Source organism: Oncorhynchus gorbuscha, linkage group LG21, assembly GCF_021184085.1.
Source record: "Oncorhynchus gorbuscha isolate QuinsamMale2020 ecotype Even-year linkage group LG21, OgorEven_v1.0, whole genome shotgun sequence".
Lineage (NCBI taxonomy): Eukaryota > Metazoa > Chordata > Actinopteri > Salmoniformes > Salmonidae > Oncorhynchus > Oncorhynchus gorbuscha.
The window spans coordinates 22858924-24012356 of record NC_060193.1 but is presented as its reverse complement, the minus strand read 5'-3'; the positions used below and the strand labels follow the sequence as shown (position 1 = coordinate 24012356).

The following is a 1153433-nucleotide window of genomic DNA, read 5'->3' as shown; positions in this document are numbered from 1 at the left end:
TTGATTTTTGTCAAGGTTTTGATCAGTAACCATGGTCAAATAGTTAGCCACAGCGTACTGTCGATTTAGGGCCAGATAGCACTGCATTTTGCTTTGTGCTTGTGTTTCCCAATAAGCAATGTAGTTTTGTTTTGACTGTGTTGTCATTTATTTTATTCTGATTGATTGGATGTTCTGGTCCTGAGGCTTCAGTATGTTTAGTAGAACAGGTTTGTGAACTCAGCCCCAGGACCAGCTGTAAAAGGGGACTTTTCTTTGCTCAGCTCTTGGCATTGCAGGGCTTGGTAATGATATGAGAGGGGGTCACTGCATTTTAGATGTTTCAAAAACTGAATTGCTCTTTTTTAAAAGTTTTTATTGTTATTGGATATTGGCCTAATTCTGCCATGCAGGCAGGATTTCAATGGGGTGTTTGTCCCATTTGGTGAAATCTTGTTTTGCATGTGGACCCCACACCTCACTGCCATAAAGTGCAATTGGTTCAATGACACATTCAAATAGTTTTAACCAAATTTTAGGTATTTCAATTTGAATTAGTTTTTTAATGGCATAGAATGCCCTGTGTGCCTTCTCTCTCAGTTCATTCACTGCATCATTGTGTCCAATTGAGCTTATTTTAGTAATTGTAGTGTGTAATTGTAGTGTGTGCAGTACTCTGTTGTAAAAGTTGAGAATTTTGGTCTAATTCCCTGAAATCTGGATCTTCTCTGGTAAATCATTATTTCAGTATTTTTGGGGTTTACTGCTAGTGTTCAGGTCTGGCAGTACTGCTCTAACAGGTCCATGCTCTGCTGTAGGCCATGTGCATGTGCAGGCACAGGTCATCTGTGAAGATTAGACATTTAACCTCTGTATTGTGGAGACTAACACCAAGGGCTGAGGATTTTTCTAGACTAGTGGTGTAATATTGATATAAATATTGAAGAATGCCGGGCTCAGATTCCAACCCTGGCGAAGGCCTCTCCCCTGGTTAATTTTGTTTTGACTTTCTTGCTAAGTTTGATGCTGCACGTATTGCCAGTATACATTAATTGAATTATGTCATATGTTTTACCACCTACACCACTTTCAATAACTTTAGAACAGTCCTGTATGCCGAATAGAATCAAATGCATTTTGGAAGTCGATAAAGCAAGCGTACATTTTGGTATTATTTTGGTGGATATGTCTATCTATCAGTGTGTATAGGGTGTAAATATAATCGGTCGTGCAATGTTTTGGTATAAATCCAATTTAGCTTTTACTCAAGACATGCTTATTAAGGAGGTTTAGGACTCTAATATTACAGAAAACCTTTCCCAGGTTACTGTTCACGCAAATGCCTCTGTAATTGTTAGGGTCAAATTTGTCTCTGTTCTTAAAGATTGGGGTTATGAGTCCTTGATTCCAGATGTCAGGGAAATAACCTACACTCAGGATCAAATTAAAGTTTCAATTTTGCACTAGTGAGTTTGAGCATCTCATTTAGGATGCCATCAGGTCCGCATGCTTTTAAAAATTTGAGGGCCTGAAGTTTCTTATAGTGCTCCTGGTCAGTAATTGGAGAGTCCAATGTATTTTGAGTGTCCTTTATAACTTTTTCTAATCCATTCAACTTCTCATAAATTTGGCAAATATTTACACATGTTAAGTTTGCTGAAAATAAATGCAGTTAAGAGTGAGAGGATCTTCCTTTTTTTGCTGAGTTATGTATATTTATTGAACAGGTAAACCTTTAGTACTGTGTGTGTGTGTGCGTTTAGTGCATGTCATGCCCTGACCATAGAGAGCCCTGGGTTCTCTATGGTCAGGGCCTGACTAGGGGGGGGTTCTAGTTTTCCTATTTCTATGTTGGTGTGCTTTGTATGGTTCCCAATTAGAGGCAGCTGATTATTGTTGTCTCTAATTGGGGATCATACTTAAGTTCTCCATTGTTCCCACCTGGGTTGTGGGATATTGTTTCTGTGAGTGTTTTTTGGGGGGCTGAAGAGCGGATTATCTGGCCAGTGCCCCTCCCCAGTCCGGTACCGGCGCCAGCTTCCTGCACCCGGCCTCCAGTGCGCCTCCCCAGTCCTTCCTCTGCGCCAGTTCCTAGTCCAGGCACGGAGCTGTTTAATCTCACTCAATCCTACAGGGTTCTCCTGTCCTCTGATGACCTCAGCGTAGCTGCGCTGGTCCTGCTGTTGGGCCCTGTGGAGTGGAGGGGGGCCAGGTCTGGGCCGGGGGTTCCTATCTGGTCTGGTAGAGGTGGTGGTCTGATATGGTGTAGTAGGCCCGGTCCAGTCTGGCTAAGCCGATGGAAGTGATGATTCTTTGGTGGTGGGTGGGGCATGTGGGGTGTGCTGGGTCTGGCGTTGAGGGGAACTGGGGCTCCTTGGTGGTGCAGTAGTCTGGAAGGGGTCTCTGGATAGTCCTCTGTCCAGTGCGGCATGGGGTGTTTGTCTACCAAGTGAAACGTTCTTTAGATGCCCCACCAGACCCAGGTCACCCCACAGCACCTACGCATCACCAGAGCATCACCACTTCCATCGGTTTAGACAGATTAGGTTATTAATTACACTATGGATGGGGAATCAAGACACCAAGCCACTATATATATATATATATATATATATATATATATATATATATACTGCTCAACACTAAAATAACACATCCTAGATCTGAATGAAGTATTCGTAATAAATACTTTTTTCTTTACAGAGTTGAATGTGCTGACAACAAAATCACACAAAAATTATCAATGGAAATCAAATTTATCAACCCATGGAGGTCTGGATTTGGAGTCACACTCAAAATTAAAGTGGAAAACCACACTACAGGCTGATCCCACTTTGATGTAATGTCCTTAAAACAAGTCAAAATGAGTGTGTGTGGTCTCCACGTGCCTGTATGACCTCCCTACAACGCCTGGGCATGCTCCTGATGAGGTGGCGGATGGTCTCCTGAGGGATCTTCTCCCAGACCTGGACTAAAGCATCCACCAACTCCTGGACAGTCTGTGGTGGAACGTGGCGTTGGTGGATGGAGCGAGACATGATGTCCCAGATGTGCTCAATTGGATTCAGGTCTGGGGAACGGGCGGGCCAGTCCATAGCATCATTGCCTTCCTCTTGCAGGAACTGCTGACACACTCCAGCCACATGAGGTCTAGCATTGTCTTGCATTAGGAGGAACCCAGGGCCAACCGCACCAGCATATGGTCTCACAAGGGGTCTGAGCATCTCATCTCGGTACCTAATGGCTGTCAGGCTCAAACCAGGATCTCTAGTGATGCGGTGCTTTACACCACTGCGCCACTCGGGAGGCCCCTCACCTTTGCAACCATGAAAAACAGTAATTACAAATACACTACATGACCAATAGTATGTGGACACCTGCTCGTCGAACATCTCATTCCAAAAATCATGGGCATTAATATGGAGATGGTGCGGGGACTTGCTTCCATTCAGCTGCAAGAGCAATAGTGAGGTCGGCACTGATGTTGCGCGATTAGGCCTGGCTTGCAGTCGGCATTCTAATTTATTCCAAAGGTGTGCAATGGGGTTGAGGTCAGGGCTCTGTCCACGTCACGATCTCAACAAACCATTTCTGTGTGGACCTCGCTCTGTGAAAATACGTTTCCACAGCTCCAGAGTCCAATGGCAGTGAGCTTTACACCACTCCATCCGACTCTTGGCATTGTGTTCTTGTGCTGACGTTCCAGATGCAGCTTGGAACTCGGTAGTGAGTGCGGAACGGAGGACAGACTATTTTTACGCATTCCCGTTCTATGCGCTTGTGTCACGTACCACCTTGCAGCTGAGCTGTTGTTGCTCTGAGATGATTCCACTTCACAATAAAAGCACTAACAGTTGACCGGGCAGCTCTAGCAGGGCAGAAATTTGACAAAATGACTTGTTGGAAAGGTGACATCCTATGACGGTGTCATGTTGAAAGTCACTGAGCTCTTTAGTAAGGCCATTTTACTGCCAATCTATGTCTATGGAGATTGCATGGCTGTGTGCTCGATTTTATACACTTGTCAGCAACGGGTGTGGCTGAAATGGGCAAATCCATTGATTTGAAGGGGTGTCCACATACTTTTATATATATTGTGTAGTTACACATCATACTATTTATTAATGATAAAACAAAATGCTAGACATTATGTTTATGCATAGTTTAAAGTACTTAGGGTAAGCAAATGAGCTTTTCCAGTAGTGACCCAGTAGAATTGTAGTGACATGTTTTGGGGATTGTTACGGTAACGCCAATGATACATCAAATCACATTTAATTTGTCATAAACACGTGTTTAGCAGATGTTATTGCGGACAAGCACCCACGATAACATCTGATAAACACGTGTACGTGACCAATACTATTTTAGGTCTACTACAGTACGTATCTGACTAAATCACTCTAGGTTTAGACCAAGAGTATAGGGAGCTCTGCATTGCACTTTTACTTTTTTGATTTGGGATTGAGTGGAAGAGTATGAAAGAAGAGTCAGAGGCAGGTCAAAAGTCAATAAAAAAATGTAGTTGACATAAACCAGGTTAGCATTAACTTTAGCTCAGCACAAAACCGGAGCGAGGATAAAACACAAAAACATTAACACATTTAAAACAACATCTTAATCTAACAAAAGCAGGGTCCAGTGCAACTTTAGCTGTAGTAGCCCATTCTTGCAGTCAATGACCAAAAGTGGAATAACCCTGGAATGACTAGATGTGTCCAAACTTTTGACTGGTACTGTATATTGGGATGCAAACTCAAAATTGAATACTTTTCAACTCTGTATCTGACATGATATAGGTGTCTTTTTTTTATCTGTGTGGTGTGTACTTTTGTTTCAAATATATTTGAATCAAGAATCACTGTGGCCCTGATATAGCCCAATCCATTAAATTAACCGATTCAGGACATCATTTCATCAAATTAATATTTCTCTTGGCAAAACCAAGGCTTCCAAATGAGTTCTTTAACAAGCTTCAAATAACGTAGCTTCCCTTTTAACCTGCACCTTCACTTGGGAAGCCACATGTCAAACAGAAGAAACAAGCGTTATTAACATTGGGAGCCAATGACATTACTCAATGAATCATTCCAGGACACAATTACGAGCACGTGCAAAAGCATGCATTAATTATTGTCATTTCTCACACCTGTGACAATTACATTATTAATCACCGTTTTTTTTCATGATGTCCTCAATCCACTGTCTGTACCAGCAGATATCCACTATGGCAATAGGAGTTAGAGTATATATTGTTCTTTTAAGCCTCCCTTTAACAATCCCAAAATCAGATCAGGGAGGAAATTTTTAGGAATTTCCTCATATCAAAAAAACTCTACCAGGGGGCCTCCCGAGTGGTGCAGCAGTCGCATCACAGTTTTGAAAAAGATTGCCGTTTTCAAACTGCAGTCCCCTGTGGTATTTTGGTCTCAGTAAATGCAGAATAACTGCAGCGTACGTACTGCAGTTATACTGCACTCTGACTGCACATTATTTTCCTAGGAGGTGGGGTGAGTGTGAGAGAGACTACATCCTAACACATGAGCATGTTTATAATGCATTAGACATTGGGCTCATGTAAACTGTCACGAAGGAATTATGTGATTTTAATTTATGCAAATAATAGATATTGTAGAAATACTGCAATGAAGGTTTATAAGTGATGGTTTGGATTTCTGCCTTATTGTGTGTATCCATAAACTAAAATGTACAATGGCTGCATAGGTTTTGAAAGAGAATATGTAGAAAACTCAAAAGCTCCAAAAGGGTTATTTGTGGGTGAAACGGTTCTACCTAGAACCACAAAGGGTTCTTCTACAGGGACAAGACTGAATAATACTTTTAACTCAAGCCTTAACTTCCATTATTTTTAACTTCCTTCCTACTGGACACAGATACATAAAAATGGTATCCACAAGTGAATCTGACTCTGGGGAAGTAGATAAAAAGCCTCATTGCCAAAATCTCTTTAACGTTGTGCTTTTTATTGGATGTTGATAGATGTACACCCACATCTATCAACATGTTTTGTTGCCAACCTATTTTGCTACCTGACAACTTTACGGGTTTCACTTTTTAATTACCGTTCATAAATTTATTTTTTCCTCGACTTTTTCACTCCGGACGCTTTATCTGGACACGATTCGTCAGGACCTCCAACAGCCGAAGCTAAGTAGTAACATTAACATGATGCCTTCTAATTGCAGCCGCTGTGCTTTACGGCGAGGATAGCTGTACTGCAAGCCCAGCTTCAGACGCAATCGTTAGGCAAGGGTAATTTCAGTGTAGGAAAGGATGAAACAGCGTCTGTGCCACCAGTAAGTACAGATAGTAGTATAAATCCCCTGGCACAGTCCCCGCAGCCGGACAACTTTCTCACGGTTTCTGGAAGGAAATGCTGTAGGAACGCTCAACCGGTGTCGCTCATTCAGCAGACAGAAACTTTCAACCGGTTCTCCCCATTAAGCAGCGGGTCGGTGTCAGAGGCCGAGTCTTCTCTGGTCTCTACTCCTCCCGTTACGGGGTCTGAGACGCCGAAGCTTCCCACCATTAGCTCTGACAAATTGAAAACTCTAGTCATTGGCGACTCCATTACCCGCAGTATTAGACTTAAAGCGAATCATCCAGCGATCATACACTGTTTACCCGGGGGCAGGGCTACCGACGTTAAGGCTAATCTGAAGATGGTGCTGGCTAAAGCTAAAACTGGCGAGTGTAGAGTATAGAGATATTGTTATCCACGTCGGCACCAACGATGTTAGGATGAAACAGTCAGAGATCACCAAGCGCAACATAGCTTCTGCGTGCATATCAGCTAGAAAGATGTGTCGGCATCGAGTAATTGTCTCTGGCCCCCTCCCAGTTAGGGGGAGTGATGAGCTCTACAGCAGAGTCTCACAACTCAATCGCTGGTTGAAAACTGTTTTCTGCCCCTCCCAAAAGATAGAATTTGTAGATAATTGGCCCTCTTTCTGGGACTCGCCCACAAACAGGACCAAGCCTGACCTGCTGAGGAGTGACGGACTCCATCCTAGCTGGAGGGGTGCTCTCATCTTATCTGCCAACATAGACAGGGCTCTAACTCCTCTAGCTCCACAATGAAATAGGGTGCAGGCCAGGCAGCAGGCTATTAGCCAGCCTGCCAGCATAGTGGAGTCTGCCACTAGCATAGTTAGTGTAGTCAGCTCAGCTATCACCATTGAGACCGTGTCTGTGCCTCGACCTGGGTTGGGCAAAACTAAACATGGCGGTGTTCGCCTTAGCAATCTCACTAGGATAAAGACCACCTCCATTCCTGTCATTACTGAAAGAGATCATGATACCTCACATCTCAAAATAGGGCTACTTAATGTTAGATCCCTTACTTCAAAGGCAATTATAGTCAATGAACTAATCACTGATCATAATCTTGATGTGATTGGCCTGACTGAAACATGGCTTAAGCCTGATGAATTTACTGTGTTAAATGAGGCCTCACCTCCTGGCTACACTAGTGACCATATCCCCGTGCATCCCGCAAAGGCGGAGGTGTTGCTAACATTTACGATAGCAAATTTCAATTTACAAAAAAAAAAAAAAATGACGTTTTTCGTCTTTTGAGCTTCTAGTCATGAAATCTATGCAGCCTACTCAATCACTTTTTATAGCTACTGTTTACAGGCCTCCTGGGCCATATACAGCGTTTCTCACTGAGTTCCCTGAATTCCTATCAGACCTTGTAGTCATTGCAGATAATATTCTAATCTTTGGTGACTTTAATATTCACATGGAAAAGTCCACAGACCCACTCAAAAGGCTTTTGGAGCCATCATCGACTCAGTGGGTTTTGTCCAACATGTCTCTGGACCCACTCACTCTCACAGTCATACGCTGGACCTAGTTTTGTCCCATGGAATAAATGTTGTGGATCTTAATGTTTTTCCTCATAATCCTGGACTATCAGACCACCATTTTATTACGTTTGCAATTGCAACAAATAATCTGCTCAGACCCCAACCAAGGAACATCAAAAGTCGTGCTATAAATTCACAGACAACACAAAGATTCCTTGATGCCCTTCCAGACTCCCTCTGCCTACCCAAGGACGCCAGAGGACAAAAATCCGTTAACCACCTAACTGAGGATCTCAATTTAACCTTGCGCAATACCCTAGATGCAGTTGCACCCCAGAAAATTGGAACTAAAACTAAAAAAGCAGCATTAAAACAAAATGTCTCATAAGAAACTAGCTCCATGGTACACAGAAAATACCCGAGCTCTGAAGCAAGCTTCAGAAAATTGGAACGGAAATGGCGCCACACCAAACTGGAAGTCTTCCGACTAGCTTGGAAGGATGGTACCGTGCAGTACCGAAGAGCCCTTACTGCTGCTCGATCGTCCTATTTTTCTAACTTAATTGAGGAAAATAAGAACAATCCGAAATTCCTTTTTGATACTGTGGCAAAGCTAACTAAAAAGCAGCATTCCCCAAGAGAGGATGACTTGCACTTTAGCAGTGATAAATTCATGAACTTCTTTGAGGAAAGATTATGATTATTAGAAAGCAAAAGGATCCTCTTTAAACCTGAGTCTGCACAACTCTGCCAGGACCTAGGAGAGAGACAAGTGTTTTAGTTATATCTCTTGACACAATGATGAAAATAATCATGGCCTCTAAACCTTCAAGCTTATAAATTCCAACTAAACTACTGAAAGAGCTGCTTCCTGTGCTTGGCCTCTATGTCCTCCATCCACTGGACCAAACTCACTAAAAGTGGCAGTAATAAAGTCCCAAACCTTGACCCAGAAAATATAAAAACTATCGGCCTACAATCTTCCATTCCTCTCAAAGATTTTAGAGAAGGCTGTTGCCTGCCTTCCTGAGGACCCCATCATAGCACTGAGACGGCACTAGGATCTGTCCTCGTGCTCCTAGACCTTAGTGCTGCTTTTGATACCATCGATCACCACATTCTTTTGGAGAGACGGTCTACACGGACATGTTCTGGCCTGGTTTAGGTCTTATCTGTCGGAAAGATATCAGTTTGTCTCTGTGAATGGTTTGTCCTCTGACAAATCAACTGTCAAGGTTCTGTTTTAGGACCACTATTGTTTTTTCACTATATATTTTACCTCTTGGGGATGTTATTCGAAAACATAATGTAAACTTACTGTACATTTCAATATCTTTCTTTAAACTCGACACAATGATGAAAATAATCATGGCCTCTGCTAAACCTAAGCTGTATACTGGACCCTGGTTACTGAAAGGCTGCTTCCTGTGCTTGGCCCTAACATAATAAACGGCTCTCTATCCACTGGATGTGTACCAAACTTAAAAGTGGCAGTAATAAAGCCTCTCTGAAAAAGCCAAACCTTGACCCAGAAAATATAAAAAACTATCATATCGAATATAGAGAAGGCTGTTGCGCAGGCCTTCCTAAGACAAACAATGCTTCAGTCTGGTTTTAGACCCCATCATTTCTAAGGTGGTAAATGACATTTGGATGGCATCGGACCGGCTTGCATCTGTCCTATAGAGCTCCATTTTGCTGCTTTGGAACCAACCCATTCTTTTGGAGAGATTGGAAACCCAAATTGGTCTCAACATTTCTGGCCTGTCTTATCTGTAAAGATATCAGTTTGTCTCTGTGAATGGTTTGTCCTCTCAAATCAACTGTAGGATTTCAATGAAGGTGAAGTGGATTGCTCTGAAGCAAAAGTGGATGGCTGCAAACTTGCTGTATTAAACTGGCAAAACAGATGCTTGTTCTAGGTCCCAAGAAACAAAGAGATTTCCACTGGGATTAATCTTAATGGTTGTACAGTCGTCTCAAATAACCCTGAGAGTCACTGGAACATTCAAGACCATTTCGAGGGCTTTTTTCCATCTACGTAACATTGCAAAATCAGAAACTTTCTGTCCTGATGCAGAAAAATTAATCCATGCTTTTGTCACTTCTAGGTTAGACTACTGCAATGTCACCTGGGCACTAAATAAACTTCAGGGTTGATTCAGAACCAAAAAATTTGATCATATTACTCCAGTGCTAGCCTCTCTACACTGGCTTCCTGTCTGATTTCAAGGTTTTACCTAACCTACAAAGCATTACACCCCTTGATTTGGTTGTACCGTGTCGGAGATCTTTGTCCCTAGCTAAGCAAACAGCTGGAGGCAGGGCCTTGTCTCCAGGATGGTAATTGGTGGTTGAAGATTTCCCTCTAGTGGTGTGGGGGCTGTGCTTTGGCAAAGTGGGTGGGGTTATATCCTTCCTGTTTGGCCCTGTCCGTCCCTTCTGGGCTTCCTGTCAAAGAATTTCTAAGCGGCAGGGCTTTCCCTCCTATAGAGCTCCATTTTTATGGATGGGGCCACAGTGTCTCCTGACCCCTCCTGTCTCAGCCTCCAGTATTTATGCTGCAGTAGTTTATGTGTCGGGGGCTAGGGTCAGTTTGTTTATCTGGAGTACTTCTCCTGTCCTATTCCTGGTGTCCTGTGTAAATCTAAGTGTGCGTTTTGTTTATCTCTAATTCCTCTCCTTCTCTCTTTCTTTCTCTCTCTCGGAGGACCTGAGCCCTAGAACCATGCCCCAGGACTACCTGACATGATGACTCCTTGCTGTCCCCAGTCCACCTGGCCATGCTGCTGCTCCAGTTTCAACTGGCCTGGGCCCTAGGACCATGTCCCAGGACTACCTGACATGAGGACTCCTTGCTGTCCCCAGTCCACCTGGCCATGCTCCTGCTCCAGTTTCAACTGTTCTGCCTTACTATTATTCAACCATGCTGGTCATTTATGAACATTTGAACATCTTGGCCACGTTCTGTTATAATCTCCACCTGGCACAGCCAGAAGAGGACTGGCCACCCCACATATGCTCTCTCTAATTCTCTCTTTCTTTCTCTCTCTCGGAGGACCTGAGCCCTAGGACCGTGCCCCAGGACTACCTGACATGATGGCTCCTTGCTGTCCCCAGTCCATCTGACTGTGCTGCTGCTCCAGTTTCAACTGTTCTGCCTTATTATTATTTGACCATGCTGGTCATTTATGAACATTTGAACATCTTGGTCATGTTCTGTTATAATCTCTACCCGGCACAGCCAGAAGAGGACTGGCCACCCCACATAGCCCGGTTCCTCTCTAGGTTTCTTCCTAGGTTTTGGCCTTTCTAGGGAGTTTTTCCTAGCCACCGTGCTTTTACACCTGCATTGTTTGCTGTTTGGGGTTTTAGGCTGGGTTTCTGTACAGCACTTTGAGATATCAGCTGATGTACGAAGGGCTATATAAATAAATTTGATTTGATTTGATTTGACTGCCACTTTCAATGTTTTGAAATAGAGAATCCCAAGTATCTTCAATGTTTTTCAATGAGGAGAATTTGGAATTGGAATTTGGGTTACTATCTTAATTGAATGGAATTGTAAATGGATTTGAACCCAACCCTGATGTGACTCTCCATTGACAATGTCCCATATAAATTGGATCATTCACGTTAACCAACCAGGTTCATAAGTGGGCAGACGTCAGGACCCATCTGCTACTGATCAACGAGCCGCCACATAATTAATCCGATTTAATGAATTATCAATGTCAATTTGTACAGGATAGGGCCACTCAACATGATCACAATCTTCTCCACCAAGCAAATGCTTGTCAAGATCATTGTAATAACACTCGGACCAAAGCGCAGCGTGAAGTCGTTTCGACATTTTTATTGAAGTGAACCGCTCAAAAAATTAAAAATAAAGAATAAACGAACGTGACGTTCCCGAGTGCTCACAGGCAACAACACAAAAACAAGATCCCACAAAAAACAGTGGGGAAATGGCTGCCTAAATATTTTTATTTTTATTTATTTCACCTTTATTTAACCAGATAGGCAAGTTGAGAACAAGTTCTCATTTACAATTGCGACCTGGCTAAGATAAAGCAAAGCAGTTCGACAGATACAACGACACAGAGTTACACATGGAGTAAAACAAACATACAGTCAATAATACAGTATAAACAAGTCTATATACAATGTGAGCAAATGAGGTGAGAAGGGAGGTAAAGGCAAAAAAGGCCATGGTGGCAAAGTAAATACAATATAGCAAGTAAAACAGAGATTTTTGTAGTTCATTCCAGTCATTGGCAGCAGAGAACTGGAAGGAGAGACGGCCAAAGAAATAATTGATTTTGGGGGTGACTAGAGAGATATACCTGCTGGAGCGTGTGCTACAGGTGAGAGATGCTATGGTGACCAGCGAGCTGAGATAAGGGGGGACTTTACCTAGCAGGGTCTTGTAGATGACATGGAGCCAGTGGGTTTGGCGACGAGTATGAAGCGAGGGCCAGCCAATGAGAGCGTACAGGTCGCAATGGTGGGTAGTATATGGGGCTTTGGTGACAAAACGGATTGCACTGTGATAGACTGCATCCAATTTGTTGAGTAGGGTATTGGAGGCTATTTTGTAAATGACATCGCCAAAGTCGAGGATTGGTAGGATGGTCAGTTTTACAAGGGTATGTTTGGCCGCATGAGTGAAGGATGCTTTGTTGCGAAATAGGAAGCCAATTCTAGATTTCACTTTGGATTGGAGATGTTTGATATGGGTCTGGAAGGAGAGTTTACAGTTAACCAGACACCTAAGTATTTGTAGTTGTCCACGTATTCTAAGTCAGAGCCGTCCAGAGTAGTGATGTTGGACAGGCGGGTAGGTGCAGGTAGCGACCGGTTGAAGAGCATGCATTTAGTTTTACTTGTATTTAAGAGCAATTGGAGGCCACGGAAGGAGAGTTGTATGGCATTGAAGCTTGCCTGGAGGGTTGTTAACACAGTGTCCAAAGAAGGGCCAGAAGTATACAGAATGGTGTTGTCTGCGTAGAGGTGGATCAGAGACTCACCAGCAGCAAGAGCGACCTCATTGATGTATACAGAGAAGAGAGTCGGTCCAAGAATTGAACCCTGTGGCACCCCCATAGAGACTGCCAGAGGTCCGGACAGCAGACCCTCCGATTAGACACACTGAACTCTATCAGAGAAGTAGTTGGTGAACCAGGCGAGGCAATCATTTGAGAAACCAAGGCTGTCGAGTCTGCCGATGAGAATGTGATGATTGGCAGAGTCGAAAGCCTTGGCCAGATCAATGAATACGGCTGCACAGTAATGTCTCTTATCGATGGCAGTTAAGATATCGTTTAGGACCTTGAGCGTGGCTGAGGTGCACCCATAACCAGCTCTGAAACCAGATTGCATAGCAGAGAAGGTATGGTGAGATTCGAAATGGTCGGTAATCTGTTTGTTGACATGGCATTCGAAGACCTTAGAAAGGCATGGTAGGATAGATATAGATCTGTAGCAGTTTGGGTCAAGAGTGTCCCCCCCTTTGAAGAGGGGGATGACCGCAGCTGCTTTCCAATCTTTGGGAATCTCAGACGACACAAAAGAGAGGTTGAACAGGCTAGTAATAGGGGTGGCAACAATTTCGGCAGATAATTTTAGAAAGAAAGGGTCCAGATTGTTTAGCCCGGCTGATTTGTAGGGGTCCAGATTTTGCAGCTCTATCAGAACATCAGCTGAACGGATTTGGGAGAAGGAGAAATGGGAAAGGCTTGGGCGAGTTGCTGTTGGGGGTGCAGTGCTGTTGACTGGGGTAGGAGTAGCCAGGTGGAAAGCATGGCCAGCCGTAGAAAAATGCTTATTGAAATTCTCAATTATGGTGGATTTATCAGTGGTGACAGTGTTTCCTATCTTCAGTGCAGTGGGCAGCTGGGAGGAGGTGTTCTTATTCTCCATGGACTTTACAGTGTCCCAGAACTTTTTTGAGTTAGTGTTGCAGGAAGCAAATTTCTGCTTGAAAAAGCTAGCCTTGGCTTTTCTAACTGCCTGTGTATAATGGTTTCTAGCTTCCCTGAACAGCTGCATATCACAGGGGCTGTTCGATGCTAATGCAGAACGCCATAGGATGTTTTTGTGTTGGTTAAGGGTCGTCAGGTCTGGGGAAAACCAAGGGCTATATCTGTTCCTGGTTCAAAATTTCTTGAATGGGGCATGTTTATTTAAGATGGTTAGGAAGGCATTAAAAAAATATCCAGGCATCCTCTACTGACGGGATGAGATCAATATCCTTCCAGGATACCCCGGCCAGGATAAGAGCGTCTGCTAAATGACTTAAATGTAAATGTAAATGTAAGTGTTTCAGGGAGCGTTTTACAGTGATGAGTGGAGGTCGTTTGACCGCTGACCCATTACGGATGCAGGCAATGAGGCAGTGATCGCTGAGATCTTGGTTGAAGACAGCAGAGGTGTATTTAGGGGGGGAAGTTGGTTAGGATGATATCTATGAGGGTGCCCATGTTTAAGGCTTTGGGGAGGTACCTGGTAGGTTCATTGATAATTTGTGTGAGATTGAGGGCATCAAGTTTAGATTGTAGGATGGCTGGGGTGTTAAGCATGTTCCAGTTTAGGTCGCCTAGCAGCATGAGCTCTGAAGATAGATGGGGTGCAATCAGTTCACATATGGTGTCCAGAGCACAGCTGGGGGCAGAGGGTGGTCTATAGCAGGCGGCAACGGTGAGAGACTTGTTTTTAGAGAGGTGGATTTTTAAAAGTAAGTTCAAATTGTTTGGGTACAGACCTGGATAGTAGGACAGAACTCTGCAGGCTATCTTTGCAGTAGATTGCAACACCGCCCCCTTTGGCAGTTCTATCTTGTCTGAAAATGTTGTAGTTTGGAAATAAATTTCAGAATTTTTGGTGGTCTTCCTTAGCCAGGATTCAGACACAGCTAGAACATCCGGGTTGGCAGAGTGTGCTAAAGCAGTGAATAGAACAAACTTAGGGAGGAGGCTTCTAATGTTAACATGCATGAAACCAAGGCTATTACGGTTACAGAAGTCGTCAAAAGAGAGCGCCTGGGAAATAGGAGTGGAGCTAGGCACTGCAGGGCCTGGATTCACCTCTACATCGCCAGAGGAACATAGGAGGAGTAGAATAAGGGTGCGGCTAAAAGCAATAAGAATTGGTCGTCTAGAACAGAGAGTAAAAGGAGGTTTCTGGGGGCGATAAAATAGCATCAAGGGTATGGTAGGATACAGACAAAGGTATGGTAGGATGTGAATACAGTGGAGGTAAACCTAGGTATTGAGTGATGAAGAGAGAGATATTGTCTCTAGAAATATAATTGAAACCAGGAGATGTCATTGCATGTGTGGGTGGTGGAACTAATAGGTTGGATAAGGTATAGTGAGCAGGACTAGAGGCTCTACAGTGAAATAAGCCAATAAACACTAACCAGAACAGCAATGGACAAGACATATTGACATTAAGGAGAGGCATGCTTAGTCGAGTGATCAAAAGGGTCCAGTGAGTGGAGAGGTTGGTTGGAGGTCACAGCGATTTAGACAGCTAGCATAGGATGGAGGTCTGTTATTAGCCACCTCTTGCGTTCCGTCAGTAGATTAGTGGGGTTCCGTGTGGTAGAGGGGATTCATCCAAATAACACAACAACAACAAAAATAAAAATAATAGATATAGTTATAGTTAGAGGTCCAAGAAGAAAACATAACAATAATAAAAATAAATAAATTGTCCAATTGTCTATTCAGATAGCAGCCGGTAAGACAGCTAACGGTTAGCAGGCCGCAGATGGGCGTTCAGGTAACGTCGCGACGGAGGAGCCAGCCGGATAACTCCTTCAGGTAGATAACGTCGGCAGTCCAGTTGTGAAGGCCTGGTGGGGCTCCGCGTAGGCAGTAAAATGGGTCCGGATAGGTGACTGCAGCCCAGGAGTGATTGATGGAACTCAGGAGTGATTAACGGAGCTGGCTAGCTTTGGTCCGGAATCGACAAAAGCCGATAGTCACACGGATAGCAGCTAGCTAGCTGTGAGATCCAGGTATGAATGTCCAGAGAGCAGTTGAAATCCAGGGACATGGAGGGAAAAATTGGTCCGGTATGTTCCGATCCGAGCCGCGCTGCGCTGCGCCGTACAAAAAAGGCGATAGATTTTCGAGCTAAAGGATTAGCTGATGACCACAAACCGTGGTTAGTTGAATCCTAACGATTTGCCAGTAAAGAAGCTAACTAGCTTCTGAACTAGCTTCTGATTAGCTTCTGGATTAGCTTCTGGGCTAGCTTCTGGCTAGCTCCTGGCTAGTTTCTGGCTAGCTTCTTGGAGTTTCTGGCTAGCTTCTTGGAGGATTACAGATGAGGTAAATAATACTTTTTTATAAATATAAATTGGTGAGGCGGGTTGCAGGAGAGTGTTTTGAAGATGAGTTAATGGAAGAAAAAAAATGTATGTGAAAAAAAGGACACGTCAAGACGAGGACAAAAGACGTCTGAACTGCAATGCCATCTTGGAAAACCAAATATGATCCCCAATCAGAGACAATGCTAAACAGATGCCTCTGTTTGGGTACCATACCAGGCCAACATAGAAATAAAACAACCTAGATTACCCACCCTAGTCACACCTCAACCTAACCAAAATAGAGAATAAAAAGGCTCTCTATGGTCAGGGCGTGACAATGCTTCTGGAGTTAGATTTTTTGCTTGTGAAACATGACATGTGAAATTGAGAATTCCTATTTCATGAGTTGGCAAAGTATGAATTAATACCAGTTTTTTCAAAAGAAATGCTTGCTTACATCCAGAACAATCATTAAGACTGAAAAGCAATTTTCTTACCAAATATCTTACCAGGCAACACACACACACACACACACACACACACACACACACACACACACACACACACACACACACACACACACACACACACACACACACACACACACACACACACACACACACACACACACACACACACACACACACACACACACACACACACACTAGGCCGTATGATAAACATGTTTTATTAATATATATGTCATAATTCAAAGAAACTTCTGACAGCACTGCTTGGTCATCAGTCAAACGGAATACACCCAGATCAGAACAGACTGATTTGAGCACATGTTTCGATCATGTTCAAATTGATAAATGCCCAGCTTTGCGTGGAAATGAGGACAGCTATTTTACGGTCAGATTTGATCATATGTTCATTTGAATTACATGACTTGACATATTCTACTCTGATTTAGCCACTCTCCTGTATTCCTGACCTTGAGATGGCTCTAGAAAATGTATTCTCGATATTTATTCCTTCTGTGTTATCCGAGCTCATTCAGAAGAGAAATCAGGCCTTGGCCAAAGCAAGGAAAACTGACTTTGTTGTGGACTGGCAATCTTTCAGACAACTGATAAACACAATAGTAAATGCACTGAAGCGTACAAATTCCTATTCTTCCCTGCCTAAGCAAGTTGTCTGACTCTGGCATCATAACTGAGAAGAATGAGATAAGTGAAGCTTTTAATCATAATTTAATCCCTACAATCTTTTTATTTGAGATAAACAGTGGTTTAATTGACCCTGGTCAGTCAATCGAATGTTCTCTCTGGAGGCTTCTAGGTGACACAATGGAATCTTTTGTTTATATTTCACCAATTTACTACCTGTGATGTTCTAAATGCCTTGTTCCAAATGTTCTAAACCCACTGTTCTTAATCCATTTAGCGGCAAATCTCTGCCACCACTGATTGTGGCATAATTAACAACATTTTGAAATTACGATTGTCACTGGTACTATCCCCAAGGTTTCAATGGCGGCCAATGTGGTGACCCTTGTGACCTAAATAATTAGCGCTCTATTTCTAAACTTTCATGCCCAGCTAAAATATTAGAATCCTTGATTAATTCTCAGCAAAAGTCTTTCTTATCTTTGAAATGTACATCAGTCAAGTTTTATAACTGGTCATAGCACTATCTCCGCTGCTTCCCTAGTTGTAAATGATGTGGTTAATTGTATGGATAAAAGGCAACATTGTTCTGCCCTCTTCATTGACCTGTCAAAGGCCTTCGAAACTGTTGATTACTCACTGCTAATTTAGAGGCTTTCCTCAATTGGCCTCTACCAGGCTGCAAGTAACTGGTTTAAAGATTACTTGACATATAGAACTCAATGTGTATCTACTGACGGTGTATGCTATTACCCCCATGGTTGCTTTACGAACTACAGTCTGCCTTCATTGTATTACAGAAGCACTTTTTTGATCTGAAATCAGTATTGAGTGCAGGTACAGCTAAGTATTTGTTGTTCTCTAGAGCGTATAAAAATGACTGATTTAAGCATATATACATTGGATGGTGTCCATATTGATCATGTCACTGCTTACAAATATGTGGGCATCTGGATCGATGAAAAACAGTCTTTTTAAAAAATGTATTGATGAGTTAGTTAAGCTGAGAGGTCAAATGAGCTTCATCTATAGAAATAGGTCATGCCTCTCACTAAATAGTAGAAAGCAGATTATTCAGTCAACGTTACTATTAGTCCTAATCTATGGCAATATCATGTACATGAACGCAGCTCCCACTTTATTAAAACCATTAGATGCTGTTTATCATATCGCACCAAAATGTGTTTTCCACATTTAACCCAACGCCTCTGAGTCAGCCTTAATCGATGTTATCGGCGCCAGGGGAGGAGTTTTTAGGGATTAACTGCCTCAATCAAGGGCGGAACAGCAGATTGTTTTCCACCTTGCCGAATCAGAGATCCAAACCATCACCCTTTAGGTTACTGGCCCAGCGCTCTTAACAGTTAAACAACCTGCATTATCTACCAGGAAGTTGGTTTGCCGTCTTTGATGTCACGTAGGTTGATACATTGCTTTGTTTTCATTTCTAAAGCACTTATACAAAAACTCCCACTGTACCTAACACCATTACTAAACTTTAGACATACGGGTTACCACACCTGTTCTCAGGGATGGAAAACTCAGGAAATTCCATTGGCCTCTATTGAGTAAGGTAAATCAGGTTTTCTTGCACCTCATGTCTGGATCAATCTTCAAAATGTTCTTACATTTTATGCTTTGGTGTGTTATGCAGGTGAATGAGGACCCAAAAGCGACTTGGCGAAAACAGAGTTCTTAATCCAGTAAGATACTTAACAAAACAAAAGGCATAATACTACTCGTAAAGACGAGAACAGACTGGAGACTTGATCAAGAACTGCAGGTTGCCTCGGGAAGGCACTTGAACCTAGCAGACTCAGACACCTGCTCACCACGCAGCATCTGAGGGAAACACGACACGACAGGGCAAAACATAGACACAGCACGGTGAATATAGACAAGGATCCGACAGGGCAGGTACGGAAAACAAGGAGAGAAATAGGGACTCTAATCAGGGAAAAGGATCGGGAACAGGTGTGGGAAGACTAAATGATTGATTAGGGGAATAGGAACAGCTGGGAGCAGGAACTGAACGATAGAGAGAAGAGAGAGCGAGAGAGTGAGAGAGGGAGGGGAGAGAGAGGGATAGAAAGAGGGAAAGAACCTAATAAGACCAGCAGAGGGAAACGAATAGAAGGGGAAGCACAGGGACAAGACATGATAATTAATGACAAAACATGACAGTACCCCCCACTCACCGAGCGCCTCCTGGCGCACTCGAGGAGGAACCCTGGCGGCAACGGAGGAAATCATCAATAAGCGAACGGTCCAGCACGTCCCGAGACGGAACCCAACTCCTCTCCTCAGGACCGTAACCCTCCCAATCCACTAAGTATTGGTGACCCCGTCCCGAGAACGCATGTCCATGATCTTACGTACCTTGTAAATAGGTGCGCTCTCGACAAGGACGGGAGGGGGGAGGGAAGACGAACGGGGGTGCGAAGAAAGGGCTTGACACAGGAGACATGGAAGACAGGATGGACGCGACGAAGATGTCGCGGAAGAAGCAGTCGCACAGCGACAGGATTGAGGACCTGGGAGACACGGAACGGACCAATGAACCGCGGAGTCAACTTACGAGAAGCTGTCGTAAGAGGAAGGTTGCGAGTGGAAAGCCACACTCTCTGGCCGCAACAATACCTTGGACTCTTAATCCTGCGTTTATTGGCGGCTCTCACAGTCTGTGCCCTGTAACGGCAAAGTGCAGACCTCACCCTCCTCCAGGTGCGCTCACAACGTTGGACAAACGCTTGAGCGGAGGGAACGCTGGACTCGGCAAGCTGGGATGAGAACAGAGGAGGCTGGTAACCCAGACTACTCTGAAACGGAGATAACCCGGTAGCAGACGAAGGAAGCGAGTTGTGAGCGTATTCTGCCCAGGGGAGCTGTTCTGCCCAAGACGCAGGGTTTCTGAAAGAAAGGCTGCGTAGTATGCGACCAATCGTCTGATTGGCCCTCTCTGCTTGACCGTTAGACTGGGGATGAAACCCGGAAGAGAGACTGACGGACGCACCAATCAAACGACAGAACTCCCTCCAAAACTGTGACGTGAATTGCGGACCTCTGTCTGAAACGGCGTCTAACGGGAGGCCATGAATTCTGAACACATTCTCGATGATGATTTGTGCCGTCTCCTTAGCGGAAGGAAGTTTAGCGAGGGGAATGAAATGTGCCGCCTTAGAGAACCTATCGACAACCGTAAGAATCACAGTCTTCCCCGCAGACAAAGGCAGACCGGTAATGAAGTCTAGGGCGATGTGAGACCATGGTCGAGAAGGAATGGGGAGCGGTCTGAGACGACCGGCAGGAGGAGAGTTACCCGACTTAGTCTGCGCGCAGTCCGAACAAGCAGCCACGAAACGGCGCGTGTCACGCTCCTGAGTCGGCCACCAAAAGCGCTGGCGAATAGAAGCAAGAGTGCCTCGAACACCGGGATGACCAGCTAACTTGGCAGAGTGAGCCCACTGAAGAACAGCCAGACGAGTGGAAACAGGAACGAAAAGGAGGTTACTAGGACAAGCGCGCGGCGACGCAGTGTGCGTGAGTGCTTGCTTAACCTGTCTTTCAATTCCCCAGACTGTTAACCCGACAACACGCCCATAAGGAAGAATCCCCTCGGGATCAGTAGAAGCCACAGAAGAACTAAACAGACGGGATAAGGCATCAGGCTTGGTGTTTTTGCTACCCGGACGGTAAGAAATCACAAACTCGAAACGAGCAAAAACAACGCCCAACGAGCTTGACGGGCATTAAGTCGTTTGGCAGAACGGATGTACTCAAGGTTCTTATGGTCTGTCCAAACGACAAAAGGAACGGTCGCCCCCTCCAACCACTGTCGCCATTCGCCTAGGGCTAAGCGGATGGCGAGCAGTTCACGGTTACCCACATCATAGTTGCGCTCAGATGGCGACAGGCGATGAGAAAAATAAGCGCAAGGATGAACCTTATCGTCAGACTGGAAGCGCTGGGAAAGAATGGCTCCCACGCCTACCTCTGAAGCGTCAACCTCGACAATGAATTGTCTAGTGACGTCAGGAGTAACGAGGATAGGAGCGGACGTAAACGTTCTTTTAGAAGATCAAAAGCTCCCTGGGCGGAACCGGACCACTTAAAACACGTCTTGACAGAAGTAAGAGCTGTGAGAGGGGCAGCAACTTGACCGAAATTACGAATGAAACGCCGATAGAAATTAGCGAAACCTAAAAAGCGCTGCAACTCGACACGTGACCTTGGAACGGGCCAATCACTGACAGCTTGGACCTTAGCGGAATCCATCTGAATGCCTTCAGCGGAAATAACGGAACCGAGAAAAGTAACGGAGGAGACATGAAAAGAGCACTTCTCAGCCTTTACGTAGAGACAATTCTCTAAAAGGCGCTGTAGAACACGTCGAACGTGCTGAACATGAATCTCGAGTGACGGTGAAAAAATCAGGATATCGTCAAGATAGACAAAAACAAAGATGTTCAGCATGTCTCTCAGAACATCATTAACTAATGCCTGAAAAACAGCTGGCGCATTGGCGAGACCAAACGGCAGAACCCGGTACTCAAAATGCCCTAACGGAGTGTTAAACGCCGTTTTCCACTCGTCCCCCTCTCTGATGCGCACGAGATGGTAAGCGTTACGAAGGTCCAACTTAGTAAAGCACCTGGCTCCCTGCAGAATCTCGAAGGCTGATGACATAAGGGGAAGCGGATAACGATTCTTAACCGTTATGTCATTCAGCCCTCGATAATCCACGCAGGGGCGCAGAGTACCGTCCTTCTTCTTAACAAAAAAGAACCCCGCCCCGGCCGGAGAGGAAGAAGGCACTATGGTACCGGCGTCAAGAGACACAGATAAATAATCCTCGAGAGCCTTACGTTCGGGAGCCGACAGAGAGTATAGTCTACCCCGAGGAGGAGTGGTCCCCGGAAGGAGATCAATACTACAATCATACGACCGGTGAGGAGGAAGGGAGTTGGCTCGGGACCGACTGAAGACCGTGCGCAGATCATGATATTCCTCCGGCACTCCTGTCAAATCGCCAGGTTCCTCCTGAGAAGTGGGGACAGAAGAAATGGGAGGGATGGCAGACATTAAACACTTCACATGACAAGATACGTTCCAGGATAGGATAGAATTACAAGACCAATTAATAGAAGGATTATGACATACTAGCCAGGGATGACCCAAAACAACAGGTGTAAAAGGTGAACGAAAAATCAAAAAAGAAATAGTCTCACTGTGGTTACCAGATACTGTGAGAGTTAAAGGTAGTGTCTCAAATCTGATACTGGGAAGATGACTACCATCTAAGGCAAACATGGGCGTAGGCTTGTCTAACTGTCTGAAAGGAATGTTATGTTTCCGAACCCATGCTTCGTCCATGAAACAACCCTCAGCCCCAGAGTCAATCAAGGCACTGCATGTAGCACCCGAACCGGTCCAGCGTAGATGGACCGACATAGTAGTACAGGATCTAGATGAAGAGACCTGAGTAGTAGCGCTCACCAGTAGCCCTCCGCTTACTGATGAGCTCTGGCCTTTACTGGACATGAATTGACAAAATGTCCATCAAATCCGCAATAGAGGCACAGGCGGTTGGTGATCCTCCGTTCCCTCTCCTTGGTCGAGATGCGAATACCTCCCAGCTGCATGGGCTCAGTCTCTGAGCCAGAGGAGGGAGATGGTTGCGATGCGGAGCAGGGAAACACCGTTGACGCGAGCTCTCTTCCACGAGCTTGGTGACGAAGATCTACCCGTCGTTCTATGCGGATGGCGAGAGCAATCAAAGAGTCCACACTGGAAGGAACCTCCCGAGAGAGAATCTCATCTTTGACCACTGTGTGGAGTCCCTCCAGAAAACGAGCGAGCAGCGCCGGCTCGTTCCAGTCACTAGAGGCAGCAAGAGTACGAAACTCTATAGAGTAATCCGTTATGGATCGATCACCTTGGCATAGGGAAGCCAGGGCCCTAGAAGCCTCCCCACCAAAAACTGAACGGTCAAAAACCCGAATCATCTCCTCTTTAAAGTTCTGGTAATTGTTAGAACAATCAGCCCTTGCCTCCCAGATAGCTGTGCCCCACTCTCGGGCCCGGCCAGTAAGGAGTGAAATGACGTAAGCAACCCGAGCTCTCTCGCTAGAGTATGTGTTGGGTTGGAGAGAGAACACAATATCACACTGGGTGAGAAAGGAGCGGCACTCCGTGGGCTGCCCGGAGTAGCAAGGTGGGTTATTAACCCTAGGTTCCGGAGGCTCGGCAGGCCAGGAAGTAACAGGTGGCACGAGACGAAGACTCTGGAACTGTCCAGAGAGGTCGGAAACCTGAGCGGCCAGGTTCTCCACGGCATGGCGAGCAGCGGACAATTCCTGCTCGTGTCTGCCGAGCATGGCTCCTTGGATCTTGACGGCAGTGTTACGAGCCTCTGTAGTCGCTGGGTCCATTCCTTGGTCGGATCCTTCTGTTATGCAGGTGAATGAGGACCCAAAAGCGACTTGGCGAAAACAGAGTTCTTAATCCAGTAAGATACTTAACAAAACAAAAGGCATAATACTACTCGTAAAGACGAGAACAGACTGGAGACTTGATCAAGAACTGCAGGTTGCCTCGGGAAGGCACTTGAACCTAGCAGACTCAGACACCTGCTCACCACGCAGCATCTGAGGGAAACACGACACGACAGGGCAAAACATAGACACAGCACGGTGAATATAGACAAGGATCCGACAGGGCAGGTACGGAAAACAAGGAGAGAAATAGGGACTCTAATCAGGGAAAAGGATCGGGAACAGGTGTGGGAAGACTAAATGATTGATTAGGGGAATAGGAACAGCTGGGAGCAGGAACTGAACGATAGAGAGAAGAGAGAGCGAGAGAGTGAGAGAGGGAGGGGGAGAGAGAGGGATAGAAAGAGGGAAAGAACCTAATAAGACCAGCAGAGGGAAACGAATAGAAGGGGAAGCACAGGGACAAGACATGATAATTAATGACAAAACATGACATGGTGCCTCTAGGGCAATTCAGAAACAGAATTGAGGACCGTATTATTAGTTGTGTTTGTATTTTATCACTGTATTTGATTTCTGCTTGCATTTACATTTTGATGTATGTAGTTTCTGTAATTCAGGGCTCATCTTTAAAAGAGACCTTGGTCTCAGTATGACTCATAAAATAAAATGAAGGTTAAATACAATTCCAAGGATTGTCAGATATCCTAAAAATAAGCTCAAGTGACCTGGTGTGGTCTACCGGTTAGGGCGGCTGCTATTAAAGCACACATACAGTGCCTTCGGAAAGTATCCAGACAACACCTTGGCCTTTTCCACATTTTGTTACGTTACAGCCTTATTCTAAAATGTATTTAATGTTTTTTTTCTATCTCATCAATCTACACACAATAATCCATAATGACAAAGCAAAAACAAGTTTTTAGAAGTTTTTGTAAACTTAGAAAAAAAACCTTCACATTTTACATAAGAATTCAGACCCTTTACTCTGTAGTTTGTTGAAGCACCTTTTGCAGCTATTGCAGCCTCGAGTCTTCTTGGGTATGACGCCACAAGCTTGGCATACCTGTATTAGGGGAGTTTCTCCCATTCTTCTCTGCAGATCCTGTCAAGCTATGTCAGGTTGGATTGGGAGTGTCAATATTACTCAATATCCATCATTTTTATAATTATTTATTTGAATTGCAGTTGCTAGCTAATTTTCCCTTTTTAGCTAGCTAGTTTGCTGTTGCTAGCTAATTTGTCCTGGGATATAATCATTGAGTTGTTATTTGACCTGAAATGCACAAGGTCCTCTACTCCTACAATTAATCCACACATAAAACGGTCAACCGAATTGTCTAGTCATCTCTCCTCCTTCCAGGCTTTTTCTTCTTCTGACTTTATATGGCGATTGGCAACTAACTTTCATAATAAGGTGTATTACCACAACCGACCTCAGTTCATCTTTCAATCACCCAGGTGGGTATAATCATAACTGCTACTTGATTTTTTTATAACCTGATGCCGGGGATGTGGGTGGAGAAGTGTAACCGCTCAAAGCCTTAGTCTTTGAATTTTTAGCCCCACCTAAATCCATGAGATTAATATGATAGTTGTAAGCATATTTTGACAACAAAACAAACAATGGAGTAAGATTTTTTTTAACATTTTAGGGTAATAATAACAGACAGTTGTACTGAAAAGGCATTATATTATTCACAAGTCAATGGGTATGCTATTTCATTAACTAAAATGCCATTGAATAGCCTGGTATGACAACTGCACCGCAATAGACTACGCTCTACAGACAGTGGTGTGGATGACCCAATCATCCAGGACAATCATCAGGCAGTGTTTTAAGAAAGGCATGGAAAATTGCCAAAGTACTAATGTAGTTTGCACATGAACGACCGCTCAATCTGAAATAAGTTGCAATGTACATATTTAGGCTTGTATGTCGTTGTTATCTCTCCATTGAAAATACTCGATCGTCCTGTAGAGTTCATCAGTCTCTGGATAACTTTTCCAGAAGTCACAATGTTTTTTGTGGATGTAGGTGGTTAGAATGGATACTTCAGAGTACCATTGGGAAATGTTCCCATAGATAGATGCTTCGGCGGTTGTCGGTGTTCTCGTTCTAGGTTTACGTAATTTCTAGCTGCAGACTAGTAATTTGTGACATCTAGAATTTGCTCGTTCTGTAGTGAATTGATAGTCTGCGTTTAACCATTTCTAGCCATGTAGCCAAAACTACAGCTGTATGGTCTCCATGGCCTATAGAATTGTAAGATGTTTACGTTTCAATCAGAAGTCAGTAAAAATGTGAAGATCACACGTGACAAACATGCTATGAAGAAGTTACCGTTTTGTAATCTTACTTCACAAAATGAAAATGAGTTGTTCACAAAACTTTATAAGTTGCATCCTTTCCTCAGGGAACGGTTTGCGGATAGCTGACAAGAGGGTGGCAGGATTTTTTGAGGTCCATAGCCCAGCAGACTCACTTGGGGATGGACATGTTCATTTTTATTGAAGTCTGGGAGACTTTTATATGGAGCAGAGAGCATGAAGTTTGGAGTGATTATGGTAAATCCAATCCAACCAATGACCCTGCGTAATATGCTATGTCATCACAGAGGCAGACTTCCATAGTGAAGGTTTACAAAGTGAATCAAGTATAGTATTGTGAGTGGAGCTTATTTTTCGTGCTTTGGAGAGATTGCATGTAGTTGATCAAAAGGCTCTGGAGGTCCTTGAAAGAGAGAAAGCCCTCACTCCTGACCCATTACTGGCCCAGGGCCTCCTGCTTAACCCTCTAATCACAGTCTCTCTGACAGGGAGTTACTCCAGGAGTAGAAAGGTGTATGGCAGAGTTTTTTCCACTCATTCTACGAGTGGAGTATTAACTTTTGAAATGGTATCATGCAATGTAAAGAAAACAATAACATCATGACTTACTGACACAGAGTGCTGCATGTTCCTGCTGATAGCAAGCCTCGACCTGGATGCAGATACATATTCTGCCTTAGAGTATGGTTGAATCCACCTTCACCAGGCTCCAATAAATCAGATGATAAACCTGCAAACCTGTATTTAGGATTCATGTATCAGTTTGCCTTCTTCATGATTCATGTCTGCAAATGACAGCAATAGAGCAGATAAATAATATGCATGCCATTTTTGTGACATAGCATATGAATATGATCATATGAATTGATCGCAATTTTCACATTAACTAATGAGAGCTAGCTAGCCAACATGCATCGTTTCTGACAACAATCCCCTTTGCTTTACATCTGACAATATTTAGCTAGCTAGATAGCGGTTTATGATCATTGCAGTTCAGTTAATTATTCAGTAAGCTAGCCAGTGTAAAACGCTGCTAGCTTGCTACCAACTAGGCCATTATCTAAACTCACTCAGTAGATTACCATGTTTTTCTGACCAACTCAACATTCTTCATGCCAATCCCAAATTGTTTGCATAGTCAATTTACACACAGCTCTGACACAAACACTTACCACACCAGACATGTCACCAGGGGTATTTTCACAGTCCCCAAAATACAGAACAAATTCAAGAAAGTGCACAGTATTATATACAGTTGAAGTCAGAAGTTTACATACTGTCATGACTTCCGCCAAAGTTGGCTCTCCTTGTTCAGGCGGCGTTCGGCGGTCGACGTCACCGGCTTTCTAGCCATTGCCGCTCCATTTTTCATTTATCCATTTGTTTTGTCTTGTTCCCTGCACACCTGGTTTTCATTCCCCAGTCACACTACATGTATTTATTCCATGATTGTTTTGTGTTACGTGTCTATATTGACTCGCTTTACTGGTATGCGTTTATTCCGTGTTTTATTTCACGAGGTATGTTATTGTGTTAACACAATATTATTGGGACTGTTTGCGCGTTTGCACTTTTGCATTGGCTGGAGGTTTTGACGCAGTGGCGTCCGTCTGTTGGTTTCTCCTGCCTAAATAAAGTGTGCACTTCTTCACAACTCTCTGCTCTCCTGCACCTGACTCCGCTCCCAGTACACGCGACATTGACACATACACTTAGGTTTTTATTTTTTGACATTTATTTCACCTTTATTTAACCAGATAGGCTAGTTGAGAACAAGTTCTGCGACCTGGCCAAGATAAAGCATAGCAATTCGACACATACAAAAACACAGAGTTACACATGGAGTAAACAAAACATCGTCAATAATACAGCAGAACAAAAGAAAACAAAAAGTCTATATACAGTGAGTGCAAATGAGGTAAAATAAGGGAGTTAAAGCAATACATAGGCCATGGTGGCGAAGTAATTACAATATAGCAATTAAACACTGGAATGGTAGATGTGCAGAAGATGAATGTGCAAGTAGAGACACGGGGGTGCAAAGGAGCAAGATAAATAAATAAATACTGTATGGGGATGAGGTAGGTAGATATATGGGCTGCTTACAGGTGGGCTATGTACAGATGCAGTGGTCTGAGAGCTTCTCTGACAGCTGGTGCTTAAAGCTAATGAGGGAGGGGAGATATGAGTCTCCAGCTTCAGAGATTTTTGCAGTTTGTTCCAGTCATTGGCAGCAGAGAACTGGAAGGAAAGACAACCAAAGGAGGAATTGGCTTTGGGGGTGACCAGTGAGATATACCTGCTGGAGCGCGTGCTATGAGTGTGTGCTGCTATGGTGATCAGTGAGCTGAGATAAGGTGGAGCTTTACCTAGCAGAGACTTGTAGATAACCTGTAGCCAGTGGGTTTGGCGACGAATATGAAGCGAGGGCCAACCAACAAGAGCGTACAGGTCACAATGGTGGGTAGTGTATGGGGTTTTGGTGACAAAACGGATGGCACTGTGATAGACTGCATCCAGTTTGTTGAGTAGGGTGTTGGAGGCCATTTTATAGATGACATCACCGATATCGAGGATCGGTAGGATGGTCAATTTTACCAGGGTATGTTTGGCAGCATGAGTGAAGGATGCTTTGTTACGATATAGGAAGCCAATTCTAGATTACATTTTGGATTGGAGATGCTTACTGTGAGTCTGGAAGGAAAGTTTACAGTCTAACCAGACACCCAGGTATTTATAGTTGTCCACATATTCTAAGTCAGAGCCGTCCAGAGTCGTGATGCTGGACGGGTTAGCAGGTGCGGGCAGCGATTGATTGAATAGCATGCATTTAGGATTTCCCTGCGTTTAAGAGCAGTTGGAGGCCACGGAAGTAGGGTTGTAATGGCATTGATGCTCGTCTGGAGGGTTAGTTAACACCGTCTCCAAGGAGGGGCCAGAAGTATACAGAATGGTGTCGTCTGCGTAGAGGTGTACCAGAAAATCACCAGCAGCAAGAGCAACATCATTGATGTATACAGAGATGAGAGTCGGCCCGAGGATTGAACCCTGTGGCACCCCCATAGAGACTGCCAGTGGTCCGGACAACAGGCCCTCCGATTTGACACACGGAACTCTATCAAAGAAGTAGTTGGTAAACCAGGCGAGGCAATCATTTGAGAAACCAAGGCTGTCGAGTCTGTCAAAGTTTGATAAAGTTCATAATTTATGTCCAAATACCTCCTTGTTGTTAGCCCAGTAATCCATCTTCATGAGGCACGAACACTAGGTCCAGACAAAGTCCAAAGGTTCCGTTACAGTCCTTAGAAACACGTCAAACGATGTATAGAATCAATCTGTAGGATGTTTTTATCATAAGTCTTCAATAATATTCCAACCGGAGAATTAGCAATGTAGAAAAGCAATGGATTGCCAGGTACCTCTCACGTGAATGAGCGTCATGAGTTTGTGGCACTCTGCCAGACTACTGACTCAAAGAGCCCTTATGACCCCTCCTTTACAGTGGAAGCCTCAAACAAGTTTCTAAAGACGGTTGACATCTAGTGGAAACCTTAGGAAGTGCAACGCTATAGACACTGTGTTTTTGATAGGCCAGGCTTTGAAAAACTACAAACCTCAGAATTCCCCCTTCCTGGTTTTTCTCAGGTTTATGCCTGCCGTATGAGTTCTGTTATACTCACAGACATCATTCAAACAGTTTTAGAAACGTCAGAGTGTTTTCTATCCAAATCTACTTATAATATGCATATATTACTAATTGGGACTGAGTAGCAGGCAGTTTACTCTGGGCATGCTTTTCATCCAAACGTGAAAATGCTGCCCCCTATCCCAAACAGGATAACAACCTATCCCTCAACGTACTCAAGACAAATTAGATTATTGTGGACTACAGGAAAAGGAGGACCGAGCACACACCCATTCTCATTGACAGGGCTGTAGTGGAGCAGGTTGAGTGCTTCAAGTTCCTTGGTGTCCACATCACCAACAAACTAGAATGGTCCAAACACACCAAGACAGTTGAGAAGAGGGCACGACAAAACATATTCCCCCTCAGGAGACTGAAGAGATTTGGTACAGTATGGATCCTCAGATCCTCAAAAGGTTCTACAGCTGTAACATTGAGAGCATCCTGACTGGTTGCATCACTGCCTGGTACGGCAACTGCTCGGCCTCTGACCGCAAGGCACCACATAGGGTAGTGCGTACGGCCCAGTACATCACTGGGGCTAAACTGCCTGCCATCCAGGACCTCTACACCAGGCAGAGGAAGAGGAAGACCCTATAAATTGTCAATGACCCAAGCCACCCCAGTCATAGACTGATCTCTCTGCTATCACAGACAAGCGGTACCGGAGAGTCAAGTCTAGGACCAAAAAGCTTCTCAATAGCTTTACCCCCAAGCCATAAGACTCCTGGACAGGTAATCAAATGGCTACCCGGACTATTTGCATTGTGTCCCGCCACTCCCCCGCCCAACCCCTCCCCCCGCCAACCCCTCTGTTTATCATCTATGCATAGTCACTTTAACTATACATTCATGTACATATTACCTCAACTAGCCCGACTAACCGGTGCCTCCACACATTGACTACCCGGACTATTTGCATTGTGTCACTCCACCCCCAGCCCCTCTTTTATGCTGCTGCTACTCTCTGTTTATCATCTATGCATAGTCACTTTAACTATACCTACACTTACATATTACCCCAATTAGCCCGACTAACCGGTGCCCCCGCACATTGGCTCTGTACCGGTACCACCTGTATATAACCTCACTACTGTTATTTTCACTGTCATTTTACTGTTTTTTTTATTTATTTTGTATTTCTATACTTATCTATTGTTTACCTAGAACCTACTTTTTAATAAAAAATTGCACCGCTGGTTAGGGCTTGTAAGTAAGCATTTCACTGTAAGGTCGGCACCTGTTGTATTTGACTCACGTGACAAATAAACTTTGATTTGACCTCAAACGAGATGAACTTGTGTTTACACTCCAACTCTCCTCTTTTAACGCTATTCATTCTTTGCTGGCAAATGATAACTATTTGCCCAATTTCACACATGCAAGTGTGTATTAATACATGTGTGAGTTGTAAATGTGTTTTTTGCACATCCAACTCTCCCTGAGACACCCTCGGCAAGTGGGGTCACAGCCAGGATCTACCATCATCAATGGTGACCATGTAGGAATTAGGGTTTAGTGCCTCGCTCAAGGGCAAATCAACAGATTTTTCACCTTGTCGGCTCTGGGATTCGAACTAGAAACTTTTCGGTTACTGACCCAATGCTCTAACTACTAGGCTACCTACTGCGCTGATGAGTCACTTTCCCAATACAGTGTTACATTACACAACACGTCTAATCATTTGGATAAAATTGGTCGCTTAAGATAAACAATAATATTTTAGAAGTTCTGATTCAGTGAAGGGTCAGTACTGACCCAATCAATATTTCTAATTGCAGATAAATGTTGATATGTTTACTTACAAAATAATTTAGAGGAACCTAACACAGACCTCAAATTAAAGAGCTTTAGATAACATAATTCGTGTGCCATTGCAATTAAGTTGGATTCAGTGTTTTTGTATTTTATATCACACCGATTACACCTGGTAGGTTCAGGACATACTTTGGACACCCACAAAGAAAGATAAAATGAGCGCTGTCAAAAAAAGAATTTTTCATTAATTGCCATGAAAAGGTAAACATGACATTTTTCCCAGCTGAAAATTGCATTCTCAAAATTGCATTACAGATTGAATGGGCCTATTACATTTGAGCTACAAAGGGCCCTATTAATTCTTATAGGAGCAAAGAACCTGGGAAACAAAATGTCTCAATTGAAAAAGTGACGTTTTTCACAGTTGATTTATGCAAATAGAAAAGGACCCATTACCATCATTCTGCCTCCTGCGTAGGATGATTGGCTCCTGCTTGATGCAGAAATCGTTGGCATGACAACCTTTAATCAAATTAATTTACCCTAGGACAACCTGTTACTTGAATGACAGCGTCGAATGGCATGTAGCATTAAGCCTTATTCCAATATTCAATGACAGAGAATATTGCAAAAAGTCTGCTCGCATTAAATTCAGACAAGTCATTTTACAGGGAAGTACAGCTGTTTTTACCACCAAAGAACTCACTAAATGCTAGAGATAGCAAAACACAATTTGTAGATGTTATGTTATTGTAAACAAGCATTGTAGTCTCAGTATGCAGACAACTAAAATAATTGCCCAATCATTCAGTCCAGGTACTCAGGGGCCACACATGGCTCGGCTCAGTTTGCAGCAGCAGTTTTCTTATGATTACAGGTTTCTATTATGTTTTCTTCATGCACATGATGCCACAGACAGGCCAATCACAATTTCTGCTTTGTGACCATGTTCATGTTGTATAAATTGTAGCCAGCTCTAATAATATCAGTGTTTCTCAGTCCATTTAGTTTAGCCCAGCACTAACAACACTGATTTGGCTACTGGAGGGCTTAATGTTAGTGTGTTAGTGCTGGGATACAATAACTTGTGCATCCCTGAGACCCTGCATGAACTTGAAGCAAACTGACACTACCAAATTCCCACACCTAACCCAGTCTCAGGTCTGCAGTAGTGACAGAGCATTGACGGGTCATTCCACCTATTTACAGCACAACCCCTTATCTGCCCTGCACATGCCTGACCACCCTTCCCCACCTCCACTCCATCTGTCCAATAATAGCTTCCCCTAACAGTTTCCCAATAACAGTGGAGTTGACATGAGTCCCGTCATCCCGTCACATTCTCGATAACAAAGGGTGACCTTGGCCCCATTCGGTCAATAGGCCGTGGGGGTGAGAGGAGATGTTTTCCCACTGAGCAGTTGTACATTCGCCACCTTTGCCCTCTCTCCCTCTTGTACTTTAGTCATTTCATTATCACTGTTCACGTCCCTCATTACTTAACGGTGTTCCCTCCACTAGTGAGCCGTGAAGAGAAATGTATTCATTACCATGTGTTTACCACGAGATTCGGATCTTTAGCCGGAGGTGTGCGTGCCTAATTTGAAAATCCCAACATTCGAGGTCTTGTGTTTGCGTTACTTCCTTGTGAACCTTCGCCAATTGAATTTGGAATTTCTTGGCTAAAACGATAAGCAGAGACGGGCTGAAAATAGTCTCACTGAATGAATATTCCAAACGAGAGACACCTCCAGTACATAGCAACCAGTCTTAGCAGAAATCACGGCAGCCATTTGATTTAAATCGGCAAGCGTGACTAGGAGGTACCCATCTGCGCCGAACTGTCATTCGCGGGAACACGTGCCCGCTGGCTTCGAAACACTGTGTGATGCCATGCGCCACTCATTCCATTACACCACCATCACCCCTCCCTCCCCCACTTCTCTCCCTCTACCTCTCACCTCCTGCTTCACTGGGTTTTCACATCCCGGGGAAAACAAACAAGCAATGTCATACCAGGGAGCCGGGCCTCCCCACTACTCACGACTTGACACTGGCGTAATGAGAACGTAGATGTACATATATCACCTGATCATTAGATATGAGCTCTATTAAATTTGAAGGGTGTTCGGGTGAGGAGAAGATTCAGAGGAGGATGCCTATGTGTCCAGACAGGTGTTCGGGGGAGGAGAAGATTCAGAGGAAGATGCCTATGTATCCTGGCAGCCTAGAATGGCGTGCACACACAGGCAAACCAGTATGCAGAATTATAGTAGTATTATGTCGTACTTCGTAAAATTAAATTAGCAATTTAGCTTTATGTACAGTATGTAGCAGTGTCTGCTCAATAGTATAGGAGTAGCCTAATGTGAGGTCAGTGGGTATTAATATAAAGTCTAATCAGTTATGATGCATCTGGAGAGGAAGGATGGGTAGTTAATGTACAGTAGCCAAGAGTTCTGGGTCTCCATGCTATGTCTTAGGTTTGCTTGCTTGCTAGCAATATCGCACCCCCGCCCTTGTTTTGGGAAGCCCACAGCTCAAGCATTGGGATTTAAATAGAGCACCAGTCTCAACATAGTAGATGCCTCAACATAGTTGATTCATTCGGATGGAGAGGATGGAAAAAATGAAAAAGGGAATTGGGAAACTCGGGCCGGAGTGTGATTGTGACTTTGATCAATGGCTGAGGAAGCTATTTACCAGCGTGGGGCAGTGTGCGAGGCGGACTGTAATTGCATGCCCGTCTGTAACTCTGTAAAGTAATTGACAGCTGCAAGAGGCAGGTGTGCCCAGTGACACTGTGACATTACACAAAAATACAGAAAAGGGAATGGAAAGAGGGAGAAGGGGGAGGTCCTTTTGACTCCCTGACATACATACTCTGTCATGCCAATGTCCTTCAAAAGTGTTTGTGCATGTGTGCGTGTTTGTGGCGCAGGTGGAGCCCTTTCACGGCACTGTTGCCCACCGTCATACTGTAGTGCAGTTCCTTCTACGGTAATGACTCCCGTTAGTAGATGCACATAGAGACAGCCTTTTCAAGTTTAGTAGTTGACAAAGTTACGTTTTTACTGACTTACAGTTCATATCAGGAAATCAGTCAACTGAAATTCATTCATTTGGCCCTAATCTATGGATTTCACATGACTGGGCAGGGCAGCCATGTGTGGGCCTGGGATAGCATAGAGGGCATTTGGGCTCCCGAGTGGCTCAGCGGTCTAAGGCACTGCATCTCAGTGCAAGAGGCATCACTGCAGTCCCTGTTTTGAATCCAGGCTGTATCACATCTGGCCGTGTTTGGGAGTCCCATAGGTTGGCGCACAATTCGGCCAGGGTAGACCGGGGTAGGCCGTCATTGTAAAATATAATTAGTCCTTAATTAACTGACTTGCCTAGTGAAATAAAGAAAATAGGCCCAGCCTCTTGGCTCCCAGTAGGTGAGCCTGGCTCCCAAGGCCAGCCAATCAGAATATACTTTTTTCCCCCACAAAAGGGCTTTATTACAAAAATAAATACTCCTCAGTTTCATCAGCTGTCCGGGTGGCTTGTCTCAGACAATCCCGCAGGTAAAGAATCCGGATGTGGAGGTCCTGGGCTGGCATGATTACACGTGGTTTGCAGTTTTTAGTCCAGTTAGACATACTGCCAAATTCTCAAAAACAACATTGAAAGTGGCTTATGGTAGAGAAACGACAATGTAATTATCTGGTGAACATTCATGCAGTCAGCATGCCATTTGCATGCTCCCTCAAAACTTGAGACATCTGTGGCACTGTGTTGTGTGACAATACTGCACATTTTAGTGACCTTTTATTGTCCCCAGCACAAGGTGCACCTGTGTAATGATCATGCCATTTTATCAGATTCTTGATATGCCATATCTGTCAGGTGGATGGATTATTTTGGCAAATAAGAAATGCTCATTTGCAGGGATGTAAACAAATCTGTGCACAAAATTTGAGAGAAACACTTTTTTTTTGGACATAAGGAACATTTCTGGGATTTTCTTTTTCAGCTCATGAAACATTTTGGGTTTATATTTTTGTTCAGTATACATAACCTTTCTACCGGCTTCAAAAATTGGTCAGTGTTACAAATCAAATCAAATCAAACGTATTTATATAGCCCTTTATTTATATAGCCCTTTGTACATCAGCTGTATAGAAACCCAGCCGAAAACCCCAAAACAGCAAGCAATGCAGGTGTAGAAGCATGGCCCGTAGGACCTTTTTTTAGGCCCTCTTGTCAACCACTTGATCAACTGACCCAGGCCCGAGATTGATGGTGATCTACAGGACAAGGACAAGGACAAGGACAAGAGGGCCTGCAAAAGGTCCTACGGGCCCACCTGTGACTCATCATTTATGGGAACAAACCCTATCCTATCTGGCAACCGCTAAGAGGACAGAAGCTGAATAGAGTTGAATTCAATCAAGCGTACCATAATTCCTTCCAGACTATGGGTGCATCCCAAATGTCACCCTATTCACTATTTAGTGCTCTACTTTTGACCAGTGCACACTATACTGGGCACACTATACGGTTAATAGAGTCCCATTTGGGACTCAACCTATGAGTGGATGCTGACTCACAGCCCCTATAATGGCAGCCCATAATCAAGCACCTCCTCTGTGCCATGATTAAGCACTCAGTAAAGTAGGCACACACACTGCAAATCCTTTGGCGATGCCCCCTTCTTCAGAGTTAAGTGCACTCATTACCCTCCAAAGGGAATGTGGGTGCTTCATTAGCTTTTATGCCTGGCCATTCGGGAGCTTGCCTAGCGAGTTCATGATTTTTGTGGGGGAGGGGGCAACCGAAGAGTCCTCGATTGCAGCGATTTGTATTCGGTACAAAGGCCTCTTTTGGGCCCCATGAAATGCCTGTCGGCTCTGTTGGTCTAGCTGGGCCTTTTAACCTGCTTGTGTAATTGGACATTTTCGCTGTGTCTTTTGTTGGTGTAGGGAGAAACCTTGTCTTGACTTGAGCCAATGAACAATGTGGACTGTAAAATGGTGATAGAAAATGATCAGCTGTTCAACTGAATCAGTTGAATTTGAAGTGGTTAGGGGTTAAGCACTTCAGGACTTCTAAAAGAATGCATGAGGTTATAACCCGGAGATAACTGCAAACTGCCTTGTAAAATATAAATTACATCGTAATACCTGGTAGTTATGATTCTACTCTCCTTTGCATGGATTGGGTCATAATACAAGGTGAAATGCAGAATTTGAAAAGTAGAGAAATGAAGTAGCTTCAGATTATAAAATGTATACGATTTGTTGACCATCTCCCTTTGGGGAGGACATTGAGGCAAAGAAGCCTCCGCTGGCCTCAGAGGCATACCCACTGTGAAAGGGTCAGGGTCACTGTGAAGGGCCACTAGCTACAGTACCTGAGAGTATGTCTTTGTGAAAAATCTAATTACATCGTTAACCCCGCCCCCCGAGACGGTACTCTGGCACGCAGCCAGACGCTCGCTGACAAACAGATGCTTTGGTCCACCTACTCATTAGCAAGGCTCTTCATTGTCCACAACCAGGGAGGAGAAACTCTGACCACAGCCATCTGCATTCTCAAAACACCACACATCTGCAGTGGCAACAACATTCCAGAATGTATGAAGTTTCGTTCATTCATTACCACATTCGTTGTCTTGTTCACATTCACAATGTCAGACATGTTGGTTTTCCCAGGTCCACAATACATTAACACATTTGTTGTTTTGTTTACATTCACAAAGTCGGCCATATTGGTTTTCTAAGATGTCAGTTTCTAAAAACACCACACAACTGCGGTAGCATTGACATTCCTAAATGCATGCTGTTTAATTCATTCATTAACACATCTGTTTGTTTACATTTGCAATGTCAGCCATCTTGGTTTTCGAAGATGTCGGGTCATATAGTTCATATCTACAGTTAATCAATGCTCTTTTCCAGAGCAACTAGGGATAAGTGCCTTACCCAAGGGCACATCGCCAGAATGTTCACCTAGTCGGCTCAGGGATTTGAACCAGCGACCTTGCTGTTACTGGTCCAACGCTCTTAACCTCTAGGATACCATTCAACAGCACTCTATGAGCATTAATCAAGGCTTAGTTAAGTACAGAGATTCAGCGAGACAAAGTCATTTGTTGTGGGGAGATGGAGACAAACATAATTTACAATAGGTTGAAATGCATTTGTATTTATGCATTTCCACCCCTTTAATAATGAATACCTGGAGGAGTGATCGACAAGCAAACAAACACATCAAAGATGCAATACGTGCTTTAAAAGTAGGGATGCATCTAATAAGAATAAACTCCTGACTTTTGCTGTTTTCTGGGGTGACAATGTGTGTGTTAGAGCCCTGCACTGGCATTGATTTTAAGCCCGAGCCCTACCCATGCCTTCAATGTTCAGGCCCTACCCTACCCAGGCCTGATTGCTTCTGCCAAATTTAAGGCCGGGCCCTGCCCAAAACCCGAAATCAGAAATAGCTTCCTCTGTTAGTTAATCCATTAGCTGCTGTTGTTTTTCTGTCACTCGCTCCCTATGCACAGCTGCTCTGCTCATGGCCTCTGAGCCACTGAATATCCATAGCAACAGCTCCGCTTGGGCTGCTCTGCTCAATGAAGAGACACGAGAGAGCAGTTAGCTGTTTGCTATTTTTCGTCACAATAAACTCAGACTCAAGGAACATTATTATTTTCTGTGAAATAATTTATCTAATTTTATTTTTGATAAGGTTAAGGCACTTCTGACACCATGTTATGATCTTAGACAGATATGACTGTACTATGCAGCAAAGCAGGCAAAAATGGCCTAGCTTCTAAATGTTAGTGATCAATTTAGTGATACCCGAGCCCTACCCGTTTCCTAGTTATTGATGAAAAATAGGCCCTACCAGGCCCTGACCCGATAGATAATGTCAAGGCCTCTCGGGTCTGGGAGCAGAGCTCTAGTGTGTGTGTCTGTCTTTGTTTGTTTGGTTGTCTCTTTAAGAGATGAAAAGTGTCATATTTTATTACGATCCCCATTAGATGTTGCAAAAGCCACTGCTACTCATCCTGGGGTCCAAACAAAACACGAAACATGACATAATACAGAACATTAATAGACAAAAACAGCTCAAGGACAGAATTATATCAATTTTAAAAAAGGCACACACAGTTTGTGGGTTAATACTGATATGTAGGCTATCTAGTTCAAATGGGGAGAAGCATTGTGCCGTGAGGTGTGGCTTCATCTGTTTTTTAAAAACAAACAGGTTTGCTGTTAATTTGAGCAATATAAGATTGTTCGGAGTTACATGCAATAATGAATCTACAGTTGAAGTCATAAATTTACATAAACCTTTCATCTCAGTTTATCACAATTCCTGACTTTTAATCCTTGTAATAATTCCCTGTCCAATGTCAGTTAGGATCACCACTTTGTTTTACGAATGTGAAATGTCAGAATAATAGGAGAGAGAATTATTTATTTCAGCTTTTATTTCTTTCATCACATTCCCAGTGAGTCAGAAGTTTATAAACACTCAACTGTTTAACTTGGGTCAAACGTTTCGGGAAGCATTCCACAAGCTTCCCACAATAAATTGAGTGAATTTTGGCCCATTCCTCCTGACAGAGCTGCTGTAACTGAGTCAGGTTTGTAGGCCTCCTTGCTCACACACTCTTTATCAGTTCTGCTCACACATTTTCTATAGGATTGAGGTTAGGGCTTTGTGATGGCCACTCCAATACATTGACTTTGCTGTCCTTAAGCCATTTTGCCACAAATTTGGAAGTATGCTTGGGGTCATTGTCCATTTGGAAGACCCAAGCTTTAACTTCCTGACTGATGTCTTGAGATGTTGCTTCAATACATTCACATAATTTTCCTCCTCATGATGCCTTGTATTTTGTAAAGTGCACCAATCCCTCCTGCAGCAAAGCACTTCCACAACATGATGCTGCCACCCCCACAACATGATGCTGCCACCCCCGTGCTTCACAGTTGGGGTGGTGTTCTTCGGCTTGCAAGCCTCCCCCTTTTTCCTCCAAACATAACAATGGTCATTATGGAAAAACAGTTCTATTTTTTTTCATCAGACCAGAGGACATTTCTCCAAAAAGTACAATCTTTGTCCCCATGTGCAGTTGCAAACTGTAGACTGGCTTTTTTTATGGCGGTTTTGGAGCAGTGGCTTCTTCCTTGCTGAGCGGCCTTTCAGGTTATGTCGATATAGGACTCGTTTAACAGTGGATATAGAAACTTTTGTACCTGTTTCCTCCAACATCTTCACAAGGTCCTTTGCTGTTGTTCTGGGATTGATTTGTACTTTTCACTCCAAAGTACGTTCATCTCTAGGAGACAGAATGCGTCTCCTGCCTGAGCGGTACGACAACTTTGTTGTGCCATGGTGTTTATACTTGTGTACTATTGTTTGTACAGATGAACGTGGTACCTTCAGGTGTTTGTAAATTGCTCCCAAGGATGAACCAGACTTGTGGAGGTCTACACTTTTTTTCTGAGGTCTTGACGGATTTCTTTTGATTTTCCCATGATGTCAAGCAAAGAGGCACTGCGTTTGAAGGTAGGCCTTGAAATACAACCACAGGTACACCTCCAAATGACTCAAATGATGTTAATTAGCCTATCAGAAGCTTATAAAGCCATGACATTTTATGGAGTTTTCCAAGCTGTTTAATCTGGCAAGTTATAGAAAAAGGTATTCGACCAATATTCGATATTCGACCACAATAAATGTGCAGGGGTAAAATTGCGCATGGGTAAAATTGTGTGTGGGAGTTATTTTTATTACTCTACAATTGTATTTCTATGGAATATAGTTCAACTCATTGATCTGACATGAGAACAGGATGTTTTAGGGGGGGGATCAGCACAACCAATGAATATGTGAAATGTTTTATGAGTCAAACTTTGCCACTTCCCCAGTCACACTTAGAATTACAGAGGTCACAAGGAAGCATGGACAGAACATTGCCTTGTTTGAGTCCTACAAAAGCAGTGAATGGACACAGACAAAAAGCGTGGAAATTGGTTGTTACTTCCCCTTGCCCTCCAGCCAAACTCAGTTTTAGCTTGTAATGTGCAGAGCCTTACGGTATCCGTATGTAGTATTAGCCTTCTGGTACCTTAGCTCTCTGGGATAATTGTATCACAAGCATTTCGCTACACCCGCAATAACATCTGCTAAACTTTGTGTATGTGATTTTAATTTGATCACTATTACGATAGCACTTTATTTTACTGTATAGAAGTGACCAGGTATTTATTTAGAACGTACATACATGGTTGCGGGGTTTTTACGCAGCAGTAACCCATTTTGTTTGTTTCCTTAGGATTCAGTAAAACAAGCACTACTAGGCAAGATTTGGTACCAGGTAGATTGTGTTGATTTGAAGTAGCTAAGCATCAATACGTAAGCTAGTAAATATCAGGTAATCACCGGTGGAAACAGTACTGTAATACAAAGGGCTGTTGTTATGATTGGTAGTTCAACTGGGAGCTACTGTATGTGGCAAGGGGGATGTAGTTTCATATCCATACTTGGCTGTAGTCCATCATCCCTCAAAGGGGTGCATTTTATGGGTTGATCTATCTGCTCCTTTCAGGATCCCACACATAAACACTCTGCAGATGTGTATTTGTTTGTCCGACCGCCGTTTCACATTGATAAGCAGCACAACATTACCATCAAAAAGCAATTTTTTGTCAGGGATGTGGCAGGTGCTTTGATTTAGTACACATGCACATTTGAAAAGAGAAGATTTCTCATCGCATTTATTTGTCTTTAAAGTGGCATTCATCACTCAGTTACCTCTGCAATATGTTTCTGGGACACTGGGTTATGGCTTATTAAATTAGATGCTTTTAGTGGTGCTTCACGGAATGGAAATGACCTCACCTCCAACGCCTCTCAATCTATAGCCGCGGTGACATAGGCTTTGACCACACATACTGTACATACTCACACAGACATCCAAAGACGCACACACATGCACACACATGCACACACATGCACACACATGCACACACTGTGGGTGTGGTATTTCCCTAATGGAAAAGCTCATTGAGAAAAGAATATTGTAAAACTAGCCAGTACTCCTTCAAACTATTTCCCGTTGTCAGCACAAATGTGCCAGTCGCTCTTCACTATGGAATGAACACCAAAGATATTTATGGACGTCGATGACTGATTGCATTTCTCCCCCAGCACTCCTCTCTCACCCTTTTGAAACCAACCCAGCACTTTCACTTTTCTGAAGTCATCCAAAGTGCAATGAATTGGCGAAGAAATCAATAATCTGATCAAGGAAGGTTTTAATTTTTCTACATTTTCCAGAGCAGGTTATAAATGCCTTTGGGCCATAATGCAAATGTATAAAAATGACTGTATGCATGTTGCCCTCCATCTTGAAGATGGGGAGCAGATGTTGTGAGACGGGTTTTGTGAGGCAACAGCACTTGATTAAGGATATTGCGCCCAGCACGTGCGCACACACACGCTACCATCAGCCTGGGTGCACATGTGGAGATGTCTTTGATTAAAGGGCAATTATTCACCTCGGGGTCCTTCACTACTGTGGTTCTAGAGCAAGGGTAGGCAACCCTGGTCCTCTAGGGCCGCAGGCACTTCATGTTTCTGATTTTACCAGCATGGAAGACCAGGTGTTTTGAATTTAGGCAATCCTTGAATTGATCAATTAGCCCAGTTGGTCAGGTGTGGTGTCTCATTGCGGCACTCCAGGAACAGGGTTGCCTAACCCTGTTCTAGAGGATTTTCCCTTGCTACCAGTATTACACTTTTACACCTCTGGCTTATCCCTGGACCAAAGGCTAGTTGTCCTGACAAAACAATCACACAGATGTTTTTATGTGTGTTTGACCGTAGTCTTTTTTGAAGACGTAATCGAATAAGACTCATATCCCCATACCTTCCCCAAACCTTATACTAATTTCATGATGTGGTACAATGCATTCATACTTGGTATAAGCACATATGAGTCCTTTGTGCAGGTATGAGTGCGGACATGTATGAGCACACATCTGAAAAAGAACACTACAGAGATCTATAAATTGCCTCTTCACAGATCCAGATGAAAATATTTCCGCTGTTATGCACCTGAATTCCAACTACAGACCTCTTATGAAAAGAACACTTGTAATTACCAGTGAACATTTGAAGAGAGCATCAATACATTTGTGGAATCACCGATGTAGACTCACTGTCCCTCAGCGGTACACACGCTTCAAATCAAAACGTCTAATATCACCTCATCTCGCCATGTACGTCTCGCCTACTTGGACCGCTATGGCGGCAGGGTTCCACACGCTCAACAGGAGACGGACAAAAGGCGAGGGCTGAAAAGACACTGATTAACCTCTTGTGTTCCAGGCAGGTATCCATTAGCTCTTTAATAAATGTCCAAACGCCATGAAATTGACATTTTCAAACCACCGTGGTACCGCATTGGACTCACTGAACTGAACTGATATGTGGCATCTATATGTCTGCTCATATGGATGTTTAGAACTGTTCCTCCATTTACAATTTCCGCTGCAGTGCCTCTGAGTCACCCTTTGTGATTCCAACCCACGTCAAAGACTCACTTTCCGACTTTTTGCCTCTCACATGTCTTGAGAGATCACCTGGAGTGACAAGACCTGGAGTTTTCTTAAAAGGTCTCTCACGGTGCTATGCCTACTGATGATAATTAGGCAACGGTAAAAGGCCTGAAAGAACAAACAATTGACTGTATTTTGAGAATTTACGAGATGGAAACATGATTTTTGTACCTCCCAAAGAGAAATGACAGTCGTTTGCCCTCTTACAGGACTGTTTTTCAGCCCCAATAAGTTAACATTATTTTTCTTTGCTCCTGGTAATTGCATGTTCCAGTTTTAAGGAATGCTCATGAAAGTCCCAAACAGTTGCTTTCAACAGGAAGTAAACTGTCATATGCCTCACCTCAATCATCATCCTTCATATGTATTTCTCATTGCTCATTTAATGGCATAGATTGTCCAGAGATTCCACACACCTGGTTTCCCTGGTCCCGATCAATGGAGGAGTAAAATGGTGGATAAAAAAACGGCTGACACTGCAGCCCCTGAGGGCCAGGGGATACCTGATTAATTGTGAATCTATAATTACCTCCATCCTCATATTTGTGCATGATTTGGCCTTCCTGTGTGGAGTATTCCAGGGACAGTGTTTGACATAATCCTAGGGGCAATAATTGGCCATCCCTGGTCAAATGAAGTCGTCAATTACCCGGGATTGAAGTAAAAAATGTTTCCACACCAGGGGCTCCTTTACAGTCAGTAGTTTGGATCAAAGGTTTGGTATCATCTCTTTCGTCCTTCCATCCATTCCTCTCCTCTCATCGCTCTCCTCCTCCTCCCCTTCTCCCCTTCCTCCATCCCGCTATGTCTGTGTCCCGCAGTCATAGAATGATAGAGTGCATGGTTATTTTGATGTAGGATTTGATAGATTTATTTGCCGCCACATTCATTTGCTCCATAACAGAAATCTGACAGGCCATAAAATGAAAATTTGCCTTACATTTTCACCGTGACTCTTCGGGGGTACTTCTCGTGCATTCCTGATACATGTACTTAATAGATAATTATGCATATCGCTTGATGTTTTGTATGGATATAAATTATGTGTATGCACACTAGTTGACAGGAAATTAGCTGGTTAATTTAACTGGTAATGGCAAACTTTAAAAAAAAAAAAATCCTAATATAAACAGCATCAATATTGTGGGCCTTTATGGAGATGAAACCGTGAAGCTCTATTCAATTTTCTCTTGTTTTTAACGGTAGTTGATGAACCCACCTCATGATTAAAAAGTGACAGTTATGGATAGAGTCCTGCTTTTCAGGTAATTAGATTAAATTAAAATGCATGGGGTCTCCAGTGATGCCCATAAACACTAATTAAAACTAATTTTTGATGAAAACAGTGTTTTCTTTTTTGAAAACAAAAGTTGAAGGAGAAACAGAAAAGCAGCTATTTTGAGAGACCAAGGGAAGACCTCGTTGTATGAATAATATTTCCCATACTGTTAATTAAGACATTTACAAAGTTAGTAATGAGCTATGATGATACAGATTTTCCTTTAGCACCCCTACAACAGTTGGGAGAAATATTGGTAACACTTTATATGGATAGTCCATCTGTAGATACTCTACAGACTATCAGTAACATTTCAACTATCTGCAGTGTCTACACAGCCAATTGGTAACATTTCAGCTATGTACAGTATTCACAATTAACTTTTTCGACATTTTGTTGTGTTACAGCCTGCATTTTAAAATGGATTAAATTGAGATTTTTTTTTCTCACTGGCCGAACACACAATACCCAATAATGTCAAAGTGGTTATTTTTTATTTGACAAATTCATTAAAACTGAAACGATGAAATGTCTTGATTCAATAAGTATTCAACCCCTTTGTTATGACAAGCCTAAATAAGTTCAGGAGTAAAAATGTGCTTAACAAGTGACAAAATGCTCATCCAGATGCTCATCCAGAAGTGGCGCTCCTAGTGGCCGGGGACTTTAATGCAGACCAACTTAAATCAGTTTTACCTCAGTTCTACCTGCATGTCGCATGTGCAACCAGAGGAAAAATAAATCTATAGACCACCTTTACTACTACACACAGAGATCGATACAAAGCTCTCCCTTGCCCTCCATTTGGCAAATCTGACCATAATTCTATCCTCCGGATTCCTGTTTACAAGCAAAAACTAAAGTACCAGTGACTTGCTCAATTATGGCAGTGATCAGATGATGCAGATGCTATATTACAGGACTGTTTTGCTAGCACAGACTGGAATATGTTCCGGGATTCATCCAATGAATTTGAGGAGTATACCACCTCAGTCACCGACTTCATCAATAAAGTGTATCGATGACGTCGTCCCACAGTAACCATACGTACATATCCCATTCAGAACCCATGGATTACAGGCAACATCCGCACCGAGCTAAAGGCTAGAGCTGCCGGATTCAAGGATTGGGACAATATTCCGTACACTCATAAGAAATCCCGCTATACCCTCAGATGAACCATCAAGCAGGCAAAGCGTCAATACAGGACTTATATTGAATCCTACTACACAGGCTCTGACGCTCGTTGGATGTAGCAGGGCTTGAAAACTATTACGGACTACAAAGGGAAACCCAGCCGTGAGCTGCTCAGTGACTCAAGCCTACCAGATGAGCTAAATTACTTTTATGCTCGCTTCGAGGTAAGCACACTGAAGCATGAATGAGAGTACCAGCTGTTCTGGACAACTGTGTGATTGCTCTCCGTAGTCGATGTGAGCAAAACCTTTAAACAGGTCAGCATTCACAAAGTCACGGGGCCAGACAAATTACCAGGACGTGTACACATAGCATGCGGAGACCAACTGACAAGTGGCTTTACTGACATTTTCAACCTCACCCTGACCGAGTCTGTAATATCTACAGGTTTTAAACAGACCACCAAAGTCCCTCTGCCCAAGAAAGTGAAGGTAACCTGCCTAAATGATTACCACCCGTAGCACTCACGTCAGTAGCCATGAAGTGCTTTGAAAGGCTGGTCATGGCTCACATCAACACCATCATACAAGAAACCCTAGACACAGTCCAACTCGCATACCACCCCAACAGATCCACAGCTGACGTAATCTTAATCGCACTCCACATTGCCCTTTCAGAACCTGGACAAAAGGAACACCTACGTGAGAATGCTGTTCATTGACTACAGCTCAGTGTTCAACACAATAGCACCCACAAAGCTCCTCACTAAGCAAAGGACCCTGGGACTAAACACCTTCCTCTGCAACTGGATATTGGACTTCCTGACGAGCCAACCCCAGGTGGTAAGGGTAGGCAAAAAAATATCAATGACTCCAGTCACTCAAGTCATAGACTGTTCTCTCTGCTACCGCACGGCAAGCAGTACCTGAGCGACAAGTCTAGGACCAAAAGGCTCCTTAACAGCTTCTACCTCCAAGCCATAAGACTGCTGAACAATGAATCAAATGGCCATTCAGACTATTTCAGACTATTTACATTAACTCTGCTACTCACTGTTTATTTATCTATGCATAGTCACTTTACAAATTACCTCGACTAACCTGTACCCCTGCATTTACTCGGTACCGGAAAATAGCCTTGTTAATGTTATGCAATTTTCTTGTGTTACTTTTTGATTTCATTATTTGTTTTTACTTTAGCTTATTTAGAAAATATTTCTTGAACTGAATTGTTGGTTAAGAGCTTGTAAGTAAAGCCTTTCATGGTAAGTTCTACACCTGTTATATTCGGTGCATGTAACAAATAAAAATGTATTTGATTTAATTTGTTTTAAATAGTTTTTCAGGATACAAAATAAACTGAATGATGCTAAGCACAGGCAAAATCCTAGAGGAAAACCTGTTTCCGCCTGCTTTCCACTGGGAGATTAATTTACCTTTAGGCAAGACAATAACCAAAAACAAAAAGCCAAATATACACTGGAGTTGCTCACCAAGAAGACAATGAATGTTCCTGAGTGTCCAAGTTACTGTCATGTTTTGTCTTAGATTATCTTGTCATTATGCTTTCCCTTCTGTTCGTTTCCCCCTGCTGGTCTTATTAGGTTCGTTCCCTTTTTCTATCCCTCTCTCTCCCCCTCCCTCTCTCTCCTCTCTCTATCGTTCCGTTCCTGCTCCCAGCTGTTCCTATTCCCCTAATCATCATTTAGTCTTCCCACACCTGTTCCTTATCTTTTTCCCTGATTAGAGTCCCTATTTCTCTCCTTGTTTTCCGTTCCTGCCCTGTCGGATCCTTGTCTATTGTTCACCGTGCTGTGTCTATGTATTGCCCTGTCGTGTCGTGTTTCCCTCAGATGCTGCGTGGTGAGCAGGTGTCTGAGTCTGCTACGTTCAAGTGCCTTCCCGAGGCAACCTGCAGTTCTTGATCAAGTCTCCAGTCTGTTCTCGTCATTACGAGTAGTATTATGCCTTTTGTTTGTATAGTAACTTTACTGGATTAAAAACTCTGTTTTCGCCAAGTCGCTTTTGGGTCCTCATTCACCTGCATAACAGAAGGATCCGACCAAGGAATGGACCCAGCGACTACAGATGCTCGTAACACTGCCGTCGAGATCCAAGGAGCCATGCTCGGCAGACACGAGCAGGAATTGTCTGCTGCTCGCCATGCCGTGGAGAACCTGGCCGCTCAGGTTTCCGACCTCTCTGGACAGTTCCAGAGTCTTCGTCTCGTGCCACCTGTTACTTCGTGGCCTGCCGAGCCTCCGGAACCTAGGGTTAATAACCCACCTTGCTACTCCGGGCAGCCCACGGAGTGCCGCTCCTTTCTCACCCAGTGTGATATTGTGTTCTCTCTCCAACCCAACACATACTCTAGCAAGAGAGCTCGGGTTGCTTACGTCATTTCACTCCTTACTGGCCGGGCTCGAGAGTGGGGCACAGCTATCTGGGAGGCAAGGGCTGATTGTTCTAACAATTACCAGAACTTTAAAGAGGAGATGATTCGGGTTTTTGACCGTTCAGTTTTTGGTAGGGAGGCTTCTAGGGCCCTGGCTTCCCTATGCCAAGGTGATCGATCCATAACGGATTACTCTATAGAGTTTCGCACTCTTGCTGCCTCTAGTGACTGGAACGAGCCGGCGCTGCTCGCTCGTTTTCTGGAGGGACTCCACGCAGTGGTCAAAGATGAGATTCTCTCTCGGGAGGTTCCTTCCAGTGTGGACTCTTTGATTGCTCTCGCCATCCGCATAGAACGACGGGTAGATCTTCGTCACCAAGCTCGTGGAAGAGAGCTCGCGTCAACTGTGTTTCCCTGCTCCGCATCGCAACCATCTCCCTCCTCTGGCTCAGAGACTGAGCCCATGCAGCTGGGAGGTATTCGCATCTCGACCAAGGAGAGGGAACGGAGGATCACCAACCGCCTGTGCCTCTATTGCGGATTTGATGGACATTTTGTCAATTCATGTCCAGTAAAGGCCAGAGCTCATCAGTAAGCGGAGGGCTACTGGTGAGCGCTACTACTCAGGTCTCTTCATCTAGATCCTGTACTACTATGTCGGTCCATCTACGCTGGACCGGTTCGGGTGCTACATGCAGTGACTTGATTGACTCTGGGGCTGAGGGTTGTTTCATGGACGAAGCATGGGCTCGGAAACATGACATTCCTTTCAGACAGTTAGACAAGCCTACGCCCATGTTTGCCTTAGATGGTAGTCATCTTCCCAGTATCAGATTTGAGACACTACCTTTAACTCTCACAGTATCTGGTAACCACAGTGAGACTATTTCTTTTTTGATTTTTCGTTCACCTTTTACACCTGTTGTTTTGGGTCATCCCTGGCTAGTATGTCATAATCCTTCTATTAATTGGTCTAGTAATTCTATCCTATCCTGGAACGTTTCTTGTCATGTGAAGTGTTTAATGTCTGCCATCCCTCCCATTTCTTCTGTCCCCACTTCTCAGGAGGAACCTGGCGATTTGACAGGAGTGCCGGAGGAATATCATGATCTGCGCACGGTCTTCAGTCGGTCCCGAGCCAACTCCCTTCCTCCTCACCGGTCGTATGATTGTAGTATTGATCTCCTTCCGGGGACCACTCCTCCTCGGGGTAGACTATACTCTCTGTCGGCTCCCGAATGTAAGGCTCTCGAGGATTATTTATCTGTGTCTCTTGACGCCGGTACCATAGTGCCTTCTTCCTCTCCGGCCGGGGCGGGGTTCTTTTTTGTTAAGAAGAAGGACGGTACTCTGCGCCCCTGCGTGGATTATCGAGGGCTGAATGACATAACGGTTAAGAATCGTTATCCGCTTCCCCTTATGTCATCAGCCTTCGAGATTCTGCAGGGAGCCAGGTGCTTTACGAAGTTGGACCTTCGTAACGCTTACCATCTCGTGCGCATCAGAGAGGGAGACGAGTGGAAAACGGCGTTTAACACTCCGTTAGGGCATTTTGAGTACCGGGTTCTGCCGTTTGGTCTCGCCAATGCGCCAGCTGTTTTTCAGGCATTAGTTAATGATGTTCTGAGAGACATGCTGAACATCTTTGTTTTTGTCTATCTTGACGATATCCTGATTTTTTCACCGTCACTCGAGATTCATGTTCAGCACGTTCGACGTGTTCTACAGCGCCTTTTAGAGAATTGTCTCTACGTAAAGGCTGAGAAGTGCTCTTTTCATGTCTCCTCCGTTACTTTTCTCGGTTCCGTTATTTCCGCTGAAGGCATTCAGATGGATTCCGCTAAGGTCCAAGCTGTCAGTGATTGGCCCGTTCCAAGGTCACGTGTCGAGTTGCAGCGCTTTTTAGGTTTCGCTAATTTCTATCGGCGTTTCATTCGTAATTTCGGTCAAGTTGCTGCCCCTCTCACAGCTCTTACTTCTGTCAAGACGTGTTTTAAGTGGTCCGGTTCCGCCCAGGGAGCTTTTGATCTTCTAAAAGAACGTTTTACGTCCGCTCCTATCCTCGTTACTCCTGACGTCACTAGACAATTCATTGTCGAGGTTGACGCTTCAGAGGTAGGCGTGGGAGCCATTCTATCCCAGCGCTTCCAGTCTGACGATAAGGTTCATCCTTGCGCTTATTTTTCTCATCGCCTGTCGCCATCTGAGCGCAACTATGATGTGGGTAACCGTGAACTGCTCGCCATCCGCTTAGCCCTAGGCGAATGGCGACAGTGGTTGGAGGGGGCGACCGTTCCTTTTGTCGTTTGGACAGACCATAAGAACCTTGAGTACATCCGTTCTACCAAACGACTTAATGCCCGTCAAGCTCGTTGGGCGTTGTTTTTCGCTCGTTTCGAGTTTGTGATTTCTTACCGTCCGGGTAGCAAAAACACCAAGCCTGATGCCTTATCCCGTCTGTTTAGTTCTTCTGTGGCTTCTACTGATCCCGAGGGGATTCTTCCTTATGGGCGTGTTGTCGGGTTGACAGTCTGGGGAATTGAAAGACAGGTTAAGCAAGCACTCACGCACACTGCGTCGCCGCGCGCTTGTCCTAGTAACCTCCTTTTCGTTCCTGTTTCCACTCGTCTGGCTGTTCTTCAGTGGGCTCACTCTGCCAAGTTAGCTGGTCATCCCGGTGTTCGAGGCACTCTTGCGTCTATTCGCCAGCGCTTTTGGTGGCCGACTCAGGAGCGTGACACGCGCCGTTTCGTGGCTGCTTGTTCGGACTGCGCGCAGACTAAGTCGGGTAACTCTCCTCCTGCCGGTCGTCTCAGACCGCTCCCCATTCCTTCTCGACCATGGTCTCACATCGCCCTAGACTTCATTACCGGTCTGCCTTTGTCTGCGGGGAAGACTGTGATTCTTACGGTTGTCGATAGGTTCTCTAAGGCGGCACATTTCATTCCCCTCGCTAAACTTCCTTCCGCTAAGGAGACTGCACAAATCATTATCGAGAATGTGTTCAGAATTCATGGCCTCCCGTTAGACGCCGTTTCAGACAGAGGCCCGCAATTCACGTCACAGTTTTGGAGGGAGTTCTGTCGTTTGATTGGTGCGTCCGTCAGTCTCTCTTCCGGGTTTCATCCCCAGTCTAACGGTCAAGCAGAGAGGGCCAATCAGACGATTGGTCGCATACTACGCAGCCTTTCTTTCAGAAACCCTGCGTCTTGGGCAGAACAGCTCCCCTGGGCAGAATACGCTCACAACTCGCTTCCTTCGTCTGCTACCGGGTTATCTCCGTTTCAGAGTAGTCTGGGTTACCAGCCTCCTCTGTTCTCATCCCAGCTTGCCGAGTCCAGCGTTCCCTCCGCTCAAGCGTTTGTCCAACGTTGTGAGCGCACCTGGAGGAGGGTGAGGTCTGCACTTTGCCGTTACAGGGCACAGACTGTGAGAGCCGCCAATAAACGCAGGATTAAGAGTCCAAGGTATTGTTGCGGCCAGAGAGTGTGGCTTTCCACTCGCAACCTTCCTCTTACGACAGCTTCTCGTAAGTTGACTCCGCGGTTCATTGGTCCGTTCCGTGTCTCCCAGGTCGTCAATCCTGTCGCTGTGCGACTGCTTCTTCCGCGACATCTTCGTCGCGTCCATCCTGTCTTCCATGTCTCCTGTGTCAAGCCCTTTCTTCGCACCCCCGTTCGTCTTCCCTCCCCCCCCTCCCGTCCTTGTCGAGAGCGCACCTATTTACAAGGTACGTAGGATCATGGACATGCGTTCTCTGGGACGGGGTCACCAATACTTAGTGGATTGGGAGGGTTACGGTCCTGAGGAGAGGAGTTGGGTTCCGTCTCGGGACGTGCTGGACCGTTCACTTATTGATGATTTCCTCCGTTGCCGCCAGGATTCCTCCTCGAGTGCGCCAGGAGGCGCTCGGTGAGTGGGGGGGGTACTGTCATGTTTTGTCTTAGATTATCTTGTCATTATGCTTTCCCTTCTGTTCGTTTCCCCCTGCTGGTCTTATTAGGTTCGTTCCCTTTTTCTATCCCTCTCTCTCCCCCTCCCTCTCTCTCCTCTCTCTATCGTTCCGTTCCTGCTCCCAGCTGTTCCTATTCCCCTAATCATCATTTAGTCTTCCCACACCTGTTCCTTATCTTTTTCCCTGATTAGAGTCCCTATTTCTCTCCTTGTTTTCCGTTCCTGCCCTGTCGGATCCTTGTCTATTGTTCACCGTGCTGTGTCTATGTATTGCCCTGTCGTGTCGTGTTTCCCTCAGATGCTGCGTGGTGAGCAGGTGTCTGAGTCTGCTACGTTCAAGTGCCTTCCCGAGGCAACCTGCAGTTCTTGATCAAGTCTCCAGTCTGTTCTCGTCATTACGAGTAGTATTATGCCTTTTGTTTGTATAGTAACTTTACTGGATTAAAAACTCTGTTTTCGCCAAGTCGCTTTTGGGTCCTCATTCACCTGCATAACAGTTACAGTTTTGGCTTAAATCTACTTGAAAATGGTTGTCCAGCAATGATCAACAACCATATGACAGAGTTTGAAGATTTATTTTTTACTGTTTTCTACATTGTAGAATAATTGTGAAGACATCAAAACTATGAAATAACACATATGGAATCATGTAGTAACCCAAAAAGTATTTTATATATTTTTTATTTGAAATTATTCAAACAGCCACCCTTTGACTTGATGACAGCTTTGCACACTCTTGCCATTCTCTCAACCAGCTTCATGAGGCAATCACCTGGAATGCATTTAAATTAAAAGGTGTGGAAGTTCATTTGTGGTATTTCTTTCCTTCTTAATTCTTTTGAGACAATCAGTTGTGTTGTGATACAGAAGATAGCAGAAGATAGCCTAAAAGACTAAGTCCATATTATGGCAAGAACAGATCAAATATGCAATGAGAAATGACAGTCCATCATTACTTTAGGACATGAAGGTCAGTCAATGTGGAAGATTTCAAGAACTTTGAAAGTTTTTTCAAGCGCAGTCGCAAAAACCATCAAGCACTATGATGAAACTGTCTCTCATGAGGATTGCCACAGGAAAGGGATACCCAGAGTTACCTCTGCTGCAGAGGATAAATTCCTTAGTTACCAGCCTCAGAAATTGCAGCCCAAATACATGCTTCACAGAGTTCAAGTAACAGACAGATCTCAACATCAACTGTTCAGAGGAGACTGTGTGAATCAGGCCGTCATGGTTTAATTGGTGCAAAGAAACCACTACAAAAGGACACCAATAATAAGAAGAGACTTGCTTGGACTATCATTTGTTGTTCAACAGGACAATGAAAAGCATTAGTCCTAGCCCTAACCTTAACACTTACCCTAACCCTTACCTTAACCCTAACCCTAACCCTAATCTTAATCCCTTTATCCTTATTCTAAATTTAACCCTAACCTTAATCCCTTTATCCTTATTCTAAACCTAACCCTAATCTTAATCCCTTTATCCTTATTATTTTCTGACTATGCATATAATGTGGACCAAAAGTATTTAATGCAAAAAAAAATTGGGTCCAACCTTCACAATAAAATACATGTCCTTAATAACTATATATTTATAGGGCAAGCTAGTTACCTAAACAGATAGTGTTATGAAAGAGTAGACTGGCACACATTGTTATTTCAGATATTGTTACATCTTGGTATTTGTAGCCTCTATCCTTGGAGAACCATCAAACTATTGTTTGAGCATAGCTACATCACTTTTTTTTGGAGCCAAATAAACGTGGCTACACAACAGCTATTCTGTAGTGGTCATGCACCTACAATCTTTGATATACTACACTCAATAAGAGTAACAGTTCCACAGAAATCAAGAAGCCAGCACAATTCTTAACAACATACTGTGCTCCCTCAACCTAAAGGGTTCCAAAGTAGTAGTAACCAACCGACCAGCCAATTCCTTCCAACTGTTCCTATGTGTCACTATACCATGAGCATGATGTGAGACCAGAACAAGTCCAGAGCATGCCGCTCTGAAGGAAAGTGTCGACGAGTGCACGACACCCCATTGCTCTTTCCGCCTCGTCCCCCAGCCGGTGTCACCAAGCAGCGCCCGATGATGGAGCACTCTCATTCCAAGTTGAGAGTGCGCCGAAGGTGAGAGTCGGCCTGAGACCCAGATCTTTAAATCCGTGTGTCACCTCGTTCAGAAAGATAAATGGACTTTTTGAAGCCCACTCGGATCACAGACAGTCCCCTTTGATACATAAACCACATGTTTGTTGTGTTTGAGGTATAGTGTGTCTCTCAGATGGTTTTCAATTATTCGTAAGGGCCATAGTGTTAAATACAAGGCGGGGGGGGTGCTAGAATGCGATTACTTTGGTCTAAAATGGCCACTTGGCACCTCTGCATTCCTGTTGATGTAATGTTTGGCCTGCAAAAGTTGTGCTTGAGTTCTTGATTGTTATGAAAGCTAATTATTACTTTAAGGGGATTGTCAATTTTTTCAAGCATCAAAATGGATACCAGTCCACGCTGTAGTATGTCTGCCATCACCCCCAAGCCGTTGAAATCATGCATAATCTATACTGCCCCTAGTGGCTTTACGCAGCAATAACAAGACACTGCCAAGACACCATCACTGCAATTATATTGTGCTTAATGAACTCAAACAGCCCTGTTGTAGAGAGAGACATTGGATGTTTAGCTAGTTACAGGATAGCAATTGGAGCCGAGACAGAAATATATGTTCTAGCAAATCTCATTTAGTGGTCGACTGACCACACAAGATGATGCTCGACTTGACAATTCACTATCTCCCCCAGAGTCCCATATTTGGTTACCTTCTCCATTATATTGAACCTTTTCTCCATTTACACAAATACATCAGTAGCTCTCCCAACAAAATGAGCTGTCTAATGTTCCACTTCGACTAGACCAGGAAGATATCATCAGTCAAATAATTTAGTTGTCAGCACATTTTCTATGCAATCAACATCCAATTGACAAACACTAAACCGACTGGATTTCCAGGGACACTACAATGGCAAATCCTGTTACACAATATGTGTAGGAGAAAACCCGTCCACTCATGTAACCAACATCTTTGATATGGTCTTGATTGTTGGTGTGTTCTGACAACATGCAGGTGTGCCTCAGTCATTTACGCCGCAAGGGTCAATTACTTTAGCTATCAGACACCTGGGTCTATAAAAATGATGAGACTCAAGAACATTCTCAATGACATTTGAAGAAAAAAAATTGTATTTCAGGTTCAAGAAAAGTGGATTCCGCGCACGATTTGCATTCACGATGCACAAACCACAATGGATATTTTTTCACAAATGCAACTACTTGGGTTGATGTTATATTCTCTCGTACAGTCAAACTGTCATTGGTTTAGCTTTCATGCTTAGAATCCAACAACAACATAAACATATTCAAATTAATATAAGTACATCACTCAATTACAGTACCTAACATTAGGAACACCTTTCTAATATTGGGTTGACTCCAATGCCTCCCACAGTTGTGTCAAATTGGCTGGATGTCCTTTGAGTGGTGGACCATTCTTGATACACACAGAAAAATGTTGAGCGTGAAAAATCCAGCAGCATTGCAGTTCCTCACACAAACCGGTGCGTCTCTGCATCTACTACCGAACCTTGTTCAAAGGCACTTAAATGTTTTGTAATGCCCATTCACCCTCTGAATGCCACACATACACAATCCATGTTTCACTTATCTCAAGGCTTGAACATACTTCTTTAACCTGTCTCTTCCCCTTCATCTACACTGATTTAAGTAGATCTAACAAGTGACGTCAATAAGGGATCGTAGGAAAGAGTAGGTGTTGTTAATATTTTGTATACTCAGTGTACTGTACACTGTGCCTTACCTCCACACATCCCCCTACCACTTTGTGAACACTCCATGGACTTCTTTGTTTGATGATAAAAATGAACACAAATGTCTGTCTTTCAAACACTTTTTCCCCGCTCCATTTGTGCCTGAAGAGTAAACTAATATCCATTCTACTTTGCCTTCATGAGTCGTCTAGAGATCATGATGCATTTTGCAGTGTTGACAAGTATGACATTTCAGCTCTCTCACCATTCTCACACTGTCACCATTATGGCTTTGCAGAATGAATGATGCTCATATTCGGTGACATCGGATTAACGATTCCTTTCCATTTCTGATGCATGGAATCTATTAGCCTTGACGTTGAGGAAATGTTGTTCGGTGTGCGTCCTGAGCGGGGCATAGCGAGCTGTCTTTTTTTATTTCACTGTCTTGATGAAGTAATCTAACCCATGCTGGGCGCCTTGCCATTCTTGGGATCGAATCATCTATTTCTGAGTGGGCAGGTACTTTGCAGAGGAAAATGGGATGCCTTTTCCCTTCCGTTGAAATAATACAAATAAAGTGGCGAGAACGGAGGGAGAAGCCCTTACTGGGAGTTTGTTTGATATTAAGGAACTCAAACGGAGGAGATGTAGAATGAATGGGAGTGTCAGTGGTGGCTCTTGTCGAGTTCACCAGGAACTGACGTGATAGCAAGTCCGACTGACTGGGTTCAAAAACCAGGTCACCTGCGTGCCACAACACCGGGTTAGCCCTTTTATCTTAAGCCTAGGCATCATCTCAGGAAGCTAACGTAAGTCTTCAAGGAAACTCGTCACACAAACATGGTTCTTCAAACCACCTCCATCACACACGCTTGGTGTCAAATGTTTGTCAAAGTGGGCTAATAAGTTAGCCACAGATTTGTCTGGCAAGAGTCTAAACATTTGAAACATTGGAGTCAGGCCCATAAACATTTATGGGAAATGAATACTTGAACACTGTCAGCAAGCTGCCCCATCTCCAGACAGCCTTTTAAGTTTTCATCTCTCATTGATTTTGGCAATGACTGATTTTCAAGCCATTCCTACCAGTTGTTCAAGGCTGACAAGTGCTTCAGGTTGTTGTCGGACTGGAGGTAAAACTAAAGCGAGTTTTCACTCTGTCACTATGCACCTCCTCTGTCTCTCTCACTGAAGTACTGCCTTGGACACTCTGTGACCGCGCTCATCCATTTTAGCAGTCTCAAAACTCAGCATGGCAGAAATGCTGTAAGGTGTATTCACACATTCCATTTTTTCCACATCTTGTGTTACAGCCTGAATTTAAAATGTATTAAATTAAGATTATGTCACTGGTCTACACACAATACCCCATAATTCCATTGTGGAATTCTGTTTTTAGAAATGTTTACAAATGTATTAAAATTGAAAGGATGAAATATCTTGAGTCAATAACTATTCAACTGGTTTTGTATTTCAAGCCTAAATAAATTCAGGAGTAATAATGTGCTTAACAAGTCACATAATAAATTGAAATAACTCACTGTGTACAATAATTGTTTAACATGATTTTTGAATGACCTCATCTCTGTACCCCACACATTCAACTATCTGTAAGATCCCTCAGTCGAGTAGTGCATTTCAAGAACAGATTCAACCACAAAGACAAAGACCGAGGAGGTCTTGCAAAGAAGGGCACCTTTTGGTTGTTTGTATAAAAACAAGCAGACACTGAACACTGCTTTGAGCATGGTGAAGTTATTAATTACACTTTGGATGGTGAAGATACAGTTTTCCTTCCTAACTCAGTTGCTGGAGAAGAAGGAAACTGCTCAGTGATTTCATCATGAGGCCAATGGTGACTTTAAAACAGTTAGAGAGTATAATGGCTGTGATAGGAGATTCACCTTTAAGCAGGACAATAACCTAAAACACAAGGCCAAATATACGCTGGAGTTGATGACATTGAGTAGCCTAGTTACAGTTTAGACTTAAATCGGCTTGAAAATCTATGGCAAGACTCGATAATGGCTATCGAGCTGGTTAACAGAATACCAAGAGTGTGCAAAGCTGTCATCAAGGCAAATGCTGGATACCTTGAAGAATCTTAAATATAAATATATTTAGATTTAGGGTTTTTGGTTACTACATGATTCCATATGAGTTATTTCATAATTTTGATGTATTCACTATTATTCTACAATGGAGAAAATAGTAAAAATAAAGAAAAACCCTGATATGAGTAGGTGTGTCCAAACTTTTGACTGGTACTGTATAGTTTTCACTTTGTCATTATTGGGTATTGTGTGTAGATGGGTGAGAAAAATTAATAATTTAATCCATTTTGAATGCAGGTTGTAACACAACAAATGTGGAATAAGTCAAGGGGTATGGATACATTGGTCAACAATGAACGTACGATCAAAAACAAATCTATGATCGTGTAATACATGTTCAATATATAACATATGGCTCTCTTCACATATGTTAACCTCAACAATGAATGTGTGTTTTTACATGTGAAAAGTTGCAACATCTGGGTAGAAATACTTTCAGAAATACTTTCAGAAGGCAATGTATCCCCACCCCTTCCTTTCAATCCAGCTCTCTCTCCTTCCACCTCGCTTATACCATGAATTCATTTTCATGTATCATGTCAGTGAGTGTATTGGAGTTGATGGTGTGTGGAGGATGACGAGGATGATGAGGATTCCAGTCAGTCCGCTCCAGTCTTGCCCCTCACATCCCCCCTCCCCACCCTGGCTCTGCAGAGTGTGTTTGATGGACATGTCTGGGCATGTCTCAGGCTTTGCTCAAGGTGGGCGTTTTGAGGGGGACACACTGTGAAGGGGACACACAGTGAGCACAGTGTCTGGGCCTGGGGCCACAGCTAGGGGCCAGTATGTAACAAGGGACACCTTGTTTTTGTCACGCCTTGGTCTTAGTATTTTGTGTTTTCTTTAATTATTTGTTCAGGCCAGGGTGTGACATGGGTTTATTGTGTTGTCGTATTGGGGTTTTTGTAGGCATTGGGATTGTGGCTGATTAGGGGTGTGTCTAGCATAGGCTTGGATGCCTGAGGTGGTTCTCAATCAGAGTCAGGTGATTCTCATTGTCTCTGATTGGGAACCATATTTAGGTAGCCTGGGTTTCACTGTGTATTTCGTGGGTGATTGTTCCTGTCTCTGTGTAGTGTTCACCAGATAGGCTGTAATAGGTTTTCTCGTTCCGTTTGTTGTTTTGTATATATTATAGTTATTTCATGTATCGCTTTTCTTCATTAAAGAACATGAGTAACCACCACGCTGCATTTTGGTCCGACTCTCCTTCAACAGACGAACGCCGTTACAGAATCACCCACCACACCCGGACCGAGCGGCGTGGTAACAGGCAGCGACAGCAGGAGCAGCGAAGGGAGGACATTATGGACAGCAGAAGTATGGAGTATACGACGTGGGAGGAAATAGACAGGTGGGCGGTCGACCCAGAGAGAGTGCCGGAGCCCACCTGGGATTCTCTGGAGCAGTGCGAAGAGGGTTATAGGAGAATGGAGTTGGAGAGACAATCACGACGGCGCAGAAGGTAGCCCGTGAGTCAGCCCCCAAAATTTATTGGGGGGGGGGGGGGGTCTCAGGGAGAGAGTGGCAGAGTCAGGAGATAGACCTGAGTCAACTCTCCTTGTAAATTGTGAGGAGCCAAGGAGGAGACCAGAACCAGAGCCGGTGTTAGAGGTGAGCGAAGCAGAGACTGTGAAGGAGTTAATGGGGAAAGTGGAGGAGAGAGTGATGAGGGAGTTGCTAGCTTGGTGCTTTAGGTACAGGATTCGTCTGACGGAGCATGTCGGGGATTTGATGGCACCTGGGTCAGCGCTCCATACTCATCCTGAGGTGCGTGTTAGTCGGCTGGTGAAAATTGTGCCAGCCTCACGCACTAGGCCTCCTGTGTACCTACCTAGCCTTGCACGTCCTGTGCCAGCCCTGCTCTCAGGCTTTCCAGTACACCTTCACGGTCCAGTCCATCCTGTGCCACCTTCACACACCAGTCCTCCGGTGGCAGCTCCCCGCACCAGGCTTCCTGTGCGTGTCCTCGATCCAGTACCACCAGTTCCAGCACCACGCACCAGGCCTTCAGTGCGCCTCGCCTGTTCAGCGCAGCCAGCGCTTTCCTCCTCTACAGCGCTGCTGGAGTCTCCCGCCTGTTTAGCGCAGCCAGAGCCTTTCTCCTCTCCTGCGCTGCCGGAGCCTCCCGCCTGTTCAGCGCAGCCAGAGCCTTCCTCCTCTACAGCGCTGCTGGAGTCTCCCACCTGTTTAGCGCAGCCAGAGCCTTTCTCCTCTCCTGCGCTGCCGGAGCCTCCTGCCTGTTCAGCGCAGCCAGAGCTGCCAGCCTGCATGGAGCAGCCAGAGCAGCCAGGTTGCATGGAGCAGCCAGAGCTGCCAGTCTACATAGAGCAGCCAGAGCTGTCAGTCTGCATGGAGCAGCCAGAGCTGCCAGTTTGCATGGAGCAGCCTGAGCTGTCAATCTGCATGGAGCAGCCTGAGCTGTCAGTCTGCATGGAGCAGCCAGTCCGCACAGAGCTGCCAGTCTGCATGGAGCAGCCAGAGCTGTCAGTCTGCATGGAGCAGCCAGAGCTGCCAGTCTGCATGGAGCAGCCTGAGCTGTCAATCTGCATGGAGCAGCCTGAGCTGTCAGTCTGCATGGAGCAGCCAGTCCGCACAGAGCTGCCAGTCTGCATGGAGCAGCCAGAGCTGTCAGTCTGCATGGAGCAGCCAGAGCTGCCAGTCTGCATGGAGCAGCCTGAGCTGTCAATCTGCATGGAGCAGCCTGAGCTGTCAGTCTGCATGGAGCAGCCAGAGCTGTCAGTCTGCATGGAGCAGCCAGAGCTGCCAGTCTACATGGAGCAGCCAGAGCTGTCAGTCTGCATGGAGCAGCCAGAGCTGTCAGTCTGCATGGACCAGCCAGAGCAGCTAGATCCGCCAGTCAGCCATGATCTTCCAGATCTGCCAGTCAACCAGATTCTTCCAGATCTGCCAGTCAACCAGATTCTTCCAGATCTGCCAGTCAACCAGACTCTTCCAGATCTGCCAGTTAACCAGAATCTTCCAGTTCCGCCAGCCAGCCAGGATCTACCGGAGCCTACTTCCTGCCTGAGCTTCATCTCAGTACTGGGCTTCCTCTCAGTACTGGGCTTCCTCTCAGTCCCGGGCTTCCCCTCAGTCCCGGGCTTCCTCTCAGTCCCGGGCTTCCCCTCAGTCCCGAGCAGCCCCTCAGTCTCGGGCTGCCCCTCAGTCCCGAGCTGCCCCTCAGTCCCGAGCTTCCCCTCAGTCTCGAGCTGCCCCTCAGTCCCAAGCTGCCCCTCAGTCCCAAGCTGCCCCTCAGTCACGAGCTGCCCCTCAGTCCAGTGGGGTTCTGGGTGAGGACTATTAGGCCATGGTCGGCGGCGAGGGTGGATTATCCCAGGACGCGAGGGGGAGGAACTATGACATTTATGGAGTGGGGTCCACGTCCCGAGCCGGAGACGCCACCATGGACAAACGCCCACCTGGACCCTCCCTATGGTTTTGAGGTGCGTCCGGGAGTCCGGGGGGGGGTTCTGTCACGCCTTGGTCTTAGTATTTTGTGTTTTCTTTAATTATTTGTTCAGGCCAGGGTGTGACATGGGTTTATTGTGTTGTCGTATTGTTTTTTTTGTAGGCATTGGGATTGTGGCTGATTAGGGGTGTGTCTAGCATAGGCTTGGCTGCCTGAGGCGGTTCTCAATCAGAGTCCGGTGATTCTCGTTGTCTCTGATTGGGAACCATATTTAGGTAGCCTGGGTTTCACTGTGTATTTCGTGGGTGATTGTTCCTGTCTCTGTGTAGTGTTCACCAGATAGGCTGTAATAGGTTTTCTCGTTCCGTTTGTTGTTTTGTATATATTATAGTTATGTCATGTATCGCTTTTCTTCATTAAAGAACATGAGTAACCACCACGCTGCATTTTGGTCCGACTCTCCTTCAACAGACGAACGCCGTTACAGTTTTTCTGTCTATGTCAGACTGAACACAGCTATTTACAGATCTGTGGAAGCCAGGGCAGAATTAAGTGTGACTATCAATGTCATTGCAAAATTACAAGTCAAAGAAATCTACAGATTCTACATAATTTTGTCTTTAATATCTATGCTATTTCTACATCCCATTATTAGAAAGGCTTAAGTTTTAATTACACCTCATTGTATTTGGCCAGTACTATAGTTTTCTAGTCATACCATTTTGCTGCATTTCAATGAAGCTCCCTTGTCTGTGAACTGATTGATTTGAATTACATTGTGTCTTAAAATCTTGGTCATATTTTTGTAGAGGCTTTCTTCTAATTTGGGTTACTTCAGCTCTGAAAGGCCCCAGCGCTGTCAGAAGAATGAAATACAGACATTGTTCCTTTTCCCGCCACTCCACTTCCCTTTTGATTCCTTCTATCTTTTATTATCTCCTCATTATTGTTACCGCCCACTCCCTGGCTTTCATTATCCCATTTTTATGTCACAATATTCCCCCAGAATTGTTATCGCAGGGACAGTTCATCTTCTCATGTTGTTTATGTGTGATTGATTTGTGAGGTGCTGATCTCTCCCGTCCACCTCTTGCTCAGCACCGACTCAGCGGGTCGAAAGGGGTTAGTTATTCATGGGTGATAGACATCTTTATTACTGGAAGCGAATGCTTTAAACCTTTAAGCACAGGCATTTATCTGTGAGCGCTGGCGTCTAGCGGCCAAGCAGCTAGGGGCTCATCCATCACAGCTGGGGCGACGGCTCAAGTGCAGGCCGTTTGCCCTCGCCGTCAGCCTGAAGGACGTAACGAGGGTTAGGTCGGAGGGAGGCAAGGCGGGCGTGAGTGTAGAGTGCATCCCTGCTACATCTCCGCTCCGGAGGGGGTCATGGCTCTCCCTGCTCCCCCTGTGTTTACCATTGTAAAATAGTTTTCCTGTCAGTCATAAAATTGGGCTCTGCGGGTCATGCTGGAGGTCAAGGTTACACTACTCCTAATAGGGGCCGTCAGTGTTTTTCGGCCACTGTAAAAAAAATGGAATCCATAGAAGCGCCGGGGAATGCTTACAGCAGTCACTCTTCCTTTGTTTATTTTGAGCATGCTAGGGCTGAAGCAAAAGCAGGAGCCACTGAAATCCTTAATTACGGATTGTATTTGAAAAGTGGGACTCTGACTATTTTCCATCGAGTGGATGGCAGCCTGGCTCATGCCTTTACAGTATGTAATCATTCGTCTTGATAATGAAGTTGGTGTTTGCCATCCTTTGCCCGCCAGTGATGGCAAATGTCATTAAGGCTTGTGAAGATGATTCAGAGCACTCGCATTAAGCCTGTGTCTATGGACATGACTTGTTTTTTAAAGACCCATCATTTTCCTCTCCCTGTGGCATGACAGCAGTCGGCTTCAATACTTAAGGGTGAGGAGATTTCATTTATTTCCTGCTCTTTAGCCTTTTTGAAATGGAGTTGGGGTGCTCTACCCCTCTGCACGTTAGTCATCCGACTGAGCATGGCGTTGCAGTCAGGCTAGGATTATCTAAATGTGGTTCAACGCACGCACGCACGCACGCACGCACGCACGCACGCACACACACACACACACACACACACACACACACACACACACACACACACACACACACACACACACACACACACACACACACACACACACACACACACACACACACACACACACACACACACACACACACACACACACACACACACACACACACAGCAACCCAGGGCTTCATCACTCGTTGCTGAGCTTGCTAGCTCAGTGAAGACATGCTTTCAGACTAGTCCTGGGGCTCTGTAATCCCGTAGTCATTACAGCTGTCTATAAAGCTCTACCGTGACTCTCATAACAAGTAACAGAGAATGATTAGCCGAACCAGGTGGCTTAGCACTGGACCGCTTTAATACCCTAGGGCTCTTCAGGGCCATCAGTAAGTGGGCAGGTACTGATGGCTACTAACCCTATTTTATGCTAAATTAATTGCTACCATTTCAAGGTTAATATCAACAGTGCCATTTTTAATTGGCAACTATATGGATCTTTTCCCACCACCTTAATTATTCAGAAACATTATATTTTAAATCGATTCCTTTGGCTCTTGGGTATATTGTTCGAGAGCAGCAAATGAGAGGTCTTTAACATAAAATTGCATTAGCGTAACTGGTCACAGGAACATTGTGTGTTTATGTCATGGTACTTTAGGGTTGAGAATGCACCATATTTCATTGTACTCATATTTGAGGTCTTGAGATTTTGTGCTATTTTGTTAAGAGGTGCCTATGTTAAACAATGCTATTGGTAGTTCAAAAGTTATCTTGGCTCAACTGAAAGTTGTCCTCAGAAGTAAATTCCCTTCACTGGAGGGAGGAGTTACTCTATCCGTAGGTGTCAGTGTCCATGAAATTCACTGTTCTCCATCTCCCACTTCAGAGATGACAGCAAGATGAGGGGAATCGTTGTAGTGGGAAATAAGATGTGAAATGTTCCACTGAAAAATCACTATATCCATTTTCGCCGGGCATTTTAAGCCAATTGATTATTCATGCTTGGGTCGCAAATTTACATTAGAGACCCAGAAGATAATTGCTTACATGCGCTTAAGTGACTATATTTAAAAGCTGAATTCCCATTGGTGAGCCATTACTCTCTGGCCTGGCATCACAGAATGTGGGTGGTAGCGGCTAAACTCGACAACACTAATTACCGATTGTTGACAAATGGCTGTTCACAAACGTTCGGTGGCCGCTGAGTAGGCCAGAGGGGTTCAAGGAGGCAGTCAACGTTTCACTGGTCCCCACGCAATGACCTCACTTCCTCTTTTTATTCCGCCTCTCTGATTAATGCCACAGGGGGAAGAAGCATGACTCTACTTATGCCCTGGAGAGTTAATTGGTTTTTCTTAGAATAATTATTTTTTAAATACCCTTCAACCCCTCCCACCAGCTCCAGCCCCTTGACCCACACATTGCTCCCAGTTTTTACTGAGAAACAATGGTTTTTGCTTTTCACTTAATTCTTTTCGCTCAGTCACACCATGCAAAATGGTCTAATTATATCACCACAGCATTCACTCGTCATGTGTTCATTATCTGGGTACGAGAACGTGTCATATTCTTTTTTTACATTCACTTTAAATATGAAGAGTAGGAGTCGTGCTATTCTCTTTTCTAATCAGCGTTGGTATGTGAAGTACATGTGAAGGTTTTTAAAGACGCCGTTTGTGGCAAAGGCCTTTATATTTGATTAGACATTCTCTGCTTATGTGTATTACAACTCTTGCAGGAACCATTATCAAGGACAGTCAATTCTAATTCTAAACTGAGCCAATACACAGTGGTGTAAAGTACTACTTAAGTCGTTTTTGGGGGGTATCTGTATTTTACTTTAATATTTATATTTTTCCAACTTTTACTTTTAATTCACTACATTCCCAAAGAAAATAATGTACTTGTTACTCCATACATTTTTCCTGACACCCAAAAGTACTCATTTGTGGCTTGCGAAAGTATTCACCCCCTTTGGCATTTTTCCAATATTGTTGACTTACAACCTGAAATTAAAATGGATTTTCTGGGGGTTTGTATCATTTGATTTACACAACATGCCTACCACTTTGAAGATGCTAAATATTTTTTATTGTTAGACAACCAAGAAACACACAAAAAAATGGAAAACTTGAGCGCGCATAACTATTCACAGAACAACCCTAAGTCCGTCCCAATCTCAAATCTCTGGAGAAATGAAACAGGTTTCCCTCAAGAATTTCCCTCTATTTAGCACCATCCATCATTCCTTCAATTCTGACCAGTTTCCCAGTCCCTGCCGATGAAAAACATCCCCACAGCATGATGCTGCCACCACCATGCTTCACTATGGGGATGGTGATCTTGGGTGATGAGAGGTGTTGGGTTTGCGCCAGAATTGGCATTTTCCTTGATGGCCAAAAAGCTCAATTTTAGTCTCATCTGATCCGAGTACCTTCTTCCATATGTTTGGGGAGTCTCCCACATGCCTTTTTTTCTTTAGGCAATGGCTTTTTCTGGCCACTCTTCCATAAAGCCCAGCTCTGTGGAGTGTACGGCTTAAAGTGGTCCTATGGACAGATACTCCAATCTCCGCTGTGGAGCTTTGCAGCTCCTTCAGGGTTATCTTTGGTCTCTTTGTTGCCTCTCTGATTAATGCCCTCCTTGCCTCGTCCCTGACATTTGGTGGGCGGCCCTCTCTTGGCAGGTTTGTTGTGGTGTCATATTCTTTCCATTTTTTAATAATGGATTTAATGGTGCTCATGGGAAGTTCAAAGTTTCTGATATTTTTTTGTAACCCAACCCTGATCTGTACTTCTCCACAACTTTGTCCCTGACCTGTTTGGAGAGCTTCTTGGTCTTCATGGTGCCGCTTGCTTAGTGGTGCCCCTTGCTTAGTGGTGTTGCAGACTCTTTGGCCTTTCAGAACAGGTGTATATATACTGAGAGCATGTGACAGATCATGTGACACTTAGATTGCACACAGGTCGATTTTATTTAACTAATTATGTGACTTCTGAAGGTAATTGGTTGCACCAGATCTCATTTAGGGGCTCCATAGCAAAGGGCGTGAAAACATATGCAAGCACCACTTTTCCGTTTTTTATTTGTTTAGAATTTTTTAAAATAAGTAATTTTTAAAATTTCACTTGACCAATTTGGACTATTTTGTGTATGTCCATTACATAAAATCCAAATAAAAATCCACCAAGGGGGTGAATACTTTTGCAAGGCACTGTATCAAGAGAACATCCCTGGTCATCCCTACTGCCTCTGATCTGAAGGACTCACTAAACACAAATGCTTTGTTTGTAAATGATGTGTGCCCATGGCTATCCGTCAATAAAAACGAAAAATACCATTGTACCGTTGGGTTTGCTTAATATAAGTAATTTGAAATTATTAATATTTTCACTTTTACTTTTGATACATAATCATATGTAAAACCAAATACATTTACACAAGTCATTTTTTACTGTGTGACTCACTTTTTCTTGAGTCATTTTCTATTAAGGTATCTTTACTTTGACTCAAGTATGACAATTGAGTACTTTTTCCACCACTGCCAATACACATGGTCAACTGAACTTTGTCAACTTATTGTTATGCATCAAAGTGTGAAAATGGTTAATTGTCCTAAAATATCCCGCCATTAACAACAGGCAACCTAGTCTTTGATTAGTGATAAACATAATTGACTCCCTGGCTGGTCGATGAGTGAGCCCTGAGCAATGACGGACCAAACCTCCAGTATTGATAAAACGTTCATGGGAAGGAGGAAGTAAAACAGTCCCAGTCCCAAATGGCACCCGATTCCCTATGTAGTGCACTTCTTTTGACCAGGCCTCTGATCAGAAGTAGTGCACTATGTAAGGAATAGGGTGCCATTTGGGACTCAGTCCCATACTTGTTGGATCAGGGAACGGCATCCTTGACTTTCAGGTAATGGAACTGTCATCCTTCTCTCTCAGATAAAAATCAGCCTCCCGTCTTCCCGTCTTCCTCTTTCCTTGCCACGTCACCCCTCTCCTCTGCAATATTAAAAGCTGCATAAATCTGGAAGGTGGTGACAGCATTATTGAAATACTTTTTCAATAGTGGTTATTTTATCACTCCAGCAGGCTAAAACTGAAGAGCCTGGAGGATTGGAGAAACAGAAGAACGGTTCTGTAGAATGATGCCAAAGGACTCACTAACACTCCCCCTGTAAACCCTAGGTTTGCAAAATTCCGGAAACGTTCCCAAAATGCCCAAGTTTTTTGAGAAATGCCAGCTGGAAGATTCATGGAATCACACTTGGGAAAGACACCGGAATTCTGCAACCCTAGCGCACCCTCGTCTTTTCATGATATCCTGATAAGTCATACCGTCAGTAGCGTCTAGACAGTTTTATTCTATTTTATCTGTTGATAGGATAGCAGTTAGTGGCCCATTCTGGAGTCTTTGACAAACAATGACGAGATAATTCATATGCATTTTGTGAGATCTTTTAAAATATATTTTGTAAGGAAACACTGGTTTAAGCAAGTGGTGAACACATGACTATGTAACAGCCTACTGATATACAGTAGTTTGTGTCAGTGAGAGGCGGAATAGGCCTGACTTGACTTTCCTTGACTTTCACACCTCCTTTGTTCACAGTAGCAGAGGCGCGGGGTACTAGAGTATGTAGACCTTGTAAAAGGGGACTCAATATTATATGAGAAGTGCCGGCCAAAGCTAGCCTGGTGTGACCTTATTTTCTCCACTGTAGCTTTCATTAGCGCTAGGATGCAGGAGCTACAACTGCAGAGCTAACACTTTGGCCCGGTTCCACGCCACCTTCACAGGTGGTCAGTGTGAAGAGTCACATGACACATGCTTCCAACCCTTCCCGATTCTATTTCCAGAGCTGCTTGGAGCGCAGGATATTCCAGGGCAATCTTCTGGTGGTTTTGTGTGTGTGTTTGTGTGTGTAATGAGAGTAGGGATCTCAAGTGAGCCAGTAGGTGGATGAAGTCTCTGGAAAGACTGCCAAAAGCACAGTTCCCTGACTTCTGTGTGGGTGTGTGCAAGTGTGTGCGTGTGTGTGTGCCCTGTGTTTCTGTGTGTGTGTGTGTTATTGACCACTAGGGAAAAGGGCCTAATTCCATCTGGACATATTACTCTCACAATGCCGAATTTTCTCCAGCAGATTGTATGCCACCTTCCAACCACTGTAGTCTCTGGTCATCGAGCATGGAGACAGCGTAACCGGCGAGTCAGTTGCGCATGTCCTATTGATGTTGTTAAATCTATTACATTTGGGGCAATGGGATAGTCATTAGTCTTACAGGTGAGGTAACAGTCACAACAAGGATAACAATGATATGCCATGTTAAGAGAAATGTATGCATTAATTAAACAAACGTTGATACCATAAAAAGCCACAGTTTTAGCATTGTGGACTGTTGGAATTCTCACCACTGACCTACCTAAATATTATTGACAGGGGGGAAAACACTGATACAGTTACATATCGGGATATTCTTTTTGACGATATATTGTATCGTATCGTGTTGACAATATCGCAATATAATGTTTGCTCTCGTCGGCTGTACCTACACTAAAACTCCAGTATTTTTCCTTCATAACCTGTTCTCCATCTTTTTAAATAGGGAGCCAATATGTTTTCAGCACTTTTATTTCCATGACAGATCAAGGTTCATTCTGATGTCTCCCTCTTGTCCCTCTGCAGCAGACATGGTGAGCAATATGTTTCAAACATCGAATCGCAATAAAATCACAGTATCGGATCTCAATACATATAGAATCGTGAGAATCACAATACACGTCGCATCGGCACCTAAGTATCATGATAATGTTGTATTGTGAGGTCCCTAGAAATTCCCATCCCTACTACATATCACAATATTGCTGCACTGAACTAAGTTAAAGCAGACTACATGCATTCATCCAAGTATGTATAACTCTCTCAAACGCAGGCTTTAAAATGCTACAGTAAATCAAATTTACTGACTATTTCCCATACCCCTTATTCATGCTTAGGATCATGTGCTCGTGTAGCAGTCTGCATCAATCAGGTTGTTATCGGATCTGGCACCTGCCTTGACCAGTTGGTCCGACATGCTGCTGACATTTCTGATAAACAAACCTGGATGAACCATCCATCCCATCTGCCCCTTACATATGTCATCTCATGTAACAGACTGGGCGACGACATGGCTACTGTGAAATCAATGTTCTCGTTTTGAACATGCGGTGTATTAATCCATGAAGGCAAGATGCAGCCAGAAAGTTCATTTACAATATTCACTGAACTGAGCATGTGCAATACAATACACTAATGCAGCATGACATTCGGGTGTAGCATGGCAAACAGATTATATCAATATTAGTCATACTCATTATCATAAAGGATATACTATGCCAATCTTTTGTTCAATAGAAGACGGAACAACGGTGCAGTGACTAGATGTGTGCTTAACCCAGAATGACATGAAAATAAGGGCCTTGGGCTGAATGGAGTTAGTGTGTAAGTCCATATGTGGACTTTATTTTGTGTAATATGTTTTGTTAGCATGGTAACAGTGCTAGTGGGAATAACTCCCCAAATACAGTTGTGCCAAGGACACTCAAGGCTTTAACCGCCTCCGAAGGCACTTCAACAAAGTACTGAGTAAAGAGTCTAAATGCTTAATACATAATAATTTGGACAAATGAAAAAAAAAACGGTTTTTGCTTCATCTTTATGGGCTATTGTGTGTAGATTGATGAGGAAAATATATAATTTAATCAATTTTAGAATAAGGCTGTAACAGAACAAAATGTGGGAAAAGGGGTCTGAATACTTTCCGAATGCACTGTAAATACTACAGTATTCAATATAGTGTTTTTGACGTCTTTGCAATAGTATACTGTGGTATTTACAGTGAACTGAAGTGTAAATACTGCAGTAAAAGAACTGTATAATATACTATGATAATTACTGTAGTGTTTTTGCAGATATTACTGTAGTATTTACTGTAGTGTTTTTGTTTTATTATATTTGACATCAAAGTGTAGGCATTCTCCCTGAGGAAACCTACTAGAGAAATAGCAAAAGAGCACATTTTCTAAATGTAATCAGTTACAGTTACAAGTTATCTGTCCAAAATTGAAATCAGTATGGTAACTTTTGGATTACCCAAACTCAGTAACATAATCTGATTACATTACGTTACTTTTAGATTACTTTCCCCTTATTAAGAAGAAGACACAAATGTATGTTACCAATTGAACGACATCTATTGCAGGATAAATCAATGTTAAAGTTTAAATAGCCAGCCATATATGGATGTTCAATTTTACTTTATGGGTTGGTTATGTAGGCTTCGACTAACCCATTGCTTTCTACTACATATAATAATGCTATTAAATTATATCTTTACGTTAAAAAACAAAGTCTATCAGAATTCCAGTATTTTCAATAAATGTTATACCCCTTGATCTTCAAGAACATATATACAGTTGAAGTCAGAAATTGACATACATAGCCAAATACATTTCAAATCAGTTTTTCACAATTCCTGACATTTAATCCGAGTAACAGTTCCCTGTTTTATGTCAGTTAGGATCACCACTTTATTTAAAAAATGTGAAATGTCAGAATAATAGTAGAGAGAATTATTTATTTCAGCTTTTATTTATTTCATCACATTCCCAGTGGGTCAGAAGTTTACATACTCTCAGTTAGTATTTGTTAGCATTGCCTTTAAACTGTTTAACTTGAGTAAAACATTTGGGTAGCTTTCCACAAGCTTCCCACAATAAGTTGGGTGAATTTTGGCCCATTCCTCCTGACAGAGCTGATGTAACTGAGTCAGGTTTATACGCCTCCTTGCGCACACATGCTTTTCAGTTCTGCCAACAAATGTTCTATGGGATTGAGGTTAGGGCTTTGTGATGGCCACTCCAATACCTTGACTTTGTTGTCCTTAAGCCATTTTGCCACAACTTGGAAATATGCTTGGGGTCATTGTCCATTTGGAAGACTCATTTGTGACCAAGCTTTAACTGATGTCTTGAGATGTTGCTTCAATATATCCACATAATTTTCCTCCACATGATGCCATCTATTTTGTGAAGTGCACCAATCCCTCCTGCAGCAAAGCACCTCCACAACATGATGCTGCCACCCATGAGGTGTTTGAAAATTGCTCTCAGGAATAAACCAGACTTGTGGAGGTCTACACTTTTTTTTCTGAGGTCTTGGCAGATTTCTTTTGGTTTTCCCATGATGTCAAGCAAAGATGCACTGAGTTTGAAGGTAGGTATTGAAATACATCCACAGGTACACCTCCAATTGACTCACATGATTTCAAGTAGCCTATCAGAAGCTTGACATAATTTTCTGGAATTTTCCAAGCTGTTTAAAGGCACAGTCAATTTAGTGTATGTGATACAGTGAATTATAAGTGAAATAATTTGTCTGTAAACAATTGTTGGAAAAATTACATGTGTCATGCACAAAGTAGATGTCCTAACCAACTTGCCAAAACTATAGTTTGTTAACAAGAAATTTGTGGAGTGGTTGAAAAACGAGTTTTAATGACTCCAACCTAAGTGTATGCAAACCTCCGACTTCAACTGTAGATATAGTGTATAGATTAGACACATTGTTTTACCTGAGCATGACCCCAAAACTACGGACTTATTAGCCAGCCCTACTCTGTTGTTTTTAATTTTGTTGTCATGGAGGACTAATTGGGCTCATTAGTTTAAGTTTAAAAATAAATGCTGCGCTCATGGAATGGCATGCTTCGAGCACTACTGAAAAGTGCTATTTACACGTGACAAATGAATGCCACATGCTGCATTTGCTGTAGGCCTATTTTTTTCCTTTTTGTTGGTGTCACTTTGATATCTTGATAATATGCAGCTGTTTAAAGGGCGAATCCAGAGATGAAACAATAACAAAACGGTCGCCCGCCTCTGTAAACAGTTTAGAGGCCTTCAGAAATGGAACCACTCTCAGATTAATAGACAGAGCTATGGATGCAAGGACTGACCATCCATGATATAAACATGATTGTTTTCACCACGTTATGAGGCTTTACAGTGTTTGTTTATCTTTACAATGTCTACAAACATTAGAGTGAAACAAGCTTATATTTTGAGTTCTCATGGAGTGTGACTTTTGAACTAAACTCACGAGGTTATAAGTTATATTCTTTAAGAATCAATGGATATATATATATATAATTTATAAATCCAAAAATGGATGTAGCAACTACAGATTTCCCCTTTTAATCTATAAAAAGTGTGCAAGTTTGAGCATGTGTCCATTAGGCCTGTGTATACATTTTTTTAAACCAGCATGAATTACATTGAGCAATAAAAGCCCCACTTTTATTCCATAGGTTTGGTTCCGCACGATGCAGCTGTTGCAAGAGCGCATGTTTCACTGGCTGTCCACTGGTTTCAAAAACAATGATTGATAGGCAGCTTAAACTTCTCGAATTCAACCATTTTTGGGTTCAAATACACACTTTGATTTGTAAACAGCCATCCACAACAACCACAATCCATAAGGCACAAATAGCTAAATGAGAGAGCAGCAGTGTGATTCACATCAATGCGCCATGTAGATATCAACAACAAGGGATATCCATATTGCCGTAGACTACACCACCACTGTCATCCTTACCTCCAAGCGTTTATTCAAGTTGGATAATCTATGGATGCCGACAGCAGTCGCACAATTGGAAGACATAGCTTGGACTGTAGCCTACAAAAGCCCACTCCTGCTCTTTTCCCGCGATGCTTCTAACACATTTGGTGTGTCATCATAGTGTCATAGTGGTCTCTGACTTGTGGTCAGACTTGCTCAGGTGGAACAAACTTCAATTTGGGCCTTTTTTCAAAACTGATTTGAATGTCATTGAGAAAACAGAGAAGTGTCAATGTTGTTTTCTGCAAATATTCTGTCTGAATTTAAAAGTCATCCTCAAAGTAATCATCTAGTTTTTCAAAAGTATCTGTAATCTGATTACGTTTTTTTTGTAATCCCTTACATGTAACTGATTACATGTAATCTGATACTCCCCAATCATGCTGTGGGTAGGTAGGTAGGACTGGGGTCTGAACAAAGAGTTCAGAGTTTCTGCCCTATTTCTATAAGAAATTATGGAAAACAATATGGTCTATATTTGGCATGTAGGTTCCTCACTTATGGGTGGCACAAATTGGGACATGGGTGGGGCAATGCTTAGTATATGCTAATTAAATACTGTAGTATTTAATATTGTTAAAAAAAATGTTTTTGCGAACTGTGGTGTTTTTGCAGACATTACTGTAGTATTTACTACAGTGTTTTTTCCCGGATAATACTGTTGTATTTACTATAGTATTCGACAGTATACTACAATATTCTATCGTAAATATTACACACGATAAAGTAGTCTAGAGTGTACTTGTTATGCAGGTGAATGAGGACCCAAAAGCGACTTGGCGAAAACAGAGTCTTTAATCCAGTTAAAGGAAATAGCAATACTCCTAGACAAATCGGAGCGGTAAATAAAGCATAAAAAACAATTCCACTCGTAATCACGAGAACTGACTGGAGACTCGATAATAAACTGCAGGTTGCCTCGGGAAGGCACTTGACCGTAGCAGACTCAGACACCTGCTCACCACGCAGCATCTGAGGGAAACACGACACGACAGGGCGATACAAAGACACAGCACGGTGAACAATATACAAGGATCCGACAGGGCAGAAACGGAAAACAAGGGGAGAAATAGGGACTCTAATCAGGGGAAAAGATAGGGAACAGGTGTGGGAAGACTAAATGATTGATTAGGGGAATAGGAACAGCTGGGAGCAGGAACGGAACGATAGAGAGAAGAGAGAGAGGGAGGGAGAGAGAAAAAGGGGAACGAACCTAAAAAGACCAGCAGGGGGAAAACGAACAGAAGGAAAAGCAAAATGACAAGACAATATAAGACAAAACATGACAGTACTACAGTTTACTACATAATTATATAGTAAGTACTGTCGTATTTTATATTAAACGTAATATTTTTTCATGTGGGTAATTTCACCCTTTATGTTAACAATGCATCACATGAATGACATGTTCCTTATTTTCCTTTTGTCAACAGGTAGAATATAAAATATGTTTAAATTACATTTACATTACATTTAAGTCATTTAGCAGACGCTCTTATCCAGAGCGACTTACAAATTGGATTATATGCTGTATTATCCAACACTACACCATTTCTCTAGATTCAATATTATTTTCACCCACATCCTACCACCAGTCATTTTCCATTATGAATGTAAACAAACTTGAGCCAAAATGGCCACGTGCCTTAATTTCCTTCTGACAAAATGGGGATTGATAAAAGTACAGAGGAAATCCTGTATTTTTATTTATTTATTTCTTAAATACATTCTCATTATTTATTATCTCTTGGCAGTTATAATTATATATATTTTTGAATAAACAAGCGATAAGTGAAATCCCCCATCTCTCGTCCCCCAGCCTAGTCCCAGACCTGCAGACTCAGATAATGAATGCAATTAAGGCCTTACTGCATTAAACCGTGGAGTAAACAGAGGGCTTAGTGGCAGAGCAATATTACCCATACTCTTTTATTTAAGGAGAATCGGAGAGATAGGGGAAGCATTACCTTGAGTGAGACTACTTTCTGACAGGAAAGGAGAACTAAGTTCCCTTAGGAGTCGGCTGAGGAGTTTGGGAAAACTGACCGTCACGGAACAAGAAATTATACTTTTTAGTTTTATCAAGTTTATGGGCTATGTCCCCTGGGCTATTATAATCAGTCATCTTTAGACCCTGATAATGTGTTCCATTGATGTTCCCTTTAATAGTTGACAATGTCATTTCAGAATGGACAATAAAGTTATCTTCTGTAAGCTATAAACAACCAAATTCACCATCTTGAATTTTAATGTATGTAAATGTGGTCATTAGCTACCATCTGCGCTGATGATACATTATGAATGTCCTATTATTAAGTACAACGTATGTTCCTAGACTGTATACTGCATGTTCTCAGATACAATATTTTTTGTTTCGACTGCTAATATTTCAGTAAAATATCTGTGCACTATTCACACTACCCTTTCAAACACCTATGGTAAGCGATCGTGAATGAGATGTGCATGTTGAGGGAGGGCAGTGGTAGCATGGGACCCATGTTCCAACTGCATAATGGAGTCTCCTGCTGTGAAAACAACAGCAGGGTTTCACAATCTCTGAAGCGTTATAATGTAACAAGTCCCCACATCTAGAGAGACCAGGAACATGTTTGCCATTTCCTGCAAGGGTTTAAGTACCAAATGGATGCAATTCAGCCTCATTATTCAAGCTATGGGGGCGACTGTGCAAAGTAACACAGGTAGGGACAGCACAACAATAACATAGTATGAGGGAGGAAATTAGGAAAACACTCTGACGTTTCTAAAACTGTTTGAATGATGTCTGTGAGTATAACAGACCTATCCAATACTGCTAATAATATTCACATATTAGCTTATGGGCCTGAGTAGCAAGAAGTTTACTCTGGGCAGGCAAAACCTGAGAAAAATCCAACCAGGAAGTGGGAAATCTGAGGTTTGTAGTTTTTCCAACTCATTGCCTATTGAATATACAGTGTCTATGGGGTCATATTGCACTTCCTAAGGCTTCCACTAGATGTCAACAGTCTTTAGAACGTTGTTTGAGGCTTCTACTGTGAAGTGGGGGTGAATGAGAGCTGATTCAACCAGAGGTCTGCCAGAGTGGCGTGCACACGTGAGAGCGACCTGCGTTCCATTGCAATTCTAAAGACAAATTAATTCTCCGGTTGGAACATTTGGAGATTTATTTTAAAAACATCCTAAAGAATGATTATATACATCGTTTGACATGTTTCTACGAACTGTAATATACGTTTTTGAACTTTTTGTCTGAACTTTCACCTGGACTTAACCGCGCCTCGTGAGGTTGGATTTGTTTACCAAACGTGCTAACAAACGGAGGTATTTGGACGCGTAGAGTAGGCCAGAAGGCTAAACTGGATAACCTAACCTCTATCAACATAAAAAGATGGCGGAACCGCAAAAGTTCTTCTGTGCAAAGGTGTTTATTTACAAGTGATTCCGGAACAAAAAAACAACAGTACTGCCATCATCGTCTACCTTATGGGACAGCTTAAAAACAATGCTGCCCCATCCACAGCTCAATCCAAAACAAAAACCCTCCCCATGACTGAAAGAGAGGCTCCTTTTGTAGGGCTAGCCCCTCCCCTCAGAACAATTAACTCTAATTAATTAATCAATTAACAAAACAAACCTACATTTTCCATGAACTACACATACTAAAGGATATACATTGCAACACGGTTTTAAACAATATCACAACATAACATTTACAACATTACATCACTACTGACAATATCTTTCAATAAGCCCATATGCATTAATGAGCCATTTGGGACAGGCACTATAAAGCCAACCCAATTCCCTTAGCTCGGGTCCTTTTCCAGCATACCCGGAAGCTACAGAGATGGAGAGAGAGGAACAGAACAAACAAACAATGCGCTCATGCACAACATTGATAAGTATAATAATTATTGTATCTCTCAAATATGAACACTGACAGGTGTGAAATGCATGCACCAAGACAGAAGTTAATTTGTGTGTCGACCCACATTGTTAACTTATCTTATAATGGCGCAGGGAGGAGTGAAGAATATGTGTGTGCGTTAAAAGAACCAAATGCTGCCCGTGACCAGTGACGGACTTCTACGTCACATTACCTTCCTCCTCTCCTGAAGCGACCATGTACGGGAGCCTTGATAGGTAGTCCGCAGTAACGTTCTCTTTTCCTGCCTTGTGACGGACACAGAACCTGAAGGGCTGGAGCTCCAGATACCATCTGGTCACACGAGAATTCCGGTCCTTCATGGTCTGGATCCAGGTCAGTGCTCTGTGGTCCGTGTGTAGGTCAAATTCCCTCCCAAGAAGGTAGTAACGGAGGCTATCTAGGGCCCACTTTATAGCCAGGCACTCCTTTTCGATTGTAGAATACCTGGTTTCCCTGGGCAACAGCTTCCGACTCAGGTACAGCACAGGAAGCTCTTCTCTTGGCTCCCCTTGGGCCAGTACAGCTCCAATTCCTACAGCCGAAGCGTCCACCTGCACGAGAAATCTCTTCTGAAAATCAGGGGTCTGGAGAACAGGGAATGAGCACAGTCGGTTTTTCAGTGTCATGAAGGCTTCCTCACACTCCTCAGTCCACTTCACAGGATTGCTGGCCCCCTTCGAAGTGAGGTTGGTCAGAGGGACAGCGATGGTCGAAAACTGTGGAATGAATCTCCGGTACCACCCTGCCAGACCTAGGAAGGACTTCACCTGTTTCTTGGTTCTGGGTTGAGGGCTATTCCTGATGGACTCCACTTTCTCCACCTGAGGCCGAACTTCACCCTTACCCAGCTGGTAACCCAGGTACTTTGTCTCCTGTTTCGCCCACTCACACTTCAGGAGGTTAAGCGTGAGGCCTGCTTCATGAATCTTCCCCAGGACTCTGCTAAGATGCTGTATGTGCTCCTCCCAGGAGTGGCTGTAGATCACCACGTCGTCCAAGTAAGCAGCACAGTAATCGTCACAGTCCTGGAGGACCTTGTCCATCAGCCTCTGGAAAGTCGCAGGGGCCCCATGAAGGCCAAACGGCATGACCTTGAACTGGAACAGGCCCATTGGCGTCCGGAATGCAGTGTAGGCCTTGGATTGTTCATCCAGGGGCACCTGCCAGTACCCTTTGCAGAGATCCAATGTGGTGATGTAATGAGCTCTACCTATTCTCTCCAGTAAGTCGTCAACGCGGGGCATGGGATAGGCATCAAACTGGGAGATGGCATTCACCTTACGGAAGTCCATGCAGACGCGCAAAGAGCCATCCTTCTTTGGGACAATGACAATAGGGCTGCTCCATTCACTTGAAGATGGCTCGACAACATTCATCTCTATCATGGTGTGGACCTCTTCCTTGAGGGCTACCACCAGCCTCTCAGGCACACGGTAAGGATGCTGGCGGACAGGGTTCTGGCCAGGTTTCAAACGAATGACGTGTTCTAGGACTTTGGTTCTTCCTGGTCTCTGACTGAAGAGGGCCGGATACTTGCCAAACAGCTGCTTCAGCTCATCTTGCTTGTCTTCTTCCAGGTGAGCCAGTATGACTTCTGCTCGTTCTTTCCATGCGTCTGTGACCCCATCCGACTCATCCTCTTCTACTCTGCGGACCAGAAAGGACTTTCCTTTGGAGAGTTCTTCTCTCTCCTCCCAGGCCTTGAGAAGGTTCACATGGTAGATTTGCTTTTTCTTACCCTTGTCCGGGTGCAGCACATCGTAGGTCACTGGGCCCATCTTCCTCCCGATTAGGTACGGTCCTTGCCATTGCGCAAGGAGTTTGCTGGTAGACGAGGGAAGGAGGAGCAGGACTTTCTGTCCTGGCTCATACTTTCTGTGGCGAGCGTGCTGGTCATAGCCGCTCTTCTGGGACTTCTGGGCTTGCTGAAGGTTTGCTCTAGCTTCCTCTCGGTACCGTTCCAACCTGTCTCGCATCTGGAGGACATACTGGACAATCCCCTGTCCTGAGGTAGCTACTGGGGAACCTTCCCAGCCCTTCTTCAGCAGGTCCAGTGGTCCTTGCACTGGCCATCCATAGAGGAGTTCGAATGGCGAGAAACCTGTCGATGCCTGAGGCACCTCCCTGTAAGCAAAAAGCAGAAAGGGTAACCACTTATCCCAGTCTCTACCAGTGTCAGCCACAAACTTCCTCAGCATGTTCTTGAGCGTTTGATTGAATCTCTCTACAAGCCCATCCGTTTGGGGATGGTAGGGAGTAGTCCTCAAGCCTTTAATGCCCAGCTGTCGGTGGAGTTGAACCATCAGTCGCGAGGTGAAGTTTGTCCCTTGGTCCGTCAGGATTTCATCTGGGATTCCTACACGAGAGAAGAGCAGAACAAGAGCACTGATTATTTTTGGAGTGGTTATGGAACGGAGTGGGAAGGCTTCTGGGAACCGGGTGGCATAGTCACAGATCACCAATATATACTTGTAACCTGCACTACTCTTCTCCAAGGGTCCAACAATGTCCATGGCAATTCTCTTGAATGGGGTAGAGATAACAGGCAGTGAACATAGAGGAGCCCTTTCAGACCTACGGACAGCACTGGTTTTCTGGCACGTGGGGCATGATTTGCAGTATTTTTGTACATCAGTATACATGGAGGGCCAAAAGAAACGGGAGCCTAGCCTAAGATAGGTCTTATGTTGCCCTAGATGGCCTGCCCATGGAACTGTATGTGCAAGGTTGAGAACAAGTGGTCTACAGGTAGATGGCACCACCAACTTCCTGCTATCTGCCTCTGACCCAAGGTAGAGTATGTGGTTGTCTACTGTGTAAATCCCCCCACATGAAGATTGACTGTCCCCAGCTAAGGCCTTGTCAAACAAACATTTCAAGGTTGCGTCAGACTTCTGCAGTGTAGCAAAATTTTGTGGAACATCCCATTGCACCTCTAACCCAGACACATCAGCAACAGGTACAGGGGTTCCCACATACTTCTCAAGACGCCGCTGGCGGCGTGACTTTCTGGGCCCTTTGGTTCCCCCCTCGCAGAGACTATCACACAAGTCAGGCAGAGGTTGTAAACCAGCTTTGGCCTGGGCACGAGTGACAACTGAACATGCCATCTGAACATCAGACTGGCAAACTGACTGCTCATATAGCTGACCCCCACACTTCCCAACAGATCAGAGAGTACTGGCACATCCCTCCCCAAAATCATCTCAAAAGGTAGCTTCTCCATTACCCCAACTTTGAGGAGGTATTTCTGACCCTGAATCTCAACTGTGAGCTCAGCTGTGGGCTGCTGTGACTGGTCACCATGGACACATTGGATCAGTGTCTGATGACCATAATCAATGTCATTAACAGGTACATTACCTTTTCTGATCAATGACAGGGAACTGCCGGTGTCAATCATTGCAGTAAGACTTTTACCATTCACTTTTACAGGTACCAAGCATGACCCTTCCCGAGTCTGTCTATTCTGAACACCATCCCCCTCTCTGGGTACATAACAGTAACCCAAGAGCTTGGATTTACGTAGCGGACACATTGAAGCTTTGTGCCCCTGCTGCCGGCAGTAAAAACAGGTCAGACCCCTCCCATCAGAGCGAACTGCATGATCCCTTACCTCCCTCCCAGACACATAACCCCCAGAGTTACCTCCACCATCTCTGGCGTTTCTGATGTCCCTTGTGTCTCTGAGACTCCTTGGAGCGAGTGCTGCAGGTTGTGGTGGGCCCCCTTTACGTGCATTAAGATACTGCAGTGCAAGCTTGGCCGCCATAAGCCCGTCCTTGGGCTCGTGCTCTCGGACCCAGGTTCGAATGTCGTGTGGTAGAACTTGTAGAAGTTGCTCGAGGATGATGACCTCCCCGATTTCGTCCTGTGTCTTCTCCCCCGGTCGAACCCATCGTCGGTAGAGACCCTTGAGGCGGTGGTACGTCTCTGTCGGCGACTCACCCGATGGCGTTGATGCAGCTCTGAAGCGTTGACGGTAGGTTTCCGGTGAGATGTCAAACTTCACCAGCAGCGCTTCCTTCAAGCCCTTGTAGACATTGGACAGCCCCTCATCCATTGCTGTGTAAGCCTCTAAGGCCTTGCCCGTGAGCAATGGGACAAGCCTGCAGGCCCACTCTACCTCAGGCCACTGCCACGTCTTAGCCATGCGCTCAAACCTCAGCAGGTAGTTTTCAATGTCCTCCCCCTGCTGGTATGAGGGCATCTCTGGCTCCTTCCTCAGGAATGCTGGAAGATGGACGTTAACACTGCTGGACTGGTCTCCTGGTGCTGGCCTCATTACTGCTTGGGGTGCCTGCTGTGGAGTTGAAGTCCCTGCTGCATCGAGCCTTTGTCGTCCTGGTGTTGGAAGACCCAATCTTGGGCTCTCACTGACGAGTTCCGCCTGGTGGGGAGCTGTGAGGATAGATTGGCGTAGGCCACGTAACTCCTGCTTGAGGTCTTCGTCCCTCCTCTCAAGGCAGGTGAAAAGTTGCTGAAAAAGGGTTACCATGGTTGGGTGTGGTTCTGGTCCCCCAACTGCTCCTTCAGTCAGCAGCTCACCCAGTTCTGGTTGTCTTTGGCCCCGCGGTCGGGCTCCTAGTTTCTCATACTTGACCTCTTCTTCACCAGACGATTCCATGGTATTCCACCCCGGTTCAACTTCAGGTACCTTTTCTGACAGTTGATGCTGTTGCTGAGAACGCAATCCTGTACACATTCCTTTACCTCTCTTGTTGGAATTCACTGATTTGCGGTACGCCATCCCACCACTGCCACCATATGTCACGTAGAGTAGGCCAGAAGGCTAAACTGGATAACCTAACCTCTATCAACATAAAAAGATGGCGGAACCGCAAAAGTTCTTCTGTGCAAAGGTGTTTATTTACAAGTGATTCCGGAACAAAAAAACAACAGTACTGCCATCAACGTCTACCTTATGGGACAGCTTAAAAACAATGCTGCCCCATCCACAGCTCAATCCAAAACAAAAACCCTCCCCATGACTGAAAGAGAGGCTCCTTTTGTAGGGCTAGCCCCTCCCCTCAGAACAATTAACTCTAATTAATTAATCAATTAACAAAACAAACCTACATTTTCCATGAACTACACATACTAAAGGATATACATTGCAACACGGTTTTAAACAATATCACAACATAACATTTACAACATTACATCACTACTGACAATATCTTTCAATAAGCCCATATGCATTAATGAGCCATTTGGGACAGGCACTATAAAGCCAACCCAATTCCATTAGCTCGGGTCCTTTTCCAGCATACCCGGAAGCTACAGAGATGGAGAGAGAGGAACAGAACAAACAAACAATGCGCTCATCCACAACATTGATAAGTATAATAATTATTGTATCTCTCAAATATGAACACTGACAGGTGTGAAATGCATGCACCAAGACAGAAGTTAATTTGTGTTTCGACCCACATTGTTAACTTATCTTATAATGGCGCAGGGAGGAGTGAAGAATATGTGTGTGCGTTAAAGAACCAAATGCTGCCCGTGACCAGTGACGGACTTCTACGTCACAATAAATGATGGACTTTATCGAGCAAAACAAACATTTATTGTGGAACTGGGATTCCTGGGAGTGCATTCTGATGAAGGTCATCGAAGGTAAATTAATATTTCTAACGCTATTTCTGACTTTTACTGACTCCACAACATGGCGGGTATCTACATGGCTTGTTTTTGTGTCTGAGCGCCATACTCAGATTATTGCATGGTTTGCTTTATCCGTAAAGCTTTTTTGAAATCTGACACAGCGGATGCATTAAGGAGAAGTATATCTATAATTCTGTGCATAATACTTGTATCATTTATCAATGTTTATTATGATAATTTCTGTAAATTCATGTGGCTCTCTGAAAATTTGCCGGATGTTTTCGTGGCACACATTACTGACCATAAAGCGCCAATGTAAACTGAGATTTTTGGATATAAATATGAACTTTATCGAACAAAACATACATTTGTGTAACATGAAGTCCTATGAGTGCCATCTGATGAAGATCATAAAACGTTAGGGATTAATTTTATCTCTATTTCTGCTTTTTGTGACTCCTCTCTTTGGCTGGAAAATGGCTGTGTGTGTTTTTGTGACAAGGCTCTCACCTAACATAATCATATGGTGTGCTTTCACTGTAAAGCCTTTTTTAAATCGGACATGATGGGTAGATTAACAAGAAGTTAAGCTTTAATTTGGTGTATTGCACTTGTGAATGTATGAAAAAATATTTTTGAATTTCGCGCTCTGCCTTTTCAGTGGAATGTTGTCGAGTTCCGCTAGCGGAACCCCTAGCCGTAAGAATTAAGTAAACCAGAGGCACACTCCAACATTTGTACATCATTTACAAAGAAAGAATGTGTGTTTAGTGAGTCCGCCAGAAGCAGTAGGGATGATTAGAATGTTCTGTTGATAAGTGTGTGAAGTGGTTGGACCATTTTCCTGTCCCTGCTAAGCATTCAAAATGTAACGAGTTCTTTTGGGTGTCAAAGAAAATGTATGGAATAAAAAATACAATATTTTCTTAAGGAATGTAGTGAAGTAAAAGTAAAAGTAGTCAAAGATATAAATAGTAAGGTACAGATACCCCAAAAAACGACTTAAGTAGCACTTTAAAGTATTTTTACTGAAGTACTTCATACTACTGCAGCTCTTGCGGTAAAAACCCATTGCCTGTCTATTGGTGGGGACTGCTGCTGAACAGAATGGGTGTCCAACACAAAAACAGCTTCTTCTTCCTCCTAGCCCCTCAGTGGAGGAATACAACTAGCTACAGTAACCACACTCAGTCATTTATCACACTCAGTCATTCATGCATAGTCAAACTGAATGAAGTAGGTCTATGCATTCCACACACAGTACAAGTTACATTTTCGCCCTTATGGATTCTCAGTGGATAAATATACCTTCTGCTGGTGTAAGAAAGAGGAATATACTATATACATTCACTCATAGTTCAACTGCGCTTTGGCACTCCTCCAATCCTCAGTCTAAAACCCTCCTATTTTAATGTGATGACTCTGGCAAATGAACAGGGGAAAGATGGTCACTCACAGTGATGTACTGTAGAACTAAAGAACACTGATGGACTTCTCTGACCTCCCCCCTCCTTGCTGTTGTCAACTGTGATGATATAAGCGGGTGGCGCAAGTTCATTACACAGACAATGACCTTTACTAGACTTTCCCATACACAGCTGACAGGCATGTGACAATGCACAGTGTGTGTGTGCATGTGCGCGAGTGTATGTAGGGGTGTTAGGTGTTTGTTGTCACTTCAACTCACTCACAGAGCTCCACTACTTTGGGAAGCCTGTACAGGCAAGCAGCCCCCCCCCCCCTCCCTGACTCATCCTCCCTTGCCCCCCTATGACACATCAGGAAGTGATAATTGGTCACCTCTAAATTATGACGGCCTCTCCTTAAAGCCTCCCCTCGACTAGAATTATGGTGTAGTCCTGGAGCAGTCAGACCTTATTAAAATAAGAGGTGGTGGCCATGAATTATGTGTGTCGGAAGGGGGTGCTGACAGTTATAATGGCTCACACTGTGCTCACCCTACCTGCTGCATCTGGAGGGGCTAAGCTGGTGGTGCAACTGGAGGGGATGGGGGGGAAGAGGAAACCATTATTTTTTGAATTGTACAGTATCAAAATGGAAGGCTTTTAAAGCCCAGCCAAAACAGGAGTTGTAGGGGGGAGAATTTACTTTGCACTTGTGCCAGATATGATTGGACATATTTAATGACAATGGTGGTTTGTGCTAGAGGTAACAGAAATAGACATTCAGACAAAGACCGTTGACAACACAGTGATATGGAGATATTCAATGATTTCGCAGACAGCCTACTTTGTTGTTGTCTGAAACAATGTTTTAACCTATAATAATAATAATATATATTGTTATTCAATCATTAGTCAATCCTCAACAGTAACAGTTAGTCTATGGATGCCTGAATGGAGTTTTCAATTGAACACACGCCCCTTAAATTACTTAAAGAAACCCTTAAACAGGGTCATCATACCTCGCAAAACTGGCAGACAGCTCTTTTGTATTTATGTCATAGCTACTGTATGTAGATGATCATTTCAACTTTCATGCCCCCCTCCCTTGTACTAATACACAGCTCAGGAACATTTGCTGTTGAATAGTAATAAGGCAGACAAGGAGCTAACCACGGGTGGGATAAATAAAAGCCATATTAATAGCTGCCCCGAAAAACAAATCAAATTAAAGCAAATTACACCTTTTCAGAAAAGCCGGCGAGGGGTCTATTGGGCTGACGGATTACTCATTTCTCTGCATCATTTGGCAAGTGGAGCTTGCCTCTCTTCTCTCCACTGTTTTGCTTTAATGGCCACGCTGACAGTGACATGATCATCCATGGCCTGCATCCCAAATGGCAGCTAATTCCCTATATAGTGCACTACTTTTGACCAGAGCCCTATGCACTATATAAGGAATAGGGAGCCATTTGGGATGCAGCCCGCATGAAAGGAGCCAAGAGGAGAGAGACGGGCCGATAAACTTCCATTAAGGTGATCAAAAGTTGGGGACGCCACTGCGGAGGGATGTGTCAGTGTTGCCCGTCGGCCCGCTCGAGTCTTAATGATGTGATAACGATGTGATTGTGATTTTGATAAGGTCGAGTCATTGGAACGGTGTGCTTGTGATTGTCTGTAAGGGGTCTAAGCATGCTCAAACTGATGGATAAGGCAGCAGGCAAAGGCAATACTACTGAACTCAGTCAGGGGGGCAATTCCATGTTGACGAAATTACCCTTCAAATATTTTTTTTCACTTGAAAATGTACGCCAAACAAAACAAATTGATTGAAAATATGAACAAACCACACAATTCCATGCACAAATGTTTACTTTGACTAATTCCACAAAAAAAATGTACCTACACATATAAGAACTGTGCAAATGCAAACTTTGGTAACAAAATTGTCTTTTTGTTATTGAACTACAGTAAGAGAAGTGGATTTACACCTGGTAACATAATTACGGTAACAGAATTACATCATGGGTCCCTGATCTGTATAATTATGGATATCACAGCGCAGTACAGTAAAGTACAGTGCAGTACAATACAGCACAGCAGAGCAGAGTAGGGTAAATCTATGGATTTCACATGACTGGTAATACATATATGCATCTGTTGGTCACAGATACCTTTAAAAAAAGTAGTGGTGTGGATCAGAAAAACAGTCAGTATCTGGTGTGACTGCCATTTGCTTCATGCAGCGCAACACATCTCCTTTGCATAGAGTTGATCAGGCTGTTGATTGTGGCCGGTGGAATGTTGTCCCACTCCTCTTCAAAGGCTGTGCGAAGTTTCTGGATATTGGCGGGAACTGGAAAACGCTGTCACGTCAATCTAGAGTATCCCAAACATGCTAAATTGGTGACATGTCTGGTGAGTATGCAGGCCATGGAAGAACTAGGACATTTTCAGCTTCCAAGAATTGTGTACAGATCCTTGCGACATGGGGCCATGCATTTTCATGCTGAAACTTGATGTGATTTAGGCGAATGAATGGCAAGACAATGGGCCTCAGGATCTCGTTACAGTATCTCTGAGCATTAAAATGTAATTGTGTTTGTTGTCTGTAGCTTATACTTGCCCATACCATAACCCCACCGTCACCATGGGGCACTCTGTTCACAAAGTTGACATCAGCAAACCACTTGCCCACATAATGCCAATGTCATCTGCCCAGTACAGTTGAATCCGAGAAGAGCACACTTCTCCAGCGTGCCAGTGGCCATCGAAGGTGAGCATTTCCCCACTGAAGTCGGTTGCGATGCCGAACTGAAGTCAGGTCAAGACCCTTGTGAGGATGACGAGCATGCAGATGAGCTTCTCTGAGAGGGTTTCTGACAATTTGTGCAGAAATTCTTTGGTTGTACAAACAGTTTAATCAGCTGTCTGGGTGGCTGATCCTAGACAATCCCACAGGAGAAGAAGCCGGATAAATTATTTAAAACGATGTTGGCTTATGGTAGAGAAATTAACATTAAATTATCTGGCACCAGGTATGATGGACATTCTTGCAGTCAGCATGCCAATTGCACGCTCCCTTAAAACCATGACATTCTATTGTGTTACAAAACTGCACATATTAGAGTGGTATTTTCTTGTCCCCAGCACAAGGTGCACCTGTGTAATGATCATGCTGGTTAATCAGCTTATTGATATGCCACACTTGTCAGGTGGATGGATATTCTTGGCAAAGGAGACATTTCTGGGATCTTTTATTTCAGTTCATGAAACCAACACTTCACATGTTGTGTTTATATTTTTCTTCAGTGTAATTGGTGGGTCTACCATTACTTCTGGATTCACAACGAGTGTAGCTTTAATTCAATACCCTGCATGTGTATTTTAATGAACTAAATGCTAAATGCTAATAGTACTAGTTAAAACTCAAACGTTCATTAAAATACACATGCAGGGTATTGAATTAAAGCTACACTCGTTGTGAATCCAGGCAACAAGTCAGATTTTTAAAATGCTTTTCGGCGAAAGCATGAGAAGCTATTATCTGATAGCATGTAACACCCAAAAAGACCCGCAGGGGACATAAACAAAATAATTAGCATAGTCGTCGCTACACAAACCGCACAAATAAAATATAAAACATTCATTACCTTTGACCATCTTCTTTGTTGGCACTCCTAGATGTCCCATAATCACTATTGGGTCTTTTGTTTCGATTAAATCGGTCCATATATAGCCATGATATCGATCTATGAAGACTGTGTGATAAACTAAAAAAAATAGCGTCTTATAACGTAACGTCATTTTTTTAAATTAAAAAAGTTGACGATAAACGTTCACAAAACACTTCGAAATACTTTTGTAATGCAACTTTAGGTATTAGTACACGTTAATAAGCGACCAAATTGATCACGAGGCGATGTATATTCTTGAGCTGTCTGTCTGGAAATAATGTCCGGGTAAATCTCAACCAAAATATCCGGTCGGAGACCGGAAGAAATTGCTTGTCTCTTCTTCGTTTGACCAAGAAACAAAGCCTAGGCAAATGACAAGACTGTTGACATCGTGTGGAAGCTGTAGGTATTGCAACCTCAGCCCCATTTATTGTGGTTCGCCTTTATCAATGGGTTGAAGTGGCGGATGGATATATATTTCCATTTTCAGTGATCAGATTTTCCTGCGCTTTTCGATGAAACGCACGTTCTGTTATAGTCACAGCCGTGCTTTAACCAGTTTTATAAACGTCTGAGTGTTTTCTATCCACACATACTAATCATATGCATATACTATATTCCTGGCATAAGCAGCAGGGCGCTGAGATGTTGCGCGATTTTTAACAGAATGTTCGAAAAAGTAGGGGGTAGGAGTAACAGGTTAAAAAGGCAGTACATGAGGCTGAATGAACTGTTTCGCTGCCAGACAAGGCTCACTGTAGCAGTGGTAAGGATTCACTCCATAGTGCTGAAAAGAAAGTTCTGCTTTTGGGACAACATTATATAGTGCAATTAATGTAATGTTTAGTGTTGTGTTGTGGCTTTGTTGGCATACATCCAAAATGTTTTTGCCCACTTTTTCCCACCAAGATATACATGCTGAAATCGCCACTGGACATGTCTCTGTACACAGTTTGTTTGTGTTTGTGTGTGTCAGTAAATCGTCATTCCCATAGGACATGACTAGAGAGTGTTTTGACTGCGACACTGATCTGAGCAATGTGACATGGTGTGTGTGTGTTGTGCCTGATATTTGTTTGCTTTTTAGTGTGAGCCTGTATATGTGAAAGGTCTTTTTGTACATAAATAATTACTTAAACTCCCCACATAGAACACACATCTATTTAGGCGTTTGTGTATATGCAATTGTATTTGCAAATGTGTGCATGATTATTGCAGCTATTTTTGTGTAACTCTGTGGGTTTGCATGTGCCGTGGGTATGTTTGTGTCTACTGTTTGTGTATGAGTGTATGTTTGTTTGTCTAATGTATATGTGTGTGTGTTTGCGTGTGTACTCTGTGTATGTGTCCAACAGTGGTAGCTGCTCTCCAAAACAGCCCTCCCCTCGGCCCTGTTTGGTTGGTGAGACTCCAGCACGCTAATTACAGCTGTCGATCACTGCCGTCTCCCTACCGTTTTCTATCCAGCAGCCCCTTGCCCCTGTACACCACTACCGCCCACGCTGCAGGAGACAGATTAGCTGCAGCGAAACTATCCAAGTGAACACACACACACGCACACGCACACACACACACACGCACATACACACACACAGTCACACACGTCTATTGTTGTGAATTCTGGCTGCTTTAGTAAGGATAAGATTTGGTTTCACTGCTAGACTGCCAGCTTCACTTGTATTATTTCTGATTCACTTATAAGGTCTAAGAACAATTGTAAGAGGACTTAGGACACACATTTTGAAAGTCTACTGCGGGTGGTGGTTAGGTTTTCAATGACAACCTTCAGAGAAGAAACAGACTGCTATGCCCTCACTGAAGAACCAATGTGTATGTTCAAGGCATGGTGGAAAATAAATCATATCCCACAATTAACATCCCCGATAGTCAGTTCTTCACATGGATGATATGTACCATAATTAACAGTCTAAAGTTATAGTAAGAACCTTGCTCACCTGCTAAAATGGGATCCCCTCTTTCTCATCCTCACTAGATATGGAGTGATGCAAGGGGGCAGTGTTGTCCTTCTCTGCCTCCCCTCACAACCCTATTGCAATATTCAAATGGGTCTGGATGTTGTTTTTTTCCCCTCCGCCTGTGTGTGAGAACTCTGACACTCAATCATTTACTTCTATGTGGAGGGGAAGGGCAGGGGAGCGGCCCAAGTGAAGAGGTGAATCGTTTCGGGACATGCACCTGTGTGTCAAGAGGGCATCCCGCCAGGGAAGAGGTGAGAGGAGGCGGAATCACTAAATTCAATACAAAATAAGGAATGGAATTCCACACATTCTATCAGGGGAGGTGTGTATGAGTGTGTGTGAGTTTTTGACTGATAAATTATGCCACCCTTGCTGTCTTGCTGCCGTTGCCCATGAGTGCCGGCAAGAGTAGCTCCCGAAAATAGCAGGTCTATGATCAGCCTGCCCTGGGATAGATAATCTTAACCACAACCATTTGTGGAATAAATCTGGTCTGAGACCAGCAACTTACTATCTGCACCCTGCAGGGTTTCATTGTGAATGCTGATGGCAGATAAACACCTGTCACTATCAGCCTTTCCTTCCTGGTTTCAATCTGAAATAAAATGCACTTTTAAGAAGACAAGAAAGTAAAGTATGGCTGCTGCAAATGTTCATAAAATGTTTCCTATAACCTCAAGTCAACAGGTTATAGGAAACAGAGCTTGCATACTTTCCCTCCCACTCTCTATATTTAATTCATTGTCCAGTCAAGATAATTGTAATAGCTGTATTACAAAGCTGTTAAACCATAATTATTTTGGCCCAGTTATCTAAGAAATCACAATCATTTTGATTATACCTGTTTTCAATTTTATCCTCTGTATTTCACTCATCTCTTAAGAATATAGATATACGTTGAATATGGAGCTTCTGCTCTCTGCTCGGCTACCAAGGGTAATATTTTAGAATTCTGGCAGGTCTAGGAGCGCATCAGGTTACAGACCTTGTGCAAATTAAAAGAGCCAAATGTCAGCAATGTTCTGCTTACCAACTGAGCGGTACAACCTCCCATATCAGCAGCTCTACATGCCTGTACCACCACCCACTGTGCCATTAAGTATGCATTCATTTTCATTCAGGCAACAAGATCATCTCCTATTTTCCACTCCTTTAAATTTGACTTTAAAGTCTCATGTCTGAAAGTCTGACAAAGAATCAACCTCTGACAAAGAATAATACCCACTTGGCACACAGGGTTGAATCGATGTTGTTCCAACGTAATTGGTCAACTTATTGTGACGTGGAAAATACATTGGATTTGGAAAAAAAAGTCATCAACCAGTACTGTTCATCTAATTTCATCCAGTGTTTTAAACATTGAAATTAGGGTAAAAAAAATCAACTTAAAACTATTGACTTAACCTGACGAAAAGGTTTTAAATCAATCTATTTTCAACATAATGATCATAATATGTTGAAATTGCGTTATATTCCCTGTAGAAACGTTACAACTATTTTTAATCCTATATTCAATTGGGTGGTTGAAATTGTTGAATTTAATATTTTATTTGGCATTTTATTTAACCTTTATTCAATGTTGTTAAAAAGGTCAGCTTCAGTCAGCTGATTCTAGTCATCCCTCCTGGTAAGTTCTGGTCGGGTAGCTTAGTCTCTCATTCAGAGTACAAGTACACTTTTGTTAGTGTCTTATTGGTCAAGGTCAAGCCAATTACTTATCACCACATCTCGTTCAGCCCATCAGCGGCTTTGATTCCTGGGATTTCAGTTTCAGTTAGTCTATGACCCCAGCACAATGTGTGGTCAGAAATGCACTTTCCCCATCCTGATGAGCAGTTTCCCCTCCTGCTGAACTTTCCTCCTGTGGACTGAATGCCTGTCTGCCTGATGTTCAATTGTGCATGCATCTAAACATAAGTGCCTTGAGATCTGTGTCATATTATGTGGAGCTAATTTTTCTGGCCTATTGTGTATAATTACCGTGTGTGTTGAGCTTGTTTGCTAACTTGCACTCCTGCTAGCATTAGCATTTTGCATTGGAATGCACAAGCATTTTAGCATGACTGTCAGCGATTAGCCGTTTATTAGCATTGCTCATTCTATGGTGCTAGGCTATTTTCTATTCTATTTATAATCACTCATGCTCATTGTATTTCACATTTGACTGAGTTTCATGTGTATACGTCCACTAAGCTTTTTAATCTATTGCCATGTGACTAGGCCTACTGCCTGCTGTAGTGTATAGCCTTGCTGTTATATACTTACTTGTGCTAGCTTATACAGCCATGCCATTCATATTATAGTAGTGCTACACCAGAAGAGCCAGAATGTGGTTCTGCAGCCCAAGTGCGAGTTATCTTTCTCTTCTTTCTTTTCAGAACCATAATTAATGTCAGTTCTCACTGGACATGATTCTCAGTTATCTGAACCATGAGTGGTCAGATGTGTGTGTGGTGTGTGTGAATGTGGACATCTTCTTCCATTACATTCCCCTTAACCTGGACATCCGCCTCATCCTTGTTCTTACCGGACATTCTGTAGTGGTTGTGACCAGCCTTAAACCATCACCTAAGGTTTCTTATTACTACATTCATGGTCCATTGATTCTCTACAACCTACCCCTATTTCACAGAAGATCCACGCTGACCAGATCACCTGCCACAATGATAAATACGTTGATGGCTACGAGTCAAGTCACAGACTAACCAAACACATCCACATACCACTCCTATGAGGGAGAGCAGCTTGAGGGTTTTCTTGAGCACTTGAGATTGGATATACTTTAGTCAAAGTGGCCTTCTTCCCCTTCAACAATTCATCACCGGTCCAAGTCACTACCCTGGCTGACCAGCAGAATAGAGGACAGAGCCTCAGCCTTTGACCAGATATCGCCAAGATCAGCGTCAAAATTCGACCAGAGATCCTCAAGATCAGCGTTGAACCTCGACCAGAGATCACCGGGATCAGCGTGGACCGCCAGTGACAACCAGAGAGTTCTCACTGTGTTTACATAACCAGTTTGATGAGATTGATGAGCTCATTGAATCAGTCTGGAAGATGGAAGGTTCCTACAGTTCACCCGGCTACCTTTGCCAGTACTTACCTGATGGACTGCCAGTTGTAATCTGACCGTCTCAGCCAGTCCTTCAATGGTTCTCTCCTCTTAGAACTGAATAACGTCTTATAGGGGGGAGAGCAGGGACCTGTGCCACCAAGCTGTCCAGAACCTCTGTCACTGGAGATGGTGATTGCACCACTATGGGAACCAGTTGAGACTCTGCGACAGGAGCTGGTTGAAGCACAGTGTTGGGAATGGTGAGCTGAAGCTCCATGACAGGAGCGGGGGTGTCATGTTTTGTCTTAGATTGTCTTGTCATTATGCTTTCCCTTCTGTTCGTTTCCCCCTGCTGGTCTTATTAGGTTCGTTCCCTTTTTCTATCCCTCTCTCTCCCCCCTCCCTCTCTCTCCTCTCTCTATCGTTCCGTTCCTGCTCCCAGCTGTTCCTATTCCCCTAATCATCATTTAGTCTTCCCACACCTGTTCCTTATCTTTTCCCCTGATTAGAGTCCCTATTTCTTCCCTTGTTTTCCGTTCCTGTCCTGTCGGATCCTTGTCTATTATTCACCGTGCTGTGTCTATGTATTGCCCTGTCGTGTCGTGTTTCCCTCAGATGCTGCGTGGTGAGCAGGTGTCTGAGTCTGCTACGTTCAAGTGCCTTCCCGAGGCAACCTGCAGTTCTTGATCAAGTCTCCAGTCTGTTCTCGTCATTACGAGTAGTATTATGCCTTTTGTTTGTAAAGTAACTTTACTGGATTAAAAACTCTGTTTTCGCCAAGTCGCTTTTGGGTCCTCATTCACCTGCATAACAGGGGGTAATAGGCCCCACTACTAACTTGAGCCAATGGTCGGAAAAATATGCATCTCATAGGATCATAGGATCTCAGAGATCGTCATGCATCAGATACAACAGAAGAAGAGACAGAATGTGGTTCTGCAGCTCCAGTGCGAGTTTTCTTTCTCCTCTTTCCTTTCAGAACCATAGTTAATGTCAAATCTCACTAGACATGATTCTCAGTTCTCTGAACCACAAGTGGTCAGATGTGTGTGTGATGTATGTGTGAATGTGGACATCTTCTTCCATGTTTTGCATCTTATTTTGGCATTAATAATCAAATCAAACGTTATTAGTCACATGCTCTGAATGCAACAGGTATTCACCTTACAGTGAAATGCTTACTTTCAAGCCTTGATCCAACAATAGACGTACTCCGGTACCGCTTGCCGTGAGAACAGTCTATGACTGGGGTGGCTGGAGTCCTTGACCATTTTAAGGGCCTTCGTCTGACACCGCCTGGTATAGAGGTCCTGGATGGCAGGAAGCTTGGCCCTAGTGATGTACTGGGCCGTACACACTACCCTCTGAGGCAGAGCAGTTGCCATACCAGGCAGTGATGCAACCAGTCAGGCTCTCGATGGTAACACTGTAGAACTTTTTCAACCAAATCATGCCAAATCATTTCAGTCTCTTGAGGGGAAATAGTCATTTGTCTTGCCCTCTTCATGACTGTCTTGGTGTATTTGGACAAGGTTGTTGTTGATGTGGACACCAAGGAACTTGAAGCTCTCAACCTGCTCCACTACAGTCCCGTCGATGAGAATGTGGCGTGCTCTGTCCTCCTTTTCCTGTAGCCCGCAATCATCTCCTTAGTCTTGATCACGTTGATGGAGAGGTTGTTGTCCTGTCACCACACGGCCAGGACTCTGACCTCTTCCCTATATGCTGTCTCATCGTCATTGGTGATCAGGCCTACCACTGTTGTGTCATCAGCAAACTTAATGATGGTGTTGGAGTCGTACCTGGCCGTGCATTGATGAGTGAACAGGGAGTGCAGGAGAGGACTGAGCACGCACCCATCAAATATAGGATGATGATATGTTGAAATTAGATTGATGTAACAACCTGTTAGTCAGGTTAAAGGTAGACTCAGCAACATGATGGGGATGCAGAAAGTAAACTGCAATGTATTTTCCACGTCGATTCCACATCACAATGCATTGACAAATTACGGTAAATAACATTGATTCAACCAGTGTGTGCCCAGTGGGTAGTCGAGGTTCAGTTCTTTGTGGGTATTGCCTTGTACCTTAAATTCCTCAAATTTAATTTTGTCTTGTTTATGCCTTGAAGAAATGTTGTTAACACAACCGACTCACTCCCCGACGCCTATATCAGAGGCGTGGGGGAGTGCAATTAATTCATGCTGTTGATTTTCTCCAATATCAAATCCTTATATGCAAATGACTTCCTTACTCCCACCCTCTGCTTTCCTCCCCTCCTGGGTAGCATCAGGCATTTTAATCCCAGTCAATGCTGCCGGTGGCGACATGAACCTTATCTCTCACACTCTGTTACCGCTCTGAGCACTTCCACACATAGCCATAATGTCACTGCTGCAGATGTTTCACCATAGAATTAGGAATTAGAATAATATATCTGGGTTTCAGACTGAGAAGCTTTGCAGCTGTGTGTGTGTACAGTGTGTGTGTGTGTGTGTGTGTGTGTGTGTGTGTGTGTGTGTGTGTGTGTGTGTGTGTGTGTGTGTGTGTGTGTGTGTGTGTGTGTGTGTGTGTGTGTGTGTGTGTGTGTGTGTGTGTGTGTGTGTGTGTGTGTGTGTGTGTGTGTGTGTGTGTGTGTGTGCTCGACTGTCAGACAGCATATTGTCTGGCCCCAACACATGAAGGGGTGGATCAACTCTCATGACTAATGCCTACTAATGGTAATGACATGTAATAAGGGTATGATCTGAAACTACTTATTGGAGGATTTCCTGCTTTGATTCAACCGGCTAACTTCGGAGCGTTACATACACACAATGCCTTGCTCTAAATATGTCCCTGTACAGAGATACAATGTATAACACAGTGCAGTTCGAATGTAATAGCAAAACTGCCCAACCCCCATGAAGTGTCAGATGTTTGCCAATGACTGAGTTAGTACTTTTAATGCTAGACATGCTACCGTTTCAGTTTATGGGGAATGTTAATTGTATATGGAGTGAATTATTTTAAGTGTTGGGTGATGAGGTAGTTGCAGGGTTGTCTAGACCTGCCAAAACCTTCATCTACCAAAGGTTAAGTACTGTCATTTAATTGTACTTGAATGATCTACTCTGTGTGAGAGAAGATAATGATTGCTATTCTTGGTTGTGCTTTGTTCTGCTTTTCTGCCATGCAGTTGAAATGCCACACAGTCAGGGCTACCTCTCCTTTTGATTTGTATCATTTCTATTTGATAACCCTATATGGAACAAATTCATGTCTGAAGTCTTTTAACAATATATTCTATTTTTCAATTATTCAACAACAGAGCAATACAACACAGCAAGAGTAAGTACTACAACAAAAAGTCAATCAACCCTCCCCACTCCAAAAAATACATTAAAACAATGACAAATGACAAAATAAAATAATACATTCGTTAAAATAGAATAGTAATAAGACAAAATGACAAGAGAAACCAACATATACACAAAGCAATACAAACAATACATTACAGAGAGACAATGGCTACATCAATCTACGTGTACAAGTTCACATCACACCAACCTCAATGGAAGTATTTCCATATAGTCCAGGAAGGGTTGCCACATTTTCACAAAGTGGTTGAATTTATTTCTTAAAGCATAGGTAATCTTCTCCATTAGGATTACATTTTTTTCATTTCAGAGAGCAATCTTGTAAATTGGGAGAGGGGAATCTGATGTCCATGTTAATGCAACACATTTTCTTGCAGTGTCAAGGGCGATTTCTGTAAATGTGATTTTCCTCAAATTCACATTTGTGAAGTTACCCAGAAGGCATAATTCAGGGGCAAGTGGGAAAGGGACCTCCATAATAAAGGCCAGGGAGTCACAAACATCATGCCACAAGGCTTGTCATTTAGCACACTGACAAGTAGAATGCAAAAAAAGTTCCTTCTGTTGTTCCACATCTAAAACACATTTCTGACATTTCAGGGTTATATCTATGTAACCTCTGAGGTGTCAGAATTGGTGGAGGAAGTTGTAATATATAAGTCTATATCTAGTGTTGATGGATGTTAACACACTATTTTGGAAAAAGTCAATGGTAGCATTCAAATCGGATTCCCATCGCTCTCTCGATTTACGTACATCTGGTTTTGGGCAAAGTTGCATTAGCAATGAGTACACTCTGGATATAAATCTACATGTGTCATTGTTATCATGGAGTAGTTGTTCAATACTTGATAGGTTTAGTAAAGTCATATCTCCAAAAGTGCTTCTTAACTGTAAATAACAAAATAAATGATAATTAGATAACTGGCATTTCTCCTTTAGTTGCTCAAATGACATAAGTACCCCATCTACATTACAATGGCCTAAATGCGTTATTCCCTTCTCATGCCACTGTTGAAAAATGTTGCTATACAAGATCATTTGCAGGAGTCTGTTTTTGCCACAGGGGTGTTTTGGGTGACAAGTCTTGTTTCAGACCAAATAACTTACGAATTTCATACCAAGATCTTACTAAATCGATGGTACAGGGATTGCTCGTTTTTGTTGATATAGTCTTGGGGTTCCACTTGTAGATATTATTACTCCCAGCCTCTTCATTAAGAACAAACATTTCCATCTGAGTCCAAGAAGGGGGCTGGTTCAGTTTCAAATAGGAATGAAATTCATCTAATTTGCGCTGCCCAGTAATTCATCTTCAAATTTGCTAGACGGAAACCTCCTAGACTATAATCCCACGTTCATTTATCCAGGCTCACTCTTGGGGTTTTACGGCTCCATACAAATTGTCTTATGGTCTTGTTATTAAGGGACTTAAAGAAACTCTCGTGTAGGGATATGAGTAAAGATGGAAATAGGTACATCATCTTATGCAGAATGTTCATCTTGATACAGCTAATTCTCCCAAATAATGTGAGAGGCAGATCTATCCATCTGTTCAAATCATCCACCACCTTCTGAACCAAGACAGAGTAGTTAAGTTTGTACAAATTTCTTCAGTCATCATCAACTGTGATTCCTTGATATTTGAACCTGTGGCGACCATCTGAAGGGACCTGTTCATTCATAAATGCTATAGTCGAAGCGAGTCTGTGGAAGTATTTCACTTTGGCCATGTTGACATTGTAACCGGATATAGAGCTGTATGTACCCAAAAGCGTTTGCAGTTTTGAAAGGGATCCGGTCAGGTCAGAGAGGAACAAAATAATGTTGTCTGCGAACAATGAGATATTATGCGTTATCTGGATCACCTGAAAGCCTTTTATGCCAGGATCCGTTCTTATGGCCTCCGCCAGGGGTTCTATGGCAACAACAAAAAGGGACGGGGAAATGGGAAAGTGAACACTGTCTACTACCTCTGGGAATGTGGCTGACATCATGCCATTAGTGGTGATCTTGGCTTGCGGTTTATAGTAAAGTCTTAACACAGTTGACAAACGAAGGATCACAGTTAAATTACCAAGTACCTTAAATAGGTATGGCCACTCCAGCCTATCAAAGGCCTTTTCAGCATCTAGAGATACTGCTATACTAGGATCGCTCCTCACACAGGCCATTCTGTAGCTCAGTTGGTAGAGCATGGCGCTTGTAACGCCAGTGTAGTGGGTTCGATCCCCGGGACCACCCATACATAGAATGCATGCACACATGACTGTAAGTCGCTTTGGATAAAAGCGTCTGCTAAATGGCATATATTATTATTATTTATTATATTATGTGAATTACATTGAATAACCAGCGCAAATTATTTGTAGAGGATCTTTTCTGTATAAAACCTGTTTGGATAATAAGAAGACCTCCTCCCAGCTGCACTGAGGATAGGAAACACTGTCACCACCGATAAATCTACTATAATTTTTGTATGTTTTTCTGTTGTGAATTTTACCCCTTTTTCTCCCCAATTTCATGGTATCCAATTGTTTTAGTAGCTACTGTCTCATCGCTACAACTCCCGTACAGGCTCGACGAAGAGACGAAGGTTGAAAGTCATGCGTCTGCCGATACACAACCCAAACAAGCCGCACTGCTTCTTAACACAGCACGCATCCAACCCAGAAGCCAGCCGCACCAATGTGTTGGAGGAAACACCGTGCACCTGGCAACCTTGGTTAGCACGCACTGCACCCGGTCCGCCACAGGAAGCACTGCACCCAGCCCGCCACAGGAGTCGCTGGTGCACAATGAGACAAGGACATCACTACCGGCCAAGCCCTCCCTAACCCGGACGACGCTGGGCCAATTGTACGTCGCCCCATGGACCTCCCGGTCGCGGCCGGTTACGACAGAGCCTGGGCGTGAAGCCAGAGTCTCTGATGGCACAGCTGGCGCTGCAGTACAGCGCCCTTAACCACTGCGCCACCCGGGAGGCTATAATTGAGAATTTCAATAACTATTTTTCTACGGCTGGCCATGCTTTCCACCTCGCTACCCCTACCCCAGTCAACAGCACTGCACCCCCACAGTGTTCCCCATTTCTCCTTCTCCCAAATCCAGTCAGCTGATGTTCTGAAAGAACTGCAAAATCTGGACCCCTACAGATCAGCCGGGCTAGACAATCTGGACCCTTTCTGTCTAAAATGATCTGCCGAAATTGTTGCAACCCCTATTACTAGCCTATTCAACCTCTCTTTCGTGTCGTCTGAGATTCCCAAAGTTTGGAAAGTAACTGCGGTCATCCCCCTCTTCAAAGGGGGGGACACTCTTGACCCAAACTGCTACAGACCTATATCTATCCTACCCTGCCTTTCTAAGGTCGTCGAACGCCAAGTCAACAAACAGATCACTGACCATTTCAAATCCCACCGCACCTTCTCCGCTATGCTATATGGTTTCAGAACTGGTCATGGGTGCACCTCAGCCACGCTCAAGGTCCTAAACTATATCTTAACCGCAATCGATAAGAAATACCCTACTCAATAAATTGGATGCAGTCTTTCACAGTGCCATCCGTTTTGTCACCAAAGCCTCATATACTACCCACAACTGCGATCTGTACGCTCTCGTTTGCTGGCCCTCAATACTGTGCAGCCGTATTCATTGACCTGGCCAAGACTTTCGACTCTGTCAATCACCACATCCTCATCGGCAGACTCGATAGCCTTGGTATCTCAAATGATTGCCTCGTCTGGTTTACCAACTACTTCTCTGATAGAGTTCAGTGTGTCAAATCGGAGGGCCTGTTGTCAGGACCTCTGGCAGTCTCTATGGGGGTGCCACAGGGTTCAATTCTTGGACCGACTCTCTTCTCTGTATACATCATTGATGTCGCTATTGCTGCTGGTGAGTCTCTGATCCACCTCTATGCAGACAACACCATTCTGCATACTTCTGGCCCTTCTTTGGACACTGTGTTAACAACCCTCCAGACGGGTTTCAATGCCATACAACTCTCCTTCCGTGGCCTCCAATTGCTCATAAATACACGTAAAACTAAATGCATACTCTTCAACCGATCGTTGCCTGCACCTGCCTGCCCATCCAACATCATTACTCTGGACGGTCCTGACTTAGAATATGTGGACAACTACAAATACCAAGGTGTCTGGTTAGACTATAAATTCTCCTTAAAGACTCACATCAAACATCTCCAATCCAAAGTTAAATCTAGAATCGGCTTCCTATTTCGCAACATAGCATCCTTCACTCATGCTGCCAAACAGACCCTTGTAAAACTGACCATCCTACCGATCCTCGACTTCGGCGATGTCATTTACAAAATAGCCTCCAATACCCTACTCAATAAATTGCCAGCAGTCTATCACAGTGCCATCCATTTTGTCAACAAAGCCTCATATACTACCCACAAGTGCGATCTGTACGCTCTCGTTTGCCTTTTTTTTGCCTTTACCTCCCTTATCTCACCTCATTTGCTCACATTGTATATAGACTTATTTTTCTACTGTATTATTGACTGTATGTTTGTTTTACTCCATGTGTAACTCTGTGTTGTTGTATGTTTCGAACTACTTTGCTTTATCTTGGCCAGGTCGCAATTGTAAATGAGAACTTGTTCTCAACTTGCCTACCTGGTTAAATAAAGGTGGAATAAAAAACGTTTAAAAAAATCGATTTTAATCAGGTTTCGCAAATATTGTCCTAATCTATTAGCAATCGCCTTAGAGATCGATTTAGAGTTGGCATTGAGGAACGAGATCGGCCTTTAAGAAGAGCATTGTAGAGGATCTTCATTTTTTACATATATATAACTGTTATATTAGCCGTGGAAAAGGAGTACATTATGCTCTGCGTCTCAGCAGCTAAATTTAGAACATCCATCAAGAGAGGAATTAGCAAATCCTTAAACGCCTTATAAAACTCTGGGGGAAAGCCATTGTCTCCTGGTGATTTGCTGGATTATTGAGAAGAAATTGCCTTTTCAATTTATGTTTTTGTAAAGGGGCGATCTAGTTGGTTTTGGTCTTCCTGTGTGAGGTGAGGGAGTTCAATAGTAGACAAAAATGTGTCTATCATTACTGGTTCCTTTCCACCAGAAGTGTATAACTCAGAATAGTATTGTTTAAATGAATCATTATTCTCTTTCGGGTTGTGAGACACTTGACCATTCTGTGTTTCAATAGAGTTGATGGTTCTTGAATTCTCCTCAGCTTTTATCTGCCAAGCCAAGACTTTGTGTGTTTTCTCCCCCAATTCATAACATATTTGCCTAGTTCTAAGAATAGCCTTTTCAGTTTTGCAAGTACTTAGGCTATTATATTTTATTTTTTTAATAACCAATGAGCAGTATGTTTTTTTAGAGACACATTCTTGGTGTTATTATTATTATTATTTTTTTCAATTCATTCAACTCAGCAGTGCATTTATTTTTAAGACCTTTGGTATAGGGACTGGTTTGACCCCTAAGAAAGGCCTTTAATGTATCCCAGAGTACAAAACTAATGGGAGAGGATGGACAGCTTGTTTCACAGAAAAACTTGATTTGGTCTCTGATAAATTGACAAAATTCTGCCTGTTTCAAAAGAGTTGTGTTTAGGCGCCATCTATTAGTCCCTTGAACTCCATCTGGCATCCAAACAAAAAGTGTGAGGAGAGAATGCTCTGAGATAGTTCTGGATAAATACTCAGTTTCCACAACTCTATGGGATAGGAGAAAATAATCCGTCTGGGTATGAGAGATATGCGAGCAGGAGTAGATTGAGTAATCGCTATCTTATGGGTGGAGCTGTCTCCATGTCTTTCAAATGTAAGTCTTTCATTAATCATAGAGTGCATTTGGCTGACTTAGTCAATGAGGTTGATTTAGTTGAGGATCTATCCAGAATCATATCCAGACCAATATTAAAGTCGACCCCAACTAAGAGTGTTCCCTGAAAATCCGCTACCTTGAGGAATATATCTTGAATAAAAATATAATAATCATAATTAGGTGCATAGACAAGGTCCAATATTCAGAATACATTCTGCCATGAACCACTACATAACTACGTCTCAGTGGATCAAAAATGGTTTTCATAACACAGAAGGGTAAATTCTTATTAATCAGCACAGCTACCCTCCGTGCCTTTGTGTAAAAACTTAAAAGGCAAAGACCTGTCCTACCCATTCCCTCTTTAACTTTTTATATTCTGCCCCTGTTTGATGTGTTTCTTGTATAAATGCAACATCGGTCTTTAGCTTTTTCAAGTACACAAGGACTCGTTTTCGTTTAACAGGACCGTTCAGTCCATTAACGTTTAATGATGTATAATTTACTATCTTAGCCATATTGTTCACTCGATACATGAATGCAAATGCAGGGGTATATCCAATAAGGGTGTGGGATATTCTATTGCCTATTTTCAGTGAGCCTGTAGTGAAACACATATTATAAAGGAAAGGTCTCTCAGAAAACAGTACTGTAATATAAAGTAATATAAACAGACAATTCCCCTCCTCCTCCCCAGTGCTGTTCTTGAACCCTCCCAGCACAAATCCCACCTGTAGTGGAGCTACGCTCCCAGCGTCGCAATTCCTAAATTCAATTTCTAACATGAAGACAAATGTGAACCTGAGGCACGAGCCCAGGAAATTAACACATTTTCAGTTCTTCACCCTTATATGTTGCAAGTCGAAAACAAAAACCAATAGCGGGTGTCCTGATCCCAACACATCTAACGTGGTCCGGGAGTAAAAAAAATAAAAAAATAAGATATCATGGCTTAGCCATATAAAAGGTCTAACAAATAATAATACTGACGCCACTGAGGAACATGCCTGTCCCAAAAAACAACTTCAAAACAATGTCACTCTAGGAAAAAATGAAAATGTTTGATTACATGGGTTTTGGGATCTTACCTCATTGATCTGTCAGAAACTACAGGTTAATCCAGCAAAGCAGTCCTACTGGTCATGCAAGTAATAAGGCATGCTAGTGGGACACAGCATAGCTAGCAGTAAAATTTACCTGGTATGTTATCCAATCAACTATGTCCTGAGCTGGTCGCCTGCAGTCTGCAGAGAAATGTTGCGACTTCTTTGGGCGTTTTGAAGAATCTTCTCTGTCCGCCATGGATGATTCTCTTCGTTGCAGGTTGAAGCAGCGCAAAGGGAATGGTCTTGGAAGTAAGTTATTTTTTCACCTAGTCGAATTCCTTCCAGCGTTTGATCATCCCGAGACTCATGTATGGAAATAATTGAATCGCTTCCCTGTTGTGTAGGATAACTCCTTTCTCCTTGAAATGTTTGTCCGCTGTTCTGAGAACTTTCTCTCTGTTCTGGTACCTCAGGAACCGAACGAGGAAAGGTTGTGGGTTCTGATCAGGGGATGGGCGAGGGGCGAGTGACCTGTGTGCTGGCTCAAAAAGCAGGGGTTCAGCAAAATGTTCTTTGCCCAGTAGGGAACGGATAATGGTGTGTTGATAGTCGTTGTCAAATCTGAGATGGAGTTTTTTATTTCAGTCACCTGTGCTGAGATGGAGCAGCTGAACTCAGCCGTTTTTAAGTTAAATTGTGTTGTGGTGGAGTCATTGCCTTCTTTGATAACTTTGAGGATGTGAGCTAGCCTAGCTTCTTCCTGAGGTGTCATGGTGCAATCTTGGGTTTCCGAGGAGGCCATGGTCAGAGGTTCTTTCTCCGACGTTTCTTGGTCTGTTTGGGTTCTTCCCTTGCCTTTTTTTTGTCTCAAATGCATATCGCCACTCTTGGCTACAATGTAGTAATAAGTATGGATGAAGTTATCACATTTTAGGATAAGTTTGTTAAAGATTTATCTGGAGCTCTCGGTCACACTTCTTACTAGCTTCGCTGCATCACGTGACTCCCAATGTCTGAAGACTTATTTAATGGAAATATTAAAAGGTAAACGTAATCGTTGTTGCTGTAGCTGTCTCTTTCAATTGAAATGAAAAGCCCCTGCTTATGAGCTACCATTTTAAAAAGGTATCTTCTGTCAGACAATCAATTGTACATTAATTTAATAATGACATGTTATTGGATTTTAAACATTGCAGAATCAACTACATTTTTGTTAACTGATTTAGAAAATAAAGACAAATGGCATGGAAAACATTATTGGCACCCCAGAGCTAGTACTTCGTTGCACAGCCTTTGGCCAAGATAACTGCCAACAAATGCTTCTTGTAGCCATCAATGAGTTGTTTCAACAGTGTGAACAGAACTGTGTGGGAAGTCCTTCCTTGTCTCGCAGGCTGGTTTGATTAAACTTACTAGAGCATCGTTCAGGGAAATATCGATCAGGGCAAACCCAAGAGCGCTTTGTGATTTTCAAGTGGGCAGTAAAGTGCAGCCTAGCTGATGCCTTTCTGACAACATAATTAGCCAGCCTCTGCCTGCCTTTTTTTCTGGAGTGCTCAACTCTTAACGCAGTTACAAACAACATCGAACTGTTATAATGTCTTGCGGGATCTTGTTATGGTTTCTGCGTGGAGTAACTCTGCGAATGCCTTGTAATTCTTCAACTAAACGGCTCCCGGTGCTTCTGATCCCCTAGGCAGGCAGGCAGAGAACTACTGAAAGTGCTGCCACCGCTGAGTCCGGTTGTCAGGCTTAGTGCCTGGGGGAGCAAGGCAGTTTTATGGATCTGCCTGAAGAAAGATCCAGTACTAATCGCCCTAAAGGAAGAATGGCAGTTGTCCGTAAAGAAGTGGCCCTGTTGTCTCAATCGCAGGTGCCGTCCCTACCAGGCCTCTGATACAGGAAAGACGTGACATTTTCTTCATTCCCTCTCTTTTTCCCTTTCTCTATTACTCTGGTATCTCTCGGTCTTACTCTTCCGCTGCATCTCTCTCTCTCCCCCTCTCCCCCTCTCCTCCTCTCTCCCACCACCCCCTCTTCCAGGCTTAAGCAAACAGTTTGGGGATGTGTTAGATTTGAAGGCTGAGGCTTGGGCACACCTTCTGTTAATAGAATACGCATGGCTGGATCTCCCTGGGGCTGTTGGCGATGAGAGGATGTTAATGTTAGTACTGTCATGAATTCTCAATACCTGTTCATTGTTTACCACATTTTCACTACTATTTGCTGGGGTGAAAGTAGATTGTATTTCTTACCGGTATGGGATTTTTATCTGAAAAGCTCAGTGCTGGTAACTTTTTTAAATGACATTCAACTTCAAAATGAATGAAAATATAAATATGCTGAAACCATCTAAAAAGTCATTTCCAGCCCCAGACATAAGCCAAATAACATATTGGTCAAATTGTTTGTTAAAATGATGCCTATGCATGGTCTATATTATCAAATCAAATCTAATTTTATTTGTCACATACACATGGTTAGCAGATGTTAATGCGAGTGTAGCGAAATGCTTGTGCTTCTAGTTCCGACAATGCAGTAATAACCAACAAGTAATCTAACTAACAATTCCAATAGGGTGTCAGGTAGGGTGGAGGTGATATGGTCCTTGACTAGTCTCTCAAAGCACTTCATGATGACGGAAGTGAGTGCTACGGGGCAGTAGTCGTTTAGCTCAGTTACCTTGGCTTTCTTGGGAACGGGAACAATGGTGGCCCTCTTGAAGCATGTGGGAACAGCAGACTGGTATAGGGATTGATTGAATATGTCCGTAAACACACCGGCCAGATGGTCTGCGCATGCTCTGAGGGCACGGCTGGGGATGCCGTCTGGGCCTGCAGCCTTGCGAGGGTTAACACGTTTAAATGTCTTACTCACCTTGGCTGCAGTGAAGGAGAGCCCGCATGTTTTCGTTGCAGGCCGTGTCAGTGACGCTGTATTGTCCTCAAAGCGGGAAAAAAGTTATTTAGTCTGCCTGGGAGCAAGACATCCTGGTCCGTGACTGGGCTGGATTTCTTCTTGTAGTCCGTGATTGACTGTAGACCCTGCCACATGCCTCTTGTGCCTGAGCCGTTGAATTGAGATTCTACTTTGTCTCTGTACTGACGCTTAGCTTGTTTGATAGCCTTGCGGAGGGAATAGCTGCACTGTTTGTATTCGGTCATGTTACCAGACACCTTGCCCTGATTAAAAGCAGTGGTTCGCGCTTTCAGTTTCACGCGAATGCTGCCATCAATCCACGGTTTCTGGTTAGGGAATGTTTTAATCGTTGCTATGGGAACGACATCTTCAACGCACGTTCTAATGAACTCGCACACAAAATCAGAGTATTCGTCAATATTGTTATCTGACGCAATACGAAACATGTCCCAGTCCACGTGATGGAAGCAGTCTTGGAGTGTGGAGTCAGCTTGGTCGGACCAGCGTTGGACAGACCTCAGCGTGGGAGCCTCTTGTTTAAGTTTCTGTCTGTAGGCAGGGATAAACAAAATGGAGTCGTGGTCAGCTTTTCCGAAAGGGGGGGCGGGGCAGGGCCTTATATGCGTCGTGGAAGTTAGAGTAACAATGATCCAAGGTTTTTCCACCCCTGGTTGCGCAATCGATATGCTGATAAAATTTAGGGAGTCTTGTTTTCAGATTAGCCTTGTTAAAATCCCCAGCTACAATGAATGCAGCCTCCGGATAAATGGTTTCCAGTTTGCAAAGAGTTAAATAAAGTTCCTTCAGAGCCATCGATGTGTCTGCTTGGGGGGCGGGGGGGGGGGGGATATATATACGGCTGTAATTATAATCGAAGAGAATTCTCTTGGTAGATAATGCGGTCTACATTTGATTGTGAGGAATTCTAAATCAGGTGAACAGAAGGATTTGAGTTCCTGTATGTTTCTTTCATCACACCATGTCTCATTAGCCAGAAGGCATACGCCCCCGCCCCTCTTCTTACCAGAAAGATGTTTGTTTCTGTCGGCGCGATGCGTGGAGAAACCCGTTGGCTGCACCGCCTCGGATAGCGTCTCTCCGGTGAGCCATGTTTCCATGAAGCAAAGAACGTTACAGTCGTTTTTTGGGTCCCTGCATGTGATCCATTCCGTTGTCCTGTTTGATAGGCAGAACACAGGATCCGCGTCGCGAAAAACATATTCTTGGTCGTACTGATGGTGAGTTGACGATGATCTTATATTCAGTAGTTCTTCTCGACTGTATGTAATGAAACCTAAGATGACCTGGGGTACTAATGTAAGAAATAACACGTAAAAAAAACAAAAAACTGCATAGTTTCCTAGGAACGCGAAGCGAGGCGGCCATCTCTGTCGGCGCCGGAAGTCTATATATCAATAAGCATTATCACCTGTAGCCCAACTGATGCAGCATAGTGGCTAGAAATAAATAGGTTAAAGCATGGGGTTGCCTATCTGCATTTACCCTATTGAGCTAATCATTAGTACAGTCCTGCATGGGGTCTGATACCCAGTTTCGCTGGGTGAGCGCCCCACCCCCCAAAAAATCAGCTGGAGCGTGGGAATGAAAATATTTCAAATCAAGATAATACACTTTTTAAAGACCTAGGAACTGTTTGTGTTGCGAATTCCATTCTGTGAGCACTGAGGCAGACATAAGGCTACCAGCCACGCACACATTCCGAGTGTTTGGAGCCGAGAACTGTCCATTACTTGTGTGGTGCTAAAAACAAATTTGCCCATGCACAGAGCTTATGTTCCCTCTCCCTCTTATGTTCTCTCTTATGACAATACAACATGAATACAACAAGTTTCATTTTCCTGGATAGCCTACCTCAGGCGAAAATGGCTAAGGTAGACCTAACCGGAGAAATAAAAAGAAAGGTTATGATAAGGAAATAGGCTACAACACCATTGTGGAAACTGGTGCTTCGCGTGTGAAATCCATAGTTTACAAGGACAAAAACTTGGTAGATGGATACACAGCCTGCAAAGATGTTTGTTTTTGATAATTTAGTAAATTATCAGTTAATTATTACATTAATTCAGGCTTTTGTTAATTAGACCATAAGCAGGTCATATAAAGTTTGAACCATTGTGGCTGGTAAAAGTTTGAGTAGCCTACTAAATAAAGCCTATTTTTGCAGCCTATATTCAATTCTGTGAAGTCCCTCCAAATGGCCCTTTTAACATGAATGCTGTTACAGGTTTTTTTTCATTTATGATGTTGGACTTTTAGCAAATATTTAAATTTTTATTTTTTAACTAGAGAAGTCAGTTAAGGACAAATTCTTATTTTGAATGACAGCCTAGGAACAGTGGGTTAACTGCCTTGTTCAGGGGCAGAATGACAGATTTTTACCTTGTCAGCTCTGGGATTTGTTCTTGCAACCTTCTGGTTACTAGTCCAATGCTCTAACCACTAGGCTACCTGCCGCCCCAGCACATTGGCATATATTGTAGAGCGCACCGATTGGTGTCTCCTCGTTAGTCAGCATGTTCATCTTGTTAGTTGGAAGTTGTTTCACCTGTGCTTGCCCAAGTGATATTTAAGAGTGGCTGGTCCAGTGCTCCAATTGTCTTAAAAGATCTGGAGGGTCAACACCTTTAGTTGCCTCTCCCTATTTGATTTCTAGAATAACATTCCTTTGTCTGATCTTCCCTTTTTTTGTTTTTCTCAACTTTTTTGTTTGCTTCGTGCCTTTTGGAGTGGGTTTTTCTTTTGTTTGCCTTGGGCAAATTTAGTGGGCGCTCATGGTGGGTGTCTTTTAAGTCCCAGTTGTTGTTGCTAGTCAGCTTTCAGTGGACTCCCCCATGAGTGTCTTTCAGAACTACTACTAAAACCAATTTGAATAGAAGGTTGATGACATCAACTCCTCATCCACTCAGCCTATTGAGTCCACTGATCCCACTCTCTCTCCAGATGAAATTCTGCAACTAGTCTGGCCGTCCGACTGGCCGCCCGCCCGAGGTCTGGCCGCCCGACAACCTACCCACTTGGGCCCACCCCCTCCTCCATTCTCTAGACCGTATCTGGACACCTTCTCCCATTCCTCATGTCCCTCATCAACTTATCCTTGATCACTGGCTCATCAACTCATCCCTGACTTCAAAATGCCCCAAGTTTCTCCCCTCCTCAAGAAACCAACACTTGACTCATCTGTCAAACTGTAGACCTGTATCCCTTCTTTCTTTTTCTTCCCAAAACATTTGAGTGTGCTGTCTCTGACCAACTTTCTCGTTATCTCACTCAGAACAATCTTCTTGAGCCTAACCAGTCAGGCTTCAAGATGGGTCACTCAACCGAGATTGCTCTTTTCTGTGTCAGGGGCTTTCCACACTGCCAATGCTGCCTCTCTCTCTCTCCTCTGTTCTCATTCTCCTAGATCTGTCCGCTGCCTTCAACACCATGAACCATCAGATTCTCCTCTCCATCCTCTCAGGGCTGTGCATCTCAGGCTCTACACACTCTTGGATTGCTTCCTACCTAGCAGGCCGCTCCTACCAGGTGACATGGAGAGGATCTGGGCCTGCACCACATACTCTCACTACTGGTGTCCCCCCAGGGCTCGGTTCTAGGCCCTCTTCTGTCTATACACCAAGTCACTCGGCCCTGTCATATCCTTACATGGTCTCTCCAATCATTCCTATGTGATGACACTCGCCTACTTTTCTCCTTCCCCCCTTCTGACACCCAGGTGGTGACACACATCTCTGCGTACCTGGCAGCTTGGATGTTGGCTCACCACCTGAAGCTCAACCTCAACAAGACTGAGCTGCTCTTTCTCCCGGGAAGACCTGACTGCTGAAAGACCTCTCCATCACGGTTGACAACTCCAGTGTCATCCTCCCAGGGTGCAAAGAATATTGGTAAGGACGACACCCTGTCATTCTCTGCAAACATCAAAGCAGTGACTCCCTCCTGCAGGTTCATGCTCTACAACATCCGTAGAGTAAGACCCTCCCTCACACATGAAGCGGCGCAGCTTCTAGTCCAGGCATTTGTTATCACCTGTCTGGACTACCGCAACTCGCTGTTGGCTGGGCTTCCCACTTGTGCCATCAAACCCCTGCAAATTATCCAGAATTCTGCAGCCCACCTGGTTTTCAACCATGTTACCCCGCTCATCCACACACTCCACTAGCTTCCAGTCGAAGCTTACATCCACTACAAGATCATGGTACTTTCCGACGAAGCATTAAGAGAAACTGCCCCTCCCTACCTTCATGCAGTGGTGGAAAGTACTTAAGTAAAAATACTTTAAAGTACTAATAGTTTTGGGTGGGGTATATATACTTTACTTTTTATATTTTTGACAACTTTTCCTTCACTACATTCCTAAAGAAAATATTGTACTTTTTTCCCTGACATCCAAATGTATTCCTTACATTTGAATGCTTTGCAGGACAGGAAAATGGTCCAATTCACACATGAGAATATTGGTTATTTGAAAATGAAACAATCTCCAAAATATTGCTATTTTTAAAATAAGCCATAGAAAGTTGGTTACAATTTCAGTTTAATCCACCAGAAAGGACAGAACAAATAATATAACGAATAGTATGGTTAACCTCAAATATACTAACTGATACAAACATTATATGAGAATAACTTATACAAAATTATTGTGACCAATAGAAATATATATATATCCGTTGAAGTCGGAAGTTTACATACACTTACGTTGGAGTCATTGTAACTAGTTTTTTAAACACTCCACAAATTTCTTGTTAACAAACTATAGTTTTGGCAAGTCAGTTAGGACATCTACTGTGTGCATGACGCAAGTAATTTTTCCAACAACTGTTTACCAACAGATTATTTAACTTATAATTCACTGTATCACAATTCCAGTGGGTCAAAAGTTTACATACACTAAGTTGACTGACTTTAAACAGCTTGGGAAATTCCAGAAAAGTATGTCATGGCATTAGAAGCTTCTGATAGGCTAATTGACATCATTTGAGTCAATTGGAGGTGTACATGGGGATGTATTTCAAGGCCTTCCTTCAAACTCAGTGTCTCTTTGCTTGACATCATGGGAAAATCAAAAGAAATCAACCAAGACCTCAGAAAGAAATTGTAGACCTCCACAAATCTGGTTCATCCTTGGGAGCAATTTCCAAATGCCTGAAGGTACCACGTTCATCTGTACAAACAATAGTATGCAAGTATAAACACCATGGGAACACGCAGCATTCATACCGCTCAGGAAGAAGACGCGGTCTGTCTCCCAGAGTACTTTGATGCAAAAAGTGCAAATCAACCCCAGAACAACAGCAAAGGACCTTGTGAAGATGCTGGAGGAAAAAGTATCTATATCCACAGTAAAACGAGTCCTATATCGACATAACCTGAATGGCCGCTCAGCAAGGAAGAAGCCACTGATACAAAACCGCCATAAAAAAGCCAGACTACCGTTTGCAACTGCACATGGGGACAAAGATCATACTTTTTGGAGAAATGTCCTCTAGTCTAAATAAACAAAAATAGAACTGTTTGGCCTTAATGACCATCATTATGTTTGGAGGAAAAAGGGGGAGGCTTGCAAGCCAAAGAACACCATCCCAACCGTGAAGCAAGGGGGTGGCAGCATCATGTTGTGGGGGTGCTTTGCCGCAGGAGGGACTGGTGCACTTCACAAACTAGATGGCATCATGAGGTATGGAAAATTACGTGGATATATTGAAGCAACATCTGAAGACATGAGTCAGGAAGTTAAAGCTTGATCGCAAATGGGTCTTCCAAATGGACAATTACCCCAAGCATACTTTCAAAGTTGTGGCAAAATGGCTTAAGAACAACAAAGTCAAGGTATTGGAGTGGCCATCACAAAGTCCTGACCTCAATCCTATAGGAAATTTGTTGGCAGAACTGAAAAAGTGTGTGCAAGCAAGAAGGGCTACAAACCTTACTCAGTTACACCAGCTCTGTCAGGAGGAATGGAGGAACGTATTGTGGGAAGCTTGTGGAAGGCTACCTGAAACGTTTGACCCAAGTTAAACAATTTAAAGGCAATGCTCCCATATAAGAGAGAGAGACGTCATCAGAGCACGTAACAGGATTCTGACTGTCTATACACTCTGTTTGTTGTTTACATTAACTTTTGAATTAAATTAATTTTAATCCGAACTAAAGTTTTGTTACTGAGGATTCCACAATGCATTTAGCCTTTACGGCTGGGACTGCAAGTTTGTGTAAAAAAAATTCCGGCGTGGATTCGGTGAGTGCTAGCTGGCTGTACTACAGACACCTGTCGTCATCGTGGGAAAGACTCATTGTTATCTTTTCATAAAACAACTAGTTGCAGTATAGAGACAATCTGGATACCAAGCAGATCCTGAGGGAAATCAATGAGTATCAATAGCTTTACACTATGGAGGAACAACATACTCCTTCGTGGAAAGATCCGACCACCTCACAAAATAACTTTAACCCGACAAAAAAAAGAAAAACAGATTAATCTACAGACACGGACAATTTACTTACCATTGAGGTAGAGGCTAGTGCTCTGGTTTTAATCCATGCATCAATGGAAATGTTGTGTGAGGAGGTAGCAGGGCTGAGGGGGAGTTTGGAATTTAGCCAGAGTGAAATTCTCAAGCTCCAAAGAGAAAACAAGACACTCACAGCCAAGGTAAAAATACACGATTCCAACATGGATTGTCTACTCAGGGAAAACAGGGTGATGAAGGAGACGCTGCTAGACATACAAAGTCGTAGCATTCGTGAAAATCTATTTTTTTCTGGTATTCCTGAGGACGCATCCAATAATCTAGAGGGTGAGATCAGAGAATTCATGAAATCCGCATTGAATCTTCCTATAGATACTGTAAACAAGGTGGCTTTCCACCGAGTACACAGACTTGGAGCTCGGAGTGACAAGACCAAGGGTCCCCGACCAATCATCGCAAAATTTGAACACTACCAACTAAAGGAGCTGATCAAAAGCAGAGGATGGTGGAAAATAAGTATTTGGTCAATAACAAATGTTTAGTCTAGTTTTGACCTTCATAATACCTCTAATGGCAGTAACTTTACAAGCACTATTTATGGTCAATTTAGCCTGAGAATATAATCTAGTTATGGTAAGGGATTAAATAAGTATAGCTAGTTATAATTGTAATGGTTTGGCAGATTATAAAAAAAGATCAGTCTTTACATGGCTAAAAGAAAACAAACATATACTGTTTACAGGAAACTCACTCTACATCCTTAGATGAAATTTCAATCTGAATGTGCAAATAATCAGGAATGATTCGCAAGGTAGGTGTATCCTTTAAATATGAAAGTGGACGAAAAAGAGATTTGGCTCATTAATATATATGGTCCAAATCAGGATGATCCACACTTCTTCGAAAACATTTATACCAATTTATTGAACTTACGGGCAACAAATGATCTAATCATTATGGTAGGAGACTATAACACAATGTTAAGTACCTCAATGGACCGTAAAGGAAATCACTCTACAAACTATCATCACCGTGCCCTTAATGAAATCACAAATATTATGGACACATTAGAAATAGTGGATATTTGGAGACTAAAAAACCCCGACCTAGTGAGATATACATGGACACTTACTCAAGCCAGTCGTCTTCACTACTTTCTTGTCACTTTCTCTCTTGCATCAGAGGTTAAAAAAGTTTTAATAGGAGAATGCGATCGGATCATCATCGAATTGGCATTCACATAACTCTTATAGATGTTCCACATGGACGGGGATATTGGAAATGTAATCGAAGTTTACTGGAGGACAACTTATTTTTAACTAAGACAAAACAATTTATAACTGAATTTTTCCAGTGTAATATAGGTTCAGCAAATACCCTTATTGTTTGGGATACCTTTAAATGTACCTTCAGGGGTCCTTCAATTCAATATTCATCAATAATAAAAAAGCAGTTTCTGGTTAAAGAAACTAGACTAACAAGGGAAATCCATGAACTAATAGTACAGGTACATAACAATAAAAATGATACTACAGAGATACGAAATAAGTTAGAGGAAAAACAAAAATAACTTGAGGAACTTATTCAAGAACGATCTGCAGATGTTCTCTTTTCCATCTCATCCTCTCACACTGAATGAAGATTACGGTAAGGGAATTATTTTCCAAATAATATAAAAAATGGAAAATTAACAAATGTACAGAAAGATCAGTGCAAAGGCCAAATTACAGAGGAATAACTTTTTGAGGCTATTAAATCCTTTCAGTCTGGAAAACCCCAGGGCTTGATGGCATACCGGCAGAGGTATATGAAGTATTTTTTTATATACTAAAAGCTCCATTGTTAGATTGTTTTAACTACTCCTATAAAATGGGTAAAAATAATGTATAGCAACCCCAGGTGTAAAATAGTAAATAACGGCTACATTTCAGAGAGTTTTGAATTGTCAAGTGGAGTTAAACAAGGGTGTCCGCTGTCACCATATCTATTCGTTATGGCCATTGAAATGCTAGCTATTAAAATCAGATCCAATAACAGCATTAGATGATTAGAAATCCAAGGCTTAAAAACAAAGGTGGCCATGTATGCCAATGACTCAAGTTTTAAGTATGCAAGCTAGATCCCTGCAATGTCTCATTAAAGATCTAGATACATTTTCTGTACTCTCTGGACTAAAACCTAATTATAATACGTATTGGATCCTTAAAAATAACTTTTACATTACCTTGCTTTCCTATAAAATTGGCTGATGGTGAAGTAGACATACTCTGTATTCATATCACAAAAATATAAATAAGCTCTCCAAAATAAATTTCAATAGTAAACTTGTAAATACAGACAAGATCCTGCAATCATGGAGAGGTAAATATCTGTCTATTTATTGTGTCCAGATACTCAACTAGTCTAAAGAAGGCCAGTTTTATTGCTTATTTAATCAGGACAACAGTTTTCAGCTGTGCTAACATAATTGCAAAAGGGTTTTCTAATGATCATTTAGCCTTTTAAAATGATAAACTTGGATTAGCTAACACAATTAGCTGGAACACAGGAGGGATGGTTGCTAATAATGGGCCTCTGTACGCCTATGTGGATATTCCATATAAAATCAGCCGTTTCCAGCTACAATAGTCATTTACAACATAACAATGTCTACACTGTATTTCTAAACAAATTGATGTTACTTTGACGGACAAAAAACTAGCTTTTCCTTCAAAAACAAGGACATTTCCAAGGTGACCTCAAACTTTTGAACGGGAGTGTATATTCTTCTCTCACCAATCTACACATAATGACAATGTGAAAACATGTTGTTATTTTTTATTTTAGAAAATTTCTTAACTGAAATACAGAAATATATAATTTCCATAAGTACTCACACCCCTGAGTCAATTTTTAGTATATATATAGAAGCACTTTTGGTGGCGATTACAGCTATGGGTCTTTTTTGGGTCTCCAAGAGCTTTCCACACCTAGATTTTGCAACATTTGCCCATTTTATTATTTTCAAAATTCTTCAAGCTCTGTCAAATTGGCTGTTTATCATTGCTACACAACCATTTCCAGGTCTTGCCATAGATTGTTAATTACATTTTATGTCAAAACTGTAACTTGGAAACTAAGGTACATGCACTGTCTTCTTGGTAATCAACTACAATGTAGATTTGGCATTGTTATTGCCCTGCTGGAAGGTGAATTAATCTCCCAGTGTCTGCTAGAAAGCAGACTGACCCAGGTTTTCCCTCTAGGTGCTTAGCTCGATTCTGTTTCCTTTTTAATCCTGAAAGAATCCCCAGTTCTTAACGAAAATATGGAGAGTGGTACTCAATAATGGGTTGTATTGGATTTGTACCAAACATAACAAATTGTATTCAGGACAACAGGCGAATTGCTTTGCCACATTTCTTTTGCAGTGTTACTTTATTAATGTCTTGTTGCAAACAGGATGCATGTTTTGGAAAAAATGTTATTCTGTACAGGCAACCATTTCACTCTGTCAATTAGGTTAGTGTTGTGGAGTAACTACAATGGTGTTCATCCATCCTCAGTTTTCTGCTATCACAGCCATTAAACTTTGTAACTGTTTTTATGTCACCATCGGCCTCTGTAAAATCCCTGAGTAGTTCCCTTCCTCTCAAGCAACTACATTAGGAACAACGCCTGCATCTTTGTAGTGACTGGGTGTATTGATACATCATCCAAAGTGTAATTAATAACTTCACCATGCTCAAAGGATATTTAATGTTTGCATTCTTCCTTTTAACCTATCTTCCAGTGGCTTGCAAAAGTATTCACACCCTTGGCATTTTTTCCTATTTTGTTGCCTTACAACCTGGAATAAACATGTACTTTTTGGGGGGTTTGTAATCATTTGATTTACACATTTACATTTCATTTACATACATTTAAGTCATTTAGCAGACGCTCTTATCCAGAGCGACTTACAAATTGGTGCATTCACCTTATGACATCCAGTGGAACAGTCACTTTACAATAGTGCATCTAAATCTTAAAGGGGGGTGAGAGGGATTACTTATACACAACATGCCTACCACTTTTAAAAAGCTAAATAATTTTTATTGTGAAACAAACAACAATTAAGACAAAAAACAGGACTTGAGTGCATACCTATTCATCCCCCCAATGTCAATACCTTGTAGAGCCACCTTTTTCAGCAATTACAGCTGCAAGTCTCTTGGGGTATGTTTCTATAAGCTTGGCCCATCTAGCCACTGGTGTTTTTCCCATTCTTCAAGGAAAAACTGCTCCAGCTCCTTCAAGTTGGATGGGTTCCGCTGTTGTACAGCAATCTTTAAATCATACCACAGATTATCAGTTGGATTGAGTTCTGAGTTTTGACTAGGCCATTCAAAGACATTAAAGATTTAAGCGTTTCCCCTTAAACCACTTGAGTGTTGGTTTAGCAGTATGCTTAGGGTCATTGTCCTGCTGGAAGGTGAACCTCTGTCCCAGTCTCAAATATCTGGAAGACTAAAACAGGTTTCCCTCAAGAATTTCCCTGTATTTAGCACCATCCATCATTCCTTAAATTCTGACCAGTTTCCCAGTCCCTGCAGATGAAAAACATCCCTACAGCATGATGGTGCCAACACCATGCTTCACTGTGGTGATGGTGTTCTCGGGTTGATGAGAGGTGTTGGATTTGCGCCAGACATAGCGTTTTCCTTGGTGGCCAAAAAGCTCAAGAAGTACCTTCTTCCATATGTTTGGGGAGTCTCCCACATGCCTTTTGGTGAAAACCAAATGTTTTTGTTTATTTTTCTCTTTAAGTAATGGCATTTTTTCTGGACACTCTTCCGTAAAGCCCAGCTCTGTGGAGTGTATGGCTTAAAGTGGTCCAATCTCCGCTGTGGAGCTTTGCATCTCCTTCAGGGTCAACTTTGGTCTCTTTGTTGCCTCTCTGATTAACGCCCTCCTTGCCTGTCCCTGAGTTTTGGTGGGTGGCCCTCTCTTGGGAAGTTTGTTATGGTGCCATATTCTTTACATTTTTTAATTATGGATTTAATCGTGCTCTGTGGGATGTTCAAAGATTCAGATATTTTTTATAGCCCAATCCTGATCTGTACTTCTCCTCAACTTTGTCCCTGACCTGTTTGGAGAGCTCCTTGGTCTTCATGGTGCCGCTTGCTTGGTGGTGCCGCTTGCTTGGTGGTGCCCCTTGCTTAGTGGTGTTGCAGACTCTTTGGCCTTTCAGAACAGGTGTGTATACATGTGACACTTAGATTGCACACAGTTGGACTTTATTTAACAAATTATGTGACTTCTGAAGGTAATTGGTTGCACCAAATATTATTTAGGGGCTTCATAGCAAAGGGGGTGAATACATATACACGCACCACTTTTTGTTTCTCTCAGTCGCTCACTCACTTTCAACATTTTAGATAATAAACCATTTGACTTTTCCCTTCTGTTAAATGGAGGATTGGTTAATTTCCAGTTAAGAATACATTTTTTCAAGATGATTGATAAGAAAAGCATCGTCCAACCCATCAGGTATCTCACTGTACTCACATATGCCATGTCTTGAAATATGCAGACAGACTCATTAAAAGTATATTTACATTGAAATACTTCTGACAGACAGCTTTCTAACTCCGCCCATAACTGTTGGACTTCAAAGCATTCCCAGAAGGCATGGATTATTGAGCCATTGTTAGTTTTACACTTAAGACATGCCGTTGTGCTGTAGAATGGTAATGTTGTCTCATGTAATAAATTCTATACATTAGCTTATACTGGATTTAAGCGTACATTTTCGTTAACTGTCATTTCGATAGAACAACTAATGTTCCCTCCATATTGTGCCAATATCAGTCATTTTTAAGTATTGCTTCCAATAGAAAAATATATAAACTAAGAGATCAGTTGGATAGGCTCTCTGAGAGCTTTTGTATATCTTACATTTCATATGAATATCCTTTTCTGACTCAAGTAGGATTCCCTCAAGATTGCTCTGTCCAAAAGATTTCAAGTAGACAATTCTTGATATCAAACTATTAAGGTGCATGTATTTACAGGTGTGCTATCTGCAGTTTGTGAACATGTGCCATGCTATAGATCCAAATGTAACGAAATGTTCCAGGCAAATCTTCCAAGCGCATCTATTCAAGTATCTCAAATTGGGATACGTTGCATAGTGCTATACATTTTACGAAAACCACACAACTATGTTTTAGATACATGAGACACAAATCAACACAAGGCGGATGCTTGAAGCTATTTTCCTGTGGTTTGTGTGGGCAGCCATTGTTGTTTGTCTTAAATATTGTGTCAATGGAACACAAGCCACCCTCCCACCCCAGGTGTAGGCTATGAAGGTTGCCTGAGGAGTGTTTTCCATAATACAAACAAAGTGTTGCATTGGAACCTGCCTGTGAATCATTATAGCCTGAAATGAAGTAAAAATGTCAAGGTTTTCGACAATGTACACCGCATTGGATGAATCATACAGTGCCCTGCCGATTCAAAAAGACAATGTGGGAACCAAACGAAAGAGCGTATACAAAAGCATGCTTCCAGTATTGACATCATCTTGATATCCTACATGTATTCCATTGTGTTGTTCTCAGTTACTTGGTTTGGTGTAATTTAAAGTGGCAGAAGGAGATGTTGTGCTGTGGGGGGTCATGAAACTTTGCTAAGTGATTATTGTCATGCAAAAGTCTGCTGGTCTCATGGAAGTTGACCACTAACATAAACAGGTTTAGCATCTCCAGGCCCCCATGCATACAAGCATTTGGAACATCTACATAAATTAAATCAATTTAGTATACAGCGTCACAATAAATCCATTACTTATTTTAGTCAGGTCGAAAGAAACATGGATATGAAGAAAATGTATTTCAGAAGAACAGAATATGAGTTGGTCTACTGTAAGCCTATATTATCTGGCTATGCTCCATGCCATAAGCTGTAGGCTTGTTCATTTAGCTGACAAGATATGCGTATAAGCCCCGTGCCATTATTTTATTTGATCTGATTTTATAGTTAGAATAATATAATTGAACTTAGGTGAATAAAATAGAAAGGATATTTTTCCCATTACAGAGCAAGTGTGTGTATGAAGTGGCTATGTTGAGCGTAAAAGTGATTGTTTTACGCTCAACATTCCATCAAGGCACCTGCAAGTTCCCAGACATTTCTGGGGGGAATGGCTCTAGCCCTCACCCTCCCATCCAACAGGTCCCAGACGTGCTCAATGTGATTGAGATCCAGGCTCTTCGCTGTCCATGGCAGAACACTGACATTCCAGTATTGTAGGATATAACGCACAGAACGAGCAGTATGGCTGGTGGCATTGTCATGCTGGAGGGTCATGTCAGGATGAGCATGCAGGAAGGGTACCACATGAGGGAAGAGGATGTCTTCCCTGTAACGCATAGCGTTGAGATTGCCTGCAATGACAACAAGCTCAGTCCGATGATGCTGTGACACACCACCCCAGACCATTTTCGGACCCTCCAGCCTCTCTCAACCTATTGCGGACAGTCTGTACACTGATGGAGGGATTGTTAGTTCCTGGTGTAACTCATGCAGTTGTTGTTGCCAACCTGTACCTGTTCGCAGGTGTGATGTTCGGAAGTACCGATCCTGTGCAGGTGTTGTTACACATGGTCTGCCACTGCAAGGACGATCAGCTGTCCGTCCTCTCTCCCTGTAGCGCTGTCTTAGGCGTCTCACAGTACGGACATTGCAATTTATTGCCCTGGCCACATCTGCAGTCCTCATGCCTCCTTGCAGCATGTCTAAGTTGTAGAGTCAGTAGAAAGGCCTCTTTAGTGTCCTAAATTTTCATAAGTTTGACCTTAATTGCATACCATCTGTAAGCTGTTAGTGTATTAACGACTGTTTCACAGGTCCGTGTTCATTAATTGTTTATGGGAAGCATGAGAAACATTGTTTAAACACATTACAATGAAGATCTGTGGATTGGATTTTTACGAATTATCTTTGAAGACAGGGTCCTGAAAAAGGTACGTTTCATTTTTTGCTGAGTTTTCTGGGGGAAGTCCTAGGGCCATTCCCCCCAGATATGTCCGGGAAATTGCAGGAGCCTTGGTGGAAGAGTGGGGTAACATCTCACAGCAAGAACTATCAAATCAGTTCTTGCAGTACGTAATGCAGCTGGTGACCACACCAGATACTGACTGTTACTTTTGATGTTGATCCCCCTTTGTTCAGGGAAACATTATTCCATTTATGTTAGTCACATGTCTGTGGAACTTGTTCAGTTTGGCTCAGTTGTTGAATCTTATGTTCATACAAATATTTACATGTTAAGTTTGCTGATAATAAACACAGTCGACAGTGAGTGTACGTGTCTTTTTTTTGCTGAGTTTGAGGCAAATATCCATCCTGACAGTCCATAGATCAGAGAGTGTTCAACAGAGTGAATGGCAATGTCATGTTTTCGCTGTTCTCTTCTCCATTTGTTATTGTTACAGCAGTTCTTTGTGTCTGGCAGACAATGCCTTGGCATACAACGTTTAGAAAAATGGTTGTTTTGAGCATTGTTCCTTTCTCTTGGTCTTTCTTTCAACCTCATGTTTAATCAAACCCAGCTTTGCCCTAAGGTAATTTCCTGTATGGCGGTATATCAGGAAAGAGAAAAACTGCATGCAACTGAAATATTATGTTAAAATCTTAGCTACGCAAATATCACCATTGGCGATAGTAGTGTGTGTGATGTTGACAATGTCCAACAAACAACAAAAGAATAAAGCCTGGTATATTCTCAATATTATTGGTCATTTGGACCACTCAAGCACACCTAGGTTGCCAGCATATCTCCATACATCGAGATGGTACGGTTTAACTACATAATAAATTATGCCAGGGTTAGAATGCCATGCTAAACAAGGAAATGCCATGCATGTTTAGACAAAGGATACAGTTAACAGCAATACATAAGAAATACATGACAATATCAGACCACTTCCATAACCCAACATTTGATAGAAACATTTGATGTTAACCTCACAAGGAAAAACAACAATTTTCCTTACTTCTTTCCTTCATTCCGAGCAAAAGCAAACATTTCAACCTATTACCTCTCACAACCCATTCCAGCCTTAATCTACGGTGCGCTGATGCTCAGTGTTATCTGAGAAAGAGAGTTAGGAGCTAAACATTCTCTGATGCTGAAAGCAGCTATCATTAGACATGTATATATATATATATATTTTACCTTTATTTAACTAGGCAAGTCAGTTAAGAACTAAATCTTATTTTCAATGACGGCCTAGGAACAGTGGGTTAACTGCCTGTTTAATGGCAGAATGACCTTGTCAGCTCGGGGATTTGAACTTGCAACCTAGTCCAATGCTCTAACCACTAGGCTACCCTGCCACCCCATATTGTTAACAATGTGCTCTGCATGACAAGCCATGATCCCATTTACACTGAGCAAAAATATACACAACATGTAAAGTGTTGGTCCCATGTTTCATGAGCTGGAATGAACAAATTAATTAAATCACATTCTTGTGTCAAATCGTCAATTGGCAACCCATTCCTTATGGGATTTATTTACATTAACATTTATATCTCAGATCATCAGACTGTTAAACAGCCTTCATTAACACAGAGAGGCTGCTGCCTACATACAGACTTGAAATCATTGGACAATTTAATAAATGGATCACTATGCCACTTTAATAATGTTTGCATATCTTGCATTACTCATCTCATATGTGTATATACTGTATTTTATACCATCTATTGCATCTAGCCTATGCCGCTCTATCATTGCTCATCCATATATTTATATGTTTATTTTTATTCCATTCCTTTACTTAGATTTGTGTGTATTAGGTAGTTGCTGTGGAATTCTTAGATATTGCTGCACTGTCAGAACTAGAAGCACTCGCAATAACACAACATCTCCATGTGTATGTGACCAATAAAATCTGATTTGATTTTGAACAAACATTACAATAATTCACTATGGTAATCAAATTATAGTTCTTCTTCTGGTGTTCTCTGCATTGCACATCACATAAAGAGTGAAAAAAATGTAAGGTAAAAATCAATACATAATAGTAAATAAGGTTAACCAAACAATAATATATCCCTAGAGCAGTAAAATAATATACATACATACATACATACATACATACATACATACATACATACATACATACATACATACATACATACATACATACATACATACATACATACATACATACATACATACATACATACATACATACATACATACATACATACATACATACATACATACATACATACATACATATAAATACAGAAAAAAATAAACAGAAGTAATCTGAGAGGAATAAAAAATCCCAGAAATATTCCATATGCACAAAAACCTTAATTTGCACAGAAATGTGTTTACATCCCTGTCAGTGAGCCTTTCTCCTTTGCCAAGATAATCCATCCACCGGACAGGTGTGGCAAATCAATAAGCTGATTAAACAGCATGATCATTACACAGGTTCACCTTGTGCTGTGGACAATAAAGGCCACTCTAAAACATACAGTTTTGTCACACAACACAATGCCACAGATGTGTCAAGTTTTGAGGGAGCATGCAATTGGCATACTGACTGCAGGAAAGTCCACCAACGCTGTTGCTAGAGAATTGCACGTGAATTTCTCTACCATAAACTGACTGCAACGACGTTTTAGAGAATTTGGCAGTATGTCCAACTGGCCTCAACCGCAGACCACGTGTAATGGTGTCGTCTGGCCGAGCTTTTTTCTGATGTCAACGTTGTGAACAGAGTGCCCCATGGTGGCGGTGTGTTTATCGTATGGACAGGAATAAACTACGAACCAAGAACCACAATTGCATTTCATCAATGGCAAGTTGAATGCACAGAAATACCGTGACGAAGTCCTGAGGCCCATTGTGAGGTCCATTTCATGTAAAGTAATCTGTGACCAACAGACGCATATCTGTATTTAGTCATGTGAAATCCATTGATTAGGCCCTAATTCATTCATTTCAATTGACTGATGTCCTCATATGAACTGTGACTCAGTACAATCTTTGAAATTGTTGCACGTTGCGTTTATACTTTTGTTCAGTGTATTATAAATGTCATAGGACCCATTATATCCATTTCTGATGTCATAAAAAAACCGCACTGTAGCACGTCATCCAGTTCTTCTGGTGCGCGACAACCCGCAGTGTGTTTTTCATCCTCGACCGCCTGCGTGCTGTGGTGTTGCACCACCACCTCTATACACTGCCGGTGTGGCTCTTACCACCAAGAGCGATGAATCATACATGTTTGTGACAAGGATGTGAGCGAGAGCATGGAAAGGCAAACCGTGGGAAAATACTGGCATGGGGGAGAATGAAAGGGTTGGTTGCGTAGTGATCTGAACATCCGGCCTGGAGATGTTCTTGGGGAATGGTATTGTACCTAGTGATGCATGGTACTTTGAACATCTGGGCACCTGTCTGCATGGGTGAGCCTTTCATCATTATGAAATCTTTAGATCTTTTGTTTTCATGCCTTTACAGAAGAAACACATATAGAGCCATCATCACAAACAGACTGGGGGGGGGGGTCTATGGGGCATTGTTTTTGTTAAAAGAACACCCTTTCCGCCCCATTCTGTGGGTACTGGAATGGCCCAGCTAGGAGACAGGAGACACAGGATACTTTTGACCTGGAGACCGCACCATCTCCATCAGTATCAAAACCTCATGGTGTGCCGGGCAGGCCGACCACACTAATAGGATGACTGGCTCTTTAAGGACAAGACAGACCTGCTCTTTATCATGTAGATGAGGGCTTCCCACATATGAGAAGCCTATATTTAGGCTTGTGTCTGATAGCATTGTAAAGGGGGTCGCCTGTAACGTGTTGGATATCCATCCGGCTGTGAACAAGGCCTTGAACAGAGTTTTGTTTTTCAAAAAGGTGAAAACAAGTACAACCTTTCAGTACTTTGGTGAGAAACAACTCATTATTAGCTTTATAGTAATATAATACGGATAGATTTTCTAATGCTTGCAAATACATGCACCATATAGTAGATATTGAGTTGTGGTAAAGAGATATAATTTGAATATAGGGTTATGGCCATGCTCTGTCAAATGTTATGTTCCTTCAGGAACTACAGTGCCTTGGGGCGGCAGCATAGCCTAGTGGTTAGAGTGTTGGACTAGTAACCGGAAGGTTGCGAGTTCAAACCCCCAAGCTGACAAGGTACAAATCTGTCGTTCTGCCCCTGAACAGGCATTTAAACCACTGTTCCCAGGCCGTCATTGAAAATAAGAATGTTTTCTTAACTGACTTGCCTGGTTAAATAAAGGTAAAATTAAAATAAAATAAAAATTAAGTATTCCTACCCCTTGACTTATTCCACATTTTGTTGTTACAGCCTGAATTCAAAATGTATTCGTGTTTTTTTTCTCTCACACAATGCCCCAAAATGACACGTTGAAAACATGTTTTTAGACATTTTTGCAAATGTATTGAAAATGAAGTACCGACATCTAATTTACATAGGTTTTTACACCCCTGAGTCAGTACATCTTAGAATCACCTTTTGGCAGCGATGACATCGTTGAGTCTTTCTGGGTAAGTCTAAGAGCTTTGCACACCTGGATTGTACAATATTTGCACATTCTATAAAACAATCTTCTAGCTCTGTCAAATTGGTTGTTGATCATTGCTAGACAGCAATTTTCAAGTCTTTCCATAGATTTTCAAGTTGATTTAAGTCAAAACTGTATCGAGGCCAGTCAGGAACATTCAATGTCATCGTGGTAAGCAACTCCAGCGTAGATTTGGCCTTGTGTTTTAGGTCCTGCTGAATGGTGAATTGGTCTCCCAGTGTCTGTTGGAAATCAGACTGAACCAGGGTTTCCTCTAGGACTTTGCTCATGCTTAGTTCTATTCCATTTTTATCCTAAAAAACTCCATAGTCAGGCCTCGCGGGTGGTGCAGTGGTTAAGGGCGCTGTACTGCAGCACCAGCTGTGCCATCAGAGTCCCTGGGTTCGCGCCCAGGCTCTGTCGTAACCGGCTGCGACCGTGGGGTGACACACAATTGGCCTAGCGTCGCCTGGGTTAGGGAGGGCTTGTCACCTTGTCTCATCGTGACTCCTATGGCAGGCTGGGCACAGTGTGCGCTAGCCAAGGTGGCCAGGTGCACGATGTTTCCTCTGGCGCATTGGTGCGGTTGGCTTCCGGGTTGGATGCGCACTGTGTTGGGTTGTGTATCGGAGGACGCTTGACTTTCAACCTTCGTCTCTCCCAAGCCCGTATGGGAGTTGTAGCGATGAGACAAGATAGTAGCTACTACAACAATTGGATACCACAAAATTGGGGAGAAAAAGGGGTAAAATTAAAAATAAATAAATCTCCATAGTCCTTGCCGGTCACAAGCATAACCATACAATAATGCAGCCACCCACTGGTGACTGGGTGTACTGATACATCATCCAAAGTGTAATTAATAAATTCACCATGCTCAAACAGATATTCATTGGTTTTTTTACCCTTCTTTGCGAGGCATTGGAAAACCTGGTATTTGTGATTGAATCTGTGTTTGAAATTCACTGCTCGACTGAGGGACCTTACAGATAATTGTATGTGTGGGGTACAGAGATGAGGTAGTCATAAAAAAATATTGTTAAACCCTATTATTTCACACAGAGTGAGTCCATGCAACTTTTTATGTGACTTAAGCAGTGAGTCCATGCAACTTTTTATGTGACTTAAGCAAACATTTACTCCTGAACTTATTTAGGCTTGCCATAAAAAAAAGGGGTTGAATACTTATTGACTCAAGACATTTCGGCATTTAATTTTTTTAATTAATTTGTAAACATTTTGAAAAACATAATTCCACTTTGACATTATGGGGTATTGTGTATAGGCAAGTGACACAATCTCAATTTAATCAATTTTAAATTCAGGGCAACACAACAAAATGTTGAGGGGTGTGAATACTTTTTGTAGGCAATGTCAGTCCCGTTTTTCATTTTGCTACATGATGTAGCATACATGCGGCAAAGCACATGATATGAGAGGGTATGATCCACTACCTGACCATACACCAAGTCTGAACAATAATCAATATGGCATAGCCATAGGTGATACATTACTGTCGTATGACACTCAATCAAGAGGAAAGAAAATCCGCATCTCTCCGAAACAGATTTCAATTATTTATGTGGCATGGCTCGGCATCAGTAAGAACGGTGATAAAACACTGTAATAACACATTAAATGCCACGCCAACAAACAGTAAACAACAACCCTGTGGAACTGTTGATATTTTGCCGAGACACTCATCTGTATGACACGAGGTAGGAGGGAAAAAATTGCTGTCAGAGGCTTCGCACAAAATATGCCACATGCTGACCTTAAAACCGTGAGGGATTTGTTGCGACTTTAGTAAATCGTCGTTTTGTCCCCCTCTCTTTGCTAGCTCCTGTAGGTAGATGTTTTCCTCATGTACTTCTGCACCCAATAAATCAACTCTAACGCTAATGCTCAGTTCTCTCGCCCTCTCTCTCCTGTTCTCCCTCTCTCCTGCTTTCCTTCTCTCCTTTCTCACAACGGTGAGAGACAGTAAGCCTCTTTAAAATGCTCGTCATCCTGGTGTTTCTGCCTGCTGTATCTTGGGAGCCCTAGCCGCATTGGGAAAGAGAAGGAGGGGATATAGGAGAACAAGAGGAGAGAGAGAGAGGGTGCTGACAGTCTCATAGCCACCTTTGTAGATGGCTGCTTTTCAGAGTCATTAAGGGGGGTCTCCAGTAGCCCACGGCCTTCGTAATGACTGTCTCCCCTGCGCATCTTTCTTCTTAGTCGGAATCGTTTGTGAAATAGGATCCCTTAACGTTATTGATCTCCCGGGGTGACTATGTACGTAACCGGGGCTCTAGTTATCATTATCCTTGATAAAAAGCACAAGAGTTGGGCTTTCGCGAGAGCGACGTTAAAGAATAAAGACTTTAGAGAAAGTTAAATGAGGATCCATAATGTTCTGTTCGCGGAGGATAAAAAGCCTCTATGAGTTTTGGGATGGTATGGTTGCCACCGGTTAGAACTGGTTTCTATGGGTTTCTTTTGAATTAGGAAAAGTGTAAAGTATGTTTCAAGCACCAAACAGCATTGATAATGTCATGACTGTTTTTCTCTATTCTTGTTACCTCAATTTATCATTTGATGACAAATTATACTCCAAATATTTGATGTGGGGGTACATTTAGTTCAGTTTGTATACAAACATCAAGGCTGGTACTCAGTTTACATTCTTTGATAGGTTCACACACACAGAGGTCAAAACTCCCACAAATGGTTCTTAAGCGCCACAATCCAATGTCCTCAGCAGAATAATGCCTCCACTGACCAAATATGAATGCTGTAACAATGTGGCCTCGCTGCAACTTCTTTGACTGATAAGATGCTGTAATCGTAATGCAAAATCAAAAGGGAATCGTTATTTAACTTAATTTATATGTAAATGTAATATTCCCTGTATAATGAGAATTACAGTGTCATGTCGGCTTGCTCTGGTTTGTTTGTCTCTTGGTTCAAGATGATAACTGCAATCAATGTCTTTACCTGATTTTATTTTCCCCTTGACTGACAGATTTGCATAGCTTATATAGTACATACTCATTGTGCAAGCTTTGCTTCAGTGAAAAGGAAAGGCTATAAAATCAAATAAAAACAAAAGAAGCGGCTCAAGCATGAAGAGTTGATTGTATCTATAAAAGGCCCATCCTTTTCCCTCTTTCTACTTGATTCGAGATTTGGTTGTCTCTTGAGCTCATGTGAATGGATGCACAATCATATTATTAGTACAATCATTTTTATTGAGACCCAGGAATTCATCTGATTTTGACTATTTCTTAGCTTCCACTGACTGAACAAATAAACGTGGCATGCAACAACAGCAAGGTTTAGAACAGATTTTTGTTAGGCCTTGAATTTAATTGGAGCTTCACGGTCTTGTAATATACACGTTTGCGTTATTGTGCAATAAGTCATTAGCCCATGACTTGTTTACTAAGGCAGCAAGTCAGCACTTTGCAGAATATTAGGCAGTCGATGCGGGATGAGAGTGGAAAGCAGCGACTTTTCCCAAGTGGTTACATAAAACAGCTGGTTCCTGAAGAGCTCGGTTTGAGTTTATTCTGCATTAAAAGCAAACTGATGTTGAAAGAGACTTAAGACATAGTATTGATGAAAAGGGAATGGGTAAGAGCTCTGTTGCACTGCGATGCTGCATTGTCAGAGGAAACAGAAGTATGGATAATCTGAACCTAATGTGGATCGCCACCCAGCACTCTCTTCTCATTGCACTCACTGCATGAGTAATTCAGGTGACTTCATAATTCTATACAATAACATATAGGCCTAACCAGAAAAATTATATTTGAAATTAATTGGTATGGTAAAGCGTAGTCACACTTGCCTGTGGAGGTGAACAAAATACCAGTGGCCGTATTGAAAGCACTGAGATTTGAGGACAATGGAATCATCCGTGTTTCTACACCTGCATTGCTTGCTGTTTGGGGTTTTAGGCTGGGTTTCTGTACAGCACTTTGAGATATCAGCTGATGTACGAAGGGCTATATAAATACATTTGATTTGTTTTGATTCTGTCGGATGAAGTAGTTTGTTTCTTCATTGACATCAGGAGCGATCAGAACATCGCCTGTACAGTGAAGCACTTCTTTGTGAGAAAAATCAAGCCTCATCATCTCAGAGGCTTCTCACTGCAATAGGAAATGGCCACATTTCAGGACATTTATTGGAGTCATGTTGAAAAGAACTCAATGCCTGTTTAACATCTCAGGAACCCTATTAATATGATCGAGCAATCTTCTTAGATGCTTAGCGCTACAGCAAAAAAACGACTGCATAAAACACGGCCTGTATATCACTTCTAGTAAGGTCAGGGGAGGAGACAGTGGAACACAAGGTTTGTACCTTTAAGTCATTAAGGAGCAACAGTAATATAACAATAGTGAAACTATGTGAGGGGGCACTGGTTAGTTGAGGTAGTAGGTAGAGTTATTAAAGTGACTATGCATAGACAATAACAGAGAGTAGCAGTTACGTGAAAGAGGGGGTGGGCAATGCAAATAGTTTGGGTAGCCATTTGATTAGATGTTCAGGAGTCTTATGGCTTGGGTCAGAAGTTGTTCAGAAGCCTCTTGGACCTAGACTTGGCGCTCTGGTACCGCTTGCCATGCGATAGCAGAGAGAACAGTCAATGACTAGGGTGGCTGGAGTCTTTGACAATTTTTAGGGCCTTCCTCTGACACCGCCTGGTATAGAGGTCCTGGATGGCAGGAAGCTTTGCCCCAGTGATATACTGGGCCATACGCACTACCCTCTATCGTGCCTTGCGGTCGCAGGCAGAGCCGTTTCCATACCAGGCAGTGACGCAATATGCTCTCAATGGTGCATCTGTAGAACATTTTGAGGATCTGAGGACCCATGCCAAATCTCCTGAGGGCGAATAGGTTTTGTCTTGCCTTCTTAACGACGGTCTTGGTGTGCTTGGACCATGTTAGTTTGTTGTTGATGTGGACACCAAGGAACTTGAAGCTTTCAACCTGCTCCACTACAGCCCCATCGATGAGAATGGGGGCATGTTCGGTCCTCCTTTTCCTGTAGTCCACAATCATCTCCTTTTGTCTTGATCACGTTGAGGGAGAGGTTGTTGTCCTGGCACCACATGGCCAGGTCTCTGACCTCCTCCCTATAGGCTGTCTCGTCATTGCCAGTGATCAAGCCTACCACTGTTGTGTCATCAGAAAACCTAATGATAGTGTTGGAGTCGTACCTGCCCATGCAGTCATGAGTGAAGAGGGAGCACAGTAGGGGACTGAGCACGAGCCCCTGAGGGGCCCCTATGTTGAGGATCAGCGTGGCGGATGTGTTGTTACCTACCCTTACGACCTGGGGGCGGCCTGTCAGGAAGTACAGGATCCAGTTACAGAGGGAGGTGTTTAGTCCCAGGGTCCTTAGCTTATACAGTAGATGAGCTTTGAGGGCACTACGGTGTTGAACGCTGAGCTGTAGTCAATGAATTCTCACATAGGTGTTCCATTTGTCCAGGTGGGAAAGGGCAGTGTGGAGTGCAATAGAGATTGCATCATCTGTGGATCTGTTAGAGTGGTATGTAAATTAGATAAACTGGGATAATGGTGTTGATGTGAGCCATGACCAGCTTTTCAAAGCACATCATGGCTACAGACGTGCTACGGGTCGGTGAAAAAGTGACGTCGGTCATGGTCATGACATTACCTCATGACAACATTCAGCACAACCGAAATAATCAGTAAGAAAGTCCCATTTATTGCCATACGGTCTCACCCAAAATCCACCAGTAATTTGAGACCATGCGGTACTTACACTGAGAATATCATCAACTATTGCGATACACAGCTGCATTTGCTGATATGTGAGCTACACTCTTAGAAAAAAGGGTTCCAAAGTGTTTATTTAGCTGTCCCCATAGGAGAACACTTTTTGGTTCCAGGCAGAACCCTATTTTGTTCCAGGTAGAACGTTTTTGGGTTCCTCTGTGAAAATGATTCCACATGGAACCCCAAACGGTTAGACTTCGAACGAAAATGATTCTACCTGGAACCAACAAGGGGTCTTCAAATGATTCTCCTATGGGGACAGCCAAAGAACCCTTTTAGGTTCTAGATAATACCTTTTTTTCTAAGAGTATAGTTGCTACTAAGTGAATCAGAAGTGGTAGAAACAGGGAATATAAACAGTAATGCTGGGATATGTGGCTTAATCCTTTGGTCTGCATGTGCTGCAAAGCCAGCAAGCTTTAGGTTAGCATTAAAATAAGGCAATTAAGCTCATTACGAAATCCACACTGTGCCTGTCAACACACTGCAAAAGGTTCCAGAAATTATTACGCTCTAGTCAGTGAACCTCTTTTTCCCTCTACTAAAGTGAAAATGAAGTTGCTTATCTAAGAGAGCTCTCAGAAATCTCACTGTGTGTGTGTGTGCTTTAGTTTGAATCTCTGAAGCCTTATCCAATGCATCGAAGAACTGGGAAACTCTTCTATATACTTTAGTTGGCCCATGGCTGAATTATATTCGATGTGTATCCCATCACCTTCAATTATTCCCTGCGTTTTATAACTCAATAGAGAAAGTCATTAATCTGAGTTGGCATGTAGAAAATACATTTTGTGTCTCGTTAAACAATGTATGTTGAGAATGGTGTTAGCATGAGTTTTTACCTATGTGTATGTACACTGCTCAAAAAAAATAAAGGGAACACTAAAATAACACATCCTAGATCTGAATGAATGAAATATTCATTATTTTTTCTTTACATAGTTGAATGTGCTGACAACAAAATCACACAAAAATTATCAATGGAAATCAAATTTGTCAAGCCATGGAGGTCTGGATTTGGAGTCACACTCAAAATAAAGTGGAAAACCACACTACAAGCTGATCCAACTTTGATGTAATGTCCTTAAAACAAGTCAAAATGAGGCTCAGTAGTGTGTGTGGCCTCCACGTGCCTGTATGACCTCCCTACAATGCCTGGGCATGCTCCTGATGAGGTGGCGTCTGGTCTCCTGAGGGATCTCCTCCCAGACCTGGACTAAAGCATCCGCCAACTCCTGGACAGTCTGTTGTACAGTCTGTTGGTGGATGGAGCGAGACATGGTCCCAGATGTGCTCAATTGGATTCAGGTCTGGGGAACGGGCGGGCCAGTCCATAGCATCAATGCCTTCCTCTTGCAGGAACTGCTGACACACTCCAGCCACATGAGGGCTAGCATTGTCTTGCATTAGGAGGAACCCAGGGCCAACCGCACCAGCATATGGTCTCACAAGGGGTCTGAGGATCTCATCTCGGTACCTAATGGCAGTCAGGCTACCTCTGACGAGCACATGGAAGGCTGTGCGGCCCCTCAAATAAATGCTACCCCACACCATGACTGACCCACCGCCAAACCGGTCATACTGGAGGATGTTGCAGGCAGCAGAATGTTCTCCACGGCATCTTCAGACTCTGTCACGTCTGTCACATGTGCTCAGTGTGAACCTGCTTTCACCTGTGAAACAGGGCGCCAGTGGCAAATTTGCCAATCTTGGTGTTCTTTGGCAAATGCCAAACGTCCTGCACGGTGTTGGGCTGTAAGCACAAACCCCACCCGTGGATGTCGGGCCCTCATACCACCCTCATGGAGTCTGTTTCTGACCGTTTGAGCAGACACATGCACATTTGTGGCCTGCTGGAGGTCATTTTGCAGGGCTCTGGCAGTGCTCCTCCTGCACCTCCTTGTACAAAGGCGGAAGTAGCGGTCCTGCTGCTGGGTTGTTGCCCTCCTACGGCCTCCTTCACGTCTCCTGATTTACTGGCCTGTCTCCTGGTAGCGCCTCCATGCTCTGGACACTACGCTGACAGACACAGCTAACCTTCTTGCCACAGCTCGCATTGATGTGCCATCCTGGATGAGCTGCACTACCTGAGCCACTTGTGTGGGTTGTACCACTAGAATGAAAGCACCGCCAGCATTCAGAAGTGACCAAAACATCAGCCAGGAAGCATTGGAACTGAGAAGTGGTCTGTGGTCCCCACCTGCAGAACCACTCCTTTATTGGGGGTGTCTTGCTAATTGCCAATAATTTCCACCTGTTGTCTATTCCATTTGCACAACAGCATGAGAAATGTATTGTCAATCACTGTTGCTTCCTAAGTGGACAGTTTGATTTCACAGAAGTGTGATCGACTTGGAGTTACATTGTGTTGTTTAAGTGTTCCCTTTATTTTTTTGAGCAGTGTATTTCTTGTCCTCTATAGATCTTTGTTAGTCAGTCCACAGCCAAATACTGTGGTCCTTGTTAGTGTAGGTAACTCCAAGACTGGTGCTCTAACTCCCAAAAATATATTAATTATGCTAATAGTAATTTGAATACTGTAAAACTTGAAAATATCTGGATAGTCTGAGTTATTGGGCAGCAGGTAGCCTAGTGTTTAGAGCGTTGGGCCAGTAACCGAAAGGTTGCTGGATCAAATCCCAGAGTTTGCAAAGTAAATATCTGTCGTTCTACCCCTGAACAAGGCAGTTAACCCACTGTCTGTTATGCAGGTGAATGAGGACCCAAAAGCGACTTGGCGAAAACAGAGTCTTTATTCCAGTAAAGGATAAAAGCAATACTCCTGGACAATCAGAGCAGAAAACAAAACATGAAAAAAATTAAATCCACTCGTAGTGACGAGGACAGACTGGAGACTCGACCATTAACTGCAGGTTGCCTCGGGAAGGCACCGACCGTAGCAGACTCAGACACCTGCTCATACGCAGCATCTGAAGGAGACAAGACACGACAGGGCGAGACAAAGACACAGCACAGCGAACATCATACAAGGATCCGACAAGGACAGAAGTGGAAAACAAGGGGAGAAATAGGGACTCTAATCAGAAGACAAAATAGGGAACAGGTGTGAAAAGACTAAATGAGTGAGTTAGGAGAATGAGGAACAGCTGGGAGCAGGAACGGAACGATAGAGAGAGGAGAGAGAGGGAGGGGGAGAGAGAGGGATAGAAAAAGGGAACGAACCTAATAAGACCAGCAGGGGGAAACGAACAGAAGGGAAAGCATAATGACAAGACAATATATGACAAAACATGACACTGTCATTGTAAATACAATTTTTTTTCTTAACTGACTTGCCTAGTTAAATAAAAAAATAAATATTAATTGTGCTTTACACAATAAGTAAACAAAGTAAAAAAGGAGTTGTGAGTCGAATTCAGTAGTTGCATGGTTTGCGACGCAACATCTTCCCAAACAACGCCGTGTGTCTCAACAATTCGATTATTGCCCTATTCTATCGTGAGACTCAGCAATGAAGCCAGCCAATGTCTTGTGTGATTGATGACACAGTCATAGCCAGCATGTTGTGTCACCAAGAGCTATTTCCTCTTTGCCCCTACACCACAACACCACAGTGCCAGTACCCTGGCCCAGACCATTCTCCGGTTCTGAATCACTCCCTCCACTGCTTGGGTAATCCCAGTCACGGCAAAATAACATTCCCAAACAAACTTGGAAAGAAGAGGTTACCAAGTGTTTACATTGGACACTTGATCCTCTTTACGAGTCTGACTTGTCCGAAGTCTCTTTCTTATTCTCCCCCAGTCTACTGTAAACATGTGGTTTCGACTTGAGGAAGTCGTTTGGAGAAATCCATCTTCGTAAAAAGCTTTTGGCATGGTGTCATGGGGTTTTTTCCCTGAAGAAATACAGTAAAGGCACACCATCATCTTCTGTAACAATGCTCAGAGAGACATGCAAGGTAAACATGTTTGATAAGTAGTAGCTCAAGTCTCTCTCGGAATAAGTAGATGTGATACTCTAAGATATAAAATAACCATATCATCTAGCTTGAATTCTACCCGTGATAACTTCAGAAGGCAATAATAGACATTTGTGGTGTCAGTGAACCCTGAAGACAAAACAAGACAATACCAGGTAATGTATGCGGTTGCTCCTGCATGCTCATTCTCTTGTTGAATGTGTCTGCCAATGACTCACCCTATGTCGTGTTGTAATAACTCCAAAGGACAGAGTGTGGTAGGAGATTGCAGAGGTACAGTAACTGCAGGGTAGTTGCAGTCTATAGTCTGAGTCCTACACCATGTCCTATTCATGAAAGCAATGAAAACCCCAACAATGCAGGAGGACCAGAGCACGGGAGAGGGAGAGAGCAGTAATATAAGTTATGCCATTTAGCAGGTGCTTTTATTAAAAGTGACTTAGTCATGCGTGCCTTACATTTGTGTGGGTGGCCCCAGCGGAAATCAAACCCACAATCCCCACGCCATGCTCTACCAACTGATACACAGAGGAGATCGAGAGAGAATCCTGGCCAACATGCTCTCACTCCCAGAGACCTCAGCTGCTTCTCCACCTGGCCCTCAAGGTCAAGAGATACAGACGGAGAAGTTGAAGTGGACGAGGGGGAGATCTGCCTGGTTCTGCGCCCGAGAGGAGTGAGGGGACATTAACCAAATCCGTCTGGATCACTAGCCACTGGATGCAATCCAGTTTTTGCAGGCCGCGATAAGGCCCTGATTATGTGTCCCCCATCAATTCGCCCGCATCCCGCTGCTGTCACTCCCCAGCTATAAATCCACTCATGACAAGCTCTGCTCTTCGGCAATCACCCCTCCCTCGCCCTCACAACTGTGTCTGTCTACAATATCCTGGAAGTGCAGTGCTGCAGTAAGGGAGAGTGGAGGGAGATTAGGGAAGTCTGGAGCTACTGCAGGGATTGGGGCTAGAGTCAGAGATTTAATTGATTGATCCATACCCTTCAGAGTCCGTCTTCTGATAGGCTGGAGTGGGTTGGGCACAACTACGTATGTATTAATAATGTTGATCAAGTGTTCTTAGATGATATACAGTACATCCACATTATTTAGAATGTTGATCAAATCATCTTTCGTGGTCAGAAATATGCACAAAAGGATTTCCCCTCAAGTTATTTTGAAAAGATAAATGAGTGTCCACTCACTGTGTTGTGATTGCATGCACAAAAAATAAAACATTATTTTGTAGTTTCCCATCAGCAAAGTTCTTTAAATACTCCCATTCAAAGTGGCATTTGCAAATGACGGCCTGTTAAATGCTTTAGCACTTATTCATTACATTAGGAAACCAAATTGGGCAGTCCAGGTTTGATTTATTGCTCCGCTAACTTGTTTTGTCACTCTAGGGACATGCAGATGGGGCGAGTGGGCGGATGTACACTCGGAGTGAGATGGAGAGAGACAGCACGGTGAAACCCATCTGACCCTGATGTATATCAACCTAACCTCCGGAGCAGCAAAGGCAACCGAAATCTCTTGGCCCTTTCAAAAGAGGACAAACGTAAATTGGAAAATGAGCAGGTTCACATACCCGCAAGGACAGTGAGGTGTGAGATGTTCAATCTGGCAACCTCATGTCAGCTGGTTGACAGCCCCTGTGCGTGTGTGAGCGCACCCTAGGGATGCCCACTTTTACGCATACATTATGCATCCTCAATATCAATCTAGGTGTCACAGTGCGCTGTAATTTTGAAAAACCCTCCGAAAGTTTCACTATCCCAGGTCAAGGCATTTGAGGTAAAAGAGTTTGCAATTTTGTCATTTCATTCCATAAAAAAGTCCTCAATGCATTCAACAAGCAATCCAATGGAGTGTCATCAACATGTTTCAAATATGGGTCCCTGTCAATCTATCTATAAGCCAATCATGCGGTGATCATGATGAGCAAGCAGGAAGCAAACAACCCAGGTGCCCCTGCCACTCTTGACACCGTGCCTGCTGACAGCCAATCGTGTTCTCCCACACAGTGACTGACAGAGGTGCTGGACCTATCTCCATTAAAATTGCTGTATGTTCCCCTCAGGGCCTCCTGATACTGTCTGGAACAGAGTTATTCCATCATTCACTATAGCAAAGTTAAGCTCCAGTGATCACTCTGGTCCAATCTATTGATTAAATAGAGATGGATGAAGAGGAAGAAGAGAATGGAGAGAAAATAGGTTTTTAGATACCTTCCAGCCATCTAAGATGTTAGCATTCATGTTAGCTACTGTATTGTTGCAGTAATCTAGACTATGGAGAAGCACAATATTAGAAAAATGGCGTTTCAATCAGATTTTCTTTGTGATTCAGTTACCATGCGTGACCCCATTTGACCCATCTGTGCAAAAAAAACTTACAGCCACAATTCCCTCACACGTTGGACCCAGTTAAGATCATCCGTAGCTATGTACATGAGGCTCGAGGGAGAAAGTCCAAGCCTGACTGCTGAAGGGAGGTCATAATAGGCTACTTACTGTACCATGCTTTGCATTTTCATCCCCAAAGAAGAAAACTACAGTATGCATCACTTAATCTGAAGATGCTGAAGAACACAGCAAATGGGTACCCGAAGACGTTCATGCTTTATGAGCTAATGTGCGCGTAGGTGGAAGTCTCTGCCTAAGATGCATTTGTGCATAAAAGCAACTTTTATGTGCTATACTTTAGAAACGTGTGTGGAAGTATGCCAGACATTGTGATTATTCATCTGCGCTGTGCTTGCAATATTTTGGCTCTATATAATACAGTATGTCACGTCGCTTGGCAGGCTTTTTCCTGGATCGTAAGTGCATCATTGCCAAAATGTTCTAACCAATTAGTACTCTGCTCAGCTCCAGGGTCGAGGTGTGCCAGAACATGTCAAGAAGGGGAGTGGTGCATTGCAAAAAAAAAACATTTAGAACACGGAAAAGTGCATAACCTTGATTCAGAGGGAAGGCCTCATCTCACAAGACACCAGTAGCAGACAAAGCTTACAAAAGCTTCATTTTAGTCTGTTCCGACTGTCTCCCAGTCCCAAGGAAACTAGCCTGCTGAGCAGTAGCTGAAATCTAATTACCTGCGGTTTTACATTTCATGCACATTCAGGGACATAGAAAATGATCAACTCGGGTTAATCAGAAACGTATTAAACAAAGGGTGTCATATTTGGAGTATTAATAATGCAACTAAGACTATTTACATATCTCTCATTACTCATCTCATGTATATACTGTATACTGTATCCTTCACTATCTATTCTTTACTATCTATTGCATCTTAGCCACTCTGATACTGCTCATCCATATATTTAATACTTATATATTCTCACCCCATTCCTTAACTAGAATGTGTGTATTAGGTTTTTGTTAGATATTAGGGTTGGTTGTGGAATTGTTACATATTACCTGTTAGATACTGCTGCGCTGTCAGACCTAGAAGCATAAGCATTTCACTACACTCGCAATACCATCTGCTAGCCATGTGTATGTGACCAATAAAATGTGATTTAAAGTATTAAAGCAGTAGTAGAAGAGTGTTCCAGGGGAGCTGTGGATCTCGTTATCACGGTAGGAGTGCGCTCCACTGCTTTCGCCACGGGGGATGACACCAATGAGTTGAAGAGTATGTAGCGATAGCGTCGTCTCACAGTTTAAAATGTTTAGCTACAATGGATATTGAAATTTCACATTCAGCCATGTTGCTAGGGAGAAGCTAGGGATAGAAAGGAAATGATGGGCTGTGGTATTAAATACCGAACAAAGAATCTTCACCTGCGAGATCGTCTGAGACCAGCCACCCGGACATCTGATGAAACTGAGGAGTATTTCTGTCTGTAATAAAGTCCTTTTGTGGGGAAAAACTCTTTCTGATTGACTCGGCCTGGCTCACCCATGAGTGCCCCCATGCCCAGTCATGTGAAATCCATAGATTATGGCCAAATGTATTTATTTCATTTGACTGATTTCCTTGACATCGTTGAATGTTTTTTGTTCAGTATAGTTCGATCTATCTACTTGCATTCTCTTTTTCTATTCATGGACAAAAGAGTCATTCAGGGTCACACATTGACAGATGCAAACACCTTGGAAGGAAAGACCTATAAGCTTTCTTCAAAGTATTGTTAACAATGTGTTCAGTATTGACTGTCACAAGAACCAGAGTTCCCACCAACTGCATGCTTGCTAGCGTTATTTAACTCACACTCCACACTTCTGCATTCACTATCAGTTTGTGATGCCGTCTCATAAAGACACATGCCTCACATGATGTAAGTCTTCACCCCTCAATTCATCAAACAACCCTTGGGGGAGGGCTCATCCATTAATCTATTTATTTGCCTTATAAAACGAATGCTTGTCTTGCTTGTAGGGTCAGCCTGCAGATGTTTGCCTCTTCAAAATCCTCCCCGCTTCCCCGGCCCAGAGTCATAGCTGCACTGTCCAATAACTCTGCTCATGTTTAAGCAAAGCGTCTGCCTAATAGACTGCTCTCAAATCACACACAGGGGGGGGACTGGTGGAGTGAACGGAATGTCAAAGCAAATGTATCTCCTTTTCACCCCCCACCCACCCTCCCCGAGACCATTACTTAACCTTAGAGGAGGTCAAAGCCTCCAGGAAAAGCTGGAAAAATGCAAACTGAGAGAGGGGAGAGCGACAGCGAGAGAGAGGCAAGAGAGTGAAAATGTAGCCAAGTAGCACAGCCACCCATTCAAATATCCACCGGGTTGTTTTAAAAGGATCTAGCACCGCTACCATCCTGCTTAACATTGTGGGAGTCCCAGACCAAGTGGCTGATAGTGAAGAGCCTGACTGCCCTTATTTGTATTTTTGTATATATTATGGATCCCCATTAGCTGCTGCCAAGGCAGAAGCTACTCTTCCTGGGGTCCGGCGAAATTACGAAAGGTATACAATTTTTAAAACCGTACAATACATTAATTACAGAATTCACAACACACTAAGTAAAAGGGGCTTTACTATTCTTAGGTAACCATATTACTTTTGCTTTGCTCCAGGCATGAGGGCACACACTTTCTAGTAGGCTTAAATTTAAGATGTGGCAATATTTTCTGCTCTTATCCTCAGTCATTTTTCATCCAAGTTTTCAGACACTGGTGGCTTGTCATTGTTGATTGACAACAATAATTGTTTTCACCTCTTCCACACTCACTTTATGGAATTCAAAATTAGTAGTCTTTCAAAATTTGGTCAGATATACTTGGATGTGTACTGTCAGCGTTTGTTGTTGGCCAGTCATGCCTAAATGTTCTAATCTTGCCAATTAAAAAAATATTAAAGTAGTTGCCATTATCAGTCAGTTTTGTAATGAATGAGCCATCTGATTCAATGAACGATGGAGCTAGGATAGCCTTATACCCCAAAAATGTAATTGAAGGTGCTCAAAAGCTTTTTCTATCATTCTTTGTAATTTATCTTTGTTTCACAGTGTAGGTTCTTCTTCTTTTAATTCAGTTTCTTCAAATGATTTCTCAATTTGCAGTACATCTGCCAATCGGTTGTGCAGCCAGACTTATTTGCCATTCCTTTTGCCTCATCCTCACCCATACAATTGCTCATTTCCTCATCAATCCATGGGGATTTAACAGTTTTTACAGCCATTTTCTTAACGGATGCATGCTTATTAGTAACTGGGATAAGCAATTTCAAAAATGTGTCAAGTGCCACGTCTGTTTGCTCCGCATTACACACCACGGACCAACACATATTTTTTTACATCCACAACATAGGATAACAACTACAAAACGTATTATATGACCTCTAATACATCTTAAACATCTTAAATGTGGCTATTATATTGTGATCAATATATCCAATGGATCTGCATACTGCTTTCAAGCACATTTCTACAGCATTAGTAAAGATGTGATAAAAACATTTTTAATGATTTAAAATTCCCGTACTGTTTGTAACTACCTGGTAGGTTGACTGTTAACCTGAACCAGGTTGCAGGCACTGGTTGCAGTCTAAAGCTTTTTCTTGAGTGGGCATCTTGATAAAAGCCATTCAATATTTAAATCAACCAGAAAATATACCTCGCTGTTGATATCAAATACATTATCAAGCATTTCACACATGTTATCCAGATACTGACTGTTGCAATTGGTAGTCTATAGCAGCTTCCCACAATAATGGGCCTTAGGTGAGGCAGATGGAGCTGTAGACATATTACATCAACATTATTTAACATGAGATCCTCTCTAATCTTTACAGGAATGTGGTTCTGAATATTAACAGCAACATCTCCACCACTAGCATTTCTGTCTTTTCTGTAAATGTTATAACCCAGTATTGCTACCACCATGATTGTCATTTGTTACTAGCAAGTTATTAAGCAGCATATTATAACGTGGGCTATTTTCAGCACTTTTCTGGAATGCTTGCTTGTTTTCAATGCTTTACTGTGAAGCTTAGCAGAAGTAAACTCAGCAAAAAGAAACATCCCTTTTTCAGGACCCTGTCTTTCAAAGATAAATCGTAAAAATCCAAATAAAACTTCACAGATCTTCATTGTAAAATGTTTAAACACTGTTTCCCATGCTTGTTTAATGAACCATAAACAATTAATGAACATGCACCTGTGGAATGGTCGTTAAGACACTAACAGCTTACAGACAGTAGGCAATTAAGGTCACAGTAATGAAAACTTAGGACACTAAAGAGGCCTTTCTACTGACTCTGAAAAACACAGAAAGAAAGATACCCAGGGTCCCTGCTCATCTGCGTGAATGTGCATTAGGCATGCTGCAAGGAGGCATGAGGACTGTGGCCAGGCCAATAAATTGCAATGTCCGTACTGTGAGATGCCTAAGACAGCGCTACAAGGAGATAGGAACAGACAGCTGATCATCCTCGCAGTGGCAGACCACATGTAACAACACCTGCACATGATCAGTACATCCGAACATCACACCTGCGGAACAGGTACAGGATGGCAACAACAACTGCCAGAGTTACTCCAGGAACACACAATCCCTACATCGGTGCTCAGACTGTCCGCAATAGGCTGAGAGAGGCTGGACTGAAGGTTTGCAGGCCTGTTGTAACAGGCCTACAAGCCCTCAACACATTATTCAATTTATGTTAGTCACATGTCTGTGGAACTTGTTCAGTTTATGTCTCAGTTGTTAAATCTTGTCATGTTCAAACGAATATTTACACATGTTAAATTTGCTGAAAATAAACGCAGTTGACCGTGAGAGGACATTTCTTTTTGCTGAATTTAGATATTCTCATGTTATTTATGTTAGTGCAGGGTGAGCTGCACACAGTGGACTTCCTACTAGGGAACACCGCCTCACCCTAAATCTGGTTCATAGACACATGATTGCTGTTTACAATAGCTGTAGGATCAGCAGAGGCATTCAGGGCACTTAGAGGGACATACTTTACTGACATTGTGTCTACCAATGCCCCTACCAATGCCAATGCCCCTGGTATAATGTACATTTGCTAAAGCATTATGATGACTCAGCGACACAATGGTAGGGATTAACGGAGCTTGGCTTGGATAATTGATAAGTCATTGTCTCAACGCAGCTTTATAAGGCTGTGAAAGGATCCAGGAACCCAAATATGGGTGGATATGATGGGTCTTTAATTAGTGTCTAGCAGAGAGTCAATCAGCACTTGAAATCCAGTTTCAACTGTTCAGAGCTGCCCTTCATAATGTCCTTAATAAAATCCACATGGACTACGATAGAATCGATGGCCATGTCCTGGCGTAGTACATTCGGGACCAGCGTAGTAATACCATTTACTCAAGCTCCGGGATAGGACATTGTTTTTGCACCAGGAACAATCCAGCCACTCCCATGCTTCAGGATGGTGCAGGCCTCCGACAGATGGAGAAGACGGAAAGGTTGCCAAAGTCGACTTCGAAAACGTAGGGGAAGGGGTAGGCACAGCGGCCGCAGACACAGGTACCCCCAGCGACGAAGGTGCAGGATGATCAGGCTCCAGGGCGGCAAAACTATTCATTGTTTGTATCCACTCCGGGCCTCTCGTTGGGAGTGTAGACTACTTTGTGGTAGGCCGCTGTCTTCGGCGTCCACGGCTCGTGACGTGACCATCATTGATTGCTATGCTCCTCTTGCTGTGCTCCGTCAACTCTGCTATCAGATGGGAGAGGAGAGGCTCAGCTGGCGAATGAACTCTGGGCAACACCGGTCAGTCGGATAACAACAAATGACAAGATGGAGATGCATCCAACATGCGCGAATGCCGTCCAGCCACCGGCTTAGAAAAGGTAAACATTCCGCTCAGCTTTCCTCCAGTTTCTTATGTAGGCTGGCTACCTGCGTGATCAAGGAAGCCACCTGAAGCCTATAATCCTTGGCAAGCAAACAATTGCCACATTGGATCTCTGAGTGATCCAGTTTGTCCCGAAACAAAGCGTAGTAGTTACAGCTCCTACAGTGCTGGAACCAGACAGAGGGCCAATGGAAAACTCATCTGGGACTAACTTTGTTAACTTGATGGCTAACGTTAGTGGCTCTTTCAAGCAGACTTTAACCTGCCACTTAAGCAGGATTCCGGGACAAGAAATAGCGGTGCTGGCTTTTAAAAAGTAACTGTATCGTGGAGTCCATGCAAAAACAAGTTTGGTATTTTTAACAAAGATGGTTTATGTTTTAGTTAAAATAACAAACAAAGTTTTTCCAGTATACAATGTTCAGCTGCTCACTCTGATGATGTCAGGACCAAAAAAAGTGGAAGCGTGACACTACCTGGGAGGATCCCCTCTCTCTCTCTCCTATGGCCCGGAGCATCTGAACAGTCATGTCCGTTGAATCCCTCAACTCAGGCCCTACCAGCAGCCAATGCTGTTCCCGACGGACAGTAAGGTGGGTTAACTCATTTACAACGGGGATATCAAATACACATCTCTGTCGGTGTCCTACTGCCTCTAGTGAGCAGTGTTTTAGAAAAACATTGATTGTGGACATGGTTTCTCTGTCAATGCAGAGAAAGTGTGATTAAACAGCCAGAGAATTCCCAGAGAATTGGAATAATCATTTACTTTATTTACCCAATCTTGGGTATGATCGTTCAATTTACAGCTTAACAATACATGAGCACTGAAATATAATACTATAACATTGATAGAATTGAATGCAGAATGGAGGTCTAATAGTGAGATTTCAAGGCATGTTCTATTGTAAACCAACACACCTGTGTTTTAAATGACAGCCTTGTCTTAGTTTTGTGCGCTATGTAGGTACTTCTCAAAACTTCAGTGTAGGGAAAATTCCACATTGTTTTGATTGGCAGGAACACAAACTGAATTTTTATTTCCAACTCTCAGATCTGTGGTCTACCAACCAACCATTCTGCAAAGCATTTCTGGGAGACACTACACTATTTAGCTGTTTGTGGTGCCAGATTTGTGCCCAGCTGGAAAGTATGTTTAACTCAAGCACCCAGACCCAAGACTCACAGATGTGTGACCACCATTCCTGTCAATGGCAGGCCTTAAGCTTGGGGATACAAACACTTTAATTGCAGTAAAATGTTGTACCAAGATGTGCAATGCAACACCTCATCCAAAATATTGTACTGATGCTGTTCTTCATCATCATCATCATTCTACTACACTAAAATAAAATGTTACATAATCTTCTGCTCAAAGATTGCCTTTAAAACGTTTTTTCTACACCAGTGTCATGTTATGGGCTGTATTAAAATCAGCCGGTTGTGGATTTACTGGATCACTGGCACAAAATGATCCCTAGGATGACTTTGGCCCAGCAGCATGAGGCATCATCCATTCTGCGCTGTCGGAGAAGGCTATTAAAACCCAGTCTTACCGCTGTCAGCCAAAGACTGAGCTAATGGCCGGAGACAAAATAAAGCACAGAATCACACAGTGGCCGGGATATCGATTGGGTTGGATCATTGCCCCTTCAAAACAAGACTTTGGTATGTGTGTGTTTTTTAGTCCCGTGGGAAGGAAATGGGGGGCTTGGACCTAACAACTGACACATTACAATTCAAAAACAATATTATTTCTGTTGTCAATAGTTTGAGGTACATTCTGATTGAATTCAGTTCTGTGGGCAGAATGGATTAAGTCAATAACCTGGTATTTTCAATCAGTTTCTCCAGGTCATCTCTTTGAGTAATATACCCATTCAATAATCATGAAGGTTATGAAAAACACACGTGCAGATTATCTACACAACAGTTATGAAAAAAGTACAACCCCACCAATCATATGGTGAGGACTTGAAGTGTCGTTTGAGTGTCACAAACCAATAATGGATGTATTGATTGTTCTGTAACAGAAGCTCCTTGAATCTACTGAGATGCACCCGGTCTTACTGTCAAATATCATGGGAGTGGAAGACGATGGGTCGCGTTGAAAAGCCTGCCAGATTGGCAGAGGAAAAAGCAGCCATTTGAATGGAACCCAAGCCCTGCATCTGCTAGGCAACGGAGCAGGAACCTGGCAACCTTCCATCCAGCAAATGGCCCTATTATTTTTGCTTTGGAACCTTCCACAGTGGCTCAGAATAAGTAGAATTTATCTCTGTCAAACAGTCTCGTCTTTCTTGTTTCTCATTCCTCTGTCTCTCACATATACTTACTTCGTCTTCTGCCTAAACTCTTGTCTTGTCAGAAGCCTGCCTTCACTCTGAAATTCATTTTGATTTTTGTTTTGTTTATTTTATTATCATATCGTCTCTACTCTGAAATGGAGATGAAGCATCATTTTCTTTATGGGAAAATATTCCCCACGTCATTGAACTGCAGAGCAATGCTTGTCTTGTCTCTGCACTTACTCTTATTTGGTTGCAGTTTGTTGCCCTAGCCTAGGCCAATACAATTAGTTGAAGATGCATTGGTAATGAAGACGTTTTGTTAATGTTGCTGTAGTGCTAACAACTGTGAATAATGTAACTGAAGCCAAACATTTGACATTCCAAATGCATGTCCTCAGTATAGTTTATACCAGTGGCACAACTTTCACATGGTAACGGGGGGGGACGGACACATTCTGAAATTGCATTAATGTCGCCCCCCCCCCCCCCAGTTTTATCATTGGAATGTGAAACAAAAAGAGGCAAAGTTGTGCTTTAGGACCATGTGGACGTTTCCGTACGGTTGGGTAGGCTGTTTGAGTGTTTATCCGACCGGATAACAAAAAAGTGGTGCCCTGGTTTATACAGTAGCATAATTTTTATATCAGTTGATGTGTTGTGATATTCCATTACATCCAACCTTGCATAGAACAGCTGCAAATCAAATAAAGGGTCAAAGGCATAGTTATGTTCAGTGTGAGAGACTAATTTGGAGTGAACTATTTGTTGTGATATCCAGTTCAGTGTAGTTCAACAATTGACATTTAAACATCACTTCCCTGCTCAGTATAGAAAACCATTATTTAGCTAACCTTGAAAACATGAGTCATTCTATTTTCTTCTTTGATGAGGTAAAAGTTGAGGCTAGCCAGCCAGCCGACACGTTCAGAAATACCCTTCTTTCATAAAGTCATGTATTTTGTTCTTCTTGCCCTTTTATTCATTTTCTATTTTATAACTCCCCACCATGGTCAAGAAGTCAGTCGGTAGTCAAAGTTGCACAAACACATGATTCAGACGTTGGCTAGCTGGAGCTCATTGTCTGTGAGTGTCTGGATCGTTTAGCGTCATATGCGTTTTTTCCCCCCACCAAACCACGAGTCCCTGGGGTGAATCCCCCAACACAAACTCCACACGTCCTCTGTAGGATCGATAGCCAATACCACACTCGCTAACCACTTTCCCAGGATTCCTCTTGCTTCGCCTGGTCACCAGCAGGCCTATTTTTCAGAGTGAACGGGTTGAATGAGGTTTGCGATGACTGCTGGGAAACCGACAATTTGCGACCCGACATGTAGAGCATAAATATGGTCTTGAGTGTTCCACTCTTTCTCCATTTTCTTCTTTTGGCCTGAAAATGTGTTATTTTAACTCAGTGGCTACGGTACCGGGAGTTCCATATGGCATCGCTCGCAATGAACAACAGGCCTTGTTTACAAAAGGGGAAACATTTTCATTTTGACGTATTTCTGGTGAAACTGATGAGGTCTTCCATTGCACCCTTTGGGCTGTGGCTTCGAAGTCAGGACTTGCCAAGGGTTATTAAACATGTGTCTCCAACTTAGTGAGGGAAAAATGTGGAAGGATTTATGGATATGAATCTTCATAAGATACTCGGCACGCCTCAGTTAAATGAAGGACAGTAAAAGGATGATAGGTTCTTGGCCTCAAGCCTGGCTCCTCGGCTGTAGTCGTCTTTGCACTGCTTCAATGGCCAGTTGACGTTATCTGAGGCCCACAGTGGCTAACCTATTAGCTTGCGGAAGACAGTTGTATTAACAGTGATTTAGATTGAGGTTATGAAGATCAGCGGTTATCAAAATGAAAAACTACTGGCTTCCCTCTCGTAAAAAAAAAATAAAATGGAAGAGGAAAACCACTACCTTGTGATTGTCAAAATGTCAATGTCGGAAAATGGAGAGGTTAACTAAGGTAGTGAGTATTTATTCGCAGTTCTCAAAACCTGCTGTTCTACCACCTACGTACCTATCGGGTGGATTTTGGACATGTCTTGGATTTCACCCTGGCAGCACCATTGTTCCTGAGCTGCCCTGTGAGTTAATGACATGCTTATGCCATGCAAATTGTAATTGTAGTATTTGCTGAAGCCCACCTGACATTCCTCCCTCGTCTAGCTATGAAAATGTCACTGTCCTCAGTAAACACAATTTTCCAAAAAGTTTTTTTTTTATACAGCTCTAAACATATTCATTGAAAATGATACCTGGACAGACAACTTGATATGCATTGAAGGTGGATCTAGGTTATGATAGTGTACAGAAAGGCCTATGCAAGAGTTGCTTTTTGAAGGAGAGTTTGACGTTACGTTGGTGAATGAACTGACGTCAGACAAATACAGACCGAATTGGATTATGATTTGTTTCTGAAAGGGAAAGGGGCATTCCTAGTCAGTCGTCCAACTGAAAAGTGTCTTCCGCATTTAACCCAACCCCTCTGAATCAGAGTGGTGCGGGGGGCTGCCTGACTACATGCCTGCTTAGATTCTTATACAGAAATGTCGACGTGTCACTACTTAGAAAAAATGAGTGTGTGAATAATGTTAAAGCTGTATACAGACATCTGAAGCCGTCAGACATCTGGCATGTGTTGTAAATTATACCAATGCCGCTTACTTGTCTGTGTAAGACAAAATAGCTCAAGGTTGAAGTAATTATTTATGTTAGATTACCATTTTTGGGGATTGATTTGTTACGTTCAGTAGCGAAAACATTGTAATCAGATTACAGATACTTTGGAAAAACTAGCTAGATAACTTTTTGAGATTCATTTTTAATTCAGAAAGAACTATTTGAACATACCACATATGTTTTTGTCTGCTTCAATTCCGTATAATGGGAAAGTAATCCAAAAGTAATCAGATTACTATACTGAGTTTGGGTTCAAATAAAAGTCATGTTACCGATTGCAATTTTGGACAGGTAAGTAGTAACAGATTACATTTAGAAAGTAACCTACCCTGCCCATGAGTACGCATTACTCACTTGGAAGTCTACACATCAATGGACACTTTCTCTCCATTCAGGGTCAACACATTTTAACATGTACACGCAAACCATTTCTACTCTCTGGTGATTTCTTCTCTGATGCACCTTATGTCTAAACTTGTATAAAATGAAATGACCTTGACTGGTGATCTCAATGTTTTGTAATTTATGAATCTTACCCAGTTGATTAACTCACCCACCAGCCCAAATCTCCAATAACCAGATAAATCTACCCTGATTTGATATTGACAAATGTTCCACATAAATATTCTGCGGTTGGTGTTTTTGGTTGTTGTTGTAATGATTGAAGTGACCATTGGCGGGTGTTGCTATTAGAAATATTAAGGTTCCTAAGACAAACCCACACTTTATTCATAAGATATGTTTTAAGAGTTTTAATGAGCAGGCTTTCTTTCTTTCATTATTTGATTTATTTTGACTGGAGCAAGAAGGAGTTTATTCATGATGTTTTTTTCCAAATAGTAAACAAACATTCCGCAGGTTCAGGGTTAAAGGGCGGGATAATCCATGGATTTCTTCTGAGCTGTCTTGTATTATTCACGACCGTAATCTAGCCTCGGCTAAAGCAAGGAAATCATGTTCTGATGCTGATTGGCTACTTTTTAGGCATCTAGGAAACAAGTGTTATTTTCTTCTCAGGAAGACCAAGTCTGAATATTGTATGTCTGTTACCACTGATAACCTGAATGACCCTAGAAAGTTCTGGAAGGCTATTAAATCTATGTCTGGTAACAGTAATGTTAATTAATTATCGTGATGTGTATTGAAGGACTCTGTTGCTGTATTTGACAAAACTGAAATGCTGAATTGTTTCAATGAGCACTTTGTATCATATGGTAGGTTGTTTGATTCAGAATCATCTGGCTCTGTACAACCCTGTGTTGATGAACCAGTGAGAGCTGGTCAAACTTTTAGTTTTTTGCCATTCTCAGTGCAGGAGGTACATAAAGCCCTGAAATCCTTAGATCAGAGAGGGCCTGCAGATCCTGATCTTTTTGAGTGTCACAGCTGTTGAAGGAGGAGGACCAAGGTGCAGTGTGGTGAGCGTACATATTATTTTATTTAGAAAAAGACGCCAAACAAAACAACACTACAAAACAAGCCATGAAGCTAAAGGCTATAGTGCCAACAAACAAAGACAACTTCCCACAAAGAAAGGACGGAAAAAGGGCCACCTAAGTATGGTTCCCGTTGTCAGAGACAACGAAAGACAGCTGTCCCTGATTGAGAACCATACCCGGCCAAAGCATAGAAACACCAAATCATAGAAAACGAAACAGAATGCCCACCCCAAATCACACCCTGACCAAACCAAATAGAGACATTAACATGTTACTCCTACCCCCTACTTTTTCGAACATTCTGTTAAAAATCGCGCAACGTTTCAGCGCCCTGCTGCTCATGCCAGGAATAGAGTATATGCATATGATTAGTATGTGTGGATAGAAAACACTCAGACGTTTATAAAACTGGTTAAATCACGGCTGTGACTATAACAGAACGTGCGTTTCATCGAAAAGCGCAGGAAAATCTGATCACTGAAAATGGAAATATATATCCGTCCGCCACTTCAACCCATTGATAAAGGCGAAACACAATAAATGGGGCTGAGGTTGCAATTACCTACAGCTTCCACACGATGTCAGTCTTGTCATTTGCCTAGGCTTTGTTTCTTGGTCAAACGAAGAAGAGACAAGCCTCCGACCGGATATTTTGGTTGAGATTTACCCGGACATTATTTCCAGACGGACAGCTAAAGAATATACATCGCCTCGTGATCAATTTGGTCGCTTATTAACGTGTACAAATACCTAACGTTGCATTACAAAAGTGTTTCGAAGTGTTTTGTGAAAGTTTATCGTCAACTTTTTTAATTTAAAAAAATGACATTACGTTATAAGACGCTATTTTTTTCCGTTTATCACAGTCTTCATAGATCGATATCTAGGCTATATATGGACCGATTTAATCGGAAAAAAGACCCAATAGTGATTATGGGACATCTAGGAGTGCCAACAAAGAAGATGGTCAAAGGTAATGAATGTTATACATTTTATTTGTGCGGTTTGTGTAGCGACGACTATGCTAATTATTTTGTTTACGTCCCCTGCGGGTCTTTTTGGGTGTTACATGCTATCAGATAATAGCTTCTCATGCTTTCGCCAAAAAGCATTTTAAAAATCTGACTTGTTGCCTGGATTCACAACGAGTGTAGCTTTAATTCAATACCCTGCATGTGTATTTTAATGAACGTTTGAGTTTTAACTAGTACTATTAGCATTTAGCGTAGCGCATTTGCATTTCCAGATGTCTAGATGGGACGCCTGCGTGTCAGGTAGGAGCCAGAGGTTAAAAGGCTCTCTACATTCAGGGCTTGACATTGAGCCCTGCTTTTTAAAAATGCCAACTGATTTCATAGCTGAACCACTTACATATTTGTTCAATCTAACCTGGAATGCAATGAAATTCCAAAGCTCTTTAAATGAGCATTTGTCCTACTGCTTTTAAAAGGGGGAGATCCAACTATTTGAAATAATTGTAGGCCATTCTCAAAGCTGTCACACCTGGCGAAAATACTTGAAACACTTGTTAGTGAACAGCTAAAATAGTTTTTATATACTAACTCTATTTTATCAATGTACCAATTGGTCTTCAGGAAGAAGCACAGCACAGTTACAGCAGCCATGAATGTTTTAAATGGAATCACTGAAGCCCTTGACAAAAAATAGCACTCTATTTAACTTATTATTGATCTCTCTAAGGCTTTTGTTAAAGTTGAGGCAGAGATTGGCGATCGTAGGGCTTTCGGAGCATGCAGTTGCATGGTTTGCTAACTACCTGTCTGATAGAACTCAGTGCACTCAATTAGATGGGCTCATGTCTGTTAAATTTTCTGTCTGTAATGGTGTACCTGTTATGATTTTCTTCTGGTGAAAGAGAGGACCAAAATGCAGCGTGATTATCTTTATACATCTTTAATGAAAGATGAAAAAATGAACAATATACAAAAAACAAGAACCGTGGAAAACCAGAACAGCCCTATCTTGTGCAACAAACACAGAGACAGGAACAATCACCCACGAAATACCCAAAGAATATGGCTGCCTAAATATGGTTCCCAATCAGAGACAACAATACACACCTGCCTCTGATTGAGAACCACTCCAGGCAACCATAGACTTTCCTAGACTACTTCACTAACCACAATCCCATAACCTACAAAAAAAAACCTAGACAAGACAAACACATAATTCACCCATGTCACACCCCTGACCAAAATAATAAAGAAAACACAAAATACTAAGGCCAGGGCGTGACAGTACCCCAGGGCTCTGTACTTGGTCCCCTCTTATTCACTATTTATATAAAACAAAAATGTGCAAAATGCGCAACTTCACTTTAATGCTGATGATACTGCTATTTTTTGTTGTGACTCGTCTATCACAAAAGCTTTCCAGAACTGGCAAACTGCTTTTTATACTGTTCAACATACCTTGTGTCAATTGAAGTGTATCCTCAATACTGACAAAACTAAATGAATGGTGTTTTGTAAAGCAAGAAATAGACCTCTGAACCTTTCACCTATTACTACCTATAGCCAGGATGCTAGTATCAGCTACATGTATGACTTTACTAAACTTTGGGGATATTTTATATATGAATGCTTCTGCTCAGTGTTTGAGATCAATTGACACCCTTACCATAGAGCATTGAGAATTACTTTAAACTGCAAAACCCTTACGCACCCCTGCACTTTATATACAAGGGTTGGCTGGCCTTCTCTAGTCAATTGTAGGATGTCACTGGTATACTTTTATTTACAAAGCCATTTTGGGTTTACTACTATTTCTGGGGGGCATTTTTATTGTTCAGAAATGTGCTGGGTACTCTCTTTGTTTGCAGGACTTTATCCTGCTAACTGTTCCAAAGGTCAGAACTGAATTTTGTACAAGGGCTTTCATGTACTCTGATTCCCTGACCTGTCAATGTTTTTTATTAGCCGTTTTATGATTTTGTTATACTCTTGTGAATTCTGTTTTTTTACTAGATTTCCTGTAGTTTGTTTATGTAATTGTGTAATGACTTGGTGCTGCCTATCTTGTCCAGGACGCTCTTGAAAAAGATATTTAAAATCTCAATGAGTCCTTCCTGGTTAAATAAAGGTTAAATAAAATATTGTGTCTTTTTCGTCCACAGCTGTTGCAGATACAATTTTCAAGCCATAGGCTGTAATTACTGTTGTTTCTATGGAGAATGTTTTCCTTGGTGTTTGCATATGCCATTACAGATGCTTTACGTCATTCATGGTTTGCAGCATGCTATTGTGGTCTGATGTTCTACCACACCAAGCATGTCAGAGTTGATGCAGGGTTACTTTTATGAGAGGGTCATAACAGTCATACTAGTGTTGGCAGAATGGTAAATTGAATCATTGCTATATGAACACGCAATCACATACACAAGCACACACACATACACGCACGTGCAAACAAAGCACAGAGGTATTTTAAAGACAAGGTATACAGTATGTGGATACCTCTTGAAATTAGTAGATTTGGCTATGTCAGCCACACCCATTGCTGACAGGTGTATAAAATCGAGCACACCACCTTGCAATCTCCATAGACAAACATTGACAGTAGAATGGCCCGTACTGAAGAGCTCAGTGATTTTCAATGTGGCACTGTCATGGGATGCCACCTTTCCAACAAGTCAGTTCGTCAAATTTCTGCCCTGCTAGAGCTTCCCTGGTCACTGTAAGTGCTGTTATTGTGAAGTGGAAAGGTCTAGGAGAAACAACGGCTCAGCCACAAAGTGGTAGGCCACACATAGTTTTAGAGAACGGAACCACCGAGTGCCGAGTCTGCCCTCGGTTGCAACACTCACTACCGAGATCCAAACAGACTCTGGATGCAACGTCAGCAAAATAACTGTTTGTCGTTCGCTTCATAATTGGATTTCCATGGCCGAGCAACCGCACACAAGCCTAAGATCACCATGTGAAATGCCATGGTGTAAGGCTCGCCGCATTTGGACTCTGGAGCAGCGGAAACACGTTTTTCTGGAGTGAGGAATCAAGCTTCACCATCTGGCAGTCCGATGGATGAAACTGAGTTTGGCGGATGCCAGGGGAACGCTACTTACCCAAATGCATGATGCCAACTGTAAAGTTTGGTGGATGAGGAATAATGGTCTGGGGCTGTTTTTCCTGGGTTGTGCTAGTTCCATTGAAGGAAAATCTAAACGCTACAGCATACAATGACATTCTAGACCACATATGTCAGAGTCAAGGCCCGCGGGCCACATCCGGCCCGCGAGAAGGTTTTTTACGGCCCCTGGGATGATCTTGATTTATTATTAGAACCGGCCCGCAGACCGCAGCAAGCCGGCAGCCCGCAGATCTTTTACACGCACCAATACTACATTTCCCACAATGCAACGGTGACGCACCGAGCAGTAGGCTGCTTCATTTCAATATTTATTGGCACAGCAGTTGTCAGCATCACAGTAAAATTAACTTTCAGATACCCATCAAAAATGGCAAAACGGAAGGTGGACACTGAGAACCGGGGGTTTCAAACAAGGTGGGAGTCGGAGTATTTGTTCACGGAGGTAGCTGGAAAACCTGTGTGTCTTCTGTGTGGAGAAAGTGTGGCGGTACTGAAAGAGTATAATCTGAGACGACATTATGAAACGAAACACGCGGACAACAACAAGAATATGGACATGGAACAAAGGCTACAAAAGGCAGAGGAATTAAAACGAGGCCTCAAATCTCGACAGGCTCTGTTCAAAAAAGCCAAATCACAAGGCCAGGCTGCTGTCAAGGCCAGTTTTATTTTGGCAGAAGAGATCGCTAAATCAGCCCGGCCATTTACGGAGGGGGATTTCATCAAAAACTGCATGATTAAAGTTTGTGACGAAGTTTGCCCAGAAAAAAGGCAACTCTTTTTAAATGTGAGTCTGAGCAGAAACACCATTGCCGAGAGAGTAGACCAGTTGTCCATCAATCTAAAAGAGCAGCTTGTGAAAAAGGGAAAAGATTTCATTGCATATTCCTTGGCTGTGGATGAGAGCACCGACATTTCTGACATTGCCCAGTTGTCAATTTTCATCCGCGGAGTGGACTCCAGCCTAAGCGTGACAGAGGAGTTTTTGGCTTTACGTCCTATGCATGGCACAACTACGGGGCATGATTTGTATGAAGAGGTGTCAAGATGTGTAAATGAGATGGACCTGCCTTGGGAAAAACTCGTGGGTTTGACAACCGACGGAGCACCTGCGATGTGTGGACACAGGAGCGGACTGGTGGGGAAGATACGGGAAAAGATGCAAGAGGAAAACGCGACAGGTGAGCTGACAGCTTATCATTGTATCATACACCAGGAAGCGTTGTGCGGTAAAGCCTTGAAAATGGAGCATGTAATGAGCATCATCACGCGCACAGTTAACTTTATCAGAGCCAAAGGTTTGAATCACCGCCAGTTCAAGGCATTTCTGACGGAGTTAGAAACGGAGCATGGTGATTTGCCTTATCACACAGAGGTGCGATGGCTAAGCCAGGGAAAGGTGCTTCAAAGATGTTTCGAGCTTCGTGAGGAGATTTGTCTGTTCTTGGACAGCAAAGGGAAAGACACAACACAACTCCGAGACGAAATGTTTCTGTGTGAAATGGCTTTTCTGTGTGACATCACGAGTCATCTGAATGCAATGAACTTGCAGCTGCAGGGTCGGGATCGTGTCATCTCTGATATGTACAGTACAGTGAAGGCATTTAAAACCAAACTGACTCTGTGGGAGACGCAGATGCGGAAAGAAAATTTGAGCCACTTTCCCAGCTGCCAGACCATGAAAGAGAAGCTCTCTACCAGTGCGTTCCCGAGCGCACAGTTGGCTGATAAAATAGGTATGCTTGCCGCTGACTTTCGACGCCGATTTGCTGACTTTGAAGCACAAAAAAGCAGGTTGGAACTGCTCGGTAACCCATTTGCTGTTGACGTGGAAAGCTCACCACCAAACCTCCAAATGGAGTTGATTGACCTCCAATGCAATGATGCACTGAGGGCAAAATATGCGGCAGTGGGTGCTGCGGAGTTCGCCCGTTTCCTCCCCGACACAATGCCCCAGCTGCGCATCCAGGCTGCTCAAACGTTGTCTATGTTTGGCAGCACATACCTGTGTGAACAACTGTTTTCTTTGATGAACTTGAACAAAACATCACACAGAAGTCGACTTACTGCTGAACACCTCCACTCAATTCTGAGGATTTCCTCAGCTCAGAGCCTTACCCCGAACATTGATGAACTTGTGGAAAAGATGGGACACCACCAAGTATCACCCTCAACCTCAAACAAGTGAACATTACTGTGCAATCACATATTTAGAGTTTTTACTCAGTTCAAGTTTAAAAGTTAAAGTTTAATATTTGTTTTCACTGCATGTTACTTCTCCTTAAACAAAGTGTTGTTTTTGATTAATAGATTTTTGCACTTTATTTTATTGTATTTCAATCCAATTATATTTTAAAAATATTTCAGTTGAGTGGATGATAGAAAATTGCTATTATTGTTTTTTTCTTTGAAGTAAATTTAGCCCACTTTTGCTAAAATAGAAAATATAGGCTACTGATGGTGCCTTGAATACCGGTTTCTTTCATTTAATGTTCATGTTATGGGGATTTTTATATAAAGGAAATTTGTCTTTTGTGTCTGTTGAAAATTAAAGATTACTGACAGAGCCATAAGAAAATATTGCTTTATTTATCTGATCATATTGGAATATATTTGTTAGGTTTTCAGTAGGTTCAATTAGGTTCACTAGACTATATGCGTCATTTAAAAATTTTTCAATGAACATTCGAACAGTCCGGCCCTCGGCTTGTAGCTAAATTTTTTATTTGGCCCTCCGTCCATTTGACTTTGACACCCCTGTTCTAGACGATTCTGCCCATAATTTTGGAATGACTTGTTCAACGAGCAGATGTCCATATACTTTTAGTCATGCTGTGTATCAAACATGTACAGTTGAAGTCGGAAGTTTACATACATGTCATGGCTTTAGACGCTTCTGATAGGCAATTGACATAATTTGAGTCAATTGGAGGTGTACCTTTGGATGTATTTCAAGGCCTACCTTCAAATTCAGTGCCTCCTTGCTTGACATTATTGGAAAACCAAAAGAAATCAGCCAAGAATTGTAGACCTCCACAAGTCTGGTTCATCCTTGGGAGCAATTTCCAAATGCCTGAAGGTAACATGTTCATCTGTTCAAACAATAGTACACAAGTATAAACACCATGGGACCACGCAGCCGTCATACCGCTCAGGAGGGAGACGTGTTCTGTTTCCTAGAGATTAACGTACTTTGGTGCGAAAAGTGCAAATCAATCCCAGAACAACAGCAAACGACCTCGTGAAGATGCTGGAGGAAACAGGTACAAAAGTATCTATATCCAGAGTAAAACAAGTCCAAAATCGACATAACCTGAAAGGCTGCTCAGCAAGGAAGAAGCCACTGCTCCAAAACCGCCATAAAAAAGCCAGACTACGGTTTGCAACTGCACATGGGGACAAAGATTGCACTTTTTGGAGAAATTTCCTCTGGTCTGATGGAACAAAAATAGAACTATTTGGCCATAATGACCATCGTTATGTTTGGAGGAAAAAGGGGGAGGCTTGTAAGCCGAAGAACACCATCCCAACTGTGAAGCAAGGGGTGGCAGAATCATGTTGTGGCGGTGCTTTGCTGCAGGAGGGACTGGTGCACTTCACAAACTAGATGGCATCATGAGGAATGGAAAATTCTGTGGATATAATGAAGCAACATCTCAAGACATCATTTAAAGTTAAAGCTTTGTCGCAAACGGGTCTTCCAAATGGACAATGACCCCAAGCATACTTCCAAAGTTGTGGCAAAATGGCTTAAGGACAACAAAGTAAAGGTATTGGAGTGGCCATCACAAAGCCCTGACCTCCATCCTATAGAAAATGTGTGGGTGGAACTGAAAACGTGCGTGTGAGTAAGGAGGCCTACAAACCTGACTCTGTTACACCAGCTCTGTCAGGAGGAGTGAGCCAAAATCCACCCAACTTATTGTGGGAATCTTGTGGAAGGCTTACCAAAACGTTTGACCCAAGTTAAACAATTTAAGGGCAATGCTGCCAAATACTAATTGAGTGCATGTAAACGTTAACGTCTTACCCACTGGGAAAGTGACTAAAGAAATAAAAGATGAAACAAATCATTATCTTTCCTATTATTCTAATATTTCACATTCTTAAAATAAAGTGGTGATCCTAACTGACCTAAGACAGGGAATTTTTACTCCGGAATGTCCAGAATTGTGAAACCGAGTTTAAAGGTATTTGGCTAAGGTGTATGTAAACCTCCGACTTCAACTGTTAATAATGCATGTTAATAATTATATGTCTCAGGAATATCGTTTGAAAATGACTTTCTCATCACTCCATAAAACAGACGTTTAAATTATGCATGAAATGTTCAAATTAGCAGTGATACTATGTTAGTTTTCTGTAAAAGACACCACCAGGCTGATTACGTCAGTCAAAAAGGTGCCTCTGTCATATTCATGAGACTGAACTGTCTAATCAAGGAGGACCTTTCAGACCCCTCTCTGGGAATGTCACAGCAAATGTCATTGCCAATGATACACATTTCATATGGATCTTGACATTTTCTTTAATCTTGAAAGCATCACATGTTATTTTAGTGAGACTGCAAATGTAGTGAGAAATCCCACATATGCAAATGTTGTGAGAACTCCCAAATTTAAATTCAGTGAACTGCCACACATTTGCGTACAGTATGTATTACAAGTAAAAAACTTAAGTATTCAGACCCTTTATTCAGTACTTTATTGAAGCGCCTTTGGTAGTGATTACAGCCTCAAGTCTTCTTGTGTATGACGCTACAAGCATGGCACAAATGTTTGATGGGAGTTTCTCCCATTGTTCTCTGCAGATCCTCTCAAGCTGTGTCAGGTTGGATGTGGCGGGTTGCTGTACAGCTATTATCGATCGGATTCAAGGCTCTGGATTGGCCACTCAAGGACATTAAGAGACTTGTCCCGAAGCCACTCCTGCGTTGTCTTGGCTGTCTGCTTAGGGTCGTTGTCTTATTGGAAGGCGAACCTTCGCCCCAGTCTGAGGTCCTGAGCACTCTTGAACAGGTTTTCATCAACGATCTAACTGTACTTTGCGCCGTTCCTTTTCCCTCGATCCTGAGTAGTCTCCCTGTCCCTGCCTCTGAAAAACAGCTCCACAGCATGATGCTGCCACCACCATGCTTCACCGTAGGGATGGTGCCGGGTTTCCTCCAGACGTGACGCTTGGCATTCCGTCCAAAGAGTTCAATCTTGGTTTCATCTGACTAGAGAATGTTGTTTCTCATGGTCTGAGAATCCTTTAGGCGCCTTTTGGCAAACTCCAAGCGGGCTGTCATGTGCCTTTTACCGAGGAGTAACTTCCGTCTGGCCACTCTAACATAAAGTCCTGAATTGTGGAGTGCTGCAGAGGTGGTTGTCCTTCTGGAAGGTTCTCCCATTTCCACAGAGGAACTCTGGAGCTCTGTCAGAGTGACCATCAGGTTCTTGGTCACCCCCCTGACCAGCAACCTTCTCCCCCGATTGCTCAGTTTGGCCGGTCGGCCAGCTCTAGGAAGTGTCTTGGTGCTTCCAAACTTATTCCATTTAAGAATGATGGAGGCCACTGTGTTCTTGGGACCTTCAATGAAACAGACATTTTTTGGTACCCTTCCCCAGATCGGCCTCAACACAATTCCTGTCTCAGAGCTCTACGGACATTTCCTTCGACCTCATGGCTTGGTTTTTGCTCTGAAATGCACTGTCAACTGTGGGATCTTAGATAGACAGGTGTGTGCCTTTCCAAATCATGTCCAATCAATTTTATTTACCACAGGTGGAGTCCAATCAAGTGGTATAAACATCTCAAGGATGATCAACGCAAACAGGATGCACCTGAGCTCAATTTCAAGTCTCAGAGCAAAGGGTCTGAATACTTTTGCAAATAAGTTATTATTTTCTTTTTTAATAAATGTGCAAAAAAAAATGTTTTAATATTTTGCTTTGTCATTATGAGGTATTGTGTGTAGATTGATGTGAAAACAAATGTATTTAATACAGTTTACAATTTAGTTGTAATGTAACAAAATGTGTAAAAAGTCAAGGGGTCTGAATACTTTCCGAATGTACTGTATATAGTACTAATAACACGTCACTTCATGTGCATCATCTGGAGCAGTTGTGGACGAAAAAGATCCAATATTACAGCACCAGACAGTGGAAAAGGTTTGTATGTACATATTAAAATATGTTGACCACGAAAGGAGAGAAAGTGTCCTTTTGAAGTATAATAATGTGTAATAGACTTCCAAGTGGGTAATACATGCTCATGGGAAAACCCCTTACTATAATATCTTGCTGTTCAAGAGCTGAGAGATGAAATAGTTAACTTCCCACCTCACGTATTGTGACACCAAATGTCTGAGGAAATAAAAGTGTCGCCACACCTGACTTCCTAGGGGTAAAAAAATAAAAACCACTAACAAATAATTTAATTCATTTACGTAAATTAGAAAATCCAACAAAGAAAAGTGCCTTTAGGCTGTATCAATAATTAGACGGGTGGAAAAAAAGAGGCCAGAATAAAGTAATAAATTACATTTTGCTCAGAATTCTAATGAAGTGAGCTGTTACTTGGGAAGATACGGCAAGATCATATCTTTTAATATTTTATGGGGGCAGGGGGCATGTATTGTTATGCGTCAGGGCTCTTGCTCGCAAAGGGAAATATTGCAAATTACCATTACATGTTTTTATTATTCTATTGCTTATGTTTTGATGAGACTTTTTAATGAGCTTCAAATGGAGCCTTGGGCAGGCTCTCATCAGGTTCTGAGGTCTGGGCTCTCGCTCTTGTAGAAGAAGCAGCTTGAAGCCACCATTGAAAAGCTTCCAGGAGCGCTTGAAGAACAACCGTTCGACCTGTGGCCTGCACTGGTGATCAATGCTATTGATGCTATTGACAAGGAATGGGGGGGGGGGCTTCCCTGTCATTTCAATTCCACTCCAGTTTCCCTTTAATCTCTGTCGTAGACTACAAACCCGCGATCTGCACATGCATGCTCCATGTAGGCTACTGCTTTCACAGGCTAGTGCTATACACAGGCGAGTGCTATTCACAGGCTAGTGCTATTCACAGGTTAGTGCTATTCACAGGCTAGTGCCATTCATAGGCTAGTGCTATTCACAGGCGAGTGCTATTCACGGGCTAGTGCTATTCACAGGCTAGTGCTATTCACAGGCTCGTGCTATTCACAGGCTAGTGCTATTCACAGGCGAGTGCTATTCACAGGCTAGTGCTATTCACGGGCTAGTGCTTTCACGGGCTAGTGCTATTCACGGGCTAGTGCTATTCACAGGCTCGTGCTATTCACAGGCTAGTGCTATTCACAGGCTAGTGCTATTCACAGGCGAGTGCTATTCACAGGCTAGTGCTATTCACAGGCTAGTGCTATTCACAGGCGAGTGCTATTCACGGGCTAGTGCTTTCACGGGCTAGTGCTATTCACAGGCTAGTGCTATTCACAGGCGAGTGCTATTCACAGATCAAATGATGACAGAAATGTACTGTACCCAAAACTAATGCATTTGGTTTACTCTATGGTCAAAGTCTATGGTTGCACCCCCCACAGGTTTTGGTCACACTTATAGCTTTTGACCCTTGGATTAGGTCGTCACGCAATAATAGATCCACCCTACTTCCTTTTCGACATTCAAACCCCAAAAGGTCATTTTGTGCGTTCTCCTTGACCTGGATTCAAGATGACTAATGGTTCGGGTAAAGGTTCGGGTAAATGCAAATAAATGACTCAGTGTTTTGATTGAGGCTCCGCTGTGCTGCTCGGTGTATTGGAATCCCTTTTAATGGATGTTTAGTAAATGGCCCTGGTTCTCCCTGTGTTTGTCAGCATTACCTCAGTTTCCCTCTGCCGAGAGTAATAAGACGAAGCGCCCCGGCGACAGCCCACGGTGATTTGTCGCATTCCAAACACACACCGCAGTGACACTCCAATAATGGGCGGCGTGTTTTACTCAAACAAATGGAGCTGTGAGTGGCGTGATGGAAGCCACTCACTTCATTTTATTCAGGCAGAGCTGTCCGAGTTTAAACCCGAGGGGCCGCCTCAACAAAGAGATGGATCCATACTGATGACGAATTAATAGCGAGGAATGGAACTCTATTGGATTGGACGCACCTGAAGAGGCCCCATCTTTAATGAATGGCTGTCAATACCCGCTGGATAAGTCAGGAAGATAGAGGACACAGTTAAAGCTGTCCGACAGAGTTTTAGAAGTTCTGTCGTGTCTTGGAGACCTTGATTTGGCATGTTAAATGGTCTCTCTGAAGTAAAAAAAAATGCAAATATGACACAGTGTCTCTTTTCAAAACCTTTGAGATGTTAAGTTGTTCTTCACAAAGGTCAAAGCTATCACTTATATGACCAACTGGACTGCATGGTTAACCTGCACGTTAAAAAACAACATCTATCTAAAAGCATTAGGCCTAGTTTAGGGTGATTAGACAAGACCTCAGGTCTCAGACAAGGTTACTCACAGAGCCACCTCCGTCAAACTTGCCCTTCTTTGAAGGCTCTTAACTTGTACACTGTCTTATTGCAAAGTATTCACTACATCTACGAGATGAGAAGATGCGGGAGAGAGAAGACCAGAGGTCTGTGTTACCAGATCACAGTGTCGTACTTCACTATTGGCAAATGTATTATTCTATTGGGGCTTTTGAAAGGGGTAACCTGTGATTGCTACATCCATTTTTGGACATTTAAATGAATGATACATGGCCATTGATACTTGAAGAAAATAGCTTCTAAATGCCACATTATTTTAGTTCAACTGTCTTTCTAACCACATCAGAACCCCCAAAATATAGGCTTGTTTTAGTCTGTAAAGAATGCAATTGTAAACAAACTCTATAGCTTCAAAACATGATTAAAACTATCTATGGGCCCTGGTAAAAATAGTGCACTACATAGGGAATAGAGTGCCATTTGGGATTCAGCCATGGCCTTATTGATTATCAGTGTGTTCAACACAAAGTAACTTGCATGCTCACCTTTTGCTTTTCACTCAAGGAATCAAAATTGCCAAGGGCGTACATGTGACAGCCTAGCCTACATATCCAGCGTGGCAGTTCAACAATCTCCCTCCCACACACAGACATTAACCAGCTCCTACACTGTTCATCCATCTCTGGCGGTGGGCCCCAACCTGTGTTGAGTGTTAAAGGGATGACATACATCAGTAATCACGCTAATCGCCCTGCAGATGGACACCGGTAATGTGCGTTGAGGCATCCTCACGTCCCCGAGGTGAGCTTCATCAACAAAACGGAGCGGAACCTTTGTCGACATCAGCGGAATACTGTCAGGCAAAGTCCACCCAGGCCGCCGCCAGGCAGGCTAGTCGAACGAACACTCTCTTCGCCCGGTCCCTACAGATATTCACCTGGCACTCGTCGCCTTGCCAACCCCGCCTCTCGTTGCCGCCGGCGACAGTGATGGTGACGGCCGGCAACCGCCTCAGCCTCAAAGCTAACCTATTTAATTAAATAATAACAATAATAATTAATGGTCTGTGAAATGAACAAGCGAGAGGGCGTGTGGTGGAGCGCTATAATCATGGCGCTTTTCACATGTCTGTCTGCTCTATGACCAATTTAGATGATGAGTGAGCAGGTTTGAACATACTGGAGCCGAGGCCGGTCATTATCCACAACAAACGCGCCACACAGAGTGGCACCGAGAGAGATGAGCTGGAGCCTCTGGCCCAGCCTTGCAAAACAGCAGCAGGGCTCAGCCGCTGTTTGTGCCACAAAGTCTGAGGTTGAAGACAATAGAGATTAATAAGAGAAAATACTGTTTGGGCTGCCGAGACCCATACAAATACTGGAGAAGGTATATTATTTCAGTGATACTTTGCATTTGCTGATGTTTCAAATGGAAAGATACCTGGCACGGAGCCAAGGGTTTGGCAATAATTTAAATCCATTACCTTCTGCAATAGTATCTGTTGTCTAACAGAACAATAAGACAGCATGTTGGATAAAAATGAAAATATACAACATGCAATATGATGTCATTACAATCAGTTTTGCCCACTGGGACAGTGGTACAGTAATGAGGGGAAATCTGTAGCTGTCCTAGCTGTAGAATTATCCTTATCACAGCTGCGTTTGTGTTAGGCAAAATGTGTACAGTATGTAGAGACTACAGCCCTGCTCTAAATGATCGCTGCGGTACTTAATCTAAATGAATGTAAATTACTCAGCATCCTAATTAAAAGTGCTGCTCAATGAAGGGTAGTTGACCATCAGTAAACTCATCTCTGACTGCTGCGGTCCTTCCTCAAGGACACAGTTCCCACAGAGCACAGGGCCTGGTTGAAAGCCAATACTGGTTTATTTGTTTTCAAAGTAGTTCCTATTTAGATTGTTTGTTGGGTGGTTTCGCTTCACGTTCTACCTCAGCAAAATTACTTCTGTTGAAAAATGAATGACCCCTACATTAACTGTTTATTACAAAGCATACAATACACATCTACAACCACATGATGCACATGTCATTACTTTAAGCGTTATTAAAACTAAATGAATGTATTTATAGTATGTGTCACGAATCCCGCTTCCTGAATCTGTGTTTGCCTGTGTCTCTGTCCTGGAGTGTGTTTCCGGTGTCCTGGAACGCACCCTGTCTGGTTGCCGGGCGAATTAGCTTGTTGGGAGATCGATGTTCACCCGCACCTGTATCCCATCAGTAATCTGCACACCTGTCCTGATCATCACCTCTCCCCTTCAAAAGCTCTGACCTGACATCCATTCCCTGCCGGATCGTTAGCCATGAACAGTATGTTGTGCCCACGAACCAGCCTCCAATTTATAGAGTTTGTTTTATTGTTTTGTATGTCTTGCTTGCCTTTAATTTACCGCCGTTTGTTTTGTCTACAGCCATTCACCTGATACCCATACCCCATTCCTGTCTGCTCGTCGCCAGTGTGTTGTTATCCATTGGATCTGCCTATCCACTCCCATCAACCCACCTCCGCTGCCCGCTCCTCCACCCGGAACTATCTACCTCCACGTTCTCATTGATTAATAAATACTCACCATCTTTATACTAACCTTGTCCTGGTCTGCTTCTGGGTCCAATTCTGGTAAACCCTGACAGAACGATCCGGCCAGTGATGAACCCAGCGGACCTGGACTCCGTTTGCCATACAATTACCCAGCAGGAGAAGATGTTGGGACAACACAACACGGCGCTACACGAGATAGCGGGTTCAATCCGGAACTTATCGGATAGATTAACGAGTATCCAGGATCAGCTCAGGTTGCCGGCGGATCATCCACCACCTGTTTCACCCATATCACCTGCCAATTCGGGAGCGGTTTCCTTCCGTGAGCCCAAGGTTCCGACACTGGAGAAGTACGAGGGAGATCTGGGAGGATGCCGTTCATTTCTTTTACAGTGTGGGTTAGTTTTTGATCTGCAGCCCTACTCTTACGCCACAGATAAGGCTAGGATAGCTTTTGTTATTGAGCTGCTGCGTGGTAGAGCTCTGGAATGGGCTTCAGCTGTTTGGGAACGACGGGACACATGCATGACGTCATACCAGGGTCTCACGGCAGAAATGAGAAAGCTTTTTGACCATCCAGTCCGAGGTGAGGACGCAGCTAAACGTTTGTTCTCTCTTCGCCAAGGAGCTTGCAGTGTGGCAGACTTTGTGATAGAATTCAGGACATTGGCTGTGGAGAGTGGTTGGAATGAGGAATCACTATAAGCGTTTTTTTACCAGGGGTTGTCGGAGCAACTCAAGGACGAGCTGATCTCCAATCCAGAGCCTAGTGACCTAGATAGTTTGGTCACCTTAGCTATTCGGGTAGATAATAGAGTCCGAGAGAGAAGGAGGGAGAAGCAGTGGGGTCCATCTCATCAATCTGAGACTCGGTTACCATTCGGGTCTGGAAGTGGACCAGAACGGGTTGATCATTTTCCCTCACACGGGATTAGTGGAGGAGTCCTGCCGCCAGATCCTGAACCTATGCAAGTGGGGCGGCACGGGTTAACTAAGGACGAGCGCCAACGTAGACGTGAGACCAACAGCTGCCTCCACTGTGGTAGCTCGGGACATTACATCTCCGTTTGTCCTCAGCGCCCGTTAAACTGTTCGGCTCATTAAGTTTGGGAGGTTTGTTAGTGAGCCAGTTTCAACCTCTCAAGAGCCCTGTCAGACCTTGTTTTCCTGCTACCCTCATAAATAAGAATCAGAGTTTAGCGATTAACGCTTTCATCGATTCAGGTGCCGATGACAGCTTCATTGATGCCGACTTAGTGGAACAGCTGGGGCTTTCCAAGGAGCAATTACCGGAAGCCATTGAAGCAACCACTCTGAACGGCAGTAGTCTGGCACGGATCACTATGAGGACTGAACCGGTTAACCTGTTACTCTTACCCCCTACTTTTTCGAATATTCTGTTAAAAATCGCACAACATTTCAGCGCCCTGCTGCTCATGCCAGGAATATAGTATATGCATATGATTAGTATGTGTGGATAGAAAACACTCAGACGTTTATAAAACTGGTTAAATCACTGCTGTAACTATAACAGAACGTGTGTTTCATCGAAAAGTGCAGGAAAATCTGATCACTGAAAATGGAAATAAATATCCATGCGCCACGTCCAGGAATTGCTAAAGGTGAACCGAATTAAATGAGGCCGAGGTTGCAGTACCTACAGCTTCCACACGATGTCTAGAGTCTTGTCATTTGCTTTGGCTTTGATTCTTGGTCAAACCGAATCAAGGGAACCGATTCCCTCCGGTCTCCGACCGGATGTTTTGGTTGAGATTTCTCCTGACATTTATTCCAGACGGACACCTATAGAATTTACATCGCCTCCTGATGAATTTTATCGCTTATTAACGTGTACTAATACCTAAAGTTGCATTTCAAAAGTATTTCGAAGTGTTTTGTGAAAGTTTATCGTCCACTTTTTTAATAAAAAAAAAATGACGTTACGTTATGAAACGCTATTTTTTTCGTTTATCACACAGTCTTCATAGATCGATATCTAGGCTATATATGGACCGATTTAATCGAAAAAAAGACCCAATAGTGATTATGGGACATCTAGGAGTGCCAACAAAGAAGATGGTCAAAGGTAATGAATGTTTTATATTTTATTGTGCGGTTTGTGTAGCACCGTCTATGCTAATTATTTTGTTTACGTCCCCTGCGGGTCTTTTGGGGTGTTAAATGCTATCAGATAATAGCTTTCGCCAAAAAGCATTTTGAAAATCTGACTTGTTGACTGGATTCACAACGAGTGTAGCTTTAATTCAATACCCTGCATGTGTATTTTAATGAACTAGTTGGAGCATTGAGTGCCATGCTAACTGCCTCAGGACTGCCTGTTCTCATGCTATCCCCAGTCGGGTCAGTGAGTCTGACCCTCCTGATTTGTCCCTGGTTCCTGAAATAATATATGCCATTTAGCAGACACTTTTATCCAAAGCGACTTACAGTCATGTGTGCATACATTCTACGTATGGGTGGTCCCGGGAATCGAACCCACTACCCTGGCGTTACAAGCGCCATGCTCTACCAACTGAGCTACAGAAGGACCAAACATATCACGAGTTGGGTGAGGTGTTCAGTAAGCAGAAAGCTCAGTCACTTCCTCCCCACCGACCTTATGATTGTACAATTAAGCTGTTCCCTGGAGCTGCCTTTCCCAAGGGACAGTTATACAGTATTTCTCTACCTGAGCGGGAAGCCCTGGAGACCTACATAAAGGAGTCTCTTGCTGCAGGTCTCATTCGTCCCTCGTCATCACCCCTGGGAGCTGGATTTTTTTTTTGTGAGTAAGAAGGATGGCTCTCTTCGACCGTGTATTGATTATCGGGGGGTTGAATGATATTACGGTCAAGAACAAGTACCCCTTGCCCTTGATGAGCTCCGCTTTCGATTCTTTACAGGGTGCTACTGTGTTTACGAAGCTTGATCTACGCAATGCGTATCATCTGGTTCGGATCAAAGAGGGGGACGAGTGGTTGACTGGATTCAATACACTGATGGGACATTTCGAGTACCAGGCGATGCCGTTTGGACTTTCCAACGCTCCAGCAGTGTTCCAAAGTTTGGTGAATGACGTGCTGAGGGATATGATCGATCTGTTTGTGTTTGTTTACCTGGATGACATCCTGATTTTCTCCAAGGAGCTTTCCAGCCACATCCAGCATGTTAAGCAGGTCCTGCAGCGGTTATTGGAGAACCGTCTGTTTGTGAAGGCAGAGAAGTGTGATTTTCACGCCCACACTACATCCTTCCTCGGGTACATCATCTCCAGGGGTGAGCTCAAGATGGACCAAGAGAAGGTTCGGGCGGTTCGGGATTGGGCCCGGTCCGGTACGAGATTGCAGCTCCAGAGATTCCTGGGATTTGCGAACTTCTATCGGAGGTTTATCCGTGATTACAGACGGGTGGCCGCCCCTTTAACTGCTCTGACGTCGTGCACCAGAATTTTCTGTTGGACTCCTGAGGCAGACCGAGCATTTCTGAACTTGAAGAGCCGATTCACCAACGCGCCGATTCTCTCTCAACCTGACACTTCCCGTCAGTTTGTTGAGGTGGACGCGTCTGATGTGGGGGTGGGCACCATCCTGTCCCAGTGTAGCTCCACTGACAGTAAACTCCATCCCTGCGCCTTCTACTCTTGTCGTCTTTCACCAGCTGAGAGAAACTACGATGTGGGTAACCGGGAGCTTCTCGCTGTGAAGCTTGCCTTGGAGGAGTGGCGTCACTGGTTGGAGGGAGCGGAGCAACCATTTGTGGTCTGGACTGACCACAAGAATCTGGCTTACGTGCAATCGGCTAAACGTCTCAACTCCCGTCAGGCCAGGTGGGCTTTGTTTTTTGGACGCTTCAATATTTCCCTGACGTTCCGACCTGGGTTGAAGAACGGCAAAGCGGACGCCTTGTCCCGGATGTTCTCCAAGACTGATGAGAGTGAGGCCAAGACTGAGGCTATTCTTCCCCAGAACCTTGTTGTGGGAGCCGTTACATGGAGGATTGAGGAGGATGTGATGGCGGCCCTTCGGACGCAGCCCGGCCCCGGTAACGGTCCACCCGGTCGGTTGTTCGTGCCTGAGTCGGTCCGTTCTGCTGTTCTTCAGTGGTCCCACGGCAGCAAGATAGTTTGTCACCCTGGCGTTGCCCAGACTATGGCGCTACTGCGCAGACGATTTTGGTGGCCTGCCATGGGAGAAGATACCCGGAGGTTTGTTGCCGCATGTCCTGTTTGTGCTCAGAACAAAAGTACCAATCGGCCCAGCTCTGGGCTTCTTCACCCCCTACCTATTCCTCGGCGACCTTGGTCGCATCTGGCCCTGGATTTTGTCACGGGATTGCCCCCTTTTGCTGGGAACACGGTCATTCTGACCATTGTGGACAGATTCAGCAAGTTTGCTCATTTTGTCCCTCTCTCCAAGATTCCATCTGCCACGGAGACGTCCGAGATCCTGGTTAGGGAGGTTTTCAGGGTCCACGGATTGCCCAGTGACGTTGTTTCTGACAGTGGTCCTCAGTTTACCTCTGCTGTCTGGAGATCCTTCTGTTTGGCCATTGGAGCTACAGTCAGTTTCACTTCTGGATTTCACCCACAATCTAATGGTCAGGTGGAGAGAGCCAACCAGAAGATGGAGTCCACGCTGTGATGTCTTGTCTCCTCTGATCCCACCTCTTGGTCATCTCAATTACCCTGGGTTGAGTATGCCCATAATACCCTTCCTTCATCTGCCACTGGGATGTCCCCCTTCCAATGCCTGTACGGATACCAACCTCCCTTGTTTCCTTCTCAGGAGAAGGATCTTTCGGTTCCTTCTGTCCAGGCCCACATTCGTCGTTGCCACCGGACCTGGCATCGGGCCAGGAAGGTCCTCCTTAGAGTTTCTGACCGGTATCAGATCCAGGCGAATCGTCGCCGTATTCCTGCTCCCGCTTATACCATCGGAGATAAGGTTTGGTTGGCTACACGGGATCTTCCTCTACGGACTGAGTCGAGGAAACTGTCACCAAAGTTCATTGGTCCGTTTGTGGTGGAGAGAATCATTAACCCTGTTGTGGTCCGACTCAAATTGCCGACAACGCTTCGAGTACACCCCACCTTTCATGTCTCCTGCCTCAAGCCGGTTCTCCTCAGTCCTCTGTTGCCCCCTCGTCCTTGTCCTCCTCCTCCTCGGATGATCGGAGGTGGTCCTGCATACATGATGCGCCGCATAATGGATTCCAGACGGCGGGGTCGAGGTTTCCAATATCTCGTGGATTGGGAAGGATATGGTCCAGAGGAGAGGAGTTGGATTCCTCCGCGTCAGATCCTCGATGACGACCTGCTTCGTGACTTCTACCGCCTCCACCCTGGCGCTCCAGGTAGTCCGCCCGGTGGCGTTCGTCGGAGGGGGGGGTACTGTCACGAATCCCGCTTCCTGAGTCTGTGTTTGCCTGTGTTTCTGTCCTGGAGTGTGTTTCCGGTGTCCTGGAACGCACCCTGTCTGGTTGCCGGGCGAATTAGCTTGTTGGGAGATCGATGTTCACCCGCACCTGTATCCCATCAGTAATCTGCACACCTGTCCTGATCATCACCTCTCCCCTTCAAAAGCTCTGACCTGACATCCATTCCCTGCTGGATCGTTAGCCATGAACAGTATGTTGTGCCCACGAACCAGCCTCCAGTTTATAGTTTGTTTTATTGTTTTGTATGTCTTGCTTGCCTTTAACTTACCGCCGTTTGTTTTGTCTACAGCCATTCACCCGAAACCCATACCCCATCCCTGTCTGCTCGTCGCCAGTGTGTTGTTATCCATTGGATCTGCCTATCCACTCCCATCAACCCACCTCCGCTGCCCACTCCTCCACCCGGGACTATCTACCTCCACGTTCTCATTGATTAATAAATACTCACCATCTTTATACTCACCTTGTCCTGGTCCAATTCTGGTAAACCCTGACCGTATGTCTGTATTCTGAAAATAATGAAGAGGAAGAATGGAGGAGTAGTTAGTTGGGCTTCCTAGGGTGATGATGCAATGAAAGTGTTGGAAGAAAATCAGCCCTGGCCCTATCATTGCTTCCCATTTGTCTTTTTTTTTTCTTGTGAGACTTCCGCCATTAGGTAAGACCTTTGTGCCCTGGTTATCGACTTACTGTTTAAAATCTCCCGAATGCACTTACTTGTACACTATTCAGAACATGCTGGCTTCATCTCTCCAAGGTAGCCAGAGGCATTCCATTTTCTTTCTTTGTGTTCCATTGGATGTTCAGTCAAATGAAGAGCAGCAAAAGCCCCCATAAATCACTTAACTACTCCTTCCTGCTTTTAAATCATCCCTTTTTTACAAGCTAGGGGTGAGAGATTGAGACCTCAAGTCACCTTGGGGTTATTGGGGAGAACTACATGCATTGCCTAACTGGGTCGAGCCTCGTCTTTTATGTAAGGTCAGCCCAGAGTATGTTTCTTATGTGATACCATTAATGATATGCAATACTATTAACACTTTAACTGTTGCTGTGTCATGTACATAACATTTTCAATGGGATACTATTGACCAATATAGGGGAGATGGGGGCACAAAATAACACAGGGCACAATGTAACAACTTAATAAATCAAATTAGAAACAACTTAGAAATCTGTTATTCAATGTGCTAATGCTTGGTTAGTGTATCTACATGCCTATTTTATGTTTTATTGAAAAGAAAAACAATCAGGCCAAAATGAAAATATTCTTGCCACCTTTCTTTTTGATTATTGACCTGTGTAAGACTCCCCATGTACTGTATCTAATTATATCATTTTTAGAAGTAAGAAGTTGTCACGATCGTCGTATGGAGTAGAAGGTGAGGACCAAAACGCAGCGTGGTTAGTATACATTCTTCTTTATTGAAGAAAGAACATGAAGTAAACTGAACCAAAAGAAAAACGACTGTGAAGCTATAATAAGAAAACTGTGCTGTCACACGCAACTGACATAGACATAGATAATCACCCACAAATTACCCCACAGAATATGGCTGCCTAAATATGGTTCCCAATCAGAGACAACGATAGACAGCTGCCTCTAATTGAGAACCAATCTAGGCAACCATAGACATACAATCTACCTAGAAAGGAAACAGCCCCGTTAACATACAAAACCCATAGACAAGTCAAAAAACACATACATCACCCATGTCACACCCTGACCTAACCAAAATAACAAGGAAAACAAAGAATACTAAGGTCAGGGTGTGACAGAAGTGGTGTTTTGATTGGTAAAGTTGATGACTGTAGGGATTGTGTTTTCTCACAAGACTCAGATTAGACTCAGATTTGAAACAAATATGTGCATATTCCCACCAGTGGGGTTTCCACCAAAGGAACATGTTGTAGATAAATATCAGTGAGTGATGAACGTAGTGTACACAAAATGTACTTTTTGACCTACATTTTCATGTAACAAATAAAAAATAAAGTCTACCAATAGTTTTGACACACACTGATGCGTTAATTAGCAAATGTGCTTCCTCTGGTCTTGGTTTGCATGCTCTAGCAAACAGTTAGCAGATACAGATCTATTTGTCAAACGGCAGCCAAGCATCGATCATCATGTCACAAGAATAAGACCCTCAATATTTATTGGAAAGGAGCCTTAAGATCACCATGCACTTTCACCACCCTGTGAAGTTCATCAGAATATATTTAATCAGTAGCCTAATAAAATGTGTGGTTTCCCCAGTTGTAGTGGGAGGAAAATATACCATATCATTGCGTTACTCCAAATTTACTTCAATATGATGGTTATTATATCAATATTTGCCCATAAAGGTATTTCTATTGGAATTTCTCGCATAATTAATTTTACAGACACACAAAGATCCCACCATGTCAAATAAACAAATTCCGTCGGCATTTATAAAATTGTACCGAATCGTCACATTTCCATTACAGCTGTGATGATGTTTTTGCATACAGTATGACTTTACTCACATAAAAACTATGGATGGAAACATGGTTAGTGTTACAATTAATCCCACCCACTGGGTTAATTGTAATATTTTGACTTCCACCACTTTTGGTTGTAAACAACGGGTACTGTACAATATGTCCCAAAAAATAGTTAGTGTGTAATGGTAGCTGAGATATGTTGTTAGTAAAAACATATTATTAATCCAACTAATATTTTCATAAATAAGCAAATGACTGAAAGTGTTACATTGTGCCCCTGTCTTCCCTACTCAGTGCATTGAATTCAGTGGACATGGCTCTGAGGCTGACCAGAATAATATGGAATGAAGAAACGCCAAACATCCCATCATAATGCACAACCTCAAGTCATCCCTTTGTTCGACTTGGTAGTGAATTTACAATCACCATTTTAATGAAGCCTAATGTCTGAACAGCTTGGTAACGTTGGAAGTATTGTAAGATGTTGCTTTAACAGAGATGGGGTGAATCTATGAACGAGATGGAGTCATGTGTCTAGTGATTTGCCCTGTCAAGAGTCATTTAAATTCTAAATCATCTCAAACTTAAGTAAGCCATAAGTTTTGGCTTTGCCCCATTACTTGGGAAGGAGAAGAGAATGAAATAATGATTCAGTTGCAAACGGAAGCGTCAAAAACAACATCGATTGCCGTCTTCCCAAAACAACAGCTTGCACTCTTCTCTGAAGTCACGGAGAGAGGAAAGATAAGCAATTTAAGGCACCATTTCCTCTCCTTTTGTCACATAGATAATGCTTAAGAAATGTCCCAGTTTTTGTTGTCAGCAAAAAAATATTCTAAAAGGTCTTCCCTTTCTTGTCGCTGTTCCCTTCAAACACACAAACAAAATGAAGCCCCGGAAATGAGATTTTAGAACTTCAGTGAAGCTCAAAACCCCCCGCTGGTCACTAATTTGTATTTGACAACTGAAGCAAGAAGTCACAAGTGTACTTTGTGTACAGCTAGGGAACATTTGGGGGGAAAAACACATTGGCTGACTGGATGTGGGTCTTGAGATGCAGGCACTTTACTAGCGCCCAGAACATTCTGTTTATGCCCCCTCTGTGGAGGGGAGATAGTGGAAGAAGAGGGGGAGCACAGCCAAAGAGAAAGAGCTGGTGGGAGATGGTGCGGAGAAAATGAGGGAAGAAATAAACACACAATAAATGAGGAGGAGGAAGAATAGGGAAGTTGGAGTTGAAGAGAAGAAAAGAAAATAAGGGATAGAGAGTCAAATGAAAATTGTGTTTGGGGAAAAAAAAGGCAATATTAGCTGGCTATAGAATGCTTTGCATAGTACCTCAGACAGCCGAATATTCCAAATAACCACAAGACTTACATTTTCATAGAAGGATTCAATTTTATTTGAATAGATGCTGGAAGAGAAAGCATTTCATGTTGGTTTAAGACAACTTAAGACAAATCCTATGTATAGCATGTAACATCTTTGATTATGTTCAATTAGGCACTGCGCTGTCAAAAGTTATGACGGCAGCATAAGCAGACCATATTGTTACCCCCATGAGACTGGGTTATGGCAGTTATGTTGTCTCGCCTCCCCTAACCCATCCCATTTCACAGAAAATCACCACATAGCAAGCAAGAAGATTAAAATTTTAAAATGTTTTGTCCCCTGTGTCATAAAACAAGTCAGACCTAATGTGGCCTCTTTTTTCTCTTTTTCTCTGGTGAAAGAGGAAGGTGAGAGAAGACGTACATGCTGGGCCTCCACATTTCCCATGCCGGAACCAGATGCATTCATAATGCAGGAGATCACGCCCTTAACGCTTGACTACTAAAGACATAGTGTCCCTGCCATCCAGGGAGGAGGTAGGATATCTGGTACATGGACACAGACTTCAAGGTATTATTGAAAGTCATAAAAAGTGTCTAACTGTTGTAGCAGAAAATGTGCATATATAAAGTTGCCTTGGAAATGGTAAAACATGGAATTATTCATTTACAAGGTGAACATTTGGTTTGATTTGATCATTTCTGTCACATTAAAAGTAATGTCAACAATTCATAACAATTCATAACATAACATTAAACCTAACATTAAAATAACATAACATACGTTATGTGGTCCTGTGTGACTCTGTTGGTAGAGAAGGGTGAATGAAATGTCAAGATCATGGGTTTGATTCCAGCTGGGGACACCCTTTCTATGCACTCACTACTGCAAGTCGCTTTGGATAAAAGCATCTGCGACCCAGCATATAGGGGCTATTTATATATATGATGTAACAACAGTTTGTCGACTTGATGACCACGACTAATACCTGAATATCAGTGGAGGCTGCCGATGGCAAGGACGGCTCATAAAAATGGCTAGAATGGAGTAAATGGAATTGCATCAAACACATGGTTTCCATGTGTTTGATATATTTGATACCATTCCACTAATTACGCTCCAGCCATTACCACAAGCCCGTCCTCCCCAATTTAGGTGCCACCAACCTCCTGTGATGACTATTAAATGAATAAATGAATGTTACAATACATGCACGATGGCAATGCCACTGAGACATGAATAAGGAGGAGGAAGAATAGGGATGCACATTTCCAATGACACATCAACACCATTGTGTACATTACCAGTCAAAAGTTTGGACAGTCCAAAGTACTTATTCAACGTTTGTTCTTTATTTTTACTATTTTCTACATTGTAGAATAATAGTGAAGACACCACAACTATGAAATAACACATATGGAATCATGTAGTAACCAAAATAGTGTTAAACAAATCAAAATATATTTCATATTTGAGATTCTTCAAAGTAGCCACCCTTTGCCTTGATGACAGCTTTGCACACTCTTGGCACAGATTGCGCTGTTCTGGGAAGGGAGTAGTACACAGCGTTGTACGAGATCTTCTGTCTCTGGCAATTTCTCGCATGGAATAGCCTTCATTTCATAGACTGACAAGTTTCAGAAGAAAGTTATTTGTTTCTGGACATTTTGAGCCTGTAATTGGACCCACAAATGCTGATGCTCCAGATACTCAACTAATCTAAAGGCGTCCAGTTTTATTGCTTCTTTAAACAGAGTGTTTTCTAATGATCAATTAGCCTTTTAAAATTATAAACTTGGATTAGCTAACACAACATGCCATTGGAACACAGGAGTGATGGTTGCTGATAATGGGCCTCTGCACGCCTATGGCTTCGGGCTAGAATGTTGAGGGATCGAAACCTACTCCCTGCTTGTTTCATTACATTATTATGCCGGTCTCAAAGCAAATAGCCTGGATTGTTACTCCCATCTCGTTCTTCCCTCTCTTCCACGCGTCATTCAGCACGCTTGTGGGCGTGCTGGCAGGATGTACTTTTTTAAATGCTGTGTATATGAATTACAAAGCTGCCGTGGTCATCCCCCTCTTCAAAGGGGGTAACACTCTAGACCCAAACTGCTACAGACCTATATCTATCCTATCCTGTCTTTCTAAGGTCTTCGGAAGCCAAGTTAACAAACAGTTTACCGACCATTTCGAATCCCACCATACCTTCTCCGCTATGCAATCTGGTTTCAGAGCTGGTCATAGGTGCACCTCAGCCACGCTCAAGGTCCTAAACGACATCATAACCGCCTTCGATAAGAGACATTACTGTGCAGCCGTATTCATCGACCTGGCCAAGGCTTTCGACTCTGTCAATCACCACATTCTAATTGGCAGACTCGACAGCCTTGGTTTCTCAAATGATTGCCTCGCCTGGTTTACCAACTACTTCTCTGATAGAGTTCAGTGTGTCAAATTGGAGGGTCTGTTGTCCGGACCTCTGGCAGGCTCTATAGGTGTGTCACAGGGTTCAATTCTCGGGCCGACTCTCTTGTCTGTATACATCAATGATGTTGCTCTTGCTGCTTGTGATTCTCTGATCCACCTCTACGCAGATGACACCATTCTGCACACTTCTGGCCCCTCGTTGGACACTGTGATAACTAACCTCCAGACGAGCTTCAATGCCATACAACTCTCCTACCGTGGCCTCCAACTGCTCTTAAACGCAAGTAAAACTAAATGCATGCTATTCAATCGATCACTGCCCGCACCTGCTCGCCCGTCCAGCATCATTACTCTGGACGGCTCTGACTCTGAATACGTGGACAAGTACAAATACCTTGATGTCTGGTTAAACTGTAAACTCTCCTTCAAGACTCACATTAAGCATCTCCAATCCAAAATTACATCTAGAATCGGCTTCCTATATCGCAACAAAGCATCCTTCACTCATGCTGCCAAACATACCCTGGTAAAACTGACCATCCTACCGATCCTCGACTTCGGTGATGTCATCTATAAAATAGCCTCCAACACTCTACTCAACAAACTGGATGCAGTCTATCACAGTGCCATCTGTTTTGTCACCAAAGCCCCATACACTCCCCACCATTGCGACCTGTACGCTCTCTTTGGTTGCCCCTCGCTTCATACTTGTCGCCAAACCCACTTGGCTACAGGTTATCTACAAGTCTCTTCTAGGTAAAGCCCCGCCTTATCTCAGCTCACTGGTCACCATAGCAGCACCCACTCATAGCACGCGCTCCAGCAGGTATGTCTCACTGGTCACCCCCAAAGCCAATTCCTCCTTTGTTTGTCTTTCCTTTCAGTTCTCTGCTGCCAATGACTGGAAGGAATGGCAAAAATCTCTGAAGCTGGAGACTCATTCAGTATCTCCCTCAGTAGTTTTAAGCACCAGCTGTCAGAGCAGCTCACAGATCACTGCACCTGTACATAGCCCATCTGTAAACAGCCCTTCTATCTACCTACTTTCTCACCATACTGTATTCATTTATTTATCTTGCTCCTTTGCAACCCAGTATCTCTACTTGCACATTCATCTTCTGCACATCTACCATTCCAGTGTTTAATTGCTATATTGTAATTACTTCGCCACCATGGCCTATTTATTGCCTTAACTTACCTCATTTGCAATCACTGTATAAATAATTTTTGTTTTCTTTTGTTCTACTGTATTATTGACTGTATGTTTTGTTTATTCCATGTGTAACTCTGTGTTGTTGTATGTGTCGAATTGCTGTGCTTTATCTTGGCCAGGTCGCAGTTGCAAATGAGAACTTGTTCTCAACTAGCCTACCTGGTTAAATAAAGGTGAAATAAAAAAATAAATACAAAATTCAAAGAATGGAGTTTGATACACCTGGTATTGTATATGACTGAAAAAAAACTTGCTAAATAGCTAAATTTGACAATTAACTTCATGGCAAAAAATATGCACAATCATTTGTCTCTACATGAACTAACATTTTCCTCTCAAATGTAAATGTTTTGCTTGACTTGTTATGACGTTATAACTACTTACATTTGCTTCCCCCATAATGTTTTGTCAGCCTTTGCTGAAGAAATCCACCAGGGACAGGTGGCTGGTGTCAAATTCGTCATTGGAACCACTCGGCATGATTGGTCATATACAGTAAAAACCTTGGGACCCAAATGCATAATGAGTGCTCTAACTCCCCCTTGTGGTGGTCTGGAGGAAGGAAGCAGTGACGCTGGGTACCTCTAAGTCCCGCGGTGTAAGCTCGCAACTTTTAAAGGAGAAACCACTGTAGATATTCCATAAAAAATCTGCTGTTTCCAGCTACAATAGTAATTTACAACATTAACCACGTCTACACTGTATTTCTGATCATTTAGATATTACAAAACAAGGACATTTCTAAGTGACCCCAAACTTTTGAATGGTAGTGTATATTCATGGTATTATTAATTAATTGTGGTTTATTTGGTAGCATTTCATAGTGTGACTGAGTTTTCTAATTGCATTGGTACTTGTACAAAGTTAGAGGTGCGCTCTTTCATAGATTTCCCCGCTCCCCCTACCTCGGGCTTTCAGTGGGGAGATCTGAGGTCAACGTACCAGCGCCCCCCTCCCCATCTCGTACTTCTGAGTGGGAGACCATCCCAGATAGTAGCCTGCCTAGCTCACAAACTAAAATCAGGGTGCCCACTCCCACAAGGTTAATGGACCCACAGTCCCACACGGTGATATATTACTGACATGACGTGCAAATGAGCGATAGAAAACCGATTTAGCAAATGTCACCATTCCAATTTTTTTAGTGCAGGCGCCCCTAGTAAAATGCTGCCCTGGGCGGCTAACCATGTCTCCTATAACTAAATCTGCCACTCGGCATTATATACAGTTGAAGTCAGAAGTTTACATAAACTCCTTATTCAACCACTCCACAAATTTCTTGTTAACAAACTATAGTTTTGGAAAGTCGTTTGTGCATGACACAAGTAATTTTTCCAACAATTGTTTACAGACAGATAATTTCACTTATAGAAGTTTACATACACTAAGTTGACTGTGCCTTTAAACAGCTTGGAAAATGCCAGAAAATGATGTCATGGCTTTAGAAGCTTCTGATAGGCGAATTGACATAATTTGAGCAGCGGCTTCTTCCTAGCTCCGGGCAGCCGAGCGGAAATGGAGGAAAACTCGCCTCCCTGCGGACCTGGCATCCTTTCACTCCCTCCTCTCTACATTTTCCTCCTCTGTCTCTGCTGCTAAAGCCACTTTCTACCACGCTAAATTCCAAGCATCTGCCTCTAACCCTAGGAAGCTCTTTGCCACCTTCTCCCCCTCCCCCCCCCTCCTCCCTCTCTGCAGACGACTTCGTCAACCATTTTGAAAAGAAGGTCGACGACATCCGATCCTCGTTTGCTAAGTCAAACGACACCGCTGGTTCTGCTCACACTGCCCTACCCTGTGCTCTGACCTCTTTCTCCCCTCTCTCTCCAGATGAAATCTCGCATCTTGTGACGGCCGGCCACCCAACAACCTGCCCGCTTGACCCTATCCCCTCCCCTCTTCTCCAGACCATTTCCGGAGACCTTCTCCCTTACCTCACCTCGCTCATCAACTCATCCCTGACCGCTGGCTACGTCCCTTCCGTCTTCAAGAGAGCGAGAGTTGCACCCTTCTGAAAAAACCTACACTCGATCCCTCCGATGTCAACAATTACAGACCAGTATCCCTTCTTTCTTTTCTCTCCAAAACTCTTGAACGTGCCGTCCTTGGCCAGCTCTCCCTCTATCTCTCTCTGAATGACCTTCTTGATCCAAATCAGTCAGGTTTCAAGACTAGTCATTCAACTGAGACTGCTCTCCTCTGTATCACGGAGGCGCTCCGCACTGCTAAAGCTAACTCTCTCTCCTCTGCTCTCATCCTTCTAGATCTATCGGCTGCCTTCGATACTGTGAACCATCAGATCCTCCTCTCCACCCTCTCCGAGTTGGGCATCTCCGGCGCGGCCCACGCTTGGATTGCGTCCTACCTGACAGGTCGCTCCTACCAGGTGGCGTGGCGAGAACCTGTCTCCTCACCACGCGCTCTCACCACTGGTGTCCCCCAGGGCTCTGTTCTAGGCCCTCTCCTATTCTCGCTATACACCAAGTCACTTGGCTCTGTCATAACCTCACATGGTCTCTCCTATCATTGCTATGCAGACGACACACAACTAATCTTCTCCTTTCCCCCTTCTGTTGACCAGGTGGCGAATCGCATCTCTGCATGTCTGGCAGACATATCAGTGTGGATGACGGATCACCACCTCAAGCTGAACCTCGGCAAGACGGAGCTGCTCTTCCTCCCGGGGAAGGACTGCCCGTTCCATGATCTCGCCATCACGGTTGACAACTCCATTGTGTCCTCCTCCCAGAGCGCTAAGAACCTTGGTGTGATCCTGGACAACACCCTGTCGTTCTCAACCAACATCAAGGCGGTGGCCCGTTCCTGTGGGTTCATGCTCTACAACATCCGCAGAGTACGACCCTGCCTCACACAGGAAGCGGCGCAGGTCCTAATCCAGGCACTTGTCATCTCCCGTCTGGATTACTGCAACTCGCTGTTGGCTGGGCTCCCTGCCTGTGCCATTAAACCCCTTCAACTCATCCAGAACGCCGCAGCCCGTCTGGTGTTCAACCTTCCCAAGTTCTCTCACGTCACCCCGCTCCTCCGTTCTCTCCACTGGCTTCCAGTTGAAGCTCGCATCCGCTACAAGACCATGGTGCTTGCCTACGGAGCTGTGAGGGGAACGGCACCTCAGTACCTCCAGGCTCTGATCAGGCCCTACACCCAAACAAGGGCACTGCGTTCATCCACCTCTGGCCTGCTCGCCTCCCTACCACTGAGGAAGTACAGCTCCCGCTCAGTCCAGTCAAAACTGTTCGCTGCTCTGGCCCCCCCAATGGTGGAACAAACTCCCTCACGACGCCAGGACAGCGGAGTCAATCACCACCTTCCGGAGACACCTGAAACCCCACCTCTTTAAGGAATACCTAGGATAGGATAAGTATTCCCTCTCACCCCCCCCCCCCTTTAAGATTTAGATGCACTATTGTAAAGTGACTGTTCCACTGGATGTCATAAGGTGAATGCACCAATTTGTAAGTCGCTCTGGATAAGAGCGTCTGCTAAATGACTTAAATGTAAATGTAAATGTTATTGACCTTTCAGTTTATGTCAATACAGGACTCATTTTACTTTGGAGATAGAACCTTTTGTATCTGTTTCCTCAAGCATCTTCACAAGGTCTTTTGCTGTTGTTCTGGGATTGATTTGCACTTTTCGCACCAAAGTACGTTCATCTCTAGGAGACAGAATGCGTCTCCTTTCTGAGCGGTATGCCGGCTGCCTTGTCCCATGGCGTTTATACTTGCAGACTATTGTTTGTACAGATGAACCTGTTACCTTCGGGCGTTTGGAAATTGCTCCCAAGGATGGACCAGGCTTGTGGAGCTCCACTATTTTTTTCTGAGGTCTTTGCTGTAATACATCCACAGATACACCTCCAATTAACTCAAATGATGTCAATTAGCCTATCAGAAGCTTATAAAGCCATAACATAATTTTCTGGAATTTTCCACGCTGTTTAAAGGCACAGTCAACTTAGTGTATGTAAACTTCTGACCTACTGGAATTGTGATAGTGAATTATAAGTGAAATAATTTGCCTGTAAACAAAGTAGATGTCCTAACCGACTTTCCAAAACTATAGTTTGTTATATAACTATAGTTTGTCCTATAGTTTGTCCTAGGAAGTTTACCGTAGTAACATGAAAGGCGTTCTTCTCAGCCTTGACATAAAGATGGTGGTTCTGTAGCCTTTGGAGGACCTGTTGCACATGCTGAGCTTGTTCTGCAAGGGAGTGAGGGTAGATCAGGATATCATCAATGTACACAATGAGGAACTGGTTGATCATATCCTGGAAAACTTAATTCATGAAGGACTGGAAGACTGTAGGGCATCACCAGGTATTCGTAGTGACCCTGATGACCGTCATCTTCCACTCATCCCCACTTTGGATACGGACCAGGTTGTAAGCTCTACGTAGGTCCAGTTTGGAGTAGATGGTGGCCTGTCTAACTTGCTCTAGTGCGGCCGGATTCAGAGGCAGAGGGAAGCGATTCTTGATGGTAAGGTCCTTGAGGATTCAGTAATCTATGCAGGGATGGAGACTACCCTCCTTTTTTTCACAAAAAAGAAACTTGATGCAGCCGGAGATGTGGATGGACGGATGAATCCCATGTCGAGGGCCTCCTCTCTATAGGTTTCCATAACCTCATTATCTGGGATGGACAAGGTGTAGATTCAACCCTAAGGGGGTGATGCCCCAGGAAGAAGGTCGTTCACATAGACCTCGGGGCGATGAGGGGTAGAATGGATATAATGGATGCCTTTTTCTTGCTGAAGACACTCTGGAACTGGGCATATACAGATGGGATGTGGCTTGGAATGGCAGACTCCGATCCTTCTATAGAGGTGGCTCAACAGGGTAAATTGAAGCTGTTCTTAAAACAGGTGGGAGACCATGACAGCAGTTCCCTTTGCCGCCAGGACTGATGGCAGGTTCGTGAAGGATTAGCCCAGGGGTGACCGAGGATGAGGGGTTAATAGGCGAAGACAACACCTTTAACTGAATAACCTCAGAGTGAAGGAGGCCAATCTGAAGTGTGATACTTTCGGTTGTCTGTCCAGCGCATTAATCCTAAAGGGAGGATTAACAGGGATTAGTTTGACTCTTAAGTGTTGTGCCAATTGTTTGTCAATGAAATTACCCCCAAGTTCACTAGTCCCTCCACCAAGTGAGTGACCCCATTGGCAGAAAGAAGAGCCGGGATACCAAACTGCCTTTTGGTAATATTAAAAAATGTAAAGGTGCTTACCCGAGCGTAAATTGGTAAATTGTGATCACCCCTTCATGGGGGGCGAATCGGACAACTATTGAGTAGGTGGTTACTCTCTCCCCAATAGAGGCACACATTCTCACGTGACCTCCGATGTCTCTTGGCAGGCGTGAGAGGGGTGCGACCCGAGTTGCATGGGTTCGGGGCTATTAGCCTGTGGTGGTCGAGAGAAGGGCGTTAGCAGACTCGCAGGTCATGGGCGACTGTATAGGTTTGCGGTCCACCAGTAGGTGGCCAATGGATACGGACATCCGGATGTATTAGTTTAGGTCCGTTAAATCTCCTCTGCAGGCCAGTTCGGTCTGTAACTCCCGATTTAGAGCTGGTTCCCTCCATCCACTGCCGGCAGCCATGGTGCGGAACTCAAGGGCAAACTCAGTGGTGGAGCGATGGCCCTATCACAGCTCACATAACAGGTTCCCGGTGTGACGACCTGAAACTGAATGGTCGAACACTTCCTTGAAGAGGGCGTGGAAGCATGATTCAGAAGACAGATCAGAACTTTGAGCGGCCCACAGGGCTGTGACCCAATCCAAACTTTTGCCTGTGAGTAGGGAGATGATGAAGTCCACCCTGTCTTTGTCAGAGGTAAAGTCAGCTGGGTGATGGTCTATGTACAGGTGACATTGCATAAGAAATTCTTGATATTTCCCTGGAGAGCCATCGTATTTATTAGGCATGGATATGGGGGAGATGAACAAGAGGAGGCTTTGGCACCTGTTATCGATGAAGCAGGAATGGACTGGCAAAGGAGGTCGCAGAGTTCCTCAATTCGTTCCTCAATTCACGTGCTAGAGGGTGTCTTATTTTATATCTATATTGCATCTATTCCTTTGAAGTTGTCATGATGATTGATGTGTAGGAACCTGGTTGAACTGGGGGGGTGTGTGTTTGAACATTTCATAGAGGGTGACCCCACACCCACCCTATTTTATTGCCCTTAGGGTTGTTGTCTATGAAGTAGGAATGTTCGGGGGGGGGCTGTATTTGCGGCAGACGCATTATAAATAAAGACCAGAACAAGACATGTGGCCCCAGAACACTAATCAAGATTTTAAAAATAAATCCCAGACCATTAAACAGAAAATTATGTCTCCTAGGCCAATTCTCGGGGTGCTATGCATCTCTTGTCACAAACCCAATGATTAAAGCATCGAGGAAGTTTTGGGTGAGGCCACTGATTGTTTTAAAGGAGTTTTGGGTACGAGTGAAGGACATATGTCTTACATATTCCAACCTGAGGATTCCATGGTTAAGATATTCACAGACAGCGGCCCCAAACCCCTTTATCATGCAAAAACCCAGAGTTTTTCTATATATATATATATATATATGCCATTTAGCAGATGCTTTTATCCAAAGCGACTTACAGTCATGTGTGCATACATTCTACGTATGGGTGGTCCCGGGAATCGAACCCACTACCCTGGCGTTACAAGCGCCATGCTCTACCAACTGAGCAGATGAGAGAATGGCTAGCACTCTGTCAAATTGAACAGGCCCTGAGTGGTACAACCCTGCCAGGATATGCAATGGAAGAACTGGTGTTTGGCCGCAGTGATCTGAAGGCCCTAAGAATCGCTTCAATGGCTTATAGCCCCGACTCCAAAGTGACAATTTTAGCATGTGAACAATTTTATAGTACAAATGCGACGAAGTCTGTCAGTTCATATGTATTTTCCAAAGCCTGCAAGGATGTTTTTACGTCAGTGTTTAGCTTTAAATGGATTGATTAGCCCATATTCATAACCCTGATGAATAAGCTGGACCATCTTATCGAAAATCGTGAACAATTACGGCGCTGGCCGCGTCTATCCTTAAGACATACCCAGGATCTACATGCCAGACGTTTGATCTATCCCTGGAGTGAAAATTTACAGAGCCTTGACGGGGCGTGTGTGGGATATCCTGCGAGCAAGAGAGCCTGTCTTGACGAGGGTGAATTGGAGACGGATGCCGGTCAGGGCTAACCAGGCCCTTCATCTGTAATAAATGAATAGTTAAAATGTTTAATTAATTATAACATGTTTTAAACTGTATGTACTATAGATTTAGAATTAATGGGAATTAATACTATATCTCAACCCTTAACGAACGGGAAGCTGTCTTTTCTCTCTCGCCCCGGTCTGTCGCGGAGAAAAGGCATTTCTGGGAAAATTGTTATTTGCGTTTAAAACAATGTCTTTTTTTATACGAATACAGTCAAAGGTATATTATAAACATTACAGGTTATTAAAAGTTTAGTACTGTCTGGTAAATGATGTATAACTGTTGTACAACCACTGTTTATAAATAAAACATCCGTGCATGTTTCAATATTGCGAAGTAAAATTGTTTTGGATTAATTATAAGATGTTTTAAAAAGGTCTGTACAAAATAAATGGTTTTAAAGAGGTATCTCACTGTTTAACGAAAGGAATATCACGGGTCCTCTCTCTCCCAATCTGCCCTTGAGAAAAAAAGGCCTTCCGGGAAAGAGGTGCGCTACTGTGTGTGCGGGTGTGTGCGTGTGCGAGTGTAAGTGTGTGTTTCAAAAACAAAAGGGGAGGGGTGTGTGTCTCTGCATGGGTTGTTTGAAACCAAAAAGATGTGTGTCTCTTCAAATGGGCACTTTAGATTCATTTACCGCACATGCCTTTCAAATACGTATTTATCTCACCCCCTACGATGTGAGTGGGTAAAAATTCAAACAACCCCGGCAAAATATATCTTGCCTAGACAACCTCCTACAGGTTTTAAAACATACAATGGGGCAAAAAAGTATTTAGTCAGCCACCAATTGTGCAAGTTCTCCCACTTAAAAAGATGATAGAGGCCTGTAATTTCATCATAGGTACACTTCAACTATGACAGACAAATTGAGAAAAGAAATCCAGAAAATCACATTGTAGGATTTTTTAATGAATTTATTAGCAGATTATGGTGGAAAATAAGTATTTGGTCACCTACAAACAAGCAAGATTTCTGGCTCTCACAGACCTGTAACTTCTTCTTTAAGAGGCTCCTCTGTCCTCCACTCGTTACCTGTATTAATGGCACCTGTTTGAACTTGTTATCAGTGTAAAAGTCACCTGTCCACAACATCAAACAGTCACACTCCAAACTCCACTATGGCCAAGACCAAAGAGCTGTCATTAATATGATAATACCTAGGAAGTTGTAACCTGTAACACACCTCGTTTATTCTCCTCAAAACTTTAACTCCTTATGGAGTTAAAAGCCAGGGAAAGCCAGGGAAAATGCAGCAAATGCGGCAAATTCAAATAAAATTATATAAAAATCAAACTTTCATTAAATCACACATAAGAAACTAAATTAAAGCTACACTCGTTGTAAATCCAGCCAACATGTCAGATTTTTAAAAGGCTTTTCGGCAAAAGCATAAGAAGCTATTATCTGATGATAGCACAACAGTAAACAAAGAGGGTAGCATATTTCAACCCTGCAGGCGCTACACAAAACGCATAAATGAAATATAAAACATGCCTTACCTTTGACAAGCTTCTTTTGTTGGCACTCCAATATGTCCCATAAACATCACAATTGGTCCTTTTGTTTGATTAATTCCGTCCATATATACCCAAAATGTCCATTTATTTGGCACGTTTGATCCAGAAAAAAACAGCTTCTAATTTGCGCAACGTCACTACAAATATTCCAAAAGTTGCCTGTAAACTTTGCCAAAACATTTCAAGCTACTTTAGTAATACAACTTTACGTATTTTACTATACCTATCTTTAGGTATCGATCAAATTGAAGACGGGTCTATCTGTGTTCAATACAGGAAGACAACAAACCAAGCTACTTTTCAAGTACTACTCTCAACAGTGTTACGCAGTTCCAAGATGGCATTACTTCTTCATTGCACAAATGAATAACCTCACTGAGCCCCTGCTGGGCAGTGGGGGGGGCCGGCTCTAACCGTGAGGCCCTCTCTATTTCAGCGTCCACCTCCCATACTACCGGTGCCACGAGACATGAAGGTGGAATGATGGGAGTCGGCTCAACGGACCGCTCCTCGGTATCATAGAGGCGGGACAGCGTTTCAGCTTTGGTGTTTTGGGAGCCTGGCCGGTTTGAGACGGTGAAACGAAACCGGTTAAAAAACATGGCTCATCTAGCCTGACACAGATTTAGTCTCCTCGTTCCCCGGATAAACTCGAGATTACGATGGTCAGTCCAGATGTGGAAAGGGGGCTTCACCCCCTCAAGCCAATGTCTCCACACCTTCAGAGCCTTGACTACAGCTAACAACTCCCGGTCCCCCACATCATAGTTTCGCTCCTCCGGACCGTGCTTCCTCGAAAAGAAGGCACAAGGGCGGAGCTTTGGTCCAGTTTTGTGAAGAAGCGCGTCCCGTGAAATGATTCCACCGCCGTAGCGATGAGAGGTAGTGGGTAACTAAACCCCACTGTGATAGAATTTAGACCTTGATAATCAATGCACGGACTCAGACCTCCCTCCTTCTTCTTCACAAAAAAGAAGCTCGAGGAGACGGGTGCGGAGGGCCGAATGTACCCCTGTCCCAGCGATTCAGCAACATGTGTCTCCATAGCTACTGTCTCCTCCTGGGACAATGGGTACACGTGACTCCTAGGAAGTGCAGCGTTCTCCAGGAGGTCTATCGCGCAGTCCTCTCGACAATGGGGTGGTAATTGGGTCGCATTCCATTTACTGAAGGCGATAGCCAAATCGGCATATTCAGAGGGAATGCGCACACTGGAAACCTGGTCTGGACTCTCCACCGTAGTCGCACCAACAGCATCTCCTATACACCTGCCTGACCACTCCTCTGACCACCCTTTAAGAGCACCCTGTCACCAGGAAATCACTGGGTTGTGCTGAGCTTGCTAGGAAATTCCCAACACCACTGGAAACGCAGGTAAATCGATAAGGAACAGACTAATCTGCTCCTTATGACTCCCCTGTGTTACCATTTCCAGTGGCACCGTGGCCTCCCTGACCACTCCTGACCCTAATGGTCGGCTATCTAAGGAGTGCACGGGGAAAGGTAGGTCTAATGACACAAGGGGAATCCCTAGCCTTAACGTGAGCCAACGATCCATGAAGTTCCCATGCGCCTGAATCGACTAGCGCCTTATGCTGTAGAGAGGGAGGAAACCCAAGAAAAGAGGTTAACACAAACATATGACTGACAGGAAGCTCTGGGTGAGTCTGGTGCTGACTCACCTGGAGTGACCAAGTAGTGCTCTGCCTGCCCTCCCAACTCCCAGACGAGTTCCTCCAGTTCCTCCACAACTGGTGCAGGAGGAAACTCCTCCTCCGGTCCCCCTCGACGGAGCCCCCACTAACTCCATGGGGATGGGACCAGGAGGGCCGGGAGGTCGAAATGACAGGGCCTGTTCCGAACGCCCGCAGGCAGCCAGCAGGTTGTCAAGACGGATGGACATGTTTATAAGCTCATCCAACATGAGGGTGGTGTCCCGGCACACTAGCTCCCTGTGGACGTCCTCCCTGAGGCTACTTCGGAAATGGTCTATGAAAGCCCTGTCGTTCCACCCTGCTCCTGCGGCCAAGGTCCTGAACTCCAGGGCAAAGTCCTGCGCGCTCCTCGTCTCCTGTCGCAGGTGGAACAGCCGTTCACCTGCCGCACGACCCTCTGGTGGTTGATCGAATACAGCTCAGAATCGGCGGGTGAACTCGGGGTAGTGATCCCTCGCCGAGTCTGGGCCATTCCACACTGCATTTGCCCACTTTAGGGCTCGTCCCGTCCGACAGGAGACGAGGACGCTCACGCTCTCCTTTCCTGAGGGAGTAGGACGTACGGTCGCCAGGTATAGTTCAAGCTGTAGGAGGAACCTCTGACACCCAGCCGCCGTCCCATCATACTCCCTTGGGAGCGCCAGCCGAAGAGCCCCGGAGCTGGATGCGGTAGCAGGGGTAGGAGGTGCTGGTGAAGGGGGTGCTGGAGATGGGGTGGGAAGGCCACTCCTCTCCCATCGATCCATCTTCTCCATCATCAGATCCATCGCCAATCCAATATGGTGGACAATACTGGTATGATGGAGGATCCTTTCCTCCATCGATGGGAGAGGAGATGCGACTGCTCCTGTTGATTCCATGAGTGGTGTGGGATTCTGTCATGCGGGACTAGGTGGGTGAGGAAGGAATCAGGCGCAGAGAGTTCCACAGGGAAAAGGTGCACTTTAATGCGGCACAAAACACAAGGTGCCAGGTCCAGAACACTAACACCTCTACCTAACGCACACACGTAACACAAAATAAATCCAGCACAAAACTTGGGCGGGTACACGTACTTTAAATAAGGAAGCCCATCAAGCACATACAACAGGACACATGTGAAACTAATAAGACAAAAACAAACAGACAACGAAAAAGAGATCAGTGTCGGCTAGTAGGCCAGTGACGACGACCGCCGAGCACCGCCCGAACAGGCAGGGCAGCCAACTTCGGTGGAAGTCGTGACACAGTTATTTTCCCGTTCTGTAAGAGCGTTTTTATCAAACACACCGAGAACAGAGGATTTAAAAGTCCTGTCAACTCCCCCGGGGACCTCCACCCGCTTGCTCCATATTCCAGACCCAAACAAGCAAAGCACAAATCGGGCGCAAGTACATTGCACAGAAACCTCCTGAAAAGTGCTACTGGGCAGGGAACTTACTGCTTGACGAAACGGCGCTCCATGGACACGGTATGAAGCCATTATATATATTATTATTTATACATTTTTATGATTGAATATGTTAAAACAAGGACAAATAACGTTTTTCCAGGCTCCAACGAGACAGGCCCAGAATCTGGAGTGATTGGTGAAAAAAGTCAAGAGCCCCCGGTTTCCGAGATTCGTCAGAACAGCCCTCGTCAAAAAAGCTGTGGTAATTTATTTATATATTGTTAATATATAGTATTATATCTGAAATGTATGACATTTTTCATCTAACATATTTATTGTTTAATAACCTATTTTGTATGTATTATTTTCTTTCAGACTCCTCCCCGGAGTATAACGGCACAGAAGACCTCACACATCTAGAGCACACGGAGGATTACGGCTCACCGGACATTCACAATGAAACAACGAAACCGGAGGATTTCAGTTTTAAATCACATTTCAGAGGTAGACGACCTACTATTATGGGAGGCGGCCAACCTTCTTGATTCCTCCAATATTTGGGTGTAAACACCCGAATCTGAAATAGAACAAGTGAGGCTTTTCACCACTTTTTCCAGGGCTCTAAAATCCCAAACGGTTTTGCTTCACAAACAAATGGAGGCTTTACTCAAGCAACAATACATCAGAATCTTTCCTTCTGGCATAGAACAATGCCACGTTTGTTAAACAGCAATCCGACTAAAAAACGCAAAAACCTGTTATCCCAGATTCCCGAAGCCCTCATCTCGATAATTAACCAGATGAACGAGAGCCTAAGATCTTCTACACCGGACACCCCACAAAACCAGTCATTAACGCCCAGGTCCGAAGAGTCTGAAACGCAATACGATGTTTTTGAGGAATTAGAAAATGGTCTAATAAATCAGGAGGGAGATAGAAGTGTCTGGGTTGTGTACCGAAATAAATTCAACAATACAGAGATTTGACAGTTTTTCAATATCACATGGGTGAATCAGAATCTTGACTATGCTGTGTTTTATGTGATGATATTGGATACTCTGAACGAACTGTTAGACCGGGCAAGAGATTATGCCGAACCTCGTGATGTCTTACAGTTGGAAATTTGTGGAGATAGCCTGCATAACACTGTATCTCTTATTTTACCCAATGGTGAAGCAGACCTTGAACAATTTATAGCGCTGCTGGAACGACTTGTTCAGTCAAATGTATCCGTCATAGCGGATAGGACCCTCGAGCTTGTAGTGCAAATAATACGTCAACCCCAAGGTGGCGGGGGTCAGAGAAGGAAACTAGATAGCCTAATGCAATCATAAATCATAAGCAATAAAAGGGCCTACCTCATAAACGTTCACAATCCTGATGATAGACTATGCTTCGCATTAGGCCTAGCATATTTACTCAACCCTGGGTGTACAGATCTAGCGCCGTTACACAAGGCTAGAGAGCTCCAAATGGCCGTGGGTCTAGGTATACAGGATGCGGTGGCTTTCTCGGACAGAGTCAAATTTGAAGACTTTCTGAACATCAAGATTGTGGTTTCGTACCACAGTAGAGTGAATGCAGCTCTCTTGAAATTCCAAAACAACCCCCAACCTCATCCTCAGATTCTGTACTTTTATGTGCAAAACGCCTACTATTATGCTATTACTAACATCACTGCGTTTTTAGGCACACCATATGTGTGTCCATCCTGCCATACCGGCTACACCCGAAAGGGGGTGGCACTTGTGCCGTTATAACTGTTCATTATGTCTGAATGAAAATTGTCCGATGCAGCCCTTAAACCTGACACCCTGTGCGGATTGCCACCGCACATGTCATTCGGCCTACTGTTACGAAAAACAGAAAATTGAAACATGGCACCCCAAGGCCTGTAAATCTGTAAGCAATTGTGACATTAACAAGAAATGTCCAAAATGCCATTGCAATTACAACCTTAAAATAGACAGCTCTAAACGTCATGTGTGTGGAATCATACATTACCCAATCTGTAAAGGGCCTTTGAAAAGCAGAGATGCTGAAGTGGTTCAAGAAGTGCCACACGAGTGTTATATTCAGCCCTTGGCTGAAGATGAACATTCAGAGAAATACGTGTTCTATGATTTTGAGACTAATCAGCAATCAGGGGTTCATTTGCCTATTTTTGTATCTACCATGACTTTCAAGGGTGAAAAGTTGTCTTCAGAGGGACCCAATTGTGCACTGCTCTTTCTAAAACACTTAGAAAACCCCAGTACAGAAACTTCACGTTTATAGAGCACAATTCCAGAGCCTATGACTCCTACCTTCTTCTGAACCCCTTGATACAGCAAGGCGTTGCACCCAGTGTCATAACTCAAGGTAGTAAAATCTTCTGTTTTGTAGACCCCGCCTTCAACCAGAGATACATTGACAGATTAAGCTTCTTACCCATGAGATTGGCTCAAATGCCAGAGGCCTTGGGTTTTGAAAACTCTGTGAAAGGCTGGTTTCCCACTTCTTCACATCTGAGGAGAATCTACATTATATCGGATCTTATCCCAGCCCCGAAATGTACGGGTATGATCAAATGTCTCCCAAAGAGCGTGAGAGATACATGACGTGGTACGAGACAGTAAGAGATAGCACCTTTGATTTCCATAAAGAGATGGATTCACACTGTGACAATGATGTGGTTATACTTCGTGAAGGATGACTCAGATTCAGAGAAGAGGTAATCAAAGATGCAGGCATTGACCCCTGGATTTGTACAACTAATGCATCGGCATGCATGAAAACCTATCATACCCACTTTCTACCTACAGCATCTATAGCTATCCCTTCGACTGACATCTACCGATGCCAATTCAAGTCATACTCTAGTGGGTCCATTCAATGGTTGGAGTACTTGGCCCAGGATACAGACATTTTTATTCAACATGCTTTGAAAAGGGGTGAGAAGGCGTTTGGGTCTTATCATGTAAATGGATACACACAGATTGACGGGGTTGAGACCGTGTTTGAGTACAACGGTTGTTTCTATCACGGTTGTAAATCTTGTTTTGTGCCCCAGGCCATGTGTGTCCTAACCCAAAAGACTTTTGGGGAAATGTACCAAGAGTTTCAAGACAAATTGGATTCTTTACAGGCTACTTACGGGTTAAAAGTGGATATGATGTGGGAGCATGAATGGATCGCACTCAAAAAGTCTGATCCTCATGTTCGAGCCTTCCTTTCCAGCTTTGACACACCAGAACCCTTGGAACCACGACAGGCCTTGTATGGAGGCCGTACCAAAACTTTGACACACCAGAACCCTTGGAACCCCGACAGACCTTTTATGGAGGCCATACCAATGCTTTGACACACCAGAACCCTTGGAACCCCGACAGGACTTGTATGGAGGCCATACCAATGCTTTGACACACCAGAACCCTTGGAACCACGACAGGCCTTGTATGGAGGCTGTTCCAATGCTTTGACATTGCGGTATGTAGCGCTACCTGACGAGACTTACCCCAAAACTATTTTGGTCCGATCAAAGCAACTGCCTACCCTCCTAGGGGTTTGTTTATATCAGTGTTGCCTTACAGGGGACCTCAAGGAAAATGTTTATTTCCCCTTTGTCGCACCTGCAGAGAAACCACAACCAGGAAAGCCCTTGTGATCACTCAGATCAAGAAAGAGCCTTGACGGGTATATGGGTCACGGTTGAATACTCTAAGGCTCTAGAGATGAGGTATCATGTGGCCAAAATCTTTGCAGTGTGGAACTTTTCCATGAAATCAAACACTCTTTTTAAAGAGTACATCAAGACCTTCTTGAGATGCAAGCAAATGGCTTCAGGTTATCCTGCATCGGTCACAGATCAAGAGAGCAGAGACAAGTGCATTCAAGACTATCACGACAGAGAAGGCATACGTCTTGACCCTGACAAAATAGAGGTCAACAAAACCAAAAGAAATGTGTCAAAATTGTACTTGAACTTGCTTTGGGGCAAGCTTTCACAGAGATGCAATATGCTAACAACGTTGTTCATTAAAGACCCCGAAGAATTTGGGGATTTTTTTTGGGGGGGGGGGGGGCCAATACGAAACTTCACCTTTTTCATTCTTGGGTCAAGACATTGCCCTGGTGCAATGGAGGCGTAACAAGATGTGGGTTCTACCCCCGGGTAATGTAAATGTGTTTTTTGCAGCATTTACCACTGCCTATGGCCGACTTGAACTGTACACTCTCATGGAGCAGCTTCAGAGGCGGGTTCTTTACCACGACACAGACTCTGTGATCTATGTAAGCAAACAGGGTGATTGGAACCCCCCCACTTAGCAACTAGTGATCTCGAAGATGGTGACCATATCACAGAATGGTCCTCCTGTGGTCCCAAAAGCTATGCTTTTAGGACTAAAGACAATCACGTGGTGTTGAAAGCCAAAGATGTGACTCAAAACTATGAAAATGCCTCGTGTGTAAACTTGGAATGAATCACACACTTGGTCAAGGGGTTCATGAACAACCGGAATAGTGACTTGGAGATTTTGAGCTCCTACAAAAAATGGTTAGGGATAAAAAGGGCTGCCATCAAAGGAATGCCCCACTTACTATTGGACCACATTGCCAATTGGCTACTGACTTATGCTACAAGCCCCAGTGTGTCTTAAAGCTTAAGATATAATGACTGCTGTAGAAGGTTTTGACCCCCGGTTGAAACGACCATTTTCAGCCTTAATTGCAGGCCCATCCAATAGTGGTAAAACTTGTTTTGTAAAAAGTATTTTAGATAATTCTGAACATGTGTTATGTCAAAAGCCTGATAATAATGTGTGGTGTTATTCGTGTTATGAACCTCTGTATGATGAATTATTGAAGACAATAAAAATAAAGTTTTTTGAAGGAATACCTGAATCTCTGTCTGATGATGAACTTCTCCCTCCTCATAAAACACCTGAGGCTACGAACCGGTCTGTTCCCATGGGAGTGGCCGGCTGCGTACATTCCTAAAAGTTAACCGCTATGTCTCTGCATTTAAAAAATAAACATGTCTCTCTTGAGAAGCCTAGTTGGTGTTACAGCTAAAGAACGGAAGGCCATCTTGGGTCACTGTTCTTCAGATCTCATATTATCCCTATGTGAGATTGCTTTGAATCTTCTCAAAGGACACATACCACTCAACCTAACCCAATTGAAAAAATTAAAGAGACAAAAGACAGCGATCAAACTCTTTGCCAATAAAAATGTCAGTCTTCAAAAGAAAAGACATAACCCCCAGACTGTTGTATGCTTTCTTCTACCTTTACTAAGTATAGCCGTGCCCTTCATCACCAGCCTTATTGCTGCCAGACGTGGGGGTTGAACACAGAGTGTGATGGCCAATAAAATGTTCTTGGTGCCTCAACAAGAGTTGGATAGACTTAAAAAACAAATGCAGGGTCCTGAAAATATCAGACAAACAGCGGAAAATTATTTGGATACGGCCATGAAGGATATTTTGAACCGAAAAGGAAGACCTCCCGGGTGGCGTCAGTTTCTTAAGGCCCTGGCAATCCTCAACATTCCCCTCTCGGGGGTACCCAACTGTAAGCTTCGTCAACAGATTCAAGCTTTAAAACAAAAACCAACGAGCTACAGCACCCCTAAAGATGCCCCAACAACCCCTCCCCCCTCTGAAAGGGATGATGATAACTCATTTACCCCCCTGAACGTCTCCGGACCTTTTCCTAATCCCGATCTCTCAGGGAGGTTAGACTTTTGAATGACTATGATTCAATTCAATACATTTTATTAGAAAAATTAAGCAATTTAACATTTGTGGCATTCTTGAAACATTTGACATGAGCATACACCTTGATTGCACGGTCTTAAAGGACACATATTTGAACACTTTTGATATTTTCTAACAAAACAAGCTACAACGTTATCATTACTTCTTAAATCATCATTATAAATCATTATAACATCTTCAAAAGAAACTCCGCCGTCTCTTTGGCATAGGTAGAATATACAGTGGTGACCGCATGTAGTGGAAAGGTTAGCTTGCACTTGTTTGATGCTGTAGTATATCTTTGATATATGTAATTCATCACAAGCCAACACTCCACAGAATCGTTTTCCAATCAATCGGCTCATGAGACCTTTCAACTCTTGGGTATTCATGTCTTTGCTCAACGATCCTTAATAATAATCCACTAAGACCTGTCTTCGGCATTCACTTCCAAGTTTGAATCAGAACATGCATAAACAATCATGCTAACGGTACAGGCTAAAGGTGTACGGAAACGCATTTCCAGCCTGAGGTTACCTTGGGATACCACAGACAGATTTCCTGAGGTGTCATCATCAGGTAATAAATTGAAAGCATACAATGTGTAACCCTCTGCAAAATCATTTCTGTCAATAGGTAAAGAGAGATCTTTTAGATGCCTCCCGGTTGTTATTAAATTGCGGTTGGAAAGCCTTAACAGGGACCTGACATCCGTCCTGACAGAGCTACATACTCTGCATTGACAGGTTGAAAATTAAATGGGTTTTTATGTAAGCTGCCCGTATTAGAGGTGTGATCAACCAAACCTAGGTTTTCTTGACTGCAGATTCTACTGCCCACAGGTATGCTAAAGGTTTTCATGGTCATTTTTTGGAGAGGGTAAAGGGCATTTCCTTTCATCAAAGCCTGTGAGTGACCCAGACAAACTGACGGAGATACAGACACTTTTTTAAATAAAAAGCATTGCCCCCAACACTTTTAAACTAAAGTCCCTATCCTGGACAGACATCAGGCAAAACTCATCCTTGGCCCTGGTTAATTATATTCTTAAATCAACCAAATTTAAGAGTAAACATTCTTGAAAGAAAATGTCAGAGTGTATAGGCCCTAGCAGATGAAACTCTCGAGATTCGGCACAGTGGCGAGCGCGTGCCTCCAGTCCTTTGTTTGCACCGGGGGAAGGGTCTGTCATTCCATAGAGACTCCTGCAGTATCCTTGCTAAACAGCCCGGTGCTGAATTGTGTCTTGAGAGTGTCTTCGGAGTAGTTGAGTAAACACTCCATGATGGCATGTGGCACTGCTTTGACTGATTAGGCGTTCACCCAAAGTCAATCCACTTGGGAGAATATGGTAGCCACTGGGTAATTAATGAGACTCACTTTAGCATCGTCTGCAATATTAGCACCATCTCTTTTGGTCACTTTTAGGGGTAAATGCACCAAGGTGATGTTGAGGTCCAGATAGTTGTCACCGTGGCCTGGTTTGAAAAATTCTATAGGACCGTTGTCTGTAATGGCAGAGAGTGGGGTTATCTCCACATAACTGGACCTCTCTATTGGATGTTGGGTTAAGGGGGCCGTGAAAAGATCGAGCTCTTTATAGCTTCAGAGGACATGTGGTGTAAAAGAGCCATGGTGCTTGTTCTTTTAGAAAATACTTCAGTGTATTATTTTTGTCGTTTTTGCTCCAGACTTCGTCACTTTACCACGTCTTTGACTTACTGAGTTTCTTTTAACTGTTAACCTCTTGCTCCTACCTGGCACGCAGGCGTCCCATCTAGAGCTCTGGAAATGCAAATGCGCTACGCTAAATGCTAATAGTATTAGTTAAAACTCAAACGTTCATTAAAATACACATGCAGGGTATTGAATTAAAGCTACATTCGTTGTGAATCCAGGCAACGAGTCAGATTTCTAAAATGTTTTACGGCGAAAACATAGCACATATTTATGTCAAACCACCACCGCAGACATAGCTCATTAGCATAGCCAAGTAGGAAAAAATATGCAATCAACAAACGCAGGATTAAAAAAAAAAAAATTCACTAACCTTTCGAAATCTTCATCAGATGACAGTAATATAACATGTTACACAGTACATTCATTTTTTTTCAATAATCTGCAATATATATCCATAAATCTCTGTTTACAATGACGCATCGTTCAAAAAATGCTACTAAAATGTCAGGAGAAATGAAATAGCTCCGGCAGATAACGTCAGCTAACAAGGAATACACATCATAAACTTTGACTAAATATGCATGTTTTACATATGTATAGGAAGATACACTTCTTCTAAATGCAATCGCTGTGTTACATTTATTTTTAACGTTACAGGTTGCGTTCATTAGGCTATACTAGGAGTCGGCGCTCCAAATGTATCATTATGCCTCCTCTATCTTGGAGTCGACAGAAACCCAAAATTAACACATAAATATTCCCTTACCTTTGCTGTTCTTCCATCAAAAGACCTGGAAGGGATTATACTTACCAAAACAGCGTTTAGTTTTCAAGTCTGCGTCTTTCGGTTCTCAAAATAGCCACATTTTGGTCAAAATGTAGGCAAAATTTAAGTGGATGCGCACCAAAACGTCGAAAATATATATTATATGTCGAGTAAACTTGTCAAACTATGTTCATAATTAAGCTTTAACATGTTATAAAGGTGTACAGCAATTGTGAGGACGAAGCGAAACACACACGTCTTTTAAACGATCCTGAAGAAAAGACTTCACCGGAGCAGAGCGCGCATAATCATACACTTTTTTTTCGCGTGACCGAGACCTTCCGGCACGCTCAACGTCTCGTGAGCGCGCGATTCTCACAATGAGAAGCCCCATTGAAAGCAGGCTTCGCGCTGAACACGTACAGACTGTTCCCAGAGTGGTAGTTGTTTGGGAAGGCGTATACGATGACGTCAAAGTTGGGCCAACTTTTTCCATGACGAGAGACTTTGGGAGAATGCATGCCCTGAGACTTCTGCTTTACATAGAGACAAAATTTAAACGGTTTTAGAAGCTTTAGAGTGTTTTCTATTCAATAATATTTTTTATATGCATATATTACCAACTTTTGACAAAAATTGATCCTGTTTTATATGGGTACCCAATTCCTCCAGAAGGGGCAGTAAACAGGGGTAGGCTTAACAGGTTAACCTCCGCTTTTTAAGGGCAGGTCTGCCCTTATACCCGGAGGTGTCTTTTTCGGTCTTCGAGACAACATCATAAGCCCTGAGCCTTCTTGATGCTCGGCATCTGGTGACGCCCTTCTGGTCATAGCATTGGCTACAACCTCACTTACTATATTTTTAGCCGCTAATTTTAAATGTGGTTTGGCTATGATGAGGCAATCTCTTCATACACGGTAAAACAATCCTAAAGACGTTACGAAATATACCTCCTATCCCCGAACCGTACATGGTCGGGGATCCATAATAGCCGGGTAACCCATTACCCACTTGAGCAACATAATATGAGACATAGCTGTTACGGTCGAGATGTTGGTGGTCCATAACCCTTTTAATTTATTTGTATTATGTTTATAAAAATATATAATACTAATATTCTATTATATATGTAGAGAGGTTTTGGTGGGTCTAAAGTGGAGTTTTACAATCGTAAATTCTATGTTTTTGTTCTGATCTGTTTTAAGCCCACCAGAATGTTTTCAATATATTTATTTCTTACAGGTACGTAGTGTGGCTTGTCGTAGGTGACAGTGACTATATCGCCATCCTTTCCGTCTATATGAACTGTTCTCAGCAGGGGCACACAACTGTCTCCGACCCTTTGATAGGATATGATGTCGGTATACACAAATATTTTGTAAAATCCTGCATGTATATCCGCGGGGAATGGGAATAATTTATCTTTCACATACGTCCATTTATTGGGACCCATCCCCAACATGTAGGCTAAATTACCGCTGGTCTTTATACCCCCACCAGCATCCCCTGAGATTTGTACACGTTTATGTATAGGGTTGTAGATCAAGTATTTCCATATTTTTCAGGGTTAGGAGATCATTCAACTCTGAGACGATTCTGTCGACGGTTCTATAGAACCCTTTTTTAAGCTTAATAAGTTTCTCAGGTTCCGATATCCTTATCTTTGATATTATACCAACTATGGGGGTATGTAATCTCGCTGAGACCTACTTCCCAGGCCCTCTGATAACTCTATAGGCTTTGGAAAATTGGTTGTATAATTCGAACTGGGGAGTGTCAGGTAGAAGTCGGTGTTCCATGATGCACTCTTGTGTACACGCAAATTATGTTGTATTTAACATGCATGAGGGATTAAGTTAACCCCCGATGCCTCCACCACATCCTGCTCTAATACCCCACTGTTGAACTTTTGGGGCCAGTTTTTCCATCGGACCAGCACCAATTTTTTACCCTTTTCTCTCTTTTGATCTAGAATCTCCTCCACGTGAAAGACTTTGTCTTTGCCCAACTGTACCTTCTGTACCTTCGATAATCTTTTAACTTGTCTACCACGCATACTCCCGGTCCACATTCGTTAACAGTGAACACCTCATCGCTGTAACCTTGCACATATTTTTTGTCGAAAACACCCCTCAACTTGGATATACGCACCAAGTTCCCCACTATGAATTTAACATTTAAAAAAATCTTACGGCGAAGGGGGAACAAACCATACAGATTTTTAAAGACTTGAAAATAGTTTTCAAAAGAGACCTTGGAGGGCTTCATCCGTATACTCTTATGGTAGCTGTTGTTGTACCCCTTTACTAAATCTTGAACTATATCGATATCTCTATACGTTTTGTGAGCTGTAAAATATTGCCACATCCGCTCCTTCAGAGTTCTGTTAAAGCGTTCAACAACTGAAGCTTTCAAATCCGAGCCTGTAGCAAAATATACTACAGTATATTGTGCTTCTTCATGAGTTTCTGAAAAGTATTTTTTTACATTTTCCGCCATCAGTCTGCATTTTCTTGGGGGCTCCTCCTTCCTTCAAGATAGAGTCAAAGGCCCGGGTCACCTCTGCCCCGCTCTTATTTTTTAAGACTCTTACAAATGCTATTTTAGAGAAAATATCTATAACCGTTAGCTTGTAGCGATTTCCATCATTTTTATCTGCAAGGGCATGCATGTCACATAGATAGGTTTTTCGGATGACTGCCTTGCCTGGTTCACCAATTACTTTGCAGACAGAGTTCGGTGTGTCAAATCGGAGGGCATGCTGTCCGGTCCTCTGGCAGTCTCTATGGGGGTGCCACAGGGTTCAATTCTCGGGCCGACTCTTTTCTCTGTATATATCAATGATGTTGCTCTTGCTGCGGGCGATTCCCTGATCCACCTCTACGCAGACGACACCATTCTATATACTTTTGGCCCGTCATTGGACACTGTGCTATCTAACCTCCAAACGAGCTTCAATGCCATACAGCACTCCTTCCGTGGCCTCCAACTGCTCTGAAACGCTAGTAAAACTGAATGCATGCTTTTCAACCGATCGCTGCCTGCACCCGCATGCCCGACTAGCATCAACACCCTGGATGGTTCCGACCTTGAATATGTGGACACCTATAAGTACCTAGGTGTCTGGCTAGACTGCAAACTCTCCTTCCAGACTCACATCAAACATCTCCAATCGAAAATCAAATCAAGAGTCGGCTTTCTATTCCGCAACAAAGCCTCCTTCACTCACGCCGCCAAGCTTACCCTAGTAAAACTGACTATCCTACCGATCCTCGACTTCGGCGATGTCATCTACAAAATGGCTTCCAACACTCTACTCAGCAAACTGGATGCAGTCTATCACAGTGCCATCCGTTTTGTCACTAAAGCACCTTATACCACCCACCACTGCGACTTGTATGCTCTAGTCGGCTGGCCCTCACTACATATTCGTCACCAGACCCACTGGCTCCAGGTCATCTACAAGTCCATGCTAGGTAAAGCTCTGCCTTATCTCAGTTCACTGGTCACGATGGCAACACCCATCCGTAGCACGCGCTCCAGCAGGTGTATCTCACTGATCATCCCTAAAGCCAACACCTCATTTGGCCGCCTTTCGTTCCAGTACTCTGCTGCCTGTGACTGGAACGAACTGCAAAAATCGCTGAAGTTGGAGACTTTTATCTCCCTCACCAACTTCAAACATCAGCTATCCGAGCAGCTAACCGATCGCTGCAGCTGTACATAGTCTATTGGTAAATAGCCCACCCATTTTCACCTACCTCATCCCCATACTGTTTTTATACTGTTTTTTATTTATTTACTTTTCTGCTCTTTTGCACACCAATATCTCTACCTGAACATGACCATCTGATCATTTATCACTCCAGTGTTAATCTGCAAAATTGTATTATTCGCCTACCTCCTCATGCCTTTTGCACACATTGTATATAGACTGCCCATTGTTTTCTACTGTGTTATTGACTTGTTAATTGTTTACTCCATGTGTAACTCTGTGTTGTCTGTTCACACTGCTATGCTTTATTTTGGCCAGGTCGCAGTTGCAAATGAGAACTTGTTCTCAACTAGCCTACCTGGTTAAATAAAGGTGAAATAAAAAAATGTAAAAAATAAAAATCCGCCTGAAATTGTGACATAGGCTGAGTAGAAAAAACTATATTTCTTGGAAATTTTTTCGTACAGGTTTATGTAGAGTATGAGCATCCTGCTCGGCTAACCACTCATTCACTTTAGCAGCGCTTAACCAGCTACCTGTTTCTTAGGTTATAGCTCTCTGTAAACACTCCTTACCCCCATAAGACCCGGGGTTAGAGGGGGTATAATAAATGTTTTTCAACTTTTGCTCCACCATCCTTCTTGCCTCTTGAGGTATTTTCAAATAACGACAACATTTAATTTTCATTTTGCATTTTTTTAAATGCAATCAAGTATTACGTATAGAGACAATTCAGGATTCGTTGCAGGATACCCTATTTTCTCAACAATCCCAGCATGTATATTTGGTTTAGATTTACAGGCTTGTGTCGCTGAATTTCTAAAACACACACATCCACTGTATAAGTATATAAACAACAGATATGATACATGTTACAATTAAATGGTGTTTCAAACAAAGTAAAATCTTAGACAAAATTCTTTCCAGTTCTTCAGAAACATCCACAAGATGGGATACCAGTTGTGTCCATTGTCGCCTGTATGTCGTACATGATTCATGATTTGCTCCATTTTTAGCACACACTCTACATTAGCCCAGGCATTGTGTGTTGTGTAGAATGAAACATTGTTCACTTTGTTTTCAATAATTTAATGTATAATATTTGTAAGTTCTCTCAAAAGAAAAAATGTATTTACTCTCTCTAACATCGTATGCATATAGTTGCCCATTGCTTTACATCAAAATAGCAAATATGTATTGTCACTCAGTCTCTTTGGGTTTATTGAGCCAGAAAGTCATCACATCAGCCACCACAGCTTCCCTGTATTTGTTGTCATCCACCAGGGTGTGTTGTATTTCTTTGAGTTTCTCGTGGATGTAGATCGCCTCTTTCAGTTCATGTAGGAAAGCATCGGTTACCCCGTAAACTCTGGGAATAGACGGCACAATACCCATAGACTTCAGGGCTCGGACCAGCGATGGTATAAACCTGCAGGGCCAAAGTCTTTTCACCAGCGCCTCAAAATGGTTGAAGAAGTAGTATCTTGTGGGGTCGTATAGGCACGGATGACGGTGCAGGCTGGGGTGATTGATCTCACAACCTAAAAGTGTGGCTACAGAGGCCTTGATGGTTTCCACAAAAATAGTACTAACAACCCCATCAAACACATCCTCAGAATGTGTACTTGTAGGGGGTGTCATGGGTCTTGCCTGGTATGATGTACACCTGTTCTGAAAGGCCCCAGAGTCTGCAACACCAAGCAAACGGAGTGGCACCACCAAGCAAGCAAAACTATGAAGACCAAGGAGCTCTCCAAACAGGTCAGGGACAAAGTTGTGGAGAAGTACTGATCAGGGTTGTGTCGCAAAAAATCTGAAACTTTGAACACCCCATTCTAAAAAAAAATGGAAAGAATATGCCACCACAGCAAACCTGCCAAGAGATGGCCGCCCACCAAATCTCACGGACCATGCAAGGAGGGCATTAATCAGAGAGACAACCAAGAGACCAAAGGTAACAGAGTTGGGCTTTACAAAAGAGTGGCCTGAAATGTTTGGTGTTCGCCAAAAGCCACGTGGGAGACTGGTCAGATGAGACTAAAACTGAGCTTTTTGGCCATCAAGGAAAATGCATTGTCTGGCACAAACCCAACACCTCCAATCACCCCGAGAACACCATCCCACAGTGAAGCATTGTGGTGGCGTTTTTCTATCAGCAGGGACTGGGAAACTGGTCAGAATTGAAGGAATGATGGATGGGGCTAAATACAGGGAAATTCTTGAGGGAAACCTCTTTCAGTCTTCCAGAAATTTGAGACTGGGACAGAGATTCACCTTCCATTAGGACAGTGACCCTAATCATACTGCTAAAGCAACACTTGAGTGGATTAAGGGGAACATTTAAATGTCTTTGTTTGGCCTAGTCAAAGCCAAGAACACAATCCAACTGAGAATCTGTGGTATGACTTAAAGATTGCTGTACACCAGCAGAACCCATCCAACTTGAAGGAGCTGGATCAGTTTTTCCTTGAAGAATGGGCAAAAATCCCAGTGGCTAGAAGTGCCAAGCTTATAGAGACATACACCAAGAGACTTGCTGCATAAGGTGGCTCTACAAAGTATTGACTTTGGGGGGGGGTGAAGAGTTATGCACGCTCAAGTTCAGTTTTTTTGTCTTATTTCTTGTTTGATTCACAAAAAATATTTAACATCTTCAAAATGGTAGGTATGTTGTATAAATGAAATGATACAACCCCCCCCCAAAAAACAAGAAAAAAAACATTTAATTCCAGGTTGTAAGACAACAAAATAGGAAAAATACCAAGGGGGCTGAATACATTTGCAAGTCACTATAGACATTGTATTCGGAAAGTACTTTTTCCATATTTTCTTATGTTACAGCATTATTCTAAAATGCATTAAAGACATGTTTTCCCTCCTCAATCTACACACAATACCCCTTTGCTATGAGACTTGAAATTGAGCTTAGGTGCATCCTGCTTCCATTGATCATATTTAATGTTTATGCAACTAGGAGTCCACCTGTGGTAAATTAAATTGATTGGACATGATTTGGAAAAGCACACACCTGTCTATATAAGGTCCCACAGTTGACAGAGCATGTTAGAGCAAAAACCAGGCCATGAGGTTGAAGGAATTGTCCATAGAGCTCCGAGATAGGATTACAGTATGTTGAGGCACAGATCTGGGGAAGGGTACCAAAACATTTCTTACGCATTGAAGGTCCCCAAGAACACAGTGAACTCCATCATTCATAAGTTGGCATCACCGAGATTCTTCCTTGAGCTGGCCAGCCAGCCAAACTGAGCAATCGGGGATGAAGGGCCTTGGTCAGTGAGGTGAACAAGAACCGGATGGTCACTCTGACAGAGCTCCAGAGTTCCTCTGTGGAGATGGGAGGACCTTCCAGAAGGACAACCATCTATGCAGCATGCCACCAATCAGGCATTTATGGTAGAGTGGCCAGACAAAAGCCACTTCTCAGTAAAAGGCACATGACAGCCCGCTTGGAGTTTGCCAAAAAGCACCTAAAGAACGCTCAGACCATGAGAAATAAGATTCTCTGGTCTGATGAAACCAAGATGGAACTCTTTGGCCTGAATGCCAAGCATCACGTCTGGAGGAAACCTGGCACCATCCCTACGCCGAAGCATGGTGGTGGTAACATGTTGTGGGGAAGGTTTTCAGTGACAGGGACTGGGAGAATAGTCGAGATCGAGGGAAAGATGAACGGTGCCAAGTATAGAGAGATCCTTGAGTGGCCCAGCCAATCAAACATCTCTGGCAAGACCTGAAAATAGCTGCGCAACGACGCTCCCCATTCAACCTAACAGAGCTTGAGAGGATCTGAGGAGAAGAATGGGAGAAACTCCCCAAATACATGTTACCAACTTTGTGGCGTCATACACAAGAAGACTCCATGCTGTCACAGTTACTAGCCCTTTCAAGCTTAACATCCTTATCATTTATCGCCCTCCAGGTTCAATCGGAGAGTTCATCAATGAGCTTGATGCCTTGATAAGCTCCTTTCCTGAGGACGGCTCACCTCTCACAGTTCTTGGCGACTTTAACCTCCCCACGTCTACCTTTGACTCTTTCCTCTCTGCCTCCTTCTTTCCACTCCTCTCCTCTTTTGACCTCACCCTCTCACCTTCCCCCCCTACTCACAAGGCAGGCAATACGCTCGACCTCATCTTTACTAGATGCTGTTCTTCCACTAACCTCATTGCAACTCCCCTCCAAGTCTCCGACCACTACCTTGTATCCTTTTCCCTCTCGCTCTCATCCAACACCTCCCACACTGCCCCTACTCGGATGGTATCGCGCCGTCCCAACCTTCGCTCTCTCTCCCCCGCTACTCTCTCCTCTTCCATCCTATCATCTCTTCCCTCCGCTCAAACCTTCTCCCACCTATCTCCTGATTCTGCCTCCTCAACCCTCCTCTCCTCCCTCTCTGCATCCCTTGACTCTCTATGTCCCCTATCCTCCAGGCCGGCTCGGTCCTCCCCTCCCGCTCCGTGGCTCGATGACTCATTGCGAGCTCACAGAACAGGGCTCCGGGCAGCCGAGCGGAAATGGAGGAAAACTCGCCTCCCTGCGGACCTGGCATCCTTTCACTCCCTCCTCTCTACATTTTCCTCCTCTGTCTCTGCTGCTAAAGCCACTTTCTACCACGCTAAATTCCAAGCATCTGTCTCTAACCCTAGGAAGCTCTTTGCCACCTTCTCCTCCCTCCTGAATCCTCCCCCTCCTCCCTCTCTGCAGATGACTTCGTCAACCATTTTGAAAAGAAGGTCGACGACATCCGATCCTCGTTTGCTAAGTCAAACGACACCGCTGGTTCTGCTCACACTGCCCTACCCTGTGCTCTGACCTCTTTCTCCCCTCTCTCTCCAGATGAAATCTCGCGTCTTGTGACGGCCGGCCGCCCAACAACCTGCCCACTTGACCCTATCCCCTCCTCTCTTCTCCAGACCATTTCCGGAGACCTTCTCCCTTACCTCACCTCGCTCATCAACTCATCCCTGACCGCTGGCTACGTCCCTTCCGTCTTCAAGAGAGCGAGAGTTGCACCCCTTCTGAAAAAACCTACACTCGATCCCTCCGATGTCAACAATTACAGACCAGTATCCCTTCTTTCTTTTCTCTCCAAAACTCTTGAACGTGCCGTCCTTGGCCAGCTCTCCCGCTATCTCTCTCTGAATGACCTTCTTGATCCAAATCAGTCAGGTTTCAAGACTAGTCATTCAACTGAGACTGCTCTCCTCTGTATCACGGAGGCGCTCCGCACTGCTAAAGCTAACTCTCTCTCCTCTGCTCTCATCCTTCTAGATCTATCGGCTGCCTTCGATACTGTGAACCATCAGATCCTCCTCTCCACCCTCTCCGAGTTGGGCATCTCCGGCGCCCACGCTTGGATTGCCCTACCTGACAGGTTGCATCCTACCTGACAGGTCGAGAATCTGTCTCCTCACCACGCGCTCTCACCACTGGTGTCCCCCAGGGCTCTGTTCTTGGCCCTCTCCTATTCTCGCTATACACCAAGTCACTTGGCTCTGTCATAACCTCACATGGTCTCTCTTATCATTGCTATGCAGACGACACACAATTAATCTTCTCCTTTCCCCCTTCTGATGACCAGGTGGCGAATCGCATCTCTGCATGTCTGGCAGACATATCAGTGTGGATGACGGATCACCACCTCAAGCTGAACCTCGGCAAGACGGAGCTGCTCTTCCTCCCGGGGAAGGACTGCCCGTTCCATGATCTCGCCATCACGGTTGACAACTCCATTGTGTCCTCCTCCCAGAGCGCCAAGAACCTTGGCGTGATCCTGGACAACACCCTGTCATTCTCAACCAACATCAAGGCGGTGGCCCGTTCCTGTAGGTTCATGCTCTACAACATCCGCAGAGTACGACCCTGCCTCACACAGGAAGCGGCGCAGGTCCTAATCCAGGCACTTGTCATCTCCCGTCTGGATTACTGCAACTCGCTGTTGGCTGGGCTCCCTGCCTGTGCCATTAAACCCCTTCAACTCATCCAGAACGCCGCAGCCCGTCTGGTGTTCAACCTTCCCAAGTTCTCTCACGTCACCCCGCTCCTCCGTTCTCTCCACTGGCTTCCAGTTGAAGCTCGCATCCGCTACAAGACCATGGTGCTTGCCTACGGAGCTGTGAGGGGAACGGCACCTCAGTACCTCCAGGCTCTGATCAGGCCCTACACCCAAACAAGGGCACTGCGTTCATCCACCTCTGGCCTGCTCGCCTCCCTACCACTGAGGAAGTACAGCTCCCGCTCAGCCCAGTCAAAACTGTTCGCTGCCCTGGCCCCCCCAATGGTGGAACAAACTCCCTCACGACGCCAGGACAGCGGAGTCAATCACCACCTTCCGGAGACACCTGAAACCCCACCTCTTTAAGGAATACCTAGGATAGGATAAGTAATCCCTCTCACCCCCCCCCCTTAAGATTTAGATGCACTATTGTAAAGTGACTGTTCCACTGGATGTCATAAGGTGAATGCACCAATTTGTAAGTCGCTCTGGATAAGAGCGTCTGCTAAATGACTTAAATGTAAATGTAATGTAAATGACTCGAGGCTGTAATCGCTGCCAAAGGTGCTTCAACAAAGTACTGAGTAAAGGGTCTGAATACGTATGTAAATATCAGGGGTTTTTTGGTTTATAAATTTGCTAAAAAAAAATATAAACAACTTTTTTTGCATCGTCATTATGGGGTATTGTATGTAGATTGAGGATAAATAAAAACGATTTAATCCATTTTAGAACAAGGCTGTAATGTAACATGATGACAAAAGTCAAAGGGTCTAAATCATTTCCGAATGCACTGTATATGTTCCAATATCTTAAACATATTAAATCAAAGTCATATGTCTGAGGTAATTTCAACATTTATCAGAGCGTGTCTTAAGGTATCCTATTACCATCACCAGTGAACACTAGAGGCCCATCACACATCCCTCTGTTCAATTCCAAACAATTACATGACTGATTCCTCTTCATTTACACCTTATATCTGACAAGACCCTATAACGTCATCTTTCCCCCGTCTATAATGGCAATTCATTGAATCTGTTTTTGTTTTACATCTCGGGTGACACTTTTCACCCGCTTATCAGTTTCCAGGTATTAAGTGTCCGTGGCTTGATAATGGCCCCGTTGGCACAGGTGGACAGGATTTATCAGGATAATGTATGGCCCGAGCATCGGGGCTTCTGCGTCGGCCTCCGACTCTCATAATTCTTCATTACTGCGGCTAATGTTCGGCCATTCGTCTGACTGGCGACTCACATCTCATGATCATCGTAATGTTCCCACAGGGGCCATGAGGTGTTGTGGAAGGTCACGATAGAAGGATTTTGGAGCATGCAGACCTTTATCCCCTTGGATAGATTTTGGGGCATTTTGTTCGACATCGCAAGTCTAATATCGCCATGGGTTTGAACGCACTTGACCTTCAAAGGTTGTGCAAAGTTTAAAAAAATATTGTGCAAAGTGGAATTTATATCATAATGTGTCTGCCTCTAGCTTCAAGTGACGGATGGATAAGCAAACCCCAGTTGAAATAGGGATTTTAGTGTTATAACACCAGTGATCCCAATAAGCTCTTCTCATCCCCTCTATGATACATGGTTGACAGCAGAAACTGCACGTTAGTCAGTCACTCACCGGCCAGCAGGACTGGTGACAACAAGCACAGCGCCAAGCCCAAAAGTGACCGTGAGATTAGCTGACCATGCCAAGCAAGGGATATTACCACAGCAGCCCTCAAAGCCAGGGACTGGAGGCTGGCAGAGTGGGCATTCCAAATGTGGACACGGGGTTGTTGGACACCAGCTGCTGGGGAAGAAAAGAAATCCCTGGTACGAGACTAAACATTTTTTTTATAGGTGACAAGGGAAGTGTGTAAATTGCAGCAGTATGATGCATACTGTGCTGCCCATCCACCTTCTCCAGTTTTTCCCCATATGCACTCCATGCTGTGCTATGAGTGAGTCAGGTGGAGTGTGTTTAAAAATGCCCCTTATCTCATGTTGGCTGCCATGTTTGTTTATTTCTTTCCTTGAAGTTCATGTCCAGGTTTAATCACTACAGAATAAGCAACGGTCTCCCAATCTGTAGATGATTTATGTTCTGAGAAATATCTAATTGTTCTCGTATCATATCAGGACGCAAACACTCAAGCCTGTGCCAAGAGGAGCCTCTTTGGGACCTTTGTCAGGCTTGTTGTGCTGCCATCTTTGAAAAACGACACTGCCTTTGTATGACAAACCAGCGCTCACATTGCATTATAGCCCTTTGAGTGCTTTTACTTCATGGGAACATTGCACTGCGCAAGGTGCTTCCACCAGACCGCAAATAATGTGAATGGATGGGACCCCAAACGACAAAGCTCAAGCGAGCAGGAGTTCATTTTGTGAGCCATTTCACATCACTCAACATTACTCTTTACATTTGTGGAATTTTGTTTCGTGTGACAAGTACCTTTCAGACATCTCAGCATGGCATAAATATAGGTATTAGAGTGGAGATGTACATGATGGCGGTGCAAATATCTCTCACTTTATTTATCTCATTCTCCATCAAGCTCTTTTCCCTTTCCCCTCTTTCTTGCAGATGCAATTTCGCCACTGCAACTGGTGGCTCCATTACCTTAATGATGAACTGCGTTCTGTCAGGGCTTTGGAAGTCTTCTTGATTACATTTTCTAGGGTGGAAGTTTGCAGAGGCTTTCCCTTTCCATGATTGGAAAGCTCCGGGTGGTGACGCAGTGTGCTCCTACATGGGGGAGCCGTCGTAGCCATCCGCCACCCGACCTCACTAACTGTAGATAATAAACACTACTCCCTTTACAGCATGCATGCATTTCTCTAGATCTGGCACTAATACTCTCCTCCTGGTAGTGAGCCACTCCAGCAAGGCCACCACTTTGTCACCTGCCTCCCTCCGTTTCTCCGCTGGTGGTTTAATATAATCTGCTAATGATTTAAAAAACACTACAGTACTCACCTCCCACCACTCCCATTCTCCCTACTTCCCATTTCCCCATGCAAATGAGAGTGAATTCATGCTCCAGGGATGCCGTTTTGAGGAATCCTCATACTTGCATGAGGGTGGAAAAAACAGACGCATACATCATGCAGGGGGAAAAGTTCCACCACAACAAGGAAAAGGGCTCTATCGTGTCTAACATCAATACACTCCCTGCCACTAGTCAACAGAACAACAAACAGAGCCTGCGCTAGGTTTAGAACGATCTAAGTGTGCATGCAAGTTGGATAACGAGACAGATGGACAACACAGATTGCTGACATTAGCCTGCTCTTGATCTAGATCATGATTCCTCATGAAGCTAATAATTCATCAGAGGGGGCTCCATCTTGTTTGTTTTTTTCACCAAACAAGCTGTGCACTATTGGCTGGCATAACACTTGACTGACCAAAGAATTGGAAACCATGGTGCGCTCTGAAATGACAAGCATCGGGTGCTTTTTTTGAGTGCTTCTTTGTCTGTATAGATCCTTGTGATGAAGTGGCTCACTCAATTTGGTACCTTATAGTCCCGATCTTGAAAAATGCTTCAGTACTTTCCCACTTTCCACCTGTTTGTAATGCATTTTGGAATACATTTATGGGCATCTATTAATTCAGAATGGCTTGTGGAATGGTTTGTAGAATAGCTTGCAGTCTTTGATGCAATATGGTTGTGATAAAAATCAATATAAATCACAATCTATATCCATTGGTTCATATATAACATTTAACCAATGCTCTCTGAACATGTCTAATGGTTTCTGGCCAACCATGAACATTCAAAGTTAGGCTAACTGAGGAAAATGAGTACAGTAGCAGTCATCAGAAACAGTGCATATCAAAAATGCATACTTTTTATTTGTGGCAGTATGAACAGCTGCAAAATTCACTCTGAACTCTTGACGCAAGTGAAAAGGGGCCTTAAGAAACACAAAGTGCGATGGCATGGAAGGAATAGGAGTTGACATACCTTTTGGCCAACGCTGCTGACTCATCCACTCTGTTGTCTCTGCTGTTAATTTTATAATGTTCTCCAAGGTAATGCGGAAAACTTAGAACGATTGCCACTATAAAACATTAATGGCGTCCACATAGAACAATGTGCTGGCCACTATAAACTGTCCTGAAAAGTTTTGTGACAAAGCTCTCAATGTTCCTGACCTACGGGATGAATCAAAATCTGTAAAAAAAGGATGATGATCTACAGAATATTTGGGTCAGGGAAACAATACAACTACAGAAGAAACATTTTATAATGAGAGGAAAGTTGAAGAGTACACCATAAGTATGCAGTAAGAATAGTACCAACATTTAGATTTTTAATGCTGTTATTCAGAATCAGATCAGTAGACATCTAGAGAACCAAAGCCAAACACCATCCCTGTATTTGTATTTGCATTTATTAGGGATCCCCAGTACCTGCTGCCAAGGCAGCAGCTACTCTTTCTATGGTCCAAACACATTAAAGCACTTACATTACATATAAAACAGTACATAATAACATTACACCACTACATATCTACGATACAAAATGTATAATAGCACCATAGAACAATATTACAATGTATGTGTATGCTTGTGTCTGTACCTTTTGTGTGAGTCTCTTCACAGTCCCCACTGTTCCATAAGGTGCATTTTTACCTATTTTTAAAAATCTGATTCTACTGCTTGCATCAGTTCCCTGATCTGGTATAGAGTTCCATGTAGTCATGGCTCCATATAGTACTGTTCGCCTCCCATAGTCTGTTCTGGACTTGAATTGTGAAGAGACCTCTGGTGGCATGTGTTCTGGGGTATGCATGTGTGTCCGAGCTGTGCTAGTAGTTTAAACAGGAAGCTTGGTACATTCAGCTTGTCAACACTTCTTACAAAAACAATTAGTGATGACGTAAGCCCTCTTCCACTTTGAGCCATAAGAGATTGACATGCATATCATTAATGTTAGCTCTCTGTGTACTTTCAAGGGCCAGCCGTGCTGCCCTGTTCTGAGCCAACTGCAATTTTCCTAAATCCCTCTTTGCGGCACCTGACCACACTATTGAACAGTATTCTAGGTGCAACAAATCTAGGACATGTAGGACGTGCCTTGTTGATAGCGTTGTTAAGAAGGCAGAGCAGCGCTTTATTATGGTCAGACTACTCCCCATTTTAGCTACTGTTGTATGAATATGTTTTGGCCATGATAATTTACAATCCATGGGTACGCCAAGCAGTTTAGTCATCTCAATTTTCCTATTATTCATTATAAGATGTACTTGAGGTTTAGGGTATAGTGAAAGATTTGTCGCAAATACAATGCTTTTCGTTTTTGAAATATTTAGGACTAACGTATTTCTTGCCACCCATTCTTAAACTAACTGCAGCTCTTTGTTAAGTGTTGCAGTCATTTCAGTTGCTGTAGTAGCCGACGTGTGTAGTGTTGAGTCATCCGCATACATAGACACACTGACTTTACTCAAAGCCAGTGGCATGTCGTTAGTAAAGATTGAAAACGGTAATATTCTACCTGGATTATGTTGGAGAGGCTTCCATTAAAGAAAGTTCTGTTAGACAAGTAAATATTTATGCACAATATAGCGGGGGGGTGTAAAGTCATAACATACATGTTTTTCCAGCAACAGACTATGACCCGGTGTTAGATAACTAGCTTGCTCTTATATCATTCAAGTCTAATGTCCTCTGCTCACTATATGGGGATGTCTACTATGTCAACAGAATATCTCGAATAAGCTCATCAAAAAAAGAAACGTCCTCTCACTGTCAACTGCGTTTATTTTCAGCAAACTTAATATATGTACACAACAAGATTCAACAACTGAGACATACACTGAACAAGTTCTACAGACATGGAATAATGTGTCCCTGAACAAGGGGGGGGGGGGATCAAAAGTTAGTTAGTATCTGGTGTGGCTAACAGCTGCATTATGTACTGCAATGCATCTCCTCCTCATGGACTGCACCAGATTTGACAGTTCTTGCTGTGAGGCGTTACCCCACTCTTCCACCAAGGCACCTGCAAGTTCCCGGATATTTCTGGGGGGAACGGCCCTAGGCCCTAGGCCTCACCCTCCGATCCAACAGGTCCCAGACGTGCTCAATGGGCTTGAGATCCGGGCTCTTCGGTAGCCATGGCAGAACACTGACATTTCTGTCTCAACCACACTGCACACTGCCCTAACCCACCTGGACAAGAGGAATACCTATGTGAGAATGCTGTTCATCGACTACAGCTCGGCATTCAACACCATAGTACCCTCCAAGCTCGTCATCAAGCTCGAGACCCTGGGTCTCGACCCCGCCCTGTGCAACTGGGTACTGGACTTCCTGACGGGCCGCCCCCAGGTGGTGAGGGTAGGCAACAACATCTCCTCCCCGCTGATCCTCAACACGGGGGCCCCACAAGGGTGCGTTCTGAGCCCTCTCCTGTACTCCCTGTTCACCCACGACTGCGTGGCCACGCACGCCTCCAACTCAGTCATCAAGTTTGCGGACGACACAACAGTGGTAGGCTTGATTACCAACAACGACGAGACGGCCTACAGGGAGGAGGTGAGGGCCCTCGGAGTGTGGTGTCAGGAAAATAACCTCACACTCAACGTCAACAAAACTAAGGAGATGATTGTGGACTTCAGGAAACAGCAGAGGGAACACCCCCCTATCCACATCGATGGAACAGTAGTGGAGAGGGTAGCTAGTTTTAAGTTCCTCGGCATACACATCACAGACAAACTGAATTGGTCCACTCACACTGACAGCATCGTGAAGAAGGCGCAGCAGCGCCTATTCAACCTCAGGAGGCTGAAGAAATTCGGCTTGTCACCAAAAGCACTCACAAACTTCTACAGATGCACAATCGAGAGCATCCTGGCGGGCTGTATCACCGCCTGGTACGGCAACTGCTCCGCCCTCAACCGTAAGGCTCTCCAGAGGGTAGTGAGGACTGCACAACGCATCACCGGGGGCAAACTACCTGCCCTCCAGGACACCTACACCACCCGTTGTTACAGGAAGGCCATAAAGATCATCAAGGACATCAACCACCCGAACCACTGCCTGTTCACCCCGCTATCATCCAGAAGGCGAGGTCAGTACAGGTGCATCAAAGCTGGGACCGAGAGACTGAAAAACAGCTTCTATCTCAAGGCCATCAGACTGTTAAACAGCCACCACTAACATTGAGTGGCTGCTGCCAACACACTGTCATTGACACTGACCCAACTCCAGCCATTTTAATAATGGGAATTGATGGGAAATGATGTAAATATATCACTAGCCACTTTAAACAATGCTACCTTATATAATGTTACTTACCCTACATTATTCATCTCATATGCATATGTATATACTGTACTCTACATCATCGACTGCATCCTTATGTAACACATGTATCACTAGCCACTTTAACTATGCCACTTTGTTTACTTTGTCTACACACTCATCTCATATGTATATACTGTACTCGATACCATCTACTGTATGCTGCTCTGTACCATCACTCATTCATATATCCTTATGTACATGTTCCTTATCCCCTTACACTGTGTATAAGACAGTAGTTTTGGAATTGTTAGTTAGATTACTTGTTGGTTATCACTGCATTGTCGGAACTAGAAGCACAAGCATTTCGCTACACTCGCATTAACATCTGCTAACCATGTGTATGTGACAAATAAAATTTGATTTGATTTGATTTGATACAAGCTCTCAGTCCAGCCTCTCTCAGCCTATTGCGGACAGTCTGAGCACTGATGGGGGGATTGTGCGTTCCTGGTGTAACTCGGGCAGTTGTTGTTGCCATTCTGTAGGTGTGATGTTCGGATGTACCGATCCTGTGCAGGTGTTTTTACACGTGGTCTGCCACTGCGAGGACGATCAGCTGTCCATCCTGTCTCCCTGTTGTTCTGTCTTGGGCGTCTCACAGTGCTGACATTGCAATGTATTGCCCTGGCCACATCCTGCAGTCCTCATGCCTCCTTGCAGCATGCCTAAGGCACGTTCACGCAGATGAGCAGGGACCCTGGGCATCTTTCTTTGTGTGTTTCAGAGTCAGTAGAAAGGCCTCTTTAGTGTCCTAAGTTTTCATTACTGTGACCTTAATTGCCTACCGTCTGTAAGCTGTTAGTGTCTTAACGACCGTTCCACAGGTGCATGCTCATTAATTGTTTATGGTTCATTGAACAAGCATGAGAAACAGTATTTAAACCCTTTACAATGAATATCTGTGAAGTTATTTGGATTTTTACGAATTATCTTTGAAAGACTGAAAAGGGGCCGTTTCTTTTTTTGCTGAGTTTGGATAAGAAATCCTACTTTTATATTTAGCTTTTCCAGACTAAGACGTAAGCTTTATTCTGGACTCAAAAGCATGTTTTTTTCCAGGATAAGGCTTTAGTTTCCGGGAAACTGTCCATTCGACTTTAGCCCTGCCATAATGACCAGGGTCACACTAATAGGGCACACAATGGAAAACGTTGGAAAAAACAGTTGGAACAGAAAAAGAGTTTCTTATTGGATAAGTCTAAACATTTCAGTCAGGTTTCTTTGGTTTGGTGCCTAATGAACACAACCCTGTTGTCTGAACTACCAATATGTCCACAGCTAGGCCCAGTGGCGGTGGCGGCAGCAGCCAGGGATTCAGCCAGCCAATGCCCAAGGAAAATACCCTAACGAAAAGCAGCAGCACAGCTTGCCCATCTATGAAAATATAATAGAAAACATCCCCCCCCCCTCTCCGACTTTTCCATCTCTCCTCATGTTCTGGCACAAGATTTATGGCTTCATTTTCTCTGGCCTTCGGTAAGGTGGCATCCTTTCCACAGATAGCCCTGCTACCCACAAACTGATGAGCGCTTACGGAAAAGAACATGCACACAAACAACCACACATGTAGCCGCACACACACACACTTGCACACACACGGCAAAAATAAGCCGAAAATACTCAAATTCATTCATGCTTGTGTCAGGGCAAGAAAGCAATATGTGTTTTCATATGTTGATAAACAGACAAGGCAAGTTGGTTGGAGGGAAAATTGGATTTGAATGATGAGTCACCTGTCGCATGTAAAAGCAGAGCGAGTGAGAGACATGGACAAGGGACTTCTTTTTCTGTGTGCGGTGCGGGGGAGTGTTGTGGTCAAAGAGAAGACTGACAAGTGATTTAGTTGGCTGTTTATCAAAGAGTTATTTTTACCTGAGGCGACCAGGACCTGCCTGCCTGGGCGCTGCAGTGTCTCATTACCTCACCGTGATTAATTATAGCAGCATACAACGCGAGAAGCTTCACAAAGTCTTGAGTTTTCTGAAGTGAACATAAAGTGCTTGACTGAGTCGCATGGGGTGGGGGGGTATTTGGGTATGACCACACGTCCAATTCACAGTTCATCCCCTTATTTGCTTTTCTCCAAATGAGCCTGGTGCACAATTAATTCAGACTTGGCACTTCTCTGAATTGAGATGATTTGTTCCCTTGTTCACTAAAATAAAAGTGTATTGTATTGACAGAAATTGCATTCATTCATCAGTCTTCCATCTTTATCAATGACCAAAGAAGACTTTACCTCGATGGATTTATAAAAGTCAGTCTATCCTTCTTTTCAGTCCTGGAATGGACTTCTCTGAAGTACCCGGGTTAACAGTCAATATAGAAGCACAAAGTCAGTCAGAAGGAATCAGAAACAGTGTCAACTTGACCAACAGTCTGATTCATCAGTGTGTAATCTTTACTTAAGCACCAGATCAGCACCTTCTAATTGACTTTGTGCTCCTATATTGACCTTCAATGTTGCAGAAATGTCTTGGTACCGTTCCCCAGATCTGCACCTCGACACAATACTACTACTTTTGCTCTGAAATGCACTGTCAACTGTGGGACCTTATATAGACAGGTGTGTGCCTTTCCAAATCATATCCAATCAATTTAATTTACCACAGGTGGACTCCAATCAAGTTGCATAACCATCTCTGTCCTTCCCTGATCTGTTTCACCTGTCCTTATGCTTGTCTCCAACCCCCTCCAGGTGTCGCTCATCTTCCCCATTATCCCCTGGGTACTTATACCTGTGTTTTCTGTTTGTCTGATGCCAGTTCATCTTGTTTGTCAAGTCAACTAGCATTTTGTCCCAGCGCCTGCTTTTCCCCAGTCTCTGTTCACTGCCGCTTCCCATCTAACTTAACTTAAGAGCTTGAGAAAATCCCCAAATCCAGATGTGAAAAGGTGATACAGACATACCCAAGACAGCCAAAGTGTAATCACAGCCAAAGTTGCTTCTACAAAGTATTGACTGAGGCGTGTGAATACTTATGTAAATTAGATATTTCTGTACTTGACTACATGTTTTCACTGTCATTATGTGGTATTGTGTGTATTTGTATGAGAAAAATCTATCTAATCCATTTTGAATTCAATACTTTCTAAAGGCACTGTATGTCATCGGCGGGTCTGTAACTTGTGTCTGGGTGCATATTGCTAAAAGCATACCTAATTAGTCTACACTTCTGTATGTTCACAGAAATAATTATTGTGCTTAAGTGCAATGAGGTAGTCCTACAGTAATAAATGTCTTTCATTGAAGCAAACTGCGGCAAAATGAATATATCCAACACCATTCATTAGTCTGATGCTTTCTTTATGTGTTCTGATTAGTTGTCAGACCTGGGATGTAAAATGGCTACTAATGGCTGAGAACCATTAGTCACATTTCACACAAATCCAGCCTTTAGCATCCCTTTGATGTAGTAGAAAAAAACATATCTGAAACCAAAATGAATGTATGGTAAAACACAGTTGGCGCACATGCTCTAATAATAACGCTCTCTCAGATAAAAAGAAATACAAATAAACTAGCAATCCACAGTATGTTAACCCATAATCATTTCAGCCTTTACTGATTCGCTCCTGTTTTGTTCAAAGTCTATTGATCTTTATTTAGATGAAGGGTGATTTAAAATGCCAATGCAACCTAGAGACTAAAGTGGCTCTAGGGGGCCTCGCCAGTAGTTGACAGTGGACAAACAGAATAGATGATTAAATAGTCTGGCTGGCTCTTTGTCACGACAGATATATACCGACTTGTCTGTCAGGTGAAAAAGAGTTGTTTGTTCAAAATCAAACCATGTCCCCCACTGTGGGCACCGACCCTTTCACCCGATCACGGCTCAATCACACATACGTTTCCAGCTTTTATCTCAGCGAGGCCCCCTTCTCGTGCTCGAAACGGTTACCGAAAATGATCATGTAATTTGTGTAAAATGCTTCAGTGCATACAGAGATAATTATAAGCCAATAACACAATATTAAGTTGTCTTAAACAGTCAATATAAGTAGCCATTGTTGCCAAACTGTGCGTTTAAATAGTATTTACACTCGACTATATGTTGCACTTCTATACAACTACACATTAGGGAGTCTATGAAAGCCACTCATGGGAAGCTGTGCCAGGCAGATAGGCTAGTGGTTAGAGTGTTGGGCCAGTTACCAAAAGGTTGCTGGATCAAATCCCTGAGCTAACAAGGTAAAAATCTGTCATTCTGTCCATGAACAAGGCAGTTAACCCACTGTTCCCTGGTAGGCTGTCATTGTAAATAAGAATTAGTTCTTAACTGACTTGCCTAGTTAAATAAAGGTTAAATAAAAAATATATATCCAGTATATATATAAGCCCAAGTAAATTCCCAGAAGAAAACCTTTACTCCTCTCATTGTCATCAACCCATTTCTCAGTATCTCAGAGCTTCAGTCAAGGATCTCTCCTCTGTTTGAGTGGGGGAGTATCTAGCCAGTGAAGTATTGCAGGCCATTTTCATATTAGAGATCGAAATTGGGAACCTCTCCAGATACTATCACAGGCTAGATTATTAAGTGTGGTGCCACTCCAGAGAGGAGGGGAAAGAGATTAGTGGCAGTCATATATTGAGTATGCCCTGCCGATCACACACTGCTGGGTGACAGTGTTTCAGCTACCTGGGTATGAATATATGGCCCTTTTGACCTTGTGGAAGTGTAGACACAATCTGTATATGATTACTACTTAACCGTCCTTCAATTTCCAGTCTTGGTCCTAGATATGAATAATATATTCTGTACATGGGGAAGTGTTCGATTTAAAGTGTTATTAGTGTGGCTAAATTAGCAAGGTAAAACAAGATACTTTTGCAAAAAAAAAATTCAGAACCTTTAAGCAAGCTTCTGTTTCAATTAGACCCGTGTTGTACGACAAAAGCATGTGGGGGGGGGTGGAAGAGATGATAGCGAATCACCATTCATTTCAAACAGCTTGGACAATGGAGATAATGCCACTACTTAGGAGAGATTGATTTCCATTGACAACATTTTAAAATGTGCTAGTCTTGATTAGTCATAATCAGCAGCTTCCACACAAAATGGAAAATTAATAGCAAAAGCTCCTTACGCTGTCTCATCCCTTTCTTTCTATAGCAACTCAGCTCCTAATCGAATTTACAGTCACACTTGAAATCAGGTTTTGATGTGGATACTCTTTTTTTTTGTTAATCCATCCTCTCCTTCCTAAATGTGGGAGAATAAATAAATACACATAAAATTATTATAAAGGAGTCTCAAGGACTGCACCCAGGAATGCAGCCAATTGAAGCTGGACATGGTGCTGTGGAACATCTAACTGCGATTCGGGAGTCAGATTTGATTTGATATCAGAATGTCTATGAGGTGTGCTAATAGACGTCACAGGCAAGGCAAGTTGTATTGAAATGAATGCAATACAAAAGGTTATATTCTATACTGTTGCCTTGTATTCATCATTTGATCTCAAATCCAAAATAGCTTCACTGTCAATATACATGTGGTAAGGACTCTATGTTGCTCCTTCATTGCAAGTGGTTGGAACAGATATGCACAGCCCACTGCCAAGGACTTCCCTCCTCCTGCGTAATGCAGTGTAATTTCAAGAACAAGACTCGGTGAAAGTCCTGCGGTGGAAAATTCTTGACAGGGCATGCATCACACCCTAATTAGTCTGCAGTCCCCAATGAGTCATATTATTCTGTTTCTTCTTCTTCCAGAAATCAGAGCCTGAGCGCACTAGGGCTAGCAAGGTTACTGAAATATAATATAATATATGCCATATAGCAGGCTTACAGTCACGTGTGCATAGACTACCGGTCAGAAGTTTAAGAACACCTGCTCAGTCAAGGGGTTTTCTTTATTTTTTACTATTTTCTACATTGTAGAATAATAGTGAAAACATCAAAACTATGAAATAACACAGAGGGAATCATGTAGTAACTACAAAAGTATTAAACAACAGAAAATATGTTTCATATTTGATTCTGCAAATAGCCACCGTTTCCCTTGATGATAGCTTTGCACACTCTTGGTATTCTCTCAACCAGATTCACCTGGAATGCTTTTCCAACAGTCTTGAAGGAGTTCCCACTTATGCTGAGCAGTAGGTTGGCTGCATTTTCTTCACTCAGCGGTCCGACTCATCCCAAACCATCTCAATTTGGTTGAGGTTCAGGGGATTGTGGCGCAATCCATCACTGATGCAGCACTCCATCACTCTCCTTGGTCAAATCGCCCTTTACACAGCCTGTAGGTGTGTTGGGTCATTGTCCTGTTGAAAAACAAATGATAGTCTCACGAAGCCCAAACCAGATGGGATGGCATATTGCTGCACAATGCTATGGTAGCCATGCTGGTTAAGTGTGCTTGAATCCTAAATAAATCACAGACAGTGTCACCAACAAAGCATCATAACACCTCCTCCTCCATGCATTACGGTGGGAAATACAAATGCAGAGATCATCTGTTCACCCCCACCGTATCTCACAAAGACACAGTGGTTGGAACCAAAAATCTTCAATTTGGATTCCAGACCAAAGGACACATTTCCACCGGTCTAATGTCCATTGCTCGTGTTTCTTGGCCCAAGCAAGTCTCTTCTTCTTATTGGTGTCCTTTAAGGAGTGGTTTCTTTGCAGAAATGCGACCATGAAGGCCTGATTCACACAGTCTCCTCTAAACAGTTGATGTTGAGATGTGTCTGTTACTTGAACTCTGAAGCATTATTTGGGTTGCAATTTCTAAGGCTGGTAACTCTAATGAACTTATTCTCTGCAGCAGAGGTAAGTCTGGGTCTTCCATTCCTGAGGCAGTCCTCACGAGAGCTAGTTGTAGCGCCTGATGTTTTTTGTGACTGCACTTGAAGGAACTTTGAATGTTATTGAAATGTTCCACATTGACTGACCTTCATGTTGTCACGCCTTGGTCATTGTATTTTGTGTTTTTGTTATATGTTTGGGTAGGCCAGGGTGTGACATGGGTTTATATGTTGTGTTTCGTATTGGGGTTTTATTAGCATTGGGATTGTGTATGATTAGGGGTGTGTCTAGTTAGGCTTGGCTGCCTGAGGCGATTCTCAATTAGAGTCAGGTGCTTATCGTTGTCTCTGATTGAGAACCGTATTTAGGTAGCCTGAGTTCGCTTTGTATTTTGTGGGTGTTTGTTCCTGTCTTTGTGTAGTATTCACCAGATAGGTTGTAATTAGTTTCACGTTTCGTTTGTTGTTTTCGTATTTCAGTTATTTCATGTACCGTCATATCTTTCATTAAAGTCATGAGTAACCTACACGCTGCGCTTCGGTCCGACTCTCTTCTTACAACAGACGAACGCCGTTACAGAAACACCCACCGTTCACTGACCGAGCAGTGTGTAAACTGGCAGGAGCTAAAGGAGGACGTTATGGACGTTAGAGGCATGGAGTATACGACATGGGAAGAAATCGACAGGTGGGCGGCCGACCCAGAGCGAGTGCAGGAGCCTGCCTGGGATTCCCTGCAGCAATGCGAAGAGGGCTATAGACGAATGAAGTCGAAAAGGAAAACACGGCGACGCAGAGCGAATACCGAAAGTAACCCCCAAATATTTATTAGGGGAGAGCGCAGAGAGAGAGTGGCTGAGTCAGGAGTCAGACCTGAGCCTACTCTCCCTGTTAATCATGAAGAGCAGTTGCAGTGGGAGAGGCTGCACCACTTAGAGAATTGGACATGGGAGGAGGAATTAGACGGTAAAGGACCCTGGGTGCAGCCGGGAGAATATCGCCGTCCCAAGGAAGAAATAGATTCGGCTAAAGCGGAGAGGCGCTGGTATGAGGAGGCAGCACGGCGACGCGGTTGGAAGCCAGGAAAAGCAGCCCAAAAAAATTATTGGGGGGAGGCTAGAAGGGAGAATAATTATGCCAGGTAGGAGACCTGCGCAAACTCCCTGTGCTCACCGTTGGGCTAGAGAGACCGGGCAGGCACCGTGTTATGCTATGGAGCGCACGGTGTTTCCAGTGCGGGTGCAGAGCCAGGTGCGGCACATACCAGCCCTTCCTATTGGCCGGGCTAGAGTGGGCATCGAGCCAGGTAAGCTTGGGCAGGCTCGGTGCTCAAGAGCTCCTGTGCGCCTGCACGGTCCGGTCTATCCAGAGCCACCTCTACACACCAGTCCTCCGGTAGCAGCTCCCCGCACCAGGCTTCCTGTGCGTGTCCTCGATCCAGTACCACCAGTTCCAGCACCACACACCAGGCCTCCAGTGCGCCTCGCCTGTTCAGCGCAGCCAGCACTTTTCTCCTCTCCTGCGCTGCCGGAGTCTCCCGTCTGCCCAGCGCCGCCAGTTCTCCCAGTCTGCCCAGTTCCGCCAGTGCTCCCAGTCTGCCCAGCGCCACCAGTGCTCCCAGTCTGCCCAGCGCCGCCAGTGCTCCCAGTCTGCCCAGCGCCGCCAGTCTGCCCAGCGCCGCCAGTCTGCCCAGCACCGCCAGTCTGCCTAGCGCCGCCAGTCTGCCCAGCGCCGCCAGTCTACCCAGCGCCGCCAGACAACCAGTCTTTTCCGGATCTGCCAGACAACCAGTCTCTTCCAGATCTGCCAGACAACCTGACTCTTCCAGTTCCGCCAGCCAGCCAGGATTTACCGGAGCCTACTACCTGCCTGAGCTTCCTCTCAGTACTGGGCTTCCTCTCAGTACTGGGCTTCCTCTCAGTACTGGGCTTCCTCTCAGTACTGGGCTTCTCCTCAGTACCGGGCTTCCCCTCAGTCCCGGGCTGCTTCGGTCCCGAGCTGCCCCTCTGTCCCGGGCTGCCCCTCTGTCCCGGGCTGCCCCTCTGTCCCGGCCTGCCCCTCAGTCCCGGGCTGCCCCTCAGTCCCGGGCTGCCCCTCTGTCCCGGGCTGCCCCTCTGTCCCGAGATGCCCCTCTGTCCCGAGATGCCCCTCTGTCCTGAGATGACCCTCTGTCCTGAGATGCCCCTCTGTCCTGAGCTGCCCCTCTGTCCTGAGCTGCCCCTCTGTCACGAGCTGCTCCTCAGTTATGTGGGGATCTGGGTGAGGACTATTAGGCCATGGTCGGCGGAGAAGGTGGATTATCCCAGGACGCAAAGGGGAGGAAATAGGACATTTATGGAGTGGGGTCCACGTCCCGAGCCAGAACCGCCACCATGGACAGACGCCCACCCGGACCCTCCCTATGCTCTTGAGGTGCGTCCGGGAGTCCGCACCTTAGGGGGGGGGTTCTGTCACGCCTTGGTCATTGTATTTTGTGTTTTTGTTATATGTTTGGGTAGGCCAGGGTGTGACATGGGTTTATATGTTGTGTTTCGTATTGGGGTTTTATTAGCATTGGGATTGTGTATGATTAGGGGTGTGTCCAGTTAGGCTTGGCTGCCTGAGGCGATTCTCAATTAGAGTCAGGTGCTTATCGTTGTCTCTGATTGGGAACCGTATTTAGGTAGCCTGAGTTCGCTTTGTATTTTGTGGGTGTTTGTTCCTGTCTTTGTGTAGTATTCACCAGATAGGCTGTAATTAGTTTCACGTTTCGTTTGTTGTTTTCGTATTTCAGTTATTTCATGTACCGTCATATCTTTCATTAAAGTCATGAGTAACCTACACGCTGCGCTTCGGTCCGACTCTCTTCTTACAACAGACGAACGCCGTTACACATGTCTTAAAGTAATGATAGACGGCCATTTCTCTTTGCTTATTTGAGCTGTTCTTGCCATAATATGGACTTGGTATTTTACCAAATATACCGCCCCTACCTTGTCACAACACAACTGATTGACTCAAACGCATTAAGAAGGAAATTAACTTTAAGGAAGGCATACCTGTTAATTGAAATGCATTCCAGGGGACTACCTCATGAAGCTGGATGAGAGAATGCCAAGCATGTGCAAAGCTGTAATCAAGGCAAAGGGTGGCTATTTGAAGAATCTCAAATATAAAATATATTTGGATTTGTTTAACACTTTTTTGGTTACTACATGATTCCATGTGTATTATTTCATAGTTTTGATGTCTTCACTATTATTCTAAAACGTAGAAAATAGTACAAATAAAGACAAACCCTTGAATGGGTAGGTGTTCTAAAACTTTTGACCGGTAGTTTACATCTTGACCCATTGTACACTACAAGTGCAGAGGTTGTTTATCAGTCGGTGCCAGGCTGTGCTATTATCCTTATTATCCTGCTGGCTAACAGATATGACCCTTTGAGTGGATCATCAAATCAAATCAAATGATTTCATTTGTCACATGCGCTGATACAACAGGTGAAATGCTTACTTACTACAAGCCCTTAAACCAACAATGAGGTTAAGAAAAAAAAGTGTTAAAGTATTTACTAAAATAAACTGAAGTAAAAACATCTGTCAACAACACATGACAAATGTTTAAGTGTGATTGCATCAGATTTTAGAGGTTAACTTTGGCATACCTTTTTAATAGTTCCCTATATCTGTTCATGCAGCATGTCTACTTTCAGTGAATTTCATAAAAATAATAGAAAAACATAACTCTATCATTTTTAGATGAAACTATTATAAATATATACACATAATTAAATAATTGATTAAAAAACACTTTCGCAATGAAGGGCTAAAATAGCCTCAACAGCACTCTGTAGGGTAACACCATGGTGTAGCCGGAAGACGGCTAGTTTCTGTCCTCATCTGGGTACATTGAATTCAATACAATACCTAGGAGGCTCATGGTTCTCGCCCCCTTCCATAGAATCACACCGTAATTATGACAACTTCCGGAGGGCTTCCTCCAACCTATCAGAACTCTTGCAGCATGAACTGACATGTTGTCCACTCAATCAAAGTATCAGAGAATGAATCTAGTACTGAATACATAAGCTACAGCTAGCACTGCAGTGCATAAAATGTGGTGAATAGTTGACTCAAAGTGAGAGCTATGGCTATCCAACTCTGGAACTCTTCCAAATTAAGCTATGCTTTTGGATTTATGAATTTATTGCCACCGGGGCCTGCTGGTGTAACTGCTTGCTGAATGTACTCTGTACTACATGGTTGTAGCGGGTATACTAAAGCATTAGTTCTGGTAGCTATGTTGACTACTAACGTCGTTAGCTAATATGGTGACAATGATGTAGGCTGTGTGTAGCGGTTAGCGTTATGATATGAAGCTTTAACTTGGAAAGGTGTTTCCGCCTGGTCACAGACAGCTGATGGGTTGTGTACTGAAGTCCACAAGTGAAGGGAAAAAGTGAGAAGAGGAGGAGAGTGAGTAGATGTGAGAAGGAATTATACGTGGCTGCTATGAAAATGAACTGTGTTTGCATGTGATCAGGGATGTATTCATTCTGTCGATTCCGTTGAAAAACATTTCTTAAATGGAAGAAAATGGAGAGAAACCAGGATAAACGTACCTTAATTGGTCCAATAGAAACTCTCGTTTGCAACGGTTGGACTAATGATCACACGCTCGATCAGCTCGATGCAGGCAAAAGTGTGCAAAGCAGTATTGAATGTGTCACTGTCTGTCACCTTGATTTCTCTAGACCTGTGCTCCTACATTGTAAACGTTCATTCATAGGCTAGGTTGTAGCAACCTCATGATGGTTATAGGGGACATTTGAGTATCATGTAGTAGCCTAAACCTATCAATGTTACATTGTGCTGGGTGAATGGAATATGAATGACAGTCATCCAATATGCTGTAATAGAAAAAAGGCCATGCTCATAATAAAAACGACCATCCTCCCTCATCTTAAACATCACGACTGCCCCTATTCCCCACATATCATCTAGCCTGGTTGCCGTTCAGCTATTATATTCCACTTCTTGCCACTCCTGTCATTTGCCAAAGGGACGGGCTTTTCTACAATTTTCAAATATGAACATTCTATCTTTAAAGAGCAAGGAGATCAGAGCATTTGGTCCTGATTTGATAACCCTCACATTTATCATTCAAACACAATGTTTATGCAAATGAGGGAAATGTTCTAACTTAATTCATACATTTGATTGGAAACATTATAACATTGGGCATTCTGACGTAAGTTCATTGTGAATGCTGTAGCCTATTTTATTTTGAGCAAGCTAGAGCAAGGTGCTTCTTTCCTTGAATATATTTAAGTGCTTCTTTCCTTGAATATATTTATTTTTGAATTGCTCAAAATAAGTGACCAAACTATATTGCTACTCCTGGGACATGCATTGAGCTAGGCTACTGGTTCAAGAGCTATAAAAGGAATAGAGAGAGGGAGGCAGTGGAGATACCAGCAGAGATGAATTGGGTATAAATTAATTGGGCATGAAGGGAACAGTGAAGACAGAGATGCGTAAATTATCAATTAATTCATAGGCTGGGGCTGGGATAATATTCCACCATTCTTATGCTAGCCTATATATTAGGCCTAGCCTGCAGTGAATGTGCTATGCAAGCCAGAGACAAAAAAAATGTTTTTGTCTGACGCACGTTTTATGCCAATGAATTGAAGTTAATCATCGTCAGTTTAATTAAATGTGCAATAAAAAAAGTATAGTGCCTAGGCATATTTAATGAAACCCTGGCGATCACAATGATTCCCCACTGAGTTCCTTTTTGGAAATGGCAAGTTCACATTCTCATCCATAGACACATATCAAGTGCAAGTGTGCTACCGTGGATCGCTAAAATAATGATTATGATCACATTTCCTCAATTTAAATATTAGGCCTATGGAGACACCTATAGATTTGGCAGCCAAGCACAAATGATCAGTGTAGCCTTTTATAGTCTAGACATGATGTTAACATGTCTTTAAACATGTCTTCACACCTAGAATAAAAGTAATCAGGCTTCAGTCAGAATCAATTGAATGAAGAATTACAGTTATGGGTCTCCCGAGTGGCGCAGCGGTCTAAGGCACTGCATCGCAGTGCTTGAGGCGTCAATACAGACACCGGTTCGATCCCGCAGCCGGGATTGCAGTGATTGGACAAGACTAACTACCAATTTGGATATCACAAAATTGGGGAAAAAAATTAAAAAATACGATTTATAGTTAAGAAAAAATTCATCTTGTGCGAATCTTCTGGAATAAGGTATATGCTGAGCTAATAATAACATAACCAACGTCTCTAGTAATAGGCCTACTATAGCCGTCTCTCTCGCCTCCCTTTAAATGAATGTAATGTAATAAGGAAAGGTGTTATGCTATAATGTTGCCTAGGCCTACTTTGATGGACTACAAGCAAGATTTGAAGGTGAGCATAGGTTTTGAATACGTTTTTAAGAAAGGAGGAATGTGATTTATGTGTGTCTGAGATGCGCTGGTAGCTTTGATGGGTCCGTTAAGGGTGTGTGAGTTCGCTAAATCACTCCATGTCCTTTCAGAGGTGTTTCGTAATGTAGCCAGTCTGGACTCCATCTTTTAAGAGAGGAGGAAAAATAATTTAACCGAAATGGGCACAACATCAATGAAAGTAAGTTGACAGGTGGCATTTTTTTTAGTTTCTTTCCTCTCATTAATTGAGACTGAAGCAAATGTAAAGGACATCACGCTGCTTGCTTAGAGAGTGCGGATGTCACACTGCTTGCTTAGAGAGTGCAGACGTCACGCTGCTTGCTTAGAGAGTGCGGACATCACCCTGCTTGCTTAGAGAGTGCAGACGTCACGCTGCTTGCTTAGAGAGTGCAGACGTCACGCTGCTTGCTTAGAGAGTGCGGACGTCACGCTGCTTGCTTAGAGAGTGCAGACGTCACGCTGCTTGCTTAGAGAGTGCGGACGTCACGCTGCTTGCTTAGAGAGTGCAGACGTCACGCTGCTTGCTTAGAGAGTGCGGACATCACGCTGCTTGCTTAGAGAGTGCAGCCAACACGCTGCTTGCTTAGAGAGTGCGGACGTCACGCTGCTTGCTTAGAGAGTGCGGACGTCACGCTGCTTGCTTAGAGAGTGCAGACGTCACGCTGCTTGCTTAGAGAGTGCGGACGTCACGCTGCTTGCTTAGAGAGTGCAGACGTCACGCTGCTTGCTTAGAGAGTGCGGACATCACGCTGCTTGCTTAGAGAGTGCAGCCAACACGCTGCTTGCTTAGAGTGCAGATGTCACGCTGCTTGCTTAGAGAGTGCATATTCCTGCCAATTCGGCCACTACCTGGCACTAACTCGGGACCTCTGCCTTGCTAACGCACGTGACTGCCCTCTTGAAGTGTCTTACCAGTCCGTGCCACATAGTCTGGCAATCGCAATATAAATTGACAACCATGAGCTCAATTAGAGACGACAAGCAGGCCCGAGTCCTCTAAGGTCACACTCCATGTTGTTAAGCAGGAAGTTACTGTAAAAGGTGAAATCCCTGTCCCAAAAATAAACCTGGGAATGCAGTCATGCTCAAGACATGGCTGGGAAACTGTCATGGAAAGTCACAGTTTGATGGTTTGTGTTGGTTTCAGACTCCCCAGTTCTTGGCATTTTCAGGTGTTTCTCAGGGTTTTCAGATCAGTGCATATGGCCAAGATAAGATGACGAGAGGAAGACTATTGAGATGCTACCTCCAGCTGCAAGGGGTTTGCTCTAACAATTCATACTGGGAAGAACAACAAATTGTGGATTTTGTAAGGCCCTTCAAACTGCTGAGTGATCCTTCAAAGTTGCTGTGACTATCCTTTGTAATGTTTGAATAAGATATGAAAGCTTAAGAGGTGACATTGACGAGCTGAGAGCCACTTCAAAAGGGTACTTTAAAATGTACCTTTTTCAGCATGACTGTTTACAGTACTGCAATCCATGTCAGCTAATTGTAAACAAAGGTGAGGACAACAGCGAGAACAGCACACACCGTGTCAGTTCAGGATGGAAACTGCCATAACAGTCGTCATATATAGCATCTAGCAAAGTCCCCCCCCCCCATAGTCACACGTCTGGGGTTAGCGTCGAGCTAAGCCCTCTGATACATTTTCGTATTTTCTTCAAAGCGGAGATGGATCACGCACTTTGGTCCCTGGGTGAAATAGTTTCTCTGAAACTTTCCTATGGGTGTGAGCCACAGACTGTATGCCTCCGAGGCAAACCGCAGGGCTCATCTGTTGACCCTAGACCGCCTTGACTCGTCTGCTACGTGCCATTAAAGCTTTCAGACACAGAGGATCCCTGTTGCACTGAGGCCAAGCTGGTTGGATTCCTGCATACGTGTCTGTCCTAGTTAAAGAGGAGAGATGAGAGACCACTGGTTCAGAAGAAACTGTGTTTTTATCTCTGCAGTCATACTATTATCCTCTCCTCCTTATTTCCTCCTTTTCACTTTGCATTGACAGCCGAAAACTCTGAAGTCTCATCTCACTGAGAAGAAGCTCGGAGGGGATGAAGTAAAACATCAGGCAATTGGTTCCTACGCGACTTTGAGCGTTTGAGAGACATCATTTCAATCTAGCTTCAAGAGAGGATATCATTAGGAGTGGCACCCACTCTAAGATCTTTGAGATTATGCCAATGAAAGGCTTCTTCCTGTCAAGGCGATAATGCAAAATGTTGTATTTGATCGTTATCTGGGTAGAGAGAGAATAAGTCAATGTAATCTCTGAACCTTTACTAGGGACATGTTAATGAAGAGTTGTTGATGAAAGCAGTAGTGTTTTATCACAGACTTTTCTCTTTGATCCTGTTTAATGCTACATCATTACCCTGCTGTGTCTTTGAGAGTTTTATTTAATTTTATTGGGTTGAGGGGTACAGGGTTAGATTTAGGTTTTCTATGGGGGGGGGGGGTGGTACAACACATATGTTACAATATAACAACTATCTTTTACCTCATAAGCTACAAATCATAGGACTATCAGACTATTTTGTTCTCATTCTACCTATACAGGAAATGCCTGGTCTGCAGTAAGACAACATATCTGCATTCATTTTACTTCAACTCTTTTTATAACTTTACAACTTTTTTTCATCACTTTTTCTGTATTGCCCTTCACCCTTGGTCAGCCCAAAACTCCATCTGTCAACACAAGAGATCCGTTGTTAATTTATATTCATTTTCCCTTGATATGATAGACAGCGCCTCGCCCTGCGGCCTAATTGCTTTCATCATGGAGGAAGTCCTTCATTCACATGCCACGCTGTTGTAACTCAAGCAGATAATCTAGTCCTGGCACAGGTATAGTCGTGGCGACAGCCATGACAAATATTACTGCTCATGTTAAGCTGCCTGTACTCTACTATTCAAAATACTGTTAAGTGGCAATACAAGTCAGAGGAATACATACCTTTTGTTTAAATGGCATTTGTTCTAGCACAATGGAACCAATGGAATAGTCCCAAATGTGCAAACTCCACCCATCCAGCACTCCAAACAGGCTCAATCAAATGTTCAAATTATTGCTATGGTTATAACTCTCCCTTTCTCGTTGTCCAACATCAGATAATGAAACCCTGCATTTTCTCATTGTTCCCCTCTCATCAGGGACACAATTAGACCTGGGATACCAGGTGCGTGCAATTAGTTATTAGGTAGAAGAGAAAACTGGCAGGCTCCGGACCTCGTAGGGTAAGAGTTGAATATGCCTGGTACAGTATATATTCAACAAGCAATGTAGCTTTTAAGGTCAAAATGCTAACATGCTGTTTCATTTACATAATTACATCTACACATTTTTGAACATCCTTTGACAGCATTGTTTATTTCACTAATTTCAAAAAGACGGTTACATTTTCAATTTAGCAACAGGGATTTGATAACGATCAGGCTGGACAGTTTTGAAGCTATTCCATGGGAAAATCCAAAATACACTACACCAAGGCCACCTATAAAGTATCTGAGTATAAGTCATAATACCCCCAAAAAACCTAGCGGTCAAACAAGGAAATGGTACCAATAATTTTCCACAGGGGATTTTAGAGTTACTTAAAAGAAGGGCTATGTTTTATGACATGCTTATCCTGGCGTGACACTTGATAGACGTCTAAATATCTCTAGGACAAGGAGAATTTTAACAATTTATTCACCTGTATTTAGCCCCCAAAAAAGAAATTCTACAAATACCATGATCAGGACGAAACTGTTGAATCAAGGCAAAGGTAAGAATCTCTGGATTAACTATCTAATGTTAACTAAATGTAGTAATGAACAAATTGCCAACATTTCTTTAAATGGACAATTCTGTGAACTGTCTTGTGCAAATTTTAAATTGAGACAATAACTGTTAGCAAAGGTGTCAGCTAGAGATGACAAGTAGGAGCTTGCAGGGATTTGTAGTCTTGCATGATGTTTGCTTTGACCTTGTCTGAGAGATTTACATGGTTATCAAAATGTCACAGCAGGGTAAGCCTACATGAAATACGGCCCTTATTTGAAGTGTTTCTAAAATTCCCTATGGGCAAACAATGGTGGAAAAACAATTGGAACCATTTCCCTGTTTGACCGCTAGGTTTTATGGGTATTATGACATCTCCACTATGGGGTGTAGGGGGGGGGGGAATCTTTGTTTTATCATTTCTGTCATTTCTATAATATCTGACTGGTTGATGGAGGTATGAACCCATGTGAGGGGGCTTGGGTCACAAATGGTACCCCATTTCCTACATAGTGCACTATATTTGACCACAGTCCCAGGAATGAATTATTCTGATGTAAGTGACATCCCAATGGAGCATGAATTGTGTCACTATCTGCCAACTTGAACCTACAACTCAATAAAATCCAGCACTAAAGGCACAGGTCGGTGCAAATATAACTGAGTTCCAATATTATGTCAACTAAAGGCTGTATGCAACATACTGTAAGTAAGGGTGTGGGAGGGGGGGGGGTAAAAACACTAGTAGCACACAATCTAATCTCAGTTTATGTGGGGACTTCTGCCTTCTTTGAGATCCTTGAAGATCTACTTCTGAGAGTAAGCAAGGTGAGGGTGTAGATTTTCAATATGGACTTATCTCAAAGCTAGAGTTTGCACTTGCCTGGTGGGAAAATATGCTCTCCTAGATGAACACACACATTGACAAATTTCATGTATGTACTGGAGTTAAAAATGTATAAATATTTCCTGCAAGTATTCATTCGAGCTCAGCTTATCTTCCTCCAATTTTTATATTCCGGAATAAAATTTCAGAGTGCTCATAGCTGAATGTTAACTAATTATTTTTTGTTATCTTTCCCCATGGCTAGGGGCCCTATCAGACTTACCCGCATGCAGTACAGATAAGGGCTTAGGCAGAGAGAGAGGCGCCCAATTTTTAATCATAAATACAGGCAGCTCCGCTCATCAAAGTACCAGTGAAGGTTCTTTTTCTCCTTCTTCTACTTCCCAAACTCACTCCACTTCCTATACATTGCTAACAGTACAGCTGTATTATTTCTGTTGTTATTTACTCCCTCTCTATCTGCAAGTCTGTGTCTATCTGGCTGTGTGTGTGCCTCGGTGGGGCCATCTCGGTCTGTCTGTCTGTGTCTGGGTCTGTCTGTGTGCATCTTCCGGTTTGTCGGTCTGTGTCTGTCGGTCTGTCTCTTTCTGTCTGCCTGTCTCTGTCTGTGTGTGTTTGTGTGTGTGTGTGTTGGTCTGTGTGTGTCTGTCACTTTGTGTGTCTGTCGGTCTGTATCTGCCGGTCGGTCTGTATCTGTCGATCTGTGTCTGTCAGTTTGTCGGTCTGGGTTGGTCTGTCTGTCTGGGTCTGGGTCTGTCTGCATGCGTCTGTCGGTCTATATGTTGGTATGTGTCTGTTGGGCTGTCTGTGTCTGTCTGTTGGTCTGTGTATCTGGGTTTGTTGGTCTGTGTCTGTCGGTCTGTGTGTGTCTGCTGGACTGGGTCTGTCGGTCTGTGTATCTGCCTCAATATGTCTGTCTGGGTCTGTCTTTCTGTCCTTGTGTGTCTGCACGTGTCTGTCTGTGTGCAACCAGTAAAATTCATGCCCTGCATTTGCAGTATCCCCCTGCAGTAACTGGAGCAATTCTGTTCCAGGTAAGGGTTATTCCCGTTAAAATGGTTTATGTGGCTGGCATTTTATCAAAGCAGGCAAGGAAAATGAGATTTATTCCATACTTCACAGACGATGAAAAGAACACAAATGCTATTTCATAATCCCTCAGGGGCTTTCCTGCTAAAACCTTCAGAGCGGACTTTTTTCCTGCCATCTAATTTTGTGGTGGGGGTCAGATTAGGTTGAACTGGGGCATGTGCGCGCGTGTGTGTTTACAACTGTAGTCGTTTTTTCTGGATATGTCCGCACCGCCGCAAACTTGATACTAATATAAAGTAAAGTAAAATTTCAGCTGCAACATTGCATTGCTAACCCTGCAGAGGAATAATATGACAACCTCTGACACAGGCTTTCACCTCAACTTAGGTATGGAAGTGCACAATGTCAAAAACAACATTATTTGAAAAACAACTTGAACCAAGGCTAGTATGACATGGAGCATTCAATTGTTTTGTATTTCTGCTCCAACATATAAGCTAAATTGCTTTAGAAATTAATTTAATGGCTATAAATATAAGGAAAAATCCTTCTCATGGTGGTCATGCAAGCAGTGTCGTGTTCGAGACCACCTGAAGCGAGACCGATTTCAAGATCAAGACCGGAGCAAATCGAGTCAGAGTCTAAACTGAGACGAAAACTGGGGTCGAAACTCAGTCAAGACCGATAGCAGGAGGGGGGGACAAGGTGTCCGAGACAGAGTTTTTTGGACTCACCAAAAAATGTGAGTCCAATTTAAGACCATGATCGTAATGTTGTTAAATCATCACCATAAGAGTTCAAAATGTACAGTATTTCTGTGTTCATATTTCAGAACAATTTATACATTATTTAGACATTCAGAATAGTGAAATAATGCATGCTGAGGGAAAATAGAGCCACTCTTCAAATTATTACTAACCCAAACACAGTGGGGGACCTTCTACACCTTCAGAGAAGGGCTAAGGATGTATAAATAATGATGATTATATATTATTTTAAATGATGTTCTGATTTAATCTCTTCAGTTTTTTTTGGAAAGGAATGGGTTATTGCTGAAAAGAAAAAAAGATCCAATCCAGATTTTCATTGCTGGTCTTTGGGGAGATACATCTACCTAGCAAAGTCAGCCATTGGCTAGGCCATCAGAAGTTGGATAAAAGCATCCGCCATTCAACTGTATTAGGGCAAAATTTTGGAGTGAGTACAATCAACCAATCACATTTTGGCTTAATGAGTGGGGACATTTTTGCAAAAATGCTTTCTTGAAGACCAACAGGTCACTGCAAAATAGGAAGTTGTAGTTTCCCCAAGGTCTAAGTAGCTAGCTTTTGTTGTTGGCTAGTTTGCAGCGACTGCAGCAGGTGTTGTTGCTAATTTGTTAGCTTCTCCCTTTTCAAGAATAACTTTCAACAAGAAGTTACGTTTAAAATCATCATCTGGTGAGTGGAACTGTGATTTTTATTGCAGTGTGCTTCCTGTTATTAGCCATCTCGAACTTATGTGTGTGTGAAACATTGTTGCATTTAAAGTGGAACTGACAGCATTTTAGCAAAATTAAATATGATTCAAATCTGTTCATATACACCCCCAGGAAGAATATGACACTTTAAGAAATGTAAACCTTTATATAAACAAGCCATTTGCCACAGGGGCCTGCCAACATTCACTTTGAACTGGACTGTGTTCATACAGGCAGTTGCAACAGCGCGACTTGAAATCATTAGAATGCATTCGCCAAAAGCCACAAAATAACCTGAAAGTATTTCTGCAAATATGTAAATACCACAAGAGTCCTTTACAGTCCTATTGATCAAACAACCATGAAAAGGTAGGCTCTCTCACCCTCATTTATGTACATCAACAACCAATGTTAGCCAGAGCAAGATAAGCTAAAATCTAACAAAAGTATATTAAATAAATCCACAACCTTTTTCAGCTATTTGACCGTCAGAATTTCACTGATAAACAATGGGGAATTGTAGCATCCTCATCCTTCTGCAGCTTGCGTGCATATGCATGCTTGTCCAAACCAAGCACCCAAGCTAACTGGTTAAAGTTGGCTAGCTTGCTACTTCCAGACATAAATGAAAGAACACCTCATCTCATTCTGACCATTTGACTCACCGTAGCAGAGCTGGTTAGGCTGTTTGCATGTTATCGAGAGTCTTCTTGACTAACTATTACTTTTTTTTGCCTAAGTTAACTGACACCGGTCATATTCATGGCAGGATATGCGCGTGCATAAATTCATCAGTTGTTTTGTGCTCTGGCACACTCAGAGGAGAATGCCCTGAAATCAGAGTAGATAGCCAGAGTGAATTTGCAATCGCAAGAGATATGATAACTCTATAAAAGTTGTTCAAATTCTTGCTAGCTAACCAAATGATACCTGCATCTATAGCTGTGAAAATCCACATGAGGGGGAAAGTCAGTCACTCACCCACTCCTCCAATGACATGACATCCTCCTAGCAGCTAGCTAGCTGTCTAGTTAACATTACGCTCCGTGTTTTTAGCTTGCTACATAAATATATATGCTAGCCTATTATCCATGTTATGACTAACTTTTGATCATTACCCTTGCTATTTTGATTGTATTGACATTCCCAGCCTCAGTTACATTTGTCCATATTTGTCCAGAATAATTCAAACTGAAACATTTAAACTGAATCAGTGCATCCCGAATGGAGACAGCAAACAATGTACCAGGCCAGCTGTGATTTACAACCTGACACCAATATTTTTTTGGACTACCAAGAAATGTATTGATGAATTGTATTAATTATGCAATGAACTGCATCCATGTATTCTGTCAACAATGCTGCAGTGTACGTCATGGAATGTTGAGTCAATTTGAACAAATGTTTAAAACCATAATCTCCATAACTTTATTTTTGACTGATATCATGATTGTCTATTTGTTTCATATCTGCAAAGTAGTTCAAAAGCTGTCAGTTCCACTTCAAACTTCAGGTCACTGCTTACTGTGTGTGGTAAACGTGAAATGTTATTTTGCAATGGGAAGTAATTGTTGTACATTTTGATTGGGAAATGCTTGCTGACTGTGTTTTTGTATTCTTATGATTGGGACCTACTGGTTTATCATGTCCAACATTATGGACTGCTTCTCCTTTAACATCATGTTGTGTGTGACTGCTGTCTTTCCATCGGACCTATGTAGTGGTGTAGTGGTGCCTGGAGAAATGTGTGTGTATGCTCAAATTTAGCTAAAAAGTTCCCAAACAGCCCCCCCCAGTAAAGCAAAGGCAATGGGTGAAACATTTTTCTTATGTTTATTTATGAGTTTTCATTTGGATTTTTTCTGATTTTCACTCTCAAAATCACACTTTTTTAATAGACCATCAAAAGTCCACAACAATGCTTAAACCACATCAACCTGATTGGGTAGGCCTGTAGGGGCCTGGAACCTCAATGGGTGGGCCTCTGTCTCCCCAGACCCATCCGTGTCTTGCCCCTGATCCAAACAGCACATGATGACAATAGCGCATCATAAATATACTACTAACCAACACTTCAGACTAAACTTTTGCCTTATTTATCATTTTCAGGTAGACAGGGGCACAAATTTGGCTTTAGAAGTGGGGGGGACATAATATATATATTTTTTATTCCAGTCGGATAAACACTCCAAACAGCCTACCCGACCGTTTGGAGGCATCCTCATGGTCCTAAAGCACACTGTTGCCTTGTTTTGCATCACATTCCAATGACAAAACTGGGGGGAAACGAAAATGCAATTTCCCCAGTGAAAGTTGCCCCCCTGCTAGTAGAAATGATACATTTAAACCTCCTACCCTACAGACTACCGATATGATTCTTCTGTGAGTTGCTCCATGACAAAACCATTTGAGAGGTGCACACTCTTGCTGCTTGCAGATTATATTCCACTGAAATTTGGCTGTGTGTGCGCTGTGCATGTAAATATATTTCATGTGCTTTGCGATTGTGCAGGCTACTTTGTGCATGATTTCTCTATTGTACTTGTAATGGTTTTCTTCCTCTTCGTCTGAAGAGGAGAGGCAGAAGGATCGGAGGACCAATATGTGGCGTGGTAAGTGTCCATGGTATTTATTTAAACACATAAACACTCCATACAAAAACAATAAACTTAGAGTAAATAACCGAAAACAGTACCTTGTGGTGGAAGACAGGGAAACAATCACCCACAAAACAACAGTGAAACCCAGGGTACCTAAGTATGATTCTCAATCAGAGACAACTAACGACACCTGCCTCTGATTGAGAAACATACTAGGCCGAACACAGAAAAACAACCTAGACACACAACATAGAATGCCCACCCAACTCACGTCCTGACCAACTAAAACAAACAATTATCGCAATAACTAGGGTCAGAACCTGACAGTACTACATATTTGATAAATCGTATACCTCCACTACAATACTTTGATATGCATCAGTAGGGATTAAGACGTGAGTATAAGCACTGCCCACTAGAAAAAAAAGTGGGAAAATGGCTTATACCTGCGTATACCCTCCACTACACCACTAGCCCTTTGTGTTCTACAAAAAAGTGCACTCCTACATGAGTGCGCTGGTATTATGGTTGCTGTCCTTTCAGAATCACGAACCTGTCACACACTGAATGCCTATAAGTTTGCCACCTTGCAAACATGTCTATAATAGATAGAAAGGCTGTTAAGAAACGGGTGTATTTATTTGGCCTGGAGAAGCGATTTTATGCAGTGACTGAATGGAAGCTGACAATTATGAGTTATGAGTGAAGACTGAGTACAGATGTACCGACACCAAGACAAGACTGAGACCAGACTGGTCTAGAGTACCACAACACTGCATGCAAGTGACATTTCAATTTTGCAATGCAAGTAACCTTAACATTAGTAACCTTAACATTGATAGGGGTATGAGTTTCCACCAAAAAGTTGGTAAAATGTCCATCCATCCCCGTCATTAGGATGTAATTAGCATGTCATCATCAACATCTTAGCTAAGATGTAGACCAATGAGGTCACAATCTCAACCAGGCCGTCCCAGAATAATTTCAGTCCCCACTCATGCAGTGACATCTTCCTAATGCTAAATGGTAATCACTGGAAGTCAATGACATCTAATGATCCTTGAATCAGCTCGCTTTGCGAACCAAAACATTTGCAAATGAGCAGCGACTAAGAATTTGATTCGCAAAAATATTTGGGAGCTACGAAAAATGCAGAATTACAGTTAATCGCACCCCATACTGCCCTTTCCTACCTGGACAAATGGAACACCTATGTGAGAATGCTGTTCATTGACTACATCGACTAGCTCATCACAAAGCTAAGGAACCTGGGACAAAACACCTCCCTCTGCAACTGGATCCTGGACTTCCTGACAGCCCTCCCCCAGGTGGTAAGGGTAGGCAAAAGCATGTCTGCCACACTGATCCTCAACACTGGGGCTGAAAAGGGGTGTCATGTTTGTCATTTATTATCATGTCTTGTCCCTGTGCTCCCCATTCTGTTCGTTTCCCTCTGCTGGTCTTATTGGGTTCTTTCCCTCTTTCTATCCCTCTCTCTCCCCCTCCCCCTCTCACTCTCTCGCTCTCTCTTCTCTCTATCGTTCCGTTCCTGTTCCCAGCTGTTCCTATTCCCCTAATCATCATTTAGTCTTCCCACACCTGTTCCCGATCCTTTCCCCTGATTAGAGTCCCTATTTATTCCTTTGTGTTCCGTTCCTGTCCCGTCGGTTCCTTGTTTAGTATTCACCATGCTGTGATTGTGTATCGCCCTGTCCTGTCGTGTTTTTTGCCTTCATCAGATGCTGCGTGTGAGCAGGTGTCTCTGTCAACTACGGCCTGCGCCTACCCGAAGCGACCTGCAGTCTGTGGCCGCTTCTCTTGTTATTCCCCTCTACAGACTAGAGGATTTCTGTTATTCCCTGTTTGGACTTGAATAAACTCTGTTTCTGTTAAGTCGCTTTTGGGTCCTCTTTCACCTGCATGACAGAAGGAACCGACCAAGGAATGGACCCAGCGACTTCAGACGCTCGTTACACTGCCGTCAAGATCCAAGGAGCCATGCTCGGCAGACACGAGCAGGAATTGTCTGCTGCTCGCCATGCCGTGGAGAACCTGGCCGCTCAGGTTTCCGACCTCTCTGGACAGTTCCAGAGTCTACGGCTCGTGCCACCTGTTACTTCCTGGCCTGCCGAGCCTCCAGAACCTAGGGTTAATAACCCACCTTGCTACTCCGGGCAGCCCACTGAGTGCCGCTCCTTTCTCACGCAGTGTGAGATTGTGTTCTCTCTCCAACCCAACACATACTCTAGAGAGAGCTCGGGTTGCTTACGTCATTTCACTCCTTACTGGCCGGGCTCGAGAATGGGGCACAGCTATCTGGGAGGCAAGGGCTGATTGCTCTAACAAGTTCCAGAACTTTAAAGAGGAGATGATTCGGGTTTTTGACCGTTCAGTTTTTGGTGGGGAGGCTTCTAGGGCCCTGGCTTCCTTATGCCAAGGTGAACGGTCCATAACGGATTATTCTATTGAGTTTCGCACTCTTGCTGCCTCTAGTGAGTGGAACGAGCCGGCGCTGCTCGCTCGTTTTCTGGAGGGACTCCACGCAGTGGTTAAGGATGAGATTCTCTCCCGGGAGGTTCCTTCAGATGTGGACTCTTTGATTGCTCTCGCCATCCGCATAGAACGACGGGTAGATCTTCGTCACCGGGCTCGTGGAAGAGAGCTCGCTTCAACGGTGTTTCCCTGCTCCGCATCGCAACCATCTCCCTCCTCTGGCTTTGAGACTGAGCCCATGCAGCTGGGAGGGATTCGCATCTCGACTAAGGAGAGGGAACGGAGGATCACCAACCGCCTGTGCCTCTATTGCGGAGTTGCTGGACATTTTGTTAATTCATGTCCAGTAAAAGCCAGAGCTCATCTGTAAGCGGAGGGCTACAGGTGAGCGCAACTACTCAAGTCTCTCCATCAAAATCCTGTACTACTTTGTCGGTCCATCTACGCTGGACCGGCTCAGGTGCTACATGTAGTGCCTTGATAGACTCTGGGGCTGAGGGTTGTTTCATGGACGAAGCATGGGTTCGGAAACATGACATTCCTTTCAGAGAGTTAGAGAAGCCTACGCCCATGTTCGCCTTAGATGGTAGTCATCTTCCCAGTATCAGATTTGAGACACTACCTTTAACCCTCACAGTATCTGGTAACCACAGTGAGACTATTTCTTTTTAGATTTTCCGTTCACCGTTTACACCTGTTGTTTTGGGTCATCCCTGGCTAGTATGTCATAATCCTTCTATTAATTGGTCTAGTAATTCTATCCTATCCTGGAACGTTTCTTGTCATGTGAAGTGTTTAATGTCTGCCATCCCTCCCGTTTCTTCTGTCCCTACTTCTCAGGAGGAACCTGGCGATTTGACAGGAGTGCCGGAGGAATATCATGATCTGCGCACGGTCTTCAGTCGGTCCCGAGCCAACTCCCTTCCTCCTCACCGGTCGTATGATTGTAGTATTGATCTCCTTCCGGGGACCACTCCTCCTCGAGGTAGACTATACTCTCTGTCGGCTCCCGAACGTAAGGCTCTCGAGGATTATTTGTCTGTGTCTCTTGACGCCGGTACCATAGTGCCTTCTTCCTCTCCGGCCGGGGCGGGGTTCTTTTTGTTAAGAAGAAGGACGGTACTCTGCGTCCCTGCGTGGATTATCGAGGGCTGAATGACATAACGGTTAAGAATCGTTATCCGCTTCCCCTATGTCATCAGCCTTCGAGATTCTGCAGGGAGCCAGGTGCTTTACTAAGTTGGACCTTCGTAACGCTTACCATCTCGTGCGCATCAGAGAGGGGGACGAGTGGAAAACGGCGTTTAACACTCCGTTAGGGCATTTTGAGTACCGGGTTCTGCCGTTCGGTCTCGCCAATGCGCCAGCTGTTTTCAGGCATTAGTTAATGATGTTCTGAGAGACATGCTGAACATTTTTGTTTTTGTCTATCTTGACGATATCCTGATTTTTTCTCCGTCACTCGAGATTCATGTTCAGCACGTTCGACGTGTTCTACAGCGCCTTTTAGAGAATTGTCTCTACGTAAAGGCTGAGAAGTGCTCTTTTCATGTCTCCTCCGTTACTTTTCTCGGTTCCGTTATTTCCGCTGAAGGCATTCAGATGGATTCCGCTAAGGTCCAAGCTGTCAGTGATTGGCCCGTTCCAAGGTCACGTGTCGAGTTGCAGCGCTTTTTAGGTTTCGCTAATTTCTATCGGCGTTTCATTCGTAATTTCGGTCAAGTTGCTGCCCCTCTCACAGCTCTTACTTCTGTCAAGACGTGTTTTAAGTGGTCCGGTTCCGCCCAGGGAGCTTTTGATCTTCTAAAAGAACGTTTTACGTCCGCTCCTATCCTCGTTACTCCTGACGTCACTAGACAATTCATTGTCGAGGTTGACGCTTCAGAGGTAGGCGTGGGAGCCATTCTATCCCAGCGCTTCCAGTCTGACGATAAGGTTCATCCTTGCGCTTATTTTTCTCATCGCCTGTCGCCATCTGAGCGCAACTATGATGTGGGTAACCGTGAACTGCTCGCCATCCGCTTAGCCCTAGGCGAATGGCGACAGTGGTTGGAGGGGGCGACCGTTCCTTTTGTCGTTTGGACAGACCATAAGAACCTTGAGTACATCCGTTCTGCCAAACGACTTAATGCCCGTCAAGCTCGTTGGGCGTTGTTTTTCGCTCGTTTCGAGTTTGTGATTTCTTACCGTCCGGGTAGCAAGAACACCAAGCCTGATGCCTTATCCCGTCTGTTTAGTTCTTCTGTGGCTTCTACTGATCCCGAGGGGATTCTTCCTTATGGGCGTGTTGTCGGGTTAACAGTCTGGGGAATTGAAAGACAGGTTAAGCAAGCACTCACGCACACTGCGTCGCCGCGCGCTTGTCCTAGTAACCTCCTTTTCGTTCCTGTTTCCACTCGTCTGGCTGTTCTTCAGTGGGCTCACTCTGCCAAGTTAGCTGGTCATCCCGGTGTTCGAGGCACTCTTGCGTCTATTCGCCAGCGCTTTTGGTGGCCGACTCAGGAGCGTGACACGCGCCGTTTCGTGGCTGCTTGTTCGGACTAAGTCGGGTAACTCTCCTCCTGCCGGTCGTCTCAGACCGCTCCCCATTCCTTCTCGACCATGGTCTCACATCGCCTTAGGCTTCACTACCGGTCTGCCTTTGTCTGCGGGGAAGACTGTGAGAGCCGCCAATAAAAGCAGGATTAAGAGTCCAAGGTATTGTTGCGGCCAGAGAGTGTGGCTTTCCACTCGCAACCTTCCTCTTACGACAGCTTCTCGTAAGTTGACTCCGCGGTTCATTGGTCCGTTCCGTGTCTCCCAGGTCGTCAATCCTGTCGCTGTGCGACTGCTTCTTCCGCGACATCTTCGTCGCGTCCATCCTGTCTTCCATGTCTCCTGTGTTAAGCCCTTTCTTCGCACCCCGTTCGTCTTCCCTCCCCCCTCCCGTCCTTGTCGAGAGCGCACCTATTTACAAGGTACATAAGATCATGGACATGCGTTCTCGGGGACGGGGTCACCAATACTTAGTGGATTGGGAGGGTTACGGTCCTGAGGAGAGGAGTTGGGTTCCGTCTCGGGACGTGCTGGACCGTTCACTCATCGATGATTTCCTCCGTTGCCGCCAGGATTCCTCCTCGAGTGCGCCAGGAGGCGCTCGGTGAGTGGGGGTACTGTCATGTTTGTCATTTATTATCATGTCTTGTCCCTGTGCTCCCCATTCTGTTCGTTTCCCTCTGCTGGTCTTATTGGGTTCTTTCCCTCTTTCTATCCCTCTCTCTCCCCCTCCCCTCTCACTCTCTCGCTCTCTCTTCTCTCTATCGTTCCGTTCCTGTTCCCAGCTGTTCCTATTCCCCTAATCATCATTTAGTCTTCCCACACCTGTTCCCGATCCTTTCCCCTGATTAGAGTCCCTATTTATTCCTTTGTGTTCCGTTCCTGTCCCGTCGGTTCCTTGTTTAGTATTCACCATGCTGTGATTGTGTATCGCCCTGTCCTGTCGTGTTTTTTGCCTTCATCAGATGCTGCGTGTGAGCAGGTGTCTCTGTCAACTACGGCCTGCGCCTACCCGAAGCGACCTGCAGTCTGTGGCCGCTTCTCTTGTTATTCCCCTCTACAGACTAGAGGATTTCTGTTATTCCCTGTTTGGACTTGAATAAACTCTGTTTCTGTTAAGTCGCTTTTGGGTCCTCTTTCACCTGCATGACAAGGGGTGTGCATAGTCACTTCACCCCTACCTACATGTACAAATTACCTCAACTAACCTGTACCGCCCAACATTGACTCGATACCAGTACCCCCTGTATATAGCCTCGTTATTGTTATTTTATTGTTTATTTTTATTATTTTTTACTCTTATTGAACTGCACTGTTGGTTAAGGGGTTGTAAAGTTATCAATTCACGGTAAGGTCTATACTTATTGTATTTGGCGCATGTGACAAATTCAAGTTTTATTTTATTTAATTCCTCAATCAGACACTTCGAACCCAGAATACTTTACTTCACTACACCATTCTCTGTAGTTCAAATAATTACGTAACCCAACAATGGTTTTGGTCACATCGTTGGTTTGTTTTACTGCTTAAGTTGGCCAAAGCTCCCTTCTTCTCGAGTAGATTTTCATTACGACATTAGCGTTCTGCGAGTCACTATCTTTACTGTACTCATCTTGCTGGTGTTTTGCGCTCTCACTCGAAGACTGTTCCTGTTTAACACAGTCGGCCGGTTCAAACAAGCTAGCTTGCTAATGCGGCACATCAATGTTACAAGCCCGCTCTGCTAAAGAGAGCTCAAATTAATCACATCTGCATTTTTCCCACTTAACTGTCAAAGTGACCAAACGCAGCCAGTTCGGTCTCTGTCGCAAGCATAGAGAGCCAAGGTTCGGATGGTGTTGTTTCCCATGCAAAAACTGTCAGAGCCACTACCAGCCAGCTTTTTGTCATGTGGGGATGGGGGAAGCAAATTAAAAATACAAGTGTGTGTTGTTGTCCCACGACTTCAGCCCTTAGTGGAATTGGAGGCGGAAGGGTTTGTTTGACATCTTCCTCTGGAGAATGTGCCATACATAAACAATGACTGGTTTTAGATATGTTGGTTTACCATAAAGAAGCTTTTGATGAAGTTATACATTGCATCAGCCTTCATTGTTGGTTAAACTGACGTAATGCAACCTCAGATCGCAAGGCAGAGGTATTGGGAATTACTTGTGAGATTTCAAGGCCTATAGGCTTAAGCTTAATGAGCTCAAGTGGGCTACAGTCGAGACATGCCCATATAGTATAGCCTTTAGATGAGAGGAACAATAAAAATAATACATATTAACAACAATAATACATGTCCATTGGGGTGTGGGGGCAGGGTAAATGTCCATTGGAAGGGGGAGGGAGGGTAAAAAGTCAATATTGCCCTCGTCTGACTAGAACGTAGAAGGGGGTGGGAGAGGATAGACTGCTTTTTCCAAGGATAGAGTATGGTCTGCAATATTAAAAGGTTCCTGCTGAATTATTAACATACCCTCAAGTGAGTAGAGGGAATCTATTCTTATCTGTCTGTTAGTGCCTGAGAGACTGTTTTTTAAATATGGCTGCTTGGTGGGACATTTGTGGGTGGATAGGTATCATTTTGACTTATGTTACTTTTTTTAACTAGGCAAGTCAGTTAACAAATGTTTATTTTCAATGACGGCCTAGGAACAGTGGGTTAACTGCCTTGTTCAGGGGCAGAGGGACAGATTTGTACCTTGTCATCTTTGGGATTCAATCATGCAACCTTTAGGTTAAAAGTCCAACGCTCTAACCACTAGGATACCTGTTGCCCTGATCAGGATTGGGTAGGTTACTTTCTAAATGTAATCTGTTAGTTACTAGTTAACTGTCCAAAAGTGTAATCAGTAATGTAATTTAATGGATTAACCAAACTCAGTAATGTAATCAGATTACATTCTTGCAGTTACTTTTAGATTACTTTCCCCTTAAGAGGCATTAGAAGAAGAGACAAATGTATGTTACCCATTGAATGACATCTATTGCAGAATAAATCAATGTTAAAGTTTCCATAGATGTCACGTCTACTCCCGCTCCTCCCCTCCGGCGTTCGACGTCACCGGTAAACTAACCACCTGTCTTGGGATCCATCATTATGCACACCTTTACCTCACTTATTAACTACCCTATATCTGGCACTCCCTTACATTTCTTCCCCAGTCAGTATTGTGTTTATGCAAGGATGCTACTGTTATGTTGTCTTGTTCCATGTTTGTTGTTTTATTAACCTTGAGTGTAGGGGGCAGTACCCAAATTAAACTGCCTATTTCTCAGGCCCAAAACTGTCAAAAATATTGTCTGTGAGTATAACAGAACTGATATTGCAGGCTGAGGAAAATCAAACCAGGAAGTGGCCTCTATTTTGAAAGCTCCATGTTCCATAGCCTGCCTTCGCTCCATTTAAAGGGATATCAACCAGATTCCTTTTCCTATGGCTTCCCCATGGTGTGACCAGTCTTTGGATATAGATTCAGGCTTCTATTTTGAAAAATTAGCGAGAAAGATCACATCGCGTCATTGTATGGCTGGGTGCCAGCAGCGTTTTGTATGTGCAACAGCTTGGAGCAGCCATTTTCTCTCTCTCTCCTATTAATGAAGCTACATTCCCGGTTGATATATTATCGATTATATATTGTAAAAACAACCTGATGATTGATTCTAAAAAACATTTGAATTGTTTCTACGAACTTTACAGATACTATTTAGAATTTTCTTCTGCGATGTCATGACCGCTCGAGTCTGTGGATTTCTGAACATAACGCGCCAACCAAATGGAGGTATTTTGGATATAAAATAATCTTTATGGAACAAAAGAAACATTTATTGTGTAACTGGGAGTCTCGTGAGTGCAAACATGCAAAGATCATCAAATGTAAGCGATTTAATTTACTGCTTTTCTGACTTTCGTGACCAATCTACTTGCCTGCTAGCTGTTTGTAATATTTTGTCTACTGAGAGAGATGTGCTTACATAAAGGCTTGGTATGCTTTCGCCGAAAAACATTATTGAAATCTGACACGCCAGGTGGATTAACAACACGCTAAGCTGTGTTTTGCTATATTGCACTTGTGATTTCATGAAAATTAAATACTTTTAGTAATTTAATTTGAATTTGGCTCTCTGCAATTCAGCGGTGGTTGACGAAAATGATCCTGCTAACGGGATGGGTGCAACAAGAAGTTTTAAACGTTTCACCTGCTTCTCGACGAAGCAGTAGGAGAACAAAATATCTCCCAGACAGTCGACGAGCAGGGATACCTTCTATGTTAGGACCAGCTGGCACAACTGGGGACAGCTATGGGAGAGGTTCTTCGCAGTGTGCAACGTCCCGAACATACCAGGGAGGCGTTGCCATCAACTAGTGGAGGGTACTTTACAACCAATCGAGTCAGCACAACAATCCTTTCAGCAACCCGCTCAGGTCCTCCGGAATAAATATGATGGCATCCCATTTAAATACTGTGGATTCCTACTTCAGTGCTCCCTCTATTTTACGCACCAGAGGGAAGCTCCCACCACCAAGAGGTCCAATATTATTTATGTGCTGACTGGGCGGGCGTTGGAGTGGGCCACAACCATCTGGGCGAGAGGAGAGGCGGAGCAAAAATTCATATGAGGGGTTCATGGCTCTGTTTAATGGCACCTTGATAATTTCCCGGAGGGCAGAGAGAGGGGGTGGGGGGTGAGCGTCTACTCCAATTACGGCAGGGGGACCAGACAGCTGCCAAGTACGTGCTCACCTTCCGGACAGTTGCAGCATCCAGTGGATGGAACGAGCCGGTGCTTTGTACACTATTCAGAAGAGGTCTGCGTGATGAGGTCCAGACGGAACTGGCCTGTCGAGATGACAAGCTCTCCTTGGATGCACTCATTGCGATGTCCATCCGTCTGGATAACTTACTTCGGGAGCGTAGATGTGGACATCTGCCAGGCTCTGGAGATAGAGCCCGCCCCCACTAACTGTCCTTCCGAGCACATCTACGTTCCTACCGGGATAAGAGACCGGCTACGGACCTGGACACACACAGCTGTTGTCACTGGACATCCAGGTATTTCTCGCACTACCCAATACATCTCTGAAAAATACTTGGCACAGGATTTGTCACTCGCTATGTCAACGTCTGGTCCGTATGTGCCCAAACCAAATCCCCCCCAGAACGCTCCAGCAGGGGAAACTCCTTCCCATGCCTCAGCATTCCTGGTCCCATCTATCCATTGACTGTGTTACTGATCTCCCCTCTGATGGTTTTATCATCATTTTTGGGGCCAGACCGAAGCTCCTGCGGTTGATGAGTGGAGCGATGCTCACATGAGACTCCAGCACACCGTCCACCATCAAAAGGAGCTGGCAGACCGCCCCCACAGAGCAACTCCTGTGTTCTACCCTGTCACGTCTACTCCCGCTCCTCCGCTCCTCCCCTCCTGCATTCGACATCGCTGGTATACTAACCACCGGTCCTGGGATCCATCATTACGCACACCTTTACCTCACTTATTAATTACCCTATATCTGGCACTCCCTTACATTCCTTCCCCAGTCAGTATTGTGTTTATGCAAGACGCTACTGTTATGTTGTCTTGTTCCATGTTTGTGGTTTTATTAAACGTTTCACCTGCACCTGCACCTGCTTCTCGACTCACAGCATCTTCATTACAATAGCTGGCCATATATGGATGTTACAATTTACTTTATGGGTTGGTGAGGTAGGCTTCTACTAACCCATTGCTTTCTACTACATATAATAATACAATTAAATTATAATCTTTACATTGAAAACCAAAGTCTTTCAGAATTCCAGTCATTCCAATAAATGTTATCCCCCTTGATCTTCAGGAATAGGACTTTGAAATATGGAAGTATAGATTAGCCAAATTATTTTGAGAATAACCCCAAGACTAAGGATTTTTTAGCCACTCTGTTTATAATTTTATCATGAAGGACTGACTGCCCATTGGATTGAAAAAGAAATGCTGCGCTCATGGAATGGCATGCTTTGAGGAACTACTGAAAAGTGCTATTTACAGCACCAGTCAAAATTTTGGACACCTACCCATTCAAGGGTTCTTCTTCATATTTACTATTTTCTGCATTGTAGAATATACTATGAAATAACAGATATGGAATCATGTAACCAAAAGTGTTAAACAAATCTAAATATATTTTAGATACTTCAAAGTAGCCACCCTTTGCTTGACAGCTTTGCACACTCTGGGAATTCTCTCAACCAGCTTCATGAAGCAGTTACATCCCAGGTATTTTACTTCACAGGTGTGCCTTGTTAAAAGTTAAGTTGTGGAATTTCTTTCCTTGATGCGTTTGAGCCAATCAGTTGTGTTGTGACAATGTAGGGGTGGTATACAGAACCCAGCCCGATTTGGTAAAAGACCAAGTCCATATTGTGGCAATAACAGCTCAAATAAGCAAAGAGAAACAACAGTCCATTACTTTAAGACATGAAGGTCAGTCAATGGGGAAAAATTTGCATGAATCAGGCCTTCATGGTCAAATTGCTGCAAACAAACCACTCCTTAAAGACACCAATAAGAGACTTGCTTGGGCCATTAGACATGGACATTAAACTGGTGTAAATCTGTCCTTTGGTCTGATGAGTACAAATGTGTGGTTTTTGGTTCCAACCTCAGTGTCTTTGCAAGACGCTGAGTAGGTGAACGGATGATCATGTGTGGTTCCCACCGTGAAACATGGAGGAGGTGTGATGGTGTAGGGGTTCTTTGCTAGTGACACTGTCAGTGATTTCTTTAGAATTCGAGGCACGCTTAACCAGCATGGCTACCACCTTATTCTGCAGTGATACGCCATCCCATCTGGCTTGCGCTTAGTGGAACTATCATTTGTTTCTCAAAAGGACAATGACCCAAATCAAACCTACAGGCCATGTAAGGGCTATTTGACCAAGAAGGAGAGTGATGGAGCGCTGCATCAAATGTCCTGGCCTCCACAATTACCCAACCTCAAACCAATAGAGATGGTTTGAGTTGAGTTGGACCGCAGAGTGAAGGAAAAGCAGCCAACAAATGCTCAGCATATGTGGGAACTCCTTCAAGACTTTTGGAAAAGCAGTCTTCATGAATCTATTTGAGAGAATGCCAAGAGTGTGCAAAGCTATCATCAAGGCAAAGGGTGACTACTTTGAAGAATCTAAAATCTAAAATATATTTGGATTTGTTTAACACTTTTTTTGGTAACTACATGATTCCATATGTGTTATTTCAACATTTTTGGCTTTACTATTATACTACATTGTGGAAAATAATAAAAATACAGAAAAACCCTTGAATGAGTAGGTTAAAAAACATTTGGACACACCTACGGTACTCATTCAAGGCATTTTCTGTATTTTTATCTATCTAATCTATCTATCTATTTCTCTCTCTCTCTATATATATATATATATATATATATATATATATATATATATATATATACACACACACACACACACACACACACACACACACACACACACACACACACACACACACACACACACACACACACACACACACACACACACACACACACACACACACACACACACACACACACACACGCCATTGCAATTGTCAGCCAACGAGAGCACTGCCTCTGTAGACAGGGTTCTGCTTCTCCATGGGACTGGTGTGCTTGTGGATAGTGTGTGGACTCCTGTTCACCTTTCCTTCCTGTCACTGAAGCCCTATACGTTTGAATTCGTTGCAGATAGGACACATATTGATTCCTCTTTCTCAGTCTCAGACACACGCATGCACACACACAGACAAACCCTCCAGAATCTCTACCCTCTGCCTGTGGCCCCCATGGATCTGCAGCACACGGTAATGAGGTGATCCATCTCAAACCCATTTTCAACTCAGTGTTGGGAAATGAGATGGGACTGTAATGGAATCTCATTGATCTCCATGAGTTCTCTCTCATGTTTGTGCTTCAGTCGGGAGAGAGTCCCTCTTATTCTCATTATACATTGGATCATATTACTTTACATTTACCTGTGCTACCCATTGAGGTTAGGGTTGCCAACCTTCCGGTTTGTCCTGAAAATTGTCAGTACTCACTATGCCAGAGATTGTCTTTGTGACCAAATTAATTAAAGGAATAGTTCATAATTTGGAGGGATAGTTTAGCCCAAAAAGCATTTGGAGTCTGTGGCTAGGTAAACAAAACCAAAGCATGGATTGCTGTCTTACATTGTCCATAAACTGCTTACAGGGTAAGGAAACTGATATATAATTTGGTATTTTGGGTGAACTATCCCTTTAGAACAGCCTAAAATGTTTAAAGACTTTTCAAATCTCTTGGAAGAAGCTTGGTCTGAGTTGGAAATACCAATTTCGGTTTGTGAAAGGTTAAGAAAATGGATAACTTACAGGAATGCACCTTGGAAATTCAAAAATACAATAGAAGAGAGATTGTTATAAATTGATCTTCCACAATACTGGGAATCCATGGAAATGGAAAAACACCATTATAATTGGGAAAAAGCACCACAAAAACTCCAACAATAACATCTACAGATGGTTGAGTACCACTTTGCTTTTACCCAGTACAAAGTTAACGTGTTTTGGAAGCCTTTTGTTTTAAACAGTCGTTAAAAAGAGTAAACTCCCAAAGACCACACTGGCGACAGGCCCGGGGCATATGGTTCAAATAAAAAAATATATAAATCTTGCATGCAACAATATGGAGAAGTAGCCTTGTGAAAAATCAATATGCATTTTTTTGGGCTAGGACCATATCCCGTCAAAACATCATTCATCCCCCAGTTGCTTTTCCCATTCAAAAGCTGAAATGGAAAGGACATCTTCGAAGCCTATGCCAAATAAGTGTGCTGTGAGGACTTTCTTTGTCTGCCATACTGTCGGCGGAATTGCAACCAATTTTCTTCCATCGCCTTTGGATGAGGGAACTTCCATTTATCAGTGGAAAAGTAAACATATCAAATCGGCCATTGTCAAAATGCTGATTACATTCTCAAGAATTATTGTTTAGCCACCCATAATCGTTCGGTCAGACAATTCCGTTGGACTAACATTCGAGAAGGCTACAGTATGCAGACAATGCAGAGTTACTGAACTTTGTGCTATAAATAATCAAAGTTGTTAGATAGTTGAAGACTGGATAAAGTAATGGGGGCCATTTTGAACCAATCACTTTTGCAATGACACTTCACACCATTCAGTCAAAGCTCCATTTCATATGGAATCATGTCAATCAGTAAAGCAATTTGATAGTCAAAGCATTTCACCCCCAAAACCCATGAGTCAGATGTAATTGACAGCAAAATACAGCTTACTTTTCATCAGTTACCATCTTGCTAGAAAATCATGGGCAATGGTTTGCAAGACATTTATAACCACCGCCAATAATACCTTCAGATGTCTTACACTCGTAACACTTTAAAAAAAATTGGCTGTTCTTTTAGCAAGAGATTTGTCTGTTTATTATTTTTAAACATTAATATTTGATCTGACAGTGTGAATCATAGACAATATGTCCGCTGTTATGTTCCTGTACATCAAGAGGCACCTAGCGAAGTGAAAAACTAACGGTTGCAGAGAGTAAAAATCCAGATTGTTCCTAACACAGAGAAAGTGGAGAGATCGGTTGGCGCTCATCCGAGCATGAGGCTTTATGTGGCATAAACTGACATGAAAGGTGTGTGTGTGTGTGTGTGTGTGTGTGTGTGTGTGTGTGTGTGTGTGTGTGTGTGTGTGTGTGTGTGTGTGTGTGTGTGTGTGTGTGTGTGTGTGTGTGTGTGTGTGTGTGTGTGTGTGTGTGTGTGTGTGTGTGTGTGTGTGTGTGTGTGTGTGTGTGTGTGTGTGTGTGTGTGTGTGTGTGCGTGCGTGCGAAAAGAAAGACAGTGCCTTCATGGGTATCCCTACCTTGGTGGTCTGTTTGTACTGAATTATCTATTGAAAAAGTCTGTAGGAAGTAAATGCTGGGATGCCAGTGTATGCGTATGTGTGTGCGCATTCGTGCATGTGTATGGAGCCAGCTGTAAGCCATCCAGGCCAAGCTGTTGTTGCCAATGTAAGGGGTGGTGGTGGGCACAAGTCTACTGAAGTGTGTGTGTATTTCAAGTCCTAAGAAAAGTTACTGACTACAGTATGAGAAAAGAAATACAACAGAGCACAGCCCATTTTCTCTGTTCTGTGCCTGGCATTCAACTGCACACAATGGGCATTCTCTCCCATAAGAACTTTTGTCCTTTGTGGTTCAACCAGACTGAAATTCTCTCCTTCTCCATAGCCAGATGCATTTGGAACAACAGCTTTAAAGCATCTAAAGCTACAAGGGACGGGATAATATTCTCAGATGGTCTTTGCACTCGGTAGCTATGGGGGCCTGTCATGGATAACGCAGGTTCAACCACTGTCACCATATGGCAGAGTGTTCGTTCTGGTCCACTGCAAATAAAGCCATGTCGTGGGGGTTCTCGCTCAATTCACAGGTCGCAGGATCAAGAGCAGCTTTTCTGCCTCGGCACTAAACCTCATGTTTACTCACTCTCTCACTGCCTCCATCTTCCTTATACCATTTCTTAATCCTTCCTCCTTTTCATCCCCCATCTCTTCCTTTTCCCCCATTTCAAAATGCTTAACTGTACTTGCAACCAAATCACCCCCCCCCCCTCCCTCCCTCCCTCCCCTTTCCCAGTGAAATATGCAGTCCAGTGGTCTGCAATGGCATATACCAAGAAGGACAACATGTCTTGTAAAGTACCACAGTTTAAGAATACTCCTTACATTTATACCGTGCCTTGCGAAAACTTTCGGCCCCCTTGAACTTTGCGACCTTTTGCCACATTTCAGGCTTCAAACATAAAGATAGAATCAACAACAAGTGGGACACAATCATGAAGTACCAATTTGTAAGTCGCTCTGGATAAGAGCGTCTGCTAAATGACTTAAATGTATTGTAAATGTAAAAGTGGAACGACATTTATTGGATATTTCAAACTTTTTTAACAAATCAAAAACTGAAAAATTGGGCATGCAAAATTATTCAGCCCCTTTACTTTCAGTGCAGCAAACTCTCTCCAGAAGTTCAGTGAGGATCTCTGAATGATCCAATGTTGACCTAAATGACTAATGATGATAAATACAATCCACATGTGTGTAATCAAGTCTCCGTATAAATGCACCTGCACTGTGATAGTCTCAGAGGTCCGTTAAAAGCGCAGAGAGCATCATGAAGAACAAGGAACACACCAGGCAGTTCCGAGATACTGTTGTGAAGAAGTTTAAAGCCGGATTTGGATACAAACAGATTTCCCAAGCTTTAAACATCCCAAGGAGCACTGTGCAAGCGATAATATTGAAATGGAAGGAGTATCAGACCACTGCAAATCTACCAAGACCTGGCCGTCCCTCTAAACTTTCAGCTCATACAAGGAGAAGACTGATCAGAGATGCAGCCAAGAGGCCCATGATCACTCTGGATGAACTGCAGAGATCTACAGCTGAGGGGGGAGACTCTGTCTATAGGACAACAATCAGTAGTATATTGCACAAATCTGGCCTTTATGGAAGAGTGGCAAGAAGAAAGCCATTTCTTAAATATATCCATAAAAAGTGTTGTTTAAAATTTGCCACAAGCCACCTGGGAGACACACCAAACATGTGGAAGAAGGTGCTCTGGTCAGATGAAACCAAAATTGAACTTTTTGGCAACAATGCAAAACGTTATGTTTGGCGTAAAAGCAGCACAGCTCATCACCCTGAACACATCATCCCCATTGTCAAACATGGTGGTGGCAGCATCATGGTTTGGGCCTGCTTTTCTTCAGCAGGGACAGGGAGGATGGTTAAAATTGATGGGAAGATGGATGGAGCCAAATACAGGACCATTCTGGAAGAAAACCTGATGGAGTCTGCAAAAGACCTGAGACTGGCACGGAGATTTGTCTTCCAACAAGACAATGATCCAAAACATAAAGCAAAATCTACAATGGAATGGTTCAAAAATAAACATATCCAGGTGTTAGAATGGCCAAGTCAAAGTCCAGACCTGAATCCAATTGAGAATCTGTGGAAAGAACTTAAAACTGCTGTTCACAAATGCTCTCCATCCAACCTCACTGAGCTCAAGCTGTTTTGCAAGGAGGAATGGGATAACATTTCAGTCTCTCGATGTGCAAAACTGATAGAGACATACCCCAAGCGACTTACAGCTGTAATCGCAGCAAAATGTGGCACTACAAAGTATTAACTTAAGGGGGCTGAATAATTTTGCACGCCCAATTTTTCAGTTTTTGATTTGTTAAAAAAGTTTGAAATATCCAATAAATGTCGTTCCACTTCATGATTGTGTCCCACTTGTTGTTGATTCTTCACAAAAAAATACAGTTTTATATCTTTATGTTTAAAGTCTGAAATGTGGCAAAAGGTCGCAAAGTTCAAGGGGGCCAAATACTTTCGCAAGGCACTGTAATTGGTCAAGATGCTCCAAGGATTCTCCAATCAGCTCCTCAGTCAGTCATCACCACTGTAACCCTCCTACTTTCACAAAATTCCAAGGGTTTCCAGAAATTCTGGTTGGAGGATTCCAGATGTCCTACCTATTCCTTCCTGATTCCGGGAATGTACAACATTGAATTTTGGGAACGTTATTGTAATTTTGCAACCCTAGGTGCATACATTTGAAACTAGTCCTATTCATTAATCCTTCCCAGCATCACTTTCCAGGCACATACAATACACTAAAAAGAGAAACCCCCCCCTCTATGAACTCCTAATGAGAGTGAGCAAAGAGATCAGAGCCTGCTGCTATACTCCCTCAGTTTTTGGCAGGCTTCATAAAAAAAAGACATTCAGGAGAATTACCTCCCTTCTGTCGCCTACAATGGCGGACTGCAATGGTAAACAGCAGGGTGTTTTTAGCACCACTGCCTACCATTGAACCAGCACATTTGCTCGCCCTCTGTAACCGAGTCTTTTCTGATCCAGCCTCATTTGCTCTCCCTCTGTAGCCGAGTCTTTTCTGATCCAGCCTCATTTGCTAGAACAGATGAAGCAATAGGAATTGACATTGAGCAATCGAGATGAAATGTAAACAAAACCGTCAAACGTCGTAGCCTATGACAGTACACTGTAGTTAATTGTGCGTCAAACCCTGTTCTGCGTACGTCTGGCTTTGTGTTGGATTTACGAATCAGTATTGAGTCAATTCATATCTCAAAACAAGGAATATCCATCAGACAACAATAGACAGGACACAATGAAATTGACCAAACGTATGTTGATATTTTTAGATGTATTTTACCAACTTTTTTTCTGGAGAGTCCTTTATGGGGTTCTCTTGACCTAACCAAACACGTCATCATAGAGACCTTCTTTGTGTACTTGCGAGTGCAAGGGAATACGTAACCTACAGCTAGCTTGGATGTCTAGGGAGGGCGGTTGACCCCGAATCAGGCCAAAAGGTGTAAACTGTGCCCAGAGGGTGTTAGTGAACACAAAGTCTCTGTGGAGTTAGGTAAAAGGCTTGATTCAAATCGATAGCTAGCACATTAACCTTTTCTGCTTCAACATGACAGGATCAATACACATCCCAGAGCTAACCGACGCCAAGGGACTGTAGGACTCAAGCTTGAATGGACCAAATCTGAATGTGTTAGGTCATAATATGCTATGACTTCTTTGGGGTTTATTTTATGGTTGGATATTGAGCTGAAGATGGACCTATTTTTATTTTGTAGTTTTATTTTGTAGTCTTTAAGACATAGCTTGATACGTATAATGTGGATGTGTTTTTATGTGGTACATTCTCTTTGTGACAGTAACTGGCATTCGTCTACTACCTTCCCTTTATGTGGATTTATATTTTACTAATATGAAACGTGTTTAAAAACCACATTTCACATGGTCAAAACAAATATTAAACCTTTCTGGCTTCTGTTCCTAATAAATTGTCAACAATATTGAATAATCAGAAATTATCAAAAACAATAGGGGCAGCAGGTAGCCTAGTGATTAGAGCATTGGGCCACTAACCGGAAGGTTGCTAGATCTAATCCCCGAGCTGACAAGGTAAAAATCTGTCGTTCTGCCCCTGAACAAGGCAGTTAACCCAATGCTCCTAGGCCATTATTGTAAATAAGAATCTGACTCATAAAAAATGGACAGCATACATATACATACATACATACCTCACACATCAAGCCAAGAAAAATGGTTGAGGTACAAAATCAATGCAAGATCAACTACATTATCTGTATACTGTATATTTCGTTATTGTGTGCATACAGAATTATCCATTGTAGATACAGGCCTACAAGCAGAGAGTATCAGATCTTGGACAAAAAGAGTCCAAGATATTAATCTATTCTCTGTATCGGATGTCCCCCTAAGGCAGAACATTGCTATGCTTTTTAGGTCACAGAGAGGCTTGTTCTGGGTGCAGTAATACATTTATAATGTGCAGTCATACATGTATAATGATGTATGTGAGACAACAGACACAATATCCTATCCAAAGTCACACCATCGTTCTGTACATAACCCTGCCATAAAGAGGGGCGTAACTTATTGCAAATGCAGTATGTCACACTTTATAAACTTTGATATATACAGTAGCTTCACACATTATTCTACATAATCCACTGTCATTCAAATTAGTCCACTCAAACAATCACACCCAAAAACAAAAAGAAAGCATACTTTATTATCTACCTAATTCACTGTATATGATGGTCCTGCTCAGTGTGAAATCATTATCACAAAAAAAGACTGTCAAGCATGCAACATTCAGATATGGAACAGGCCTGCAGAGTATTCTATTACAGAAATGAATGGTTTCAATATCTGTGCAATGGGGTGTTAAAAATGAACGGAATATCATTAACAGGGAGAGAGGCTATTATAACATTTTATTTCTCAGAAGACTAGAAAGTCAATCTTGCCACCACGCAGAACTACTTTTGTTTACAAGCTTCACGGCATTATTCACACCCGTACCATTTATCATAATTGAGATTATCATTAAATACCTGCAGATTTAATGAAACTAAAAAGTTGTCTCGGAAAGACAATCCTTTGTCAAGATTTTGACAAATGTTAAGTCGTGCCTTTGGATGATTACAGTTGAATAAGTTGTGCAAATAATACCTAATTAAAATAAGTTACTTTTTGTAGAAAATGATAAGGGTAAAGGTCCAATTTCCTTAATTAATGCCCTGAATTGAAAAGGTCCTCTTCTGTGCTTCTACTTGAAGTTTTACAAGTTTAAACTTTTCTATAAAGTGTGACAGTAGATCAAATTGTCAAGTTTAATATCCCTAAGGAAGTCACCTGTAATGATCTGTTTGATCAACCAAGTCTCTCCTTCATCTCAAAATGACCGTTGCAATGAAGTACAATTACACTGGCTATAGTTTCTAAAAGGGAGTTTAGCTGTCTCGTTGATTAAACATTTTACAAAAATGGTCTTAGTAACAATGTCATTTTAGTTTAACAAAAAAATACAAGGTAATTGATTCACTGAAGACTTGAAAAATATATCTTTTTTTCTGTGACATTCCACTGGCATGGAAGAGAACAGGAGAAATGAGCAAACATGAAATCCACCTTTCACTCAACAATCTGGTCTCAATAAACATTCCCCGTATCAAGCATTTGTTTAGTCACGATGTTATGGTATATAGTGTTCAGTTTGTACAGACGGAATAAAAACAACTTCTGTACTTTTCAAATGTTTCCCGAAAAACAAACCAGGGCTGTTAACTTAAGGAACTCACAGATCTATGCTATATTGACACAACCTTATCACGCCCCCATTTAAAACAGCTTGCCAGCCTCTACCATTAGCGAAAAGGTATTTGGTGGTTTTCAGGAGAAAAAAATACAATCCAGGCCTCAAAAATGAACAAAATTAAACTCGGTGGAGCAGAGAAATCAAACCAGCTGTTGAACTTCAATGCTAATCCAGTACATTTGACCACCATATAAATTTGTAAAAAGCACAGAACCTATTAGGTATTAAGTTTTTATTTCAGTGGTAAGTTATTGTTATTCTTTCCTAGTTGTGAAACTACCCCGGTCACGGGAAAGGGATAACTGGATGTATACTCAATTTCCGCAGTGGAAAAATCCTAGTCGGAGACCTGAAACCTACCCTAACAGATTCAACCTAAATGGTCAGTATGCTGTTCTAGGGACCAGAGGGGGGAATATCAAGTCTGTATGAACCTAATAATGAATCTAACAGGAATTTGTCAAATCTTTCCTTTGTTTTGCTCCACACAAGAATCTACCGGTAGCCTAAGAAATCGAATACATTATTACCATGAGTAGGAGGTGGAAAACACTCCCTCTCACGATTCATGAAAGAAAAAAAAACACCTGTTGCTCAAACCAGTGAAGCTTGCAATTTAATTTTAATCAGCCTGCAAACAATCGCTCATTAGTTAGAGGAATGATGATGGAACTCAGTGAGCTGTGAAGCTCCACATTCTAGGAGTGCAATACATAACGAGTCCTCTTATAACAGGGAGGAACCTAGTCAACCAAATCCTCATTGGCAGGGGGATGTCTTGCTGGAGCAACACAAGTTATTCCTGACTGTCATGGTCCTTTAACCTTTTTAATATAGAAAATTGAACGAGGCAAATATGTTCTTTCATACATTTCCAAATTTATTTTCTTTATTTTTCAAGACATGTTAGTATTCAACATGACCAGAGCAAGTCAGATTTCTAGTAATTTTCACGGTCAAACTACTATTTTAATTAAGTGATATATACTTGTTTTAACAATCCAGGTTTCAGTTCTAAACCTGGAAAAGACCAGCCTCTCTTCCTTCAAGAATGAGATGTGCAAGTTTTGCAGGGAAAGGAGGGCTGAGGCGCATCAACACATACAGTCGTTGGCCTCCATCGAATCACATATGACTGCAATCACGGCAATCACTCTCGGTCCTGGAAAATCCATTGTATTTTCAATTGTCTCCGCCAATCATCATGAAAGAGGCAGCCTACAGCGCGGAAGCACCGCAGTAAATTGAAAGTGTAATTTCTGACAATACGGGAGCCCAGCGGTCGGGTTGCGATTGCCTCGTCTATTTCCTCAGCAAACGTAAAATAAAATGGATGCTCCATTCCAAATAAATAAGGCTGGGAATAATAGTGGTGCAAATGGCATTCACCCGAGGTTAGAGAGGCCTCATTGGATACATTGTTTGGAAAGGGACATTGCAGCATTCCACCCTTTATTGTCCTTTACCACTTTTGGCAGCTAGTGCTATCACATGCCCAAAATGAATGGGAGAGTAAAGTTAGTTTTACTGACAGATCTGGTTAATATCAAGCGACATGTTTAACTCTGTGTTTAGTCAGAAGGGAATATAGTTTACAAGTTGGCAGACTGGAAGGATAAAACACAATGCATTTGCCATGTTTTTGTCCTCAATGGAGCTGCAGGCCTATTATGATATAGTGTGTGTGTGTGTTGTGCTGTCACTAGGATAACTGTGGGAGAATTTCCCTATGGTTTGATTTCATAGGAACAATATAATATATGAAAAACACACAACCTTATGACAATAGTTTTTGGTTGTTGAAAAGCAGACCATGTATACGGATGTATAGCCAGTGTTTTTTTTCTTTTTTTCTGGAGCCTATAAATCACACTGAATGGAAAGAAAAAACACAGGTCAAAGTGCATGCTTCCTCCACTTAACATAAACCATACATCCACAAATCTTTCTTCCCATGTACTACGTTTCACTGTATTTAAGAACACATCATGTATACAACATATACGAATCTCAATGTGTATTCCCCAAAGCCATTATGGCCATGATCCAGAGTACCCATTTGATCATTAAAAGTAATTTACTTTTAATTTCCAAACCCCAAACATTGAGAGCACATGAAATGACAATTGTTCAAACAGACAAATAGGGATTTCCTGATAAATAACAGGTTTTAGGGACTTTCCAGTTGCAAGATTAATTGTAACATTCTAAAGCAATTTACACAAACAACCACACTCTGGAACCCCAAACATGTGGTCTTCCCTGATTCCTCCGCAAATTGCCACTGTCAAAGTAATGACATTCAGATTAGAATTTTCCATTTGTTTTGAATATGCCTCTGACCAAGCTAACAAATAGCAATGACATTCTCATTCATTTGATACTTTCCCTTAAACAAAAACATCCTCTTGTAGACTTAGCAGTTGTTTACCCTTATCCAATGCTCAATTTACTGGTGTCATTCCGTATTACTGAGGATATTCTCAATATCTGCAGTCTGCACCATAATCTTGGTAATTCCGTAATTCACATTCATTAAAATGCAAATGTTAAGACTGCAGACGGTTTAGAAGCAGTGTCATGTGTGAGATTTTATGTCCACGTGTCAGAGTGTCAGAGGCTAGATTCTAATACCATAACTTCCTCACTTTAAATCAATATGCCTTCATTGAAAACATACATTTGAGTGGATTAGAAAGGGGTTAACTGTATGGAAATGGCTCCATTTAGACTAAACAAGGGATTTCTCCATCTGTATTGCTTAAAACCTACTCTGTCATCTCTGATCTATCAGGGGGACTTGGGGAGTCAGGGAGGGAGGTGAGGACATGATCAAACCAGAAAACCCATAGGACTGGTTTCCTGGACAGAGATAACACCTAATTCAAGACTGAGAAACACATTAAAAAACAAATTTAACCAGCAAACTGACGACTACTCCGTTAAGCAGTGCCAACTCTTTCAGGCTATTCATCCCCTTTATGTTATGCAACACATAGGTCTCCCAAATGACACCACAGTTAAAGTCATAGACAAGATAACTAAATGACACGTTCAGACATTCCCACCTTTACCAGAGAAGATTGACTGTCTGAGTTTGATAGATTTGATAAACACAATTCAGAAGAAATTCCCCAGAGAGAAGAAACCTACTGTAACTCTCGGTAATACTGGGGAAATATCAATGGCGTGTGAGTTGCCAAACCCCCCTGGTTCCGAAATTGACCAACATGACCATGGCCTGATCCAACATGACCCGGGATTTTTGAGAGGTAGGTTTTTTCTAAATGCAGGATTTGGCATGTTTTTGCAGGTTTTGGCAGGGGACAATCGTATTCATACATGAAACTGGTTTGGCAACATGGCAAATCCTCGCTATTTACTTTGCAGGATTATAAGCAATCATCGTAGGCTTATTATAACTCTCCTCCTGAATTCTTTGGTCACAAGGGTCACATTTCTGGACAATTATGGTTGCCTCCAGAAATTACTGTAAAATTATCCAACTAAAAGGCAATGGTAGAGTTGGTTTCAACAAAATGGAGATTGTGAGCCCTGGGTCATCATGGCTGTCAAAGGGTCATGAAACTGTACAAAAGTTTGATTTGTATAGTAGTGGTTATAAGGGTACATGGAGAGATATTTCCCCCCTTGCACTTGCACACAGTTCAACACTGAGTTGATCGTTTCATCACAAACTCAAGACTTAACATTACACTCCAGAGAACTACAGGATGCACTTTGACTATAGCGTATTGTCAACCATTGTCAACCTCAACCATCTCGCCCACTGCTCAACAGTTGTTTTCAAACAGCAGATTAAAAATATTCCCTGCCCTGAGGGGCTTTTGCAAAACACCGCCTCCCTCTGTTCCCTTTTCCCTATTCAGAGAGAATAGTGTTTTAATACTCCATACTTAGGAAACACTCATTCTTGCTGAGTGAAGAGATCGTCCCAATCAGAGGCCAGAATCGTAGGTGAACCAGAGTGCAGGAACTCTATGGCCAAAGCAATCACACTGCCCTGCAGGTGCATTAGAGGGAACATATTCATACCATTATGTAATGTACACTTCTCTTTGAAAACTGCTCCAGATTTGTCTCTTAATCCAAATATGTTGAGTCAAAGTTTAAGTGTTTTTCTGGAGGGAAAGTTAGCTTTCTTCATTTGTTTGTCAGACCCTTTTAAACTAGGCTTAAGATTGTGTTAGATTCCAGTTGTTATATCCCCCTCGTGCCTGAAATCATTTATTTATTTTGTATTTATTTTTTGTTATTGCCCCGAAATAACTATTGAGAAGGACTTTAAACAGATAAATTCAAGCAAAATTGTATCTAACGGTAAGTAAACAACACAGCTTACATGGGGAAGCCTAATGGAGAAAATGAATACTTGTCACGCCGTGGCCTTATTTATCTTTGTTTTCTTTATTATTTTGGTTAGGCCAGGGTGTGACATGGGTGATTTATGTGTTTGTCTTGTCTAGGGTTTTTTGTAGATTTATGGGGTTGTGTTCTTTTAGGTGTCTAGGTAAGTCTATGGTTGCCTGGATTTGTTCTCAATCAGAGACAGGTGTTTATCGTTGTCTCTGATTGTGAGCCATATTTAGGCAGCCATATTCTTTGGGTATTTTGTGGGTGATTGTTTCCTGTCTTTGTTTTTTCTGCACCAGATAGGGCTGTTTCGGTTTTCACGGTTATTGTTTTGTATCCTGTTCATGTTTGAGTTACCTTATTAAATTACCATGAACTATAACCACGCTGCGTTTTGGTCCGCCTCTCCTTCCCAGGAAGAACACTGTGACAGAATCACCCACCACAACAGGACCAAGCGGCGTGGTAACAGGCAGCGCCAGCAGGAGCAGCGCAATCAGGACTTCTGGACGTGGGAGGAAATCCTCGACGGGAAAGGACCCTGGGCAAAGCCAGGGGAGTGTCTCCGCCCCAAGGTGCAGCATGAGAAGCGGCAGCAGGAGCAGAGCAAGGAGGAATGGACATGGGAGGACGAGTTGGACGGTGATGGACCCTGGACACAGCCGGGGGAATATTGCCGCCCCAAGGCAGAGCTGAATCAGCCAAAGCGGAGAGGCGGTGGTTTGAAGAGGCAGCACGGAAGAAGGGCTGGAAACCCGAGTGTCAGCCCCAAAAATGTATTGGGGGGGCACACAGGAAGTATGGCGAAGCCAGGTAGGAGACCTGCGCCAACTTCCTGTGCTTACCGGAGAGTGAGAGAGACCGGCCAGGCACCGTGTTATGTTTCGGTTTTCACGTTTATTGTTTTGTATCCTGTTCATGTTTGAGTTACCTTATTAAATTACCATGAACTATAACCACGCTGCATTTTGGTCCGCCTCTCCGTCCCAGGAAGAAAACCGTGACAATACTAGAACAAGTGTGTTCCCGTCATACAGTACATGCAGTGAAAACTATGGTTGCCTTGAGTATCTCAAGAGCTCTAAAGAGTGTTTTCATTAACATGGATAAAAGGACATTGCTAACAGGGAAAAGTTACAAGACTCAGACACATAAAGGTACTAATCAAGCTAACCAATTTTACATAAGGACACTAATCACTGAATGGAAGAGAAAAGTACATAGAAGTACATAAAAGTACACTCTTGTTGATCCCGGTGGACTCTCTTGTGGAATTCTGTTTTTTGCTCTTGTTTTTTTATTTTTGAGTATCTTTTGAGGCTTTTTATGCTATACCTACCACCTTGTGGATTTACCTTTTTGTCTTGGAGGATTACCTTTGTTCTTGTGGAATTCCTTTTGAGGTTGTGGAGTTACATGTTTTCCTGAAGAACTTCACTTTTTACTTCATTAAATACACCGTCTCAAGTACTGCTGTGTCTGCCTCATCTTCTGGGTTCTGCTGACTATTCGTGGCTCAGTTGGTTAAGTGACTGTTTCTCACTCCGGAGACCCGGGTTCGTAACCGGGTCCTGACAGAAAAAAACAGAATTCCACAAGAGAGTCCACCGGGATCAACAAGAGTTAACAGAATACTAGGGCTGGGTGCTAACATACAAACACAGAGCAAAGAACTGAGGAAAACTAAGGGTTTAAATACAATCAGGGGAAACGAGGCACAGGTGCAAATAATAATGGGAATCAAGGGAAAACAAAAAGTCAAAAAGCACAATGGGGGTATCTAGTGACCAAAAACCGGAACAACCCTGGCCAAATCCTGACACTTGCGTAACAGGTGGTCAGCCTGCCATGCAGTTTCCTCGTGGAATGCAATGTAATCGGCCATAATTGGTGTCCAAAAATGCAGATTACCGGTTGTTATGAAAACTTGAAATCCATGCCGATTAATTGGTCGACCTCTAGTCATAATATGTAATAACAGCTGACATATCATGCTATAATACAGTCATAATACTGTCATGACACATATTTAGATTTGTTGTGACATACTGTTATTTTATGGCTGGTTATGACACCTACATAAGTGTCAAAACCCATAACACCTACCACACAAGGCAAAACATTCCCTTACACCTTAGCCAAGGTGTCAACAGTATGTTCATATCCTATAAAAAAAAGAGATATAAAAAAATGGACCATGTTAAATTATCATTGTAATTGCACACACATTGATGTCAGCCTAGTTGACACCCCAAATGCTCTGTTGCTGATGACTGGGATGAATGCAGGAGCAGATTTCAGGAGATTTCAGGACAAGACACCCTCTATTTGACTGACGACTGACATATGGGCATGTACAGTACGTGATAGGCCTATCTGGCTTATATGATTATGATGGTCATAATGCTTCTTGACAGTGTCAAAGTTTATTTTCTTAGTCCAAGTAAAGTGACACAGAAGGGTCATAATGTTTCATGACAGTATCAAAGTGCATTTTCTACAAGTTACTTAAATTGATGGGGGAAAAAAGAGAATTCATTACAAAGGATTGAAGAAAAACTTTCAAACTAATGGAACTTATTGGCATTTTGACACTAACCAGCCATAAAATAACACAATATTTGTCACAACAGGTGTAAATAAATATATGGGTCATGACAGCGTTATGTCAGCTGTTATGACATCATGACATAGTTATGACCCTGTAATAACGTGTTGACACTGGGTGTCAAGTAAAGCCTAACCTAATGTCTTTACTGAATGACTAACCCCGTAAATGTAATATCGACGTGTTCTTAGTCAAAGTCTGCCTCAGGCGACACATTCCCTGGGAAAGCCAGGACACAGAAAGTGAACTGCAACAATGTCCCGGGGTCACGTTCACTTTAGATTTTTATCTGCGATTGGAGGGACCATTCGGTGAGATTGGGGCTGCATGGATGGATGAAGGAACAAGGGTTGAATCGTGTAATGGGAAATAGTGTGGAGGTGTACGTCCCCACATGACATCCTTACAACGTCAAAACACGTCAGTCACAGAGCTCTATTGAAACCTCAAATGCCTAAAGTCTTTCCAAAGCCTCACCTCATCTAAACTTTCTTGTGGGACTAATAACAAGATAAACAATGTAGGGGATAAGGGATCCGTAGAACATATATAGGTTCGGAGCTTTTGTGAAATAGCATAGTTACAAATAGAAATCAAACTGGATGGACATCAGAAATAGAGGAAGGACTAAGAACAAACAATAGATAACTATTGTAAAGTAGACTGTGTCTGTAGAGTGTGTATTGTAACGGCGTTCTTCGTTTGTCAAAAGAGAGTCGGACCGAAATGCAGTGTGGTGGTTACTCATGACTTTAATAGAAAAAGTGACACATGAAATAACGATACGAAAATACAAATCAACAAACGGAACGTGAAACCTAATTACAGCCTATCTGGTGAAACTACACAGAGACAGGAACAATCACCCACGAAATACACAGTGAAACCCAGGCTACCTAAATACGGTTCCCAATCAGAGACAACGAGAATCACCTGACTCTGATTGAGAACCGCCTCAGGCTGTCACGACTTCCGCCGAGGTTGGCTCTCCTGCCCGTTCGGGCTGTGCTCGGCGGTCGTCGTCACCGTCCTATTAGCCAGTACCGATCCCTTTTCGGTTATCTGTTGGTTTTGTCTGATTGTTTACACCTGTGTGTTAGTTAATTAGTATCTGTATATAATTTAGGTTGTCCCGCCCTTGTTTTGTGCGGGATTGTTTGTTTTTGTCATTTCGTTTCGGCTGTCGGTGTTTTTGTGTTTTATTTCTCCGGTTTGTCTGTTATTTCCTGTTTTGGATATTTTTCACCCTGTTTGTATTTTGGGTTGTCCGTGTTTATTGTTGTTCACCGGAGAATAAACCTCTATTCACTATTTGCTCTCTGCGCCTGATTCCACCCACCTTGACTAGTCGTGACACAGGCAGCCAAGCCTATGCAGCACCTTGCAGACTGGCAGCTCCTTGCAGACTAGTAGCTCCTTTGCAGACTGGCAGCTCTGGCTGCTTCATGCAGACTGACAGCTCTGACTGCTCCATGCAGGCTAGCAGCACCTTGCAGACTGGCAGCTCTGGCTGCTTCATGCAGACTGACAGCTCCTTGCAGACTGACAGCTCCCTGCAGACTGGCAGCTCAGGCTGCTCCGAACAGGCAGGAGGCTCCGGCAGCGCTGTAGAGGAGGAAGGCTCTGATAGCGCTGAACAGGCGGGAGACTCCGACAGCGCAGGAGGGGAAGGAAGGCTCTGATAGCGCTGAACAGACAGGAGACTCCGGTAGCGCAGGAGAGGAGAAAGGCTCCGATAGCGCTGGAGCGGCGGGAGACTCTGACAGCACAGGAGAGGCGAGGTGCACTGTAGGCCTGATGCGTGGTGCTGGCACTGGTGATACTGGAGCGAGGACACGCACAGGAAGCCTGGTGCGGGGAGCTGCTACCGGAGGACTGGTGTGTGGAGGTGGCTCTGGATAGACCGGACCATGCAGACGCACTGGAGCTCTTGAGCACCGAGCCTGCCCAAGCTTACCTGGCTCGATGCCCACTCTAGCCCGGCCAATACGAAGGGCTGGTATGAACCGCACCGGGCTATGCGCTCCATAGCATAACACGGTGTCTGCCCGGTCTCTCTAGCCCACCGATAAGCACAGGGAGTTTGCGCAGGTCTCCTACCTGGCATAGCCATACTCCCACTAACCCCCAATAATTTTTTTGCGCTGCTTTTCGGGCTTCCAACCGCGTCGCCGTGCTGCCTCCTCATGCCAGCGCCTCTCCGCTTTAGCCGCCTCTAGTTCTTCCTTGGGACGGCGATATTCTCCCGGCTGCGCCCAGGGTCCAATTCCGTCCAGTTCTTCCTCCCATGTCCAATTCTCCAAGTGGTGCAGCCTCTCCCACTGCAACTGCTCTTCACGATTCACAGGGAGAGTTGGATCAGGTCTGACTCCTGACTCAGCCACTCTCTCTCCGAGCCCTCTCCCAATAAATATTTGGGGTGACTTTCGGTTTTCGCTCTGCGCCGCCGTGTCTTTTTTTTCAACTCCATTCGCCTATAGCCCTCTTCGCACTGCTCCAGCGAATCCCAGGCGGGCTCCTGCACTCTCTCGGAGTCGGCCGCCCACCTGACGATTTCTTCCCACGTCGTATACTCCATGCCTCTGCTGTCCATAACGTCCTCCCTACGCTGTTCAAGCTGTCGCTGCCTGTTAACACGCTGCTCGGTCCTTGTGTGGTGGGTGATTCTGTAACGGCGTTCTTCGTTTGTCAAAAGAGAGTTGGACCGAAATGCAGCGTGGTGGTTACTCATGACTTTAATAGAAAAAGTGACACATGAAATAACGATACGAAAATACAAAACAACAAAACGGAACGTCAAACCTAATTACAGCCTATCTGGTGAAACTACACAGAGACAGGAACAATCACCCACGAAATACACATTGAAACCCAGGCTACCTAAATACGGTACCCAATCAGAGACTACGAGAATCACCTGACTCTGATTGAGAACCGCCTCAGGCAGCCAAGCCTATGCAGCACCCCTACTCAGCCGTAATCCCAATAATTACAAAAACCCCAATACGAACCACAACATATAAACCCATGTCACACCCTGGCCTGACCAAACATATAACGAAAACACAAAATACAATGACCAAGGCGTGACATGTATAAGATGTATGGATTGAAGGTAGAAGCAGAAGTGTTTATTAGTTTACTCCAATTGGGGGATCGGCGGAAGGGTTTGCAGGGAATAATAATAAAGGTGTATGTCTATATAGGTATGTGTATGTATATATGTGTATATATCTGCATGTGTGTATGGATATATATATTTACCCAAAAAATATGGGAGATTGGAAATGATGCAGACAATTACATTGGAAGCAACATTCTTTCCGCAATATTAAGCTGATCCACCCTAAGAAAAAAAAACCTTTCTTGTTCAACTGACTTGTTGTAATCATCAAATTTGAATTCAGGTGACTGCATATTAAGTGTCTTGAAATACCCCTTAGAGTGAGTACTGTAGGAGCCATCAGGGAGCCAACGTATGGTGTTCAAACATAACACACATACAGTATTGTTTAACCAAAGCCCCCTGCTCAAACTGAAAACAAATGAGGTTTGTCTTTATTATGGAATCTTTTGTTCTTGGTACATTAAACAATCTTGTGGGACTAAATGGAAAATAGTCCCCCACGACTCAGATCACCCATGACCCCGCAGCTGTTTGACAAGCTAAGACTTCTGGGAAAAGGCCTCATATCTCCATCTCCAACATGGACCTGTTCAGGAGAACGTTCAGATGTAAATGTACAATCCTTTCAGAAAGTACTTACATCCCTTGACTTTTTCCACATTTGGTTGTGTTACAGCCTGAATTGAAAATAGATTTAATTAAGTTTTTTTCCCCCTGGCCTACACAGAATACCCCGTAATGGCAAAATGGAATTATGTTTTCAGAAATGTTTACACAATTAAACATGAAAAGCTGAAATGTCTTGAGTCAAGTTTTCAACCCCTTGCTTAAAATGTGTTTAACAAGTCACATAATAAGTTGCATGGACTCACTGTGTGCAATAATAGTTTAACATCATTTTTTTATGACTACCTCATATCTGTACCGTACACATATAATTATTTGTAAAGTCCCTCAGTCGAGCAGTGAATTTCAAACACAGATTCAACCACAAAGACCAGGGAGGTTTTCCAATTCCTTGGAAAGAATGGCAAGAATAGCAGGTATTGAACATCCATTTGGGCATGGGGAGGTTATTATTAATTACACTTTGGATGGTGTATCAATACACCCAGTCACTCGAAAGATACAGGCGTCCTTCCTAACTCAGATGACAGAGTGAAAATAAGAAAGCTTCCAAATCAAGCATCCTGATTTGCAGTAATACTGCAGAAATTGTGACAAAGCAATTCAATTGTTCTCCTGAATAGAAAGTGGTATGTTTGGGGTTTAACACAACACATTATTGAGTACCACTCTCAATATGTTCAAGCATAGTGGTGGCTGCATCATGTTATGAGTATGCATGTAATCAAGTTTTTCAGGATGAAAAAAAGAAATGGAGCTAAGTTCAGTCAGAATCCTAGAGAAAAACCTGGTTCCGTTTGCTTTCCACCAGACACTGGGAGTTTAATTCACCTTTCAGTAGGACAATAACCTAAGGCCAAATCTACACTAGAGTTGCTTACCTAGAAGACAGGGGATATTCCTGAGTGGCCGAGTTACAGTTTTCAATTAAATCTACTTGAAAATCTATTGCAAGGCCTGGAAATCGTTGTGTAGCAATGGTTAACTACCAACTTGACAAAGCTTGAAGAAGTGTCAAAAGATTAAATGGGCAAATTTTTCACAATCCAGGTCTGGATTGGAGATTTACCCAGAAAGACTCACAAGTGTAATTGCTGACTAAGGTGATTCTAACATGTTTTCTAACATGTTTTCTAATCAAGATATGTGTTTTATTTTTCATAACTTTTGACAAATATTATAATTATTTTCTACTTTGACAGTATTTTGTGTAGATCGTTGACAAAAAAAATACAGGTTTTGACAAAAAAAGTCAGTTTTAATCCTACTTTAACACAAAATGTGGGAAATGTCAAGGGGTTTCAAAACTTTCTGAAGGCACTGTATGTGGACAGACTAACGCATGAGGTATAAGGTGGGACACGATTTAAAACTCAACACTTTGGTTGACAGCGTTTGCCTTTGAAATTAGTAAAGCAGTTATATCGTGTATTTATTTTTGTAAATTACTTACTTCTGTTTTGTGAGACTATTAGAGAAATGTGCAATATTAAATTGGATTAAATTACTATGTCTTTATTTTATTTTTTAAGTGGTTAATATAGCAAGGCTATGCAGAGCATTGATGCAAATTTATTGGTGGTATTCACATACATACAGACTTCCAGTACACAGCATGTGCCTGCAAACATTAAAAAGAGCGTTCACTGATTCTCCACTTCAATTAATTTTTGTCCCGTAGATATAACTGACAAGTTGCCACCAAAGGGAGAAGGAAAATTGTTAAATAAAATAGCTGTGCTCGCCCTTGCGGGTTATAAATGCCGCAAGACCCTTCTCAAAGCAAACATGCAATGTTTCTCTTTCTCTGTGCTTCCTCTGATAGCCGCAGGGCCGCTGGAAGGAGAGCCATTCATTATTTATTTCACAAGATGGACCCAGTGAAGTTTAGAATGACGAGCCTCCATGGGGAAATAATTGGACTGACCAAAACTGTATTTTTGTCTTGGAAGTGATACATTTAAAGCACTCTACAGCAGTGTCATGTCAACAAAGTTGAATTGATCTTCTGACGGGTGGTAAAAGCTGGAAGCTCCTTTTAGTTAGCTTTCAAGTGGTAATTTATATTAGAGAGAGAGAAATATGATTAAAGAATGCAAAATGTCTAAATATCCATACATGAAAAACTGTGTTTCTTTTCACAGGATATAACATTCTAGACCACAAACATGGCTGGAAAATTGTACACCATGTATCAGTGGGCACAGACAAACTACCAGCCAACCTCTGATATTACTCCCAATAATAGATGTTCTTCTTCTTTTCTCCTCTCAGCTCTCACAATAAATACTAATTGATCAGTGCTGAAGCTACACAAGGCAATAGCTCACAAGCACAGCCACTTTACTTCCTCACAACTAGCTTTCCTCCCCAAGTGCCATCAAGAAAGAGGCTGCAGAAAAGGCACAGCATTTGAGGCCATACGTCTTGGCGGATGGTAGGTGTTTGTCATTGGATTTCCAAGAAGAAAATAGCCATAGGGTACATACTAGGGTCCCCTTTAAGAGCTATCATTTTTCAAAACAAGTGCAATAAATTGTAGAAACAACACAATAGGGTCAGCTGCAAAATGAGGGAAGAATACATGTTGTTTCACAATGCTTTAATAGCTGGATCTAAAAATCATTAATGACTAAAAATGCCATTGATTGAAAGAAGGTACAACTCTTCTGCTAAACTATCATTCCAACAAACACACAAGTTTATTTTTTTATTTTTATGTCTAAGGTTATATTACATACAGTATGTCAAAGTCTGTAATAAAATTAAGATTATTTTAACATTGAGACCTATTTTAACATTGAGCCCTATCAAACATGATTGGTTTTCTAGGATACGAACCAAAAATACAATTTCACTGAGAGACATTAATGCAGAATAGTGTAACTGCCTGCCAACCTTTTGTAAGAATTACCCATTTAAACTCTATCCACGCCAACGGACTTGACAAGAAACTGGAAACGGTGCCACTGCTCTGTAAGAACTAAAACATGAGAGCTGGAGGAGAGAAGAAAATACACATATTAATTAGTACTTTTCTCTCTTGGTCGAGATAACATCACCAGCATGTTGACAGTCAGCTGCCTTTTTTTTATCTCCGTTTCTTGTGAGAACTTCATTTCATTCCGTGCTTCAGATAAGGCTCCACATTTCAAAGATAACTTTTATGATGCCGGATGGAGGGGAGGGAAAGAGAGAGAAGGGAGAGGGGGTGGGATCACAAGATAATTTATTAGCAATGATCCTTTTTTTATTGAGCACGCCGTTGCATTTGAAATCAAAAGGCAGGGGGAGTGCGGTTGGTGGCTGTTCAAGCATTGTTGATGATCAGAAGGATCACCGGTTATCTCCGCGTCAGCATTAAACAGGGGATCACACACCTACATGCTATTTACAACTGGATGTTTTCAGCTCTGATGCCCTTGCTCAGAGAATTATAATCCTGGCGAGGGCCGAACATGGCAGTGTCAGATACACGTTCAACATACTGTAGCCCTCCTGCTTCTTCATTCATGACTGGGCCTCACTAGACATGAGAGAATGAGTGAGTATTAGTAGCTAGCACAGTTGAAATATGAGTTACACAATGCTTGGGACTGCTTAAACATGAGTTGATATGATTACTGTGTTAACCGTAACCAAAACTCTAAAAAGATTATCAGTGCTGCGACACACGACCATGTATTTTTTGAGAGGCCCCTAGGGAAAAAATATATACAGTACTTATCACAGAAGGTGGATATCTAGCGTTACTGCATTAACCTATAAGATCGAATCCCCGAGCTGACAAGACAACATCATATATGGAGGGTCCGTGCAATTTGGCGCATAATTCAAGCAGTGGCATTGCAAAGGTAGTAGTCAGCGCTACACAGGCAGCCATATAACATGTTTTATATATGGGGATTCGATCTTGTAACCTTTCAGTTACTAGTCCAACTCTCTAACCACAATGCTACCTGCCACCCACATATCACAGACAGGCAGTAGTACTTGTTACAAATATAACTGAACAAAAGTATAAATGGAACAATTTCAACAATTTTACTGAGTCACAGTTCATATAAGGAAATCAGTCAATTGAAATATAGTCATGTTTCATGAGCTGAAATAAAATATCCCAGGAATTGTCCATATGCACAAAAAGCTTTTCCTCCAATTTTGAACACAAATTTGTTTACATCCCAGTTAGTGAGCATTTGTCTTTTGCCAAGATAATCCATCCATCTGACAGGTGTGGCATATCAAGAAGCTGATTAAACAACATGATCAGTACACAGGTGCACCTTGTGCTAGGAACAATAAAAGGCCACTAAAATATGCAGTTTTATCACTATCACACAACACAATGCCACAGATGTCACAGTTTTGAGGGAGCGTGTAAATGGCATGCTGACTGCAGGAATGTTCACCAGAGCTGTTGCCAGAGAATTTAATGTTAATTTCCCTACCATAAACTGCCTCCAATGTCGTTTTAGAGAATTTGGCAGTACGTCCAACTGGCCTCACAACCACAGACCACGTGTAACCACAGCAGCCCAGGTCCTCCACATTCAGCTTCTTCACCAGTGGGATCGTTTGAGACCAGCCAGCCAGACAGCTGATGAAACTGAGGAATATTTCTGTCTGTAATAAAGCCCTTTTGTGGGGGCAAACTCATTCTGATTGACTTGGCCTGGCTCCCTAGTAGGTGGGCATATGCCCTCCCAGGACCACCCATGGTTGCGCCCCTGCCAGTCATGTGAAATCCATAGATTAGGGCCTAATGAATTTATTTAAATTCACTGATTTCCTTACATGAACTGTAACTCAGCAAAATAGTTGAAATTGCTGCATGTTGCATTTATATTTTTGTTCAGTGTAAATTCATTAGGCCCTAATCTATGGATTTTGCATGCAGAGGCAGTAGTCGGCGTTACTACAAACCCATTTGACTCACCGTTTGATGTTACTGTCTTTTTCCCACCTTTCATCTCTGAAATTGGTTCATTGAGTCCAACTGAAGAGTAGCAAAGATATGAATGTGAATCCTCCTAAACACAACAGACAGTAGTCAGCACTATAATGAAAGGTGCAATATGAAGATATCACTCCTCCATTTCCTGGTTGCTAAAATTCAAATAATTAGCCTAATTTCAGTTTGTGAGACAAAACAATCAATGCATAGTGTATCATGCATTGTACCATCCAAACCACTGTGAAATATTGTTGTTTCAGTTGTTTGGCGCTGGTGTACAAAACCTAAAGTAAAAGGTGCAAAAACAATACTTAATGGGAAGCATACAAATAGCACACAGAAGCAATAGATTTGTTCTTAGACTAATCTATTGCTTTCAATGAGAATGACAGATTTGTAACTCACATTTCTATGTGAATTTGATCAGGTTTCCCATAAAGTTACATATTGCAGCTTTAAAGAGTGAAAACACATTTAGACATTTCCCAATATGTTGGAATCTATTTTTAACTTCATTGTAGACAATCCAGGTAATTGTCCATTGATATCAGTGTTAGATGGTTGGGCCGACTGTAGAAATCTGCTTACCCACTGAATCTCTCTGACTAAATTTCACAAACTTTGAAAATGCCTTTCACCACAGCCATTGGTGACTGGCAAGGTGAGTAATGTCCAAAAGCCCTCAAACTCAACTCTGGACCTCGAAGCCAATTCCACTACATTTTTTCATGATTCACCTCTAATCAGGGACTGACTTAGACCTAGGACACCAGGTGTGTGCAATTAATGATCAGGTAGAACACAAAAGCAGTAGGCTCAGGACCTCGTCTTGTAAGAGTTGAATACCCCTGTCCTAAAGGCAAAATCCATATTTGAGAGGTGTGAATATACACAGTGTTATGCAGGTGAATGAGGACCCAAAAACGACTTGGCAAAAACAGAGTCTTTAATCCAGTAAAGTAAAATACAATCAAAAAACACAACTTCCACTCGTAATGACGAGAACCGACTGGAGACTCGATCTTGAACAGCAGGTAGCCTTGGGAAGGCACTTGAACCTAGCAGACTCAGACACCTGCTCACCACGCAGCATCTGAGGGAAACACGACACGACTGGGCGATACACAAACACAGCACGGTGACCAATACATACAAGGATCCGACAGGACAGGAACGGAAAACAAAGGAAGAAATAGGGACTCTAATCAGGGGAAAGGATCGGGAACAGGTGTGGGAAGACTAAATGATTGATTAGGGGAATAGGAACAGCTGGGAGCAGGAACGGAACGATAGAGAGAAGAGAGAGTGAGAGAGGGAGGGGGAGAGAGAGGGATAGAAAGAGGGAACGAACCTAATAAGACCAGCAGGGGGAAACGAACAGAAGGGAAAGCATAATGACAAGACAATATATGACAAAACATGACACACAGATGCCCTTTCAAATCAATTCACATTTTATTTGTCACATGCACCGAATACAACAGCAAAATGCTTACTTACAAGCCCTTAACCAAAAATACATTTTTAAGACAAAATAGGTGTTAATTAAGAAAGTATTTACTAAATAAACAATAAATAATAAAAATGTAAACATTTTAAAAAAGAAGAAAAGAATAGTCAACAAATAATTAAAGAGCAGCTATAAAATAACAGTAATGAGGCTATATAGAGGGGGTACCGGTACATTGAGGTAAATGTACATGTAAACTAGCAAAAAAAGAGAAACGTCCCTTTTTCCGGACGCTGTCATTCAAAGATAATTCGTAAAATCCAAATAACTTCACAGATCTTCATTGTAAAGGGTTTAAACACTGTTTCCCATGCTTGTTCAATGAACCATAAACAAGTCATGAACATGCACCTGGGGAACGTTCTTAAAGACACTAACAGCTTACAGACGGTAGGCAATTAAGGTCACAGTTATGAAAACTTAGGACACTGAAGAGGCCTTTCTACTGACTCTGAAAAACACAGAAAGAAAGATGCCCAGGGTCTCTGCTCATCTGCGTGAATGTGCCTTAGACATGCTGCAAGGAGCCATGAGGACTGCAGATGTGGCCAGGGCAATATATTGCAATGTCCGTACTGTGAGAAGAGTAAGACAGCGCTACAGCGAGACAAGACTGACAGCTGATCGTTCTCGCAGTGGCAGACCATGTGTAACTACACCTGCACAGGATCGTTACATCCGAACATCACACCTACGGGACAGGTACAGGATGGTAACAACAACTGCCCGAGTTACACCAGGAACGCACAATCCCTCCATCAGTGCTCAGACGGTCCGCAATAGGCTGAGAGAGACTGGACTGAGGGCTTGTAGGCCTGTTGTAAGGCAGGTCCTCACCAGACATCACCGGCAACAATGTCGCCTATGGGCACAAACCCACCGTCGCTGGACCAGACAGGACTGGCAAAAAATGCTCTTCACTGACTAGTCATGGTTTTGTCTCACCAGGGGTGATAGTCGAATTTGCGTTCATCGTCAAAGGAATGAGCGTTACACCAAGGCCTGTACTCTGGAGCGGGATTGATTTGGAGGTAGAGGGTCCATAGTCTGGGGCGGTGTGTCACAGCATCATCGTACTGAGCTTGTTGTCATTGCAGGAAATCTCAACGCTGTGCGTTACAGGGAAGACATCCTCCTCCCTCAAATGGTACGCTTCCTGCAGGCTTATCCTGACAATACCACCAGTCATACTGCTCGTAACATGAACATGATATTCTTACGAAGGCGATAATTTTCAGATGGAACTGTTAGCAGGCATATGTCTGTGATGGCCAATACAGCACGGCTTGGAATGCTGCTCGTTCAATCAAGACCCAGACTCAAAACAACCAGTTTTATAATGGGGTTCATAATGGGGTTTCCATAGAAACCATTCCCCCACATTGCATTGTATCAGAAATGACTTACGCAATACTTGTAATTTGCAGTGACATGCTGTTATGGTAGTATGTGTGGTCTTTCTTTAAGTAGACCTCCATGGTCTGTCAACATAGTGGGGAGTCAGCTTGTTGACAACAGAGAACATTTAGCAACTTACACTTGATTCATGGCTATTATTTTGAAACTCCAAACTGCTCTGAATGCTGTGCTGTAAGTAGGAATCGTCTTTTAGACTAGATCTAAATCCAAAGTCTGTACTCTGTGGTTCGTAAAGATCCCCTGGCATCTGGGGAGTATGGGTGTTACAAATTTAACTCTTCTTCTCTGTAACTGTAACCCAAGTTGTTCATGTAAATAATAATGTGCTCTTATGGTAAAATAAGGAAGATTTCAATAGAGTGCATACAGTTTCAACTGAGGAAAGACCACACTCACACTGAAAAATAACCTGTACTCTTGAAAACACTTGACGAAACTTTTCACCTGAACAAACTTCACACTGCATGGATATTGTTAATTGAACGCAGACATAACATTCTCTTTTCTTTTTGAAAGGCATCTGAGGCTCCATGCAGCATCTATGTTCAGAGCAACCACAAAAAAAGAGGGAACACTCCAGCAAAATAAATAAATGCACAACAGCAGCTGCTGTGAAACGGTGCTAATTTTCAATTGATTCAAAGCAGAGGCGGCAATATCTGCAATGCAGAGGAGCATCTGCCTCTCTCTCACCATCATCCCAATTTCTGATTATCCATTGTTCAGGCTGTTTACTTAGCAAAAATTAGGGCTAAATATCAAGTTAGGGAAGCTAAAGGGGGCCAGACACCAAATTGGGTTCCCTTTGAAAGTGGGAGTATAAAATTTGAATGAATTAAAACACCCTGGGGCAGATCATTGACTCCATCTAGATGGCAAAGATGCAAATAAGGCATAAATACACACATTGTACAAAACTCTGAATAAGTTGCCTCAGGTATGCAGAGACTGTGTGTCATTGTTGATCGATTGCTCATCAGTCTTCGAACACATGGTTTTAAGTTAAGTGACGTTTGAATGTGTATTTGGGAGAGTAGAAGTATTAAATATGTTGGCTGACTGAGATAGAAATGCTTACCTACTGCATAAAGATAAGAAGGTTTTGCCTCTGATCTGTCTTTCAACCTTTTTCTAAGCATTGCAAACACTCCTTCACTATTCTCCTTCTGTACTTTTACAGAAAAGGCGCTTTCCATCTTCGATGCTTAGAGGGGAACCTGACATTGCAGCGTTCAAAGGTTTTAAGGATACAATGTTACACAAGCTTTAAGGCCCAGTGCCTCAAAAACACAATTTGCCAGTGTTTTATATATTATGAGTTTGAAATAATACTGTGAAATTGAGAAAATTATGATAATGCGCTTTTAGTGTAAGAGCTGTTTGAAAAGAACACCTGAAATTTCAACCTGTTTTGGATAATGGAGTTTTGGCCTGCCTAAAATGAGTTGATATTGAGATAAAAATAGCTACATTGGACCTTTCAAACATACATTATAATGAATAACCTCCCATAGAAGCCTCATCTCAAAGGCACGTCTTGTTCTGGAAATGTATCAGAACAAGACAAGCAAATTAATTGATATTTGTGAACTTCCTGTGAATTGAGGGGAGTTGAAAAGACTGAGAAACATGACGTAAACCCTGTGAATTCCAGTTCTCCACTCTTGTGTTTACATGTTTACAGTGCTACTCTTCATAGGATTCATACGTAAGCAGGGCAGCTGCTGGATGTGCTCAGCTCATTTAATATTGCTGACAAATAATTGATTTAAGTGATCTTTACAAAGCCGATTTGACAACATAGAGGTTGCCCTCTTCCAGCTAATATTAATAATGACTAGTTCAGGCAAGGCCATGAATTTAGCCGCAGGGACCTGCTGCTATTGAAATTTGCAGTCGGTGTGATCCAACATTGAGCTACTCAAACCCCTTCTACCTATGGAGACGTAATTATCCAAATGTCCACCCACTCACTGGTACAATAGAATGTGGTGCTTTAGCTTCCTCGTCACAGTAAGAAATGGTTCTCTTTAAAATGTCAAACTGTTCCCTTAAGTTAAGGAGAAGTGGATCTAAAATTCCATGCATAACACTTGTAGTATGACTATTTCTGTAAATTGATGTGAATTTCTGCAAAATCACCGGATGTTTTGGAACTACTGAATATAATGCATCAATGTAAACTGCAATTTTTGGATATAAATATGAACTTTATCGAACAAAACATCCATGTATTATGTAACATGAAGTCCTATGAGTGTCATCTGATGAAGATCATCTGTCACGCCCTGGCCATAGAGAGGCTTTTATTCTCTATTTTGGTTATGCTAGGGACTGATTAGAGTGGGCATTCTAGTTTCTTTATTTATAAGTTTTCTACTTCTTTGTTTTTGGCCGAGTGTGGTTCCCAATCAGAGCCAGCTGTCTATCGTTTTCACTGATTGGGAATCATACTTAGGCAGCCTTTTCCCCACCTGTGTTTTGTGGGTAGTTGTTTTGATAAATACAAATCATGACAGAACTACCCACCACCAAAGGACCAAGCAGCGTGGTCATGAGAATTGGACCTGGGAGGAGATCTTAGACGGGAAAGGATCCTGGGCGCAGGCTGGAAAGTATCGCCGTCCGAAGGAGGAGATGGAGGCAGCTAACGCTTACGAGGAGTTGGCTCAATGAGGCAAGCACGAGAGGCATTTGGGGGGGGCACACGGGGAGATTGGCAGAGTCAGGGTTCAGACCTGAGCCAACTCCCCGTGGTTACTGTGGGGAGCGAATGACTGGTCAAGCACCGTGTTATCCGGTTCTGAGCACCATGCCTTCGGTGCGCAGCCACAGCCTGGTGCGCTCTCTGCAAGCTCCCCACAGTGGCCGTGCGATTGGGCATTCAGCCAGGAGGGATTGTGCCGGCTCAGCGCTCCTGGCCTCCGGTGCGTCTCTTTGGTCCAGGTTATCCTGCGCCAGCTCTATGCACGGTGTCCCCAGTTCGCCAGCTAAGCCCAGTGAGGCCTGTTCCAGCTCCCCGCACTTGCCGGGCTAAAGGGGGGTATCCAGCCAGGACGAGTTATGCCAGCTCTATGCTCCAGACCTCCAACACGCCTCCACGGTCCAGTGTGTCCTGCGCTGACTCTACGCACTATGCCCCCAGTGCGCCGTCATAGCCCAGTGTGTCTGGTACTAGCTCTCCACACTCACCGGGCTAGAGTGGGTTTCCAGCCAGGACGTGTTGTGGCAGCTCCACTCACTAGGCTGCCAGTACGTCTCCTCAGTCAGGTGAGACCTGTTCCAGCGACGGTCTCCAGTCCGGAGCCTCCGGCGACGGTCCCCAGTCCGGAGCCTCCGATGATGATCGGTATCTGGTTCCTCCGGCGATGATCTGCAGCCCGGTTACTCCATTGAAGGTCCATGCACCAGGGCCGCCACCAATGCGAAGGGATCTGCGGGCGGAGGGGGGTCTACGTCCTGCACCGGAGCCGCCGTCGTGAAGAGATGCCCACCCAGACCCTCCCCTTTAGAGTCAGGTTTTGCGGCCGGAGTCCGCACCTTTGGGGGAAGGGTGCTGTCACGCCCTGGCCATAGAGAGGCTTTTGTTCTCTATTTTGGTTAGGCCAGGGTGTGACTAGGGTGGGCATTCTAGATTCTTTATTTCTGGCCGAGTGTGGTTCAGAGGCAGCTGCCTATCGTTGTCTCTGATTGGGAATCATACTTAGGCAGCCCTTTCCCACCTGTGTTTTGTGGGTATTTTCTGCATAGTTTATTTGCCTTACAGAACTGTTAGTCTTTCACTTTGCTATTTTTGTTAGTGTTTTGATAAATAAAAATCATGAACACTTACCACGCTGTGCTTTGGTCCATGTCTTCCGACGAGAGACGTGACGTCATCAAAGGTTAGTGATTCATTTTATCTATATTTCAGACACTGTGACTGGATTTAAAACAAGTTTATCTTTAAAATGGTGTAAAATACTTGTATGTTTGAGGAATTTTAATTATGGGATTTCTGTTGTTTTGAATTTGGTGCCCTGCAATTTCACTGGCTGTTGGCGAGGTGAGAGATATCCCAGAGAGGTTTTAACAAACTATAGTTTTGGTCAAATTGGTTAGGACATCTACTTTGTGCATTACACAAGTAATTTTTCCAACAATTGTTTACATACAGATTATTTCACTTATAATTCACTGTATCACAATTCCAGTGGGACAGAGGTTTACATATACTAAGTTGACTGTGCCATTAAACAGCTTGGAAAATTCCAGAAAATTATGTCTTTAGAAGCTTCTGATAGGCTTATTGACATAATTTCAGTCAATTGGAGGTGTACCTGTGGATGTATTTCAAGGCCTACCTTCAAACTCAGTGCCTCTTTGCTTGACATCATGGGAAAATCTAAAGAAAATCCGCCAAATGTTATACCTCCACAAGTCTGGTTCATCCTTCGGAGCAATTTCCAAACGCCTGAAGGTACCACGTCCTTCTGTACAAACAATAGGACACAAGTATAAACACCATTGGACCACGTAGCCATCATACTGCTCAGTAGGGAGACACGTTCTGTCTAGAGATGAACGTACTTTGGTGCAAATAGTGCAAATCAATCCCAGAACAACATGAAAGGACCTTGTGAAGATGCTGGAGGAAACAAGTACAAAAGTATCTATATCCACAGTAAAACGAGTATATCGACATAACCTGAAAGGCCGCTCAACATGGAAGAAGCCACTGCTCCAAAACTGACATAAAAAAAGGCAGACTACGGTTTGCAACTGCACATGGGGACAAAGATCATGCTTTTTGGAGAATTGTCCTCTGGTCTGATGAAGCAAATAGGACTGTTTTTCCATACTGACCATCATTATGTTTGGAGGAAAATGGGGGAGGCTTGCAAGCCAAAGATGTCACGACTTCCGCCAAAGTCGGCTCCTCCCCTTGTTCGGGCGGCGATCAGCGATCGACGTCACAGGCTTTCTAGCCATTGCCGCTCCATTTTTCATATATCCATTTGTTTTGTCCCATACACACCTGGTTTTCATTCCCTTATCATTCTACATGCATTGACAGAATTACACACCAAAACATGGAGTCAGCAGGAGCAGGTACCCCGGTTATGGGAGTCGAGGAGCGCGTCCAGGAACATTCGGCAATGTTAAGTCAACTTGGTGCCATGATGGATCGCGTTGTTCAAACCATGGACGACTAGGAGAGACAGGGAGTCTCGACAAGTACAACCGGGATTTCCTCCACCCTTCCCATTCAGAGAGGATTCCAGTGGGATGCATCTCTCCCTTCCCAGGGAGTATGATGGGACGGCAGCACAGTGCCAGGGATTCCTGTTACAACTGGACCTCTACCTGTCCACTGTGCACCCAGCTCCCTCTGGAAGGGAGAGAGTAGCTGCCCTCGTTTCCTGTCTCACAGGAAGAGCGCTGGAGTGGAGAGAGGAGGATGTGGCATTGGACCACTTCGAGGAAAGGCTTTTCCATTTGAGGCAGGGGACAAGGAGCACCCAGGAATTCGCTCTGGAATTCAGGACCTTGGCCACCGGGGATGGCTGGAATGACAGGGCCCTCATCAACCACTATCGATGCAGCCTACGAGAGGACGTCCGACGTGAGCTGGCCTGCAGGGATGCCACCATCTCCTTTGACCAACTGGTGGATTTGACCAAACGGTTGGATAACCTGCTGGACACCCGCGGACGTCCAGAGGGGGCTCTGTCGGTGCCATCTTCCAGCACCCCCACTCCGGTGCCAATGGATTTAGGAGGGACAGCTCATAGGGAGACTGGAGGAGGAGCCATCACGTCCACCATCTGTGGCCGCAGAGGACACACTGCATTTACATTACATTACATTTAAGTCATTTAGCAGACGCTCTTATCCAGAGCGACTTACAAATTGGTGCATTCACCTTATGACATCCAGTGGAACAGTCACTTTACAATAGTGCATCTAAATCTTAAGGGGGGGGTGAGAGGGATTACTTATCCTATCCTAGGTATTCCTTAAAGAGGTGGGGTTTCAGGTGTCTCCGGAAGGTGGTGATTGACTCCGCTGTCCTGGCGTCGTGAAGGAGTTTGTTCCACCATTGGGGGGCCAGAGCAGCGAACAGTTTTGACTGGGCTGAGCGGGAGCTGTACTTCCTCAGTGGTAGGGAGGCGAGCAGGCCAGAGGTGGATGAACGCAGTGCCCTTGTTTGGGTGTAGGGCCTGATCAGAGCCTGGAGGTACTGAGGTGCCGTTCCCCTCACAGCTCCGTAGGGCAAGCACCATGGTCTTGTAGCGGATGCGAGCTTCAACTGGAAGCCAGTGGAGAGAACGGAGGAGCGGGGTGACGTGAGAGAACTTGGGAAGGTTGAACACCAGACGGGCTGCGGCGTTCTGGATGAGTTGAAGGGGTTTAATGGCACAGGCAGGGAGCCCAGCCAACAGCGAGTTGCAGTAATCCAGACGGGAGATGACAAGTGCCTGGATTAGGACCTGCGCCGCTTCCTGTGTGAGGCAGGGTCGTACTCTGTGGATGTTGTAGAGCATGAACCTACAGGAACGGGCCACCGCCTTGATGTTGGTTGAGAACGACAGGGTGTTGTCCAGGATCACGCCAAGGTTCTTGGCGCTCTGGGAGGAGGACACAATGGAGTTGTCAACCGTGATGGCGAGATCATGGAACGGGCAGTCCTTCCCCGGGAGGAAGAGCAGCTCCGTCTTGCCGAGGTTCAGCTTGAGGTGGTGATCCGTCATCCACACTGATATGTCTGCCAGACATGCAGAGATGCGATTCGCCACCTGGTCATCAGAAGGGGAAAGGAGAAGATTAATTGTGTGTCGTCTGCATAGCAATGATAGGAGAGACCATGTGAGGTTATGACAGAGCCAAGTGACTTGGTGTATAGCGAGAATAGGAGAGGGCCAAGAACAGAGCCCTGGGGGACACCAGTGGTGAGAGCGCGTGGTGAGGAGACAGATTCTCGCCACGCCACCTGGTAGGAGCGACCTGTCAGGTAGGACGCAATCCAAGCGTGGGCCGCGCCGGAGATGCCCAACTCGGAGAGGGTGGAGAGGAGGATCTGATGGTTCACAGTATCGAAGGCAGCCGATAGATCTAGAAGGATGAGAGCAGAGGAGAGAGAGTTAGCTTTAGCAGTGCGGAGCGCCTCCGTGATACAGAGGAGAGCAGTCTCAGTTGAATGACTAGTCTTGAAACCTGACTGATTTGGATCAAGAAGGTCATTCAGAGAGAGATAGCGGGAGAGCTGGCCAAGGACGGCACGTTCAAGAGTTTTGGAGAGAAAAGAAAGAAGGGATACTGGTCTGTAATTGTTGACATCGGAGGGATCGAGTGTAGGTTTTTTCAGAAGGGGTGCAACTCTCGCTCTCTTGAAGACGGAAGGGACGTAGCCAGCGGTCAGGGATGAGTTGATGAGCGAGGTGAGGTAAGGGAGAAGGTCTCCGGAAATGGTCTGGAGAAGAGAGGAGGGGATAGGGTCAAGCGGGCAGGTTATTGGCCGTCACAAGACGCGAGATTTCATCTGGAGAGAGAGGGGAGAAAGAGGTCAGAGCACAGGGTAGGGCAGTGTGAGCAGAACCAGCGGTGTCATTTGACTTAGCAAACGAGGATCGGATGTCGTCGACCTTCTTTTCAAAATGGTTGACGAAGTCATCTGCAGAGAGGGAGGAGGGGGGAGGGGGAGGAGGATTCAGGAGGGAGGAGAAGGTGGCAAAGAGCTTCCTAGGGTTAGAGGCAGATGCTTGGAATTTAGCATGGTAGAAAGTGGCTTTAGCAGCAGAGACAGAGGAGGAAAATATAGAGAGGAGGGAGTGAAAGGATGCCAGGTCCGCAGGGAGGCGAGTTTTCCTCCATTTCCGCTCGGCTGCCCGGAGCCCTGTTCTGTGAGCTCGCAATGAGTCATCGAGCCACGGAGCGGGAGGGGAGGACCGAGCCGGCCTGGAGGATAGGGGACATAGAGAGTCAAAGGATGCAGAGAGGGAGGAGAGGAGGGTTGAGGAGGCAGAATCAGGAGATAGGTTGGAGAATGTTTGAGCGGAGGGAAGAGATGATAGGATGGAAGAGGAGAGAGTAGCGGGGGAGAGAGAGCGAAGGTTGGGACGGCGCGATACCATCCGAGTAGGTGCAGTGTGGGAGGTGTTGGATGAGAGCGAGAGGGAAAAGGATACAAGGTAGTGGTCGGAGACTTGGAGGGGAGTTGCAATGAGGTTAGTGGAAGAACAGCATCTAGTAAAGATGAGGTCGAGCGTATTGCCTGCCTTGTGAGTAGGGGGGGAAGGTGAGAGGGTGAGGTCAAAAGAGGAGAGGAGTGGAAAGAAGGAGGCAGAGAGGAAAGAGTCAAAGGTAGACGTGGGGAGGTTAAAGTCACCCAGAACTGTGAGAGGTGAGCCGTCCTCAGGAAAGGAGCTTATCAAGGCATCAAGCTCATTGATGAACTCTCCGAGGGAACCTGGAGGGCGATAAATGATAAGGATGTTAAGCTTGAAAGGGCTGGTAACTGTGACAGCATGGAATTCAAAGGAGGCGATAGACAGATGGGTAAGGGGAGAAAGAGAGAACGGGTTGATGAATGCTCTATCAGTTTTCTAATCCTTTGTAGATGAGATTTTCAGGGACCTGCACTGGCAGGGTGTAGTGGTGTATATCGATGACATTCTGATATACTCTGCTACATGCGCCAAGCATGTGTCCTTGGTGCGCAAGGTACTTGGACTACTGTTGGAGCATGACCTGTATGTCAAGGCTGAGAAGTGCCTGTTCTTTCAGCAGTCCGTCTTCTTCCTAGGGTGTCGCATTTCCACATCAGGGGTGGAGATGGAGAGTGACCGCATTGCAGCTGTGCGTAATTGGCCGACTCCCACCACGGTAAAGGAGGTGCAGCACTTTTTAGGGTTAGCCAATTACTACCGGAGATTTATCCGGGGTTTTGGCCAGGTTGCTGCTCCCATTACCTCATTGCTGAAGGGGGGTCCTGTAGGCGGACAGAGCTTTTGGGCAGTTAAGAGCTCTGTTTACTTCGGCGCCCATGCTAGCCCATCCGGATCCCTCTTTGGCATTCTTAGTGGAGGTGGAAGCATCCGAGGCTGGGATAGGAGCCGTGCTCTAACAGTGCTCGGGTACGCCACCGGAACTCTGCCTCTGTGCTTTCTTGTCGGAAAAGCCCAGCGGAGAGTAACTATGATGTGGGGGACCGGGAGTTGTTGGCTGTGGTTAAAGCATTGAAGGCGTGGAGACATTGGCTTGAGGGGGCTAAACACCCTTTCCTCATCTGAACTGACCACCGCATCCTGGAGTACATCCGGGCAGCTAGGAGACTGAATCCTCATCAGGCAAGGTGGGCCATGTTCTTTACCCGTTTTGTGTTTTCCCTATCCTACAGACCAGGTTCCCAGAATAGGAAGGCAGACGTACTGTCCCAGCTGTATGACACGGAGGAGCGACCCATGAATCAGACTCCCATACTCCAAGCCTCCTGCCTGGTAGCACCGGTCATGTGGGAGCTGGATGCGGACATTGAGCAGGCGTTGCGTACAGAACCCTCTCCCCTCCAGTGTCCCATTTGGCGTATGTACATTCCGTCTGCTGTCCGTGACCAGTTGATCTATTGGGCCCACATATCTCCCTCCTCTGGTCATCCGGGGATCGGTCGGACTGTGCACTGTCTGACTGGGATGTACTGGTGGCCCACCTTGGCAAAGGACGTGAGGGTTTATGTTTCCTCCGGCTCGGTGTGTGCATAGTGTAACGCTCAGAGTCACCTGCCCAGAGGTAAGTTACATCCCTTACCGTTCCACAACGACCTTGTTCACATCTGTCAGTGGATTTCCTAACAGATCTTCCTCTTTCACAGGGATACACTACGATCATGGTCGTTGTGGATCATTCCTCTAAGTCCTGTCGTCTCCTCCCTCTGCCCGGTCTTCCTATGGCCTTACAGACTGCAGAAGCCCTGCTTACTCACGTCTTCCGACACTACGGAGTGCCTGAGGATATATTGTCGGATCGGGGTCCCCAGTTCACGTCAAGAGTTTGGAAGGCGTTCATGGAACATCTGAGGGTCTCGATCAGCCTTACCTCAGGTTTTCACCCCGAGAGTAACAGGCAGGTAGAGAAAGTCAACCAGGATGTGGGTAGGTTTCTGCGGTCCTATTGCCAGGACCAGCCGGGGGAGTGCCCTGGGCCGAGATGGCACAGAACTCGCTTCGCCACTCCTCCACTGACCCCTCGTTCCATGTGTCTCTCCTCAGGCCGGTGGTGGCTGGTCCGCTCCAGGAATCTGATTTGCGGGAGGTCCCTCCACCCCCTTTGGACATCGAGGGGGCCCCGGCGTACATCGTTCGTTCCATGCTGGATTCGAGGTGTCAGCGGGGGGGCCTCCAGTACCTCATAGAGTAGGAGGGGTATGGTCTGGAGGAGAGGTGCTGGGTTCCGGTTAAGGATGTTTAGGATCCTGAACTGCTGCGGGAATTTCACCATCGCCAGCTGGATCGCCCTGCGCCTCGCCCTCCGGGTCGACCCAGAGGCCAGTGTCGGCGTGCCGCTGGAGCCGCGCGTCGGGGGGGGGGGGGGTACTGACACGACTTCCTCCGAAGTCGGCTCCTCTCCTTGTTCGGGTGGTGTTCGGTGATCGATGTCACCGGCATTCTAGCCATCGCCGCTCCATTTTTCATATATCCATTTGTGTTGTCTCGTCCCATACACACATGGTTTTCCTTCCCTAATCATTCTACATATATTTAGCCCTCTGTTTCCCATCATGTCTTTGTGTGTATTTGTTTGTTTTGGTTTGTGGATTATTGTCGGGTGCTTTACCTTTGTCATGTTCCGTGTTTTTTAAAAGTTTTTATGTGCTGTTTTTTTAGCAATGGAATTCAAGTGCGCCTGTTCAATACACTCTGCTCTCCTGCACCTGCCTTTGCCTCCCATACACACCATTAACAAAATAGCACCATCCTAACCGTGAAGCATGGGGGTGGAAGCATCATGTTGTGGGGGTGCTTTGCTGCAGGAGGGACTGGTGCACTTCACAAAATAGATGGCGTCATGAGGAGGGACAGTTATGGGGATATATTGAAGCAACATCTCAAGACATCAGTCAGGAAGCTAAAGCTTGGTCGCAAATGAGTCTTTCAAATGGACAATGACCCCAAGCATACTTGTCAAGGTATTGGAGTGGCCACAAAGCCCTGACCTCAATTCTATAGAAAATTTGTAGGCAGAACTGAAAAAGCGTTTGCGAGCAAGGAGGCCTACAAACCTGACTGAGTTACACCCGCTCTGTCAGGAGAACTGGGCCAAAATTCACCCAACTTATTGTGGGAAGCTTGTGGAATGCTAACTGAAACGTTCGGCCCAAGTTAAACAATTTAAAGGCAATGCTACCGAATACTAATTGAGTGTATGTAAACTTCTGACCCACTGGGAATGTGATGAAAGAAATAAAAGCTGAAATAAATCATTCTCTCTACTATTATTCTGACATTTCACATTCTTAAAATAAAGTGATGATCCTAACTGACCTAAGAACAGGGAATTATTACTTGCATTTAATGTCAGGCATTTTGAAAAACTGAGTATAAATGTACTTGGCTGACGTGTATGTAAACTTCCGACTTCAACTGTATGTATTGCTTGTGTGGGCTTGAGCATAACCAAACTGATGATTAAACAAGGATTAAGCAAGTTTTTTTCGACGGATAACAAATACAAACTTCCAGATGCCCTGAAAGATAAAACTTAGTTATTTGAACAAAATATAAAGTGAGGCATGTTCAAAATAATGCACATAGAAATTGAATGCAACACATGTTATTCTGACTATACAGTGCCTTCGGAGAGCATTCAGACTCCTTGACTTTTTCCACATCATGTTACGTTATGGCCTTATTCTTTATGGCCACTCTACCATAAAGGCCTGATTGGTGGAATGCTGCTGAGATGGTTGTCCTTCTGGAAGGTTCTCCCATTTCCACAGAGGAACTCTGGAGCTCTGTCAGAGTGACCATCGGATTCTTGGTCACCTCTCTGACCAAGGCCCTTCTCGCCCGATTGGCCGGGCGTCCAGCTCTAGGAAGGGTCTTGGTAGTTCCAAACGTCTTCCATTTAAGAATGGAGGCCACCGTGTTTTTGGGGACCTTCAATGCTGCAGACCTTTTTTGGTACCCTTCACCAGATCTGTTGCCTCGACCCAATCCTGTCTCGGAGCTCTACGGATGATTCCTTTGACCTCATGGCTTTGTTTTTGCTCTGACATGCACTGTCAACTCTGGGATCTTATATAGACAGGTGTGTGCCTTTCCAAGTCGTGTCAAATCAATTTAATTTACTACAGATGGACTCTAATCAAGTTGTAGAAACATCTCTAGGATGATTAAAGGAAATTCACCTAAGCTCAATTTCGAGTCTTATAGCAAAGGGTCTGAATACTTATGTCAATGTGATATTTCAGTTTTTTTTCATTCTTTATACATTTCTAAACATTTCTAAAAACCTGTTTTTGCTATGTCATTGTGAGGTATTGTGAGTAGATTGATGAGGGAATGTTTTATTTAATCCATTTTAGAATGTGGCTGTAATGTAACAAAATGTTGGAAAAGTAAAGGGGTCTGATTGCTTTACGAATGCACTGTAAATATCGCCAGAACGCATTGAAAAAAAGAGCCATGTAGATGCCTAAATGGGTTAATTTAATCTGTCAAATATAGTGTATCAACAACACATCTCTTTGCAAAAGGATGATTACATTACCATTTGCTTTGTGAAAGTTTGTCATCATAAAACAAGCTTTATTAAGTGAGCTCATTTTCCCCATCATACAGAATACATTGTGGATGGTGGCACCCTGCTGGGAAGATTGTCTTTTCACAGCAAGGGGTTGCCTCTCTCGACAAACTCTCGGAATTGAAACCATTATATCTACACCTCAATTTCTTGATTCATGTTTTTTTTTTATGGGAGGCAGGATGTCCCGTTTCCATTCAGCCCGATGCATTACCGTTTTGAAAATGTTTTTAGTAATTTTTCATTTTTTTAAATGATTCATGACGACATTAGCATCTTAATTGCAATTTATTGTTGGCTAACAGTCAACACGGGGCACACAAACTGATTTCTAAAGAAGGACAATGTCATTTGGGGAAGAAAGTTAAAGGTGAATATGTATTTGAAAGGATCTATTCGAACAATTTAGCACACAGGTTAACAGCTCTTTATCCTACTATATGGGTTATAAATAGATAATTTAGTAGTGACAGGTAATGGCAGATTAAATACTCCATAACAGTATCGTGGAGCCTTGAATATCATTTACGTACCATAGTGGCGAATCAACACCACCTACTGCCTGTGATTGTTCCACTGGGCCAGAACATTAGCTGTTCCTCCAGTGTCCAGTAGAGGGGTTCCCCAGCCACAGTGTAACCACACATTGTTGAGCTAAAGACGGTTTTAGTTGTGCCTTGAAAAGTTTGCTTGATTGGAGGGGGTGCCAACCAAAATCTTTCCAAATCAATTAAAACAGAAATGCTATTAAAGTGTCTCTGACAACTTGCCCATAACTAACTATGGCTATCCACCTTTTAAACTGAATTTCAACTACAACATAGAACTTGGGATATGGTTACACTACTCTTTCAAAACAGGGCCAAGAAGTATGTTTACAGCTGTCACTTTGACAGACTGTAGGTAGACAACCCACACGTACCACAAAAATAACATAATATATGCAATCCAGATATACAATTATACAAAATTATAACCATTATAATCAGAGAGTGGGCTCTGCAGTATTGTTTGTATGGGGACTGTGTTTATAGTTTGAAAATAATCTCTCTGCGTAGGAACAGAGGCTACCACCTCCTTGGTTTGTCTGCAGCATATGCAAGGTAAACCACACACACACACAGAGTTACATTTCAAGTTTTGCAACTGTAAGCATAAGGGAATGACTTTAGACAAGACAGAAATCCCAAAACATATATCCCTCATCAGAAGTTGAATGAGGGCAATTTAACATAGGGCCCGTGATGACATGAGACGACTGACAACGCTTTGAAACAGAGGGCAAATCCTGCTACGGAGTCACGTCTGCTACAGCTTTATTCTCTGTCTGAAATGTACCACAACTTTAACCTGCATTCACATAGTAATGTCTGAAAACACATGATTACCTCACAATCATCTCCAGACATAATGAACAGTGTGGTTGAGACTAGGCACTTCACTGTGCCACCTAGGCACTGACTAAAGAGTGACTCATTTTTTCTTGTTCTCTACCACTGTGCCAAACCTGTGTTCTCTGCCCACTGTGCCAAGCCTGAGGTTGTGTGGGTCTATGGGTTATCCCATTACGTAAGTGTGTCCCCATTTACTGGCCAAGGATTTGGACAGTGTGGTCGGGGCCTAATGGACCTCATATAACCAAAGTGCTATGATGTCAGCACAATCACATTGTTTGTATAGTAACCGTGTCTGAGGGAGCCATTTGGTTATGTCAGTTCTTCCCTATTTATGGGCCTTGATGTGAGAAAAAGAATGATTGAATATAATGTATGCCCTACCCTGACCTAGCTGTAATGCCAGTGAGGATAAGTCATCCTAGGTTCAAGCTTTCCACACCAGCCACTCTAAATGTATGATATCATTGCAAATTTTGCAATTATTTCACCAAAGGTTTTTTGTATCTTGCAAATCATCTGTAATGTTATATTGCTCTCCTACTGTCAACAGAAGCACAAACAAAACACCCAATGGCCATGATGTAATGCCATTTATAATTAACACCAGAGACAGCTGCTATAAATGCAAGGCCCCTATTCAATAAATTGCTCACAGAGAAAAACAGTACTCCAAGTTCACTGAATATTTATGCCATATTTGAGGTGCTAAAATTGACAAACCCCAAAAACTGTTCCTCCCATGGACATTTTCATTGGATATTGAAATGAAACATCACCTATCCTTGAGAAGATGTGGCAATTGATTGAATTGGGGCCTCAACTTGATTCTGACAATGCCACAACCTCATTCTGTCTTGAAGGAAGAAGACAAACGTCCTGCGGAGGGCAGTGAGATTGGAACCCTGTTTTCATTACTTTGGTTTATCGGCTCAATAGTCACCCGTCTACCAGTGCTAAATGTCCCCTTGATTTGCTACCCTCACGTCTGCACCTAAAACAATTCATTAAAAATGAACGAGACAAAAGAAAAACACACTGAGACGAGTGGGAGACGTTAGAGAGCGATCAACAGCCGTAACAACTGCATCGCTAATATTAAAGCCTGATACATTCTAAAATACAGACTCGTTGAGGCCACTGCCGTATTGGACACTCCCCACATCTCCCACAAGGCAGAGGTCGGCCCACGAGATCTGGGGGCTCATGCGCCTGTCATCATTGTCAATTTCTTTAAATGTAATAAATCATTTTGACAGTAACCCTCCAAAAAGTAATTTATAAACCTTTTTTAATTTCCATATATACTAGGAAGCTAAGTGTTTGGTTCTTGGACGTCAGGAATGTGAGGGATACCAGCGAACAAATGCCATGGTCAAGGCTACAACGGCATCACTACAAAGAGTGGAGCTTACTCGGGTGTTCAAAAGCGAATATCTGCCCGAGAGTCTAATGCTTCTTAGGTAGTAATTTATGAGTTTTAGTTTCGAAAACAATCTCTCTGCAGAAGTGACAGTTACAGGGATGGTGAAAACAGCTTGATTGCCATAGCAACATCAGGGAAACTGGGCAGTCCTGTAACATCTTTAATTGAGCCTCTCGTTCTCCTCAATTGCTGGCCTCAACATGTTATGGAAAGAGATAAACTGTGTAGGAAGTTCTGTGTCCAGGTCTAAAATAATAATACATTTGTAGCTGATTAGTATGCTATTGCATCAAACATTTATTATATAATCTGCAATGTTTACATTGCCAAGTCATTACATTATTATCACCAGCCAGTGGTCTCAAGGTGTTACGCTTGTGATTTAGGCCTAAGCATTTAGTTTAAAATGGATTTATTGGTCTCCCGGGTGGCGCAGTGGTCACCAGATATTCTGGGTTTGAGCCCAGGCTCTGTCGCGACCGGGAGGTCCATGGGACGACGCACAATTGGCCTTGTGTCATCTGGGTTAGGGAAGGTCTGGCCGGTAGGGATATCCTTGTCTCATTGCCCACTAGCGAACTCCTGTGGCGGGCCTGGCGCAGTGTGCCCTGACCAGGTAGCTAGGTGCACGGTGTTTCCTCCAACACATTGGTGTGGCTGGCTTCCGGGTTGGATGCGCGCTGTGTTAAGAAGCAGTGTGGCTTGGTTGGGTTGTGTTTCGGGGGACGCATGGCTCTCGACCTTTGTCTCTCCTGAGCCCGTACGGGAGTTGTAGCGATGTGACAAGATAGTAACTACTAACAATTGGATACCACAAAATTGGGGAGAAAAAGGGATACATTTTTTATAATTTTTTATGTATTTACAGTGACGGCATTTGAATGTGGATTTGAATGAAGCCTTTAGTTTATTCAAATAGTCTTAATCAACTAGTTTAACCTCTTACGTTAATTTGCCACTGCTTTCAATACATATTCCAGATCTGCTGACCTCTTGACATCAAATGAATGTGAGTGCTGGTGCATACAATTTTTCAGATAAAAAAGTGCAGAAGTGCCACTTAAGGCCTAGAATAACATTGGTAGCCTTCCTAGTGTCTATGCAACCACAGTAGGCTACACGATGCCTCCCGAAAGTCAAATGAAATCAAATCGTGTTCGTCACATGCTTCGTAAGCAACAGGTGTTGACTAACAGTGAAATACGTACTTATGGGCAAATCCCAACAATACAGAGAGAAAGAAAATAGAGAGATAATAGAAAAGTGAAACATAATAATAAGAGTAATAGATACAAACTGAGTAACGATAACTTGGCTATATTCTAGGGTAAGAGTGCTGAGTTGATGTGCAGGGGTACGAGGTAATTGAGGTGGATACAGTTGAAGTTGTAAGTTTACATACACTTAGGTTGGAGTTGACTGTATGTACAGTACATATAACTAGGAATAAAGTGACAGCTCGGCCCCAGTGAAGTACTGGACCATACACACAACACTTTGTGGCGTTTTGCGGTCGAATACCAAGCAGTACCTGTTTAAAGGTTTTACTCACATTGGCTACGGGTAGCGGGATCATCAGATGCTGCTCTCACGCATGGTTCAGTGTTAATAGCCTCAAAGTGAGCAAAGAAGGCATTTGCACAGAAAAAAATATAAACGCATCATGCAACAATTCGATCTTAGTCCTGTATTGATGCTTTGCATGTTTGATGGTTCGTCAGAGGGTGTAGCAGGATATGTTACAAGTGTCCAGGTTAGTGTCCCGCTCATTGAAAGCTTTATCCTTTAGCTCAGTGCCTGTAATCCATGGCTTCTCATTGGGAAATGTACGTACCGTCACCGTGGGAACATTAATGAAGCCGGTGACTGATCTGGTAAACTCCTCAATGCCATCGAATGACTCCCGGAACATATTCCAGTTTTTGCTAGCGAAACAGTCCTGTAGCTTAGCATCCGCTTCATCGGACGACTTCCATATGGAGGGCAAGGGAGAGCTTTGTATGCCTCTTTGTGGGTGGAGTAAAGGCGATTTAGAGTTTTGTCGCCTCTAGTTTCACAGGTGACATTAGGTAAGACAGATTTCATTTTTCCTGCAGTAAAATCACCAGCTACTGTGAGCACCAGCTCTGGATGAGCATTTACTCGTTGATGTAACTTCTGCTTCCAACTCACACTCTTTGCAGCCCATCATTGTGAGGTATTGTTTGTTTTGTGACACACTTCTATTCGGAGCTGTTTTACCTGTAATTTACTCCTCCCGTGTCTGATAGTTTTTGCCTGCCTCAGTAATGAAGCCTTTTTGCCTATTACCTGCCTGCACCTTAACAGGAAATCTGATAGGCTAGCAACCTATTGCCTGATCTCCCGGACGACGTTACTAGCCTTTTCCCTATCTGTACTGTTGCCTCTTTGGACCTTCTGCCTGCTCCTGGACCCACTTACCTGGGTTACGCTTGAAACCAGCTCTCTGTCTCCCATCGTGTTCAGTACAGTTGTGGTGGTAAATAGACAGCTGCAAACAATATAGATGGAAACTCTCTTAGTTAATAGTATGGTCTACATGTTATCATTAGGTATTGTAACTCAGACGGGCTGAACCTTGAGACTTCCTTAATATTATAGATCGCACACCAGCTGTTGTTACCAAAGAGACACACAACAACCCCCTTTTAGATTACCCAACGCTGCCGTTCTGTCATGCCGATGCATTAAAAAAAACAGCTAGCTGTATATTATCCATGTCCTTGTTTAGCCAAGTTTCAGAGAAACATAGGATATTACGTTTCTTTAGGTCCCGTTGATAGGATAGTTTCAAACAGAGTTTGTCCAGTTTGTTCTTCAGTGATTGTACATTCACCAATACAACAGAGGGTAGAGGCGGTTTATTTACTAATTGCCTCAGTTTCATCGGGGTGCCTGCATGTTGGCCTCCATAACACAGTCTCTTTCTCTTCCGAGTGCCGGGGATTAAGTGTCACACCCTGATCTGTTTCACCTGTCTTTGTGATTGTCTCCACCCACCTCCAGGTGTCACCCGTTTTCCCCATTAGTCCCTGGGTATTTATTCCGGTGTTCCCTGTTTGTCTGTTGCCAGTTCATCTTGTCTTGTCTAGTCAACCAGCGTGGTTTTCCGTTCTCCTGCTTTTACTTATCGCTCTTTTGCTAGTCCTCCCGGTATTGACCATTGCCTGCCTGACCATACTGCCTGCCCTGACTTTGGCCTGCCTGCCACTCTGTACCTCCTGGACTCTGACCTTGTTATGATCTTTTTTGCCTGTCCATGACCGTTCTCTTGCCTGCCACATAGATCATAATAAATATCAGAGACTCTAACCATCTGCCTCCCGTGTCTGGAAAGGAAAGGAGTCAAATCCCAAGAACATTTTCAGAGAAGTAAGGGGCAATTATGGTTTTGAAATGACATACATTCTCCAATTAGTTAATCACTTCCTCTTCTCATATTTAGAAGTTCCACTATGCATCTAACTACATATGTGCCATTTCGAAACCATGGTGGTTTATATGGATGTCGGGCTGACATAAGTGTTATTCCAGGGTCCGATAGTATCTAGGGTTTAATAGCCATTATTTCACTGAAGATGATTCATGGAAAAGTCAGGATAAAAATCCACTGTGGTCTTCTACCAGGCTTGCTTTGAAGTCAGTTTTCCATTCCGGGATCCTGCACTTCATTGTGGCAGAAAATAGTTACATTTGAAGGGACTGCTTCTCTGAGTTACAATATGTCTATGAAATGTTATCTGTGATCGTTACCGTCGAAGAGACAGTGACCCAGATCACCCAGGTGGCCATTAAGACGAAGCTTTTATGAGCTTTTTTTTTAATGTTGAGGAATCTAACCGAAAATAAGAATAATATCTTCCGTAATGTGTATTACTGCTATTGATGATTTAGTTGTGCTTAAACTTCGCAGAAAACTATTCTACTGTTTGCATGTGATACAATCGTGTATGTTTTCTCTTCATCTCTATTCATGAATATGTGGGTGTGAATAAACCCCCCCATGGCAGAATAGCCAGAGTGTGAATCATGATCCAGGAAAAATAATACACTGCTTAGCACTGCCATAAACAAAAGCATGCGTATGGTAGGTCCTCCAACAGAAACTGAAAAAACATCTGTCAGAGTTGCACCAGGGCAGCCTAGTAGTTGAAGACACTTTCCTCTGGACACATATACAGCTGTAGCATGGGGTTGAATCCGGCCCAGAGGCATCATGCCCCTATGGGGCACAAGGGCACGTGCTCGATCAGATAAAAAAAAATGTTTTGCTGCTAAATGAATTCATAAACTTTATTTTTAAACCCAAGATTATTTATGACCCTGATCAGTCCCGCTTCAAATGACGTTAAGCTTCTAAAGGCGTCATAAAGCCTTCCTAATGCCTTCATAAGCACTAAATAAATGTGTTACAAAGCATCTTTAAATGTGTGTCATGCTTTATAAATGGTTCATAAATGTGCCATAACTGTGTGACATAGTCACTCATGTCGAATGTGGCATAAGCCCCGATGTCGAGTATGATAACCATGTGCTTTATAAAGCGTGACATGTTGCGCTGAAGGATGGCACATTACAGCTAATCTCGTTTCCAGACACATCAAACGTGGCCTTCCTTAGTAAGGGTTAGGTTAAAAACACAATTTTAAGAAGAGAAATTGTGGAAATGGGCAGGGTTAAGCCATAATATGACTTTGTAGCTGTGTTAACTAGTGACAACCATTGGAAATTACGACAAATACTTTATTCACTAAGGTCACTCCCATAAAATGAAATGGTCACCCCCATTACGGTTAACTTTGAATTTATTTTTTAATTTTACCTTTATTTAACCAGGCAAGTCAGTTAAGAACACATTCTTATTTTCAATGACGGCCTAGGAACAGTGGGTTAACTGCCTGTTCAGGGGCAGAACGACAGATTTGTACCTTGTCAGCTCGGGGGTTTGAACTCGCAACCTTCCGGTTTCTAGTACAACGCTCTAACCCCTAGGCTACGCTGCCGCCCTGGTTGATATGCTATGTGTGCAATAGCCTGGGGATGATGCACCAAGAAACACTTACCTTGATGAAAACCCCCAACATAAGGACATGCAAAGTGTTTTGGTTCTTGAACCATGTTACATATTCTGGATCGAGCTGCTCTATGCAGACTGACAGCTCCTTGCAGACTGACAGCTCTGGCTGCTCCATGCAGGCTGACAGCTCCTTGCAGACTGACAGCTCCTTGCAGACTGACAGCTCTGGCTGCTTCATGCAGACTGACAGCTCTGGCTGCTTCATACAGACTGACAGCTCTGGCTGCTTCATACAGACTGACAGCTCTGGCTGCTCCATACAGACTGACAGCTCTGGCTGCTTCATACAGACTGACAGCTCTGGCTGCTTTATGCAGACTGACAGCTCTGACTGCTCCATGCAGGCTGACAGCACCCTGCAGACTGGCAGCTCCTTGCAGACTGACATCTCCTTGCAGACTGACAGCTCCTTGCAGACTGGCAGCTCTTTGCAGACTGACAGTTCTGGCTGCTTCATGCAGACTGACAGCTCTGGCTACTTCATGCAGACTGACAGCTCAGGCTGCTCCGAACAGGCAGGAGGCTCCGGCAGCGCTGTAGAGGAGGAAGGCTCTGATAGCGCTGAACAGGCGGGAGACTCCGACAGCACAGGAGGGAAGGAAGGCTCTGATAGCGCTGAACAGACAGGAGACTCCAGGCACTGTAGAGGAGGAAGGTCTGCACTGGCAGGCGGGATACTGACAGCACAGGAGAGGCGAGGCGCACTGAGGCCTGATGCGTGGTGCTGGCACTGGTGATACTGGAGGACACGCACAGGAAGCCTGGTGCGGGGAGCTGCTACCGGAGGACTGGTGTGTGGAGGTGGCTCTGGATAGACCGGACCGTGGAGGCGCACTGGAGCTCTTGAGCACCGAGCCTGCCCAACCTTACCTGGCTCGATGCCCACTCTAGCCCGGCCAATACGAAGGGCTGGTATGAACCACACCGGGCTATGCACCCACACTGGAAACACTGTGCGCTCCATAGCATAACACGGTGCCTGCCCGGTCTCTCTAGCCCCCCGGTCAGCACAGGGAGTTTGCGCAGGTCTCCTACCTGGCATAGCCATACTCCCTGTAAGCCCCCCCCAATAATTGTTTGGGGCTGCCTTCCATCCGCGTCATACCAGCGCCTCTCCGCTTTTCCGGCTCTAGTTCCTCCTTGGGGCGGCGATATTCACCAGGCTGAGCCCAGGGTCCTTTTCTGTCCAGTTCTTCCTCCCATGTCCAATTCTCCAAGTGGTGCAGCCTCTCCCACTGCAGCTGCTCCTCACGATTAACAGGGAGAGTTGGCTCAGGTCTGACTCCTGACTCAGCCACTCTCCCTCTGAGCCCTCCCCCAATAAATATTTGGGGGTGACTTTCGGGTTTCGCTCTGCGCCGCCGTGTCTTTCTCTTTGACTCCATTCTCCTATAGCCCTCTTCGCACTGCTCCAGCGAATCCCAGGCAGGCGCCGGCACTCTCTCTGGGTCGACCGCCCACCTGTCTATTTCTTCCCACGTAGTATACTCCATGCTTCTGCTGTCCATAACGTCCTCCCTTCGCTGTTCATGCTGTCGCTGCCCGTTCACACGCTGCTCGGTCCGTGTGTGGTGGGTGATTCTGTAACGGCGTTCTTCGTTTGTAGAAAGAGAGTCGGACCGAAATGCAGCGTGGTGGTTACTCATGTCTTCAATAAATGAAGAGCGATACATGAAATAACTTAATAAATACAAAAACAACAAACGGAACGTGAAACCTATTACAGCCTATCTGGTGAACACTACACAGAGACAGGAACAATCACCCACGAAATACACAGTGAACCCCGGCTACCTAAATACGGTTCCCAATCAGAGACAACGAGAATCACCTGACTCTGATTGAGAACCGCCTCAGGCAGCCAAGCCTATGCAACACCCCTACTCAGCCGCAATCCCAATAACACAAAACCCCAATACGAAATACCACAAAATAAACCCATGTCACACCCTGGCCTGACCAAATATATAATGAAACACAAAATACTAAGTCCAAGGCGTGACAATTATCACTAACAGCTAAAACAAATAAATATTAAAGATATGTTTAAATCATACATTTCCTATTATTTTTGCATTTTTAAAACAATACACATACTGTACATTAAGTTTTAAAAGGTCCAGCATTACAATGACATTGAACATTAAACAGCTTTTAAACAGTGCAGCTTGACCCTGAGCTGCTGGACAAATGGTTGTTGCCTCTCTGCCAGCCGGAGGTTCCAACCTTAAAGGGGAAAAGAGTAGTTACCAGATATGTTTTTGAACTAAATTATTTGACAATTACACCCATTTCTAACAATATTGGTTGCAGGAATATATTATTTTACTGTCCCTTTATTGTCTCTTTAGTCATACTTGCAATTACTTTAGTCATACTTGCAAATCTCTTTCGTCATTTTTGCAATTACTTTTTTCCTGTCAATTGGGGGAACATATGTCAAATCACATTGGTCACACCCACGTGTTTAGCAGGTGTTGTTGCAGGTGTAGTGAAATGCCCGTGTTTCTAGCTCCAACAGTGCAGTAATATCTAACAAGTAATATCTAACAATTTCACAACATATACCCAATACACACAAATATAAGTAAAGGAATGATGAATTAAAAATATAGAAATATATGGATGAGCAATGTCAGAGTGGCATAGACTAAGATACAGTAGAATAGAATACAGTATATACTGTATGTCGAGGAACTTGAAGCTTTCCACATTCTCCACTGCGGTCCCGTCAATGTGGATAGCGGGGTGCTCCCTCACGATCATCTCCTTTGTTTTGTTGACATTGAGTGAGAGGTTATTTTCCTGGCACCACACTCCCAGAGCCCTCACCACCTCCCTGTAGGCTGTCTCGGCACTGTTGCTAATGAAGCCTCCTACTGTAATGTCGTCTGCAAACTTGATGATTGAGTTGGAGGCGTGCATGGCTTACGCAATCATGGGTGAACAGGGAGTACAGGAGGGGGCTGAGCACGCACCCTTGTGGGGCCCCAGCGTTGAGGGTCAGCAGAGTGGAAGTGTTGTTTCCGTCCTTCACCACCATCCTTCACCACCACAACCTAGTTGCACAGGGCGGGTTCAGACACAGGGCCTCGTCAATGAACAGCATTCTTACATGGGTATTCCTCTTGTCCAGATGATTGTGCAGTGTGATGGTGATTGCATCATCTGTGGATCTATTGGGGCGGTAAGCAAATTGAAGTGGGTCTAGGATGGCAGGTAAGGTAGAGGTGATATGATCCTTGACTAGTTTCTCAAAGCACTTCAAGATGACTGAAGTTAGTGTTATGGGGCGATAGTAATTTAGTTCAGTTACCTTTGCTTTCTTGGGTACAGGAACAATGGTGGCCATCTTGGAGCATGCAGAGACAGCAGACTGGGATAGGGAGAGATTGAATATGTCTGTAAACACACCAGCCAGCTGGTCTGCACATGTTCTGAGGACACGGCTAGGGATGCCGTCTGGGCCGGCAGCTTTGTGAGGGTAGCACAGGTACTTCTTGTTTGAGTTTCTGCCTATAGGAAGGGAGGAGCAACATTAAGTTGTGGTCAGATTTGCAAAAAGGAGAGCAGTGGAGGGCCTTGTAAGCATCCCGGAAGTTGGAGTAGCAGTGGTCATTGGAGTAAGTGTTTAAGCAGCGCGAGTACTACAGTCTATGTGTCACTAGAACTTCGGCAGGCCTTTTCTCAAATGTACTTTGTTAAAATCCCTAGCTACAATAAATGCGGTCTCAGGATATGTCGTTTCCAGTTTGCATAAAGTACAATGAAGTTCTTGGAGGGCCATCGTGGTATTGGCTTGAGGGGGACATACACGGCCAACTCTATAACCAAAGAAAATTATCTTGGAGACAATACAGTCGGCATTTGATTGAGGTATTCTAGGTTGGGTGAACAAAAGGACTTGAGTTCATGTATGTTATCACAATTACACCAATTACACCATGAGTCGTTAATTGTGAAACATACACCCCGCTGTTCTTATTCTCAGGGAGATATTTATTCCTGTCTGCGTGATGAACTGAGAACCCAGCTGGCTGGACCGACTCAAACAGTAAATCCGAGAGAGCCATGTTTCCGTGAAACAGCGTATATTACAATCCCTGATGTCTGTCTGGAAAGAAACCCTCGCCATGAGTTTGTCAACTTTATTATCCAGAGACTGAACATTAGCGAGTAATATACTCGGAAGTGGTGGGTGGTGTGCACACCTAAGTCGGACGAGAAGACCACTCTAAGTACCTATCCTTCACCGGCGTTGTTTTGGGTCGGCCTCTGGAATCAGTTCAATTGCCCTGGTGGGTGCGAACAAAGCATCTACTTCGGGAAATCGTATTCCTGGTCGTAATGCTGGTAGTGCTGGTGAGTTACCGCCACACTGATATCCAAAAGTTCTTCCCGGCTGTATGTAATAACACAAAACATTTTATAGGCTAATACTGTAAGAAATTATACATTAAAAATACAAAATACTACAAAGTTTCCTAAGAGCTAGAAGCAAGGCAGCTATCTCTGTTGGCGCCATCTTGTATCCAGGACAATGTCCTGGCCATGCTGCTGCTCCAGTTTCAACTGTTCTGCCTTACTATTATTCGACCATGCTGGTCATTTATGAACATTTGAACATCTTGGCCATGTTCTGTTATAATCTCCACCCGGCACAGCCAGAAGAGGACTGGCCACCCCACATAGCCTGGTTCCTCTCTAGGTTTCTTCCTAGGTTTTGGCCTTTCTAGGGAGTTTTTCCTAGCCACCGTGCTTCTACACCAGCATTGCTTGCTGTTTGGGGGTTTTAGGCTAGGTTTCTGTACAGCACTTTGAGATATCAGCTGATGTACGAAGGGCTATATAAATACATTTGATTTGATTTGAATGTCCTCAGGATTATGGAGCACCATTTAGAGATTGTCATTATATAACTACTGTAATTTTGATATCCTCTTTCTTAAAATGTTTCAGTTTGATGACCAATTAATGAATATCCCACCTCAATATGAAGGTACAGAGGAGCAAACACTCCTTTGCTACCACTCATGTGTGCTCCATTGCAGTTGGTAAGTAATGTGAGACATTTTTTGTGGATTCTGTTAAAGATATTTTACTGTGCGGTACTGTTCTGTCGTGTCCTGCATGCCCACATTATACCAATGATTTATTTATTTATTTTTATTTATTTATTTTATTTATGCAAAGGCCTCTGCATAGTCTACTCACTTTTGTGCGGCTGAATTTTGAGCCGACATAAACTGAGCTCCATAACTCAGTTTGCGTAGACTGTGAAATCACTGTGTCATGGAAAGCCAAAAAACTAGGGAGTTTGATGTGTTGCGTGCCCTCTAGAAAGTCCTAAAACATGCCTATTACCGCTGTGGTGGAGCAAGACCCAAAGTAAGTATGTGAGCAAGTTATGCTTTTCTGAAGACATCTCTAAGCAATAGCTGCCAAAAACTTCAACTAGTACCATGGAAATACTTTTACACAGCTGAGTCCACAAAGTTTCTTCAGGAATGTCCTTTTCTAGTTATATATTTATTTTCAATTGATAAAGTTGTAATGCGCTGATTCTCATCAATGCAGATCTGATCCATCACACCACTCTTCAAGAGGGTCACTACGCTACAGATCGCTTTCTGTGCTCAGAGGTCTTTGTGTCACATGAGTTGACGCTGGAGAGATGAAGCGGGTACGGGGAGTAAAACATTTAATAAATAATGGACATGGAACGTGACAGGAACAGCGTCGGCAAACAGGCAACACAAACAAAAAACAATCAATGCAGAAGTGGGGAACAGAGCTGGAGAACTGACACATATAGGGGAGGTAATAACAGGTGATGAGTGAGTCCAGGTGAGTCCAATATCGCTGATGCATGTGACGAGGGAAGGGAGTGGGAGCAGACGTGACAGTACCCCCCCTCTAGAGGTGCCACCTGGCGTCCCACCTGGGCGAACCGGCTTAGGCAGGGCGTGAAATCCCGATGGGCCGACATCACCCACAAACAAAATGCAAACAAAAAAAACTGCTGGACCGTCTGGTCGAACAAGAACTGACGATCGGCTGAGGCCCGACGTGGGATGGGCGCCAACCGGGGCAAGGAAACCTCTCGAGCCAGCTAGGGTGTGGAGGCCCCGACGAGCTGGCTAGGCACCCCCAGTTCCATCGGTGGAGACCCAGAGCCACCATACCAACCGGAACGCCAGTACTCCCCGATGCTTTGTGTGTTGGCTTCTGTATTCTGTCACATGAGTTGACGCTGGAGAGACGAAGCAGGTAGGGGGAGTCAAACATTTAATAAGGAACGGACATGGAGCAACACAGGAACAGCATCAGCATACAAGAAAACTAAGACAATAAACAATTAATGCAGAAGCGCGGAACAGAGCTGGAGAAGTGACAAATATAGGGGAGGTGATAACAGGTGATGAGTGAGTCCAGGTGAGTCCAATATCGCTGATGCACGTGACGAGGGAAGGCAGGTGTGCGTAATGGATGACAGGAATGCGTGATGCAGGGCATCCTGCCGCCCTCAAGTGCCAGGGGGGGACGAGCGGGAGCAGACGTGATACCTTGATGAGGATTTACCCCATCACACCACACTTATTAATCATAAATTCAATACAAAGCAATGGGCCTTTATATACTCTGTGTCCCAGTCTCTATATGCATGTAATGTCTGTGGGTGAATTATGAAACAATTATTTGTTTTTGCCTTTGCTTGTTCTATTTTAAATGTAAGATTAAGTTGTGGATTTAAACTTTAATTGATGCCTATGGAAATAAATATAAATGTAATAAACAATGTTTTCAATATCTAACTTTTCCTCTGCAATACTTTTCACAGTAGGTAATAAGCTGTAGTCAGGTGGTCATCACCAGGTTTTGATGAGGTATTAACTATGACCAGTATAATATACAGTATACAGTATACAGTATAATATAGAACATAATATAGTGGTCAGAATTATGACCAGCTGGTCAGATAGAGGTCACAATCATGATCAACTGGTATTATGGTGGTCAGACAAAGACGTCATATTCTGGTCAGTAAAAATCCATCAAACATTTTTTTTACACTTTTTCAACCAGGTTTTGCCCATTGGGATGAAAAGGCTTTGATTTCTAGATAAAACAGATGAAAAAGGGGTCTTAGAAAACATCTACCAGAAAGGGTCTGAAAAGGTATCAGAAATACATCAAAACACTATAATGTTGACATAAAGACCCATGCCAGCTAATAATAACACTTATATTTAGTTTTGGAGAAATTGTTCACCTTCTGAAGTTTAAGAAATATTGCCTTGTGCATTGTAATTACGTTACCAAACCCCACATACTGTATCTTTAAGGTATTTAAAAATGTATCTCTCTCAGTATTTGAAAAACGTGGTCGCATAAAAACCTTTGAGATTTTGTTTCACATTTTGTTGAACTTGAAATCAATGGTTTCTGTTTGGCATACATTTAAAGTGAAAAACCTTTGTCAAAGCATAATTCCGTTCCAGTGGAATTAACACATAGCCAAGAGTCAGACATTGTTTTTCCACTGTAAACTGGTAGTGCTTTTAGATGGTTGAAAGCATAATGACCGCCACATTTCCAACGTGTTATCTTTCTGAGTAGGTTGTAATCTCGTTGATCAATGTCTCAACCAAATATGACCTCATTTGTTTAAAAATCTCCAACTATATGATATACAGAAAAGGCGGCAATAATTTACCCAGGTGTAAAGGTTGCCTACACAATGTAATGTGATTCAGATCTGTAACATTCTGAAGTCATTTTGAAAGTGGTGAACTGTGTAGTTCTATTAGAGACAGTACCACTTTTTGTACGGTCAAAATGTCAACCAGTTTTGCAGTGGTGGAAAAACTCCCTGATTGCTCTTACTCTTACTAGAAAATTATTCAAGTAAAAGTAAAAGTCACACAGTAAAATGATAAAAGTATCTGGTTTTAAAAATATTTATCAAAAGCAAAAGACAATGGTAAAATATACTTAAGTATCAAAAGAAAAACGAAATGCTATGAATCCTTTCAAATTCCTTATATTAAAAAAACACTGAACACATCGATTGGCAATTGCTCATTAGAAAAACAGGATGTCAGTCTTAGAGGTGTCTTTCCTGAATGATTCCGCGTTTGGTTAATGCTGTTTGTCCCCCATGAAACATTGTAGATGCAGATGTCTATTTCACTTCCTCAAAAAACACATAATAAATAAGATACCTCAAGAAGTTTGCAATTAATTTTGACAATTTTGCAGAGGATGTTTTAGGTGTTTGGTGCAGTATTTCTCAAGTAAAAAAAATGTGCAATGTGGGAGCTGCTGGGCAGGTCTGTCTCACTTTCATTGTCTATGCTATTGGAGAGAGAGAAATCACCGCAGCTGTTCACAACCATGTTAGTGGGCAAAATGGACATCATCAAATCAAAACCCAACCTTCATTTACCTGGTGTGAGGCATGGACGTTCCAAACTCCATTATAGAACAGACTGACTTTATGACCAAAATGATCCTACACTTTGTAGTCAATTTTCACACGAGAATAACTGTTTCTGACCCATATCGATGCCACGTACAGTAGACCATTTTCAAATGTATGCTTTTTAAAGGCAGTCGCTCTTTAAGCAACCAGACGGCCCAATTTTCTTGTTTATATTTATTTACAGGTAGCCAGGGCCACGCGCCAACACTTAGACATCATTCACAAACGAAGCATTTGTGTTGAGTCCGCCAGATCAGAGGGAGTAGAGATAACAGTGTTTTCTTGATAAGTGCGGGAATTAGACAATGTCCTGCTAAGCTTTTGAAATGTAACAAGTACTTTTCGGTGTCAGGGAAAATGTATGGGAGTAAAAAGTTCAGATTTTTGTTACTCCATGTAGTGGAGTAAAAGTAAAAGTTGGCCAAAAATATAAATAGTAAAGTACAGATAACGCTCAAAAATACTTTTGTACTTAAGTAGTTACTTTACACCACTGCAGTCTTGATATTAGTCAAGACTGGATTACTGAGGAAATAAATCCCAGACGCAATTATTTGTCTGAATAGCAACCATGTTACATCAGATATGGTCATTTTTACAATACCATACTGCATAAGAAAGGACATGTTGACCAAAAGTCAAATGTCCACATTTTCAGAATTTGTCTCAAACTGTCACAAGGCATTTTCATGTAGCTATATACTATGTCCATTCACCATTCACACATACTGGATGATTTGTAGACTGTAAAATGTCCAAGAAAATATAACTTTTTGACTTTTTCCTTTCACCCTTCTTGGGGAAAAGTTTAAGAGTTAAGGAGAAACTTTTCAGAGTTCTGTTTCAGGTTCTGTGGAGGTGGGTAAAGCAGAAGCCTTGCTGCCACAGACAATGTCACAAGTTCTAAAGGTTTCAGTGCCCCATCACCAAGATGGTGTGTGTCACCTGACACCTAGTCGACATGAAAATAGTCACTGCCAAAACAAACCGCATTAGCTAACCTCCTCTCAACAAAACTTTCCGTAATTGCATATGTGGTGAATTGGAAAGACTTAGTTGGGGTTTAAATATTATACTTGGCTTCTGTTTGTTGGGTATATTGAGGCAAGACTGTTAAAAAGTTCTAAGTAATAACACATCTACGCGTGAAGCGAGGCTTATAGGCTTATGTGCCCTGTGGACTTCTATGCCTGTGATGCTCATTTCAGATCTGTTCCTATGGCATTATCAAAGATTTATTACAACGATTTGCACAAAGACAGACATTTCAACAAACATCATATGAGGCCATTGTTTAAGGCATACAGTTGCAGCCAAAAATATTGGTCCTATTTCACTTTTCTTAAATTATTCCCTACTTCTTAAAAAATAAGTTGAAATTGAAAAGAACTTCGGTCTACATACCTTATTGCATTTTCTTTTTACTGTTAACAGTTTTTATTGTTTTTCAGCATAGAAATGACACATGAATGACAGTACATACACATAGAAACAATTGGGAAGGGAAGGGTAGTGCTTCATATGAAAGTCAAGAGTTACGAGGTTTTCTTTTCATACAATTTTGTAAGTGGCAGATATTCAAGTATAGACTATAGGATTCAAACTTCCATGTGTACATTTCCAGAGTCCAAGAACTGGCGTACAGTGTCCCAGTGACGATGTAAACCTAAATTGAAGTCCTAGAGCAGGCAAGCTGCACATTCCATGTACAGTTGAAGTAGTTTTTCACAATTCCGAACATTTAATCTTAGTAAAAATTCCCTGTCTTGGGTCAGTTAGGATCATCACTTTATTTTAAGAATGTGAAATGTCAGAATAATAGTAGAGCGAAGGGTTATTTTCAGCTTTTATTTCTTTCATCACATTCCCAGTGGGTCAGAAGATTACATACACTCAATTAGTATTTGGTAGCATTGCCTTTAAATTGTTCAACTTGGGTCAAACGTTTTGGGTAACATTCCACAAGCTTCCCACAATAAGTTGGGTGAATTTTGCCCCATTCCTCCTGACAGAGCTGGAGTAACTAAGTCAGATTTATAGGCCTCCTTGCTCGCACACACTTTTTCAGTTCTGTCCACAAATATTCTATAGGATTAAGGTCAGGGCTTTGTGTTGGCCACTCCAATACCTTGACTTTGTTGTCCTTAAACCATTTTGCCACAACTTAAGAAGTATGCATTGTCCATTTGAAAGATCCATTTGCGACCAAGCTTTAACTTCCTGACTGGAATGTCTTGAGTGTCTTGAGAAGTTGCTTCAATATATACACACAATTGGCCCTCCTCATGATGCCATCTATTTTGTGAAGTGCACCAGTCCCTCCTGCAGCAACGCACCCCCACAAAATGATGCTGCTACCCCCGTGCTTCACGGTTGGGATGGTGATCTTCGGTTTGCAAGACTCTGCCTTCTTCCTCTAACGATGGTCATTATGGCCAAACAGTTTTATTTTTGTTTCATCCGACCAGAGGAAATTTCTCCAAGAAGTACAATCTTTGTCCCTATGTGCAGTTGCAAACTGTATTCTGGCTTTTTTTATGGTGGTTTTGGGCAGTGGCTTCTTCCTTGCTGAGATGCCTTTTAGGTTATGTCAATATAGGACTTGTTTTATTGTGGATACAGATACTTTTGTACCTCTTTCCTCAAGCATCTTCACAAGGTCCTTTGATGTTGTTCTAGAATTGGTTTGCACTTTTTGCACCAAAGTACGTTCATCTCTAGGAGACAGAACGCTTCTCCTTCCTGAGCGGTATGACGATTGCGTGGTCCCATGGTGTTTATACTTGCATAGTATTGTTTGTACAGATGAACGTGGTACCTTCAGGCATTTGGAAATTGCTCCCAAGGATGAACCAGGCTTGTGGAGGTCTACAATTTTTTTCTTTAGATTTTTCCAGGATGTCAAGCAAAGAGGCACTGAGTTTGAAGGTAGGCCTTGAAATACATCCACAGGTACACCTCCAATTGACTCAAATTATGTCAATTAGCCTAAGCTTCTAATGCCTGGAATTTCCCAAGCTGTTTAAAGGCACAGTCAGCTTGGTGTATGTTAACTTCTGACCCACTGGAATTGTGATACAGTGAATTATAAGTGAAATAATCTGTCTGTAAACAATTATTGGAAAAAATTAATTTGTCACGCTAATAGTCACGCTAAAATAGTTTGTCGCGCTCGGCGGTCGTCGTCGCCGGTCTACTAGCTGCCACTGATCTGTTTTCATTTTCTTTTGGTTATGTCTGTTTTGTGTTTCATCTGGTTTCATTTTGGTTAATTACGGGGGGTATTTCATTTGTCATTTCCTTTGGAGTTTTGTGCGGGATTGTTTTCCTTTGAACTGTCAGTGAGTTTTGGGTTTCGTTTTTTATTAGCTCATGTTCTACAGTTGGGTTTTCCCTGGACTGTGTCTGAGTGGGGTTTTCGTGGCTATTGCTGTAGTCCAGTGTCCTGTTGTTTTTTTGAGCTAGATAAATACAATGCCCTTTTCGTTGGAACTTGTTTCTCCTGCGCCTGACTCCACACCCACATCTCCTTGGGGAGATCTGACATACTTGTTTCTCCTGCGCCTGACTCCACACCCACATCTCCTTGGGGAGATCTGACATACTTGTTTCTCCTGCGCCTGACTCCACACCCACATCTCCTTGGGGAGATCTGACATAATTGTTTCTTGCACAAAGTAGATGTCCTATCCGACTTGCCAAAACTGTATTTTGTTAACAAGAAATGTGTGGAGTGGTTGAAAAACAAGTTTTAATGACTCCAACCTAAGTGTATGTAAACTTCCAATTTCAACTGTATAAAAGGTCTAAGTTGTCCTCCAGCCAGCAGTCCACAGTAGTCTTATGTTCCTTCCAGTTAAGAACAATGACTATCTTGACTCAAAGACAACCCAATGATAACAATTCTTAACATTAGACAGTATATATTATCTGGGCTTTGACCGAGTAAACATGAGATAGGACACTTTAGAAATTCAACATAAAACATTTCGGACAAGACTGAAATAACTTCTAGTCAAACTGTTTTAGCTGCAGGGCAGTGAATGCTGTTGCTACCACAACTGTGCCAGCATAAATTCGATTTTTATTCAATCTTTGAAATACTTACAGGGGTGATATAGGCTCTACACAATATCTTGTACTTAATTATCTTATACCTAACTCATTTTGAAGTGGACAGACACCTTCTCCAAATAGTGTCCATTTGCAATGGGGTGAGAGAAGTGTTCAGGTCACACTCCCATGCTAACTGAATGAAGCTTTTGGGATGGGGAATAAAACCCCAAGTCAATAAATGCCTGATACAGTTCCTCTTTTGGAGACAGCTTTCCTGAGGTTCTGATCTAACACTGTACCAGAGGAAGGTTCAGCATCCTCCCTTTTACAAACTGCGTATATGACGGTCGTAAGCTGTAGATATGCCAAAAATGAAGAATCAGTCAAACCATAATCTACCTTCACTTGGGAAAAGGGTAGAATATCATCATCGACAATCTGACCAATAGATTAAGTACATTTTAGAACCAGTTTTATTTTTGTAAACTTAGAAAGAAAAATGGCTTTGACAAAATTATGGGCACCCCGGAACTAGTACAGTATTTGGTTGCACCGCCTTTGGCCAAGATAACTGCCAACAAATTCTACTTGTAGCTGTCAGTGAGCTTGCTGCACCTTTCGACTGGTAATTTGGTCCACTCTTCAGCAGCAAACTGCTCTAATTCTTCATTATTTGAGGGGTGCCAACAAATGCTTCTTGCAGCCATCAATGAGCTTGCTGCCCCTTTCTACTGGCAATTTGGCCCACTCTTCAGTAGCAAACTGCTCTAATTCGTCAATGTTTTAAGGGGTGCCAACTACTGTTTTCAGCTCTCACCATAGGTTATGGATGTGGATGTCTCAATGTGTGTTTGGGGTCGTTGTCCTTCTGGAAGACCCATAACCTTCAACAGAGACCCAGTTTTCGGACACTGGGTTGAACATTGGACTCCAAAACACATTGATAATCTGCTGATTTCATGTCTTGCACACATTCAAGGACCCCAGAAAAGGAACCCCACAGCATTATCGAACCTCCCCCATGTTTGATTGTATGGAGGGTGTTATTTTCTTTGAAGGCTTCATTTGGTTATTGGTTTGCAGTTATCTTAGCCAATGATGGTGCAAACAAATCCTAGCTCCGCGGTGCAACCAAGTCCTAGCTCCGGGGTGCAACCAAGTCCTAGCTCCGGGGTGCAACCAAGTCCTAGCTCCGGGGTGCAACCAAGTCCTAGCTCCGGGGTGCAACCAAATCCTAGCTCCGGGGTGCAACCAAGTCCTAGCTCCGGGGTGCAACCAAGTCCTAGCTCCGGGGTGCAACCAAGTCCTAGCCCCGGGGTGCAACCAAGTCCTAGCTCCGGGGTGCAACCAAGTCCTAGCTCCGGGGTGCAACCAAGTCCTAGCTCCGGGGTGCAACCAAGTCCTAGCTCCGGGGTGCAACCAAGTCCTAGCTCCGGGGTGCAACCAAATCTTAGCTCCGGGGTGCAACCAAGTCCTAGCTCTGGGGTGCAACCAAGTCCTAGCCCCGGGGTGCAACCAAGTCCTAGCTCCGGGGTGCAACCAAGTCCTAGCTCCGGGGTGCAACCAAGTCCTAGCTCCGGGGTGCAACCAAGTCCTAGCTCCGGGGTGCAACCAAATCTTAGCTCCGGGGTGCCAATAATACTGCCTATGCTATTTGCCTTTGTTTTCTCAATAAAAATTGTAAACCTAAGTTTCCTAAAAGAAAATTGGGAATTAATTAGGAAAAGTGCAAGGGTGCCAATATATTTTGCCGCAACTAGACCAAGCAAAGGCCCTGTAGGACCTTCCCACCCTTGTACACCATTTCTTACACCTTCTCTTCCGAAAGAAAACAATGATACAGCTGGGGAGCTTTCACCCTCCCTGGGTTTCCTTAAAAGATCCCAAGCCACACATTTCCTCTCCCCAATGGTTTTGATCAAACAAGTTTGTTTCTAAAACTAACATGACTGAATGGCATGAGGTCATTAACTCCTGTAGATGCCCACCTGAGTAGAAATACCATGACACATATGCTGATGTTATACTGTACATTTGTCATTGATGAAATTATCTCGTGATTTAGTTTGACCATAACACTTTGCATTAAAATATACTTACAAGGGTTTTTAAAGGATAAACATTTCATGAACTACTACCTTTAAGCATACTTTAATGTAAAGTGTATACGTCTTGTAAACTGATACAGCCTTAATAAACTATAACAATGTCAAGGGTTCAAATTTTTGCTATTAATTCAGTTATCCAAGGATGAACAGGGTATATACTGTTGAATATTGCATGAGCAGCTCTAGCCAACTCCCTTCTCTCTGTCTAGTAATGGGAGGTAGAAGAGAAGACGAGTGAAATCAATCACTATAAAATAGGGAGCCCCACCACAGCAATGAGATTATAAATGTACAACCATAAATTTAACAGTTTTAAGGCATCCAGATTCCCCTCTTTAATGTCTTGAGCGTTTATAGCGGCCTTGGATATGTGTGGTTCTCTATGGGGAAAGGCCAACTTGATTTACGAGTGGTTTTCCCTTCCTATTGGGGCTTACGAGAGTGATGTGAAAGTTAGCCTTTCCTTCGCGAGCTATAAAATGCAATAATTGCCGTGTTAATTTTGGGCAGAGCACAAAAGGATGTTCCACCAATCTATCCACCTATCAATCTACTTATCATCTCTGCATTTGGCATCTGTGGACCATTATTAAATACACTGCATACTTGGGCACAATTAAAAGGAACTGTATGTACTGTAATTAATGTCAGTTGTCAAGCACTTAAAGACCCCTCACAAAATAATATGGGTTCCCTGCGGTTTGGCCCTCAAGACCTTTTGAAATCTGAAGAATTTTGATTGCAATTTCCATCTTCCACACATAAACGGAGCAACTGGGCACCCAAGGATGTTCATTCAAAAAAACCATCTCTACTGAGATTTGCTCTCCTGATAGAGTCAGACGATGACTAATGAATCCCCACCTAACTGCACAATTATTAGCCCTTTTGACATGGTCCCATTACACCATGAGTTTGATGAATGCAAAATGTCTGTCATTTGTGCACAAGTCAGACAGAGACCGACAGAGACTGAGACAGACACAGACACAGACACAGAGAGAAAGAGAGAGAGACAGACAGATCTACCTATCACGGTCCTATACAGTACATGTTGAGATTTGAGTTATATTTGATTTACAATACTTCTTAAGAACATATATTTGCACCTCCCCTAACCTAACCTTGCCTTGTTTGTATAAGTTGTGGCCACGTCCAGGCCCTATAAAAGTGGGGTCCATATTCCTCTCTCTAAGTTTAGAAATGATCCATGTTTGTACCACTGTATTTTGTCAGGAAAGGTTGGATTGGATCAGCACAAGATGGATTTAAGCTGTCTGGCTGTGTCTCATGTCATTGATAGCCTCTAAGGCATTGCCTTGTATGGGGGACTTATAAAGGTTTCTAAATAGTTTTATAGGTGGGAATAGGTTTTACAGTACTATAAACTGAGGTGGTAGGGTACATTTCTACCATTTTTATTCCTGGCCCCGGTATCCAAAGTCATGGGGCCTGTGTAAACAGGAAAACGTGAAATGTCAGAACCCGGAGAAGTAGGGAAATTGCTGTGGGAAGTCTGTTTCATGTGGAACGTATTTTCAGGCGCCGTATTTGCATGAGGTAAAAGTTTATTATTGCTCGTTGCTCAACCCGCACATTTAGTGAGTGACATCAGCTCGTTTATTTACTCCTCTTGACACTGGCCACACAAAATGCATGATTAAAATTTCCGTGTGGTTATGTTTAATATCCCACGGATCATAAAATAGACAATGTGTTTTCTTCAGTTACAGATTGGGATAATATTATTGATGTCCGATTTCCAACCAATCAGATCATTAATGCAAAATCGAACTATGTCTAACCGGCCCAGGGTTCATTTTATCCTTGATGGGTGACTTTTAAGTATCTCCAGAAATGTGGCATTCCAACAAAAAGTCACTACACTATTTTACACTGCCGCTTCCTTCCTTTCGAATTTGCGCTAATTTACGATAACTTCTGATTTCACTTGACATTTTGCTCAATGTATCTAAATCTAGTGTATGTACACATGGTTATACTATTTACAGCTTTTAGAGCTGTTTGTGTAGCAGATGGGGATCTGTAAAACTCACCTCAGCCTGAACTGTCTGGTTAAGACGCTTCAGGTTGGGCATGTGTGTTAGCCAGGCTAGAGGTCCTGGGTTTGAACCTTGGTATGAGCCGTATCAGTAGTAAGTCCTGCAAGCAGTGCAGGCAAACAGTGTAAACAGTCACCCTTTGATTGTACTGCTTGACTAGACTGTCCAATCCACCTGCCATTTACAAAGAGAGAATCCTTTTGGGTAAGAGCATGTGTTTGGACCCCAGGAAGAGTAGCTGTTGCCTTGGCAGCAGCTAATGGGGATCCCTGATAAATACAAATACATTAATCTTGAGTCATGTTAAGTAGTTAATTATTGGATGACCAAATACAGGATGAGGAAAAGCAACATCCCTTTTTACTCCTCCATCTCCTCCCTTGTACCACATGGGGTCTACATCACATCAATGTTTATAACACTCAGGAGCATAAAGGCACGTAGAGCAGCTGAATTTCTCACTGTTCCTCCATCTCCTTCTGCTCCTCAGGCAAAGCATGATTACCCCATTTTAATGAGAATTTTTATGGGATTTTTGCAATCCCCAGAAGACATCCAGCCTTCACTAATGTACACAATGTGGTTAATGACTATGGGATGACAGTATGGGAAAACACATGTTGAAGTGTTTGCCTTCCCACGCTCACTAGTGAATGTGGGGGCAGAGTTAACGTTTGCCCTTCTCCTCTCCGTCGACTTCCTTACAGGTATTTATACATCTGGGACTCTGAGGAATGTGTGTGATTTCGTGTAACACTCCATCAGCTACAAGCAGACACATTGTGTGTTTTCAACGGTGAGTGCACACACACACACACACACACACACACACACACACACACACACACACACACACACACACACACACACACACACACACACACACACACACACACACACACACACACACACACACACACACACACACACACACACACACACACACACACACACACACACACACACACACACCTGTCTGCAAACACACACACACCTGTCTGCAAACACACACAATGAATTCATTCTGTTTCAGTATTGAGTTAATGGGGGGGGGCTATTTCTTGTCTATTTCTTTCCCTTATTTCCTCTCAACATGGCAATTAAGGCAGGCAGTGAATTAACATCACAGTCTCAATACCGCTAAATAGCAGTAACTTAATATCACTGTCTCAATACTGCTAAATAGCAGTGACTTAACATCACAGTCTCAATACTGCTAAATGCCATCCCTGGGAAAGAATGGGCACTTAGAATGGGCAATCTGTAGTTGCTACATCCATTTTAGTACTTAGAAATGTACCCATTGACTATTTAAGCAATAAGGCCTGAGGGGGTGTAGTATATGGTATACAGACATTGTAGTAAAACAAGCTTATATTTTGGGTTCTGATGGGGGTATGACAGTTGAACTAAGCTCATGAGGCATCTATAAGTTATATTTTAGGAATAAGGTCGAGGGGGTGTGGCATATGGCCAATATACCACGGCTAAGGGCTGTTCCTATGCACGGCGCAACACGGAGTGCTTGAACACAGCCCTTAGCCGTGTATATTGGCCATATATCACAAACCCCCAAGGTGCCTTATTGCTATTATAAATTGGTTAGCAACGTATTTAGAGCAGTAAAAATAAATGTTTCGTCATACCCATGGTATAACGAAGATTATAAACTGGGTGGTTCGAGCCCTGAATGCTGATTGGCTGACAGCCGTGGTATATCAGACCCTCAACCTTATTGCTTAAATATAACTTATCCCTCACAAGTTTAGTTCAACTGACATACCCCATCAGAACCTCAAAAAATAAACTTGTTTAACTCCAATGTTTGTAAACAAAGAACATCTGAACAAAACATGGTTACAACAGTAATTTAGATATACAGGATCAGGTCAGTGATTTGAATCCATAGCTTTGTTTATGAATTTGAGAGTAGTTATATTTCTCCAGCCCATCCCTCAGCTTTTTATCGAAACAGGGGCGGTAAGTACACTTTGTTATTGTTTCAAATGCTGATTGACACTTTAATGCCATTTACTGGGGAGAGAAATAGCTCTTCAAGTGGAGAAAACAGGGAGATCCTCGCAGGTACTTCACATAATAAAAGTTTATACACACCCAGGGATAAACATTGCTTGGGTTTATCGATTGGGAGAAATGCCTGAGGATCTGCCACCCAATCTAGTTGAGAATTGTAGGTGCTGGCTTGAAACCTGCTCGGTATTCCAAATCCACCTAACACTGTACACTCGGTAAATGACTGCATGCATTGTCTAATTGTGCTCTGATATGGCCTTTAGGCACATATTTGCTGTTGAGTAAAATTGCCAACTCAAAAGGTTAGTGCACAATCTCACTGGATTAGTGAAAAACAAATCCATTACTGCTCATTCATTGAACGTTTTTTCACTGTGAAAATAATTTCATGCCAGTTCCTGTAACCTTTAATTGAAAGTATTACCATAACTCTTACCCATTATAACCAAAGTTAAGCTAATTACTGTATATCAAGTCTATACATTCTACTGTGATAAAATTGAAGCGCGGTCCTAAACTTCACGCCTAATTTTTGAACCCTTTGGTCAGTCAACACCATATCAGAGATTAACAAGAGGTAATTCAGAAGGTTCCGTGTCTGGTTGTTAACAAAGAGCTTAACCCTTTGACCCCTTCTACTAGTCTCCATTCCTCGACGGTGCGGTCATGGTGCTCTCCAAAGCATGCATCACATCAAGTAACGACGAAGGTTGACAGACCTTCGGCATCCTTCCACGTGCTAGCCGTGGAGTCAATGGGAGCATGACATCATGGGGCAGAATGCCTGGTTTCCGCTATCAATTTGTCCCTCTCAACATCCACCTACGGCGAGTCCCTCGTGCACGGACTGCAGCTGCTTCCAACTTCTTTTTGATGAAACAGTGGTTTTCCTGCTTATGGCGACCATATGTTATGACAACAATAAAAGTCACAGGATGGCTGATTTATTTTATTGCGATACCGCATCAATCAACTCCCCGGTGGTGTTTTTTACGACGCTTTTGGTGAAAGTAATCCAAAATACAATACCTCATGTAAACGGTCAAATTCATTTTTTTTTACCTGAGTAAATACAACCAGACGTATTTGATGGGAGTTTGAGTATCTATCCTTCAATAATTCAATCAATTTATCAATCAGTTATTTATCAATGAGCAATTATTAGTCAAACTAATTTTGTGTATAAACATTAATACAAACACACATTAGCTGGTCGATGTGGTACATCATTTGGAATACTCTTTCAACATGTCTTCGAAAATAGTTTGGCAGGTCATTCCTCAATTCATTGTATACATTATATTCTCTCTTTCCCAGTCCGACTGCTGGAATTCATATCTGACCATTCATTATATAAGCATGAGCAGGAATAAATGTGGTTTTATCTAAATACTTTTGAAGAGACAGCTATTTTTTTAGAGGCTTGCGCCAAAAAAAGACATTTGAATTATGGTCTGTTGATTGTAATAATTTTCTTGCTAATAAATGAATGTTTGTTGGTTTATTTTCTACTAAAACTTTGTCTCAAGTTTTGTGACACATAAAACATTTTACTGCATTTGCAAGACAAGAATGAGGCCTTATTTCCCCATTTACAATTACATAATTACTTTCCAGTCACCTCATTATTAAATGCCAGTAAGTATATAAAGGAACTTTTATTGTCCATTCAAAACAATAATAACAACATTGCAGACATTTTACGGGTCTAGTCATTAACCCATTTAGTAGATAAAAACCTAATTACATTCAACTGAATCCATTGCATATAGCATTTTGGTGGAGACTTTGCTGGCCTAAATAAACACTGTGGCAAACTGTTATACTGGTACTTCGTGGTTTTTTTTGTGTTGGGGAAAAAATGACTTTTTAAAATGTTAGGCATTTTGGTAAAGTTTTATTGGAGTGTGGTTGCTTGTATCAATTAACGAAAGAACATTTCATTGTTTCATTAACCTACCCTTTAGAGACATTGTTAGTATGTCTAGACGTTCAAAGCTTACTATTAGAAACGATTATATGTGCTTTTATAATCATCTCAGTATCAGTGCCCTCAATTTCCCACCAAATGCAATGTTGTTGGTTATTATGACAGCGGCAATCATAGCAGTCAAGCTAAATGCTGTATAGAACTAGCTTATTGGGATTGTAGCAGTATCATTAGCTCAATGCAATTACTGTTTGTTGATATGCACACAACAGTGCACATTGGTTGCTAACCTTTCACTGAATGTAGCCATTAGGGAACTGTTGCGGCTGTGTCTTGACACTGCTTTTCTCAGCTTGGGGACCAGGGGAAAACAAGTTGCAAGCAAGACAGCTTTGGAGAAGGGAGGAAAAGGGGGATGAAAAGGAGGAGGGGGTGAAGTCTGAGAAGAGGCTGAGGGAGACTGACAGGACTGGCCATTAGGGCTTCTGGTGCATGGGAGAGGGTCATCCCTCTAGCCGCCACCAGTGTGTGTCTCAAGTGAGTGGCACATCTTGGCTTTTGAGAGCAGATACTTCCCTAGCGCAACGTAGCTAAAGTACTTCTGGCTATATCCTAGTTGGGCTAGATTGGGCTCAAGTACACTTGCACTGCCCTACTACCAGCATTGATACACAATTATGTATGCTATAGTTGAGTACTACGTCAAGCCACTGCACTACCCACCTTTATTTATTCGAAACCATATACTACCAAGACAGCTTAAATCTCTTACTATGACATATTCTACCCGACAACTGTGATCGGTTGCATGCTTATGTAAAATGAGACGTGCCACTCCCCATTGGACATCTCTCGCTCCAGTCTGAAAATAATGGTTGAGTTATGAAGTATGTGACACCTGGGAAAGTTTTTGAAAGTCAGAAGTGAGGCAGCTCTGTCACAGGGATTGTGACGGCTCCTGAGCACAGGTTTGACATATTACATAGTGGGTGATTTTCTTTCTCTGGACCAGGAGACACTGTAGTAAATGGACTGAGAAGCACCCATTCATTCCCTTCTTTTCTCTCTAACAGTTTCTACTTCACACACACACACACACACACACACACACACACACACACACACACACACACACACACACACACACACACACACACACACACACACACACACACACACACACACACACACACACACACACACACACACACACACACACACACACACACACACACATACTTCCCCTACGAAATCATGTCACGTTCTGCATCAAAGCCTTGCGTTGTATTGCTATAACAAATAAGTTTAGCAATTATCTATATATATTTCACCAATACGTTGTTGAACATCGCCCAGTGATGGTCCAGTTTTAGTACAAAAAAAATCTAAAATCTGTATGTAGCTTACAAGGTTGAGTAACTGCAAGAGGGAGTTCAGAGCTAGTATGTCCCACAGCATAGGAAATGTTCTGAAAATACATTTTTTTTGCCACTGTGGATTTCCGGGACCTGTCATTGCAGCCAAAGACAGCTCTGAATTTATCTGCGGGCTGTCAGTGGAATTTATACAGATAACAGTAAAATATGACAAAAGTTTAAAAGTCTGAAGTTCAAGGGGAGCGCTCTTGCTGCCTTGCAATAGAGAAAAAGGGAAGAAATATCTATCTGAAGTGGTGGGAATGCATAGACCTACAGTTTAGATGATGCCTAGAGCCATTGTATCTGTGCTCTGTCCAGAATGTATCTGTGCCATTGGCCCTTGGACATGTTCCATTTAGTAAAAAGTATCGAATGGAGTTACCTCTGATGAACGGGTGTTTATCTGGTTCAGTTTTCACACCTATATTAAGCACATAAAATACATCAAGGCTCACCACATTTGGTACCAAGACAATGCAGTGTGACCATTTGCATCAACAATAGGTAATAAATACCTTTACAGCGAGATGTTCATTCAATGAGAATGACAACATATCATCATGAAGGACTGCTCCTCGATGGTGTCGTCTAGATTTGTTACCTCATTATTTCAGGTTGGGAGGTTTAATACCTTCTCATAGGACTCATGTAAGATGTTTTCCACGCTCACTGAAAAAAAGTCATTAGTATGGTCTGCGTTAGATTAGACGAGTGCTCGTCAGCAATCAAACAGAAATACAATTTTCAAAGTGACATGAAAGAAGCTGAAGTGTTAATGCAGATTTCCCATCATTTACGATTGTTCATCTTACTCACGCTACAAGTCATACGTTTCTGTATTTAAAAAAAAAAGGGGGGGACTGTTGTATTGTGACAATGTCACATGCAAATTGGCATTATTTGATGGAACGTGATTGACTTCATACAAGTATTGTTCTGGCTTTATTATGGCCTTACTGTCCCGCCCTCCAGTATTACAGAATTGGCTACATTGCTGTGGGTTTGATACAATGTGGCACAGGCTAATCAAATGCTACAACACATGTTTGTATATTAATAGTTTGTTGAGTATCTACAGAATGACTATCCAAAGAGTGTAAACAACATTCATTTTACAAGTCTCATTTTACAATAACCCGGAACAAATGATTAGTATGTATTATACGTAACATGCTCCCATCTTCCATCCGTTATTTGGATAGGGCACCATTAGAAGAATGTGTAAGACTGATGATCCAGTTGGAATGCTTGTTAAACTGGAGATGGTTGCATTCCTCTCTGTTTTCTCGCAGAGCTTCACAGGGACTTTGTCAGCAGATACAGTAGGTCAATGAGTTGACTTTGATATCCATATAACCTCTGCCTTGACAGTGATCCACCCATAAATATGGGGAGACTGAGACCTTTTTGGCACCACCGAGCACAAGTAACTGCAGGACATGTGACCCCAATATAGTGATAGGACAATACGAGTTGGCTCAGTCCTGATACGTTGAGATGTCATATTTGTAGTCTGTCTAGAGTTGCTCATTTATATGCTCGTGCATGTGTTTGGGAGTTCAACAATTGTTGTCGTAGTCACGGCACTAGTTCTTTAAAAAATATCAATGTTATTTGGGTCTGAACTGGGAGCTATGTAATCCAATATCTTCATGGGATTGCTACTGTAATCTTTACGGTGTTCAATTAAGCTGACATGACATCATTTTGAAGTTCCTATTGTCAGCCATAATTACTCCACTTCCCACCATTCCATCTGATATTCCTTTTGTGCTAGTCGTCCAAACACTTTTCAGATTAGAGAACTAGCTCTTTTTTTCCACAAATCCCCATTTATATAGAACATCCCATTTCAATATTGTAGAGACATTCTAGTCTAATATCATCTTGAAGCAATATGGTTGCCATTTTGTTAAGATGACACTCTTAATCCAAATTATTTATCTAGCCGTTCTCAGATGAGCATTTGGAGGAGGGGGATTGCCCCAAAAAATCTATAAAATCAAATCCTATTAAAGCGAAATAAACATGAAGACACTAATCCATCCCACGCATGACTCTGCCAACTCAGAAATATGCTCTTCACCAAACACTGGCTACACTCGCACTTATTTACCAGTTGCTCTTCCATGACCGTAAATTAAATAATTATGGTATTTACAGCTTTTACATTTGGTTGTGCATCAGCAATATTTCTCTTGTTATGTCAGTCACATAAAGTCACTCAGTTAGCCATGTAAGCTAACAATTTTTGAATTATTAAGTTAGTCTAGGCAGTCATCTAAACTTGTTGTAATCATGGCCGAATGCCAACCGGCCACGCAGGGCACGTGCCCAGTAGTCCTGGCCTCCAGGGGACTGTCACTGGATGTGTACTGGAGATGAAGTCAGGTGCAGGAGAGCAGAGTGAAGTGAACAAGCGCATACTTTACTCCGGTAAAATATCAAAAGCACAAACAATGTGCCCAAAACACAGAACATAGACAAATGTCTGGAGCGTAACAAAAACACCAATAGACAAAATACACATGACACCAACAATCTTACACAAAGACATGATGGGGAACAGAGGAATAAATATGTGTAGATAAATTGTCTAAGGAAAACCAGGTGTGCAGGGAACAAGACAAAACAAATGGATTCATGAAAAATTAAGAAGCGATGGCTAGAAAGCCGGTGACGTCGACTGCCAAACGCCGCCCGAACAAGGAGAGGAGCCGACTGGGACATCCATTGATTTTGCTTATGGCATCCCAAAGCTCATCAGTGAAATGGGGTTTGAGACAGGACAATTCGTTTCAAATTGAAGAGAAATCTGACCTCATCACCTCCACTTAGATCACTTCCCTTTATAGATAATTTTGAGGGAACATTAGATGATGCATGTTGAAGTCTGGCATACAAGAAAATTAGGCCCACACTGTATTTGAATTGGCATGAGCTGTAACCCGGTTTCCTTCATGCAAGCTGCTTCACCTACCACTTCCATACTCGAATAAGACTTGTTAAACAACCAGCATGGTATTTTAACCGTGTTAGGTATTACAGTGGTTGTGATGTTCTGTTCAAGTTACTATCACTTTTTTAATGTTAAAGGTTCAATGCAGCTGTTTTCATCTCCAAATCAAATAATTTCTGGGTAACAATTACCTGACTTACCTTACTGTAATTGTTTTCTACTAAAATGTTCAAAAAGAAACAAAAATAGCTTTTTAGCAAAGAGACATTTCTGATTAAGTACATTTAAAACCAAATACTTTTAGACTTTTACTCAAGTAGTATTTTATTGGCTGATTTTAACTTTTACTTGAGTCATTCTCTATTAAGGAATTTGTACTTTTACTCAAGTATGACAATTTAGTACTTTTTCCACCACTGGTGACTGGCGAAGCTTAAGGCCCTGCTACACTATATCCATTGGGCGTCCGACATTGTCATCAGCTGTCAGCAGTTGAGGAAATGCTTCCTTTGAAATCTATGAAAGCTGCTTCACTGCATGTGTTATGCTCGCGTTGCGTCATGTCCAAAGGCAGCGTCCAAGCTCAAGAATCGCCAAGGTTAAATTCTTCATGTCTAACGCACACGTTCATTTGATATTGTGAATTGAAATAAAGTTGATTTTGGTTGCCTCGACTATACACCACTGGTTATTTTACTACGATTTATGAAGTTAAGAAGCCAGCTGGCTCGCTATATTGACTTGCTAGGTTCACAATGTAAACTAAATCAATTGTGTAATTAGACGATAATTTAGTACAACCACCAACAACAATTTAATGGGTGCTTGCGAAAAACTGGACCAATGCTATTGTACTCACGCGTGATCGATGAATATGGTCTCATTTTACAGCTATCATCCGTTTCTCTTGCCATATTTGGGGCGGCAGGTAGCCTAGTGGTTAGAGCTTAGACCAGTAACCGAAAGGTTGCTAGATCTAATCCCCGAGCTGACAAGGTAAAAGTCTGTCCTTCTACCACTGAACAAAGTAGTTAACCCACTGTTCCCGGTAGGCCGTCATTGTACATAAGAATTTGTTCTTAACTGACTTGCCTAGTTAAATAAAGGTAATAAAAAGAAAACCAATTTCATTCATTTTCTCGTTGCACATTCCAGAATCTCTCTACAGGTGTATTTTAATGCAGGTCATGAGACGTAGTGTCACACAATCAGACTTTCCATTTCGCAGCACACAGCTTCACACAACAGCTCACCCCGACACACAAATGACATTTGCTTAGGTGTTAGTATTTGTCCACTAAATTGAATGTGAAGAGCCTGCCACATGGAGTTGGTAAAAAGGGACCGGTTCAATTTGAGGATAATCAGCATTTTCTCCCAGAATACTCATTCTTTGTAGGATTGTTACGAGAGGCGATTTTACCTCAGGCCAGATGCTATTGTGTCTTTCATGTTCAACATCAAACTGTCATGTCCAACATCTAGGACAGGTTGCAGCCAATTTACAATAAACCCTTGTTTTCTAAAACCTTTGGCAGTATATTGTTTTGTGCATTTGCCCCTTTTGAATTTAGGCAATAGAGAGCTTTATATTCCTTCTCCAGTGAACTTTGAAATATTTGTGTTGAATCATACTGTATATTACAATATAGAATAATAATAATAATAATACACATCCACGTTAGCAATAAAAATATATAAAAATAGGGATTATCTGGTCTGAAGTTGAAATTGGTTTAATGTTAGATGGTTCCTCACGCTGAGAGTTGTCTATGGGCCAGAAGGAAAATAATACATTTAAACAGCTTACCTTTAAACAGCCACTACAAAATGTAGCTACTTTCAGGGTACGGAACCATCTAACATGAAGTTTTAACATACTTAACAAACCATTCAAAGCCACTGAAGCAAAATACAAGTACTGCTCATACACCTTGTGATGAATTGGTTTGAAGTATTATGTCAAGGTTCATTATAAGAGACGTTGATCACATTTGTAATGTTCTACATACAAAGAGGAATGATCATAGGTTTCAGACCCATCTCTTCTCTGAATAGTAGCACTTTACCACAACTGTTCATTAACACATTCATGTCAAACTGTCAATATATCCCTCCCACAGATATATCACTTGACCGGTACACCTTTTATTTCTCACAATGCCTTGAGACATTGTGAGTTTGAGATACTGCAAAATAAAATGTATTATAATGTTTAGGAATTTCTCAAGGACAGAAAGGCTTGCTTTGGGGAATTTGAGCACTTAACTTTCTAACTTTACTTCTGTGTTTTTCAGATTCATAATAGAGACAAAATGCTATTTCAGATTTGGAATTACATAAATGTTTATCGAGTTAGTGATAGGAGGGAAACTTCTCATGTGTAAATAGCATAGGCCTACATATCATTTCCATATGACATGAATGATAAACATCATACCATAAGCCATTCCAGTTAGATAAGGCAAGATAATCATTATCTTGAAGCTGCGGTTGAATTCCCTGTGAAACGGGCTTAAGTCTACTCAATTAGTTCAAAGGGGTACCTAGGAGCCCCCAAAGTTTGTTTTTCAGCTATTGTTCATTCAAATATGGAGCTAATTTATGCTGTAGCGCTGTATGGAGTTATAGATGTGAAGCTAGAAGCAACTCTCTCTCACGGGGACAGATTTCTCTCACGTTATCACAGGCAGTCGAGGTCTGAACCGTCAACAGGAGAGCCAATTATTCAAGTTCAAGCTAAACACTTTTGACTAAGTTGGACTTCTGGGATTTCTCAAGACAGTAAAAAGAAATAATTGGTAGTATTACCACATATTTCCCACCCAAAAAAGTAGGCAAAGCCAATTTCCTTTACGGCACTATTCACTTTATACACACTTGCTGGGACGGAAATTGCAGTCTATTAAAATCTCCTGTTAAATATGAATTGCGGCAGTTTATGCTCATTATGTTTCCGATACAGGTTGCTAATGATCATGCTATATTGTTTGCAGTTGAAAATTGAAGGGGGAACGATACGAGGATATGAAAGAATGTTTTACGTTTGTAAAACAAAACATCTTCACCTTCCTAGAGCAGCTCGAAATTAGAAAGTTAAAGTTCCAAGAAATGAAATACAATAAGATCGCTAAACGACTTCTGACCATTTCCAAAACACAACTGTCAAAAAGACGACTGAGCTCTACAGGTTCCTCCCACAGCAACTCTATAATTGTGTGGTATTTTTCAGTAAACCTTGTGAAAGATTTCTTAGAATTATAACCTTTTCCAAATGGAGGCTTTTATCATGGTTGCTGTTGGAGATGGTGGTGGCTCCTATGCTGCCTCACTTGTGTAGTATTTTCACTTTGAACGAAAATAATGGGGTTGAGCCCTAAACCGCCTTGGGCTGGCCTTCGGGGCAAGGTGTATGATAACGCTAGCCACCTTAGCGGTCAACAGCATTTACAGCCCAGGACCACCCCAAAAAAATGCATCTATCTATCACATTTGATACAGTAACATCATATTTCTCAGGGAGACGCTACTGGTGTAGATTGTCTGATTTCGAGGGAACCTGAGACTGTACAAGTTGTGGCTGAGCAAACTCCAAACCTGAAAGAGAAGTGAGAAATGTTGTATGCATTTTTTGTTATGCATTGTGATTCAATAATTATTTTGTTGGTAATCGACCAAAATAGTTAGCGATGTTTGCCTGTTCAGCATATTGACTGCCTAGATACAGCATCGATTCCTACCTAATGTGAACTACCCACCAGATTAACTGAATGAATATCTAGTGTGGTCAGTCAAGTAAACAATTTGCTCATCTGCATGACAAATTGGTGGACTATGGGCCATCAAGTAATAGGATGGTGACATTAGCATGACACATGTTACACTGGTTACAGCACCACGTCCTATGTATGTAAAGGAGACTGTTGTGACAATGATTATTTGGTAGTAAAGTCTTAGCATGTCTTTCCACCCCCATTTAGCTGTTAGTCAACCGATCATTGATGGTGATTCACAACCCTGGAGAGCATTGTGCACCCGACAAATTGTCAAAGACTTCAGCCACCTTAGTCATAGACTGTTCTCGCACGCCAAGTGTTACCGGAGCGCCAAGTTTTACCGGAGCGCCAAGTCTACTGTAGGTTCAAACAACTTCTACCCCCAAGCCAAAAGACTCCAGAACAATCGAATCAAATGGCGACCCAGACTATTTGCATTGCTCCCCTTTTACACCGCTGCTACTCTCTGTTGTTATCATTTATGCATAGTCACTTTAATAACTCTACCTACATGTACATATTACCTCAACTAACCGGTGCCCCCTCACATTGCCTCTGTATTGGTACACCCCTGTGTATAGTCTCGCTATTGTTATTTTACTGCTGCTCTTTACCTACTTGTGACATTTATTCTTATTCTTACTCTTCTTTTTTTAAACTGCATTGTTGGTTAAGGGCTCATAAGTAAGCATTTCACTCTAAGGTATACATACACCTGTTGTATTCGGCGCATGTGACTAATACAATTTGATGCATACGTTCTCTTTACAATGTACTCATATTCTATCAATATTATGTTATCAAATCAAAATCTATATTTTTTGGGCATTTGCACAGGATACAGTCGGGTGAATACGGGAATATGACATTGTAACGTGTACTGTTGAAGTAACAAATGGTTTGTTTTCCCACACAGTGCTAACAACCCCCAAAGACTCAGACTCGTCCCTCCTGTCCCACTACCAACCAAGCAAGAGGTTCTCCAGAAACATCAGTGCAAAGGGCTTTGTACAAGTATATTCTCTTTTCCTGATGAAACTTGATAAATTAATACACAATTACAGTGAGTTAGAATATTATCCTCTCTCTCTCTCTCTGTTCCTGTTTCCTAGTTCCTCGGTGTTGACCATTCCACCTGCCCTGAGCCTGCCTGCCGTCCGATACCTTTGCCCCCACCTATCTGGATTACCAACCTCTGCCTGCCCTTGACCTGCCTTTTGCCTGCCCCTGTTTGATTAATAAACTGCTGTTACTTCGACGTTGTCTGCATCTGGGTCTTACCTGAAACGTGATACAGTGCCCTTTACATACATAGGATGTGGTTCTGTACCCAGTGTAACATGTGTCATACTAATGTAACCATCCTACTACTTGGCCTATGGGCCTGGTCAAAACTAGTGCACTATATAAGGAATAGGGTACCATTTGGGATGAAACATTGGTCTAATAAATATGACGACTACTGGGGTTATACAACTGGTATCCCTATGATGTAAGGGCAGGATAGTAGCCTGATGCCCCCCCTCCCAGGATACATGGGCAGGATACTACAGCAAAATATCTCATCGTAGCCCAGATGAGCCCAGACTTTAGGCATGTTGCTACCCAGACATTAACCTAGGCACGTCTACAATTTTCTCAGGCTGACACTTTAATTAAGCTAATCCTGCCTGCATGCAAAACCTTCCTTTCTCCTTCCTCCTCCTCCCTCTGGTACGAGGCATGTGGGAGACACGCCATATTCCTGTGCTCTGCCCAATACCCACGCTCTGCATCACAAACGGAGAGGCTTTTCACTGGTGTACGGGTGAGGGGGGGGGCTATCCCTTACACCCCCAACCTGAGTAACAGAGAGCGATAGAGAGAGAAAAAGAGAGACCGGGGAGAGAGATAAAGACTGGGGGAGAGAGAGAGAGAGAGAGGGAGAGAGAGAGAGAGAGACTGGGGGAGTGAGATAGAGAACAATAAAAACTCCAACCTGACTCAGAGAGAGCGGGAGAAGGAGGGCGTGAGAAGGACAGGGAGACCGAGAGATTGAGAGGGAGAACAAAAAGAGTGAGAAGACGTCATGCTGCACCGTTCCTCACGCTGTCTATCCACACATATTCCCATCATTCCCACATTGGGAGGGGGACACACAAGCGGCACGGGGAATGCCTGTGACGCAAGCTGCTGTTCTAACAAACAACTCGGTGGTGTTCCGAAAGTGATGGCCGCTCGCTTGGTAGGTGGTCCTAATTGTTTCGATGGCTGATAGGTGTCGTAATGCACTCCAGTGAATTACCTACCACTGAGCTACTCTCTATATTCAAAATGAAGTTAGAGCCAAACACTCTTAAATGATCACTGGTAATGTCTGAAGCGATTGATTTCAGTCTGTTCCCACCGCCATGATTCCGATTGATTAGGCCGCAAGCTGCTACATGGATTGCGCTTGACATTGGCCAACAGCCTGAAAAATAGGTTATACATGTATTTGTTCTGCGTGAACAACAGTGTTTATCAGGTGATATTGTGTTAATGAATGTCTTCAGCAGTTATGATAAACACATTACTGCTATATCATTCAACGTCTCCTCCAGAACATAAAATATATAATAAAGGAACTGGGACTGTGTAGCAATGTATTTTTACCTTTAGGCTTACAGTAACTGCAGTACTAGCACACTAAACACACGGATGTGCACAAACACAGAAATAAGCAGTGGACATTTGGTGATGATAGGTGAAACAATGATTATATGCATGGCAGCATTAGCACAGTAGCTATATAAATCATAGCAGGTCAATCTAAAATAGTATGCTTTAATGAAACACACAATTTTTTAAATTGTGTTACGTAATTAAATGCACGGTACATAACTAAAAGATATCTGCACCCCACGGATATATAATTAATTAGCATAATACAAAAATTCCCATCAAAATCTATCTGTTTTAGCTAAAGATGTCCGTTTTGTTTGCATGGGCTGCATATCAATCCACCGTATCCACCGAGGTCAGTCTTACACATCTGCATCGGAAGGTTGCAGAGCTGCAGCACTGTTTGCCAGACCAGGAGAAACTCTACGACCCCCACAAGTGTCACGGGACTCGTCTGAAGGTAACCCGGTAAATTCATGGAAGTAAATGTGGCATTTCCAGTCAAAGGTACAGTATACAGATAATTTCATGGGTGAACGATGTAATATTATTTTTTCTGAGCTTTCTTATATCTCTCATATAGGACAGACATTTCAAAACTTACATCATTTTGATTTATTTTTGTACGATCTGTTTTTCCATGTATGAATCTGATATTCAATGTGCATTTTAAATCTTTTTTTGACACCTACACTCTTAGAAAAAAGGGTTCCAAAAGATTTCCCATAAGAGAACCTTTTTGGTTCCAGGTAAAACTATTTTTGGTTCCGTATAGAATCCTCTCTGGAAAGGGTACTACCTGGAACCAAAAGAGTTTTACCTTGAACCTAAAAGAGTCCTTCAAAGAGTGCACCTATGGGGACGGCTGAAGAACCCTGTTGGGTTCTAGATAGCACCTTTTTCTCGAAGAGTGTACAAGGATCCTAAAATTAAAAATAAAATAACTAAATTGTCCATGGTATCACCATCTTCAAACACTTCCATATGTTACCTCAGTAGAAACCCAGCCCCAGGCCCTTAAAACGTAGGGGCTGTGCTCTCAGAATTATCTGAAACTTTGAAGAACTGAGAAACCCCTGGATACCTACTGAAATCATCATTACAGTTTCTGATATTCTAAATGGATCTTACCTATGTACCATTGCATTGCCTTGTACCTGGAAACACTTGCATAACTTTATATTCACATTCAAGTTCAATTGGGAGACGCAATAGGAAGCATGATATCTCTATTTTGACCGTAGGCTATTCATTATCTATATATTTTATTAATCCTCTATCTTTGTTCAGCAGAGTTTAACATCTAACTACTCAGCCACATAGTTGTAGATGGGTGAAATGTCCAAATCACAAAAATTAGATTTTTGTTTAGATACAGATTTTCAGTTTTGAACATGAACATGTCCAATTGCTACAAACTCGTGTATCTAGTTAGTGGCAGTCTTTCTGTGTGTCACATCTACCCCCACTCCCCCTCTCCTAACAACCGGTCCTGGCAACCATCATGAGGCACACCTGGACTTCATCACTCCCTGATTCCTTCCCCTTTATCTAGCACCCCGTTGTATCACCCATTAGGTGGTATTGTTTCCTGTTTTCATGTTTAGACACTACTCCTGTTGTGTATTCAACTCAACGTTCGTTCCTATTAAACTCACTGACTGCACCTGCTTCCTGACTCCCTGCATCTCCGTTACACTGTCGTAATACATCCCAACTCCTCCATTTTATCCTGTGACAAAAAAAAGCAATTAAGAGAATTACAGGGTTTTTTTAAACATTGGGAAAAGCATGTTACTTAGAGTGATACATGTGTTTAACATTAAAGCCCTCTGGATATGGCTGTGATGATATGAAATTTAACAAAGCGTGGTCTAGGGAAAATGTCATTGCGATAGTGCTGGATGTGGTGGGGGGGGGAATTGATAGCAGTTAAACAGCCATGTATTTGAGCTAAGTGAAGGCCTCCACATTAAGGTACAATTCAAGATGGAGAGGAAATGAGATGCATCTCTTTTATAAAGTTTAGAATGTATTGGTTGATGAGAGAGAGAAATTGATACAAAGATACATCATATAATTTCACCAGGACTTCATTATTCACCAGGTTATCGTTATAAAACTTGTAATAAAGCTATCACTCTCTGATCATTATGATCCTTCACCTGTCATTTCATCATTTCTCTCCTGCAAGAGAGCAAAGCTGCCACCACGCCATAGACACTCCAACCCCTCCCTTTCCCATCCATCCCTCCTCTCTTAGTATCTCTCCTCCCTTAGGCAGTACACCGGGACACCGTGCATGGCCACCGGTGGCAACACTGTTGTTAATCTCTGGTAGTTAAAAGCTAGTGTATGGCCCTGAGCAATGGAAGTCAACCATCCCCTTCTCTCCGCTTTAACCTACCTCTTGAGACTCCATTCATCCTTATATTAATGTATTACAGCGAGAGGGAAAGAGCCTCATTTAAAATCTACAGTTCATATAAGTATTTGAGTCTCCGTAAACTGCACTGTGTGGTTGTGGATGGTGTTTGTTGGAACAGTTTTGTATATGTTGTCCTTTATGTGCTCGGTTACTTTTAAACTATGATGGCTAATTGTCACATAAATAGACAGTGTCATACTCCGTACATTTAGAACAACATAACGGACATGTACACTGTTAGAAGCAACCACCTTGGATGGCCAGTTAAGATCCATTGCCATTTCCCCAAAAGAGCGACAATTAGTTCTTCTTCCCTTCTATATACTTCAGTGCCTTTTCTCCATCCCTCCGTAGCCCCACAGCGTATCGGACGCTAATGTTCACTGCTCTCGCTATGGCCTACTCAGGAACCCAGCGGCCAGGACCACAGAGTCATTAGCATGTGCTTAATAAGAAACCTCTCCTTGTGTCACCGAACATACATCACCCCTGTGGATGAAACCATAGCTGACACAGAGGAAGGTGCCACCAAATGTATTTTCAATGGCACAGCAATTTCCTGCGTTTTAATGCTTCAGGTGGGATCCCCCGCTTGGCGAGGAAAATGGAATCTGCCACCAGCTGCGTAGACGAATGGGAACTCTTAGACTAGTCTCAGATAGCTGTTATATTCCAACAACATCAATGGTGTAGCGTCTGAAGAGGTTTCGACCAAAAACAGTGATAACATTAGCGACAAAGGTTGTGGCGACATTATATGAAGCCACTGTAAACATTTTAAATAGAATGTTACATGTAGCGCAGCACGTTTAGTCTCTGCCGAGTGGTTCTAGGAAGAGGACCCCAACGTCAACCAAAAAAGGAGCTGATTGTGGAACACAGGAGACAGCAGAGAGAGAGCTCCCCCCATTCACATCTTACGGGGCCACAACGGAGAGGGCCATTAGCTTCAAGTTCACTGATGAAGATCTGAAGATCTGAAATGGTCCCGCCACACCGACAGCATGGTGAAGAAGGTGTGATAGGACCAGTTCAACTTCAGGAGGATAAAGAAATTCAACTTGGCCCCTAAAACCCTCCCCATCAAGAGCATTCTGTCGGACTGTATCACCGTCTGTTACGGCATCTGCACTGGCCGCAACCGCAGTTCTCTCCAGAGGGTGGTGTAGTCAACCCAAACACATCACCCCCGGGGGCACACTACCTGCCCTCCGGGACATCTACAGAACCCGGTGTCACCGGAATGTCAAGAAGACCATCAACTACCTTAGGCACCTGAGCCACGGCCTGTTCACCCCGCTCCCATCTAGAAGGGGGAGACTTACAGGTGCGTCAAAGCTGGGGCCGAGAGACTATCTCCAGGCCATCAGACTGTTAAACAATCAACCCGTGCCAATCTCCACCCGGTAACCTGCCCTGAAACGTAGACACGGTCACTAGCCAGCTACCACACAGTACTCGAGCTTGAATTTTACAGACTGCTTTGCCCTATGTACATAGACAAAGAGACATTGAAGACTGGTCATTTGAATAATGTTTACATACTGTTTTACCCACTTTATATGTATGTACTCTATTCTAGTCATGGCTCATCCTATGTAACTAGTGCTATACACACCTTTTTTATTTATATACAGGACAACGACCCTAACCACAATGTTAAGACAACGCAGGAAAGGCTTCGGGAAAAGTTTCTGAATGTCCTTGAGTGGCCCAGCCAGAGCCTGGACTTGAACCCAATCGAGAGACCTGAGAGACCTGAAAATATCTATGCAGCGACACTCCCCCTCTGACCTGACAGAGCTTGAGAGGATCTGTAGAGCAGAATGGAAGAAACTATACAAATACAGGTGTACAAGGCTTGTAGCATCACACCCAAGAAGTCTTGAGGCTGTAATCACTGCCAAAGGTGCTACAACAAAGTATTGAGTACAGGGTCTACTTATGTAATTGTGATATTTGCACCACAGACTGTCCAGGAGTTGGCGGATGCTTTAGTCCAGGTCTGGGAGGAGATCCCTCAGGAGACCATCTGCCACCTCATCAGGAGCATGCCCAGGCGTTGTAGGGAGGTCACACAGGCACGTGGTGGCCACACACATTACTGAGCCTCATTTTGACTTGTTTTAAGGACATTACATCAAAGTTGGATCAGCCTGTAGTGTGGTTTTCCACTTTAATTTTGAGTGTCACTCCAAATCAAGACCTCCATGGGTTGATAAATTTGATTTCCATTGATCATTTTTGTGTGATTTTGTTGTCAGCACATTCAACTACGTAAAGAAAAAAGTATTTAATAAGAATATTTTATTCATTCAGATCTAGGATGTGTTATTTTAGTGTTCCCTTTATTTTTTTGAGCAGCGTATATACACTACCGTTCAAAAGTTCGGTGTCATTTAGAAATGTCCTTGTTTTTGAAAGAAAAGCACATTTTTGGTCCATTAAGATAACATCACATTGTTCAGAAATACAGTGTAGACATTTTTAATGTTGTAAATGACTATTGTACAGTAGCTGGAAGATTTTTCATGTAATATCTATATAGGCGTACAGAGGCCCATTATCAACAACCATCACTCCTGTGTTCCGATGGCACGTTGTGTTAGCTAATCCAAGTTTATCATTTTAAAAGGCTAATTGATCATTCGAAAACCCTTTTGCAATTATGTTAGCAAGCTGAAAATTATTGTTCTTATTAAAGAAGCAATAAAACTGGTGTTCTTTAGACAATTTGAGTATCTGGAGCATCAGCATTTGAGGGTTCGATTACAGGCTCAAAATGGCCAGAAACAAAAACTTTCTTCTGAAATTCGTCAGTCTATTATTGTTCTGAGAAATGAAGGCTATTCCATGCGAGAAATAGCCAAGAAACTGAAGATCTCATACACCGCTGTGTACTACTCCTTTCACAGAACAGCGCAAACTGGCGCTAACTAGAATAGAAAGAGGAGTGGGAGGCCCCTGTGCACAACTGAGCAAGATGACAAGTACTATTTGCTTTTGCACTTTGGGTTTGGCATGTGCCTTTTGTTTATTAAGAAATATTTTGAGCACAGCAGAATTTGGGTTTCATCCCACTTTTTCATTCCACTTTAAATAAATTCAGTAGTTCTAAACCTGCAACTACCTCCTGCCTACTCTCCTCTACACCAGTGACACATTCCTTATGAAGCTGGTTGAGAGAATGCCAAGAGTGTGCAAAGCTGTCATCAAAGCAAGCGGTGGCTACTTTGAAGAATCTAAAATCTAAGATATATTTAAATTATAAAATAAAATAAATTGGTTACCACGTGATTCCATATGTTATTTCATAGTTTTGATGTCTTCACTATTATTCTACAATGTAGATTATAGTACAAATAAAGAAAAACCCTTGAATGTGTAGGTGTGTCCAAACTTTTGACTGGTACTGTAGATATACACAAAACTATGTGGACAAGTTAGTGGATTCGGCTATTTAAGCCACACCCGTTGCTGACAGGTGTATAAAACTGAGCACACAGCCATGTAATACCCATAGACAAACATTGGCAGTAGAATAGTCTTACTGAAGAGCTCAGTGACTTTCAACATGGCACCGTCATAGGATGCTACCTTTCCAACAAGTCAGTTCATAAAATGTATGCCCTGCTACAACAGCTGCCCCGATCCACTGTAAGTGCTATTATTGTGAAGTGGAACATCTAGGAGCAACAACGGCTCATCTGCGAAGTGGTAGGCCACACACGCCCACAGAACGCAAACGCAGAGTCTGTCCAAGGGTTGCAACACCCGCTACCGAGTTCCGAACTGTCTCTGGATGCAATGTCAGCACAAGAACTGTTTGTCGGGAGCTTCATGAAATGGGTTTCCATGGCCTAGCAGCCGCACACAAGCCTAAGATCAACGTGCGCAATGCCAAGTGTCGGCTGGAGTGGTATAGAGCTTGCCGCCATTGGACTCTGGAGCAGTGGAAATGTGTTCTCTGGAGTGGTGAATCATGCTTCACGATCTGGCAGTCTGACGGATTCATCTGGGTTTGGCGGATGCCAGGAGAACGCTACCTGCCAGAATTCATAGTGCCAACTGTAAAGTTTGGGGAAGAAGCAATTATGGTCTGGGGCTGTTTTTCATGGTTCGGGCTAGACCCCTTAGTTCCAGTGAAGGGAAATCTTAACGCTGCAACATACAATGACATACTAGAAAATTCTGTGCTTCCAACTTTGTGGAAACAGTTTGGGGAAGGACCTCTCCTGTTTGAGCATGACAATGCCTCTGCGGACAAAGCGAGGTCCATACAGAAATGGTTTGACGAGATCGGTGTGGAAGAAGTTCAATGGTCTGCACAGAGCCCTGACCTCAACTCCATCAAACACCTTTGGAATGAATTGGAATGCCGACTGCGAGCCAGGCCTAATCACCCAACATCTGTGCCCGACCTCACTAATGCCCTTGTGGCCAAATGGAAGCAAGTCCCCGCTCCAACATCTAGTGCAAAGCCTTCCCAGAAGAGTGGAGGCTGATTTAGCAGCAACGGAGGGACCAACTCCATATTAATGACAATGATTTTGCAATGAGATGTTCAACGAGCAGGTGTCCACATACTTGTGGACATTATTATTATTATTTATACTCTCTGACATTGCTCATTCTGATATAGTTTCTTAATTGTTTTTTTTTTAAATTTATTTAGACTTTTTGGTTATTTTATTGCTAGATATTACAGCATTGTTGGAGCTAGAAACATCTGCAAATCTGTGTATGCAACAAATAAACATGTATACTACCCTGTATCAGGTTAAGACATTATCCTTCTGAGCTGAGTCATCTGTCAGTTCATTCAACATGAATTGGCAATAAAGATATCTATTTGAAATATATATTTAAAAAGACGTCTGAAACAAGTCGGCTTTGTGGAAAAGAACATCAGTCATCACGTTTATACTTGGAAACTCTACAGTATGATTGACACAAGGCCCTTAAATTGTTAAATCAAGGCCAGGACCCCATACAAGCAAGCCTCAGGCTACACTCAGGCTTCACATGCTGTCTAATCCTCAGTAACATATCTACGGATTACTTTGGAAGTAAAATGGAGTCCTCATTTTCTGCAAGGACATTGTTCCCTAACAGGCTATATGAACTCTCCAGTGGCGTATCCAAGGAGTTGCCCAGGGTGGCCCCCCCTGAAATCTGATTGGCCACCCCAGTGCCCCCTAAATATATTGATAATTTTGACCAAGACACGCACCGACAGCAAGACTCATCAATCTCAGTAGCGAAAGAATCGTCTGTCTCAGTATGTGCATCTGATGCTGTCTGGTCTTGCTCAGGTGCTAGACTTGTTTTGGAGTAGACGAACGTACGCATGTAACCTACTGAACCTACTTTCTGAAGTGATTTGTTTGACAATCAGAAAACATGACTGGTTGGTCTTCACGACACATTAAAAGGTAACATTAATATGTATCTACATGTAGATATTACCTCACACTGACCGCACACTGACCGGTACCCCCCCCCCCGTATATAGTCTCGCTATTGTTATTTTACTGCTGCTGTTTAATTACTTATTACTTTTATTTCTTAATCTTATCTGTAAAATAAGATTACTGCATTGTTGGTTAGGGGCCCGTAAGTAAGCATTTCACTGCAAGGTCCACACCTATTGTATTCGGGCGCATGTAACTAATACAATTAGATTTTATTTAATTTTAAGGTGGAATACAGGTAATTCAATACTGTCTTAGTGCCAGCCTCAGTCTGTGGTGGTATGTAAACAGCTCTCTATGTAGATAGTGTGGTCTACAGCTTATCATGAGATACTCTACCTCAGGCGAGCAATAGCTCAAGACAACCTTAGATATCATGCACCAGCTGTTATTTACAAAAAAAACATAGTCCGCCGCCCCTTGTCTTACCAGAAGCCGCTGTTCTATTCTGCCTGTACAGCGTATAACCAGCCAGCTGTATGTTGATAGTGTCGTCGTTCAGCCACGACTCCGTGAATAAACATATTCGGACTATTATATTGTCTCAGAATGAACGTATTCTGACTATTATATTTCTTTGCTGTTATTCTTTTACAATGCATTTGTGAATGGAAACAGCTTGCGTTTGAAACACATTTGAAACATTAAGACCCCTGAGAGAGGAAAGGGCAAAATGGAAGATGTGTAAGAAAAACCCTAAATGTGCTCCCTTGCTGTGAGTTAGCGTATAAAGAAATAGTTGCTCATGGCGGAACTGTCTCCACTATCAGCTGAAATAACACACACTCCTACACACCCCTGACTGAGAAATTACTACAGCAGCCGGTCGAAAACATTGAATTTCATGACAGCTTACTTGAATTATGCCCCTCCCCGCAGTAGTTGGTTAAGCCCGGCATTGCATAAAAGTTTGAACTGACTCTTCCTCCATGTTTTCCCCATTAAACGGAGGAAACTGAATTTTCTCATTACAGTGAGTTAGTCACAGCCATTTTTGGTTAGCGCAGCAGCCGTACAAGGAAGAGTTTTATCAACACGTTCTATTATGTAAGATTGACTGCAGGGGTGAGAAAAACCCACTTTGGCTATCAGCACCCTCGTCGAGAAATGGAAGAATCCTATGCAGGGGTGGTCACGGGCCAGAACCATTCAAATAGGGCCAAAAGTGCTGATGCGTTGTGGTAATGGATTTGTTTTCCCCTGAAACCCCCCTGCCGTCTCCTAGGAACAGTGTGGGTTTAGTTCCATTCACTTTCTGCTGCCTTGGCCATGTATTTTGATTAGGGGAATGAAGTCCTTCACCCAGCTATCCCAACAATAATTGACACGATGCCCTAGGAGGTCAAGATAAAATATACCAATAAGCTTTGTACTTATCACCATGGCGAGGTGCCGGCATGTAAAAGTCTTGCGGCCGAGCATGGGATGTTATATGCATTATTGCCACTCACTGCAACAACAGCGGTCGGGACGTCCCGTAAATCATATTTCCTTCTTCTGTCTGCCACCTGACAGACAGCATTGCTGGGATAATTGATGAGTGCCATAATGTTCAAATTTGTTCAAATCGTTTCAGTCAGCAAGTTCATAGGTCAACGTCTGACCTCAAAGACCTCATTTATGTTGGAGACTTCAAATTGTCTTGAACTCCCAGCTCACCTGCTATGTTGACAAAAAACACAGTCATCCACATTCATCTGAACCATGTTTTGTTGTGTTTTGTCTATGTTCCTCCCTACATACTTTACCTATTTGCTGGAATAGCAACCGGAGGTGAAAGTGCTTTTTTGTTAATGTCCTGAGCGCATTGCAGCAGAGGAATCTCAGGGGCTAATAGGGGGGACAGGGGATGAGGTAACCATTGGCAGGGGCACAGGAACTGATGGCAGGCCTGCAGAGGTTGAGATAGGATGGATGTTGGCAAGATGATGAGGTAGGAAATGAACCTTGGGTCTTTTAACTGCTGCTGCTGGCTGCTGCTGGCTGCTGCTGTTACCTCTCCAGCTCTATGGTCATGTGCATTAGGCTCAGTCTCTATTTATTTCACTTCCTCTCAACCCCCATCTGTTTCTCATCATGCCCTTGTAACATTATAGATGCATGTGGACAAATACATACACACCATACGGTTCAGTCAGAGAGATAATCATATCAGTTTGAAGAATAGTTCATTCAAACACTAGTGGATAATGATAGAAAAGCTAAATATATGATCCAACCACTGCAGTCAGCTTAATGCTTGAAGACTTTCTTTACCATTGAAAAGTTGCTATGAATTCTTTGCTTCCCATATTTATGTTACAAATACCCCCATTCTCTTTCTCCGTCTTCCCAATTATTTGAAGGTCAATGGTTACTTGCTCCCAGAAAGGAGCAGTAATGTGATGTGCATGCACATCCAACGTAGCGCTCGGTGTAGTGTCAGCTCTTATCTGGGCTTGTTGTCTCAGCTGAGCTCCAAGTCTGTACGATGGTAGATGCCCATATGTAATGTGATCATCTGCCTCCTCCAGGGCATGGTGCCGGTCTCGTTACTGGAGCAGAGGCTTTGGCTTCTTCTCCATTCTGTCAGGTTTGGCCCGGGGGTGGGTTGGGGGGGGGGGTTCTTGCTCGCAAAGCCGCGGCTGTCCATTTTATTTGCCCGACACGAACACCCTGGTGCATTGTTGTGTGTTTGGTCAGTGGAGCTCAGACTGGAGTAGTCTTCTAGCGTATATTCTTCCCTCCAGTTCAAAGTCGACTGCGCTAGTCGAGGGACGCTGCTGTCTGGTCAGTTGGAAAGTTATACTGTTTACTGAAGTTTTATACTGATGTTATACTGATAGGGGACTAGTACCTTCAGGGGGACACCAATGGTTCTGCACAGTCAAAACCTCTTTATGTAAATGTCCACAGCAAGAGAAGAAAAGTGGCAAGTCCTCTCGATCAGATGAATCAAGTTTTAGATGAATCAAGTTGCGTTACAATGAATATACAGTACATTGATTTATTTAACCAATTTAACAATGTTAACAACGGCATCTGGCATTAAACAAACAGTAAACAACATTAAACAAATTATTAAGAAGATTCCGTTCTTCATAACACACTGATTTTTTTTGTTTTAAAATCTGGAGTCACTGAGATGTGCCAAGGGCAAAGCCCAATCTACAAAGAGGGGTGATAATAGAGAGACTAGAAGTGTGTCATTCTGACAAAATTGGGGAAGAGATAAGGTCTTCTGAAGACAGAGATGGGTAAGGATGTGAAGGTTTTGGGCAGGCTGAAGCAGATCAGCTTCGGGGTGGTTTGAGATGGAAAGAGACACATGTAGAGGAGCGAGTTTCCCAAAAGCCTCGATGCTAATCGTGTACTTCCTTTCCCTTGACAAGCCAGACACACATCACTCATAGAAAAGCAAAGTGCTTGATTTGACAAAATAATGTTTGTCTCCACAGAGTAGAGTGGCTGTCAAGCATAGGTGTTTTTTACTTATACTTTCTTGCAGCTGTGATAGCATTACATGATGTAATACGTCACACAGTGTGTACAGTAAAACTACTGACTATCTTTCTTTGCTCAGAATGTTTTCCCAAAACGTGTTGGTTTGTTTTCCTCAACATTCAACACAGAACTTCTCCCATGGCCACAGCCTTACACATTTCAGCGAACACTTTCACTGCTCCTACTTCAGTACTCATGTCAGCTTTTGCTTGAAAAAGCATCAGCCCAAATTTAGACGGAGAGGAGCACCATGGGAGCCTGGCAAGCTGTCTTTGTTAAAGAACGGATAAATGAGAAATGACTCGCGTGTGGTGTTGTGACTGGCTGGTTGATTTCATCATTCTGCTGAATCTTGAGAAACAATAATGAAACATCTGCTCTGTGCAGCTGACGTGCAGTCTTCAATGGGAAAAGAAGTAAAGTGACAATAGAGTTAGTTATTTTATCAAAATGTGTCTTCTGTCTAGTGTAAAGAGAACATCTGCATTGGAATGCTTAGGAAAAAATGTAAAAATCCAATTGGGCCAATTTCTGTATAATTGCGGAAAACAAGATGTAGCAATGATTTGCTCTTGTACAGAATTGTGAGAGCATTTAGCCTAAACATGTCATATGCTATTTTTAAGGGGATAACTATTTCCTTATGGCTTTCAGATGGGCCTATAATCCATTCCAGTGATGGAGCTCATACTATTTCCCCAGTACTCTCCCTTGGGAGTATTCAAATAAACAACCATAGTTTACTAGAGAAAGTAGCCAGACTGACTTACCAGCTCATTTCAATTTAGATGCATCAATAAAGCAGTAAGAACTAGGTTCTAGCTCTCATCTTGACACAAAGCGACTTTTATCAGCAGTGCACGGTAATGGTTTCGGTCCTTGATGCCAGATTGAAATCTGGAATCATGACCATCCACGTGAACCTTTCATCCTGTTATGGCACGATGTCATTATACTCTGGCACTGAATCTATATAACAGAGTTTGTTGGATGATATACAGAAGGACCTTCTTTGATATGTCCTTTCAACATTACCATGGCCAGTGATATTATGTGACATTATTACAGCCATTGTAACATCTGTGAAGCCGCTATTGGAAATGAAAGTACATTTCTCATTGGAACCCATACAATGATCTACTTTGGCACCCAAGTCGGCCTTAACAGTTCAATGACATTTTCTTATCTGGTAGCAAAGAACATTTTCGAATTCAACTTCTCATAATCTTACCAGAGATGTTTTATCTGGGCCAGAACTTGATTTAGAAAGCTTTCTATTTCGTCATTCACAAAGTACTGTAGCAAGAGATCTGAACTTGGGTGTTTCAATGGTGACCTTGCAACTACAATTCTTAGGGGAAAAAAGTGCTATCTACAACCTAAAAGTTTTTGTTCAGCTGATCCCATGGGACAACCCTTTCAATAACCATCTTTGGTTCCAGCTAGAACCCTTTTTATTTTGTACCCCTTTTTCTCCCCATTTGGTAGTCACAGCTTTGTCCCGTCGCTGCAATTGCCGTACGGACTCGAGAGAGGCGAAGGTCGAGAGCCATGCATCCTCCAAAACATGACCCTGCCAAGTCATACTGCTTCTTGACACACTGCTCGCTTAACCCAGAAGCTAGCCGCACCAGTGTGTCGACAGGAAACATTGTGCAACTGGTGACTGTGTGAGCATTCATGCGCACGGTACGCCACAGGAGTCGCTAGAGCGTGATGGGACAAGGACATCCCGGGCCAGCCAAACCCTCCCCTAACCCGGATGACGCTGGGCCAATTGGCCCTAGCTTCTGGGTTAAGCGAGCAGTGTGTCAAGAAGCAGTATGGCTTGGCAGGGTCATGTGCACTGCCTCAGCGGTCTCCCTGTCACAGCCGGCTGCAACACAGCCCGGGATCGAACCCGGGTCTGTGGTAATGCCTCAAGCACTGCGATGCAGTGCCTTAGACTGCTGCGACACTCAGGAGGCCAGGTTGAACCCCTTTGAGTTACATGTGGAACCCTTTATACAGAGGATTCTACATGTAACCCAATGGAGTTCTATCTGGAACCAAAAAGGGTTCTCCTATGGGGACAGCCGAAGAACCCTTTTGGAAGCCTTTTTTTCTAAGAGTGTGTTTTGTGTGTTATCAGATTATTTATTTGCCTATATGCTATACTGGTTTGTTTTCTGTCCTTTACAATTAATTGAAGAGTAACAATAAATAGGAAGCAATTGAATGAAACAAGTGCATCAAATATTTGCCCCTGACATTACAATTTCTAATGTGCATACGACATACAGTGTATTCACACCCCTTTATTTTTTATACATTTTGTTGTGTTACAGCCAGAATGGATTAAATTGAGATTTTGTGTCATGGGCCTACACACAATGCCCCATAATGTAAAGGTGGAATTATGTTCCTAGAAATTTCTAGAGATTTATTTAAAAAGAAAAGCTGATGTTTTTAATCAAGAAGTATTTTTTATTTCACCTTTATTTAACCAGGTAGACTAGTTTAGAATAAGTTGTCATTTACAACTGCGACCTGGCCAAGATAAAGAAAAGCAGTGCGACAAAAACAACAACACAGTTACACATGGAATAAACAAACGTACAGTCAATAACACAATAGAAAAATATATGCACAGTGTGTGCAAATGTAGTAAGATTAGAAAGGTAAGGCAATAAATAGGCCATAGAGGTGAAATAATGACAATTTTACATTAACACTGGAGTGATAGATGTGCAGATGATGATGTGCAAGTAGAGATACTAGGGTGCAAAATAGCAACAACAAAAAATAACAATATGGGGATGAGGTAGTTGGGTGTGTTATTTACAGATGGGCTGTGTACAGGTACAGAGAGCATACAGGTTGTAGTGGTGGGTAGTATATGGGGCCTTGGTGACAAAACGGATGGCACTGTGATAGACTACATCCAATTTGCTGATTAGAGTGTTGGAGGCTATTTTGTAAATGACATCGCCGAAGTCAAGGATTGGTAGGATGGTCAGTTTTACGAGGGTATGTTTGGCAGCATGAGTGAAGGAGGATTTGTTGCAAAACAGGAAGCCGATTCTAAATTTAATTTTGGATTGGAGATGCTTAATGTGAGTCTGGAAGGAGAGTTTAGAGTCTAACCAGACACCTAGGTATTTGTAGTTGTCCACATATTCTAAGTCAGAACCGTCCAGAGTAGTCATGCTATTCGGGCGGGCGTGTGAGGGCAGCAATCGGTTGAAGAGCATGCATTTAGTTTTACTAGCATTTAAAAGCAGTTGGAGGCTACGGGAGGAGTGTTGTATGGCATTGAAGCTCGTTTGGAGGTTTGACAACACACGCTAGGAGAGCTGGAGACACGTCGAAGCTAGCGGGCCGGGGCTAGCAGATGGGTCTACTGTGACATCGCAATGGAGAAGCCTGTTGAAACCACCTCGGATGATTACGTCGGCAGACCAGTTGGAATGGATTGGCCGGGCTCCGTGTCGACAATAAAGGGTCCAGGCAAAAGAGGTATTGTAGCCCAAGAATGAACTGGTAAACATCTTCGGCTAGCCAGGAGATGGGCCTAGTTCGAAGCTAGCTCAAGGCTAGACTGGTGCTAGCTTCGGGACAGAGGCATTAGCCAGGAGTAGCCACTCGGTTGCAGCTAGGTAGCGTTTTCCATCACCAACAACAAAACGCCAAATTACGGAGTTTCTGGTGGATGAATGGTGTTGCATCCCCCCAACAAAGTTCCAGATTGGTGAGTCTATGCCAAGGTGCATTGAAGCTCTTCTGGTGGCTCGTGGGGGTCCAACCATATATTAAGACACTATGTTGGTGTTTCCTTTATATTGTCAGTTACCTGTAGGGCGATCATAGGACCGTAGGAATATAATTAACTTAACGAGCTAACCATTGGACAGAAGGGAATCTTACAGACCGACTGTGCTTTTGAAAGGGCAATCTGGAATTTCTACATCGATTTTTGCTTGTTTATAAGACTGTTATAAGATTGTTTAGAAACAATCAAGGAAAACAATGTTATTGTAAACAAAGACTGTATAGTTTCAAAACATGCTTCAAACTATAATTTTTATCTCATGGATGGTCAGTCCTTGCTAAATCTATGAATTTGAGAGTGGCTACATTTATCCAGCGCCATCCCTCAGCTGTTTACCATCTGCTTTGTTGTTTTTTGAATCCCAGATTGCCTCTTTAATGAGCAGTTTTCTCTCTGTGGGTCTAACCCCAAGACGTTCTGGAAAATGGTTAAAGGCCTGGAGAAAAAACCCTCCTCCTCACAGCTGCCCATGTCCCTTAAAGTTGATGATGTGGTTGCTACTGTCAAGAAGCACATGGCTGAGCTCTTTAATCACCACATCATTAAGTCAGGATTCCTATTTGACTCAACCATGCCTCCTTGCCCGTCCAACATTTCCTCATCTCCCACCCCTTCTAATGTGACTAGCCCCAATGCTCCTCCCTCTTTTTCCCCTGCCCCGCTACAAAGTTTCTCCCTGCAGGCGGTCACTGAGTCCGAGGTGCTAAAGGAGCTCCTTAAACTTGATCTGGGTCAGATGGTTTAGACCCTTTCTTCTTTAAGGTTACTGCCCCTATAATTGCCAAGCCAATCTCTGACCTTTATAACCTGTCTCTCCTCTCTGGGGAGGTTCCCATTGCTTGGAAGGCAGCCACTGTTAGTCCTTTATTTAAAAGGGGAGATCAAGCTGATCCTTACTCTATTAGGCCTATTTCTATTTGCCCTGTTTATCAAAAGTGTTGGAAAAACTTGTCAATAATCAACTGACTGGCTTTCTTGATGTCTATAGTTTTCTCTCTGGTATGCAATCTGGTTTCCGCTCAGGTTATGAATGTGTCACTGCAATTGTAAAGGTCCTCAAGGATGTCACCATTTCCCTTGATTCTAAGCAATGTTGTGCTGCCATATTTATTGACTTGGCCAAAGCTTTTGATAGGGTAGACCAATGCCATTCTTGTGGGCAGGCTAAGGAGTATTGGTGTCTCTGAGGGGTCTTTGGCCTGGTTTGTTAACTACCTCTCTCAAATAGTGCAGTGTATTAAGTCAGAACATCGGCTGTCTCAGCCATTGCCTGTCACGAAGGGTGTACCCTAAGGCACGATCCTAGGCCCCACACTCTTCTCAATTTACATCAACAACATTGCTCAGGCAGTAGGAAGCTCTCTCTTTTTTTCTCCCACAATAGCTTTAAGCACCAGCTATCAGAGCAGCTCACAGATCACTGCACCTGTACATAGCCCATCCAACTACCCCATCCCCATACTGAATGTATTTATTTATCTTGCTCCTTTGCACCCCAGTATCTCTACTTGCACATTCATCTTCTGCACATCAATCACTCCAATGTCTAATTGGTATATTTGTCACGTTCTGACCTTTATTTCCTTTTTTTGTATTTATTTTAGTATGGTCAGGGCGTGAGTTGGGTGGGCAGTCTATGTTTGTTTTTCTATGTTTTGGGGTATTTCTATGTTTCGGCCTAGTATGGTTCTCAATCAGAGGCAGGTGTCATTAGTTGTCTCTGATTGAGAATCATACTTAGGTAGCCTGGGTTTCACTGTGTGTTTGTGGGTGATTGTTCCTGTCTCTGTGTTTTGCACCAGATAGGGCTGTTTTTGGTTTTCCACGTTTATTGTTTTGTAGTGTTCGTGTTTATCTTTTTTTATTAAACATGAATCAATATAACCAGCTGCGTTTTGGTCCGCCTCTACTTCACCACAGGAATACCGTTACAATATTGTAATTACTTTGCCACCATGGCCTATTTAATGCCTTTAATGCCTATCTTACCACATTTGCACACACTGTATATAGATTTTCTTCAACTGTATAATTGACTGTATGTTTTGTTTATTCCATGTGTAACTCTGTGTTGTTGTATGTGTCGAACTGCTTTGCTTCATTCTTGGCCAGATCACAGTTGTAAATGAGAACTTGTTCTCAACTAGCCTACCTGTGTAAATAAAGGTGGCATAAAATAAAACATATAAAAAATATATTTTTTGCAGGTTGGGGAGGGATCACACCTAGCTCAAGTTGGGGAGGGTTCACACCTAGCTCAAGTTGGGGAGGGTTCACACCTAGCTCAAGTTGGGGAGGGTTGACACCTAGCTCAAGTTGGGGAGCGAAGGTTTCACACCTAGCTCAAGTTGGGGAGGGATCACACCTAGCTCAAGTTGGGGAGGGATCACACCTAGCTCAAGTTGGGGAGGGATCACACCTAGCTCAAGTTGGGGAGGGTTCACACCTAGCTCAAGTTGGGGAGGGTTCACACCTAGCTCAAGTTGGGGAGCGAAGGTTTCACACCTAGCTCAAGTTGGGGAGGGATCACACCTAGCTCAAGTTGGGGAGGGATCACACCTAGCTCAAGTTGGGGAGGGATCACACCTAGCTCAAGTTGGGGAGGGATCACACCTAGCTCAAGTTGGGGAGCGAAGGTTTCACACCTAGCTCAAGTTGGGGAGCGAAGGTTTCACACCTAGCTCAAGTTGGGGAGCGAAGGTTTCACACCTAGCTCAAGTTGGGGAGCGAAGGTTTCACACCTAGCTCGGCTGTTAAACAATTCTTTAGTAAAGGTTGAGTAGTCTATTGTTCAGCTCATAGCCCATCCTGCTACCTTGTGAAAAACTAATAATAATACTTTTCCCCATTTCCATGTTAAAGATTCCAATTGATGAAGTGTTTTTAGCCATAGTCAGCCCCAACCCCAATGAATACATTTGGGCACAGTCGATGGCGTGCTGGACTCCAGGCTAGAATGTTGAGGGTTTGAAACCTGCTCCCTGCATTTTTCATAACATTATTATGCCGGTTTCAGAGGAAATAGCCTGGATTGTTACACGCATCTGGTTCCTCCCTCTCTTCCATGCCTCATTCAGCTTGCTGGCAGGATGTACTGTTTTTTATTCTGTATGTATGAATTACAAATGAGCCTTTACTTAAATCATGTTTCTAGTCTATTGCATAGTTTCAATGTGTAATCATTGATGTCCCAGGAGCAGGAGCGGTAAACACTGTTGAAGTCTATAATTTTAAAACATACATGCAGACACAGCATGAATGGAGTTTGATACACCTGGTATTGCATATGACAGAAAAGAAACTTGCTAAATAGCGATTTTTGTTAACTTCATGACAAAAAATATGCACAATCGCTTGTCTCTACATTAACCAACATTTTCCTCTCAATTGTACATTTTTTGCTTGACTCATGATGTTATAACTACAGTAGGGCAAAAAAGTAATTAGTCGGCCACCAATTGTGCAAGTTCTCCCACTTAAAAAGATGAGAGAGGCCTGTAATTTTCATCATAGGTACACTTCAACTATGACAGACAAAATGAGAAAGAAAATCCAGAAAATCAAATTGTAGGATTTTTTATGAATTTATTTGCAAATTATGGTGGAAAATAAGTATTTGGTCACCTACAAACAAGCTCTCACAGACCTGTAACTTCTTCTTTGAGAGGCTCCTCTGTCCTCCACTCGTTACCTGTATTTATGGCACCTTTTTGAACTTGTTATCAGTATAAAAGACACCTGTCCACAACCTCAAACAGTCACACTCCAAACTCCACTATGGCCAAGACCAAAGAGCTGTCAAAGGACACCAGAAACAAAATTGCAGACCTGCAAAGGGACCAGGACGACTGATCCGTGTAAAGGAAAGAATGAATGGGGTCATGTATCGTGAGATTATGAGTGAAAACCTCCTTCCATCAGCAAGGGCATTGAAGATTAAACGTGGCTGGGTCTTTCAGCATGACAATGATCCCAAACATACCGCCCGGGCAACGAAAGAGTGGCTTCCGGTCCTGAAGTGACCTAGCCAGTCTCCAGATCCATAGATACATGATTCCATATGTGTTATTTCATTGTTTTGATGTCTTCACTATTATTCTACATTGCAGAAAATATTAAAAATAAAGAAAAACCCTTGAATGAGTAGGTGTGTCCAAACTTTTGACCGGTAGTGTATATCTTGAACAGCATTGATCACTTGCACTATGTACTATCAATGTAATATCAAATGCAATCCAAGTCCTTCGGTTCTGCTATTAGATAAAGCACATTGATAATACATTAAGTTGTTGTATAAATACAAAATATCTGACATTGTATTCCCATTTTAACTTTGTGGTGCTTTAAAATGGTTGAAAGTGCAGTAATAACATCTTAGATCTGGCCGTGTCCGAATACCCATACTTGCGTCCTTAATAGTAGGCCGTTGGAGTATGAGAGAAAAATATAGTTTAATCAACCCTTGTGTTGTCTTAAGGGTCAAAATGACCCGCCACTATGTTTAATAGCAGAGAAAACCCATTAAATAATATTTTTTCAACTTGAAATTTGATTACCTTTCCTAGAGTGATCCCAAAGTTAGAAAAAGTTAAACATTGCCTTTGTTCAAATTTCCATGAAAGCTGTACACGATCAGGGTACAAAGATTGTCTTCGGGTCATTTTTGACCCGGCAGTTATAAAATAATTTACACACCACAAAAACCACAAAGACACACACACACAATGAGAAATTGAGATTATGTGTGCTACTGATTTAACTCAGACAGCAGCTCCTGAAGAGGAAAATCACCATGGTTGGCACAGTTAGAAAGATCAAGCCTGAGCTCCACCCTGCATTCCTCGCAACAAGGGGGAGAGAGGCCTTCACATCAAAGTTTGCCTTCATCCCCACCCCCACTCTAGTTTCTCACCTCCCAAAAATGAACAAGAATGTGGTCCTCCTGAGCACACGGCACAAAACGTCTGAGATCAGTGATCGTGAGGACAGGAAGCCAGCCATCATCCTGGACTACAACCACAACAAAGGAGGCGTGGACAACCTGGACAAGGTGATTGGAACTTACAGTTGCAGGAGGATGACTGCCCGCTGGCAATCATTGATTGTCATTCATGCAATGCCTTCGTGATATGGAACAAGATCAACCCTACCTGGTGCCTGATAAGCGGAACAAGATGAGGGTGTTCCTGGAGCAGCTGGGAAAGGCACTAACCCCACACATTCAAAGAAGGGAGTGCCTCCCCCACACAGTGGTCTCTGCAGCGCTTGTGAAAGCTGTTCAGGGGGCTGAATCTCGTCCTGATTCACCTGAGGCTGTAGCTGGGGCAGGCAAGAGGAGGAGACGTCAATTCTGCCCCCCCCAAAGAAGGACTCTAAAACAAATACTATGTGCTGCACATGTGAGAAATATATCCGCAAAGACCATGCACACACATTTGCATACTGTCCTACATGTGCTAATTAGAGTTGATTGATTTATGTACTTCATATTTTTGTTTTGTGTCTCTTATCTTATTTTATTCTTATTTATTGTTGTTTATACACCTTGTCAGTGGGGGCAATGGTTCAAAAAATGGGAGAAGACTAGTATTTTGTAGTTGAATTCCTCATTGTACAGTATATAAAAATATATCACTATGTTGACAAAAAAGTTCAAGACTGTTATTGTTTCCCTTCAATAAAATGCATTCAAATCTACTTTCTGCACATTTATGCTACTTTCTTAGTCTATACAAGTGCGATCTCTTTGCTAAAAATAGTATGTTTACAAATATGCAGTCCCTTTAGCAATAATAACAATAATAATAACCCTCTACTTTAGTGAAGAGAACAATTATGACAGGTGTGTTGTAATAAAAACGAGTGGTGGCCACTAATTAAATGCAGTCTTTCTGCATTGTGAAGAGGGAAAACCCAGATATGCACAACGTTTGTGATGCATGACAGAGTGTTTCTTCATAGACAATAGATTTGGGCTTTAAAATTCAGTTCATCTGCCTTATTTTAGGGCCTTAGTGAAGGCGGGTCATTTCTTTACCCTTAGGACAAGGGGAGTATACAGAATGCTAAGACGACACAATGGTTAATAGTATACGACATTTTGAAAATCAAGTAATAGCGGGAATCAGTGCTATTGTTCATGATGCATTCTAAGTATGCAAAAATATAATGTTTTATGGTATGTGATTTAAATGCCAGGATGTTATACTAATTTCAGCTCTTCATCTAGTAGAATTCAATGCACACTTTTCCACAATGCTGTGAGGCCCTAGTTGTCTGCATGTAGCCAAACAACAAAACTAGGCTACTTAATAGGGAAGATGCCGAATAGCGAAGCTTCTGCGGTGGTGTTCAAATGTAGGCCAAGTAGTTCAAATGATCACAAGTAGCCTAATGCATCGTATGCTACATCTTTGAAAAACCTGTAGTCTTTTTTTTACCCAAAGTGAATGACTGTTTTCTCATTGAAAAGTGATTCTTGTTCTCTTGGCCTTTTTGCTTGATTTCTGAATATGTCGGCACCGGGGACTCGGGATGTGGCTGCGTTATTGATGTTATGTTAATCAGGCCTTTTGACTTGAACACATGGTCTGTTTTAGTTTTGTAGGCGTGGCTATCTATTGAATTATTTCATTTACTGATCAAGCCTTAGCAGTCATTCTGATCTCGTTTCCAGTCATCAGTGCTTTAGTTTATTATGTTGCTGTCCAGTGGTTCTGAATTTCTGATGCACCCGACTGTCCACGCTTTTCTGTGCAATAGGCTTTTGATTTGAACATTGGAAATGTTTTGGTGTGGGCTATTTGATTACATTTATACTGCATATGTTACAGCACTTTTGTTTCACTAATAAATATGTTGAAATGGAACCAAATTATCTATTTTGGGTCTTCAGTCCTTTTTAAATAGGACATATGGGCTATATCAACTACGGTATAGGTCGAATGTGATAGTCTGTCTATAACCGGCCTGAGTAGGCCTATAACGCCATTTCTATTCTATTCAGAGTTTAGAGATCAAATTGGAAATGAGCTTTTATCAGGCTGGTTAATCCGATGCAGGTCTGTTGAATTTGGAAAAATCCACCTGCACTCAGCCCCGCCCACCTACCCAGACAGTTAGGAGCCACTACTGCATTGTGGCCGTGGCATACTGCATACTTTTAACTAAACGTTACATGCTAAGTAGTATGTGAAGATGAATACATTTTATGCAGTTTAAGTATATTGTACGCTACTAGTATAGGTATTCGGACACGGCCTTGGTTTTTCCATTGGAATTTGCTTGTAATTTTAGTTGCTTGAAAGCATAGTGATAAGACATTGGGAAACTTCTTGCTGTCCTTTCTGAGTGGGTGAATGAAGGTTGAAATCTCATTGATCAACATCTCAACCAAATATTGCCCGAATTGAAACGATGCGGTGTGACCAGGGGGTTGCCGCCACAGCCTTTTTCAGTGACAATACGTTTGTGGCGTCCGTCCTCCATTTACATACAGGTGTTTAGAGACACAGATAGCTAATTAGCGCAGGTAGTTGACTCTGTCTTCCGTAAACAAGCGCTGTAACATAGAAATATGGCCATGTGGGAACCCTAAACCTATGTCGTTGAAAAGGATTCAATTACATGTGGGAAAACCCTGATGGGTCGGGAGGCTGCTCGATTAGCCTCCTCAAATCAGCAATCACCAGTCAATCACGCACACCTTCTACTACTTCTTCTTTGGGATGGGGTTTTAAGGTGCATATACCGCCACCTACTGTACTGGAGTGTGAGGCCAGACATGGCCGACCTACATAAACTTCTTGTAATACAAAATTGTGAAAAAGGAAAATTACCCTGCCGACTACTAGCCCTCATTAAAAAACCCACCACCCCATTCCACTATTTAACTGTATCTAATGCTACATCAGGCCAATGGTCTTGGAGGACAGAACACTTCCACTCAACACCCCCTGCAAATCTTCCACCACAACCTCTATTTTCAGTTGACAACCGTGGCTATGAATGCTAAGAAACCCACCTTACTGAAGCACATATTCTTCCCATCCATCTCTATTGGTCTCTGCCTACTCACAGACATCATCTCTGGATCCCTCACCCTCACATCTTCCTCTACCACACTCATCACTGCTTCAGCATACAACACTTTCTGTACTACTCTGACCCTGACAGCCTTAACCTGCCTTTTTCTCACCGGACACCTCTTTCCTCCAGCCCCATGAACACCCCCACAGCTAACACACAAAACTTGCTCCACCGAAACTACACATTCCTTTGTCTCATGCCCTTCGGCACACTTCTCACATCTAGGAATCTCCCTCCTACACACTGCTGCAACATGACCATAACTTCACCACAATCTCCACCAGGCCTGCGTAGCACCTAACGACTGGCGTCACATTCACAAGGAATCTTATACTTCAACAGATCCTCCTCAACACTTAATGCCACCTCTGTTATTACTCCTTTCAAAGGCGCCTTTCTCCGCAGAGCAAAGCAAGTCACAGTTCTTGTTCCTAGTCGCGTGGTCCAGAGCGCCCGCTCCCTCTGGACAGAAGAAACACAATAAATCATCACGAATCAACTTCGAGTTACTTTCACCAACTCAACAGTCCCCAACCTCTTATCCACCCAACCTGACACCACAAATGGATCCGCCAGAATACAAAAGATCCATTCTCTCCACAAATCTCACTCACACTGGGACAGAATCATCCTAGTCATCATCGGGACGAGGCTCGAACTCTGCGGTTCATCTCGGAGCTACTGGAGCATGTATCCCTCTTTTTGCACCTGACGCCAACCTTCCTCACCACACTGCTTCCCTCTACACTCGGTGGTCACCACTGCACCTGCCATTGCATTTAATTCGTCCACACTCTCGTCATGTTCAGTTTCCTTCTGGTGCTCTTCCAAAGGTTTTGTGAAATCCCCCACTCCATAGTTACTCATAAGATGTTCCACTTTCCTCCTTTTTGTCCTGTCTACCATCTTACAGCAACAAAGTCATTTGGTTCACACCACTCCAGCACTACATGTTAATCCACTCCGAGTAGCTGCTAAAGCTGCTGCTGCCCCTAGGGGTGGGAAATGAACTCTAGTGGAAATGAGATGTCCAGCTATAGCCTAACCCTATATCTATTACTAACAATACAGGCAATTCTCAGCTGGCATGACATGATAACGCAACTTATAAAACCTGAGGTGCGTTCAGTTCGGAACGGTTTGTTGTGAATGACACGTTCCTCCAAAACGTTCTTGAACAGACTTCGAGGTCACGTTTGGTGGGTGTGGCTTGAAGCAATGAGTGACGTATTTAAAAGGTAGTGGGCATGCTGACAGCGTTCCCCAACCTCCCTATTTTTCAACGGGTTGTTCAGTACAGCACCGTTAGCATTCAATTGAACGTTCCAGACCGTAAAAGAGTACTGAACGCAGCCATGGCCCTCCAATTTCCAACAGTGGTCATTGGTAGATGTACAGTTGAGGCCCAGGTTTCAGCTGATGTGTCAATGACAGAGTTAATTGCACTATGAAAATCCATTATGGCATGATGAAGCCCCATTTTTCTTTTGGCAGGAGAACTATGGATTTCATTAATGACACTGCCGGCAAGAGGCAAAATGGCCTCATCAGTCTTTCAAAGTCAATTTGAAATGGAGGGAAAAAAGTGAGACCATGGTGCATAACACAGACATTGTTTAATAGAATTCATTTATAACAAATGGAACTTGTGTCAGCAAATAACTGATTTTCATACAGACTTATTTCGCCACCAATGTAACCTAAGTAAGAAAATAAAAAGCACTCCTTTCATTCAGAAAAAAAAAACAATTTACGCTTACAACTAACCAGAGGTAATTGTATGATTCTTTTAACAAGCCATTTTTTTTGTTTACAATTTCATTAATTAATTTCAGTCTATGCATCCAGACGAGCGATAGATAGAGAGCAGAGAGAACACAACGTTTATTTCTGTAATGACACTCCAAGCTTGAATGGCGAAGCCACGTTAGTTAATAACAGATGGTTGGGACAAATTTAGGAAAGTCATCTTCTGGAGTAATCATGGCACCAGAATGGATGCTCTTTTTGCCACATACTTTCTTTTTTGTCTTTTTCAAAGTTGATACCTTTTCTGTGTTATTTACATACACACAACGTGAACGTTGAAGGAGATTCTTACAGATGGGTTCAAGTAATATATTATTGGGTTCAGAATCAATAGGGCAGTGCATAGTATAAAGAGATATAGAAAGTGCAATTCTTCCTACTAGGCCTGCTGCGGCCATTTTGCAATGTTTCACCATGCATAATGGGAAATCAAAAGATCAAGATAGGAAAATAAAATGAATGTTGTGGATCAATAAATGTACAAAGACTGCTGAACTAGGTACATAAAATGTGGCATCGTGGTTAAATAATAAAAGCACTTTTATAATGTTTTATTATATATACATACACTACTGTTCCAAAGCTTGGGGTCACCTAGAAATGTCCTTGTTTTTGAAAGAAAAGCCCATTTTAAAATAACATCAAATTGATCAGAAATACAGTATAGACATTGTTAATGTTGTAAATGACTTTTGTAGCTGGAAACGGCTGATATTTAATGGAATATCTACATAGGCGTACAGAAGCCCATTATCAGCAACCATCACTCCTGTATTCCAATGGCACATTGTGTTAGCTAATCCAAGTTTATCATTTTAAAAGGCTAATTGATCATTAGAAAACCCTTTTGCAATTATGTTAGCAAGCTGAAAACTGTTGTCAAGATTAAAGAAGCAATAAAACTGGCCTTCTTTAGACTAGTTGAGTATCTGGAGCATCAGCATTTGTGGGTTCGATTACAGGCTCAAAATTGCCAGAAACAAAGACCTTTCTTCTGAAACTCGTCAGTCTATTCTTGTTCTGAGAAATGAAGGCTATTCCATGCGAGAAATTGCCAAGAAACTGAAGATCTCGTACAACACTGTGTCCTACTCCCTTCACAGAACAGCGCAAACTGTCTCTAACCAGAATAGAAAGAGGAGAGGGAGGCCCCCAGTGCACAACAGAGCAAGAGGACAAGTACATTAGAATATCTAGTTTGAGAAACAGACACCTCACAAGTCCTCAACTGGCAGCTTCATTAAATATTACCCGCGAAACACCAGTCTCTTCTGTCCAGTGTCTGTGTTCTTTTGCCCAGTTTAATCTTTTCTTTTTATTGGCCAGTCTGAAATAAAAAAAATCTTTGCAACTCTGCCTATAAGGCATCCCGGATGCCTCTTCACTGTTGACGTTGGTTAGAGCCAGTCAATTTTATGTTATTTTAATAGCACATAAAAAATGTGCTTTACTTTCAAAAACAAGGACATTTCAAAGTGACCCCAAACTTTTGAAAGGTTGTGTATATATATAAAGCAACAGATCCAAAAAATGAAACAATTTAGCTACATGAAATAAAAAGGGAAAGAAAGCACCTGGAATGCACATCCACAAAGCCATCAAAGAGGGTCAAATAAAAGAGGGGTCCAAAATATTTTGTGTCCTCCACCCCGAAAACCGTAGAAGTAAGTCCTCCACGATAGCAGACGTAACACACATTTAAGGATTGTCAGAGTTGTAACACTAAACCTGTTCCAACAGTTTGTATCTTTCCGCAACTGTTTTATAACTGCAAATAAATGTATCAGTTGAATACTTTCAAGCCTAAGGCATAGTGAAGGGATCCTTTGGCTGAGTGTCTATACACTTCGTCTATACAAGGAGTGTCAAACATGCGGGCCTATTTGAACAGTCAGGAAAGCTCATTGACTCCGCAAATATTCTCATGATCTTTCCCATGGTCTTTGTTGACAACAGGCATGTGGCATTGACTCATTAATAGTCTTAATAAACTGAATAGTCCTAGTTTGTTGCAAATGCACATCGACTTTCTGCGAAGGTATCAGTGAACGACATGGGAGTCTTCGATGTTTTATTCTTTTTTACTAAGCCACATTAAGGCAACAGAAAATGAAAATAGGGCCTTGCCATGTACGTATTTGCATATATAATTTCATATTATGTGACAAATGAATACTTAAGATAAAAATGTAATATACAGTTTGTTATATGTTCTATATGCACGGACTTCTCAAAGAATACAATAATGTGTTAAATGAACGTTATAAAAAACAGGTATAAATATAAGGCACTCTAAATGCTAAATGAAAACATGTTATGCCATTGAGCGTTTGAAAACCTCAAGATGAAAGTTACATCTATGTACCTTGCCCTATTGTATGGAGCAATGACTTAGTCTAAGGGACCCCCTGCTCTGCTATGGAACTACAGACTGTATGAGCGTATCTATATACACTGGTGATACGTGACGTTCCCAACAAGCCTCACCACGGGAACAACATTGTCATGATGTCTAACAAAGTATCCACATGAACCCTATCTATAATACACCTATTTATTGCACAAGAAAATATGCACTGAATCAGAATGCGTTTTTGTCCTACTGATGTGCATTCCAGTGAAAAAATATCTTACTTTCCCCCAAAGTATAGAAATCTCATTGTATAAGCTTTCATATACAATCCTTTCGTTTCATATATAGCCATAAATTATGTACTTTATTTCAATATACATATGTTATAGGTTATGCAAATGTATTAATCATATATAATGTATATATCTGTCATCTTATATAACATAAATATGTATATATCATTTCATGTATTTTATCCATCAGGTGCTCATCTTTTACCATCATTCTAACATGGAAGAACTAAGATAATCGGTAGCAGCAACTTCATACTTTGCTCATCCCTGTTGATTCCACAAAGCCCCAGTTTATTACATGGGTGTAAGTAGGTTATTGTGTATGTGATCATGGACAAATAAGACAAAACTAAAAAACTAAACTAAAAACCCCGTAACAAAGTCAACATTTGGTAGTGTGAATACAGGACTGCACAAAGTGCGAGAAACAATCATAAAGAAAAATTAGCAAGAAAACCGAAAAGAGCGAAGACTTTCTCTGCATGACGGTGCATACATTAGAAAAGTTCTACAGCTTTAAAAAATACAACTCGGAAGGAAAAAATGAACGATTACGCAAGTACTTTGTTTGATTCACTTTGTCGAGTGATTGTTTTGTTAAAAAAGGGAAATCAAATTTCACATGGTTCAAAATTAAGCACGTCAGCTGTATAGTAAAAAACGAAATCAATAGGTTTTATTTGTGTCATATATCTTTAAACATTCCCACCCCCCCATTTGTTTAAATGATGAACGTTGTGACAGGAAACTGGGTATATTATTAATTATTACTTTAGCTGTGTCCTGTTTTTCATATTGGACCAAGCACTGGTGTCTTCTTTTTTGATGGGTAGTTGTCTCTGCGTAGTTTGATTGTGGAACAGAAATGTCTCTTTACAATGTGCATCGAGTTTTAAGCCATTCTCTGTGCCTCCATTTGCCTCTCCTATGGTTTGTAATATGATGCATTACTTGTCAATGTAATAGTACGTTCTGTTATTTTTTTGTTTATGTTTCTTTCAGTTATTTGAACCCAAGACGAATCCTTGAAGCAACAGAAGAATAAAAAATATTCCATAAGATGCTCCAACAGTCAGGATTCCCTCTCTCTTTCCCACGTCAGGGTGAGTTCAATGGGTTTTGGGAAACACTTGGTCCTCCAGGAATCATCTTTATAAATTTTTTGACATTTTTGTGTCTCACATCCAACACTTAATTGAGTCTTTAGCTAGGAGTTAAGAAGTACTTTCTCAAACAGGAAATTATGGCTCAGAAGAGAGGCTCGCTGGGGTTGTCCAAGGGCCTTCTGCTTTTCCTCCGGGACAGGGACTCTTACGTAGCATAGTGGTCAAAGCTCCCAAGGTATTCCAAGCCAGCTCTGTAACAGAACTGGTATTGATCCTGAGGAGAAAGGAGAGAAAGAAAATGTGACATTAGTTCAAACTGTGCGTCACTATTTTCCAACCAGGTACTATTTATTTTTCTGTCTGTCTAGTGCTCTTTTCTTTTTTTGTCTCTCTTTAGTTTCACTGGCCTCTATCATTCTCTTTTTCTCTGTCTGCAACTGTCACATTTTGATTTGCTGCTGCTCTGAAATTTGATAAATAAGCTTAGAAAAAAACGTACTTGAATCACCACAGAGTAGAAGATTCCTGCTTTTAAAGGAAAATCCCACCCAAAAACTATATTTTGGTATTTTTTTCATTAGTTCATTGTTGACATAGACCCATTTTCTTTGCTCGTAGGGAATCAAGTTTTCAACATATGTAACTTTCAAAATACAGAATACATCCCATATAATGCTGTGTTTTGCTACCTGCCTAACATTTAACAATACAATGCCTTCAGAAAGCATTCAGACCCCTTGACTTTCTCCACAATTTGTTATGTTACAGCCTTATTCTAAATAGTGACAAAGTGAAAACAGTTTTAGAAAATTGTGCAAATATATTTGAAGTAAAAACAGAAATACCTTATTCAAATAAGTATTCAAACACTTTGCTATGAGACTCGAAATTGAGCTCAGGAGCATCCTGTTTCCATTGATCATCCTTGAGATGTTTCTACAAATTGATTGGAGTCCACTTGTGGTAAATTAAAATGATTGGATCCTAGAGCTCCGAGACAGGATTGTGTTGAGGCACAAATCTGGGTAAGGGTGCCAAAACATTTCTGCAGTATTGAAGGTCCCCAAGAACACAGTGGCATCCATCATTCTTAAATAGAAGAAGTTTAGAAAAACCAAGCCTCTTCTAGAGTTGGCCACCCGGCCAAACTGAGCAATCGGCGGAGAAGGGGCTTTGGTCAGGGAGATGACCAAGACCCCAATGGTCACCTTGACAGAACTCTAAAGTTCCTCTGTGGAGATGGGAGAAACTTCCAGATGGACAACCATCTGTGCAGCACTCCACCAATCAGACCTTTCTGGTAGAGTGGCCAGACGGAAGCCACTCCTCAGTAAAAGGCACCTAAAGACTGTCAGACCATGAGAAACAAGATTCTCTGGTCTGATGAAACCAAGATTAAACTTTTTGGCCTGAATGCCAAGTATCACATCTGGAGGAAACCTAGCACCATCTCTATGGTGAAGCATAGTGGTTGCAGCATCATGCTGTAGGGATATTTTTCAGTGGCAAGGACTGGGAGACTGGTCAGGATCGAGCGAAAGATGAAAAGAGCAAAGTACAGAGAGATCCGTGATGAAAACCTGCTCCAGAGCGCTTAGGACCTCAGACTAGGGCGATGGTTCACCTCCCAAAAGGACGAGAGTTCACCTTCCAACAGGACAACGGCCGTAGGCTAACAGCCAAGACGACGCAGGAGTGGCTTCAGAACAAGTCTCTGAATGTCCTTGAGTGGCCATGCCAGAGTCCGGACTTGAACCGTATCGAACATCTCTGGAGAGACCTGAAAATAGCTGTGCAACAATGCTCCCCATTCAACCTGACAGAGCTTGGGAGGATCTGCAGAGAAGAATGAGAAAAACTCCCCAAATACAGGTGTGCCAAGCATGTAGTGTCACACCCAAGAAGACTCAATGCTGTAATTGCTGCCAAAGGTGTTTCAGCAAAATACTGGGTAAAGGGTCTGAATACGTATGTAAATATGATATCAGTTTTTTAAAATTTGTAATACATTTGCAAAAATGTTTAAAAACATATTTTTGCTTTGTTATCATGGGGTATTGTGTGTAGATTGTTGAGGGGAAAAAAACAATGTAATATATTTTAGAATAAGGCTGTAACGCAACAAAATGTGGAAAAAGTCAAGGAGTCTGAATACTTTCCGAAGGTACTGTATATAGTGTGGCAGCTAGGTCAGTCAGTTATGTATCATGCTTGGTCGACCTCCATAAGGTGAGAGGTGTGGAGAGTACAGTATACAGGGCATCTCACCTCTGTCTGCACCATGGCCGGTCTCTGTGTCCGGAGCATTTTCACCGTCTGGAAAATATCCACCACGCCCTCGTACCTCATCCGCTCTAATACGATGCTGAGGGTGATGAAGACTCCAGTCCTACCCACGCCCGCACTGCGAGAAAGATGATCAATCACTAAATAAACAGTCTGAGAACCTCCAAGCTGTTGACAACAAGACCTGACAAAACCACACGTGACCGGAAAAAAACAGACATGACCAGACAAAACAACACAGTCAAAACTAGACTGTTGTTATTTGTCTTTGTTCTCTAGACTGTTTATATATATTTATTTCCCCCACCTGCCATGGTATGTCAGAGGACTCTGTCTGGGAGCTAATTTAATATCTGGATAGATCTTTGATCTGATCTTTTATCCTAGTAGGATCAAAGTAAAGCATCACTATTTCCGTTGCAAGTGGAGCTAAATCTTTTAAATACCATTACATATTGTGGTCTTTTATTGTACTTGCTTACCATCTGTGTATGATATAAAACTCAGTTGAACATAAAATAGGATCCTTACCTACAATGGACTGAGATAGGCCCATCTTGACCAAACTGTTCTTTTGTTTTATGCACTTGGCCGATAAAATCGATGAAGCCCTCTCCCGATTTTGGCACTCCTTGCTCGGGCCAGTCTGTAAACTGAAACTGCCTGACCGTCCGAGACTGTCCGTCCTGGAAGATAGGGAGAGAGAATACAGTGTGCACCCTTGAATGGAACGTCACACCAAAGATATGGAAAAATGACAAAGTGCAAGTGATGAAGTCAAGGCAACCCGTCTAATGCACTTGACAAACAGGCCAAGTCGGAAGAAAAAAAGGAAAACTGACTATCTCAATATGTCTCAGTAATGACACAGGCTTGTGTGTGCGTTTCTATTGAAGATACCAGTTGTTAGCAAATCAGGGTGCACAGAGGCGCACAGTTTTATACACCAGACAGGCGTTTGTTACTAAAGATATGTCATTTTCACCTGAATGTATTAATATATGAATACTAAAGACACTAAGTCCTTTGATATGCCTGTGTTCGGCAGGCTCTTGAAATGACGTCTTTGAGGGTGTGCATTACTTAAGTGATATTGTATCCCCTTGATAAGGGGAAGTAATCCTATTCAGGTCCCAGTATAACACACACTACAAAGGAGAAGCCTGCACCATTTATCAGTGTAAGCCTTTGATGGAATTAAAAACTCCCAGCGGCTCAAAGCTGCCAGAAGCAGTATTTGTTTTTACACCATTGACACATGTCATAATTCCTTCATATATTTGTGCACATATTCCTTTTAAATCATCAAGTTTGGTGATTCTTGGGTCCAGATGCTGGCTTTAAGACTACTGCACAGTAAAACAAAAACAAAAACAGTAGGAGTCAGCCAACTGATGCTGTCAACAATGTCTCTATCTGAACTGTTAAAATCAAATGGCTCCAAAAATGTTGTCTCTGTTTTTATCATCAAACAGTTGTTCAAAGACAAAGACTTCAAAGTAGACAGATTTTCCCTTTGACCAAACTCCACACTGTAAACAACGAATCTGATATATTTGGACAAAAAGTACAAAGTCGGGAACGCTTTCTAGCACTGTCAAATCTCAATGACTGTTTAGACAGTAAATGAGGGCTGCATTACAGTACAGCACTTACCCTGGCGTCAGTCACTTTGAACTCTCTCAGGATGTACTGGGGCATGTTGTACTCAGCCATGGGGTCCACCACAAAGTACTGGTATCTGGCCGACCTCTCTGCTGGCCAATACTGGTGGCATTTTTCCTGCAGCGGTGGAAAAACAACAGAGACAAACTCCATGAGCGATATCCTACCTTGTACGGTACACTGAAACTCCAGCAGAGTGCCTGGATATCTTACAGATTGTGGTTTGCACGTGTCATTGTTGGTCTGAATTCAATTGATTTTTGCATAGTTCAAGAACTACATAGAAAGGAGAAGTTGAAGTAGCAAAATTTTTATATGTATTGTTAAAGAAGCAGCAACATTTGATTAGCACGGGAAACAAGAGTGCACAGAGACAACATCATTTTGCATAACATACCCTGCCCATTTCTCTGAGCTTCGTTAGCATGACCACGATTGTGGAGTTGTGTTCCCAGAGCATCCTCCAGAAGTCCTCCGTGGTCTCTGCTAGAGGCCCTTGTGTGGCAATATAGGCTTTCTGTTGCCTGTGGACATAAAACAACATGCTCTCTTAAGTAACACAGAACACATGGTAAAAGTGGACTACCATTTGAGTCCTTTATTCAACTATCTTGGTCAACAGAGATGAAAGCTCACCTGTATCCATCAATGAAACTGGCATTGATGTAGTCGGAGCCCTCCACCCCTCGGATTGGCTGAAGACACACTCGCGTGGACTCGTATGGCATTATGTTCACAAGGCGGTTCTTGAACTTGTTGCAGGGGAGATTGGCACTGATGAATCGCGACGTATGGGCTTTAGTGTTGGCTAAACGCTACAGAGGGGTAGATAAGAAGCACTGCGGTTATGTGAATGCTGGCGAACGCAGCTCTCTTCCATTTATTTCCCCAGTGCCTGGCTTGTGGTTGACATAAAAAAACAGGGGGTTTGTTTAATATAAAGACTTGAACGTTATTAATAATCACATGCTACCAAAGTGAGGGGAGGCCTTTGGAAGATCATGGGTTCTCGGGCTGCCAACAAATCTGAATGGAAAAAAGGCTACGCTGTTTACTGCATCTACAGTACTTACATGTTTAATGTTAACATTAGGTGTGTAAAGGGGAACCAAGTGGATTACTGTTGCACTCAGATTTGCAGTGAGGGGCAAAATGTTTTATTTTGTGATGAACATGAAAATGGACGCTGCGGCAAGCCCGACGTGGACAGGGCCAGGGGTAACCTGTTTCACATCTCTTAGGGGTATCACCATTCATCATTGGCCAAGGGAAGTAGGTGCGTGACAAGCAAGGAAAACAGGCTTTACATACAGCACATATAACACACTGCAGATTGGCTGACTATGACGGGTGGGTGGGTTGGTATTGGAGCCCGCTCATTGTAAATGCAGGGTGTATGTTCTAAGCCCCCTCTGGCAACTGTCCTAGTCATGGGGGAAAACCTGTGTTTGACATTTTGCTGTAAAACTACCCCTCTTATAACCATAAGGGTGGAACGGAAAGGGGAAAGGGGTAACCAAAGGGGGGGACTTAACCCAAGTCGGGTTACAAAAGGAAGGCAACTAACTGGAATGGGGGAAACCACAGGCCCCACGCTGTCTCGCTGGGCTAATGGGAATTGGAAAAGTGTCTGTGAGTGGTGGTACTGAGATTGGCCCATCAATGACGCCAGGGCCAGGATGTGACTTGCAGCTGGGGGAGTTGGGGAGGATGACGGGGGCAGGAGGCCTGGGGTTTTTACATGAAAAAATATCTAACCACCCTCTCTGACTTTCGGTAAATACAATACATTTAAGTTTTCTGTAAAACCTCACATGGGATCAGACAAAATTGGACATAAAAAGGGACTGGTGCTTGCTAGTAAGTTTTTTCTTCTTCTTTTCTTTATGTAGCCAGTGCCTCTTTCGTCGGCATGGGCCTTTGGAACAATAGCAGGATATGAGCTGGAGCACATTGCTCTTTGGTTAGCATCCAGTCCAATGTCTTTATGTTGGCTGTTTGTCTGTAAATGCTGCAATGCTGCAATGCTGCTTTATCAGTTTAGCTATTCCTTTTGCAATATATTTTTGCAATAAACTGCATGCTTACTCATGTAAGACTCCTGTGCAAGCTACTTTTACAACTAGCTTGCACTGAACTGAATTTTCCCCCCTTAAAATAACTGTAATTTCTGTGTTTCTAATTATCGACAAAGAATTTGAAATTAAATTCAAGGCCAATAATAAGGCACAGAGCGGCTTACCTTGAACTCCAGCTCCATGCCTGAGACGTTCTCTCCACCCTCAATCCCGGTCAGCTTCTGGATGTAGGCGTAGAGGTTTCGGGCAGGCACTTCGGTGGTGCCGCAGGTGACGGCCTCCTGGAGCGCGTCGTGGATGAACACGTACTGGTCCTCCGTCTGCACCATGTAGTTCCGCTGGGCGCGCATCAGCGTCACGTGGCCGTAGATGTCCACCGTCTTCTCATGCTTGATGCGCTCCATCATGGCGTCGATTACGATGAAACAGCCCGTGCGCCCGACCCCGGCACTAAAGACAAAACAAAGATGACAAACTTGATATTGTCCCCCTTAAGAGACACAATAGCCTGTGTGGGAAACAATCAGTGCTGGGAGGTTGACTTGGTATTGACTCGTTTTGAGCCGCGTTGGCAATTGATGACTTCAGCTAAATATTTTAGCGGCTCATCCATCTTGACAGATGTAAACCATGATGCACCTTTGACATAATATCTTCATGAGGATAAATTATTATGTATAAACAGATAACAGGCCTAGTTAGAATCACCATTCCATCTACAGCTGGAACTGAGTTATTTTACAACAGTAATTACCTAAAACTACATCTGGGGTTTTCACTCAAACATTTTTCTATTCTGTATCCAGGCCTAACATATACCCTTCATACCCCAGTGCACCACTATCTGCTGTGCAAGACCATTCACCTATGATGAGAATGATTACTCTCCATTGGTAGAGAATGAGTGACAGATCCACGTTGGGAGAGTTGCCCTGTCTCAGTGGTGAGGAGACCTAAGAAGCTCCCTGGCTACACAGGGACAAGACCAAGGGGCAAACCCCTTGACCTTCATTGCTATCCCCTTGGCCACAGCAGAGCTGACCGTTTTGGCTTGGAGCGTAATCAAAGTGGTGGTGCTGAGGCAGCGGGTGGAGGAGAATAGCTCTAGCTGCAGCGGTCTGGTCTAAAGTGTGGCTCTCTGCTGGTACTGCAATCGTGGTGCACCTGCCCCCCCTGTGTGACTTAGAGGCGGGTACATTTGCCAGGTAACTTTGTCGGAGAGGAGCGCAGCTAACTTCAATTACTGCCATTAGCTTAGCGCACTGTGCTAAAATCAGAAGGCACTGAAAGACAGGCCTCTTTATTTATACTCTCATTGGCACATTTTCACATTAGAACCAGAAAAAAAGTTTTAAAAGAAAGAAGGAAGGAAAATGTATGGCTACTGTTTCAGTTTGAGCTCCTCTATTCAGGTCAGATAGCAACACATGCTTTATAAACGTAACCACATGGAAAGACTGCTGAGGGGAGATGTCTAATTTGAATATTATGCTGTTTTTCTTCTTCATTTTTTGGGACAATGGCATCGCGGAGAGAGTAAACTCTAGTCCGCCTGACAGCTCACATCTTCCCCAGCCGAGCATTGACAAGACAGTTGTTGCCTGGCTGCTCTAAAGTAAATAGGTTATTCAACCCATTAAGTCGACATGGCTACGAGGTGTGACCAACGCTCCCCTGCCTCTCTTCCCCTGATAGGCCATTTGTTTTTCATTTATACAGAGGAAAAAAGGAGTGAAGAAAAACTCAAGAGGGAGTTAAGATAGTCCCCCGGGGCCCAAGTCTGGCTAATGTGCCATGGTGCAGCGGAGAGGGAATTAAATCGTATAAGTGAGTCGTTTGTTGCTGCAAATCATTGTGGTTGCGCTTAAAATGGCCGACGTTACCTGATTGATTTGGGGACGTGTTTTGATGTTGGCTTTATCGTGACTCTTGAGGTATTACACAGATGCTCATGGGTGTTGCTGGGCTTTCTAAGAGATTGGTGTGTGTGTGTGTGTGTGTCTGAACCACACGTGATCCTAAAATATTGTGTGTGAAACCGTCTCAGGAATATTTGGGGATATGAATCACATCCAGGGTCTAAGCCTACCCCCGGCCCCAGCTGTTTCTAATCCTTCGCCACTTTACAGTCCAGTCTCAAACGCCGGAGAGTAATGACCTGTGAGCATGCCAGTGACAGAGTGACAGCATCAAGAGATGGGCAGGTGGAGGAAGAACAGGAGGGAGGAGCGGGGGTGACATAGCCACTCACCTCGTCCATTATCGACAGAGAGAGAAAGAGAGGCTCCGTACATTTGGCAGTCCAGGGGGATGGTTGGCCCTGATTCGGGGCCTGTTAGGCCCCCCCCCCCCCCCACCGCACTAAAGAACTGACACTGGATGCTCTGACAGGCGCAGCCAGCTGCTTTGGACATCGGCAGACATCAGTGTTAGGCTAATGTGTTTTCAAAGTTTTTTCAGAGTTTGGGGAATGGGGAGATTGTACACTGAAAAATACAGCTGCAACTGGACCTGGAGTAGATAAAGCCTAGACAAAGTAAAAGCAATTACATGTTGGTATTGTTACTGAATCTATTTTGGTCGGGCAACCTCTCAAGCCGCCTTTTTACACTCCATTCACCCATTAAACAGACACAGACCAACCAAACCACTAACTTCAAATTCACCATAAAAGTTCAGTGTATGGCTTATAATGGCGACCAGAAGGCTGTGCAATTATTTCCACTCATTTCCATTTACACTGTGTATCAAAATGCTTCCCCTCTATGCAAGATGAGTTTTAGCGTATGGCTACTAAATACAATGAGACTGTCTGAATGGCAACGTAGTTTCATCAGAGATAAAATCATACCAAAACAGGATTATGTGTGTTTGCGTGTATACTTGTAAACGTGTGTGTCTATAAACCCTCCTGCAGTATGGTTACATTGTTCTCCACAATCTCAAAAGGAGACACTGGCTGCATCCCAAATTGCACCCTTTCCTCTATGGGCCCTGGTCAAAAGTAGTGCTCTATATAGTGAATATAATACCATTTCAGACGCATCTAATGACTAATTCTTAACCCATCGTGTGATGTGTGAGACAAGACCGCAGTCTTGCCACTCGAGGACAAATAGGTTGAGAATACTTAATTTCACTAGGGGATGAGGCAATAAGGTCATTAAAGACAGACTTCCTTGCAGAAGACTAGACTCCTTTCCTGTAGACTTATGTTTATTCCTGCCTCCTATTCATACGAGACACTACTCTAACATTCCCACTCTAACATGAACCTTCAAAGTCAGTCTGTGCCTTACCTATTGTTCAAGTAGACAGAGTACGAATCATACAATAACCACCAAAGAGTATGTCTGTCGCAGCAAAAAAGGGACATTTTTCCTAACTAAATGTCTCTTTAATTCTCCCAGCATTGAACCCGTGCTACTCGTTGAGAGACGCAAAGAGCTGCAGAAAGGTCTGGCGATCCCGGTTACATTCAATAATGTCTGTTGTGACGTCTCCCTGTTAACCCATAACGCCTGAACGGCCCTGGTTCCAATAGGAGCACAACGGTCCGCAACCCTGTGGGTCACTGAGAACAGAATGGAACTGCTGAAACACAGAACCTAGTTCAGTGCTCCGTGGGGGTGGGTGGGGGACTTTTACTATATGCGCCCCCCACAAGAGACGATGACTTCACATCATGCGGAGAGAGAGCGAGAGAGAACACATGGATGTACTTTCAATAATATCCTTCTTCACTGCTCCTCGGGGGAAATGTTGGCTGATGTCCACGGCTGGGTTTGGGAAGTTTTCCACGTATGATATAAAGTGTTCTGTTGAAATATAGGGATAGTTAACTTTGATCCTGTGTTGTAGGACATTTCCATTTTTCTATGAACCTTTGTTGAAAGCTTGAGCGTCAATGTTGGCCACAGGACTTAAGATGCAATCTCGCATAGGCCTACTTAAAGTTACTCTCTAATGAGCTTCAGACTATAAACTGAGCAAACTCACACTAGTCAATCATTTTACTAAAGAACTTGGCCATAAAGTGAACTTTTTACGCACTGTGATTACAATGGGCATATAATACTGTGGGAAGTCCTACAAAATCAAATTGAATAATGATAATGCAATTGAATTGTTTTGTCACTCATTATAAAAAACACAAGTAAACTCAAAACCCCAATGCTCCTAATTGCCATGCACTTGCCTGGCTTCAACAGGGAAGACATTTTTTATGAACAAAAGACACAAAGCACTTTGAAACCAGGAGAGACAATTTTAAAAACAGAACACCAACCACTTATCCTCACCTCATTGTCGATGACTGTCACGTTTTTACAAGGCATGTCACCCAAAGTAATGTTGAGATGGCGAGCTCGCTATTGAGCATGACTTAAATACGACCATCGATGGGAAGGTCTGAAGTGGATAGTAGACAGACAAGAGTGACAGTGACCATGGGTTTCTGTGTGACAGCAATGTCATATCTGGGAGGCTCCTCTACTGTCCCGTTCGTAATGTGCACTCTTGAAGCCTGGGTAAATTGGGGTCTCTGTCTGGGCGTGACAACAAAGCAGCTAAATCAATAATAGCGCTTGAGACACGGTCGACTTTGGTCAGACATTAATTCTGCTCCTTCCACTCCAGAGGCCATTACAGATTACATTATTGTATGTGTGTTGTGTGTGTTTGTGTGTCAAATTTATTCTGCTCCTTCGACTGCAGGGGCCATTACAGATTCAATTATTGTATGTGTGTCGTGTGCGTTTGTTTTTGTCGATGCGTGTTTGAGAGAAAGTCTCTAATGAAAATATGTTCAACAAACTGTCAAAAGAAATTACACTGATTTGTGTTGTGTGAAAGCTAAAAACAATGTTTCTTTAGGATTGGTTCACACCCACACCTACTGATTATCTCTTTTGGTCAGTTTGAGTGTTGCAACACTGATTTCTTACAGGCAACATGGAATAAGTGTTTTCCTGCAAACAATAGCCTGGCCAGCTAATTAATCAAATGCCCTAGTGACTGTACAATGCAGTTAATTATACGACACATTTGTTTTTCCTTAACAGGGAAAACCCAGGCAACTGTATAAGTTTTGTGTCGTTGTTCAGCCACGACTCCGTGAAACATAAGATATTACAGATTTTAATGTCCCGTTGGTAGGATAGTCTTGAACGGAGCTCATCCAGTTTATTCTCCAGTGATTGCACGTTGGCCAATAGAATGGCGGGTTACCCACTCACCAACGATTTCTCACAAGGCACCCCAATCTCCACCCCCTGTACCTCCGTCTTTTTTTCACGCAAATGACGGGGATTTGGGCCTGGTCTCAGAGAAACAGTATATCCATCACATCAGACTCAAATAAAGAAAAAATCTTTGTCCAGTTCGAGGTGAGTAATCGCTGTTCTGATATCCAGAAGCTCTTTTCGGTCATAAGAGAAGGTAGCAGCAACATTATGTACAAAATAAGTTACAAACCATGCAAAAAAACACATAAAATAGCAGCTGGTTAGGAGCCCGTAAAACAATAGCCATCCCCTTCAGCGCCATTGTAATATTTCCTTTTTCCTGAAGTGTGCACCCGTTCACTATGTACACACAAATCTAAAAGCATTGGATTAGTGGAGGCAGGGCTAGTGGGAGATCCCCCCCCCCTCCATATTTATTATACCAGTAATTTCCTTCAAATCAATAAAGGGAAGTGAACAAGTGAACACTTTGGAAGAGATAAGGATAGATAATTAGAACGTAGCCTTAAGTTAACATTCTGATGCAAGAGTTAAAATACAAAAATGGCAGGATGAAAAAAAATATTTATTTTCCAAATGGTGGTCTGACAAGGCATGGGAGATGTGGTATTGTGTGAGATGCTTCCGTATGGATTTGAATCTCTACACTCCCTTTATCTGATGCGCTGGCGAGGCATTAAAATACCCATCTTCTGAGTGACATTAACTCCTGCATTCTGGTTCGCCGTGAAGAGTTGGGATTTTTCCATTTAAACTGATTCTGCAACTAGGTCTAATTAACTTCAGCTTGTAGTAATTGGTATTCTTTGGTAATCCCTTTTATTGTACATTCTTCAGACATAAATTTGTATCTTCTTGCTTACTCTATCTCAGTTTAATTTTCTGTCCCCCTCTCTCTCCCTTTAGCTATCTCTCTCTCTGGCTCTCTCACAGGACACATGCGCTCACAGTCACACACACACAGTCACACACACACACAGTCACACACACACACACACACACACACACACACACACACACACACACACACACACACACACACACACACACACACACACACACACACACACACACACACACACACACACACACACACACACACACACACAGTCACACACACACACACACACACACACACACACACACACACACACACACACACACACACACACACACACACACACACACACACACACACACACACACACACACACACACAGTCACACAGTCACACAGTCACACACACAGTTACACACACACACACACACACACACACACACACACACACACACACACACACACACACACACACACACACACACACACACACACACACACACACACACACACACACACACACACACACACACACACACACACACACACCAGAGTCTCCTATAACTCCACAGTCTGAAGAGAGGCAGACGGCTACAGCCTTCTTTTGCCTCTGTCTGGAGTTTATTCCTTCTTGTCATTGGAAGTGAGAAGTAAGTGCTTTATTTCGTATTTTATTTTGTAATAACCCCGGGGATAAGCTGGATACTCATGGAGCGCTGATGCGTGGATGTTAGTGTGGGGAGGACAGGTGTTTGGGTGTGTGTCTGTGTGTGTGTGTGTGTGTGTGGAAGGGATTTACGTTTCGCCAAGGGCACTGACACCGGTAATCCTTACTCTGTTGTAGTAAATACTTTCAGATTGAGAAGAAAAAAACATCCAACAAAGCTAGTAGGACAACTCCCTACGGCTCTCAGTCGGTGATATGCAGCTCATGTCATCCATTCCCGCTCCTCCTCCTACCCTCCAACTCTTTCTTCCCTCTTTCTTCGCTCTCTCTTCCTTGTCGCATTCTCTTTCCCTCTGTGTTTTTATCTATATCTGTGACAACGCTTGAATGATGAGTAACAAGAAGACCTTGGCTCGGCAGGCTAACATAGTCTATGATAGTGATATCATGGAAGCCTTGCTTACCTGCAGTGTACCACCATGGGCCCTGCATCTGGGGGGTTACAGGCTTTGACCCGTCTGAGGAAGGCCAAGAACGGAGTGGGGTGCTCGGGTACACCGTGGTCAGGCCAGGCCGTGAACTGGAACTGTCTCACCTCTCTCTTCTCACTGGAACCATTCTGATAGACAGAGGAGAAGTAGGCTATATACATGTATAGAACACACATTGGGCAGCATTTTAAACAGCAGCGATAATACTTCAATACCTTGAGGTGTGGTCCCTCATCTCAACCACACTGCACCAGTGATGTCAGGGGATTAGAGTAAAGCTACTGCCCGTGGCTACGGTTATCCGTTTCATTCAGTTCAACTAAAACCCACATTGGGTGTCTGACTTCCAGGTGAAATAAAGGTTAAATGAATTATGAGGAAATCAAACGTACTTTATAAAGTGCAAATGTCCTGACACAGTATGTGGCCAGCTCAACCGTGTCCAACAGCGTCACCTGGATGAGGCCGTAGGTCTCCGTCCCTCTAGTGGGCCAGTACTGGTCACATTTCACCTGAGATTGATAGAAAACGTTACATTAGACAACTGGTTTGGTCACAACTGCTAACAACTCTGTCTCTAACCAGTTTCTAATATACATAGGCATCATTGCACCTATTATTGTTGAGAAGGAACAAATTACAAACTTTGCTTTGTTTGAATAATGAGTCAAATAACCAATATCTGCTATATTTTCAGTGTACAAATAATTCATCTGAGAGGGTCTGTACACCCCTTAGTTTCAATGGGCAGAACTCCCCTGCTACACATCCCCAACAATTGTTGAATCACAATAAAGTTAATATCCGATCTGATCCTCAATGCTCCATTTCTTCCCTCTAACTCTCTGAATCACTGTCTGAGATTGAATAGACCCAAATAGACATAGCTGGCAAATACTCATCCAGCTTCATAAAGGAAAGTCAATACAAGGCAAACAGGAAAGCGAGGCTGCCAAGTCTTTCCTACGCTGCTGTGCTGACTTGTGTGATTTCACAATGGAGGAAACAGGCCCAGCTAAGACGTTCCACTGAAGCCCGACAGTGCTATTTGTTAGCCCGACAGGCTCTATAATTACAATCTTAACCACAGTTTTCCAATCACATTACAGGCACAGGTTTATTATGATTATAGCGTTTTTGTTGCCCAGCGAACAGCCAATAAAACACTACTTCCATTACAGTATTGTCATTTCGCTGCCAGAGGAAAGCACAGTGAACTCGAAGAGTCCTTATGCAGATGTCTTACCTCATACACTGTACTACCCTCATCTCACATACAATGGAAGCTAATATATTGTTGCTGGAACTCAATCGAGACAAATCAAATCAAGTTTGCCACATGCCCCGAATAAAACGGTGAAATTCTTACTTACAAGCCCTTAACCAACAATGCAGTTCAAGAAATAGAGTTAAGAAAATATTTACTCAATGAACAAAAGCAATAAGAAATATATCAAAAAGTAACACAATAAAATTACATAACAATAACGAGGCTATATACAGGGGGTACGGGTACCAACTCAATGTGTGGGGGTACAGGTTAGTCGAGGTAATTTGTATAATGACTATGAATTGATAATAAACAGTGAGTAGCAGCAGTGTAAAAACAAATGGGGGGGGGGTCAATGTAAATAGTCCAGGTGGCCATTTGATGAATTGTTCAGCAGTCTTATGGCTTGGGGTTAGAAACTGTTAAAGAGCCTTTTGGTCCTAGACTTGGTGCTCCGGTACCGCTTGCGTGACTGGAGTCTTTGACCATTTTTTAAGCGTACATCTGACACCATCTTGTATTTACATTGACCCCCCCGCAGGGTAGTAAGTTGGTGGTTTGAATATATCCCACTAGTGGTGTGGGGGCTGTGCTTTGGCAAAGTGGGTGGGCTTATATCCTGCCTGGTTGGCCCTGCCCGGGGTTATCGTCGGACGGGGACACAGTGTCTCCATACCCCTCCTGTATCAGCCTCTAGTATTTATGCTGCAATAGCTTATGTGTTGAGGGGCTAGGGTCAGTCTGTTATATATGGAATATTTCTCCTGTCTTATCTGGTGTCCTGTGTGAATTTAAGTATGCTCCCTCTAATTCTCTCTCTCTCCCTCTCCCTCCCCTCCTGGAAAACCTGCTGTTTTTGACTCTCTCTCTCTACCGCACCTGCTGCCTCTAACTCCGAATGCTCGGCTATGAAAAGCAAACTGACATTTACTCCTGAGGTGCTGACCTGTTGCACCTTCAACCACTGTGATTATTATTTGACCCTGTTGGTCCTCTATGAACATTTGAACATCTTGGCCATGTATTGTTATAATCTCTACCCGGCACAGCCAGAAGAGGACTGACTACCCCCCAGAACCTGGTTCCTCTCTAGCTTTCTTCCTAGGTCCCTGCCTTTCTAGGGAGTTTTTCATAGCCACAGTGCATCTACATCTGCATTGCTTGCTGTTTGGGGTATTTGGATGGGTTTCTGTATAGCACTTTGTGACATCGGCTGATGTAAAAGGGCTTTATAAATACATTTTATTAATATAGGTCCTGGATGCCAGAAAGCTTGACCCAAGTGATGTACTGGGCCATAAGCACTACCCTCTTTAGCGCCTTACGGTTGGATCCAGAGCAGTTGCCGTACGGTGATGCAACCGATCAGGATGCTCTTGATGTTGCAGCTGTAGAACTTTTTGAGAATTTGGTGACCCATGCCAAAACTTTTCAGTCTCCTTAGGGGGAAAAGGTTATGTCGTGCCCTCTTCACAACTGTATTGGTGTGTTTGGACCATGATAGTTCGTTGGTGATGTGGACCCCAAGGAACTTGAAACTCTTCACCCGCTCCACTCCAGCCCTGTTTATGTTAATGGAGGGCTGTTCGGCCCTCCTTTTCCTACAGTCCAAGATCAGCTCCTTTGTCTTGATCACATTGAGAGAGAGGTTGTTGTCCTGACACCACACTGCCAGGTCTCTGACCTCCTCCCTATAGGCCGTCTCATCGTTGTTGGTGATCAGGCCTACCACTGTTGTGTCGTCAGCTAACTTAATGATGCGAGTGGAGTCGTGCTTGGCCACGCAGTCGTGGGTGAACAAGGAGTACAGGAGGGGACTAAGCATGCACCCCTGAGGATCAGCGTGGCATATGTGTTGTTGCCTACTCTGACCACCTGGGGCCGGCCTGTCTGGAAGTCAAGGATCCAGTTGCAGAGGGAGGTGTTTACTCCAAGGGTCCTTAGCTTAGTGGATACTATGATGTTGAACGCTGGGCTGTAGTCAATGAACAGCATTCTCACATAGGTGTTCCTTTTGTCCAGGTGGGAAAGGGAATTGTAGAGTGCGATTAAGATTGCGTCATCTGTGGAAATGTTGGGGCAGTATGTGAATTGGATTGGGTCTAGGGTTTTCGGCATGATGCTGTTGATGTGAGTCAGGACCAGCCTTTCAAAGCACTTCATAGCTACCGACGTGAGTGCTACGGGGAAGTAATAATTTCGACAGGTAGCCTTCGCTCTCTTGGGCACAGGGACTATGGTGGTCTGTTTGAAACATGTAGGTATTACAGACTTGGTTAGGGAGAGGTTGAAAATGTCAGTGAAGACACTTGCCAGTTGGTCCGTGCATGCTTTGAGTACACATCCTGGTAATCCGTCTGGCCCCGCAGCCTTATGAATGTTGACCTGTTTAAAGGTCTTGCTCACATCGGCTATGGAGAGAGTGATTTGGAACAGCTGGTGCTCTCATGCATGCTTCAATGTTGCTTGCCTCGACGCGAGCATAAAATACATTTAGCCCGTCTGGTAGGCTCGCATCATGGGGCAGCTAGCAGCTGTGTTTCCCTTTGTAGTCCGTAATAGTTTTCAAGCACTGACACATCCGACGAGCATCAGAGCTGGTGTAATAGGATTCAATCTTAGTCCTCTATTGATGTTTTGTCTGTTTGATGGTTCATCTGAGGGCATAGCGGAAGTCCTTATAAGCGTCCGGATTAGTGTCCCGCTCCTTGAAAGCGGCAGCTCTAGCCTTTAGCTATGGCTTCTGGTTGGGATGTGAACGTAAGGTCACTGTTGGGATGACGTCGTCGATGCACTTATTGATGAAGCCGATGACTGAGGTGGTATACTCCTCAATGCCCTTTGATGAATCCTGGAACATATTCCGGTCTGTGCTAGCAAAACAGATGTATAGCATAGCATCCGTGTCATCTGACCACTTACGTATTGAGCGAGTCACTGTTACTTTCTGCTTTAGTTGTCGCTTGTAAGCAGGAATCAGGAGGATAGAATTATGGTCAGATTTGCCAAATGGAGGTCGAGGGAGAACTTTGTATGCGTCTCTGTGTGTGGAGTAAAGGTGGTCAAGAGTTTTCTTTCCTCTCGTTGCATATGTGACATGCTGGTAGAAATGAGGTAAAACAGATTTACGTTTGCCTGCATTAAAGTCCCCGGCCACTCTGAGTATTTTCTTGTTTGAGCATTTTCTTGTTTGCTTATGGACTTATACAGCTCGTTGAGTAAATAAGGTGGTCTACAGCTTATCATGAGGTATTCTACCTCAGACGAGTAATACCGCAAGACTTCTTTGATATTAGACATAGCGAACCAGCAGTTATTAACAAATAGACACACACCCCCACCCCTCGTCTTACCAGGCTTTGCTGCTCTGTCCTGCCAATGCACGGATGAGCCAGCCAGCTCTATATTATCTGTGTCATCGTTTAGCCATGTCTTAGTGAAACATAAGATATTACAGTTCTTAATGTCCCGTTGGTAGAATAGTCTTAATCGTAGATTGTCCAGTTGGTTTTCCAATGATTGCACATTGGCCAATAATACAGAGGGTAGTGGGGGTTTACCTACTCGTTGGCGAGTTCATACAAGCCACCCCGCCCCCTTCCCCCCTTTTCTCCGTCTTTTCTTCACAATTTGGACCTTATCTCGACAAAGCAGTATGTCGTTTGCGCCGGACTCATTAAAGAAAATAATCTTTGTCCATTCCCGAGGTGAATAATTGCTGTTCTGATGTTCAGAAGCTATTTTTGGTCATAAGAAACGGTAGCAGCAACATTATGTACAAAATGAGTTACACACAATGCAAAAAAACTAACAAAATAGAACAGTTGGCTTGGAGCCAGTAAAACGGCAGCCAATCCCTCCAGCGCCATTATCTAAAAGATCGATACAGAAGATGGGGGCATTAGTTAGCAACAAAATGAAGCATATTTCATGATCAAATGTTGTCAAACAATGCACTAAAGCTTGACAAAGGTCTATGAGGCAGCTTTTGTATATATTCACAAAACTATGAGTCATTCTTATGTGATACTTCATTATCTAAAGCAACTAACAACTAGAACCAGACAATGGTCAAAACATGCACTTGGGTCTACAATATACAGTGCCTTGAGAAAATATCCATACCCCTTGATGTATTCCATATTTTGTTTTGCTACAGCATGAATTCAAAATGAATTACATACATTTTTTATAATGACAAAGTTCAAAAAAAATTTTTTGCAAATGTATTGCAAATTAAATACAGAAATATCTCATTTACATAAGTATTCACACCCCTAAGTCAATACTTTGTAGAATCACCTTTGGCAATGATTACCCTTTGAGTCTTTGTGGGTCTCTAAAAGCTTTCCACACCTGGATTGTGCAACATTTGCCAATTATTATTTTCAAAATTCTTCAAGCTCTGTCAAATTGGTTGTTGGTCATTGCTAGAAAACCATTTTCACGTCTTGCCATAGATTTTCAAGAAGATAAATGTCAAAACTGTAACTCGGGCCACTCAGGAACATTCACTGTCAGTGTCTGGTGAACCAGGTTTTCCTCTAAGATTTTGCCTGTGCTTAGCTCCATTCTGTTTAATCCTGATAAACTCCCCAGTCCTTAACGATTACAAGCATACCCATAACATGATGCAGCCACCACTATGCTTGGAAATATGGAGAGTGGAACTCAGTAATGTGTTATTTTGGATTTACCAATATTGCTTTGCCACATTTTGTTACAGTATTACTTTTGTGCCTTATTGCAAACAGGATGCGTGTTTTGGAATATGTTTATTCTGTACATGCTTCCTTCTTTTCACTCTGTCATTTAGGTAACTATTGTGGAGTAACTACAATGTTGTTGATCAACCCTCAGTTTTTTCCTTTCACAGCCATTAACCTATGTAACTGTTTTAAAGTCCCCATTGGCCTCAAATCCCTGAGTGGTTTCCTTTCTCTCCGGCAACTGAGTTAGGAAGGATGCTTGTATCTTTGTAGTGATTGGGTGTATTGATACACCATACACAGTGTAATTAATAACTTCACCATGTGACATTATGGGGTTTTGTATGTAGGGCAGTGACACAAATCAATCAATTTTAAATTCAGGCTGTAACATCTCAAAATGTGCAAAATGTAAAGGGGAGTGAATACTTTCTGAAGGCCCTGTAGGTTAGAGAAGAGTGAAAGCAATCCATTCACGACATCTGTTCAGACAGTTCTACAGTCAAATCGTAAGGTGGAATACATGGAATTGTTCTCCTCTTGAGAGACCTTTGTAAACAAGTAATTCATGATCTTTAGAGGAGGAATTGTGTGAAAGTAGTGAACTTGCAACTTGCGGAGACCATGCAGTCTTCGTTTCTTTGTGATTTCAAACATACATAAGAGACCTTGCAGTGCCAGGCACAAAGTGTTTGACTTTTAACTGTGGAAGAGTGAAAAGTGCTGTGTGCTTGGTTCTTGTACCAAATGACTGACATTTTACAATTAGCATGAACATTTTACCTGCTTAAAGCAGTGCTGCTGGCTAAGCTAGTGACCATGCAACTAATTGCATGAACATTTTACCTGCTTAAAGCAGTGCTGCTGGCTAACCTAGTGACCATGCAACTAATTGCATGAACATTTTACCTGCTTAAAGCAGTGCTGCTGGCTAACCTAGTGACCATGCAACTAATTGCAATAACGGTATAGCAACACTAATACTAAAAATAAGAAAAGGGAAACTCATGTTGTGGCAAGTAAGTGAGTGAGTGAAATCCATTGGAAAGAGAATGCAAGATGTCTTGCCTTAGAGAAGAAATATGAGGGCATCTGAAGGAACATGACAAAACACACGGAAATATGAACACAGAATGAAAGGAGGAATGGGGAGTTCTAGGAAAATGTTAAACGTTGTATTTGCATCACAGAAGCAAATGGATAGCCATGATGAGTCATGGGTTAGGCTATGAATTTGCTGTTTCAATGATGCTTGGAAGTAAACAATGGAAAATAGGTGAATTGAATTACACTGAATTTGGAATCTGAAATTATATTGAAGTATGTCTGCTTTACAGACCACATACACTGATATAAAAATGTAGACGACTAAGGTAGAATATATAACGAAGACATAATTACATTTAGACATTTTTTACTTTACAAATCCATTGATATGACACTTCTGCAACATATTTGAATGTACATTTGTAGAATTACTCCATTTTGTTTCGGCGACTATGGCTAATGTCAGGGCAGGATTAAATGGACCTGTGTAACAGACCTAGACCTGTGCATGGCAATCAAATAAATAATGAATCCCATAGGGCTGATTCCAGATCTGTGCTTACCCTGGACCTCTCCTCCAGCTTGGTCATCATGACGATGTTGGCACTCCGCTGTTCCCAGATCATCCTCCAGAAGTCACCAAACGTCTCTGGCAGCGAGCCCTGCGTGGCGATGTATGCATTCTGCTTCCTATAGCCGTCGATGTAGTTGGAATTGATGTAATCACTTCCAGGGATACCTAGAAAGTGAGGGAAAGTGATTAGAATGGATGGTGTCTGCTTGAGGGGGGGGGGGGGGTGTACATACGTGTGTGGGGTCTGTGTGTGGGGAGTGATTAACTTTGGTTGTACGACAGACGGGGGGAAAAATGATGAGCGACACAACAGTGGCTTTGGCTTTGATTGGGATCAATAGCGTTAGTCCATCCACTAGACTAGCAGGTACTGTGAAAAGTGAAGTCACTCTGCTAGTGCTTAAAGGTTCAGACCCCTGCTAGTCAATACTTTGAGTTGTTTTGACATTGAACAACACTTAATCCTGACTGAGTTCTTTCTGACTAAAAGGGCACAAATCCAGAGTTAGTTTACTCAACCAGGAACTACCCAGGCATACAGTCTAAGTGTACTGTGTTTTTCGTTTAGGCTTTGCCATTGTGTGCCTTTTGCATCATCCATCCACACAAAATGGCTGCCTACTAGTTGAATCACTGTGTCAATTGTTATCATACTCTTGACTGTAACTTTGATGACTCCAAAAAGAGCATTTCCTCTATCTACAGTGAAACTTCAAGGCGAAGATACATTTTAGCTTTGAAAAAAACCTCCACCCCACCTCTCCCCTCAACCTCACAGGGAAAAACCACCAACGAAACCAGGCAAAACTGTTTTTCTTCCACAACCTCAGCCTACTCTCCTTTTCTCACCGGTTGCTAAATGAAGCAGTTGTTTTTTTTTCCCCAATCCGGGGAGAGGCGAAGACGGAGCTGACAGCTAGTCAATGCTTCAGGACTGGCAGTTGGGGGCCCAGCGCACATATGGTCTACCAAGATAAGTCTCATCTGCATGGATGCCACGTTTGCATAGCCAGCCGCCCGTGCTCCAACTCTCCCCCCTTTCATCCACCCCTCCCTTTTTCTCCCAGGTAACTTATTCAGTGCAAAAAAAGAAAAGACTAGAAAAGAAAATGTGAGCTCATTCAAAACCCGACATTTCTTACCCGTCTTTTTTTTCTCCCTCTCTTCCATTTCCCTGCTAAACCTTTTCATGCAGCCGTTGCCAGGCTGTATATTTCCATAATGGACAAGGGATAAAGACAATTAAGCCCCCAGCTTTCAAAATGAAAGGGACGTGTAAGGAAAAAGAGACATTATTATGGTTTAATGAAAACAAGACAGTGTCTGGAAGCATATTTGGTTTCTCTGCAGATGGCCGGAGTGTCACTCAGAATTTGTGCAAAACGCAGCCATCTGCTTGCAAAACTTTCAATACCGTTACCAAAAAAGAAACGCAACTAATAACATGGTGCAGATGTCAAACTTACTGGCAAACAATAAAAAAAAATTACCTATATATTTGGCACTGTATCCTAAAAAAGGCTAAAAGTGGTGTGTGTGGTTGGTTATCCGTTTTACGAAGCATAATCCACACTGAAGTAACTTTTGGTAAAAGCCCTCTTCTATTGTTCTATGCTGGCCTGTTCCCTCAGGAAAGAGGCCATGAGTCTGCTTCTCTCTGCTAATACATCATCGACCTGCTATCACAATTTATGACGGTTGGAGAATAACCAGTATACCTGGACATTAAAAGCTCCTTGATCAAGCACAGAAAACCATAATTAGGTTATGTTGTGATTTCTCCATTTTAGTTGCACTGACCTTTTGAGAAACAGCTGGTCAGTGACTCAAGTTGGTCCACTTTGAACTGGGTCTCAACTGAGTTACAAATAAAGTCCAGGGACAGCTTTGGAGCAGAGCATAGTAGAAAACTGACTATACAGATGTTTGCTTACATGACGTGCATTCATCTGGTGAGGAATGTTACAATGAAAAGAGACAAATTTTGATGAATCGTTCAGAGTTCAGTGGGGGGTGAGACACGTAGGTTGGCCAACTAAAGTCCTGTGGCAGCGTACAAAGAAATAAATCAAGTGGTTTTCATGTCTGGCTTATGGAACACAACTATAACAACATGTTGTGGACATGATTAATGACTACGAGTCAATAGATGATGCTGAACGTGTTGTGTCAGTTACAATCATCTGACATGACTGTTTATGACATCTGTTATCACACTACCATGACTTTGTTATCTGGGTCTATAACGACAGAGGGTTCAAGTTAAGTATCACCCAATTCCCCTCTATACAGTCAACGCTAATAGCCTACCACACACTTTACCACACATCAGGGGATTCCAAAAGCACCCGAGGAAGACGTCCTCCAATCCAATCCCGACAGTCAGTCGCTAGCTTGGTGAGATACTTATACAGACATGTTTCTTACGCAAAAATAACTTCATCTAAGAAGTCCTGGTTGCCAAAGGCTTTGTTTGGAGCTCCAGGGGGAAGTCCCACAAGCCTGTCTGGCAGAGTAGCGGTTTCCTCCCTCGCGAAGGCTTCAATGTGGCCGCACAGATGTGTGTTTATGGCTAGTTAATGGGGTCCATCAACACTCTCAGCTGCATGAGCTTTCTGGGAGACTGCAACGGGACTCTGAACGTCTTTATTGATCAGTTTTCTTCCCATTAGCATCCATTTACTGGCCCGGAAGAGCCAGTTTGTTTGTTCTTTTTTAATGTTTTCTCTCTATGGGAAATATTCAATGGAATTGGTTAATTAGTATGTATGTATGTATGTATGTATGTGTGTGTGTGTGTGTGTGTGTGTGTGTGTGTGTGTGTGTGTGTGTGTGTGTGTGTGTGTGTGTGTGTGTGTGTGTGTGTGTGTGTGTGTGTGTGTGTGTGTGTGTGTGTGTGTGTGTATGTATGTATGTATGTATGTATGTATGTATGTATGTATGTATGTATGTATGTATGTATGTATGTATGTATGTATGTATGTATGTATGTATAATATATAATAATAATATATGCCATTTAGCAGACGCTTTTATCCAAAGCGACTTACAGTCATGTATGTATGTATGTATGTATGTATGTATGTATGTATGTATGTATGTATGTATGTATGTATGTATGTATGTATGTATGTATGTATGTATGTATGTATGTATGTATGTATGTATGTATGTATGTATGTATGTATGTATGTATGTGTGTGCGTAACAAATAATCGTTAAACCAAATTCCATGACCGCCACAGCCCTAGATACCATAGCTCAGTGTATGCTAGTACTCCTAAGGGCACAGAAGACAGTGGTACTGTATAGAAGTAGACAGTCACATGACAGTCAATTCAAGGCAAGACTAGAGCTGCTTACCGTCAATAGCTGATAGCAGGACTCTGGAGTGATCGTATGCTATCACGTTAGCATATCTGTTCTTTGGTTTGTTGACTTCCAGGTTGGAGTGTTCCCACGTGAACTGCTGCCCGGGATCGATGGACTGCAAGTAAAGAGAGGTTATATTCCTTACTTTCCTTCATCACTTACAGTGGTATATTTTGCTCAATACCACCATTTAGCTCCATTTCCCAGACAAGGACTATGGATTCAAACTAGGATCAATAATAGCAAAAAAAGCTATTTTGATGCACTGTGTAGGTTCTTTTAGACACATTTAAAGGAATAGTTCACACAAATTACAAAAGTACATATAAGTTCAGATCCTCAAAAAGTTTGACAGCTGTACCATTGAGAGCATCTTAACTAGCTGCATCACCGCTTGATATGGCAACAGCTTGGCATCCGACCACAAGGCACTAAAGAGGGTTTACGTACGGCCCAGTACAACACTGGGAAAAAGCTCCCTGACATCCGGGACCTCTATAAAGGCGGTGTCAGAGGAAGGCCCTAAAAGATGTCAAAGATTCAAGCCACCCAAGTCATCATAGACTCTTCTCTCTGCTACCGCAGAGAGACAGAAAAGAGCTCCAACTTCTTAATCATAGCCTCAATTTTGTACCGCACATTGAATATAGTTGCGGAGATTCCCTGTAATCCTAGATTTAGATCATTCAGGTGAGAAAAAACATCATCCAGATAGGCCAATCATGTGAGAAACTTGTCATTATGTAAGCGGTCAGACAAGTGAAAATTATGGTCAGTAAGAAAACGTTAAGCTCGTCTCCCAATTTAAAAAAAGTGTCAATAGTTTGCCTCTTGATAACCAGTACACTTCTGTATATTTTAAAAGTGTTACATGGTCGCTGCCCATATCATTGCATAATGCAGAAAATACACAAGAGTTCAGGAGTCTTGCTTTAACAAAGTTAACCATTTTCACTGTAGTGTCCAAAACATCTTTCAAGCTGTCAGGCATTCCCTTGGCAGCAAGAGCCTCTCGGTGGATGCTGCAGTGTACCCAAGTGGTGTCGGGAGCAACTGCTTGCACGTGCGTTACCACTCCACTATGTCTCCCTGCATTGGCTTTTGCACATCCAAATACTAACACATCTTGACCACCAAAGTCCATGTGATGTCACAAAGCTGTCCAGGACTTTAAAGATATCCTCTCATGTTGTCCTGGTTTCCAGTGGTTTGCAGAAGTGGTTGTCTTCCTTAATTGACCCCCCATTAACATAACGGACATATCCCAGGAGCTGTGCCAGGCCCGACACATCTGTTGACTCATCCAGTTGTAATCCATATAATTCACTGGCATGTATGCGAAGCAGTAATTGTTTCAAAACATCTCCTGCCATGTCACTGATGCATCGTGAAACAGTGTTGTTTGATGAAGATATTGTCTGTATAGTTTTTTTGGCCTTTTCCCCCAGCATTGCCCCAGCCATATCCACAGCAGCAGTCCTCCACAATAGTACAGGGCTTGCCTGTCCTAGCCACTCGGTAGCTCACCGTATACGGCGCTTCTAGCCCCTTATTAATGGTATCTGTTGCTTTTATACATGTCTTACTACTCGAAAATCATTGTTATTCTCGCTCAAAAAGCTCCCTTATCTTATTTTTCTAATTGTCATGTTTAGTTTCTAAATGTCGGTGCGAGAGTGAAGGTTTCTGGCGAGAAAGTAACAGTTAATGTGATTGGATGTTAGTTATTTGACTCAGCTACCTGTATTTGACATTGTGTTGTTATTTCACTGAACACTGGATGGTTTCATTTTAATTTTGGCAGGGAAACGAGGCTGCTCAGGTAAGAAAAAAACCTCACCCAAATGTATAGCCCCGTTGGAAAATATAAATGTACTGTTTGAAAATGTGAAGAAATGTTTTAAAAAAGAAATATATATATATATACAGACTACTGTTCAAAAGTTTAGGGTCACTTAGAAATGTCCTTGTTTTTGAAAGAAAAGCAAATTTATTGTCCATTAAATCAACATAAAATTGATCAGAAATACAGTGTAGACAATGTTAATATTGTAAATTACTATTGAAGCTGGAAACGGCTGATATTTAATAGAATATCTAAATAGGCATACAGAGGCCCATTATTCTCAACCATCACTCCTGTGTTCCAATGGCACATCGTGGTAGCTTCCCCCAACATTGAAGAAACAGACGCCTCACAAGTCCTCAACTGGCAGCTTCATTAAATAGTACCCGCAAAACACCAGTCTCAACGTCAACAATGAAGAGGTGACTCCGGGATGCTGGCCTTCTAGGCAGAGTTGCAAAGAAAAAGCCATATCACAGACGGGCAAATAAAACTAACATTTTAAGATGGGCAAAAGAACACAAATACTGGACAGAAGAACTCTGCCTAGAAGGGCAGCATCCCGGTATCCTAGAACGCAAGCCCCTTCACTGCTGACGTTGAGACGGGTGTTTTGTCCTCTTGCTCAGTTGTGCACCGGGGCCTCCCATTCCTCTTTCTATTCTGGTTAGAGACAGTTTGCGCTGTCCTGTGAAGGGAGTAGTACACAGTGTTCTACGAGATCTTCAGTTTCTTGGCAATTTCTCAATTTCTCGGAATAGCCTTCATTTCTCAGAACAAGAATAGATTGATGAGTTTCAGAAGAAATAAATAAGCCCAACAGTTTTCAGCTGTGGGATTAGCAAACATAATGTGCCATTGGAACACAGGAGTGAAGGTTGAGAATAATGGGCCTCTGTACACCCGTGTAGATATCAGCCGTTTCCAGCTACAATAGTAATTTTACAACATTAAAAGTGTCTACAATGTATTTCGGATCAATTTGATGTTATGCACAAAAAGTATATGACATGTTTTTTCTAAGTGACCCCATACTCTTGAACGGCAGTGTATATACAGTTGAAGTCAGAAGTTTACATACACCTTAGCCAAATACATTTAAACTCAGTTTTTCACAATCCCTGTCTTAGGTCAGTTAGGATCCCCACTTCATTTTAAGAATGTGAAATGTCAGAATAATAGTAGAGAGAATGATTTATTTCAGCTATTATTTCTTTCATCCCATTCCCAGTGGTCAGAAGTTGACATTAGTACTTGGTATCATTGCCTATAAATTGTTAAACTTGGCTCAAACCTTTCGGGTAGACTTTCACAAGCTTCCCACAATAAGTTGGATGATTTTTGACCCATTCCTCCTGACAGAGCTGGTGTAACTGAGTCAGGTTTGTAGGCCTCCTTGCTCGCACACGTCTTTTCAGTTCTTCCCACAAATTTTCTATAGGATTGAGGGTCAGGGCTTTGTGATGGCCACTCCAATAACTTGACTTTGTTGTCCTTAAGCCATTTTGCCACAACTTTGGAAGTATGCTTGGGGTCATTGTCCATTAGGAAGACCCATTTGCGACCAAGCTTTAACTTCCTGACTGATGTCTTGAGATGTTGCTTCAATATATCCACATAATTTTCCATTCCTCATGAAGCCATCTATTTTGAGAGGTGCACAAGTCCCTCCTGCAGCACCCCACATTATGATGCTGCCACCCCAGTGCTTCATGGTTGGGATTGTGTTCTTCGGCTTGCAAGCCTCCCCCTTTTTCCTCCAAACATAACAATGGTCATTATGGCCAAACAGTTCTATTTTTAGCTTCATCAGACCAGAGGACATTTCTCCAAAAAGTACGATCTTTGTATCCATGTGCAGTTTTTATGACGATTTTGGAGCAGTGGCTTCTTCCTTGCTGTGCGGCCTTTCAGGTTATGTCGATACAGGACTCGTATTACTGTGGATATAGATACTTTTGTACCTGATTCCTCCAGCATCTTCACAAGGTCCTTTGCTGTTGTTCTAGGATTGATTTGCACTTTTCGCACCAAAGTACGTTCATCTCTAGGAGACAGAACGCGTCTCCTTCCTGAGCATTATGACGGCTGCGTGGTCCCATGGTGTTTATACTTGCGCACTAATGTTTGTACAGATGAACGTGCTACCTTCAGGCGTTTGGAAATTGCTCCCAAGGATGAACCAGACTTGGGGAGGTCTACAAATGTTTTTATGAGGTCTTGGCTGATATTTATTTTGATTTCCCATGATGTCAAGCAAAGAGGCACTGAATTTGAAGGTAAGCCTTGAAATACATCCACAGGTACACTTCCAATTGACTCAATTTATGTCAATTCGCCTATCAGAAGCTTATAAAGCCATGACATAATTTTCTGGAATTTTCCAAGCTGTTTAACTTCTTCGAGATAGGGGGCGCTCTTTAAATTTTTGGATAAAAAACGTTCCCGTTTTAAACAAGATATTTTGTCACGAAAAGATGCTCGACTATGCATGTAATTGACAGCTTTGGAAAGAAAAAACTCTGACATTTCCAAAACTGTAAAGATATTATCTGTGAGTGCCCCAGAACTAATGCTACAGGTGAAACCAAGATGAAGTTTCATACAGGAAATGCCCCAGATTCTGAATGGCTGTGAATGCGCCAGGAATGAGCCTGCCCTTTCTGTCGTTTCTTCCAAGGTGTCTGCAGCATTGTGACGTATTTGTAGGCATATTATTGGAAGATTGACCATAAGAGACAACATTTACCAGGTGTCCGCCCGGTGTCCTGTGTCGAAATTATTGCGTAATCTCTAGGTCCATGCCCGTTCTATTTCTTCAGAAGACAAAGGCAACTGCCACGAAGGATTTATCATCGATGGATATGTGAAAAACACCTTGAGGATTGATTCTAAACATCGTTTGCCATGTTTCTGTCGATATTATGGAGTTAATTTGGAAAAATGTTCGCGTTTTAATGACTTAATTTTCGGGTTTTTTCTTACCCAAACGTGATGAAGAAAACGGAGCGATTTATCAACACAAATAATATTTTTGTAAAAACTGAACATTTGCTATCTAACTGAGAGTCTCCTCATTGAAAACATCTGAAGTTCTTCAAAGGTAAATGATTTTATTTGAATGCTTTTCTGGTTTTTGTGAAAATGTTGCATGCTGAATGCCAGGCATAATCCTATGCTAGGCTATCAATACTGTTACACAAATGCTTGTTTTGCTATGGTTGAGAAGCATATTTTGAAAATCTGAGATGACAGTGTTGTTAACAAAAGGCTAAGCTTGAGAGCAAATAGATTTATTTCATTTCATTTGCGATTTTCATGAATAGTTAACATTGTGTTATGCTAATGAGCTTGCGGATAGATTTACACAATCCTGGATACAGGTTTTTTTCGTAGCTAAACGTGACGCAGAAAACGGAGCGATTTGTCCTAAACAAATAATCTTTCAGGAAAAACTGAACATTTGCTATCTAACTGAGAGTCTCCTCATTGAAAACATCCGAAGTTCTTCAAAGGTAAATGATTTTATTTGAATGCTTTTCTGGTTTTTGTGAAAATGTTGCCTGCTGAATGCTAACACTAAATGCTATGCTAAATGCTACGCTAGCTATCAATACTGTTACACAGATGCTTGTTTTGCTATGGTTGAGAAGCATATTTTGAAAATCTGAGATGACAGTGTTGTTAACAAAAAGCATAAGCTTGAGAGCTAGCATATTGATTTCATTTCATTTGCAATTTTCATGAATAGTTATGGTAATGGGTTGAGGCTGTAGTCACGATCCCGGATCCGGGATGGCTCGACGCAAGAAGTCAAAGACACAACTGAGTGTATGTAAACTTCTGACCCACTGTAATTGTGATACAGTGAATTATAAGTGAAATAATCTGTCTGTAAACAATTGTTGGAAAAATGACTTGTGTCATGCACAAAGTAGATGTCCTCACCGACTTGCCAAAACTATAGTTTGGGAAGTGGTTGAAAAACAAGTTTTAATGACTCCAACCTAAGTGTATTTAAACTTCCGACTTCAACTGTGGATAATAATGTCATTATTGTAACTATTGATCAAAGTTTTGCATGGCTAGTCATGGCCTTAGACTGTTGTTTGTGCTTATGATTGACTATCCATTGGTATAGTTAGTACTAGATCAGTTGTGTTCAGAGAGCCATTATTAGTTATATGCATCTTATTATTATCTAGTGATGTACTGGATGTGAATCACATTTTTATTTGGCGTACCCCAGACGGCATTGGGAAGGTTAAACATGTTTTGCATCTGTAACTTTCTCACTCATCATTATTCACAATTCATTCAGGACTATCCATAATCATGGTAACATCCACACTAATGTAGAAGTGTTTAGAAACATATATTCTTATTTAAATAAAAAATCATCTGAAACACAACCTAAACAAACAACAAACGCATCCAACAACCTTGTAGAGTCACATGCTCAGCATGTGTGACCACAATGAATATTGGACCAAATACATTTACATTACATTTAAGTCATTTAGCAGACACTCTTATCCAGAGCGACTTACAAATGGGTGCATTCACCTTAAGACATCCAGTGGAACAGTCACTTTACAATAGTGCATCCTTTTGACTACTTTAATACACATATAAGTGAATTTGTCCCAATAGTTTTAGTCCCCTGAAATTAGGAGACTATATACACATAGCAGTAATTTCTAAACTGTTCACCTGATATGGATGAAAATATCCTAAAATTAAAGTTGACAGTCTGCACTTTAACCTCATAGACCTTGTATCATTTAAAATCCAAAGTGCTGGAGTACAGAGCCAAAACTACAAAACATTTGTTACTGTCCGAATACATTTGGAGCTCACTGTAGATAATATCATACTTAAGCTCAGCATGTGTGACCACAATGAAGTTGAGTTCCATCGCATGCCATTCTGAATTACTCTTTAAATGTAGAATGCTTTCATTTGGCATGCCCATATACCAATATTACACAATAAAGCCTTGCGATCTGGAGAGCAGCCTTTTGCATCCCCCCAAAGGTCCAAATGTGGTAACCATACCCTTACCAATATCATGAACAGTAATGGTTTGGGAACATTCCAAGATTTGAAAGATACATACACATTAACATTTAACATCCTTTTTTGTTTTTTCTCTCAATATTTACAACTTAGGTCAGCTATGCTGGCCTGCGGAGTTCCTTGGGTAACCCAACTACCGAACTATCAAATGATAGAATTTCTAAATAAATGATCTGGGCCCCAGATAGACTGCTTCTCTATAATATATATGCAAAAATGTGAAAACTCATATTCTGAGCTAGCCATTAAAAAACCATTGTCCACAGATCTAATTGAATCTGAACAAACCTTTAATTGGAATATAATATGGAATAATATGACTTTGGCGTCCCATAATCCGAACCATCAATTTATAGATTTTAAGTTTGTTCACTGACTGCAACATCAAGATAACGTTTACGATCAAATTGACCCCAACTTTCAACTGCTCACTGTGTTCCCTAAAATATTAGCTGTAGGGAACACAGTGAGATAATTTCCTTTGACTTAAAAGCCTATTTTCAAAGTCAACACATTCCGCCATTATTTCATTTTTGCCATAAAGATATGACTCTCTACGACTTAAGAGACCAATGTTCAGCCATTGTATGCTTCTCTGACAACTGTTATATGAAATTTGGCAACCCAAAAACTTTGCTAACAGGCTGATGCCTATCAACATTATATTCTTTAAAGACAGTAAAGAGTCAAAAAAATTGCTACAAAAGTAAATTACTTGAGGTTAGTCAATGCACTATACAAAAGCAGTTTCAGACATAGACAAATCGTTTTATTTGAATTGTGTACTTATTAAGGTTGTTATGATGTGCACTTTTCCCTCGCCATTCTTCGAGTTATCTTTACATTTAAGAGTTTCTGAATAAGCATGCAAAAACATTTTTGTGAATAACATTCAACTCTCAATTTAGCATCTTTCTTTGACAGGTACCGAAATGATTACTGCAAGTATAGAAGCCCAGACATTCCTAACTCCTAACTTCTAGATATCAGCTATTGCTTGCTCTTGTAAAGCTTAAGCACTTCCGAATTATTCCTGCAAACCATTTGCTCCTAACAAGGATCCCTTGAGAGCCACTTCAGATTCCTTCATATGGTGTGGGCGTGGCCTGCAGATAAATGCTTCTGGAGCAAAATTCCTTTCGAAGTCCATGCATTTAAATATTCAATGTTTTGCATCTATTACGTTACTTAATGATGAGAGACCCTTGAATCTCTCAATCAATAAAACAAGATTACTGTTGGCAGGCATCACTGCTGCAATCATTCTTTTGAGGTTCTAAGACCTCACTCTCTCCCATTTAACCAGTGGATACATTTACTGTTAGAAGTTATAACATTACAATTATTGACAGTGAGAATGAATGGTGCAAGTCAAGGAACAATTGTGGCCTGGACAAATATACTTCTCTATAAAGAACAATCTCAGCTAAAGTCCAACACAATTACTGTGCCTTCAGGAAGTATTCATACCCCTTGACTTACACTATTGCACATTTTGTTGTGTTACAGCCTGAATTCAAAATTGATTAAATAAATAAAATATTCTCACCCATCTACACACAATACCTCATGACAAAGTGAAAACATGTTTTTAGACATTTTAGCAAATTTAATGAAAATGAAATATATAGACACATTTACATAAGCATTCACACCCCTGAGTTGGAATCACCTTTGGCAGTGATTACAGCTGTGAGTCGTTCTGATAAATCTCTAAGACCTTTGCAAACCTGGATTGCACAACACTTGCAAATTATTATTTTTACATTCTTCAACCTCTGGTTGGTTGTTGATTATTGCTAGCAGGCCATTTTTAAGTTTTGACATAGATTTTCAAGCTGATGTAAGTGGAAACTGTAACTAGGCAACTCAGGAACATCCAATGTCGTCTTGGTAAGCAACTCCAGTGTATATATGGCCTTGTGTTTTAGGTTACCAGGTTTTCCTCTAGGATTTTGCCTGTGCTTACCTAAACTCAGCAAAATAATAAACATCCTCTCACTGTCAACTGCGTTTATTTTCAGCAAACTTAACATGTGTAAATATTTATATGAACATAAGATTCAACAACTGATAAATAAACTTAACAAGTTCCACAGACATGTGACTAACAGCAATAATGTGACCCTGAACAAAGGGGGAAGGTTCAAATCAAAAGTAACAGTCATTATCTGGTGTGGCCACCAGCTGCATTTAATACTGCAGTGCATCTCCTCCTCATTTGACTGCACCGGATTTGCCAGTTCTTGCTGTGAGATGTTACCCCTCTCTTCCACCAAGGCACCTGCCAGTTCCCAGACATTTCTGGGGGGAATGGCCTTAGCCCTCACCCTCCGATCCAACAGGTCCCAGACGTGCTCAATGCTATTGAGATCTGGGCTCTTTGATGGCCATGGCAGAACACTGACATTCCTGTCTTGCAGGAAATCACGCACAGAACGAGCAGTATGGCTGGTGGCATTGTCATGCTGGAGGGTCATGTCAGGATGAGCCTGCAGGAAGGGTACCACATGAGGGAGGAAGTTGTCTTCCCTGTAATGCACAGCGTTGAGATTGCCTGCAATGACAACAAGCTCAGTCCGATGATGCTGTGACACACCGCCCCAGACCATGACGGACCCTCCACCTCCAAATCGATCCAGCTCCAGAGTATAGGCCTCAGTGTAACGCTCATTCCTTCGACGATAAACGCAAATCCGACCATCACCCCTGGTGAGACAAAACCGCGACTCGTCAGAGAAGAGCAATTTTTGCCAGTCCTGTCTGGTCCAGAGATGGTGGGTTTGGGCCCATAGGCAACGTTATTGCCAGTGATGTCTGGTGAGGACCTGCCCTCAGTCCAGCCTCTCTCAGCCTACTGCGGACAGTCTGAGCACTGATGGAGGGATTGTGCGTTCCTGGTGTAACTCGGGCAGTTGTTATTGCCATCCTGTACCTGTCCCGCAGGTGTGATGTTCGGATGTACCAATCCTGTGCAGGTGTTGTTATACATGGTTTGCCATTGTGAGGACGATCAGCTGTCAGTCCTGTCTCCCTGTAGCACTGTCTTAGGCATCTCACAGTACGGACATTGCAATTTATTGCCCTGGCCACATCTGCCTCCTTGCAGCATGCCTAAGGCACATTCAGGCAGATGAGCAGAGACCCTGGGCATCTTTCTTTTTGTGTTTTTCAGAGTCAGTAGAAAGGCCTCTTTAGTGTCCAAAGTTTTCAGAACTGTGACCTTAATTGCCTACCATCCGTAAGCTGTTAGTGTCTTAACGACCGTTCCCACAGGTGCATGTTCATTAATTGTTTTTGGTTCATTGAACAAGCATGGGAAACAGTGTTTAAACCCTTTACAATGAAGATCTGTGAAGTTATTTGGATTTGTACAAAAAAGGAATGTTTATTTTTTTGCTGAGTTTATATTATGTTTGATTTTATACTTAACACTCCCTAGTCCTTGCTGATAACAAGCATACCCATAACATGATGCAGTTACCATCATGCTTGAAAATATGAGTCCATCATTACTTTAAGGCATGAAAGTCAGTCAATCGCAAAATTTCAAGAACTTCGCCTGCCTTTCGGCAAATCTGATCACGACTCCATTTTGCTTCTCCCTTCCTATAAGCAGAAACTCAAACAGGAAGTACCCGTGCTAAGGACTATTCAACGCTGGTCTGACGAATCGGAATCCACGCTTTAAGATGGTTTTGATCACACGGACTGAGATACATTCCGGGGTAGTTCTGAGAATAATATTGACGAATACACTGAGACGGAGACTGAGTTTATCAGGAAGTGTATAGGAGATGTTGTACCCACTGTGACTGTTAAAACATACCAAGGCAAAGGGTGGCTACTTTGATGAATCTCAAATTATTCCATATGTGTTATTTCAGTTTTAATGTGTTCACTATTATTCCACAATGTAGAAAATAGTCATAATAAAGAAAAACCCTTGAATGAGTAGTTGTGTCCAAACTGTTGACCGGCACTGTACTTTTTAGTTAAACTAAATTCCCTCTTTATTGCCTTTGACTATTGTTGTATACAATGAATGCCAACCTTAGTAAGCAGAAAAAGAACACAACAATAGTCTACTATAATAACTACAATGATAAGAGACCACTATTTTAGCCATTGTAGAGTAGGTTTTCCTCAAAGGCCAAGTTTGCTCTCCACCATCCTTGGTTCTTCTATGGGGTTAGGGTTTACGGCACACAGAAGAGCTGTATAATTGAGTACAAACAACAGAATCAGCAATCTCTGTAAAGCTCTGTAAAGCCTGGATGGTCCCTCACCGTAAATAAACTGGCTATTAAATGTAATACCACTTGTTGTGTAAGAGAAAACACCACGTTGTTAAACATAGTGCTCAATTTCACATGTCAGAGGAAATATTGGGCTGTGTTCTTTAATGAGTCTCTAACTTTTTATATTTCCAATAAGGGAGTTTTGAGCTCGATTATGCTCACTATTGGAAATTAAGGTACCTGAAGCCAAAGGACAGGAAGCACAGAGAGGTAAATGTGTTAAAATATTATTTAAATGCATAATTCCTTCCTCCTTTCTGATAGTGACATCACATAATTGGTGAAAGCATGCTAGTGGAAAGGTTTATGACACCAATCCAGTAAATTCAGGCTACTACAAGGACACTGGAGAGAATAGCAGCCGTTTTACGGGCTACTGACCAATTGTGCTATTATGTATGTTTTTTTGAGCTGATCATAATTTATTTTGTACATGTTTCCCGCATCATTTTCTATAACCGAAAAGAGTTTCTGGACATCAGAACAGCAATCACTAATCTCGATTTAGATGAGGATTTTTGCTTTAATGAGTCGGAGGCAAATTACATACTGATCATCCCAGACCAGGCCCAAATTCCTGACACTCGAAGAAGGAAAAAGCGGTGCTATTGGCCGGCGTGTGGGATACCTGACGAGACCACGTCAGCGAGTGGATAAACCCCCTCTACCGTCCGTTATATTGGAGAACGTGCAATTACTGGAAAATAAACTGGACGAGCTCTGTTAGAGACCCAAGGAAACGACTCCGAAAAAGAGGGAAACGCGGTGGTGTTCTGGTCAGACTCCGGAGACGGGCACATCGCGCACCACTTCCCAGCATTCTTCTTGCCAATGTCCAGTCTCTCGACAACAAGGTTGATGAAATCCGAGCAAGGGTGGCATTCCAGAGGGACATCAGAGACTGCAACGTTCTCTGCTTTACGGAAACATGGCTTACTGGGAAGACGCTATCCAGGGCGGTGCAGCCAACGGGTTTCTCCACGCATCGCGCCGACAGAAACATACATCTCTCTGGTAAGAAGAGTGGCGGGGGCGTATGCCTCATGACTAACGGGACATGGTGTGATGAAGGAAACATACAGGAACTCAAATCCTTCTGTTCACCTGATTTAGAATTCCTCACAATCAAATATAGACCGCATTATCTTCCAAGAGAATTCTCTTCGATTATAATCACAGCCGTATATATCCCCCCCCAAGCAGATACATCGATGGCTCTGAACAAACTTTATTTAACTCTTTGCAAACTGGAAACCATTTATCCGGAGGCTGCATTCATTGTAGCTGGGGATTTTAACAAAGCTAATCTGAAAACAATTTTTCACAAGCATTTCGCTACACTCGCATTAACATCTGCTAACCATGTGTATGTGACAAATAAAATTGGATTTGATTTGATTTGACAATCCTATCAACGCGATCTGAATAACTGTAATATCTGTTTCTCCAAGTTGTGGCTGAACAAGGACATGGAAAATATAAATCTAGCTGGTTTTTTCTATACATTGGCAAGACAGAACGGCAGCGTTGGGCAAACTCGGGGGGTGGTGTGTGTCTCTTTGTTTTCAACAGCTGGTGCGCTGTAAGGAAGTCTCGAGGTTCTGCTCACCTGAATATGAATAACTCATGATAAGCTGTAGACCACACCAAGAGAATTTTCACATATATTATTTGTAGCTGTCTACTTACCACCACAAACCAATGCTGGCACTAAGACCACACTCAATGAGCTGTATAGGGCCATGAGCAAACAACAAAATGCTCACCCAGCGGTGGCGCTCCTAGTGGCTGGTGATTTTACTGCAGGAAAACTGAAATCCTTATTACTTAATTTCTACCAGCATGTCACCTGATGCTAAGCTACAGGACTGTTTCGCTAGCACAGACTGGAATATCCACAGAAGATGAAATCTCTATTGCACTCCACACTGCCCTTTCCCATCTGGACAAAAGGAACACTTATGTGAGAATGCCGTTAATTGACTACAGCTCAGCGTTCAACACCATTGTGCCCTCCAAGCTCATCACTAAGCTAAGGACCCTGGGAATGAACACCTTCCTCTGCAACTGGATCCTGGACTTCCTAACGGGCCGCACCCAGGTGGTAAGGGTAGGCAACAACACATCTGCCATGCTGACCCGCAAACATGGGGACCCATCAGGGGTGCGTGCTTAGTCCCGTCCTGTACTCCCTGTTCACCCATGACTGAGTAGCTGTGCATGACTTGACTAGCTGCATCATCGCTTGGTATGGCTACTTGGCATCCACCATAAGGCGCTACAGAGGGTAGTGCATACGATCCAGTACATCACTGGGGCCGAGCTCCCCGTCATACACGTCCTCTATACTAGGCGGTGTCAGAGGAAAGCCCTAAAAGTTGTCAAATACTCCAGCTACCCAAGCAGTAACAGAGTGCCAAGTCTGGGACCAAAAGGCTCCTGAACAGTTTCTAACCCGAAGCCATAAGACTGCTGAACAGTTACTCAAATGGCTACCCTGACACGCACTCACTCACACACACATACACACACACGCATATTGATGCCACACACGGACACACTTTCACACATGCGCTGCTGCTACTCTGTTGATTATCTATCCTGATTGCCTAGTCACTTTTACCCATACCTACATGTCAATATTACCTCAATTACCTCAGCTACCTCGTATCCCTGCACATTAAGTCGGTATTCATCTTCCTATATTGTTTTTGTCTTTTATTATGTTACTATTTTCATTTATATTTTTTCATACTTTTTAACTCGGCATTGTTGGAAAGGGCTCGTTAGAAAGCACATTATAGTAGTCTACACCTCTTGTATTCGGCGCATGAGTAATACAATTCAATTAAATTTGATTTGAGGTTAGTGATTTCTTTTAGGAAGTGTGGAGGAAGGATGCATTGTAAGAGTATTGAAACTGAACAAGGCTCTAGAGTTTACAACCAAACGCTTTCTCCCTCCTTGATTAAAGATTAAATGATCATGTTTGTTTATACATGAGGGGGTTAGAGTCTCGGATAATATCTCCCTGTATAATCTCTAGACGAATGACTGAAAAAGGGATGTTTACTTTTTGGACAGTTAACCTTTGAATTATGTCTGATTTCTCTTTGGCCTGGGGATGAGATACACTTTAATAAGGGTTAAGAGCGTGTGAACTTTGACCAAATCTCAGTTGTGCGACATACATTATCTGCAGGAATACAGACCAGAATGCAGTGTGAGTCAGTCAGAACAAAGCTAAGTTGAAAGAGTCGGTCGCAACATTGATCATATTAAAGACCTTTCGTTGTGCTCTGAAAATGACTTTCCATTCCTTGTGAAAATACCAGCCTTGGAATTAAAATTCAATGTACATAAGGTGCAATAACGGTTGGGGAAGCTTGGCAGCCAGCCACATTTTGACCTCATGGTTTGGAGCTGTGGTGGCACAGCCCACAGAGAGAGAGAGAGGAGTGAGGGACACAGGGAGAGAGGCAGAGAGCGAGAGAGAGAAAGAGATTTACTGCAGTTCCATCACACACAATGCCCCTGAAAGGACCCCGGCGCTCTAGCACAATTCTGCAGCTTCACCAACAATCAGTTGAACTCAAGTTCATCTATTTAGATTTACTCCCATTGTGTTTCGCACAGAATCTATCTAGCAATAGCGAGCGGGGGTAGGAATACAGGGGATTTATTGGGCTTTAAATTTAATTTACAGCCACATTTGTGGAGTGACTGCCGAGAGCAATGACTGTGAGGGGAGGGAAAAAATGGTAACTTTACGTTTGGCCCCTGCCACTCTGCTCCAATCAATCAAACCCAGTAGGTTTCATCGTCTGGTGAAATCACAGAAATAGGATTATGTCTTTGTGAACGCCACAAACCAAAGATGAGGGCTGTTGCGGTGACCGTATTACCACTCCACCGGCAGTCATGAGTCATGACCGCAGTCAAATTCCACGTGACCATTGAGTCACGGTAATCACCTCTTATGCACCCTGGACATACTTTGGCTAACGACGTCCATCTAACCACTCTGACATCAATCCGTATCATGTTTTTAAAACTCACCTCACTCTGATCTATCAATGTGAAGAAAGATTTTCAACAATAGCTTGAAACTGAGTGGAAAACATGGTCATTGTGGATGTTGCTTCAAAGCCAAACAACAAAATAGACAGTGCATTGACAGGTGATGCATTTAAAACACTGCATGCAGAACGCCCATACCCATATTAGAGCTTATTCATACGCATAGACCTGAATATGAGCCCCCCCAAATAAACTGAATTGAAATAATGATTGTGCCGTTATACAATATAGCCTAATAGCCTACCACATATTACACACAGAAGAAAAACATTTTAAAAAATGGAATAGATTTAAGATGTCTTTGGCACATAATTGGTCCAGCTTATACTCCAAAATTAAAGAAATTATAGTAATCGCCTTTGAGTGCGGACTGTACTACAGTGCCTTGGGAAAGTTTTTTTACCCCTTGACGTTTTCCACATTTTGTTACGTTACTTTGTTACGTTATTCTAAAATGAATTAAATATTTTAAAATGCCTACGCAATCTACACAAAATACCCCATAGTGACAAAGTGAAAACAGTTTTAGAAAATTTTGCAAATATATTTGAAGTAAAAACAGAAATTATTACCTTATTCACATAAGTATTCAGACACTTTGCTATGAGACTCGAAATTGAGCTCAGGTGCATCCTGTTTCCATCGATCATCGTTATGATGTTTCTAATACTTGATTGGAGTCCACCAGTTGCAAATTCATTTGATTGGACATGATTTTAAAAGGCACACACCTGTCTACAGTACCAGTCACAAGTTTGGACACACTTACTCATTCAAGGGTTTTCTTAATTTTGTACAATTTTCTACAATGTAGAATAATAGTGAAGACATCACAACTATGAAATAACACATATGGAATCATGTAGTAACCAAAAAAGTGTTGAACAAATCTAAATATATTTTATATTTGAGATTATTCAAAGTAGCCACCCTTTGCCTTGATGACAGCTTTGCACGCTCTTGGCATTCTCTCAATCAGCTTCTTTAACTAGTCACCTGGAATGCATTTCAATTAACATGTGTGCCTTGTTAAAAGTTAATTTGTGGACATAATTTCCTTCTTAATGTCTTTGAGCCAATCAGTTGTGTTGGGATAAGGTAGGGGTGGTATACAGAAGATTGCCTTATTTGGTAAAAGACCAAGTACATATTATGGCAAGAACAGCTTTGAAAGTTTCAGAAGATTGGCTTATTTGCTAAAATACCATTTACATATTATGGCAAGAACAACTTTGAAAGTTTATTATTGATTTGTTTTATCTATTTTTATTTAACCTTTATTGAACTAGGCAAGTCAGTTAAGAAGAAATTAATATTTACAATGACGGCGCTAACCCGGACGACGCAGGGCCATTGTGCAGTCAGAAAAACAATCAAGAGCTATGATGAAACTGGCTCACATGAGGACCACCACAGGAAAGGAAGACCCAGAGTTACCTCTGCTGCAGAGGATATGTTCATTAGTGTCAACAGCACCTCAGATTGCAGCCCAAATAAATGCTTCACAGACTTCAAGTAACAGACACATCTCAACATCAACTGTTCAGGAGGAGACTGTGAGAATCAGGCCTTCATGGTCGAATTGCTGCATAGAAATGACTACTAAAGGACACCAAAAAAATAATAGACTAGCGTGAGCCAAGAAACACGAGCAATGGACTTTAGACAGGGTGGAAAATTGAACTTTGGTCTGATGAGTCCAAACTATAGATTTTTGGTTCCAACTGTCGTGTCTTTGTCAGATGCAGAGTAGGTGAACGGATGATCTCGGATGTGTGGTTCCCACCATCAAGCATGGAGGAGAAGGTGATATGGTGTGGGGGTGCTTTGCTGGTGACACTGTCAGTGATTTATTTAGAATTCAAGGCACACTTAACCAGCACGGCTACCACAGCATTCTGCAGTGATACGCCATCTCATTTGGTTTGCGCTTAGTGGGAATATAATTTGTTTTTCAACAGGATAACAACACACCTCCAGGCTGTGTAAGAGGTATTTGACCAAGAAGGAGAGTGATGGAGTGCTGCATCAGATGACGTGGCCTCCACAATCACCCGACCGCAACCCAGTTAAGATGGTTTGGGATGAGTTGGACCGCAGAGTGATGGAAAAGCAGCCAACAAATGCTCAGCTTATCTGGGAACTCCTTCAAGACTGTTGGAAAATCATTCCAGGTGAAGCTGGTTGAGAGAATGTCAAGAGAGTGTACAAAGCTATCGTCAAGGCTTAAGGGTGGCTACTTTGAAGAATCTCAAATATAAAATATATTTTGATTTGTCTAAGACTTTTTTGGATACTACATGATTCCATTTGTGTTATTTCATAGTTTTGATGTCTTCGCTATTATTCTACAATGTAGAAAATAGTAAATAATAATAATAATAATAATAACTTGAATGAGTAGGTGTGTCCCAACTTTTGACTGGAACTGTATATAAGATCAGTTGACAATGCATGTCAGAGCAAAAACCAAGCCATGAGGTCGAATGAATTTCCCAAAGAACTCAGAGACAGGATTGTGTCGAGGCACAGATTTGAGGAAGGGTACCAATAAAATATCTGCAGCATTGAAGGTCCCCAAGAACAGTGGCCTCCATCATTCTTAAATGGAAGAAGTTTGGAACAACCAAGACTCGTCCTACAAAGTACTAAGTCAAGGGTCTGAATACTTACAGTTGAAGTTGGAAGTTTACATACACTTAGGTTGGAGTCATTAAAACTCCTTTCTCAACCACTCCACACATTTCTTGTTAACAAACTACAGTTTTGGCAAGTCGGTGAGGACATCTACTTTGTGCATGATACAACACATTTTTCCAACAATTGTTTATAGACAGATTATTTCACTTATAATTCACTGTATCACAATTCCAGTGGGTCAGAAGTTTACATACACTAAGATGACTGTGCCTATAAACAGCTTGGAAAATTCCCAAAAATTATGACATGGCTTCATAAGCTTCTGAAAGGCTAATTGACATCACTTGAGTCAATTGGAGGTGTACCTGTGGATGTATTTGTAAGGCCTACCTTCAAACTCAGTGCCTCCTTGCTTGACATCATGGGGAAAATCAAAAGAAACCAACCAGGATCTCTGAAAAAAATTGTAGACCTCCACAAGTCTGGTTCATCCTTGGGAGCAACTTATAAAATGACTGAAGGTACCACGTTCATCTGTACAAACAATAGTACGCAAGTATAAACACCATGGGACCACGCAGCCGTCATACTGCACAGGAAGGAGACGCGTTCTGTCTCCTAGACATGAACGTACTTTGGTGAGAAAAGAGCAAATCAATCCTGAACAACAGCAAAGGACCTTGTGAAGATGCTGGAGGAAACAGGGACAAAAGTATCTATATCCACAGGAAAGCGAGTCCTATATTGACATAACCTGAGAGGCCTCTCAGCAAGGAAGAAGCTACTGCTCCAAAACTGCCATAAAAGAGCCAGACTATGGTTTGCAACTGCACATGGGGACAAAGATCGTACTTTTTGGAGAAATGTCCTCTGGTCTGATGAAACTAAAATAGAACTGTTTGGCCATAATGACCATCATTATGTTTGGAGGGAAAAGGGAGAGGCTTGCAAGCCGAAGAACACCATCCCAAGCGTGAAGCACGGTGGTGGCAGCATTATGTTGTGGGGTACTTTGCTGCAGGAGGGACTGGTGCACTTCATATCATGAGGGAAAATGACGTGGATATATTGAAGCAACATCTCAAGACATCAGTCAGGAAGTTAAAGCTTGGTCGCAAAGGGGTCTTCCAAATGGACAATGACCCCAAGCATACTTCCAAAGTTGTGGCAAAATGGCTTAAGGACAACAAAGTCAAGTTATTGGAGTGGGAATCACAAAGCCCTGACCTCAATCTATAGAAAATGTGTGGGCAGAACTGAAAAAGAGTGTGCGAGCAAGGAGGCCTAGAAACCTGACTCAGTTACACCAGCTATGTCAGGAGGAATGGGCCAAAATTCACCCAACTTATTGTGGGAAGCTTGTGGAAGGCTACCTGAAACGTTTGACCCACGTTTAACAATTTAAAGGCAATGCTACCAAATACTAATTGAGTGTATGTAAACTTCTGACCCACTGTGAATGTGATGAAATAAATAAAAGCTCAAATAAATCATTCTCTCTACTATTATTTTGACATTTCACATTCCTAAAATGAAGTGATGATCCTAACTGACCTAAGACAGTGAATCTTTACTATGATTAAATTTCAGGAATTGTGAAAAACTGAGTTTAAATGTATTTGGCTAAGGTGTATGTAAACTTCCCACTTCAAATGTATGTAAATATGATATTTCTATTTAAACGTTTTTATAAATTATATATTATTATAAATTAGCAAACATTTCTAAAAACCTATTTTTGCTGTGTAATTATGGGGTATTATGTGTCGATTGATGAGGAAAAAAAAGAGATGTAATCAATTTTAGAATTAGGCTGTAATCTAACAAAATGTGGAAAAAGTCAAGGGGTCTGAATACTTTCCGAATGCACTGTATTATGATTACTATATGGACTGGTTACCTTATGGTTGCCTTATGCTATGCTCCAATCTTTCTATCCACGAGTCTGGGAGATAACGCATAGGCCTAGGTGATGCTGTTGGTTCATTGATTGTGCTTATAGAGTTAGCCCACAATTATGGTGAATTTGTATTTGATTTTTAATAGCCAGGTGAAAGCTCTGATCCCCTATTGATGTCACCTTTTAAATCATCTTCAATCAGTGTAGATAGGAGGATAGAGGTCAAAGAATAATTTTTGAGACATGGATTGTGTATGTGTGCCATTCAGACTGTGAATCGGCAAGACAAAATATTTAAGTGCCTTTGAACGGGGTATAGTAGTAAGTGCCAGGCACACTGGTTTGAGTGTGTCAAAAACTGCAAAGCGGCTGGGTCTTTCACACTCAATATTTTCCCATGTGTATCAAGAATGTTCCACCCCCCAAAGGACATCCAGCCAACTTGACACAACTGTGGGAAGCATTGGAGTCAACATGGGCCAGCATCCCTGTGGAATGCTTTCGGCACCTTGTAGAGTCTATGCACTGATGAATTGAGTCTGTTCTGAGGGCAAACGGGGATGCAACTCAATATTAGAAAGGTGTCCTTAATATTTTGTACACTCAGTGTGTATTAAATGGATTTATTAGACTTTTTTAAAGGTAGGGGCCTAGACGTTCCAAAGTCTTGCATCAGTGGCTTGTAAGTGTGATGGTGTGGAGATGCTAAACAGAATTTTATGACCGCCGCAGTCCTACCAAAGACTTCTTCTTCTTACCTTCTTCTTCAGATGAGACTTTGGCGAATCCTGGCCGATGAGTCGTGTCACCTTGTTTGCGAGCAACTGAGATTATGTTGTGTTTGCGAGAAGCTGACCTTTTCCGAGCAGCGTCCATTTTAAATAGGAAAATGATTGCCGTTCAGAGATATGGCGGCGCCGGGACGACGAGCCTTTCAATCAAGCTGTGACTGGATAAATGTTTCATTTTCACTTTGCATTAGGCAGATTGGAAGGATTGTGAGATTTGGGTTTCCCGGGTGTGACCGGTGAACAGGTTCTCCACAGGAAGCCATCTTTGTTTTTTTTCCTGAATGCCAGCCGCCATGTGAGGACTGGCTTTCCTGAAAGGCAGGTTGGCAGGGCTGTGACACTTTTGTAATGACTGGATTAAAGGGTTCCGGGAAAATAACATTACATGGCGAGACTTTGGGCTTAAATAAACTCCCTGACACATTACACAATGAGTGACACAATGAGTTTAGAGGGCATCCAGCCTCTCTCAGGCACATGAGCCTACACTGTTGGGGTAGCATACGCTAACAAGCATGTAGATTAATGGAATAATTTCCATGTTTTCACATACAATGTACCAGGGGTGACTCAGTCCAACCGGGACACCCAGTGATGTTTTCACAGTGACCATGAAGCATAATCAAAAGTTGAAAGTCTTTAACATACCAACCTTTTGTTCTGAATGACAGACGGCATTTTAATTCATCGAAATCATGAATCCTTCTCCGATAACACCTCCAATCTGATCCTAATATGCAAACAGATAAGAAACAAGCCTCATGTTTACCTCGTATTCCTGCGAAAACTTTAGGTTGTCGTTGGCTTTCAAACGCTCCAGATGATCGGCTAGGTCCAGGATGGGGATCGGTGGGTGGCTGGCCATGCCTGTCAATCAAACGGGCGAGAGATCAGTCGCCAGGGGTGAGGGGTCGATACCACGGTTACAACCAGTGAATCATTATAAAAGCAGCATGTGTGTAACAGGGGGATGGAGAAGTGGATCGTTGTTAGGCTATACTTTCACTCAAAGCAGTGGCATGCTCATAGGAAGATATGGACAGGAAAGGAAGTCAATGAGAAGTCATCGAACAGACTTCACTTCCTGTAACACTTCCTACTGTGAGAGAAGAATGTTATTCACACCGAAGCGGCCAGTGGGAGATAGCATGACGGAAGACATACTCACAAACAAACAAACCAAACCACAAACAAACAAATCACGAAGTTAGGCCAAGATGTTGTCTGCTTTGAGTGATGACATGTTACTAGGGGGTGTCATTTTTTAACTCCGCCTCCTGCGATGGATGACATGGCAATAAGTAACGTGTGGATTAGATGGGGGTGAGATTGACTACAAGTTTACGTAGAAAGGAGGAGGAGAGGGAGATGAAGGGAAAAAAACAGAACAAAACAAAAGAGAGAAATAAAAAATGTGGTGAATGCATAAACAAGACCAACTAACTTGACAAATGGAGGTTACTGGGGTAACCGGGGTCACCTGAACCTGCGGAGGAAACGGCGGTATAAATAAAAAGTCTTAGACGATCTTAGAAATGTGATGAATGTTTTGTTTTAGGGGTAGGAACTGTTGGGGAAGGTAACTGACGGAAACTAGAATTATACACTATCATCTAAATGTCACATAGATCTGTTAGTAACGCACACATTGACATGCTAGAAGCTAGCCTACGCCACCATGTGTAAATCGGTGGGAAGGACATGAAAACACTCAACAAAACAGAGCCGGGAAACAATTCGGAGACGTTGAAGAACTGAGTCAAGCGATCGCACAATCCTATCATAATGAGATCCATTCTGACCGTCAGATATCCTACAAAGTCTGCAGGTAGGAAGTTTCACCTTGCATAAAAAAACTTTGGTGGACTTTACTTTGACAAGGTAGAACGGACATTGTAAATAGTGTTCGCACACAGGCTACCAAATGTATTCTGTATAAGTTGTTTGTGGTGAAGGTATGTGAGAGAACAGGGAAAAGAGCAGAGAAGGGGGGTTGTGTGGGGTTGACCGAAGTCACTATGTATGTCCAGGCTTAAACACAGCTCCCAAAACGTTGACAAAGGACAAGTGCTGTCACCCAGTCCCAGATAGCAGAGGTTTCATAATAGCCGGGACACGGTGACGGCTTTCCCACTCTCCCGCCTGAGACAAGTGTCTGCAAGGGCAAGTCAGTGGTCTTTTCATCTACACTGATAACACAAGTGGGCATTAGCTAATGGAAAAAGCGAAAAAGCGGGGCCTCTTTTCTCCCGCACTCACTCGCTCTATTTTTCCAAGAGGGTGTTTCTATCGGCCCCTACCACTCAAGACCCATTTTCAGCCGCCGGTTGACAATGGAACTATCACTCGCCGCGTGGCGCCATGCACACATCAAGCATCCTCAAGATGGAAATAAGCATTGAGGAGCAGCGAGGTGAGAGAGGGAGGAAAAGAGGGAGGGAGCGAGGGAGGGAGGGAAGAGAAACTAAGTCTAATGTAGCACCAATCAGAATTGGAGAAGAAGCTCTAAAAGAGAGAGACAAAGATGTTTGGACCGCTCGAGCAAGTCGAGAGGCACTTTGAGAGGCTCTTTGGAAAATGAGAATGGTGTGCGAGTCTGATCAAGATGGTTGTAGAGGATTCTGGAAATAGGGAAAGTGTAGTGGTTTAGATCACTCTGAAGTCCCCTTCTCAAAGTGAAAACTGAGAGGGGAAAAACGCCCCCTTTGCCAAGTTTGACATTTCCAGTAATGGATACAACGTCATTGAGAGTAGGGGTTTCATAAATATGCATAATCTTTCAAAAAAAATCTGCCTGCGGCTGGGATATTTTATTTCCTTTTCATATGAGCTGACCTGAAAAATGTGGCTTTGATATTACATTATTGTCAGTCCCCGAACACCTGTCCCACTGCTCTCACTGCCAGAAGAACTCCAGTACCAAGTTGAGCGTGTCTCTTCACTCAAAAAAATAAAAAATGCATTGGCTATCCAAGGGACAAATGGACTGTGACAGCCATCTTTTCTCCCTCGGCAACAAAAAGGGGTCACAGAACCAGGCAGCTCAGGCATAACCGCTGTTCACCTCGAAGGTCAAACGGGAGGGGACGTTTGTGTTCACAACTTGTCACTGGCCCACTCTCCACCGTCCACTGCCTCATGTACAGGATGTAACATGGCACTGTGACACTGTGACTTCCAACATGCTACACTGCCACTTTGAGACTAGTGTTAGCTTGGCAAAGGCTGCACCGACCTACAGATCTAGGATCTTAATTTCATCACTCTTTTGTTGCTGAGAATTTTCCTTCACAGCAGTGTAAACGTGTAGTGTTTTCAATGTTTAAAAATATTTCCACTTTAAAATGTCAGTCTTGATTTGCCATAATGAAAAATGTATCAACCCCACATAATAATTCACATTTCCTGTTGCAACAGGATTATTTTCATGCTATAGCAAACTGTCTCAAATAAATATCCGACATCTGAAGCTGACCCATGAAGAAAAGGATGATGGTAACTGCCATGAAAGTATTAGCCTTGCACTGCTGTCTTCAGCACCTCTCTTTGCTCTCTCTCTCTCTCTCTGTCTCCTGGGAGGAGTTAATCAGTTTTGACCCTGTGCATCTTTTCCCCACCACCTGTCCATTTTCCATCATGTCCTGCCACACTTTGAACAATGACCCCCCCTGAATGTTGTAGTCATGGGAACTCTGTGAGAAGTGTTGGTTTAGCATTGAGGTGTTGACTTTTAAAGAGGTCATGCCTGAGCAAGCACATCGCAAAGAGGAGACATTCACACACTTTCCCAATGATAACAAACAGATTTGATATATCACATTAATTCTGCTGCTTCACTTACTAAGTCAGGTGAAGATAAGTAACTACAGCCATCTTAATATAAAGCCATCTTAATTTGACTAAGATGTCCGTAATTTCTTAAATCATTCAGTGATTATGGATCTAGGAAGCTTTGCAGTGGTTTGTGTGATTTATGTTTGCTATCACAAAATTCCTTTACCAGGTGTTTGGAAGTTCATGCGTCGAAGCTCCACAGGGTCGGTGGGGTTATGAGACGGAATCTCCTTACTGTTGGGCAGACTTCCTTTTCTAGCTTCGGATTCTGCCCTTTTCCTGTGGGGATAAAACATGAATACTTAAAAAAAAAGTTTTGTGTTCTATCGTTTTTTCGGTACATTTTCATCCCTTTTGAAGATATTTCCCAAAATGAAATGACATCCGTATAAAATGTATACATTTTCCATATACAATGTCTTGATGATGAATTACATCTGATGGGTTCCAGCATAGTTTGCGTCCTCCTTTAATTCGCCAGATTGTGTTATGTTTTGTATACATGGGGATGAATGCTACTCTTAGTGGGACATATATCTTAATGTTCATACAAGTTGATCAGATTCACATTTCAAGAAGCATGAAGTTAAAGCACAGTAAAGAACTTTAGGGCAACTTTAATTCATTCCGATAATGGGAATGCGGTCTAACAAATTCCATGTCATGCTTATGAGAGGATAGAGAGGTGCCATAAATACACTCAATCCCTCTATGAACCTTCATGGCATTGGGAGATTTTATCAATTAAATATAATCCATCTACTTCAAGGATATAATGCTTTTGACCACTTATTTATAAAACTGTGCAGTCTCTGACAAAGATCTTTGACAAAGAGATCTGCCCAAAGACTCAATACGGTGACATTCCATCTGTCTAACAAGAAGTGTACAGAGTACAAGGGGGACTAGCACTATACTAGAAGTGACCTTTCAAAATAGTTTAGCATCATTTGACCTCTGACCTCCAACCTCTCTTCATTAGGGTTAAGTAAAATCACTAACCTGTGACCTTTGCATTATATGGGAAGCAATGAGGCTTGTGTAAATAGCCTGGGGGGTGTCAATGGTGTAATGGTCAAAAACAACAGCAAGGATGAAATGGGTCGTGTGAGGTCATCGTTGCATGCGTCTGAAAACAAGTAGATGGGACCATAAAGAATGAATCATACGATTTGCTACATTTGGTGGAGAATGCAGGCATGAAAAGTAAAGGCTGAATATGATAGCATGGGTACATCTGAACAGATATCTGAACACATACAATAGTCTATGTATGACATTGCAAGAGTACGGCAGAGTGTACCTACAACTTAATAGCCATCTAGCAATGCAAGGGCTCATTTGGTAAAAACACAGGGTTAATCCAATTGAAAGCTGAATAAAAAATGGAATGAAATGATTTGGGAGTAGGAAAGCTGGGCAAACGCTGTTAAAGTGTTACAGTACCGGTACAGTATAGTGCTTTCCCGGCCAGTGAGTACATTTGGCTGTGATGTAATGCTGTTGAAGAAATATATCTATTTGTGATATATTATTGGCATTCAATGTTCATGCCAACTAGCATTTTGAGAAGTAAGGAGAAAGTGAGGGGGAGCAGTCTTGGCATTGTAATGCATGTTGGTTCTGTTCAAGGCATGCAAGTCAGTTGTTTCTTGCGTACAAGCGGTGAGACATTGAATCCAGTAGAAATCTAAGAAATAAGGATTTCTAGGGGTTGTGTTTATCAAGAAATTGACCATTTGTATTGAGACAGACAGGACATTTAGACATGTTTGGTCAATGGAAAAGGTGATATGGGTTTTTGTCAAATACGAAATAATATTACTATTTTTAATGTAATGTAGGGTGAGAGTAATGGAAGAATGGAAAGCACACATACATTTTTTGAAAATGAACTGTCCTGGCTGATCAAATATACGATGTCGATTCAAATACTATCATTTGGAACGTAGGTCAGAATTCAATCAATGCAAACAGCTGACTTTAAAAAGTGCTTTGGAATTGCACAGCAGTGGGGGAACTCACTTTCTGCAATGATTGAACTCTGCCCAACAAGCTAGAGGGTAGGACATGTCTGCAAAGGGATAAAAAGAAGGGTTGAGGTGGGGATAGTTGTGGTATTGTCAGCCATATCACATCCTTTCACTCTTACCTGTCTGGTTTGCTGCTCCATTCGTAAGCAAGGAAAAGAAAGCATGACAGGATGTTAGCTGGCACGACAACGTGATCCGTCGCTATGACGACTTAATAATCCTGACAACAGTATCATGCCCCATGGCCGAAGTTGAACTACGACGCTTATATTTTATACTGTAATGTGCTATTTCCCGTTTAAGAAGAATAAACATGTGTCTAACTACAAAAAGACAACTGAGCGACAACAATCGCATCTCAATGTTGGTTGGCATGCGATATTAGTGTCCTTTCACTACCGACACCACGCTCAATTATGTCACCTTGGGTACTTGTCGTTTAAAATCATATAATCTCATACCAGGTGCAATCCAAAGATGTATTGTTTATTTAGTAGTTTCAGGTGATTGTTTGTCACTCGAGCATGGAAGGGCTCTTGTGTATCTGATTACTGTATATCCTAAAGAATAACTACATCAAGGCAACAACACAGGACAATTGTGATAATAATGATTACTAATTATACAAAATAATGTGCTTGCATAGAGTTTCTAAGAAAATACATAAAAAAAGATTAGATAATACAATTGGAGTTTAACGTTGTAACAAAAGCCACTTATATAAGTTTGTTGTGATCTATAATGGGGTCTGGGACATAGGGAACCTTCACTTTCAGCTCAGATGAACATAAACAATTTTGTGACCTGTATCCAAGTGTGCATGTAGGTGTGCATCTTGCTGTGACTGATTTATACAGTTAATCAGCAATGCTGTGGGGCTATTATTTCATCCTTCCCCCCTGCCGCAACACACACAGTAACATGAATGTTGTCCTTTGCTCCTGACACAGGGCACCAATTCTACTACATACAAATGTATCTTAACAAGTGAAACATTTCCTGGTTATGTTCCCGGAAAGTCCCGACACGCTGGTGACATTGACTTAGTAAACACATTGACTTGGTTAACACGCTGGTGACATTGACTCGGTAAACATGGTGGTGACATTGACTTAGTAAACACAGTGGTGACATTGACTTGGTAAACATGGTGGTGACATTGACTTAGTAAACACGCTGGTGACATTGACTTAGTAAACACAGTGGTGACATTGACTTAGTAAACACGCTGGTGACATTGACTTAGTAAACACAGTGGTGACATTTACTTAGTAAACACGGTGGTGACATTAATTTAGCAAACACGCTGGTGAGTTTGACTTGGTAAACACAGTGGTGACATTGACTTAGTAAACACAGTGGTGACATTTACTTAGTAAACACGGTGGTGACATTAATTTAGCAAACACGCTGGTGAGTTTGACTTGGTAAACACAGTGGTGTCATTGACTTAGTAAACACGATGGTGACCTTGACTTGGTAAACACGGTGGTGACATTGACTTAGTAAACACGATGGTGTCATTGACTTAGTAAACACGATGGTGTCATTGACTTAGTAAACACGATGGTGACCTTGACTTGGTAAACACGGTGGTGACATTGACTTAGTAAACACAGTGGTGACATTGACTTGGTAAACATGGTGGTGACATTGACTTAGTAAACACGCTGGTGACATTGACTTGGTAAACACAGTGGTGACATTGACTTAGTAAACACAGTGGTGACATTGACTTAGTAAACACGCTGGTGACATTGACTTGGTAAACACAGTGGTGACATTGACTTAGTAAACACAGTGGTGACATTGACTTAGTAAACACAGTGGTGACATTGACTTGGTAAACACGGTGGTGACATTGACTTAGTAAACACGATGGTGACCTTGACTTAGTAAACACAGTGGTCACATTGACTTGGTAAACACGGTGGTGACATTGACTTAGTAAACACAGTGGTGACATTGACTTGGTAAACATGGTGGTGACATTGACTTAGTAAACACGCTGGTGACATTGACTTGGTAAACACAGTGGTGACATTGACTTAGTAAACACAGTGGTGACATTGACTTGGTAAACACAGTGGTGACATTGACTTAGTAAACACAGTGGTGACATTGACTTAGTAAACACGCTGGTGACATTGACTTGGTAAACACAGTGGTGACATTGACTTGGTAAACACAGTGGTGACATTGACTTAGTAAACACGCTGGTGACATTGACTTGGTAAATACAGTGGTGACATTGACTTAGTAAACACAGTGGTGACATTGACTTGGTAAACACGGTGGTGACATTGACTTGGTAAACACGGTGGTGACATTGACTCGGTAAACATGGTGGTGACATTGACTTAGTAAACACAGTGGTGACATTGACTTGGTAAACATGGTGGTGACATTGACTTAGTAAACACGCTGGTGACATTGACTTAGTAAACACAGTGGTGACATTGACTTAGTAAACACGCTGGTGACATTGACTTAGTAAACACAGTGGTGACATTTACTTAGTAAACACGGTGGTGACATTAATTTAGCAAACACGCTGGTGAGTTTGACTTGGTAAACACAGTGGTGACATTGACTTAGTGAACACGATGGTGACATTGACTTAGTAAACACAGTGGTGACATTTACTTAGTAAACACGGTGGTGACATTAATTTAGCAAACACGCTGGTGAGTTTGACTTGGTAAACACAGTGGTGTCATTGACTTAGTAAACACGATGGTGACCTTGACTTGGTAAACACGGTGGTGACATTGACTTAGTAAACACGATGGTGTCATTGACTTAGTAAACACGATGGTGACCTTGACTTGGTAAACACGGTGGTGACATTGACTTAGTAAACACAGTGGTGACATTGACTTGGTAAACATGGTGGTGACATTGACTTAGTAAACACGATGGTGACATTGACTTGGTAAACACAGTGGTGACATTGACTTAGTAAACACAGTGGTGACATTGACTTAGTAAACACGCTGGTGACATTGACTTGGTAAACACAGTGGTGACATTGACTTGGTAAACACAGTGGTGACATTGACTTAGTAAACACGCTGGTGACATTGACTTGGTAAACACAGTGGTGACATTGACTTAGTAAACACAGTGGTGACATTGACTTAGTAAACACAGTGGTGACATTGACTTGGTAAACACGGTGGTGACATTGACTTAGTAAACACGATGGTGACCTTGACCTAGTAAACACAGTGGTCACATTGACTTGGTAAACACGGTGGTGACATTGACTTAGTAAACACGATGGTGACATTGACTTAGTAAACACGGTGGTGACATTGACTTAGTAAACACGGTGGTGACATTGACTTAGTAAATGCTCTGGTAACATTGACTTGGTAATTGTTGTGTAAATCTTCCCAGGCGCAAACAGAAACCAGAGGAGGACCCCTCTACGTTGATTCCATACCTGACAGTTAGTTCTTAAATCAAATCAAATCTAATATTATTGGTCACATACACATGGTTAGCAGATGTTATTGCGAGTGTAGTGAATTACTTGTACTTCAAGTTCCAACAGTACAGCAATAAAAAACAAGTAATCTAACAATTCCACAACAACTACCCAAAACACACAAATCTAACTAAAGGTATGGAATAATAATATATACATATAAATATATGGATGAGCAATGACCGAGCGGCATAGGCAAGATGCAATATATGGTATAAAATACAGTATATACATATTGGATGAGTAATGCAAGATATGTAAACACGCTTAAAGTGGCATTATTAATTATTAAAGGGACTAGTGACCCATTTTTTTAAGTGGCCATTTATTTAAGTGGCCAAGTCTGTATGTAGGCAGCAGCCTCTCTAAGCTCTACTCGGGTGCCCCTGGCATTGAACGACCAAAACAGTCAACATGGAAGGACAATCAACGCCTAGTGTAAGCAAATAGCCATAGGACTCAATGATGTTTGATTGCCTTCCGATTATAGTGACATATTTAACAAATACCTATGCATTCAGGGGTACTATGTTCGTTTTCGATTGGCGTTGAGTGAAAAACATATCTATTGATAGGCTGACTATAAGCCCAGGCTTCAATTCTCTCAGGGCTGATTCTCCCAGTAATGTGTTAATACACTTTACAGTGCCATTCAATGTGGATGCTATGGAGACTGCTTCACTTGGCCCAAAGCAGTATTCAATCAAGGTGAAAAATATAAGGTGAAAAATATAAGAGGGAGAAGCTAGGATAGAGAGAAATGTGTCCCACAAAACAGGCCTGGAGCTTGGCTCTCTTGTGTATGTGTGTGGTTCTAAAGCAGCATGCACTGCCACACAGCAGATACTCTGAGCGCTCCCTTTCTACGCTTGACTGATGGACGGTGGGGGCGAACGGTCAGCTTCCGCTGGAGGTTCAGACAAAGAGCTGCTCTGATGTCTTCTGTGTATGTGTGTGTGTGTGTGTGTGTGTGTGTGTGTGTGTGTGTGTGTGTGTGTGTGTGTGTGTGTGTGTGTGTGTGTGTGTGTGTGTGTGTGTGTGTGTGTGTGTGTGTGTGTGTGTGTGTGTGTGTGTGTGTGTGTGTGTGTGTGTGTGTGTGATTGAGTGTGTCTATCTGATAGGTAGACTGTTTGTGTGACAGTGTATTTGAATGTGCTTCGTTTGACTTTGATGATGCAAGTCTCTCTCTCTCTCTCACGCTCTCACGCTCTCTCTCTCTCTCTCTCTCTCTCTCTCTCTCTCTCTCTCACTCACTCGTGTGCTTCCCTTTCTTTAGTCCTTACCTCTTGTACAGGAGGATGGCGATGACGATGCAGATGATGAAGACCACAGCGAGCACTGGGCCCACCACCCAGATAAGTCCCTCCTCCTCATCAATGATTGGCTGGGGGTCAAGGTCGGCTGACACGACAGGGTCGGAGTAGGGGCTGGTGGCATACATGGTCTGGGAAAGAGAGGAAGGGGAGTTGTATTAGTCATCACTGTGTTATTTTATTGGTGTTCTCAGGCTACACTTTACATAAACTACTAGTGAAATAACTTATTTAATAACCACGCAATAGGCGTACTCTACACTACCAAGCAGGTAGTATAGAGTAGAGTAGAGAATGGGAAATTGTTTTATCACCACAATGTAGTTAGGTATCCAGGCAATAATAGGAAATATTTTTGGCTGACTCTAATGCCACTATTTCTCTGCCACCCATGACTTTGAAAACATATTCTGTGGTCCCAGTTCAGACTATGTTCCTAGGTTCCTGAAGTGATATCTTATTCCTGACTGTGTAGCTTTGTAGAAAAACAACCTGCACTCTCTCACATCTCTCACACAACTCTCACAGCTGAGCTCCAATCAATAGACCTCAGCCCTTCTGTGAGGCCACAGCAAGTTCAAAAGTGTCCAAGTTTCAACTGTTCCTCTTCAAGTACATGTATATTCGGTCAGTCTGACTTTCACAAAGACATCAGGACAACTTGTGTGCCGAGTAGGCTAAGATTTGCCCATTCAAAGTTATTGTGTCAATGCAAATGTACAAATTCAACTATTCAAATGAAATGGGCACGTTCGTAATATCCGTAACATCTCTCATTTTTGATTGAGTACATTTATGCCGTTCTGAGCGGAACGAGATAAAGACTGGGGGCTTTGGGGCAAAGAAAAAGCCAATCAGTGCTGTGGTGGGCAAATTAAAGATTTCCCCCCATTTTGTCCGCTCGCCCACCTGCCATTATCATCCTCCTAGATCTGTAGTCAAGACTGGGCGGAGTCCAAGACAGACTACCTTAAAACCTCCCAGGTCATCAAATCCATCATTCTGATGCATTTAGCCAGCTAATCATGCCCCTTTCTCCTTTGATCCACACTCTCCTTCTCGTCTCTCACACACACACACACACACACACACACACACACACACACACACACACACACACACACACACACACACACACACACACACACACACACACACACACACACACACACACACACACACACACACACACACACACACACACACACACACACACACACACACCCTAGCTACAGTGGAGGAGATAATGGAGCTAATGGCGTCCACACGTAGGTGTGCAATTAAAGAGGAGTCCCGTTATCGAGTTATTCCTGCGATTGACAGGAGCCTTTGGGGGATTTCCCCTATACAGTAGCAGGCTCTTCTTGCCCTTTTTCAGGGACCAGGGCTCAAACAGACTTGACGTAGCACATCCAGCCAAGGGACGTGCCCCCTGCCAAGATGCAATTGATTTCGGTCTTTGACGTTTAATACGCAACTTTAAACATGAGGGAAAATTATTCCTGGAAAAGGAAATCGACAGAGGGACGACTGTTGCGCCTGTCTGAACTAATTCCTTTATGGAGTGGAGTGTCTAAGAGAAGAGAAGGAAACAAAGGATGAGAGAGAGAGAGAGAGAGAGAGAGAGAGAGAGGTTTTCTTAGAAAAAAGCATAACAAGGCATGTACTTACATTTTCAGAGATCTCGAGGACAGCAAGCACAAAGAAGATGTACTCTTGGCCGTTGGCGAGCTGCTTGTTTTCAAAGTCCCCATAGATCTTGGTGTCTCCCAGAGTGAACTCGGTAGGAAGGTCTTTGAAGTAGGCAGCGATGTAGGCTTTGGGCTCAGCTTGCCTCCGGAAGCGAAGGCCTCGGCTTGTTCGGTTAATCTCTTTGAGCAGCTAAAAGTGAAAAGAGTTGAGACGATGTAGCTAGACAGTCGATAAAAATGTTGTTTTGCAGTCATACACACATGGACACAAACACACACACAACTACAAATCTGTGTTACATCCCTTCTGATTACAAAAGCTCAAACTACTGATTGCAACGGAAGAGGAAATATTCCCATTTGGATTTCATTTGTTTTATGCTGCAAGGATTTCAAGATGTGTGGATTTTCCGAAATGAGCTTCTATAATAACCGTGAATACTGTCAAACATTTCAAAATGATTTCAAGTTTTAAAAAATATTATTTTTTGTTGTTGTTGAAAGACGACAATGTTTTGAAGTTCCAGTGGCATGAAATAGAATAGGAATAGATGCCCTGCTCTGCGTGTGTGTGTGTGTGTGTGTGTGTGTGTGTGTGTGTGTGTGTGTGTGTGTGTGTGTGTGTGTGTGTGTGTGTGTGTGTGTGTGTGTGTGTGTGTGTGTGTGTGTGTGTGTGTGTGTGTGTGTGTGTGTGTGTGTGTGTGTGTCTCAGCCTCCATTATTTATGCTGCAGTAGTTTATGATTCGGTGGGCTAGGGTCAGTCTGTTATATCTGGAGTACTTCTCCTGTCTTATCCGGTGTCCTGTGTGAATTTAAGTATGCTCTCTCTAATTCTCTCTTTCTTTCTCTCTCTCGGAGGACCAGAGCCCTAGGACCATGCCTCAGGACTACCTGGCATGAGGACTCCTTGCTGTCCCCAGTCCACCTGGCCGTGCTGCTGCTCCAGTTTCAACTGTTCTGCCTGCGGCTATGGAATCCTGACCTGTTCAACGGACGTGCTACCTGTCCCAGACATGCTGTTTTCAACTCTCTAGAGACAGCAGGAGTGGTAGAGATACTCTTAATGATCGGCTATGAAAAGCGAACTGACATTTACTCCTGAGGTGCTTACTTGCTGCAGCCTCGACAACTACTGTGATTATTATTATTCGACCATGCTCGTCATTTATGAACATTTGAACATCTTGGACATGTTCTGTTATAATCTCCACCCGGCACAGCCAGAAGAGGACTGGCCACCCCTCATAGCCTGGTTCCTCTCTTGGTTTCTTCCTATGTTTTGGCCTTTCCAGGGAGTTTTTCCTAGCCACCATGCTTCTACACCTGCATTTCTTGCTGTTTGGGGTTTTAGGCTGGGTTTCTGTACAGCACTTTGAGATATCAGCTGATGAACAAAGGGCTATATAAATAAATTTGATTTGATTTGATGTGTGTGTACGCATAATGCATAATCTTGAGAATGAATGAGAGGCAAATATATGGTAAACTGACTGAATACTTGTCAATAGGTAGAGATGGACTTCATTCTCTTAATATTGTTTTGATATATTCCCATCAGACTCCCCAGACACCAGCAACCTTTTTAGAACCATCATGACCACATGATGGCTTGTAGTCATTGGAATGTACTTATTAAAACAGTATAATAGCAAATGCCCTGTGGCATGCTACACAATATAGGTGAGGCTACTCATTGAAAGTGCTGAGCGCACCAAATGTACTGTAAGTACCAAGCCCCTAAAGGTATCAATTCAACAACAATGAAATGGTGTTCTGTTTCTTGCTGAGCATGGGTAATTAAATACACGCACGCACGCACGCACGCACGCACGCACGCACGCACGCACGCACACACACACACACACACACACACACACACACACACACACACACACACACACAAAGAACACCCTTGGCTCAATTTCCTACATCCAAGAAAGTGGTGAGTCCCTGAGCAAGTGCAGTGTGTCATAACAGAAAAATTCTGCCTCAGAGCATTAGCACCAGGCTAGCCCCCATCACAAATTCCATTGTAACACTGCACTAATAGGGAGACCAGATATTATTTACCCACTAGCAACACCAGTCAACTGGATCAGAACGTGAATCAGATCATATTCGTACAATGGGAGTGTGATTGCTTAGGCAAAAAAACAAAGCCACATTTGTCTCGCTCTTATGGGAAAGTGTAATGTTATGCAGGTCTACGCTCAAGTGCTATTGCTATAGGCTACATAACAAGGTCTAAGTATACCTATGTGGTTTTGGGTGCAATAACGCCAACAAAACATGATTCAGTGTATGTAATGGGGTGAGCCAACTTACTGGTTTTATGTCTGCTTGATTTATACTGAACAAAAATATAAACGCAACATGCAACAATTTCAGTTCACATAAGGAAATCAGTCAATTGAAATACATTCATTAGGCCATAATCTATGGATTTCACATGACTGGGAATACAGATATGTATCTGTTGGTCAAAGATACCTTTAAAAAATGGTAGGGGCGTGGATCAGAAAACCAGTCAGTATCTGGTGTGAAAACCATTCGCCTCATGCAGTGCGACACATCTCCTTCGCATAGTGTTGATTGTGGCCCGTGGAATGTTGTCCCACTCCTCTTCAATGGCTGTACAAATTTGCTGTCAATCCAGAGCATCCCAAACATGCTCAATGGGTGACATGTCCGGTGAGTATGCAGGCCATGGAAGAACTGGGACATTTTTAGCTTTCAGGAATTGTGTACAGATCTTTGCAACATGGGGTCTGGGTTAAAACATAAAGTGATGCCGGCGGATGAATGGCACGACAATGGGCCTCAGGATCTTGTCATGGTATTTCTGTGCATTCAAATTGCCATCAATAAAATGCAGTTGTGTTTGTTGTTGGTAGTTTATGCCTGCCCATACCATAACCCCACCGTCACCTTGGGGCACTCTGAAACACAACGCCATACATGTGATCTGCGGTTGTGAGTCCGGTTGGACATACTGCCAAATTCTCAAAAATGATGTTGGAGGCGGCTTATGGTAGAGAAATGAACACTCGATTCTCTGGCAACAGCTCTGGTGGACATTCCTGCAGTCAGCATGCCCATTGCATGATCCCTCAAAACTTGAGACATCTATGGCATTGTGTTGTGTGACACAATGTCACATTTGAGAGCGGCCTTTACTTGTTCCCAGCACAAGGTGCACCTGTGTAATGTTCCTGTCGTTTAATCAGCTTCTTGATATGCAACACCTGTCAGGTGGATGGATTATCTTGGCAAAGGAGAAATGCTCACTAACAGGGATGTAAAACAAATATGTGCACAAACTTTGATAGAAATAAGACTTTTGTGCGTATGGAAAAGTTCTGGGATCTTTTATTTCAGCTCATGAAACATGGGACCAACACTTTACATGTTGTGTTTATATTTTTGTTCAGTGTTTGTGGTTTAAGCCTACCCAAAAGTACGCGTCGTATCAACGTGAGCCAACTTCATATCTCTCTCTCTAGAGTGCGTGTGTGTCTATCAAGTTTCTACACTGGCTTTGGCTCTGGGGGTGTCGTCACTACTCGATAATGTCTTCAATCATATCCCTTGTCAACACGGCTAAAACAAGCCGCCCTTGGGAAAATTTGTGAAAAGGTGAGAGCCCAATACTGACAACCAAACAATTTCTGATGGGAGGGGGCGACTTTCTGGTTATTGGTCAAGGCTTGAGACAGATGAGACTCAGTGAAACAACATGGTTCTTCTCAAGAGATAAAGTGTATGCTCATAGTGTTTTTGTTTGCTCTATTTATTGAATTAGGAATAAATCATCCCCAAGTACCTACCCACAATGACAAGTAAAGTATTAAATAGATATTCATCTATCCCTAAACCGATCTACTTGCATCAAAAGTCTAGTGACGCAAAAAGGGCTAAAACCTGTTCACACTTGGGTTGGGATAAATAATGGAACGAGAGAAAATGACCCAAAAGAGCTTCTGGACATCAGAACAGCTATCACTAACCTCCATTTGGACGAGGACTTTTACTTCAATCAGTCGGTGACGAAAGACATAATGATTATCGCGGACCAGGCCCAAGTCCCTGACACTCGAAGAAGGAGACAGCGTTGTGTGGGATACCTGACGAGACTCTCTGGATACCTCCCTGAAGAAAAAACTGAGTTCCATTCGAGACTATACTATCAATGTGATCTGAAGAACTGTAATATCCTATGTTTCTATGAGTCGCGGCTGAACAAGGACATGGTAAATGTGTGTCTCTTTGTTAACAACTGGTGCACAATCTCTAATGTTAAGGAAGTCTCAAGGTTCTGCTCGCCTGAGTTAGAATACCTCATGATAAGCTGTAGACCAGATTATTTACAGAGAGAGTTTATCTATATTTTTCATAGCTACCTATTTACCACCACAAACCAATGCTGGCACTAAGACCGCACTTTAAAAGCTGCATAGGGCCATAAGCAAACAAGAAAATGCTCACTCAAAGGTGGGGCTCCTACTGGCCAGTGACTTTAATGCAGGAAAATTGAAGTCCGTTTTACCAGCGTGCAACTAGAGTCGAGATCACCTTTACTCTACACACAGAGATGCATACAAAGCTTTCCCTCACCCTCCATTCGGCAAATGTGACCATAACTCTATCCTCCTGATTCCTGCTTACAAGCAAAAAATTAAACAGGAAGTACTAGTGACACGCTCAATATGTAAGTCGTCCAACGAAACGGATGTTAATCTACAGGACTGTTTCGCTAGCACAGACTGGAATATGTTCCGGGATTCATCCGATGGCATTGAGGAGTTTACCACATTAGTAACTATCGGCTGCCGGCTATCGGCTGATCTATCGGCTGCCTTCGATACTGTGAACCATCAGATCCTACTCTCCACCCTCTCCGAGTTGGGCATCTCCGGCGCGGCCCACGCTTGGATTGCGTCCTACCTGACAGGTCGCTCCTACCAGGTGGCGTGGCGAGAATCTGTCTCCTCACCACGCGCTCTCACCACTGGTGTCCCCCAGGGCTCTGTTCTTGGCCCTCTCCTATTCTCGCTATACACCAAGTCACTTGGCTCTGTCATAACCTCACATGGTCTCTCCTATCATTGCTATGCAGACGACACACAATTAATCTTCTCCTTTCCCCCTTCTGATGACCAGGTGGCGAATCGCATCTCTGCATGTCTGGCAGACATATCAGTGTGGATGACGGATCACCACCTCAAGCTGAACCTCGGCAAGACGGAGCTGCTCTTCCTCCCGGGGAAGGACTGCCCGTTCCATGATCTCGCCATCACGGTTGACAACTCCATTGTGTCCTCCTCCCAGAGCGCCAAGAACCTTGGCGTGATCCTGGACAACACCCTGTCGTTCTCAACCAACATCAAGGCGGTGGCCCGTTCCTGTAGGTTCATGCTCTACAACATCCGCAGAGTACGACCCTGCCTCACACAGGAAGCGGCGCAGGTCCTAATCCAGGCACTTGTCATCTCCCGTCTGGATTACTGCAACTCGCTGTTGGCTGGGCTCCCTGCCTGTGCCATTAAACCCCTTCAACTCATCCAGAACGCCGCAGCCCGTCTGGTGTTCAACCTTCCCAAGTTCTCTCACGTCACCCCGCTCCTCCGTTCTCTCCACTGGCTTCCAGTTGAAGTTCGCATCCGCTACAAGACCATGGTGCTTGCCTACGGAGCTGTGAGGGGAACGGCACCTCAGTACCTCCAGGCTCTGATCAGGCCCTACACCCAAACAAGGGCACTGCGTTCATCCACCTCTGGCCTGCTCGCCTCCCTACCACTGAGGAAGTACAGCTCCCGTTCAGCCCAGTCAAAACTGTTCGCTGCTCTGGCCCCCCAATGGTGGAACAAACTCCCTCACGACGCCAGGACAGCGGAGTCAATCACCACCTTCCGGAGACACCTGAAACCCCACCTCTTTAAGGAATACCTAGGATAGGATAAGTAATCCCTCTCACCCCCCCCCTTAAGATTTAGATGCACTATTGTAAAGTGACTGTTCCACTGGATGTCATAAGGTGAATGCACCAATTTGTAAGTCGCTCTGGATAAGAGCGTCTGCTAAATGACTTAAATGTAAATGTAAATGTAACCGTCATCAATAATAAGTGCATCTATGACGTTGTCTCCACAGTGAATGTATGTACATATCCCAACCAGAAGACACGGACTACAGGCAACATATGCACTGAGCTAAAGGCCAGAGCTGCTTTCATGTAGCTGGACTCTAATCCTGACACATATAAGAAATCCTGCTACACCCTCTGATTAACCATCAAACAGGCAAAGCGACAATACAGGACCAAAATCAAATCCTACTACACCAGCTCTGACAGTCATTGGATGTGGTAGGGCGAGCATACTATCACAGATTACAAAGGGGAACCCAACCACAAGGTGTCCAGTGACGCGAGCCTACCAGATGAGCTAAATACCTTGTATTGGCACTTCAAGGCTAGCAACACTGAACTATGCATGAGGGCACCAGCTGTTGTGTTCACGCTCTCCGTAGCCCATGCGAGTAAGTCCTTTAAACAGGTTAACATTCACAAGGCCGCAGGGCCAGATGGATTACCAGGACACATACTCAGAGCATGCGCTCACAAGCTGGCAAGTGTCTTCACTGATATGTTCAGACTCTCCCTGACCCAGTCCGTAATACCTACATGTTTCAAGCAGACCACCATAGTCCCTGTGCCCAAAAATGCCAAGGTAACCTGTCTAAATGACTATCACCCCGTAGAACTCACATATGTAGCCATGACATTCTTTGAAAGGCTGGTCATGGCTCATATCAACACTATCATCCCAGACACCATGGAATCCACTCCAATTCACATACAGCCCCAGCACTGTCCGTTCTCAGATGGGAAAGGGCTGTGTGGAGTGCAATAGAGATTGCGTCATCTGTGGATCTGCTGTGGCAGTATGACAAATAACATTTGATTTTATTTGATCAATTGCAGACACTGGATTTCTGAATCGTGCTTTTGGAAGTGCATTGTACTGTACAGCAGCATGTCCTGGATAGAGGGAGTTCAAACACACTTCCGGAAGCTCTATCTGGAGACCTACTTACTGCAATTGATTGAATGCCATCCTCAGTATCTTATGACTTTTAGGAACGTTTTACATTCATTAGGTAGGTGAGTTTGTGGTGTGCTGAAGGCCATTAACATAACTGAGAGGTGGTCTATATGTGAATGACGCATCACAAAGAATACACACATTTCACCGTTTGAAGGCTAAATTATTACGCCAGCTTATCCCCAAATGTACCTAAGGATACACAGAGCACAAAAGCTTCAGATATACCTAGACTGGCTAAATATAAAAGTTGTCAAGTACTTTGTGCATAAGCAGTGTGCTACCTTTCCCTTGAATAAGAACACAGAGGCTTGACGCAACTCTTCAGGTAATTACCGTTGAGAGGGAGAGGGGGTGGGAAGGGGGGGTTGTGTTTCAGTGCACTTGATGACTACTCCATGTTCTACCTATTTCACATTTGAATAATTCTCTCTGCAGCTATTTGCGTTAATCAACGAGCCCCATCCCCAGGTTTCCCCACCCCATCCTCTCGTATCTGCAGAGTTAGAGTCGAGTTCTTCCCACCACCATTCCATTGCAATTCAGTAAATACTGAGATTCCACAATTGAATGTTAATGTTTAATAAGGACTTTTTGTCAGATTTTTTGGACCATTTTGTGGTACCTACCTCTTCTAGATTCATTTCATCTGGACTGTCCCAGGGTTTGAGATATTTTCCTGTGCGCTGTTTCTTCAGAGGCACCACCACTATGTAGTATCCCCTGGAAATGGGAGGAAAAGCAAAAAAACAACTGAATGACAAGGTATTTCAAGCTCTTCAAGGTCAAAGGTCATTCTCAGTTCACTCCATAAGATGTTTACAATACACCATTGTATTGTAAACAAAACAAACCAAGATCAAAGCTTTGAGCTTCATACACAAAAATGTATAGCGTCCCTGAGGAGCCTTATCCTGTAGGTGTAACAGGGTAGGAGGCGTGGAGGACAAGAGACAAAGATGACAAATGATCGCGCCATTAGCTAGTTACGCTAGCCCGTTATCATCAGAGAAGTCGGCGCACTGTTTTACCCGCGGGCTAATTAGTACCCCTCCGTGAGAGTGAGAAGAGGAGCTGGAATTAGAGGGATTTTCAACCCTCCATTGGGGCGACAAGGGAGATAAAGGCCTCTACCAGAGTTTTTTCAGGGCTTCTCCAGACTGGGCACGGTGCTAGTTAGCGTCAGCCAGGAAGGCAGTGTGGTAGGCTGATGAGAAGCTAATTAGCTCAAGCACTGGCATAGGGGAGAGTGGGCTCGAGTGCGTCCAGCAAGATCAAAACCCTAGATTGGTTTGAAGTGCCAGATCTGCGCATTGGTCTTTTGACAACCCAGAGCTTAGTTGGAAAGGCTGAAAGAGACATTACAAGGCTTAATACTGGGGAGTGGGTTAAATTGGATGGGAGAATTCATTGTGTCATCTTCTCTCTGATGAACAGAGAACAATAAGAACAGGCTTGATACAATGCAATTAATGTAATATACAGGGTACACTACAGAAAGTGATGACCTCTTCAGTGCTGATGTTCTGACCTTTCAAACAGTATTAAAAAATAAAGTGCCACAAAATCTGGCAGTGTCAAATCTTGCCCCTTTCACTTATTGAGAGGAAAAATAAGCTTAAATGGTATCCTGCTGATATAATTGAACCCAAAGATGAGCGCAAGGTAAATAAATGGATTAGGGCAGCCACCGAGGCAATTGAATTAAGTAAATTCAAATTAGGCTAAATAGCCAGCTCTATAAATACAAGTCTGCAATTATCCATTAGCATTAGCGTTAGTTTTAATCCCCGCCACTCACCTGACTTTCTCTGAAGTCTGGACTGAGGGCAGCTCCACAGAGACCATGCCATCCAAGTTGGTCTTGCCAATCAGGTAGGGCTTGGTGCGCAAGATGTCCGGGGCGGTCATGGTGGAGACGCGGTGCTGGAGACCGCCGGCGCTGTTGCCCCGGTTGGTCAGCAGGAAGGAGTACTGCGTCCCGGCCTGCAGACCCGTGATAAGCTTCTGAGTGAGCTTGCCATCCACCTCCACGCTCTGGCCATTGTCATAGAGGATCTGTATTTGCAATGTTAGGAGAGTGTGTGTGAATGTTGAGGAGATGCACTAATCCAACATATGAAGTCTGTTTAGTCAGGGAAATGTCCGGACTTGTTCAGATATTTATGTGACTACTATATTTTTGGCTCATGTCACTTGATATTTTCTGGATCCTCGACCATTGTTATTAAAATATGGAAGATAATCAAAAAACTCTTACTGTGAAGGGCTGAGCTGCGTTATAGTTGTCTGGGATCTCCCAGGTGAGGAGCACAGATGTCTTCATGGCAGCTTTCACATGAAAGTTTTTTGCAAACACTGCTAAAAGAAAGGGGGAGCAGATGATTTAGACACAAAACAAACATAACCCTCCTTAAAGGATTCCAGAGCAATAAACCTCTTACCTGAACATGTTTCTCTTTACAAGCAGTCTGAAACCAGCACTAGTGTGGTCTTAGCAGGGTTACAGTGTTGCCATCTTACCTTTGCTTTCTTTTATCTTACCTTTTTATTAACAGGAGCCCTTTATAATCTACAGACTCACCTTTGGCTTAGCTGACAACACATGGGACACATATACTTACTCCACCTGTTCATGATATCTGTCTTTCTTATTGGGTGGGAGGGCTATGTATACATACAGGAGATTTTTTGACCAATCATGAGATCAGTAATCCCATTCTGTTTGTTCTTCTGCCACTAAAGCTTGACGAGGTGGTTGCTGTTGATGGTGGTTGTGGAGTGAAGTTGGATTGGGGGCGGGAGTTGGAATTGGAGTGGGGTCCTACCTTGATCCAAGGGCTGTGTCCTGAACTGGACACTGGGACTATAGGGGCCGGAGCCCTTGCTGGTGAAGGCACACATTTTGATATCGTAAGTGGTATCAGCCTTGAGGCCGTCCAGGGTGACGGTGGACTCTGGGGCGGTGATGAAGAGTTCTGAGGGACTCCGAGGGCTATTGATGTCCTTGTACTGCAGGGCGTACTTCACGATAATGCCGTTGCGCTCCGCCAGTAACAGGGGATTCCAATTCACCTGAATGGTGGTGGTAGTGCCACCCTCGGCCGCAATGCTTTGTGGGAAGCCGCTAGGCACATCTTCAGGAGTGTTGATCTCTTTTACTGTCTCCTCGCCAAAGCCCACCTTGTTGCGGGCAGACAAGCGGAATGTGTATGATGCCCCCTTGTGGATCTCTTTGGTGGTGTAGTGGTTCTCGCGCTCAGGGAACTCGATGATGGTCAGGGGGTCGACATCTTTGCGGCCAAAGCGAAGGCGGTAGCCCTGCAGGGGGCCGTGGGTTAACGTCGGAGGGTGCCACTGGAGGAGGGCAGTGCCCATGTTGGTAGGGCTGACCATGAGTCGTGGTTTTTCAGGTACTAAGAGACAAAATAACAAATTCAATACAAATTCAATACAAATACCGACAGACATTATGACAAGTTTGAGAGGATGATGACAACCCAAAAACAACCCAAGCCATAATCCCTGACAATCTGATCTCCTTTCCAACTCATAACAGTGTTAAGGGTTACCACTGGCTGATGTTGTTATGTGTAAAGTGTTAAGCCACCAAGAGAGCAGTATATAGCTAACACCCTGTTTGCATAAATGCTAATGCTGTTTGCTTTGATACCTACCAATATGGCCTCCCTTTTAAGCATTTACTGAGTATAGGCTCCCATCCTCTCCCCAACACACACACACACACTAGCCATCTGTATCTGTACGCCAGGCAGGTGCGGCATGAAAGGCTTTTCAGACGGATTAGACGACAGCGCAATTATGTCTCACACACACAGCAAAGTATTTCTGAATTGCCATTTGGATTCTGTCATGCTGCTCTCTCAAAAGAAACCAATGAGTGCTGAACAGACCATCGGGCTGCCTTCAATTTGGAAGTATTTTTCTTCCCCCATTTCCCCACCTCATTTTTTCATTAGTTCCTTAACCCCTGTGAGCATTCCAATGTCAGAATGGGGGGGTGAGCGGAATTACAATTGTTGTTATAATTGAGGTGGCAATTAGCCACATTCACACTTTAATAGCCGTGGGCGGAAAGGTTTGCTTAGCACCATTTTTTTGGGCTTCCTTTCACTGGGTGCAATTTCACAGCTTTCTACAGGACAAATGCATTTTTGGATGATCACAGGGTACATTAACAGCGGTGACAGGTCCCTTACCTGCGCCAGTGGTGGTGATCAGCTTGGGCTTGCTGCGAGCGCCGTCTCCCTTTGTCGTGTAGGCTGCCATGGCAACCGAGTACGTGCTCTCAGCCTGCAGCTCTGAGATGACCATTTCCTGTAGAAGAATAGCGATTTGTATTTGTTTTACTCTTGCTTGAGATTTTACTGCAATTTGGGCATAAGAGGGGGAGTGATGAGGGATGTTGTGTATATTAAGATCATTATACAAAGGACCAAACTAATGTACATTTGTGTACATGAATTTATGCTGTAACTCATTGATTCAGAGGACATACATTATCTCACAGATATTATCTCACGAAATAGCAAATAACTGTCAATGAACATGGTTGGTAAAACAACGGTCCTGTTATATAGTATTTAAAACTATAGCCTAGTTGCCACATCATCCTTCGCTCCATGCATACGATCTGGACTGGTGGACCATCAGCCTAAAGTTTCATTACTCGTATGTACAGGATACACATGGTATACATTGTCCAAATAAATGCTTACTTGCACCCCATGCATTGAAAAGGAGAGGGTGTAAGTAGTGCAGTACCAATGGTACCTTATTATCATCTTATGAATTGTGATGTGCTCGGCTCTGCAATAAACTAGGTTCCCCAATCAAAAAGCTTGCTTATTATAATCAACACCGCTAAGAAACTATGCATAGCCTCGTAATATTGAATATGGATTCCTGCTAGTCATGCCATTCCACTTCAATTTACAAGTACAAAACAAGTAGTGTATGTTTTGTCTTTTTTGTCTTAGCGGGATTCAGAGGAGTCAGGAGGTGATGTGAGGTTCATAAAAATGAAAACCAAGGGGAGGTCATGAACCGAGGAGACAGAGCATGCAGGGGAATGAAGGAGGAACGGGATTAACACTGTATCAGGTATCTGTATCTACTCACATGTTCAGTTGAGTCATCATATTCCCACTGATTACGATTTGAGATGAGTGGAAACAAGAAACAAAACAAAGACTAAGTACAGAGTCACCGGTCACTAGTAAGATAGTAGAGACTAGAGAGAGTTGTTGAATAGTTGCCACAGACAAGACACATACTGTATATCATACTGACTGATGATTTTACCCTTAAGAGATGTCCTTCACTGACCCCCAATAAGTTCTTGATTATGTCAGTTCCATTGAATTTACAGATGTGTGATCCATTGGATCTAAATTAAGGCCCCAAAGCTCCTGTGATTGTCTCAACCAGATATTGAGAGTAACATAGGAGGAGACACGTAGAATGTATGCACACATGACTGTAAGTCGCTTTGGATAAAAGCGTCTGCTAAATGGCATATATTATTATTATTATTACATACTGTGTAGGGTTATTTATAGACATGTGTAGACAATGTGTATTTTATCATAGATATACTCAATGGGTTTCAAAAGGTCCTGAGAACAATTATACTGAACAAAAATATAAACGTGTTGATCCCATGTTTCATGAGCTGAAATAAAATATCCCAGAAAAGTTCCATACGCACAACAAGCTTATTTCACACAATGTTTGTGCACAAATTTGTTTACATCCCTGTTAGTGAGCATTTCTCATTTGCCAAGGTAATCCATCCACCTAACAGGTGTGACATGTCAAGAAGCTGATTAAACAGCATGATCATTACACAGGTGAACCTTGTGCTGGGGACACCGTAAGGTCCCTCTAAAATGTGCAGTTTTGTAACACAACACAATGCCACAGATGTCTCAAGTTTTGAGGGAGTGTGCAATTGGCATGCTGACTGCAGGAATGTCCACAGAGCTGTTGCCAGTTAAATCAATGATAGTTCCTCTACCATAAACTGTCTCCAACATCATTTTAGAGAATTTGGCAGTACGTCCAACTGGCCTCACAACCACAGACCACATGTACCCATGCCAGCCTAGGACCTCCACATCTGGCTTCTTCACCTACGGGATCGCCTGAGACCTGCCACCCAAAAAGCTGATGAAACTGAGGAGTATTTCTGTCTATAATAAAGCCCTTTTCGTAAAAACTCTGATTGGCTGGGCCAGGCTCCCCAGTGGGTGGACCTGGATCCCAAATGTGTGGGGATATGCCCTCCTAGGGCCACCCATGGCTGTGCTCCTGCCCAGTCATGTGAAATCCATAGATTAGTGCCTAATGAATTTATTTCAGTTGACGGATTTCCTTATATGAACTGTAACTCAGTAAAATTGTTGAAATTGTTGCATGTTTCGTTAATATTTTTGCTCAGTATTATTTGTGTCATAAGGTTTAACCATATCATAAAAATGTGTGGTTTTAACATCACTTTATACTGCTTAGTAGCATATCCTTTATGTAATTTTACCCTGGCAGGTGTGACTCTTATCCTCAGCTATCCTTGTGTCAACTAATGTCTCAAGGCGAGAGGATGTGCGAGTTTGGAGAGGGAAGCGGAGGAGGAGGGTGCTTACCTGCGCATCCTCGATCAAGATGTCCTTGATGCCTGGCTGTCCCATGGGTTCCCCATTAACCATCCTGACATAGTGCACCTGGTACCCTCGAATCTGCCCGTGCTGCTTGGTGGGCATCGGCGAGCGCCAGATCACTTTAATTGATGTGGAGTTGACAGCCTCCACCTCGACTTTACGAGGTGGGCCGCTGGGAACTGGAGGAACACCATGGGATAAAAGAAAGAAGGTCAAGATTATAGAGGACCCCGTTCTTCCCGTTTTAATTTCTGTCCAACTCCAAAGAGCAAAATGCTGAGGTGAAAAAATCTAGAAAAGGGGAGCGAGCAACAAGCACTGTATGACATCAATATTTCAACAACGGCACGGGAAAAGAAAAACAAACCCAAAAACAGGTCTGACAACTGACCTAATCTGGAAACATCAAAAAAAATGGAAGTAGTGGATTAAAAACATGGAATAAAAATGTGTTTGTCAAAATAGAAAAGAGCCAAATGGAATGCTTCAAAAGTTTGAAGCACCCTGCAAGAATTTTGGCTATGAAGCGTGAAGAAAAAATGAAATTGAAAAAAATATCGTTGTTTTTGGCCATTAAAAATATACCTTCCAAAGTGTGTCCTTTCCACTGTCCATAACTTGCCATTCAGTCAAGTTTATAAAAAAAAGTTACAACTAAAAGTTTTTTTCTCATAAAAAAGTTTTTTAAATGACAGTTTGGGACTGGAAGTCAAAAGGCCTGAATTGCTTCCGTGCAGGAGAAAAATGCCATACCATATGTTGAAATTGAGTAAAAGCATAAAAGGATAAAGGCTGAAAAATACTGACAAAAAGTTCATTGAGATTTACAAAAAAGTCAGTCGCAGTCTGTTCAGTAAAAAAAAAAACAAAGTTGCATGAGTTAGGAGTCAGCTTTATTAGAAACAGGAGGAAGAAGCAGGGAGGGACGCTAGGTCAGAGGGACTGTAGATGCTGTTAGACAGTATCTAAAGGGGTTAGAGGTTAGAGGGTGGACTGGATTTGCAACAGGGCAGCGGTTTCAGAAAAACATACCATCCTCCTCGGTGCGAATAAGTTGTGGTAAACTTTCAGGTCCTTCACCGACATCTGTGTGAGCAGTCACTGTCACACGGTATTCGGTCCATTTTTCCATGTTTTCCAAGAGGTACTGGGCGCTTTCGGGAGGGATGTCGGATATTTGTCGGATGGTGGTGTCCTCCCCTTCAGTGGCAGCGTATTGGATGGCATACTTGGTTATGATCCCATTCTGTAACTCTGTAGGGGGCGGCCGCCAACTTACCAGGATATTGGTGGAGCTGGGGCTAGAGCACTTCACATCCTGAGGTGGGGCTGAGGGCTCTGATTGGAGGAGTGGATTCGAGGACGAGCAGGGTTTTGTTTGATTGGATCAACCATTTCAGTTGGGGTGTTGTTTTATTTTGTTTGTTTCGAGGGGTGTCACAGGTAGGTTGAAGTTTTTTTGGGGTTGGGATGATGGTGGTGGAAACGAACAAACAATTAAAAAGGGAAAGGGAAAATAAATATGACACAAAATGAGGACGAACCACAAGGACTGAAACAATGTTTGCAAAGAAATGGTATCAAAGGTCAATGAGGTTTCCCAAATTAACACGAGACAAAAGGCAAAGACAAAAGACTAACACTTTTTAAAACAAGGTCAACTCAATAAATAAAGTCACACACACTGAGGATGTATGGATGGGGTTGTCATGAGATAATAGAACACCTTCAAAATAGTTAACCTACCTTTGTAAATAATACCTTACATATTCTTTCCTAAAAGCTGTTATCAGCCTAGGGCTTCATATCTTGGATTTATAAGCATGACTAAAACTCACATTTAATATAAACGTATCCGATTACTGCTCAGTAAAAGTTCACTGGATCACATAAAATCCAAATAAAATCAAACAAATATCAAACATTGGGCAAGCAGTTACCACGAATCCAAAAACATAAAGGTTGATGCTTCAACTCTAACAAAGTGTAAAAAGTTGTATTGGTCACCAACCTTTCCGAAGCCTGTTGGTTTGTGGTAAAAGCCTGACTGTACAGCAGAGAACTTCCCAAGGAGATATGAATGACTTTTCAAAGTCTCAATGCAGACATCTTTTCTTGGTACCTCCCATCGAGTTTGGACTTTTTGAACTTAATACCTACCTGGTCTCTGTTCTCTTTTTTGTCTTACACAGACCTCGGGTTTATTTTAAATATCTAAATACACTATGTTTTTGTCCTTCGCTTTCAATTTGGTGCCTTGACAAATTGGTCAATACTTTAGTAATTTCAATAAACCTGAGGGCTTATTGTGTGTAAAATAAGGTAATTCTCTATCGTCAGTGATACTACTTGCTTTTGAGCTTTCTACAGTATTTGTAGTCTATGCAATTTTGTATTTTATTCTTTTGTTAAGGGGTTGGCATCACCAATGATTAATTATACTGAGAAAGGGAAACTCCACTGACCTCCAGATAAAAGGTACAGAATTGTATTTCCATAGAAAGCTCAGTCTCAATACGCAAATATTCTGACGTGGCTGACACGCAAAGTCAAGAGACAAGGCTTTTAATAGTGGGATAACATGCCCTTCCCCTAATCAAAACTGTCAAGACAGTCAGACAAAGAGAAAATTGAAATTGAAATGAATAATTCACATATCTATTATTTGCCTTAGTTAGGATGTTTTGCACATCAAAGGTGTTGAAGAGGAGTAGCTTCTGTAGAAAGTGTGACCTTGTCAGTTGACTTCACAGGAGAGCCCTGGTGAACGCTGTCCATGCAGCTATTTGAAAGTGAATAGGTGCATGGTCAGGTTCCAAACACCCCGTTTCAGCTCCAATCGCTGCAGAACTTGTCAATTTTCAAAGTCACCCACCTCTTTCGATTACATACATTTTTTTATTAAGTCATCCACCTCTTTCAATGACATTTACTTTGTATCATGTCATGAACATGTTTTTGGCAAAAGGTTGTAGAATTAGCATTTGCAATTCTAAATTGGCAAAGGTAGATGCGTTTGAAAATTGATTAGATTTTTCTCTCTCCAAGGTGTTTCCACATCCAGTGGTAAACTGTCTGGCCAGAGATTAGATATGGAAGAGGACCTACGTGTTTGAGGGGTTTCTGCAGAGATCTCGTTGGTGTAGGCTCCGATACCATGCTTACTGCGCGCGGCTAGCTGGAAAGTATAAGTAGTGAAGGGTTTCAAGTCCTTCAGCAGGTATGTGGTGGTTGGTTCAAAGCTGATTCGTTTCTGTTGAGGTAATGGTATGTCATCAGATCAGAACATTAAGAAAAGGGTATACCATTGGGTGTAAGATACATTGGGCCAGTATAGCTAGCCATGTATTGAATATGAGAAACCAGTTACCTCCTCCTTGTCGTCCCCCTTCTTGTACAGAAGTTCATATCCCATGATTTGATTGTCTTGTCCGGTCTGTGCAGGGGCTATCCACGATAGTAGTATACTTGTTTCGGATTTGGCTTCCCCTTTGAAGTCGGTCGGTTGAGAGGGGACTGGGAAAGCAATACAAATACACATTTGGTCCACTACACCAATGCTACTCATTGTCACTTCCATCGTACCTCTGCTAAAACATATTTGACGAGTGCTGCTGCTGGTACTGCTGTGGCTACTTTTACTAATAATAACATTGGTAGTAACCTGTTATTAATACATGATTTCTATTACCTGTCATTGCTAATATTGCTTTATATATTTGAATGAAGTAAACAAGGCCCCAATCTTGTTTATTAAACTGTGATTTCTGTCAATCAGACTGGCAAATTAAAAAGGAAATTGCTTGGCACTCAAGAGCCAAAAGAGATTTCAAGTGTTTACAGCTGTGGTCAAAGATGAAGAGACTTTTATCTGACTAACAGGACAGAGTGAGTGAAGTGTTTTCCCAGAAAGACACTTAGCTGTCGAATTAGCATGTTGATACTCTCCATTGCAGAGTTGGTTGATGCGCTTGTTTACGCATAACTCAAACATTGCAGAGCTTCAGCTCCTACAATAATGTATTGACTAGCTCACATACAGTTAATGTTATTGTCCATGTAAAGGCTTTGGTCCAAACAAAATCACACAAAAAGCCGGCTACACACAGATCTTACCCCCCGTCTTGGCAATGATCTGGAGATCTGCAGACAGAGGTCCATCGCCCACCGACGTGTAGGCCAGGACCTTAATGTAATAGGTCTTGTTAGGGATGAGGCCTTGAATAGTGAGGAAGTTTGACCCACGCACTATCTGCTTCTCCCACAAGTTGACGTGCTGGGCAGAGTCCATGGTGTAGTACACACGGTAGCCCATAATCTGCCCATTGGCCTCCTCTGGTTCGTCCCAGTGGATGATGGCTGTGGTGGCACTGAGCATACGACCCCTGACCTGCCTGGGCGCCGTGCTAGGTGCCTGCTCGGCCGTCTTGGCTTCGATGCCATCGCTGGGCGGCCCACGCCCGATGTTGTTCACCGCCACCACTCGGAACTCGTAGTCCGAGTAGGGACTGAGGCCACCCACGCTGTATCGAGTGGTGGCCACGCCGTCGATCTCCTTGTATGTGTCCTCTGAGATCTTGGACTTGTGCTGGATGATGTAGTAGGAGACTGGCTCAGGGTTGCCTGAGTCCCATGTCAGCGTGATGCTGGTGGCCGTGCGCTCCGTCACCAAGGGAATGCCGGGCGGCTTGGGCAAAGCTAGAATAACAAACAAATACGATATGATTTAAAATATGTATGCTCAATATACATGGTTAATCTACAAATGACTATAATGTACAAATAACAGTTGTGGGTCAAATTCCTATGGAATAACACCTCTATTTATTTGTTAGAAAGAAGAGAATATTGGAGACTTATTCGTGACTTATCCAAGGAAAATGGGATATCCTCACGTGAAACTTATAATAACTAACAATAGACAGAAACCTTGAACATTTCATATGAATTCCTCAGGCATTATCACATTTCCACAAATAGGCTGGCTGTGCAACGATAATAATAATAGCATTCCTACCCTTCATACTGTAGATTTATTTTCAGACTGTACATTATAAAAGGTCATATTTGTTTTAACCTTGCCTTACTTATTAGTATGCCACGTCAGTGCATTATAACCATATTTGAACTATTGTAAAACTGATAAAGGCCCAAAAGTCCTGGAAGCCTCCCATGTACAACAAAAGACGTGCTTTTCTCTGCTGTTACACCGGTGGCATGAATTGAAAGACATGAGAGCGATGGATTCTCGTTATATGCCACCTCTAATGTAGAATCTGGAATCTCTCTCTAGTATGCAGCGGAGGAGATATGATTACACTCCGATAAGAACCCTGCCTTCTGAGAAGACCAAACAATACCCACTGTGCACGCACGCACACACACACAGGGTTCTTTAGCTGTCATCAGGTTGAACCCTTTTGGGTTCCATGTAGAACTCCCCATGTTTAACTCCCCTGGTTGAAAGATAACCCTTTCACTGATTCTCAATCTAGCATCTAATGCACTGAGGCTGATGTCAACACATCCCAGGCTTTAGGAACCCTCCTTCTGAGGCCAACAAAACATGACAGGAAGAAGTAAACGGGTGTTACCTTTCACCGTGATCTGCGCCACCGCCTCAATAACCCCGAGAGTGGACATGGCTACGCAGGTATAGTTGTTAGACTGGCGGACGTCAGTGAGCTCCAAAACGTTTCGCCCTATGGGCATGTCGTCCTCGGGCGTCAGGTCTTCGGCTCCCAGCATCCATTTCACGTAGGGCATGGGGGAGCCCACAGCCACACAGGTGATGTTGACGCTGCCTCCAGGCATGATCTCATTGTCCGTAGGCGGGATGGAGAACCGCGGGGGCACCCGGCGCACTACAGAAGACAGAGGGTAGGGGTAACAACTCATACAAGCTGCACAAGGCCAAGGTTTCCCATCAACGGCCGAGAAAAAAAGAAACTCATAAGTCATATACAAGGATAACAAATATATTTACAACTTGCCAGAAATGTTACTTTTATATCTAATGTAATATATTTAGACACGGATCTTTTATTCTGTGATGGTTGGATGGAGAGTAAAACACACAGTTTCACACACAACTCGGTCCAGGCCTAGCAGGGCTCAGAGATGGGACTAGCTACGGACTAACAATCACAAACACCATGCATAAATGATACCATTCATACGGATATTAAGAGAACAGCACAGAGGAACTGGAGGGTCGACAGCATGCCAGAGTGAAGTGATCAAGAGAACAACTTCAATGCTGCGTTCTTCCAGTTGATGTGGCGTAAATGTGCCGCGTCACATTCTCACATCACACATACAGATGCTCCGTGGTGGAGACACATCCAACTATGGTACAAGTACATGGAATATGGTGCAACTCTGCTTCTCAGATCAAAAAAGTGGATACACGTTCCAAAATAACCACGTTCGAAGTAGAAACTAAAACCAAATCAAAATTTGAAACCGATCCAAAAACAAATTGATTGAAAATAAATGATGCAGCACTATGCACATGGAAAGATACAAGGCCGGGTCCTGTCATGGGGGCTTGGGCTCTCTGTCATGCAAATGGGAAGATACAAGGCCGGGCCTGTCGTGGGGGCTTGGGCTCTCTGTCATGCACACAAGCACATAGCTGGTTTGGAAAGGCAACCATGGTTGGGAATGGGAAGGAGAGAGGAGGATTGAGAGGGAGAATAAATACTAACACAGACATACAAACAACAGATATCAAACATGGGGAGGGTGCCTAGGGTTAGGCTGGCAGCTTTGGGTTGCACGGAAATAAACACGACTGGCTATTATTAAGATAGAGTTGCCAGGGCAGGACGAATGGACAGCGTCACTGAACAGATATGGGGAGGTGCTACAGTGTGACAGGAGAGGACAGGGAGAGGCAAAGGAGTCATCTTAACACAAATCACAATGTTTTCTGAGGTTTGACTTAGGTAGTTAACCACACATGATTCAAACACAACATATAGGGTAAGAGGATTTAAGGGACAGGGACTGGAGAAGGGGTAGAAGAATACAGGAACTGGGTTTGGATTTTAATACATTTCTAAGGAGGAATGATATTAAAGGAACAAAGTCAGTGTTACTGCTTATAGTACTCAGAATGAACAAAGGCCCCAATAGACCAATCTCCTTGGATACTCAGAGACGTAATGGTGGGAGTATTTGGGGAATGTTGTTTGCTCTTCCATGCGCCTTGGAAAGATGAATCACTCTGGTGCTTTGGCGGTGAACCTCGGTGATACTAATAAAGAGTGAAACACTCCCATCTTCCCAATCACTTTTAATTAAAATTAAACAAGCTTCTCTCTCGAATATGGGGCACAAAGATGAGCCTTGACTAATGTAATGGCAAGAGCCATTGGATTTTCTCGCTGTATGTGGCCATTAATATACATTAACATGATGTGATGTAAAACTGAGCGTTAGCTAAAATAGCATTTTTTGCTAATAGCATTGTTGGCTAATAGCATTGTTTGCTAACGCTACAAGCCTGAATCTACATGTAGCATTACCGAACGTGTTCACCCGCATTCACATTTCATACAGCACATTCTGCTAAGTAGATTGTTCCTCTCCAGAGAGAAGGAATTTCAGAGAACTCCTTGCATTATTAAATACAACTTATAACTCGCTTAATATTTAATTAATATCCAATTGGATCACAATCCACCAAGACATAATATTATCATACTCATTTGAATATCATTACATTTGTCAAGTCTTGCGCCTATTGCCACAAACACATTATGCTTTCATCTCACAAGGCTATGCTACCTTAACAGCTGAGAGCTAGACCTCGCCACTGACTATAACAAAGGAGAATTGAAATATATATATTTCTCTGACACTATGACGAAGAGTAATAGAGGGAACATTTTCATCCAGTCTTAGTTAGTCAAATGGATGCTCAGTGGGAATTCTTTGCTCATTTTCATGTGCCTAGGCAGGCCGCAGAGTGTGGCAGCGCTTCATTCCACGAGCCTGTAGTGATAGAGGACACCCTTCCTGCTCCGGTGCTGCGGCTCAAGTTGGCGCTGTGCTTTTTTGTGCCGCCTGCCGTTGTCACGGCGTTGACCTGAGTTACCAAGCAGGAACACTAACAAGCTACAGACACCGAGGGGCGGGGGCAAAGGGTAGGGGTGAGGCTGAGAACAGAGGTGGGGGGGATCTCTAGCTTGAGCATAAACAGGTCACCATGCAAATACTCCCGAAGATGCAAATATTATCCCACACCCTCCCACCACACTAAAGCTGCACTATCCCCTCCATTACATGCACCACTTTTTGGACAGTCAAGCATCGTAGCCAAGACCAAGGGAATTCCTCATGGAAAGAAATGTACTGAGCAACTAAGCAGAAACAATAATAATACAAGGCTATAAATAATAATGAACCAAGGAGAGAACAAAACGAGAGAGAAAAATGGCACGCAGGTGCAACTACTGTACATTCACTTCATTTGTATTCTTGAGATTTTGAGAATTTTTTTTTTTTTTACGGTTGCAAATAAATGAGTTTCTTTAGTTTCAGTTTTGTAAGGCGGTATAAAAGTTTGAAAAAAACACCAACCTTCTCGCAGCTCTGAGGGATGTAGGGGGTTTGATGCAGAACACAATGAAATGAGGAAAGGAGAAGAAAACAAGGGAAACACAGAGAGAGTAAAAAGGCCATGTTCAAGGCGTTCAAAATGCTACTGTGAAGGACGTCCTGTCACATGAGGACAGGGAGTCCGCTGCATCGCCCTCATACCCTGGTTTAGAGGCAGACGTCTTAACTAGCACCACTTCAACATGTTAAGCATTTTGAGGGTTGAAATCATTTGCTATGTTTAGCACATAATACAATCCTATCCCAGTCATGTGGTTGGCTTGTATCGAGTGCTAAGGATGAACACATATGTGCTATGTGTAGGTTGGGTTTTACATACAAATGTTCTGCATGTTGAAAATGTGAGCGATGCAAAAAGTCCTGATATGATATCCAGAAAGAGATCGCTGTTCAATTTGGTCAATATCCACTTTCACTTTGTTCCACCCAATAAAATATCTGTTAACTCATCATTATTCAGTATTCTAAGTATCGTCATTGACTTTGATTTAAATGAATGATCTGTGATGATACTGCAAACCACAAGACTCGAACAGAATTAGAGACAATAGTTTTTAAAGAAAAATAGCTACAGCTGGCAATTAAAATATTCATATTAAATTCATGAAAAACGATTTTACTTAAAATAATAATAATATCCAACGGTGTTCAAAGATTGATATAAAAATGTAACAATGGCCTTAATCTTATCAGTAAACACACAATAATATTATTACAATGGACTTAAACTATGTAATGTGACTTTCACATCGAAAGCCGAACCTCAAGACAGTTCATGATAATTGGAACAAAGATTTGTATTAGCTCAAGAAGGTGCTATGAAGGCTACAATATAGTGTTACCTTTCAAGGAAGTATCACTTATAAGAAAATCAGCAAATAAATATATGTGCTGATGCTATCGCCATTAACTTAAACATTTAAATTGTTGCAAAAAAAATTGCTGATTTTCAACATGTAGTTAAAAGTCATTATTTAGAAAATCTACATTTATCTGATAACTACATACAATCACTATTACATATAATCTCAGCACTTTTAAAACCGTATTGAGAAGGTGTCCTTCCAATGTTGCTCAAAAGAGAAAAAAGAAAAGAAACAGAAAGATCAGAGAGGATCTGCTACTATGAACAGAGGGGATTGGTGGAGGGATTGTCCACCCGTTTCCCCTCAAGGTACATTTGGGAGTAAAAGGCAATTAGTAGGTAAAACACACCAAGCAGTCAAGTCATTGGAGTTAGATAGGAAAAATAACAGAAAAACAGAAAACAGAACACACAGGTTCAAATCAGTGCAGGTAGGTCAAATAGAACAAAAGAGCCATACTTACAAGTACATCACTGGACACGGACATTTGGACTGGATCACTAACTCCAATACCCCAAATTACCCCATTTTGAACACCCATCTCACCAGTTGTACAATAACACACCATACCAAATACCACTTGAATGTTTTCTTCTATTTCTTTTTTCTTATCAGAATGTGGGGACAATACCGTTGTTGTTTTGTTGTCACTTTCCTACCTCTGACATATAGATTGGCGGGGGCAGAATAACGGGTTCCATCGTTGTTGGTGGCGACGCACTCGTACTTCCCCTGGTCGGACTCTTCGCTCTGCTCAATCTGGAGGGCGCCTGCGTGGGAATAGAAGGTAGGTGCCGGACACTATTGGTTTAGTGTCAGCCATTTTTTATATAGTTAACAAACTTTTTATTTTATTTTTTAAACTTGCTTGACTGGTCAGGGGCCAACATGTTATTGAAGCCCCATCACTCCTAGACTTGCTCTTTTTATGAATCGATGAGGGTACATCGTAAAATCGGATACCATTGTAACTAGCGTAGAGGGATTTTTTTTGTATCTGTAGGGATCATTTGCACAGAGGATAGTTTACTTCACCATTGACCAACACAACCTTATTTGTTTCGAAAATAGTCATTGTTCTTGTAACTTGACAGTTTTCCCCTAACATTACCCCAGCCTGATATATCAAATGTGTGACATCTTTATTATATATTTTCTGTAATTATAAAAAGACATCAATCATGGATAGTTTTAGTCAGATAGCTTTACTTTCAGGCCTACAGAAATCTTAGGGGAACAACTAAACATTTAACAACCATGGAAAAATATTTAACATTTAACATTTACCTCATTGTTGACATCAGAGGATAAAAACCAACCTACATACATGTTGCAGGGTCTAAAAAGGCACTCAACTTTAATACCAGTGTGAAAATATCTCATAGTATAGCTCGACTTTGAGGGATAGGGGCAAGCCCTGCAATGTACAACATTTCACCGGACTGTCAATATGGGGATGAGTGAAACTGCTTCAAGGAAGCATGGATCAAACAAAAGAGGTTTACAGTATACAAAAGCAGCATAACAAGGGAGGACAATTCAAAAATTAATTTGGGTATGAATTTTAGCATATTCAATCACAGATCTAATATCAATCAAATAAATTTAGGACTTCATCTAGTCAAGGTCGGTTAGAAAAATGCAGCACTTACAAAAAAAATGGAGAAAAAAAATGCTGCTGAGATATGTGAAAAAATACTCATCATAATATCGTATTACCAATATATCACCCTCTGTCACAAAATGTTTGACATGCAGATCTTGTCCAAAGAGCAAGAAATGTATGTCGGCACAACTTACAACCTTTTGACAACCCTTAGCTGAAAAATAAAATGCAATTGTATTAGAAGACAAAATTCAAAATGGTGGCCTTGATCCGACAAGAAGGCAACCAACCACTGCGTTAGCTTGTGAAAGCTACAAAAGACACCCATAAAAATCCACCAATGGGATCCGCAGTGTGGTGTCATATGACCAGGGGAAAAATGGCTTATGCATCAATCACTCTCCAATTCCCAAACGGCAAAAATGGACCTGCCAGGTCCTCGCCAGACTCAACTGTTTGCCTTCCCCCAAACCCTGAAGAATAAAAAAACGTCAAAAAGTAAAATAGCCTTCAAACCCAAGAAAAGTAAGAAAAATAGGTGAAAGAGGAAAAAAGCACCCGTAGAAACTTTATCAAAAAAGTAGTTGTTTGGGCTTTTTTTACACAAGGTACAGGAGAGGAAAGCAAATAGAATAAATTAAAAAAAGGCTTGCAAAGATAGAAAGAATTCTTTGGGAGAAAAAAGCAGAGTAAAGGAAATGTTGTCTTCAGCATGCCTGCGTGATTCCACAGCATCTGTGCATAATTTTAGTGCTGAACAAGAGCAGCTAAGGGGGAAAAATGTTTGGTTGTTTTAGTTGGACAAAAAGAGGGACACATGAGCGCTATGGCCAAAAAGAAAACAAAAAAATGAAAGAACAATTAGAGTTTGAAAAAAAAGTTGTCATTGGATATGCTTCTTTGAGCCGGAGCAAGCATATCACAACTGAGTTTTTTGAAAAAGGCTCTTCAAATCAAAATTCAAAGGAGGAAATAAAGCATAGACAAAAAATGGAGATTGGATGGAGTCAACAGAACAGGACAAATAAGAAGGAAGGTCGATAATGGGAACGAAATGGGATTTGGAGTCGGGAAACAGGACAAAAATGAAGGCGGACGGGCGGATGGATGGGGCGACAGCAAGAATGAATTTGTTTTGTTCATTCTGTGAACATCAGTTCAGCACTCTTACCTCTTATTGGTGTACCACCTGGGTGGATAATATGAATGCAAATAAGATTAGAAAGAAGAATCATTAGTAGGAGAAGATACAGGCTGGGGGCTTTGGAAGAAGAATCAAATTAGACTTAACAGAGTACGTAAATAAAGCGGACTAGAGGAAAGAGAAATGAGAAAGAGAGAGAGAGCTAGAAAGAGAGAGAACTCTGTACTCTATTGGCAAAAAAGACAGGATTCATCTTAGGAAGGTATCAATGGTCAGAGAAGATCAGAGAACGTTGTACAGTGGTGTGCCACAGGGGAAGTGCCATTTTGGAAGTGGCATGGATTCTGAAGACCATCTACTGAAGGGAAGGCTTGGAAGAGTTTGAATATGAGAGGGAAGAGACTCGTTTAAGAGACCTGGAACCCTTTAGCTTGACCTAGTAATCGCTAAACATCTGCTTAAATCTTTGTAGTGGTAGTAGGCTATACAGTATTGAGTGAGGGAGTGAGTGAGTGAGTTTGTGAGTAGGTGAGTGAGTGATTGACCATACAGTGAGGGTAGATAGGTAGGTTTTATTACTAAGGTGGGGGATATGGCATCTACTGGGTTAAAGCCGGGTGAAATGTGTGTGCTCTGGAAAAGGTGCCTGTATTGCTTACGGGAAAGCTTTGTGGGGGGAAGTATGTGTGCCACTAGCGTTATCTTTGTGTCTACACTAACTGTTAGTAAAATGCATGCCATGCATTTTATTAATAGTTATAACATGAAGAAAAATTAGTTGGGAGTGAAGTGTGCTTCAGAACTAAGCACTTACCAAAGGATTCTGTAGATTTAAATACGGAGAGAAGAAAGACAGCATAAAAATATTATTATATTCCTTAGGTTAAGTTACATTAGTTTTTTTTAGTTAAAACTTTATCAACTCTACGTCACAGGAAAATCAAAGTCGCACATTAAAAAAGAGGGTTAATTTAAACAAATTCCGTTAACAATAAGGTAAAGGAGGGTTAACAATACATTTTAACAAAGGACAGCTGTGAAATCTGAAAAGGCAGGTGGTCAAACATAGAAGACTAATTGTACCAGAAGTAGTGCAAAATCTCAAATAGGAATGCTAATAGTAAATATTGCTAGCCAAACTACAAGTTAAGTTGCGCTAGCATATATCCGATGGATTCTGAATTTCTAATGCTTTACCGCATTAAAAGGAAACTTGGAATATTCAGAGGAATGGGATGAGGAAGTATTGGGAATAAGCCACAGGCAAAGAGAATAAAAATCTGAAGTCTACGTGGAAAGCAGGGAGTAGATCCAGAGAGAGTCAATAAGGGACTGGGAAAGCTAGACACAAGCGTCACACACTACTGTGGCTACTTAAGACCGGAAAACATTCCGGAAGGAATAGGTGCCTCGACTGAAGTTCTTATTTTCTCTTTTAATACAACAGTTAGTTTAAATCACAACAAAAAACGACAAAGAATTAGAAAAGGAAATAGCCTAAATGTCTTCCTATTCACTCCGTTCTGCAATTTTCTCTTGGAGCCTTGAAAAACAACAAAATTACTAAAAACCACAGGTGCTCCTTTGCAAGTTCTGAATGAAGCCCAATGTTGAATATTCATCGTTTTAGAGAAAACAAGAGATAAAAACAAAAGAGAATGGATCCATCAAACACTGCATCAAGGCAGTCAAAGGGAATCAACTAAACTTAACCAAAAGAAAATTAACTCGTCAGAAGAACAGTCACAGCAGTGAGCAATGTGGAAGTCAGACTGAAGCGGCAAAACACACAGAGACAACCGACGGAGCCATGACAACACCAGAGACAGGGATGGGAGGAACAGACGACACACACCAGGATACACACACACACAGTAGAGAAGGAAGAAGAAGCAGTAGAAACAATGCCATTTCCTACAAAATCAAAGCCAAAGAAGAAGAGGAGAAGGAAAATGAGAGAACAGAAACGGAAGGGATTAGGGTACAAAAATGAAAGAGTACTCCCGGTTTAGTTCTGGTGGCGGAAGTGACACCCTACCTGATCTGAGCTGCTTGATACGTCCATTGTTGTTGGTGGTGTTGACGGGCAGGAAATCTTTGAACCAGGAGATGTCTGGGTCAGGGTTGCCGCTGGCGGCACAGAGCATGGTGGCCGTACGAGTTCGCTCTACCACTTTCAACTGGGGACCCATGTCAATGGTGGGGAAACCAGGGGGCAGTTGGTCCTCTGTGAAAACCAAGAGAAACCCATAGCTGTGAGCTCATTGAGTGCAAGTGAGAGGAGTGAGAGAGGAGAGAGCCAAAGGAAGATGGCAGAAATAATTACAAGCAATAGGAGAGAGAAAGAGAGGTAGACTGAGTGTGTGTGTGTGTGTGAGTAAGTGTAGAGAATTAGAATCAACAACAACATGTGTGTGAGTCAGAGAGAGAGAGACAGAGAGCGAGAGAGAGAGAGAGAACAAGGCAAAGGAGCATATAGAGAGATGTGTGCATTGTGTTCATACTATTGTCAAGTTCTAAACAGTTATTCAGTGACATCATACTACTGAGATATACTTTGCTGAAACATTCCCTTTATTTACCAGGCTATTATATTGACATGGACAGAAAATAAAAATAATATGGAGATTGAACATTTAGATAACCACTAGTCTCACAATATTCAGCAAGGCTCTGTATTCACAAAATGTGACACAAAACTTAACAGCTTTTTTAGACAGTTGACACTTGACAATGGGTGTGTTTTGTGTAGTTGTACTGTATCGAGCGTGTTTACAAGTGCATATTGGATGGTGTGACAGGAGGGTGTGCATGTGTCTCTGCCACATTGCGTAAGCTTGTCTCTTCCCTGTATCCACCACAAAGTGCTGCTATTAGAAAGGGGGGCTGCTCCCCTTCCTGTTCTCTGAGATGCGAGACAAGATAACTACCGCAGCTCCAGCTCCTGTGCAAAAAAAAAAATCATTTTAACCAAACAAAGACAATCAAAGGCCTATATCAGCTTGTCTGGCCCCTTGAAGCTCTTAGCAGGAAGCTGACTTCCTTTCACAGTGAGAGAAGACTTACAGAGAGCACTGTGTAACATATCCCATCCAAAATGGCTATTGCTTTAGCTTTGTTCAGGTAGCCGCTATTGCTAAAGTGCTAATATGGAACATGGTTGGCATACCAATGAGGCTGAAGCACACCTTAAAGCTTCGCTCTCCCTGTTGTGATATGCCTAATTAGCGTCTTTCCCTCCCTTCTCTCAAACGCCACCTATTTCGAGTCGCTCTCTTCATGAAAGTTTCATGAGACACACTTCAGGATGGAAACAGCTTTGAGCAGCCGCTGTCTCTGTGCAGCCGACGATAGCCGTGGCTGCCTTCCAATGATGCTTTCGGGTATCTGGCAGGAGAGGATACCTTGGTGGGTAAATCCTTTTCAAGAATTGGACTTCGTTACAAATGAGGAACTTTGTTTTGAGCTTCTTAACTTCCCCTCTTCAAGTTAGTGTCCCAACCTGAACCAAGGTTTACATTAACGATTGGATGCTATTTATGAGGGCATAGGCACAGAAATAGAATGACATTCTATTGATATTCACATAGGTTTGACTGTCAACTGCTAAAGAAATCAACTTGGGGAGTGTCTTTGGGGTGGCTGAAACTAATTGTCAAGTCTTTGTGATTCAGAGTAATTGCAATTAAGGAAAGGGGTAAGGAATCTTATGACAACACTATTTCAAGTGTCATTAGCAATACGTGTCACAAACACACAGTTTAGCATAAATCCTCAATCCAAGGTGGTACGTATGACGTATCCTACGTATCTTCTTCTTGATCATTGGCCATTAAGGAAATGAGGTATGCCCTGGGGGTTGGTCCTATTAAAAGTTTGCTGGCGTCGTGTGTCCTCGTCCTACGCGAAGACCCTCACGCTCACACAACCTTGAATGTGTTCCTCATTAGTCGATAAATACCACAGCTTAGTGCGCCACTCATTTTAGCTCCATTGCGGCATATTGAGCTACCTGTTGGGGAGACACTACGGGCTACGTGCACTCTATTAACACCTTGAGTTACAAATCAATCACGCTGCAAGCAAATGGAGAGTATAAACTGAGGCAACTAGTGACAGAGAGAGGGAGAAGGACATGAGAAAGACCCACAGCGTGTGCTAAGAAGAAATACAAAAACGTCCACTGTTGTTTAGTATGGAGTCTGTATCGTATGGAGTCTATATAGTACGGAGGCTATTATATAAAAAGAAGTCACCACAAGACATGCTCTCTCATTGCATGGTAATTATCCATAGCTAAAGGCAGGGATTTGGTATCAGATAAGGCTATAAAATGTGAATGTTGGATACTCATGCAGGCCCATCAAATGCAATACTGGTAGTCTAGAATCTGTACAACGAAATGATCAGGAGTCTGGTTATTAGTCAAATGACTTACTTTTAGTTGTTAACAACAATTATGAGAATAAGTTATGAGAAAAATAGGGAGCCTAACATTAACATTTCTCTCACAAATATGTAATACTTAAAAACTATTTATAAAAATGCCACCTCTCGTGACTTCGGGGCATACAGATAAGAATGCTGGGCAAGAAGAAAGCCTTAAAAGCTTAGCTTTGCGGATTAATACATCAAATGTGACAATACATCTACTGGTTACAGCCGTTGCCCACACCGCATAAAAGAAACAGGAAAGTAAAAAGAAAAAAAGAAGACGGGAAAAAAAGAAACGGTCGGTACATTTCTCTTTCATAAAAAGAACCTCTGTGTTAAAGTGCCATTAAAGAAATAGCCTAATGAAAGAGAATGGGTTTGCAGAGGTGTTTCATTTGAAAGGAGGGAGAGGAGGAGGAATTAATTGTGCGAGGTAGCTCCCACTCCCGAGCCTCCCACAGCCCGTTGCAAGGTCGAAAGGAAAAATCAGTTGATTTCTAAAGCGAATCAAAAGCTACCTGCTGGAAAACAATAGCCAGGAACATGCCTCGGAATATGGGCGCATGTTGAAAATCAGAATGCGATGTGACAACCCGTGCAGCCTAAAAAACAGCTCTGTCGAAAAGTACAATGTATCGATGAAGGGACAAAAAAGTGCTCAGGAGATCATAATTTAGCCTTTCTCTGGAGCAATCAAATTTGCTCTCATGCTTGGCAAAAGCAATAACCTTGGAAAGTCAGCTCCATGTTTAAATATATCCACTGTAAGGTCTTTGTCAGAATTATATTGTTTGACACCATACCAACTAAGTGTGAGAGATCTAAGGTTTGTCATAGCATTTTTCTTTCATGTCAGACAAACCGCTGTATTGCCTGTTCAATTTGTTGCTTATGATGCTGTCTTGTAGACTACGATGTTACAGTATCCACTACACGTTGCACAATTTGAAGTGAAGTAATGTTCAAGGATGCCTTGGCATCCCTGTCATTTCCCTTTGGTTCAACTCCAATAACATATGGGCAGCTGAGACTGCTGTATTGGTCGGTCTGAAACCAATGATCTGGTAACAAAACGTTTTCTGGCCTTTTGAACACATTCCTGCAGACCTCACAATATGATTTACAGTCCTTTTGTGCAGTCGTGCTCCTCCAGAACAGCTAAGTTGTCATGACATCAGCTGTGAGGTTTCTGCAGACACTGCCCGACCATAACTCTAAAACTACCCTAGGTGATATAACAATATCTTCCCACAGTCCCTTTTCGCCTTCCTCTGCCACTCCCAGTACATTCGTTTACCTCACAGAATAAACTAGCATTGCGCTAATAAATAAAGGAGGAACTGAAACACCTTTCCTCCACTTCTGGTGTGATTAACAACTCAAATCGTCCGAAGCTGCGGCAGCATTTTCTTCAGGAGGCCGAGAGAACGAAATTAAACAAGAGTAATCGCTAGTTCATTTATGTGGCAGACCTGATGTTTGTTGTATGCCTTTTTGAAAAACTGTGGAGTTACAGACAAAACAAATAATAAACAATGAATGAATTAATCAAAGGGGGCAGAGCGGATAGCAATTTGACCATGTGCTATGTTTGCAGTTCCGAGAATAGTCAGGGCTTGGGTTGGGTTTTCGACTTGCGGTTACATAAATGATCAACCCGGGCTAATTCATTACCACTCAGGGAACCACTGAGTTTCCTGTGATAGAATTGGAAATTGGATAAGTTTTAATTTGTGTTTGTGTGTGCACACTTGTGTAGCACATGGGCATGTGCAAAACGTACTATTCAGAGGTGTCCCCATTTCCGCCAGCGATTAGCATGCTTTTTGCGTGGCGCAGACTGGTAAGACGCTTCAGGAGGGTGGTCACGTGTGCTAGCAAGGCAGAGGTCCCGAGTTTGCCAGGTATGGGCTGAATCGGGAGGAAGTGGTACTCGCTAAGCAAGCAGCATGATGTCCTTTACACTTGTATGTGCTAATGTTTGTGAGTGTGTTCTCTGTGTGTCTGAGTACAGCATGCATGACATCACCATTCTCTGTGGATTGAAGTAAAACGTGAAATGCAGCATAAAGGGGCCTCTGTGCGGTTTCTTTTTCACGTCACTGGAAGAAAAAAACCTGAAAGCTCAAGGACAGTTTCAGACAAGGGAAGTTTTATAACTTTGCTCAAGACCATACTGTATTCAACAATGGATCTACACACTAAATGAGATGGAGGGGAGTAATGCTGAAGTCACCTTCGAAAGAAATGCTGAGCACTGGTGCTTGATATAAAAGGACTCCCAATGACAATTTGCACACATTAACCAGTCAGGCCATCAGGCACTATAGGAACCTGGTGCCAAGTATGCGAGGGTAGGAAAAAAAGACATTGGCTCAAATAGTACCTCAGTGAGCATATTTTCACAAAATACATGAGGTCATTGGACATAAGCTCAAGCTATTAGCAAATGATGTCTATCGTTCACTCTTATGTCTCTGCAGTGTCTCCCTAACAACATGCTTCTCTTCAATGACAAGGGTAGCCATACATGTATATTAAAAAAACACTAATTTGGTAACACTAACCAGCCCTGTAAATGTCTCAACTACCACCACCAAACCCCTCTCCCCTAACCCCAAAGAACTCTCAGAAAACACGCTGGCATGACACCCCCTTTGCACAGTCATGTAATTACAACAGACAAACATAAGTAATATTCTCCTTGGGAGGACCGCTAATTAAATCTGGCTAATTTGAGTCTCGACAGACCAGACTAACATTTGGGATGTGATTAGTTACTGTTTACCCGACCAACTTAGCCCAGTTTGCGTAATGGTGTATAGAGGGAGAGAGGAGGAGGAACCCTGTTTACAGAACGTTGAGGGCCTAATGTGGTTATCTCGACGGGAAGCGATTCATTAGCACAGCGAGGTGACAGTGCAGCTGAACCAAGGGGCTGAATGTCTAGTTCTGCCACTTGATATTTGCTCAACGTTGACAGAAGATTAACAGAACGATTATACACCACTTCTTTGACAGACAGCTTCCTGTTGACACTCCAAAGACTTGACCTGGGGAGAGTAAGTCAGGAAGAGTGCACTTCCTGTGTGACATTCTTTGTCACCCTCACATGATCCTGACTAGAATATTGGGTTGTGGAATATTGTGTAAATCTGTCAGTCAACACTTCTAATACAGCGATGGTAGGGGCATAGGTTTCCATAAATCACATTGCATTCAACTCCAAAATGACCTAATAAGTACAAAGGGATGTGAGGAAAGGAAATAAGCCTTTGCTGCGGTGCGGTGTACTCTCCCCCCAAAAAATGAATCCATAAAGACATAAACCTTTCCGGTCACATTCCGGCTTTAATTTCGTGCCTGCCGCACGGGGGATTGGATCCAGTCAGGTCTTTTCCCCCCCAGGCGGAACGAAACTTTTCACCCCAGGCTTGAGGTTATTCTTCTGGGAAAATCCCCGCAGGCCATAATAAGATATATTTGTTGGACGTATTTGAGCGGATACAATCTACTTAAAGAGGCTGTCACAGGTCAGTTGCTGTGAGCCCACGCAGGAGAAAGAGCGTGCTGAGACGCATTGTGGTTTGGGAATCCCTCCTGCCTGAAAATGGCGGATTATCGGAATGCTGGAATGTCAGCGGGGGAACTCTTCAAGTGTGACACCCATCCGTTTAAAATTTCTCACTCCTTTTAGCTTTGTTGTACAGCAAGCCCAGCTTAGGATGCGCTCTTAGTCTTCTTCTCGGTGTTCGCGAGATAAAGGTTTTTCAGCCAGCACAAAAAGCCCACAAAACATTTTCCATTTCCTTTTAAATGTGACAGTAAACTATTTGCTTTCCTCCGTAAATGCCACAGCAGCGTCAACCACAGCCATTTCTTCTTGCAGTATAGCGTGTAATGTGCAGTTAAGGCACACTGATTAGAAATGTATCTGCTATCAAAACGCCAAATAATGGAAGCAACAGCCTGGAAGATGAAGAATTTCCCCAGGTTAGTAGTGTTAACCAACTGTCTCTTTTGCTTCTGTAACACTCCTCCAATGACAATTGAGTTGGCCTGGCTTGCTGATTGGGCATTTATTGTAAATGGGTTCTAATTAAGTATTGGTTGCTTTATGGACTTGGACAATAGTGACCTATAGTGCAGGCATGCAAGGCACACAGATCAGAGAGAGAGAGAACGAGAGAATGAAAGACAGAGTGCAGTGACCTCGGGAGAGGACTCAATGGAAATGGTCTTAGCGTATGAAAAATGATGCCGGAGCACCGGATACATCATGTAATAAATCATCTCTCAGGACATAGATGAAGGAGTGAAATCTGCAGGCCGAAAACATCTGCCAGAAAAGGCCATCTAAGGATGACTGGAACCATGACGCACTCAGGACTTGACCATAATCCCAGGACGCTGGCAGATGTCCAACAGTGTGGGACGTGTGGGTAAATTCCTTTCGACAAAGACGACGGACTGTGCAACACTAACGTTATAGAGTCTGTGCCAGCCCCTCTGTTTCAATACAGCATGTGACCCAGGTGGTTACGTAGCAGTGTAGCATGCCTAGGATTTGGTATCCTTTTGTGATGGAAAAACAGTGTTGATTTTGTTTGGCCATGGACTACAGTATGTTACTTGAAGGTGCTTAATGGTTGAGACAAACTTTTGAAGAAAAATAAGTAATGTTGTGTGGAATTGAATAGAACAGCTTATTGTACAATGATGGCATCATTCACCCTAATTTGACAAACTGTTTACATTTCCATAAAGTTCAATACCAACGTGTTAGTACATCAACTAAATGGCAAACCTGAATCCTCTTCAACAAAATGTTCCTCTCTCTGCACCAGTTCAACTGATGTATTCAATTATGTTGTTTTTGGCATTTGAGGCGGAACTGTTAATTATGCTTTTGTTTCCTCTCAAGCAAAATTACTCGACCAAATGTAAGAGTTCTTCATGAACAAAGGCAGACACTAATGCCTCTTTGTGTTAATCGTATGACGCCATTTGCTCTCCTTTTCTCTATCTCTCAATCTCTGTTTTCCCCTACATCTTTCACAGTCCCGTTGTTGTCTTCCCCCACACTCTACTTACAAGGCGCAGTTCTCAAAGCGGTAAAAATGTGATATTTTACAGTCGAGCACATCAACGATGACAGGCCTCTAAATCTACCCACCTTTGCTTTATCAGCAACGTACAGCTGGGTTGGGATATTCCAAAATGTGACAGTTCCACCTCAAAGAGAGCCTTTTGATAGACAGATTAGAGCTGTGTTTCTCCACATATCCATCCATCATTTTGTCCATATCCCTTTACAGAGGTGACATTTGTCCCTGTATGAATTTTTGGACCCTGAAAGGGCATTGTGATGTCACTCACATATTACTGAATTATCGTCCATGCACAGATGTTTGACTGAGGAAACACTCTTCTTACTCCACTTCGATACCGAAGTGATTTTTAAATAGCAGGTTAGGAGAATTAACCTAGCAGGTTAGGAGACTGAGGTTAAGGTTAGGAAAAGGATCAAGGGTTAGCAAAAATGGCTTTGTATTGCTTGAAAATAGTTTGTCCATGTTTGACTGTGATTTAAATGAGCTTCTTTGAAACAGGAAATAGGACGACAAGCTAAGAGAGGTCTTGGAAATTAGATTTCCCTTATAAACATACCCTTCCCGGGTTATTTTGGCCAAAGGAAATCTGCCTTAATACAATTTATATCTTATAATGAAATAAATTGATTTCAAAATTGATGTATTATTCATGTTTCAGTGCAGAACATGTGGAGGAAGCAGAGAATGAATAAAGTGTCTAGAATTGACACAATATAAAACAGTCATAACAATTTCCTGATGCTGACATCTTGGTTTCACAGGCCTTCTGTCTCTGTCACTGTCTGAAACAGGAAAGCTATCATCTTAATTATGCTTTTGTGACACATCCAAAATGTATGGTCACATTTTCTATGTTTATTTGTGTTAAACAGATAATAGTTCATGTGAAGCAGGAATTGTACAATGTTTGACGCATCACAACCGATAAAAGGTGTGCTGATGGTGTGGTCTCGTTATGGACTAGGATAATGGTTGTGTGTGTGTGTGTTCGTGTGTGTAAGAGAGAGAGATTAGGCTTGAGTTCTTTGGCGTGAATGGCTATTGGCCACTAGGAGTTTTGCGATACTGACATTGTCAATCGACTTCTCTTTACTGATAGCACATCAGCGCAAGCTACTCAAACACAACAGATCCCTTTAATACACACTGCTGTCCACAAAGGGCTTGTTTAAGACTCAGCGACTGAGAAAATTGTAATAACATGTTATGTCCATCACACTGGAACTGGATCCGCCTCGATTGTGGGATTCTGTTGGATTCCTTGTCAGATTATAAACGTCTCAATGTCACCTCGACACAGAATACTTGGAGTACGTCAGATGCAAGGGAAAGTGATGATCTTTGACCATCAATGGAGTCAAGTATCTCACGGAGGGGCTGGTGTAGCAAACCATGCAGAGAAACACACGCCAAAACTGCCACTGAGAACTACAAGGTTCTCAAGGTTGGGATGGAGCACTAAATATAATTCAAGACAGCACACACCACATACAGTACAATAACAGTTCCCAAAATAGTATTTGATGTTTACATCGAGATATGTCAGATCATGTGACTGAATGAATTATATTGGTGTATTGCAGCATCATATTCGTCTGATTAGGGCATTACATTTAGGAATTTAAATCCATCCTATACAGCATCAGATGATATGCTTCAAGCCACATCACTCGACTTCATGACGAGCAACATCCCCCCGTAAGCTTCCTTACATCAAAAGGCATTATATAACCGTCAAAGTACTAATACAATCATGGCAGACGCAATCCTCATAACCAGCACTTAGTAAACGAGGCACAGCATGCATGGGGGATTTCCCAAATATATAATTCAGGCTTGTACTTGGTAGACCAGTACAAAGCTCAGAGAACACAAACTGCCTTAAAACACAGCAGGGTTTTTTGGGCTCCAGTCTTTTTTTGGGTGGGAGGGGAGGGGTTCGAAACTCATTTTAGTCATTGATGTTACATCATGGGAAGTCATTGATGTTACATCGTGGGAAGTCATCCACATTTGATAACATCTGATCGGTGAAAATACTACACTAGTGGCTTTGAAGCAAAAAAGAAAGGGGGGGTTAAATAAAATCTTCCCGACAATTGACATTCACAAATGCATGCGGGAATTGTCGGTGCTCCGTAATCCCCTGGGGATTTGGAGAGCAAATGAATAGTTCAACTTTGCAGTGAAAGCCCCTGGCCCAGTTACCTCGGCTGTGTAAACATCTGGGATTGGGTGACCCTGGGTAAACAGTATCAGGTATTTGGAACAGTGAGCCAAGTACAGCTGGTGTTGATAGTCGTGTAATCGCACCATGCGTTGAGTAATAGACAGCATCTCGACAAATTAGCAGACATTGGGACCCTATACAGTAATGTTTGGGAAGCACTGATACTATCTATGCAGTATGTAACTGAGTTACATGTGACATAGTTGTAACTGGTGAGTGTATTCAAGGTCCTACAAGCAGACAGTAAAGGCAATTAAACAATTGTACAGTAGGATAGAAATCGATTCTTTTGCCTATTTCCAAGTGCAGTAGTAAGGGACTGTGGTATTTCTACCATGCCTCCCAAACAGAGATTGGCATCAACTGTACCCTGCACAACAAATGTTCCTCTTAAAAATTATGCAGCTAATTTACAGACCACAAAGTTACATTTGTGAAAATCGCTGGGACTGAGTGCATTTTCTACTTCTGCTGTGTTTTCACCTTCCATCGCCTGTGGGTTTGAACAGGATGAGTTGTGAAATTGTGTCCGGTCTGCTCATTAACATAATGTATCAGCTTTGACAAGAGGCTAGGTATCCCATTACAAATGTGCATGGGAATTTCTTTAGCATGGAGAGGAAGGTAGGGAGAGAGTGTGGGAGGGAGGGAGAGAGTGTGAGAGGGAGGGAGGGAGGGAGGGAGGGAGGGAGGGAGGGAGGGAGGGAGGGAGGGAAAAGGTGGAAAGTGAGGCAGAGAGAGAGGAAGGGAAGGTGAGAGAGAGAGAGGGAGAGACGGAGTGTCACGAACTTGCCGAAGTTGGCTCCCCCGTTTGGGCGGTGCTCGGCGGTCGTCCTCACCGGCCTACTAGCCGCCACTGATGCCTTTTCTGTTAGTTTTGTCTTATGAGTTGCACCTGTTTCCGATGTGTGTTTCTTGATTTCCCTTTGTTGTGCAGGATTATTTTTGTGATCACGTTTGTGTCATAGGTGTTGTTGTGCCCCGGACCGTGTTTACCCTGTGTTTGGGTTGGTCAGCGTTTGCGCCCTGTGTTTTGGGCATTACCATTTTCGGTGCCGGAATAAAGTGGATTTTTCCGCTGGAAGTCTCTGCTCTCTGCACCTGATTCCTACCTACACACATAGTCAGCCGTGACACGGAGAGAGTAGGGAAGAGAGAGAGAGGTTAGAGGGTGGGGGAGGAGAAATCTCTCTAACCTAAGCCATTCTGTCTCAGTGAAAAATAGCATCCTCTCCCCACTCGCTCTCTCCACTGATTGTTTTCTTATAAATCCCCTTTGAGATTCCATAATTCATTGAATGGTTCTTATTTGCTATAAAAACACACTCGGCTAATGCGTAAGATTATGGGGACTCTGTTGCAGAGTCAATCAATTAATCATTGGCTGCTTTTTTTTCTATTTTCCAAAACCTCACTCACAGAAGAACACTCCCAGTCATTCTTCAGTCAGGATGACCCTGAAAAACTTGCATTTAAAGGTCCAGGAGTCTATGTATAGAAAGGAGGTTTAAAACCGATTAGCTAACAACAATAACAATCCTTTACTGCAAATGATTATGGATTAATAATTGTGCCACCACCCAGCCGTGAGCTGTCTGGTGGCACAAACCTATCAGACCTAAATACCTTCTATGCTCGAGTCGAGGCAAGCAACACTGAACCATGCATGAGAGCACCAGCCGTTCTGGATGACAGTGTGATAACGCTCTCCGTAGCTGATGTGAATAAGACCTTTTAAACAGGTTAACATTCACAAGGCCGCAGGGCCAGATGGATTACCAGGATGCGTACTAAGAGCATGTGCTGACCAGCGTCTTCACTGATATTTTCAACCTCTTCCTGACCCAGTCTGTAATATCTACATGTTTCAAGCAGACCACAATAGCCCCAGTGCCAAGTACGCCAAGGTAACTGAATGACTATCGCACTGTAGCACTCACATCTGTAGTCATAAAACACTTTGAAAGGCTGGTCATGGCGCACATCAATGGTATGGGCCCTCAGATCCTCAAAAAGTTCAACAGCTACACCATTGAGAGCATCTTGACTGGCTGCATCAATGCTTGGTATGGCAACTACTCGGCATCCGACCGCAAGGAGCTACAGAGGGTAGTGCGTACGGCCCAGTACATCACATGGGCCGAGCTCCCTGCCATCCAGAAACTCTATACAAGGCGGTGTCAGCCATCCAAGTCATAGACTGTTCTCTCTGCTACCGCATGGCAAGCAGTACTGGAGCGCCAAGTCTGGGACCAAAAGGCTCCTGAACAGCTTCTACCCCAAAGCCATAAGACTGTTGAACTATTTGCTTTGACCCCTTTTGTTTTTTGCACTGACATTCTTGCACTGGCTCTATAACACTCACTGGACTCTACCCCCACTCTCATACATACAACACTGACACTCCAACAGACATATACAAACACATTCACACACTAAACATGCATATTGACGCCACACACACATACACACTCACACATAGAAACCCTTTCACACTCTTCACATACGCTGCTGCTACTCTGTTTATGATCTATCCTGATTGCCTAGTCACTTTTACCCCTATTTACATTATGCACATTGTTCCTCAATTACCTCAACTACCTCGTACCGGGACTCCTTGTACATAGCCTCGTTATTGTTGTTCTATAGTGTTACTATTTACCCCCCCGCTAATATTTTCTTACTTTTTAACTCTGCATTGTTGTGAAAGGGCTCGTCCGTAAGCATTTCAAGGTAAACACCTGTTGTATGTGACTAATAAAAATGCATTTTAATTGTATCTTTTTAAAACTTTTTCCCCTGCATAAATGTACGCAGAACGCTAGCTCTTGTCAATACCAGGACAAATGACTGCTCTTTTAGAAGAAACGGCCTCTTCCACACACTGTTCCTCCATCCCTGCAGTCCCTGTAGCCCAGTCACCAATCTGTCATGGCCAGTAGCTAGTAGATTACATCAGCTGACCTGAGTGCAACAGAGATGAACAGGTAACTGCCAAAATAAAGGAAACACCAATTTACAGTGTCTTTTTTATATGACCTTTATTTAACTAGGCAAGTTAGTTAAGAACAAATTCTTATTTTCAATGACAGCCTAGGAACAGTGGGCAGAATGACAGATTTGTGGCTTGTCAGCTCAGGGACTTGAACTTGCAACCTTTCAGTTGCTAGTCCAACACTCTAACCACTAGCCTACACTGCCACCCCTTGGGTGCAGGGCATTGGGCCATGATGAGCCAGAACAGCTTAAATGCACCGTGGCATAGATTCTACAAGTGTCTGGAACTATATCGGAGGAATGTGACACCAATCTTCCACACGAAATTCCATAATTTTGTGTTTTTTTGATGGTGGTGTAAAATGCTATCTCAGGCACCACTCCAGAATGAAGTGTTCAATTAGGTTGTGATCTGGTGACTGAGACGGCCATGGCATATGGTTTACATCATTTTCATGCTCATCAAACCATTCAGTGACCACCTGTGGATGACAATGACAACTCTGAGCATTGTCATCCTAAGGGGTCATATCCATGGTAGCCAAATAATGGCCTGCTCAGCATTTTTATACATGACCCTAATCATGGGATGGGATGTTAATTGATTAATTAACTCAGGAACCACACCTGTGTGGAAGCACCTGCTATCAATATACTTTGTATCTCCCATTTACTCAAGTGTTTCCATTATTTTGGCAGTTACCTACCTGTATGTAATGCCACTGCACTGCTGGCAAGGGGCCTGTGCGTATTCTCAGAGCTGTGACATTCATAAACATGATAAGTTGGCCATGATATCCCTCTATTTACACTTAAGCACAGAGAGCAGAGCGAGAGAGAGAGGGGGGTAGGTAGAGAGGTCGGGAGTGAGTGTGTGTCGGATGCCCCGGGGGTCAGCTGGGCTGAATTGGACGGATAAAGAGAAAGATGAAAAGGAGAGATGGAGAAGGACGGACACTGGGGCCGGGCCTTCTCTCCACAGGCCTGGCCAGGCAGGCCCAAAGCTCTGTTTTGACTCAAATGCTCACCAAGCTTTGCAAACTGCACTTCAGCTCAGACAGATGTACTACCTTTGAGTGGTGGAGATCACCTGAGGGAGCAGGTGAAAAGAGAGAGGTTTATAGAGAATAATAGGTAGACGCTTTTTGTTTGTCTACCTCTCTCTTGTCAGAATGTCCTCCTGTGACTCCAGCCTCCTATCCTTACATGAGTTTGTCTTTTCATCCTTTTATATCCACTTCTTTCTTTCTTTCTGTCTGGGTGTCTCCACATCTCTCTCCCCCCCCCTCCTTCCCTCGCTCCCGATGTCTGTTTAGGTTTTCACTCAGCATATTCCATTTGCTGTCAGTTACCCTGAGGGATGAATCAATTTTCCTTGGAAAACGGAACCTCATTTGTTTAGCGTGGGGTAAAAAAGTCTTATTCGTCATCTTATCTGCCATCAGCACTTTTTCTGTTATGATTAGTAATATTCAGAGGAGGAGCAAAGAAAAAGAAAAGCTACTTCACAAAAGCTCAGAGCTATTTGCCAAACACAAATCAGAGATGCGAGACTTTATTTTTTTCTTCATCATCCGGGAGGCGTACGCTAGGGAGCTCTGGTTTTAACAGTCCATCAACCTCCAATCTCTCCTTTTGAGCACAATAAACATTTGTAAATAAAGAAGATGTGGCTAGGAATACATAAATAGAGTAGTACTGGTGTTTCTTTCATAAAGATGCTTTCCGGTCTGTGATGAAGCCCTTTAGAGGATTTCATGCCTAATGCCATGAGGACTTTCATTCATTTAATTCTCCTCATTCTCCTCTATTATTGTATGTCTAACCTGCTCAAAATCATTTGGGCTATGTATTGTACATTATACTTTGAAGAACTGTATTTGAGCTGTATTTAGGTGTATAGAGTGTACAAAACATTAAGGACACCTAATATTGAGTTGCCCTCAGAACAGCCTGAATTCATTGGGGAATGGACTCTACAAGGTGTCGAAAGCGTTCCACAGGGATCGTGTCCCATTTTGACTCCAATGCTTCTCACAGTTGTATGAAGTTGGCTGGATGTCCTTTCGGTGGTGGACCATTCCTAAAACGGTTGAATGTGAAAAACCCAGCAGCTTTGCAGATCTTGACAAAACCGATGCGCCTGGCACCTAATACCATACCCCGTTCAAAGACACTTACATCTTTTGTCTTACCCATTCACCCTTTGAATGCCAGATATACACAATCCATGTCTCAATTGTCTCAATGCTTAAAAATCCTTCTTTAAACCTGTCTCCTCCCCTTTATCTACACTGATTGAAGTGGATTTAACAAGTGACATCAATATGGGATTATAGCTTTCACCTGAATTCCCCTGGTCAGTCTATGTCATGGAAAGAGCAGGTGTGCTTAATGTTTTGTACACTCAGTCTATGTACAGTATGCTTAATGAAGTTTGGGTATTCCAGGTCTCCTGTAAAAAATTCTGAATAAATGTAGCATTGAGATAAACAATAACAGTTGATCTTTCATTGTATTCCCATGAAACTCCAACAAGGTAAAGTAGAGATCAGACAATTACCTTACCCCTCCCCAGTCTTGAGATAAGGAATACAATCACATCCACTAATCATTAACTAGTACATTTTGTTCCACAACATACAGTACCAGTCAAAGGTTCGGACACACCTACTCATTCATGGACCTCCGTGTAGTCTTGCTTTGGCTTTCTCATTTGCCTAGTTGACACACTACCTTTTCATCAAGGTCTATGTATGAAGAATATTCTTCATTTTTCCTATTTTCTACATTGTAAAATAATTGTGAAGACATTGCAAATATGGAATCACATAGTAAAAAAAAGTGCAATATATATATATATATATATATATATATATATATATATATATATATATATATATATATTTAAATTACATTTTATATTTGAGTTTCTTCAAAGTAGCCACCCTTTGCCTTGATGACAACTTTGCACACTCTTGGCATTCTCTCAACCAGCTTCATGAGGTAGTCACCTGGAATGCATTTCAATTAACAGCTTGTTAAAAGTTCATTTGTGCAATCCCTTTCCTTAATGCGTTTGAGCCAATCAGTTGTGTTGTGACAAGGTAGGGGTGGTATACAGAAGATAGCCCTATTTGGTAAAATACCAAGTCCATGTTATGGCAAGAACAGCTCAAATAAGCAAATAGAAACAACAGTCCATCATTACTTTAGGACATGAAGGTCAGTCAATCTGAAAAACTTCAAGAACTTTGAAAGTTTCTTCAAGTGCTGTCACAAAAACCATCAAGCACCCTGATGAAACTGGTTCTCATGAGGACCACTACAGGAAAGGAAGGCCCAGAGTTACCTCTGCTGCAGAGGATAAGTTAGTTAGTGATACCAGCATCAGAAATTGCAGCCCAAATAACTGCTTCACAGAGTTCAAGTAACAGACACATCTCAACATCAGATGTTCAGAGGAGACTGTGAATGAGGTCTTCATTGTCAAATTGCTGTAAAGAAACCACTATTAAAGGACACCAATAATAAGAAGAGACTTGTTTGGGCCAAGAAACATGAGCAATGGAATATTAGACCGGTTGAAATCTGTCCGTTGGTCTGATGAGTCCAAAGTTCAGTGGGACTATCATTTGATTTTAAACAGGACAATGACACCAAATACACCTCCAGGCTGTGTAAGGGCTATTTGACCAGGAAGGAGAGTGATGGAGTGCTGCACCTGGCCTCCACAATCACCCGACCTCAACCCAATTGAGATGGTTTTGGATGAGTTGGAACACAGAGTGATTCAAAAGCAGCCAACAAGTGCTCAGCATATGTGGGAACTCCTTCATGAATGTTGGAAAAGCATTCCAGGTGAATCTGGTTGAGAGAATGCCAAGAGAGAATAACAAGTGTGCAAAGCTGTCATTAAGGCAAAGCGTGGCTACTTTTAAGAATGTAAAATCTAAAACATATTTTGCTACATGTGTTATTTCATAGTTTTGTTGTCTTCGCTATTATTCTACAATGTAGAAAATAGTTAAAATAAAGAAAAACCCTTGAATGAGAAGGTGTGTCCAAACTTTTGACTGGTACTGTATATCTGGATAGGGAGCATTGACACAGACCCAGGCCAGAAGCCCGTCCCAGCAGGAGGCCAGGGCAGTGTCGGTGACAAGGTTAGCCTCCCTGCTGGTCAGGAAAACAAGACAGAAGGTCGGCCTGTAAGATATCATATTGGTTCATTAACCTTCATGTGCCTTACATTCAGAAACAAACGGGTCAGTTTGGTCAAACAGGTGTTCCTAATGACCTGGTGTGAACTGTGCATGAAGCACATTATTTTCCTGCAGTATTCATCACTTTGTTTTTTAGGTGGACAGATACATTTTTAAAAGACCATGTGCAACAAGTTTAGTTAAAAATCAGGTTGCTTTTGTTTATGTAAGGCAAGCCATGCTCTTAAATGTAAGAACTCTTCCCAATTTTCTCCCTGAACTTCACCTTTTTAGTATAACAACACTGTGATATTTTACAGGTCATGTCTCAGTGCTCATCCATGTCTGAGAAAACAGACTTTATACAAGTTCATGTCCACCTGAGAATGGCAGTGCTCCATAAATGGCCAGAGGAAAACGCTAAATAAATCATTGAAAAGACTGGGGCTAAGAGCTTGCTGCAGAAAGTGGAGATTACTCATTCTCGGACTAACAAGAACGGACAACTTGTGTCCCAACAGGCCTTAATGGAACCGGGTTACATCATGCTTTTCAATTAAGCAGACAGAATTTACTGCGGCAGAAGTTGGGTGTCTCCACGGGACGTGGGTGGTTTTGAGGCATGCATTACACAAATGGCTATTTCTAGGCTCAAGGTCTTGTCATAGGACACTTGAACCTTGAAAGGTGAGTTTGAAACTTGTGGTAAACATTTGGTTTGAGAGACTTGTTCTCAATGTATTCTATACAGCCACAAAAATCACCGGAATGAGCAAAGAATGTCATGTGGCCTCGAAAATAACTTAAATACTTTTGTATAACACATTTGAAATAATTCAACTAAAGTTAGGCTGTCCCATACCTTGTTTTTTTGCCAGTCTAAAGCTGTTTGGCTTTAATTAGCAATACCCTTGTAGGCAGGCTTGAAGAGGTTTCTCGAGAGCATCGTTAGATGCATTAGGAGTGACCCTGAAGTGCCCGATTAATCTAGTAGAAAATGACTTGAGTATGGCCAAGATCAAAGTCAAGCACCTGCATTAGCACCCCTTGAGTCAGACTGATACACTCCCACTTGACGACCTTTAAGTCCCCACAGCCCACGGAATGTTCAAAGGTAATGACGACGACGACGACAAATTCCACCAAAGAGCCCCTTGTCAATTCGGTGATTGTGACTGGTGTGTGCAGGTGGCTACTTATACGCAAAAGATAAGCCTCTCCAGCTTTGTGACATGTTATAATGCTACTAATGGAGATAATTGAAATGATTGAGCTATTATTAATTTCCTGACACGCCCTTTGACTTGTATGGTAGTGTCATCAGTGTAATGAAACCTACAGTATGTTCATAGATAGGTATCTCTCACCAAAATTGCATAATACACTAAGTATACCAAACATTAAGAACACCGTGGACTCTATAAGGTGTCGAAAGCGTTTCACAGGGATGCTGGCCCATGTTGACTCCAGTGTGAAAAACCTAGCAGCATTGCAGTTCTTGACACACTCAAATTGGTGCACCTGGCACCTACTACCATACCCCTTTCAAAGGCACTTAATAATTTTGTCTTGTCCATTCACCCTCTGAATGGCACACATACACAATCTATGACTCAGTTGTCTCCAGGCTTAAACATCATTTGTTAATATGTCTCCTCCTCTTCATCTACACTGATTGAAATGAATTAAACAAGTTACATCGATAAGGGATCATAGCTTTCAGCTGGATTCACCTGGCCAGTCTATGTCATGAAAAGAGCAGGTGTTCCTAATGCTTTTTTACACTCAGCGTATACTGTTGTGTACAGCGTATACTGGGTATTGGAATGTTTAGGCCTTGGAATTTGCTTGTGAAAGGCCTTGTCTGACGTGTCCATGTAGGAGATTAGTTGGTTGGCTTTTTTTTGTATTCTCCAACCTATTGGGGCCATTAACAGGTAAAATGATTGTTGTCAGGAGATGTGACAAGACATTAGCATTTTCGATCATTAAAGCAACTAATTGTACCCCCAATTTTGCAACCTGAGGTTGTTACATAGGACACTGCATGATGTCTGGGAGCACCAAGCAGAAAACAACTGTCCCTATCTCTCCGAATTGATAATGATTAATTTATAGGGGGTTGTGTTTACTTTAATAATAAGAACATACTGTGCCATCCTGGCCACCATGTTATCTATCATTTTCACAGTGCAATCCCAGTCCCTTTGTGGCTTCAGCAGATGTTTCCGCACCCGCTATTGGACCGTAAAGCTTCACATCCATCTTGTTAGCAGCCAGACGTGGGTCATTTTTTGCTAAACACCACGTCAGCGCTATTTTTCGTCTTAAATCATGCTCAGTACTGTACAAATACCGATTCTCCCCCTCGATGGATTAAGCAGAGACATTTTGAGAATTATCCTCCACCGAAATATCAATTTCTTCGAAGACAGTTGATTCAATCTTTTTAATTACAATCATAAATAACTTGTCATTATCTGTTCCATTTTTGGTGATGAACGAGACTGGGATTTAGAATTGAGGGGAGTGCCAATACAAGACTCTTCTCTTGTCCAGCAGATTTATATTATAATGTGCAGAGTCGCCACAGTTTTTACAGTCATTCAGAGGCTTGTGGTTGTTTGAAAAACGCACATATTGCAAAAGCTATCTATCTGGATAGATTTATAGAAGACAGGGACAATCTGACAATATTGATGAAATACCTCAGTCTACGGACGCGTTTAGAAGAGGGTGTAATGAAAATCCATAATGGGAAGTCTGAATAATCTGTGTCTGTTCAATTAGACCTGTTGAAATTTCCCTACAAATGACTACTTTTTGCCCTGTTGGAAATAACCAACTGCCACGCTCCACCTGTTACTCAACTGCTCGGGAACCGGAAAGAAATGCACAATTCTGCTGATTTAGGAAACATGAATGGGTCAAACATCTCAGACAAGAGTATGGGTTACAGAACTTCTGATACACTTAAAACGACTGTCTCAGGCACTTTTATAATTCTTCCATGTATTCTTCCCCTCAAAAGGAGTTCGTTCACCTGATGTTGAAGTCAGCGGGATTTTGAAAGCCTCTATTTATTGAAAAAAGTACTTCTGCAGCACAATTGAGTGTTCCGAGTCTTCTGTATTGTAGCCTGGGTCTTGGCGTCTACAGAACTTGCCGGTGAACCAAACTGAATAGCGCTCTCGCTCCTGGCCCCCTATGCTGCCTTGTTACCTCCTGCATTGCTTTTTGCAAGCATAGTGATCTCAGGCTCTGCAATTTTACAATAGCCACTTCACCCTCACTGCATGCCTTGCTCTGGCAGTCCAAGACAGCTGAGCCAGCTATTTGCTTCACAAGCAATTTGAGCACTCAGTCAATGTTTTGTTTTTTCTTTCGGGCTGTGCTTCTTTTAAGTACAACCTGAGATACAGAGTAGAGTACAGAGTAGAGAAACTTGCAGTGAAACAAAGTAATGTGAGGAATTTGTATTAAGACCCTACATCACGACACAGAAAAGTAGTTCCTAGTGGATTTGAAATGCAAATCCATGCAAAGTAGTATGGTGAAAAGGAGTCTAAAAAAAAGACGTGATATGTCTGTGTGGTGCTTACGAATATTCTTGGTCTAGACTTATTCTGTTCCTTGCTGGATTTAAAAGGCAAGCGTAGTCTGGCCACTGCATCTCGGGGGAATGATAAAATAAAGAACAGGATATTATTTGTCTGGGTTCTACTCTGACTCTGAACTTCAGACTGGGAACATTGGTTTAAGTTTATCACTGTTGTGAATCTATGTCAGTAAGGCGTACAAATACATACAGTACCAACAAACAAATCCGTTTTTAATGGACATTCTTATTGGTTTACGTGGGTAGAATTATATTATCTTCCTCTTCTCTTTACAGAAGCAAATGCACTTAATTCCTTCATGCACTTAGGCTGTGTTTACACAGGCAATTCTGATATTTTTCCACTATTGGTCTCCTGACCAATCAGATCAGATCGTTTTTTTCTCAATAATTGGGTAAAATAACAGAATTTAGGCTGCCTGTGTATACTCAACCTTAGTTTTCTGAGGAATTCTCTCATTCCGTATTATGGATATGCACTATTCAAACTATATTCTTCTTGAGTGTCTGAAGACTGCAAAGTGAAGAAAGTTACGTATGCAACATAAGCTATAGTCTACAGGCTTCTTCTGGCTATGGGTGAAAAGATAATCCTTTCCTACAACGTGGTCACTTTTACAGAGCGAGAGCACCCTGCACCACTCCTTTACAAACATAAATAATGGATTTTGTTTAGGGCTTTTTTCCGTCACACTAGAGAGTCTTTCTATTTTCCACTCTTACTATCAAGTTGAGCACATCAGCACAACTCTGCATGCTTGTGAGAATGGCGAGAGAAATCGCTGTTCACAGTATAATGGGAATATATGGATACATTAACTTCCATAATCACGACTGAATCTGCAGCGAAGAAAGTTGACACAGCCATACCACGTGATAATAGCATACGATTGTGCGATTGTACAATGAGGTATGTGCTTGTGTTTGGGTGCCTACATAGGAAGGCAATTATTTTAATTGAATTCCCCACTATTTAAACTATAGCTAATTGCACCAGCTGACATGTAATGGATATAGAATAGAATGATAAACTGATGGTTTTATCTCCATCTATAGAGTGTGGACACTTGGCTGACACATTGTCTGGTGCAATCAACTTGAACATTTTGAGGATCTATGTCTTATTATGTGTTATTATTATTATTATGTCCTGAGGGAATATGCTAAATGTCCTGCTGTATCAGAACACATGTCGTAAAATCAGATGAAAAACATCAAATGTTCAAATCCAATAGAGCCCCACATTGGAGGTGTCATAATACCCATAAAACCTAGTGGTCAAACACAATACACTTCACATTAATGACTACATTTAGCTAACATTAGATAATTAATCAAGAGATACTTATCTTCGCCTCGATTCAGCAGTCTCGTCCAGATCATCATGGCATTTGTCGTACTTTATGATAGCCACATTAGCAGCTAATTGGCATTACATTTTGGGGGGGTAAACACAGGCAAATAAATTGATAAAAGTCACATTGTATCATGCCAGGGTAAACCTACATGAAACACAGCCCTTATTTTAAGTGTTTCTAAAATCCCTGATGGGAAAAATGAACGGTGGAAAAATGATTGGAACCCTTTCCCCGTTTGACCGATAGGTTTTATGGGTATTATGACTCATAAGGTGGTACTGTATGCTATACGTGGTATCAAAACTACACTATGACTCCTGTACCATTTTATCTGCTTCTCTTTAATCTTGTATCACCCTTCATCTCCTACCGTTTTCCAATTCCAATTTCAAATCAGACAACCTTAATTCAAACACCCATATCACATATGACTTAAGTCATCTCTGAGTTAATCAAAACGGAGGGAGAAAGAGATCCAAGGGGGAAAAAAAGTACAATATGCAAACTAGGGCCCTCATTCATTGGACAAGTAGATTTCGGGTACGAACATCATTATGCTAGCGGTTCGCCTTTCATGCAAATGACTTTCTCTCTTTAAGCCAGGAAAGTTCATTGCTAATAGCATTTCCCATCAAGTCCGTGGCTCATCCAAATGCTAATATCTCTGCCACTGGATCCTTCACCTCGCAGCCCTGATGCTTCATGACTGTGGCAATTACAACAATTTTACTTTTCCCCCCTTTATGGGAATTAGCCATTATCTCCTCCTGGAGGAAGCTACCAAAACAGATGCTAACCAATCTCCTAGCACAGGCCACTAGAGCTCAAATGAACTAAATGAACAGTCACTTTATATGTATTACTTAGCAGTGTCTTCATCAGGTGATTAGTTTATGTATCTATTGCAGCCTTGTGTGGCTGTAGCATCTCGGCAAGAGGTATACAAGGCGGGATAGAGAATCTCTAAAGCTCCTAGCTACGCCGACAGATTCAACTCAGATTGGAATTTTTGGTGGTATCAAACACCAAATAAATAAATCTTGGTGTGCAAATAAAGACATACTGTATTCTCCAAGGGAGAAAGAAAATGGTATCTCTATGGCTTTTTGTGTTATGTATTATGCATTGAAATGTAACCTTGTAAAAGTACACTACCCTTACATGGTCCTCAAACTATACCCACCACCATGCACTCTAATGTAAAAGTTCACCCTTGTAACCCAGCTCAGTAGACTACATGAATAAGACATGAGGCCTCCAAAATAAGTTGCGTTTCAACTTTGACAATGTTTGAATTTGGCTGGTTGTGCTGGTTACAATACACATTCTAGAGAAAAGGCATAAAGCCCCCGAAAAATAACTATTTGGTAAATATTCTCATTCAGGTAGAAATTGGCAGGTCTGTTGAGGATTTGTGTGGATGGGATGTGAAAGTGTGTGTATGCCTGGATCTCTGCATGAGTGAGTGATAGACATACTCTCCTCTGTCTTGACCAGAGAGCATCACTTTATTGCAACACAGGAAGGGCTTTTTGCTGCGGCATATGCTGTTTCGCTCACCTTCAAACTGGTGATGGGATACAAGGAGGGGTAGGTATAGCTAGGGACAAAGTGGAATGGAATGGTAATATACATGCTAATGCCTTGGCATTGGAGCTGAGAGCCAAAGGTTCAGGGAAGCAGATGCTGTGACACTCATTTCCTTCGCCAGTCTCTGTGTGTGTGTGTGTGTGTGTGTGTGTGTGTGTGTGTGTGTGTGTGTGTGTGTGTGTGTGTGTGTGTGTGTGTGTGTGTGTGTGTGTGTGTGTGTGTGTGTGTGTGTGTGTGTGTGTGTGTGTGTGTGTGTGTGTGTGTGTGTGTGTGTGTGTGTGTGTGTGTGTGTGTGTGTGTGTTATTGTGTTTCTACACACATACATAAACACGAACACACACGTGAAGAGACATAGCGTTAACAGGGGAGAGATTGCATGAGAATCTGCCACCTTTCCTTTTCAAAGGGCCCTTGGGGACCGTGCCAGGGGCCTTTTGTTCATCTCGGTGGTGGTGATAAGGAAGAGAGGACAAGGCGCTTCAGAGAGAATATACAGAGCTGGCTCTTTTCTATAGGTCTATAGCTGTTGTGTAATTGTGGAGGATAATGGAGCACACCTCATTCAGTGTCAAGGGATTTTAGAGCCAATTCTCCATTCAGAGCATAACAAGTCTCTGCTTTAGAGAGATAGGTCTACAAGTACAATGTATTTTTGAGTCCGGGGCCAGTAAGCATTTGCGTTTGAATAAGATGTGTGCAATCAAGATAAACATTTGCTTTTTATATGTATGGTATGTGGCAGTGGTTATGACTGTGGTATCAGCAGATAACTTTCGATTTGAGACCAATTTTTGTTGTCAGTATTCAAAGTAACTGTAAGTATTACAAAGTTACAACAAAATATAGGAATCTCGCCTCCTGAATGGCGCAGTGGTCTAAGGCACTGCATCGCAGTGTTAGCTGTGCCGCTGGAGATTCTGGGTTCAAGTCCAGGCTCTGTCGCAGCAGGCCGCGACTGGGAGGCTCGTGGGGCGGCACACAATTGGCCCAGTGTCGTCCGGGTTAGGCCGGCAGGGATATCCTTGTCTCATTGCGCACTAATGACTCCTGTGGCGGGCCGGGCGCAGTGCACGCTGACACAGTCGCCAGGTGTCCAGTGTTTCCTCCGACACATTGGTGCGGCTGGCTTCCGGGTTGAATGGGCAGTGTGGCTTGGTTGGGTTGTGTTTCAGAGGATGCATGGCTCTCGGCCTTCACCTCTCCCGAGTCTGTACGGGACTTGCAGCTATGAGACAAGACTGTAACTACTACCAATTGGATACTGTGAAATTAGGGAGAAAAAAGGGTTGAACATTTTTTTATAAAATAAAATACAGGAATCTCACTTACTTAGGTTAAATGGTAAATGGTAAAACTATAAAAAAAAATCTAAAGTATGATATTTCATGAACAATATGATGAAATTAGCAACTAGTTTTAAACCTGATTCAAAGAGTCATACCTTTTTCTCCAGTTAAGTGAATATTAAAGCAAGAGCAGATAAGTAAAATGAAATCTGAATTGAATAGCACTCAGCATTCCATTAGAACACCAAGAGCCTGCAATGGAAAAATACTTTGCATAACTCAACCAGCATCTTAATTATTGTGTCAGGAAACTGTAAGAAATGTGTTAATTGATTTAGAAAATCCATATTTGGCTAAGTCGCTAATGGAGTAAGACCAATTAAGTCAGTAAATTCAACATGAGTGGAATACTGTGGCAAAAACTGAGATTCAACTAAGTGTACAATAAAGTGTGAGAAAAAGAAAAGAAAGAGGACAGACAGACAGGACAGACAGACCAGACATAGAAACAAAGAAAGTCTCGCTTACCTGGTTAGTTGAAGAAACTGAGAGTTAAAGGAAGAGGAGTTAGCATTTTGGTTGTGGAGAAAGCAGCACCTACCACGTAAAACAGTGAGTCTCGTAGTAGCACTCAGCTCTCCAACAGTGTTGGAGGCAACACACTCGTATATGGCTTCGTCTCGGGGCGTACGCAAGGGCTGAATTCTCAACACTGAGCCAGAGCCGTCATCGAAATCAATCACCTGCAGGTGCGAGAAACAAGATATGTTAAAGGAGTTTTTTTGTTCACAATCAGTGACGGAAGTTTACACAGTGCAATTCCAACCACTCCTGCAGAAAAGTATAAACACATTTGTCCTACAACACTAATGGTGCAAAACACACTGTGCTTCCCATCAGAAAACAATGGAAGCTGCTAGTATACCCTAACATCAGCTCCTTATTTGAGTGAGTGTTTGGCTCTTTTCTCAATTGTCTATAAAGACCATCCATCCTTCACCTCCTCTCCTGAAAGATGTGTCCAGATGAAAGCCAGCCTGAATCAAGCTTCCACCAAATTGGTTTTCCCCTGTCATGTATTTTCAATTAAGAGCAGGTGAAGGGAGGAGACAAGGAGAGGATGGATTGTTTGAGGAAGAGATACCACATCTGTAGTATGTACAGTTGAAGTTGAAAGTTTACATACACCTTAGCCAATTACATTTAAACTTAGTTTTTCACAATTCCTGACATTTAATCCTCGTAGAAATTCCCCATCTTAGGTCAGTTTGGATCACCACTTTATATTAAGAATGTGAAATGTCAGAATAATAGTAGAGCGAATGATTTATTTCAGCTTGTATTTCTTTCATCACATTCCCAGTGGGTCAGAAGTTGACATACACTCCCTTAGTATTTGGTAGCATTGCCTTTACATCGCTACACTTGGGTCAATTTTTTTGGGTAGCCTTCTAATAGCTTCCCACAATAATGCCATCTATTTTGTGAAGTGCACCAGTCCCTGCTGCAGCAAAGCACCCCACATGCTGCCACCCCCGTGCTTCACGGTTGGGATGGTGTTCTTCAGCTTGCAAGTACGATCTTTTTCCCGATTTTCAATTGAAAAGCGTAGTCTGGCTTTTTTTATGGCGGATTTGGAGCAGTAGCTTCTCCCTTGCTGAGCGGCCTTTCAGGTTATTTTGATATAGGACTCATTGTACCGTTTTCTCTAGCATCTTCACAAGGGCCTTTGCTGTTGTTCTGGAATTTGCACTTTTCGCACCAAAGTACGTTCATCTCTTGGAGACAGAACTCGTCTCCTTCCTGAGCAGTATCGCAGCTGTGTGGTCCCATGGTGTTGATACTTGCATACTATTGTTTTTACAGATGCACGTGGTACCTTCAGGCGTTTGGAAATTGCTACTAAGGATGAACCAGACTTGTGGAGGTCTACATTTTTTTTTCTGAGGTCTTGGCTGATTTATTTGGATTTTCCCATGATGTCAAGCAAAGAGGCACTAAGTTTGAAGGTAGGCCTTGAAATACATCCACAGGTACACCTCCAATTGACTCAAATGATGTCAATTAGCCTATCAGAAGCTTCTAATGCCATGACATCATTTTCTGGAATTGTCCAAGCTGTTTATAGGCACAGTCAACTTAGTGTATGTAAACTTCTGACCCACTGTAATTGTGATACAGTGAATTATAAGTGAAATAATCTGTCTGTAAACAATTGTTGGAAAAGTGACTTGTGTCATGCACAAAGTAGACATCCTAACCAACTTGCCAAAACTATAGTTTGGGGAGTGGTTGAAAAACAAGTTTTAATGACTCCAACCTAAGTGTATTTAAACTTCTGACTTCAACTGTGGATAATAATGTCATCATTGTGACTATTGATCAAAGTTTTGCATGGCTAGTCATGGCCTTAGACTGTTGTTTGTGCTTATGATTGACTATCCATTGGTATAGTTATTACCAGATCAGTTGTGTTCAGAGAGCCATTATTAGTTATATGCATCTTATTATCTAGTGATGTACTGGAAGATTAAATATAATATACACCACATGGCCAAAAGTAAGTATATGGACACTTTCTTCCATTCAGCCACATGAGCATTAGTGAAGTAGGGCACTGATGTTGAGCGATTAAGCCTGGCTAGCAGACACTTTTTCAAGTCATCCCAAAGGTGTCTTCGATGGGGTTGAGGTCAAGGCTCTTTGCAGGCCAGTCAAGTTCTTCCACACCGATCTCGACAAACCATTTCTGTATGGACCTCGCTTTGTGCACAGGGGCAATGTAATCAGGAAAGGGCAATCGCCAAACCTTTGCCACCAGAACCACAGTTTCGTCTAGAATGTAATTGTATACTGTAGCGTTAAAATGTACCTTCACTGGAACTTAGGGGTCTAGCCCGAAACATGAAAAACAGCCCCAGACCATTATTCCTCCTCCACCAAACTTTACAGTTGGGACTGTGCATTCGGGGGGTAGCGTTCTCCTTGCATCCGTCAAACTCAGATTGCTCTGTCGTACTGCCAGAAGGTAAAGCGTCCAAAGTCGGCGAGCTTTACACCACTCCAGCCGACGATTGGCATTGCGATTGGCTATGGAAACCCATTTCATGAAGCTCCTGATGGAAAGTTATTGTGCTGACGTTGCTTCCCAGGCAGTTTGGAACTCGGTAGTGAGTGTTGCAACTGAGGACAGACAATTTTTACGCTCTACACGCTTCAGCACTTGGCGGTCCCGTTCTGTGAGCTTGTGTGGCCAAACACTTCACAGCTGAGCCGTCGTTTCTCCTAGCCGTTTCCACTTCACAATAACAGCACTCACAGTTGACTGGGCAGCTCGAGCAGGGCAGAAATTTGACTAACTGACTTGTTGGAAAGGTGGCATCCTATGACGGTGCCATGTTGAAATTCATTGAGCTCTTTAGTATGAGCCATTCTACTGGTAATGTTTTTCTTTGGAGATTGCAGGGCTGCGTGCTTGATTTTGTACACCTGTCAGCAATGGGTGTGGCTGAAACAGACGATTCTACTGATTTGAAGGGGTGTCGGCATCCTTTTGGCCATGTCGTGTAAATTCAAAGATGGCTCACAGCTCTCCGACATCAACTTTGGATCCAAAATATGAGCTGATCTTGTGTATCAATTATTGGGAAGATAATCAAAGATGCCAACTAACTTTAAGAATGGGAAAGTATCCATTGGCCAGAACGAATCGTTTGGACTTTTATGTCTGTTTTATATTGCATGTACATTTTGGTTCGCCCCACTCTTAAAGTTAACAAACTATTAAAAACATTGAAATACTTCAATGGGACAGAACAATAACAAACAATTAAATGTGGTTAGATAAACAGTGAGGAACAATTGTTATCACCATGACGTGATAGCAGTACAAAAAGACATGACCAATTGTTTTGGACGTACAACACGTAAAATGTTCACAAACGGGTGTTTTGTAGCTTTTACAGCTATCGTTCCATGCTGTATACTCACTGTTTTTAGAAAGCCCTGTATCATAACTCATTTTTAAGCATTTTTAGGTAGGTTTAAAAAAGAAGTTGACTGTTAAGAACCTCTGCATCATATACAGACACACAAGCACAAACACACACCCAGAAAGGCCGGACTCAACTCACTGGTACAGTTCAGAGCATATCATTTCATGTGTTAGTCGAACAAAACACCTTGACGGTTCAGTGGCCAAGCGACAAGGGCACATTCGGGCAATCATTGCAAGAGCGCGTGATGATGGTAAGTAAAAGTGCTCCCTTTCCCATTTCAAACTCAAAGAGAAAGAAAATTGGGTTGAGAAAGTCTCAGTGTTTCTGTAAAGGGAAATGGGCTTTGTTAGGGATGAGAAGCCGGCCGCGTGAGTGAGTGGGGGAATAAGGGCGTGGCAAGCAAGCCTCGCAGTGGCGATGGGTGAGTTAGCGAGCTAGTGCATTAGCATTCAGTACGTGCAGCGGCACAAATGTGATGAACTCTGATAAGATTCGATTCCTGCCCGACCTGTGAGATGCCAAAGACTCTCCAAATCCAGATAACCCATTACTGCTGAGTAGTAGTATGGCAAGGAGAGAGGAAGGTGTTTGTTCATATCACACTACGATACACTCCGAAAGGGAATGACACAGAAATGTATAGAAATCTTATCAGTGTTCGAAGAAGATGTGTTATTTGTCATGGCGATTGAAGAAATGGACAAATCAAAGTTGCAGCCAAACAAAACAGCGAGGGGGACATGCATTTAGATAAAGATGCCACGAAGCAAAAGACCTTTGAACTACAGAGATACTTCTCCCTCGTTTTGCATAAGCAGCTAAATGCAGCATGATGTTAATATAGGTATCTGGGTCACACCATTTCTTCCCCCTTTTCTTTTTTTCACTCCCCATCATTCTTTCTATATTTATTTAATTACAAATATGTCCCAGATCGCTGTGTACTTGCTCATTAAATCTCATGCATGTTAGATGGCTGGGCCAGCATGATTATTAAAGCCTGCTCATGCGTGGTGGCAAAGGCGGGCGTGTGATTTGGGAGATCGGGGGGATGGATTATGTGTTAGGGGTTTGGAGAGGAACGGGAGGGGGGGGATGGGTGTACCAAAAGCACTGTTGAGCATTCCCGTTTTGTCGAGCATTTTACATCAGAACAATAGACCTAATACCTCAAATCTCTGGTTGCTGACTTTCTTCCCCTTCTTGTTCCAAACTATCTTGGGGCGTGGGTCTCCCGTTGCTTGGCAGATGAATGATGCCACGCCTCCTTGCACGCCCGTTTGGTCATTGGGGGTTCTCAAAAACTTTGGTGGTGCTGGAGAGAGAGGGAGGGAGAGAGAGAGAGAGAGAGAGAGAGAGAGTGAGAGGGGACATAAATAGTTATCGAAGGTGCTAATCGTTGCAGACAGCAAGCGATTTATCTTCCTTATGAACGCGCCAAGACCAGAAAGTCACAAAGTTGCACATTTCAGCACTTGCATGTTATCGCTAAGAGGATTGTCTTTGGAGGTCAAGCCAGACTCCGTTTGGAGACTGCATTGCCTTCACAATGTGAGTGGAAACATAAGATCTGGTACTTGTAAAATGATGCAATCAAGAGAAGTAGGAATATATACAGTACCAGTCAAAAGCTTGGACACACCTAATTATTCAAGGGTTTTTCTTAATTTATTTACTATTTTCTACATTGTTGAATAATAGTGAAGACATCAAAACTATGAAATAACACAAATGGAATCATGTTGTAACCAAAAAAGTGTTATAGAAATCAAAATATGTTATATTTGAGATTCTTGAAAGTAGCCACCCTTTGCCTTGATGACAGCTTTGCACACTCTTGGAATTCTCTCAACCAGCTTCATGAGGTAGTCACATGGAATGAATTTCAATGAACAGGTGCTAAAAGTAAATTTGTGGAATTTCTTTCCTTCTTAAATGTGTTTGAGCCTATCAGTTTTGCCATGACAAGGTATGGGTGTTATACAGAAGACAGCCCTATTTGGTAAATGACCATGTCCATATTATGGCAGGTGTTGTAAATCAAGTCATCAATTTAGAGTACAATACTGAATAGACACTTAATGTTAGAACCACCTTTGGCAGCGATTACAGCTGTGAGTCCTTCTGGTTAAGTCTCGAAGAGCAGTCCACACCTGGACTGTGCAACATTTGCAAAATTCTTCAAGCTCTGTCAAATCAGTTGTTGCTCATTGGTTGATCAACTGTTTTCAGGTCTTGCCATAGATTTCCAAGCCGATTTAATTCAAAAGTCTAACTCAGCCCATGAGGAACATTCACTATCTTCTTGGTAAGCAAATCCAGTGTAGATTTTGCCTTGCGTTTTAGGTTATTATCCCACTGAAAGGTGAATTAATCTCCCAGTGTCTGGTGGAAAGCAGACTGAACCAGGTTTTCCTCTAGGATTTGGCCTGTGCTTAGCTCCATTTGAAAAACTCCCCAGTCCTTAACAATTACAAGCATACCCATAAAATGATACTTGAAAATATGGAGAGTGGTACTCAGTAATGTCTTGTATTGGATTGAACATAACATTTTATATTCAGGACAAAAAGTGAATTGCTTTGCCACATTCTTTGCAGTATTACTTTAGTGCCTTGTTGCAAACAGGATGCAGGTTATGTACAGGCTTCCTTCTTTCACCCTGTCCATTAGGTTAGTATTGTGGAGTAGCTACAATGTTGTTGATCCATCCTCAGATTTCTCCTGTCACAGGCATTAAAATATGTAACTTTTACAGTTTTTAAAGTCACCATTGACCTCATGGTGAAATCCCTGAGCGATTTCCTTCCTCTCTGGCAACTGAGCTATGAAGGACGCCTGTATCTTTGTGGTGACTGGGTGTATTGATACATCATCCAAAGTGTCAATAATAACAATAACCTTGCCATGCTCAAAGGGATATTCAATGTTTGTTTCTAAAAATAAGTTCACAGAGTAAGCCCTTTCAGCAGGACAATAACGTATAACGCAAGGCCAAATCTACACTTGAGTTTCTTACCAAGAAGACAGTGAATGTTCCTGACTGGCCGAGTTACAGTTTTGGCTTAAATCTGCTTGAAAATCTATGGCAAGACCTGAAAATAGTTGTCCACTTTGACATTACAGAGTATTCTGTGTATATCTTCGACAAAATATGACAATTAAAACCATTTTAACCCCACTTTGTAACACAACAAAATGTGGAAAAAGTCAAGGGGTGTGGCACTACCTGACATATGTTGGATGACATGTCTGCTGAATGTTTGAACGATACATATATCCATTGTTTAGCTGGAAAGGAATGTTCGTCTCCAGTATATTTCACTGTGATATGTGGTTGTCTCACCTAGTTATCTTAAGATGAATGCACTAACTGTAAGTCATTATTATTATTATATATATATTTATATTCCTGCCCGATCTGTGAGACACCAAAGACTATTCCAAATCCATATATACAGACTGTACAAGAACTGTACAAATGATACATTTCTGACATATATATATATATATATATGTCAGAAATGTATCATTTGTACAGTTCTTGTACAGTTCTTTATTAAAATGTATTTTTTGTTACATTTGACTGTGTAAAACCTAGCAGTACTACATTTAGCAAAAAACATGATTATTTGTCTCTGAAATGAAACCATCAAGTGATAGATTTTAAACAAATACATGTCTATCATTGACCAACCCCATGCCCATTAGATAGTGAAAAATCACACCAATCGTTTTCATAATTTCTTTAAAAAATAAAAGCTAATTGACCAATATTTCTGAAAATTGATATCTAGTGTTTTGGAATTAAACTCTTTAAATTCATGTTTAAAGGTACTTTATGTTTGTTATTGGGGATAAGATTGGATAACAAGTCATTTATTTGTTGTCACATTACTTTGCTGGTGCTTCCTATAGTTGCACAATATTAGTAGTGAATCATGCCATTTAGCAATCATTGGCAAGAGAAACAGTTGCAAAGTTGTCTAACTATTTTCCTCTCTTGTTGTGTATGAACATGAGTTACTAGTATCCTCAACGTTAGTGACACAAAAGGTCACTGTGAGACGGTCATATTAAATATATATATATATATATATATAATTCAACGCTCCTACCCACATCCGTCTAGGCAAGCTGTTTCATAACACACAGTGCATTAAGTGTATGTGCTGTTTTACGGGACATACATCTCGTGGCCCCTTGACCCCCATTTGGTCTCTAATGACCGAGCCCAACTTTTTCCAAACATTACAGAGAAACAGAAGGCAGGTGATGATTGATGCTCAACATGGGTCTTTGCAGCTGGCATGCTAACGTTAACACTGAAATTGGACTGAGCTCGCCTCCCAAAAAAGAGAAGAGAAGCTCTAACCAGCTCTGCCCCCCCTCCCCCCAACTCCGAATGTTCCAGAACAGGTGTGGCTAAACATCCTTCTGGATAGCTATTGGCTATGCAAGTTGAGCTAATCAAGGTACTAATGAGCATCTAGTGGTAGAAATAGGTATACTAGACCACACAGACTTCTCTAACAGTGTGTGGAGAACATATTGCTATCTCACATTTTTTTTATCCCTGGAAAACCACCCACTTGGCATTGGGGATTGTATCCCGCGTAAATGAGAACCGTTCTTGATAAGAGCTCTGGCAAGGATCTGATTGGCCATGCGAGGGTTTTCTAAGCCCTAATTGGTGCTCGCAATTCAGCACAACTAGTCAAGTGTAAAGGCAATAAGGGACAGAAATGTAAAACATGCAGGGGAGGACAGTGAGAATAGGAGATAGGAACAGCGTTTTCTTTGTCCGACCATGGCATGTGTGGACAGCCATGTCCCAGGACTACCTGACATGAGGACTCCTTGCTGTCCCCAGTCCACCTGGCCATGCTCCTGCTCCAGTTTCAACTGTTCTGCCTTACTATTATTCAACCATGCTGGTCATTTATGAACATTTGAACATCTTGGCCACGTTCTGTTATAATCTCCACCCGGCACAGCCAGAAGAGGACTGGCCACCCCACATATGCTCTCTCTAATTCTCTCTTTCTTTCTCTCTCTCGGAGGACCTGAGCCCTAGGACCGTGCCCCAGGACTACCTGACATGATGGCTCCTTGCTGTCCCCAGTCCACCTGACTGTGCTGCTGCTCCAGTTTCAACTGTTCTGCCTTATTATTATTTGACCATGCTGGTCATTTATGAACATTTGAACATCTTGGTCATGTTCTGTTATAATCTCTACCCGGCACAGCCAGAAGAGGACTGGCCACCCCACATAGCCCGGTTCCTCTCTAGGTTTCTTCCTAGGTTTTGGCCTTTCTAGGGAGTTTTTCCTAGCCACCGTGCTTTTACACCTGCATTGTTTGCTGTTTGGGGTTTTAGGCTGGGTTTCTGTACAGCACTTTGAGATATCAGCTGATGTACGAAGGGCTATATAAATAAATTTGATTTGATTTTGATTTGATGAGAAATTGACAGTTGATGGAATTTCACACTATATGATATTGTTCGTTTTACATTTCCATTGTCACAAGAGTCAGAGAAGTGTAGTTTTAAGAACTGTAAATCCCTACCTTTAACTTTGCTCATGATCAGCACCTCGTACCCACGTTATCTGGGGATATTGTTTAATTAAACATCTAATTCTACAAAATTAATCGGTTGATTTATTGTTGATCTGCCCAAGGAAACCCCTATTTTACAAGGAATAAATGTATTGTACATGTACACGCATGGCCCAATGGACACACAACACATTAGGGTTGGGAATTGCCAGGGACCTCATGATACGATATTGTTACAATACTTAGGATACAAGTTGTATTGCGATTCTCCTGATTCTATATGTATTGTGATTTAATACTGTGATTTTATTGCAATTTGATGTTCCAAACATATTGCTCACTACATGTCTGCTGCAGAGAGAAGAGAGTGCATGAGAAAATTCTAAAGTTCGTTTTGATCAGTCATGGAAATAAAGTGCTGAAAACTTATCGGCTCACTATTTAAAAAGAAGATGGAGAACTAAGCTATAGGATGAAAAATATCTGAGTTTTGGCACTAGCTAACACTACCTAGCAAAAATCTAACAAAAATCGAAATATATTTTTCACAAATATATATATTTTTTTACAAAGTATCGATATGACATCGTCCAAAATAATAAAGCGATATGTAACTGTATCAATTTTTTCCCCATCACTACAACACATGAAAGAGATTTCACCTTAAAAAAGAAGTCATCGCTCTCAGAAGTGGAGGTGAAATCCTAAGAGGATTAAAATGATAACATCATTATCATCATGATCATTGTTATGACCATTACACATGTTCATTTTTCATCTGTCCTCTTTTATGTAAAAATGCAATGTTAGGGTTTTAATAGCTTAAGTTCGCCAGTCAGCTGCTGAGACAATAGGATAGTCTACCAAAGCAGGTCGTGAGACAGACCACCTCAGCCTGAGAAGCAAGATGGGATATGAGGTATGACTCCATCTGTCCCTGTGCCGAACAACTGTTTTCCCTTTATTTGATCACTTCAGTGGTCAGTAGGGGCCACACAGCTGCAATAATACCAGGAGCGGCTGAATCACTTCTGCTGTGTGTGTGTGTGTGTGTGTGTGTGTGTGTGTGTGTGTGTGTGTGTGTGTGTGTGTGTGTGTGTGTGTGTGTGTGTGTGTGTGTGTGTGTGTGTGTGTGTGTGTGTGTGTGTGTGTGTGTGTGTGTGTGTGTGTGTGTGTGTGTGTGTGTGTGTGTGTGTGTGTGTGTGTGAGATCATCAGCAGTACTGAAACTGAACAAATGAACCTGAAGTGTTTATAGAGAAGTGACATGAGACATGTTGCCTGCAATGAAAAGGGCACGACAACAACAGGCTGGCAGATGGCTCTCCATTGTCAAAGGCGACTAGGAAATCACCAAACACACACACACACACACACACACACACACACACACACACACACACACACACACACACACACACACACACACACACACACACACACACACACACACACACACACACACACACACACACACACACACACACACACACACACACACACACACAGGTGTGCTGCCGGATCTACAGCACACAATTTGTAAGTGACAGAAAAGATGGCATAATATATGCGTTGTACAGTATCTTATTGTCTGCTGGGCTGGGGAATGGTTGCATCGTGGCGTCTGGCTGAACAGGGCTGGATGGGTAATTGATATGCTGTTGGGCTGTTTGCTCGGGGGGCCATCTATTACGGCTCAACACCTCTCCCTGCGTGGGCTGTGATGGACTATGATGACACGAATGGGGATTCGCAATGGAGGTGAGAGGGAGGGGAAAAGTAATCTCACAATGGGGAATGATTGAGGCGTGACATGGAAGAAATGGTGTTTTCACAGACAAGGGCGCCAGATATCATGATCAAACCCCTATTCAAGTCTGGCTGTGACGCACAACAGCTTTTTGTGGGGATTTGTTGACGGGGATATGTTGACGCAGGTATTGAGGAAGATCACCACAGATCTAGGATCAGATTACCCTAACCTTTACCATTGGGGAGTAAGGGGGGAGCAGAACATACTGTATCTGACTCAGTGTCAGATCCAGTGTCTTCTAACTACTCCTGTCACTTTTTAAACATGCTACGATCTGTTGTTATGCTCATTGAACGAAAAGGGAGATCTCAGAAGAGAGACAGACGTTGATGCGGGGGTGCCTTTGCTACTGGCTATTGTCAAAATGTACATTTAGATGTAGAGGGGGCACAATAGAAACCAAAGGGATTTATTTTTTATCCTTTATTTAACTAGGCAAGTCTGTTAAGAACACATTCTTATTTTCAATGACGGCCTAGGAACAGTGGGTTACCTGCCTGTTCAGGGGCAGAACGACAGATTTTTACCTTGTCAGCTCGGGAGTTTGAACTAGCAACCTTCAGGTTACTAGTCTAACACTCTAACCACTAGGCTACCCTGCCGCCCCATAACTGTGCAATACGTAGAGACTGCACTGCATCTTAGTTTAGTAAGTATCAGTCAAGACGAGGGTGACATCAAATAGTGTGCTGTCATAAAATCTGTTACTAATGCCATTTGGGTACAACAAGGGGGAAAAATTGCTTTAGAGTTAAAAACAAAAACAAATTTGGTCCTTGTCGATCTATGGTCAGAATATTAATGGGGGGGATGCTGGCAACAAAAACCGAACAATCTCACACCTCGCTATCCCCTGTCACCACTTTGGAAAGGTGCCTCGGTAGCTTCTTCGCTGGGCTCCCCTTAAATCAACCTAAATTATTGAGGCTAGCTCTGCTAATCCGCTGCTAAGCTGTCGCCCACAAACAAATGAAAAGTGTAAAGCCCGGTGCAAGCTAAAACATTAGTGGTGTTCTGCCCATGCTACCTCCATTCCACTCTGCTGCGGGCCATTATATAACCTTGTACGTATTCACTAAGTTGAATGAAAAAAAAGCCACGCTTCAAAGCATCCCCCTGCTCCCTTTTTCAATTTAACCAGGGTAGACACAGTATTAATAATTTGGTGACTGAAAAGCCTGTACTCCTCTTTGGAACACTGTGTCCGGGGGTGTAGCAGAGAGACTCCCGACTGGCCAGTGGGTTTTTAATGCTGGATCGTGATAACTTTTTTTTAACAGAGCAGGTGATCTATGGCAGGATCTTCACCACCTCCTCTGTAGCCTTTTTGCGAGCTTTATTCCTCGTACTGCTAAATGTGATGTTTTCTATGTCATTGCCTTAATGTTTCAAAGGGGGCAGACAAATAAAACATTGCAGGTCGTAAAGGTTTTATTCTAATCTATACAGGTTTCCGCCAGAACTCATTATAATCATTTGGTCACATCCATTTTAACCACTCCTCCCCCAGCTAGTTCACATGAAGTAATAGTCTGATCCGCCAATGAGGTCATAGCGGGATCAAAAGTTGGGATGATGTGGAGCATTATGGGAGATTAACCCGAAATATGGCCGACGTTGTTGTAGTGGCAGCTGCTGCACAGAAATCATTGCTTTCTCAATGCTTATTAGCTCAATGGAGACCCCAGTATTAGTGTGAAAGTGCTTTGAGAGGAGTTGGCAAGAAGTCCCCATTCTTTTGCTTTATTATTGTATTAGGGCTGTGTGATTTAGGACTGCCTTTTAACTATCCTTTCTATAGAAATTGCAGAGGCGGCATGCAACAGGGACGTCATTTTGGCAAAACTATAGGAATCATCTGGAGGTCAGTCTGCTTTTAAACTGATTTGATTTGGAAGAAAGTATATCAGTTCATAACTTTGTGACCAAATGGATATTCAAAGCTTTGTGGAAAGAAATAAATTATTATATTTTTTGCCAAATTCTCCTCAGGGAGTGCTTCTGTTTTATTGGGGGGGGGCTAAAAGGTCTCCATTCAATGCCCGTTTGTTTGAAATTGGCTTAGTGTCCAGACAAACATAGCCCTGAGACATTCTCTTCAAAATGATCTGAAAGCGGAGCTTCAACTCCACTCGTAATGGCAAAGCTATTGAGCCTTCGCCACAGCTAGTGTTCTAACTGCCAGACCATTTAAGAGTATGAATTAAGAGGTCGAGAAGGGTGCATTAATAAACCCACATTTCTGTTCAGACCTCTTTTCCACACTAGACACCCGGTTCAGGACCGCACCATTTAAAAAATTATACTGAGTTACATATTCAATTTCATTTGTGTGAAAGGGCCCATTTCCGTGTCTGAATTTTGCCCTTGGTGGGTGCGCAGATTGAAATTGAGGAAAGGGGAAGGCTATAGTCAATGTTCCCTCTAAATTTCAGGTCTACTGAGTTGCAAACCTGAACGTTGTGAAACTTCTGTGCAATTTCCGGAGCACATTTACTGTGAACACTGAGGCTGTACAAGGTTTAAGTTAGTTTTAACAGTGGTCAAGTAGGCTACTGGGGCTATTTGATCATAATGTAGGCATACCAGAGTGGCCTACTATCAAGAACAATGGAGAAAATGCATCCCTTATCGTCTTAACATGGAAATAGATAGCGTTCAGCCTATAGCAGCAGCCAATGTGTGGTGTTCAATGTAGGCCTAGATTCCTTGAGGTCCTGACTGAAAATGTTGTTGGATGCAAGAAACTAATTTACAAAATAAAATGCCTTATTATTCCCATACCATTACTACTGAGAATCAGGCAAATGATGCGACCCTCTGCCTATTGTCTGCTTAGCCTGTCTCAAAATGCCCCTTGAAGACTAAATAATGCACATGTTTTGTGCTTTTGTAAGAAGCAATCACTCCCCCATTGATGACTACAAATGATCAATAACGGTCCTAATAACTCACTAACTAGCAAAGGATATGAACACATGTTGCTACATATAGCTCTTGCTTTGATCTCAAAACAAGCGCATGACCGCTCATGCTGTAAAAATAGCCCAGTTCAAAGTGAATGGCGGAGATCCATATATGGCAATGGTCTATATGCATTTAGGCCTACTGCAGCTCTGATTGGTTATGGTGCACTAGTCTGTGTAGAGTACGGGCCTGAGTCTTGCCAGTCGATGCAATATAATCCTACTCAGATGCGTTTTGCCTACAATAAAATCTCATGCATAGTTAGTCTTTCATAGTTCGATTTGTTTCGGTACGTTGCATTGAAAGTGGCTAATATTGGGTTGATTCGATCACAATTTCCACAGGAAAGGGAATCATTGGTAGTGTTAACAAACAGGGAAAACTCTAGAAAGTTGAGTGTAGTTCAATCTCGTGATTCTCTGCACAGGCTGACATTTCTTCTGTGCGGCAGTCCCAGGGAAGCTGCGTGCAGCTTAGAGGGAACATTGGCTATAATTAATCCTAACAATTTGGGTGGCATTCTGACAAATACCCGCTCCATTTGGACATGCGAGGGGAGAAAGGGAACGTTTAAAGACGCCATTAACCTTGTTTGATGTCTTTAAGACACGCCATATCAGTTCCGAAATATTGATGACTGATCGTAGTTTTGCCCAGTCGAACAAAATCGGATTGGCCAGGAAGAAAGAGGAGAGGAGGGAAGCGGTGTAATGGCGGCAAGAGGCTGGTGGTGTTTGAACATGGCAGGAAGGCTAGCGATTTGGACAAATCCCTTTTTCTTACTGCTAAGGAACTGATTAAAGCATCAGAGATAATGCATCTTGGATATTAGGTTATCAAAAGGAAACCGAGTTAATCCTGACCACGTGAACAGACTGGGAACAAACTCTGGGCCCAAGTTAGAGGCAAGACATTTTCTTGGCCGGGTCATTTGGTCAGGAAACTCCCTGAGATAAATGTCCAAAGAGCAATATGCAGGCAAGAGAGACTACTATAGATGTGCAAAGTCATGTTAGTGAGTGTGCATCTGCAGGAGCTCTAGCTTCTCTCTGCATTGTTTATGATGAAAACGATGATCCTATTTTATAAATCCCTTTCCTAGAAAAAAAGAGGGGACAGCTAACACACACACACACACACACACACACACACACACACACACACACACACACACACACACACACACACACACACACACACACACACACACACACACACACACACACACACACACACACACACACACACACACACACACACACACACACACACACACACACACTTCGACAAGGAGGAAAACGCACAAAGGCTCGTACTCATACGGATCTAGCGTTTTGTATGCCAATCGTTCTGACTGCCGATATTTTTTATGCAATTCTACATGTGAAATCGGTGAGCACTCAATTTACAAATTATGTTCAGAGGTGCTAAGTATTCTCAACCATCAAACGCCCTAAACACAACACACATGGCATTCCTAACTGTCAAGCATTTATTTTTTGAGCAACACAAAACAGCTTTACATCTGCACATTAGTGATGAAACAAACAGCCTTTTCGTTGCTGACGGAGAAACAACATTGTGTGTGCTCACAAAGGGCCAGGCGAGAGGGAGGAAGCAAGGGTTAATTAGAAACGCTCACTGATTTGCATTGCATGCTCATCGGTTATCTCGCCTAAAATGGAACTGAAATGCTTATTGCAATTAGTGATTACTTGAAAAGGGACATGCCCCCGAATGACGGTTAATTACTGGATCCGGAATAGTGCATTTATTCACTGTGGATGTTTAGTACAGTACTGCTGAGGAGACCGCTCTTCCGTCAATACCTAAGGAAGTTAATAATATGAGCCTCTCAACTGCTTACGTGCTCTGAAGTATAGCACAGAGAATTACAACACGTGGAATTAGTTCAGTAACAAATGCAAGGGGACAACGTAACAACACTATAAGAAATACAATAACTGTATTATATTTTAGGAGTTGATAGGCCAAATCATATAACACGACCCAAACATGAACCACCAGCACTCATCCCAACCCCTCCACCCCATACACATTCAATAGGACTTTTCTTAGCCATAGACAGGCTGCATTACTCATGCTCTGTGGGACTGCTATGTGAGGTCTGAGTTCTGGGGCTCTAGGGGCACTCTGTACAAAAGATACAACCGCTTCAGAGAGAGAGTAGATAATAGTCTGCCGTCTTTCATTCGGCAGTACTTTACACTACAGTACTCTGTCCTTACATGCCTCCCCTGGATGCTCCACACACAGAACTAAACAAACACAATCACATTTGTATACTTTCCCAAGTAGCGGGTGGAGAGGAGGTGTGACAATATTCTAGCATGTGGGAGAGAGAGGGAGGAAGAGCACTGTGGAATGGGAGGAAAGAGGAGTGCGGATGGCATGAAAAGTTAATGGTTTCTCCGCCTTTAAAACCTTCCAGAAGGAAGAGGGGAAAAAGACTGTCCCTGGAAGCGTTCATGAAGCAAATGTGACTATCTACGTAATGACACTGTACCACTTAGTAAGCTCTATGATTACAGCAATGTGTCTCGAGGCTACAGTGGTCAGTGTAGAAAATCAACCCCATAAATGATCTTAAAACTAAGTTATTTTTTGTCAAATAAGCCAAATAGGAATTAATACACAATATAGTTTCCTATGCCTTAGTCTTTGAAGAATAAAGACAAGGCTCCAAGTTCTATAATGTATTCCAATGCCCATTTATTGAACTGAATCTATAATAGTTATTGTGCTCCACAGCCTATTCCTCAGAGTTTCTTAGCATGTTTGAAATATGGGATAAAAAGTGTCCTTTGGAAAGAGTCAGCAGCGCAAACCATCCTATGGATAGTCTACCCACGAAGACACACGCACACACACACCGACCGCTGCCTTCCACCACCGCCTCACGGTTAAATGTCCAATGAAGCTGTTTTTATCTCAATATCAAATCATTTCTGGGTAACAATTAAGTACCTTACCATGATTGTTTTGAATTAAAATAGAAAAAAAAAGCTTTTTTTGCAAAGAGCAAGTATTGTCTGGGAGTGGTCAGAGTGGGGAGGGGAACACTGAAAACTAGCTGTTATGGGCAGAGAGGTTTAGAACTCTTTCTTATTGGTCTATTAACTAATTTACCTGGTAAATTTCACCAGGCAGGCCAAAACAGGTGGTCTTTTACAGTATTATTCCAACCTCATAGTGTGGAAATACTGTATATATAAACACAGGAAATTGTGTTTTTGACTGCACTGGACCTTTAATAAAAACGCCACACTCAAACAGATGGATTTGTTCAAATGGAACCGGATCGCCGGCACGGTGGCAACAGCACACAAGAAAAGAAACCTTGCTTTGCGGTGGAAATCCAACAGAAGGAGGCGTATACATATTGAATTGGGCCAGTGACGGCATGAGGCCATCAGTAGTGAAAAGAGGTTGGAGGGGGAAACATTAGCCCTCCTGTTAGAATTCGAAACATCTAGTCTCGACTTGTTGAATGCAGCAAAATAACACGGAAAATACGTCGCTTCTGTCAAAGACTTGAATCTCCAATTAATACATTATTCAGTCATTTGTGTTTGAAAAGTGAACTTGCGGGCTGGTTGGGTGACAAATAAAGGGGTTCGGAAGATTGGTTGGCCAAGAAGTATGACATTTGACTTTGTTTGTTTGTTTTTCCGATTTGTGGAAATAGTAGTGTGCAACGATAAGTCATTCTAATTGTGCAGCAGGTTTTCTCTGCTCGGTAGTCGGTGCAGTGTATTTGTGAAGGTTAATTATCTGATAGGATAGGCAGTGGCAGCCACGCTAACACACAAAAATGCATTCGTTCATTCTGTTATCCACTATTTCATTAAGTGGCAGCAAAACTACAAATGGCCAATGTTTATCACGCGAGGGCAGGGAGGTTTTGAAAGGAAATGGTGAAATGATAACACATACTTTAGTCTCGCCAATGTAATGGCATTGTAAGAATGTACTGTATAGTTAAAACTAAAATTACCATACCCTATAGAAATATGTTTCAAATGCATTTGTGCTTAATTCTAATATTGAGTTGCACCCCCTTCTGCCCTCAAAACAGCCTCAATTCGCCGGGGCATGGACTACAAGGTTTTGAAAGCGTTCCACAGGGATGTTGGCCCATGTTGACTCCAAAGCTTCCTGCAGTTGTGTCAAGTTAGGTGAATGTCCTATGGGTGGTGGACACACTCAAACCGGTGAGGATGGTAGCTACTACCATACCCCGTTCAAAGGTGCTTAAATATTTTGTCTTGCTCGTTCCCCCTCTGAATGGCACACATACACAATCCATGTCTCAAGGCTCTTTAACCTGTCTCCTCCCCTTCATCTACACTGACGGAAGTGGATGTAACAGGTGACATCAATAAGGGATCACAGCTTTCAGCTGGATTCACCTGGTCAGTCTATGTCATGGAAAGAACAGGTGTTCCTAATGTTTTGTACACTCTTTGTATATACTTTCTCCAACATGACACCGAGCGGGGAAAAGTAATATGCTAGTAGCATTGTAATCAATACTCTGATTACAATCGATATAACCAAAAGCTTTCACGTAATTGTCTTTGCCCTCAGAGCAGAAAAGCCTGACTCATATTTGCTTCCATAGGATCACAAATGGATTATGTCAAGAATCATTCGTGGAGATTTGCCATTGTGTACATAAACAGACAAAAATGTTATGGCCAACTGGTGCCAAGCCATTTCCAATGGATGCCAGTTGTCAAGCCATGACAAATGACACATTCCATACACACTGTATTTTCTCAGACTTTTGCAGAAGACTAGCACATACCGTACCGAGCTGCGTATTAGCCATCTCTGACCACATCTCTGGAGGTTAGACAAGAGGACTATATTAGTTGTCACAGAACTTCTGCAACGGGGAAAAACAGAACTGCATGTGGGACGCTGTCATAGAACCCACACTACTCCCAAACCCTCACCTTAACCTAACCTTGATAGAAACACACTACCACGAATGAGTAATCCATTACCATACTTTCCACCTAAATGTCAACATTGGGAACAGAAAAATCCTTCAACTCTGTTCAAGCTACAGCCTACAGGTCTACTTCAAGTTATCTTGAAGTCATCTCAGTCTGTCCAAAAGCTTCAGTGACAACCCAACCAGTGGCACTACGGCTCAGTTCTTCACTTCCCCCTAGCAGGCCCTATCCATGGCACTCTCTGTCACCAACCCAACAGTGTTTCTGGCTCAGTCCAACTCCGATGGGTGCCGTGTGGGAGAAAACAAACCCCTACCGCCAACGGCCGCTCTGAGACCAAAGTGACCTTTTACAGCCCATTAATAATGGTGGTAGTAGAAGGCATTGAAATAAAGACAAATAAAACATATCCTTGTTGCTGTTTCAAACCGTTTCTTTTTCTCCCCACAGCAGAACACCTTCATAACGGCCTAACACATGATAGAGAAACAACAGGGGTAAGTAGCTTGTGGTCATCCCATGTGGGTTCCATTAGGGAAACATGGTCCTCTGGATCCCCCGACCACCAAATCAGAAAGGAAACCAGCCAGAGGGGAGGGCCTCCCTAAAACCACTGTTTGGATGAACCTTGAAATTGGTGTCAGAAGTGGGATCCCCTTCGCAGAGGGTCAACATAAATTTGAGCCTCTCCCAACAAGAGCAGTCACACGTGCTGAGATGCGTACAAATGCATCAAACACCATGGCACTTTTGCCGTGTGCTTCGTGGAGAATGAAGATGAAATTAAGATAGTTAAACTGACATAGAGTGTGCAAAGCTGTCATTAAGGTAAAGGGTGGCTACTTTGAAGAATCTCAAATATTTCTGATTTGTTTAACACTTTTTTAGTTACTACATGATTCCATATGTGTTATTTCATAGTTTTGATGTCTTCACTATTATTCTACAATGTAGAAAATAGTACAAATAAAGAAAAACCCTGGAACGAGTAGGTGTGTCCAAACTTTTGACTGGTACTGTATGTCTTGCAGGGATTCATGATAATGTATGATGCCCAGTGCAGATATTCACAATATGCCAACAGTAAAGTGTGACCGCTACGGAAAATCAAATATGAATGAAAATGTACTCCGTATGCTAGCTTCGCACAAAGCTAAGGACAGCTTCAAGGAGGCCCTAACAAGAAGACTGATGAATCCTCAGGCGATAGGTCCTGTTATCTTTATCCTTCATCAGTAGAGACATTGACCTTTAATGACTGCAAATGAAAAAAGAAGCAAATGAATACACTAATGTGTATTCATTTGTGCAGGAAATTGTCCAGCTTCTTAACTTCCTTTGATTTCATCAAAAACACTCAACCCCAAACGAGGAGGTCAACGGTTTGGAGATGAACATAATTTTGACTGTGAAAATGTAGTCTCCCGGATGCCAATATGAAGAAACAGTGAAGAAACCACAGCTATAACATTCTAACTACACTGGGAATAAACCGTATATGATGGCTTGATATCTTACATTCTACAGAATTAGATTTGTTTGACATGTGTAAGTGTAAAGTTCTCAAGATGGTGTATTATATTGATGAAGACGCTGTTTTCATCAGCCGTGCTCGATTTGAAATGTATTTACATTTCCAGAACAACAACAAAACTGCACTCGATGTACACCATAACAATGTAGCGAGCTGCTTTGAAGCCTACTTGCGCACCAAAAACTACACAGTTCATTGTGTGTGTGTTTCTGTAGCCGTGACTTAGTCTTCAATGGTAAACAAATGAAAGTGGGGGGTAGAGAGCACTGGAACTAGGATGTGAGGAGCGCAATGTGACCACAAAGAGCAAAACAAGGACACTCCGGGGACCTCGTTAAATGAATACGGAGGAATTAAGAGTTTCAGATCACTTTAAAGAGTGTCTTTTCTATCGTGTGTGTGTGTGCTGGCCTAACTGATGGAGCGGGAGGTGGAGAGAGAGAGAGAGTGTGTGTGGGTCTGTCTGTGTGTGTCTTTTGTTGTTACCACCATGTTGTTGCTATTGTTACCACTGAATTTGTCAGCGATCATCAAATTTGTGTGTGTTGAGAAGCTGCTTAAGTACCAGCCCCTCGTGGCTCGCTTGGACAGCCTCGGCTGTACAGTAGGTGCAAGCTGGTGGCACTGATATTTGGCAGTCTCGTCCACGTACACCGGCTTGCAGTGCGTGGCCTCCAGATTGAGGGCCTGACAAATACCACGGCAAAGCAATTGGCTAGGTACCGCTCTGTTTCAGCTGTCGTGGGCAGCCTAGCTGTTTGGAGAAGGGTGGTGCTTTCTGTACCCTGGAGAGCCATGCATATAGGCCCCTTTGAAACTTTGGATCCTTTTTTTGTAAATTTGTTGATGGATTCATATAAAGTATTTAAAATGTGTGTGTGTGTGTGTGTGTGTGTGCCTGTGTATTTGCTGCCAAATCCCTTAGTGACAAACTGTCTGTTTTGTGAGGTCAACAGAGCTTACAAACCAAATCCAAAAAGTTCCAATTTACTGTACAATCTTGTGTATGTTTTGTAGTCCAATCAAAATGGAATACAGAGCAGGATATTGTCAGTAAGATGTCACTAAATTGTTTTGGTGTTCAACCAAGTGTGCCTGCCTGGAAAATAGGAGGTTGGAACACCCTGCTTGGCTCTCAACCACACTAAAGAGCTGTCAAAACACAGCAAGCCAAAACACAGTGCAGATGATGATGATGATGTGGAACAGTGAAGTCTGATCCTGAGTGTGAGAACAATAACTATCACAGCAGTGGATGACATGTACCCAACTGCCAGAAAACAAGAGGGAGACCGATATTTCCAGTACCTCCAAAGGCTGGTTTTAAGGCCATTGGGTTAGTGCACTGAGGTGATATGTACCAATGTAAAAGATTACAGTAAGTTTTACCTCAGAGGTTCCCCATAACTGTACCTTTATTTCTGGCTGGGTTTGAATCAGAGTTTTAACTGGCCGTTGTATTAACATTCCCAGGTGGTTTCCAGTTTTAGTTACAGTTGTGTTTTCAGGGAATGTGACTTTTTGAGCGATGCCTCTCGACAGCAGTATCCTGTTAGTCTGTTAAGGACTAGGGAAGTGGCCTTTGGACTGCTGGAATATGTTCCATTAGTCTCTTTAGGCCTGGCCTCCCCTCACCGGACTACAGTTGACACAGCAGGAGGGTAAACAAATGTGGCGGCCTCGAGTACAAACATTTACACACATTAATGGGCTCTGGATCAACTTGCGAGTGAGAGAGACCAAAAGAGAAAGAGAAAGAGAGAGAAAGAGAGAGAGAGTGTGTGTGAAATCACATTTGTTTGTGCATGTTTGTTACCTGCGAAAGTGTGTTTCCTGTGTGTTCCAGTTTAAATTGGCACATTGAGGAAATCTTCAAATCAAATCAAATGTTATTGGTCACATACACATGGTTAGAAGATGTTATTGCAAGTGTAGTGAAATGCATGTGCTTCTAGTACCGACAGTGCATTAATATCTAACAAGTCATCTAACAAATTCACAACGACTACCTTATACACACAGATGTAAAGAGATGAATAAGAATATGTACATATAAATACATGGATGAGCGATGGCTGTGCAGCATAGGCAAGATGCAGTAGAGGTTTAACAGTCTGATGGCCTTGAGATAGAAGCTGTTTTTCAGTCTCTCGGTCCCAGCTTTGATGTCTGTAGACCCTGCCACATAAGTCTCATGTTTGAGCCGTTGAATTGCGACTCTATTTTGTCTCTATACTGACGCTTTGCTTGTTTTATTACCTTGCGGAGGGAATAGCTACACTGTTTGTATTCTGTCGTGTTTCCAGTCACCTTGCAATGATTAAAAGCGGTGATTCGCGCCTTCAGTTTTGCGCGAATGCTGCCATCTATCCACAGTTTCTGGTTAGAGAAGATTTTAATAGGCACCTTGGGTACAACATCACCGATGCACTTGCTAATAAACTCTCTCGCCGAGTCAGCGTATATATGTCAATGTTGTTGTCTGGGCTACCCCGAACATATCCCAGTCCACGTGATCGAAGCAATCTTGAATCGTGGAATCCAGTTGGCCAGACCAGCGCTGGATAGACCTGAGCACGGGCGTTTCCTGTTTTAGTTTCTGCCTATAGGCTGGGAGCAATAAAATGGAGTCATGGTCAGATTAGCCAAAGAGAGGGCAGGGGAGGGCTTTGTATGTATCGCGGACGTTAGAGTAACAATGGTCCAGAATGCTACCAGTTCGTGTCGCGCATTCGATATGCTGATTGTTAAAATCCCCAGCTACAATAAATGCAGCCTCAAGATATATGGTTTCCAGTCTACATAGAGTCAAGTTGGGGGGGGATATACACGGCTGTGCCTACAATCGAAGAGAATTCTGTTGGTAGATAATGTGGTCGGCATTTGATTGAAAATAATTATTGTTCAGGGGAACAAAAGGACTTGAGTTCCTGTATGCTGTTATGATTACACCATGAGTCGTTAATCATAAGGAATACACCCCCGCCCTTCTTCTTACCAGAGAGATGTTTGTTTCTGTCGGCGCGATGCGTGAAGAAACCGGGTGGTACCGACTCTGACAACACTCTGACAACATATCCGACTCTGACAACACTCTGACATCAGAGAATGTTACAATCTCTCGTAATGTTGGTAAGCTGACGTCACTTTTATATCCAATAGTTCTTCCCGGCTGTATGTAATAACACTTGAGATTTTCTGGGCAAACAACGTAAGAAATAATACATAAAAAACAAATTACTGCACAAATGACTGTTTCCTAAGGACCCGAAGCGAGGCGACCATCTCTGTCGGAGCCATTTTCAAGATATAGTATAAAATTACACTGGCTTTAATACTATATCACAAGATATAGTATAAAATGTAGTAATTTCATTAGACATGCAAAAACCCCTAAGCTTTGTGCAGTTTTCCATTTTTCCATAGTAATTTTTACAATTTCAAAACTAGAGAGCATTCAAGACAAACTCTTAGTTAACCCTCCAGCTATTGTCTTTTTTCTAGACAAGGAGTGGTGATTTCACGTTAGTATAAAGGATTTTGGGAGACAGACGCAGGCGGGCCAGTTGCAGCCGCCGAATTTGCGGCGGCACCGTACAGACCAGTCGCAGCGTCGTCGGACGGGCCATTCCTGCTGTCTCCCTCAATGGTCAATTATTCCATCACGTTGGTAAGAATGATTCGGGAGACAGGCGCAGGAATGCGTAATAGTTATTTTTATTAAGCCCAAATTACGTTGTGTCGTATAAAGGCACGGGGACTAAAACCAAACAAACACGTAACAAAACACAGGGTAGAAACCCAAAACAAAAGAGTGAGAAGTACCTTGAATAAATAACACAAGAGCATGATGATTAACACACAGGATGAGACCCGTAATCGTCTGCGCAGTCCACAAGGGCACAAAGGCCCAAAAAACACAGCACAGGTACTCACACGCACCAACGGACATTGTAACAATAATCGACCAGATCATGGAAACCAAAGGGCACATATATACAAATACTAATCAATGGGAATAGAGGACAGGTGTGGGTGATGACAATTCCGGAAGGAACAGTGACAGGTGAAAATACAAAAACAGTCCCTCCAGGGTTTTGCAGGGATATTTTGGGATATTTGTGGGCAAAAATGCTTGATTTTGATTTTTTTCTGACATTCTGACATTTTGCCAAAATTTTGTCACGGGAATGTGCTAACGAAGGAAACGTTTGTTGACATGTGGCTTGATTGAACCATATATTGCGGTAAATGTGCAGTGATTGGTTGAGATTGCGAGCCCTCTTGTTGTACAGCGATTATGGGTCAGTTTTATGCAATAACAATGCGATGATTGGACTGTTTTATGTGGAACTATTGCCATGATTGCACAAATTTGAAAGCCCACATAATATGCAGGATATTGTTGATTTTGCAAAGAATCTTTTGATCGCAGAATCTTGTGAGAGACTGGAAAAAGAGAGAGATAAAAAATACCCACAGACCTTAATGAAAAGCCAATGCTATTTAATTAAATGCCACAAGGTATACTGATGCTCTAAAGCTTGGGAAGCCCTGGCTCCATTCTACACTAACTGGCAGAAAGGTTAAATACTCGGCAGTCACATTGACTCAGCATTACTGTTTGTTAGCTTCATGAATATTCTAGGGAAAGCCAGTTCACTTAGTGTGTAAAGTGAGTTGTAAAGTGAGTGCGATTTCTCTACTTTAAAGCGGTTGGACTCAGAGAAAGCTAATTTGCCACACCAAGCTGAACCCATAATGTCAACCAGTGTTATTTTAACACCATGCGCTTGATGGAATACTTAGCTGTTGTTGTAATGGGGCTTTATTCCATTCCTTCTCTTCTGCTCAACATTTCACTTGGTAAAATCATCAAGAACCTCTAAAAACTACTGTGGCCTCCACCATTGCAAATTGAAGTATCCAAAAATGCTTCTAACATTTGGTTCAATGTACGAGGGCCTTGGCCATGAGGAGAGGAGCAATTAGAGAGAAAAGATACCTTACTACGTGGAAAGGAAAATGGCCGCCCATTGTGAGTGGTGGAGGGGGTCAGTGAAGATGCCACTGTGGCACAAGTTGCCACCCAGTGACACTGGGACATGGGCATCACCCCATCGTGGCACCTCATTACATCACAAACGGGCTCGGTTGGCGTCATTGACACAATGTGACACCTGTCATTGAGGCCACTGGCTTGTTCAGATGAATTCAACCACGTCCAATTACTACTGGTCTAATTGGGATAGGATTCGGGTACACAGAACTAAGTTCACTGTATTTCAATCGGAGTACAGAGGTCGCTTTACCTGGCTATCAGCTTAACATGAGGCAGACTTCAAAATGGCTACCATTATACTAGTGAAACAATTGTTTGGTGTGACAACTGGTAATATAATGTTGGCAGTTTGTCATGTCAACATTTCCATGAAACATTGCCCACGGTATGTTTGCAGTATGACTATGTGTGGTTCTGGGCAGCCATTTGAATTTTCTAGCAGCACATGAGGTGTGGAGTCTCCCATTAATCATTCCACCTGTGCCATGGCATTGTCAGAATCCATACAGCTCCTCTTACTATCAGAAGAGGTGTGGGTTGGAACCTGTCGCTAAAAACGATTTCCTTCCCTGGCCCTTCCGGACTGAATTTGTCACAAGGAGCCGAGTTCAGAAGGAATTGGCTTCCATTACGTGCCCATCCTCATTTTTTCCTGTGTCTGTGTGCTTTGCCTCTTTCTTTTTTTGTCTAGCCTACAGTCCTCCCAGCTATGGCGGTGCCATTTATCACGTTGCCATCTCGACAGTGCCTGCATCCCTTTTTGCTGGAAGCCATTAGAGCATCTCTGCATCGCGGTGGCCAGATTGCATTTCGGCCGAGCTCCGACATTTATCATATTTTGTCCCCAACTTTTTATCTTCACCTGCCCTGTGTGTGAAGCAGTCCCTATCAGCTGCTGGACTATGTAATGAAACACTGGGAGGTAAGCTGGGGTAAATAACCAAATTAAACTAGCTGAAAACAGGGACAAAGGAGGGAGAAAAATACACAAAAGGATGGTGATGGGTCCTCAAATGCCAGGGGAGGGACAAGCTCACAGATGGGCTGTTGCGGAAGTCAAGGTGGTGGTGTGGCACTCTGCCCATTCCACCTCGTCCCAATCTCTGTATTTATTGTAGGCTAAGTGACGCTAGTGGAGGACCCTGAGAACGGTTCTCTTTGGTTTATTTCAATGATGTAACAAAAGTCACGAGTTCATCTTTCTCTTCAGAGGAAATCCAGCGCTTCTGAATTCTGGCCCCCTGTTTCCTGTTTCGAGGTACACATCTGCAACTCCAATAATGGTTGGAGCACAAGCCATGACTTCTCTCTCTCTCTCTCTCTCTCTCTCTCCCACTCTGTCTCTCTCTCCAACTTTGATGATTCTCGTTAGGGCTGAAAATGAAGAACACCCGGCGTCATAATTATCGGCGTTGTGGCACTTAACAGGATTGAGTCGATGCAGCGAAAATGTCAGAGGGCATTAGAGGCCGATTATTAATCCATATCAAGCTGGGGAAGGACAATATAATTATCACCTGATCGATATTCCTGGATCGGGTACAGATGTTGTGCAGTGACCACTGGATGGATTTGCTTTGTGAGTAACATTCAGAAAAGGTCAGATGCTGTAACAATGGTCTGTCTACTGTCTACTTCAGTCTGGAGAGTTTCTACCTTGACTGGAAATTGTGTTCAGTTTGTTAGCAGCACTAGGGTAGCCTGTTATAGCAAACTTCCAAATAGACCACTGTGAAGCAAGAGAGGAAGTATGGCTAAAAAAGTTTTTTTTGTCTGCTGTTATTGTTGGTGAGACTTTAAGATGTCCTGTAGTGTGGAAGTAGCACAGTCTCTGCCTGCCTTCGATTTCTGCTTGCAGCCTGTCTGTGTCTCCTGTATAATTTTTCTATAACAGGAAGTTCTCCCGATCCTCTTACAGAGGCAACACCAATAATATGTCTCCTTTGGCTTAATGTACATTTATATCTACCGTAAGCTAATGCTACGTTCCAAAATGCACAATAAACGGATGCTTTGTCGCACAGTTATAATGCAAGGTTATGGTCTTTACAAACCAAGACAGACTGAATTCTTGAGACAAATGTAAACACGGCAATGAATTGTGGTCGTCCTGGTTTAGGATTTTTATGTCATGGAATCTGACAGAGGCATCCTTTTCTCTTAAGTCTGCATTTGACCTCACAGCAGCTTGGATCATCGCTGCACCACTGTTGGACACAGCCCAGTTCGGTTCGGTCGGCCATGTCTTTTAGTGAACGACCAGAAAATTGAATGAATACCGAGTAAATTCCCTTGTGGATTTCAAAGACACGTCAAAACAAAGCGGCCAGGCCCCCTTAAGATGACTGTATCCTTCAGCGCTTCTGTTTTGCTTTTTTTTGTTAGCTATTTATTGTCTTTGTGTCGAGAAGAAAAGCTATTCTTTCCATTTGTTTATGTCTTATGTCTTTCTCTGACTTTCTCAGAGGCGGAACACACAACTTCTTTGGGTATTGCTACCGGGTGGATATGACGACCGACAGGTTGTCTTGGCCTAGTTTTTTCCCCTCCCTCTCTCTTTTCCACTGGATCAGAGTATTAGTCTTAATCCCAGGGTTCACTGTCACATGCCTGTAATTCCGCAAAGCCATTAGAGGGCTATCCAACAGCACCGAACAGCAAAACTCACACTGCTGTTGAACGCAGGTCAAACACACACACGGTCTCACACACACGGTCACACACACACGGTCACACACACACGGTCACACACACACACACACACACACACACACACACACACACACACACACACACACACACACACACACACACACACACACACACACACACACACACACACACACACACACACACACACACACACACACACACACAGTGAGGGACCATCCACTGTAAATTTCATTGACTGAAATGTTCCATCATTACAACCTCATCCCTGTTGGAAATGGGGAGAAAAATATCCTGAACACCAATTACATGGTGCAGCAAGTCAATGGGGGATTTCTGTTCTTAGACCATCAGGTTGACAAACTCAATTTTGAGAACTGTTCCTCGAATAGGCTTATATTTCAACTTGTTCTAATCACTCTGCCTATATCAGATTGTGTTTTATTTAATTACACAATTGAGAGGGATACAACGGCTCGAGGTTTTAGTGTTGTGGAGCCCTTATATCATCAACCAGTAAGATTAAACTCATCACCACTTAGCACCAATCAGATCCTTTCCATTTATCCCTCGCCACTTACAAATAACAGAAGCCGTACATGGTGTTTGTTTGGAGCGATAGAACATTACTTATCTCATATGGCCTAGCTATGATGTACAGGTTCCTCAATGTTCCTCAGTATCCCTCTGTCCCATTGGTTCGTCAACAATAGTACCCCAAACGCATTCCAAGTCGCAACAGGTGTAATAAAATGTTAAATAAAATTGTAATCGCATGAAGGTTTTCCTCCCTCACAGACTTTCAACAGATATTTGAGATGAGACCGAAGATTAATTTGCAATTGACCTTCAATTCAGGGGTGCCGTCATTTTCTTCATCTGTTTATTCTCAGAACTCATATCCAAACCTTGAGGCGCATGAGATTAGGTTGGCCCTGGTGATCTTTAGCGAACTTTATTAACGTTGAGAACCTGTCATGACCAAATTATGCCCTAGTTAAAACTAATAATAAAACGAATACTTCTTGTTATTACTTTTCGTGCAAATTATTCCCTCAGCAAATATCATTTGACATTCCGCGTGTATCAATCATGCTACCAAGCACCCAGGTCTACAGTAAAGCATGCTCAGGCAACTGATTCAATAGGAATCACTCAATCTTTCTTTTCAAAGACGGAAAGGTAAAAGCAATCTTAGCAGATGTGGTTTTGTCTGTCACACTTCATTCTCTCTGCATAATGTTCTACCTCTTTCTCTATGATTCCCATAATGCTCTCTGGTACTCTCTCTCATACTCCCCGCCCTTACCCTTTCTCAATTTTGAACCTCTTTCCTTCTCTCTGCTCGCTCTCTCTGTCCCTCCCTCCTTCTCTACCCACGTCCTTTCTCCCTCTCTGGCTGTCATGACGATTGGAGTGAGGCAGCCTGCCTGCCTGTCCTCCGGGCGGCTCAGGGGCTGACGGCTGATGGGCAGGTAATCTGATTCATTCAGCATCCCTCTCTCTAGCGGCTTAGGGAGCTGGCTGCCTCTGCCTCAGCCTGCCACAGCTGCTGCTCTCAGGGTATTCTCCCATCCATTAACATACATTACATAGACGGCTAGATCACACAGGGCCATGCAGGCCTGTACCTGTGGCCCTCGTGAGTCGTTTTACAGTATTTAATCTGGTGAAAGAGCCCCTGGACACATGGGTGGTATGACCCTGTTGTAGCCTGTTGAGCGTCACTCTACGTGCGACAGGCCACATGGTGGAAGAAGAATTGACCTAGGGTTGGATAGGCTCTTGTTTTGACATGTTTATGTAGGAAATCCGTATGTCCTTTGGTTGCAGTAGAGGGGATGTAGTAGTGCTGCCTTAACTGACATCTGTATGTTTGTGTGTGTGCGCCTGTGACCTGTATATGTCATGTGTATGAGAATGAATGTGTGCATGTGCCTGTGTATATGTCTGTGAAAGTATTTGTGCATTATGTGTGGGTGTGTGCACAGCTGCATGTGCATGATTACTATGTAGGTGTGCATGTTGGGCGTAGTGGATCGGGCCAAATCGGGTTCTCAGAGTCCCCTGTATCTCAGTGTAGGGGTGAAGGTGCTTTGCGGTATTTGAGGTCTCCCATGCCCGTCTTCTACAATCCGCAGTTCAGCCCATCAATCAAATGTCCAAGGCATCTCTCTAACCAGCTATCTATAACCACTGAACCACAGCTCTCTCAATGGCTTATAGGGGAAATCACCACACTCACACTGTGGCCCTGTTTAACCGGGCTCTCCGATGCCTCCTTGTTCTCCCGCTAAGAGCTAACCGCTAAAAGCGTTGCCGATCCCCACTCCACTCCCGCTGGCAAACTGTCGTAATTTCCGCATGCGAACACCAACGTAGCATCGCCACGTGGCTTTAATGGCAAAAATGCAGCCTATCCTTCCCCGGACACCTCCGCCTGAAAAATCTGGAAATAAACTGCAAGCAAGCCAATTAAAGGGCTCTGTCATAATGAGACGCAACAGATCATGTGTGGTGAAATTACTGTCTTCTCTCGCGCGGGCAGAGAGAGAGGATTGCAGAGAGCTCTGATTATGTTTTTTCCTCCCTCCCGCTCTCCAAGGGGACGGAAAGAGAGACTGGGAAAATCTTATTTGAAATGTGTACTTAAAGAAATCTGTGTAGACACAAATCCTGACATTATGTTCTCTGTTTGACAGCTGCCCTCCCGTATGTATGCAGTAGCATCCCATCCAGAGAGAGAGAGAGAGAGAGAGAGAGAGAGAGAGAGAGAGAGAGAGAGAGAGAGAGAGAGAGAGAGAGAGAGAGAGAGAGAGAGAGAGAGAGAGAGAGAGAGAGAGAGAGATTAACTCTCCTGCATTGTAGTCACTCAACCCCTGTCCTACACTAATTAGCTACACTTAATATTCAATATTCATATTGAATATGAGTGATGGTGAGGAGTGGACAATTAATTTGCTGGAGAGAGGATGATGAATGAAACAGATGTCACCCCCAAGAGGATGGGCCTCGAACGTTCAGGGGATGGGGCGGTCCTGGTGAGGCTTTGATGGATGCCATATAAATATCTCATCAGTGGTGTGTGTGTTCTGTGGATGTTTCTGTGAGAGAATGGGCATGTGTGTGAGTAAGAGTGGTCCCTCTCTGTATGTGTGCGAGAGAAACTGTGTGCATGTGTTTAGGGGGAGCAGTTGAAACTGGGCAGCTCCCCCACTAATGGAAAGGGTTGTTTTGTGTGTGTGTGATACGTCAAAATTGCAAAAAGGGTTTGAACTATGCTGTTTTTGAGGCAGAGTGAGTGAGTGAGTGAGGTAACGGGAGAGAAAGAAAGTTAGAGAGAGAGATAAAGAGAATGGGAGAGAGTGAAAGAAAGGTGGTAAAAGAGACAACATGGAAAGGGAGAAAATGTGTGAAATAGAGCACTCACTATCACGTATGCTAACCTATTCAGACAACGATAGGCCGGCGGGGATGTTAGCCCTATAGATTTCTAATCAACGTTGGGAGGATTGGAGTGAAACATGTGAAAAAGGTATAGGCGTTTTGGCCTGGGAACACAGATAGCCCCGGTGCACTTCACTGAGACGAAGGCTTTACACCATTAACCACTCTGCAGCCCCAAGGTACTCCCTTCCCAACACGTAAATGTGCTGTACTGGGATCAGTGAAATGTTCCTCCCCCAGAGTGAGACCAAAGAACAGGCTCCAGGCCAGGTGTCCTAACACAGTGATATGGAGAGAGAATGACACATGTGAACTTACTATCTATCAGATATGGACAAGGACACACTATAGTACATACAAACTGTATACTCATGTGAACACACAAACACACACACACACACACACACACACACACACACACACACACACACACACACACACACACACACACACACACACACACACACACACACACACACACACACACACACACACACACACACACACACACACACACACAGCTTCAAGAATATAAGGGCTTTTATGAGTTTCAGACACTGTAAGGACCTACTCAGACACAGCCATGTATCCAGTCATAGGCAGAGGAGCCTTTGGCATTTCAAGGGGAGGCATCAGGCCCTGATACAATCTGGTGACATCTTGCTCTCCCAAATGTCTTTTTATTTTTGCTATGTTTTCTTCACAAATATATCAAAGTGTAGCACCCATAACTGTCTATGTGCCTGCATCTGATATGCATACCTTGGTTGATACATTTATAATTAAATATTCTTAATAAGGTTGCTAAAATGAGACACGTTCGGCTCGGGAGGATATCCGCTAAACCATTCTGATCCGGGGCCTCTTAATAGGAGGTGAGGTTGTCGTCATGCATCTGACTAATTAGCCCAGCGTAGGTTATTAAGCCGCTAATTGATTGGATGTGATGCCTCTTCAACCAAACTGGCAAGGGGGAAAAAACATTTTTGCAGTTCCTCCACTCCCCCACTCCTGCAGCTCCTCCACTCCCCCACTCCTCCACTCCCCCACTCCTGCAGCTCCTCCACTCCCCCACTCCTCCACTCCCCCACTCCTACAGCTCCTCCACTCCCCCACTCCTGCAGCTCCTCCACTCCCCCACTCCTGAAGCTCCTCCACTCCCCCACTCCTCCACTCCCCCACTCCTGCAGCTCCTCCACTCCCCCACTCCTGAAGTTCCTCCACTCCCCCACTACTCCACTTCCCCACTCCTGCAGCTCCTCCACTCCCCCAGCTCCTCCACTCCCCCAGCTCCTCCACTCCCCCACTCCCCACTCCTGCAGCTCCTCCACTCCCCCACTCCTGCAGCTCCTCCACTCCTGCAGCTCCTCCACTCCCCCACTCCTGCAGCTCCTCCACTCCCCCACTCCTGCAACTCCTCCACCCCCCCACTCCTGAAGCTCCTCCACTCCCCCACTCCTCCCCCACTCCTGCAGCTCCTCCACTCCCCCACTCCTGCAGCTCCTCCACTCCCCCACTCCTGCAACTCCTCCACTCCCCCACTCCTGCAACTCCTCCACTCTCCCACTCCTGAAGCTCCTCCACTCCCCCACTCCTCCACTCCTGCAGCTCCTCCACTCCCCCACTCCTGCAGCTCCTACACTCCCCCACTCCTGCAACTCCTGCAGCTCCTCCACTCCCCTCCTCCACTCCCCCACTCCTGTAGCTCCTCTACTCCCCCACTCCTGCAGCTCCTCCACTCCCCCACTCCTGTAGCTCCACTACTCCCCCACTCCTGTAGCTCCTCTACTCCCCCACTCCTGTAGCTCCTCTACTCCCCCACTCCTGTAGCTCCTCTACTCCCCCACTCCTGCAGCTCCTCTACTCCCCCACTCCTGTAGCTCCTCTACTCCCCCACTCCTGCAGCTCCTCCACTCCCCCACTCCTGCAGCTCCTCCACTCCCCCACTCCTGCAGCTCCTCCACTCCTGTAGCTCCTCTACTCCCCCACTCCTGCAGCTCCTCCACTCCCCCACTCCTGCAGCTCCTCCACTCCCCCAGCTCCTCCACTCTCCCACTCCTGCAGCTCCTCCACTCCCCCACTCCTGCAGCTCCTCCACTCCCCCACTCCTGCAACTCCTCCACTCCCCCACTCCTGAAGCTCCTCCACTCCCCACTCCTGAAGCTCCTCCACTCCCCCACTCCTGCAGCTCCTCCACTCCCCCACTCCTGCAACTCCTCCACTCCCCCACTCCTGAAGCTCCTCCACTCCCCCACTCCTGAAGCTCCTCCACTCCCCCACAAGTGTTGGGATTCCTATCATCTCAACTGACATTCCAACGCCATCATGTCTTGAATGTACCATACAACTAGGTAGGGCATACAGAACAGTATGAACCACCACATAAAACAATAAGTGTTAAGACTTCTTATCCGAAAAGAGAAATAAGTCTACTAAAAACAGAATCCTTCATCCCTCCAATTCCTAACTGGCCATCTGTGTTCTAAAGCAGTTCAAATGACCACCCTACTGTACCTCAGGGGGCTGGCCTCAGTGAACCTCACAACATAACTGACACTGACCTGGAGGGAAAAGAAATGTCACCGGCATGATGTGGCATAAATACCGTGTGCCTTCCATATTGAAACATAGTCTTTCTTCTGGGTGATTCACGGTTGCACTTATCCTTCTGGTATAAGCTAGGCTAACAGTTTTTGCTGTAGCGCTAATCAAGTTCTTGATCATTTCTTCAGATCAAGGATTCACTTTCAACACAAAGTTAAGTTTTCAAATGATCATAATCTGGTGAGTGGAACTCGATTGGTAAATGTTTAGCCTAATGGTTGTGTTTTTGTGTTCTTATGATTGAGACCTACTGGCTTATTATGTCCTTGTGAATGGACTGCTTATTCTATAACATCATGCTGTGTGTGACTGCTGTCTTTCTATCAGTCTATGTGTTTTACAGAAAGTGCACTCTCCTACATGGAGTGCACCGCGTATTACGGTCGCTGTCCTTTCAGCATCACGGGCCTGTCACACTCTGTGACACTGTAGTCACTTTTGGTGATAGTGGGATGGTGACGGCGTTAGGCTACCATGGGTTGTGAAAGTAGTGTGGCTTGTTGCTGTTGGTAGCATTGTCAGTGCGGGTGCCATCTCTGTGTGAGTGGCAGGCCGAAGCATGGCTCAACCTCAGGCCTGTTTCATTTAGTTGGGCGCATTAGGCCTAAGTGATGCTACGTTTCTGTTATTTCTTTTGATTTTTGAGTTTGGAAGAAACATGTTCAAATAAGTTTTTCCTCCACTGAAGGTCCAATAGCCACGATTCGCCACCGTAATGTACTAACAATTGATCATCCACATTGACGTACCCACTATTTGAAAACCACAAAACAGTATCCTTTACTCTGTAACAGGAATACTTATTTAACGGAAAAGCACATCTATTCAAGCTAGTGACCAAATCCCAAAATCCCAAAGGCTCTATCTATTAATTGCACAGTCGCTCTAATGACGTTGCGCAACATCTGCATTGTTACAGGGTGCTCTGGCATACGGAGGGGTTATCCACTTTAACATATGCCAGCATGCTAAACGCTGTGCCAAGCGTAACCCAGGCATACGCAGAACAGCTGGCATTGTGTTCGGCTCACCGGCTGATCACGGCATCAAAGGCATACTAGAGGGTTCTGTGTGAAACCTGGCCATTTGTGCTCTCTTACTGGGAGCATCCAGTTCAAATCATGCTTTATATTCCATCTTTGACAGACAAACATGCCAAAACCTGAGGTAAAATCTGTCCAAATTCAATTCAATTGAGGTTTGAATTGGGTGTGTATTGTGAATGGGAAAAAACAATCCATTTGTATTGTGAAGAGACTTGGTCAGTTGTCAGTCAAGAGGGCGCACCATAACCATTTGGCTATTTGGTTTTGTGTTCAGGAGGTTTTGTTCTGTCAATACCTTTTCTCTTGGAGTCGAATGCCTCAGAGTGGCTAAATTGCCCCTCCATTATCAAGTCAATGTCTCTTGGAGAAGTAAGTGCACTTAAAAATAGCATTAGCGCCCGAGGCTAGCCCTTAATTACGGTATGTGCATCTGAGCATGCACAATGCCTTTGTATTGTAAGAAAAAGTTCCATTTCTTAGTCTTTCTATGAGTATGTGAGGGTCAAGGAGCTTTGGGGATCGGCCTAACCTTTGTATGGTACTCCATAGCAAGGCTAAGAGCATCATGTAACGGACTGCCAGGGGGTTTCTACAAGACAAAGCAGAATTCCTAGCGTAAATGGTCAATGCACAGTGTCCTATGGAGTAATTACATAATAAAGTAACGACATGATTGTGAAGCACAGAGTTTGTAGAGTACAGTACTTCTACTGGAGAAAACTATGATTACTGCTTATTCCTTTATGATAGTGAAGCCCTGGTAGCGGATAGCTACTCCGAAGACCACGGTAACATTGTGCTTAATTACGTTTCCATTGTCTTGTGATCTGATTGCGTGCGACTGAACCACAGGTTTGTAATTTAACACAGTTGTTGAGGAGGGTTCTGGAGCCTTTGGTGTTTTGTAACCCATATTTGTGCTGTGAACATGGTCACATGGTCAGAGTGGAATGGACTCAATTGAAATCGAATTACCATGCAGGCAAATTAATCTGTGGAATTTAATTTGAACTGTTGTAAAAATGCTAATTTCAGAACAGCCTGGAAGCCCATATGCAAATACAACACTATTTTACAATAATTCATATTAGGGGAGGCAAGCATAAAACACAATTTACAACCCCCTGACATCTGGGAATACAGTATCATTAGCCCTAAGTCTAGCCAGGAGGTGCGGATCAGTGTGCTCACATGAGCCTGTGTGTGTGTGTGTGTGTGTGTGTGTGTGTGTGTGTGTGTGTGTGTGTGTGTGTGTGTGTGTGTGTGTGTGTGTGTGTGTGTGTGTGTGTGTGTGTGTGTGTGTGTGTGTGTGTGTGTGCGTGTGTGCGCGTGTGCGTGTGCGTGCGTGTACATGCCTGACAGAAGGTCTATGAATGTGTGGCTCTATGGATGAATATAAATGGAGTTAAAAGCATCGAGTTAATGACCATTGACATATACACTCCATAAAGAGATGCATCATTTTGGAGAAAAACACCATATTATTCCATAATCTATTCATATACTGACACTGACCCTGACAGCCATCCGAGTGACACAGCGACGTGGTCGGGCTTGAGCCCTATGATAATGCCCTGTGAATAACAACAATATGGGAAAGTCTGTTCCTCACAGTGCACTGAGGAATTATATTGCACATTATGTTCGCCGCAGAGCCGCGCACAATTTGACCTCTGCATGGAAACGCACTAGTCTGTCTCCTGATTCTACTTGAGCCATCAGAACCTGGCAAGAGCACTTTCATTTGTTGGTGTAGGACGCAGCCAGCGTAACAAATGTATGTAATTCCCCACGTTATTGTTCTCCCTTTCTCTCTCTCTCCCTTCTATTCTCACTCCACACGCAACGGCTTGAGCGAGGAGAGTAAAAGAAAGAGAGAGGGAGAGATGGACGGATGAATAAATAGACGGAGAGTATTTGCTTTTCCACTTTCCACGTAGTTAATCAAGGGCTACGCCAGAGGGAAAGATAGAGTGTTCTGCATCCCGAATGGCACCATATTCCCTTCCTTTGACCAGGGCCCATAGGTGCCATTTGGGATGCATCCTGTGAGTGAACGCGTGTGAAGGACAGCCAGATAGAGTTTTGGGGACGAAAACAGTTCGGGTGTTTACAGATGTCCGGGGGAGCCCGTCGATACTTATTCGACACATTAAAAGAGGAGCGTTCACTCCACTGGGATACAACACGCCATCCGTCATTAGTGGAGAGAATCAATTAAACCAGCATTAGGCCCCAGGGTGACTTAGTTTGTATTCCAAATGGCACCCTATTCCCTATATAGTGCACTACTTTTGACTAGGGTCCATAGAGCGATTGATTTAGGAGGGATTGAAAGCAACAAGTCACATATGACCTAAGTAGTTGCTCAATAAACGGACAGGAAAACCCATTCCTACTCTGAAGGAGGGATCTTCGGGAGTGTATCAATGATCAATAATGATCAATGGATCGTCAATATGTGTCTAGCTGCAGTGAGGAAGGGTCCAGAGAGGACAAACAAACAAGCACAAAGGCAAAACCATTAGACCTCTAACAACCTCCAGGGCTTGTTGTGTTTTGTTTGGTGCTGTTTGTTTGCTAGGAATGCTGGGGAGGCAAACAGTCGTTGCATTAAATGTCGCTAGTGAATCACTGAGCTGTTCAGTTCCGGGCCCTGGTCAAAATTGAAAAGATATATAATATAGAGGTACCTAGGGCTGGATTAGAAATGGTTTGTCCGAAATGCCATCCTCTTCCCTATATAGTGCAATTTTGACCAGGGCCCATAGAAGCTTTGATCAAAAGTAGTGTAGGGAATAGGATGCTATTTGTGACGTAGTCATGGGTTTGAGGGAACTGAACAGCTCAGTGATTCACTAGCGACATTTAATGCAATGACTTATGTGTTTCAGACATAAGGAAGTGGATGGCTGCAAACGTTCTACTTTTAAACTCGGACAAAACAGAGATGTTTGTTCTAGGTCCCAAGAAACAAAGAGATCTTCTGTTGAATCTGACAATTAATCTTAATGGTTGTACAGTCGTCTCAAATACAACTGTGAAGGACCTCGGCGTTACTCTGGACCCTGATCTTTCTTTTGAAGAACATATCAAAAAAACATATAATAATATAATAATATATGCCATTTAGCAGACGCTTTTATCCAAAGCGACTTACAGTCATGTGTGCATACATTCTACGAATCAAACCCACTACCCTGGCAAAATGCTCTACCAACTGATATAAAATGACCATGCTGGTCATTTATGAACATTTGAACATCTTGGCCATGTTCTGTTACAATCTCCACCCGGCACAGCCAGAAGAGGACTGGCCACCATCTCATAGCCTGGTTCCTCTCTAGGTTTCTTCCTAGGCCTTCCTAGGGAGTTTTTCCTAGCCACCGTGCTTTTACACCTGCATTGCTTGCTGTTTGGCGTTTTAGGCTGGGTTTCTGTACAGCACTTTGAGATATCAGCTGATGTACGAAGGGCTATATAAATACATTTGATTTGATTTGTTTGCCTCCCCAGCATTCCTAGCAAACAAACAGCACCAAACAAAACACAACAAGCCCTGGAGGTTGTTAGAGGTCTAATGGTTTTGCCTTTGTGCTTGTTTGTTTGTCTTCTCTGGACCCTTCCTCACTGCAGCTAGACACATATTGACGATCCATTGATCATTATTGATCATTGAAACACTCCCGAAGATCCCTCCTTCAGAGTAGGAATGGGTTTCTCTGTTTGTCTATTATGCATGGTTGTTTGGCTCCACCACCGGCGTCCCCCCATCTCACCCCGGGGCTCATCAGGGAAAATAATGCCCTCTTTCAATAGTCCCGAGCCCAATTTGCCACATCAACTAAAGTAATAGCATCAAATCCACATAGGCACAGTCCGATGCCAACAAAAGGTCCTTTCTATCCATGCCTATCCACATGTTAACCAAACAAAGCATTGCCATATAGCATTTGTCCGTGATAGCATCGTTAGCGCCAAAACCCCAAACCCTCCCTACGTGTGTGCTGTCCTGTCCGGGGACATTTTTTTCCCGCCTTTGCGGGAGAAGTCAGGGCAGCCGGCCGGACATGGGCACACAGGACTGGCTTCGAGGATGGTGCCATCTGTTGAGCAGGCCGAGTCAGCCATTTTCGCCCTCTCACATGTCTCATATCCTCCACCATATCTCCTCGCCTGCGGGGCTAACACACCCCAGTTGGGCTAACACACTGCACTGACGGAGGCATTCAGCTTCCCTTCTTCCTCTATGGGGTTTTAGAGTGTTAAAATGAGGAGGTGGTGGTGGGAGGGGGTTATTCAGTTGGTATATTGGTCTTTCCTCTCACGGCTAGTGCAGTATTGGGGAGAGTCCTAAGGCTGAGCTGAGCAGCTGAAGTGTTTATGCAGATGCAGTGGCACACTAGAGAGAAAATGGATGCAGTCACTGGCATGGAGCTAACACAGAGGCTCAAAAGCAATGGAGAGAGAGAGAGAGAGAGAGAGACAGAGAGAGAGAGAGAGAGAGAGAGAGAGAGAGAGAGAGAGAAGAGAAAGAAGGAATATCTGCAATAAAGGGTCTATAGCAACAAAGAATAAAGGTGGAGAGAAGAGAGAGCTGAATATAGCTGTTTATATCTGATTATAAACTGGATGGTTCGAGCCCTGAATGCTGATTGGCTGAAAGCCATGGTATATCAGACCTTATTCTATGGGTATGAAATAACCTTTATTTTCCTGCTCTATTTACATTGGTAACCAGTTTATAATAGCAATGTTTGTGGTATATTGCCAAAATACCATGACTAAGGGCTGTATCAAGGCACTCTGCATTGCGTCATGCATATGAACAGCCCGTAGTCATGGTATATTGGCCATATACCACACCCCTTCTGGCCTTATTGCTTAAATATAGCAGGATACAGCTGAATATAGCTAGATATACCTAAATATAGCTGGATATAATTGAATATAGCTAAATATAGCTGCATATAGCAGGATATAGCTTGATATAGCTAAATATAGCTGGATATAGCTGAAAATAGCTGGATATTGCTCAATATAGCTGGATATAGTTGCATATAGCTGGATATAGCTAAATATAGTTGAATATAGCTGGATATAGCTAAATATAGCTGGATATAGTTGAATATGGCTGGATATAGCTAAATATAGCTGGATATAGTTGAATATAGCTGGATATAGCTAAATATAGCTGGATATAGTTGAATATAGCTGGATATAGCTAAATATAGCTGGATATAGTTGAATATGGCTGGATATAGCTAAATATAGCTGGATATAGTTGAATATAGCTGGATATAGCTGAAAATAGCTGGATATTGCTCAATATAGCTGGATATAGTTGCATATAGCTGGATATAGCTAAATATAGTTGAATATAGCTGGATATAGCTAAATATAGCTGGATATAGTTGAATATGGCTGGATATAGCTAAATATAGCTGGATATAGTTGAATATAGCTGGATATAGCTAAATATAGCTGGATATAGTTGAATATAGCTGGATATAGCTAAATATAGCTGGATATAGTTGAATATGGCTGGATATAGCTAAATATAGCTGGATATAGTTGAATATAGCTGGATATAGCTAAATATAGCTGGATATAGTTGAATATAGCTGGATATAGCTAAATATAGCTGGATATAGTTGAATATAGCTGGATATAGCTGAAAATAGCTGGATATTGCTCAATATAGCTGGATATAGTTGCATATAGCTGGATATAGCTAAATATAGTTGAATATAGCTGGATATAGCTAAATATAGCTGGATATAGTTGAATATGGCTGGATATAGCTAAATATAGCTGGATATAGTTGAATATAGCTGGATATAGCTAAATATAGCTGGATATAGTTGAATATAGCTGGATATAGCTAAATATAGCTGGATATAGTTGAATATGGCTGGATATAGCTTGATATAGCTAAATATAGCTGGATATAGCTTGATATAGCTAAATATAGCTGGATATAGCTTGATATAGCGAAATACATTTACATTTAAGTCATTTAGCAGACGCTCTTATCCAGAGCGACTTACAAATTGGTGCATTCACCTTATGACATCCAGTAGAGCAGTCACTTTACAATAGTGCATCTAAATCTTAAAGGGGGGGGGGGTGAGAAGGATTACTTATCCTATCCTAGGTTCAGGTGTATAACTGTGGCTCCTTCCACCTTCAAAGAACAGGCAAGAGGGCCAACCATGGAGAATAGTAAGACAATTAATTATTTCTATAATAACGCTATATTGTTTGTCCTTGTGTGTCCGTTCATGTTTTTCAGCATAAAGTACTCTGCAGCCACTTAGTGTGGTGTGGACACCAGGTGAGGCCACACACAGATGCCTGTTGAACACTGTCGCTTTAACTACCTTATTTTCTCAATAACAGTCTCTCTCCTTCACTTCATCCCTCTCTCCCCTTCTCCCTAAATCCTCTAGGTTATATCAGCTGTGTCGGTGAACCCCTCCTGCATCTGAACTGGCTAGCTGGATGTCGCAAAATATAGCTGGATATAGTTGAATATAGCTGGATATAGCTGGATATAGTTGAATATAGCTGGATATAGCTAAATATAGCTGGATATAGTTGAATGTAGCTGGATATAGCTAGATATAGCTGGATATGGCTGAAAATAGCTGGATATCGCTAAATATAGCTGGATATAGTTGAATATAGTTGAATATAGCTGGATATAGTTGAATATAGCTGGATATAGCTAGATATAGCTGGATATAGCTAAATATAGCTGGATATAGCTGGATATTGCTAAATATCGCTGAATATAGCTGTATATAGCTGAATATTTGGATATAGCTGAGAGAAGACATAATCCCTGAGAAAATATGTACTATTTCAAATTGGTCTGGATCTCCGTTCTCTTACACCTCAGCTATGGACACTGGCCTGTCATCCAACCCCCTGTCTCCTCCGTTATTCAGTCATTGCTGGACTGCCGTCACCTTCCATCACGGTCAGTTTGTTTTGGCTTGGAAATGATAAACCAGCACAGCTGTCCAAAGGGCTATCAGATCAGCTGTTAGCATGCAGACATCAACAGGGAGAGAAGGGAAGGTGGGGATTTAGGGGTTAGGATGGCCAAGTGCATTTGTGGTTGTCTCATGGGTTACATCTGTGCTCAAATTCCCCCGTGGAATGCCCACTGGCGACTCGAGTTTGGATGTCTGGTAGTTGGCTTTCCGTTATTTTCTTTTGCATGGCACATTAGTCATAGCACCTAAACTACAAGTGCATGGTGACATAGTCCATGTTCATGGTCTATTCTATTCTAAATGATTGCTAGTTGTGCTCAATAGAAAGCACATAAACTGCTGCTATGATTAAAATGGCCAAGTCAGTAAAAACCTAGACACACCTGAAGTGACAATTTACTTTTCCATTCATCTCTCTCACTGTGAAATATATGCAGTGGGAGGGGAACATTGAGATGGGAGAAAATGAAACAGATTGCAGCGAACATTTCTCAACCAAAAGTTTCGAGTCTCGCCCATCAATTTCTCTTTTGCTGCTCCCTCGTCTGTGACCTTGGGAGGACGCTCCGCTATTCAAACACATTCAAGCTGAAGAGGGAGATTCCTGCGGTGTGAAGGGTGTAATAAAACTTTTATTCACCTGCACCTGCTTCCTGGAACGTAGTGATTAATGGGAAGCGGTGTTAAGCAGGGAAAACGGAGTAGGATAAACTCACTGGAGTCTGAAACCTGTTGTGACACCTCAGTGCTCAGATTTCAACTCCAAACATCCTGCAACTCCAATTCAATGTCTTTTTGTGGTGATATATATGGTTATCTCCATATAGGATAAGAATGTAGAGGAATGGACTTATGGCCATGGCCTTGTACTCATCAGGGTGTTGGTTAGAGAGAGAGAGAGAGAGAGAGAGAGAGAGAGAGAGAGAGAGAGAGAGAGAGAGAGAGAGAGAGAGAGAGAGAGAGAGAGAGAGAGAGAGAGAGAGAGAGAGAGAGAGAGAGAGAGAGAGAGAGAGAGAGAGAGAGAGAGAGAGAGAGAGAGAGAGAGAGAGAGAGAGAGAGAGAGAGAGAGAGAGAGAGAGAGAGAGAGAGAGAGAGAATGCTGTGTTTTTGTGTGTGTATGACTGTTCGTGTGTGTATGTGACAATGAGATAAGACCACTTACAAGAGACATATCTCATCCCTACAGTGGCACGAACTGAGGAGAAAGAGAGGACGAGAAGAAGTGACGAAAAGTGACACTTACTTTCGGCGTCGGTGAGAAGGAGGAGCAGACCCAGGACGAGCAGTGCGGGTCTAGCTATGTGCATCATGGGACAGCTTGGCACCAGCATGCTTTGGCAGCCTCAGTGGTGCTGGCTCACAGAGCTCTGTGAGTCAGTCTGGTCTGACTTCTCAGATGCAGGATATTCACAGCCTGCGGGGGGAGAGAGGGAGGAAAGGAGAGATGGGAGGGAAAGAGAGTGAGGGCATGAATGAAACAAAGTGGTTTGGCTTCTCGTACTTTATCTATCTAGTGCACATTTCTGACATACCCACACAGACTCAGTAGGTTCTGACAGCTAAAGAGGAGAGAGGGTGATGTGCTCGCAGGCTATATTCGGACACTTCGGAACGCATGTTAGTGTGCTCACGTCCACACGCACGTACACAGATGAAAGGGCTCACTAACGCACTCGCAGCAAGGATTTGCACACAAGCTCTAATCAAATTAACTATTTGTTTGTGATCATCACTGTTACATGTCAGACTTTTACATAATTTGCTAAATCATTTACTGATACCATGTGCTATGAAGAATGTAAAAAAAATAGGTTCTGAGATGTACATACAGAAAACTCACACATTCAACGTGCTAGCAGGGGAATCCTAACCTGTTTAGCCTACTATATTAACACTAATGGGGAACTAACCTAAACCGGCCCTGGAGAACCATATAGCTGGCCATTCAATTCACAGCACCGAATGTCTCCTTTCGTTCTTTTTTGAGCGTATGGTGAGACAGTAACATATTGGTGGATTTCTCTCCAGAGACCAGTGCTATCCATAAACTATGTAGTGACAAAATGCCACCATTGTTCTTAGTACCCTTAAAAACACTCAGCTCCACCTCATATTTATGCCCGTCTTACACCAGTAGCTGCAGCTTTAATAGCTTTAAGTGTCTCCAAATGGATTAGGAGAAAAGAGAAGGCAACAAATCTATACAGTTTGATGGAGTAAGCTAGCGTTAGCCAAACTTATACTGTATGCAACCAACACCTCCTTTATCAAGCACTGCTTGAAGTACACATTAAATCTGTATGACCAAGTAGGTTAGGCTTGTGTTCCCTCTCATGTTTCGCCACCCCTTCCTTTATCATAAGCCGCTATGTGGATGGGGTAATTAATCTGACAGAGCATGATAGCATTAGCAAGTAGCCCACTCGATTCCGCGTCATGAATTTGCAAAAGCTCGTGCTTAATCCATAGTGACTGACACGTTTTGGTGGTCATGAATTTCTGGACTCTTCTGGTAGCTAATCCGCTCCATGAGCTCTGGTGACACACAGTGTATTAGCATTAGCATGCTAACCAGTTAGCATGATAGCCTAGCATGGGAGGAGGCTATTATCTGAGACAGACGGTGCATTCCAATATACACATTTTCCAAGCAGGTCTGCACAGATTATATCATGTGGATTTGGTTCCTGAGATGTAAAACACTTTTCCAGGCATTGTAGATATCTAATCAGTATGTAGATCTGTGCTTAAAATGTGTATTTGGAACGCACGCAAAATGGTTGAACTTGCTTGAGGTACACTGACGCTGAGAGCCTTCACGCTTCTTCAGACGGACACATCATTTGACCTCTGACCTCTTAGACAGCTTGACATTTAGCAGAGTAGCACCGAATGCTAGCGAACAGATAGTATTGACTATTAGCGCATTAGCCACACCACAGGTGCAGACAGAGCACTGTTTACCCTCCCAAACGCATTAGAGGTATCGCATAATCCTTTTATACACGGGGCTCATTCGTCCGGCTATTTATCTGATGATTTATAAACAAATAAAACATCCAGAAAACCAAAAGTGCAATCAGTGTGGTAGACGATGACAAAGTACCTCATTTCCCTGCTACCCATCTCCCCGCCTCTCTCTCCCTGTTTCTCCCCCTTTTATTCCTTCAGCTGTAGCCTGTAAATGGCAGAAAAGACAGGGAGATAGTGCACCTGTCACACTCCATTTGTGTCGTGGGGAGATAGACGTGACTACCTGTCTCAGAGCGCCGTGAGGCCTGTGGTGGCCGTGAGGCGTGTGGCGAACAGAATCAATTTGAAGCAATCTCAACCAACAATACGCACGCACGCACGCACGCACGCACGCACGCACGCACGCACGCACGCACGCACACACACACGCACACACACGCACACACACACACACGCACACACACACGACACACACACACACACGCACGCACACACACACACACACACACACACACACACACACACACACACACAAAATGGCTCACATACATATACACTGTCATACACATAATTTCTGCATGACTAGTATTTGTAGTGCATTCTATTCCATAACACTGTGTAAGGATACCACTGAAGTGCAATCCATAGTAAGCAACAACAGAAAGCTCCTCTAATCAAGGTCACTGACGTCTTTTTTATTGATTTATTTGACCTTTATTTAACTAGGCAAGTCAGTTAAGAACAAATTCCTATTTTCAATGACGGCCAAGGAACAGTGGGTAAACTGCCTGTTCAGGGGCAGAACGACAGACCTTGTCAGCTCGGGGATATGAACTTGCAACCTTCCGGTTACTAGCCCAACGCTCTAACCACTAGGCTAGCCTGCCGCCCCACGTCTTCCCTGACTTTTGCTTTGCATGCGAAATCTGGGTTGATAGCCTTTGAGTTAATTAATGTAGTGTGAATTTCCATAATGACATGACATTAGGAGTCCTCACTATACACAGTACTCAGCAGCCTTCCCTTCCTTTCACTTCCTCCCTCCACATGCTGCTACAGACAAACAAAGCCATCTGCATGTTTCGTAAGCACCAACCAGGGGAGAGGAAGGCTATTCTATCCTTGTGAACACAAGCAGCCCTAATGAGAACAAAGTAGCCAACAAATCGATCCTGAAATTGGAACCTAGAACCTAAAAGGGTTCTTCGACTGTCCCATTAGATGAACCCTTTGAAGAAACCTTTTTGGTTCCAGGTAGAAGAACCCTTTTGAGTTCCAGGTAGAACTCTTTCCACAGAGGTATTTAACCCAAAAGAGTTTTACCTGCAAACAAAAGGGATCTCCTATGGGGACAGGTGAATAACCTTTTTGGATGTCGTTTTTCTAGCAGCGTACATCAGAATTCCCTGTGTTACCCATGGCACATTGTTACCTCAAATATTACCTCTGACCATTGTCACCAAAGCTTTCGTTCCGCAACATGGCCGCTCTGTTTCACGTGTCAGTTAAATTTCACACATACAGCGATGTTGATGCTTCCATTTGAACATTTATTGCCAAAAAAAAGAAGAAAAGAAACAAGAACAAATCTTGTCCTTTCTTTCCGAGCCCCTCGGCGGTATTATTGTGTACCTATTCAGCACTGTTCCATTCAAAGAGCCGGTTGTGATAGGATCATGCATTATTAAACAAAAGGCAGACAACAAGCACAATGTTAATTAGAAAATGGGGAGATATTGCCAGGCAGTGGAGGAGGAGAGGAATAAAGAAAGAGAGGGAGGGTTGATGAGTCGTGGTTCTCTCTCCCCTGATTCTTATCACTCCCTGAAAAGGTTGATAGAGGGAGGGAAACAACAGAGAGAGGGATTCTCTGTAGAATGGCCAACCCGTTTAGTGTCTTCTATTGCGTGTGGGAGCTACGTGTCTCAAACAATGACTAGTGATTTATTTCAGAGCTTTTTTTTTACCCTGCTTACCCATGAAATGTCAAACAATGTTTGATAAAAGACACTTGGGCTCATTATTTTGTTAAAACATCTTGAGATGACTGTTTGATGATCAACAGACGTGAACACATTATTGTAGCATCAGCATCCTTCTCCCTCGATCCCTTTCCCTGCCATGCTGCGGTGGTCTTGACCCTGAAGGCATGCTGTTATAGAAGCAAATTCCATCTACAATGACACATTCTGCGTTAGCGTGCTAACTTAGCGTGCTAGTATATCCACTATATGACCCAAACTAATGGGAACCAAATCCTAGCATGAGCATTATATTAATGCAACTGTTGAAAATAAAAAATTGGCATGGGATAAAAACAATACCCCATAACCAACCTTGACTCATCTTTCATGCATGTTGCCTCAGTTTTGCTTCAACACATCAATTGGGTTTCAAGGGGTTCTTTATGTTCATGAATAGCATGCAATGCTTTTCCCATCTTATAAAATGGATTACATGGAAACAGTTGTTGTTCTCCCCCCAAAAAACAAAGCGGCCACAAAAATACCAAGCCCAACTATTAAGTCAACCCCTTCCTTAATTGTGTGTACACACGCAAAGACAGAACTCTTGCAATGCCACTATATTGGGGCTAAATCAAAAGCTTCACACTGTACTGCCCAAGTGTTATGCCTCACAGAGCAAAACAAATAAGATTTTTGCCTTTTACTAAATGTTCCCTTTCAATGCCCTGTCATAAACAATGCAGTCATTACATAGTCCAGAACCACAAGTAAAACATGTCAGTTAAAAAAAAACTCCAGCAAGGTAAAGCTGTGTTTTTAGATGTTTTATACAGTATCTTGTATCCAGACGCCACGCTAGAGGTAAGAGTCAAACGCTCAAGGACTCTATAATTAAGGCCAAACCGCTGTTCCATGGCCGAGCGCTCACCCGCCTATTTCAACCGAGAGGTCAAACGGCATCTCCACAGAGGGCATAGGGTATCGTGTACCCAAATCCTCACCCTCCCCATCTACTCATTTCAACAGAAATATGACTTCAATAGAGTTGAGAAAAAGGCAACATGAAAAATGATTCGCACCAATTCAACAATAATAATAATAATAAGCTGCCCCCTGGGTTATTGCTATGTGTCATATGATTGGAGTTCAAATGTCTCACGTTGGAACACTCGACAAAGGCATAACTTCCCCTAGCAACCGTCCGCCCACCTGTGAAAAAAGGGTGCGGGCTAAGTCAGAGTGGCAGACCATGAGCTTGGGATGCTGACTGCACTTATTATGCATGACACATGTAGCAGTCTTTTTTTTTATCTTGCCTCCTTCCACTCATCTATTCATCTCTCTCATTCCAACAAAATCTTCTTCTTCTGTTCTCTGCCTCTCTGGTTCACTCTACTTCCTCTCCCTCTGTCTTTCGCTGTCATTCCTCTCTGCCCTTCTCTGTGTCTTTTCTCTCTCTCGCTCGCTCATACCTCCTGTCTCAATCCTGCCGTTGTACTCTGTTTCCTCTCTTTCCATCGCTCCCTCCATCTCTCTCTCACTTTGATTTAGGACTGGCGTCTGGGACGTTTCTCACGCATCGCCCCAGATCAGCGGGCATGTGCAATAACATCCCTCGAGCTAAGCTAAGCTATGCCCTCAAGCTAAGCTAAGCTATGCCCTCAAGTGCAGCCTCCACATGAAAAGCTTCTGACAAACCGCGGCTTAGAGAAACTTATTTACCCCCCCCCCTCCTTCCGACCTCAGCCAAACAAGCCTCCCACGCTCATAAATTGCGTTTTCAGAGATGCTCGTCCCACCCGAGTTACTCTGATGTCTCCATGTTTATCCGAACGTCAGAGGTGTTTGTTGATGCCGTGGCTAGCGGCTAATCACTAAAGGGCTAACAACAAGCTAGCATCTCTAGCGTCCCACTCTTTGTTGTTATGAGTGACGCCTTCCAACACAAGACACTGAGATAAGCTTATTGGGTTCGGGTGACATTTCCTGCGCCAGTAATTGGGTTTAACAGCACCTGCTGTGTCTGGAAGAAGGAAGCAATGGTGATCTTGTCGCTGCATCGTGTCCCCAGGTGCGGGTACAGGAAATGCCAAAGCCATTTCACCTTCGCAGCAGGAGTTTGAACTTTGAGAAGCCTCCAAATAAAGTTTGTCCGAAGGGAGTTGTGTTTGTTTACCTAATCCCCAAAGGTCACTGACAAAGTAAACCCATAGATATGTCGAAGAGTTGCTTAACTTGTGCAATGTATCCATCTGTGGTTATAGCTCTGCAGGGAGAATTTATGCAGGTTGGTATTTGTGTCATGACTTACCCTGGAGACAGCTCTGCGGAGGGGTCACTAGCTGGCACAGCCACAAAGTCATGAAATCTGATGTTATACCTAACCTTAAAAACACTGCTAACCCTAATGCCAAACCCTGACCTTAACTTAAGACCATAAAGCTATTTTTACAATATAGCCCATTTTGACTTTGCAGCTGGCCTATCTCGTTCCGCCTTCAGGGTAAAATTCATGACAATAAACGTCAACCTGTAGAGTTGAGATAAATACAACAGTTTTAACAAGCTGGTGTTTGCCCATATAGCTGCAAGAAAAACTAACAATGGAACAGAGGCCAATATATACTGTATATTCTCAGTTTACTATAATGATCCTATGTGCCTATCTAGCACGGTCTCCCTCCCTCCCTCCTCTTCTTCATCTAGCAAATTTTCTCTGTGCCTCTTACCTTGTCTTTTTCACTTTTCACAGTAAAACACCTCTTGTTATTTTTTAACGCTTCCCTCGCTCTTACTCTCTCCCTGCATCTCTCTCTCCCTGCATCTCTCTCTCCCTGCATCTCTCTCCCTGCATCTCTCTCCCTGCATCTCTCTCTCCCTGCATCTCTCTCTCCCTGCATCTCTCTCTCCCTGCATCTCTCTCTCCCTGCATCTCTCTCTCCCTGCATCTCTCTCCCTGCATCTCTCTCTCCCTGCATCTCTCTCCCTGCATCTCTCTCCCTGCATCTCTCTCTCCCTGCATCTCTCTCTCCCTGCATCTCTCTCCCCTGCATCTCTCTCTCCCTCTCCCTGCATCTCTCTCTCCCAGCATCTCTCCCTGCATCTCCCTCCATGCATCTCTCTCCCCAGCATGCATCTCTCTCTCCCTGCATCTCTCTCCCTGCATCTCTCTCCCTCCTCTGCATCTCTCTCCCCAGCATCTCTCTCCCTGCATCTCTCTCCCCTGCATCTCTCTCTCCCCTGCATCTCTCTCTCCCTGCATCTCTCTCTCCCTGCATCTCTCTCTCCCAGCATCTCTCTCTCCCTCTCTCTCTCCCTGCATCTCTCTCTCCCTGCATCTCTCTCCCTGCATCTCTCTCTCCCTGCATCTCTCTCTCCCAGCATCTCTCTCCCTGCATCTCTCTCTCCCTGCATCTCTCTCTCCCTGCATCTCTCTCTCCCTGCATCTCTCTCTCCCTGCATCTCTCTCCCATCTCTCTCCCTGCATCTCTCTCTGCATCTCTCTCTCCCAGCATCTCTCTCTCCCTGCATCTCTCTCTCCCTGCATCTCTCTCTCCCAGCATCTCTCTCCCTGCATCTCTCTCTCCCTGCATCTCTCTCTCCCTGCATCTCTCTCTCCCTGCATCTCTCTCTCCCTGCATCTCTCTCTCCCAGCATCTCTCTCTCCCTGCATCTCTCTCTCCCTGCATCTCTCTCTCCCTGCATCTCTCTCTCCCAGCATCTCTCTCTCCCTGCATCTCTCTCTCCCTGCATCTCTCTCTCCCTGCATCTCTCTCTCCCAGCATCTCTCTCCCTGCATCTCTCTCTCCCTGCATCTCTCTCTCCCCGCCCCTCATCCAATCCGTTATCACAGCAGCTGTTAGGTTCAGATGGATGGTCCCCCAGTACACGACCTTGACCACCAGACTGGTGAGTGATTATCCCAGTGCCCTGTTGGGCCGCTCCCCTGCACACACACACACACACACACACACACACACACACACACACACACACACACACACACACACACACACACACACACACACACACACACACACACACACACACACACACACACACACACACACACACACACACCTAGGCTTCAGGGGTAAGCATCAGGGACACTAGGGGGGGAATAACATCACCACAAAACTCTACAACTGTGACTGCTTGTTTGTATTTCTGCTGGCCTTGATTACATTGGCCAACACATGGTTAATTCAATCATATAGAAAAGTTGAATGCCTCTGAGGGCTCCCCCATGCACTTGAGGGGCCACGAGTTTGTGTGCTGTCTCGATGCTGACGATTTAGAAGTGCATGGTGTGTCGTGCTCGTGTCGCCGCCGTCCACTGAAGGACACTTCTGTATGAGTGCCGTGTTTCACGTAGTAAGGAACTCATTACCGTGTAAATGTGATGCATTCAAGTGCCCATTGTATGAGAGGGAGAAAACAGTAGACTCAGCAGCCGCCAACCTGGAAACAGTGGGATTCAATTTACGCCGCATGAACAGGGGAGGGCCAAATCATGTTACATATTATGAACAAGAAAACAGGGGAGAGGGAGCTGAGAAGGAGGGAGCAGGCAGAGAGAGTGAGGTGGGAATAGAGAGAGAGGAGGACAACAGAGAGCAGAGGATGGAGAGTGGTGGAATGAGACAGAGAGAGAGAGGAGGACAACAGAGAGCGGAGGGTGGAGAGTGGTAGAATGAGACAGAGAGAGAGGAGGACAACAGAGAGCGGAGGGTGGAGAGTGGTAGAATGAGACAGAAAGAGAGGAGGACAACAGAGAGTGGAGGGTGGAGAGTGGTAGAATGAGACAGAGAGAGAGGAGGACAACAGAGAGCGGAGGGTGGAGAATGGTGGAATGAGACAGAGAGAGAGGAGGACAACAGAGAGCGAAGGATGGAGAGTGGTGGAATGAGACAGAGAGAGAGGAGGACAACAGAGAGCGGAGGGTGGAGAGTGGTGGAATGAGACAGAGAGAGAGGAGGACAACAGAGAGTGGAGGGTGGAGAATGGTGAAATGAGACTGAGAGGGAGAGGAGGACAACAGAGAGTGGAGGGTGGAGAATGGTGAAATGAGACTGAGAGGGAGAGGAGGACAACAGAGAGTGGAGGGTGGAGAGTGGTGGAATGAGACTGAGAGGGAGAGGAGGACAACAGAGAGAGGAGGGTGGAGAGTGGTGGAATGAGATAGAGAGAGAGGAGGACAACAGAGAGCGGAGGATGGAGAGTGGTAGAATGAGACAGAGAGAGAGGAGGACAACAGAGAGTGGAGGGTGGAGAGTGGTGGAATGAGACAGAGAGAGTGGAGGACAACAGAGAGCGGAGGGTGGATAGTGGTGGAATGAGACAGAGAGAGAGGAGGACAACAGAGAGTGGAGGGTGGAGAGTGGTGGAATGAGACAGAGAGAGAGGAGGACAACAGAGAGTGGAGGATGGAGAGTGGTGGAATGAGACAGAGAGAGTGGAGGACAACAGAGAGCGGAGGGTGGATAGTGGTGGAATGAGACAGAGAGAGAGGAGGACAACAGAGAGTGGAGGGTGGAGAGTGGTGGAATGAGACAGAGAGAGAGGAGGACAACAGAGAGCGGAGGGTGGAGAGTGGTGGAATGAGACAGAGGGAGAGGAGGACAACAGAGAGCGGAGGGTGGAGAGTGGTGGAATGAGACAGAGGGAGAGGAGGACAACAGAGAGCGGAGGGTGGAGGGTGGTGGAATGAGACAGAGGGAGAGGAGGACAACAGAGAGCGGAGGGTGGAGAGTGGTGGAATGAGACAGAGGGAGAGGAGGACAACAGAGAGCGGAGGGTGGAGAGTGGTGGAATGAGACAGAGGGAGAGGAGGACAACAGAGAGCGGAGGGTGGAGAGTGGTGGAATGAGACAGAGGGAGAGGAGGACAACAGAGAGCGGAGGGTGGAGAGTGGTGGAATGAGACAGAGGGAGAGGAGGACAACAGAGAGCGGAGGGTGGAGGGTGGTGGAATGAGACAGAGGGAGAGGAGGACAACAGAGAGCGGAGGGTGGAGGGTGGTGGAATGAGACAGAGGGAGAGGAGGACAACAGAGAGCGGAGGGTGGAGAGTGGTGGAATGAGACAGAGGGAGAGGAGGACAACAGAGAGCGGAGGGTGGAGGGTGGTGGAATGAGACAGAGGGAGAGGAGGACAACAGAGAGCGGAGGGTGGAGAGTGGTGGAATGAGACTGAGAGAGAGAGGAGGACAACAGAGAGTGGAGGGTGGAGAGTGGTGGAATGAGACAGAGAGAGAGGAGGACAACAGAGAGCGGAGGGTGGAGAGTGGTGGAATGAGACAGAGAGAGAGGAGGACAACAGAGAGCGGAGGGTGGAGAGTGGTGGAATGAGACTGAGAGAGAGAGAGGAGGACAACAGAGAGCGGAGGGTGGAGAGTGGTGGAATGAGACAGAGAGAGAGGAGGACAACAGAGAGCGGAGGGTGGAGAGTGGTAGAATGAGACAGAGAGAGGAGGACAACAGAGAGCGGAGGGTGGAGAGTGGTGGAATGAGACTGAGAGAGAGAGGAGGACAACAGAGAGCGGAGGGTGGAGAGTGGTAGAATGAGACAGAGAGAGAGGAGGACAACAGAGAGCGGAGGGTGGAGAGTGGTAGAATGAGACTGAGAGAGAGAGGAGGACAACAGAGAGCGGAGGGTGGAGAGTGGTGGAATGAGACAGAGAGAGAGAGGAGGACAACAGAGAGCGGAGGGTGGAGAGTGGTAGAATGAGACAGAGAGAGAGGAGGACAACAGAGAGCGGAGGGTGGAGAGTGGTAGAATGAGACTGAGAGAGAGGAGGACAACAGAGAGCGGAGGGTGGAGAGTGGTGGAATGAGACAGAGAGAGAGGAGGACAACAGAGAGTAGAGGGTGGAGAGTGGTAGAATGAGACTGAGAGAGAGAGGAGGACAACAGAGAGCGGAGGGTGGAGAGTGGTGGAATGAGACAGAGAGAGAGAGGAGGACAACAGAGAGCGGAGGGTGGAGAGTGGTAGAATGAGACAGAGAGAGAGGAGGACAACAGAGAGCGGAGGGTGGAGAGTGGTAGAATGAGACTGAGAGAGAGGAGGACAACAGAGAGCGGAGGGTGGAGAGTGGTGGAATGAGACAGAGAGAGAGGAGGACAACAGAGAGTAGAGGGTGGAGAGTGGTGGAATGAGACTGAGAGAGAGAGGAGGACAACAGAGAGTGGAGGATGGAGAGTGGTGGAATGAGACTGAGAGGGAGAGGAGGACAACAGAGAGAGGAGGGTGGAGAGTGGTGGAATGAGACAGAGAGAGAGAGGAGGACAACAGAGAGTGGAGGATGGAGAGTGGTGGAATGAGACTGAGAGGGAGAGGAGGACAACAGAGAGAGGAGGGTGGAGAGTGCTGGAATGAGACTGAGAGAGAGAGGAGGACAACAGAGAGTGGAGGGTGGAGAGTGGTGGAATGAGACTGAGAGGGAGAGGAGGACAACAGAAAGTGGAGGGTGGAGAATGGTGGAATGAGATAGAGAGAGAGGAGGACAACAGAGAGTGGAGGGTGGAGAGTGGTGGAATGAGACTGAGAGGGAGAGGAGGACAACAGAGAGTGGAGGGTGGAGAGTGGTGAAATGAGACTGAGAGGGAGAGGAGGACAACAGAGAGTGGAGGGTGGAGAGTGGTGAAATGAGACTGAGAGGGAGAGGAGGACAACAGAGAGTGGAGGGTGGAGAATGGTGAAATGAGACTGAGAGGGAGAGGAGGACAACAGAGAGTGGAGGGTGGAGAATGGTGGAATGAGACTGAGAGGGAGAGGAGGACAACAGAGAGTGGAGGGTGGAGAGTGGTGAAATGAGACTGAGAGGGAGAGGAGGACAACAGAGAGTGGAGGGTGGAGAGTGGTGAAATGAGACTGAGAGGGAGAGGAGGACAACAGAGAGTGGAGGGTGGAGAATGGTGAAATGAGACTGAGAGGGAGAGGAGGACAACAGAGAGTGGAGGGTGGAGAATGGTGAAATGAGACTGAGAGAGAGAGGAGGACAACAGAGAGTGGAGGGTGGAGAATGGTGAAATGAGACTGAGAGGGAGAGGAGGACAACAGAGAGTGGAGGGTGGAGAATGGTGAAATGAGACTGAGAGGGAGAGGAGGACAACAGAGAGTGGAGGGTGGAGAGTGGTGGAATGAGACTGAGAGGGAGAGGAGGACAACAGAGAGTGGAGGGTGGAGAGTCCTAGGCACACTAGTGCAGTCTGGAGGTGTCGTTTTCCGAAGGGGGTGATGACGGGTTGGACAAATCTGCGATGGTCGGAGTACGAGAATGTGTATGGGCTTCAAGATCCTCTGTTTCCTGCAACATGCATGTACATACAATCTCTCGTTCTCTCTCTCTGTGTCTCACACACACACACACACACACACACACACACACACACACACACACACACACACACACACACACACACACACACACACACACACACACACACACACACACACACACACACACACACACACACACACACACACACACACACAGTCTCTGCACCATACGCTCCGGGCATCTTGACATCTACCCCCCACCCAGCCACGATCTGTGGGAGGATGAATAATATCACTTCCGAGAGAGAAGAGAGGGAGGAAGGGAGAGAGAGGGAGGGACATAGAGAAAGTAAGAGAGAAAAGGATGAGGAGGGAGAGAAGACAGAGAGAGAGGATAGAAAGAAAGATGGAGAGAGAGAGAGAAAAAGAGGGTGGGTGGATGGAGATAGAGACACAGAGCACAAAGAGAGAGAGGGGGGGGAGTAGAGAGACCATTCCCACCCCCCTGCCCCTGCTCTCATGCAGTTTTATGGAAAAGACAGAGGCCATGAGAGTAGGAGTGTTCCTCTGAATAGACAAAACAGCCCTCCTCTGTAACTAGCGTGGCAGAAATCAACTGAAAAACCACTGCAATTGCACGAGTTCCTACTTCATAGACCAGACCCTAACTCCCAATGCAGTTTTCATAGGAACACAACAAGTCATTCCTTTTCCCCCATACAACCAGTTCACCGTTCATCACTTTGAATATCAAGGTATTTTGCCACAGTGACATTTTAGCGGCATTTGTACCAAAGTCGGGGCTTGCTTTAGTTAATAAAAAGCATTAGTTAAGCATACACAGAGGATGTAAAGGAAAGCCTAAGGTGTACACGCTGCTCTCGAGGGCAATTTCCTTATTCAAATGCTAAAATATCTCCCATTTTCTAAACGTTCATTTACGTGCTATACCCTGAGATAAATGTAACGGTACATTATATGCGCGGGAGCTTTTGAACTATGGCAAGGAGGGTGTATCCCTCAACCCATATCCCCTCAACCCATATCCCCTCAATTAGCTTTAGCATAAATATACCTTTAGCGGTATGGCTAATGTTTCTACCTCCCACAAGCCCATTTCACGTTGTACCGGCAGCTCTTGACTTGATTCAAAGTTGTGTGATTTGCACGTTTATGCACGTTGTTTCGTGCCCAACTCCCAAGAGACTGGAGACGCACGGTTATCGGTCTGTTGGATGCCACATGGCTACCCAGTCTGGCTTGACATGAGTATAAAGAGGATTATGACTGTTAATGTTTCGTTGTGAATCATATTTGACTTTTAAAAAAACACACAAACACACACACACACACACACACACACACACACACACACACACACACACACACACACACACCACACACACACACCACCCACACCACACACACACACACACACACACACACACACACACACACACACACACACACACACACACACACACACACACACACACACACACACACACACACACACACACACACAGAGACAGCAGAAGTCTGTAACTGACACAATAGACCTATTAGCAAAACACAAGCTTATCAGAGTGCGTTATGTGAGAGAGCTGCCAAGATGGCTGTTGACTGGGCATCAAATATTACCACGAATATTAGGCGACTTTGTTGAATTAGGCAACAAAGCAATGAAGACGTGTTGCTCCTTTTGCTCGCTTCAAAGAACATCCTAGGAGGCGTTGAAACGTACTTTAACATTTCTACTATTTTACCTGTGGTGGATTTTGCAGGACTCATTTGTTCAGAAATATCCTTTGATGTGTATTTTAGCGAGTCATTTCAATAAAAAGACTATATTTATGGATGATTTTAGACCTCCTTTGGACAAATGTTAGCTACAGTTCCCACAGACTGTGGGAGTGAAATGTGCTTTCTTAACTTGCGGACCAAGTGCTACACACAGTGCCGTGAGGACTGAACACAGGCAGGAGTCAACAACTGTCAACAGTGACCTAATCAGTTATACAACGGTCTACGTTAGCAAGAATCAAGAATATCTCAATTTAATGCCAAGCCCATTTAACTGATGGCCTATTGTGGTACTAGAACACAACACTGTTTTTATGACTTTCAAAAGGACTGAATAAGACCCTTTCTTCTCCCCCAGTTTTGAGATTCAATTCAATCAAATCTCAGTTCGGTTTGCAAAGCCAAATAAAAGCCAGCACGGAAGCAATTTGACCCACTACCTCTTCTCCTAGTGCATTACCAATGACAACGTACATATCTACGACAAAAGCACATTTCTGTCTCTATTACTTTAAATCATTTTAGATGGAGGCTGTGGTTGTCCCCGTACCAGTTTGATGTTTGTTTTGATAGTTTTCGCCCTGATTAATATAGGCATATGTCTCCAGCTTATGAAAACATGATAAGCCCTACCAATTTTTATCTTCCCAGTCACATTTGCAAAAACAGCACATTTGAAATGAATGTTTGATAAGTGCCTATTCCTACACTGGCATTTCTCCATTTACCAGAGAAACGTTGGCTGTTAGCTTATTTTCTTATTTCCAATTTTCTCACACACACACACACACACACACACGCACGCACGCACGCACGCACGCACGCACGCACGCACGCACGCACGCACGCACGCAGGCAGACAGACAGGCAGGCAGGCAGGCAGGCAGACAGACAGACAGACAGACAGACAGACAGACAGACAGACAGACAGACAGACAGACAGACAGACAGACAGACAGACAGACAGACAGACAGACAGACAGACAGACAGACAGACAGACAGACAGACAGACAGACAGACAGACAGACAGACAGACAGACAGACAGACAGACAGACAGACAGACAGACAGACAGACAGACAGACAGACAGACAGACAGACAGACAGACAGACAGACAGACAGACAGACAGACAGACAGACAGACAGACAGACAGACACAGAAACACACACATATACAAACAAAGACACACGCAGACAAACAAACACACACACATACAAACAAACACACACGCAGACAAACAAACACACACGCAGACAAACAAACACACACATAGACAAACAAACACACACATAGACAAACACACACATAGACAAACAAACACACACATAGACAAACAAACACACACATAGACAAACACACACATAGACAAACAAACACACACATAGACAAGTCTGCACTGTCAAGACATCAGCATCTTGACTCCGATACCGATACCAGGTGAAATACATTTTTTTGAATGGTAAATCTCTAGTCTATTGATACTGGTTAAATCAAGATGTAGCCTAGGCCTCCTAGTTAAATGCATGCACACACACACACACAAAACACTGGTACTGAACCGATTTTCCTGTTCTAGTATAAAACAAGTACCGGAGTTTCGATATACCGAGCAACACTAAGTGCATCATCACAACTAGCAGAGCCTCCTTTCCAAGACTTTAAATTACCATTAACCGACTGTCTTCATCTTGTCATTAACATGGCTGCCTGTGACGAAAGTGCGAAAGCGGCATCTGAAGCTCCCATTGGTAGAGCCCGGACCCACCTTACCCGCCCAAGTGACATCTGAAGAGAGATAGGACCCATGAATAGAGGATTAGCTACTGCATAATTACTTATTTAAAGATCCTAATTAAGAATTTAATTTAGAGTCGCTGCCAGTGAGATTCTGCCACTGAGGTACTACAGGGAAAAGGTGTGTTTGCGTGTAAGTGAGTGTGTGTGTTTACGATACATTGATGTCATTTAGCAGATGCTCTTCTTCAGAGACGCTAACAAGCACTACAACATATAGTACAGTAGGCCTGCTAGGGACACATAACATCTTTAATTACTTCAAAGCTTCATGTATGACCCTTTTGCGATGAGACGTACAGATGTATTATCTAAATGTGATCACTCGTTTGTTGATGATCATGTTCCTGTGCCGCAGGAAATACAGACGAGCTTGGTGATTTGAATAAATTCACTGAAAACCCCAACGAACACACGGTTAAATGAACAGTATTGCACTTTTCATGCCGCCTCAATTTGAACAGTTAATAGCCTCAAGGAACATTACGGACTAAAAGTTAAAATCTTGTTGCTGTCGGATTATTTTGCTTCGACAATACAGGTCCATTTAAGATCCTACATCTGTACTGTTACGTTTAGGATGAGGGGCATCATTAAAGGTCATGGTCGTAACCAGTGTGGGATGTGTCTGTAATTACCGCTGTGGTTCCATCGCCTAATATCATCCACCTAGAAAATGCACTCATAAGACAATGCCAACCATTCCAAAAGGTTACTACACAATTCATAACTTGGCTCAACAAACTTGTTTTAGTTGTCAGAACTCGCTTGTCTCTTGTCAGACTGCGGCAAATGCTGAAATTAATTAGCTATGCATTCTCTTTCTCATAATGCAGCCCAGCATCGTGATGTATTGCCTTTCAACATCTCCTTTTGTTTCATGTACGGGAAGGCATTGTTGTGTGTGTGGTAACGCCTCGCTAAACCCCTGCTGTTTAGTCGGTTGTAATTAGCCGAGGAAAGTTGTGCTAATGCCATGCAAATTATGCTCTACTTTTATGATTGAAATGCTGCTTCTTTCACCTGCTGCATGTTTGTTTTTGATTATTGTTAGATTGCAATACTGTATATACAGTATTGGTCACAGATACCTTTAAAAAAAGGTAGGGGCATGGATCAGAATCCAGTCAGTATCTGGTGTGACCACTATTTGCCTCATGGAGAGCAAAACATCTCCTTCACATAGAGTTGATCAGGCTGTTGATTGTGGCCTGTGGAATGTTGTCCCACTCCTCTTCAGTGGCTGTGTAAAGTTGCTGGATATTGGTGGGAACTGGAACACGCTGTCGCACGCGTCGATCCAGAGCAACCCAAACATGCTCAATGGTTGACATGTCTGGTAAGTATGCAGGCCATAGAAGAACTGGGACATTTTCAGCTTCCAGGAATTATGTACAGATCCTTACAATATGGGGCTGTGCATTATCATGCTGAAACATGAGGTGTTGGCGGCAGACGAACGGCACGACAATGGGCCTCAGGATCTCGTTACGGTGCAAATGGGTTTGTTGTCCGTAGCTTATGCCTGCCAATACCATAACCCTACAGCCATCATGGGGCACGTTGACATCAGCAAACCTTTATTTCAGCACATGAAACCAACACATGCTGCCTTTATGTTTATGTTCAGTGTAGTTAGACACCACAGAGAACGTTTGGAGCTACTGTGTGGAGTGTCAGTCATACTGTATAGCATTGTTGTTGGAAGCTAGGAGAAGTCAAAACATTTTCCCTCTGCTGATGAAATGAAGTGATTCCAATACGGGAAACTGCGTATACACATCATTTTACAGCGTCCCTGACAATCCGTTCAACCCCAGACAAAAAAGAAAGAGCAAAACGAGCTAATGACGCTAGCATTGTCAGCCATCAAAGTTATCCCTTTATCTCTCGCTCTGCGTGTCAGAGCCACATCCATTTCCAGCGCTGCAACCAAAACAAATGTGTCAGACAAGGGAGGGAGAACAAGAGGAAATTTATATATTTTTTGTTATCTCTTGAACAGGAGCAACGATAACACAATTATTGGACGTGATGGCTGGCCTCTGAAGCTTGATCTGATGGGTTTCTCGTGGTGGAGTTGCGCTTGTAAAACCGCAGTCTTTACCTGCACATCAAAAACAGCTTCTATCTGCAGAACCGCTAACATACAACAAGTAATTGTGACAGCTCAAAAAAGGTCGTGGACAAAGTCAATTGAGGATGTTATAGTTGTCATTTATCCAAAAGGTTGAGTGTGGTGGAATACATTGTTCCAGACCCTCATTCACTCCACACCAGTAAAACGGTAAGATTCACAATCATAAAGAACACCAAAAAATGGCAAACTTATTCTACCTCTTCTTTCAAAAGAGGAGAGAGGTTGACACAGTTAGACCCGGGACTGGTATACACACAGAGGGCTCTGAGAGAATGGCTGGGTAAGGAGAGGTACAGTGAGAGAATGGCTGGGTAAGGAGAGGTACAGTGAGAGAATGGCTGGGTAAGGAGAGGTACAGTGAGAGAATTATTACCTTTATTTAACTACGCAAGTCAGTTAAGAACACATTCTTATTTTCAATGACGGCCTAGGAACAGTGGGTTAACTGCGTGTTCAGGGGCAGAACGACAGATTTGTACCTTGTCAGCTCGGGGATTTGAACTTGCAAACTTTCGGTGACGAGTCAAACGCTCTAACCACTAGGCTACCCTGCCGCCCCAGAATGGCTGGGTAAGGAGAGGTACAGTGAGAGAATGGCTGGGTAAGGAGAGGTACAGTGAGAGAAGGCTTGAGCCGCTGATCTTTCCACTGTAGTCGTATCATTGGGGGAGAATACACAGTCTGCAGTTTGCTGATGAACAATTTGACCTGATTTCAGGCCTGGCTACCCGCATGTCCCTCCACTAAAAATCCTCAGTCTTTCTCTCTCCCTCGCTCCTCTCTCCCTATCTATCTCTCTGGGACTACCAGAAAAAGAGATATCTCAGGGGGACAGTCAGGGCATTGGCCAGTCGCTGGCAGTTAGCCTGCGTGTGATTGAGGTGTCACTAACTTGCAGCAGCATTGGGGTAACAGGAGCACTCGGGATGCTTTGGGGCTGCTAGCAGATGCTAACTGCTACTACGACTAAACTGTCCCCTCCTCCTGGGGATTCATAAACGTTCAACGATGGGGACTGGTGTTGAGAAGATGCCAAGGTGCTCAGGGGCATAGTGACACTCTGATTTCACAAGTTTTAGATGATGTCCTTGCACCCTGTTGGCTACAGCAAAGAATAGGCCAAATATATGAAGGGTGAGACCCAAACAAGCATGCAAGCAGTAGGTGCAGTGTGTGTTCCATTGCACAATTAAAGGTGAGAGGTAAAAACTGGGAACTAATCAAACTCAACACGCCTTTGCCTTTTGAGGTTTCGTAAACATGATGTGTTGACGAAGGAGCAGTTAAACAGCGAAGTCAGACACGATGACAGTTCAACAAATCTGATATCCCTCTTGGGTATGTTTGACCTTTTGATAGTCAGATATGTTCCTCACTGATCACAAAAGCACCAGAAAATGCCTTCTTTTGTCAAAGTCCCATCCCATCCTCCTCACCTGTTAAGAAAAAAACGGTCTCAGTTAGCACTTGACAAGCTGCCTTGACAATCACCCATCTGACCTTAAACATCAGAAACAAACTGTCCCAATGCCGCCTGTGGCTCAACTGACGACTGTATGGCAACAAAGTGTCTGAAACATTCACCTATGCCTCATTTCTCCTGCTAGCTCTCGCTTCCTTTTTTTTTCTTGATGTGAGAGACAAATAATGGTTCATCTCTTCACCTCAAAGGTGGTTTTCTCGCCACACGGCAATGGCTGACTGGCTGCCGTCTGTTTGTTTGGGGGAGGAGCCAGTCTTATCCTAATCTCTGGCTTTAAACTCTGCAGACTAACTCCTTCGCCTTTGTTGTTCTTACAAGGAGCTTGGCAAGGTGACAATAAGCTTCAAAGGTCTGAAATGTATTCATGCACATAAATGGCAGATTGGCAAGGAGAACGCAGGCTCCATAATCTCTAAGCAGGGGAAGAACTGAACTCTTTGTGAGTGTTTGTGTGCGCATATGTGTGTTTACACCTGTGTGTATGTGTGTGTTTGTAAACGCCTGTGTGTTTTCATGGGTGTCTGTGTGTGTGTGTGTGTGTGTGTGTGTGTGTGTGTGTGTGTGTGTGTGTGTGTGTGTGTGTGTGTGTGTGTGTGTGTGCGTGCGTGCGTGCGTGCGTGCGTGCGTGCGTGCGTGCGTGCGTGCGTGCGTGCGTGCGTGCGTGCGTGCGTGTGTGCGTGCGCGCGTGTGTGTGTGTGTGTGTGCGTGCGCGTGTATATTGCTGATTATAACATACGCCCCTCCAACCCCTTGACTATGACAGAGATTGCCCTGTAATGGCCACAAGACGGAGGGCTTCACCTAGGGACTGCCTGTAATTGGCTAGAGGCTATGACGTTTACTTTTGTGTGTAGCGGGCATTTACCAGGGGAGGAGTGTGTGTTGAAATGCTGATGTTGCAACAGAGTGTTCCTATGATGTTATTTTGAGGTGATTGAGGTGAAACTTAAACTAGTTGTATTTTCTATCTGCTATCATTAAATGCCATCACAACCAAAGGCTACTTTCTGATTGTACATTTTAAAGCAGTGCTTAAGGAAGGTCTATTCCTGGCAAAGGCCCATTCAATTCAAAACATGGTACATTTTAAGCAATCATAAAGTTGCATTCACAATCATATACACTACAACTGGACAGGACCGGTCCATTTTGAATGTCACATGAAATTCATAACATTATGATGTATCCATAATATCCATATCATAAGGATGTATCCATAATATCATAACATAGTGATGTATCCATAATATCCATATCATAAGGATGTATCCATAACATAGTGATGTATCCATAATATCATAACATAGTGATGTATCCATAACATAAGGATGTATCCATAACATAATGATGTATCCATAATATCCATAACATAATGATGTATCCATAATATCACAATATAATGATGTATCCATAATATCATAACATAGTGATGTATCCATAACATAAGGATGTATCCATAACATAGTGATGTATCCATAATATCATAACATAGTGATGTATCCATAACATAAGGATGTATCCATAACATAGTGATGTATCCATAATATCATAACATAGTGATGTATCCATAACATAAGGATGTATCCATAACATAAGGATGTATCCATAACATAGTGATGTATCCATAATATCATAACATAGTGATGTATCCATAACATAAGGATGTATCCATAACATAATGATGTATCCATAATATCCATAACATAATGATGTATCCATAATATCACAATATAATGATGTATCCATAACATAGTGATGTATCCATAACATAGTGATGTATCCATAACATAGTGATGTATCCATAACATAAGGATGTATCCATAACATAGTGATGTATCCAAAAGATCACAACATAGTGATGTATCCATAACATAGTGATGTATCCATAACATAAGGATGTATCCATAACATAGTGATGTATCCATAAAATCACAATATAATGATGTATCCATAACATAGTGATGTATCCATAACATAAGGATGTATCCATAACATAGTGATGTATCCATAAAATCACAATATAATGATGTATCCATAACATAGTGATGTACCCATAACACAATGATGTATCCATAACATAAGGATGTATCCATAATATCACAACGTAGTGATGTATCCATAATATCCATAACATAAGGATGTATCCATAATATCAAAACATAGTGATGTATCCATAACACAAGGATGTATCCATAACATAAGGATGCATCCATAATATCCATAACATAAGGATGTATCCATAATATCAAAACATAGTGATGTATCCGTAACACAAGGATGTATCCATAACATAACAATGTATCCATAATATCCATAACATAACAATGTATCCATAATATCCATAACATAACAATGTATCCATAATATCCATAACATAACAATGTATCCATGATATCCATAACATAAGGATGTATCCATAATATCAAAACATAGTGATGTATCCATAACACAAGGATGTATCCATAACATAAGGATGCATCCATAATATCCATAACATAATGATGTATCCATAATATCCATAACATAAGGATGTATCCATAATATCCATAACATAACGATGTATCCATAATATCCATAACATAAGGATGCATCCATAATATCCATAACATAATGATGTATCCATAATATCCATAACATAAGGATGTATCCATAATATCCATAACATAACAATGTATCCATACTATCCATAACATAAGGATGTATCCATAATATCCATAACATAACGATATATCCATAATATCCATAACATAACGATATATCCATAATATCCATAACATAACGATATATCCATAATATCCATAACATAAGGATGTATCCATAATATCCATAACATAAGGATGTATCCATAATATCCATAACATAAGGATGTATCCATAATATCCATAACATAAGGATGTATCCATAATATCCATAACATAACGATATATCCATAATATCCATAACATAACGATATATCCATAATATCCATAACATAAGGATGTATCCATAATATCCATAACATAAGGATGTATCCATAATATCCATAACATAAGGATGTATCCATAATATCCATAACATAAGGATGTATCCATAATATCCATAACATAACGATGTATCCATAATATCCATAACATAAGGATGTATCCATAATATCCATAACATAACGATATATCCATAATATCCATAACATAACGATATATCCATAATATCCATAACATAAGGATGTATCCATAATATCCATAACATAAGGATGTATCCATAATATCCATAACATAAGGATGCATCCATAATATCCATAACATAAGGATGTATCCATAATATCCATAACATAAGGATGTATCCATAATATCCATAACATAATGATGTATCCATAATATCCATAACATAACGATATATCCATAATATCCATAACATAACGATATATCCATAATATCCATAACATAACGATATATCCATAATATCCATAACATAACGATGTATCCATAATATCCATAACATAACGATATATCCATAATATCCATAACATAACGATATATCCATAATATCCATAACATAACGATATATCCATAATATCCATAACATAACGATATATCCATAATATCCATAACATAACGATGTATCCATAATATCCATAACATAACGATATATCCATAATATCCATAACATAAGGATGTATCCATAATATCCATAACATAAGGATGTATCCATAATATCCATAACATAACGATGTATCCATAATATCCATAACATAACGATATATCCATAATATCCATAACATAACGATATATCCATAATATCCATAACATAACGATATATCCATAATATCCATAACATAACGATATATCCATAATATCCATAACATAACGATATATCCATAATATCCATAACATAAGGATGTATCCATAATATCCATAACATAAGGATATATCCATAATATCCATAACATAACGATGTATCCATAATATCCATAACATAACGATATATCCATAATATCCATAACATAACGATATATCCATAATATCCATAACATAACGATATATCCATAATATCCATAACATAACGATATATCCATAATATCCATAACATAAGGATGTATCCATAATATCCATAACATAACGATATATCCATAATATCCATAACATAACGATATATCCATAATATCCATAACATAACGATATATCCATAATATCCATAACATAACGATGTATCCATAATATCCATAACATAACGATATATCCATAATATCCATAACATAAGGATGTATCCATAATATCCATAACATAACGATATATCCATAATATCCATAACATAACGATGTATCCATAATATCCATAACATAACGATATATCCATAATATCCATAACATAAGGATGTATCCATAATATCCATAACATAACGATATATCCATAATATCCATAACATAACGATGTATCCATAATATCCATAACATAAGGATGTATCCATAATAGTCCATATGTTCCTGTCAGAAAAGATCCTGTAGCTAACATCATTCATTAACGTGTTCCTATGACATCTTGGGTACGTCACACTATTCTCTCTTAACAGCGTTGGTGTAGGCATGGGTGATTTTCCATATACATACAGTACCAGTCATTTTCTTTCAAATCCATGAAGGGAAGCTAACTGGTACACACTTCTGGAGAATGGAGAGATTGGGACAAAGCCCTGAATCACAAGAACCGTAAGCCATTATGATCCTCCAGTCCTCCTCAGCCTCTGGGTGTCTAACCCTGTGTGACTGCCCAGCCTCTGTGTTCTAAAGCCAATCCGACGGGGGCCAGAGGCATGATCAAGCCCAATCTCACCCCTCTGCACTCTCTATCTCCCATCTACATGGGGGACATCCATCTTGATTTCTGCCGAGTGCCCCAAAAAAAGAGGAAGGGAAAGAGAAAGGGGAGAGAAAGGGGAGAGAAAGGGGAGAGAAAGGGGAGAGAAAGGGGAGAGAAAGGGAGATAGAGGTAGACGGCCTCCCAGATAAGGATGAGGAGAGGATCGGAGGAGAGGATCTTGGGAGTTTAGCCCCAGAGTGAGGGTGAGAGGAACTTCATCTTCATCTAATTACTGGGATAGTTTCAGGGAAGGGAGATAGTGTGATCTGTGAGCGTTTATGGAGGCTTGAGTGCGGTGTTACAGGCTCATGTGAGATGTGAACGCAGACAGACACACAAATACACACAAACAGACAGACAATCAGCTCCCTCTCACACAAACAGAGAACCCCCCCACATACACAGACACAATCAGAAACACGCATGCACGCACACACACACACGCGCACACACACACACGCGCACACACACACACACACACACACACACACACACACACACACACACACACACACACACACACACACACACACACACACACACACACACACACACACACACACACACACACACACACACACACACACACACCCTCTCTCTCACACACACAGACACTCGCAGGGGCCAGGGCGGAGCGCCATAAGAGCCCAATGAAATATATTCCGATTAGAAAGTTGTCGCATTACTCCCCCGCCCGGATGATAAATACGCCGTTAGCACCGCCATTAATCTTCTAGCCATCCGCTGCTGGATGTGACGAAGGGAGGGAGCCTTCTTACGGAGGTAGCGCCTCGGAGTATGACTCTAACATACTGCAAGGAGCTCATATCACTGGGCTGAGGAGTTGGGTTTTCGTGTCACTGCTGAAGAGAGGCTAGTCTAATTCATTGGGATGATATCCTGTTTCTGTGCAGGATTGTTTGAGAGTATGTTTGAACAAGTGAGGCAGTATTTATGGCATGTATGTGCGGATTTTCATCGTGCTCCCTCTTTCTATGCCCCTCTTTCGCTTCCTCCCTGCCCTTGCTCTCCCTCTTCATCCCCTCTCTGTCTGCCCCTCCCCTCTCTGTCTGCCCCTCCCATCTCTCTCTACCACATAATCTGCACCCATCACCCTCTCTCTCTTCTCCATCCCTCTCGCTCTCTCTGTCATAAGAGGGTTTACTGATGCATTAGCCTGTGAAAGGCAGATCTTAAGTGAGCATTGTCTTGGTAATGTGTGCCATCCATAAAACACTAGGACTGGACAGCACCTCTATGTGTGTGTGTGTGTGTGTGTGTGTGTGTGTGTGTGTGTGTGTGTGTGTGTGTGTGTGTGTGTGTGTGTGTGTGTGTGTGTGTGTGTGTGTGTGTGTGTGTGTGTGTGTGTGTGTGTGTGTGTGTGTGTGTGTGTGTGTGTGTGTGTGTGTGTGTGTGTGTGTGTGTGTGTGTGTGTGTGGTAGCACATCCATTCAGTAAACACTGCCAGAATCCCCAATGGGAGCCCGGACAGACAGTTAATTCCCTCCAATACAAACACCAGCCGAGCGAAAGATCAAAGGTCCAGAGCTGAGGAAATGACATGTGATAAGTAGGTACGGAGGCTGTGGTGTTGTGTATATTTCGGAGCCCCCAATGCTCGCCGGTTACATGTTTGATGGAGTAGGGCTGTGTGTCTTTGAGAGTGCGGCCCACGTCTCCCCGAATAAGCGCGGACCATTCTGCTAGAGGTTACTCCCACACATTTTAGATTGCAGGAGGCACTCGATGTTGTACTCACCGAGTGAATCCAGTCCAAATCAGGGAAAGTGTTACTTTTAGCGCTCAAGCTCTCGTTCCGCGTGAGTCATGGCTATGATTCTCAAAGCAAACAGATTTTTTTTGTTTTGTTGCCCATGGTGTTTGCTTGAATAGAGAAAATAAGTCTAGTAAATATTTCATCACAAAGTTAGTATTGAACTGCATTGTGGGATAGGATTCGATTATATCAATAAGTATGCATTTGTTTCACTTCTATCTGCAGTGGTGTGTATGTGAGCTACGATGCAGGCTAAAGAGTATTGCTCATGTGCACGATATTATAGGAAATGCATTGAGTATAGGCTACTAAAATAAAAAGCTCCCTTGATTCTGGCAAACAGAAAGAGGATTACTCCTTTAGGCCAAGGCGCTGTATGTTTGCAAGATCTTTTTTAATCAATGTATCATACTATCAGCAAAAAAAAATGAGGACAGCAGTTTAATAGTGGGAAAAAGCCTCTAAAAGAGGCACTTGTTAATAAATTAAACTGTGTTATTATAGCTGTCGACCTATTAGGAATATAAACCCAACTACACATTCCGAACGGTGCCCAGCATATTGGAGTGATTTTGACGTTTAATGAATTACTTTTTGAAAGATATTTGGCCAACACACAAATGTCTTGTAGAAAATAGATGGTACAAACTGGTAGGGTGAATTTATATTCCAAAGTCCATATGGATGTTTTTCTTTCTCCCCAGTTGGATGGATAGTTTGAGTTATAGGTGTAGAGCATCAACCATGGGGAGGCAGGGTAGCCTAGTGGTTAGAGCGTTGGACTAGTAACCAGAAGGTTGCAAACTGACAGGGTAAATCTGTTGTTCTGCCCCTGAACAGACAGTTAACCCACTGTTCCTGGGCCGTCATTGAAAATAAGAATTTGTTCTTAACTGACTTGCCTTAAATTAAAAAAAAAAAAATACAAATAAATGTACCAGCGTAATGCATTCTAATGCCTAGGCTTCAGCTCAGAGGTCTAACTGTCATGTGGTGCAAAGGAGACCTGGATTGAAACCCATGGGAGACTTGAGATGTTCCAGTATAAACTATTCTGTTTCAGTGTGGGGTGGCTGGGTATCTCTTAGGTAATGTAAACACCATAATGTCTTCAGATAGGGCCTGATCCCTGCTGATTGTTAGAGTGGGGTAATACAAATAACTGAGAATGGACCTCCAATAAAAGACACAGAAACAGTCCTAGGCAAACACGTACACACACTCCCCACTTGAATTACACCATTTACTGAGTTCCTCAGGCACAATCGCGCTGTGCTCCATAAAACGCAGACGAGTGGACTTTAACGACGGCACAATGCTGAAATAGACTGGTTTTACTGCGGCAAACAATGTGATGTGACCTGGAAAGGTTGTATTTTCTACTGGTTAACGACAGTGTTTCAGAGGCCCAGTCTCAACATGTCCACTAATTACTCGTCTAGGTCTCCCAGCCACGTCCTAATGAAGGCCATATTGGTGGTACGCGTTTATTAGTGGAAGGCTTAGCGTCTAGTGGAAAAGTTGAATCTAGTCACCTAGCTAGCTGGCTACCGCACTCTCCCCTTTGTTAGGCTGCATTGTATGTAACCTCTTTCTGGTCAACATCTTAGTCCATACTGGTGGTACAATCTATACAAAAGTATGTGGACACCCCTTCAAATGAGTGGATTCAGCTATTTCGGCCACACTGACAGGTGTATAAAATTGAGCTCACAGCCATGCAATCCTCAAAGACAAACATTGGCAGTAGAATGGCCTTACTGAGGAATTCAGTGACTTTCAACGTGACACCGTCATCGGATGCCACCGTTCCAACAAATCAGTTTGTCAAATTTCTGCCCTGCTAGAGCTGCCCTGGTCAACTGTAAGTGCTGTTATTGTGAAGTGGAAACATTTAGGAGCAACAACGGCTCAGCCGTGAAGTGGTAGGCCACACAAGCTCAAAGAACAGGACCGATGTGTGCTGAAGCGCGTAGTGTGTAAAAATCGTATTTCCTCGGTTGCAACACTGACTACCGAGATCCAAACTAACTCGGGAAGCAACGTCAGCACAGTAACTGTTTCTTCAGGAGCTTCATGAAATGGGTTTCCATGGCTGAGCAGCCGCACACAAGCGTCAGCTGGAGTGGTGCAAAGCTCGCTGCCTTTGGACTGTGAAGCAGTGGAAACGCATTCTCTGGAGGGATGAATCACGCTTCACCATCTAGCAGTCCGACAGACGAATCTGGGTTTGGCGGATGCCATGAGAACGCTACCTGCCTGAATGCATAGTCCCAACTGTAAAGTTTGGTGGAAATAATGATCTGGGGCTGTTTTTCATGGTTTGGGCTAGGCCCCTTAGTTCCAGTGAAGGGGAATCTTAACGCTACAGCATACTAACCATTCTAGATGATTCCATGCTTCCAATTTTGTGGCAACAGTTTGGGGAAGGCCCTTTCCTGTTTCAGCAAGGCAATGCCCCCTGTGCACAAAGCAATGTTACCTGCACCTACCTACAACATTGTGTCTTTTGTGAGGATGTGTTCTAGCTATCCCTTTCTGTTTTCTCATGGGTATATTAGGGTTAGATTTGGTTTGCGGTTACTGTTGATTTAATCCTGTTTGTTTGTCTGGAACATACTGCCCTTTCAAGGTCTCTTGCAGCAATAAGTAAACAGTCATGCAGTTTTAAGTATGAATACTAAATCCCTTCAGTTAAATAGAGAAGACAGAGGAAACTCTTGATTAAGACGTCTTTGACAGGGTTTGACATTTTTCAATGGCCCAATACTGTACAAACAAACACGAAGACGCCAGTTAAAAGATAGAGGGGCTTTACATCTCACTCATAGGACTTTGTGAACTGTAATCTTTCACAGTACGGTGAAGAAGATATTTTGGGAGAAATGTCCTTTGACTTTGACTTTTTATGTGCTTTCATAATCCAGACTCTGCAGAACTTATATCCCAGTTAACTTAATAACTGTGACGCCCATTCTCATAAGTATGCAAATATACAATACAGACATTCTCAGTATTTTTAGTGTGCAATAGGGCATTATGGGTAGAAAAAGTCCCTTACAAAGCAGACTTGGATAAAAATACCTCATGTGGGCCAACTCTTTTCAACATTGTGCTGTTATGGGGCATCTCTATGGCGACGCGGGTCGAAAAAAGCAACATGCTCGCCTATCACAGCAAATGATATCATCCCGAATCAGAGCGATCGTTCTGCGCTTTCTCTTGTCAATGGCACTTCTTGGAGTGACTTTATTTCCCACTGTGGTAAATGTTTGAGGGACAGGGGGCCCTGACAGAGCTTGGCAACCATCCCTGCCTCCCGTCTTTTCATTTTGAAAATAATATTGAAAATGGCAAAATGGTACAAAGGTTACGTTATATTGCCTGGGAATATCACCCCCCCAAACACACACACACACACACACACACACACACACACACACACACACACACACACACACACACACACACACACACACACACACACACACACACACACACACACACACACACACACACACACACACACACACACACACACACACACACACACACACACACACACACACACACACACACACACACACACACACACACACACACACACACACACACACACACACACACACACACACACTAGTAAACTGGGCCTCCACAGACTGTATGGCGACATGGGTTTGAGAGTCGGCAGAGAAAATTAGAGGGAGGGGAGCCGATGGAGGGGGATTGGTGGGGGTATTAAAGCATTACACTCTGCTGGCTAGCGCCTTATCCCACCGCACATTCCAGTGGTGCGCCGTGTGAAACTTTACCACCCCTCCATGGGGGAAAACGGCATCCGAGCTTGACAGGGGCATGGCAGCAGCAGCGCAGCAACAACGACCCCCTTTGAGGAGGTGTTTCTGGATGAAGCCCCAAGTCCAACAGTCAGCTGTCTGTCTAGGGTCACGGGAGCTGGATGAGGGATGTGTGTGTGTGCGCAGGGGTTGTTTGTGTGGGGGGATGTGTTAACGTGTGCCCAAGTGTGTAAACGCTTCAGTGTGTACACGCTTCATTGTGCTCGCTTCATTGTATATGTGCTTCAGCGTGTGTACGCTTCAGTGTGTGTACGCTTCTGTGTGTGTGTGTGCACAAGTGTGTCCTGAACTGAAAGGGATCTTCTTAATCTCTGACAGAGGAGCTGAGACGATGTGTGTGTACAAACAGCTGGGAAATCTATGCCCTCGACTGCCCTTGCACTCATCCCCTCTCTCTCCATCTCTGTCCCTCTCTCTCTATCCTACCAGGTCAGCCTACTGATGGCTAATAAAAGAAGCGGCCCTTGACTCGGAACAGCTGGCCCTCTGTGATCTAGCTCTGCAAGCGGCTGTTGGACTCTGAGTGGAATAGTAAAACGGATAAGAATAGCACAGGGAGAGGGAGGGATAGATGGGCAGAGAGAGAGGGAAGGGAAGAGAGAGAGGGAAAGAGGGTAGAGAGCGAGAGGAAGAGAGAAAGGTATATAATGATGGGAGAGAGAGAGAGTGACGAGAAATCAAGAGTGAGAGAGAGAGAGAGAGAAGGGAGAGGAGAAAGAGAGAGAGAGAGAGAGAGAGAGAGAGAGAGAGAGAGAGAGAGAGAGAGAGAGAGAGAGAGAGAGAGAGAGAGAGAGAGAGAGAGAGAGAGAGAGAAGACACTAACATACTAAGCCAGAGGAAGGGAGCTCAGTGTCTGTCCTGTTCCCGGCTTTTCATGGACTAACCAGCTAATCAATAGCACTGAGAAGAAGTCCTTCAGTCAGCACGGTGGGCTTTCTATACAGGGAAAAGTGCTGGAGTTGGACCCCATTCTCACACCGAAACCTCAGAGGTGGCAACCCAAAGCACCGGTGACACAGGTGCAACGCCTGCCATTCTAAATGCACCAATGGGGTACTTACATACACGGCTTTAAAAAAGTGTTAGAGCGTGACACCCAATGTCAGGCTTTTGCACCTGTGTCACCAGCGCTTTGTGTCTCAAGGGCTATGGCACGTCATTGTCAAAGTCTGACATGGATGTTGATGGTTTAGTTGTTTTTATATTTGTTGCAGATTTTGACACGTGTCAAAATGATGAGACCGTATGTAAGTTGCTGCCTTAACAAGTGAAGGAAAAGGCGGGGCACAGAGACCATTGGGTATTGTTCCTAGAAGTCCTCCTCCCCACTCCACCTCTTCTGCTCCCAAATTCTTTCACGTCAACAGGGACAGCTTTTCGTGCGGCATTGGAACTACCGGCCTGGCACTGGATGAACTCCTAAACCCCCCTGAAGCCCTGCGACCTTCCTTGTCCACATTCTTGTCTCGGGAGACGTGAGAGCACGACCATTCCGGACCCATCCAAAATAACGACACCAGACAGGGATGTAGAGGCCATGTGATGATATAGGAATTAAATGAGGCAGACTCAAATAGCCGGGTGTGTGACCCGCCGTATCTGACCTAGGCCTCGGTTCGTGCTGGTATTCCATACAGATCCCTCCCTAACTGAAGGGATGGGGGGGTTGGGGAGGTTCATGTGTGTGTGTATGTATGGCATATACAGTAAACCCAGTAGATAGTGACAGCGCCGACTTTCACCCATGTATTCCTATGGAAAACTCTGATGGCACATGAAGCCGCAAGTACTTCAATTATTGTTGAATGGGGCTGAATGGCACCAGAAAAAACATGCTCCCAGAGAGGCTAATACAGCCTGTGCCTGCCTCATTATTAGAACCCACACACATGGCAACCCACACATACGTCCATCCAACATCCACCTCCTCAACTCAACGTCCTGCTGTTTCTATGGTTTTACGGTAGGAAGGACATATGCCTCCCATGCCTAATAAAGGACAGGCAAGCAGGCAGCTAAACAAACACTACACAATATGGGGGAAGTGGGGTTGGGTCAGGAAGTGTTGGTGTTGACCGTCTCTCCCTCCTTCCCTAAATCTAGACCACACTGAGAGGGATTGATTGACAGAATAAGAGCCTAAAGTCATTAGCTTGTAAACTGGAGGAGGCTAGGAAATAAAGGGGCTCTCAATTAACACCCCGTCTTGCCTAATGTGTAGCGCAAACTGACCCGGGAACGAAGCTGCTGAGAGTTGCATCGTGCGTGTTTCTGTTCCTGTGTGTATTTACTGTATGATTATCTGGAGAGTTGATCCATCCAATCAGAGAATCCCGTCTCTAGAAGGATCCACTGTTGAGAGACAAAGTGCCCTCACAAATCCAGGGACTACATCACTGCCTGTCTATCTGCCGGTGTGTCTGTCTGACCACAAAGCAAGGTCTAATAGGGAAACTAATAGCCTCTGAACAACCAAAACAACAGACAAATACTGTGCCAGCTGAGGAGACAGAGAGAACGAGAGAGAACGAGAGAGAGAGAGAATGAGAGAGAGAGAGAGAGAGAGAGAGAGAGAGAGAGAGAGAGAGAGAGAGAGAAGAGAGAGAGAGAGAGAGAGAGAGAGAGAGAGAGAGAGAGAGAGAGAGAGAGAGAGAGAGAGAGAGAGAGAGAGAGAGAGAGAGAGAGAGAGAGAGAAGACACTAACATACTAAGCCAGAGGAAGGGAGCTCAGTGTCTGTCCTGTTCCCGGCTTTTCATGGACTAACCAGCTAATCAATAGCACTGAGAAGAAGTCCTTCAGTCAGCACGGTGGGCTTTCTATACAGGGAAAAGTGCTGGAGTTGGACCCCATTCTCACACCGAAACCTCAGAGGTGGCAACCCAAAGCACCGGTGACACAGGTGCAACGCCTGCCATTCTAAATGCACCAATGGGGTACTTACATACACGGCTTTAAAAAAGTGTTAGAGCGTGACACCCAATGTCAGGCTTTTGCACCTGTGTCACCAGCGCTTTGTGTCTCAAGGGCTATGGCACGTCATTGTCAAAGTCTGACATGGATGTTGATGGTTTAGTTGTTTTTATATTTGTTGCAGATTTTGACACGTGTCAAAATGATGAGACCGTATGTAAGTTGCTGCCTTAACAAGTGAAGGAAAAGGCGGGGCACAGAGACCATTGGGTATTGTTCCTAGAAGTCCTCCTCCCCACTCCACCTCTTCTGCTCCCAAATTCTTTCACGTCAACAGGGACAGCTTTTCGTGCGGCATTGGAACTACCGGCCTGGCACTGGATGAACTCCTAAACCCCCCTGAAGCCCTGCGACCTTCCTTGTCCACATTCTTGTCTCGGGAGACGTGAGAGCACGACCATTCCGGACCCATCCAAAATAACGACACCAGACAGGGATGTAGAGGCCATGTGATGATATAGGAATTAAATGAGGCAGACTCAAATAGCCGGGTGTGTGACCCGCCGTATCTGACCTAGGCCTCGGTTCGTGCTGGTATTCCATACAGATCCCTCCCTAACTGAAGGGATGGGGGGGTTGGGGAGGTTCATGTGTGTGTGTATGTATGGCATATACAGTAAACCCAGTAGATAGTGACAGCGCCGACTTTCACCCATGTATTCCTATGGAAAACTCTGATGGCACATGAAGCCGCAAGTACTTCAATTATTGTTGAATGGGGCTGAATGGCACCAGAAAAAACATGCTCCCAGAGAGGCTAATACAGCCTGTGCCTGCCTCATTATTAGAACCCACACACATGGCAACCCACACATACGTCCATCCAACATCCACCTCCTCAACTCAACGTCCTGCTGTTTCTATGGTTTTACGGTAGGAAGGACATATGCCTCCCATGCCTAATAAAGGACAGGCAAGCAGGCAGCTAAACAAACACTACACAATATGGGGGAAGTGGGGTTGGGTCAGGAAGTGTTGGTGTTGACCGTCTCTCCCTCCTTCCCTAAATCTAGACCACACTGAGAGGGATTGATTGACAGAATAAGAGCCTAAAGTCATTAGCTTGTAAACTGGAGGAGGCTAGGAAATAAAGGGGCTCTCAATTAACACCCCGTCTTGCCTAATGTGTAGCGCAAACTGACCCGGGAACGAAGCTGCTGAGAGTTGCATCGTGCGTGTTTCTGTTCCTGTGTGTATTTACTGTATGATTATCTGGAGAGTTGATCCATCCAATCAGAGAATCCCGTCTCTAGAAGGATCCACTGTTGAGAGACAAAGTGCCCTCACAAATCCAGGAACTACATCACTGCCTGTCTATCTGTCGGTGTGTCTGTCTGACCACAAAGCAAGGTCTAATAGGGAAACTAATAGCCTCTGAACAACCAAAACAACAGACAAATGCTGTGCCAGCTGAGGAGACAGAGAGAACAGAGAGAACGAGAGAGAGAGAGAGAATGAGAGAGAGAGAGAGAGAGAGAGAGAGAGAGAGAATGAGAGAGAGAGAGAGAGAGAGAGAGAGAGAGAGAGAGAGAGAGAGAGAGAGAGAGAGAGAGAGAGAGAGAGAGAGAGAGAGAGAGAGAGAGAGAGAGAGAGAGAGAAGAACGAGAGAGAGAGAGAGAGAGGGAGAGAGAGAGAGAGAGAGAGAGAGAGAGAGAGAGAGAGAGAGAGAGAGAGAGAGAGAGAGAGAGAGAGAGAGAGAGAGAGAGAGAGAGAGAGAGAGAGAGAGAGAGAGAGAGAGAGAGAGAGAAAGAGTGTGTGTGTATATGTGTCTGAGAGCTTCCCAAGGTCACTGTTCCTGGACCAGTGTCACAGCAGGGGAAGCGAGACGGTGTGGACAGATGTCAGAAGTGATAAGCGGTGAGGCTGACAAGCTCCGGCTTGACTGTCAGTTACCGCTTTGGTCCCCGGGTCAAACCGGTGGCAAGACCTTGCCAGCGCTCCGCCGTGATGATCCATAGAGCCTGGGGGGTGCAGCAAAATGGCCGCTAACACTATGCTAACACTATGCCAGGGTAGTGGGTTCGATCCCCGGGACCACCCATACGTAGAATGTATGCACACATGACTGTAAGTCGCTTTGGATAAAAGCATCTGCTAAATGGCATATATTACAATATTATGCTAACACTGTGCTAACACAACGCTAAATCGTTATCTCAAATCAGATATGGCACAAGTTATAACGGAAATGCCATATCTAACTGAAAACAGGCTAACTATACACTTTTTGGATCCTCTTGAATTATTTGTGGTCTTCCTTACAGAAAGTGCCAGTTTCTTGATATTTTCTTTATTGAACATCATAAATACAGCTTGTCTCTTGTTGTTCAGCGATTCTAGACACCACGTTTTTTAACGTCACACTGCTACTGGAAAAGCTATTCTTGTGTCTGTGGTGAGTTATATCTGGCATAGCATTAAATACATAACTTGCCATATTTTCTTATTTATCCATTTGAGTCCTTACAATCCCACAAGCATCACTCGCGAGGCAGGAAAACATAAATCTTAATTTTCGCATTTGAAAGGAGACTGGCCAAAGTCCAATACTCACGGGAGTGCGTGGTCTTGCTTTAACCATAATAAAATACCCTGCCAAATAAATCAATAGCATTCAATTTACTGTCGTATTCTGTAATCATTGATGATCTGTCAAACCATTTATTTCCGAGCCAAAGCTGCAGTTCAAAATGATTTTCCCAAAGAACTTTCCCTACTTCCAAAACAATTGAGCTCACATGCTCAACTTCTGTGTGACACTTGACCCAGCTGCATTTCAGCTTCTAGGTGTTTGTTATTGTCTATAAGAGAAATGTCAGCGGATGTTCACAAATGACAAACTACTCAGGAAAGGTTGAATTAAGTTTAGTCGTTGGATTGGCAAGGTATATACAATTCAATATCAGGCGAAACATTAACAGCTAAAGCCCATTTCTACAACAATCTTTCATCACAGTTTATATTCCAAATGGACTGGGTGGAAAACATCCGGTGCCATTGAGACCAGGCACAGCAGCCTTAGTCAGCTGCAATCAATGGGGCTTCTGTTCCTCAATAGAGCCGTTGGCATTGCCAGCCCGACCCTGAGGTCACAACCTGCTGTTATACTGAGTGGAGCGGAATCAAATCATCCCTGGCAGTTTGAGAGCTCTGCCACCTCCGCCAGCAGACGGGGTCAACAACACTGACCTCCAGCAGGAGGCTAAGAGGGCCCATCCAGGGCCCATCTTCCCAAACACTTCAGAAAGCACCCGAGTCAGCGGGAAGTCTGGAGTTGTAAAAAGGCCTCACTGACTGACTGACTGACTGACTGACAGGCAAACTAGTGCTCATGTGTTTATCGGACACAATCCCAGCGAGTCTGAATGGGACTAATTTCAAAGAGAAGTGCTGAAAATGCCAAGGGAGTGAGATGTGGTCAAAAGCTTACCAAGAGAAGTGAAAAAAAGTGTAACATTGGTTGAATGGCCATAAGAGGGCAAACTGGTCAAGTTGAAATAACTCACTCATAAGTTAAGCACACAAAGCGCAAGTCAGATAAACATCCCTCGCAAACCATTCATTTGAGTAAGTGTGTAGGCCTAGCTCAGAATAGCTAGACAGCACTAGCCGGAGTTTAAACCTATTTCCGCTCATTCCTCGCTCTCTCTATCCCTTTCCCGCGATCTCACCTCAGTGGAAGTGAGTCTTGCTGGTGTGTATGAGAGGCACCAGTGGGCAGCTCAACCCACTGACCCCACCCTGGCTGACACTAACTCTGGTCCTCTCTCTGGGGTCGCGACCCTGGGGTTCAAAACCCGACGGAAAAGTGAGAGGCTATGGATGATGAATAACCTGATTAAGGTCTACCTGGCCGGTGGAGCTCTAGCGCAGACAACACCATTTGCAGCGGCAGTTAAAGCAAACAACTTAATCTGTTGAATAGTTTCATTGTTTTAGGACTGAGCTGAGGCTTAAAGACACAACATTGTTTTAGGACTGAGCTGAGGCTTAAAGACACAACATTGTTTTAGGACTGAGCTGAGGCTTAAAGACACAACATTGTTTTAGGACTGAGCTGAGGCTTAAAGACACAACATTGTTTTAGGACTGAGCTGAGGCTTAAAGACACAACATTGTTTTAGGACTGAGCTGAGGCTTAAAGACACAACATTGTTTTAGGACTGAGCTGAGGCTTAAAGACAACATTGTTTTAGGACTGAGCTGAGGCTTAAAGACACAACATTGATTTAGGACTGAGCTGAGGCTTAAAGACAACATTGTTTTAGGACTGAGCTGAGGCTTAAAGACACAACATTGTTTTAGGACTGAGCTGAGGCTTAAAGACACAACATTGTTTTAGGACTGAGCTGAGGCTTAATATAAATCCTGCCGCTGACTAAACCTCAGAAGCACTAGTTAAACTTGGAAAACATACTGTGTATAGCACTGCATATAACAAATGACGGTGATATCTATGTATTTCTATTTTATTTTGTAGTCAAAACACAACATCAGTGTTCTGGAAGCCGTCCCCTATGTTGGGATACTGGCCATTATTTAGCGGAAGGGGCATTCGGTCCTGATGTCATATATCTGGTGTCTGCTCCTTTTGCGTCAAGCATCTGTTATCCCTGATGCTAGCTGGCATTGAACCATATCGGATTCTGCACAGTCCACAGATCCAACCCGCGACAGCGTGAACATGTCTCTTCGTGTATGTCTCATTTGAAGCCCCGGAACTAACTTAGTGTGTGCACATTTGATTGTGTGCATGTGGCTCTGTGTGGAGTTTTGTTCATTTCCACCCACTCCCTAGCCTGTTGAGGATGCTGTGAACCTGGAGGGCAGCAGTTTCAGTTGTAGGACAATTACAATTTATCTCTGGGCATGATTTCTTGGCTTCTAAGTGCAGCTCGTCGGCCATTTTGTGTCTGCCTATTTCAAACACTGGGGAATCCTGCTGAGCCTGCCTGGAATCCTGGGAATGAAACTTGTCCAGTATATCAGTGAATCACTGCCTTGCCGTAGCCCTCGGCTCTCAAAGCCCTGGGAAGGGATATGGCTGAAGATGGGACGGGGCTGAAGATCAAGATACGTGCAAGGACGTAATCGCAGCCGCGCCGTTAATAAGATCACCGGTGGCTTGTGCCCCTGGGTTCGCCGGCTTTTTGTAACCGTGCTGCGGGACAATCTCAAAATGAAACGGCGCTGGAAATATTGCGTGCCTGTGACAGGACAAAAATGGGAAGGAATGCAATGGGCCACGGTGTCAGCGTGTTTAATCGAAAATAATGGCTGGCAATTTATACCCGCGGTCCTGACCGACGCTGGATCTACTGATGCAAGACATCACATTGTTATGTGCACATTCCATCACCCTATTCAGTCTACTGATGTTCAGGGGCAGAAGTCAAACAGCAAATGATTCTATAGGTAGTATTTATGAAAAGAAGAGTGATAATCCAGAAAGGACTATAAGGTGCACGAGAGGGGTTGGGTGTGTGTTTGTGTGTGTGTGTCTGTGTGCAAGTGTGTGCCATGGCTTGTCCCAGACTTGTTCAGCCTTAAAATTGATTGACTTTCGTGTCATTTCAGCCAACGGTCATTTGCAATAAGCAAAATAGGAAGGAGAAAAAAACTAGCTTATGGGTTTAATTTGGAGCACCATGCAAATCAAGGCTGCCAGCAGTGGCTGTTGAGACAGTGGGGAGGCCTGGCTGAAACCAGTCGATATTCTCTGCAAGTAGACACTAGACCATCCACTCTCTTTACTCCAACTGCACTCCCTCGATGCCGAAGACTTGAAATAGAAGCAGGAAGAAAAAAAAGATTGAACAAAATAAATCAATGGCAGCCGTCTACAATAGCCTTCCCATTTCACTGGCCGCCTCCCAACATCCCTCAGTTAGTGGGACCTAAGAAGTCCCTTTTGCGTAGCTGTCTAACCTGAGGGGGCTTTGACAGCCAGGCAATTTATGAGACACTGTTTGAACTTCAGAGATTAAAGGATGGATTTTCCCCCTTTTTCTTGATGGGCATTTTCATAATGACCCACTGTCTGTGATAGTCTGTGATACGGTGTCAGATAAATGTCAACATTAAACCGCTACTGGGCTCATCAAGTAAGTGTAATGAGTGACAAGGAGAAGACCGTATAATATGTATAGAGGCAGTAATGCTAGATCTTTCCTATTTGGAATATTCTGTCATGTAATCAACGACAATCACCAGTGTGTGACTCATAGCCATGAATGTAGGCTAATGTTCCGAATGAGCTCTCGACCTGGTTGTGCAAATGCACCCGTGCGCCAATACGAGATCTTATTTATGGATTTATGGAACTCGCTTTGGAGCAACCAAAAAAACCAACACATCCTGTGAGTCACGAAGGGACAAACCAGCTAAATACACAACTCTCTTCACGAACCCAGTATCGAGTTGCCGTTCTTTACGTCAGACCGCTTAATGAAGCCACGGTTAGCTTTACCGCCGACTTCTGTTTGACCGTTACTCGGTGTGTCCCAAATGCCACCCTAATCCCTTTGCAGTGCACTGCTGCAATATAGTCCCTGGTCAAAGGTAGTGCACTACATAGGTAAAAGGGTGCCATTTGGGATGCAAACAAAATATTTGATTTGAGCACTCACACATATGGCCTAATTTCGCTATGACTTAATGAATGTCGTTTGAAATAATGACAGAAATAATAGGCCGTCACTGAACAGAAATAATAGGCCATTACTGAACAGAAATAATAGGCCATTAATAGGCCGTTACTGAACATAAATAATAGGCCGTTAGTGAACAGAAATAATAGGCCATTACTGAACAGAAATAATAGGCCATTAATAGGCCGTCACTGAACAGAAATAATAGGCCATTACTGAACATAAATAATAGGCCATTAATAGGCCGTCACTGAACAGAAATAATAGGCCATTACTGAACAGAAATAATAGGCCATTAATAGGCCGTTACTGAACAGAAATAATAGGCCGTTAGTGAACAGAAATAATAAGCCGTTAGTGAACAGAAATAATAGGCCGTTAGTGAACAGAAATAATAAGCCGTTAGTGAACAGAAATAATAGGCCATTAATAGGCCGTTACTGAACAGAAATAATAGGCCATTAGTGAACAGAAATAATAGGCCGTTAGTGAACAGAAATAATAGGCCGTTAGTGAACAGAAATAATAGGCCGTTAGTGAACAGAAATAATAGGCCGTTAGTGAACAGAAATAATAGGCCGTTAGTGAACAGAAATAATAAGCCGTTAGTGAACAGAAATAATAGGCCGTTAATAGGCCGTTAGTGAACAGAAATAATAGGCCGTTAGTGAACAGAAATAATAGGCCGTTAGTGAACAGAAATAATAGGCCGTTAGTGAACAGAAATAATAGGCCGTTAGTGAACAGAAATAATAGGCCGTTAGTGAACAGAAATAATAGGCCGTTAGTGAACAGAAATAATAAGCCGTTAGTGAACAGAAATAATAGGCCGTTAGTGAACAGAAATAATAGGCCGTTAGTGAACAGAAATAATAGGCCGTTAGTGAACAGAAATAATAAGCCGTTACTGAACAGAAATAATAGGCCGTTAGTGAACAGAAATAATAAGCCGTTAGTGAACAGAAATAATAGGCCGTTAGTGAACAGAAATAATAGGCCTTTATTGAACAGAAATAATAGGCCTTTATTGAACAGAAATAATAGGCATCTGTATCCATACAACCCTAAATGAGAAGACACCATTTCAACAGTTAATCACCTCACTGCAGTAGTGTTCTACGCTTCATTTTATTGCCATTAAGGGCAATACAGTTACACTGAATCCATTGTTTTTAGAAGAGGTGCTACATACCACAGCCCTCTGGGACACCATTAGTCCCTTCCTCCATTTGGTTGGCATGCCACCACTCTTACTGAGCCCGATAAACATTGTATCTGAATCCTGGGACTTTCCTGGCCTCATACAATGCTTTCTATTCTGTCTACTTCCGAGACCAGAAATAATAGGCCATTACTGAACAGAAATAATAGGCCATTAATAGGCCGTCACTGAACAGAAATAATAGGCCATTACTGAACATAAATAATAGGCCATTAATAGGCCGTCACTGAACAGAAATAATAGGCCATTACTGAACAGAAATAATAGGCCATTAATAGGCCTTACTGAACAGAAATAATAGGCCGTTAGTGAACAGAAATAATAAGTCGTTAGTGAACAGAAATAATAGGCCGTTAGTGAACAGAAATAATAAGCCGTTAGTGAACAGAAATAATAGGCCATTAATAGGCCGTTACTGAACAGAAATAATAGGCCATTAGTGAACAGAAATAATAGGCTTAGTGAACAGAAATAATAGGCCGTTAGTGAACAGAAATAATAGGCCGTTAGTGAACAGAAATAATAGGCCGTTAGTGAACAGAAATAATAAGCCGTTAGTGAACAGAAATAATAGGCCGTTAATAGGCCGTTAGTGAACAGAAATAATAGGCCGTTAGTGAACAGAAATAATAGGCCGTTAGTGAACAGAAATAATAGGCCGTTAGTGAACAGAAATAATAGGCCGTTAGTGAACAGAAATAATAGGCCGTTAGTGAACAGAAATAATAGGCCGTTAGTGAACAGAAATAATAAGCCGTTAGTGAACAGAAATAATAGGCCGTTAGTGAACAGAAATAATAGGCCTTTATTGAACAGAAATAATAGGCCTTTATTGAACAGAAATAATAGGCATCTGTATCCATACAACCCTAAATGAGAAGACACCATTTCAACAGTTAATCACCTCACTGCAGTAGTGTTCTACGCTTCATTTTATTGCCATTAAGGGCAATACAGTTACACTGAATCCATTGTTTTTAGAAGAGGTGCTACATACCACAGCCCTCTGGGACACCATTAGTCCCTTCCTCCATTTGGTTGGCATGCCACCACTCTTACTGAGCCCGATAAACATTGTATCTGAATCCTGGGACTTTCCTGGCCTCATACAATGCTTTCTATTCTGTCTACTTCCGAGACAAGACAAGAAAGAAACTACAAATGCCTCCAACATGCTCAAACAGTAAACAAGAGTGAGAATCCTAAAGATGCTTGGGTAATGAAGTCTGCTGGGAAGGGCAGAGACACAATTAGAGGCAAGAAGCAATGAGACGAACAGGGCAGGGATCTATCTCTGAAGAGGGGGGGATTTTTGGCACTGGGTACTGGTGTCACTGAGGCAGTGGAGTCATGCAGCCATTGCAGATGGCAGATACTTAACGAGATTAAAGGAGAGGGAGAGAGGGAAGGATGGGGGCAGAGGCAAGGATGGGGAGAGAGGGAAGGATGGGGAGAGAGGGAAGGAGGGGGAGGGGAAAGAAGGATGGGGGCAGAGGGAAGGATGGGGAGAGAGGGAAGGATGGGGGCAGAGGGAAGGATGGGGAGAGAGGGAAGGATGGGGGCAGAGGGAAGGATGGGGAGAGAGGGAAGGATGGGGAGAGAGGGAAGGATGGGGCAGAGGGAAGGATGGGGAGAGAGGGAAGGAGGGGGAGGGAGGGAATGATGGGGAGAGGGGAAAGGATGGGGAGAGAGGGAAGGATGGGGAGAGAGGGAAGGAGGGGGAGGGAGGGAAGGATGGGGAGAGAGGGAAGGATGGGGAGAGAGGGAAGGATGGGGGCAGAGGGAAGGATGGGGAGAGAGGGGATGGGGAGAGAGGGAAGGAGGGGGAGGGAGGGAATGATGGGGAGAGGGGAAAGGATGGGGAGAGAGGGAAGGATGGGGAGAGAGGGAAGGAGGGGAGGGAGGGAAGGATGGGGAGAGAGGGAAGGATGGGGAGAGAGGGAAGGATGGGGAGAGAAGGGAGGATGGGGAGAGAGGGAAGGAGGGGGAGGGAGGGAATGATGGGGAGAGGGGAAAGGATGGGGAGAGAGGGAAGGATGGGGAGAGAGGGAAGGATGGGGAGAGAGGGAAGGAGGGGGAGAGAGGGAAGGAGGGGGAGAGAGGGAAGGTTGGGGAGAGAGGGAAGGATGGGGAGAGAGGGAAGGATGGGGAGAGAGGGAAGGAGGGGGAGAGAGGGAAGGAGGGGGAGAGAGGGAAGGATGGGGGAGAGGGAAGGATGGGGAGAGAGGGAAGGATGGGGAGAGAGGGAAGGATGGGGAGAGAGGGAAGGATGGGGAGAGGGGAAGGAGGGGAGAGGGGAAGGATGGGGAGAGAGGGAAGGATGGGGAGAGGGAGGATGGGGAAGGGGAAGGATGGGGAGAGAGGGAAGGAGGGGGAGAGAGGGAAGGATGGGGAGAGAGGGAAGAAGGGGGGCAGAGGGAAGGATGGGGAGAGAGGGAAGGATGGGGCAGAGGGAAGGATGGGGAGAGAGGGAAGAAGGGGGCAGAGGGAAGGAGGGGGAGAGAAGGAAGAAGGGGCAGAGGGAAGGAGGGGAGAGAGGGAAGGAGGGGGAGATAAGTAAGAAGGGGGCAGAGGGAAGGAGGGGGACAGAGGGAAGAAGGGAAAGAGAGGGAAGGAGAGGTAGAAATATAAGGAGGGGGAGAGGGAAGGCGGGGGAGAGAGGGAATGAGGGGGAGAGAGGGAAAGAGGGAGAAAGAGGGGATGAGAGGGAATGAGGGGGAGAGAGGGAATGAGGGAGAGAGAGGGAATGAGGGGGAGAGAGGGAATGAGGGAGAGAGAGGGGGAGAGAAGGAATGAGGGGGAGAGTGGGAATGGCGGGAGAGATGGAATGAGGGGGAGAGAGGGACGGGGGGATGAGTGGGAGAGAGGGAAGGATGGGGAGAGAGGGAAGGATGGGGAGAGAGGGAAGGAGGGGGAGAGAGGGAAGGATGGGGAGAGAGGGAAGGATGGGGAGAGAGGGAAGGATGGGGAGAGAGGGAAGGAGGGGGAGAGAGGGAAGGATGGGGAGAGAGGGAAGAAGGGGGGCAGAGGGAAGGATGGGGAGAGAGGGAAGGATGGGGCAGAGGGAAGGATGGGGAGAGAGGGAAGAAGGGGGGCAGAGGGAAGGAGGGGAGAGAAGGAAGAAGGGGCAGAGGGAAGGAGGGGGAGAGAGGGAAGGAGGGGGAGATAAGTAAGAAGGGGGCAGAGGGAAGGAGGGGGACAGAGGGAAGAAGGGAAAGAGAGGGAAGGAGAGGTAGAAATATAAGGAGGGGGAGAGGGAAGGCGGGGGAGAGAGGGAATGAGGGGGAGAGAGGGAGGAAGGGGGATAGAGGGAAAGAGGGAGAAAGAGGGGATGAGAGGGAATGAGGGGGAGAGAGGGAATGAGGGAGAGAGAGGGAATGAGGGGGAGAGAGGGAATGAGGGAGAGAGAGGGGGAGAGAAGGAATGAGGGGGAGAGTGGGAATGGCGGGAGAGATGGAATGAGGGGGAGAGAGGGACGGGGGGATGAGTGGGAGAGAGGGAAGGGGGGATGAGTGGGAATGAGGGGGAGAGAGGGAAGGGGGATGAGTGGGAGAGAGGGAAGGGGGGATGAGTGGGAGAGGGGGAGAGAATGAGGGGGAGAGAGGGAAGGGGGACAGAGGGAAGGGGGGAGAGAGGGAAAGAGGGAGAAAAAGGGGATGAGAGGGAAGGAGGGGGAGAGAGGGAAGAAGGGGGAGAGAGGGAAGGAGGGGGAGAGAGGGAAGAAGGGGGAGAGAGGGGATGAGAGGGAAGGAGAGGGAACTAGAGGGAAAGGAGAGAGGGAAAGAGGGGGAAAGAGGGAAGGAGCGAAGAGCTGGAATGAGTGGGAGAGAGGGAAGGAGAAGGAGAGAAGGAAGGAGGCAAGGGAGTGGTGAGAACCCATGATGACAGAACCCCAACCCTGTTGAGAGAAACAAGGAAGGTCACGGTTCCCAACAGCTCTGTAATGTTCCATTCAACAGACTCACACATTTTTGTTCACAGACTTGTCGTGAAAGAATGCTATGGCCTTTCATCAGCCCAAAGATTGCTTGAGCACCGTAGGGAATCATGAAATACAGAAAGTATTGGCGAGATATACTGTACATTTAGGTAGCGTAGGCATGTGTTTAGTCAGCCGTCTAGCCCTCATTGGTCTTTAGGAGTGGTGGTGACTGCTACAATTGGACGCAATTGTTGAAAAAGAACAGCAGCAAATAAATCCCTGGTGCAATGTTACGCGGCCTGGCAGCCAGGCAGAGCAGCAGACAGCAATATGCTAGCAGCTAGCACAGGACATTCTCTTTCAACACTCTGTTCAGCTTATCCCAATGGACGGTTGGGAACATTTCCAAAACAGCAGGGGGGGACCTGAATGGAAGGAAGGATTCTATTGTCGTCATGTTTTCATGACTACAAAAAAAACCTTTCTATGAAGTGTGACAGAATGAGCCAGTGACAGAGAGGTGGACACTCCTACCATGCAACCCCTTTCTTTCTATCCTGGGTTCTTTCCAATACAGAACCAATTATGGACAAGAAGGGGAACATCGTTTTGGAATATTAAAATGTGAATTTTCAGATGAAGGAGTAACAGCCAGTTACTCAGAAGTGTAAATCAGAAGTGCCAACCCTTTTACACTGATGTTGGCTTACCTGGGAAATGGTTCAAACATATTTTCCCCAGCTGGCTTTTTTTACTCTGCCAATCCCCAGGCGAGTAATCTAACTTAAAACCAACACAGATCAAACCTTGAGGGTGAAAAATGAGATCCAAAGTTAGCCAGCCATTTGACAAGTTTTGGCATGTGAGGCCATTCATTCATACTTAAAGAGTGGATAAAAGTTTGTTTTTTCAAAGACTTGATTACTCTCTAGATCCGCGAGCGAATAGCTGTCGGTGTCTCTTTCTCGCTCCCTCCCATCCCTATTTTCTGTCATCCGTGCCCTCCTTCTTCTCCGCAAGATGGATGATGTCCCCCTTCTTCTCCGCAAGATGGATGATGTCCCCCTTCTTCTCCGCAAGAGGGATGATGTCCCCCTTCTTCTCCGCAAGATGGATGATGTCCCCCTTCTTCTCTTCGCACCGCTCTCTCTTTCTCTGCAGAAATGTTGATTTTTCCTGGTTCTTTCTATTCCTTTTCTCATTCCCTCGGTGATGTCTACCTGTCCATCTCTATGTAACCGCTGCTGTCTGTCAGTGGCTTGAGTTGTCCATCTCTTATTTACTAACTATTTCCCTCTGACACGTCTAACTGTCTATCAGAGTGAGTGGAGGTGTGCTCGGCCCCGGTTTCATCTCACTCTTTCCAGGCGTGCTTTTTTTCCTCTGTGGACAGGATTGACCAGAGATCTTCATTCTGTCTGACGAGGATGATGAAGTCTCTCTCTGAAAAACACATTTTCTCCCTTGGGCCTAGAGGCGTGCTAAATCCCCATTTTGATCACCGGCGGGCCTGTGGGATCAGTGCTTGATTACTAAATTCATCCTTGTGCCACCAGTCCCTCACTCTGAGCATGCGCACGCACGCACGCACGCACGCACACACACACACACACACACACACACACACACACACACACACACACACACACACACACACACACACACACACACACACACACACACACACACACACACACACACACACACACACACACACACACACACACACACACACACACACACACACACACACACACACACACACGCCGATTTGGGCACTCACAGGGAACTGTATGTACTGGGGACTACCCACACACACAGAGAAAGAGAGGGAGAGAGACAGGGAGATGGAGACACATCTCAACTGTGACGGGCCATTTGGCTCAAGATTGCCACCGAGCATCATCTGGTTGCTAGGTTGCCATTCTGTCATCTGTGTTGGAATGAGTCAAATCCCAAATGACAGTTGCAACAAAACAAACCTATGACGTGAATCTCTTTGTATTTTGTCTGTGTTTACATGAACATAATTCAGTGTCCGACTTCTCACAAGTTGGAATGTGGTATAACTATGGCCCAGATGCATATTTCCAACAGTTACAGCACGACAGTGTCCAGTTACTAGACCGTTGAAGTCTCCTTGGAATGTTTCTTTAGACTGCGCGGACTGTTCCGCACATGCAACAAAAAGGCCGAGGCAGGTTGAGAATCAGGTGGTCGGAATTGAGTTGCGTTCCTGGAATTTGTGACCTTGAACAGCACACAGCAACCGACAACCCACTACTGAGGTAGTCAGTTCAAGGAGACCCGTGGTGAACATACAGTACACTGGAGATTGTTGACGCTCTGCCTTGCGTTTGCCTTCCCGAACGGTAGAAATCTGCCGAGTCATCCTTTATTTCAGTCAGGGGACAAAAAAATCTACAGCTATCGAGCATCACAGCATCTGGTTGTTTCTGACATCAAATGTTCTCTTTGGAGCCAAATGATGTATATTATCATAATGTGTCTAGATGATCATCCCTGTGCAATATTACAGCCGGGTGTTAAATAATATCATGACCTCATTAGAAGGGTATTTGCTTGATTTGTTCCAGCCTGGACTACGTTTAATAGTAACCTGACCTATCATGTGCCTGTGGCTAAACGTTCCCATAGTCTAACCCCTATCATCTTATGGGGTATGTCTTTTCTATATGCTCTCATCCAAACATCGTTTATATCTGACCATGTGCTTGCAGGGCGACACCTAGTGTGCTGTTATTGCTGTAGTTGACACTTCATAACCTTATTTAAGGCTGTGTTCGATTGCAGCTCTACCACTCCATATTTTTCAAACTTAGAGATGATGTTTGTGAATAAATATGTAGGTAGAGTCAAAGAATGTTTGGGATTTACCGCACAAGTTTGGCCTCCAATGCTGAACAAATAATGAATAGACTACCAGCATATAAATACGCTGGTGGGTCATCCGAGCCATATTTTTATTCGATTTGTTTTTAGAGCCAACTAAATATAAACAAGGCGCTGTCTACAGAACAGTATCAACTTGCCCTGCATGATGCAACAAGTGAAACCCCTCTGACATACTTCTTCAAATATACATGAAAAGGCTACGTATGTAGCGTCTGCTAGCACCCGGCTCACTTTGAAGATGCAAACACAGCCTTCACCTGTCATCATGAATCGGATGCTAAAAATATCACAACGCGAAAGGAGAACAAAAATGAATAGGAAGAGAAAGAGAGAGACCTCATACTGAGAATTGTCATAAACATTAGCGTCATCCAAACGATTCAACATGACAAACCCGAGTGGTCTATTACATATGAAATGATGGGAAAATATGCAAGGGACTGACCCGTTCACCAAATACGAACACCAGCCAGAAACTAAAGTGAGACAGTATTGCCTTTATAACCAAGTCTTTCAATATAAAATTCATTTTTATTCATTTGAGAGTTGAGTACAATTTCATTTTCCCACAGGACAAACTCCTATGCCGTACGCCGGTGATAGAATTCTTCCAAACAACTCCAATCTATATTAATAGATGAATAATGACTCCAGCCACCAAACTGTCTACACTCATTAGAGCAGAACTGTAAAAGAGAGCCAGCTGCTTACCTAGGTGATCACACACACACGCGCACACACGCACGCACACACACACACACACACACACACACACACACACACACACACACACACACACACACACACACACACACACACACACACACACACACACACACACACACACACACACACACACACACACACACACACACAAAGACACGCACACGTACACAACCACAGGTGATGCCACTCTACCCTGGCCTCTGGCATCAGCCCCCCTCTCCACACAGCACCCCTCCCCCTAAAAATAATATACTGTGTCTCTCCCAGTACAATTCATCTTGTAATCTGCCTTAAAGCTGCTAAGCTTCCCTTGGTCTAAATTAATTGGGAACTATAGAGGGAACAGGATCCTTGATGCCCTGGCCTGGATCAGAGAGACACGAGGCGACACAAAAAAGCATCCTATCGGTCTCTCTATCCCTCTCTTTCTCTTTACCCTTCTCTGTCTTACACTCTCTCTCTCTACCTCCCTCTCTTACTCTATTGCTCCCTCTCTACCTCTCTCTCCTTTTCCGTCTATCACTCGCTCTCCCTACCTCTCTCTCCATTACCATTCCCCTTCAAAATGGTGGTCATTACGCCGGACATGAAAAGTCATTTTAGTTCTGCATGGTTTCTTCAAAGCGGCTGGGCTATAATTGCGTCATGAGGAAAGAGAGAGAGAAAGAGTGAGTGAGAAAGAGAGAGAGAGAAAGACAGAGAGAGAAAAGGGAAGTAAGAAAAAAAGGAAGAGAAAGAGAGAGAGACAGAGAAAAACATAGAAACAGAGAGATAGATAAAGAGATTGATAAAGAGATAGATAGAGAGATACATTGAGGGAAACATAGAGAGGGAAACATAGAGAAACATAGAGAGATAGATAAAGCGAGACATAGAGAGGGAAACCTAGAGACAAATGTAGAGGGAAACAGAGGGAGACATCGAGAGATAGATAGAAACAGACATAGAAAGAGACATAGAGAGGGAAACAGAGAGAGGCAGAGAGAGACAGAGAGAGAAACAGAGAGAAACATAGAGCGAGACATATAGAGATAGACATATAGAGAGACATAGAGAGGGAAACATAGAGAGAAACATAGAGCGAGACATATAGAGATAGATAGAGACATAGAGAGAGACATAGTGAGGGAAACATAGAGAGAGACAGAGAAACATAGAGACAGAGGGAAACATTGAGAGAAACATAGAGACAGAGGAAAACATAGAGAGAAACATAGAGAAACAGAGTCAGAGGGAAACATGGATAAACATAGAGATAAACATAGTGACAGACAGAGAGTAACATAGTGACAGAGGGAAACATAGACAGAAACATAGAGGAACATAGAGACAGAGGGAAACATATAGAGAAACATATAGAGAAACATAGAGACAGATGGAAACATTTAGAGATACATAGACAGAGGGAAACACATAGAGAAACATAGAGAAACAGAGACAGGAAACATATAGAGATACATAGACAGAGGGAAACATATAGAGATACAGAGAGAAACAGAGACAGAGGGAAACATATAGAGAAACATGGAGACAGAGGGAAACATAGAGAAACAGAGACAGAGGGAAACAGAGAGAAACATAGAGACAGATGGAAACATTTAGAGATACATAGACAGAGGGAAACACATAGAGAAACATAGAGACAGAGGGAAACATATAGAGATACAGAGAGAAACAGAGACAGAGGGAAACATATAGAGAAACATAGAGACAGAGGGAAACATAGAGATACAGAGACAGAGGGAAACAGAGAGAAACAGAGAAACATAGAGACAGACAGAGAGAAACATAGTGACAGACAGAGAGAAACATAGACAGACAGAAACATAGAGAAACATAGAGACAGAGGGAAACATAGAGAAACAGAGACAGAGGGAAACAGAGAGAAACAGAGAAACATAGAGACAGACAGAGAGAAACATAGTGACAGACAGAGAGTAACATAGTGACAGACAGAGAGAAACATAGTGACAGACAGAGAGAAACATAGAGACAGACAGAGAGAAACATAGAGACAGACAGAGAGAAACATAGTGACAGACAGAGAGAAACATAGTGACAGACAGAGAGAAACATAGTGACAGACAGGGATAAACATAGTGATAGAGGGAAACATAGTGACAGACAGAGAGTAACATAGTGACAGACAGAGAGAAACATAGTGAAAGAGGGAAACATAGAGAGAAACATAGTGACAGAGGGAAACATAGTGACAGACAGAGAGTAACATAGTGACAGACAGAGAGAAACATAGTGACAGAGGGAAACATAGAGAGAAACATAGTGACAGAGGGAAACATAGTGACAGAGGGAAACATAGTGAGAAACATAGTGGCAGAGGGAAACAGAGAGAAACATAGAGACAGAGGGAAACATAGAGAAAAACATAGAGAGAAACAGAGAGAAACATAGAGACAGAGAGAAACATAGAGAGAAACAGAGAGAAACATAGAGACAGAGGGAAACAGAAAGAAATATAGAGAAACAGAGACAGAGGGAAACATATAGAGAAACATAGTGACAGAGGGAAACATATAGAGAAACGTAGAGAAACATTGTGACAGAGTGAAACATATAGAGAAACAGAGAAATATAGTGACAGAGGGAAACAGAGGGAAACATAGAGAAACATAGTGACAGAGAGAAACATAGAGACAGACAGAGAGAAACATAGTGGCAGACGGAGAGAAACATAGTGACAGAGGGAAACATAGAGAAAAACATAGAGAGAAACATAGTGACAGACAGAGAGAAACATAGAGATAAAGATAGAGAAACATAGAGAGAGAGCTTTAGATGACCAGTGTGGACAGAACACATACTGTATGACACATCAGCCTTGATCTTTGGATTTCTAGAGTAGCTAAGATACCAACATGATACCAACATGATACCAACAAGATGAGAATATTTGTGGATTCATGTATTGCAGGGGAAAACAGGGAACATTTTCAAATGATGAAAATCCATCACTGTTAAATGCATTCCTCAGTCGTGAAATTACTATGGGCCTATGTCACTGCACTTTCTAATAGAACTTTCCCCATGTAGACAGCAAACAAATGAAAGACCTCGGCTAAATCATCTTAGTTCCTCAATTCCATTTGCTTCGTTTTTTTCTTCTTCTATTTCACACAATAATATATTATTTTCCGTAGAGCTGAACAAAAAGCCAAAAAGCTGAAGGGACCACATTGGATTCTTGATCTGATGTAAGAAATAACCAAACCATCTGTGGGCTTAAATGTGTCAGAAAATCAAAGAGTTGACTGGCCTCAGCATGAGAAAAACAAGATCAAAACAGAAGTCCCTTTTGACAAAACCTCCTCCACTGTTGTCCATGATCACCTGTTACGTACATCTCCACAGGACCACCATTTCAGTATGTGTGTCTGTTTGTGCGTGTGTCTCTACCCATGTCCGTGTCCAGGCCTATGTGTGTGTTTACAAGGCTGTAACAATCTCTGTTCAGACAGTTTACAATCCCTGAGGGTTAAATGTAGGTTGAACTTCCCCAGTTTGAGCTAGCCACTGGTCAGACTTGGCTACTCTGATCCAAGTCTCAGTCCCTAGCACTTATCTGCTGCCACCCCTCTATCTCTCACAGCAGGTAGTGTAATTGTTCTCTCAAAAAGCCTGTTAACCATCTTGAAAGTTCTTCCAAAGCCCCCTTTATCATAACACTGTTGCTGATTGGCTCTGGGCTATAACCACAGCAGAATGCCTCAGAAACTAAATGTTTTAGCCTAGTCATTCCTTTCTGAGAGATATAGAGAGAGGGGGAGAGAAAAAGAGAGAAATAGAGAGGATGAAATCGAGAAAGTGAGAGCAAGAGAGAAACCAACAGAGAATATAGACTGGAGAATACGCCTTCTATTCCAAATCACTTTTTGTTCCCCTCATGCAGCAGAAACACATTTTAAAACTGTCATACTTTAATTGAAATTCCATCACTTTTGTGGCTGCTATTGTGGAATAATTTGATAAAGCGCTGTGACATGAATGCACATAGCAGGGTGTGACTTCCATTTCTCCTGCCTTTTATTCCCCCGTTCAGTCCGTTATTTAAATGCACCCCTGTTCTGTTCTGGCCCAAAATTACAGATAAGAGAAAAGGAGATGATAACAAGGGCATAAAGACACCACCATTTTGGGTGAAACCTGGAAACGTGTCATATTAAGCTTACGTCTACCCAGATACTAAGCCATGTATCGAAGGGAAACATCATATTAGCAACCAGAACAGATAAACTGTTTCTTTACATTTGTTTCCATTAGTTTCCAGTTGGTACTTGCTAACTGCTAACGATTGGCAGCGAGGAGCATTCTGTCGAGCCAAAATGGAGGTCAGAATCCCATCCCTTTTCCATGCAGTGCTACTACAGACCCCAATTCAAAGCCATAGCAGTAGCCGCCCACCTATCTCCTCACAACTGGCTACAGACATGTGGCATATCTGTTGAAACCTAAACCGCCACTGAAGAACAGCTGCAGAGAGAGGCAGTCGTGGGGCATTCCCTCCCATTTGTGGCACGTGGGGGGTCGCCTGATCGCCCCTATAACTTTAAGTCTACATCCTCCCCCATGAAACCAGAGGGAGAGACAGAGGAGAGGATCTAGAGGGTCAAATTGATTTGCTTGGTAATACTACTTAAACGTCTAAAGAAGTGTCTTTGTTGGAGATTAACTGCACCTCAGATTACAGCCCAAATAAATGATTCACAGAGTTCAAGAAACAGACATATCTCAACATCAACTTGAGGAGGAGACTGCGTGAATCAGGTCTTCATGGTCAAACTGCTACAAAGAAATCACTTCTAAAGGAAACCAATAAGAAGAAGAAACTTGCTTGGGCCATGAAACACAAGCAATGGATATTAAAATGTTAGATTTTTGGTTCCAACCGCCGTGTCTTTGTGAGAAGCAGAGTAGGTCAACGGATTATTTCTGCAAGTGTGGTTCCCACCGTGAAGCATGGAGGAGGTGTGATGGTGCTTTGCTGGTGACACTGTCTGTGATTTATTTAGAATTCAAGGCACACTTAACCAGCATGGCTACCACAGTGACAAACCATCCAATCTGTTTTGCCCTTAGTGGAACTATCAGGACATTGACCGAAAACACACCTCCAGGCTGTGTAAGGGCTACTTGACCAAGAAGGAGAGTGATGGACTGCTGCATCAGATGACCTGGCCTCCACAATTGACCTGGCCTCAACCCAATTGAGATGGTTTGGGATGAATTGGATCACAGAGTGAAGGAAAAGCAGCCAACAAGTGCTCAGCATATGTGGGAACTGCTTCAAGACTGTTGGAAAAGTATTCCTCATCAAGCTGGTTGAGAGAATGGAATGCCAAGAGAGTGCAAAGCTCTCATCAAGGCAAAGGGTGGCTAATTTGAAGAACTTCAAATATAAAATATATGTTGATTTGTTTTACCACTTTCTTTTTGGTTATGACATGATTCCATATGTGTTATTTTATAGTTTTGATGTCCACTAGACAATTGTGGGGGGGGGGTCATTTGGGCCTGCTGGTACAAATAAGGTAGATTCCACCAGATGATTACAGGGAAAGACATGTCGATGGGATGATTGTTAGCAGGCCTTTTGGCACTCTGTGGCCTTCTCTCTCTAACCAGGTTGGCGCCCCATAATTGCAGCCTGTGTGTATGTATCCTTTTTATAATGTAAGTGTTGATTTTTCATTCAACAGCTCATAATGGAAGGCCACAGCCTTGGCTTGCATTCGATGAGCAGTGCTCACAGACACACAGGCACACACACACCAAACACAAGCACACACACCAAACATTTATGTATTTATTTTGACTTCCCCTTCTGAAATGGGATGGTGAGTCATAGCCAATTAGATTTGGTGGGAACAATAGCAGTGTAAAACGAGAGCCCGATTCTTTGAGAGGGTACTTGGTTTTGTCTCACTCAGAGACTGAATGCTGAGTTTATACCATCTCAAGATGTTTCAATTATATTAGCTAAGTCCCTCTGCTTGGTTCACACTATGTAGGCCGAAGCCTTTAGACCACAGTGGAACATATTAAAGGCTAAGCATATTTCAAAAAGTCACTGGAAACGTGATAAACATCTTCACCTGTACACCTGGAGCGCGGATCATGATGCTAACTGGTGTAAACTCCAATAACATTTGGCTATTTTCAGAATGTGGTTGCCACAATAGCAACATTTTACTAATGATGTGATACCAGGCCAAGAACCACAATACCGAGAAGTATCGCGACACCACAGGGTATCTGAGTGACTCATTACAAAATCAATGGGGACCCAGTGTCATGCTACTTGGTAATTGTAGATTCTCCCTGACTGTCTAGTTTTATTTTGGTGATTGTTACTTCTGAAAAAGATGATCTTCTTTAAAAAAATATATATATATAACAATGAAAACATTTTACCATCATATTTTTGGGGGAGTGGCGGCTACTATTAACAGAGGGGAAACACTGCACTTTTTACTGTATAGTAGAAAAGGATAATGCATATTTGCTCTTATCCAAAGGCCTACCTGTGATTGTGCAGGAGGAATGTAGTAAGGTTTTAAGTTTGATAATGATAATGATTTAAGTTTTCATTGTGACAGTAAGGGGAAAAACTACTAGGTCTTTATGAAACCATCCTACAGGCTCCCTCCCTCCCTCCCTCACACACACACACACACTTACTCCCTCTTCCACACACATCCTCTCTGTCTCTCAAACACACACACTCACACCACCAGTAGCGGTGCAGCAGTAACATCACTGGGGAAGCAAAGCCAGGAAAAAAATGCCACAACCTGTGTGTTGTGATAATTGTGTTGTTTGCTTTATAACCTGTTAATTCATATTCATTTTACCTTTATTTAACTAGGCAAGTCAGTTAATAACAAATTATTATTATTATTATTATTATAATTTTCAATGACGGCCTAGGAACAATGGGTTAACTGCCTGAGAGAAGAGAGAACGACAAATTTGTACCTTGTCAGCTCGGGGGCTTGAACTTGCAACCTTTCGATCACTAGTCAAACACTCTAACCACTAGGCTACCCTGCCACCGCTGCCTTGGCATCGTGATATGGAGGCCTAAAGGCCGAGACAATAAGAAGACACAGTGGCAGAATAAATTCAACCACGTTTTGTCTGTCAATGACTCTTGAGTTTTGATGAGATGTGATTGGTGAGTGTCCAAATGCGCCAGGGCCATTCAATGTTGAGCTTGTTCAGTTTAGCTCAAGGCTGATTGGCTATTATTTTAAACTTTTTTTTTTAATCAAAGGTGGCTAAATGCTCACTGGCTTCCCTTGCATTCAATGCTACAGGTAGCAACAATATCAGGGAATAGCAGGGAACAGAGAGGGGAACCAGACAGATATAGGGGAGGTAATGACAGAGGTGATTGAGGCCAGGTGAGTCCAATAATCGCTGAAGCACATGACGGGGGGGGGTATGCGTAATGATGGTGGCAGGAGTGTGCAGTGCTGGGGAGCCTGGCGCCCTCGAGTGCCAGGGGGGAAGAGCGGGAGCAGGCGTGACACAGATATATATATTTTTTTTTAATATTTTTTTATTTTATTTCATCTTTATTTAACCAGGTAGGCTAGTTGAGAACAAGTTCTCATTTGCATCTGCAACCTGGCCAAGATAAAGCGTAGCAATTTGACACATACAAAAACACAGAGTTACACATGGAATAAACAAAACATACAGTCAATAATACAGTAGAACACTGGAATGGTAGATCGGCAGAAGATGAATGTGCAGGTAGAGATACTGGGGTGCAAAGGAGCAAAATAAATAAATAAATACCAGTATGGGGATGAGGTAGGTAGATAGATTGGCTGTTTACAGATAGGCTAAGTACAGGTACAGTGATCTGTAAAATGCTCTGACAGCTGATGCTTAAAGCTAGTGAGGAAGATGTGAGTCTCCAGCTTCAGAGATTTTTGCAATTCCTTCCAGTCATGGGCAGCAGAGAACTGGAAGGAAAGACGACCAAAGGAGGAATTGGCTTTGGGGGTGACCAGTGAGATATACCTGCTGGAGCGCGTGCTATGAGTGGGTGCTGCTATGGTGACCAGTGAGCTGAGATAAGGCGGGGCTTTACCTAGCAGAGACTTGTAGATAACCTGTAGCCAGTGGGTTTGGCGACGTGTATGAAGCGAGGGCCAACCAACGAGAGCGTACAGGTCGCAATGGTGGGTAGTGTATGGGGTTTTGGTGACAAAATGGATGGCTCTGTGATAGACTGCATCCAGTTTGTTGAGTAGAGTGTTGGAGGTTATTTTATAGATGACATCACCGAAGTCGAGGATCGGTAGGATGGTCAGTTTTACGAGGGTCTGTTTGGCAGCATGAGTGAAGAATGCTTTGTTGCGATATAGGAAGCCGATTCTAGATGTAATTTTGGATTGGAGATGCTTACTGTGAGTCTGGAAGGAGAGTTTACAGTCTAACCAGACACCCAGGTATTTGTAGTTGTCCATGTATTCTAAGTCAGAGCTGTCCAAAGTAGTGATGCTGGACGGGCGAGCAGGTTCGGGCGGCGATCGATTGAAAAGCATGCATTTAGTTTTACTTGCGTTTAAGAGCAGTTGGAGGCCACGGAAGGAGAGTTGTATGGCATTGAAGCTCGTCTGGAGGTTAGTTAACACAGTGTCCAAGGAGGGCTACACATACAGAGACAGAGGGGCGCTGTTTCGCTCACTCGGATTCTTTCTCCGGTGAGATACTTTCAGCCTCTTGCGAATTGAAGGGAAATTATGAAACACAGAGAGACGAAAGATAAATGATTTCATATCTATTTTCGTTTTTTTCTTGGTAAATCTTGTTGAATTACACACCACTGCACACCACTCTCTTTCTCTCTCGCTCCCTCACACACAGACACACCAAACAGAATTTAAGGAACACCAGAAAAATAGATGTTTTTGCATAGAATTACAGTGATTAGCCTTATGCATCCTACCTTTGAAGCATCTCTTTAAGTAGGCTATCTATCATTTTTCCGTTTTCCCTGTGCATAGCCAAGGGGTGCCATGTTGTAAGCTAGCTAGCCAGTGGCACTGCCACTCAAAGGCTGCATAGTCAGACTGGCTTGCTTGTTCTTACATGCAAAATGAAAAGACATCTACGTATCCACTTTGCTGGCGCTGCGAGCCACTCCAATAATTAAACAAATGTAACAACAGAAACCTCATCACTACCTTCACACCCCAGCTCGCAATTACGGCTAAATAATATTGTAAAAGTGATGGAGATGCGGTTAAAGAACGGACGGAGAGAAACAGCGGAGTAGGCTAAGAACCAACTTGATCTGAAAATGTGGTCGGAGGGTGTGACGCAATTGCGAAGCCTCCTGAGGCACGCAGAGGCCAAATTGAGCTCCGTACCGCATCTTCGTGCGCCGCTCAAATGTTGCAACGATGCAGAGGGCTCCGTATAGCTCTGCATTGACATGATTGGTTGACGGTAGGTGGGAGTGGGAGGTCCTGTCCAAACACAAACTCACTTCTTTCACAACAGCTCTGCTCATCCATTCTGAGCCGCTCGGCGAAGGGCACAAAGTATGAATGCCGTGACTTCTGCAGATGCCAAATCGCCGTAAATGCTGCACGGCCAATGCAGTGCCTTTCATGGCTGGTTAGGGGCTGTTAGGGGCTGTTAGCTGTCACACGTAGTCTTGGATGAAGCACTCATAGCTCAGTGGGTGATACACTCTGCGTCTGCACACTTTTAGTTTTTTTCTGATCTACACGATTCACATGAGATGAAACTGTGAATATCGCTGAAAGGTGCAGAGTCTGCATCCCTGGAGAATAGAACATTCTAGCCAGGTGAGTGTACAACAAAAACATGTCCTGGGGGGGAACGGGAACGAACAAAAATGCTCTGACTCCCCACCAAGGGAATCTATTAACTCTTTGGCAGCAGGCTCTTCTCGTGTCAGCGGCCTGTGTACTGTATCATCATTTTCAGTCCCAGCACGAAACACACACTGCAAATTAACTAAAACGCCTCACTTTCATTGATACACAATACAGTCTTCCCCTGCAGCACTGAGTCATAGAAACTTGGTTTGTTATATGACAAAACGGTTCTTCAAACACAGCCATAAATTGTTTCAAAGGACCTCACAAGGAAAGCAGCCAAGGACAGAGGCAGACAAGGTGGTTGCTTCAACCCTGCTTTCAAAACAGCAAAACTCATCTCTCACAAGAGCTCTCTTTGGGTTGAACAACTCAAATCAACTAGGCTATTCCATGTAAACGTATATTTGTTGAGTCTCCTCTTTTGAGGGAAACTGTCGTAATGGCGAAATTAGAAAGCAAACAAGTAGCGATGGGCGCTAATTGCTGTGTGTCAAAATTGGGCGAGTGCTAATTGTTGGAGCTGGAAACTGTAAAACATAGAAGACAGGATTGGTGCTTAGGTGAGCTCTCTGAAAGTGCTTACTGCCTACAAACTGCATGGAGATTGCTCAATCACACAGCTGCTCACGTAAAGAGACGTGCGCACAAACACACACGCACACACTCATACGCACACACACAATTACAAAGCACTTACGAGACATTTTCAACACCTCACTACCCCAACCTCTCTTAATGGATTTTATTTCACTCAGAGCAACAAACTCAACACAACCCAAAACTGAGCTATAACGCAGCTGAACGGGCATGGACTGTAGAATAACCAAATGCCAAGTCATTTGCATGTACTGTTTCATACATGCACATACTCTTTTACTCTGCCTAGAAAAGTCTCAAACACAGAAAATGTAATAAAATGATATACTGCATTAAAAAAAGCAATTAAACCAACATGTGATGACTTTGTTTAAAATATAAGAATATAATTTATCAAAAAAGATCAGCAGTAGACCAGCACAAAGCATTGCAACCGTATTATTCTCAAAATAAATGTTGTCTACAACAACCATGATAGACTTGTATGATCACAACAGGAGCTTAACAACATGGAACATCTCTTGAGGGGCATTGGTAAGGCAAAGGGGAGAGAATGTAGCCTGTCTTCCTCTGGCATCACTGGCCATCTCAACCCCATTGGCCATTCTCTGCTCTGCATTCCGATGTCTTACTGTCGAGTAGAGTAGAGTATGCTATGAAGGCCCCTAGCGGCTAAACTTGCTCAGCGAGCACAGGTGTTGTTCGCAAGTTTTATTGGAAAAATTGTCATGGAAAAAAAGGTTCGCTTTCACCTGATTTAGTGACGGGCGTTTTCGCCTTTATTTGTGTGCCCTTTTCAACGCCTGTAAACCCAGGGATACAGTTCGCCCTGTCCGACAGTTAAGTTAGGACCGTTAGGAAACAAAAATGGGTTCCAAAAATAGGCGACAACATAGATAAGACCCGCGTCTCTTCCAAGTGCGAGGAATGCGGCTTTATATCATGATGGCAGACTCCACAAAAATCGCTGTTTTCCAATCAAACTGTGATATCACTATCGTAATCTTAAAAGAGGACCATCGATTAATCGGAAAATAAAAATCTGAGAAGCAAATAAAATACTTTATGAATGTTTTATGAGCCCGATCATCTATCTATTTATGAGCCCGATAATTGGTATTATTCTACCATAGGACTACACAATACGATAATTGGTATTATTCCACCATAGGACTACACAATACGATAATTGGTATTATTCCACCATAGGACTACACAATACGATAATTGGTATTATTCCACCATAGGACTACACAATATAATAATTGGTATTATTCCACCATAGGCCTACACAATACGATAATTGGTATTATTCTAACATAGGACTACACAATATATTAACTGTATTTCCGTAGCCTTCTGCTGTAGAATTTACATGATCATACAGTAAACGAATACCCAGATCCTCAAAATCGTCTAGTCTACTGGAATAATCATAAACATAATAACTCAAATACCTATTGGTATCCTGTTCTAAATGTGTATGTATATTGAGTAATTTAATTCAATGGGACGCTCTCGTCCTTCACAAAAAAAGGCACTGGTCTATCAGTCAATTCCATCTCAATTAACTGCAGTCTTCCTTTCCACTCTACAGGCCTACATAATAAAAACAACAAACTCATCGATAAGTATAACTCACGTAATGCCTAAGCACAGACATAGTTTGGTGCTCCAATATATTTGACAATAAACAAATACAACAAATGAATCGCATCTCAACACGCACCACACTATTGGAAAGACTTGTGGCGACGACTTCAATCCGCTCACACTGTGCGTGAGAAGTCATACATCCACAAATTCGCCAATTTGAATGGTGATTTCCATAGAAGCTTACCTTATCATATTTTCATTCAGTCTTTGAACTCGGTCTCCAGTTGTATAAGAATAGTCGCGAATTACATCCAGAATGATAGCAGTATTAGATAAATAATCCGTCTGTACTTCTATATACGCTTCGCTTCCAGTCTGTCCGCTCTTATTTCGCCTCTTTTCCTTGACTTTGCTTTTTTACTCTTTAAATGAATCTTCCTCAAAGCAAGAGGCAAACCACAACAGCGAGCGTATGGACCAGAACGTCCAGCGATGAAAACGTGGTATATTTCCCGTCGTTGTGCGCGTTAGGTATTCATTATTCTATGTGTCGAGACTGTAGTTCTGTGTGTGCCGTGCAGCAGGGACGCGTTCTCGTTCTCTCTTGCCGACACTCATACACAGACTGCCCGACTCAGGCACAGAAACCGAGAGGGGATGGAACGGTGACGTCACTCAACAGGAACAACTAACTCCCCGAGATCAACTTTCTCCCCTTCAGTCGACTAAAGTAATGCTGACGTTTGGACACCATGACACTTAACAGTTTTGAGGGAAACATTTGTCTAGCGTGGTAAAATAATCGGTCAATGGTTTTCAGACGGTGAAAATGTGTGAATTGAAGAAGAAATGTGTGTGTGTGCATGGGAGGGAGAGAGAGTATGACATTTTAAATGTATTTCTTATTTTGGAACTTCTGTGAGTATAATGTTTACTGTTAAATGTTATTGTTAATTTCACGTTTGTTTATTATCTACTTCACTAGCATTGGCAATGTTAACATAACACCTTTTAATTGAGAGAGAGAGAGAGAGAGAGAGAGAGAGAGAGAGAGAGAGAGAGAGAGAGAGAGAGAGAAAGAGAGAGAGCGAGAAAAATAGACTTTTGGCCATTTAGATTTAATTCGTGGGCTTAGTTTTATCTGAGGAATTCCACCATTTACTTACACAAGCCACATGTAGTTAAAACATGTTCAAGTGGAATGATAACAATACATTACAGATGACAATGTTTTTGCCCATGAAGAAACAATAATGTAATCACTAATGATTGTTTTAACAATGTAAGAAGCACTACTCATAATATATTTACTACTACTACTGCTCCTTCTGCTATTACTACTACTACTACTACTACTGCTCCTTCTGCTACTACTACTACTACTACTACTGCTCCTTCTGCTACTACTACTACTACTACTACTACTAATGCTCCTTCTGCTACTACTACTACTACTACTACTACTACTACTACTGCTCCTTCTGCTACTACTACTACTACTACTACTACTACTGCTCCTTCTGCTACTACTACTACTACTACTACTACTACTACTACTGCTCCTTATGATACTACTACTACTACTACTACTACTACTACTACTCCTTCTGCTGCTACTACTACTCCTTCTGCTACTACTACTACTACTAATGCTCCTCTGCTACTACTACTACTATTAATGCTACTGCTCCTTCTGCTACTACTACTACTACTACTACTACTGCTCCTTCTGCTACTACTACTACTACTACTCCTTCTGTTACTACTACTACTACTACTACTGCTCCTTCTGCTACTACTACTACTACTACTACTGCTCCTTCTGTTACTACTACTACTACTACTACTGCTCCTTCTGCTACTACTACTACTACTACTACTACTACTACTGCTCCTTCTGCTACTACTACTACTACTACTACTACTACTGCTCCTTCTGCTACTACTACTACTACTACTGCTCCTTCTGCTACTACTACTACTACTACTGCTCCTTCTGCTACTACTACTACTACTACTACTACTACTGCTCCTTCTGCTACTACTACTACTACTACTACTACTGTTCCTTCTGCTACTACTACTACTACTACTACTGCTCCTTCTGCTGCTACTACTACTACTACTACTACTACTGCTCCTTCTGCTACTACTACTACTACTACTACTACTACTGCTCCTTCTGCTACTACTACTACTACTACTACTACTACTACTACTGCTCCTTCTGCTACTACTACTACTACTACTACTACTACTGCTCCTTCTGCTACTACTACTACTACTATTAATGCTACTGCTCCTTCTGCTACTACTACTACTAATGCTCCTTCTGCTACTACTACTACTACTACTACTACTATTAATGCTACTGCTCCTTCTGCTACTACTACTACTAATGCTCCTTCTGCTACTACTACTACTACTACTACTACTACTGCTCCTTCTGCTACTACTACTACTACTACTACTCCTTCTGCTACTACTACTACTACTACTACTACTGCTCCTTCTGCTACTACTACTACTAATGCTCCTTCTGCTACTACTACTACTACTACTATTAATGCTACTGCTCCTTCTGCTACTACTACTACTAATGCTCCTTCTGCTACTACTACTACTACTACTACTACTACTACTACTACTACTACTACTATTAATGCTACTGCTCCTTCTGCTACTACTACTACTACTACTACGTCTACTACTACTACTACTAATGCTATTGCTCCTTCTGCTACTACTACTACTACTATTAATGCTACTGCTCCTTCTGCTACTACTACTACTAATGCTCCTTCTGCTACTACTACTACTACTACTACTACTACTACTATTAATGCTACTGCTCCTTCTGCTACTACTACTACTACTACTACTACTACTACTACTACTACTACTAATGCTATTGCTCCTTCTGCTACTACTACTACTACTACTATTAATGCTACTGCTCCTTCTGCTACTACTACTACTACTACGTCTACTACTACTACTACTAATGCTGTTGCTCCTTCTGCTACTACTACTACTACTACTACTACTTCTACTACTACTTCTACTACTAATGCTACTGCTACTACTACCACTACTACTACTACTACTGCTACTTCTACTACTACTACTACTACTTCTACTACTAATGCTACTGCTACTACTACTACTACCACTACCACTACTGCTACTACTGCTACTACTACTACTACTTCTACTACTAATGCTACTGCTCCTTCTACTACTACTACTTGTACTAATGACACAATGTGTTATTCATCTCTACACTTTTTAATAAGCCAGTATTATCGACTGAGGCAAACATATCATTGTGCATTGTATTCTTTAGTTCACCAAGCCATAACAAAGTCAAGTGTATGCCGGGACCTTATTTAGAGGATGAAAAACAATGTCCTGGGGCGACGAATGAGTGAGGGTGTTTGGAGAAAACTTGCTTTTGTGGCAGGGACCCAAAGCTTCTGATGAACAACTTAGCCCGCAGGCACAAACATCTCGCATCTAACAATGGTAACATTGAGAGAGCCACCTCACTCAGTGTACCAGTGTCCCAGCCAACTCTCTGTCTCTCAACTCTCTTCTCTCCTCTCTCTCTCGGTCTCTCTCTCTCACTCCCCATTACATGTATCTGATTGAGTAATGTTGATTTATCCACACAAATAATATTGAGTTACACTTTCGGGCAAAATTGGATATAGGGGCGTGTTGCTGAATATATATTTTATAGGTTAAATAAAATAGGCGGTTTTATAACAATGAACAATATGGGCACACTTGAGAAATATGTCATTTCAAATAACTTTTGATTTAGCAATTATCCAGTTCTGGCTATGTGAAAATGACAGGTTTGTTTAGACAGTGATGTTCAGTTGTACCTACAAAAGCAATGTTGTAAAATTGTTTGAATGTCATTGAAATGATTGTTTGAAAAACTCACGATTCAACCAGAGCCAAAGCCACAATTAAATGATTCGTCCTTGACATAATATGATATGCAGTGTATGCATGCATATACCTAAAGTATGTAACGTGAAAATGTCGACATTTGAAAAGTTGTTGACATGTCTTGTAATGTACAGCTTAAACCTAGTGACTAGACATGCTCAGACACATTACAGTACAAGCTATAACAGAAATACAATATGGCCGCAATACGACTAGCTACTGTTTTCAAGCCTGTTCTCTCTTTGAATATAATTGGATGAGACTAGTTATTAGATTTACAACCCCATGCTACGTCTAACCTTGTGGTTTTTATGTTCTTGGGCCAATAACAAGAATCTTGGCACAGTTATGAGAGTGTAATACATCAGGCTATTGTTGATAAATGTGGGCAAGGGTGGGATTTCTTTAGAGCACTCATTACCTATAATGGGTGAACTTTGTCATGTAGGACTATATGACGAGTCCACGAACCAACTGTCCAATAAGATGGATTCAATACAAAGGCAATCCAGATGCTTGGCTATGATACAGTGTTTCTCTGCTTTTGCATGAGATAAGTCGAGTTTGTTCCCTATTATGCCTGGCAATGTAGTGATCTTATACATTCCTACGGTGACGCCACATCTGGAACAGATGGTGAATATCATAAGATGAACACTGTTACAAGGAGATTAGCATGAACTCAATAGTGTGCCAATAGGCATTATTCTGATGCTCTATATACGTCGTGTTTACTCATCTACACAAACAAAAGTGTGTACATACAAAAGTACGAGGACACGTGCACGTCGAACATCTCATTCCAAAATCATGGGCATTGATATGGAGTTGGCTCCCCCTTTGCTGCAATAACAGCCTCCACTCGTCTGCTTCCATTCGGCCACAAGAGCATTAGTGAGGTCGTGCACTGGTGTTGGGCGATTAGGCCTGGCTAGCTGTCGGAGGTCCAATTCATCCCAAAGGTGTTTGATGGGGTTGAGGTCAGGGCTTTGTGCAGGCCAGTCAAGTTATTTCACACCAATCTCGACAAACCATTTCAGTATGGACCTTGCTTTGTACACGGAGGCATTGTCATGCTGAAACAGAAAAGGGCCTTCTCATAAACTGTCGCCATATAGTTGGAAGCACAGAATGGTCTAGAATGTCATTGTATGCAATAGCATTAAGATTTCCCTTCACTGGAACTAAGGGGCCTGAACTATGAAAAACAGCCCCAGACCAGTATTCCTCCTCCACCAAAATCTACCATTGGCACTATGCATTGGGGCAGGTAGCATTCTCCTGGCATCCATATGGTGATCTTAGGCTTGTGTGCGGCTACTCGGCCATGGAAACCCATTTCATGAAGCTCCTGACTAACAGTTCTTGTGCCAGAGGCAGTTTGGAACTTGGTGGTGAGTGTTGCAACTGAGGACAGACAATTTGTACGTGCTACGTGCTTCAGCACTCTACATTGCAGTATATAAAGTGGGAAACCCTCCACACACAATGGCAGGGTTCCCCAACTGGCAGCCCACGGGTGAATTTATAGAGTGCCCCAAGTAAAAAAAAACACAACATACTGTAAAAACATCAGCGATTCAGCTCCAAGTGATTTTAATTGTGGAAATCTGTTCCAAAGTATTCCCGCAAATAACAGAGCGATATATGTGATCGTATACAAATGTAAGCAAGGTTTGAAATGATTATGTTTCAGTCAAATATTATATCTGTTTGGGCTTCTTGTGGTCAATTTGCATTATACAAATTATTAGTAATTATGTTCCGGCCCCCTGAACATCTGCTCAAGAAAAAATCGTCCCGCGGCTGAATCTAGTTGAAAACGAGAACATTACCAATGCTAATGATATGTAAATGTCGCTAATTATGTCAAGAATCACAGAGTGCTCTCAGAAACCGCATATTGGCTGAGGGTAATACATATATTATACCGGCTGTGTATTATACACAAACAACAACAACAAACACCCTCACTGTGGTACAGTAAATCTCTGGAGACTTTGACTAATCCCAAAAACACTGAGGAGCTTTTTAATATCAGAAATGATGGGAGGTGGTGAATTCCCCTTTGACATGTGTTATTGGATACACCATCAAGTCCTTTAATGCAAATTGGTGCCATTGATTATTTGTGCTGATATTGAAGTGAAGGTAAGGCTGATCTGAACTGATAGACAAATTGATTTTTGTCACACAGAAAATATTGTTTTGTTGATTTGATCAATCCAAATGACATCATCCATATTGACAACACTTTACAATAAGGTGTCCTTTCAAAGGATTGCAAAGGGTTTATTTAAGTGATAATACCCGAGAAGCCGGTGTTTGGAGGATATTGTAATGGGTGTTTTTAGGCCCGAGACAAACCCACAAGGCTGCGTTCTGAGCCCTCTCCTGTACTCCCTGTTCACCCACGACTGTGTGGCCACGCACGCCTCCAACTCAATCATCAAGTTTGCGGACGACACAACAGTGGTAGGCTTAATTACCAACAACGATGAGACGGCCTACAGGGAGGAGGTGAGGTCCCTCGGAGTGTGGTGTCAGGAAAATAACCTCACACTCAACGTCAACAAAACTAAGGAGATGATTGTGGACTTCAGGAAACAGCAGAGGGAACACCCCCCTATCCACATCGATGGGACAGTAGTGGAGAGGGTAGTAAGTTTTAAGTTCCTCGGCGTACACATCACAGACAAACTGAATTGATCCACCCACACAGACAGCATCGTGAAGAAGGTGCAGCAGCACCTCTTCAACCTCAGGAGGCTGAAGAAATTCAGCTTGTCACCAAAAGCACTCACAGACCTCTACAGATGCACAATCGAGAGTATCTCCGCCTGGTACGGCAACTGCTCCGCCCACAACCGTAAGGCTCTCCAGAGGGTAGTGAGGTCTGCACAACGCATCACCGGCAAACTACCTGCCCTCCAGGACACCTACTACACCCGATGTAACAGGAAGGCCATAAAGATCATCAAGGACAACAACCACCCGAGCCAATTCCTGTTCACCCCGCTATCACCCAGAAGGCGAGGTCAGTACAGGTGCATCAAAGCTGGGACCGAGAGACTGAAAAACAGCTTCTATCTCAAGGCCATCAGACTGTTAAACAGCCACCACTAACATTGAGTGGCTGCTGCCAACACACTGACTCAACTCCAGCCACTTTATTGATGGGAATTGATGTAAAATATATCACTAGCCACTTTAAACAATGCTACTTAATATAATGTTTACATACCCTACATTATTCATCTCATATGTATACATATATACTGTACTCTATATCATCTACTGCATCTTTATGTAATACAAGTATCACTAGCCACTTTAAACTATGCCACTTTGTTTACATACTCATCTCATATGTATATACTGTACTCAATACCATCTACTGCATCTTGCCTATGCCGCTCTGTACCATCACTCATTCATATATCTTTATGTACATATTCTTTATCCCTTTACACTTGTGTGTATAAGGTAGTAGTTTTGGAAATGTTAGTTAGATTACTTGTTGGTTATTACTGCATTGTCGGAACTAGAAGCACAAGCATTTCGCTACACTCGCATTAACATCTGCTAACCATGTATATGTGACAAATACATTTGATTTGATTTGATTTGAAATGTATTCATACTATTCCATCGTTCCACGAGATATAGTCCTGACACAAATCTAGGGTTGCTACCCAAGCCGGTTGATCGTTTGTTCTATCAGTTCAGTTGCCGGAGACACGAGCCAGTCGTTAAGTTTTTTTATTTTCTAAATCTATGTTATTTGTTATAAATGTTCCGTTGCCATGATGGCTGGCATTTTTCTTATCCCTTCTTTGCTAGCAAGGCAACTTTGGCTAAGATAGTCACGTCAGACATTGTAGCCAGAATAACAATTGCTCTCTCGCCAGGCCACTGTTCAGAAGAGATAGCCAACTACAGAGCTAACACAATCACTTCAAACTGAAACTAGAATGACAGCAAACTAGCTCCATTTCGTGTTTTTCTATTGACATTTTTTCGTATACAGTGCATTCGGAAAGTATTCAGACCCCTTGACTTTTTCCACATCACAGCCTTATTCTAAAATGCATTACATTGTTTCCTCCCCGCATCAATCTACCCACAGTACCCCACAATAACGAAGTGAAAATTGATTTTTCGAAATTTCACATTTACATAAGTATTCACCCTTTACTCAGTACTTTGTTGAAGCACCTTTGGCAGCTATTACAGCATCGAGTCTTCTTGGGTATGACACTACACCCTTAACACATCTGTATTTGCAGAGTTTCTGCCATTCTTCTCTGCATATCCTCTCAAGCTCTTCATCTTGGAGGGGGAGCATCGCTGCACAGATATTTGTAGGTCTCTCCAGAGATGTTTGATTGGGTTCAAGTCCGGGCTCTGGCTTGGACACTTATGGACATTCAGAGACTTGTCCTGAAGCCACTCCAGCGTTGTTTGGCAGTGTGCTTAGGGTCATTGTACTGTTGGAAGGTGAACCTTCGCCCCAGGTCCTGAACAGATTTTCATTAAGGATCTCTCTGTACTTTGTTCAGTTTATCTTTCCCTTGATCCTGACTAGTCTCCCAGTCCCTGCCGCTGTAAAACATCCCCACAGTATGATGCTGCCACCACCATACTTCAACATAGGGATGGTTCAATCTTGGTTTCTTCAGATCAGATAATCTTGTTTCCCATGGTCTGAGAGTCCTTTCTGTGCCTTTTGGCAAACTCCAAGTGGTCTGTCGTGCCTTTTACTGCGGAGTGGCTTCCGTCTGGCCACTCTACCATAAATGCCTGATTAGTGGAGTGCTGCAGAGATGGTTGTCCTTCTGTAAGGTTCTCCCATCTTCACAGAGGAACTCTGGAGCTCTGTCAGAGTTACATCAGGTTCTTGGTCACCTCGCTGACCAAGGCCTTTTCCCCCCGATTGCTCAGTTTGGCCTGGCAGCCAGCTCTAGGAAGAGTCTTGGTAGTTCCAAACTTATTCCATTTAAGAATAATGGAGGCCACCATGTTCTTGGGGACCTTCAATGAGGCAGAAATGTTTTAGCACCCTTCCCCAGATCTGACCTTATATAGACAGGTGTGTGCCTTTCCAAATTATTTACCACAGGTGAACTCCAATCAAGTTGTAGAAACATCCCAGTGATGAACAATGGATACAGGATTCACCCGAGGTCAATTTTGAGTCTCATAGCAAAGGGTCTGAATACTTATGTAAATAAGTTATTTCTGTTTTTATATTTTATACATTTGCAAAAAAAAATCAAAAAACGTGTTTTTGCTCCGTCATTTTGGGGTGTTGTGTGTAGACTGATGATTACATGTTTAAAAAAAATCCATTTTAGAATAAGGCTGTAATGTAACAAAATGTGGAAAAAGGGAAGGTGCCTGAATCATTTCCGAATGCACTGTATAGCCATAAAAAGTATGCTGATTCATGATTTCGACTGGCTGATGAAAGCTGCGAGCCTGTCTGTCTCGCTCCGACTCCGAGACGTTCATTTCCATAGGACAGCTGGAGATCAATTTTCAAAATTAAAACATTGTTGGAAATGTCAGAGAGACAAGACAGCAGTGTTATTACAAATCTTCAGTGTTGAAAACCAAATGTTAGTCTAAAAGAAATGGGAGACAACGTCTAGATGCTTTTTACAGTGTAGATCTAGTATCTAAATTGCCTTGCTGAGCTGTGGATTGCAGTGGAATGCGCAGTCAGACGGAACAGGGTAAATATACACTACAGTTCAAAAGTTTGGGTTCACATAGAAATGTCCTCGTTTTTAAAGGAAAAGTACAGCTTTTTTGGGGGTTAAAATAACATCAAATTTATCAGAAATACAGTGTAAACATTGTTAATGTTGTAAATGACTATTATAGCTGGAAACAGCTAATTTTTAATGAATATCTACAGAGGCCCATTATCAGCAACCATCACTCCTGTGTTCCAATGGCACGTTGTGTTAGCTAATCCAAGTTATCAATTTAAATTGCTAATTTATCATTAGAAAACACTTTTGCAATTATGTTAGCACAGCTGAAAACTGTTGTTCTGATGAAAGAATCAATAAAACTGGTCTTCTTTAGACTAGTTGATTATCTGAAGCATCGGAATTTATGGGTTAAATTACAGGCTCAAAATGTCCATAAACAAATACCTTTCACCTGAAACTCATCAGTCTATTATTTTTCAGAGAAATGAAGGCTATTCCATGCGAGGAATTGCCAAGAAACTGAAGATCTCGTACAACTCTTTGTACTACTCCCTTCACAGAACAGCACAAACGGTCTCTAACCAGAATAGAAAGAGGAGAGGGAGGCCCCCAGTGCACAACTGAGAAAGAAGACAAGTACATTAGAGTGTCTAGTTTGAGAAACAGACACCTCACAAGTCCTCAACTGGCAGCTTCATTAAATAGTACCTGCAAAACAGCAGTCTCAATTGAACCCACAAATGCCGATGCTCCACTAGTCTAAAGAACACCAGCTTTATAGATTTTTTAATCACGACAACAGTTTTCAGTTGTACTAACATAATTGCAAAAGAGTTTTCCAATGATCAATTAGCCTTTTAAAATTATAAACTTGGATTAGCTAACACAACGTGCCAATGGAACACAGGAGTGATGGTTGCTGATAATGGGCCTCTGTACGCCTATGTAGATATTCTATAAAAAAATCTGCAATAGTCATTTACAACACTAACAATGTCTACACTATATTTCTGATTAATTTGATGTTATTTTAATGGACAATAAAAGTGTGCTTAAAATAAAGGACATTTCTAAGTGACTCCAAACTTTTGAATGGTAGTGTACATTTCAGCGTCATAGAGTTAGCCGGTGGTAACTTGTGGAATAGGCACTGGCTGGAATGTGGTTTTAACCAATCACAATCCAGGATTAGACACACCCCTTGTATAAACATAATTTATAGACAGTCAAGTATCATACATGAACAGCTATAGCTCATTGGTTGAAACGGAGTTATTGTCGATTTGGTGCTTGCAAAATAATGGGTCTGCTGACAGTGAGGATAGAATGTACTCAAGGACAGCCACTTTATCAGAGGGTACAAGTCAATCTGGGGCTTGCATGGCACCAGCCTCTTACCACAGCTGTCTCTCTCAAAGCCATGAACCAGACTATATGACAGCTGTTATGTCGCAAATCAATGTATCGATTCTCCTTTACTGGGGTAGTGTTAATCTCAGCAAGAATCATAAAGATCCTATTAAATTAATTAGTATTCAAATTCCTAATTCAACAGCGAGATAAACTACCTTTTAAATCTCCACTTTGTTGTTGTGTGTCAGTTCAGTTAGATGTAGAGTTAAAAGAGCTATACTACAATCAAGGATTTCCCACGAAGACCAACCAGCACATACTGATTTGATTTGTATTAAGTTTGGGCATTTAATCAGGCTTTGGATCAATTCAACATGATCAGTATGAATGAATTGCCCATTATTTTTAGAGTGGAATTTCCAGTGATTTACCTGAATTGGTTGAGTTAAAATGGATTGACTCCAACCCCAGATTATGTACAGTATTTCTACACAGGGAGTTCTAACAGGCTTCATAGAATGAGACCTTGGAGAAAATAATATCCAATACTTGTATTTTATTTGATCCTTATACATATATATATATATAAGGTACAGACCAGGCCTGTGTATCCTTGCCAAGGTGCTGTGCCTTTGTAGATGAGCCTACATCGCGTCATTACTCTCTGTTTGTGCATCTCGGGACAACACTGTTCATAACCTAGGGGTGAAGCGACAGACTCTCATCCAATTACTGAGTCAATCTTCCCTCGCCGCAATGCGCCGTTAAAACCCTCACCATTCCAATCAAGTGAACCAGTCATTGTACAAATCATTTCACCCCCATCAAAGTATCGTCTCTCACTCTTCAGATAACAATCTCCTAAGCGGATATATCTAATCTGACATGTCGAGACGACGGACGAGATTTACTTGTTAATGGCCACTGGCCAAATCAAATCACAATTATTTGTCACGTGCTTCGTATACAACAGGTGTAAACTAACAGTGAAATGCTTACTGGGTTCATCACAACAATAAAGAGTTAAAGATTACGACAAAAAAGTGACGAGGCAACAGGATAGATAATAGACAGTAGAGGCAGCGTATGTCGTGAGTGTGCAAGTGTGTGTTTGTGTATTTTAATTTCTGTGTGTGTGAGTATGAGTGTGTGTGTGGCGTCAGTATGCATGTGTGCGCGTATTACGTGTGTGTGTGTGTGTGTTGGGGTGTCAGTGTAAGTACGTGTGAGTGTGTGGGTAGAGTCCAGTGTGTGTGTGTTGGGGTGTCAGTGTAAGTACGTGTGAGTGTGTGGGTAGAGTCCAGTGTTTGTGTGTGTGTTAGGGTGTCAGTGTAAGTACGCGTGAGTGTGTGGGTAGAGTCCAGTGTGTGTGTGTGTGTTGGGGTGTCAGTGTAAGTACGTGTGAGTGTGTGGGTAGAGTACAGTGTGTGTGTGTGTTGGGGTGTCAGTATAAGTATGTGTGAGTGTGTGGGTAGAGTCCAGTGTGTGTGTTGGGGTGTCAGTGTAACTATGTGTGAGTGTGTGGGTAGAGTCCAGTGTGTGTGTGTTGGGGTGTCAGTGTAAGTAGGTGTGAGTGTGTGGGTAGAGTCCAGTGTGTGTGTGTGTGTGTGTGTTGGGGTGTCAGTGTAAGTACGTGTGAGTGTGTGGGTAGAGTACAGTGTGTGTGCATAGAGTTAGTGCAGGTTAATTAGTCACAAAGTAAGATGATTCGGCGAAGTGCAGAAGGTGAAAACCAAACCAACCCCCTAGGTGATATTATAGATAACACTACCCCCCCCCCTCACCAATTCTCAGCCAAGATACCCAATACGTCTCTTTTCTCAGAATGTCTCAGAACGTGTCAGTGACCGATGATGGATGGCGAAGCGTATAGTCTTACTTTCACGGTCAATTAACAGTTTGTGGAGATTGGAGCACTTAATGGTTGCTGAGTTCATGATACCAACAAAAAACACAGGAGGGATTATGCGACTTTGGAGCTGTCGCAAAGTTTGCCCTTGAACCTCAAAAAAGATTGATTGCGATGATTAAGTTTCATTTGGGTTGAGTTCGGAAGTAGATATATTGACATTAAGTCATGCAGCTGTATCGTAAAATCTTACACAATCAGTAATATTGTTTTAAAATAACTTTTTATAGCCCATGCCCCCAACTGTATTGGAACACTGTATGAAACTGTATAGAATTTGAACCAGATAGAAAGACTACATATTTGTTCCAGCTGTGCTAGTTCTAATGTCTATGAACTTGGTTGTGTTCGGTTCTACAAACCCATTCTACCTTTACATGTGAGTAACTACTCATCTCCTCTGGCCATGTATTTGTGGTGACCTCTTCTTGCCCGAGACATATAGTACCAGTCAAAAGTTTGGTCACACCTACTCATTCAAGGGTTTTTCTTTATTTTTACTATTTTCTACATCGTAGCATAATAGCGAAGACATCACAACTATGAAATAACACATATGGAATATGTAGTAACCAAAAAAGTGTTAAACAAATCAACATATATTTTATATTTGAGATTCTTCAAAGTAGCCAGGCTTTGCCTTGATGACAGCTTTGCACACACTTGGCATTCTCTCAACCAGCTTCACCTGGAATGCTTTTCCAACAGTCTTGAAGGAGTTCTCACATATGCTGAGCACTTGTTGGCTGCTTTTCCTTCACTCTGCGGTCCAACTCATCCCAAACCCAAACCATTGGGTTGAGGTCGGTGATTGTGGAGGCCAGGTCATCTGATGCAGAACTCCATCAATCTCCTTCTTGGTCAAATAGCTCTTACCGCAGCCTGGAGGTATGTTGGGTCAATGTCCCATTGAAAAACAAATGATAGTGGGACTAAGTGCAAACCAGATGGGATGGCGTATTGCTGCAGAATGCAGTGGTAGCCATGCAGGTTCAGTGAGCCTAGAATTCTAAACAAATAATAGACAGTGTCACCAGTAAAGCACCCCCACACCATCACACCTCCTCCTCCATGCTTCACGGTGGGAACCACATATGTGGAGATCATCCGTTTACATACTCTGCGTATGTCTCACAAAGACACGGCAGTTGGAAGCAAAAATCTAAAATTTGGACCCATTAGATCAAAGGACAGATTTCCACCAGTTTAATGTCCATTGCTTGTGTTTCTTGGCCCAAGCAAGTCTCTTCTTCTTATTGGTGTCCTTTAGTAGTGGTTTTTGCAGCATGAAGGCCTGATTCACATAGTCTCCTCTGAACAGTTGGTGTTGAGATGTGTCTGTTACTTGAACTCCGTGAAGCATTTATTTGGGCTGCAAATTCTGAGGCTGGTAACTCTAATGAACTTATCCCCTGCAGCGGAGGTAACTCTGGGTCTTCCTTTCCTGTGGGGGTCCTCATGAGAGCCAGTTTCATCTTAGCGCTTGGTGGTTTTTGCAATTGCACTTGAAGAAACATTCAAACTTCTTGAAATGTTCCAGATTGACTGACCTTCATGTCTTAAAGTAATGATGGACTGTCGTTTCTCTCTGATTATTTGAGCTGTTCTTGCCATAATATGGACTTGGTATTTTAACAAATAGGGCTGTCTTCTGTTTACCACCCCTACCTTGTCACAACACAATGGATTGGCTCAAACGCATTAAGAATGAAATGCACTTCACAAATAAACTTTTAACACAGCAAACCTGTTCATTGCAATGCATTCCAGGTGACTACTTCATGAAGCTGGTTAAGAGTGCAAAGCTGTTAGCCCAAACAACTACCTCTTTCCCAACTGTATTTAATTTATTTATTTATTTTGCTCCTTTGCACCCCATTATTTTTATGTCTACTTTGCACATTCTTCCATTGCAAAACTACCATTCCAGTGTTTTACTTGCTATATTGTATTTACTTTGCCACCATGGCCTTTTTTGCCTTTACCTCCCTTCTCACCTCATTTGCTCACATCGTATATAGACTTGTTTATACTGTATTATTGACTGTATGTTTGTTTTACTCCATGTGTAACTCTGTGTCGTTGTATCTGTCGAACTGCTTTGCTTTATCTTGGCCAGGTCGCAATTGTAAATGAGAACTTGTTCTCAACTTGCCTACCTATTTAAATAAAGGTGAAATAAATAAATAAAATAAAAATCAAGGCAAAGGGTGGCTACTTTGAATAATTTGTTGAACACTTTTTTGGTTACTACATGATTCCATATGTGTGTTATTTCATAGTTTTGATGTCTTCACTATTATTCTACAATGTAGAAAATAGTCCAAATAAAGAAAAACTCTGGAATAAGTAGGTGTGTCCAAACTTTTGACTGGAACTGTATGCTCAAAGTCAGTAACCTGTTCCTTACAGTAAAGTATGCAGAGTCATCATTATTAGACACGGCCTTATTCCAAAAGCTCCATCTCACTGGCACTGAAAGAGCTCCGAGCTCCGTTTGGATTTAACGTGGATTCAGAATGTCATAATGGGCTTGAAAGGCAATCAGATTCCATTAGAGCTGAATTGGGTTAACGTGGAAGTGTGGTGCGCCGTGGCCGTGCAGTGTGAGTGTTCTGACAGTTCCTGTCTGCTAGTGGAGAATAGTGTCCTCTCTTTGACAGGAGAGGGAGAGAGACCATGGAGAGAGAGAAAGAGAAAGAGAGAGAGAGTCAAGTTCCAGGAAAGAATTCAGCGGACTGGGGAAACGGTGAAGATCCGCATCTGTTGATGTGTTGGTATAGATATTTGTTTACTTGCGTGTGTGTGTGTGTGTGTGTGTGTGTGTGTGTGTGTGTGTGTGTGTGTGTGTGTGTGTGTGTGTGTGTGTGTGTGTGTGTGTGTGTGTGTGTGTGTGTGTGTGTGTGTGTGTGTGTGTGTGTGTGTGTGTGTGTGTGTGTGTGCGTGAAGTAGTGTCATGGTCCGTGTGTGTGCGTGTCTGAGAGGTCAGCAAGGAAACTCTGTGAAGACGGTATTGGAATAGAGAGGGGGAATAGGGCGTGTGGATGAGAGAGTAGATGAATGAGAGAGTGTTGTTTGGGAGGGCCTGGTGAAGGGCTACAGTATGTGTAGGCTGGGTCTATGGTGGTTCAGAAGCAATAATTACGATACTATCTTTCTTCCGCAATCTACTTACAGTATATACAGTATTCCTTTGACCTTCTGCACTCTTTCAGTCACTCACTTCCTCCCAACCCATGTCATCCACACAATCATCTTCCATTTCCAACCCCTCTCTCTGACTTACCCTTTCTCTTTCCATCTCCAACCCCTCTCTCTGACTTGCCCTTTCTCTTTCCATCTCCAACCCCTCTCTCTAACTTACCCTTTCTCTTTCCATCTCCAACCCCTCTCTCTAACTTACCCTTTCTCTTTCCATCTCCAACCCCTCTCTCTAACTTACCCTTTCTCTTTCCATCTCCAACCCCTCTCTCTGACTTGCCCTTTCTCTTTCCATCTCCAACCCCTCTCTCTAACTTACCCTTTCTCTTTCTATCTCCAACCCCTCTCTCTGACTTGCCCTTTCTCTTTCCATCTCCAACCCCTCTCTCTAACTTAACCTATTCTCTTTCCATCTCCAACCCCTCTCTCTGACTTGCCCTTTCTCTTTCCATCTCCAACCCCTCTCTCTAACTTACCCTTTCTCTTTCCATTTCCAACCACTCTCTCTAACTTACCCTTTCTCTTTCCATCTCCAACCCCTCTCTCTAACTTAACCTATTCTCTTTCCATCTCCAACCCCTCTCTCTGACTTGCCCTTTCTCTTTCCATCTCCAACCCCTCTCTCTAACTTAACCTATTCTCTTTCCATCTCCAACCCCTCTCTCTGACTTGCCCTTTCTCTTTCCATCTCCAACCCCTCTCTCTAACTTACCCTTTCTCTTTCCATTTCCAACCACTCTCTCTAACTTACCCTTTCTCTTTCCATCTCCAACCCCTCTCTCTAACTTAACCTATTCTCTTTCCATCTCCAACCCCTCTCTCTAACTTACCCTTTCTCTTTCCATCTCCAACCCCTCTCTCTAACTTACCCTTTCTCTTTCCATCTCCAACCCCTCTCTCTAACTTAACCTATTCTCTTTCCATCTCCAACCCCTCTCTCTGACTTGCCCTTTCTCTTTCCATCTCCAACCCCTCTCTCTAACTTACCCTTTCTCTTTCCATTTCCAACCACTCTCTCTAACTTACCCTTTCTCTTTCCATCTCCAACCCCTCTCTCTAACTTAACCTATTCTCTTTCCATCTCCAACCCCTCTCTCTGACTTGCCCTTTCTCTTTCCATCTCCAACCCCTCTCTCTAACTTAACCTATTCTCTTTCCATCTCCAACCCCTCTCTCTGACTTGCCCTTTCTCTTTCCATCTCCAACCCCTCTCTCTAACTTACCCTTTCTCTTTCCATTTCCAACCACTCTCTCTAACTTACCCTTTCTCTTTCCATCTCCAACCCCTCTCTCTAACTTAACCTATTCTCTTTCCATCTCCAACCCCTCTCTCTAACTTACCCTTTCTCTTTCCATCTCCAACCCCTCTCTCTGACTTGCCCTTTCTCTTTCCATCTCCAACCCCTCTCTCTAACTTACCCTTTCTCTTTCCATTTCCAACCACTCTCTCTAACTTACCCTTTCTCTTTCCATCTCCAACCCCTCTCTCTAACTTAACCTATTCTCTTTCCATCTCCAACCCCTCTCTCTAACTTACCCTTTCTCTTTCCATCTCCAACCCCTCTCTCTAACTTACCCTTTCTCTTTCCATCTCCAACCCCTCTCTCTAACTTACCCTTTCTCTTTCCACCTCCAACCCCTCTCTCTTCCCCTGCCTTTCTATTCCTCCCTCATCTTCCTAATTTTCTCCCCATCACTTCTCTCTCTACTCCTGCCTCTTACTAACTTCCATGACTCACTTTCTCTCTCCTATACCTTCTCTCTATCTCAAATCCTCTCTTTGTCTCTCTTGCTCACCTTACCTCTCATCCCCTCTAGTCTCTGTACCCATCCCTCTCGCCCTCCCGAAAGCTGACACGGTAACACAATGTGACGCTCCCATGCGCTCTCTCTCTCTCTCTCTCGCTTTCTCTCTCTCCTCTCTGTGTGGACATCACCTCTCCCCGTGCGACTACAGGCATTTACCAGAACTCTCCCAGCGTAGCCGATTGATCACGGTCATTGTGTCTGCCCGAGCCCTCCATTTTACACTTCAGTGTTCATGAAAAGGTGCTTTTGCCGGCCCGATCCGTCACCCCCCACACACACACACACACACACACACACACACACACACACACACACACACACACACACACACACACACACACACACACACACACACACACACACACACACACACACACACACACACACACACACACACACACACACACACACACACACACACAGGGAACAAAGTGGAGAGCCTGCTGGCTGATTCCCCAATGACATTTTCACAAGCGCACCTTCATCAATTTCACACCTCCGATGCCCTTCTATGGAGGTGGCAGGGGGAGAGGGGGAGGGAAAATTGACAGGAGAGTGTTTGAGAGAGTAAACATGAGGTTTGACGTTTGGGGAGCGGTGTGAGTTCTCTGCACAAACAAACAGGGTGTCGTATCCATTGAAGTAAGGGACAGTGCCAAGGTCATTGATGCTATACGTACATACACCTATTGTTATGGGAATGGCTTTAGATCATTATTGTTCTGTATTAAATAGGCAACGATCATTCTGCATTCTCATGTCAATGTAAAATCATCTACCGGTGCAGTCCAATATTAATGTTGTTTTGTAACTACGAATATGGTTGAACCTTGAAGAGACATTCCAATTCATTGTCCCTATCGTAATGGACAAACCTCAGAGTAGTTCAGCCTACTGTTTGCTGCCCCCTATAGTTTGCATCTCTCCCTTTCTCTCTCCCTCAATCCATCTCTTTCTCTTTGATACTGTCATAAATAACACACACACAATCATATAAATCCAATGTCGACATAAACATTATAATGGACAATGTCTCGAGGTAAACATCCTACATCCTCACTTCCTGCTTTCACCTTCGTGACACAAATAGACCTTCAGATAGGCGGCCAGCTGATCCATTTGAGAGGCACTTGAGTGATTGGTGAAGGTACTGTTGGAAAGCATGTAGTTCAGGGGAGGCTAAGTATTTGTGTTGGCGAGGCTGAATTCTAGCTACGTCAGGAGTCACTTCAAGAAAGCACAGTGGGAGAGGAGGAACGGGAGGGGAGGGGAGACAAGTGGAGAGAGACAGAGGAGGAACGGGAGGGGAGACAAGTGGAGAGAGACAGAGGAGGAACGGGAGGGGAGACAAGTGGAGGGAGACAGAGGAGGAATGGGAGGGGAGACAAGTGGAGAGAGACAGAGGAGGAACTGGAGGGGAGACAAGTGGAGAGAGACAGAGGAGGAGCGGGAGGGGAGACACGTGGAGAGAGACAGAGGAGGAACGGGAGGGGAGACAAGTGGAGGGAGACAGAGGAGGAACGGGAGGGGAGACAAGTGGAGAGAGACAGAGGAGGAACTGGAGGGGAGACAAGTGGAGAGAGACAGAGGAGGAACGGGAGGGGAGACAAGTGGATAGAGACAGAGGAGGAGCGGGAAAGGAGACACGTGGAGAGAGACAGAGGAGGAACGGGAGGGGAGACAAGTGGAGAGAGACAGAGGAGGAACGGGAGGGGAGACAAGTGGAGAAAGACAGAGGAGGAGCGGGAAAGGAGACACGTGGAGAGAGACAGAGGAGGAACGGGAGGGGAGACAAGTGGAGAGAGACAGAGCAGGAACGGGAGGGGAAACAAGTGGAGAGAGACAGAGGAGGAACTGGAGGGGAGACAAGTGGAGAGAGACAGAGGAGGAACGGGAGGGGAGACAAGTGGATAGAGACAGAGGAGGAGCGGGAAAGGAGACACGTGGAGAGAGACAGAGGAGGAACGGGAGGGGAGACAAGTGGAGAGAGACAGAGGAGGAACGGGAGGGGAGACAAGTGGAGAGAGACAGAGGAGGAACGGGAGGGGAGACAAGTGGAGAGAGACAGAGGAGGAACGGGAGGGGAGACAAGTGGAGAGAGACAGAGGAGGAACGGGAGGGGAGACAAGTGGAGAGAGACAGAGCAGGAACGGGAGGGGAGACAAGTGGAGAGAGACAGAGGAGGAACGGGAGGGGAGACAAGTGGAGAGAGACAGAGGAGGAACGGGAGGGGAAACAAGTGGAGAGAGACAGAGGAGGAACGGGAGGGGAGACAAGTGGAGAGAGACAGAGGAGGAACGGGAGGGGAGACAAGTGGAGAGAGACAGAGGAGGAACGGGAGGGAGACAAGTGGAGAGAGACAGAGGAGGAACGGGAGGGGAGACAAGTGGAGAGAGACAGAGGAGGAACAAAGTGGAGAGAGACAGAGGAGGAACGGGAAAGGAGACATGTGGAGAGAGACAGAGGAGGAATGGGAGGGGAGACAAGTGGAGAGAGACAGAGGAGGAACGGGAGGGGAGACAAGTGGAGAGAGACAGAGGAGGAGCGGGAAAGGAGACACGTGGAGAGAGACAGAGGAGGAACGGGAGGGGAGACAAGTGGAGAGAGACAGAGGAGGAACGGGAGGGGAGACAAGTGGAGAGAGACAGAGGAGGAACGGGAAAGGGGAGACAAGTGGAGAGAGACAGAGGAGGAACGGGAGGGGAGACAAGTGGAGAGAGACAGAGGAGGAACGGGAGGGGAGACAAGTGGAGAGAGACAGAGGAGGAACGGGAGGGGAGACAAGTGGAGAGAGACAGAGGAGGAACGGGAGGGGAGACAAGTGGAGAGAGACAGAGCAGGAACGGGAGGGGAGACAAGTGGAGAGAGACAGAGGAGGAACGGGAGGGGAGACAAGTGGAGAGAGACAGAGGAGGAACGGGAGGGGAAACAAGTGGAGAGAGACAGAGGAGGAACGGGAGGGGAGACAAGTGGATAGAGACAGAGGAGGAGCGGGAAAGGAGACACGTGGAGAGAGACAGAGGAGGAACTGGAGGGGAGACAAGTGGAGAGAGACAGAGGAGGAGCGGGAAAGGAGACACGTGGAGAGAGACAGAGGAGGAGCGGGAAAGGAGACACGTGGAGAGAGACAGAGGAGGAACGGGAGGGGAGACAAGTGGAGAGAGACAGAGGAGGAGCGGGAAAGGAGACACGTGGAGAGAGACAGAGGAGGAACGGGAGGGGAGACAAGTGGAGAGAGACAGAGGAGGAACGGGAGGGGAGACAAGTGGAGAGAGACAGAGGAGGAACGGGAAAGGGGAGACAAGTGGAGAGAGACAGAGGAGGAACGGGAGGGGAGACAAGTGGAGAGAGACAGAGGAGGAACGGGAGGGGAGACAAGTGGAGAGAGACAGAGGAGGAACTGGAGGGGAGACAAGTGGAGAGAGACAGAGGAGGAACGGGAGGGGAGACAAGTGGAGAGAGACAGAGGAGGAACGGGAGGGGAAACAAGTGGAGAGAGACAGAGGAGGAACGGGAGGGGAGACAAGTGGATAGAGACAGAGGAGGAGCGGGAAAGGAGACATGTGGAGAGAGACAGAGGAGGAACGGGAGGGGAGACAAGTGGAGAGAGACAGAGGAGGAACGGGAGGGGAGACAAGTGGAGAGAGACAGAGGAGGAGCGGGAAAGGAGACACGTGGAGAGAGACAGAGGAGGAACGGGAGGGGAGACAAGTGGAGAGAGACAGAGCAGGAACGGGAGGGGAAACAAGTGGAGAGAGACAGAGGAGGAACGGGAGGGGAGACAAGTGGAGAGAGACAGAGGAGGAACGGGAGGGGAGACAAGTGGAGAGAGACAGAGGAGGAGCGGGAAAGGAGACACGTGGAGAGAGACAGAGGAGGAACGGGAGGGGAGACAAGTGGAGAGAGACAGAGCAGGAACGGGAGGGGAAACAAGTGGAGAGAGACAGAGGAGGAACTGGAGGGGAGACAAGTGGAGAGAGACAGAGGAGGAACGGGAGGGGAGACAAGTGGATAGAGACAGAGGAGGAGCGGGAAAGGAGACACGTGGAGAGAGACAGAGGAGGAACGGGAGGGGAGACAAGTGGAGAGAGACAGAGGAGGAACGGGAGGGGAGACAAGTGGAGAGAGACAGAGGAGGAACGGGAGGGGAGACAAGTGGAGAGAGACAGAGGAGGAACGGGAGGGGAGACAAGTGGAGAGAGACAGAGGAGGAACGGGAGGGGAGACAAGTGGAGAGAGACAGAGCAGGAACGGGAGGGACACAAGTGGAGAGAGACAGAGGAGGAACTGGAGGGGAGACAAGTGGAGAGAGACAGAGGAGGAACGGGAGGGGAGACAAGTGGAGAGAGACAGAGCAGGAGCGGGAAAGGAGACACGTGGAGAGAGACAGAGGAGGAACGGGAGGGGAGACAAGTGGAGAGAGACAGAGGAGGAACTGGAGGGGAGACAAGTGGAGAGAGACAGAGGAGGAACGGGAGGGGAGACAAGTGGAGAGAGACAGAGGAGGAACGGGAGGGGAGACAAGTGGAGAGAGACAGAGGAGGAACGGGAGGGGAAACAAGTGGAGAGAGACAGAGCAGGAACGGGAGGGGAGACAAGTGGAGAGAGACAGAGGAGGAACGGGAGGGGAGACAAGTGGAGAGAGACAGAGCAGGAACGGGAGGGGAAACAAGTGGAGAGAGACAGAGGAGGAACTGGAGGGGAGACAAGTGGAGAGAGACAGAGGAGGAACGGGAGGGGAGACAAGTGGAGAGAGACAGAGGAGGAACGGGAGGGGAAACAAGTGGAGAGAGACAGAGGTGGAACGGGAGGGGAGACAAGTGGAGAGAGACAGAGGAGGAACGGGAGGGGAAACAAGTGGAGAGAGACAGAGGAGGAACGGGAGGGGAGACAAGTGGAGAGAGACAGAGGAGGAACGGGAGGGGAGACAAGTGGAGAGAGACAGAGCAGGAACGGGAGGGGAAACAAGTGGAGAGAGACAGAGGAGGAACGGGAGGGGAGACAAGTGGAGAGAGACAGAGCAGGAACGGGAGGGGAGACAAGTGGAGAGAGACAGAGGAGGAACGGGAGGGGAGACAAGTGGAGAGAGACAGAGGAGGAACGGGAGGGGAAACAAGTGGAGAGAGACAGAGGAGGAACGGGAGGGGAGACAAGTGGAGAGAGACAGAGGAGGAACGGGAGGGGAGACAAGTGGAGAGAGACAGAGCAGGAACGGGAGGGGAAACAAGTGGAGAGAGACAGAGCAGGAACGGGAGGGGAGACAAGTGGAGAGAGACAGAGGAGGAACGGGAGGGGAGACAAGTGGAGAGAGACAGAGGAGGAACGGGAGGGGAGACAAGTGGAGAGAGACAGAGGAGGAGCGGGAAAGGAGACATGTGGAGAGAGACAGAGGAGGAATGGGAGGGGAGACAAGTGGAGAGAGACAGAGGAGGAACGGGAGGGGAGACAAGTGGAGAGAGACAGAGGAGGAACGGGAGGGGAGACAAGTGGAGAGAGACAGAGGAACGGGAGGGGAAACAAGTGGAGAGAGACAGAGCAGGAACGGGAGGGGAGACAAGTGGAGAGAGACAGAGGAGGAACGGGAGGGGAGACAAGTGGAGAGAGACAGAGCAGGAACGGGAGGGGAAACAAGTGGAGAGAGACAGAGGAGGAACTGGAGGGGAGACAAGTGGAGAGAGACAGAGGAGGAACGGGAGGGGAGACAAGTGGAGAGAGACAGAGGAGGAACGGGAGGGGAAACAAGTGGAGAGAGACAGAGGTGGAACGGGAGGGGAGACAAGTGGAGAGAGACAGAGGAGGAACGGGAGGGGAGACAAGTGGAGAGAGACAGAGGAACGGGAGGGGAAACAAGTGGAGAGAGACAGAGCAGGAACGGGAGGGGAGACAAGTGGAGAGAGACAGAGGAGGAACGGGAGGGGAGACAAGTGGAGAGAGACAGAGCAGGAACGGGAGGGGAAACAAGTGGAGAGAGACAGAGGAGGAACTGGAGGGGAGACAAGTGGAGAGAGACAGAGGAGGAACGGGAGGGGAGACAAGTGGAGAGAGACAGAGGAGGAACGGGAGGGGAAACAAGTGGAGAGAGACAGAGGTGGAACGGGAGGGGAGACAAGTGGAGAGAGACAGAGGAGGAACGGGAGGGGAAACAAGTGGAGAGAGACAGAGGAGGAACGGGAGGGGAGACAAGTGGAGAGAGACAGAGGAGGAACGGGAGGGGAGACAAGTGGAGAGAGACAGAGCAGGAACGGGAGGGGAAACAAGTGGAGAGAGACAGAGGAGGAACGGGAGGGGAGACAAGTGGAGAGAGACAGAGCAGGAACGGGAGGGGAGACAAGTGGAGAGAGACAGAGGAGGAACGGGAGGGGAGACAAGTGGAGAGAGACAGAGGAGGAACGGGAGGGGAAACAAGTGGAGAGAGACAGAGGAGGAACGGGAGGGGAGACAAGTGGAGAGAGACAGAGGAGGAACGGGAGGGGAAACAAGTGGAGAGAGACAGAGCAGGAACGGGAGGGGAGACAAGTGGAGAGAGACAGAGGAGGAACGGGAGGGGAGACACGTGGAGAGAGACAGAGGAGGAACGGGAGGGGAGACAAGTGGAGAGAGACAGAGGAGGAACGGGAGGGGAGACAAGTGGAGAGAGACAGAGGAGGAACGGGAGGGGAGACAAGTAGAGAAATGAGAGGATAAACATGAGGGGAGGCAAGCAGGAGAGAGAGACAGAGAGAAAGGAGGAAAGTGAGGGGAGGCTAGTGGAAAAAGAGAGCGGAGGAAGATGAGGGGAGGGAAGTAAGCGGAGAGTGAGGAGGAACGCAAGGGGAGGCAAGCGGAGAGAGAGAGAGAGGTGAGGTGCCTCGTTCATAGGCCCAAGGGTTTATGGGATTGCTCCCAGCTGTCTCTCTGTTCAGTGTATCCGCGGCGCCCATAATATCTTAATTGTTTCAAATTAAATGCTCGTAAAATTGCAAAGGAAATTAGTTTTCTCCCTGGCTAATTCAGTGACTACCCGACTTTCATCTGGGTACACTTTGAGTGTGGAGGCTTTTTAAAGAGGAAAATGGCTCCCATACCGGATGGGTTGGGACTTAATATGTTAGAATTTGTTTTATAGGTTGTCAATTTCCACCTTGTGCATGAGCTTGCAAGTGCGTGTGTGTGTGTGTGTGTGTGTGTGTGTGTGTGTGTGTGTGTGTGTGTGTGTGTGTGTGTGTGTGTGTGTGTGTGTGTGTGTGTGTGTGTGTGTGTGTGTGTGTGTGTGTGTGTGTGTGTGTGTGCGTGGAGAGTATAATACTAACCGTCTAAATAACCCTGGGGGGGTTAACACATCTATTCCCTCCCTCCCCCATGGCTTTCCTAAGACTCAGCTCATTCCATGGGAGCACACATTCAAATCACTCAACCAGCAAAAGTGCCCTGAACGACATAAGCCCTACTGTCACACTACACACACATATACATACAAGCACAGAAACACACACACACACACACACACACACACACACACACACACACACACACACACACACACACACACACACACACACACACACACACACACACACACACACACACACACACACACACACACACACACACACACACACACACACACACACACACACACACACACACACACACACATATTGGACCTTCTAGACACCTGCATGCCATGATACTTGAGACATTTCTGGACACAATTGGCACTCAAAATGCATAACAGAGATTCCCATTAGCCCTCGTTAACCTGGCATATTTCCTCTCATTCTTAGATAAATACGGGGCCCAAACAAAGCCCACGCCAGGCAAATACAGGGTCCAGTTACAGCTCATTAGATAGGTGGAGTGGGGTATTGTGATGGGAATGGCAAGTCGATTATCCCAAGCAAAACACCAGCTGAGATGGCTGACACCTCTTCACATGCAACCGCCGACTGGTCGAAATGGAGCCGATCGTTCGGGATTGGACACGTAGAGTCTGTGTCTCATCTGAATGGAATGAAGGCCAAGAGGCAAGGCTTTAGTTGATAAGTGTTAGAAACGCTGGTAACACTTGATGTGAGCATAGGTTATGTCCTTTAAATGTCATTGTTCCTTTTGTATGCTCTATGCATTGGTACTCAGGTCAACTACTGAGCCGTATGCCACAAGACCTTCAAATGCCAGCTACTGCTTACCGTTGAGTGGAGTCTACTCGAGGCTTGTGTCAATACATGCCCAATTGCGTAACTTATCATATCTATTACATATAGTATCATCATTGCTTCCCCTGTGCTAATACCGGAGTCAAGTTTCACATGTTGACAAGTCAAGGCTGTCATTCTTATGCAACGCAACATAATTACTGATCCAGACTTTACATTACAAACACAGAAAATAATATATTTGACAGACCACATAAGGTTCGACTGGGTGGGTTTTATATGCACACCTAAAATGTCAATAATATTTTAATATGTAAATATGCGGTAAGATAAAGATGGCATAACTACCGTAAAAAGCCAATCAGAAGACGCATACACTATATATAAAATAAAGTATGTAGACGCCCCTTAAAATAAGTGGATTCGGCTATTTTAGCCACACCCATTGCTGACAGGTCTATAAAATCGAGCACACAGCCATGCAATCTCCACAGACAAACATTGGCAGTAGAATAGCCTTACTGAAGAGCTCAGTGACTTTCAGTGACCGTCATGGAATGCCACTTTTCTAACAAATCAGTTTGTCAAATTGATGCCCTGATAGAGCACCCCGGTCACCTGTAAGTAATGATATTGTGAAGTGGAAACGTCTAGGAGCAACAAGGGCTCAGCCGCTCAGCTGCCTCTGGAAGCAACGTCAGCACAAGAACTGTTCTTCGGGAGCTTCATGAAATGGGTTTCCATGGCAGAGCAGTCGCACAGAAGCCCAAGATCACCATGCGCAATGCCAAGCGTCGGCTGGAATGGTGTTCATTGGACTCTACTACTCTACTCTACTCTACTACTTTCTGCAGTACGACAGAAGAATATGGGTTTAGCGGATGCCAGGAGAACGCTACCTGCCCTAATGCATAGTGCCAATTGTAAAGCATGGTGGAGGAGGAATAATGTTCTGGGGTTGTTTCCTTTGGTTTGGTTTATAGCTCCTTACTTCCAGTGAAGAGAAATCTTAACACTGCAGCATACAATGACATTCTAGACATTCTAGAGTGGAGGCTATTATACAGTAGCAGCAAAGGGGGGACCAACTCCATATTAATACCCATGATTTTGAAATGAGATGTTTGATGAACAGGTAGCCACATACTTTTGGTCATGTAGTGTATTATGTGTCAACATTACGTATGAAATATTCTGCATCACTCCAAATTTATTTATTTTTTTATTTTTATGTATAATCCAGATAATACCCATATTGACGTCTTGATTAACTGATAGGTCACTTTGGATTTAATCTGGACTGACATTAATGGATGAACTTTCTAGCCTTTTGTGACTAGGGGGCATTATTTTCATTTTTGGAAAAATAACGTTCCCGTAGTATATGGGATATTTTGTCAGGACAAGATGCTAGAATATGCATATAATTGACAGTTTAGGATAGAAAACACTCTAAAGTTTCCAAAACTGTAAAAATATTGTCTGTGAGTATAACAGAACTGATATTGCAGGCGAAAGCCTGAGAAAAATCCAATCCGGAAGTGACTCATCTTTTGAAAGCTCTGCGTTCCAATGCGTCCCTTTGAGCAGTGAATGGGCTATCAACCAGATTACATTTTCTCCATATTCCCCAAGGTGTCTACAGCATTGTGACGTAGTTTTACGCATTTATGTTGAAGAATACCCGTAAGCGGCTACATTGCGCAACTGGTCACCTGATGGCTCCCAGAGTGATTCTCGCGTAAAATACAAAGGTAGCCATTATTCCAATCGGTCATACTGAAAAACCAATTGTCCCGGTAGATATATTATCAAATAGATATTTGAAAAAACACCTTGAGGATTGATTATAAACAACGTTTGCCATGTTTCTGTCGATATTATGGAGCTAATTTGGAATATTTTTCGGCGTTTACGTGACTACAATTTCCGGGTGATTTCTCAGCCAAACGTGAAGAACAAACGGAGCTATTTCGCCTACAAAAACAATATTTTTGGAAAAAAGGAACATTGGCTATCTAACTGGGAGTCTTGTGAGTGAAAACATCCGAAGCTCAATGATTTAATCGATTTAATTTGATTGCTTTTCTGATTTCCGTGACCAAGTTACCTGCTGCTAGCTGGACAAAATGCTATACTACGGTTATCGATAAACTTACACAAATGCTTGTATAGCTTTGGCTGTAAATAATATTTTGAAAATCTGAGATGACAGGGTGATTAAGAAAAGGCTAAGCTGTGTCTCAATATATTTCACTTGTGATTTTCATGAATAGGAATATTTTCTAGGAATATTTATGTCCATTGCGTTATGCTAATTAGTGTCAGTCGATGATTACGCTCCCGGACCCGGGATGGGGAGTTACTAGAGGCTAGAGCATGGCCAGTATGTTAATTTTGTCTATTGTATACTCTTTCTCCATTCCCTTTTTGGCACCTTAATTCTGTCTACTTTCCATCTGGTGTTCTTCAACATCCCTTAGTCACTTCTTTCAATGTTATATGGCACGATCCTCTTTTCCTCTCCTGTGTGTTTCTCTATTTCCTCTCGTCTACTTTGAATGCACTTTATGCCAGTTTCCACTTCCCTCTCCTCCACCTGCCCTCTCATTCCTCTCTTCCAATCTCCAATGGTCCCCTCATTGTCATCTCTCTTCTCTCCTCTCCACTCTTTCTCTCTGTGCAATTTTTCATGCACTCTCTTTTGCACTTCCCTCTGCACACAGCTCCTTCTCTCCCCTCTTGTCCTCTGTTCTCCTCCCATCCTCTCCTATTTTGGAGGCACTACACTTACCACTCCTCCTCTTCTCTGCATTTCCTCAACTCCATTCCCCTCCATCCCCTACCTCATCAGTTTTTCATATTTGTCCTTTCTTCTTTTCTATTCTCCCCAATTCATTTTTTATTCGGCTCCAGTCTCGCTCTTTCCACCCCTTCAATCTCCATTGCCATCATTACCCTTTTCCTCCCCATGACCTAGTGTCTTCTCCTCCACTCCCCTCTCTTCTCCCCCACTCTCCTTTCTTCCACTCTCCTCTCTTCTCCTCCACTCTCCTCTCTTCTCCTCCACTCTCCTCTCTTCTCCTCCACTCTCCTTTCTTCCACTCTCCTCTCTTCTCCTCCACTCCACTCCCCTCTCTTCTCCTCCACTCCCCTCTCTTCTCCTCCACTCTCCTCTCCTCCACTCTCCTCTCTTCTCCTCCACTCCACTCTCCTCTCTTCTCCTCCACTCTCCTCTCTTCTCCTCCACTCCACTCTCCTCTCTTCTCCTCCACTCCACTCTCCTCCACCCTCCTCTCTTCTCCTCCACCCTCCTCTCTTCTCCTCCACTCTCCTCTCTTCCCCTCCACTCTCCTCTCTTCTCCCCCACCCTCCTCTCTTCCCCTCCACTCCACTCTCCTCTCTTCTCCTCCACCCTCCTCTCTTCTCCTCTCTTCTCCTCCACTCTCCTCTCTTCCCCTCCACTCTACTCTCTTCTCCCCCATCCTCCTCTCTTCTCCTACACTCCCTTCTCTACCTTTCTTTCTCCTTCATCTCTCTTGCCACACTCCCATCCTCACCTCCACTTGTCCCCAAAGCATTCCCTCTCTTCTCCTCTCCCGTGTTTGTGCCCTTTCACTCTGTGCACATCTAATGTCTGTGGTGTAATCCACTGGCTAATCTGCCGACAGCCTGTGTGACAAGGCATAAGCTATGTGTCACTGCCTACCACACTGCCTCGCAGGGTCTCTGTGTGTGTGGGTGTGTGCATGTGTGTTTGTGTGCATCACACTTTGGCCCCATGCTGTCAGGATATACAGGTGTAAAATGTGCATCACCTCCACTTAGATTTCTGCTTGACCTATGACCTTTTAATTTCCCCACTATTTATTATAATCCCTCTCTCTCTCTCTCTCCCTCGCCTGGCACAATTGAACTAATAGAATAGTCAGAAAAATGCTAATTCCACCCATCTGACACTATGCAGATTAAAGCAAATGCTTAAAGTATTTGAAACATTTAGAATAGTATTTGGACCAAGGTCCGCTCCCAACAAAGGGAGTGAATAGAAGGTTGTTTGTTATGTTGTTCTCACAGTCTCCCCTTGTACCTTGACCTATGTGCAGGGCTGTTTGATTGGACATTTAATTTGATGGTATATTTAATTAACTTTATAAGATAGTTGAAGGTAATTGTGTTTGGTTGTTGCGGTTGAATTTGTGTGTGTGTGTGTGTGTGTTGTGTGTGTACTGTGAGAAAGAGAGAGAGAGTGTGTGTCAGTGGATTCTCCTCAGAGGAAGAAGTGGAGGACCATCCTCCTCATTGAATTTCAAACCATTTTTAGATAAAACTATACAAAAAATATTCACGTCACCAAATCATTTATTAAAACACACTCTTTTGCTATAGAGGTCTACACTCTCCTCAGCAGCACTCTGTAGGGTAGCACCATGGTGTATTCGGAGGACAGCTAGTTTCCATCCTCCTCTGGGTACCTTGCCTTCAGTACAAAACCTAGGAGGCTCATGGTTCTCACTCCCTTCCATAGACTTACACAGTAATTATGACAACTTCTGGAGGAAGTCTTCCAACCTATCACAGCTCTTGCAGCATGAACTGACATGTTGGCCACCCAATCAAAGGATCAGAGAATGAATCTAGTACTGAAAGCATCATTTAAAGCTAGCTAATACTGCAGTGCATAAAATGTGGTGAGTAGTTGACACAAAGAGAGAGAAAGAGAACAGCTGAAATGTTTTGAACAAATACATTTTTCAAAAATTAAGGAGAAACAAGAGAGAGAGAGAGATAGCTATATTTCCTTGTATTTTTTTTCACTTACTTAGCTAGTGAATGCAGCGAGCTAGTTTAGCCTCCTCAAACTTCCGGCTCAGATAAAGACATGCTAATTTAACTAGCTGGCTATGGCTATCCAACATGGCAACTCTTTCATGGCAATGTAAACTTTGGTTTTATTAAACGATTGCCTGCCGGTGTAACTGCTAAACTTCTTGCTGACTGTACTCTGTACTGCATGATTGTAGCGGGTATACTTAAGCAATAAGGCACGTGGGGTGTGGTATATGGCTAATATACCACAGCTAAGGGCTGTTCTAATACAAGACACAACGCGGAGTGCCTGGATACAGCCCTTTTCGGTGGTATATTGGCCATGTACCACAAACCCCCGAGGTGTCTTAATGCTATTATAAACTGGGTACCAACGTAATTAGAGCAGTAAAAATAAATGTTTTGTCATACCCCTGCATTAGTTCTAGTAGCTATGTTGAATTTGACGTTACTAATGTTGTTAGCCAATATGATGACAACGACATAAGCTGTGTTTTGCAGTTAGCGGTTATGATATAAAGGTTTGGCTTGGAAAGTATTTTTTTGTCTGGTCACAGACAGCTGATGTGTTGTGCACTGAAGTGCACAAGGGAAGGGAAAAGGTGAGAGGAGGGGAGCATATAGATGCGAGAAGGAATTATACAATGAGCAAAATGTTCATACTGTTTGTATGTGGCTGCTGTGAAAGTGAACTGTGTTTGCGTGTGATCAGGGGTGTATTCATTCCGCCGATTCTGTTGAAAAACATTTCTTAAATGGAAGCAAACAGAATGAAACAGGGATGAACATACCTGATTTTGTCCAATTTGCAACTGTTGGACTAATGATTACACCCTAGATCAGATAGATGCAGGCAAGAGTGTGCAAGGTGGTATTGAATATGTCACTTTGTCACCTTGACTACATTTTTCTTATCTCAACCTGTGCAACTACGTTGTAAAATGTCATCCGTAGGCTAGGTTGTTGCAACCTCATGATCTGTATAGGGAACATTTGAGTATAATGTAGTAGCTTAAACCTATCGATGTTACATTGAGCTGGGTGAATGGAATATGCTGTAATAGAAATAAGGCCATGCTCATAAAAATGTTTATCGTCCTTCCTCATCTTAAACTACACCAACCACCACTGGTGAGTGTGTATGCGTGTGTGTACTGACACACAATCTCCTCCCTCATCTTAATCGCCGGCTCAGCTCCGTTTCGCCAAAACCACCTGACAAGCGCTCAATCACACCTAATACCAGTCCCTTCTCTCTTTCATCCACTCTGCTTCTATCCTCTCCATCCCCTCTCTCCTTTTCTTTAACAAGCCCCAGACCAGGACCTCCATCTCTCCCTGTGATCCCGTTATTGTGCTTGACCCCATCAGATCTGTGTGTGTGTGTGTGTGTGTGTGTGTGTGTGTGTGTGTGTGTGTGTGTGTGTGTGTGTGTGTGTGTGTGTGTGTGTGTGTGTGTGTGTGTGTGTGTGTGTGTGTGTGTGTGTGTGTGTGTGTGTGTGTGTGTGTGTGTGTGAACGTGTGAACCTGTATGTCTGTGTGTGTGTGTGTGCTTGTGTGTGTTGGTGAGGGTGTGTGTGTGAGGGTGTGTGTGTGCAAGCGTGTGTGTATGTGTGTCCACGGCAGATCTGTCAGCTAGCCACACAGATTATCCAGACAGCGGTCGGGCACAATGGACTCCCGGTTTGAAGTGGAGGAGATTGCCTGATCCCCTGTAGCTGATAAGCTCCGCCCCCAGTGCTGGGCTTTAGGATATGAGAAGGTCCGAAGCAGGAAGGAAGGGGAGAAGGGTCAGTCTCCTCGCTATAGTGATCGTTAATCACTCTGGCTAGCTTTTTCAAAGGGGATAAGGGAGACAGAGAAAAGGAGGGGTGTGTTCGGTTGGAATTGAACTGGGCCGGCTTGAGTGATTGATTGATAATGTCGATTGCCAGACTTGTTGATTGATTCTTTGAGCCGCCCTCGTGTAAAAAAATACGTAGTGTGTTCTAGAAAGACCTATAAGCCTTCATGACACGTCAAGCAACCTTTATAATGAATTATGGCTGTACATGTATTCAAGATACAATACAAAACAGGTGTGGTATAATAGTGTAACTACTCATAAGGTCTTTGACAGCTTATATCCTGAATGCATTACATGCAATGCATTTCCTTGGTAGCTGTCGCTATTCATTCTTTAAAAGTCTATGATAACTGAACTGCTTTGGAGAATACATCTATTCCAACAGTTTGTCTTTTTCCATTAAACCATCCTTCAAACTTCCCAATGTGTTCGCCACCACAGGGAGGACACCTCTACCAGCCAAATGGGAGACATAATAACATGATCCTTTATTCATTTCTCCATATAAAAGACAAGAGACAGACTCTTATGAAACACAGCTTGCTAAAGTCCTGTCAGTGTCTTGATTTAGATGATTCACTCGTCCGTAGCCTCCGAACCACATTGCCGGTGCCAGCTGTTGTTTGACAGATACTGTAGAATTCTTCCTGCACTGTACAAAGATACAGCTGGGAAGTTTTAGAGGCTGGACAAGCAGCTCATAATGGGGCTCTGTTATATCCAAGCTGGTATTTGAAGGTACATGGAGTAAAACAGAATCACTTGGGAGAGTTCTGTGAAAGTGCATGTTTGAAATGTTTCTGGGCACAAACTCAAATGCTTTACTGCAATGTGTGAAGACTACTATTTCTTTCGCTAATTGTCATATACCACATTTGAACAATTACAGCCTAATACAGCGAATTGTATTATCTTATGTTATTATCTATAACTACAGCACTCATTTACTAGGTATACTGTATAAGACATTGATTAACATGACTTTATAGGCACACTACTCAATAAAAAAATCACAAACTACATTCTCGCCAATGACAAATTAACAGAACATTGTTGTTAAAGGAACATTGCAGATTTCACAAGAGGCCCATTGACACGACTCCAATATGACTCTGTAGTTACTTCACAGGCTATGTGTATAGTGTATACTTTGTGTGAGAGGTTCACACACACACACACACACACACACACACACACACACACACACACACACACACACACACACACACACACACACACACACACACACACACACACACACACACACACACACACACACACACACACACACACACACACACACACACACACACACACACACACACACACAGGACGAGAGACCTCTCAGTTCCGGGGGCAAAAACCCTGTGCTATCCTGGAGCACAAGTACAGAACATTGCAAGGCTGCTTCCTACCATTCTATGACAGATGCCGGGGGCTGACATTGTTGTAGTCCACGTGAGGTCAAAGGACATTAGGAGGGCTAGCTCAGAACTGCTGAAAACTGATTTTAAAGCACTGATTTTAGCTCTGAACATTTCCAAACAGCGGCAAATGATTTCAGGCCCGGTACCATTGTGGGAGATTCAGCAGGCTACCGGTATTACTTCTGGCTGAAAGATTATTGTAGCTCTGTTGATAGAACTTTGACCGTCAATGCTGGAGAAATGTTTTGGTACCCTTCCCCAGATCTTCGACACAATCCTGTCTCAGAGCTCTACGGACAATTGCTTCGACCTCATGACTTGGTTTTTGCTCTGACATGCACTGTCAACTGTGGGACCTTATATAGACAGGTGTGCGCCATTCCAAATCATATCCAATGAATTGAATTTATCATGTGGGCTGCAATCATGTTGTAGAAACATCTCAAGGATGAGCAATAGAAACAGGATGCACCTGTCACGTTCTGTCCATCGTTCGTATGTGTTTTCCTTGTTTTAGTGTTGGTCAGGACGTGAGCTGGGTGGGCATTCTATGTTGTGTGTCTGGTTTGTCTATTTCTATGTTTGGCCTGATATGGTTCTCAATCCGAGGCAGGTGTTAGTCATTGTCTCTGATTGGGAACCATATTTAGGTAGCCTGTTTTGTGTTGGGTTTTGTGGGTGATTGTTCCTGTCTCTGTGTTTGCACCAGATAGGACTGTTTAGGTTTTCACTTTTCTTGTTTTGTGTAGTCTGTTCATGTATAGTCGTCTTTATAAATTAAACATGAATAACCACCACTCTGCATTTTGGTCTGCCTCTCTTTCACCAGAAGAAAACCCTTACAGCACCTGAGCTCAAATTTGAGTTTCATAGCAAAGGGACTGAAAACTGAGTGCCATCATTCATTGAATCAGATTCATCACAAAACCCACTGATATTGTGGGAGGAAAATGTTTATGCTAGTGCTTTTCTTATAACTAATGTCTCTGTTCTATCCATGTGCTGTTCTATAAACCAATTGTTGTGTTCATGCATGTGGCTGACTGTACAAATCCTCAATTCATCAGTACGCCCAGGCCTTGTTTTGAGAACGAACGATAGATATCTCAGTTTCAAGGTCTCAGCTTAGAGAGAAAGAAGCCTTGTGAGGTGTTGGCCTGTCACATGTTATGAACCAGGATTGGTCTGTCACATGGATGAAACAAAACGGTAATGATTAATTCATTTAGCTAAATCATGCAAATATAACTGATCTGTGTATAGCCGTATATAAGACAACTGCTGGGTCTGCCCAGGGAGAGCTCCCGATTGACATGTGTACTATGGTTCATTGAGTTGGTTGGAACCTCTCGAGCACGCTGACAATAAACAAGGATTCATTTAAGATTGACTTTGAGTGTCCCTGTGTAAGAATTTCCACGACAATTGCCAACCACTTTCATTATTTTTTCACTGGCAAGATTAGGCATGACATGCAAGCAATAGGGAGGCACGATATATCGGTATGCATATCGGAATTGGCTGATATTAACTACAAATGCCAGCAATGTTATCAGCCGATGTCGAGATTAACACTGATGTGCAAAACCGATGTCAAAGCTGACGTGCATACCTATATAACATAGGAAGATAATGTAATGACGCCACAAAAAATATAGCGCTACACGTGCAACACAGCATTCCTAACCTAGCCCACAATGTCTGTGGTGTGGATCGAGCAGTCAACAAGTCAACCAGTCATTTGAAAGAGTAAGAAGATTTCAGCGAGACACCTCAAAGGTGAAATCCATTAACGCCAAGATGATGGAATTCATTGCCCTTGACAATCAACTGTTCTCTGTCGATGGTGTTAGCTTTCGCCGACTGGTTGAGCACCTCGAGCCCCGGTACACACTACCGAGTAGGCTCTATTATTCAGATGTTGCCCTAACGGAGTTACACTGTACTGTTGAAAAGCACATCCATGAGCTACTTGCTATGGCGTCACTGCTATTAGCTTCACGGCTGACATTTGGACCAACAATGTCAGCTCCATGAGCATGCTGAGTCTGACAGCACAGTGGGTGGACGAGGATTTCGCACTGAGTATAGCCGTATTGCATGCTCAAGAATGTGCTGGTTCTCATACTGCTGCTGCCATTTCAATGGCATTTGGGAACATGTTTGAAACTTGGAAACAAAAACACACTCCTATCTCCATTCGAACAACTGACTCGAGAAATAAGCTAATCAAATACGTCTGCAAAAGATGTGATACCCTCTCTTATGGCATTGAAACACCTGCTCAACAAAACTGCTGACACAGACCGTGGGGTTAACTTGGAAAAGTACTCTACTAGACGCTGTGAACAAGCAATTCAGCGCCATTCTCTCTGAGCCTCTTTACTGTGCCACCACCATGCTCGATGCTATGTACAAGGACCGCTACTTCAATGCAAACAGGAAACAGGGTTTACGTGAAATGTTACATACACAGCTGGACAGGATGGAAATGGACACAGTGACAGTGGGCATCGAGGAAGAGAGGCCACGGACCGACAGAGCTGAAACTTCACTGCTTGACATGTATAATGAAATCCTGGTTGAATTGAATACAAAACAGCACAGCAAGTAAGTGAAATAAATATGTTTTGATTATGTTTTACTGGTAATGGGGACATACGTAAATGCCAACTAAATAATTTTTCGGTCAGTGTATGTGTGTGTGTGTGTGTGTGTATGTGTGTGTGTGTGTGTGTGTGTCTGTGTGTGTGTGATTCCACTATTTAACTGTACTAGAATGATTAAAAAGCTGCAACAATTTTTTATATTGGTTATCGGTATCAAGTTTTTGTCAAGGAATATATCGGATATCGGTGTCAGTCAAAAATGTCATATCGGTGCATCCCTAGCCAGCAACAAACGCCAAACCTATACATTCAAGTTTAACTGACCAAATTATGAAAGACAAGCATTGTAATTTGGAATTCTGTAAAGTGAGTGTGGAAGAGGTGATTTTTTTGTTGTTGTCTATCAACAATGACAAGACACCTGGATCTGACAACTTGGATGGACAATTACGGAGGATGACAGCGGACAATATTGCCACTACTATTTGCCATCTCTTGAATCTAAGCTACAAAAAAAGTATGTGCATTCAGGCCTGGAGGGAAGCAAAAGTCATTCCGCTCCCCAAGAATAGTAAAGCACCATTTATTGGCTCAAATAGCTTACCAATCAGCCTGTTACCAACCCTTAGTAAACTTTTTGAAAAAATGGCGTTTGATCAGATACAGGGAAGGGCATTCAACATAAACAGCTCTGACACAAATTGCAGATGATTGGCTGAGAGAAATTGATAATAAAAAGATTGTGAGAGCGGTTTTGTTAGACTTCGGTGCGGCTTTTGACATTATTGATCATTTTATGCTGCTGGAAAAACGTATATGTTATGGCTTTACACCCCTTGCTATATTGTGGATTGAGAGTTACCTGTCTAACAGAACACAGAAGGTGTTACTTAATGGCCTCTACAACATAATCCAAGAAGAATCAGACATTTTGAAGGGCAGTTGTCTAGGCCCCTTACTTTTTTCAATCTTTACTAATGACCTGCCACAAGCTCTGAGTAAAGCCTGTGTGTCTATGTAGATGACTCAACACTACACACGTCAGCTACTTTAGCGAGTGAAATCACAACAACACTTAACAAAGAGCTGCAATCAGTTTCAGAATGGGTGGCCAGAAATAAGTTAGTCCTAATTATTTAAAAAACTAAAAGCATTGTATTTTGGACAAATCATTCACTAAACCCTAAACCTCAACTAAATATTGTAATTAATAATTTTGAATTTGAGCAAGTTGAGGAGACTAAACTGCTTGGAGTAACCCTGGATTGTAAACAGTAGCTAAGATGGGAAGAGGTCTGTCCATAATAAAGCGCTGCTCTTCCTTAACGACAATATCAACAATGCAGGTCCTACAGGCCATAGTTTTGTCGCACCTAGACGACTGCCCAGTCGCAGGGTCAGGTGCCACAAAGAGGGACATGGGAAATGTACAACTGGCCCAGAACATGGCAGCACGGCTGACCATTAAATGTACACGTACAGCAAACATTAATAATATGCATGTCAATCTCTCCTTCCTCAAAGTAGAGAAGATATTGAGTTCATCTCTACTTGTATTTGTGAGAGGTATTGACATGTTGAATGCACCGAGCTGTCTGTTTAAACTACTAGCACACAGCTCAGACACTCATGCATACCCCACACAACTTGCCACCAGAGGTCTCTTCACAGTCCCCAAGTCCAGAACAGACTATGGGAGGTGCACGGTACTACATAGAGCCATGGCTACATGGAACTCTATTCCACATCAAGTAACTCACACAAGCAGTAAAATCAGATTTAAAAAACAGATACAAATACTTCTTATGGAACAGCGAGGACTGTGAAGCGTCACACACACACAGGTAGAAACACAAATAACATACACACTATACACACACATATACCTGCATTGTGTGTTGCAGTAGAGTAGTGGCCAGAGGACACACACACTTAATGTATTGTGAAATCTGTGAAATCTGTTGTAAAATGGATTTTAATGTCTAAATATTGTATTATGATGTATTACTACCTTAATTTTTGCTGGACACCATGAAGAGTACCTGCTACCTTCAAATACACACACACCGAACCATCCACCAAACCACCACCATTCACACACACACACACACACACACACACACACACACACACACACACACACACACACACACACACACACACACACACACACACACACACACACACACACACACACACACACACACACACACACACACACACACACACACACACACACACACACACACACACACACACACACACACACCACCGTGAGAAGCAGGAGTAAGAGTTACTGCAGTTTTATTGATATATCTTAATTATACGACTCAATAGAATTTACTGCCTTAAGCTCAACCAGCAGCAGCCACATCAGCAGCAGAGTAGTGAGTTGGGCAATCACTCCTAATGGCATGAGCTATCTCGAATAAAGATAGAGGTGGCATACAATCTGTCTAGGAGCCACCTTGTCCAATGAGATGGAGGTGGAGATGGAGATGACAGTTATATGGTTGTTGTTTTCCTACTATGTTGATATGCTCCTTTGATGATTGACAGGTGGACCATAAAGAGTCGTCCACGTGAACAGAGTTGGATGTTGGATGAGGCCATCCCATTGCGGTATCAATCCCTCTTACTTGTTAAGCACTGACAGTCAAACTCTTTCCTCAAATTCATTTGGACGAAGGTTGCTTCCACTGTTGTCCAACCCACAATCAGGGCCCTTATTCAGAAAGTGTTTCAAAGTATGAATATGAGACCGGAGCAGACACTCTTCCAAGAATGAGACTTCACTGATCCTAACAGTATTTCATTACAAATTAACAGTCTAGCATAAATCCTCTCCAATCATAAACCATTCTATAAACAAGACGCTACTCTTGAGACTTACAGAGGTGTGATTAGTGCCAATAAATCAAAACGAATCCACATGCAGTTCGTGACAACATGAAATACAACACGTAACACCCAGCCATGTTAAGGCTAATTACGAGGTAAAGTCGGAGAACCCATGACGAACTTCAAACTTCTGAGTAGATCATCATAATTAAAACATAAATTGGAGCCATTGAGAGGCATGCAGTAAAGACCAGCCCTCAGCTAGGGGTATTGATTTCCCTGCATACTTCGAAACAATTGCTCTGATTTTTGCACAGTAAAGTATAAATCAATAGCAAACAAGCCACCCAACCACTCCAAACAATGGCCAGTGAATTACAATCAGACAATTCTGCTCTGGTTTGAGGGAGTCGGGCACATTTGAGATATGCAGACCGTGTCCTAAATGAGAGCTTATTCCCTACATAGTGCCCTACTTTTGACTGGTCAAAATAAGTGCCCTATAGGAAATAGGGTGCCATTTGGGATGAAAACGCAGCGTCTAACATGGAGGAAGAGTGTATTCAATGTTCAAAAGGTGAATTAATTCATGCTTCATTGATTTGGTAAATAGCTTTGGGACCATTGAGAGGAGTAGTTTTGAAAGGACGAGTAAGAGTCAAGACTGGAATGGAGACAATAGTCAAATAAAAATGCACAAACTGATTTGTTTTTCAAGTTCGTTTGTTAATGACCATGACCCAAATGATAGTTCATCTCAGACACTGTCATTTATACAGAGTACACAGTTTTATATAGTTATATTTACACAAACTATTTATCTGTATGTCTCTCTCTTTCTCTTTCTCTCTCGGTTTATTTCTGTGTATCTATGAGTGTGAGTGAACAGCAATGATAGGGGCTAGACAGCATAATGAAGTGACCTAACGTACACACCCTAAGAGAGATGAGGACATTGCTGTGTCTGTTGCCGAGGACTGTAATGGGCCCACAACTGCTAATACATAGAAACCCTAACCCAGAAACTGAGTTATGTAATTTCACAAGTGTGCTTCTCTCAATGCTGTTACACAACCCATGTCGGTGCAGCAGTATGGGCATAAGCCTTTTCTATAACAATGTTCACATTACATTTGTGCAGAAGTGGATTGAAATACAACATTACAACACAGCAACACCATACACAGTGCAATATGTGTCCATAGCCCCGTGTCTCTCCTCTATTGGGCCGACATAGCGTGACAAACCGAAAAAGGAACAACAGCTATCATCCGTCAGCCATGTGTTACAGCTGAGATAGTATTAGCTAAAATGGCCGCCGGCAGCAACCCATACTGCACGTCACACCTGAACCCCACTGCTCAGTTGGACGAAGATGTGCCTCCATCTCAGAGTAGAGTAGTGTGACAGAAGAGAACCAACAGAAAAGGAATGGTATCTTGCCACCGTGGATTTGGTAAAACTTTACAATTAGGTACCCTTTACAAAGGCTGTTATCATTGACTTGATCACAAAGATGCTTCACTCGATTGATAAAGATGAAATAAATACAGAAACTAACACAAATTAAAATGAATGGCTACAAAACTATTAAACTTTGCAAGTTATATTACCATTCAATCATCCAAGACACAATATACTATTAATACGAGACCCATTTTTAAAGACATACCTGAGCTAATAACAACTCAAAGTGTTTATTAATATGTTATTACACATCAATAAGCATGTAATAACACATGAATAAGTATGTAATAACTCAATAACAACCCATATGGTGTGTGATATTGCATTATACACTGACTGATGTGTCCCATGTACCTAATGTAGCCTTTAATCCATGGGCAGAGCAATCCCTGATTTCCAGGGATGTCTCCCCTCCCTCTTCCAGACTAATTCACATGCCCGATGTGTCGTCCTACAGTACAGCCCTGCCAACCGCGCATCTGGGGAAACTGAGAGTTCAGCCAACACTGGCACTGAGGCGAGCCATAGAGTGATAGAGAGAAAGAGAGGGGAGAGAGAGAGAGAGAGAGAGAGAGAGAGAGAGAGAGAGAGAGAGAGAGAGAGAGAGTGAGGGAGAGAGAGAGAGATGTGGATGGGGAGAGGATGGACAGAGAGAGAGAGAATGGAGAGAAGGTGAGGAGGGAGTGATGGGGAGAGAGATAGACAGAGAGAGATGTCGACTGGGAGAGGATGGACAGAGAGAGAGTGAATGGAGAGAGAGGGGGAGGGAGGGAGTGAGGGGGAGAGAGATGGACAGAGAGAGGTGGACTGGGAGAGGATGGACAGAGAGAGATAGAGAGAGAGAGAGCGAGGTGGGGAAGTGTTATGGGTTTCCCTCAAAGCACCTTTCATCTGCCTTCGTAACACATCGCCCCTGCCTGAGACGCACATCTACACACACACACACACACACACACACACACACACACACACACACACACACACACACACACACACACACACACACACACACACACACACACACACACACACACACACACACACACACACACACACACACACACACACACACACACACACACAGTATTTGCATACACATACACACATTACTCCCAAGACACACATGATACACAAGCTCCCATACGCAAGTTTATATCACACAAACAGGCACATACAGTATTTATCAAGAGTCTTATATTCACAATACAGACTGACACAGCTACACCAACTCTGTCATACATACATGCCCGCCTGACTAGCCTGCCGTCTGGTCCACACATTACTGCGATGAATGAGTCTCCAACCTGAAATCAACATTTCCTCCATTTTACATATCCAAAATAGAGGAAAGACAAAAAGCAGGAGGCCAAAGCAGAAAAGGGAATGGTAAACAGGTGCAGAGAGGAACCTCTCTCACACACGCACGCACGCACGCACACACACACACACACACACACACACACACACACACACACACACACACACACACACACACACACACACACACACACACACACACACACACACACACACACACACACACACACACACACACACACACACACACACACACACACACACACACACACACACACTGCTGCACGAAACAAGGGGAAAGGCTAGCGGTGGAGAACAGACAAAAGGAATTAAAAGTGAAACACTAACATGAGCTGACGTGTCCACGGCAGATTACTAATTATGCCTCGACTACCTCAGCCTGTTTCTTCTCACTACAACAGGATAGTACCATAAAGAGGAAGAATATACAGTTGAAGCCGAAGTTTACATAATAATAATAATATAATAATAATATATGCCATTTAGCAGACACTTTTATCCAAAGCGACTTACAGTCATACACCTTAGCCAAATACATTTCAACTCAGTTTTTCACAATTCCTGACATTTAATCAGAGTAATGATTCCCTGTCTTAGGTCAGTTAGGATCACCACTTTCTTTTAAGAATGTGAAATGTCAGAATAATAGTAGAGAGAATGATTTATTTCAGCTTGTATTACTTTCATCACATTTCCAGTGGGTAAGAAGTTTACATACACTCAATTAGTATTTGTAGCATTGCCTTTAAATTGTTAAACTTTGGGTCAAACGTTTTGGGTAGCCTTCCACAAGCTTCCCACAATAAGTTAGGTGAATTTTGGCCCATTCCACCTGACAGAGCTGGTGTAACTGACCAGGTTTGTTGGCCTCCTTGCTCGCATACAGCTTTTCAGTTCTGCCCACAAATTTTCTATGGGCTTTGTAATGGGCTTTTTCTCAGGGCTTTGTGATGGCCACTCCAATACCTTGACTTTGTTGTCCTTTGGAAGTGTGCTTCGGGTCATTGTTCATTTGGAAGACCCATTTGCGACCAAGCTTTAACCTCCTCACTGATGTCTTGAGATGCTGCTTCAATATATCCACATCATTTTCCTTCCACATGATGCCATCTATTTTGTGAAGTGCACCAGTCCCTCCAGCAGCAAAACAAAAAACACAACATGATGCTGCCACCCCCGTGCTTCACGGTAGGGATGGTGTTCTTCGGCTTGCAAGCCTCCCCTTTTTTCCTTCAAACATAACGATGGTCATTATGGCCAAACAATTATATTTCTGTTTCGTCAGACCAGAGGAGATTTCTCCAAAATGTAAATTTCTTACTGAGGTCTTGGCTGATTTGTTTTGATTTTCCCATGATGTCAAGCAAAGAGGCACTGGGTTTGAAGGTAGGCTTTGAAATACATCCACAGGTACACCTCCAATTGACTCAAATGATGTCAATTAGCCTATCAGAAGCTTCTAAAGCCATGAAATCATTTCTGGAATTTTCCAAGCTGTTAAAAGGCACAGTCAACTTAGTGTGTGTAAACTTCTGACCCACTGGAATTGCGATACAGTGAATTATAAGTGACAATTGTTGGAAAAAATGCCTTGTGTCATGCACAAAGTAGATGTCCTAATAACTTGTCAAAACTATAGTTTGTTCACAAGAAACTTGTGGAGTGATTGAAAAATGAGTTTTAATGAACCCAACCTACGTGTATTTACACTTCTGAATGAATCTGTAAATAGGTTAAGGGAGTTCAATACCTTACTTAGCCTATACAGTTTCCCGAGATATATGCTTCTTTTCAGTAAAATGACACAAATGAACATTTTGCAAAGAGTAACAATTTTAATGCTTATAAACACTTTAGGTTCTGTGTGGTTCAGTTGGTAGAGCATGACGCTTGCAATGCTTGATTCCCATTGGGGGACCTGTACTTAAAAGTATGAAAATGTCTGCACTCACTACTTACTGTAAGTCGCTCTGGATAAGAGTGTCTGCTAAAATGTAAAATAATTTATCTTAAGTGAACCTTGATGTAAAGACTTGTTATTCTACGTAATAGAACTTATATGTACAGAACTTTTTCCCTTATCCATCTAGCTGAAGTGTCTTAATATCCTAAAATAAGATTCATCTTGGATATAATTTTGAAGAGAGAATTCTGTAAGATCAATAAAATATCAGACTATGGTCTGATATTCAACAGTAAAATGGCAACACTTTTCTGCGGCTAATAACTTTAATTTTCACTAAAGCACCGGTTCTAATGTTTACTGTTGAATCTTTCACAGAGGTTCAATGGACTCCTCAGCTCAGTGGGTTAATCACCACAGTAAGGTGTTTGTTTGACTTCCGTTCAACATCAGCAAAAAAACAATAATACATGGATTGTCTGACTGACAGAAAGTCATATTTAAAGAGGGTTTTCATGACAAAAACATCAAATTCACCATCCTAAACCAAACAACGCAATATTGCGGTGTAGCTCTAGTCAAAAATGAACTGGCACATACAAAGGCCCAATACTTATGGCCACAGGTTCCCTCAATTTGTGTGAAGTTAATACACACATACACACAAACAAAAGCACCTTCACACACGTGTCATTAAGTGCATCCATGTTATTAATGAAAGGCCTGAAGGCCCATTCCGCAGCAGTGCCAGTCTCTGCGCATTCCCACAATGCATTGCTCAGCTACTAACAGGGACGATGGGAGAGGGAGACGGCCGCAGCGCCATTTATCACTGTCAGACGCGGCTGAGCGCAAGTTCTTATTGGCTGGGCAGAACTCAGCGACTGCTAAAGCGGCATGCTGATCTCTTGCACAATGACAATTAAACAGAATTGAAAAAAGAGCAGTGGGCTTTCTCTCTATTTTTCTGTTTCTTTCTCTCTCTCTCTACCCTCTAAGATTTCCATTATGCCTGTGCCAGCACAAATGCAGTCCACAGACAATTCAAGTGAGGAAATAAATACAGCTACTGTAAAATGTCACAATATGCCTCTATTGTAAAAAAATAAATAACATAACTGCTGTGATATGATGGTGGTTGAAAATGTGTCCAACCAACATGCTATAGTGGGACTTTCACTGGAGCACAGCATGTGATGTCACACACACACACACACACACACACACACACACACACACACACACACACACACACACACACACACACACACACACACACACACACACACACACACACACACACACACACACACACACACACACACACACACACACACACACACACAGCCCCCAGCACACCCCCACTACTCACTCACTCACTCACTCACTCACTCACTCACTCACTCACTCACTCACTCACTCACTCACTCACTCACTCACTCACTCACTCACTCACACCATTTTTGTCCGTCTCTAAGAGTCCTTCTAATGAATTTAATATCAACCAAAGGTTGATGTTTCTGACAGAATCAGTGTAACTTATGGACCATCATGATGTGTATCCACAAATTGCATCTGAGATCACTTCCACACAAACGTGACAAAACACAAAAGCCTACCTTTCAGCACCCAAGCAACTGTCCCAATGATTCAAGAGCTGCAACACATAAGACAAGACACATTCGATTACAAATAATTCAACCTCTGTTGTTCAAATGGGAATATGAAACATGGTTAGGTAGAATGAAATGTTGTCTCATGACTCAATGAATACATGGGAACTTACACGACTTCTCAATCAAAACCAACAAAACACATTGTGAATCGTACTGAACCTCAGCAGTGAGAATTGAGTTCCAACTAAATCCAATACTTGTGTTCATTGCTTTGTACAGTGTAAAGGGCAAATAATTTATTATGAGCAGATTACATTTGGCAGGCATATGTGCCTGCACTTACGCCTCCTAATTCCGCCATGCTAAAAACTTCCCACGGCAATATTAAATCACTGCTCCGATGTGGATTATCTCCCATCTATTTCACTGGGAAAAAAAGTTTATTGAGCAAGGCAGAGTGGGGTACTTACGGAGAAGGGGGGCACCGAGATGCTTTAATTTTAGCGGCTGCTTAATTAAAATCAAAAGGTCAGAGATTGTGGCTCGGGAGCATTGCGAGATTGTGTGCATATACTGATACTCAAGGTCTCCTAGATTAATCTGCGGTTCACTTGCGGTCAGAGAAACAACATTTGTTCTACTTCTGATAAACAGGATATTTGTATGATGCGTTCCCCCTTTCTTTTCAGTAGAGATAAAGTAGGGTTTTTGCACCATTGCCAATAGATTTGGCTGGAGCATATGATTGCAGAGTTAATGAAGGCTAAAAGTACTGTGAATGGCTACTGTCGAAGTGCCGAGAGTTGGAATTGATGACGTTGAGGATAAATGGTAATTTAATACGTAACACTACTGCATATACACATCCGCTGTACTGGGGACATGCTTGAAGAAATCAGGGCTTGGTATTCAAGTATAAAAATAATAATAATATCAGTTGACACATTATTTCAGCCGGTCAATGGGGGTATCGCTTTTAAAAATGAGGCAATGGAATTGCCTCTGCTGTCAGAACATTTCAGTGCAATACACCTTATTCTTGCAACATCAAAGGCCCAATAGTTCTCGTAATCAGTCAAAGATTCACAAGATTCTCATGAAATACCAGGACAAAAAACCCATCACATCTTCAAAAGAAACCCTAGATATAATCAATGTTTCAGTGAGTGATTGACAATACACTTAATTATTGATACGTATGCATACATACATTTATACAAATTGCTTCTTGGAAATCAATCAAGCCAAAATGCTACTTTTTGCTTGAAAATGCTTGAAAGGTCCATTTCGAAACAACCCAACCATCTGCTCTACTGTCGACAATAGATGCTCTCTAATTTGACTGATGACTCGCTGTTGTTTGAGAAAGGTCAGTAAGCATTCGCCAGTGGAGGCACTGTACATACAGTGGCACCAGTTGGATTGCAGAAACAGGGAGGTGATAGGATAGGGGAGGGGTTGGAGGAAAAGGCTTGACTGAATCAACAGGTTTGATCAATTCTTCAAAAACAGATCCTATCTCTGGGACTGGTGGGCGCCATGACAACAAGGAATGTCGCTCAAGATTAATCGTAGCACCCCTGTGATCAGCAGGCAGTGAGAGGGCCAACCATCGGGTCCTGACTCCGTCTATGATTTATAACTAATAATTGGGCATGAATGGGGCCTCCAAGGCACTATCAGGACCCCGCAGGGTGCCTGCTTTGAGACACAAATAGGGTTGAAATAAATCTGTTTCCTGTGTGCTGATATGCTACGAGGGTGTGCACGGCAGCGGCGGAAACACAGCAAAAATCAATCTTCAATTTCACGAGCCCCACAAAACAGAGTCTGGCAGCTGTGAGAGAGGTATCTTCCCTTGAAATAGACCTGTGCCAGCAGGGGCATCATGCACCCCAAAATATCTGAGGGGGCACACAGTACGTGAGGATGGTTGGAGAGTGGTCCTGGGGGGGTCATATATTTCATAACATATTTTTTGCTTCAGTAGGTGCCCAACATAACAACATGTGGTGGTGTGTTAGAGGTCTTAAAGCCTGTCTGCATTCCTGATTTCTTTAACCGTTAGGTTACCTGTGTAATATTGACACAAACTCAGAAACCCTTGTTTTGCGGACATAGTCCTGCTTTATCAATTGCTGTGCTGATAAATGGGCAGTTCACTACCTCTGTCAAATGAATATGTAGCATAAAGTTGTGTGTATTTGTATTTATTTTGGCAATAAATATTGTGAAGTTACAATACCACACATTTACAATAGGCCTAAAGTATATCTAAAAGTATTAACACCCTATCTCTATATATACAGTTGAAGTCGGAACATTACATACATACACCTCAGCAAAATCATTTAAACTCAGTTTTTAACAATTCCTGATATTTAATCCTAGTCAAAATTCCTAGTCTTATGTCATTTAGGATCACCACTTTATTTTAAGAATGTAAAATGTCAGAGTAATAGTAGAGAGAATGGTTTATTTCAGCTTTTATTTCTTTCATCACATTCCCAGTGGGTAAGAAGTTTACATATACTCAATTAGTATTTGGTAGCATTGCCTTTAAATTGTTTAACTTGGGTCTTGGCTGATTTCTTTTTGTCAAACAAAGAGGCAGTGACTTTGAAGGTAGGCCATGAAATACATCCACAGGTACACCTCCAATTGACTCAAATGATGTCAATTAGCCAACCAGAAGCTTCTAAAACCATGAAATAATTTCTGTGATTTTCCAAGCTGTTTAAAGGCACAGTCAACTTAGTGTATGTGCACTTCTGACCACTGGAATTGTGATACAGCAAATTATTAGTGAAAAAATCTGTCGGTCAACAATTGTTGGAAAAATGATTTGTGTCATGCACAAAATAGATGTCCTAACCGACTTGCCAAAACTATAGTTTGTTTACAAGACATTTGTGGAGTGGTTGAAAAATGAGTTTTAATGACTCCAACCTATGTGCATGTAAACTTCCGACTTCAACTGTATACACACATACATTATTTTAATAGCAGGACACTGTAAAGTCCACTATTTCTCTGTAGAGTATGTATTGGGCTGTTTGAGAAGGATTGAACCCTAAGCAAACTGCATGCACATTGTTTGAAGTATAATAGCCATAGCTACTGTAGTAGGTAAAAGCTGTGTACTGGAAATACTTGGTAGAGCATGGGTTCTTTTTCGGCTTCAGACCAACCCCTACTTCTCACATAGTTTTTAGTTTCTATGTTTTTACACCGGAATGTCATTCTACAAAATTATATAACGTTTCCACATGCAAAACTTGTCTTTCGAAAATGTAATATGCACTCAAAGAAATGTATGTGTTTTGTCTCACATAATTTGTAGCCCATGGCCCGGTTTCCCAAAAGCATCTTAAGGCTAAGTTCATCTTTGAACCTTCACAGGCACATTGTTAAATCTCCAAGCTGTTTCCCAAAACCATAGTTTCTAAAGTTGCACTTAAAAAACATTCATTATTTATCTACTGGCTCGAACACATTCTATTTGTCTCTCTGTGACCAACGACTACAATACACAGCCAGTGTCTTTGAAATTGTTATAAACAAGCAAAGGGTAAAAAGATGCCAGTACCTGTAAGTGACTTTCAAAGTGCTGAATACGTTGGCTGAGTTTGGAAAGAAATCACCTCCAAAATGTGTGAGTTCCCCCAGACCCCCTCCAGTTTTTAACTCGTTGATGGCCACTTCCCAATAAACCGTACCTACACCAACATCTTCTGGACGTCTTTTTTTGGTCCTGGCCTGGACCGGCCGTCTTCGTAGCAGGTTAGAACAACATTTTTGCTATCCCTAACCCTTTTCCTTACATGAACTTAATTATCCTAACCTGATATATGTTAATTCTGATAACCTGCAAAAAAAGTCCTAGCTGCATCAAAGTGGCGTGTTTTGGGGGAATCTAGTCCACGGTTGTTGATTTTTGTCTGCTTCAGAACAATTCTGAACCATTCATAGACGTCTATGTTCGGTTCAGATTTGGTCTGATTCACACGGGCCTTGATTTGGCCAAAACTTAGACATCCATGTTAGGTTTAGATTTTGTCTGGTCCCCGTTCCATGTAATTGATTTATTCCAGAGCTAGAACATCTGATTCAACTTGTCAACTCATCTTCAAGTTCTTGAATCTCACCTACAGTGGGGCAAAAAAGTATTTAGTCAGACACCAATTGTGCAAGTTCTCCCACTTAAAAAGATGAGAGGCCTGTAATTTTCATCATAGGTACACTTCAACTATGACAGACAAAATGAGAAAAAAAATCCAGAAAATCACATTGTAGGATTTTTAATGAATTAATTTTCGAATTATGGTGGAAAATAAGTATTTGGTCAATAACAAAAGTTTCTCAAACTTTGTTATATACCCTTTGTTGGCAATGACAAGGGTCAAACGTTTTCTGTAAGTCTTCACAAGGTTTTCACACACTGTTGCTGGTATTTTGGCCCATTCCTCCATGCAGATCTCCTCTAGAGCAGTGATGTTTTGGGGCTGTTGTTGGGCAACACGGACTTTCAACTCCATCAAAATATTTTTTTATGGGGTTGAGATCTTGAGACTGGCTAGGCCACTCCAGGACCTTGAAATGCTTCATATGAAGCCACTCCTTCGTTGCCCGAGCGGTGTGTTTGGGATCATTGTCATGCTTAAAGAACCAGCCACATTTCATCTTCAATGCCCTTGCTGATGGAAGGAGGTTTTCATTCAAAATCTCACGATACATGGCCCCATTCATATTTTCCTTTACACGGATCAGTTGTCCTGGTCCCTGTGCAGAAAAACAGCCCCAAAGCATGATGTTTCCACCCCCATGCTTCACAGTAGGTATGGTGTTCTTTGGATGCAACTCAGCATTCTTTGTCTTCCAAACACAACGAGTTGAGTTTTTACCCAAAAGTTCTATTTTGGTTTCATCTGACCATATGACATTCTCCCAAACTTCTTCTGGATCATCCAAATGCTCTCTTTCAAATGTCAGACGGGCCTGGACATGTACTGGCTTAAGCAGGTGGACACGTGTGGCACTTCCGGATTTGAGTCCCTGTCGGCGTAGTGTGTTACTGATGGTAGGCTTTGTTACTTTGGTCCCAGCTCTCTGCAGGTCATTCACTAGGTCCCCCCGTGTGGCTCTGGGATTTCTGCTCGCCGTTCTTGTGATCATTTTGACCCCACGGGGTGAGATCTTGCATGGAGCCCCAGATCGAGGCAGATTATCAGTGGTCTTGTATGTCTTCCATTTCCTATTAATTGCTCCCACAGTTGATTTCATCAAACCAAGCTGCTTACCTATTGCAGATTCAGTCTTCCCAGCCTGGTGCAGGTCTACAATTTTGTTTCTGGTGTCCTTTGACAGCTCTTTGGTCTTGGCCATAGTGGAGTTTGGAGTGTGACTGTTTGAGGTTGTGGACAGGTGTCTTTTATACTGATAACGAGTTCAAACAGGTGCCATTAATACAGGTAACGAGTGGAGGATAGAGGAACAAGTTACATATCTCTGAGAGCCAGAAATCTTGCTTGTTAGTAGGTGACCAAATACTTATTTTCCACCATAATTTGCAAATAAATTCATAAAAAATCCTACAATGTGGTTGTCTGGATTTTTTCTCTCATTTTCTCTGTCATAGTTGAAGTGTACCTATGATGAAAATTACAGGCCTCTCTCATCTTTTTAAGTGGGAGAACTTGCACAATTGGTGGCTGACCAAATACCTTTTTGCCCCACTGTAGCTATTTTAAGATGAATGAGCTAACTGTAATCCACTCTGGATAAGAGTGTCTGCCAAATGACAAAAAAATGTAAATGTAAAATATAAATAGCTAGTTCAGAGTAGGGCTGGAAATTACCAGGGACCTCACGATTAGAATATCACGATACTTAGGTGCTGATACGATACGATTCTGACGATTCTATATGTATTGTGATTCTCACTTTTTTTATTTTATTTAATCTTTATTTAACCAGGTAGGCTAGTTGAGAACAAGTTCTCATTTGCAACTGCGACCTGGCCAAGATAAAGCATAGCAGCGTGAGCAGACAACACAGAGTTACACATGGAGTAAACAATTAACAAGTCAATAACACAATAGGAAGAAAAAAGGGGAGTCTATATACATTGTGTGCAAAAGGCATGAGGTCGGCGAATAATTACAATTTTGCAGATTAACACTGGAGTGATAAATGATCAGATGGTCATGTACAGGTAGAGATATTGATGTGCAAAAGAGCAGAAAAGTATATATATAAAAACAGTATGGGGATGAGGTAGGTAAAAATGGGTGGGCTATTTGCCGATAGACTATGTACAGCTGCAGCGATCGGTTAGCTGCTCAGATAGCAGATGTTTAAAGTTGGTGAGGGAGATAAGTCTCCAACTTCAATGATTTTTGCAATTCGTTCCAGTCACAGGCAGCAGAGAACTGGAACGAAATGCGGCCAAATGAGGTGTTGGCTTTAGAGATGATCAGTGAGATACACCTGCTGGAGCGCATGCTACGGATGTGTGTTGCCATCGTGACCAGTGAACTGAGATAAGGCGGAGCTTTACCTGGCATGGACTTGTAGATGACCTGGAGCCAGTGGGTCTGGCGACGAATATGTAGCGAGGGCCAGCCGACTAGAGCGTACAAGTCGCAGTGGTGGGTGGTATAAGGTGCTTTAGTGACAAAACGGATGGCACTGTGATAAACTGCATCCAGTTTGCTGAGTAGAGTGTTGGAAGCAATTTTGTAGATGACATCGCCGAAGTCGAGGATCGGTAGGATAGTCAGTTTTACTAGGGTAAGTTTGGTGGCGTGAGTGAAGGAGGCTTTGTTGCGGAATAGAAAGCCGACTCTTGATTTGATTTTCTATTGGAGATGTTTGATATGAGTCTGGAAGGAGAGTTTACAGTCTAGCCAGACACCTAGGTACTTATAGATGTCCACATATTCAAGGTTGGAACCATCCACGGTGGTGATGATGGTCAGGCGTGCAGGTGCAGGCAGTGAACGGTTGAAAAGCATGCATTTGGTTTTACTAGCCTTTAAGAGCAGTTGGAGGCCACGGAAGGAGTGTTGTATGGCATTGAAGCTCGTTTGGAGGTTAGATAGCACAGTGTCCAAGGACGGGCCGGAAGTATATAGAATGGTGTCGTCTGCGTAGAGGTGGATCAGGGAATCGCCCGCAGCAAGAGCAACATCATTGATATATACAGAAAAAAGAGTCGGCCCGAGGATTGAACCCTGTGGCACCCCCATAGAGACTTCCAGAGGACCGGACAGCATGCCCTCCGATTTGACACACTGAACTCTGTCTGCAAAGTAATTGGTGAACCAGGCAAGGCAGTCATCCGAAAAACCGAGGCTACTGAGTCTGCCGATAAGAATATGGTGATTGACCGAGTCGAAAGCCTTGGCAAGGTCGATGAAGACGGCTGCACAGTACTGTCTTTTAGCGATGGCGGTTATGATATCGTTTAGTACATTGAGCGTGGCTGAGGTGCACCCGTGACCGGCTCGGAAACCAGATTGCACAGCGGAGAAGGTATGGTGGGATTCGAGATGGTCAGTGACCTGTTGACTTGTCTTTCGAAGACCTTAGATAGGCAGGGCAGGATGGATATAGGTCTGTAACAGTTTGTGTCCAGGGTGCCTCCCCCTTTGAAGAGGGGGATGACTGCGGCAGCTTTCCAGTCCTTGGGGATCTCAGACGATATGAAAGGGTGGTTGAACAGGCTGGTAATAGGGGTTGCGACAATGGCGGCGGATAGTTTCAGAAATGGAGGGTCCAGATTGTCAAGCCCAGCTGATTTGTATGGGTCCAGGTTTTGCAGCTCTTTCAGAACATCTGCTATCTGGATTTGGGTAAAGGAGAACCTGGAGAGACTTGGGCGAGGAGTTGCGGGGGGGGAGGAGCTGTTGGCCGAGGTTGGAGTAGCCAGGCGGAAGGCATGGCCAGGCGTTGAGAAATGCTTGTTGAAGTTTTCGATAATCATGGATTTATCGGTGGTGATCGTGTTACCTAGCCTCAGTGCAGTGGGCAGCTGGGAGGAGGTGCTCTTGTTCTCCATGGACTTCACAGTGTCCCAGAACTTTTTGGAGTTGGAGCTACAGGATGCAAACTTCTGCCTGAAGAAGCTGGCCTTAGCTTTCCTGACTGACTGCGTGTATTGGTTCCTGACTTCCCTGAACAGTTGCATATTGCGGGGACTGTTCGATGCTATTGCAGTTTGCCACAGGATGTTTTTGTGCTGGTCGAGGGCAGTCAGGTCTGGAGTGAACCAAGGGCTATATCTGTTCTTAGTTCTGCATTTTTTGAACGGAGCATGCTTATCTAAAATGGTGAGGAAGTTACTTTTAAAGAATCACAGGATGTTTTTGTGCTGGTCGAGGGCAGTCAGGTCTGGAGTGAACCAAGGGCTATATCTGTTCTTAGTTCTGCATTTTTTGAACGGAGCATGCTTTTCTAAAATGGTGAGGAAGTTACTTTTAAAGAATCACAGGATGTTTTTGTGCTGGTCGAGGGCAGTCAGGTCTGGAGTGAACCAAGGGCTATATCTGTTCTTAGTTCTGCATTTTTTGAACGGAGCATGCTTATCTAAAATGGTGAGGAAGTTACTTTTAAAGAATGACCAGGCATCCTCAACTGACGGGATGAGGTCAATGTCCTTCCAGGATACCCGGGCCAGGTCGATTAGAAAGGCCTGCTCACAGAAGTATTTTAGGAGCGTTTGACAGTGATGAGGGGTGGTCGTTTGACTGCGGCTCCGTAGCGGATACAGGCAATGAGGCAGTGATCGCTGAGATCCTGGTTGAAGACAGCTGAGGTGTATTTGGAGGGCCAGTTGGTCAGGATGACGTCTATGAGGGTGCCCTTGTTTACAGATTTAGGGTTGTACCTGGTGGGTTCCTTGATGATTTGTGTGAGATTGAGGGCATCTAGCTTAGATTGTAGGACTGCCGGGGTGTTAAGCATATCCCAGTTTAGGTCACCTAACAGAACAAACTCTGAAGCTAGATGGGGGGCAATCAATTCACAAATGGTGTCCAGGGCACAGCTGGGTGCTGAGGGGGGTCGGTAGCAGGCGGCAACAGTGAGAGACTTATTTCTGGAGAGAGTAATTTTCAAGATTAGTAGTTCGAACTGTTTGGGTATGGACCTGGAAAGTATGACATTACTTTGCAGGCTATCTCTGCAGTAGACTGCAACTCCTCCCCCTTTGGCAGTTCTATCTTGACGGAAGATGTTATAGTTGGGTATGGAAATCTCAGAAGTTTTGGTGGCCTTCCTGAGCCAGGATTCAGACACGGCAAGGACATCAGGGTTAGCAGAGTATGCTAAAGCAGTGAGTAAAACAAATTTAGGGAGGAGGCTTCTGATGTTGACATGCATGAAACCAAGGCTTTTTCGATCACAGAAGTCAACAAATGTGGGTGCCTGGGGACATGCAGGGCCTGGGTTTACCTCCACATCACCGCGGAAAAGAGAAGGAGTAGTATGAGGGTGCGGCTAAAGGCTATCAAAACTGGTCGCCTAGAGCGTTAGGGACAGAGAATGAAAGGAGCAGATTTCTGGGCATGGTAGAATATATTCAGGGCATAATGCGCAGACAGGGGTATGGTGGGGTGCGGGTACAGCGGAGGTAAGCCCAGGCACTGGGTGATGATGAGAGAGGTTGTATCTCTGGACATGCTGGTTGTAATGGGTGAGGTCACCGCATGTGTGGGAGGTGGGACAAAGGAGGTATCAGGGGTATGAAGAGTGGAACTGGGGGCTCCATTGTAAACTAAAACAATGATAACTAATCTAAACAACAGTATACAAGGCATATTGACATTTGAGAGAGACATACAGTAATCACAGGTGTTGAATTGGGAGAGCTAGCTAAAACAGTAGCTAAAACAGTAGGATGAGACAACAATAGCTAATCAGCTAGCACAACAACAGCAGGTAAAATGGCGTAGGCTAGGCACGGAGGGTCGGATTAACTACACACAGAGCCTGAGTGCGGCTGGGGCCGACAGATAAAACATAAACAAGCAGAATGGAGTACCGTGATTAATGGACAGTCTAGCATGCATCAGCTATGTAGCCAAGTGATCAGTGTCCAGGGGGGCAGCGGTGGATGGGGCAGGGAAGCTGGACTGGCGAGTGTTATCCAGGTTAAAAAACAGTTAGCAGTGGCTAACAATGACTAAATAGCTTGTAGCTAGTTAGCTGGTTAGCTTCTGGAGGTTCTTGAGTGTGTTCTAAAAATTAAAAATAATGGTGATTCCGTATCAGATTGGGTGAGGCAGGTTACCGGAAGGTATAAACAGATAAAAAATCGAAAGAGAAAGTAAATATGGGTCCAGTGAGTGTTTGGGACGCGGCGATTCAGACGGTTAGCAGGCCTGTGCTAACAAGCTAACAGTTAGTAGGCCAGGGCTAAACAAGCTAGCAGTTACCAGGCCGAATTAGCAAGCAAGGACGTTGTGATGGGGTGAGTCTGTTTATTCCTCTTCATGCGGTGACATCGATAGACCGGTCGAGGGTCCGGATATTGTAGCCCAGGAGTATGCTTCGGTGGTAGCACAGGAGCTCTGGCCGGGCTAGCTTCAAGCTAAGTGTGTGGAAACGCTAGCCAGGAGTAATCATCCGGGGTTGCGTTTAGCTAGATAGCTAGTTGTGAAGAATCCAGCTGAAAATGTTCCGTTTGCGGTGGGAATCTGGTGGGAATCCGGGGATAAAAAATAATAGGTCCGTTATGCTCTGGTTAGAGTCGCGTTGTTCGAACTGGCGAGAGCTTTCCGAGCTAAAGGTTAGCTGATGACCGGTTAGCTGAAGACCGCTAGCAATGGTTTGCTGACTGATAGCTGGTAGCTAGCTGGTAGTTAGCTGGCTAGCTTCAGTTGAGGGGTTCCGGATCCAAAGTAGATATAAGTACTTTAGAAGAAACTAGCTACATTGGGTGAGGCGGGTTGCAGGAGAGTATTTAGAAGTTGAGGTTTAACAAAATGTTTTAAAAGATATGCGAAGAAAAATATGTTGAAAAAATATAAAAAACGATATATACAAGGGACACGGCAAGACGTTCGACTGCTACGCCATCTTGGAACCATCACGATTCTATATGTATTGCAATTTGATAGTGTAATTTTAATGCGATTCTATGTTCGCCATATGTCTGCTGCAGAGGGAAAAGAGAGAGCCATGAGAAAACTAGTTTTGATCATTCATGGAAATAAAAGTCCTGAAAACGAATTGGCTCCCAATTTTTTCTTTTTTTACGATGGAGAACAAGCTATGAAAGGAAAATAATGCAGCTTTAGTGCAGGTACAGTAAACTAGCACAACAATTATATTGCGATATTGTTATAATGATACAATACGATATATCATCAAACATAATATCCCGATATGTAACTGTATCTGTTTTTTCTCCCATCACTACTTCAGAGCTACAGAAAAATTGTGAAATGTCTGAAATTCCCTGAGTAGAGCACAGCAGTACAATATAGTACATAAAAAAGTTTAAAAACTTCTATGTCTGGAAAATAAGTATTTCGCTGGATTCAGATTTTTGGGAACACACTGAAAAAAAAACTTGACACATTAAATTGGCATGAAGAAAATTGCTTTGACAGAGAAGGGAGTGTACTGAATTCATGAACATGTCTGTCTCGTGTGTTGATCTAGATAATTAGCTACTAGCATTTGTACACTTACTGCAATGCACAGCCAATGCAGTACGTGCATGTGTATTGGCCGGGTTTACGTTCAACATAGCTAGCAAGACAATTTGTTTTATCAGCTAGCCAGTTTGACTGTATGGGGCGGCAGGGTAGACTAGTGGTTAGAGCATTGGAATAGTAACCGGAAGGTTGCAAGTTCAAACCCCTGAGCTTACAAGGTACAAATCTGTCATTTCGCCCCTGAACAGGCAGTTAACCCACTGTTCCTAAGGCTGTCACTGAAAATAAGAATTTGTTCTTAACTGACTTGCCTAGTTAGATAAAGGTAAAAAAAAACACCACAGTGTTGGCTCTCTAATGGCATGTGAAAGTGATAAATTATGAATGTAATCAAAACTGTTGCCCCTACAAACATATTCAGTATGAAAGGTAGCAAATCTAATGATCACTTTAAGGACACTGTAGTCTTGTTCTTATCCTACTCCTAGATATTGAGCTAGGTCTGGGCAAGGAATTAGATATTTTCCTAATGCTAACAACCTTGTTAAAATCCAGTATGTGGTTCTCGGGAATGGCCAGACGGCTCATGACGGCAGGCTGAGATCCTTAGATCCTCAAAAAGTTCTACAGCTGCACCATCGAGAGCATCCTGACTGGTTACAACACCACCTGCTATGGCAACTGCTGGGCCTACAACCAGAAGACCCTACAGAGGGTAATGTGTATGGCCCAGTACATCACTGGGGCCAAGCTTCCTGCCATCCATGACCTCTATACCAGGCGGTGTCAGAGGAAGGCCCAAAAAATTGCCAAGGACTCCAGCCACCCTAGTCACAGACTGTTCTCTCTGCTACCGCACGGCAAGCTGTACCGGAGCGCCAAGTCTATGTCAAAAAAGTCTTCTTAACAGCTTCTACCCCCAAGCCATAAGAATCTTGAACAACTAATCAAATGGATACCCAGAATATTTGCATTGTCTCCACCCGACCCACCATTTTTACACTTCTGCTACTCTCTGTTTATTATCCAAACATAGTCACTTTATCTCTACCTATATGTACATATTACCTCATTACCTCGACCAACTGGTGCCACGCACATTGACTCTGTACCGGAACCTCCTGTACATAGCATACATTATACATTATACATATACATATATTATACATATAATTATTTGTTATATATTTTTTTATTCTTGGTAGCTACAGTGGCTTCAGAAAGTATTCATTCCCCTTGACTTATTCCCCATTTTGTTGTGTTCCAGCATTAATGCAAAATTAATTAAATAAATGTTTTTTTCCCACCCATTTAAACACAATAGACAAAGTGAAAGCAAGTTTTCAGAAATGTTTGAAAATGTAATTGAAAATGAAATACAGAATTATCTAATTTTACATAACTATTAACATAACTACTTTGTAGAAGCATCTTTGGCAGTGATTACAGCTGTAAGTCTTTCTGGGTAAGTCTCTAAGAGCTTGCCATACCTGGAATGTGCAACATTTGCCCACTATTCTTTTCAAAATTCTTGAAGGTCTTGCCGTAGATTTGAGTTAAAAATGTAACTCAGCCACTCAGGAACATTCACTGTCTTATGGTTGAGCAACTCCAGTGTAAATGTGGCCTCTTGTTTTAGGTTATTTTCATGTCAAAAGGGGAATTCATCTCCCAGTGTCTGGTGGAAATCAGACTAAACCAGGTTTTCCCCTTGGATTTTTCCTGTGCTTAGCTCCATTCCGTAAATGTTTTATCCTGAAAACCTCTCCAGTCCATGATGCCTCTGTGTGCCAGTCTGACATGACTCTCATCCACTGTCACAAAATGTTTCCTTTCTGCTACAGAACGGCTATCAGTTTTCACCATATGCAACACCACTACTGAATATCATTGAGTAAAACCCCTCCAGGATCATACTAGAGCAACAAGTCGACTGAATTTGCTACAATGGCTGTCCAAATAAAATAACACAATGTATTTCAGAATATATGGTTGACTGACTTAATTTAATGATATATGGCACACTGTTTAATTCAGCAGTGTCAGAAATGTAGTTCAATGCGATTTAAATTCCAGACAGATCAGCGTTGAAATTATAGTGTGACATGGTATTGACACAATCTTTATTTAACCCTTATTTTACCAGGTAAGTTGACTGAACACATTCTCATTTACAGCAACGACCTGGGGAATAGTTACATGGGGAAAGTAGGGGGGATGAACGAGCCAATTGGAAGCTGGGGATGATACGGGGGCCATGATGGTATGAGGACCAGATTGGGAATTTAACTGGAATACCAGGCTTAACACCCCTACTCCTATGGGATCTTTTAGTGACCACAGAGAGTCAGGACACCCATTGAATGACCCAGCTGAAAGATGGCACCCTACACAGGGCACTGCCCTGGGGCATTGTGATGTTTTACATTTCAGACTAGAGGAAAGACAGCCTCCTACTGGTCCTCCAACACTATCTCCGCAGGATCTGGTTTCCCATCCAGGGACCGACTAGGACCAACCAGGACCGACCATGCTCTGCTTCTGTGGCAAGCCAGCAGTGTGGTATGCTTAACAGTACCAAACTGAAAGGGATATATTATTTTGAGTAGCCCACCATTGCACATTGTACCAAATGGTAGGTTGGGCCTCACTGTATTAGTACAGAAAGATACATTTGTATGTGTTCATCTACAAAGCCCTTTTGGGTAAACTCCCTCTTTACCTCTGTAGTCTGGTCTCCTTCACCACCAGCAGTTACCATACCCGGTCTGCTAGGTGGATGCTACTTAAAGTCCCCAGGACATTCACAGTATTAGGCAAGACTGCCTTCTATGCTTGTGCACCAGACTCATGGAATAATCTACAGTCTAGATATCTAATCTTCATCTAGATATGTTAGTGCCACTGAATAAATGTAAACTATTGATGGGAGACTCTGTTACAGAGGAGTGTAAATGCCTTTTTTAGGCTGGATCATGTTGTTGTATTGTATTGTTGTGTGTTTCAATTATGTAATGTATTGATTATTGCTGCCTTCTTAGCCAGGTCTCCTTGAAAAAAAGACTCAATGGGCTTTTCCTGGTTAAATAAAGGTTAAATTAAAAAAATATGTAAACACCTCACCACCTAAAACTGAAAAATAACAAAACAGGATCCAGAAGGTCACATTGGAAGCAACACATTAAGCAGAATCACAACACCAGGTTAGCCTAATGTCTTAAATAAACACAATACCAATCCAGCTGCGGCTTGACGGCACCCCGCAGATCCTAGTTTGTCTTTAATATCTACATATAATGAAAGTAGCACATGTATCGACCAGGGAAATAAACACTTGACGACCTCCTTAAAAATCCCATCTGTTGCACAGCAGCACCACTAAAGGCAGAACAAGAGAGAGAGAGGGAGAGAGAGGGAGAGGGAGAGAGGGAGGGAGAGGGAGAGGGAGAGAGAGAGAGAGGAGGGAGAGAGAGAGAGAGAGAGAGAGGAGAGAGGGGAGGGAGGGAGGGAGAGAGAGAGGGAGAGGGAGAGAGAGAGAGAGAGAGAGAGAGAGAGAGAGAGAGAGAGAGAGAGAGAGAGAGAGAGAGAGAGAGAGGGAGAGGGAGAGGGAGAGGGAGAGAATTAAAACCAATAGTACTCTTGTTTCCTCAAAAATAGGCAAAACATGGTGTAAATGCCTTAAACATGGTGTAAATGCCTTAAAATGTAACTCCGTTCCAACGATCATCGTCTGCGTGGGACAGTTTCAGCAAAGCTTATTTGATGACTCCGAGCAGTGCTTATCAGCTATTGTAATTAATAAGAATGACACAATTTGATGACACAAAGACTGCATGTAACTGACAACTGCTCAGCGTGCAGAGAGTGATATTATTAACTGTATGTAAACAAACTATATGAAATCATGAAACCGCTGAACAGCGATGATGATGATTTATTTATTTATTCCCCACATTAAAGTCAACTCCTCTCCCACCACACCCAACTAGCTCTTTCGGTATCTCAATGGTTTCTGGGTTTTTCCTCCTTACCAATAATTCCCGATTTCGAGACTCTGCCAAACCACAGACCTTGAGTTCAGGGTCAGTGTCCTTCTTTGGGAGATCATGCCACCCTTCTACCTCCTCCTCTTTCCTTCCCCTCTATCCCTCGTTTCCTCTCTTTCTCTCTCTCGATCTTTTGAAAACTCCTCCGGCCGTGCCCTCCTGACAATCACCCATCAACCCGGGTGCAATTTAAAAAGCCTTCAACAGCTGCCATTCCACAGGGCTGGCTATCATTCCAGCTGCCAGAGAGCCAGACAGGGAGTCTGCTCAAGCCAAGAAAACTTTGAAAGGCCTGTTGGTTTCCCTCCTGTTGAAAATGGACTGAAGGTGAACAACTATTTTCCCCATGCAGACTCAGTCAAAGATATAGATTTTTGTAACTCAAAGAGAAAATGAAAATGCTTTTGTAATTTGTGATACATGACAACTCCGCACATGTTGTGCTTTCAGGTTTACAGCATGGCGATTCTGTGAATGTTTTAAGCCTTGATAATTCTTCATTCATGTGGTTTATTTGTCTATTTTTTTCAATGACAACCTATTCATGTAGCATCCAAGCAACTGATAAGTGTATTTGAGAGAGGATAAAATCAGCTCATGCCAGTAGTGAAGACAAAATGCATGATGAAATGGATACAGGTACTGATGTAATCCTTTGCAAACGCTTTCAAAACAAGGGAAATGCCTCCTGCCCTTTCAGTGCACTCCAACCAAAGATGCATGTATCTTGTTCATTTCCTTTTCTGGGATTTGCTGTTGGCCTCATGCTGATTTGGCCTGCTCTGCCAGTGTGTGTGTGTGTGTGATAGAAAGAGAGAGAGAGAGAGAGAGAGAGAGAGAGAGAGAGAGAGAGAGAGAGAGAGAGAGAGAGAGAGAGAGAGAGAGAGAGAGAGAGAGAGAGAGAGAGAGAGAGAGAGTGAGGGGGAGAGAGAGAGAGAGAGAGAGAGAGAGAGAGAGAGAGAGAGAGAGAGAGAGAGAGAGAGAGAGAGAGAGAGAGAGAGAGAGAGAGAGAGAGAGAGAGGTGGATGGGGAGGGCAAGATAGATAAAGAGTGAGAGAAAAATAGAGAATGAGAGAGAGTGAGATAAAGGGTGAGAGAAAGACAGAGAGAGAGAGAGAGTGAGAGAAAAAAAAGTGTTAGTGTGTCCGAGAAAATGAGATGCTTGTGTTTGAGAGAGGGTGTGTGTGTCGACAAATGTCGCAGCAAAACAGCTCAGGATCCAGGCTGGGCTGCCTGCTGCTGTGCAGTTTGCCGCTCCATATGTCTTCGTCGAAAATATCCGGGGCAAATGAGAAATCTCTCCAACTGGTATTTCCCCCAGTGTCCCTTATTGAAGGGAACAAAACAGATTGATGCCTGCCAGATCTGCTACATTGTGAAATGAAACAACTGGCCACCAGCGCTGTTTTCAGGATGGACCATCTGGTCTCCGGTGTCCAATCCACATGTTTTCAAAATAATAAAATGTCTGTGGACATTTTTCACCCGCATTGAAAGGCAAATCAGGACAGAGGGTGTAAAAACAGGGCTGAGGTTACTACTGTAACACGTTAAAAAGTGGGAATGTGTTTCGAACATTTCTGGAGGCTACATTGGTCTAGACTTGTGTTTGGTGGTTCGAGTGCATCGACAGGTGAAGTCAATGGGATACTTCCCTGGTAATGAGGATTCACAGACGGAGCTAGTCTTTGGGAGCTATACCAGTCTCTGTTGTCTCCAAGTATCTCCTGTACTATACATGATGTCGTTGTCAGGCATGTGGTGATAAAGGTGTCATGGCATTTTTGTTATTTTCCCTCTGATTCAAACACAGGTTGATGTCCTTAGCATTCTGTGAAAATCTGACATAATATTACTATGGTAATAGTTAATGATCTCAAAACACTGGCACTAAGAGGGATGTTTCTTCCCATGGAATCCATTTAGGAGCATGGATTGTAAAGTTTACAGAATTGCTCTACAGTCCATGCACTGGCAATAGATAGAGGAGACAAGCTCTCTTCGGCTGCTGTTCCTGGACCTGTCACAACCATTGTGTAGCGTTGCCTCCTACTATATGCAAACGGTTTTAGCCCATTGTGTTGTCACCCCTTTGTATAAGGTCTTGCAACAGTTTTGTTGATAGCCACATAGGACCGAATAGACAGCAGATCCAGTTGGCTTGATGTCACGGCTTCCCACCTGGGATAACGCTTACTTTGCATAGACTGGAGGAGGAATGATTGGGTCTATCAACATGATGGGGATTCAAGCTCCATTGATTAAATTGCCTGGAGGGATCTGGCATTAGGGACAGATCCCATTGAGCTAGGGAAGTTAATGGTTGGTAAGTATTTTGTCTAGAACGGAATCACATCTACTGTTCATAGATTAGACCCATCCCCACTTGTTGTAATCCCCCAGATTAATTGTTCCAGAAGGTACATAAGGACCTCATTAACCATTTATAACCCATGCAGTCCACATTCATAAGCAGTACATAAGCATTTCATTTTGTCAACATCTATAATACATAATGGATAAAATGGCCACCTCTCAGGAATTTTGGCCCCGTGGAAGAGCCATTTAATTGTACATTAGATCCGTGATTAAAGTTCTAGCCAGGGCATCCAAGGTGCTCATTCAAAGCACTCTGGGTATTTTCTGAAAACAGGATGTCAGAGCACCTGCTGTACCATGTTGCAATGAGAAAAACAGCAAATCACCAGCCCATGCTTTCTCTTTTTTTGGCTATTTTTCCACATTTGTTTCCCAGTTGTGTCGACTATGTTGGAGAAAGCAAACTCAGTCAACTGGAAATTATATATACTGAAAAGCACTGGTTCAGAAATTCTGACAAGATTGTGTCTGTATAGTCGCCTGAAGGGAGTAGTTCCCCTCTTCTGTTGAATAACTTATTCTTTGAGTCATGGGGGTCGTGCTCCCCATCTTGGCATGAGAACTTCCTTTCACTGTGTTCTCTTTCCAGCAGAATACCGTAAGGTGCTTTTACCCCCTTGCAGAATCTCTTTTACTGGTAGGCGAAATGGAAGACAGGCGATCTGTAAATGGATGGAATGAACTTCCTTTGTCCCATTGTAATAGTGAAGCATGATTAGCGACAGGCTCATGATTAGCGACAGGCTCATGATTAGCGACAGGCTCATGATTAGCGACAGGTATTGATTATGGTGGAAGGTAGAAAAAGCTAAAAGCTTATCACATGACTACAGTTCTGGGTCAGAGCTCAGCCGCAGTCTGGCAACAGTCTCTCTGCCTTGTGACTGAGTGACACATCATTTTCACAGTACCTACCCACACCATCACCCCCCAACCCATCTCCCTCCACAATCTGTTTTCTGCCTGGCTAAGCTTATGAAGCTGCATATATGCTGTCTGATTCCTGCCATCATCCCATGAAAGTCCAAACCAATGAAAACAGATGTTGTGATTCTATTGGAAAGACAGCAGCCACCACATTTCACACATCAATGTACGTACAATCTGTTTTGATTATAACGTATGCAATTCTTATCCAACTAGCTGCTATATCTTTCTAATAAAGATAGGCGTTGTCTCACAACTATATTCTAAACTCAATGCAGCCAAGAGGTTATCCATATTTTGGTTAAATTCATTCCAAAGTTACACATGCAGCATAAACCAAAATAATATTTCTGTTGGAGAAATTTTATTAGCCTGCAAATAACCTTTTTGTCTCCTTCAGTTTTGGTTTCAGCCTTCCTCATTCGTAAAAATAACTGCATAAGAAACAAAGGCTAATTAAAATGCAGCACGGAAATAAGCAAATGGTTTAACGTGGCAACAAATCAGAGCTAACGAGCCAAATCTCCTCTCATTTCAAACAAGGAAGGAATCACTTCAGCTCAGGCCATGTGGCATTTCGACCTTATTGCAGATGATGTGAATGCAATAATATACATCTTTATTTTGCCCATACTACACATCTCTACATGTCATGTTTATTTGATTCGGTTCGGTATGCATTACTTCTTGTTCTGAAGTTACATTTATCTTTTACCTTAGACCTTGGTCTTCATGGTCAGGCTGCTTGGAAGATGGTTCCAAGAGAACCAGTCTTGTTATAGTTTCCAAACTACATCTTGGAAATGTCTACAACAACAAAAATATAATAGTGCTGTCTGACCTTGCTGTCTGCCAATAGTCCTCAGAGGGCTACGCAATGTTCACTGTGGGATTAGGAGTACAAGTACTCTATGTATGTCAAATCAGAATGGTGTTGGTTGATATGGTATCAGAATTGTGTTGGTTTGTATGGTATCAGAATGGTGTTGGTTGATATGGTATCAGAATGGTGTTGGTTGATATGGTATCAGTATGGTGTTGGTTGGTATGGTATCAGCATGGTGTTGGTTGATATGGTATCAGCATGGTGTTGGTTTGTATGGTATCAGCATGGTGTTGGTTGATATGGTATCATTATGGTGTTGCTTGGTATGGTATCAGCATGGTGTTGGTTGATATGGTATCAGCATGGTGTTGGTTTGTATGGTATCAGCATGGTGTTGGTTGATATGGTATCAGTATGATGTTGGTTGATATGGTATCAGTATGATGTTGGTTGATATGGTATCAGTATGATGTTGGTTGATATGGTATCAGTATGATGTTGGTTTGTATGGTATCAGTATGATGTTGGTTGATATGGTATCAGCATGGTGTTGGTTTGTATGGTATCAGCATGGTGTTGGTTGATATGGTATCAGTATGATGTTGGTTGATATGGTATCAGCATGGTGTTGGTTGATATGGTATCAGTATGATGTTGGTTGATATGGTATCAGTATGATGTTGGTTGATATGGTATCAGTATGATGTTGGTTTGTATGGTATCAGTATGGTGTTGGTTGATATGGTATCAGTATGATGTTGGTTGATATGGTATTAGTACGGTGTTGGTTGGTAGGGTATCAGTATGGTGTTGGTTGATATGGTATCAGTATGGTGTTGGTTGATATGGTATTAGTATGGTGTTGGTTGGTAGGGTATCAGTATTGTGTTGGTTGGTAGGGTATCAGTATGGTGTTGGTTTTGTATGGTATCAGCATGGTGTTGGTTGATATGGTAGCAGTATGGTGTTGGTTGATATGGTATCAGTATGGTGTTGGTTGATATGGTATCAGTATGGTGTTGGTTGATATGGTATCAGTATGGTGTTGGTTTTGTATGGTATCAGCATGGTGTTGGTTGATATGGTATCAGTATGGTGTTGGTTGGTAGGGTATCAGTATTGTGTTGGTTGGTAGGGTATCAGTATGGTGTTGGTTTTGTATGGTATCAGCATGGTGTTGGTTGATATGGTAGCAGTATGGTGTTGGTTGATATGGTATCAGTATGGTGTTGGTTGATATGGTATCAGTATGGTGTTGGTTGATATGGTATCAGCATGGTGTTGGTTTGTATGGTATCAGTATGGTGTTGGTTGATATGGTATCAGTATGATGTTGGTTGATATGGTATTAGTACGGTGTTGGTTGGTAGGGTATCAGTATGGTGTTGGTTGATATGGTATCAGTATGGTGTTGGTTGATATGGTATCAGTATGGTGTTGGTTGATATGGTGTCAGTATGGTGTTGGTTTGTATGGTATCAGTATGGTTTTGGTTTGTATGGTATCAGCATGGTGTTGGTTGATATGGTATCAGTATGGTGCTGGTTGATATGGTGTCAGTATGGTGTTGGTTGATATGGTGTGAGTGTGGTGTTGGTTTGTATGGTATCAGTATGGTTTTGGTTGGAAAAGGGAATTCAACTGTTCATTGTCTCCTCATTACAGGGCTATAGATATTTTATTGATCTGAAATACACTGAGTGTACAAAACAATAAGAACACCTGCTCTTTCCATGACAGACTGACCAGGTGAATCCAGGTGAAAGCTATGATCCCGTATTGATGTCACCTGTTAAATCCACTTCAATCAGTGTAGATGAAGGGGAGGAAACAGGTTAAAGAAGGATTTTAAGCCTTGAGACAATTGAGACATGGATTGTGTATGTATGCCATTCAGTGGGTGAATGGGCAAGACAAACTATTTAAGTGCCTTTGAACAGGGTATGGTAGTATGTGATTTGTGTCAAGAACTTGCAACCCTGCTCGGTTTTTCATGCTCAAATTGAGGGCAAAAGGTGTGTGGGAGGATGGGTGCAACTCAATATTAGGAAGGTGTTCCTAATGTTTGGTATACTCAGTGTATTGTTACGGGCCATCTATCATCATTCCAAGTCTTCTATTGGGCCAAATTGGGCCCTAATGACATGTTTCAAATATATCTATTTCAGATATTATATCACGACAAACTGTGCATAAACAATTTCCTGATCCTTGAATGGCTCAGTATTTTTACTGTAAGCAAATCAAGCTGAGTTTACACAGGCAGCCTAATTCTGATCTTTTTCCACTAATTGGTCTTTTAACCAATCAGATCGTCTATTCTGCCAATAATTGGGCAAAATATCAGAATTGGGCTCCCTGTGTAAATGCAGCATCAGTGTGTAGAGGTGCATGTGTTGCTGTATACTTTTTGCAAGTCAGACTGCAAGTAAGTTTAAGAATAATTCTAAATGTCCCATGCAGTGACTGCCTGGTGCTTATTCAACTCCAGTTCTATCTGTTCTCCCATGTATGTGAATATCCAACCGGCGCTCCACAAAACATCATTAAACCCTTTGAATTGCAAATCTCCCAAGGAAAATCAGCATTTAGAGCCTAAGCTGGCTTGTAAAATCAATTAGGACTCACATTGGTGCCACAGCTACAAACTTTGGCTGACTCTTGCCTATTTGGACTCGCTTCACTGATTGAGGCTAACATGGGTCTATAATCTGTTGGAGTCATTCATCCAATATGTGGAAAATCTTAAGATCGCCGATCTCAGGGGAAGGTGGATCTGGGAGGTGATACTGAAACAGCACCAATGTCACAGTTGGAATGGTAATGGAGACTCCTGTTCAGCTAGTCCAAGGATGGGGTCGCTCGGGATAGACATTCAATTAACTGCTTCTAATTGTGTTTGCGTACGGCTTCATCATGTGAGGGATTCCCTTGGAGTGTGGAGGATTAGTGTGGAGGATTTTGTGGAGTGTTTGAGCTCATTTAGTATGGAGCGTCGTTTAACTTTGAATTGTGAAAGGTAGCTATGTCTCTATTGGTAAAGTAATTTTCACTATCCTGGCATTTGTTTTAATATCATTTAATAGGCACTGGGCAATGTGGGCATGTCTACCCGTGTCTAAGGTTCAGGGGGTGCCCTCAAGGATACCCTGAAGACCTTGCCCACATGTTTGTGGATGCCTAACATTAATATTGGATCATAGATATACATTCACCTTGGAAATCGAATTACTCATTCACCATAACAAATGGTATTTGTTAACGATAGTACAGTATGTTGCTGATACAGAGACTTAATAAACTGTTGTAATTAGGGTTGCAAAATTCTGTTAACTTTCCCAAGATTCACAGGTTGTCCATGTTTCCTGCTTATTTCCTTCTGAAGCTGGGAATTTTGGGAAATGTACCTGGAATTTTGCAACCCTAGTTCTCATTGTATTTCCCGTCTATCTGAGAACATAATAACAGATGCTGCTTGGTGAGGGAGGGAAAACCAGGGCAACATCTGTACAGTGAAAGTTGGCATGAACTGTATTTATTCATCAATATCTATCTGTGGCACAGGGCCTTGCCAGCAGATTCTCCCCAGGTGCATCTAATAGGCTTTGACAATACAACATGCCCAAGCTTAGCTAAAGTTATGGAAACAGACATTCTGCTTGCGTTGCGTTACATGGCCAAATTGAGCAGTTGGCGCGAGTTGTTGTTTGGGAAATTGTTTCCCTATTTAGCCATATTGAATAATAAATCCAAACTATGAATGTTGAAGACAAAACGACAAGTATGGATACCGAACCTTTTTCCATAATGTGATGCAGGCCCAGGGGATGTAAGTTCCACAGCACTGCCAATCATTCAACTGGGATTATGGCCTCCTTCATGAATCCACATACAGGTTATCTAACAATAGTTATTGTTGTGCCTTGAGGTAAGTTTGTGTGCAGTGCTGTACATTGCCATTGAATGGGGGTGAAATTAGCTGGCATATAATGCCCTTTTTAGAGCTTTTGGGTCCACTCCTCGATGGCAAAACATGTCACAGCTCGACACTGGCCTTTCTCTTTACTTGCTACCACTCTCCAAGGTCAGGAGGTCTCTGTTGGCTCATGGCTCATTCAGCCGGGAGCAGTAATTATACTGTGTGTTCATGAATCATCATAGATCATCCAGAGGTACACTCCAGCTTCAGGTGCCCTTTACTCACCATGCGTCACACTTGGTTACACCATTTTGACCATTTAGAAGGCTGCACTGGGGCCATGGGGAAAGTTATGCATTTGTTAATATGTAAACAGGAGAAATACCAAGAAGATTTCACCTTGCCAGCGTGGATTGGGAGACTAGCTCAGGAATTACAAATGAGGGCACAGTCCTTTGGGGTAATGTGCATGCCTCTGGTGGCTGTTTTTCTCAAAGTTGTGTGGTACTGATCGTGCATGTTAATTGGTGAATGGAAAGAGCAGTGGCAAGACCCTACCAGCATGAATGCAAATACAAAGTGTACAATAGGAAACGGAAACAAACACAAACAAGAATGGAATATGCTGGATGACCACATGCACTCTCCTTAGATAAACATTCTAATTGGTCCCGACAATGTATATGTTGAGGTATGATCATGAATTATGTTTGATACAAGTTGCATGTATGATTCTACTAGATACAGAACGTGTGTGTGTGTGTGTGTGTGTGTGTGTGTGTGTGTGTGTGTGTGTGTGTGTGTGTGTGTGTGTGTGTGTGTGTGTGTGTGTGTGTGTGTGTGTGTGTGTGTGTGTGTGTGTGTGTGTGTGTGTGTGCACGAGTGCCTGTGTGCACGTGTGTATAATACACTTGTGCTGGTTCATGTGTGAGACGTTCTGTTTTTGCATGTGTAGGGTTTTGAGTGAGTAGACTCATCCTGCTGTTATGGAATAGGTTCATACTAAGATCAGTGGAGGACCTCAGGTTCAGTGAATACTGCTGCACATTCTCACTGCTGCACATCACAGGAGATATAACCCTCATTCTCCACTGGTCCAGAGTGAGGCAAACATGCAAATGTGCCCAGTCAAGCGCAAAACTCTTTTAACCTCAATAGGCAACTCTGGAATTATGAAACAGCCAGCTCTTTTTATTCTCCGGAAAATAAAGTAAAATATATATGTGCTCAGATTCATTGGTGTTCCCAAAGTGTTATCTTTGCTCAAGGGCTTGGGAAAATGCTGGTGGTTTGAGACAAACATATCAAAATATCAGAGCACTGACAAATTCCCCCAGGAGTTTCTGACTGACATCTCTGACAGAAATGGGCAAACTCACACAATTCTGAGAAAAACAGGAAGCAAATGTTACAGGAATATAACGTTGTTATACTGCTCCAGTACTGTATTTTCTGAAAGCTCACACCAATTTCACGTTACATAGAACAACAACGGCGAGCAGTGGATATCCGTACTGTAGAAAAAAAGGGAAGAAAAGTGGGTTAGATAAATTCACTGTGACAGGCAATACAAATGCACTGATCTTTCCCGTTGTGTTGTGTTCTGGGATCCATATTGGTATTAGACTGTTGTCTACTACTATGACTATTGGCATGGATTGTGTTTTGCGGACTATATAGGAAGTATAGGAAGAATTTTGAAACACAGTGGAGAAACTGGTCTTGTTTATGGAATTCTAATCAGGTACAATGGAAGATGTATTTCAGATATTATTTACCAGGTAAGGAAACCACTAATGCACCAACATTTTAGCATTGTGACTGGAACTCCCAGGGAATTTTCCCCAGCAAAAAGCTTATTTGGCAAAACACATGTGTGTGTGGGGGGCGCTCATCTGGGCTTTCACTCCCAATTTCACAATATCTAATGGCGTTCAGGAATCGATGTGTTACACAGCTGGGCCGCAAATCGTGGGGGCTCTATCAAGTCCGAATGGTGAATCACCCGGGCGGAACGAGCCGAGAAATAATTAGCACAACCAAAGCGGCAAAACAAGAAGCGCAACTTGATGAAATCAACTGTTAAGGAACATCTGAGACCGAAGCAAGCTGCTACCCAAGCATATGCTGCTCCGATGTAGAGAACACCGCTCAATCTTCAGCCCGGCGAAGAAAAGCCTATTCATCGCCTTAGTCTCAACTCATGTCTTCAACCTCACTGGTTCCTCGACATGTAGAACAATTATATAATTTGCAATGTCCTCCCCAACAGGAAATGTGTCCCATTGACATCATGGAAACATAGAGCATGTAAAACATTTAATGTGGGCTTAGAACAACTTTAATTGTGTCATATGGACGACTTAAAAGGGAAATGGGATGATGTGAACTCTTGGTGGATACGTGCTGACGTCTAACGCAACTGAAGTTAAGACCTTTTTAATGGATTTACTGTCATAATGAAATAGAAAACATGTGTTGTTCACTTCAACAGTTGGTGTTAATGAACTAAAACAACGTCATGTTTCTGCTAAGTGCTAACCAATGATTTTGGGCTTCCGTGAAGTATTCATGCTCATAACCATGTCTGTGGCACCATGACAAGCAGTATGTAATCATAAAATGAACTAGACAGGGAATGGGAAACATCTTCAATAGGGGGCTATGCTTAACATTTATGCAACACTTTATGTCCAATCAAGATGTCTGATGGAGAAACTGCAGCTTCCTCCCTTCCAGACCAAGTAAACCACTCAAGCCCTATTCTAAACTGAATTCATGTCTGTCCTACGCTTCCTTTACTCTTGTGCATTGCCACCATCCACCCCTGTCACACCTATGGAATACTTTCATCCGTCGCTCTATGAAAGTGTATTTTATACTCCTGGGAGTTGGGTACCTCATATAATCAAGAGTCCATGAAAACCTTGTAATTATCTGTACCTATAGTGCTCCCACATATCCTACTCTACAGGGGCACGCTGCAGCCGCTCATCTGAATAGAGGCATTTATTCAGGAAATTAAAGTGCAATTAAAATAGGGTATGGTGTTAAAGGTGATTATGCTCATTTGCATAGCATACTGAAATTGTTTTTGGTTGATGTTTTTTTCTTCTTTCGCATGAGCAATCGCTCCTCACCAAAAACCCATATTTCTAATTGCAATTTGTAATGTTTGCAATGTGAGACTTGTCTGGAAAAAACAGTAGCTCAGATGATAAAGAAGTGTGGGGACAGAGTAATATGGGCAGTTTTGTGTTCATCGAAGACTCTAAAACATGTAGCACTAAAGATTGCAACTAGCACAAGATATCACATAAAAGTTCAAATATCTGAAGTTATGATTTATTTAAGATATCAGTGAGATGTATCGCTCTTTCTGAGAGATACCCACACCTGCAGTGAATAATCTATCAAACACTCAACTCAGGCTATAAGAAATGATGCCAGCTATAAAATCAAGATATACGGCGGGGAAATGAATTACCAAAGACAAACAGTGGTCTCTCGCTTTTATCACCACTCATATTTCATGAACATAACATTATCTAATTTGCTTTGGACTTGTATGGGAAGGCAAATGGGGGACTATTATATGGGCCACGGACCGTGGAGAAACTCATTACCTCTCGCATTATCGCAATGAAAGCGACAAAAAATGTAAATCTGCTATTTCAGCTCTCAGTTGGAGGCTAAAGCTTGTGTCTCAGCCAGGTTGTGAAAGGACCCCTACTCCGTTGATGGTGGCGAGGCGTCCGAGGCCATGCCTGATATTCAGTGACGGGATGTCATGACTGCTCCAGCTGTCAGGCGCACAGCTGTTCCCTTTCCCCTCGAGTGAGCAGCGATGCCGCTTTTGCCCTACGGCGAGAGTGGGGAGGATTCTGACTCGGTCCACTGGAGAAGGTGGCCCGATCCGGCAAACGCAAACAGGAAAAAAAGGGGGAAAAATACCTTCGCAAATAAAATGGCGGACCCAAGCTACTGGATTATTTTGTAATGCTCCCATCTCTAATCATCCCTGTTATTGTCTATAAGATATCTTTGTCTTTAGCCTCATGTTCTCTGTGCCACACTTTTCAGTGTGATGGCATTTCTAATCTGATGTCTGTAGAACTCTTAGAGACAGCCCGATGTCTTAAACCAAGGTACTGTTGAAGGAAGACATGTATCCGAGAGAAAAAACAGCCGCCCCCATCTTTCAAAAATCTATGCTAATGCATTTGCAGCATTTGCTAGAGAGGGAATAGTCAAACATTTATCAGGAGGAATTCTGCAGGAAAGGATAATGGACTTGGAGAGCCACATTGTTGGAGGGTGTTTAACATACACTGCTGGAATGGAATAGGCAACCACTCATAAATAAACAGGCCATGTGCCTACAATGATTAACTCTCCAATGTGGCGAAATAACGAGGGCTGGCAAACTAAAGTAATAGACACATGCTTGGGAAATGCAAATGCAGTGGATGAGAGAACTACACAATGGTCTTGGCTTTTCCGTACGAAGGGGGATATAATATAAAATGCCACAAAGGCCGTGCCCAGCAAACAGGGGAGGTCCTGAGGACATTTGGCGTTCCTATTAGGTCCCTTAAGAGTTTTGGCGAGACGTTATCCCACTGACGTTCTGAGAACATTCTAATGTTGCGTGAGAGTCCCAAGGGAACGCTCTCTGGGGGAGCTTTAGCTAGTTCTCTGTATGTTCACTGTATGTTCCCAGAGGGTCATGTCAGGACCTTTTTAAGACATTCTCAGGACATTCATGTTACTAATCCTTAGGACAATCCGTGACGTTCTCTAGGGGACCTTTTTGATGTTCCCGGTTTGTCCCGGGGACGTTTTAGAACATTTTTTGGGACGTTGTGTCATTGTCCCCTGAAGGTCCCCTGAATGTTCTTGGGACATTGAGTCATGGTCCCCTAGAGATTGTCTAGTTCCCGGTTTGTACTTGGGACGTCCCCGAGGATGTTTTTAGGACATTCTTTGGACGTTGTTCCCATGGTGTCCCAAACCATCATGTGATGGTCCCAGGTGTCCCAAACCATTATAAGTAATGCAATGGTGTGGGGGTTTTAAGGTAAGTGGTACGCTGTTCAGCTAAAATAGTGTAAAAATCTTTCATCAATGACAAAATAATCTTACATTTGACATGATCACCTAGTACTAACTTTTCAATATGAACCCAGCTGGGATATGAACTCAGAACCTCTGGATTTACGGGACGCAGTGCCACAAAGTTTGTCAGATTTCAAAAGTCCTTACACATTCATTACCAACAATACATCTCTGCAAGCAAAACACTGCCATCTGCACTTCTATTTATACTGAACAAAAATATAAACACAACATGTATAGAGTTGGTCCCATGTTTCATGCACCCTGTGCTGGGGACAATAAAAGGCAACTCTAAAATGTGCAGTTTTGTCACACAAAAAAATTATCAAGTTTTGAGAGAGAGCGCAATTGGCATGCTGACTGCAGGAATGTCCACCGGAGCTGTAATCCACATCCAACGTCGTCATTTTAGCGAATTTGGCAATAGGGTATGTCCAACCGGCATCATAACCGCAGACCACGTGTAACCATGCCAGCCCAGGACCTCCACAACGTCTGAGACCAGCCACCCGGACAGCTGATGATACTGTGGGTTTGCACAACCGAATAATCTCTGCACAAACTGTCAGAAACCGTCGAAGGGAAGCTCATCTGCTCGTCGTCCTCACAAGGGTCTTGACCTGACTGCAGTTCGGCATCGTAACCGACTTCAGTGGGCAAATGCCTACCTTCAATGACCACTGGGACGCTGGAGAAGTGTGCTCTTCACGGATGAATCCTGGTTTCAACTGTACCGGGCAGATGGCAGACAGCATGTATGTCAACATTGGCAGACAGCATTATGTCAACTTTGTGAACAGAGTGCCAAAAGGTGGCATGGACAGGCACAAGCTTCGGGCAACGAACACAATTGCATTTTATCAATGGCAATTTCAATGCACTGAGAGTGATGAGATCCTGAGGCCCATTGTCGTGCCATTCATAAGCCACCATCACCTCATGTTTCAGCATGGTAATGCATGGTCCAAGGTCGCAAGGACCTGTGCACAATTCCTGGAAGCTGAACATGTCCCAGAATTCACCAGACATGTCACTAATTTAGCATGTTTGGGAAGCTCTGGAATGACGTTTACGACAGTGTGTTCCAGTTCCTGCCAATATCCAGCAACTTCACACAGCCATTGAAGAGGAGTGAAACAACATTCCACAGGCCACAATCACAGATGTTTTGATCCACTGCCATACCTTATTTTTAAGGTACAGTATCTGTGACCAACAGATGTATATCTGTATTCCCAGTCAGATGAAATACATAGATGAGGGCCTAATACATTTATTTCAATTGACTGATCTGTTTCTATGAACTGTTACCCAGTAAAATATTTGAAATTGTTGCATGTTGCATGTTTACATTTTTGTTCAGTGTAGTTATCAGCTATTATGACTATTCTCTCATTGATTTAGTTTACTTATTTCATCAAACTGAGATTGGGTTTTCAATACAGGAGGTTGTTGGCATCTTAATTGGGTAGAACCGGCTCATGGTAATGTCTGGGGAGCTATAAGCGGAATGGTATGAAATACATGAAACACATGGTTTCCAGGTGTTTGATGCCATTCCATTTGCTCTGTTCAGGCCATTATTATGAACCATTCTCCCTTCAGCAGCCTCCTGTGGTTTTCAACGTAGTTGTCTAATGTTGGTGAGGCATATTATTCTGTTTTAATGTTACTCCAAATATAATAGTTTGTCTTCAGTATTTTTAACAGCTGAAATTGACTTTGAAGTGCAAAGTGTAGGAATAGGCCTTCAGGAGAAATCAGTCAAGATCAGAATGCCGTGAACCAAGAGGTTGTGAGTTAAAATCACAGGTAATCACATTACTAAATGAATAAACATACAGAATGTAATCATGTATTTCAAAGTGTGTCAAATATGTACTGTAAGTTTAAAACACTGTATGGTAAAAGCACTGTGTGTGGGTGTCCCAAGCATTGACAAAGAGGTGGGAGTGGATCAGCGGTTCACCGATCGGGACCTTGACGGGCTTGGCAACGGTAACAAGGGGTGATGTGTTATGAAACTAGGGTGCATGTGCCCTGGGTAAAACATTTTTTTTTGTGGGGGGGAGGGGGTTTGCATCCATCAGGTGATGTCCCTGTGACGAACCAAGAACTAAAAAAAAACTCAGAGGACCAGGACGCAACGTCCCAAAAAGTTCAGGGGAACTTCAGGGACCATGACACAACATCCCAAGAAAGTCCTGAAAAAGTCTTTAGAGACGTCCCTGGGACAAACCAGGAACTAGACAACATTTCCTGGGGACCATGACACAACGTCCCATGAAAGACGTATTTGGGGAATTTCCTGGGTCCAACTGGGAACTAGAAAAAACCTTCAGGGGACCACGACACAACATTATGACGACTTTAGGCAACCATTTTGTGACGTCCCGGGGACATTCTAACTATTGTTTTCAGAGTGTGCCCTGCTGATCTATACATAGTACATATAGCATGGTGATTGGTGTTCGGCCCTTTGGCCTGGGCAGACATTTTCTCTGCCATGACTCTCTTGACACCCTCACTGCTGCAAATCTTTTGAGGAATTCCAGAGGTGCTAAGGGGACTGTATTGATTGCGTATGGAAGCAGTCGCTTATGATGAATTGAGGCCGGCTAAATCAAATTAGGAGATTAATCGGCTACTGGCGGTGTCGTTACGGATCTGATGGGCAAATTAATAAGGTGATTAAACAAGTGGTTGTTATGGTGTCGCGCCGTGGCCCCGACAAGCTGACCCCGGATCAGTAAGTAAGCACTGAAAGGCCACTTAATCATCTCCCTCCGCACACTGTCTCTGACCTCTGGCATTTACAGTTGTCATGATGGATTTCATTCACATTTACTATAGAAGAGCCTTAGAGTAGAACGTGAATGGGGATGTTTGGCATTCCAGTGTCTTGTCTGACTTTCAAATTATGAATATGGAAATATGGAATTCCTGGGCAAGCCTCGTGAAAGAATCATCACCTTTTGCCAACTTAAATCAAGGAGGGAAGAGTGTGAATATATTATGGACTGATTTCAGCTTCTAAATTGGCATCAAGGGGTCCCTCGAACAAGTATTCTTGGCTATTGCTAAAATGCTAATGTCAGCAAAATTCTCCTTGTGCCAAATCCACACACGCATGCATGCACACACACGCACACACACACACACGCACCAGTGAAAAAAGGTGTCCCTGTGACCCTCGTGCTGCATATGGTGAAGTAGAGGGCAGAGGAAATAAGCACTGGACTCCCTGGGTGACTGTAGCTTGGCAGTCGTTGAGCTATGGGGCCCATGGTGCTAGTGAGAGAGTGGGAGTGTGGTACAAATACTGAACCTTAACACGAGCTATCTTTGGATGCTCTCTATGTTGCTCCTACTACCAGACACACCTGCTAAAACCCAACTCAGCCACTTTCACTGTATAACGTATCCATAATATTTTCATGACCTGCATGACAACCATAGACCTGCAATATTAGCCATTTTCTCATCTAGCTACAGTAAGCTATACACGAAATACAATGAAAACGCCTGCTTTGCTTACACAGAGTGTACTAATGCCAGTTTTCATGCGGATTTCACCCTAATGCCACTGCCGGGGCCAAAAGAAGCATCTCCAAAGCATCTGACAGTTGATATATAAAGCGCCTTTTTTCTCTCCACATGTTCCAGCATGCAGCCTCTACCCGGGGGGCCTTTTCCATTTCTCTCAGTGCAGGAGTTTAATGCATACACGCTCCATTGTCAATGGGAAATATAGCTGTCAAAGTCTCTTTGGTCAAATGCTTGGTGCGTCCGGTAGCGCAAGGCAACCACTTTGTCTATATATCATATGCGATGAGGATGGCGAGTCTAGTGAGTCTCGCGATCGTCTGGTCTTTTTTCCCCGCAAGTTGCCAGTGCCCTAGAAATGTCAGTGAACATTTCAGTTAGGCTTCTTTAAGTGGGCATTGGGAGAGCATTGCAATACAGTGCTCTTCAACCACTTTCTTTGGCAGGAGCTAGTGAAATGAGTGTATGGCTACAGCCTCTGTCTGTGAGGAGGACACTGAGAGGGCAGAAGAGTAGAGTTAAAGAGTTAAACACTCAATATGAATTAGAGGCAGGTGTCATTTTGAGATGGTTGGGGCCAAGGAGCTGTATGACGAAGAAAGTTTCAATTTCACAAGCTTCAAATTCAACAGATGTCTTGCATTGAGTGATATATTTATCACGTATCAAGAGATAGACCCCGACGTCCCTCAAGGCAAGTCAAGAGTCAACTAGTTTCTTATAGCCAGACGTTGCAATGTCAACAAAGAATGACAAATGAATAGTTCTCATTTCCTGTCACTATCATAGTCGACCGATATAATGTTCACAAGCTAGAATATGGTAGACTGAAATGCATTTTTTTGAAGGCGGAACAGACTAATCATTTAAAAGGCTTTTGATCTTTGCGAAGAGAACCCTGCAAATTGCGGCTAACCCAGTTACTTTTTTAAATGACACCAGGCATCAAGCTAACATCCACAGAATGCACAGCCCTGAGTGCTTTTACCATGCTTACAGATGTGTTATATATGTCTTATGAAGTGTGGTCTTTATGTAAAGCCCTGCAACTATGTAAAATAGGCCTGCCTTTAATCAAATAGGGACACATTATGACCCTTGGGTGTTTTGGTCAGTGAACTAATGTTATTGAGGTGAAATATTGTGGGCTGTTTGATTGACCGAATGCACACAGTCGCATACAGTCCAATTTTCCAAAGGCCCCTAATCTGATTGGACATGTCCACTACTGGGTCCATCGCTAGCTGAGGGGCCTTTTCAACTGCCTTGTGTCAGGCCCCGAGGGGCCACTCAATCCAGTTCTGTTGACCTCTTTGTCCCTTCTTCAACCTGCCCGTCCTTCTATTAAAATGATAACCGCTTTCATATGAATTGGAATTGGGATGGTCAACAACTGTACACAGACTATTGAGTGTATCCAATGGTTTCAATGCTTTAAAACTGAGTTTAAAGATGGATTTACAGTTGAAGTCTGAAGTTTATATACACTTAGGTTGGAGTCATTATATCTCGTTTTTCAACCAGTCCACACATTTCTTGTTAAGAAACTATAGTTTTGGCAAGTCGATTAGGACATATACTTTGTGCATGACACAAGTAATTTCCAACAATTGTTTACAGACAGATTATTTCACTTATAAATCACTGTATTGCAATTCCAGTGGGTCAGAAGTTACATACAGTAAGTTGACTGTGCCTTTAAACAGCTTGGAAAATTCCAGAAAATTATGTAATGGCTTTAGAAGCTTCTGATAGGCTAATTGACATCATTTGAGTCAATTGGAGGTGCACCTATGGATGTATTTCAATGCCTACCATCAAACTCACTGCCTCTTTGCTTGACATCAAGGGGAAATCAGCCATGACCTCAGAAAAAAATTGCAGACCTCAACAAGTCTGGTTCATCCTTGGAAGCAATTTCCAAATGCCTGAACGTACCACGTTCATCTGTACAAATAACAGTACCCAGGTATAAACACCATGGGACCACACAGCCGTCATACCGCTCAAGAAGGAGACGCATTCTGTCTCCTAGAGATGAACGTACTTTGGTGCGAAAAGTGCAAATCAATCCCAGAACAACAGCAAAGGACCTTGTGAAGATGCTGGAGGAAACAGGTACAAAAGTGTCTTTATCCACAGTAAAACAAGTCCTATATGGCCATAACCTGAAAGGCCGCACAGCAAGGAAGGAGCCACTGCTCCAAAACCACCATAAAAAAGCCAGACTACGGTTTGCAACTGCACATGGGGACAAAGATCGTACTTTTTGGAGAAATGTCCTCTGGTCCGATGAAACAAAAATAGAACTGTTTGGCAATAATGACCATTATTATGTTTGGAGGAAAAAGGGGGAGGCTTGCAAGCCGAAGAACACCATCCCAACCGTGAAGCACGGGGGTGGCAGCATCATATTGTGGGGATGCTTTGCTGCAGGAAGGACTGGTGCACTTCACAAAATAGATGGCATCATGTGGAGGGAAACTTAAGTGGATATATTGCAGCAACATCTCAAGACATCAGTCAGGAAGTTAAAGCTTGGTCGCAAATGGGTCTTCCAAATGGACAATGACCCCAAGCATACTTCCAAAATTGTGGCAAAATGGCACTTAAGCCTAGGGCTGTATACTGCCCCCTCTGGAGAAAGTGCGTGCCCATAGTAAACTGAAAATATTTTTTCCCAAAATTGCTAATATATGCATATAATAATTATTATTGAATAGAAAACACTCTAAAGTTTCTAAAACCGTTTAAATTATGTCTGTATGTAAAGCAGAACTCTCAGGGCAGCCTTTCTCCCAAACTCTCTCTTGTGGAGAGAAAAGTTGGGTCAACTTTGATGTCATGGCCCCCACCCTCCCCAGGCAGCTACCGATCTGGGAACAGTATGTATTTGTTCAGCGCGATGCCTGCTTTCAAATGACGCATTCATTGTGAGAATCCCATGAGCCCTCAACGTTTGGCGGGCGAAATTGCTCGTGTCCCTCTGAAAAACATGCACTCTATTGCGCGCGGCCGATTTGGGGAACGTTCTTTTCCATGGTCCAGCAATTGAAGCCGGTTTGTCTGTTCGCGCTGATCTTTGTTCTACATGCTAAAAACATCATAAAGCTCGATTCTGCACCTTGCTTGACCAGTTTAGTCAACATATAATATGTAAATTGGAAGTTTTGATGCGCAAGAGTGCTGGACCAGAAGTCATTTTGGATGCATTTCAGCTGAAGCTGTTAGCATATGCTAATACAGAGACACACAACGTGAAACCAAACTATGTATTGGGTAAGTATGACTCCTTCTACGTCTTCTGATGGAAGAACATCAAAGGTAAGGGAATATTTATGTGGTTATTTTGGGTTTCTGTGGACTCCAAACGTAGAGGAGACATACTGCTAATATCTGAGCGCCGTCTCATTGTATAGCCCAGTGAACGATGTCTGTAACGTTAAAAATAAATGTAATACAGCGGTTGCATTAAGAAGAAGTGTATCTTTGTCACTATATGTAGAAAATGTATATTTAGTCATGTTTATTGCTTGTTATGTGACGTTATCTGTCGGAGCTATCATCATTTCTCCGGACATTTGAGTAGCATTTCTTGAAATGTCGTCATTGTAAACAGAGATTTATGGATATAAATGGCATATTATTGGAAAAAAAATACATGTACTGTGTAACATGTAATATTACTGTCATCTGATGAAGATTTTCAAAAGGTTAGTGAATTATTTATTTTTTAATCCTACTTTTATATTTTATATTTTCTGGGACAAAATGGCCGCCGCTTGTCTTTTGTTTCGGTGGTGATCTAATATAAATATGTGCTATGTTTTCGCCGTAAAACATTTTAGAAATCTGACTTGCTGGGTAGATGAACAAGCTGTTTATCTTTCATTTGAGCTATTGGACTTGTTAATGTGTGGAGGTTAAATATTTCTAATAATATTTTTTTGCATTGTGCGTTATGGTAATGAGCTTGAGCCGTAGTCACGATCCCGGATCCGGGATGGGGAGCTCTAAGAGGTTTTAAGGACAACAAAGTCAAGATATTAGAGTGGCCATCACAAAGCCCTGGCCTCAATCCCATAGAACATTTGTGGAAAGAACTGAATAAGTGTGTGCGAGCAAGGAGGCCTACAAACCTGACTCAGTTACACCAGCTCTGTCAGGAGAAATGGGCCAAAATTCACCCAACTTATTGTGGGAAGCTTGTAGAAGGCTACCCGAAACGTTTGACCCAGGTTCAACAATTTAAAGGCAATGCTACCAAATACTAATTGAGTGTATGTAAACTTATGACCCACTGGGAATGTGATGAAATAAATAAAAGCTGAAATGAATCATTCTCTCTCCTATTATTCTGATTTCACATTCTTAAAATAAAGTGGTGATCCTAACTGACCTAAGACTGGGAATTTTGACTAGGATTAAATGTCAGGAATTGTGAAAAACTGAGTTTAAATGTAGTTGGCTAAGGTGTATGTAAACTTCCGACTTCAACTGTATATGTCAATCTGGGTTAAGGCCTGGGAGGATGTCATAAATTAAGCTAAATTCTGTCTTGTAACAGATTTGCAGTTGCTTCTGTAATGGGAGGCTGTCACATTCGTCTACTTTCAGATTCTATCAGGAAGTGGAAATTTGCACATAATGGAGCTGCTTGCCACAGATACAATGCTCAATATGGCTGTCTATAGTCACAACAATGACAGCTACCCACCAGTAAACCTTTTGTCAGATGAACGTTTTGAAATTCTTTGAATCCTATGGGGGCATGGGGGGACAGTAAATCACCAAGGGCAGTATATTTGCATACTGTCGTTGGTGGAAACATAGCTTATTATGCATGTCGATTCCAATCAGTTGTCTAGGATCATCACGAAGGGATAACAGATTCAAATATTTTCAACAGTGGGGCATATGAGGAAACAAACAAAAACCCTTTTAAACTTTGTGTCATATGCAGGGTAATTCAATTACTATACCACCAAGGAGGCTAGAGTCTGTTGCAGAATGGCTCGTTACGACTGGCTGCTTTGGGTAATGGTGTTTTCTTTGCCAGGGAAATGAAATATAATATCATTAAATAGAGATATGCAGAACAAAGTGTCAACATATCCATCTTGGATGTTTGCTCAATCTGTTCCTGGCCTGCGACGCCGCTCCCTATGTCGGATCCAGCTCCTCATTGAGACGTCTGACGAAAGAAATCTGGGGACGTGCGCCATCCGACATTGTGAGATTTATGTTTGTCAATATATTCAGGCAGGAGCAACGACAGGCAATTAAGGACAGATCCTGAAGAATGCTGAACAGACTATTACTAAGGTGCATACACACAGACATGCATGTACACACACACACACACACACACATGCTACATCACATCCGGCCGTGATTGGGAGTCCCATAGGGCGTCGCACAATTGGCCCAGCGTCGTCCGGGTTTGGCCGGGGTAAATAAGAATGTTTTTCTCAACTGACTTGTCTAGTTAAATAAAGGTTAAATTAAAAAAATATGTAAATAACACACACACACGCACGCACGCACGCACGCACGCACGCACACACACACACACACACACACACACACACACACACACACACACACACACACTAGAACTCTTTAGCTGCCTCATCCATGTCCTCAACGATGGGTGTTCATTGTATAACCATTCATTGTATAAATGCAATCATTTAGAATCATGTCAGCTCTACCTTAAACACGTCTTTCTGCTCTACCTAAAATACGTGTATCTGCTCTACCTAAAACACGTCTATCTGCTCTACCTAAAACATGTCTATCTGCTCTACCTAAAACACGTGTATCTGCTCTACCTAAAACATGTCTATCTGCTCTACCTAAAACATGTCTATCTGCTCTACCTAAAACAATCTATTTTCCTCTTCCTCTTAATGTGTGGGAATCAAAAAACATAAACTCTTAAAACTATTATGATCTTACAAAGCTGGGCCCAAACCACTAGAGAAAGTGCTCCAAAAATAGTTAAGTTAATTGGGATGAAGAGGACGAAAGACAAGAAAAGAAGAAAAGCAATAAAGAAGAGCTTTGACGACGGTGCGCATAAGTGTTCAGCAGCGTCCTCAGGCTCGTGTCGGGCGTGTTGAGAATACAGATGGCTACAGGATATTTGGGGTCCAGGTTGGTGAATTAGAACCTCTGGCGGCATTCTTTATCCTGGTAACACTTCAAATGTTTCAGACACACTGCACTTGATTCTCTACTCGTGGCACACAGCTCATTTAATTAATTGACTATGGGGGTGGGCTCACAGCCACTGGAGGAAGGGGGGGGGGCTATTTAAGTGCTTTTACATTGTTGGCCATGTCCACAAACAAGATTTGCCCACTGATATTATGTTCTCTGAACTGCCCCCCACATTTATTGACTCATCTAATCTTTTATCTCTTGTGATACACATAAGTAACAACATATTTGGTACATTTGTCAGTCTACTTATTGTCAGACACTTTCTTTGCCATCATACTTGAACTAGCATGAGAGAGAAAGTGACATGACTGGAATAACTGTCAATGACAGCCCGCACACTGGTGTCAGCAGTGGGATCTCCAGGTGCTCAGGCCTCATCAGCCTCCCTTGCAAACCCATATGAACCGGTGAACCGAACGCTGAGCTCAAGTCCAGGGTGCCAAGAGATGTTGTCTTGTCAAACACAGACACAGGAACACACAACTAGCAGGCAGTTGGGCTAAGGCAACAGCTGTTTTCCTTTACCAACCTGAAAATAATTAAATAACTTAGAAAATAACCACAAATGAGTGGTATCCACTACATGTGGGAGACATCTGTGGCACTGCTAGTGATAGGGAATCTATTCAGGAGACTCTCTTTTGTTTTAATGTATTTTTGGGCTCCACTGATGCAGAGTTATACAGTAGGTTGTACAATAAGTAGCTGATTATAAAGAAACATTTCAAATTGCGCTATGCAAGAAGTAAAACCTAATATTAACTTTGTTGATCTTTACCAGCTACCAGAGATTATAGTTCATACTGATTGGTAAAATAAGTTGTTGTCATGCTGGATATTAACTAGTCACATATATTAGAAACATTGAGAAGTTAAAATAAAAATAAAACATATACTTCACAATCCTCCCACACTCATACTGGGAACAGAGTTCAGGTAAAATCTAATAAATAATGATAGAACTGGATGTTCTGACATTTGCATTTCAGTATGACAACCTTGCCACTCAATGCCTGTTTTATTAAATCTGAGGACTACGGTTTAGGACAAGAGCCCTGTGGGAGCTTCAAACTCAATAGACATATTCCATCTAAATGACTGAATAGATTTCCTACTAGCTACGTGTTGTCAACAGGACTCAGATGAGAGACCTAAAACCTAATGCAATGCAATATATTAAACTGCCAAAATACATGTTTTTCTCCCTCAGTAATGACACCCAAACATTTGAATCTATTGTACCACCGTGGGAGGGAGCAAGGATCAAACGAACGTGTCGAGTCAAGTAAAGTTCACCACGAATATCAAAGCGTTCGCACGAGACCTTGGATTCTGTCATTGAGGGTATTGTAACAGATTTTCCATGCTATTTGACAAAAGCCCTTGTTAAGGGCTTCGTCTGCTCTTAGGGTAAGCTGTTTGGGAATCTCGGGGCCAGGAACATATTATATAGCCTCCATTTGACGTTGACATCACATTTTACAAGTATGAAATGTACTTTGACCTTGTCCACTCTTAGTACTGTAGTGTCTGTGTGATTATTTTATTCTGCTACTAGTAAAATGCAGACCTAATTCAATATGTTGCATCTGTGGTGGGATGCATATCAAATCAATCACACAATCAGTCAATATGGAAAGCATATAAATGAATCAATCATTATGTTTCACATACAGTATGTCACATCAGATGTCATTACGTCCTATATTACCTCTATCGTTTTGACCCTAATCGTCAGAACACATCAGACTTCAGATTGTCATCTCCATTTTAGATCACTGAACTCCGAGCAGTGACTATTCTATTAATCAAAAAAATAATTACATGCTTTGGTATCTGAGTAACACGATACGCACGGCTACCTTGGATTTTTGACACTGTTTGGATTAATTGCAAACCTAAATGGTCCAAGTCAAAAGTAATTACTTGAAAGAAGAGCATGGTGAGTGGTCATTTTGTGGGCCAGAGTGGGCATGACTATCCATAAGTCTCACTCCGGCACACGGGCAAATTCAACCTGATGGATTCCATCTGGAGGTAAATGTACAATCAGATACTGTGTGAGAGTCCCATTTCTGTTGGTACCCTCTCGACATTCGTTTCAATCTGACACACTTTTACCGGCAGTTTATTGTATACTAGAATTGCAAGTCGTGCACATTTAGCTAAATACTGCATGATACAGTATACAGTCCTAATATTATCTTTTTTTCTTTCTTTTTTTTGCAATATAATTGCAAGAAGTCCTATTCTTGTAAAGTAGAATATCCTATATTTTAGAATTGGATTTGGGCGTTATTCTCATCAAACCGCTGGCGTGAAATATGATAAATATTTAAAGCGATGCTATTTGCCAGAATAAGATGAATGAATCACTTTGGCAGGGAGTGACAAACCAGTGCTATGTGACATAAATAAAATGGGATTGAAAGGGAGGAAAAGGGGAAAACACGTATTATCCCTTTAAAATGGAGCGCCATTGGCCCTAATTTGAAAGAAAAGGCCACAGCTTGGCTAGATATGAGCAGCTGTCGTTCGTTCTGTGAAATGCCTCTGCATTTGAAGGGATTTGAATGATTCACAAGTACTATGGCATACAGCTAACGGGTTGGTGAATGGTTCCTGAATGCCATGGAAATCTGCACAGAAGGTACAGACACAACTTTGGTGACACAGGTCCCATAAAAAAGCTACAGTTAAATGCATGAAATTTGAAAAATACAATTTAGCGTCATATTTGCAACTACCATTTTCCATTTGAAACTTTCTAGTTAGGTGGAAAGGCTGTGTGTGCTCCAGGCAAACACACACACACTCTGGTACTGTTGTCATATACTGTATCTATATCAAATTATATTTATCACATGCTGAAGTGACTATAGATTTACTGCACCAACAACAAAATCAAATACGGAGAGTAAATGCATATTTTTATACTGTTGTGTCATGACCTCTTGCATGTTGGCTCCTGTTCAATGACATTACCTGAGTTAGTCACTACGTGCTGCTGGACACCCTGTACTCCACAAAATATTCCACCAAGCCTCACACCACAATCAGAGCCTGTGTTGGTTTGTCCCCCTCTTCTGAGATAACTGATGTTCTAAATGAAAAAAATTGGAAAATGAATGTTAACCATTACTGCCAGGTTCTTCCATTTACATTCATGCAATGATTGAGTTTAATGAATCTCCTATGTGGTCGGCGCAAACAATAGCATTGGCCATAAATGTATTCATCTTGCCTCACCAGGTATGTTAATGCTTTCCATTGGGGGAGGCGAGAGATAATTCTACACTTTCCCTAAAGCCTCGAGGTTCTAATGAAATCTAAGGGTTATGAGTCTATTCAATGAGAAGAATTACCACGTAGAGACTTTATTTGACAAGGTAATATTGTCAGTCAGTAATGTTTCACATGTAAAAAAAAGTTTAAAAATACTGCTAATTTTGTTACCTAGGCCTTTGCAACAGTTCATGCAGTGTTGGCCGAGTACTGTAACTGTGAATCCAACTTCACAGCCTGCCACAGACAGTGTCAAAATATTGGCACCTTGATTTGCAAATCGGATAATGGCCAATTAATAAAGACAGTCATCTCTCCTCTCGCAGTGTTACTCAGATCTTTCCCACAGCAACATTTTGAAAGGCTGTGACCTTCAGAGACAAAGTAGACACGCACTGCAAAAAGAAACAAAATAGCTAGCCTGAATTAGCGACCTTCTGTGTTCACTTGCTTTGTTAAAACGAGTGACAGACAGAAACTCATATCATCCAATTCTCAGAATCAACACAAAAGGGGCTATTGGATTAGGATTATGACTGACTGACACACATAGCACTTCCTTTCAAAGCTATCCGTCCGTAGTATTGGCCAAGACTAAACTGAGCTAAATTTCTACTCCGTCACACACAAAGGGTCAGGGGAATCGGTAGAATCCGACAGGCCGGTCAAGCTTTTGGTGGGATCCATTTCTCAAACTAGATAAAGTGTGTTGGCTGAGTTAAAGGCAGAACGGGTTCTCGTTTTCGGACTCCATTCAGCACCTGTCTTATCTCCCTCCGCAGCCAACTGTATGACCGGCACCGCCTCGACGCGACAAGTGTAAAGATAAACTTGACTGATCAACTTTTTTGATAGTCACGAGCCTATAAACAACCTGGGAACTCTAATCTGATAGTCCTCAAATGAAAGATTAGGTCTGGGGGAGTATTATTGTGTTGCCACTCTTGCTTACAGGGTCACATGGGCTTTCTGTTGCTAGGTTAACTAAACCCCATGGAAGAAGTGACATCTCGGCAGGTTAAAGACAGCAATAATGTGAAGTCAATAAAATTGTCTAAATTTGATAATACATGTAGTTAATTAACAATGTAATATATATGTTCAGTGGAGATTCTCCATTGAGCTCACTTTTTAATCCAGAACTAGGTTTATAATCTGTGTCCTTTAAACTACCAAGCAGGCTTTACATACTGTCTATTGTGATGAACTGATATGGTACTATTGTCTGCCTGGTCATTTAGGATTATAGTTACTTTCCAGATATCAAACACTGAAGTCATTACAGCTTGTGCTTGGACTACTATCTTGTAAGGAGGCCAAGGAGTTGCGGAGTCATTTGAATTTTCTTCAAACTACAAAAAAATATCCCAGAGTTGTAATTATGGTCTATTAAAATGCAAATGATGCCAATGGCAAAGGGGTGCTAATCACTCAATGTCTGCTTATGGGCAGTAGAGCTACATTAGGGGAGCAGGCAGAGTATAAACCCATCATTAACAGATACCCACTATCTGGAAGGGATTATTTGTGAAACTAAGGTGCCTATTTTACAAGAGACAGAAATCCATGCATTTCTGAGTAAGCTAAGTCACAGACAAAAATTGTGCACGTAACAATAAGGTATCTTTCAATTAAATATTCATTTGATTGTTTTAAAAATTATATATTTTAATTTTATAGATCAGCTCATCCACAGAAACTAGGAGTCACCAGTTTTGATTGAGTGAATCCTTAATTTAAATAAATGACCTTTGAACCACCATTATTTGTTGAGTTGAGGTTGATTGTAATGATATCATATTTTCAGCTTGTGTCTGTCACAGCCTATAGCTGCATATTACTTCTGCTAGGTTGTACATACATACAGTGGGGCAAAAAAGTATTTAGTCAGCCACCAATTGTGCAAGTTCTCCCACTTAAAAAAGATGAGAGGCCTGTAATTTTCATCATAGGTACGCTTCAACTATGACAGACAAAATGAGTCCTGAAAATCACATTGTAGGATTATTTATGAATTTATTTGCAAATTATGGTGGAAAATAAATATTTGGTCACCTACAAACAAGCAAGATTTATGGCTCTCACACACCTGTAACTTCTTCTTTAAGAGGCTCCTCTGTCCTATACTCGTTACCTGTATTAATGGCACCTGTTTGATCTTGTTATCAGTATAAAAGACACCTGTCCGCAACCTCAAACAGTCACACTCCAAACTCCACTATGGCCAAGACCAAAGAGCTGTCAAAGGTCACCAGAAACAAAATTGTAGACCTGCACCAGGCTGGGAAGACTGAATCTGCAATAGGTAAGCAGCTTGGTTTGAAGAAATCAACTGTGGGAGCAATTATTAGGAAATGGAAGACATACAAGACCACTGACAATCTCCTTCGATCTGGGGCTCCATGCAAGATCTCACCCCGTGGGGTCAAAATGATCACAAGAACGGTGAGCAAAAATCTCAGAACCACATGGGGGGACCTAGTGAATGACCTACAGAGAGCTGGGACCAAAGTAACAAAGCCGACCATCAGTAACACACTACGCCGCCAGGGACTCAAATCCTGCAGTGCCAGACGTGTCTCCCTGCTTAAGCCAGTACATGTCCAGGCCCGTCTGAAGTTAGCTAGAGAGCATTTGGATGATCCAGAAGAAGATTGGGAGAATGTCATATGGTCAGATGAAACCAAAATATAACTTTTTGGTAAAAACTCAACTCGTTGTGTTTGGAGGACAAAGAATGCTGAGTTGCATCCAAAGAACACCATACCTACTGTGAAGCATGGGGGTGGAAACATCATGCTCTGGGGCTGTTTTTCTGCAAAGGGACCAGACGACTGATCCATGTAAAGGAAAGAATGAATGGGGCCATGTATCGTGAGATTTTGAGTGAAAACCTCCTTCCATCAGCAAGGGCATTGAAGATAACACGTGGCTGGGTCTTTAAGCATGACAATGATCCCAAACACACCGCCCGGGCAACAAAGGAGTGGCTTCATAGGAAGCATTTCAAGGTCCTGGAGTGGCCTTGCCAGTCTCCAGATCTCAACCCCATAAAACATATTTTGATGGAGTTGAAAGTCTGTGTTGCCCAACAACAGCCCCAAAACATGCTCTAGAGGAGATCTGCATGGAGGAATGGGCCAAAATACCAGCAACAGTGTGTGAAAACCTTGTGAAGACTTACAGAAAACATTTGACCTCTGTCATTGCCAACAATGGGTATATAACAAAGTATTGAGATAAACTTTTGTTATTGACCATATACTTATTTTCCACCATAATTTGCAAATAAATTCATAAAAAATCCTACAATGTGATTTTCTGGATCTTTTTTTCTCATGTTGTCTGTCATAGTTGAAGTGTACCTATGATGAAAATTACAGGCCTCTCTCATATTTTTAAGTGGGAGATCTTGCACAATTGGTGGCTGACTAAATACTTTTTTGCCCCACTGTACATACATGACCAACAGCATAGATGCAGGATCTTAATTTGATCACCTTGTTGGAGGAGAACATAAAACCTGTAGTGTATTTGATATTTAAAAAGGCTTCTGAAGTTTGTAATCCCCTTTGAAATGTCCCACTTATAAGTAGGATATGAAAGAGGATGTGTGTGTTCCTCAGTACATTATATGTAGGATGTGTATGTTCCTCAGTACATTGTAAGTAGTATATGTATATTCTTCAGTACATTGTAAGTAGAGTGTGTATGTTCCTCAGTACATTATACGTAGGATGTGTATGTTCCTCAGTACATTATACGTAGGATGTGTATATTCCTCAGTACATTATAAGTAGGGTGTGTATGTTCCTCAGTACATTATAAGTAGGATGTGTATGTTCCTCAGTACATTATAAGCAGGATAGGTGTGTTCCACAGTACATTATAAGTAGAATGTGTATGTTCCTCATTACATTATAAGTAGGATGTGCGTGTTCCTCAGTACATTATAAGTAGGATAGGTGTGTTCCACAGTACATTATAAGTAGGATGTGTATGTTCCTCAGTACATTATAAGTAGGATGTGTATATTCCTCAGTACATTATAAGTAGAATGTGTATGTTCCTCAGTACATTATAAGTAGGATGTGCATGTTCCTCAGTACATTATAAGTATGATAGGGTGTGTTCCACAGTACATTATAAGTAGGATGTGTATGTTCCTCAGTACATTATAAGTAGTATGTGTATGTTCCTCAGTACATTATAAGTAGGATATGTGCATGTTCCTCAGTACATTATAAGTAGGATGTGTATGTTCCACAGTACATTATAAGTAGGATGTGTATGTTCCTCAGTACATTATAAGTAGGATAGGTGTGTTCCACAGTACATTATAAGTAGGATGTGTATGTTCCTCAGTACATTATAAGTAGGATGTGTATGTTCCACAGTACATTATAAGTAGGATAGGTGTGTTCCACAGTACATTATAAGTAGAATGTGTATGTTCCTCAGTACATTATAAGTAGGATGTGTATGTTCCTCAGTACATTGCCAGTGACAAGGTGGCATTATTAATAACCAGGATGCTTTGAACTGTTAACAACCGTGTAATGCAGAAAATACATGCAGGGGTTTGAGCATAATGTTTAAAGCAATGTTATGTATACATGCTGTGTTGGTTTAGGTTTGGTTAACTGGGGCGGCAGATAGCCTAGTGGTTAGAGTGTTGGGCCAGTAACTGAAAGGTTGGATTGAATCCCCGACCTGACAAGGTAAATATCTGTCGTTCTGCCCCTGAACAGGGCAGTTCCCAGGTAGGCACTGTTGCCAGGTAGGCTGTCATTGTAAATAAGAATTTGTTCTTAACTGACTTGCCAAGTTAAATAAATATGTTTTCTTTTTGTTTTACTGTCACGAGAGATTGAGAGATTGTATGTAGCAATACATCTGATCAAATCAAATTTTGGCATGTGGATACATTGCCTGACAAGCTACACATGTTATTGTCCAATCAAATTTAAAACAATTGCATTATGCATTGATACTGTAGCATTTATGCCATTTCGATTACAATAGCCTGACTCGCTAAAGCCAGGGGTAAAGTCCAATCCTGCAACATATCAAGATAACGTCACACGCATGTAAGGATAACGTAATGCATATACTCCACACGCTTAAAGTGGACCGACCGCCTCAAGTGAAGTGCTTTTCTAATCACGGCTGAGAGGATTTGCGCGAATATAAATAGCACTTTCATTAGATCAATACTGCCATGTCCTCCACACACACACACACATATCCCCCGAGCTAACATTAAGCACACAAGCCTGGTAATAATGGAGGACTGGTTGGACACACTCTAGCCATTCTTGTTTGATCACATGGTGTACCCCAGGGCCTTGTCTCGGCCCCGCTGATTAATTCATCTGTGTGATTGGCCCTGTGGAAGCTGAAGCACTAAGAGTAGCCATTGATTTGTCATTAGGGTGATCATTCCATTGGAATTGGATTTATTTGGCATCTTAAGACCATGACAAAGCTGTGTGATGTTCAGCCTGAAGGCCACCGGAGGCCAGCCGATGGGCTTTATCTGATGGAATGTCTAGCGGCTCCCAAGTCTAGCTCTAATGTACTACATGTATGCATATATTATCTCTATTCCAGTATCTAACATTACTATATTTTACAAATATACATGAAAGATGACCAGAAAACATTGTACAAATTATCTAACTGACCTTTCTATCAAGTGTTAGTTCTCCAAAACAAATACATTAGGCTATGTTATATCCTATGTCACATTACGATTGAAGTCCTTTACTCGGTTGTCTCCAAATGTCAACATTTTCACGGCAGGGACATTGTTGTTAACATGCCACTCGTCCTAAATTCATTACAGTTCAAAACCAAAGTGATCATCATATGCAGGGCCTAAAACTAACTTGTTGGCCTACCAGCCACAGTGTCAGGTAGCCACTCAGATTTTCTCATCACATAAAAAAACACAACAAAATGGATGACCATGCTTTGTAATGTATTAGTAAGAGGTAATGTGGTAGGTAAACATTTTTGTGACCTGAGTCTGTTAACAAAAATCTCAGATGAGACAAAATATTCAGATGCCCCTTTAAGGGCAGAGGTCTGTGTGTGTGTGAGTGCGTGCGTGCGTGTGTGCGCGTGTGATATTTGGGATCTGACTAGGGCGTCTCTTTGCTATCAGTTGAATCAGCAGCCTCAAACTAACACTGAAAGACAACAGACAATGTCAACAAAACAATGTACAGTTGAAGTCTGAAGTTTACATACACTTAGGTTGGAGTCATTAAAACTCATTTTTCAACCACTCCACACATTTCTTGTTAACAAACTATAGTTTTGGCAGGTCGGTTAGAACATCTACTTTGTGCATGACACAAGTAATTTTTCCAACAATTGCTTACGGACAGATTATTTCACTTATAATTCACTGTATCACAATTCTAGTGCTTCAGAAGTTATCATACACTAAGTTGACTGTGCCTCTAGTTAAACAGCTTGGAAAATTCCAGAATATTATGTCATGGCTTTAGAAACTTCTGATAGGCCAATTGACATAATTTGAGTCAATTGGAGGTGTACCTGTGGATGTATTTCAAGGCCTACCTTCAAAGTGTGTCTCTTTGCTTGACATCATGGGAAAGTCAAAGGAAATGAGCCAATACCTCCACAAGTTTGGTTCATCCTTGGGAGCAATTTCCAAATGCCTGAAGGTACCACCTTCATCTGTACAAACAATAGTATGCAAGTATAAACACCATGGGACCACGCAACCGCCATACAGCTCAAGAAGGAGACTCGTTCTGTCTCCTAGAGATTAACGTACTTTGGTGCAAAAAGTGCAAATCGATCCCAGAACAACAGCAAAGGACCTTGTGAAGATGCTCGAGAAAACAGGTACAAACGTATCTATATCCACAGTAAAACGAGTCCTATATCGACATAACCTGAAAGGCCGCACAGCAAGGAAGAAGTCACTGCTCCAAATCCGCCATTAAAAAGCAAGACTACGGTTTGCAACTGCACATGGGGACAAAGATCATACTTTTTGGTGAAATGTCCTCTGGTTTGATGAAACAAAAATAGAACTCTTTGGCCATAATGACCAATCGTTATGTTTGGAGGAAAAAGGGGGAGGCTTGCAAGCATGAAGAAATCCATCCCAACCGTGAAGCATGGGGGTGGCATCATCATGTTGTGGGGGTGCTTTGCTGCACGAGGGACTGGTGCACTTCACAAAATAGATGGCATCATGAGGAGGAAAATTTTGTGGATATGTTGAAGCAACATCTCAAGACATCAGTCAGGAAGTTAAAGCTTGGTTGCAAATGGGTCTTCCAAATGGACAATGACCCCCAAGCATACTTCCAAAGTTGTGGCAAAATGGCTTAAGTACAACAAAGTTAAGGTATCACAAAGCTCTGACCTTAAACCTATATAACATTTGTGGACAGAACTGAAAAGGCGTATGCAAGCAAGGAGGTCTACAAAACCTGACTCAGTTACACCAGCTCTGTCAGGAGGAGTGGGACAAAATTCACCCGACTTATTGTGGGAAGCTTGTGGAAGGCTACCCGAAACGTGTGAACCAAGTTAAACAATTTAAAGGCAATGCTACCAAATACTAATTGAGTGTATGTAAACTTATGACCCACTAGGAATGTGATGAAAGAAATAAAAGTTTAAATAAATAATTATCTCTACTATTATTCTGACTATTCACATTCTTAAAATAAAGTGGTGATCCTAACTGACCTAACACAATTAATTTTTACTAGGATTAAATGTCAGGAGTTTAAATGTATTTCTCTAAGGTGTATGTAAACTTCCGACTTCAAATGTATATAGCCAAGAAACACGATGACAGTCTCACTTTGTAGACTTTTGAGTAAATTAGACTTTTCTGCCTGTGTGCAATTCCACCAAAAATGCATCTATCAGCACTTCACTCTGATAGATACAGGCAGTGTTGCTCCATGAGGTGGAATAGGATTCGTATTTCTTTGTGAAATTAGCAGCTATGAAACAAAACAGCTAAAAACCGTGGAAAACAGCTACTGCAGAGTTTTTCTGCTATAAATCGTAACTCTTACATGTGCTCATACTTGACTTTTCACAATTCTTATTTGGTAATGTAATGCTCACACTGTAGAGCCCTGCAAACTGACCACCCTCCAACGTGGCTGGTGAAATAGGCATTTTTACTCGACATTACCTAAATCTTACCGGGTGTTCATTTTATGCCCTGGTCATTTGTGGTTCCGTTGCGCCTACATATGCAAAATTTACACCTGTCGTAAATCTTATCAAGGTGAGGGAAGTGTTTACACGTTAATTTATTTCAGGGAAAGCCAGACCAGTGACCCATAAAATTAGCTAAGATAATAGTGACCTTAACATGGTCTTCTGCACATGGAGGTAATTGCTAAGGCCCAAGATCAATCAATATTGACTGCACAGTTTTCCCACTACTGTTTTAGTTGAATGTGTAAAATTGGCTTTAGACGGATGGAGAAAAGATCCCTGATAGTTTAACCTTTATTTATCCAACACGTTCACTTATCTGCACAATGATATATTTCCACTGGGAATTCTGTGGTGTGTTATTAATATGAAAAAGTGAAGTATTGATATGGCACAGAACATCTCAGGAATCTTCTTTATTTGGAAGAGAAATAGAGTGTCTACAGTAGTAAATTGTAAGGCCCTTTGAAAATGTGCCTCTAAAAGACATGCATGACTGCTCCCATGGTGTATGTGTTAATGACAACAAGCCATATTGAGATAAAAGTCAGTGGAAAAATGATATTGATTAAAGGTGCTAGAACAGCTTATCAATAAATCACAAACAGAAGAGGGGGGATCACTGCATAACCAATCACCGCTTGCTCTTAGGCACTTTGATTTCTGTTGATTTTTACAAGGTAGGTGCACCGACTTAGCAGACGTTTCCACCTTGACTTGATAAATCTCACAATCTTCTTTTTCTTGCCACACTGAAGTAATTTATTTTTCATCTCTCCGAGCTATATATATTCTGGTTAATATTTCTTTTTTTCCCCCATACAACCTGACAAAAGATGCCTCAAGGGATGATATGAATTCCAAGACCTTTGCACTCTAGTTTCAGACAGCATTTGGGCTCTTTTCAGTCGTATTTGGGGAAAATAAAGTTGTCCTTTATAAACAATTGCTGTTATACTTAAATAATCAATGTTTTGACACACTTGTCACACATATGCCATGCAAAATCACATGGGCACTTCAATAGGTTTACCTCAAATACGGATGGATTACTGCCACATTTATTGTCCACGGTTTTCATAAAGATTCATACAAAGGCTATTTCATGACTGTAAGATAAGCATGAACCATATGCGCATATTGATTCAAGGTAACACTTACATTTTATGATGCTTCAGTGAACCTCATTGCCATTGTCTGATTTCTCAGAGAGAAAATTACATTTGTGACTGACCGGCTCGATTTAAAATGTTTTTTTTTTTTACATTGGATAAAAGTAGAGACTCAGAGCTAGAAAATGCTATATCTTACACTACAGTTGAGGGACAATGGGAAAGCAATTCTGCTTTGAAAGTTGATCAACTTGTAACCTCACTTTTGAAAAAATGGCCTTTGAATGTTTTACTACACCTACTGGAGAGGTCCTCTTTGTCTACACCCATTCAGCATCACTCACACCGTCTTAAGCTTTAGCCCCGCCCATCTCTTTAAGGAGCATTCAGAGCACCCACTGGACGCTCTGGCCGAGGAGTAGGGTTGATCCGAGCATTCTGTCCTAAAAACAGCAGTCAAGTCCCCAAGCTAACTGGCTAACATTGGCTAGCTTGCAAGATACTTCCATAAAAAATGAGAGAACAGCTCACTCTGACCATTTTACTCGCCCTAACAGAGCTGGTTAGGCTGTTTTTATGTTATCCAGAGCGTTGGTGACTGCAACTGTGCTGCAATTTAACAATTTAATTACACTTTTTTGCCAACGTTTACTGACACCGGCCATATTCAACGGGTGTTGAGCGTCTGTAAATGTATCAGTTATTCTGCACTCTGGCACACTCAGATGAGAGTGCTCTGAAATCGGAGTTGATAGCCAGAGCGAATTTACCAGCTACGTCTATCAACAGTTGTCGCAGTGACATCATGAACATTCTATTGAAACGGTTACTTGCATAGTGGAGTCTTTTGTTAAGACATGCAGCTAACTAGCTAGCTAGCTAAACAATGAACCATAATCTAAACTCATGAAGTTACTACCCTGCATCAATCTGCAGGTAGCTAACCAACCAGTTTCAATGTTAGCTAGCTAAAATTAAGCTATAACTCGCAAAGCAAATGGTTCTGAGGTATGAATAATATTACTACACAGATCATACACATAATGTAAGCTAGCCAGTCAGCTAATTTTTTTTAATTTACCTTTATTTAACCATGCAAGTCAGTTAAGAACACATTCTTATTTTCAATGACGGCCTGGGAACAGTGGGTTTACTGCCTGTTCAGGGGCAGAACGACAGATTTGTACCTTGTCAGCTCGGGGGTTTGAACTCGCAACCTTCCGGTTACTAGTCCAACGCTCTAACCACTAGGCTACGCTAATGTTAGCTAAGAGTACACTTTAACTTGAAATGAAAATGACTTTCTGACTAAATTAGAAATGTGTAATAGTTGAAAATGTAGCAAGCTAGACTATCTTTTTTCTTTATTTTATTAAGGGGTGGACCAGCTTAATATTGCGGAAAGAATATTGGTTCCATCAATGTAATTGTCTGCATAATTTCCAATCCCCCATATATTTTTGGGGTAAATATATATATCCATACACACATGCATACATATACACATATATACATACACATACAGACATACTTACTTTTTAAAATAATATACCTTTATTATTATTCCCCACAAACCCTACCACCGATCCCCCAATTGGAGTAAACTAATAAACACTTCGGCTTTTACCTTCAATTTATACATCTTATACACATTTTACAGACACAGTCTATTTTACAATAGGTTTTTTTGTTTGTTTTTAGTCCTTCCTCTATTTCTGATAGTTTGATTTCTATTTGTAACTGTGCTATTTCACAAAAGTTCTGAACCTATATACATTTTTACAGACCCCGTAGGTTTTACATGTTTTATCTTGCTATTAGTCCCACCCTTCAGCTCCATTCAACCTCTCCCATCTATCTCTCAACATCATCCATTTTGGAAATCTATTTGCCATATATTTTTCACCTGTGCTGTGATGCTTCACATACGAATTGAACCTTTCTATTCTCATATCTTCTACAGATTGTAAATTAAAAATAAATATTTTTGCTAAAATAATGATTATATTATTGATTGATTGACTATCGCTTTTCAAATCACCCAGTATTGCTATCTGCAGCGTTAGTTCTAGGCAAATGTTGCAATTCTTCAGCCAATTCTGGAGCTGTGACCAAAAACGAGTTACATATGGACAATACCAAAATAAGTGATCTAAAGACTCTGCCTCCTCACAGCAGAATCTGCATAGCTGGGAAGATTGTTTCCCCCATATATATAACATTCTATTAGTTGCAAGAATTTTGTATAGTAATTTAGCTAGATCTTACCTGTGTACATGGATGGACGCTTCTCCCTCTCTGTCACGGATGCCATGGTTGCCCTTAATTTGAATATGGAATCCGGAGACAGGTGTTTTCTCTATCTACTTAGCTATCATACTCTAATTCCACTGATTTCCAAACTTGGTCCTCCAGAAAGTGGAGAGCAACACTTATTTAGTTTTACTATGTGATATCTTTAGAAAAAGAAATCAGCGTTAGACAGGATTACCTACTACACATATTGACCAGCACAAATAGACAGAAGCGTGCTACATGGCAGACCAATCCATCTCTTGGCATGTCCAGCCCACTCATTATCTCAGCCAATCATGGCTACTGGGAAGGTTGCTGACTTTTTCTGTGGCTAAACCAACTAGGCTCGTGATTTAACAATTGTATTTATATTTACAAATGGCATACAAGTTTGTTATTAAGGCACATGAAAGTTCACATGTTCTACAAGGTATTTCTGCAAAATAAAAGATTTAAAAAAAAAATTATGTTCAAATGGCTCTCCTGTGAAGTAGTGACGCACGACATACGCCTAGTTTCCTGAAACTAATCACATTTTGATATTGACTGGACATTCTGTGAGGTTAGCAGTCGTGAGGTTAACTAAGGGCCAATGAATCTTCCATGGGTATGATGCAGCAACACTCAGTTTGCATTGCAAGAATGTTTTCATTATCAACTATGTTGACAATTTCAAACAGTCCGTGTAGGATTTATCGCAGTGTATGAAGAATGTAGTTTCCCGCGAAAACCACCGGATACTAGTTTAGAATACATTTGATTGAATACCGTTATCAAAAGGTGGAGGGTTGGGGTCTTGTTAGCACTACATATCAAGTTGGCAGTTGTTAGAGGGAGGTGAGGTATTTATGAGAAGTTACACTCTATTTTTCCAGGAGTGATGGCAAAGATCACATGACAGTACCTGGCGAATGACGGGCTGTGCTATTTAAATCATCCATCCCAAGATTACACATGATTTAAACTGCTGAACTTGAAGAATCCATGATAGCCCTATGTCACTGTCTCGCCCTGACCCATTTTCATATACAAGCCATACATTATCGATAGACATTATATTTTCCTTGTTTTGAGTCAAGAATCAATGGGTAAATTCACTATGAAAAGTTCACTAACGCTTCAAAAACATTCTTAGCACATTTCTATGTATTCATAGTTGGGCAAATGATATTTTTCTCAAAATGAGGGGTGGCAATTTGCTCTTGGCCATTCAACTCCAACTTTAATTTGGTTTTGAAAAGATTTATTTTGCAGACATTGTTAAGGAGAGACTACCGCTGGCTTTACTTTGATGAGGTGTTAGTATCTAATATCAAGAGCAGATAAGACCCTTATTAACCCCAGTATTCTCGTTAGAGGGAGGGGCTTATCACACAGAGGAGAAGATGAAAGCAAGATGTGGAAGTAATATGACTGGCTTTGGCTTTGCTGCATGTCCTAAAGCTTTATGGTTGAGGTCAACTTCATTTTGAGAATTCGATAGGGGGAAAGCTTGCAAGACAAGCCACACTGACGCTGTTTGAAAGATCTAATTCAGGCCCCAATGTTCATCAACTTTCACAACATCCAATCCATACACCATTTTAACTGGTGCCCAAAAGCTCAATTAGTAGACATTTTCAGTAGCCAAGTGCCCTTGGTTTGTTTGTTACACACTATAGTGACTGTGGTTGAATCAAGTGTTTATAAGGTTAAGGTTCAGAATTTGTTTTTAAGGAATGTTGTGGTCTGATGTGTTTGTTGGGTTTTAATATCAGCACAGATACAACCAAAACTCTCTTGGAATTAAATATTCTAAAAATAGCTGTGGAGGATCATTGCAATATTTCCATGGTGTCCTCAATGCACACCAAGGAACACTGATTATGAAAATAAATATGAATTTCCTTCTCACACATAACAGTTTAAAGTTGTGAACGCTCAATATGTTAGGTTAACTCCATCTCATGTAAAATGTATGAAGTAGTGATACATAAATATGCACAATGTGGATCTGGGAACTGTACTGCTCAAGGCTAAGGTTTGAAATAGACTGGGCGTCATTTGCCCTATTTGGCATCATCAGTCTTTGCACATGCACAACGTTAGAAACATACTAACTCTGTTTTTTTTTGCTGCATCTTTTTTTCTAAACATCAATTTGATCTTTTGTTTGCCCTTTTGAATATGTTTGTATATTTCACTTCCTCTTGAAACTATCTAGTGAGAAGAGAAGAAACACACACACACGCACGACGCACGCGCACACACACGCGCACACACGCACAATGCAAAAACATGACATGTTTTAATGACAAGTGACCATTCACTAGTCATTCACTAATAAATCATCTTATTGGGACTATCAAAAAGCACCAAGCAAGCACACTGGTAGAGCACCAGCAATCAATGCTTTAAGACCAAGAAGAATGAGCCCAGAGCTTGATAAATGTTGAGCCATTGACATATCGATTGAGTCAGTACACAAACACTCACCCTAAACAAGTCAGAAAACACCCTGGGCGCCAGCACTATACGTCCCATCGATTTCTGTTCAGGCTCAACATAGATTATGCTGCACTTAGACCTTTAATTCCCTCTCAAGCAAAGTCATTACACAGGCAAATGTTTAATTAAGCAATCACTGTGGTGTCATCTCAATAATCCAGTATCTGAATGTGGGCCAGACTGGCACCATCCTGCCTATCCCTTTCCTTTTGTGGAAAAATAGGGGAGGTATTAGTTAGCTATGGCTAATAATGTAGCGCTAAAGAACAGTGGGAGAAATGCCCACCACCAAGTATGACTCCTGTAAAAGGCATAAGGGAGGTATCACCTTTTTGTTTGATTATTTTTTTTCTTTAGCACTTTACCTTACATTGCATGTATACCTATGTAACTAAACAGTAATAATGTCACGCCTTGGTCATTGTATCTTGTGTTTTTGTTATATGTTTGGGTAGGCCAGGGTGTGACATGGGTTTATATGTTGTATTTCGTATTGGGGTTTGTATTAATTGGGAGTGTGTATAATTAGGGGTGTGTCTAGTTATGCACACATGACTTGGCTGCCTGATATATTATTATTATAGGCGATTCCTAATTGGAGTCAGCTGATTCTAGTTGTCTCGGATTGGGAACCGTATTTAGGTAGCCTGAGTGCGCGTTGTATTTCGTGGGTGATTGTACCTGTCTCTGTGTTAGTCACCAGATAGGCTGTAATTAGTTTCACTCGTTTGTTGTTTTTGTATTTTCAGTTATTTCATGTACTTCATTTTCTTCATTAAAAGTCATGAGTAACCTACACGCTGCATTTCGGTCTGACTCTACAAACAACAGACGAACTACGTTACAAATAACAGGTAGGTATAACAGCAACTTGAGGCTAAGTGTTCAATCATTTAAAAAATGGATAAAGATAGACTGGCAAAGATATTCCAAAAGTCCACTATTGAACCTCACACAAAAGTACCTCACCGCATCCACACTGACAATCCAACAACTGTGCCACATAGGCTAAAATTCCCACAATGGTGCACTAATTAAAAGCCTGCTTCAAGGATTTTCAGCAGATTCAGGCAGGTGTTCATGGTTGACTTATTTTTCAGCCAAAGGAAGACAAGGGGCAAGGATTAAAACAGGTGTTTCTGAAAAAATGTTGAGCTCTTGTTCACCCCTCCACGCCTCCATGCACAAGGGCTACAATTCATTAAGTCTGGTTTTTTTGTGGATGATTTGGCTTTCCAAACTGTCCTCAACTGGACACACCTTGGAATTATTCCTCACCCTAAACTGTCTGTCAGTTAGTGGAAGACAGCTTGTCACACATAATATGGGTGTCATGACTGCTAGTGGAGGACAAGTGCCTATAAATGGCCACTGTTGCTCATCTCAAAGTTCAATGCATGATTTCAAATTACAGTGATCTTTCTTCATTCATATCAAAAGTGCGATCAGTACTTTCTGAAGCCAATGGCAATAAATTCAATAGGCAAATATGTGCAACATCTATGATGTATTACTGTTCAACGTAGTCAACAGTGTTGGACTTAGGTATAGGCGACATGGGCAATATGAGGATGGCGGCACGAGGCGTCCGCACAATTTTTGGGGGGGAATGGTAACATTTGCGCGATCGGTTTTCTATCACTCAATTGCACGTCACGTCAATGATATCATGTCACCGTGTGGGACTGTGTGTCAATTAACCTTGTTGTAGTGGGTGCCCCGGTTCTAGTTTGTGAGCTAGGCAGGCTGCTGCCTGGGAAGGTCTCCCACTCAGAAGTACGAGATGGGGAGGGAGTAGGTTGAAATAGAGCATCAAATGTTCAACGTAGTGAGTGTATATTTGAATAAGTTTGAGCCACTTAGTGTACAATTCTTTCAGAGGCAGGACATGAATCAAATCCAGAATATACTCACACATGATATTCTTCAAAATCCTCCACATTATCAGAATCTGAGTAGATTATACCCTTTACGTATTACTTCAGTTATCTCTCAGAATAACAGAACAAAAAAGTCCGAATTTCTTTAGTTCCAAGTTCCAAAAAGTGACAAAAACAATTAAGCAGTATGCTAATCATGATTGAATTCAGAGTTGGTTGTTTGTTCTTTGTCATTGTGTTTGAAATCAGCAATATAAATCAGAATGAGAATCAGAAGACAAAGCCGACTATTACACAGATAACATTCGAAATCATTTGTCAATTCACAATGCAACGAGTCAAATAAAGCTAGGCGATATCTAAATGAGGAAAGAGTATTCCTACAGCAGATAAACAAAGGCAATTATAATCGTGTCCTGTTCAGAATATTTGGGCGAGAAATAAAAAAAATGACGATTCTGCGGCAGAAGATAATTAACTTTTGACACTTTTCTGTGGGAACGAGCCAAAAAAGATGTTTCTGTCAGGGTTGGGGGGTGGTGATGGGGGTTGTGGAGGAGTGAAGACACCCAGTGGTGGCAATCGTATTATCAGAGTTGCTGAAGTAGAACTCAACAGATATAATTATCATGGATGATTCAACTTATATGGTAATTACGGTATTAGAATAAATGGGAACATGGCAGCAAGTGACCTAAAAAAAAGAAATCTGCTGGCAGAACAAAGACAAGTGTGATTTGTATTATTAAAAAAAAATGAAAACGTCAAGTTTCTAATCTTTGCCACCTCTCTGTAGAGAGGCTGTGGCTTCAGATGAGCAGCAATCATAACACATTGGCAACCCTCCCCTATTCACATCTCTGGCGTAATCCCAATGTTCGCTGGAGTCTGAGATACCGCTTATCAGTCATTTCAAGTTTTGAGTTGCAAACATTGAAGTTATTTTCTGATGCCGGGCATGCTCGCTTGTCAGGGGGATGTTCCAGCTTAGAACACTGCATAGGAATAAAGCATGTGGCACTGAGATATTTTGAATATGAATGCCGGCGTACGTTTGCAATTCTGTATGACATAAGTAGGGCTGTTGTGGTGACCGTGTTACCGCCTCACCAGCAGTCATTAGTCATGACCGCATTGAAATTCCATGTGACTGTTGAGTCAATGTAATCTCTTTTTATGCACTCTGGATGTCACGACTTCCGCCGAGGTTGGCTCTCCTGCCCGTTCAGGCTGTGCTCGGCGGTCGTCGTCACCGTCCTATTAGCCACTACCGATCCCTTTTCGGTTATCTGTTGGTTTTGTCTGATTGTTTTCACCTGTGTGTTAGTTAATTAGTATCTGTATAATATGTAGGTTGTCCCGTCCTTGTTTTGTGCGGGATTGTTTGTTTTTGTCATTTCGTTTCGGCTGTCTGTGTTTTTGTGTTTTATTTCTCCGGTTTGTCTGTTATTCCTGTTTTGGATATTTTTCACCCTGTTTGTATTTTGGGTTGTCCGTGTTTATTTTTGTTCACCGGAGAATAAACCTCTATTCACTATTTGCTCTCTACGCCTGATTCCACCCACCTTGGCGAGTCGTGACACTGGACATGTTTTGGTAGCAATTTGTAATGATTTATACTTTTACTTTTGAAGTATATTTTTGCAATTACATTGACTTTTGATACCTAACTATATTTCAAACCAAATACTTTTAGACTTTTATTCAAGTAGTATTTTACTGGGTGACTTTCACTTTTACTTGAGTCATTTTCTATTAAGCTATCTTTACATTTACTCAAGTATGACAATCGGGTACTTTTTACACCACTGTGTAAAACATGGTTGTTGTGGATGTTGTTTCAAAGCCTAACACAACGAAAAGGACAGTGCTTTCTAAGGTGATGATTCATTCAAAACACCCATACACATATTAGAGCTTATGCATATGCATAAGGAGCCCCCCCATCAAAAAAATAGAAAATACAAAAAAATACAACTGAATTAATAGTATGACTGTGACGTTACACAATACATAGCCTACCGCATATTCTGCTTGGCAGCAAAACATAGAACAGAACTGATTTAAGATGTATTTTGTATATAATTGGTCTAGCCTACACAAATGAGAGTAATTACCATTGAGTGTGGACTGTATTATCATGCATGCTGGATGGACTGGTTACCTTATGCTACACTCCAAAATGCATATCAATGTGTCTGGGAGAGAACGTATAGCCCTAGGCGATGCTGTTGGCTCATTTATTGTGCAGGGCGGCTTACAGTTAGCCTACAATTAGTGAATTTGTATTATATTTTCAAAATGAATTGGGGGACACATTACCTTTAGCCATACAGAATATCTCACCACCATGCGTTTCCATCTCCTCCTCTTTCTCCTTTACTCCTGTCTCGAACACGCAGACGGGCTGTCGAGTTTAGTGAAAGATGTTTAATTGCTATCGATGTTCCCGAACACATTTCACTTGGTTTCCCAGATTAAGCCCTGGGTAGCTGCAGGAACAAGGTTGGAGAGCCCATGGCATACAGAGTTTGGGCAGTGAGAACATGCTCCTCAAACAGAGGTTGATGTGTGGAGTGAATACGTGTTCTTATATGTATTTCTCAGCTGCTCATATTAAGCACATGCTCCGCTATAAAAACCCAAGTAGCCAACCAAACGGACTGGTGGGAATGAGCAAGAGATCCATTCGCTATTTGAGTGCGTACAGATGACATTTATTTGTCCCCCTGCCCCTTGTTCCTGCCCATTTGATAATGGTCCATTCTAAATCAAAACTAATTTGACATATTAGTAAAGACAAGATTAAGTTGAGAATAGTCTGATGGATGAACATACGATCACTCGATGAGACAACAGCTGTGCATCCTGAGGCAAAGGAACAGAAAGCAAGATTTTTTGCTACTTTCTCAAATCATCAGTAGCCTATAGTCACACCATGCAGCCCATATGTGTTTTGATTTCTGAGACATTCTAAGGTTTGTATCATTCACAGCCACTTTTGCATGGCAATAACCAGCTGTCCTAAGTATAAGCATTATAAACTCAGCAAAAAAAGAACTGTGCTCTCACCGTCAACTGTGTTTAATTTTCAGCAAACTTAACATGTGTAAATATTTGTATGAACATAACAAGATTCAACAACTGACACATAAACTGAACAAGTTCCACAGACATGTGACTAACAGAAATGGAATAATGTGTCCCTGAACAAAAGTAACAGTCCGTTTCTGGTGTGGCCACCAGCTGTATTAAGTACTGCAGTGCATCTCCTCCTCATGGACTGCACCAGATTTGTCAGTTCTTGCCAAGGCACCTGCACGTTCCCAGACATTTATCTGATCCAACATGTCCCAGACGTGCTCAATGGGATTGAGGTTCGGGCTCTTCGTTGGCCATGGAAGAACACTGACTTTCCTGTCTTGCAGGAAATCACACACAGAACGAGCAGTATGGCTGGTGGCATTGTCATGCTGGACGGTCATGTCAGGATGAGCCTGCAGGAAGGATATCACATGAGGGAGAAGGATGTCTTCCCTGTAACACACAGCATTGAGATAGCCTGCAATGACAACAAGCTCAGTCCGATGATGCTGGGACACACCACCCCAGACCATGATGGACCCTCCACCTACAAATCGATCCCGCTCCAGAGTACAGGCCTTAGTGTATCGATCATTCCTTCGACGATAAATGCAAATCTGACGATCACCCCTGGTGAGACAAAACCGCGACTCATCAGTAAAGGGCACTTTTTGGCAGTCCTGTCTGGTCCAGCGACGGTGGGTTTGTGACCATAGGCGAAGTTGTTGCCGGTGATGTCTGGTGATGACCTGCCTTACAACAGGCCTACAAGCCCTCAATCCATCCTCTATCAGCCTATTGCGGACAGTCTGAGCACTGATGGAGGGATTGTGCGTTCCTGGTGTAACTCGGGCAGTTGTTGTTGCCATCCTGTACCTGTCCCGCATGTGTGATGTTCAGATGTACCGATCCTGTGCAGGTGTTGTTACATGTGGTCTGCCACTGCGAGTACGATCAGCTGTCCTTCCTGGCACGTTCAGGGACCCTGGGCATAGTTTTTCTGTGTTTTTCAGAGTCAGTAGAAAGGCCTCTTTAGTGTCCTACGATTTCATAACTGTGACCTTAACTGCCTACCGTCTGTAAGCTGTTATTGTCTTAACGACTGTTCCACAGTTGCATGTTCATTAATTGTTTATGGTTCATTGAACAAGCATGGGAAACAGTGTTTAAACCCTTTACAATGAAGATCTGTGAAGTTCTATCTTTGAAAGACAGGGTCCTGAAAAGGGCTATTTCCTTTTTTGCTGAGTTTATTAATATTATTATTATTTTGAGTTATTATTAGTTATAGTTGGTCCATATTAGTTCGTATTGCTAATGTATCACACACTGTATATGACTATTTCATCTAATTCTAAACGTATTTCTGAAAATCAAGCTCTAAACCATGAATTTCTATGAAATAATTCCTTGGCCTAAAGAACGACAAATAGCGAACACTCAAGATAAATATTTATAGAATTTCACATAATAGCTGTTTGGAGAGGAGATCATTTTGAACTTTGACGTTATCAAGCCTTCGCCATACAGACGTTAATCAAAGTCAACACGCAATCTTGCTTTGATAAGCTGCCAGCAATAATTCTCCCATTGAATGCACTTATATTTGCAAGGGGTTCGCGCAGGTGCAATGAAGAAGAGCTGATTGCGTGTGGTGATCCTACTGATTACATTTCATATTTAAAACACATTTGTCATTAGAGGATTCAGTGGTGGCTGATGTGGCGGTAAGCTGAGATGTACAAATAAGAAGCTGTTATATATGCACACTGTCACATGTTTCCTCACTCTTAGTTATATTTCACGTTAACATTTCAAAATGATCAGCATTGTGGACAATGTCTATCACTGTACTGTATCCAGCGGTAGACTGGCCATCTGGCATTTCAGGAAAAAGACAGGCTTTTGTTATAAATGCCAGGGCTGATTTTTGGTCCCAGTCTGCCTGGGGCTGCAGACTCTGATTCTACAATGACTTCCTCTTCCTGGTAATATAATATTTGATATTCTAACTATAAAGACATGCATGCTGTTAAATCATGGCTGACAATGATAGGTCCACACCAGCCCTCATTATGCACCTGTTTGTGTGTTAGGCTGGCAGCTTCCCTCTGAATGGCTTGTCAATGTTAAATGAAACAATCATCGACTGTAGCAGGAGGAGTTCAGCATTCAAACCATGCCGCCCTGCCCCCCCCCTGTACTGCGAGCAGAAATACCAATGATCATAGCTCAGAGTGGATTTCTCCTCTAGTAAAAAAATGCATATGAATGAATGTGTAACAGTATTGTAATGATTGTGGCATGTACTTTTCCATAGAAATTCACCATGATCTGTTAGTATATATTACAGACATTTTGAGAATAGAGAACCCAGTTTATGATATCTTCAGATCATATGTTATACTATTTCATCAACGTGCATCTAAGACGCAATGAGGTTCCTTTATACTGTTCAATTCTACATTCATGTGGGTCAGGGATGATTATCACTCTTTTCAATGGTATAAATTATAATACATTGGGTCTATTGTGTCAGAATATTTCATTATAAAAATGTGCCAGTCAACTGACAGTAGGAGTAAAGATAATAAATAAAAAAATAAAAATGGATTTGTGACCAGTACATAGCCAGCTGCTCAGAAATGATCTCAACCAAGCTGCGTGGAAATGGAATCAATGAGCATCGCCTTTTTCAGTCATTCTACAATCCATGTGTTCCAGCACAAATGTAATCCACACTGTGTTGCTTGTGTGGTAGCGCTTATACCACACAGTGTGTTAGTGTCTATAGTGGAAGCTCTTGGCAGTAGTGGACTTAGTGGGCGATGTGTAAATTGACATGTTTATAAGGCCTGTTAAAGTGACGCTAGTCTCCCCCAGGGCTGGTTGAGATCTTAGCCTTTGTGTTGATGGAAGCAGTAGCTGACAGCCCTCAGATGCTTGTCCCCTCCCAGAGAGGAAGGAGCTTTCAAAGCGGAGAGGGGGAGGAAACACTAACTGTTGCATTCCTTGAAACGGGCCCCCTCTCTTCCTATCTCACAGTATCACATTCTTCCTAGAAAACGCAATGGGGATATGGATTGTCAACACTCACAACTGTATTAATTACAGATGTTGAGAGCAATGGGAAAGATCAATACTGGTTCACCAAGAAAGACATTTAGCATTTTGCTGTGAATCAAAAACAGGGGTCTCTCAGGTGCTCTCATTTAAGTGATGCTAACTGATAAAAGTGTGGCTTCTGTGGAGGTTAAGTTGTACTGTATATTAGGATTTTTGCAGAAAATTACATACATTTGGGGTGAAAGATTTCTGGTAAAAAATACCGCAATCTTTCAATGTGTCACTCTATTTCCTTCAGTATTATGCATGGAAAAGATTAATTAATCAAATATTAATAGTAATCAAGGAGTAAATTATCATAAAATTGCTTCATGATTCATTCATATCACGGGACAATAGCCATTGACATTGATATAAACATTATGATTTTATGAGGGTTAAGAGTATCATTGATTTTTTTTATAAACACACTACCCTCGTCATTCAGTTTATTAACCACTTTGCCTTGTAATTGGAGAGGTCACAAAATCAAGGCCCCAGAGAGTGTGACAAGGGACTGATGCATGTGTCATGCAACATCTTTCAAATGGACCTTTTAAAATATAATTAATTAATCCAGTGTTTCCCAACTCCTGTCCTCGAGTACCCCCAACAGTACAAACTCCACATGACCTAAAGTATGATCGTCAAACATATCATTCCAAAATCATGGGCATTAATATGGATTTTTTCCTCCCATTGCTGCTATAACAGCCTGCACTCTATTGGGAAGGCTTTCCACTAGATGTTGGAACATTGCTGCGGGGACTTGCTGGAAGCAAGCCACAAGAGCATTAGTGAGGTCGGCCACTGATGTTGGGCAATTAGGCCTGGCTCACAGTCGGCGTTCCAATTCATCCCAAAAGTGTTCGATGGGGTTGAAGTCAGGGCTCTGTGAAGGACAGTCAATTTCTTCCATATTGATCTCGACAAACCATTTCTGTATGGACCTCACTTTGTGCACGGGGTCATTGTCATGCTGAAACAGGAAAGGGCCTTCCCCAAACTGTTGCCACAAAGTTGGAAGCACAGAATCATCTAGAATGTCATTGTATGCTGTAGTGTTAAAATTTCCCTTCACTGGAACTATAAGGGGCCTAGCCCGAACCATGAAAAACAGCCCTGGACCATTATTCCTCCTCCACCAAACTTTACAGTTGGGACTAAGCATTGGTGCAGGTAGCTTCCTGGCAACCTCCAAACCCAGATTTGTCCGTCGGACTGCCAGATGGCGAAGCGTGATTCATCTCTGCTTCAGAATTCAATGGCGGTGAGCTTTATACCTCTCCAGCCGACGCTTGGCATTGTGCTTGGAAACTCATTTCATGAAGCGCCCAACGAACAGTTATTGTGCTGACTTGCATCCAGAAGCAGTTTGGAACTCAGTCGTGAATGTTGCAACCAAGGACAGACAGTTTTTACGCACTTCAGCGGTACCGTTCTGTGAGCTTGTGTGGCCTACCACTTCACAATAACAGCACTTACAATTGACCGGGGCAGCTCTAGCAGGGCAGAAATTTGATCAACTGATTTGTTGGAAAGGCGGCATCCTATGCCGGTGCCACGTTGAGATTCAGTGAGCTCTTTTATAAGGCCATTCTACTGTCAATGTTTGTCTATGGAGATTGCATGGCTCTGTGCTCGATTTTATACAGCTGTCAGCAATGGGTGTGGCTGAAATAGCTGAATTCACTAATTTGAATTGGTGTCCACATACTTTTGTAGATATAGTGCATGTTTATAGTAGACCCAGGACAAGCACCTAATTCTACTTTTAAACTAATCATCAAGCCCTTGACAATTTGAATCAGGTGTTGTTTTCCGGGGCTACAACAAAAAGGCATGCTGTTGGGGGTACTCGAGAACCGGAGTTGGGAAACACTGCCCTTATCCATACAAATGACCATAGACTCAATAGCCATACACATCAGAGTATGACACTGTTGGGTGCGGACGTCAGTATCAGCCACCAATTTCACATAGAACTTTCACAGGGGGGCGACTTAGCCCGACACATGAACAATTGGAATCCAGATTCCGTCTTAGTGTCGTTGCAAACGACCTTTCGGGGGTAGAGAAAGGAGGAGGGGCACTATAATAAATACATAGAAAATGCCCATATTTCATCGTAATGTTCCTTTGATGTGACATGAAAATAAGCCCATTTGCTACAATGTGTCAATTACAGTGTGTGAGCGTATAAAAAGCGCCGTGCCACATGGATTGGCTGCGGAGGGGTCATTCTTCAGAGGCGGATTGTGGGGAGCAAGCACAGTCAGCTAGCATTTAGATGCAGAAAGATTTGAGGGGAGCGAAATTGATCAAAACGAGGCTATGGGGTTGCGGCTTGTGTATGTGCCCACACCAGAGTGTATTGTGTGTGGGGAGATGGTTGAATAGATGAATGTTGATGCCCTTCATGAAATACACATTCGGAGGCTGATTATATTGTGCTTTGCCTGTCGCGCTGCATAAATAGTGTAGGGGCCAATTGCGGAGCCCAGAGAAAGGGACCATTAGGATGCCTCTGTGCAGTGGTGTTATGAAATGAGATGAAACAGAAAGACTTATATTAGATTACATATCCATACAGATAGACTTACATTTGATTACATAGCCATGCAGATAGGCTTACATTAGAATAGATAGCCATACAGATAGATTTTCATTAGACTATATAGCCATAAAGATATACTTACATTAAATTATATAGCCATGCTGATAGATTTACATTAGATTATATAGCCATACTGATAGATTTACATTAGATTATATAGCCATAGTGATAGATTTACATTCGATTATTTATCCATACAGACATACTTACAGTATATTAGATTATAGGGCCAAACATAAATATTTATATTAGATTATATAGCCATAAAAAAAAAAGCTTGGGGGAAATGTATGGAAAAGAGCAGGAACATCAACTGATATTTTTCATAAATATTTTGTTTACGATGTGCATGGGGAAATGTTTAAATCTAGAGCCTTCCAAAGCTGATGAAGAAGTTGGAAACCAACAAATATCATGCATGTTGCATAGTTCACACCACTGAACACTTACTATTCTGCTATTGGATAGTTTAAGGAGAAAATCACTCCAATATCAATCAACCAAGACATTCCAATATATAGGATATCCATTGAATAAATAACACAATTCTTCACATTATTGACATCCATTCATCTATTCTTATTCTTGAGATTCCTGGTGTCCTGCACTTGAGCAACCTCTTATTCAAGCATACCATGATTAATACACACAGGACTGCTGTCAAATAAGATCCGAAGGAAATAGCACACAACACCTTGGAGAAGTTGTTTGTGCTACCAATTTAGGTCATCCGCAGTTCATGCATGGCACTAGCATACAGTACGTTTGACAGAGACAGCTTCATTGCATAGTTCATATTGTAGATGAATTGGGTTACTCAATATATTTATGTGTCATAGAATGTGCCTGTACTTTAGGTCATTGACGTGTCTGTCAATATGTAGTCAAAATGAATGAGTCTCAATGTTAACTCATAAGCCAGTGAGTAAAAATGAAACATTCAGGATTTGTCAAGAGTGAGGCTTCACATATAATTGCTAATTATAAGGTCTAAGGAAATCAAATGTGTGTTGAACTTTGCAACAAGAATGAATTTGGCTGGAAGGCAGGCAGGCAACTATATCTAGTAACACTATAAATGAGTGTTACTTTATCATAGTTTGGAAATGAAATGGGAGTTTCAATGCAATGGGATTTTTCTTCATAGAAATTAGAATTGACCTTCTTTCTCTCAGTTTGCAGTATAAATAGCAACCTATGATATTATCCTTCAGCCAGTTAACATTCTCATTCAAATAACATGTCATTACTATAACAACATACAACCCACTACACTCAAAATGACGGCACTTCCACTTTTCAGATTCAGACAGGTGAGCGCACACATGGATATTTTTTAAAGAAGACATTGCATTAATGTGACCTGTTAAATTCAGTCTGTTTTGTGTCGTATTGTTTGGGCTGTCAGAATGAGTTTTCACATCCCATACAGTCTATCACATCTTCACATGTGATACAGTGCAGACGTGTGTCAATGTCTACAGTCCTCCTTGTGTACAGTAGATTAAAGAGAGACAGCTATAACAGAATCCAACCCACAGTCTTTTATATGAACTGCCAGACAGAAACACACAGACCCATAAAGCACGGAGGCCTACCTTGAGGTTGAAGGTGTGAAAGTCATGGAACATTCTCTCTCCTGAGACCTGTGTGACAATGAAGAAGATGAGACGTCAGTCATGATTAAGGACGCACGCAATTACAGAGCAGCCCCAGTGACAGTGATCGATCAACGAGGAACTCCTCTTAATGAAGACTAAAGCACCCGAGGGCTCCAGGGACCAAACAGGAAAATAGAACTAGGACTACGGTATGCAGTTCCAGATGCTTCAATCAGCTTGTGAAAGCATGTTTATAGTGTGTTAGTTAATAGCACCTGTGATGCTAACATATTAAATGCACATAATTAATTGCAGTTACTAAAGCCATTTCTCAAGAGATAGTCAATCAACACACCCTGATAATCTTAGCAAACCAGAGGGACACAATACCAAATCCAAACCTGAACAATGCATCGTCATCGTCATGGTAAAACATTGAATAGATGAAACAGAGTTAATGGAAGGTACACACTTTCTGCATTGAGCTGTCTGAAGGGCAGAGGACAGAATAATATTCCACTCCAAACAGCAACATCAACCTATTAATGGTATCGGTATGCCCAGGCCAACACTAGCAGGTAACCTTGAAGGTGGACAACAACAGACAGAATTCATCGAGTTTGATTGAGATTTTGTGTTATTTGTGTTAAAAGACTGTCTGAACCCAAGGGCCACTCAAACAGAACTGAATCAGTTTGACTGTGACGTACAACTTTGTTTTCTACCTCATTGTTAAACTCTAGAGAGAGAGAGAAAATTCAGGCCCTGGAGGTGGATGCATGGGATAAAATGTGTTAAAATTCAGCAGGTGATTCAGCCCTGTAATACACTGAAAACCCTAGATCGCGATGGGCTCTGACTAACCATAGGGAGGTACACGTTTGCTTTTGGTTCTATTTCCATAATGTATAAGGGGTAGAGTAAGGCCGTTGCCAAAACCAGACGGGCCCTTTGAGGGAAAACATCGGACTGGAGCTCCAAGAAACAGAAGTGAATAAAATAAACGACCTCCGAGAATACGGAGGAGGGAAAAAACATCTTTGAGATATGGGATAAATCATTTCATGTGTCACAGGGCGAGAGACGGAATAGACTGCAGAATGAATTGGGTGGTACTGTTGGGAAAATGTAGATCTATGGACACTGTTGTTGGCATTCACTTCCTGGGCCACAAACTCAAGTGGCGATGCCATTTCATTTGGTGATTTTTGAAGCAAAAATATTTTTGGGTGTGTGGGAACCAATGAGTAGCCTTAGGGTTACGTCAATTTGGAATGGTAAGCAATTACAGTGATTAATATGAAAAGTAAAATAAGGATGCTTGGCCTGTCTACCTCAAATATATCCTGTTTTATACTGTATACTGGATCCTCAGAGGAGGTAGGGGAGGACCATTCTCCTCAGGGAATTTCAGTAAAAGTTAAAGTGCAACATAAAAAAAGTTAATAATTTTTTGAAAAAACTATACTAAATATACCCACATCACCAAATCACTGATTAAAATACATTGTTTTGCAATAAAGCTCTACAGTAGTCTCAAATCAAATCACATCAAATTATATTGGTCACATACACATGGTGGTTAGCAGATGTTAATGCGAGTGTAACGAAATGCTTGTGCTTCTAGTTCTGACAGTGCAGTAATATCTAACAAGTAATCTAACAATTTCACAACTACCTAATACACGCAAATGTAAAGGGATGGAACAAGAATATGTACATATATATGGATGAGCGATGGCCGAGCAGCATAGGCATGTCACTTCAATAATGTTTACATATCTTACATTACTCATCTCACATGATACCGTATTTTATTTTATACCATCTATTGCATCTGCAATAAAATAAGATATGTAAACATTATTAAAGTGACATTTTTAAAGGAACATTTTTTAAAGTGACTAGTGATCCATGTATTAAAGTGGCTAATGATTTGAGTCTGTTTCTAAGCAGCAGCCTCTCTTTGTTAGTGATGGCTATTTAACAGTCTGGTGGCCTTGAGATAGAAGCTCTTTTTCAGTCTCTCGGTCTCAGCTTTGATGCACCTGTACTGACCTCATCTTCTGGATGGTAGCGGGGTGAACAGGCAGTGGCTCGGGTGGTTGTTGTCCTTAATTATATTTTTGGCCTTCCTGTGACATCGGGTGCTGTACTGTAGGTGTCCTGGAGGGCAGGTAGTTTACCCCCGGCGATCCGCTGTACAGACCGCACCACCCTCTGGAGAGCCTTGCGGTTGTGGGCGGTGCAGTTGCCGTACCAGGCGGTGATACAGCCCATGCTATCAATTGTGCATCTGTAAAAGTGTGTGGGGGTAAAGCCAAATTTATTCAGCCTCCTTAGGTTGTGCCTTCTGTCTGTGTGGGTGGACCATTTCAGTTTGTCCGTGATGTGTACGCCGAGGAACTAAACATTTTCCACCTTCTCCACTACTGTCCCGTCGATGTGGATGTGGATGTGGATGGGGGGTGGGGGATGCTCCCTCTGCTGTTTCCTGAAGTCCACAATCATCTCCTTTGTTTTGTTGAAGTTGAGTGAGACATTTTTTCCCCGACACCACATTCCGAGTGCCCTCACCTCCTCCCAGTAGGCTGTCTCGTCATTGTTGGTAATCAACCCCACTACTGTTGTGTTGTCTGCAAACTTGATGATTGAGTTGGAGGCGTGCATTGCTGTGCAGTTATGGGTGAACAGGGAGTACAGGAGGGGGCTGAGAACGCACCCTTGTGGGACAACGGTGTTGAGGATCAGCGAAGTGGAGATGTTGTTTCCTACCTTCACCACCTGGGGGTGACCCGTCAGAAACTCAAAGTGAGAGTTATGGCTATCCAACACTGGAACTCTTCCAAGTCAAGGTAAGCTTTAGGTTTTATTAATTTATTGTCACCGGAGGCCCGCTGATGTAACTGCTAAACTGCTTGCTGACTGTGCACTGTACTGCATGATTGTAGTGGGTTTACTAACGTGTTAGTTATTGTAGCTATGTTGACTATGACGTTACTAACGTCGTCAGCTAATATGGTGACAATGTTGTAGGCTGTGTAGCGGTTAGTGGTTATTATATGAAAGTTTATCTCGGAAAGGTTTTATCGCCTTGTCACAGACAACTGATGTGTTGTGCACAGTCCACAAGGGAAGGGAAAAGGTGAGAGGAGGAGAACGCACAGATGCGAGAAGAAATCATACAACGAGTAAAATGTTCATGCTGTTTGTATGCGACTGCTATGAAAGTGAACTATGTTTGAGTATGATCAGGGGTGTATTCATTCCACAGATTATGTTGAAAAACATTTTGAACAGAAGGAAACAAGTTTTCAACTGTCGGACTAATGATCACACCAGCTAGATGAAGGCAAGAGTGTGTAAGGCGGTATTGAATGTGTCACTGTCTGTCACCTTGGGTGTGTTCTTGTATTCACTCTGGAGAGCCATTGTACTCAGAGTACACTCTGTACATTCTGGCCGAGGAGTAAGGTTGATCCTAGTGTTCTGACCTTACAACAGTAGTCAAGCACCCAAGCTAACTGGCTAAAGTTGGCTAGCTAGCTACTTCCAGACACAAATGAGAGAACACTTCACTCTGACCATTTTACTCACCCTATCAGAGCTGGTTAGGCTGTTTTCAACTGTGCTGCTGGCAACAATTTAATGAATAAAAAAATTGCCAACGTTTACAGACACCAGTCATATTCAATGGGTGTTGCGCATTCGTAAATTAATCAGATATTTTGCGCTTTGGCACACAGACACAAGTGCTCTGAATTCAGAGTAGATAGCCAGAGTGAATTGACGAACGCACCCCTTGATTACTCAAAATGTTTCTCTCGACCTATGCACCTACCTACATTGTAAACTGCCATTCATAGGTTAGGTTGTAGCAACCTCAACCTGCCAATGTTACATTGAACTGAGTGAATGGTACATGAATGACAGTCAGTCAATACACTGTAACAGAAATAAGGCCATGCTCATAAAACAAATTATAATCCTCCTTAAACGTCACTGACAGCCACTGGTATACATCATTCATCATACAAATCACCTTGCTTAGTTCTTACTTGTGCACTCACCTAATGGTAAATATAATGTATCACAGTGCAGCTTTGAAGAATCTCAAACATCATTTCTCTGGCAGAGATCAACTGAACTGTTACCCTCCATTCAATAGAAAGTAATTACTCATATGAAGTGGAGTTTACTCCATCAACTTCTCTCTTTTGTCAGGTACAGAATCGTATAATTTCTAGTGGAAAAGCACAGTGATGGTGCGTACTATACTGTAACCACACTAAACGTGATGCCCTCCAATGCAATCTCCCTCCCCGTCCGAACATCAAGATTACAGGGCTTAAGGTAATGGAAGTGGGAGAATCAAACATCCAGTGGGGAAGAACTGTATGCTCGTACAGGCTGGGTGTCTCAGCGAGCAAACACTGTATGGGGTACGTTATCTTGCCTTGAAATAATAGTCTGTAAGTTGTAAATACTATTTACCTATGGGTTATATTCCAATGTCCACACTAGCAAGCAAATTGGAACGCTGCCCAATAAATGTGTTATTTTTAAGTTGTATGCTAGTATGGACATTAGTATGGGCAGTTTAGCAGTTACATCAGCGGGCCTCCGGTGACAACACATCGATGGAACAGTAGTGGAGAGGGTAGCTAGTTTTAAGTTCCTCGGCATACACATCACAGACAAACTGAATTGGTCCACTCACACTGACAGCGTCGTGAAGAAGGCGCAGCAGCGCCTATTCAACCTCAGGAGGCTGAAGAAATTCGGCTTGTCACCAAAAGCACTCACAAACTTCTACAGATGCACAATCGAGAGCATCCTGGCGGGCTGTATCACCGCCTGGTACGGCAACTGCTCCGCCCTCAACCGTAAGGCTCTCCAGAGGGTAGTGAGGACTGCACAACGCATCACCGGGGGCAAACTACCTGCCCTCCAGGACACCTACACCACCCGTTGTTACAGGAAGGCCATAAAGATCATCAAGGACATCAACCACCCGAACCACTGCCTGTTCACCCCGCTATCATCCAGAAGGCGAGGTCAGTACAGGTGCATCAAAGCTGGGACCGAGAGACTGAAAAACAGCTTCTATCTCAAGGCCATCAGACTGTTAAACAGCCACCACTAACATTGAGTGGCTGCTGCCAACACACTGTCATTGACACTGACCCAACTCCAGCCATTTTAATAATGGGAATTGATGGGAAATGATGTAAATATATCACTAGCCACTTTAAACAATGCTACCTTATATAATGTTACTTACCCTACATTATTCATCTCATATGCATATGTATATACTGTACTCTACATCATCGACTGCATCCTTATGTAATACATGTATCACTAGCCACTTTAACTATGCCACTTTGTTTACTTTGTCTATATACTCATCTCATATGTATATACTGTACTCGATACCATCTATGCTGCTCTGTACCATCACTCATTCATATATCCTTATGTACTTATTCCTTATCCCCTTACACTGTGTATAAGACAGTAGTTTTGGAATTGTTAGTTAGATTACTTGTTGGTTATCACTGCATTGTCGGAACTAGAAGCACAAGCATTTCGCTACACTCGCATTAACATCTGCTAACCATGTGTATGTGACAAATACAATTTGATTTGATTTGATTTGATTGATGGGAATCCTATTTGTCCTTTTGATGCCATTATTTAGCCTCTACACCGGCAACCACTGTTCAGCCTTCCATGCTCATCATACTGTACTGTGCAAAGGACTTTCATTCCTGCCTCAATAGTGCCTTGCCACAAAAGTTAACCTCACCTAATTTGTCCTTGTTCAGTTTTTGGTCTCCATAGAAACTGTCCCATCAAGTCCATTCAAGCCAGAGTGGCAGGGAGGGAAAGACTCTTGTCTGATCTCAAAGTGGTCTCATTTTAAATCAATTGTGAGTATGGCCTAAGTCTAACATAACTACAGTTAATTAGATAACTACTGAGGTGCTGTTGGAGTAGGTTAGGACAATGATACCCTGATGTAAGATTCAAAAGTTAAAAGGCACTTCTTCAACGTGTTCATATAGACTAGATAACAGGCATGTTGACCTAGTATTGTATCTTAAGATACATACTTTCAGACTTGTCAGGTTTAAATAGATTTGTTTAGCCTTTCACATATGAATTGATGCTTATTTGTCATGGTTCTTTATTCGAAGTGAAAACGAAACATCATGCTAAAGCTCCTTTGAAACGCGTTGCCATATGAAGGTCCTAATTCAATCCAAACCAGTGAAAAGGTTACCGCTATGTGACAAAATGATGACATTTATATCATGTAGATGAATCAATCTGTGTTACATAGGGGAAACTAAATTGATTGCATTGGTCGTAGTGCAACAGCATTGATTGCCTTATGGCAGTGTAATGGAAATGTTATATTTGATTCAAAAATGAAAAATGTAAACTGAGAATAAGAGTAAATCCTAGCAGCCAGTCTTTTCTGACACCTCTCTCCATAATGTCCATATGCTGGGAAAGATTGCCTCGGCTCAAGACATACCCTTTATTTCCAAATCACAATGCTTTATAAACAAAGACACACAAACACACACATTTTAGGCTTTTTGAGGACAGTTAGCATTTTCACAGCCCGAGGTGTCGTGCATCAGATGCTGGAGTTATCTTGAAACAAGAAAGAAGTCGATCTAGTGTAAGAAACAGCTGAATGTGATAATTGCTTCAGGTTGCAAAGGGAGTCTCGAATGTTCTACCCATTACACTGTAACTCAGTCATCACTCTTTTGTTGTAAGCCAGAGCCATGTTTATACAATCAGTCTACTGAATTCACCATCTGGTAGTTTGCTTGTTTGCATTCTTTTAGGAATGTTTGACGCATTTCACACGAACGTGTTTATTTTGTGGTGATCTAGTAGTCAGTCGGAAACAATGTGTTCGAATGGTGCAGTCCTTTCAATGGGTAGGTCCTGCAAAATGGCAATGCCAATACTCTGTTGACAAACATAAATGATGGTATATGGCCTCAGTTTGGAATGCCATGGAGTACGAGTATGCTTTGAAATGTAATAACAATCTTTTACTGTGTAAACCTTATTTGTCCCTTTCAAATGATGACAATAGTGATGGCTATTGCATTGTTGATGAACATGATGAACATGAATGAAGATGATGACAATGATTATGTGAAGATGATGATGATGATGATGCTTGATTGGTCCTTCAAAATACACAATAGGTTGCATCCGTAAATATAGGATTTACAACAGTCTGGGAGAGGGTGGCAGGGCCAGTAACCGAAAGGTCGCTGGTTCGAATCCCCGAGCCTACTAGGTGAAATATATGTCGATGTGCCCTGGAACAAGACACTTAACACTAATTGCTCCTGTAAGTTTCTCAGGATAAGAGTGTCTGCTAAATGACCGAAATGCAAAATGAGACACACAACAAAACATTGAGAGCCACTCAGTCTCACCTACAAATATATGCACTGTGACGTGTTCTGCTCTGTATAAGCAGACTTGAGACTACTGTGTATGCATACAGTTTATATCTGCTCTGTATAAGCAGACTTGAGACTACTGTGTATGCATACAGATTATATCTGCTCTGTATAAGCAGACTTGAGACTACTGTGTATGCATACAGTTTATATCTGCTCTGTATAAGCAGACTTGAGACTACTGTGTATGAATACAGTTTATATCTGCTCTGTATAAGCAGACTTGAGACTACTGTGTATGCATACAGTTTATATCTGCTCTGTATAAGCAGACTTGAGACTACTGTGTATGCATACAGTTTATATCTGCTCTGTATAAGCAGACTTGAGACTACTGTGTATGCATACAGATTATATCTGCTCTGTATAAGCAGACTTGAGACTACTGTGTATGCATACAGTTTATATATGCTCTGTATAAGCAGACTTGAGACTACTGTGTATGCATACAGTTTATATCTGCTCTATATAAGCAGACTTGAGACTACTGTGTATGCGTACAGATTCAGAAGGTGCATAAATGCGAATAGAAAAAAACTCCTCAGTTGAAAAAACATCACCACTGACTGCTTCCTCTCACAGCGCCCGGGAAAATGTATATCCTCAAGTCCAGGCCTGACAATGATGCACTGTCCAAATGGCTCCCATTGATCCCCACTATTATAAACTATAATTCCATTTAATAAGTTGCCTTCATGGTCAACAAGATGGATTTGAAGCCTGAGAGTGAACTTTGAGTGTAATTGCTCAGTACTGAACAATGGAGTCTATTTTGTTTTTACGGAAAACAATGATCCTTTTCGCCCTCCTATCCTCACCTCTTCTACTCTCTTTGTACCTTCACACATTTTGGAGAGCGCCTGAATCAGGGTGAACTTAATGATTTGATGTTAACAGTAGAATGGGTCCTTAGAGCCTCAGGAGATGGAAAAGGGAACATTTGGCTGGTGGAGCTGCTTGCCTCAGCACTTAGGAGCAGCACATTTTAAACACTCTGCTTTCACCCGGAATGGCCGACAAGAGGGACTGATGGGGGTGTGTTGACGTGGGGCACCTGGGGATTGTGCGGCCATTCATCACGTTAATGAGTCACGTCATCTATTTACCTCTAAATGTGGGAGTTTGTTTAGAAGTTCCACACTGCTAACATGTATTTTTTCTGTAATGTTAGCTGAAGCTAATGATTTGTCCTAACAATAAACTAACGCTTGGTGAGTTGTATACAGTGAATATGCACAGGCTTGGGGCTTACGTACAAGGTACATTTTTTGCGTGTGTGTTTGGTTTATGACAGCGGAACAAGTAAGACGCACTTCTCAATCTTGGTTTCTACGCAAAGTCAGCAGTGGAAGGTTAACACATAATTAAAAGAAACATATTGACTGTTACATTTGGCAATACCAACCAGAGACACTGCTGTAGCCGTCTATCTTATTGTACTGTTTGTAATAGAAGTGTTTTTTAGGCCTGAGACGAAACACTGATGAGAAGGAGAGATTAGAATGAAGGGAGGATATTGGACAGCAGAAATATTTTACTTGGCAATCCAAATCTGTGATATTACCATTTTGCAGGTGAGCGAATTTAAAGGAAGATGGACTGATAAATATATCAAAAGTTATTTACCCATTATAATTGGAAATGTCTGTCACACTGTAACAGCGTCTACCTTTATCAGCGGCAGGTATTGTATGGATGGCAAAATGCTGCATGTCAGCCACATCTTTAGATATATTCAGGCAACAGATGTTTATTGTAGGGAAAAATGTTCAGACGTTCAAGAGATCAAGTGAGTTGTGTAATATTTGACTAAGGTCAGCTTGTTAATCCTCGTTCACCCCTTACTGTGTATGCACATTCAACAAAACCATGATGAACCTCTTCTCTCTTGAGAGACTTCAACTGAATCTGTCATTAAACTCAATGCTTAAGGTGACTCCAGTTGTTAATGACATGGAGCACTGGCATAGGCTGTTCATACTCGACTGAACTGAGCAGACTGAAACCCCTAGGCCCCTAAGCTCATCTGTTCAGACACTTTAACAGCCTATGGCTGCCCGGCCCGGCCTTGTCAATCAGCCACTCCCTTCTCCCCACTCCCGACTCCCATCCCCGGGCTGTCACCCTCACTTTCCTGCCTGTCTGGGGTCCAAAGTGACACTGGCGCAGCGTTGGCTGGAAGAGCTCCACCCGGAGCTGCTCCGACGACGAAGCAGGACACTGTGGGGACGCCGTTGGGCCTTGAAGATGTCATGTTGTGACAGTGGCGGCTGTTTCAGAGCCGGGGAAAGTGATAGATAGGCGGTGGCAGTAGTGGACTTTCGAGGGACTCTCTCTCTGTGTGTGTGTGTGTGTGTGTGTGTGTGTGTGTGTGTGTGTGTGTGTGTGTGTGTGTGTGTGTGTGTGTGTGTGTGTGTGTGTGTGTGTGTGTGTGTGTGCGTGTGCGTGTGCCTGTGCGTGTGCGTGTGCGTGTGCGCGTGCCTGTGCCTGTGCCTGTGCGTGTGCCTGTGTGTGTGTGTGCGTGTGCGTGTGCGTGTGCGTGTGCGTGTGCGTGTGCGTGTGCGTGTGTGTGTGTGTGTGTGTGTGCCTGTGCCTGTGCCTGTGCGTGTGCGTGTGCCTGTGCCTGTGCGTGTGCGTGTGCGTGTGCCTGTGCCTGTGCGTGTGCGTGTGCGTGTTTGTGTGTGTGCGTGTGCCTGTGTGTGTGCAGTTACTAAAATGAGATCCAGACAGATCTGGGGAAAATGTCAAACAGTCTTGCTCCTACAAGCTGTGGATTGTGTATTTTGGAGATATTTGACTAGATTAGAAAATAGCAGGGGGTAACTCAGCCCTTCAACAACAACAAAAATCAACAAGAGCCAGACAAAATAGAGTTAACACTCTGTAGGAAGTGAAAACAAATAATTTTTATATATATATATACACTGTACACACAGTTGAAGTCGGAAGTGTATGTTTCTCACAATTCCTGACATTTCATCCTAGTAAAAATGCTCTACCTGAGGTCAGTTAGGATCACCATTTTATTTTAAGAATGTGAAATGTCAGAATAATAGTAGAGAGAATGATTCATTTCAGCTTTTATTTCTTTCATCACATTCCCAATGGGTCCGAAGTTTTCATACACTCAATTAGGTGGTAGCATTGCCTTTGGTAGCATTGCCTTTAAATTGTTCAACTTGAGTCAAACGTTTCGGGTAGCCTTCCACAAGGTTCCCACGATAAGTTGGGTGAATTTTGCCCCATTCCTCCTGAAAGAGCTTGTGTAACTGAGTCAGGTTTGTAGGACTCCTTGTTCGCACATGCTTTTTCAGTTCAGTTTTTCAGGGCTTTGTGATGGCCACTCCAATACCTTGACTTTGTTGTCCTTAAGCCATTTTGCCACAACTTTGGAAGTATGCTTGGGGTCATTGTCCATTTGGAAGACCCATTTGCGACCAAGCTTTAACTTCCTGACCTATGTCTTGAGATGTAGCTTCAATATATCCACATCATTTCCCCTCCTCATGATGCCATCTATTTTGTGAAGTGCACCAATCCCTCCTGCAGCAAAGCACCCCACAACATGATGCTGCCACCCCGTGCTTCACGGTTGGGATGGTGTTCTTCGGCTTGCAAGCCTCCCCCTTTTTCCTCCAAACATAACGATGGTCATTATGGCCAAACAGTTCTATTTTTGTTTCATCAGACCGGAGGACATTTCTCCAAAAAATGCAATCTTTGTCCCCATGTGCAGTTGAAAACCGCAGTCTGGCTTTTTTATGGCCATTTTGGAGCAGTGGTTTCTTCCTTGCTGGGCGTTCCATCAGGTTATGTCCATATAGGACATTTAACCACACTTTACTGTGGATATAGATCCTTTTGTACCTGTTTCCTCCAGCATCTTCACAAGGTCCTTTGCTGTTGTTCTTGAAATGTACGGTCATCTCTTGGAGACAAGCAAGGCAGGCCTTGAAATACATCCACAGGTACACCTCCAATTGACTCAAATAATGTTAATTAGCCTATCAGAAGCTTCTAAAGCCATGACATAATTTGGCATTCTCTCAACCAGCTTCATGAGGTAGTCACCTGGAAATCATTTCAATTAACAGGTGTGCCTTGTTCAAAGTTCATTTGTGGAATGTATTTCCTTCTTAATGCGATTGAGCCAATCAGTTGTGTTATGACAAGGTAGGGTTGGTAAACAGAAGATAGCCCTATTTGGTAATATAACAAGTCCATATTATGGAAAGAACAGCTCAAATAAGCAAAGAGAAATGACAGTCCATCTTTACTTTAAAGGCATGAAGGTCAGTCAATCCAAAAATGTCAAGAACTTTGAAAGTTTCTTCAAGTGCAGTTGCAAAAACCATCAAGCGCTATGATGAAACAGGCTCTCATTTGAACCGCCACAAGAAAGGAAGACCCAGAGTTACCTCTGCTGCACAGGATAAGTTAATTCGAGTTACCAGCCTCAGAAGTGCAGAATTCAAGGCACAATTAACCAGCATGGCTACCACAGCATTCTGAAGCAATACGCCATCCCATCAGGTTTGCGCTTAGTGGGACTATCATTTGTTTTTCAACAGGACAATGACCCAAAACACACCTCTAGCTGTGTATGGGCTATTTGACCAAGAAGGGGAGTGATGGGGTGCTGGCCTCAACAATCATCAGACCTCAACCCAACTGAGATGGTTTGGCATGAGTTGGACCGCAGAGTGAAGGAAAAGCAGCCAACAAGTGCCCATCATTTTTGGGAACTCCTTCAAGACTGTTGGAAAATGTATTCTGGGTGACTACTTCATGAAGCTGGTTGAGAGAATGACAAGAGTGTGCAAAGTTGAACCCGATCTAGCATCTCTGGAGACCTGAAAATAGCTGTGCAGCAACACTCCCTTTCCAACCTGACAGAGCTTGAGAGGATCTGCAGAGAAGAATGAAGAAACTCCCCAAATACAGATGTGCCAAGCTTGTAGCATCATACCCATCACTTCCAAAGGTGCTTCAATAAAGTACTGAGTAAGAGTAGAAAAACTATGAATAATTATGTAAATGTGATATTCAATGTATTTATTTATTTTATATGAATTTGGAAACATTTCTAAAAACCTGGTTTTGCTTTGTCATTATGGGGTATTGTGTGTAGATTGATGAAGAACAATAAGGCTGGAACGTAACAAAATGTGGAAAAAGTCAAGAGGTCTGAATACTTTCTGAAAGCACTGTATATATGTTATACCTATTTAACCCCTTTGTTGGGCAGCAAAACGGAGAACACCATCGCCTTCGTGAGAATCTCCCCTTTCCATAGTGGTGTCATGGGAGTTTGTAGCCCAAACGGTTTGGACGCTACAGACAGAAGTCGGCACGTCAGCAGTACTAACTCTGGAACCTACAGTCATTTTTGTGAGGATACCAATTTTCGAGATGTCTCACTGCTGGAGTTTGGCCATCTACAAATATCTGTAGCTTAATCTGACGGACTTTCATGGGGATGTTTGTATTATGTTACTTAGATTGACGTAACCAGACGTGTTTTGACTTCATGCAAACCCAAACAACGTATCTAGCCCAGCTTACCACCCAAACAACACTACACTGTTGTTGTTATTGCACATTTTCCACATGGTGATAGTGTATCACTGACACCAATAGGCTCGCTCACACCATCTGCCAGTGAGGTGCACAGAGACACCCGAGTGCCAAGGGAACACTTTAAATGTGCCACTGCCATAATGCCTCTGTCCCCCTGTGCACTTCTACGTGTCATGAGTGAGTCTCTAGATGAGGACACACTGTAGTAGGAGGCAAACGATGTGAGAAAAAAGCAGGGATGCTGTTTGACATGAGTTGTGTGGACATCACCTGAGTATGTCTTCTCACACATAATACAGCCATGAGTTCCCACTTCCCACCGAGAACAGAGCTTGTTTTGAGTGAATGCCCACAAGGATTGGATACCATTTCAAGTCAAGTCAATTGAGACTAATTCAATTGAATCACTGTTATGAATCAGATATATTGCCTATGAAAAACTGAACTTGACAACATCGCACAGCCAGCTGGCAAAGAGATGGGCCAACGAAAGGAAAGATGTGAGCCTTACTTTACAAACATAATTGTTTCTAGGTCTAAATCAAAACGCTGTTAATTAAGATTTTTCAGTCGAGCATTAAATAACAATGATAGAAATTCACTGCATTGCTCAGCTACTTTGTAAAGTCACTGATAAACCGAGTAGTTTCAGTTTGATGGTAATTTCACCACAGACATTCTTTGAGGAGGGGATTCAATTCTGTCCCGACACATTTCTCTTAGAACAGCCTACTTGCACAAAACTTCACAACAAAGTCTGTGATTTCAGGGGTTGTTTCATGCTTCTGACGGTTTGATCGTCACTGTGTTTTCACATGCAATGGCGGAAAGAAAGCGTTTGTCTTTCTCAAGGTTCTTTTAGATACTCCCCCGTCTCCCATCCCCCTGCACAATTCATTTTATCTTTGGGGGTATTATCAAGAGGGAGCCTGGCAAAGCAGCATGACAGAAAATGGTAAAGAACCCGAGGCCTGGGGTGGGAATTAATCTGTTTGACAAGATCTCTCACAAACGATTTGCCTGGCTTTCGTTCAGTTGGATGTCGTCGCCACAACCCAGCGTATCTATGGGGCTGTGGATAAGCATGTTTCAACCATAATGCTGACAGAATCAAATCACGTTGGAATAAACAACGACTGAGCAGCACTGAGACTGAGATGGGGTTGGGAATGAATCCTAAACATGCATGTTTGAAAGTCAGAAAAATACACGAGCAGACTATTTTGCAGTGTGCCAAGGTTAAACGCTTTAACCTTGAGGCTTAGTATTTAGCAAGACCATGCCAACATATTGAAGTGAGACAGCAGAGGTCAATCTTTTTGGAATCATGAAGGCACATTTTCCTAATTTCCAAGCCAACATAAGATAATATGTATTGATATGGTGAAATGAATCAAAGCATTTCTTGAAGAAAAAAAGAACCCACAGAACATATTGGACCTGTTCGTTTATACCGGCTCTTTCAGTACTTTCCAAACTATTGATATCATCCCAGACGTTTGACGCATAATCCAGGATGCGGAAAATTAATCAAAGTAATGATTGAATAATTATCTCAAGTGCAATTAATTAAACATGCCAATGAACTCATCTTGAACAGCTGTCCTAGCTTCCCCATTTAATCACTTGTGAGAATTATCAAACACATGGAGGACGCGGAGTGCATGCAATAATCTCTGCAAAGTGCATTGTTTACAACCAGTAATTAATACCATACTGTGTATTAGTGAGCAAAGTAACTGCTACACAGTCCTATAATTGTCCTAGAGAGAGTTGGGTTTGTGTTTCACCGGTTGCCTCCGAGACTCCTCCTTAGATAGTAGGCAGTTTATTTGAGCACTTCTTTTTTGGTTTACTCAATGTTGTCAACATACTGTATAGGCAGCGCTGCATCCCACAAATAACTCAAGGATTACTGTATGTTTGGCGTATACTTTTGTGATAACTGCCTTGCATTAGCGTACGAGTACAGTATTATGAACATTAAACTGTCAAACCCTGTGCTAAAAACCTAGCTGCATCTCCGGGACACCCAATTCCCTGACCACATCCCCTCTACACTAGATTGTCCGGTTTGGAGCGAGTGGTCGCATCCCACTTCGCTCCCGCAGGTAGTATAACTTTTTCATTACATTTCATTATATTTCATTATAGCACAACGGTTTGATTTGTCTAATCTTAGCAATTTCTTCTCAGCTAGCTACATAGCCGTCTTTGTATCAAAGATAATTGCGTAATTATCGTATTTCGCCGTCCTAACGTAGTCTTCACTAGCCAGCTAGCTAACGTCCACTGATTAGCTGCACTGGAAAAACTATTACACTCAACTGAACGACTTGATTAGTGTAGTGTTAGCTAGCTACATAGCTGTCTTCGTATCTTCGTATCCAAGATAATTGTGTTGTTTAGGTTTAGAGTGTGTAGTCTTAGAGTGATTATCTTAATTTACCGAGGTTAGCTAGCCAGCTATTTGTCGTCCTTAACGTAGGAGACTCTGCTAGCTAGCCAACAGCTAGCCAACGCTAGCCAACGTCTACTGAATAGAACTCAACAACCCGGTCGCATTCACAGGTAGTATCACATTTTCATTTCATTACAGTACAACGGTTTGATTTGTTTGATCGTAGCTAGCTACACAGCTAGCTACATAGCCATCTTTGTATCAAAGATAATTGTGTAGTCTAGAGCGATTTTCTAGGTTAGCTAGCCAGCTATTGTCGTTCTTTTAACGCAACGTAACGTAAACAACACTACTAGCTAGCCAGCTAGCCCCCGAATAGCAGCACTGCAGAAACTATTACACTCAACGGAACGACTTGATTAGTGTAGTGTCAACAACGCACCCACTGCCAGCTAGCCTACTTCAGCAGTACTGTATCATTTTTAATCATTTTAGTCAATAAGATTCTTGCTACGTAGCTTAACTTTCTGAACATTCGAGACGTGTAGTCCACTTGTCATTCCAATCTCCTTTGCATTAGCGTAGCCTCTTCTGTAGCCTGTAAACTATGTGTCTGTTTATCCCTGTTCTCTCCTCTCTGCACAGACCATACAAACGCTCCACACCGCGTGGCCGGTGGTCCCAGCGCGCACGACCCACGTGGAGTTCCAGGTCTCCGGTAGCCTCTGGAACTGCCGATCTGCGGTCAACAAGGCAGAGTTCATCTCAGCCTATGCCTCCCTCCAGTCCCTCGACTTCTTGGCACTAACGGAAACATGGATCACCACAGACAACACTGCTACTCCTACTGCTCTCTCTTCGTCCGCCCACGTGTTCTCGCACACCCCGAGAGCTTCTGGTCAGCGGGGTGGTGGCACCGGGATCCTCATCTCTCCCAAGTGGTCATTCTCTCTTTCTCCCCTTACCCATCTGTCTATCGCCTCCTTTGAATTCCATGCTGTCACAGTTACCAGCCCTTTCAAGCTTAACATCCTTATCATTTATCGCCCTCCAGGTTCCCTCGGAGAGTTCATCAATGAGCTTGATGCCTTGATAAGCTCCTTTCCTGAGGACGGCTCACCTCTCACAGTTCTGGGCGACTTTAACCTCCCCACGTCTACCTTTGACTCATTCCTCTCTGCCTCCTTCTTTCCACTCCTCTCCTCTTTTGACCTCACCCTCTCACCTTCCCCCCTACTCACAAGGCAGGCAATACGCTCGACCTCATCTTTACTAGATGCTGTTCTTCCACTAACCTCATTGCAACTCCCCTCCAAGTCTCCGACCACTACCTTGTATCCTTTTCCCTCTCGCTCTCATCCAACACCTCCCACACTGCCCCTACTCGGATGGTATCGCGCCGTCCCAACCTTCGCTCTCTCTCCCCCGCTACTCTCTCCTCTTCCATCCTATCATCTCTTCCCTCCGCTCAAACCTTCTCCAACCTATCTCCTGATTCTGCCTCCTCAACCCTCCTCTCCACCCTCTCTGCATCCTTTGACTCTCTATGTCCCCTATCCTCCAGGCCGGCTCGGTCCTCCCCTCCCGCTCCGTGGCTCGATGACTCATTGCGAGCTCACAGAACAGGGCTCCGGGCAGCCGAGCGGAAATGGAGGAAAACTCGCCTCCCTGCGGACCTGGCATCCTTTCACTCCCTCCTCTCTACATTTTCCTCCTCTGTCTCTGCTGCTAAAGCCACTTTCTACCACGCTAAATTCCAAGCATCTGCCTCTAACCCTAGGAAGCTCTTTGCCACCTTCTCCTCCCTCCTGAATCCTCCTCCCCCTCCCCCTCCTCCCTCTCTGCAGACGACTTCGTCAACCATTTTGAAAAGAAGGTCGACGACATCCGATCCTCGTTTGCTAAGTCAAACGACACCGCTGGTTCTGCTCACACTGCCCTACCCTGTGCTCTGACCTCTTTCTCCCCTCTCTCTCTAGATGAAATCTCGCGTCTTGTGACGGCCGGCCGCCCAACAACCTGCCCGCTTGACCCTATCCCCTCCCCTCTTCTCCAGACCATTTCCGGAGACCTTCTCCCTTACCTCACCTCGCTCATCAACTCATCCCTGACCGCTGGCTACGTCCCTTCCTTCTTCAAGAGAGCGAGAGTTGCACCCCTCCTGAAAAAACCTACACTCGATCCCTCCGATGTCAACAATTACAGAACAGTATCCCTTCTTTCTTTTCTCTCCAAAACTCTTGAACGTGCCGTCCTTGGCCAGCTCTCCCGCTATCTCTCTCTGAATGACCTTCTTGATCCAAATCAGTCAGGTTTCAAGACTAGTCATTCAACTGAGACTGCTCTCCTCTGTATCATGGAGGCGCTCCGCACTGCTAAAGCTAACTCCCTCTCCTCTGCTCTCATCCTTCTAGATCAATCGGCTGCCTTCGATACTGTGAACCATCAGATCCTCCTCTCCACCCTCTCCGAGTTGGGCATCTCCGGCGCGGCCCACGCTTGGATTGCGTCCTACCCGACAGGTCGCTCCTACCAGGTGGCGTGGCGAGAATCTGTCTCCTCACCACGCGCTCTCACCACTGGTGTCCCCCAGGGCTCTGTTCTAGGCCCTCTCCTATTCTCGCTATACACCAAGTCACTTGGCTCTGTCATAACCTCACATGGTCTCTCCTATCATTGCTATGCAGACGACACACAACTAATCTTCTCCTTTCCCCCTTCTGATGACCAGGTGGCGAATCGCATCTCTGCATGTCTGGCAGACATATCAGTGTGGATGACGGATCACCACCTCAAGCTGAACCTCGGCAAGACGGAGCTGCTCTTCCTCCCGGGGAAGGACTGCCCGTTCCATGATCTCGCCATCACGGTTGACAACTCCATTGTGTCCTCCTCCCAGAGCGCTAAGAACCTTGGTGTGATCCTGGACAACACCCTGTCGTTCTCAACCAACATCAAGGCGGTGGCCCGTTCCTGTAGGTTCATGCTCTACAACATCCGCAGAGTACGACCCTGCCTCACACAGGAAGCGGCGCAGGTCCTAATCCAGGCACTTGTCATCTCCCGTCTGGATTACTGCAACTCGCTGTTGGCTGGGCTCCCTGCCTGTGCCATTAAACCCCTTCAACTCATCCAGAACGCCGCAGCCCGTCTGGTGTTCAACCTTCCCAAGTTCTCTCACGTCACCCCGCTCCTCAGTTCTCTCCACTGGCTTCCAGTTGAAGCTCGCATCCGCTACAAGACCATGGTGCTTGCCTACGGAGCTGTGAGGGGAACGGCACCTCAGTACCTCCAGGCTCTGATCAGGCCCTACACCCAAACAAGGGCACTGCGTTCATCCACCTCTGGCCTGCTCGCCTCCCTACCACTGAGGAAGTACAGCTCCCGCTCAGCCCAGTCAAAACTATTCGCTGCTCTGGCCCCCCAATGGTGGAACAAACTCCCTCACGACGCCAGGACAGCGGAGTCAATCACCACCTTCCAGAGACAGCTGAAACCCCACCTCTTTAAGGAATACCTAGGATAGGATAAGTATTCCCTCTCACCCCCCTTTAAGATTTAGATGCACTATTGTAAAGTGACTGTTCCACTGGATGTCATAAGGTGAATGCACCAATTTGTAAGTCGCTCTGGATAAGAGCGTCTGCTAAATGACTTAAATGTAAATGTAAATATACAGCATCATTTGTTTTACAGTATGTCACTGCCCTGAAACCTGAAATTATTTCCAATGTTTTTTTTTCTTGAAGGAAGGGACTAGCTAAGTCCGACAGTCAAACCCACATTCAGCCTATTTAAAAGGTTGCCGTGACCATGCCAACCGAGTCTGCCGGGTTTTTGCTATGAGGTAATTTTGGGCATCACATACCCCGCTTTCATGGTCCACCAAAGCCTGACAGTCACAGAGGACTGAGGGAAATGGAGTCTGTGGTTCTGACATATGGAGTATCTATCTGGAGCAGACTAGTGTCTGGTGGATGAATTAGGATTGACAGCTAATACAGTGATGTAACACGTGTGAATCGTCACAAGTGGACTCTCTTGGGTACTACTTTGCAGCGGTGATTATGGAGGAGTATGTAGCTATGGCGACGATAACTTACAGGTCATCACTGATCTCAATGATATGTCTATGGGTTTCTCTTACAATTCGTAATATGCACCAGTGTCCAACAATGACGAAATTATAATCTTGATAATTACATGCACTTATTTGAGTTTACATAAAAATGGCACCATTGTGATTAGAATATTAAATAATTGTGGGCTGCTGAATCCAAATTGTAATTAGCATATTCATTTAAATTCCAATATCTCACACAGTACATTTCATTGGGAATGATAACAACAGGGCACAATGGAGATATTACAGTAATTAAAATAAGCTTAGTGTGAACTATGTGACTGCTCTGTCAAGAGTGTCTAACTACATGATAAAATGCAGAATTAAGTGTGTCAACTGATATGAGTGGTATGCACAATACTAGTCAGGGACAAAAAATATTGTCATTGTCTATATTTGAATGATTTGTTGGTTGGCCATGCATATTTGATGTAGTACACCCATTTATTTGACATGAAGGTGAAACGCTTCCCGTTTTGTCTGGAACCTTAATATTTCCGTTCCTATGAAGTTATTCTCCTCCAGGTCAAATAAGACTGAATAGAAACTAAAATAAATATTCCAGAGACATTGAACGATGCCTCTCAAGCAGTGTTAATGGTATTTAGCCTTATCTGGGATTGGTTTGTTTATACCCCGCTTGAAAAACAGCAAATGCTTTTTGTCTCCTTTTGAGACTATCTCAATTAACTCTTCTGACAAGAAAGTGGTGAATTAAGACTCTGCTATTCGATCAACACATGCCCACAGCATGGGCATTAGGCTTCTCATGGGCCATGCTAATGTTGCTAGCTTTGAAAGCAAACAGCCCGTTGTTGTCCTCGGACTGTATTGCAGATTGAATTGTGATGGTGTGTACAATAAATTACTTCAAATGATGTCGTAGAGGTATTCCAATGTGATGCTTTGATGGGAAGGAGAATCCACAACGTGAAAATGAGAAACCATCTAAATGGCTGTCACTACAAAGAAATCTTTGAAACCATTGTTGTCAACAACAACGAAAAATGACTCGGCCTGCTGTAGTCACACTAGTGGACTCACTCAATACCTTTGAGCGAAATTGAATATTGATTGGCCCAAAAATACATTCAAAGCCTCAGTAAATGTTCCTTCTTGTTGTGAGGGAAATATATACTGGCTTTGATCGTTTTATTGTTAACCCTGATGGGTGGCTCTTAAAATCGATTTCCCTACCAAGTTATTGCTCTTTTTTCTGTGTTTAGCTAAATAACCTGTTAGCCCGGCAGATACTCTAAAAGGTTATTGTTGACTCTGCTTCAGAACAAGGATGGCAATAAATTGACATTGTGAAGTTCTTTTGCTGTGAGGTCGTGCAAGGCTTTTAAAGGATTTCTAAGCGCATCGATAGCAATTATATTTAAATGACCCAGAAATGTCAATTGTTTTTAGATGATAGTTGGCGTGACTGTTCAAATGCACCCATTTGCTGTTTTGATGGTATTTTGACCTTAAATTATTATTTTTTACAGCATATATAGACATAATACCAGCTGAAAATTGCCTTGCTATGTGATAGTGATTTGTGGTTCAAGAGGTTTCTTGGAAAAGGTTGCAGGATCATCATTGTTAGGGTCATATTTAAGTGGTTTGTATGACAGTTGGATGTGGATGAACTTGGAGCGTTCTGTTTGTGTACATAGAGTACATTCTTAATGGTTTGTCTGACAGTTGAATAAGGATGAACTAGGGGCCTTCTGTTACTGTACATGCTCTAGCATGGGAACATTAATCTCACGTGTTATTTAATAGATTGCCTGAAACAACTCTCTAACATAGCAATATAATGTCCCCAATACCCACAGAGTTGTTTGTATGGATATGTCTGAACTAACAACAATGCATTGCACACACGTCTAGATGGGAGAGGCTTTACGGACAACTAGGCAAGTCGGTTAAGAACAAATTCTTATTTTCAATGACGGCCTAGGTGCAGTGGGTTAACTGCCTGTTCAGGGGCAGAACGACAGATTTGTACCTTGTCAGCTCGGGGGTTTGAACTTGCAACCTTCCGGTTACTAGCCCAACGCTCTAATCACTAGCCTACCCTGCCGTCCCGATTGATTTGATGACGTACATAGCATTCGGAAAGTATTCAGACCCCTTAACTTTTCCACATTTTGTTACGTTTCAGCCTTATTTATAAAAAAACTATTAAAAAAACAACAACATTTATGCCAATTTATTAAAAATAAAAACAGAAATACCTTATTTACGTAAGTATTCAGACCTTTGCTATGAGATTCTAAATTGAGCTCAGGTGCATCCCGGAGTCACCTCTTAACTGTTGATGTTGAGACTGGTGTTTTGCAGGTACTATTTAATGAAGCTGCTAGTTGAGGACTTGCGAGACGTCTGTTTCTCAAACTAGACACTCTAATGTACTTGTCCTCTTGCTCAGTTGTGCCCCGGGGCCTCCCACTCCTTTTTATTCTGGTTAGAGCCAGTTTGCGCTGTTCTGTGAAGGGAGTAGTGTCACGTCTGCTCCCGCTCTTCCCTCCCTGGCGCTTGAGGGAGCCAGGCTGCCCTGCATCACGCACTCCTATCATCTATTACACATACCTGCCTTCCCTTGTCACGTGCATCAGCGATATTGGACTCACCTTGGCTCACTCATCACCTGTTATTACCTCCCCTATATGTGTCAGTTCCCGGGGCTCTTTTCCCCGCTTCGCATTGATTGTTTTTTGTTTTTGTTTTCTTCATGTCTCGTTCCATGTCCGTTTCTTATTAAATGTTTGACTCCCCGTACCTGCTTCATCTCTCCAGTGTCAACTCATGTGACAAGTAGTACACAGCGTTGTACGAGATATTCAGTTTCATGGCAATTTCTGCATGGAATAGCCTTGATTTCTCAGAATAAGAATACACTGATGAGTTTCAGAAGAAAGTGATTTGTTTCTGGCCATTTTGAGCCTGTAATCGAACCCACAAATGCTGACGCTCCAGCTACTCAACTAGTCTAAAGAAGGACAGTTTTATTGCTTCTTTAATCAGAACCACAGTTTTCAGCTGTGCTAACATAATTGCAAAATGGTTTTCTAATGATCAATTATCCTTTTAAATTGATAACTTGGATTAGCTAACACAACGTGCCAATGGAACACAGGAGTGATGGTTGCTGATAATGGGCATCTGTACGCCTATGTAGATATTCCATAAAAAGAATGCCATTTCCAGCTACAATAGTCATTAACGTTTCCATCTACATACAACAATAACAATGTCTACACTGTATTTCTGATCAATATTTAAAAAATCTGCAACAATTTCTAAAAGCCTGTTTTTGCTTTGTCTTTATGGGGTATTGTGTGTAAATTGATGAGGTAAAAAAAATGAATCAATTTTAGAGTAATGCTGTAACATAACATGGGGAAAAAGTCAAGGGGTCTGAATACTTTCCGAATGCACTGTATGCTGCGCAGCCAGAGCCGAATGGAGACGAACGGAGACGAACTGATTCGATTCAGTCAGTTCAGTCAGTCAGTCAGTCGTCCTTATGAGCCCTTCCCTGCTAGCCAAATTATAGACGTGGCTATAAACTTCAGCGAAGTTGAATACTAATAATACTAAATACTAAGTTATTTCTCCCTCGCCCATCAAAATAAACATTACTTTCTTGTTTAGCTAGTGCCATGCTGCTGTTGTTGCCAGCTAGCCAGCATAAACTAGCTTGCTGGGAAGGGCTAATCAAGAAGACTGAAATGACTGAAGAGAGTCCATTCATCTCCACTTGACTCAGCTACACGACATACGTCCTCGATTTGGGCACTAGGCGTAAAGCCTCCCCTCTGTACATCCAGGCTGTATCACATCCGGCCATGATTGGGAGTCCCATAGGGTGGCACACAATTGGCCCAGTGTCGTCCAGGTTTGGCCGGGGTAGGCCATCATTGTAAATAAGAATTTGTTCTTAACTGACTTGCCAAGTTAAATAAAGGTTATTTTAAATTTACTGAAACAACTATGTAACATGGGATTATAATCCCCTCCATACCCAACTAGTATGCTTTTGGTCGTCACCACATAATGGAGTTCAAGGTGAGCAGATTATTTGGTGGCAGTTTAAGTCATTCTCTAAACGAACAGTGTTTCATCTCCCACTTGTAAGCATGTCATCTGTTGTGCAACCATTTTCTTCACTCCCCTTTCAATCTCTCAATCACCCTCTCGCTCTTTTCTCTCTTTCTTCCATCCTTCCTTCCCTCCCTCCCTCTGTCAGTGTACAAGTCACACCCGAGCCATCCATCCAAACCCCTAGACCATGAAATTAGCTTAAGACATAAAGCGGTGAATGACACAGGTGTGGATACAAATGAGAACATCCAAAGGAAGAAGTGCAGATGCGAGATGTGCGACACTGTAGTGGTTAAGACATTTAGAATTACATGTCACAGCTTACTTATTCATTTAATTTGTGCCTAGTCTTTTGGGGGCTGATGGGTGTAATGTGTATTCCAGAAGCTAACGCTAGCTTGGTATTAGCACACGCCGGAGAACTCAAGGTAATTCTTGTGAGAAACTCATATTCCCGCCTCTCATTTCCCAACGAAAACTTTTGAAGTCGTTTAAGCTTGTCCGCAATTCTTCTATGCACGGTATAAATTCTGACGCCTCGTCCTCTATCCCTTTTTAACGAGTTCAGATATTTAAATATTATATTCATCCCCTTCTTTAATAATTGTCTCCCGTGTACAACTAAGATTTGGAATACGACAAGCCCCGGGGGAATCATTGTGGCTATTGTTTGCGACAAAGCATGTTAATGTACCTGCGCAGCGTCTTGACTGACACCGATGTAAACAAGTCCTGTGATAGTGGAGATGATGAAAACATCTATTGTGTGTTCTGACTGTGTGGTTTTGGGCTGCATGACATGGACTGGGCTTGATTGTCGGCACGATTAGCAATTTAATAATGTGGGAGTTGTTGAGAGAGAGCGAAAGAGCCAGAGCCATGTTAATATCCACAGTCAGTTGGTTTTGTCACAAAGGGGACGCGAGTGAATGTGCCAAATGAAAGGCAGACATTTCATGAGATGAGAGAGTGACATTTATACAGCAGGCCTTTTATGAGATATTCTAATTTAATGTAGATTCAGTGACATACAGTAGATGTTTTGCTCCTTTAGCCAAAGTCATGCAATAAGTCAGGCGCAACAAATCAAGGGGATGTGAGAAAACACTGGTACCATCTGTGTATTTCATTGTTCTATTATGCCCATGAGGCAGCAGCGTAGCCTAGTGGCTAGAGTGTTGGACTAGTAACCAAAAGGCTGCAAGTTCAAATCCCCGAGCTGACAAGGTACAAATCTGTCATTCTGCCTCTGAACAAGGCACTGTTCCTTGGCCATCATTGATAGTAAGAATTTGTTCTTAACTGACTTGCCTGGTTAAATAAAAAGGTACTTTAAAACTGTGCAGGTAGGAGTACAGATTAAGCAAAAATGTTGCTCTTCTTGTTGAAATCATTGAACATTTTCAGCATTAAATGGAAATGTATAGATTGTAGGCCTACTGTGTTGTTTTGACAAGTTGGAAAAACTCCACCTCTAGAGAGAGAAGGAATATGTTACAGCTCAAGAATGCTAGAATGTTATTGACTATTGGCATTTGTCATCATAGGCATTGACTCCATTCTTTCCGTTACATCCTTATCCATGATGGGCAAAGGTTTGCTGTCATCTATTTTCCTTCAAAAACCCTTTGAGTTCCATTAAAGCCGTATTCAAAATGTGTCGTCCAATTACCCAATCTCGACAAAAGGGAACCGCATGTTGAAAGGGGAAAGTAAAAGAGGTACATGCAAATTGTGAAGGTATCTCTTTTGATTGATGGGACCTTTTTTGGTGTGTGAAGGGGAGAGTCGAGAGTGTGTCCACTTAATGATCCTTGGCGTTTTTGAATGATTACTAGCGGATTTGTCTCGACACTGAGAAGTGAGTGTGGAATTGAAAAGCTAATCAATTGCTCCTTTGCTTGGGCAAATGATGGACTAATGATTACCTGCTATAATGTGATGCTGCCATCATCTACATATGGATATGCCTGCTGTGGAGGCTTTGTAGAATGAATATGAAAACAATGTGAAGAAGCCATACCCCATCACTAAAGCAAAAAACGCTTGGCATAAACCAATGAATCCCTTTTTACTGGCTTGTTCATGTGACACCAATATGTAATAAAGGTGTGATGCATGACTTTTCAACAAATGTATAATATTTGGAAATACAAAGATCCCAAATCACCAATACATGCATGACTGCAATAGCAAACATACCAGCAGTCTCTAGTGCAAACAAGACTATTTGCCTTCGCAATTCAGTGTGGAGTATTCATTGAACTAGCAGTATGTATGAGTACCTATGAGATGTGTTGGCCATAACAGAAATCTGCTCAATTAGTCTGTCCGGGGTGAGTTGGATGCAAATAACAGGTAAAATGTCCATCCCGCCTAACCAATTATAATGTATTTGGGCGACATTGGCTGTTTGAGTTACAGTGGAATGATGGGTTACTAGGCGACAGTGGCTTAATAACTATCTACCCTGTTTGAGTTACAATGGAATAATGGGTTACTGGAGAACCGTCTTCAGGAATAAAGCTGACATCTATATAGTGTTGTACAGTACATTATAGAAGTACAATATAAATGTGGATCCTAATGAGGTTATTCTGTCAATACGATGCTGAATTATGAATAAAAATCTGGCCACACCACTGTGGTGAATTGATTGCTTTTATTTAGTATCCCCTGCTAAATAGTATATTGTACATCCTGTAAAAAGTTTTTTATTTCTGTCTCGGACAAAACAGGTCCAAGTCCATCACACGCTTGCTCGCACATATGCACAAACACACACACACACACACACACACACACACACACACACACACACACACACACACACACACACACACACACACACACACACACACACACACACACACACACACACACACACACACACACACACACACACACACACACACACACACACACACACACACACACACACACACACACACACACACACACACACACACACACACACACACACACACACACACACACACACACACAAACTCACGCACACTAATTCAAACACAAGCACTTGAGGGATGCCCAAGGTCAAGAGGTGCTCAAGGCGTGCTTGGCAAAAATCATGACACCAGCAAATATGTCATGACGTTCTCTTTATTTACATGCAAGTTGCTGTCTCAGCCTGTTCCATATTGTGGTAATTTCCCATTTGAATGTCATAACGTCCTAACGGTTATTGCAGTCGTTGAAGCGAACATTAACCAGCCTTCTCTCTTTTTGCCCTTTTTTAAAAACAATCTATCTTCTCTCTCAGATTAACCTTTTATCACTACCTTTCAATGCTTGTCTGCTTGTCTGTCTGCTTGTCTGTCTGTTTATTTTTCTCTACATATCTCCCTTTTCTCCCTCTCCACTATAAACTCATCCTCTCACTGTTTCTCCACTGACATAACTATCTCTGCCAACATTTCTATATCTCTCCAACTCTTAAGAGTCATCTGCTCTCTTCAAACTCAGTATATTTCCTTTGCTCCCTTGCTCTGTCCATCAACTTCTCTTCCCATTTTTCTCCTTGACATTAATGGTGAAATGGGGTTAGCTACTTGTTGTTCTCTCCATCTTTTCTTAACCGTAGGGGAAAACGATCGCAAAGTTCCCTCTGAACAGCTCCGTAAAATGGGTGCTTTGACATTTCCTCCCAGAGATGGGCCGGCACATTATATCACAAATAATTGGAGTATATTACAGATATGACATGCTGATGGCAGGGTGGGTTCAACCCCTCACATCTGCCTCTGCCAAGCTTGTACACAAAGCTTGCATCTTGTTACAGGCACGTCTCTACACTATACTCGGAGAGAGGCCTCCTTTCTCTCCTCTCTCTGCCTTACTCTCGTTCTGTAATCAACAGTGATTCATCTCTGACACGTCTTCTTAGGATGGTACAGTATTCAACAGGGGCCCTTTGAAGCTAAGTTGTTTTTTTGTTTTTTGTTTTGCGGGAATGACATAGCCAAGCTAAGAAAGATGGATATAGAAAATAAGCTGTTTCTCAGAATTGGGGCCTATGACGTTTGTTGATGCGATGTTGGTGGAGTAGGCCTGTGTCATAATGAACAATGGGTCACATCCAGACAACCTCAATAAGACCCTACACCCTAGATTAGACCCTACTGTAAATCTGAAAGGACTAGAAAGGTATAAACAAATTCCACCTCTGATTAGCCTATCAAAGGGCAAGGGAGAGTTCATGCTATATTATTTCCCGTGTGATTTGTACATGTGTATATAGGGAATAGTGGTTCGAGATTGTTTTTGGACCAGCCGATGGTTTCCTAAATAAAAAGTCTTCAGCTATCAAAGACCTCTGAGTAGGTCAGTTTGTTATCATCAGTTGACAATCTGACCTTGTGAGTTCAAACAAATGTGACAAGATGAGTCCTTCTTTAAGCATGCTACAAACAGGGAATTGTTTGCAACTTCCCTCTCTTAAACTGAAAAGGCCATAAAAGGGAAACAGATCAATATGTTGCAAAGAAGCATTAGATAATCTATTCATCTTTCTAAGGTACAGTTGACAATCTGACCTTGTGAGTTCAAACAAATGTGACAAGATGAGTCCTTCTTTAAGCATGCTACAAACAGGGAATTGTTTGCAACTTCCCTCTCTTAAACTGAAAAGGCCATAAAAGGGAAACAGATCAATATGTTGCAAAGAAGCATTAGATAATCTATTCATCTTTCTAAGGTACAGTTCACTAAACGTTTGACCTAAACTTTAATATAAACTTTTCTACACATATAAGTTCATTTGTCCCAATACTTTTGTCTCCCAAAATGGGGGGACTACGTACAAAAAAAGTGCTGTCATTTCTAAACAAAATACCATCAACTTAAAACTGATCTGCACTTAATTTCGACTCCAAGGTGCTGGAGTACAGAGCCAAAACAACAAAAAATGTGTCACTGACCCAGTGTTTTTAGAGCTAGATATATATACAGTACATATCACCATCACTAAAGGAGACTGAAATACTGGAGAATGTTAAAGTAAGGTATTATGGTTTGTAGAAACAGCTGCAGTTTTGGTATCAATTACTGCTACAGTGATGGAAGCACATTCAGTCACAGAGGTAGGTTTACATCAGTCATAATACTCAGTGTGTGTATTATGAGTACTCTGTCACTCGATTCTATCTATCAGCAATGTTTGGTATTATAAAGTACATCTTTATAATAGTGTAAATGCTAGTCACACGAGCCTCCGCAATGTTGAGTCATTCGGGATATTTTTTTGATACACCCCAGTAATTCAAAGTGATTATCGTTAATATCATTCATATTGGAAGACATTTCAGTGCAGCCTGCTGAAATATTCTCATATCCGGCGGGGCTGGCGCAGCCACTTTCACAGCGACGACAGCAATATTGCGTGTGCTTTGAGTTTATGCAAAGCGCACCATCTCCCTTCGACAGTGCTCAGTCAGAGGGACCGTGGCAAATATCATTAAATGCTCTGCTAACATTTCTCTCTCTCTCTCTTTCTTACCCTTCCCTTTTTTTGCTGGCTATCACTCTGCAGTGCACAGGGGAGAGAGAGTGCATTGATCAGCCAAAGTGAGTCTCCGAGGTGACTCCGCCTCTGAATGGGAATTGCTCATTTCACCTGGGTGCCTAGCTTAGTGGGGCTAACGGGGAGTCACACCAGGAGGGAGTAGAAGCCGAGGCCAGCGTCCCCGGTCAAGGCTTGGCAGGCGGGAGATAAGAGCTTGGGGGCCACTCCTCGACCAGATAGTGCTACTAGAGCTCCCCCCTCTCTCCATTGCTTTCTTACTGGCTGGCAGCATACTCTCTCTCTCCTTCTCACTCTACCTCAATTGCTCACGAGCACACACTGCTACATTCACTCTCATTCTCCCTCTCACTGTCTCGCCTTCCCTACACATATGTGAGAGACTAATAATACATTTGGCGTTCTAGTGAGTCAGCCTTCCGTTCTCGGGCTAAAATAAAAGTAAAACATGGGGCCTTTATTGAGTTCGAAATCACTAACAGTGGACATCCCAGTACAAATATTCAGCACAACACTAGTTGCCCTTCTAATGTACCATGTGTCCATAATACACACAATACTTACACAATACAGCACTAATGTCATGTTTGTCATTTATTATCATGTCTTGTCCCTGTGCTCCCCATTCTATTCGTTTCCCTCTGCTGGTCTTATTAGGTTCTTTCCCTCTTTCTATCCCTCTCTCTCCCCCTCCCTCTCTCACTCTCTCGCTCTCTCTTCTCTCTATCGTTCCGTTCCTGCTCCCAGCTGTTCCTATTCCCCTAATCATCATTTAGTCTTCCCACACCTGTTCCCGATCCTTTCCCCTGATTAGAGTCCCTATTTCTTCCTTTGTGTTCCGTTCCTGTCCCGTCGGTTCCTTGTTTAGAATTCACCGTGCTGTGATTGTGTATCGCCCTGTCCTGTCGTGTTTTTTGCCTTCATCAGATGCTGCGTGTGAGCAGGTGTCTCTGTCAGCTACGGCCTGCGCCTACCCGAAGCGACCTGCAGTCTGTGGCCGCTTCTCCTGTTATTCCCCTCTACAGACTAGAGGATTTCTGTTATTCCCTGTTTGGATATTTCCTGTTAAGGATTCAGGATTTGTCGTTTTCTGTTTGGACTTGAATAAACTCTGTTTCTGTTAAGTCGCTTTTGGGTCCTCTTTCACCTGCATGACAGAAGGAACCGACCAAGGAATGGACCCAGCGACTTCAGACGCTCGTTACACTGCCGTCAAGATCCAAGGAGCCATGCTCGGCAGACACGAGCAGGAATTGTCTGCTGCTCGCCATGCCGTGGAGAACCTGGCCGCTCAGGTTTCCGACCTCTCTGGACAGTTCCAGAGTCTACGTCTCGTGCCACCTGTTACTTCCTGGCCTGCCGAGCATCCAGAACCTAGGGTTAATAACCCACCTTGCTACTCCGGGCAGCCCACTGAGTGCCGCTCCTTTCTCACGCAGTGTGAGATTGTGTTCTCTCTCCAACCCAACACATACTCTAGAGAGAGAGCTCGGGTTGCTTACGTCATTTCACTCCTTACTGGCCGGGCTCGAGAATGGGGCACAGCTATCTGGGAGGCAAGGGCTGATTGCTCTAACAAGTTCCAGAACTTTAAAGAGGAGATGATTCGGGTTTTTGACCGTTCAGTTTTTGGTAGGGAGGCTTCTAGGGCCCTGGCTTCCTTATGCCAAGGTGAACGGTCCATAACGGATTATTCTATTGAGTTTCGCACTCTTGCTGCCTCTAGTGAGTGGAACGAGCCGGCGCTGCTCGCTCGTTTTCTGGAGGGACTCCACGCAGTGGTTAAGGATGAGATTCTCTCCCGGGAGGTTCCTTCAGATGTGGACTCTTTGATTGCTCTCGCCATCCGCATAGAACGACGGGTAGATCTTCGTCACCGGGCTCGTGGAAGAGAGCTCGCATCAACGGTGTTTCCCTGCTCCGCATCGCAACCATCTCCCTCCTCTGGCTTTGAGACTGAGCCCATGCAGCTGGGAGGGATTCACATCTCGACTAAGGAGAGGGAACGGAGGATCACCAACCGCCTGTGCCTCTATTGCGGAGTTGCTGGACATTTTGTTAATTCATGTCCAGTAAGAGGCCAGAGCCCATCAGTAAGCGGAGGGCTACTGGTGAGCGCTACTACTCAGGTCTCTTCATCTAGATCTTGTACTACTATGTCGGTCCATCTACGCTGGACCGGTTCGGGTGCTACATGCAGTGCCTTGATTGACTCTGGGGCTGAGGGTTGTTTCATGGACGAAGCATGGGTTCGGAAACATAACATTCCACCGTTAGACAAGCCTACGCCCATGTTTGCCTTAGATGGTAGTCATCTTCCCAGTATCAAATTTGAGACACTACCTTTAACTCTCACAGTATCTGGTAACCACAGTGAGACTATTTCTTTTTTGATTTTCCGTTCACCGTTTACACCTGTTGTTTTGGGTCATCCCTGGCTAGTATGTCATAATCCTTCTATTAATTGGTCTAGTAATTCTATCCTATCCTGGAACGTTTCTTGTCATGTGAAGTGTTTAATGTCTGCCATCCCTCCCGTTTCTTCTGTCCCTACTTCTCAGGAGGAACCTGGCGATTTGACAGGAGTGCCGGAGGAATATCATGATCTGCGCACGGTCTTCAGTCGGTCCCGAGCCAACTCCCTTCCTCCTCACCGGTCGTATGATTGTAGTATTGATCTCCTTCCGGGGACCACTCCTCCTCGAGGTAGACTATACTCTCTGTCGGCTCCCGAACGTAAGGCTCTCGAGGATTATTTGTCTGTGTCTCTTGACGCCGGTACCATAGTGCCTTCTTCTTCTCCGGCCGGGGCGGGGTTCTTTTTTGTTAAGAAGAAGGACGGTACTCTGCGCCCCTGCGTGGATTATCGAGGGCTGAATGACATAACGGTTAAGAATCGTTATCCGCTTCCCCTTATGTCATCAGCCTTCGAGATTCTGCAGGAGCCAGGTGCTTTACTAAGTTGGACCTTCGTAACGCTTACCATCTCGTGCGCATCAGAGAGGGGGACGAGTGGAAAACGGCGTTTAACACTCCGTTAGGGCATTTTGAGTACCGGGTTCTGCCGTTCGGTCTCGCCAATGCGCCAGCTGTTTTTCAGGCATTAGTTAATGATGTTCTGAGAGACATGCTGAACATCTTTGTTTTTGTCTATCTTGACGATATCCTGATTTTTTCTCCGTCACTCGAGATTCATGTTCAGCACGTTCGACGTGTTCTACAGCGCCTTTTAGAGAATTGTCTCTACGTAAAGGCTGAGAAGTGCTCTTTTCATGTCTCCTCCGTTACTTTTCTCGGTTCCGTTATTTCCGCTGAAGGCATTCAGATGGATTCCGCTAAGGTCCAAGCTGTCAGTGATTGGCCCGTTCCAAGGTCACGTGTCGAGTTGCAGCGCTTTTTAGGTTTCGCTAATTTCTATCGGCGTTTCATTCGTAATTTCGGTCAAGTTGCTGCCCCTCTCACAGCTCTTACTTCTGTCAAGACGTGTTTTAAGTGGTCCGGTTCCGCCCAGGGAGCTTTTGATCTTCTAAAGGAACGTTTTACGTCCGCTCCTATCCTCGTTACTCCTGACGTCACTAGACAATTCATTGTCGAGGTTGACGCTTCAGAGGTAGGCGTGGGAGCCATTCTATCCCAGCGCTTCCAGTCTGACGATAAGGTTCATCCTTGCGCTTATTTTTCTCATCGCCTGTCGCCATCTGAGCGCAACTATGATGTGGGTAACCGTGAACTGCTCGCCATCCGCTTAGCCCTAGGCGAATGGCGACAGTGGTTGGAGGGGGCGACCGTTCCTTTTGTCGTTTGGACAGACCATAAGAACCTTGAGTACATCCGTTCTGCCAAACGACTTAATGCCCGTCAAGCTCGTTGGGCGTTGTTTTTCGCTCGTTTCGAGTTTGTGATTTCTTACCGTCCGGGTAGCAAGAACACCAAGCCTGATGCCTTATCCCGTCTGTTTAGTTCTTCTGTGGCTTCTACTGATCCCGAGGGGATTCTTCCTTATGGGCGTGTTGTCGGGTTAACAGTCTGGGGAATTGAAAGACAGGTTAAGCAAGCACTCACGCACACTGCGTCGCCGCGCGCTTGTCCTAGTAACCTCCTTTTCGTTCCTGTTTCCACTCGTCTGGCTGTTCTTCAGTGGGCTCACTCTGCCAAGTTAGCTGGTCATCCCGGTGTTCGAGGCACTCTTGCGTCTATTCGCCAGCGCTTTTGGTGGCCGACTCAGGAGCGTGACACGCGCCGTTTCGTGGCTGCTTGTTCGGACTGCGCGCAGACTAAGTCGGGTAACTCTCCTCCTGCCGGTCGTCTCAGACCGCTCCCATTCCTTCTCGACCATGGTCTCACATCGCCTTAGACTTCATTACCGGTCTGCCTTTGTCTGCGGGGAAGACTATGAGAGCCGCCAATAAACGCAGGATTAAGAGTCCAAGGTATTGTTGCGGCCAGAGAGTGTGGCTTTCCACTCGCAACCTTCCTCTTACGACAGCTTCTCGTAAGTTGACTCCGCGGTTCATTGGTCCGTTCCGTGTCTCCCAGGTCGTCAATCCTGTCGCTGTGCGACTGCTTCTTCCGCGACATCTTCGTCGCGTCCATCCTGTCTTCCATGTCTCCTGTGTTAAGCCCTTTCTTCGCACCCCCGTTCGTCTTCCCTCCCCCTCCCGTCCTTGTCGAGAGCGCACCTATTTACAAGGTACATAAGATCATGGACATGCGTTCTCGGGACGGGGTCACCAATACTTAGTGGATTGGGAGGGTTACGGTCCTGAGGAGAGGAGTTGGGTTCCGTCTCGGGACGTGCTGGACCGTTCACTCATCGATGATTTCCTCCGTTGCCGCCAGGATTCCTCCTCGAGTGCGCCAGGAGGCGCTCGGTGAGTGGGGGGTACTGTCATGTTTGTCATTTATTATCATGTCTTGTCCCTGTGCTCCCCATTCTATTCGTTTCCCTCTGCTGGTCTTATTAGGTTCTTTCCCTCTTTCTATCCCTCTCTCTCCCCTCCCTCTCTCACTCTCTCGCTCTCTCTTCTCTCTATCGTTCCGTTCCTGCTCCCAGCTGTTCCTATTCCCCTAATCATCATTTAGTCTTCCCACACCTGTTCCCGATCCTTTCCCCTGATTAGAGTCCCTATTTCTTCCTTTGTGTTCCGTTCCTGTCCCGTCGGTTCCTTGTTTAGAATTCACCGTGCTGTGATTGTGTATCGCCCTGTCCTGTCGTGTTTTTTGCCTTCATCAGATGCTGCGTGTGAGCAGGTGTCTCTGTCAGCTACGGCCTGCGCCTACCCGAAGCGACCTGCAGTCTGTGGCCGCTTCTCCTGTTATTCCCCTCTACAGACTAGAGGATTTCTGTTATTCCCTGTTTGGACATTTCCTGTTAAGGATTCAGGATTTGTCGTTTTCTGTTTGGACTTGAATAAACTCTGTTTCTGTTAAGTCGCTTTTGGGTCCTCTTTCACCTGCATGACAACTAACATGATGTCCAAAGCAGATGTTTAGACAGCAATTTATAAGGGCAATTAAAACATTTAGCAATTTTAGACGACCAGCTATTTTTACGTAGCTCTGTTACACAAAGTTATAGGGGTGTAATGTTTTTCAAATCAAATCAAATTTCATTTGTCACATGCACCGAATACAATAGATGTAGACATTACCGTGAAAAGTGTCTTACAAGCCCTTAACCAACAATGCAGTTCAAGAAATAGAGATAAGAAAATATTTACTAACTAAAAAAATATTTCAATTTGGTTAATTGTTCAGCAGCCTTATGGCTTAGGGTAGAAGCTGTTAAGGAGCCTTTTGGTCCTAGACTTGGCACTCCGGTACATAGAAATTTACATATTTTTTTATTTTCAACAAGGATTTAGTAAACCATTAACAAAGCTTTGGAACAATCTTAACAATAAATTGCAACATAATGAACCAACTTCGCTGCCAGTGTTAATTCAACATGTCCTAAACTTGTGTGGCCTTAACATGCATCCCTGCTGCACACCTAATTCTTCACAAGTCCACCACGCAATCCAGCCGGTCACTTAATTTCCCTACTTCATTCTCCACGTGTTCCAAATACATCCTCCTCACCAACTACATCCTTATTCAGTCTATCTCTCCTAGTCTGCCTCCTCTGTGACAGTCTCATCACGATCTATCAATCAGGCTTCTGAAGCCTAGCACACAGCACAAGGCATGGCCAGTCTGGCCTCATCAGAGCCAGTCAGTCTCCCTCTCTCTAAAAGGTTTTGCTTGCCAGATCCAGCCTTTTCTCTCCACTAACCAAGGGAGAGATGGCAGAACAATGACCTGATCCGAGCCATATGATTTGCGGTTGATTCTCTTTCTATGGAAGAGATTGACTGAAAATTGCTTCCAGTATGGACTATTTTACGCTTGTTTTCAATTCAGACACAGAACATTATCTGAAATGACTGCTTTTGAAATGGAATTAATCCCAATCCAGGGGCTAATTGAAATGGTAATTAACAAATTGTGTTGTTATACCCATTGTGGCAAATCTATTGTCCACACTGGTTGATTGTGTGGGACCAGTGTCAGCCTTGTTAACCCATCCAGGCAGCTCTGGCACTCAACGCATGGACATAATGGCTCCAAATTGGCAATCACATTTCAACACACCACATCCATCTCAAAATCGTACCTCCTCTCAAGCCTCATCCTGTGGTTGTCGTCTCAGGAAAGAGAACTGGAATGACAAGAGAAAGAAAAAACATGATATATAACCGCAACATGACATCTTGTCACAGAAATAATATTATTAAAGCATATCATCATATTTCAAAGTTGATTTGTTTATAGAATTAACCATTATGTAACAACAAAACAACATTTTATCACTGGTACCATTTGGGTGCCAAACACTCGCTTGGCGGGTAACACACAAATTTCCTGCACAATCCTAAAAATGACTTAGCAGAAATATTGATTGGCTTTGTGGCCTATAATGAAAACATACAGTATGTAATTACGTTCTCCTTAAAGCAGCACCACAAATTACACTTGTGGAATTGATTATTTACTGTGCCGGGAAGATTTGCTCAGGCTATTTCCTGCTAAATGATACGGTGCCCATACAAGCCTGTGGACTGATATTCTTGTAAATATTAGCTACTTATTGAACCAAAAGGGAGAAATGTGCTTTAGGTTGTTCCGACAAAATGATGCAGTGATAAAAATTAAATAAAAATTGCCAAATTGGATGCACCCTAATTTCAGTCGTCATGCTTCAAGGTCCCTGATTTGGCCGTTTTTCATCAATGTTCATTAAGAAATACTAGTGGTCATGACTGAAGGCAAACATGAGTTGTCTTGGGGGTGTGGTTTGATGTGGGTATTTCTTGGATGTGTCTTTGCCATTCAATCACAACAAACAAGGGCAGTAGTGAGTACAGTGAGGTAAACTAAGCTATGGAGAAAACTGAGTTTTGAAGTTGAGGACTTCTTCCCTCCCGACTGACTCGCCATCCTAAGACGGTCAGCTAATTCAGTTCTATGCGTAGGCTAAAGCCTTTGCTGCCCTTGTGTTAAGCCAAAATGACAGCATCTACCTAGCAAGGCTTGGTGATAGCTGCAGCATGCTCTCCTATCCAGCTGATATTTCTGTGTCAAATCTTTTATGGCAAGATAGCAAGAGCCAGTGTTTAGAATGTGGTTCATAAGACACTTGTTCTACAACATCTGGCTATGAAAGCAGCTGGCAACTCAGTTTCAACGTTTCATCACGTTATGTTACTGTGGAAATGGTATCAACTGTGAATTGTCCTACAACACAATCAGCTGTCCTACAACACAATATTCTATAACTTGCTAGTTTTGTCTCGTCTCTCCTTATGTCCACTGTTAGATCTTTCCCTTGGGGACAAATCCTAGAACTACTAGTATCCCTACAACAGGCGTAGGCTACATGTGTAAATTGCACCATCATCTCCCAGCATGAGTGCAGATACATTTATCAACAACAACAAACAATGGATGAGTGTGTTTGTGTTACAAAGACAAAACATTTTATGCTGTAAATATCATATTGATGTGCTTATAATGACAATATGCCTAAACATACAAATAAGTTGTGTTTAGAGTACAACTTAAGATGTCTAACCAGAACAGCATTTGTCTATTGTGCCAAATATAAGGAGTTGGTTGTCAACCACATATTGACATGCACAGCTCTCGGAGGTTCTGTTTTCAAGTCTCCAGTGGGTGATAAAGTCCCATCCATGATATACAGTTGAAGTTCGGGAGTTTATATACACCTTAGACAAATACATTTAAACTCAGTTTTTCACAATTCCTGGCATTTAATCCTAGTAAAGATTCCCTGTCTTAGGTCAGTTAAGATCACCACTTTATTTAAAGAATGTGAAATGTCAGAATAATAGTAGAGAGAAATATTTATTTCAACTTTTATTTCTTTCATCACATTCCCAGTGGGTCAGAAGTTTACTTACACTCAATTAGTATTTGGTAGCATTGCCTTTAAATGTTTTACCTTGGGACAAACGTTTTGGGTAGCCTTCCACAAGCTTCCTACAATACGTCGGGTGAATTTTGGCCCATTCCTCCTGACAGAGCTGGTGTAACTGAGTCAGGTTTGTAGGACTCCTTGCTCGCACACGCTTTTTCAGGATTCAGGGCTTTGTGGGCTTTGTGATGGCAACTCCAATACGTTGACTTTGTTTTCCTTAAGCCATTTTGCCACAACTTTGGAAGTATGCTTGTGGTCATTGTTCATTTGCTACCCATTTGATGTCTTGAGATGTTGCTTCAATATATCCACATAATTGTCCTTCTCATGATGCCATGTATTTTGTGAATTGCACCAATCCCTGCTGTAGCAAAGCACCCCCAAAATATGATGCTGCCACCCCCATGCTTCACGGTTGGGATGGTGCTCTTCGGCATGCAAGCTTCCCCCTTTTCCCTCCAAACATAACGATGGTCATTATGGCCAAACAGTTCTATTTTTTGTTTCATCAGACTAGAGGACATTTCTCCAAAAAGTATGATCTTTGTACCCATGTGCAGTTGCAAACCGCAGTCTTGCTTTTTATTGGCGGTTTTGGAGCAGTGGATTCTTCCTTGCTGAGCGGCCTTTCAGGTTATGTCAATACAGGACTTGTTTACTGTGGATATAGATACTTTGGTACCTGTTTCCTCCAGCAACTTCACAAGGTCCTTTGCTGTTGTTCTGGAATTGATTTGCACTTTTCGCACCAAAGTACGTTCATCTCTAGGAGACAGAACGCATCACCTTCCTGAGCGGTATGATGACTGCGTGGTCCCATTGTGTTAGTACTTGCGTACTATTGTTTGTACAGAAGGACGTGGTACCTTCAGGTGTTTGGAAATTGCTCCCAATGATGAACCAGACTTGTGGAGGTATAAAAACAAAATCTCATTTTTTGGCTAATTTCTTTTGACTTTCCCATGATGTCAAGCAAAGAGACATAGTTTGAAGGTAGGCCTTGAAATACATCCACAGGTACATCTCTAATTGACTCAAATGATGTCAATTAGCCTATCAGAAGCTTCTAAAGACATGACATAATTTTGGGGGAATTTTCCAAGCTGTTTACAGGCACAGTCAACTTAGTGTATGTAAACTTCTGACTCACTGGAATTGTGATATAGTGAATTCTAAGTGAAATAATCCGTCTGTAAATTTTTTGGGGAAAAATTACTTGTGTAATGCACAAAGTAGATGTCCTAACCGACTTGCCAAAACAATAGTTTGTCAACAAGAAATTTGTGAAGCGGTTGAAAGACGAGTTTTAATGACTCCAACCTAAGTGTATGTAAACTTCCAAATTCAACTGTAAGTATTCACACCCCTGAGTCAATACTTTGTAAAAGAAGCCCATACCCCAATTAATTGAAGCTTTTCTGAGGTCAAAAGAGGGTACAACTCAATATTAGGAAGGTGTTCCTCATGTTTTGTGCACTGTTTTGTGTATAAACATGTGTGTTTCTTTCTAAATCCTGTCCAAACAATTGAACTAGCCACAACTGGACTCCAATCAAGTTGAAGTGACATCTCAAGGATGATGATCAAAGGAAATTGGATGCACCTGAGCTCAATTTGGAGTGGCATTGCAAAGGGATGGGAATACTTAGGTAATTGACAATTCCCGTATTTCATTTTCAATACATTTGCAAGAAAATCTAAAAACATCTTTTACATTTGTCATAATGGGGTATTGTGTGTAGATGGCACAAACAAATACAAAATAATCCATTGTGAATTCAGGCTGTAACAACAACAAAATGTGGAATAGGTCAAGGGGTAATGGATAAGTGCAGTCAGGTGGCAGGAAGGGTGGAGTGCATGACAGTCCATCCTGGATATGACCCATGGGTCCAGCATGAGGAGTCCAATATCTACAGGCAGATGTGAGTTTCAGGAGGATGGCACTCTTCTCATAACACTCTGTAGCCTACAGAGTAATTCATATGAGAAGAGTGTAATTGCTAAATGTACGTAGATATTCTAAACAAAGTGTTTTGATACATTTCAAGTGTAACAGTTCCATGTAGAATGAACCATACTTCATAACACTGTAGAAGCAGTGTCTGCTAATATAACAATGTGTAAATATTATACCTTCCTGTATGGTGTCCCGTAAGACGGGGCGGCAGGGTAGCCTAGTGGTTATTAACTAGGCAAGTCAGTTAAGAACAAATTCTTATTATATTGGCCTAGGAACAGTGGGTTAACTGCCTTGTTCAGGGGCAGAGCAACAGATTTTTACCTTGTCAGCTCGGGGATTCAATCTTGCAACCTTTCGGTTACTAGTCCAACACTGTAACCACTAGGCTACCTGCCGCCCCACATGGAATCCAACAGTAAATACAAGGCTGAACATAGCCAATCAGATATCCAGATTCACAGCTAATTCACAAGGGAGGGCCTCCCGAGTGGGCAGCAGTCTAAGGCACTGCATTGCAGAGCTAGAGGCGTCACTACAGATACAGGTTTGATCACAGACTGTGTCGCACCTGGCCGCGACCGGGAGACCCATGAGGCGGCGCACAACTGACCCAGCATCGTTTGGGTTAGGGGAGGGTTTGGCCGGCCAGGATGTCCTTGTCCCATCGAGCTCTTGCGACTCCTGTGGCAGGCTGGCACATGCACACTGACACGGTCGCCAGACGGACGGTGTTTCCTCTGTGTGCCTTGCTTCCCGTTTAAGCTACCAGTGTGTCAAGAAGCATTGCGGGTTGGCAGGTACGTGTTTCCAGGGACGCTTGGCTCTCGACCTTCGCCTCTCCTGAGTCCGAAGAGGAGTTGCAGTGATGGGACAAGACTGTAACTACCAATTTGATATCACGAAAAAGGGAAGAAAAAAAAACATTTAAAAATATATACAAATAAATATTTCACAAGGGAGACATGCCGATATGTCTCTGATTGGTTGGCATTGCTCAATCGGGCCCAGACATAGTCCATTGGCACAGTGGAAGGTGGCACTTCCTTACAACATACTGTACAAGATACACTGATACACACAGCACTGATTACATTATCAATCGTGGTTAGGTGAATTCCAGGACAGAAAGTATTTTGACTATTGACTAGATCAAATGTGACCAACCGGATTCAAGTTTCCTCGATTATTCTGAAGCAAGACTGGTGTCTGGCCACTGCTCCAGCCTTCTGTAACAGCTCCTGATATGGCTGAGGCATTCCCACGACGCTGGTGAACAACAAATCCACCAGGTTTTGTACGTAGCCTGTGAAAATCATCACTCAATAAACAGCGGGGAAAAAGTGAGGAAAATAACTTTCTCTAGTTTCAAAGTAATGTATATGCTAATAGAGAGATCGTAACTACATAATATATTCAGGCCGGTGACGCTGACACTGTTACTATGCAACCAGTTGTGTACGCTGCTGAATGTTTACTGATACATTTTGCTATTTGCTACTAGAGTCATCGCTATATTTGTAGTAGACAAGTACCACCCTTCATTTATTTTTGCCCTCGAAAAGAGACAATTAACTTTTATGATAACAGGCATGTTGTTTTGGGTTAGCAGCCCCCGAATGCTAGCTACCTAACTTGCAAATCCGGGTTAGCTATCATATCTTTGTCCGAGTTTAAACAAGTTCGCTAGATAGAGAATGTTAGCTAGCCAGATTGAGTTGAAACATTATTGAAAACAAGCTGGCTACATCCTATGTTTAGCTAGCAAGGTAGCATCCAAGTGCCTGCCCTGTATTGACCCTAAATGCCAATGGGCTACAGTTAACGGTGACTAACCCCATTCCGTACAAATTTACAGGCTGCAAAGAAAACTAATGGGACTGTAGCGACTGTGTTGACATCTAAATCTAGGGTGTGAACTACGTTTCTATTCAAAGGTTGATTGACATGGTGATAATGGCTCAATAATATTGGAGAAAAATTAAAAAAACTGACCCCCTCCGACGCTGTACGTTAAATTGTGACATGTCATGACTTAACGTACAGCACGCATGTAGCAACTAATTCTGTGTCTTACAGCCTCTCTTCACCAGGTGCATCGCTTCTCTCACCGTTTAAAAACGAGAGGGAGGGACAGGGACAGGTTAAGGGGGATACCTAGTCATTTTTTGCGTCATCACTGCAAGCCCTCATGACTCTCAAAAGCCGCTGTTCACTTCTGAAGATAATTTTAGCGCCGCCCTAAAAACCCGATTCAAATTCAAAACAAACCTTCAAACAGGTATGTAATGACACATTATATAAACTCTTTATAGTGTTTTATTTACATTTTAGAAGTGATAAGGTGATAAGTTGGACAGATCGGGTGAAAAAAGCCATTTCCCCACATGACATATCTCTCCCTTTCACTATCACGCAATAGGTTTCACTTCCCCAACTGCCACTTTTAGAAACACAGACGGAGCTCATTGCTTTCATCGGAGCGCGATGTACAAAAGTGAGTTAGTTAACGCTAGGTCTTGTTCGCAAGGTAATTAGCTAACATGATCTATGCACATCTTCCTCTGACATGCAACATCACATTACACGTTAGCTACAGCATCATTCCCCTTTCATCTGTGTTATCATTTCTAGCCTGGCTTGCTAGCAAATAATTTTGTATAACCAAAAGTAGCTACCATCTAGCTGGGTACCAGCTATCTACTTAGATAACATACTCACCCACACCAGTGGTATGATGGTTGACATGCAGCAGAAGTGACCCTGTCGGTTGTCCATTGCTGGCCATCTGGTAATATTGTTGAAATGCATCGGAAGTTTGCACCAACTTTATGGAAGCCAATTTTCACTCCTATTTGCTGGGCGAAATATGCATGAGTTGCACCCATATGCAGACTTGACAAAACATTTTCACATGGCAGCTGGGGGCAGACCACAACGCGTTGTCTCTGGACATTATTGGAAAAAGTGGGCATGTAAGGAATCCGTATCCAACCCTTCAGTAAATTGTGACAAACTCACAAACTCACATGACCCAAATTATCCTATTCACACTTTGTAGTCAATTTTGACACTAGAATGAATGTTTCTGACTCGGTGTTATCGGTGACGCATAGGATGTTTAAAACCAGAGTAGTTGGTTCTAAGGAGCAGTTAACCTTTAAGAAGTTGTGATGGCAGTGGGTATAATAGTATGAGAAGGAAGGAAACCGCGCGGACATGAGTTGCCATGGCAAGACCACTGATGTGAAATTTGTGCGTGCAGTTATTATTTTAATTTGCCCAGGATTTAAATGAACATTGGATTAATCATATCTAGTATGTGAATGTTTGTCATAGCTGAGAAGCCAACCTGAACATCCTCAGATGTCTCTATTTGCATAAACCACTGCTTTCATTTAGATTAAAGACATTTTACAAGTAAACAGAGGACGGAAAAACGTGGTTATGCAAGTAAAAGTGGGTGGTGGAGTCTGCCCTCAAATCCTGCCTGAAACAATAGTGTGGGTTGCCGAGTTCCCCTTATCTACAGTATGTTCCCCTGATACATCCTGTCCATACTAACGAACACACAAATTAAAATGTAGAACAGGGGAATATATGGGGAAGGCCAATTTGATGTGGCCAGGAATACATCATTAGGACCCGATTTGGCCTTGTAATTATAATATTATCACAAAGATAATGTTCATTGAAAATAAATTACACTTTGATGGATTCTATGCCACAATATGACACAGATGTTGCGTTTGCTGAGGGAGTAAAAAATCGAATAAAAAAAGACCCAAAAACGAATAGCAGAAAAAGTGACAAGAAAGCTATCGGCACAGTTTCCTGTCCGAGATACAACCATATTTCATTACACGGCATTGAGGCTTAGGAGGCAATCAAGCATATTTAGCCTTCCTCGTCTCGGCCGGAAGCAATTATTACTCCTCAGTTTTTTACTGTGCTCCGCCATGGGGAAAATGAATCGCAGTACTTATCAGCTCAATGCATACACAAGTGACTGGGGGGAAAGGGGCTGGACAGGACGCGAGCCATAGGTTACCTTTGAATCCATTAGCTTTGAAACATCAGCACATCTAGGGGCGTGCGGCAAGATTACCATAAAAATGTCACCCAAAAAAGCATTGTTATTTGCATTAATATTGGACAGGGCTAAACAGAGATAAACATCAAGTAGTGAAGGTGAGGGTTTATGACCTGTAGCAGTGTGTTGCTGTCTGCATCTCTAAAATATCTGGCACTAGACTTGTCAGGATTTGTGACTGATTATATGGTTGGCGATCAATGGCACTGCATCATCCCTCAGCTCTAAACCCAAAGTATGGCATATAGGCCTACTCTAATCTGAATATACATTTGTGGATCTCTTCATATGATCTGTGCTCTACGAGTTACAGTGATGGACAACTGTTGTTGTTGATAATATCACAATATTGATTTAGCCATAAAGCATTATAGCAGTCTATCCTGTAAAGGTGTTATCAAATCAACAAATTTAGAATGTAATTTATATTTTTACTTGTTTTTGTTATGTACAATTTAAGTGAGTAAAGTGGGATATTAGCATACCTAATTTTGAAAATCAGTGAAAACAGATGTGAATTTGAGTAGTATAAGTTGAGAGCAGAGTGGACAAGGCCTAAATGACTCAGCTAATTTGTGCATGGGTCACTGCTAGTCAACAGAATTGAAGTGGGCAGGTGGATTACTTAAACTCTCAGTCAGTGGCGTATCAAAGTCGATCTAAGACATCCCTCAGCTTCATCCCTCCTTCATAACCTGGAGTAATGAGACCCCTGTGGGATTTGAGAAGAGCCCGAAGGTAGGAAACCTGAAGTAGTTCAGGGAATCTCATAGGCCTCTATTAATCTAGTGAAATTAAACCCTTCTCAAAGGTTTCTGAGGGGACCTGCAGTGGACAGGTGGAGAAAAAGGTGAGGTCCTGGTTTAATCTTGGAAGGCACTTGAGAAACTACACGACTGATCTGGGGCCAGTGGCCTTCAGTAGATGACAGGGATTATCTGCCCGGCAGGTTTGCAAACAAGTATACATGCACATGCATGCTCCCTCGTACACACGTACCAAATAATTTAGCTTGAACTGACACATCACCTGGCGTTCAAGTCAAACAATCTCAAATTAAGTGTTTCTCTGTAGTTGTGCTATGTTTAGAAGTTACATTATGCTTCCTAAATGTCTATGCATGGTGGATGTGTGATTGCTTTGAATGTAGAACAAAACACTACAAAATACAGTTGAACTATCTCTCCAAAAAAACATAACATGATAATGGAAAGTAAACACCAACATATTAGATATGAATACGCCATTGACTTTGTGGAGGTAATGGTCCTCGTTCACTTCAGAGGCACCAGATCACTAGTGTCCATCTGGCGTAACGTGTGCTCTTTCTCCATTTCCAGTTCTCTTTAGTTTCTGGGCATCCTCCCCAAACCCATAACTCAAATATCCCCCACTCCCCAGTGATTGGGCTGTCATAATCATCAGCATTTAGGCCTCAATGAGCTTGATTTACAAGTGTGGACATGGTAACAGCACGGCGCCAGGGGTGCCTGTCTCCTATCACCCAACCCAATTATCCCTACTCAACCACTTTGAGGCCTACTGGTAGTGAAGATGAGATTCCAAACAGCATTATTAGGACAAATAAGGTAAGTGTGATCACAGTAGGTCTCCCTTGTGAAACCTTGACTTGCTTGACATAGTAGTGTGGGATCCTCTTCCTGATGTATAATTTGCGAATTTTATGATATTTAAACCATCATATACCTAGGTCATCCATTTACACCAGTATCTGAGAAAATGGGCATTATTATGTACAGTAAATTGTTTTCCTAAACTCACAGAAAATAGTTGGAAGGCGGCTACTAAAAAAGCATAGTCATTTTTGCCGTTTTACTAAGGCTATAGATGCATTTCCAAGGTTTTACTCCTACATATATGACCCGTCCTTTTGAATGCAGTATTCAAAAGGACTTTGATCACGATGGATAAGCGTGGCTACAAAAAAAGCCATAGTAATTTGTGCTGTTTTACTAAGGCTATAGATGCAATTTCAAAGTTGAATTTCTTTACTCCATACATTTATGACACGTCCTTTTGAATGCAACATTCAAAAGGACATTGACCATGGTTGATAAGCCTTTGGGCAAACCCATAACACCTTTCTCACCCCCCTCATCCATACAATATTCTATACAACATATCATATTAGCCTGCATTAACCCACAGTTCTGGGCCTCTTAAATGATAGGCCACATAAATCTGTTTTTAGAAACACACACAACAATATTTATATGTGGATTCCAAACCCCCTGTAGATAGCTCCCCTCGCTTATCACTGTTTGAATACAGCCAGCATTTTAAAAGCACTCTGCTTCTACGGAGGAAGAGTGGGGGTTATGGAGTTTTGTTTCGATTATTTTTCCAGAAAGATGGAGTTCTTAGCGGGGCCTCATCCTTGGCTGAAAAATGTAATTACTTCTCCTTCATATGAAAAATAACATTCCAATGTGAGAAAATAAAATGACATTCCTTTCATCTACTCTGCTTTCACCAGGGATAGTTTAAGTCCATACCAACATGTAGATTGGACTTCTGTTGAATTATGTGTTGCAGGCAAGTCTGGCAATACAAAAAATCCATGAAAGTGCATGGAAAATTAGATAATGGCATTCATGGATGATTGACAGCTTCATCGAGTCAATCGATCAAGGAATTATGGCAACATTGTTTAGTGAGGAATGAATGAATGAATGGAATGTTCCAAATCAGAGGAATGCCACAGTCATGAGGCTTCCTCTCCATGTCTTCCTTCCTAAGGGAGCCAATACGAGGCGTTCAATATATTGCTTCCAGCTATGTTTTTAGATCAGTGCAGGCGAAAGAGAGATGCATGTTGGAGAAGATAGAGAAAATAGGCCTTTACAGTCAAGAGAACTGGCACGTCAAATGATGGCTTGGATGTCTTCAATAGAGACTGCATATTTATTCACTCTCAAGACACAGACAATCACTCATTTACTGTATGTAAACAGAATACACACACAGAAACACACATCACACTTGAACACACGATTGCACATGTATGCATGTATTTTCATGAACCACGCATGACTCTTCTGACACTCATCATGTGGAAGATGTCTGTGATGAATTCAGGTATGCGGTATATCATACTGTTGAGTTGGAGACACCGTGGTTGAAGAATAAATGCAGAAATTCAAAATCAAGCAACCAATTGTGTCAGTCAGTATTTGTACAGCTTTGTATCAAGTAGTGCATCCTCAAAACAGCAACATCGATGACATTAAAACTATGAAACATAAGGCAAATTAATCAAATCCTCTTTTGTCTAATCATCCACATTCTACACGACTCGCTGGTTCTATTTTGGGGCAAAGAAATACGAGGCGTTATTTCCGAATGAGAAGAATATTGTCTTTCCATTGCATCAGATGAACAAGCCGGGATATGGGCTGAAATTATGCATGCTTTTGATGGACCTCAGGAAGCTGGTGAGGGGAGGATGGCTCATAATAATGACTGGAATAAAGTGAATGGAATGGTATCACCACAAGTAAAACGTGTGTGTGATGTGTCGATACCATTCCATTAATGCCATTCCAGCCATTGCTATGAGCCTGTCCTCCCCAATTAAGGTACCACCAGCCGCTATGTGACGGACAGAATGAGGAATGGAGGTGGGGAGGCTTTTTATAGACAACACGGGTGATGGTGGCGATGTGAAAGGAGGAGAGGATGTGGGGGATTCAAGATGCGCCATTCCAGAGACTCTCCCGCTCTCCTAACACGGTACAATGCCAACAGCATGGGCCGCTGAACAGACAGATGGTGAGTGTGGCGCCATCGGACTTGAGACGAGAGGAGCGATAGAGAGAGGAGGTGGAGGAGGAGGTGGCAGAAAGAATAAAGCAACAAAAACTAAGGGAGGGAGGGAGGTTGGGGCGGGTGGGTTCGGGGGGGACTTCCTTTGGGATAACATTCATCTTGTATGAGCTTCTTTGCATGTACAAATAGGCTTTGTACTTCATTACTGCATGAAATAAAAGTTGATTCTCACTGTCACTTTTCATTCCCGGACAAGGAGGGATGAAGACGTTGTCTAAGGTAAAAGACCTGGTAGTGTCTTGCAGTGGAGGGGGAGGAATGGAATATTTTAAAAGTGCTAAAGGGGGGAGTGGGATATTTCAGTGGCAGGGAGATGTTACATTGCTTGACTGCCATCTACTGGATATGTATTGAACAATATATCATTTGCATTGTTTCACTTCATGCAACATAGAATAACGCTTATCCAAATTGTCTTCTTCAAATGTGTATTCATAATATTATTTATAGGCCTGAGTGTGCTTGAAATAAATCAAATTGGTCTGTAAAACCAAATCTCATTTGTCCAAGATTAAATAACCAGACAAATTCCCTAAACAATTACATTTCTCTATTTTTAATTGTTATTTTATTTATCCGTTTGTCATTGATCTCTTCAAAATATGAAAGCTCACTTTGACAGTGAGATTTTAAGCAAATCAAATACATTAGGTAAACAACTGATAAAGATATTATATCCCCCCAAAAAAATTTGTGGTGCAGGCAAACTAAAAATGTTTTAATTATTTGTGTATTAATATGTTTGTTAATTATGTTTATAGAACATATATTCATGCTTTTCAATCTATAGTACATAGCTTCTGCAACTGCGTCTAAGATTCTCAGTCCATGAAGCAATGATATAAATTGTGCACTATGTATCGCCACGGACATATATACTCTGTACCTTGAAACTCTGTACCTTGAAAGGTTACAATCTGAATCCCCTCCGTAACTGAAGTGGCATCACTAGATGGTTATTCAATGAGGAACAGCACCATCATGTGGATGTATTGTAATTTACTGTTTGTACAGCTCTTACTTACCAGTGTAGTAAACGTACTACCTTAGCGTGTCTTCAAAGATAACACAGCACATGCTGAAATGGAATGAATATGTAGTGGTTACCCATATTCACCATTCCAGCCTTGTTTTGTGCATTTTGGAGTAAACATGAGATTTTTAAGAGGGTTATTGTTTTGTAATGACCTGAATGTTCATTAATTGCCTCATTGAGAGCTGAGGAGTTAGTTGTTAATCTGCCAACATCCATATTGATCCTTTTTCCCACTATTAATCACACTATGCTGTGCCAATAATAGGTGTAGCATAGGAAATCCATTTAGGAGCAATGCACAATGCCTTCAAAAAGTGTTCATACTTTTTGACTTATTCCACAGCCTTTACTTACCAGTGTTATTTGTTTCTGTCACCCATCTACACACAATACTCCATAAAGTGAAAACAGGTTTTTAGAAATGTTTGCTAATTTATTGAAAAGGAAATACAGAAATATTTGATTTACATCCCTGAGTCAATATTTTGTAGAATCATTTTTGACAGAGGTTAAAGCTGTGAGTCTTTCTAGGTAAGTCTCTAAGAGCTTTCCACACCTGGATTGTGCAACATCTTTCCATACTTTTTTTCAAAATTATTTTAAACTGGTTATTGATCATTTCTAGACAACCATTTTCAGGTCTTGCCATAGATGTTCAAGCAGATTTAAGTCAAAACTGAAACTCGGCTACTCATGAACATTCAATGTCTTGGTAAACAACTCCAATATAGATTTGGCCTTGTGTTTTAGGTTATTGTCCTACTGAAAGGTGATCTCCCAGTGTCTGGTGGAAAGCAGACTGAACCAGGGTTTCCTCTAGGATTTTGCCTGCACTTAGTTCCATTCCATGTATATTTCATCCTGGTAAGACTCCCCAGTCCTTAATGATTACAAGCACACCCATAACATGATGCAGCCACCACTATGCTGGATAATATGGAGAGCGGTAATGAGTAATATGTTGTATTGGATTTGCCCCATACATAATACTTCAGGACAAAAAGTGAATTGCTTTGCCAAAATGTTTGCAGTATTACTTTTGTGCCTTGTTGCAAACAGGATGCATGATTTGGATTATTTTTATCCTGTACAGGCTTCTAATTACAATGTTGTTTATCCATCCTCAGTTTTCTCCTATCACAGCCATTATTATCACAGCAACTATGTAACTGTTGTAACGGTTTTCTAGGTGTGAAGGAGAGTCGGACCAAAATGCAGCGTGTAGATTGCGATCCATGTTTAATGAACAAACATAACACAAATCTAAATACAAAAACTACAAAACAATAAACGTAATGAAAACCGAAACAGCCTAATACTGGTGCACATACACACAGAACAAGGAACAAAGACACTCAGGACAATCACCCACAATACAACCAAAGAATATGGCTGCCTAAATATGGTTCCCAATCAGAGACAACGATAAACACCTGCCTCTGATTGAGAACCACTTCAGACAGCCATAGACTTAACCAGAACACCCCACTAGCTACAATCCCAATACATACACACCACATACACAAACCCATGCCACACCCTGGCCTGACCAAATAAATAAAGATAAATACAAAATACTTCGACCAGGGCGTGACAACTGTTTTAAAGTTACCATTGGTATCATGGTGAAATGCCTGAGTGGTTCCCTTCCTCTCCGACAACTGAGTTAGGAAGGACGCCTGTATCTTTGTAGTAACTGGGTATATTGATACACTATCCAAAGTTCAATTAATAACTTCACCATGCTCAAAGGGATATTCAATGTCTGATTTTTTTTAAACTCACTTACCAATAGGTGCCCTTTTTTGCGAGGCATTGGTCTTTGTTGTTGAATCTGTGTTTGAAATTCACTGCTTGACTGAGGGACCTTAAAGATAATTGTATGTTTGGGGTACAGAGATGAGGTAGTCATAAAACAATCATATTAAACACTAGTATTGCAATTTATTAATAAATACATTTATAATTTATTATAATTTTACTCCCGAATTTAGGCTTGCCATAACAAAGGTTTTTTCATATATTTTTTCATTATTAATTCAATTTATAAAATTTCCAAAACATCATTCCACTTTGACATTATGGGGTATTGTATGTAGACCAGTGACAAACAAAATCTAAATTTAATTGCAGGCTGTAAAACATACTTTCTGAAGATACATACATGTGCATTTTACACTCTAGTGACCATGTACGTAAGCTAACTGAAAAAGTTTGCGAAGACAAATACACTATTTATGTCATTACTTCAGAATCCATTGTAAAATATGTTCACCTATAGTCCACATCTCACATCCATTCGACAGTATCTACACAGTAGCAATCAAAAACTTTATAAATACTTTATAAATACTACTGTATAAATACTAATGTATGGTTAACTTGCTTGCATCAGCCACTCTTTTCACATCAAATTCATGCAGAGTACCATAGACTGCCCACGTGGAGCACTAGGTAAATGAAAGATCAGACATCTGTATTTCAAAAGCCAGAGAGACAGCGAGCCCTCAGCCGCCATGCAGTCTACTCACTAATGAGAAGTCAGACTCCAGTTATGCGTCATGAAAAATGAATCAGTCTTAAACACACAAACCCCCTGAATCGCCCTGAGACAAACTATGGGATTTAATTAAACTCATCAAATAATAACGTTCGGGTGGAATTCCTCCTTCACTCATGCTTTCATGCTTTCCATTGAGTCTTCTAGCTAAACGAGTTTACCTAAAACTGCTCTCATATACTGTATATGTAATGCTCATAAATACTCAGGGTTATACTTGATAGGGGAACATGACTTAATAACAAATTAAAGCATTTTGGAACGCTGTATTAATTAAGCAGCCCAACTGATTCAAAGAAAAATTGGTCTGGAAAAAATAGAATGAAAATACTGTATATGGGTTTGTAGTTGCGGGCTGTTCCAGAAAGGTGGATCAATGAGATGGCCAGTTAACCATCAAACATTGCTTGAAATCACTTCAACAACAACCACCAATATACAAATGTAACTTTCTTAATCAAACAGACTTATATACGGCTGTTTATCAAAGTTAACTGGCTAATTTAATACTCCTTCTTTCTAGAATACCACATTAGTTGAGAAGTAATCAAGATAAGCTCCTAAACATAATAAGTATTCTATACCAATCATAATTAATTAATTTGGTTTGTGTTATCGTAAATTATTCACAAAGTCACTGTTTCCTGTCCACTAAAGGTTTAGCTTGCAAAGCTCTACAGTCACTGTTTCCTGTCCACTAAAGGTTTAGCTAGCAAAGCTCTACAGTCACTGTTTCCTGTCCACTAAAGGTTTAGCTAGCAAAGCTCTACAGTTACTGTTTCCTGTCCACTAAAGGTTTAGCTAGCAAAGCTCTACAGTCACTGTTTCCTGTCCACTAAAGGTTTAGCTAGCAAAGCTCTACAGTCACTGTTTCCTGTCCACTGAAAGTTTCGCTAGCAAAGCTCTACAGTCACTGTTTCCTGTCCATTGAAGGTTTAGCTAGCAAAGCTCTACAGTCACTGTTTCCTGTCCACTGAAGGTTTAGCTAGCAAAGCTCTACAGTCACTGTTTCCTGTCCACTGAAGGTTTAGCTAGCAAAGCTCTACAATCACTGTTCCTGTCTATTGAAGACTTAGCTAGCAAAGTCAGAAACTCACCTTGGAACAAAACACCATCTGACACAAACCGATGTTGATCCATTGTCCAAACCATATCTGTCTTTTCCAACAGGCAGTTTTTAAAAGACATTATTAACTGCAGGGGATTATGCTATTTGCTAATTCACAGAAGCCGCTGACCTGTCATTTCATTTCAGTGTGCACTGTACCAAATAAAGTCATTTTCAATTTAGATGCTTATTTTGATCTTCTTTGAACACATTAGTAAAATCTGATTTATCAAATAAGACTTAGATGCTTCATTGCTTCACATAATACACAGCTTATGCCAGAAAAATATGAAGATGGGCTGTGGGATGCACATACAATTTCTTGGTGAACAACCAAATCATGGCTTCTTCAGAAGTACTGACTCAAGACAATCCCTAGCATCCAGACTATGGACAGGAGTTTTACCTTCCAGTGACATAACCAGAAACAACTCGTACCTTACACTAACACCTAATAACATGACAAATGTTACTGCTTTCACATTATTCTTGGTTTTCTATTCCTGATAAAAGTACACTGACAAAAGTTGACCTTTTCAGTAAAGGCTAAATAAAATGTGTACTGTTGCCTATCGTTACCATCTTCAAACTGAACGTTACTTAATCATTTAGGAAAATAAATACTTATTTCACAGCAGCCTGCACAGTAATACAAAATAGTACACAAAATAGTACACATTAAGTTGATTATATTCAGTATATTCAGTTAAATAGAAAGGAGAAGACACCAAGGCCTGTATTCACAAAGCACATCAGAGTAGCGTGCTGATCTAGGATCAGGACCCATCTCTTATTCATTATGATTTAAAAGGAAAAACTGATTCTAGATCAGAACTCATACTCTACGACACATTGTGAATATGGCCCCAATTCAGTGATGTTTATTATTTTGACTTTGAGATGCAGAATGAAAACCCACATCAAACAACACTGGGGAAAAAATATTCCGGTAAACATATTTTCCATGTCACTGTGTCCTCCTTCAATAAACAAGGAGAACACACACACACACACACACACACACACACACACACACACACAAATACATGTGCATATACACACATGCACAAATGAGTGCACACACACACACACACTGACACACACACACACACTTGCAGAGACACAAACACAAAGATATGCAAAAACATACACACACACACACAAATACACACACACACACATACACACAAACACACACACACAAATGCCTGACTACTTTTCAGAAAGCTACTGTCCCTATCTTTTTGTCAAAAAGGAGTCAGAGAAAAACAAAACTATTTTAAGAAGCAGGAATAATGTTAACTCAGTCAGCTATGTCATGTAATGTCATCAATAATTTAGCACTTCCAAATCCACAGGAGGATAGGGCATGGTGTTGGGAAAAAACTAACTCTGCAAGATTTGTTTTTAGGTGATGTCTTTAGACACCCATTTCATAATCATGATTCTACTAAAGTTAAAGTTGTTGAGAATATTGTTAGTCTTGAAACTAAACTCAACTCCAGTGTATGTGTATGTGTTCATGCCAGCCTATCTGCCTGTCTGTCTATCTGCTTGTCTGCCTGCCTATATGTCTGTCTGCCTGTCTGTATGTATGTTTGTCTGTCTGCCTGCCTGTCTATCTGCCTGCCTGCCTGCTTGTTTGCCTGCCTGCCTGTCTGTCTGCTTGTCTGCCTGCCTGTCTGCCTGCCTGTCTGTCTGTCGGTCTATTACCCAAAGTGTATATCTTTGTGTGTTTGTGTTTATATGCTGGCTTTATAGCTCTGTCATGACGTTGGCCTGGGGGGGTTGGCTTATGACAGTCATAAATACCTCTTCCCCCCCTCTTTCTCTCTCTACTGATGTTACATTTGCAAACCCCTTGGTTAACATAGAGATTCTGGGAACATCATAAGATGGGGGGAAATGAACTATATTCTGGTAATCCGACCAATTGAACATATGCAGTGGTACTTAATGAATATGATGTCAATTCGGTTGTCATCTGAGACATTCTCATCGATAAGATGGCATAAACTCTACAGTGTAAAGTCTACACATCAGAGTTATCGGATTCACATGGAATTGTTGTTCAATTTAAATGTTTGAATATGAAATTATTTGTGATGAGATGAAATGTGATTTTAGCTTTTAAATGTGAGAATTGGGTTTTCATGAGTGAATTAGGCCCGACTCAGTGGCCCGCCCACATGAAGAGACGTAGGTTGTAAACTATGAAACACACCCTTTTTCTCCCTTCCTATATAAAGCCTTGACGACAATATAACCTCCTGTTCCGAGGATGTGAGGACGACGGTCCAATGTCAGAATAGTTCAGATAATAACTACAGAATGAAGACAACATCAGCGTCAGCTTTGGTTGCGAATGGTATGAACTTTGAACTCTTATTCACTACAGAAGTGATACCTCCTAGCCATTGAGTTAGCAACAGCAACTGCAAACGCAGGTTTGGAAGGAACAGACAGAGTATCCCGTCTACCACACAACAACGTTACTACAACGTATCCAATTTACCAGCAGATACATTCTTCAAAGTGCGTTTGGGCAGCAAGGCCTTCCATCTACCACCAACCTCCTGAAGCGCAGCTCAGAGTAAATATTTATTCCATTTTCCTTTTCCAATTGGGCGGTAATTTAGAATGCATAAGATATTGTATTTACGATAGCACAGCTTCGCCCTTTGTTCCTCAGTCTTCCCGCTTTTTCACTCAAGCCCAGCCCCTTTTCTTTTGTGTAACAAGCTGTCATATCTGTTCCGCCCACTAGGGACATTTTCCTTTATGACGTAATTTGTAATCAAGTTATGATTAAGTATGTGTATGTGAAATTCTGAGTGATTAGTTAGGTATTTAGTAAATAAATAATTAAACCCAATGTTGTATTGCTGATTCAACTTGTTAGCCAGGGTTCGTGAAGATAACCAAGAATTTACCATTTTTGAATTAAGGTGACGATTAATATTGACTGCTATTGTTGTAAAATATTACTAGGTCTTTAAGACTTTATTCAGTAGATAACAGCTCTATAAATATTATTTTGTGTTGCCCCGACTTTCTAGTTAATTTAATTTACATGATTAGCTCAATCAGGTAATATTAATTACGGATAAATTATTTTATAGAATAGCATGTCATATCACTTAATCCAGCATAGCCAAAGACACGACACCTCCATGTTCCCAAGCCGCTGTTTGGTGCAGAGTGGAACAGTAAAGCTAGGGGGAAGATAGCTCTCAGAAGCTTACATAAAGCCACTGGACTTTGTAATAATTCATGGAGAAAAAAGCTCTCCGCCTGCAATATTTATACCTACCTGAATGTGTTCTGTAACTGTGAGCCCTGTCACTGTATCAGGCCAGCTGAGGGGAAACTTTCACTTTTTGTCAGCGGACAGGTTTCACCTAAAGGGCCTGTGGCAGTGAGATAGATATTTCCCATAATGCATCAGTCTGTATAATAATAATAATATATGTATTTTATACAGCACTTTTATATAGGGCTTTTCATGACAAACAAGAATCTCAGTCACTTTGAACAGAAAAAAATATTCAGGGATCGGCCAGTTCATGGTTGGTGTGGTCTTCCACAGATTCTAGTGATGCTAATATTGATGTAGATTTAAAATGGCCCTATTGAGGTCCAGGGGCATCATACACACATTATTTTAGAGGGGGCACCAGGTACATGAGGATGGAGGAGATGGGTAATTTGGAGAATTTAGCATTTTTCAAAAACCTGAAATAGCTTTTTCTTTTATGTATATATCCCCATGTGTATAGGATGCTAATCATGGGTAACTTAGTTTGAATCCTATCTTAGTTTGAATCCTATTTTTTACATTAATTTTTGTTTATGCTGTTGCTCTGCAAAGAGACGTTAGGGAAATTCTAAGAAAAAGTCAGATAATATTACTTTCAAACTACTGGATAGCCCAAACATAATGTACACACACATCATCACAAACCACTGGTGATAGAGTCCATGGCATATACTGTATTTGGGTGGGAACTGTAAACATGACAACAACAAAAAGAGAGCCATATTTGCTGGTCAGATTGAGAAATTGTGCTCCACTAATGCTGACATTTTCAAGCCCTCTCTCCTTGCTGATCTTTCCTCTATGACAACCACATGTCTTTGCCATTGTTACGATTTACTAGGAGTGGTGGGTGGAATCAGGCGCAGAGAGCAGGGTTCAGTAGATTGTCAAATGTATTCTCCGGCGCATCAAAACGGTCACGCCAACACACAGGGCACATACAATTTACCAGCCCAAACAACAGGACCAAAATAGTCCGGAGAATACATACACAAAAAAACACCATACAACAGAGTAACAAAAAACAAGCCCGCACAAATACCCAGCGGGCCTAGTGCCCTTAAATAGCCTACAAACAAACACTAACTCAAAACAGGTGTACCCAATTACCCAATAAACAGAAACAAACGGAAAGGGAAACGATGGCCGCTAATAGGCCGGCGACGACGACCGCCGAGCGCCGCCCGAACAGGAAGAGGCACCATCTTCGGCGAGATTCGTAACAGCCATCAGATCAGCCTGAGTTTCTATAGCTGCTTCCCAAATGGAACCCTATTCCCTACATAGTGCCCTACTTTCAAAAGTAGTACAGTATATAGGGAATAGATTGCTGTTTGGGACAGGACATAGACTATGTCATTCATTTGGTTAATGGAAGATTGGTAAGTCGTTGGTATGAATGAGGGAGCAGGACATGGGTATGGAGGATATAATGGATCAAATCAATCCAATTTTATTTGTCACATGTGCCGAACACAACAGGTATAGGTAGACCTTACCGTGAAATGCTTACTTACAAGCCCTTAACAAAAAAAAAGTGTTTTTGATTGAACCTTTATTTAACTTGGCAAGTCAGTTAAGAACACATTATTATTTGCAATGATGGCCTACCCCAGGCAAACCCTAACCCGGACAACACTGGGCCAATTGTGCCGCCCTATGGGACTCCCAATCACAGCCGGTTGTGATACAGCCTGGAGTCTGTAGTGACGCCTCTAGCAGTGAGATGCAGTGCCTTAGACTGCTGCGCCACTCGGGAGCCCAGTTCAAGAAACAGAGTTAAGAGAACATTTACTAAATAAGCTAATGTAATAAAAATTTATAAAAATAGCACAAGCAAATGACATGACAATAACGAGGCTATATACAGGGGGTACAGGTGCAGAGTCAATGTGTGGGGGTACAGGTTAGTTGAGGTAATTTGTAGGTAGGGGTAAAATGACTATACATAGATAATACACAGCGAGTAGTAGCAGAGTCAATGTAAATAGTCTGGGTGGCATTTGATTAATTGTTCAGCAGTCTTATGGCTTGGGGTAGAAGCTGTTAATTAAGGAGCCTTTTGGTCCTAGACTTGGTGTTCCGGTACTGTTTGCCATGTGGTAGCAGAGAGAACAGTCTATAACTTGGGTGACTTGAGTCTTTGACACCGCTTAGTATATACTGTAGGTCCTGGATGGCAGGAAACTTGGCCCCAATGATGTACTAGGCAATACACACTATCCTCTGTAGCGCCTTTTGGTCGGATGCCAAGCAGTTGCCATACCAGGTGGTGATGCAACCGGTCAGGATTCTCTCCATGGTGCAGCTGTAGAACTTTTTGAGGATCTAGGGACCATTGCCAAACTTTTTTAGTATCATGAGGGGGGAAAGGTGTTGTCGTTCCCTCTTCATGACTGTCTTGGTATGTTTGGACTGTGATAGTTAGTTGGTGATGTGGACACCAAGGAACGTGAAACTTTCAACCCGCGCCACTACAGCCCCGTCGATGTTCATTTCCAATAGTCCACAATCACAGCTCCTTTGTTTTGCTCACATTGAGGGATAGGTTGTTGTCCTGGCATCAAACTGTGAGGTCTCTGACCTTCTCCCTATAGGCTCTCTCATCGTTGTCAGTGATCACTGTTGTGTCATCAGCAAACTTAATGATGGTTTTGGAGTCTTGCTGGCCACGCAGTCGTGGGTGAACAGGGAGTACAGGAGGGGATTAAGCACGCACCCCTGAGGGGACCCAGTGTTGAGGATCAGTGTGGCAAATGTGTTTTTGCCTACCCTTACCACCTTGGGGCAGCCCGTCAGGAGGTCCAGGATCCAGTTGCAGAGGGAGGTGTTTACTCCCAGGGTCCTTAGCTTAGTGATGAGCTTTGTAGACACTATGGTGTTGAGCTGAGCTGAGCTGTAGTCAATGAACAACATTCTCACATAGGTGTTCCATTTGTCCAGATGGGAAAGGGCAGTGTGGAGTGCGATTGAGATTGCGTCATCTGTGAATCTGTTGGGGCGGTATGCGAATTGGAGCGGATCTAGCGTTTCCGGCATGATGGTGTTGATGTGAGCCATGACCAGCCGTTCAAAGCACTTCATGTCTACCGACCTGAGTTCTACGGTACAGGTTACCTTTGCTTTCTTTGGCACAGGGACTATGGTGGACTGTTTGAAACATGTAGGTATTACAGACTCGGTTAGGGAGAGGTTGAAAATGTCAGTGAGGACACTTGCCAGTTGGTCCGGGCATGCTTTGAGTACACATCCTGGTAATCCGTCTGGCCCTGCAGCTTGTTAACATGTTAACTTGTTTGAAGGTCTTGATCACATCAGCTATGCCCATCTAAGCTTTCAGATGGGCATACTGTATCAAGTATGGGTAAGGCAAAATCAAATCAAATGTTACGTGTCACATGCACCAAATACAATAGGTGTAGTAGACCTTACCGAGCATTGGACCACAGTGCTGTATACGCTGAAATGGTACCTTTCAAAATACAAGTTTTTACGCAAAGGACTTCCGTGGAAAATGTGTTAAATCACTGTCTGATATAATAAGTATATGTATTGTATCGAGGAATCATTTGGTCGTGTTCAGAGCTTGGTGAGCGGTTTTCCAAAATTGTTATATTTTTTAACAAAGCAGAATTTAAGTCATTTCCTACTTCCTACTTATAGGGCTATAAATACTGTTGAGATTCCTTTCGAAACATTTGTCGGCATTGATTTCTTCTCATACTGTCCCAAATGATTTTGTTTATGGTGCTTTCCCACTGAGGAAGTTGCTCTTTCATGAAGCACTGCAGAAGGGCAGAAGATTTGATTGTGCCAGAGATATAGTGAATGTGGGTCCTGAACTCACCCAGAACTGAGGCTCCTCTGTTCCACTCATGCAGATGCCAACATTCTGCCTGATGCCCAAGCTTCGCTCTCACCAACAACACCTGTCTGACCAATACCCCCAATGCCCCCACCTAGGAGAGGAGATGGAGAGAGAAAGGGAGAGAGAGAGCATGTAATAAACTGTGCAGTGCATAATCTGATCATTCACTGATTAAACAACTAAAGTGAAAACCAGTAAACACCGCAGCCCTCCAGGAATAAAATTGTGCAACTCCACTCTAAACAAACTATAGTTGAATTGACCAGGGAGGACAGAAAAACCTACTTAACATTACAGAGCAATGGATAGGTCTAAGATTTTGAATTCACATGGATATTAATACAATATTGATAAAGCATGATTGAGCTATTCACTGCATTTGATTATGACTCTCATGAGATTTAATTAAAACAGATCCAAATTTGAAATGTTTTGGACTGTGACGGTGTGCCTGTGAGCTATCACGTCGGACATTTCCCTCCATTTCTCCCCTCACCAACGTTGTTTGCTAAAAACATAGTTGATTAGTCTTGCTAACCTAATTAAGCTATGCTATCGCTAGTCCCTTCACAAAATGGTGGATTGTATCATGTCAAAGAACAAACACCAGAGTCTAGCTATCAGATCAGTCTTTAAGAAATGTTTCGGTTCATATTTGTCTTTCATTAGTTTCAAAACATTTTCTACTTACCACCACTTTGAACTGGCTCCTAAGTGAGTGCTCCCTGATTAAGGTTGTTGCTTTAGCCACGGGTTTCCTCTTGTATTTGGTTTCTCAGGTTAAAGGGGGGTTTTCATGGTTTATTTTAACGTTTAAGCACTAATGTGTGTCTTTGTTTTCATTAACTTGTAAAGTATTTGGCATTCAGGTGTGAATTGTGCAACAGTATTGCATATGAAGGGTTATTTCACATATACCTGGTCTACTGTAAATAAATACACCTGGTCTACTGTAAATAAATACACCTGGTCTACTGTAAATAAATACACCTGGTCTACTGAAATTAAATACACCTGGTCTACTGTAAATAAATACACCTGGTCTACTGTAAATAAATACACCTGGTCGACTGTAAATAAATACATCTGGTCTACTGAAATTAAATACACCTGGTCTACTGTAAATAAATACACCTTGTCTACTGTAAATAAATACAACTGGTCTACTGTAAATAAATACACATGGTCTACTGTAAATAAATACACCTGGTCTACTGTAAATAAATACACCTGGTCTACTGAAATTAAATACACCCGGTCTACTGTAAATAAATACACCTGGTCTACTGAAATTAAATACACCTGGTCTACTGTAAATAAATACACCTTGTCTACTGTAAATAAATACAACTGGTCTACTGTAAATAAATACACCTGGTCTACTGTAAATAAATACAACTGGTCTACTGTAAATAAATACACCTGGTCCACTGTAAATACATACACCTGGTCTACTGAAATTAAATAACCTGATCTACTGTAAATACATACACCTGGTCTACTGTAAATACATACACCTGGTCTACTGAAATGAAATAACCTGATCTACTGTAAATAAATACACCTGGTCCACTGTAAATACATACACCTGGTCTACTGTAAATAAATACACCTGGTCCACTATAAATACATACACCTGGTCTACTGAAATTAAATAACCTGATCTACTGTAAATACATACACCTGGTCTACTGTAAATACATACACCTTGTCACGCCTTGGTCATTATATTTTGTGTTTTTGGTATATGTTTGGGTAAGCCAGGGTGTGACATGGGTTTATATGTTGTGTTTCGTATTGGGGTTTGTAGTAATTGGGATTGTGTATGATTAGGGGTGTGTCTAGTTAGGCTTGGCTGCCTGGGGCGATTCTCAATCAGAGTCAGGTGCTTGTCGTTGTCTCTGATTGAGAACCGTATTTAGACAGCCTGACTTTCGCGTTGTATTTTGTGGGTGTTTGTTCCTGTCTTAGTGTTGTAGTCACCAGATAGGCTGTAATAGGTTTCACGTTTCGTTTGTTGTTTTCATATACAGTTATCTCATGTACCGCAATATTCCTTCATTAAAGTCATGAATAACCTACACGCTGCATTTCGGTCTGACTCTCTTCATTCAACAGACAAACGGCCATACAGAAACACCCACCACTCACAGACCGAGCAGCGTGTGAACTGGCAGGATCTAAAGGAGGACGTTATGGACAGCAGAAGCATGGAGTATACCACGTGGGAAGAAATCGACAGGTGGGCGGCCGACCCAGAGCGAGTGCAGGAGCCCGCCTGGGATTCCCTACAGCAATGCGAAGAAGGCTATAGACGTATGGAGTCAAAGAAAAAGACACGCTGGAAAAAACAGAGATGCGCTTGTTTAAACAGGCAGCAACAGCTGGAGCAGCAAAGGGAGGATGAATTATTTGGAGAATGGACATGGGAAGACGTGTTGGATGGTAAAGGTTGTTACACTTGGGAGGAGATATTGGCCGGAAGAGATCGCCTCCCATGGGAACAGGTGGAGGCACTAAGGAGAGCAGAGGCAGCGGGAGATAGGAGCCGACGATACGAGGGAACACGGTTGGCAAGGAAACCGGAAAAGCAGCCCAAAAGAAATTATTGGGGGGGAGCTAGAAGGGAGAATAGTTATGCCAGGTAGGAGACCTGCGCATACTCCCTGTGCTCACCGTTGGGCTAGAGAGACCGGGCAGGCACCGTGTTATGCTATGGAGCGCACGGTGTTTTCAGTGCGGGAGCATAGCCCGGTGCGGCACATACCAGCTCTTCCTATTGGCCGGGCTAGAGTGGGCATCGAGCCAGGTAAGCTTGGGCAGGCTCGGTGCTCAAGAGCTCCAGTGCGCCTGCACGGTCCGATCTATCCAGAGCCACCTCTACACATCAGTCCTCCGGTAGCAGCTCCCCGCACCAGGCTTCCTGTGCGTGTCCTCGCGCCAGTACCACCAGTTCCAGCACCACGCACCAGGCCTCCAGTGCGCCTCGCCTGTTCAGGGCAGCCAGCTCTTTTCTCCCCTCCTGCGCTGCCGGAGTCTCCCGCTTGTTTAGCGCAGCCAGAGCTTTTCTCCTCTCCTGCGCTGCCGGAGTCTCCCGCCTGTTTAGCACAGCCAGAGCCTTTCTCCTCTCCTGCGCTGTTGGAGTCTCCCGCCTGTTTAGCACAGCCAGAGCCTTTCTCCTCTCCTGCGCTGCCGGAGTCTCCAGTCTGCCCAGCGCCGCCAGTGCTCCCAGTGCTCCCAGTCTGCCCAGTGCTCCCAGTCTGCCCAGTGCTCCCAGTCTGCCCAGCGCCGCCAGTCGGCCCAGCGTCGCCAGTCTGCCAGGATCCGCCAGAAGTGCCAGTCTGCCAAGATCTTCTAGATCGGCCAGACAACCTGAATCTTCCAGTTCCACCAGCCAGCCAGGATTTACCGGAGCCTACTACCTGCCTGAGCTTCCTCTCAGTACTGAGCTTCCTCTCAGTACTGATCTTCCTCTCAGTACTGGGCTTCCTCTCAGTACCGGCTGCCTCTCAGTACCGGGCTTCCCCTCTGTACCGGGCTTCCCCTCAGTACCAGGCTGCTTCTGTCCCGAGCTGCCCCTCAGTCCCGGGCTGCCCCTCTGTCCTGAGATGCCCTTCTGTCCTGAGATGCCCTTCTGTCCTGAGATGCCCTTCTGTCCTGAGATGCCCCTCTGTCCCGAGCTGCCCCTCTGTCCCGAGCTGCCCTTCTGTCCCGAGCTGCCCCTCGGTCCCGAGCTGCCCCTCGGTCCCGAGCTGCCCCTCTGTCCCGAGCTGCCCCTCAGTTATGTGGGGATCAGGGTGAGGACTATTAGGCCATGGTCGGCGGAGAAGGTGGATTATCCCAGGACGCGAAGGGGAAGAACTAGGACATTTATGGAGTGGGGTCCACGTCCCGAGCCAGAACCGCCACCATGGACAGACGCCCACCCGGACCCTCCCTATGCTCTTGAGGTGCGTCCCGGAGTCCGCACCTTAGGGGGGGGGGTTCTGTCACGCCTTGGTCATTATATTTTGTGTTTTTGGTATATGTTTGGGTAAGCCAGGGTGTGACATAGGTTTATATGTTGTTTTTCGTATTGGGGTTTTGTAGTAATTGGGATTGTGTATGATTAGGGGTGTGTCTAGTTAGGCTTGGCTGCCTGGGGCGATTCTCAATCAGAGTCAGGTGCTTGTCGTTGTCTCTGATTGAGAACCGTATTTAGACAGCCTGACTTTCGCGTTGTATTTTGTGGGTGTTTGTTCCTGTCTTAGTGTTGTAGTCACCAGATAGGCTGTAATAGGTTTCACATTTCGTTTGTTGTTTTCATATACAGTTATCTCATGTACCGCCTTCACGATATTCCTTCATTAAAGTCATGAATAACCTACACGCTGCATTTCGGTCTGACTCTCTTCATTCAACAGACGAACGACGTTACACACCTGGTCTACTGAAATGAAATAACCTGATCTACTGTAAATAATTTCACCCGGTCTACTGTAAATACATACACCTGGTCTACTGTACATAAATACACCTGGTCTACTGAAATTAAATAACCTGATCTACTGTAAATACATACACCTGGTCTACTGTAAATAGATACACCTGACCTGATGTCTCTATCTCAACAGGCTGCTATAATAAATGTATTTCCAAACCTCTCTTAAAAGAAAGCGATTGGAGTATAGTTTCAGGATTGTATTAACACATCCAAAGCCCAATCATTTTAATTATGTTTTTATTGCTAGGTATTACTGCGCTGTTGGAGCTATAGACTATCACCGATAGACTTTGATTTGAAATCTTGCTTGGCATCACAATGCTTTCCTTCATGTGTTTAAATCCAAGATCAAATCTGACATGTTTCAGAATGTAATATATGCATATTTTCATATATCTTCACTTTTCTAAGCAGGTAATGGTTGTGAAATATCACGACATCAGTGTTAGAGTAGGGTGTGTCTCAGGGAGACAGGGGAGCAGAGGGAAGCAGAATCTGCCAGTTTGGGCAGGAGGCCTGTTCCGGCAGGGCTCCCTATCGCCGGGGGCGGGGGCAAAGAGTGATGGTGCTCACTGTCGTGTCGGTCACATGACCCCTGGGGTAAGAGTCCCCTCGAGCTGCGTAAGAAATAATCTCATTCGGGCGGGATGGCATGTTCCCTCCAAACATTCACACACGTGTGCAAAGATATGTGCAAGCACACACACACTCACACAGTCGCTCACACACACACACACACACACACACACACACACACACACACACACACACACACACACACACACACACACACACACACACACACACACACACACACACACACACACACACACACACACACACACACACACACACACACACACACACACACACACACACACACACACACACATGTCCAAGCACACACACACAGTCCTACTAAGGAGAATACATTTGGGCTTTATGCAATGAAAATATGGATAAACAGATACCTGACATAATGCCTTTAACACCAGCACAACATTGTGTCATTTTCTTATGACAACTGACAAGGTGTGAACGATTCAAAATGTCTACTAAAAATGTTAACCTTGTTACAAAACCATAAGTCAGTTATCATAACCTTTGTTTTGTAAAGATGCATTTTGCTGTGACTCTCAGCTGTCTGCTAACATGAACTCAAACTATAGTTCACTAGCAGAAGTTGGTAGTCATAAAATGTGTGGATTTGTGCCACTTCAACTTAAGTGATACCAAAATACTCTGAGGAACCAGACAGCTATGTTACAAAGTTAGAAGTCTTAAAAGCTCAAATGGAATGTTCTGGCAGGTAATTATATTGTAAATGTGTTAATGGCTGTCTTTAAAAGTACTCAGCCACTCATGCATAAGAGGCCTACTCTACAGTACCAGTACATGACACCGTAGTTTTGCCACTGTCAACTACTTAGCAATGAAGTCCATGGCCCCTTTGTGTTTTCCTAACCCATGTCTTTACTTTACGGCAGCAGCATTTGTAAATGTCACCTTTCGTTTGGATCACCTAGCAACCTGTGCCGAGAGAGAGTAGCTTTTAAACCACATCACACTGAAGCCACTGAAACACCCATCTGTGGAGTGAAATGTGCTGTAATGTGTCTAACGCCCCATAGCTCTTAGTCCATCTACTTAACACCAGGTGAAGCAGAATCTATTATAGACTGCAAGAGAACCGCATAAGAACCGTTAAGAAATACAAGTGCAGCAAGAGTCAGCTAGAAAATAGGATACCTAGTCAGTTGCACAACGGAATGTATTCAACTGAAATGTGTCTTCCGCATTTAACCCAATCCCTCTGAATCAGAGAGGTGCGGGGGTTCCCTTCATCGACATTATTGGTTCCGTGGAGCAGTTGTTGGGGGTTAAATGCCTTGCTCAAGGGCACACTGGCAGATATTTCCCCCCTTGCCTTGTAACGGCTGTTGTTGGAAGAAGGTGAGGACCAAAGCGCGGTGCATGTTCGTCATTTTAATGGTAAAGCTGAACACTATACAACAAGCAACAAAAGCACAACCGAAACAGCTCCGTCAGGTGCAAAACACACTAAACAGAAATTAACTACCCACACCACACAGGTGGGAAAAGGCTACCTAAGTATGGTTCTCAATCAGAGACAACGATAGACAGTTGCCTCTGACTGAGAACAGTTAGAATGCCTCATGCCCTGACTAGAGACACGAAAGGATCTCTAAGGTCAGGGCATGACATGCCTGCTCAGGGATTCGAACCAGCAGCCTTTTTGTTACTGGCCAAATGCTCATAACCGCTAGGCAACCTGCTATCTCCCCTGAGTGTTATGGAGCAAGGTGTTATGGAAAAAATAAAAAAGATCCGGCTATAAATTTCATGCGAAAGAGTACGCTTCGAAAACATCCCAGCAGCATTTTATGAGTTCATTGGAGATTCTATAGACACGGAGAGAACCTTTGAACTGGCATATGGCATTCTCCCCTGACTGGGGAACGGGGACCGGGAGACAAACAGGTGCACCAATTACAACTGTACCCCCAATCCTCTTTGGGGAGCATAGTACTGCCTATTGATCTTAGACATCCCCGTCATGGTCATGTGTTCATGTTGACTTGAGTCATTTTATTAGAAAGACAACATTCAACTTCTTGGAAAAAGAAGTTACCAGGCTGTTAGAGAATTAGTTACTACAAATGCTACATTATAAGGGCTCAGACACACCAATAGCGTTTGCCTCCCGATGGGCGAGAGTACATAGCACGTCTGAACAGAGTGCCGGCTGTAATTCGCAAACCGAGTGTGTGCCAAAGTTCCTGAGCATGTCTTTAAGTAAGTCATTGCCTACATTACCATAAATTAGTCAACCACGCTCATTTTCTCATCTCGACAGTACCTCCAGTATGTTGTTGTTTTTCCTTTAACACTACTACCTCAATGAAATATAATTATTGAATAATTATCCCACTCTGGAGGTTTTCCAACACACCTTCAGTCACTGTATGTGCAAATACACACAATATATTGTATACTTTTGGCAAATGGCCATGGATAGGATTGTGTTTTGATGAAAGCATATTGTACATGGGATGTTGGAATTTGGATCATGGTGTGTTTTGAATGGCCTATTTACACAGAAGTACTTGAGTAGTAGAGTTGTTTGCTCCCCGATGACCTAAAGTGAATACAAAGTATGAGTGTATTCATAAACATGTGCTATGGTAATAGATAATATACTGCTCAAAGAAGTGTTAATGAAGCTGTTAACCATGTGGGGAAAATGCATGAGAAAGCTTACAGTACAGTATGCGCTTATTTATAACATGGCATTTGCTTTATGACCCTCCACCATAGGTATGCTACTGGTGTCTGTTCTTGCAGCGACATGGTCATTTGTGCTCATCTCTTCCGTGTTTTCTTTTGTTTAAAGTGTTTTAAAGTTGCAAACTACCTCAACCAACCAACTTTTTAGAGGTATTAAATCGGATAAATAATAATGAGGCAAATAGCAGTACATTGGCTGTAACTTTGTATCTTTTCTTTTTGGGAAACGCACCAAACAAGCTGTCGATCTAAACCTCAATGGATACAGTGAGCCACAACCGTGGATATCATATGCAAGAGATGTCCTGTTTAATCTCCGACCCTTTGCCTCAAGTCTACACTGCAATGGAATACCACAACTAATACAATCAACATGTTCTCAAGTAAAGGCATCTAAGGAAACGGGGCAGTAGAGGAGGAATTCGGAATCGGATTAAAAAACAGAACACCTCTTCCATCTATTGCGCACGGCAATGTACAACGCATAAGGAATAAGACTGATGAGCTATGGACTTGTACCCAATATCTCTCAGAGTACCGACAATCCTGCTTGATCTGTCTATCTGAGACCTGGCTTACGGAACAGGATCCCGACTCTGTTGTGGAGCTGCATGGCTACACAATTGTTAGAATGGACCGAAACATCAACTCTGGAAAGGGAAAAGGTGGTGGATTTTGTGCTTTCATCAACGAGAAATATTGCAAACCTGCCAATATTACAACTAAGCACCAGATCTGTACAAAAGACATTAAACTTCTTGCTCTTAACCTACTTGCCACGGGAAATTAATCAGGTCCAACTATTTATTGTTTACATTTATTGCCCCCTCCACTGACACCCAAACAGCTGCTGTCTTGATTCATGACCTTGTATCCCAGGCTGAGACAGAGTCATCTGCAGCAGTAAAGCTAATTACGGAAGAGACTTCAACATGTGCAATCTATCTGAACATTTACCATCATATCAGCATGTCCTACCCGATTAAATTAAACCTATCTGGACCTCTGTTATGGTAACATTTTCCAAAGTACTGCCCAATCTTGGGGTTTCGGATCATAACATGGTTCAAGCTCATCCCAGTATACAAAACGCGTCTGCAGCGAGAGAAGGTTAAAAAGGTGAAGATTAAAAGACGGACTCCTGAAGCTACTGAAGCCCTCAAGGACTGTTTGGAGTCCACTGACTGGGCTGCCCTGACAGACAGCACCCATGACCTGGAAGAGGCAGCAGATACCGTCTCTGAGTACATCCGTTTATGTGAGGATCTCGTTATTCCCAAAAAGAAACTCCATATCTTCCCCAATAATAAACCGTGGGTAACCTGGGAATTAAAAGAGCTCCTCAACCAGAAAAAAAGAGTGTTTAAATCAAGTGGCAGTAAAGGAAAAATCTAAAATACTCAAACCAATTTGCCTACTGTGCCTCCATGGGTGTTGATGACGTGATACTGGTCATGCTGAACAATATCTACGGACATTTTTAAAAGGCAAATAGCATAGTGAAAATGTTATTAATTGACTTTGGTAGCGCGTTTAACACATTCCAACCCCACCTACTGGTGGGTAAGCTGGTGAATGTGGGTGTCAACTCTCTACTGATCTAGTGGATTAATAGTTTCCTCATGAACTGTGCTCAACAAGTGAAGTTTAACACCGCCATCTCTACATCTAGTACGGTGAATACGGGAGCCCCTCAAGGTTGTGTACTTTCACCGATACTGTACGCAAACAAAAGAAATTAAGCAAACTGCATATCTTACAAATGTTCTATATATCTCTCCTGCAGAGTGTGCTGCACTTTGGTCTGATATGCATGTTCAGAAACATGTGAGTGCAAGACCAAGTCAAGCTTCAGCGCTTGATTAAGACGGCAGGAAGGATAATTGGTATAGATCAAGAATCAGCATCCAACCTGTACACAAAACTCATCTCATCTCTAAAACTTGAAAGCATTTTACAGGACAGTACACATCACTCAAAATTCAGTCACAGCAGCAGCCAGACAAGGGGAAAGAGACTTCTTCAAAATAAAATTAAAACAGATAGATATGGGGACTCTTTTATTCCAACAGCCATTAGGCTGTATAATAGATTGTCTGTTGGTCCCTCAAGTATACGGCATATTGCACTTTCATTTTGAATGTGTAGCTATAGCACTTTGAATGAATTATTTTGGGTCGTTTCTGTGTTTTGAAGCACATGACAAAATGAATTTCCTCATGGTGGGTGTTACGGATACAGTTATCCTGTGTGTGTGTGTATCCTGTGTGCGTGTTTCTTTTCTCTCCTTCTCCACTCACAGGTGAAAATCATCACTCCCCAATCAGTCAACAATCAATCATCAATCAGAAGACACACCTCCTCCTATTTCCTGACCTATCACAGTTCCTTCCCCATGGTTTAAAAACCCCATCATTTGTTTGTTCTAAAGCTCAGCACAATCTCTCTGTAAATGCCATGTCTGTAGGTCTCTGTGTTTCACTCTCGCTTTGTGTCTTAACCTCTCTTTTGTTTAAAGCACCTCCATAGCACTTTGTCATCACCTGTGAGTATTGTTTTTGGTTATGGTGTTTGTTTGTTTGCTGGTGGGAAAAGGGGGAAACCAAGACAAGTCGCCCATGGGCATACACTACCCGTAGGTGAACTTTGTTAAATACACTAGTTAGAACTGGGCGGACCACCCACTGTATTTTTGGTTAGTTAGTTAGTTGTTGTTAAAGTAGGCTAGTCTAGCTTAGGGGTGTGTTTTTGTGTATTTATTGTTTCTTTCCTTGGGTCCAGCTCAGCCCCTTTTCCTGCTCCCCTCATTACCGTGTGTTTATAAATAAACCTAGAGTTTGACGGTAGATTTCTGTTGTCGTGGTTATTTCGTGCACACTTTTACTTTGTCACAATAATAATTTGCATGAGTTATGTTACGGGTCTCATTACCATCCCCCCTAGACTGTCGGGCCAAAAGGGATTCGTAACAGTGGGATAATAATGTTGATCTGAATTCTTGCCTCTGATTGGCTTGAAGGGCCGTCTAGAGCATGCATTCTTTTTCCTTTATACAATGGGTGGTTCTAATCCTGGATGCTGATCGGTTAAAGCTGCATTCCAACTGGTGTCTATTCCACAAGTTACCACCGGCTATGGAGTTCAAATGCCTATTCACTGTTCCATCTCTCTGCACAATCCACTGTCTCATCAGCCCAACCAGGCAATTTCAAAAATGTATCTCCACTGTAAAAAAGCATCGAGACATTATCTCCCCTTTCTTTTAAGCTAGCATTTGGTTTTCAGCAGCAGATATTTGTATAAACCTTGCTATCTGTCTCTCTGACCTTTGCAACGTAGTTTCAGTATTGAAATGTGATCTTCACTGTCCCATTGAGGATTAACTTGTCAGGACGAGACAGAAATATTTTCTCAGCCAATCGAAATCATGAATCACCATAATTTGTATGGATATATACAAAGGGATTTCAATAGAAAACAGGTCAAACGAAACAAAATGCATCTGGTATGCTGTATTTTCTGTTTAAGTTTGAAATTATTGTGTTAGCTGTGTATTGGCTAGCACCTCTGAAAAGTGTCCTTCCTCTGAAAAGTGTCCTATGCCAGGAAATCGCACATCACTAGCTCATTATTATGGATGTATGCAGCTATTTTGGCTGCACTGTTTGGCGTGACTGTGTTAGCCGTAGTTGGCTAGCTAGTAAGCAAGGGATAAGGACATTTCCAGCCAGCTTGGCATCGGAACACTTAGAACGAATGACTGGGTCGTGTCCATAGATATACAGTACATAGAACAAAAAAGACTTCACGACTGGGTTGCGTCTCTGGCAACCTAACCGATAGAATGAACAACCAGTCGGCTTGGGTAGCAACTCTAGATCCTCCTACTCTAGATCCATCCACGGGACTATATCTCTAAAATAATGTTTTTAATGAAATTATGTCAATACATTTTTTTTAAATATGTTGGTACCCATGTTCTTACATGTTTGAGATGCTTTGAAAGCAAAATCTGAACATTATTGGCAATGTTGAATTCAATTTCATAATTGCAAGCTAGGACTGATGGTTTGGTTTGCTAAGCTAGCAAGTCTGTTTGGTTACCAAGGCAACTACTGTAGCTATCTTGTAAACTTGCTAGCTACTTCAGTGGATGTTGAACATATTTCTACAGTAGTTGCCTACATTTCTATCAGACGCCATGCGTTCTCTGAAAAAGAATGAATCTCTGTGAAAGGTTAGTGACACGGCTAGCGCGTCGTGGCACACACCTTCCACGTTGTGCATTATTTCACATAAAACTCATAGCCCCTTACTGATTATCCCCTACATAATGGTATGTTTACAGAGTAACAGTACAGTTGAAAAGCCAGTGTAGGTGTGCAGTGTTGGCTGTTGGAGTTGTTGTCTGTCTGAAGGGTAGAGTTTCCAGCTCGCTGTCGAGGAGATACCTCTAGGGAAGGGAATGGCTTGGGACCCTCCAGTGATGACAGGGAGAGACAGCCTGTGTGTGTGTGTGAGTGTGTGTCAACTAGCTCTCTGCACACCCCACTGTAAGCTCTACACAAATAAAAACCTGTCCAACTCCACTTCCTCTCTCCCCCGGTGGACATGTGGAGATAGGCCTCCCTTCCGTCACCAGTGCGGAGACTCTATGGAGACTCTATGGAGACTCTATGGAGAGGAACAGCAATAGACCTGCTTCCCCTGGGGGGGGGGGTGCTGCTAGCATGCTTTATCTGTGGTGTTTAGCTAAACTGGTTTGTATGATATACCGTATACACTACAGCTGTTTAAAAGGCAGCTGTTTTTGAAGTCAATTGGTTGATTCATCTCAGTGATGTGACAATAATCTATAAGACAACCTATAGCTCCTTTATTTCTCCATTTCATTTAGTGACTGGTGTTGACATCGGTGGAGGGTTGACATTTCAACAAAAGTGCTTAAAGTTTCAACGGGATGAAGAAATGTATCACCGATCTGCATTGTTCTTACCTGTTTGGAACAGTTGATAGCAATGCCGCCTCGGAAGGAATGAAAGAATCAGAACTCTTCTGGAATTTCCCTGGAAAAGATGAGAGGATGGAATTAGGTGATACCACCAAACGACTGTTAATGTTTTTATTACCCATTTAGAGTCAACCATGTGATGGCAATACATGTGTCAATACGATCATGCATATCATCTGTGACTTCTGCATGGGGAGGATGTCAATGTGACACAAATGGGACCATATCCCCTATGGGCCCTGGTCAAAGGTAGTGCACTTTGTAGGGAACAAGGTGACATTTGAGACGCAACCAAATAATATTGACCAAGTATCACAGAACACTGGAGTTCATTGCTTCACTGATTATACAGAATACCAAGAAAGGAAACAATAGTGTTACAAACAAAGCCCCTCTGGAAGTTCAGAGAAGCCAGTGGTCGGGCTCAGTGGTTTTCAGTTCATAAAGGTGTCCACCCAAAATACACCTACAAATATTTATGAAGTGACAGTTTCCTCATTATACAATCACTGACATTTACATTGTTTTCAGACATTGTTTGTTTGTAAACAAACAATGCCCCCACCCATCCACCTCTACCTATATCTTTATTTATCTCTCACACACACACACACACACACACACACACACACACACACACACACACACACACACACACACACACACACACACACACACACACACACACACACACACACACACACACACACACACACACACACACACACACACACACACACACACACACACACACACACACACAGTCTGTCCATTCTCAGTTTCATCCTCTCTCTTTTTCTCTTTCCCTCTCTCACCCTCCCTCTCTCTCTGTGAGCAGCCTTAATTGATTTGTCTTCAGCTGCATATCGGTCGACAGCTGGGAGATAATGGGGACGTAAAGGAACACAGACGAGCCTCGAAGGACCAGAGAGAGAGAGCTCCTTCTCACCAACGACACACATTCACACACACAGAATCGCACAAGCTCTCACACGTACAAAACACAAGTTCACACACACATACATCCAACCCTCTCCAAACTCAAAAGGCCGGGGATAATTCAAAGTCTCAGCTCGTACTGTGTCCTTTCGTATTCTACCCACAACCGAGCCTTTGGTTTATTCTTCCACCTCATCACTTAAATATGCAAAATCATCTGTTTACTCTTCGACAGATCAAAGTTTGTCCCACCCTTCATTTTTCCCTCTCAAGAGTTCTAAAAATGATTTCTTTCATTATGCAAGCCAACAAAGAGCGGTGGCGTTCTGCTTCTTACACCCGGCATTGGAGCTTGCTGATTAATTAGCTTGTATAATTAGCTTAATGATTTAGAGAAACACAGCTCCAGCCACCCAAGAAGCTATGCTAATGGACTCCTGTCTACTGGAATTAAAATGCCCATAAAGTCAGTACCCAAATAGTCGAGATAAGACCTATGAGTTAGTAGGTAGGTGTTCAGAGAATGTACTATTATTTAAATAAATGTAAAGTCAGTAGATCAGCTTTAATATTGCAGATAGATTGTAGCTTCCATCAATGTAATTGTCTGCATCATTTCCAAAACCTCACATTTTTTTGTAAATATAATATATACTCTATATATAAAATCTCTTTCAAACATATTTCCCTTTGTTATTTCCCCCTAACCCTACCACCCCTCCTCTAATTGGAGTAAACTAATGGACAACAACACTTAGGCTTTTACTTCCAGCTTATACATACTATATATGTTCAGAGAATGTTTGTAATGTGTTGCAGCATCATGTTAGCTGATACTGTAGCAGGGTGATAGCAGATAGGTGCAGTAGTGAACATTTCAGTTTTTTCCTTGTGAACATAAACCATCACCAACTCAAGTGTCCATATAATGACAGTCGGGTGTTCATATTAGGACAGTGCAGTATCCATAGTATGACAGTATGGTGTCCATGGTATCACAGTACAGTGTCCATAGTATGACATTATGGTGTCCATAATATGACAGCACGGTGTCCATATTGGGACTAGATTTGTACCTTGTCAGCTCAGGGATTCAAACTTGCAACCTTTCGGTTACTAGTCCAACGCTCTAACCACTACCCTGCCGCCCCAGTATGGTGTCCATAGTATGACAGTATGGTGTCTATATTAGGTCAGCCTCAGAGTCACACAGAGTTTGTATCCCATACACTAGAGCAGTGGTTCTCAATCTCGGTCCTGGGGACCCAAAGGGGTTGCACAGTTTTGCTTTTGTCCTAGCACTACACACCTGATTCAAATCAACAACTCCTCATCAGGCTTTGATGATTGGAATCAGGTGTGTAGTGCTAGGGCAAAAACAAAACTGTGCAACCCCTTTGGGTCCCAAGGACCAGGATTGAGAACCACTGCACTAGAGTTACACGTCATGTGACTGAATAAGGAAGTATGTTTTGGAGCTGCTGAAAACAGTGGGGTTTCGCAAACACATCAGGATCATTACAGAGCAGCAGGGGTGTATTCATTAGTGCACAATGTAACAAACTGTAGCAAAGCACTTTGCAATGCAAAACGTTTTGCTTACGAAATTAGAATTTTTGGTCCATTTGGTTCCCCGTGAATACACCCCAGGTGAACAAAGTTGGATAACATCTTACCTCTTAACCTGTCTGTGTAATATTTTTAATTTACTGATAACAGTGGCTAAGTAGGATCATTGCTAGGCCTACTGTATCTATATATACCCCTGATGCAAAATGTACAGAATATATACAGGAACCTGCCAAAATAAAGAAAACACCTGAGTAAATGAGGGATATAAAGTATAATGAAAGCAGGTGCTTCGACACAAGTGTGGTTCCTGAGTTAATTAATCAATTAACATCCCATCATGCTTAGGGTCGTGTGTAGAAATGCCCAGTTGCCCATTGTTTTGGATACCATGACTAGAAGAAGAGATCTCAATGACTTTGAAAGAGGGGTCTTCATTAAAGGAGCATACGGTGGTTTAAGGTGTTTGTTGTGTGTCTAAGTCACGAGATCTCAACCCAATTCAACACTTATTGGAGATTCTAGAGCAGCTCCTGAGGCAACGTTTTCCACCACCATCAACAAAACAACAAATTATGGAATTCTCATGGAAGAATGGAGTTGCATCCGTCCAATAGAGTCCCAGACACTTGTAGAATCTATGACAAGGCACACTGAATCTGTTCTGGCGGCTCATGGTGGCCCAACGCCCTATTAAGACACTTTGTTAGTGTTTCCTCTATCTTGGCAGTTACCTCTATCTGTATATAGACAGAAATCCATGTACATTAATCTTAAAATACAAACAGCTTGACAGCAGACATCAATGGCATTCCACACACCCCGATCCCTAAGACACACACGCACACACATACAGACATACACACGCAGACACTAGGTATGCGGCAGGCCACACCGAGATTATGTCTACTCCTCTCTTACCGACGGAAGCATCAGCATGCCCAACCACACCTGAAACATAAATCCCACATTTATGACCTTCCCATAACTGTAAGTAACGCTCAAGCACCAGGATCAGCTCATTAAAGCCACTGGGAGTGGAGAGGGAACGTTGCTCAAGTGCTCATGTGCTAGTACCCCTAAAAGGCAGGTCAAACGAGCGGGGTTGAAAAAACAAAAGGGAAAAAAAGGTTTTCTACCGCTTGTAAAAACCACTGGCAGGGGACAGAAATGTATTGAACACTTATACCAGACCTGGGCACAACATTTGAGTATTTTGTAGTTTATTTGAAAACACCAACTTTTCAAATACTCGATGTAGTCGAATATAGATTATTTAGAGTTTCAATTAAAAGGCAACCATTTTCTTTGATATTCAAATACAGGTCTCAGGTCTCAGTGTTTTGAATACCTCTCAGAAAACCATGTATTTGAATACATACAAGTTAATTAATTAATCTACTCCCTGATGAAGGCCATGCAGCTGAAACGAGTCAGAGTTTTTAAACTTTGTTTCCATTGAACATGACATGTAGATAAAGTCATTTTAATGAATTATATAACAAGTTCCTTGGTCCTCCTTTTTTTTGATGACCAATTTACCCCTTTTACCAAAGAGCACCTTCTGTCTACCAACATCTACAACTGTGTTCCTTAGCAGCGCTTCCCTTCCCACTTTTTCTAAAAATACATCTTTATTTGATGGCTGCCAAATATTTGATGAAGAACCAAAAACTACAACAACCAGTTGAATAAGTCTAAATATATGATCATAAGCACATGGTTCGGAGGGCTCTTAGATATGAATCTTAATATAGCCTATAGCCTACAATGAAATGCATGAGGGACATGGAATCACCTCAACATTAGAGTAGACCACTTTTGCCACTTCAAAATGACTAACAAACATATTTTTATAAGGAGTGAGACATAAGGTAATACATTGACATCAAGTTCTTCTACATGTGTAGTAACTTAGTGATTATTACAATAGCAACATTGTTGTTACATAGAACTTTGGAAATTGCTTAATAATTGCATAATAATGGAGTTATTACATAAGTGGAATAAGGAAGTCACTATTCCTTTTGTGGACAGTAGTTACAAAACCTCTCAGCTCATTGCAATGCAATTAAAATGCAATTACCAACGTATTATGTAACAAAATGCCAATAAAATGTTGTTCCAAATGTAATTACAGTTTTATTACAAAGGCACAAGAACAGTTTAATTTGAATTGTTACTGAGAACGCTAACATTATCAAAAATGTGGCTTTTAAGTGTTGAAAAGAAACAAAATATGCCAAAACTGCCTTCTTAAATCAACTGCAGCCAAGGTAGGTTGAAAACCATTTTTGCTTGTATTCTGAGTAAACTGTCCGTTTAAAGATGTGTGTTTGAAACAAGAACACTTACCGTCAGATGGACAAAGAGGTCAGTTTGCAAATGGCTTTGAATTACTCTGCAGTATTTTCAGGTATCATAAAACCTTTTTTATAGATTTTTTTTCACTTTGTGGTATCCAGTTGGTAGTCAGTCTTGTCTCATCGCTGCAACTCCCGTACGGACTCGGGAGAGGTGAAGGTCGAGAGCCGTGCGTCCTCTGAAACTCGACCCAACCAAGCCGCACTGCTTCTTGATACAATCCCCGCTTATCCCGGAAGACAGCCACGCCAATGTGTCAGAGGAAACACCGTACACCTGGCGACCGTGTCAGCGTGCATTGTGCCCGGGCCGCCACAGGAGTCTCTAGAGCGTGATGGGACAAGGACATCCCTGCCGCCCAAACTCTCCCCTAACCCGGACGACACTGGGCCAATTCTGCGCCGCCCCATGGGTCTCCTGGTCACGGCAAGCTGCGACAGAGCCTGGACTAAAACCAGGATCTCTAGTGGCACAGCTTGCAACTGTGATGCATGTTGACAGGGTCATTCAGTAGTTGAGCATCACAACTCATTTACACTTATCTGTACAATTTATCATTGGTTGTAAATGTGGTCATTTACTAGGCCATCCGCCGCTGACTAGGAGTAAAAGTTATGGTGCTGTCAGGCTTGGACAAACATGAGAGGGGAGGATGAATATGAAATCAGGATGGTTGGTTCTGATGGACCGGGCAGGCGAGGGGAGGGTGCATAAAAAGGTTGTTAGCCGTAAAGGCATTTTAACGTTCCGGGCCGTCATGCCAGACAGAGAATGAAATCTCTGTCAATGACAGGAAAGTAACATCACAATTCAAGTAGCCCTACATTTCAAATGCACATCAATCAAACATAAAGATGCTCAAGATTATTAATCGATGACAATCTGATTATAATAACACAAAGGAGTATAGACTTAAATATACCTTTCACTGTATCTTCAATGATAATCAAATAAAACAAACATTCAATTATCATAATAAGCTAATCATCAGTGATCACAAGTACTACTGCAAACACACAAACACTGGCTTAGCTTCCATTCATGCTTACACTACCAAATAACATTGGGAAAACATTACATGTCATATTCCCAACACTACCAATCCCATCTAATTACAGAGTTGCAAGCAGCCTGTCTGAACTGTGCTGAGCTGTGTTGCAAGCAGCAGGTGCAACGGACGGTATTCACTTGTGTGAGCAGAAAACATCACAGTTTGAGTTGACACCATTCTGTCAGAAACTCAGGCTTGCTTGTCAGCACTGTAGTCGGCTCTCCCGAAAACAAGCCTATAAAAGCTACCAAAGGAAAGGAAGGAGCTGGTTTCTTTCCCCCGGTTCTCGGCCCCTACAACTGGCTCTGTGGCACAAGACTGCATCATCAACAGTTCAATACAGTGAGATTCTGTGGATCACATGTCAGATTGATGGACGTCAATGGGGGTAGCTGTTGATGCTAAAACTAACAGTCTGGACAATAGCTTCTACCCCCAGACCATCGGGCTGCTGAATAGCCACCACTAGCTTCTACCCCCAGACCATCAGGCTGCTGAATAGCCACTACTAGCTTCTACCCCCAGACCATCGGGCTGCTGAATAGCCACTACTAGCTTCTACCCCCAGACCATCAGACTGCTGAATAGCCACTACTAGCTTCTACCCCCAGACCATCAGGCTGCTGAATAGCCACCACTAGCTTCTACCCCCAGACCATCAGGCTGCTGAATAGCCACTACTAGCTTCTACCCCCAGACCATCAGGCTGCTGAATAGCCACCACCAGCTTCTACCCCCAGACCATCGGGCTGCTGAATAGCCACCACCAGCTTCTACCCCCAGACCATCAGGCTGCTGAATAGCCACCACTAGCTTCTACCCCCAGACCATTAGGCTGCTGAATAGCCACTACTAGCTTCTACCCACCGACCATCAGGCTGCTGAATAGCCACCACTAGCATCTACCCCCAGACCATCAGGCTGCTGAATAGCCACTACTAGCTTCTACCCCCAGACCATCAGGCTGCTGAATAGCCACCACTAGCTTCTACCCCCAGACCATCAGGCTGCTGAATAGCCACCACTAGCTTCTACCCCCAGACCATCAGGCTGCTGAATAGCCACCACTAGCTTCTACCCCCAGACCATCAGGCTGCTGAATAGCCACCACCAGCTTCTACCCCCAGACCATCGGGCTGCTGAATAGCCACCACTAGCTTCTACCCCCAGACCATCAGGCTGCTGAATAGCCACCACTAGCTTCTACCCCCAGACCATCAGGCTGCTGAATAGCCACCACTAGCTTCTACCCCCAGACCATCAGGCTGCTGAATAGCCAACACTAGCTACCTGCTTCCCAAATAATAGTGCTGCAATACTGTGAGAACAATGCCTTCATAACCCTCTAAATTAAGGGATTGTGTTTTGTACACATGGTTTCACACACGCACACGCACGCATGCACACACACACTTCAATGCAGGTGTACACAGATGTTATGGCTAGGCTTAATTCCTTGGAATTCAAATGTCCCCCAGTAAATACTTCACAACCTGCATCCCTAAACATAAAGCATTTGTGTGAACTGTAGAATGTGCTGCCTGCTCAAGGCCTGCTATGGCCTTACCTCTCCAAGGTAAGGCCATAGCAGTACAGTACAAAAAGCTAGCTCTTTGATTTGACTGCAATTGATGTTTAAGAAGGTAACTTGCCACTCGGTTGACAGCTTGCTTCCCACAACCCATTCCTTATATTGCTCTGGCCTAGCACCTATTTCTCTCCATCTCTCCATGTGTTTCTCTCTCTCCTCTCTCTCCCTCCCTCCCTCCCTTTTCCTGAGTGTAGCGGTAAGCTAGCGCCGACGGGTAGCCCACCTCTTAGGTGTGTGTTACCAACCTGATGAAAGGCTGAAGGGGTAGTGGGGAAATGGAAGTGCTGAGGGGCTTTGATACTCAACCCATCACGTTTACACCTTCCCTCCTTCTTCCTTCCATCAAAGCTTCCATCTGCAAAGTTCTCCATCTGTGCTTAAGACCACGCTCCTCCCAAAGGGCATCATAATCTACTCAACCAACATGATCTCAATCATTCAAATGTCACATCGGCACGCGCCGATGTGGGGAGGGAGGGAGGAAGGAGAGAGAAAAAACACATTAAAGCCAAAGCAGAGGAATTAGATAAAGGAGGGGAGGACACTCTCTTAGGAAATTCATCGCCCCGTTCAGTCCTCACTCTGTCTTCCATCTCTCTCTCTCTCTCTCTCTCTCTCTCTCTCTCTCTCTCTCTCTCTCTCTCTCTCTCTCTCTCTCTCTCTCTCTCTCTCTCTTCCTGTCAGCTCTGCAGAAGATGATATCATTGATCATATTCTTTAAAAGACCGTTTCTGTTCCCTCTAAAAGGCTTCTCCCCTGTCTCCTTTCCTTCACGACCATTGACACCCATCTGCTATTTTTAGATCAGTGATCATGAAGGAATCAAAGAAGAAAGAAAGAAAGAAGAAATGAAGGAGACAAATCCTTTGCAGTGTTATAGAACTATAACTCTGCCTAAGTATGTGATTGCAATCCAATGAATTGAGATTGATTGATATTGGAAACATGATCCAATCAGAAAGAGTCAAAACTATCATAACTAAGTTGTCCTTTTCCTTTCCTTCCTGATAGAATTTCCTCCTCTATCCATCTGTCCTGATGTATTGCTCTCGGAGCCATCAAAACCAAAGTCTACCCCTTTCAAATCTCATGAGCTCTGGGAGGCCGCTGAAAAAAGTAAACAGATTTGTTCTGAAAAATCTCTCGCATTTCCTATATAAATCCACTTGTCACGGCATAAATCCTGGGAAGTCAGTGCCCCATGCCACTGCTTATTAGCTAGCTGGGGATCAATTTATCACCTTTGCCAGACAAAGGAACCGAAGTGGCTGGGGATAGACTCTGTGTTTGATTTATGGGGCACTTGGATAGAGAAGGCATTTTTGGGTCATGCAAATTCAGAGCAGGTGAATTCACACAATTTTCTTGTCAGTGTTAGAGACTACGCTACAGTTTATGGGTGTGTGCATAAATGGGTTGGGCGGTTGAGGATTGGGAGGAAGGGAGGAATTGTTATTCACTTAAAAGTTTGAGTCCAATTTTTTCTGAGGTCAGTTTTTGTGTGGTCCCTGATGGTTTGAGTTATTCTTCAGGGAGCATATCAATTGATCCAAGGCCGACTGCCAAACTTCTATCTGAAGCAATTCACTAATATACGTTACACGTCTAACCCATAATCCAAGAGGTTCTTCACATGTAGTACCTCGCCACCACCACTAGTCGGTGCTGTTGTTCCAAGAATGCCATCATTACTCCTGTGACCCACTTTCATGCCTGGGAAGGTACTGGAATGTGACTGCCATGACTGCCTCACCTCACCTGTGATAACCATCCTCCTCTGTCTTGTCTCCTCATAAAACAATGGGACTACATATCTGTAACAGCTGTAACCGAGCACTCAAGGCTCTTGTTTGTAATTGTCCTCATGTAACTGAAAGGGGACGAGACAAGAGAGTTGGATAATGGGTTTTCAGATACGGTGATGTTGAGGGGTGGTGAGGAGAGGAGAGCTGCTGCTCTTAGCTGTTACAGGGAGGGTTTGACGAGTTGCATCACCTCACACTTGGATTGAAAAAGTTTAAGACAAACATCTCATCAGTACTGTGGCACTTTTCAGTTGAGAACTTTGGGAGTAGTTGGAAAGACAAGTGTAAAGATTAACTGGAATCTACAATGTAATGGACAAATGTTATGTTGTCCAAGGTTCAATGATTTCTTAATGTGTGTGAGTTGTTAGCCATGTGACATGTTAAAGTGTGTGAAGGACTAATTGTGACGGTGAGCTGCTAGACTCTTTGTGCTTTTTTGTACATAATTGAATGCGTACATGCGGTTTTCTCCATATGTGTGTGCGTGTACTGTCAGTATGAGTATCTATGTGCACAAAAACAAGATGATCTCGTTCCCTCTCCTGATGCCTCGACAACAGGGTGTAGCTTGGTTGCCTCACTATCCTGTTGTCTTGGCTCCCGGCCACACTCATCTCTCTCAATAACAAATTAGCCTGTTCCAAGTAGCACATTTCTCCCACACCTAAGGAATGGACAGATCTTAGCTGTGTGTGTGTGTGTGTGTGTGTGTGTGTGTGTGTGTGTGTGTGTGTGTGTGTGTGTGTGTGTGTGTGTGTGTGTGTGTGTGTGTGTGTGTGTGTGTGTGCGTGCGTGCGTGCGTGCGTGCGTGCGTGTGCGTGCGTGCGTGCGTGCGTGCGTGTGCGTGCGTGCGTGTGTGTGCGTGCGTGTGTGCGTGCGTGTGCGTGTGTGCATGTGTGCGTGTGTGCGTTAGTCACAGCACTCTTTTAGCACTGGAGATCAGAAGACTAGCCGTTTGCTGAGTGGGCAGGAGGAGCGGGGGAGGATTGAGAGAGTTATCTAACATGATTAAGCAAGAATAATGAGAACAATGGAGAGGAGGACCACTTAAAAGTACCTGACAAGAGCCCTCTTGCAAAAAAGGATGAGTAACAATATAGCTGAATCACTTTTTTTAAGTTCTCTTCCCTACCTATATCTTCCTAACTCTTTTTTCTCTCCCGCAATCTCAATTCAAAGGGATTTATTGGCTAGGGAACATATGTTTATGTTCAAGTGAAATAGATAAGAAACAAAACTGAAATAAACAATCCAAAATAGTCAACAGTAAACATTACACTCACAAAAGTTTCAAAGGAATAGACATTTCCGATGTCATATTATGGCTATGTACAGTGTTATAACGATGTGCAAATCGTTAAAGTACAAAAGGGAAAATAAATAAACATAAATATGGGTTGTATTTACAATGCTATTTGTTATTCACTGTTGCCCTTTTCTTTTGGCAACAGGTTACAAGTCTTGCTGCTGTGATTGCACACTGTGTCATTTCACCCAATAGATATAGGACTTTATCAAAATCTGATTTGTTTTCAAATTCTTTGTGGGTCTGTGTAATCTGAGGGAAATATGTGTCTCTAAGAAGCGGAGTTTCCACCTCGTTTTGTGGGCAGTGTGCACATAGCCTGTCTTCTCTTGGGAGCCAGGACTAATATACGGAGGCCTCTCTCAGTAACAAGGCTATGCTCTATACATAGTCAAAGCTTTCCTTCATTTTGTGTCAGTCACTTGGTCAGGTATTCTGTCACTGTGTACTCTCTGTTTAGGGACAAACAGCATTCCAGTTTGCTCTGTTTTTTGGTCAATTATTTCCAATGTGTCATGTAATTATATATTTTTTTTCTCATGATTTGGTTGGGTCTAATTGTGTTGCTGTTGATGTCCTGGGGCTCTGTGGGTTCTGTTTGTGTTTGTGAACAGAGCCACAGGAGCAGCTTGTTTAGTGGACTCCTCTCTAGGTTAATCTCTCTGTAGGTGACGGCTTTGTTATGGAAGGTTTGGGAATTGCTTCCTTTTAGGTGGTTGTAGAATTTAACGGCTCTTTTCTAGATTTGAATAATTAGCCGGCATTGGCCTAATTCTGTTCTGCATGCATTATTTGGTGTATTACGTTTGTACACAGAGAATATTTTTGCCCCATTTTGGGGTTTGTCCCATCTTGTGAATTCTTGATTTTTGAGCGGACCCCAGACCTCACCACCATGAAGGGCAATGGGTTCAGTGAAACAGTGTTGTTTGATGAAGTCATTGTCTGTACAGTGTTTTTGTCTTTTCCCCCAGCATTGCCCCAGCCATATCCATAGCAGCAGTCCTCCACAATAGTACAGGGCTTGCCTGTCCTAGCCACCCAGTAGCTCACCATATAAGACGCTTCTAGCCCCTTCTTATTAATGGTATATGTTGCTTTTATACATGTCTTACTACCTGAAAGTTGTCTTAATTCTCGCTCAAATAACTCCCATGGCTTATTTTTCAAATTGCCATGTTTCGTATGCGTGAAGGTTTCATCCAGCTGTGAGATAGTACTTTTGCACATATAACACACTGTGGCTGTGGAAAGGCACAACTCCAATATAAGTGAACCCAAAATCAACGTAGTTCTCATCATATTTGCACTTCTTCGATGGTCCAACGTTCCTGTCCGTTGTTCGTAGCTTTCCTGGGTAAGGGGGCAGTAGCTCTTCGGCTGCATCAGATTCACAACTGTCAGTGTCCATGCTAGCTGGGCTAGCAGCAAATGTTGAATTACTGATGCTAGCACTGGATGTGCTCGTGGAAGCAGAACAACTTGTGTAGTCAACTGGTGCAGGTGTAGTAATGCTGGTAGTAGCAGAACTACCAGTAGAGCTGGTATGTGTCTCTATGGACGCAGGCCTTACTTTTTTTAACCATTTATCCATTTTCGAGCAAACAAAATGAGGCGCAGCTACGTTTGGCTACATAGGGACATATAGTGGAATTCCCGCGAGAGAGTAACAGGTAATGTGATTGGATGTCAATTATTTGACGAGAATACCTGTATTTGACATGGTGTTGTTATTTTGCTGAACACTAAATGGTTGAAATGTATTTTTGGCAGTGAAACGAGGCTACTCAGGCGAGAAAAAAACATCACCCAAATGTATAGCCCCGTTGGAAAATCTAAATGGACTGTTTGAAAATGTGAATTATATTTTTATTTGGCGTACCCCAGTTTGGGAATATCCGCTCTAGGGCAACGGTGTCTAGATGGAATTTGAAATTTGTGGTACTGGCAGGTCTGACAGAATCTTTGCAGGAAGATCTACTGTTGGTGCTGCTGTAGGCCCTCCTTGGTTGGGGATAGAAGCACCAGATCATCAGCAAACAGTTGACATTTGACTTCAAATTCTAGTTGGGTGAGGCCAGGTGCTGAAGACTGTTATAGTGCCCTTGCCAATTCGTTGATATTGATGTTGAAGAGGGTGGGACTCAAGCTGCATCCCCGACTCACCCCCACAGTGCTGTATAAAGACATTTGTTTTTTGCCAATTTTAACTGAATGTTTTTCCCACAACACTGCTTTCCATCAATTTGTATATCAGACCCTCATGCCAAATTGAGTCAAATGCTTTTTTTTAAATCAACAAATCATGAGAAGTCTTTGCCTTTGTTTTGGTTTGTTTGTTCGTAAATTAGGGTATGCAGAGTGAATATGTGGTCTGTCGTACGGTAATTTGGTAAAAAGCTTATTTAACATTTGCTCAGAGCATTGCTTGCACTGAGGAAATGTATGGGTCTGCTGTTAATGATAATGCAGAAAATCTTAGCAAGGTTGCTGTTCAAGCATATCCCACGGTAGTTATTGGGGTCAAATTTGTCTCCACTTTTGTGGATTGGGGTGATCAGTCCATGGCTCCAAATATTGTGGAAGATGCCAGAGCTGAAGATCATGTTAAATAGTTTAAGAATAGCCTATAGGAATTTGTGGTCTGTATATTTTATAATTTCAAGTAGGATACCATCAACACCACAGGCCTTTTTGGTTCCGATACTCTTTAATAACTAATTCTAAGATTTGTAATTGATCATGTACTGTGCATTCATATTCAGACCCATTTGACTTTTTCCACATTTTGTTATGTTACAGCCTTATTCTAAAATTGATTAAATTATTTCCCCCCTCATCAATCTACACACAATACCCCATAATGACAAAGCAAAAATAGGTTTTTAGAATTTTTGCAAATGTATAAAAAAAATTAAAACAGATACCATATTTACGTAAGTATTCAGACACTTTGCTATGAGACTCGAAATTGAGCTCAGGTGCATCTTGTTTCCATTCATCATCCTAGAGATGTTTCTACAACTAGATTGGAGTTCACATGTGGTAAATTCAATTGATTAGACATGATTTGGAAAGGCACACACCCGTCTGTATAGGGTCCCACAGTTGACAGTGCATGTCAGAGCAAAAACCAAGCCATGAGGTCAAATGAATTGTCCAGAGAGCTCTGAGACAGGATTGTGTGGAGGCACATATCTGGGGAAGGGTACCAATATAATTCTGCTGCATTGAAGGACCCAAAGAACACAGTGGCCTCCATCATTCTTAAATGGAAGAAGTTTGGAAGCACCAAGACTCTTACTAGAGGTGGCCGCTCGGCTAAACTGAGCTATCGGGGGAGATAGGTCGGTGAGGTGATGAAGAACTCGATGGTCACTCTGACAGAGCTCCAGAGTTAGCCAAAAGACACCTAAAGGACTCTCAGACCATGAGAACCAAGATTCTCAGGTCTGATGAAACCAAGATTGAACTCTTTGGCCTGAATGCCAAGCGTCACGTCTGGAGGAAACCTGGTACCATCCCTACGGTGATACATGGTGGTGGCAGCTTCATGCTGTGGGAATGTTTTTCAGCTACAGGGAATGGAAGTCAGGATCAAGGGAAAGAAGAACGGAGCCAAGTACAGAGAGATCCTTGATGAAAACCTGGTCCAGAGCGCTCAGGACCTCAGACTGGGGTGAAGGTTCACCTTCCAACAGGACAACGAAGCTATGCACACAGTCAAGACAACGCAGGAGTGGCTTCAGGACAAGTCTCTGAATGCCCTTGAGTGGCCCAACCCGATCGGCCCATCTCTTCAATCGGTCTATGATTGAGTGTGGTCTGACCCAAGGGTGTGAAGGTGAACGGCAAGGCACTGGAGCGACAAACCACTCTTGCTGTCTCTGCCTAGCCGGCTCTCCTTTCTCCACTGGGATCCTCTGCCTCTGACCCTATTATGGGGGCTGAGTCACTGGCTTACGAGTGCTCTTCCACGCTGTGCCTTGGAGGGGTCCTGATCTTCCTGTCCCGGACTGCACCCCCTCGGGCTCGTGTGGTGGAGATCTTTGTGTGCTATACTCACACAAAGATCTCAGTGTGTCCCAGTCTAGTAAGTTGGTGGTCTGTTGATATCCCTCTAGTGGTATAGGGGCAGTGCTTGTCAAAGTGGGTGGGGTTATATCGTTCCTGGTTGTCCCTGTCCGGGGTTATCATCAGACGGGGCCACAGTGTCCCCTGACCCACCCCTGTCTTTGCTGCAATAGTCTATGTGCCAGGGGGCTAGCGTCAGTCTGTTATATCTGGTGTAATTCTCCTATCTTATCTGGTGTCCTGTGTGAATTTAAGTATGCTCCCACTAATTATCTCTCTCTCTTCCTCTCTCCCTCCCTGAGCCCTAGGATCATGCCTAAGGACTACCTGGCCTGATGACTCCTGGCTGTCCCCAGTCCACCTGGTCATGCTGCCGCTCCAGTTTCAACTATTCTGCCTGCAGCTATGGAACCCTGACCTGTTCACCGGACGTGCTACCTTGACCTGGACCTGCTGTTTTCGACTCACTCTCTCTCTCTACCGCACCTGCTGCCTCTAACTATGAAAGCTTGGCTATGAAAAGCCAACTGACATTTACTCCTGAGGTACTGACCTGTTGCACCCTCTACAACCACTGTGATTATTATTTGACCCTGCTGGTCATCTATGAACATATTAATATTTTGAAGAACAATCTGTCCTTAATGGCAATGTACTGTTATAATCTCCACCCATCAGAGCCTGGTTTGTCACTAGGTTTATTCCAAGGTCCTTTCTAGGGAGTTTTTCATAGCCACTGTTCTTCTACATCTGCATTGCTTGCTGTTTGGGGTATTAGGCTGTGTTTCTGTATAGCATTTTGCGACATCTGCTGATGTAAAAAGGGCTTTATAAATACATTTGACTGATTGATCTCTGGAGAGACCTGAAAATAGCTGTGCAACGACGCTCCCCATCCAACCTGACAGAGCTTGCGAGGATCTGCAGAGAAGAATGGGAGAAACTCCCCAAATACAGGTACGCCAAGCTTGTAACGTCATACCCAAGAAGACTCAAGGCTGTAATCACTGCCGAAAGGATCTTCAACAAAGTACTGAGTAAAGGGTCTGAATACTTATGTAAATGTGATATTTACGGGGGGTTTTCATAAATTTGCAAAAATTTCTATAAACCTGTTTTTGCTTTGTCATTGTGGGGCATAGTGTGTAGATTGATGAGGGAAAAATGATTTAATCCATTTTAGAATAGGGCTGAATATTTTCCAAATGTACAGTATATGTTTTGGCTGTTTGTTCTTTGTTATAGAGCCAAAGAGATTGAAGAAGTGGTTTATCCATAGAACTCCGTTTTGGATAGATAACTCTTCGTCTTGTTGTTTATTTAGTGTGTTCCAATTTTCCTAGAAGTAGTTAGATTCTTTGGATTCTTCAACTACATTGAGCTGATTTCCTACATGCTGTCCCTTCTTTTTCCACAGAGAATTTCTGTATTGTTTTAGTGATTCACTATGGTGAAGGCGTAGGCTCAGGTTTTCTGTGTCTCTATGTTTTTGGGTGGACAGGTTTCTCAATTTCTTTCTTAAGTTTCTGCATTCTTCCTCAAACCTTTTGTCAATGTTTTCCAAACCAGAGCATTGCTCTGTTCAAGTAGATTGTGATTTTGCTGTGATCTGATATGAGTGTCAGTGGGCTGATTGTGAACGCTCTGAGAGACTCCAGGTTGAGGTCAGTGATAATGTAATCCACAGTACTACTGCCAAAGGATAAGCTGTAGGTGTACTTACCATAAGAGTCACCTCAAAGTCTACCATTGACTATGTACAGGCCTAGCGTGCGACAAAGCTGCAGGAGTTGTGACACATTTTTGTTGGTTGTTTGCTCATAGTTGTGTCTAGGGGGGAATATTGGGAGGGAATATTGTCACCCCCAAGTAGGTGTTTGTTCCCCTGTGTGCTGAGAGTGAAAGGTTCTTGTCCAGTTCTGGCATTTAGGACGCCACAGACTAGTACATGTCCCTGGAAATGGTTGATCTCCCCTTCTAGGATGGAGAAGCTGTCATCGTTAAAATATTGGGATTCTATTTGGGGGATATAGGTAGCACATGAATGCATGTTTCTCTGTTGAGAAATGTCCTTATTAATTTTCGAGCCAGATGTTCCTGTTTTGACTGATTTAATAGAGTGGGTCTGCTCTATACCAAATTAGCATACCCCTGAGTCTCTTTCCTGTTTCACACTTGGTGGTTTGGTGGATGGGACTACCAGCTCTCTGTAACCTAGAGGGTCAGTCTCCTCTATAGCATTTCTTGTAGGATAACAACATATGTATTTCTGATTTCTTTGATGAAGTATATGTTCCTGCCCTTTAGGCTAAAGGCAGATGACCTCAGACCTTGCAGAAGGGGTATAGGTCTGATCTGGGGGGCCTATATAGTGTGTGGCCAGGGTTTGTTTGTGGGGGTCCCAGCTGTTTGGGGTGGGGAGGGGGGTGTAGCTGGTGTTCTGGGTGTAGGTCTCCTTGGTGTGGGTTCTCTGTGTGCTTGGGCTGAAGTTGAGGGTGACGTCCTTAAGGCTTCTGTCAAAAGTTGGGATTGCCCTTTGTAAAGGTGGACATGGTCGTAAAGGCTGTTCAAGTCCAGGGTGGAGTGGTGGGCCAGGTAGACATGAGTTTTGAGGCACAGTCCCGTGAAATGCTTACATTCACCCTGGTGGCAGGGTGAAATACTTTTCGTGGTAGCACTTGTGTGTTGGGGAAAGTGGAAAAAGCTTTTTCAATCTCTCCCTTGAGTGATGTGGCCACCCTTTCCTTCTGGGCCCTCAGGTCATTTGTGCCCATGTGAATTATGATGTGGCTGGGGGACCATAGTTTGTCTTCTTACAACAGCTCCAGGGCATGCCTAGTGTTTGGGCACCAGAGTTTAGCCACTTTGTGTTTGGGAAAAAGTGTATTCTCTTGAATATATTTGCCATTTGAGTCAATAAGGAACACCATCTCTGGCTTTTGTGTGTCCTCAGTGGATGTGGGGGGGTTGTCAGGAGGTCTATCAGGGGAGCTGAAAGGGGGGCTGTTAGGATGGAGTGGGATCTGTTGGGTTGGTGGGTCCTATGTTGTCTGTCCCACTGTGGTGTTGAGGTTGTGGTCCGGTCTGAGGTGGGCTGTTTCTGCTGGCTTTTCTGAGGGAGTGTCCTGCTCTCTTTCACATCTCAGCTTTCTTACTTCCTCCTTTATGTGTTCCTCTCCCTCCTCGTTCAGTGCTGTTAACTGTGCCATGTGTTCCTCTCCCTCCTTGTTCAGTGCTTTCAGCTGTGCCATGTGTTCCTCTCCCTCCTTGTTCAGTGCTGTTAGCTGTGCCATGTCTCCCTCTCCCTCCTCGTTCAGTGCTGTTAACTGTGCCATGTGTTCCTCTCCCTCCTCTTCAGTGCTGTTAACTGTGCCATGTGTGCCTCTCCCTCCTCGTTCAGTGCTTTTAGCTGTGCCATGTGTTCCTCTCCCTCCTCGTTCAGTGCTTTTAGCTGTGCCATGTGTTCCTCTCCCTCCTCGTTCAGTGCTTTTAGCTGTGCCATGTGTTCCTCTCCCTCCTTGTTCAGTGCTGTTAGCTGTGCCATGTGCTCCTCTCCCTTCTCGATCAGGGCTGTTACCTGTGCCATGTGTTCCTCTCCCTCCTCGATCAGGGATGTTAGCTGTGCCATGTGCTCCTCTCCCTCCTCGATCAGGGCTGTTAGCTGTGCCATGTGTTCCTCTCTCTCCTCCTTCAGTGCTGTTTGCTGTGCCATGTGTTCCTCTCCCTCCTCGTTCAGTGCTTTTAACTGTGCCATGTGTTCCTCTCCCTCCCCCTTCACTAATGTTAGCTATGCCATGTGTTCCTCTCTCTCCTCCTTAAGTTTGCTCACCTCAGTCCGGAGTGCAGCCAGCTCTCTCAGACAGCCAATCTCTCTCGGCAGCTCTGTGAATTTATCTCTCTCAACAATGGCGGAGCAGCAGAGTTGTGGGAACTAGGTGTGTTCAGTGCTGGGGGAGTGACTCTCCTCCTGGGGCTGCTCATCTGCAGGGCAGTTTGAGGATGAGAATTGATCAGACTCACTCAGGATGGATTTAGTGTTGTTTTTAATATCCAATGGGTACTGTACTGTGACGACATCTGCACAGGGGGAAGACATGGAGCAGGCGGCTTCAAATGTCTCTGCATTTGGGTGGGGGAGGCTGTGAAACTCTCCTGCCATTGTTGGGCTCAAGAGTTTTCACACATCTCACTTCACACTTCAGAACTAATTGAAGTTGCAGCCAGGTCTGTTCTGTCCTAGCAGCTTGGTAGCTTATTTATTTAGCTTTATATAACAAAATTACCTAGAGATTATTGTATTATACTTTTTGGCTTCAGAATTAGCTTCATACTGAACATTACTCACTCAGTTTTGGCTTGGATGGTATTTCCAGGTTTCCTCTGTTTCTTCTGCAGGTTTTGGTTTGCTATCATTTTTTTCTTGATATTCCTTGATAATTAATTCAGGTAATTTTGCCCAAAATTTTGCCCAAAATCGGGCTGATCGAGGTAGTATGTACATGTAGATATGGTTAAAGTGACTATGCATATACGATGAACAGAGGGTAGCAGTAGCGTAAAAGAGGGGTTGGGGGAGGCACACAATGCAAATAGTCCGGGTAGCCATTTAATTACCTGTTCAGGAGTCTTATAGCTTTTGAGAAGCCTTAAAAACTTTTGAGAAGCCTTTTTGTCCTAGACTTGGCACTTCGGTACCGCTTGCTATGTGGTAGTGGAGAGAACAGTCTATGACTGGGGTGGCTGGGGTCTTTGACAATTTTTAGGGCCTTCCTCTGACACCACCTGATGTAGAGGTCCTGGATGGCAGGCAGCTTAGCCCCAGTGATGTGCTGGGCCGTAGACACTACCTTCTGTAGTACCTTGCGGTCAGAGGCCGAGCAGTTGCCATACCAGGCAGTGATGCAACCAGGATGCTCTCGATGTTGCAGCTGTAGAACCTTTTGAGGATCTGAGGACCCATGCCAAATCTTTTTAGTTTCCTGAGGTGGAAAAGTCTTTGGTGTGCCCTCTTCACGACTGTCTTGGTGTGTTTGGACCATTCAAGGTTGTTGGTGATGTGGACACCAAGGAACTTGAAGCTCCTACCTGCTCCACTACAGCCCCGTCGCCGAGAATGGGGGAGAGCTCGCTCCTCCTTTTCCTGTAGTCCACAATCATCTCCTTAGTCTTGGTTACGTTGAGGGATAGGTTGTTATTCTGGCACCACCCAGCCAGGTCTTTGACCTCCTCCCTATAGGCTGTCTCATCGTTGTCAGTGATCAGGCCTAACACTGTGTCATCTGCAAACTTAATGATGGTGTTGGAGTCGTGCCAGGCCATGCAGTCGTGGGTGAACAGGGTGTACAGGAGGGGACTGAGCATACACCCCTGGGGGGGGGCTCCAGTGTTGAGGATCAGCGTGGCAGATGTGTTGCTACCTACACTCACCACCTGGGAGCGGCCAGTCAGGAATCCAGGATCCTGTTGCAGAGGGAAGGGTTTAGTCCCAGGATCTTTAGCTTAGTATCTTACTGTCTCAGCCTCCAGTATTTATGCTGCAGTAGTTTATGTGTCGGGGGGCTAGGGGGGGCTAGGGTCAGTTTGTTTATCTGGAGTACTTCTCCTGTCCTATTCAGGTGTCCTGTGTGAATCTAAGTGTGCGTTCTCTAATTCTCTCCTTCTCTCTTTCTTTCTCTCTCTCGGAGGACCTGAGCCCTAGGACCATGCCCCAGGACTACCTGACATGATGACTCCTTGCTGTCCCCAGTCCACCTGGCCATGCTGCTGCTCCAGTTTCAACTGGCCTGGGCCCTAGGACCATGTCCCAGGACTACCTGACATGAGGACTCCTTGCTGTCCCCAGTCCACCTGGCCATGCTCCTGCTCCAGTTTCAACTGTTCTGCCTTACTATTATTCAACCATGCTGGTCATTTATGAACATTTGAACATCTTGGCCACGTTCTGTTATAATCTCCACCCGGCACAGCCAGAAGAGGACTGGCCACCCCACATATGCTCTCTCTAATTCTCTCTTTCTTTCTCTCTCTCGGAGGACCTGAGCCCTAGGACCGTGCCCCAGGACTACCTGACATGATGGCTCCTTGCTGTCCCCAGTCCACCTGACTGTGCTGCTGCTCCAGTTTCAACTGTTCTGCCTTATTATTATTTGACCATGCTGGTCATTTATGAACATTTGAACATCTTGGTCATGTTCTGTTATAATCTCTACCCGGCACAGCCAGAAGAGGACTGGCCACCCCACATAGCCCGGTTCCTCTCTAGGTTTCTTCCTAGGTTTTGGCCTTTCTAGGGAGTTTTTCCTAGCCACCGTGCTTTTACACCTGCATTGTTTGCTGTTTGGGGTTTTAGGCTGGGTTTCTGTACAGCACTTTGAGATATCAGCTGATGTACGAAGGGCTATATAAATAAATTTGATTTGATTTGATTTGATTTAGTAATGAGCTTTGAGAGTACTATAGTGTTGAACGCTGAGCAGTAGTCAATTAATAGCATTCTCACATAGGTGTTCCTTTTGTCCAGGTGGGAAAGGGCAGTGTGGAGTGCAATATAAATTGCATCATCTGTGGATCTGTTTGGGTGGTATGCAATTTGGAGTGGGTCTAGGGTTTCTGGGATAATGGTGTTGATATGAGCCATTTACCAGACTTTCAAAGCACTTCATGGCTACGGACGTGAGTGCTACAGGTCTGTAGTCATTTAGGCAGGTTGCCTTCGTGTTCTTGGGCACAGGGTCTATGGTGGTCTGCTTAAAATATGTTGGTATCACAGACTCAATCAGGGACATGTTGAAAATGTCAGTGAAGACACCTGCCAGTTGGTCAGCACAGCATACGTCCTGGTAATCCGTCTGGCCCCACAGCCTTGTGAATGGTTACCTGGTTAAAGGTCTTACTCACGTCGGCTACGGAGAGCGTGATCACACAGTCATCTGGAACAGCTGATGTTCTCATGCATGCCTCAGTGTTGCTTGCCTCAAAGCGAGCTTAGAAGTAATTTAGCTCATCTGGTAGGCTTGTGTCACTGGGCAGCTCGTGGCTGTGCTTCCCTTTGTGGTCTGTAGTAGTTTGCAAGCCCTGCCACATAAGACGAACATCAGAGCCGGTGTAGTATGATTCAATCTTTGCCCTGTATTGGAGCTTTGCCTGTTTGATGGTTCGTCGCAGGGCATAGCAGGATTTCTTATAAGCTTCCGGGTTAGAGTCCCGCAACTTAAAAGTGGCAGCTCTGCATTTGTCTGTGGTGGTAAATAAACAGCCACGAAAAGTATAGCTGAAAACTCGATAGGCAAGTAGTGTGGCCTGCAATTTATCACAAGATACTCTACTTCAGGCGAGCAAAATCTAGAGACTTCCTTACATTTCGTGCACCCCACCCCCTCTTGCTGGTGCAGTGTATATCCCGCTAGCTGAATGTCATCATTCAGCCACTATTCCGTGAGACATAATATATTACAGTTTTTGATGTCCCGTTGGTAGGATATTCGTGATTGTACCTTGTCTAATTTATAGTCAAATGATTGCACGTTGGCGAGTAATATTGACGGTAATGAGAGCTTTCCCACTTGCCTTCTGCGGATCCTCACGAGGCATCCCGCTCTGTGTTCTCTGTACCTGTGTCTCATCCTCTTGCAAATAACTGGAATGTTGGCCTTGTTGGGTGTTCAGAGAATGTCCTGTGTGTCCTGCTTGTTGAAGAAAAAAATCTGTCTAATCCGAGGTGCGTGATCGCTGCCCTGTTTTTTTTCTGTAAGATATGGTTTCAGAAACAAAATGAATAAAATAAGTTATAAATAACACATAATAGCACAATTGGTTAAGCGCCCATAAAACTGCCGCCATTTCTTCCGGCGCCATTATAGAAAGAGAAGTGCCTGTTGAATGAAGTGCCAGTTGTCATTCTTCAATGAAGTACCTGTTCTCACTCACTTGAGAAATACTGCCCTAAACATACCAGTGTGAGTTGTTTTACGGACGTGATGTCAGAATGCACTCACTGTTCCAAAAGCTAACACTGCTAATTATCTTTTGGCAATGTTTTAACTTGTCAATTTAAAATTATTTTAAAATAAGTTTTATTTTCTAACAACAGTTTTAATTGAGGTGTGTTCCGCCTCCTCATTAATTCACATAGAAGTTCTCCATTTCACTGTTGTGGAAAATGTATGTTTCAGGCTTTTTCAGGCTTTACTATCTTTGAGGACAGCCCAAGAACTTCCCCGGTGTTTCCGCAGATCAAGTATGCAGACATTTGCGCAGTCTTGCACGAACTGGCACATTTTCTGCCTGGCGCTCGCATTGCCTTCATTGTTGTTTTCCATACAAATAATAACTTTGGACATGTGTGTTTTGCTATCAAAGTAAGTGCCTTATTTCTGTATACATCATGTTGCCGGTTGTACTGTAGCATACAGTATGTACAGGTACATATGGAGCGTAATGTATTTACTGTTTTATTGATGTAGCCTACATGTAACCTACATTTTCCAGTTTGGATGATTGTGTTATGCTGTCGCTACTTCTGTGAATGTCTGAACATTGCATCCAAAAATAAACTGGTCACATTCAGGACATAACTTTGTAAGGAATGTGTTTGCGCAAAATGTTTCTGTTCCTGACTGCTGTGTCAATCGAAACCGGACGTTCTAAGCTCTAATAACACCGGTTTGAGCACACTCTGCATGGACCACTATAGAATGATCATACCAATTTGTAGGTATATGTCAATTAAGGGAGTAGACAAGCACACTTGTTCACTTCACCTAGACGAGCATGCTGACGCCTTAAGGGGTGTGAGGTAGAGAGTGAGAGGGTGTCAGGGAGAGAGTGTGAGGGAGAGAGTGAGAGGGTGAAAGGAAAAAGCAAGAGGGTGAGAGAGAAAAGTGAGAATAAGGGAAAGAGAGAAGGATGGAGGGAGGGAGGAAGGGAGTGGGAGGGAGAGTGGTAGAGGAAGGGAGGGAAAGAGAGAGGGTGAGATACGTAGAGAGAGTGAGAGGGAAAAAAGAGAAAGAGAGAAAGACCAGTCAGTGGGGAAGACTGATGATGAAGTATTTCTTGTCAAGTGCCTGGCCCACTTTCGCACCAAGAAGAGCCAGAAATAGGCCAGACAAATATGTTTGCTACCTTTACCAGTCTGTTCCACACAACCCTGGTCAATGTGTATATAGACGTCAACACATCAACACCAAATAGAAACAAATACTGTCTCTTTTCCCCCTTAGACGGAACTCGGAAAGGTGGAACAACATGACAACTATCCTCGGGGCAGATGAGCAAAACTTACGGGGAACCAACTTCAAACAAAATTTCCAGGGAGCGAACTTCAAATGATTTTCACACTCTCCATTTCTGACTTGAGACAGAGTCAACAGACAGGCGAGATACGTTGACACACACAGCGCTAAGAGAAGTGGTGACACTTGTTTTATATTTTTTTGTCTGGCCCTCGACAATTGGCTGCGTTTCACAAAGCATTTGAAAGATGGCAAACTTAGTGTTCATATGTTTACTCTGCTCTCAAAAATTATATTTTCACTGGTAATGTACGCACGTGCCAATCAGGTCTCTCGAGCCAGCACCGCCTCCCAGTATATCACACAACAAATGTGACTGTGGCTCGGGATGCAGCAGCGACCGTGGAAATAGGACAGGATTTGAATTTTTCAGATATTGTGTGTTTTCTTATGGAGTCTTCCCATGGTATTTTTCATAAAGAAAAGAAATCAGCCGTGAAGATGTACACATGAATAAGAATGAGGTGATAGACTGACTGTACAATAGCTATCATGAATCTTACACACACAATCAGCATATTTCTTTTCGAAGTGAGTGATTATACACACTCATGGTTGTTACACAATAAGCCTATATTATAACATTAAGATCATGGCAGTTTGCACTGAAATAATGATAATTCCACAGCCGCTTCTAAAAATAGTGCATGCAAGTAATCAGACAGTTGGGTCTTGTTTTCAGCACTGTATATATAGTATATTCAATCCAGATGTATAATTCCTGAGCAGATGAATTTTAAAGGTAAAATAAACAGGAAAAGGATAACAAAAGACATTATACTATTGATTCACAATGCTTTAAACCTCTAAATAGTTACTACGGCAGTATTTTCCATTACCGGTATTCCAAGACCCTAACATGGTGTGTTTTCATGTTCAAAACCCGGTGCATTATGGGGCAGAAGAAGGGGATGGGCAGTGTAAAAACATTCAATGTGCACCATGTATTCTCCCTATTCGTTCTTGTCTGAAAGGTTTCCTCTCCCTTGCTCTCTCTTTCCCCCCTCTCCCCATCTCTCTCTCCCCCTCACTCTCTCTCGCGCTCTGTCTCTCTCTCTCTCTCCCTCTCTCCCCCTATCTCTCTCCCCTCTCGCTCTCTCTCTCTCATCCTCTCCCTCTCTCTCACTCATCCTCTCCCTCTCTCTCTCTCCAGAATGAAACACTAACGGAGAGAGGGGGGATAACGTACAGAGAGACACACTACTGTTCTTGTGACTAGGTGAAGGGAGGGAGAGACGTAAGATAAAGGGGGGATAAAGGATGTATCTGCACAGCCTCTTCTCCAATGCCCAATTACACAGAGCCATAGGCAGGTAAGGTCAAGGGCGGTGCGCTTCCCGGGATCTGCCTGGGATCTGATCAGGGACCTGTGATGGAGTGGAAGGCATTACCGCCCGCATCCCCATGACTGGCGGAAATGTTAAAGAGAAGGCTGATGACTAGGGAGTGATGAGAGAGGGAGAAAGGAAGGAGGAATAGAGAGAGAGAGAGAGAGAGAGAGAGATAGACAGAGAGACCGACAGAGAGCGAGCGAGAGACAGAACGACAGAGAGAGAGAGAGAGGGAGAGAGACAGACAGACAGACAGACAGACAGACAGACAGACAGACAGACAGACAGACAGACAGACAGACAGACAGACAGACAGACAGACAGACAGACAGACAGACAGACAGACAGACAGAGAGAGAGCGAGCGACAGAACGACAGAGAGACAGACAGACAGACCGACAGAGAGCGAGCGAGCTAGTGAGAGACAGAACGACAGAGAGAGAGAGGGAGAGAGACAGAAAGAAAGAAGGGGACAGAGACAATGGGAACGAGAATATGAAAGTTAGATGATATTTGAAAGCGGTGCTGATTTCTTGTTATCAACTTTGTATGATTATTAATACCGAGTGCAGAGGAGCGCCGGCGCTTAATTAACGCTGATAGCCAAATGCCAAACCTGATGAAACACCGTGATGAGGGATTAGCCCGGAATAACAACGACGACACTCTGATCAAAATAACTTCTACCCCTCTCTCTTAGCTTCCCGGAGAAGAGAGAGCGGCGAGTCGCACCTTTTTGGCACGCTCTCTTCGCCACGTTCCTTTAATGAAGCCCGCCGCCATTCCTTATTTCATCCCTATATGCCCCATTTTTCCTCTCGTCGCCTTAACTGTTGAGTGCAGTTCCATTGTGATAGCAGTTTAACGTGAAGTTTGTAACCAAAGCACATTTGCTTTTCCTTAGGTCAGGCATGGTTTTCCTGAATGGGATGAGTACTAGTGTTCGTCCAGGTACTAAAGCTAACACAGCCTTCTATAGTGGGCCAACATAATGTACTGTACAGCATTTACCAGAATCTGCCTGCGGCAAAACTAGAGTGCACTGGTGGTTGCTCCATGATGCTTTTACAGCATTTGAAACTGGTTACCAAATGGATGTGGGCTTGAGCCGAACACATGTGTGGCTCTCTGTACCACGCATCTCCAATTTGGAAGATAATAACAGTAGATTTCTAGATTCGATCATGGGCAAAGTACTGCATTTACAAAGGCTTATCTAAGAACAATAGATGAATTAGAGTTAAAGAGGCTATTCAGAACATTTGCCTTTGGGACAAAAAGGGGTCCGAAATATTGACTAGAAATTCTAAATGGTTGTGTTGTTTCATGAGTAAAGAAATATATGTTATATGATGTGTGTGTAACAGTTTAGCTTCCGTCCCCCTCCTCGCCCCGACCAGGGCTTGAACCAGGGACCCTCTGCACACATCAACAACTGCCTCCCACGAAGCATCATTACCCATCGCTCCACAAAAGCCACGGCCCTTGCAGAGCAAGGGGAACCACTACTTCAAGGTCTCAGAGCGAGTGACGTAACCGATTGAAACGCTATTAGCGCACACCACCGCTAACTAGCTAGCCATTTCACATCGGTTACATGTGTACATGAACCACACAGACAACACTCAATCAGGAGAAGGTTGATTCAGAACAGAGTGTTCTAAGGAAGCTTCCTTTCCTTAGTGGGAACGTCCTTCCCGAGCATAACAAATCAAAATCAAATAGCCCTTTAAGATGGAAGCCCAATTCCCCAATTTCAGCTGGTCTTTTCAAACAGCACTTACACGAAAAGGGCATTGTCACTATTTTCACAATTTCACAGTATTTTTCCATCCTCATATTGTGACAATACACTATATAAACAAAAGTATGTGGAAGCCCCTTCAAATGAGTGGATTCGGCTATTTCAGCCACAAATGTTGCTGACACCTGTACAAAATCGAGCACACAGCCATACACTCTCCATAGACAAACATTGGCAGTTGAATGGCCTGACTGAAGAGTTAAATTACTTTCAACATGGCACTGTAATAGGATGCCACGTTTCCAACAAGTCAGTTTGTCAAATTTCTGCCCTGCTGCCCTGTCAACAGTAAGTGCTGTTATTGTGAAGTGTAAACGTCTAGGAGAAACAACGGCTCAGCCGTGGTAGGCAACACAAGCTCACAGAACGAGACCTCTGAGTTCTAAAATCGTCTGTCCTCGGTTGCAACCCTCACTACAGAGTTCCAAAATGACTCTGGAAGCAATGTCAGCACAATAATTGTTTATCTGGAGCTTCATGAAATTGGTTTTCATGGACGAGCAGCCGCACACAAGCTTAAGATCACCATGTGCAACACCAAGCGTCGGCTGGAGTGGTGTAAAGCTTGCCATCATTAGACACTGGAGCAATGGAAACGTGTTCTCTGGAGTGATGATTCAAGCTTCACCATCTGATGGACGAATCTGATTTTGGCAGATGCCAGGAGAACACTACCTGCCCAAATGCATAGTCCCAACTGTAAAGTTTGGTGGAGGATGAATAATGGTCTGGGGCTGTTTTTCATGGTTCGGGCTAAGACCCTTAGTTCCAGTGAAGGGAAATCTTCATGCTAATGCATACAATGACATTTAGACGATTCCATGCTTCCAAGTTTGTGGCAAAAGTTTGGGGATGGTACTTTCCTGTTTCAGCATGACAATGCTCTGCACATAAAGCAAGGTCCATAGAGAAATGGTGTGTAAAGATCAGTATGGAAGAACTTGACTGGCCTGCACAGAGCTCTGATCACAATCCCATCGAACACCTTTGGGATGAATTGGGGCGGCAGGTAGCCTAGTGGTTAGAGCTTTGGATTAGTAACCGAAAGGTTGCAAAATTGAATCCCCGAGCTGACAAGGTAAAAATCTGTTGTCCTGAACAAGGCCGTTAACCCACTGTTCCTAGGCCGTCATTAAAAATACGAATTTGTTCTTAACTGACTTGCCTAGTTAAATAAAGGTAAAATGAAATAAAATAACTATTTGGAACGTTGACTGTGAGCCAGGTCTAATTGCTCAACATCAGTGTCTGACCTCACTAATGCTCTTGTGGCTGAATGGAAGCAAGTCTCTGCAGCAATGTTCCAAAATCTAGTGGAAAGCCTTCCCAGATGAGTGGAGGCTGTTATAGCAGCAATGTTCCATCATCTAGTGGAAAGCCTTCCCAGAAGACTGGAGGATGTTATAGCAGCAATGTTCCAACATCAAGTGGAAAGCCTTCCCAGAAGACTGGAGGATGTTATAGCAGCAATGTTCCAACATCTAGTGGAAAGCCTTCCCAGAAGAGTGGAGCCTGATATAGCAGCAAAGGAGGGACCAACTCCATATTAATGGCCATGATTTTGGAATGACATGTTCGATGAGCAGGTGTCTACATACTTTTGGTTTTGTAGTATATACAGTGCCTTCGGAAAGTATTCAGACCACTTGACATTTTCTATATTTTGTCACTTTACAGCCTTATTCTAAAATGTATTTGATTTTTTAAATCCTCATCATTCTACACACAATACCCCTCAATGACAAAGCGAAAACAGTTAAGCAAATGTATTACAAATAAAAAACAGAAATACCTTATTTACATAAGTATTCAGACCCTTTGCTGTGAGACTCGAAATCGAGCTCAGGTGCATCCTGTTTCCATTGATGATCAAACTTAAGATGTTTCTACAACTTGATTGGAGTCCACCTGTGGTAAATTCAATTGATTGGACATGATTTGGAAAGGGAAACACCTGTCTATTTTTTAAATATTTTTTTTATTTAACCTTTATTTAACCAGGTGGGCTAGTTGAGAACAAGTTCTCATTTACAACTACAACCTGGCCAAGATAAAGCAAAGCAGTGCGACACAAACATCAACACAGAGTTACACATGGAATAAAGAAATGTACAGTCAATAACACAATAGTAAAAAATTGATATACAGTGTGTGCAAATGAGGTAAGATTAGGGAGGTAAGGCAATAAATAGGCCGTAGTGGCAAAGTAATTACAATTTAGCAATTAAACACTGGAGTGATAGATGTGCAGAAGATGAATGTGCAAGTAGGGATACTGGGGTGCAAAGGAGCAAAAATACAAGGTCCCACAGCTAACAGTTCATTTCTGAGCAAAACTCCGGCCATGAGGTCGAAGCAATTGTCCGTAGAGCTCTGAGACAGGATTGTGTCAAGGCACAGATCTGGGGAAGTGTATCAAGTAATGTCTGCAGCATTGAAGGTCCCCAAGAACACAGTAGCCTCCATCATTCTTAAGTGGAAGAAGTTTGGAACCACCAAGACTCTCCCTAGAGCTGGCCGTCCGGCCAAACTTAGCAATCGGGGGAGAAGGGCCTTGGTCAGGGAGGTGACCAAGAATCTGATAGTCAACCTGACAGAGCTCTAGAGTTCCTCTGTGGAGATGGGAGAACCTTCCAGAAAAACAACCATCTCTGCAGCACTCCACCAATCAGGCCTTTATGATAGAGTGGTCAGACAGAAGCCACTCCTCACTAATCAATCAATCATTCAAATGTATTTATAAAGCCCTTTTCATATCAGCCGATGTCACAAAGTCCTATACAGAAAAGGCACATGACAGCCCGCTTGGAGATTTCCAAAAGGCACCTAAAGACTCTCAGACCATGAGAAACAAGATTCTCTGGTCTGATGAAACCAAGTTGAACTCCTTGAACCTCAGTCTGGGGTGAAGGTTCACCTTCCAACAGGACAACGACCCGAAGCACACAGTCAAGACAGCGCATGAGTTGTTTCGGGACAAGTCATTGAATGTCCTTGAGTGGCCAGAGCCAGAGCCCGGACTTGAACCCGATCGAACATCTCTGGAAAGATCTGAAAATAGCTGTGCAGCAACACTCCCCATTGAACCTGACAGAGCTTTAGAGGATCTGCAGAGAAGAATTGGAGAAACTCCCCAAATACAGGTGTGCTAAGCTTGTAGCATCTTACCCAAGAAGACTCAATGCTGTAATCGCTGCCAAAGGTGCTTCAACAAAGTACTGAGTGGGTCTGAATACTTATGTAAATGTGATATTTAAGTATATATATATATATATATATTTCTCACCCAGTGTGATATCGTGTTCTCTCTCCAACCCAACACATACTCAAGAGAGAGAGCTCGGATTGCCTACGTCATATCACTCCTCACTGGTCGGGCTCGGCAGTGGGGCACAGCTATCTGGGAGGCAAGCGCTGAGTGTACTAACAATTATCTGAACTTTAAAGAGGAGATGATAAGGGTTTTTGATCGCTCAGTTTTTGGGAAAGAAGCTTCCTGGTCCCTGTCTTTCCTATGTCAAGGTAATCGATCCATAACGGATTACTCTATAGAGTTTCGCACTCTTGCTGCCTCCAGTAACTGGAACGAGCAGGCGTTGCTCGCTCGTTTTCTGGAGGGACTCCACGCTAAGGTTAAGGATGAGATTCTCTCTCGGGAGGTTCCATCCAGCGTGGATTCTTTGATTGAACTCGCTATTCGCATTGAACGACGGGTAGATCTTCGTCACCGAGCTCATAGAAGAGAGCTCGCGTTAACTGTGTCTCCCCTCTCTCCGACACTACCGTCTTTCCCCACTGACTCAGGTGTTGAGCCCATGCAGCTGGGGGTATTCGCATCTCGACTAAGGAGAGGGAACGGAGAATCACCAACCGCCTCTGTCTCTATTGCGGTTCCGCTGGTCATTTTGTCATTTCATGTCCAGTTAAAGGCCAGAGCTCATCAGTAAGCGGAGGGCGACTGATAAGCGCTACTAGACGGTCCTCTCCGTCAAGTACATGTACTACTTTACCGGTCCATCTACGCTGGACCGGATCGGCAGCTTCCTGCAGTGCATTAATAGACTCTGGGGCAGAGGGCTGTTTTATGGACGAAGCCTGGGCGCGGGAACATGACATTCCTCTCAGACAGTTAGGGAGCCCACGGTCATGTTTGCCTTGGATGGTAGTCCTCTCCCCAGTATATTATGTGAAACACTACCTTTAACCCTCACTGTATCTGGTAACCATAGTGAGACCATTTCTTTTTTGATTTTTTGTTCACCTTTTACACCTGTTGTTTTGGGTCATCCCTGGCTAGTGTGTCATAATCCTTCTTTTGATTGGTCTAGTAATTCTATCCTTTCCTGGAACGTTTCTTGTCATGTGAAGTGTTTAATGTCTGCTATTTCTCCTGTTTGTTCTGTCCCCTCTTCTCAGGAGGAACCTGGTGATTTGACAGGAGTGCCGGAGGAATATCATGGTCTGCGCACGGTCTTCAGTCGGTCCAGAACCAACTCCCTTCCTCCTCACCGGTCGTATGATTGTTGTTCTGATCTCTTTAAGAAGCGTTTTGCATCCGCTCCTATCCTTGTTGCACCTGACGTCACTAAACAGTTTATTGTTGAGGTTGACGCGTCGGGGGTGGGCGTGGGAGCCATTCTGTCCCAGCGCTCCGATACTGACGATGGGGTCCACCCTTGTGCGTATTTTTCTCATCGCCTGTCACCGTCGGAACGTAACTATGATGTGGCTAACCGCGAACTGCTCGCCATCCGTTTAGCCCTAGGCAAATGGCGACAGTGGTTGGAGGGGGCGACCGTTCCTTTTGTCGTTTGGACTGACCAAAAGAACCTTGAGTACATCCGTTATGCCAAACGACTGAATGCGCGTCATGCTCGTTGGGCGTTGTTTTTCGCTCGTTTCGAGTTCGTTATTTCTTATTGCCCGGGTACTAAGAACACCAAGCCTCATGCTTTATCCCGTCTCTTTAGTTCTTCTGTGGCTTCTACCGATCCCGAGGGGATCCTTCCTGTTGGGCGTGTTGTCGGGTTGACTGTCTGGGGAATTGAGAGACAGGTTAAGCAAGCACTCACGCACACTGCGTCGCCGCGCGCTTGTCCTAGTAACCTTCTTTTCATTCCTGTTTCTACTCGTCTGGCTGTTCTTCAGTGGGCTCACTCTGCCAAGTTAGCTGGCCATCCCGGCGTTCGGGGTACGCTTGCTTCTATTCGCCAGCGGTTTTGGTGGCCTACTCAGGAGCGTGACACGCGCCGTTTCGTGGCTGCGTGTTCAGACTGCGCGCAGAAGAAGTCTGGTAATTTTTTTTCTGCTTCTGCTCCTGGTCTTGCTGGGTCTCAGTCTGTTCCCTGCCATCGCATCTCTCCTGTTCTTGTTCCTGCCCTTGCTGTGTCTCAGTCTGTCCCTAGTTGTTACTCTCCTGGCCTGTTTGGTCCTGTTTGCTCTAAAGCTTTGTTCTCTACCCGTGTCTCATTTTTTTTTTTTTTTTTGAGTAGTACCCTAGTTTCCCTTTTATCGTTTTCCGTTACGGTCCTGAGGAGAGGAGTTGGGTTCTTTCTCGGGACGTGCTGGACCGTTTGTGATCTATGATTTCCTCCGTTGCCGCCAGTGTTCCTCCTCGAGAGCGCCAGGAGGCGCTCGGTGAGTGGGGGGGTACTGTCATGTTTTGTCATATATTGTCTTGTCATTATGCTTTCCCTTCTGTTCGTTTCCCCCTGCTGGTCTTATTAGGTTCGTTCCCTTTTTCTATCCCTCTCTCTCCCCCTCCCTCTCTCTCCTCTCTCTATCATTCCGTTCCTGCTCCCAGCTGTTCCTCATTCTCCTAACTCACTCATTTAGTCTTTTTACACCTGTTCCCTATTTTGTCTTCTGATTAGAGTCCCTATTTCTCCCCTTGTTTTCCACTTCTGTCCTTGTCGGATCCTTGTCTATTGTTCACCGTGCTGTGTTTGTGTATCGCCCTGTCGTGTCGTGTTTCCCTCAGATGCTGCGTGGTGAGCAGGTGTCTGAGTCTGCTAAGTTCAAGTGCCTTCCCGAGGCAACCTGCAGTTCAAGATCAAGTCTCCAGTCGGTTCTCGTCATTACGAGTGGAAATTGTTTTATTTGATTGTATTTTTACTTTACTGGATTAAAGACTCTGTTTTCGCCAAGTCGCTTTTGGGTCCTCATTCACCTGCATAACACCCTTAACTAACAACGCAGTTTTAAGAAAAATATTGACTAAATAAACTAAAGTTTAAAAAAAACAAGAAATAAACAAAACACATTAAAATAACAATAATGAGTCTATATACAGGAGTAAAGGTTAGTCGAGGTAATTAGTATGTACTGTACATGTGTGTAGGGGTAAAGTCATAGATAAAAAACACAGATAAAACAAACTGCGAGTAGCAACAGTGTAAAAATGCAAATAGTCCGGGTAGCCATTTAACGAAATGTTCAGCAGTTTTAACGTGCTTTTTATGCATATCCATTGTAGGTAAAAACCAGATAGTTGGTATATATTTTGCCAACTTCATTCCAAACAGTCAGATTGCCACTATACAATGTACTTTCATACCTAAAAATGTTCTCATCTATTTATATTGTGTACTATACCTCCAAAAAGCCTTCAGTTGGTCTAAAGCCTCCTACATGATAACACATCTCATATTGTATTCAGGAAGCACAGCTGTAATCTGACACATAACACCCCCACATCCTTCACATTCTATTTACCAACAATAGGTCTGTCTAAACTACACTCTTAGAAAAAGGCTTCCAAAAAGGCTTCTTCGGCTGTCCCCATAAGAGAACCCTTTTTGGTTCCAGGTAGAACTATTTCTGCTTCCATGTAGAACCATCTGTGGAAAATGTTTTACATGGAACTTAAAAGGGTTCTTCAAAGGGTTCTCCTATGGAGGCAGCCGAAGAAACCTTTAAGGTTCTAGATAGCGTCTTTTTTTTCTAAGAGTGTGTATAGCCATATTTTCCATGTGCTGTCTATATCTCTGTGTATTCTCGTTGAACGTATTGAAGGTAACAAACACACAGATACACTTGATTCATGACGCCACATGACCCTGTGTCGAAGCATAGCGCTGATACTGAAAAAACATCCTATCTTTCACTTTTTCCATTTTCCAAGACCGAAACTGTGCAAATTGAAAGGCAAAACTGTTCTAATCTAAATCCATGTCAGTGTATTTAATTGTCATAACTAGATGACAAAGTCAGATATTAGATATTATATTACAACAATTTTGTATTGCTGTTTTTAATATTTTTCAATGAAGTCAGTTCGTCACACTTTATTTGGATAGTCCATCTGTAGATGCTCTACAGATAGTCAAACTATTAGGGCTAGTGATAGTGATCTATCACTAGATAGTTAGTTGAAATGTTACTGATCGACCGTAGATAGTCTGTAGAGCACTACAGATGGCCTACTCAAATAAAGTGTTACCATACAGCATTCTTAGAAATAGAAAGCCACAAAACCTTTTAAAGTGGCAAATGACCAACGAACACTTAAAGCTGCCAATCACAAGCGGTGTGAACAGTCACATGGGAATAGTTTCTTAGTCTCTCAGCGTCAGTGTCATGCCGGTGATAGAGGACCCAAAAGCGACTTAACAGAAACAGAGTTTATTCAAGTCCAAACAGGGAATAACAGAAATCCTCTTGTCTGTAGAGGGGAATGACAAGAGAAGCACAGACAGGTCGCTTGGGTAGGCGCAGGCCGTAGTAGACAGAGACACCTGCTCACACGCAGCATCTGATGAAGGCAAAAAAACACGACAGGACAGGGCGAAACACAATCACAGCATGGTGAATACAAAACAAGGAACCGACGGGACAGGAACGGAACACAAAGGAATAAATAGGGACTCTAATCAGGGGAAAGGATCGGGAACAGGTGTGGGAAGACTAAATGATGATTAGGGGAATAGGAACAGCTGGGAGCAGGAACGGAACGATAGAGAGAAGAGAGAGCGAGAGAGTGAGAGAGGGAGGGGGAGAGAGAGGGATAGAACCAAATAAGACCAGCAGAGGGAAACGAATAGAATGGGGAGCACAGGGACAAGACATGATAATAAATGACAAACATGACAGTCAGTTTGTCTCATTTTGAGTCTGTTTCTTGCCACTTTCCAACAAGTCAGTTCGTCAAAATTCTGCCAAGCTAGAGCGGCCCCGGTCAACTGTGAGTGCTGTTACTGTCTAGTGGAAACGTCTAGGAACATTGGCGGCTCAGCCGCAAAGTGGTAAGCCACACAAACTCACAAGAACGGGACTGCCGAGTGGTGAAGCGCCTAGCGTGTAAATCGGCGTTCCTCGGTTGCAACACTAACTACCGAGTTCCAAATTGCCTCTGCACCCATGTGCTTTTGAATGAGACATGGAGAGATTATGCGTGTGACTCAAATGGCATCCTATAGGTCCCGTAGGGTCCTGGTCAAAAGGAGCACACTGTATATGGAATAGGGTGCCATTTGGGGCGGGCCCCATGAGTGCTGCCGAACTTTACGCAACACTACAAGCTTTTTACTTGATGGTCCCTGCCATGTGTACACTTCAGATTTACTGGGCCTGGACTAAAAGTGTAACATTTGATAAATTCCCAGAGTGTGAATCCTAATCCCGGTAATACATAATCTAGTAAACACCAGGCACTCCACTCCAACTGTAGTAGTAGTAGAGGTGGTGGTGGATGGGGGGAGTGTGGGGTGGAGGGAGGACAGAAAAAGGAATTGTAGGCAGGGAGACTGCAGAGCGGAGATGCATGCTTATTGCCGGGTAGTGCTGCAGCCCCAGTTTGCAATGGTAATGTATTCAAGAGCATCAAAGGCTAAAGGAGCAAGTCACTATTGATTTTGCACTAAGCGTAGCTTCCTGTGTTCATTAGACGGTGCTCTTCACCGTATTACGGTAGCAAGCGGGGCGATTGCACAAACAATCGAGCCCTCACGGGGGAGAAGCCGGCTCTTTGTTGTTTAGAGCAACATTTTTTTTCAATGATTTCTTATTTTGCATTCGCGGGCGAAGCCTTGGCTAATGAATACTACCCAACTGACTCGAACCCCAAGGGTCTCGCCGCAATTAATACATGTTTTAATTGAGCGGAGAGTAATGAGGCTGAGTTGTCCTTAGGAATGAGAAACAAACTTACTCTACAAAAGTATGTGGCCATGATTTGATTTCATTTTGATTTGACATCCCTCACATTAGTGGATTTGACAATTTCAGCCATACACTTTTCTGAAAGGTGTATAAAATTGAGCACACAGCCATGCAATCTCCATAGACAATCAATGGCAGTAGAATGGCCGTACTGAAGAACTCAGTGACTTTCAACGTGGCACCTTCATGTGATGCCACTTTCCAACAAGTCAGTTCATCAAATTTCTGCCATGCTAGAGCGGCCCCGGTCAACTGTAAGTGCTGTTATTGTGAAGTGGAAACGTCTAGGATCAACGGCGGCTCAGCCGCAAAGTGGTAAGCCACACAAACTCACAGAACGGGACTGCCGAGTGGTGAAGCGCGTAGCGTATAAAAATTGGCGTTCCTACCTGCTCCAATGCGTAGTGCCGACTGTAAAGTTTGGTGGAGGATGAATAATGGTCTGTTTTTTATGGTTCATGGTTTTGGCCATGTAGTGTAGGTCTAGCAGCTTCTCTCAACATTGTTACCAATGGAGAGGTTTATAGTCCTCACACAGACCCTTTTGAATCTTGACCCTTTACATATGAAACAAAGTCATTTATACAAATGCGGTTACTTTTGTCCTCATATGGTGTTTGTGCAACATGTTGTGTCATATGTCCGGTAAATGTGTGTATGTCACAATGCACAAGATGTATTACAGGGAGACATTTTGGGGCAGTTTCCCAGACACAGATTAAGCCTAATCCTTGACTAAAAAGCACTTTCAATGGAGATTTTTCATTGAGCTGTTTTTTTGGGGCCAAGAATAGTCTTAATCTGTGTCAGGGAAACTGCCCCAAAATGTCTCCCTGTGTCACGCCCTGGTCGAAGTATTTTGTGCTTTTCTTCATGTATTTGGTCAGGTCAGGGTGTGACATGGATTTTTGTATGTGGTGTGTAGCTTAGTGGGATTGTAGCTTAGTGGGGTGTTCTAGGAAAGTCTATGGTTGTCTGAAGTGGTTCTCAATCAGAGGCAGGTGTTTATCGTTGTCTCTGATTGGGAACCATATTTAGGCAGCCATATTCTTTGGTTGTATTGTGGGTGATTTTCCTGAGTGTCTTGATGTCCTTAGTCTGTGTTAGTTTGCACCAGTTAAGGCTGTTTCGGTTTTCACTTACGTTTATTGTTTTGTAGAGTTTGTGTTTTGGATTCGTGTTACGTTGTGTGATTAAACATGGATCGCAATCGACACGCTGCAGTTTGGTCCGACTCTCCTTCACCACACCTAGAAAACCGTGACAGAATCACCCACCACAGGACCAAGCAGCGTGTCAACAGGCAGGAGCAGCCCAAAGAGGAGAAGCGCGATAAGGATTTCTGGACATGGGAGGAAATCCTCGATGGGAGAGGACCTTGGGCTAAACCAGGGGAATATCGCTGCCCCAAGGAGGAACTAGAGGCGGAAAAAAGCGGAGAGGCGCTGGTATGAGGAGGCAGCACGGCGACGTGGATGGAAGCCCGGGAATCAGCCCCAAAAATGTATTGGGGGGGGGCTTACAGGGTGTATGGCTAGGCCAGGTAGGAGACCTGTGCAAACTCCCTGTGCTTACCGGGGGGCTAGAGAGACCGGGCAGGCACCGTGTTATGCAGTGCTGCGCACGGTGTCCCCAGTGCGGGTACATAGCCCGGTGCGGTATACTCCAGCTCCGCGTATCGGCCGGGCTAGATTGAGCATCGAGCCAAATGCCATGAAGCCGGCTCTACGCATCTGGTCCCCAGTGCGTCTCCGTAAGCCGGCTTACATGGCACCAGCCTTGTGCTCAGTGTCTCCGGTTCACCTACATAGCCCAGTGCGGGCTATTCCACCTCGCTGCACTGGCAGGCCGACCGGGAGTATTCAACCAGGTAAGGTTGGGCAGGCTCGGTGCTCAAGAGCTCCAGTGCGCCTGCACGGTCCGGTCTATCCAGTACCACCTCCACACTCCAGCCCTCCGGTAGCAGCTCCCCACACCAGGCTTCCTGTGCGTGTCCTCGGCCCAGTACCACCAGTGCCAGCACCACGCATCAGGACTACAGTGCGCCTGGCCTCTCCTGCGCTGTCGGAGTCTCTGTCATGTTTGTCATTTATTATCATGTCTTGTCCCTGTGCTCCCCATTCTGTTCGTTTCCCTCTGCTGGTCTTATTGGGTTCTTTCCCTCTTTCTATCCCTCTCTCTCCCCCTCCCCCTCTCACTCTCTCGCTCTCTCTTCTCTCTATCGTTCCGTTCCTGCTCCCAGCTGTTCCTATTCCCCTAATCATCATTTAGTCTTCCCACACCTGTTCCCGATCCTTTCCCCTGATTAGAGTCCCTATTTATTCCTTTGTGTTCCGTTCCTGTCCCGTCGGTTCCTTGTTTAGTATTCACCATGCTGTGATTGTGTTTCGCCCTGTCCTGTCGTGTTTTTTGCCTTCATCAGATGCTGCGTGTGAGCAGGTGTCTCTGTCTACTACGGCCTGCGCCTACCCGGCGACCTGCAGTCTGTGGCCGCTTCTCTTGTTATTCCCCTCTACAGACTAGAGGATTTCTGTTATTCCCTGTTTGGACTTGAATAAACTCTGTTTCTGTTAAGTCGCTTTTGGGTCCTCTATCACCTGCATGACAGAAGGAACCGACCAAGGAATGGACCCAGCGACTTCAGACGCTCGTTACACTGCCGTCGAGATCCAAGGAGCCATGCTCGGCAGACACGAGCAGGAATTGTCTGCTGCTCGCCATGCCGTGGAGAACCTGGCCGCTCAGGTTTCCGACCTCTCTGGACAGTTCCAGAGTCTACGTCTCGTGCCACCTGTTACTTCCTGGCCTGCCGAGCCTCCAGAACCTAGGGTTAATAACCCACCTTGCTACTCCGGGCAGCCCACTGAGTGCCGCTCCTTTCTCACGCAGTGTGAGATTGTGTTCTCTCTCCAACCCAACACATACTCTAGAGAGAGAGCTCGGGTTGCTTACGTCATTTCACTCCTTACTGGCCGGGCTCGAGAATGGGGCACAGCTATCTGGGAGGCAAGGGCTGATTGCTCTAACAAGTTCCAGAACTTTAAAGAGGAGATGATTCGGGTTTTTGACCGTTCAGTTTTTGGTAGGGAGGCTTCTAGGGCCCTGGCTTCCTTATGCCAAGGTGAACGGTCCATAACGGATTATTCTATTGAGTTTCGCACTCTTGCTGCCTCTAGTGAGTGGAACGAGCCGGCGCTGCTCGCTCGTTTTCTGGAGGGACTCCACGCAGTGGTTAAGGATGAGATTCTCTCCCGGGAGGTTCCTTCAGATGTGGACTCTTTGATTGCTCTCGCCATCCGCATAGAACGACGGGTAGATCTTCGTCACCGGGCTCGTGGAAGAGAGCTCGCATCAACGGTGTTTCCCTGCTCCGCATCGCAACCATCTCCCTCCTCTGGCTTTGAGACTGAGCCCATGCAGCTGGGAGGGATTCGCATCTCGACTAAGGAGAGGGAACGGAGGATCACCAACCGCCTGTGCCTCTATTGCGGAGTTGCTGGACATTTTGTTAATTCATGTCCAGTAAGAGGCCAGAGCCCATCAGTAAGCGGAGGGCTACTGGTGAGCGCTACTACTCAGGTCTCTTCATCTAGATCTTGTACTACTATGTCGGTCCATCTACGCTGGACCGGTTCGGGTGCTACATGCAGTGCCTTGATTGACTCTGGGGCTGAGGGTTGTTTCATGGACGAAGCATGGGTTCGGAAACATAACATTCCTTTTAGACCGTTAGACAAGCCTACGCCCATGTTTGCCTTAGATGGTAGTCATCTTCCCAGTATCAAATTTGAGACACTACCTTTAACTCTCACAGTATCTGGTAACCACAGTGAGACTATTTCTTTTTTGATTTTCCGTTCACCGTTTACACCTGTTGTTTTGGGTCATCCCTGGCTAGTATGTCATAATCCTTCTATTAATTGGTCTAGTAATTCTATCCTATCCTGGAACGTTTCTTGTCATGTGAAGTGTTTAATGTCTGCCATTCCTCCCGTTTCTTCTGTCCCTACTTCTCAGGAGGAACCTGGCGATTTGACAGGAGTGCCGGAGGAATATCATGATCTGCGCACGGTCTTCAGTCGGTCCCGAGCCAACTCCCTTCCTCCTCACCGGTCGTATGATTGTAGTATTGATCTCCTTCCGGGGACCACTCCTCCTCGAGGTAGACTATACTCTCTGTCGGCTCCCGAACGTAAGGCTCTCGAGGATTATTTGTCTGTGTCTCTTGACGCCGGTACCATAGTGCCTTCTTCTTCTCCGGCCGGGGCGGGGTTCTTTTTGTTAAGAAGAAGGACGGTACTCTGCGCCCCTGCGTGGATTATCGAGGGCTGAATGACATAACGGTTAAGAATCGTTATCCGCTTCCCCTTATGTCATCAGCCTTCGAGATTCTGCAGGGAGCCAGGTGCTTTACTAAGTTGGACCTTCGTAACGCTTACCATCTCGTGCGCATCAGAGAGGGGGACGAGTGGAAAACGGCGTTTAACACTCCGTTAGGGCATTTTGAGTACCGGGTTCTGCCGTTCGGTCTCGCCAATGCGCCAGCTGTTTTTCAGGCATTAGTTAATGATGTTCTGAGAGACATGCTGAACATCTTTGTTTTTGTCTATCTTGACGATATCCTGATTTTTTCTCCGTCACTCGAGATTCATGTTCAGCACGTTCGACGTGTTCTACAGCGCCTTTTAGAGAATTGTCTCTACGTAAAGGCTGAGAAGTGCTCTTTTCATGTCTCCTCCGTTACTTTTCTCGGTTCCGTTATTTCCGCTGAAGGCATTCAGATGGATTCCGCTAAGGTCCAAGCTGTCAGTGATTGGCCCGTTCCAAGGTCACGTGTCGAGTTGCAGCGCTTTTTAGGTTTCGCTAATTTCTATCGGCGTTTCATTCGTAATTTCGGTCAAGTTGCTGCTCCTCTCACAGCTCTTACTTCTGTCAAGACGTGTTTTAAGTGGTCCGGTTCCGCCCAGGGAGCTTTTGATCTTCTAAAAGAACGTTTTACGTCCGCTCCTATCCTCGTTACTCCTGACGTCACTAGACAATTCATTGTCGAGGTTGACGCTTCAGAGGTAGGCGTGGGAGCCATTCTATCCCAGCGCTTCCAGTCTGACGATAAGGTTCATCCTTGCGCTTATTTTTCTCATCGCCTGTCGCCATCTGAGCGCAACTATGATGTGGGTAACCGTGAACTGCTCGCCATCCGCTTAGCCCTAGGCGAATGGCGACAGTGGTTGGAGGGGGCGACCGTTCCTTTTGTCGTTTGGACAGACCATAAGAACCTTGAGTACATCCGTTCTGCCAAACGACTTAATGCCCGTCAAGCTCGTTGGGCGTTGTTTTTCGCTCGTTTCGAGTTTGTGATTTCTTACCGTCCGGGTAGCAAGAACACCAAGCCTGATGCCTTATCCCGTCTGTTTAGTTCTTCTGTGGCTTCTACTGATCCCGAGGGGATTCTTCCTTATGGGCGTGTTGTCGGGTTAACAGTCTGGGGAATTGAAAGACAGGTTAAGCAAGCACTCACGCACACTGCGTCGCCGCGCGCTTGTCCTAGTAACCTCCTTTTCGTTCCTGTTTCCACTCGTCTGGCTGTTCTTCAGTGGGCTCACTCTGCCAAGTTAGCTGGTCATCCCGGTGTTCGAGGCACTCTTGCGTCTATTCGCCAGCGCTTTTGGTGGCCGACTCAGGAGCGTGACACGCGCCGTTTCGTGGCTGCTTGTTCGGACTGCGCGCAGACTAAGTCGGGTAACTCTCCTCCTGCCGGTCGTCTCAGACCGCTCCCCATTCCTTCTCGACCATGGTCTCACATCGCCTTAGGCTTCACTACCGGTCTGCCTTTGTCTGCGGGGAAGACTGTGAGAGCCGCCAATAAACGCAGGATTAAGAGTCCAAGGTATTGTTGCGGCCAGAGAGTGTGGCTTTCCACTCGCAACCTTCCTCTTACGACAGCTTCTCGTAAGTTGACTCCGCGGTTCATTGGTCCGTTCCGTGTCTCCCAGGTCGTCAATCCTGTCGCTGTGCGACTGCTTCTTCCGCGACATCTTCGTCGCGTCCATCCTGTCTTCCATGTCTCCTGTGTTAAGCCCTTTCTTCGCACCCCGTTCGTCTTCCCTCCCCCCTCCCGTCCTTGTCGAGAGCGCACCTATTTACAAGGTACATAAGATCATGGACATGCGTTCTCGGGGACGGGGTCACCAATACTTAGTGGATTGGGAGGGTTACGGTCCTGAGGAGAGGAGTTGGGTTCCGTCTCGGGACGTGCTGGACCGTTCACTCATCGATGATTTCCTCCGTTGCCGCCAGGATTCCTCCTCGAGTGCGCCAGGAGGCGCTCGGTGAGTGGGGGGTACTGTCATGTTTGTCATTTATTATCATGTCTTGTCCCTGTGCTCCCCATTCTGTTCGTTTCCCTCTGCTGGTCTTATTGGGTTCTTTCCCTCTTTCTATCCCTCTCTCTCCCCCTCCCCCTCTCACTCTCTCGCTCTCTCTTCTCTCTATCGTTCCGTTCCTGCTCCCAGCTGTTCCTATTCCCCTAATCATCATTTAGTCTTCCCACACCTGTTCCCGATCCTTTCCCCTGATTAGAGTCCCTATTTATTCCTTTGTGTTCCGTTCCTGTCCCGTCGGTTCCTTGTTTAGTATTCACCATGCTGTGATTGTGTTTCGCCCTGTCCTGTCGTGTTTTTTGCCTTCATCAGATGCTGCGTGTGAGCAGGTGTCTCTGTCTACTACGGCCTGCGCCTACCCGAAGCGACCTGCAGTCTGTGGCCGCTTCTCTTGTTATTCCCCTCTACAGACTAGAGGATTTCTGTTATTCCCTGTTTGGACTTGAATAAACTCTGTTTCTGTTAAGTCGCTTTTGGGTCCTCTATCACCTGCATGACAGTCTCCCGCCTTTCCAGCGCTGTCGGAGCTTTTCTCGTCTCATGCGCTACCGGAGTCTCCTGTCTGTTCAGTGTAGCCAGAGCTGCCAGCCTGCATGGAGCAGTCAGAGCTGTCAGCCTGCATGGAGCAGTCAGAGCTGTCAGCCTGCATGGAGCAGTCAGAGCTGTCAGCCTGCATGGAGCAGTCAGAGCTGTCAGCCTGCATGGAGCAGTCAGAGCTGTCAGCCTGCATGGAGCAGTCAGAGCTGTCAGCCTGCATGGAGCAGTCAGAGCTGTCAGCCTGCATGGAGCAGCCAGAGCTGCCAGCCTGCATGGAGCAGCCAGAGCTGCCAGCCTGCATGGAGCAGCCAGAGCTGTCAGCCTGCATGGAGCAGCCAGAGCTGTCAGCCTGCATGGAGCAGCCAGAGCTGTCAGCCTGCATGGAGCAGCCAGAGCTGTCAGCCTGCATGGAGCAGCCAGAGCCGTCAGCCTGCATGGAGCAGCCAGAGCCGTCAGTCTGCATGGAGCAGCCAGAGCCGTCAGTCTGCATGGAGCAGCCAGAGCCGTCAGTCTGCATGGAGCAGCCAGAGCCGTCAGTCTGCATGGAGCAGCCAGAGCCGTCAGTCTGCATGGAGCAGCCAGAGCCGTCAGTCTGCATGGAGCAGTCAGAGCCGTCAGTCTGCATGGAGCAGTCAGAGCCGCCAGCCTGCATGGAGCAGTCAGAGCTGCCAGCCTGCATGGAGCAGTCAGAGCTGTCAGTCTGCATGAAGCAGTCAGAGCTGTCAGTCTGCAAGGAGCTGCCAGTCTGCAAGGAGCTGCCAGTCTGCAAGGAGCTGCCAGTCTGCACGGAGCCGCCAGTCTGCACGGAGCCGCCAGAGCTGCTAGTCTGTAAGAAGCCGCCAGAGCTGTCAGCCTACATGGAGCAGCCAGAGCCGCCAGTCAGCGTAGAGCAGTCACAGCCGCCAGTCAGCATGGGTCAACCAGGCTCTTCCAGATCTGCCAGTCAGCCAGATTCTTCCAGATCTGCCAGTCAGCCAGAATCTTCCAGATCTGCCAGTCAACCAGGATCTGTCAGTCGGCCAGGATCCGCCAGTCAGCCAGGATCTGCCAGTTAGCCAGGATCTGGTAGATCCATCAACCTGCCTGAGCTTCCTCTTACTCCTGAGCTTCCTCTTACTCCTGAGCTTCCTCTCGCTCCTGAGCTTCCTCTCGCTCCTGAGATTCCTCTCGCTCCTGAGCTTCCTCTCGCTCCTGAGCTTCCTCTCGCTCCTGAGCTTCCTCTCGCTCCTGATCTTCCTCTCGCTCCTGAGCTTCCTCTCGCTCCAGAGCTTCCTCTCGCTCCAGAGCTTCCTCTCGCTCCAGAGCTTCCTCTCGCTCCAGAGCTTCCTTTCGCTCCTGAGCTTCCCCTCAGTCCCAAGCTTCACCTCAGTCCCGATCTGCTCCTCAGTCTAGTGGGGTTCTGGGTGAGGACTACTAGGTCATGGTTGGCGGCAAGGTTTGACTATCCAGGGACGCAAGGAGAGGGGACTAAGACATTAACTGAGTGGGGTCCACGTCCCGCGCCGGAGCCGCCACCATGGACAGACGCCCACCCAGACCCTCCCTATTGATTTGAGGTGCGTTCGGGAGTCCGCACCTTAGGGGGGGGTTCTGTCACGCCCTGGTCGAAGTATTTTGTGTTTTTCTTCATGTATTTGGTCAGGCCAGGGTGTGACATGGGTTTTTGTATGTGGTGTGTAGCTTAGTGGGATTGTAGCTTAGTGGGGTGTTCTAGGAAAGTCTATGGCTGCCTGAAGTGGTTCTCAATCAGAGGCAGGTGTTTATCGTTGTCTCTGATTGGGAACCATATTTAGGCAGCCATATTCTTTGGTTGTATTGTGGGTGATTGTCCTGAGTGTCTTGATGTCACTAGTCCGTGTTAGTTTGCACCAGTTAAGGCTGTTTCGGTTTTCATTACGTTTATTGTTTTGTAGAGTTTGTGTTTTGGATTCGTGTTACGTTGTGTGATTAAACATGGATCGCAATATACACGCTGCAGTTTGGTCCGACTCTCCTTCACCACATGAAAACCGTGACATCCTGTCATACATCATGTGCATTGTGACATACAAAAATGTTTTGACATTATCAAATGATTTATTGACATGATAACACATGATCGATCATAATATCCAGGATCATCTTCAAGTAGTAATTGTACTAAATGTTAAAGTACTGTAAATATGCCTCTTAACTGCCAATATTTGATGTATGGGAGGAATCTGTGGTATGGCACAGCACTTTAAAACAAGCAGCACATTAACACGTGTCACGTGTGCTCCCTCTCCGGCCTCTAGGTCAGCAGGCTGCTCGTTATGGCGCACACCTGTCACCATTGTTACACGTACATGTGCCTCATCAGACTCACCTGGACTCCATCACTTCCCTGATTACCTTCCCTATATATGTCACTCCCTTTGGTTCCTTCCCCAGGAGTCATTGTTTCTATTTCCTGTTTGTGTGCTGTTAGTGGTTCTTGTTTTGTATTATGTTCCATTTATTTTATTAGACCACTCACTCCATGAACTTGCTTCCCGCCTTTCAACGCACATCATTATATCACATGTGTGGGGCTGTAGCATGAACAATCAATCAAACATTTTGCCACTCCACATTCCTTCAAAGTGCATATCCTCTATTAGTACCACTGTAGTGATTAGACCTGCCATGATGTGAGAGCCCTTGATACACTTCAGAACTGACATTTCCTGATCAACAAGATCACAAGTCCAAGAACATATATCTCAAATATGATCAACATAGTTCCCTCTCAACCTCGCACCTGAATTTCTAGCAATGCCATCATCCCATATTTCTAGAGGGGTTGGGGGGGGGGGCATGGGTTAGTAGCTGGTGCTGCTGGTTAAAAGAGAGATAATGCAGGGCTGAGAGGAGAGAGCTGGAGGATTCCCCTTGTCACTTTAGATAAGGGCAAAGGAATGTGACTGGTAGCTGGGGGACCAGCTAAGTGCATGTCGCTGTCCCTTTAGCCTCGCCGGAGCAGACCACTTCGGTGCATTAGGATGGCAGGCAGCCGCCCACCTCGCTCCATCTTTCATGAAGAAAGATCATTCTACGAATTGGGAGATTGGCCTGATTTACTCCATATTGACCAAGGTGCAAAGTTTGGTCAGTGATTTTCTGAAGGGAATAAGCATGAAAATCCCTTTAAGATATCATCAGATAGTGAAGAAATCCTCTACAGATGGGATACAGTTGATTCTTTCTCATTTGAAAAGTTTCTTTTTTTGTTTTTCACCTCAGCCTGCCAATAACATTACACAGAAAATATAACTTATTCCCCCATCGTTGCTGATTAATTTCCATTGTTGCTATTGGTTTTTGGAGGAGAAGAACCTGAGACTTCTTGAAATATCCTCCATAATAGTTCAAAGGAAAGTTATGTCGAGGTCTGACCATGCTCCACTGGCTTTTTTCTTCAAAAAAGCATCAGTCACTGCTGCTTCCCTCTAACCTATGGCAAAGACAGAGCCTCGGTTGGACTAGCCGCTATCTGTAGTATAACATGTAGTGTATGGGGTAAAAATGATATCTACACTAATTACCACAGCTTAAAAGCAGAGCAATTAGACTGTGTTTCATTATTCAATTTCAGCGTTATGTGATCTCATCCCGAAATGTGGATGTAACTGCTGTGCTAATCTTCCCAGAAGGCATTCTCTTCAATTATGATAAAAAAACTGGTTCTTGGAAGATTTTCTATTCTTCTACTAGGATACTTTTGGGTCTTAGCGGCTCAAAAGTATGGTTCAGCAGTTAGGCCTAGGTAGTTCCTCTTGACCAAACATTACACACAAATCCTCGGTTTTGTGATCGACACTACATGACCAAAAGTATGTGGACACGCGTCAAACATCTCATTCCAAAATCATGGGCACTAATATGGAGTTGGTCCTCCATTTGCTGCTATTCAGCAGCAGCCTCCACTCGTCTGGGAAGGCTTTCCACTAGATGTTGGAACGTTGCTGCAGGGACTTGCTTCCAATCAGCCAAAAGAGCATTAGTGAGGTCGAGCACGGATGTTGGGCAATTAGACCTGGCTCGCAGTTAGCGTTCCAATTGAACTTAAAGGTGTCTGATGGGGTTGAGGTCAGGGCTCTGTGCAGGCCAGTCAAGTTCTTCCGCACTTCCACACCAATCTCGACAAACCATTTCTGTATGTACCTCGCTTTCTGCACAGGCATTGTCATGCTGAAACAGGGAAGGGCCTTCCCCAAACTGTTGTCACAAAGTTGAAAGCACAGAATCGTCTAGAATGTCATTGTATGCTATAGCGTTAAGATTTCCCTTCACTGGAACTAAGGAGCCTGAACCATGAAAAACAGCCCCAGACCATTATTTATCCTCCACCAAACTTTACAGTTGGCACTATGCATTGGGGCAGGTAGCGTTCTCCTATCATCTGCCAAACCCAGATCAGCACATCGGGCTGCCAGATCGTAAAGCGTGATTCACCCCAGAGAACGCATTTCCACTGCTCCAGCCAACACTTGGCATTACGCATCGTGGGCTTGTGTGGCCTACCACGTGGCGGCTAAGCCATGGTCACTCCTAGACGTTTCCACTTCACAATAGCAGCACTAACAGTTGACCGGGGCAGCTCTAGCAGGGAAAACATTTGAAGAACTGACTTGTTGGGAGGGGAAGTGTTGAAAGTTGAAAGTCACCTAGCTCTTCAGTAAGTCCATTCTACTGCCTATATTTGTCTATTTGGATCACAGGGCTGTGTGCTCGATTTTATACACCTGTCAGCAACAAGTGTGGCTGAAATAGCCGAATCCACAAATTTGAAGGAGTGTCCACATACTTTTGTATATATAGTATATATAGCATATTACCTTTTTATTGAGTTGTTGTATGTTTCTTCATATTTATGTCCAGTTACTGTATGTCAGTAGTGTTCATTTACTCTGATACAACTTTCCACTCAACACCATCCTCTTTATTGACAGGCCTGTTCATCCATTGGCATTCACAGTACTCTCAGGTTAATCCAGTTCCCTAGGGTCGTTCCTCTCAAACTTACCTCTCAATCTCTGAATGAAACGGGTCTGTTCTGGGCTGTGCTTAAAAGGGTATGTGTCTGGGGATGGGACGTCTTCATTCCAAATGGCCACCCTGGCTGTGTCTCGGACACTTCATTGGGACACTTTTTGTTTATGATGCGACCCAGGCTCATAAATATCTGATCCTTCTCAACCCCCCCACCTAAAACTCTCCTTTTTTACTGAAAGAAGGTCAACGCTTCTCCAGCTTCTCCAAAACGTGTTCATTTGTTAGGGTAATTACATTGGATTGAACGTTGAAATACCGTCACCTTTTACCGGCCTCAAGAAACTTAGTACCGGTGGCTCTCCTGATCGATCGAACATGGCCTATTTACCGGGTGAGGGATGGGAAGGTCAATGGCGCCTCACTTCGGGAGATTTGGTGTCAGTGGCTTTAATTTTGAAGAGGATAAATAATGGGGGTAGTTTGTGGACATGGGTGGGTAGATTAACATCACCGATACTCTGACGCCAAGATGTCGAGAGACAGATACCAGGGAGCATGTGACCTCTGTTTACACCTGGCATTTTTATTTTGCAGGCCTGTGAGAGTGTGTGATAACTAAAATGAGAGAAGGAAACCTGTGACAGCAAATCGAGACTGGATATAAGTGGGTTAGCGTTAGTACATGACACTTAATTCCCTCGTCAGTCTTTAAACCCAAACAACCACTGAGTCATCATGAACAGCTCAATAAAATGAGCTGTAAATCCAAACACATGCATAACCAGCAGACACTATAGACCTGTGTATTTTTTTCTCCCTTTGTTTTGTTTTCCTTAAATTGCAACTCCATGCATTTAGTTTATTTCAGTGCATTTTAATGCTGAACACATCTTCTGGCTGACTCAGAATGATCATCAAGGAGAAGGAGCTGACTCATCTCAATCACTAAACGTATTCATGTTCAATAAAAGCTATTCATCAGCTTAAACCATGTCTGTAAGTTCACAGTCGATTTGAACTACCTGGGAGAAATCTAAATGACTCGGAGGAGGCGACACCCTTCAGCAGGCTGGATGGAATGAAGGAGTGAAGGGGAAAAAGGAGAGTATGGATGGAATGGGAGAGGGAGAGGAGTCTCGGTTCTTCTAGTGTGGTGTATATGTGTGTGTGTTCAAGTTGTATTAGTCGTATGTACGGGATACACATGGTATACACCGTCCAACCAACAAGAAATAATAAAAGATAAGAATATGAACATAAAGTAAATGGCTCAGTAGAATAGAGTAAATATTGTAGCATAAGTATAATAGAGGAAGGCACAATTTATAGTATATTTACACGTGTGCGTTTACATGTGTGTGCGTGCGTGTGATGATCAAGGTTTGAGTGACTCTCAGTAAATGTATTCAGCGTTACAGGTGAGTGGTCTTTGGCGACCATGCACACTGGTTATACATTTTGGAGGGACAACTGGTATGAGAGAGTGGGCTGGAAAGAGAGACGGCAGGAGAGGGTGTAAAATGAAAGCGAGTGCCATAGAGGGTGGAGAAAGAGAGATGACAGGAGCATAGGGACAGACAGTGAGGGAAAGAAAGGGAGACAGACAGACAGACAGACAGACAGACAGACAGACAGACAGACAGACAGACAGACAGACAGACAGACAGACAGACAGACAGACAGACAGACAGACAGACAGAAAGACAGAAAGAAAGAAAGAAAGAAAGAAAGAAAGAAAGAAAGAAAGAAAGAAAGAAAGAAAGAAAGAAAGAAAGAAAAAGGAAAGAAAGAAAGAAAGAAAGAAAGAAAGAAAGAAAGAAAGAAAAGAAAGGAGGCAAGAGCGAAAGTGAAGCCCAACTCTAGAGACGGCTGTGTGTCTGGTGTTCATTGGACTGTGAGACTGCACTCCCCCCTCAGTCACACCCTGGCAGAAACAGGTAAACAAAGAGAAAAGAAACCTGCAAAACCTACACAAAAGGTGAAAAACAACAAAAGAAACACCCTTCATGATGGAGGTGAGGATGCTAGAAACAATTTGTGTGTAAAATTCTAGTCAGGTCGGTCGGCGGTCGGAATTCCTGGAGATGGTTTCGTGGGATTTGCTGGGTTACTTATGTTGACCATGTTTGAACAGGGCTTTTCCGACATGGCGGGCATTCGAATCACCGGTCTATCAGAAGCCTTTAAGCAAACATCAAACAGCACCCTGTCTCTAGAGTAGTAATTACTTCTACCATGGGTGGCTTGACCCAGACCGTCCCGCCGCTCTTTAGAGAGAGGTGTTTTTTCTTTCCTTCTTCAGACTGCCAACGACTCGGCCTAATAGACAATCTGCATCTTCCCTCGTGTTGTTAGACAAGTGGGAAATCCAAAGGCATCAATTACGTGTGGTAAACAAGTTTGGCCATGTAGAACATTCAATTACACATTAAACATTAACAGCGTGGGGAAGGTTATTTTACACGTCCATTAAATTGCGTTAAACATGGATGCTCAATCTTATTAATAGAGCTGGAGGGACTTGTCATTTTTTTATTCTGAGTGGAATCGGAGGACAACAGTGACGTTATTGGGTGGCGGTACGTTACCAGCGCTTGGTGTGTGTGTGTGAGTGTGTGTGTTTTCCCGAATAAGTATACAAGGATAGAAATGTGTAAAGATGATGGCGGAAAGCGATGCAATCGATAACCCTTCTGAGGTTTGGCGCAATCGATACTGAGACATAACTGAGTCCGACCCAAAATAACATTGAGAGAAAGTGGGCCATTGACGGACTGAGTCCTTGTGTCTGAAGTGACTTAACCTGTCAGTCATGGACTACATTAGAAGATCGCATTATGTAGCACCACAGACATTGACACGCACAGAACACAGACATGCACCAATACAAGCACACACACACACAAACAAACAAACACATATACTATCCATTGTAGCCTATCAGTACAGTGGTGACCAGCTAGAATGCACCCCCAGTAAATCGCAAGAGTAATGGCCTCTCATAAGAGACCAGGTCTAGAGTCAAGACCTTAGAGTCTAAGGTATAACCTATGGTAAGTACCACAGGAAAAAAACTCTCCCCACATTCAGTTTTCCTCCAACAAAAGAACGCACTTACAAGACATTCTGAAAGTAGACCACAGAGGGATATATATTGTTGTACACATCAACACCAAGATACAATCTTCACTTGAGACACGGATGAATGGTCATTATTTATTTACACACATGTCTAAAATCACACTTTAGGCATGTAAGCAAATCAAACAAATGCTTGAACGCTTGTAATAAGACAAAAAAAGTGTTTCTGACCGGCTGGCAATGGAAATATTGTGTTCTCAATGCAACAGTGGTCTAGGCACCTTTTCACGCTAACGCTGCCATTTTCATGCAGGCACTGCCAGTGACCGAAACAACAGCAACACTTTGGGTGAACTAACTCATGAAACATACGTAGATGAACACTGTTCTTGGAATGCAGAGGAAAACTATGTCGGAGTCTTAAAGCTGTCTCTACTGGTCACTTCATTATCTACATATGCTCTTTTCAATATGACTTGTGTACACTTGAACATGCATGTGCTTTTCAGAGGGGGAAATGTCACTGGAATGTTCTCATCTAGTTTTCTTCTTCCTTGTGCACTTCCCTGTGCACTTCCCTGTGCACTTCCCTGTGCACTTCCCTGTGCACTTCCCTGTGGTCATCATCTTCAGAGCAAATACTGCTTACCATGACGGATGTGTTTATAACTTCTAGCTTATTTGGAGATTGAAAAAGAATCCATGATGACTCAAATGTTCATTAGCAAGGTTGGACACACACAGTACCTTCATTCCCACTTACTCCATATTCTCTTTTTCCCTTTCCAATTCTCACTGAGGCAAAACACTGAAACCCACCTACAATATCCAATTTCACCAGAGTTCTGTGACCAAAACAACAACAACAACCAAAACGAATGTCGACACGTCCACGCCTTCCAAACATCAAATTCCAAACACAAAAACACCCACTGATGTCTGGCCAGAGGAGAATCATTTCCAGCTCGGCTCAGATGTGCAGCTTTGACATTTGTTCCGCTGGTATGAAAGGTCATGGGGAGATATGTGGTGTGAGACAGAAGGAGAGAGTGAGGAGAAGGTGGCTGACAAGAGTCCAGAAGGTTTCTGTGAGTCAGCCAGCCTGGACACATCCCACAGACACGGCGAGCATGGGCAAAGAGAAAAAGAGGAAGTGGATGTGATCTCCCTCACACACCATCACACAAGGTAGCAGGTACACCACTGGCGGTGAGAGGAGGAGAGTATTTGGAAACGGTGCCAAGATCCGTTGGCGTTGATATTATGTATTGTAATGCTATACTAGTGGACTGGGGTGAAAACAATGTCAAGTCAATTTAGTGATAAGAAAGTGGAGTGTGGTTCTTGATCACTACTTTGAGCTATTTGCTGATGAGTACATACTTGCTTGCCACGTGTATTACAAAGTAAAACAAATCAAATATAATCCAAGTTTATTTGTCACATGCGCCGACTACAACAGGTGTAGACCTTACAGTGAAATGCTTACTTACAAGCAAACCAACAGCACAGTTTCTAAGTAAACAATAGGTATTAGGTAAACAATAGATAAGTAAAGAAAACAAATAACAGCAAAAAATAAATAACAGTAGCGAGGCTATATACAGGTGGTATCGGTCCAGAGTCAATATGCGGGTTCACTGGTTAGTCGGGCTATTTGAGGTAATATGTACATGTAGGATTAGTGACTATGTATAGATGATAAACATAGAGTAGCAGCAGCATAAAAGAGGGGTTAGCGGGGTGGGGTGTAAAGGGGGGTTGGGGGGGGGGCGGGACACAATGCATAGTCGGAGTAGCCATTTGATTAGCTGTTCAGGAGTCTTATGGCTAAAAGCTGTTGAGAATCCTTTTGGTCCTAGACTTGGCGATCCAGACTGGGGTGGGCCTTCCTCTGACACCACCTGGTATAGAGGTCCTGGATGGCAGGCAGCTTAGCCCCAGTGATGTATTGGGCCGTACGCACTACCCTCTGTAGTGCTCAGCGGAGGCTGAGCAGTTGATGTACCAGGCAGTGATACAACCAGTCAGGATGCTCTCGATGTTGCAGCTGTAGAACCTTTTGAGGGTGTGAGGACCCATGCCAAATCTTTGTAGTTTCCTGAGGGGGAATAGGCTTTGTCGTGCTCTCTTCATGACTGTCTTGGTGTTGAAGCTTTCAACCTGCTCCACTACAGCCCTGTCGATGAGAATGTGGGTGTGCTCGGTCCTCCTTTTTCTGTAGTCCACAATCATCTCCTTTGTCTTGATTACATTGAGGGATAGGTTGTTATTCTGGCACCACCCAGCCAGGTCTTTGACCTCCTCCCTATAGGCTGTCTCATCGTTGTCAGTGATCAGGTCTAACACTGTGTCATCTGCAAACTTAATGATGGTGTTGGAGTCGTGCCAGGCCATGCAGTCGTGGGTGAACAGGGAGTACAGGAGGGGACTGAGCACGTACCCCTGAGGGGCTCCAGTGTTGAGGATCAGCATGGCAGATGTGTTGTTACCAACCCTTACCACCTGGGGAGGCCCGTCAGGAAGTCCAGGATGCAGTTGCACAGGGAGGTGTTTAGTCCCAGGATCCTTAGCTTAGTGATGAGCTTTGAGCTGTAGTCTATGAATAGCATTCTCACGTAGGTGTTCCTTTTGTCCAGGTGGGACGGGGCAGTGTGGAGTGCGATAGAGATTGTGTCATCTGTGGATCTGTCTGAGCGGTATGCAAATTGGAGTGGGTCTAGGGTTTCTGGGATAATGGTGTTAATGTGAGCCATGACCAGCCCGTCAAATCACTTCATGGCTATGGACGTGAGTGCTACGGGTCTGTAGTCATTTAGGCAGGTTACCTTAGTTTTCTTGGACACAGGGACTATGGTGGTCTGCTTGAAACATGTTGGTATTACAGTCTCAATCAGGGACATAATACTTCAGACAAGCAAAATCTAGAGACCTCTTTAGATTTCATGCACCAGCTGTTTACAAATATACACATACACCCCCCTCCTCCTCTTACCGGAGTGTGCTGTCTAGCCGGTGCAGCTTATATCCCGCCAGCTGATTTTTTAATTTTTATAATATGTTTATTGTTTCACAATAAAAAATCAAATAAAAAAGACAGCAATACTAACAATGACATTCATTGTACTGTTGAATGGGATGGCCAATTTAGAGGACAAAACAAAACTTAACTCACACATACACAAAATAAAACAAAATCCTATTAGGTGGTACATGTATAAGAAGAGAGCATATAGTCATTACAAGCAGTGTAGTTAAGCCAAAAATAGGTGAATATTATCCATGTCATCATTCAGCCACGATTTGGTGAATCAAAAGATATTACAGTTTTTGATGTCCCGTTGGTAGGATATTCGTGATTGTACCTCGTCTAATTTATTGTCCAATGATTGTACTTTGGCAAGTAATATTGATGGTAAATGCAGATGTCCCACTCTGCCATCAGTGGATCCTTACAAGGCACCCTGCTCTGTATCCTCTATACCTGCATCTCTTTCTCCTGCCAATGACAGGGATATTGGCCTCGTCGGGTGACTGAAGTACATCTTGTACGTCCTGCTTGTTGAAAAACAAATCTTAGTCTAATCCGAGGTGAGTGATCACTGTCCTGATATCTTTTTTGCCGTAAGATACGGTGGCAGAAACATTATTACAAAATAAGTTACAAATAACGGAGAAAAAAAAACACATAATGGCACAATTCGTTATGCGCCCGTGAAATGGCTGCCATTTTTCCGGTGCCAAAAGTGGACAACGTGATAGACCCATAGAGACATCAACTAGTCAATTAGTTTGATGTGCATGCAGAACACCTGCAGTGCCTTATAACACTTTATGAACAGGGTGGTTCGAGCCCTGAATGCTGATTGGCTGAAAGCCATGGTATATCAGACCGTATATCAAACTGGATGTGCGTATGTGCGTGTGATATCAGACCATATACCACGGGTATGACAAAACATGTATTTTTACTGCCCTAATTACATGGTAACCAGTTTATAATAGCAATAAGGCACCTCAGTGTTTGTGGTATATTGCGAAATCCATGGCTAAGGTGCTGTGTCCAGGCACTCCGTGTTGCGTCGCACATAAGAACAACCCTTAGCCACCACACCCCCTCGGACCTGATTGCTTCAGTATCTTCGGTGAGGAGAAATTGTCTACAGGGTGGATGTGATTGCTGTAACTTTTTGAAATGGCTTATCGTGAATCATGTGCGAATGAGAGAAGAGGTAAGCAGGTTTACACTCTTCTCCAATGTGAAAAAATCAACACCTTTGAGGAGGAATTTTTAAACTGCTCCCCTTCAGTTCTCAACCGGCGCTTTGGCAACAGGGGGATGTGAACGTGCGAAGAGGCAGGAGACTGGCGAGGTCTCAAACTGAAAGGTTGTAAATTAGTGTTCATCCCACGTTTGGGCGCGATCGCACAAGATGGGTCTAATTTTAAAAGGTGTTGCCACGCTCGCATACGCCGATGTGTTAGAAAAGTTCAACTTCGCTGGAACAAAAGGAGTTTGTCGAAGAAAAAAGGTTGGCAGCATCTTGCGATGCATATGTATCATCTGTATAGTATGTTCAATGTACAACATCATGGAATTGATATGGAATATATTATAAACTGGGGGAATATCCCTTATGCAAAATATTACACATCATGATGCCCTCGATGACAGCTCTAATAGTTCTCCTTTCACTTATGTTATTATAGCCATAAGAAAAGGTCATCATGAATCAATGTCTAAAGATAGCATCATATTGCTGACCAAATGTGAAAGAGCACATTCCACCAATGTCTACAGTCAACACCTTTTCAACAAAGACGCTTATACCAGCTAAGCACTTTAATCTCTTAAAAGCACAAGAGGGGAAAAGTGTCAACCGAAAGAGACTTATATTGTGCCTTAGAAAAACATTAAATTCATTCAGACTTATTGTTTTGGGCTTCGGTCCCTGACAGTGCCAGTGATCTCAAAGCTTGTGGGACATTAAACCCCCAACACTTTGATTCAAATAAAATAAAATTGTATTTGTCACATGCGCCAAATACAACTGGTGTAGACTTTACTGTGAAATGTTTGCTTACGAGCCCTTCCCAACGATGAAGAGTTTAAAAATGATAATAAAAACAAAACAAAAGCAATCAAATCAAATAAAATAAAATACTCAAGAATGGAGCTATATACAGGGAGTACCAGTACCAGATCAATGTGCAGGGGTATGAGGTATTTGAGGAAGATAAGTACATGAAGGCAGGGTAAAGTGACTAGGCATCAGGATAGATAATAATAAGATGTTTGAGGTAGATATGTACATAAAGGCAGGGTAAAGTGACTAGGCATCAGGATAGATAATAATAATATGTTTGAGGTAGATATGTACATGAAGGCAGGGTAAAGTGACTAGGCATCAGGATAGATAATAAAACGATGTTTGAGGTAGATATGTACATGTAGGCATGGTAAAGTGACTAGGCATCAGGATAGATAATAATAAGATGTTTGAGGTAGATATGTATATGAAGGCAGGGTAAAGTGACTAGACATCAGGATAGTTAATAATACGAGTAAAATAAAGAACAGAATAGCAGCAGCAAATTCTGTGTGTTTGTGTTGGTATACATGTGTGTATGACTGTATGTGTGTGTGTGTAGTGTCAATGTAGTGTGTATGAGTGTGTGTATATATAGCGAGGGTGCATAGGGTCAGTGCAAGATAGGGTCAATGCAGATAGTTGACTATTTAGCAGGCTTATGGCATGGGGGTACAAGCTGTCTCGGAGCCTGTTGGTCCAATAGCCAATGTTACGGCACCGTTTGCCGGACGGTAGCAGAATGAACAGTCTATGGCTTGGTTGGTTGGAGTCTTTGCCAATTTTCAGGCCTTCCTCTGACACGGCCTGATATAGAGGTCCTGGATGGCAGGGAGCTCGGCCCCAGTGATGTACTGGGCTGTCCGCACCACCGTCTGTTGCGCTTTGCGGTCAAGGGTGGTGCATTTTCCATACCAAGCGGTAATACAGCCAGTCAAGATGCTCTCGATGGTGCAGCTGTAGAACTTTTTGAGGATCTGAGGGCCCATGCCAAATATGTTCTGCCTCCTGAGGGGGAAGCGGCGCTGACGTGCCCTCTTCACGACAGTGCGGGTGTGTGTGGACCATGTTAAGTCCTTAGTGATTTGGACGCCAAGGAACTTGAAGCTGTCAAACCCGCTCCACAACATGTTTAATGTTAAGCTTCACAGAGGGTGTATATTAGATGGTAATGTATAAGCGGAGAGATGCTGTGAGAGATAATGCAAGGATAAATGGATTTCTGGACATGAAATTGGCTCCCATTGCTGCTTTTGACTTTGACGGTGGTGGAAGGGGTTAGAAATGGGCTCTTCCTGGTTAACAGCTGGTTCGTGTCCGAGGTGTCACTGTTAATCGAGTCCAGTCATCAGACGCCACTCCTCCTTGCCTCTGATGCCGCTGCGCATAAATACGAAGGGGACCTCGTAGAGTACGCAGAGGAGGAGAGAGAGGGCGTTTGGGACGGACACCTACCACCCACAAGTCTGTCGGCTCTGCTCGGGCCCTAGATGCCGAAAAAGCATCTCAATGAAAGCAATGATGGCTGCCGGAACCAAATGCAAAGTGACTCGGGAGTCTTGTTCAAAGGACATATACAATTTATGATGGGTCAGTGAGTTGAGTGAGCAGTGCGTTATGCGAACTCATATGACAGCATGTTCGGTCGGCGATTGGCTGATTGGTGTGATTAACGTCTTAGTCGGGGTACATAAAAGGGAAGCCGTCAAAGCATATCAGCCCCTTTGACGGTGTCAAACCCAACAGGACCGGGCGCTCAAACTTCTAAGGAAGCACGTGAGCAAGGTTAACTCACTCCTGATTCATGAGGAGCAAGTGCAAGATGCCATATGACGTGCATTTCTCACACGTCAAAATCTATAACGTAAAAAAACGTGTCTTTGTGTGCGGTAGTGGTGGTTGTGCTTCCCAAGCATCCTGAATGAAAAAGAGAATGAAAATTAATTGAATCACAACATTCTACTCCAATCAGGGCAATCAGCAATTAGGAATTCGGGAAAGGAGGGGTCTGGCCTATACTCCAATACCCCCACCCCCCTCCAGTTTGCCAGTGGCGGTCTCTCTCTCTCTCTCTCTCTCTCTCTCTCTCTCTCTCTCTCTCTCTCTCTCTCTCTCTCTCTCTCTCTCTCTCTCTCTCTCTATCTCTCAACTCTAAGACGTAGCAGGTCTTCACTGGCAGTGACGCGTGCTGCAAGGGCTTGTGTGAGCTCAGCCTTGACTGTCCCTGTCGCACACACACACACACACACACACACACACACACACACACACACACACACACACACACACACACACACACACACACACACACACACACACACACACACACACACACACACACACACACACCCTGGGGCTTTTTGAGAAAAATGAGACTGTGGAGAATGAGATAATAACATTGTGGCACATGACTGTGTGTGGCAGAGTGTGTGCATACATGAGTGTGTGTGTGTGTGTGTCATAACTGTGTTCTCCCATGTGTAAAAACAATCAATCAGCTCCCTTAATACAGTGTCATTATGGGTAAATTAAAATTCATCGTTGATCGATAGGGTATTGACTGTCATATTATGCATGTGTTTAATGAATAATCATTTTTAATTCATTTCATTGCCAATTTATTCTGGGTATTAACTATTTGGCTGTGTCTCGCTGAGAGAAAGCAACATGATGGACAGGTTCACTGTATGTTGAACACAAGCACAAGCACAAGCACAGATTCTCATAAACCACACGTGTTTATATTTGGTGAACATTCCTATACTGCAATGTTGAGAGAGATTGATCAAATAATGAATACTTTCAGACATATCATGCTGTACGGTTCAGTTCGCTTTCCAAATGCCATTGCAGTCAAATATAAATCCATAAACTGTCAGAAATCAATGATGAATATGAAGGTTTAGACAAATATTGACATGACTGGGTCCATCAGTGAAGGTGAACTAGCGTACCAAGCATCCAATGTTCGTACACACTCTGATTCAGATGCATTTCCTTGCTTGCTACCGAAGAAGTGTTTTGACAGTAGATTATTCACTTAAAACAGTCAAACATCTTGATGTTAAAGCTCAGCTAACCTCATCAAGAGTTTCATGCTTTTTCCTTTCAACTAACCCTGAGCACCTACTCAAAACCTCATAGTATTACATTCTCCACTCCAATCCACTCTCTCTTTCCAGACACCTAGGATGTGTCTTTAAATCCCCTTTGGTTTTAATAACAAAAGTGCCATTCATTTTAGAGTGCAAGGAGATCATCTCTCCTCGGCTACAGTGGGAACCGCGCCTTGCAAAGTGCCTTCTTATTTCTCATTAGGGCCTAAGCACCAGCTATGTGAGAGGAATTAGAGGCACTGAATGAATGCAATGCACCCTTAGTAATATTGCCATTCCAATTTACAAGAGTGGATTATGTTAATATCAGCATAATTCACCCAACTCTTTTTCGGCCTCCCTGGACGGTTGCCTTGTAAATTACCTGTTCCAACGGCGTAATTAAAACAGTTCAGTCACTGATGACACCAACTGTCGCGGGAGACAATCGCTCCCTGGAACCGTTGGAATGGAATTGAGTCTTTTACTAGAGCGGGTGCCACGACAGTATAAAACTACCGAACGCGTGTAGTAGTCAATTTCATTAGGTGTTAACACACAAAAAGATTGTGCCTCGGATGAGTTGAAATTGTGACCTTCTTTAAGCATCCTCTGACTACAGCTGTTTTAGTTGAGTGTAGTTACTGTAGAAGGGTTTCAGTATCCTCTTGGATGACAAATCATTTCAATGACTAGTTTTCAATCATGCATACCACAACCTAGTATTTCACCCCAGAACAATGTCATTACTGTTACCAATATGTATGTCATAACCAAGACCAATTTGTCACTACTATAACACAATTAGATGCATGACTTAACCAAGACCAATCTGTCACTACTATAACACAATCAGTTGCATGACATAACCAAGACCAATCTGTCACTACTATAACAGAATCAGTTGCATGACATAACCAAGACCAATCTGTCACTACTATAACAGAATCAGTTGCATGACATAACCAAGACCAATCTGTCACTACTATAACAGAATCAGTTGCATGACATAACCAAGACCAATCTGTCACTACTATAACAGAATCAGTTGCATGACATAACCAAGACCAATATGTCACTACTATAACAGAATCAGTTGCATGATATACCAAGACCAATCTGTCACTACTATAACAGAATCAGTTGCATGACATAACCAAGACCAATATGTCACTACTATAACACAATCAGATGCATGACATAACCAAGACCAATATATCACTACTATAACACAATCAGATGCATGACATAACCAAGACCAATCTGTCACTACTATAACACAATCAGATGCATGACATAACCAAGACCAATCTGTCACTACTATAACACAATTAGATGCATGACATAACCAAGACCAATCTGTCACTACTATAACACAATCAGATGCATGACATAACCAAGACCAATCTGTCACTACTATAACACAATCAGATGCATGACATAACCAAGACCAATCTGTCACTACTATAACACAATCAGATGCATGACATCATACCCAAACCACAATGATATAAAACCACAACTAGAAACCAGATACACCATTCCACTGTGTGCTAACCAGACAAAAAACACGAGTAAAATTGGAACGATTCGGGGCAAAAACCTAGAGAGAGGAGTATGGCATGCGTCAAAGATTATTCAGTGTCTTGAGGTTGTGCTGTGTTAGATAGATTGTTATTCCTGCATATCTCGCTTTTCTTTCTCTCCCGTCTTCCGAGTGAAGCGATTACCGGCCCCAGATTCATTTCAGCAGCAAGAGAGTGGGGAAAGGCAGACGACCGTAGGTAAATAAAGAGATGTCAACTTTGCTTAATGGGAGCAATCGCACATTATCCTCCAAACACACTGTTCTTTGTAATGATGCCAACAGATGGCCTCACATTTGCACTTAGTTCTCAAACTGAAATAATTATGAAATAAATTCTGGAGCAATAATGTTCACAGTGTAATAAAAACACTGATAATGCTCACATTACAACCATAAGTACTGCTTTTTCAGAGGTGACATCCGCTTACCTTTTTTAAGGGGGAACTGAAGGCCAAATGTAAAATATTTTCATTAATTCTTTGTAAAAATGAACTGTATATAGTACAGCATATTTGTATTTCAGGCAGCACATACCCCTTCTGTTTCAATGGCCCTTAAGCCTCTGAGTGTGGGACAAGGTTGTCCTTTTAACATACATATATGGACACACTACTAACAAAGTTAAAGGGGGAATCAATGACCTAAATTGAAAGAGGAAAAATTATTGTTCTTGTGTGCTACGGGTCTGATTGACAACCCCACTGCATGTTGTGCTTGTGCTCAACCTACAATGCGAAGGGTACGCTACTAGACGCCCTCCGGTTCAGTTTGTACCGGCCTGGAGCAAAAACCAAATCACTGTACTGATTTTCTTACTTGACCCGAAAGAATGTCAGGGTAACGAGTGGAAAAAATGCCCTACAGTACGAACATCTTCCAATAGTCTTAATCAGTAGCCAGGGGACTAAAAGGACTCTTTGCCATAAAACCTGGATCGTCTTATTCAGCACAGACCTGGTTCGATGTGTGGCAGGCCACAGCGGACCAATTATGGCAGAAGGATTCTATTTTGGTGTTAGTGCGTCAAGAGAGAGTGCGTGGAGAGAGCCACTCTTCCATAGAGGCTTTCTGTGTACAGATAGCTCTGTAGAGGAAATACATAGCTCTTTTAAAATCCATACCAGAACCCATGGGGCTAGAGCATGTATGGCTGTGGATGTAGCGAATATAAATGCCTCGTTCAAATAAAAAAAAGAGGAGAGTTTGGATGCTTAGAGGTTCTTGATTAAAATAAGTATTTCACGGTTTTGAGAACGCTCCTGGTAGAGGATTTACAGTATCAGGTGCTGGATTGTTCATTTATTACCGCACTCAAAGTGTCACTTTGAACAAAGATTCGGGGATTCGCATTGAACATGTGAATAAAAACAGGCCTGGACGACATGGGAAATGTTTTCTTTGGTTTCAGATCTCAATCTGGGAGGCAGGAAGTAAATAGTGGCCCTGCGGAAAAAGCAACTACCAGAGAACAACATGAGAGTAGCATTTCACAGCTGTGGAGCATGTGACTAAAGCACTCTTCATATAAGCTTTCCCTTAGAGCAATTCAAATCCATAAACATGTAACGTTGCTTCTCAATATAGTCTCAATCTATGTTTCAAAAGCAGTGATAGTCAACAAAAAAAACAAAAATCCTACACATCTGCATCTCCCCCAAAAACAACAACAAGAAACTAAGGAAACACAGGTTTTCTAAACTAATCCAGGTTGATTAGTCCGACATGGGGCTTTGACCAAGCATCGACCAAGCTGGGAATGGAAGTTACACCTACAGGTGAAAAGACTGGAGTATCATTGAAACCAGGATGTCTCTGCTTGGCCACACATGAAATATTCCACCTGACTAAAAGAACATCCAGCCTATGTGCCAGAATCAGAGCCAGAACGGCAGATGGATGGGTCACAGAATAACCTCTGACATTTGACCTTCAGGGAGCGAGGGGCGGATTCCGTCCAACATTTGTCAACCTCCAATGTCCTGCCAGCAAAATGTTGGTTTGTATTCATGTGTCTAAAAGACATGCCAAAGACGAGGCCATGCTTACATTATTAGGAGTGAAAACGGCTGTCTGGTGTCTGTAGTCATTCAGCTATTGTACTCAGAGATGATGATTGGTCAGTAATCCAGAGATGACTATTGGTCAGTAATCATGGATGAAATGTGACTGGTGTCTCTATATCATGTGTCTTGTTCCTTCATGGTTCTGCATGACATATTAACGGCAAGATATCAAAAGAATGCTTCAACATTTCTGATTCTACTCTAGCACATCAACAACACTCCTTGGCGTGGTACTCGTTATATAATGCCACAGCCTTTTGGACAACTGATTTTTGTATGTGTGAGTTCTTTGATCGTCACTGTTTGGTTTAATGGCGGAACCATACAGGCACAAAGAAATCATACTTTCAAAGAGCAGATAATTAACTGGACTAATTAAAAACTCTGGACTAACAATACAGAGAGGGCTGGGGAACGAGAGAGCTCGGGAACCCTTGCTGTGACATATCGGAAAGGGAGCAATTTCAGAGTAAAAAGGGGCACGGTTCTTTACATGGCATGAATAAAAGTGAAATGATTAAACACACTGTAGCATAAAAGACAAGTCAGAGGGTGGACTAGACAACATGTCGACACAAGTGGCGAGGAGTGGATGAAGGGAACATTAAACGCAACGGGGTGATTAAAATAGCTCCTTACGGGCATATTTAAAAAGAACAAGTCTAAATTGGGAGTTAATATAGTCTATGTCAGGGAAGTCAGCTACAGTGCTGAGTGGGGAGTGCCCTAGGGGTTAACACAGCACAGCCCTATATCGCAGTGTGTCTGGCCTTTGAATGCTGACGTAGGTTGAACAAGAGTGGTAGAAGTTCCCTGTTTGGGGTGGGAGTGAGTTCAATTTCATGCTTTGGGTATGAGAAGAATCAACCAGGTTGCACACTATGGAGTCAAACGCATAATGGATGATGGTAAACAACACCGGCATACTTCCCTATTGGTGATGCCATAAAGAATGTCCTCAAGGGGGAAAGGGAGGTGTGAAGCTAAGACTCAGTTGACACACGCCAATGCATGCCAATGTGGTTTCGTAATCTGGTTGTGACATTGCAACAAACCAAAAGGCCTTTGTTCTTTCTACTGTGTCCCAAAAATATATTTTTTCCCCACTGGCTAAAAATACAAATTGAACACGGTAAGGGGACCAAAGGGCCAAAGCTTGGAATCCAATGCTTGGTGCTACCCCTTCTCTCTCTTGTGAAGTGTGGATCTGAGGCCCGGATGCAGGACCAGATACAGTCATGCAGAAAGAGAGAGATGGAGAAAGAGAGAGATGGAGAAAGAGACAGGGAGACCTTAATGTGCCTTTACCATATGCTGTTAGCTACTGATGGATGTTGCTCTCCCCAGGCACTGAGACAACTTATCGCGTTTGCCAGTGACATCGTTGTCTCCTATAAAGTTAAAGACGAGCCATCTGTTACAAACAGCAGCCACACTTGCGGGGACACGTGTATGTGTGAGACAGTGTGTGTGTGTGTGTGTGTGTGTGTGTGTGTGTGTGTGTGTGTGTGTGTGTGTGTGTGTGTGTGTGTGTGTGTGTGTGTGTGTGTGTGTGTGTGTGTGTGTGTGTGTGTGTGTGTGTGTGTCCCACCACTCCTAATAAACTGGCAAATGTCGAGACGCTTCGTGTCATAATAATATTTAATGCCACAGCGTACCTGCTGGCTCAGTTCTGGCACTCATGAGTTGACTGTAATGACACATGGAACAAAGACCTTTTCTGGTACCTTTCCTAAAATGTATGACTCAGCTGTAACATGACGAATGCCTATTTTCCTGAATCTTATGAAGCCTCTTTTAAAGGGATATATCGGGATTTTGGCAATTATCTACTTCACCAGAGTCAGATGAACTGGTAGATACCATTTTTATGTCTCTATGTCCATTGTGAAGGAAGTTAAAGGTAGGTTCGCAAGCCAATGCAAACTAGCGTTAGCACAATAACTGGAAGTCTATGGGTATCTGCTTGTACTACAAAATCCCTTAGTTATTCTTAGTGTATTTTTTTTTAGATATTACAACCGATAAGTCGTTTAAAGGTAGATACCTATATGAACATGATGGGACAATTCAAGCAACACAGTTTAATGTATTAGCAGTGGATGTGTCATGTTTTGTCTTAGATTGTCTTGTCATTTTGCTTTTTCCTCTGTTCATTTTCCCCCTGCTGGTCTTTTTAGGTTCGTTCCCCTTTTTCTCTCTCCCTTCCTCTCTCTCTTCTCTCTATCGTTCCGTTCCTGCTCCCAGCTGTTCCTATTCCCCTAATCAATCATTTAGTCTTCCCACACCTGTTCCCTATTCTTTTCCCTGATTAGAGTCCCTATTTCTCTCCTTGTTTTCCGTTCCTGCCCTGTCGGATCCTTGTCTATTGTTCACCGTGCTGTGTCTGTGTATCGCCCTGTCGTGTCGTGTTTCCCTCAGATGCTGCGTGGAGAGCAGGTGTCTGAGTCTGCTAGGTTCAAGTGCCTTCCCGAGGCAACCTGCAGTTCTTGATCGAGTCTCCAGTCTGTTCTCGTCATTACGAGTGGAATTATGTCTTATGTTTGTAGAATTACTTTACTGGATTAAAGACTCTGTTTTCGCCAAGTCGCTTTTGGGTCCTCATTCACCTGCATGACAGGATGAGATTTGGTAATCAGGTCAAATTAGATATAGAATGATGATTTTAACAATGTATTCGTAGATAATCTAATGTCAGTTGTCTCGCTGGCAGTTGTCTTTGTAGCACCTACAGTACTAGTATGATGTCACATCAATTAGAACATTAAGCGGTTATGATTGGCCTTTCACGGGAAAGTCGGGGTGCAAACAGCATCCCGATGCACTTTACGTGGAGCCTGTCACCTATTTATAGAATTTAACAATGTAATGGTGTTGGCTTATCCAGCCGACAATCACTTCCTTTGCCACCACTCACTGAAACACTGATCAAGCATGGCACAACTTCTACCTGAATGAAAGGCATGCATGGCATAATACAATAATAACTGGCGCCCAGCTTTTCTAAAGAACTGAAGGTGTTATTTTTACTCACTGCGGAGCGAACAAAGATGAACTCTCTGTACTCTCACTGTCGCTCAGTTGCTCTCACTCTCCGACTGCTTGGAGCCCTTGTTCCTCGGCGAGCATAATGAACCCAATTGTCATTCCTGCCTTTAGCTTCTATTTGAAGTGCTTATGAAAAAGGAGTAGGCCTTTGAATCCCGGACATTTCGACGCACATTCAAAGGATGGAGCTTCAAGAATTAGGGAAAGAACGAAGCATGCTCTTGACTTGCTATATCGTGTTGGGAAGACCCAAGATGGTGGAAATAAAAGAGGGGTCAATGAAACGAGATGGTACGCTGCCATGATGATGTAAATCCTGGAGAAACACCTGCTGTGTATGATTCATTGGCAGAGATGTATCAGGAACTGTCTGCTCAAGGACAAACCCAAACTCTGACATCTCTATCAAACTTCCCATATGGACAAAAACAGTAAATGTTGATGAAGAGATTAGTACTAATTTGATGACTGTCAAATGAAATGACTGGAGATAAATAATTGCAAGACTTGCGAGATTAAACCCGGGATGTATTTTTTTGTCAAAATGACAGACCTTCCAATGAAAAATGACTTTTTCTACATGAGCAGAAAGAATATTACATTGCTCCTGAGAAGAGACTGGAAGGTACTTAAGTCAATGAATGATCAGAGTTACAAGAGGTCTGAAAAGGTTAATAAGATTCAGGCACATATTTACAGGTACTCAGTAAATGTGCCCAAACAACGTTTCTACATAATGTTATTCATAGTAAACATTTAATTATTCAGATGACTATTTATTATCAATCAATTAGTTCATTATATATAATTTTGTCAATGTGGCAAATGTGTCCAAAACATGTATCCGTAATAATGAGCAGTACGTATTTGTGTTTCTAACCTTGAATCATGGTAAACGGCATAAATAAAGAGCATTTGGTTTCAATCGTGCTTAGTCCACCAAAGAGTGCTCTCTTTCTGCAATAGTGGACGTGAACCTGGGAACACAACCCCCACAGATGCCTGGTGGTTGATTTTGATGTTTGACACAGATGTTTGACACATTCTAAGTCGACCAGCAAGGTTCTCTGTAAATGTCCATCTGTTGGCCTCCCGCGGGTAATTAAAATTCCCAACTAGCCAGGGGTTTTCTCCTCCAAGCAGTCAATCAGTTGTTCACTGCTGTCTGCCTCTCAAAGCACGAGAGCCGGACCAGAACCTCTCCCCAAATGCTCCGACTGGTTACGAGTGGCAGGCAGAGTGGCACTGTGTTTTCAATTACACCACAAGGTGACTTCCCTCCTGCTCCCAATGCATCATTATATTAAAGCTCATTCAGGAATGCTAACTTGAAGAGAGCATTTAACATGCACTATTCAAGGAGGCTAAGCTAACAATAGGTTAGCATGCTATGGGAGTGTAGCGACTGTCCAATGTTGTTCCCCTGACCACTTCCTCCCTCCTACCTTGCGAACGAGATCATTGATTTTCCCCTCTATACATTATCATTGAGTTGACGGCTCACGCTGCCACTTTTTGGGGTCCTGCTATGGGGGATTCAGTCATGTATCTGACCCCTTCCGGACTGGTGCAGGCTCCCGTACTGTTTTAGGGCTGTATGCACCGAGGAACCAGGCACCAGTGCACATATACTGTTCATTCAATAGGCTAATTGTATCAGCCCAGTGAGGAATAGACACGGCTGAGGAACCCTGGAACAACTGGAAAAGGAACCAGAGTTTACTGTACTGTTGTGTCTGAGCTTATTTTCTTTGCTCCATAATTAAAGGTTACACTACTGTATAAGGAAGGCAGCAACCTTCCCTCTAGCCATGATTTGCTGGGGTAATGAGTGGGCTGGACATGCCGAGAGATGAGTTTGGATTGGTCTGCCATATAGTACGCTTCTGTCAACTTGAACTGGTCAGTATGTGTAGGTAATCTTGTCTAACATGACTTTTTTAAATGTATCGCGTATTAAAACTGCATAAGTGTTGCTCTCCACTTTCTCAAGGACCGAGTTTTGAATTCAGTGGGACACTCTGTCCATAGGACAACAATCAGTCGTATATTGCACAAATCTGGCCTTTATGGAAGAGTGGCAAGAAGAAAGCCATTTCTTAAAGATATCCATAAAAAGTGTTGTTTAAAGTTTGCCACAAGCCACCTGGGAGACACACCAAACATGTGGAAGAAGGTGCTCTGGTCAGATGAAACCAAAATTGAACTTGGTTAAAATTGATGGGAAGATGGATGGAGCCAAATACAGGACCATTCTGGAAGAAAACCTGGTGGAGTCTGCAAAAGACCTGAGACTGGGACGGAGATTTGTCTTCCAACAAGACAATGATCCAAAACATAAAGCAAAATCTACAATGGAATGGTTCAAAAACAAACATATCCAGGTGTTAGAATGGCCAAGTCAAAGTCCAGACCTGAATCCAATCGAGAATCTGTGGAAAGAACTGAAAACTGCTGTTCACAAATGCTCTCCATCCAACCTCACTGAGCTCGAGCTGTTTTGCAAGGAGGAGTAGGGAAAAAATGTTAGTCTCTCGATGTGCAAAACTGATAGAGACATACCCCAAGCGACTTACAGCTGTAATCACAGCAAAAGGTGGCGCTACAAAGTATTAACTTAAGGGGGCTGAATAATTTTGCACGCCCAATTTTTCAGATTTTGATTTGTTAAAAAAGTTTGAAATATCCAATAAATGTCGTTCCACTTCATGATTGTGTCCCACTTGTTGTAACATATATCTTTATGTTTGAAGCCTGAAATGTGGCAAAAGGTCGCAAAGTTCAAGGGGGCCGAATACTTTCGCAAGGCACTGTAAATTAAATTGTTGCCAACAGCACAGTTGCGGTCACCAATGTTCTGGATAACATAAAAACAGTCTAGCCAGCTCTGCTAGGGTGAGTAAAATGGTCAGAGTGGGTTGTTCTCAAAGTTGTGTCTGGAAATAGCTAGCAAGCTAGCCAATGTTAGCCAGTTAGCTTGAGTGCTTGACTGCCGTTGTGAGGTCAGAACGTTTGGATCAACCCTACTCATTGGCTCCGAGAGCGAAGAGCGAATTTACGGACAATCTGACAGCACAGTTGCAGTCACTAACGCTCTGGATAACATAACAGCCTAACCAGCTCTGCTAAGGCTAGCAATGTTTAGTGAGCTGTTCTCTCATTTGTGTCTGGAAGTAGCTAGATATTTAGCTTGGGTGTTTAACTGCTGTTAGTACAGAACGCTCGATAAGACACGGGCATGACAACGGTCTCCTTTGTTATTTGTTAATATCCTTTAAAAAGGCCACTTTAAGTGTGATGCACCTACTTCCTTGAGATACTCAGTGGCCATGAACTGCATTAGAATATATATATATATTTTTGTCCAATATTTCAATGGGAGATGGGTGGGGCTAAAGCTTAAGAGGGTGTGAACGATGCTGAATAGGTGTAGACAAATAAGGGCTGTCCAGTTGGTTTACCAAAACAACTTTCAAAGCAGAATTACTTTCCCATTGTTCCTTAACTGTAGTGTATGATACACCATTTTGTAGCTCTGAGTCTCTACTTTCATCCAAAGTTAAAAACACAATTTCAAATTTTGCTACATAAGACCGATTTGAGCCAGTCGGTCACATTTGTCCTTGAAAGTAATTGAAATATTTGTGGTGAATCGCTCCTTATGATACGACAAGGGCATGACAACGGTCTCCTTTGTTATTTGTTAATATCCTTTATTATCCACTTTAAGTGTGATGCACCCACTTCCTTGAGATACGCAGTGGCCATGAACTGCATTAGAATATATATATTTTTTTTTTTTTGTCCAATATTTCAATAGTTCCTTGTCCTCATAGAGATGCCATCACCATGGTGATGGTGCCTTCCTGCTATACAACAGAGGTGTGTGATAGAAATGGCGAAGGGAGCTGTGGCAGGGGAAACATTCATCACCAGTGGCCCCTTACTATAGTTTATATCTTTGGAAATACATACCTGGGCTCCCTGTTTAAGTCAACACTGCCGGATCCTCTTTGAACAATCTGGCTCATTTGACTCTCATTTGAATACAATTTAATCCGCTGAGAGCATAACCCGGTTGCCAGAAATAGCTAGCTTGTGTGTTGGCGCTCTTACACGTGGGAAAACGAAGGGGGGGATGGCGTAGCATTGCACACCTTCCTGAGTAAACAGCAGCATCTACCCCACCACTCCCCTACTCCCTCCTTTACTTAAGGATTCAGATTGGATACACAATGAGTTGCCTCTGAAAACGTCCCACTGTTGAGGAGTAGTTAGGTTGGGAAAGTAACAAAATGAGACTTACCTATTGTGGAACGGATGGTCACATCTGAAAGCGGTAGGTGGGGAAAGAAAGAGAGAGAAGGAGGAAGGGAGAAAAAAGAAAAGAAACGTCAGCAAATTACAATGTACAGCAGAGTAAACTTCAACGCAGGCTAAAGCTGGCACCGGCTCCTGAAAAATGTCCCATACGTTGGTGCAGACTGGAGGTTAAGAATAGTCGCTGTCAAGAGGTTGTCTGTAATTTATTAAACGACTGACATGAAACGTCGGACCTTTCTCCCCCGAGGATCCAAAGTTTGCACAACTGGCATTAATATTTGTCAGTGTTTCCTCGGATTCCAAGGGAAGGAGACCAATAATAAAGACAAAAGTGGGCAGCAGTCATCCATTACGACCAAGTGTTCACCTCAACACCATTGCGCACACGCACGCACACACACCACCTTCTTCCACTGGTATGTCTTTGAAGTAATTTAGAAGGCCTCAGATATCTCTAACCCTTTGTGCTACGACCTTTCCTTATATAACCCAGCGCTTGTTATTTTGACAGCTGATGTCTGGGGCGCTGGAGTTATAATACGACGGCATCTCTGTCTCTTAGTCTGCTTTATGAAGGCCTTAAGGTCTTCCCACCGCAGAAGCCCAGCAAGATAAAATAGTCGGATTTAGCCACATCTTCAGTTTCATTGCTGTTTTCCCTGACATTCATTTTGGCTAAGATTTATGAAGAGGTGAGTTACGCGAGCAGGTGCTCGCCTCGACAACCCTCCCTGACAAGTCTGAGAAATACATTTCCATTACCTCACTATATTTACATCAGAAACTGTTCCCTCTACGGGTTTACTACTCCCAAGAACAGATTTGCTTTGGTTGTAAATGTTACAATAAAACAAAGACACGGAGAGGGAGCTGACGACTTCTTCAGCTCACACGAAACGTTCATTCAGAAGCTGTTCCGCGGGTAAGCATTGCTTGGAGAGCTCACAGAGACATACTGTATTGCTAAGCATCATTTTCAAGTAATTTGATTTATCACAGATTATGTTTTTCTCCTCGCATCTATTTGCATTTTGGTGTATACAATCTCCTGGGATCAACTGTGCTGGGAGAACGTGAATACAATGCCAAGTTGGCCTAGTCACAGAGGAATGGCTTATTTTTAGGCTAAGGGGGGAAATTAGGACTCAAACTCCTTGTGCTTAGGTATTCATTAATATACTGTTTGCTTCAAAAACACACTGACACTGTCAGTTGCTTTTGTTGCTAAACAAGGGACCGTGGCTGGAGACCTTCAGGGACCACGTTCGGTAAAATTGGGCACGTGGGAGGATGGGAGGGCGGGGGTGATGTCAGATTTCAAGAGCTAAAAGAAACCCCTGAGGTTTTAATGACATGGATGTCTGCATTGGGAGAGATAGAGAGACACTTCCTAAGAGACAGTCAGATACAATGGGGGAAAGATAACGGGCTGTATTGGGAGAAAGAGAGACAGTCAGAGACAATGGGGGAAAGATAGCGGGCTGTATTGGGAGAAAGAGAGACAGTCAGAGACAATGGGGGAAAGATAGCGGGCTGTATTGGGAGAAAGAGAGACAGTCAGAGACAATGGGGGAAAGATAACGGGCTGTATTGGGAGAAAGAGAGACAGTCAGAGACAATGGGGGAAAGATAACAGGCTGTATTGTGAGAAAGAGAGACAGTCAGAGACAATGGGGGAAAGATAACGGGCTGTATTGGGAGAAAGAGAGACAGTCAGAAACAATGGGGGAAAGATAGCGGGCTGTATTGTGAGAAAGAGAGACAGTCAGAGACAATGGGGGAAAGATAACGGGCTGTATTGGGAGAAAGAGAGACAGTCAGAGACAATGGGGGAAAGATAACGGGCTGTATTGGGAGAAAGAGAGACAGTCAGTGACAATGGGGGAAAGATAACGGGCTGTATTGGGAGAAAGAGAGACAGTCAGAGACAATGGGGGGAAGATAACGGGCTGTATTGGGAGTTTTGTGCACATACAGTAACAGATCAATAGTGCCCTTTGAAATGTTGTACAACTTAACTTTGTAGTGTTCGAGAATGACAGAAACAAGATAAGCAACTACAACCCAGATTTTGGGGCAGTAATGTCACGTACAATTACTAAATGACCAAACAGACAGGAAAGGCAGTTTCGCAATCATTTATTTAAAAAAATATATCAACACTTTCTCTCCATCAAACACATTTTGGGTTTTAATAGTGAGTTTTGTTCTTGCAATGGATTGAGATGCATTGATCAGAAATATATGACCTCACCAATAAACTTGAGTAAAGCTAGCACAGGCCAACTCTAAGTGGATTAGGCCAGTGGGGGATTGGTGAAAAGAAATGCATGAGGATGACAGAGGCTCTTGTGAGTCTCCTTAAACCCACAATGTGAATAAGGAAAAACAAAGACAGGATGATAATTTTCCCCCTGTTTCAAGCAGATAAGCTGCTTTCGGAGTCTTAGTTATGCTGTGTGGAACCTCTATAAGATATGGAAACTTTTGACATGGCAGGAAATCCGAGAACTATATCCCTATGTTGCCGTTTCTCTGTTGACAACAGGGATTTAGAGATGTATGTGGCGGTCAATCCGGTGAGTATTACAAGTGGGGACACACAGTGTTTTGTAACTGGTCACATCACAGGCAGCGTTTGGGACTGAGGTATAATGTGTTGGTGTTTTTCCACTTAAATCTGTGTTAACCTCACTGGACATGAGCTCATTCAATAGCCACGTGAGAGTGACAATAGCCAACTCGTTTCCACCTAGCCTCTGTCGGTGTGCTCCTCTTAAACCCATTGACTGATTTCAGTTCATCAGTGGGTCAAGCTTTTGGTTCAATTGTTGGGACCAATTCTCTCTCACTCAGGCTTCATCACTCCAAAAGAGGGTGGGCTGCTGTAGCATGAGTGGTTGCTATTGGAAACAAAACGCAATGAACACAACGGACAGCCTTGCCAAGCCACTACTACACCGACCGCCGGCACCTCATGTTGTTCAATTACACCATGTTGAAAAGGCCGCTGTTTCCACCGTGTCACTATTTAACCTATTCAACAGAGTGGAATGGGAACAGCTGTTTTTTACAGCTCTACATAATGGCCTGAAATGGCTTGCTGGCGTAGCTCCAGCTTGCTGTTAAAATGCCTATCGGAGAGAGTAGAGAGAAGAGGAGAGCCAGAAACGGTTTACTGTACTGCTGCCTTCCTTTCGTCGCTGCCACTGCAACTATCTGGGCCCCCTTCACAGACGCCAAAGAAGTGTTAGAAGCTACAGCTGGTCCGGGCTCAGACAGACTTGAGCTTTGAGAATTTACATAAACCGCCGATGGAGCCAATAGAGTTTAGCGGAAGTTGCCTGGCTCTTTTGAGAACATTTTGTCAACTTTTTGACTTCAGAGTGAAGCATTTAATGCATGACGCACAAGAGCAGATAACTCAAACTCAATCAGCTGTTGTCAGATCATCTTGGTCCAGTTTAATGGCTACTGAGGCATGACAGTATATCAGCCATGCATACTTATGGACACTGAAGCAGATGTGGAGTTCTCTCAGCAGCTGACTCGGGGTTGCAGGTGCACAGGTTCAACAACGTTCTATAAAATCCTTGAACAGCCTATATCTGGATACTTGAGTTATAATAAACGTCAAGCTACACCCAACAAACTGAACATGATTGTCATTGATCTGATTATCGCAACCCCACCCAAAACAAACTCAATAATTGTCCAAATGTATGTAATCTAATCAAATTGAGTTGAAGTACTGCAAATCCCCTGAATATTAAAAGTACTGTTGTTTGAGACATCTATTCCCACCTCTTCTGGAGCAGATGGTGCATAAACAAATACAATCATGAAAACCGAAGTCGAAAAAAAAGCTTTCATGGTCTGCTTTGTCTTCCAGGGGCCATTCTGTAGGCATTCCCTTGTACAGGGCAATACAAACTACTTTGGGGTCTTTCAAAAAATTATTTTTCTTGCTTGATCAGGGATCAGAAGGGAGATATCAGAGGCCTCTGGCTCCTCAGTGAAGTATGACCCAGAGTTCGGAAAAAGGAGGACAATAAAGAGCCTCTTGCTCAAGGAAACAAAGAGAAAGAGACAGGAAGGAGCCCTGACGCCTCTGGCTGCGCCGGGCAGGCCTGCCCGTCCAGATGATGTGTTTCAGTAGGGGGCATTCCCACGGGCATATGTGTGATGGGTTGGCGGTTGGCACCATCAAGGCCTTGCCCAGATGCTTAAGGACCCTAAAGTGCCTTCTTGAAGTATTGTGGAAAGGGTCAAAAAGCTTAGGCCTTACTGAACAAGATGTGGCATAAGGACCTACATTATCTATACAGATACTATTTCTAAAAGACACACACACCAAATGAGCCTAGATATTGAAATACATTACCTTGTCACTCAGTCAGACTGTCATAACACCCCTATAAACGTGTAATAAACACTATAAGCACGCCACCAAACCCTATCAACTCCAAGGTCTTTTTTAATCACAACCAATAGATAATTAGGTCAAACAAGCAAACAATGTAGTGCAGGATTCAAACAAGCATATTGCTTTTTATTTGTGTTTTTCTGTGCTACCTGTGTGGAGGCACAGCCGAGGCCAGGTGGAGTCATTACCATGGGGCAGATGGATGAACAGAAGCACTACACCACACCGTGCTCCCTCGTTAGCCAGTGAGGTGGCAGCCATATGCGCTCATCATTAAAAATGGCCTTTGACCCAGGAGCGGAGCACTCATTGGCTGTCACTCTAATCCAGAGGTGGGGCCAAGTCACTATTATTTGAGTCACAACAAAGTCACAAGGTCCTAGTCTCAAGTCGAGTCCCAAGTAGAGCAGGTCGAGTCTCGAGTCAAGTCCAAGTTCTGAATTCTAAGAATAAGTCAAGTCAAGTTCAGTCACATGTTTTTTCAAGTCAAGTCTCAAATAAAGTAGAAATAAATACATACAAATATATACTTGTTCAACTGCAAATCTTTGTCTATTTATCTTTGTCTACGTGACACCCCTTTTCAAAATTTTATCTACAACACATTTTGATTATGCAATAGTTCATTTTAACAACAAATTCCACTCAAGCCTAATAAGTAAATTAATCAAGCAGTTTCAAGCAATTTTGGCATACTAAAAGACCAGTAGGCCTATGCTAGTAAGTGTTCCTTGATGCCCCAATGCTGGTGACCTTGTGAAGTAAGCTTACTGGTCACTAACCTGAATATGTACACCCGCCATTGCGCGCCAATGCTAATGACTGGTCATTGGTCGACAGTCAAGACACCCAAGTTTTTGGTTCTGAAGCACAGATGATATGTTTTTGAAACAAGAATGTGGTGCTGTGCCATAGGCCTATGTTAGTGACCAGATCGAATAAACATAAAAGTATAAGGGTTTTGTATAAGGTATAAATATAAAATACAAATGGCAGGCTAAATGTAGCCTATTGAAATATTTATGAAGAATATACTTTCCCCATTCAGTTTCACACTCGCAACCACCCTTAAACCTTGTCACTGCGCTAGCTCACCCGACCTGTGTTGATTGATAGTTTGTTGATCCAATCAGAGGGCCAAGTGTGCTTTTGCAAGTGCGATACTGTCTCCGGGCTGCATGGAGCGTAAATCCACAGATATTCTGTGCCACAAAATGAGTGACAAAACGTTTACAGAACCTGTAGTCATCGGTCTCAAGTCTCATGACAAAGTCTAGTCCCGTGTCTTGAGGCTCCAGGTCCAAGTCAAGCCTCAAGTTATTTTATTTTATATCAAGTCCTGTCTCAAGTCATGTGACTCGAGTCCACACCTCTGCTCTAACAGGGAGAGTTTTTTAGAATAGTTTTTTGTTGCCGTCGTGTTTTCTGTTATAATTTTTCAGACAAAATATGTGTGTGTGTCTGTCTGTTTGTCTGCTCAAGAGTCTGTCATTCTTGTTAAGTGTGTGCGTATGTAATATGTAATATATGTAATATATGCCATTTAGCAGACGCTTTTATCCAAAGCGACTTACAGTCATGTGTGCATACATTCTACGTATGGGTGGTCCTGGGGATCGAACCCACTATCCTGGCGTTACAAGCGCCATGCTCTACCAACTGTGTGTGAATGCACAATGACATGCCTCTGACTCCAGTGTCAACTGGCTGAAGGTTAGCCGCTCCTTTTAATATTGCCAATGCTGCCCCTTTGAAAATGCATTAAAGTGCTTCGACCCCTCTGCCATCTGTGTGTGTGAGAGGCAGGGGAACAGCTCTTAGAACAAAAGATGGAAATTCTGACAGAGGGACAGGCATAGCAGCCCTTAGACACACACACACACACACACACACACACACACACACACACACACACACACACACACACACACACACACACACACACACACACACACACACACACACACACACACACACACACACACACACACACACACACACACACACACACACACACACACACACACACACACACAGGCTAGTATCCCTTAGACACACACAGACAGGCACAATGAATGGCCACCGATGTGGTGCTCTGTGTGATATTTATTTATTTTTCAACCTTATCCAAAGGTTGGCCCAAAATGAGAGTCAGGGAGTCAGGGAAAGATCATTGGGTGCTGAGGTGTGTGCCAAATACTGATTGCAGATGGAATGTTAAGTAGCATCTTAGAGTGTAGCATTACTTTAATGCTAACTAGAAGGTCTTGTGCTTAATTAGATCTTTAATGAACAGATTCGTCCACATTGCTGATGCAAGGAGTCTAAGTGATGATCTTTGTGTAACTATATTGAACCTAGATCATGGCTGGGACAAAGACAGTTGTCAGTTAAGCACTGTCTACTATATGTCTACTATCTTGTACATCTGTCTACTATTTCATTATAATTGACTGTAGTTTGCATTAGCGCCCTGAACGGGCATACATTTTAAGCCCAAAGCCCTACCCATGCCCACGACGTTCAGGCCCGATTGCTTCTGCCAAATTTAAGGGCCGGCCCTGCCTGAAACCCGAAATCAGAAATAACTTCCTCCGTTAATATTGATTTAGCAGCTCATCTGTCTGACCCTCGCTCCCTGTGCCGCTCGCGCTGCTGCATGCACTCTGTGCATGGCTCTGCTTGTGTGAGAATCCATTGCAACACCTCTGCTTGCTGTTCTGCTCAATGACGAGACAGAGAACAGTTAGGTGTAAACTAGCTACTTTTCATCACTCTAAACTCCGACAAACCTTAAGGAACATTATTATTTCGGTGGATTCGGACAAATGTTGAAGCACTTATGACACCATGATATGTACTATGCAGCAGAGCACTAGCAAATGGCTCAGCTTCAAAATGTTAATGATCAATTAAGTGATATCCGAGCCCTACCCGTACCCTAGTTATTGAGGAAAAAACAGGCCCTGCCTGGCCCTAACCTAATATATAATGTCGGGGTCCATCGGGCTCGGGTCGGGTCGGGTAGCAAAGCTCTTGTTTGCATAACTACTAGTTAGCATTGATGCTATGGAATTAGCACTGTAGCAGCTACTAGTTAGCATCACTGCTAGTGTGTTACTGTAGTACCTACTAGTTAGCATCATAGCTAGTGTGTCAGCATTGTAATTGCTGCTAGTTAGCACCACTGCTAGTGTGTCAGCACTGTATTTTCTACTAGTTAGCGACACTGCTATTATGTTAGCACTTTCCTAGCTACTAATTAGCATCACTGCTAGTGTGTCAGTACTGTACTTGCTACCTGTGTCTGCACTCGTCAGCCATTGTCATCTCCATTACAGTAATGCCTCAGTAGAAGCAATATCAGCTCCAGAGGTTATGCCCTGTAATCACTTTCTCCTACACCTGATCTCCTCTTCATAAACTCACTGAATTGGCATTGATGCTTTTAGGGTTTGAAATATGGGCTGAAGTATAAAAGCACATTTATGCATGATCCAGAAATGCTGTCCATACGGAGGGAGTGATGCAATTGTGGAGCCTCTGGAGCCTTGTGGAGGCCATTTTGAGCTCTGGAGGCGATACTGTGCTCCTCCCAAATGTTGTAACAATGCGGAGGGCTCCTTACAGCTCCTTACAGCCCCGCATCGACATTACTGGTTGATAGTAGGTGGGGGTGGTACATCCTGTATAAACACAAACTCACATCTTTGACAACTTCCTTGACATCAAACATGGAGAACTTTGACAAAAGGTTAATAGAAGAAGTTCACAAATAAAAAGCATCTTTCTGATACCTCGTGTAGGGAAAAAGACACAAAAAGACCCCAAAATGAGTTTGAACTCCTGGAAAGAGATTGTGGGGGTAATGGGGATAGATGCGGTACAGAGGTCAATGGAATGCAGAGCGTGAGGGATAGAAGGATGATGGATTGCTGCTGATTCAACAAATCTGATCTAACAAAGTGGATATTTGTCAAATCCGTCATGATTGATGTATTTTAACAAACCCACAATGTGGTTACTAAAATCCGATAAGGATATATTTGGCTGTTTTCACTGCAGAACATTTAGAAGATTTCAGGTTAAGAAAAACTGACTGCTAAATGCTAACTTCCATTCGTATAAGCTGGTAACACAGCTAGGATACAGAAATCGGTGGTGGTAGTCAAAGTACTTTTTGAACTGTAATGCAGTTGATTGATGACGATGACATGAACATATATTGGGGTTGACATCCATACAAGCATTTTACTCCGATTTCTACCTCAACATAGTGTCAAATACATATATGTGACCCGTTTTAGGAAGCTAAGCGAATGTCGCACATCACTACTCCACTGGAGAGGCATTTGAAAGCCTTTTTATTTATTTGTATCAAAATATGTTTTTTGGAGGGCAGAAATGCCTTCTGGAACATGTAATGGATAATGGATGGCCTGGACATCCCGAGATATGAGTTTGGATTGGTCTGCCATGTAGCATGCTTCTGTTTAAACGTGAGCTGCTCTCAGTATGTGTTGATAATCCTTTCTTCCATGGCTTTTTTGAAAGATATAACGTTAGCCATCAAGCACTACAAAAGTAATTCCTACTTTTCTCAACAACATTGCCACCCTGAATTTAGCAGGCGCTATAGTTGTGATGGGCTACTTTCTGCTCACGTCATGTTCACCGTGTGAACCGGAGTGACTTGACACAACGCTGGCCAAACAAGATGTAGCTACAAACAAAACGTTCATCCATTTATATGGGTAAAAGTCTAGCTACATTTTCAGATATTATACTTTTTTTCAATTTCGTGGTATCCAATTGTTTTTAGTAGCTACTATCTTGTCTCATCGCTACAACTCCCGTATGGGCTCGGGAGAGATGAAGGTTGAAAGTCAACCCAACCAAGCCGCACTGCTAACACAGCGCGCATCCAACCCGGAAGCCAGCCACACCAATGTGATGGAGGAAACACCGTGCACCTGGCAACCTTGGTTAGTGTGCACTGTGCCCGGCCCGCCACAGGAGTCGCTGGTGCACGATGAGGCAGGGACATCCCTACCGGCCAAGCCCTCCCTAACCCGGACGACGCTGGGCTGATTGTGCGTCACCCCATGGACCTCCTGGTCGCGGCCGGTTATGACGAGCCTGGGCGCGAACCCAGGTTCTCTGGTGGCACAGCTGGCGCTGCAGTACAGAGCCCTTAACCACTGTCAGAAAGTTATTTTCATTGCAAGTTAGCTGGAGAATGTTATCTTGCTAGCTCGCTAGCTAATGCTACGTGCATGATCTGTGTAGTAAATCCATTTGCATTGCTAGTTATAGTTGGTTAGCTTTAGCTACCTGCAGATTCATACTACAGCTTTGACAAATAGTTTGTATTAGTAGTAGTATGAGTTGGGATTATGCCGGTTAATTGTTTAGCTAGCTACCTAGCTACATGTCTAAACAAAAGATTCCACTTCTCCAGCTGATTACATAAACTATCAAATTAGCCAGGTGTGTCTGGGGGTGATTACGGCCATCTAAAGTATTTCATGAACATGTGTATATGTCTAGACAATAGTGACCCATCCACTTAGATAGATGTGGCTTAGGATGGTTATAGTATTACTTTCACATGACCCATCAATTTAGAGAAGTGTGTCTGGGTAAGTGTCATCTAATAATTATACAATATTGTTATCTGGACACTTTCTGTTTTTGATATTGCTACTATGCAAATATACACGTAACCATTTCACTGTGACAAATACATTTCGATTTCACTTGATATAGTTTGTGTATACCAGAGATGGTAATGTGAATATCCACATGACCTTCACCAAAGTCAGATTAGGATATAGACCATGGACTACATGAAGTGTGTTATTACCTGGAGTTTTTCCTTATTGTAGGCTACTACTTTTACCACTTTTAGTCTTGAAATCTTTGTTTGTTTACTACACTACTCACTCTGTTCAGCACATGGCCTCACATGTGACTCCTTAAAGAGATGGGTGGGGCTAAAGCTTAAGAGGGTGTGAACAATGCTGAATGGGTGTAGACAAAGAAGAGCTCTCCAGTAGGTGAAAAAAAGGGTATTTTTCTCAAAAGTGAGGTTACAAGTTTATCAACTTTCAAAGCAGAATTACTTTCCCATTGTTCCTCAAAGGTAGTGTATGATATACCATTTTGTAGCCCCGTCTGTACTTTTATCCCACGTAAAAAACATGGTTTCGAATGTTGCTACATAGGACGGAATCCAGGTGGTGGGGGGCGATGGGGAGCGGGGCGATGGGGAGACTTGGGATGGAGATGCAGGTGGGAAAACGGTGGAGCCTTTTTGCTTGTAATTAGCTGGATGGCTATAGATATTAGCTCTGAATCACTATGAGTGGTGCAGTGCAGACTAATTTATTGCATGCGTATGACAGCTCTATAAAGCGCAAGAAGTATGAATGCTCTGAATTCTGCTGAGGCCACAAAGCATTCAATTCTGTATGGCCGCTGCAGAAGTCAGACTGACCATTCAGAGCCTTCTATGCATTAACAATGCTCTCCCAGAGGAAACACACACACAAGAATGCAGACACACACACATGCACTTTCTCACATGCATTTAATGCTCACACCCAAAATCACTCTCTCACATGCGCGCGCACACACATACTCACACACATACACACTCACACACACGCACAGCAGAGCCCCTAGAGCTATGGTTTAATGGAAGCTGACTGCACCTTGCCTCGCCTCTCTGCCTGGCACTAATCAACACCTCTCCAGCAATTAAAAATTCCTCTCTGTGCCTTTTGATCTGTTAACCATCTCATTAACATGACTCGCTAGGCAGAGAGAGGAGGAGGAGAAGGGGAAATAGGTCGTGCTGGAGTGGATGTGTTCGGGGCTTGAGTGTTGAGCGTGTGACATGTGTGTGTTGTTAGTATAAGATAGCTCCTGAATGTTTCAGTGTGTTTGTTTGCATGTATATATTCCGTTTTGGTTCTGGTTTGTATGTTTGCATGTACGTATCCATGCATATGTGTGTATATACAGCGTGTACATGTACAGTGATTGCTTGACCTGGAATCTATCAAGGCACCTTATGTTTGTGGTGTGTGGCCTGCCTGTGTGAATTGTGTTTTGTGGGAGGGCATGATGCACTGGAGAGCACAAGACGCCTCCTGAAATATATGCTGGTGTGCTCCACCCTTCTGCCCCTCTCCCTCCCTCCCTCTCTCCCTACCTCCCCCTGCCTGCCCGACTTCCCATAGCACTGTGAGCCTTCCAGGGGGATGTACCTCTTTGGCAGGAGCCCTTAGACCGGATGGCATTGAAGAACTCCGGCACACAGGAGGGAGAGGAAAGGGGGAGAGAGAGAGACAACGAGGGAGGAGAGAGAGAGAGAGAGAGAGAGAGAGAGGGAGGTAAAGAGGGAGGGAGGGAGGGAGGGAGGGAGGGAGGGAGGGAGGGAGACGTTGTGGAAACCTTTGTAGGTGGTTTCAATCATAGTGAAGCCATGTTTTCCTCTCCATTTGTCCCAAGGACAGCAGATGATTCTCGGTGCTCACTGCTGTGTGTGTGTGTGTGTGTGTGTGTGTGTGTGTGTGTGTGTGTGTGTGTGTGTGTGTGTGTGTGTGTGTGTGTGTGTGTGTGTGTGTGTGTGTGTGTGTGTGTGTGTGTGTGTGTGTGTGTGTGTGTGTGTGTGTGTGTGTGTGTGTGTGAGAAAGAGATTAATGTGTATACTTTTCTGCAATGGCATGTGTCTTAAGATGGGATCCTTAGTAGGGGGAAACAGCACCACTGGCTGCCCTACCACCCTTGTTATTGTTTGTGTTGCAAGAGCTGAGGAGAGAGTCTTGCAGCATGATCATTATTATTTTTTGCAATACATCCAGTACTGTGCTCTTCTATTGCACGTGCAATGTGATCGAGGGGAAAAAACGATGTTTGTTGTTTGTAGTAATTTCTTTGTTGTTGTAAAAAGGCAAGCGGGTGGGTCAGTTTCACCATTAAGGATTCCAGCTTAAGTGAGCATCTGCGTGTGTGTGTGTGTGTATCTTCACGTGTGTGTGTGTGTGTGTGTGTGTGTGTGTGTGTGTGTGTGTGTGTGTGTGTGTGTGTGTGTGTGTGTGTGTGTGTGTGTGTGTGTGTGTGTGTGTGTGTGTGAATTAATCTGTGTGTGTGTGTGTGTGTGTGTGTGTGTGTGTGTGTGTGTGTGTGTGTGTGTGTGTGTGTGTGTGTGTGTGTGTGTGTGAGAGAGAGAGAGAGAGAGAGAGAGAGAGAGAGAGAGAGAGAGAGAGAGAGAGAATGAATGAATGAATGAATCTGTGTGTGTGTGTGTCAGTGTGTTTGCGTCTGTGTGTGTTGCTCCATCCTCTCTATCCACTGTGTGGTGTGGTGTTGTGCTCCTGTGTCATCTCTGAGCCTGTGAGCCAGGGTCCTCCTCTGGGTATTTAACTAATGCCTGCTTAAACATGCATGAAGTTATTACAGGCTGTGGGAAGAGGGGAGAAGCTGTCTGTCTCCCTCTTTCTGCCTCCTGCTCTCTTTCTTTTCCTCTCCATCTTTCTTTCTCCCTCCATCTCTATCTTTATCTGTCTTCTGTTCCCTCCCTCTCTCTCCCCATCCATCCATCTCTCCCTCCCTTTCCCTCCCCTCCCCTCCCCTCCCCCTTTCCTTCCCCTCCTCCTTCACCCCCTTTCCCTCCCATTTCCCTCCCTCCCTATCCATCCATCCATCCATCTCCCTCTCCCTCCTTTTCCCTCCCCTCTTCCTCTCTCCCCCTTTCCCTCCCTCCCTCCCTCCCAACCCCTTCTCTCTCTAATTTCCTTCTTCACTACATCAGACATGCTTTATGATAGATAATATTAAGTAAGACAGGGTTTTCTTTTTCACCGTGGGTCTGGACTGGGGTCAGAGAAGATGCTTAATGGGTGATATTGAATATGAAGTTGTGGAGCGGAGGTGTTTTTTGAACATGCTTGCTCAGTAATTGTAACCTTACTGGAGCCGTAGTTATGACAGTTCAGGGAAGGATCACGGTTGGCTTACAGAGTGCATTGAATGGGAGGGGGGAGAAAGGATTTCAAAATTTGGGGGGTGTTGAATTCCTCGATCCCATCAGCAATTTTCGCTGAGCTAATTTTTTCATATTTTGGTGGTACATACCATGAATTAGTTTAGGTCAGTGATTTCACTTTCATTTCTACTTGTCTGAATAGGAAAGCATGAATGTGTGAAGACCATGAGACATCATAACAATAATACAATATTCTCCCATCAAATTTGCCAAGATAGAATATTTCACATGAAGTGCACACCCAACTGAACCAAATTACACAATCGAGCAGTGAAATACTGAGTCCTTTTCAGCATTCCCACCCTTGAGATAAAAAATGTAGTCCCCCGGGTGTCATTCTCTGCCGGGACTCAGTTACACCTCAGGAGTTAATTGTTTAATTCAACACATTGATTGGTTACAGAGTCTACTCAACTGGTTTCCCAGTGATCGAGACAGTTGCTGGTTGACAGATGACAACAACCCTAACAGTGGGTGTGGGTGGTTTTGACAGCGTGGCACCATTGTCAAAATATACTGGATAAGTGTAACCCAACATCCAGATGAAATCGTACCCAGGGGACGACTCTGCAGGTGAGAGTACGTTTTCCTAGGTAGGTTGGGTTAGATAATTGTTATATTCATTGTGAAATCTATTTTAAGTTTGGATCGGATGGTAATACTCCTAAATAACGCATTGGGCGTCTGTTACATAGTTAACCAGCATACATTATTAATCATTGAATGTTCCAGAAAGCAGGTTGATTCTCATGAGTAATTACAGCTGCATGTTACATACTGGTCATGTATATATGCATTAGTATTTAGCAAGGGCATTGTACATGAACTGCTTAGGTAATATCCTGGGCCAGTTGTTAATTACATGTTTGATTTTCAGATTTACGCAATTTACCTTTACAAGGCTAATGCAATAACCAAGAACATCGTGTTCAGCTCTTCCAGTACACTTCAGTCCTTAGTAACCAGATCACAGGTGGGTTCTGAACCCCGGTCTCGGTCTTAACCATTAGGCCTAAAGGAAATTGCTATCACACAGACAGGGCTACCTCATCACAAGAGCATCGGTCCAACTCCCCTCCATCTCACATAACAATGTACCCTGTACAGAACGTCAATTCCATGAACAAATTCCATGATTCTAATTCTAATGTTACAGTCTTGCCTATAGAGAACTTAATGCCTCCCTAAACTATGCATAATTTGTCCATGCACTAAGGCTGGATAGTGAGAAAAGCCTGTAATTTATAGTATTGCCTAAAAGTCCCTTTAGTTGCCTACAGAATGCGTAAATACTATATGCTATATGACTATAGTGTGTAGGCTGTAAAGCCTGTCATTTTATAGTATTGCCTATAAGTCCCTTTAGTTGCCTACAGAATGCGTAATTACTATATGCTATATGACTATAGTGTGTAGGCTGTAAAGCCTGTCATTTTATAGTATTGCCTATAAGTCCCTTTAGTTGCCTACAGAATGCGTAATTACTATATGCTATATGACTATAGTATGTAGGCTGTAAAGCCTGGTATTGTGGGTTGGGCAGGACCTAAGTGTCCAGGTGTTCCTCCCTCTCCAGGTGGTTGTGTAATACTCTTGCCGACACAGATCATGGTAATCATGGTGCTGGCGCAGGAAGATGGTCACGGATACCAGCCCAACAGCCGGGCACAGCGTCAACTTGGCAGTGCCAGCCTCGCCAGGAGAAAGGACGGATGTGCAGCCAGTCCCTAAATCCCCTCACCAACAAACAGAAATGACGACAGACTTAAAGATGATTTTCTCCAGAAGCACAAAATGGGGTGGTTGATTTGGTGGGTTGATTTGTCTATTGCAGATTTTCAACACTACATGAAGGGGCATATAGAGGGTGTTGTACATGAATGTCTGCGTTTGAGTCAAATGTGACATATGATGTATTATTTTGTATATGATGTATTTTTCCGCCGGTGTCTTGCTACGTATTCCTGAAAAAACAGTTTCTGTATGGTGTAAGAGCTGGAAAAAAAGACTAAGACTAATTCAAATTGACAGATTGAACTAATGAAAAAAATACAAATAAATGAAAAAAAAAAATAATTTCATTGCTTTTAAACCTCTCTCTCATCCGAAACATCTTATTTCACGTTCTGTGTTATGATTGAATAGCGGGGCCCATGGTTCCTGATTGCTGTGATGTCATTGTAAGGAGAAAGGAGAGGGAGGACATAGAGGAAGGAGAGGCTGGCAGGGAGCCATGAAGCAGCTCTCTTTGCTGTGCTTTCGGTGCCATCCCCCTCATTTGTGGAACGGTAATTACAGCCTATGCGCGGCGCAAAAAGCCGCTTTCCAAGAGGGGAAAAAGTGAGGGTGTGTGGCTTAGCGGCTTAATGAACATGTCAAATATATTTAAACAAATGGATTACACGTCCGCAGACACACAGGCTCAAACACAAGTCACGGGTGCACACGCACACAGAGACATACCATGCACAAAAACACAATTCCCACACAGACATAGGCACATACACAAACACAATTCCCACACAGACATAGGCACATACACAAACACAATTCCCACACAGACATAGGCACATACACAAACACTATTCACACATACAGAAACACACACACACACACACACACACACACACACACACACACACACACACACACACACACACACACACACACACACACACACACACACACACACACACACACACACACACACACACACACACACACACACACACACACACACACACACACACACACACACACACACACACACACAGATTGTGTGAGCGCACACAAAGAATCCATAATCATAGCCAGAAAAGGGTTCCCGTTCTAAAAAATGAGCACAAAATAAGCCGCTCCATTCAAAGCAAGTGGGCCTAATGTTTTAATCAATAGGTATACACACAGAGCGCGGTACACTTTTGTGACGGGAATCAGAATGATCCTGTAAAACGACACCCGACAAGCAGGCCTTTCTATGCACAGTATGAACGACATTGAGAACTCAAAAGTAATCCGTATAGAAACACACCGGTGGAAACACACGTCATTTGCTCTGACCAACCCGTGACTACAGGAGCAGTGGAGGTTTTCTGCATCAATACATTGATAACAGTTGATTCATATATTGAAGGCGTTCTGCAGTAACACTTTATCCATGTGTTCCGTGTGTTGACTTCCACAACATTCCATGAGGATGTCCGTCACAAATTGTGGAAAAGTTTTGTCGGGGTACAGGCATGCAACTCACTCGCAGGACATACCAGACAAAATGAAGCTTGTGTAATCATTTATTCAAAAGCTTTATCATTGTTTAATGACGTGAGGGATGTTTTGTGTCTATTGAGTTTCTGGTGCAGAAGAACATTCGTGATGGAAACTAAACTGAGAGCAAAACATGTTCCCAAACTACCTTTCCTTTTGGAAAGTCAGTGGTTTAACCTTTTCAATGTCAAACCAAAATAATATAGCCCATACTTCATACAGGCTCAGCCTTCCTGTCAGAATAGCTTATCCTTCAGGTGACAGTGATAAACTTTGACCAAAATTTACCAGAATTAGACATGTCGCTTTGTCAAGAAAATATACATATTTATGGTTTCAAAATGTATTTTGGAAACTGAATAAAGAGACAAATTCTTTACACAGACAATCTGTATTTGTATTTGTGAACAGAAGCAGTAACTTTCTCTGCCTCCAGCTATGCTTGTAAGGTAACAACATTGTTGTCACATTATGAGCCTAAACCGCCTAACAAGGGGATACTGAGGTGACAAGATGAAACTTTCAACAGTTTGAATTTGACAGACTTTTATTTTTTTTTATTTAACTAGGCATGTCAGTTAAGAACAAATTCTTATTTACAATGACAGCCTACCCAGGCAAAACCCAGACGACACTGGGCCAATTGTGCGCCGCACTGTGGGACTCCCAATCACAGCCGAGTGTGATGCAGCCTGGTTTCGAACCAGGTACTGCAGTGACACCTCTTGTACTGAAATAAAGTATCTTAGTCGCCTGCGCCACTCTGGAGCCCAGCGTGACAGCGGTAGTTCAGTCATACTGTAGTTAAGGCTTGTTTATCCTATTATACCAAGACCTCGTCATAGAAAATATGTGATGTCAAATTATTGAACTGCAAACAATGAACAGTACTGTTCCAGAACCTCTTCTTTCCTTATTCTTCAATGTCAGGTCAATTTGGACATCATTATAATTATTAAAATAACCATTCCAAGTGAATCAGTAGTAAGCTCCCCAGTACTGCATGTAACACAGAGGATAGCGAGTAAGCCATCAAAAAGTGACAGCGTCCCATTACGCCACCCAATATGGACTATGGTCTCCCGCGTCAACAGACACTAACTAAATCAGAAGGTGTACTTGCGAAGCCCAATTCATACTTCCCTGTCTCTAATGATGAGTCCGACTCCTGGATTATGCCAAGGGTGTGCAGCCTGCATGAGGAGAATTTGAATGAAGCTACGCTACACCTTGGGGAGAGAGTAAGTATGCCAATAATAGACTGTGTAGCCGCCACAGACAGTATTTTTCTAAATAGTACACTTACCTGCACACTTACCCAACAGAGATCACCAATTAAATGGAGCAATTTGAATTGAGCGAGCCTCTGTGTCTACCTGTCACTGTGGTTAGAAACACCACGGTGACTCATTTCAGACAATATGAGCTACATAACTCCCCCAGTCATCACTAAGCAACGTGTCAATAGCTTTTTAGAGAGAGAGAGAGAGAGAGAGAGAGAGAGAGAGAGAGAGAGAGAGAGGAGAGAGAGAGAGAGAGAGGAGAGAGAGAGAGAGAGAGAGAGAGAGAGAGAGAGAGAGAGAGAGAGAGAGAGAGAGAGAGAGAGAGAGAGAGAGAGAGAGAGAGAGAGAGAGAGAGAGAGAGAGAGAGATAGCATTTCCCGAGAACATTGAGCTCATATCGTTCATTGTATTTTAATACAGTCAAACGTACGCCAACCCCGTGATACATTAGCACTCCCACAACCACAAACATACACGTGCACTCTTCCCTGACACACATTCACACACAACCACATACAATTCCAGACATGACCGAGGTCCTCAATAATTTAGATAGGGCCCTGCCTAAAATATCCCAAAATACCCAACTATGAATTGGAACAGCACCTGCCGAACTATGAGTTTTCTCTGCCTTCTCGCCCTCCCTCCCTCCCTCCATCTCTCTCTCTTTCCTCCCTTCAGCTCTCTCTCTTTCCCTCCCTCACTCCCTTTTTCACGCTCTATCAAGCTCTCTCTTTCTCTGTCTACCTCTGTCTCTTATGCACACGCATACACGGCACCCAGTCCATCACTTCACGTGCTGGCGCCCTGAATGCTGCGTTCCGTTTTGCTTGCGCTGCCAGTCTGCCATATGTTTTTAAATCCTCTTTTCCCTCTCCTTCCTTGGCAAGCTATTTTTCACACAGCTAGCTGCCTTTCAATATGTGGCAAGATATTCTCTTGTGTGTGCATTGACATGGATGGAATAATTGTATTTGAGCATTAAAACATTATTAAACATAATGCAACCCGCACACCGAGAGAGAGAGAGAGAGAGAGAGAGAGAGAGAGAGAGAGAGAGAGAGAGAGAGAGAGAGAGAGAGAGAGAGAGAGAGAGAGAGAGAGAGAGGCGTTGTGCAGATGTTTCAGTTGTTTAAGGAACCCTTCCATATGTTTGCAATCACTCTCGAGCTCTGCCTGCACAGATCATTTAACTAGGGCTCTCATACATTTCAATTAGCCTAAGTGTGCAGCCACACACACACACACACACACACACACACACACACACACACACACACACACACACACACACACACACACACACACACACACACACACACACACACACACACACACACACACACACACACACACACTAGAATCTTTTTTAAAATAATCCTAAATTACTGTTACCAGTTGGATGGTTGTAGCCATCAATTGTCCCATTAACAATCACCCATATTAGTAATCATATTTCATTTTAAACTTAATTTCTGTAGTATAGGCTACTTATAAGTGATCGGTATGGTTGGTGTCAATATTTTTTGTTTTATCGTCCTAGCTCTAACACACACACACACACACACACACACACACACACACACACACACACACACACACACACACACACACACACACACACACACACACACACACACACACACACACACACACACACACACACACACACACACACACACACACACACACACACACACACACTCACACACACACACACACCTTATTGATTTTGGGATGTTTTGTGTGGGTTGGACCAAATCACAGCCCATCCAGGAATATAACAAATCTATAACAATTCATTTTTCATATTTGCTGTAAACACTTGTTTCTGACACCTCAAGAACTCCACAATTTGCAAGTAAGTCACTGAAAGGGAGGCCATGGGGAGTAGAATGATCAACACTGCACACTATGAGTGAGTCATAGAGATGATTTATGGACATTTTCCTACCGAGTCCATTATAAAGAGGAATGAGTGGCATGAGGGTGACTGGACCATGTGGCATCATGTGGCAGGCAGCCATTTTGGCGGCCACATTGTTCTTAAGAGACGTGGCCATTGCTACTTCTCTGTGCTCTGTGCCTGTTCAAAATGGCCCTTAATACTAAAGTTTAGGCCTCCATTATGGGACGTAGAACGGTCTTATGAGAACAATCCCCGCTCACAGTTGTCAGTCCTTCTACATAGACTCATCCATTCTGTTGTGTTAAGTCTTGTACCGGATCCATCAATAAAATATGATCTATTTCAGGAAATTAGGCATATGTCGCGGGTTACTACTTCACAGGAGAGCCATTTGAACGTAAACATTTTTTTTCAACAAAATGTGTTTTTTGGCAGAAATACCTTCGAGAACATGCGCAGAATAACTGAGGAATTTAAGAACACTCAACACCCGTTGAGTATGGCTGGTGTCAGTAAACGTTGGCAAATGTTTTTTTATTAAATTGTTGCCTGCAGCACAGTTACAGTCACATTCACTGAGTGAGCTGTTCTCTCATTTGTGTCTGGAAGTAGCTAGTAAGTAAGCTAACGTTAGCCAGTTTGCTTGGGTGCTTGACTGCCGTTGTGAGGTCAGAACGTTCGGATCAACCCTACTCATTGGCCAGAGCGTCCAGTGTGCGCTCTGAACGCTCCGAGAGCGAAACGCTCTGAATTAACAAACGGACAATCTGAAAACGATCTGAGCACACTCTGGCACTCCAGATTGAATTTACAAACCCACCTGTCGTATAAACCAGCCTTTAGTCTTTCAATCTTTGGGGGATTGGTGGTGCTAAAGTTAAAGAGGGTGTGAATGATGCTGAATAGGTGTAGACAAAGAAGAGCTCTCCAGTAGGTGTACCAATAATTCAAGGGCCATTTTCTCAAAAGTGGGGTTCCAAGTTTATCAACTTTCAAAGCAGAATTACTTTCCCATTGTTCCTCAAGGGTAGTGTATGATATTCCATTTTATAGCTCTGAGTCTCTACTTTTATCCAATGTAAAAAAAAAAACATTTCAAATTTTGCTACATAAGAGTGAATTGAGCCGGTCGGTCACAAATGAGTAAGTAGCCGAGCGAGATTTGTGGTTTTTATGCCTGTTGCTGTTGTATACGTTGTAAGTAAATATTTACATATAAAGAATAAGCCATTGCTATAATATTTACGTAGCTATCTCTCTATGTATTTAAAAAAATATGTTATGCTAACATGCTGCATGGTTGACCCACTAACAGACAAAGCTTTAGAAACTCTATGAGGCACAGGGACACTTCATAGGAAAATGAACATACTCACTTTAACCATTCATTACATGTCTCCCCATGCGTTGCTAAAAAAACGTCACAGAGACGTCAGATGAATAGAACACTCAATCGAGATCACGTCTAGTAATTCCACATCATGGATAGATAGTGTTTCGGGCTAATACTGAGCGATCTGCAAATCAATCAGCCTGACTAGATGGCTTGGCTTTCACTTTTATAAAGATCCATGTCCGTCCGACCCTATTCCCCCATCGCTTCTCTCATGGCAGTGGCCCGGCAGATGGTTAGGTCTGACATTTTTGGTGATTATCTCTATCGAGATGGGAGGCCTAGTCAATTAAAGTGCTACTTGAGTCAAACAAATGGATCTCTGGTCCGGGGCCTCTGCAAGATGTGAATAACATGAAGCGCCCCATTAGAGAGCGCCATATATCAGTCTACCTTTTCACAAACACACACACATAGGCACGTAAACACACACAGGAATACACACACACACACACATTCATGCACGACCACACACACAGCTCACACTGGCAAGGGGGTGGGGGCTGCTGCCGCGGGTGCCTCTGCACAAACAATAACTCCATTCTTAATGGAAAACAAAACATGCTCCCCGGAGAATACAGTGGTCAGGGGCAGCCAACGGAGTCCCTCACTACACTCTGATTGACTCTCTCTCCCTCGTACCGTTATACTAGCATTGTTACATGGTTCCCCCTCCCCGACACTTTTTCCGAGGCCCTCTTGAGGTAGCTATTTCCTGCCTCTTAAAACCACAGGGCAAATTACTAACCCCAACTCACCTCTGCCCCATCACCCCCCCCCCCCACCTCATCCTTCTACCTCAGGGAACCTGATAACCTCCTAATGCACAGCTTTAGAAAACTGTAATGCAATAGACGGCCAAGTTATATTTCCCCAGTGAGAGGACGGCCTGGGCCGGCGCTAAAACCTCATATCCTTCAGTGAGGGACGGTATACAGGGCGAGGGGAGGGGGGGCGGTGTCTGGCTAGCTGAGGTGAACCACTTGGAGAAGGGGGAGGAAGGGGAACCCCCCCCTCATCAGGATTCTGACTTATCCTGACGTTCTCATCAACCGAGGTGATGATGAGGGAAGCGATGCTATCTCCACTCTGAGGTGGGCTGAGGTAAGGCGAGGAGCAGCAGTGTTGGTAGTCTGGGCTAAAGGCTATCTCTCTAAATCCATACTCACACTTCAACGTCCACATTCCTAAAGAGCTAGCTGGTCTGCAGGACGAGCTGATGGCGTACAGGCTAATGACACGTAATCAAATCAATTGGTAGAAATTGGACCTACTGATCTAGCCCCTTAAGAGGAGTACCTCTGTCAATCAATTTCAATTTAGTTGAAGTAAAGGAGGTAAGGGAGATGGGAAAATAAGTTCGTGAGGGAAGGGTTCTTCAACTCCGGCACAGTAAAGCCACAGGCTTTTATATCAGCCATTCACTAAGACACCTGATTCAAACGAATCATATTCTTCAATTTTGACCATGATTAGCTGAGGTAGGGGCAGAAGGTGTTATACTGAAGGGTTGGAGCGAAGCAGCTCTCCAGAACCAGAGTTGGAGCACCTTGACGCAGGCCATAATCTGTGCCTCACGGACGCCTCCTCACAGGTTGCTAAGTGTTAGTTAGCTACAGCCCTTGTGCACTGCAGAGCTGCAGTCAATGCACTTTATCCTTGATAACACTAACATTTCTAGGCTGACTGAAATTCATCTCTCTATACAGGCACACACACTCACATCAAAACACATCACAGCCGTCCACTTAAAGGACCAGACGGCGTGTGACAAGTGCTACAGGAAACAGCCGAGCGTCTCAAAATGTTTGACGATGACAACAACAAAAAGAGAGAAGGAGAGAGTGAATGGTGACGTATAAACACACTTGTCAGCCTGCGACCATGTCTGTCGGCGCCATCTTGTGTATTATGACTGGGAAAGTGGCTTGTCCCACCTAGATATCGTAAGTTGAACGCACTAACTGTAAGTTGCTCTGGATAAGAGCGTCTTCTAAATGAATGAAATGTAATTGGAAAATTATCATCCGAACCGAAATCTGTGTCGTTTTCAAAGTCGATGCCGAATGGAGAGCAAGGTTGGCAGCTGGTGGCGTGGGAGGGAGACGCGATTCGATACATAATCCTTAAGGAAGTGCATCACTAAGTGATGAGAGGAATCAGGTGTAATACACTCATGAATAAATACGTTTGGTCGGAAATTGATCCTTAATGTTCCAGAGGAGATGCACAGAGTACGGAGGGGTCAATCTATTCAATGAATATGAGCACTGAAATTTGACATTACAGTACGCCGCTGTTAATATTACCTGCCTCTTTCATTATTGTCTAGGCTTCGTATTGAGTCACTTCACAAATGACTCATTCATCACTTATTTCCCCTCATCTGACATACGGGGCTGTCGGTTGTTCCATTTGGATTTTATGTCATTTTCTATAGGATTTTATGACATGTTCCCGTTTTCCCTTTCTAGATCAAACACATTGAGCTGTATTTATGATTGGTACAAAATAAAGTATACCGATGCCTCCTTTCCTTTCATTTTTCTTTACCAGTCTACTTTTCCCTTAAGCCCCACAGTCAATATTATATAGGCCTACAGTGGCTTCCTTGGTCCCCATCAAACTAAACTCATATGTCATAACTAAGCTCAAATGTCATAAGACGAGAAGAAATGCACAATAAACAACATGATCAATATAACCCTATATAATTCCTTGCTATTTAACATTAGAAGATTACACTATATTGCCATGCTGATCACCATGATATATAGTATAGGTAACGGTCTTTGCAGCAAACAAATGGCTCTTACAACACTAGCAGAGCAGCTATAATATAATGTTGAAGGTATCACCTTTCGTGAAGGCTCTCTTTGCTAGGTCTGTGATCATCAGCATTGTAAGCTCATATGATATCAGGCCAGCGAACAAAAGACTATCTCCTTCTACATACTCATCTGTGTGTTGTACGGCTGGCTTCCATCAGTGCTACAGCTGCTACAGCCTAATTGGGGGCCTTGAAAAGAGACAATCCCATGTGGGAACCGTACTCTTCCCTTTTCGTACCTCGGAACATTGTCATCCTGGGAATGACGGGAACGGATGTATTCCTGTCTATCTTGATTAACGACTAGTCGCTCGGACAGCTCCCCAAAGACCTGACAGTAGAGAGGTCCCACACACACACACACACACACACACACACACACACACACACACACACACACACACACACACACACACACACACACACACACACACACACACACACACACACACACACACACACACACACACACACACACACACACACACACACACACATCTCTCAGGTTGGATTTAATGAGTGTGTTTCTGAGTTTGAGACGCAGTGGATGGTTGAGTCTTAATTGAACCAAAAGGGAGCGCTGCTATATTACACAACATTAAGAGAATTTGCGTAGGCACACACACACATGCAGACACACACACACACACACACACATCATTTCATCCCACCAAATGAAATATAGATGACCCGAGATGCACTTCTTAATATTAGTGTGAAACTCAAACTGAACTGGTATTCCCTGTGTGGCTGTATTCCTGTTGGTCAGAACCACTGTCTTGTTGTGTTGTTATTCAATCGACAGTACTTAGTGATGGATCTACTTTCTGCCTACTGATGCTCACTGGGATGCACACCCAGGGAGAATGATGCAATATAGGAAGAAGAATGCACTGCAATCAAGTGAACCACAAATTGATTCCGAACCCCTGTAATTACACCGTGGGCTATACACTGTCATTCAATAAAGTTTCAGTCCGTTTCCAATGCTAAATGTAACTGCTGTGTCTATATAAAGTATAATGTATGCCATTACAAAGACATTGGTTCGGTGTTTGGGATAAAGTGGTTCTGAGTGACTTCTGTTTACACTTTCATTATAAGATCTGAAAAATATATACAATAAACTGCATCCTGCAGAGTCTCTGAATTATTTATTTGAAATGTTTTCTTTATTCTTTGTTTATTCAGGAAAAAAACCAATGAGACCAGGGTCTCATTCACAAGGGTTCCATGATCACAGTAACACAACAATCACATACAATATAAAACAAAACTGTGATCAATACAGTGTCAAATAAAATAGAATTACAACACAACATTTTAAGAAAAACAGTTACATTTCTCAGCTTCTCAATAGTTTAAATTGCCCGAGCGGCACCAGACCATCCAATTGTAATGAGTTTTGTAAATTATTCCAGGAGTGAGGTGCATTAAAACTAAAAGCAGATTCACCTAGTTTGGCGGAGACCCGAGGAACCTAAAAGAGTAAACCAACCCTGTGAACAGGTTAGCAGGGTTTCCAGATTTACCTAGATTCCAATTCTACTTGGAATGCAAATTAATACCAATTTTTTTAAATGTGGGTGCCACATATTGCTAAATATGATCTTGTTGTGAGATAGGCATGCAATTGATATAACACTAAATTGAATGTCCAATAAAACTTTACATTGGTAGGCCTATATGGGCTACTTGATGTATTGACTGAAAATGGCACTCTCCGTTCCGCTGCCGCATCATCTCAACTACAAAGCCTACTCTGTTTGTAAAGTGGTTGTATTTCCTCTATATTGACAGTTGAGAAATAACTGTTATACTCACATAATGCCGAGACTCTCCTCTTTTGCAGCAAAAGTAACAGTAGTTGTTTTAAGAACTGTGTCTTTCCCATAATTACAATTCAAAATGCAGCTGTCATTATGCTTGTGGTTATAACAATGGATCTCTCCCTTCACTATGTACGATAGGGTGTGAGAGCCAGCAGAGAGACAGAGACCGTGCATATACAGTACTTTCATTGCAGGAAGCAGGTTAATGCACATTACTGTTGGCCAAATAATGGTTTTAGAACCTAACAATCTGCAGGAACGTTGTGTAGCCTAATCACCCAAATTACCTACGTAAGCAACATTGCTTCGGTAAGAGAAGGGCAATGTCGGTGTCGGTCATTTTCTGTTAATCTTCCCAGTTCTAGTTAGTGTTATTGGCTACCAAATTGTATGGGCTACCTTGCTCTCTACTCTGGCAACAGCCTGATAGCTCTCTAACATGTGGTTGGATAGCTGTCTAACGTGGTTGGATAGCTCTCTAACACGTGGTTGGATATCTGTCTAACATGTGGTTGGATAGCTGTCTAACGTGGTTGGATATCTCTCTAACATGTGGTTGGATAGCTCTCTAACATGTGGTTGGATAGCTCTGTAACATGTGGTTGGATAGCTCTCTAACATGTGGTTGGATAGCTCTCTAACATGTGATAAAGCAACGGGTGCTATGGTAGATGGCATCCAAAGGTTTAAGAGTAGTGGCTGCTGCATTACGGTAAATGGTGTCACCATAGTCAAGAACTGGCAGGAACGTTGACTATACAATCTGCTTCTTGCTGGCAACACATTTAGATTGCAGCTCCAACATCGCCTTGTCTACAGTTGTAGCAATGGCATACATAACATGGCCGATTAATTAGGGCCGATTTCAAGTTTTCATAACAATTGGAAATCTGTACTTTTGGACACCGATTTGGCCACTGATAGCGTTTCAAATGTCACTCGCTCTGAGACTTGGAGTAGTTGTTCGCCTTGCCCTGCAAGGGCCACGGATTTTGTGGAGCGATGAGTAACGCTGCTTCGAGGGTGGCTGTTCTCGATGTGTTCCTGGTTCGAGTCCAGGTAGGGGCGAGGAGAGGGACGGAAGCTATACTGTTACACTGGCAATACTAAAGTGCCTATGAGAACATGCCATAGTCAAAGGTATATGAAATACAAATGGTAGAGAGAGAAATAATCATATAATTACTATGATAACTATAACCTAAAACTTCTTACCTGGGAATATTGAATACTCATGTTAAAAGGAACCTCCAGCTTTCATATGCTCTCATGTTCTGTGCAAGGAACTTAAACGTTAGCTTTCTTACATGGTACATATTGCACTTTTACTGTCTGCCCCAACACTTTGTTTTTGCATTATTTAAACCAAATTGAACATGTTTCATTATTTATTTGAGGCTAAATTGATTTTATTGATGTATTATATTAAATTAAAATAAGTGTTCATTTAGTATTGTTGTAAGTGCCATTATTACAAATAAAATAAAACAATCGGCCGATTAATCGGCATCAGCTTTTTTGGTCCTCCAATAATCGGTATCGGCGTTGAAAAATCATAATCGGTCGACCTCTAGTCTGCATAAAGATGAATATTACAAGTTTTAACAGAGAGGCCAATATTATTTACGGAAATGGAAAAGAGAACAGGACCCAATTTGGGACTTGTGGTACACCTTTTGTAATATCCAGGAAACTAGACTTAACACCATCATAAATCACACATTGTGTTGTCATGACGTTGGCCTGGGGATAGGTTTATGACAGTCATAAATACCTCTTCCCCCCTTGTTCCTCTCTCTACCCCACTGATGTGAAATTTGAAAACCCCTTGGTTAACATAGATATTATGGGAACATCAGAAGGTGGTGGGAAATATTCTGGTAATCCGACCAATTGAACATATGCGGTGGTACTTAATGAATATGATGTCAGTTCGGTTGTCATGTGAGACATTCTCATCAATGATAAGATGACATAAACTCTACAGTGGAAAGTCTACACATCAGAGTTATCGGATTCACATGGAATTGTTGTTCAGTTCAAATGTTTGAATATAAAATTATTGGTGAAGAGATGAAATGTAATTTTAGCTTCCAAATGAGAGATTTGGGTTTTCATAAGGTTAGGGCTCTGCTCAATCAATGGCCCGCCCCTGTGAAGAGACATGGGTTATAAAACTTTTCAGACACAACCTTCTTGCTCCACTATATAAAGCCTTGACGAAAATGTAACCTCCTGTTCCAAGTACGTGAGGTCTGCAGCCTCTGCGTTAAAAGGGCTAACATGTCAACTACAGAACTAAGCCAACCTTAGCCTGAGCTTTGTTTGCAAATGGTATGAACTTTGAACTCTTATTCACTACAGTAGTGATACCTCCTAGCCGTTGAGTTAGCCACAGCAACAGCAAACGGGGGCTAGGATAGAACAGACAGAGTATTCCGTCTACCACACAACAATGTTACTAAAACGTATCCAATTGACCACCAGAGACATTCTTCGAAGGACAAAGGACTCGGTATGGCAACACGGTCTTCCATCTCCCACCAACCTACCGAAGCGCAGCTCAGAGTAAATTGCATTTTCCTTTTCCAAATGGGCGGTAATTTAGAATGCATAAGATATTGTATTTACGATAGCACAGCTTCTCCCTTTGTTCCTCAGTCTTGCCGCTCTTTCACTCAAACCCAGCCCCTTTTCTTTTGTGTAACTAGCTGTCATATCTGTTCCACCCGCTAGGGACGTTTTCCTTTATGACGTAATTTTTAATCAAGGTATGATTCATTCTTTGTATATGTAATTCTGTGTGATTAGTTAGGTATTTCGTAAATAAATAATTAAACCCAATTTTCCATTGCTGATTCAACTTGTTAGCCAGGGTTTGTGAAGATAACCAAGAATTTAGAACTTTCAGATGAGACTGAATTAAGGTGACGATTAATATTGACTGCTATTGATGTAAAATATTACTAGGTCTTTAAGAGTTTATTCGGAAGATAACATCTCTATAAATATTATTTTGTGGTGCCCCGACTCTCTAGTTAAATACATTTACATGATTAGCTCAATCAGGTAATATTAATTACGGAGAAAGGATTTTATAGAATAGCATGTCATATCACTTAATCCGGCATAGCCAAAGACATGACAGTATCCTGTCTGACAGATAATTCCCAAACCACTTGCAAGAAGCCTAATCCAGGCCTATTTTACTTAACCTTTGAATGAGAATATAATGATCGATCAACAGTGTTGGAGGCCTTGGACCGGTCTAAAAATAAGGCAGCACAAAATGTTTTATGATCTAAGCAATTTAACTCATCATCTAAAACACAGGTGTCAAACTCATTCCACGGAAGGCCGAGTGTCTGCGGGTTTTCGCTTCTCCCTTGTCCTTGATTTATGAATAAGGCTGTTAAATTGTTTTTTTTTAAACTCCCCACACCTGGTTGTCTCAGGTTTAATTGAAAGGAAAAAACAAAAGCCTGCAGACACAAGGCCCTCCATGGAATGAGTTTGCCACCCCTGATCTAAAACAAGTGTAGCAGCTGGAACGGCACTCTGTTCAGGTCTAAAACCGGATTGGTGCACATTAAGAACAGAGTGAGTTGTTAAAAAAGTTCTTAGCTGAGAGTTGACCGCGGATTCTAAAACTTTGGAAAGGCTAAAACATTTGTAAATTAATCCTCCAACCAGGATTGTAAAATCCAAATAACCTCACAGATGTTCATTGTAAAGGGTTTAAACACTGTTTCCCATGCATGTTGAATGGACCATAAATAATTAATGAACATGCACCTGTGGAATGGTTTTTAAGACACTAACAGCTTACAGACCGTAGGCAATTTAGGTCACAGTTATGAAAATTTAGGACACTAAAGAGGCCTTTCTACTGACTATGAAAAACACCAAAAGAAAGATGTCCAGGGTCACTGATCATCTGCGTGAACTAGCCTTAGGCATGCTGCAAGGAGGCATGAGGACTACAGATGTGGCCGGGGCAATACATAGCAATGTCCGTACTGTGAGATGCCTAAGACAGCACTACAGGGAGTCAGGACGGACAGCTGATCATCCTCGCAGTGGCAGACTACGTGTAACAACACCTGCACAGGATCGGTACATCTGAACATCACACGTGCAGGTACAGGTACCGGATGGCAACAATAACTGCCGAGTTACACCAGGAATGCGCAATCCCTCCATCAGTGCTCAGATTTCCACTGAGAAAGGCTGGACTGAGGGCTTGTAGGCCTGTTGTAATTCAGGTCCTCACCAGACATCACCGACAACAACATCGCCTATGGGCACAAACCCACCGTCGCTGGACCAGACAAGACTGGCAAAAAGTGCTCTTCTGTGACGAGTTGCTGTTTTGTCTCATTAGGGGTGATGGTCGGACTCGCATTTATCGTCGAAGGAATGAGCATTACACCGAGGCCTGTACTCTGAAGTGGGATTGATTTGGAGGTGGAGGGTCCGTCATGGTCTGGGGTGGTGTGTCACAGCATCATCGGACTGAGCTTGTTGTCATTGCAGGCAATCTCAACGTTGTGCGTTACAGGGAAGACATCCTCTTCCCTCATGTGGTACCCTTCCTGCAGGCTCATCCTGACATGACCCTCCAGCATGACAATTCCACTTGCCATACTGCTCGTTCTGTGCTTGATTTCCTGCAAGACAGGAATGTCAGTGTTCTGCCATGGCCAGCGAAGAGCCCGGATCTCAATCCCGTTTGGCACGTCTGGGACCTGTTGGATCAGAGGGTAAGGGCGAGGGCCATTTACCCCAGAAATGTCTGGGAACTTGCAGGTGCCTTGGTGGAAGAGTGGGGTAACATCTCACAGCAAGAATGGGCAAATCTGGTGCAGTCCATGATGAGTAGATGCACTGCCGTACTTAATTCAGCTAGTGGCCACACCAGATACTGATTGTTACCTTTGATTTTGTCCCCCCCCTTTGTTCTCGGGACACATTCCATTTCTGTAAGTCACATGTCTGTGGAACTTGTTCAGTTTATGTCTCAGTTGTTGAATCTTGTTATGTTCATACAAATATTTAAACATGTTAAGTTTGCTTAAAATAAACACAGTTGACAGTGAGAGGACATTTCTTCTTTTTGCTGATTTTATAATGGAGAATACTGTAACATTTTTTCAAGGCTCCGCCGCTTCCTCCCCCATGCTAATTAGCTGGAAGACGGATTGCATCATGGGTTACGAGGGCCATTACTGTCCCCACAGTTCCTTTAAGTTCAGCCTTAATGGAACCGCTCAGCCGATCCGCCAATTAAGTCCCCCCATTACTTTTAACAAATGAGGGGAGTAATCAGTCCCTGCACATATAACTATAATCCTAAAGAGTCCATGGTTAATATCATCAATACTATGTCACAACAAATGGTGGAAATATGAATGTAGCATTTAAAAAGAGGCCTGCTGATGAAGTGTATTTAGGAGTGCTCTGACATTGTATCAAGAGGTGATAAGATAATATTGATGTGTAACATGAAGTGCTAAGCGTTATAGATTCCCGAATGGACGGTGATGTATAAAATACATTTTTCGGAAGGGAAATCAATGTGGATCTGATCTCTTATAGGATGAAGATTGTCAACAGCGTATAATATTGTGTCGAAAGAGACTAGAATGTTAAGTAGACAGTGAAAAATAAAAGATTGCCAGCCACGATGCATCGATGTAAGATCCTCATCCTACTATGCATAATGCATATGGATCATAGTGATAATACCACTACGGTGGGCCCGAAATGAGACAGTTTTGTAAGTAGCCTCATTTCTTACCGCGATGGAGAGAAAACCTGCAGAAGTGTGAGAGAAAAGAAGATGTGAAGAAATGTGTCCAGGCTGCCTAGCACACTGAAGACTAATGTGGATATTTAAAGACCGGTAGGATTGACAAAAAAATATACTCATTCCCGAGAGAATCCGAGAACTAGTTCATGAATGTGAAAAGTCTAACCTCCCAAATCCCGCTCTCTCCAGTTGCCATGGCAACTGGGATAAAAATCAACAGCGGGTAGGGGATCTCTGAGAACACAATGTTGGAAACTTCCCATAGTTAGACCAGGAAGGAAGGGAAAGGGATAAATAACTGAATAAAATAACTTGTATTTCACGCCCTGAGGCTAAAATGACACGCATAAAGACTGGGTATACAGAGTGTTTATCAATTCCTATGAGGGATGGGAATGAATAATGTATGATGTTGGCAGTATGGACTTAATTCCTACTTCAGCGGCGTCTCTTCAAAGTCATCTTGGAGGAAGAGAGAACACTAAACTCTTGTGTACATGACATGCGCTTATTCCGTTGAGCACACATCCTGTACGCGAAGCTCTTTGATAACACAGTTAAATGCACTCAGTCTCAGTTAGTTCAGCCTTTGTCTCTCTTTTTCTGTCTTTCCATCTCTCGCCTTTCTCTCTATCCTTTCCTCCTTTATCTCTCTCTATCCACCCATCTCCCCTCCTGCCTGTTGAAGTGGTCTGGCCATGGCACTCTATTCGATTCCATTTCAATCTCTCCATCCCTACCCTCCGATTTGCACACTTCATGAACTGGAACGTTTGGATGGCCACATTCCCATCAGGGTTGACATTCACCGGCACAATCCCATGGCAGTCATGCCACCTTGAACATGTTATCAGCCCACTGACTGACACACAGACTGACAGACAGGCTGGGCTGGAGACTTTATGGGTGATGGGACTCGATGCCATCTCTGGGATGGAGTCATTGAAGCTTGCCCGTTCACATCGCAGAGTGGATGTGGAGCACACTTGTCTATCGCCGTAGCACGTCATGATGATGGACATGTGTATCAGCTCATGTGAGTTCAAGGGAAATTCCTCTCCCGGGTATGATTTTATCCCATGAAGAGCTCTCAGGTTGTAAAAATGGGTAAGGATGTTTTCGCTAATGAATTACGTGCCCTGGAATGTTTGCAACAAATCGGGGATACCGAAATGTGTTTTGCTTTCACAAGAACTTAAAAATAACAGTCTCAGATAAGACATGTCTGACAAATTCAAAATAATGTCACCATGCACACCTGATGTTGGCCTTGGTAGTTTTTGTGACAAGGCAGTCTCTAGTTGAGTTCTTCAGAACCTTTCAGGGTGCTCTTGACATTGGACGGAATACCAACTAGAGAAACATGCACAACTCGATTTTCATTGACATATGATTCACACAAAGAGTTATGGCCACATACCTCAAGTTAGGATTCAGACGATAATGAACAGTCATCATCCTAAAGTAGCTTTAAAATGGTACACAGAAGTTTGGTGCAGTATCGTATAGGTGGTGTTTGGGGCGATGCAGCTCAGTCATTGTTCAGTTGGTCTAAGCCTGTTTTGGTCAACCCGAGGCAGGAGGAATCACTGGAGAATGCCTGTTTGCCTCATGATCCAAAGCCTGGCCTAATTTGTAATGATCTTCTTCATTCTTCTGGAAGACTGTGGTTCATCGTTTTAGGATATGGGATTAACTTGTGTACTGTGATGGTGGGGTCACAAACACATTCATAGAGTGTTTTCCACAATCACATGGAGTAGCCAGCCAAATAGAAAACGTAGCCAGCCGAGGATCTCGTGTTAAGACTTTTTTGCCGAACAAACTATTTTGGTGGCCCCTCAATTAAAATGACTCAGTCACAGGCGGTTGATGGCACCTTAATTGGGAGGACAGGCTCGTGGTAATGACTGGAGCGGAATTGGTGGAATGGTATCAAATACAACGCATGGTTTCAAAATGTTTAATGCAGTAATGCATTAAACAATAATGCAGGCACTAGGGATGGGGGTGTGAGCATTCTGGTCTGGGCAGATGAGATGTAGTCATTGTTTGTGTGTGTCTGTAAATAGTTTTTTGTATGCATAAGTTTGTTTTTGGAGTGTAAAAAAGGGGGGAGAAGGACAAATAAAAACATAATGTAATTATTGAAAGAATTTCAACAAGTGTTTACATTTCTCTTTGTAACCCACAGACTTCTTCTGACTTCCACTGGCTTCAATATCCCTTTAAAGAGGCATTTTGTCAGCTATCTGCAATACAGGTAAGATAGAAGAATGAAGCAGGTTATAACATGGGATTTGCTACACAGAAAGCAGCAGTTGACCACTCCATTGTCAACACTTTGATTAAATCAGTAGATCTATATCAATACCATGTAAGTATTGTTAGCTTTAGCAATTCGGTAGGCTACCGACAAGTCACTCACTCTAATGTCATTAGGCAGGTTTTCGTTGACCCAGGTTTATTTGACAAAGTTTCACCATCCAATTATTCCAGATCTACAGGAGAGCAAGTTTCCCCATGGCACGGACCGTGTCGATACATTGGCTCATTATAATTATTAGAATATGTCAAATATTAGTCAATTATTGCATCCTATCCAGTCTGTCTTTCGCGGGCTATCTGAGACCTGAAACAGATAGGTGGGAGGGCCTACAGGCTATCTGAGACCTGAAACAGATAGGTGGGAGGGCATACAGGCTATCTGAGACCTGAAACAGATAGGTGGGAGGGCGTACAGACTATCTGAGACCTGAAACAGATAGGTGGGAGGGCGTACAGGCTATCTGAGACATGAAACAGATAGGTGGGAGGGCGTACAGGCTATCTGAGACCTGAAACAGATAGGTGGGAGGGCGTACAGGCTATCTGAGACCTGAAACAGATAGGTGGGAGGGCGTAAAGGCTATCTGAGACCTGAAACAGATAGGTGGGAGGGCGTACAGACTATCTGAGACCTGAAACAGATAGGTGGGAGGGCGTACAGGCTACCTGAGACCTGAAACAGATAGGTGGGAGGGCGTACAGGCTATCTGAGACCTGAAACAGATAGGTGGGAGGGCGTACAGGCTATCTGAGACCTGAAACAGATAGGTGGGAGGGCATACAGGCTATCTGAGACCTGAAACAGATAGGTGGGAGGGCGTACAGGCTATCTGAGACCTGAAACAGATAGGTGGGAGGGCGTACAGGCTATCTGAGACCTGAAACAGATAGGTGGGAGGGCATACAGGCTATCTGAGACCTGAAACAGATAGGTGGGAGGGCGTACAGGCTATCTGAGACCTGAAACAGATAGGTGGGAGGGCGTACAGACTATCTGAGACCTGAAACAGATAGGTGGGAGGGTATACAGGCTATCTGAGACATGAAACAGATAGGTGGGAGGGCGTACAGGCTATCTGAGACCTGAAACAGATAGGTGGGAGGGCGTACAGGCTACCTGAGACCTGAAACAGATAGGTGGGAGGACGTACAGGCTATCTGAGACCTGAAACAGATAGGTGGGAGGGCGTACAGGCTACCTGAGACCTGAAACAGATAGGTGGGAGGGCATACAGGCTATCTGAGACCTGAAACAGATAGGTGGGAGGGCATACAGGCTATCTGAGACCTGAAACAGATAGGCGGGAGGGCATACAGGCTATCTGAGACCTGAAACAGATAGGTGGGAGATAGGTGGGAGGGCGTACAGGCTATCTGAGACCTGAAACAGATAGGTGGGAGGGGCGTACAGGCTATCTGAGACCTGACAGGCTATCTGAGACCTGAAACAGATAGGTGGGAGGGCATACAGGCTATCTGAGACCTGAAACAGATAGGTGGGAGGGCGTACAGGCTATCTGAGACCTGAAACAGATAGGTGGGAGGGCATACAGGCTATCTGAGACCTGAAACAGATAGGTGGGAGGGCGTACAGGCTATCTGAGACCTGAAACAGATAGGTGGGAGGGCATACAGGCTATCTGAGACCTGAAACAGATAGGTGGGAGGACGTACAGGCTGTCGCCAATTTATTTGCCTAAATGGGTAATGGAAACACTTGAAGCACTACATTTTATTTGACACTGTATGTTTTGTGCAATATTTTAATATTTTCTGGTGTGACATCATTACGTCCAGCTTCTTTTTAGCGATACAAGATAGTTAAATGGAAATGCACCCTAGAAGGCAATTGTCGCATCTATTTTCTATGCAAACTTGTATAAATGTCCCCCAAAAAATCAGTGGACAAGTTAATGGAAATATAGCTACTGTCTGGCAGGTCCTGATGGACTTCATTTCGAACAAGATCTTTAGTTTACTTGTCCTGATGCGATCCGATAGACATATAACTACATTCTATGAATATATGAACGGCAAGGATATATTTAGACTCATCAAAACCACATTATATGGGACGTGTGAATTGACTCACAAAGATGATGAAGGAACATCATGCTCTCTCTCTTCGGGTACCAGGAGGCGGGACAGACTGTCAAATCAGCAGTGTTTCCCTGTCATCATTCACTTTGTGACTGACAGGTGCCTGTCCTATTATTGACCGCTAGAAGATGCATACCGTTTATTCTAGTGGGAGAGAGCGCGGCAGAATGTTTTCTGACTAGCGAATTGAAAAGTAGCCTCGTTAATTAAAAATGAGCGTGTATCTGGCTGTATAGCCGACAGCGCTAGTGGAAAACACTGCTCATATACACACACACGTACACACACACACACACTTTCACGCACAATGTACACACAGACACACACACACACTCATTGATTAGTTTTCGAAGGACTACTGCCTGATTCAGTAAGGCAGTCGAGCCAGGGATTTTGATTTGCTTCCCCTCTTGTCATTGGTTGCTATTAATCCATATTTGTCTTTCCACAGACAGATTTAAATCCATTGTACACATTGAAATTGGAGCTAAGGAAATAACAGGAGCATACATTTGTGCAAATAAATGGCTAAGCTAGTAAATCGGTTACCGCAGCTTTTGATGTAACCAATTTGCGCTTTTATATTACAATTTAATATCAAGGTTTTAGCAATAAATTGAATCCATCCACAACAACAACACTCGAGTACAATCCATTGCAGGTGTGAAATCAGTGCAATGAACAGGATTTCATTGCTAAGAATGCTGTACCTCTATCTGTGCACTCACAAGCTAATTCAATATAGTGAGTCTGTAGAAGCAACATAGTTATGAGGCTATGGATAGCTCTGTTGTACCAACGTGTATTGGTATGTGTACTGTGTGCCGGAAGGGGCGCTGGTGATTAAGTTCAGGTGGACAGAGGTCCTGGCAGGGAAGCAGCGGCCGTCACAGGAGCAGCTGCTCCCAGCGACCGTACGGAGACCACAGTGACGGAGTGGTACAAAGAGAGAGAGGAAATAGAATCATTTTCTCGCCCTCCGTACAATATCCCCCTTGCGGGGGTGTCTTTACACACAAAGGTGCCGCTACTGCTTTTTGGACCTGACCCACTTAATGGCAGCCCCAGTCTGACCGATGACGCAGGAGTGTGTGTGTGTGTGTGTGTGTGTGTGTGTGTGTGTGTGTGTGTGTGTGTGTGTGTGTGTGTGTGTGTGTGTGTGTGTGTGTGTGTGTGTGTGTGTGTGTGTGTGTGTGTGTGTGTGTGTGTGTGTGTGTGTGTGTGTGTGTGTGTGTGTCGCCAGCGCATGCAGAACCCAGGGCGTTTCATTGATGGAACGGTCCTGCCAGCTCACACTGAGAGGCCTTGTGATACCGACCAGTGGTCCAGTCAGCTGTGTCAGACTACGAAGGTGGGAGGGAAGCAGGGCAGCAGAAGAGAGAGAGAGAGAGAGAGAGAGAGAGAGAGAGAGAGAGAGAGAGAGAGAGAGAGATAGAGAAAAAGAGAGTGTTTGTGTGTGTTTGTGTCTGTCTGTGTATTAAAGAGAGAAGTGATACTACATCCACTTTTTCAAGAATACACCTCACGCTCCTTCGAGCTCGGCTTTTCCAACCAGCGTAAGAAAAATGCTCTGGGAATATTGAAACCAGTGAACATGTTGTCGAGGGCTTTGTCTTAAGGGCACTGTGAGACTGCAATCTGTCGTCATTGATATGCATAAGAGCATGAGTGATTTATGGGCTGCTAATTATGTGTAAGGGGAGCCTGGTTAGTTGGAGCACTCCAATCCTCAGTTGAACCACTGGCTTGCAGGCTGGGGAGTTACTGGGGACTAAGTTAACTACTGTACCCGTTAGTCGTGATGTACATGTGGGAGTTTAACACATGACTTCATTTAAAAAAGCTGAGACACTTCTGTATGAAACAGCATGAAACTAGGCTTGTCGCCTCCACAGAAAACATGCTGTCGTGGAATAGAGTGGCGAAGCTCAAATAATTGTAGATTTACATTGTACTCAATGTCGAGCTGATGAACACGTGGGTATTCTATGAGAAAACACATTCAGGCTTTGTACAGTACATGGGGCAGTCTGAATGTGCGTACATAACATCATTGTGTATTCATTATGCATCATATCAGTATGCTAATTAGATTGGGCTGGTCATTCAATTATCCTATGGAATTGGACTAAATTAAAACAAATGTCGAGGCCTCAACATGTGCTAGTAATAACACTCAAGGGCGTAATCCAATTTGATGAAATAATTGACACTTGGAAAACAGAAACCGCCCGAAAGCTGCCATCCAACAGTCCAGATCTGAAAGATAGCAGGACATAAAGCTGTGGATGTGTTGGCCTTTAGTAACAGTGTACGTTGCTGAGAGCCAGTCCAATAAATATGAACCTTAGCAATGATGTCATAATCACAGGCATTTAGGTGAGTGACAGGAAACAGTAATTTCAAGACTCCAGAGATATGTGCCTGAAAAGGCGGTAAGTTTTCCAGGGGCGACAATGAGCAAAAAAATACAAGGCTTTTAAACGACTGAATCCAAGGAACAGGAAAAAGTCTCTGCATACTTCCAGTCAGATGCAAATGTATTTTAATTATAGCGGAGCTTCCGGTCAGTTCATCAGAGCATGTCTCCACAAACAATAGTGGGACAGATAAGGCCACACAGCGAGCCAGACTGAATCCAAACCATTTCAAAATCAACGTGGTATTTATTTGTGCATATTCGATCCCATTTGACATTTAAATTGTTTATTTAGCAGGCCCTGGAAATTAAATGATCTCATTCAATCTTTTACGGATTAATCCAATGTAGACAATGCAAACTGGTGATGCTATTCAATAGGTGTATAATAATGTCAGTTTGGGGTAGACTTTCTTTCGGACATTCTCGGCTAACGCCGCCATTATGCCGACGGGTGACTGTGCCAGTCAAGTGCCCAGGGGTGACTTTGGACATGGGGGGGGGCAATGAGTGGTAATTGCCAAAATCATATTGGAATAGCATGATCCCTCAAAGGCTGATGGGAAAAAGACAAAGGGCTTCATGAATATTTAAATTGCAATTTCTACATTTCTTCAATTGAGCCATTTTTCTCTGCTGATAATGTGGGCTAGTGGGAAAGCCGACATGTCAACTTGAGCCTCTGGCAAGAAACAGAAACCACATTACAGCACTAGAACTGGTTACAATGTATAAGCAGGATCAGAACTTAGTGCACTGCGTTGTGAACTGACAAATAAAATGAAGTGGAAAGCTGTTCCTTGAGACAAATAAGTTAGCACATATTGGCCTTTCACTTATGGCTGCTAGTCTGTCTATATTTAAGACAACTTGCCATAGGCACTCTATTCCCTATATAGAGTACTACGTTTGACCAGAGCCCTGTTCAAAAGTAGTCCACTAAAGGGAATACAGTAGAGTGCCATTTGGGACACGCCCATTATCTTGGCGAAGGATATTCTAATTAACATCATGTTGAATAGTCGGGTATCACGGCAAGTTCAGCTTCAAGCTGCTGTACTGTCGTTGATTGGTTTGTTTGTAGATTCCCTCAATCCAGTGTTTCCCCTAGATCAGCAGTTCCCAAACTAGGGGTCGCGACCCCCTGATATGAAAATAGTGTCACGGAAGAATTTCCAAAATCTCTGTAAAAAATGGAATTAAAAAAATATGTATATTATCGTTATTAGGGGGTAGATCAACTTTAATACTATATATACATGCATAAATACACATATAAATACATACGTATATAAATATAAATACATCTACATACACATATACACAACATAATATCATCTTTGTCTCTCAAAATAATTGTAATGTGGTTAACCATAAAATCTAAAAGCTAAGATTTAACCAGAGAGCACCTTTAGATCATGGGAAAAGGCAGCACTTGACTGTAGCATTTTAATAATTCCTACGGTTAATGGCTAATCCCACTATGATATGAAACTAGCCACTATCTCAGATTAGATTACCAGCCGCAATTGATATAGTGAAAACAATGTGTGGGGAAGCAGTGGCATAGACCTTTGTCAGATAACACTGTGAAACTAAGAATTGATGCTATAGCTAGCAAGGAAGGTCTTGACTAAAAAAACGTATGCTCTCCAAATGGACATTAGCTGTAAGGGTCGAGATCCCCATGCATTCTTTTGTTCGCTACATGTCGGCGGATACTATTCACGAGGAACAGATTCCATGGGATCGAATGATGCGCTTTTGTACAGATGGGGCTCCATCTACAGCGGGACGGCGGGCAGGCCTCTGCACTCTAGTTATGAATGTGTCTCCCTCTGCCATATGGACGCATTGTATGATACACCCATTGAGCTATAGTGGATACACAGAGAGCAATTGGCAGCAAAAGAGATGAGTGCAGAACTCAGAGATATGCAGCAGGTGGTCCTTCTGTAGCTCAGTTGGTAGAGCATGGCGCTTGTAACGCCAGGGTAGTGGGTTCGATCCCCGGGACCACCCATACGTAGAATGTATGCACACATGACTGTTATTCACTTTGGATAAAAGTGTCTGCTAAATAGCATATATTATTATTATTATAGGTAATTGTGATGGCATCAAACACATAGAAACCATGTGTTTGATACGATTCCACTTCAGGTATTATCACGAACCCATCCTCCCCAATTAAGGTGCCACCAACCTCCTGTGCACTTGCATAATGCAACATGGCATGTAGAAATGTTGAAACTGTTAATTACTGTTCCCAAAACAATGTCCAGAACACTACAATGCAAGAAGATATTGGTAACTTTCCTTGCTTACAGCTGAAGCCAACCAATTCACTTTCCTAGTACCTTGTTTGAAAACCATAATGCAAAATTTTACTGATTACAAAGCTGATTATCAGCAAAAACTTCATTCACTTCATCTCCTCCATCTCACGTCTCTCCCAGTCAAGATCATCTTTGCTCAAGCCTCAAACGGTGTGTGAATGATGGCATGGGTCTTAAAGAGACAGCACACACTTTAATAAGAAAAGAGATGGCTTCTTCTACGCAAATGTTGTTGATCAGTACAATAAAATAAGTCCCAAATGGAAGGTAAACCGATTGTTTTTCAAAAGTTTAACATTTCAAATGTTCAAATGTTTCATATATTAAACTCAAAAGATCGATCTGAATCAAATGCCATTCTTTTTTTGCCGTGGTATCGTTTTGGTATCACGTATCGCGATGGCATCGAGTATCGTGATAATAACCTGGTATCGGTACCGAAGTCAAAATTCTGGTATTGTGACACTACAGGCCACTAGACGTTTCATAAGGAGCTCAGGTGCATGACGTCTACAAACCCAGACACGAGGTAGCAAACGGGAAAAGCATGGCTAGGTAAGACGACAAACAATGATCTCTGTCTCTCCTCTAATCCTCACTTTAGTTCTGTTCCTAACCCTGGAACACGCAAGCCTCAGAATAACGGCTATGCAGTCAGATCATTCCCCAATTGCATACTATTACATATTACTTACTCAGCACATCAGTGCCTATTTGGGTGGGAAAACAGACCTGTCTCTGATTCGTATGAATCTTTGACGATGGGGAGGGGGAGAGGGCTCTGCCTGGGGCAGCATTTACCGATCGAGAGCCCGGGCAGCATAGTTAAGGAGGATTTTCATTCACAAAAAAACAAATTCACCCAGGGGAGCTACGAACGCACCAACTAAGTGCTCCAAGCTAAATCCAAGAACTACTCCTGACCATTTTCACAAAAATTCAGCAAAATCATTATTACTTGCATATATTTTGCATAGACTCTGAGCTATAAACCAAATGTAACCCGCGTCTGCCCCTCATAAATGAAACATGCGTCGGGAGAAAATAGAAACTCCAATACGGTTAATATTAAAATGTCCCTTGCCAGGATAACATCGTATTGTTATTCATCTTAAGACAATTATTTGATTTGCGTTACAGGCTGAAGTTTCAGTCTGGGGGAACCATGTGTGTTGGCTGGCAATAAGCCTCACAGCTGGAAAGGCCTCCCCAATGATGCAGTAGCCTTTTATAATGAAGAATTGGAAATGCCGCAGGAGAAAGAGAACGAGTTCACCCTTCCATTATCCACAGGGATCTAACACCCTGCCACCATTCCACACTATCCGATGCTGGTGTCAACAAGCAGTACAAATAATTGCTTCCTGCCGCATCCTATTGTTATGATATCTGATCATACTGGAAATGGTTCCCTATTCCCCGGCCGGTAGACGGCTGAAGGTTGATTGCATCAGCTAAAGAGTCATTATCACAATGGCACTCATAGACATATTCAAATCCACTTTGTGAAGGTGCTTCACTTTGTGGGGGATTTAGTTAGTTTTTGCCTCTCGTCTCTGTGTTTCATGTTGCGCTTGTTGTATCGCTCCTCTCTCCGTTCTCGACCTCTAAGCTGGATAGAGGTTTGCATTTTAAGCATGTTGTTTTGATCATGCCAGCGAGGGCATCATTCCAGGTTTCTCGCGCTCTTTGACGCACGGCATACTTGAGATGTTGTTCCCCTTACCGATTTGAACAATCTCAGAGACTTCCAACTGATTTTCTCAACATGACAATGATTTATCTGCCAGCTTTCACTCTGGGGCAGGGTGCAAATTACAGGGGGAATTCAGACATTAGCTCCCTAAATGCAACAAATGTCCAACTTTGTTTAAAAGGCAGTGGTAAATATGAAAATAAAAGCTCCATAAATAAATAAACAGCCCCACCTCTCTGTCATGGTTTAAACCATTTACCCCAAATCACAAACTGTCTCCCTGTTCACGGTGCTGTCCACACAGAAGTGGACAGCTGAATTTCAGCCTCAGCTTAGCTCCTTTAAACGCTGAATTTTGGCTTCAGCTGAGCAACTTTAAACGCATAGATTTCCTTTGTACTTGCTCATTTTTTAAATTTGTTTTCCAAGGGCCCTTGAAAAAATAGTGATTTGTTTGACAATCAGATGAAAGCATCATGACTGGTTGTGTTCATGCGTCATTAAAAGGTCATTCATTTTTTCCAATTAAATTACCTCTTTATTATTAGGCCCATAAAAAATGTAATGCAGGTGCAAGCGCATGTACCCAATAGAGACCTCCCCCCCCCCCGAATGTCAAGGTTTAAATGATCTAAGCGTTGCACTATGTTGACAGCTTGAACAGTGATTGACATTGCACCATTGTATGGTTGGACATTGTAACATGTCTACCATCATCCCCATCATAATCATAACTTAAGAAAGGGGGAAATATATGTCAACAAAAGCTTTAAAAACTGTACTTGAAAAGATAAGTAAATTGCATCAACTTTGGACTTATTAGAAAGGCAAATTAATTGCTTCAACATATATGCCTTATGCAACGCTCTGAACGACAGATTCCGAGTGTTGCAGAGATCACATTGAAGCGTGCTGCTGGAATTGGGGTCAGTGGTTTATAATGCAGGGAAGCTCATCGATTGGAATTGGCATTGAGGCTCGGATCAATTGGCCTGATCCCTCTCAGTTGATCTTAGAGTGCCGAGGTGCCAGGTGAAAAATGATCCATTAGAGGAATGAGAACCTGACTCCGCTGAGTGCATTAAGTCATTGTCCTAGTCCTCTGGATCTCTGTGTTTTGAGTGGTATTGACTTCTCCATGGTCTATTAACTATAATCGACAGCTTTGAATAACGTTAGATGCTATTTCATCGCTGTGCACTGTCTGAAGTATTTTTGTCTAAACATACAGTTCAAATAAACTCATTTCCAAACTAGTACAATGGTGGTAATTCTTACAAAAATGGGATGTATTACCGAGAATATACAGTTGAAGTCCGAAGTTTACATACACCTTAGCCAAATACATTTAAACTCGGTTTTCCCAATTCCTGACATTTAATCCTAGTAACAATGATCTGTCTTAGGTCAGTTAGGATCACCACTTTATTTTAAGAATGTGAAATGTCAGAATAATAGTGGATAGAATGATTTATTTCAGCTTTTATATATCTATTGGCGGATGAGATCGCAAAAGCTTAGGTTGCCCAGCCCGGCGGAGATACAATCTTCGGTAAAATCATTCGCAAGAAGATTCCTGCAAAAATATTATTTGAAGATGAAGCTTCAGCTTTTATTTCTTTCATCACATTCCCAGTGGGTCAGAATTTAGCATACACTCAATTAGAATGGTAGCATTGCCTTTAAATGGTTTAACTTGTGTCAAACGTTTCAGGTAGCCTTCCACAAGGTTCCCCACAATACGTTGGATGAATTTTGGCCCATTCTTCCTGACAGAGCTGGTGTAACTGAGTCAGGTTTGTAGGCCTCCTTGCTCGCACATGCTTCTTTGGTCTGCCAACAAATGATCTATTGGATTGAGGTCAGGGCTTTGTGATGGCCACTCCAATACCTTGACTTTGTTGTCCTTAAGCCATTTGCCACAACTTTGGAAGTATACTTGGGGTCATTGTCCATTTGGAAGACCCATTTGCAACCAAGCTTTAACTTCCTGACTGATGTCTTGAGATACATCCACATAATTTCCCCTCCCCCATGATGCCATCTATTTTGTGAAGTGCACCATCCCTCCTGCAGAAAATCACCCCCACAACATGATGCTGCCACACCCGTGCTTCACAGTTGGGATGGTGTTCTTCGGCTAACAATGGTCATTATGGCCAAACAGTTCTATTTTTGTTATTTCTCCAAAAAGTACAATCTTTGACCCCATGTGCAGTTGCAAACCGTAGTCTGGCTTTTTTATGGTGGTTTTGGAGCAGTGGCTTCTTCCTTGCCGAGCGGCCTTTCAGGTTATGTCGATATAGGACTCGTTTTACTGTGGATATAGATACTTTTGTACCTGTTTCCTCCAGCATCTTCACAAGGACCTTTGCTGTTGTTCTGGAATTGATTTGCACTTTTCGCACCAAAGAACGTTAATCTCTAGGAGACAGAACGTGTCTCCTTCGTGAGCGGTATGACGGCTGCGTGGTTCCATGGTGTTCACACTTGCGTACTATTGTTTGTACAGATGAACGTGGTACCTTCAGGCGTTTGAAAATTGCTCCCAGGAATGAACCATACTTGTTGAGGTCTAGCATTTTCTTTCTGAGGTCTTGGCTGATTTCTTTTGGATTTTCTGAGGCACTGAGTTTGATGGTAGGCCTTGAAATACTTCCACAGATACACCTCCAATTGACTCAAATTGTGTCAATTAGCCTATCAGAAGCTTCTAAAGACATGACATCATTTTCAGGAATTTTCCAAGCTGTTTAACTTCTTGCGTCGAGCCATCCCGGATCCGGTATCATGACTACAGCCTCAAGCTCATTACCATAACACAACGTTAACTATTCATGAAAATCGCAAATGAAATGAAATTAATCTATTTGCTCTCAAGCTTAGCCTTTTGTTAACAACACTGTCATCTCAGATTTTCAAAATATGCTTCTCAACCATTGCAAAACAAGCATTTGTGTAACATTATTGATAGCTAGCGTAGCATTTAGCGTTAGCATTCAGCAGGCAACATTTTCACAAAAACCAGAAAAACATTCAAATAAAATCATTTACCTTTGAAGAACTTCAGATGTTTTCAATGAGGAGACTCTCAGATAGCAAATATTCAGTTTTTCCTGAAAGATTATTTGTTTAGGACAAATCGCTCTGTTTTCTGCGTCACGTTTAGCTACGAAAAAAACCTGTATCCAGGATTGTGTAAATCTATCCGCAAGCTCATTAGCATAACACAACGTTAACTATTCATGAAAATCGCAAATTAAATGAAATGAATCTACTCGCTCTCAAGCTTAGCCTTTTGTTAACAACACTGTCATCTCAGATTTTCAAAATATGCTTTTGAATCATAGCTAAACAAGCATTTGTGTAACAGTATTGATAGCCTAGCATAGGATTATGCCTGTCTTTCAGCATGCAACATTTTCACAAAAACCAGAAAAGGATTCAAATAAAATAATTTACCTTTGAAGAACTTCAAATGTTTTCAATGAGGAGACTCCTCAGTTAGATAGCAAATGTTCAGTTTTACAAAAAATATTATTTGTGTTGACTAATCGCTCCGTTTTGTTCATCACGTTTGGGTAAGAAAAAAAAAATTTTTTTTTTAAAAGTCATTAAAACGCAAACTTTTTTCACAATTAACTCAATAATATCGACAGAAACATGGCAAACCGATGTTTAGAATCAATCCTCAAGGTGTTTTTCACATATCTATCGACGATAAATCCTTCGTGGCAGTTGACTTTCTCTTCTGAAGAAATGGAACGCGCATGGACCTACAGATTACGCAATAATTTCGACACAGGACAGCGGGTGGGACACCAGGTAAATGTAGTCTCTTATGGTCAATCTTCCAATGATATGCCTACAAACACGCCACAATGCTGCAGACATCTTGGACGAACGGCAGAGTGCATAAACTCGTTCACAGCATATTCACAGCCTTATAAGGAGACGATAGTAAAACAGATCGTCAAAAATCCTGCTCATTTCCTGTTTGAAGTTTCATCTTGGTTTTGCCTGTAAAATCAGTTCTGGGGCACTCACAGATAATATCTTTGCAGTTTTGAAAACGTCAGAGTGTTTTCTTTCCAAAGCTGGCAATTATATACATAGTCGAGAGGTTAAAGGCACAGTCAACTTAGTGTATGTTAACTTCTAACACACTGGAATTGTGATACAGTGAGTTATAAGTGAAATAATTTGTCTGTAAACAATTGTTGGAAAAATTACTTGTGTTATGCACAAAGTAAATGTCCTAACCGACTTACCAAAACTATAGTTTGTTAACTATAAATTTGTGGAGTGGTTGAAAAACTAGTTTTAATGACTCCAACCTAAATGTATGTAAACTTCCGACTTCAACTGTACTTCTATAGGTAGAAAGCTTGCTACACAAAATAAACTCAACTTTTCTCAGCCCCTCCAGGATTAGTGGTGATTTTATTTATATTTGCAGGCAAAAAGGCTTGATTTTAATTAAGCAAATCTGACATTTTGCATGGCAATATGCAATGATTCTGTCCAATTTGTCACGAAAATGCACTGACAAGGGAAAACGTTTGTTGACGTGTGAATTTACTGAGCCATATTGGGCGGTAAATGTGCAGTGATTCGATGAAATTTGCAAGCCCTCTCTTTGTATTGAGGTTATGAGTCAGTTTTCTGCAATACAATTATGATGATTTTACTGTTTTTGGGGGGCAGCACACCTGTGAGAAGGTCAGTTCTGGTGACTTTCTAAAAATGCATTCTACTCAGAAATGCATGAAAATGTATTTATGTTGACACCATCTGATATATATCTGGTGCGTGCCAATTACTGGGCACTCGTGGCTCTCATTCATGACACTGCTCGCTCTGTTTTCTAGAAATATACAGTGCATTTCCACATGTTGTTACGTTACAGCCTTGTTCTAAAATGAATTCAATAAAATGTTATCCTCATCAATCTACACACAATACCCCATAATGACAAAGTAAAAACAGGTTTTTAGAAATGTTTGCAAATTTATTACAAAAACTGAAAAACTGAAATAACTCGAAATTGAGCTCAGGTGCATCCTATTTACATTGATCATCCTTGATCATCCTTCTACAACTTGATTGGAGTCCACCTGTGGTAAATTCAATTGAATGGGCATGATTTGGAAGTGAACACACCTGTCTATATAAGGTCCCACAGTTGACAGTGCATGCCAGAGTAAAAACCTTAGCCATGAGGTCGAAGGAATTGTCCATCGAGCTCCGAGACAGGATTGTGTTGAGTCACAGACCTGGGGAAGGGTACCAAAGCATGTCTGCAGCATTGAAAGTCCCCAAGAACCCAGTGGCCTCCATCATTCTTAAATGGAAGAAGTTTGGAACCACTAAGACTTTTTCTAGAGCTGGCCGTCCAGCCAAACTGAGCAATCAGGGGAGAACAGCCTTGGTCAGTGAGGTGACCAAGAACTCGATGGTCACTCTGACAGTCCTCCAGAGTTCCTCTTTGGAGATGGGAGAACCTTCCAGAAGGACAACCATCTCTGCGGCACTCCACCAATCAGGCCTTTATGGTAGAGTGGCCAGATGGAAGCCACTCCTAAGTAAAAGGCATATGACAGCCTGCTTGGGGTTTGCCAAAAGGCACCTAAAGGACTCTCAGACAATGAGAAACAAGACTCTCTGGCCAAGCGTCACGTCTGGAGGATACCTGGCACCATCCCTATGGTGAAGAATGGTGGTGGCAGCATCATACTGTGGTGATGTTTTTCAGGGCCAGGGACTGGGAAACTAGTCAGGATCGAGGGACAGAAGTACAGAGCACTCAGGATCTCAGACTGGGGGCAAAGATTCCAACTGGACAACGACCTTAAGCACACAGCCAAGACAATGCAGGAGTGGCTTCGGGACAAGGCTCTGAATATCCTTGAGTGGCCTAGCCAGAGCCGGACTTGAACCCAATGTAACATATCTGGAGAGACATGAAAATAGCTGTCCAGCGACACCAATTCCAACCTGACAGAGCTTGAGAGGATGTGCAGAGAACAATGTGAGAAACTCTCCAAATACAGGTGTGCCAAGCTTGTAGCGTCATACCCAAGAAGATTTGAGGCTGTAAACGCTACCAAAGGTGCTTCAACAGAGCACTGAGTAAAGAGTCTGAATACTTGTGTAAATGTAATATTTCCGTTTTTTATTTGTAATAAATCTGCAAAGATTTTAAAAAATATATATGTTTTGCTTGTAATTATGGAGTATTGTGTGTAGATTGATGAGGGGGAAAAATGTTTTAATACATTTATAATAAGGCTGTTATGTAACACAATGTGGAAAAAGTCAAGGGGTCTGAATACTTTCCAAATGCATTGTATTTTGTAACTTAAATGGATAGTGTGAGATCCTTCTAGTTACCAAAAGTTAGATGAACTCATGGATACTATTTGTCTGTTTGAAGGAAGTTTACGCTAGTGAGCCATTGCTAACTATCATTAGCGTAGTGATTTGAAGTCTATTAGAACAGCTAGTTTGGAGTCTACAGGAATAACTAGCAAGCATAGTAATTACACTAACACTAGTTAGCAACTTCCTTCAAATAGCATGAGTTTATCTGACTCTGGGTAAGTAGACAAAGGGCTTAACAATAGAACTGCCTGGCCTTTCAGCCTATAAGTACCCGCTACCAAACATTGCACGGCATCTTTAGCATATGAATCAGATGCATATCAACCCGCAATATCAGCAAACATAAGCACCAACGCTTTAAAAATTGTACATAAACTATTGTCAAGGATTCATTTCATTAAGAAATATTTGTGAATATATATATATTTAAATAACAATAGTTATTTGTTTAGATAGAGTCAAGGATAAGTTTTGTGTAATTCAACAAAGTCCTAGAAAAAAGTAGGCCTATAGCCTGTTTCCTTTAATAAAGACATTTCATCAACTTTATTTGTAGATTTGATTAGTAATAGAGTTATAGTAATTAATAAAGTCCAGGTACAGCTTCTTTTGACAACAACAATAATAATATAAACAGCCAGGTGCACAGGTGAAATGATTTGCTGTATTCCTAAACAAAAGCACCAATGCATGAAAAATTGTAAAGGATGATTTGCATAAATAAATATTCATGTTAATATGCTATATTCATGAGAAGAAATAAAAACAGTAATTTGTTGATTATATTTGAAACTGTGTTGTGCCCTTATATGCGTGTTTTTACACATTAATACACTTAGTCTTCTTTTTATGATTCGGGTCCCCAGTCAGCACACAGCTTCAGGGCTTTATGTGAGCAAGTCCCACAAACAAATTGGTTGCACTGCACACAGTTCTCATGGGCCTTGTTTCGTGTGCACCTGCCAAACGTGTCGCATAATCTCTCTGAAAAGTCCACCCCATACCTATCAGACTAAAATGACTCCCATACCTATCAGACTAAAATGACTCCCATACCTATCAGACTAAAATGACTCCCATACCTATCAGACTAAAATGACTCCCATACCTATCTGACTAAAATGACTCCACGTCCATGCTATTTCCGCCATATGCCCAACAGACATACAGTACAGTATTTTATTTATTTATTTTATTTTACCTTTATTTAACCAGTTAGGCAAGTTGAGAACAAGTTCTCATTTACAATTGCGACCTGGCCAAGATAAAGCAAAGCAGTTCGACAGATACAACGACACAGAGTTACACATGGAGTAAAACAAACATACAGTCAATAATACAGTATAAACAAGTATATGTACAATGTGAGCAAATGAGGTGAGAAGTGAGGTAAAGGCAAAAAAGGCCATTGTGGCAAAGTAAATACAATATAGCAAGTAAAACACTGGAATGGTAGTATTGCAATGGAAGAATGTGCAAAGTAGAAATAAAAATAATGGGGTGCAAAGGAGCAAAATAAATAAATAAATAAAATACAGTTGGGAAAGAGGTAGTTGTTTGGGCTAAATTATAGGTGGGCTATGTACAGGTGGAGTAATCTGTGAGCTGCTCTGACAGTTGGTGCTTAAAGCTAGTGAGGGAGATAAGTGTTTCCAGTTTCAGAGATTTTTGTAGTTCGTTCCAGTCATTGGCAGCAGAGAACTGGAAGGAGAGGCGGCCAAAGAAAGAATTGGTTTTGGGGGTGACTAGAGAGATATACCTGCTGGAGCGTGTGCTACATGTGGGAGATGCTATGGTGACCAGCGAGCTGAGATAAGGGGGGACTTTACCTAGCAGGGTCTTGTAGATGACATGGAGCCAGTGGGTTTGGCGACGAGTATGAAGCGAGGGCCAGCCAACGAGAGCATACAGGTCGCAATGGTGGGTAGTATATGGCTTTGGTGACAAAACAGATTGCACTGTGATAGACTGCATCCAATTTGTTGAGTAGGGTATTGGAGGCTATATTGTAAATGACATCGCCAAAGTCGAGGATTGGTAGGATGGTCAGTTTTTTGTAATAAAAAATTTAAAAATTATTTCACCTTTATTTAACCAGGTAGGCTAGTTGAGAACAAGTTCTCATTTGCAACTGCGACCTGGCCAAGATAAAGCATAGCAGTGTGAACAGACAACACAGAGTTACACATGGAGTAAACAATTAACAAGTCAATAACACAGTAGAAAAAAAGGGGAGTCGATATACAATGTGTGCAAAAGGCATGAGGAGGTAGGCGAATAATTACAATTTTGCAGATTAACACTGGAGTGATAAATGATCAGATGGTCATGTACAGGTAGAGATATTGGTGTGCAAAAGAGCAGAAAAGTAAATAAATAAAAACAGTATGGGGATGAGGTAGGTGAAAATGGGTGGGCTATTTACCAATAGACTATGTACAGCTGCAGCAATCGGTTAGTTGCTCAGATAGCTGATGTTTGAAGTTGGTGAGGGAGATAAAAGTCTCCAACTTCAGCGATTTTTGCAATTCGTTCCAGTCACAGGCAGCAGAGTACTGGAACGAAAGGCGGCCAAATGAGGTGTTGGCTTTAGGGATGATCAGGGGATACACCTGCTGGAGCGCGTGCTACGGATGGGTGTTGCCATCGTGACCAGTGAACTGAGATAAGGCGGAGCTTTACCTAGCATGGACTTGTAGATGACCTGGAGCCAGTGGGTCTGGCGACGAATATGTAGCGAGGACCAGCCGACTAGATCATACAAGTCGCAGTGGTGGGTGGTATAAGGTGCTTTAGTGACAAAACGGATGGCACTGTGATAGACTGCATCCAGTTTGCTGAGTAGAGTGTTGGAAGCAATTTTGTAGATGACATCGCCAAAGTCGAGGATCGGTAGGATAGTCAGTTTAACTAGGGTAAGCTTGGCGGCGTGAGTGAAGGAGGCTTTGTTGCGGAATAGAAAGCCGACTCTTGATTTGATTTTCTATTGGAGATGTTTGATATGAGTCTGGAAGGAGAGTTTGCAGTCTAGCCAGACACCTAGGTACTTATAGATGTCCACATATTCAAGGTCGGAACCATCCAGGGTGGTGATGCTAGGTCGGGCATGCGGGTGCAGGCAGCGATCGGTTGAAAAGCATGCATTTGGTTTTACTAGCGTTTAAGAGCAGTTGGAGGCCACGGAAGGAGTGTTGTATGGTATTGAAGCTCGTTTGGAGGTTAGATAGCACAGTGTCCAATGACGGGCCAAAAGTATATAGAATGGTGTCGTCTGCGTAGAGGTGGATCAGGGAATCGCCCGCAGCGAGAGCAACATCATTGATATATACAGAGAAAAGAGTCGGCCCGAGAATTGAACCCTGTGGCACCCCCATAGAGACTGCCAGAGGACCGGACAGCATGCCCTCCGATTTGACACACTGAACTCTGTCTACAAAGTAATTGGTGAACCAGGCAAGGCAGTCATCCGAAAAACCGAGGCTACTGAGTCTGCCGATAAGAATGTGGTGATTGACAGAGTCGAAAGCCTTGGCAAGGTTGATGAAGACGGCTGCACAGTACTGTCTTTTATCGATGGCGGTTATGATATCGTTTAGTACCTTGAGTGTGGCTGAGGTGCACCCGTGACCGGCTCGGAAACCAGATTGCACAGCGGAGAAGGTACGGTGGGAATCGAGATGGTCAGTGACCTGTTTGTTGACTTGGCTTTCGAAGACCTTAGATAGGCAGGGCAGGATGGATATAGGTCTGTAACAGTTTGGGTACAGGGTGTCTCCCCCTTTGAAGAGGGGGATGACTGTGGCAGCTTTCCAATCCTTGGGGATCTCAGACAATATGAAAGAGAGGTTGAACAGGCTGGTAATAGGGTTTGCGACAATGGTGGCGGATAGTTTCAGAAATAGAGGGTCCAGATTGTCAAGCCCAGCTGATTTGTACGGGTCCAGGTTTTGCAGCTCTTTCAGAACATCTGCTATCTGGATTTGGGTAAAGGAGAACCTGGAGAGGCTTGGGCGAGGAGCTGCAGGGGGGGGGGCGGAGCTGTTGGCCGAGGTTGGAGTAGACAGGCGGAAGGCATGGCCAGCCGTTGAGAAATGCTTATTGAAGTTTTCGATAATCATGGATTTATCGGTGGTGACCGTGTTACCTAGCCTCAGTGCAGTGGGCAGCTGGGAGGAGGCGCTCTTGTTCTCCATGGACTTCACAGTGTCCCAGAACTTTTTGGAGTTGGAGCTACAGGATGCAAACTTCTGCCTGAAGAAGCTGGCCTTAGCTTTCCTGACTGACTGCGTGTATTGGTTCCTGACTTCCCTGAACAGTTGCATATCGCGGGGACTATTCGATGCTATTGCAGTCCGCCACATGATGTTTTTGCCTGGAGAGAACTATGGGCTATATCTGTTCCTGGTTCTAAATTTCTTGAATGGGGCATGCTTATTTAAGATGGTGAGGAAGGCATTTTTTTAAATACCCAGGCATCCTCTACTGACGGGATGAGATCAATATCCTTGCAGGATACCCCGGCCAGGTCGATTAGAAAGGCCTGCTCGCTGAAGTGTTTCAAGGAGCATTTGACAGTGATGAGTGGAGGTTGTTTGACCGTTGACCCATTACGGATGCAGGCAATGACGCAGTGATCGCTGAGATCTTGGTTGAAAACAGCAGAGGTGTATTTAGAGGGCAAGTTGTTTAGGATGATAGCTATGAGGGTGCCAGTGTTTACAGCTTTGGTGTGGTACATGGTAGGTTCATTGATCATTTGTGTGAGTTTGGGTTCATCAAGCTTAGATAGTAGGATGGCTGGGGTGTTAAGAGTGTTCCAGTTTAGGTCACCTAGCAGCACGAGCTCTGAAGATAGATGGGGGGGGGGCAATCAGTTCATATATGGTGTCCAGAGCACAGCTGGGGGCAGAGGTTGGTCTATAGCAGGCGGCTACGGTAAGAGACTTCTTTTTAGAGAGGTGGATTTTAAAAAGTAGAAGTTCAAATTGTTTGCGTACAGACCTGGATAGTAGGACAGAACTCTGCAGGCTTTCTTTGCAGTAGATTGCAACACCGCCCCCTTTGGCCGTTCTATCTTGTCTGAAAATGTTGTAGTTAGGGATAAAAATTTCAGAATTTTTGGTTGTCTTCCTAAGCCAGGAATCAGACACGGCTAGAACAACCGGGTTGGCAGAGTGTGCTAAAGCAGTGAATAAAACTAACTTAATGAGGAGGCTTCTAATGTTAACATGCATGAAACCATGGCTCTTATGGTTACAGAAGTCATCAAAAGAGAGAGCCTGGGGAATAGGAGTGGAGCTAGGCAATGCAGGGCCTGGATTCACCTCTACATCACCAGAGGAATAGAGGATGAGTAGGATAAGGGTACGGCTAAAAACAATGAGAATTGGTTGTCTAGAACGTCTGGAACAGAGAGTAAAAGGAGGTTTCTGGGGGCGATAAAATAGCTTCAAGATATAATGTACAGACAAAGGTATGGTAGGATGTGAATACAGTGGAGGTAAACCTAGGTATTGAGTGATGATGAGAGAGATATTGTCTCTAGAAACATAATTGAAACCAGGTGATGTCATCGCATGTGTGGGTGGTGGAACTGAAAGGTTGGATAAGGTATAGTGAGTAGGGCTAGAGGCTCTACAGTGAAATAAGCCGATAAACACGAACCAGAACAGCAATGGACAAGTCATATTTACCATAAGGAGAGGCATGCTTAGTCGAGTGATCATAAGGGTTCAGTGAGTTGTGAGGTTGTTTGGGGTAACGGCGATTCAGACAGCTCGCCGGGCCATCGGTAGCAAGCTAGCATAGGATGGAGGTCTGTTTTTAGCCACCTCGTGCGTTTCCATCGGTAGATTAGTGGGGTTATGTGTGGTAGAGGGGATCAATCCAATTGGAAAAATAGATATAGTTATAGTGACCCAAGAAAAATGTCATCATTGATGACAGAATAGCATATTTAAAAGTTTGGTATGTTACTAATTTTTGCTTAGTAGCTAGAGCAATGCTGCCACATGAGTGGTCATGTGCTGAATGCATGGACAGCACAGATATTATTGGAAATAGAGCTGCATCTCTTGGATTTTGATAGTTATTTAACAAAGATAAGTGTCAATATACTCTTTCTGATACTATATAGAAGTAAAAATGTTTTACCTGCATGTGACTCTGAAGGAGGATTTAATAAAGTGATGCTCCTTTCCCTGCATCTGTAAATTACAAAATGTGCCCATTTTTATTTTATTTTTTATTTAACTAGGGAAGTCAGTTAAGAACAAGTCTTACTTACAATGACGGCCTACCCCGGGCTAAACGCAAACCCGGACGATGCTGGGCCAATTGTGCGCCGCCCTTTAGGACTCCCAATCACGGCCTATCTCTTCATGTACAATTGGAAAACTAATAAGCCCAATATTGTCACTCATCAGATTATTGTCACTTTAATCGTGTTAATAGATTTACTCTTATTATGTGTGAAATTCATTTCGGTATAGTTTAGGTGTAGTTTCGATGGGCCGGCTGTGAAGGCTTACTGGCATCGTATGTTTCATGCTCATCAACATGGATAGTCAAGGATATGTTTGGCATTATTCTTAAGGCCTACTGCAACATATAGCATGTTTTTGTTTCCCTTACAATATATTTCATTAGTAATATAGTTACAGTAAATAGAACAGTCCTGTAACAGCATATGTTTACAAAGCAAAATAAAAAGAGAATCGTATCAACCCGGTAAGGCACATGGTAAAATGATTAACAATGATAAATATGCATAACACAAACTCATCATTACACTATTGTTGTTCTAAATTAATTCAACCTCTTCACCCTCATCATTCAGTTAGGCCTAATTTAAATTTGATTGTGATGTAACTTCAAAATTATCACTCATTCCATCCATTTGTCATTCATTCAGTGGGCTGGCAGTAATTGCTTCGCTGGATAGAGTCAAGGATAAGTTTGGCATCATTCCAAAGGCCAACTGCAGCATGTAGCATGTTTTCGTTTTCCCTTACAATACATTTCATTAGTAACAGAGTTATAGTAAATAAAACAGTGCCATAATAGCTTATTTTTACAAAGCAAAAATTAAAAGAGAATCGTATCAACCCCCAACACGTGGTCAAATGATTTGTTGCTGATAAATAGGCAAAACACAAGTGCATCATTACACTATAGTCTTTCTAAATTAAACCCTTTCAGTTAGGGCGTATTTCAATTAAATTGTGAAATAATGTGCATAATTATTGCCCATTCATCCATTTGTCATTCATTCAGTGGGGAGAAAGAGAGACACATTAGTGCCTGGATGGGTACCAACATCCTACAGCACATTGTCTTGGTGGGTTAAGTTGGGGGGTTGGGAAAATGTAAAACGGTGCTAAATACTTTTCTGTTTGTGATTTTAAAATTCTGACAAATGAGAAGAGTAAAAAAAACATTTAAGAAAAGTCAGGGAAGGAGCAGGGCATAGCTTTTTTTTGGGGGGGGGGGGTTTCAACATTTAGCAAATAAAATGTCAATGGCCATTGGTGGTTAGCAGCCGCAAATATTGGGGAAACACTGTGAAATAGTCCTCTATTGTGGTTAAAGATTCCTTCGATTGTCCCTCAAGACAATAGAGGGAATTTTAACCACAGATGGACCTGCACTCTCATTAATCTCTGTGTTCAACAGCATGCATCGTGACTAAACCATCGTCAACATCTGGTGGACTGCTGCAGTCACCTGGTGTGCTAAGTAAGGCATCCACCTGACATAACAGCCAGACACAGACATATGATGTTGGATTATCTCCCGCCTTCACACGTCACTGTGCATATGGCAGGCGCATCAAACAATGACACCTTGACGTTCTTTTCCCTTACTATTTATATGAACATCCTTTCTTTTCTTTCCATTCCTATTTTAATTCATATCCTTCCTAAGCTTTCCTTACTCATATTATTACTACCCTTTATTAGCTCTGAGAGATGCTAGAGAAAGCGGTTTGTTGTAAAGTTGCCCTGCAGTTGCAGCGCTAGTGGTTTAGAGCGTTGTGAAACAGAAACAATTCCATGCCCTTGGTGCCTAGTAGCTGATATCAAAAGTCGCTCTGCCTGGAATATGATGTGGTGCTGCCTCAAGAGACTTGATGTGTCAAGCATTTACAGAGGAACCTTTTGAACTGCTCGATATAACTGCCTACTATGCATGTAACATTACAGAACACAGGCTAACATAGTGAGGTGAGTGTGGGAGAAATGTGAAAGAAATACAGAATATTGTACACAAGAGGGCATTTGTTTTGGAGAGAGAAACAGTGCAGAGCTATATGGATTAATGGACCAAAATATCACTGGGAAACAAACAAACAAACATGAAAGCGAGGAAACGTGGGTTCCTGAGAGAATATTTATGAGTTGGTGACTGACTTCATACAGTTCACAACACTCTTAGCACCCTCCGTGAAAGGAGGAGGGTGGGGAGAGAGAAAAAATAAACCACTAACTTCACCCTTATTAAGTCAAGATTAGAAAAAGAAACAAAGGGGGAAAACCAAGGAAAACATATATATATAAATACATACTTGTTTTGACCTATTTAGAGTCTTTTCATCTCTAACGTTTCATCTTCATCTCTCCTTGTTTGCCTACTCTTACGAGGCTTTGGCAATGAGGCCCTTTATAACATCCTCAGTCAGATGAACTCGTGGATACCATTTTTATGTCTACGTCAGTGGCGATTTTAGCATGTACTGTACATCTTGGTGGAGCAAGGGTTTTTGTGGGGGGATGCATGCCGGCAAAGCCACTACACAACACAACACTAAACAATACATTCATTGCACAATAACGGTGACAAATGGTACCCACAAATTCAGCACCATGGCGTGAATCCTTACCACTGCTACACCTGGCTATCAGCAGAGCCTTGTCTGGCAGTAAAACAGTTCATTCAGCCTCATATACTACCTTTTTTTAAACACCACATGGCCATATGGCAGACCATATGGCAGACTTACTTAAAGAAATGTTGTTTCTACTGACAATTGAGATGTCCAAACTATGGCATAAGGGAACAACGAGCAGATAAGAGGCAATCCGTTATTTCGATTAAGACATTAATGAGAGAGCTAGGACGGACGTGGTCAATATGACTTTTGTTCAACACTTTTGAAATGTACAGCAACAGAATTCCGAACATGGGCCGTTCTTACAGTACTCTCCCTGTACACAAAGTCACAACCGTAAGATAAATAAAGGGGGAATATAAGCAGACAATGAAAGCTCTTACAATACTCCATGATTACATTTCTCTAAAACAGGCTATAGGCTACATGACATCTGTACCTATGAAATGTTTTGAAAAACACTCTCTGGTCTCTCATCCCAATTAGACTCAAACCAATTTGCCTACTGTGCCTCCAGAGGTGTTGATGATAGGTTACTGGTCATGCTGAACAAATCTACAAACATTTAGAAAAGGCAATTAGCCTAGTGAAAATTGTATTCATTGACTTCAGTAACGAGTTTAACACCATCCAACCCCACCTACTGTCAGCTCTCTACTGATCAAGTGGATTAATAGTTTCCTTGTGAACAGAACTCAACAAGTGAAGTTTAACTCTGCCATTTCTATATCTAGAACGGTGAATACGGGAGCCCCTCAAGTTTGCGTACTTTTCAACAATACTGTAAACACTGTACAACAATTGTCAAGTCTCTGACACAGCCCACAAATGTTTGAAATATGCAGATGACACCGCTGTTGTGGGTTTCCTCCACCCAGACCAAGCGTCTCTTTAAGGTTTTGACAGAGAAACTGCAAAATTCATCCAGTGGTGTGCAGATAACCTTCTTGAAATAAACGGTAAGAAAACAAAAGAGATGGAAATTGATTTCAGAAGGAACAAAACTCCACTACCCCTTAAGAAGATCAACGAGGAATCAGTCGATAGAGTGACCACAAATAAATATCTGGGAATCAAAATAGACTGAAATCCAATGACTGTACCTTTGCAAAGATAAAGAATATGCAAACTGAACCATTTTAATGTCGACCACCATATCTTACAAATGTCCTATAAATCCTGCAGTGTGCTGTACTTTGGTCTGATATGCGTGTTCAGAAACATGTGAGTGCAAGACCAAGTCAAGCTTCAGCGCTTGATTAAGACGGCGGGAAGGATAATTGGTACAGGTCAAGAATCAGACACCAACCTGTACACAAACCTCCTCCTCCTATAACTTGAATGCATTTTGCAGGACAGCACTCGAGCCCTTCACTCAAAATTCAGTCACAGCAGCAGCCAGACAAGGGGAAAGAGACTTCTTCAAAATAAAATAAAAACAAATAGATATGGGGACTCTTTTATTCCAACACCCATAAGGCTGTATAATAGACAGTCTGTTGGTCCCGAGGATACGGCATATTGTACTTTCACTTAAAATGTGTAGCTATAGCACCTTCCCCAAACTGTTGCCACAAAGATGGAAGCACATAATTGTTTAGAATGTCATTGTGTGCTGTAGCATTAAGATTTCCCTTCACTGGAACTAAGGGGCCAAGCCCAAACGATGAAAAAGAGCCTCAGAACATTATTTCTCAAACTTTACAGTCGGCACTATGCATTGGGGCAGGTAGCGTTCTTTTGGCAACTACCAAACCCAGATTCATCTGGTGGACTGCCAGTTGGTGAAGCGTGATTCACCACTCCAGAGAACATGTTTCCGCTGCTCCAGAGTCCAATGGCAGTAAGCTTTACACCACTCCAGCTGATACTTGGCATTGCACATGGTGATCTTAGGCTTGTGTGCTGCTGCTAGGCCATGGAAACCCATTTCATGAAGCTCCGACGAACAGTTCTTGTGCTGACGTTACTTCCAGGTGCAGTTTGGAACTCGGTAGTGAGTGTTGCAACCGTGGACAGACAATTTTTATGCGCCAAATTACACTAGCATCTCTAGCTGTGTTTTGCCACTGAAAAATGATACGAAAGGAAAAAGTCAGTCACTCACCCACTCCTCCAATGACATGACATCCCCTCCAGTGACATGACATATGCCTTCTGACGTGCGTCACTTGCCTGGGCTATTTTGTTAGAAATCTCTCTGGCTCTCTTCCTCTCTCTTTTTCCCTTTCCACTCCCTCTTTCTCTGTCTCACCTTCCCTATCGTCCATAAAAACGCATTAGGCTTATTTTTGGACAGATTTTCCTCTCTGTTTACACACACACCAAGCCAATCTCCCTGCCACTCATACCAACAAGTTGAGAGATCACCTCTCTGGCAAGCGATTTCAACTCGCTATTTGAATTTCAGGTTTGGTCAAACAGAATCGGTCATATGGACACGAAACACATGGAGAAGTTAACCTTTCTAATGATTCCCTTTTTATGCCTCAAGTCCTCAAATTGCGCACAGAGCAGACACTACTAAAGCGGTAGTATCAATGAACATTGATTCTGGAAAATGTACCTACGTTTTTTGCACGCAGCATTGCGGTACCATGTACCACTAGCAGCATTATTTTGCCAAAGACTGTTATACTAGCTATCTAATCTGTGTTTTATATATGTGCAATAAGAATAAAACACAATTATAGTGTGTAAGGAATTGACAACTCGTTCTCATTCTGAGAAATAAGGTAGGCCACTTGATTGGAACATCTGAACTAGATGGACAGGCTGACATGCTATTCAAACAGTTGGAGACGGACAACAGGATGTGTTCATTACAATTCAACTGTTCTGCCTTGTTAGCTAGCAAATAGATCCAAGTTGGCTAAACTTGAAATATAAAGGTTAGCTGGATACTCACTGGCATGTGGGCTTGTGCTTGAGAGATTATGAGACCTGTGTTCATTTTCTATAATGCCTGCAACAAGAAGTTAGTCAGGGAATGTGCATTACGCATGGTTCTGGTTAAGAAAACAGGTGTTTTCATAGACAGCCTTGAAAGCCAGATCAGTGATTATTGCAAAAAAGCAGGTTAAACTATTTTTTATAAAATAATTATATTGTTAGTGGGTCTAATGGTTGTGGGAGGTATTTAGGCCATATCGACCAGCCCTAATTGCAAGGTACTCAACCTAACTGATGTCCATTTCCAAGTCTTCACAAGTAGGCCAGGGGAACCGAAACGGTGCAGCTCAACCAGGTTAATTCAATTGATAACATGCAAATGACCCTTGTCTGAAAGAAGGCAGTCAGTCTGGGCGCCTTTGTATCAAATATTATATTCTGACTCATCTAACGAGGATATAATTCATGTAATCAATCAGATGATTACAGAGAAGAGAAGACTACAATGCCCCCCCCCCCCCCCACACACACACACACACATTACGCTCTTCACTGCGGGCGGACGGCACCCTTCACCAAAAATACGTTCCCCTTTAAGGAATCAGGCTGATTGTCAGGAGAAAGCACTCGCCGTTTAACTGCATATATACACAGTACAAACTGACAAGCGTGATAAGGGAGAAGAGGAGGCTTCGACACCTGTTTTGACGGGAGACAAACGACTGGCGCCCAACTTATCAGCGTTGATACATGTAGGCGGAAGAAACAACTTCCTTTTTTTCCAGAGGGGATTTTGTTTTGTATTCTGGACATAGTCAACTGAAATGTAGAGGGATTATTTTGGCTTCACAAAAATATTTTTACAGAACGTACTGTATTTTGGATAAACACTCACGTCAACTTGATTAAAAGTTAATGAGCATTGACATCGTTTTAATTCTGAAATCTAAATCTTAGGAGAAGGGAGACACTGGATGCTGTAGTAACACAATGCAATTCAAAATGACTCGGAAGACAACTTGCCTTTAATGCAATTTTAATTCCATTATTTAACATTTTGAGTTCTCTACGGGGACAACGCAAAAGATTCCAATGCTGTGCTTGGTTATTGTTACTGTGGCTTGTATGTTTGATCTGTTTTCAGAGATCACCGCTGCATGTGGTCATGTGGACTCACAACACAACACAAAGCCCTATGGTGCTGTCCTCCCTGTCACTGTAACTACCCGGGGTGTAGACTCAGCATGTTAGACACCAGGGCTCAGGTCGTCGGACCACCTATCTGACACACCCAGACTTAGTATGAGTGTGATAGTGGGGGTCAATGCTCGCTGGAGGGAGCAGAGTGCACAGGGAAAAAAGCAAGGTTCCTGCCGGGGCAGCCACCTGCTGTGGAGAGCCTGTGTGTTGCAACAAACTACACTACATATACAAAAGTATGTGGACAAATTAGTGGATTCTGTGATTTCAGCCACACCCGTTGCTTACAGGTGTATATAACTGAGCACACAGCCATACAATCTCCATAGACAAACATTGGCAGTAGAATGGCCTTACTGAAGAGCTCACTGACTTTCAACAATGGCACCGTCATAGGATGCTACCTTTCTAACAAGTCAATTCATAAAATGTCTTCCCTGCTAGAGCTGTCCCAGTCAATTGTAAGTGCTGTTATTGTGAATTGGAAATGTCTAGGAGCAACAACGGCTCAGACGCAAAGTAGTAGGCCACACAAGCGCACAGAATGGGACCGACGAGTGATGAAGCGCATAGCGTGTAAAAATCGTCTGTCCTCGGTTGCAACACTCCAAACTGCCTCTGGAAGCAACGTCGGCACAATAAATGTTCGTCAGGAGGTTCATAAAATGGGTTTCCATTGCCGAGCAGCCACACACAAGCCTTAGATCACCATGCACAATTTTATTTATTACATTTTTTATTTAACCTTTATTTAACCAGGTAGGCTAGTTGAGAAAAAGTTCTCATTTGCAACTGTGACCTGGCCAAGATAAAGCAAAGGCATTGTGACACAGACAACAACACAGAGTTACACATGGAATAAACAATAAACAAGCCAATATCACAATAAACAAGTCAATGACACAGTAGAAAAAATAAAGTCTATATACAGTGTGTGCAAAAGGCATGAGGAGGTAGGCAATAAATAGGCCAGAGGGTCTGGCGACGAATATGTAGCGAGGGCCAGCCGACTAGAGCATACAGGTCGTAGTGGTGGGTGGTATAAGGTGATTTGGTAGCAAAACGGATGGCACTGTGATAGACTGCATCCAGTTTGCTGAGTAGAGTGTTGGAAGCTATTTTGTAGATGACATCGCCGAAGTCGAGGATCGGTAGGATAGTCAGTTTTACTAGGGTAAGTTTGGCGGGGTGAGTGAAGGAGGCTTTGTTGCGAAATAGAAAGCTGATTCTAGATTTGATTTTTGATTGGAGGTGTTTAATATGAGTCTGAAAGGAGAGTTTACAGTCTAGCCAGACACCTTGGTATTGAAAGTTGTCCACATATTCTAGGTCGAAATCGTCCAGGGTGGTGATGCTAGTGCATCAGGTGCAGGTGCAGGCAGCGAACAGTTGAAAAGCATGCATTTGGTTTTACTAGCATTTAAGAGCAGTTGGAGGCCACGGAAGGAGTGCCAAGCGTCGGCTGGAGTGGTGTAAAGCTCACCATCATTGGACTCTGGAGCAGTGGAAACACGCTTCACCAACTGGCAGTCCGTCAGACGAATCTGAGTTTGGCAAATAACAGGAGAACGTTATCTACCCCAATGCATAGTGCCAACTTTAAAGTTTGGTTGAGGAGGATTAATGTTCTTGGGCTGTTTTTTCATGTTTCGGGCTTGGCCCCTTAGTTCAAGTGAAGGGAAATCTTAATGCTACAGCATACAATGACATTCTAGACGATTCTGTGCTTTCAACTTTGTGGCAACAGTTTGGGGAATGGCCTTTCTTGTTTCAGCTTGACAATGACCCCGTACGCAAAGCTAGGTCCACACAGAAATGGTTTGTTGAGATCGGCGTGGAAGAACTTGACTGGCCTGCACAGAGCCCTGACCTTGAACCCGACTGCGAGCCCAGCCTAATCGCCCAACATCAGTGCCCGACCTCACTAATGCTCTTGTGGCTGAATGGAAGCAAGTCCCTGCAGCAATGTTCCAACATCTAGTGGAAAGCCTTCCCAGAAGAGTAGAGGCTGTTAAAGCAGCAAAAGTGTCATGTTTGTCATTTATTATCATGTCTTGTCCCTGTGCTCCCCATTCTATTCGTTTCCCTCTGCTGGTCTTTTTAGGTTCTTTCCCTCTTTCTATCCCTCTCTCTCCCCCTCCCTCTCTCACTCTCTCGCTCTCTCTTCTCTCTATCGTTCCGTTCCTGCTCCCAGCTGTTCCTATTCCCCTAATCATCATTTAGTCTTCCCACACCTGTTCCCGATCCTTTCCCCTGATTGGAGTCCCTATTTATTCCTTTGTGTTCCGTTCCTGTCCTGTCGGTTCCTTGTTTAGTATTCACCGTGCTGTGATTGTGTATCGCCCTGTCCTGTCGTGTTTTTGCCTTCATCAGATGCTGCGTGTGAGCAGGTGTCTCTGTCAGCTACGGCCTGCGCCTACCCGAAGCGACCTGCAGTCTGTGGCCGCTTCTCCTGTTATTCCCCTCTACAGACTAGAGGATTTCTGTTATTCCCTGTTTGGACTTGAATAAACTCTGTTTCTGTTAAGTCGCTTTTGGGTCCTCTTTCACCTGCATGACAGAAGGAACCGACCAAGGAATGGACCCAGCGACTTCAGACGCTCGTTACACTGCCGTCGAGATCCAAGGAGCCATGCTCGGCAGACACGAGCAGGAATTGTCTGCTGCTCGCCATGCCGTGGAGAACCTGGCCGCTCAGGTTTCCGACCTCTCTGGACAGTTCCAGAGTCTACGTCTCGTGCCACCTGTTACTTCCTGGCCTGCCGAGCCTCCAGAACCTAGGGTTAATAACCCACCTTGCTACTCCGGGCAGCCCACTGAGTGCCGCTCCTTTCTCACGCAGTGTGAGATTGTGTTCTCTCTCCAACCCAACACATACTCTAGAGAGAGAGCTCGGGTTGCTTACGTCATTTCACTCCTTACTGGCCGGGCTCGAGAATGGGGCACAGCTATCTGGGAGGCAAGGGCTGATTGCTCTAACAAGTTCCAGAACTTTAAAGAGGAGATGATTCGGGTTTTTGACCGTTCAGTTTTTGGTGGGGAGGCTTCTAGGGCCCTGGCTTCCTTATGCCAAGGTGAACGGTCCATAACGGATTATTCTATTGAGTTTCGCACTCTTGCTGCCTCTAGTGAGTGGAACGAGCCGGCGCTGCTCGCTCGTTTTCTGGAGGGACTCCACGCAGTGGTTAAGGATGAGATTCTCTCCCGGGAGGTTCCTTCAGATGTGGACTCTTTGATTGCTCTCGCCATCCGCATAGAACGACGGGTAGATCTTCGTCACCGGGCTCGTGGAAGAGAGCTCGCATCAACGGTGTTTCCCTGCTCCGCATCGCAACCATCTCCCTCCTCTGGCTTTGAGACTGAGCCCATGCAGCTGGGAGGGATTCGCATCTCGACTAAGGAGAGGAAACGGAGGATCACCAACCGCCTGTGCCTCTATTGCGGAGTTGCTGGACATTTTGTTAATTCATGTCCAGTAAAAGCCAGAGCTCATCTGTAAGCGGAGGGCTACAGGTGAGCGCAACTACTCAAGTCTCTCCATCAAGATCCTGTACTACTTTGTCGGTCCATCTACGCTGGACCGGTTCGGGTGCTACATGTAGTGCCTTGATAGACTCTGGGGCTGAGGGTTGTTTCATGGACGAAGCATGGGTTCGGAAACATGACATTCCTTTCAGAGAGTTAGACAAGCCTACGCCCATGTTTGCCTTAGATGGTAGTCATCTTCCCAGTATCAGATTTGAGACACTACCTTTAACCCTCACAGTATCTGGTAACCACAGTGAGACTATTTCTTTTTTGATTTTCCGTTCACCGTTTACACCTGTTGTTTTGGGTCATCCCTGGCTAGTATGTCATAATCCTTCTATTAATTGGTCTAGTAATTCTATCCTATCCTGGAACGTTTCTTGTCATGTGAAGTGTTTAATGTCTGCCATCCCTCCCGTTTCTTCTGTCCCTACTTCTCAGGAGGAACCTGGCGATTTGACAGGAGTGCCGGAGGAATATCATGATCTGCGCACGGTCTTCAGTCGGTCCCGAGCCAACTCCCTTCCTCCTCACCGGTCGTATGATTGTAGTATTGATCTCCTTCCGGGGACCACTCCTCCTCGAGGTAGACTATACTCTCTGTCGGCTCCCGAACGTAAGGCTCTCGAGGATTATTTGTCTGTGTCTCTTGACGCCGGTACCATAGTGCCTTCTTCCTCTCCGGCCGGGGCGGGGTTCTTTTTGTTAAGAAGAAGGACGGTACTCTGCGCCCCTGCGTGGATTATCGAGGGCTGAATGACATAACGGTTAAGAATCGTTATCCGCTTCCCCTTATGTCATCAGCCTTCGAGATTCTGCAGGGAGCCAGGTGCTTTACTAAGTTGGACCTTCGTAACGCTTACCATCTCGTGCGCATCAGAGAGGGGGACGAGTGGAAAACGGCGTTTAACACTCCGTTAGGGCATTTTGAGTACCGGGTTCTGCCGTTCGGTCTCGCCAATGCGCCAGCTGTTTTTCAGGCATTAGTTAATGATGTTCTGAGAGACATGCTGAACATCTTTGTTTTTGTCTATCTTGACGATATCCTGATTTTTTCTCCGTCACTCGAGATTCATGTTCAGCACGTTCGACGTGTTCTACAGCGCCTTTTAGAGAATTGTCTCTACGTAAAGGCTGAGAAGTGCTCTTTTCATGTCTCCTCCGTTACTTTTCTCGGTTCCGTTATTTCCGCTGAAGGCATTCAGATGGATTCCGCTAAGGTCCAAGCTGTCAGTGATTGGCCCGTTCCAAGGTCACGTGTCGAGTTGCAGCGCTTTTTGGGTTTCGCTAATTTCTATCGGCGTTTCATTCGTAATTTCGGTCAAGTTGCTGCCCCTCTCACAGCTCTTACTTCTGTCAAGACGTGTTTTAAGTGGTCCGGTTCCGCCCAGGGAGCTTTTGATCTTCTAAAAGAACGTTTTACGTCCGCTCCTATCCTCGTTACTCCTGACGTCACTAGACAATTCATTGTCGAGGTTGACGCTTCAGAGGTAGGCGTGGGAGCCATTCTATCCCAGCGCTTCCAGTCTGACGATAAGGTTCATCCTTGCGCTTATTTTTCATCGCCTGTCGCCATCTGAGCGCAACTATGATGTGGGTAACCGTGAACTGCTCGCCATCCGCTTAGCCCTAGGCGAATGGCGACAGTGGTTGGAGGGGGCGACCGTTCCTTTTGTCGTTTGGACAGACCATAAGAACCTTGAGTACATCCGTTCTGCCAAACGACTTAATGCCCGTCAAGCTCGTTGGGCGTTGTTTTTCGCTCGTTTCGAGTTTGTGATTTCTTACCGTCCGGGTAGCAAGAACACCAAGCCTGATGCCTTATCCCGTCTGTTTAGTTCTTCTGTGGCTTCTACTGATCCCGAGGGGATTCTTCCTTATGGGCGTGTTGTCGGGTTAACAGTCTGGGGAATTGAAAGACAGGTTAAGCAAGCACTCACGCACACTGCGTCGCCGCGCGCTTGTCCTAGTAACCTCCTTTTCGTTCCTGTTTCCACTCGTCTGGCTGTTCTTCAGTGGGCTCACTCTGCCAAGTTAGCTGGTGATCCCGGTGTTCGAGGCACTCTTGCGTCTATTCGCCAGCGCTTTTGGTGGCCGACTCAGGAGCGTGACACGCGCCGTTTCGTGGCTGCTTGTTCGGACTGCGCGCAGACTAAGTCGGGTAACTCTCCTCCTGCCGGTCGTCTCAGACCGCTCCCCATTCCTTCTCGACCATGGTCTCACATCGCCTTAGACTTCATTACCGGTCTGCCTTTGTCTGCGGGGAAGACTGTGATTCTTACGGTTGTCGATAGGTTCTCTAAGGCGGCACATTTCATTCCCCTCGCTAAACTTCCTTCCGCTAAGGAGACGGCACAAATCATTATTGAGAATGTATTCAGAATTCATGGCCTCCCGTTAGACGCCGTTTCAGACAGAGGCCCGCAATTCACGTCACAGTTTTGGAGGGAGTTCTGTCGTTTGATTGGTGCGTCCGTCAGTCTCTCTTCCGGGTTTCATCCCCAGTCTAACGGTCAAGCAGAGAGGGCCAATCAGACGATTGGTCGCATACTACGCAGCCTTTCTTTCAGAAACCCTGCGTCTTGGGCAGAACAGCTCCCCTGGGCAGAATACGCTCACAATTCGCTTCCTTCGTCTGCTACCGGGTTATCTCCGTTTCAGAGTAGTCTGGGTTACCAGCCTCCTCTGTTCTCATCCCAGCTTGCCGAGTCCAGCGTTCCCTCCGCTCAAGCGTTTGTCCAACGTTGTGAGCGCACCTGGAGGAGGGTGAGGTCTGCACTTTGCCGTTACAGGGCACAGACGGTGAGAGCCGCCAATAAACGCAGGATTAAGAGTCCAAGGTATTGTTGCGGCCAGAGAGTGTGGCTTTCCACTCGCAACCTTCCTCTTACGACAGCTTCTCGTAAGTTGACTCCGCGGTTCATTGGTCCGTTCCGTGTCTCCCAGGTCGTCAATCCTGTCGCTGTGCGACTGCTTCTTCCGCGACATCTTCGTCGCGTCCATCCTGTCTTCCATGTCTCCTGTGTTAAGCCCTTTCTTCGCACCCCCGTTCGTCTTCCCTCCCCCTCCCGTCCTTGTCGAGAGCGCACCTATTTACAAGGTACATAAGATCATGGACATGCGTTCTCGGGGACGGGGTCACCAATACTTAGTGGATTGGGAGGGTTACGGTCCTGAGGAGAGGAGTTGGGTTCCGTCTCGGGACGTGCTGGACCGTTCACTCATCGATGATTTCCTCCGTTGCCGCCAGGATTCCTCCTCGAGTGCGCCAGGAGGCGCTCGGTGAGTGGGGGTACTGTCATGTTTGTCATTTATTATCATGTCTTGTCCCTGTGCTCCCCATTCTATTCGTTTCCCTCTGCTGGTCTTTTTTAGGTTCTTTCCCTCTTTCTATCCCTCTCTCTCCCCCTCCCTCTCTCACTCTCTCGCTCTCTCTTCTCTCTATCGTTCCGTTCCTGCTCCCAGCTGTTCCTATTCCCCTAATCATCATTTAGTCTTCCCACACCTGTTCCCGATCCTTTCCCCTGATTGGAGTCCCTATTTATTCCTTTGTGTTCCGTTCCTGTCCTGTCGGTTCCTTGTTTAGTATTCACCGTGCTGTGATTGTGTATCGCCCTGTCCTGTCGTGTTTTTGCCTTCATCAGATGCTGCGTGTGAGCAGGTGTCTCTGTCAGCTACGGCCTGCGCCTACCCGAAGCGACCTGCAGTCTGTGGCCGCTTCTCCTGTTATTCCCCTCTACAGACTAGAGGATTTCTGTTATTCCCTGTTTGGACTTGAATAAACTCTGTTTCTGTTAAGTCGCTTTTGGGTCCTCTTTCACCTGCATGACAAAAAGGGGAACCAACTCCATATTAATGCCCATGATTTTGGAATGAGATGTTCGACGAGCAGATGTCCAGTGGTGGAAAAAGTACTACATTATAATACTTGATTAAAAGTAGATACCATAATAGAAAATGACTCAAGTAACTCAAGTAAAAGTGAACGTATACCAGTAAAATACTGATTGAGTAAAAGTATTTGGTTTTAAATATACTTAAGTATACAAACCAAATGGGATTGCTAAAATGTACTGAAGTAAAAGCATAACCCATTTCTAATTCCTTATATTAAGCAAAGCAGACAGCACCATGTTCTTGTTATTTTTATTGATGGATAGCCTGGGGCACACTCCACCACTCCGACATCATTTACAAATAAAGCATTTATGTTTAGTGAGTCCGCCAATAGAGATGACCATGGAAGATATCTTGATAAGTGTGTGAATTGGACCATTTAACTGTCAAAATGTAACAGGTACTTTTGGGTGTCAAGGAAAATGTAAAAAGTACATTATTTTCTTTAGGAATGTAGTGAAGTAAAAGTACAAGTTGGCAAAAATATAAATGGTACAGTAAAGTACAGATACCCGAAAAAACTACTGAAGAGGTAATTTCAAGTATTTTTATTTAAGTTCTTTACACCACTGCACTACTTTTGGTTATGTAGTGTATCATGTCTGAGAGGAGGGGGAGGAAAGGTGGGTAGAAGAGTGAGGGTGATGTTGAGTGGGAGATAGACAGAGAGGGGAGGGGTTAGGAAGAGAGAAACAGGGTAAGATGGAAAGAGGGAGGGAGGGAGATAGAGGGGAAGGACAGCATGAAAGAGAGGGGGTATACTCAAGTGTTTTCCACTAGCTGTTGGCTAAACAGCCGATTACAGACACATTATTTTCTCAATTTAATTAACTAGACTACTTTTCAATTCGCTAGTCAGAAAAAAGTCTGCCGAGCCCTCTTACTCTTAGACTTACGTCTACCGATCTACTGTCAATCACAAAGTGAGTGATGACAGGGAAACACTGCTGGTTTGATAGTCTGCTTTCTGTCCCACCTCTCGGTATCTGGGTGTGTGTGTGTTGTGTGCGCTGTGGATGGAGTCTATTTCTTTACACAGACAGAGCGAGCATGAATTTACACGTCCCATATAATGTCAGTGAGTTTTAACGTCCCCTATAATGCGGTAACGATGAGTCGAAAGCCTACTGTTTTCTGGCACATTCATTTATGTTATTTCGCGCTCAAGATCCGACATTACCCATGGTCCGCTGGACCAGGGCCAGTAAAAACATGCGGGCAAGTGGATCTCTGTCAGACCATTTAAAACAATTGAAGAATACATTTCCTGCTATTTATATCTGAGCAATATGATTGGCCGTTCTTTCAAGCACCACCATGCTCCTGCAAGTCACAACTTCTCGAGCACTCGAGCAGTACATGAGTTGATGGCATCACACAGCACACGCGAGCTGTCCAGAGCAAAAAGAAGCGCCCATCAATCTACTTGCTGATTTATTTTAGGGAAAGTGATTTACAAAAATGAAAACCTTCTATAGTGAACATACTAGCAATATGCTGGCTCTTTTTGTCTTAAAGGGGCAGCGTCCAATTTCCAAATCTTCTCAAAATGACATACTTTAGAAATGAAAATGTAGGCAATTAATCCAATGCAATTCTAAAGAATACAATAATGACTTACATTGCTAAATTATGTTATACAGAATTTTATTGCATATCATAATACCCAAATGTAGCCTATTAATAGCTAAATATAGAGAGAAAGCACGCCAACCCCAATGCATTTAAAAACTACACCATGCCAATAGAAATTGTTCGGGCCAGGAAGATTTTGGCCATCAAAAATGTACTTTTGAACCTGGTGTGTTTCATATGCGCATAAGCTATTTACTGTGCTTTGATTGACGAACAATGAGCTTGACTAGTTTATAAAACGTGTCGAATTGACTGAACAAAGTCGACCTTATATATCCTTGCCATTCATAAATCATACAGCATAGTTATATGAGACGCTCGTCCCAGTGAGCCAGCGTGTTTTTACATGTATTTCCTTCTCTCTAGTTTGTGTTCTAGTCTTCCCGGTTCCGACCTGTTTTCGCCTGATCTGACACTTAGCCTTCCTGCCGTTCCATGCCTGCCTGACTATTAGTAGGATCTCTGCCTGTCCTGGACCTGCCATTTGCCTACCCCTTGTATATAATACATCTCTGAGACTCGAAACATCTGCCCCCTGTGTCTGCATCTGGGTATCATCCTGTGTTGTTATAGTACGAACTGGCCATGACTGACCCAGCAGACTCGGACCAGCTCCGCAACGCTGTCTTCCTGCAAGGAGCCACCATTGGAAGACACGAGGAGCTACTTCAGAACCTTATGGAAGGATTCCATATCTTGAAGGAACGACATGACCAGGGTTTCAATTCATTACTGGAGCAATTCTGCAGACTACCTGTCAAGCAGCAAGACACAACAGAAAATTCCCAGAAGCTCGGTAACCCCACTACCAGCGGTGCTTTTCCCCAGCCTACCCTAGCTTACAGAAAACCCTGCTTACCTCCTCCGGAGCTTTATGTTGGGGATTCTGGAACCTGCCGGGTGTTTCTCTCCAAGTGCTACCTGATCTTTGAGCTGCAGCTCTCTTAATTTCCTTCAGATCGTTCAAATACAGCATATCTCATAACGCTAATGTCTGGAAGGGTGCTTGCCTGGGTTACGGCGTTGTGGGAGCAACACTCCACTGTTTGCCTTCATCTGGAGGATTTTGTAGCGGAGGTGAGGAAGGTGTTCGATTCTCTGGTGTCCAGGAGAGAGGCAGCTCAGAAGCTACTTCAACTACGTCAAGACATCCGTAGTGTGGAAGATTACATGGTAGACTTTCTCACATTGGAAGCCGAGAGTGCCTGCAACCCGGAGTCCCTGCACGACACCTTCCTTCATGGATTACCGTAGGAAATTAAAGACGAGCTCGCAGCTCGGGAGTTACCCATGGACATTGCCTACCTCATAGCCCTGACCATATGGATTGATGGGCGCCTACGGGAATGCAGGAGGGAGAGAAGATGTGTTCTCGGTCACACTTGCTCGTCCAGTTTCTACCTCGCCTCCGAAGAACCCCGGAAGTACCCGATGCCTGTATTCTCGAGAGAATCCAACGTCACCGAGTTTCCTCTGGAATCATCAGGGACTAGCGACTCATCTCCTCCAGCGCCCATGCAGCTTGGCAGGGCTTGATTGTCTCCTATTGAATGTTTACGCAGAATGAACTCTAACAGTTGCCTGTATTGTGGTACTACAGGACATTATATATCCACCTGTCCAGTAAAAGACCAGGCTCATCAGTATGTACAAGTATGCTGGTGGCCATAATGGGAGTCTCCAAACTCCTCTCCATACTATCCTGCTGTGTGGTCTAAATTTCACCGGGTGCTCATTCCCCCTGGGGCTGACGAGAGCTTCGTGGGCCGACGAGAGCTTAGTGAGGAGAATCTGTCTCCTCACCACGCGCTCTCACCACTGGTGTCCCCCAGGGGTCTGTTCTAGGCCCTCTCCTATTCTCGCTATACACCAAGTCACTTGGCTCTGTCATAACCTCACATGGTCTCTCCTATCATTGCTATGCAGACGACACACAATTAATCTTCTCCTTTCCCCCTTCTGATGACCAGGGGACGAATCGCATCTCTGCATGTCTGGCAGACATATCAGTGTGGATGACGGATCACCACCTCAAGCTGAACCTCGGCAAGACGGAGCTGCTCTTCCTCCCGGGGAAGGACTGCCCGTTCCATGATCTCGCCATCACGGTTGACAACTCCATTGTGTCCTCCTCCCAGAGCGCTAAGAACCTTGGCGTGATCCTGGACAACACCCTGTCGTTCTCAACTAACATCAAGGCGGTGGCCCGTTCCTGTAGGTTCATGCTCTACAATATCCGCAGAGTACGACCCTGCCTCACACAGGAAGCGGCGCAGGTCCTAATCCAGGCACTTGTCATCTCCCGTCTGGATTACTGCAACTCGCTGTTGGCTGGGCTCCCTGCCTGTGCCATTAAACCCCTACAACTCATCCAGAACGCCGCAGCCCGTCTGGTGTTCAACCTTCCCAAGTTCTCTCACGTCACCCCACGCCTCCGCTCTCTCCACTGGCTTCCAGTTGAAGCTCGCATCCGCTACAAGACCATGGTGCTTGCCTACGGAGCTGTGAGGGGAACGGCACCTCAGTACCTCCAGGCTCTGATCAGGCCCTACACCCAAACAAGGGCACTGCGTTCATCCACCTCTGGCCTGCTCGCCTCCCTACCACTGAGGAAGTACAGTTCCCGCTCAGCCCAGTCAAAACTGTTCGCTGCTCTGGCCCCCCAATGGTGGAACAAACTCCCTCACGACGCCAGGACAGCGGAGTCAATCACCACCTTCCGGAGACACCTGAAACCCCACCTCTTTAAGGAATACCTTAAAGTATTCCTTCTCACCCCCCCCCCTTTAAGATTTAGATGCACTATTGTAAAGTCACTGTTCCACTGGATGTCATAAGGTGAATGCACCAATTTGTAAGTCGCTCTGGATAAGAGCGTCTGCTAAATGACTTAAAAGTAAATGTAAACAACCCTGGTATTTGAACTGGACGGACGCTCCATTGGCAGGGTCACTCACAGCACAATTCCCACTTACCTCTTAAGCCCACCCGACACGCAGGCGCCCCATCTAGACATCTGGAAATGCAAATGCACTACGCTAAATGCTAATAGCACTCGTTAAAACTCAAACGTTCGTTAAAACACACATGCAGGATACTGAATTAAAGCTACACTCGTTGTGAATCCAGCCAACAAGTTAGATTTTTAAAATGCTTTTCGGCGAAAGCATGAGAAGCTATTATCTGATAGCATGCAACACCCCGAAATACCTGAAGGGGACGTAAACAAAATAATTAGCATAGCCGGCGCTCCACAAAACGCAGAAATAAAATATAAAACATTCATTACCTTTGACGAGCTTCTTTGTTGGCACTCCTATATGTCCCATAAACATCACTATTGGGTCTTTTTTCAAAAAAGTAAGGGGTAAGCTTAAGAGGTTTTAACCTGCGAGTTGTCGGGCAATCACAGTGAGTCCATATAGTTTCTACTAATTTAATCTCCTCATGTTCTTGTGGTTTTGGGATTTTCATGGCTCCAGAGGCACAACCTCTTGATTGACTGGAGAACCAGGACTTATGTAAGGTTTTCAACAAGGCTCGCGCAACATCCCTTCTGCTGCATCGTCCCTACGATTGCGCCATTGATCTCCTTCTGGGCACCACACCGCCTCGGGTTCTGTATTCTTTGTCTGGCCCAGAGACCAAAAGATGCATCCCTGCGCTTTCCTGTCCCATCGTCTTAACTCAGCTGAGAGGAAATAGGACATTGGTAATCGGGATTCAACAATTGTTTACAGACAGATTATTTCACTTATAACTCACTGTATCATAATTCCAGTGGGTCAGAAGTTTACATACACTACGTTAACTGTGCCTCTGTACAGCTTGGACAATTCCATAATATGATGGCTTTAGAAGCTTCTGATAGACTAATTGACATCATTTGAGTCAATTGGAGGTGTACCTGTGGATGTATTTCAAGGCCTAACTTCAAATGCAGTGCCTCTTTGCTTGACATCATGGGAAAATCAAAGGATGTCAGCAAAGACCTCAAAAATAATTGTAGACCTCCACAAGTCTGGTTCATCCTTGGGAGCAATTTCCAAACGCCTGAAGGTACCACATTAATCTGTACAAACAATAGAACGCAAGTATAAACACCATGAGACCACGCAGCCATTGTACCGCTCAGGAAGGAGATGTGTTCTGTCTCCTAGAGATGAGCGTACTTGGGTGCGAAAAGTGCAAATCAATCCCAGATCAACAGCAAAGGACCTTCTGAAGATGCTGGAGGAAACATGTACAAAAGTATCTGTATCCACAGTAAAACGAGTCCTATATTGACATAATCTGAAAGGCCGCTCAGCAAGGAAGAAGCCACTGCTCCAAAACCACCATTAACTTCTCTGGGATAGGTGGCAGTATTTTCACGTCCGGAAGAAAAGCGTGTCCAAAGTAAACTGCCTGCTAATCAGGCCCAGAAGCTAAAATATGCATATTATTAGTAGATCTGAATAGAAAACACTCTGAAGTTTCTAAAACTGTTTGAATCATGTCTGTGAGTATAACAGCACTTATTTGGCAGGTGAAACCCCAAGGACAAACAATTCAGTTTTTTTTTGAGGTCACTCTCTTTTCAATGGGTTTTCATTTGGAATCCAGATTTCTAAGGGACCTTCTTGCAGTTCCAATCGCTTCCACTGGATGTCAAGAGTCTTTAGAAATTGGTTGAGGTTTTTCCTTTTGAGAAATGAAGAAGTAGCACTGTTCAGAACGAGGGTAGAGAGAAGTGTACTCTTTGTTAGAGGCGCGTGACCTGAAAAGCATGCTCCACTTTGTTTTCCTCCGGTATTGAAGACAGTTCATCCCGTCTTAAATTTGATTGATTATTTATGTTTAAAAAATACCTAAAGTTGTGTTAGGAAAGTAGTTTGAAATGTTTGGACAATGCTTACAGGTAACTTATGAGAAATGTTGTAGTCATGTTGAGCGAGTTGGAACAGGTGTTTTTCTGGATCAAACTCGCCAAATAAATGGACATTTTAGATATATATCGATGGAATTAATCGAACAAAAGGACCATTTGTGATGTTTATGGGATATATTGGAGTGCCAACAGAAGAAGCTCGTCAAAGGTAAGGCATGAAGTATATCTTTATTTCTGCGTTTTGTGTCGCGCCTGGATGGTTGAAATATGATTGTCTGTGTTTGTTTGCTGGGGTGCTGTCCTCAGATAATAGCATTGTTTGCTTTCGCCGTAAAGCCTTTTGAAATCTGACACATTGGCTGGATTCACAACAAGTGTAGCTTTAATTTGGTGTATTGCATGTGTGATTTATAGTAATTTATTTGAATTCGGTGCTCTGCATTTTCACTGGATGTTGGCCAGGTGGAACACAAGCATGTTGTGGGGGTACATTGCTGCAGGAGGGACTGGTGCACACAAAATAGATGTCATCATGAGGCAGGGAGAATTATGTGGATATATTGAAGCAACATCTCAAGACATCAGTCAGGAAGTTAAAGCTTGGTTGCAAATGGGTCTTCCAAATAGACAATGACCACAAGCATACTTCCAAAGTTGTGGCAAATGGCTTAAGGACAACAAAATCAAGGTATTGGAGTGGCCATCACAAAGCCCTGACCTCAATCCTATAGAAGATTTGTGGGCAGATCTGAAAAAGCATATGGAGGCCTATACACTTGACTCAGTTACACCAGCTCTGTCAGGAGGAATGGGCCAGAATTCACCCAAATTATTGTGGGAAGCTTGTGGAAGGCTACCTGAAACGTTTGACCCAAGTTCAACAATTTAAAGGCAATGCTACCAAATATTAATTGAGTGTATGTAAACTTCTGACCCACTGGAAATGTGATGAAAGAAATAAAAGCTGGGAAAAAATCACTCTCTACTAAGATTCTGACATTTCACATTCTTAAAATAAAGTGGTGAGCCTAACTGACCTAAAACAGGGAATATTTACTCTGATTAAATGTCAGGAATTGTGAAAAGCTGAGTTTAAATGTATTTGTAGGTGTCTATTAACTTCCGACTTCAACTGTATGTATTGCTGATATCCAATCCAATTCACTACCAGCACAGTGATGCCGAAACATTGGTGTTTTACCCAATAAATTACTGGGAGTTTATATACTGTACGTACAGTGTGTGAATCACTTTATTTATTTTTTAAAGCTTATTGTTTTTTCGCCGTTAGTCAGCAGCTCTACAGTAAATAATTGTATCTGGGTGTGCGCCAGCTGATAGTTTTTATTAGACTACCAGCACAGGTGAAATTTCATACATTTGGACAATATAATGATTGAGATGTCCCTTCAAACTTTTATTTTAATACATATCACCCTAATCCAATTAAATTTGCATAGGGCCACGCCTAAATACTCAAAGTGCTCTGAATCTCACACTCTCTCTCTCTCTCTGCATTAGTCCTCCTAGTCTCTGAGCCCTCTCACACTTGTTAATGAACTACAGTAATAAACTGTGCGAAATTGTGCATGTGATTAGAGTTTTGTTGAACAAGCCATTTGAGCGCAGAGGCATAATGGCTCCCGATTTTAATGGCGAGATTTACGGGCGGCAATTATCGTGGGGGCCCTCGCCAAATCTTGTTCTGTGTGACTGGCATACAAGTGATATTATTTTTTGTTAATACTCCTGTAATTAAATGGCTGCTTAGAATCAGAGTCATTACTGCAGCTACTTTCCGAATAATTGCGCTGCTTCAGATCATTGCGAGGAATTAAAAGGATAATGAAAACTTTATTTTTTCTCCATGCGTCCTAGAAGTCGGTTGACAAGGAGTACTTTGCTTTCACTGAGGTACAACCGAGTCATTGTGAGAGGACACCTCCTGTCATAGAGCACGGTCGTACAATATTTGGATATGGATAAATGCATGCATATTTCATTATCCTTAAAATACCTCTTCTCCAAAACCGCTTGAATTACGACGTTTGAAATGAATATTGCACATGCTTGACTACCATACAGTATTCGTGTTTTGTAGATGAGTTAGAAGGGAAGGAAGCCGACCGTTACACTAAGCAGTGTTGCCCATTTTATGATCCTCTCAGCATCCCATCAGATAATATCCTAGAGACTTTTAGCTGTTGATCTCCTGAACACAACATTTTTAATTATAGCAATGGGCTTATATATAAGAATGCATAGAGGGTGCACATTGCAGGCATGCCGAGGTAGGAAACATGTTGAAAATCATGTTACAGGGCCCATGGAAAAGAATATTATGGATTTAATATATCTTCATGGCCCTGACGCCTTAAAATCCTGAGCAGATGATACTCCAAACTGGAGTCCTGGACCTGCTGTCCACACCTCTGTATTGACTCTGTATTGACACAAATTGCTCGTCAGATGATCCGTTAGGGAATAGCTTGGTCATTTCATATCTTTTTCCAGCACCTTATGGGCACTCTCCTAGCTGAACCGTAACCCCTGTGCACATGCATGAACACTGATGTATCCCTCACCCACATGCAGCTGTGTCTTCGCTGCAGATTTGCACTTGTAATCAAAACAGCTAGAACAATTGCTTTTGCAAAATATATGTTTTGGCTGCTTCGACTGTTTGAATTCATTTAATGAGATGACAAATAATCCAGAGAGTTTGAAATAGGAGTGGTATCTTTTCAAATATTTAACTGGGACTAATCAAAATAATCCTATTCAAACACTCTGTCAGGACACTTTCGACGGCTACCTGTCAAACAAATGTATTTTTTTATTTTAAGTAGTAACCATCAGGATTTGCCTTGAAAAGGGGGAAAAAATATTTGAGCAGAAAATGACCACAGCTGATTCAACAGGAGTCCCTTTGGTAAATCCCAACTGTCTTCAGTGACCTTCCTCAGTTACCTGGAAGTAATTCCGAACCTCAGCTGTCAATTCCGCTTCATCAGGAGTGCCATTATAAATTATGGTTTCGACTCATTCCCCCGCCAACAACAAAGGCCCGGTCCATGGCTGACCTTGATGGTCCTTGAAGTCCCAAATCTTTATCACCTTCCAAGCTCATCCGCCAGGACTCAGTCCATATCACTTTGCTTCATATGAGACATGGGGGGGGGGGGCTTCAAAGGAGGACTTAGAAAATCGGCAGAGCTGCAAAGGCTAAGATACCGAATGAGGTCTCTCTCGATCTACTACACTCAATACAGACTGACGGTTTCCTGGAAAATGAAAGGAAAAGGAGAGTTCAAGTTCATCAGTTTCATAGAGCCATGATAGACTGGAGGGGAATGGTGGATGGATTGAGATGGGGGTTTCAACATCGAAGGAGTGAGGTTTGAAGTCTCCTTTTTTCCCCCTTCATTGTCACGTGATGGGAGGCTACCACTGATTCTTCAGAGGGCTGACTCTGGTTCAACGAGACCGTGTGTGGTGATATTCTCCTCGCTTCATCTGGTCTTTCTCCAATGGCCTCAAGCCCCATCTCTCACGCTCCATCGTTTTCTCCTCCTTTCTTTCTTTTTTTTAATCAAGGCTCACTCAGCTGCATCCGTCTTATCTCAGCTCCCGGCACCCACAGGACACGTTAATTCCCCTGCGCTCCGGCTAACTGTGATTTCGCCGATACCTCCTCCACAAACAGGGCCTGAAATACAGGCAGAAACAGGCCTACGCACCTGCACTGGAGAATGGTCTAAAGGCTCTGCTAAATTATTAAACAGCAGTAATGATTTCACTTTTAAACCCTACTTACAATATAACAATAAGATTGGATAAGAAAAACTACAGTATATTGCCCCTGTTGGGAAAATTGTCTAGGATACAAAACTGGATCATGGATAATGGTTGTTTGAAAACGCAACCCATTTATTGAGGAGAAGAAACTAAACATATCCTTAGGGAACTGCTCACAGTCGGAGAAACTGGATAAAGGACAGTTTTGTAGTGAATTGAGTACCCAGTACATCATCAAAGCAAGCCAAATAGTCCGAATATGGCTATACACATTCCCCTACCACAGATACTCTGGGTGTACAAATTATTAGGAACACCTGGCTCTTTCCATGACATAGACTGACTAGGTGAATCCAGGTGAAAGCTATGATCCCTTATTGATGTCACTTGTTAAATCCACTTCAATCAGTGTAGATGAAGGGGATGAGACAGGTTAAAAAAGGATTTTTAAGCCTTGAGACAATTGAGACATTGATTGTGTATGTGTGCCATTTAGAGGGTGAATGGGCAAGGCAAGTGCCTTTGAACAGGGTATGGTACATTCTTTAAAAAATGGGGCTAGAAAAATCTAGAACCTAAAAGAGTTATTCGGCTTTCCCCATAGTAGAACCCTTAAAAGAACCATTTTTGGTTCCAGGTAGATCGCTTTTGGATCCAGGTAGAACCATTCTGGGTTCCATGTAAAGCCCTTTCCACAGAGGGTTATACATGGAACCCAAAAGAGTTCTACCTGGAACCAAAAATGGTTTTCTTATGGGGACTGCCGAAGTACCCCATTGGAACCCTTTTTTCTAAGAGTGTAATTGGTGCCAGGTGCACCGGTTAGAGTGTGTCAAGAACTGCAACAGTCACACTCAACAGTTTCCCGTGTGTATCAAGAATGGTCCACCACCCAAAGGACACCCAGCCAACCTGACATAACAGTTAGAAGCATTGGAGTCAACATGGGCCAGCATCCCTGTGGAACGCTTTCGACACCTTGTAGAGTCCATGCCCCCGAAGAATTAAGGCTGTTCTGAGGGCAAACAGGGGTGCAACTCAATATTAGGAAGGTGTTTGTAATGTTTTGTTCAATCAGTTTATATACTCTGGTCTAGGGTTTTCTGTGTGGCTAATCACATGCCCCTAGTGATATGCATTTTAATGTAAATATAATTCTCATTCAATATATTATTATGTCAAATGGACAAACTATTTGTTAGTAACAAGTTCCCCAGCTCGAGGAAAGAGCATAATGTAAAATGTGCTTAAATATCCTTAATGTACATTGGGGGTGTAACGGTTTATCAAACCCAAAGTTCGTTATGTTTTGAGGTTTTGGAGTCACGGTTCAGTTTCAGTACAGCGTAAAAATTAAATGCCAACAGTTACTGTAGTAAATGTTTGTTTATTGAACAATAATGTTGGTATTCCTGCTTTAATATATGATCATGAGTTATATAAAGCCAGATGAGAGCATAATCAGGAATACCAACACTGTATTTTCTTAAATGAAAACCCACGATTACTCATCAACAACAACACTAAAATAAAGTGCAATATGCATTTGAAATAAATATGTAAACATGGCTCAGACATTGTATAGGCCTATGCTGTGATGTTTTCAAACGGAGACAAAAACATGAGCGCATGTTTGACTCATAAAGGGGGTGAGGTCTGTAGCACAGTGCTTATTTCCCACTCCGGGGTAATGTGATGGACCGTCACTGTTAAGTATCTCTCTGTAGCCCTGGAGGTCAACCTATCTGTAGTAAGCGCAAAAAGGGTGCATTGGCCAATTCATTGACAACTTTGGCTTTAGCTTGCTTATGTAGAGCGGGTACTACCTATTTCCTGAAATGGGTGCTTGAGGACAAATTTAGTAACGTTGCTCGAGCACTTTCCCCAGGTGCTGAAACCCCCTATTCTTTCAACCACCGAGAATGGGAACATATCCGGTGCTATAAACATGCCTATCGCTCTTGTACATTTTTTGGCCCGGTCAGATTCAGCTGAGAAGGGCTGCATGCAGAGGGGTGACAAAGTTGTATTGATGGTGTTTTTTGCATTTCTGTCTTGCATGGGGTTGTAGGATAGGACTTTATTTAATATAATAAATAATAATATATGCCATTTAGCAGACGCTTTTATCCAAAGCGACTTACGTGTGCATACATTCTACGTATGGGTGGTCCCGGGAATCGAACCCACTACCCTGGCGTTACAAGCGCCATGCTCTACCAACTTGATTTATTAGGATCCCCATTAGCCAACGCAAATGGTAACAGCTAGTCTTATGGGGTCTGACACATAACAAAAAATATATTACAGACAAAATACTTTTTAATGTACATACATTTAAAACCATTAACATGTAGAGTGTGTGTGCATCGATCAGTTACACATACACTACATGTCAGTACATGCCAATAACAAGTAAGTCATGGGGAGGCAATGTGCTGTGAAGTGTTGCTTTAATTGTTTTTTTGAAACCAGGTTTGCTGTTCTCTTCCGCTAGATAAAAGATGGAAGGGAGATCCATGCACTCATGGCTCTGTATAATACTGTACATGTCCTTGCATTTGTTATGGGCCTGGGACTGTGAAAAGACCCCTGGTGGCATGTCTGGTGTGATAAATGTGTAGGAATAGTGTGGTGATGTCAGCGTACAGAGATGTGTACAAAGCTCTCCCTCACCCTCCATTTGGCAAATATGACCATAATCCTATACTACTGATTTCTGCTTACAATCAAAAACTAGAGCAGGAATACCAGTAACTCACTCAATACCAGAAGTGGTCAGATGATATTTTATTGTGTTACTTTTATTTTTATATATGTTTTTTACTTAATTTATTGAGTAAATATTTTCTTAACTCTTATTTTTCTTAAAACTGCATTGTTGGTTAAGGGCTTGTAAGTAAGGATTTCACAGTAAGGTCTACACCTGTTGTATTCGGTGCATGTGACAAATACATTTTGATTTGATTTGAAATGTGTCAAAATGTTTGAGGTGTTGGCAGCTGCATAGCCTTTTCTCGTTGAGCAGTGGCGACATACTCTGTCCATTGCCGTTATCTACTGGGAACCAAAATGTTCCCAAACTAGAGATGTAAGCGATGATGAAGAATCCTTCTGGTTTATTGACCCCACCACTCGCCATTGCACGGAACTAGTTTGTTTTTGAAACTGTCGCAAAGCTAACTAAAAAGCAGCATTCCCCAAGAGAGGATGGCTTTCACTTCAGCAGTGATTAATTCACTAACTTCTTTGAGGAAAAGATCATGATCATTAGAAAGCAAATTACGGACACCTCTTTAAATCTGCGTATTCCTCCAAAGCTCAGTTGTCCTGAGTCTGCACAACTCTGCCATGACCTAGGATCAAGGGAGAGACTCAAGTTTTTTAGTACTATATCTCTTGACACATTGATGAAAATAATCATGGCCTCTAAACCTTCAAGCTGCATACTGGACCCTATTCCAACTAAACTACTGAAAGAAAGAGCTGCTTCCTGTGCTTGGCCCTCCTATGTTGAACATAATAAACGGCTCTCTATCCACCGGATGTGTACCAAACTCACTAAAAGTGGCAGAAAAAGCCAAACCTTGACCCAGAAAATATATATTGAAAATATATTTTGAATCTCCCATTCCTGTCAAAAATGTTAGAAAAAGCTATTGCGCAGTAACTCACTGCCTTCCTGAAGACAAACCATGTATACCAAATGCTTCAGTCTGGTTTTAGACCCCATCATAGCACTGAGACTGCACTTGTGAAGGTCTTAAATGACCTTTTAATGGCATCAGACCGAGGCTCTGCATCTGTCCTCGTGCTCCTAGACCTTAGTGCTGCTTTTAATACCATCGACCACCACATTCTTTTGGAGAGATTGGAAACCCAAATTGGTCTACACAGAAAACTTCTGGTCTGGTTTAGATCTTATCTGTCGTAAAGATATCAGTTTGTCTCTGTGGATGGTTTGTCCACTGACAAAACAACTGTAAATGTTGGTGTTCCTCAAGGCTCCATTTTAGGACCACTATTGTTTTCACTATATATTTTACCTCTTGGTGATGTCATTCGGTAACATAATGTTAACTTTCACTGCTGTGCGGATGACACTCAGCTGTACGTTTCGGACATTTCAGACATAAGGAAGTGGATGGCGGCAAATGTTCTACTTTTAAACTCGGACAAAACAGAGATGCTAGTTCTAGGTCCCAAGAAACAAAGAGATCATCTGTTGAATCTGACAATTCATCTTGATGGTTGTACAGTCATCTCAAATAAAACTGTGAAGGACCTCGGTGTTACACTGGACCTTGATCTCTCTTTTGATGAACATATCAAGACTGTTTCATTGATAGCTTTTTTACATCTACGTAACATTGCAAAAATCAGAAACTTTCTGACCAAAGATGATGCAGAAAAATTAATCCATGCATTTGTCACTTCTAGGTTAGACGACTGCAATGCTCTACTTTCCGGCTACCCGGATAAAGCAATAAATAAACATCAGTTAGTGCTAAACACAGCTGCTAGAATCTCAACTAGAACAAAAACATTTGATCATATTACTCCAGTGCTAGCCTTTTTACACTGGCTTCCTGTTAAGGCTAGGGCTGATTTCAAGGTTTTACTGCTAACCTACAAAGCATTACATGGGCTTGCTCCTACCTATCTTTCTGATTTGGTCCTGCCGTATATACCTACACGTACGCTATGGTCACAAGACGCAGGCCTCCTTATTGTCACTAGAATTTCTAAGCAAACAGCTGGAGGCAGGGCTTTCTCCTTTAGAGATCCATTTTTATGGAATGGTCTGCCTATCCATGTGAGAGACGCAGACTCGGTCTCAACCTTTAAGTCTTTACTGAAGACTCATCTCTTCAGTAGGTCCTATGATTGAGTGTAGTCTGGCCCAGGAGTGTGAAGGCGAACGGAAAGGCACTGGAGCAACAAACAGCCCTTGCTGTCTCTGCCTGGCTGGTTCCCCTCTCTCCACTGGGACTCTCTGCCTAAAACCCTATTGCAGGGGCTGAGTCACTGGCTTACTGGTGCTATTCCATGCCATCCCTAGGAGGGGTGTGTCACTTGAGTGGCTTGAGTCACTGACGTGATCTTCCTGTCCGGGTTTGCGCCCCCCTTGGGTTGTACCGTGGGGGAGATCTTTGTGTGCTATACTCTGCCTTGTCTCAGGATGGTGAGTTGACGGTTGGAGATCCCTCTATTGGTGTGAGGGCTATGCTTTGGAAAAGTGGGTGGGGTTATATCCTGGCTGTTTGGCCCTGTCCGGGGGTATCATCGGTCAGGGCCACAGTGTCTCCCGACCCCTCCTGTCTCAGGCTCCAGTATTTATGCTGCAGTAGTTTGTGTCGGGGGGCTAGGGTCAGTCTGTTATATCTGGAGTATTTCTCCTGTCTATCCGGTGTCCTGTGTGAATTTAAGTATGCTCTCTCTATCTTTTTCTTTCTTTCATTCTCTATGAGGACCTGAGCCCTAGGACCATGCCTCAGGACTACCTGGTCATACTGCTGCTCCAGTTTCAACTGTTCTGCCTGCGGCTATGGAAACCTGACCTGATTTTTTTTTATGTATTCATTCAGGTTCACAGTGCGGACTGAACCGAGGTCCCTGTACCAAATGTAGGTGTACATCATATGCACACATCTACATCTAGCTAAAGCAATGGAATGTATCCATTACTTTTTTGAGACTGGATGTGAAAATCCCAGTGGATAAGCATTCCACACTGTGTTTTCACAGTGCATTAAGAGCAGTTTTAAACTCTATAACGTACTTGTGATGGATGCTTCCATCGATGAGGTGTGAGAAGCTCTGGTGCATCATGATTAAACACTTATGTGGGTGGGAGGGAATCATCCCCCCGTTTGTCACTGAGTGGAGCGCCCTGGCAACCTTTGGCTGTGCAGAGGACTCACATCCGTCTAGCGGGAATGGTTAGCAGGAACAGTCCAGAAAAGTGTGGTGTGGTAACAGAAAGGGAAGGACTCCACCACGTGACCAGGTAGATCTGAAGCCTCTCTGATCCCCCCCACGTGGCTGCCGAGAACTGCCTCAATTCCCCAGACGCCAGCGCTAACACCTGCTTGGCCAGTTTATCAGGCTGAGAGCCTTGTTATCATGGTGGCTCATCCAAATGGTGCAAGCACTAGCTGCCTTTAATCAGCTCAAGTAGTATTGAGCGAGGAATGTATGGATGTACATGTAGGTGAAACAAAGGTGAACATTTGAGAGGATGAGGCTACAGTGTTTTGAGTTGAGGGAATTACTTTGAGAGCACAAAAGGGAGAGAAAGGGGAACATATCCTGTCTAAATGCCATATTTGATACTGCTAGTAGGAGCCAGTTAATAACATGAGCAGCCATGATCCACAGAGTATCAGAGTGGGCGATTCAATAGACAAGTTCATGGAGTCACGATCTTCAGGGTGAAGACAAGCATATACAATTTAATAGCTGACAGTCAACCGACTATTAAGCTTCCACAACGTAATGCATAATGAAGTAGAGATAAAAAATCCTGGACTTTGATCACTCGACTGCAAACGCCTACTGCACTGTCTGTATTGGGTTACATGGCATACTAGTGTAAAAATGAGACTTTGTTGAGAAATTGATGTGACTACTATCTATGGTAATTAAGTAGGCTTTGAATTAATGTGTGAGTAGGTCTTTCTTCTGAAAGGATACACTGCAGACGATTTGAGACGGGACGTGTAATAAAATAAGAGACGCATTTGACTAATGATACGTTTTAAAGGGGCATCCGTCAGAATGAAACGAATGGCTGTGACAAATTCTCACTAGGAACGATGGTGCTGGATGGAACTTGGGCTGTGGGCTGATATGGCAGTCTAATTGAAGGGATATTTCAGAAGGAGAACAATATCTGCTCGGGGACACATAGGTATTTAGCAGTGGTGGTGTCACGGGCGAGGGAACGGAAGAAAATGACTAATACAGTTTTTATGCAGGCCTGTCTGTATGTCATTAGCCGTCTGGACTCCTGACGGGGGGAACATGGAGTGGTGGATCGGAACGGCAGACTCCATGTTTTATAAACTCCACTGTCGGCATTGACAGGAAAGTCATTGGCTAAACAAAAACCAAGAAGACAGCTCTGTATCGGCCTGATGACGACGGGTAAAGGCGAGTATACGGAGAAGTTTGAAGAGGAGAAGAGTGGGGAGAGAGAAAGAGGGAGACAGATAAATGAGGCCATCGCTATAGCGGAGGAGGTGGGGAGGAAAAGAGAAGAGGCACTAGCTCCCTGGTGATCTGTACCTGCCAAGTTTCTGTGCTGAACAGCTGCTAGCAACTCAACGCTAGTTGAAGGTGTGCATTAGTTTAGTGCCCCCCTCCCACCCCCATCCCACTATCCATAGCTCGTAATTAGACATCCACAGTGTCAGTGTTAGACTTCATCTTCAACATATCTTTATGCAATCAAAATAACCAACTGAGATTTCATTCATTTTTTTGTTGAGAACTTTGAGAACTGGGCAGCAGGTAGCCTAGTGGTTAAGAGTGTTGGGCCAGTAACCAAAATGTCGCTGGTTCATACCATAACCCCACCACCACCACGGGGCACTGTGTTCACAACGTTGACATCAGCAAACCGCTCGCCCACACAATGCCATCTGCCCAGTACAGTTTAAACCAGGATTCATCCGTGAAGAGCACACTTCTCCAGTGTGCCAGTGTCCATTGAAGGTGAGCATATACCCACTGAAGTTAGTTATGACACCAAACTGCAGTCAGGTCAAGACCTTGGTGAGCACGGCGAACACGCTGATGAGCTTCCATGAGACGGTTTCTGACAGTTTGTGCAGACATTCTTTGGTTGCGCAAACCCACCAATTTCATCAGCTGTCTGGGTGGCTGGTTTCAGACGATCCTGCAGGTGAAGAAGCCGGATGTGGAGGTCCTGGGATGGCATGGTTACATGTGTTCTGCGGTTGTGAGGCCGGTTGGACGTACTGCCAAATTCTCTCAAATTACGTTGGAGGCAGTTTGTGGTAGATCAATTAACATAAAATTATCTGGCAACAGCTCTGGTGGACATTCCTGCAGTCAGAATACCAATTGCACACTCCCCCAAAACATGAGACATCTGTGGCATTGTCTTGTGTGACAAAACTGCACATCTGTGTGGCCTTTCATTGTCCCAAGCACAAGGTGCACCTGAAAGTAGTCAGTTTAAGCTAGAGATAAGTTTTTTTGCATTGGATGCAAAAAATGTCTCAATCCACCGCATCCGTCTAGGTCGCACTTACGCATCTGTGGTGAAAGGTGACAGAGCAAAAGTGGTGTTTTGTCACACCATGAGACATCCCGAAAATCAGTCAAAATTGTCTTTAGTGTTCGAATGGTTTGGTCATCTATGGAACATTGAAAAAATGAATGGAATTATATATGGAGACTGTTTAATGCCAAAAATATGGGGTTAAATACATGTTTAAAAAATACATATTTCCTGCTCTTTCTTATACTGTATATCGCAGAGAGACACTTCAGAACAAACTTCTTTTTGATATGTTGTTCCATGTAGTTAATCTGTTATTCAATGTGTTTGTATGGGATAATATTCGGGGGGTCTTAAAATTCCAAATCAAATAGCTAAATGATTCTTGGTATGAGCTTCTTAAAACAATTCCATATAGCTTAGTAGAATCCCACAGAAAACCTGTGGGGTGAGCTGGAGGAGAGTCCACAAGCGACGACCAAGGACTCTGAAGGATCTGGAGAGTTTCTGTATGGAGGAACAGTCTCAAATCCCTTCCTATGTGTTTTCCAACCTCTTCAAACATTATAGGAGACGACTCAGAGCTCTTATCTTGGCAGAGGGAGGATGCACAAAGGACTAAATGCAGGGTTGCCAATAATTGTGACATGCATGTTTTTGAATAAAATTATTATTTCTTGAAGACCATTTTTTAAAACAATTTTAACTAAATTAAATATGATATTTTCCACGTAAGATCAAGCTGAAGAACAACAATTACAGTTTTTCACAGCCTTTTATGTTTACCTTTCATATTTACCTATAGTGCCAATATATAGTGTCTTCAGAAAGTATTCACGCCCCTTGACTTTTTCCACATTTTGTTTTGTTACAGCCTGAATTTAGAATGGATTAAATTGAGATGTTCTGTCACTGGACTACCCACAATACACCATAATGTCGAAGTAGAATTATGTTTAATTTCTTTTAAACAAATTAATAAGTATTCAACCCTTTGTTATGGCAAGCCTAAATAAGTCCAGGAGTATATATTTGCTTAACAAGTCATGTAATAAGTTGGCTGGACTCACTCTGTGTGCAATAATAGAGTTTAACATGATTTTTGAATGACTACCTCATCTCTGTACCCCACACATACAATTATCTGTAATGTCCCTCAGTCGAGCAGTGAATTTCAAAGACAGATTTAACCACAAAAACCACAAAAGCCAGGGAGGTTTTCCAATGTCTTGCAAAAGCACCCAGTCACTACAAAGATACACCTGTCCTTCCTAACTCAGTTGCTAGAGGTCGGGGATTTCATCATTAGGCCAATGGTGACTTTAAAACAGAATGTTTTAAAACTAACCTAAATGAAAGATTGAAAAGAAGGGAGCCTGTACAGAATAAAAAGTATTCCAAAACATGCATCCTGTTTGCAATAAGGCACTAAAGTAAGACTACAAAAAATTTGGCAAAGAAATTCACGTTATTTCCTGAAAACAAAGTGTTATGTTTGGGGCAAATCCAAAACAACACATCACTGAGTACCACTCTTCATATTTTCAAGCATGGTGGTGGCTGCATCATGTTATGGGTATTGTAACGGTTTTGACTTGAGGTTATTATTTATAGGGGTGCCAGGTAGGTTGTGCCTACCAGAGAAAACATTGGTTTCTCCTTTTAGTTTGGGTGGGAATGAGTCCCATCTGGTCCGTCAAGTCCACACCAATACAAAGGACTTATGGAAAAGTCAGGATGGAAATAAACTTTTCATAAACATTGGAAAGAACTTCAAAAACAACTATATTCTTTTGCGTGGGTTGTATTAACAACATCAATGATTACACACACATATAATAATATAACACAATGAGTTCTGGTTCCTCCAGAAATGTCCTGTACCTCGGGCCTAAAAAGAGTCCAGCCCGGTAAATACTGTGTAGCGTAAACACAGTATTAAACATACCATCAATATAACAATTATTTTACCACAGAACTTAAAGCGTATCAACTCTTACTAAGTCCTCAACTACAACTAACTACATAAATCATCACAGTATACCTCACATCAAAACAAATGAAATACCGTATACAAAAAGGTTCTAGTCAGTCGGTCAGTCAGACAATCCAATCCACCAATAGATCTCCAGCGGAGAAAGGCCACGAAGAACGGAGAGGTGTAGTCCACGGACGGAGAGGTGTAGTCCACGGACGGAGAGGTGTAGTCCACGGACGCAAAGAGTGGATCCGATCCTGGGTAAACTCTCTTAGGCTACAAAACACACGTTTAACGGCAAAAAAACAAACGGAATAGAGAAGCTTCGGAACTGAGGGACGAACACATCCTCATTCACGTCTCCATCACAACCCCACTTTTGCGCAGCTGATGCTGACTATTTAATAGGGAATTAAAGGGAAAGCGCCCGATTGGAAGGAGCTGCACTGAGATGGTTCAGAAAAATTCAGGGCCGTCACAGTATGCTAGTAATCGGCAAAGGACTAGGGAGTTTTCTTTTGATAAAAATAAACTGAATAGAGCTAAGTGAAGGCTAAATTCTAGAAGAGATTGATTTACCTTTCAGCAGGACAATAACACTGGAGTTTGCTTACCAAGATGACATTGAATGTTCCTGAGTGGCCTAGTTACAGTTTTGAAAATCGTCTTGAGAATCTATGGCAAGATTTGAAAATGGCTCTCTAGCAATGATCAACAACCAACTTGACAGAGCTTGAAGAACTAAACAAATTATAACGTCCAAATATTGTACAATCCAGGTGTAATGGGTGCGTGTTGGTGGCAGTGAAGTCAGTCGAAGGAGAACGAACTTGGTAAAATGGAGTTGTTTAATAAATTCTGATAAAACTCCAAAAAACAAAATATACAAAACAACAAAAGTGGGTACAAAACCCGTCGCACACCAACATAATACATGCACATCACATACAATCAAACAATCTCCGACAAGGACATGAGGGGGAACAGAGGGTTAAATACACAACATGTAATTGATGGGATTGGAACCAGGTGTGAAGGAAGACAAGACAAAAGCAGTGGGAAATGAAAAATGGATTAGTGATGGCTAGAAGATTGGTGACATCGAGAGGGACCGACTTCGGTGGAAGTCATGACACCAGGTGTGCAATGTTCTTAGAAACGTACCCAGAAAGACTCATACTTTAGCTATAATCGCTGCCAAAGTTGATTCTAACATTCTAACATGTATTGACTGTGTGAATACTTATGTATATTTTGACATTTCTGTATTTCATTGTTTTGTAATGTTTTCACTTCGTCATTATGCAGTATTATGTGTAGATGGGTGAGATTTAAAAAAATATTTAATTCCCTTTGAATTCACTCTGTAACACAACAAAATGTGGAATAAGTCAAGGGGTATGAATTCTTTCTGAAGGCACAGTCAGCTACCCTCTACATGCTCCGCATTCACAATGACGGCAGCATTAGGCGGAGGCCTATCATTGGGGCACTGGGTTTCAATTAGGGCGTGTGCACTCGTCTTCCCAGCGGTGGAGCGCTGAGATGAGACGCTCGACTGCGCAAGAGGACAGCAAAGGTTGTGTCTCCTGCTGCAGCTTTTCTAGAGTAGCGCACGGGGCAGCCAAACACACCTTTGAACTCAAAATGTTTATTTATGGTTATGATAATGTTCTAATGGCAATGTGAGTCTAGTCTGTACATGTCACGTGTGGAGAATTGACAACAGCCACATGAACATAGTGTGTTCTCTAGAAAGTCTGATTCTACATCCCACCATTGTTTAAGGCGGCAGGGTAGCCTAGAGGTTAGAGCATTGGACTAGTAACCAGAAGGTTGCAAGTTCAAATCCCTGAGCTGACTAGGTATAAATCTGTCGTTCTACCCCTGAACAGGCATTTAACCCACTGTTCCTAGGCCGTCATTGAAAATAAGAATTTGTTCTTAACTGACTTGCCTAGTTTAAATAAAGGTAAAATAAAAACTTTGTATCTCACAACGTTCCATAACCATTCACTAAATCTTGAATATGTGTGTTTTATTTAACTTCAATAAAGAGTTGTTTTTGAACAAACTATAAACAAGACAGTCCCAGTTTAGTAACAGCTTGTAGCCAGTCAGTTCATGTTTAACATACTGGTATCTGCCCAAATAAAGGAAACACCAACATAAAGTGTCTGAATAGGGCTTTGGGCCACCACGAGATGCCATACAAGCTTCAATGCACCTTGGCATAGATTCTACAAGGGTCTGGAACTTTATTGGAGGGCTGCAACACTATTCTTCCACAAGAAATTCCATTTGTGCTTTGTTGATGGTGGTGGAAAATGCTGTCTCTGGCGCTGCTCCAGAATCTCCCATAAGTGTTCAATTGGGTTGAGATCTGGTGACTGAGACACACTCTCTCTCTCTCTCTCTCTCTCTCTCTCTCTCTCTCTCTCTCTCTCTCTCTCTCTCTCTCTCTCTCTCTTTAAACCCCCTATGCTCCTTTGAGACCCTTCTTTCCCTCAGGGGTGGCAGGTTGCCAAGTGTTTAGAAAGGCGAGACAGCAACCGGAGGGTTGCCCGTTTGAATCCTGGGTCCAACGAGAAAAATATGTAAGGTTGCTGGTTTCAAGTCCTACATGCCCTTGCTTGCCATTGTGCCCTTGAGAAAATAACTTAACTCCCCTAAAACAATGGCACCCAGTGTGGCAACCCCCGGCACCTCTCAAAAACCTGTCTTTGTGTGTCTTTCAGAGGAGTTAGGTTAAAAGCAGAAGTCAAATTTTGGTTGGACCTTGTGTGCAATTGACAAATAAAGTAATCTTAACTTCTTCGAGGTAGGGGGCGCTCTTTTAATTTTGGGATAAAAAACGTTCCCGTTTTAAGCAAGATATTTTGTCACGAAAAGATGCTCGACTATGCATGTAAGCTTTGGAAAGAAAAAACTCTGACGTTTCCAAAACTGCAAAGATATTATCTGTGAGTACCCCAGAACTAATGCTACAGGCGAAACCAGGATGAAATTTTATACAGGAAATGCCCCAGATTCTGAAGGCGCTGTGTTCCAATGTCTCCTTATATGGCTGTGAATGCGCCAGGAATGAGCCTGTACTTTCTGTCGTTTCCCCAGGGTGTCTGCAGCATTGTGACGTATTTGTAGGCATGTCATTGGAAGATTGACCATAAGAGACTACATTTACCAGGTGTACGCCCGGTGTCCTGCGTCGAAATTATTGCGTAATCTCCAGATCCATGCGCGTTCCATTTCTTCAGAGGAGAAACCAAACTGCCACTAATGATTTATCATCGATAGATATGTGAAAAACACCTTGAGGATTGATTCTAAACAACGTTTGCTGTGTTTCTGTCGATATTATGGAGTTAATTTGGAAAAAAAGTTTGCGTTGTAATGACTTAATTTTCGGGTTTTTTCTTACCCAAACGTGATGAACAAAACGGAGCGATTTGTCTACACAAATAATATTTTGGGAAAAACTGAACATTTGCTATCTAACTGAGAGCCTCCTCATTGAAAACATCTGAAGTTCTTCAAAGGTAAATTATTTTATTTGAATGCTTTTCTTGTTTTTGTGAAAATGTTGCATGCTGAATGCCAGGCTTAATGCTATGCTAGGCTATCAATACTCTTACACAAATGCTTGTTTAACTATGGTTCAAAAGCATATTTTGAAAATCTGAGATGACAGTGTTGTTAACAAAAGGCTAAGCTTGAGAGCTAATATATTTATTTAATTTCAATTGCGATTTTCATGAATAGTTAACGTTGCGTTATGCTAATGAGCTTGCGGAGAGAATTACACTCCTGGATACAGGTTTTTTTCTTAGACAAACGTGATGAACAAAACAGAGCGATTTGTCCTACAAAAATAATCTTTTTGGAAAAACTGAACATTTGCTATCTAACTGAGAGTCTCCTCATTGAAAACATCTGAAGTTCTTCAAAGGTAAATTATTTTATTTGAATGCTTTTCTTGTTTTTGTGAAAATGTTGCATGCTGAATGCCAGGCTTAATGCTATGCTAGGCTATCAATACTCTTACACAAATGCTTGTTTAGCTATGGTTCAAAAGCATATATTGAAAATCTGAGATGACAGTGTTGTTAATTATATTAATCTTTCAAAGGGACATGGTAGCCAAAATAATGACAATTTGTATACATGACCCTCTCTAACCACACGATGGAATGTTAATTGCTTAATTAACTCAGGAACCACACCTGTGTGGAAGCACCTGCTTTCAATATAACCTATATCCCTCATTTACTCAGGTGTTTCCTTTATTTTGACCGTTACGTGTACGTGCACTATTCATTTTAATTCACTAGATACTGTTGTTGTTGTCCCTTGCCTTGAATAAAATGTTTGTTTGCCACATCTCACAAAAGCTGTGTTTTCTGTGATGCATGCAATACAAAGTAGGGCCATGTTTGATATAAATCCAGTTTATAAGTCTCTGGTAGTCTTTCCTCAATTTGAAGCTCATAAGAAGAAAGTGGGTCTTTGTGGATTGGCTTAGCCAACCCTGCGAAAGGCACAGGGTATTTCACCACTTGAGCGATGTTATCGCTGATGTATGATCCAAATGATCACTTCCACTTCTCTATGGAATCGAAAGTAACTGGCACTACATACTGATAAAATGTATGTAGATGGTGATTACATAGTGTACAATTATCAGCAAATCAAGATTTATAGTGTACTCAAGTAATCACGAATGTAATTAATAATCACAATCGTAGGCCTGATGCCATTCATTATGACAATCAATTATCACGTGTCCAATTTTGCAATGACTTTTCTCATTTGTAATATTAGATATTGCCATTTGTTGATGTTCATCAAGGCTTGACATCAACATTGTGTTGCAAGCTCTCATTTTCACCAGTCTCTCATTTTCCCCAGCCTACAATTTTACCACAGTTTCTCATTTTCACCAGTCTATAATTACCACAACACACTCTCATTTTCACCACAGTCTCTAATTTTCACCACGGTCTCTCATTTCACCAGTCTCTTATTTTCATCACAGCCAATAGGACGAGCTAATGAATACCACACAATAGCTGTGTGAGGATGCAATGCAACCAATTAAACCCACTGACAGAGGAAGCAGAGATGGAGGTGTGACCGCAACCCAGATGTTTGCGTCAAGAAGGGAAATGAAAGTGGAGGAGAAAAATTAGAGAGAAAAAGATCACACCATCGTTCTTACGTTTAAAATCTGTGGGGCACTTCAAGCGAGGCCCTGTATTACAGTTTTTCTCAATCGCTAAAACACTAAAACCAATTTGCTGAACAAAGTTCTCAGTTGCCTGGACTCATTTAGCTAATTATGCAGTCTGTTGTCAATACCTTAAACAATTTCACATGGTAAAACACAATTTGCAGATCTCACTTAGACTTTTCAGCAAAACTCTAAACACATTCTCATTCTCAAAACACATTCTGCACTCTAATGCACATGTCCTCCATACTGGTAAACACAAGTGGCAACAATCAAATACAAATAGATACATGTCATTGATTGAACACAACCACTCAAAATTGATTTAATTTTACTATGATAGAACATGTTTTCGTTCATCAAAAGACAATGATAGAAAAATATGAATATTTTTTTAGATTAAAAATGTACTTCTCCCTGAGAATTGTATGTTTTGAACAATGTGTTTTCTATTTTTCGGTGTATTGTTTAATGACTGCTTGAAAGTGTATCATTTTGATCACTTTGTTTATGATTTGAGAGCAGTGTTTGATTTTGAACACAGGTAAAACTGTTTTGAGGCGAATGTTTCATTTTGCAAGAAGAGATCTACTGAATGTCGCGGCTAGATACTGTATGTATCAGCCAGAGAAACAAAAGGGGGGAATTGGACTGCTTCTACATGTTGAAAGAGTGATGCTCGTGTGAGATATAGATAAGGAAGAGCAAGTTAGAAGGAGTTCTAGCAGAGTGAGTCAGTTGTTATGCTGCAAAGGGTATAAACTTGCGTGTGCAGATAAGAATTTACTACAGAAGAACGTGCCCTTGGGAATATTGTTGCCCATTTGCTTTGCACACTCTCATGAGAGGAACAAGAATATAGGGACTTGGGAGTAAGGGTGGAAAAACAGTTTGTCGTAAAGACACAATCTGCTCTGCTTTTTTCGATAACGCCTTGGCAAATACTTTATCATGGCAAGGAAATTTGGTTTCCACACTTTGTTTACAACAACATTAATGATTGACATTCAAAAAATTGCTCAAAAACTGTTTACATTTGGCATGCCTTTTAATTGAAAAAAGTACAGTATAGCCAAGTGTAGAAAGCACACTTTAAACTCTTTTCAACTTGCTTTTCCTTCAGAAGCCCCAGAAAGCCAAGAAATCAGAAGCAGTGAAATGAGGACTAAGAGCTTCAATTCAGGATCACTTTGAAGTGAAGTGGATGGTTCACCTGAATGTGTGAAACTATAAAAGAGCATCTTGAGTCTAGGAGTAAAGTATGTGAAAGAGTCATCTTAATTTTTCAATTTGAGTTGGCAGACAACAATATCATGTAAGCTACTGTAAGCTATAGATCTGTGTTTGAGAGAGACTTTACTTGTCTTTTGAGGTTGAGTTCAGGCCTTGTTTCAGAGTCAAACTGGCCAAAACCACCTTATACAAAGGCACTTCAACCGTTGCAGTGAATTATTTAGGAAATGATGCACGTCAAACTTCTAAAAGTTACTTAGCAGACTTGACCTGTCAGCCTCTGTTTCTTCTCAAGTAAATAACTAATCATTTTCATGTTTGAAAACTCCCTGTCAGCACACACACATTAATGCAAAATTATCACACTGAATGGCAAGTCTGAGGGCAAGGTCAGCTTTGTGTTTTTCTGGGCAAAAGTCCACTATCCACAAGGCAGGATATGTAGCCTATTTCACCCCATAAAAATGATTTGTGTAGTAGACTGTGATAACTTTGATATAGATTATAGACGTAACGGGATTGTCCTTAAATAAACTGTTGTGTTAATTTTCCTAATTGAATGATGTTTTCTATTCCATTGTGACTATGCCCACAGTTACAGTAAAGTCACATTATGAGATAGTAGAGTGTTTGTTATGTTCAAAAAACAAAGTTGATGGCCAGGTCAACAGTGAAGAGGAACTTGACTGAAGATGAATAAAGGCAAATGGTTCCATTAGTACAAAGATGCCATTGCCAAGACAAAGTACTATAGGCCTATTGGACAGGCTCGCTCTGGTAAAACACAAGGGTTACACCAAATGCCACATTGCTTTTACTTGGTCCACTCTCTGGTTTCTGAAGGAAAATGTTTAAAGGAATCTGTTCACAAGTTATTTTCAAGCGCATGTGAATATACAGTGGTTCCTCCTTTAAAAGTTGCGTCATACTGCAGCCCACCTTGCGGGATGCTGCAGAATTCTATGGCACGTTATTTAATTGTCAACCATTTTTACCATTAGTGCTAGTTTGACCACCAGAGGGCATCTTTGAGAAGCATTTGATAGTCTTCAATATTGGCATTACTAGAGAATTTATAACCATTTTTGTAAGAACATAGTATATGGGATTTTAAGAAATGTATCTTAATTATCTAAATACATTTGATTAATATTATGGTGTTTCTATTCCAAGAAAAACAAAAACGATACCCTCAGGGTTTCAGTTAGAATGGAATGGAAAATATGGTACAACGTGATGGGCGGGAGTAGGCTACAGTACTAACAGCATAAGAGGATGGAATATCTAAGGGGCATTTTTCTATAGGGAAAATCTGATCTGTGAGAATATCTAAGGAGATTTTCATAATTAATAAAAATAATAATCGTTTTGATTAAAAAATAATGATATTTTGGAGATTTTTATTTTCTTCATTTAAACTAGAGTGAGCGAGAAAAAGGCCATTCTTGAACATGGGGTGAGATATTCTCACTAATATGTAAATAAACCCAGTTTGTTATTTAGAGGGAGAGAAACCAAAAGTCGCCTCGTGGGTCTCCCGGTCGTGGCCGGCACGGGTATTGAATCAGCATCTGTAGCAACGCAGTTTGCACTGCGATGCAGTTTCGTAGACCGCTGCGCCACTCAGTTAGGAAAATTTGGCGCTCTACAACGTGACAGTCGAGAGCAGGCTACAGTACTAAGAGTATAACATTTCCACACCCTAATTGTAGTGTAACCAATACCCAAACGGAGATTCAGTAAAAAATAAAAACATAATTGATTTATCAAGACTAGTCCCCATGCTTGTCTCAGAGCAGTGCGAAACGATTCAGAAATAGTTATAGCTTAAAATTTTACTGCTTCTAACTTCAATATGCTTTTTACATAAATTGGACCTACACCACTTTTAACAGCACATTACTCAACACTAGTGAAACTCATTTCGCTTCATGTGGGCCTAAAGTCTATCTAAATAAATAAAAAATCAATGAGGTGACTCTCCGCCAATAATTACATTTCGAGGATTGGAGGATTCTAAATAAAAAATAACAATATATTGGAGATGATTTCATTTTCATTTAAACAAGAGTGAGAGAGAAAAAGGCCATTCTTAAACATGGGGTGAGACATTCTCACTCATTTGTAAATAAAGCAAATTTGTTATTTTGAATGATTTATTTCTGTTATTAGAGGGAGAGAAATTGAAGGCTGCCTCATGGGTCTCCCGGTGGCAGCTGGCACGGGTATCGAACAAGCATCTGTAGCAACGCAGTGTGCACTAGTGATGCAGTGTCTTGCACTGCTGCACCACTCGGGAGGCCCAGTTTTTAATGCTGATCAATTGCCTCTGTATCAAAATACAGAGGTGTTGGTAAGCGTATATTGTCCTGCTAATAGCCCATAATGGGCTATTATAATACTGTACATGGTGTCCAGGTCAGGATAACCAACACATTTCTTTATTAAAGACTATCAGAAAGAATGTTGGTACTTATTTATTTTGATCCAAAGTCATGAATGAGTGAGTCACTCAGCTTTATGTAGGTGCTGAGGCTATATGACTGTGCCATCACTTGTTTATATTTAGTCAACACATATATCTTAAGAATATCATGTAATATAATTAAACATTTCAGTTTCCCCATGCTTGTCTCAGAGCAGCACGAAACGGTGCTGAAATAGTTGACCACAGCGGCTAAGCTATATATAACAAAATTTTGGAGATTATTTCATTTTCAAAAAACGAAAGTGAGCGATTACAATCTGAATAAAGGCCAAAATAATATTTACAAACGCCAAAATATTTATTGATGTTTTTAGAGGGAGAGAAACCATGGACATCCCAGCCAGCCAAACCCTCCCCTAACAATGCTGGGCCAATTGTGGACCACCCTATGAGACTCCCAATTAAAACCAGATGTGATACATACTGGATTTGAACCAGGGACTGTAGTGCCTTAGACCACTGTGCCACTCACTTGTGTTATTCATTGATGTAATATAGCTGGGACGCAAATAGCGAAATGTACTGAACTGACAGTTCCAATTTCTAACACAAGGGCAGCAAAACCCAGCTCAGGGTTGGGAGATGGAACGCTCGTCTGCTTGAATTTCAAATTGAAATCAACACAAACAGGTACTGTTTGTCCCCAAAAAAGGACACGTCTAGACTGGCTGGGAAAAACATCCGAAAAAACGAACTCTGCTTTGCAACAAATTGAATACATGAAAGAAGAAGCGGAAAACAGTTGTGTGAGGCTTACGGCCCAACTGGGTCTACACAACTGAAGAGCGAAGCACCTGACTGGAATGAGACAGGGCTGACTGACACATCCATCACCTCACGCTATCCATCTGCGAGGAACTCTCCCTCTCTCTCTCTCTCTGCTGTCCCATGCATGAAGAAGAAAGCAATGCTTATTAGTCAGGGAGAGAGAGAAGGAGAGAGGGAGAGAAATAAAGGGAAGGGGGGTCATATCGGCTCACTTTCTGTTTGATGAAAGACACTGTGCCTCTCCTGAATCGTATAAATACGAGTCTAGATGAGGTCGATAAAGTTATGAATTCAAATGTTCTGTGGGAAAGTCAATAACATCATATCAAATGCTAAAAGGTATAGGCTGTGAATTATAATTGTGAAGATATAGAAGTATTGCACAAGACTAAAGATGTATTTCTGTCTACACTTGTCCAATGCTACTTAACATGGTTACTTACAGTACAATAGTTATTCACAATGTATGATAGATGGGATGCACAAAATGCTAGATTTATGCCTAGTCCCCTTTTCAAATGGTTGGCAGTATAATGGTCTGATATTTATGGAGAAAGGTCTGCTAATCCCTTGTGTATGAATGAATAGAGCACGTTCAAAATCCCAGGCTAAACTGGCCAGTAAATGCCAGCTTGCACAATAACTATTGCACTATTGCACCGTCACTCTCATGTTGTCACCTTAGTGAACAACGGCTGATGTGAGTCAAATAACAGCCTGTCAGTTTAGCAATGTGATTAGCCATATGTACGCAATGTAAATACACCTGCACAAGTCCTTGGTATCCGAACCGAGCCCAACGCACGCACGCACGCACGCACACACACACACACACACACACACACACACACACACACACACACACACACACACACACACACACACACACACACACACACACACACACACACACACACACACACACACACACACACACACACACACACACACACACACACACATACATACACGTACTCACGCGACCCAACAGCATGTCAAAAATGTTTTCAAAAAATAGAATGCATCGTCATCGACACCGTACGCCGTTATTCTAAAGCTGCGCAACATTTCAGGCAAGTTTCTATTCTATCATGCTGGGCTGACCTTTCTAGCCTTTTGGAATTTTGATTGCATTTGGGACTGGGACTAGGATTTCTTAGAGATGTTTCTGCTGACCTGCCCTGATCAAGGTGAACAATGTAGCATCCAATCATGGCCTAAAATACAAAAGCAATGACGTGTGCTGATGTGGACATTGGCCCAAATGTGGCCAACAGGGACTTTCGGCATCATTCCTGTAATGCCACATGGATTTTCAAACGTCATGCATGTAGTTGCATTTGCTACGTTCACTATCACTTGGGGGCAGCTTCTGATCTAACAGGCAAAAAAAATGTGCACATTCTGCTCCAAATACAGGCAAATATACAATCATTTGCAAATTCTCAAGTAGAAAACTCTAAAAATTGGCCTAAGACCGTCTTCTTCGATTACGGGTGGCGCTAGCGTGAGATAACTGCGACCAGAGGCGATCGGAAGCATCAACAGTGTAAATGTTTAATACCGCATGAACTGGAAACGTCATGGTGGAAGTTTATCCTGAGATGTAGGGTTTATGAACAGATCAATCAATAGGCCTGACCTATTACCTGCACGGCAGCTTGTCACGACCACTATTTCATGTTTACGCTCTCCCTCGACATGAGAGCTCTGTTGATTGCTTGCTTTGCCTCTGAAGTGCTTCTGTCTTTTGATGGATAGACTTGAGGGAGAGACAAAACAGTAAATGGTGGGGCAATGCGCATGTGGGTTATTGGGGTTTGATGTGGGAGTGGTGCTCAAACTGAGGGGATGTAAAGCTTAGACGGTGAACGTTTTAACGTCAGAAGAAAAGAGGATTGTGTTTGAGAGCCACGTATTCAAGGTGTACCACGTATGACACTAGAAAGTACAAAAATACACTAAAGAATAACATGACATAGTGTCTGATATAAGTCCCTATCTAAGGAAGTACGACAAATAATTCTAAGTCAAATATTCAGTGAGGAAGTATATTTGAATGTTTACACAGATTAAACTCCAACCATGCATTCTCGCAGCATGCGGTTTTCTCTCACCCTGTTAACCATGATAGGGCACGGAGTTTGAACGCCTCAGCTAGATTAACACATAGCCACCACTTCTCCAGAAACACTGAAGGCCGTTATGTGCCGTCTAGCTCTGCAAACTAACTGTGTTATGCCTCAGACAGCATTTCCCGAATATCAGCATTTTGTTTAGCAGAAATTGGACTGTGGGATGTAGTTAAAAATGCTACGTGGCAGCGTAGTGCACATTAGCATACTCACAGTGTTCAGGCCTTTTCTATGGGCCCGGCTAAGCGATCCACAATTATCTTACTGTAGGGGTAAATTGACAACTTTTAGTGGGGTGAAAATGCTTTGTGTAGCAATCCTACACTGCGAATGGCTCGCGCTAATTGTGTGTCCTGCTATTGGATTCAGTTTTGGATTCAGTTTAGCAGCATTAGCGCCATTTTTGATGGCTTAGATGCTAAACAATCCCCAAAATGAGGGACTCAGCAAAATATAGGTCTTGGAGCACACTGGCTTGACTGCACCTAAATCACAGTGAAGCTGACAGAGGCTCAGGGTGTTGTATAAACGAAGGCTGGGTGATGTGGACAAAATATCATATCATAATATTTTTCCCATTTTTTACGGTATGCCGGTATTTCACCATATTTTATGTTTTTTAATAATACAAGTTCTACATATGCTTTATGAGTAGTTCATGACCCTAAGGTGGCAACACATAAATTATACTGGAAGTGATTTCAGTAGGGCTTTCTCCATTTTGATTGTTTTATACTGGTCAATCCAACTTCAAAACAAAAATATTTTCAGCATTTGACAATTTCGGCATTTCCTGCAGTTTTGGTATCATTTCCACACTGGGAAACGCATGGCTGCATGCTATGGGAAGAAAATCTAGGCCTAGTTAATTGGGGAACTGTTGGATTCAGTGTTGGTCAATGTTTCCAGGTGTCCCTAATTAGATGTTAAATTCCATGTTTTCTTACCTCTTGTAGCTAGCCAGCTAGCAAACATATTCATGTTTCAACTATTTCTCTCTGATTTAGAAGATACTGTACCATTGCACAAACAACATGCTTATCTGGGCCTACACCAGCACTGGTACTAGGCTGTATTAGCTACCTACTATATGTTTGTTCAGACTTGCAGTACATTTAGCAAGCTAGCTAAAAAGCTAACCTGTGATTAGCATTAGCGGCTAAAAATATTTATTTTAGCCACAACTTGCAAAGAATAGGCAAACTAGCAGATAGTAGTTTGCAGCCAGCAAGACAACTAATAGTGTAATCATAAAACGCTTGTGGAAAGCAGCATTGTTACCAAAATCTTGTTGCATCTATCTGATCACGCATACTGCAGAGTCAACAGTAAGAAAGTGTTTGTGATAGTGATGTGCAGTTTTTGAACGATTATTTATTATTGAACGACTCTTTTTACTGACACAAGTCATGATTTGTTTTTCTGACCTGCTAGTCCGGGCCGCAATGAGTCCTTGAGTGAAGGCTACATGCTCCTCCTGCTCCGAGGCTCCAGAGACATACTCCGACCTCCAACTGTCTGTCATATGCCCGTAGGGAAATAGATCATGAGCATAGAAAAGACAAATACTGTACATGTTTATAACTCACCGATCGCATGGTGCAAGAATGAATGTTAATAATGTATTATTGAATGTAATGATGGACACAGCTTTATAGAACCAAATCTTACACAGCCTCTGTTAAACAAACTCAAGAACAAATTGTTTGGGGGGCTGCAGTTTGTGAACCACATTGTGCTTATCACCCTCAAGGCAGTCAAGCAATGCATTCCACCAAGAGTCGTTCACAATCTAGTCCGGTTGCGGCCAGAACCAGACCTCGTTTCAAATGTATCAACAAATAGTTGCATTTTTATGCCTAGCGATCAACAAATGTATATTGTTTAAAGCACTTTTGCAAGTCTCTGTCACAAATGACAACTCCAATAAACCCCTATGGTGAACGACGTGAACGAGAGGTTGTAGAATCATGACTCTTTGAGTTTTCAGATCATCGTTCGCCGTTAGGGGGTCCTGCCTGCCCCCTATGGTGAATGAGAGGCTTGTTGAATCATGACTCTTTTACATTTTCAGTTCATCGTTCACCAATAGGGGGTCCTGCATGCTCTGGGCATTACTGACACAAATGAACTAAATGAGTCAAAAGATTTGTTTTGACTGAATGAGTCAAGAAGACCAGAGTCAGTAATAAGAGCCAAACTTCTGATCACTAGTTTGTGACTCCGTGGTCGAGCAACTGCTCTCTCCTTGAGTGACAGGGGGCAGGGCTTGGTGTGGGAAGTGGCTTGCAGCAGGACGAGGTAGAAAGACGACTCAAATAGCAAACAGAGTAAACTATGACAACTCTCTTTTACGCACACCGAAGTTGCGTATCACATTTAACAAAACAAACATTGAAATACAGTTATAGAAGGTAAAGTAAAAACCCAAACTGGTCCATGCATCAATATTGGATATAGGAAAATACAGTATACTGCCCAGGCCTAGTGTAAACAAAGAGAAAACAAAAATTATGTGATAATAGTGATGACGATGACGAAGATGATGGCGATGATGATGATGATAATGATGGCGACGATGATGATGATGACGATGATGACGATGATGATGGTGAGGATGAAAGGGAGAAAACAATCACCATCATCATCACCCTCACCAATACCACCACCAAAATCACCATCATCATCACTCCCACCAATACCACCACCAAAATCACCATCATCATCACTCCCACCAATACCACCACCATCATCACCCTCACCAATACAGCACCAAAATCACCATCATCATCACCCTCACCAATACCACCACCAAAATCACCATCATCATCACTCCCACCAATACCACCACCAAAATCACCATCATCATCACTCCCACCAATACCACCACCATCATCACCCCCACCAATACAGCACCAAAATCACCATCATCATCACCCTCACCAATACCATCACCAAAATCACCATCATCAGTCATTTTCAAATTGACTTTAAAATGACTAAAATGAAAACAGCATGAATACCCCTCATAAACAAAAGCAAGCTCTTCAAAGGCTCTTTCAATTGAAATGGCCAGACGAGGAAAATGAGTCCCTGACTGTGAATGAATGGAGGGGGGTTGACAAACAAGGGCCGATAAAACACTATTTACATGCAGGAGTTATTTTTCATGTCAAGTTGCCAAGCTTCGATCTTTAAATCTCTCCTCCTCTGTTTAATATAAAAAACACACAGTGTTTTATTTTTTGCCTAATAGTTTATGAAAATGCTTAATCGAGTCGTCAAATGAAATGCTGTTCTCAATGCAGCCATTTGTATTGACGCACTCTGAACAAAGCCGCCTTTGCAAACAAGGCACTACAATATCGTGTCATATGGGTACGTACTTAATTACATCTTTAATTGAATACAAAGTTCTGACTTCTCTTGTGTATTGGGTTGCAGTTGCATCACAGCAAACAAGCAAGGTAGAGATAGGTGTGTTTACTCCACCACAGATAATGGTTGCTCATTTCTCAGCACATTTGTTGTTCTCCACTTTCACTGTGAGTCACGGTCAAACAAATTTGGCTTAATGATGTCAACAGTCAGACGAGCACATCGCAACCGTGTTTGCTGAACCGATCAGCTATATCGCGTCGTAGGAATTCCTTTGACGATCCTTCTAAGTCATTCGTATTGTTTTAAGGTAATCCTGACAAAACAGGTACGACAAAGTGACCTTACATCCATGTACATAAAACACAGAATCCTGGGGAAATGGTTGGTGTCACACAATTCATGACAGTTTATGACAGTTTTGAATTCAAGGAGATGTATTACTGCGTATTTCAAGAGCCATTCTTGAGAAGTGCAAAGTGGTCTTTGGGTTGAAAATATCCAAGTTCAAGCGACGACTCCAGAACATTTTAATCAGGCCCATAAATGACGGGGAGGACTACGGCTGTAGAATTAATGAATCCAAAAAAGGCCCGTTTGATGTTGGAAGGGACTGAACCAGATAGCTCATCAGAAATAGCTGACTTTGGCATTGGCCAGCTATCATCCATCACTTTAGATTATCACCATTCAGACAGGTAGGTTAATACTCCAGATAAGGGAAACCAAAGGGATCCAAATTGAACAAAAATAAGTTTGCCTCTGCCTCAGGTCAGTTTCTGTTCCTAAATTTAAAAAAATGTAATACATGACTACAATTAAAAGATTACAATATCTGTAGCGTTTTTAAGTGCCAATGCATGCACAGTTGTGAATAATGCAGAAGTGGTACCGATTAGGGTGCTGAACCAGTGCTCCAGTGTAATGGCGCTGAATCGAAAGGGGACTCTTAATTCACTAACAGGCAGATGACCTAGTAGCCTTTGACAGGTTTGGGCCAGCACTGCTGTGCCTTGTCTAAACTGGTTGGGTAGTACACGTTGACAGGGGATTCAGGTTTGTGCTATACAAGTGAGAATCATGGGTAGCAAAACCACAAAATAGCCCACTGGCCTATCATTCATCAAACATTAGCCGCCGTGCACTGTTAGCACATTTGCTAATACAACTGTTTTGAATCACTGAAACATTTCAGAAATAAACATTTCTAAGATAATAGTGGTAAAGACAACAATTCAAGCTGAAGGTAAAATATCTGTTATGTAACTCAATGACAAAACTTCTGCCGTACACTACCAGCTGGTCCAGCTCCAAAAAGACTAAACATTGCAAATTGCTGGGATGGTTCAACCATATCCCTCACTCTAATTAGGTTAAAGCAGGGGGTTCTGGGATGTCTCTTGGTGTTCTGAAAGACAGATGGTCATAGGACATGACCTCCGTAATGGCAGAAAGCAGAGGGTGTTCGGGCTTCAGCAAAATTGTCCAGGTCTTGGCAAAAGACCTTCAGTCTATGGAGAGAACTGAGAGAACCCAGCATATCAGAAGCCCAATGCTGCCAAAAATAAGAAGACTACATGAATACCTTCACAGGTATGGCAGCGACAGGGTTGCCAGATTGTTGGAGGAGGTCCTAGTAAATCCGGTTTGCAGACAAGCTCTTGAGAGAAGCCCGACACCATTAACTGAATGGGACCCAATAGGTTTTCAGAGAGGCGCCCCTTGAGGCAGAGCCCAATTTGGCACATTTAGGAGGGCTTGGCAATGCTAGGTACTGTATAGCCTCTGGGAGTGAGGCGAGCTCCAAACAACATGAGATGGTGTGTAGCAAGCTAGACCTCTACTCCCTCATTGGGGGGAGATTTATGTTCTGAGTCAGTCAAGTGGGAAAGAGAGGTGAAGATCCTACTGTATAGACAGTTATCTTCCATTTTAACAGCACTGTCAACCATATTTTACACATCTGTTGTTTGGTACGTGCAGGGCATTAAACGACAAACCCAGTACCAGTGCCCCTTTCACACACAACTTATCTTTAGCTTTGGGGGAGAGCTAAATCATATTGTGATTTGACCTCTTTAGAGGCAGGGAGTCTGAGGGGATCCCTACCTGTCACAGTACATTTTTTCAAGTGTCGAAGGGTCCGCAACTTGAGCCTTCTGTGATGAGAGAAGTTAGCCAACGACAGAGAGATTTACTGCCAGAGATTGAATCGAGCAGTTCACCATAAACTCAATTTATCATCCGCAGCATTACCCTATCCTCTTCTAAAGTGTAGGCAAAAATAAACCCGTCTGTTTCATGATTAATGACCCGTCGCAGGGCAAGTGCAACTAAAGGAAGAGAAATATATGTTTTTCCCCACAACATCACATCGCAGATTTTAGGGCGAGGCCTATGTATAGCCAGCTAATGTTTTACTGCAATTTAATTATGTATCAGCAAAATTACAAAACTCACCTTCTGTAATTACTCCACCTGTATATTAGTCAGTGGTCTGGAAGGTCTTGTGAACATTTGTCCTGACAACTTGTCGATGGAATTCAATTAGGTAGTGACCAATTCAACTTGACAGGGGGAATCTCATTTGAGACAAAACGTTACAGTGGAACAGGACAGGGACATATTGCATTTGTTAGACTTGACAGGCCATCTTCCAAAATGGTGGAAAAGTAACAAATTTATCCTCAGAGCTCTCTTTTGCAATCTCTTAGAACATACAGACAATATCACTCTGCAAAAAGAACTTGGCCCAACAAGTTGGCGAAGGCTTGTGAACCGAGGGCAGATATATGAAAGACCAGGAGATATATGAAAGCCCAGGCACTAGCCTTTAATGAAAGCTATACTGGCAGACCTGGTGGACACAGTCATTCATCCATGAAAACCGACTGCACTTTGATCTAGTGTCAGATTACATAGCACTGGAAAAAAATAAGTTGTACTCTTAACTATATGAACAAAAACAGAATGATCTCTTAAGGTGGAGTCAAGTTCATCCGTATGAAAAATGAGGATTGTCAGTGCTGGAGTGGTAAATTAATTTGGGCAATATTTCTCTAGATATCTATATCCAGCATGTGAGGTATAGCTAGTGCATCTGCACACAGAAAACAATACTAAACTGATAAATGCAATGCAGTATACTGCTAGCTCTGAGACCATGGGGTGGGTGTTAATCTCCATGTTGGAAGCTTGATTTCATTTGATTTGTGATTAAGAAGCATAAATCACCCTAATTACATAACGTATAGTTTTACATACATATCTTTGCTGTTCTGTAAATACAATTTCATGTCACTTCATATAGACGAGGGAAACAGGCTTCTTTACTAGTTGCTAGGACTGTGTCATGCCTCTCCTGTAATCGAGTTTATGACTAATATAAAGATTTCATTACACAGGCCCTGGGAGAAGGAGAGAAATAGAGAGAGCAAGCCTTAGATGTCTGTGAGAAGGCCCAGGAACAGAGGAGAGAGAGAACTTTTTTTAAGACCTAAAGATTCTTCCCAGCTAAAGTTGGAATTATTTCTGGAGTTGGCAGTTCATCACGCTCACACGCGCGAGGCGCTGGGGGCAAGAGCCCCTGTCAGGAAGACACTCTGCTGCCAATTAGTATCAATTGGGAGGAAAATAAGAGCTGCACTTTGTTGCAATTTTTACAGGGGTCTTTTTTCCCCCTCACAACTCAGCTCCTCCTCTCAAGAAAGCACTGCTGTTCCCTCCCTGTCTGGATATCAAACCTTTTTGAACTACAAACATACAGTATCTAGTGACATGGTGGGTTTTTCTCTAAGCGATCAGATTGCTTTTTGTGAAATCACACTAACGCCCATTCTCACTGTCACAATCAGATAGAACATTTATGAGTCACTGTGAAAATGTATTGTGTTAAAAATAATGGTTAAGGCACTCCAAATATATTATATGTATTAGCAATGACATTTCAAGCTTGATTGGTTAAAACATATATACTGTAGTTAAAAGTTCATTCATCGCAACTTTTAAAAAAGGACATTGTGTGATTTGCAATGGATCAGAAGGAAACGTGTACGTACACGTCATGGAAAATATCTTGAGAAATTGTGAGGAAATTGTTTTTCCTTTTTTCAGACAGCTCTCTCAGCTAACACGTTAAACCTATACAATCCACAAACAAAACAAGAAAAACACGCAAAACAAATTAAACCAGTCGGTTCATAACATCCCCCACTTGGATTCCTCTTTTTGTATTTTGCAACATTAAACATGCCTATAGGGGACTGCCACTGTAGTCCAAACCTTTGGAAAGTTTAATACCCTGAGAATTCATATTTGCTCAAGTTCTCGTTGTCTTCATTTCCAAGCAGATTTTGGGTGGGTTTACATTGGTCTGTGTTAACCCTTTTGGTCCCCCCTTTACTAAACACTTGTGTCGAGTCTCGTTGGGCTCTGTGACCATGGCGGCTTTATTGACAGAATGGGATTTGCTGCTGGCTCTCGAGTGTCATGCTCCAGGGATGACTGGGGAAGGCGCACCTACTGGATGAACAGAGGAAAAAATATTGAAACAAAAAAACAGCACCAACAACGGATGGCTGCTTCTGCTACCCTTTCTTCCTTGAGAGAGGAAAGGAGGAAGGTGAGTGAGGAGGAAGGGAGAGGGAGATAAAGCGTCGTCCCCGGGCCAAGTAATGTGCTTAGTATTCCAGGGTCGGCCCCGGCGCTGGCATCAGCCGTGGCGGAATTACCCTGACGCGTCCATTTGCAAATATATTAGGAAAGCTGTGTTTACATGGATGGGGTCCACCCAGTTCACTGTCTGCACTGGGAAAATATGCTAAGGAAGCGGCTGCCTCGTCTAACTGTCACACTCTGTTCAAGTCTGTTAGGGCCCTGAGTGATTCATCTCTGGCAAGATCCATCCTAGCGGTCACTTCATTTTATTTTCCCAAAGCTATCCCCCTACTTTAATAAGTGGAGCATTTGTTCTGATAAGGTTATCAAAAAGGGCCATTTACCAATAAACTAAGAAATGCTGTGTCTTATCCGTAGTGTCGTTAGAATCTCCTCTATCACGCCAACTATTAATATCCTGACAACATCAAATCAGACACGGAGTCCCGCACAATAAAATAGATCACTCCAGATACGACTAGAACGTCTTTCTATCTGGCAACAACAACAACAACAACATACCGATTATCCAGTCATGAACATGTAAAGCTCAGGAACATCCGTAGTAGTGTAAACAAACATCATTATGCTCCTCCAGTCATGTGACAAGTATGATTGTCTTCCCTATTGTTTTATTGAAATGATAGTGCAGATGTAGAGTGGAGTGAGTGTGGGGGGAGGGGCATGCTCGAGTTCAGGTGTCCCTGAACGACGTGGCAACCGTCTGTAGGGTGGCCTATGAAATATTCAGCTAAATAAGAGCTAAAGGCAGCACTTGTGACACAAAGCAACAGAACCTGTTCCCCACGGGGGCCTGCCATTGAATTACATACTGTATGTGACTGCACTTCACAAAGCCCAACCTTAATTGGCCCTGATTGCCATTCCAAACAGGTTAATAAGTCTTTTACAGACTGACTGGCGCATACAGATGCTTGATTATTGTTATTCTAGCCCAGAAAATGGGTCTGTGCTAAGTGGGTTTATGGAAGATTTGGTGGCTCATGAGAGTATGATTAGTGTGGCTAAGAACTCAAACGGAATCAGTTTATATCATTGTGTGCTAGAGATCTGAGGCTTTTTGGAATTTGTTAGGGAGTTGAAATCAATGGGTTCTAGCTTGACAGAGAAATTGTTTTCGGTACTATAATCATGAGCCAACAATATGTGGAGCAGTACAAAGTCATACCAAGATCATAAGCCGTCTTCCTACTCATCAAAAACAGTGTGAAGTCTATCATTTGGAGGTGCCAAGCATCTGTCCATTTAATCATAACATCCTATTCAAATATCCAAACTGACAAGAAAATATAACATATTCAATGTGTCATCCGTCTTGTCAGATGTGTCATCTGACAGCATAAAAGGCATATCCATCCATTGGTAGAGTCACTCAAACGTTGAATATTTTGAGTCAAAAAGCTGCTTTAGATCACTTTTCCTCATTTTTTTGCTTATCATGTATGCAGGCAGTATTTTGGCCAGAGATGATAGCCTGAGACGGCAGCAGCTCAACTGTTTTGTGCCACCAAACAAAGCCATTGTGTTGCCTTAGTAGAGTCACAATACTGATAAAACAAGAGAGAATGTTATTTGTATTTTAAGTGAACCCTAATTGGCTCTTGGTTGGTTGAATACTTAACATAATTTCTGATATACAGACGTGTCCTGTTTGCCTGGGCGGGGAGGAATTTGCAATGGTGTGTTGGAAAGTAGTAGCACAGGCTCGTTAGATGAGAGGACTTTCAATGTGTTCATTAATGGTTCAAATGTACCAGCTGTGGTCAACTATGTTAATAAACTTGAGTTTGGGGGGCCTTTGCAAATAGACATGAGGCAGAGTAATTTGTCAATTCTTTTTACATCGGCAAATCGAAACCCGCAAAATAAACAAAGGCAATTGAATGTTGTATGCCCCTAGTATGAAAATAATTGGAAACATATTTACCCATCTCATTTGAGCATACAATTACAGAATGTGTTGGGGCTGTGATGGAATAATGGGCTATTTAATATGCTAACGTCATACAGTTATCCACTAGGGATAGCAGACATCACAGAGACACCAACAGCCATTAAAGTTAACAAATGACAACATAAAGACAGAATTCATTATTTATTTTTTAACTAAATGTATATTTTTGTTGTTTAAGCACTACTGCGGAAACTTTTCATAATGAACAGATCTCGGGATTCAAAAAAGAGATCATTCTGATAAGATGTCCTTGGTAGCGACAATGACAATCTTTCATCTTCACAGAGGAGCACTCTTGGTAGGAACAACTGGAAGCAAGGAGCTTGTTAATTCGGCAAGCCCTGTGAGTATCAGGCATTCTTTTCCATCTTCATCTTTAGCTACGTGACTGACACCCTATATTTCTCCTCCATGTTGTGTCCCCCAATGCATCCTGCCGGTGTTTATCCTTAGTTCGTTAGAAAACAAAATGGCCGCCTTTTGCTCTGCAAACAATTTCCTGGGCCTTTTTTTAAGGCTGTCTGTGATGTACTTAGGTAGGCTGGTGTCAAAGAAAATCCTCTCGATCTGACTGAGTCTTGTCTTCGGGAAGAAACGGATCCAAGCCTCTCACTCTCCCACACTCCCCCTCTCTCCCTTATTACCTTTAACGCTTACAAGCTACTCATGCTCTTGTCAGCGAGGCGATCAAAGTGGAAAGTGGTGAGCGTTTGAAATGAGAGGCCAGTCGAAATACGCAATTGAAATATTCTGTGTGAGCTTGTCTAAATATAATGTTCACAGGGAACCGAGAATGCTTAGATGCGTTAGTATTACGTTCTCATTACGTGTCTGAGTATTAGGTTGCGGTTACATGTATAAAAGTGACATCCTCTGCAGTTGTGACGTGTAACGCTATTTATAGCTTTTCATTTCCCACACAGCAATACCATTTTTTGCCATTTGATGCATGTGAGTAGATGGCGTTTTCGTTTTGCTTGTCTCAAACATGAATGGAAACAAATGATTTCTGTGATGTGGGGAGCATATCTACCTGGCAGCCCGAGATATTTAAGATACAAGGTTCTTGAACCAGCTTGATAAATATTATTTCTGTGAACATTACATCACTTTGTCAAAAGGACATGTTTGTTGTTATTGCTATGGTTTTATTGCATTTATGATACCAGGCTCCTATTCTCCTTATAAAGACACAATGTATCTTTATCAAATCATGGCAGGCACCCCAGAGGTAGGTATGAGATCCTCTGGAAAGGGAAGCTCTGTTTGGTAAGCTAGATCTTCAACTTGTATGTTATGATATATGGCTAACACAAAATAAAATAAACTATTTTGCTAAATTATTATCTGGACTTGTTCCAAAAATTTCAATAACAACTTCAGTCCAGCTTGTACTGGCATCCTCCCTAAATCTCCCTTGAAAATATGTCAAATGCTAAAAAGATCAAGTATAATAACAAAACTGGGGACAGAGTTCTTGCTCAGGTGTCGACGGAACCAATATCCCTGAGCTTCTCAGAGGGGAGCAGCCATCAATAAAAATGGGGAGTGGGATGTATTTTCAGCCATCCCTAGGCGAGAGGGCATCCCTTAAAGGGCTTGCTCATCTGCGTGCCAGCCTGCCTGTCTGTCACCTTTCTCAGGTGTGTCAGAACAAAGTGGCAACCGTCTGGCATTCTGACTCCTTATAGGCTTCGTTACATTAGACACAGGGCCCATTTCAGTGCTGACATGGCTCGCTGTCACTACTGAATCGCATTGACATTCACAAAGTCTTTCTCCACTGAGGCCCGGCAGACTGCGTGTGTGTGTGTGTGTGTGTGTGTGTGTGTGTGTGTGTGTGTGTGTGTGTGTGTGTGTGTGTGTGTGTGTGTGTGTGTGTGTGTGTGTGTGTGTGTGTGTGTGTGTGTGTGTGTGTGTGTGTGTGTGTGTGTGTGTGTGTGTGTGTGTGTGTGTGTGTGTGTGTGTGTGTGTGCATGTGTGTGTGTGTGTTAGAGAGAGAAGGCAGAGTCAGGGACGCGTTAAATGTCTGTTATAGTCTTGGATGATATACCGTATATATTGTATACTAGCGTATTTGGAAAAATCCATGGGATGTTTTTCAATGACGTCAATAATGTTTAAACAATTTCTTTGAAATGTTTTAATAAATTGGAATATATGTAGGTACTTTTAAGTAAATACCTGCAGTCAACTTGTGCAATACGTTAAGAGATAAAGAACATTGCGTTTTCATTTCACCTGTCACATGACAAATACGCAACATGCAACAATTTCAAAGATTTTACTGAGTTACAGTTCATAAAAGGAAATCAGTCAATTTAAATAAAATCATTAGGCCCTAATCTATGGATTTCACATGAATGGGCAGGACGGCAGCCGTGGGTGGGCCTGGTAGGGCATAGGTCCACACACTTGGCAACCAGGCCCAGCCAATCAGAATGAGTTTTTCCAAACAAACAGGCTTATTACAGACAGAAATGCACCTCAGCACCACCCCTCAGATGATCCTTCAGGTGATGAAGCCGAATGTGGAGGTCCTGGGCTGGCGTGGTTACATGTGGTCCACAGTTGTTTGAGGCCTGTTCAGACGTAGTGCCAAATTATCTAAAACGACGTTGGTAGAGAAATTAACATACAATTCTATGGCAACAGCGAAAACAGGTGCTTAGAATGTGTTGCACCTTTTTTACAAAAGTACTCAGACCTTTTACTATGAGACTTGAACTTCAGCCCAGGTGTATCCTGTTTCCATTGATCATCCTTGAGATACTTCCACAACTTGCTCCACCTGTGATAAATTCGATTGATTTGACATGATTTGAATAGAAACACACCTGTCTATATTAGGTCCCACAGTTGACAGCGCATGTCAGAGCAAAAACGAAACCATGAGGTCAAAATAATTGTCCGTAGAGCCCCGAAACAGGATTGTATCAAGGCACAGATCTGGGGAAGGGAACCATGATCACAAATTCTACATCCACAAAAACATCTGCTAAATATGTGTATGCAATTGTATTTATTTGAAAATATTTATGTAACTTTGAAGGTCCCCAAGAACACAGTGGTCTCCATCATTCTTCAATGGAATAAGTTTGGAACCACCGCTCTTCCAGCCAAACTGAGCAATCGGGGGAGAACGGCCTTGGTCAGGGAGGTGACCAATAACCCGATGGTCACTTTGACAGAGCTCCAGAGTTCCTCTGTTGAGATGGGACAACCTTCCAGAAGGACAACCATCTCTGCAGCACTCCACCAATCAGGCCGTTATGGTAGAGTGGCCAGACGGACACCACTTCTCAGTAAAAGGAACATGACAACCTGCTTGAGTTCGCCAAAAGGCACCTAAAGGACTCTCAGACTATGAGAAACAATCATTTCTGGTCTGATGAAACCAAAATTTAAATTCTTGGCCTGAATGCCAAGCATCACGTCTGGGGGAAACATGGCACCATCCCTACGGTGAAGCATGGTGGTGGCAGCATCATGCGGTGGGGATGTTTTTAAGTGGCAATGACTGGGAGACTAGTCAGGATCGAGGGAAAGATGAACGGAGCAATGTATAGAGAGATCCTTGATGAAAACCTGCTCGAGAACACTCAAGACATCAGACTTGGGACAACGACCCTAAGCACACAGCCAAGACAATGCAGGAGTGGCTTCGGGATTGAATGTCCTTGAGTGGCCCAGCCAGAGCCCAGACTTGAACCCAATTGAACATCTCTGGAGAGACCTGAAAATAGCTGTGCAGCAACGCTCCCCATCCAACCTGACAGAGCTTGAGAGGATCTACAGAGAAGAATGGGACAAACTCCCCAAATATAGGTGTGCCAAGCTTGTAGTGTCATACCCAAGAAGACAAAAGGCTGTAATCGTTGCCAAAGGCGCAACAAAATACTGAGTAAAGGATCTGAATACTTATGTAAATGATCACATTTATTTCATTTTTGTATTTTTTATATATATTTGTTAACTATTCAAAAAAGTATGGGGTATTGTGTGTAAATTGATGAGGAGAAAAAACGATTTAATACATTTTAGAATAAGGCTGTAATGTAACAAAATGTGGGTAAAGTAAAGTGGTCTGAAAACTTTCTGAATGCTCTGTGTATACAAAGGTATGTGGACACCCTTTAAATGAGTGGATTCAGCTATTTCAGCCACACCTGTTGCTGACAGGTGTACAGAATTGAGCACACAGCCATGCAATCTCCAAAGACAAACATTGGCAGCAGAATGGTCTTACCGTAGAGTGACTTTCAACGTGGCAGCGTCATAGGATGCCACCTTTCCAACAAGTCAGTTCATCAAATTGCTGCCCTGCTAGAGCTTCTGTAAATGCTGTTATTGTGAAGTAGAAATGGCTAAGAGCAAGCGGTAGGCCACAAAAGCTCACAGAACTGGACCATCGAGTGCTAAAGCACGTAGCACGTAACAATCGTCTGTCCTCGATTGCAACACTCACTACTGAGTCCCAAACTGCCTCTGGAAGTAACGTCTGCACAATAATTGTAAATAGGGAGCTTCATGAAATGGGTTTCCATGGCCGAGCAGCTGCACACAAGCCTAAGATCAACAAGCGCAATGTCAAGCTTTGGCTGCAGTGGTGTAAAGCTCGCTGCCATTGGACTCTGGAGCAGTGGAAACGTGTTCTCTGGAGTGATGAATCATGCTTCACCATCTGGCAGTCTGATGGATGAATCTGGGATTGGCAGATGCCAAGAAAACACTACCTGCCCGAATGCATAGTGCCAACTGTAAAGTTTGATGGAGGTATTTCGTGGTTTACGTCCTGTGAAGGGAAATCTTAACGCTACAGCATACAATGCCATTCTAGATGATTCTGTGCTTCCAACTTTGTGGCAACAGTTTGGGGAAGGCCATTTTCTGTTTCAGCATGACAATGCCACCGTGCACAAAGCGAGGTCCATAGGGAAATGGTTTGTCGAGATCAGTGTGGAAGAACTTGACTGGCCTGCACAAAGCTCTAACCTCAACCGCATCGAATACCTTTGAGATGACTTGGAACACCGACTGCAAGCCAGACCTAATCACCCAACATCAGTGCCTGAGTTCACTAAGTATCATGTGGCTGAATAGAAGCAAGTACCCGCAGCAATGTTCCAACGTCTAGTGGAAAGTGGAAGAATGATATGTTTGACGAGCAGGCGTCCACATTCTTTTGGTCATGTAGTGTATCTTAGAACTCTTACGTTAACGGTCTAAAGTGTGCTAAAATCTCTGCAGTTGTACATTTGGTTTGCTAATTTTGTAGCTAGTGAGGGCATTTTCTGTTAAACCTTACTAATGCTTGTGTACTAAGATATCCTTCTTTAAGCCTAGTATTTGGGCTTGAGATTGTTAAAGAAACAAACTTATATAAGATAGAAAAGTGTGTGTGTAGAATGACCCCATGACGTCTGGGTGCTCAGCCAAGACCTGACAGAAACTAACTGGTTCCTCTTAGCTTAACTGGAGACAGAGCACAGTGTTATATTCTGCACACCAGTGATAGAGCTGTTGTTCTGTTTGGAACCTGTTTCTGGCCAAAAGGTTCATGTTTTGTGTGTGTGTGTGTGTGTGTGTGTGTGTGTGTGTGTGTGTGTGTGTGTGTGTGTGTGTGTGTGTGTGTGTGTGTGTGTGTGTGTGTGTGTGTGTGTGTGTGTGTGTGTGTGTGTGTGTGTGTGTGTGTGTGTGTGTGTGTGTGTAGGGGTAGGACATACATTATTTGGGCCGACAGTCAAAGGTGCTTGCTCGCCCAACTTGGGGGAATCGTTGAGCTACTGTTAGAGGAAGTATGTCTGGAGTGACTTCCTGTCACTTTGGCACCTATTGTCGTCACTCAGTTGCAACAGACTGAGACAACCTTTTCATTATAGTCTGTACCCCGTAACCCAGGTTCATCTCTCCTTCTGTACACACATACACACACATATACACACATAAGATCATGTGTTTTGCAGATGCTTGCATAAGATAGCTTGACTATATAAGGCTTCTGTACTCTTTGTGTGGGGGGCTCTCCACTCAATTCACTTTGTGGGTGGTGCAACCAGCCCTCTAATTGCGATAAGTTTGTAAAAGTAATACCTTGATTGATAATTGACCTTGCCTCTCCTCATTATTAATTAAAGGTAGAATTTCCACCACACTAGTGAGTTATCTATCTAAGTGGTTAGCTTCTTCCAAAATCAAGCATTCGCTTGGTAACAGCAGAGTATCCCCTCCTGGATCAAGAGCCTTGTTGTGGGTGTGCAGCAAACTGTGAGTAGCATGTTTAAGTTACTTTTATTGTTTAGGTCACAAACTGTATGAAATGTTTGCAATGCACTCGTTAGCATTTAGTTAGCATTCTCTATGGGATTTCACAAGTACTTGTTAGCATTGCTAACCTTCTAGAGTACCAGTGGGGCTTGAAAACAGCACTGTGTTCAGTGCCAGTATTACGGACAAGGTCAGCATGAAGGTATGACTCTGCCCATGCCTAGTCTGCAATGAGGAATACTGAAACAGCGAAAGTTCTGATGGATTAGGACTGTTCAAACACTTCTTTAGACATAATTGCGAGATTTTCGCAAATTCACAATTGGTAGTGAGAGGCATGGGCGTTTGGGTGACGTATCGAGCGCTAGACAATTGTGTGGCCCTGTAAATGCGAAAGCGTGCAACAATTAATCCATTATGTATGGCCTCTCTCTCGGGATAGCAAAGTGCAACCTGGTCAGAATACCAGCAGCTCTGCTACGCTCCACTCCCACCGCCTTGTCTCACTACTGACTGTACATGAGAGCCATGTTGCCACATTGAAGCAAAACATCCTTGAAATAAATACAACCAGTCTTAATAATACAGCTGCAAACATAGTAAATTACTCAAATCAAAATGCTAAACGATTAGTTGGGGTGGGGGTCATATAGCTAGTCAATTCAAATGTTACAGTAACACTGGTACAAGGAATTGAGTGACAGAAAAGCTGACTCCCTTACAAAACGCCATTTCATTTTATTACCTATCTTGATCAATATGTTCCGTGTGGAGGTTTGATTATTGAGGATAACAGTGAGTCTAGGATCTTCAGAAAAGTTATGAAATGACAGGTACAGCAGGGGGCTTTCACATGGCACAGAGACACAGAGACACAGACAGAAGCATCAGGCCGAAATGCACAGCACATCACACCTCGTGTGCTTGGTGACGGTGTGAAAAACTGTTTTCGGCAGGTGCTAACAGGCCCACGTCAGGCCGCTGAACACTGCATTAAACACTCATTACTGAGCAGCGAGGTCTGGAATTGCTACCCCCCGGGGCCAAATGTCTTCAATTAACTGCTCGTCCGATGTACTGTGTGTGTTCAGCAGGGTCCCTGTCGAGTGTATGGCTTCTGTGCAGTCACGCAAGGACACAGAGCCACACAGACACTCAAGGTATTGATGTCAGTAAGTTACAGAACATGCTAACACACACAATGTTCTCTGCGGCAGGAAAACATGACACTCATTTTCTTCAGACAAACACAGAACACTACACATGACTACTCATTGAGATAATTGTATCTTCAACTTTCATGGTCCCTATTCAAAAGCCTACAATGTATTTTAAAAAGTCCAATCCTCTCCATGAATCACATATGATAAGGTTCACACTTCATATTTACATTACAGCACATCCAGACATGCTTAACCTATTCCACCGGGAACTCCTAATCCACGGGGGTCATAAAAATGAACTTCAAAGACACATTTCTAATGCTGTTCTCCTCTGAAACACACAGATGGGGTTGGAACAGTCTGAACTAGACACCAGACATTTATTCTGCTAAAGGGAAATGCATGAGAGATAAATGAACAATTGTGTTGAGGGGGTCGTTATGTAGACAGAGGTGGTTAAGGACTCCCAAGAGTATCGTAATTTCAGTGAATGACTCATCCATTGATATGCATATAGGTGCTTAACCATCGTCTCTTAAAAGGTCTGCTGTTATGTGATCTCGGCTCGATGTTTCGTATGTCAATGTTGAAACGTCATGCATGGGAACTGCTAGCGCGGAGACTGAATCCAGACAATAATTGGAGCTCATATCCACTGTGTCACTTGATTCAGTCCACAACCCTCCTAATGGGTGCAGACTCGCCAGAATGTTTCCCCAGAACAGCGGTAGTCATTTGGGTTGGCATTTATGAGGGTCCCTGGTTTAAATCCCACACACCCTGCTGTCCAGTTATGCCACATTGACGTCAGAAGTGGGATCCAAGTTATACCCAGTCCAAAAAGCCTCGTCATTGCTGTGCTGCCTATAATAATGACAATTTCACAGCACAAAACATGGTCCTTCATTGCTCAGCTGGGGGTTGTACAGAGTCAGGAATGGCCAAGTTAGTTTGGTTTTCAGTGGAAACACCTCCTGGTAAGTGAACTTGTCAGTCTGGTCAATAAAACAGGTGGACTCATGCCGTCCTCAATCTGTTCGCACACTCGGTTCACGCTCGGGTTTGCATGGAACTGCCAAGGAGGTATTAGCATGAACTGCAGACAACGCCACCCACGGTGAAGATGCGCTTCGTCACAGAACACTGAGGCGTGAGCCCCAGTGGCTCCAGTTAACGACCTCCGCCGCCAAATTGGCTGCCGTGGCGATGCATCAGAACAGGAACCCCACGTGAGATGCTTCCACTGAGAGAATAAAGTCAAATGCGAGACGCACGCAGCCAGACGTTCCGATACCTCCACCAGACATGTTGGGGATGAAGTAGTGGCTTAAGGACGTTCGGGAACATACAATCTCTTCAGATGTGTTCGTCGGGCAAATAACGTGCCGATTCTCAAGGCTCGCCAGAATCCTAGACAAATAGCTTTACCACTGTATCCAATGCCAATATCTGACACTGACATTATTTCCTTGGGCTTACAGTATATTCACATTGACAGTCTGTGGAGTGATGTGGACTGACTCCAAGCTGTGCCTGTCTTACTAGCATGTACTGTATTGTATTTTTTTGCTTCACTTAGCCCCCTTTGGAGTGCGTGTACATTAACAGGCAGGTGCCTGTGTTGTTGAACTACAGAGAAGAAGTTATTGTTGGCTCGCACACTGTCAGCTGTGACAGTGGAGTGGCCAAAACAGCTGTGGCCTACCCATCCCTCCTCCCCTCTTCTCCCTTCCATCCTTCCCCTCCCTTCCCGTCCCCCTCAGCCTCCATGACATCAAAGGGAGTCTGTGTCATTGCCTCGGCGGGTTGGCGCAGCTCCGGGGCCATCTCTGGTTTAATACTGTATGAACGCCCCGCAGTGAAGCTGGAGAGCGTCGTCTCAATCTCCCTCTATCCCCCCTCTCTTCCCCCTCTCTCTCTCTCTCCCTCGCTCTGTCTCTCGCTCTTCCTCTCTATCACTCTCACTCTTTTCCCCTCTCTGTCTCCCCCTCTCCCTTTCATTCTCTCGCTCTCTGAGATCACGAAGGCACAGATTGTGTAATAGCGTCTCGCTGGCAACACTAGCCATGTGGGCTGGGGAAAGGGATGGATGAGAAACCTGCCACAGCTTTCTCGATTCTAATTGAGAGCTTTGATTGGATAGTTGTTGAGATACAGCAACATCCACAACAGATTAATGTGCACAGCAAACATGTACCCGAAATGAATTGAACTAAAATGACTAAAATAGACTACGACATCTGTAAAGATTCAAAGTAAAGCTCCTGAAGTGTGCACTGCTCAGAATTCTGTCATTTGTACACTCCATAACAAAACTAGCTGTGGTATTGAAGTTCTACTTTCTTCTACAAGAGTTCTACTTTATATACTTGAGTCATCAAACTCTTATCACTTTCTGTTCACTTTGTTCCGTACATCTTGCTTGAGGATCAAAGTTCCGCACTGCGAGACATTGTCCTCAGGGGGAGCTACCAGGACACTCACCCCAGTCAGGCACCTGCTGGGAAGATGGGGTTGGGCACCTGGGGTTCAATTCCCACAAATAAATTATGTGTGTGTGTGTGTGTGTGTGTGTGTGTGTGTGTGTGTGTGTGTGTGTGTGTGTGTGTGTGTGTGTGTGTGTGTGTGTGTGTGTGTGTGTGTGTGTGTGTGTGTGTGTGTGTGTGTAGGAAATACTCTCCCCAGTTTCTCAGAAAAGGCTGAGCCGCAATGCATAAGCGAGATTGAAAGGCCATCGACAAACCTCACTGAAAATGTGATGTTTATCCCTCCAGGAAATGCTCCTTAAAGTGAGATAGACCATTTATTTTGATCCCTCCTTTCATCCTATCTCCTCTTCACTCTACTCCAGACAGTACAATTCACTCCCAAGAATAATCATTTCCTTTGTTGCAATGGCAAACATACAAACACATGGTGTGCCATATTATCGAACTGAACTGCCGGGAAGCACAGATAGGAGCCTGTCAAAGCTGTGAGGGCTGACACATAGTGTGTACATAGTGGGAAGAGTCAGGGGATAAATGATCAGTTGTTAGCAATTCCCTCCATGGGAGATACATGTTATTGTAAGGTATAGTAATCATACCTGACCCCAAGACCAATAAAATACCTTTGAATTGTAGAGCCAAAAAAAACTGGCTATCCTTAAACACCCTAGTGAACAGATATGAAATTCCTTCCATAGGTGTACGGTTTGAAATGAATAGTCTTCTTCGTCTGATTTGATGAAGGTGATGGATACACATTGAGGATTTTGAAAAAGAAGTGAATGTAGTCAAAGGTGATTCCCATACCTATCCCTTATTCAGCACACGATTCAAGACCATCCCAAACTGCATAACAGCAGAGACATCTTTTTTTTTCCTGTGTCAGTGGGCCTCATTTTTGGGAGGGTTTACGGAGACTGTGCGGTACTGAGACAAACATCTGTCTGTGAACTTTTCTGACACTGCTTCAGGTGATCGATGGCAAAATGTATGCTTGGCGACCGGTAGGAGAGAGGGGGTGTGGGAAAAAAACTGTTCTCGTGACATATCTTCCCTAAAGGAGATCTCTTACGTTTATCATGGGAGTCTGAAACATTTTGAAATAATGAAGTCAGCCTACCCTTTCATTAATTACATTTCAACAACTACATAATTAAGCAGCGACTTTAATGAAATCTCATGCTTTGAGCTGCAAAGAAAGAGAGAGACGATATCTGCACTGTGATAACGAGGGAGAAAATGTTAATCTATAGGGGAAAAATGAACAAGGTGTTAAGAAAATGATTCTTTATTTTAATTTATGGGGAACCTGAAAGGTTCCTGTAGCTTGTAGGCAAATTAAATCCATTTAGAGAATAGTTCCTTTAATCTCCTATTATCTCAAGTGTAAAATAATTGCAGACTAACTTTAAGTTGATACTTCAACCTAAATAAGTACCGTTTCTTTTTAGTGAGCTCACAAATAAAAAATGATATACCCCCTATTGTGTCTATAGTTCTACTTACATCATCTGCTCCTCGGAGAATGAAGCACGTTTCTGCTGTCTTAATCTCCTATTCTGGTCTTTCTGTATTATATGTATTCTTATATATGTCCCAGCCTGCTGTTATTCTATTATACAAACACTTAAAAATGAAAAGTAGCTTGTCTTAGACAGAGCCACACATGTCGTTGTCCTTATCATGTACTGATCAATACATAACACTCTACTATACAGCATTTACAGCGCGCACACAAGAGACCTACATAGGTTACAATACAGACAAAAGTTCATAGAGTTGTGTTGCAGTGAAATCCCAAGGCACTTTAACCTTCCCTTTCCCATGGCTTAATCAGAATTCATGGCCAGTGGCAACGAGTGTAATCGGTTTGCATTAATATTGCGGTGCATAAGATCCCTGATTTTTTGGCATTACATCAGCTTTGGCCTCAGCTCTCTCTCCTCTGGCGCTGCTTAGCATCGATGTGAAGGGAACTGATGTGACGTCACCGGATGCAGTCGGGCAGACTAGTATCCATTTCATATCCCTGGATGCTCTGAATCCCAGGCAGCCTCCTCTCTATTTCATATCCCTGGATGCTCGGAATCCCAGGCAGCCTACTCTCCATTTCATATCTTTCGATGCTCTGAATCCCAGGTAGCCTACTCTCCATTTCATATCCCTGGATGCTCTGAATCCCAGGTAGCCTACTCTCCATTTCATATCCCTGGATGCTCTGAATCCCAGGCAGCCTCCTCTCCATTTCATATCCCTGGATGCTCGGAATCCCAGGCAGCCTACTCTCCATTTCATATCTTTCGATGCTCTGAATCCCAGGCAGCCTATTTCATCTCCATTTCATATCTTTCGATGCTCTGAATCCCAGGCAGCCTCCTCTCCATTTCATATCCCTGGATGCTCTGAATCCCAGGCAGCCTCCTCTCCATTTCATATCTCTGGATGCTCTGAATCCCAGGTAGCCTACTCTCCATTTCATATCCCTGGATGCTCTGAATCCCAGGCAGCCTCCTCTCCATTTCATATCCGTGGAAGCTCTGAATCCCAGGCAGCCTACTCTCTATTTCATATCCTTGGATGCTCTGAATCCCAGGCAGCCTACTCTCTATTTCATATCCTTGGATGCTCTGAATCCCAGGCAGCCTACTCTCTATTTCATATCCTTGGATGCTCTGAATCCCAGGCAGCCTACTCTCTATTTCATATCCTTGGATGCTCTGAATCCCAGGCAGCCTACCTACTCACTATTTCATATCCTTGGATGCTCTGAATCCCAGGCAGCCTACTCTCCATTTCATATCCCTGGATGCTCTGAATCCTTTGAAAATCCCCACTAGGCTTTTTTATTATCGCTGACTGGAAGCTTCGTCATTACTTACAGTTTAATATATAAAACATCATGTAGATGGAATAGGAGTGTGAGGTGGGCGAAAGAAAAAGCCTAACCTGGCAAATTTCCGAACTCCCCAATTCCATTTTAGGCTCAGCGTTTCACATACGCGCTCCACTGTCACACATGCGGCCCTAATCTGGGGGGGATTGTCAAACCTCACATACATAATGACGTTGGATTTCCCTTGACATAAATCGACTGTTAATGTACTGTACATTGTGGGGCCGCAGATCACTCATAATGCACCTTCTGCGCCAACATAAATGAGTGTTGTTTGATGTGAAACGTGAACTGGTGGAGGAAAGCCGGTGCACCAGTATGAGAGGATTAAGGGGTGAAGCTGAGTGCACACTCAGCACATTTTCCATTTTCAAGAGTTAAGCTCTCTTTCGGAGAATCCCACTTTCATATTCCTCACTCACAATGGCAGCAGACGCAGTGCGTTGCTCGAAGATTGAGGTTGACTTTGAAAAATTAACCCCCCCCCCCACACACACACACACACACACACACACACACAAAATAATTAAGGCACGGCTCCACATTTACACAGACTATGGACCAACCAACACCATGTGAATGTGGATGTGAAGGATCCAAAGGTAATGAATTATGTGTGAGAGTCGTGGCTGTGAGTGTGTTCCTCCAACCCCGTAGCCTGAACTCTTGACAGAGGAAGATTTAGAAGTCAGGCCTTAATGAAAGGAAGGTCAAGATGTAGAAAATGAGAATGCTTCTGAGAGAGTTCTTGGCATGGACCTGGTGATCTCAGGGGTACACGCTTCCATATGGATGTGCTCTGAGATGAGCGATGACCCCTGACCTCTAGCCTTGTCCAGCATTGCACTCAGTTATCCATTTCAAAGCCTGGGGTAAAGGGAGACAACTTAAAACAGCATGGAAGGCCTGTGTAACGAAACCAGTGCAATTGGAAAAGGCAGAGGGTAAGAATAGGTTAACAACGCTATATGGGGTAGGTTCCGGACCTTGGACAGCAAACACGAGACCATAGATTGTGAACGTAGAGTGTAAGGTGTGTACAAGGGGTTACTACAATGTATTGGGTAAATTCAGGACCTTGGATAGCAAACACAGAGTGTAAACTCCACAGAGGGTGACTATTGGTTCAGCACCATGGACAGTGAATTCAGTGTGAACGCCGTGTATGACGTTGTATGTTCAGGACCATGGATAGTGAATGTCGAGCTAAGCTCTACATAGCAAGGGTGCCTACATTACATTGGGGTAGGTTCAGGACCATGGACAGTGTATGAGCTTCAACGCTCTCATTTCAAAATGCCCTTTTGCTGTACTGCAGTAACACAGATTTGTCTGAAATGCAATGAGTGGTAACCCTACATTGTAATATAGAGAATATGGTTCAGCTTCACTTTAATTGAGAGAAATTAAGAGATACAGTCTTGTCAAAAACAAGTGCAATCTCAATTCTTCATTGTTGTATTAGACCAATCCTCCTTAATATACAGCGAGTCACACATGAATAAGACTATTCCCTAACTGGCAAGACAAAACTCATTCAGGATTTGCTGCCAACTGACAGCAAAACGGGGACACTGTGTCAAGTGGAATAGACACTATGTTGACTTTCCACTGACTGATACGGCTGATTTTTGTCCTGTGGCGTCAAGGCGAGTCTGATGGCGATGACTCAGCCCATCCCCAGCATGTAGCACTCCGCTATTGTCTCGGGCCATTCACAGTCCTGCAGGGTGGTTCCTTGCATGGACTGGACTAATCCTACCCCAAAGAGAGAGACAGCACAAGAGAGCTCCATTTAAAGGCACATTACCCGAGAGGGAGTAATCGACTGCTTCCTGTGCATTTCTGTGCCTTTTTTCTCCCACAAACACGAGTGAAGGGGGCCCCAGGAGCTCAGGTTGTGACTGTCAGCTCGCCTGGCCCACAAAGTCTCTTTCCTTTCTACCCTCCCCGTCCACCCGCAAGTCATTTGTATTAATTTGGGAATGATTCATTCTAGCTCGCTGAATGATTCATTCTAGCTCGCTTTACCTAACATTGTGAACGGATGTTAGGTAAAGTTGGAGAATGGCGTGCGGTGCTGTGCAATTCTGGTGGCTGTATAGAGACAAGAAGATGGAGGGGCAGGCAGAGAGAGCAAGAGGGAGGGAAAAAGAGATAGTGATATCAAGAAAGAGGAGGTAGATAGTAGGGTTGGGAATTGCCAGGGACCTCATGACAATAGTTATGTGTCAATACAATATGTATAGCGATTCTCAAGATTCTACATGTATTGCGATTCAATACTGTGATTTTATTGCAACTCAATGTTGAGTTATATCACCGCCTGGTACGGTAAATGCACCGCCCGCAACTGCAGGGCCCTCCAGAGGTTGGTGCAATCTGCCCAAATCATCACCGGGGGCACACTGCCTGCCCTCCAGGACACCTACAGAACCTGATGTCACAGGAAGGACAAGAAGATCATCAAGGACATCAATCACCAGAGCCTTGGCCTGTTCACCCCGCTATCATCCAGAAGGCGAGGTCAGTACAGGTGCATCACAGCTGGGACCGGGAGACTGAAAAACAGCTTCTATCTCAAGGCCATCAGACTGTTAAATAGCCATCACTAGCCAGCTACCATCCGGTTACTCAACCCTGCACCTGCGAGGCTGCTGCCCTATATACATAGACATGGTGACTTGAGTAATGGAACACTAGTCACTTTAATAATGTTTACATACTGCTTTACTCATCTCATATGTAGTCGATGCCTCGCCGACTTTGCTCGTCCTAATATTTATACATTTATTTATTCCTTTCTTTTACTTTTAGAGAGAGAGAGAGAGAGAGAGAGAGAGAGAGAGAGAGAGAGAGAGAGAGAGAGAGAGAGAGAGAGAGAGAGAGAGAGAGAGAGAGAGAGAGAGAGAGAGAGAGAGAGAGAGAGAGAACTGGTCTTGCATTTGGTGGTAGCGGTGGGATCCAGAACTGCAGGGGTAACCGGGAGAAAGCAAGAGTCCTCTTCCACTTCTCCTGCTTTAATCGAATCACAAAATACAATCTCTTTGAATATCAACTGTGTTTCCCTGTTGATGCCAGCCTCCCTATTGACATCCATTTTTAAACCTCATGCATTATGTCGACGTATGTCTAAGCCAAATGAAGAGAGGAAATATTCATGGGGCCAAATCAAAAATCCTCGTTTCAAATGCCACGACTACAAGGGATATGAACAAAGGAGCGGCAATAAAAAGCCGGATGATATCGGCGCTCGAAGCAAAATAACCTCATAAAAAGCGAAGCGACTTAAAATGTGGGCCAGTGTGTTTATGAAGTAATGAGACACATCTGATGGAAATAAGAAAAAAAATAAAGAAAATGAAAGCCTTTGATTAAAAATACATTGCCTTGTGATGATGACAGAGCCCAAATGTCACCCAAAGTTTACTATGCGTCGAGGATTCTGTATCCTGGGTTACATTCAGTAACATCCTGGTCCTAGGGACCCACAAGGTGTGCAGGCTTTTGTCCCAGCCCTGTACAAACCCACCGGATTCAACTAATCCTCAAGCCCCCCCTTATTGGTTGAGTGAGGTGTGTTATTACTGGGCCGGAACCAAAAGCCTCTACATCCATGTGGACTGAGAACAGAACGTGCATCGTATCAATTAAAAATCTTAGCGCCCTTTTCTCTGATTCACAAAGTCTCCCTGCTTTTGGGAGTGGAGAAAGAGAGACAGAGAAAGCGAGAGGATTTTCTCTATCACACAATGTGGCCCATCCATTACAGCGAATTAGAGGCAGAATGAGATGTGTTGTTGGTGTTATTATGCTCATATTATCCAGAATGCCAGATCATCCCCCAATGAGCTTGGTGGTCTTAGCGTGGGAGCGAGAGGGAGGGAGGCAGTATCGAGTATAGAAGGGACGGCTCCACCTGGCAAAAAACAGCTGGCTGGTACAATTACAGGTTCGGATCAAGCAAGAGAGAGAGGATGCCAAGAAGGGAAGGAGGGATGGGGGATTGTGGTGCTAATGTGTTTAGGCATGCAGCATTTCTCCCCTAATAATGAGGGGAAAACCAAGATGTCGAGCTTCCGCAGATTTTCCCCATGGAAAACTCGAATGTTTAAACCACGTCAGCGGCAAAAACAGCGGAACTCGAAATAATCGGCGCTGGTTCAGCAGCGGTCATCGTAGAATATTAATTGCAGGTCGGCAAGACCCAGGTTTCTGTTTTGGAAGGCACAGCTGCAGATGCATTTTTTTTGCCTTTCTCATTCGTCTGTTTGCTGTCTTTGGCAAAGTAATTTGAGGCCTCTTCTCACTTTATTGCGAAAAGTGTTGTTTTAAAAAACGTAATATTCATATATGCAAATACGCACCAAAGGGGATAATGATATGATTTAACTGGCCTGGGTCTATTCTATGATTATGAACTGATCACTGTGTGTGTGTGTGTGTGTGTGTGTGTGTGTGTGTGTGTGTGTGTGTGTGTGTGTGTGTGTGTGTGTGTGTGTGTGTGTGTGTGTGTGTGTGTGTGTGTGTGTGTGTGTGTGTGTGTGTGTGTGTGTGTGTGTGTGTGTGTGTGTGTGTGTGTGTGTGTGTGTGTGTGTGTGTGTGTGTGTGTGTGTGTGTCAGCCAGCCAAAAGAAACAGAACCTACCATAATGAATATGATTCAACACAGCCACCTTTCTTGTCTTGCTGTATTCAATCAACCCAGACTTCAAATAATGACTTTGTCACACACAGCACAACATAATTTCTAGTTTGGTGTATGGAAAGGAACAATCTAGCTTAGTTATTCCTTGTAGCCACTGCCTATGTAGCCTTGGATATAGCCTTAGACTCTGGCTAGGTATGACTGATGAGTACTTCGATTATTATAGAGCAATTGTGTCTAAAGGGATAGGCTGTGCATTTATGATTGGCCGTTCTCCAGAAGTGGCTAGACACTTCGTTTTTATGATAATACCATCATGGTCGTTTATTAACCTTCTCTCCGTGGTCGTGAATAACAATCACTATTCAAGGTGAAAATGGACGGTTGATCGGAAATGGAATTCTAAGAACAGTGCTTCTCAGAATCGGCCTTCAGACTGAGACACACAGGATGAAGGTACACAGGTGCATGTAGGTAACTCCCAAACGCTTGCAAGCACAAAACACACATCTGCACTAACATGGAAACACAAGTGTGCAGATATACACACATATCCTGTTTGTCTCTAGACCTATGCACCTACGTTATAAACTTTCATTCAAAAGCTAGGTTGTCGCAACCTCATGATGGGTATAGGGAAAATTTGAGTATCCTATTGACGTTACATTGAAATGGTGAAAGATATATGAATCACAAAGTAAGCCATTAAATAAAAATCGGCCTCCCTAATCTTAAAAGGCACGGACCGCCACTACCACACATCCCAACCTCTCCCCTAATAACATTCCCTCACACCTCTACTCTCATTCCTGATAGACTACAGGAAACAACCCAAAGCACTGCCACATTGTGAAACATAAACAGCTAAAAGCTAATGGATGACACAGCAATAGCTTCTACTGACAATGGTTCTGTTCGTTAATTGGAATGCCAGGTGGTCTCGTAATTTCCCTGGGATTATCCCATCGACAGGGGCCTCCTTCAGGAGGAGGAGGCTGCCCGGGTGCCCCGATCGATGGTGGCCATCTTTTAACACTGATGGAGCAGGGAAGGAGCGCCCCGACTTGCCTAGCCTGCTATTTGCGAGCGACAGAAGGCCCCCTCCGGAAAAATCAATGCTAATGACCGGTGAGCGCTTCCCCATATACACACACACACACAAACACACAGACACACACACAAACATACAGACAGACACACACAACCACATACACAGGAGAAATGCACACACACAACTTGGAGACACACACTTGATGGATGTACACACACCAACCTGGTCTCAGAGCATTTCAAATAATTTTATACGCAAATCAGACACTCCATTTAGTATGATATGTCATGAATTTGCAAAACATATAATATATTACGAATTTGCTAAACATATGACATGTTAGGAATTCCAATTTGTTATGGCTAACGTTAGCTAGGTGGCTAGGTGGTTAACCCTAACATTAGCTAGCTGGCTAATGTTAGCTAGGGTAGAGGTAAAGGGTTAGGATTAGGGTTAATGTTAGGAGTTAGGTTAAAGAGTTAAGGAAAGGGTTAGCGAAAAGGTTTAAGGTTAGGGTTATGTTTATGGTGAGGGGTTGGGATGGGTTAGCTAACATGCTAAGCAGTTGAAAAGTTGCTAACTAGCTTCCAGTGGCTTGCGAAAGAATTCACCCCCTTGGTATTTTTCCCATTTTGTTGCCTTACAAACCTGGATTTTTGTATCATTTCATTTACACAACATGCCTACCACTTTGAAGATGTAAAATAGTTTTTATTGTGTAACAAACAGGAAATAAGACAAAACAACTGAAAATCGAGAGTGCATAACTATTCACCCACCCAAACTCAATACTTTGTAGAGACAACTTTTGCAGCAATTACAGCTGCAAGTATCTTGGGGTATGTCTCTATAAGTTTGGCACATCTAGCCACTGGGATGTTTGCTCATTCTTCAAGGCAAAACCGTTCCAGCTCCTTCGATTTGGATGGTGTCACGTTCTGACCTTAGTTCTTTTGTTATGTCTTTGTTTTAGTATGGTCAGGGCGTGAGTTGGGTGGGTTGTCTATGTTAGTTTTTCTATGATTTGCCATTTCTGTGTTTGGCCTGTTATGGTTCTCTATTAGAGGCAGCTGTCAATCGTTGTCCCTGATTGAGAACCATATTTAGGTAGCCTGTTTTCTATTGTGTTTTGTGGGTGATTGTTTTCTGTTTTCTGTGTCTGTGTGTTCCACACGGAACTGTTTCGGTTTTCGTTTCTGTCTTTCTATTTGTTATTTTGTATTTTTGTGTTGATTTTGTTCATTAAAAACATGACGAACACGTACCACGCTGCATATTGGTCCGATCTTTCATACTCCTCGTCAGAGGAGGACAAATCCTGTTACAGATGGGTTCCGCTGGTGTACAGCAATCTATAAGTCATACCACAGATTCTAAATTGGATTGACGTCTGGGCTTTGACTAGGCCATTCCAAGACATTTTAATGTTCCCCTTAAACTACTTGAGTGTTGCTTTAGCAATATGCTTAGGGTCATTGTCCTGCCGGAAGGTGAACCTCCATCCCAGTCTCAAATCTCTGGAAGACTGAAACAGTTTCCCTCAAGAATGTCCCTGTATTTAGTGCCATCCATCATTCCTTCAATTCTGACCAGTTTCCCAGTCCCTGCCAATGAAAAACATTCCCACAGCATGATGCTGCCACCACCATGCTTCACTGTGGGGATGCTGTTCTCGGGGTGATGAGAGGTGTTGGGTTTGCGCCAGACATGGTGTTTTCCTTGATGGCCCCCAAAGCTCAATTTTAGTCTCATCTGACCAGAGTACCTTCTTCCATATGTTTGGGGAGTCTCCCACGTGCCTTTTGGTGAACATCAAACGTGTTTGCTTATTGCTTATCTTTAAGCAATTACTTTTTTTCTGGCCACTCTTCTGTATAGCCCAGCTCTGTGGAGTGTACGGCTTAAAATGGTCCTATGGTAGGATACTCCAATCTCCGCTGTGGAGCTTTGCGGCTCCTTCAGGGTTATCTTTGGTCTCTTTGTTGCCTCTGATTAATTCCCTCCTTGCATGGTCCGTGAGTTTTGGTGGGCGGCCCTCTCTTGGCAGGTTTGTTGTGGTGCCATATTCTTTCATTTTTTTGTAATGGATTTAATGGTGCTCCATGGGATGTTCAAAGTTTCAGTTTAAGATATGTTTTATTGCACAAAAACATACTGTATTTCTCCACAACTTTGTCCCTGACCTGTTTGGAGAGCTCCTTGGTATTCATAGTGCCGCTTGATTGGTGGTGCCAATTGCTTATGGTGTTGCAGACTCTGGGGCCTTTCAGAACAAGTGTATATATACTGAGATAATGTGACAGATCTTATGACACTTAGATTGCACACATGTGGACTTTATTCAACTAATTATGTGACTTCTCAAGGAAATTGGTTGCACAAGATCTTATTTAGGGGCTTCATAGCAAAGAGGGTGAATACATATGCACGCACCACTTTTCCATTTTTTATTTTGAACAATTTTTTGAAAGAAGTTCTTTTTTTCATTTCACTTCACCAATTTGGACTATTTTGTGTATGTCCATTACATGAAATCAAATAAAAAAACTCTATTTAAATTACAGGTTGTAATGAAACAAAATAGGAAAAACTCCAAGGGGGGTGAATACTTTTGCAAGGCACTGTAAATGCTAAAGTTGTCTGTGATTAGATTCAAATGCTCAACGTTTAGGTTGCTAGAAGTTAGCATTATTTGCAGACCCATTCACCCCGACCAACCACCCTCTTTCGTTTTTGTTCCTTAAGTAACCTTCTCTCTTATGTAACCATACCAAATGTAACATATTATACTAATTTGAGTGTCTTGGATTTATATTTACTATGTTACGTCTAGTCTATGAGACCAGGCTACACACACACACACACACACACACACACACACACACACACACACACACACACACACACACACACACACACACACACACACACACACACACACACACACACACAGACACACACACACACACACACACACACACACACACACACACACACTCAAGAGAGAGGTCTGAGGGCTGGGTGTAAATGACTGAAGTCCAATTAAGCCAGTGTTAAGGAAGCTGTAGTGATTACCGTCTCCTGAGCACAGAATTGATTCCGGATGGCCTCAGCTGTCTCGTTACGCCCGCTAAGTATCTGCACCTATTTTTACTTATCTATGTGTTTATTTATCGCGCCTCTCAACGCTGCGGTTAATGCCGTGGGATGACCTTTCCCCCTTTCCCTCCTCCTCTCCTCTCATTCTCCTCATCCCTCGCTCCCTGGATGGAAGAAAGAAGGGAGCGGTAAAAGGAAAGTATGATGAGGTGGGCGATACTATGCCCACCTCCTGTGTGGCAGTGACCATTTTCAGGAGGCGGAGATATGAATAGTAACTGTTTATATGGTTCTATAGAAAGATAGATTTCGGATTGAAATGTGATTAACAGGGCTGTAGTGAATCAGGTCAAGAGGTTCAAGTTCCTCTGTGTCCACATCACTAAGGATCTATCATTCTCCAAACACTCCAACACAGTCTTAAAGAGGGCATAACAATGCCTCCTTCCCCTCATTAGGAAGAAAAGATTTGGCATGGGCCCTCAGATCCTCAAAAAGTTCTACAGCTGCACCATCGTGACTGCATCACCGCTTTTTATGACAACTAGTTGCCATCTGACTGCAAGGTTTTCCAGAGGGTAGTGCGGATGGCCCAGTACATCACTGGGGCCGAGCTCCCTGCCATCCAGGACCTCTTTTGACCAGATGGTGTCAAAGGAAGGCTGTAAAAATTGGCAAAGGCTCCAGCCACCCAAATCATAGCCTGTTCTCTCTGATACCGGATGGTAAGCAGTACCGAAGCCCCAGGTCTGTACAAAACAGGACCCTGAACAGCTTCTACCCCCAAGAGTAAGTTAAATAGTTAATCAAATAGCTACCCAGACTATATGTATTACTCCTTTTTGCACAAACGTTTTGGACTTATCACACATGCTGCTGCGTATCACTTTATTCCTAATTATATGCACACTACCATTCAAAAGTTTGGGGTCACTTAGAAATGTCCTTGTTTTTGAAAGAAATGCACATTTTTTGTCCATTAAAACAACATCAAATTGATCAGAAATACAGTGTAAATGACTATTGCAGCTGGAAAAGGCAGATTTTTAATGGAATATCCACATAAGAGTACAGAGGCCCATTATCAGCAACCATCACTCCTGTGTTCCAATAGCACGTTGTGTTAGCTAATCCAAGTTTATCATTTTAAAAGGCTAATTGATCATTAGAAAACCCTTTTGCAATTCTGTTAGCACAGCTGAAAAACTGTGTTCTGATTAAAGAAGCAATAAAACTGGCCTTCTTTAGACTAGTTGAGTATCTGGAGCTTCAGCATTTGTGGTTCACAGGCTCAAAATGTCCAGAAACAAAGACCTTTCTTCTGAAACCCGTCAGTCTATTCTTGTTCTGAGAAATGAAGGTACATTAGAGTGTCTAGTTTGAGTCCTCAACTGGCAGTTTCATTAAATAGTACCTGCAAAACACCAGTCTCAAAGTCAACAGTGAAGAGGTGACTCCGGGATGCTGGCCTTCTAGGCAGAGTTCCTCTGTCCAGTGTCTGTGTTCTTTTGCCCATCTTAATCTTTTATTTTTATTGCCCAGTCTGAGATATGGCTTTTCTTTGCCTAGAATGCCAGCATCCCAGAGTCACCTAATCACTGTAGATCCCAAATTCATACAACCAGTACATCAAAAAAAATTAAAGCAATGAGGACCAGATCAGAACGTTTAGCTTAAAACGTTGATAAACTATAATTTCTTCACCTTATAAGCACAACATTGCACACACGGCATGTTTGTGCCTTGTATAATGCAATTAGCAGTCAAACGCAGTTGTCAAAAGCCCGTGACAAAGATAAAAAATATCTGTTCAAAAGGTTGAAAGATGGGAGATCTAAAGAAGCAACAACTAGCATGGCTTGTTAATATGACGAATATGACTTGTGTCTTTGGCTACTGGACAATGAAAGAAATTTGATTTGAAAACCAATAGAACATGAGAGAACATGATACTTGTTTCAATGGCATATGGAAGTCTTAATAAAATAATTGCCTCAACGTTTATAGAAACTGATTTTTCCTAGGCTCCTTTGAAGCAAGGTAAAACATGCCTCATAATATTAAGTAAAATGTTCAGGTTTCACACAATTAAGTAGGCTATATGTTTTCAAAATGCATACTGCCTCCAGCTCGCTGAAGCCTGCCTACCATTGGCTATGCACTTGAATGACGATTGGGAAGCGCACTTCAATCACCAGTTGAGAAATTAAAATAGTAGCTCTTTTTAATTGTGTCCATCAAAACATATTTAACATGTGATTTCATTTTATATTTTATATTTAGAATTGTTGCACAATGTTTGGTCTTATAAAAGCAAGTTTCACTCCAGCGTCAACAGGAACTGTAGCAGTAGCTCTCGCGCTGTCTGACATATTTTCCATTTAAACTAGGCTCTGTATTTGTATGCTGTGCGCATGTGATAAATAAGAATCATAATGACTAACCAAAATTACACGAGCTGAGTTAATTCCACAAAATTATGCAAATTACCCATAGACCGATAACCATGGCCGGTAAAAATGTATTTACACCGACTGGTATTTTCAACAATGAATAGGATAAAAAGCATTATTTTGCAATAGGATTTTTTTTCTTCTCCTCGACAAATGGCCGGAACCAGTTTTATTTATCGTCTTTTCATCTTTTTGGGTGGCTAAAAGCCGACTGTTACCGGCTAACGGAAACCCTGACACACTGACACACACACACACCAACGAACACACATGGTGTACCCTATTAACACTAACAAAAACATGAGCAGACACACACACTCCCACAACCACACGCACTGACACAATCTCCCCTCATGGTACAGTGTTGGCAGACACCTTGACAATGCAGCCGTTCATCCCTTTATTGAGTCTCCAAGAGTTGCTCTCTTAGACAGACCCAGATTCTGATCGACAGGGGGAACAGACCCAATAAAACACAACTGATGTTGGGCGCCACTTGGAGGGTAGAGAGGTACTGGGACGTCTCATTCTGCTCTTGTGCTGTAATCTGGGGGGTGGGGGGAGTGTGTTGTTGCCCTGACACCCTGACCACTGTGCTCTCCTGTGGGCCACAACAAGTCAAGTAGAACAAATGCAAGGAGGTCACTTCGCTGGCCTTGTGTCACCCTCCAACATTATACATGTCTACACTCTTAGAAAAGAAGGTGCTATCTAGAACCTAAAAGGGTTATTTGGCCGACCCCATAGGATAACCTTTTCTGGTTTCAGGTAGAACCCTTTTGGGTTCCTTTCCATAGAGGATTCTACATGGAACACAAAAGGGTTCTACCTGAAACCAAAAAGGGTTATCCTACAGGGACAGCCGAATAACATTTTTGGAACCCTTTCTTCTAAGAGTGTATAGATGTAGACTTTCTTTTCTATCCATCTGTTTTCATTTTTACTGTCAGTCAATCAATCAACATGTCTATCAAATCAACCAATCAATAAATCGATCTATAAATACATCCATTCATCCATCCAGCCGTCGTCCATCTGCTATCTTGCCAGTGTGACCATTTACATACACACACTTAGCATGGACAGAGAGGGTCACCACCAGTACACACACTTGGCATGGACATATAGAAGGCATAGCTCCATATAGACTCAAATAGTACTGGGATGGTAAATTAGCTTCCCATAGCTTCTCATAGACTTGGCATTCTAAGCTAGCATCCCATACCTTCACATAGACTTGGCATGCGAAGCTAGCTTCCCATAGTTTCATATAGATGGCATGCTAAGCTAGCATCCCAGAACTTCATATAAACGGCATGCTAAGCTAGCTTCCCATAGCTTCATATAGACGGCATGGTAAGCTAGCTTCAGACCCACACAGTCCTCAGAGCCTTTGGCATAGGCTACTGTATGTATGCTGTGTATGTGGGAATTTTTTTCTCAAGCTCCAGTTTGTGGAATCTAAATAATTTAAATCAACGTGGAAATCTATACTGCCCGTTGTTCAAACCAGCACACACACACACACACACACACACACACACACACACACACACACACACACACACACACACACACACACACACACACACACACACACACACACACACACACACACACACACATATCCCAGAAGTTATTTAATCTATATTACTGATGTCCAAGCCCAGATACACTACCAGACAAACACAAACACATACAAAAGCAAACTGCTAACTCTCCTCACCAACACACACACACACACACACACACACACACACACACACACACACACACACACACACACACACACACACACACACACACACACACACACACACACACACACACACACACACACACACACACACACACACACACACACACACACACACACACACGCACACACACAGAGAGACACACACAGCGTCAGCAGCAGACCCAGGTGTCTGTATCGGGAGTTCGATCCAATTAGCATTACCCAGAGACAAGCGCATGAATTATGATGCATTGTGAAGACTGTTGAAGCACCCTATTATACAAGCCCAGTTTCTGCCAGCGCTTGGCATACAAAATTTACACTTGACATTCTATGCATAACTGGAATATTTTTTTCAAATCAGTAGTTGTGAATAAAATGGGAAGGTGCCTTCATAAGCCAAGGGTACAGGGTTCTGATGTTATCGTTAATAACAGACAGATTGGAAAACACAGGGTGTTTCTCAATAGTCTACAGTGACTTCCTCTCCTCATCTCCTCTCTTTCTGCTGATCCCGGTGATCAAACAAAGAAGGGTGTTTCTCAATGTTCTCAAGTGGCTTCCTCTTCTTATCTCCTTTCAACCTATGCTGATCAGTATAGGCCCTGATAGGATAGGATAGGATAGGATAGGATAGGATAGGATAGGATAGGATAGGATAGGATAGGATAGGATAGGATAGGGGAAATCAAATTGGTGGACTCAAAATAGTTTTTCACCTGTCCAAGTTATTTCACGTATGAGCAGATGAAGCAAAGAAGACCCCTTAGAGCCTGGTCCCTCTCTAGGTTTCTTCCCAGGTTTTTTGCTAGACCCTGTGCCTCTACATCTGCATTGATTGCTCTCTCGGGTGTTAGGCTGTAGTAAAAAGGACTTTATAAATACATTTGATTGGTTGGTAGGAGATGAAGCCACATCAGATTATTGAGATGCATTGTGAACTCAACTGACCACACTACTTTAATAGTCCACCACAGATAACATGTTGATTGTTAAATAATCCACAAAATCTATTTTATATGCACTAAGAGCCAACTTTCAATTGTGCTGACATACTGTCCTAAGACACTTTGTTGTGCATTTCAAACAAATCACATGCCAATAGCTAGTTGAACATATGTTCGTATGAATGTATATCTTTGGAGCAATCCAAATAAAGTTTTACTGGAAGATTTGCATAAACATACAAATGCAGTTGGTATGTGGTACAAGATCTGATGACTTCAAAGCAAAGACATGAAGACCGATAGATACCCAAGATGGCTGAATAGTACGCCAACACACGTAAAGTATGTCATAGAACAGAAAAGTATTGATTTAAAAGAGACCTCTGTAACATAAGCGGTACATTTCTCTCTGTAGAAGGCATGAGTACATCCTATTTGTCTTTGGTGAATGACACAGGACTGCGGCGTTCCGCTCTGAGTGACCGCAGACCCTTCATGACTGCAGAAACCAGAAATGGCTCAGTGGTCACTCGATTCACATGGGACAGTAGCCTAGAAATTAATGAGGTGGCCTGAGATGATCTAGTTATTGCTGCTTCCCTCAGATCACGTCAGTGTTGGCGTTGTTTCGAAACCGACTCATTGTCATTTGTACACCCAATTTCTCACTCCTTACTTTCCTGTCATTCTCCCACTGTCTCTACCCAATGAACTTGAAAAATAATATGGGGAGGGGGATATAATCAAATTAAGGCACACCCCATTGTGAGGATTCAATTCCATGTCAATGCCAGTAAATAGAGACAATTATTTGATGAATTGAATGGCTCTCATAGGGAATGATGGACAATCATCAATGCATCAACTGAATTTCTATCGAGTTGAAATGGGACAGCCAAGCCAGGCACACAAACAAAACAACAGTATTATATATCTATGGGTCTTTGGGAGGGAGAAGGTATTTTTCTCTTCATACGTCATTGTGTAACTCACAATGGTCAATCAGGAAGAGAATGTCTGGAGGTCAAAGTATACACGCACAAGAAACAGATAGAAGAAAACCGATGTACCCGTACTCATCCTTCATACTGGAGAATGGCATTCAAGCTTTCCACAATGCCGCTCGTTGGCAGTCGCCAGTTCCGTTAGCAATAGCACTCCTCCTATTCAAATGAGGGCTTGTTGTGCTAGCTACCTAGCCAGATGTTATCAAAAGACAAACACTGTAATTTCCCCTGCCCTTTCACACTAGGGAAGAAAGGCAGTGTGTATACCTTGAGTGTCCATGCTAATGACAATTGCTATTGCTATTGTAATGCATTTCCATCACGCCTGCTTATGGTCCTTGGTGCTCCAATCAGCCTTTACATCTTGAAAGCGTAGACATGGGCGGCAATGCTTTACAAAATATAAAAAATGAAAGCTGGAAAGCTGGAAAGAGCACGTTTGTCACTGAGACATAACACACCTACTCTTAAGGGGTTTTCTTTATTTTTACAATTTTCTGCATTGTAGAATAATAGTGAAGACATCAAAACTTTAAAATAACACATATGGAATCATGTAGTAACCAAAAAAGGGTTAAGCAATTAAAAATATATTTTATATTTGATTTTCCTTTATATTTGAGTTTACCTGGAATGCATTTAAATTAACAGGTGTGCCTTGTTAAAAGTTAATTTGTGGAATTGATTTCTTTCTTAATGTGTTTGAGCCAATCAGTTGTGTTGTGACAAGGTGGGGGGTATACAGAAGACAGCCCTATTTGGTAAAATACCAAGTCCCTATTATGGCAAGAACAGCTCCAATAAGCAAAGAGAAACAACACTCTTATTTTAAGACATGAATGTCAGTCAATCCGGAAAATGTCTTCAAGTGCAGTCACAAAAGTTACCTCTGATGCAGAGAATAAGTTCATTAGAGTTACCAGCCTCAGAAATTGCAGCCCAAATAAATGATTCAGAGTTAAAGTAACAGACACATCTCAACATCAACTGTTCAAAGAAGTCTGCATGACTCAGGCCTTCATGGTCAAATTGCTGCAAAGAAACCACTACTAAAGGACACCAATAAGAAGAAGAGACTTGATTGTACCAGGAGCAATGAACATCAGAACGGTGGGAATCTGTCATTTTGTCTGATGAGTCCAAATTTGAGATTTTTCGATCCATCCATTGTCTTTCTGAGACACAAAGTAGGTGAACGGATGATATCAGCATGTGTGGTTCCCACCGTGAAGCATGGAGGAGGAGGTGTGATGGTGCTTTGCTGGTGACACTGTCTGTGATTTATTTAGAATTCAAGGAACACTTAACCAGCATGGCTACCACAGCATTCTGCAGTGATACACCATCCCATTTGGTTTGTGCTTAGTGGGACTATCATTTGTTTTTTAATAGGACAATGACCCAACACACCTCCAGGCTGTGTAAGGACTATTTGACCAAGAAGGAGAGTGATGGAGTCAGATGACCAGGCCAGCACAATCACCCGACCTCAACTCAATTGAGATGGTTTGGGATGAGTTGGACTGCAGAGTGAAGGAAAAGCAGCCAACAAGTGCTCAGCATACGTGGGAACTCCTTCAAGACGGTTGGAAAAGCATTCCAGGTGAAGCTGGTTGAGAGAATGCCAAGAGTGTGCAAAGCTGTCATCAAGGCAAAGGGTGGCTACTTTTGGTTACTACATGATTCCATATGTGTTATTTCATAGTTTTGATGTCTTCACTATTATTCTACAACGTATAAAATCTAAGAAAAACCCTTGAATGAGTAAGTTTGTCCAAACTTTTGACTGGTACTGTACCTTTGACTGAGGTGTGAAACAAATGTGTGGTATGTTTTAGGATAGCATACAACTGCGAATCCACCAATAATATGTTGTATTTTTTTGTACTCTATTACTCTGGTGATGAGTTCATCCTTGTCACCAGATTAGTGAAAGAAAAGTAGGGAAAATGTCTCTGAACTGCTGACACTGTCAGGGAAAGTAAAAGAACATGCCACATATCTGTAGACTGAATAGAGTGAACAGCATGGAAAACAAATATTTTCTTAAACTGTCACCTCTTTCGCCAACTACCTCTGTGGATTATTTTGAACCTGTAACTGCAGAAATGAAGGCATTTCAGCAAACTCATGAAGCCCCATCATTCCCCGTGCAATTGTCACTGGGGCCGACTGATTTAGTCACAGACCGCCTCTAACACCTTTGCTGAGACGATTGAGAAAATCCACTTGCAAATGCTAATTTTAAGTGCATACAGACACTTGGAGAACTATTCAAAGCAATGCCATCCAGCCCTCTTCATTGGGGCATTATCGCTAATGAGTATAATATAGTTCCATCCTGTCACTGGGAATAAGTGGCCACATTGATCTGAAGTCATTGTTTTTGTAATATATTTTTGTGCTGCATATATTATTGTCAGTGTTTCAGTCCCTGGAACCCTTTTGGGATTTGCCTTCCTGTTTGAATCTTTTGTCTTTGGGGAGAGTGGCGAGTGTGATGTATGACATTCCAAAATTATTTAGCTCACGTATCCATTTTACGTGGGCCTGGTGCAAATCAAAATGGTTGTTTGCATTGTTTACTGTATGTGAACGTATTTCTGTTTGTTGGAAAAATCTGCATTCGGCACACAATGTTTTTGTTGTTAAGATATTCATATTTTCCCTTTTGTATACCTCATCTCTGCCGAAAAAATGGAATGGGATCAAATCAGGGGGGGATTTTCTATGAATAAAAGTCAAGCTATTTCATTAGATGTATGGCGCTGTTAATAATCTACATGTTAATCTACATCATACTATCGCTGCGTAAAGTACAGCAACTGCATAACCACAGCATATTACTGCTGCTCTATCATGACTGCTGCTGCTGCTACTACTACTACTACCTCTACTATTACTACTACAACTACTACTGCTGTTGGTGTTACTACTAATAACACTAAAACTATTACTACTAGTAGAAGTCCACTACAACTACTACTACTAGTACAACTACTGCTGTTATTACTACTATAATTATTACTACTACTGATGATATTACTACTACCACTACTACTACTACATACTATTACTACTACTATTACTACTACTACTACTAATGCTACTACTGATGCTATTACCTCTACTACTACTACTAAAACTATTTCTACTCGTAGAAATCCACTACGTCTTCTACTAATAGAACGAGGTCCACTACAACTACTATTACTATTACTAATACTAATACTGCTGTTATTACTACTACAACTACTACTGCTGATGGTGTTACTACAACTACTACTACTACTACTAAAACTATTACTAGTCCACTACAACTACTACTACTGGTACTACTACTGCTCTTATTACTACTAGAATTACTACTGCTACTGATGCTATTACTTCTACTACTACTACTAAAACTATTACTACTAGTAGAAGTTCACTAAGACCACAACTAAGTCCACTACAACTACTATTACTATTACTAATACTGCTTTTATTACCACTAGCACTACTTCTACTACTGCTTATATTACTGCTACTAGTACAAGGACTACTACTGCTGCTATTACTGCTACTAGTACAAGGTCTACTACTGCTGCTATTACTGCTACTAGTACAAGGACTACTACTGCTGCTGTACTACTACCAAAACAAGTAACTACTGATCTACTCCCTCAGTTATAATATCCATTTAATATCACCTAAGCTTCTCTTTTAGCTGAGTCCTTGATTACAGAGAGCCTATTTGGCAGAGTATGCAGTGAAGTAGTGAGGGTTTTGGCCTCGCCCGGGGGACATACTTGGCCCTTCCCATAAAAGGGGTCTGCTAATGGAAACCACTGGGCCCTGGTCTCCCACTCCATCTTTATGCAGGCAATGGGGCCTTTTATGGTAATCACAAAGCAGGGCCAAATGGATGGTGGGGCCAGTAGTGGAGGAGGAGGAATAAGAGCCTGCCGAAATGTTTACAGCTGCCAGGGAGCAGGTGCTGCTACCCTGCCCATAAGTTCACAAAACCAGCCGGTGTCGGAGCATGTCTAATGTGGAGAAACATCTTGTGGCTTTTACCCCCCCTCCCTCCCTCTCTCTCTCTCTCTCACTCACTCTCTCGTTCCCTCTCGCTCTTTCTCTCTATCGAAAATATGTTTATAAACCTCCAGGGACAGTTTATCAAAAATGTATCTGGTTCGCCGGGGCAGATTGCTAGGTTTAATGTCGAACCGCGGCAGCATGTCTTCTTTTTTTTTTGGGGGGGGGGGGGGGGGGCAACGCCCATTTGTCATGTACCTTTGCACAGGGTGTTCGGGGAGGGAGGTGAGAATGGGGAGGGGGTTTAGGGAAGGGTGTGTGCGGTGTAGGAACGGTGTAGGGACGGTGAATCATTATAACACTTTGTCAGCATGCAAGTTTACATTTGGATGCTAGTGTTTCTCTGCGGAGACACTCCAGCTTGATTGTGCCACGGCCTGGAGCAGAATGCTAATTTATTTCCTCATCTCCCCCGGCTCCTGTAATCACAATAGCTGGTAACACACACGGCAGCCAGACGCCGGGAGAAACTAAGTGAAAATCTACCCTCTGTGTGTCTCCAAGGATGCTAAAGAAGAAAACAACCACCGAAAAATAAATCCAAACCCATTGTTATGAGGTATTACTATTGCTTGCTTGGAGGGAAGGCTGGCTTTCCATTGAAGATGATATATTTGACGGTAAACCACGATTATTTTTGAATGATCTTTCTGGCGCAGACGCTCAATATACATACAACACAATCCCTTCCATTCATTAAAACGATCATAAAAAAAGCTAGATGTTCTGTGCGTGGGAGGAAAAGCGCCATGCTAAACGACTCATTTGCGAACATAATTTTCAATTAAGAGAACCGCATTAAATTAGGATTAGATAGGAGTATCTAGCCGTTTTACAATGGAAGCAACATTTAAGAGTAATATCGTCATTATACGGTAGTCTGATGTAATGCGTTGAAAAGATTTGGAGGGTAGATAGGAAGGCTGTAGTCTAGACAGCACTTTAAGTATATGGTGCGTCCCAAATTGGCACCTTAGTCACGTAGGGCTTAGGTCAAAAGTAATGCACTATATAGGGAAAGGCTGCCATATAGGACACCGCCCTAGGCTATTGTTAGGGGGGTGAAGTGGTTTCTCTGTCAGTGTGAGGGTCACATGGACTCCACATCCATATGGTCAGACAATGGCCTTCTTTATTGCCAAGTAACTGGCTACAGCACAAGGTTGCTCCTTGATGGAACAAAAGAGGGAAATGTGTACTGTAAGTGAATCTGTACTCATCCATGGTCTGACTGGGGAGGTTGTCACTTCCTCCTCAAATCTGCCTCATATAAGCCCTCACAAGATAGAGATAGGAAAGTGTGTTATGTGTGTGAGTGGGAGTGGGAGAAAGGGAGAGAGATAGAGAGGGAGAGACAAAGGTAGACTGAGAGAGAGGCACAAAATGAGGTGGAAACTGAGCTGCACTTCCTAACCTCCTGCCAAATGTATGACCATATTAGGGACACATATTTCCCTCAGATTACACAGACCCACAAATTTTGATAAACTCCCATATCTTTTTGGTGAAATACCAGTGTGCCATCACAGCAGCAAGATTTGTGACCTGTTGCAACAAGAAAAGGGCAACCAGTCAAGAACAAACGCCATTGTAAATACAACCTATATTTATGTTTATTTATTTTCCTTTTTTTTACTTTTAACTATTTGCACATCGTTACAACTCTTTATATAGACATAATATGACACTTGAAATGTCTTTATTCTTTTGGAACTTGTGTGAGTGTAATATTTACTGTTCACTTTTTATTGTTTATCTCACTTACTAATCCATTTCACTTGCTTTGGCAATATAAACATATGTTTCCAATGCCAATAAAGCCCCTTGAATTGAAATGAATTGAGAAAGAGAGAAAAAGAGAGAGAGCGTTGGCCATCACTTTCAGTCGATATCAGTTGAATATGTCATTGAAAATCAATATAAGATACAGACTTACCATGAATGAATGGGATAATTACAGTTTGGATCCATGTCATGAAATGGCAGTCAGTTCCCTCTAATAATGTGGTTTGTGGAGGCAGCCTATTATTCACTGGTTTCAATCCTCATCTGATGAGTTGCAGTGAGAGACCAATTCAAACTTTGAGTTCAACAACGTAATCCATAGAGGAGCAAATCCCCCCCGTGCATAAATTCATAAAGTGTACACTGTGTACACTGTACATTGTCCAAAAGGTCATTAGAGTCATTTGGATGTCTTTTCAACGCAGGCTCACAGTGGCTATTAGCTACACTGAACAAAAAATAGAAACGGAGCATGTAAAGTGTCAGTCCCATGTTTCATGAGCTGAAAAAAAAGATCTGAGAAATGTTCCATATGCACAAAAAGCTTATTTCTCTCAAGTTTTGTGCAGACATTTGTTTACTCCCGTGAGTGAGCATTTCTCCTTTGCCAAGATAATCCCTCTACCTGACAGGTGTAGCACATTGAGAAGCTGATGAAACACCATGATCATTACACAGGTGCACCTTGTGCTGGGGGACAATAAACGGCCACACTAAAATGTGCAGTTTTGTCACACAACACAATGCCACAGATGTCTCAAATTTTGAGGGGGAGTGCAAATGGCATGCTGACTGTAAGAATGTCCACCAGAGCTGTTGCCAGATAATGTAATGTTCATTTCGCTACCATTAGCCGCCTCCAACATCGTTTGAGAGAATTTGGCAGTAGGTCTAACCGGCCTCACAGCCGCAGACCACATGTATGGCGTTGTGTTGGTGAGCAGTTTGCTGATGTCAACATTGTGAACAGAGTGCCCCATGGTTGCGGTGGTGTTATGGTATGGGCAGGCAAAAGATACGAACAATGAACACAATTGCATTTTATCGATGGCAATTTGAATTCACAGAAATACCATGACAAGATGCTGAGGCCCATTGTCGTGCCATTTATCCGCCACCATCACCTCATGTTTCAGCATGACACAGCCCCATGCACGGCCCCACAAAGATCTGTACACAATTCCTGGAAGCTGTAAATGTCCCAGTTCTTCCATGGCCTGCATACTCACCAGACATGTCACCCATTGAGCACGTTTGGGATGCTCTGGATCAACGTGCACGACAGTGTGTTCCAGTTCCCGCCAAAATCCATCAACTTCACACAGTCCTTACAGAGGAGTGGGACAACATTCCACAGGCCACCTTCAACAGCCTGATCAACTCTATGCGAAGGAGATGTGTCATGCTGCATGAGCCAAGTGATAGTCACACCAGATACTGACTAGTATTCTGATCCACGTCCCTAACTTTTTTAAAGGTATCTGTGACAAACATATGCATATCTGTATTCCCAGTCAATTGAAATCCATAGCTTGATCCACTGATTTCCTTATATGAACTGTAACTCAGTAAAATCTTTGAAATTGTTGCATGCTGCGTTTTGTTCAGTATTACATGTAGCTAAGTCAGATAACATTTTGAGCATGTAAAGATTGATAGACTAATTTCGGGTTTCAGTGTGGTCAAGGGCGTCTATGGAGGATCTAACCAAAGGCATTAGGTGTCAAAGGACTCCTGACACCACAATCAATTATAAGGTCAGCAGGATGACCTTTAGGTCCTGTAATATCTTGACCCCTGATATCACATCCCATAGAAAGAAACAACACTAATATTTCAGTCTGATCTGTGGCTGTTAGTGTGTGCGCTCCCACTTGTGTGTGTGTGTTTGATGTCAGTGTGGACGAGGACACTGGCATTTAACCTGGTCCATAGTCGTATCTCCCCTTGTTTTATGGTCTCTCTAGAGCAGTGGTTCTTAACCTTGTTGGAGGTACTGAACCCCACCAGTTTCATATGCGCGCGCATTCACCGAACCCTTCTTAATTGGAAAAATAAAATATGATTTTATTAACTCAAAACATAGGTATATATTTTACTGGTGCACAAAATGAACCGTGCATCAACATCACTGTGTTCAAAGAACAAAATCATCAAAACATGATTTTTACACAAAAACAAAAACATGATAATGAATATTTACTGCAAATCAGTGTGACTTTGCTGTTGCCTTTCAGAGACCAGTTCAGAAATGTACGGCTTCAACTTGGCAAGTGCCATTCTCATGTCATTTTCACTACAAAGTCTGTTCCTTTTCTTCGTTTTTATGTCCAGCACCCTCAAAGGATTGCTCGCAAAGATATGTTGTAACAAACGGTATGAAAATCTCCAGAGCTTTCTTAGCAATAACAGGGTACGTTACCATTTGTTGACACCAAAACGTTGAAAGCGTTGTTGTTCTGAAGAGTTGCTGTTGAACCTGGCTCTGCTGAATTTCAATGATTTCATCGAGGTATTCATCATTGACATCTGTCTCAACACGTGAACGGCTGTCTCACCCATGCTGGATATGACTCTCTTGTAGGGAAGTATCCGTCGAGAGACTTTGCAAGTTCATCTAAGTGCATGTCAATTGCTTGCTTCAGTTCAGCGGGTACAGAAATGTCTCAGATTCCAGATACATCTTCGATCTTACTTACACAGTCGTCCAGCAGGGGAAAGTTTGCAAAGTTATCGTTCTCTGTTCGTCGTTTCCATAACGGTAGCTTTTTTTTAAAAGCCTACAGGTTTTCCTCCTCTTCGATGATGTTGACTCCACCGCCCTGCATCTTTTGATTGAGATGATTGAGAGCTGCGAAGATATCAGCCATGTATGCTAAAATGAGAATGAACTCACTCAGCAATCTGCATGACAATGTTGGTGCTCTTGCAAAAACAGGGCTAATTCCACACGCACGGCAAAAACACGATTCAGCACCTGTCCCCGGGATAAACATCGAACGTTAGAATGGTACAGAAGTACTTCGCATTCAGAGCCCATTTCTTTACACAGCTCACTGAAGATGCGGGGCCTCAGAGCACTAGTTCGCACATAGTTCACGCATTCCACTACAATTTTTAATACTTCTGCCAGTTTTGGAGGCAAGGTTTTTGTTGCCAATGCATGCCTGTGCAGAATACAATGCGTAACAATGATGTGTGGTGCATCGGCTTTCACTAGCGCACCAAAACCAGACTTTCTTCCCAGCATGACTGGAGCTCCGTCCGAACAAACTGCAGAAACCATATCCCACGAAAGATTGTTGTCTTTGAAGAAGTCATCCACAAGTTTTTTCACATCGGCTGCCTTTGTTTATTTTGTAAGCCTCTTACAACAACAACAATCTTCCTTTATCAAGTCGTCTTTCACATAGCGCACGAATACAGCAAGCTGGCTTAGATTAGAAACGCTGTGGTCTCGTCGGGGGCGTATGCCTTATGGCTAACGAGACATGGTGTGATCAAAGAATCATACAGGAACTCAAATCCTTCTGTTCACCTGATTTAGAATTCCTCACAATCAAATGTCAACATCATTATCTCCAAGAGAATTCTCTTCGATTATAATCACAGCCGTATATATTCCCCCCCAAGCAGACACATCGATGGCTCTGAACAAACTTTATTTGACTCTTTGCAAACTGGAATCCATTTATCCGGAGGCTGCATTCATTGTAGCTGGGGATTTTAACAAGGCTAATCTGAAAACAAGACTCCCTAAATTTTATCAGCATATCGATTGCGCAACCAGGGGTGGAAAAACCTTGGATCATTGTTACTCTAACTTCCGCGACGCATATAAGGCCCTGCCCCGCCCTCCTTTCGGAAAAGCTGACCACGACTCCATTTTGTTGATCCCTGCCTACAGACAGAAACTAAAACAAGAAGCTCCCACGCTGAGGTCTGTCCAACGCTGGTCCGACCAAGCTGATTCCACACTCCAAGACTGCTTCCATCACGTGGACTGGGATATGTTTCGTATTGCGTCAGATAACAAACAACATTGACGAATACTCTGATTCGGTGTGCGAGTTCATTAGAACGTGCGTTGAAGATGTCGTTCCCATAGCAACGATTAAAACATTCCCTAACCAGAAACCGTGGATTGATGGCAGCATTCGCGTGAAACTGAAAGCGCGAACCACTGCTTTTAATCAGGGCAAGGTGACTGGTAACATGACCAAATACAAACAGTGCAGCTATTCCCTCCGCAAGGCTATCAAACAAGCTAAGCGTCAGTATAGAGACAAAGTAGAATCTCAATTCAACGGCTCAGACACAAGAGGTATGTGGCAGGGTCTACAGTCAATCACGGACTACAAGAAGAAAACCAGCCCAGTCACGGACCAGGATGTCTTGCTCCCAGGCAGACTAAATAACTTTTTTGCCCGCTTTGAGGACAATACAGTGCCACTGACACGGCCTGCAACGAAACATGCGGACTCTCCTTCACTGCAGCCGAGGTGAGTAAAACATTTAAACGTGTTAACCCTCGCGAGGCTGCAGGCCCAGATGGCATCCCCAGCCGCGCCCTCAGAGCATGCGCAGACCAGCTGGCCGGTGTGTTTACGGACATATTCAATCAATCCCTATACCAGTCTGCTGTTCCCACATGCTTCAAGAGGGCCACCATTGTTCCTGTTCCCAAGAAAGCTATGGTAACTGAGCTAAACGACTACCGCCCCGTAGCACTCACTTCCGTCATCATGAAGTGCTTTGAGAGACTAGTCAAGGACCATATCACCTCCACCCTACCTGACGCCCTAGACCCACTCCAATTTGCTTACCGCCCAAATAGGTCCACAGACGATGCAACCTCAACCACACTGCACACTGCCCTAACCCATCTGGACAAGAGGAATAACTATGTGACAATGCTGTTCATCGCTACAGCTCTGCATTCAACACCATAGTACCCTCCAAGCTCGTCATCAAGCTCGAGACCCTGGGTCTCGACCCCGCCCTGTGCAACTGGGTACTGGACTTCCTGACGGGCCGCCCCCAGGTGGTGAGGGTAGGCAACAACCTTGATTAGTGTAGTGTTAGCTAGCTACATAGCTGTCTTTGCTGTCTTCGTATCCAAGATAATTGTGTAGTTTAGAGTGTGTAGTCTTAGAGTGATTATCTTAATTTACCGAGGTTAGCTAGCCAGCTTTTTGTCGTCCTTAACGTAGGAGACACTGCTAGCTAGCCAACAGCTAGCCAACGTCTACCGAATAGAACAACCCGGTCGCATTCCGCTTCGCTCCACAGGTAGTATCACATTTTCACTTCATTTCATTACAGTACAACGGTTTGATTTGTTTGATCGTAGCTAGCTACATAGCTAGCTACATAGCCGTCTTTGTATCAAAGGTAATTGTGTAGTCTAGAGCGACTTTCTAGGTTAGCTAGCCAGCTATTGTCGTTCTTGTAACGCAAACGTAACGTAAACAACACTGCTAGCTAGCCAGCTAGCCCCCGAATAGCAGCATTGTAGAAACTATTACACTCAACGGAACGACTTGATTAGTGTAGTGTCAACAACGCAGCCACTGCCAGCAAGCCTACAAAGTCAACAACGCAGCCACTGCCAGCTAGCCTACTTCAGCAGTACTGTATCTTTTTAATCATTTTAGTCAATAAGATTCTTGCTACGTAAGCTTAACTTTCTGAACATTCGAGACGTGTAGTCCACTTGTCATTCCAATCTCCTTTGCATTAGCGTAGCCTCTTCTGTAGCCTGTCAACTATGTGTCTGTCTATCCCTGTTCTCTCCTCTCTGCACAGACCATACAAACGCTCCACACCGCGTGGCCGCGGCCACCCTAATCTGGTGCCCTCCAGTCCCTCGACTTCTTGGCTCCGTGGCTCGACGACTCATTGCGAGCTCACAGAACAGGGCTCCGGGGAGCCGAGCGGAAATGGAGGAAAACTCGCCTCCCTGCGGACCTGGCATCCTTTCACTCCCTCCTCTCTACATTTTCCTCTTCTGTCTCTGCTGCTAAAGCCACTTTCTACCACTCTAAATTCCAAGCATCTGCCTCTAACCCTAGGAAGCTCTTTGCCACCTTCTCCTCCCTCCTGAATCCTCCTCCCCCTCACCCCCCTCCTCCCTCTCTGCAGATGACTTCGTCAACCATTTTGAAAAGAAGGTCGACGACATCCGATCCTCGTTTGCTAAGTCAAACGACACCGCTGGTTCTGCTCACACTGCCCTACCCTGTGCTCTGACCTCTTTCTCCCCTCTCTCTCCAGATGAAATCTTGCGTCTTGTGACGGCCGGCCGCCCAACAACCTGCCCGCTTGACCCCATCCCCTCCTCTCTTCTCCAGACCATTTCCGGAGACCTTCTCCCTTACCTCACCTCGCTCATCAACTCATCCCTGACCGCTGGCTACGTCCCTTCCGTCTTCAAGAGAGCGAGAGTTGCACCCCTTCTGAAAAAACCTACACTCGATCCCTCAGATGTCAACAACTACAGACCAGTATCCCTTCTTTCTTTTCTCTCCAAAACTCTTGAACGTGCCGTCCTTGGCCAGCTCTCCCGCTATCTCTCTCAGAATGACCTTCTTGATCCAAATCAGTCAGGTTTCAAGACTGGGCATTCAACTGAGACTGCTCTTCTCTGTATCACGGAGGCGCTCCGCACTGCTAAAGCTAACTCTCTCTCCTCTGCTCTCATCCTTCTAGACCTATCGGCTGCCTTCGATACTGTGAACCATCAGATCCTCCTCTCCACCCTCTCCGAGTTGGGCATCTCCGGCGCGTCCCACACTTGGATTGCGTCCTACCTGACAGGTCGCTCCTACCAGGTGGCGTGGCGAGAATCTGTCTCCTCACCACGCGCTCTCACCACTGGTGTCCCCCAGGGCTCTGTTCTAGGCCCTCTCCTATTCTCGCTATACACCAAGTCACTTGGCTCTGTCATAACCTCACATGGTCTCTCCTATCATTGCTATGCAGACGACACACAATTAATCTTCTCCTTTCCCCCTTCTGATGACCAGGTGGCGAATCGCATCTCTGCATGTCTGGCAGACATATCAGTGTGGATGACGGATCACCACCTCAAGCTGAACCTCGGCAAGACGGAGCTGCTCTTCCTCCCGGGGAAGGACTGCCCGTTCCATGATCTCGCCATCACGGTTGACAACTCCATTGTGTCCTCCTCCCAGAGCGCTAAGAACCTTGGCGTGATCCTGGACATCACCCTGTCGTTCTCAACTAACATCAAGGCGGTGGCCCGTTCCTGTAGGTTCATGCTCTACAACATCCGCAGAGTACGACCCTGCCTCACACAGGAAGCGGCGCAGGTCCTAATCCAGGCACTTGTCATCTCCCGTCTGGATTACTGCAAGTCGCTGTTGGCTGGGCTCCCTGCCTGTGCCATTAAACCCCTACAACTCATCCAGAACGCCGCAGCCCGTCTGGTGTTCAACCTTCCCAAGTTCTCTCACGTCACCCCGCTCCTCCGCTCTCTCCACTGGCTTCCAGTTGAAGCTCGCATCCGCTACAAGACCATGGTGCTTGCCTACGGAGCTGTGAGGGGAACGGCACCTCAGTACCTCCAGGCTCTGATCAGGCCCTACACCCAAACAAGGGCACTACGTTCATCCACCTCTGGCCTGCTCGCCTCCCTACCACTGAGGAAGTACAGTTCCCGCTCAGCCCAGTCAAAACTGTTCGCTGCTCTGGCCCCCCAATGGTGGAACAAACTCCCTCACGACGCCAGGACAGCGGAGTCAATCACCACCTTCTGGAGACACCTGAAACCCCACCTCTTTAAGGAATACCTAGGATAGGATAAAGTAATCCTTCTACCCCCCCCTTAAAAGATTTAGATGCACTATTGTAAAGTGGCTGTTCCACTGGATGTCATAAGGTGAATGCACCAATTTGTAAGTCGCTCTGGATAAGAGTGTCTGCTAAATGACTTAAATGTAAAAATGTAAATGTAAATCTCCACCCCGCTGATCCTCAACACTGGGGCCCCACAAGGGTGCGTTCTGAGCCCTCTCCTGTCCTCCCTGTTCACCCACGACTGCGTGGCCACGCACGCCTCCAACTCAATCATCAAGTTTGTGGACGACACAACAGTGGTAGGCTTGATTACCAACAACGACGAGATGGCCTACAGGGAGGAGGTGAGGGCCCTCGGAGTGTGGTGTCAGGAAAATAACCTCACACTCAACGTCAACAAAACTAAGGAGATGATTGTGGACTTCAGGAAACAGCAGAGGGAACAACCCCCTATCCACATCGATGGAACAGTAGTGGAGAGGGTAGTAAGTTTTAAGTTCCTCGGCATACACATCACAGACAAACTGAATTAGTCCACTCACACAGACAGCATCGTGAATAAGGCGCAGCAGCGCCTCTTCAACCTCAGGAGGCTGAGGAAATTTGGCTTGTCACCAAAAGCACTCACAAACTTCTACAGATGCACAATCGAGAGCATCCTGGCTGGCTGTATCACCGCCTGGTACGGCAACTGCTCCGCCCACAACCGTAAGGCTCTCCAGAGGGTAGTGAGGTCTGCACAACGCATCACCGGGGGCAAACTACCTGCCCTCCAGGACACCTACACCACCCGGTGTTACAGGAAGGCCATAAAGATCATAAAGGACAACAACCACCCGAGCCACTGCTTGTTCACCCCGTTATCATCCAGAAGGTGAGGTCAATACAGGTCCATAAAAGCTGGGACCGAGAGACTGAAAAACAGCTTCTATCTCAAGGACATCAGACTGTTAAACAGCCACCACTAACATTGAGTGGCTGCTGCCAACACACTGACACTGACTAAACTCCAGCCACTTTAATAATGGGAATTGATGGGAAATTATGTAAAATATATCACCAGCCACTTTAAACAATTCTACCTAATATAATGTTACATACCCTACATTATTCATCTCATATGCATATGTATATACTGTACTCTATATCATCGACTGCATCCTTATGTAATACATGTATCACTAGCCACTTTAACTATGCCACTTTGTTTACATACTCATCTCATATGTATATACTGTACTCGATACCATCAAATCAAATCAAATCAAATCAAATTTATTTATATAGCCCTTCGTACATCAGCTGATATCTCAAAGTGCTGTACAGAAACCCAGCCTAAAACCCCAAACAGCAAACAATGCAGGTGTAAAAGCACGGTGGCTAGGAAAAACTCCCTAGAAAGGCCAAAACCTAGGAAGAAACCTAGAGAGGAACCGGGCTATGTGGGGTGGCCAGTCCTCTTCTGGCTGTGCCGGGTAGAGATTATAACAGAAAATGACCAAGATGTTCAAATGTTCATAAATGACCAGCATGGTCAAATAATAATAAGGCAGAACAGTTGAAACTGGAGCAGCAGCACAGTCAGGTGGACTGGGGACAGCAAGGAGCCATCATGTCAGGTAGTCCTGGGGCACGGTCCTTCAGGTCCTCCGAGAGAGAGAAAGAAAGAGAGAATTAGAGAGAGCATATGTGGGGTGGCCAGTCCTCTTCTGGCTGTGCCGGGTGGAGATTATAACAGAACGTGGCCAAGATGTTCAAATGTTCATAAATGACCAGCATGGTTGAATAATAGTAAGGCAGAACAGTTGAAACTGGAGCAGGAGCATGGCCAGGTGGACTGGGGACAGCAAGGAGTCCTCATGTCAGGTAGTCCTGGGACATGGTCCTAGGGCCCAGGCCAGTTGAAACTGGAGCAGCAGCATGGCCAGGTGGACTGGGGACAGCAAGGAGTCATCATGTCAGGTAGTCCTGGGGCATGGTTCTAGGGCTCAGGTCCTCCGAGAGAGAGAAAGAAGGAGAGAAGGAGAGAATTAGAGAACGCACACTTAGATTTACACAGGACACCGAATAGGACAGGAGAAGTACTCCAGATAAACAAACTGACCCTAGCCCCCCGACACATAAACTACTGCAGCATAAATACTGGAGGCTGAGACAGGAGGGGTCAGGAGACACTGTGGCCCCATCTTCTGTATCTTGCCTATGCTGCTCTGTACCATCACTCATTCATATATATTTATGTACATATTCTTTATCCCCTTACACTGTGTATAAGACAGTAGTTTTGGAATTGTTAGTTAGATTACTTGTTGGTTATTACTGCATTGTCGGAACTAGAAGCACAAGCATTTCGCTACACTCGCATTAACATCTGCTAACCATGTGTATGTGACAAATAAAATTGGATTTGATTTGATTTGAGTTGAAGGCTGAATTTTGCCGGGCTTGAAATCAGATCTGCAACTACTTGAGCCAAGATGTCTTTGCTCATGTCCTCTATTCTGTCGCTGATGGTGTCATTTCAAAGAGGAATTTGAGATAACTTAAATTCAGCCTCTTTTCCCAGCATGATATTCACCATCTTCAACACAGCTGGTTTTATGAGTGTTTCACCAATGGTGTGTGGTTTGCCCTGCTTTGCGATCAGGTAAGCAACTTCGTACGATGCTGTGAGGATCGGTTTGTTGATTGGTACAAAGCCGAGAACAGGCAGAGTAGCCTTTTCATCAAATCTGGCTCTCTTCACCTTGAATTCAGCAAGCGTTGTGTTCTTGTATTTTCCATCTCCATCTCTTATACATGTGAATTTATATTGTACATATTCGTCCGAACACATTCTTTTTTTGCTCGACATAGTAAGTATGAAGGGATTAAAATATTAAGAAAGAAATCAGAAGACGTACCATCACAACAGTCACAAGTCGACTACTGAGCGCACCAAATTCCCTGCAGCACATATAGGCCAAGCGATGTAGCGTGATCACCTGCAGCCAATGATGGCCAAGCGGGGCATGTCATCACGAATCATATGAGTCGGATGTGTGTCTTGACCTCCGCCGAACCTCTGAGACTGACTGGTTCGATCGAACCCAGGTTAAGAACCACTGCTCTAGAGGTAAGAGTTGAGCAGGCCACCGCCTCCCTCACACACACTGACTCTGACATCTTCCCTGGCATCGCGCCTAAACACATACACACCTTGCCATATCTACCGATTTTCTGTGCAGCTTGACCCCAAATTAGAGGGCATTTTACCAAGGGAGCATCATTAAATCATCCTTTATCAGTAAGGTTTATGACATATTGTACATAATGCAGGAAGGGGGTAGGTGAGGTGTTTCTGTGGGTCTACAGTGGGTCTCGGCCCATATGGATGATGTAATGGTAGCTAATAGCTACAGTATGCGGATGGGTTTGACTGGAAAGCAATTCATTTAATATTAAGATGAATATTAATACGGAATAGGTTGGGATATAGAGTGTTGTGCTAAAAGCAGGGGAATTGTGAAGCACAAGGACGAGGGGGGGAGGGGGGGAGGGGGGGGGGGGATCTGCCTTTTTTAAGGCCCCAATTTTGGTTAAAATGATCGAAGCTATGGAACTACTGTAAATCAACTTCATTGTTTTGTTTAGTTCTTGGCAAAGGGTGGCTACTTTGAAGAATTTAAAATACAAAATACATTTAAATATGTTTCACACTTGTTTGGTTACTGCATAATTCCATATGTGTTATTTCATAGTTTTGATGTCTTCACTATTATTCTACAATGTAGAAAATAGTCCAAATAAAGAAAAAACATTGAATGAGTAGGTGGGTTGGGTTTTCAGGTGGGTTTTTCTTGATTTTAACTATTTTCTACATTGTTTTTCGAACAACATGTTTTTGTTTTGTCATTATGGGGTATTGTGGGTAGATTAACAATTGTATTTTAAATATATTTATTATTTTCCGCTAACTCTACCACCCCTCCCCTAATTGGAGTAAAGTAATGGACAACAATACTTCTACTTCCAGCTTATACATACTTATATACATTTTATAGACACAATGTATTGTACATTAGTTACAGTTGAAGTCGGAGGTTTTCAAACACTTAGGTTGGAGTCATTAAAATTCTTTGTTCAACCACTCCACAAATGTCTTGTTAACAAACTATATTTTTGTCAAGTCGGTGCATGACACAAGTAATTTTTCCAACAATTGTTTACAGATAGATTATTTCACTTATAATTCACTGTATTAAAATTCCAGTGTGTCAGAAGTTTACTTACACTAAGTTGACTGTGCCTTTAAACAGCTTGGACAATTCCAGAAAATGATGTCATGGCTTTAGAAGCTTCTGAAAGGCTAATTGACATAATTTGAGTCAATTGGAGGGGTACCTGTGGATGTATTTCAAACTCAGTGCCTCTGCTTGACATCATGGGAAAATCCAAAAGAAATCAGCGAAGACCTCAGAAAAAAAATAGTAGACCTCCACAGGTCTGGTTCATCCTTGGGAGAAATTTCCAAATGACTGAAGGTACCATATTCATCTGTACAAACAATAGTACGCAAGTATAAACACAGTGGGACCACGCAGCCGTCATACCGCTCAAGAAGGAGACGCGTTCTGTCTCCTAGAGATGGACGGAATTTGGTGTGAAAAGTGCAAATCAATCCCAGAATAACAGCAAAGGACCCTGTGAAGATGCTGGCGGAAATAGGTACAAAAGTATCTATATCCACAGTAAAACGAGTCCTATATCGACATACCCTGAAAGGAACACTCAGCAAGGAAGAAGCCACTGCTCCAAAACTGCCATTAAAAAAGCAGACTGTGGTTTGCAACTGCACATGGGGACAAAGTTCGTACTTCTTGGAGAAATGTCCTCTGGTCTGATGAAACAAAAATAGAACTGTTTGGCCATAATGACCATCATTATGTTTGGAGGAAAAAGGCAAAAAGGGGAGGCTTGCAAGCCAAAGAAAACCATCCCAACCGGGAAGCACGGGGATCGCAGCATCCTGTTTGTGAGGGTGCGTTGCTGCAGAAGGGACTGGTCCACTTCACAAAATAGATGGTGACATGACGAAGGTTATGTGGATATATTGATGCAACATCTCAAGACATCAGTCATGAAGTTAAAGCTTGTTCGCAAATGGGTCTTCTAAATGGACAATGACCCCATGCATACTTCCAAAGTTGTGGCAAAATGGCTTAAGGACAACAAAGTCAAGGTACTGGAGTGGCCATCACAAAGCCCTGACCTCAATCCTATCATTTGTGGGCAGAACTGAAAAAGCGTGTGCGAGTAAAGAGGCCTACAAACATGATTCAGTTACACCAGCTCTGTCAGGAGGAATGGGCCAAAATTCACCCAATTTATTGTGGGAAGCTTGTGGAAGGCTACCCAAAATGTTTGACCCAAGTTAAACAATTTAAAGGCAACACTACCAAATACTATTTGGGTGTATGTAAACTTCTGACCCACTAAGAATGGATGAAATAAATAAATCATTCTCTCTACTATTATTCTGACATTTCACATTCTTAAAATAAAGTGGTGATCCTAACTGACCTAAGACAGGGAATTTTTAATCGGATTAAATGTCAGCAATTGTGAAAAACTTAGTTGAAATGTATTTGTCTAATGTGTATGTTCACTTCCGACTTCAACTGTATCTTTTGTTCGTTTTTAATCCCATTCTTCAGCTACTATCAACCCCTCCCATCTGTCTCTGAAGCCCATCCAGTTTGATTTCTATATTGCCATGTATTTGTAACTTTGAGTTTCACAAAAAGTCTGAACCTATATACATTTTACGGACACATTAAATCTACTTTAATGTTAGGTATGGAGAAAAAGCCTGGAGTTGTGGGCTGGGAGGCAGCTGACAAATTTCAAAGCCTTACAGTCTGCATGGCAAGGAAAAGGGGAACATTTTACAAGACTGGTCACATGACGAGAACATTCTGAAAAGGTCTGCACTGAAATATTTGAAAAGATTATAAAGGGTGAAAAAAAAGATACATACATAAACATATTTTCTGTTTGGAGCTCTCTTAAACTAAGATTTGTAGTGGAACTACACAAAAAGATATAAAACTGTTTGTGACGCACACAACAACTAAAAAACGATCACACACCCAGACCGTGATGCTACTGTATGTGGTAGACAGAAAGCCATTCAACGTTGAGGGGGATATCAGCTGTGAAGCCATAAAATGTTATTCATCTCATCGGGGTCCCTGCTAGCAGCATGTAATCGTAATGTCACACTAGCGTAATCCATTTAAAACACGTTGGGCCCAGGTCTAGTCTGCTGTGACTTGGCTATTGCAAAAAAGAACACTACCGTTTCCATCATTTCAGATACTGGGCATGAATTTCGCTGGACTGACTGACTAGCAATCAGCAGGTTGTAAGCCGCTTGCCTTGTTCGTCCACTTGCTTGGGCAGGCAGACAAACATTCAGTTGTTCTCGTTGAATCTCACACAAAAAAATACCAAAATAAAATGACCATCTCTCAGCACATGTGTCGAAGTGTGGCGATGTGAAGAGCGAGGAAGTGTTTGCTTGTCCAAAGATGTGTTTTTGTTTGTCTTGAGAAACGCCTTTTCTCACGTGGCGAGCAATGTGCTTAACATTTTGCAAAGCCAGGGCCGACCGGGCACCAACCTGACTAGAAAATGATTAGCTCATCCATTGCAGATTAGGTGGTTGAGCAAACATTATCTCCCACAAAGCGTCCATGTTGGTGTCTCGAGGCCAGGATAAGGTGAATGTTGACGCAGAGGGTTTTAGTGTTACGGCAGGAAACAGAGGGCACCCCGGTCTCTCCATTCTACATGTGCTGCCCTGTGCCCAGGTATACTTGAACTAATTACACCCTCAGGGGACTAAATTAACCATCTTGCCAGCAATAAACTGTGGATGATTTATCACCACCTATAAACCTGGCCCAGGACCGGTGCCAGCCCACCACTAGAATGTTTATGCACCATTGGTTTAATTATGACTATATCTTAATGAGGTAGTTCTAAGAGGTTTGTTATGGCACAGAGCCGTTTAGCTAATACTGTGCAGTATATATAAGGCTAACAGTGATGTAGATTATGAATACAACATTTCAATTATATATTTAATTTGATAGATTTTTTTCTTGAGAGAATGTGCACTGGTCCTAGCAATCTGTGTTTCACGGATGGCTCATGGCCTACTGGTTAGTCTTTGTCGGCTGGAAAAGACTGTGATTGAAACAATATTCAATAGGAATCAGTGAGGCATGAAAAGGCTTGCAGCAAATGGATTAGCCACCACATGGGACAATCATTATGAATGAAAATACCGTCAAATACAGAAACTATAGGAAATTAATGACATTATGCCTCAGTCAAGCACAAGTGTAAATGAATGTTCTGTCTTTACCATAACCAGTTTTATTGGTAGTCTTCAATCCATTCATACCATAACTACCATGTCAATGACACCGGCATCCAGTCATAACTGCCTCATCATCAACTTGAATGACCATACTGTAATCTCCCTTCCTCTACTTCGAAAAAGCTTTTATCTCACAACCACTATAAACGCCCTTTCTCTCTGATCATATCACATTCCCCAACTCTGCTCAATCTCTCACTCTCCTCCTCACTTCACTCCAGGCACCAGATGCCATCGTTTCTCTTTTTTCACCCTTCCCCCCACGCCCCTCTCCCTCCCCTCCCTCATTCACTCTTGGCCCTTTACATGGATCGTCTCTCCCTCCGTTTGTGTTTCCTCAGTGCCTCCTCAGACGGAGAGATTGATTTGTCTACAGGACGCCTTTGACCTTTGATATGATCCGATAAGGTACGCATGGCCCTTACCGAATTAAGCAATCAAAGGGGAGGCACATTAGGCTAGATAGAAGGGGAGTTCCAACCATAGCATAGCATCATAGCATACCCTCACCCTCACTCAACCACTGCAGATTTCCATCCCACTTAGACCTGCAGTCCATCTCTTCCCACCCCTCTAGACGCCCAGGGGAAAATAAAATATGTGTTTTCAAATTGCACTCTGCCTAAAGGCTCTTTGGGCAAATTCAATTTTCACCTTGCATCGATTTTCCCTTCCTCTGACTCGATGGATACTAATGTTATCTATCATGTATTTCTGTGCTCTACAGGAAGAAAGGGGGTGGGGATTAGTTCGGGGCCTATTTTGAATGACACAACAAGCTAAGGGTATCTGTTGTATCACCCAGGAAGAAATAGGTTTGAGAAAGTGCCCAAGGCCTTTTTTTGTCTTTCTTTGTGTCCATTTTTGTCACGTCTCCTATCATCTTGGATATTTGCAAATCACTGTGAAATAGCCTCTTTTGCCTGTCTTTTGTATTTCGCCCATTTGGCTTTAAAACCGCTATGCAATGACCTTAACCAACAGAGAACAAAAATTGCTTTTTCCTCTCTCCGGTTTTCACCTTCTTTCTTCGTCTAAGCAGCCACAGTCCAGATGCTGCTGATTAAAAGCTGAGCCTTGGATGGGTTGAGTTTTGGAATTCAGTCGGCACACATGCAGAGAGCTTCACACTCTTTTTTTTTGTTCTAAAAATACACCTAGAAGCAAGGGATTTTGGGCCGGATCTTAGAGGGAGCCTGGTGCCATTATATATCGAAGAGACCAGCAAATGAGCCCCGCGAGCTGCCGGCCCCGTGCATGTCTCTGGCCCTGCTTAAAGAAAGTCATTCCACCAAATCGATGCCATTTGAGAAATGGAGCCTGGTCCAAAAAAAAATTCAATTTCACCTAATTTTAACATTTTGTTATAAAGAGCACATTTTCAACTTTATAAAAAACCATGTTTTCACAAGAGGTTAAATCAAATTTGACTATAGTAAGTGCCTATTAAGCTCCAAACAAAGTAACAGAGTTGACTGTAACAAAATTGACGACTTCCTCTTAAATCAGCCATAAATCCACTTGTGTTTTGTGCGAAAGAGACAGCAGCCTAGTGGTTAGAGCGTTGGGCCAGTAACCGAAAGTTTGCTGGAACGAATACCTGAGCTGACAAGGTAAAAAAATGTGTCGTTCTACCACTGAACAAGGCAATTAACCAACTGTTCCCGGTAGGCTGTCATTGTAAATAACAATTTGTTCTTAACTGACATGCCTAGTTAAATTTTAAAAATGTAGCCCCAATATCTCTGGGTAACGGTTGATGTGTTATGCTCGACCCATTCAGTTTTCCACTACAAATAAATTGCCAAAAAGAGCAGAACCAGCTCACAATGGATGTGAATCACTAATCACATGAAATAAATCATAATCTTCAGAAATGGAAGGGAAAAGTGAGTGACGGCGTGATGCAGCATAAAAACACATGCCTGGCATGCATGGGCACATGTGAGATCCAGCACACATATCCCAGGCTTGTGTGTAGGAGCACAGGGAATGTGTGTGAGTGATAACAGAGAGCCTGTGAACAGATGCGATCCCCTTTGGCGAGTCGGAACTCCTCGGTACCATTTGTTTGTCCTCTTAAGGCGGCACAGTGCTCAAGAAGTTGGGACTTGCGTAAACCCTTCCAAGTATGGAGCTTTCCTGGGGTACTGATCCCCCAAAGCCCTCATTGTTATTCACTCATGATGCCGCCAGATCTGCTGGGCGCCCAGAGCCAACCGCCAGCAGAGGGGAGATGAGCGTGTGTGTGTGTGTGTGTGTGTGTGTGTGTGTGTGTGTGTGTGTGTGTGTGTGTGTGTGTGTGTGTGTGTGTGTGTGTGTGTGTGTGTGTGTGTGTGTGTGTGTGTGTGTGTGTGTGTGTGTGTGTGTGTGTGTGTGTGTGTGTGTGTGTGTGTGTGTGTGTGTGCTTGGGTTTGAGTGAAATGTACACACAGGAGCCCGTCCAGATTGTGAGACATCCGAAGCACAAAGCCCAGACTGTTTATGATTACGTTAAATCATCTCATTGTCAATGATCACAAGTCATTCTAACTACTCAGCTCTGTATACGCAGTGAAATTGCCAAGTTTAGTTTTTTTCATTGTGAAAATACTTATGGTATGTCTGTCCATTTCCATTTCCTTGTAAAACTCCTGAACTAGATGGACATATTTTTTTCCTGTTTAATTCTCTTATTTTTCTGTTAGATTTTCTTGTCTCAGAGTCCGCTTAATTTTATGTTACGATATAGTGTACTCATCTAAAGTTGACATCTCGTCAACGTTAAAATATAATGCACAAAAATATAAATCCAACATGAAACAATTTCAAAGATTTGATTGAGTTACAGAACATATAAGGAAATCAGTCAATTGAAATAAATTAATTAGGCCCTAATCTATGGATTTCGCATGACTGGTAATAGAGATATGCATCTGTTGGTCACAGATACCTTAAAAAAAGGTAGGGGTGTGGATCAGAAAACCAGTCAATATCTGGTGTGACCACCATTTGCCTAATGCAGCGCAATGCATCTCCTTCGCAGAGTTAATCAGGCTGTTGATTGTGGCCTGTGGAATGTTGTCCCACTCCTCTTTCATGGCTGGATAGTGGAGAGAACTGGAACACGATGTAGTACACATCAATCCAGCTCATGCTCCCGAGTGGCACAGTGGCCTAAGGCACTGCATCTAAGTGCTAGAGGTGTCACTACAGACACCCTGGTTCAAATCCAGGCTGTATCACAACTTGCTGTGAATGGGAGTCCCAAAAGGCGGTCCACAATTGATCCAGGTTTGGCCGGTGTAGCCTGTCATTGTAAATAAGAATTTGTTCTTAACTGACTAGCATAAATAAAAATCCCAAGCACGCTTAATGGGTGACATGTCTGCTGAGTATGCAGGCCATAGAAGAACTGGAACATTTTCAGCTTCCAGGAATTGTGTACAGACCCTTGTGACATGGGGCTGTGCATTATCATGCTGAAACATGAGGCAATGGTGGTGGATGAATGGCACAGCAATGGGCCTCAAGATCTCATCACGGTATCTCTATGCATTCAAATTGCCATTGATAAAATGCAATTGTGTTGTTTTTCTGCAGCTATTGCCTGCCAAATTTTCTAAAACAATGTTGGAGGCAGCTTATGATAGAGAAATTAACAAAAAACTATCTGGCAACAGCTCTGGTGGACATTCCTGCCGTCAGAATAACAATTGCACACTCCCTCAAAACTTGAGACATCTGTGGCATTGTGTTGTGTGACAAAACTGAACAGTTTATAGTGGCCTTTTACTGTCCACAGCACAAGGTGCACCTGTGTAATGATCATACTGTTTAATCAGCTTCTTGATATGCCACACTTGTCAGATGGATGGATGATCTACACTAAGATACATCATCTATCTGTGCGTATGGAAAATGTCTGGGATCTTTTATGTTAGCTCGCTATTGAAACATCAGACCGACACTTTATATGTTGCTTTTAGATTTTTGTTCAGCGTATGTCCTGCACTTCATTCATCCTGGCAGCTCTGTAGCCCAGCATCAACATTTAGGCCTTCTGCTATGATAACCCTTTTCAATTTCCCTCAGTGTGAGACCAGCCCTCTCTGTCAAACTGAATTTACCGTTTTCGTCACTGGTCGCCGATGACGATCACCTACTGGTTCGATGCTATTAAGATAGAGGGGGGAGAGAGAGCTCAAAGAGGTTCTAACACATTTTATTTAATTTTTCAATCTGAAATCCTTATTTTACCAGGTAAGTTTACAGAGTTCTCCTTTACTGGAAAGACCTGGGGAAGTTACATGGGAGGATAGGGGTTGAATGAGCAAATGGAAGCTGGGGATGATTAGGTGGCCGAGATAGTATGAGAGGTCAGGTGGGGAATTTAGCCAGGACACCAGAGCTAGCACCTGTACTCATAACCCTGGGGCATTTATGTCTCTCTGAGACCAGAAGGAAGAGAGCCCCTACTAGCCCTCGAAGATCACTTCCAGCAGCATCTGGTCTCCCATTCAAGGATCAACCAGTCTCTACCCTGCTTAGCCTTAGAGGCAAGCCAGCAATGGGATGCAGAGTGGTATGACAGCTGGGTTACTCTCCTGTGCTTATTTGTCTGTACAGATTATACTCTCCCTTTTTCTGAGCTGTCGTTCATTATGTCCGAGGTAGGTCCTCTTTTCGAAGCAATCAAAGACAAAGAACCCTAAGGCCCAGTGGAGTCCATGGGCAGCGATACGCCCACAACCGCTGTATTTACATTGCTGAGTCCCATTCAGTGAAATACACATCCCCTTCAAACATCTTGTTCAATTATGTCATTTTCTCAGGATTATCTTTTACATTTATGTAATTTAGTGGACGTGCTTATCCAGAGTGATTTACAGTAGTAGGTACATACATTTTCATACTTTCTCCCCAGAGAATCAAATTCACAACGCTGGCATTTGAAGCGTTATGCTCTACCAACTGAGCCACACGGAACAAGGACATTTTCTCTCCTGGAAATCCATATACATTTTAAATGCCAAATTGGCCATTTGTGCTATGAGCAGAATTGAAGACCTCTTGCGATTTTAGTAAAGTGCAACAAACGTATATAGAAATAACAATATAACCACGATTAAAACGCATTCAAAATGTTTATCTTGAAAAAGTGATGACATTTTAATAACAAAAATATATTCTAAGTGGAACAGTCATTGTCTTATAAGAAACTGCTAATGTCACAAAATTATTACATTTATCTAATTTAGCAACAGTATTAAGGTTAATCGTTGTAAGGTTTAATTAAAGCAATTATGTGGTTTCAGCAGAATACATATTGCCTAATAAACAATATGCAAAATCATCAGTTCCTAAACTAACAATAAATGTATCATACAAATACCTATGAAAACATTCATAAACAGTAGTCCATCAATTATAGTATCTCCTCGTTCCTTTAAAACCAAAATCACTTGTATAAGTACAGTACACTGCAGCAGCCTCTCACACAGTTGTCTGACCACAAAACCACCATACTTATTCTACAACATAGCCGCACACATATTCTGTAACAAAGACCAAATGTACCCCTCATGGTGTCAGTAAGAAATGCTAGCATGCCCTGGTATGCCGACAACTTCCCTGTATTATCAGCCGTGAAGTAAGAGGGTGAAATGACTGAGGCCTAATTAGAGCAGAGCTCTGAGAGCCCTGAGGCTGCTGGTAGGGAGAGGTAAGCAAGCACAACAGCTACGTCCCAATACTCTTCCTATACCATCCTTTCCCCATCCCCTCTCCTTCCTGGTCATTGATCTGAAAGGACTTGATACGACAGAGCAGAGACAGAGCAGAGAGGGAAGAAAGGTCAATACCAGAGTTAGGATCATATCAATTCCACCAACAATGTAACAATTCCAAAGCTCTCATTGAAAATAAATGGAACTTTTTCCAACTTTTCCATTTCCATAGAAATTCAAATCCTTTTTTAATTGGCTGAATTTAAATGTAATTAACCCCAACCCTGGTAGAATCTCCAACAAAACCTGTATCAGCAGGCTAGTCATTCTAGACCATAAGGGAGAAAAAACTGAGTATACAAAACATTAAGAACACCTTCCTAATATTGAGTTGTGCCTTCAGAACAGCCTCAATTCATTGGGACATGGACTCTACAAGGTGTTGAAAGCATTCCACAGGGATGCTGTCCCATGTTTGCTCCAATGGTTGTGTCAAGTTGGCCGGATGTCCTTTGGATGGTGGACCATTCTTGATACACACAGGAAACTGTTGAGGGTGAAAAACACAGCAGCATTGCAGTTCTTGACACAAATCGGTCACCATCTACCATACACCATTCAAAATATTTTGTCTTGCCCATTCACGCTCTGAATGGCACACATACACAATCTATGTCTCAATTGTCTGAAAGCTTAAACATCCTTCTTTAACCTGTCTCCTCCCCATTCATCTACACTGATTGAAGTGGATTTAACAAGTGACATCAATAAGGGATCATAGCTTTCATGGAGCTGTGCAGAGTGTCCTGGCTTCGGCACGCCTGCAATATTCTTTCCTTTTAAACCCTCTCACTTTCTTTCTCCTGCTCGGTTCCTCACGGATTACAAAATGCTAACACTCAACATATCGCTCCCGTTGGAAAACCTTCAGAGCGGCTAGGAGCAAAATAATCCCTTCAGAGGAGCATGAAAAGAAATCTGGTGTCGTACTCTACATGCAGACCACAAAGAAGGTCCAAATATATGATGGGGTTGACATTTGCCCTTAAGAAAAATCATTAGCCATGCTAGCACCCAATACAGCAGCATGTGGCCATGATCTATCAAGGTAACATTTGGCACTAATTAGCACAGTTCTCAAACCAACCACACATAGGCTAGATTCTGACAACATGTGATGCTCAAGACTCCCAAGTCCCCCTTTTCTTGTCTTTTCTCTTTCCATCAGTTTTTGTGTTTTTTTGCGAGATCCTGTCAGGTTTGACAGAAAGGTGAACACAAGATTGCTGCTGGTGTCCTTCAGGCAAAAGAAAAGTCCGCTACAGGAGGGGAAACATATCCACCACAGTTCTCAGTTGAGGTGAATCTTTTTTTTAAGAATGCTTGGCTGAGCCTGGGTTGGAGGCACTACTTTCCTTCCAGTGAAATGATGTAACAAGGTAAAAGTACAATACCAATTCAAAAGACTGGTCACTTCAGCAGGGCTCAAAGTGTGCTGAGCAGTGCACACAGCCACAACATTTCCTTCAGGTTCAGAAGCCAATATATATTTTCCACAAAAATTACCTTCTGGAGAGTTCAACTAAACTTGCTTCTTACTTATATATTCTAATAAACCCTACGGCAGGGTTCCAGATAATTATTTTTGTAAAAATACCAGAAAATCGTCTACAAGTGATTTTAATGTTAGAAATCTGTTACAAAGTATTCCCACGCATAATAGAGATATATGTGATCATATACAAATGTAAGCAATGTTTGAAAATATTATGTTTTAGTCCTATATTATATATTTTTGGGCTTTTTGCTGTCAATTTGCAGTCTACAAATTATTTGTAATTATGTTCTGGCCTTCTGACCATCCGCTCAAGAAAAAATCATCCCGCGGCTCAATCTAGTTGATGATCCCTGTATTGCCTTGAATGCAATAGGCAACTGGATATAGACAGAGTCCAAACAAATAAATTACGCTATGCCCTGGGTTAAGCTGTACACGTTATTGCCTTTGACACACTTGGATGCATGGAAATAAACAGTGTTTCCTAGCCTTACTTCAGGCCGAGTAACGAATAAAGCTTAAGTCTGGTGGTATAAGTCTCTACTACAGTATGCAAAGGCAAGAATTGATCCTCAACAACATAGATCCGCTGCAGTGTTTCCCTCACTCCCCTGTGTTTCATCCCTGCAATCAATCCCTGCTCTTCTAATTTTCATGAGAGCAACGCCACCGAGGAATGGAGGGAGGGTTGAAGAAGAGAGGAAATAAAGGGAAAGTGGGCTTAACAAAAGTCATTAAGTATCAAGTTGTTTAATTGAATAATGCAAGGAGCATCGGCAATAGCTCATGTTCCCTCCTAGCGTGTCGTATACATCAGACTTAATGGCACTGATGTCACTTGCGATAGGCAGAAGTAGTCGTTTAACAAGTTAATAAACGTCTGATTTATGAGCAGCGCCAAGCTACTGATAAATAAGCGTTTGGGCAGACGTGTACTGTAGGTGAGGGGTTTCATTTCACACAGTTTTTGCAATCAACACCAGAGAAAAAATGAGTTATATTTGTGTCTGCCTGCAAGTCTTTTGGCCTGTGTCTGAATTCAATTGATCATGTACAGTGTACTGTATGCAGTATGTTCACGAAATGGTTGATTACATGCATGTGCATCCATCAAACGATACATCTCCAGACAGCTGATGTATGTATTGAAGAATCAGAACGAGGGCTCAGGCTGTAAATCAACATGGCCCCTCCACCACAACCAACCATTCGAAACAAACACACACACACAGGCACCCAAGCTTCTCAATGCACTAACACGGCCGGCTAAAACAGCTGCCAAGTCTGGGAGCAGTTGTACCACTAGCCATAAAATGGTAACACCCTGTGATATGAGCCCGTCTGAGGAGTCAATGGGCTCAGGGGCCTCCGAGAGCCAACACCAGGGGGGCCACATATTTTTGTTCCATTTTAAAGCCAGAAGCCACTCTTCAGGTGATGGGAAACAGTGGCTGAGAGACGTCAGCCCCCGAATGAAAACACGCCACATCTAAAAGTGTTAGAAGCGGATGGATAAATATATAAAAATGTTACCACCGTGAGAGACAAGGTGATGTGACAGAGGGAGAGATCTCTTTCATGTTAGCAGAGAGAAACATTTCATTTTAGGATGAATCAACATTTCCTGAAAGAGCCGACGCAAGGTGTATCTAATTATCTGTCAGTACATCCTCATTATAAAATGTCCCAGAGGAGTTGGGCATCTGATGTGTCATAACAAATGGGCTTATAATCAAGGCGTGTTAGTTACAGTATGTAGATGACAATATGAGGACATTATAGCAGTACCGGATGTGGTACCTTCCATATGCCTGTACAGTAACTGTGGAGTCAATGCCATGATTCTACTGTAGATCATGTCTGCTATCAATGGCTGGGAATATGGGCAATTTAATTATTCATATCCTTCCACTTTCCTGCTCGTTAGTGAATTCAGACAATTGTCTCAGCATGGAAACAAACATTTACATACTAAAGTCGATTACCAGTAAAATTAGAGCGTGACACTTGTTTATTTGCTGCTGTTGTGACCTCGGCTATCACTTAGCCATGGCCCGATTATGTCACCTGGAAGAATTTCATAAAACATAATTATAGCTTGCTTCTCTCTCGACACAGTTGAGCTATCGGTGTTGAAGGATAATTAAGCGGGGGAAGAGCCTTGCAGAAATGTGGAGTTAACGCTCGTCCGCCAGCAGCGGGCTTATGATCGAGGTCCACTTTAATGTACTGCACACCTCTCAGCAAGCACATGGGCAAGAACGTTCCTTCTGTCTTGTTGCTTAAAGCCCCCTCCAACAATGACGGATGCACGGCCAGCTAATAGATTCAGGGAGTAGCACTCAGGGCGAAGATGACAGAAAATTGTTGAATGATGTGCAATTTATGAAATGGGACTGCAGGAGCCTGGAATGGATGGTAGGAAAAATACTTACCTGGGACTAATCCTTAAAAGCGTTCTACTAAAAATTTCACAGAGTGAAAGAAAGTTGAGAATCCCCTTTCTCTGGGAAAACTGACCTTTCCCTTACATCTCGTAAAGGTCTAGTCTCATGAATGCTTCAACCAAATTGCAATTCAACCTGGAAGGGATAGCTGAGATAGTAATGGTGTATACTTTATATGCTGCAATGCCAATTTGTTTTCCAATTGCTGTGAGGGATTTATGTATTTTTCTCTTGTTGCCACGGGCAGTAAGACACTCCTGTTCTTGTTAGCACGTTTCCACAAGCGAAACTACTATACTGCTGGAAATTGACTGGTGCATGCATGATGAAATAGCCCTCAATGTTCTCTTGCTTGCTTTCGAAGTCATTGCTTTGTCTTTTTATCTTACATAATATACTGTAGCTGTATACTGTAGATGTGTAAGGAAATGTGTATGAAACATCGTTTCTGGTAGTGAGTGAACGTCGACACTTGGTTGCAGATGTCAATCATGTGTGTGATCTTGCCGTACTGCTAAAAGGAACAGTTGACTTTCCTCAATCAAACAAGGTCAAAGATGAGACGACTTCAATGCAACTATCAAGACATGCTTGACTAAGGCTGGGTGCTATACAGTATTTGACTATATACCAATATTGATGCACTGACCAGTTTGGGTTTTTACTTTACCTTCTATAACTGTATTTCAATGTTTGGTTTGTTAAATGTACGCGACTCTGGCGCATGTAATGTCAGTTGCATAGTTGACTCTGTTTGTTACTTGAGTCGTCTCTCTCCCTCTCCTCCTGCATGCTGCTTCCCCATGCGCTTTCCACACCAAGCCCTGCCCACTGTCACTCAAGGAGAGCAGTTGTCACAAGCACTTGCCATGCCATTCACTCTGTCTGCGTGGTTAGATGCAAAAAGATGTTGGTGACAACAATGCGGATTTATGCTTTGTTTCTTACAGTTTTTCTCAATCGCTTTGGCTCAATTCTCGAAAGATAATTATTTTTTCAAAACAATACAGTAAAATCTCTGAATAATTAGTTTCTTGTTCACACCAGATTTGAATTTCTTATTAATTTAAGCAAATTGCAAGTGTTTTGGCTAGAGGTCGACCGATTAATCGGAATGGCCGATTAATTAAGGACGATTTCAAGTTTTCATAATAATTGGAAATCTGTATTTTTGGACACCGATTTTGCAAAAAAAAAAAAATTATTATTTTTTTTTACATCTTTATTTAATATTTATTTAACTAGGCAAGTCAGTTAAGAACACATTCTTAATTTCAATGATGGCCTAGGAACGGTGGGTTAACTGCCTAATTCAGGGGCAGAACAACAGATTTTCACCTTGTCAGCTCGGGGGACCCAATCTTGCAACCTTAAGAGATAACTAGTCCAACGCAATAACGACCGTTGCACTCGTTGAACTCCACAAGGAGACTGCCTGTTACGCGAATGCAGTAAACCATGGTCAGTTGCTAGCTAGCATTAAACTTATCTTATAAAAAACAATCAATCAATCATAATCACTAGTTAACTACACATGGTTGATGATATTACTAGATATTATCTAGCGTGTCCTGCGTTGCGTATAATCTGACTGAGCATACAAGTATCTAAGTATCTGACTGAGCAGTGGTAGGCAGATGCAGGTGCATAAACATTCATTCAAACAGTACTTTTGTGCGTTTTGCCAGCAGTTCTTCGTTGTGCATCAAGCATTGCGCTGTTTATGACTTCAAGCCTATCAACTCCCGAGATGAGGCTAGTGTAACCGAAGTGAAATGGCTGGCTAGTTAGTGCGCGTTAATAGCGTTTCAAACGTCACTCGCTCTGAACCTTGGGGTGGTTGTTTCCCTTGCTCTTCATGGGTAACACTGCTTCGAGGGTGGCTTTTGTCGTTGTGTTCCTGGGGTCGAACCCAGGGAGGAGCGAGGAGAGGGACGGACGCTATACTGTTACACTGGCAATACTAAAGTGCCTATAAGAACATCCAATACTCAAAGGTTAATGAAATACAAATGTTATAGAGGGAAATAGTCCTATAATTCCTATAATAACTACAACCTAAAACTTCTTACCTGGGAATACTGAAGACTCATATTAAAAGGAACCACCAGCTTTCATATGTTCTCATGTTCTGAGGAAGGAACCTAGACATTAGCTTTCTTACATTGCACATATTGCACTTTTACTTTCTTCTCCAACACTTTGTTTTTGCATTATTTAAACCAAATTGAACATGTTTCATTATTTATTTGAGGCTAAATTGATTTTATTGATGTATTATATTAAGTTAAAATAAGTGTTCATTCAGTATTGTTGTAATTGTCATTAATACAAATACATTTTTTTAAATCGTCCGATTAATCGGCATCGGCTTTTTTGGTCCTCCAATAATCGGTATCGGAATCGGCGTTGATAAATCATAATCGGTCGATTATGGCAGCGGAGGTTTTGGCACGTGTGCAAAATAGGAAGTACAATTGTCTACAATTTGCCCAATAACTACATGCACGTGGCATGCTGATAAAACTGATGAGTTGATTCCCAGTGAAACTGTCATACTCTTCGCAACTTCTAAACATTCTTTCATCGTGTGAGGCATCACATGCAAAATTATCCATTCAATTATCAAAATCAGTCAGACATACATGTATACTCCATAAATATCTATGACATGGAATGTTTGTGATGTCTGCTAAATTGGCAAATTACCTGCCAGCTGACATAGTAATGAAATAGGAATCACAATCTTACCAATCAACCAATCAAGTTTGGAAGCATATATATGGAGCTTGCCCACAGCACAATACTACAATTTATGAACATGGAGGAACATCACAAACCAGAACAGCAGCTACATGCTCGTGGAAGAGAAATAAGAAGATATGTAAGAATGCGTGGTGTTGGTGTTCGGGGAAGACCTAATAGAGAAAGAGGTCGAAGGCAAACAATATGATGAAATCAGAGCCACAAGGGTGGACCATGTCATGAACCATGGTCTTACAATGGAAGAGGCTGGTCGGAGAGTACAGCCTAATGTAAAACAGGTCCACAGTGTCATCAATTGTGCAAACATTCCGTAGGGAAAACAGGTAAACATGTACTCATTCTTTACTTTTGTGACAGCATTTCATTCACAACAATACTGCAACTATTGTAAAGCTATATGCAAATCTAAAAATCACAATGTACCGTAAGATATGTATGCGGAATATAAAGCCAACAATTCCATCAGGCTAAGAGAGATCCAAAGGGCAATCATAAATGACAACAATATTTTCGCAAATATCAATTCTGTCAGCATTTCCACTATAGACAGAGTTTTGGGAAGAAAAATCTAATTACTATGAAACAACAGTACAAGGTGCCATTTGAGAGGAATAGTGACAGAGTGAAGGAGCTGCGGTACCAATATGTCCAGGTCAACCATTGGTGTGCACATGGTACATAGTACAGGGAGTTTTACTGTACTTCAATGAGGCCTGTATATACTACTTGAAGTTGTAGACACCCATAAAAACAGAAAACAAGGCCTCCCAGGTGGCGCAGTGGTTAAGGGTGCTGTACTGCAGTGCCAGCTGTGCCACCAGAGACTCTGGTTTCGCGCTTAGGCTCTGTCATAACTGGCTGCGACTGGGAGGTCCATGGGGCGATGCACAATTGGCCTAGTGTTGTCCGGGTTAGGGAGGGTTTGGCCGGTATGGAAATCCTTGTCTCATCGCGCACCTGGGGTGGGCTGGGCGCAGTGCGTGCTAACCTAGGTTGCCAGGTGCACAGTGTTTCCTCCAACACATTGGTGCGGCTGGCTTCCGGGTTAGCTGGCGCTGTGTTAAGAAGCAGTGCGGCTTGGTTGGGTTGTGTATCGGAGGACGCATGACTTTCAACCTTCGTCTCTCCCACGCACTTACGGGAGTTGTAGCGATGAGACAAGATAGTAGCAACTAAACAATTGGATACCATGAAAAAGGGCTAAAAATGCAACTTTTTTTATTTTTAAGAACAGAAAACATATATACTTTACTAAACTGTCTCATTCTAGAATAGGCTGTGCAAAACTAACTTTATATTTTGCTTCTGTGTTACTATCTAGAGAATAGTGGAGCTGGAAGGACATCAAATAACTACCCTTCTTGTTTTTAATCAGGCCTACTACTGTCGTGTCGTCAACAAACTTGATGGCGGGAGCTGGAACTGTGTGAGGCCATGCAGTCGTCAGTATATAGGGAGTACAGGAGGGGACTGAGGATGCACCCTTGTGGGGCCCCTGTGTTGAGAATCAGATGTAAGATCGAAGAGGGAATGTTGCCCACCTTCACCACCAGTGCTGGTGTAGACATAGATCAGCATGTTGTTTGTGCAACGGTATCTTCTAAATCAGAGAGGAATTGGCAAAACATGAACATGTTAGATAGCGCTAGCTAGCTACATGAAGCAATAGAAAACAAGTAATGTAACATCTAATTAGGGTCCCCTGGGAAACACTGAACAACACTTTGGTTCCTACCCTGTCACAATAATTCCTCCCTGGCTTTTTAATTTATTGTTATGCATTCCAACTATGTAATTAGAATAATCATTATATTTCCATGATTCCAACAATTTACCAGTTTACTAGATTTTTTTTCACCATTCTGAAGCCCAGCTAAGCAGATAGATAGATAGTACATTCACAGTTGACAATATGTCCTTGCCTGCATGTTATTTTGCATATATCATGCTTGACTCCATGTAGTCCATATTGATGGGCAACACTATCCTCCCTCCATTTCCCAGGGACAGGGATGCCAATAAGGCTATCACATTGTATTTGCGGTCATTCTCAAATAACCCTGTGTCACTCTGCAGTACAGCAGAGAGCTGTATGACTTTCCATTGCCTTCTTTCACATCTAACTGCCTCTCTTATGTGTATAGGAAGCACAGTATTAACCAAAAGGTGGTTTTAGCATCCCCGTCCAAGGGTTTCAATGGTTAAGCCCAACAGCCACAAGCGGACTGGCCATCTGGCATCTAGCATTTGCCCCAAAATGCCAGATGGCCAGTCTGCCTGTGGGTGCCTAACTAGTTTTTTTTTGTGTGCAAAATGACCATTCTCTGGCTAATAATGGGAACATCAAGGGAAAAATGGGCTGGTGTGGGGGCCTCGAGGAAAGAAATGGATCAGTGTGTTAGAAAATCCGGGGCCAATTCCTTGTCCCAGTCTGCCCCTGCCAACAGCGGTTTCATCAAGGCATTTAATTTGTTTACTTTTTATCTGATACACTGCCATTGCATATGACACTGTTTTAATCTGAGTAAAATTGAGAAACAATTATGTGGGTTAACCCACTCAACTCTATCCACGAGAAAGAATGCAACACAGAATGTACAAAATCAGAACAGTGCAGATTCACATGACATTGATTGAGTGAAAACAAACATGCCCCCTCTCAGTGCAGCAGTGGGCAAGCGTCTTCATATGCATCAGCAGTGATTCAACAATAAGAGCTGACATGTACATTGTCTGTCAAAAGGAGAGCAGCGAGAACCAGCAAACTCAGTCAGTCAGCCACCACCCATCCATCCACACACCTCATTGCGTGTGCACACGCATGCACACACATGTGAATGGACGCGCGCGCGCGCACACACACACACACACACACACACACACACACACACACACACACACACACTGGAATAACTTAACACTCCCAAGTGATTAAGTTTGCACATAGCCTACACACCCCACCTCCTCCAAATATACTTCCCTAACACATTCAGCAGCCCATTTCAATACCAATTTGTAAGTCCTCTGGAAATATACTTCTGCTAAATGCAAATGCCCATTTAAATGTAAGTTTCCACACATGTCCCGCAACTTCACAGCGATAGGCATATTTTGCATCTTAAAAAGGGGGGGGGGCAACACAGCATCGCTTCCATTAAGCATGCGGACAACAAATAGGCATACATGGACCACCTCCCGCCTTCTCTTTTGAAGACAAGTAGCCTAGGCTAAGATAAGTAACTGTAAGGCAGAGATGACATATTGAAAAGGGGAGTGCTGGCATTTTGGCAATTGGTGGAGAGTGTAGGTAGCCGAATGTATATGATTATGAACAGATAACATAACTTCGATAGTATAATATAAGGGCATAGTGAACAAGTGCTCGTCTAAAAAGCATCCGACATCGCACTTCCATGATGAGCTGAAATGTGCGCTTTGTGTGCCTATGCCATGGCATGTCAATAATATCAGGTCACAATAGGCCTACATAACTTGCAATTAAAATAGCTTACACAATTCATAAACCCGCCATTTATAAAAGTAGGCAACATCTCTGTAAAAAAAACAAGGCGAGGAAAAGTCTAAATTCTACTTACTATATACCCCGGCTGATGAATTCAAAAGCCTCGGTAACTGTATTTAAATGACAAAAAGGAGAATGATAAGTAAGTGATGTAATTGTACACTCGACAAAACAGGCATTTATCAATTGATAACGACATAGTGTGATAGCCTGCCCTGAAGTACTTGTATGCGACGCAAATTACCACTTACCAAAGCATCCAGATAAAATTCCTTAGGAAATCCAGATGAGTTGTATCTTCCTTCTCTCCAGTCAGAAACAGCAATGCTTTCTTATTCCAAATACAGGCCCCAAGTGAACTGAAAGAGAGAAGACCACAAAACAGCCACAACAAATTCCGTTAGAAGCGGGGTTCCCCCCTCCAAAAAAAGTGCTAAAATATACATCTGTGTGCAGCAAAAATAATAATACTACTCATACTAAATGGTGAGGAGGAGAGTAGGCGGCTGCTCCGTTCCCGCTGTCGCAAGAGACAATGAGACCGGTAATAAGACAGACAGAAAAGTGAGAGCTAAGCTTTCTTTAGAAAGCCAGCGCTGCTGCTGTTAAACTGTAGCCTACCACACACTGCTCCTGGCGATGGCTGGAGAGCGAGCGGGTCGGAGCGCGCAGGCGAGAGCGGAGAGAGAAGGTGGGCGCGGGAAAAGACAGCGTTCCAGATCAGATGCTTTCGACACACGCGCACACACCTGCATTACTCTATCAAGCCACTTGATGGCCGGCTAGTCGAGCAACTAACCCATGTAGGATTAGCTCTCCCGCTCTGCGTAAACGTTCCGCAGACAATAAATGGTTGATTTCTGTGACGATAATAAATCCATTACAAATGGATTAAATTAGTTACCCATATACAACGTCTCCCACGGCGGAACATAGCACTTGTTTTGATAAAATATTGGCATAAAACGGATATGTGAACTTGGGAGGCAAACTGCTTGTTCAACCTTTGCCGCCCAACTGTCCAGGTAAAAAAAAACAGCGCGCATGCTGCTGGATTTTTCACGTCGTATCAATTGAGTTTTTTAAATGAGTAAAACAATGTTTTGATTCAAATCCAACACAGCTACAGTAGATGTTAGTGACCCTATAAACCAATACCATTCGCTCGTTTTCTAAAGCAGATATCTGACATGACAGATAATTCAAGTGTTCGCATACCACAGGGACTGAAACAATAAACCATAGGAATATATATTAGACTTCATTTTCTTATCGTTTGAAATAGCCTATGAAACAAAGGAATTGAGTAATATTAGTCATTTTCACACAGAACTGGATTGCTGTATTTAATACTTTTGGTTATTGTTTCAATATTAATAAGTAATCATCAGAATTGTGCATGAGCTGTGTGTTTATCACAATGTATGGGTTTGTATGTGCATGAGAATGTGGTTATTCAAAGAGGGAAGGATGATGTTAAATTAAATTAATGATATAAATGTACGATATATACTTTTAAATGAATGATTTATACCATTAGAATCTTGAAGAATATAGCTTAGAAATCTCATGTGCTTAGTTTCACTGTCATACCTCATAAGAACTGAAAATATAAGATTTTTATACTCCAAATGAAAGTGCACACAACTTGACTTGACCTATCACTGTAAACAATGTACTTGTAAACAAACACTAATAAGCTTTAAAACATGGTTAAAACTATAATTTTTCATCCATAGCTCTGTCTATACATTTGAGAGTGGTTACATTCTCCAGCCCCATTCTTCAGATAATTACCAAATCAGTGGCTGTTGTTTGTACTGCAGATTGACACTTTAATCTAATGCCTGGTTACTACATATTCAATCCGATTTGCAGTTACATATTTACATAATGCTCCAAAGGGCCATTTATTTTTCTACAAACTGTACTAACAAAGTAAATACTGAGTTTTTTTTATATTTAGCTATCCTGTATCAACAGAATTGACCCCTGGATAACAACGATTGGTCAAGTCAAGTAGTGCACACTTTTAATTGATGGGAAATCGAAGGACAAGGCATTGGGCCAAAAAACACAGATTACACTATCGATACCTCACCCACTCTCATACATTTCACATGGTTAAAGGTTTGGAAACTAGTGAGTTCCAAGACAGACGGCTTTTTGGCCCCATACAGAAACATATTCTGTTTGAAGGGAGTTTGTCAACATGTCCATCTGTTAGCATCTATGGCAATGAGAGTCGATGTAACCTTTGTATCCACTGCCCAAGGATGCTCTCTCCACGTGCAAGAGCTGCATTCCAAAAGTACTCTTGACCTTTTGTGGATGTGTTGTGACTTGCGAAAGTATCACACATGTATGCCCCCCTTGGATATGACATCCCCCATGGATGTGAAGTTACTTTTGACTGGAATAAAAGTTACAGTGTGTACATATAACCCAGTGTCTACAATTACCTTATTTTATTTTCACAAGCACAAAAAGTTGCAAACACTGTCATGGCAAAATTATAAAATGATATCATAATTCCATCAGCTGTCGCTTTGATGAAGTGGGTTTGATGAAGGGGGCTATATATATTTTTTTTTCTATTTTTATTACGTAATGCATCACTCCGCATTTGAAAATACATCACTCATGGCTCCATCGATCCATACATATGACCTATTGCCTTTAATTCTATTGACTCTGAGGAACTTTACCACTGTCACTGTGACATTCACACACAAGATGAGACTGTGAGACAGAAGAAACTGATAATTGAGTGCGAGGTTGATAAAATTCACATAAAGAAACACATTTTTTTTTAATTGCACCAAAACAAATTAAATGCATTTGTATTATTTTGAAACTTTAGCTAAGTTCAAAGTGTTATTGCAAAAATATGCCTTGGATATCAGCCAGAGTAATGCAGTGTACTGTATACTGTCCATCGAAGCTGAGTGGGTGAAACTCAGTGTTGTTCAATGCAGTTTCTGTAGGCTATGTGTTATCCATTTTGGTCCATACAAGAACAAGGTGCTGGTTATGAGTTGCAGGTTGGCATTTATTGAGATGACTCATGTACTGGAGGCATTTTAAACCTAACCCTAAACTTAACCCTAAACCCACTGCTAACCCTAATGCCTAACACTAACCTTAAATTAAGACGAATAAGCACATTTTTTGTTTTCATGATTTTTTACGATATACAGTATAACCAATTTTGACATTGCAGCTGGCCCATCTAGCGGAAACCACTCAGTTTGGCCTCCAGTTGGCCTCCAGGGCCAGACTCATGACCAACCTGCTTATGAGTAATCAATATTATTATTGGAGACTTCCCGCTGGGCACAGATGTCAATTCAACAGCTATTCAATCAAATTCACCAATCAAATGTATTTATAAATCCCTGTTTACATCAGCAGATGTCACAAAGTGCTTATACAGAAACCCAGCCTAATACCCCAGACAGCAAGCAATGCAGATGTAGGCTAGAAGCATGGTGGCTATGAAAACTCTCCAGAATGGTTGGAACCTAGAAAGAAACCTAGAGAGGAACAGGCTCTGAGGGGCGGCCTGTCCTGTTCTGGCTGTCCTGTTCTGGCTGTGATCATAAGAGTACATGGCCATTAAGGCCAGATCATTCTTCAAGATGTTCAAATGCTCATAGATGATTAGCAGGGTCTAATAATAATCACAGTGGTTTTAGAGGATGCAACAGGTAAATGCCAGTTGGTTTTTCATAGCCAAGCATTCAGAGGTCGAGATTGGAGGTGCTGTTGAAATGATGTGGAAACAATGTTGATTCAACCAGTGTGTGCCCAGTGGGTTGAATCATATGGAACATTCGTTGGTTCCCCATTTCAAAGGGTACAATGTTCTGCGACTCTTGTAATTTCGCTTGGATTATAGGACAAAGAGGATTTGCATATTTTGCTTGCCAAGGAATTTATTTGACCCAATCGTACAGTGTGTGCTACGTTTGAGTGTGTGGTCTCTTTTTTATTTTTGGATGGGAAAGTCATTGAATATTCATTAATTGGTGTAAAATGCTGTGTTTTTTAGTTGGGTGATATAAAGTGGGTTACTGTATATGGGAATAACGGATGGGTGTGGGTGGGGAGAAGTGTGTGTGTGTGTGTGGGGGGGGGTAGTACTTGCCCCTATGAAGCTATCATTAGCTCTGCCCAGATTAGAGAGCTAACCTCGGTCTGGCCTTGCCTTGGGTAAAAATGATGAGAGCTTTCAGACACGTTGTGAAGGAGATCAATTGGCATTGAGCCAAACCTTATTATTACAGGTCCACTGTGAAACAACTTGAAAGCAGAGGTATGTGAGTGTTTTGTTTTTAGTCTAACTCAACACAGTTGATTCACAGTGAATTTGTAGTGGATTTCACAGTGACCATGACTGAGTTCTGGGACTGGCGCAAATATGGACTCACCCGTCACATACGATTAAGCCAGTCGGTGTCCCTTGCTCTCAGAGGAAGTCCCCAGAGAGAGCCGCACGGAGATATGTGAAGTGAAATAGAATGGTGAATGCAATGATCAGGCTGGTTCCACCAGGCTAGCGCAGAGAGGCCACCACACACATAGAGAGAGATGGAGAATGGTGCCATGGTGCTGAATATACATCTTACCACCTATTCTGTTGTTGTCATAATTTGAACACAAATATAGAAGTTGGCTAAAGCACAAACAAACTGGACCACTAGGATAGTTTCTTGGAGGTTCAGGATATCATTGAATTAATGCAGTTGGTCTCCAACTTTGGTTCTGGAACCGCTATTGTGTGTGCAGGTATTTGTTCCCGCCCAGCAATATCACACCTGATTAAGGTAATATTGGTCCACTCCGGACCACAATTAGTTGATTATTTGAAGGAAGTGTTGGAACAAAAGCCTTCAAGAGCACCACCAACGGGTGATAGTCTTGAAACAGGTTTAACATTTGGGTAGAACTGTCCCAGAACCCAGGTTAGAGGACGTAAAATGAAAGTAGGAGACATGGATAGAGTTCACACTTCATTCCACACTCAAGACAGACACACACATGGCTTTACAAATTCAAGGATAGGATAAGTGTTGTAGTGAATAGTGGTTTTGCTGTCAATTATGCACTAACACACGGTTAGGGAGTCCATGGTAGAGGTGTGACAATACAGAGGCGGATGCAAGATGCAAGCAACGATGGTTTAATGAATACAATTTACAGCAGCAACAGGACAGACAGACTGTACTCAGACGGAATCCGACCCAGGGACTAGGGCGCATCTTCCGGTGATAGCGTGCTGAGAAATCCAGGGGAGTGTGTCCGGATGGGTAGGAAGGAGCACAGCAGATAATCCACACAAGGGCGGCGAGAGATGAGCACGGACACACGACACAACCTCAGGAAGTAACAACACAACCTCAGGGAAGTAACAGCGATCTGACAACAAGAAACACTGGTTACAGAACATATAAAGGGAAGATAAGTGGTTCCAGCTGGCGCAGACAATCAGGCCGAGATTGGGAACCACGCCCACACAAACACGGGAGAGAGAGAGAGAGAGAGAGAGAGAGAGAGAGAGAGAGAGAGAGAGAGAGGGAGGCAGCGGATTCATGAACCGTGACAATATCCTCCCCCCCTAGGAACGCCTCTTGGCGTTCCCAGGCCATGTAAGTGAAAGACGTGATCCACGACAGTTACCGCTGTCTCCTTGGCAGATGGTAATTTAGGCAAGGGAATAAAATGAGCCGCCTTCGAGAACCGGTCCACCACGGTCAAAACAACCGTCTTGCCCTGGGAGGGTGGAAGGCCGGTAACAAAATCTAGCGCAATGTGGGACCAGGGTCTCGAAGGGACCGACAGCGGTTGGAGTAACCCATCTGGGGGTCGATTAGAAGTCTTCCCAGTGGCACAAACCGAGCAAGCCAAGAAGAAACTGTGAATGTCACGAGCCATCAGTGGCCACCAAAAGCGTTGCTTAACCAAAAAGCTAGTGCGGCTGACTCCTGGAAGACACGCTACGTTGGAGCAATGCCCCCACCGAATAACATCGGACCGACACCCCTCCGGCACAAACAACCGATTAGGCGGGCAACCGGGCGGAGGCGTTACCCCTTCTAAGGCCGTTTTGACCCTCGATTCAACCTCCCATGTGAGTGTGGAGACCACTAGGGTCCCGGGTAGGATGCACTCGGGAGTGGATGGGCGTTCGGAATGGTCAAAAATGCGAGAAAGGGAATCGGGTTTGACATTCTTGGAACCCGTGCGATACGAGAGAGAGAAGTCAAAACGCCCGAAAAAGAGTGCCCACCGCGCCTGCCTGGAATTGAGTCGCTTGGCGGTTCTGATATATTCCAAATTTTTGTGATCGGTCCAAACTATAAAAGGTACCCCCGACCCCTCTAACCAATGGCGCCACTCCTCCAGTGCTAACTTCACTGCCAACAACTCTCTGTTGCCAATGTCGTAGTTGCGTTCCGCAGGTGATAACCGATGGGAAAGGAACGCGCAAGGGTGCATCTTGTCGTCAGAAGAGGAACGTTGGGAAAGTACCGCACCTACCCCCACCTCTGAAGCGTCCACCTCCACCACGAACTGACGCGAGGGATCGGGAGCTATGAGGATGGGAGCCAAAACAAAGCGGCTCTTGAGTTTGGCGAATGCAGCCTCGGCTGTATCGGACCACCTGAATGTCACTCTGGGGGGGGGTTAAGGCGGTAAGAGGAGCGACTATCTGACTAAAGTTGCGAACGAAACGGCGGTAGAAATTGGCGAATCCCAGAAACCTCTGTAGGGCCTTACGGGAATCTGGGCTTGGCCAATCCACCACAGCCTTAACCTTGTCAGGATCCATGCGAATACCTTCAGTCGAGACGATGTAACCTAGCAATGGAACGGATTGTGCATGAAAAATGCATTTCTCCGCCTTGACAAAAAGTCCATTCTCCAACAACCTCTGAAGCACTCGTCTGACGTGCTGAACGTGTTCCTGGAGAGAAGAAGAAAAAATCAGTATGTCATCCAGGTAAACATATATGAACTGATCAATCATATCTCTCAGCACGTCATTGACGAGTGCCTGGAAAACCGCTGGGGAGTTGGATAGCCCAAAAGGCATGACCAAATATTCGAAGTGCCCTCTGGGGGTGTTAAACGTGGTCTTCCATTCGTCGTCCCCCCTTATGCGAACCAAATGATATGCATTACGTAAATCCAACTTAGTGAACACGGATGCTCCCTGTAACCTTTCAAAGACTGAGGACATCAACGGTAAGGGATAGGTATTCTTCACTGTGATGTTATTCAACCCACGGTAATCAACGCAAGGATGCAGAGATCCGTCCTTCTTCCCCACAAAGAAGAACCCCGCCCCCGCTGGAGAAGAGGAAGGACGAATGAATCCAGATGCCTGAGAATCAGAGATGTATCTCTCCATAGCCTCCCTCTCCGGAACAGAGAGTGAATATAACTTGCCTTTAGGCGGAGACTCACCTGGCAATAATTCTATTGCACAGTCATAGGGACGATGCGGAGGAAGAGAAGCAGCACGGGACTTACTGAACACCTCCTTCAGGTCAAGGTATTCAACGGGCACGTTAGACAAATCCACTGCCTCCTCTAGAAACACAGAATCAGACACAGACGAACAAGCAGACACTAAACAGGACTCAAGACACTTGTTACTCCACATGGATATAGAGTTATGAACCCAGTCAACTCTGGGGTTGTGTTGGGTGAGCCAAGGGTGGCCGAGAACTAATGGTGCAAGGGGTGAGTCCATGAGTAGAAATGATAGTGTCTCAGTGTGATTGCCAGAAGGGATGAGTGTGATAGGTTCAGTGGTGTGAGAAATGTTGGGGAGTTCTTGACCATTGAGAGCGTTGACGGATATCTTGTGCGTGAGTGAGTTGATAGGAATCTGGAGTTTGTGAGCGAGCTTGGTGTCCATGAAATTACCCTCTGCTCCTGAGTCCAGTAAGGCTTGGGTGTCATGCGTGTGGGTGGCCCATCTTAGTCTTACCGGGAGGAGAGTAGATGATGAGGTCTTCTCTGTGGTGACACCACCCGATAGTAGCCTCATGCTTACTACCGGGCCTGATCTTTTACCGGGCAGGAGTGGATAAAGTGGCCCGCTCTACCACAGTAGAGACAGAGTCCTTGGGATCTCCGCCTCTCTTCCCGAGAGAGGCGAGCTCCCCCCAGCTGCATGGGTTCGTGAGCGGAGGCTGAACTGGTCGTGTTCCCGCCGCTGGCATGCCAGCCCTCCGTGTCGTTATACGGTCTGTTAGGGCATGCTCGGCGGCCAATACGACTCAGACGAGCGTCAACCCTCAAGGCTAGTTCCACTAGTCCATTTAAACTCCTGGGAAGGTCCAGAACATAAATCTCCTTCTGGATCCAGTCCTCCAGCCCATGCAGGAACATGTCCCACTGCGCCTCCTCGTTCCACTGACACTCTGCGGCCAGAGTGCGGAATTGGATGGAGTATTCCGATACGGAACGGTCTCCTTGGCGAAGGTCAGCGAGTAGTCTGGCTGCCTCTCTACCCGCCACGGCCCGATCGAAGACCCTTCTCATCTCCTCGGAGAGTGTCTGGAAAGAGGTGCAGCATGGGTCCTGGTTCGCCCACACCGCCGTTCCCCAAAGAGCCGCTTTGCCTGATAGCAGTGTGAGTACGAATGCTACCTTAGACTGTTCACGGTTGAAGGTCCGTGGCTGCAACGAGAAATGCATGGAACATCTCGTAAGAAAAGCTCTGCAATAGTCAGGATCACCTGAATAACCCTCTGGTGTCGGTAGCCGTGGCTCTAGCTGGGAATCCAGCTCTGGCGGGGCGGGTTGAACTGCCGGTGGTGCAGCGGAACCCCTCAGATGTTGTAATTGTTGGGTCAGCTGGGATACCTGCGTCGCAATGGCTTGTACTGCCCGACCTGTGCTGGAGATGTTCTCCTCTTGTTGATCCATTCTCGTGATACTGCGGGAAATGAATTCGGTCAGACTCGTTGAACTCGCTGCATCCATGGTCTGGTCAGATCGTTCTGTGACAATACAGAGGCGGATGCAAGATGCAAGCAACAATGGTTTAATGAATACAATTTACAGCAGCAACAGGACAGACAGACTGTACTCAGACGGAATCCGACCCAGGGACTAGGGCGCATCTTCCGGTGATAGCGTGCTGAGAAATCCAGGGGAGTGTGTCCGGATGGGTAGGAAGGAGCACAGCAGATAATCCACACAAGGGCGGCGAGAGATGAGCACGGACACACGACACAACCTCAGGGAAGTAACAACACAACCTCAGGGAAGTAACAGCGATCTGACAACAAGAAACACTGGTTACAGAACATATAAAGGGAAGATAAGTGGTTCCAGCTGGCGCAGACAATAAGGCCGAGATTGGGAACCACGCCCACACAAGCACGGGAGAGAGAGAGAGAGAGAGAGAGAGAGAGAGAGAGAGAGAGAGAGAGAGAGAGAGAGAGAGAAAGAGAAGAAAGAGAGAGGGAGGCAGCGGATTCATGAACCGTGACAAGAGGATTGTCCATGTGGAAGGTCCAGAAATTAGTTGAGGTGGTGTAGAGTTCTTATTACCTGTTGTCTCTCTGCAACCCCGAGTTCAACTAAGGCACAACCTGTGATTGGCTAACCAGGTCACATGGCCCTAGACAGGGTAGCGTGATCTGGAAGGGCCCTTGGCAACCCCCTAGCAACGGAGTAGCCAGGGACGGAGGTGTGAAACCAGGGGATCCTAGCCTCTGCTGGGCTGGAGAGTTTCTCTCTAAAGTTTGTGTTTCTTTGTCCCAGGGCCAGAGAGAGGGTTTTAACAAGACTCATTAGCTTTCAGGACCATAGATAGAGACCCCTTAGGGAATATTATGGCATCTACACACCTATCCAACTGCAGCCAACCCAACAGTCAAAGAATCTGCCTGTTGTGTAGTCTCAGTGGGTGGCTGCAAGACCTAGTTTCTCGCAGTTGGTCCCTATTCAATATATAGAATTGGCCACTAACAGTGGGTCTGAGTTAAGAAAAAACTACCTAAACTAATTATCTATAGTTGGCTGTAGTTGATAAAAGTTATTAGAAAGTTGGAGAACCCTGCTGTAATGTCTGTCCAGACTGGACTGAGACTGATCCTTCTTTAAACACGTCAGGAACTAACCATTTAGCAGTGTTTCTAGATATTGGTCCTTGATTACTTGGCATGAGACGTGTATTTATTTTAAATGACCATTATGCTTGACTAGAAACTTTATGATTAGATTATTTCACAGCCACATGAAAATGTTCCCTTACCCGCTGCCTGGGAAAGTGTTGAGTTATAACTTGTTGCAAATGGAAGTAGGCCGTTCCAGGATAATCCCTGGTGACGTGGATGCTGTGGTGAGAGACGAATGTGACAGTCGGGACATCCTGGACAGTGTTAATTAACCTCACAGCAAATGAGGCAAATGAAGCCAGATATGCCGGGGGTGACTACAAGTCTCCATTTATTAGATAACTAGTGTGGGTACTGATATCATAGACTGGCGGTTACTCCACAAAAGCAAATGAACTTTTGACCAGTCCAGTCATTATGCTGGTCTAGAAACACTCTAGTAAAGTTGGGGAATATTGTCCTCACATTATCTCACAAATGAATGGACAAGTGCTGTCTAAAGCTGATTTTTAAATCCACTCTACTTAAAAAATTCTAATAATCCAACTCTACTTTTTAAAACTCACAATTGAGTGAATGGCTGTTATCAGTTGCTTAATTTATGAGAAGGAATCAATTTATATGAGAAGGAATCAATTACAGCCATGTGTGCATACATTCTACTAGGCCCGGGGAGAATACCCTGTTTGCTCTACCAACTGCTACTGGATAGTACCTTGAGCCGAACCTTGTGGAATTGAATCCATATGACAGGGTACTACCAGGTACTACCAGGTCAATAAACGCATACAGTCCATATTTATAACAATACATAGTAAGATGTGCATGGTGCATACACTGGCAATTAAAACAATATATGTTCCCATCAACTTTTCTCTTTAGACTTCAAGGAATCCCTGCCATCTCTGTGATGTGTCTAATCTCTCTTTAAGTAGCCTATCAGAATTAACAAGAAACTTTGGTTTATTTAACTTCCCCCGATTCCAAATGACATTCAGCGAAGGTCACACTCAATCCATTATCCTCCCGCTTCAACTAAAAATCTCTAATGACTGACAATAAATGCTTGGAAGTTAAAAACCCTCGCGCTCCTTGTGTTCTGTGCATGCGGAATGAGCACCTGTGAAGCATCTACCGCATTAGGATTCCGCCAGCTCCTACTGATGCCTAATTATCGCTGTGTCACGTGCTACTCGCATAATAGGTCAGGCCTGATGTATCAACCCAACACTACTACAGTTTGGGCTTCGTCTTGATTCCCCCACTGGCGTTAGTGAAAATAAATGCTTGATTTGTCTCCCTTTCACCCTAATGTAGCTTTGAAACAGTTTTTGATAAGGGCATCTGCATACTGAATCTCTATCACCCCTCCCGTTTATCCTCTCGGTGGCCACTGTTGGCCTAGTTATCAGCCCATGTGCATCTCGTCTTTGAAAATCGATTTCTGCAAGCATTTACATTTCTCCCTACCCGCTTAGCGGTTGTAAGCCACTCCTTTAATAGCTTACTGCACAGTAAAGTAAGTACTCTCCCACAGGAGTGATTTTTAAGAGGAGATCTCAATCAGTCATCAATAATTAACACGGCTTATGCTCAGTAAATAAATTCTGTGCGCTTTAGTCAGGGCGGGTAGACAAGACCGGAGTGCTGTTAGAGTGAAAAGCATATGCCAAATGGTCAGCAAGTGCATCAGTACAAAACTATACCTCACTCAATTGAGGCTTAGAAAACATTTGCTAAATAATGCTAAAATACCAGTATCATACTCTATGTTGGTAGCATACAGTACCAACTAAAAGTATTAACTTCAGATATATTTCAGATAAATTGTAGCTTTTACCCAGTCCTGATTAGTAATGAAATAGTATTGTACAAAGTTGTGTTTTGAGGGTGTTCTTGGAAACACTGACAGTCCATGATGACTCTGTATGCAGTATTAGAAGCAGCCCGTACCTTGGTGAAGCAATGTGTTGAGGTCTCTGTACCCAGCAGAGACCCTGCTGTTTATTTATAACAGGGAAAGGCTTTGATGGGCTTTCATGTTGACCTTTCTTGTGTCTGCCTGCACGAACAACATATGTAGTATAGGCTTTTTGACTAAAGAAAGATATAAAACAGTTGGATGATAAAATACAAATATTGCCGGGAATAGAGAACTGAAATTCCATATTGTGTATAAAAATGTGGAATAAATTACATTTTTTAATAATTAATATTTACATTTAATAATTATATTTCATTACATACAATTGCCATATTAAGTAGTGTCCAAAGGGAATGCAGCATTCTTATTGCAATCATTTATGCAATGAATGTAAGTCGCTCTGGATAAGAGCGTCTGCTAAATGACTTAAATGTAAATGTAAATGAATGTATCGTTACTGTTTACATTTTTGACATGATAGTGACCCCTTCAGTTATTCTGACACATTGCTGTACATCTATTTAAATGTATCGCCTAAATAATCTTACCTGATCTGATCAACCACTCAGTCCCACCACAGTTTTTATAATGTTGAACCTCCTAATAGTTCCCTGCTTCATCCCAAGTTTGTAACTCTCAACTCAGGTTACTTCTTGCTACTCACTGAAAATATAGATTCATTTCATAGGCTTCGGGACAGAGCTTTGTGACCTATTTCATTGGCAAGTAAAATAGTGGTTTATCAATAAGTTGGTTAACTGATGAGTTGTTTTATTGAATGACATTTCGTGAAGGACTTTCACTTACTTTCACATTGGGAAAGATGTTCAGTAATGGCATTTCAAATCCCAATGACCAACATGCATGCGTATGAGTGGTGGAACTTGCAAAAGTTAAAAGTTAAAAAGCAAGTGATAAATCAAGCTTAAAATAGTAGTTCAGGCCCCCCGGGTGGTGCAGTGGTTAAGGGTGCTGTACTGTAGCGCTAGCTGTGCCACTAGAGACTCTGGGTTCGCGCCCAGGCTCTGTTGTAACCGGCCGCGACCGGGAGGTCCGTGGGGCGACGCACAATTGGCCTAGCGTCGCCCAGGTTAGGGAGGGTTTGGCCGGTAGGGATATCCTTGTCTCATCGCACACCAGCAACTCCTGTGGCAGGCTGGGCGCAGTGTGCGCTAACCAAGGTTGCCAGGTGTTTCCTCCGACACATTGGTGCGGCTGGCTTCCGGGTTGGATGCGCGCTGTGTTAAGAAGCAGTGTGGCTTGGTTGGGTACGCATGACTTTCAACCTTCGTCTCTCCCTAGCCCGTATGGGAGTTGTAGTGATGAAACAAGATAGTAGCTACTAAACAACTGGATACCATGAAATTGGGGAGAAAAATGGGGTACATTTAAAATATATATATATATAAATAAATAAATAGTAGTTCAGTCTCTTGAATGAACAATACTCACCTTTCAAGTCAAACAAACAGAAGTTGAATCATATAGCCTAATCACAATTTAAATAATAAATATGTGTAAGGACAGATGCTGGGAGATGAAAAGCATGTACAGGGACTGAATATTTAATAAATAACAGACCTGAAACAAAACACGGACAGCGTCTGAACAAGGGAAACATAACGACATCAATGCTGACACGGGAATGAAACTGAGGAATAGACAGATATAGGGGAGGCAATCAATAGGTGATGGAGTCCAGGTGAGTCCAATGAAGCACTGATGCACGTAACGATGGTGACAGGTGAGCGTAGTGATGGATATGATGGACAGAGGCATGGGAGGCGTAGCAGCCGATGAGCCGGCTGAGGCGTAGCAGCCTGACGAGCCGGCTGACCCCGACGAACCGGCTGAGGCGTGGGAGCCCAACGAGCCGGCTGAGGCCTGATGTGGGATGGATGCATGCTGAGCCAACCGAGGCAAAAAAACCTCTCGAGCCAGTTAAGGCATGGACGCCTGACAAGCCAGCTGAGGCATCCCCGGTTCCTTCGGCAGCGGCACCCAGACCCAATGTCACCAACCACAACTAAAAAACTAAAAAACTCCTTGATGCTTCCAATATTGGTGCCAGCATTCTGTAAGGAAAGACGCTGGGAGACGAGAAGCAAGTACAGGGAGTGAATATTTAATAAATAACAGACATGAAACAAAACACGGACAGTGTCTGGACAAGGGGAACATAACGACATCAATGCTGACACAGGGATGAAACTGAGGAATAGACAGATTTTATATTATTTAACCTTTATTTAACTAGGCAAGTCAGTTAAGTACAAATTCTTATTTACAATGATGGCATACCCCGGCCAAACCCGGACGACGCTGGGCCAATTGTGCGCCGCCCTATGGGACAAATCACGGCCGGATGTGATTCAGCCTGGATTCCAGGGACTGTAAGTGACGCCTCTTGCAGTGAGATGCAGTGCCTTAGACCACTGCGCCTGTCACATCTGCTCCTGCTACGCCCCCTGGTGTTCGTCCGGTGTCTCCTTGACCTACAGTTATTTCCCTGTACTCTCTCTCTCCCTCTCCCTCTCTGTTAATTGTGTGGTTGGAGACAGGTGTGCTGGAGTCAGAGCAGATCCCTACCAGCTGCAAGACCTCGACATATGCCCATTCCTGCCACTTCCACTCTGCCAGATCCTAATCTCTGCTCAGTCAGTTATCATTCTAGCCTTTTGTCTATTCTCAAGATCCTGTTGCTCTGCTGTGCTCGGTTTCCTGCCTTACACCATTTTTGTCCTCTCCTTGCAGTTATCGCTCTGTCTCTGTCTCCTGTTCCACATCTCACCACCAACCACCTTGCTCTGGATATCACTCACCACCATTACCTTGGATTCCCCTCAAGACCTGTTCGCCTGTTCTACTCAGCCAACTCCAACCTCACTCTACACTCCTGGTTTTTGCAACTCATCTGAGCTACTCCGGTTCTACACTCCCCATTTCTCTGTATTCATTAAACATTTTTGTACATTCATCCTGGCTTCCTCTTCTGAGTCAGTTCTTGGGTTCCCCCCCTAGCTCATCGTAACAGTACGATCTGGCCAAACAAACAAACCAGCAGACTCTTCAACTCTTCACCAAATTCTTGTTGGTCAAGGCCCCCTTCTTGACCAACATGACCAAGCCCTGAAAACCCTGCTGGAGAACATCAAGGAGTTTTCACAGAGCCTGTCTGACCTAAAGGTCTGAACCTCCGCCCAGAATTTACAATCTGTCTCCAGTTTCTCTTCTCTACCCCGGGAGCCTTTTGTTCCAACTCCTGAGCGCTATGATGGCAATCTTGGCATGTGCAGAGTCTTTCTCATAATGTTGACTAGTATTTGAGCAACTACCCTACTCTTATGCTTGTGAACGAGCCAAGATTTATTTTTTGATTGGCTGTCTTCGGCGAGCAGTGATCTCCTGGGCCACTGCGGTTTGGGAGAGAAAGTCATCTATCTTCTTCTCCTACAGTTGATTCACAGATGAGATGAGGAAGGTCTTTCTGCTGCTTGAGGCAAACCTGGCGTGGCAGAGCCAGGCTTTTACTCTGCCCACTCTTGTTGATTCAGGCGCTGATTAAAGTTTTCTGGGCCGAGGGGTTGTTAATCAGTTGGGTCTGGACACGGTGTTGCTTGATTCACCTCTGGATGCCAACGCTCTCAATGGAAAACTACTCTTCTGTGTTTTGGAGAGAACTGTTCCTGTTTTCCCTCATGTCTCTGGTAATCTCTAGAAAAAGATCAGTTTCCACATAATCTACTGTTTTCACTCACCTCTGGTTCTGGGTCATCCATGGTTAAATCTACACAACCCACAGATTGACAGGTCAACCAGAAGGGTTACGACGTGGAGTACGTTTTGTCACTCTAATTGTCTACTTTCTGCTCTCCCTTCTGCTTTGTCTGCACCCTGGTCCATTCCAGAACCCCCAGACCTGTCTTCTGTTCCTCCTGTATTCAGCAAGCACCACATCCCATCTCTGCCGCCTCATCGACCATACGACTGAGCTATCGAGCTCCAACCTGGAGCTCCTCTCCCTAGTAGCAGGTTGTATAACCTCTCTGGCCCCGAGCATGAAGCCATGGAAGAACACATCCAGGACTCCCTGGTTGTCGGACATGTCAGGCCTTCTTTTTCTCTGGTGGGAGCTGAATTTTCCTTTGTCAAGGAGGAGGACCGGTCACTGAGGCCATGCATAGACATCCGTGGGTTGAATAGTATTACTGTCAGGAACAAGTATCCCTTGACACTAATCAGTTCTGCTTTTGCCCCCCTCCATGGTGCCACAGTATTTACTAAACTGGAACTCCGGAATGCCTAACACCTTGTCCGCATCAGAGGGGGGGATGAGTGGAAAACAGCATTCAACACACCACTTGGACATTTCGAGTACCTCGTTATGCCTTTTGGTCTCACTAACGCTCCGGCTGTTTTTCAGAGCCTAGTGAATGTCCTGAGGGATGTCATTGGGTGTTTTGTTTTTGTCTATGTGGATGACATTCTTGTTTTTTTCGAAGGACCTTGAGGCTCACAAGCAACACGTCCACCAAGTTCTCCAAAGCCTATTGGAGAATAAGCTATTTGTCAAGGCTGAGAAATTTGAGTTTCATTCTTGACAATTTTTATAGATAATTCATGTGTGACTACACTCATTTGGCAGCTCCTCTCACCACTCACCTCCACCTTCACTCCATTCCGCTGGTCCCCAGAGGCAGAGGCAGCGTTTCCCGGGAACTCAAGCACCGCGCCACTTCTGCTCCTATCCTTACCGAGCCAGACCCAGAACTCCAGTTCGTCCTCGAGGTGGACGCTTCCAACACCGTGGTAGGTGCAGACCTGTCTCAACGTTCTCCCTCGGATCAGAAGCTCCATCCTTGTGCCTTCTTGTCCTGCAAGCTTTCTCCTGCAGAAAGAAATTTTGATGTAGGCAACCCGGGAACTCTTGGCTGTTAAGCTGGCTCTTGATGAGTGGTGTCACTGGTTAGATGAGTGTTGTCACTGGTTAGAGGGTTCAGTCATTCCCTTCATTATGTGGATGTAGCACAAAAATCTTGCCTACATCCAGACTGACAAACGTCTGAACTCTTGGCAGGCCAGGTGAACATTATCGCCCCGGATCTAAGAATACCAAGCCTGAGGCCCTCTCTCGTCAGTTCACCGCAGACTACACAAGTTCCGAGACTGAAACCATTATGCCATCCTCCTGCATTGTTGCTGCTGTCTCCTGGGAGATTGAGTCCCGTGTTCTTCAGGCTCAGCTGGCCCAGCCTTCTAGAAATGGTCCTTGTAAGACTCTGTCTGTGCCATATTCAGTTCGTTCTGATGTTCTTCAATGGGCCCATTCTACTCACCCCACCTGTCACCCTGGCATGAATCGTACAGTCGCCTTCCTGCATCAGCGATTTTGGTGGTCCACCATGGAGAGAGACACTCAGAAATTCATCTCAGCCTGCTCGGTCTGTGCCCGAAATAAAACCACCAAACCTACATCTGGTCTGCTTCGTCCTCTTCCCATACCCAGTCGTTCCTGGTCTCACATAGCATTGGACTTCGTCACTGGGCTTCCCCCATCAAATGGTAACTCAGTCATCCTCACTATTATTGAACAATTTTTTCCAAGGCGTCTCACTTCATTCCCCTCTCCAAGCTTCCTACCTCCAGGGAGACTGCGGACCTGCTGGTATCCCAAGTTTTTTGGCTGTATGGCATCCCCAGTGACATTGTTTCTGACAGAGGACCCCAGTTTACTTCCCAGGTATGGAGAGCCTTCTGTATGGCTTTCTTCTAAGGACTTGCCCCTGAAAGTGGTCTCCAGAAAACTAGCTCCCCCGGTTCATTGGCCCCTTTGAGATTGATCATGTCATAAACCCTTCTGCTGCTCATTTGAAACTCCCAGACACTCTCAAGATTCACCCCACCTTTCACGAATCCTTAATCAAACCAGTCTGCTCTAGTCCCCTATCCCCTCCTGCAGCTGCTCCTCCACCCCCTCACTTTATCGATGACCATCCTGCCTATACGTGGGCACGATGTGCACCGTCGGGGCTGCGGTTAGCAGTATCTGGTGGACTGGGAAGGATACGGGCCTGAGGAGCGCTGTTGGGTGCCCCATCGTCACATTCTGGATCCCTCCCCCTCTTACAGGATTTTTACCCCTCACACGCAGACACGCTAGGTCGTGCGCCAGGTGGCGTCCGTAGAGAGGGGGGTACTGTAACATCTGCTCCTGCTATGCCCTCTGGTGGTCGTCCGGTGTCTCCTTATCCTACAGTTATTTCCCTGCACTCTCTCTCTCCCTCTCCCTCTCTGTGAATTGTGTGGTTGGAGACAGGTGTGCTGGAGTCAGAGCAGATCCCTACCAGCTGCAACTCATCCATAAATCAAGACCTCTACATATGCCCATTCATATGCCCATTCCTGCCACTTCCACTCTGCCAGATCGTAATCTCTGCTCAGTCAGTTATCATTCTAGCCTTTTGTCTATTCTCAAGATCCTGTTGCTCTGCCATGCTCGTTTTCCTGCCTTACACCATTTTGTTTTGTGTGAGTAATGACGGACAGCCTGGCACCCTCGAGCGTAAGAGAGGGGATGCGGGAGCAGAACCCAATGTTCTCTCAGAATGGTGGGCCTTGGCTGAAAGCTGCCATATCCCTAAACTGTCAATCAAATTGCCCCTGCCATGCACAGACATGCCCAGTTCTTGCTTGAGTGGGCGGAGTTAATACTCGATTTTAGATGTAGGACCCCAGCGGCAAACACTGAATGTGTTAGAGGTGGAGTAGGACCCCAGCTATTATAGGTGGAGTGGAAAACTAAAATGCACATAGAAGAGACAAACAGTGAAGGGAATTACTGATCATTGATTAACAGCATATTAAGTATTAAGTATATACTGTATATATACAGTGGGGCATTTGCAAATAAATTCATAAAAAATCCTACAATGTGATTTTCTGGATTTTCTTCCCTCAATTTGTCTGTCATAGTATAAGTGTACCTATGATGAAATTACTACAGGCCTCTCTCATCTTTTTAAGTGGGAAAACTTGCACAATTGGTGGCTGACTAAATACTTTTTTTGCCCCACTCTATATTACTATTTAGTTTTTGTTGTTGGAGTGAACTTTCAAATGCATCCTGTCATTTCTAAATATGTAATGTGATAGGTATTTTAATATGACAATATTTTACACAAAAACATTTGATTAATAAAATATTCTTTCAGACGTCTCCCTCAAATGAAGGGGATGAAGACGCAATGTTTTCAAGAGGGAGGGAATCTCATTTCATTGGTCCTCATCTCTTGGCTCAGACACTTCATTCAGGATAAATAGAGTTAGCCCTAAGTTAGCCTGCCCTTAGCAGGTTAGTTCTGAAACATTCGTTGCCATAGAAATTCAACTGGCTAAAAGGTGAGTCACTTTTGTGGTAAGGGTTATCTCGAGTTGACCAAAATGATCCCGCTAACTCCCCAAACCCGAGGGTATTCTACGAAGCAAGCTAGATCTACTAAGGGTTTGCTAAAGCTAATTAAAGATGCACCATTGTGAAATCACTCCATTTCCTGGTTGCTAAAATTCTAATAGCTTCATTTCAGTTGGTGACAAAACAAACAAGTGTAGAGAATCATTGTACAATCTAAACTGCTATGAAATATCTTTTCCATAACCAAACATATTGCATGTTCAGCTGTTTGAAGCTGGTGTACCGAATCGTAAGTATAGAGAGTATAGTTCTATAGACCTTGGAACCAGTGCAAAGCTGGTTTTGGAAAGCTATCTGGAGAGTACTGGCTGGGTGAGAATTTACATTAAATAAACATAAGAAAATAAACCCCCCAAATGAAATGAAACCTACCACCTTGTGGATTTACATTTTTGTCTTGGAGAATTACCTTTGTTCTTGTGGAATTCCTTTTGAGGTTGTGGAGTTACATGTTTTCCTGAAGGACTTCACTTTTTACTTCATTAAATACACCATCTCAAGTACTGCTGTGTCTGCCTTATCTTCTGGGTTCTGCCGACTATTCGTGGCTCAGTTGGTTAAGTGACTGTTTCTCACTCCGGAGACCCGGGTTCGTAACCGGGTCCTGACAGAAACACAGAGCCAAAAATGAACCCAGAGGCAGCCAGTTCCCAGGACCTTGTTGTCATGCTGTCCCACCACCAGGAGACCAGTGAGATCCAAGTGCTTGTAAAGGGTTTCTCACCCAATGTTCTCTCTCCTTTGAGCTTGCAACCCTCGTCGTTCCCCACCGACCGGTCTAAGATCGCATATATCATCACCCTGCTGTCGGAAAAAGCCGTGGCCTGGGCTACTGCTGTGTGGGATGCCCATAGTTCCTGCTGTGCCAGCTACTCTGACTTTGCTGAGGAATTCAAACGAGTGTTTCAACGCCCAAGCAGTGGTCCTGACTCAGCCAAACAGCTCCTGACTCTCCACCAAGGTCGGCGCAGCGTGACGGACTATGCCATCCAGTTCCGCACGGTGGCAGCAGCGAGTGGCTGGAACTACGAGGCGCTCACGGTGTGCTTTCTGAAAGGCCTTTCCGACACTATCCAAGATTAACTGACTACTCGGGAACCACCGGACAATCTCGAGTCCCTGATCAAGTTGGCCTCACGCATTGACCAGCGTCTGAGATAGAGAGAACTCAACCGTAGACCTCTAGCCCCTATCAGTCCCAGCTCTGAGTCCCCACCTTTATCCTCGCTGGCTCCACCGGAACCCATGCAGATTGGACGCATCTCCCAGGCTGAGAGAGACCGCCGGATGAGGGAGCGATGCTGTCTATATTGCGGCAAGCTGGGCCATTTCCATTCCACGTGTCCCGGGCTCCAGGGAAACGTTCTGTCCCGTACAGACCGGGGGGAACTGTAACGGGAAACATAACCTCCTCCCATCCGTCCAACTCCCGTCTGCTCATTCCAGTCACCCATTCCTGGGACAACCACAAGCTTCACCTTCAAGCCTTGGTAGACTCTGGAGCCACAGGTAACTTCATGGATGGTGTCTGGGCGAAGGAGAATGGCGTTCCCTCTGAACCTCTAAGTGACCCCATGAGGGTTACTACATTGGATGGAAGCCCTTTGGGATTTGGACTTGTCACTCATGTCACTACCTCCTTGCGACTTTCAGTTTCAAAACACCAGGAATTGATGAACTTTCATTTGATCTCCTGTTCCGAGTTTCCTCTCGTCCTTGGATACCCCTGGCTTCACAGCCATAGCCTTCACATCGACTGGTCTGTAGGCACTATCAAGCAGTGGGGTCCTACATGCCAAGCTACTTGTATTTTCCCGAATTCCCGAGTTCTACTCCTGGGTCTTTAGAATCCATCGACCTGACCCGAGTTTCCGAGTGTTACCATGACCTCAAACTGGTATTTAGCAAACAGAGGGCCACCATGCTACCAACCCATAGACCTTATGATTGCCCCATCGAACTGTTTCCGGGTACTTGCCCCCCCAGGGGTCGGATCTTTTCCCTATCTCCACCCGAACGAGCTGCTATGGATACCTACATCAAGGACGCTCTGGAAGCAGGCCTCATGCGTCCATCCACCTCCCCGGCGGGAGCAGGGTTTTCTTTGTGGCCAAGAAAGACGGTGGATTACGTCCTTGCATCGATTACCGGGGCCTCAATGCCATAACCGTCCGTAACCGTTACCCGCTACCCCTTATGGCCACAGCCTTCGAGCTGCTCCAGGAAGCAGTTGTTTTCACTAAGCTTGACCTGCGGAACGCATACCATCTTGTGCGGATCAGCCCTGGTGACGAGTTGAAGACTGCTTTCAACACGCCTACTGGTCACTATAAATACTCGGTGATGCCCTTCGGCCTGACCAACGCCCCAGCGGTGTTCCAAGCGCTCATAAACGATGTGCTTAGGGATATGCTTAACATATTTGTGTTCGTTTACTTGTATGACATCCTCATCTTTTCGAGCTCTCTTCAAGAACACACAAAGCATGTCAGACAAGTACTCAAACGCCTCCTAGACAGCCATCTGTACTTTAAGCCGGAAAAATGTGAATTCCATTCATCCCGAGTACAATTCCTGGGATTTGTAGTGGAACCCGGTCGAGTCCAAATGGACCCCAGGAAGGTAGGGGCGGTAGCGGATTGGCCCACCCCCAAATCCGTTAAGGAAGTTCAGCGTTTCCTGGGTTTCACAAACTTTTACCGCAAGTTCATCAAGAACTTCAGCTTGGTGGCAGCCCCTCTCTCAGCTTTAACCAAGGGTGGCAATGCAAGGTTTTTGTGGGGAAGAGAAGCTGAGACGGCCTTCCAAGGACTCAAGCAGCGCGTCCTCTCTGTTCCCATCCTGATACTACCGACTATGGATGAACCGTTTGTGGTGGAGGTAGACGCCTCAGAGGTTGGTGTTGGAGCTGTCCTGTCTCAGAGGGGTGAAGACAAGAAGCTTCATCCGTGCGCTTTCTTCTCACACCGGCTTACCCCGGCTGAGAGGAACTACGATGTGGGGGATCGTGAACTCCTAGCGGTAAAGATGGCATTGAAGGCATGGAGACACTGGCTCGAGGGGGCTGCTCACCCGTTTCAAGTGCTTACGGACCACAAAAATCTGGAGTATATACAGCAGGCGAAGCGGTTGAACTCTAGACAAGCTAGATGGTCTCTTTTCTTCAATCGATTCCAGTTTATCCTCACCTATCGGCCCGGGTCGAAGAATCTCAAACCGGATGCCCTGTCCCGAGTCTACGCTCCTGCCATTCGAGATGACACGGACATGCCTGTCCTTCCTGCTGCTAAGATCGTGGCTCCGATCTCGTGGCAAGTTGAGGATACCGTGAGACGAGCTCAAGCTATCGAACCGGACCCGAAAGGAGGTCCTGCCAATCGGTTGTTTGTCCCCAAGGCAGTGAGGACTCAGGTCCTTCTGTGGGGGCACTCCTCTCGCCTCACCTGTTACCCGGGCGTAGGTTGCACCTTGGAGTTCATCCAGCGTAAGTTCTGGTGGCCTACCCTAAGAGAAGACGTTGCCATTTTCGTCAATGCCTGCCCCGTGTGCTGCCAGGGCAAATCTTCTCACCTCTGCCCTCAAGGACTCCTTCACCCTTTACCTGTTCCCCACAGACCCTGGTCCCATATCCCGTTGGACTTTATTACTGGCCTTCCTCCATCCCATGGCAATACTACTATCCTAGTCATAATCGACAGGTTTTCAAAGGCGGCCAGGTTCGTCCCTCTGACTAAGTTACCTTCTGCCAAGGAAACGGCTGAGTTGGTAATTAATCATGTGTTCCGAGTCTTCGGCATTCCTCAAGATATAGTTTCTGACAGAGGTCCCCAGTTCGCCTCAAGGTTTTGGAAGGCCTTCTGCCAACTCATGGGGGCTTCTGCCAGTCTATCTTCAGGGTACCATCCGGAGTCCAACGGCCAAACAGAGAGGATGAATCAAGAGCTGGAAACCACCCTCAGATGTATGACTCGTAACAACCCGTCCACATGGTCGTCCTTCATTGTTTGGGCTGAATACGCGCACAACACCTTGCGCTCCTCCTCCACTGGTATGTCCCCGCACGAGTGTCAGTTTGGCTATGCCCCTCCATTGTTCCCGGACCAGGAGGCAGAAGTCAGAGTGCCTTCAGCCTTGAAGTTCGTCAGACGCTGTCGGCTTATGTGGAGGAAGACCCGTCTTAATCTTATGCGTTCCTCACAGAGGTACCAACAACAAGCCAACAGACGTCGCCGTTCCGGGCCTACCCTGCGCCCCGGCCAGAGAGTCTGGCTCTCCACAAGAGACTTACCACTACGGGTGGAGTCTCGCAAGCTGTCCCAAAATACATCGGTCCCTTTAAGGTTGCCAGGAGAGTTAACCCAGTTTCTTATCGCCTACACTTACCCAGATCCCTTAAGATTAATCCCACGTTTCACATTTCCTTATTAAAACCTGTTGTTTTTTCTCCCCTTGTCCCGGCAGACAGACCTCCCCCTCCGCCTCGTGTCATTGGAGGCCAGCCGGCTTATACCGTCCATCGGATACTGGATTCCCGCCGGGTGCAGCGGTCCTGGCAGTATCTGGTGGACTGGGAAGGCTACGGTCCCGAGGAGCGCTCCTGGGTTCCTGCCAAAGACATACTGGACCCTGACCTCATTCGTCAGTTCAGGGCCCTCCACCCCGAGAGAGCTGGTAGGAACGTCAGGAGCCGTAACTAGGGGGGGGATTGTATCAGGATTTGGCCAGGGTTGTTCCGGTTTTTGGTCACTAGATGCCCCCATTGTGCTTTTTGACCTTTTGTTTTCCCTTGATCCCCCATTGTTATTTGCACCTGTGCCTCGTTTCCCCTGATTGTATTTAAACCCTTAGTTTTCCTCAGTTCTTTGCTCTGTGTTTGTATGTTAGCACCAAGCCCTAGTATTCTGTGAACTCTTGTTGATCCCGGTGGACTCTCTTGTGGAATTCTGTTTTTTGTTCTTGTTGACTTATTTTTTAGTATCTTTTGTGGCTTTTTATGCTATACCTACCACCTTGTGGATTTACCTTTTTGTCTTGGAGGATTACCTTTGTTCTTGTGGAATTCCTTTTGAGGTTGTGGAGTTACATGTTTTCCTGAAGGACTTCACTTTTTACTTCATTAAATACACCGTCTCAAGCACTGCTGTGTCTGCCTCATCTTCTAGGTTCTGCCAACTATTCGTGGCTCAGTTGGTTAAGTGACTGTTTCTCACTCCGGAGACCCGGGTTCGTAACCGGGTCCTGACACTTAGGACTGCAGACGAGGAAGTATGAGCTGAGGGTGGACATGAAGGCGTTTGCCAAATAGTTGTCATTTTCTGTGGACTATGGAGGCATACAAGCTGCACGTCACTTGATTCACAAATGGAGGAGCAGGAGGGTGAAAGATGCCATTTTTTGTTTTCCCCTCTCAGTGACACAAAATCTACTTATGTCCCATCTACGCTCTTCTCCAGCTTCAACGGCTCTCTCAGAGCAAATATAGTGATTTGTCCGATATGAACCTCAGAGCAACTGTTCACCAATATTTTGTAGGGTGATGACAAGTCAATTTGATTCATGGCTATTTTGTTCTGTTTCTCAGGAGACTCACTGATTGTTCAACATGGGCATACAATTTCCACCTCTGATAAAGACCAGGACATTTGGTCCGGCAACTGTGCATAGGAATATTATGGGGCATTTTGGTATGCTAAATGCCACCGCTCAAACCCCAATGGAGTGTACTTATGGGGGGAAACAAATCATTACACTACTTGTGTTATTTGGTTTCAATGGGAGTGTACTTTTATGTGTACTTATGGAGAAAGACAAATCATTACACCACTGGCGTTATCTGGATTCACTGGAAAGGTGATTATTATTCTCTTAAGGCCGTCTTCATGAAGATCAGACCAGTGTCCTAACCAGAAACACCATTAATTAGAAACAACCAGAGGGGTCTCCCAATGTGTTTAGCATGGGCTGGGCATCTTCTACTCTGATGTTATCTAATTAATCATCCAATCATAGTCAATCAAGGATTACATTGAAATGCGGGATATCAGGGATGCTCTGTTTACATAATTTATTTTCTGGGTGTTTCTGACAATAACTATTGTAGGTTGTTATTCTACTGTCACAACTTTGTGTTGAGGATGAAGGGGTCCCTGGCATCTGGCGATGTAGCTGGATGGATACAAAGTTCGTCACTAGATGGTCTAAATTGGCTCTAATGTCAACATTTATGAATGAGTACATAAATTATTTGGCCTATATTTAGGGTTGTTCAGTGTTTTTTGATCTGACAAGATGTACTGCATGGTGTTTTATTAACCTTCTGGCTTTACTTCTCAGAGTGAATAAAAATATATTTAAACATACTGACACTTGTCTTTGCATTGATCGTCATTATCATCCTTATTATCATCACCGTCATCACCACCACCATCTTGGGGGCTGTTGATTGACACTTTGGTTGACACTTTGGTGCATGTGCATTTTAAACGATAAAAGGCCAGTTCAGTTGATGATATTGCTGGAAAATTGAACTGTACTGCATGGTATTGATAAAATTGGTGAGCAGTATTCATTTGATGGTTCTATTTTGATCAATTTAATCATTTTATTACATTGAAAAAAAACAAATTTATCAAACCAGTTTTAATGTAATCTGTCAATGATTTAATTAAATGTAACAAATTCAATACATTATTATTCTTATTATTCAAATTATTAGCTATTATTAGTATTAATGATGTTATTATTTGGCACTTCCAACCCTCTTTTTGGAGCGGCAGGGTAGCCTAGTGGTTAGAGCATTGGACTAGTAACCGAAAGTAATACCCCTGAGCTGACAAGGTACAAATCTGTTGTTCTGCACCTGAATAGGCAGTTAACATACTGTTCCTAGGCTGTCATTGAAAATAAGAATTTGTTCTTAACTGACTTGCCTAGTTAAATAAAGATAAAATAAGTTATATAGGCACTACATTGCATTTGATAAAATGGGTTGCAGTGAGAAAACTTGACCTCCTTTAATGAGGCAATCTACAGTTCAAACAACAAAGCCATCACCCTGCCATATTTTTGACTAAACAGCTTAGGGGGACTGGAGAAATGTAACCAGTCTCAAATTCATAGATGGAGCAATGGATTCAAGGACTGACCCTCCATGAGATTCAAATGATAGTTTTAACCATGTTTTGAAACTATATGGTTTTTGTTTACCATTATGTTCTTACATACAACGGAGTAAAACAAGCTTACACTTTGATTTGTGATGGGGTTAGACAGTTCATGATGCTTTTCTAAGTTATATTCTTCTTCAAGAATCGATACAGCATTAATGTTAAGGTCCCAAAATGAATATATCAGCTGCAGAATGCTCCGTTAAGGACACAGCAATGGGTTCTATGAAACGAATCCATTTCATTTTCCACACTGGCAACCACTTAGAATCATGTTTATTTCATTTAGCCTCCCATTTTATATAAAAGGCGTTTTGGTCTACAGCTGCTGAGCTCAATTAAGGTCATTGTTCTAATGAAACTCCAAAATGGATACGGACTAATACACACGGACACAGACAGAAAGCCCCAGTGTGTTGCTGAAGACAAATGCACAGCATTACATTTCCCATCACGCACCAGCATAAACAACTGTGTTGTGTTCTTTGTAAAAAAAAGAACCATTTGTTCTCCTAATTGGGCGACACTGAATGAAATGTTAATTGTTCACACGTAAGTGCTTTGTGTTTGTATAATAGTTCTGTTCAATCACTCCTTGTGTAGAGCTGATATAAGTCACTGCAGATATTTTGTCCACTCATCATATCTGGAGATCTGTACCTCTTGGTGTTGTACGTGAGGCCTGTTTCGTCCGGTGTGAAGAGATGGCATCGTGATCTGGTGTCATTAAAGAGACATATGCCACAGAGGTTAGCCTCCACAGTTAGCTGCTCTCTTATTAATCACCTGTCAGACTCGGCTCTCAGGTGGCAATGGCAGATGGGCTAGTAGGCTCGCCTAAGTGGTTCCATGCCTAATTTTGCCCAAACTCTGACACCCTCACCTGAACTGAGATAAATGTGCTTGAATACTCCTAGTTTGCATTTGGATACACATTTTTTCTATGGCAAATGTTTGTGTTATTCCTAAGAAAAAGCACAAGGATAGGGAAAAATATTGCTGCACCACAGGGCATAACAAAGGGACAAGAAGAGTAAAGGTGGTTGTCACGCCCTGACCGTAAGAGAGCTTATGTCTCTATTTTTGGTTTGGTCAGGGTGTGATTTGGGTGAGCATTCTATGTTCATGTTGGTCTCATGTTGGTCTCATCCTCCTTCCGACGACACCCGTTACAGTGGTTTATATATTGTAATCTAAAAAAGCCATATATATATATATATTTTTATATATATATATATATATATATAGCGTTGGGTTTGTGAAGAGCTTTATAAATAAAATGCATAATCTTGATACAATCATCATTATAACCATACATTTTTTTATGTTAGGAGGGAAATAAGGATTTACTATGAAGGTAAAGGAAATGGTATTATAAACTACATTTCCAGTACACCATAATAATGCTGGCTTGGAGAAGACATAATATGTAAAAAATCATTTTCATATTGGATCACATTGTCATGTTGTGCATGGCAGTATTATTGGTGTACATTTTAGTGCTGTCGCTTTCGGGAGTTTTTTGAACCACACAGTATTCTTTCTGTCTGTTGTCTCTCGAAAAACAAAGGACGCCCTCAAACACTGATGTCTCTAAAGGTTCAATACTGGGATATCAGGATGTCTCTTGTCACATATGCTATGCAGTGTCATACCTGTTCCGAGCTGAAGCACCACTTATGCAGTTTTGACACCATCAACACCTCAACTGTTGACTTTCACTCACTGATTGTTAAGTGTTTCTTACGCTATACAGACTAACTTAAGTTCAAAATCTGGACCCTCCGGATGTTTGCTATTCCAGGAAATCTACTCTTCAAAAGGAGATAACACCAAGTGCAGGATAAAGTGTGATATTATTCAACTGACTTTAAAGTGAGGTTAATGCCTGGCTGTACTTTAGAATGTTAAGTCGTTAGCCACCATATTTGAGTACTGAACCATGTATGATTATTAATAATCAATAAACGAATGATCAGATCAACCACATTGATGATCTGTCAAGCCAGCGTATACAGGAATAGCACGATGATTGACATTTCAAACACAGTGCTGCAGTGAAACTTCAGACCTAGAATATTATTCCAGAAAATGAGGTGCTAAACTCCAAATGACCAATTCAGCTGCAGTGGGTTATTCAAGCCTTTGATAAAGATGTCTCTGCATGTCACGTTCTGACCATAGAGAGCCCTTATTTTCTATGGTAGAGTAGGTCAGGGCGTGACTGGGGGGTTTTCTAGTTATTATTTTCTATGTGGGGTTCTAGTTTAGTTTTTCTATGTTGGTGTTTGGTATGATTCCCAATTAGAGGCAGCTGGCTATCGTTGTCTCTAATTGGGGATCAAATCAAATCAAATGTATTTATATAGCCCTTCGTACATCAGCTGATATCTCAAAGTGCTGTACAGAAACCCAGCCTAAAACCCCAAACAGCAAGCAATGCAGGTGTAGAAGCACGGTGGCTAGGAAAAACTCCCTAGAAAGGCCAAAACCTAGGATGAAACCTAGAGAGGAACCAGGCTATGTGGGGTGGCCAGTCTTCTTCAGGCTGTGCCGGGTGGAGATTATAACAGAACATGGCCAAGATGTTCAAATGTTCATAAATGACCAGCATGGTCAAATAATAATAATCACAGGCAGAACAGTTGAAATTGGAGCAGCAGCACAGCCAGGTGGACTGGGGACAGCAAGGAGTCATCATGTCAGGTAGTCCTGAGGCATGGTCCTAGGGCTCAGGTCCTCCGAGAGAGAGAAAGAACGAGAGAAAGAGAGAATTAGAGAGGGCATACTTAAATTCACACAGGACACCGGATAGGACAGGAGAAGTACTCCAGATATAACAAACTGACCCTAGCCCCCCGACACATAAACTACTACAGCATAAATACTGGAGGCTGAGACAGGAGGGGTCAGGAGACACTGTGGCCCCATCCGAGGACACCCCCGGACAGGGCCAAACAGGAAGGATATAACCCCACCCACTTTGCCAAAGCACAGCCCCCACACCACTAGAGGGATATTTTCAACCACCAACTTACCATCCTGAGACAAGACCGAGTATAGCCCATAAAGATCTCCGCCACGGCACAACCCAAGGGGGGGCGCCAACCCAGACAGGAAGATAACATCAGTGACTCAACCCACTCAAGTGACGCACCCCTCCTAGGGACGGTATGAAAGAGCCCTAGTAAGCCAGTGACTCAGCTCCTGTAATAGGGTTAGAGGCAGAGAATCCCAGTGGAAAGAGGGGAACCGGCCAGGCAGAGACACCAAGGGCGGTTCGTTGCTCCAGAGCCTTTCCGTTCACCTTCCCACTCCTGGGCCAGACTGCACTCAATCATATGACCCACTGAAGAGATGAGTCTTCAGTAAAGACTTAAATGTTGAGACCGAGTTTGCGTCTCTCACATGGGTAGGCAGACCATTCCATAAAAATCGAGAACAGAGACCTTGCTTAGAAATTCTAGGGACAATTAGGAGGCCTTCGTCTTGTGAGCGTAGCGTACGTGTAGGTATGTACGGCAGGACCAAATCAGAGAGATAGGTCGGAGCAAGTCCATGTAATGCTTTGTAGGTTAGCAGTAAAACCTTTAAATCAGCTCTTGCCTTGACAGGAAGCCTGTGTAGGGTGGCTAGCACTGGAGTAATATGATCACATTTTTTGGTTCTAGTCAGGATTCTAGCAGCCGTATTTAGCACTAACTGAAGTTTATTTAGTGATTTATCCGGGTAGCTGGAAAGTAGAGCATTGCAGTAGTCTAACCTAGAAGTAACAAAAGCATGGATTAATTTTTCTGCATAATTTTTGTACAAATCAAATCAAATCAAATTTATTTATATAGCCCTTCGTACATCAGCTGATATCTCAAAGTGCTGTACAGAAACCCAGCCTAAAACCCCAAACAGCAAACAATGCAGGTGTAAAAGCACGGTGGCTAGGAAAAACTCCCTAGAAAGGCCAAAACCTAGGAAGAAACCTAGAGAGGAACCGGGCTATGTGGGGTGGCCAGTCCTCTTCTGGCTGTGCCGGGTAGAGATTATAACAGAACATGACCAAGATGTTCAAATGAAAGTTTCTGATTTTTGCAATGTTACGTAGATGGAAAAAATGGGATGGGATCATATTTAATTAGCATTTTTTCCACCTGTGTAACGACGTTCGTCTGTTGAAAGAAGAGAGTCGGACCGAAGCGCAGAGTGTAGGTTACTCATGACTTTAATGAAAGATAAGATGGTACAAGAAATAACTGAAATACGAAAACAACAAACGAAACGTGAAAATAATTACAGCCTATCTGGTGAAACATCACAAAGACAGGAACAAACACCCACAAAATACAAAGCAAAAGTCAGGCTGCCTAAATACGGTTCCCAATCAGTGACAACGCGAAGCACCTGACTCCAATTGAGAATCGCCTCAGGCAGCCAAGCCTATACATCACCCCTAATTAGCCGCGATCCCAAATACTACAAACCCCAATACGAAAACAACATATAAACCCATGTCACACCCTGGCCTACCCAAACATATAACAAAAACACAAAATACAATGACCAAGGCGTGACAGAATCCCCCCCCTAAGGTGCGGACTCCCGGACGCACCTCAAGAGCATAGGGAGGGTCCGGGTGGGCGTCTGTCCATGGTGGCGGTTCTGGCTCGGGTCGTGGACCCCACTCCATAAATGTCCTATTTCCTCCCCTTCGCGTCCTGGGATAATCCACCTTCTCCGCCGACCATGGCCTAATAGTCCTCACCCAGATCCCCACATAACTGAGGAGCAGCTCGTGACAGAGGGGCAGCTCGGGACAGAGGGGCAGCTCAGGACAGAGGGGCATCTCAGGACAGAGGGGCATCTCAGGACAAAGGGGCATCTCAGGACAGAGGGGCAGCTCGGGACAGAGGGGCAGCTCAGGACAGAGGGGCAGCTCAGGACAGAGGGGCATCTCAGGACAGAGGGGCATCTCAGGACAGAGGGGCATCTCAGGACAGAGGGGCAGCTCGGGACAGAGGGGCAGCTCAGGACAGAGGGGCAGCTCAGGACAGAGGGGCATCTCAGGACAGAGGGGCATCTCAGGACAGAGGGGCATCTCAGGACAGAGGAAGCCCGGGACTGAGGGGAAGCCCGGGACTGAGGGGAAGCCCGGGACTGAGGGGAAGCCCGGTACTGAGAGGAAGCCCGGAACTGAGCGGAAGCCCGGTACTGAGAGGAAGCCCAGTACTGAGAGGAAGCCCAGTACTGAGATGAAGCTCAGGCAGGTACTAGGCTTCGGTAAATCCTGGTTGTCGGGCAGATCTAGAAGAGACTGGTTGTCGGGGAGATCTGGAAGAGACTGGTTGTCTGGCGGCGCTGGGCTGACTGGCGGCGCTGGGCAGACTGGGAGCACTGGTGGCGCTGGGCAGACTGGGAGCACTGGGCAGACTGGGAGCACTGGCGGCGCTGGGCAGACGGGAGACTCCGGCAGCGCAAGAGAGGAGAAAAGCGCTGGCTGTGCTGAACAGGCGAGGCGCACTGGAGGCCTGGTGCGTGGTGCTGGAACTGATGGTACTGGATCTAGGACACGCATAGGAAGCCTGGTGCGGGGAGCTGCTACTGGAGGACTGGTGTGTAGAGGTGGCTCTGGATAGACCGGACCGTGCAGGCGCACTGGAGCTCTTGAGCACCGAGCCTGCCCAAGCTTACCTGGCTCGATGCCCACTCTAGCCCGGCCAATAGGAAGGGCTGGTATGTGCCGCACCTGGTTCTGCACCCGCACTGGAAACACCGTGCGCTCCATAGCATAACACGATGCCTGCCCGGTCTCTCTAGCCCAACGGTGAGCACAGGGAGTTTGCGCAGGTCTCCTACCTGGCATAACTATTCTCCCTTCTAGCCCCCTCCAAAATTTTTTTGGGCTGCTTTTCCGGCTTCCAACCGCGTCGCCATGCTGCCTCCTCATACCTGCGCCTCTCCGCTTTAGCCGCTTCTATTTCTTCCTTGGGACGGCGATATTCTCCAGGCTGAGCCCAAGGTCTAATTCTCCAGGCTGAGCCCAAGGTCTACCGTCTAATTCCTCCTCCCATGTCCAATTCTCCAAGTGGTGCAGCCTCTCCCACTGCAACTGCTCTTCTCGATTAACAGGGAGAGTAGGCTCAGGTCCGCCCACCTATCGATTTCTTCCCACGTCATATACTCCATGCTTCTGCTGTCCATAACGTCCTCCTTTAGCTCCTGCCAGTTTACACACTGCTCGGTCTGTGAGTGGTGGGTGTTTCTGTAACGACGTTCGTCTGTTGCAAGAAGAGAGTCGGACCGAAGCGCAGCGTGTAGGTTACTCATGACTTTAATGAAAGATAAGACGGTACAAGAAATAACTGAAATACGAGAACAACAAACGAAACGTGAAACTAATTACAGCCTATCTGGTGAAACATCACAAAGACAGGAACAAACACCCACAAAATACAAAGTGAAAGTCAGGCTGCCTAAATACGGTTCCCAATCAGAGACAACGCGAAGCACCTGACTCCAATTGAGAATCGCCTCAGGCAGCCAAGCCTATACAACACCCCTAATTAGCCGCGATCCCAAATACTACAAACCCCAATACGAAAAACAACATATAAACCCATGTCACACCCTGGCCTACCCAAACATATAACAAAAACACAAAATACAATGACCAAGGCGTGACAACCTGTGTTTTATGGGATATTGTTTTTGAGGTAGTTTATCAAATCAAATTTTATTTGTCACATACACATGGTTAGCAGATGTTAATGCGAGTGTAGCGAAATGCTTGTGCTTCTAGTTCCGACAATGCAGTAATAACCAACAAGTAATCTAACTAACAATTCCAAAACTACTGTCTTATACACAGTGTAAGGGGATAAAGAATATGTACATAAAGATATATGAATGAGTGATGGTACAGAGCAGCATAGGCAAGATACAGAAGATGGTATCGAGTACAGAATATACATATGAGATGAGTATGTAAACAAAGTGGCATAGTTAAAGTGGCTAGTGATACATGTATTACATAAGGATGCAGTCGATGATATAGAGTACAGTATATACATATGCATATGAGATGAATAATGTAGGGTATGTAACATTATATAAGGTAGCATTGTTTAAAGTGGCTAGTGATATATTTACATCATTTCCCATCAATTCCCATTATTAAAGTGGCTGGAGTTTAGTCAGTGTCAGTGTCATGTGTTGGCAGCAGCCACTCAATGTTAGTGGTGGCTGTTTAACAGTCTGATGGCCTTGAGATAGAAGCTGTTTTTCAGTCTCTCGGTCCCAGCTTTGATGCAAATGTACTGACCTCGCCTTCTGGATGATAGCGGGGTGAACAGGCAGTGGCTCGGGTGGTTGTTGTCCTTGATGATCTTTATGGCCTTCCTGTAACATCGGGTGGTGTAGGTGTTCTGGAGGGCAGGTAGTTTGCCCCCGGTGATGCGTTGTGCAGACCTCACTACCCTCTGGAGAGCCTTACGGTTGTGGTCAGAGCAGTTCCCATACCAGGCGGTGATACAGCCCGCCAGGATGCTCTCGATTGTGCATCTGTAGAAGTTTGTGAGTGCTTTTGGTGACAAGCCAAATTTCTTCAGCCTCCTGAGGTTGAAGAGGCGCTGCTGCGCCTTCTTCACGATGCTGTCTGTGTGAGTGGACCAATTCAGTTTGTCTGTGATGTGTATGCCGAGGAACTTAAAACTTGCTACCCTCTCCACTACGGTTCCATCGATGTGGATAGGGAAGTATTCCTTCTGCTGTTTCCTGAAATCCACAACCATCTCCTTAGTTTTGTTGACGTTGAGTGTGAGTTGATTTTCCTGACACCACACTCTGAGGGCCCTCACCTCCTCACTGTAGGCCGTCTCGTAGCGTAAAAAGAGGGGCTGGCGGGTGGTGGGACACAATGCAGACAGCCCGGTTAGCCAATGTGCGGGCGCACTGGTTGGTCGGGCCAATTGAGGTAGTATGTACATGAATGTATAGTTAAAGTGACTATGCATATAAGATAAACAGAGAGTAGCAGCGGCGTAAAAGAGGTGTTGGAGGGGGCACACAATGCAAATAGTCCAGGTAACCATTTGGTTACCTGTTCAGGAGTCTTATGACTTGAGGGTAAATACTGTTGAGAAGCCTTTTTGTCCCAGACTTGGCACTCTGGTACCGCTTGCCATGCGGTAGTAGAGAGAACAGTCTATGACTGGGGTGGTTGGGGCCTTTCTCTGACACCGCCTGGTGGAGAGGTCCTGGATGGCAGGCAGCTTTTCCCCAGTGATGTACTGGGCCGTACACACTACCCTCTGAAGTGCCTTGCGGTCGGAGGCTGAGCATTTGCCATACCAGGCAGTGATGCAACCGGTCAGGATGCTCTCGATGTTGCAGCTATAGAACCTTTTGAGGATCTCAGGACCCATGCCAAATCTTTTTAGTTTCCTGAGGGGGAATAGGCATTCTTGTGCCCTCTTCACACCTGTCTTGGTGTGTTTGGGCCATTCTAGTTTGTTGTTGATGTGGACACCAAGGAATTTGAATCTCTCAACCTGCTCCACTACAGCCCCGGTCCTTAGCCAATCCGGACCGGTACACAAGTGGGGCAATCCGAAAGTCCAGGTCACCACGGGTAATCACACAGATTTTGCTCTCACCCTCGCTGCTGCTCTCGCTCAGTTCGCTCCTCCTCTGCCCCTTTATCCAGGCTGCTTCCTCCTTTATCCCCAAGCACTTCCTGGCTTAACGATACACAGTCTTGCCTCGTTGGGGCAGGAAGTCCATATAAGGTTTGGGTACATAGGTACATATCCCAACCAGATGCCATGGATTACAGACAACATCCGCACCAAGCTAAAGCTGCAGCTTTCAAGAAGCGGGACTCTAATCTGGACGCTTATAAGAAATCCCGCTACGCCCTCAGACAAACCATCAAACAGGCAAAGCATCAATACAGGACTAAGATTGAATCCTACTACACCGGCTCTGATGCTCGTTGGATGTGGCAGGGGTCAGCATGCAGGTGCCGGCCACCACAAGGAGTTGCTAGAGCACGATGGAACAAGGACATCTCAGCTGGCCCTCCCATAACCCGGACGACACTGGTCCAATTGTGAACCGCCTCATGGGTCTCCCGGTTGCGGCCGGCTGTGACACAGCCTGGGATTGAACCTGGATTTGTAGTGACACCTTACACCACTGCGCCACTCGGGAAGCTTGTAAGGGCTTGTGAGTAAGCATTTCATGGTAAGGTCTACTACACCTGTTGTATTCAGCGCATGTGATAAATAAAATTTTATATGATTTGTATACACTGCATGGTTGTGATTATAAACTGGTTACCAATGTAATTAGAGCAGTAAAATTAAATGTTTGGTCATACCCGTGGTATACGGTCTGATATACTACGGCTGTCAACCAATCAGCAATCAGAGCTTGAACCACCCAGTTTATATATACTGTATATATGACATGAGTTGATGAGTAAGACATAGTTACACGTTGAAGATTGACAAATACTGTGAGAGCTCTGGTCGGGCCCCAACTCTTTAAAAAAAAGAGATCCAAAAGGGGTCTTCGGCTGTCCCCATTGAACTCTTTATGGTTCTAGGCAGAACGCTTTTTAGTTTCTGGATGAACCCTTTTAGGTTCCATGTAGAACCCAAAAGGTTTCTACATGGAACCAGAAAGGGGTATTCCAATCAAATCAAGATTGATTTAGACGGCACATTTTAGACGGAATGCAACGCAATGAGCTTCACAGGAATAAACTATGAAAAACAATCAACATAAAAACCGAAATATTTGCTACACCACAAACATAAGAGGATAAAAAACTAAAAATAACAATAAAACCTGAACTACTAAAAAGCACCCTAAGAAAATGTAAAGCTAAAAAGGTGTATTTTAAGATCTCTTTTTAATATGTCCACAAATTCAGCACCCCGCAGGTTCTCTGGCAGGCTATTCCAGAGGCTGTAGACATATTAACTAAAGACTGTCTCTCCAAGCCTTATGGTCCCAGGCTTCGGGATAGTTAAAAGGCCAGTGTCAGAGGACCTGAGGGACCTACTGTACTGGGTACATAACTTAGAAGCATGTCTGACATGTATTGGGGTGGACAATCGTGGATTGATTTAAAAAACAATAGGCAAATCTTAAAATCAATTCTATAACTCCCATGCAGCCAATGCAGAGACCTTAAAACCGGTGTAATGTGTGCTCTCCGTCTGGTCTTGGTCAGTACCGTGCTGCAGCATTATGTATGTTTTGCAGTTGACCAATGGTTTTCTTGGGTAGACCAGACAGGAGAGAAAGGGTTCACCTATCGGGCCAAATAACCCTTTTATGTTCTCGATAGCACCTTTTTTATAAGATGGCAGTGGTGACTCAAACTCAGAAAACCGATAGCCATCTATCCTTGTTTGTGCCTGTCTCTGGCCCTCGATCCACGACACAGTGAACCGCCATGTACATAAAATAACTCCACTCCAGTCAGGCAGCTGAGATATATATTCTATCGGTACAGTGTACGCATCTATCCACCCAAGGTCAGATGTGCTACACCTCAAAAACACCCCATGATTGCCTTAATATTGATCCCCCGTCCGACCCTCCCCGTCCCCGAGGGCCCCCACTCTAAGTATCAGTCCATTTCAGAGATGAACACCCAAGAATCTACTTTGCAATATGACAGGTTCCATGAAAACATTCATCTTTATTTACCTGTTGCTGAAGAAGGCGATGGCGAGTTTTTCTAGCCGTTTTTCCTGCCCTGAGAGTCGATTGACGCACCAGTGTTTCAATCTAAGTAACATAATACCAATATCCCCATCAAAATCTGTCAGTTTAACCTAGAGATATCTGTTTTTGCATTGGTGCGTCTCAATCCCCTGCATTCGCCGATGTCGCACTTCCGCATCTGTGGCGAAAGGTGGCAGAGCTAGAGCGGTGTTTGTCAGACCATGAGACATCTGTGGTGAAAGGTGGCAGAGCTAGAGCGGTGTTTGTCAGACCATGAGACATCTGTGGTGGAAGGTGGCAGAGCTAGAGCGGTGTTTGTCAGACCATTAGACATCCTGAAAATCGGTCTTCTCACGAAAACCTCCATAGTGTCCAAACGGTTTGACCAACAAACTAACCACTCTATGAAAAGGGGAGACTCAAGAACACGATAGTGGTCTCCATTTTTTCTCTGTTTCGTTCATTTTCCCTCTAAACTTTTTCAAAGGGAGCACTTTTCCCAGGTGTAATATCTGATCATATTGGCCGGAGTGTTCTCAATGAACACTCAAGTAATATTGGAGACAAAAATGCAATAACACAATTTCGACTGGCAGTATCTTGAGCAGAAAAGTAGGAGGTGTATAATATTTCCTTTAGTTGATGGTATCAAAGGATTGTATCAAATATGTTGATGTATTAACCTGATAGAGTTTAATCGATATTGTACATTTCTGGGCACTAAAAAGTTTTTTTTTTAAATAAAAGCCTTCCCTGCAGCAAAGTACATCTAACTACCTCAAGCATGTAACATTAAAAACATTTCAAAAGTTAATTTAGATTTTTTTCGTGTAGTATGCATGATTTTAACTTCCATATAACAGAAATATTTGAAAACCAACAATGGGCCTTATTATTAATCACTTACAGTACATTCATGCTTTTGTTGTTTGATACGTTTAAAAGCCACTAGCGGATTAAACAACCAAGATGAGAGAGGGATTGTTTCTTGGGTCCCTCTCTCTCCTCTGTCAAACATTGACATGCCTTGGCGTTTTCTGCAGCGTGAACTAAATTATAGATTTCTAATTTCAGCTGAACTTGGGGCCAGTAGGACTTTTGGTGAAGACCATGGGTATTTTATCACAAACGAACAAATAAATAAAAACCCAGTGGACCGGAGTGCCTGGGGAAAGCACACTGTTTGGAGAGAGAAATAAGGGAATTTGACACTGATAAAGCTGCAGCTTTCTCCTCTGGTTCAAAACCAAGCCAACTAGGGCAAAGGAAACTGAAAAAGGTACTCTTCATCTTATGCACAAAAAAACACATAGTACCAATACGTTCAAACAAGTCACAATAACTTCCTTTCCCAGTGTATGAATACTTCTGGTGAAAAAAGACTCTTTTCAAACTATAGGTATAGTTAGACCTGCGAGGGAAGAGAGTGATATACTGTATGAAGCATTAAAACAATGATAGACTGTACTTCCTTATGCCTTAGGCGGGGGAATCAGCTGCTGCAAATATATGAACAGCCTTGTGTTACGAAAGCTTGTATCAGAAAAGGTTAGGACATTTTCACAATGTGTAGCATGGTGGCTACTGAGAGAACTGCATGGGTTATTAGCCACTGAATGTCACACTCACAGACCCTAATTATGGCGCCATGTGAAAACAGCCAATTAGCATACAAATATTTGATTATATGGTTGAGTGTGCATAATAATGACAATTTGCAGGGGCGTCTAAAGATTAAACTAAAGGTACATTAAACTGTGATTTAGCCGCAATTTGGGATCCACAACAAATTTCTGGGATGGCAGGTAAATCCTAATGTCGTAGGCTCTGACCAAGACATCGCATAATGTAAGCGGGTGAAAGACATGTGATTATGGGTCTTGTGCTCTCCCGATTCGCATCTTATGTCCCAAATATTTTTCTGACATGCCAGACATTTTTGGTTGTGTCTTGTGTAGTGAGGGGGGTGCTAAGATGTGACTTGCAACTTGTACTCTGTTGCATGGCTACAGCCACAGAGTAGGAGGTGGGCCACGACACATCTGGAAATCGCAGGACAGGGAGGGGTCTCGACAGGTTGCAATGTGAACAAACTTGTATAATGGGGGGTGCTTAGGAGTATTTTCCTCCGCTCTGATCCCCTGTGCACTAATTTGGTGGAATTATATATATTTTTGAATCATGGGGTGCTGCAGCACCCTCAGCACCCCTACTCAGCACCCCTACTCAGCACCCCTACTTCCTGCGACTATACAAGAATTTATGTGTGTGCTCCAACGATGAAAATATTTGAAGCATTGTCTAATGTATGACTAGCTTAAGAGAGCGGGAGTTGGGGAGAGAGAGATAAGAGAGAGATGAGGTGGAGGGGGAGAGAGAGAGCACTGACAATAAAGAACTGATGGCAGGTGAGACCTCCCCAACTAATGGGGCAGTCAGTACTCATTCCCTCACTGATGGGATATTGAGACTGTAAACGTGTAGAGGTAATTAGCATGCTCAAGACTTTACAGGAAATGACAAATGATCAACAATATTGCTGGCTAGCGAGGAAACAGAGGCCCTAAACATTGGACATTGACATAACAGAGGTAGAGAATGGAGAGAAACTGCAACACTTTTCTTATGATTGGTTGGCCATGTTGTTGGAATGTCATGGCCTGATCAGAGTGGATGTCCTGGTCCAGGGAATAGGAATCATCTCATAATTTTGTCAGGGGCTAGAACTGGGTGAGATTGTTCCCTGTCATGCATAAACAAACTAGATGAATGTTTGTGTAATGTTTTGAAGTGGTTTGATTTCCAAACATGGGAAGAGGTTGGAGGATACACAGTATCCATTAGAGGTTTGGTTTTGTGTTGACTTTATGTGGAGGCTTTTCTGTTGTCAGTGTTATCATGAAAAAAGAAACATGAATATATAGGAAACCCCTCTTGACTTAACCCTCAATATTTATGGGCCTATCTAAATGCAGATCTCTTTGTTATTACCAACCTATATGTTTCATCAATACATTCTAAATGCATAATGAAATCCTCCATGGTGAGCGCTTTATGGATGGCCTTCACAATTGAATTTCCTTTGGATTCCCACCGAACTTGTAACTTTCAACGCTTAGAAACTGTAGTGGTTAAATTAACATTTTAAAGTATCCCATTAAGTGGTTATATTTCCCTTTATAAACAGTGTGTCCCTGTATCACCTACTGACTCTACATGTTTTGTTCTCCATTTCACTCCGGACTCCATTCTCAATAAAACCCAGCCACAGAAATGTAATAGAAACTCAACATAGCGGGACCATCATTGTAACTGCTTTCATTATACGTTACAATAGGTCACAGCTTTCTGAATAGGTACTGTGGCAAGAAACAAGCTACTGTCACAGATTTAGTAGAAAATGAATGTCTTGAAGAACCAAGCAATCGTCTGTCATGTTTTGTCATAGATTGTCATGTCTTGTCTCTGTGCTTTCTCTTCTATTCATTTCCCCCTGCTGGTCTTATTAGGTTCTTTCCCTCTCTCTATCTCTCTCCCTCTCTCTCTCTCTCTCTCTATCGTTCCGTTCCCGCTCCCAGCTGTTCCTCATTCTCCTAACTACCTCGTTTACTCTTTCACACTTGTCCCCTATTTTGCCCTCGGATTAGAGTCCCTATTTCTCCCTCTGTTTCCGCTTCTGTCCTTGTCGGATCCTTGTTTGCTGTACTGTGTCCTTGTTCCGTCCTGTCGTGTTTTTGACTTCTTCAGATGCTGCGTGTGAGCAGGTGTCTCTATCAGCTACGGCCTGCGCCAACCCGAAGCGACCTGCAGTCTGTGGTCGCATCTCCTGTTGTTCCCCTCTACTGACTAGAGGATTTCAGTTATTCCTGTTTGGACATTACCTGTGAAAGTATTCAGGATTAATCGTTTTTTGTTAAGACTGGAATAAACTCTGTTTCTGTTAAGTCGCTTTTGGGTCCTCATTCACCTGCATAACATCGTCAATGCTTTCTTAGTAAGTATTGGGGGGCAAACCTTCAGGGAAAAGAATTGGTATGTCTCCCACAGAAATTACATTAACAGTAAACTTTGAGACTAAGAGACTCAGACTAAAAAGCCTAGCTGAAATGTTAGCAAGGTATAGGAGCTCAGTGGTGCAGGGATGCAGCAAAGTCACAATGTAATGAGCTTACTTGTTAGTCACATTGTCCCAGTGAGACTTAGAAAGTATCATTTGCATAAGGACAAGATGAATATCTTCTAGGGTAATTTCCACCTGAAACCAACCATAACATTAGAGTGTTATGGTAATGCACACACACACACACACACACACACACACACACACACACACACACACACACACACACACACACACACACACACACACACACACACACACACACACACACACACACACACACACACACACACACACACACACACACACACACACACACACACACACACACACACACACACACACACTTTATACCTCTGGATCAGATTTTTTTTAGACAGTGTTTCGTGCCATTAATTTATTTGAAACCAACTATTAATCACAAAGGGTCCAGATTACAGTTGCAAATCCTTAGAAACAATCAGTAACTTCAGCTACGCTTAGTCTAACACAAGATCATGCCTATGTCATGGTTGCACACCTGACCATTGCCAAGAACATAGGGTGTGTGTGTGTGTGTTTGTTTGTGTGTGCGTGCGTGCATGTGACTCAAAAAAAGGTGCACAACCACGGGCCATCCAGATCAATACCATAGGTAAGCATGATAGCTTGACTTAGCAGCCTCTCCTCTGGCTGGCCTATATCAATGTGTGAATGCATCTATTTTAATACTTCCACATATTATTGATTAACTAATCCACTCAGAGACCTGCTCTCCTGCTCTTTCTTGCAGAGTGCCAGGACTTAATTGATCCCTTTGGGAATAGCGGGTGCTGAACTGTGAGACAAAATGTCAGACTGCGATTGGCCTCGGCTAAGGCCAGCATAATTGAGAGAAGCATCAGTGATCGGGAGAGAGACACACACAGAGAGAGAAAGAGAGAACAGAGAAAAGAGATAGAGACTGTGAGAGAAAGGGAAAAATAAAAAGACATGATGGGTTAAGCTGTGTGTGTGTGCCTGGCATACTATATATTACAACTGTTTCTCCATGTGAACACTGATCTTTACCTACCATGCTGGTTATGAGGAAATGCAAACTTGTAGTGTATTTTAGTTTTAAAAAGGCTTCTAAAGTATGCAAATTTCACTATTGAATTTCAGACTTGATTTGCCCTAATGAAAAACGTATCAACCCCTATAAAAATGGACATGAATTATAATCCACATAACAATTCACATTTCCTGGCGAAGCAGGATTATTTCCCCGCTGTAGCAAACTGGCTCAAACAAAAATGTAACTAAATGTAATCTAAATGTAATCCCCAAAAGTAATTATTTATCATGAGAGGGCCATAAAGAAATGTTACAATCTCAAGAAAGGTTACAATCTCACATTTCTGGTAAAAATAGTTATAAATTGCTAAGGTGTTGTCACTTTTGAGAACACAAGCTCAAGAACACAGGATAAATATAATAAAAATATGAATATATGAAATATGTTATACAATGTACTATTTCCTGGGCCTCCCGGGTGGCGCAGTGGTCTAAGGCACTACATCACAGTGCTAGCTGTGCCACCAGAGATTCTGCATTCGAGCCCAGGCTCTGTCGCAGCCGGCCGTGACCGAGAGGTCCATGGGGCAACGCACAATTGACCCAGCGTCGTCCGGGTTAGAAAGGGTTTGGCTGGCAGGGATATCCTTGTCTCATCGCGCACTAGCGACTCCTGTGGCAGGCCAGGCGCAGGGCACGCTGACCAGGTCGCCAGGTGTACGGTGTTTCCTCCAACACATTGGTGCTTCCGGGTTGGATGTGAGTTGTGTCAAGAAGCAGTGCGGCTAGGTTGGGTTTTGTTTTTCAGAGGACGCATGGCTCTCGACCTTCGCCTCTCCCGAGTCCGTACGGGAGTTGCAGCGATGAGACAAGACTGTAACTACTACCAATTGGATATCACAAAATATATATTTTTTGTTTTACTATTTCCTACTCAACAAAACTGTATGGCTTGAAATTACATATTGTTTCTAAATATTGTACGATCGATTCATAAAATGACTATAAGATTTCACCTCCCTTATAACTGTAAATTACATATATATATTTAGTGTTAGACAAAATGTGCATATTCTCAAAATGTCTGCCCCCATCGCTGTGAACATCTCACAGAGCTCTAGTTTAACTTCCCGAACTCAGTACGAACACACCTTCTATCTCATATATATGTTGTTCGTCTATGTCAAACAATTATTATTCTTTTTTTAAATCTATCAATTATTTTCGATTACTGCCTATAAATCAAACTCTGAATGGGCAGATGATGGGCAGTCAGAAGAGTGAATGAAATGGTAGGAGGGTCATTCCAGCTTCAAATTGGTGTCAGATTTCACATCCTGCTTCACACAGGCAGAAGAGACATACTCCTGTGTCTGTGAGAATCAGGGCCCCAACGTAATGCAAAACATAATCCACAGATTGATTTACTATATAAGCAAAAATGTTGGTCAGAACCTGTGCCAGAACCACGCAGGTCCCCTAAACAGGGGACTTTACAGCGAAGAGGTTTTAAGATCCTATATCTGTCATGCGGGACTAGGTGTGTGTGCAGGAATCAGACGCAGAGAGAGAGTAATGGAGTAAAGTGCTTTACTATTGCTCACCAAACTGATAAGCCCAATAAAATACAGGGAGCAGGACACTATACCAGACAATCCAAAACCACAGGGTGTCCAGTATAGAAAACAAAATACACCACGACCTAATATGTACACACGTAACAAAAGACAATCCCACACAAAACAAGGGCGGGTCAAACTACTACAAATAGGGAAGCTTATTAAACCAAAATACACACAGGTGAAACTAATAAGACAAAACCAACAGACAAACGAAAAAGGGATCGACGACGACCGCCGAGCACCGCCCGAACAGGCAGGGGAGCCAACTTCGTGACAATATCGGTGTGCTGCCTGGAATTTTAAGGTGATACAATTGTAAAGTAAAATAAGCAATGCATGCATGGGAAATTACATATGAATTATATTTCACACCAGACACTAACCCTAAAGAATATGGTATGCAAGTATAATGGACTCTAATAATGGTATACTGTACACAGTGTGTTCATGTGTAGTAAGTACAATTAACACTGGATTGATCCATTAACACCGGATTGATAGATGTGCAGATGTTATGTGCAAGCAGAGATACTGGGGTGCAAAATAGCAAAAAAATAACAATATCGGGATGAGGTAGTTGGGTGGGCTATTTACAGATGGGCTGTGTACAGGTGCATTGATCGGTAAGCTGCTCTGACAGCTGATGCTTAAATAGATAGATGAACAGCAGGGTCAAATAATAATAATAATCACAGTGGTTTTAGAGGGTGCAACAGGTCAACACCAGAGGCTCATGTCCTCTGGGAGGGGAGGGAGAGGGAGAGAGAGATAATTAGAGGGAGCATACTTAAATTCACACAGGACACTGTGGCCCCGTCCGACGATAATCCAGGACTGGGCCAACCAGGCAGGATATAACCCCACCCACTTTGCCAAAGCACAGTCCCCACACCATTAGAGGGATATCGTCAACCACCACTTACTACCCTGAGACAAGGCAAAGTATAGCCCACAAAGATCTTCCCCACGGCACAAACCCGAGGGGGGTGCCAAAACCAGACAGGAAGATCACGTCAGTGACTCAACCCACTGAAGTGACGCATCCCTCCTAGGGACGGGATGGAAGAGCACCAGTAAGCCAGTGACTCAGCCCCCGTAATAGGGTTAGAGGCAGAGAATCCCGGTGGAGAGAGGGGAACTGGCCAGGCAAAGACATATCACCTCTACCTTACCTGTCACCCTAGACCAACTTAAATTTGCCTACCGCCCCAATAGGTCCACAGACGATGCAATCACCATCACACTACACACTGCCCTATCCCTGGACAAGAGGAATACCTACGTAAAAATGCTGTTCATTGACTAAGCTCAGCATTAAACACCATAGTACCCTCCAAGCTCATCATTAAGCTCGAGGCCCTAGGTCTGAACCCTGCCCTGTGCAATTGGGTTCTGGACTTCCTGATGGGCCTTCCCCAGGTGGTGAAGGCAGGAAACGACACCTCCACTTCATTGATCCCCCACAAGGGTGTGTACTCAGCCCCCTCCTGTACTCCCTTTTCACCCATGACTGGTTGGCCATGCACGCCTCCAACTCAATCATCAAGTTTGCAGATGACACTACAGTAGTAGGCTTGATTACCAACAATGACGAGACAGCCTCTGGGGAGGAGGTGAGGGCCCTCGGAGTGGTGTGTAAGGAAAATAACCTCTCACTCAAAGTCAACAAAACAAAGAAGATGATTGTGTACTTCAGGAAACAGCAGAGGGAGCAACCCCCCTATCCACATTGATGAGACAGCAGTGGAGAAGGTGGGAAGTTAAGTTCCTCGGCATACATATCACTGACAAACTGAAATGGTTCACCCACACAGACAGTGTGGTGATGAAGGCGCAACAGCACCTCTTCAAACTCAGGAGGCTGAAGAAATTTGGCATGTCACCTAAAACCCTCACAAACTTTTACAGGTGCACAATTTAGAGCATGCTGTTGGGCTGTATCACCAACTGGTACGGCAACTGCACCGCCCACAACCGCAGGGCTCTCCAGAGGGGGGTGCATTCTGCACAACGCATCACTGGGGGCAAACTACCTGCCCTCCAGGACACCAGCAGCACACGATGTCAAAAGGAAGGCTAAAAAGATCATAAAGGACAACAACCACCCGAGCCACTGCCTGTTCACCCCGCTATCATCCAGAAGGCGAGGTCAGGACAGGTGCATCAAAGCAGGGGCTGAGAGACTGAAAAACAGCTTCTTTCTCAAGGCCATCAGACTGTTGAATAGCCATCACTAGCACAGAGAGGTTGCTGCCTACATACACAGACTTGAAATCCTTGGCCACTTTAATAAATAGAACGCCTGTCACTTTAATAATGTTTACATATCTTGCATTCCTCATCTCATATGTACAGTATATACTGTATTTTATACCATCTATTGCATTTTACCTATACCGCTCGGTCATTGCTCATCCATATATTTATATGTATATATTCTTATTCCATTCCTTTACTTTGTGAAGTCACAGATAAGGGGGGAGAATGTGGTGAGTAGACATGTCTTTCTATCCATTTAGAGATTGTTATTAGATTACATTGATATTAGCCTTTGTGCTCCTGCCCATACCATATACTGTATATAGATTTTTCTATTGTGTTATTGACTGTTCATTTGTTCATCCCATGTGTAACTTTGTGTTGTTGTTTTTGTCGCACTGCTATGCTTTATCTTGGCCAGGTCGCAGTTGTAAATGAGAACTTGTTCTCAACTGGCCTACCTGGTTAAATAAAGGTGAAATAAATAAATAAATCATGAATATCAATACATTATTTTAATTAAAAGGCTGGGTTTCTCTATAGCACTTTGTGATATCGGCTGATGTAAAAATTATTTTATAAATACATTTGATTGATTGATGATACTTGACTAGTCTCTCAATGCACTTCATGATGACAGAAGTGAGTGCCATGGGGCGATAGTCATTTAGTTCACCTACCTTTGCATTTTTGGGAACAGGAAGAATGGTAGCATTCTTGAATCAAATCAAATCAAATCAAATTTATTTATATAGCCCTTCGTACATCAGCTGATATCTCAAAGTGCTGTACAGAAACCCAGCCTAAAACCCCAAACAGCAAACAATGCAGGTGTAAAAGCACGGTGGCTAGGAAAAACTCCCTAGAAAGGCCAAAACCTAGGAAGAAACCTAGAGAGGAACCGGGCTATGTGGGGTGGCCAGTCCTCTTCTGGCTGTGCCGGGTAGAGATTATAACAGAACATGACCAAGATGTTCAAATGTTCATAAATGACCAGCATGGTCAAATAATAATAAGGCAGAACAGTTGAAACTGGAGCAGCAGCACAGTCAGATGGACTGGGGACAGCAAGGAGCCATCATGTCAGGTAGTCCTGGGGCACGGTCCTAGGGCTCAGGTCCTCCGAGAGAGAGAAAGAAAGAGAGAATTAGAGAGAGCATATGTGGGGTGGCCAGTCCTCTTCTGGCTGTGCCAGGTGGAGATTATAACAGAACGTGGCCAAGATGTTCAAATGTTCATAAATGACCAGCATGGTTGAATAATAGTAAGGCAGAACAGTTGAAACTGGAGCAGGAGCATGGCCAGGTGGACTGGGGACAGCAAGGAGTCCTCATGTCAGGTAGTCCTGGGACATGGTCCTAGGGCCCAGGCCAGTTGAAACTGGAGCAGCAGCATGGCCAGGTGGACTGGGGACAGCAAGGAGTCATCATGTCAGGTAGTCCTGGGGCATGGTTCTAGGGCTCAGGTCCTCCGAGAGAGAGAAAGAAAGAGAGAAGGAGAGAATTAGAGAACGCACACTTAGATTTACACAGGACACCGAATAGGACAGGAGAAGTACTCCAGATAAACAAACTGACCCTAGCCCCCTGACACATAAACTACTGCAGCATAAATACTGGAGGCTGAGACAGGAGGGGTCAGGAGACACTGTGGCCCCATCCGAGGACACCCCGGACAGGGCCAAACAGGAAGGATATAACCCCACCCACTTTGCCAAAGCACAGCCCCCACACCACTAGAGGGAAATCTTCAACCACCAACTTACCATCCTGAGACAAGGCCGAGTATAGCCCACAAAGATCTCCGACACGGTACAACCCAAGGGGTGGGGGAACCCAGACAGGCCGACCACAACAGTGAATCAACCCACCCAGGTGACGCATCCCCCCCAGGGACGGCACGAGAGAGCCCCAGCAAGCCAGTGACTCAGCCCCCGTAACAGGGTTAGAGGCAGAGAATCCCAGTGGAAAAGGGGAACCGGCCAGGCAGAGACAGCAAGGGCGGTTCGTTGCTCCAGAGCCTTTCCGTTCACCTTCCCACTCCTGGGCCAGACTACACTCAATCATATGACCCACTGAAGAGATGAGTCTTCAGTAAAGACTTAAAGGTTGAGACCGAGTTTGCGTCTCTGACATGGGTAGGCAGACCGTTCCATAAAAATGGAGCTCTATAGGAGAAAGCCCTGCCTCCAGCTGTTTGCTTAGAAATTCTAGGGACAATTAGGAGGCCTGCGTCTTGTGACCGTAGCGTACGTATAGGTATGTACGGCAGGACCAAATCAGAGAGGTAGGTAGGAGCAAGCCCATGTAATGCTTTGTAGGTTAGCAGTAAAACCTTGAAATCAGCCCTTGCTTTGACAGGAAGCCAGTGTAGAGAGGCTAGCACTGGAGTAATATGATCAAATTTTTTGGTTCTAGTCAGGATTCTAGCAGCCGTATTTAGCACTAACTGAAGTTTATTTAGTGCTTTATCCGGGTAGCCGGAAAATAGAGCATTGCAGTAGTCTAACCTAGAAGTGACAAAAGCATGGATTAATTTTTCTGCATCATTTTTGGACAGAAAGTTTCTGATTTTTGCAATGTTACGTAGATGGAAAAAAGCTGTCCTCGAAATGGTCTTGATATGTTCTTCAAAAGAGAGATCAGGGTCCAGAGTAACGCCGAGGTCCTTCACAGTTTTATTTGAGACGACTGTACAACCATTAAGATTAATTGTCAGATTCAACAGAAGATCTCTTTGTTTCTTGGGACCTAGAACAAGCATCTCTGTTTTGTCCGAGTTTAATAGTAGAAAGTTTGCAGCCATCCACTTCCTTATGTCTGAAACACATGCTTCTAGCGAGGGCAATTTTGGTGCTTCACCATGTTTCATTGAAATGTACAGCTGTGTGTCATCCGCATAGCAGTGAAAGTTTACATTATGTTTTCGAATAACATCCCCAAGAGGTAAAATATATAGTGAAAACAATAGTGGTCCTAAAACAGAACCTTGAGGAACACCGAAATGTACAGTTGATTTGTCAGAGGACAAACCATTCACAGAGACAAACTGATATCTTTCCGACAGATAAGACCTAAACCAGGCCAGAACATGTCCGTGTAGACCAATTTGGGTTTCCAATCTCTCCAAAAGAATGTGGTGATCGATGGTATCAAAAGCAGCACTAAGGTCTAGGAGCACGAGGACAGATGCAGAGCCTCGGTCCGATGCCATCAAAATGTCATTTACCACCTTCACAAGTGCCGTCTCAGTGCTATGATGGGGTCTAAAACCAGACTGAAGCATTTCGTATACATTGTTTGTCTTCAGGAAGGCAGTGAGTTGCTGCGCAACAGCCTTCTCTAAAATCTTTGAGAGGAATGGAAGATTCGATATAGGCCGATAGTTTTTTATATTTTCTGGGTCAAGGTTTGGCTTTTTCAAGAGAGGCTTTATTACTGCCACTTTTAGTGAGTTTGGTACACATCCAGTGGATAGAGAGCCGTTTATTATGTTCAACATAGGAGGGCCAAGCACAGGAAGCAGCTCTTTCAGTAGTTTAGTTGGAATAGGGTCCAGTATACAGCTTGAAGGTTTAGAGGCCATGATTATTTTCATTATTGTGTCAAGAGATATAGTACTAAAACACTTGAGCGTCTCTCTTGATCCTAGGTCCTGGCAGAGTTGTGCAGACTCAGGACAACTGAGGTTTGGAGGAATACGCAGGTTTAAAGAGGAGTCCGTAATTTGCTTTCTAATAATCATAATCTTTTCCTCAAAGAAGTTCATGAATTTATCACTGCTAAAGTGCAAGTCATCCTCTCTTGGGGAATGCTGCTTTTTAGTTAGCTTTGCCACAGTATCAAAAAGGAATTTCGGATTGTTCTTATTTTCCTCAATTAAGTTAGAAAAATAGGACGATCGAGCAGCAGTAAGGGCTCTTCGGTACTGCACGGTACCATCCTTCCAAGCTAGTCGGAAGACTTCCAGTTTGGTGTGGCGCCATTTCCGTTCCAATTTTCTGGAAGCTTGCTTCAGAGCTCGGGTATTTTCTGTGTACCATGGAGCTAGTTTCTTATGAGACATTTTTTTAGTTTTTAGGGGTGCAACTGCATCTAGGGTATTGCGCAAGGTTAAATTGAGATCCTCAGTTAGGTGGTTAACGGATTTTTGTCCTCTGGCGTCCTTGGGTAGGCAGAGGGAGTCTGGAAGGGCATCAAGGAATCTTTGTGTTGTCTGTGAATTTATAGCACGACTTTTGATGTTCCTTGGTTGGGGTCTGAGCAGATTATTTGTTGCAATTGCAAACGTAATAAAATGGTGGTCTGATAGTCCAGGATTATGAGGAAAAACATTAAGATCCACAACATTTATTCCATGGGACAAAACTAGGTCCAGCGTATGACTGTGAGAGTGAGTGGGTCCAGAGACATGTTGGACAAAACCCACTGAGTTGAAGCATGAGGGGACAGCAGACTGGGATAGGGAGAGATTGAATATGTCCGTAAACACACCAGCCAGCTGGTCTGCGCATGCTCTGACGATGCGGCTAGGGAAGCCGTCTGGGCCGGCAGCCTTGAGAGGGTTAACACGTTTAACCCTTTCACACGTACAGTAGAAGTCAGAAGTTCACATACACTTCGGTTGGAGTCATTAAAACTCTTTTTTTCAACCACTCCACAAATTTCTTGTTAATAAACTATAGTTTTGACAAGTCGGTTAGGACATCTACTTTGTGCATGACACAAGTCATTTGACCAACAATTATTTACAGACAGTTTATTTCACTCATAATTCACTGTATCACAATTCCAGTGTGTCAGAAGTTTACATACACTAAGTTGACTGTGCTTTTAAACAGCTTTGAAAATTCCAGAAAATGATGTCATGGCTTTAGAAGCTTCTGATAGGCTAATTGACATAATTTGAGTCAATTGGAGGTGTACATGTGGATGTATTTCAAGGCCAACCTTCAAACTCAGTGCCTCTTTGCTTGACATCATGGGAAAATCAAAAGAAATCAGCCAAGACCTCAGAAAAAAATTGTAGAGCTGCACAAGTCTGGTTCATCCTTGGGAGCAATTTCCAAATGCCTGAAGGTACCATGTTCATCCGTACAAACAATAGTACGCAAGTATAAACACCATGTGACCACGCAGCCGTCATTCCGCTCAGGAAGGAGACGCGTTCTGTCTTCTAGAGACGAACGTACTTTGGTGCAAAACGTTCAAATCAATCTCAGAACAACAGCAATGGACCTTGTGAAGATGCTGGAGGAAACGGGTACAAAATTATCTTTATCCAGAGTAAAACGAGTCCGATATCGACATAACATTTCAACACTCTTTCAATTGTGCCTCAGACATTTCAATTAAACTCTCCATGCTTGTACATGTGTTTCAATTCACAAGGAAAGAATAACAGCAGTTGGAGACTGCAGAGTTTATTATGCAGAAACATAAAAAAGGAAAACGGTTTCTAACTATTTTAATGACCACATAAAAGGGACCAATTCATGCCATATTTGAATTCTATTAATCTGTTTGTTGCTTTAGGAAATAATATGCCATACGCATGAATCAACAAAAGGGTGTATTCACTCCCATGCAATTATTAGGCGGTAGAGGCAAGTGAAAAATCCACCTTCTGTGCCTTTTCGATATCCAAATGAGTGATTGTTTTATTAGTATGAATCACAGGTAAGTACGTCTTGTAAGCATTTTCTTAGTTAGTTAGCAAATATCCTCTCTCTCATGTCAAGTCATTCTGTGACTGACAGAAAATGCATTACCAACACATAATGAAAAATATTTCCCATTCCTTTATGTTTTCATGCTATATTTCTTCACAATAGTTGTTGATGGACTTTGCCTCTCACTGGGAGAGCCCAACAGATGTGATGCCTCTCCGCTTGGCACTCAGCATTAAGGGCCTTTGATAGACTAGTGTTATGCCCAAGCTGCCTCAGGCTATAGAAGCTGGAGACGGACCTCTCTGGCTCGGACAAGGCCACTTTTCTCATTGGAAAATGGTCCCAAAGAGGAATGCAAAGTGTAGTGTTTCACACAATGCTTCTAGGAATTCCTAGCTCAAGTGAGGAGTGAAGAGATAGCCAAAGGAATTCACTTGTGCTGTGTACAAGACCATTGAAGACCTAGATAGTCCAGATAAGAGCTGTTCCAAACACAGCAGGATAACACAGACACACACACACACACACACACACACACACACACACACACACACACACACACACACACACACACACACACACACACCATCAGGGTTTTTTCAACTGTCTCAACATTTCACATGAACCGCAGAGGTCGTACTCCTGAGATGCTGTTTGATCTGTTTTTGTTGTAGTTGTTGTTATCCCACTCAATCAGTACTGGTCATGGGAGGCTTTGTGTTAAAGCACCAAACAGACCTATAGATATCTGGTGGATCAATTCCTTCTGCTTACTTTTCCAGAGGTTACATTGGCTAAAGGTTACCTTGACACCAAAGTAGTGGCTTGTTATATCCAAAAGAAGCTAACTGTATGGAGTCGTATGGAGGTCACATGTTATCAACGTTGAGCTGTATGAAGGCAATGGATGTGGCCCTATGGGCCCTAGTCAAATATAGTGCACTATATAGAGAATACGGTGCCATTTGGTACACAGACAGTGTTGTAGGTAAGGCCAAGGCGGCTTAGGTGTCACTGTGTTCTGGGGGATAATCGGAGGCGTGTGGTACTTATGGTCGTTGTGGGCTGGGGAAAACAGACGTCTTTCATACTCTGCCTCTAACTCACTCCCGGTGACTGTTACTGGTCTGGTCTAAGAACACTCCCAAAGACTTCTCAAACAGTGTCTGCAATGACAAAGCAGGCAATCATCATAATTATTTGTGTTAGTCGAGTTGTTTGTTAATAAAGCTGATATTTCTGTTGTCTTTATTTCAGTGTGGGTTAGGTGAGACATGGGTAGGAAGAACTAGTGTTTTCTTTCTATCTATCGTCCCTCTATAACCTACTGCAAGGCTGAGTTTATTTTTAACACCAGGTTGCTGCCAACTCAGAGCTAAGGTGTAGGCAGGCTCTATATCTCTCTTGGCCTCCTCTCCTCGCCCCTGTCTAGCAGACACACACACTTATGCGCCCACTCACACACACCCTTGCACACACACACATGCCCTCCATCCCTCTCTTTCTATCACATGCACACACACACACGCAAACACACACACAAACCACACACTTACACACACACACAGAATATACTCTGAAACCCCACAGGTATAGCTACAGGAAGTAGTTTGGGGGTGGAGGTGCTGCAATTTCTTTACCAAAGGGGTATGGGGGTGGGGATTCATAAAAGAGAAATTGGCCCACGCTGAGGACCGCTATATCAGTCCGTTAATAAAGGTGCACCACTTTTGTGATGTCGTGACTTTACATTCATTAATCATTAATTATTTATCTAACCAACTAACTATGTTTCATTGTTCCCCGATTAAATGATTCATTAACACATTAGGATATGGGGCACCACGAGAGCAGTTCTATAAAGAGTTACCATCTCCTGTATTAAACTCTACAGGTCTTTACCTATCACATCCATAAACTGTCAATTTATTAATCATAACCTTGTGTTATATCATTATTCTGAACAGTTGTAATCTTGCATCTGCAAAAACCCGAGCCTTACTTATGATTCAGTGCTACACAAATTGGTTTAATTAATTATTTACTGGCTAACTAAATGTTAACACAGGATAAACATACACCATTAATACATTAGAAACAGGTTCATAGTGGACTGACAACATTATGGATGCTTGTTACAAAAAGACACGGAGAGGGCGAGAGAGAAAGAAGGACAGAGACACTTAACGTTGGTACATTAAGAGACTACTTTCACTTATACTTTGTGCACAAACCATTGCCCGCTTCGAGTAAGGAATCATGAATGTATTTACATGGAAATGCCTTGGTTTGCCATGTATCTCTCCTTCTTGGAAAGGGGGTTTGTTGGGCCTTTTCACGGCACGCTTGTAAGGCTCTGATTGTCCAAAAGGGGAACCCACCCGTCTTCTACTGTTGTTCTCCTCTGCAGTCTTCCAGTATCCGAGTAGTAGAATGGTCCCACGTCAATTAGCTTTTCTAGATACTTTACTTAGGACAGCTAATCAGCAGTACCTGTGATTGTCCGGAAGGGGACTTTATCGTCTCTACCTCATGTTGAGATTTCAGAGTTCAAACCACATTAAATGTGAGCTGCAGCTCAACGTCTCTCTGGTCTGACATGGTAATTCTTCACCCATCATTTAATACAGTTCGTTCAAAAGGGCGATTCCATCAGGCAGACATGCTCTCTGACCTCACTCAGGGGGACGGTGACTACTTACTTGTACAATGTTATAGAAACAATTTCCTCTTATAGTTCCTAAAATCATGTCCCTCTTAACAAAAACACTTTCATAATGTTTGATATTTCATGAACAACGTAGAGGAGACTTTGTACATGTAGTGTGTATACTTTTCAAGTTACAGTATTTCCTTTATAACATTTTGAATGACATCACAAAATAAAACACATTATGACATTGTTGTCTTTACCGCTTTTGACCATTCCTCACATTTTAGGTTAGAAATATTGTTTCGTTGGGAAAATGTATGTGAAACAAAGGCACATTCCTCTGGTGAACATTGGAGAGGGATATACTGTCATCCCCCACCAGTTCACTTATCCCCCCTCTGCGAGTGATAGGGGGTCTGGTTTAAGTTATTTATTGCAAAGCTGACCTATTTGGATCCTCACAGGGCAGTCATGACAGTCCCTCTCTGGTGGTATAACGTGGTAGGGTCTCTGCAAGCTGCAGACCACCACAAGAATACCCATGGGACATCCTGGTTTGTGGATCATCGTTCCGGACCCGTCGTCTGGTTGTTCAGGCTGGTGGATCTAGGCAGTAACTTAGACGGACATTAATAACGAACCACACCCATGCAATACATCAGTACATTTCTTCCCCAAATGTGGCACTAACTGGTGGTCATATGGGGAACTTTTTTGTGACACTATCACTTCCTAAGTGTCAAAGAAAATAAAAATAAAAATAAAGAATAAAAACACAAACAAAAAGATATACAAAATAGAGTTACCTAACCTTAATAATCTAATTGGACTCTATTCTATAAACGTGTACGTCCACGGTCTTGGCTAAATGACTCTATCATGGCATTTTGTCTAATGTCATATCTAGGGCGATCCTACTTAGCAGTGTGTTGCTTAGGGCACTATCCTAAGTTGATAACTACATGATAAGTCTACAAAAGTTCTTGAACGTTTTCAGCCTGGGACCCAAATTAGAAATTCTGTGTTTTCCTGGGACCCAAGCTTATGAAAACATGCAACTATACGTAAATATCTGTACATTTCATTGCCCTTATGCATAAAACAAATGCAATATAGACAAAAACAAAAAATGAAATACACATATAAATAGCAATTCATGTTTATTTTAAAAACACTCTTACATATCTGTCTATGTTGGAACTGTTGCTATTAAAGTACAATAATTGAATTCATTTTGAACTGGAATACACTGTCTGATCACATCACACAGATGTATATCAGAACTACGGGAGGCTGCTGAGGGGAGGAAGGTTCATAATAATGGTTGGAATGGAGTTAATGGAATGGCATCAAACACCTGTAAACCATGTGTTTGATGTATTTGATACCATTCCTCTCCAGCCATTACCTGTCCTCCCCAATTAAGGTGCCACCAACCTCCTGTGAACAGAACACACACACAGGCTCAGTTTTTGATAGTGCAACCCTAAGTAACAGTACAGATACAAAATAATCAGGCCTACTGTACATCTGACTGCAGAAATTATTGTTGAAAAAAAAGTATAGGCTGGAACTCTTAAAATACAATGAACAATTTGTATTCTTTACTGGAATAAACTGATTGATCACATCATATCACACCACCAGCACCCACATACACACAGTCCTAATGAGAGGTGTATGGCTGGTTGAAGTTTTCAACAAGCAGGTCTATTCTGGCCTCAGTTGTTGACAGTGCAACCCTGAGGTCATGTTCAACATTGAGTCTGTTTCGGTACTTGTTTTTAAGCATGCCAGAGTTGAGAACCCTGACTTGCATAGGTATGTGGTGCCAAGCTGGACCAGAACATCTACTGCTTTCTCAACCAGGCAGGATACCGCTTCTTGCTCTAGATGAGCAACCTAGAACTGTATGGGTGTGTTTGCCTAAAAAAAGCATCTTGCTGCCATTGTTTTTTGCTTGTAGTGTCACTAAGGCCTTAATCTCTGGCAGACTTAGTCCTAGGTCTGATGAGGACACTGTTTGAAAGGGACACCTCACCCATTTAAGTTTTTGAGATCTCTCTGGGTTAGGAAAGTACCGGTCAAAGTTCTGCTGCAGGCTGGCCATGTGCTCAGCCATGTCCTTCTTCACAGCTTCACATAGGGGGGAATCAATCAGCTGCATGTGAGCTGACAGAACAGGGAACATGCCATATGCTCCAGCCTTCAGCTGTGACTGCCACAATCCCAGGCGTGCAGTGAATCCTCTGATGCCATCTTCAGGCTCCAAAACGGTTGATTCCTTGCCCTGGAGGCTTGTGTTCAGCTCATTGAGCTTCCTGAAAAAATGTCAACCAGGTAAGCCAGCCTAGCCAACCACAGTTTGTCACAGAAGAGGTCTGCAAGGTCGCTGCCCTCTTTCTCCAGACAGGCCGGAACCTCCTCTCTCAGTTCCCACAGCCTCTCCAGGACCCTCCCACTGGACAACCACCTAACCTCACAATGAAAGAGCAGGTGCTAATGATCTGCTACTTATTTTCCACCATAATTTGCAAATAAATTCATTAAAAATCCTACAATGGGATTTTCTGGATTTTCTTTTCTCATTATGTCTGTCATAGTTGAAGTGTACCTATGATGAAAATTACAGGAAACTCTCATCTTTTTAAGTGGAAGAACTTGCACAATTGGTGGCTGACTAAATACTTTTTTGCCCCACTGTATGTGTGACGTATTAAATCATTTTATTTAGAATAAAAAAGATTACTTAAATTTTAACAGCAACAGTTCCAACCTAGAATTGTTTTGAACAATCATTTCTACATTAAGATGTACAGTAGGCCTGATAATTTTTCATCATCTATACTGTTACTTAGGGTTGCATTATCAGTATCTAGCTAGCTGGCTTTGGCTAACGTTAGCTAGCTAAGCCAGCGTCAGGAGAAGACAACATGGTCAGTGGAGGTGGAACGGTTACTTGTGACCACAATTGGTTGTTTTTCCAATCCATCAGTGGGACCAAACAATCCATCAAGTCTGCTTCGAATAGCAGGTGTTCAGTGTCAAGGCTGGTAACACACACAGGGTGAACTAGCAATAAGTCTTGGAAGTGTAGTTTCAGCATGAGTCGCGTTTTGAGAGGTGAGGTAGTCTGAGTGAAACACAGATGTTTAGTGTCACATCGTTCCGTTTTTAATTGATTAACATTCAGCTGGGTTCACAGCCCTTTTGAGATCATTGAACAATGTTTGAGAGATGAGCGATATTGTTGAGACCGAATCAATTAGCACATCATGGGTTAAGCAGTCCTCCAGGACTGTTTCCAGGTAGCAACTTTTAGAGTTGTGTTTTGTGGTCATATTCCCCACAAAGTGGAGTGATTGTTCGCAATGGCGTGATGTGTCATTTATGTTCATGGTGAAAACAGATAGGCTTATCAAAGTTTGAGTGGAATTGGATATTGCGATGTTGTGCGATGCAACATTTGTATCTGAGTATATAGTGAAAGCCTGTGGGCTTGTTTCTTGATTGAGCTGGCCCTGGATAGGGTTCCGAGTGAGAGCGGGAATAATTTGATTGTTTAAGTCCTCGCTAATGGTGTTAATTTCGGCGGACCTCTTCTCTGGAAAATCCACGTCTAGTCATGGAGACTTATCTTTGTGAAATTTATGGTGCTTTTGTACTTCTTTTATCAGATCTTCTAGAGTGTATTGGTCTACGTTTTGATCGTCATTGAACCCTTTGTTAACCTTGTGCCCTGACACTTTCTGCGGGTTGGGTGCAGGGACATGGTGAACAGGTTGATTGTAGCGGTAGTCGTTTCGCTGGCGACGCTCTTTATAGTTATTTTGGCCTCTGTGGTTATTAGTAACGTGATTGCGTAGTGGATACCGTTGTTGTGCTCACAAGCTCTCTATCTATTGCGATTAGCAAACCAATATGGGCTGTAGTGCCCAAGTAGTTAATAAAGTGGGGATACATGTTCGACAGAAACATTTGTTTGAATGGTAATAGCTCTTCCATTTCGGTTTCAGTGAGTAGGCCAAAGTAAGCCGTGTTCCGTGCCAAGTGCAAGGAAAGGGTAGGCTTCATCCTGTGGGGAAATTTGGACCGAAGGTCCAAGAGGAGAAGCCAAGCTTTGGCTTTGTTGGCGAGGAGGCGTCATATTACTGTGCCAAATGGCCAAGAGGAAAAGACTATTGACACCTGAGAGAGGTAAAGTCTCAAACCTTCTGTCGTCTTTACTCCTTTGTGTACCGAGCTCCAGTTGGTTGCTTGGTTGCTTTGTTGGGTAGTCACGCTGTAGCGCATGACTCTTCTGGAGTTCATCACAGGGTGCACCAAAATGTTGTGACTTTACATTCATTAATCTGATAAATGTTATTTATCTAATCAACTAACTATGTGTAATTGTTCCCCGATTAAATTAATCATGTAACAATTAACACATTAGGATTTGGGGCACCACGAGAGGGCTTGTTTAAAGAGTGACCATCTCCCGAATTAAACTCTATAGGTCTTTACCTATCACAATCAACTTACTAATCATAACCTTGTATCATATCATCATTCTGAACAAACCTGAGCCTTTCTTATGAATCAGTACTACAGTCGTGGCCAAAAGTTTTGAGAATGACACAAATATACATTTTCTGCTGCCTCAGTTTATATGATGGCAATTTGCATATACTCGAAAATGTTATGAAGAGTGATCAGATGAATTGGTTTAGGTGCAATCTTACCGGCAGCAATATCCTTGCCTGTGAAGCCCTTTGGTACAAAGCAATGATGACGGCACGTGTTTCCTTGCAGGTATCCATGGTTGACAGAGGAAGAATAATGATTCCAAGCACCACCCTCCTTTTGAAGTTTCCAGTCTGTTATTCGAACTCAATCAGCATGACAAAGTGATCTCCAGCCTTGTCCTCTTTAATCCAGTCAAACAAAAAACACAACTTTCACTCACACCTGTGTTAACAGCAGGTGAGAGAATCACTGACATGATGTCAGATGGTCCTTTTCAGTGGCAGGGCTGAAATGCAGTGGAAATGTTTTTAGAATGGGGATTCAAAACATGTTCATTTGCATGGCAAAATGCAGGGACTTGCATGGCAATTAATTAATTGCAATTCATCTGATCACTCTTCATAACATTCTGGAGTATATGCAAATTGCCATCATACAAACTGAGGCAGCAGACTTTGTGAAAATGTATATTTGTGTCATTCTCAAAACTTTTGGCCACGACTGTACAGAAATTGGTTAAATTATTTATTCACTAGCTAACTAACTGGTAACACAGGATAAACGTACACACTACTACATTAGAAACAGGTCCCTAGTGGACTGACAACAACATGGCTGCTTGTTACAAAAAAAACATGGAGAGGAGGACAGATACACTTAATGTTGGTACATTAAGAGAGTACTCTCACTTATACTTGCGCACGAACCGCCACACGCGTGGAGTAAGGAATCGTGAATGTATTTATGTCAAAATGCCTTGGTTTGCCGTGTATCTCTCCTAACTGGGCCTTCTTGGAAAGGAGGTTGGCTGGGCCTTTTTGTGACACGCTTGTAAGGCTCTGATTGTCCAAAAGGGTTCCCCACTTCTCTTCTACTGTTGTTCTCCTCTGCAGTCGTTTGGTATCCGGTGACTCGTCGTGTAGTCCTGAACAGAACTAGAAGTTTATTCTCCTTCCATTCACTCTGGAAGATGCTTCTTTGAAGATAGGCTAGCCAATCGTGTCCATGGTTCCCAGTGGGGGGATGAGAGTAGTGTACTACGGTGGATTGAGCCGAGTACTAGAATGGTCCCACTTCAATGAGCTTTTCTAGATACTTTACTTAGGACAGCTAATCAGGCGTACCAGTGATTGTCTGAGAGGGGACTTTATCGAGTCTACCTCGTGTTGAGATTTCAGAGTTCAAACCACATTAAATGTGAGCTGCAGCTCAACGTCTCTCTGGTCTGACATGTTCATTCTTAACCCATCATTTAATACAGTTCATTCAAAGGGGCCATTCCATCAGGCTGACATGCTCTCTGACCTCACTCAAGGGGACGGTGATTAGTTACTTGTAACAATGTTATAGAAACAATTTCCTCTTATACTTCGAAAATCATGTCCAAAACACTTTCATTATGTTTGATATTTCATGCACAGCGTAGAGGATGGAAACTTTGTACATGTAGTGTGTATACTTTTCAAGTTACAGTATTTCCTTTATAACATTTTTAATGACATCACAAAATAAAACACAATATGACATTAGTGTTCTTTAGAACTCTTTTGACCATTCCCCACGTTCTAGGTTAGAAATATTGTTCCAGTATTCACTTTAGAACGTGTTAGTGATTTGTTTGGAAAAAGTCTGTGAAACAAAGGCACATTTCTCTGGTGAATATTGGAGAGGGAGATGCTGAATGTTCTATCCTGCGGTTGAGAGTGGTTCTGGTTGAAGTTATTTATTGCAAAGCTGACCTGACCTATTTGGATCCTCACAGGACACTCATGACAGTGCATTTTGTTTAACTAAACTTATATTGAATGAAAATATAAACTGAATTACAGTTCATATAAGGAAATCAGTGAATTGAAATACATTCATTAGGCCCTAATCTATAGATGTCACATGACTGGTCCTTCTGTATGACTGGGCAGGGGTGGGCCTGGAATGTATGCACACATGACTGTATAGGTCCTAAATGGCCTGGGCACAAAGGTCCTCCCACAAAAGGTCTTTATTACGTATCATAAATACTCCTCAGTTTCAACAGCTGTTTGGGTAGCTGATCTCAGATAAAGGTGAAGAAGCTGGATGTGGAGGTCCTGGGCTGGCTTTGTTACACGTGGTCTGTGGTTCTGAGGCCGGTTAGACATACTACCAATTCTCTAAAACTACGTTGGAGGCAGCTTGTGGTAGAGAAATTAACAATACATTCTCTGGCAGCAGCTTTGGTGGACATTCCTGCAGTCAGCATGCCAATTGCATGCTCCCTCAAAATTGAGACATTTGTGGCAATTTGTTGTGTGACAAAACTACACAATTAAGAGTGGCTTTACATTATCCCTAGCTCAAAGTACACCTGTGTAGTGATAATGCTTTAATTTTATTTTTATTTTTTATTTTTATTTCACCATAGCAGTGTGAACAGACAACAACACATAGTTACACATGGAGAAAACAATAAACAAGTCAATAACACAGTAGAAAAAAGAATAAAAGAGTCTATATACATTGTGTGCAAAAGGCATGAGGAGGTAGGCGAAAAATTACAATTTAGCAGATTAACACTGGAGTGATAAATGATCAGATGGTCATGTGCAGGTAGAGATACTGGTGTGCAAAAGAGCAGAAAAGTAAATAAATAAAAACCATATGGGGATGAGGTAGATTTTTAAAATTTTATTTTACCTTTATTTTACCTGGCAAGTCAGTTAAAACCACTTGCTCCTACCTGGCACGCAGGCGTCCCATCTAGAGGTCTGGAAATGCAAATGCGCTACGCTAAATGCTAATAGTATTAGTTAAAACTCAAACGTTCATTAAAATACACATGCAGGGTATTGAATTAAAGCTACACTCGTTGTGAATCCAGGCAACAAGTCAGATTTTTAAAATGCTTTTCGGTGAAAGCATGAGAAGCTATTATCTGATAGCATGTAACACCACAAAAGACCCGCAGGGGACGTAAACAAAATAATTAGCATATTCGGCGCTACACAAACCGCACAATAAAATATAAAACATTCATTACCTTTGACCATCTTTTTTGTTGGCACTCCTAGATGTCCCATAATCACTATTGGGTCTTTTTTTCGATTAAATCGGTCCATATATAGCCTAGATATCGTTCTATGTAGACTGTATGATAAATGAAAAAAAATAGCGTTTCATAACGTAACGTCATTTTTTTAAATTCAAAAAGTCGACGATAAACTTTCACAAAACACTTCGAAATACTTTTGTAATGCAACGTTAGGTATTAGTATACGTTAATAAGCGATAAAATTCATCAGGAGGCGATGTAACTTCTATAGTGTCGTCTGGAAAAAAACATGGCCGGAGAGAGCTCGACCAAAACATCCGGTCGGAGACCGGAGGGAAGGAGTTCCCTTGAACCGGTTAGACCAAGAATCAATTGCGAATCAAATGACAAGACTCTAAACAACGTTTGGTAGCTGTAGGCGCTGAAACCTCGGTCTCATGTAATTCGGTTCACTTTGAACAATTCCTGGAAGTAAGCGCAAGGATATTTATTTCCATTTTCAGTGATCAGGTTTTCCTGCGCTATTCGATGAAACTCACGCTCTGTTAAAGTCACAGCCGTGATTTAACCAGTTTTATAAATGTCTGAGTGTTTTCTATCCACACATACTAATCATATGCATATACTATATTCCTGGCATGAGTAGCAGGGCGCTGAAATGTTGCGCGATTTTTAACAGAATGTTCGAAAAAGTAGAGGGTAGACTGAAGAGGTTATTAAGAACAAATTCTTATTTTCAATGACAGCCTAGGAACAGTGGGTTAACTGTCTGTTCAGGGGCAGAACAACAGATTTTGTACCTTGTCAGCTTTTGAACTTGCAACCTTTCGGTTACTAGTCCACCCTATCCTGCCACCCCAGGGTGGGCTATTTACAGATGGACTATGTACAGCTGCAGCGATCGGTTAGCTGCTCAGATAGCAGATGTTTAAAGTTGGTGAGGGAGATAAAATTCTCCAACTTCAGCGATTTTTGCAATTCGTTCCAGTCACAGGCAGCAGAGAACTGGAGGGAAAGGCGACCAAATGAGGTGTTGGCTTTAGGGATTATCAGTGAGATACACCTGCTGGAGCGCGTGCTACGGGTGGGTGTTGCCATCGTGACCAGTGAACTGAGACAAGGTGGAGCTTTACCTAGCATGGACTTGTAGATGACCTGGAGCCAGTGGGTCTGGCGACGAATATGTAGCGAGGACCAGCCGACTAGAGCATACAGGTCGCAGTGGTGGGTGGTATAAGGTGCTTTAGTAACAAAACGGATGGCACTGTGATATCAGTTTCTTGATATGCCACACCTGTCAGGTGGATGGATTATCTTGGCAAAGGAGAAATGCTCACTAACAGGGATGTAAACAAATTTGAGAGAAATAAGCTTTTTGTACGTATGAAACACTTCTGGGATCTTTTATTTCAGCTCATGAAACATGGAACCAGCACTTTACATATTGTGTTTATATTTTTGTTAAGTATATTTTAGTGTTTACTAGCACTAAAAACTTGAGTCTGATAATCATCTGTACAAAACTTTTAATCTGAGAATAGTGGTATTTGTTCTCCACTTTCTTGAAATACAACTTTTTCCAAAGTGAAAACTGAAATGGTCATTCCTTTTTAGCAGACACTCTTTTCCAAAGCAAGGTGCAGTACTGAGTGCATGCATTTTCATACTGGTCCCCCATGGGAATCAACCCATAACCCTTTCATTTAAAGCACCACTCTCTACCAACTGAGCCAGATCATCACATCACATCACACACCACTTGATGTCTCAATGTACTCAATTACTGTATTGTGCATTGTTTTCCTCATGATGATGGAAGATCTACAGGTACAAACCTACATGATCAACCTATTTACAATACTAATGTACGTTTACTTGAATGGTTTTTAAGGATGATACATTGATACTGCACAAAAATAGTTTTTTTTCCCATGTAATTTGATCAAGAAAAATATGTATTTTTTGATGTGGATCTTCTGTGTCTTTGCACATACCTTTGCATCTTTTGATGTTAATGTTTGAGGACAGGGTTTTGTTTTTCTGGATTCCATAAGAATGACAATTGCAGAGAAAGGGACAGGGCAACATCTCTTACTCTTCCAACTATTGAATCCTTCAATCTACTGTTCTTAATTATACAACTCCCTTTGTGCAAAAAATATATATATTTTTGTATTCAATATTTTTTAAATTCCTATTTATCAGGGGGTGCTACAGCACCCTCAGCACTGCTGACTATCCAGCACACCTGTCACCATCGTCAAGCTCACCAGCGCCTCATGACACTCACCTGATCTCCATCACCTGCTTGATTATCTTCCCTATATCTGTCACTCTCCTTGGTTCTTTCCTCAGATGTTATTGACTCTGTTTCATGATGGTGTGTTGTTTGTGTTTTGTTTATTTATCAAAACTCTCCCTCCCTACTTACTTCCCAACTCTCAGCGCACATCGTTACACCTTTTGGTTCCAGGTAGAGTCCTTTTTTGGTTCCATGTAAAACCCTTTCCATAGATGGTTCTACAAGGAACCCAGAATAGTTATACCTGGAACCAACAAGGGTTCTACCTGGAAGAAAAAAGGGTTCTCCTATGGGGAGAGGGGTATTTCTCAATATGCATACTACCGTGCGTCATACTCTCATGCTCTGAGTGCATTCTCAGACCACGCTCTCTTGAATATGTTCTTGTGAGGACGAAAGTGTGGAGAATGCATAAAACAATACATTTGAGAAGCACTCGTCCTACTGTATTACCTCACACTTCACCTCCACAATCACTGAACCTTCTTCCAGCCAACAACAATAGACGAAACACGATATACACAAAGCAAACGTTTTACTTCAAAATGATCAGCTAGATATGTGAATCGTAATAATCTAGCTAGCCAGGTGGATTAAACAGGTAAAAATGACCTAAAGCTATGCAAGGTGGATGTATATTTTTTGTGGGTAGCTATCAATTCTTCATGGCTAGCTAGCGAGCCAGTTAGCCCTATTAACTTATTATGGACTTACCCATTCACTGAACCTTCTTCCTGCCAGGACAATGGCAATAGAGACTAAACAAGATATACACAAGCAACCGTTTGAACTATCAGCTAGCTATATGTGAATCATAATAATGTAGCTAACCAGATAGTTTAACAGGCTAAAATGCCCAAACTAATATTATGCAAGATAGATGTCAATTCTTTGTGGCTATTTGACTAGCTAACAGTACTAGTAGCTAACCAGTTAGCCCTAACTTGTTATGGGCTTGCGATCTAAGGAATGTAGGCAGGTAAACATGACAAAATTAACACAGCATGTATTTATTAACATAAAGATAAAATACTGTAGTCAGAGTGTATTTTCTCTTGCTTCAGCTCAAATAATGGCCGCTATTGATTTCAATAAATTGTGCCAAATTTTCTACGTGGTTGCGTACATTTTTGGGGCATATCTCCCATTGAAGCTTGCATTGAGGCATGCTTCAGAATATGTACAAACGGAGTACGCATTCGAGAAGTGCCCTCCGTGCTCTGTTTCGCATATTTTGATTTGGACTCATACGCCGACCCTTCCGTGCTCCAATTTGCGTGCTCGGAGCATGGTAGTATGCATTTTGAGAAGCCCCCTAGGTCTCTGTTAAATTTGACCTCTCTCCAACAGGATAGGTAGGCATCTCTCCATAGTTTCATTAATCTGCCTCCAACACACGCAACGACCTTATACTGAGAGTGTACTGATTGTTTACATCAAAACCATCTATTATAGGTGTAACGTTAGTGGCCTAAAATACAATGTGTAGTTGTGCAGTATAGTCAACTTGGATATTGGTGTTGGAAAAATCCTGGGAATGCTGTCATACATTTTCTATTTGCCTCCTTGTGGGTTACTGTGACCATTGACGGGGGAAAAGTCATGAGATAACGTTTACATGCAAAACAAAACTAACATGTCACAGTTCTTTCATATTTATTGATACCAAATGTCCTATTCCATTTTAAATCACTCCAGACATTAATATCTCAGAATTTTGCAGTTTCTTCTACATTTAATTTAATTGACATTTATCCTATTGCTGGGTGTAGCAATTTAGTTCGATAATAGAATCGTTCACTAACACCATCCTAGGTCTTCAAGTTGCTGTTTGGCCTAGGGACAGAGCACGTTACTGCTAAGATCTGTTAGCTTTGTGTCGTTCATCATGACCTTACAGAATACCAAACTAACATTCAGTCTTCCCCCATGAGGAGAAAATCATAAAAACAAAAGGAAAGCGTTCTGACATTTTATACATAACTGAATTATGTTACCTAACTGGTATTGTTATTTTCTGTTGGCTCATCGTCAAAGATTTAACATTGAAACAGAACAGTGTGTGCCCAGGAACGGTCATCCTATAGTACTGATACTACCTAGTGGAAAATAAAAGAAAGAATTCAATAAAATGTCAGCTAAAGCAAATGAATAATGCCACTGAACTAACTTGGCAGTGCATCCCTCTGAAATACAATAGAAGTATTCACTTTGATCATATCAATATTCAGGTGATAGATTCTCTGGACACTGGTGATCAAATCTCAACTCGTTTGACCTTTCTGATCCCATGGTTATAGGACACAATCGACTTCAGGCTTCCTAGTCTTAGATTGGATTCGTTTTACTGTCTCACTGTGACCCCCTGGGCTTAACTTGTTCTGCATGACTTGTGTCTTCCCCACATTGCCATTGTGCATCATATTGTCCTTGGTCCAGTTGTTGTTTATATTTTTGTGTGGTCTTCAGCTTTTGGACACGCATCATATTGTAAATTGGACACAGTCGTTGTTCTTTGCTAAATCATATGTGTATGGTCTGTATTGTATCAAGGGAATAACATGTCAATCTGAAAGGCTACAAGTGGGAACTTGGCAAATGGGAATACTTTTGTCAAACGCGAACGGTTTTCTAAGACTTGGATAGTGGACAAACTGGACCTGGATCATAATTTGATCACCAGCTGTTTTGATGATCGATGTCGATGTGTTCACATTCAAAGAGACAACTTGAATTTCTATGTGATGTTGTCTGAAGGCACACATAGCAATACTAGTCAGCATGATCAAGAATGACCGGGTTCCACGAAATAGCTTTGTAAATTCTTTGGTACAAAAGCTAGGGTGATGATGTCAGCACTGGCTTTGATAGCGGAAGCTACGTGCTGTGGGCACCACTGCTTTAAAGCATTACTACTTGGTGTTCAGAGTGCTTTGATGTCTTATGTCTTTGAAAAGCATTATCTGGACTGGGGAGAAATACAAACCATAACAACTACAGATAGCCTGCTTTGGATTGACCTTCAGTCACCCCTGGGGTTGACATGGTGAATTCTCAATAGTGTTTTTTTCGTATGGGCATGAATGTGAGAGAGAAGTCATCAGATAGGTTATTTATTCTTTTAATCCTAGGTTCTGACTATTCATTTGTTTTGGTAAGTTTTTTGTTGATATGCCCAACTTTGATAATGTTACAAACCATTTGTCATATGTAAATCCCATGTAGCATGTCAGATGTTTTTCATATCCATACATTACACTAATAAGGTGGGAGGAATGTGTCTGGTTAACAGGAATGTGACTGGTTAGCAGGAATGTGACTGGTTAACAGGAATGTGACTGGTTAACAGCAATGTGTCTGGTTAACAGGAATGTGATTGGTTAACAGGAATGTGACTGGTTAACAGGAATGTGTCTGGTTAACAGGAATGTGTCTGGTTAACAGGAATGTGACTGGTTAACAGGAATGTGTCTGGTTAACAGGAATGTGTCTGGTTAACAGGAATGTGTCTGGTTAACAGGAATGTGACTGGTTAACAGGAATGTGTCTGGTTAACAGGAATGTGACTGGTTAACAGGAATGTGACTGGTTAACAGGAATGTGACTGGTTAACAGGAATGTGTCTGGTTAACAGGAATGTGACTGGTTAACAGGAATGTGTCTGGTTAACAGGAATGTGACTGGTTAACAGGAATGTGACTGTACTGACTTGATTTTCCCTGTTCCTCCTGGATATGTAATGAAATACTTTCTGCTGCAGTTACTTCAGGTCAGAGCTTCAAATCAAATCAAATCCAATTTTATTTGTCACATACACATGGTTAGCAGATGTTAATGCGAGGGTAGCGAAATGCTTGTGCTTCTAGTTCCGACAATGCAGTAATAACCAACAAGTAATCTAGCTAACAATTCCAAAACTACTACCTTATAGACACAAGTGTAAGGGGAAAAAGAATATGTACATAAAGATATATGAATAAGGGATGGTACAGAGCGGCATAGGCAAGATACAGTAGATGGTTTTGAGTACAGTATATACATATGAGATGAGTATGTAAACAAAGTGGCATAGTAAAAGTGGCTAGTGATACATGTATTACATAAAGATGCAGTAGATGATATAGAGTACAGTATATACGTATACATATGAGATGAATAATGTAAGGTATGTAAACGTTATATTAGGTAGCATTGTTTAAAGTGGCTAGTGATATATTTTACATCATTTCCCATCAATTCCCATTATTAAAGTGGCTGGAGTTGAGTCAGTGTGTTGGCAGCAGCCACACACTGTGTGTTAGTGGTGGCTGTTTAACAGTCTGATGGCCTTGAGATAGAAGCTGTTTTTCAGTCTCTCGGTCCCAGCTTTGATGCACCTGTACTGACCTCGCCTTCTGGATGATAGCGGGGTGAACAGGCAGTGGCTCGGGTGGTTGTTGTCCTTGATGATCTTAATGGCCTTCCTGTGACATCGGGTGGTGTAGGTGTCCTGGAGGGCAGGTAGTTTGCCCCCGGTGATGCGTTGTGCAGACCTCACTACCCTCTGGAGAGCCTTACGGTTGTGGGCGGAGCAGTTGCCGTACCAGGCGGTGATACAGCCCGACAGGATGCTCTCGATGCTCTCACAACAGTGGCTCCCCCTAACCTCCATGCTAATGTTTGGGTTTACCCTCAACTGACATAAGAATCTAAAATGATGTTTAAACCACGCTGGCACACACATCTTATCCCCTTATCACATTTTTGGGGATTATTACATTCGGGTTTAACAACTTCAGCCCTGTATAGCTTCTGAATTATTCAACTACAGTCAATGGGCATGCATTTTTGTTCCCCCTTCGTATGACTGTCTATCTGGCACACCTAAGTTTCCTCTCCTTTTGGAGCTTCATGGCTCGGGAAAGTGTTCCTGTAGTGTAATTAGTTTGGATTTGCTTTTAAGTGATCCAGAGAGAACATCATCTGCCTCACTTTATTGTCAAACTCTCGCCCCAGCATCCATCTCCTCAAGGCATGTCAATTAAATCATTGTATTTAACATTCTGAATTGTAAAATATTTCTCTGCCTGTGCCCGCAGCCCTGGTCCTTAGATTGGCTCAGTGTGTCTTAAATGCTGGACAGATAAGACTGAAATATGGGGGGAGGCATTGACTAGATCAAGGATTAATCCCTCTTGGTTAACAGGAATGTGAAACTCGTTTCCATCAGGACGCTGCCTACACTTCCTTCCCCTTTTCACATATTTTCAGAGAGTATATGGATTTCTGTGCATCACATGACATGCACATGAGCAAACCCCAGAAAAAAAATAGACTTTGACCTAAGCGAACTGTATAGATTTGTTTCTCAATAACAGTTTTATTGATGATTTAAAAAAATAATTGGGTTGGAGGGAACCAGCACTGGTAAATGTATGTATATGATAAGTCTATGTAAAATGAGAAACTTGTAATAGATTATGTGCTGTGTAAAAATGTGTTATTGCTGTGCAATGCTTTCCTTCACAGCTTATTAGGGGATACAAGTAAAACTTAAGCAATGACAGAGTCAAAGTGTTCAAATAGTACTTGTTTTCTTCCAGATACTTTGAGCATTTGATTCAGCCTGTCTGGAGTGATAAATGAACAGGACGTTCACTTTTGGGACAGCTTCATTGACTACATTGTGCCTAGCAAGCCCAATCAAGCCCAACCAATTAGCTAAAGTGATCCCAGGTCGACAGTTCTGTGCCATTTACTTCTGCAGCCCTGTACTGGCTAATTCCTGAGGCTAAGCAATGCTGGCCCTGTTTGATGCTGGAATGGGACACGGGCTGAGTAAATCAGGTTGGTGCTGAATATGATGTTAATGGACTATGTGGGACAATGCCCTGGAGGAGATCCCAATGCCCCAGAGCAGTGACAAGGACACTGCCCTGCAGAGGGTGCCATTATTCTGAGAAGATGCTATTGGTGGCTAAATAGAGTAAGTATCGCTCTGCAAGACTGTTAATGATGTAAAACATCAAACCATTAAGTGTAATATGATTCTTATTCAAGGATTTAAACTGAATTAGCCCAATCCAGGTTACATTATGCAGATCTTAACAATTCCACTTGACTATTAAACACAATCCATAACATGGTCCAATTTCGAGATATTTCATATCCCGGTCTTAGAGCTTCTTCTGCACATAGAGTAGATGAGGTGTGTTTTCTTTACAATTGGTCGAGGGTTAAGGCAAACGTCCTCGGCACACATGCAATCCTCCTGCCTATGGGGATTCAAAAATTACTTAAAAATAATAATAATGATGTTTCATGTTTCTCAAGTCAGAAGAAGGTGGAAAGTTTAAAGTTCCTTGGCGTACACAAACTGAAATGGTCCACCCACACAGACAGTGTGGTGAAGAAGGTGCAACAGTGCCTCTTCAACCTCAGGAGGCTGTAGAAATTTGGCTTGTCACCTAACACTCTCACAAACTTTTACAGATGCACAATTGAGAGCATCCTTTCGGGCTGCATCACCGACTGGTACTGCAACTGCACCTCCCAAAACCGCAGGGCTCTCCAGAGGGTGGTGCGGTCTGCACAAAGCATCACTGGGGGCAACTACCTGCCCTCCAGGACACCCACAGCACCTGATGTCACAGGAAGGCCAAAAAGATCCTCAAGGACAACCACCCGAGCCACTGCCTGTTCACCCCTCTACCACCCAGGAGGCGAGGTCAGTACAGATGCATCAAAGCTGGGACCGAGAGACAGAAGCTATTTTTCAGTCTCAAGGCCATCAGACTGTTGAACAGCCACCACTAACACAGTGAGGCTGCTGCCTAAATGCAGACTTGAAATCATTGGCCACTTCAATAAATGGATCACTAGTCACTTTAATAATGCCACTTTAATAATGTTTACATATCTTGCATTCCTCATCCCATATGTATACATTGTATTTTATACCATCTATTCCATCTTACCTATGCCGCTCGGTCATTGCTCATCCATATATTTGGTAGTTGGTATTCTGTAGTTGTTGTCTGAATTGTTAGATATTGCTGCACTGTCGGAACAAGAAGCACAATCATTTCACTTCACTCGCAATAACATCTGGTAACCATGTGTGTCTGACCAATAACATTTGATTTGATTTGACAAAGGACAATTTGTCAATAGCAACGGCTCAGTGAAGCATGTTGAGACACTGCGTGTTACGAGAAAAACACATGACCCACAGACTGTTTGGTTACATCAGTAATGGCTGCTTTCACCATGTGGATTTAACCCACCAACACATTTCCTCTGTTCCTCACGTCAACATGGCCGCTTTTGACAGGTGAAATGTGTTCCCTGGTCTACACCTTGTCAACTGCTGCCATTGTTATGCAGGGGGTATACAACTAAAATTCACACCATACTGTGGGCTTCTTTTCCCTTGACAAATTACACATTTACAGAAACGATGCATCCCATCAAGACCTATATTGCATGCTGGCATCCCGGAGAGGGCGTATAGCCCTCCTATTTGGAAAAGTAAAAATGGGAACAGAAAAGGAGGATGGGAGAAGAGAATAAAATGCCAGACAAAGGAAAGAGAGCAACTCTCCATTTTGAACTCCTGTCAGTTTCTGTATTTTCACCAACACAAAGTGAAGTTGGAGGGCAAATGGCAGCAGACAAAAAAAGTGGGTAAGTATTGTAGTGTGCCGCAAACCCAGCAAGCAGATCCCCATTTAACCTCTTTAGGATTACCCCCTTTTAAAAAAGTGTTTGCCTAAAATTACATACCCAAATCTAACTGCCAGTAGCTCAGGCCCTGAAGTAAAAATATGCATATTCTTGGTGCCATTTGAAGTTTAGGAAATGTGAAAGGAATGTAGTAGAATATAACACAATAGATCTGGTAAAAGATAATACAAAGAAAAGAACAATCGTTATTTTGTATTTTTTTGTACCATCTTTGAAATGCAAGAGAAAGACCATAATGTATTATTCCAGCCAAGGTGCAATTTAAATTTTGGCCACTAGATGACATCAGTGTATGTACAAAGTTTTAGACTGATTTAATGAACCATTGTATTTCTGTTCAAAATGTTGTATCAAGACTACACAAATGTGCCTAATTTGTTTATTAATAACTTTTCATGTTCAAAATTGTGCAGTCTTCTCAAACAATGGCATGGTATTCTTTCACTGTAATAGCTACTGTAAATTGGACAGTGTAGTTAGATAAACAATAATTTAAGCTTCCTGCCAATATCAGATATGTCTATGTTCTGGGCAATATTCTTGTTACTCACAAATAGTTAAAGACTATTTGAACAAGAGGATATGTTAGGAGGGCGGGGGGGAGGTATGGCTCATTACATAGGCCCATTGGAGTAGGAATGATGCCCCTCGAAGTGTGACTCAAAATACTGTATGATGGGTGGATATTGAAATGCTCAGGTGATTGTGTAACCAGCCAGGTCCTTGAAGATTGACGTCTATCCATGTCCTGAGGTTGTAGGGAAATGCCTTCAAAACCGGCCACTTGGGGCAACAGGGAACGCTATTACCATCAACTAGGCTTGGGTTTATAAAGGTATTATGGATAAGGGCAGTGGACTCTGGATCAGAAGCTTGAGTTTGATCCCAGTCAAGGACACTACTTTTTTTATTTTTGTTTTAAACCCCATCCCAAACCGTAACCATTTGGAATGAGTGGCTAAACGTAATAGTTTAACGCCACCCCAAACCTTAACCCTTACCGTAACCATTTGGAATGAGTGGCTAAACGTAATAGTTTAACGCCACCCCAAACCTTAACCCTTACCCTAACCATTTGGAATGAGTGGCTAAACGTAATAGTTTAACGCCACCCCAAACCTTAACCCTTACCGTAACCATTTTAAATGAGTGGCTAAACGTAATAGTTTACGCCACCCCAAACCTTAACCCTTACCATAACCATTTGGAATGAGTGGCTAAACGTAATAGTTTAACGCCACCCCAAACCTTAACCCTTACCCTAACCATTTGGAATGAGTGGCTAAACGTAATAGTTTAACGCCACCCCAAACCTTAACCCTTACCCTAACCATTTGGAATGAGTGGCTAAACGTAATAGTTTAAAGCCACCCCAAACCTTAACCCTTACCCTAACCATTTGGAATGAGTGGCTAAACGTAATAGTTTAACGCCACCCCAAACCTTAACCATTTGGAATGAGTGGCTAAACGTAATATTTTAACGCCACCCCAAACCTTAACCCTTACCCTAACCATTTGGAATGAGTGGCTAAACGTAATAGTTTAACGCCACCCCAAACCTTAACCCTTACCGTAACCATTTTAAATGAGTGGCTAAACATAATAGTTTACGCCACCCCAAACCTTAACCCTTACCGTAACCATTTGGAATGAGTGGCTAAACGTAATAGTTTAACGCCACCCCAAACCTTAACCCTTACCCTAACCATTTGGAATGAGTGGCTAAATGTATTGTTTTAATCCCATCCCAAACCTTAACCCTTACCGTAACCATTTGGAATGAGTGGCTAAACGTAATAGTTTAACGCCACCCCAAACCTTAACCCTTACCCTAACCATTTGGAATGAGTGGCTAAACGTAATATTTTAACGCCACCCCAAACATTAACCCTTACCCTAACCATTTGGAATGAGTGGCTAAATGTATTGTTTTAATCCCATCCCAAACCTTAACCTTTACCTTCATCTTTCAGAATGAGTGCCTAAACGTAACCTTTAACTTTGAAATTTGAGGATTTGTGAAATTGAACTATACAGAGAAGCAGGAGCCACAAAAACACGTGTTCTGTTTGGAGAACGTGGATGAACGTCTAATTCTATGAGACTGTGAGAGCTTGTCGGTGTAACAACTGATTGACTCTTGATGACAATACAGAGGAGAACACAAAAATGTAAACATAGCTAATATGATATAAGTAGAGAGATCAAACTGGAATTTGACAGCCATTTTGTGCAATGTTACAAAGCACGTTTCATCCATCATTATGCTGGTCTTGGTTGGCATATCAATTAAGCTCAGTTCGCCTTTAAACTTAAACTTAAACTGAGGTGTGATATTCAACATCATACACTATCAGGATCATTTGGCTGTTGACCTCAAGGCAAAGGAAGGATAACCTATCAGAAGGAAATCCTTTGTGATTTTGGAAGCCCTTGGCTGCGTTTATGCAGACAGCCCAATTCTAATCCTTCTACCAATTATTGGTCTTATTTCTAATTCGATCAGATCTTCTGCCAAAAATTGCAAACACAGCCCTTGTGAATTATTCTCTATCCACACTGATTAGTGTGGGTGTATACAATAGATATGGGTTAGTTTTTTAAACTATTATTATGTTATTATGAGTGGTAAAACAAGCTCTGTGAGAACTTTCTAAAGACCATGAAATATGATCGACTGAAAAGCCTAATGAGACTTAGCATTCTAATATGTAATTGGCGAAATTCATACAATTTCCCACTTAAACTGGTAAAAAACCTACACTCCAACATAGAACTTAAGTAGAATGATTTCATTTGGAAATAAATACGTTTATTTGTGCATGCTCAGGTTGGCTTTCCCACTGAATCACCCAACTATAAAAGCAAGGTACATGGCCTTCTGAATGTATTCAGACCCTTTGATTTTTTCCCACATTTTCTCACCTTACAGCCTTATTCTAAAAAGGATTCAATAAAACAATTTCCTCAGCAATCTACACAGAATAACCCATAATGACAAAGCAAAAACAGTTTTTGTGACATTTTTGCAAATGTATTAAAACAAAAAACAGAAATACCTTTATTTAAATAAGTATTCAGACCCTTTGCTATGACACTCTAAATTGAGCTCAGGTGCACCCTGTTTCCATTGATCATCTTTGAGATGTTTCTATAACTTGATTGGAGAGCACCTACAGTGAATTCAATTGATTGGACATGATTTAGAAAGGCACACACTTGTCTATATCAGGTCCCACAGTTGACACTGCAGGTCAGAGCAAAAACCAAGCCATGCGGTCGATATAATTGTCCGTAGAGCTCCAAGACTACTTATGTCGATGCACAGATCTGGGGAAGGGTACCAAAACATTTCTTTAGCATTGAAGCTCCCCAAGAACACAGTGGCCTCCATCATTCTTAAATACCATACATTTAGAACCACCAAGACTCTTCCTAGAGCTGGCTGCCCGGCCAAACTGAACAAACGGGGGAGAAACGCCTTGGTCGGGGAGGTGACCACAAACCCGATGGCCACTCTGACAGAGCTCTAGAGTTCCTCTGTGGGGATGGGAGAACCTTCCAGAAGGACAACCATCTGTGCCGAAATCAAACAATTAGGCCTTTAAGTTAGTGGTCACTCCTCAGTAAAAGGCACATGACAGCGAGCTTGGAGTTTGCAAAAAGGCACCTAAAGACTCTCAGACCATGAGAAACGAGATTCTCTGGTTTGATGAAACGAAGATTGAACTCTGTGGCCTGAATGCCAAGTGTCACGTCTCGAGTAAACCTGGCACCATCCCTAAGGGGAAGCATGGTGGTGGCAGCATCATGCTGGGGGATGTTTTTCAGCAGCAGGAACTGGGAGACGAGTCAGGATCGGGGCAAATATTAACAGAGCCAGGTACAGAGAGATCTTTGATGAAAACCTGCTTCAGAATGCTCAGGACCTCAGACTGGGTTCACCTTCCAACAGGACAACGACCTTAAGCACACAGTCAAGTCAACACGGGAGTGGCTTCGGGACAAGTTTCTGAATGTCCTCGAGTGGCCCAGCCAGAGCCTGGACTTGAACCCAATCGAACATCTCTGGAGAGACCTGAAAATAGCTGTGCAGTGACACTCCCCATCCAACCTGACAGAGATTGAGAGGATCTGCAGAGAAGAATGGGACAAACTCCCCAAATAGAGGTATCAAATCAAATGTATTAGTCACAATCACAGAATTCAACAGGTGTAGAACTTACAGTGACAAAGCCCATAAAAAACAATGCAGATAAAAATCTATGAACAAGAGTAAGATATTAAAGGAACAAGTAATTAAAGAGCAGCAGTAAAATAACAATAGCGTGACTATATACAGGGCTACCGGTAAAGAGTTAATGTGCGGGGGCACCAGTTAGTCGAGGTAATTGAGGTAATATGTACATGCAGGTAGAGTTATTAAAGTGACTTTGCATAGATAATAACAGAGAGGAGCAGAGGCTTAAAAGAGGGGGGGGGGGCAATGCAAATAGTCTGGGTAGCCAGGTGTGCCAAGCGTGTAGCGTCATACCCAAGAAGACTCGAGGCTGTAATCGCGGCCAAAGGTGCTTCACCAAAGTAGTGGGTAAAGGGTCTCGAATACTTATGTAAATGTGATATTTAAGTTTTTTATTTGTAATAAATTTGCTAAAATTCTAAATAAGAGTTTTTGCTTTGTCATTATGGGGAATTGTGTGTAGATTAATGAGGGGGAAAACAAGTTAATCAATTTTAGAATAAAGCTGTAACCTAACAAAATGTGGAAAAAGTCAAGGGGTCTGAATACTTTCTGAAGGCACTATATATAGAAGTGCAGTGAGCCTGAATTTCAGTTGTAAAGTGTGATGCTTTAAAAACACTTTTCAGAAAAGAAAAAAAACATGAATCAGGTGAATCTCCTGAAGGACAATCTATTTGTAGTTTAGGCATGTGGTCAGTTTGATTCCCACCCCTGCAAGGCACATTCCTCAATAATCAAATGCACAGAACACAAATCAATATGAGGGATTGACTGTTTTCAAAGACAATCAACACAACATCTCATCAGGAAGCCCTTGAGACATACACACAAACTGATTCAACACGGAAACTGACTGATGTACCACAGTGTGTCAACAGTGTGTTTTGGTGTTTTGTAAAATTCATAGAACCAAAGTACACACACACACACACACACACACACACACACACACACACACACACACACACACACACACACACACACACACACACACACACACACACACACACACACACACACACACACACACACACACACACACACACACACACACACACACACACACACACACACACACACACACACACACACACACACACACACACACACACACAGTCTGAATTAGGACTAATTACACAAATTATGTTATAAACAATCAGAATGCAGTTGTGTGTGCTGTCTCATGCTCAATGGTAATGCAGAATAGTCCATAATTACGACTATTGTATTGTAATGCTACATAAACTTTTGGGAATAATTATCAAGCTGCTAAAAAGTGTCTGTCTAACCATGGCATGAGCAATGCAGGTGAGTGATACAAGTTACATTTTGAATGACTCTTTAGGAAGTGTCATATTCACCTAAACAGGAATGCCTGCCTGTATTGTTTTCCCATGCAGCTATTTTGGTCGTATAAGGGCTTGTGGTGTGGTTTCGGGGAGAGAAACTAGAAACAAGTAATCACTTCCAGAAGCGCTGAGGAAACCGGGGTTCTTTCGATGTCACTGATCCAGGGATGTGAGGAGCGCTTGGGGTCATTATAACCCACTGGAAAGTTAATCTCGCACCAATTAGATCCAGCCCAGGAGGTATCACCGGGCACCGCTGTATGAAATGGCGAAACTCCTTAGGGAGTTCCATCCTTTTCCCTCCTCCACTCTCTCATCTCCTCTCTCCAGATCAAGTGACACACACTGAATCATGGCCTAGCTTTCACACGTCCAGAAACACTCTCCGGGTTGTTGTATTGATTTAGCCTTTTATGCTATTTTCGAAGGCAAATATGCATAGCGTTACTTGATTTTAGTGTAGATGTAGAGCCTAATTGGATTGCATTTAAGTTGAGTCGGAATCTCATATCTACATCTGTAATGGTGAGTCTCTCAACATTCTTCGAAATGGGGATGAAATTGTTAGTTCTGCCAGATAGTTGAGCTGACATCCATCGTGGACAAGGCTTTTAGGCTTGTACCAGTGTGTGACCTGTGACTACACATCCATTTATCCTTTGACGTCATTTTGTTAGAAACACTCTGACTATGACTACAGGGTTTTCTGTCACCATAACAACATTACCTACTCTGCCGAGTCTTTGCATGGTTGAAGATGTTCAAGTCACTTCACGAGACACGCTGACAACCTGTCATGTAATTCTTCAGAAAAACATTCCAACAAATATAAAAACCCTGACAACACAGTTATTTGAAATTATTATTAAACTATTTCATATATAATCCTTATTATTATTTGACACAAATTATAAAGGAACTTTGATACAATTTGAAATAATAATATTGTTATCATACAATCAAAATTGGGAAAAGGCCACAAGCACATGCTTTCTCTCCACTGGAATAAAAATGTTTTGTTTGTGAGGCAACTGTTGACTCTGCCAAGGAAACCTATTAAGGAACTGCCAATTGTCACTGTCAAGGTGCTTTGACGATTGAGCTCGGCTGCCTGAGATGCATCCTTACTTTCCACCATTTTGGCTCTTCAGAATGACATGGCTTGAGGGCTGAAAAGAGAAGCTCTGACAAAAGGCAGAGACGGGTGTGTGACAGGCGCAGCTAAGGACTGCTCCCTTGGACATAACAAGCAACAACTGTATTTGTCAAGCATTTTCCATTGATATTACTAAGCGCGTTGAGCCTGTGCCCAAGAGCACTTTTTGGCATATTTTTGGGAGAAGAAATGCTTGTCAAAATCTTGATGTTTAAAGATTACAGTAGAAAAGAAAACTACTGTAATAAAGTTGTCTTTAGATGTCAGCCTTTAAAAGATTGTACTTTTTTTCCTGTCATTTCAATGAAAGACATGAGATAGCAACACAGAATACCCTTGACGGCCGTTCTGGGTGTGCTCTGTAAGAGTTACACTACATGATAATATTTGTAACAATACATGAGCTCAAGTATTAAAAAATGTGAGTTAATACAGCATCTCAGTAATACGTGGAAAGACATGGTAGGTTACTTCAAAAACATACAAACACGATTTATTTAACGATGACTTAATCCTCTTTTACCCCCAATCAGCCTAGTTGTAGACCAGTAGAAAGCGTAACCCATATAGGTTCTTCAATAAGAAACGCTTACAAAACAAATAAAACTGGGAGTAGGCCTCTATGCCCAGAAACAAATGTTTGATGTATGAACCGAAATATGGGCTTGAACTTATTACCCGGCCCATTTCCCATAACTTTAGCCTCAGCCTCATTTCCACCGCCGCAGCTCAGCCGTTCCGTTTGCTGCTGGGAGATATTGGACCCCGTTTGGGACCCCCTCCAGACATTGAGATGTGTTTATGTATTGCCATGCTCTTTTGGGAAACTGGTTGTCATCTTCGCAGCCAAGCTCTTCATGGCAGATTTGTCTACTCGTATATTGTCTCTAATTCCTTTTGCTGGCGAAGCAGCAAAGTTGCTTAGCCGGCATTGAGACCTCCCTAAGAGCTTCGTTTGACATCAAAATGGGGTTTCCCCTGAAATGAAGAAATCACAGTTCAAGACTTACACGACCGAGTCATGTTATCCTGAAAAAAAAGGTTTTATTGTGCTATTGATTGAGTCCTTCTTTGCTTCACGTAAATCCTATTATTTCCTTTATAAAGCCATCCCATCACCTATTTCAGAGGAGACTGACACCTGAATGACACGTAGACTCTGCAATATGATGTCATTATACATAGCGGGGCGACTTCCTGCTTACTTAAATCGACAACAACAGAATTGTAATCTGACAAAACTGCCCGTATTTGATCTTCCAAATGTATGCAAGATTCAAAGCCTCAAGCCTTTGCAGACTTGAATGTTTATTTATTTCATGCTGTCCACCTACTGTGTATGATGATGTCATATTGCTAAGCTACCTTCAGGGTCTCTTATCTAGTGGATTTAATGAATATAAATAATAATATTCTGTATTTCAATATGTGACTGTTTGTGACATGACTTTTAAAGGCACTGGTTGGAAAAAGAACATGTGAATAAACAGAAGCATCTTTTTTTTTAAATCATGAATCTCAAATTATTTTTTATTTCATGTTAAGTGGAGAAGGAATATGTTAATTTCGACATGGGTCAACATAAGAGAAATGTACCGCATCTCATTTCAGAAACAAAGAGGGTAGAATTGTTCTATCAAGTTTAATCTTCTAATTTCAGTCTCTCATCTACCAACCTCCCAAAGTCACATCCCCGTAGCTCCATTACTCTCCAACCTCAAATAATACAAGCAACTTCAGCATTAGTAGATGAATTAGTCACCAGTTCATAACACACAAAAAGAGTTGGACAAAAGTCATGTATCTCTTGACATTGAACTCTGGTTCAACTTGCATACCCTGGACAGATCCCTTAATTGAAACAGAGTCAAGAACATCAGTGCATCCCTATGTACAAATGGATTGTTAAAAGGGAAGCCAGCAGACGTTGTTTAGTTGATTTCAGTCACCTAATTTGTCAACGAGTGCATTTTTCAACAGACGTATGGATTTAGCAATATTGCTGAGATTGGCTGGGAGTTAGGGGACTGTAAATCAAACTACGAATCAAGGGCCCCTTGAACATACTGGAAATGGCAGTGCTTTTCTTGGCACAGCCTGTGCATCATGGTGGAAGGTCTTAGTCACTGGCTAGTAAGAGCTTGAAAGTACTCTTACAATGATCTTAGTATTCAGCAAGAACTGAGAATATTCTAAAAGCAAGAGTAACTTAATTAGTAAGAGTGACAATTTATATTTTTGTTTCAGATAGCTAATACATACTGTATCTCATAATGCTCATATTGACCTTGCCCTTTCAGTAGGTCATGACGTTATAGATCACTCAGTTTACATCCTTTCTCCATAGTGGCTGAACAATCAAGTATATGAACATTATTGTTACTTTTTTGAAAGACATTTCACCTAAGTAGAATACAAAGGGAGCGATCAAAGGGATACTGGGACAGAACTGCATGTTGTTTCGATCTTTTTTTCATGAGACCCCTTCCTCCCCCGCCCCCCACTATTACTGATCTAATGACACATTCTCCAGGCTTGTTAATTATGCTTCTTGTGGAATCAATGGACCCAAATGATGATGATCTTTATTGTGTTCAAAATTGGGACCGCTTGTCTTTGAAAACATTAGTGTCTCTGTCGCGAAAGGCAATAACACGGCTCCATCTCTACTTCCCTTTCAAAATGAAAGGAGACGCCTGCAAAGAGCCGAGGACACCCATCCACCCGGCACTTATCTGAGGACTTTGACTCTTCGAGATCAACGGCCTCCATCACTGAGACATGTCAAACCCCCCCCCCCTCCGGTGACAGGCGTCTCCATGGAATCTCTCAGATCACCGTGATGGTGCCTCGGCAACGCCTTATGTTTCAATTCCCCCTCTCCTTTACTTTCCACCATTCCACAGCTCGGATGCAAAGGCAGTTTGGTTTTCAAGTTGCGGTACACAATAGTTGCCCTAATTGTTTCTCCAGCACCTAACAACAGCAACAGTGGTTGAGGAAATGTGGGGGTCTGGTTAATTAAACAAGCTTGCTAAAGCCCATTTAGTTACTGCACTTGTCACATGTAGTCTGGGTTGACATGTGAACAGACCTGGGTTCAAATATTACATATTTTAAATTGAGTGTTTGCTTGAGCCTGCAAGATCACTGGGATTTGCAGTTTTGGGACTATTTAGTTGTTTTCATTGAGCCAAGTGAGCTTGATCAATCACAGCTGAATTAAAAAAAATATGTACATATATATATTTCAAATTCTATTTGACCCCGGGTCTGCATGTGCGAGAGTAAATTATGTAAGTTGTAATGAAGTAAGTGAAATGTTTCTAATTATAACGCCTCAGCACAAGTAGAAATAACACCTCAATTTACAAACATAATTATCAGCCCAAATCAACCCTGCTGACAATGTCCTTGTCTCTATAACCTTGAGTTTGTCTCCTCATTAGTTCAAACGATTGACCTAATTGGATTTGTGTTTGTACATGAAGCTGTGCACGAATACTAGTTCTGTAGCTAACAGTGCAACAAGCATAGAATTACTGCCGCGGTGTTACGTAACATTGTAAGAACTGCATACACAATAGGCTATGGCTTCTTGTTTTCTTTCTTGTAGGATTTTGTTTCTGATATTGTGGAGGAAAACTTTTCATTTTTATTATTTTCTCTTCTCTAATTATATGTCTCCACCCTCCCGAGCCGCCTACCTTTTCAGGGTTCCACCACATGCTGTGCAAGCACTCGACACACACGCAACTATGCACAGACTCACACAATTGTAAACATGAAGAGAAAGTGAAAAGATACCCGTGACAATATCCTTAAGTAATGTGGAGCAGGCAATCCGACTCAAAGTCTCATTCCGTCTCATTTCAACACTGTGGAGTGTTAGACATGACAGAGGCAGCCAATATATAATTGTTCACATCAATGTGAATATATGTATTACTGCAGTGGGCAATCAATAGAGAGAGAACATGCACCACGTCCCTTTGATAGGCCCACCATTTAGATTTTGTTTGCTTTCTCATGAGTTTAATCAGCTTAAAGTGTCTCGCTTGATGATACTTTTTATTTGAAGATTTCTCCTACTCTTAAAAGAGATATTTAATGAGGGGGTAAGGAATGAAGAAAATACACCCAAGGAGGAAATTATGTCAAATTATTTGGATGAAACAGGGAAATGAGGATGAGGCCTTTTATTTAGTAAAACCTTTGGGTTGGTGCTTGGCAGTACATTTCCATATGTCATACCATATTTCAACCGAAACAGCACTTTTCAACCGACATGAACATAGAATCCAATTCCCCTAGCCTAGAGATGAAAAAGTTAGCATTAAATGCTAAGTCAGGGCAACCAACCATAACATGTCACAGCTGCCAATACTATTGATCACGGCATACTGTTGATTGATGTCTAAAGATTTACAAATCTATCATTTTTTACCTCAGACTTAAACAATCCACAATCTACTTTTCTGTGTCCTTAAATTCACAAGGTGGTGACAGTAAACTCAAGAGGAAGTGATAGTCTTTAACAAAGCTCCTTGCTGCCTTCTCTTTAGTCAAAGCAATGCTATCATATTGTCCAATCATGACAGATGACGACACACTATGATGATGCTTAGGCAGGAGTGGCAATTGTTTCTTCTCACATTTCTCACATTACGGTTTTGATCAGTTTGACGGCCATTAGTGGCCGAGGTTACTGCAAAAGGTCATTATTTATTTTTGTCTTCCTCTAACAGTGGCCCAAAAATAAGGATCCATGCGAGAACATCGTACTTTCATTTAGTGTTAATATCTGAAATTAAATACAAATTCCCAGTGAAGTAGAATATAAATGAATACCCAATACAGGCCATATTGTCCTATGACGTGAGGGAAGACAAATGGGATGTATTGTTGTCACGGTACTGTACAGACTGTTCTCTGGAGGGGCAGAAATGTGTCATAGATTCTTCTTGTCTGACCAGTAAACGTCATTGCCATGGCCTATTGGTGAGGGAAATGAACCTGTGAGGCATGCTGGTTTGAATCCCAGGAGGAGCATTCTGCTGGTGGGCCCTTGAGCGTGACACTAAGTGAATCTATAGGCCATGGAAATAAATGGAAACGTGGATAAAACGTGTTCTTTTGTGGTATTACTAACATAGAACAACAACAAAAACATGAATCATTCTGGTAAAAGTTGTCCATGACAAATTATTCGTTATTAATATTTTGAATCATTTAACTGAATGAGACAAATGTGTGCTTATGTGTAAATATGTCCGAGCATGCAAAAGCTTTAGGAAAACTCTGTAGGCATAATCTATCCAAGGCCAGTTCATGACCTAGCCATGTCGACACATTCAATACTTACTGTCTGGCAAATGACTGGTCTAAGATGACTTTGTAGCCTTGTAGATACAGTAAAGCCCCAATGGGGAGTGATTCTTCTTGATAAGTTGACTAATGTAACAGACAGACCGCATGCATCAGTGCTGAGGCTCAGAAGTCTGCTATTATCATGCACTGCATGAAGATAGATTGTCAAATGGCGGGATGAACAAAGAGGAACGGCCAACGCTTCATGAGTAGCCTAGCCTGTCTTAAATTGGTGTGAACTCATGATCCTGGTGTGGAAGTGTATAATTGGGCCGGTGTGTGTGTGTGTGTGTCTCCGTACATGTGCTTGTTCCTTGAACCCCAAGGTCCTTGTCTAAGGAAAGACGCAGACGAAGAAAATTTGTGCTACCTTAGCCGCCATAACCATGAAATTAAATATCTAAGGAAAGCGTGCATGATTGAGCCCTCCATCTTCCTCTACAACTCCCTTTTGTGTATGGAGGGTGTAAAGAATTCACCACTAAGTACAATCAAATAGACAGCAGTGGGTTGACCTCTACTTGCAGAGTACCTTCAGAACACGCTGCATTGCCAGAAAACTGCTCAAATCCCCATTTCTTTCACCCTCAAAGGCATTACCTGCAATTCAGACAGGCACTCGACGGCACAATCACACGTTCGCTCCAATCAGAGAAGGCGGCTGCCCGTAGCATTAGCATGCCTCAGTAAACATTGTCAAACGTTCAAACGTTCAGCCATTCAACAGGCCCAGCATCCGCCACATCCTTCAAGCTTGATTCATAACAAACATTTCCATTAATGTGATTACGGGGATGATTACAAAGACATCGACTGGGCTCTCTCGCAGCAGAGCTCCACATTGACTATATTGGCTCCATGTTTACGAATCTCAAGAGGAAACCCTAAGGGCACTGGTTAATATCTTAATTGCTCCACAGGACAGTTCAGTGTTCACACACGTGCAGTCACATACACACACACACATGCACAACACACATGCGTTTATGCAATCATGTGAAAACACACACACAAAGGTCTTGCAAAGCACACAAAATAAGATATGCTAGGCTGTGTTTACACAGGCAGCCCAATTCAAATCTTTTGCCAATGATTTCTATACCTGACACCAATCTGATCTTTTTCCTAATGTGTAAACAACAAAAAACACACATAGAATCGAATCTATTGACTTCTAGTTTATACAATATCCATATGTGGATGTCACTCCTGATTCAAATCCAATCAAATGTATTTATATAGCCCTTCGTACATCAGCTGATATCTCAAAGTGCTGTACAGAAACCCAGCCTAAAACCCCAAACAGCAAGCAATGCAGGTGTAGAAGCACGGAGGCTAGGAAAAACTCCCTAGAAAGGCCAAAACCTAGGAAGAAACCTAGAGAGGAACCAGTCTATGTGGGGTGGCCAGTCCTCTTCTGGCTGTGCCGGGTGGAGATTATAACAGAACATGGCCAAGATGTTCAAATGTTCATAAATGACCAGCATGATCAAATAATAATAATCACAGGCAGAACAGTTGAAACTGGAGCAGTAGCACGGCCAGGTGGACCGGGGACAGCAAGGAGTCATCATGCCCGGTAGTCCTGAGGCATGGTCCTCCAAGAGAGAGAAAGAAAGAGAGAAAGAGAGAATTAGAGAGAGCATACTTAAATTCACACAGGACACCGGATAGGACAGGAGAAGTACTCCAGATATAACAAACTGACCCTAGCCCCCGACACATAAACTACTGCAGCATAAATACTGGAGGCTGAGACAGGAGGGGTCAGGAGACACTGTGACCCTATCCGATGACACCCCCGGACAGAGCCAAACAGGAAGGATATAACCCCACCCACTTTGCCAAAGCACAGCCCCCACACCACTAGAGGGATATCTTCAACCACCAACTTACCATCCTGAGACAAGGACGAGTATAGCCCACAAAGATCTCCACCACGACAACCCAAGGAGGGGCGCCAACCCAGACAGGAAGATCACATCAGTGACTCAACCCACTCAAGTGACGCACCCCTCCTAGGGACGGTATGAAAGAGCCCTAGTAAGCCAATGACTCAGCCCCTGTAATAGGGTTAGAGGCAGAGAATCCCAGTGGAAAGAGGGGTACCGGCCAGGCAGAGACAGCAAGTGCGGTTCGTTGTTCCAGAGCCTTTCCGTTCACCTTCACACTTCTGGACCAGACTACACTCAATCATATGACCCACTGAAGAGATGAGTCTTCAGTAAAGACTTAAAGGTTGAGACCAAGTTTGCGTCTCTCACATGGGTAGGCAGACCATTCCATAAAAATGGAGCGCTATAGGAGAAAGCCCTGCCTCCAGCTGTTTGCTTAGAAATTCTAGGGACAATTAGGAGGCCTGGATCTTGTGACTGTAGCGTACGTGTAGGTACGTATGGAAGGATTCAACTCTGATGCTCCATACATGACCTCAGTCTGGAGTTGAAGTGTTTTCTTTTATGCCGTTACAAAAATCAACCACTCCAAAAATGTTAAGGAACGTTGACAGGAAATGAGCATGCATCTGTGTGCTATTTCAGAGGCTATATCAGTGTGAATGCACAAATCTGATATGGGTCACATGTAAAACTGAGTGTGGACAGTCAGAAAAAAATCATTGGACACGATGGGTAAACTCAGCCTTTAATGTCTCGCATCTGACCCTTTCACTCAATTATTCAATTCGACAAACCCCCGATAGTCGCAAACAATTGAGTGACTGCAACCATTACTCATTGTTTTGCTTGTTATCAGACTATTTGACTATGCATGAACTCAAGTTATCAATTATTCAAACATGAAATGCTGAGAAAATGTAGAATCAGGTTAGAAATAAACACATTAAAGTAAGACGACGTTGAAATAATTAAGTTGTGTTGCCATCCATCTAGTCTTGAGTTAGTCTGTAATTAAAAGGATGATTCATGAATAGAAGACCTATCAGCGCTGGACTCTGGGAAACCTTGTTAATTCAATACGGTGTTGCTCCACAGACAGAGAACTAGCTCTACTTTGAGTAATCAAAGAAGGAACAGGCGATTCTGCTGTTGCAGTGCCTCCGAAACGGGCAGTTTGTCAGCCCGCTCATCCCCTCGCCGGTAGTCCTCGCTTGGGGTCCTCCAGCTAATGAGTGATGGGGGTTGATGGATGCTTGCCAAACTTACATTGTCATGGAAAGGGGGCACTTTGTCACAGACTCGACTTCTCTAGGCGTGTAGCATGCTTTCGCTACGTTGCCAGAAGATTCAGGATTTGTGGTATTACTTTGACTGACACAACCACTGCCTCCGAAAACTGCCAATTAAGTTAGCTCAAATCCAGCTAATTTAATAGCAGCCAGCGTTCCAAGTGCATATATAAACACAAGGCGAGACCCAGATGCAGCCACGGGAGGCAGATGGTTTGAGCTCTGATATGTATTATATTCCAAGGAGTATTTATTATAATCCAAGGAGTAGGCAAAATGCAGGTTGAAGACAGGCAAGAGTTCATAACCAGGTCAGAGTCCAAAACAGTACAGGGCAGCAGGCAGGCTCGAGGTCAAGGGCAGGCAGAATGATCAGGCAGGTGGGCTTAGAGTCAGGACAGGCAACCAGGAGAACATGATAAACAGAGACTGGGACAAACAGTAACTAGGAGGAAAAACTGCTGGTTGACTTGGCAAACAAGACGAACTGGCACAGACACACAGAAAACACAGGAATAAATACCCAGGGGATAAGTGGGGAAGATGGGCGACACCTGGAGGGGGTTGGAGACAAGCACAAGGACAGGTGAAACAGATCCGGGTGTGACAGAATAACTGCAAGATGCCTACATAATTGGGTGATTTTAATACTTTGCAATTGTTGTATGAACACAAAGGACCATTATCACCACAAGAAGCAATTTAGATTATAGTCTGCATTGTTTTGAACATAAATGTCTCGCTAAGCTTTAGTTAGCTAGATGTTATTTAGGTACAAGTCAAAATAAAGCCACCATTTACTGAAACATATTATCGAAATCATACAAACATACTGTTCTGTTCAATCAGTTCAGGATGAACCAAAAGCTCAGACATGGGCAGATTTTATATATTTTTGACCTTTCTCTATCTATTGCGGTTTGTCTCGTCAAAGCCCACGATAGCTGATACTCACGTGTCTTTGACTGAGCGGGGCATCGTCCACCTTCCATCTTAATCTCATTCCTCTTTTCACTTATTTACCATTTGCTCTCCTACATTTGTCAGGCAATCCAGCCTGCTTGTCCACCCTTCTATTGTCAGCTTTTAAGGAGTTCAACAGGCCTCTGTTAAGAGGGAAGAATGGAATCCCATTTGGACTTAGCTGTGAATAGACGAGCGAAGAAGGGAAGACGTGTGGCTCTGTGTAACGTTTCTCAATGTGCGTATGTCCACCTCCCTATGGTACCTCCACACTCTTAGAAAAAAAGAGTTCCAAAGGGGTACTTCGGCTGTCCCCACAGGAGATCCCTTTTTGGTTCCAGGTAGAACCTTCTGGGTAAAGGGTTCTACTGTACATGAAACCCAATAGGGTTCTACCTGGAACCAAAAAGGGTTCTTCAAATGGTTCCCCCACGGGGATAGCTGAAGAATCCTTTTAAGTTCTATATAGTACCTTTTTTTCCCCCGAAGAATGTACTCCACAGTGCATTACCACAGCTTTCAACTTTTTCAAAGCTTTGGTAATTGCATTTTTTTCTGTCCAGAAATACCCTTAAAGTCCACCTTGTGTCACTGGTATGCCCACAGTGCATTCAGGCCTACCAAAGCTCAGTAAAAAAGTTGAAATAGAAACTGTCAGCTTTTTGTCCAGAAATGCCGTAAAAGATTGATCCCTCTTTTATTGCTGATAATTTTCCTTTGTAGCAGGAAATGCAAACTTGTAGTGTATTTGAGTTTTAAAAAGGCATCTAAAGTGTGTGATTTGTATTTGAGTTTTAAAAAGGCATCTAAAGTGTGTGATTTGTATTTGCCCAAACAAAAACGTTATCAAACCATACAAAAATGTCCATTCAGTATAATCCACATAGTAATTCACATTTCCTGTTGCAGCAGGATTATTTTCCTGCTGTAGCAAACTGGCTCAAATTAAGATCCTCCATTTATATACAATGGCCCCTGTCAGCCCCTGTTGTTGTGTAACCACCACTTGAGAAATGCTGTGGGCTGACAGAGTGGTCTTGAATGAGCACAGCAGTATTGACCAAGACTCTTAAGATAGCAAAAATAATGATTATTTTTGTGGGGGTAACATGGGGACATACAATGGGGACAATACATAAGCCATAATCCATACAAGAGAGGCTCTACGGGTGTTTAGAATCGCTGTTAGATGAATCAGAGGACTGAGTCTTCCCGTGGGCTATTCTACGCGTAGCCACTCTCTCCAGATGTCAATTTCATAGCTGAATGATGACACAATCTCAACAGGTCATGTGTTTCCCGCGTGTGAGCTTTGCCATGTCTCATGTTCTCTACACCTCAATGAGAAATGGACACCATAATAGTTTTGTTCAACCAGTGCGTTCAAAGCCCCATATCTATGCTCCAATAGCTTAACTCTATCATTGTCCATATAATTTCTGTCAAATGTTTCTTACCCAATTTCAAAATGGATATTTTCATATAAAAACATGAATGTGTTAAATTAAATTCAGAATAAAGCGAACTTATTCGCTGTAATGACATCTCCCCCCCCACCCCCGATGCGTCTCTTGATTCTTGCCCACCGTTCACTCCAAAGTCAATCCTGTACCTGAAAGACTTGTAATCACCTTCACTTTAGCAGTACATTGTGACTTTTATCAGCTCAAACTGTGGCTTGAGGTAATTACCCCTCCAAGGTCATCAGATATGTCATCAAACCTTACACTCTATCATAGTCATTAGTGAAATCAGGGAACGGTGCAGTATTTTGTCATTATCTAATGTACATCAGCATTGGGTTTTCTTTTCCCCCATTGATTCTATAAATCGAGGATTTTCCCAGGGGTGTTTGATCTCAACATCCTAAAATCGATAGCCTCTCAGGAATCTGAGACTCAAGCAGGGGTAAAACATTCATGTTTCCCTATCCAATAAGCTTTTGGAGGTTAGGGTATCATCAACTATCTCCAGTAATACGCTCATAGTTGATCGCACCTCCTCTGTAGTCTGGAGTGGACTACCACTGGAGCCTTAAAGGTTTGGAACTCGAGGTTGGAGTCTTTCTGTACGTTTTTGAACTCCAAAACAATACCAGTATGTATCTCTGTGAGCATCTTATCCAACATGCAAACGTATTGAGAGGATTGGTGTCCAAGGATTTCAATAGTATGGTTTGGTTTCGCTTTTGTTGTAGTAGTTTTGACAAGTTGCCATCAAGGCTTTCTGGAAATATGGAATGATAATTAGTCATAATTATTCTGCCAAATGCTTATGAATGATTCAGGGTAAATCAGAACATGTCAGTGAATTAAAAGAAAATTCCACCCAAAAACTATCTTTTGGTATTTGTTTCATTAGTCCATTGTTGATATGTAACTTTCAAAATACAGAAATCATCACCGTATGATGCATTTTACTGCAAAATTGAAAACTTGAAAACTTGATTGCTGACAATCAAAACATGTTGGGACCTTGTCAACAATGGACTAATAAAACATCATCGATGTGCCTACCCGCTAGAAAATGCGGGGAGGCAATTAAATTAATTGTCATGGACTCAACACCATAAGAAAATGGTTATTGTTCAACTAACAGGTCAACTCACATGCCATGACTCATTTTTTACAGTATCATGTGAGTGAATGATCCCATTGGTGGGGAGAGGTTTGGAAACTGGGTTACATTGCCAATTCCCTTTGAGAACTGCGCTCTCAAACGTTCCAACTTGAATCTGTCTAAACTTAGTTGTTTCTCATGACTGAATAATGCATCATCTCTTTAACATGCAAAAAAAGCAACAACTGTGGGAAGTCAGTCATTTTGAAATACAGCTTCATTGAACTTGCACTCTAACTTCTTGTCTGTATCTTACTTACTTGACTTGCTTACTCTGCCTCTATTCCCCAGTCAGTACCAATCAGTCATTAACAGTGTTAATTCGTAAAGACATTAGCCGAGCTGTATTGTGGGAAAAATTCACAAAGGAAAGCTTACGATTAATTCCATCTGTTTGTAAAGATTTATGGATTACTTATTAGCATAAACATGCAGGAGAGCGATAACAATGATATTATCTCTGCTTATCCACGCAATAAAACCACAGAGCTGTTCTGTCATTTGAACATTTCACACATGACGAAACGGGAAACCATTGCATGACAACTATTGTATGCATTACCATGAAGAGAGCCCACCTGGACACATCGAGCAGTGTTTCCCAAACCTAGTCCTTGAGTACCTCCAACAGTACACAGTTACAAAGCCCCTGACAAACACACCTCATTCAAATCATTGAGGGGTTGATGATTAGTTGACAAGTTAAATCAGGTGTGCTTGTCCAGGGTTACAATAAACATGTGTACAGTTGGTTGTATTAATTTCTCTTTAAAATACAATTAGTTAACCTTTATTTAACGAGGCAAGTCGGTTAAGGACAAATGACTATTTACTTGAGGACCAGGATTGGGAAACACAGAGAGGGATGTCTGATTTAGAGATTACAAAGTGGGGCAAGTCAAATGTATTGTGCACGATGAACACAGACATGCAAATACAATATGTTGTTGTGAGATCATTGCTGTGCTGTAACCAAGGGTGTACAGTAGAATATATATATATCAAATCAAATGTTATTTGTCACATGCGCAGAATTCAACCTTACAGTGAAATGCTTACTTACAAGCCCTTAACCAAGCCCTTAACCAACAATGCAATTTTAAGAAAAATACGTGTTAAGTATAAAATGTATCAATAAAAATTAAAAGCAACAAATAATTAAAGAGTAGTAGTAAAATAATAAATAGTGAGGCTATATACAGAGTCAATGTGTGTGGGCAGCGGTGAGTCGAGGTAATTGAGGTAATATGTACATGCAGGTAGAGTTAAAGTGACAGTGCATAGGTAATAAACAGAGAGCAGCGTAAAAGAGGGGGGGGGCAATGCAAATAGTCTGGGTAGCCATTTGATTCAGACATCTTATGGCTTGGGGGTAGAAGCTGTTAAGAAGCCTTTTGGACCTAGACTTGTCGCTCCGGTACTGCTTGTCGCGCAGTAGCAGAGAGACCCTCTTTCCTCTTTCGGTCGGAGACAGAGCAGTTGCCATACCAGGCAGTGATGCAACCAGTCAGGATGCTCTCGATGGTGCAGCTGTAAAAAAAATTGAGGATCTGAGGACACATGCCAAGTCTCCTGAACGGGAATAGGCTTTGTTGTGCCGTCTTCACAACTGTCTTGCTGTGCTTGGACCATGATAGTTTCTAGGTGATGTGGACACCAAGTAACTTGAAGCTCTCAACCTGCTCCACTACAGCCCCATCGATAAGAATGGGGGCATGCTCGGTCCTCCTTTTCCTGTAGTCCAAAATCTCCTTTGTGTTGATCACGTTGAGGGAGAGGTTGTTGTCCTGGCACACCACGGTCAAGTCTCTGACCTCCTCCCTATAGGCTGTCTCATCGTTGTCGGTGATCAGGCCTACCACTGTTGTGCCATCGGCAAACTAAATGATGGTGTTGTGCCTGGCCATGCAGTCATGAGTGAACAGGGAGTACAGGAAGGGACTGAGCATGCATCCTTTGTCATGTTTGTCATTTATTATCATGTCTTGTCCCTGTGCTCCCCATTCTATTCGTTTCCCTCTGCTGGTCTTATTTGGTTCTTTCCCTCCTTCTATCCTTCTCTCTCCCCCCTCCCTCTCTCACTCTCTCGCTCTCTCTTCTCTCTATCGTTCCGTTCCTGCTCCCAGCTGTTCCTATTCCCCTAATCATCATTTAGTCTTCCCACACCTGTTCCCGATCCTTTCCCCTGATTAGAGTCCCTATTTATTCCTTTGTGTTCCGTTCCTGTCCCGTCGGTTCCTTGTTTAGTATTCACCATGCTGTGATTGCGTTTCGCCCTGTCCTGTCGTGTTTTTGCTGTGATTGTGTATCGCCCTGTCCTGTCGTGTTTTTTGCCTTCATCAGATGCTGCGTGTGAGCAGGTGTCTCTGTCAACTACGGCCTGCGCCTACCCGAAGCGACCTGCAGTCTGTGGCCGCTTCTCCAGTTATTCCCCTCTACAGACTAGAGGATTTCTGTTATTCCCTGTTTGGACTTAAATAAACTCTGTTTCTGTTAAGTCGCTTTTGGGTCCTCTTTCACCTGCATGACATCCTTGAGGGACCGCCATGTTGAGGATCAGCGTGGCGGATGTGTTTTTACCCACCCTTACCACCTGGTGGCTGCCCGTCAGGAAGTCCATTCTCCAGGTGGAGTGGGTCTAGGGTTTCTGGGATAATGGTGTTGATGTGAGCCATGACCAGCATTTCAAAGCAATTCATGGCTACAGATGAGACGTGAGTGCTACGGGTCGGTAGTCATTTAGACAGGTTACCTTAGTGTTCGTGGACACATGGACTATGGTGTTCTGCGTGAAAGATGCTAGTATTACAGACACAGTTAAGGACAGGTTGAAAATGTCAGTGAAGACACTTGCAAGTTGGTCAGCGCATGCTCGGAGTACACGTCCTGGTAATCCCTCTGGCCCTGTGGTCTTGTGAATGTTGACCTGTTTAAAGGTCTTACTAACACCGGCTACGGAGAGCGTGATCACACAATAATCCAGAACAGCTGATGCTCTCATGAATTTATCAGTGTTACTTGCCTCAAAGCGAGCATAGAAGAAATTTAGCTCGTCTGGTAGGCTCGTGTCACTGGGCAGTTCGCGGCTGTGCTTCCCTTTGCAGTTTGTAATAGTTTGCAAGCCCTGCCACATAGACTAGCGTTGGAGCCGGTGTAGGACGATTCAATCTTAGTCCTGTATTGACTTTGCCTGTTTGATGGTTCGTCGGGGGGCAGAGCAGGATTTCCTATAAATTGCGGGGTAGAGTCCCGCTCCTTCAAGGCCGCAACTCTAAACCTTTAGCTCAGTGTGGATGTTGCCTGAAATCCATGGCTTCTGGTTGGGGTATGTACATACAGTCACTGTGGGGACGACATCATTGATGCACTTATTGATGAAGCCAGTGACTGATGTGGTGCACTCCTCAATGCCATTGGAAGAATCCCGGAACATATTCCAGTCTGTGCTAGCAGGCCATAGCTTAGTATCTGCTTTATCTCCTTCATCTGACCACTTTTTTATTGACCGAGTCACTGGTGCGTCCTGCTTTAGTTTTAGCTTGTAAGCAGGAATCAGGAGGATAGAATTATGGTCAGATTTGCCAAATGGAGGACGAGGGAGAGATTTGTGCCTGTCTCTGTGTGTGGAGTAAAGGTGTGCTAGAGTTTTTTTCCCTCTGGATGCACATTTAACATGCTGTTAGAAATGAGGTAAAAGAGATTTAAGCTTCCCTGTATTAATGTCCCTGGCCACTAGGAGCGCCACCTCTGGATGAGCATTTTCCTGTTTGCTTATGGCTGTATACAGCTCATTGAGTGCTGTCCTAGTGCCAGCATCGGTTTGTGGTAGTGAATAGACAGCAACAAAGAATATAGATGACAACACTCTTGGAAGATTGTGTGGTCTACAGCTTATCATGAGATACTCTACCTCAGATGAGCAAAACCTTGAGACTTCCTTAGATTTCAAGGCACTAATATACTAATATACACAGACCAACACACCTTGTCTTAGCCGAGGCAGCTGTTCTATCCTGCCGAAAAAGAGTAAAACCCACCAGCGGTATGTTATTCATGCCATCGTTCAGCCACGACTCTGTGAAATATAAAATATTACAGTTTTTAATGTCCCGTTGGTACAGTAGGATATACGTGCTCGTAGTTTGTCTATTTTATTATCCAATGATTGTACGTTGGCTAATAGAACTGATGGTAAAGGCAGATTACCCACTCACTGTCTGGGTTGGCACTCCCCCCTTGGGTTTTTCCGTGGTGGAGATCTTTGTGGGCTATACTCGGCCTTGTCTCAGGATGGTAAGTTGGTGGTTAAAGATATCCCTCTTGTGGTGTGGGGGCTGTGCTTTGGCAAACTGGGTGGGGTCATATACTTCCTGTTTGGCCCTGTCCGGGGGTATCATCGGATGGGGCCACAGTGTCTCCAGACCCCTCCTGTCTCAGCCTCCAGTATTTATGCTGCAGTAGTTTATGTGTCAGGGGGCTAGGGTCAGTTTGTTATATCTGGAGTTTTTCTCTTGTCTTATCCGGTGTCCTGTGTGAATTTAAGTATGCTCTCTCTAATTCTCTTTCTCTATTTTTTTTCTCTATCTTGGAGGACCTGAGCCCTAGGACCATGCCTCAGGACTACCTGGCATGATGACTCCTTGCTGTCCCCAGTCCATCTGGCCGTGCTGCTGCTCCAGTTTCAACTGTTCTGCCTGTGGCTATGGAACCCTGACCTGTTCACCGGACGTGCTACCTGTCCCAGACCTGCTGTTTTCAACTCTCTAGAGACAGCAGGAGCGGTAGAGATACTCTTAATGATCGGCTATGAAAAGCCAACTGACATTTACTCCTGGGGTGCTGACTTGCTGCACCCTCGACAACTACTGTGATTATTATTATTTGACCATGCTGGTCATTTATGAACATTTGAACATCTTGGCCATGTTCTGTTATAATCTCTACCCGGCACAGCCAGAAGAGGACTGGCCACCCCTCATAGCCTGGTTCCTCTCTAGGTTTCTTCCTAGGCTTTGGCCTTTCTAGGGAGTTTTTCCTAGCCACCGTGCTTCTACACCTGCATTGCTTGCTGTTTGGGGTTTTAGGCTGGGTGTCTGTACAGCACTTTGAGATATCAGCTGATGTAAGAAGGGCTATATAAATACATTTGATTTGATTTGACTGTCGGCTCCTTACAAGTTACCCAGAACTATATCCCCGATATCACCGTCTCTTTCTCCTGCAATTGATGGAGATGAGGGCCTTGCCAGGCGTCTGAAGTAAATATTTCAAGTCCGACTCGTTAAAGCAAAAATATTTTTCCAGTACGTGACGAGTAATCGCTGTCCTAATATCATGAAGCTCTTTTTGGTCAAAATAGACGGTGGCAAAAACATTAAGTAAAGAATAAGTTACAAATCAAGGGAAAAAAACAAACACAATATCACAATTGGCATTGGCAGCCATCTCCTCAGACACCGTAATATAATTTTAAAAATCATACAAAATATCAAACATGCCACTTGGTAATTCACAATGTTCATCTCAGAATAAAGGGCAAGGTAAGAGCGAGACAGTTTTGGTAGATTCGAATAATGAATGTAAAGCGGATCTCCTGGAGAGTTACTGGGCATGCAGTCTTTTGTTTCAGCCTTACACAAACACATCTAATTCAGCTAATTAATGTGTTTGATTAGCTGAGAGAGTAGGATAAAGTGTGTTAGATTAGGACTAGACAAAAATTCTACTTTTACTTTTATTTTACCTTTATTTAACCAGGCAAGTCAGTTAAGAACATATTCTTATTTTCAATGACGGCCTGGGAACAGTGGGTTAACTGCCTGTTCAGGGGGAGAACGACAGATTTGTACCTTGTCAGCTACGGGGTTTGAACTCGCAACCTTCCGGTTACTAGTCCAACACTCTAACCACTATGCTACGCTGCACCCCCATTTACTTGAGGGTAAATGGAATGAGTCCTCAAGTTAACAGTCAGAAATCAAATCATCCAATGTTGATAATTACATTGAAATATGTCATTAGTTCATATTGTCAATAAGTTACATAATGCCAAGAATTCACTGTAATAAGTATCAAAACATATAGGTCTATGGGCTAGGCTACATGAGACGTGAGACAATGATTTGAATAGGTCACCAAAAAAGGCATGCATTTCTTGCCTTAATGCATACAAGCTGGGAATCATTCACAAGTGATAAAGTATTAGTGATATGCTAATATTAGTGACAGGCTAAAATTGTCAGCAATCAGACTATTCTTGATTTATATATTGTCTTTACATATGCTAAATAATATATAGTTGAAGTCGGAAGGTTACATACACCGGTTGGAGTCATTAAAACTTGTTTTTCAACCACTCCACAAATTTCTTATTAACAAACTATAGTTTTGTCAAATCGGTTAGGACATCTAATTTGTGCAGGACACAAGTAATTTTTCCAACAATTGTTTACAGACAGATTATTTCATTGTATCACAATTCCAGTGGGTCAGAAGTTTACATACACTAAGTTGACTGTGCCTTTAAACAGCTTTGAAAATTGCAGAAAATTATGTCATGGCTTTAGAAGCTTTTGATAGGCTAATTGACATACAGTATTTTGAGTCAATTGGAGGTGTAACTGTGGATGTATTCCAAGGTCTACCTTCAAACTCAGTGCCTATTTGCTTAACATCATGGGAAAATCAAAAGAAATCCGCCAAGACATTAGAAAAAAGTTGTAGACCTCCACAAGTCTGGTTTGTCCTTGGGAGCAATTTCCAAACGCCTGAAAGTACCACGTTCATCTGTACAAACAATAGTACGCAAGTATGACCACGCAGCAGTCACACCGCTCAGAAAGGAGACTCGTTCTGTCTCCTAGAGATGAAGGACCTTGTGAAGATGCTGGAGGAAACAGATACAAAAGTATCTATATCCACAGTAAAACGAATCCTACATCAACATAACCTGAAAGGCCGCTCAGCAAAGAAGTGACTGCTCCAAAACCGCCATAAAAAAGCAAGACTACAGTTTGCAACAGCACATGGGGATAAATATCGTACTTTTTGGAGAAATGTCCTCTGGTCTGATGAAACAAAAATAGAACTGAAATAGAAATAGAACAAAAATACGTTTTGGAGAAAACACCAAATAATGGATTTTTTCGTTAAAGAATAGTGTTGCAACCTTCCAATATAGTTCCAGAAACTTGTAGAATCTATACCAAGGTGCACTGAGGCTATTCTGGTGCTCGGTGGCCAAACATCCTTATAAGACACTGGTAACACTTTATTTGAATAGTCTGTAGATGCTTTACAGAATATATACAGACTATCAGTAACATTTCAACTAAATATCTACAAACCCTAATCCCAGCCTTATCCCTACCCTTAAATCTTATCCTAAATCTAAACTTAAACGTTACCCTAGCCCTAACCGTAACCTCTATTCTGGACGGTTCTGACTTAGAATATGTGGAAAACTACAAATACCTAGGTCTCTGGTTAGACTGTAAACTCTCCTTCCAGACTCACATCAAACATCTCCAATCCAAAATTAAATCTAGAATCCGCTTCCTATTTCACAACAAAGCATCCTTCACTCATGCTGCCAAACATACCCTCGTAAAACTGACTATCCTACCGATCCTTGACTTCTGCGATGTCATTTACAAAACAACCTCCAACACTCTACTCTACACTCTACATTGGATGCAGTCTATTACAGTGCCATCTGTTTAGTCACCAAAGCCCCATATACTACCCACCACTGTGACTCTGTATGCACTGTATACTCTTGTTGGCTGGCCCTCACTACATATCCGTCGCCAAACCCACTGGCTCCAGGTCATCTATAAGTCTTTGCTAGGTAAAGCCCTGCCTTATCTCAGCTCACTGGTCACCATAGCAGCACCCACCCGTAGCACGCTCTCCAGCAGGTATATGTCACTGGTCACCCCCAAAGCTAATTTCCTCCTTTGTCCGCCTTTCCTTCCAGTTCTCTGCTGCCAATGACTGGAATGAACTGGAAAAATCACTGAAACTGGAGACTCATATCTCCCTCACTAACTTTAAGCATCAGCTGTCAGAGCAGCTCACAGATCACTGCACCTGCACATAGCTCATCTGTAAATAGCCCATCCAACTATCTCATTCCCATACCGTATTTATATATTTTGCTCATTTGCACCCCAGTATCTCTACTTGCACATTCATCTTCTGCACATCTATCACTCCAGCGTTTAATTGCTATGCTCTAATTCTTTTGCCACTATGGCCTATTTATTGCCTTACCTTCCTTATCCTACCTCATTTGCACACACTGTATATACACTTTTTTCTATTGTATTATTGACTGTAATGTCTGTTTATTCCATGTGTAACTCTGCATTTTTGTTTGTATAGCACTGCTTTGCTTTATCTTGGCCAGGTCGCAGTTGTAAATGAGAACTTGTTCTCAACTAGCCTACCTGGTTAAATAATGGTGAAAATAAAATAAAAACCTTAGCAGTTACTTATCAACAGATAGTTTGTTGATTAGTATGACCATCTGCAGAGCTTCTACTGATGGACTATCCAAATAAAGTGTGACCAAGACACTTTATGTTGGTGTTTCCATTATTTTGGTACATCTCTGTAACTTTTTGGCAAGATGATACCACTGTGTCACTATGCCACCATGTGGCGTGGACAGCTATGCTACAATCATTTGAGCACTGAGCACTCTCTCACGACTGACACGGTGTCTTCCACTTGTCAAGGGAGGAGAGACGATCATGGTTTGGATTCCCTCTCGGCTCCAAATCCGGCGAGAATTGCACACCTGTTTTTAATAGTCCAAAAAAGAGTCTGTTTCTCCTTCTTTTGTATCATTAATTCTGACTTCTCCAGAACCAGGCTTCTCAACGTTTTAGAGGTGCAGTACTGACAGCAGCCACTACAACTGCCTTGTTTGATGCATCATTTGGAGATGGCTATTAATTACATGAGGGATTGACTTGCAAATCCTATACAGGAGCAGCTGTCTGCATTTACATTTCACAGTTCCCAGTTCTCTCTCTCTCTCTCTCTCTCTGTGTGTGTGTGTGTGTGTGTGTGTGTGTGTGTGTGTGTGTGTGTGTGTGTGTGTGTGTGTGTGTGTGTGTGTGTGTGTGTGTGTGTGTGTGTGTGTGTGTGTGTGTGTGTGTGTGTGTGTGTGTGTGTGTGTGTGTGTGTGTGTGTGTGTGTGTGTGTGTGTGTGTGTGTGTGTGTGTGTGTGTGTGTGTGTGTGTGTGTGTGTGTGTGCTAGAGATCAAGAGAGAAAAATAGAGAGGACAAAAGAAAGAGAGAGAGAGAGAGAGAAAAAGAGAGAAATAGAGAGTCCTCCCTGCAAAAAAAAATCATCTTCAAGTGAAACATAACCTCTGTTTTTCCCATCACTGGTTGAGGGATGAGACACAATACAGATTGTGCTCAATTAGAGCTTCCCTGTGAATAATGGCTAATTCATTAGTATAACAGCTGACAACATGTATGTACTGTAGAACACACAGCCACAGACAGACACTAACCTAGTATAAGGAGCTGCTATTATCAAATGAATGCTTCAGGGTGGAGAAAATAGTTTGTTTATCACTCAAAATATTGCCAGAATACTTGTCTCTCAGTATTTTTCCTTGCTGAATGATAATTTGTCCAATCCCAGTGTTATTATTTTCACTTGTTAATATCTATATTGAGTATGTTGTTTGTGTATGATTATAGGAATTTTATGATAAGACACATTAACACTAGATTAATCTACAGAGATCTTCCCTATCCCAAAGGTCAAAACATCCACTCTCATAAAGTTCCTTTTACTCCTTTTCATGCCTCTTGATATCAGGGGGAATTGCATCTTCCTCATATCTTCTCTACTGTTCAGCATTTGAGTTTTGAAATCATATGAGCTGTCTCATTTTCTACAGGCATTGTCTGAGAGCTGGCCTCACTGGGGAGAAGGCTGGAAGTGGCAGGTGGACCACAGTCGGCTCTCTGCCCCTCTCTTTGCTGAGTCAGACAAGGACATTAGCATACAGCTGCCATTAACCAGGCTGCAGCAGCTGCTTTTCCCTCTGTCCGCTAACAGGAAGCATAAGCGTAGCTGCTACGTTAGTGCTACTCTAGCTCTCATTGGCTTAACAAGGGATACAGAGGTGTCACCGGGCATATGCTAAGATCAATCTGAGACATTTTAGTAATGGCCTCAAGATGCCCTGGCAACTGATGATGTATGCTTTGATCAATTTATGTTGGAAGTCCTATTTGTGCGTTATGGCTTAGATATTAGGTTGTGTGTGATGTTAAGATTTTAGCATTTTGATACAATCCTTTTAGATCGTTGCAACAATGGTATCTAAAAAAATATATTTTTAGAATATAAATGTATATCATTGGAAACAATGTGTGGAGTTGCCCATTTTTTTGAAGGCCAATAACAACTCAGCTTGATGCTCGTTCACTTTGAACGGATGCCCTCTTGATCCAAAACCACCCGGAGAGAACCATCGTTTCAAGTCTCGTTTCAACTGAAGCTTAATCAGAATTCTGAGGACCGGGGAGACTGATACCGGGCAGGCAGATTGCTTATCATTCAGGATCACGGTGGACACCAACAGGTTGCTGATGCTGCTGGTTAGGCCGGTCGTGGCAAGGCCCCCGGTCGTCAAATCTGCCCTGTCTCCGGTGATATATTGACAGCATTGCATTTGTCTCCCTTTCCCTACAAGCTGAATCGTGGCCAATCCGTGGCCGCCTGTCGGACCGTCATAAAGAATGTAAGACAGGTTCCCGGTGCTGTGAGGGATGGCTTCGGCGAGCCGGTGGTGGGCCTGTCTAGATGGAATGACGCAGGTGCCATAGAAAATGGCAGCATGACTTACAGCCGCAGCTCCTTTCACGGCTTCCTTGAAATCTCAGAGTTTGGATGGCAGGTGAAAAGTTGTTCAACTGGAGAAGGAATCCAGTAAAAAGTTGTTCATTGTGTTCCCACTAACAGGAAAGGCCAGATGCCTCGAGTCCAGATAAATGTTGGCTTGAGGTGATCATTCTGAAAGCCAAAAGCCATGGACAACTATAAATCCCTCTCAAATCCTGTTAACTTATTTAAGCCTATAGTTTAGAGAACTTTGTTTAAACTCTAGTTTCAAGAGAAAACTTCATCTCAGGGACATGACAATTACAGCATCTGGATCCACCTACAATGGTTGACAAATTAGCTTCTAAATCAGTCTTCTAAGTGGCAGTTACTTGACAGCTACCGAATGTGCACAGCAAGATGTAGACACATAGCTATATAAATGGAATCAAAAATAATCAAGACAGGTAGTTCCCTCCTTCTCATTACTTCTGACTGACACAGAAGTCAATATGAAAACAAACCATTACAAAATGGCACCTTTCTGTTACAAAAGCGGACAAAAATACCCAATATTTGTGTTGCGATATAACTTCAAACTGCAGGTTCCCCTCACACACAATAGTGATCCCTGGGTGGACAGACAGTCAGAAGACCAGAATCAATCTGTTTGCCAGCTCCATGAAATGAAAACAAATTAAGAGAGGTACCAAGGCTCAATGGAACCAGGCAGTGCTGGGTAGGTCTGGTGTCAACAATGGCTACCACTCTGTTCATTTTCCTCCATTGTTGAAGGCTTAGAAACACCTCCCGAGGGATCCCTGAAGCCAAGACCCTATTATCTGTCCAGGTATTCGGGCAATCGAACTGCTTCTCCTCCCTTTCTGGCCCTTTTCAAATAATCTGAGATCCTAAAACTTTTTAGTTTATTCTGTACAGAATAAACCTTCCGAAAAAGACTTGAACAAAGATTTCATAGACAGTTTGGCTCGCTATGGTGAAGAGAAGAAAGATTGGTTACGTAACTTTTGAGTGATAGGACAAAAAATAGATGCGAACGGTTGAAATGATGAAATGTCTCTGTTTGTTGGGTTGTGACAGAATGGTTGCAGTATATTCTAGGCTATGTTGTGCAACATACATGGGTTATTACAGTTTACCTGTCATTATTGAGGTCATTTAGGATGACATTTACAATACAGCACCATTATAGTAGGATTAGAGTGACACAAACGCTGAGACGTGACTGTCATGGAGTTTGACATTGTTCTAACACATTTGACCAAACAGTATAAGTGCTATCCATTTGTTATGAACATAATGATAAACCTCAATGAAACCTGAAAGGCCTAACACTACCACAGTATTTGAAAATGCACAAAAAACATATAGCATGTAAATCTTTGTTATGCTAATCAAAATAAAACGTGCACTTCTTATCACATTTCCACTCTACCCAGGTGGAATCGCCAAAATAACCTTGAAAAATACAATGCTTGCAATCATTTTTTGTGGTAATTAATCTATTTTTGAATTCCTGTGCCTGACTGCATACGGACCATAGTCAGATTCATTCTGTGAATTTGGGTGTTTGGGCAAAGCATGTAGGGAGTGCAAAGATAAATGTTTATCTGGGAGGAAGCAGACAAGATAGTGTTACTCCATAGCCTGCGCAGCATGCACACACAAACACAAACACACACAGTCAAAGTTGTTTTAAGGTCAAATGGATTGCAATGGGATTTCTTGATGCACTCTGCTCTTCACTCCTAGGAATAGGTAATGTGTACAACAAAAAGAGATATGAATAATTTATTGGCCACAGCATACATTGCGGTCATACACTTACAAGTGTAAGTTTCCAAATCAGTGTGTTAAAAGTCTCTCAGTATGTTTATGAGACTTAAATAGGACTCCTCCTGGGAGTTGTTAGCCACACAGACAGAGCCGAGGCTTTATCACAGACAAACACACAAGCACACACACACACACACACACACACACACACACACACACACACACACACACACACACACACACACACACACACACACACACACACACACACACACACACACACACACACACACACACACACACACACACACACACACACACACACACACACACACACACACACACACATACACAGTAAACATATAAGACCATAGCACAGGCATGTATGCAGTGGTGGAAAAAATACCCAATTTTGCTACTTGTGTAAAAGTAAAGATACCTTAAAAGAAAATGACTCAAGTAAAAGTGAAAGTCACCCAGTAAAATACTACTTGAGTAAAAGTCTAAACGTTTTTGGTTTGAAATGTATATAAGTATCAAAAGTAAAAGTATAAATAATAATAAAAAAATATATTTTATTAAGCAAACTTTACGGATAGCCAGGTGCACACTTCAACAAACAAAGCATTTGTGTTTAGTGAGTCTGCCAGATCAGAGGCAGTAGAGATGACCAGGGATGTTCTCTTGATAAGTGTGTGAATGAGCCAATTGTCCTGTGCTGCTAGGCATTGAAAATGTAAGGAGTACTTTTGGGTGTCAGGGAAAATGTAAGGAGTAAAAAATTATTTTCTTTAGGAATGTAGTGGAGTAAAAGTAAAAGTTGTCAAAAAAATAAATAGTCAAGTAAAGTACAGATACCCCCAAAAAACTACTTAAGTAGACCTTAAAAGTATTTTTACTTAAGTACTTTACACCATTGCATGTAAGGGAAAGGAATGGGGGATACCTAGTCGGTTGTCCAACTGAATGTATTTAACTGAAATGTGTCTTCCGCATTTAACCCAACCCCTCTAAATCAGTATGTGTATGTATGTATGTATGACTGTCGTATGTGTAACTGTCATCCGTGCACACAAATACTGTGTTAGCCCACTGAGAAAAGTCTTTAAGTCTCAGGTAAGGCTACGAACTACAAAACACACAAGCCTGGTTCACCAAACCACATCTATTGTAAGCACAATTTCCTATGCACTCTGAATTTCCTATGCACGTAAAATAGGTACAAATACCACTGAGAAGTTCTTATGGTGAGTGCAGTAAAGGTTACAACCCATCAGCTTCTCAGCGGTGGCGGCCATATTGAGACCTACTTTTTGATGATACAAAACACTTTGCAGTGTGCAGTAAAGGTTACAACCCATCAGCTTCTCAGCGGTGGCGGCCATATTGAGACCTACTTTTTGATGATATAAAACACTTTGCAGTGTGCAGTAAAGGTTACAACCCATCAGCTTCTCAGCGGTGGCGGCCATATTGAGACCTACTTTTTGATGATATAAAACACTTTGCAGTGTGCAGTAAAGGTTACAACCCATCAGCTTCTCAGCGGTGGCGGCCATATTGAGACCTACTTTTGATGATATAAAACACTTTGCAGTGTGCAGTAAAGGTTACAACCCATCAGCTTCTCAGCGGTGGCGGCCATATTGAGACCTACTTTTTGATGATACAAAACACTTTGCAGTGTGCAGTAAAGGTTACAACCCATCAGCTTCTCAGCGGTGGCGGCCATATTGAGACCTACTTTTTGACGAAGATGAACCGTAATGGGGACTTCATCTTTTATTTTAAGGGGGGAGGGGGTTCTATAAAAATGGGGCTGGCAGCCAAGGTCCCTTTGGTACATATTACAGCAGGCTAGTAGTCATTAATCACGGACGAGTAACCATTTCAGCACAGCCTTCGCCCAGCGTTTCCAATACCCATTCATTAACAGTTTCCACCTCGCTCTCTTTTCTTAACTTCTCCTCCTTCATCGCTCTCACCTGGACTCTAAGGAGTTGGTCCTTACTTGCTGACATATCTGTTTTTCTCGCCTGTACTATTTACAGTGCATGGGAGGATTTTCCACGGTATATTTTATAGCTTGGGTAACATCTCGAGCAGTGGCAGTGCTGTTTTGTTTCATTGAGGTCCTGTTATTTATTATTACTGTGTGTGTTGTCATGTTGTTGTGTGCTGCATTGAAATGCCAGAAGTAGTTAAAACATTATTTTGTTGTCTCTGTTGTCTCTCTTATATATATATATATATATATATAAAAAGGTGCCATCTAGAACTTAGGAGAACCCTTTTGTTTCAAGGTAGAACCCTTTTGGTGCTAAGTAGAACTGTTTTGGGTTCCATGCAGAACCCTTTCCACAGAGGGTTCTACATGGAACCAAAAAGGGTTTTACCTGGAACCAAACAGGGTTTTCCTACAGGGACAGCTGAAGAACCCTATTGGAAGCCTTCTAAGAGTGTAGTGTTATGAATGATTCTCCATTTCCAGATTCTATGTAGGTGGCAGAGTTGTCTATTGGGGAGAAGCATCATCAGACTTTTCTTCTACATGAAAGGAGCTTGCAGTTTTAATTTTTGTTACAAATACATTGGTGGGTCCTTCCGTCAAGGGAGTATGTATATTTCAGTACCCCCAATTAAAACGGATGATACACACAAAGCAAAATCAAATAGCTTGAAGCTGTAATCACAAATTGCCACCTAAAGTTCCAAACCATCAACAATGCAGTAAAACTAATATTGAAAAAGTCTCACTGTTTCAATAATTAGCACACTCATTACATTGATGAAAATATAATTTTATCCCAGTTGTAGATCAATGTTGTTGTCCACGTATGATCAATATTCACTGCTTACAACTTCATATTCCTTCTGTCTGTGAGAAATAATCAACCCTACATCATATAATGTCCATAGGGGATTTTATCATAGTTATTAATGATTTCAAAGTCAAGACCACAGGAGGACTTTTTATTATAGTTATTGACTTTTTGCTGTGTCTCATACATTTTTACATAAAAGCGGAGGAATCTGTGTGGTCAGTAATAGTCCCATTCAGGCTACAGTATAATAGACATTGAAATGTTACCTGAAACAACACATGTAGCAGTGAAACGAACAAACAGCATCAATGGAAATTATAACTCATCTTCAGATTGCTTTTCATCCTGGAATGCCAATGTACAATTTGACATGAGGGGCTTCACAATGTATCCCATTGACAATACTTGATAAATTAGGAATTGATCAATATTTTTATTTATCGAAATCAATAGTCGATACAATCAAATAAAAACTAAAGGTCGGATACATACAGATATATATCTATTTGACAATGTTAAACACAATGCAACCACACATGTGGATAATGCTGATGTGTATTTCAAATCAAATACTTTTCGACTTTTACTCAAGTAGTATTTTACTGTGTGACTTTCAATTTTAATTGAGTAATTTTCTATTAAGGTATCTTTCCTTTCACGTATGATAATTGGGTACTTTTCCCACCACTGTCGAGTATGACAAAAAAAAAACATTTGAAAACCTATTTCCATTGTGGTCCTCTTAAATAAATGTTTAAAAAAATAACAAACACCATAGCCTACTAGGCATACATGGGTAATACATTAAGGTAATACATATAACATGTGTCATAGCCATAAAGTATGACTCAATAGATCAGCGATCATGCTACTAAATTAGATTGTGCTTTGATGATGGTGATGCCAGTTGATGGGGATGTCAGGTGATGCCAGATGATGGTGAAGCACTTGGCTTGCCGGCTCCGATGTTATCCTGGGCCTTTTTGTAGCTTGTGATGCCAGGTGATGGGATTGGCTTGCTGGGCCTGATGTCGTCGTCAGCTCAGTCTTTCTGTAGCCTGGACTTCATATTCCTCCACAACTAACGTGTAGCACCCACCTGGGTGATGCCTCTGCTGCTGCTACAGTGCAGGAAAGCCGAACACATATCAGTCTATAGCAGCAGTTATCTTCACTAGAGCTCTCTGCCATTTCCATATTGCTGTCTCGTCTCATTGATCAAGAAGCCAGTGCTGAGATGCATCTTATAAATGCAAAATTAAGCCAGCTAGCTAGCTAGCCAAACCAGACGAGTCAACCTGCCATCAGTCCTGCAACTCTGTGGGTAAAAACAACCAGATATATCCCCAAAACTACTCAATGACATATCAAAAACAAAAAAAACTGTTAAAAAAATAAATAAAATACCACTTAAACACTTTGCAAATATGTACACAATTTACAGAGCTCTCTGTTTAGGCTGCCTTACAGTGTCATGGCAACCACATTAAAAAAAGGTTTGATTTATGGTCTACCTCCTTAGTTTCTATCTATAGGTGCGCTCATAAATTCACTTTGTCTATCTACTCCGATTTCAGAGCAATCTCGTCTGAATGTGCCAGAGCGCAGAATAACCAATGAATTTACTAACGCTCAACACCTGTTGAATATGACCGCTGTCAGTAAATGTTGGCAAAAAAACATAATTAAATGGTTGCCAGCATTACAGTTAAAGTCACCAACACTCTAGATAACATGAGCAAAATGGTCAGAGTGAGGTGTTCTCTCATTTGTGTCTGGAAGTAGATAGCAAACTAGCTAACTTTAGCTTCGGTGCTGTTGTGAGGTCTGAACAACCCTACTCCTCTGCCAGTGTCCAGTGTGCGCTCTGAACGCTTCAAGAGGGAAACTGAATTTATGACCAGACAATCTGACAAGGCTCTGCATTTATGAACACCCAGAGCGCACTCTGAGCACATTCTGGCACTCCAGAGTTATTTTAGGAACATACCCTAAGAAAGTGGAACTTTGATGCAGCCTGGATATGAGCCAGGGTATCGGTAGTGATGAGCACTGAGATGCAGTGACTTAGACTGCTACGCCACTCGGGAGCTAAAGATATCCACCTAGACACCTAGCTAACATTAGCCACAACAAAGTGGAATTCGTAACATCATATGTATTACAAATTCGTAGTATATTGTACGAAATGGATGATGGACATTCACAAGTTAATACATACTATATGAAATGTAACATATCATAATACCCTGAACAAAAAACAGCATTGCAACATGCAACAATTTCAAAGATTTTACTGTCAATTTAAATAAATTATTTAGGCCCTGATCTATGGATTTCACATGAATGGGAATACAGATCTGTTGGTCACGGATACTTTTAAAAAAAGGAAGGGGCGTGGATCAGAAAACCAGTCAGTATCTGGTGTGACCCCTATTGCCTCATGACACATCTCCTTTGATCAGGCTGTTTACTGTGGCCTGTTGTCCCACTGCTCTTCAATGGTTGTGCAAAGTTGCTGGAACACACTGTCGTACACATCAATCCAGAGCATCCCAAACAGGCTCAATGGGTGACATGTCTGGTGAGTAGGCAGGCCATGGAAGAACTGGGACATTTTCATCTTCCAGGAATCATTTTACATTATTATTATTTATATATTTGTCATTTAGCAGACACTCTTATCCAAATCAACTTACATTAATAGTGAGTGGATATATTTTCATACTTTTCCCTATACTGGTCCCTCATGGGAATTGAACCACAACCCTGGTGTTGCAGGTGCCATGATCAACCAACTGAGCCACATCCTTGCAACGTGGCGCTGAACATTATCATGCTGAAGCATGAGGTGATGGCGGAGGATGAATGGCATGACAGTGGGCCTCAAGGTATCATCAAGGTATCTATGTGCATTGAAATTGCATTGAAATCGATAAAATCCAATTGTGTTCCACGAGCAAGCAGATGAGCTTCCCTGAGATCGTTTCTGAGAGTTTGTGCAGAAATTCTTTGGTTGTGTAAACCCACTGTTTCATCAGCTGTCCGGGTGGCTGGTCTCAGACGATCCCACAGTTGAAGAAGCCAATTCCACATCGGTACAATTGTGTTATGTCACAAAACTGCACATTTTAGATTGGCCTTTTATTGTCCCCAGCACAAGGTGCTGATCATGCTGTTTATTCAGCTTCTTGATATGTCACACCTGTTAGGTGGATGGATTATCTTGGCAAATGAGAAATGCTCACTAACAGGTATGTAAACAAATTTGTGCACAAAATCTTAGCGGAATACTTTTTTTGCGTGTATGGACAACATGGGACCAACACTTGACATGTTGCTTTTATATTTTTGTTCAGTGTTGTCCCTGAATCCAATGCAGCCCCTTCTCTACACTGCTGATCTGCAGATTTGCCCGGAGATCCCTCTTCTTCCCCTTACTTTGTGTCACTTTGGACATTAAACGTGGGAGTTAGATTTCCCCTGGCAGCAACCTAAACAAAATGATTGCTAATCATTTGTCGTCCTAGTGCCTCGGAATGCTCTGAGAGAAAGTCCATATTGATTAAGAATGAGAGGCAGAGCATTCCTCCCTCCTAACTGATGCAAATGAGCGACCAAGCCCAGGAGGATGGAAGGTCGGGCCAATACCGAGTACCTCCCTCCTAACTGATGCAAATGAGCGACCAAGCCCAGGAGGATGGAAGGTCGGGCCAATACCGAGTAAACCAGGGACAGTGGATGTGTTCTTAGCCAGTTAAGAATGCTTTGATGCTGTTCCATAGGGATTGGGCAAGTTCATTCAACCATAATCATAACCATTGCAGTCAGAGAAGGGTTTGATGAGTTATTTTGGATTTGTCCCCATCAGGGATAGTGTATGTTGGGGGCAGCTTATCTGTATGGAGAAGACCCTGTTTGTTGTTGCCTTGATTGCAAGACAATGTTTTTTTCCCAGTTACTTCTAACTGAATTCATGACATCATTTATTCCAACTTCATTACGATGCAACCACTAATTAATAACCTAGTAGAAACTACAATTTTGCTTGATTACATGCTATTTGCATAATACTCCTTTATGAAAATAAATCCCTTTCCCTCAAATGTACAGTATCTGTGGGCGCTTTTTGTTTCACTGGTTTGGAGTTTGTCACAGTTGACGTATCACGTATGATTAAGAAATTGAAGGTAAATACCCCTGTGGCCACATTGAGAATAAGAGAATGGCACAGTCATTACTCATCCAAGGGATAGAGTTAATAGGCCAAAGTATCTACCATACTGTGGGTGCATGAGTTATGCTTGGTCTTGGCTGCTTGTTGGTCTCAGAACAGAAGCTAATAGCACTTGCCAATTCCTTAATAAATATAAAATAGGCCTGCATCATATTTGGAAATTGGGCTTCATGAAGACGTCAAAGTGCCGCAGGAGTCGATGCATTTTTAAAGACGGTCAGGAACCGCTGGCAGCCATTTTGATATACAGACCCGAGCGTAATGTTTGGGATTCACGCTGGCTTTCAAGATGGCTGCCAAACCTTTCTTTTATTAATCTGGTTTCCCCATATTGGTTATTGTCCAATTTATTTTTAGGAAGCAATTTGCAGGAACCTTGTTGGACACCTTGTTGTATAGCTAATCGATGTCGCTATGATTGTAAACATGAAGTACTAAGCATCACTTCAATAGAACTGAACTAAAATCACATTATGATACTATGATACTAACATCTATTGCAGAGTGATAATATATACATAGATTTTTATCCAGAATAATGATGCATGTCTTCCTTCTGCTTGCCTGTGGCTGTTACAACTCATCAAGTCAGCTGTTGGACTCAGAGGTCCCACCCACTAATGCAAACTCAATGTCCCTATCTAACTGCGGCCAGAAGTTTTAGACCAATGAAGTCAACAACAAGCTATGTGGAAAGTGCTATTGAGTTGTATGGTTTTATCTCAATGAGCTAATATGTGCACATAGTGCATAGGAGTTGTGTCAGAGTCTAAATATAGGAACTTGTTTGTGCTGCTTTTAATCAATGCCATCCATTTCAAAATGTCAAATAGTAACACAAGAGGAATACAATACACAAGAATGAAGCTATACTGGACAAAAATATAAACGCAGTATGTTAAGTGTTGGTCCCATCATGGGCTGAAATAAAAGATCCCAGAAATGTTCCATATGCACCAAAATCTTATTTCTCTAAAATGTTGTGCACAATTTATTTTACATACCTGTTAGTGAGCATTTCTCCTTTGCCAAGATAATCCATCCACCTGACAGGTGTGGCATATCAAGAAGTTGATGAAACAGCATAATCATTACACAGGTGCACCTTGTGCTGGGAATTTAAATAATCACTCTAAAATGTGCAGTTTTGTCACACAGCACAATGCCACTGTGTGCAATAGGCATGCTGACTGCAGGAATGTCCAACAGAGCTTTTGCCAGAGAATGTAATGTTATTTCTCTACTATAAGCCGCTTCCAAAGTCAATCCAGAGAATTTGTCAGGACGTCCAACTGGCCTCACTGTCACGTTCTGACCATAGCTCTTGTGTGTTTTCCTTGTTTTAGTGTTGGTCAGGACGTGAGCTGGGTGGGCATTCTATGCTGTGTGTCTAGTTTGTCTATTTCTATGTTTGGCCTGATATGGTTCTCAATCAGAGGCAGGTGTTAGTCATTGTCTCTGATTGGGAACCATATTTAGGTAGCCTGTTTTTGTGTTGGGATTTGTGGGTGGTTGTTTCCTGTCTTTGTGTTCTCTGCACCAGATAGGACTGTTTTGGTTATTTGTTATTTTGTATTTGTGCTCATGTTTAGTTTTCTTCTTAAAAAACCATGACCTCTAGCCACGCTGCATTTTGGTCCTCCTCTTCTTCGACGGAAGAAAGCCGTTACACTCACAACCGCAGACCACATGCAACCAGGCCAGTGCAGGACCTCCACATCTGGCTTCTTCAGCAGATTTAAATTCTGGGGTGCTGAGGAGTATTTTTGTCTGTAATAAAGCCCTTTTGTTGGGAAAACACAATCTGATTGGCTGGGCCTGGCTCAATGGCTGCACCCCTGCCTAGTAATGAGAAATCCATAAATAGGGTCTAAAGAATTTATTTCAATTGACTGATTTCTTTCTATGAACTGTAATTCAGTCAAAATCGTTGAAATTGTTGCATGTTGCGTTGATATTGTTGTTCAGTATATATACAGGGATTACCAGTACCATATCATTGTGCAGGGTACAATGTATTTTTGCTAGATACTGTCTGTACATAATGGCAGGGTAAAGTGACAAATGCAGCTTGTATTATTGAAACTCTTTTGTGTGAACCTGGCTCTGTTATGTGGTTTGACTATGTTGCCTGACTTCCAACTGGTTTTTGCGTGCATGTGTGTGTAGCAGGATTCAAAAACCACTCCATCCTTCAAAGGGGATATGGAAAAGGGAGGGGTTTTGCACAAAAAGAGAAGTAATCTTTAAAATGTGAACGTGTAAAGTGTATGCAGCAGCGGCAGCACTCGGCGGGGTGGCAGATGAATTTCTCAAATCCCTTTGTTGTTATTTATTTAATTTGGCAGACTCGAGTAGCGAAGTGTGAATGCTAATTAAGAGTTCTGGAGCTGTACGTTCAAACTTGCCTGTTCTTCAACAAGAAACTCATACAAAATGGAGTGCATTATGTCCAAAACAGATCTGATGTGACAGTTAGTGTTGACTTAACTCTCTATCATACTTAATTGGACAGATGTAGTGAATTAATAATACAAAGCTTAACACATAATGGGAAAGTAAATATATGCAATCTGTCATGTTACAATTGCTGTCATACTAGAGTTGCAGCAAGGGTTTCTAGGAATCATTAATACATTGTATCATTTTAACAGGTACAAGCGAAATAGGAATAAAACATGGCCTTCAATTGAAAAGAAAACACTAGACAAAGCTAATGTTGACATTTACATTGAATAGTGATAACCTAAAAAGGAGCAAATAGTTGTTTGGACCTTGTAGTTTTTTGCTTATAGTAGGTCAACCACTATTTCCTATAAGGTCCGTGGATTATTTAGAGCTCTGAAACCCCAGCATTCCATTTCTAATGTTATCTTAAGAAATGAGACTCCCCCATTGAGATTGACCAGCATGACTAACTATCTACCTAATGCCCCGCAATTACATTAGCTACGCTATCCTGTGCCTGGTTCGATGTCCTTGCATGCACCAGTGTATCCATGCATGAAACATGTAGGGGCTGCCTCTCTTTGTACAGCTAGCACTGCAAAACCCAGTTGGATACAGAGGGCTTGATACCTTTGTTGTGTCACTTCAGAAAATTAACCGGCTGCCTATTTGTCTCCTGCTGTGTTTTTCATTGTGGGTATTTCTCTGGATGAGGCTCAGTATCACTCAGTCTACAATTAATCACACTGTGAGTAGTCTGCTATCAACCTCCTCCAACCCCCTTCCCCCCTACCACTTATCTGGACATTTAGGCTAATGAAGACGAAGGAATTACATTTTGCCCTTGTGACGACCAGCAGTTGATACTGTGCTTTGGAGATGCAGGCAAGGCTATTTGCTCCCTCACAGACTAGATACTTGAGATTATCTCTTTGGTAGTGTAACCAAGACGTAAATGTAGTCCTTGTGTTGCTTTTCAGCATGCCATTTATCTTGTGCTATGAGATGTCCTGCATAGAAAATGAATTAATAAAATACCTATGAGACATTTTCTCCACATCTGACAACCCCCAACTGGTCATACAACTGCCACATAGATCCATGGACTATACACTCTGAACAAAAAGGTGCTATCTAGAACCTAAAAAGGTTATTCGTCTGTCCCCATAGGAGAACCCTTTGAAGAACCATTTTTGGTTCATGGAAGAATCCTTTTGAGTTCATTGTAGAATCCTTTACACAGATGGGTTGTACATGGAACCCAAAAGAGTTCTACCTGGAACCGAAAATGGTTCTACCTGGAACTGAAAAAGGGTTCTCCTATGGGGACCGCCGAGGATCCTTTTTTGGAAGCCTTTTTCTAGGTGTAGGGACACTATTCCCTGTAATGTATTGTATAGAATGCATAGTACACACAATAAAGACCCTTTATTCAAAGGACATCATCTTTTAGACAGTGTGACTCTAAACACATGATGTGCTTTCCATAGCAAACATATTGTCATTCTTATTCCTGTCAGAGGATTCCAACATGATTTTGGGCACTTGAATATTTTGGGCGTCTGATGCATTGCCAATTACATAGATCATGTCAGTCAAACAAATAATGACTGGCACTCTCAGTCACAAGTTATTTTGTCAAACATTTTCACTGATTGGATAATTAACCAAATAAATTTGGCCCACTTATTTGCACAACTTTCCCACTTTCCCACATCCTAACAAACTGACAGCGCATGCATTATAGTATGTTCACATCCTCCAAAATGACCAATCAGAACAAGAATTTTTGATTTAATGAATGGAAATAAAACCAATGTGACATTTAGGATGAGTCTAGCATGACAATGCCATGACAGTATCACTTTATGCCCATGGTGCTGATGATAAGTAGAAAGTATCCCAGGGGCCCAAACAATGTTGTGCATCACTGAGCTGTATCATCTAATTATCAGGGAACTCTAAACTGTATTTGAGTTTGTCAGCTCTTCGGAAAATGCAATGTCTCTACCTTTCCCACAAACCAATACATAATATCCTCTTCTCTATTGTGTACGGAAGAGGAAATCTAGATAATAGGGGATTATATTAATGAAACACAGTTTTGCGCAATTCAAGTCGCTCTTGTGAGGTTTTGTGTTCATTTGTGCTCTATTTGTTTAGCTGAAAAAAGTCAAACGCATACAATATGAAAACAATCTAAACAGAAAGAATTTGAGGTACTGGACTGGACCACTTGCAATTTTTTTTCAACGAGCAGTCAAACTAAAGGAAAACTGTATACTCAGTTTGCTGCTCTGCTCTGTCAGGTAATAGTGTTTGTGGAGTAGTTTCCATAGTTTCCGTAGTTCCATTAATCATCAACAGCAGATGGGCATATTTCTCATTGGCGATTACAATGTAACTGGAAAACGAACACTCATCATTACAAGATGTATGGCTTTTATTATAGGCCAATTACACTAAGTGTACAAAACCTTAAGAACACCTTCCTAATATTGAGTTGCACTCCTTTTACCATCAGAACAGCCTCAATTCATTGGTGCATGGACTCTACAATGTGTTTGAAAGAGTCCAACAGGAATGTTGGCCCATGTTGACTCTAATGCTTCCCACAATTGTGTCAAGTTGACTGAATGTCCTTTTGGGTGATGGACCATTCTTGATTCAAAGGCGCTTAACACTGGGACACTTCTACATTTTTCAACGTCATATTGGTCATCTCTAGCACCACACCAACATCAACCTATTTGAAAATGGCTCATTTCTATGTTTTGTGGGAAAAAAGACAGAGGAGGAAACGTGTTTCCAATGACATCATTGGTGTGCATCATGAGATTTTAACCAATTATGAGTTGGCATTGCCTACTAATTGGTTGATGATGTCATTGGAAACACTTGTCTTCCTCTATTTTGTTTGCTACAAAACATAGAAATGCGCCATTTTCATATATGTTCATGTTGGAGTGGAGCTGGAGATGATGAATATGAATTTTTATTCATTTTCCTTTAAATCTTTTGTCTTGGCAATTCACTCTCTGAATGGCACACATACACAATCCATGTCTCAATTGTCTCAAGGCTTAGAAATCCTTATTTAAACTGTCTCCGCCCCTTCTTTTAGATTGATTGAAGTGGATTTAACAAGTGACATCAATAAGGGATCATGTCGTTCACCTGGATTCACCTGGTCAGTCTATGTCATGGAAAGAGACGGTGTTCCTAACGTTTTGTACACTCAGTGTATAATATCCACTCAATCATTGTGACAATATTTATTTGTTATCAGTACAATAATATGTTACTGTATTGAAAACAAGGTTAACTTTAATGATGTGAAGTACCATCGAATTGTGTTCATTAAAATCATATCAATTCACAAAATCAGGTGAAATTATTTTACAATTTTTATTTTTTATTTCACCTTTATTTAACCAGGTAGGCTAGTTTAGAACAAAGTCTCATTTGCAACTGCGACCTGGCCAAGATAAAGCAAAGCAGTTCGACACAACACAGAGTTACAAATGGAATAAACAAACATACAATCAATAATACAGTAGAAACACCTATATACGGCATGTGCAAATGAGGTAGGATAAGAGAGGTAAAGGCAATAAATAGTGAAGTAATTACAATAAAGCAATTAAACACTTGAATGGTAGGATGTGCAGAAGATGAATGTGCAAGTAGTGATACTGGGGTGCAAAGGAGCAAGATAAATAAATAAATACAGTATGGGGATGAGGTAGATTGGATGGGCTTTTTACAGATGAGCTATCAGTGCCCTGCTTCTATATCCTGTCACACCCTGATCTGTTTCACTTGTCCTTGTGATTGTTTCCACCCCCCTCCAGGTGTCACCCATCTTCCCCATTATCCCCTGTGTATTTATAACTGTGTTCTCTGTTTGTCCTTGTTTGTCAAGTCAACTAGTGTTTTCATTATCAGCTCCTGCTTTTCCCAGTCTTTCTTTTTCTCACCCTCCTGGTTTTGACCCTTGCCTGTCCTGACTCTGAGCCCGCCTGCCTGACTACTATGCTAGCCCCTGACCCTGAGCCTGCCTGCCAACCTGTACTTTTGCCCCACCTCTGGATTGTTGACCTCTGTCTACCCTGAGCCTGCCGACCTGTGCCTTTGCCCCACCGCTGGTTTACTGACCCCTACCTGCCTTGACCTGTCTATTGCCTGCCCCTGTTAGAATATTAAACCATTGTCAATTTGACATGTCTGCATCTGGGTCTTACCTTGATTCCTGATAATATCCCAATATATAATAGGCCGGACTGGTGTACCCCACTGCTTTTTCCATGTCCTCATAAGTCTGTATTTTTGTAAGGAAATCTCACATTATCCTCAAAGACCAATAAGCCTATATATGTTTTGTTACTTATAGTCAAGTTGTACTACATTGCCATCATGATGACAACATCCCAATGAAAAATAACCACATATACTTTTAACTGTAACTCTCAAACCTAATTTCAGCCTTTTCCCAAGCCCTACAAATTTAGAAAAAAATGCATTCAGGTCAGAAGTTGTGGGTGGGGGGAATTGTTCATAAATATCCATTTTGGGGGTGGGTAAACGTAGTTGTACCTGGTCCCAAAACTTGCTCACTAAAGCATACTTACCAGAACTCCACTGGTACACTCTGATAATAACATGACATACTGTATATTAACACCTATTGCCACTTGCGGTGTAAATTTAAATCCCCCATCGGGCGCGACAAAAATCTTTGAAATGTGAACTTACATTTATTGCGGTATTGTTTCAGGAAGAAAGTGCAATCATCACCTTGAGGAAATTAAGATTAAGGGCTCATTGCAGTATTTACGCAGTACTTCTTTTTCCAATGTGTACTGTTTAAAAATCTTCAACTACTATCAGGGCCACCCCTCTAACAGGTATGCTTTCACTTTTCAGAATAAGAAGTATGTGGCCACGGGATGAATAGTAAATAAAGGATTTGAAAAATATATATATCTGTCCCATGCAGGATTTGAACTCACCACCACTGACCAATAAGTGAACTGTTTTAGCAGGCACAACCAATTAATCATAACAACTAGGAAAAAATACCTGGACTTGACATGACCACCATCATCATTTATTTATTTTTATAGAGCATGTAGCTACAAATATAAACGTATAATCGTCATAGCCTACATGTCTTTTTTTCTTTGTAAAAACACAACTCCTACTAGATGTGTATGAAACGGTAATCAAAAACATTGAATTTGTTCATATGTGAAAATGTGTGTGTAATGTCTGTATTCTAGTCAAGGAAGCATCATGCAAAATATATGGTCACACTCCACTTACCAAGACCTGCTTTAAAGTAAGCCTTGAGGTGGTACCACCCAGCACATCTAGAAGGGAGTGTATTTCATAACAAACCCCTCCCTTGAGATTACCTAAAATCACATCACGATTTCATAGTTGAGCCGCAAGGACAAAAATAGCTATATTTACTACTGAAAAGACCAAAATATATCACTTTTGCAAAGAACTGTCCAAATGAAGACCAGAATTGACATGTTTCACCATAGCTAAGCCTAGAACATTGGGTTTTCAATGATTTATTGTTTAACTTTTTCCGTTTGAAATCTTAAAAGGGATTCCTGAGCATGCACAAATAAAATTAGTAATTTCAAAATTAAACCATGTTAATAATTATCATTATAGTCTATATATTAGAGTGCAGGCTTCATTTGATCTATCATAAAACATTTGTTGTCATCTGGAATGTTTCTAAAGTGTCAACAGAAGTCAAACCGAATACAGTGGTGGTCAGTGCAGTTTAAGATCAGGGAGGACACAAACATTTTATCAGAATGGATTTATTTTTATTACAGCATTTTGGATGACTGTCATTCATATTCCATTCACTCAGCTCAATGTAACATTGATAGGTATCGGCTATGACGTGAAACTCAAATTTACCCTATACCCGTCGAGGTTGCTACAACCTAGCCTGCGAATTAAAGTTTACAACGAAGGTGCAAAAGATGACAGACAGTGACACATTCAATACTGTATTGCACACTCTTGCCTGCATCTAGCTGATCTAGGGTGTAATCATTAGTCCAAACAGTTGCAAACGAGAGTCTCTATTAGACAACTTCAGGTATGTTTATCCCCGTTTTGTTAAAGAAATCATTGTCAACAGAATCGGTGGAGTGAATACACCCTGATCACCCGTACACACAGTTCACTTTCATAGCAGCCACATACAAACAGCATGATCACTTTGCTCGTTGTATAATTCCTTTTTGCATTTATGCGCTCTCCTCCCCTCACCTTTCTCCTTCGCTTGTGGACTTCAATGCACAACACAACAGCTCTCTGTGACAAGCGAAAAAACCTTTCCAAGCCTTCATAACATAACCGCTAACCGCTACACACAGCCTACATCATTGTCACCATATTAGTTTACGTCATAGTCAACATAACTACTAGAAGTAATGCCTTAGTAAACCCGCTACAATCATGCAGCACAATGTACAACAAGCAGTTTAGCAGTTACACGGTGGGCCCCGGTGGCAAAACATTTATAAAATCAAAAGCTTACCTTGACTTGGAAGATTTGCAGTGTTGGATAGCGTTAGCCAGCTAGCTAACATAGCATCCCTCACTGCTTGACCTAGGTGTTTGAGTAGGCTAAATTAGCTAGCTCATTAGCTAACTTAGTACATGAAAGTGGAAAACAAATACTACGAAATATAGCTCTCTCTTTCTTTCTCTTTCTCTCTCTCTAGCTTCTCCTTCATTTTTTAATAAATACATTTGTTAAAAACTGTTCAACTGTTCTCTTTCTCTCTCTCTTTGAGTCAACTACTCTCCACATTTTATGCACTGCTGTGCTAGCTAGTTGTAGCTTATGCTTTCAGTACTAGATTCATTCTCTGATCCTTTGATTTGATGGACAACATGTCAGTTCATGCTGCAAGAGCTCTGATAGCTTGGAGGACATCCTCTGGAAGTTGTCATAATTACTGTTTAAGTCTATGGAAGGGGGTGAGAACCATGAGCCTCCTAGGTTTTGTATTGAAGTTGATGAACCCATAGGTGAACAGAAACTAGCTGTCCTCCGGCTACACAATGGTGCTACCACAAAGAGTGCTGTTGAGGCTAGTGTAGACCTTCATTGCAAAACAGTGTGTTTAATAAATTATTTGGTGACATCAATATATTTATTATAGTTTCATTCTTCACTATTTAAATGTTTATTAAATTCACTGAAGAGGATGGTCCTCCCCTTCCTCCACTATCTTAATAGTATACAGGGCCAGGCAACCTAACAGGTTGTTTTTCCTCTCCAAAGTAATAATGAAAATGTCAGTCTTTACAAAACTATCGTTTTTTGAGTTCAGCCAAGCCTTTCATTCGAAATGGTTATCCATGATATAACCTGAGACTTACACATTCACAGAGTTTGGTTAATAGGTTTAGGCTCCCCCAAAAACATTTCCACTTCAAGAAAAATCCATAACATGTCTTATTTGCTTCATTTCTCCAACATGCCAATATTTAGAGGTCCTCTTTTGGGAGTATACTTACCCCCCAAGAGGTACTATAGACACACACGTCAAACATTTAATTGATGGTTTTGTTTTTCCATTCTGTCGAGACATTTAGTGTGTAAATTTCACATCCAAAGACAAATGAGTCCCTAAAATCGCTACTGCCACCGGGACTTCCGGGACTAGATACGTTAGTGGGAAAACTCCTCTCATTCAAACAACCATCTTGCTACCTCACCACTACTTCACAGCTCTATATACTGTATAACGTGCAGCTGGAGGCAGAGGGGACACAGAGCAGATTAGCATAGACCAATTTACACCCATGACATTTTGGCATGTAGTGTCAAAGTATACCCTCAGTGGTGACTCATCTGGAGGTTTGAGTCTTGCACTGAGCACACTCAAATGATGTGCACATACTGTATGTTTGAATATTATCATCAAACACATACCGCAGGCCTTTCACAGTGCTCTTGAGCGCATGATATCTAGTAGAGTTGCCATAGCCCCCCCATTTCTTGATTCGATGGAAAATAATGAACGACGTGTAAGGTGTGTTTGGCGACGCGCTAGTGCAGCTTCCACGGAGGTGCATTATTCTCCAGGGAACGCAGAGAGAGAGCCACAAGTTTATTATCTCTTTCATATATGGCTGCAATTTAAAACATTTGCCGCAAAAGAATGTGTTCATTTGCATCTAGAAATGTGTTTCAACATTTTACGAGATAGAGACAGTAATTGCCTTGGTAACCAAACAGACAGACTTGCTAGTTTAGTTAACCAAACCATCCGTCCTAGCTTGCTATTATGAACATCGAATTCAACACTGCCAATAATGTTTTGAATTCGACTTTTGTTTTCAAAAGCAGCTCAAATAAAGAACATGTAAGAACAAACTATAGCCATTGAACTCAACAGGGCAAATATACTGTGCATTATAGGGAAATAATGTACTCTCCAGAATGCCCTTCAAGCCAATCAGAAACGAGTATTCAACAACGGCATGGTATAATTTAGTATAATTATCCTTCAAAAATTAGATATCAACATATTTTGTCTCTCATTCATGATGGTTGTAGCCATTATCCAAATTCATAAGTGATACCATTCAAGTTAATTACAAAACATTTCTCGCAAATTCAATGTACAATTCTGAATTTATTTGCAATTTGCCCAAACTAAACCAAACTAATTACATCGTTTTATTGCCAGAGTGAGGGCTCTATTATTCAGGTTCTGGTATATGACACTTCTAGGTTGTGTCCCAGAAGAGAACATTTGTGGAAACTGGGTCAAAACTTGATATCTGCTGTGGAATGGAGAACAGGAGAGCCTCAAAAGGAGGGGTGATGTTCTGAAAAGGTGTTTTAACCTCTGAAATGTGGAGATGTAACACGCATGTGAGAGTGAACATCAATAAATAAGGAAAAAGCCTATTTTCTAAAAACGGGCTTACTGAATAGCTTATTATTTATTTTTTAACAATCAACCCAAATCAAATTCGCAGAACACAACAGGTGTAGACTTTACAGTGAAATGCTTAGTTACGAGCCCTTTCCCAACAATGCAGAGTTAAAAAGTATGGAAAATAGCAAAGAAAAATAGAAAATAGTAAAATAATAAATACCAATAATGATGCTATATACAGTGCATTCTAAAAATATTCAGGCCCCTTGACTTTTTTCACATTTTGTTACGTTACAGCCTTATCCTAAAATGGATGAAATATTTTTTCCCCTCATCAATCTATACACGAACAGGTTTTTATAAATGTTTACAAATGTATAATATAAAAACAGAAATACCTTATTTACATCAGTATTCAGACCCTTTGGTATGAGACACGAAATTGAGCTCAGGTGTATTCTGTTTCCATTGACCATCCTTGAAATATTTCTACAACTTGAGTGGAGTCCACCTGTGGTAAAATAAACTGAACTGACGTGATTTGGAAAGGTACACACCTGTCTATATAAGGTTCCACAGTTGACAATGCAAAAACCAAGCCATGAGGTCTAAGGAATTGTCCATAGAGCTTTGAGACAGGATTGTGTCGAGGCTCAGATCCGGGAAGTGTACCAGCATTGAAGGTCCCAAAGAACAGTGGCCTCCATCATTCTTAAATGGAAGAAGTTTAGAACCACCAAGAATCTTCCTAGAGCAGACCACCCGGCAGAAAGAGCAATCGGGGGAGAAGGGCCTTGGTCAGGGAGGTGACCAAGAACTCGATGGTCACTCTGACAGTGCTCCAGAGTTCATCTGTGGAGATGGGAGAACCTTCCAGAAGGACAACTATCTCTGCAGCACTCCATCAATCAGGATTTTATAGTAGAGTGGCCAGATGGAAGTTACTCCTCAGTAAAAAGCACATGACAGCACGCTTGGAGTTTGCAAAAGTCAACAAAAGTACTCAGACCCTGAGAAACAAGATTCTCTGGTCTGATGAAACCAAGATTGAACATTTTGGCCTGAATGCCAAGCGTCACGTCAGGAGGAAACCTGGCACCATTCCTACGGTGAAGCATCATGTTGTGGGGATGTTTTTCAGCGGCAGGGACTCGGAGACCAGTCAGGATTGATCTTTGATGATAACCTGCTTCAGAGCGCTCAGGACCTCAAACTGGGGGCGAAGGTTCACCTTCCAATAAGACGACGACCCTAAGCACACAGCCAAGACAACGCAGGAGTGGCTTCGGGACAAGTCTCTGAATGTGCTTGAGTGGCCCAGCCAGAGCCCGGACTTGAACCCGATCGAGCATCTTTGGAGAGACCTGAAAATAGCTGTGCAGTGACACTCCCCATCCAACCTGACAGAGCTTGAGAGGATCTGCAGAGAAGAATGGGAGAAACTCCCCAAATACAGGTGTGCCAAGCTTGTAGCGTCAAAGACCCGAGGCTGTAATCGCTGCCATAGGTGCTTCAACAAAGTACTGTGTAAAAGGTCCGAATACTTCATGTAAATGTGATCTTTCGATGTGTTGATTTTAAAACATTTGCAAAAATGTCAAAAAAAATGTTTTTGCTTTGTCATTATGCATTGTTGTGTGTAGATTGATAAGGAAGAAAAACATTTTAAGCAATTTTAGAATAAGGCTGTAACATAACAAAATGTGGAAAAAGTAAAGGGGTCTGAATACTTTCCGAATGCACTGTACAAGGAGTACCGGTACCGGGTCAATGTGCAGTGGTACAAGATAGTTGAGGTAATCTGTACATGTACCTGTAGGTAGGTGTAAGACTAGATATATAATAAACAGAGTAGCAGCAGCATTACACTGAATCCACATCATTTGAAATACAGGGATTGAAAAGGAATCGAAATACAGGCTAACATTTAGTTGTCAAGATGTATATTAATGTTACCGTACTTTAACCATTTGAGCTTTGGTATCTCAACAGTTTAGCGTCCCATCATCCCACAAGCAACATACTGTAAGTATCTACTGTGAGGTACTAACAAAGAGCAAGTAAAAGCATGTGGATATCAAGGTCTCAAAGTAAATGGGTTGTTTTGACAATAGTTAGCTGTATAGTTATACATACATACAGCATATCCTGTCAAATGTGGCAGCCGAAGAAAAGAGGTCTCTGAGTGTTTATGAGGCACTAAGATGACATCATTTCTCTGTGTGGAAGTGAGGTAGTGTGAGCATGAGCATGACCTCAGACGTCTTGTAACTGACTGTAACACCTTTGATGATTCGGATGTTGAGTCTTTCATCAGTGAAGGGGAAAATAGACTAAAAAGATACAAAAATAAACGGAAGTGAACCCAATAACATGCAACACTCCAGTACCTATTAGTGCTTTATTAATGCTAACCCTGATGTGCTTAAAGCATAATGAACCAAATAATTACCTTTGATGTACTCACAAAAGCTTGGTGCTTGAAGTAAAGTGAGAATATAATTGTGTCTTAATAACCCTCTGATTCGACGCAGGGACTATTGTGGCATTAAGTGGCTATTGAAAAGCATATGGCACTGTAGTGACAGGTTGTCAAACACTGTGGTTTAACCATTAACTTGCCTGTTTGCTTTTAACATGTAAGGATCAGATGGCCTTCAATGAATTAGTTGTTGCCATAGGAGCCCTGGTATGTGTCAACTTTTCTCAAATGTCATGCTCTTTCTATTGACAAAACGCAAGAATGTCCTTCCCAAAAAGTTTTGTTAAAGAATAAAGAGTAAATAGTTCTGGGGTAAGGTGTTTTGTGTTTAAAAGTAGTGTGTCAAAGTATTTTAAGTCTATTACAACATCCTCTCATGTGTCGCAAAAAAAAAACCACAAACAAGCTCTTACAGTATGTTATCTAGGGCATCTCTTCTCACTGCAAATTACACAGCCGGTTGTTTGCTGTGTTTCTTACTCAAAGCATGTTTTCCCGTCGACACTCCAAAGTGTTACAGCCATAATTAGCTGGGATTAATGAGGAGGCCACTTCAGACCCGAAACAGATGAATAATAAGGTGTTGTTTTACTTTCATCTTTCTTTGTAATCACACACAAATCTCCATGCCGAGCATAAGAAGCATGTTTCCAGATTTATTAGGCCAGATAGACTGTGTGTGGTTAAATATTCATGAATGTGAAAACCGCCCCAAAATAGACATCGGCTTATTGTGAAGATACAGTATGTAAAGAATACATAAAATAAATATAGATTTTTTTTCCTGATAATCCATTGTGTAATGTATTATATTATATTGGCAATCCATACTTATATATTATTATTATTATTATTATTATTATTATATTATTTATTATTATCTTTACTTAGTGAGGTTTCATTAATGCTAATTACAATATACATTTTATCTGAGGTAATTTTATTAATTGGATGATACCATCGTGACAACACAAAACTTGCGGTGTCTTGAAATAAACTCATTAAATGAAATGTCTTTTGTAATTTCACTGAAATCCAATCACCACCAATTAGAGCCTCAACTTGACGAGACCAAAGACACACTATAGTCTCACAGATATTTTTTTTTTTTACCTCAGCTAAGACGTGCAGATACCATGTCTGAGTTGTCAGCACTCCCTCCGACACTGCGGCCGATAAAGTAACGCATATCAGAAGCTCTAACATCTTGTCTCATATCCTATTTTTATTTTGCACAATATACCTCACATTTCATCCAAGAAAAGTTCCATATTCTCAGCTACCTACTGGTTAAATGTGGGAATTTGACGCCCAAAACATAAGGACTCAATAGAACTTATGTTTATGTTTTTATATGACATTTACTTACACTTATGTTTTGGTGATCTCCCTTACTTGACTGGCATTGTTTCATTAGCTTGATAAAGGCCAGCATGCATCAAGACTGCCCTCTTTCTATGGTTCCCTCCACCTACAAATAATTGAACCCTTGGGATACGGTGTTGATTCTACAAAGGATGTGTGTGGGGAAGGGAAGGAAGGGAAGGGATGTGGAATCTCCATCTTACTATAAAAAGCCCCGCTGACATGAAAAAGGTCATATTTGAGCCTTGAACAGACAGATACATTTCTAAGAGTATATTACATTTATGGTAAATTATATCTTCAGAACATGAGCAATTTGCCTGGCACAGCCCAACAAAAGAGGATGCTAGCCAAAAATATAATGACATTTTATATATTTAACAGATATTCCGACATCTTTCAAACTAAGTTTGTTTGCTCGTTCAGACACCTGGGATGGAGACAGTATGTGCATTTATCTTAGTGCACATAACCTAGATTTAAATATATATATATATAAGTGGAGGACCATCATCCTCCAACATTTAAAAAAAGTGCTCCTTTTTAGATTAAACTATACTAAATATATTCACGTCACTAAATAATTGATTAAAACACACTTATTTGATGTCATTATTGGAATGTTTTTTCTTGACACTGTACATTTGTCACATTTGATAGCACAAATGGCTCAAAATAAGTTTATAAACAAAATGACACATTATTAAAGAGAAAGTTCATTCAGGTAGCCTATGTATAATTGTGAACTGCTTTCGATTTGGTTTTATTTGAATTTCTATGCTTTTGTAAGCCAAGTATTTCAAAGAACCATCTGTTCATCTGAAAGAATTACAAACTCCCCCTTTATGATAGAAAAAATTCCATAAAATGTTCCTTCTCCTCAACTTGCATACCGTTTCATGCTGATTCTGAAAGTGATAATGGAGAAAGAGAATTAGGCATTTGTATTTGGTTGTTGCCGTCCTTGTTGTTCTCTGTGTGCGAGGTCCCAAAATGGGAAACAGTATGGCACAAATTCAGAAAGGGTTGCTTTGTACCGTGTTAAATTTAGCATGACTCCATATTCAAAAGTTCATTCTCCATTTCCACTTCCACATTAAATTAAATATGCTGCCCTTTAATGTCATGACAGCAAAACACACCCCTTCCCGACCAGCGAATTGGAGGTAAATTCAAGCAAACTTTTCTCCATAATAAAATCTGTGAAATCACAACTACACATTCTTCCCTGAGTCTCGTATTTTATTATTCTCACCAATTAGAGCAAGTGGGAGGCATGTCTCAATACACAGAAATGCCCTTTGGTCTCTGCACTCTGAGACAAATGGGTCCCAAAAGGGTTCTTTAGCTGTCCCCATAGGAGAACCCTTTTTGGTTCCAGGTACAACCCTTTTGGGTTCCATGTACAACCCTCTGTGGAAAGGGTTCCACATAGAACCCAAAAGGTTTCTCCCTGGAACCAAAAAAGGCTTCTTCAAAGGGTTCTCCTATGGGGACAGCCGAATAACCCTTTTAGGTTTTAGATTGCTCCTTTTTTTCTAAGAGTGTGTGCGGCGCCATTTTGTAAATACATGGAAAGCTAACATAGTAACTAACATAATAACAGCAAGCATCAAGAAAGAACACTGATGTTGTTTGTAGCACACATCCTGAGGAGCAATTTAGGCCCCTGTTTGATCAATGGGAAACACGTTGCTGATATCAGTACTGGGAGTCGTTATTTCCCTCGGGAACCGTCCTTTGGGGACACCCAGCAGAATCGATTTGCTAAATATAACTTTGTGAAATGTGATTACAGGTATAATGCAACTGGAACGCCACAGTGAAAAGGTTTTGAAATGGTAAAAGGGTGGGGGTTCCAAGAGGTTGTCAACAACGCATTGACAGAACATATAGACAAATATAAATAATTGTGACGGCAATTGTTTTTGATATCCTCTAGTTGTTACTGTATGGTTTGCTATATAGGGAAGATTTACGGGGGGTATCTTGCTAAATATCCGCCACTTCTTTGGATAACATTCATGACTTATTACGTTTTCTCCTCTGATGCTGCACCACGCCCTGAAAAATCTGAATTAAAAAAATAGATATTGTAAAAAAGGAAGTTGTGCACTGAACCTTTACTAGTCCTGTATTAGCAGACAGATATAGCCGTTTGTAGCACAGGCAACAACAACAAAAATATTCTGCCTAGGGCACAATGTTTGTACAGCAAAAATATATGACGATGTTGATAAAATAAATTATTTTTCAGGCTGTTCTATCTTAGTAAATGTTGAGAATGTATCACTGAAAATGAGACAGAGACATTTTGATATGTTGTAATGCTTTGAAAACTAGCTGCCATATTACTCTCAAACAAGGTCAGGATGTACTGGAATATATCTGCATTAACGGGGGTTTTTCTCCCATACCATTATCTATTTCATCCTTCCCGCCGCACCAAAAATTGTCTATTGATTGTAACCCCTGAATGTAAAACAATAGAGTATACTGTATATTGTTGGATAGATGCTTCCCTTATCAGTGCGTTCTCCAAATCCTTTGTGGATTAAGAGTGGCCCCAGACACAAAAGAGCAAACACACTTATCAGATGGAGAGTGGAAAATAAAACAACCTCGCCTGGAAATACCTCTTCTGCTTTTTATGTCGGGTCTCTCCAAGAGAGGGAGGAGGACAGATAAGAATTGGGATAAGGAACTAGTCAAGATGGTGGATGATACAGTGCACTCGGAAAGTATTCAGACCCCTTGACTTTTTCCACATTTTGTTACGTTACAGCCTAATTCTAACATTCATTAAATGTAATTTTCCTCTCATCAATCGACACACAATACCCCATAATGACAAAGCAAAAACAGTTTTTTTGACATTTTTGCAAATTATAAAATAAAAAAGAATAAAATAAAAACTGAAATATAACATTTACATAAGTATTCAGACCCTTTACTCAGTACTTTGTTGAAGCACCGTTGGAAGCGATTATAGCCAGATCTGGTACCCTTCCCCAGATCTGTGCCTTGACACAATCCTGTCTCGGAGCTCTTCGGACCATTCCTTCGACCTCATGGCTTGGTTTCTGCTCTGACATGCAGCTGTGGAATCTTATTCAGACAGGTTTGTGCCTTTCCAAATCATGTCCAATCAATTGAATGTACCACAGGTGGACTCCAATCAAGTTGTAGAAGCGTCTTATGGATGCTCAATGGAAACAGGATGCACCTGTTTTGAGTTTCAATTTTGAGTTTCATAGCAAAAGGGTCTGAATACTTATGTAAATAAGATATTTCTGTTTTTTTTTATATTTCGTTTTAGAAATTTGCAAACATTTCTACAAACCTGTTTTTTCTTTGTCATTATGTGATATTGTGTGTAGGTTGCTGATGATTATTTATTTTTTTTAAATCAATTTTAAGAATAAGGCTGTAAAGTAACATAATGTGGAAAAAGTAAAGAGGTCTTAACACTTTCCGAAGGCACTGTATATGCAACAGTCCACGTGGGTGGAAGGCCTAAGCAATGGTGATTACTCCCGGGTAGCTTACCTGTGTTGGTAATGAATGCAAGCCATGTTACATGATCTCCATCCTTCGTCGGGAAGAAAGGTGGTCAGCATTTGACAAGGTTTTTACCTCACTCAACTCACGCTTGCAAATGTGTTCAGTACAGAGTACAAGTGGTGTACAAGGTTAAAACCAGAGAGGCTTCTGAAGGCATATCAAGGGTCAACTCTGAGGTTTGATAATGGAAGCAAATTCAGTATTATTTTCTCTACTTCGGTTTTCTCATAAAATGGAGCTTGTGAGAAGTGAGCTGAGGAAATCCGTGGGGAAAAGTCAAGGGAAAGAACCTGGCAAGAACACTTTGACTACTTGTCTTGTTGATACTGTTTCAGCATACTTTGAAGAGTGAGGTAATGTAGCAAAAGCTGCACATGCATCGTGCCGGGTGGTTTCACAGATCTAAAAATATACCAAACTGTCTCCTCACCAAGGCTGTTGAGATGCATAAGATCCTCCTCGCTAATTAAGTGTTAAAGAACCACACTGGGCGCAGACGTCAATTAAATGTTTATTCTACGTTGGTTCAGCATAATTTCGTTGAAATGACGTGGAAACAACGCAGATTCATTCAGTGCGTGCCCATTGGAAAGCAGACAGAAACGGTGCTCTCTTTCTTTCGCTCTGTTCTACTCCATCCATTTTTTGTTTGTCTTCAGTGCCTTCAGAAAGTATTCATACCCCTTGACTTATACCAAAGTTTGCTATGTAATAGCCTGAATTCAACATGGATTAAATACACAATACCCTATAATAAGAAAGTGAAAACATGTTTTTAGAAATGTTTGCAAATTAGTTGAAAATGAAATACAGGTATATATCATTTACATACAGTAAGTATTCACACCACTGAGGCAATACTTTGTAGAAGCACCTTTGGCGGCGATTACAGCTTTGAGTCGTCTTGGGTATTTGAGTCGTCTGTAATTAATGCTAAATTGTAGTTACTTTGCCACGATGGTCTATTTATTGCATTACCTCCCTAATCTTAGCACATTTGCACACACTGTATATTTTCTATTGTGTTATTGACTGTACATTTGTTTACTCCATGTGTAACTCCGTGTTTTTTGTGTCGCACATGTTTGCTTTATCTCAGCCAGGTCGCAGTTGTGAATGAGAACTTGTTCTCAACTGGCCTACCTGGTAAAATAAAGGTGAAAATAAAATAAATAAATAATCAGCTTTGCACATCGGGATTTAGGGATTTTCTTACATTCTTCCTCGCAGATTTGCAGAAGCTCTGTTAATTTAGATGGGAATCGGCGGTGAACACTAATATTCAAGTCTTTCCATAGATTTTCAATGGGATTCAAGTCTTGGCTTTGCCTGGGGTACTCAAGGATTTTCACATTCTTGTTCTGAAGCCATTGCTTTGGCTGTATACTTGTGGTCATTGTCATTGTCCTGTTGAAACGTAAATCTCCACCCCAGTCTATGGTCGCCTGTACTCTGAAGCAGGTTCTCATCAAGGATGTGCCTGTATTTGGCTCCATTCATTGTTCCCTCTATCCTTACCAGTTTCCCAGTCCCTGCCGTGGAAAAGCATTCCCTTAGTCTGACGCTGCCACCACCATGCTTCACAGTAGGGACGGTGTTAGACTGTGCCTGGTTTTCTCCAGACATAGCACTTTGCATTCAGGTCAAAGAGTTACATTTTTGTCTAATCAGAGCACAGAATCGCTTGCCTTATGCTCTTAGAGTCTTTCAAGTGTCTTATTGCGAACTCCAGGGGTGCTGTCATATGCCTTTTTAGCAGAAGTGGCTTTAGTCGGGCCGCTCCCCCATAAAACCCAGTTTGGTGAAGTGCTGTAGAGACTGTTGTCCTTCTGGCAGGGTCTCCCATCTTAGACAAGGAACTATGTAGTTCTGTCTGATGTGGCGTGAAAACTGGTTGCATCAACATTGTTCCCATGTTATTTAAACCTCAAACATCTATGTGATGATTTTGAATCAATGTGGAAAACTGATTGGTTTTGCAAAAATCCAATGACATGGTAACATTTTTTTGTAGATTTCACGTTGAATTCATGCTAGTTGACAACTCAACCAAATGTAAATCAAAACTAAACGTTGAAGTGACGTCTGTGCCCAGTGGGTTGTGATAAAAGATGGCGGCCCGATCACTTTAGAGCAACACCACCGGACCTTATTGACTAATTGAGTTGAGATGGGCCATATATGGGGACAAAGATTTACATTTTCCAATCCCCAACATGCGCAATTAATGATCTTTTGCCTTAATGATTTGCCTAAGCACTTTAGCCATCCACTAGGCCGATGGTCGACAGCCACTTGGGCTGGGTGATAGATTTCAAAGCGGGATGACCTATCAATCACTGTCCCGGCCTGATTAGTTGTTTGTGTGTGGCAGAGCCCTCCATCTCGCTGAGGGAAAGCCTGCTGATTGCTCCCCTCTCCCCGCCACATTCATTGTGGTGCCCTGACAACGTGTTATACACCCAATGCTGAGTATGGAAGTGATTATTTACACCTCGCTAGTCTCGGCTAGTGTGCTTGCACGGTATCACCTAGGTGTGTCTGCTGAATTGGCTGACTTGTGTGAGGTGTGTTGTGTTGGGTTTTGAAGGTGTCAGGTTTCCGTCCGTCAACTTGTTATTGCCTCTTTAGCAGCTTTCGTCCACTTCAGTGAGAAAGGCTGATGGAGGAGTGGGTGTTTATTTGATTTGCCTGCTTGTCAGGTTGGTGTGTCTTCTGTTAAGCGACGTTGGCAATTCATGATGGGGACAAAGTTAACTGACAAGGTGAAAAAATAGAAGCCTTTTGTAATAGAAGTGAGCCCCATCATTTTGTATTTATGTCTGATGGTTAGAAACGGACTCGCCATATGGCGAGTCCCAGTTCTAAATTTGAGTTTTTGTGCAAAATTAGCATTATTTGGCTAATAATGGGGGCCTTGAGGAAAAACAAAATTGCTGACAGCGTATTGTTAACATAGCTACATAGTTAACATAGCTAAAACAAGGCCTGACTTCTAATACAGTGCATCCGGAAAGTATTCAGACCCCTTGACTTCTTCCACATTTTGTTACGTTACAGCATTATTCTAAAATGGATTAAATCATTTTTTTACCCTCATCGTTCTACACATAATACCCCATAATGACAAATCAAATACAGGTTTTTAGAAATGTTGGCAAATTTATTACAAATAAAAAACTGAAATATAACATTTACACAAGTATTCAGACCCTTTACTCAGTACTTTGTTGAAGCACCTTTGGAAGCGATTATAGCCACAAGTATTTTTGGGTATGGCGCTACAAGCTTGGCACACCTATATTTGGGGAGTTTCTCCCATTCTTCTCTGCAGGTCCTCTCAAGTTCTGTCAGGTTGTAATGGGGTCGTCGTTGCACAGCTATTTTCAGGTCTCTTCAGAGATGTTCAATCGGGTTCAAGTCCAGGCTCTGACTGGGCCACTCAAGGACATTCAGAGACTTGTCCCGAAGCCATTACTGCATTGTCTTGACTGTGTGTTTAGGGTTGTTGTCCTGTTGGAAGGTGAACCTTTGACCCGGTCTGAGGCTCTGAACACTCTGGACCAGGTTTTCATCAAGGATCTCTCTGTACTTTGCTCTGATCATCTTCCCCTCGATCCTGACTAGTCTCCCCAGTCCCTGCTGCTGAAAAACATTACCCCAGCATGATGCTGCCACCACCATGCTTCACTGTAGGGATGGTGCCAGGTTTCCTCCAGACATTATGCTTGGCATTCAGGCCACAGAGTTCAATCTTTGTTTCATCAGACCAGAGAATCTTGTTTCTCATGGTCTGAGACTCCTTTAGGTGCCTTTTGGCAAACTCCAAGTGGGCTGTCATGTGCATTTTACAGGAGTGGCTTCCATCTGGTTTCAAACTTCTTCCATTTAAGAATGATGGAGGCCACTGTGTTATTGGGGAACTTCAATGCTGCAGAAATGTTTTGGTACCCTTCCCCAGATCTGTGCCTTGACACAATCCTGTCTCGGAGCACTACAGATAATTCCTTTGACCTCATGTCTTGGTTTTTTCTCTGTCATGCACTGTCAACTGTGGGACCTTATATAGACAGGTGTGTGCCTTTCCAAATCATGTCCAATCAATTGAATTTACCACAGGTGGACTCCAATCAAGTTGCAGAAACATCTCAAGGATGATCAATTGAAACAGGATGCACCAAAGCTCAGTTTCAAGTCTCATAGCAAAGGGGCTGAATACTTATGTAAATAAGGTATTTCAGTTTTTTTATATGTATACATTTGCAAAACAAAATCTAGAAACCTATTTTCGCTTTGTCACTATGGGGTATTGTGTGTAGATTGATGAGAAAGAAATGTAAATAGTTTACAGTACTGTGGAAAACAAGTTACATAAATGTTTAGCTGATTACAATTGGCCATCTTGCTTGAATTACATATTGGAAATAAGCTACAAAAGTATCAAATTGACATGAATTGGATTTGTGAATTCAACTGTCTCAAAGGCAGAGTTCTAGTGATTTATTCAACCAATAGCACAAATTGGTGAAGTGTCATAGAGTTAAAAGCATTCCACTTCTAAGTGTCACTTTCAATTAACTACAACCTTTAAAAATGTGCCATCATGAAAAGTGGCAGTCACTTCAAATCTGTGCACCCCCTTCCCATAATTTCAATTTTGGAAGTGCTGTTCGCTCATAACACACAATGTCACTCCTTTCCCAATATTTTTGCACCTCCCTGAAGTAGGTATTGTCTACACTCTCTTGTGTGCTTTGTAAGCCTTTAAATAGGGGAGACAAGTCAAATTAAACTTGCCAAAAAACAACAGCAAAACAAAAATGTTCTGTGTAATGCGATAATGCTTAATTCTTTCTAGGACAGGGATAGACACTGGACAAGTTTCTTCAGAGGCAGACTGACTTCTGATGATGTCATTTGTTTGAATGTTTTCTTTCATTTCCCACAGCCACCCTATGTAGATGAAGTGTCAATAATTGGAAAGGTAGTTTGCGGAAGCTGTGGAACTATAATTAGAGGAAGTTGGATCAAACTTAAATGCCAAATTAATAAAAAATAAAAAAAAAAAAAGGAAGTAGCTTGGAAGTAGGAAGTAGCACAAAGACATAGTTCAACATTTTTAACTCTTAATAAATTATGGTTTCCCATGTAAATAAAACATTTATTCCCATTCTGGAAGAGCTCTAAAACTATCAAGTGAAGTGCTAAATAATTCTCACACTTTAAGAGTGTTTGAAATCCCTTCCTCCCATGAGTCTGGGTTTTACTAATTCATGTCATAGAAGCTTTTGTCATTTCCACAAAAGTGAGACAATTGTCAGAGTGCAGACAGACCTTTTTTTTCCAAAAGTGTTTGAGATTAATCATGAACTGTATTCTTTAATTTCTTAGTAATAATTAATAATTTAGTCATTTCAATTTATCAAGTATTTACTTCTGAACGTAAGTACTCTACTGTTTATTGTGTTATGAATGCATTCTTGTTGCACAGGGTCTCAAACAATGGCTCTGTCATGTCACCACATTTACTTTGCTGCATACTTTTCGCAAAAGAAGAAACTGTCACTTCGTCAACTTTGTTTCTGGGAACACTGAAGACACTGAGTATAGCAAACATTAGGAACACCTTCCTAGTATTGAGTTGCACCCCATGTTGCCCTCAGAACAGCCTCAATTCATCGGGACATGGACTCTACAAGGTGTCGAAAGTGTTCCACAAGGATGCTGGCCCATGTTGACTCCAATGCTTCCCACAGTTGTGTCAAGCTGGCCGGATGTCCTTTGGGTGATGGACCATTCTTGATACACACGGGAAACTGTTGAGCTTGAAAAACCCAGCAGCATTGCTATTCTTGACACAAACCGGTGGGCCTGGCGCCTACTACCATACCTCATTCCAAGGCACTTAAAAAAAAATTCTTGCCCATTAACCCGATGAAAATCACACATACACAATCCATGTCTCAATTGTCTCAAGGCTTAAAAATCCTTAAACGGTCTCCTCCCCTTCATCTGGGGCAACAGGTAGCAGGTAGCCTACTGGTTAAAGAGTTGGACTTGTAACTGTAAGGTTGCGAGATTGAATCCCTGAGCTGACAAGGTAAAAAATCTGTTGTTTTGCCCCTGAACAAGGCAGTTATCCCACTGTTCCTAGGCCGTCATTGAAAGACTTGCCTAGTTAAATAAAGGTAAAATAAAAACAAGTTATGATTTTTAAAAATCTACACTGATTGAAGTGGATTTAACAAGTGACATCAATAAGGGGTCATAGGATTCACCTGGTCAGTCTATGTCATGGAAAGAGCAGGTGTTCTTAATGTTTTTTACACTCAGTGTATGTCAATTCTGAGAAAGTTTTTCAGAGAGCTCTATCCAGGGAGTATTTGACCCAGAATTGGAACGTTCTAGTCTCGATATGATCTCTTTGGGCATAATAATGCACATCCTTTTTCATAGTTCATTCAGATGTTGAATTTCCTTGAGTGGATCACAAGCCACTCGAGCGCTGCTGTGCGTTGGTGTGGCATAATTGAGACAGTCAAAGAGAGAAAAAGTTGAAATGTCAAGAGCTTAACCATTTAGAAAGAAAAGGTATGTTCACTGTAATGTCTTCATATCATAATGGAAGGTGTGCATTTATGACACAAGTATACTCCGGGAAAACAGTATGGTTAGTGGTTATGACTAAATGTATACTACATATGTACCATAATGCTGTGCATGTTCCCCAATCACCCAAAAGCATATTGGGTTTTCAGATTTGCAGTTAGTGAGTCACCTGCTCCTATTTGACAAATGTAGGATCTTAATTTGATCACCAATGTAGCAGGAGAACTTTCCATTTTAATCTTGTAGTGTATTTGAGGTTTAAAAAGGCTTCTGAACTTTGTAATTTCCACTTTGACGGTTCATACTTGATTTTCCCTCACAAATACAATGTATCAGCCAATACAAAAATGTTCAGTAATTATGATCGACATAATAATTCACATTTCATTTACATTTACATTTAAGTCATTTAGCAGACGCTCTTATCCAGAGCGACTTACAATTATTTTCCTGCTGTAGCAAACTTCCTCAAAATAAGATCCTACATCTGTACAGTGAGACAGTCATCAAGCGAAATACCAAATCATAAGCAAGATTATACCCTCCCTATGTTTTGTGCATGTCTGCCTCTGAATAAATGGTGGTATGGAAGAAAAGTGTATGCACTGTATGTGACCAACTCACAACGTCCTTTGTACAATTAGTGCTCTCTTGGTATTGTTCTGAGAGGTACTCATGTTATTCGTTTAGTCTTCACTACAATGCCTACACCAGATGGCCTTTCTCAGTTTAATTCTCACACAACCAGGCAGACATTGTGGGTGTACACACACTCAAGGGGAATAAAGGGTATATTTTGAATGTTCCACTGCACCCTTCCCCAAATTAGTCATAGGGAGGCAAAGGGTGGGAGCATTATTAGAGTCGAATTAAAAACCTGCTGTTTTTGTAACCACATGAATAATTGAGGAATTGTATTGTCCAATACAGAGGCACCAGTTGTCCTGGTAACCCTTCACTGACCTCGACAGACAAAGCCTGCCTTGATGATACAGCATTTTAATAAAGGTACAAGACTTAACTGATGACATAAATAACGATTACCTCTCAGAATAATACCAAATGAGCACAAATTCTACATTGGCCGTTGACACTTAAAGCTGGAATCCTACGTTTCTACATCTGTTTTTGGACTAAATTAATGATATATAAACCATTAATTCTTGAAGAATATAACTTATAAATGCCCGATGAGCTGATTTCAACTGTCAAACATCATCAATACTCAAAATATAAGCTTTTTTTACTCCAATATTGGTAAACAAAGTAAATGTAAATGAACACTGTATAGCCTTAAAACATGGTTAAAACTATATTTGTGATATTGTGGATGGTCAGTCCTTTTATTCATAGGTATGTCTATGTATTTGAGTATGACAACAGGGTCCTGTATGGCTCAGTTGGTAGAGCCCGGTGTTTGCAATGCCAAGGTTGTGGGATTGAGTCCCACAGGGGAGTGTATGAAAATATATGTGTTTTCTACTGTAACATTTCTCCAGGCCCATCCCTCAGCTTTTTACCAAAACACAGGCAGGGTGCCGACTTTGTTATTTATTCAATAAAGGATTCTATCTTTAAGAGTCATAGCAAATGTAAAGGTAAAAGGAAGGGAGATGGATAATTACTTGACAACGTTAGCCAAGTGTTCAGCATCCGAACCATTAGAGGTTACAGTGAAAAATGTACCAATAATGTCTCCAAAATCGCTGACCAAATAACCAATGGATTCAGTGCAGCAGGTTCATGGTCTACTGTGCAATCCCGCACGACAGAAGACTAAGTGCTGTTTTGTCAGACTATTACAGGCTTAGTTGCTCACTTCCATAAGAAGTGCCTCCAAGTTTTGTTAATGTAAGCTCCCATTTTTAGTAATTTTACATTTGATTTTCTCCTCTAAAATGAAATAAAAATGTAAAAATGAAATGACATGGTGACTTCGGAAAGTATTCAGACCCCTTGACTTTTCCACATTTTGTTATGTTACAGCCTTATTCTAAAATGGATTAAATTGACCCCCCCCTCTTCAATCTACACACAATACCCCATAATGACAAAGCAAACATTTTTGCAAATGTAATAAAATAAAATGTACGTAAGTATTCAGACCCTTTACTCAGTACTTTGGTGAAGCACCTTTGGTAGCGATTACAGCACTGAGTCTTCTTGGGTATGACACTACAAGCTTGGCACACTTAGGGATGTTTAGGGAGTTTAGGGAGTTTCTCCGATTCTTCTCTGCAGATCCTCTAAAGCTCTGTCAGGTTGGTTGCGGAGCGTTGCTACACAGCTATTTCTGGATCTCTCCAGAGCTGTTTGATTGGGTTCAAGTCCAGGCTCTGGCTGGGCCACTCAAGGACTATCAGAGACTTGTCCCGAGGCCACTCCTTCATTGTTTTGGCTGTGGGCTTAGGGTCGTTGACCTGCTCCAGACTGAGGTCCTGAGCACTCTGGAACAGGTTTTCATCAAGGATGTCTCTGCTCTGTTCTTCTTTCCCTCAATCCTGAGTAGTCTCCCAGTCCCTGCTGCTGAAAAACATCACCACAGCATGATGCTGCCACCACCATGCTTAAATGTAGGGATGGTGCCAAATTTCCTCCAGACGTGATTCTTGGCATTCAGGCCACAGAGTTCAGTCTTGGTTTCATCAGACCAGAGAATCTTGTTTCTCATGGTCTGAGAGTCTTTTAGGTACCTTTTGGCAAACTTCAAGTGGGCTGTCATGTGACTTTTACTGTGTAGTGGTTTCCGTCTGGCCACTCTACCATAAAAGCCTGATTGGTGGAGTGCTGCAGAGATGGTTGTCCTTCTGGAAGGTTCTCCCATCTCCACAGAGCAAATCTAGAACTCTGTTAGAGTAACCATCGGGTTCTTGGTCACCTCCCTGACCAAGGTCCTTCTTCCCCGATTTGGCCGGGCGGGCGGCCTGCTCTAGGAAGAGTCTTGGAGGTTCCAAACTTCTTTCATTTAAGAATGATGGAGGCTATTGCGTTCTTGCAGAACTGTTTTGTTACCGTTTCACAGATCTGTGCCTTGACACAATCCTGTCTCAGAGCCCTACGGACAATTCAGGTGTGTGCCTTTCCAAATCAAGTCAATTGAATTTACCACAGGTGGACTCCAATCAAGTTGCAGAAACATCTCAAGGGTGATCAATGGGAACAGGATTCAAGCTCAGTTTTGAGTCTCATAGCAAAGGGTCATTGAAAATAATAATTTGTTCTTAACTGACTTGCCTAGTAAAATAAAGGTCAAATAAAACATTCAAAACTTCTGTTTTTTATTTTGTATACATTTGCAAACATTTTTAAAAACCTGGTTTCGCTTTGTCATTATGGGGTATTGTGTGCAGAGTGCTGAGGATTGACAGATATCTAATCCAATCTAGAATAAGGCTGTAAAGTAACAAAATGTGGAGAAAGTGAAGAGGTCTGAATACTTTCCGAAGGCATTGTATGCTGTAACAAATAACAAGTTTGGACACACCTACTCATTCCAGGGTTTTTCTTTATTTTGACTATTTTCTACATTGTAGAATAATAGTGAAGACATCAAAACTATAAAATAACACATACATGTAGTAACCAAAAAAATTGTAAAACAATCTTTTTGGATTTTAGATTTGAGATTCTTCAAAGTAGCCACCCTTTGCCTCGATGAGAGTTTGCACACTTGGCATTCTCTCAACCAGCTTCATTAGGTGGTCACCTGAAATGCATTTCAATTAACAGATGTTCCTTGTTAAAAGTTCATTTGTGAAGTTTCTTTCCATCTTAATGCGTTTGAGCCAATTGGTAGGGTTGGTAAACAGAAGATTGCCCAATTTGGTAAAATACCAAGTCTATATTATGGTAAGAACAGCTCAAATAAGCAAAGTGAAATGACAGTCCAAGACATGAAGGTCAGTCAATCGTAAAATTTCAACGACTTTGATATATTCTTCAAGTGCAGTTGCAAGTGCTATGATGAAACTGGCTCTCATGAGGACCGCCACAGGAAAGGAAGACCCAGAGTTCCCTCTGCTGAAGATGATATGTTAATTTGAATTAATTGCACCTCAGTTTGCAGTCAAAATAAATGTTTCACGGAGTTCAAGTTAGATTTTTTATTTTTTATTTCACCTTTATTTAACCAAGTAACAGACACATCTCAACATCAACTGTTCAGAGGAGACTGCATGGATCAGGCCTTCATGGTTGAATTGCTGCAAAGAAACCACTGCTGAAGGACACCAATAAAAATAAGAGCCTTTCTTGGGCCAAGAAACACGAGCAATGGACATTAGACAGGTGGAAATATGTAATTTGGTCTGCTGAGTCCAAATGTGAGATTTTTGGTTCCAACCGCTGTGTCTTTGTGAGAAGTAGAGTAGGTGAATGGATGATTTCCACATGTGTGGTTCCCACCGTGAAGCATTGAGGAGGAGGTGTGATGGTGCTTTGCTGGTGACAGTGTCGGTGATTTATTTAGAATTCAAGACACAGTTAACTAGCATGGCTACCTCAGCATTCTGCAGCAATACGCCATCCCATCTGGTTTGCGTTTAGTGGGACTATAATATGTTTTTCAACAAGACAATGACCCAACACATCTCCAGGCTGTGTAAGGGCTACTTGACCAAGAATGAGATTGATGAAGTGTTGCATCAGATGACCTGGCCTCCACAATCACCTGACCTCAACACAATTGAGATGGTTTGGAATGAGTTGGACCGCAGAGTGAAGGAAAAGCAGCCAACAAGTGTTAAGTATACGTGGGAACTCCTCCAAGACTGTTGCAAAAGCATTCCAGGTGAAGCTGTTTGAGAGAATGACAAGATTGTGCAAAGCTGTCATCAAGGGAAATGGTGGCTACTTTGAAGAAAACCCCAGTCTCAACGTCAACAGTGAAGAGGTGACTCCCGGATGCTGGCTTTCAAGGCAGAGTTCCTCTGTACAGTGTATGTGTTCTTTTGCCCATCTTAATCATTTATTTTTATTGGCCTGTCTGAGATACGGATTTTTCTTTGCACCTCTGCCTTGAAGGCCAACATTCCAGAGTCGCCTCTTCACTTTTGACATTGACATTGACTTTTGACGTTTTGTGGTTACTTGAAGCTGCCAGTTGAGGACTTGTGAGGTGTCTGTTTCTCAAACGAGAAGTACATTGTTGCTCAGTTGTGCACCTGAGCCTCCCACTCCTCTTTCTATTCTGGTTAGAGCCAGTTTGCGCTGTTCTGTTAAGGGAGTAGTACATAGCGATGTACAAGGTTTTCAGTTTCTTGTCAATTTCTCGCATGGAATAGCCTTCATTTCTCAGAACGAGAATAGACTGACGAGTTTCAGAAGAAAGGTCCTTGTTTCTGGACATTTTGAGCCTGTAATCGAACCAAACAAATGATGATGGAACACAGGAGTGTTTCTGATAATGGGCCTCTGTACGCCTACGCCTTCCATTAAAATCAGCTGTTTCCAGGTACAATAGTCATTTACAACAATAACAATGTCTACACTGATCAATTAATGGAGAAAAAATGGCTTTTCTTTCAAAAACAAGGACATTTCTAAATGACCCCAAACTTTTGAACGGTGGTATATGTATGTATGTATGTATGTATGTATGTATGTATGTATGTATGTATGTATGTATGTATGTATGTATGTATGTATGTATGTATGTATGTATGTATGTATGTATGTATGTATGTATGTATGTATGTATGTATGTATGTATGTATGTATGTATGTATGTATGTATGTATGTATGTATGTATGTATGTATGTATGTATGTATGTATGTATGTATGTATGTATGTATGTATGTATGTATGTATGTATGTATGTATGTATGTATGTATGTATGTATGTATGTATGTATGTATGTATGTATGTATGTATGTATGTATGTATGTATGTATGTATGTATGTATGTATACAACCTTAACCTATATATACAGTGGGGCAAAAAAGTATTTAGTCAGCCACCAATTGTGCATGTTCTCCCTCTTAAAAAGAGGAGAGAGGCCTGTAATTTACATCATAGGTACACTTCAACTATGACAGACAAAATGAGAAAAAAAATCCAGAAAATCACATTGTAGGATTTTTAATGAATTTATTTGCAAATTATGGTGGAAAATAAGTATTTGGTCAACTACAAACAAGCAAGATTTCTGGCTCTCACAGACCTGTAACTTCTTCTTTAAGAGGCTCCTCTGTCCTCCACTCGTTACCTGTATTAATGGCACCTGTCCACAACCTCAAACAGTCACACTCCAAACTCCACTATGGCCAGGACCAAAGAGCTGTCAAAGGACACCAGAAACAATATTGTAGACCTGCACCAGGCTGGGAAGACTGAATCTGCAATAGGTTGGTTTGAAGAAATCAACTGTGGGAGCAATTATTAGGAAATGGAAGACATACAAGACCCAGAACCACATGGGGGGACCTAGTGAATGACCTGCAGAGAGCTGGGACCAAAGTAACAAAGCCTACCATCAATAACATACTATGCCGCCAGGGACTCAAATCCTGCAGTGTCAGACGTGTCCCCCTGCTTTAGCCAGTACATGTCCAGGCCCGTCTGAAGTTTGCTAGAGAGCATTTGGATGATCCAGAAGAAGATTGGGAGAATGTCATATGGTCAGATGAAACCAAAATATAACTTTTTGGTAAAAACTCAACTCGTCGTGTTTGGAGGACAAAGAATGCTGAGTTGCATCCAAAGAACACCATACCTACTGTGAATCATGGGGGTGGAAACATCATGCTTTTGGGACTGTTTTTCTGCAAAGGGACCAGGACGACTGAGAATGAATGGGGTCATGTATCGTGAGATTTTGAGGGAAAACCTCCTTCCATCAGCAAGGGCATTGAAGATGAAACGTGACTGGGTCTTTCAGCATTACAATGATCCCAAACACACCGCCCGGGCAACAAAGGAGTGGCTTCGTAAGAAGCATTTCAAGGTCCTGGAGTGGCCTAGCCAGTCTCCAGATCTCAACCCCATAGAAAATCTTTGGAGGGAGTTGAAAGACCGTGTTGCCCAGCAACAGCCACAAAACATCACTGCTCTACAGGAGATCTGCATGGAGGAATGGACAAAAATACCAGCAACAGTGTGTGAAAACCTTATGAAGACTTACAGAAAACGTTTGACCTCTGTCATTGCCAACAAAGGGTATATAACAAAGTATTGAGATAAACTTTTGTTATTGACCAAATACTTATTTTCCACCATAATATGCAAATAAATTCATTAAAAGTCCTACAATGTGATTTTCTGGATTTTTTTTCTCATTTTGTCTGTCATAGTTGAAGTGTACCTATGATGAAAATTACAGGCCTCTCATCTTTTTAAGCGGGAGAACTTGCACAATTGGTGGCTGACTAAATACTTTTTTGCCCCACTGTATATATGTATACTGTATATTAGGCAGTGCATATTTGACCGACAGAAAATTAATGACGGAAGTACACTAACCAAATGTTAACTGTTATGCCTTTCCCTGACCCTAACCATAAACTTAACCTCGCTGAAACTATACCTAACTTTAACCTTCACCTAATCCTCATTCTAAACCTAACCTTAACCCTAACCTCAATAAATGCCAACTCCTATTCCTAACCTTAAACTTGTGGTATGCTGGTTGGATATTCTCTTAGATTAAGGTTCATGTTAGTTTATAGATGCATAATATAGATTGTAAGAGGAGGAGCAAAACACTTCAATTCAAAACAGTATGTCTTTGTTTTCTTTTCATCACATATAATGGTTCATCTCCTATACACTTGTGTAAAAATGTACTACTAACAATCCCCCACAGACCTATACAACATGTATGTAACTTTAAGAAATATCCTGCCAATTTCAGTGGAATGTTGTAACTTCAATATAATTACTGGGAGCAGAAATCAAGTGCATTTGATCTGATTCATCTTGAGTTTAGTAAAGAATGTTTTTTTTGTTACACAACTCTGCGGCGCTCCCATGCAACACTCACAATTTCCTTTTCATCTCCCGAACTATCACCTTAAAGGTTGTCTTATTAGATTCCTTGATCTTTTATGCAGTACAGTAAAAACAGAAGCCTTGCTCTCGTTTGATCTTTGGCATGAACAGCTTGCTGAGAGCTGACAGATTGTTGGCGCTACTGCGTTAAACTGTAATGTGTGGTTTATGATACAACTCGGAAATTGCAGGTAAAATCAAACTCACTGACCCTTTCAAAAGTGAAACAGACAAAACCATAAAAAATGATAGGACATAGTATTCTGTTATGTGAAATGACGTGGAATAATATGTATGAGGTAGAAGTTAAGATAATTGATCCTTACTGGACCGTTAATAGCCCACAACTACATCAATTAGATAATGTTGAATCTCTCTCACTGTTTACCTTTCCCAACTCCTTTACCTCAGAGTAGTAGTTATAATTTTTTACATTTCTAAATAATTTGTGGACACAGTCTCTAAGTTCACACTTCTAAGTAATTCATATGGCAACACATAGTCACTTTTAGTTTTATCTTCGAACGTCCTTGCAAAGAACATTGAAGTCAAAACACTGAGAAATGGCAACATTTTTGCCAACAAGGAAAATAATGTGAAGGTGTCTTTACTGAATTCAAGCAGATGGAATAAAAGTGTTGGGAGCCGAGAAGTGGCTTCCCACTGGGCACAGACGTCAGTTCAACGTTTAATTCAGATTTACATTTGTATGAGATGTCATCTAAATTCAATTATTTAGGTTAAAAGTTGGGTAAAAAAATACATATTTCCATGACTTTGATGACATTTTTCTTTAAATAACAAAACCTTTGCTATTGCCCATAGCACCATTAAATCTCCCAGTCTGCAGTCTGCTTTCTCCTGGTGTGTACTCTAGATCACTACTTTTAACAACTCTAAAAGCATTGGATTGGTGGAGGCATGCGCTAGAGGGAGTTTCCAACATATTTCTTGTCATAGCCTTTCAAACCAGTGAAGGGAAGTAAACAAGTGCACACTGAGAAGGAGAGATATTTGGGACATTGGCCCTACAATATGTTTACCCCTCCATTTGCCTTGAACAGGCATGCTGGGGAAGAAGACATCGATTCCCAATGATATATTGTTTCTGGATGAGAGTCTAGATCATCGCTGGAAAGGCTACATTAATCTGCCTGGTTCTGCATAACAACTAACAAGGAACTTTATTGCAGGGCAAAGATTTTTGATCAGTGATCATTTGGACAACTAGCTATTTCACAGATGTTCCCATCTTTCGAATTTGGGAAGGTGACATTTGTCCCATGAACCTGCCCATAACTTGAAAGAGAGGGGGTGGAGCTACCTCCCTGCTTCCACTCCTCGTTCTAGTTTATTTTCTAACATGTCTGCCCCAGGAACTTAATCGAGCATCTGACGCAATTACGCAAGATTCTAGTTCTGTGTTTTCAAGATAACCTTCCACTTCGTCCCTGGTCATGACTGACAGATGGTGACATGACATATGGAAGTGTCATGAAGGTTCATGCTGGATAAGGTTCTGGCAATTGAACCAGAAGCCTGTCTATAATAGGAGAAGAAGTGAACTTTGTCTGCATTTATTGTCATGGAAATGCAGCATGTACAGTACATTGCATGCATTAAGTAACAAGACAACATTGAGGAGGACATTGAGACTTCAGGATCATAGCAGAAGTACTCTAGCACAGTTTACCTCCACATACAGGGATGAAGTTTGCTTTTAGTTTCTACCCGTGAAAAAAACAACACTTGTATGAAGTGATAGACAACTTAAACCAAAGTACTTTTCATTTTTAAGTTCACTTTCAAAGTTTTGTACAGCTGGCTGGATGTCCTTTGGGTGGTGGCCCATTCTTGATAACCACAGGAAACTGTTGAGTGTGAAAAGCCCAACAGCATTGCAGTTACTGACACACTCAAACCCCACGTGCCTGTCACCTACTACTATACCCTGTTCAATGGCACTTAAATATGTTGTTTAACCCATTCACCCTCTGAATGGCACACATACACAATCCATGTCTCAATTGCCTCAAGATTGAAAGAAAAAAATATGTAACCTGTCTCCTCTTCAGCTATTCTGATTGAAGTGGATTTAACAAGGGACATCAATAAAGGATCATAGCTTTCACCTGGATTCACCTGGTCAGTCTATTTCATGGAAAGAGCAGGTGTTCCTAATTTTTTCCACACTCAGTTGCATGTGACTATGATTAATAAGCTGACAACGACATGAAATTCCCTTCGATGTTGCTTTTGATATGACATTCAGACCCCCCCCCCCAGAATTAGCCCTGAATTAATGTTCAGTTCATTGAGTTTCGCGTTTGACAATCTTTGTCTTTGGAGTGCATTTGTGTTACGTACCTCGGAAGTTTAATTTAACCCTCTCATCCACTGTAGACCATAAACTGGCAACAGCTGAACAGTACAATGCAACAAGGTTGGTCCTTCCAATGATAGACTAAATAAAGACCATGGGATTGGGAAGAAAGAAGATCGTTGTAGGCAGACAGACTTGTAAATTAATTGGGAAAGAAAGGATCAGTTCAATGGGCAAACACTTCGATGATTGAACCTTTTGTTTGATGAGTCATATAATGGTATTATAGTGATCAAGACTCTGGCGCTTGTCTACGGAGCAGCAAGTGGAACTGCCCCTCCCTACCTTCAGTCAACCTTAGTCTCTTGTCCCTTCCTCCCGCTCAGCCAGTCAAATCTTTACTCTGTCCTGGCACCCAAATGGCGGAAGGAGCTTCTTCCCTCCGACGTTAGGGAAGCAGAGTCGCTGCCCATCTTCCGGAAACATCTTAAAACCTACCTCTTCAAAGAGCATCTTCATTAATGCCACAACACACTTGTCTTACGTGAACTAACACTTGGATTAGTCTTTTCTGACTAGCTCTAACTTTGCTGATAGCTCTTTTTGAGGATTGAAATGGTTTCCTTACTATGACCGTGATATGTGGTTGTTGCTCTTGATAAGAGTGTCT

The 1153433-nt window shown here is 43.0% G+C and overlaps 1 protein-coding gene across 37 annotated transcripts; it reads right to left on the bottom strand.

Moving 5' to 3' along the window:
• Positions 1-355360: 355360 nt before the first annotated feature.
• LOC124008624 (receptor-type tyrosine-protein phosphatase delta-like) lies at positions 355361-1006797 on the bottom strand. Of its 37 annotated transcripts, none has more exons than XM_046320037.1 (47): positions 1006485-1006797; positions 1006115-1006222; positions 1005937-1005973; positions 829104-829127; positions 758620-758689; positions 745811-745922; positions 722215-722259; positions 686311-686358; positions 617967-618004; positions 511850-512020; positions 473083-473228; positions 468517-468658; positions 443120-443308; positions 441896-441904; positions 441109-441126; positions 438991-439101; positions 437427-437438; positions 434432-434701; positions 432954-433535; positions 432208-432353; positions 431946-432090; positions 429870-430175; positions 428823-429016; positions 427300-427326; positions 426378-426495; positions 424986-425573; positions 424418-424518; positions 423959-424215; positions 422787-422880; positions 415034-415243; positions 413333-413493; positions 408676-408690; positions 407970-408023; positions 406690-406802; positions 404134-404175; positions 403459-403556; positions 382044-382167; positions 378670-378845; positions 371473-371592; positions 371054-371208; positions 364004-364289; positions 362398-362576; positions 362159-362285; positions 361753-361878; positions 360628-360782; positions 360079-360214; positions 355361-358084 (listed from the first exon to the last, which is right to left on the bottom strand). In XM_046320037.1, the coding sequence occupies exons 10-47, from the start codon at positions 511935-511937 to the stop codon at positions 358016-358018; spliced, it is 5889 nt and encodes a 1962-aa protein (XP_046175993.1). In that variant the 5' UTR covers positions 511938-512020; positions 617967-618004; positions 686311-686358; positions 722215-722259; positions 745811-745922; positions 758620-758689; positions 829104-829127; positions 1005937-1005973; positions 1006115-1006222; positions 1006485-1006797; the 3' UTR covers positions 355361-358015. The 37 variants fall into 37 exon arrangements, with proteins under 37 accessions (XP_046175993.1, XP_046175992.1, XP_046175996.1 ...); XM_046320036.1 differs by having other exon boundaries at positions 1006344-1006498; XM_046320040.1 differs by having other exon boundaries at positions 408676-408687; positions 1006344-1006498.
• Positions 1006798-1153433: the final 146636 nt, after the last annotated feature.

Coding starts and splice junctions, on each gene's coding strand:
- LOC124008624 (XM_046320037.1), bottom strand. CDS start 511,937: ATGCTGGTGCCAAGCTGTCCCATGATGCACATAGCTAGACCCGCACTG. Junction 429,017..429,869: donor TATTCGCACCGAGGAGGATG/GTATGTTTTTCT, acceptor GTGTTCCTCCAG/TTCCCAGCGGCCCACCTCGT. Junction 371,593..378,669: donor AGCTGGAGGAGAGGTCCAGG/GTAAGCACAGAT, acceptor TATCAATCTCAG/GTGAAATGTGACCAGTACTG.